The sequence below is a fragment of the Nylanderia fulva genome, unplaced genomic scaffold, assembly GCF_048542155.1.
Source record: "Nylanderia fulva isolate GAGA-0341 unplaced genomic scaffold, ASM4854215v1 Scaffold15, whole genome shotgun sequence".
NCBI lineage: Eukaryota > Metazoa > Arthropoda > Insecta > Hymenoptera > Formicidae > Nylanderia > Nylanderia fulva.
This window is the reverse complement of record NW_028189730.1, coordinates 2919730-3925092: the sequence shown is the minus strand read 5'-3', so window position 1 is coordinate 3925092 and position 1005363 is coordinate 2919730. Positions and strand designations below refer to the sequence as shown.

General features: G+C 31.6%; 56 protein-coding genes, 3 long non-coding RNA genes, 1 other non-coding gene and 1 pseudogene across 99 annotated transcripts; 21 read left to right on the top strand and 40 right to left on the bottom strand.

Moving 5' to 3' along the window:
* The first annotated feature begins 46145 nt into the window (after positions 1 to 46145).
* On the top strand, positions 46146 to 68082 carry dachs (unconventional myosin-IXb-like dachs). Its single transcript, XM_029310703.2, has 17 exons — positions 46146 to 46798; positions 55971 to 56321; positions 57389 to 57675; positions 60351 to 60522; positions 60606 to 60778; positions 61050 to 61209; positions 61366 to 61482; positions 61756 to 61991; positions 62659 to 62848; positions 63643 to 63920; positions 64509 to 64698; positions 64944 to 65115; positions 65410 to 65621; positions 66156 to 66418; positions 66622 to 66885; positions 67299 to 67398; positions 67769 to 68082. The coding sequence occupies exons 1-17, from the start codon at positions 46708 to 46710 to the stop codon at positions 67924 to 67926; spliced, it is 3414 nt and encodes a 1137-aa protein (XP_029166536.2). The 5' UTR covers positions 46146 to 46707; the 3' UTR covers positions 67927 to 68082.
* A 12590-nt stretch (positions 68083 to 80672) lies between these two features.
* Syn1 (Syntrophin-like 1) lies at positions 80673 to 424191 on the bottom strand. Of its 4 annotated transcripts, none has more exons than XM_029318791.2 (9): positions 423019 to 424191; positions 422032 to 422781; positions 411735 to 412335; positions 228034 to 228222; positions 135721 to 135929; positions 110821 to 111044; positions 90659 to 90873; positions 88633 to 88850; positions 80673 to 87817 (listed from the first exon to the last, which is right to left on the bottom strand). In XM_029318791.2, exons 2-9 carry the CDS (start codon positions 422053 to 422055, stop codon positions 87725 to 87727), a joined length of 1773 nt encoding a protein of 590 aa, XP_029174624.1. In that variant the 5' UTR covers positions 422056 to 422781; positions 423019 to 424191; the 3' UTR covers positions 80673 to 87724. The 4 variants fall into 4 exon arrangements, with proteins under 4 accessions (XP_029174624.1, XP_029174625.1, XP_085336673.1 ...); XM_029318792.2 differs by having other exon boundaries at positions 423237 to 424191; XM_085480547.1 differs by having other exon boundaries at positions 423559 to 424191.
* Positions 424192 to 424258: 67 nt separating this feature from the next.
* LOC114943231 (purine nucleoside phosphorylase) lies at positions 424259 to 437848 on the bottom strand. 2 transcript variants are annotated; one of them, XM_029318826.2, is made up of 6 exons: positions 437626 to 437848; positions 431076 to 431170; positions 429989 to 430197; positions 429714 to 429889; positions 428355 to 428545; positions 424259 to 427354 (listed from the first exon to the last, which is right to left on the bottom strand). In XM_029318826.2, the coding sequence occupies exons 1-6, from the start codon at positions 437727 to 437729 to the stop codon at positions 427122 to 427124; spliced, it is 1008 nt and encodes a 335-aa protein (XP_029174659.1). In that variant the 5' UTR covers positions 437730 to 437848; the 3' UTR covers positions 424259 to 427121. The 2 variants fall into 2 exon arrangements, with proteins under 2 accessions (XP_029174659.1, XP_029174660.1); XM_029318827.2 differs by having other exon boundaries at positions 429989 to 430167.
* A 5668-nt stretch (positions 437849 to 443516) lies between these two features.
* On the top strand, positions 443517 to 446155 carry LOC114943237 (phosducin-like protein 1). 2 transcript variants are annotated; one of them, XM_029318834.2, is made up of 4 exons: positions 443517 to 443581; positions 443924 to 444162; positions 444401 to 444815; positions 445054 to 446155. In XM_029318834.2, exons 2-4 carry the CDS (start codon positions 443959 to 443961, stop codon positions 445281 to 445283), a joined length of 849 nt encoding a protein of 282 aa, XP_029174667.1. In that variant the 5' UTR covers positions 443517 to 443581; positions 443924 to 443958; the 3' UTR covers positions 445284 to 446155. The 2 variants fall into 2 exon arrangements, with proteins under 2 accessions (XP_029174667.1, XP_029174666.1); XM_029318833.2 differs by lacking the exon at positions 443517 to 443581 and adding an exon at positions 443588 to 443760.
* On the bottom strand, positions 445428 to 447190 carry LOC114943235 (uncharacterized). Its single transcript, XM_029318831.2, has 3 exons — positions 446803 to 447190; positions 446146 to 446614; positions 445428 to 446025 (listed from the first exon to the last, which is right to left on the bottom strand). The coding sequence occupies exons 1-3, from the start codon at positions 446831 to 446833 to the stop codon at positions 445506 to 445508; spliced, it is 1020 nt and encodes a 339-aa protein (XP_029174664.1). The 5' UTR covers positions 446834 to 447190; the 3' UTR covers positions 445428 to 445505.
* Positions 446225 to 452522, top strand: LOC114943234 (BRCA1-associated protein). Its single transcript, XM_029318829.2, has 6 exons — positions 446225 to 447250; positions 447653 to 447950; positions 448059 to 448248; positions 448433 to 448751; positions 448895 to 449319; positions 449887 to 452522. The coding sequence occupies exons 1-6, from the start codon at positions 447166 to 447168 to the stop codon at positions 450268 to 450270; spliced, it is 1701 nt and encodes a 566-aa protein (XP_029174662.1). The 5' UTR covers positions 446225 to 447165; the 3' UTR covers positions 450271 to 452522.
* On the bottom strand, positions 450141 to 461026 carry LOC114943233 (chitin synthase chs-2). Its single transcript, XM_029318828.2, has 18 exons — positions 460612 to 461026; positions 459743 to 460033; positions 459070 to 459288; positions 458446 to 458745; positions 457881 to 458320; positions 457546 to 457807; positions 456857 to 457131; positions 456170 to 456380; positions 455744 to 455985; positions 455153 to 455345; positions 454655 to 454809; positions 453902 to 454201; positions 453366 to 453601; positions 452668 to 453064; positions 452289 to 452465; positions 451876 to 452037; positions 451149 to 451410; positions 450141 to 450769 (listed from the first exon to the last, which is right to left on the bottom strand). The coding sequence occupies exons 1-18, from the start codon at positions 460820 to 460822 to the stop codon at positions 450525 to 450527; spliced, it is 4578 nt and encodes a 1525-aa protein (XP_029174661.2). The 5' UTR covers positions 460823 to 461026; the 3' UTR covers positions 450141 to 450524.
* Positions 455030 to 457110, top strand: LOC146724093 (uncharacterized). Its single transcript, XR_014924221.1, has 2 exons — positions 455030 to 455363; positions 455725 to 457110. It is a non-coding gene; the product is annotated as an uncharacterized LOC146724093 (long non-coding RNA).
* Positions 461027 to 461445: 419 nt separating the features above from the next.
* Sod1 (superoxide dismutase 1) lies at positions 461446 to 464757 on the bottom strand. Its single transcript, XM_029318832.2, has 4 exons — positions 464491 to 464757; positions 464041 to 464137; positions 462748 to 462935; positions 461446 to 461841 (listed from the first exon to the last, which is right to left on the bottom strand). Exons 1-4 carry the CDS (start codon positions 464557 to 464559, stop codon positions 461734 to 461736), a joined length of 462 nt encoding a protein of 153 aa, XP_029174665.1. The 5' UTR covers positions 464560 to 464757; the 3' UTR covers positions 461446 to 461733.
* Positions 464758 to 466103: 1346 nt separating this feature from the next.
* LOC114943212 (uncharacterized) lies at positions 466104 to 482417 on the bottom strand. The gene is made up of 3 exons (XM_029318800.2): positions 482068 to 482417; positions 480807 to 481260; positions 466104 to 480160 (listed from the first exon to the last, which is right to left on the bottom strand). Exons 1-3 carry the CDS (start codon positions 482100 to 482102, stop codon positions 478481 to 478483), a joined length of 2169 nt encoding a protein of 722 aa, XP_029174633.1. The 5' UTR covers positions 482103 to 482417; the 3' UTR covers positions 466104 to 478480.
* A 1199-nt stretch (positions 482418 to 483616) lies between these two features.
* Positions 483617 to 498007, top strand: Mgtor (nuclear basket protein megator). 2 transcript variants are annotated; one of them, XM_029318788.2, is made up of 13 exons: positions 483617 to 484033; positions 484248 to 484410; positions 484591 to 484812; positions 484902 to 485461; positions 485607 to 485998; positions 486109 to 487869; positions 487948 to 490389; positions 490494 to 490880; positions 491001 to 491366; positions 491589 to 491766; positions 491887 to 492201; positions 492794 to 492934; positions 495992 to 498007. In XM_029318788.2, the coding sequence occupies exons 1-12, from the start codon at positions 483856 to 483858 to the stop codon at positions 492907 to 492909; spliced, it is 7080 nt and encodes a 2359-aa protein (XP_029174621.1). In that variant the 5' UTR covers positions 483617 to 483855; the 3' UTR covers positions 492910 to 492934; positions 495992 to 498007. The 2 variants fall into 2 exon arrangements, with proteins under 2 accessions (XP_029174621.1, XP_029174620.1); XM_029318787.2 differs by lacking the exon at positions 495992 to 498007 and having other exon boundaries at positions 492794 to 495838.
* On the bottom strand, positions 493825 to 496484 carry LOC114943207 (uncharacterized). Its single transcript, XM_029318789.2, has one exon. The coding sequence runs from the start codon at positions 495872 to 495874 to the stop codon at positions 495374 to 495376; it is 501 nt and encodes a 166-aa protein (XP_029174622.1). The 5' UTR covers positions 495875 to 496484; the 3' UTR covers positions 493825 to 495373.
* A 1367-nt stretch (positions 498008 to 499374) lies between the features above and the next one.
* Positions 499375 to 501199, top strand: LOC114943238 (uncharacterized). The gene is made up of 2 exons (XM_029318835.2): positions 499375 to 500166; positions 500692 to 501199. Exons 1-2 carry the CDS (start codon positions 500096 to 500098, stop codon positions 501035 to 501037), a joined length of 417 nt encoding a protein of 138 aa, XP_029174668.1. The 5' UTR covers positions 499375 to 500095; the 3' UTR covers positions 501038 to 501199.
* Positions 501200 to 501255: 56 nt separating this feature from the next.
* On the bottom strand, positions 501256 to 504623 carry LOC114943230 (uncharacterized). The gene is made up of 7 exons (XM_029318825.2): positions 504367 to 504623; positions 503894 to 504128; positions 503287 to 503485; positions 502282 to 503008; positions 501967 to 502067; positions 501733 to 501886; positions 501256 to 501486 (listed from the first exon to the last, which is right to left on the bottom strand). The coding sequence occupies exons 1-7, from the start codon at positions 504487 to 504489 to the stop codon at positions 501280 to 501282; spliced, it is 1746 nt and encodes a 581-aa protein (XP_029174658.2). The 5' UTR covers positions 504490 to 504623; the 3' UTR covers positions 501256 to 501279.
* A 269-nt stretch (positions 504624 to 504892) lies between these two features.
* Spn (protein phosphatase 1 regulatory subunit spinophilin) lies at positions 504893 to 527905 on the bottom strand. Of its 8 annotated transcripts, none has more exons than XM_029318801.2 (19): positions 527841 to 527905; positions 524954 to 525044; positions 524362 to 524636; positions 521837 to 523665; positions 518904 to 519996; positions 518534 to 518554; positions 517830 to 518057; positions 517213 to 517396; positions 516474 to 516737; positions 515769 to 516127; positions 515117 to 515372; positions 514612 to 514665; positions 513582 to 513887; positions 512223 to 512612; positions 511472 to 511736; positions 510726 to 510929; positions 510493 to 510654; positions 509927 to 510033; positions 504893 to 509740 (listed from the first exon to the last, which is right to left on the bottom strand). In XM_029318801.2, exons 3-19 carry the CDS (start codon positions 524622 to 524624, stop codon positions 509489 to 509491), a joined length of 6237 nt encoding a protein of 2078 aa, XP_029174634.2. In that variant the 5' UTR covers positions 524625 to 524636; positions 524954 to 525044; positions 527841 to 527905; the 3' UTR covers positions 504893 to 509488. The 8 variants fall into 8 exon arrangements, with proteins under 8 accessions (XP_029174634.2, XP_029174635.2, XP_085336670.1 ...); XM_029318802.2 differs by having other exon boundaries at positions 527284 to 527899; XM_085480544.1 differs by having other exon boundaries at positions 509927 to 509985; positions 527284 to 527899.
* Positions 527906 to 528614: 709 nt separating this feature from the next.
* Uba2 (Ubiquitin-like activating enzyme 2) lies at positions 528615 to 532444 on the top strand. Its single transcript, XM_029318823.2, has 8 exons — positions 528615 to 528800; positions 529242 to 529396; positions 529478 to 529765; positions 529873 to 529940; positions 530075 to 530293; positions 530720 to 530977; positions 531116 to 531717; positions 531794 to 532444. Exons 1-8 carry the CDS (start codon positions 528657 to 528659, stop codon positions 532040 to 532042), a joined length of 1983 nt encoding a protein of 660 aa, XP_029174656.2. The 5' UTR covers positions 528615 to 528656; the 3' UTR covers positions 532043 to 532444.
* LOC114943229 (carbohydrate sulfotransferase 11) lies at positions 531879 to 534972 on the bottom strand. The gene is made up of 5 exons (XM_029318824.2): positions 534257 to 534972; positions 533909 to 534105; positions 533470 to 533589; positions 533183 to 533326; positions 531879 to 533085 (listed from the first exon to the last, which is right to left on the bottom strand). Exons 1-5 carry the CDS (start codon positions 534506 to 534508, stop codon positions 532701 to 532703), a joined length of 1098 nt encoding a protein of 365 aa, XP_029174657.1. The 5' UTR covers positions 534509 to 534972; the 3' UTR covers positions 531879 to 532700.
* Positions 534973 to 535086: 114 nt separating this feature from the next.
* On the bottom strand, positions 535087 to 540176 carry Ythdc1 (YTH domain containing 1). 3 transcript variants are annotated; one of them, XM_029318797.2, is made up of 7 exons: positions 539179 to 540176; positions 538691 to 539079; positions 538192 to 538408; positions 537827 to 538031; positions 537369 to 537624; positions 536576 to 536722; positions 535087 to 536160 (listed from the first exon to the last, which is right to left on the bottom strand). In XM_029318797.2, the coding sequence occupies exons 2-7, from the start codon at positions 539035 to 539037 to the stop codon at positions 535986 to 535988; spliced, it is 1347 nt and encodes a 448-aa protein (XP_029174630.2). In that variant the 5' UTR covers positions 539038 to 539079; positions 539179 to 540176; the 3' UTR covers positions 535087 to 535985. The 3 variants fall into 3 exon arrangements, with proteins under 3 accessions (XP_029174630.2, XP_029174627.2, XP_029174631.2); XM_029318794.2 differs by having other exon boundaries at positions 538691 to 539584; positions 539917 to 540176; XM_029318798.2 differs by having other exon boundaries at positions 539917 to 540176.
* Positions 540177 to 540698: 522 nt separating this feature from the next.
* Positions 540699 to 545486, top strand: PIG-Z (phosphatidylinositol glycan anchor biosynthesis class Z). The gene is made up of 5 exons (XM_029318808.2): positions 540699 to 540803; positions 541010 to 541181; positions 541257 to 541657; positions 541741 to 542279; positions 542899 to 545486. Exons 1-5 carry the CDS (start codon positions 540792 to 540794, stop codon positions 543806 to 543808), a joined length of 2034 nt encoding a protein of 677 aa, XP_029174641.1. The 5' UTR covers positions 540699 to 540791; the 3' UTR covers positions 543809 to 545486.
* On the bottom strand, positions 544647 to 554234 carry HDAC6 (histone deacetylase 6). Of its 2 annotated transcripts, XM_085480540.1 has the most exons (20): positions 553967 to 554234; positions 553775 to 553904; positions 552658 to 552822; positions 552021 to 552443; positions 551728 to 551825; positions 551366 to 551539; positions 551045 to 551237; positions 550910 to 550969; positions 550513 to 550602; positions 550313 to 550419; positions 550016 to 550159; positions 549741 to 549847; positions 549367 to 549536; positions 548882 to 549222; positions 547976 to 548171; positions 547714 to 547843; positions 546980 to 547561; positions 546606 to 546766; positions 546177 to 546464; positions 544647 to 546056 (listed from the first exon to the last, which is right to left on the bottom strand). In XM_085480540.1, the coding sequence occupies exons 3-20, from the start codon at positions 552703 to 552705 to the stop codon at positions 545973 to 545975; spliced, it is 3396 nt and encodes a 1131-aa protein (XP_085336666.1). In that variant the 5' UTR covers positions 552706 to 552822; positions 553775 to 553904; positions 553967 to 554234; the 3' UTR covers positions 544647 to 545972. The 2 variants fall into 2 exon arrangements, with proteins under 2 accessions (XP_085336666.1, XP_029174654.1); XM_029318821.2 differs by lacking the exon at positions 553775 to 553904.
* Positions 554235 to 554375: 141 nt separating this feature from the next.
* On the top strand, positions 554376 to 557598 carry LOC114943218 (pentatricopeptide repeat-containing protein 1, mitochondrial). 2 transcript variants are annotated; one of them, XR_003821980.2, is made up of 5 exons: positions 554376 to 554608; positions 555049 to 556280; positions 556601 to 556906; positions 557009 to 557218; positions 557323 to 557598. XR_003821980.2 is itself a non-coding variant. In XM_029318811.2 (4 exons), the coding sequence occupies exons 1-4, from the start codon at positions 554515 to 554517 to the stop codon at positions 557114 to 557116; spliced, it is 1740 nt and encodes a 579-aa protein (XP_029174644.1). In that variant the 5' UTR covers positions 554376 to 554514; the 3' UTR covers positions 557117 to 557598. The 2 variants fall into 2 exon arrangements, 1 of the variants encoding a protein (XP_029174644.1); XM_029318811.2 differs by having other exon boundaries at positions 557009 to 557598.
* vir (VIR_N domain-containing protein) lies at positions 556715 to 563338 on the bottom strand. Its single transcript, XM_029318810.2, has 5 exons — positions 563113 to 563338; positions 562527 to 562639; positions 562087 to 562456; positions 557948 to 561575; positions 556715 to 557502 (listed from the first exon to the last, which is right to left on the bottom strand). Exons 1-5 carry the CDS (start codon positions 563164 to 563166, stop codon positions 557210 to 557212), a joined length of 4458 nt encoding a protein of 1485 aa, XP_029174643.1. The 5' UTR covers positions 563167 to 563338; the 3' UTR covers positions 556715 to 557209.
* Positions 563339 to 563562: 224 nt separating this feature from the next.
* Positions 563563 to 572048, top strand: LOC114943223 (nucleolar pre-ribosomal-associated protein 1). Its single transcript, XM_029318818.2, is given in 13 exon segments — positions 563563 to 563982; positions 564297 to 564756; positions 564758 to 564784; positions 564786 to 564890; positions 565003 to 565293; positions 565910 to 566659; positions 566661 to 566906; positions 566908 to 569332; positions 569668 to 569795; positions 569862 to 570071; positions 570375 to 570595; positions 570975 to 571371; positions 571600 to 572048. Coding segments are annotated over 13 exon segments (5961 nt in total). The 5' UTR covers positions 563563 to 563566; the 3' UTR covers positions 571885 to 572048.
* A 1798-nt stretch (positions 572049 to 573846) lies between these two features.
* Positions 573847 to 575405, bottom strand: LOC114943227 (uncharacterized). The gene is made up of 2 exons (XM_085480592.1): positions 575108 to 575405; positions 573847 to 574535 (listed from the first exon to the last, which is right to left on the bottom strand). Exons 1-2 carry the CDS (start codon positions 575403 to 575405, stop codon positions 573847 to 573849), a joined length of 987 nt encoding a protein of 328 aa, XP_085336718.1.
* Positions 575406 to 577858: 2453 nt separating this feature from the next.
* Positions 577859 to 606326, top strand: dgo (ankyrin repeat domain containing protein 6 diego). Of its 3 annotated transcripts, XM_085480539.1 has the most exons (11): positions 577859 to 578572; positions 579668 to 579875; positions 589036 to 589141; positions 590635 to 590733; positions 600645 to 600899; positions 601583 to 601681; positions 602300 to 602522; positions 602716 to 603620; positions 604041 to 604281; positions 604658 to 604900; positions 606042 to 606326. In XM_085480539.1, the coding sequence occupies exons 3-11, from the start codon at positions 589049 to 589051 to the stop codon at positions 606203 to 606205; spliced, it is 2322 nt and encodes a 773-aa protein (XP_085336665.1). In that variant the 5' UTR covers positions 577859 to 578572; positions 579668 to 579875; positions 589036 to 589048; the 3' UTR covers positions 606206 to 606326. The 3 variants fall into 3 exon arrangements, with proteins under 3 accessions (XP_085336665.1, XP_029174652.2, XP_085336664.1); XM_029318819.2 differs by lacking the exons at positions 577859 to 578572; positions 579668 to 579875 and adding an exon at positions 587753 to 587812 and having other exon boundaries at positions 600690 to 600899; XM_085480538.1 differs by lacking the exons at positions 577859 to 578572; positions 579668 to 579875 and adding an exon at positions 587753 to 587812.
* TRNAR-UCG (transfer RNA arginine (anticodon UCG)) lies at positions 591967 to 592039 on the bottom strand. Its single transcript has one exon. It is a non-coding gene; the product is annotated as a tRNA-Arg (tRNA).
* An 808-nt stretch (positions 606327 to 607134) lies between the features above and the next one.
* On the bottom strand, positions 607135 to 614760 carry LOC114943220 (lipase 3-like). 3 transcript variants are annotated; one of them, XM_029318814.2, is made up of 10 exons: positions 614666 to 614760; positions 613592 to 613752; positions 612677 to 613001; positions 611590 to 611785; positions 610627 to 610741; positions 610120 to 610363; positions 608919 to 609080; positions 608659 to 608743; positions 608288 to 608427; positions 607135 to 607806 (listed from the first exon to the last, which is right to left on the bottom strand). In XM_029318814.2, exons 3-10 carry the CDS (start codon positions 612860 to 612862, stop codon positions 607630 to 607632), a joined length of 1305 nt encoding a protein of 434 aa, XP_029174647.2. In that variant the 5' UTR covers positions 612863 to 613001; positions 613592 to 613752; positions 614666 to 614760; the 3' UTR covers positions 607135 to 607629. The 3 variants fall into 3 exon arrangements, with proteins under 3 accessions (XP_029174647.2, XP_029174648.2, XP_085336698.1); XM_029318815.2 differs by having other exon boundaries at positions 610144 to 610363; XM_085480572.1 differs by having other exon boundaries at positions 612677 to 612982.
* Positions 614761 to 618195: 3435 nt separating this feature from the next.
* Positions 618196 to 625492, top strand: LOC114943211 (ankyrin repeat domain-containing protein 13C). Of its 3 annotated transcripts, none has more exons than XM_085480537.1 (9): positions 618196 to 618885; positions 619137 to 619178; positions 619383 to 619487; positions 619841 to 619972; positions 621346 to 621557; positions 621797 to 621928; positions 622094 to 622255; positions 622393 to 622793; positions 623790 to 625492. In XM_085480537.1, the coding sequence occupies exons 1-9, from the start codon at positions 618759 to 618761 to the stop codon at positions 623803 to 623805; spliced, it is 1329 nt and encodes a 442-aa protein (XP_085336663.1). In that variant the 5' UTR covers positions 618196 to 618758; the 3' UTR covers positions 623806 to 625492. The 3 variants fall into 3 exon arrangements, with proteins under 3 accessions (XP_085336663.1, XP_085336662.1, XP_085336661.1); XM_085480536.1 differs by lacking the exon at positions 623790 to 625492 and adding an exon at positions 623146 to 623310 and having other exon boundaries at positions 621346 to 621545; XM_085480535.1 differs by lacking the exon at positions 623790 to 625492 and adding an exon at positions 623146 to 623310.
* A 3139-nt stretch (positions 625493 to 628631) lies between these two features.
* On the top strand, positions 628632 to 634504 carry LOC146724092 (uncharacterized). Its single transcript, XM_085480533.1, has 4 exons — positions 628632 to 628923; positions 629906 to 630053; positions 632924 to 633119; positions 633463 to 634504. Exons 1-4 carry the CDS (start codon positions 628906 to 628908, stop codon positions 633848 to 633850), a joined length of 750 nt encoding a protein of 249 aa, XP_085336659.1. The 5' UTR covers positions 628632 to 628905; the 3' UTR covers positions 633851 to 634504.
* Positions 634505 to 635909: 1405 nt separating this feature from the next.
* LOC146724091 (uncharacterized) lies at positions 635910 to 639912 on the bottom strand (the record flags this gene model as incomplete). Its single annotated transcript, XM_085480591.1, has 3 exons — positions 635910 to 638173; positions 638413 to 638517; positions 638592 to 639912. Coding segments are annotated over 3 exons (2799 nt in total), but the record flags the coding sequence as incomplete, so codon positions are not given.
* Positions 639913 to 639914: 2 nt separating this feature from the next.
* Positions 639915 to 656135, bottom strand: LOC114943246 (uncharacterized; the record flags this gene model as incomplete). Its single annotated transcript, XM_029318841.2, has 5 exons — positions 655998 to 656135; positions 643680 to 643803; positions 642934 to 643272; positions 642716 to 642775; positions 639915 to 641923 (listed from the first exon to the last, which is right to left on the bottom strand). Coding segments are annotated over exons 1-5 (2568 nt in total), but the record flags the coding sequence as incomplete, so codon positions are not given.
* A 14810-nt stretch (positions 656136 to 670945) lies between these two features.
* On the top strand, positions 670946 to 673956 carry Cog3 (conserved oligomeric Golgi complex subunit 3). 2 transcript variants are annotated; one of them, XM_085480571.1, is made up of 2 exons: positions 671129 to 671338; positions 671469 to 673956. In XM_085480571.1, the coding sequence occupies exons 1-2, from the start codon at positions 671192 to 671194 to the stop codon at positions 673563 to 673565; spliced, it is 2244 nt and encodes a 747-aa protein (XP_085336697.1). In that variant the 5' UTR covers positions 671129 to 671191; the 3' UTR covers positions 673566 to 673956. The 2 variants fall into 2 exon arrangements, with proteins under 2 accessions (XP_029174676.2, XP_085336697.1); XM_029318843.2 differs by having other exon boundaries at positions 670946 to 673956.
* A 3421-nt stretch (positions 673957 to 677377) lies between these two features.
* On the bottom strand, positions 677378 to 684980 carry LOC114943248 (maltase A3). Its single transcript, XM_029318844.2, has 12 exons — positions 684804 to 684980; positions 683531 to 683737; positions 682638 to 682817; positions 682089 to 682246; positions 681711 to 681845; positions 680956 to 681161; positions 680604 to 680802; positions 679532 to 679986; positions 678705 to 678848; positions 678176 to 678276; positions 677872 to 677919; positions 677378 to 677615 (listed from the first exon to the last, which is right to left on the bottom strand). The coding sequence occupies exons 2-12, from the start codon at positions 683703 to 683705 to the stop codon at positions 677443 to 677445; spliced, it is 1974 nt and encodes a 657-aa protein (XP_029174677.2). The 5' UTR covers positions 683706 to 683737; positions 684804 to 684980; the 3' UTR covers positions 677378 to 677442.
* An 18628-nt stretch (positions 684981 to 703608) lies between these two features.
* Calx (sodium/calcium exchanger 3) lies at positions 703609 to 789470 on the bottom strand. 2 transcript variants are annotated; one of them, XM_085480529.1, is made up of 9 exons: positions 787314 to 789470; positions 783575 to 783847; positions 756932 to 757023; positions 733186 to 733377; positions 729423 to 729584; positions 719433 to 719591; positions 711167 to 711338; positions 707467 to 707779; positions 703609 to 705104 (listed from the first exon to the last, which is right to left on the bottom strand). In XM_085480529.1, the coding sequence occupies exons 1-8, from the start codon at positions 788663 to 788665 to the stop codon at positions 707575 to 707577; spliced, it is 2607 nt and encodes an 868-aa protein (XP_085336655.1). In that variant the 5' UTR covers positions 788666 to 789470; the 3' UTR covers positions 703609 to 705104; positions 707467 to 707574. The 2 variants fall into 2 exon arrangements, with proteins under 2 accessions (XP_085336655.1, XP_085336656.1); XM_085480530.1 differs by having other exon boundaries at positions 733186 to 733368.
* Positions 789471 to 793479: 4009 nt separating this feature from the next.
* LOC114939076 (uncharacterized) lies at positions 793480 to 797284 on the bottom strand. Its single transcript, XM_029313311.2, is given in 4 exon segments — positions 793480 to 794563; positions 794565 to 795087; positions 795765 to 796555; positions 797198 to 797284. Coding segments are annotated over 3 exon segments (1575 nt in total). The 5' UTR covers positions 797198 to 797284; the 3' UTR covers positions 793480 to 794302.
* A 1630-nt stretch (positions 797285 to 798914) lies between these two features.
* On the bottom strand, positions 798915 to 801848 carry LOC114939077 (podocan). The gene is made up of 2 exons (XM_029313312.2): positions 801718 to 801848; positions 798915 to 800956 (listed from the first exon to the last, which is right to left on the bottom strand). The coding sequence occupies exon 2, from the start codon at positions 800954 to 800956 to the stop codon at positions 799577 to 799579; it is 1380 nt and encodes a 459-aa protein (XP_029169145.2). The 5' UTR covers positions 801718 to 801848; the 3' UTR covers positions 798915 to 799576.
* A 3295-nt stretch (positions 801849 to 805143) lies between these two features.
* On the bottom strand, positions 805144 to 813963 carry PNPase (polyribonucleotide nucleotidyltransferase 1). The gene is made up of 10 exons (XM_029313308.2): positions 813607 to 813963; positions 812970 to 813296; positions 810356 to 810516; positions 809623 to 810127; positions 807877 to 808800; positions 807595 to 807768; positions 807052 to 807245; positions 806793 to 806953; positions 805875 to 806186; positions 805144 to 805739 (listed from the first exon to the last, which is right to left on the bottom strand). The coding sequence occupies exons 4-10, from the start codon at positions 809787 to 809789 to the stop codon at positions 805359 to 805361; spliced, it is 2313 nt and encodes a 770-aa protein (XP_029169141.2). The 5' UTR covers positions 809790 to 810127; positions 810356 to 810516; positions 812970 to 813296; positions 813607 to 813963; the 3' UTR covers positions 805144 to 805358.
* On the top strand, positions 811716 to 814402 carry LOC114939079 (chymotrypsinogen A). Of its 2 annotated transcripts, none has more exons than XM_029313313.2 (5): positions 811716 to 812044; positions 812282 to 812570; positions 812792 to 812937; positions 813012 to 813283; positions 813638 to 814401. In XM_029313313.2, exons 1-5 carry the CDS (start codon positions 811927 to 811929, stop codon positions 813815 to 813817), a joined length of 1005 nt encoding a protein of 334 aa, XP_029169146.2. In that variant the 5' UTR covers positions 811716 to 811926; the 3' UTR covers positions 813818 to 814401. The 2 variants fall into 2 exon arrangements, with proteins under 2 accessions (XP_029169146.2, XP_085336658.1); XM_085480532.1 differs by having other exon boundaries at positions 811844 to 812044; positions 812300 to 812570; positions 813638 to 814402.
* Positions 814403 to 818358: 3956 nt separating this feature from the next.
* LOC146724090 (uncharacterized) lies at positions 818359 to 821767 on the top strand. Its single transcript, XM_085480531.1, has 4 exons — positions 818359 to 818956; positions 819523 to 819785; positions 820084 to 820378; positions 820734 to 821767. Exons 2-4 carry the CDS (start codon positions 819571 to 819573, stop codon positions 821253 to 821255), a joined length of 1032 nt encoding a protein of 343 aa, XP_085336657.1. The 5' UTR covers positions 818359 to 818956; positions 819523 to 819570; the 3' UTR covers positions 821256 to 821767.
* A 71-nt stretch (positions 821768 to 821838) lies between these two features.
* Positions 821839 to 826268, top strand: LOC114939015 (uncharacterized). The gene is made up of 7 exons (XM_029313236.2): positions 821839 to 822646; positions 823311 to 823526; positions 824060 to 824254; positions 824359 to 824464; positions 824911 to 825102; positions 825418 to 825638; positions 825945 to 826268. Exons 1-7 carry the CDS (start codon positions 822489 to 822491, stop codon positions 826141 to 826143), a joined length of 1287 nt encoding a protein of 428 aa, XP_029169069.1. The 5' UTR covers positions 821839 to 822488; the 3' UTR covers positions 826144 to 826268.
* On the bottom strand, positions 823095 to 824079 carry LOC146724089 (uncharacterized). The gene is made up of 2 exons (XR_014924219.1): positions 824033 to 824079; positions 823095 to 823580 (listed from the first exon to the last, which is right to left on the bottom strand). It is a non-coding gene; the product is annotated as an uncharacterized LOC146724089 (long non-coding RNA).
* Positions 826269 to 826745: 477 nt separating the features above from the next.
* Positions 826746 to 828585, bottom strand: mRpL39 (mitochondrial ribosomal protein L39). Its single transcript, XM_029313066.2, has 3 exons — positions 828143 to 828585; positions 827230 to 827875; positions 826746 to 827159 (listed from the first exon to the last, which is right to left on the bottom strand). The coding sequence occupies exons 1-3, from the start codon at positions 828151 to 828153 to the stop codon at positions 826812 to 826814; spliced, it is 1005 nt and encodes a 334-aa protein (XP_029168899.1). The 5' UTR covers positions 828154 to 828585; the 3' UTR covers positions 826746 to 826811.
* A 416-nt stretch (positions 828586 to 829001) lies between these two features.
* Positions 829002 to 830690, bottom strand: LOC114938925 (uncharacterized). The gene is made up of 5 exons (XR_014924218.1): positions 830423 to 830690; positions 830161 to 830320; positions 829817 to 830082; positions 829613 to 829743; positions 829002 to 829165 (listed from the first exon to the last, which is right to left on the bottom strand). It is a non-coding gene; the product is annotated as an uncharacterized LOC114938925 (long non-coding RNA).
* A 605-nt stretch (positions 830691 to 831295) lies between these two features.
* LOC114939021 (RCC1 and BTB domain-containing protein 1-like) lies at positions 831296 to 836049 on the bottom strand. Its single transcript, XM_029313244.2, has 11 exons — positions 835946 to 836049; positions 835677 to 835837; positions 835397 to 835590; positions 834437 to 834601; positions 833205 to 833493; positions 832990 to 833120; positions 832616 to 832894; positions 832125 to 832243; positions 831934 to 832046; positions 831730 to 831860; positions 831296 to 831648 (listed from the first exon to the last, which is right to left on the bottom strand). Exons 2-11 carry the CDS (start codon positions 835810 to 835812, stop codon positions 831523 to 831525), a joined length of 1683 nt encoding a protein of 560 aa, XP_029169077.2. The 5' UTR covers positions 835813 to 835837; positions 835946 to 836049; the 3' UTR covers positions 831296 to 831522.
* Positions 836050 to 840056: 4007 nt separating this feature from the next.
* On the bottom strand, positions 840057 to 843998 carry LOC114938923 (RCC1 and BTB domain-containing protein 1-like). The gene is made up of 11 exons (XM_029313071.2): positions 843861 to 843998; positions 843588 to 843727; positions 843293 to 843492; positions 842280 to 842435; positions 841894 to 842206; positions 841706 to 841833; positions 841328 to 841612; positions 840825 to 840949; positions 840636 to 840748; positions 840430 to 840560; positions 840057 to 840329 (listed from the first exon to the last, which is right to left on the bottom strand). Exons 1-11 carry the CDS (start codon positions 843896 to 843898, stop codon positions 840189 to 840191), a joined length of 1770 nt encoding a protein of 589 aa, XP_029168904.2. The 5' UTR covers positions 843899 to 843998; the 3' UTR covers positions 840057 to 840188.
* Positions 843999 to 845214: 1216 nt separating this feature from the next.
* On the bottom strand, positions 845215 to 854715 carry LOC114938922 (uncharacterized). The gene is made up of 23 exons (XM_085480590.1): positions 854684 to 854715; positions 854383 to 854481; positions 854108 to 854247; positions 853816 to 854015; positions 852581 to 852733; positions 852198 to 852507; positions 852011 to 852138; positions 851633 to 851914; positions 851090 to 851214; positions 850891 to 851006; positions 850680 to 850810; positions 850441 to 850577; positions 849120 to 849278; positions 848846 to 848982; positions 848555 to 848754; positions 847691 to 847843; positions 847269 to 847617; positions 847081 to 847208; positions 846703 to 846987; positions 846201 to 846325; positions 846014 to 846129; positions 845805 to 845935; positions 845215 to 845704 (listed from the first exon to the last, which is right to left on the bottom strand). Exons 1-23 carry the CDS (start codon positions 854713 to 854715, stop codon positions 845642 to 845644), a joined length of 3699 nt encoding a protein of 1232 aa, XP_085336716.1. The 3' UTR covers positions 845215 to 845641.
* Positions 854716 to 855490: 775 nt separating this feature from the next.
* Positions 855491 to 860087, bottom strand: LOC114939022 (RCC1 and BTB domain-containing protein 1-like). Its single transcript, XM_085480570.1, has 13 exons — positions 860021 to 860087; positions 859654 to 859930; positions 859289 to 859356; positions 858987 to 859180; positions 858080 to 858229; positions 857963 to 857999; positions 857694 to 857930; positions 857476 to 857606; positions 856713 to 856982; positions 856188 to 856312; positions 855988 to 856106; positions 855789 to 855919; positions 855491 to 855686 (listed from the first exon to the last, which is right to left on the bottom strand). Exons 2-13 carry the CDS (start codon positions 859878 to 859880, stop codon positions 855546 to 855548), a joined length of 1830 nt encoding a protein of 609 aa, XP_085336696.1. The 5' UTR covers positions 859881 to 859930; positions 860021 to 860087; the 3' UTR covers positions 855491 to 855545.
* Positions 860088 to 861424: 1337 nt separating this feature from the next.
* Positions 861425 to 880770, bottom strand: LOC114938921 (uncharacterized). Its single transcript, XM_085480589.1, has 39 exons — positions 880635 to 880770; positions 880326 to 880567; positions 879699 to 879857; positions 879262 to 879577; positions 879045 to 879172; positions 878677 to 878949; positions 878181 to 878305; positions 877985 to 878103; positions 877784 to 877914; positions 877552 to 877683; positions 876236 to 876306; positions 875896 to 876056; positions 875621 to 875808; positions 874609 to 874761; positions 874279 to 874543; positions 874079 to 874209; positions 873702 to 873980; positions 872976 to 873025; positions 872652 to 872791; positions 872362 to 872546; positions 870577 to 870735; positions 870243 to 870507; positions 870083 to 870173; positions 869654 to 869885; positions 868920 to 869047; positions 868722 to 868837; positions 868588 to 868643; positions 868382 to 868457; positions 865718 to 865856; positions 865391 to 865527; positions 865066 to 865265; positions 863982 to 864140; positions 863579 to 863903; positions 863361 to 863488; positions 862965 to 863261; positions 862461 to 862588; positions 862258 to 862373; positions 862057 to 862187; positions 861425 to 861951 (listed from the first exon to the last, which is right to left on the bottom strand). The coding sequence occupies exons 1-39, from the start codon at positions 880768 to 880770 to the stop codon at positions 861769 to 861771; spliced, it is 6450 nt and encodes a 2149-aa protein (XP_085336715.1). The 3' UTR covers positions 861425 to 861768.
* Positions 880771 to 880822: 52 nt separating this feature from the next.
* On the bottom strand, positions 880823 to 881709 carry LOC146724088 (uncharacterized). Of its 2 annotated transcripts, none has more exons than XM_085480527.1 (2): positions 881514 to 881709; positions 880823 to 881356 (listed from the first exon to the last, which is right to left on the bottom strand). In XM_085480527.1, the coding sequence occupies exon 2, from the start codon at positions 881307 to 881309 to the stop codon at positions 880908 to 880910; it is 402 nt and encodes a 133-aa protein (XP_085336653.1). In that variant the 5' UTR covers positions 881310 to 881356; positions 881514 to 881709; the 3' UTR covers positions 880823 to 880907. The 2 variants fall into 2 exon arrangements, with proteins under 2 accessions (XP_085336653.1, XP_085336654.1); XM_085480528.1 differs by having other exon boundaries at positions 881492 to 881530.
* Positions 881710 to 883064: 1355 nt separating this feature from the next.
* On the bottom strand, positions 883065 to 888645 carry LOC114939023 (RCC1 and BTB domain-containing protein 1-like; annotated as a pseudogene). Its single transcript, XR_014924217.1, has 10 exons — positions 887920 to 888645; positions 887628 to 887835; positions 886596 to 886751; positions 886186 to 886519; positions 885979 to 886103; positions 885614 to 885889; positions 884377 to 884501; positions 884180 to 884295; positions 883978 to 884108; positions 883065 to 883217 (listed from the first exon to the last, which is right to left on the bottom strand). The product of XR_014924217.1 is annotated as an RCC1 and BTB domain-containing protein 1-like (transcript).
* Positions 888646 to 888704: 59 nt separating this feature from the next.
* LOC114939024 (uncharacterized) lies at positions 888705 to 898997 on the bottom strand. The gene is made up of 23 exons (XM_085480588.1): positions 898536 to 898997; positions 898234 to 898373; positions 897891 to 898099; positions 896942 to 897109; positions 896242 to 896860; positions 896032 to 896156; positions 895658 to 895936; positions 895142 to 895266; positions 894960 to 895069; positions 894753 to 894883; positions 894490 to 894629; positions 893354 to 893491; positions 893100 to 893239; positions 892131 to 892327; positions 891122 to 891274; positions 890773 to 891046; positions 890566 to 890693; positions 890192 to 890464; positions 889745 to 889866; positions 889558 to 889664; positions 889348 to 889478; positions 889053 to 889226; positions 888705 to 888965 (listed from the first exon to the last, which is right to left on the bottom strand). The coding sequence occupies exons 1-22, from the start codon at positions 898619 to 898621 to the stop codon at positions 889086 to 889088; spliced, it is 3936 nt and encodes a 1311-aa protein (XP_085336714.1). The 5' UTR covers positions 898622 to 898997; the 3' UTR covers positions 888705 to 888965; positions 889053 to 889085.
* Positions 898998 to 899595: 598 nt separating this feature from the next.
* On the bottom strand, positions 899596 to 904997 carry LOC114939000 (integrator complex assembly factor Brat1). 3 transcript variants are annotated; one of them, XM_029313213.2, is made up of 11 exons: positions 904779 to 904997; positions 904448 to 904695; positions 904053 to 904358; positions 903119 to 903762; positions 902811 to 903023; positions 902133 to 902450; positions 901775 to 901973; positions 901483 to 901655; positions 901303 to 901400; positions 900952 to 901213; positions 899596 to 900408 (listed from the first exon to the last, which is right to left on the bottom strand). In XM_029313213.2, the coding sequence occupies exons 2-11, from the start codon at positions 904572 to 904574 to the stop codon at positions 899899 to 899901; spliced, it is 2850 nt and encodes a 949-aa protein (XP_029169046.2). In that variant the 5' UTR covers positions 904575 to 904695; positions 904779 to 904997; the 3' UTR covers positions 899596 to 899898. The 3 variants fall into 3 exon arrangements, with proteins under 3 accessions (XP_029169046.2, XP_085336651.1, XP_085336652.1); XM_085480525.1 differs by having other exon boundaries at positions 904813 to 904997; XM_085480526.1 differs by having other exon boundaries at positions 904817 to 904997.
* Positions 904998 to 905450: 453 nt separating this feature from the next.
* Positions 905451 to 911378, bottom strand: LOC114938975 (coiled-coil domain-containing protein 6). 2 transcript variants are annotated; one of them, XM_029313169.2, is made up of 6 exons: positions 910758 to 911378; positions 910141 to 910681; positions 909919 to 910054; positions 909046 to 909173; positions 908723 to 908832; positions 905451 to 908344 (listed from the first exon to the last, which is right to left on the bottom strand). In XM_029313169.2, exons 1-6 carry the CDS (start codon positions 910977 to 910979, stop codon positions 908177 to 908179), a joined length of 1305 nt encoding a protein of 434 aa, XP_029169002.1. In that variant the 5' UTR covers positions 910980 to 911378; the 3' UTR covers positions 905451 to 908176. The 2 variants fall into 2 exon arrangements, with proteins under 2 accessions (XP_029169002.1, XP_029169003.1); XM_029313170.2 differs by having other exon boundaries at positions 908723 to 908817.
* A 79-nt stretch (positions 911379 to 911457) lies between these two features.
* LOC114938974 (U3 small nucleolar RNA-associated protein 14 homolog A) lies at positions 911458 to 915036 on the top strand. Its single transcript, XM_029313168.2, has 6 exons — positions 911458 to 911705; positions 912026 to 912242; positions 912513 to 912833; positions 912933 to 913184; positions 913268 to 914263; positions 914482 to 915036. Exons 1-6 carry the CDS (start codon positions 911596 to 911598, stop codon positions 914968 to 914970), a joined length of 2385 nt encoding a protein of 794 aa, XP_029169001.2. The 5' UTR covers positions 911458 to 911595; the 3' UTR covers positions 914971 to 915036.
* A 1078-nt stretch (positions 915037 to 916114) lies between these two features.
* SamDC (S-adenosylmethionine decarboxylase) lies at positions 916115 to 931840 on the top strand. 2 transcript variants are annotated; one of them, XM_029313128.2, is made up of 6 exons: positions 916115 to 916682; positions 920184 to 920270; positions 928122 to 928248; positions 929845 to 929947; positions 930349 to 930629; positions 931462 to 931840. In XM_029313128.2, exons 1-6 carry the CDS (start codon positions 916564 to 916566, stop codon positions 931765 to 931767), a joined length of 1023 nt encoding a protein of 340 aa, XP_029168961.2. In that variant the 5' UTR covers positions 916115 to 916563; the 3' UTR covers positions 931768 to 931840. The 2 variants fall into 2 exon arrangements, with proteins under 2 accessions (XP_029168961.2, XP_029168960.2); XM_029313127.2 differs by having other exon boundaries at positions 928122 to 928314.
* LOC114938950 (uncharacterized) lies at positions 931768 to 935196 on the top strand (the record flags this gene model as incomplete). The annotated part of the gene is made up of 1 exon (XM_029313129.2): positions 931768 to 935196. A coding segment is annotated over one exon (726 nt), but the record flags the coding sequence as incomplete, so codon positions are not given.
* On the bottom strand, positions 933764 to 936781 carry LOC114938993 (uncharacterized). Its single transcript, XM_029313206.2, has 2 exons — positions 935833 to 936781; positions 933764 to 935615 (listed from the first exon to the last, which is right to left on the bottom strand). Exons 1-2 carry the CDS (start codon positions 936164 to 936166, stop codon positions 935455 to 935457), a joined length of 495 nt encoding a protein of 164 aa, XP_029169039.1. The 5' UTR covers positions 936167 to 936781; the 3' UTR covers positions 933764 to 935454.
* Positions 936782 to 936845: 64 nt separating this feature from the next.
* Arpc2 (Actin-related protein 2/3 complex, subunit 2) lies at positions 936846 to 939848 on the bottom strand. Its single transcript, XM_029313205.2, has 7 exons — positions 939516 to 939848; positions 939036 to 939129; positions 938850 to 938949; positions 938563 to 938764; positions 938260 to 938480; positions 937770 to 937971; positions 936846 to 937415 (listed from the first exon to the last, which is right to left on the bottom strand). The coding sequence occupies exons 1-7, from the start codon at positions 939587 to 939589 to the stop codon at positions 937388 to 937390; spliced, it is 921 nt and encodes a 306-aa protein (XP_029169038.1). The 5' UTR covers positions 939590 to 939848; the 3' UTR covers positions 936846 to 937387.
* A 631-nt stretch (positions 939849 to 940479) lies between these two features.
* On the top strand, positions 940480 to 1001121 carry LOC114938877 (acetylcholinesterase). Of its 6 annotated transcripts, XM_029312994.2 has the most exons (12): positions 940480 to 940548; positions 941340 to 941391; positions 962494 to 963339; positions 974209 to 974370; positions 977417 to 977558; positions 985282 to 985724; positions 986148 to 986378; positions 987246 to 987537; positions 987986 to 988621; positions 988931 to 989092; positions 989518 to 989696; positions 999579 to 1001121. In XM_029312994.2, the coding sequence occupies exons 6-12, from the start codon at positions 985295 to 985297 to the stop codon at positions 999725 to 999727; spliced, it is 2079 nt and encodes a 692-aa protein (XP_029168827.1). In that variant the 5' UTR covers positions 940480 to 940548; positions 941340 to 941391; positions 962494 to 963339; positions 974209 to 974370; positions 977417 to 977558; positions 985282 to 985294; the 3' UTR covers positions 999728 to 1001121. The 6 variants fall into 6 exon arrangements, with proteins under 6 accessions (XP_029168827.1, XP_085336650.1, XP_029168825.1 ...); XM_085480524.1 differs by lacking the exon at positions 974209 to 974370 and having other exon boundaries at positions 962494 to 962992; XM_029312992.2 differs by lacking the exon at positions 974209 to 974370.
* On the bottom strand, positions 942675 to 945378 carry LOC114938878 (uncharacterized). The gene is made up of 5 exons (XM_029312997.2): positions 945136 to 945378; positions 944496 to 944643; positions 943711 to 943899; positions 943155 to 943263; positions 942675 to 942995 (listed from the first exon to the last, which is right to left on the bottom strand). Exons 1-5 carry the CDS (start codon positions 945203 to 945205, stop codon positions 942798 to 942800), a joined length of 714 nt encoding a protein of 237 aa, XP_029168830.2. The 5' UTR covers positions 945206 to 945378; the 3' UTR covers positions 942675 to 942797.
* Positions 946538 to 952961, bottom strand: LOC114938879 (uncharacterized). Of its 3 annotated transcripts, XM_085480523.1 has the most exons (7): positions 952742 to 952961; positions 952500 to 952573; positions 950760 to 950831; positions 950498 to 950654; positions 949601 to 949789; positions 948435 to 948543; positions 946538 to 947322 (listed from the first exon to the last, which is right to left on the bottom strand). In XM_085480523.1, the coding sequence occupies exons 2-7, from the start codon at positions 952567 to 952569 to the stop codon at positions 947125 to 947127; spliced, it is 795 nt and encodes a 264-aa protein (XP_085336649.1). In that variant the 5' UTR covers positions 952570 to 952573; positions 952742 to 952961; the 3' UTR covers positions 946538 to 947124. The 3 variants fall into 3 exon arrangements, with proteins under 3 accessions (XP_085336649.1, XP_029168831.1, XP_029168832.1); XM_029312998.2 differs by lacking the exon at positions 950760 to 950831 and having other exon boundaries at positions 952742 to 952960; XM_029312999.2 differs by lacking the exon at positions 950760 to 950831 and having other exon boundaries at positions 952500 to 952570; positions 952742 to 952960.
* Positions 1001122 to 1005363: the final 4242 nt, after the last annotated feature.

Genomic DNA, 1005363 nt, shown 5'->3' with positions numbered 1-1005363 from the left:
AAAATTAATATTAGGAATTATAATACTAATATTAGGAAAATAAAACTAATATTAGGAAAAATAAAGCTAATATTAGGTATAATAAAACTAATATTAAGAAAAATAAAACTAATATTAAGAAAAATAAAACTAATATTAGAAAAAATAAAATTAATATATAAGTTAATAAACTAATATAATAAAACAAACAAACATACGATCAAACGAACAAACAAACATAAATAAAAAAATTTATACATAATACATATATATATATGTATATTTATATATACTAATAGAAATAATTATATATTTTCTCTATTATACAATATTTATTATAGGAGCACAAAATTACTATCCGTTTGACATTTATTGCCCTGAGAAAATATTTTACCGCATGCGTTTTCCGCACACCGACTGTTGGTACGTTCTAACTGCATGGATAATACAAGAGTATTTCATCTCGAAATATACCTTTTAAGCAAAGAACGCAATGTCTGCTTCATCTTTAGCAGATATTCATTTAAGCTGAATCAGAAGATGAAAAGTTGAAATTCTGAATTATTCATATGTGGTATTAGAAATAATAGTATAAAATATAATTATTTATATAAGGAATTGTGTTTATTGTATTTATATTTAATACACGATAGAAAGAAAAATTTAATTTCTTATTTAATATAACATCATAATTTAATAAATACCCTATATCTTATCCTAATCTAATGTATATTTAAATTTAAAACGACAATATTTTTATTATGTTTTTTTTAATATATTCCATATAATCTATTTGAAATAATATTCCAAATAATTTACTAAAAATATTGTGATTAATTAAGTAATCGAAAATTTTTATGTATGTTGTTTTTAAAGACTGCTGTGCATATACTCCAGTAGTTTTATTATCTATTGCTATTATATTATTTCTATTTAATTTTTATATACTTATATATAAACCATTTAAAAAAATTAGTTTTATAATTTTCTATAAGTATTATTTTTATATTATTTCCATATTTTTATTTCATTAAATGTAAAAACTTCTAAAAAAATCATTGTTCAACAAAATTTTTTCCATCAAGTATTTGTTTACAAGTCTTTAATATATTTTTTATTTTATTTTTTATTGTTTATTATTAATCAAGAACTGTGTTTATTGAAGTAATATAATTTTTGAAAGATTTCTAATACTTTCGTTTAAATAATCTTTATGTTAAATATTGCATCAACGACGAAAGCAACACGTTGCGAATAGAATTTGTGGCTATCATCCACGCGTGACATTAAAACAGCTGTCAAAATAAATAATCTCCATGATAACAATCTTTTGACATATTATTGCAAATTTTAAAGAAGGATATTATTTTTTTTCAATAGCAGTGATATAGTAAAAATTCGCATCAAATGCGAATAAATTATTCACATGCTATTAACTGCTTTTAATGTTTGAACTTTCAAATCTTTGCTCAGATCCTTATTGATAAACCCACCCACACACACACCAAATAACATTTATGAAAATAATTAATCAACATCACGGAAAAAAAGCAATAACATTTAATACTTTCAGGTAATCATATTTACCTATATATCCTTTGAAAATGAGTAATTATATATATACATATGTATATGTATATGTATGTGTATAATTTAATCATAAAGAATCATGTATATATATGTATACATGGGTTTTGATTAAATATTATTACTATCAAAATTCGACCCCGACGCGATTATTGGTGTGAGAATAATTTCATATTCTGATGTTGCAAAATAGCATCTCTCTCTTTCTCCCCCTCCCCCTCTCTCTCTCTGCTAAAGTATATATGTATATATTATAAAATAAATAACAAGCGCACGCTCCGAGTATGTAAGCGAAAATCTTTGTTATTTATTTTAGTACGTAGAATACAACCTTGTGTGAACATCGCGAGGATTTATCTCTAGAATTCTATGAATTCTTCGAGTAAAATGTTTCTAAAAGAAATGATATATGTTGGAAACGAAAATTTGAAACAAAATATTTCTATAGAATGCTGCAAATTTAACAAGCCTTAATTAATTAACTATATAAACAATTATTAAAATCATTACAATAAAACATTATTTTGTCGCGTAGCGGAAGCAATTCTCTCAACTTCCGAAAAATTTAAAAGTATTAATGATTCAGATGTATTTTTATGCGGCACACGTCTGCGATACAAAATGCAAATTAATTTGTAACGATATTATGAGACAAAATAGGTAACTTGATATGATATCTGCTCGTTAATATGCAGAAACGTTTGTGTTTTAATGAATGCAATCCGCCCGTACAACACTCAGAAAATAATATTTTATATAATATTGGTTATTACCTTTTTTTTAATTAAATGTAGTGCAAAAGATGTGATACGTGCATTCATATTCCCGGGATAATAACTTCCTTATTTTAGAAATTATATTTATAAACCAAATTGTTACAATTAATTTCTTATGTAGCACGGACTTGCTAAGGTTCTTATTAAATCTTCTCGTCTTTCCTACAGAGATATATATACATATACCAATTCATCAAAATTTTATTTTATATTTTAATTAATAAATTCGATCTGCATCTTTTATATCTTGCATTAAGTTAATGACAGGAAGCTCATTTGACACATTTTGGATTTAGAAATTCAATTATTTAATGTACGAAATTCTAATCGTACTAAATTTTACATCGCTCTTATAATAGAAGATTTCCAAGTCGATCGAACCTTGTCGAATCGATCAATCGGAAAAACGTATGATTGACGGAAAATTTTTCGAGGCGGGATTTCAGTGGAACAGTCGATGATGTGCGCGGACACATATGCGCCTCGGCTTATCTACGAGCAACATCATCGAGCTGCACCAATCTGGTTAGCCGGCTAGATCCCCTTAAACGACGAAGAACTTTTACCTCGCATTCGTTATCCATTAGAGTAAATATAGCATGTGTCGTCGTTCCTCGCATGTGAAACCAATATTCATGCACCCGAGCTATTCAACGTGTGTACCCGACCGTAATTGAATTATCATCATGTGTCCCTATAAGAGATAGTCAGCTCGCTATAACGAGCTATACGCGTCACGAGTTGTCATGCTGCGCGGAATTAACGTGTTGAGCGGATTAACAGCGTTAACCGCTCCGGACGCCTTATGCAAATTATGCCCCTTACGTTGATCTCATACGTTCCCTTTATGACAAGACCGCTCAACGGACAATGACTTTTTCTCGAACACCGGAACGAGACTAGTAGTTTCTCGTAGTTTCTTAAAATATAAAAAATTGGAACAAATTGATTAACCTGACTAAACCTTTCAGCAAAATTTATTTTGTTAATTGAACATATAAGAATATTTACGATAAAACATATTTGGTCAGCATTTCCTTAAATATTAATACACGTTCCATTAACAAAATAGTAATTTAGTTGAAAGGATTAGTCAAGTTATTATGCCCCTTACGTTGATCTCATACGTTCCTTTTATGACAAGACCGCTCAACGGACAATGACTTTTTTTCGAACACCGGAACGAGACTAGTAGTTTCTCGTAGTTTCTCAAAATATAAAAAATTGGAACAAATTGATTAACCTGACTAAACCTTTTAGCAAGATTTATTTTGTTAATTGAACATATAAGAATATTTACGATAAAACATATTTGATCAGCATTTCCTTAAATATTAATACACGTTCCATTAACAAAATAGTAATTTAGTTGAAAGGATTAGTCAAGTTATTATGCCCCTTACGTTGATCTCATACGTTCCTTTTATGACAAGACCGCTCAACGGACAATGACTTTTTCTCGAACACCGGAACGAGACTAGTAGTTTCTCGTAGTTTCTCAGAATATAAAAAAGTGGAAAAAATTGATTAACCTGACTAAACCTTTCAGCAAGATTTATTTTGTTAATTGAACATATAAGAATATTTACGATAAAACATATTTGGTCAGCATTTCCTTAAATATTAATACACGTTCCATTAACAAAATAGTAATTTAGTTGAAAGGAATAGTCAAGTTATTAACACATTTTTTTTTTCAAATTGCTTCATCACGTCACAATTTCGAGAAATTTTTAATTAAAGTTGCAAAAAATATTTTTTCTTTTTAAATTTTTATTCTATCGACCATAACCGATATTAAAAATTCCTCTTTTCAGGGTTGAATGTCCTAACAGTATACTTTATTTTGACTGTAATAACTTCTCGAACACGCGTCATATATTTTACAGTAAAAAAAATTATTAACTTAACTAAATCTTTCAAATTATTATTATCTTTTTAATTGAATATATAAAAATATTTAAATTAAATCTAACAGAAACGTATGTTTGTGACATATACATGTGTTCAATTAACAATAATAATTTAGTTAAAAGGTTTAGTCAAGTTAACAACTTTTTTTCAGTGTAGCTATAGTATAACAAAGTTCGTGAAAAATGTCGTTTAATTAAAAATTTCTCAAAATTGTGACGTGATGGAATAAATTGGAAACTATAAAACGTGGTGAAATAAATTGGAAATTATAAAACTATAAGAAATGATTAGTATCGTTCCGATTAATTTTGATGTTTATTTCTCCTGAAATTTTCTTACGTGGAATAATTTTTCAAATTTATATAAATTAGAAATAAATTGATTTTCTCTATTTCTCAAAATTATTTACTTCTCGATAATCATCAAAATTTGATTAATCGTACGAAAAACATTTTGCTTGTGAAAATATTCTAGGATAATTAAAAATTAAACTGTCGGAGAAATGGTAAAACATTTTTCAAAATTTCTAAAAGAAACATTAAAACTAATTATGTCTATATAATGGATTGCTCGAAAATTGATTAATTGCTTAAGAAACGTTTTGCTCGTAAAATTATTTTAGAATGAGGAGAAATTAGATTGTCGAGAAAGATTGGAAAATAATTGTAAATAATTACAGTTACGCGCGAGAAACCGCGAGGAAAAATTAAAGCTAAAGTATTTTTTCATCCTCGTCCTTATTAGGAGAGACGCGCTGCGTCCCTCGGGTGTCACGTGGGTGTTAATCTAGCGGTTAGGAGAAGGGCTTTCATTAGGGGTTCCGCGACGGTAGGAAATGGACGCGACGAAGCTGCTGCGAACAGCGATTACGAAGAGGAGTGCAAGGAAGGAAGGCACAGGAGAGAAAGAGAAAGAGAATACGTATAGAGTAGGGGCATTCCTGACTGGCAGCCTACCACCGATGTCTCGTTTACCATAATACAAGGCCCTTCGCTGAGGGAAGTTCATTGTCAGATCTGCAAACAGTAGCAATGCATCGGAGATCTATAGTTCAGTAAAATTAGACTTAAAAAGAGCAAAACATTAAAAAAATTATAGTCAACCTAAATTTTTGTGGAGACCTTTATTTCGATGTTTTAATGAAATCCTGAAAAGCACTCTTAATTTTAGCCAGGGTGTTTTTTTATGGGAAGTAAAGGGAAGTAAATTTTATTTTTTGTCATTATCTCGAAAACTATCAATTTTTCGAGAAAAATAGTTATTATCAAACTTGTAGCTTATAAAATTCTCCACAAAAGAGATCATTATACTTTTTTTGTACAATTAATCGTTTTTTTAGTAAAACGTGCGGTAAAGTTGCAATAATTCCAATATAATTTTTCTGCATCTCTTAATCACATATAATACTATAGTAATATGCACAATTTCTTTCAGACATAATTTGCTCTATATGTTCGAAACAATTAATTCCATGAAAAAAATTATAATGACCTTTTTTGTAAGGAATTTTATGAGCTACAATTTTGATAATTACTATTTTTCTTAAAAAATTGATAGTTTGCGAAATAATGGCAAAAAATTAAAATTTACCCCCTTTTACTCATAAAAAAAACGCTCTAGCTAAATTACTGGATTACTATAAAAAATCATGGAATCAAGCGATTCCGCTCTGAGACATTCTCATAAATCATTCCGTCCTATTGAAACTCTGTACTAAAATAGTCGGAGAAGATTTTGCATATCGCTTCTGTTTCATCTCAATTATTATCTATGATTATCACGAATCTGTAGCGGCTAAAAGAGGAATTCTCCTTTTCTGAAGCAATCAGAAAATCTTTAATCTCTTGCAAGCGTTTCTTTCTTAAAATAATATTCTAAAATATGTAGTAACAGATGTGCGTCCGAGTATTAACTGAGAACTTAATTTTATCATTTAATGAATTTCTGGTGTGCTTAGTTTATGATATATATTTGAAATTAATAAATTTTAGAAATAATATCTTAATTATATAAAAAAATTTTATATACAATAGAAAAAATTTTTTAAATATTTTGCAAGTATTTTTAAAATTTGACAAAAAAACGAAAAGTTTATAATCTCAAGTAGTATCTAAAGACACTTCAAAGACAAAATTACATTTTTTTAAATATATTAAAGTATTCAGTAAACTGCACAATCATACATAATATATACCTATATATATGTTAATAATTTAAAATATAATGCAAGAAATATAATATTTCTGTATATCTATATTTTTCTGTATATCTATATATACATACATATATTTTATAGAGTACATAAAATATTTCAACAATGAATCAAATGTTCAACCTTGACAACGAATAAACGCTATTGTTTACATGACGTGGCCTTGTTATCATTCACTCGGCGACACTCGAGCTTTAAAGTTGTGATACGAGATATTCTGTACATTGCTGAATTTCTATTTAAAATGCAATTGCTACACAAATATTGAGAAATAATTCACTATAATTATTACAATAGTCGGTTAATCAACTTTCGGTGAAAACAACGCGTAATTGCATCGCGATAATAAACCTTCAAAATGCGTATTTACCGCGATTCATTTATTATTTCAAGTACAAATCAAGAGAGAAGCGAGAAGAATAAAAATTATATATTGTTGTTTTGTTGGGATCTTTATATATGCAGTAATTATTCAAATAAACGTCAATATTTTTTTTCTCGCCGATTTAAATTATCCTTCGGATTAAAATTGCATAATAAGAAGTAAATGGTCGATTAATGTAAAAAATGAATTATCAATCGCATAATTATTAATTAATTTAAAATCCAAGAAACAGAATGTATATTTCCTATTTTATATTCTGTATCGCATTATAATATTTCACTGCGATAATGAATTAATTTACTTTTGTTTAGCACTCATTTTCTTATGGTGTATAACATACTGTTATTTATCAGGAGATTTATTCGATCAAAATATCGTGTAAACAATCGGTGCATCTAATTATATTCTCGAATATTATAATCCGCGAATATTTATCTTTTATTTTAACTTGTACATCTAATTACTTATGTTAAAACATGATACAGGTGTAATTTCTCAATAATAAAATATATATTATACAAATTATGTATTATACTACATAATTATATAATATAATATTTTCAAGGAATTATATCTTGATATGGTTGTATAATCATTCTTTAAAAAATTAAAAATTAAATTTAAATTATTTTTAGAAAAAAATAATATTTAAAAATAAAATAAAATTTATCTTTAGAAAAATTTTAAAAGTTATATATAAAATATGAAAAATTGAAATTATTTTCAAAAAAAATAAACTTAAATTTTTCCTTATCAAAATTTTCATTTTTTGAATAAAATCGTATACTTAATGACAGTTGCTTACGAAAGGATTATAGAAAAGAAATAACATAAATTTTGAGACTTTTGAGAGAACTTTGATTTAACTTTTTTTTAAGAGTAGATATGTTTTCTCCCTCTTCCTTCTATTTCTTGAGATAACTTTACATTTAATTTTTCGTACCGATTAGTAAAAAATAAATTGTATTCATTCAACAATGACAGGCAGCATTACTTCCAGTCTTTATATTTGCGTTCACACGTTGCTTTATCAACGTCGTTATACCGGTTGATGTTCGTATTGCAATAAAAGGCTATTGCATTATGCCTCAAGAACGCGATGCGAGGGTGATGATGATGCAAGAAAATCTTCAATTCGCAGTTTCGTCCGCGATCTTAGCCATAAGACGTAAGCAATTGTCAAGTGATCGTGACCTGCGCAACCTCAGGATCAACGTGTCACCCAAAAAGATTAAGTCTCCGAGTAACGGCGTGAGATTAATTTTCTTGTCGCGTCATAGCTCAATAGCTGTTCAACCACTCCGTCCGTGAAAGATCGTTCTTTTATTTTAAAATCTCATGTGAAATACAGCAATTATTTACAAGAATCACAAAATTTCCAAATTAAAAGTTTTGAAAAACGTTATATAAATTTAATTTATTAGTTATAATAAATATATATTGATTTTATTTGTATATTATATGTATATTAATTAAGGGTATCCCTAAGCTAACCAAAGTTTCTTTTCTGTTTTATCGACAAAATGTAAGGTTAGATAAACTATAAATTTATTAATTATACAGATTGTATTTATTAGTGTTGAACGAATAATTTTCTACTGATAAATGAAAAAGTGAGCAAAAACACTTTTATATAAAATTTTTTTTGTAAAAATAAACTAAAGATTATTAAACATTTTTTACTTAAGAGGATCCTAAACGTCCTTAAGAAGTCTGTTGTTTCTTTCTGTTTTATCGACATAATGTGAGGTTAGATAAACTATAAATTTATTTATTAACTATACGGATTGTTTTTTACCTGAAATTAGAACGCTTCGCCCTTTATTAGTATTAATCCTTCAATTTATACAGGAAAAAGATTTATTAATCTGTATAGTTTAATATATCTTGATTACAGAATTATAAATGCTTAGAATTCATAATTCTATAACCAAGATATATGAGACTGTACAGATTGATAAATCTTCTTTCTGTACAAATTAAAGTAATAATATTAACAAAGGAGGAAGCGTTTTAATTTCAGGTAAAAGATAATTCGTAAAGCCAATAAATAGCTAGATTTATATTTTATCTAATCTCATATTTTGTCGATAAAAAAGGAAGAAATACAACAGACTTCTAAAAGACGTTATGATCACTTTAAATCATACATATAATAAAATTTTAGATATTTTTAAAATTTAATATCTTAATTTTCTATAAACTTTTATTCTTATTTAAAATTTATGACTAGAGAAAAATACTTCAATTGAGGAATTAAAATTCTTCCACAACATTTTAACATTTCTACTTCTTGATTTTTTCTTTTTATGTTTCCCTGAATATATATATACAAATATTACTTATATTTTCTCCGAAAAATACGCATTGTGAGATTTTCACTGATAAGAGGCCCCAATCCTCACTTTTTACAACAGGGATGAGCGAATAGATGCAAAGGTTGATAAACACAGTGTAGTTTTGGCTAGAACGAAGAACTGAAGAGGAAGGAACGAGAGAAGAAACGGAGAGGTCCCAGATGACCACGTTTTTTTCGGGGCCGCGGGTCCTCTGACGGACCTCTCCGTCTCCCTCCCATCGCGAAGAACGCGGAATATCCTCTCCCTCTCTCCCTTCGTCCTCCTTCTACTTCTCTTTCGGCCTCTCCGCGCTGTCCCTTACCATTTCAACCTCTCCTGTCTTCGTTTTACCCGGCCGTGTGCGATCCGCACACGGCACTTCTTCTTCAGAGTGGCCGGTGGTACCACTCTCTCTCGGCTAGATCTCGCGCCAAGTGTGCATCCTCCTCCGTTTCTTTCACCACCGTCGGCAAGGACATTCAAAAGTAACGTCCTCGACACGCGGACAGCCGGGACCATCTTCGTCGCTCCATCGGAGAACCGACCCCGTCGTGTTCGGTGCCGGTTTTGGAGACACGTGTGGTGATCAAGGGAAGAGATACGGTGTGTGCTTGTGTTCAAATTGGGAAAATTTATTCAAGTGTAGATCTCGCTCTATGGATGCTTTTGCTAAGATACCTCTGTGAATTGAAAATAAAAGGCTTGTGTGTGAGATGAAGTCATGTATTATAATTGAAGGGTGGATATATGGGCAATGGTTCAAGTGGTGATCAACTTTTCCGAATTACTTCGGGCAAGTTCTTAAACTTGGAAATGAGGAAAAATCGTAGTGTCAGAAAATAGGAGTTCTCTTCTCAAGGATGTTTCAAGGATGACAAGGTAAACCTGACACAGTTATAATGACCTAAAGAATTGATTAGAACGTTCGAAGGATAATTTTAAACAACAAGAAGAAAGAAAATCTCAAATAATATAATAAATTGAAATTAATACAAATTAAATAGCGAAGCTAATTGCGTCTTGTTGCATAAAAAAACTAGATTGTGTTATAAAATTAATTGCGTACAGAGATTGCTTAATAATATCTGCAAGGATATATAAGCCGCTTCCTTTATAAATACGAGACACTCATGTATCGGCAAACACCCCGAAAGAGGAAACGGAGAACTAATTCGTTAACTTTTAATTAAGGTTAATTTCGATAAGGGAATTTGTTGGGTTAATAAATCTCTGTTAATTGGACGCGTTCGCTCATTCACTCGATCGCTCGTTCACGCGAAACCAGTCACGCGAATCTTCCAGGGCGCGAAATCGTCCTCCCTCTTAAGGATCATCCACACAGCAAGGTCGTCCTCGGCCTCGTCCGAGCCTCTCTCGACGCAAGGCTTCATGACTGCGTTCCCGTTTTGACACCCGTTTTGTATTTTCGTGATAAACGCCCTATTCATCAACGTCGACCTGGAAAGACATCCGAGAATTTATACGCCCCCGAAGCGATCTTTAAGAAGGATTGATCGAAGGATCAGGTGTCAGCGATGCGTCAGCATTATCCTGTCACTATACACTGTACTTTATTTTGTCTTTTAAACAGCAAATTTTACGTCTCAATTTTCAATATAACCGCATTTTTGTGCAGCAGAGTATAAACAAATATTCTTATCTTAAATTAGCAATTATTCCAAAATCTGGGATATTCTTCATTGATCGCAACATTTTTAATCGACATCTATTTTAGTAGCTTCAATAAAATTCTTCACAAGGATTGAGTATTAATTTAATATAACACTTTAGAAATATTAATAATAATGTTTGTTAGAAAATTAAATTATTGTATATAAATAGTTTCTAAAAATCTCCACAAAGTACTTCTCTTAGTTTCATCCAATCAATACAAAAATCACTAATTTTTTTCTACTATTTGATAATTTTTTCCATACTTAAAAATTATTCAAGAATCTAGAATATTCTTAATAGACCGAAATATTCTGAATTAACATCAATTTTAGTATTTTTATTAAATTCTTTGCAAAGATTGAATAATTTAATAGAAACTTGTTATTAACTTAAATTACTTTAGAAACAGTGTTAATAAGATTTATTAGAAAATTTAATTATTATATATAAATAATTAAAAAATCTGCACAAAGTGCTTCTCTTAATTCGATCGATATAAAATCACATTAATAATTTTTTTCTACCATCTAATAATTTTTTTCATAATTAACGTATCACCTATTCTTCATACGTACAATATTTCAAACATATTTATAGTTACTTTCAGAAATTACTGTAATTAAAATGAACGACTGAACATATAAATAAAATTATCTTCAACGATACATAAATAAAAAATTTTTTCAACATAAAGAAATGACATCCTTCAAAAAAATATGTAGATATATATTATATATAAACGACTACGAAACGCGTAATATTAAAATTTATTACACGTGATAAATTCGTGCGAAAAAAAAAACACTTATAAACTGAAAGCGCGCGCGTGCGCGGTATACATACGCGATGCGCTCTGTTTTTCTTCCATTTAGCTGGCGCGCATTTGTCAACGTATGATCTTTGGCGTTGAATTAATGCGCGTTCTTTGAGGCAACGCGCCATCTTCGATTCGCCACGCGCGGTTTTCTTCGCGCCGGTTCGCGCGAAGCGTGATGGATTAACGGCTGGCAAATCAGGAACGAAAAAATCTTCTGACAGTTGGCGAACACGTCCGCGATAATCGATTCTGCAGGAAGCCTCCGAGTGAACCTCTCCTACCCGAAGAAGCCAGGGAGAGTCGAGAGTTGTATTCTAGGCGAGGAAAACACGGTTACTCCGCGATGAAGAAATCCATGGAAGCACATCACCCTGGGAAGAAGAAACGTTGCTGGCTCTTTTAGGGAAGAAATTGACAATATATCGCACAAAGTCAAGTGACTGATGAACAGTTTGTGAGTGATTGATTTCCGTCCGAGGGGGATTATTTGTATCGTTGATAAATCCCTCACTGATGAATTAAGATTCTCTCTTCTCTCACTTTACGAAAATATCCGAGGATTCGAGGGACTATAATTAGTGTTAAACGAAGAATTGAGTAAAATCACTTTTATATGAAAATTTTATTTTATTTTTTTTTTTTTTTGTAGAGAACTAAAGATTATTAAATATTTTTTACTTAAGGCGATGCTGACCAAATATGTTTTACCGATCGAAAAAGTGAGGTTAGATTCGACTATAAATCTATTTATTGGCTATACGGATTGTTATTTATTCTTGACATTATGATGCCTCCTCCTCCTATTTGTTAATATTAATACTTTAATTGTGCAAAAGGATTTATCAATTTGTATAGTCAATTAAAATATAAACATTTAAACTTATAAAATCTCATAAAATTATAAGTTCAAGCGCTTATGTATTTTGATTGACTATACAGATTGATAAATCCTTTTGCACAATTAAAGTATTAATATTAACAAAAATGGTGGGGTATCATAATTTCAAGACTAAACAATCCGTATAGCCAATAAATAAATTTATAGTCGAATCTAACCTCACTTTTTCGATCGGTAAAACATATTTAGCCAGCATCCCTTTAAGAGTTATTGATCTCTATAAATATAGAACTTTCTTATATGAAATTGATCGAAACAAACAAAAAATTAGATTGACACATTTTTCAAGAAAAATTCAGATCAATATAAATACGGTAATTTAAAACGGTATTTGAAGCGGGACTAAGCCTCGGCTGAAGGGAAGAAACGCGGAAAATAGGGCGAGATGAGACGCGTCGTCTAGTATTTACACGGGGCAACTGTTTAACGATACGATCGAGGCTTTAATTCGAAAATTATACGTTTAATCGACGTCCGGCCGAGTGTGTGTATCGATATATAGCTATATACTTTACTCCGTCGCCGAGCGGGACGGATAAATATTCATTAGGGTGCCTCCACACACGCTCCCTCCCTCTGCCTTTCCCCACTGATCTTCCATTTGCATATCACAATCAACCTCATATCATTGTTGACTTTGAGCCCCGAGATTGCGCTCGTCTGCAAACGCCGTGTGTCATTTCAGGATCGTAAACCATCGCACACCAATCAGTTTTCGTGTTCAACTCTATACGCTGCTCGATTCTTCGCTCTCGCTCCTCTAACTAAACACACAAACTTAAAATTTTTGCCATCTCTTTTTTTCCCCTTGGATATATTTGGAGAGTGTTCTCCAATAATTGCGGGACAGCGAAGTATTTCGAAAAATTTAAGTTTCAAGAAATAGTTCAGACAAAAGTTGTAAGTTTAAAAAAAAAATGATTTACCGCCACGTCATCTTAAATTTTTAAAATAAATATATAATTATATATTATATATTAAATATATAATGATATATTATATGTTAAATATATAATTATATTTTATTCATTAAATATATAATTATATATTATATATTAAATATATAATTATATATTATATGTTAAATATATAATTATATTTTATTCATTAAATATATAATTATATATTTATTTTAAAGTAAATTATATAAAAAAATATAAATATATAATTACATGTTTATGGATATGCATAGATTTCTTAAAACAGATATGCAATTTTTACGTATCATTTCTCCATTATCATGGCCCTTTTATTACATAATAATGAGCGAAATTCGAATTGAGCACACTTCGAAGTGCGAATACGAAACTAGATCTACCTGCGGGCGTTAAATACCCGCAGGACAGGCGAAGCATCAAGACTTTATAAAGCAGATAAGGACTTGAAACAGCTGCAAGAGACATATTATATCTTGCGTCTTTTCATTTCGGAGGAATCGCATAATTCATCGATTCCTCTGGCGATTATTATTATTACTATAAATTATTGAACGATACACGAGGGAAAAACAGATTGAAAATATTGATTCGGAATAACACCGCTAGTTATGCTGGAACATGCTGCAGAAAATGACACATATGTATGTACAATGTACATACGGTAAAATAAAATAGCCTCCAGAACTCAACTGCTGTTGTAATGGGAGTAAGAAGTGTTGCGCTTCGAAATTTTGCAATTCATGCCATTTCATATAACAGGTCGTAGAACGAAGGATAAACACATTTAAATGTAGCAAACGCGTTCTTGCATCTGGAAGAACCAATTTGCAAACGCTGCTTTGCGCGATAACTTGAAGAAAAAGAAAGGAGCAATGTAAAAAAATCAAATTAAAAAAAAAAGAAAATATTTTACGAATATTTTTCTTTTAGATCTTAATAAATCACGCAAAAAATTTTTTGATATTTAAAAAAAAAAACGCCATTTTTACATAAATCATCTTGAATTTTATCCGGTTACGTAATATCGTCTATAAAATAAAAAAATCGTAAATCGATGCGACAATGGTTTTCCTCAGTTTTTAACGTCTTCACGATTTGTAACAACATCAAAAAACCATGGAGAACATGTTCAATGTTTTTTATTTAGATTATGTATTTTATTTTTTTAATTTTTAGCCTTGAACTAATTTTACATTTTAATTTGTAATTTTTTAATTACGTTGTTAATGGTTTTACAAGATGTTGAAAAAATTATTCTAAAATCGCGCACATTCGGCCAACGTGAGAATCAAAAATGTAACATTGCCTTCTATAACAATGTAATGTATATTCGTTTGCACAGTTACTCGAGCAGTGTAAAATGAAATTTTGAATAATGACGGAGATGTTAAGAAATTAACAATAGAGCGTGTTTGAACTTTTTACAGGCGTTAATGGCTTTTTGCGGAGGCCGCTACGGAAAATATATATCTTGTATACGCGACTCCTTTATTACCGTCAGGATGGTAAGACGCTATTGTATATGCGCGCCAACTTTTTCCCGCTGTCCTTCCATTGAAACGACCAGGGGAAAAAAAATGGCCAGACCGAAGTAATCACGCGACGGAGGAGAGTGGAAGGCTTCGTCGCCGGAATTCATAATGAATCCCGAGATTATCTTCATAATTTCACTTTAAGCTTTTAGCCTTTAAAGGCGAAAATACCCTGAAAGCGAGTGTCCACACCTTCATTCAGTCGCCACATTTGTTGTTCATTATTTAGGATATTATATCATACGTATCATCTTGTAAATTGAATTCAATCTACGGATTTGTGTAATAGTCAGGATGTAGAAAAAAAAACAATTATTATATGTAACAGCTTCATTTATATTTTGACATAGTTTTAATTTATAAATAAAAATATTAATTATGTAATTTTATCATTAGAAAAATATATTTAATAATATAAAAGTATATCATATATATTTGATATATTATATCTTTGTAGAAAAAAAAAATTATTTTATGTAACACTTTTATTTATATTTTTACATAGTTTTAATTTAAAAATAATAACATTAATTATATAATTTTTGATATATATTTGATATATTATATCTTTGTATTATAATTGTAAATTGTCACAATTAATATATTTGTTAATATATGCATTAATTTGTTTTAATGTAAAAATAATAATATTAATTATATAATTTTATCATTAAAAAATATATTTAATAATATAAAAACATATCATATATATTTGATATATAAATTATATTATACATTAATTATATATATATATATTAATTATTAAATTATTTATTAAATTCTTCAAATATTCTTCATACTTGGCATCCCAATTTTTCAAACACTTTGTTCAAGTACTTGTAATATACCGCACTGCGGCAAGATTCATGATATCCACAATTTAAACAAGGAGCGATCGCAAATCGTCTAGCGTGATTACCGCGATCGATAAGAATAGCAATCGAGATGCAAATGCCAGGCTGCCGAAAACGGACAAATCAACGAACGATTCACCCTTCGGCCTCGCGAAGAGTGTAGCGATAATTACTACAATTGCATGGAGATAATTCCGGAGCCTCGTAATCGCCGACGTTACATTGCTGTGTCGTAAATGCAAATGCTGTTAAGAATCTAAGATGGGAGATTAGTCCGGTAAAAAACTATGCGTACACTTCGTCGTAGAAAGTTGTCGCTATTACGTTGTTTACATTTCCTTTATAATCTTCCATTTTTTACAGAGAAATATTACATGAAAATTATTATATTATCTTATAATATTATAATTAAAATATTATATTAAAGTAATATTTTATATATTTAATTCAGGTAATATGTATTTAAATTAGAATAATATTTCATTTACATCAAATTTTTTTATTACATGCAAATCAATAATCTTTCTTAAACGTGCAAGAATGGAATTATTCATTTGTCTCATATACATGTAGAATATCTCATTTCGTGAATTTAATTTCTCAATGTTGGAATGTTTAGTTAATTTAGAATCTTTTCCTTACGAAGAATATCGACATCATAATTTATTAGAATTCTTTATCAGCCATATATATCTGAGTTACAAATTATAATCTTTGTAAAGTCCATTTTAAATTGACTGAAGTTCCGCTATTTGTTCTCAGACTAAAGTTTAGTTCGCTAAAAGCCCTTCTTTTTCAATCATTTATAACTTGAAAATTATTGAGGTCTCAAGATTTCCCTAAAGAAACCGTCCGTTAAAAAATTATACTCGAGAAACATGAAATGTATATATGCCTCGCCACTTCTTATTAGCGCTAATTAAGCATTAATACTATTAAGAACAAATTCAATAATAACAAAATACCTTGTAGGTTTTTTTAATTATATATTATATATAATTCTTTTTATATAGAATTTTATTATATATGTGTAAATAATATAAAATGTTTCTCTAAAAAAAAAATAATATAGTAAAAGGGTCGAAGTCTCGCAATAGGATATGGTCATCGGAAGATGGATGAGTTAGAAAATTGAACCTAACCTAAAAGAGTAATGGACAAAAGTATTTCGACTACACTCGTGTAACGTGTAAGAAGTACCACTCTTATTTTTGTCAATTACACAAACGGTTCTCTAGCACGCGTCTTCATTTTTACGACTTTGCTGTGGGGTCTCCCTTCACAAGTCTTCCTTCTGCACTCGCAAGGATCGTAAAATGTGGCTACTGTTTTCAGCGATGATGAGTAGATTAGTTTCTAAAGAAAATAAGCCTCGAAGCACATACTAAATGATCTGTGAATATATGAGAACGTAAAAATGTCTACTAATAGTAAATTAATAATTTTGACAGAATAGTCAGGTTTTATAGATTTGATTTTCATCGATTTTTGATAAGACTTTGACGTCGAATTTCTTGCAATCGATTAAGTCTTTGAAATTATAATTTTCACCCGTGAGACATTTTTACGTTCTCATATATTCACAGATCATTTACTAGTAGTAAATTAATGATTTTAATAGAATAGTCAGGTTTTATAGATTTAATTCTAACCTAAGTGTAATCCTTCTTACCTGGGTACCTATTATACTTATACCAATTAATACCAATTGACTACTAGCAAAAATTCCTCAACTATATTAAGAAATTTTCTATCAAAATTAATGATTTTGATAGAATAATCAGGTTTTATAGATTTAATCCAAACCTAACTAATTCTAACCTAACCTAACTAATCCTAACCTAATCTAACTTTCTTACTCGGGTACATTATACCAATTAATACCAATTGACTACTAGTGCAAAAATTTCTTAATATAGTTAAGGAATTTTTGCACTAGTAGTAAATTAATGATTTTGATAGAATAATCAGGTTTTATAGATTTAATCTTAACCTAACTAAGTGCAATCCTTCTTACCCGGGTACCTTATACTTATACCAATTGATGAATGACAGAAGGGTTAACTTAGTTCGATTTGATTCAAAGGCAATTCAACACACTTAACCCGTTTAACTTTTCCTCCGTCTTATCTAAAAAAAATCCACACGAGGGAATGTATAGTAAAGTGGAGTCAATGGGAGTTCAAACGAAACTTCGCCTATAATTGCTGAGTCGGCTAGGTTCGTACGCGGGAGGAATGCGATCTAAGATGGTAGATTAGCCGGTAAAGAAAGGCCCAGAAGATGTACGGAGCTCGCACGCGTGTAAATATGGAGCTGGTAAATAGGCACCGGGGTCTCCTTCTCTCTTCGGGGCTAGCCGGCTCTCCTTGTACCAGGATCCCGCATATATGAACCTCTCTCGGAGTCGGTCGCTGCCCATTGCATGCGTTAAACTATACGTATCGTTATCGTGCCGCGTCGTCGCTTAGAACCTGCTGCGGCTGAGCTTCGTTTCGCCGGTTCTTCTGGGTCCGATAAAAGCCAGGCCAGGAGAGAATCTCCGAGATATCTCGAGCTGCAAATTTTAACCCTTATTTTTTCCTTATCTATTTTAAGCTCTTTTCACTATTTATATACTCTCAGTCTTAATTATATATTAATTTTATTTAATTTAAAAATTTTTCTCTAAGAGAAGAAACAATTTTTGAATTAAATTAAATTAATATATGAATTTGTATTCGGCCTTGAAAGAGAGAAAAAGAGAAAAATATTATTAAAATTCTTGATATTATAAGATATTGTCCTTGCAAATAATTATTTTAATGACTATTAAATTAAACTTAAAATTATTATTTATTCGTTCAGGTTAAAAAATAAAAATTACTGTGATTTTTCTGATTGCACTTTCCAGGCTTCATCCAAATTACTTTGTTATTACATCTTTCTATTGCCAGTAAAAAAATTTAACAAGCTAATAATTGGCTTGAGTAGATATATCGAAAGAAAGTGAGCTGATCGATAGCCGAAGAATAATTATTATCGGCTGCTCGGGGTAAATATTTCGTTGGCTACCCATCGCGTCTTGGTGATGCGAGCCACGGCTGAAGTTTTTCGATATATCTCGAATGGCGTGTTTTGTGCAACCTCTCGCAACCGTGACCTTCCGACCTCGTTCGGTTGGTACACGATGTACCATATAATTAGAGAGTCAAACCGGTGGTAAAGTCCATCCCTCTCTGACCCTTCTGCCGTCCCTCCCTTCCTGCCTTCTTCAAAGCCTTCAAGCTCACTCATCGACGTTGAAAACATCAGGTTCTCCCTGGCCTTCGATAAGATTTAAGAGATCCTCAATAATATATCAATTAGAACTCCTTCTAATAGTATCTTCAGGAGATATTTATTGACAATTCGTCAATGTATATAGGGTGTCCCGTTATACTTGCGACTTTAATTCTAATAACAGATTGCTTGGCTAATTTGAAATCAATTTTTCTTTAGCAAAATCATTGAAAAAAAGACAAAGAGAGATAGAAAAAAATTATATATTGAGATTTTCCAAGATTTATATAATTAAAAAAAAAAGAAATATTTTTTCACACCCCTAATAAAAAATTCAAAAAGTTAAGCTTTCAATAATTTATTAATTAATAATAAATTTGAAATTATTTAAAGTTTAATTTTCTAACTTTTTTATTAGGGATGTGAAAAAATATTTCTTTTTTTTAATTATATAAATCTTGGAAAATCTCAATATATAATTTTTTCTACCTTTTTTGTCTTTTTTCAATAATTTTGTTTTTTCAATCATTTATTATTAATTTATTAATTAATAATAAATTTGAAATTATTTAAAGCTTAATTATATTTAATATAATATTTTCTTTTCATTATTATATATTTATTTTTGTTAAATATAATACGTGTTTATAAATTATATTTGATACATATATCTTTTAATATCCTTTTAAAATGACTTGTGCGTTTAAACGTGCTAATGCGATTGGTAAGGAAACAGCATTTAAGCGGGTTCTACGATTACGTACCAAGTTTCGGCGAACCTGAGCAAGGACTTAGGATTTTAAAGGTACTGGCGGTAGCACCTGTTGCGGCTGAGACAATTGTTGGTCTAGAAGAAAGCGAAATCCTCTCCATCTTACATGCCATCTTACATCTGTAAAGTCAGCCCTCCTTCCTTTAAATTCGAAAAAAAATAATTAGAGTTTTCTGAGTGCCCCGAAGAACAATTCTAGAGTTCTCCATCGAGTTTAGAAACTATTCTGTCGCGTAAAGCAACGGAAGCAACTTTATCTAAATTATTTTTTAAAATTCAAAGAAAAGGGGAACGACCTTCACGAAAGTTGTCATTTTGCAAATCGATATTTTTCTGGCGAAAAATTAAATGCCTGATACACAAATAAATTACATTCTGATTTTTCTTGGATAAAATCTGGAAAAATTTAATCTCTCTACTTCATTTGAATTGCATTAGAGTTTCTCGTTGGGCTTAATATTTAAATAAGATGAAGATACATTTTCTTCTCTTGCCGCTCAAGACCAGTGTTTTTAACTCGTCCAAGTTTCCAAGTATAACTGGCAAGTTCATCTTCGAGATAAAAGAGACTTTACGCACGATCAAGTCGCTTCTTAGTTGATGTAGAGTGGAGGGACGCAAAAAATAGAGAGAGAGAAAGAACTGATAATAAAAACTGATGACACGATGTGTCGGAAGCAGGGCAGGTTTTAAAAATTCCGGGTATGATCCGGACTTATTTATTCCCGCGCGATTTCTCGAGATGTCACGTGGACGAGGAAGAGGATCCAACCGGGCTGGGGCAGATACATCTCTTATATTTTCCACGGGTAGACTCCAGCGTAGCTGGAATTTTAATTAAGCTTTTCTGCCGTTGCTGAATCTCAGTTCCGGCAGAATGCTGGATACCGCGAAAGGATCTACCGGGTGTCCTTAATGCCCGACTTGATAAATAGTTTTGCAAAAAAATTAATATTTCAACTTGAAAAAAAATTTTTTTAATTGATAAAACAAATTATTGATTATTAATTATTAATTTTAAAAAACGTGGGAAATAAATAACATTGATCAAAATGTTAATGGGGCAAACTCTACCTCTTTTTTCAATCTTGTAGTTTTAAATATTTTAAACGCAGATTTTTTATAGGAATTATTTTTTTTAACGTCAAGAGACGTTTATCTGTTAAAAAGTATTTAATAAAAAAATAAGAACCGATTAAAAGAGAAATGCCCGAGACCACCTCGTATAAAACGATGATTCGGAGAGCAAAAAATCGTGAAATCTGAATCGACCCGTGAGTTTGCCGGGAGCGTTTCAGGTGTCGCGACGACCCATCATCGAAATCTTTCGTGATAACCGGCCCCCTTGGTGTCTGTGCATTATGAACACCCACAACGTAAGAGCCGAGAGAGCTAACGGGGTGCAATACGAGCACCACGCGTATTATATGATGGAGCAAAAAGAGAGAGAACGCGCGTGAGGCGTGCACGAAAGTATCGGGTACACGTTGTGCCCGCGCACACAGATTTCATACACAGACACACATACACAATGATAATGACGCGCCAATGTTACATTGCTATTACTTAGCCTCCACCACACCGGTCCGCCAAAATACTGACGGTTCCGTTGTGGGATCGTAGGTCACGAGAAAGTTCCGAATGGTACCTCCGAGATCCGCGAAAACAGCCGCGTACGTTGCCAAGCGTGGGAACACTTTTTTTTTTCTTGAAAGGTAGTTCCTGAATTTTTCTCTTATATTTTCATTTTTTTGCAATTATATTTTTTATGCATAATTGAGATTTAAATATATGTAACATATACAATTGAATATGTATATAAACTGTGTTTAACGTAAAATCTATATAATGCTATTAAAAAATAGAATTGCGAAAAATATCTTGTCGTTTAAACAATTTTAAATCATATATGTAAATTAAAAATTTTTAATTTTATTCTTTATTATTATTTGAGTACATTTTTTATATTTAGAAAAAATATGTACATATTATTTCCCGTATATTTAGATTATATATATGTATAAAAATGTATTGTATATATAAAATTTTATTAAAAAAGAGCTTGTTTATTTTTTTTTTATTATTTTGCAATTTTTTATTGCAATTGTAATTTTTAGATTAAAAAACCAATATATATAAATATATATGTAATGCATATAATAAGTATACAATATATATATAAATTGCGTTTAGCGTAAAATATATATACTACTAAAAAATAAAATTGTAAAAAATTCTTCTCTTTAAAAAACTTTCAAAATTTATATATATAGTTTAAATGTAAATGATTATTATTTACATACAACTTCTTATCAAAAATGTATACATATATTTATATAAATAATTTTTTTCTAAAAAAGAGAGATATGCAGCTGTATAAATAATGATAATTGGTAATAATGGTAACTAATGCTAACAACTTATCCTTATTAATCCTTACTAAAAAGAATAATTTGACAAAAAAGGAGCACTACACACGGGACTTTGCAATACACGCAAGGGGTATGTTTTTACCCTCTTCTCTCGTTCCCCTTCATCGCGAGCGATATGATGTTTGGGAGAAAGAACGAGATGATAGACGAGTCGATACGTTCCCACGCACTCTCGCAGATGCGGGTGAGGGAGTCTGAGGTCCGGGCCCCCATTCCCCTCACGCGTAGTGGGCGGTTGTGAGAGGCCTCAGGGGCCCAACTGGGCCCCCTAATCACTGGGCTCGCGCTCTCGCACTCTTTCTCTCTCTCTCTCTCGTACGCAGAATGTACGCGTCCGCTTTAAACGCGGACTAAAAGCCGAGTTATGTGAACGCTCTTAAATGCACGTTGTTGAACTCGTTCGCTCTCTCTTTCCCTCCCGCTTTATCTTCCCAGATCTACCTACATAGGGTGTAGCAAAAGTCTTGCACTTAATCGCGCAGTCACGAGTCCGACGAAATTTCCAGTCGCCTGTTCTAATTATCCTCACACACTCGACATTCTATTAAAAAAAATTTCTGCTTTAATTTAAAATTTTTATTTCACATTCAAAAGGTAAACAGCTGATCTAGAAAATGTTAACGCGATAAAAATATTTTATATGAAAGGAAAGATATACACTCACTCTAAAAAAGCGATACACTTAAAATTTGGAAAAATCACCAACTTTCAAATGACGATAATTTCGTAAATAATAAAGACAAAAAGGTTTCTAAAAAATGAAACTAAAGCTTGGAATATCTACTTTAAGAATGTATTTATTTTGATGTTGCAAAATAAATTTATTAAAAATGGCAGATAAAAAAATGAAAACATGCAAAATTGAAAATAATGATCCGAGTTTGTCAAAGTACATGGCGTGAGTCAAATATTGCAACTCAATGGGATAAAAGTATATGATAGGACAGAGTTTCCTCTTTAAAATGCTTTTTTATTTATCGCGATACGATGATTTTTCGCAAAGTTATTCGCATTTGAATAAAAAAACTGCTTTTTACTTTAAATGCGAATAACTTTGCGAAAAATTATCATATCGAGATAAATAAAAAAGCATTTTAAAGGGGAGACTCTGTTCTATCATATACTTTTATCCCATTGAGTTGCGATATTCGACTCACGCTATGTGCTTTGACAAACTCGGATCATTATTTTCAATTTTGCATGCTGTTATCTTTTCATCCGCCATTTTTAATAAATTTATTTCGCAACATCGAAATAAATACGTTCTTAAAATAGAGATTCCAAGCTTTATTTTCATTTTTTAAAAACCTTTCTATAATTATTATTTGCAAAGTTGTCATTATTTGAAATTTGATTTTTTCCAACTTTTAAGTGTACACACCGCTTTTTTGGAGTGAGTGTATTTTGGAGCGATCGCTCATATGTGAAAGTCGCTTTACAGGCGGGTCCAGATTCGTCGACAATAAGGTTTATCGGTGATTAAGCGCGATTAATTACAGCCTGGCGAGCTTGCGTGTCGAGCGATCGTCCCCGGCCGCTACCGGTGCTGGCTTGTCGCGATTCTTTCGTCGCCAAATCGACCACATGTTATTGTTAATTAATGTCTCGGCACCGCTTCGCCTTTCCGCGATTCTTGAGGATTACGAGGCAAGTCTCGGGGATTGCCTTTGTCGCACAGGTTCAATGCACTGAACTAGTGCATATACGTATAAATTCGATCTAGCACACTTTCTCAAGAACTAAAAAAAGTTATTTTTATAAAAAAATTATTTTTTAATAATTAAATTATATTAAATAATTAAAGAATAAATTAATAAATATTTTAAAATAACAATTTTTATAAAATAAGAATGAAAAGTAATTTAATTGTGTAATTATTTTAATTTGAAAACAGAAATTACTTGATTTGAAGAAAAATCTTTTGAATATTTTATGTATACATATATAAAGTATAATATTCAAAGTTAAGAAAACAAAATATATTTATTTTACAGATTTATTTAAAAAGAATTATTTTAAAGATTTCAGAAAAAAATGTTAAACGATATTTTGAAATATTTTCTAAAAATTAAATAATTCGATCATACCTTTCATGCTATTACATTATCAATGAATTGCATTATGTATTACATTATCAATAAATTACATTACTTACATATATCATTATTAATGAAAATTTTTTTGAATATTTTATGTATAAAAAGTACAATATGCAAAGTTCAGAAAACAAAATATATTTATTTTTTGAAGTAAAACTTTATTTTACAGATTTATTATATAGATTTATTTCTTGAAAAGAAAATTATTTTAAAGGTTTCATAAAAAAATGTAAAACAATATTTTGTTTAAAATATTTACTTTAATGTATATCACTTTAAAAATTAAATAACTCATACTTTTCATCTAATGCTATTATACATTATCAATAAATAAAACATATTAAAATGCTTTCTCGCTGTTCCAACATTATAATATTATGTGCTGTGAATAAAAAATGAAAAATAATAAAAATAATAAAAACATATCTGATGTTAGAGTTAAATTAGAATTGACTAACGGTTAAATTACAATAATCGATGATGCGATGAATAGCTACAATGTGAAAATAGAACTGAATGAGTCTCGTGTCGGAATTTTGGGCAAATTTTTTTACACGGGTACAGGATTATTAAAATGCGTTTCATTTAACCGCAGAAATTGATAATCCGATTCGCACGCACGTGCGTATCGTTGATGACGCCACGAAAATGCACGCGATAATCGTGATGACCAGTGGTAGTGATTTGCGGCATCGTTATTGTGTCATTGTTGGCCGGTGCTCTAAAATGGAAATGGTCGTACTGTTAAATGGTACCATCGTCTCCTATAATCTCCTAGCAATTCATCATAAACTCCATGGACGAGGCATCATTTTAGGTTTCAATTCGTAAATGCGTGGTTTCTCGCGAAACATTTCAAATTTCTCCATCTCATCTGTGTCGTAATCAATTTTCACCAAATTTAACTCCAAAAGAAACAGCAGTAAAATATTAAAATAGTATTTCTTTTGATATTCTCTCATTTTTCGATAAAATCCAGAAAATCTGAAAAAAATTTACTGAAGTTTTCTCTATGCTTTAACTCCGATAATACAGAGCTATTTAAAATAATTCATCCAATTTCAAATGTCTATAATTTAAAAAATTTACAAATATATAACTAAGGAAAGTTGCATCAAGCATTTATAAGAGGAACAAAACTTGGACAGTTTTTGATTGATGTAATCAAAAAAAAATTCCAAAATATGGTCATTTGAAATCGGATTAATAATTTCAAATAAACCGCGTATTATATTATTAGTCCAGTAAAAAATTAGACTTCAAAAAAATTATAATCAAGCTGAATTTTTGTGGAGACCTTATTTCGATGTTGTAATGAAATCCTAAAAAGTACCTTTAATTTCAGCCAGGTTTTTTTATGGGGGAGGGAGGGGGGTAAAAGGGGGTAAATTTTAATTTTTTTCCATTATCTCGAACTCTATTAATTTTTCGAGACAAATAGTTATTATTATAATTGTAGCTCATAAAATTCCCTACAAAAAAAGTCATTATATTTTTTTGTGGAATTAATCGTTTCAAAAATATAGAACAAATTAAATCTGAAAGAAAATGTGCACATCACTATAATATTATATGTGACTAATTGTAAGAGATGCAGAAAAATTATATTAGAAATATTGCAACTTTGCCGCACGTTTTACTCAAAAACGATTAATTGTACGAAAAAAAGTATAATGATCTCTTTTATGGAGAATTTTATAAGCTACAATTTTGATAATAACTATTTTTCTCGTAAAATTGATAGTTTTCGAGATAATGACAAAAAACTAAAATTTACCCCTTTTTACCCCTTATAAAAAACGCCTTGGCAAAATTAAGGGTACTTTTCAGGATCTCATTAGAACATCGAAATAAAGGTCTCCACAAAAATTCAGCTTGATCATAATTTTTTTGAAATTCTGCCCTTTTCGAGTCTAATTTTACTGGATTATATTTAGATCGTGACTGTGCAACTTCCTGTATTGTCGCGCTGGCGGAATAGATGATATGACGTCGCGACGATAGAATCTACGACTGGATAACAGAACTCTAGGGACTTCCCTGTTCGATATCTCGTTCGAGTGAACGTATATCTAACACGCTCTACGAGGCACTTGATCCTCGGGAAAACAACAACTTGCTTCGAGTATTGGTACCTCTTCGTCGAGAACATGGAAGCTATCGCTATTCAAGATCGATGGATTGTAGGAGCGGTATAAGATCGTTTGCTGAGGATGTCTCGCGTGACCAAGTGCGAACGTGTCGAAGTAAGTCGCGAGGCTGCATTAAGAGGCAATCAGCTGATCGATCTTTAGTACGTGTTCGGTGACTGCGATATGATCGATTTATGGGATCAAATTTATGGATATCATTTTTTTTCTAAATAATAATCACATAAATTATATCAATTTTATCTCTCTCTCTTTCTAAAAAAAAATAAGATGGGGAAGATAAGGGAGAAAATAAGGTAAATAGGAAAGGATGTACACAAGAAACTGTTGCTTTTAACGAAGAAGAGTTTAAAGGAATGATTGATCTGTTGAATCCTGCGTGGTTCATTGGTTGGGAAACGATCGATCACGTCGCCTCAGCTAAACGAGAATTAAATAAAAGTAGGAAGATCTTTATGTATGAAGAGAAGAAGAGAGAATAATGAAGAAAGGAAATAAAAAAAGATAAAATCGTTATGTAATAAATGAGAAAATATTAATAATCTTTCGCTTCATTCTTTTGTATATGTAAGCGATGTTTGGTGTTTAAACTATCGCTAATTTCTTTAAGGAGAATCTTTGAATTTTTGAAACATGAAAAAGTTTATATGTAAGTGAGAAAAGAGGTCAAACAAAAATCTATCAAATGATATAGAATTATTTCGCGTTGTCTGAATAAATATTTAATTAACTAATGGATAAATATATTTGAACGTGATATTAACGATATGCATAATTGATAGAAAGATAAAGTGTGTTTAAGGAAATTGGAAAGTTATTGGCTAGACAATCCCAGTACTTTATAAAAAATGTTAAAATAAATCTTGTCTATTGAATATAAATTAATTAATCTGTTCTTATCATTTAACTTATCATGTACATTTACTGAATTATTAAATTAACATATTAAACATACGTGGATGCAATTTATATAAAAATGGCAGAAACCATTTATATGAGCTATCTAGATATAATCATTGCTTTAAAAGAGAACATTGCAATTAATATATCATTAATAAATAAATAATTTTAATTAATAGTATAATATATATAGAAATAAATTATTCGTCGAAAACAATTTTTCAGATTGATTTTTCAGTACTGAAAAAATTATTTAAGACTTAACTAGAGAACAAAATTATTTATATTATTTCAAATCAATTTTTATATAGAAAATTGTATTACTATTCTCAAAGAAATAGATAAATTTATTTATATATTGTGACTAAATATATAATTCTATAAACAAAAATATTAAAAACAATTTTTTTCAAAATTAAATAGGACAGCAATAGGACGAAAGATGCGCAGTATCCTGTCATCGGGGATCCAGATGTATCTCCGAAAAGCCTTCATGCAAAAACCTCCAGAGTCAGAGCTAAGTCGGCCTTAACTGAGGCATAACGAAACGTGAATTCGCTTCGTCGTGATAATCACGAGAGAAGAAAGATCCCGTGGGAATCTTGGGGTTTCTTAGGGGGTTAATATGTGCCTGGGACGAGTGGGAGGTCAGGGCAGAGGGCATTACGGTGGCAAGGAAGACGCCATCGGGATCCGAGATCATTCCGACCTACCTGGAAGAGGCTCTCCCGCTAAGAAAATGGGAATGCTGCTGCCCGACGAAACGTACGAGGCGAGATCCTCCAACGCCCTGATCGCGGACGTGGACGAAATTGAGGCTGCCAAGGCGCTGGCGGCGCTTCGCAGGTGCGACGAGTTCCTGAAGAGGCACGGCATCCGGCCCGAGTTCTTCTGCAGGCATCGAGAACATCTCGCGCTACAGGCCTGGCTGCTGAAAAGATCCCAGTTCTATTCAGGTGAGTATTCGAGAGTAGATTTTTATTTATATGTAAATATGCGTGAAGAAAAAAGGGGATGCTGTACATGACTGTTTTACCGACTTTGAGTTCAAGAACTTTTCTTTTTATTGGCTATACAGATTGAAAAATCCTTGTCCACGATTGAAGTACTGATAATAATGAATGGGGAGCGCTGTAATTTCGTATAAAAAAAATATAAAAGTTAAAAAATTATAGTTTTTTATCAGCTCGTAACAATACTTATTTAATACAAAAGTTCTGTAGTTTATTTGTGCACAAAATATGGCGTTCCCAATAGAGATGACATGAAAGAATAATACGGAAGTAATAAAAATGAGATTAAAAGCCTGTATCAAAAGATTCGTATTTGAATTAATTATGTATGTATATTTGATGATACAGTGAAAATTTGAATAATATTATGTTTCTTTCGTAAGATAAAAAATGTTTTGTTATTAATATATTAAAAAATTCAATTCTTTAAATAAGAATTAAAAATAATAATTGTGGAAAATAAATTCGTTAAATAAGAATTTATTTTCTATATTTATAAAAATATAATCAAATTTTTTTTAAAAATGTTTTATATATAAAAAATTTCGATTATATTTTTTTTTATAATTACAGAAAGCAAATTCTTACTTAGAGAACTTGTTTCCTACTTATAAGAATTTGTTTCCTAAATTATAAAAAATATAATCACAAAATTAACTCAAACAAATGAGAAAAGTAAACTTTAAAAAAGTTTTACAATAAAAATACCTTCATTTAATACAAACAAAATTTTGAAAGAAATAATTTATGAAAAAAAATTGTTTAATCTTAAAAAAATTATGTTTTCAAAATTTTATTAATGTAGTTAAATAGAGATATTCTTATTATAAAATTATTGTATAAAACAATTTTTAATATCTATAATAATGTAATTTTCGATATATAAAAAAACTACTCTATTGAAAAAGTGGTTTCATTCCTTAAAATCGTTTTTATTAAAGAGCAACTGTAAATTTCTAAATTCATATCCTTCTCATATGTGTAAAGTTTTATCAAAATAAAATTCTTTTTTATATTATTTCTTCTCTTTCATCATCTCCTTCTTATTATTATTTTTTTGTCCTATTTAGCAAACTAAATTATATATCCCCGAAATTTTTATTAGTACACATTAAGAATTTTTTTCACATAAATAAATTTATGATTACTTGATTTATTACACTTTTGAAAATATTTTACGTGAGATTATTAAGATAACCGAGATCAACAACAATGATTACATTACCTTGGCAAACTGCGAACGGAGCTGGCAACTCGCGCCACTGTTTTCGCAGATTGTTGCGTCTATTTCGTCTCTGTTTACACACGAACCCCGGATAACTCTCGCCGTCGCCTCTCTTTCTCTCGGGGCGCAACTTTCCTCATGCAACTTGCTCCATTTCTCCCTTACAAATCGCATTGCGGAGCGGACGCGTCTCGGGCATTACATATACATACATACATACATACAAGAATACGAGGCCACACGCTCGCCGCTATTCCTTGCACTCGCGTTCCAATAAAGGATGCAACCCGCGAGCATCCGCCGCGGCCAATCTACCGAAGGATGAAGGATGACGTACAGAGTCCTTCAAAAGTACTCGCTCCCCTTATATTTCGATTATGATAATGGAAATTCTATATAATATCGCTTCGGATACATATTGGCGCAAGGAATGGGTTTTTTTGAAAAATTATATTCTACGAACATACTATAATTTTTTGACATAAATAATCTCTGATCAAAATCGAAATATATGAATTGAATTGTGAAAAAAAATATTCGACGTTTAAAGAATTAATTCATATAAAATTCGTTAGTTTTCTTCAAATTAGATTTTTTTATGTCAAACATTATATATTCTAGAAATATAAATATTAATTTTTTTTGGCATAATTTCTATTCTGATAAAAATCAAAACTCACAATTAAATTGGGAAAAAAAATTACTCAATATCTAAAGAATCAATTTGTACGAAATTCGTTGCTTTCGATTTTTGAAATGTCCAAAAATAAAATCGCTAATGACGCTGATCATGTAAAAATAATAAAAGACACAGAGTTCATATATGCTGATCAATATTAATAAATACTTGAAAAATTTTTTGAAAAAATCTTTTGATTCTTTATAACATCTTTTAACGGCATATCCATTATAAAGAGTTCATTCATTCATCCATGAAGCATCCATTAAGATTGAATAATATTAATTACATAGTTTACACTTAAGACACTAATAATTTCTCCAGCAAATAGCTTCTCTTTCTCTTCTCTCTCAGGTAAAAATATAAAAAAATATGTCTAAAAGGACAGGAAAAAATTTTTTCTCTGAAAATATAAAATTATATTTCTAAAAAATATAAATATAAAAAATAAAAATACTAAAACACAAAAATATAAAATATATATTTGAAAGAAGAGAGAGAGAGAGAGAATCACATCCAATATATTTTACATCGGCACTGTACACGTGAAGAGAGAGAGAGAAGAAGAACTATCCCGGACGTTAGTATCTCCTTCAGCTATCATCGCTGAAGGAGAGCTCGAGACTCTCGCAGACTCCGCGAGAATCCAGGGAGATCAAGCCGGAGTGATCTAAGAGCGATCGCTGAATAAGTTCTTCTTCTTCTTCGGACGAGATCGAAATGCATTCCGAATGCATGGCATATGCGCGCGCGCGCGCAAGTCAGCCGGCTGCATCCGCGGCTGATCCAGATGCAACGAGGCATCGATATATGCGCGAAGGTCCAGACCTGGTCGGGACCTGGATACGCGATTCGCGATCGCAATAAATCAACGCGCAACCTAATTAACCGGACGCGGACCCTATAATAAGCTTCATTATCGCCAAGTCGCTGCTAATTATGCGAATACACCAAGAGAGAGAAAAGTATCTGTCTTCGTGCTAATTCGGATAATTTATTCATTTCTATGCAACAATTTCGAAACTGCGTTGCGATAACAAAGCGCGGATTACTTTCTGTGTTTTTTGTTTTCGAAACAACAAACTTTCGCGCAGCGAAAACTTGGAAATATGAGAGAGAAAGGTAAATTCATTAGCGAGTTTCGGAAATAGAAACGCTATCTTAAGGGAATGCTGACCATGTCTGTTTTACCGACTTGGAATTCACGTGCTTTTCTTTTTATTGACTATACAGATTGAAAAATCCTTATATATACATATAATAGGCAATAAGAGCTAATTAAGTTCTGTTATTAATATTTATTTGTGGAAAAAAATTTTAAACATAAAATATTACACAAAAAAGTTCGAACGTTTCGGTTGCCTTTTTCAACCTTCTTCAGCGCATCATTAAAAATTAAAGATTAAAAGAAAAATCCTTCTCTACAATTAAAGTATTGATAATAATGAACGGAGAGCGCTGTAATTTCGTATAAAGAAAAATAACAATAAAAGTTAAAAAATTACAGTTTTTTTTATCGGCCTCTTGCATCAGCTCATAATAATACTTATTTAATATAAAAGTTCTGCAGTTTATTTGTGCACAAAATATGACGCTCCCAATCCCAATACGGATGACGTGAAAGAATAATACAGAAGTAATAAAAATGAGACTAAAAGCTTGTATATTCAATAAACAGTGAACCTAACCTAAGTTAAGGTCGGTAAAACAGAACTACGGCAGCATCCCCTTAAGGGGCACTTCAAAAATTCATAAATAAATTTCGATTCTGTCGGAACACTGGAGCTTGATTGTATTATCCGTATCGTTTTATATATCTGTATATATAAGGGAGCATGCATGGCGGGAATTAGTGGTTAATTACTAAATACACGACCGACGTATGTAAATCGGAAATATCGGTTTTCAATATGCTCGTTAACAGTTATTTATTGTAACTGGTGGGTGTTACATAATCATATGCAACCTAATCTAAAATCCAATTTAAAGCCAACGTGTGTCAATCCGGCATGTCTTACATCTCTTCATCGTGCTGCTGCGGGAATTAAACCAATCGTCAAATCAAGGGACGCTCACATATACATACATACAAATCCTATGCTTTCGTACAACACATAATTCTCCAAATTTATATATAATTTATATAAGGGTTCTACATAATTGTATGTATATAATTATAATAATTGTTTTATACACAAATTATATTTAATTTATAAAAAGAAAAATTTTAAATGGCGTTTGTATGTGTATATTTTAATAGATAATTACGATTAAATTAACTATTCGCTAAATTTTGAAAGTATATTTTATTTTTTCATGTTTTTTATCTCTGCTTTTTAGCTCGTTTAGTACCGCGAGCTGATGATCGTAAAGTTCGCTCGTTATATTTTACGAAGAGGAGAATAAAAGAGTTTTTACGCACATTGCTTTTATTATTTAAGAGGAATTCTTTGTTTCCGGTGACAACTCAATATCATTTACCATCGTGAAAAGACACAAAAGAAGCTAGCATGATAATAACATCGCAATTAATTCACTACTGTGTTTTTTCTAGTTTTTATTAAATTGCTGAAATAAGTAATTAATTTATCTGAGTTATTCATATAGATTGAATTATATACATGTTACCATATAATCGAATAATGTATAATATGTCACAAAATCCAATTAGCGATTCATGGTTGATGAATAACAGAGAATTAAAAGATAAATTTATATAAGATTATAGAAGAATATCAATTTATTAATACTAATATATTGTGTATAAAAACCATAAAAGAACAGAGAATTTATTTAAAACGTACAACATAAAATATTCTTAAATTTTGACAAATAATAAATTGAACAGTTCATAGATTCGTCAAGACTAAATCTACTTAAAATAAATATTATAAAAAAAACATTAGTTTTTTAAATTCTATACTTCTCAAAGTAGTACTTTTAAAATAAATTAAATTTCCATATTATAATAATTATTTTTAATAGATCTTTCTCTGAAGGATGAATTGTTGAATCTGTCACTTGTCAAAATTCAGGAACATTTTTGTTCCATGTATTTCAAAAAACGGACACGCTAAGTAACACTAGGAGACAATTTTGACCTAATTACTCCGATTTTCCATTTAATCTACGGGTAGATAAGGGAGAAAAGGGGGGGGAGGAAGGGGGATGGAAATTTTATCGGGATTTATTAGCCGCGGGGAATCGACTGGGGGGTTCGTAATGACCGAGGCATTACTAATGGGGCGAGGTGGTGGAAGGAGGCAAAAAAGGGCGGAACTGCCTGCCAACGTAACAACGCCGCTGATGCAAAAGCGAACAAAATGCCGTCAGGTGTTGCCCCCATAAATCACTGCGTACGTACGTACCACCTTCCTTTCGGTCTTCGTCGCGCCGCTCCGATGCATTCGATAAATAAAACATGCGGCGCGAAAAGGTCCGCAAAAGTGTATCGATTGGTTCTACCAGATAAACGTTGTATAATGCCGCATATTATTTCTATTTTGGAACGAAGAGAGAGAGAAAGATACACGTTTCTCTCTCGAAAGCTTTTACTTTCTTCAAGAATCGCTGCTACATTCTCAGAAAGAGAGAGAAGGGAGACTGAAATGCGGCATTTCTCTTTTTTTCTCTCTTTATAATATTCATAGCATATTTTATATATTAAATTATTTAATGATAAAAAGTATTAACTACATTTATTATATATTATATTATTATAATATGTAATGAATATGATCTTTGTTTTAAAATTATTATAATATTCATTATTATAATACAATATATTTATAATATAATAATTAATAATTATATTAAAATCATAATATAAACTAATAAATATTATAGTTCAAAATTTTTGTTTTGAGAATAATTTAAAAATTTTTTCAACACATATTAACAAAAATTGTATTATTTTATATATTATATTGTGTCATGGAGAAAATGTTAAAAAAATTTTTTTTGATGCTAGAATTTGGGTAGATTTTTTTGATTATTTTTTATTTCTACGAATCTCTCTTCTTCAGAATCTCCATCACGTTCTCAGCCATCGCTTAGGGCGCAAGGACGTCCTAATCAATCGCGGCGATCGCGTGAGACACGAGAATAGCGCGGAACTTTGGCACCGCATTAATTACTGGTCGCTAACAATGGCACAATAATTAACAATTATGCGGTTTGATAATTATATATTGTCGGAATTACATACTGAGTTATCACGTTATTCACATACTCGTTATTCGTTCGTGTGAATAAATAACGCGACCTTGCGATGACACCTGTCATCATGGATACAAGAGACAAGATCAAACGAATTAGAGTCCAACTATTAAAATCCGTTAATTTTTTTATAATAATGTGTGGAGCTGGAAAAATTATAAACGAGAGAAAAATAAAAAGATTAATTCTAATTGTTTGAAAAATTAAATTTTAATTTTAATTTTGATTTTAATTTTAATTTTTAAAATTAAATTAAAAAATTTTTAATAAAAAAAAATTTTAATTAAAAATAGATTATTAGACTCTAATAAATGTTTGGTGCGACCATATCTTTTTCTCTCATTTGTAGAGACTCGTATATTTTACAATAACACATTTTTGCATTATATATCACCGCGGGATGGCCGAAATACAGTAAAATACATGAATCTATCGATCACCGATGGCAAGGCATTCAGGTGTTCCGGGTCTAGTGTCTTAAATCCACCAATTTAACTTCGTCTATGAAACCGGCGTGCTTTCTTCTTGCTAGAGACACAGCACGGGCTCCGCAAAAAGCGCGCCGAGCCCTGATGCAAATTTATGTTAACAGCGTCGGCGAGTGTCTCCCTCTTTCTCTTTCTCTCTCCCATATATTTACAACACTGTCGCGAGTAGAAAACGCAATATTCTAGACTAGATTCAATGCGCACTTTTATACGCAATGCGCATATATATAAATAATGCTGTTGTTGTTCTGTTTTACCGATTTTCCGTTAGGTTAGGTGCAAATATACGAATATACATAATTAATTCAAGAATCTTTTGATACAGACTTTTATTATTTCTGTATTATTCTTTCATGTCATCTCTATTGGGAGCGCCATATTTTGTGCACAAATAAACTGCAGAACTTGTGTACTAAATAAGTATAATTATGAGCTGATGCAAGAGGCCGATAAAAAACTGTAATTTTTTAACTTTTATTGTTTTCTTACACGAAATTACAGAGCTTCCTGTTCATTATTATCAGTACTTTCATTGTGGAGAAGGATTTTTCAATCTGTATAGCCAATAAAAAGGAAAGCCCTTGAACTCAAAGTCGGTAAAACAGACATGGTCAGCATCCTCTTAAACGAAGTTACGTCTCCTGTAATTTTATATATAAGCGATTTCACAAATTTTTTTCTATTTTTCTGTTCATCCAATTTTAATATTATTTCACAATCAAATTCACACACACAATATATGTTTATACATTCTACGTACGCGGAGGCGAGATAATAATCATTATCGAAGTGAGTCGGAAGAAGAACGAGCTCGGATGCGTGAAGCTTCTTGCAGGTGCGCGACGTCCTGTGTATCGCCTTACCCTCTCGATCGTTTTCCCCCACCCCCCACTTCCCCCCCCCTTTCGGTTTAATTAAATTCTCGGAGAAACAGTGGCGCGTCCCCCTCCTTTTATCCTCACCTCCTCTTCGCGGATGAATTTTTTTTTCGACGCGAAGACGCGCGCACACGCATGTGCGCTTTACTAATTGACGGATGAATTAATTAGCGCGAATGATCGATCGCGCCCGCCCATCGCTAGATTTATTTCCTGTCGAGACATACATACGATATATACGATGTCGGCGCGAGATCGTCGGATCCTCTGCAGGATCCTGTTTCTATGATTCGCGCCACAGTAGAATAATCGTGGTATGCGATATTTTTTAGCATAAAGAATAAATAAACAGTGACAGAAAAATTCATATTGATAGTTTAAAAATTAAAAAATAGTAACACTTCTTTTTCATTATTTTCAATTTTTCTGCGATTAATAAATATTCTTGTATCATTTTTTTTTTTTTTTTTTTTTTTTTTTTTTTTTAGAAATAAACAATAATGGAAAAAATAATATTGGTTGTATAAAGGTAAAAAAAAATAGTAATATTTTTTCTTTCAATTATTTTCAATTTTTCTGCAATTAATAAGTATTCTTATATCAGCTGTCAAAAATGTCTATTCTTTTTTTGACACTAGTACAATTTTTCGCAAATTCGTAAAAATTACACTATAAAGCGAAATATTTTAAATAAAAATTGAAAGAATGAAATTTGTAGATTTTTTTACAAAAAATTCTACGATTCAGAGATCGAAGCGTTCATTGATTACGACGCGGCTGTCAAGTCGATTAAAAGACGCATCTCGTTAGCGCTGTAACGAGGTGTCGGCAATCCGATGGTAACGAAAGAAAGGCCAGGGGGATGGTGAACAATGCGCGGATATAATACGAGTCGAGATCAATCTTTTAAACGCGAACAAAAAGTCTCTTCTTGCATGGAGAGACTAAAACTGGAAGTCCAAATTGTTAGGTAAATTTAGGAAAAATGGGATAGTTTGTTTAATTAAATTTTAATTTCATCCATTTAAAATTCGATCGATTCAATTTGAAATAAGCTAAATAAAATTTAACCATATATGTAGCAGCTGTATTCGAATATATACGAAAGGGATTTTTGGGCTCAATAAATATATAAAGTCGTATTAGCTGTTAAATAACACCGGTTAATCTGCTTTGGGATGATTTCTCTGCTAAATTCTTTAATTCATCCGATATATGGAAAATTTTTCTACATTTAATACACACGAGTTTTAGATAAATCAACGTATAAAATAAAGGATAGTTATAAATATCAAATTTTTGATACAGAGCGGATCTCTGGAAAGGCTGTGCGAAAACGACGGCGGCGCGTGTAACATTACGATAGATGTGTGATTTATATTCGCGCAGCAGCGGTCGAGACTCAGCACCATTTGCGGTGTCAGCAGTCTACTTATTGTTAGAAGCAATAAGACGTGCCGTGAGAACGTGACGCGTTTCTCTATCGCGCGCAGATCGCTTTTGTACGCCACGCGTATTAATCAATATTAATACTCAGTCCGAAACGGAATAATAATCAACCGTGATCATAAATCAGACCCTCTCCCTTGAAATCTCGAGATTGATTCCGTTCGGGGATGAAATTAATAATTCAGACACACTTTTTTCGAAATTAACAAAGATTAATTTTTTATACATTATATATCAATTATATGAAATATATTCGAGAGATTATATGTATTAGAAATTAATTTATATCATATTAATTATATGTATACAGATTCATTTGCAGAAATTTTTAAAGACCAAACAGAGAAAGGGAAATTTTTTGAAAAATGCACACTTCTTTCGAAATTAACAAAGATTAATTTTTTATACATTATATATTAATTATATGAAATATATTCGAGAGATTATATGTATTAGAAATTAATTTATATCATATTAATTATATGTATACAGATTCATTTGCAGAAATTTTTAAAGACCAAACAGAGAAAGGGAAATTTTTTGAAAAATGCACACTTTTTTCGAAATTAACAAAGATTAATTTTTTATACATTATATATCAATTATATGAAATATATTCGAGAGATTATATGTATTAGAAATTAATTTATATCATATTAATTATATGTATACAGATTCATTTGCAGAAATTTTTAAAGACCAAACAGAGAAAGGGAAATTTTTTGAAAAATGCACACTTTTTTCGAAATTAACAAAGATTAATTTTTTATACATTATATATCAATTATATGAAATATATTCGAGAGATTATATGTATTAGAAATTAATTTATATCATATTAATTATATGTATACAGATTTATTTGCAGAAATTTTTAAAGACCCCAAACAGAGAAAGGGAAATTTTTTGAATTAACAAAGATTAATTTTTTATACATTATATATCAATTATATGAAATATATTCGAGAGATTATATGTATTAGAAATTAATTTATATCATATTAATTATATGTATACAGATTTATTTGCAGAAATTTTTAAAGACCCCAAACAGAGAAAGGGAAATTTTTTGATTATGCAATATTAATTAAATCTGTAAAAGAAATAGTTGTGACAAACATTGTCAAAAGTAAGGTCCTTTGTCGCCGCTTTTCGTTGAGTTATAACTCTCTCCCTTTACTTTATCTACCTTCCTCGGACAGATAAATGCTCTTGTGAGCCGCCATAAGTTTTCAGCAGTAGTCTCTTTCGCAGTTACGAAAAGCACGGCGTCGCATCGCCCTGGTAAGAGCATCTCTAAAACCGGTGGCCATCGTCGCGTAGCGACGTCCTGCTAAAAGCAAAACCGCATACACACAAGTCCGCTTGCGAATGCTTTCGCTCTGAACAATCGCGGGAAGAATCGGCCGATCGTACTCTCTTGCTTTAAAGAGAAGCTTTACTCCGTCGAACACGACGCCATTATCGTTATTTCCTTTATTATCCAACTATTACAGAGCTATATTCGTATTTCGCTATTGTTTTCTTTTCCAATCGGAAATGGAATTTTTTTTTACCGCAGAAAAGAATGGATGTTTCATCACAATGAGATGTAAACAACTGTGAGAGATCGTAAAGTTATCAATAGAATAACGATGAAGACTGGAAAGGGCCGATAGACTTGATTATTATTCAATCGAGTGTTAAAAAGTCTTTTAAAGAAACAGAGGGGAATGAAAAAAAATATTGTATATACAGGGTGTTCTTCATTTTAATATAAAAACATCGCGTTGTAGAAAATAATGTTTCGAACAAAAATTGTTTTGAAGAGAAAAAAGTTGATAATTCTGAATTTTAATTAAGGACACTTTTAAGATAATTTAAAAATCAACTTAATTTTTTATATATAAATTAATTCGTACCCTTTTATTTGGCATAAAAAATGATAAAATAAATTATAAATTAGAATTATAATTGTAATTAAGCATTTTTCAAGATAATTTCAAGATCAACTTAATTTTTTTAACAAAACTACCTTAATATTTTATATATATATATAAAAATTAATTCCTCGCCTTTTATTTGGCATAAAAAATTATAAATTATAGTAATAATATACAAGATAATTTATATTTAAATATTATTCTCAAAATAATTTTGTACATAATTTATCGGGGTGGCTCTTTTACTATTCGTACACAATTTTGAAATTTTTACTCCGACGCGAAAGAGGGAATATCGCTGCGCCGTTCTATATACATAAAATCGCGTTTGCCACACAGATGATCTCGAGGCGCACGTCGCCAGGAATCATTCAGATGACTGCGCCTGATCCCGCAGCCATTTATCCTATCCGTAGAAGCGCCTTCGATCCGCGGTTATGCGAATCTCATTTTCTGCTATGGTCGCCGTAGCTTCTCCACCAGACGAGATAAGCCGTGTACCTCCTCGTATGCTGGAGAACTTAAAGGACTGCCTCATCGTGTCCCTCTCCTTTCGAGAAGGTGGAGGAGGAGAAGGCGCGGGAGAGATAAGGCACCACCAGGATGTATCCTCGAGTTCCTTCGCGTTCGTCGTAATATTAATAACGCGTCGCCTGGTTGCGCTTCTCTGGATATAAACTCCAATCGTTCCCATAATCGCGTATCGTGCTCGCCCAGGACGACCTTATTGCCTTCCGATTAGTTGCCCCTTATCCTGACTCGTCCCTCTTCTTGATTCTCCTTCAACCCGGCGTTTAAGCAGCTCTCTTGTTTATTATTGCAAATAAGTGTTTGCTCGCATGCAAAGTTGCCGATGGTGGCGAGGAGATAAACTCGCGAAGAGAAATTTATATACCCTTCTTTGAGCTGTAAATTGTGCACGAATTTGCATATGCATATTTTCACTCTGTCTACTTTCGATGGCTAAAGAGAGTTCGCGATTCACCAAGATCGAGATTTTCTACAAATTCTCCATAAGACAACAGAGGCCCAAAAGTTCTAAGATTTTAAGGGGATTCTAAATCCTATTTTATCGATAAAACATTTTTTGCGCACTCTTTTCTCTTTACTGATTCAATAGAACAATAATTTTAATTTAAAAAATAATTCTAATATAAAATGTTATCTGTTTTGTAAAGGAATGCTGCCGTAGTTCTGTTTTACCGACTTTAAGTTAGGTTAGGTTCACTTTTTATTGAATATACAGATTGAAAAATCCTCCACAATAAAAGTAGTGGTGCCTCTACATCGATTTTTAATTATCATCTGGTGACTTTATAGTTTTATATCGATAATTAATTCAAATACGAATTTTTTGATATAAGCTTTTAATCTCACTTTTATTACTTCTGTATTATTCTTTCATGTCATCTCTATTAAGAACACCATATTTTGTGCACAAATAAACTGCAGAACTTTTGTATTGAATAACTATTGTTATGAGCTGATGCAAGAGGTCGATAGAAGAACGAAAGTGATTTTTTAACTTTTATTGCTTTATCGATAAAACAGGACAGCAGTTAGGATCCCCTTAATATTCCTGATCCCGCGTCACGCGACTCTCTTCGAGGTCAGACAGCAAATAATCTTGCGAACGGATGCCCGCGTATCGCGATCAATGATCGAGACAAGTCTCTTCGTCGCCGACGTAATACCTTGAGATCCGCTGGCTAGACTAACCGATCGGGTTTCACGGCTTTTCAATATGTAATGGGGCGAACAAATTATATCGCGCCGTGTCTGGTGACGTCGGGTGACGTCGAATGATGGATCGTTTAGATTTCACGATTTTATTCGTGGAAAGAAAACTCCCAAGGTCATTATGTCGCGGGCAACTTTTTCCTTTTAGCCACGCTTGAAAAATTACGGCTAAATTACAAAAAACATCGTTCGATCTTCAAGTATAGATTGACGTGTCTCGGAATAAAGTAGGCTTGTTAAGCTCAAATGAGGCTCGTAAAATTAACACTCTGTGAAGTCACTAGTGTGGAGGAGAAAAAGTTTTTCTGCAAAAAAATCGTTTGTTAGACGAGTAAGCGTGTTTGATGGTTTGATGTCGCTTCTATTCAGCCAATTAAACATCGGGGCACACAAGGCACTTCAAGACCACCACGAAAGATGCACAAAGGAGCCGGAGGGAGAGCGGAGCGGGATCAGAAAGCATAACGTCTGTATCATGAAAAGATAAAAAAGAAAGCCAAAGGGAGAGAAGATGGAAGAGGTCGAAAAGAGAAGGTAGGAAAGAGGGTGAAAGCGTTTGAAACCAGAATCTACAACGGAAGACGAGAACAGACGATGTAAGTTCCGGGAAAGAGAGGAAAGGAAGAAGAATGGCGAAAGAAGAAAATCGTAGGATTCTCAAAAGGATGAAACATGAAGAGATCATCCGGAAATTCACATCAACACAGATTGTCTCCTGAAATTTATTTATAAAGCTGTAATCTCCAAGTTCTTGATCTTCAGAAACATCATAATTCGTAACTTTTAGAAATCAAGTTCCAAATTGATTGTATTATTATATCTGGGGGATCTCTAATAATTTTTTTAATTTCATTTTTCTTGCGATTCTAATTGTATAAGATTCTCTCCCTCGAGAATTTTTCATCTTGATCCCCTCGCGCGTAGGATGCTGACCGGCGAATCAGAAACAAAGAGAGACGAAGAAAGGAAGACAAAAACGTATCTGGTCCGGTGTCAGCCGCTGACGGATGGGCCCATGAGTTTCCTCAAGGTCTCACGAATCCACGATACCGTAGCCCCTTCGTTCGTTTCATTCGTTTCAACTCAGTCAGCCAAGTGAATGCGGATCCATTATTCCTGCGCCATCGGATTCCTTCAAATTTCTATTGTTAATTGCCTCTGTAACCTCTATCATTTTTGCTAAAGAGAAAATAGAAGAAGATTACATTACTCTTAATCGTTGCTGTTTCATTTTATATTAATGGACGAATGTATCGTTATCGATTTGATAAAAAAGTGACAATTATTTTTAAGCAAACCGTTTTTCAAAAATTAATCTAAAGAGCTTTGACAGATTAACTGATAAGTCTGAAGAATTATTTGATTACTATTGCAATTTCTCACAAAAATAATTTAAATTTAGAAAATCACATATAGATCATAAAAAATATAAAAAATTAATACAATGTAAAAAATTTATTAATGTATAAATATTTTCTACAATGTCTCAACAACTTAAGAACTTATATAAAAATACAATATAAGGGTTACTACAAAATTTTGGACCTTGTCATTATTTCCCTCGATAAGGCCTCGCTTTATATCGATAAAATCCTTGTACAGGAAAGATAAGTCCTCGGATCGGTAACACATCGTTCGAGCAGATCCTTGAAGATCTTCAAGTATCAACCGAAGCAGAGCTCGGCTCTTCTTCAGGATCGTCTCACCAGATCGTGCTAGCAGTTCTACGGACCCACTTGAGCAGTATAACATCGTCTACCTTATCGACCCAAAGAGTTAGCGCGAATCGAACCTACATAAGGCCCCGTATAAGCTTGTTTTGTTGTACACTCTCGGGTCCATGTCTCGTTCATGTTGAAACCGGTTTTCTACAGAGATTTGAATTTCTGCTGCAAAGAACAAATCCTCTTCCTCCCGGTTGCCTTTCTCCTTCGGCCGAGAAGCCTGGCCCTTACATTGAATCATCAGAAACGCTTAACACTTGCTCGATTCATTACGATTTAAATTTGATTATCATATTCTTTGAATATCGAAGAATATTTCTATTTCAATAATTATAAATTTTTAGATTTGTGCTGAAATTTTTTTAAACTTTGATATTTGTGAAAATCTATATTTTGAATTTTTAAATTAAATATTCCGAAATTTCTAATGCTTAAAATTTCAAAACCTTTAAATTTGTGTACTTTCATGCCTTAGTATTCTTTCTAAGCTCTTTACATTTTATTTTAATAAGAAAGTAAAATGTAATGTACAAGATTAAATTTTGTAAAGACCTAAAAATTAATAATTAATATTTTTAACTAAAACCTTAGACGCGCTGTTGCATTCAGCTTTATACATGAATACATCATTTATCCGAGAATTTTACCTCGGGAAAACATTATTAATCATCTCGTTCCATTAAAGAGCTTCGTTATTTATATTAAATCGCCAGCGTTCGCCGAATCTGCTTTCGCAACAAGGTAACCTCTTGCAATATACTTGTCGATAGCGAGCGCATTCGCATGGTGGGATCTCATAGTGGTCGTCGGCCCCTGCCAGGGTCTTCCTCCCTCCGCGTTGCCACTTACGAACGCTCCTCGGCCCCCTTTTCCTCTTCCCGCCGGCAGATCGCGCACTCGGAGTAGCGTGGGGAGAGAAGCAGGCCTCAGCGGGCCCATTGCGTCGGGAGAGGTTAGGAATGAGGGAGAAGGGAGAAAAGCTAGACTCGGGAGATGATGAGGAACGAGCGAGGGAATAAGGGAAGAGAAGATGAAGAGAGAAAGCGTTATGTCTCTCTCTCACGACGATGTAGCATTGTTTACGACATATACACGAGGTAAGGCCAGCCATGCTGGATTCCATTCGCGGCTGTAGATCAAAATTATAAGGCAGAACGCGCCCGCCCGGGATCCCTCCCGAATGTGCCATCTCTTCCGAATTCTCTTCCTTTAGCTTCTCCTTTCGTCGTCGGTTCCGATGAAAAAGGGGAGCAAGTGCGCTTCGAGAATGCCGCAAAGATCGATAGCTCCGTTTGTCCTCTCTCTCTCTCTCTCTCTCTCTTTTTATTTCCTTCGACCGACAGGCGAAACCGGAGAGCGCGAACCTAACCTAACCTCCTTCAGATTCGTGTCTCTTCTTCACTTTGTGAGTGTCCCTTCGACCCTGGTTATCCTGCGAGCAGCCATTCATCGAGTAGATAGGTCAGGTGACATGTATCGCGTGTCGCTCATCGAGCAGCTGAATGGCTGCTTGTCAGTAGATGAATACTCGCCAGCAACAAGTGACTTAAAGCAGTCGATAGATGCTTGTACTTTAGAAATGTCTCGCGCATTCGCAAGAATTGACGATGTACAGACATTTGGCAATTAAAGGCGACTGATTTGAGCGTGCATTATAATTCTGTAGTCGTAAAATTGTTTATCCGATAACACTGTTGAACAAAAATATTTAATGGAACGAGATTAGTCGTATCTTATAGTTTTTTGGATGCTGATAAAATTATATGGCGATTTATCTAGATAATAATTTTTAAGACTGCTTATATAAAAAAAATTAAAATTATAAAAGGGATATAAAAATATATGTATTTATATTTTTATTTATAAATTTTTATAGCTTACTACTTAAATTCTACTATTTAAGTATTTTTATGTGCTATGATTCTGAACCAAAATTATCTGAAAATTATTCTAGATAATTTAGTAAAGATAATACTTTTTTTCATCTAATGACGCCAAAATTGTATCTAGATGATCATCTATACAATAATTTTATTTAAATAACAGCAAACACTGGATATTGAATACGAATCTGGTTTTTAAATTATTCCATCACGTCACAATTTTGAGAGATTTTTAATTAAAGTTACAAAAAAGGAGGCTTTTTTCGCGAAGTTTTGTTGTAATCAAAATAAAATATATTATTGGGACTTTTAACTCTCAAAAAGGGTTGATTATGGTTAATAAGATATTCATGGTTAAATGAAATGTATTGCGGAAGTTAGCTGTTATTGATGATTTATCAAATAGATTTCAATTATGTTTATTTAATTTTAAACATTTCTTTTGATCATTAAATATGAATCCAATTGTCAAATTTAAAATGGTGAGCTTTACATGGCGAATTTATATAAAAAAAGCATTTTTTAAATTTGACATCCCCCGTATATTGAGTACCATTTTGAATTTGACAATTCGTATTCAATCACTTAAAAAATCTTTAAAAGCTATTTCAAGGGTCAATGACCTAATTACGTTACAGCTAATTTTAGCAACACAGCTCATATCTAACCATGAATATTTTATTAATCATAACGACACCAAAAATTCCTTTTAAAGGTTAAAAATTCTAATTACTTAATTTTAATTACAATAAAACTTGTCCAGCACGTTATTGTAGCTATAATATGACAAAGTTCGTGAAAATAGTTCATTTTTGCAACTTTAATTAAAAATTGTAACGTGATAAAGCAATTTGGAAACCAGATTTGTATTCAGAATCCAAAAACCTGTAAGAAACGATTTCACTTCAATATTCGAAAATTAATAATTTTTTGTTAAACAATGTAATAAAACGTAAACTGTCATCTATAGGTACAACAATAATACATTTCCCTGTTCTGCTTGAATTTTCGAATAACCTATCGAAGTCTCATTGCTGAAGCTGTTGAAATCGGTGAAGCGTCGAAGCTTGAAATTCCTCTTGATGCTTCACGAGGGTCCGGTTCCCGTTTTAAGGTCCACCGAGTGGATTAGCAAGACGATAAACCGCAGCGAGTGAGGATCGTGGAGGTCTGCCTAAGGTAAGTCTAGGGCCGCAGCCATTTTTCCGCAGCCTCACACGGAGCGGTCCAGTCCCAGAGAGAGAGAGAGAGAGAAACAGAGGGAAAGAGAAAGAGACCAGCTCTTCCCCACCTTTCTCTCTCCGACAGATATCCTGAATCTCGGCGTGGTGCCTTCCACCTAACTACCTGCCGACCAGGTAAGCCTCGCAGCTCTTACCTGCCGGAGTTACGGCAAAGGCGCTTTAGTAGAAATAAGGCCCAGAAGGTGGGTCCCAGGCAACAATGACGCCCAGTTGAACGCAACGACTCGGCGCTTCTCGCGTGCCCGAAAGTGAACTAGCCTGATGTTCCACAAGGTCTGCGGCTCGTAAAGCAATATAATATCGCGCGAGTGTCAGTGCCATCGATGATCCGTCATCGGTCGTGGACTCCATCTGATATGTTGTGAATGCGCGTCTGTGTTTTCATCGCGCATTTTTGCGATACCTTTTGAGGCAGAAGGTCTTCTTGAGAAAAGAGGGAAGAGAAATATCTGATATAAATTCGGGGATCGAATATAATCGGTATCCTATATGTAGTGAAATGTGATGTTGAAGTCGAGTGTTGTCGATTCTCGCTGGATAATTCACTGGTGGAAGATGTGTGAGTGCGGTGACGAGTGCGTCGAGGACACGAAGACGCGAAAATCCCGAGATGTTCTGTGATATGTCTCGTTAGGGCCCGCAGAAAACCTTTCGATTGAATCTAAGCGGGAAGTCTCAGCGGGAGAGGAAAATTCTTGGACGAGATTAAGTTCCGAACGCCTGAAATGGCTACCCTCGGTCTCTCCAAAGTCTTCATATTGGACAAATATTTCACGGAGCTGCAGAAGTTCTGGGAGACCGAGAAGAAGCTGCAAGGTACAAAGCTTCAAAGCGACAGTATTCTCCTGTTGATTCGAAATCGATCAGGAATGTTGTCTTTTTCATTCTCAAATTGACTTGGATTTTTATCTGTCTGCAAAATCACTTTTTATACTAGAGATTCTTAGATTCGAACTTTTCACAGAAATATATATTTTAATGTTTTTTAGTTATATGAAAAAGTTGTTCTCCATTTTAAATTTGATCTACGTCAAGTTATATATTTCAATATTTTGATCTAGAAGCAAAATATTTGAAGACCGTATCTATAATCTCGTATCATAACGCAGGTTAACTTCTAATAGGACTAAACTTCTAATAGGGTGTTCAAAAACTCGGTACGTCCCTGTTATACTAAAAATAATAAAAAAAGAAAAATATGAAGAGTTGTGGTGGTCATTATAAAAGTTGCCTAGGCTTTACAGTTAAAGTAATACAATTTCTTTATATCTTCACGGCTGTTCCTTCTTGATTACCTTCCAGCATTCTTAACTATACCCAAGAGGTTAAAGTCTCTCGTAAAAAATTTACGCGATCCCCGGAATCAGAAATTTACACCGTGTACATTAAGCGACCATAAACATTTATATTCATGTAACTTTACTGTTGTACGTATGCTATATACATGTACTTTAAACAAATTTACTGCTAATTATTTCCGATTAGTGATGTTTAGACTCTTATCGCTTCTGAATTCTGATTTGAAATCTAAAAGCCTAAAATAAAAATTTCAAATTAAGATAAATTTAAGATAGAAATAAAGACTTTTTTCTTTAAATAATTTTATTATTGAAACATTTTTAATTTGAGATTTAAATTAATATATTGTTTTCATTTACACTAAAATTCTTCAAGAATTAATGTCATCCATAACGTACAAGTTTAATATTTTATTTTTGAAAAGCTTCTCGTATAATTTTATTTAATAATTATAATTTATTAATAATAATTATTTATTAATAAATAATTATTTATTATTTATTATTTATTATTTATTAATTATAATTTATTTTTTTATAATTTATTATAATTATTATAATTAATATTCTTTATTAATTATTATTTATTACTATTGTATATTATATTTTCTTTATATATAATAGTTTGAATAAATATATCTTCTCATTTTCTTGAAATGCGCAGCTTCTTTTAGAAACTCTCTTTATGAGTGGTGAATGTCAATGATGTTATTCGTGTGCAAATACAAAGGCCAGATTTTGAGACACTTTAGGGACAGCGCGCTAAATGCGTCGAGAGGAGTTTAGAAGAAATGTGGAACGCGCCCCGAGATCGAGATAACTTTTTCACTCGCTTGTTTCCCAACTCGGAGAAGCGTCATTATTCTGCCGTCTAGGACACCCTTACAGCTATTGTTTCATTATAGCGCGTCCTTCACAATTACGGGCTTCCCGAGTAATTAGGCGAAGGGAACTAAGGGGGAGAAGATATAATTAAAATACCTCCCACTTCTTTGCCGTCATTAACCGCGTCGCGCACAAAAAATTGTAAGAAATTGACTATGTCGTAAGAGGTTGTTATAATTAGAAAAAGCATGTGCACAAAATATTCAGGAAGAATGCATTTAGAATTTTCAAAAATTATTTCTATAATATTTTTAATCAATTTATTTTTTTATTATTGTAATATTATTATTTATAAATATGAGGTTTTTTAAATTGACCAACAGAGCCAAAACACGAAGAATTAATTATTCGGAACTGTATCTCTTGGTTTGAGATCACTAAGTTTCATATATAAATTAATTCTTCGTGCTTTGGCTCTGTTGGCCGATTTAAAAAACATATTTATATTCTTAATATTGAGAGCCGATAAAAATATTTCTTTCTGATTATTATTTTTATTAATCTTGTGCATTAATTAATTTTATTATCAAAATTCAACATTTTTTCTGTATTTCTTTCTTTTTCTTTTATTTAAACATTTGAGATTGATATATACATATATCTAAGAAACTATTTTTAATAAATAATTTTAAAAAACTAGAAAATATTTAAAATTTGTTAATATGACAACTTGATTCAGAAAATTAAATAAAATTATTTAAAATTTTTTAATATGATAACTTGATTCAGAAAATTAAATAAAATTTTTGGTGTTTTTTTTCGGAAATTTGTTTTATTTTATAAGCTTAAGAACTTATATTCCCTTATAAGAATTTTAATTCCCTTAAACCTTAGGTCACATAAATGTGACCGGTTGCCAGAAGTAATCGTTGATTATCTCAAGGTTGTGTAGCGTACCTGAAACTCTGAAAAAAAAAAACAAGAAAAGAAGAAAACGAAAAATCATTACACAAGAAGTAACAATTAAATAAAAATGTTTAATTTGCATGTTTATATAACACATGTGCATTTTTCAAAAATTCATAATATTAGCATAATTAAAAGAATATTTATAAATATTCGAACAATTCTTTATTTATTATATTTTTCAAGAAGAGAAAAAGGAATAATTTTTTTGTTTTTCAAAATGGCTCTGAAGCAGCGGGAGTCGTTTTTACATTTAGATAATTATGTAAATCTTATAATCTTGAAAAGCAAGCACCTTTTGTTACATAATAAGCAGGGAAAGGTCTTTTCTTACCGGGATTTATGCGGGGCAATGGCCTAAACTAGTGCATCCAGCTGCAACCGCTTCTGCCCACGCGCAGCGGGCGCACGTGCATGTAAAAAAATACGAGACCAGACAATATGCATAGGTCACGCTGCAACGCATACGTGAATGCGCATTTATGCCCGACTCGGTCAGAGAAATCAAAAGACAATTCCAAAGTGTGCTATATAAAATCTAATATCTCTAATATATTTCCAATTTTTAATAAATAATTTAAAAAGTTAGAAAATATTTAAAATTTTTTAACATGACAACTTGGTTCAGAAAATTAAATAAAATTATTTAAAATTTAAGAGAATATTTAAAATTTTTTTTATGTACAATTTAAGAAACTATAAGATTTTTTAAAATTGAAAATAAAAAATTGAAGAAATTTTAAGATTTTTTATATAAAATTTAAGAAAATATTTAAAATTTTTTAATATGACAACTTGATTCAGAAAATTAAATAAAATTATTCGTGTTTTTTCGGAAATTTGTTGTTTTTTATAAGCTTAAAAACTTATATTCCCTTATAAGAATTTTTACAAAAAATAAATTATAAGAAATATACCGCATATATTAGAAATAAATAATTAAATATACATTAATATGAAATAAAATAAATTTATGTATAATGTAGGTATGTATGTATTAATATTTCTCGAGAATTTACAAAATTAGAAATAAAAAATTTTAAAAATTAGAGATAAAAAATTTAAAAAAAATTGAAATACAATTAAGTGAATTAATTAATTGTAAACAAGCTCGATAGAACTCGTCCGTGAATAGAGATTCGATATTATCCTATACGGGTCTTCTTGGTTTGATAATGTTCAAGGTCGTTACGCGCTTATTGCCACTTCGTGGCATTACTCGTTTTGCAAAGTTCCGCGACAAATTGGTACCGTGGGAAATTATCATTTTATTAAGAGCCAACATAGACCTGACAGCTGTTTATTTATCTCATATATTCTATCGCTTCTGTCCATCCCAGCGGAGATATACGCGAGATTTGCAAACTCTTTGCATCATCTAGCGACCTTCGTTTTTCAGCAGATGTATCATAAAGCAATGCATAAGAATTGCAATTTTTGTTTGCAATTATTTGCAACTCTTCTTCCGCTCTATTTTATTTATGCATCTCATTCATGCATCTCTATTGAATAAAAACATTTTTAATATAAAGATATAACAAAAGACATAAAGTAGAGAATATCGAAGTCAGTCGATTTAACTCGAAAATTAATATAAAAAAATAACATTTGTATATTGTTTTATATTTAGATCACAGAAGAGTGTACTAATTTTTCTTTAACTATTTTATTCAATATATAATAATTTCAATTAATATCAGAGATAGTTTAAAAAGTATTTAATTTCGTGAGAATTGTTGGACAAAAATTTTTAAACCATTTTTAACATGTTACAAGAGAACTATCTCTTCATGTTCAAAATTCCATTGCGGAAATATTGCGCAAATTTTTCACAGAAAAATATTTTTCTGACCGCAAATTTATAAATGGATCACGTTAAGAATGAGCCGCTCATTCTTTAATTACAAATTAAGTTTTGACATACATATTGATGGTCTCACTATTTTCATCGCGATTTGATAATCTACATAGGACAAATGTAAAGTATTTATGATTACGCATGTTTTCATTATCTGACTCTGTCAAAGCATAAGAATGCACTTAAGGTGGTTTAGACAGTTCTTTCTTTATCTTACCTCTTATTTTCTTAAATTTTTTTAAAGAACAGAGATAACAAGAAAAAGATTTCCTTCCCTTCTCACTGATTACTTTCAAGTTAATTGTTTTCATGCAATGTCATACAATCTTTTTTACTATAATTCATACTATAAATTATATAAAATTTTCTTTATTTTATTTACCTAATTTTATTAAACTGCTTTAAATAACTCATTTAAATTTATTAAATTATACTGTTATTCATTAAATTATATTATTATATTGTCATAATATAAAATTATATTTATTTTTCTGAAAATGTAATTTTATATACGAATTTTATATGATATTATGACAATAATTTATAAATTATAAAAGATAATTTATGTGATTAGAAGCAATTAAAATATTCATCTTATTTATATAACGCAACACAATTTAAATACAAAATAACACAATTTTTTAATTTAAAAAAATTCTGTTTTAAAATCTAAATACGTAAGAAACTTCGAAGTTTACCGATTTACAAAAGAATTCAAAGAATACAAGAAACCCCATTTATAAATTCAAGAAGAACCAAGTTAGAAAAAAAAGAAATTAATTCTTAAAGAAAAAAATCAAATAGAAGAAAGGAGAAAGGAGAAACCTAAATACGTGAGAAGCTCTGAGATTTAAGGATTCATAGAAAGTTTCGAAGAACATTAGAAACCCCATTTATAGATTCAAGGAGAACTGCGAATCCGCAGAGTTAAAAAAAAATACAGAAAAATTAATACCTAAGAAAAGGGACAGAGAAAAAAAGAGTGAGGAGAAGAGAGAAAAGAGAGGTCAACGTCGATATAAGTTGAAGAAACATTAGTCGAAAGAGTTACGATGAATAGAGTGTAGGCGTGCAGTGCCGTGAGAAGAATAAGACGAAAAAGAACCTGTTTTCTTCGAAGGAGAGCGTTCAGCTCCCAAAGGTACCTGCGCAGTTTAATTCCCGCGTAGTAGGACCTGTCCGCTATATTACAGGGTGCTTGAAAAGTAAGATTTTTGCTGTTCCTGCGCTGCCGTTTATTATCGTTTATTATGATTTACAAGGCATTTTTCTTTACCCGTTTATATCTCGGTTAAATTTATTAGAGGCATTTTCAAAGAATAATTATAGAGTAAAAACATGGATCCTTAGTTTCTATTTCTATGCCATTCATTATCACGTTTAAAAAAAAAATAATTTATCTTATCTCATGCCATTAAAGATCTTTTCTCGTCCCTATCGATATACAGGATATCCCAAGATTATTGGACACCCTGTTGATAGGGAAATTCCTCTGATTATTTGGAGACGATTTTTCCTCAGCAAAAATGTCGAAACACCAATAATTTTCGAATTATAAGCGGTTGAAAATAAAGAGTTTTTCGCAAACTAAGCCTTGTGGAAATAAAATATTAACAAAATCACATTCTTCAATTAATTTCAGGTAGAGTTTACTTTAGTAAAATTTTAATTTAAGGGAATGCTGTCGTAGTTCTGTTTTACCCGCTTTAAGTTAGGTTAGGTCTACTTTTTATTGAATTAGGTTAGGTTAGGTTCACTTTTTATTGAATAAGGTTAGGCTAGATTCGCTTTTTATTAAACATACAGATTGAAAAATCCTCCACAATAAAAGGACTGATAATAATGAATGGGGAGCGCTGTCCTGCAACTAATTTTGCTATTTTATGCCTCGACATCAATTTCGTATGCAAATATACATACATAATTAATTCAAGTACGAATCTTTTGATACAGGCTTTTAATCTCATTTTTCTTACTTCTGTATTATTCTTTCATGTCATCTCTATTGGAAGTGCCATACTTTGTGCACAAATAAAGTGCAGAACTTTTGTATTAAATAAGTATTGTTATGAACTGATGCAAGAGGCCGATAAAAAAACTGTCATTTTTTAACTTTTATTGTTTTCTTATACGAAATTACAGCGCTCCCTGTTCATCATTATCAGTACTTTTATTGTGGAGATTTTTCAATCTGTATAGTCAATAAAAAAAAAGCTCTTGAACTTAAAGTCGGTAAAACAAACATGGTCAGCATCCCCTTAAGGTTTAATTACAAAGATACATGATGTCAAAAATTGATGACCTCCCTCGTCATTTTTGCTGAGGAAAAATCGTCTCCAAAATAATCATAGGAATCTTCCTATTAACAGTGTCCAATAATTTTGGAACGCTCTGTATAAATAATATATCAATTTTTTAAATTTGTCTTATTGTAATCAATTATAATCCTTGCACTCGCATAATAAAAAGCTTTCCTGAATCAATGAGTTTACCTAGGTTTAACATTATCATAATTCAAAAAGACACGGAATAATAATAATAGTCGAAATCATCCCACATCGAATCGGTTCTCCGGCGAGAGAACTGGGCGTAAATAAAAGCACCGCACGCGTTAAACAACTTTAGTTCGCAATTCGAAAACCGGTTATGTAACTAATCCCGTATCCGGAAGTTAGTTGTATCGAGCAACGAGAGAGAGAGAGAAAGACCAGTTTTCCCGATGCGAATCAAGCACCGGGTATCGTGTGTCGTCCGGGCAAAGAGGAAGTTTAGCGTTCCTCTCTGAAAGAGGAAAAAAAGGAGAAAAACACGTCCTGAAAGAACGCGACATTCCGGAGAAACACTTTCGATCGCACTTAAAATCGACCAAATGGAGGATTGCTGATGAGATGCAAACTGGATTTCAGATCACTGATAAGCTCCAGCTAGTCGACTGACTCGATCTGTATTAAATGTTTTTACGTAGCTAGTTTATCTGCAAATGTGAGAATAAAAATATATTTGAGACGTGACGGGACGTTCGAAAAATTTTTAAGCACTATTAATTGTCAGGCGCAATCTCAAAACGTCGATATATTATGATTAATTGAGAATTTAAATGTTAGACCAGGTATAAAAAGCCCTAATAAAAGTTAGTACAATCTTTTGTATATCACGGAGAATCAGAAAATGCAAGACATCCGAATTTTTCTGAATCAATCTGCTAAAGATGATCCAAAGAAAAGATCAATTTTCATTAATTTAAACTGGTTACAATTTTTTCAAAGAAAAAAAGATAATTGAACAAAACATCATATTTATAGATGAAAAAATAAATTATACAAACTGTCAGATTAAATTATTTTAAATAAAAATGTATCAATAATATATTAATAGAGAATGAAATTGATAATTAAAATTATTATATCCATTATGTATAAAAGCGTTCAATATAATTAATATTATAATCTATGTTGTTTATGCATATAGTGTGTGTTATTATATTTACATTATATAGATCCATAAATCGAGATAAGCGCATTTCTAGATTTATAGATTACATTGTTATCAAAGGTTGTTAGAGAAAGAATTATAATTTATGGCTCTTTTATAATTAGTTCTAGTCCTGTATTAATTAAAGCGATTTAAATTATAATAATGATACTTTCTCTGTCCTCCTAAAAAAGAAAGAAGAAATCTATTTGAGTTGTATAAAACTTACAGTACATAAATTATAATTCACAGTATAATATATTATCCACTCAAACTTTTCTGAAATTCTTCAAAAAATATATATTTAGCGACAAAGCTTTGTTTAATATTTTTTTCTTTTAATTATTTTTAAAAATTGCGCACATGTACGTTTGAGATACACTTGTCCAAATTTCCTGCGCCTTTCGAAAGAGTTAACATCAAATGAGAACCTGACGGGATCTTATTAGTGACAGAGCAACGCACTGGTCGGTCACGTGATAGAATCCAGTTCTCAGCTTCCCCCAGGTGACGGAGAGAAATTCAACTCTTCATCGAGAGAGCGCAGCTTCCTTCATTTCGACTTATCCGCTATTGTATCTTAGATTAACGGTACCCGAAGAGCTGAGCAAGAACGGCCACTCGAGAGAGACTCGCGCACACGCGACGGATATGAAAAAGATAATGAGAAGTGAACTCGAAAACACAGTCGAAGCAGACTCAGAAAGAATCACAAGTGCAGATCGATACACATATATGCATCTCGTGTACATCCTTAACTCACAAAATTGTTTTCTTAATTACTGCAACCTTAATATAATTATTTTAAATCTACTTCTAGAAAAAATATCAAACATTCTTAAGGGGATGCCGTAGTTCTGTTTTACCGACTTTAAGTTAGGTTAGGTTCACTTTTTATTGAATAAACAGATTGAAAAATCCTTCATAATAAAAGTACTGATAATAATGAATGGGAAGCGCTGTCCGGCAACTAATTTCTGCTGTTTTATGTCTCGACATCGATTTCGCACGCAAATATACATACATAATTAATTTAAGTACGAATATTTTGATACAAGCTTTTAATCTCATTTTTATTACTTCTGTATTATTCTTTTATATCATCTCTATTGGGAGCGCTATATTTTGTGCACAAATAAAGTGCAGAACTTTTGTATTAAATAAATATTGTTATGAGCTGATGCAAGAGGCCGATAAGAAACTGTCATTTTTTAACTTTTATTATTTCTTTATATAAAATTATAGCGCTCCCCGTTCATTATTATCAGTACTTTAATTGTGGAAAAGGATTATTCAATCTATCTATAGCCAATAAAAAAAGCCCTTAAACTCAAAGTCGGTAAAACAGACGTGGTCAGCATTCCCTTAATTAAAACAGAACGAATCAGGGTAGTAAAAATACTTATGACCTAAAGTTCCGATGTTGACTAGAAGAACGATTTATTTATTATTTTTTACTGTATAAAATATTAAATTTTCTATCCTGAAATTATGAGGCGATATGATATATTCCATTTCTATTGGGAGACCATCGTATTTCAAAGAACGTTTCCAGGTTTGGTTCCCGGAGACGCTTCCTCGTCGAACGAAGCGGTGCACCTAGAGCAGCGCCTGCGGAGTCTCAGCACGGAACTGATGACCCTGAGGAACCGGCTGCACGTAAGTCAACCGGCAAGCGCGTCAGGGCCGGCGAACGGCTCGGCCGGGCCACTGTCGTCCAAGAGCCCGGAAAAGGGTGGCGTGCCCGCCTCACCGGCACCGGCGGTACCTCCGAGGACCACCCTGCCGCCCGTTTCCCACGGGATCGGTCATCCCGCGGGTCACACCCTGACGGCGTCCGCGATTGTCCATCCGCATGTCAATCACGCCAGCGCGAACGCGCTCAACCATAACTCGACCGCAACCAATAATTTAATATCTGGTTAGTGCACAGATATCTCTATGTTCCACACAGACATACACACACGCTTGACTTCGTAACTGGATTTTATAGACTATAATCGCGGAATACCGTTACATCTCCGGTTATCTAACGTTACACAAGGGAAGTTTAGATATGATAACAGAGAGCCTCCGTTCATCAATTTATTGGTCCGATACAGAGTGTCCCAGAACTAGTAGTGAACCTGTTAATGACAAATTCCTGGGATAATTTGGAAACGATTTGTCCTCAACGAAAATGTTGAAGCATTAATAATTTTTGAGTTATAAGCAATTGAAAATAAAGGATTTTTGCAAACTAAGTCTTGTGAAAATAAAATATTAATAAAATCATATTCTTTTATTAATTTTATGTAGAGTTTACTTTAATAGAATTTTAATTTAAGACTTAATTACGAAGATACATGATGGTAAAAACTGGGAACGTGCAAAAAATGATAGTCTCGTTCGACATTTTTGCTGAGGAAAAATCGTCTTTATGTAACTTCTATTAATAAGGACGTTAAAGAATATCGTATTATTTATTTAAATACACATGTAAACCATTAAAATTGCAGAAATAAGTTTGTGCACGTGGGTGACTAATGTCATCCACTCTGGGGAAGAACAAACAAATTTTTAATTTTTTAATTTAAAATTTCTTTTTGTTTTTAATATAATATCGGTAAGTTCGCTCTTTGTTTCCATATACTTTGATCGTGGAAAAGCATTTATTATTCTGTTCAACCAATAAAAAAAAAGGATGCGCAAAAATGATGTTTCAACGTTTTGGATCCCCTTTATTTAAACACACACATTAATCATTAAACTTAAATTTATATTGATTAAAATTGCAGAAATAAGTTTGTGCACATAGATGACTAATGTCATCCACTCTAGAGTTAATAAAAAAATTATTTTCGCATTATTGCGTTTCGTAAAAACAATTTCTCATCTTTTTCACTTTCTTTAGACAAAATACAAACTTTTGGACGCAGACAAACAATGTAATAACATGACACGAGCAAGTTAATAAAGCTTATCGTTTAAATGTCTTGACGTGTTCAGATCTGGATCCTCTAAAGCGGCACAACGGGGTGCCCGACGACGGAATAGTGTCCTGCGTGACGGCTCTAGGATGTCTCCGATCGCCTCCGATCTCCAGCATCATCGCCGAGGTGAAGAACGCGAGAAGCAACCAGAGCCAGCATCGATGCCTTCCGAAGGCCACTGCTCCCTCGTCCGGCCCTGCGACCACCACGGCCTTCGACGACCTCATTCATCTACCCGGACCTCTCACGGAGGATGCAGTGCTCAAGTGCCTTCAAGCTCGCTTCTGCGCCAAACAGTATCACGTAAGAGAGATCAATGCTAAAGTAGACAAGTAGCCAGAGTACAAAAATTCCAACGTTTCAAACGCGTAGCGGACTCGTAAAATATTTCAGAAAAAATATTAAGTAAGAATTTTTTAAGCAAAATACGTACATAAAATGAATTGTGTAAACCGTATTTGGTCAGCTACTTTTTTTGCTAGAGTATAACTGTACGAAAGGTCAAAGGGATTCTAAACGGATATGCTGCTGCTGTTTTATCGATCGAGCGATTATTTCTTTTTAGATAGGTCATTCTTTTTATTGGCAGTTTGTACATACAAAATAAGACCAGAGCGGATTTGGCATTGGATAAAGGAATATAAGTAAATGTTTAGATACCAATTTAGAAGTCTAGTAAACGAGCACACACACATATGCACAAAAATGTAAGATGAGCTATTCTCGTTTATTAGGCTTCCAAATTGATATCTAAACATTGACTTATATTTCTTTATCCAATGCCAAATCCGTCCTGATCTTATTTTATATATATACAAACTGTCAATAACCTATCTAAAAAGAATAACCTATCTAAAAAGAAATAATCACTCGATCGATAAAACAGATCCGTTTAGGATCCCCTTAAAAACTTTGATTATGTATGCAAGACCGTGCGTCTACATAATTCTAGATTACATTTTTGCAACATCGCGTTCAGTGAATTAAACACACGGTCGTTTAATCCTAAATATAACGTACCATGAATCCCAATTGCCAACAGCTTCCTAGATCTCGCGATCTTAGGACTCCAAAGGTCCAAGAATTCCAGGGACCCAGAGAGCGCCTTCACATACTCACACACAAATACAAACACACATACACGCGCGCGTTAAGTATCCACATGCACGCGAATGTAACGCGGCTGTGCCGAAGCGGAATGCAAAGAGGCGGTCTCGAATCATATTCATAAGTATACGGAGCGATATGCGGCTCGGTGTTGGTGTTGGTGGCCGCAATAACACAAACACAACGCGATGCCGATATGCCGTCATTAAGAATTCACCCTGTCTCCTCCTGGCTGGCTCCTTCGTGCATGCCACCCTGCCGCAGGAAAACCCACGCACAGGTGGCACGCACGCACGCACGCACGCATTCCGATGATGCGATCGGCTGATGGTGAGCCGGCTTTACCTCTCATACATTTCCTGTCGTGTATCATAATTGGACTAAGATTATTCCGGTTAATCAAGCTTTTCCTCGGCGACGGAGAGTTTCGAGTCATTCGCTTTCTAAGAACCTTCGATTTCGATCTCCACAGTTCCTCAATTAATTCTCCTGTCAATACATAATTTTTCATTTTCGTTGCACTTGTGACAATTAAATTTAAGTTTCATTAAATAATATAATTAATATAAAATAATTAATGTACATATTATACTTGTCAGTTTCTCTTTGGTAGATAAATTTCCGCGTTTACCACGAGAAGCCGTTCATCATGATAGGGCAACTCCTCGCAGCAAGCTGTCGACTTTTTATATGGGAGTTCGGTTTCCTCGAGACTGTTCCTCATTTGGGCGATCTATTGAGAAACTCTTGATTTCTTCTGATCTAGGGCTCCTCGGGCGAGCGAGAACCTTTTTCTTCATCGATTACGGTCAATTGGTTTACCTCGTTTCGACCACAAGAAACAAGTCGATCATACTTATGCAAACTCATTATGCAATCCCTCTATCAGACTTGAACTTTCAATAGAGAATCTTGAAAAAAATTATTTCAAGCGATCTTTCGTTCAATTGATAATTTTGCCGAATTTCTCTAATTTCTTGTTAACACAAATTGTAGAATAATCGTGCACGGTTATACGATTATTCATGAAATAGCGATCAACCTGCAAATGTAAATCTTGAAAGGGGAATATTTCGACAATGTATTATTCAAATTGTAATTCGAGCATATATTATCTGAAAATTTTGCTAAGCTGCGCCGGTTGATTTATGCCCCATTTCCGTGTATTAAGCGACCGTTTGCACTTGGAAAGTTAATGATCGGGATCACGATAGTTTGCTTCGCCGTTGATGACGCTCTCACTCATTATCGGCGTGCACGCACAGGTGCGTGATCTGTTTACAACTCGCATACGCAGATTCCGATCGCCTTCTTTCCGCCACCCATCCTGCGAAATTCGACAGAAGACTGGTTCCATCCTCCCTTCTCCGTTTCCACAGATTTTCACACACTTGAGACCGCTTTTATTCGTTCGTTTTGTTTTCTTTAATTCCACGAACCCTAAATTTAAATTAAGCTACAGAAATTTAAAAAAAAATTAATTAATCAACAGTAATGATTTAAGAAAGAAACATTCAGAACTTTGTAAATTTATTGTACACTGTTATATAATTTTAGTCTTTAGACTAAAAATTATAAAAATATTTTCTGTATTTTTTAAATAAATTAGTAATTATTATTATTAATTTTTTTTTTAAATAATGAATTTTTTAATAAATTAATAATAATAATTATTAATTTATTATTAATAAAAATTATGAATACATTATAAATTATAAATAAAAATTCATTTTAATAAATAAAAAATAATTTGACACTGAGCAAAAACTTTTCGAAAGACAAACTCTTGCTGATTTAAAATTAAATAAAACACATATATATTAAAAGTAAAGAATGATATTATTATTCAAGAAAAAAAAATATCGTTCTAGACAAATGTGGGTCCAATATTGGTTTGCGTGAATCCGTATACGGACGTGGGGAATCCGTTAACTTTAACGAGCACCAGGACAGTACCATTAGCACCTCAGCTGAACAAGGTTGTCCAGGAAGCCGTGAGGCAACAATCGGAGACCGGATATCCGCAGGCGATTATCCTTTCCGGTAAGTCTCCTAACGGATTCATTCTCTTTTCCTCTCTTCTTTTTTCGCCCGAGGAATAAGATCTCTGGAATTTCCTCTTACAGGAACAAGCGGTTCCGGAAAAACGTACGCTTCAATGCTGTTACTTAGGCAACTCTTCGACGTCGCCGGCGGCGGACCGGAAACGGACGCTTTCAAACATCTAGCGGCAGCCTTCACGGTCCTCAGATCCTTGGGCTCAGCGAAAACCGCCACAAACTCGGAGAGCTCGAGGATAGTAAGTGCTTCGCTTCAAAATGCATAAGATAGAAGAAGATAGCGGGAAATGGAAGGAAGAAGGAAAAGCGTAGCTTGTGAAAAGAGAGATTATGTAAAATCGGTAACAATATATATACAATTAGAAATAAAAACAATATGTCAAAGACAATTAATGTATCAAAAATTTTTAATAACGAGCAATAGCACATACTCTATGACAAACAGTGATAATGTATCATAATAATTGTATAATAAAATAATAACAACGCAATTTTTTACTGTACATTCAGGGTCATTTCATCGAGGTTCAGGTAACGGATGGTGCTTTGTACAGGACAAAAATTCATTGTTACTTCTTAGATCAGACGAGAGTGATCAGACCATTGCCAGACGAGAAGAACTATCATATATTTTATCAAATGTTGGCCGGATTGTCTCATGATGAGCGAGGTAATAGCATAATTAATTATGTGTAATAATAAAATATAATCACATAGGAGTATATATTTCTTACTCAATGTAATATAATATACATATATATAAAACACAAAATAATAATTAATAATTTATTATAACATAGAATAATTATTTTGACAACTTTTATAGTTAAGTTAAATCTAGAGGGATATAATCTCAAAAATTTGAGATACCTCCAACACGGCGACACGCGACAGGACGAAGCTGAGGATGCCGTCCGATTTCAAGCGTGGAAAGCCTGCTTAGGTAAATGTCAGTTGTACAAAAGAAATTGCGCAAAATTCAATGTCAATAAAATTCAATAAAATAGCAATTTTTTCGCAATAATGTGTTTATTTTTAGTATTAAATTAAATTGTTCCAAAAAAAGTCGAATTAATTTTTATTAAAACTAATTTAAAAATTGTTCAAGCGTTTTAAGAACTTTATTTGATATTTATTTATTGTTTCGCATCGAATTAACTTTCATTTTACTGAAATTTAATTTTACCGACTTCATGATTGTTCATCCTTTGTCCAGGCGTGTTGGGCATTCCGTTTTTGGACGTCGTACGAGTATTAGCAGCGGTGCTCATACTCGGGAACGTCGGGTTCACGGACGGTCCTGGGGTGGAGGTAGGCGTGATTGGCGAGAACGAGTTGTCCTCCGTAGCAGCACTCCTGGGAGTTCCTCCGCCAGCTTTGTTGCGCGGACTCACTTCGAGGACTCACAACGCGCGCGGTCAGCTCGTTAAATCCGTCTGTGACGCTAACATGGTACCGTTATGGAACCTTGCAGATGAGATGTGACAGTGACGGGCAACTTCCCATCTTATTACGAGTTAGAATCAAATGATCCTCTCTTGATCCTTTAGAAATATCGCAAGCCTTAACTTTCGAAATGCATGAACTTTTTTAATTGAATTTTAATTTTTTCTGTTTTAGATTCCCGAGTGAATATTTATGATTTATATTGTTAATATTAATTTTTTCACGTATAAACAATCAATTTTTCTTATATTTAACTTTTTAACGACCTCTCTTAAAAACCGAAATTTTATATGCTAACTTTCTTATAAAATTTTGATTTTATAATCTTTGCAGACTTAAAATAAAATAGAGACTCTGCCCCATTTTTAGATCTTTCATGACAATACAATTTTATTTTAGGATATTTAATTTTCTCAATTTAATATTTTATTTGTGAAAAGTTTGGAGAATCGTTTAGAGTTAAATTTCCAATTTCTATTTTCAGTATTATTTACGGTCACACACAATACGTATATATAAAGTTACAAATTTTCTCCGAGCAAATTGACTTTGAATTGCAAATTACAAAAGGACTAAGCGGGTCATTAAAAAGTTGCCTGGCACTGCTGCGATCGAGTGTATTATCATGTAATACGGAAAACATGCTAAACACACACGATGTTTGTTTACACAGTCTAACATGACCAGGGATTCGCTAGCAAAAGCGCTTTATTGCCGCACCGTATCCACAATAGTACGACGAGCCAACAGCTTGAAGAGACTCGGCTCGACCCTGGGCACTCTCTCATCCGATTCCAACGAATCCGTTCATAATCAAGCTGAGGTCACCAGCCAACATGCCTCTACAGTCGGCAGTTCAGCAGGTCTTTATTAACAATTATTAAAATATATTATCTCGATTGTAATTCGATAATTTGCAATTAATATCAGTTAACTGGATAATCATCGAAAATATTGTTAGCAAATAAAATTAAAACAATAATAATAATACATAAATTTTAAATCGGCCAATAGAGCCCAAGCGCGAAAAATTAATTCTTTGAAACTGTATCTCTTGGTTTGAGATTACTAAATTTCATATATAAATTGATCTCGAACTTACAATATGGAGAAAATTCCGAAGAATTAATTTTTCGCGCTTGGGCTCTATTGGCCGATTTAAAATTCATGTATTATTATTATTATTAATAATATTGAGAGCCGACAAAATTAAAACAGTTATTATTGTAGCTGATAATTAAATAATTAATTTAAAAAAAAAATAAGTATCGGTTTTTCTATAACAAGACTTCTTAAGAAGATGTTGACCAAATGTTTTATCGATCGAAAAAATGAGGTTAGATTCGACTATAAATCTATTAATTGACTATACGGATTGTTTATTCTTGAAATTATGATGCCCTCCCTTCCATTTTTAATATTAATACTTTAATTGTGCAAAAGGATTTATCAATCTGTATAGTCAATCAAAATATAAGCACTTATTGAAATCATAATTTTACTAGATCTTATAAGTTCAAGTGCCTACTTTTTCGATCGATAAAACATATTTGATCAGCATCCCCTTAAGGAAGGTGCAAATTTTCTTCGAAAAATTGTGGCATAAATTTTCTACTTTTTAATGCGACGAATGAGATAAAGGGTGAGAATTCTTCAGGGGGTACAGGATCCAGAAGCATGGCTGCCCTAAATAATGCCGTGCGACACGCCACGGACGGTTTCATCGGCATCCTGGACATGTTCGGCTTCGAGGATCCTAATCCGAGCCAGCTGGAGCATCTCTGCATCAATCTCTGCGCAGAGACGATGCAGCATTTCTACAACACTCACATATTTAAAAGCTCCATCGAGAGCTGTCGCGACGAAGGCATCCGGTGCGACGTCGAAGTTGACTACGTCGACAATGTGCCATGTATTGATCTCATTTCTTCCTTGGTAAGCCCTTCTCTTTGTATCAAATACGAAAATCGTACAATATTTTCTCCATTCTTAGTAAAATACTCAGTCTTGAAAGCAATTGTTTTTTATGTCAATAAATTTTCATTTTTTATCAATGTGTGGGTTCTAATTGCGAATTTTTGACACATTGCACTATAATAATTTTTTTATAACAATTGCTGAAAATCGAACATTTTTCCCGTCATATTTTAAATTTTTGAATCAAAAGCCTTTTATATTTTGTACATTTTTAAAATTTAAAGTTGCTTCGGTACTCATTATTTATTTTGAAAAGAAGATTAATTATTAATAAATTTATATATAAGTTTTGTATAATTTATAATTAAATTTATAAATAAAAATATATATTAATAAATAATAATTAATAATTTTTTCAATATTTTACTTGCATAAAAAGAGTTTAATTAAGAAAATAAAAAGAATTAAAATTTTTCAAACTCTGGGATTTTACATATAGTATCTTGAAATAAATTTTTGATTAATTTTGACTTTAAATTCTTCTAGGATTCATTAAAGATGCAACTGTTTTAGATGTTAATGCGCCCGTTTAATTTTGATTTACAGCGTACCGGGTTGCTAAGCATGTTGGATGTAGAAGGCTCTATGCACGGAACCGCAGAAAGTTACGTCGCTAAAGTAAAGGTGCAGCACAAGCAGAATCCACGGCTATTCGAATCGAGGACCGTCGATTGCAGGTCCTTCGGTATTCAGCACTTTGCAGGAAGAGTCACTTACGACGCTTCGGACTTTCTCGGTACGTAAGATTTCTCTCATTACATCTCTCATCTCGATGTTAATTCAAGGGAATATCGCAAACTCTATGATATTAATTAATAACTGAAATATAAAATTGATGACAATATTAATAATAATTTTTTTATATATAAAATATAAATTTTTTTATATATAAAATATAAATTTTTATATTATAAAATAGATCGAATAAAATGTGAAAAATTTTTTGGAAAATTAATAAATTCAAAAATTTATTCACAAAAGACACAAATAAGGATGTCGTTCCCGACGACCTGGTGGCGGTCTTCTACAAGAGCACTTGCAGCTTCGGCTTTGCCACACATCTATTTGGCAGCGAGCTGAAAGCATTATACGCGAACGACCCTGTACCAAGAGGCGTCAGTTTCCGTATATCGCCAACTTCTCACACCGATCTGTAAGTAATCATCGAATAACATTAAACTCTTTACTAGCAATGTATAATTTTTCAATATCCTTTCCTTCAATATATGGCTATCCTTTAATATAAAGAAATTATTTATTTATTATTAATTTTAATTAATTTTTCCTTTGCCAAAATTGTCGATATATTTAATTATTTATATAATTATTTAAATATAAACGTTTTTATTTAACTCGCTTCGGCGACGAATTTAGCTTTTAAGTGAAGTGATTTAATTAAAAAACGAAGCACGCGAGAAAAAAAGCGAGTAAAAACTGTTCTTCGCAGTTTAAATGGGGACGAGCCAATATCGACGTTGACGCAGGACTTTCATACGAGATTAGATAATCTCCTGAGAACCTTGGTTCATGCTAGACCGCACTTCGTCAGATGCATTCGAAGCAATAGCACCGAGACGCCGATGCACCTCGACAGGGGAGTCACGATGCGTCAGATACGCTCGTTACAGGTCCTGGAAACGGTGAATCTCATGGCAGGAGGTAAAAACGTCAAAAAGTAATATTTACTTAATTATTCGAAAATCCAAATTTTTACAAAAAAAACATGTGTGTTTCTTAATTTATTTCAACTTATTAAAAAAATAATCCTGCATATGACAATTATAAAGATACTGGAGACAAAATTATAAAATTATAAATATAATATTAATATATTAAATATAATATTTATTCGGGTGTCGAATGGTCGTGCACGTTGCGTCGCCGAAACTCGCCTGAGGCAGAGTAGGAACAACGCAGGTTCGAGTCCACCCAGGCCCCAATAGGAATGAGGAAATTTAGTCGTACGGGTGACTGTGCACGCTGCGTCGCCGAAGCTCACTTGGAGCAAATAGTAAGGCGAAACGCAGACTCGAACCCACCCAGACTAATTAGGTATAAGGTTGTGTAGATTAAGATATAAATGTATTATAAGGTTATATGTAATTAAAGGAGGAAAAATAAAGGTATAGGAATTCTAAACAAAGGTATTTTTATAAAATATTTATTGTATATGTTACTATCTCTTGCGTGCAGGATATCCTCACAGAATGCGATTTAAAGCCTTTAACGCGAGATATAGGCTGATCGCACCCTTCAAGCAACTGCGTCGCGCCGAGGAGCAAGCTGTCGAGGACACGAAATTGATTTTGCAAAACGCGCAGCAGCTGAAGAGTAAATTCGGCGCCAGCACTAGCTGGGCCCTCGGCAAGAGACACATTTTTCTCAGCGAAGGTATCAGGCAACAGCTCGAGAACCTGCGGGCGGAGACGCGAAAGAAAGCTGCAACAGTAATACAGGTAGACATATTTCTCTTTTTTTCTCGATTTTTTAGTGCGATATAAATCAATCTTATCTTACAATTAGATAAAAAATTCTTTTATTTTATTTAGGAATATCTGAAATCTCATTGTCAGTAAGACAATTTCCATGTTTGAAAAAAAAAAATATATATATATATATATATAAGAGGCGAACAATTTTGTTTTGATTTTATTTTCAGTCTACGTGGAAGGGATGGCGAGTACGAAAGAGATGGCCTTTAAGAAGGACAACTCTAGGCGTAACATCCGGCATCGGTCAGAAAAAGCCGCAACAACCACCGACCGGAACCGTTCAGAGGAACGTCACTGCTGGCACAGGAACCGGAACTGGCACTCGTCCAAGACCGCAACCAATCGCCGGCACACCTCCGCCCGATCCTTCGGAGAAGTGCGCCGATCAGAAGATGATCCAGCAGACTTGTACACTTTTCGGACTAGATCTGGTGAGCTTCTGGATATACTATTCTTACTCACATAATTCACGAAGTCCAGGATAAAAAATATATATAAGAAAAGTAATCGATATAAATTGAATTTATATGAAAAGAAACACATAGAGCTTCACATTTATTCTTTTTTTGTTGTGCTTTTATTTTTTGAATTTGAATTTTTATATTTTTCCAAAATATATAAAAAAAATAATTGATATAAAATTGAGTTATTATAAAAGAAAATATTTGTTTTTTCTTTTCCTTTCTTTAAATTTTTATATTTTTTAATGTAAAAATTTTATAAAAAGTCTCAGAATGTTGTAAGGTTTCGTACATCGTATTTTAGGTAGAATAACGAATTTTATCGCAAAATGCTGCAAAGAAAATCTTGTTAATTTAATATAATCCCTTTTGTCTTTATACAGGAGCGGCCGCCACCTGTCCCGCCTAGCAGATCCTACACTGTGACCGGAAACACAAAACTTGGTTATCCGCAAACCAGGATTATGAAAATGCCCTTTCCAGGTAAGAAATTTCATTTATAATAATGTATTTCAAATTTATACTAATGTTAAATGTGAAACAAGAACAACAACCCACAAATTTATATATTCGACTTGAAAGAGAAGAAAAGAGGATATAAAAATTCAATTTGTCACTTTTCTGCATTAAAATATGTACTCAAACGTTTATCAATTTATTATTGATATCAAAAAAATTTTTTCCGACTTAAAATATTTAAATTTAAATTTTTTATTTTAGTTTCAATTTTTTATATAATAAATAATATAATTATTTAAAATTAACTTTTAATACATTTTTCTATTATTAAATATAATTGTTATTAATTATTAATTAGATATAATAATTTAATTATTTAATACATATATTTTAGAAAAAGGTGAAGGTGAGGTAGCCCTGCTGAAAGGAGAGACAGTTTTAGTCGTAGGTGCGTCACCTAGACGAGGCCATCTTCTTGTAGAACACAATAACGCTACATTACACGTGCCGTATCAGTTTATGGAACTGAAACCTTGCAATATTAATGTTTAACGACGTTTATAAGACTATTTATTCAGTTTCACTTTAATAAGAAGAGACCGCAGAATTTTGTTTTCTTCAATACAATTTTAAGAAACTTACATTCCGCTACATCCCATAAAAAAACCTTGTACAAAGTTATATTATCACAAACGTGAAACAAGAAATAGAAATTTAAATATATTTTTAGTATATTTTATATCTCTAATATATATAAGGTAAAGAGATATTTTTATATATATATATATATATTATATTTTTATAAATTATATATTATATATTATGTAATATATATTATATAATATATTAGATAATATACATATTATATAATTTATTATATAATATATTATACAATATATTATAATATATTATATAATATATTATACAATATATAATATACATTATATATTATATAATTATATTATTATATAATTATATATTATATTTTTATTTTATATTATTTTTCGATGAATTTATTAACCCTCCGTGGATTCAGCTCATTGAATTAAAATCAACATATATACATTTACATTACAGAATGGTTAAACGTATCCATTTTACGTGTACATAAATCACTATAAATAAATACAACACTATAAATAAATAAAAATTAGCAACAGGAAACTATATACAATATAAATATAATTTCTCTTGTTTATTTACGTTCCTGCGTTAAGCGAGGAGGAGAACAAGTCTCCTTTTCCAGAGGAGAAACAAGTTTGACCATCGAGGGTTGATAAAATAACAAAGTTGTCGAGCTCTTTGTCGAGTATCTTATAGGAACAACGTTGTACTCTTTTCGTCTCCCGATCATCTCTGTCGTCTCCCGTCTGCCAATTAATTGCCATAAGATCGTCTCAGAGAGCACGCCGGCGAAAGTTAGGTCGGGGTGATTAGTATTAAGAGAGTAACGCCGGCGGCGTCACTCGCGGTGGAGTCAACTCTAAAGGACAGTGAACTTCGTCCTCTAATTAATTACACCTTCCGTTAAACGAGCTTAACGGAAGTCACCGCGGCCGTGCTTATCACTCATTTCAGACACGGCATACTGACTTACCTTAAGCTACGTTCGTCTTCCATGTAGATAAGAGATTCTCGTGAAAAAGTCTGCCGGGGTTCGCCTGATAAGAGAAACGCGGGCGATCGAAAAACTCGGAACGATAATAAAGGGTTAAAGTTTCTCGAGCCAGGCGGTAAAAATGGAACAAATGTCGCGACAAAATCGATAAATTGACACTTTCGTAATATTTGTTTTATGTGTGTATTAAAATTAGACGTGCTTAATTTTTTCTGCTTTTCTGTTGAAATTAATTTGATATTCAAAATATTATAATATTATGTAAAGAAATGTGTGACTCAAATGCTTGCATTACTCTTATCAGGTCGCTTGACAGACTTATATGTATATTTTAGACTTATATTTTTTTGAGAGTAACACTTGAAAAGTAGGTTATAGATTACATATGTAATTTACATATAATAGAGAATATGCACGCGACGGTACATATATATATATATATATAGAACAGATTAGATTCTATACTATATAATACTACTTACCAACAGTATTCGCTTGTCTATTCTGAATTCTCAGTGCCAATTAGAGAACACTGCCACAATAATATACCTGTACTATAAGACTTATGCTAGTTTATGGATTAATTTTACACTGGTACTGTCGTCTTTTGTATAACGAAGATCCGTCTTTTGTAGATACATGATAAATTCGTTTGCTCCGAAAATTCGATTCCAAATAAAAGAAATTCACAGGAATCGCAGAAATAAATTAGATGCTCACTTTAAATATCTTAATCCTATGTCTTTCCAGAGAGAAATGCGCGAAAACTGTATATATAAGTAGTCTTAAATCTCGTATCACGAATATTTCGAATATTAGAGAGAGCGGTATATATATATATATATAGATGAATAATTGTACGTAAAGATTATATATATAAAGATCAAGAATATGGTACCTTTGAAAAAAAAGGACAATTATAGTAGTCGTTATTTTTTTCCAATTTTGCCGTAACATTATCTTCCCGATCCAATTGAAACGGAAACATTTCCATTTCAATATTTTTTATTTTTCCCATCTCTGTTTTTGACATGCATACAATATGATTGCATTCAATCTATGGTAGGATAAAATTGTTTTAACTAGCCGATTTCTCGGCACAAAACATACAGTAAGAATATCTCTGGCGTTCAATAAAATTCTAATATTTATTTTAGATTTTCAGAAAAGTAGAACTTCTGTCGACGGAGATTTCTCCATTTGTTAAAAATCGTTTTTAAAAATTGTTTTCCAAATAATAATAAAAAAAAAAAAAATATGTACAAATACATATATAAATTTCTCGAGAAGATGTATATACATATTTCCAAGTTTGTGCAAACAACTATTAAGGAAAATTGTGTTTCTCGTAACGTAAAACAGTCGAATACCTAGAAAAGTACGAATCCAAGAAACCGGAAATACCGGGATCTTGCGTGTGTTTCGAGCTTACCTGCATGGTTGGAATGCACTGGCTTTGATGCGCAACGCTAAACACATACCACGGAATTCATCTCACGAACCGAGAGAGCTTTATAGCGGAGAGACGAAGCGAGATAGAGAGAAGAAGAGAGCGTTGCGTTTCCCTTCCGCAAGCAGCGTTCTTACGTAAACAGATCTTTAAGCTGCTCTCGGCGGCGACGCCGGCCTCGACGTTGACATGCACTACGCATTTACAGAAACTGGTAAAATCTCAGCTCGCGCGAAAATCCCCGGGCGCTCATATTCGCAATAACATTCAGGCTTCTGGAAAAAAGAGACGAAAAAAAGGAATAACTGGTATAACAAAAATGTATACAATTATTTAAATAATGTATGAAATGTATCTTTTTTTATAATATAATATTTTATATGCAATATATAATATACATGAATATATACATGTTATGAATATATATATGTTTTTATATTTATATACAATTAATTATATTTTGATGCATATTTTATATGTCAGTTTATAATGCAAATTATATTCATATATTAAAAATTAAATTATTTATTATATAGATTATATACTTATATAACTTAATATATATTTATAATAATATATATAAATTATATAAGTATATATTATATATATATATATATATATATAAATATTATCTATACCTATATAATAATTTAAATTATACATATATAATACATATATTTATATAATATATACATATAATGTAAATTACATATTAAATATCTATATATATATAGAAATAATTATAATAAATATAAATAAATATAATAAAAGTAAATCATCATAAATATAATTAATAATATATATATATATATATATCTTAAATCACGATTTCTGAAAAAGAGAAATAATTTACCATATATATGATACTCTAAAAATTACGTTCATAAAAATTCGATATATATTTTTAATATTATTAGCAATATCCATTGTCTGTATAATTACGATCTATCCTAAATTGAGTTTGTGAAGAGCTTCTTTGAAACAATACAACAAATGAACGGAATGCGTCGTGTTTTCTTCTGGATAGAAGACGAGGAGGAACTCTCGTAAAGAGAGCGGGAGGAGAACAAAGTCATCCAGGGGGATGAGAAACAGGATCGTGTATTTTATATATATATGTCCGGGGTTTCTATACTCCGTAGAACGTGGAACACGTACGCGACGCGCAGATACGTGTTTCCCCCCATTGCTCTGCGAAAGCTACGGAGATAACGATATTGAATCGCAATGCTTCGAACGTCGTCGTCGTTCGTTCGACCGTCGCGATCCACTCGAATGCGTCCGACTGACCCGCTTCCAGCATCGCCGAGGGAATCCCGGCGAAATCCTGGCACAGACGGAGGACCACCGCGATCGACTGTGACACCTTAGGTAGGCGTACCGTCGACCGTGGAACGAGAAATCAATCGAAAAGACAGACGGATCTTCGAACTGAGAAAACATTTATCACGCATTTTCGTTCTTTGTCTCTCCTCTATCGATTTGTTTCGCTAAAATCGTCAATCTACCAGAAACAAATCGATCTGAAAATTAAATTCAATTTTTGATTTCTACTTTTTTTATTTAATTTATCTAATATATTATATAATAAATTAAATAGAAAAAATAATAAAAGTAGAAATAAAGATTGAATTTAATTTTCAGATTGATTTGCTTTTCGTAGATTGATATAATATTATATACTAATATAATATAATATATATTATATTAATATTAATATAATATATTATATTATATTAATATATAATTATATTTATTATATTATATTAATATATTATATTATATTAATATAATATATTATATTAATATTAATATATTATATATTATTAATTTTACAATTATGTTATATAATTATGTGTGTATATATACGTACATACAATACCTATATCTTCCGTGATATTATGTTTTTTCAATATTTTTAATTATTTTTCAGAGGATTATTTATTAATGCTTTTTTTATATTTTTGAATGCGCTCTTTCATTTTTAATGAATTTTAAGTAATAGCGGCAGTAATTAATTTTTTTATTAATTTTAGAATCACTATCTAGAATAAACAGAGAGAATTTTCTCTTAGAATTTACCCTTAAAATCATGGTGTAATATTCTAATCGTGGAATATTATAATATTGAAAGAATTTTATAGAGTTTCTCTCTGTAATTAATATTTTTACCACAATAAAAAATATTAACATCCACCACAATAAGATATAAAATATGCTTGATTAATTTTACTATATATACACGTATGTGTAGAATAAATTTGTTACATAACGTAATTTATCTTAATACATACTCGTCTTTAAAATTAATTATTACCGCTGATGATTAAAAAATGAATAAACGTGTTTAAAAATGTACAAAAACATTAATTAAATAGTTTTCTACAAAATAACATACAATTAAGGAAAAACACATGATATTAATTAGGAAAAAATCTATAAGAATTATTTAATTGCTTAATTATATAATTATAAATTAATAANTAATAAATATGCGCAATATTAATAATAAATACTATACATTGTACAATATATAAATTTTATATTAGATTGTACACATAATATATTATAAAAATTAAGGAAAATAAAAATTAATTCATTACTTTCATTAATTAATAATTAAAACACTTTTAAAAAATGAAAGAACGCGTTTAAAATAATAAGATAGGATATGCTATAAAATAATACAATTTTTTATGGAATATCATATGTGTTCTTGTATTTTCCTTCACGCACATTTTTTTTCACGCATGACACGAATAAGAATTATATTTTTGTTTCTCCTTTTGATATAATTCACGTGTCTTACATGCGTTTCGATAGTTGCGCTTTATTCCGCCGGCTGCAACTATTACGCAACTGCAACGGACAGCTTAAGTTGTGCTACGAGCAACGGCAGGTGCATCGTCTTTCGCCTTTAATAACCAATCCGCGGAGCCGTCAGAGCTTTCGAACTTGCCACAAAAGCTCCGGTTGTTCCGCAGAATGTTCAGAGAGACGTAAGAACGAATACGCAGATCGATAAACGTTCGCGAATCTCCCGCGAGATTCTCCGCCAATCAAAAACGACGATGCATAATATCGCGAATATTAAATTTTTCCACCCCCAGCTCGTCTTCCTCCCTCACCGCAGCTGCTTTTCGCGCTTGGAATACCTTTTTTTAGCATATTTCCGGAAAATATCGGCAAAACTTACTCGAGCTTTTGCTTTCGCGAATGCCAATTGATTCAGAAATGTTAATTTGTCAAACGTCACGAAAAATTTGCGAACAAAATATTTTGCATGTTTCTAAACTTCTTTAAAGTATATCATATATATTGTATAATTACTAATCAAATATAATTAGTAATTAATATAATTATGTAATAATATATAATAATCTAATTATTTAATTGGACAATTATATAATTATAAATTTATAATTATAGGTAATAAATATGCACAATATTATTTATTGTATATTAGATTGTGCATATATATTATATTATAAAAATTAAGGAAAACGAAAATTAATTCATTACTTTCATTAATAAAAAAATAGTGATTATCAAAAAGTTATCCGGAAAAAAATTTTTTATATATAACAACATAAAATTATATATAGAAATATATAAAATTATACATATAATCGCAAAATTATATATAAAATATATCCATACATAATTAGATAGAAGTGCTTTTTTATATTTAATTATATAAATTTAGATTTATGTAATAAATAAGTATTTCTTCATATATATAAATATATATGTTTCATATATAATTTGACATGATTATATATGACTCCTTATAATTTATATATAAATTTATAAAATTATGTATAAAAATGGGCATATTTCACATACAATTTTACGGTTATACTTACAATTATACAATTATTTATATATAATTATATATAAAAAAAATGTTTCTCGAGTATTAATAATTAGATTTCCGATCTTATCATTAAAATCAAAGAATCCAATTTCTGTTTTATGTACCCGAGGTTTAAGTAACGCGCACGTTGATGGTAGCAGTCGAACGCAAAAGTATTAATTTTTCGCGCAGCAAACAGCTGTGCGCGGCGAGCTCGACGGAACGATGCATCGGAACGAAAGCCGGGCGTCCTGCAAGGTGATTGCATATCGGAACGATAGACGGCCGATTGAAATGCAAATAGCGGCGGTCGACGTTATTTCGAACCCCCGGATTCTCTCCCGCGCGTTATATCCCCCGAGCGCGCGAGAGATGTGCGCGCTTGTGTGTCAAATTCCAACCCGCGATCCTTTTCCCCTGTGGAAATGCTGGGGCTGGATGTCGCGCGACATCGCGCAAACACCGACGCGACGTCGTTACAAAAATCCCGACTATCAAGCCGCAACCAACACACAGACCTAACGTCAGAGTGAGAGAGAGTGCAAGCGTCGCGCCTGGATAAGCCGTAATTTCAATTAACGTCAAAGCGTGCGCACGCGCCGTTATTTTGCGCCTGCGACCGCTCGATCTGCAGAACGAGGATTAATATGACGAGGAAGATTAAAAATCTCACCTCGAAAAGAGTGCTCGTTAAAAAAAAAAAAGAGGAAGGATGTTAAGGAAGAAAAATTCTACGGGAAAGGGCGCTTTTCTCTCAGACTGTTCTCTCTCCGGGATGTAATATTATTTACGAATTGAAATATCGAAAGCCTTTCGCGACTTTTGGCAAATTTCATATATTTATATACCCAAAAAATAAATTAAAAGTTTTAAAATTTTTAATATTTTTATTACGTAATTTTTGAAACATTTTTTAGTACTGTTATACTATCTTGATTTGAGAATTTTTGAGCACCCTATATACAGGGTGTAACTAAACAAAAGTATACAAAGCACGTCATCGGATGCAGGACGACAAACTAAATCGAAAAGTCCTGAGTCATTTTTTAATCTGAGCTTTACTTTTTACGCTATAAATTGTTAAAATTGGCCAATTAGCGCGTGGCTACAACGGAAAACAGCGTAAGCCCCGCCTTATTAGGCGTACTAAGGCCTATTAAGGCGGAGCCTACGCTGTTTTCCGTTGTAGCCACGCGCTAATTGGCACACTTTAACAATTTATAGCGTCAAAAATAAAGTTCAGATTAAAAAATGGCTCAGGACTTTTCGATTTAATTTGTCGTTCTGCATCCGATAATCTGCTTTGTATACATTTGTTTAGTTATACCTTGTATATTTAAATAACGCTGTAAATTAAATTATTAATACTATTACAAATTTTAATTTTTAATTACTGATATCTTTGTGTGATTAGATATAAATTTGTATAAAATATGATGGAAATAGAAATTCAACTATTATATAAATATATCTCTTATTAGAACTATTGTTCAAATATTTTAGAATATTTTAGATGCATCACACGAGAACTACATGATATCCATTTGTAGTAAAATTACATCATAATTTTTGAACTCTTAAAACTGGTTACACGCTATGTTATTTCACTTTATATGTATATTCCGCATAACAGTTGCTAAAATAAACGTGTCAACGCGGGTCGTAAACTTTTCAATTTTAGAGCGTTAAATACCTAGGCAATCAAGTTTCAAATAAAATCTCCGTAGCGAAATAAATTATACGTCAAGTTAAACTCAAAAGCAATATTTTGCTATCTCTTGAAACTTAATTGTTGAAAAATTTCTTTGATGTTTAATATAAATGATAAAATTTTTTATTAGACAGGTATCGATACACAAGAGTAAATTAATGTCTCCCTTCCATAAAATTAATAAACGTCAATAAGTATAGTTAAAAAATTTATATTTTTCTATTTTTAAATTTTGTGTCGGGTACGATATCTGTAAAAAAAAACTCAGTTTGAAGCTGAGCGTGCAACAAAGCATCGATGCCGATATCGTAACCCTCATAACACGAACATGATAAAGCTATTGCGCAACAAATTCGAACGAATATTGACGAATATGCGATCAATTTTATCGGTTTCGATTTTTTTCTTTTTTTCTCGTGAACGTGGCGTACAATCGGCCAGACACAATGATAATTCACACTATTCGTTGATGCGTGTGACGGTGACAGACCGACAAATAACGTGAAGCACAACCCGACAATGTCCGTTGTTGGTTCAACAATTGTAGGAAAACGCTTTTTGCAAAATCCTTTTCGAATGCCCGCTCAATATTGCACTAATGATCAATATTTGTATTTGTTTTGTACGAATTTGTATCCTAAATTAAATAACTAGACGTCTAGAAAAAAACCCGCGAAACGATAGGTAATAAATTTGATATTTTTGTATCTCGACGGAAAAATATAATTTATTTTAATAGCAAAATTGAGAAAAGAAGCAATTAATTTTTTTTAATTAATTTCAATTAGCACACTTTATTCCTACAGCACAGTTGAAAGAACGTTGAAATATTTTTTTATTATTTTTTTAAATTTGCTTTGCAAACAGTAAATTTACAATACAAACAGTTAGATACAATAATAAAAGGGCAATAAATTAGCATTAAATTTTATTTACATTATATAAGATTTTGCTTTTCGTGATGGAATGTCAAATTGATGAAGATCTTGAAGTGCATGATTACTAATCTTAGCGTATGCGTGATTCACGGACAGGCAATCTTCCAAACATAGTTTGAGATTATATAGTAAACTTCAAATATTTAAATCTTAAAATCTCTACATGAAACATTTTAAATATTTTTATTACTTAATTCTTCAAGTATATTTTAATACTGCTATATCTTGCTTATTTTTTAAAACTTATTTACATTTTTTAAATATAATACTAAATGCATTATATTATATTGAAATATGTATTAATATATACTTATATATATATTAATATTGTATATACTTAATATTATTTTAATTGCATAATTTTACATATAGTGAATTTCAAATATTTTAGAATATTTCGAATATTTTAGATACATTACACTTTACACAATGCTGTAAATTGATTGTCAGTCATCACTATCGCGAAGATAAGGGAGCAATTAATTTTACAAATAATAAATTATTAATTAATAAAAGAATTAATTATTCGCACCCTATAATTAATTAGAATCGCATGCGTGCTAATTACGAGAATAGAACGAAATCGCGCAACATTTTACTTTAAACGTTAATTGTATTATGTATATATATTTTATATCGCAATGTGAAAATACGAAAAATCTCGCGTACGAATTCGCGCAATATTATAAAAAATGATTGCATTTTATTCTTCTACTAATACGTGCACCGAGAGATAATATACAAAAATAATACTCGGAGGGACTTGGCACTCCAGTCTCCTCGGTGAATAATAATAAGAAATGTAAACACAACAGCGTATCATACAAATTTTAAGGCATCTAGCTGGCTGATGTGTTTTCGTGCGATAATCTTGGTAGAACCTACTTTGTATATCACATCTTCCTCTCAGATAAGTATCAAAATATCTAACCCGCGATTATCCCTTATAAACATATATTAATATATATATATATATATATATATATTTATATATGTATATATATATATTATATATATTTTAATATATGTATATCTATAAAGCTGTAGCATTAAAAAATTTTTAAATAAGTTTTAAAGAATAAACAAGATAGATAAATGTATCAGTATTAAAATATATACTTAAAAAATGAAATAATAAAAATATTAAAAATGTTTCATGCAGAGTATTTAAGCTTTAAATATTTAAAGTTTACTATATTATAAAATATATATATACGATCCTGTGATTCAGTCTCTGAAGCACTTCCTTGTAAAATTGAGCGTTGACAGTCTGGCCGGGGGGTACGAATTCATGGTGCACTATCCCCTTTGCATCAAAAAAAACAATGAGCATTGACTTCACCCGGGACTTGCTCATGCGAGCCTTCTTCTGGCGCGGCGACGACGTCGTGTGCCATTCCGCACTCTGCCTCTTTGACTCCGGATCGTACTGAAAGACCCATGACTCATCCCCAGTGATAACGTTGTTCAGGAAATTGGGATTATCTGCACAGATTATCTTGTCCAGCTTCACGCAAAACTTTATCGCATAGCGTTGCTCTATCGTTCTCTCCATCACAAGTTCGACGCGACCACTAAGCAGAGGTTCACAGAATAAGCCGTCCTAACCCTCCAAGCGCATGGAAACAATTGAGCGACCTACCGTTGGAAAGCTAAGGGTACCCCCCTTCCTCCCCAACCGGTCCCATCGCTCTGCGATGTATAGTCGCGTCACATATTTATATTTATATATGTATATATATATATATATTATATATATTTTAATATATGTATATCTATAATGCTGTAGCATTTAAGAATTTTTAAATAAGTTTTAAAGAATAAACAAGATAAATGTATTAGTATTAAAATATACAATATATTTGAAAAATTAAATAATGAAAATATTAAAAATGTTTCATGCAGAGTATTTAAGCTTTAAATATTTAAAGTTTACTATATAATCTGAAACTATATGTATTCTTCACAAAGTTGTCCGTGCGAATTTTCAGTGCCGATTATTTCGCGTTTAAGTGTGACATTCGCGTTGCTTCGTCGTAATATAAAACAAAGTGCAGGTCTCATGAGATTAACGTAGTATGTAAAGTGCCGCGCACAAAGTGTCGCATAGTCATATTCTAGTCTTTAGTCGCGCGCGACGGTAATTAGCCATGTTTTCGCGAGTATGTATCCCAAAGGAGCAGCAAAGAACAGACAAGAAAGAAAGAGAGAAAGAGACAGAGAGAAGAGGAAGAGGAGACGTCAAGCAACAGCAAAGGGATTAAAAAATGATTTATAATTTTATTATATATTATTTTTATTATCAAATATTATTTCTTGGATCTCTTGTGTTGCCTAGTGTTAACAAAAAAAAATATTTTGCATAAAAATTGTTTGTTTTTAAAAAATCCTCTAATTATCACTTGTTTTAAAAATTGTAAGTCTTGTCAAGACAAATCTAATCATATGTAATAATTAAGGATTTTTCTTAATTTTTGAGGTGCGCATTTTTAATTTTGAAGTATTAATGTTCCGCAAACGTTTCAAAATAAAAAGATTTTGTAAAAGAGAAAAGATATTTAGAGTAAAAATTAAAATAGCTCACCCTATAGATATAGATTATAAAAATTTTATATATATACATATATATGTAAGAAATATTTTTTATTGTTCAATTTTTGAACGATTATCAATGATTACAATTTGAAAGAAATTTTCTCTTTTCTTTTCTTTACGTTTCGATATATAATTTATATGACTACGCGATTGGAGTTCCGAAAGAAATTCAAAAGAATCGCGCACGGAGCTTCGTGACTGGAAGCGACAAAAGTAGGTTTTCACAGAGCGAGGAGAAACGGCGAGAGAGGGACAAAAAAGTTTTGAGACTTTGTCATTTTTATCGGCAGTCCCAATATCCACGTCTCGTGATTGCCTCGCAAAACTTTTCTGATCTGTCTTCCGGCCGAGGATCTCCTCCATTTCGCTCGCGGGGCTTACCGCACGTAAATCACACACTGCGTTTTAAGCACTCCTTAGGATGTGTTCAAATTAAGATTTTCTTATTTTCTTTTTTATCGCAAATATATTGATAATAAGAAACTCATTTCTTTACATTGTTGTTAAAATTTAATTTAAAAGACCAATATATATATATATATATATTATATATTATATATATATATATATTATATATATATATATATATATATATATATTAATTTTTTAAATTAAATTTTAACAACAATCTAAAAAAATGTTTATATATATATATATAAATTTATATATATATAAATTTTGCATTAGGTAATTATATTTTATATATATATATGTGTGTATAAATATCCCACATTGTCTTTAAATAAAATGAATATTTTTATTCTTAGATTGATTTCTTTTATATATAGTATACTTAGATACACACTTACCTCCAAAATCTTCTTATTTCTTGATTGTCTCCCTCATCGTAAATATATTATATTCTCGAATATTATTATAAAAAATTAAAAGCTACTCATGAAGAGTTAGACTGAAGAGAAAGAATATATATTTAAAAATTAAAATTAAACTTCGAACATATATATATTTAACTTGATCAACTGTACGTTTCATTGACAATTGACAATTGCTAGTCTTCTAATTTTTTTTATTTAAAATGTATTTTTTGATATTTTATTAATAATAATAATAATAAATACTGACAATAATAATAAAGCGATTTTACAAAAAGAACAAAGAATAACAATCCATTCGTTGTTCTAACCGTTCTTGTTTATTTGGTAACTCATGGAAATACAAATTCGCTGTAAAACTTAGAGAAAATAATAGCGGAAGGATTCCGTCACGTTCTGGCAACGACTCGCTCGAAATCATTAGAAAAATAACGCATTTCACGCGCGAACGAATCCGTTAATGAAATCCTCGATGTTCAACTTAGTTCGTTAATAATGATTATGTTAATAACTCGTTAATAGTCGCTTTATGCGCCTTTATGCGAGTCGCGCTCCATCGATCCGAAACGGATGCATTAATTTACCACCAAAATTCTCGCTCTCCCCCGCCATTTTCCTCGATACCAAAAGATTAGAGATTGCATCGCTCCAGTAAGTTTATTATAAAATATTTTTAAATATTATATATAATTGTTTCCTTTGCACATTCTTCCAATAAAAATTCGTAAAATATTAATTGTTAATTAATATTAAATATTAATATTGAATTAATATTAAATAACAATATTATATACCTTTTCTATAATAAATTATTATTTAAATATTATATACAGAGCTTCCCGAATAAAATTAAATAGAAAACCAATGAAAATTTCGAATTAATTGAATTATAATTTTTTATAATCTCGAATCATTCTAGCATATAATTATGTAATTTCTGATAGAAATAAACGAGCAATCCCATCTCCTCGAACGGCAATTTCGTTAAATAATCTATGTACATAGACGAGAACTACCGCCCGCATATAGGGGTTGCGCGAACCGCAAGGGCGAGATAAAAGACGTACTTCCGGTTTCGGCTCGGAGAAGCGCTCGGAAAGTGACAAATGGGCACAATCAATATTACATGACTTCGTTGATATGTCCTACTTAATCTCGAAATCTTATTATTGTACGTCCACCCTATACAACACTCAACAATCTCGATGGGAGACACTCGTATGTGTTTTTTTTCTTTTTTCGTGCATTTTTTTTTTTCATCATTTATACAGATCAAAAAGGAGAAGATCACACAGGCTTTTATAACACACGCACCCTGGACCATGTTTTCTCTCTTTTTTTTTTTTTTTTTTTCGTTTATTCGTGATAAGCGAAATTTGTCTGCGCGATATATGTATTAGAAAAATTTGTATCGGTATAGTTAAAATATTATTATTATTATCGTCGTCATTATTGTTTGAAAGGGTTGCCCGTCAGCTCCGTCCTGCAGCCTCTCTTCCTGAAACTGATACAAGGCGGCTATGCGGGCATTACCCTGTGACAAGACCCCGCATCGCGGTGGTTACCCGTTTCATGTCGCTGTCCCAAGTAGACACCCATATTATTATCATTATTATTATTATCGTCATCTCGTTTATTATTATTATTACGATTATCATTATCGATAGAATAGTCGAAAATGAATACGTGGCAGGAAAGTACCGAGGAGAAGATTAAGAATTGATAGAGAGAGAGAGAAACTTGCGGTTATAGTATTCTCCGAGAGAATGTAGAGAAAATAGTGCGAATATAAGTGCTCCGCGAGAATGAGAGAGAGAGAGCACTTTTTTTTTCGATAATACAGATGGATAAATGAATAATAGCGCGATGGTCGTTTGGTCATTTGTATCGATATACAGTCTGGTGAAAGTACGATATATCGAATACAACTCGATATGCTATAAAAGTCTGTGGAGAAGCCTTCGTTTTTTCTTACACACCCTCTCTTTCGTAACCTCGTTCGTCAAAGATAACCGCTTGAACGCCTGATTTCCTCGTTTCGAGATAATTTAAAAAAGTTGAGAAATATATTGTGTGTATGATATATTGTCGATTGCCAGTAAATCGCACTTTCGCATTTCGGTTGATGTACTGGAATTGGGTGATGTTTTAAATCTTTCAAAGCACCGACTTTTTCTTAAAATTATGGGAGGAATTCGCAAATTATATCGAGAGTCGTGAAATCAAACGGAGAGATTTCTATAGGTATCCTTCGTATTTGTAAAAATTAAATACATAGTTTGTAAATTGGATTCCAAGGATTTTGCATTCTGTACAAATTCTCATATATCTTCGAGAGGAATCGGAATTTATAAATTCTTATGTCATCTTAATTTATAAAATTTGATTTATATTTTATTTCTTTTTATTTAGATGCGTATAAATTGCTGAATTTTTTCTTAAATTTCTAACTTCCGTATATTTTAAGTATTAAATTGCAAATTATCTTAAAATTTATTTAAAAAATTACAAATAAAATTTATTTAAGCAGAGAGAAAAGAGAGAGAGTTAGAGAGATAAATATCGCTGTGAAATGAGTTTCAAGATTATATATATATATATATATATATATATATATATATATAGGAAATCATGGGGTTTTAAACTCTTTGATTATATTCTCCAATACTCTTCATTTTCCTTTTATATTTCGAATAAAAGTCTCGGATCCTTGGAAATCCTCACAATCTTATATTCTCTTTTCATCTCGTTTTATAATTTTTCTTTTTATTCTTATATTTCTCTGAGCAAAATATGACACGAACAATCATTCAGGTAGACTATTGCTTTTGAGAAACAAAAAAATCAGGCTGCACACATCGACGTTTTTTGCTACTTTAAGTTTACCTGCGATTTAAAGAATATGAATATTGTACAAAACAACTAAAATGGCCGCCCATTGATTCATCAAGGAACCTTCTACTTCGAGCGTTTTTTTTTTATTCTTTTGATAGAATTTTGTCTACGTCGTAAACAAAAGTGGTTCAGAACGCCATTTTTCACGATCCAAACTACCCAAGGATTCTTGCAAGGATATGTTTTTTATCGCTTAAGGAGATGCTGACCAAATATATATTTTATCGATTGAAAAAGTGAGGTTAGATTCGACTATAAATCTATTTATTGGCTATACAGATTACTTATTCTTGAAATTATGATCCTCCTCCTTATTTTTTAATATTAATACTTTCATTGTACAAAAAGATTTATCGATCTATATAGTCAATTAAAATATAGGCACTTGAACTTATAAAATCTCATAAAATTATAAGTTCAAGTGCTTAAATTTTGATTGATAAACCCTTTTGCACAATTAAAGTATTAATATTAACAAAGGGGATCATAATTTCGAGAATAAACAGTCCGTATAGTCAATATAAATAAATTTATAGTCGAATCTAATCTCATTTTTTCGATCGATAAATTATATTTGGTCAGCATTCCCTTAAATTTGAATAATAATTTTTGTATTACACGTGCAGGCAAAGTGGCACTTTGTGTGCGTGTTTTCTGTGCGGAAAGCGGCCGATTTCCCACGCCGCCATCTAGCGGCGACACGGCTATTCTTGCACCATGCCGCCGTAAGATGGCGGCGTGCGATCGGCCACCTCGCGCACAGAAAACGCGCACAAAGCCACTTTGCCTGCACTTGTAATACAAAATATCATGTGTATCAAGTACGGATTGACAATTGTTCACTCGTGACCAATTGCCAACTTTCCGCACTTGATACACAATACACTATTTATCACTCATAAAACGCCTTGAATCTTAATTCAAGAATCATTTGCTACAAAATCAAAATGCTTGACAAGTTTCGTAATTTTTCGAATTATGCTCGGTTCCCTCGATCTTACATGATAAACATCCTTGTTCGACTTTGGAAAAAGGCAATCGTCTAGTTTTCGTTTTTATTAAATTACAAATTTTACAAACGTCGCTTCTTTCCATATAAAATTTTCTAGAAAAGGTGCGAAATGGTTCGCCGAATTGCAGAATTTAAGGATGGGGGATCCTCTTCTCTCCGACACGAAGGAGCTGGAAGATTCCGAACGTGTATAAGTCAACTTCGATTTTCACCTCGCGAAACGGCCGCCAGGAGGATATTTCCATTTTGTCTGGCCGAGAGATCGATGGCGATCGCCTCTCGAGTACAATTCCGAGGGTGGTATTTTGGCCGAGAAACGCGTTTGGGGAAGGATATTCCAACTTCCGCGAACTCACTCGAGGCGCCTTGACTGCAGGCAGGTGGGTGGGGGTGGATAGGAGTGGGTTGGGGTGGGAGTGACATAAATATCGCCTTACCGAAACGAAACACGTTATCTCGCGGAAAGTTCCCCGCTGGAAGATCAAGAGAGTAAACTCCTTAAGTCCTTTCCAGGTGTTTCCAACTTCTGCTGGACTTTAGTACCGCGTGTGACGCGCGTAACATTTTTTCCTGGTTCCTTTTTTTTTTCGAAAAACTCAACCCCCCAATCCATCCCGGTGTGTTGAAAAATTAAAGTAAAGGGAAAATGTGATAATTTTCCTCTCCCGGTGTAATACATGAAATGGTTGGTCGATTGAGAGAGGAACCCGCTAATTATAATTAGCCGCAATGAAGTATCCACCCCAAATTTGTCTCTCTTTATTTCCGCATTGTAATATATATAATACAATGTGTATAATATAGTCTGACGAAGCTCTTGGTCGGAATAATAAACAGATTTATTTTATCATTATTATTATTATTATTATTATTATTATTATTCTTTCCTGCTTCTCTTTCTCTCTTTTTTTTTTTTTTTTTAATTCCTTAGATGAGTTTAAAGGAATGTGTACCTTGCAAACTTTCGAGGGAACTGAAGGATCGAATACCAATGAGCGGCTCATTGTTGGATAATAATAATGACTGATGTTTTCATCGTCGCATTTAACGTTAAAGTTTTTTTATCTTCGCGTGCGTCGCATCGACAGAAAAATGTCGCACTATTTTATTTTTCGATATTAAATTTTCCTCGTAAATGTGGTGGCTCTGTATATAATAATATCACGCGATCTCTCGAAAATGATTATACGATTGGTAGTTGCGTTTACGTCAAATGCGCATACAACGCGATATCTCGTGACGATGAGAGAACTGGATATTGGAACTGGATGAGCAACGTTAACGTTATATATACAGTGAAAACACAGGCCTTTATTATAATGGCTTCTACTCTCGTAACGAGTACGTTACACGCTTCGTCTAAACGTTTCTCGATCGTACGCGAGAGATCAGAATTATCGCGATGTTTAAACGACAAAGAGAAATTTCAAGATTTTTATTTTTTATTTTTACGCGAAATATTTTGGTGTATAAGAATAATTGAAATCCGTTGAAAATTTATTTAGCCGAATATAACACGATGAGTACACGAATATTGACTAAATAAAATGTCAATATGTTTGGGTACGTGTGTGTTCGTGTCTGTGTGTGCGAAGCTTATCAAGCTATAAAATATATCTCATCTGTACATCGTTACATCAATTTACGAATAATATATTACTAAAAGTACTAAAATAAATTGATAAAATAAATTGGTGAAATTAAAAAATAGCATTTACCTAAAATATCGCAATTTAATTGAATTGGTTTAATTAAATTAATTAAGTTGAAATTAAATCAAAATACTTACGCAAATAAAATGAAATTATTAGCTCTCGAACGTATCATTTGTCATAAAATATTTATTTTACAAATTTTTCTCTTAAACGGGACATATATTTCAAAATGAAATCCAACAGATGAAATAAAATTTCATTTATAGTGAAACAATTTTTTTCCTCTTTCGGAAGTATCTTTAACATATGTATATTTAGCAATCATCGGAATGTGATTGTACAATTGCGCGCATGATTATTTTCCAAAATTCAGATTATCATCGAATTGCGTTTGAGGGCCGAAATATATTACATCAAAGCATCATGATCGTCGTTTAAACAATCGCGCCTAGATCCGGTTTCCATGCTCGTTACAATATAACCACAATTCGACATCCGAGACAGGATCAGTGTGAATATTTATTTCGATAATTCCGCCAAAGTCAGTTCTTTTGCGATTAGTCCTTATATATATATATATGTATATATATATATATATATATACTCTTAAGATTAGGTAAATAGTTAATTATATATATAATTAGTTACTTAGGCGCGTTGATTAGCGGCTTGGGCGTTTCCTTCTTCACCCATCCGCCTCTCTATCCTTGTTACATGTGTCGTACTTTCTTCAATATATCGTCTCCTGGATGGCTTCGTATCGATTATCGTTGGAGAGAAAAAAAATCTGGAGAAAGGGGACTGTCGCCCGATTCTTTTTTAAGGATCGTCCCGAGTCGATTTATCGTATAATCGAGCTTCTCTTGAAGATTCTATATGGACTATCAAACTTATACACATATAATCTTTTTCTTTTCGTTCTTCTTGTATTTCCTTACATCAAGTCCGAGAATTCTAGGATGTGCGCAATTCGGATATTTGCATTTGATAAAAAGAATTAGGCCGTTTAAGATATTTTTGGAATTTTTTAAGTATTAGGTAAGAAGAGAATAGGTACTTTTAATTTTAGAAAAAGAGAGGGAAGGAGAAAGATTATTGCAATTGTGAATATTTGATTTATTTTTGACAATTCTTGATATGTTTAACGCTAAAACGTGCAATAAAATTTAGGAGATAGTAAGTATTAAATTTTTGAGAAAATTTTGAAAATTATTATTTTTAGATTGGTTTTTGAAAATAATTTTTAAAAATCTCTTAGATTTCAAGGTCTTAGACTCGTGAATATTTATCTAAAACCTCAAGTGTGTTAATTCATAGAATCTTAAACTTTCAGATTCTGGCATATATTAAATAATTGGAGACAATAAATATTTTTGAGAAACAGTTATATATTGAAACTTTGTTAGATCGAATTTTAAGAGAGCAATTTTAGAATCCTCGGACTATTATTCTCTATATGAACTTTCTCTGTCCTATAATATCAGTCATTCCCAAAATTGTTTCTTCGCCGTTATACTCTTCAAATCTATCTCTTTTTCACATTTTAATGTCGCGAAGAACAGAAACACTGTACGCGACGCGACAAGGGCAAGAATAGCCCTTGCATTTTTTATATTTGTGTCTCGTGCCTCATCAAACCTCGTTTAATATCGAATCCTCGAAGAGAGAAAAGCCCTTTTCTCTTTCGCGCCGTGATTCATTCTGGTTCAATGAAGAAAGACGCTGGTAACAGACCTGGTGGTGTGAGGGGGTAGATCGGGGGCCTCTGTCAGGGCCCCCTCGTGCCCCTATGCGCTCAGACCGAGCCGATGTATCTTCGCCGAAAGGAAGTTGTGCAGGACAAACACGATCGGTTTCGGACAGCTCTCCAGGTCAAGCTCCTGTAACAAAATCAATCAATACTTCTTTATTCAGTGATGATGTATGTACATAAATATATACAAAAAATAATATATATTTGTATACAGGGTGTAACTAAACAAAGGTATACGAAGTACATCATCGGATGCAGGACGACAAACTAAATTGAAAAGTCTTGAGCCATTTTTTAATCTGAGCTTTATTTTTCACGCTATGAATTGTTAAAGTTGGCCAATTAGCGCGGGGCTACAACGGAAAACAGCGTAGGCGCCGCCTTAGTAGGCGGCGCCTACGCTGTTTTCCGCGCGCTGATTGGCCAACTTAAACAATTTATAGCGTCAAAAATAATGCTCAGATTAAAAAATGGTTTAGAACTTTTCGATTTAGTTTGTCGTGCTGCATCTGATGGTATGCTTCGTATATCTTTGTTTAGTTACACTCTGTATAATATACATTTTATATATTTATTATGTATTATATATTTATTATATATTATTATATGTGTATATAATATATATAATTAATATTAGAAATGTTCTCTCAATGTAAAAAATTATACGTATGTATATAATATAAGCTTTTCAAATATTTATAAATCCAGAAAGTAGAAAAAGCATTATGATAAGTAAGAGCAAGTCTAATAATTTTTTATTGATAAAAAAATCGATAGGACGATTCTACTCTCAAAATAAGTTTGTTAAATATTGTAGAGGATATAATGAAAAAATTTGCGATTACAGCAAAAAGTTTTTACAGTTTCACAAACTCGGTTTTACGAATTCTCTCGAATTTTATAAAGTTCTGAAATTTTCGTACGTCTATCTTGAGTACTCACAATTTCGCCATCATCGCCCCCAAATTCGAGCCACAGGAGACGGGCGCCGTCGTCCGCGGACATTTTCAATTTGTCGAAGGATCTCTTCCACAGCGGGGTGGGCGGTGATCCAGGACTTACGCCGTTGCCGGCAGTGTTCCGCGTTCCAGCGGCATAAAGCGCGAATCCTTCCTCGTGATTGACAATTAACTGACAGGCCTTACCTTGCCATGTGCAACCTATAACACACGCAATGTTACAAAATTAAAATAATCTTTGAAAAAAAAGGAAAAATCCATTCAGATTCACGCATCCGAATAGAGTCTATTACAGAGAATCTAATATAAGTCGAAAATGTTTTCTATTATTTTTATGTCTTATTATATTTTAATATAAAATTTAATAAATACAAAAATTAATATTAAATTCATATAAAAAAAATTAATAGTTTATTTATGAAACTTTCTTAACAAAATGTTTATTATAAAAAATAAAAATAAAAACGTATATTAATTTTTTTAGGCATTGCATTAGATTATTAACACATTTTTTAAAGATATTTTATTTTTGGAAGGAAGGACTATTCTATTATAATTTTCCCACGTTTCATACTCTATCCTCTTCATTCTCTAAAGAATTTCAATTATTAGAAATTAATAAAAATGTTTTTTGCCAATCTACAGCGGAATGCTTAATCAATCTTTATTTTAAATGATCGTAGTTTGTATGCCATCGCGTTATATATTTGCCAACTAAACATTGAATTTTCAATTGAATTTCTGGTTACAACGTACCAGCATTTCTCTTTATGAGGCAGCCTGTATATATACATATTTTTCTTTTCCCATTGCGCGTTCTCTATCGCGTCGTTTCTTTATTATCGATGAGTTCGCGAGACACGAACAAAAAAGACGCATATGAAACGGGCGAGGCATTCATCTCGATTTATTATTGCCGTTCGTCGTTGATGAAAAGAAATTAAAATTCATCGAACCGAGCGCGGAGAACGACAGAGAATATAGATGTCGACTATCATCCTGCTTTCGTTAAAGAAAAAAAAAAGAAATGGCCTCGCTATTTCTTGAAATATTTCTCGCTCTAGGAATCTCTCCCTCCCTCCTCTTTCTCTCTCAGTTGCACAATTTCAACTCTCCATTTGCCAATTTTATTCTTTCAATTTTTTAGCTATTCGATTTTCGCTTTATTAATTTTATTTTCGTTAATTCGAACATTTATTCGAAAAAGAACCATCCCTAAATTACGTAAAGCTTTTTTTATGAATTTTGATCTTTTTCCTCTCCCATTTAAGATTTTCTAATCTCTTGCATCTTACATAATATTTTACAATTTTATTAAAAAGAGTTTTCTAATATTATGATCAAATTTGACATTTACATTTATGAAAATAAGTCTTTTTCCAAAATAGCAAGTTATATATTCATTATTTCTATAATATGATTAAAATTAGTTGATAAAGGTAACTAATAAATAAACGAAAATGGCAAAAAAATTTTATCTTTTCTTAAGAAAAACACTTTCAAAAATCTTACGAAAAGAATTATTTAAAAATCTCCTCCTTCCAAAATTCTTACTTATGTTAAATTATTTAAATTATTTTAGTTATGGCTCTTACAACCCGAGGTTGTTTCTCTGACTGATTAAAGTCAGTCTTTATTTACAGAAATATTTACAGAAAATCGCCGAAAATATGCACCTCAGCAAAAATGTCGAGGAAGGCCATTTTTTGTAAGTTCCCAATTTTTGCCATCATAGGTTTCTAACTAAACCTTAAATTAAAATTTTATTAAAGTATACTCTATTTGAAATTAATTAGAGAACGTGGTTTTATTAATATTTTATTTTCACAAGGCTTACAATTTAGTTTGCGAAAAACCCTTTATTTTCAATCGCTTATAACTCAAAAATTATTGACGCGTCAATATTTTTGCTGAGGAAAGATTGTCTCCAAATAATAAGATCTTGTATATTTTCGGCGCGACACCTTATGTGAAACACCCTGTATAATCAACATGCGGGAAATACTTACGAACGGTGTACTCCCGCAAGGAGTGAGCTGCCGCGTGACATCCCTGAACGATCGCCCGCGCCCAGGCCGCCAGATCTCTTCGTGTCTCAGCTCGTAAATGATGCGTGATCACCCCGTCCATCGTGCCGACCCGAACCGCGAACGTCGCCCCGTGTTGAGTCGAACCGCTACTGCTACTCGCCGCTTCGTTCTGCCGCGTCGGGGAAGAAACCAGTCTGAAACCGATTCGAATCGTCGTCGTTTGAGAACCACCAGCTCCTTAAAAACGTGCATTATTCATCTCTCTATCTAGGTTGGGTTACACCAATTCGCGTTATAGATATTTAATCCTATTACTTTTATCGATGAATCCAAAGCGATTTGAAATGTCAAAAATGTGTCGGAACTTTTCTCCGTCCGAAAAAAAAAATATAAAAGAGCCCTTGTATTCGAAAACCTAAAATATAACAGAAAATAGAATGAACTGCTGTAAAAAAATTGCCGCAGTGCAATGTGTCAAAAACACGTGGTTTGTATCCGAGTGCCCATATATTGATGAAAGAGTGAACAATTATTGCCGTATCGGGAAGAAAACTAGTCTGAAAGCGATTTGAATCGTCGTCGTTTGAGAACCACCAGCTCTTCAAAAGCGTACATTATTCATCTCTCTATCTAGGTTACACCAATTCGCATTATAGATATTTAATCCTTCTATCGATAAACCCGGATATCCAAGACGACTTAAAATGTCAAAAATGTGTCAGTACTTATTCTGTCCAAAAAAAAATATAAAAAAGCCTCTGTATTCGAACATCCTAAAATGTAACAAAAAAGAGAACGAGCTGCTGTAAAAAAATTGTGCAATATGTGTCGAGAACACTCGAGTGCTCATACATTGATGAAAGTGTGAACAATTATTCATCCAATTATATATCCAAAGCGGCTTGAAATGTCAAAAATGTGTCGGAACTTTTCTCCGCCTGAAAAGAAAATATAAAAGAGCCTTTGTACTTGAAAACCTCCTAAAATATAACAAAAAAGAGAACGAGCTGCTGTCAAAAAATTGTGCAATATGTGTCGAGAACACTCGAGTGCTCATACATTGATAAAATTGTGAACAATTATCCATCCAATTATATATCCAAAGCGACTTGAAATGTCAAAAATGTGTCAGTACTTTTCTCCACCCAAAAAAAAATATAAAAGAGCTGTATTCGAAAACCTCCTAAAATATGACCTAACCTACAATATAACGAAAACGAGAACGAACTGCTGTAAAAAAAGAGTTGTGCCGAAATGTGTCGAAAACACTCGAGTGCTCATACATTGATAAAATTGTGAACAATTATCCATCCAATTATATATCCAAAGCGACTTGAAATGTCAAAAATGTGTCGGAACTTTTCTCCGCCTGAAAAGAAAATATAAAAGAGTCTTTGTACTTGAAAACCTCCTAAAATATAACGAAAAAGAGAACGAGCTGCTGTCAAAAAATTGTGCAATATGTGTCGAGAACACTCGAGTGCTCATACATTGATAAAAGTGTGAACAATTATCCATCCAATTATACATCCAAAGCGACTTGAAATGTCAAAAATGTGTCAGTACTTTTCTCCACCCGAAAAAAAATATAAAAGAGCCTCTGTATTCGAAAACCTCCTAAAATATGACCTAACCTACAATATAACGAAAACGAGAACGAACTGCTGTAAAAAAAGAGTTGTGCCGAAATGTGTCGAAAACACTCGAGTGCTCATACATTGATAAAATTGTGAACAATTATCCATCCAATTATATATCCAAAGCGACTTGAAATGTCAAAAATGTGTCGGAACTTTTCTCCGCCTGAAAAGAAAATATAAAAGAGTCTTTGTACTTGAAAACCTCCTAAAATATAACGAAAAAGAGAACGAGATGCTGTCAAAAAATTGTGCAATATGTATCGAGAACACTCGAGTGCTCATACATTGATAAAATTGTGAACAATTATCCATCCAATTATACATCTAAAGCGACTTGAAATGTCAAAAATGTGTCAGTACTTTTCTCCACCCGAAAAAAAATATAAAAGAGCTGTATTCGAAAACCTCCTAAAATATGACCTAACCTACAATATAACAAAAACGAGAACGAACTGCTGTAAAAAAAAGAGTTGTGTCGAAATGTGTCGAAAACACTCGAGTGCAACCGTACATTGATGAAAAGGCGAACAGTTACATCTTGACAGAGGAGTTAAATAACAATTCCGGGCTAAAAATCACGGGCTGTGTCGGGGAGTTAAAAAAGTGGCCGGACCTTTATCGAAGCGATCGAAGCGCCTTGTAGCGAGTCACGGCATGGATTTCATTCCCGCGCGTCGTCGTCTCCTCGTCCCGACCATCCCATCCGGGCGGGTGGGTAGGTAGGTAAATTACCTCGTCATCCGGCTCGCCTCGCTCGTAAAATCGTCGCGGCTTTATTGCATGTGGGACGAAGCTGCAGCGTTCGCCTGACACGGGTTCGGGAACGCGCGTATCTCCAACCCCCCTCGATCTCCTCGAATCCCATTCCCTCCCACCCCAATCTGCCCGCTGACGAATGGTCCTGACGTTCGCGAGCTCGCGCGCTAGATTTATAGATTTTTCCGAGGGACACTGGCGAGTCCTCCTCCCCCACTCCTGTGCTTGCTCTCGTCGAAAAAAAAAAAAAAAAGAAAAACAAAGAGCGATGGAAAGAACATCCCCCGATCCCCGATGGAGGACGGAAAGAGGACAGACGCGGAAAATGGCACACTTGGACTGGAAAAAATACATACTCCCGGCATCATTCGACGTGCCTAATAGTCGCGAGAGATGTAGTTGGCTTTTTGTAAACAGAGCGAGGTATTTTCTACTTATTTCTGAATATGGCTACTCTTGTAGAAATTTCTATCTACACCTTCTTTTAAAATTACGTTGCTTGAAACAATTGAAGTGGAAAGAAAGGGTTTGGTTAGGTTAGGTTAGATGTATTTATTGAATATGTCAGGTTAGGTTAGGTGTATTTGTTGAGGTTAGATGTATTAATTCGAGAAGAGACTACGGATAAAAGATATTTTATAAGGAGACACATTTATGTCGATTTTTTATCTTAAGATTTTACGAGATATTCTCCTCTCCACTTTTCCTCCTTTCTTCTACTTATTACACGTTATACCGTTAATGTCCAAGATAATTCGATTTCACTCGACATAATGGATATTCATAGGTCATTATCGCTAACGCGTATCACAGGAACGAAGACGCTGAAGGAAGGAAAGAAAAAGAAATAAAATAAAGCAGCGGAAGAGCGCGACGAAAGAAAATTCCGATAAGCGGGAGGAAGCCTGGAGAGACAGCCGCAAACGGTAAATAAAAGCGTTAAACGAGAATGGATGCTCGTCGGCGGCCGTAATCCGACGAAAAAGCCCGCAGGAAGGAAAGAAAGTTTCCCTCGGGATAGCCGAATCACTTCCGGTTTGTCTCGCAGTAAAACTTCTTTAAGTCGGCCATTTCGCGCCCTCGCGTCGGGCCCGATACGGGCCCCCTCGACCGGAAATAGAGCTTCCTGACGTGCTTCCGCCGTCCTTTACGCGTCTCCTTCATCGTCTTTTGGAGAACTTTGAGGAAAACGATGTCTGAATGTTTGGCGAGGAGGAAAATGATTAATAGCGACGATATAAAATTCGAGGAAAATTTCCTTTCGGTAAAATACTGACGGATCTTTCTCTCTCTTTCTTTCTCTGCGGTTTATGAAAGCACCTTAATCATCATTGGATATTAAAAAGTCCAATGAATTATAGGACCTATACTAGTGTGTGTAAAAAAAATTACATAAAATTACGTTAAATTTTCTTGAGAAATTTCGCGACCGGATTAAAGAAAAGTTGTAAAATAAGAAAGTATATAAGTTGCGGGATATCATAATCGAATCTATGAGGATATCGATTAGTTTGAACTATGTATTGTATTGACCTACATGATAATATAACGGCAAGTTTGTCTCTATTGTAATTAACTTAGTACTATCTGCATTGACTGCCACACAAGTTTATATAATTAGTAACTCGAGCAGCATTGTCTTACATTCTATTGACTAAATATATACAGAAATAACAAACTTAAATCGAGTAAATAGACAACGATACGATTCGACAATATTGGAACAAAAAAACATTCTTTATTGTATCTTATTTTTCTTGATATTATTACGTGTAAAATATTACGTAAATATTATTATCTTATAGTGTTGTGCTTAGATTTTAAAATTAGCTACATAAAGATGAGATAAAAATGTGTAAATTCATCTTACAATTATATGAGATGAAGATAATTTTGTTTTAAATATATCTAGACAAAAAAATAAAATTATATGACGTTTCATCTAGATAATTTTCAGATAATATTATTTGTAAAATTGCTTATGTAAACACAATTATAAAAAAATGTTATAAAAATACTATTTAAATACTTTTATGTGCTACGGTTCTAAACCAAAATTATCGGAAAATTATTATAAATAATTTATTAAAGATAACATTTTCTTAATACACATTTTTATTATCTATATAAAAATAAGATGACACCAAAATTTTATCTAGATAATCATCTATATAATTTTATTTAGATAACAGCAAACACTACTACGTATAAAATATAAATTAACCACTTCAAAGAATTCGCGTCGGCGAGTTTATTTAAAAAAATATATTCTAAAAATATCTTTTAACAGATATTACACATACAAAGAATGCCGAGATGTGACACGCGAGTGAAACAATGAACCAGCATTTTTGCTCTCTTCCTCGGGATTTTTGCTCGCGAGAAAATGATACTCGGAATGTCCATCCTATATAAATACATATATACATCTATACATATATATATATATATATATATATATATATTCTAGCCTGTATATAACATAGACATACGATAGAGAAACAACGGGCTTGTAAGCTGCCACGGAACGATCGATGCCTGTGTTCCGGGTTTCCGGGCCTTTTTCACTTAAAATTTAAACGAGGCTTAGCTCTGGATCACCGATCATTCAAACAGCGTGACTGCCTGACACCGCATTTAAGCCGCTGGAAAACGCCAGGCGCTCGTCGTTAAGAGGAAAAAAAAACATCAACCCGACATTAATTCGCAACAATGAAAAGTTTAACGCGATATATGAAATAATGCAACGAGACATGCATTTCCGGCGTGCCCGCAATAACACGCATAACGCATTTGCTCCTCGTAACATTTCGCGTTTTATTTTTCCACATATGTATATGTATGTTTACAAAGGGACACTTTTGCATCAGATATTAAACGGTAATAGTTTTTACGTATTTACGGATATATATGCATGTATAACGTCGCGATATAAATTTTATATTTATGATAATTTTAAACGCGCAATAAAAGAGGAAACGTAACATTTTGCGTTATTGTTGTGAATTTTGTGATAAATTTTTCCGACCCTGTTTCCTGCAATTTCAAAATTTTCAATATCGCGCTTTGTATGAATAAATTATAGTGTGAATAACCTGGATTCTGTTTGTGGATACTTGAAAGATACATTTTTTATCTACTTGTCGATTTATAATTACGTTAGAATTATGTTGTTAAAATTTTCGTAAAAAAATCAAGTCTGGTCTTATCAAAGAGAATATTCTCCCCAAAATTTATGCAAACTTTATGAAACACCGTATATAAAGGACTTATTAAAAGAGGATAAAAGAGGGAAGGAAATCTAAAGAAACAAAAAATATATTCAAAGCAAGAAGTAAATATTATGATTTAAAATCTCTTCTCTCTCACCCTCAAACGTTAAAGTTAAAATATAATATTTTTTTACGAAGCATTGTTCTTGTTTTATTTTTTAAATTATTCTTTTATATGCAAATTTAATTGACTTTTTCTAATGCAACTCAATAATTTTGATTACATCTACGCTTTATTCAATTTGTTTATTAATTGTAATTCTAATTTATAAATTTTGAATCCGTAAAGTCGGACTATATTATATGTAATATTTGCAAGTTGAATTTATTAAACACGCATATATAAACATAAACACCTACATACTTCAACATTTATTATTCAAATCAAAATTAGCTCACTATATCCTGAAAACGCCACATATGTATATGTATAAGCGTGCAATTAAAATGTCATTCAACCTCGAAAATAATAACGATTGGTAACAGAAATAGAACAAGATATTAAATCACAAAGAATCCGATTAAGACCCGAGATCCCGTCATGATGAATGTCGATTTTCAGCACAAATCTATTGATACTCGCACTTGTCAGTCACAATTATATTTACCGATTACCGTCGATGAGAATTTACTGCCAATTGCCAAGGCAATCAATGCAATCTCTGCAATGATAGCCATTCAACATGTTTATGTAAATTTGACAAAAGTGAACTATAATTTGTTCCATTTTTTTTCAAAACATAAACATTAAGAAAAAAGAGCCTAAGGGTTAAACATTGCGCGTACGCACAGCTGATTCATTCAAGTGACTCTAAGAACGCGAGTCACGCGAGCAGTTGACAGCTCGGCCACGTGACTCGCGTGACATGTCGCGCGCTCGTCGGCGAAAGAAACACGTCGCGAGCGGATTTTTTTTTAATTGAAACGAAATTGATACAATCAGACTGGAGACTGTATGTGGTAAGAGTTTTAATTTCATTTATCAATAAATCTAGTGATAAATAAAATCAACTGTCAACTTTTTATTTTTTTTTATTACAGAATTATTATCTATATACGATACTTGACGTATATTTTTTATGAGAGACACTTTTTATTGATTAACAAACACGTCGCAAGCGGACGTTTTTTATAAATTGAATCGGGTTTGACACGATCAAACTGGAGACTACATATGTGGTAAGAGTCTCTTAATTTTATTCATCAACGAGTCTAGTGATAAATAAAATCAATTGCCAATTTTTTTAACTTTTTGTGAATGCTTTTTCATATACAAAATTGTTGCATTATATTAATTAACATTGATTTAACCACATGTAAACGACTGAAAACCAATATCCTCATGGACATTTTGCTGACGTCTCATATTTGTATGAAATGATTTGGCAATTTATTCGCGGTGGAAATAGAAATCGATATATAACAAGTAGTCTCTTACATGGCTCGAACGAGACCAATTGGAAAATAAGGTGGAACGAGTGGGAGGCAAAGGGAGACAGGGTTAGGACGGGGTTAGGACGGGATGCGCTGCGGGCAAAATCCTGAACTCGTTCCGAATATCGTACTTCGATTGCACGCGCGATCGGAAACTGTCGACGACACCTCCGATAATTAATGTCTACCCCGGAGGATTTAATTGATCCAGTTCACCGTTCGATTATCGAGATCTCATCTTTCATATCCCATCCTATCCCTCTTCTCTACCTCCGCCGCGTTTCCGCCTGTTCCCTTTTTCACCCGCTCTTATCTAGCCCTTATCCACTTAGTTTAACTCCTATCTCTATGACCTTTAATTTACTATGGCGGACAATTATGAATCTTATTAAGCTAACGCGAGAACGGCGAAGACATGTTACATTTAGGGACAATAAAGGAAAATTTAAAGGATATATGAGATAAGGAGGATTTGTATGTGTAATAATTTGGGAAATAATATGTAATATTAAATAAACGCAAGAAAAATTATTTTTAAAAAAGGATATCAAAGATCGATTTAACTATCCGACGTTTGAATTAAAATAACTCTTGAAAAAATATGTACATTATATTTTTTGATATTGTGAAAATTTTTTTCAATCATTAAGTTCAAATAATAAAATATTTAAATTTAAATATTTAAAGATTTTTAATAAAAAATCATACACTATTAATTAATTAACTATTTGTTTAATATACTCATATTCTAGATGAAATAAAAATTAAACGCAATTTCAAAAAAATTATCGAACACAAATAAATTTACTCATCAATATCAATAATGTTTCAACCTCAAAGTGAAATAGAAAAATCGTCAAATTAAAACAACACCGAAAATATTTAGACAGTACTTGTGAAATATTTTAATAGTCTCTTTATACACGTATTTTATCTAAATATAGTACGCTCTCAAAATTACTCAAACTCCCTTGGCGGGAGACAAAAAAAAACCGAAATAAAATGTTTCAGCGATAAATACTTAAATAAATTAAAAGTCAATTCGCCGCTAGTGAATTTTTCTTTGCAGCCGGAGTCCTCTGATGCGGAAGATTCGATGAGTTACGTACGCTAGAAAATATTTCTCCCTGCGGAATGTCCACCGCTTTTTTTCCAACGTTCGTTTTCCCTGCTCTTTGAACCGGCTTTTCTTCCGGCTGCCGCGGAAAGGCGACCGTTTGTCACTGGACATCGTGAAGAGGAGAAACTGAGAGAGGGGGAGAAACATTGGAGAAAAACAGAATTTGTGTGCCACCGAGAGTTGAAAGAGGAAAACAGAAAGAAGAACAGAGGAATGAAAGCTGAGAAGAAAAATGTAGACAGTGAAATTAAGTTTGATTATAATAGGGCAAATTTATTTCGTCTTTCGGAGATGAAAATTTTCAAAATAATAAATAAAATCTGCAGGAGAAAATTTTATATAGTAGTAGAAATAAATCACCTTTAATTTTATATATATTAAATTATTAGAAACAAATAATTGTTATTCGATAAAAAAAGAGTCACAGGATTTGAAATTCAAAAAATACAAGAATTTATGAATATAAAATTTAAAAACTATGAATTCACAATAGTCTGAGTCTGAAAAAAAAATAAAGAGTGAATCCGGAACGTAAATCTGTAAATGGAACGAAGCGCTTTTTGCTTTTCCTTTGCGGTAGTTGTTACTTTTATTGAAAGAGAAAAACGAGGAAAATCAAAGCTTGCTAACGGCCCATATCGACATCCGACTTTTTATGAGATATTCATCTCCTTCAATAAGACATATTTATAAATAAGGTTTCCAAGCATCATTTTTTTCTCAGAAATTATTATGATGAAAAAACTTTATTCGCTGTCTACTGTAAATTTATCACAATTTAAACTCATTAAAATAAATAATATATATAATATAGAATACATTTTCAAAATTACTTTCTAAATATTAAAAAAGTTTCTGTGAAAAGACAATGTTTAATGCAATTTTGAAAAAAGAAATAAACAAACATCGAATGCTCCATTTATTCTCTCTCTTTTCACTTTAATGACCAGCTTTGCGTCATTATTTTAATTTTCAATTGTTTCTTTGAAACTTTCCTACAATTCTTCAATATAAATAATATTTGCGACATTACTTTCAATTTTTCAACAAAGGCTTAACTATTAAATTCCTAGATAAGTACGTGTCCGCAATTTAAAAAGCAATGCAATATCCCGTCTCAATCGGGAATTCTATTTACTTGCAATCTCCATAATTGCGCCAAAAGGGCCGGGACGAAAAACATCGTTTCTGCGGCAGCTAATTGAAGAATTAAAAATGAGAAGTGGGTGTCATTCTTTGTAGCAGCTAATTAGATCTGAATTACTCAGCGACGAGGAGAGAGAGAGAGAGAGAGGCCGCGCGAGGATGGAAGGAAATTAAAAATTATCTAGGGTAGTTTAAGAGATGAATGCACTCAGCTCACTCCTTGCATCGTATCAGGTATTCCTTTAGTCGTCGTCGCTCATCAGGCTCTCGCTTCCGACGAGAAACTTTCAGAGCTAATTGATTTCCCGCCGAAGTCCCGGCTTGCATGTTGAATCATCTCGCAACAATCGAGCACTTAACGGCAAATGGCGGCGCCGATCCACCTCGCAAAATCTCTCCTTAACTGACAGTATACTCGCAATCGGAAATTGTTCAGCTTAGAAAAATTATGTATTTCTTGTATGAACCTTGAGCTGAATATTGGCGCACCGTGCAAGAAATTGCTGCATATTCGTCCCCTAAATTCTAACCTAGATAATGTTTAGCGTCTAATTTCATGGGTCCTATATATTGCCTTTTCTCGCGTCGTAATACGTGATATCCAGTTCCGACGATGCATTATATAAGCACCATAGGTGTTATAAATCTGCAGTGCAGAAAAAAAATGTGACAGTGGTTTGAAAATTCCTGTTGCGTTGCGAGCTCTAATCTGAATTGATGGTCGCGGGGCGAACCGTCGCCGATAATAAATAAACGCGTGAGAAGAAAAAAGATAATCTTCCCATAATACGTGCGCGCCTAATCTTGGCGAATATTGGAAACGAGCAATCTCTGGATATTTACGTGCAAGTGTATCAGACCTCTCTGTGTGTTAGGGAATATGCATCATATTTCCACATGAAATCCATCTAGAAAGATTGAAAATTGGATTCGAATAAAATAAATGTAAGCCTTAATTAATGTTCTTTTTATTTCATTTAATTATATTAGAGTTTATTAATTTATTTAGCTTAATTATTTGTATTTGAAAAAGTTATTTAATTTATTTATATTATTTTAATTTATATTAAAAAAATTAATTATAATCTTTAAATTGTTTGTTTAAAATGGTTTAATTTTTTATATTTTTAAATTAATTTTTGGTTCTTTTTCTTCAATGATTGAAGGTTGCATACAACACATAAATGTTGGATAATACGAAAAACAATTGCATTTGAAGAAGTTTGTCGATAAGAAAGGTCCGTCAAAAATATTCTCATCCTAAAATGATGAACGAAGGCTCAGACGAAGCTCATCGTTCTTTATATGATATATACATCGATTATGGAATTACTCTCGATAAAAATTTCGAATCGAAGCTTGCTGTCCCATATCGATCGCTCACATGTATTACCCTGTAGACATTTATTTCGTGAGGCTTTTCGGATTTGACGGATTAGAGTTGAGCTTCTTCTAGAAGATATTAATGCAGGTCCAAGGAAAAGAGGAAAGGCCAAGGAAGAGAAAAAAAAGCAGCAGGGATGAGATGAAGGGAGGGAGGGGGTGGAGGACTAAGCGTAAAAATTGCAGATAGATAAGGGTGCTAAGGGCGCCATTCGTCTACCTCGCGGCTGACAGGCACGATAAAGTTTCTTTTACACTGAACTAACACTGGCTTAACGCACTTCTTCCAGGACGAGCAGTCCGGATAAGAATATCGCGGAAAAGCACCCTCAGCAAATCCTAAACGCGACTTATTCTCACCGCCTATAATCAATAGAATATTGAAACAAGTTGAAAAAAATACGCAGAAGAATAGAAATAAATAGAAGGGCAACACAAATATCTTAATAAATTATATATTAATTACACCTGCATAATTAATGTATATTAAATTTTCCCTGTAAGAATTTCATAAAACAGATTTGATAGAAAGACAGGAAAGAAGATCTGGGCCTCTAATTTTCGATTTTTAATTAATTAGTGTTAAGGAAAAATATTGCAACTTTCAGAAAAAATTGTTGTAAAAATTAAGATTAATAATTAAAAATTTAATAAATTATAAATAAATAAACAAATTTTTGATAGACTATATGAAGCCTACTACGTCGTGAAAAAGTTGTAATTAATAATATATAGAATAATATTTGATTTAATAAACCGTGTAGCCTAGAGCGTAATCATCTTAAGCATCCGCTAATCGCGCAGGAAGTACCAGTGTGAGTGTTATAGTTGGGATGGTTAAAAGGAGACGACGGTAGAAGGAAGAACGATCCGATTCCCGGTTAATTAATAGCAAGTGATTAATTATCAGAGCCTGGCAACCCTTGTCAAACAAAACCGTCAAGACGGAACACGATTCGCGTGTGATCCGCGAATACGAATGCAGAGAAAGATATAGGATGCGCGTAGAAATGAAGAGGGTGATCATACGAAATGAGACACGTGCGTTAAAAAAGAAAGACGAGATATCCGAAGAGCTTTGCGTAGCTTTATTATCTTCTTAGCTAGAACAAAAGAGAACGAGCGCAAGAAAAATATAATACAGAACATTACATTCTTCTTTATTCCTCTTGTCGTTTCATTGTAGATAATTATGAGAACTTGAAGTGACTATTTTTTAAATTATAGTGTCTCAAGGGAACCTTGCAAATTAGAAAATTTTAATTTGGGTGAAACTTTACACGCATGTATACAAAAGACATTTAGGCCAATTTAGTTTTTAATTGCAGCCTAGAAATAATTTTAAAAGCTAAAACTATTCTTTATATTTAAAATGACATTTTGCTTATTCAAGAATATATAAAAAAAATTTTATAAGAACACAAAATAATATTTTTTAAATAAACTTTTTTTTTAATCTTGAAATTTTTTTTAAAATTGTATTAATGTGATTAAGAGGATGCTGCCGTAGTTCTGTTTTACCGACTTTAAGTTAGGTTAGGTTAACTTTTTATTAAATATACAGATTGAAAAATTCTCCACAATAAAAATACTGATAATAATAAATGGGGAGCGCTGTCCTGCAACTAATTTTGCTATTTTATGCCTCGACATCCATTTCCTACGCAAATATACATACATAATTAATAATTCAAGCACTTGAATCTTTTGATTGACAGGCTTTTAATCTCATTTTTCTTACTTCTGTATTATTCTTTCATGTCATCTCTATTGGGAGTGCCATATTTTGTGCACAAATAAACTGCAAAACTTTTGTATTAAATAAGTATTGTTATGAGCTGATGCAAGAGACCAATAAAAAAAACTATAATTTTTTAACTTTTACTGTTTTTTATACAAAATTACAGCGCTCCCCGTTCCGATTATTATCCGTATTTTAATTATGGAGAAGGATATTTCAATCTGTATAGCCAATAAAAAAAAAGCCCTTGAAGCCTCAAAGTCGATAAAACAGACATGGTCAGCATCCTCTCAAATGTACATATTTTTATCATGGAAATTTTTATGAGGGATAAAATCGTTTTCGAGTTCTTTTACATATAAGAGCCAATTAATTTAATTTAACGATTTAAAGTCTCTTAGTGCATACCGAGTATCCTTTAATTAAAATCTGGCGTACACACACTCAACAAGCTTTAAAAAAATGAAGAAAGAAGAAGTACCAACTTCAATCAACCTAATGGAAGACTGAAATGTCCCGAAACGTGAATCCCTCGGTATACGATCCCGAAATAAGCCCCGGCGGCGGCTTGCGGTGTGCTTCGTGATCCGAGAAGATTGCACGGTCACGGTCCTTAAGTTTCGTAGGCGCCGTGCCGGGCCGTTAATTACGATCACCCGCTCGGTTAATCACCGCGTCCGGACGCGGCGACAGTTTAAATGGCGGGCGACGGCGCGCGCCGTGTAAGCAAGACCGCGAAGCGAAGTTCTGCGGATGTAAATAATGAAGCGCCACGTTTTCTCGCGGATTAATGGACGTGGCTTTTGAGCAGCCACGTCCTTGAGAAGACGTAGCTATATGAAAATCTTCACGTTGCCTCGCCCCATTATTCGCATGTGAGAGAGAGACGCCGACCTATTCTCGCTCTCTCTCTCTCTCTAATGCTAAAGATTAAACACGGTCCATTAATGCTTTACAAAAGGCGGAGTTTAATCCTCAATGTATTTACAACAATGCAAATTGCAAAAAAAAAAGTATTTAATTAAACATCGAAGATTAGATGCAGTAGATATTTTATATATTGTACGTATAATTTTACATATATATATATATATATATATATATGTAATTTTTTTCAACAAATTATATATATACAATACATATATAATTCGCTGAAAAAAATATAATATATTACGATTGTATAATTAGCAGAATTAATATTAATAACACAGAAATTGAATTTAAAAAATTTACAAGAATATGTATATAATAAATTTTTTGAATTCCATTTCTGCGTTATTAATATTAATTCTGCTAATTATATAATGGTAATATATTGTAATACAATTATAATTTCTTTTTCTACTTTTTTTCTCTATAAAAAAATGGTATAAATGTATAATTTCAAATTTGCTCATATGTTACATTGTAAATGATAAAGTAAAATGTATCTTACAACATTATAAGGGTTGCTTACCAAAATTAATTTGATTATTTTGAAGCGTTATTTTGGAGCGTGCATAATTCCGTGGAATGGAAAGCCATTAGCCGATCCATTAATTATTCCATACGATTAATTATTCTATCGCAACACGGCGACGGTTTAAAGAAGCAAGAGATAATTCCTGGACGACGGCGACGCGCGCGGGAAACGGTTTTGCTCGAGGAATTTCAAGTTAGTCGAGATTTAAAGTGGACTTTAACGTGTAGTTCGCGACACAAATTATCTCGAAGTCAGCTTTAAAACTAAAGCTCCTTTAAATTTTTTGTAAGCCGCTTTCCGCGATGCTGAGTCCCGTAAATGAGATTCACGATTGGAGCAGTAAATTGAAGCGGCGTTTTCTGCAGAAAAGCAGTAACATTTCCAGAGAAATATCCGCCTAGCGCGCGAAACATTCCGAAAAGAGTGGCAAATGCTTGACACACTGTCTTTGAAAAAATAAATCAATCTTTAATCATTCATGACGCTTACAGGTCATGGATGTAATAATTATATTTCGGAATAATATATACGCAAAAATACATATTCACATGAAAACATGAATTCTTAATCCTTTAAGTCATCCGAGACTCAGATTTCGGATTAAGAAATGCTGCCGCCATATTGGATTTCTGGCGATTTCTAGCGACACAGAGCGGGATTTTTTAATATTTACAACTTATTTGGGATTGATTAATTGAACGGGCGCGATAAAAAATTTCAATTATAAATTGATGCGTTTTAAGAATAATCTAAAGTAAACGTGTCAAATATGACACGTCAGGCACTAAAGGGTTTTAATATTTCCCAATGATAAATAAATGTTCTTTAAAGATTTTACTTGTAATATATATTATATATATATATATTTATATATATATATATTATATTATATTATATATATATATATATATATGTATATCATATATTATATATATATATATATATATATATATGTATATATATATATTTTTTTTAATTAATATTAATTAATATTTTATTAACATTTTAATTAACATAATTAATATTAATTAAAATTAATATAATTAATATAATTAATATGAATTTTTTCTTAACTTTGCCAAAGGATACGTGAATTTTTCTCTAAAAAAATATTCAAAATTTGGTGACAACCGGCCGGATCGTCGAGTTTTATGTGTTTTCGAGCATCCCTCTCGATCCATAAACAATATCTGAGAACGTCTCGAAGCGATTGCAACTGGAATCAATCTTGGTACAACAACACGCGCGTTCTCTCGCGACCAGCCCGCGTTTATCTCGACGCGACGTTGAGGCTGAATAAACATCCGCGTGCGCTTGCGAGTAAATAAACAACGTCTAAATAAATCGATTGCATTCGAACGTATATTAATACGACGATCGCAATCCGTTCGAGTGGACAAATAAATAAATAAAGCGGGCAGATAGATACATAAACGTCCGGAGAGAATGAGACGTTGAAATCGATTGTACGCTGATATCGAGAGATAGAGAGGTGGAAGAGACCGAAAACGGGTCGTCGTCGCGATAAATACTGGGAAAAAATAACTGCGGGAACGGCGGTATTTCTGTAATGGCAATGCGATATATTATGTATCAAGCGCCATTACAGATCGAATCGAGACTCATTTGTTTAGATAAATAAACAAACGTTTAATTAAATTCATGCTCATCGCCTTCGGGCGACACAAAACGCCTCTGTCGCTGTAATTTCATATTATAAGAGCGAAAGGGAGAAAGAAATATCCCCTTATTTCAAAAATTACATTTCGCAATTCAATTCAGCTTCTGTTTATCTCATCATTCTATAGAGAAAATATTATATTTTTCCAAATTTTCTTCTCCCCAAGTTTCTACACAATTAAAAATAATATTTTGCTTAAATCGTAAAATTGTTCGAAATGTAACACATATGTATTCGATGTTACAAATTAATATTGTATTACATTAATATCTCTCTAACCAGATCTGTAATCTATATTATCATCCTATTAATTTCAACCTATTATTGTCAATTGAGGTTTTGTTTGTCGCATTATGTTATAGTGAAAATATTAGGTACATTTTTCGAATTTTTATCTTCCCTTTGAAAAATTGTTGAAAAAATATTTCGCTTAAAATTCATTGAACTATGAATCTATCAGAGGCAATTTTTTCCAAAAAAAATCCACAATTGTCTTGTAGAGATGTATATTTGATGCTACAAATATTGATATTATATTACATTAATATCTCTCTAACAAGATCTCTAATCTGTATTATCGTCCTATTAATTTCAGCCTGTTATTGACAAATGCTCTGTCGAGATATTTGTTCACTCGGTTATTTACCAAGCCAGCAATCCGCCATGAAAACCGAAACCAATCGTGATTAGTGCGTGCAGCATGGCCGCAATGATTGCGAAAGGACGTTACGTGGAATTAATAAACGTTCGATCGATGCATTTGTTTAAACACCGGCTTATTCATCCGTGTAAAATCTCGTTATCGACATCCCGATGGAATTCTTGCGCGCACATTACATATTAACGTTTCCGATGATGTCGTTGTGTAACTTTCGAAAATAGACTTTATGATTGTTTGCAGATTGTTCCGATGAGTTTATAATTTTCATAGAATATTTCCTAGACTCGAGCAACACTTTTAAATTCCAAAAAAAAAAAAAAAAAAATAGAGATAAATTTCGAGAATAAAGAAAATCAATTTATTATATTTCGTAAATTAAAGTTCGGGGGTGCAGAAACTTTTTTCTCCGCTCGTTGTTTCTCGACAAATTTGACGTTAGACGTTCGCAGACGCGATCCATTTCTCGACGAATTTGACGTTTGAGAAACATTTTCCATCACGCGAGAATACGACATATAAGTACATGGATATAGAAAGACATCTCTCTCGGAGAAATATCGCCCGAGGTATCGTCATTCGGGTGGAATCCTTCTAACTTTGAATACAGAGCGATACACCCAGAGCTAGCATCGAAGAAATACCTATAGTTTTTGCGTGTAACTTCGGAAGAATGAGATATCGATACTCCCTGGTACGCGTTTTTCGCGAATATATTATTTCGAGTCATAAAGCCGACGATGAGTTTCGATGGATCCGGGAGAGGATGACACCTCCCATAATCTCCTCCTCGCCTGGATTCACCTCGAATAATTCGAAACAGCGCGGCGAATAATTAGATGTTGAAAGCTCAAATTTACGCTCATCCGTACACGGTCGAGCGACGCGTTCGTGATTAGCATCGGATGTGACGTCGGATGATTGCAAAACGAATCGCGCGCATCAGAACGGAGGGGTGGGGGGTGAAGGGGTGGGGGTTAGGGGGATGAAACGATTTCGCGAGCCACGCACGTAACGAGTGTCGCAATGATGACATCACGCGACCGGACGTGTAATAGTCTTAATTAAAACAGCGGTCTAACGAACTAATCGCTAACCGTTGTAATCCGACGCCATTATCATTTGATAATGGAGGGGTTGTTTACCTTTATATGTGTCGCTTTTCGCGCGGATGAATTTTTCTACACGCGCGAGAGACAGGATATTGTGAAGCCCCACGATCAACCTCCAACTCCGTGTATTCTCTCTCGTACAGTCGTTGTATAGTCGCTCCATCGGGAGTAGCTCGTCCTGCGACGTCGCTTCCTCGCGCACGCGACATCGGTGAATTTTTCACGCTTAATTTCCCGCGTGCACGCGATACAGAGATAGTCTCGTCTGACTTGGAAAATTTTCTAAACCGATATCTATTTTTTTTTTTTTTTTTTTTTTAATTAATTATTTTAACGCACAGTGACTTTTGGAGATTTCTTTTTAAACTGACTTTTTTAAAATTAATTATTTTATTGTAAATTATTATAATAACTTTATTAAGCTTGCGTGATTATCAAGGAACAGATGTTAGTTGCAAATTAAGGTGAATTATAAAATCGAGATAATTATCTTAAAAGTAGGTTTCAATTTGTTTGCATGGCTTCATAAACTCTCTGCGATTATTTAGAAAAAAATATAGAACCTCAAACCTAGATAAGATTCAAACTCTCTATACGTACTCTGTAAAAAAACAATATTTTCTATATATCAATCTTTTATGATTAAATAATTTATATATATATATATAGATTTTTTCTATTTTAAAGTTCGAAAATTACTTCTGAAAATATTTGTCGATTTTTTAAGGTAGAAAATGCTTGAAACTTGCACTCAATCTAAAATTCGAACGTAACTGATGTTATTGGATTCGACTCGAATTTTTAAGTACATATCGAACCGGATGCCCCATCCCTTTGCACACCAACCAGTGTGAAATCGTATACGTGCTACAACGTGACGCGGTTTGTAGGTGGCGCGATACGTGGCCCGTTTCACTCGAAAGCACGTTTCCGCTCTCTCACGTACCGCAGTCGATACGTCGAATCGTCGTGCGGATACGTGAATCGTCGCGTTAATGACCGCGATAGCGGTTTGTTACGCCATTTTGGTCCATAAGTGGACGAACCCCGACGAGAATTAAGGCTGTTTCAATGCAGCGAGGCAAGAGTTAAGGCTGTTTCGATGCAGCGACGAGAATTAAGGCTGTTTCGATGCAGCGACGAGGATTAAGGCTGTTTCGATGCAGCGACGAGAATTAAGGCTGTTTCGATGCAGCGACGAGAATTAAGGCTGTTTCGATGCAGCGAAGAAAATTAAGGCTGTTTCGATGCAGCGACATTTACACGACGAGAAACGAATGTCGAGATATTCCGAAGAGAATCGATATATTAAGGTGCTTTTTCATGTGTCGCTCGTTTTCGGCGATATAATGACGTCACGTAATCGCTAGCGACATGATTTTGTAGTTGGATTTTTCTAACTATAAGCGATATTAACAAGTGTGAAAGACACTGCAGTGTAAATGTCGCTACATCGAAACTAATTTTCTTCGCTGCATCGAAACAGCCTTAATTCTCGTCGCTGCATCAAAATTTATAAATCAAATGGATAATCAAAGTGTAAGTAACAGCATGAAAGCATTGAATTAAATTAAATATTTTTTTGTAGATTGAGAATGTTTATACATGCGGAATATGTGAGACTATATGTGATAAAGATGACTTTTTTATCGCCGAAAAGCGATGAGCGATACATAAAAAGCCCTTTAAACCGTACCTTTAAACAGTAAACAGTGTGTTGTGCTTAGATAAAGATGAGATGAAAATATGTAAATTTATCTTAGATAAGAGAAAGATAATTTTGTTTTAAATCTATCTAGAAAAAGGATAAAATTATATATGGCGACTCATCTAGATAACTTTCAGATAATATTATTTTAAGACCGCTTATGTAAGCACAAGTATAAAAAATGAAAGATAATTTAGTAAACATAACACTTTTTTTTATTTAAGATGCAGATATAGATAATACATATTTCTATTATTTATATAAAGATATGATGACGCCCAAATTTTATCTAAATGATCATCTATATAATTTATTTAAATAACAGCAAACACTGACAGTAAACGTCGCGAGAAAGTTAACGAGTTCTTTCAGATTGTCCAGAACCATCTTCTTTTAATAACAGATTCTTTGTCCAATTTCTAGATTCTCCTTTTTTTGTGTGGAAAAACATTCATAATTTCCGGATTATAAGCAATTAAAAAAGAGCCCTTGGCAAATTAAACTATATATGGAGTTTAAATATAATTAATGAAATTCCATTCTTCAGTTAATTTCACGTAGAGTTTACTTTGATAAAATTTTAATTTAAGACTTACTTATTACGAAGAAACACAACAGAAAAAAAAATGGATGACCTCCTTTGATATTTTCGCTGAGAAAAAAAATCGATTCTAATAAGTTGGCCGAAGAATCTGATATCAAAATTATCGTTACAATCCACCTCATCAGTCTTAAAAAAATATATATTACACGAGAATAATAATACAAATCGTAAAATAAGTTAAAGGCTAATTCTTCAAAATAATGTCCGTGTAATCAAGAAGTTTTATTTCAAGTTTTTCATCTTGAGAGTACAAAAGTTTTAAGTACGAAGGAAAAATATCTGAAAAAGAGCGCCCGGCGTCGCGCCTTCTTGGATGTTATAAAAGCAGAATTTGAGGAACGAGCAGAGGAGGAGGATCGTATATCTTTGTTTAAAATTGTAAATATTGTAAAGGGCTCTTTCTCTTTCCCTTGCTCTTCCTTACCGTGTCGCGATGAGGGGACAGGTAATGCTCGGTGAAGCCCAGGCCTCCGGACTCCAAGGCGCGCACTCGTACAGTCTGAGTTCTCGACCTGAAACTGCGCCGAAGACGCTGCGCCATCCGCCTGTGCAGCCGCCGGCGAGACCGAATCCACTTCCGACTCCTCGCGAAGTGCTCGCGCTACTTCCGGCTCCGTCCTCGCTGCTCTCGCTACTGGCCCGTCCGTTCTGCAAGCACACAGGCGGCAATAATAAATATTCAATTTCCAATCTTTGTGACGGGAAGAAAAACTAGAGGACGCAAATATGCCGTAAACTTTTCAAAGAAAATATTTAAAGAGTCGAGATTTTGAAAATGCAATAATTATACTTTTTTTGAGATTTTGGAATTTGGAAGATTTTGAATTGTAGACGCGATTGTAAAAAGAAAAATATGTAATATTATTTTAAAATATTTTTAATTGTTATATAAAATTTCGAAAAGTCGAAAGAAAATTTATTAATTACAGGTTTTTTAGAGATTTCGAAATTTGAAAAATTTTAAATTGAACTCGATTGCAAGAGGGAAAAAATAAGGAGAAAATTATATCATATTATATATTGATCATGTTTTTTTAAAAATTTAAAATAAACTAAACTCGATTGCAAGAGGGAAAAAATAAGGAGAAAATTATATCATATTATATATTGATCATGTTTTTTTAAAAATTTAAAATAAATTAAACTCGATTGCAAGAGGAAAAAAATAAGGAGAAAATTATATCATATTATATATTGATCATGTTTTTTTAAAAAGTTAAAAAAACATGATCAATATATAATATGATATAATTTTTTCCTTATTTTTTTCCTCTTGCAATCGAGTTTTAATTTAAAATTTTTCAAATTTCGAAATCTTTAAAAAAACTGTAATTAATAAATTTTCTTTCGAAATTTTATATGACAATAAAAAATATTTTGAAATGATATTACATATTTTTCTTTTTACAATCGCGTCTACAATTAAAAATCTTCCAAATTCCAAAATCTCAAAAAAAGTGTAATTATTGCATTTTTAAAATCTTGACTCTTTAAATATTATTAATTATCATACAAAATTTCGCAAAAATAAAAATAAAATGAAGAAGTAAACTAAAAGAGTCAGGAAGTTGCAGAGAAAGATGGTAGTCGCACGATCGATCATTTCTCTATTTTATAATATTACAAAGTCCATCTTATTGTTAGTAGCACGATGTCAAGCGGAACGTGATGCTCCGCTCATAATTGCATTATTGTGCAACGCCTTGACGTTTACCTTGTTTGTGTTTCGACATACATCAGAGAAATTCTTCCGCCTTTAGACAAGCGAGCTTTCGTGAATTAACAAGAAGGAAAAATTTCATTTTGGAAGGTTCATGAAACTCATACGTCGCGTCAGATTAAAAATTGTTGGCAACAGCTATCAAGAGGGGACAAGATTTTTAAATATTTTATAATAACGCGGCGCACATTTTGATACCGAATTTTTTTTCTCTCTCTAACAAGCTACTCTACATATTTTCCAAGTTTCATTGAAATCAAAACTTCCCAGTTTGTTCCCTTGTTAGTAGGATGGCAATCCCCGTTCAAGTCGCAGAGGAGCAACCTAAGAAGAACACATTAATCTTAAACGACTTCCTGCCCCCTTTCTCTCAGCAAAAGAAGGATCAAACTTCGGCCTCCTTAAAGCTCCGCGGAAAAGTTCGCGTAAGTAGTGGCGTAAGGAGATACATCCCGTGTACAAGGGAAAGACCGGAAGTTCTGACGAAGTCGGGCTCTCTCTCAGTCGACGAACGACATCAGATCGGAAAGTTTATCCGGCAGATTAAAAAACTCTCCACGCGGCGACCGTCGAGCGGTAGTTGAACGTATATTTTACATGAAAACGAAAATGTCGTTCGCCAGCAGCGTCCAACAGTTGTTTTTATCGAATCAGCATCTTAATAGACGAGCTAGCTGGAACGAAAAAATGAAAAAAAAATAAAAAAATTACACATTCGACGTCAAGCCGCAGCATTCAACTGACAACGGTCGGAAGTGACCCTCGCCGATTTTAATGAACTTGGAATATGTTTTAGAGCATTGAAAAATATTAGACTCGCGTTTTTTTAGCCGTGTATCTCGACATTATATTTTAGTGATTTTTCGGAGAAAAGCTCCGAAACTCATCTCAAATACACTGAAAAAAGTTGTTTGAATTCGAATAAATATTTATTTCAATATACTGCCTGTTAAATCATTTATTTAAAACTAATAACATTTATTTGATGTGAAAAAATATTTATTTGTTTCATATTTTTTTCAGTGTATTTAATAAAAAATATTATATATAGAAACCTTTAAAACTAGCCCTTTGAAAAAATCGGTTTTTTTTATTTTTGAGTTAATACCATCGAAACGGTAAAAGATATAAAAGTGTTTCAAATAAAAGTTTTATGGTTTTTAATATTCTTTAAAACAGTGTAATCAAATTTTTTAAAAATGTCAAATTTTCCCCCTCTCCCGTCTCCATAATTTAATTGCACTGTTTCAAAAAACATTAAAAATCATATAACTTTTATTTGAAACATTTTTTTTTATATCTTATACCGTTTTGACGATATTTAGAAATAAAAAGACCGATTTGTTTCAAATGGGTGTTTCATCCCCTAAATGTCGAGATACGCGGTTAAAAAAATACGGGTCTAATATTTTTCAATTCTATAAGTTTATTAAAATCGGTGAGGATCACTTCCGATCGTTCCCTTGTGACCTCTCATTTTAGGACTCGAAAACATAAGAAAATTGTGAAATCCGACAATGTCTCGATAATTAAAAGGACGGGCGAAATTTCAGGAATTTAACGCGCCGGAATCGAAGAGAATCATCGGCCCTGTTCCTTTTTCCTTCGGTCCGATTCAGTGCTTCGCAGACATCACAATCGGCGTCTTATCGTTGCCGATTTTCTTCCATGTCGCGGCAACCGTGAAATCGAGCGAAAAGAGCGAACAAGAGAAAGAGAGGGAAAGATAGGGAGAAAGGGGAGAATCGTCGCGCAATCTACGAAGAAGGGTACCAATGTGGAATCAGGCGAAAAGAGAGAAATATTAAACGGCCGGGAGAAAAGGGAAGGGCCGATCGACTTGCGAGGTCGGAAAAGTTCGAAGGGCGCGAACGAGTCGAGAGAAGGAGGAGGCAAAGATGTCTTCTCGTCCCTTTTTATCCCCCTTGGACGAGATTTCGCATCGTCGACGATTCCGGGTCGGATATAGATAATAAAGAAACGTCCGCGACAAAATTATCGGACCGGCCTTTTTGCCCCGGAAGACGAACAAATAAATTAACCCTTCTGTCGATGAACCCTGCTGCTAACCCGAGGCAATTTTAAATATTTAACAATAAGAATTTAAAGGTTCCTATATATGATATTTTTATTAAATACACTAAAAAAATATTAAATTAATAAATATTTTTTCATATCAAATCAATCTTATTAAGGGAATGCTGACCATGTCTGTTTTACCGACTTTGAGTTTAAGGACTTTTCTTTTTATTGGCTATACAGATGGAAAAATCCTTCTCCACAATTAAAGTACTGATAATAATAAACGGGCAGTGTTGTAATTTCGTATAAAAAAAAAAATAATTAAAAAAATTAAGAAATTACAATTTTTTATCAGCCTCTTGCATCAGCTCATAACAATAATTATTTAATACAAAAGTTCTGCAATTTATTTGTGCACAAAATATGACGCTCCTAATAGAAATGACATGAACGAATAATACAGAAATCATAAAAATGAGATTAAAAGCCTGTATCAAAAGATTCGTACTTGAATTAATTATGTATGTATTTTTGCGTGCGGAATCGAAGGCATAAAACAGCAAAAATTAGTTGCTGGACAGCGCTTCCCATTCATTATTATCAGTACTTTCATTGCAGAGGATTTTTCAATCAGAGAATATTCAATAAAAAGTGAACCTAACCTAACTTAAAGTCGGTAAAACAGAACTACGGCAATATAAAAATTCAATAAAATTTTTTCAGTGTATTTAAAATGTGTCGAAGCTCTTCTCCGAAAAATAACTTTGATAACCAGCAACTAAGATAAACTTGTCACTTGATAAAAAGATGAGAGTTGTGCATTGACAGGAAGAATTGCAGACATACTTGGACTTAAGATATTTCAACCTTTCGGTGCCCGAATGCTCCGCATGCTTGCAATATTCGCGGATCCGATTATTGTACGCAAACATCTGTTAAGGAGGATGTAACTCAAAGTAGGAAACTGTTTTAAAGCAGCGCGAAAGAGCAGCGTATTTTAAAAAATTATTTATACTAGCATTTTTATGCCTTTTAGCTTCGGTGAAAACACAAGGGTGTGTAGAATTGAACGAATGTATATTGAAATTTTTTCAGAGGAAACTTTTTGAACAACAAAGGAAGGGAAAAGCAAAAGGTGTAGCTAAACAAAGAATGCGCACCATTCAACGATATATATTGTACGATATAACGAATCGAACCCCTAACGGGCTCCGATTTGGCGTCTGGTTGTTCGGCGTCCTAAAACAAGCGATAACCCGTGATGTACGAGTTTTTGCATCCTCCCCTGTGTGCGATAGCTCGCTTCTCCCACATATCTTGCCGCGTTTCTTCCAACATTTCAGCGAAGCCGAATGGAGGCATCCTAGCTAAGCTTCTATCATACATGTCAATCTTCTGGAGTTCGTTCCCTCTTATTTTATGTTCTTATTTAATTTTTTTAAATCCATAATTTATATATATATATATAGAAAATGGATGTTTTCCATTTTAATTAATATAATGGAACATGCGACTATGAGAAAATATTTTATATAAAAATTAAAAGGTTTCGAAAGGAAAAAAGTTGATAATTTTAAATTTTAATTAAGATAATTTTTTTCAAGCTCATTTAAAGGCTAAACTAGTTTTATTTTATGGAACTATCCTAATATTTTTATATAAATAATATAAATTTAAAAATAAAAAATATAAATTATTTTATATAAATCGATTTCTCGCAAATATTCGGCATATAAAGGTAGAATGACCAAAAAATGTACAAGCAATTTCCTATTTTAATTTGACACAATTTTATATAAAAAATATCATAAAACATTCATTTTTCGATGATTTCGCTTTAAAATACATTTGTGAAAAAAATAATGAAAGAATCGGTATAAAAAGGAAACACAGTTGTTTTTCAGAAAAAGTGTGTAATTTGCAACTAGCAGCTGCACTCAATATTAATTAAAATGGGACACTTTGTGTGTGTATGTATATATACACATGTACGTATATAGCATATACTCTCAATAAGAGAACCGTTCCTCGGTTTATCGCGACTCGAGGGGTTTGCATCTTCTTTTTTCTCTCGAACGCGATTTCCGGTGCCCCTTCGCGCTCGAGACCGTATTTCCGGAACTGCGTGGGTGGTATCGAACGCCGTATCCTTCCGAGCCGCCATAATACAAGTGTAATCGCGGCGATATTTTCGCGATCCATTAATCCCAACTGTACATTCATCGGGAAGCCAAGGATTAAAACAAGATTAAACGCAGAATATCTCTATCCGCTCTCTCCCGCGGCTGTATAAGAGAGCTCAGCGCGAGAGATGGAAGAGATCTCGCGATCGCGATCCTAAATCATCTCGACTAATTTCGCGTAATCTTTATACCGGCAATAAAATAATAATTCCACTCGCTTCCTCATCTAACCGTATCGGTATAAGGGCGCAGACGGGCGCACAAGAGGCGGCGAATTAATAACGAGAACCTAGGTATATTTCGTGGCGTAGAAAATACTCTGCAAACATGGCTCTTGTTTCGGTTAAGATTACAATATGAAATACAAGGAAAACCTTAATCAACCTCGCGCGCTCGCTCGCAGCAGCTCTTCGTCAATATTGTCTTTTGGAGCCAAAATTCCGGACGGCGAAATTATTTATAATAATCCTAGGGAAAAAGGAAGGATCCGCAGAAAAAATCCCTAGTAATAATACCGAAGGAACAGTCGGAAGCGCCATTATTGCGAGCACGTCGAGCATATATCAGCTATACGCCGCGTATTAAACACGCGAATTAGCGTACAAGCTCCGCAATGATGCGCTCTTGCATTATAAACCGGATCTGAGTAAGTGAGAGTGAGAGAGAGAGCTTCTAACGGTGATATATCACCGTTAGAGAATTTCAGAGGCGTAACACACGTCGCGGTTTCAACTAATCGGTCGACAACCGGCGATCGTGTATAACGAAAATCCTAATTGATCCCAATGATTTCTGCAGAAACAAGTTAATCTCTTATCAGGCATATCTAATCTCTCTTCTCGATCCTATTACGATTTATATAAGCCGACGTATATTTCGATTTTTCCGCACTTTGCCAAATTAGCTTTCGGAACTGAAATTAACTTAGAAACTTGGAAGGAAACTTGGCCAAAAATTTCAATTTTTTTTTATGTGGTACCCAGTAATATTTAATCAACAGAAATATTTAATCAACATTTTATAATGTTGATTTTATATAAATTTTTCAAACGTTATGATATAATGTTGTATAAATATGTTTAAAATATTATTAATAAATATTCTAAAAAATGTTTTAACTGATGTTTTATAAATGTTTTAAAAATATTATTTAATAACATAATGCTCTCAAAATATTAATAAAATATTTTAAAAACGTTAATTTCAACATTACTGAAACCTCTAGATCAATGTCAAAGTTTGTTCATAATGATGTTGCATACATTGTTAAAAACTACATACTTGACAGCAACAATAACGTTGTAGTAATGATTTTTTGCTTACTGAGTACTTTATAGAAAAAAAGTTTTTTCTTCAATATTATTATAAGGAGATGCTGACCAAATATGTTTTATCGATCGAAAAAGTGAGGTTAGATTCGACTATAAATCTATTTATTAACTATACGGATTGTTTATTCTTAAAATTATGACGCTACCCATTTGTTAATATTAATACTTTAATTGTGCAAAATTATTTATCAATCTGTATATCGATCACAATATAAGCACTTCAACTCATAATTTTTATGGATCGAAAAGATGAGGTTAGATTCCACTATAAGTCTATTTATTGGCTATACGGATTATTTATTCTTGAAATTATTAATTGATAAATCCTTTTGCACAATTAAAGTATTAATATTAACAAATGCGGGGAGAGAACATCATAATTTCAAGAATAAAAATCCGTATAACCAATAAATATCTAATTTCACTTTTTCGATCGATAAAACATATTTATTATGGTCAGCATCTCCTTAATGTGGTTAAATAAGGATATTATTATCATCAAACTTTTGTGTAAAATATTTTTTAATATCTCGAGTATTTTTTACCCGTTATAATTATTTATGAATTTGTCTATTTATCCCTCCTATGTGTGTGTAAAGTTTCAACAAACAAATTCGGGATTTTGGGGTTTTTGCGAGGTTCCCTTGTTAGATATCAAAATATAATATTTCAACTACATGTATATTAAGTTGCGAAAATTCTATTTGCGAAAATTTTAGCATTTTTTTTTTTTATTCCACAACAAAGTTATTCGTAGAACACAGTTGTTTCTACCTAAAACGCAACTGCGATAACTGCGAAAGAGATACCTCCGGAGCGCTGAAAATAATGGAGTTGCGCGAACACGAGACGGACGACAAAACTCAAGCGCGTGTTCAAACTCAAATTGCGCGCAAACTGAGAGCGAGAGAAGCGAGGGAATGCGCGATTGTCGGAGGGTAGCATAGCGTATCCGTAAATGTCGCGATTCTCCAAAATCGGCTTAAAATAGGATGGCTTGCTGCTGGAACGTCGTAAGTATCGTACAAACCGCATTTGTGTTTACGCAGTGAGAAATCTTAAATTTTAGAATCCTGCTATCTCGAAACTTCGTGCTTCTCTAGACGTTTAGCCAATAATAGAAAATTTTATATATGTATAAACAAATTTTATTTAAAATATTTTTTTTTTTTTTTATTAAAAACAAATATTTTTTCAAAATATTAAAATAATAGTTAAATAGAGTTCCATCAAACTGTTGTATAAAACATTTTTAATAAATTTCGAGATGTATCGGAAGAAAAAACATAAAGCTGATCTACATATAAAAAATTTTATTTAAAATATTTTTTCAAGAATTAAAAAATTTTTTTAAATATTATTAAAATAGTCAAATAAAATTTCTTACCATCAAACTTTTTTATAAACCATTTTTGATAATTTTCGAGATATATGAAAAAACAAATATATGAACGTATAGTTTTATTCCTTAGAATTTTGAGTTACAATTGAAATAAATTTATCTATCCCCACATGTGTGTAAAGTTTCATCAAAATAAAAATGTTCGAGTTCGCGAGGTTCTCTTATTAATAAAGAAAAAAAATCGTTTCATATATATAATTCACAGGAAGTTTAGAAATAAAATTTATTTATCCCCACCGTTACCAAATTAATTCATTATCATCAACTCCTCTGCTACTCCTCTTTCTCTCACGAGAGATACTAACATTTTTTAACTATATATTCGCTCCCTCCTCTCATTTTGTAAAAACCGCTAGAAAGCATACGCGTGTTTTCGTAAAACAGCGTAACGAATGAAATCAAAACATAACGAGAGATAAAGCGCTCGCAGTTTTATCCCGTGGCGAGGCTGCGAAGAACGTCGGCTTTTCTTTTTTTTTAACCATGCGCGTACACTCTCGCTCCCGTAGTTATAACCATTATCTCGCGATGATGCGATCATCCTGTATATCCGTCGTTACATCCCCTCGCGACGGCGACCCTAATGGAAAGCACATTAGGAGGTATATCTCTCACTTGGTACACGAGAGAAGGGTGAACGCGAGGAGGAGCCGGTGTTAGCCGGCTCGACGAGACGCTTCCGCGCAAGCGAGTGGAAACGTTACGATATCGTTCTTAAAGTCGCCTGTCCGTGTATTTACACGGAGAATAGATATACCTTTAAAGGGGAACCTACGACTGGCGGATATGGAAAATAAAATCTCGCCCGCCAGGTCCAGGCGCAATATTCTCCTATCGTTGAACCCTTCTGTTTCTCTCGAATTCTCGATTGAACACGAAGGAACCCTAACCTAACGTAACCTTGTTCCAATAATGTTTTCAATTTTTCTGCCAACATCCTCACCAACACATTTAACGTTATGTAAACGTTTAACAAACGTTTTTCGTTTGTTAACCTGCCAAATGGATTATTCCTTTAACGATGAGAACGTCCGTGTAGAACAGTAAAAATCCAAAGACTTGTATCACTCGAAGAATTGTGAGTCTTTATATTTTTTAGTGCACAGAGAATATTGATGTGCCCAATTAAATTCGCAATCTTTTAAAACTTTATTAAATAAGCCTCAATGAATGGTATATTATAACGTTTTATTAGATGGGGCATTCACATGTTTCATGAACATTAAGGTTTGAACGTTTCTGAAACGCTTACATAACGTTAATGTGTTGGTGGGGCCTAACTTAACTCTTGTTTCAGGAATGTTTTCAATGTTTCTGTCCCTACTAACACATTTAACGTTATGTAAACGTTTAACAAACGTTTTTCGTTTGTTAACCTGCCAAATGGATTATTCCTTTAACGATGAGAACAGTAAAAATCCAAAGACTTGTATCACTCGAAGAATTGGGAGTCTTTATATTTTTTAGTGCACAGAGAATATTGATGTGCCCAATTAAATTCGCAATCTTTTAAAACTTTATTAAATAAGCCTCAATGAATGGTATATTATAACGTTTGATTAGATGGACATTCACATGTTTCATGAACATTAAGGTTTGAACGTTTCTGAAACGCTTACATAACGTTAATGTGTTGGTGGGGCCTAACTTAACTCTTGTTTCAGAAATGTTTTCAATTTTTCTGTCCTCACTAACACATTTAACGTTATGTAAACGTTTAACAAACGTTTTTCGTTTGTTAACCTGCCAAATGGATTATTCCTTTAACGATGAGAACGTCCGTGTAGAACAGTAAAAATCCAAAGACTTGTATCAACTCGAAGAATTGTGAGTCTTTATATTTTTTAGTGCACAGAGAATATTGATGTGCCCAATTAAATTCGCAATCTTTTAAAACTTTGTTAAATAAGCCTCAATGAATGGTATATTATAACGTTTGATTAGATGGGCATTCACATGTTTCATGAACATTAAGGTTTGAACGTTTCTGAAACGCTTACATAACGTTAATGTGTTGGTGGGGCTTAACTTAACTCTTGTTTCAGGAATGTTTTCAATGTTTCTGTCCCTACTAACACATTTAACGTTATGTAAACGTTTAACAAACGTTTTTCGTTTGTTAACCTGCCAAATGGATTGTTCCTTTAACGATGAGAACAGTAAAAATCCAAAGACTTGTATCACTCGAAGAATTGTGAGTCTTTATATTTTTTAGTGCACAGAGAATATTGATGTGCCCAATTAAATTCGCAATCTTTTAAAACTTTATTAAATAAGCCTCAATGAATGGTATATTATAACGTTTGATTAAATTATAACGTTAAGGTTCAAACGCTTACATAACGTTAATGTGTTGGTTGCAATGCTTATGGGTCTAAGGATCGAAAATATATTTAACCCTTATGTCGATCCATAATTTTTCACTTTTTTGCCAACTGTTTATTATTTGTTATTTTTTTTATAACTGCTGCTGGACATCGAACATTTTTTTTATTTTAGAAGGTTTTCAAATATAAAGGTCTCTTGTATTTTGTATCCGATGGAGAAAAGTTTCTACACATTTTTAATATTTAAAGTTGCTTTGAATACTCGTTTATTAGCAGAAGGATTAAGTTAAATTAAATTAGAAAAACTTGTCATATAATTCTCAGTTAATACTTCTCTATAATTGATGGTTTCAGTCTCTCTCTTTGGATCATCTTTAACAGATTTACTCCTTTAAATAGGTACTGTTTTGTATATTACTTATAAAGTCAGGACACATAAGCCGAAATAATAATTAATAGAATAATTAAATAGAAAAATATTTCACAACAAGCTTGTTGCACCTAATTTCTGCGCTTGACTCTTTTTAGTCTGCATCCATCTTGTATTTGTAATTGTGTACTTTTTTACGACTTAATATAAATTAAAAAAGATTAGAAATAGTTGTATTAAATAACTTTGAGATGCAGAGAAAGATCGGAGATTGAAATAATAGAGATTAGATTTTAAAAAGAAAAAGGATATAATGAAATTATAATAATAAATTTTCAGAAATGATTTAATCAGAAATATGGAAACTTGCACGATGTCATTTCGCCGTAAGAATACACTTGGAAATAAATTATAGAAAAGTATGAAAGATAGGAGATGAGTGAAACCGATTTCGTTGCCCGAGAAATTTCAGAGCGTCGCGTCGCCGAGAAGGAAAATTATTTCTTAATTGACAATCGCTTAATAACGCGGCGACCGCGGTTGTTTACTCGAATTTACGCATAATTGCTGAAAACATTAGGACCGGTGGACCTGCGCGCGTGCGACCGTCAGGACATAACCGACAAATTAATTTTCCTTGGCAATTCAATTACGCCTTAATTGGGTACGACGGAAATGAGACCTTGCATTAAAATTGCAAGCAGACGGAGATTTTCTCCGGAGATTTTACTTCGTTCGCTTCTCCGACTCGAATTTGATTGCCGAATGCGAATCGTCGACGTTGTTTCCCGTCGAATTTGAATAAATCGGGATAAATAATTTTTTTTCCATCTATTTTCACCCTCGAATAGACAGATGGAAACAGTTTTGCGCGCAATTGTTTGTTTCCTCAAGAAATACATTCTATACATTTAATGTATATCGAGAATATGATAAAGGGAAACACAATGGAGAATATCGACGATTATTTAGACAACACAGTGTACTCTGACTCTGTTATGTCACTTAAAACTCTCGGTGGAGGATCAGACCTCGCCGTAGCACATCTCGTATCCACCGTACACACAAACGCAAAAGTGCCAATCCCACATCCCCTATCTATCTATCTATCTATCCACCATCGCGTAGATACACTTGCACGGATATTGACACACGTACGCACACGCACAGCTGAAGCTGGCAAACGAACACGTACACGATCGTCTCTTGATCCGTCGTTCCAGCCGCAGTTTGCTTAGCATTGCTGATGCACTATCCACTTCCGCGCAAGTGAGATGGACATTGCAGAAGAGTGAACTGCAGAGGGAGAGAGAGAGAGGGAGAGAAAGGTGGAGAAAGGGTGAGAGGAAGGTCCGAGGGAAGATTATGGGCAGAGAACATCGGCGTCTGTGTTTGAGGACCGATAGTGGCTCGCGTTCTAATTAATAACGAACCCCTCGATGCAGTCCGCGGGTTTTGCAGGGTGCGCCATGTATGAAGGAGCTTTCAGGAATCGAATAATCGAAGGGCAAAGAGTTCGACACTCGGTGCCGGAAGTGGCACTTATTTTGAAAGAATCGCGAATTTCTGATTCATATGTGTACATATTTGGAAGATACTCGATGTGAAAATTGCAATAATTTTTTGGTACTTGATGGATTGACGCGGATAGCTTGAAAATTTATTTTATGTATACCAACTCGGGGATCCTAATGCTGTTTTATTGATAAAATATCATATTTGCGCACCCTTTTTTTTTATTAGTTTAATACACTTCTCTTAAATAATTAAGAGATCAAAAAAGATTGTTCAAAAAAATAGGCACGGTGTGATTTTTTGTCAAGTTGGAGATACTAGCAAGCACAAAAATTTTTTAGTCACTTTACGTAACTTTTTTTTAAAGTTTAAACAAAAAGGAGAAAATTCGCGAATTTCTTCGCTCATTTTCACTTATTTGTAAAAAGTTAAGAAGTTAAAAAAAATTCGATCTTTATATCATACTATAGAACAAAGATTCAGCTTTAAGAAAGCGTTTTTAAAATTCCTGTACGATGATTTTTAACAAAGTTATGAACGATTAAAGTGAAAATGACATTTTCTCTTCAATTTGCAATAACTTGATAAGGAAAGACCGGAATTTGAATTTAAAAAAACGATTTTGCAGGGAAAACCTCAGACTTTAACGTGAAAATGTCAAAAATTTTTTTCAAATTTTCTTGTCTATGCGACATGTCTACAAAATGAGAAACAAATTTCCATTTTGTTATGTTCATCGTTTTCGGTATGTAAAAAATATCAGAATTGAAGAAAATGAAAAAAGCTATGATCTTTCGAAAGTAGAGATTTCAAACTTTAAAATTCTATTTTAAAATTTAAATTATCATTTTTCGAAACAAAGTTACAACTATTCAAAGTTTGCTTATTTTTGGACAATTTTTTTGACCCCTTAATTATTTTAAGGGGTGTAGAATAATAAATGCTTTTCCACGATTGAAGTACATATAGAAACAAAATTGGCACCTATCGCTTAATATTTTTAATATTTTTAACATGTTTAACATTTAGTGTCTATATTTTAGTAATATATTTTTTCTTATCATTACAAAGATATCAATATCTCAGCAAATATAAATAAATATATTAAATCTCGATGTTTCATAATTGTGGCGATAAATATAAAATAAAGCACATCCCTGTCACCTCTCGCGTTCGAAAGTAAAATTAATCCAACTGATGTCAGATTTCGACCCTCACGTCGAATCACCTCTGGTGGCGATGTCGTGCGTGTGGATGCACACATAAGGTGTATTTGAACAGTCGGACGCCTCCCCACGGCACTTTCGGTCGAGAGAAACACACGGAGGAGCGATCGAGGGAAAGAGGGATCGGATGTGGCACGGGCGGTCCAGAGGGTTAAAATAGCGGTTAGCTCTCCCCCTCCCTTTCTCCCCCGAGGGAAAGGCACGCCGAATAAATACCGGCGGCCGGACGAAGCCGTCCGATTGGCGGGCTTGAGCGATCGGAAAAGCCTGGCCCGGCTTAAAGTACCCTTACTCTGGCTCTCTTCCCTCGACTGTGATGCTGATTCTGCATTCCTCTCACTAAGTCCTATTCTTCTTGACCTCTGAAACTATTTCCGGTTGGCCGGGAGGACGGAGGACTTTTCTCGATAAGGAAGAAAGAGGGAGAGAGATGGCAGAGGGAATGAAAAAGGAAGAGCGGCGAAAGAGAGGGACACCGACAGGGGTAAGTTTATAGTCGCCCTTTACAATACTATTATCTGGCTTGCGAAGAAGAAGGGAATCGAATCCCATCGTATATAAATGTGTATTTTCATCCGAAATGTTACCCTTCTGTCAATAACATAATTTTTCATCCTTTCATCATTATCGATACCTCCGGGACTGCGTGTTTCTGACACTTGTAATAACTTTCTTATATAGAGCAATTGCTGGGGAAAAAACAGCTGCTGGCGGAGAAAAAACATTTTTAATATTTAAGGAGGTCTTAAACATTCTTGAGAAGTCTGTTGTTTTTTTTCTGTTTTATCGACAAAATGTGAGGTTAGATAAACTATAAATCTATTTATTAGCTATACGGATTGTTTTTACCTGAAATTAGACCAGGGCGGATTTGGCATTGGATAAAGGAATATAAGTGAATGTTTAGATTTCAATTTGGAAGCCTAGTAAACGAGAATAGCTCATAAATAGATGTATAGTTTATCTAACCTCACATTTTGTCGATAAAACAAGAAAAAAATGACAGACTTTTCCAGGATGTTTAGAATTATGAATTCTAAGCATTCATAATTCTGTAATCAAGATGTATGATCTCTAATTTCGGATAAAAAACAATCTGTATAGCCAATAAATAGATGTATAGTTTATCTAACCTCACATTTTATCGATAAAACAGGAAAAAAATGACAGACTTTTCCAGGATGTTTAGAATTATGAATTCTAAGCATTCATAATTCTGTAATCAAGATGTATGATCTCTAATTTCAGGTAAAAAACAATCTATATAGCCAATAAATAGATTTATAACTTATCTAACCTCACATTTTGTCGATAAAACAGGGAATAAATGACAAACTTTTCAAGGATGTTTAGAATTATGAATTCTAAGCATTCATAATTCTGTAATCAAGATGTATGATCTCTAATTTCGGGTAAAAAACAATCTGTATAGCCAATAAATAAATTTAAAGCTTATCTAACCTCACATTTTGTCGATAAAACAGAAAAAACAACAGACTTCTTAAAGGGGACGTTTAGGATCCCCTTAATATTTAAAGTTTAGGTCATCGAGAAAGGGATTAAAGGGACTCTCCCTTTGCGAATAAATATTCAAAATTAGAAAAAGTCGTCTTATCAGTATGTCACATATATATATATATATATATATATATATATATAACTGTTTCGTCGTCATCATCATTTATCATTGCCGTGAAAAAAATGGCGGACATTCGTCGTCAAGAATGGAGGGTAAAATTGTAAATGACGACAAGACGCGCCTTCGTCTAAGGAAACTTATCACTAAGGAATTTTCTCGTGAATTTCCAGCAGGTTCGCCGGTGATTTCCGGGATAACGAATGGCGGCCTCGATATCTTCTCTCTCTCTCTCTCTCTCTCTCTCGCGTCGCTCTGACGCGCCAGTATCAGAAGAGAAAGCTTCTTTTTCCTTTTTTATTTATCCCCCGAGGGCGCTTAATTTTACATTTGACTACGAATGGAAAGGCATTAACAAAGAGCGCAACGCTTTATTGTCCGGGGGAGGAAGAAGGGGGTTAATTGAGAGGGGCGTGCTTTAAGTTTTGCCCAATTACATTAACTCCGAGTTAGTGAAAAAATATGCAAGGCGCCGGCGCCGCCTCGTACTATGCTCGGATTAATTAAAATATACTTAAATGCCGTACCGTTAATTTTCAACGGCTAATTTAATGCCCGCTCGGCCTCAGATTTAATCCAACGGGCAACACACTCGCCGGGAAATACGCGAATAAATTGCTTCCAAGCTTCACGTCGCCATATTCCGTGTGTTTGAAAGAGATCCGGCGACAATAAAACTATACATGTGAGCGGCGCGAAATAATAACAATAAATTGTATATACATATAATATTCGTTTCAACAGTATATTTCTCCCCTTTGCGATAAATATCTATATATAACGTAATAACCGCGCAAAGAGAGATTATATAATATACATTTTTTAGCATGCGCTCTTATCCGTAATATAATTTTACAAATAATTACTGTCTTCTCGACATAATGAAATTATCGTGCAAAATATGCGTTCTCTCGTCGTTATCAATATTTATATATTAAATTAATATATATCGTGTGTAACTCTTCACAGGCCCTCCCTCGGTCACTCTTTCGATAAAAACGCGACAATTAAATACGCTTCTGTCAATGTGCCGAAAACAGGGCCGCGCGCGTAAGAACTGAGTAAACAGAAATTGCAGTATGATTGGGGGACGAATTTATATCCGGGCGGGATTGCGCGCCCGAAAATAAAGCGATCGTCGATCTCTCCCTCCGGCGGGCGTCCGGTCGATTTTCATGGAAATTATAATGGCTCGTCGCGCTATTCCTCGGAAAGTGCCGAAATTCCATGAAAATACGTTTATCGCGAGCGGGCAGACACGGCACGACAAAATTAATCGACGCCATCGATGCACTTTGATGTGGAATTTTAACGCTTTTTGCGCGTTCGATGTATTCCCGCTATTTGTTCCCCTCTAGTCGATCTCTCTCTTTCTCTCTTTTTTTTTTTTTTTTTTTTTTTTGCGCGCGCGGACGGTTGTTGAAAAGAAAAGTCGTTACGAATGACAGGCTAATTGCAGGCTATTCAACGACGACTTTTGACTCGATCTTTAATCATAGTTTCGGGGATTTTTTCATCGCGCGTGTATATACTGACTTTCAAATGTCATTTTAAAAAAAAGGAACATCTTCCTGTTGAACTAATAAAGATTGAGAAAAAAAAGCATTAATTGTTATTTTATAGACAGAAAGCTAACATCAGATTAACATTTTTTTTTCATCACATACATACAGTGTTGTGCTTAGATGATTATAAAATTAGCTAGATAGAGATGAGACAAAAATGTGTAAATTTAGCTTAAATAAAAGAAAGATAAATTGTTTTAAATCTATGAATAAAGGATCTAGATAACTTTCAGATAATATTATTTTAAAACCGCTTATGTAAGAACAAGTATAAAAAAAAATGTAAATTGTGAAAAGGATATGAAAACATATTTATATTTTTATTTCTAAGTTTTTATAATATCGCTTACTATTTAAGTTCTACTTAATAAACTACTATTTAATAAAAATATTTATAAGTATTTTTATGCTCTAACTCTAAACTAAAATATCTAAACATTATTCTAGATAATTTAATAAAATAATACATATTTTTATTATCTATATAAAAATAAAATGACGCCAAAATTGTATCTAGATGGTCATCTATATTTATTTAGATAACAGCAAACTCTGTATATACCATATACGTATATAATCTGGAAATATTATTTTGAAAAAAATATCTCTTTTTCGTGTCTAGCTGGTGAAAATTTGAAAATGATAATTTTTATTTTGTAGATGAGAAACTGATTAGCTAACGTCAGATTTAGATTCGAGTTAGAATTAGTAATTTTCTTCGTGTATATACTGTGAAAAAAAATATCATTTTAAAAGAAAATGAGACATTTTCAAATCCTCGTCTCCAACTACTCAAGATTGGAAAACGATAATCTCCATTCTGTAGACAGGAAACTGGTTAGCTAAGGGTCAGGATTAAGGTTTAGGTTCGGGTTAGATCTTAGGATTAGAAGGTGGGTGGCCGTGGATTATAGGTAGGCTTAATCCATTCTAAAGAAACCAGCCACAAGTCTCGTATCTTCTCGGTGTTCTCGTGATTTCAATTTCGCTTAATCTTCGTCTCTCGATTCCATATAGGTCTCTCACGCCGTCAGTGTTGTGCTTAGATGATTTTAAAATTAGCTGGATAAAGATGAGATAAAAATATGTAAATTCATTTTAGATAAGATGAAGATAATTTTGTTTTAAATAAGTATATCTAGATAAAATAAAATTATATGGCGATTCATTTAGAGAATTTTTAGATAATATTATTTTTAAGATTGCTTATCTAAACATAGTTATAAAAAAATGTAAATTATGAAAATATGTATTTATATTTTTATTTATAAATTTTTATCGTTTACTGCTTAAGTTCCACTATTTAAGTATTTTTAAAATCATTCTAGATAATTTAGTAAAGATAATACTTTTTTTTCATCTAACAGATGCAGATATAGATAATACATATTTTTATTATCTATACATAGATTCATTTTCCAAATAATAATTTTTAAGATTGCTTATGTAAACACAGTTATAAAAAATTATTCATAAATGTTTATCGCTTACTGCTTAAGTTCTATTATTTAAGTATCTTAGTGTGCTACGATTCTAAACCAAAATTATCTGAAAATTATTCTAGATAATTTAGTAAAGATAATACTTTTTTTCATCGATCAATAAGATATATGCAGATATAAAAAATACACATTTTTATTATCTATATAAAGATAAGATGACGGCAAAGTTTTATCTAGATGAGCATCTATATATTTTGTATTACACGTGCAGGCAATGTGGCACTTTGTGTGCGTGTTTTCTGTGCGGAAAGCGGCCGATTTTCCACGCCGCCATCTAGCGGCGACACGGCTATTCTCGCACCGTGCCGCCGTAAGATGGCGGCGTGCGATCGGCCACCTCGCGCACAGAAAACGCGCACAAAGCCACTTTGCCTGCACTTGTAATACAAAATAGTATGTGTATCACGTGCGGATTGACAATTGTTCACTCGTGTGGGGTCCATCCTCCGCACTCGTGACCAATTGTCAACTTTCCGCATTTGATACACAATATACTATTTATTTAGATAGCAGCGAGCACTTGCACGCCGTGAATCACAATTTGAGAGAAAGCGCAGATCTACGTCACTACTGGCTGCGCCGGTATCCCGTACGTACGTACGCATCCCTCTGTCTCTTTCTCTCTCTATCTCTCTCTCTCTTTCTTTCTCTCCCGAGATTGACACTTTATTGCGGTCGTATATACGAGATTAAGGGAAAAGCGGCATTCCGCCATTCGCCTACTCCCCGGGCGTTACTTCCGGTGGCGTCGACCGTTTCAATATGTGAACTTGTTGGATTTATCGGCTTGCCCTTACCCTCTGGCCTCAGCCGTCGTGACTCGTATTTGCGTCACGCCTCTTGTACAAATCGCCGACCCGGGGCAGGATGTCGCATTTCGTTTCCTTCCGACAAAGAACCGACCCCCCTGTGCTTACACGCGAGCCAATCGCCAAACAATCGATTTCCGAACAATGTTTTCCAAATCGTAAAACGGAGTGGAACGGAGTAAAGTGGGAGCCTTCGTCCTCGGGGTATCACGTCCTCTCTAGAGAGAGAGAGAGAGAGAGAGAGAGAGAGGATGTGTCCGTAAAGTTGCTAAACTATGCAAAAAAATAATGGAAAAAATGTCATTTTACAGGCGAATATATTTTCGGCTCGGAATAATGTATCGCGTAACATTATATTGTGTTACAAATGTTTTGTGGTAAATTAAATACATATATATTATATAATATTATAAGCTGTACTATATTATTAATTAACTTGTGTCTGCGAATGCTTTGTAAAAAAAATTTCTCACAATTATTAAAAAAAATGTATTTTCTACACAAATCATTGTATTTCTCGCTAAAAAAAATGTAATAATATTACAAAGAAAAATTGTGCATGTGCGATATTGAATTGCTACAACTGCAACAATCAAGGTATCAACCCTGAATAAAAAAAAAAAAAAAAAAAAAAAGAGAGACTGAAACGACTAGACGATCAGAGTACGTTACGTACATTTCAGCAACTATGTATACTCCAACAGGTAGGGATAACTACTATAATCGGCTAACATGACCGACAGGCACGAAAATCGTCGACAGAGAGTGGAAACTAGCCGGAAATCGATTACACTCAACGACAAATAAAATAAATCGACGATTTGAGCGCGACGTAGCAGCGCGACGACATTAAACAGGATGACAGAAGCCGGGATAAACGGAAAGGGGGTGCAAACTATGCGCGACGCTGTTTTTCGCTGCGAGGCGGTTTTTTTCAGGGAGGGTGTATTTTTCACAACAGTTTTGTTCCAGTTATGAAAACGCGGCGCGCGATGATCGGGCGCTTTCACGCTTTTGCGCACATTTTCAGAGGCCGCTGTTCATAAAACGCAATATCCAGCTTTACGAGGTGCTCGCTAAATAATGATACAACTCGTTCAACGGCCAGTTGATTAACGGGGCGTCACGCGAAATCCATAAACGTTGCGTTCCCGCTCTATCTCCATCTCTCTCTTCGGTTGGATCAACGATCAGCGTCACTTAAATACCCCTCCATCGCGGATCGTTAATTAAATGACATGGCCGCGCGCGATCCATCCACGAGCTCGTAGATTAGCGATCGATATATTCTATACTAGGATACGCTAATGAATAATGCGCCAGAGCTACTAGCGCGAGCATTTCGGATCCGATTCAGGCGAAAATGTAAATATCGGAGATCTATACAGAGTGTTCCAGATTCTACCTCATCACGCGTTAATGGGAGGTTCCTCAGGCGATTTGGAGACGATTTTTCCTTAGCAAAAATGTCCAAGCACCAATAATTTGAGAGTTATGAACGAGTGAAAGCTTTTTTGTAAACTAATAGTCTAGTAAAATTAGACTTTGGCTTCATAAAAATTAGAATCAAGCAAGACCTTTATTTCGATGTTCTAATGAAATCCTGAAAAGTACCCTTAATTATGAGAAGTAAATTTTATCTTTTTGCCATTATCTCGAAAACTATCAATTTCTCGAGAAAAATAGTTATTATCAAAATTATAGCTCATAAAATTCTCTATAAAAAAAGTCATTATACTTTTTTTTGTACAACTAATCGTTTTTGAGTGAAACGTGCGGTAATGTTGCAATGTCTACAGTTCGTTATATGTCTATAGTAGTGTGCACATTTTCTCTTTCAGACTTAATTCGCTCTACATGTTCGAAACGATTAATTCCACGAAAAAAGTATAACGACCTTTTTTTGTAGGAAATTTTATGACTACAATTTTGATAATAACTATTTTTCTCGAAAAATTTATAGTTTTCGAGATAATGGCAAAAAACTAAAATTTACCCCCCATAAAAAACGCCCTGGATGAAATTAATTCAGCTTGATCTTAAATTTATGAAGTTTTGCCCTTTTCAAGTCTAATTTTACTGGAATATAAACCTTGTAAAAATAAATTATTAATAAAGCTACATGTTTTAGTTAATTTCAGATAAAGTTTACTTTTACAAAGATACATGATTTCAAAAATTGAGAACATTAAAAAAATGATAACTTTTCTCGATATTTCCGCTGAGGAAAAATCGTCTCTAAATCGCCTCAGGAATCTCCCATTAACGTGTAATACGTAATTCTGGGGTACTCTGTATAATGGGGACAATATTTATACGGTTTGCCCTGTGTATGTATATAATGCGATTGATGTGTGTGAAATAATATAAATTTATCTTCTTGTTAGATAAGATAAAAATGATTTTATTTTAAATATGTCTAGACAGAAAATAAAATTATATGACAATTCATCTAGATAATTTTCAGATAATATTATTCTTAAGATTGCTTATGTAAATACAGTTATAAAAAAATGTAATAAAAATACTATTTAACTATTTTTATGTGCTATGATTCTAAACCAAAATGATCTGGACAAATTATTCTAGACAATTTATTAAAGATAATACTTTTTAATATATATTTTATTATCTATATAAAGATAAGATGACCCCATCTCCATAATTTTATTTAAACACCAGCAAACACTACATACAGATGATAAAAGGGCCAAAAATTATATTGTCGCACAAAATTAAACCCTCTGAACGCAAATGTCTAATCAGACCTGATGACTGATCGCGATAAAATTGTGATTTCCAGCCGTCGTCGACCATCCATATATACATATATTTATTCCCGAAACCGTGCGAACCGGAGGAAGAGAGACAGAGAGAGAGCCGTTATATCCCGCAGTTTCCAATTAAATATCGCCACTAGGGATATCCGAGGTGCGACAGTTGATCTTTCTCATCTCTCCGCCTTCCATCTCGCCCTTCCATCCAGCGTCCGTGTCACTCGCAGAGATCGCAGCAGGTAAACGCGCGAGGCGGCGAGGCCTGCTATCGATCCGCCGATCGTGTAACCGACGGGAATCGATAACTAATACTCATGCAGCGGCCAGCCGGATGTTGCCTTGTTGATAAAGGACCCTGGCGAGCATCAAGGACGCCGCAGGAGGGCCGTAGGGCACGCCGCTACCGGGCACATAATTGATTGGCATTAGCGCGCCTGATTGCCAGTCGCCCTCCTCCAAAATCGTCCCACGGCTGCTTAAATACCGGTCGACGTCTCTCTCTCTCTCTTGCTCCGATTTGAACGTTCGCGACAGTAATCAGGCAATATGACGCGCGCAACCAAGGAAGGTCGATTGACGTGGGTCCGTAACATTGCCTTCTCCTTCATAACGTTGACGTTGAATAAATCCCATATCCTGGGGCTACATACTGGGTGCCTCTGATACGAAATGTATATCTCGACGTCGCACTTTTCTCCCTCGCTCTTGTAAATACGAGGTTCGAGTTTGTGAAATTTTGTACGGGCTGTTGGAGATATGGGTTACATATTTAAATATTTAAATTGGAAGAAATGAACCTAGGACCTATAATTAATATAGCTTCGAAGACTCTTCCAGTGTTTGCTGTTATCTAAATAAAATTATGTAGATGATTATCTAGATGAAACTTTGGTGTTATCTTATCTTTATATAGATCATAAAAATATGTATTAGCTACAGTGTTTGCTGTTATCTAAATAAAATTATATAGATGATTATCTAGATGAAACTTTGGTATTATCTTATCTTTATATAGATCATAGAAATATGTATTATCTACAGTGTTTGCTGTTATCTAAATAAAATTATATAGGTGATTATCTAGATGAAACTTTGGTGTTATCTTATCTTTATATAGATCATAAAAATATGTATTAGCTACAGTGTTTGCTGTTATCTAAATAAAATTATATAGATGATTATCTAGATGAAACTTTGGTGTTATCTTATCTTTATATAGATCATAGAAATATGTATTATCTACAGTGTTTGCTGTTATCTAAATAAAATTATATAGGTGATTATCTAGATGAAACTTTGGTGTTATCTTATCTTTATATAGATCATAAAAATATGTATTAGCTACAGTGTTTGCTGTTATCTAAATACAATTATATAGATGATTATCTAGATGAAACTTTGGTGTTATCTTATCTTTATATAGATCATAAAAATATGTATTATCTACAGTGTTTGCTGTTATCTAAATAAAATTATATAGATGCTCATCTAGGTAAAACTTTGGCGTTATCTTGTCTTTATATTGATAATAAAAATATGTATTATCTATATTTGTATTTTAGATGGAGGAAAAAGCATTATCTTCACTAAATTATCTAGAATAATTTTCAGATAATTTTGGTTTAGAATCATAACACATAAAAATACTTAAATAGTAGAACTTAAGCAGTAAGCGATAAAAATTTATGAATAATTTTTTATAACTGTGTTTACATAAGCAGTCTTAAAAATTATCTAGAAAATTATCTAGATGAATCACCATATAATTTTATCTTTTATCTAGATATATTTAATACAAAACCATCCTCTTATCTAAGATGAATTTACATATTATTCTCTCATCTTTATCTAGCTAATTTTAAAATCATCTAATTGTAATCACAACATTATCGAAGATACAGGCTATTTATTTATTTTGTAAAATTAATTATTGACCCTTCTGTATCGATGCATAATGTTCACTTTTATTAAAATTAATTGCACTGCGACAATTGTTTTGTAGCTGCTAGTCATCGAACATTTATATTTTAGAATGTACCCTTTGTATTCTGTTTCGGACGGAGAAAAGTCACTTTTAATATTTAAATTTGAATAGCCATAAGTACCTTTTTGTTCAATGATAGAATTAAATGTTAAATTTTCCATTATTAAAAGAGTGGGGGAATCAGAATTTATATGCAAACTGTGGCATGTCGGCGAAAAATATTTTCGGTAAATTGCAGTTTCTCCCATGCGGGTACTTCTTATCTCAGACACCGTGTGTCAACCCTTTGTTCGAACTGCCGAAAAGAAGATTACTCTCAATCTGTACGATGCCGGTGGGAATGAAAGAACTGAAAGGGGATCCCTGGTTCAAAGTGTGAAAAGATCTATGCTTTGATATATGGGTAGGTACACGTTTTCTTTTTTTTTTTTTTTTTATCAAGCATATAAGTTCGATCGGAAAATTAAATAAAACAGAGCAGCTAAAAATAAGGCGAGTCGAAAATCATACAAACGTCACGATACATTAAATTAATAATAATCAAATGCAAAGTTCCAGTTAAAAGTTTAACTTCATTCAGTTTCATTTGTGTCTGTTTAGAGAAGACTCGTAAAGTTGGAAATCTATTATTCCACGAAATAATGACAAATTTAATTTTAGCGTCACCGGCATAAAACTTAGAATTTAAACACTTTAACTCAAAGACAGAGCGGTATATATATATATGTATGCTTTATTTGTCGCATCTGAAGAGACAGTTAAATGAATATCTTTAGCGTGAGTCTATTATTGCGAATTGGGGTCGCCTCGTTGAATTACAGTACTTTGTTAACGTCAGAGCAGTACTACAAAGTACTGCTTCGTATTCTTGACTGAATTATCGCGAAACATTATGTTGGAAGCTTGTCAGGAGGCGTCATACTTTCTCTGGTAAATGTTCGGGAGCTTTTCTCACCTGAAGACAATGTCTCCTCGCGAGCCAGCCGATGTGCTGAAGCTGCTGCGGATCCGGAAGTGCTGAGGCCAGTCGTAATGCTTTCAAGGTGAGGGCTGCCAACGCCGAGTGCAAAGCATTGAACCAGACATTCGCCTCGGTGCTGTCAGCGGCTCTCAACCAGCATTCGTGGACCCCGTCAGGTGAGTGCAGCTCGAGAATGCGGCCTTCTGTAACAAAAGAATAAAATAAATAAATGTAACATTCGATAAAATAAAAAAATAACAAAGATTGTCACAACTTAATTTATCCATCTTTCCATCGATTTAATTTAACAAATTTTTTTGTTTTTAACATAAAATCGATAGGTTTAAGCTTTGTCTCTATATATGTATTTTAATCGTGGAAAAGCATTTATTATTCTATTCAATTAATAAAAAGAAAAAGATACGCAAAAATGATGTGCGTTTAGGATTCTCTTAAGAAAATGCTGCCGTTGTTCTGTTTTACCGACTTTAAGTTAGGTTAGGTTCACTTTTTATTGAATATACAGATTTAAAAATCCTCCGCAATAAAAGTACTGCTAATAATAAATGAGAAACGCTGTCTGGCAACTAATTTTATGCCTCGACATCGATTCCGCACGCAAATATACATACATAATTAATTCAGGCTTTTAATCCTTAATTCTTTTGATACAGGCTTTTAATCTCATTTTTTTTACTTCTGTATTATTCTTTCATGTCACCTTTATTGGGAGTGTCGTATTTTGTGCGCAAATAAACTGCAAAACTTTTGTATTAAATAAGTATTGTTATGAGCTGATGCAAGAGGCCGATAAAAAAACTGTAATTTTTTTGACTCTTATTGTTTTTTTATACAAAATTACAGCGCTCCCCGTTCACTATTATCAGTACTTTACTGTGGAGAAGGATTTTTCAATCTGTATAGCCAATAAAAAGAAAAGCCCTTGAACTCAAAGTCGGTAAAACAGTCATGGTCAGCATTTTTTTAAGCATATCATTAGTTGTGGAAAAATTCTTATATACAATCTTGGATATTAAAATAATATAAATTTCTTTTTTCATCTTTCTTTGATCCTATGTTATCATCATATTTCAACAAAATTATGGAAACAAAAGTTGGAAAGAAATCTGGTGTCCAATTATCAAAAATAATTATCAAAATTACACTTCGGAGGAAATACCGATGTAACTCAAACCGCAATTCCATTCTCGAAAATGTGCAGGATTTAACAGTCCCCTTGCACCGAAAGCTATTGAAAACGCCCATTCGTTTTTTTTTTTTTTTTTTTCGTAATCAGGGGTTAGCTTCCGCCAAACCCTCGCATGGCAAAAGCGAGGCAAACGACGGCGCCGAGAATTGAACTTGTGCCCGGCGTCGTTCCTGGTAGCTCTTATAAACCTTCCCTCTTTTCGTTAACACGAAAACTTTAATACGTCTGACATAAATCTCGCGGGATCGGTCACGAAGGCCCGGGAATAAGTTTATAACCCGTAGGTGGTAGTATCCCGAGCTCTGGAGATTGTCTCGCTTCTCGACAGTCCGCATAATTCGTCTACGTACACCGCGAGTGAGTGCCTGGAGAGCCTCGCAATTTCCTGTTTGGCTTCTAGTTTCTAGATTTATTATGCTAATGCTAGACTCGTTTTTCAATGCCAATGATTGCGCAAGAGCTGTTATCGATCTGTCCAATTATCTCTCGCGTGCTTCAATTTTTTTTAGTATTCTGAACGTGTCAGATTTCAAAGCAGTTTGTACATTTTTTTTTCAGAAATGTTCTTTTTTCAGCGATATTTTATTTTACCACAAAAAATAATTATATCAAATAATGTTGCCAAGTTATACAATAAACGACCGGTCCTGCGATTATATTCACGGCAACTTGTCATAATTGACGATTGACAGATTTAATTAACTAGAAATAAAATTGAAGATTTAAATTAAATAACTAAAATTAATTTAAAATATTTAGATAAATTAATAAAGTAAATAATATTTAGGAGAAATAAAAATTACCTAAAATATATAGTCGCGTTATTATTTAAACATATATTCATATTTGTCTAATATAAATGTAATAATTTTAGTTTCTTTCAAATTACATTTGAATACATGTTAAATTATACTTACATACATTTATTTAAAAACAATTCACTAATCAATATCTAAAACAAATTTACGGACAGACGATAGCGTTTTAAAAAAATAATATCAAATTGTTACAAGAGAAATTGAATTTCGAAATTTAATTAATATCATAATCAAGAGTTTTGAGTAATTAGAATTTTTCAATTCCGCCAAAAGTTCGTGTAACGCGATACACTCGCGATTATGCGACCGGATAGTTCCCTTTTCTTATTCGAGAGTTCAACCTTCCAGGCATTGCGTACTAAAATTATCACGCGTCGCCTCTCTCTTATCATTCGATTCCCCACTAATGAGTTGCTACTATCATCTCTCTTATAATGAAACTAAAGTTATGAAGGGGAAGTGTGCTGACGAAACCGGACAGCGTAAGAAAGTCATTTTACCGATCAAAGGAATACGTGGGTTAAAACTTTATGTCACTCCCGGTTTTACTCCCTAAAGGCAATCGGGGACTAGATACGTCGCGATTTCTCCCAAGGAACAAACACTCGCTGAAAGATAGTGATTGTTCGAAATATTAGGATTATCGTGTTCTATATGCCTCGTTAATGTTATGCTTAAATAATAATGGGTGATTTTAATCGATCGAGATACACTTCCCATTAAATTATCGTCCGGCAAAATTTCGAAATATCGTGATTCTTCGTTGAGACAATATGAATTTATGTGTCTTACACCGACCTATTACAATTGCCTCTTGTTATTACATAATGTTTGAAACCATATCTATAACCCTAAATTGAATTGACAATTGAGGTTTTTCTAGTCTTGCGCAGATTTATCCCGTATTCGGTAGACATTGATACGTCAGCATAACGCACTTTCTATTTCCGTGGAAAACAGAAATATTTTGACATCAGAGACTAAAGAGAATTGTAAAATGGCGACCGGTCATTTCCTAACGTTTTGTACCTGCAAGTTACGCGCTTAAGGCGAAGACAATATGATCCCAGACGAGATAAAATTTCAATGCATTCCGGTGAGTATATTCGGTTTTAAAGGAAACAGAAATATGGAAACTGCTAAAAACTCTATTTGAATTAATACAGTATCGCAGGAATTTTGCAAAAAACCTCGAACATTCAAGAGGATAAGCTCATTTAAACATCCAGTTGATATTTATTCATAATCAAGTTTTTTTCTTAATAAATGTATAAAATTTTCATTATTATACAAATCACATTAAATTTAGATCATTTGAATAATTTATTTTTAACAATTTACGTAACAATAATCGAAACAAATTTAAATTTGATGAGAGGAGTATTAAAAAAAAATTCAATCATTGTGTTAGGAGAAAGAAAATTCTGATTTTATTTATTTTATAAATATTATATTTATTTATTGGTTGTTTTTTCACATGAATTGCATTTTTATTTCTAAATTTACATTCTCGTATAAATTACGAACTCGAATAATACTGCATAAGACCATATTTCCATTTCGTCTGCCCTTCTCGAATCGATAAAAATAGCATGTATTTCGAAAAATATTAGATCCACGTGCCTTCTATCATTTCAAAATAAAAAATCAAATCTCACAAATTCAGAAGAAGATCGAGAAACGGAAAGTTCCGGAAGCGGCAAACGTGTGCTGCGAAAGGCGCGGCGGCCGCGTAAGAAAATATTGAATTTCCGATCAAAAGGAAATTACGCTCGAGTTAAAAGCCCCTTTATGTCACTCCCGGGTCTTTCCTCCACCTAAAAAGAGGCAAACGGGAGGACGAGAAACGCCGCGGCGCTCTTCTCCAGGGGACAGAAACATCGGGAAACGTAGCGTGATGTCGAAATGATAGGATCACGTGATTAATGCTCTCTCGTTTATTTTATTGCAAAAAAAAAAAGGGGGAATTTAATCGATCGAGAGTACACTCCCCGTTTAATTCTGCGCCCGGCGAAAAATTGATATATCGTGATTCCATCTCTCAGGAAATATCGAATTACGTGTAGTACACGACCGACCATAATTACAATACATGCAATATGTTACATATATAGTTTTGAAACCATATATGTATCCCTAAAATAAATATACACAATTAGAGGCTTCTCGAAGCATTTGCGCAGCATTTCTCCCGTAAATTCGCGTAAATTTGATTACGTCAGCTGAAACGCGCGACCTTTCTATTCCGTGGATATTAAAAGAAAATACTTTTTGACATCAGAGAGCTAAAGAGAGCCATTTGTAACAAGCGCGACGCTTGTCCGTCCAAACGTGTTAGTCACGCGCAAGTAAACGCGCTTAAGGCGAAGAAAAGAGGATCCGCAGAGCCGAGAAATAAAATTTCAAATGCATTCCTGGGTCGAGTGATAATCGGCCATTCTTAAAGGAAACCGCTGGAAACTGCTAACGCCCTGAAATCCAGTTATCCGCGACCGGAATTCTTTTGCCAAAAACCACCCCGATCATCAAAGATGGGGATCAAGCTCGATGTTTAAAAATCCAACTCGAATCCAATAATCAAGTTTCGTTTTCTGACATGTGACATTAACTAACTACGAAAATCAAATTAAAATAGAAATCATATTTAAGTTTAAATTTATTTTTTAGGAAAATTTAATAAAGCAAATTAAAATTGTTCTGAGGAGATATAAAATAAAATTTAATTTCAAGTGTTAAGAGAAATATTGTAAACGTGTTATTATTTTATTTTATAAATTATTTCATATTTATTTTTGTTTTTTTTTTTTTTTTTTAATAAATGTGTAATCATTTTTATTTTTCTAAATTTACATTCTCGTAAAATTTACAGAACTCGAATAATACTCATAAGAAGTAATATTTCATATATCGAATCTGCCCCTCTCGGAATCGATAAAAAAATTAAGCATTTACTTTTGAATAAATATTAGAATTCATTTCCATATTTAATATTAAAAAAAAAAAATGAAAATAACAAAATAACAAAAAATTCAGAAAGAAAAAATAAAAAACAAAACATTTATTAATTATGTCCCTTCCTGGAAAAAATCCTGCAAACGCCCATGTTTGAAAGTAACTGGCTTTTTTTAAGGTACTTATAGGAAAAAATACTGTTTATTTTTAAAAATAATGCAAACAAATGAAAATTTGTAAGACCCGAATCTACTCAGCCATGATGTTGCCTCTTCGTTTCATTATACATGAGAAGAGTACCACGAATATATATGTACGACGTAAGGTGCGGGTCGTATCATGAAAGATAGAGAAAAAAGCGGTTGTTCGAGCGTCTCCGATGCGGCGTCGAATTTTCATCTTATCCGAAAGTTATGCGTTACGTGATTTAAAAGAAGCAGTTTCGCGAATAATTTAACTCTCTGGTAAAATTAACACGTACCTTACACGATATGTACTCGGCGAAACGTGCTTCCGCGTATTTTTCGCGTTTGTATTACGAGAGAAGGGATTTTCTTCGCGGTTTTCCGCATACGCGTGCTTTCTCGCCAGAACGCGCGAAATCTCGTAAGATCTTTCGGAAAATCGCTTGATTCGCATCAACCTCGCCGCAGGAAGGACCCTCATGGTCGTTAGAGCAGGAAAGAGAGAAAGAACGTGGGCGAGGAAAAATAGAACCGCACGGTGGAAAGTAGTGATTGTAGTAAAAATGCGAGAATTCTCTCACTCGCGAGCGAAATATCGTCCGTTTAAAATTTCCCGATTTAAAAAAAAAAATTCCAACCATATATTATTTTATTCAAAATTGTCTAAAAAAAATTAAAAAAATAATTACGAAGAAAAAATAAAAAAAAGTCGATATCTGAAAAGATCCTTTGTATATTATCCTATTTTATTCAAAATTTATATTTATTTTATTCGAAATTTGAATTTAAAATAAGAGTAATAATTATAAGCATTACAAAAAAAATTAAAGAAGAGAAAGAAAGTCTCGATGTTCACCAATGCATTCTTTTATTTGTGAATTAAATTTTTGTGAATTGAAAATTCTGAGCCCTCTACTTTCATAAAAAAATCTGATATTATACAAACGCATTTCCGCCCGCACGCTTATACGATTTCGCACCGGAAAAGAAGTACTTTCGTCAAGACGAACTGCTGCTTCCCGAACAAGATTGCCAGGATCCGCGAAAAATCTGCGAGGATCTCTAAAAAGGAGTGAGAAGGGGCGAGGGCAATAAAACGTCGAAGCGACAAAGGCAGCGAAAGAACGGAGGAAAAGAGAGAAGAGGGCGACTGTGAAGGACGAGAGTTCGCGCACAGTTCCGCGGAAAGTTCAAAGGAAATCGAAATACGCGTCATTTCGTTACCTCTCTCGTTCTCTCCCTCTCGCGTTTTTCCCTCTTAAGAGCGCGATTTCCCTCGAACGTAATTTTCCGGACATCCGATCGACCGGATTTCGCTTTCGTTTCTTGTTTTGCGCTTCGTCTGCTTCCGCGAGACTGCTTGTCAAGTCCTGCTGAACGCAGGAGCGAACGCATGACAAGCAGAACCGGAGGTGGAGGAGCAGGGATTTTATCCCCGTTTTATCATCCGCGATGCAATTTTTTTCGATCTCTAAAAATCTTCCTTTAAAAATTCTTTGTTAATCTTTAATTTCGCTATTAATTGGTTCTAAACGCCCTTGAGAAGTCTGTGATTTCCGTCCTGTTTTATCGACAAAATGTGAGGTTAGATAAACTATAAATCTATTTATTGGCTATACAATTTGTTTTTTGTCCGAAATTAGAAAAAGACTTATCAATCTAGCCTCATATATCTTGATTACAGAATTATAAATTTTAAGAATTCTAAGAATTCATAATTTTGTAACCAAGATAGATGAGACTATACAGATTGATAAGTCTTTTTCGCGTGTACAAATTAAAGTATTAATATTAACAACGAGCAAAGCGTTCTAATTTCGGGTAAAAAACAATCTGTATAAATAGATTTATAGTTTATCTAACCTCACATTTTGTCGATAAAACAGGACGGAAATCACAGACTTCTCAAGGACGTTTAGGATCACTTAATAGAATATTAATGATATATGAGACTATACAGATTGATAAGTTTTTTTTGCGTGTACAAATTAAAGTATTAATATTAACAAATGACGAAGCATTCTAATTTCGGGTAAAAAACAGTCCATACAGTCAATAAATAGATTTATAGCTGAATCTAACCTCACATTATGAATTCTTAAAATTCTAAGAATTCATAATTCTGTAACCAAGATATATGAGACTATACAGATTGATAAGTGTTTTTTGCGTGTACAAATTAAAGTATTAATATTAACAAATGACGAAGCATTCTAATTTCGGGTAAAAAACAGTCAATAAATAGATTTATAGCTGAATCTAATCTCACATTTTGTCGATAAAACAGAAATGAAACTTAGGTTAGCTTAGAATCCCCTTACACAATATATACAATAATATAAAATATTATATAATATAAAATATTAATAAAATAATAGATAAAAATATACCTACTATTAAAAAAAAAAATATTTATCACATCAACATGTTTCAAAAATTAATTTTTTTTTTTTCACGAGCGAAGAGGCAACGGGTTGATTTTTTTTTTTTTTAATCCCTGAGGGATACGCGAGGTCGCAATGGGGGAGACAATGGAAGAGCGATAATGCACGCTGACGCATACTTTATTACTGTTCATTTGATTTCACGCGGCGCGTTAATAACCGTGTCGCTTATAACATCGTATAACGTCACGTGATGCGAAGTAATATGCAACCGTGTGTGCTTGGTTACATTCTATAACGTTCAATCAACGGAATCCTACGTACTTATTAACGGCATTATCGCGGAATGGCATCGTACCTATTAATTATATTACCGGGGCAAATAATTGTGAATGTAATAATCGCGGAAAGCGCGTCATAACACCCATGTAATGTTACAAATTCCTCTCGCATATACATCGCCGATCGTTCTATTTATTCCATCATGTCTGCGTGTATCGATCTTGCGAGAATTCTCGCTATTCTACGTCCCGAAAATTTTGCGCAAGCCAAAGGAAATTCATATTCCATTTTTTGGAACACAACATGAGAGAGAGAGAGAGAGAGGGATGAAATCGTCCCTCTTTAAATTATTATCCTTAAATAATAACAGCTCAGATTTCAATAAATGAATCAAGATTCGATTCTTTAATATTATATATTAATTCAAATATATTATATAATTTTATTATTCTTCAAGATCAATTCAAAATTTACATATATTTTTGTATAAAATCAATGTTTAATTCACCCTTCTCCTGCAATACGTCGCGTTTTTTTTTTTTATTTCCGTACTCGTCAATAATTCACTTGTCCGAGTCTAAAGGAACAACAAAGCCCTTACTGGCTTTAAGCAGAGGGAGCTTCGATTCTCCTGGAAAGAAAAGCAGATCCATCCGCTTTAAAGTTTGATGAGCCATCCGGAAACGGTAGAGAAACGAAGACGAGAACGAAAGATGGCGTATATTCGAGCAGGCTGTTCCGGGTCTCTTTATGCGCGCTTAATGCATTTTTGAAGGTTGGAATATCATAAAGACGAGCCCGTAATAAACTGTACGACGGTAGCGCAAACTCGCCCCCTTTTCCACCCTTTCCGCCCGATAACCACCCCAAGCCTCGTCCGACATTCGCTTTCTCAGTCTCGCGTCTCGCATACTATGGTGTCTACGTGCTGGGGAGGCCTCCGAAGACAAGGGGGCGGTCGCGAAGGGGGTGGCGCTCCGTTATAAAGGAGAGTACCCCGGAAGGGGGTTTTCAAGAGGGTGAGCGAGATGTTAACAGCCAGACAGCATTGTCGTCAAGCCACACCCGCGTTTTCTAATCAGAGATACTCCTCGTTCTCTTTCTCTCTCGAGTCGCTCATTCCGTTGATCTCCTTGCCACCCCTTCGGGAATAAATAATCAAAAATATTAATGCGCTCCACGCAATATGCCCTCTTCTCCCGAATAAAAGTAAGAAAATTAGCTTAGATTAAGTAAGAAGATTAGCTTCACGATTAAGAACTGAAATTTTATTTAGTATTTATTAGCAGTGTTTGCTGTTATCTAAATCAAATTTTATAGGTGATTATCTAAATGAAACTTTGGTGTAATCTTATTTTTACATGTGTAGATAATAGAAATATGTATTATCTATATCTGCATCTTAGATGAAAAAAAGTATTATCTTTATCAAATTATCTAGAATAATTTTAAAAATACTTAAATAGTAGAACTTAAGCAGTAAAGGATAAAAATTTATAAATAAAAATATGAATACATATATTTTAATAATTCACATTTTTTTATAACTGTGTTTACATAAGCAGTCTTAAAAATATTATCTGAAAATTCTCTAGATGAATCACGAATTTTATTTTTTCGCTCATTCCGTTGATCTCCTTGACACCCCTTCGGGAATAAATAATCAAAAATATTAATGCGCTCCACGCAATATGCCCTCTTCTTCCGAATAAAAATAAGAAAATTAGATTAGCTTCACGATTAAGAACTGAAACTTTATTTAGTATTTATTAGCAGTGTTTGCTGTTATCTAAATCAAATTTTATAGCTGAATCTAACCTCACATTTTGTCGATAAAACAGAAATGAAACTTAGGTTAGCTTAGAATCCCCTTACACACACACACACACAATATATATAATAATATAAAATACAAATATAAAATATTATATAATATAAAATATTAATAAAATAATAGATAAAAATCTAGATGAAACTTTGGCGAATCTTATCTTTACATGTGTAGATAATAGAAATATGTATTATCTATATCTGCATCTTAAATGAAAAAAAGTATTATCTTTATCAAATTATCTAGAATAATTTTAAAAATACTTAAATAGTAGAACTTAAGCAGTAAAGGATAAAAATTTATAAATAAAAATATGAATACATATATTTTAATAATTCACATTTTTTTATAACTGTGTTTACATAAGCAGTCTTAAAAATATTATCTGAAAATTCTCTAGATGAATCACGAATTTTATTTTTTCGTTCATTCCGTTGATCTCCTTGACACCCCCTTCGGGAATAAATAATCAAAAATATTAATGCGCTCCACGCAATATGCCCTCTTCTCTCGAATAAAAGTAAGAAAATTAGATTAGCTTCACGATTAAGAACTGAAACTTTATTTAGTATTTATTAGCAGTGTTTGCTGTTATCTAAATCAAATTTTATAGCTGAATCTAACCTCACATTTTGTCGATAAAACAGAAATGAAACTTAGGTTAGCTTAGAATCTCCTTACACACACACACACAATATATATAATAATATAAAATACAAATATAAAATATTATATAATATAAAATATTAATAAAATAATAGATAAAAATCTAGATGAAACTTTGGCGTAATCTTATCTTTACATGTGTAGATAATAGAAATATGTATTATCTATATCTGCATCTTAGATGAAAAAAAGTATTATCTTTATCAAATTATCTAGAATAATTTTAAAAATACTTAAATAGAGTAGAACTTAAGCAGTAAAGGATAAAAATTTATAAATAAAAATATGAATACATATATTTTAATAATTCACATTTTTTTTATAACTGTGTTTACATAAGCAGTCTTAAAAATATTATCTGAATGAATCACGAATTTTATTTTTTATCTAGATATACTTATTTAAATGAAAATCATCTTTATCTTATCTAAGATGAATTTACATATTTTGATCTTATCATTATCTAGCTAATTTTAAAATCATCTAAGCACACAACTGTTTATTAGTCTATATTCCACCAAAAAAAAAAGCAGAAATAATATATAAAAAGAAATCTATCTAATAAATACGATAAAGAGGAAAATATATAAAAATTAAACATTGATTTATAATAAAAAAAATATATATATAATATTGGAGGATAGGAAGAATTAAATTATTTGTTCACATCCAAGTGTAAATAATTTTTGTGCAATAACGCAAAGGCAGTTTAAACGTTTGGAGATTGCGGAGGGTCCATTCGGCGAGAATTAATTCACCGTTCCGTTTCCGCAACGAAACACACACACCTTGGAAATATTTTAGCGGAATGCTCGTCGCTATCTATGTAGTGTGCGAACGGGAATAGGATCTTATAACGTGAATCAAGCCTAAGATCCTTACATCTTAACGCTCTCGCGTCGCAAACTATTTCCCCGGGTGCGATTATTCATTAAGAGAGACAACGGCAGCGTATTACACCGCCGTGTAATGCCGGGACGACACGACGGGGAGCGAGTTACAGCGCGAATCCAGCCACGACGTCGGCACCGGCTGGCGTTTCCTTTCCTTTCCCTCGCACGGTTCAAGAGCCGTGCGCGCAAACCGGCGCGGCATCTTCAGGGCGAAACTGCGTCAGACAAGCTGCACGCGATTCTTCATGCCGTTTGCATTTAGGACGACACAAACGAGCCCGGAAAAGCAGAATGACGACAACGACGAGGACGACGACGACGACGTCGACGACGACGAGGAGGAGAACGACGAGAATGACGACCACGATGATCCGCTTCCCGAAGTTCCTTCGGCGGCGGCGTAGGGAACAATCGGTCTGAACGGCGGAACTTAGATTGCTATAGTAAGCTGATGTTACGGAAATTGAACTCCTGAAGAAGGATGCGTATCCCGAGGGCGCCGCGACCGTGTAATTGGCGCGTTGCGCGGATTCCTCGTTAATTAGAAAGGAACCGATAGTGTTTCGCAACAAACACGGGAATTAATTATGAAAGAGAGTTTGTCCTCGCGTTCGCCAAATTCAATTGCCAAACTTTTCGGAACTATGGGAGGCAATTAGATCAGTGTGTCTTATTCCGGAAACACGTACTCGGAAATAAAATGTAATACTTCTGTCAACGAATACTCCTTTTCATTCTTTCATCAATGTATCGGTGCAACTGTATTGTTTTTGCACTGCGACAATTTTTTTATAGTAGCTGCTGAACGTCAAACTTTCTCGTCAAATATATTCTAGAAGGTTTCCAAGATACTTTGTATCTTGTTTCGAACCTCCGATATCTTTTTAACACTTAAAGTTGCTTTGAATATCCAATAGTACCCATTCAACGATAGGTGTAACTAAACAAACGAAGGGTTTGTTTTACTAATTTAATTTTTTCCATATTGTATCATTGATATATCAAAATATAAAAATCAAATATATTTTAGAAGACACTTTGTGTATCTTGTTTCGAACCTCCGATACCTTTTTAACACTTAAAATTGCTTTGGGTATCCAATAGTATTTATCAACAGAAGGGTTTGTTTTATTAAATTAATTTTTTCCATATTGTATCATCGATATATAAAAATATAAAAATCAAATATGTTTTAGAAGGTTTTCAAGACACTTTGTATCTTGTTTCGAGACTCCGATACCTTTTTAACGCTTAAAGTTACTTTGGGTATTCAAGTACTCATTTATCAACAGAAGATTTGTATTATTAAATTAATATTTTTCATATTGTATCATCAATAAATAAAAATATAAAAATCAAATATGTTTTAGAAGGTTTCCAAGACACTTTGTATCTTGTTTCGAAGCTCCGATACCTTTTTAACGCTTAAAGTTACTTTGAGTATTCAAGTACTCATTTATCAACAAAAGATTTGTTTTATAAAATTAATTTTTTCCATTATGTATCATCGATAAATAAAAATATGAAAATCAAATATATTCTAAAAAGTTTCCAAGACACTTTGTATCTTGTTTCGAAGCTCCGATACCTTTTTAACACTTAAAGTTACTTTGGGTATTCAAGTACCTATTCATCGAGAGAAGGGTTTGTTTTACAAAATTAATTTTTTCCATATTGTATCATCGATATATAAAAATATGAAAATCAAATATATTCTAAAAAGTTTCCAAGACACTTTGTATCTTGTTTCAAAGCTCCGTTATCTTTTTAACGCTTAAAGTTACTTTGGGTATTCAAGTACTCATTTATCAACAGAAGATTTGTATTATTAAATTAATTTTTTCCATATTGTATCATCGATAAATAAAAATATGAAAATCAAATATATTCTAAAAAGTTTCCAAGACACTTTCTATCTTGTTTCAAAACTCCGACACCTTTTTAACACTTAAAGTTACTTTGAGTATTCAAGTACCTATTCATCTGAACAAGGGTTTGTTTTACAAAATTAATTTTTTCCACGGTGCATCATCGATATATAAAAATATGAAAATTTATGAATACCAGATATTATGAAATTTTAATTTAATTCTCTAATACGGAAATGCCGCTAAGCTCCTTTATCAATCCACCTCATATTGAAGTATCAGTGATAGGACCGAATAGGAATAATCTGAAAGGAATAAGGCAACTCTCCCTTCCCCGAATAAGCCTAAGCGGAAGTTTGCTCAATCCTCCGGGCAGCGGTCGTTTCTGGTAAACCTTCTCGCCTTCCTGGCGATGATGACGTCGTTTAATTAGAATAGTCCCGAGTAATTAAGGGGATTACCAGCACATCCCCGACAGAAAAGATTCCAAGTACCTACGTCGCAAACAGCGGAATCTTTACTTCCGCTTTTGAATCGCGCAACTTTTCCGCCAGAGCGTTCTAAAACTCTTCGCACAAGTGTTCCAATCCCTCACCCTTTTAAAAGATTTAAGAAAGTTTTTAGCCCCTCTCTTTCTCTTTCTTCCTTCCTTCCTTTCTTTTCCTGCGCTCCGATTTATTATTTTTAGAAATATTTTACATAATCTTCTGTCGGAGATTTCTGCAAATTATAATCATTCGAGAGATCAAATGGACCTCGTCTTTTTTTTTTTTTTTAAATCATAGAAATTTAATTTCCTCATATTATTTTCGTAAGAAACAGATGAACGAAATAACGCAATCTCGGCTTTAACTCGCGACTGGAAAGTTGGCAAGACTTGTCTCGGTGAATTAATCTCGGGCAAACGTTGACAATTTCATGACTCGCCGGATGAAAATGCGCATTAACATAACTTCGCGGATGTGAGTAAACCTACCTTCGCCTTTCATCTCTCTCCCAACTTAATTCACCTCTCTCTCTCTCTCTTTGCGGGCCACTCGAAAACTTTCTAATTAATCCAAGTTGATAAAATAATAAAGCTGCATTGATGCACGGTGTTGATCGTCGAAGGATACCTGAGGATGCCTTTGATGAGGCTGGAAAAGCAGGGAGGGGGTCGACCGAGATAATTAATTTTACGCCATTTCCCCCTCAACATCTTTCAACAGAGACTGCTTTTATGGAAGATGCAACCACCGGGATTAACCGCAAGATGCCCGAAGAGATAACATTCTGCGAACGCAGAAATGAAGAATCAGATTGAATGTCCGATGGAAATTGCCTGTTTTATGTAAGGGGAGATCTATTATAAGGGATTGAAAAGTTTATATATATATATATATTTGAGATTAGACTGACTGTGACGATCAAGATAAACCGGAACTCGAATTTTTAAAACATAGTGCACACAGATGCCACTATTTGATATTTCAACTATGATAAATTTTTAATTATAATAACATTCTTGGCAAGTGAACTTACGTACGTATGCAACATATAATTTTGATTAAAAACAAGGTAGTAAAAAATATTTTTGTTAGAGAGAAAAAAAGTTAAAAGAGAAAAAACAACGTGTGAAAATTATGATGTAGCATTTCTTTTAAACACTTTTATATTTGGCAGAAAGTTTCGAAATGATTAAAATAAATTCTATATTGATAAAAAAATCTTGTAAAAATATTATTACAAAGATATATCTCAAATAAATATTGATTTAGAATTTAAAATATGCTATTCTGATATTTTCTATGAAAATTTTCAGGCGAGGTTCTCCGTCACGAATTATTATACACCCTTGTTTATCAGACACTTTCGCATCATGTTAATTATAATTTATTCATCGTGTACCCTCTCGAATACGCTCTAATTTATTTACCTCCTCTAAATCCTTACTTCAGTGACGTCACAAAGAACCAAGGGTACAACGAGACACGAACATATATAAAATAAAATACGGTTCTACGTCGCGGAACGCGAGGAGTAAGAACGAGCGACCGCGAAAGAAAAAGAGACAAAACGTGAGAAAGCAGGAAAAAGGCGAATAGGGTAGGAGGGTTGACCGGCGGGACGGGAAACAGTAAAAATTTGCATCACAATCGCGGATAGAAATAATTACGCGAGAAGCGCGCCGGGCAAATGGAAGGGAGGGTGTCGCAGATGCGAATGCAGGTGTAAGAAGGAGCGGGAAAAGCTCGAGTGTATGAGGAGGGAAAAGGGGGAGGAGAAATGGGAAAACGAGACTAGCCGGAAACGAGACTAGAAATTCAGATACGAGGCACAACGAGGAGGAGGGAGCGAGAATTCAAAAGAGGAGAAACCGAATCTCTCGTTTTACATAGGGTAGGTGGGAAAAAAAATTTCGCGGGGAGGACACGGAAGGGAAGATTCGGAATATCGCACGGCGGAAGTGGACTTTCCGACGGCAGAATAAATAACTGTCGCCCCCGCGGACGCGGATAAATCAAACAAAAGAATAGAAGATACGTCGGATGCAAGTTAAAATACAGGCTGGTCCATAGAAGGATTTGTAAACTGGACGACGGCGGGATTACGAGATCTATATTAATTAATCCGCGAGCGTGTATATTCAATATTAAAGCGTATATAAAATGTAACTCCTCTCCTCTTAGAGAAACCAGCCACTCCAAAGCGAAATCCTGTACGATATGTATACAAGGTGTAACTAAACGAACGAATACGAAGCACACTATCAGGTGCAGGACAAGAAACTAAATCGAAAAGTCCTGAACCATTTTTTAATCTGAGCTTTATTTTTGACGCTATAAATTGTTAAAGTTGGCCAATTAGCGCGGGGCTACAACGGAAAACAGAGTAGGCGCCACCTACTAAGGCGGCGCCTACGCTGTTTTCCACGCGCTGATTGGCCAACTTAAACAATTTATAGCGTAAAAAATAAAGCTCAGATTAAAAAACGGTTCAGGACTTTTCGATTTAGTTTGTTGTCCTGCACTTGATGGTGTGCTTCGTATTCGTTCGTTCAGTTACACCCTGTATACATACATATACGTGGGATTTACGACATGTTTTCTCAGAGTGGCCGGAGGAGAGAAGCAGAAAAGCGCGTCTTCCTTAGCTGTTTGACCTGCGGGACTTAGGACGAGTTTTCGGATTGAGAAGACATTGACTAGATCAAACTGGAGAGAGAGAGAGAGAGAGAGAGAGTGGTTTGGTTGTTGTTGACGTTCGACCCTGTACTTTTATGAGAGCTTTCGAATTCTGACGTGATCCTTTTGAAAAACATCACTAGACACCTTCCTCGAACCATCTCGAATTATTCGCAGACGAGCTTGTCCGCATTCAAATACACACATAGATTATTAATAAAATACTAGACATTACTCAAAATCAGTATAAATTATCATTTTATGTATTATAAATTCTCCAATATTATCGATATTCTATATGATAAAATATTAAACGATATCGAGTTCGTATATTTATATGCAATGTATAAAGAGAGGGTACGACTATTAAACATAATATATAAATAATATATATTATCACTGAGAAATGCCTATTATTTCATCAATAATTTTCATAATTTCCAAACGCGCTTGTAAGCTTTTATACATTTTTAAATTCCAATCATTTATTATGTAGTAATTTAAATTTTCTCTTTCTCATTATTATTAATAATTAATCGTTGCTAACTTATTAATAAAATTTGCCTTACCACATATTAATTACATGCTTATGGTATGTGATATGTCGTTTAATATATACATATATATTTTATTTAATATTTCAAAGCATAAGATACGTTTATATATAATTAAATCTGAATTTTAAATGTCTTTATTTAGAGAGCTTTATCCGCGAGATGTACAACGTGTGTCACGAGATAATGACGATAGAACTGGGACAATTTAAGCCAGCCAAATTTATTTCGCCGCAGAATTGTACTCTTAATATAATTATAGAATGACAAGAAATTAATTCTGAATTCTCGTTTCTTCTAATCGGCAAAAAAATAAAAGATTCTCGCATAAATAAAACGAGACAGATATTGTAAATACACTTTATAAAATAAATCTTACATATAAAATAAACTTTATATAGAAGTATTGTTAGATAAAATATTGTGTGTATATAAAAATATTCGAAAATTTTATTTTCTTTTGCCTTTCTTATATCTCCTTAATGCAGTCTATTAATTTAATATTTTCACACTTTATTCGTGATTTTGCATTTTTTTATTTATAATTTAATTTCTTCTAGAATGACAAAAAATTAATTCTTGTTTTCCAAATCAATACACAAGTTGTAAATGACTTTCGCATAAATAAAATATGACAGATATCGTGAATATATTTAAGTAGATAATAAATCTTGCATAAAGAAATGTAATATAGAAAAGTATTTATATATATTTATTAAAATTAATTTTTCATTAATCCAAATTATTTATTCATAAAATACAGAAGTGACGTTTCTTCTAACGTCAATTTAATCTGTTCACAATTTCATCGTAATTATATATTTGGCATTTTTACGTCGTATATATTTTCGCGAAGAAAACTTGTTAATTTAGCATGTCTAAACGCGAGGCGGAAGTCGGTAGCTTCTTCCGGACTACACACAATTCTACACGCGCCTCTCATTCCAATATCCGGCCGTGCGAAACTTCAAACCATCCGCCAACAGTATGGCAACGATAACGCGCGAAAGCCGATATCGCACTGCGGCGGGGACCCGTTCGCTGACCCGGCCGATATTATCATCGGTGCATCGCGGTGCACGTGAAGTTTGTTTGATTTGTTTCGCGTGGGCGAAATTATCGGGATGCGTATGACTGCAAACTGCGATGGGAACGTATCGATAAAACGACGACATACACACGACGTAGTGATCACAGTTTTGCTTTCGTAGCTTTCGGAGTACGGGAAAATCGATAAAGAGAGCATCACGAGGTTCCTGTATATTCCACGATTTTTTTACAAGTTTTTTTAGAACAGATTTTTGTGCGAAAACCCAGCGCGGACTCTAATTTCTAAAATAATAAAATCGTTGTGCAAGAGTCTCTTGAACCAAATATTTTCTAAATCCCAGCAATAATACATTCTTGAAAAATTGGATTATTGGATCTCTCTCGAATTCTTCGGGAGCAGCTTAAATTCAAGGATATTGAAAGGTTCAAAGGAATTCAAAGATCCTGGGATTCAAAAAGCTCCGGATCTCCCAGGAATTATAATAGGCAAATTTTACTTCAAAATTATCTCTTTTTAAAATAAAATTACAAGCACATTTTATACAAAAAAATCATCAATTTTTAAAGATAATTAAATGGGTAATTTTTTGACAATGTTTTTTGTCCTTATACTAAGTAAATTCACGAATTACGAATTGTCAAAAAAAAATTTTTTTTCTTATCCCCAAATAACTTTGAATTTTAGACGATCCAAGAAGTTTGGGACAAGCAATATAGGACAAAAATACGCATCAAACCGGGCGATCACGTCTGAGGAATTAATGCGGGACGTAATTCACTTTTATTTGACATCGGGACAGTTTGAAACACTTTTTCCAATACTGTTTTTACAGAGAGCCTCCTCTACCAGGATCCAATTTGCCCGGTTGACAGAATAGCAATTTGGCGTGATATATCTATTTCATAATATTCACGACACGGTTTTTCCGCGGCTGCGATAATTTAGTTTTGCACCGTTGGACTACAAAAAAGCCATCTCCGGCCGGCAAATAAAGCGCTCGAGCGCGGAATACAACAATAGCGGCGTCGCACAATGAAAACTGCCACCTCTTCTCCCTTTTAAGCCCCCTTTCCACCTCTTTTCTCTACCCCAAAACGCTTCGACTTGTAAGAAACTCTGGAAACCGTACACTCTTCTTCCTCATAATGAAATATTCGTCTGTCTTTATTAAATAAACGATATTGTATACAGGGTGTCTGCCATAAAGTATTACACCAAAAATATACAAATCTTATTATTTGAAGACAATTTTTCCTCAGCAAAAATATTGAGGCATCAATAACCTTCGAGTTATAAGCGATTGAGAATAAAGGGTTTTTCGCAAACTGAGTCTTGTGGAAATAAAATATTAACAAAACCACACTCTCCAATTAATTTCAAGTAGAATTTACTTTAATAAAATTTTAATTTAAAGTTTAGTTATATACAAAGTTATAAGTAGTTTAGTTATATATAAAGATACATGATGGCAAAAATTGGGAACATGCAAAAAATGGCCTCCCTCGACATTTTTGCTGAGGAAAAATCGTCTCCAAATAATCTTAGGAATCTCCCTATTAAGTCAGTGAATTGCATCCGCAATGCGGCATGAAAAAGGGTTCCGGATTTATTAATTAATCATTAAGGGGATGCAGACCAGGTCTGTTTTATCGGCAAATATTATTTTTATTTAAGGAGATGCTGCCGTAGTTCTGTTTTACCGACTTTAAGTTAGGTTAGGTTCACTTTTTATTAAATATATAGATTGAAAAATCCTCCGCAATAAAAGTACTGATAACAATGAATGGGGAGCGCTGTCCTGCAATTAATTTTTGCTGTTTTATGCCTCGACATGGATTCCGCACGCAAATATACATACATAATTAATTCAAGCACGAATCTTTTGATACAGGCTTTTAATCTCATTTTTCTTACTTCTGTATTATTCTTTCATGTCATCTCTATTGGGAGCGCCATATTTTGTGCACAAATAAACTGCAGAACTTTTGTATTAAATAGGTATTGTTATGAGCTGATGCAAGAGGTCGATAAAAAAATTATAATTTTTTAACTTTTATTGTATTTTTCATACAAAATTACAGCGTTCCACGTTCATTATTATCAGTACTTTAATTGTGAAAAAGGATTTTTCAATCTGTATAGCCAATAAAAAGAAAATCTTGAACTCAAAATCGGTAAAACAGACATGTTCAGCATTCCCTTAACAGTGTCCGATAATTTTTAAACTACTGATAAAAATCTGTAGTAATACGAAATATGAAGGTACGAGATACAATTTCTTTGCTAATCCTAAATTAGCACGGAGTTTGCTTTTATTAGGCGCAGGGATATAGGCTCTGGGGATGCACTTTGTAGGCATTTACGGGCGGCGCTTTATTCGAGGAACATCGCGTGGAATTAACTGCACAGAGAAATCTTATTAAAATCTATATAGGAAGCGCACACGTGAACTCTCCGGCCGGCACTTCCGGCACTTCACCAGAAAATGGCGGGTGTGGATGACCATAGGTGTTTTAATCAAATTACAGTAAGTGGGACGGTACGGCATTACGCAGTCATGTGCGACTCGTCGCGCTAATGGAGACCAAGAGCTTAGGGTGACCCTAGGGAATAATGATGGGTAAGCGCCGCCGGCGATTATTGATAAAATGTAAGCCATTTCCTGTTCCGGGGAGGAAGCAAGCGCATTATATTCGGAAATATTATATTTATCGAACGCTATCGAAAACGAGAAATCTTAATCCTTCTGTCAACGCACAATTTTTCACTCTTTCATTGATGTTTTCCACACATTGCGCTACAATAATTTTTTTTTTATCAATCGAATATTCTTTTTTATTATATTTTAGAAAGTTACCATGCAAAGACATTTCTTTTGGACGGAGAACATTTCCGAGACATTTTTAACATTCAAAGTTGCTTTAAATATCCGATACCAGTTCATTGACAGAAGGCTTCGAGTGAAAAATTTCAGAGTAAGAAGATCATTTTCAGGGAATTTTTTTCTACCTGGAATACTTATGGAATTTGTTTTCAACTCAGGGAATTTTTTTTAAATTGCTCCTTTAATTTTATTTTTAATTATACTTTTAAGGAATATGAAATTTATTAAGTTTAATATATAGTATAATATAATATTATATTAATATATTAAAAAATATGTTATTTATGTTAAAAAATGATGTATAACAAAAATAAACTTATTTGAAAATAGTATTTAAAATTTTTTTAAATACTTAAATTTCATCTGGAATTTTAAACAAAAGTACCTGGAAAATCATGGAATTCTCGGGGAATTTATTTATAAAAATTTGAGTATACATCCTGTATTTATTATCCATCATAAAAATAAATACAAATCCATAGTTTCAACAAATATTTAAAATAAATTGAAAAATGGTTTCCTAAAATTAAAACATATTTCTCGATGCACAGCAAGTTTACAGAAATTGAGGGGAAAAATAAATTTTCCGCATTTCTTCCTCTTCGCGGCCCGCAAGTTAACATCGAATATCTTCAGTATTAAGGACACACCTTCTCTCTCTCTCTCTCTCTCTCTCTTTTTTAGACTACACGCGAACAAGTTGTCAAAGAGAACAGCTTTCGAGTTTTCCTCCTTACGGACAGACGCGATTCGATAGGGGCGGACAGAAGCGAGTAACGAGCGCATTGACAAAATATTTACCCTTGCCCTGACGACGAGGAGGACGACGACGGCACGAAAACGGAAGTGCGCGAAAAAAAAGAAGCATCGCGATGCTCCGCTCGTATTTCAACGTAAACCGCCGGCGCGTTTGATACGCAAATTCGCGTACTTTCAAATGCTCGACGGTATCGATCGGCGTTTCTATCGAACTCCTTTGAGGGCAAAAGGAGGGTGGAAGGAAAGAGAGAGGGGGGAAGGGGAAGGGGGTAAACGTCGGAAACTTTACGGGGAATACGTTACTCCCCTTTTCCGCGCGCGAGCTTCCGCCGATAAAACCGGCTTACGTTAAACATTTCCGCCGAGGAATCATTTCGTTTTTCCGACCGTCTTTTTTTTTTTTACGCGCCGGAAAGGGATGAGTTTGAAATCACGATCGATCAGGCGTTACGAAATTTCGAACGGATAACCTGTGAACTGCCATCATTCCGCTATTTTTGGGAAAACTGTTGATATATACTGTAAAACGATTTTATTCGAATAGAAACTTTACTTTCGACACGAATACTTTGAATAAAAAATCATCGCTTTTTATATCTCGTGCAACAATATTATGTAAAAATGTTAGCGTTCTTATTAATTTTTTCTGTCAATTAAAAAGTACCTAAAGCAACTTTAAATGTTAAAAATGTGTATTGAAAATACAAAGAACCTTTATATTCGGAAATCTTTCTAAAATATAACGGGAAAGAATGTTCAACGTCCAGCAGCTGCTGTGAAGAAATTATTATAGTGCAATGTGTCAGAAACAGTTGGTACCTATCCGTTGATAAAGAGATGAAAAATTTCGAATTGACGGAAGAGTTAAATAAAATTCCATTATGCAACATATTTGATAATATTAATTTCTAAACTTCTCTCCTTTCTCTTTCTCTCTCCCATGGCATATAAATTTTCAAACTGTTCCAATTACATTACCAATGGCTGAATTATTAATTAGCAGTTTGTGCTAACTCATTGAAACTCCCGTTAGAAACTACCGTCGCAAATGCATATACGTACGTCGAAACATTGTGCTGAAACATTGAGTTACTCTTTGAGTGGTATAATCTCTGTTAGTTGGGTTTAATTTAATTAAACCGATGGCTTCATTTTTCAAGAACACATCCCCATTTCAAACATTTCAACAATCGGTCTTTTTATCTCTGTCTTTGCGCTTTTTCCTCTCTTTCTTAATCTTAAGGGAATACCGATTAGGTCTGTTTTATCAAAAACAAATATTATTTTCATTTAACTATTTATTGGCCCTACAGAATAAAAAATCCTTTACTAGAATTAAAGTATTTTATAATAACAAATCTGAGCTATCATATGTGTATATATTTATAAAACCAAGAAAATTACAGTTTTCTTATCATTTAGGTTAGGTTGAGAAAAACTGTACTTATTTAGCTTTCTTGTTTTTTTTTTTATATATAGTAACCCAAATTTGTTATTATCAAAACTTTAATTCTAGTAAAGAATTTTTCATTCTGTAAAGCCAATAAGGAATTAAATTAAAATAATATTTGTTTCCTGTTTTATCGACAAAATGTGAGGTTAGATGAACTATAAATATATTTATTGTCTATACGGATTGCTCTTTACCTGAAATTAGACCAGGCAGGATTTGGAATTGGCTAAAGGATACAAGTGAATGTTTAGATTTTGGAAGCCTAGTAAACGAGAATAACTCATCCTACATTTTTATGTGTGCACGAAAATGTAGAATGAGTTATTCTTATAGGCTTTCAAATTGATATCTAAACATTCACTTGTATCTTTTATCCATTGTATGCCAAATTCGGCCTGGACTAATTTCAGGTAAAAAGTAATCCGTATAGCCAATAAATATATTTATAGTTCATCTAATCTCACATTTTGTCGATAAAACAGGAAAAAACAATAGACATCTCAAAGACATTTAGGATCCTCTGTCAAAAAGCCCCATAGCACGAGGGCAGGGGGTCGCACAAGCCACATGGTCGTCGGGACATCGATTACATTTCCTCGCAAACAGTTCTCGCCGCAATAACGTCGTCTTTCGAAAACTCGCGTTAGCATTTCCGATCGAGTTTCCGCGCCAGATGTCAAAGGAAGAGGTTAGATCCGCGCGGACGATCCTCTCTCTCTCTCTCTCTATCTATCTATCTATGCCGCGTTTCAACCCTCCCTCCCTCCCAATCCCGGAGGAAGTCAATTGGAATCGGCCCCCGGGGGTGCACGTGGCATCGGGTTGGCATTTCGAAGATAATTAGGCGCGCCAGCTAATAACGGGGCGCGAGCGAGCGCGGAAAACAATACCAGATGTCGTCGTGTTTATGGAAATTCATGTTAGGTCGGATGGCGCGTTAGGGTCGAGATAACGCTTGCAAATCGCATTACATCGAGCCCTACGCCAGTCACTCTATATACGTACATACGTATCTGCGTTCGTATATATGGATGTGTATATATATTTTATATATATACAATATACATATATATATGTGTGTGTGCGCGCGCGCGCGTATGAGTTAGTGTGTGTTAGTGTGTGTTAGTGTGTGTTAATGTGTGTTAGTGTGTGTTAATGTGTGTGTGTGTGTGTGCGTGCGTGCGTGTGTGTGTGTGTGTTATGCTCGTGTATATGTATATGTATATGTGTGCACAGCATCTGTATTGAGTGTGACCTCTCGCCGGGGCGTCGTAACTAAGCTATTACATGTCATCGGCAATGCGCGTTTATGTAGGTACAGATTTCTCGACACGCTGAAGGGACGGATGAACGAACCCGATAGACGGATGAATGCGAATTTGTTCACTCACCCTCGAACAATTTGTTTCAGAGTTGCAGATGGTATGATTAAAAAAAATATTTAAATAAAATTGTAAAATTAATATAAGAACAGACGGATTTTTTCCAATGATGATTTTAAAGGTGGAAAAACTCTTGTGGCATTCCATCGTTTGAAAGCGTGGAATTGTCTTAGTTTCCCTTAATTATTGTACGTTTCTATATGAAATGACACACTTTTTAATAACTAATGTTAGGAAATTTTTTATGAATAATACAATGAAAATTGCTTACTAATGAAACCATGTTTTACCAATTTATTTAAAAAATATTTATTTGCAAAAGAGAGGGAGACGAAATTATTTCTCTCTGTTGAATGAAGCTCCGGGACGGGATGATGTTTCCTTATTTTTCATGTCTTTTTTCCCACAATTTTTTTTCTCTTAGCCCATTCATTTTTAAGTTAGGAAAACATCATTTTTGCGCACCCTTTTCTTTTTATTGGTCGAATAAAATAATACATGCTTTTCCAAGATTAAAGTACATATAGAAACCAAGCGCGAATCTTATGTTAAGGACATAAAAAATTTCAACTTTTTAATTTAAAAAATATATTTTTGTTTTTAACGTAAAATCGGTAGATTTGCGCTTTGTTATACCGTAATCGTGAAAAAGCATTTATTATTTCAAAAATAATGTTTTATGATTTTCATTTAACTCTTTTGCGTTTGCTTTTCACAATGAAAAATCCTTTACCAGAATTAAAATATTTGTAATAACAAATCTGGATTACTATATATGCATATAAAAAAACAAAAAAAGTTAAATAATTAATTAAAGTTTTCTTATCGTTTAAAAAAGATCGGATAAGAAAACTATAGGTAATTATTTAGTTTTCTTTTTATTTTATATATATATATATATATATATATATATAAAATAAAATAAAAAATTATTTTATATATATAATATATATATATAGTAGGCCAGATTTATCATTATGAATATTTAAATTCAAGTAAAGGATTTTTCATTCTATACAGCCAATAAATAATTAAATGAAAATAATATTTATCGATAAAACAGACACAGTCAGCATCCCCTTATCATATTCGCGACGCTGACATTAAATAAGTAACGAGGACCCATGGATAAAGCGGGGATACGTGAACGATCCCGAAGAACGGGTTTGCTCGCCCTCTAAACATAACCGTGGTGCTTCGAGTTCAAAGCCGATGAGCACAAAATGCACTCACGCGAAGTCTCTTCACCCCTTTCTACCCCTATCTAACTGTCTCTCCCTCTCTCTCTCTCTCTCTCTCTCTCTCTCTGGGTCTCTCCACGGGGGGGTGTGTCTCCTTGAATAATAATCGTAGGTGACGACCAATGTGACGGCTCTATATACAGTACAGTCCCCACGGGAGTTCTATGGACCTGACGACGACTAACCACGATCGCGCAGAGCCGGGGAAGGTTTACTATGTAAACAGAACGTCGTCGCCGACACGGTGCGTCATTAGTGGTCGCGTACAAACGTTCTCCCTGGACTCCTTCCAGCCATACACAGAGCTCTCTCTGCACCCTATTCTTGGGAAAGATCTTACAATTAAATCTCCTTGAGACGTACGGATCAAGTCGAGGAGATACGGAAACGAATCCGCGAATCCGCGTCTGTCTTTGAACAGGCAGTGTTATGCTTAGATGATTTTAAAAAGATAAAAATGACATGGCGATTCATCTAGGAAAATTTGTAGATAATAATTTTTAAGACTGCTTATGTAAACACAGTTATTAAAAAAATGAAAATTATAAAAGAAATATATATATATATATATATGTGTGTGTGTGTGTGTGTGTGTGTGTGTGTGTGTGTGTGCTATGATTGTAAATCAAAATTACCTGAAAATTATTCTAGATAATTTAGTAAATTACTTTTTCCATCTAAGATGTATAGATATAGATAATACATAATTTTATTATTTATATAGAGATAAGATGACGCCAAAGTTTTATCTACATGATCATCTATATAATTTTATTTAGATAACAGCAAACATTAGAGTCTACCTAGAGATGCAAGTGAAACGTTTCATCCCCATGTAAAGGGTATTTCGTAAATAGATATTGCTACATTTTTGTCGACAAATGAGCATCCTTTTTCCTTGATGACATTTTTGGCATAAAATGTATTGTTTTCGAGATATAGATTTTATTTCTCGATTTATTCCGATTTCCGAATGTAGTTGCATCTCTAATGATATACATATATATAATATAACATGGTTGTGTGTAATTTAATAATATAACAATAGTATTATGTAGTGATAATATTACTATCGTTAGTAAGTGTATACAGATTCCAGATCATAATGGTTATCCTGATACGCTTGTAACAATATTCGTAATCGGTCGTTGATATTGATCGTCGATATACGAAGTGTCTCAGCTGCGTATTGTATGGCTTTTCAGTAAACATGTAATAGATTTCGAATTGAGAGGCACGCGGAATATTACAATTTCTCTCTCCGAACACATACATATTCATGTTATATGTGCAGTATATATGCATATATAATGAGCAATTAAAAATGACACAATTTAGAACGAAACTTTAGGAACGTACAAAGTAGAAACGCGCGCACAATTTCTATTAAAATGTAATATAATTTTGTATTACACGTGCAGGCAAAGTGGCACTTTGTGTACGTGTTTTCTGTGCGGAAAGCGGCCGATTTCCCACGCCGCCATCTAGCGGCGACGCGGTGAGTGAATAAGCCGCGTTCAAAGCTATTGCCTACGGCTAAACCGCGTTCAAAGTCATTGCCCACGGCTTCAGCCGTGGACAATGACTTTGAACACGGCTATTCCCGCACCGTGCCGCCGCAAGATGGCGGCATGCGATCGGCCACCTCGCGCACAGAAAATGCGCACAAAGCCACTTTGCCTGCACTTTTAATACAAAATAGTATGTGTATCACGTGCGGATTGACAATTGTTTACTCGTGTGGAGTGGTCGCACTCGCCTTCGGCTCGTGCGTCCATCCCCCGCACTCGTGACCAATTGTCAACTTTCCGCACTTGATACACAATATACTATTAATGAAGCTTTATATGACAATGAAGCTAACGCGCGATATGAAGCTAACAATATCACGGAATGCCGATTTATTTTCAGAGGAATTTGAAAAACTTAACATTTAATTAACATTAATCGCATTTGTGCTTCAAAGCTCGAGGGACATCTCTTCCCCCAATAATCCCCGTTCAAAATGTCGCGAAATTTTTTCCGACATATGTAACGTTCAGCTCCGCTCGACAGATCGATCAGAGAGAGAAAGAGGGTGGGAAGGTAGAAAAGGGGAAGGTCATAGAGGGAGATATTTATATTGGAATAATTTATCGTTCGAGAGCCTTTATCAGCGAACGGCCGAATTGACGTGAAAAGCAGCAGCGATTTGGCGGCAGCGGTTCGCCAAAGCGACCGCTCTTTCTCTCTCCGCGCTCGCGAAATTCGGCGCGAGGGTCGGTTGTCCGCCCCATCCCCTTCGATGTGTGTACCGACGAATTTTCGACGAATTTTCGAATTTTCCAACGAAAATTCGGGCAAATTCGGCCGAACGAGCACAACGTCGGTCGGCCAAAATTTATGCGCGGTATAAATAGTTTACGGTGCAACCCCCGCGCGCATTTACGTACCGGCGGGAAAGGGTGGAAGAGAAGAGGTTCCAAGGGTAGGAAGCGGGCGGGGGTGGCAGGGGGCGAGGGGGTGATTGGACGCCGCTGGTGGCGCGTGCGTTTGTGCGCCGGACCCGGGTGGTGAGAGTTAGGTGGATCCAATCGTCAGTTAATTGCTTAGCCGCGCGGCCCGCAATATTGTCGGGATTGGATTATAAAGTTTTCCATTCGGAATTAATTGCACCGCGACACCTGCGCTGGGGGTGGGTGGGGGTTGGAGGGGAGGGGCTGAACGTCTGCGTTGCTGCTGCTGCTGCTGCTGGTGCTGCCCGCGGCAATCTTCTCGGGATAAGCTTCCTCGGGAGCTTCATCCCCCTTCTTACGTCATTTCGCATTGAAACGAGAAAGAAGCGCGACGACGCGACTTAAATTAAACCGCCATCAGTTTTCAGGCGGGAGAGAGGGAGAGAGGACGTATTTTCATAGCAGTTAGCATTGGATTTGCCTCTGTTTTGCTTTTCTCTCTTCTACCCCAAGTTTACAATATGTCGCCGGAACTTACTTGCGTCTCTTGCGCTTAATGCGGTTAGATCGTTTAACGAAGGAAGCGAGAGAGAGGGAGTCTTCCTCGGCGCTTTTTATCGCAGACACGGGTACAAAATTATTACCAAGTTTCATCCTATTTGAAGTGTCGAATAATTTCCGCCGTCCTCTCTCGAGAGAGACGCGAATTACCTCGGCGTATACCTACATATACATATATATATATATATATATATATATATATATATATATGTACAAGGTGATCAACAGCGAGTGTTGAAAAAACTTGGACAGCTGGCCGGAAGCTCATTTTACGTAAAAAATGTTATATAAACGTAGAATGTTCTTCTATAATATTATCTAATTAGGTGCAGTGTTGTGCTTAGATAATTTTAAAATTAGCTAGATAAAAATATGTAAATTTCTTAGATAAGATGAAGATGATTTTGTTTTAAATATATCTAGATGAAAGATAAAATTGTATCTGGATGATAGATCAAAATATGTAAATTTATCTTAGATAAGATGAAGATGATTTTGTTTTAAATATATCTAGATGAAAGATAAAATTGTATCTAGATGATAGATAAAAATATGTAAATTTATCTTAGATAAGATGAAGATGATTTTGTTTGAAGTATATCTAGATAAAAGATGAAATTATATGGCGATTCGTCTAGATAATAATTTTTAAGACTGTTTATGTAAACACGGTTATAAAAAATGTAAATTATAAAAATATATGTATTCATATTTTTATTTATTAGTGTTTCGCTTACTGCTTAAGTTCTACTATTTAAGTATTTGTATGTGACTCTAAAGCAAAATTATCTGAAAATTATTCTAGATAATTTAGTAAAGATAATACTTTCTTTCATCTAAGATGCAGATATAGATAATACATATTTTTGTCTATATAAAGATAAGATGACGCCAAAATTTCATCTGGATGGTCATCTAAATAATTTTATTTAGATAACAGCAAACACTTGATCCAGTGTTGTGCTTAGATAATTTTAAAATTAGCGAGATAAAGAGATGAAAATATATAAATTCATCTTACAATTAGATAAGATAAAGACGGTTTTGTTTTAAATATGCATATCTAGATAAAAGATAAAATTATATGACGATTTATCTAGATAACTTACAGATAATATTATTTTTAAGATCGCTCGTGTATAAATACAATTATAAAAAAAAGTATAAAAGTGATATGAAAATATATTCATATTTTTAATTATAAGTTTTTATCGTTTACTGCTTAAGTTCTACCGCTTACATATTTTTATGTAGTCCTAAATCAAATTATCTGAATATTATTCTAGATAATTGAATAAAAATAACACCTTTTTTTCATCTAAGGTGCAGATATAAAATTTTATGTAGATTTATCTAAAATTAGAATTATAAAAAATTTCATCTAATTTAATATTTTGTGAATTTTGTAACTAAATATTAAATCTACCATTTATTATCGCATTTTTCAATAAAACTTTGATATCTACCTCCGTAACTATTATAATTGAAATAGGACTCATGTTTGTACAACATTTTTTACTTAAAATCACCTTCCGAACAGGATTTGTTTTTTCAAATTGTAACGAGATATTAAATCTACTATTTATAACCGCATTTTTTACAATAAAACTTTGATCTAGTAGTTCCATAACTAATTGAAATGGGATCCATAGCGATCGTATAACATTTTTTTACTTAAAATGACCTCTCGAACGAGCCGTCGAAGCTTTTTACGCCCGTTGTAGATCACTCTGTACATACCGTATCGTAAAATTGAAATCCATCTTCCGCTAGAAACTGGCGTGAAAATTGAAAAGCCGCGATAAGAGAGCATCGAAAATTAAATCCCCGCGGACAAAATATCAATTCTTGTATGAACAAACCGAGAGAAAGATGTTAAAAAATAAGAAAGATGTTGATTTTTACTCTCTTTATCGCGATAACTTCTTCCCTAACGCAAAAAAAAAAAAAAAAAAAAAAAGAAAAAGAGAATAAACGGGTTGCGATAAAATCGCGAGGAGGAAATTCACCGCGCGCTTACCGTTTCCGTTGATTTTACCGTAGGAAAGAAGAAAATCTCCAGATTCCAGAGGAAACGTCACGCGATGCGCGCGTGTATTTTTTTTTTTTTTTTTTTTTCAACCCTGTTTACTTACGTTGACGTCTCCCCGAGCGTTCGAAGGGCGCGAAAATTCCTCGCCTAAAGGGCGCCCTTTAGCTGTCTCTCTTTCTCGCTGCTCGCGCGCAGCCTATCGTGAAATAGATTGAAGTCACCGGGGCGTGATGAGTCGTGTACGTAGGTACGCAAGCGTGTACGCGCTTCCCTACGCGTACGCGCACGCACAAAGCGAGGAAATATGCGAGTCGTATCACGACGCCGGGGTCGACCCGAGAAAATTGCGCTTGTTCGTTTCGCCCTCCCCCTTCCACCCCCCACCCCGTCTCCTCTCACCTTCGCTCGCTAATCTTTTTTCCTACCTATCTACGTACCCAACTTCCCGACTCACCCTCACCCCCTGGGGGGTAGGGGGATGATTTTATGTCCCACCCCCGCGATTTGCTTCGCGCGCGTGCGAAATCGACGAGAGATATGAATCAGGAATTTTCACGAGCCGGAAGAAGCGACGGGGATCGGGATTTTAAACGATCGAGGACTCTAAAGTATAGGAAGAGTTGTATGTTGAATATGTATACATACAGGGTGATTCTAAGTTAGCGCGAAATATTTTAGGAGATTATTCTTTGATGGAATATATGAAAGGGGATCTTTTATATAAACATATAGGCCGGTATCTTTCCCTGAAAAATTGCACTTTTCGAAGAGTGAGAGAGATGAAAATTCGATTTTTATTTTTATTCCATTTTTTATATTTATAAGTTTGTTCTACTTTTTTTATTCTGAAATCCAACTTCTCGTAACTCGAAACCTATATATGTCATTTAATATTGTATTATGTATAATAATATATTTTTTCTTGCAAATTATTGATTTTACAACAAAAGTAAAAGAACAAAATAATTTAAATCAAGCTTTTTTTAATACATATTTTTAGATGATCACATTTTAATTTTTGTTGAAAAGTTCTAATAAAAAATTGAGTGGTTACTAGTTTCATATTCATATAACGATACGAGAGAATTAAAAAATATTAATAAATATCTTTTTTACTAGCAGAAAATGTCCATCAAAATTCATTTTTTAACGTGTCCAAAAATAAAAACTTCATTTTTATTTCCCCTGTTAAAGATTATAAAAGCCGCTTAATTTTTAAGAAAAAATCATCTAAAAATGATTTTCATTCATTCAGAATCACCCTGTATACATATATGGGCGCGCAAAAATCTGGAGAACCAAATTATAAAACGTCAAAATTTCCAAACAGCGATTTATCCTGAAATTCGAAGCTTCGCGCGAATGGCAAAAGCCACGGTTTTGAAAAAGACCGCAGCGTCGCGCGTTTGCCCCCATCTCCCAATTTCCTCCCCCGTTAAACGAATCACGCGGCTGTACGACGACGAATCGTTAATCATTATACGCGTGAATTTCGCGTTTCCATTTGTCACCGGCAAACATCCGTTTTTCCTTTTTCGATCGTCGCAGACCGCACGCCTCTCTCTCCCTCGGCCCCCCTCGACCCCTCTCGGCCCCCCACTGCCCCCTTCGGCCCCACTCGGCCCCCCTCGGCCTCGCTCGGCCCCCTTCGGCTCCGCTCGGCTCCGCTCGGCCCCCCACGCCACCTGTCACCCGTCAGCTGGCGATTATTAACTCGTTATTCGTTACTGCAGTGTCGCCCGGTACATTCATACCATCGTTTCGCGCATCGTGTACAAAGAATTCGGCGAAAATGTTGCATTCGTAGCAATCCGATAAATCCTATCCTCGCTCCGCGCGGACGGTCCCCTATTGTTGCCGGCGAAAACGCGAAAATGAATCAGAGAAGCGATACATTGCCGTATCTCGCTTTGTTTCGGCCAGATATGGTTTCGCCAGAATTGCGTTGACCCTATATATATATATATATATATATATATATATATATATATATATATATCCAATTCGATAGATTGTGATCCGGAAGTACCGAGAACTTTAGGAGCGAGCTGAGGGGGTTCGTTCCTAGATAAAAAATGAAAAATAAAAAAATCATTGACTTTAGTTTGCGTCATAGAATGTATTCCCTCCTAAATCAATCTTTTGAGAACTGTCGAATAAATAAACGCCATAGACTGGATTCTAAACGTTAACACGGAAGTGTTAATACCGCTTGACACAAGTAAAAAGGACTGAATTGTATTTCTTTCTTTTTTTGCACGGGATATATAGAAAAAATTTTAAATCTATTCTTTTCATTTTTTTTTTATTCAACCTTTTCAGTTCAGAGAAAGAGAGAGACTCGTTTATATCCGACGTCATCGTTTTTATTATTCCCAAGAAAATAATAATAACAGTTATATTGTTGCGGCGCGATGTTTTTAAGAGAATTAACGATTTTAATTATAACATATTTAAGAGAAAATTTCTCCCTCGCGTTCTTTCTTTCGTGCAGTGCAAAAGTAAGAATCCAGAACAGTCAACGATGATTACAAAGTTGATATAATATACCGTCTCTTTTTAAACGTCGACTAAAGTATATTATTGCGAGATTACGCGAAAATTACCTTAATAAAAAAGATCTTTGACAGTAGGTTTCATTAAAGCGCGATTATTTTCAATGATATCGCAGTCGCGAGTATAAAATATACATGAAGATTCTACTTTTGAAATTTACCTAGAGATGAGCCGCAGAAAAATTCTACAGTTTAAATAACATTTATTAAGAAAAAAATAACACGATTAAGAGAAAAAGAGAGAATGTATCATTTCTTAAAAAAAAAAAAAATAATAGTTCTTACAAGTAACTGCAATTAAGACCAATCAATTTGGGCTGTAACCCAAAAAGTTCATTGTTCTCGCAAGCGAATAAAAAAAAGTAACGACGTCTTGTTTCGAAATTGTTGCGAAAGAAATAATTGAGAAGGGGCAAACACATACACACATACAGTTCAGTCCCTAGTTGAAAAACTATCCTCGTCATTTTTCTGACAACCCCAAACGAATTAACGCGTCAGATCCTTATATCGCGTTCTGTGTACTTTCTCGGCTCCGTAGAGGCGATCCATCATTCTTCAGAACGCAGGTGCGCAGGTACATAGCCGGAGGAGCAGGCCACACGTGTCCAGGAAACGGAAGAGTCTCTTAAGGATCCTCGGGAATCCGTCTCGGGAGTCTTGAAGAACTCGTTACGTTTCTGAGCCGTGACCGGTGTATCTACTTACCATGGGATTACGTCCGATTTGATGGAAACGCGCGGATATCAACTTCGCGCGCGCGATATTAAATACTTGAACTCGGATCGGTGATAAAAATTTCTAAGAGCAGCGAGTTTCGATAAATGTTCATTTTGAATAACCCTGTATACAGGATAATTCTGAATAAGGGCGAAAAATTTAGATGTTTCTTTGTCGAAAATTAAAGGGGTTTTTTTTATAGAAATAATAAATATATATTTCGCGCGCGCGATATTAAATACTCGAACTCGGATCGATGAAAAAAATTGCTACAGAGCAGCGAGTTTCGATAAATGTTGAAAAATGTTCATTTTAAATAACCCTGTGTACAGGATATCCTCCCTGAAGAATTAATTAGGTTTTATTTTTTTCTCAAAATTTATTCTTGTTCTATTTTTCCTCTTGCTTTTTTTATTCTAAAATTCAATTTCTTGCAACTTGCAATCTGATAATGTATTTTCAGTCTTTTTTTGCAAATTATTGATTGTACGAAAAAAATGAAAGAAATAAAGAGAAGAATCAAGCTTTCTAACTCAGATTTTTAGATTCAAATGATTGCATTTCTGATAAAAAATTTAATAGAGATTGTTACTTTTATCCTCGTACAATATGGTACCAATAATACTAGAGGATTAAAAAAATATATTAATAATCTTTGTACTAGTAAAAAAAGTCCATCAAATTTTATTTTTTAACTTGTTCCAAATTTCGGATAAAAAATAAAAACTCAATTTTTATCTCCCCTTTAGAGAAATGCAATTTCTCAGAATTCTTATATTAATTTCTATGTTATATATATCTTTTATTTATATCTAATTTTATTTATATAAATTATATTTTTTATTGATTATATATTAATTATATATTAGTTTAATTTTATTTTTTAATTCTAAAATATTTATTAGATATACAGTAGATTGTAAGCTGGATCTCATTTTGCCGAAAATGCACCATTTTTTTTGTCCTAGTGTAACACATGTTTATTTCCGCCTGTCGAAGATGAAAGGTCTTCCTTACAACCGGATGCGCTTCGCTCGAATCACGCGACAAACGCTTCAATTTTTATTCTTCGGCGATTCGTTGTTAGCAAGAAGTCGAACGTAGTTTCCTGTCGCTCTTCGAGTCGCGCTCGCGCACATCATTAATCTTCTTCCCTCCCTTTCATGCCTCACGTGCGCTAAAGGGACATGTGAATCGATCCACATGTTCAACACACCGACTGGCACACGGTTGATTGACACAGTTAATTCGCAATATATGGGGAGAACTAGTAGCAACAACATTAACAAATGCGATAATGTGTGTGTGTGTGTGTGCGCGCGCGCACGTGTAATTGTGTAAAATATAATGAAAATGACAAAATAATATTAAAACCAATATTATTTAATATTTTTTGGTCAAATTTATGTTTCTAAAAATATAAATTTTACCTCATCTATTATTATTATCTTTTTCGACTATATTAAAATATTTAAATGTGTTTTTAATAAATTAAAATCGAAATATAAAGTATTTTAAATATGAAATGTTTTTTCAAGCGAATCGATATGTAAAATACAAAACCACACCGAATATCCTTTCAATAGCAAATTCTTTCGCCAATCGATTTTTCTTTAACAAAAATAAATAATTATTTTTTTTGTGTGAATTTTTTCAAATTCTTATTCTACTTTTTATAAGTCTCAAAAATTAAAATTCTATTAAACTCCGCTTAAACTTAATTGAAAAAAATATAGTTTTGCGAACCTTTCAACTTCACAAAATATAATTTAGAAAAATTATTCTCTTTTCAATCAGTTATGATTCAGAAATTATATCTTGACATTTTCGTTAAACAAAAATTGTCTCTCAAAATTGGCTTGAGAATTTGTTATTAAAAGGACATCTGGTTTTGAAATATTTTATATGAATTAATAGATACAGATTACTTGATAAACTTCAAATATGAAATATTCTGCGAAACGCGCCTTTTGTCATATTATCGACTTTGTAATATAAATCAAGTTATAATCAAGCTCTAATCGTGACACGCACGCGAGAAAAAAAAGAAAGAGGGTGCATCTTTGCACGACCGCATTATTATTCCATCCATTAGGTTGTACTAATTGGATTATTATGTAAATTACACAATTGGACGAGTTAAAAGACGGCGGGTCAATGGAGAAGGAATTGCGGGACTTTTTCTAAAAATAGGTTACCTGAGGAAATAGCGAAACGACTTTTTTATTGCCATGCAAACGACGGCAATTTTTATCGTAACACAACCGCAACGCAAACTCAATATTATACTTCGAGTCCGTAGTTTTATCCTTTTATTTTATTATAATTTCTAGATATATATATATATATATATATATATATATATATATAATATTTTCTTATTACGATTTGCAAATATTCGAAGAATGTTAATTAGGTATATAATAACGTAAAAAATTTAATAGTTTCTTTGACGAATTTTTCCACAATCAGTAGCATGTCTGTATTAAGATGAGGTGTAATATATTGAAATTTCACAAACGTCGACGTAGTATGTGTACGAGCGAGAAAGGTATTGGACGCGGATGACTGAGTCGGGAATTGAATCTCGAATTTCTCGCTTTATACAGAGAGATGCAACTGCTCTTTCTACTAACAAAATCTCGCGAAAAATCCTGATTTTGATGAAATTTTGAAACACGTGTAGAGGCGATAAATAGATGAATTTAGAAATTTTTAGTTGCTTCTCATAAATTCTAAGAGATGAAACTATCCCTCATATAGAGCTTTTTGCTTTTCCCGATATATCTCGAAAAGCATTCGAGATATCAAAAAATGTTTCATACAAAATTTTTATGGTAAGAATATTTCTATTTAATCACATAAAAAAAAATTATTTTAATATGCACAACATTTATTAAATCTAAAAAAAAACAAAAAGCCACACTACATGAAGAATGGTTTCACTTTCACCTCTCAGAATTATTTTTGAATAAGAATATAATTCAACATTTCTAAATTGATCTACTTAGCTCCCCCAATACATAAAGTTTCATCAAAATCAGAATTTTCGGGTACGCGAGGATCCCTCGTAAGCTACTCGTAAAATTTCGGAACGTAAGAGTGTCTCGCAAGAGAGAGAGAGAGAAATTCGCGCTGCTGCCGGCAGGATCATGTCGAATTTATTTCTCTTCGATTTCCGTAAGAGGCGCTTGCGGTTGCCGTCAAACGCAGAGCGTCATGCTAGAAATTGCAAAGGTGTACGAACTTTTTTACGATTATAGACGAAGAATCTCTTCGCATAAAGGAACGCGTGCACATGCATACATACACAGATATATACGTGCGCTTTCATCTCCTCAATCTTACTGCGCGTTCCGGAGCAAAGTAAGCTAAGCCGGGATGTAGATGTACACCGTGTACGTATGTATGAACACTGGAACTTTTCCGCGATGTGCTACGTCCGTCGAATTCGCACGAACTTTGTTGTGTCATCTATTTCTGCGAAATTGCACACCCTATCATCCGCTCCCTATTTTTCCACGCCGCATACTTTATTCTACATACTTGTAACTTTTATCCACTCTTACTCCCACTACATATAGCGAACCTAACCAAACTTTTCTGCGCATTCATACAGTCAAGCAAATTAAAACTCGCGCGATTAATTATTGTCCTTCGTTTATATTCACGATTTGTAATTTGAAACTGTGAAAAAATCTACAAAGTGAAGGCAAAATTGTAATATCGCGGGAAAGACTTTAGATAATACTCGAGAGAGAAAAAATTTGTCAACAGAATGAAAAACTGCAGAACATCCGCAAAGGGAGAATAAACAAGCACGTATAGTAAATATATATTCGTAGAAAAATTATATTTTTCTGTAATATATAATTCAGCAATAATAATTTATAATTTTTAACGAATAATTTTACGGGAATTTCTCACTCAAACATTGCGGATATCAGTGTTGTGCTTAGATGATTTTAAAATTAGCTAGATAAAGATAAGATAAAAATATGTAAATTCATCTTCAATATGATATAGATGATTTTATTTTAAATATACCTAGATAAAAGATAAAATTATATATTTAGAAAAAAATTTTTTAAACTGCTTATAAAAATATATGTATTCATATTTTTATCTGTAAATGTTTATCGCTTACTGCTTAAGTTCTACTATTTAAGTATTTTTATGTGCTATGATTCTAAACCAAAATTATCTGAAAATTATTCTAGATAATTTAGATAATACTTTTTAATACATATTTTTATTATCTATATAAAGATAAGATGACGCCAAAGTTGTATCTAGATGATCATCTATATAACTTTATTGATTTAGATAACAACAAACACTGACAAGCGCTAATAAATACATATTCGCAGGAAAATTATAATTTTTTGTGTAATATATAATTTATCAATATTAATTTATAATTTTTAACGGGCGATTTTACGAGGAATTTCTCGCTCGAACATTGCGGATATGCAGAATCCACGGGATGAAATAACACAGATGACTTAGAGTAATAAAAACATGCATTTGCACGCGGCAGCCAAATATTTACGGGCTAATCGATCGATAAATGGATCCCGCTCATCGGGCAGGTTTATTCGAATATATACTTGCGTAAGTACGGGAATTGCGAAACCGAGAGGATATCGATCCCTCTCTCTATCGGCCTTTCCTCCCTCCCTCCCTTCCTCTCGCGACCTCGCGAGAGAAGCGCGGCGGCCGAATAAAACACGATTGGGCTTTTCGCGAGCGAGCGAACGGCCGACATTAATGGGGCGGACGTTTCTCTGGAATGGGGAAAACTCTCCGGTGCAGTGAAATTTTCGCGCGGACCGCTGCTTGTGTGCCACTGACTCTCCTCCCCCTCCCTCTTCAACCCCCGACCCCTGGTGCCTCTTTCGTTCATCCCGCGTCATCCCTTGTCTCTGTCTCTCTCTCTCTCTCTCCCGCGGATTATTTTTTCTTCTCGTTCTCGCTGTTTTCGTTTCACTCTCTGGCGGTCGCGTAACTTCTGCTATTCCTCGAAATCAATTTGCGACACGCATATGCACACTTTCGGGGAGGACACACGTTTTATTTTTATCTTCCCTCTTGTATAAAGGGGAGAAAATACATGTATGGTCTGTCAGGAAAGTAATAAGACTAATAACACTCTGTTAACAACGAAAATTAACCAGAACAAGACTAATCGTTTCTTACAATTTTTTGATGCTGAATACGAATCTGGTTTGCTCTTTTATAATTTACATTTCTTAGATTTATTTTTTTTTTATTTAAGGGGTCTTTCCCTTTTATAATTTACATTTTTTTATAACTGCGTTTACATAAACAGTTTTAAAAATATTATCTGGATTTTATCTAGACAAGTCGCCAAAATATAATTTTATCTTTCATCTAGATATATTTAAAACAAAATCATCTTTATCTTATCTAAGATAAATTTACATATTTTTATCTATTATCTAGATACAATTTTATCTTTCATCTAGATATATTTAAAACAAAATCATCTTCATCTTATTTAAGATAAATTTACATATTTGTATCTATCATCTAGATACAATTTTATCTTTCATCTAGATATATTTAAAACAAAATCATCTTCATCTTATCTAAGATAAATTTACATATTTATATCTATCATCTAGATACAATTTTATCTTTCATTTAGATATATTTAAAACAAAATTATCTTCATCTTATCTAAGATAAATTTACATATTTATATCTATCATCTAGATACAATTTTATCTTTCATTTAGATATATTTAAAACAAAATTATCTTCATCTTATCTAAGATAAATTTACATATTTGTATCTATCATCTAGATACAATTTTATCTTTCATCTAGATATATTTAAAACAAAATCATCTTCATCTTATCTAAGATAAATTTACATATTTTTATCTATTATCTAGATACAATTTTATCTTTCATCTAGATATATTTAAAACAAAATCATCTTTATCTTATCTAAGATAAATTTACATATTTTTATCTAGTTAATTTAAAAATCATCTAAGCACAACACTGATTGTGAGCATGATAATAGGCAATTGGGATTGTTCAATGCTGTTACATGATGCATTACACATGTACATACTTAGTCTCTCGTTACTTTTGCAACAAACCATGTACGTACATCTCAAAAAATTAGAATTCAAGCCGATAACAATCGCGTGCGATTGAAATCTACGTGGATCTCTCTTTGGAGATATGCTCGTGTTTTCCCTTCGCGTGTCCCAAGACAAGTTTCTTTCTATTTCTACCCCCTTTCCTCTGACATCGTTCCTCCGTAACGGTGATTAAGAGCCCCGAGCGCGAAGTGGCGTGTAAGGTACGTACGAAGGTAGGTGAGCCGGATACGAAATGTTGTAATAACGTCGTGGCATTAACACCCCTAGCGCGTGTATACGCAAACGAGATTGCCCGCGCGATTCTAAGATAAGAGAGGGAGTGTGGGAGGGAGAGGGCGCGATTATAGTACACACGGAAAGTGTGATAAATAAGGCGAGACGGGAAAAAACGACGGGGAGGGTAGGTAAAGAGACATTAAACGAGAAGACCACCCCTCGTACTTTTCAAGATAAATGGTCGTTTTAATTTTCCACGGACAAATTTGTTATTCTTTCTCCTCTTTTTTTCGCTTTTTTTTTAATATCGGTTTGCGGCGTAAATTGTTTCGGTCACTGCCACCGTTACGAGTTTTACCCTTGTGATTGAGCTATAGGTTGAAATTTTTTTTAAAACGCTTCATCTATGTATAACACAGAAAAAACAAAAGCTTTGCGCGCAGTTCGTTTATTACAGAATCATAGTGGAGGAAACAAAGAGGCCAATTATACATATATATATATATATATATATATATATATATATACATATATATATAATAAAAAAAAAATATATATATAAGGGTGAATCTTGTGTAATTTCCAACTAGTAGCTTTATATATCTTCTTAAAAATAATGACAGGTCTTCTACACTAATTAATTCTCGTTATTTTATGCATAAAATTATTAAGATCATCGAAGCACGAATATTTTTTGAGTTATTTCATAGCTTGTAGAATTATTTCAAATTAAAGTATAAAATATCTCTATAATAAACTATTCACTTTTTTTTGGCCAGCCGGTCCTTTTAACTTTTGATGCTGAATATTGCGAGTAATTGCGATTTATATAAAAAAAGTAGAGTATAATTCCATTTTAAAAATTCAAGGTAATCTTCTTCCGTTTCGATAAAAAAAACAAGATAGCAAAAAATAACTATTGCAATATATATCCTTTTGATATCATGCAAATTTTGTGGAATAATTTTTTCATACAACAAATTTTTTATGATACATTCCAGATCGTCAAGTTAGATGATTTACCCTGTATATGTATATATAAAATTTTAAGTTACTATACTGTATTATCATTAAATTGTTAAGTGTACATAATGGTTGTTTAATTTTCGCTTTAATTAATTTTGATTCTTTTACTTATATATATATATATATACTGTATTTCATACAATAGATTCCCTTCTCCGGCAATATTAGCCTTCATTTTCCATTTATTTCAAATTTATTGCGATTATTCATTTCCTGTGAAGGAAATAGCTTGCATAACGTAACGTTTAAATTTTTGAGATTTTTAAATATTAGTTTTGCTTATTTTATTTATCTGTAAAAATGAGAATGAAAAAAAACCATATCGAATTTGTATATTAGAGGCAGAGAAATTTGTCTGTATTGCGCGCTAATTTTCTTTGACAAGCCGAGGCGATTCTCTTCGTGGCTGCAGTCACTCTACAAACTTAGTTAGTAGTTGGACAAACAATTCCGAATTAGACGCATCTTCCGTGCTGGATTCAGGAGGAAAGCAGGTAAAATAGGGGGCCACGAGGAAATGAGAAAAGGGAGAGATTAAATCAGTTTCCGAAGACTGGGAGAGAGAGAGTGCGAGGACTCTTAAGGATCTAACAATATAAGACTTTAACCTCTAAGAATTTAAACGGTTGAATACTAAATATATATTTTTTTCACTCGTAAATCTTGCAGCTTCTCCGAGACATTAAAACTTCGAGGATATAAAATAAAAGCCGAGAAAGATCAATTTTAGATGACCAGACTGGAATATTCATAAAGTAAATGAGGCTAAAATATTCAAGCATCAAACGCGTCTTTGTTAAAAAAATAGAGAAAGAAGGAGATGCCAGTAATATTCAGTGTTAGGCTTAGATAATTTTAAAATTAGCTAGATAAAGATGAAAATGTGTAAATTCATCCTAGATAAGATGATGATTTTGAATTTAAATATATTTAGATAAAAGATAAAATACAATACATATACTTAATTTCAAATGCGAGTGTTTATTATTTTCAGTGTTGTGATTAGATGATTTTAAAATTAACTAGGTAAAGATGACATAAAAATATGTAAATTTATCTAAGATAAAATAAAGATGATTTTATTTCAAATATATCTAGATAAAAGATAAAATTATATGGCTATTCATCTAGATAATTTTCTAGATAATAATTTTTATTATCTATATATTAAATATATTTTGTATTACACGTGCAGGCAAAGTGGCACTTTGTATGCGTGTTTTCTGTGCGGAAAACGGCCGATTTCCCACGCCGCCATCTAGCGGCGACGCGGTGAGTGAATAAGCCGCGTTCAAAGCCATCTAGATGATCATCTATATAATTTTCCTGAGCTATCAGCAAACATTGGTCAATATTTATAAATCCAGTCATGCTATTCCGATATATTAATGTTTTAATACAAGTTAAATTCTCACACACATATTTTGGAAAGAACGGAGACGGATTACGCAGATGATGCGTATATAGAAAAAGGAGAGACAGAGCGGGAGTTATGGTAACGATGGCGGATGAATATTGCGGCAGGAGAACGAGACGAGCCGTAATACCTCGTTTATAAGCGACGTTTAGCTCTTATATACGCGTACTGAGTGAATTCAGTAACGAGCATTTTCAACAACGCTCGTCGGGGCTTAAAACATTATCTCTCCTACGGACCCACCCTCGTTCGCGCCAACTCTCCCCCCCCCCCTCCCCCTTCTTGTTCCCCCTATCTCTCAAAAGTCGAAAATCCTGCAACGAATTAGCCAGTAGTGGCTTTTAACGTGAAAGGCTGGAGCGGACTAATAAAAATATGTATCACGTTTGTGTATGAAATTTGTTGAAAATAAGATATATACAAGCTCTCTTGTGTTACTTATTACTTATTACAAACTACACGTATAAAATTCACAAATTGAAAGCGCAAAAATAAAATATCGTTCGCATAAGTTGAATATTTTTTTAACAATAACACAGACATCCAAATCATCTCTCCTTTAATCAGAGGAAATTAAAAACATTTTTTATACGTACTTCTCGCATCTCGACAAAATTTATTTTAAAAAAATTAAATGTACGATGCTAGATTGCAAACTTTTTTCTCGCAAACAAGAATTTCGATAATTTATACTGAACGTGAAATATTCAATTAGACGGCAATTATACGGTATGTAAAATAGTTAAAACTGCTTAGATAACTGAGGTTTTTGCGGAGAGATGGTAATAGAATATCGGAAAGAAAAGAAGAGTAAAAGGAATATAAGTACGTGGTTTCTTTTATTCCGAAACAGAGAGAGCCGGAGAGAAAAAAATTCGTAAGGAGGATGAACAGAAAAAGGAGAGGAAACTTTACGCCGAGAGACCGTCGGAGTTCGTAATAAGCTTAAAATATACATCGCGTGCTGAAAGGCTTACGGGGCAGAGATCGCGAGCCACGCGACTACAAACGTACATACATATATATATACATATATATATATATATATATGACTGTAGATTGAAATCTAGTCACACCCCGGCGTCCATCCTATTCTATCCCGCCCCTTTCACCCCCTGGATTCTCATCCCCAGCGGGCAAATGTACAGGATGTACATCGTGTATACACTTCATACGATATTACGATTCGATCGGATCGCCGATTGGCTTGCTGCTGGTATTCAATTGTGTCCGCCAGAAGCCGATATGAAGCGAGCGCGAGTCTCTCCATAGCGTCATTACACGTGATTCACGCGTGAATATACGTCATCGTTTCGCGCGTGATACGGGACTTGGACGAGATTCCTTCCAGACGAGAGATAAATCGGTCCCTCTGGAATCAGCCGCGCGGAAAACTTGAAGAGAACCGATCAGGTATATTCAGACAACTTTTCTCAAATACAATATACTTAATTTTAAATACGGGTGTTTATTATTTTCAGTGTTGCGCTTAGATGACTTTAAAATTATCTAGATAAAGATGAGATGAAAATATGTAAATTCATCTTAGATAAGATGATGATTTTGAATTTATAAATATATTTAGAAAAAAGATAAAATACAATATACTTAATTTCAAATGCGGGTGTTTATTATTTTCAATGTTGTGCTTCGATGATTTTTAAAGTATCTACAATAGATAAAGATAATATGAAAATATGCAAATTCATTTTAGATAAGATGAAGATGATTTTGAATTTGAATATATCTAGATACAAGATAAAATTATATAGCAATTTTTCCAGATAATATTATTTTTAAAATCGCTTATGTAAACACAGTTGTTTCAAAAAATGTAAATTATAAGAGGAATATAAAAATATATTCATATTTTTATTTGCAAATTTTTATCTCCTATTGCTTAAATTCTACTTAAGTATTTTTATGTGCTATGACCCTAAAGCAAATTATCTGAACATTATTCTAAAGATAACCCTTTTTTTCATCTAACATGCAGATGACGATCAAAGTTTTATCTAGATGATCATCTATATAATTTTATTTAGATAACAGGAAACACTATAATTATAATTTACATTTTACATTTTTTTATAACTATGTTTACATAAGCAGTCTTAAAAATTATCATCTAGAAAATTATCTACAATAGAAGAATCGCCATATAATTTTATCTTTTATCTTTTATCTAGATCTAATTTTATCTTTTATCTTTTATCTAGATCTAATTTTATCTTTTATCTAGATCTTTTATATTTTTAAAACAAAATCATTTTCATCTTACGAATTTACATATTTCCATCTCATCTTTATCTAACTAATTTTAAAATCATCTAAGCACAACACTGCATACAATACTTTTTCGCGAATCAGAATTTTGGAGAAAAAAAAACTCGTCGAGCTGACGTCGGCGACTCGATCCTTCATCCGGTCCAACTCGAGGAGTGCCAGACGGTATATTCGTGATGTTGCGGCGCGCGATTTATTCAGCTGGGCGGATCTTCGTTTGTATGTACGAGCCGGCACCGAGCCATTTGTACGAAGTAACGTTGGCCCCGTGGCATCCGTGATTCGGGTCGGATTGGTCGGAAGGCGAACGGTAGAGTAGACTACCGGGCTGTCGAACGTGCCGCTGTTAACAGTTTCCGGAGAGTTAACAAGGTTTCGGATCCGCGATGCCGCGCGGGACAATGGAACGACATTACGACCGGCCTTCTCTGGACACCTAAACCTATCCGTATTCGACATTCGAGTGCTACTGCATCTCTCCATCCCTGCCTTGCCTTGCCTTACCTTTTCTTTCCTTTCTGTTCTCCCGCGAATGCGATCTTGACGGATATCGACAGACGACAGCCTCATACAAATTGGAAGTTGTCGCAACATTTTTGTATTCTCATTTTAAGAATTTTTGACTTATTCTTTAGGGTACTTTGTCCTAAATTTGGTACCAATAGGTTCTCCTCTTATCTTGAGAAAGATGAGAATTTTTGAAAGATTGGTGTATTAATTATTCCTAATTCTTTATGTAAAAATATAGACCAATAGGAATATTTATTTTTAAACAATGCATTGAGCTGGAAATTATAACAATAATCATACACAAAGTTTGGTGTCATCTTATCTTTATATAAATAATAAAAATATTATTTATATCTGCATCTTAGATGAAAAAGTGTTATCTTTGCTAAATTATAGAATAGAATAATATTCAGATAAACTTAAATAAACATATTTTTCTATCACTTTTATCATTTACATTTTTTTATAATTGTGTTTACATAAGCGGTCTTAAAAATAATATTATTTGGAAGTTATCTAGATGAATCGCTATATAACTTCATCTTTTATCTAGATATATTTCAAACAAAATCATCTTTTTTTTATCTATTTGTAAGATAAATTTATATATTTTTATATCTCGCTAATTTTAAAATCATCTAAGCACAATACACGTAGTTGCAACAATATGACCAAATAATCGATCCATATAAAAAACATATTATTTTTTTAAAATGTTCTACAGTGAAAAGAAATTATTAAATTAATATTTATTTCAATATACAGCCTTATAAATCATATATTCAAAACAAATAATCTGCTTTGGAAAGAATTTTCTTATGTCAAATAGATATTTTTCTAAAACAAATCAATATTATTAGTTTCAAATAAATGATTTAGACATTAAAATAAATATTTATTCGAATTCAATAAATGTTTTTCAGTGTAAAACCACTTAGGAGTATTTTTGCAGTCAACACAATCCTCTTAATTCGAAAATACAATTTTTTAATAATCAATCCAACTATTCTAAAGCGTCACCCTATAAACCACATCATCTCTTTCTTCGTTTCCTAATCGTCGATTAACTCATGTAAACTCGACTGTCACTCGCTAAAATTTTGTCTGTTAAATACGCCTGAAAAAAACCGTCGAACATTTTGCAGAGAAATTCGATGGAAACGTACTTGGCGCGAACGTGTAATATTTCACAAAGGATTGCGTCAGAGAAGAGAAGGCATTCTCCAGCGGAGAATATATAAAAATACTTGGATGCACGAAGAGATGATACATGTTACGATACATCGGTTCCCGATTCGATTTTACGTGGATGTACCTATATCGCGGCCCTTTGATAAGCGGAAATTTGTTTGCGTGAGAGTGGGGGAAGAAAAACATTGCGGAAAATAGTTTCATCCAAAACAATCTATTGGCCCGTCGAATGAGAGATATCTCGAATGAGAGATAAAATCGGACGCGTTATTAACAAAAGCATCTTTCAACCCTTCTGTCAATGCATGGTTTTTCACCTTTCTATCAATAATTTTTCGAATATAAGGGCTCTCAAACTTTTTTCTTTTTTTTTTTTTTTTTTAGTCAGAGAAAAATTCTGACACATTTTGAATATTTAAAGTTGCTTCGGGTAGCTGAATACTCGTTCATTGACAAAGGAGTTAAATAACGATCTCTCGACTCGTCCATCAAATTTTTCCCATCCGGCGATTGTCACCGGAACCTCGTTCGTGCGAAAGCGACTCATTGTAGGTCTTTGAAAAGGCCGAGAAGATAAGAACAACGAATATGATCGCGTGATAACCGCATTTTACGCTCGCATAACACTTAGGTTCGCGTCGTTTGAATTGCTTTTTACAGCCCCGGCCGTCATTATTCCCTAGATTTAACGTAAGCAACTTAACGTATGCAAATGCCGCGTGTCTGGATTACGTTGCTCGTGTATAAGGGCGAAACTCTCACGTAATAATGCAATATAATATGTCTTACACGGCGCATCGCAAATTTTGACGATTATTGCCTGCAACTTTTGATGCGTCAAAATTTGTAACATCGAGAGACAAAATTGTGAAAAAAATTGAAAAGTGTATAATTAATAATTTTCGAGACATTTTCCACATGTTTCAAAAAATTTTAATTTTTTTTAATATACACTCCTTAAAATAATTAAGGGATAAAAAATTGTCGAAAAATAAGCAAATTTTAAATAGCTGTAACTTTGTTTGCAAAAATGATAATTTAAATTTTAAAAAAGGATTTTAAAGTTTGAAATCTCTACTCTCGAAAGATCATAGCTTTCTTCATTTTCTTCAATTCTAATATTTTTTACATAAGAAAACGACGAACATAACGAAATGGAAATTTTTCTTCTCACTTTGTAGATATGTCGCATACACAAGAAGAATTGAAAAAAATTTTAAATATTTTCACGTTAAAGCCTGAAGTTTTCCCTGCAAAATCGTTTTTATAAATTTAAATTCCGATCTTTCCTTATCAAGTTATCGCAAATTGAAGAGAAAATGTCATTTTCGCTTTGATCGTTCATAACTACGTTAAAAATCATCGTACAGCAATTTTAAAAATGGATTTTTAAAGCTGAATCTTTGCTCTACAGTATGGTACAGAGACTGAATCTTTTTAACTCGCGAACTTTTTACAAATAAGAAGAAAATAACGAAGAAATTCGCTAGTTTTCTCCTTTTTGTTGAAAAGAAATTTCGTGACTGAACACATTTTATCGACTGAAATTTTTATGCCTCCTAATATCTCAAACTTGACAAAAAATCACAGACTAGGGTAAGGCCTTAATTATTTTGAGAAGTGTATAATGTGATTTTTAATTTTTAACAAGAGATAATTTTTTATAGAGATTTTTCATATAAATTTTTTAAAACAACCAATCTGATTTTAAATATTATATTTTGTCAAGATTTGCTTGCAGATACTTTTTTCTCCCTTTCTCGCTTTTTCATTTCTCTTCTTTTTTAAATAAAGACGCACACAAAATAATTCCCGAAGAAGAGAGTATCGCATTGACCGTATAAAGGTACCGTTTTGTTACCTTTTATAGAAACTGGATACATCGCTTTATATGTCATATTAGAGGACGGCACTGATGAGAACTTATTTCCCATAAAGCTGCAATTCTCTTTGACAGATATTAAAGTTCATGTCCAATAGCTCCATTTATACCCAGCTCCCACCTCGTAACCAGCTGGGAATAGTTCAACGTAGTCGTGTGTCATCGTGAAAGTCATCTCTCGCAACACCTCGATTAGAGAAGCCAGATTTCAATATCAACCGATGACGTATTATTATCATTCGCACTTAAGCAACATCGAATATACAAATTTCCAAGTTCAAACAAAAAAGAAAAAGAAAAACAAGCCACTCTAAAAAATACCACTGAATTTTTCAGCGTGGCCGACGTAATCAACGTCGAAATTATCGACAAGACGAACCGGAGAGAGATCCTCCGTTTTATCTCGCTCCGGCGAATCTCACGCGGATAATTCACGAAGCGAAAAACCCGAAAGAATTACATCTTGCTTTCGTGCCGCATCATGAAAGAGGGATAAGTTTCCGGGCGGGGTCCATTTGTTCTCGCGCCCTCTCACCCTCTCGACTCGCGGAAGCGGATACGCCGAGAAGAGACGAAAGGAAGGCCGGCCGGAGATCAGCGCCTTAAAGACTCACCCCTCATCGACAGCTTTTACGCGGATACGAGCGGGTGGATGAATGGAAGAGAGAGAGAGAGCTGGGTATGAAGAGGGTAGGGGTTAACTCGGTAATTGTGTTTTCCACACTGAAACACGAAGGCACGGACGAGGCCACCCTGCCTCTCTCGCATTGGCGTGCCGTGGCGTTCCATCGAGCGAGATAAAACGTTTATAGTCTCGTGCCTTGTCTCCCTTTATTTTCGCAGAGTATCGCGTTCTCCTTCTTGCTCCTCTTCTTCCTTTTCCTCCGCCAAATTACTTGCCTTCCTCGCTCGCTCGCTCGCGCATCTATCTCCTAAATATCCTCGCACTCCGCATTTCCGAATTCGGCTCGATTTTTGTGGAATATATATATATATATATATATATATATGTATTCGAGCGTTCGTAAAAAGATTGCGAAAAATAAAATCCGTATATCCGTATACCGGAAATGTCATTTTTGGTTCACGAATTTTTATTATGAACGATGTTGTGACGTCTGCTTCTTTCTCTGTATCTGTGTATCTATAGCGATATGTTAACTGTTATCGTGCGGAGAAAAATTAAAAATTAAGTTTTTATCGGAAATGAGAATATTCACAGAAAATTTACGAAATAAAATTCTATTTTAAATATTCTCATTTCGTCCTCATATCGCATCTTCCGGTTGGTAGAATTTGAAAAAGATATTTATAATTGAAAATATCAAATATATATATATATATATATATTCGAATTAAGGAGATCCTAAACGTGAGAAGTCTGTTGTTTCTTTCCTGTTTTATCGACAAAATGTGAGGTTAGATAAACTAATTCTAAGAATTCATAATTCTGTAATCAAGATATATGAGACTATACAGATTAAATATTTTTCCTGTACAAATTATAGTATTAACAAGGGACGAAGAACTCTAATTTCAGGTCAAAATATATATATATTTGAATTAAGGGGATCCTAAACGTGAGAAGTCTGTTGTTTCTTTCCTGTTTTATCGACAAAATGTGAGGTTAGATAAACTAATTCTAAGAATTCATAATTCTGTAATCAAGATATATGAGACTATACAGATTAAATATTTTTCCTGTACAAATTAAAGTATTAACAAAGGACGAAGAACTCTAATTTCAGATAAAAATATATATATATTTGAATTAAGGGGATCCTAAACGTGAGAAGTCTGTTGTTTCTTTCCTGTTTTATCGACAAAATGTGAGGTTAGATAAACTAATTCTAAGAATTCATAATTCTGTAATCAAGATATATGAGACTATACAGATTAAATATTTTTCCTGTACAAATTAAAGTATTAACAAAGGACGAAGCGTTCTAATTTCAGGTAAAAAACAATCCGTATAGCCAATAAATAGATTTATAGTTTATCTAACCTCACATTTTGTCGATAAAACAGGAAAGAGACAACAGGCTTCTCAAAAACGTTTAGGATCCCCTTAATACAAAGTGTACCTATCACATTTCGCCTTTCTTTTCTTTGGAAAAAGAGAAAATTACAAAAGAGAATTGAATTAAAATTAGAAAAGATCGAGATGGGGCGGAGGGGAAAATGGAAAAAGGGCCGCCCCGTTTACTGGCTCCGTTATCTGGACCAAATCGTGGATACCCGGCCATTTGTATGTTAATCCACATCCGCCCCCGATGTGTACATCCGTATCGATTGGAAATCCGTGAAATACAGGGGGGCAGGGAGGGGGAAAAAGAGGGGGAATCGTAAAGAGTCAAGTATCGATCTTATGTAATTTTGTTAATTCGTCCCACGTATACTTTTTCGAATTCGAATGAGAGATTCGCATGCAGGACATGATAGAAGAGAGGGGGATGGTGGGGGGAGGTGGGAGAAAGAGGGGGAACAGATGATAGGCGAAGTTCGAATCGCCGACGACATTTGACACATACGTCAACGCGGAAGAGAGATCGAATTCGCCGCTACATTCGGTATTCATGGAAAAATATTTTTGCCGGCACGCGAATCCCGCAAGCACGGAAAAGTATGCGCGATACGAAGGATCGATTTACCCTGAAACTTGTGTGTGAGAGAGAGAAGGAGAAACGTGTAAGTCCCGCGGTATTCAACTCCGACAACATCTTTGCGAATTTTTTTGCATAAACTTTTAATTATCTCAATAACTAACGCTAAATATAAGCAAGTAAAGCCGGGGAAAAACCGAAACACATCTGAAAAAGATAGGGTAAGAAAACTGTATTGCAAAAGTTCGTGTCGTGCGACTATTTGTTAGAAGTTCAGGATAATCTAAATACCTAATAATAGAACGAGAATATATAATAATGTTGAGAAATATCCGTATCATGTGTCAATTTGCCTGCAATTGTAACCGAAATACAATAAGAATTTTTATCCAAATTTGTATTTTATATTGATTTATAAAGAAAAAATAGAGAGAATGTTATTTCCAGAAACTCAAATTTGATGTGTGATGGGTATATTTTTATCAAGAAAAAAATGTTACAAAAAACTATATGCGCTACGATCAATTGTTTTCAATATCTCATTTTTTTATATGTTGAAATTTAATATATTTTGTATTACACGTGCAGGCAAAGTGGCACTTTGTGTGCGTGTTTTCTGTGCGGAAAACGGCCGATTTCCCACGCCGCCGCGGTTTTATAGCGGCGACGCGGTGAGTGAATAAGCCGCGTTCAAAGCCATTGCCTACGGCTGAGCCGCGTTCAAAGTCATTGCCCACGGCTTCAGCCGTGGACAATGACTTTGAACACGGCTATTCCCGCACCGTGCCGCCGCAAGATGGCGGCGTGCGATCGGCTACCTCGCGCACAGAAAACGCGCACAAAGCCACTTTGCCTGCACTTGTAATACAAAATAGTATGTGTATCACGTGCGGATTGACAATTGTTCACTCGTGTGGGGCTCGTGCGTCCATCTCCCGCACTCGTGACCAATTGTCAACTTTCCGCACTTGATACACAATATACTATAATATGAAATATATAAAAATGTTATCTAATTTTTTAATACAACAAATCTAATTATAATGTAATCAGAAATAGATTTGATCTAATGATCAGAATCAGTTTAAATTTTATGAAAATGACCTGTCAAATTCAAATTCAATATTTTTAATATTAAATATATAAAAATCTGTTCTAATTGTTTAACAATCTAATTATAATTTAATCAAAAATAGATTTTAATTAGACGAAAATCATTTTAAATAAAAAATCTTATGAAAATGACCTGTCAAAGTGACAAGTCCCGGAAATATGCGGGAAAAAACTGCGATTATTCTCGCATCCGGCTGGGTTGTATCTCGCCGGTGTAAATCGGCTTTAACGTATGCGAAAAAAAAAAAATAAGCATGAGTCCGCGACCTTTATGTCGATATTCGGAAGTTCGGACAACACTCGACTTGAACGACGACGACGACGAGGACGACGAAGCACTCAACGGCGAGGCCAAGTTTTCTATGGATGGATAAACTCTCTCATCCGATCTCCCAAGAACGAGCATTTCGAAATGGGCTTCCCTCCCCTTCCCTCCACTCCCCGCTCGAAGATTCTCTCCCCGACATTATCCGCGCTCCTACAGAATTCACGAGGAATAATGCGTCGCGTTCAACCGCAGGCCTCGAACGATGTCGAATTTCATTGTTGGCACGATTTGTGGGAGGATAAGGGCGAATTCTTGAAAAACGCGAAAGCGCAGAAGAGAAGGGGCGGAGAAGAACGAAGAATTTGATCGAAGGATTTTTATGATCGACGAGAGGAGAAATTTTTATCGTAAAATACGTAGGGTGATACGCGAATGAAACCGGATGCCGCGAATATAAATGCGGAAATGAGAATGAAAATAGATGCGCCATGATTTTCGAATATTTAATCAATTGGGCTATGATTTGGGAGGTTTGCAGACCGAAGGATTAAATCCATACTTACGGACCTTCCTGTCTATAAGCGCTTTATTTCGCAAAACTAGACTAACAACTGAATTCGCTGCAAGAGGATGATAAACCCAAGGGATAGAGAGAGAGAGAGAGAGAGAGAGCAGCCAATATTGTAAAATCCTACGGTAAATACAAAATACGAAGCACAATTGGGTATACATATACGTCGCTTTACATTAATGCAGCTCGCGCCGATCGTTATCGAAGTTAAATGCAAATCCTTCCATAACGGGCACTCATATATACCAGCCGGAATATTTCCGGTCGACTTTAATGGCACGTGCTCTTCGCTCTTTTCTAAAACGGGGGATAGGCAAAAAGAGGAAGAAAAAAAGAATGATAGTCTCACTCCCACTCGTTATATGTCGCGACGATCCGATATATATTTCCTTGCTTTTATCCTTGTTAGTGATGTCACGTTGGCCGCGAAGTTTTCCGGAAAAGAAACTTGAAAACTCACCGTGAATACGAGAAACGCGCTCAACGAAAACACATTTTATTCTCGATCGCGAGAAGGCAAAAAGAAGAAGAAAATTTGAGGATATGCAAAAAAGAAAAAAAGAAGTGCTTACGTGTTTTTTTTTTTTTTTTTTTGGACGTGCATCTATCCACCCCCCCAATATTCATAACTGGAAAGAGAATTATAATGAAAAAATTTTTTACACGAGCCAAGTTGCCGCAGTCTCTGTTCTTTATATTTCTTCATTTTCGAAGAGAAAGAGTGGAAGTTGAAATATACAGCATCGAAACGACTTTAAAAAATTCATTCCTCTCTCGTACATTTATATAATTTTCCAGGAGCTCATCCTCTTTCCTCTCGGTAATAAACAATGTGACGTGTAAAAATTCTTTTGTTTTTCTTTTTACGTGCTACAAAATGCATCCGCAAATGTCAAATTTGACAGACTTGGTAACGCGAATTCTTCTCGCTAACTTGTACTTGAATTTAGATGAATTTAAGTGAAAAGAGAAACCTGCCGAAATACAACACTGCATATCTGGTCCCCGCGGGATGGCGGATGGAACCAAGGGTAACAAACGCTCGCTGTCTCTTATATAAAGTATCCACTTCCACGCTCGTTCTTCTTCCGCACTTTTAAGCGATAACGAACGTTACCAGCCCTGAGGGATCGGATCGAGAGTGGGCAGTGATAGGAGAATAAGTCCGCAAAGTATACCGTCGACAAGATAGCTTCTCGCGTTAAGCGTGAAAAATGCTTCCCGTTAACAAGAAAGCGCCGGTATAATGTTGAATTATTTTCGGCTAAGCCAAAACGACGCGTTTCTGTAATATCTGTCGAGAAAAAAAATTGTATGCCTTAGAAAAAAAAATTATCAATCAACACCTCTGTCAAAGAAACCCAGATGTCCAAAGCAACTTAAAAGATGCTAACTGTGTTTGTTTTATCGACAAATATTATTTTCATTTAACTATTTATTGGCTGTACAGAATGAAAAACTCTTTACAAGAATTGAAGTATTTATAATAATAACAAATCTGGGCTCAAAGAACATTTCGCAACAAAGCGCGAACCTACCGATTTTACGTTAAAAACAAAAACAAAATCTTTTAAATTAAAAATTTAATATTTATATTATATATGTACTTTAATCGTGGAAAAGCATTTATTATATTCTATTCAACCAATAAAAAGAAAAGAGTGTTTTATCAATAAAACAGGACGGCATTTAGAATCCCCTTAAGGGAATGCTGATTCATCATGTGACATATATAGTAGCTCAGAAATATATAGTAACCCAGACTTGTTATTATTAATATTTTAATTCTAGTAAAAAATTTTTTATTTTGTATAGTCAATAAATAGTTAAATAAAAATAATATTTATCAATAAAACAGACACAGTCAGCCCAAAAAAAACGAAGAAAGAAATTTATCGATAAAACAGACACAATATATCTATAGTAGCTACTATAAAGAATATAGTATATAGTATACAGTATATAGTATATATACTGTATACTATATAGTATATATAATATATGCTATATAGTATATAGTATATATACTATATGCTATATACTAGTAGTATAGTATATAGTATATATGCTATATACTAGTAGTGTAGTATATAGTATATATACTATATACTATATGGTACATAGTATATATACTATATACTAGTATATGGTATATATACTATATACTAGTACATGGTATATAGTATATCCATAGTAGCTACTATAAAGAAATTATCGCGACGCGATGTGAATAAAAAACACGTGGCTGGTATCTAGATACCCATATATTGACGAAAGATTATATGGATCGACAGAGGGGTTGAAAGAAGGAAGCCCTCGCATATCACGTCACATCAGTCTAGAAATATGGAAAGAGGAGAGGCAATCTAGGTTGCCGGCGACGATCTCGCGGCTTCGGCGGAAGACTTTAATTTCCCCCGCCCTGACAAGACTGCTACCCACTTCGGACCTAATAGTTTCCGCGTTACAGTCACCGGGAACATTATAAAGGCACAGGCTGCAACTTCGCCAGTGGATGACAACTCAATTTCAAGTTGCCGCGCACCCCGAGGTTGCTCGCGTGCACTTCAAACTCCGACTGCGTGCCATCTCAACGCCGCCGGACAGGCTCCACAAGTGCATTCGAGCGAGGTGGTATATGCGGATGCATACGGCAAGTGATATAGGTCGACGAATGACGAGCCGATAGAAAACTTTTGCGTTTCGCCGCGGCCCGATAAGAGGGCGGGAACGGGAGAGAGATGCTGGGAATGTAATAAACGCGCGGGTTCCAAGGATGAGAAATATTTTTTAAACTTGTATGTTGTATATACAGGGTGTCCTGTTTCAAAGTAATTTTTTTATCGAATATTTATTGCTACGGCTGTGAAAATATTTCAGTTGTTAAAAATTAGAGTTTCGAGGGAAAAACCTAAAAACAATTTAGAAAACTAATCACTAATCAACAAAAAATGAGAATGGGAATTAAAAATTTCTCAAAATTGTGAAATCAGATCATTCATATTCAACGTCTAAAAAACTAAAAAAAAACGACTATTCTCGTTCTGGTTAATTTTTTTTTGTTAACAGAGTAATTTTTAAGATTACTTGAATCTAATTTTTATATATACATATATCGATTTCTCGCACTATTTGACATAACAAATTATAATAGAATGGCAAAAAGTGAATAATAATTTTACATAAACCATAAAATATATTTTGCATAATAAAATATTCATTTTTCGATACTCCTACCCGAATAATTTCATGCATGAAATAATGAGAGGAATCAATAGATGTAAAGGAATTTAGATACAATTTTTATACGAACATGAAACGTCGCGCCTTGCTAAAACTCGCCTGCGGACTCGCGCAACAACAACCGAATACGAAGGCATTAAATCGGAAACAATATTTTAATTACAACGCGTCTGTAAAAGGGCCGATATATATTCGTTTCATAAAGCTCCATTTTCCAGTCCATCGGATTTCATTCAATTACCTCGACCGGAATTGGCTCGATGATGTTTGAATTCGAATCCTATCCCAAGTTAATAAGCCGTGTTTAACGATGCCATCGGGTTTCCGCGTCGCAGATTCATCCTTTGACGCTGCTTTTGACTTGCCGGCGCCACTTCGTTTATTTAAAATATTCGAAATATGAGGGGACACACACACACATACATATACAGAGTTAACGCGTTCGACCGCGAACGATCCGGAGGTACTTATTAATTTTGTCGAGGAATCCGGGGATCAGCGTAATTCTATCTCCGAATACAAAATTTTGCCCCAATATGCCCGCGTGCATACATTCGAAACAGTCTTTAAAATAATCGGATCATAATATGCTCAAGCCATTTATATAAAGTTGTACAATTTCGATTTAAAAAGTAATTATAAAACTCCCTTTCGGAGCTAAATTTAAATTTATCCGCGATATATTCGTGCAACAGATTATGAATATTGCGCGTGAAGGAATCGATTTGCCTTTTATTAATTAACAAATGGAAAATTCTGAATTTCCATTTATCCAAATTTAACTAAAACTAATCTATCTAATTAAGGGAATACTGACTAAATATGTTTTATCGATCGAAAAAATGAGGTTAGATTTGACTATAAATCTATTTATTGACTATACGGATTGTTTATTCTTGAAATTATGATGTCCCCTTATTTGTTAATATTAATACTTTAATTGTGCAAAATGATTTATCAATCTGTATAGTCAATCAAAATATAGACACTTGAACTTATAAAATCTCATAAAATTATGGCGCACTTTTGTTTCAAGATGTACAGTCAAGAGTTCAAGTACTTAAATTTTGATTGACTATACAGATTGATAAATCCTTTTGCACAATTAAAGTATTAATATTAACAAATAAGGGGACATAATTTCAAGAATAAACAGCCAATATAGCCAATAAATAGATTTATAGTCGAACGTAACCTCACTTTTTCGATCGATAAAACATATCTGGTCAGCATCGCCTTAAATAAAAATAATATTTGTTGGTAAAACAGACCTAATCGGCATCCTCTTAACCAGATAAATTCGCAATCTTATTTATTCGCTACTACAACTTGAAATAAACAAACGTAAAAGTTAATCGATAAAAATACTAGCTAAAACTCGGAATTTCCGATACTACAATCGGAATCTGAGATAGCTGATGAGAGGAGGCGCCGTAATAAAGTTAACATTTGGTTCGCGCGCGAGGACGTTTAATTCCCATTGGGCGAATTTAAATTCAGCGGAGGCTCGCCGATTTACCGTCGCCTTCGCAGTTTAAAGTCAGGCGAAACGACGCCCAATAAAATCAGAAGAGGGACAGGGAGGAGAGTCGGTCTAGTATCGACCCTGCCGTCCGCGGCCTCGGAAGACGATGCAACCGGCTATTATCCGGCTACCGTCATCGCCGGTTGGTCCGGCGGGAAATTTGAAAACGCCGGAACTGTCGGAGCGAACGTGCTTACGCGTTACTCGTGCGCGGAATTCGATATCGATCCCTCGATAAGCACCGCCGTTGGTATTTTCCATCATCTTGAATGTCTCGAGTCAAGCAGAGTTGGAGGAAGAGAGAGAGAGAGAGGGAGGAAAACCGGCTTAAGATAGAGACGAGAAAAGGGGAAAAAAGGAGACCGAGCGTTGAAGTATCAGGACAGTGTATATATATATATACTTTTTGTACGATTTCTCTCCTTTGCTTTCCGATGTGCATAATCAGGCATTATAGAAGCATCTCTCCGGATGACGGATACACGTTGCATAGATTTTGCATAATATATGGAGCAGAAATGGCCGACGTACGAGTGGAATGGCAAAGCAAAGGAGGATTTTCCTTTGGACGAGACACATAATAAATAAGTGCGCGATCGAACATGCGTATCCTGAGAAGATCCGAAAAATTTACAACATCTTATACGTTTTAATATTATATATGTGAATTATTGAATTTTTATATCGGATCTCTCGGACATGTCGGATTCCTGAAATTTTATTTTAGCCGAAGACGAGTTTCTTCGGCGCGTTTTCTCACTTTATATTTTTCCGCATTCGAGAATTCTCCACCGAGGGGAAGAAATGTTTGCGAACCGTATAGCAGTGTGTCCCTTCTGTGAAGTCGTTTCAGCTTCACAATGAGCCAACCCGACAGGGCAAACACGACCCCTCTTTATTTTCTCCGCTTCAATTTTCGTCACAAGCTTGTAAATACACCTGCCGCGACGTATAGCGTTATAAGTGTGCATCTTGAAACAAAAGTGCGCCATAAGTGAAACATATGTGGAGGATTGACGCGTAAAATTCCGTCAAAGTCTTGCAACACGTATGTTAATAATTAACGCGTGTGTATAATTAACAAGCGAGCAGAAAATTATACCGTATATAGATCGTTGAACCCGAGAGAGGAAGGATTTTCAAATGGAGGGATCAAGATGCGGCCAACTTTCCTCACAAATACGTAGAAGTGATTTTGAGGAAATCCTAAACATCCTGTTTATCGATAAAACATCATCTTTGCGCATGCTTTTCTCTTTATTGGTTGAATATAATAAATGCTTTTCCACGATTAAAATAAATATGGAAACAAAACACGAATCTACCGATTTTATGTTAAAAACAAAAAAAATTAAATTAAAATATTAAAATATAAAATAAGTAAATAAAGGTCGATAATATAATATTAAAATATAATATAATATAATGTAATATAATAATATAATATAATATAATAATATAATAATATAATATAATAAAAAAGATAATATAGTATTAAAAATTTATTATTTTATTCAAGCAATAAAAAGAAAAGGGTGCGCAAAAAATGATGTTTTATCAATAAAATAGGACGGTGTTTAGAATCCCCTTAAATCCCCCCAATTGTGAAGGGAGGGCAAAGCTGGATTTCGAAATGATTTCCCCGATCTACCGCACGCAGCGTTTATCGCCTCCCTTTTTCTCCGGAAACGGCATGGATGCACCTTATTCTTGTACATCCTCGTGTACATCCGATGGCGCAATTCGATGGTTCGAGGTTCAATTTATCGCTATACGCGTTCTAATGCAGCCGACAAGTTCGCTCGTAAATCGCCAACTTTTCAATAAGTACTTCCATTCCCATCACTACTATCCGGAGGGGGGAGGAAGGGGAGGAGGGGGGGAGGGAAAACCCAAAGATCGGGACTGGCACGTCGGGGCTAGAGGGACGAAGGCGGAAGCAACGGATACGATTACACGAATATCCACGTCCATGCGGATCCATATTTCAACTTTATATACCCAAGATTCCTACGTTGTTCCGGTCTCTTGTTTTTTTTCTTTTTATTTTTCTTCAATATTCGGCGACCTGTATTATTGCCCTCGTTTTGAGAAACTTTTGCAATCACGTGTGTACACAAGCCTAAATAAAAATCGAGAGCTAATCGATGGCTCGACAAAAGAACATACATCACGGTTTGGAACACAAAAATCCCTAGAATTTGCAGGTAGATATATTTTTTTTTAATTATGCATTGATAGAACAAAACCCGTTTGGAAGAAAAATCACTAAAGCAAAAAAAACCCTAGAGTCTACAAGGCTTTTCTTTTTATTTTTCTTCAACATTCGAGATATTCGGCGACCTGTATTATTGCCCTCGTTTTGAGAAACTTTTGCAATCACGTGTGTACACAAGCCTAAATAAGAATCGAGAGCTAATCGATGGATCAATAAAAGAAAACACATCACGGTTTGGAACACAAAAATCACTAGAATTTGCAGGTAGATATGTTTTTTTTTAATCATGCATTGATAGAACAAAACCCGTTTGGAAGAAAAATCACTAAAGCAAAAAAAACCCTAGAGTCTACAAGTCTTTTCTTTTTATTTTTCTTCAACATTCGAAATATTCGGCGACCTGTATTATTGCCCTCGTTTTGAGAAACTTTTGCAATCACGTGTGTACACAAGCCCTAAATAAGAATCGAGAGCTAATTGATGGCTCGACAAAAGAACATACAACACGGTTTGGAACACAAAAATCACTAGAATTTGCAAGTAGATATGTTTTTTTTTAATTATGCATTGATAGAACAAAACCCGTTTGGAAGAAAAATCACTAAAGCAAAAAAAACCCTAGAGTCTACAAGGCTTTTCTTTTTATTTTTCTTCAACATTCGAAATATTCGGCGACCTGTATTATTGCCCTCGTTTTAAGAAACTTTTGCAATCACGTGTGTACACAACCCTAAATAAGAATCGAGAGCTAATTGATGGCTCGACAAAAGAACATACAACACGGTTTGGAACACAAAAATCACTAGAATTTGCAAGTAGATATGTTTTTTTTTAATTATGCATTGATAGAACAAAACCCGTTTGGAAGAAAAATCACTAAAGCAAAAAAAACCCTAGAGTCTACAAGGCTTTTCTTTTTATTTTTCTTCAACATTCGAAATATTCGGCGACCTGTATTATTGCCCTCGTTTTAAGAAACTTTTGCAATCACGTGTGTACACAACCCTAAATAAGAATCGAGAGCTAATCGATGGCTCGACAAAAGAACATACAACACGGTTTGGAACACAAAAATCACTAGAATTTGCAAGGTAGATATGTTTTTTTTTAATTATGCATTGATAGAACAAAACCCGTTTGGAAGAAAAATCACTAAAGCAAAAAAAACCCTAGAGTCTACAAGTCTTTTCTTTTTATTTTTCTTCAACATTCGAAATATTCGGCGACCTGTATTATTGCCCTCGTTTTAAGAAACTTTTACAATCACGTGTGTACACAACCCTAAATAAGAATCGAGAGCTAATCGATGGCTCGACAAAAGAACATACAACACGGTTTGGAACACAAAAATCACTAGAATTTGCAAGTAGATATGTTTTTTTTTAATTATGCATTGATAGAACAAAACCCGTTTGGAAGAAAAATCACTAAAGCAAAAAAAACCCTAGAGTCTACAAGGCTTTTCTTTTTATTTTTCTTCAACATTCGAAATATTCGGCGACCTGTATTATTGCCCTCGTTTTGAGAAACTTTTGCAATCACGTGTGTACACAAGCCTAAATAAGAATCGAGAGCTAATCGATGGCTCGACAAAAGAAAACACATCACGGTTTGGAACACAAAAATCCCTAGAATTTGCAAGTAGATACAGATGTATTTTTTTTAAATTATGAATCGATAGAACAAAACCCGTTTGGAAGAAAAATCACTACAGTCTCTAAAGAGCAAAAAATCCGTAGAATCTACAAGTAGGTCTACATTGTTTTGAATTATGTAAAACAAAAGAAGGAACACACATGTCGTAGAGAAGCAGAATCGAAAAGAAGAAAGTATGTTTAAAATAAAAATACGTGTTCTCCTTCGACGAAGAAAAGGAATGAGAGAGAGAGAGAGATAGAAAACTTTATAAAATATTCACAAACACGTGGACCGCGAGCCTTTGAAGACGTATTCCGGTATCAAAATAGAGAGAGAAGCAATGGACGAAACAGCCGCATCCCTTCCTACGCAAGCTCCCTTAAGCTACTTACTCCCGACTCCCTCTTAAGCTGCCTATACCCTCTCCGGGGCCGGTCGAGAGACCCAAGGGGTAAACTTGCCATCTCCAATTCAAATAAGATTTGCAGCCAGTAGCCTGATGTCTTCGTTGAAGGGCCCAGGTGACCAATGATGTGCGAGAACGTCGCATAATCTCGCGCCCGCCGAACGGTGTAATCGATCGCTTTGCGGACTTGTATTCTTTGATAACATCTCGTCTCTCGCGCCCCCGTCTTTGTAATCGACCAACTACCGAGAGTTCACGCTTATATAAGAGGATTATATCGGCAACCGTCCTGCCGATCCTGTCCTGCGATATCTACCGCGCGTTACAAATACCAACCAGCCAGTATAATACCGGGATGTAGTCAATGATATTACGTTTCGGTAGATACAGATGGAATGAGATTCCGTTAAGGATATTGTAGGAATCATTTCAAAAGAGGGAGAGAGAGAGAGAGAGAGAGAGAGAGCGAGCGAGCTTTAAGGCAGGATCTACTTGTAAGCATTATAGGGACATAGATCTTTGGCTTTAGGAATTATTGCAGGGAAAATATTTTGAGATTCATGGATTTCTCTCCCTCGAATGGAATCTTTGCTTTCACAGTTCGGTAAATTTGAATATAATTTCATCATTTATACGCGATCCTTTATAAATCTATTTTATTCCGGATTTATTTAGAAACAAAAAAATCGTGTCCACAGAGAGATTTTTGCAGAACGATTTCCCATTAACTTAAAATCGTGCGAATCCTTCCGTGTAAGTTTTTCATCGTGACGTTCCATTTGATATTTAACGATTGCATCCTCCAAATCATTTGTTGAATCATTGATCACGGAAATCGAGCTACGGAGAGAAAGGGTAGGTGTCTATGCTGTTATAGGTATAGTGCATTTTTGCGAGAGAACGCGCGCACGGAACTTGATTGATTAAAGTTCAAACAAAACACATCGCGTAAGTGGTATCCTCGGCGAACGCGATATAGACTCTCTCTCTCCCTCTTGCTCGATAAATATTAACTTTATGTATATTAGTAGTACGCGTGTGGCGCCAATTAGTGCGTGCCACTTGATACGCGAACACGGTGCGGGCGCCAACATCAAGTGCTACCAGCCAAATATTTACTTTCCTTGAGTTTCACGGCTCGTATAACTTTAATAACTAAAATTAATAGCGTTATTGTAAGCACGTCGAGTTATGTTGGTTTATCTATGCAGCACTAAATTGTCTTTAAGCGGCGGCTCGACGCTTGCCATTTGTCATCTCTTACTCCCTCATTCGACCAGAATTCATCATCACTCTTTTAATATACCAGAGATATTTGCAACAATTTGCCTTTATCTAAAATTTATTTTTTACAAATTTTCAAGAAAAGTCTAATTTTTTTACAAAATTTTTTGGCAATGATATATTAATATATATTAATATATTTAATATATGAATATATTTAATATATTTAATATATTGATATTGATATATATATGAATATATTTAATATATTTAATACATTGATATTGATATATATTAATATATTTAATATATTATATAAATATTTAATACATTCGTGTGTATATATATATATATATGTATATATATATACGTATTATATATTTATATATAATTTAATATACGATTATATATTTCTTAAATATATTTTGTTTTACATTATTATAAAAATATATTAATATATATATATATATATATATATATATAAATATACATTAAAATCCATATATTAATGGATTAATATTTACGTAAATATTAATATATTAAATCGTATATATTAATATAATATAAATTATATATATATATATATTTGATATATATACAAAGCATAAAATATATTCAAGAAACGTAGGATAGAAATATAGGATCGCAATAAAATTATGTAAAATGTATATCGAAACTCTTTGCATATGTATCTCTTTCCCCGTTATGTGTATCCGCATATAATTCACAGATGCGTTTCCGAGTCTCTCTCTCCCGGCTTTCGGAGTGTCTCGGATGAACGTGCGACGGTATTTGTCGAAATCTCTGTCGCAGGTATCGCGCTCCTCTTGCCGGCAAACATCTCGGGAGAAGAAAGCCTTCAGCCAATATAATTTTCTCCGGAGCCACCTTACGGTTAGAACAATGGCGACGTGTCTACGGAGAGTATTACACGATTCTCTAACGCGGCTCCACGGTGTCGTTTAATATCGCGACGACCCGCCGCCATTCGCAAGGAAATTTCGCTGATGACAACGGGGATTCCGGACGTGGATCACTCTGACACTATAATATATACATATATATATATATATATATATATATATATATATATGTATATCCGGAGAGCAAATGCAAAAATTAGATCCGTGCAAAAAAGAATAAGAAAGAAATTCAATTTATCAATATTCTCAAGTTCTCATCTTTTTCGACGATAAAAAAATTGCTGCGTTAAATCTCGACGCATTATTAATTATCAATCAGGACTCTAATTCAATTTGCCTCTTATTTTTAATTTACATCTTTCCGAGAGATACAAGATATATTAAATTTCGCAAGAAATTTTTGCATTAAAAGAAATTAAATTAAAATTGTAAATTCTCTTCCTCAATTGCTGAACAGAAAATCCGTAAATGAAAAAGAGTGTTACCTCTGCAAGAGCCTTCCTAAAGCAAGTATTAATGTAAAACATATAATGTTTGCGCGCTACATTTTTCGCAGACGCATAAAAAATGAGATATATATTTTGTTTAAAAAATCCAGCTTCAATCTCTCTTTAAAATCCATCTTATTTCGAATGTAAAAAAACGCGGGTATAGGATAATAATTCCTATAGCACAAAATATTGCTAAAATATTGCATAAATATTTCAATATTGCGCCATATTACAAATATTGCAGCAATATTGTGCAAATATTATAAGTTATTATTATTAGATTGGGTTATCTCGCATTTAAGTTTTAGTCAGGAAAATTATATAAACATGCAAAAGCTATCAAAGTTAATATTTTTTATCAATTTAATTTTTTCTAATACGATCCCAACACAGAAAACTCAAATATTAAATCGATTGCTCAGAAATCGGACAAATATAAATGTCTGAATAAATGAAAAAACTAAAAAGTAAGAAATATTCTGCAATATTTTATAAATATAATATTCACGTTTGCAGAAATAAATCAGCATCATTACAGAAATGTCGTACAATATTGCTTAGGAGCGGACACATTTATATTGTGGCAAGCTTTCAGAAATATTGATGTAATATTTCAATCTTGCAAAACAATATTCCGTCAATATTTCGTGCTGTAGGAGAAGCACGCGAAGTTGTTCACCAGAGGCGAAAGAGAGAGAGAGAGAGAGAGAGGACTCTTCGACGGACGTCTTATAATCGTGCGCCGGGGGTTGAAAAGTATTCGAGGAACGAATTGCTCAATTATTGAACGAGTGGTTCTCACGGTAAACGCAACAATACGACTTGCTGTACACTTAAAGCCCGCGTCAAACGCAGGTCTAACGATGGGGGCATCCCCGATTGGCTCCGGCCCGTTCATTCCCGCCGGTCCTCGTTCGTTTTCCCATCTCGCTCACTCCACCGTCCGACATTCCCTTTCATCGTCGGACATTTCATTTTATGGCATTTGATGGCGCATCGACGCTTCGTCGATCGACGGCGACGGCGACGCGAGAAAGGATAGGAAGGTAAATGAAAAAAAAAAACAAAAAAAAACACCGAAAAAAAAAGATAGCAGGAAATTGGGAACTCAAACCCCCGACGTTAACCGCTCTTGTAGTCGCTGACTGGCCCGATCAGACCATTAATTTTTGGAGCAGAGGGACGCATCGCTCCCACTCCCTTTACATTGAAAATTGCGCGGTTTTTATCCCTCGCAAGGTGTGCGCTCGTTCTCTCGATGTCCCACGATAGGCTTTATCAAGCCAATCTCGCGCTGTCACTGTCCCCGACAGACAAAAGGTCTCGTTCTTGGAGTATCATGATAATCGGCTCATCGATGTGCCCGTCGGCAATCGATTAATTTTACGCATTGATTGTCGCTCTCCCCATTGTCCGGAAAAGAAAACCCGATGATGGATTCCGCGAAAGAGAGTCGGAATTTGCGAATTGTGACGGAGGATTTTTAAAATCCGATAGGTGCAGCGGAAGGCAAGAATGTTATTTCCAGGACTCCTCAATTTGATAGATTTAGCAGAGGGATGTAATCTCTCCTCCTACACCCATATCCCGAAAAAGTTCTATACCAAATCTATTTGAAATTTAATTAATTTGAAATATTAAAGCGATCCTAAACGTCCTTGAGAAGTCTGTTGTTTTTTTCTGTTTTATCGACAAAATGTGAGGTTAGATAGACTATAAATCCATTTATTAGCTATACATGTGGGCACAAAAATGTAGGATTAGTTCTTCTCGTTTACTAGGCTTCCAAATTGATATCTAAACAGTCATTTATATTCCTTTATCCAATGCCAAATCCGACCTGGTCTAATTTCGGGTAAAAAACAATCCGTATAACCAATAAATAGATTTATAGTTTATCTAACCTCACATTTTGTCGATAAGACAGGAAAAAAACAATAGACTTCTAAGGATGTTTAGGATCCCGTTAAATTATATTTGATTTTTTTTTAATTTGTTAAAAAATTTTATGATAAATCTCTGTGAAAATAATCTCTTATCAAAATTTTGAAATCTTATCATATATTTTTTCAAAAAATAATTATTTTCAAACATCGATATCTCGAAAAATATAATTGAGCATGGTTTGCAAATTAAATAATTTCTCTCAATAAAAAATTCATCATCTATTAAATTGAGGAGTATTGGAAATAATATTCTGAAATATATAATCACTTATTAAAAGATTGCAAACTAAAAATCCACTTAATTTTCCTTTCAGTTGTTATCCTGCCAATAATTTATTGACGATTTTAAAGCAAATGAATTTTTCTCAACACTCATTTCTTAATTAATGGCTAATATTGAAGTATTTGCTCCTGTAATTTGCTGTTTTAATTTAATTTCATTGTTTTTGATTTTTTCGTACAAAGGAAAATTATTTTCACGAGAAGACGTTGATCAAAGCGCATCTTTACGATACCGGAAGTGCAACATCTAAAAGCCAAAGATATAATTGTAGTATTCGTAATTTGTCATTGTAACGAATTAATTAAACACTCTTGTGTCGCTCATACAATTAAATACAAGCAAGAAATAACAGAAAGATCCGTCTTTCTCTGTGACCTTAATGTCTTCTTCTGTCTCCTTTCTCATTTTTGATATCTTCAGAATCGCTTAACTATACCTGTTCTTTAATTGCTTTGAAAATATTTCATCTTTTAATTGAATCGACCGGCGAGAAGAGAAGACGCGTGAGAAGGGTTTTGTTTCTGAAACGCATGTTTAATAATGGGTAGCGATGTAAAATTGGAGAGGGAAAAAAAAAAGAAGGATGGCGCCGCAAAAGTTCTTGTACGCGTGGTCAGAGACTTGAAAAATGGATTGTCGCCGTCGCGGAAAAACACATAATTTCCCGGCACGTATCCTTTTTACGGTGCGCACGTACAACGGAAAGCTTTTATATAGCGTCCCTGATTTCGACTGCGCGCGACACCGGCCAAACGGACGTTGAATCGGTTAAAACTCGGGGAATCCCTGATTAATTCCGTACCGAATCAGCCGCTGCCGCCGTGCAAACAACATTTCGAGTGCATTAAGCAAGATTCGTCCACCGCGAGGAGAGTACGCTTCCACGTCTTTTTTTCGTTTTTCTTTCTCAATACCGTGCACTACTCATGCATGCCTTAACATTCATTGAGTACGGGGACACTTTTCAATTGTCGATCACGTTTCGAATAAAATGCATCACTCCACGACGTCGAAAATCATACATAATTAGAATATTAATATATTATATATATATATATATATATATATATATATATATAATATATTAATATAAAATAAATTATCTACATATATATATATATATATATATATATATATATACAAATATATAATTAGAATATTAATTTCTTTGAATTTTTTTTCGTCACTAAATGACGCGTAAAAAATTAATTTTGAATAAAAATCCGAATTTTTGCATGATTTCTCTATAATTAGTACGAAAAAATAATACTTTCACATAATATAGAAAATATTATTTCTCCTAGAAAATAAAATTTGATTAATGGATTTTTATTATTGAACTTAATATCCTATTGACAACTCAAAAATTGATAACGCAAATAAATCAATTCTTAATGTACATTTTGAAAAAAAATTGATTAATCTCTCCAATAAATTGTCGAGGTTTTATGTCGCAGCTTAAACATTAGTTAAAATTCCGAGATGATGAAACAATAAAAAATAATAAATCGTAAAATGATAAATTATAGAAGCGCTCATTTCCGCGCTGACAACAATCGAGACATCAGCCGGTTTGGACAATATAAGAAGATAACGAAGCGGTTTATTGCGCCATTTCGCGACGTTGGCCGCGCGAAATGCCATTATTCTCCGTTTGAAATAATAAAAGCAATGGATTTCTCCCCCGCAAAGCTTCTTGCCTTCTCTCACAAAGAAGAAGAAGCCTTCACCATCAGTAAATCTCCTCTTCTCGCCCTACTAATCTTTTAAAAGGACGAAAGGAAGAAGCGGCGGAAGTCGATTCGCCACGTCTCGATAAAAGTCCAAGAACGTATATCAGCTTTTCAACTCGATCAAAATTCGAACTTTTCACACTTCTCGCATCGACAAATAAAACTCCACCGGAGCTGAACAAGGAATATAAATTGCTATAATATTCATAATAATTTTCGACAAAAGAATATACATATACATGTATTCATGTATATTTGTTTTTGTACATATTATATATTATTTTATATATTATATATATTTTATATATTATACAATATATACTTTATATATTATATACTACTTTATATATTATATATATTTTATATACTGTATATATTTTATATATTATATATAATTTATATATTATATATTTTGTATAAACTTTTACACATATTATTTATACATATATGTAAATTTTATAATATATAAATATATTATAAAAATATATTATAAATTTTATAATATATAAATATATTATAAAATATATAAATATATGTTATACAATTTTGATTTTATGTTAACTAAATTCTATGAACTGCTTACGTAATTTCCTAACCGTAATTATTATTTGAGTGTATAATGGCTCTATAAAGGGTGTGCTACATTTATTTTCGTTCGTGTTTTCGTTCTCACGTTTTGTATTTGCGGGAGAAACCGACTACTTTGCTCCAACGACTATAATAGTCTGCGTTAGCATAATAACAATTCCGGAATAATACTAATCCGTTGTTTAGAATTACCTAGATTTCGCATTAAAATAACGAAGCCGAGCGTCACGTTAATTCTGAACGGATTGGAAGGCATACCATATTTAATACAAAGCTTTCCATCTGAAAGCAGGAAAATGCGATGTAGCAACAGAACAATGTGACGCTAAACTTGCGACGCATAATGAAAAAAAATTAATTAAAACGTTTTTAAAAGTTTCATTCGTATGTAACATTTGTATACGAGTATCCCAATTTGCGTGGGTTTGTTTTCTTTCTTTTTGACAAATGATTGCAACGCCTAATCTGAAACAAACGAAGGGATTAAACAATTTTCCCTCCCACTTTGACCGACAAGTATTTAATACGTTTTTTTTTACATTCAAAAGCCTTCGATTAAGCCTCGCTAAAAAATTTCCTTTGATCTTTTGCAAATATAATAATCATTTAAATAATAGTCTGAAGTAAAATCATAAATTGTTCACGTTTTATTTTTTTTTAATCTAGATGTTATTTGGAAACTTTAGAAATGTTTCTATAAGGAAATTGTGATATGCGCGCATTTTATCGAAAAATATTCACGTATTCAGTCGGTCAAGAGTTTAAAAAAAATTCACAAGCCTAATAATAGAGAGGATATCCTGTCATACATATTCAGGGTTTCATATCGCAGATCCTCCTTATGAGTGCGAATAAAATCGAAATACACCGTCATTTCGTGCCTCTATACCCTTGAAAAAAATTGTAGAGGGATCACGGAAATAAATGCAATGTTGTCCACTTCCGGTCGAATCCCAACACATTTTGTCTTTCTCGTTATATCTACATATAATATGAAACAATCAGTATCAAATTTTTCAAAAAGAATTTCCATATGATAAATTTTCGTGATTAAACTTAGCCAATAAATAAAAATAACAATGAAAAAAAAATTAATATCGAAAGAGACAGAACCCCTATGAAAGGACGTAGTTAATCGAATTTGAACGACTGCTAAAATACTCGACCAATGAATCTAATAACGGGAAACCGTTCGCAATCGCGACTATTTGTAAAGGATAATAAACTTATCCTTTCATCTGACGCGGGCAGAGGACAATCAGTCAAAAAAAGAAAAAAAATTGTAGCTGACATATTCGCGTATTATTACTTTTCCTACGTAAAATGAAACCCTCGGAGGAATACAAAGGCCGTTAATAAAGCTGGATGTCGGCGGTATCAAGCAAGGTCCGTCGATAAGCCGATTATCACGCGTCATAGCTTGTGTCTTCAAATATGTACTCGAATATCAAGATATCTCTGTAGAATCAGAGATCTCCGATTCATATCTCTATCCCATATCTCTTCGTACTTATTCCGAATATAACCAGCGATGGGATTAAATAGCTTCGAATTTGTTTGCATGATTTCGAACTCTCTTTAAGTACTTGAAGAAGCAAGAGCACTACTTTCAAGTATACTCAAAGCTGGATCAACTGTTGAAATTTTTTTATAAATACTACACTGAAAAAAATTTTATTTGAAACTAATAATATTGATTTGATGTAAAAAATATTTATTTGTTTTAAATAAATTATTTATTAGACAGTATTGAAATAAATATTTATTAAGGGGATGCTGTCGTAGTTCTGTTTTACCGACTTTAAATTAGGTTAGGTTGCCTTTTTTATTGAATATACAAATTAAAAAATCCTCCACAATGAAAGTACTGATAATAATGAATGAGAAGCGCTGTCCGGCAACTAATTTTTTCTGTTTTAAGCCTCGACATCCATTCCGCACGCAAATATACATACATAATTAATTCACGTATGAATTTTTTCATACAGGCTTTTAATCTCATTTTTATTACTTCTGTATTATACTTTCATTTTATCTCTATTGGAAGCGCCATATTTTGTGCACAAACAAACTGCAGAACTTTTGTATTAAATAAATATTTTTATGAACTGATGCAAGAGGCCGATTAAAAAACTGTAATTTTGTAACTTTTTTGTTTTTAAACGAAATTACAGCACTTCCCGTTTATTATTGTCAGTATTTTAATTGTAGAGAAAGATTTTTGAATCTGTATAACCAATAAAAAGAAAAGCACTTGAACTCAAAGTCGGTAAAACAGATATGGTCAGCATTCTCTTAATTTAATAATTTCTTTTTGATGTATAAATAATATGAATTAAATCCCATCTCTAAATATATAACGCGGTTACATCTTATTTAAATGGTAATTTTTTTCTCTATTCAAATTATATATCCAACGCATACAATAATTACCTATGAAAATTATATTGAAATGAGAATGAATCAATTTAAGCAACGCGTATTAACGTCATAGCCATTTTTTCCGAGTCTTGTCAAAGTGATCGCGTAGAGAAAACTGTGTGAGCGACACACAGTCACTAATGCACATCCGAATAGCCATCTACTCTTGCTACTCTTTCATTTTCTCTTTATGTATCCCTCTGTCCTCTGTACTCCACGTTACTTTGTCGTCCTACGCAAAACTCACTTTGTCCAACCGCATTATATATCTTCCCTTTCCATTTCTCTTTTATTTTCCTTCTCTCTCTTTTCGTCTCTCATTTTTTATCTTAAGCTCTCCATCCTTGCCTTTCCTTTTTTCGCTCTCCTTCCTCTGCACGTTCAATCTCGTAAAGAGCGTACACAGATATAGGAATCTAAGAAATGTATGTGAACCCAGCAAAGACATTTCGTTAGAAATATATTTGTTAGAAATATATTTCTCGTTATTATAAATTTTATTATACATATAATAGACAAAATCGCTGGTGAGAGAGATTATTGCAGGAGCCACATTTATTGCAATTATATATTTTCAGTGTTTGCTGTTATCGAAATAAAATTAAATAGATGATACTGCTTAAGTTAATAGGTACATATTTTTATTATCTATATAAAAATAAGGTAACACGAAAAGTTTCATCTAGAATAATTTTCAGATAATTTTGATTTAGAATTATAGCACATAAAATATTTAAATTAAATATTTAAATAAATTCGAACTTAAGCAATATAAGCTATAAAAATATGAATACATATATTTTTATATCCCCTTTATAATTTACATTTTTTATAACTGTATTTACATAAGCAGTCTTACAAATTATTATCTAGAAAATTATCTAGATAAATCGTCATATAATTTTATCCTTTATCTAGATATATTTAAAACAAAATCATCTTCATCTTATTTAAGATGATGCATATTTTCATCTCATCTCCATCCAGCTAATTTTAAAATCATCTGAGCATATTTTTCGATTAATCGATCAGAGAGAAAGAGTCAGGGTATTCTTCGACACACTCGTCGCCAAGATTGCGCGCGTTTTTCTTCATTAATAAGTAAAGCATCGGGACAAACTCACCGAATTTGGGGAACACAGACTACACGCAGAGGGCGCATTCCGTAAATGCGAGAGTCAATTCAATCAATTGGCCAATAGCGCGCCTATTTGCATTTACCGCCGGCCTCCGAACAGGAACGCCGCAACAGACGAGCCGGAAATTAATGTGTTGGCTCGCTAATTGCTAATTAAAAACACTACTACTGCCGTGGCGACAATCGCGCAGACACTGTACTCTCGTAACGATACGTCACTGTATCACGGCCAACCGTATCCTGTGATAGATTAAGTTCGACTAAGAGAGGGCAAAGTTAGACGGTATGCGCGACATTTCGATACGTTCGACGGTAGGAATCCTCGGGAATTAACCCTTCTGTCAATGAACGAGTGCCCAAGGCAACTTTAAAATTTTTTTAACCAAAATTAAAGGCTGTTTGGTTCTCTTGTATTTTTGGGAATCCCCTAAAAATGTTCAATTCCCAACAGCTGATTATAAAAAATTTGACAATGCGATGCGCAGATTGATACCAAAACACATGTATTGATGAAGAGGTAAAAAAGATGCATATTGACAAAATGATTAAAGTGAGAGTGCTGTAAAATTTAAGACGATATTTTTATAGAGATTTTCGACGTCTTTATCGATCACATTAAATTTTGAATTCGAAAACGAGGATTATATGAACGGATATATGTAAATAATAAATGTGTTAAAAACTAGATTTTAAATAACACGTCAAGTAGGTTAAATTAGAATCAATCAGATTTGAATCCAGTTGAAAATAGATTGTAACTATATACAGTTTACGAGTGGGTCAAATTATTTATTCATAAATAAAAATTGACATTTTTCTTTTCCACCAACCTGACGAGAGATTCAAGTATCTAAATCATTGTCCAATGTCTAAATATTACGTCGTTGAACACCGATCTCGAGCATCGAAAAGTTCGCGCTTGGACATATTTCTTGTAATCAAACTATTGCAGATCCATTTTTTGAATGAGTGAACACGCCCTGGACGTTTAAATTCAGAACGTATATGTTCCCATTATTTGTGCAAGAAAGGTCTCCCAATTTACCACAAATAAGGATCATGCGCTTGCCGAGTCCGAACACGTTTCAGGACTCGTGCTACTCGCTACCCTCATACGATTGGATTGTCAAATATTAAAGTGGCGAATTCCGAATTAGTCGGTTTATCGTGAAACTTTTATGAATCATCAGAATATTCCGCATCCGAACCTAACTCTTTCTAGTCGCGAGAAAATTGTTTGAAAGAATTTATTGGAGATAATAGATGTATTACATGATCTATAAATATATTAAAATATGTAATTATTAATCTTATTAATAATTGTGTGTATTTTAATTTTTATTATAGGAAAATTATTCTTTCTCGGAAAAAAATTAAAGGAAATAAGATACAATTTTTTCTAAAATTTTTTTATACATACAATTGTGTCAGTAATTTCTAGAAACTTGAATCGGTGTAAAATTTGTCACAAAAATTTTAGGGAATATTATTTTAATATAAAATATATTTAAATGAAATGAAAATTATTTAAAAGAATATGTATATCGGAGGCAATAAATGTACATAGTTTTAAAAATGCATTTGCGAAATATCCAATTAAAATAATTGTCACTTATCATGTGTATGTATCTTAATTTTTATTTAAAAAAAATTATTTTTTCCTCGAGAAAAAATAAAAAAAAAAAAATAAAATATTTTGTTCTACATAATTCTATATACTTCAGTCATTTCTGGGAGAATTTCCGGAAACCTGATTCGATTAAAATTCGTCACAGAAATTTGATATGAAATTATTTTAATGTAAAATATATTTAAATGGACTGCGGCAATTTTGAATGATCACATCACACCAGCACGAACCAGATTCACCGTTATTGCGTATTCGTAAGAAAATTTATGCGGCGTAATTTGTTATGCTAAATAAAATGCGCGATTTGTAGATTCGCTGGACGCAGGCCAATGGGATTTCAATGCGTGGCAACTATAGAATCTCAACTAATGTATTCAGATAGAGAATCACGGCGTGTCTGACGGTGCAACAATTTAAATTCGCTCTGTGTAGCAAAGCAAATTTTATTAGCGATCGCGTGTTAAGATTAGTCGACAATCCATTGAAATAATGCGAGAGAAGAGATTATCGTCGATCCCTCTTGCAATATGCATAAACCGATTACGACTGATACGTCCCGAAATATCCGGTTTTAAAAAACCGGTAATCCCATTAATAACACATCTCATGCATACATAGATAGAGAATTGACAGGTAATTTTTGTAACGTTTGTGTAACCAGCATATCCAAGCACGTGTCATTCATTTCGCAGCTGTTTTATCATTTCAAAGAGTTTTCAGTTATATTTTACGTAATTTTTGCATTATTTATAATTATCATATATATCGCATATTAGTGTGAAATTACAAATTTCAAAAAAATTAATATAGCATTTTTTTTTATAAATAGCATTTTTTCAAATAATTTTTAATCAAACGTATCGAAAATCTTTTAAGATTAACTTTCAGCAAAAAAGGTTTTGTCTACAAGTGTTTCTAATAAATTTGGCTTTGGCATTTGATCGATCAGAGTTGTCAATCAGTAATATCAATTTATTCAACTAACTTTTAAATTTTTAACACTATATTTTTACGTTACTTTTGACACTCTTGTTGGAATAGTCTTTCTATTTCCATCCATGACAAAAGTAACATATCACAAAAGTCGAGCACGCTTGACGTTAAAAAAACTGTCAAAACATGCGGTCTCTGTGATGACAGTCTTTCAGCATATGATTGCAAAACTTGGAGAAAAGTATATTAGAACTTTCTCCATTTTTCACAAGCAGTTACATTAAACTGCAGTCGCATCAAAATGAATAAAATTATCGACACGCTGCTTCAATATTCGAACTGTCAAATTACATAATTTTATTAATACAGAGACTAATCGACTTGGAAAAAAAGCAACAATAAACTTTGATACGAATTCGAGTAAATCGATTCTACTATTTACTTTTTTCACAAGAATAAATATAATATTTAATTATTTTATCGTCGAACAAATATTTGACGTGTCATCGGAAAAAAATATTGCATATTTTATCGATGTCCAAATGATATAAATATGTCAATTATGTGACATTACCATATGAATTTAGAATTTATTTTCATTATACAAAACGCGATGATTGACGAAAATTTGACGCGCCAATGTTTCAATTTTGAAATAATTATCTCGATGAGAGACGCTATTTCTGGAAGCTGATGAGGAGATGAGAGGTTGAAAAAGAGAGAATCTAGTAATCGCGGCAAAGTTCTCATTGACTTCTTATTTTCTGTACCGTCGCAAGCTCATCCCGTCGTTTCTTTCCACTTTCGTTCTTTATTTTCAAATATCAGGCCAATCGTTCTCGACGATAGGAATTTTACGGTATATATCGAGAGATTTGTACTATTGACGAAACACGGGACATCTTCGGGAAAAAAGAAAGGGACAAAGCGTATCTCCAAGTTTTATCGTGCTTTTTGCACTCTCCCCTATCTGAACTTCTTTCAGGCGGTGATTGTCTATTTGCCGACGAAAGCAACGAGCTAGGAAAAAAAAATATTTGCGAGAAATAAATAAAAATAGGAAACGCCGTCTTTTTTCTTTTCTTCGATTTTGTGTCACAGTGTTGTGCTTAGATGATTTTAAAATTAGTTAGATACAGATAAGATAAAAATATTAAATATTAAATAGTAAATTCATCTTAAATAAGATGAAGATGATTTAAATATATCTAGATAAAAAATAAAATTATATAGCGATTCATCTAGATAATTTTGATTATCTATATATTTTATTATTATATTATATTTTACATAATAAAATATAAAATAGTAATATAATAATAATATAAAAATAGTAAATAATATAATAATTATAATAATAATATAATAATATATACACACAGATAAAATAAAATAATATATATAGTGTTGTGCATAATATTATTTTTCATCTAAAGTGCAGATATAGATAATTTTTTATTATCTATACATATAAAGTAAGATGACGCCAAAGTTTCATCTAGATCATCATCTATGTATATAATATTATTTAGATAACAGCAAACACTGCACATACATGATGCGCAAATATTGTAATTTAACGTCATTAACAAACTTAATCGAAAATACACGCGTCATATATTTTATATATATATATATGTCAATCGAATCCAATAATTAAATTTTATTGTACGATTTTATTTCTTTTTTTTTTTAAGAATTAATTAAAAAAATCTAATATATATTTAGAAATCTCAGTTAAATAAAAAAAAAAAATATATATATATATATATATAAATCAAGTTATAATAACTGTAAAACAAAACTGAGAAAGAATAACAAAAGTTGTTTCGCTATACGAGTAAAATCGGAAATGAGTGCAACGAAACGGCGAAAAGATAGGAAAGAGACGAAGAAAAAAAAAACAACGTTCCGATTCTTTATTTCTGAAAAAACGCACGACTGTTTTCCATACTCCACTCTCTATGAATGTGTTATGGAATATCCGGAGAATACGCGCGTATTCTCAATGAAATACAAACGAATATATATCTCACTCGTAACATGTACGCGCACTCGCTTTGTTCCTCTTTGCATCTTTACGTAAATAATGAAATAATAAAAATATAGCGCTTGATACAGAAGTGATGAATAGTGGTAATAAACATCAAAAAGAGATTATGGGAAGGAAAAACTATTTTTCAAAATACAATAATTCTCTCTCCCTCTTGCGGCGTGCTTTGATCCTCAATATCCAGACAAATTACACTGTCTCGATCTGCATTATGAAGTACCGGGAAGAAACTGAGAGAGCATAATCAAGAACGACGAGATTAAGTATCTCACGAGTAGGTTTAAATTTACTTGCATGGTTTTGACTTTTTTATTACTTCGCAAAAAAAATATTGTATTTTCAGTAGACTCGAACCTGCTCGAGACAGGTTTGAACTCTTTACAAGTACCTCGAAAAATATATAAGAACAGAACTTCCAACTTACATTCAAATCTGATTGTGAGTCAAATATGTTTGGATCTCTTATATGAATATTTATAAAAAAAAAGAGAGTGAATTTATAAAATGCAAATATTATAAATAGATTTTTTTTATCTTAGAGTTCGTGTACTACTTATAAAAGAAACATCTTGTAAAATTCGAATATAACTTCTGGTTTCGATTATTTCACAAATATATAAAATATTATTTCTTACTAGAAAATGAAACTCTTGATTCGATTTAACTGAGATTTCTAAATATATATTAGATTTTTTTAATTAATTCTTAGAAAAAAAGAAATAAAATCTTACAATAAAACTTAATTATTGGATTCGACTGACATTTTTAAGTACATATCGAGCTTATTAATTCTTAGCGATCTGTATAGTTAATCAAAATGTAGGCACTTAAACTTATAAAATCTCAAAATTATGAGTTCAAGTGCTTGCTTATATTTTGATTGACTATACAGATTGATAAATCCTTTTGCACAATTAAAGTATTAATATTAACAAATAGGTGGAAGCATCATAATTTCAAGAATAAACAATCCGTATAGCCAATAAATAGATTTATAGTCGAATCTAACCTCACTTTTTCAATCGATAAAACATATTTAGTCAGCATTCCCTTAAAATGCACCCTTTTTCTATTCTTAATGCGTAATTATGCAGTAGCCTCAATCCGAAACTCCGCATATCGCTCGTAGGGAGATAAGCGTTAACGTTGCCGCGGCGGCGGCGAAATCTCCGCCGCAAAACGAGAATTGCGCGGAGAGAAGCCGCATCGTTGGCGCGCAAAATTAATAATTCGCGACGCGAATGGCGCCAACGTCGTAACCGCTCTCGCGTCTGTCGCGCTTTGAGAGTCGCTCATGTGAGCGCGCGCGCACGTTACGTACGTGTAAGTGTGTATATATATATATATATATATATATATACATATATATACGTATGTCCTGCGTCGTCATGGTCGACATCCCTATGTCGTCGTTTTACGGCTTTTACTCCTGTCACCAAGTGAATTTGCCGAGCGAATTGTTGGCGACGTCGCTTTACGTCTGTAAAGTCGCTCTCTCGCACCTCTCTTTCGAATATTTTGCACGTTTCTTATTAATTAAAATATAATAAATTAAAGAATTTTATTATAATGCTACATCGCACGCATTTCCGACAGAGACGAGAGATTTGCGTCAAAAATTTATTCAATCCGACAACTTGAACTATATGTATATAAAATTATATGCATATGTATATATGAAATATATATACATATATTATTATGTTACAAATTTATTAATATAAATTATTATAAATTATTATATATAATATTTAAATATATGTATAATAATTCATAATATATGTAAAATAAATTTATTGCTTCTTCGTCACTTTATTTATCTTTTACAGGCCACTTGGATATAAAATATTTTTCGAAATACATAACTCTTTTAGCAAATTGATGCAGCGTAATTTTCGTAACAGTTTTTAATTGAAACAAATAAAAGAATGGTTGAATTATATTTTTCTAGCGCCAAGTGTAAAAGCGGCGCGCGCTTCTGCATCTCGAAAGCGCAGTCTCGCAGAATCGGAAAATTATTAAATTAAGCCGCAAGCACAGAAAGCGCGCCGTAGTTAAAGTACATTATTACGCAGACACGACTGCGTCTTTATCTCGAGTTTATTACACCGTGTTGATTTATGTAGCTGGTGTAACGAACCTGCAGCACGACGGCAAAGTGTTTGGCCAGCTATGCGAGAGTCGAAGTAGCAAGTAAACGCGAACTCCGGAAGACACGAAGAAGAAGCCAGGACTCAACACAGGTCTCGTCCCGAGGAATTCTCTGATAACAAGCGCCTTCGTGGTATAATCGGATTTGAAACTGCTGCAAACGCTCGAGAAAACGATGACGGGCTTCACTTATCCGATCGCGAAAATTTCATCTGACAATGAATGGAGAAGGATGAAAGATTGAACATGCGAGAGGAAGACGAGAAATTTCAATCTAGTCGAATCTCAATTCGATAAATCTGACCACCCATTAAAAAATCGGATAGTGAAATTTAAATTTCGCCTTTTAAAGTCGTCCTAAAAGCTCTGTTTTATCCTGTTTTATTAACTTATTTTATGTGAATTCAAGCATCAATATTTGACTCACTGAATCCTTTTTCCACAATTAAAGTATTAATATTAACAAACGGGGAGCGCTACAATTTCAGGTAAAAAAAGTTTAAAAATTACATTTTTGTCGTTCTTTTTTAACTTTATTTGTTTTTTACATAAAATTATAGCTCTTGATAAATATTATTTTTATTTAACTATTCATTTTTATTTAACTATTTACTATACAAAATAAAAAATTATTTACTAGAATTAAAGTATTTAATAACAAGTCTGGGCTACTATACAGGGTGATTCAAAACAGCCTGATGTCCTGGAAATATCATATTCCTAAACAAATTCTGAGACGATTTTTCCTTAACGAAAAAGTCGAGACATCAATAATTTTCGAGCGTTATAAGCGTTTCAAAATAAGGGGTTTCTCGCAAACTAAGCCTTGTGGAAATAAAATATTAACAAAATCATCCACATCAATCACATTCTTTTATTAATTTCATGTAAAGTTTACTTTAATAGAATTTTAAGTTAAGGTTTAATTACGAAGATACATGATGGCAAAAATTAAGAACATGAAAAAAATGATGGCTTTTCTCGACGTTTTTGTTGAGGAAAAATCGTCCAAAATCTCCAAATCTCCAAATGATCCCAGGAATCTGCCATTAACAGATCATTCTCGAGTTTTGGGTTGAGACTTGTTATTAAGAATACTTAAACTCCAGTAAAGAAATTTTCATTCCGTGTAGCCAATAAAGAGTTAAATAAAAATAATCTTTGTATTACACGTGCAGGCAAAGTGGCATTTTCGGTGCATGTTTTCTGTGCGGGAAGTAATCGATTTCCCCCGCCGCCATCTAGCGGCGACGCGGTGAGTGAATAAGCCGCGTTCAAAGCCATTGTATACGGCTGAAGCCGTAGGAAATGTATTGAACACGGCTATTCCCCCACCGTGCCGCGGCAAGATGACGGTGTGCGATCGGCCGCCTTGCGCACAGAAAACGCGCAGAAACAGCCACTTTGCCTGCACTTGTAATACAAAATAGTATGTGTATCACGTGCGGATTGACAATTGTTCACTCGTGTGGGATAATCGCACTCGTGACCAATTGTCAACTTTCCACACTTGATACACAATATACTATTATTGATAAGACAGACCTAATCAGCATGCCCTTAATTCTCTACAAATTAGTTCCATACATATAAAATTCTGGGAGAATCCATGATCTCCGCAGAGTCTTCACTTAAAGTACGGTATCATCAGCACTTCGCCGGAGAGAGTGTCCCTCGCGGAATCCCAAAATCATCCCTCAGCACAATAATCTGTCGCGCTGCAACTGAGAAACCCATACCCTCCCGAGTCCTTTGTACTCTCTTACGCCCTGGGGTCTTTAATAATTAACCCGTTCATTGTATACTCGATCCACGGGGAACACGGATCGCCATAACAAAATCCTCCACCGTTAATGTTACGGCATTATCATAGGAGCCATCACTTATACAAACCGTCCCGGCACGGTTCGCGTAACGATATCAGGGTATATATAATAGAGGCCCTAGCCAGAGCGACGACGTATGTACATACATACATACATACATGCATGTATGCATGCATGCATACACAACGCGATAATACTTGTACTTACATGACGTGCGTTCACGCGTATGTGTTGACTACGAACTCCAGGCACGTGGCCCATCCAGGCACACGCGTGTGTGTGTGAGGGCACGCGCATGTATATATACATATACACTCGTTTGTATCGCTTGGGATTCGCATGACGATGGTAATGAGACCTTTGCCGCAGGGCTTTTCGGCGCACAATGCAATTCCGCTTGTTACTGATAACGGTCCCCGCAATTGCTCGTTACCTGTGTGTGAGACCCGCTCGCTCTTTCTCTTTTCGCATTTCTAACAGCCCCCTTTTTTGCGCCCGGGTGTGTGTCTGTCCCTGTGATTTTCACAGGATATCGTACCGTATTGAAGGCCTCTCTCTGATGGACAGCAGTCGCAAACGCCTGTGCATTCACCCGCAAAAATGGCGGATCGGATGAATTAAATGCTCGCTCTTGAAAAAGCGATATCACAGAAGAATTCATTTATATAATGCGGGAAGATCGAGGGAAAAGGAAAATCATTAATTTTGCACGAATGTTTTATTTTAAATTGAAAATAATTTCTGAAGGAAAAATCTTGTTAATATTTAGAACGAAGAGTTTTAGATTAAAACTAGTCGTAGTTTTAGATTAAAACAATTAAGTATAGGTTAGGTCAGGTTAGGTATAAATATGCACTGAACTCTCTACACAGTATTCTTTTATTGAAATCATTCATTAATCTTAAAAGAGAAACCCGAAAGATTTGATTTTGATGAAATTATATTACATATATGTAGAGTAGATATATGGATTTAAACATTTTTAGTTGCTGCCAAAAACGGTTCTAAATTATGAAACATTATTCAAAAAATGTTTTATGCATAAGTTTTATGATGAAAATACTTCTATTTAATTACACTGATAAAATATTGAAAAAATTATTTTTGAGAAAAATTGTTTTGAAGCTTAAAAAAATTGTTTTCAAAATTTTATTTTAAGATATAGTTTTACTCGTGAAAATCATTTTTGGACAGTAAATAAAATTTTTTTAATTCATTTTTTTTTTCTTACATGTAAAAATTTCATTAAAAATTTGAATTTTTGAATTTACGAGGTTTCCCTTTAATAAAACAATTTTTCTCGCATTACCAATGAGTTTCATTAATTTATGGCAATTATAATAATTAAACAACAACGAGCTATCTCGTTTTAAGAATGCTAAACGCGATATGTGCTTTTCATTAGCGAATCTTCGCTAATTTCGACATAGTATTAACAATTTCAATAATGATTGCTCTCTTTTGCGAGATAATTTCCTCTTACACGAAATGACCAGTTCGATTTGTATTGATCGCGCATACAATCTGCCGGTTTTCTTTCTCTTTTTTTGTTTTGTTTTTACGCACTCATGGTATATTCGAGAAATATCGCTCGCAGAAAGGAAAAGAAACGGAGTTTGGAAAATGTTTGCCATAGGTTCTCTCTCTCTCTCTCTCTCTCTCCCTTAATTTCCTCGTTCCCGATAAACTTATACCTAGTTCGATCTCTTGCGGGAAATTTGTTTTATCTTCGCGCTCATTCAATTATCGGTATAACAAGCCAACATCGCGGAACATTTCGTAGAACATTGCATAACATTGTACCGGATAAGTTTTTCAAAACACTTAAGTCGATATAGGAGAATGCATTAATAATGGATTCGGGATTTAAAATGACATTTATTCTGTCTTCCCCTCAATTTCACGCACAGCTTGCGATGACTAAATATTCGGTTTAATATTTCCAAATGTACGATCTATCCAGCTTGAAAGTTCCACCCTAACCATCTTATATACATCCGAGTGTATCGATTCATCCCCGGCGGAAATTGATCGACCCCACCAAGCGTGTATCGCATTCAGACATCCGGACGATCGTCAGCAAGTCGAAATCAGAAGCCGAGAGGGAAAGAGCAGCGGGGTTGGGGAGGAGGGGGGAAATCGGGGAAGATGAGAGGGGGAGGTGGAAGGGCGGAGGATGCGAGAGTTAAATTAGTTTCCGGGGCAAAAGCTGGCTGCCGGCCGGTTTTCAGGACTAACCCCCGTGTATAATTCCAGAACAGCTCCATCAGGCCGGAACCCACGAAGAACCTTCCATCCAGACTATCCCGACCCACCCCCTCCCCCCTTCAACCCCCTTTTCCACCGCCCTTAACGCCGTACGAAGCATCCCCCTAACACGTGTGCACCCGCCACCACCTTCCCGGGACTTCGCGGGCGCTGCAGTTTGCGAAGTTAATTACCGTCGGATAATTGCGCCCTATATGCCGTCCGTCTGATTAATGAGGCGTGGCTGGGCGAGGATCATCAGGGATCCTGGAACCCTTCGCCTCTCTACCCCCGTCCCCTCTTTTCTCTTGTCATCAAAGGACGATTCGCGGTTACCTCCGGGGGAATAACGAATCTGTTCGCAAGCTACCGCCGCTATTTCACGGCTGCTTTTAGCGGAAAATCAAATTCAAAGCTCCCGAAGTGTCCTACAGAGCCAGGGATTATGCGAAATTGATAATCGCAACGCGTGATTCAAACTGCGTCTCAATCTGGAGAGAGATTACACTGTTAAAAGAATGCTGATCAAATATGTTTTATCGATCAAAAAAGTGAGGTTAGATTCGACTATAAATCTATCAATTTATTGACTAAACGGATTGTTTATTCTTGAAATTATAATGCCCCCATTCGTTAATATTAATGCTTTAATTGTGCAAAAGAATTTATCAATCTGTATAGTCATATGTATAGTCAAATACATATCTGTATAGTCATATGTATTTGACTATACAGATATGTATTTGACTATACATATGACTATACAAATATGTATAGTCAAATACATATGACTATACAGATATGTATAGTCAAATACATGACTATACAGATATGTATAGTCAAATACACATGACTATACAGATATGTATTTGACTATACATATGACTATACAGATATGTATAGTCAAATACATATGACTATACAGGTATGTATAGTCAAATACATATGACTATACAGGTATGTATAGTCAAATACATATGACTATACAGGTATGTATAGTCAAATACATATGACTATACAGATATGTATAGTCAAATACATATGACAAATACAGGCACTTGAACTTATAAAATAATGAGTTCAAGTGCCTATATTTTGATTGACTATATATATATATATACGACTATACAGATTGATAAATCCTTTTGCATAATGAAAGTATTAATTAATAATTAGCCGTATAGCCAATAAATAGATTTATAGTCGAATCTAACCTTACTTTTTCGATCGATAAAACATAATTGGTCAACATACCCTTAAACGAGAAATTATTTTTTTGTTGAACATTGTTTCTTATTAACCATAACTGAGATCAAAAATTTCTTTTGAGGATTAAAAGTACTAACAACATGCTTAATTTTGATTGCAATACAATTTTTCAGCACGTCACATATTGTAGTTATAATATGACAAAGTTCGTGAAAGTAACCCTTTTTTACAACTTTAATACAAAATTTCTCAACATCGCGAGGTGATGAAGCAATTGGAAACCGGATTTATATCCAGCATTCAAAACCCTATAAAAAGCAACTAGTCTCTTTCTGATAAATTTTTGTTGTTGTTATTGAAATGTGTTAGTAAAATTAAATGCGCGGATAAAATGCAAGACCCAGTTTTCTTTCAAAAAAAAAAGATCAAACGTTATAGAAATTATTTCGCCCGAAATTATTTAAGAGAAAAAAAATCGATGATCTCTGATTTCCATCTAACCTCTCGCATTTCACTAAAAAAATCCCAATTTCTCGACACACGCAGACGTATTTGAGATCGCTGCTCCTAAAATGCATTTACTTGTGGAAAGCTGACGAGAGAATCCGGGATTAATTAATATTTGCGCAATCATGGTATTGCTCTCGGTTATCTCTGGAGGTTGTTCTAGAAACGATTCCTTCGGAGGAATCCTCGGGAGGACACGCGGCGCTCCTACAGAAAGTGCTTTCACACGGTTTGCGGTTACCTCGCGCGAGCAAAGCAGCCGTCTTCCTCAGCTAGATGGTCTCTCCTCCGAAGTGGGAGAAACTCAGCAAGATCTCAGAAAGGTCGCCCTATAGGAACAGTTGCCTAGAAAGCTTGATTACTGACTTGGCGTCGCGATGTCAACCCTGTCCAATATATATACACGCTTAGGAGCACCTGATATACGGGTAGACGATCAAAGAGCGCTGATTGTTAATTAATTAACACTGGAGAACATATCAGATATCGTACCGCGCGCGAGAGAGAGAGAGAGAGAGAGGGAAATCTTAACGAACTGGTATATACTGGCTTCGATTTCCATATTATATAAATCGTGCATTTGTATAATTAATATATTACATAACGCAAAAAAGGGATACGCAAAATGTATAAAGTTTAAAAAGTTCAGAGTTAATTAAATTCAAACAGTTTGGATCGAAATTGCTTTAGCAATTTCTCTACGGAATTTGAAAAAAGAAAAGCACAACGAACTCGACAACGTCGCGCTAAATGTTGCTTGAACTTATATTATATAACGTAAACAAATGATCGCATCCCTTCCAAATTGTGGCAGTTTAACCGGGTCTTATAAATCACCACGTTGTACGATGCACTTTTATCTCAGCGATTTACGAAGCCGTGCTGACAGCCGCTAGTAGCGCCTGGCTTTTGCAATTCATGATCCAGAAAAGCTCCGGCGAAAGCTTTCGAAACGGCGGCGAATTGAGGCCCCGACTGTGTTTGTTTTCAACGCGCTACGAGTGTAACTGAACGTTTTCAACCACAAAATGATGCTCGTGGCCGGGCATCGTGTAAACACGCGTATTCAACGTTCGTTGGCGAGACACAATTCTTTCTCTATTTTTTTTTACGCCCGCCTCCGACGCATATACATATACGCGTTGTGCTTTTGTTCTCCTTTCGCCGCAGGCCGCGTGCCCGCGCTACATAAAAGCTCATTTTCGCGTCGTGGCGTTTTCCTCGCCGTTATCCCGCAAACGTCATAATCAGCAACGTGAAATACTTACGCGCGCGCGAAACGAATGCATAAATGATGCGCGAAGCCGGGTCTAACTAGGGAATTTCGCGGACTCGAGAATTCTAATTTTTGCACATAAGTAGGAGAAGTGAATAGATGCATTTTGAAATTTTTGCGACCGAAAAAAAATTTTAAAACTATCCCCTCTAGAGCGACTTTTTGCTCTTCTCGATATATCTCGAAAAATATTCGAGATATCGAAAAATATTTTATACAAAAGATTCGTGCTAAGAGCACCTACATTTTACCCGCCATATTAATAATATTTTTAAAATCTTTGAAAAAATGTTTTATTCCTCAGAATTGTTTTTAGACCGCAATTAAAAATTTCGTCGATTAGATAAAATTAGAAAAAAATATTTAAGAACTTATACAATTTGTATAATTCGTTAAGAATATTAATAACATACTTCTTCCTCCAAGTTGCAACAGAATCTTTAGTTTATCCCCTATAATTGTCTCCTCCCTCGAATCTCAGTCATTAAAGCACCTGGATTTTATCCAGAAAAAAAGACTATAGTGCTTTATGACGCGCGGCGTGGTATTTCCATTTATCGTTCTGTTATCATTCACGTCCATCTCGGCCGAAGCAATATGATGCAATCATAGTCGCGCGGCAATGACGTAAAATTTACTGCGCCGGCGGTAAAATTTATCGTTGACGAGAAACGTTCGCCGTTTGTCCGCGAGATCGTTACAGAGGTGACCGATGCTCGAAAACCGACACCGGATCTAATCATCTGGCAAGAATGTCATCTATCTACCAATCTGAAAAAAATAACACGTAAGATATGCAACCCTCTACGAATAAATTGTTTCTCCCTTTACTCTCGAAATTTGCTTGGTAAATTGCGTCGCAATTTTGCATGCATAATTTAATAAACAAAATATGGAAACTTAAAGAGATGCTGATTATTTTATCGACAAATATTCATCAAATAACATATCTGGACTATATGTGTATATAAAAAGAAATCAAGAAAGTTCAATAATTACAGTTTTCTTATCGCTTAGGTTTAGATTAGGTTGACCCAATGCAAAAAAAATAGAAAGACTAATTATTTAGCTTTCTTGTTCTTTATACTTATGTAGTAGCTCAGATTTGCTATTATGAATACTTTAATTCTAGTGAAGGATTTTTCATTCTGTACGGCCAATAAAGAGTTAAATAAAAATAATATTTGTCGATAATACAGTCATTAAAGCACCTGGTGCTTAACAGTCAATAAATCCCCTTAAGGGGATGCTGACCATGACTGTTTTACCGACTTTGAGTTCAAGGGCTTTTCTTTTTATTGGCTACACAGATTGAAAAATTCTTCTCCACAATTAAAGTACTGATTATAATGAACGGGAAGCGCTGTAATTTTGTAAAATAAAAAAACAATAAAAGTAAAAAATAACAGTTTTTATCGGCCTCTTGCATCAGCTCATAACAATACTTATTTAATACAAGTTCTGCAGTTTATTTGTACACAAAATATGACGCTCCCAATAAAGATGACATGAAAGAATAATACAGAAGTAATAAAAATGAGATTAAAAGCCTGTATCAAAAGATTCGTACTTGAATTAATTATGTAAATTTGCGTGCGGAATCGATGTCGAGGCAAAAAATAGCAAAAATTAGTTGCTGGACAGCGCTTCCCATTCATTATTATCAGTACTTTCATTGTGGAAGATTTTTCAATCTGTATATTCAATAAAAAGTGAACCTAACCTAACTTAAAGTCGGTAAAACAGAACAACGGCAGCATCTCCTTAAATAAAAATAATATTTGCCGATAAAACAGACCTGGTCTGCATCCCCTTAATGATTAATTAATAAATCCGGAACCCTTTTTCATGCCGCATTGCGGATGCAATTCACTGACGCGGATTGGTTTAAGAAATATCAGCGTGCGAAAGTATCAGTATAAAGCGTTACTCTATGACACGGCTCGGCTGAGATGCCGGCAAGAGATACGGCACGTCTCTGATTGCGTTTCTTAGTTCGCAGCTACCCCTTATTGTCCATCCCCGTCTCCTCCCTCCCTCCCTCCGCGTCCTTCTCTTAACAGCGCAGCTATTCTCCCTCGCGGTTTTTCTTTTGTCGTCCCAGAGAAGAGTCCCAGGGTCGGATTCAACCCTTCCAGCTACAAGAGTTCTCTTACAACTCTTGCTTCTCGCTTCCAACGGTGTATATATGTTATTAATTTATAGAGAAAAATTTTTATTATAACAATGAAACTTTTATTAATTCCAGGAAAATTGATCGTTTATATACGTATATTATTTAATTAAATTGGAAGATGCCGATTCTGGCAAGAGGCTGGATTTTCCTGAGCTTTTTAGAACATTTTCCCTTTGTCGTCGCGAAATGAAAAAATAAAATAAGCGAAAAGAATGTAAGGCAGAAATCACAGCCAAGTAAGTGACAATACGAGCGAAGATAATGAAGGTGCTTAACTAAAGCGCTCGAATGTAACGCGACCGCCGCATATGGGACACCGCTAACAACCCTCGAGAGAGGCGAAAATTCGCGAAGGGCGGCCCTGAACGGAGACGGCGAGCTTAGAGTAAACGTAGAGGAGAGAGAGAGAGAGAGAAGAGGAACGGGAGAAGCTTTACAGAATTAAGGAGCCATTCGCCTTTCATTAACTCACTGCGAGAGCCCATCCGAGGGTGGAGGAGGAGACTGAAGAAGGAGAGATAGACCCTTCGTGCTAACTCATCCCCCCGGTTAATCACTATCGCGGACGGAGGCGACTGTCTCTCCGATAAAAGGACCGGACTTTTATCCTGCCAGGGTGGAGGCCATTTACCGCCGTCGTTTCTTGGCAAATAGGTAAACGAGAGATCTTTTCTCCGATTCCTTACTGAACTCTTCGGCCGCGATCTAGATTGCGCTACTTCGTTAATCAAGAACGCACGACTTGCCCCGCTTGTATTTTCCATTCTTATACTCCCGCGTTTGTTTCCTCTCTCTCTCTCTCTCTCTCTCTCTCTCTCTCTCTCTCTTCTCTTTTCCTCCGAATCCTTTTCACCGAAACAGAAAAAAGGAGATACGACTTCCAGTTTTAGATTAAATTTCAAGTAATCGCGGAGACTCTTTTCCCCATTAATCGTTTTAAGAAGCACTCCCTCCAGAGAAGAGAAATCCAATAAAACAATTATAGTTACTTAGTTAACAAATTCCAACTACTTTCTCGTTCACGAGGAGATTAGAACGTTATCGTGGGTGGCACAATTAAATTTCAAGTTGTCAACAGAGATACGTAATTTTGTATATATATATATATATACAAAATTGCGTATCTCTGTTGACAACTTGATACTGGTATATATATATATATATATATATATATATATATGTATATATATATACATATATATACATATATACATATATACATATATACCATGCATATATATATATATATATATACATATATATACATATATACATATATATATATATATATATAATATATATTAAATATACATATATATTAAAAATTGTTTTACGTATATATATATATATATATATATATATATATAATTATATTTCAAATTATGTATATAAGTTTTCTTAAAATCACTCTTTTGACAGCCTCTCGAAGACTGAAATAGTAAAACGGAAATGAGGAGAGTTTAATACTTCCGAAATAAGAAGCAGTCATATAAAGTTCGCGAAACTTCAGTTAATAAGATATACACTGTAATAAAAGCGCAGGAAATCAGTTTTCTAGACCCGATGTGAAAATAATCATATAAACGAGCAAACATATATATATATATATATATATATATATACACGAATGCAATGAGATTCTCATTATGAGAATATTCTCGATTTATCGTACGACAGTCTTAACACGCCTCCTTCAAGAATCATGAATTTCAGTCCCGACGAATTTCCCAGAGCGAATCTCTCAGAGATATACACGATGATGTACGAAACATCTCGTGCGATAATACCTTTTCGTGTTGACATTATAACAGATGCGGGGACATATCCTGTAATAGTCCCGAGACCGCAAGAGCTTTAGCGAGGGTTAACCCTTCTGCCAATGTAATGGAAAAAAATTTTCTTGCATCACACGCAGTTGAAAACTATCTGTTAAATTTCACAAATATCACATGTCCCAAACGGTCCACAGAAATTTTTGTGTTTATTTAACATAATGTAGATATATATGTTACATGGAGACACACTTTCAAGTAATTTAAAATATATTTTAGATTTTATCATTTCTACACACTTATAAAATAATATATATTATTATACTTATATTAGTTATTAATATACTTAATAGATTATTTTAATGTTTATTATAAAATAAAAAATCAAGATTTTTGTCTAAATTTTAACAGATAAATTTTATCACTAATAAAACAGAACATATTTATTGTGTAAAATTAAAAATAGATGTACAGTGTGTTATTTTTACATCTTTTTCAGTTGCTTTAATAATTTAACATTTAACTTTAATTAACATAACAGTAATGTGTTAAATTAACGTATAAATATGTTAAATATTTAACTCAAAAATTTTCACGGGAATTGTTTTTAACAAGAAGATACAAGTTTTCCTATTGTGATAACAAAAATTATGTTTAAAAATGAACAGAAATACTGGTTGAATTTACCAGATTTTCTTTTAATGCAACAAGCATCTTATTTGCACAAACAACTGATTCATTGTGCAAACAAGATGCTCGTTGCATTAAAAAGAATTCTGATAGATTCAACCAGTAATTCTGTTTCGTTCATTCTCGAACAGAATTTTTGTTAATGCAACAAGATTTTTTTTCCAGTATGAAATTAAAAATGTGACTAGTATCGACTATAAAAAAAATTGTCGCAGCGTCGAAAACACGCAGTATAATTTTGCATCGACAGAAGAGTTATAGTCCAGTAAAATTAGACTTTGATTTTATAAAAATTATGATCAAGCTGAATTTTTGTGAAAATTTTTATTTCGATGTTCCAATGAAATTCTGAAAAACCCTTAATTTCATCCAGGGCGTTTTTTTATAGGGGGTAAATTTTAATTTTTTGCCATTATCTCGAAAACTATGAATTTTTCAAAAAAAAAAATAATTATTATCAAAATTGTAGCTCATAAAATCTTCTACAAAAAGGTTATTATACTTTTTTTCGTGAAATTAACCGTTTCGAAGATATAGAGCGAATTAAGTCAAGGATTATATAACTATAGACATTCCAACCTTACCGCACGCTTTACTCAAAAACAATTAGTTTTACGAAAAAAAAAAGTATAATGACCTTTTTTGTAGAGAATTTTATGAGCTACAATTTTGATAATAACTATTTTTCTCGAAAAATTGATAGTTTTCGAGATAATGGCAAAAAACTAAAATTTACCTCTCATAAAAAACTCCGTAGATGAAATTAAGGATACTTTTCAGGATTTCATTAAAATATTAAAATAAAAGTTTCCACAAAAATTCAGCTTGATCCTAATTTTTATAAAGTTTTGCTCTTTTCAAGTCTAATTTTACGGGAGTATTAATCTTCGCTATCAAAGTGGACGGAGTCGCTCGAACGCACTTCGACTTCCGCTTTAACAATAAGATAAGACTCACCGGGATCGGAAGTGGGATGCGACCTGGTGAGTCGGCAGAGTTGTAATGGCAGATAACGAGTGTCCGCTCGCGGTGGTGACTTTGGTGGCGGCGGCGTCGCGCTGAGGAAACCGCGCTGAAGTTCCCAGCCCACTTCCTGGATGATCGAAGCCTTTCTGAAGTACGGCGTCACTTCCCGCAGGTATTTCACTGCAACAACAAAACGTCTCGTCAGCGTCTCGTTTGACTAAAGAGATCGCTAGGAAACATAAACGTTTACAGTTCAACCCTCGAACCACTATCCCTATACGTAAAGTATCTGTTTATTGTTACACTTTTTAATTTTTTTTTCTTTATTTCTTCCTCCTAAAGTTCTAAACACATATCTATATATTATTTAAAATACAGAGGGGTAGCGAGAAAAATACAATTGCAATCAAAATCGTAAAATAATACAAATTTGCTTGAAATACTCTCCTTGAACACTACTTTTATCGAGAAAGGAAGAATAAATGGAATTTCGAAGCTTATTATCGAAGGAGTACGCGAATTGGAAAGTGGAAGAATATATGTCAGACCACGCAAAACAAAGAGAAGTTACTTTACATTACTACGTGTAGGTTCGCGCTTGTCGAGTACGAAGGGAAACCAGCAAGAAAATCCTAAAGTTTCTTCTCGCGAGTCTTTGAAACGAAAGTCGTGTCGCGGAAATCGAGTATCGACCTTCGGAATTGCGGGTGGCTCCTCCGCTTAGCCGACATCTTGTCGGCCCTATTACGCGAAATTTAATGGAGAACGTCGCCGTCACGTGGCGACAGCAACGTGATGGGGCTGGAATTCTGATGTATCGTATCCGCGATGATCCAATATGTCTGCCACGCAGCTTCGCTGCGGATACTATATATGCGCGCACCCTCTCGTAACCGGCTTGTATTTACTCCCTTTCGATCACGAACGACATTTCCGCAGATCTTGTCAATCCCCTTAATTGAATATATCAGCATTCATCAGCGTCGGAGCGCACAATGTCGTCGCCTTTGCCTCGACGTGACCTTATTGCTGGTTTTACGGAATTGACACGATGACGAGAAATTCGGATTTAATAGTTTTAATCTTTTTCACGCAGTTCTTCGCGAACTTGTCAGAATATTATTTCTGGGATCCCCTGAATTTTTGATAGATGTGTTTTATTATTTTTTTTATCAAAAAAAAAGATCGTGTTTTCTTGTGGTAAAAATTCTATGAAAAAGATCCATTAAATTGAACAATTGTTGTGCTTAGATGATTTTAAAATTAGGTAGATAAAGATGAGATATAAATATGTAAATTCATCTTACAATTAGATAAGATGAAGATGATTTTATTTTAAATATAATTAGATAAAAGATAAAATTATATGGCGAATTATCTAAATAATTTCCAGATAATATTATTTTTAAGACCACTTATGTAAACATACTTATAAAAAATATAAATTATAAAGAGGATAAAAGAAATAAATATATTAAACTTTTATTGCTTCAATAATTAAGTATTTTTATGTGTTATATTTTTATCATCTGTATAAAGATATGTATTATCTATATCTGCATCTTAGATGAAAAAAGTGTTAGCTCTATTAAATTATGTAGAATAATGTTCAGATAATTTGGTTCAGAGTCATAGCACATAAAAATACTTCAATACTAGCTAGATAAAGATGAGATGAAAATATGTAAATTCATCTTAGATAAGATGAAGGTGATTTTGAATTTGAATATATCTAGATAAAAGATAAAATTATATAGCGATTTATCCAGATACTATTATTTTTAAAATCGCCTATATAAACACAGTTATAAAAAAATGTAAATTATAAGAGGAATATAATAATATATTCATATTTTTCAAAGCCAAAGTTTCATCTAGATTCTAGATGATCATCAAGTATAATTTTATTTATACAACATCAAACACTGTAGATTTAAATTCCAAAAAAATAATCCTCTTGTCAAGAATAGACACGCACTCCTCTAATTGAAAAATCAAAAACACCCAGGCAAGATGTCTCATGTGTCTATGATTCACGAGCTGAATAATCTCCCCGCATACGATAACAGCAAAGCTCGACGGCATTCGGAGAGTTAGAGAGCTCGACGCGACATATACATATTTCTCAGCCAATCTCTGCCGAGGGAGACGCGACGGTGGAATTAATTAATTTTACGCTTAGCAAAGGGGTTAACTCCTGGGGATAGAATTGTGTCCGACCGAAGATCAAGCTGGCCGTCCAACTTTTCATGACATCTCTCTCTCTCTTCCTATATACGTATATATATATATATATATATATCTCTCGCCGAGCGCGCCGTATGCCGACGCGCAACGTGTGTTTCTATTGAATTTATTTCGGTGGAATCCACCCTGGATGCGGCGCGCACGTTGCTGATTGCAGCTACATCGAGCCGGCCAGGCCAGGACCAGGCCAGGCATATTGGGAGGACGCGCCGGACCCAGGACGACGCTTCGCTTGCCAGTCACGTACGCCTGCATCATTTGCTATGGGTTTCATACCAGCCATAACTCTACGGATATATCCACCCTTCTCCCTCTCGATCCACGCGCACTCCTGGTTTCCTCCTCTTCGGCCTTCGACCCCTTCAAATCTCGCATCGTAATTGCCGCGTCGAGGTTCCGTCCTCCGGGTTTAGATTTAGGTTCTGCAGAGGGCGCTAGCGTCGCATTCATTCGCGCGAGCAAGTGGCAGTCGGGATTAATCAAGTCTATCTCTGTGTATGTATATGTGTTGTCGTCGTCATTAATTCGAGCAAAGGCTCCCTAATTTTCATTCGGCGAACTGTTAATCGCGACGCGGCGCCGCTTGCCTTTGACTGGGAGAGAATTCGCGAGATTTGGGATTGAATGATATTGTGCCGCGTCGCGTCGCGTCGCGTCGCGTCGGCTTGTTGCGTCGGGACCGAGTATTCCGCGCCTGTGGAATCGCGCGACGAGGAGAGAATCTGGTGAGCTTTGATTGAGCTTTCATCACGTCCCCGGGTTTGTTTAACGGCGATAGCGATACCAATTAGACTCGTCCCGAAATTGCGCTTGAATGCGGCATAATGGATTTGGAAGTCACAACGTGAATGCTTCTGAGGTAAAGCGTGTCAAATGTACAAATAAACGTGGATTCTGGTATTTTTTTTATCGAAAAAAATGTCTTTCTGATACAAAAAATCCTATATCGAATTGAGCACAATAGAAACATTTGTGTTTTCTTGTTAAAAACGGTTCCCGTTAAAATTTTCGTGTTAAATATTTGACACATTTATGTGTTTATTTAACATATTACTGTTCTGTTAATTGAACTTAAATGTTAAATTATTAAAACAACTGAAAGAAAATGTAATAATAATACAATGTGCATCTATTTTTAATTTTACACAATAAATATGTTCTGCTTTTTAGTGACAAAATTTTTCTGTTAAATTTACAGAAAAATATGTTGATTTCCTATTTTATAATACAAGTGGAGATAATAAAATCTAAAATTAACATATTTTTTGTTAATTTTTACATTAAAATTATGTTAATTTTACACAAAATTTATTTCAAATTATTTGAAGTTTTGCATTTATTTTGTGTTAAAATATTAACACAATATTTGTGTCTCCATTTAACATATCCATATTATGTTAACTTAACACAAAAATTTCTGTGGACCGTTTGGGACATGTGATATCTGTGAAATTTAACAGAAATTTTTCAACTGTGAAGGAACTGTGTTCCAAAAAATAATATTCTTGCCAAGAGTGGGCACTTTTAATTAAAAAACCAAAAATTGAAAAATGTTGTCATGTGTCGGATTTTTTGAATATTTCTAATGTCTTTGCTATTAAATTTCGAATTAATTCGGCAAACTTTTTAATTATTTGATTTTTTATAAAAGTATCGTATTTATACTATTATATTTGTAATGATAAAAATATTTCATGTGGACTGTTAATTTTATATAATTCAATCCCTGATTCTCCTAAAGTTACCCAAAATATCAGTTTCAGCATGAAACTAATTAAATATTGCACGTCAAATATGTGATACGATATTCAAAAATATTATATTTTTCAATTTATATATTTATATCTTTTATAAAATGCATAAAAGAACGAAATGAGAAACTTTATTATTTTTATCTCATTTTCTTTGCGGAAAAATAAATTTTTGAGTCCACAAAATATATAATAAAAAATAACACCGAGCTGCGAATAAAAAACACGAAACTTTTAATATATTTACAATCTGTATATTTATTTCTTTCTTCATTTTTTTTCAATTATATCAGTTGCAAAATATTTTGCATAATTTAAGGTGTATATTTTTATGGACAGCAAAAAAATACGAATAATAATACATATTTAAATTTAAAGCTACGAGTTGAATCCTTCTATCAATGCATAATCTTTCATCAATGTATGGGTACTAAAAAATTCTTTATAGCTTCCACAATACAAATATTCAAATATTCCTTCCTATTAAATTTTATATTTCCAAATACAAAGAAAGCCCTTTGTATTTTGCGTCAAGAGAAAACTGCACACACATTTTTACCATTAACATTTTCGGTAGTCGTTCATTGACAGAAGAAAAAATAAAAAAAAAATAAACTTCAGGCGATCAAGATTTTCTCGCGCCTCAAGAAGCCGAGATTCGAGCATGAAAAAAAAAAAAAGAAAAAAAAATAAAAATCATCAGCCCGAAAAGAGGACCGTGCGGCTCCAGCGGCGCAGCTTCCGCTTGCATTCGCCGGCGAATGGCCGGGCGCAGCGTTGCAGAATCAATCGACCATAATCGCGCCCGTTGAATCGGGCTCTCCCGTTTCCTGCGTCTGGAAAAAGCGTTTCGATGGCGGCCGCGCGCACCGAATATCAATTGCCCATCTCGTGGCCCCGAAAGCTGGCCCCTGCATTCAGGAAGGATGCCGATGCACCCTCCTCCCCCACCCCCTCCTGTCGCGTCGTCCTTGTTGCGGCCAGATAGGAAGCTAATAAACCGGAAGGCGGCTATCGCGCGCCCGTACGATAAATCGATCATGGCTCGATCCCAAGATCCGTAATTCGATCTTTATACGTCACGGCCTATTGAAGGACCTATAATTCAAAGTTGCCCCCTACTACCACTATTCGATGTACGAACGTATTCCGAGATTCTTATGATACTCTAATCAAGTTTCAATTTAATTCCGAATTTTTCTTCCTCAGGAAAATATCTTCGATATATGATCTTCAATTTTTTTATTTTATTTCGGAAAAAAAGAAGCGTTGTTGTATTATCAGTGTTTGCTGTTATCCGAATAAAATTATATAGATGAAATTTTGGCGTCATCTTATCTTTGTATAGATAATAAAAATGTGTATCATCTATATCTGCATCTTAGATGAAAAAATGTATTATCTTTAAATTATCTAAAATTTTCAGATAAGATTTTGATTTAGAATCATAGCACATAAAAATACTTAAATAGTAGAACTTAAACAGTAAAAGATAAAAATTTATAAATAAAAATATGAAGATATGTATTTTTATATCCCTTTTATAATTTACATTTTTTTATAACTGTGTTTACATAAACAGACTTAAAAATTATTATCTAGATGAATTGCCATATAATTTTATCTTTTATCTAATTATATTTAAAATAAAATTATCTTTATCTTATCTAAGATAAATTTACATATTTTTATCTCATCTTTATCTAGCTAATTTTAAAATCATCTAACAATAAGCACAACACTGTATATTATTTTATTTTATGTGTGTGTATATATTATTATATTATATTATATTATATTTTACTATGTAAAAAAATAATAATATAATAATATAAAATATAAAATAATAATAATAATATAATAATATAATAATAATATAATATATAATAATAATATAATAATATAACAATAAAACATGTAAAAAGCTAGAGCATAAAATAAATAATACAATTTAATTTTATATTTTACACGGTAAAATATAAAATTTATAAATAAAAAAGTTCTTATGTATCATGAATTTTAGCATCGACTCGATACTTTGCACTTTTTATTTTCTTCTCGCCTCGCGTCTTGTTTGCGAAATACCTCTAAAGCGAATGCCGTAACTCGCATTGATAGAACGGAGAAAGATACCGCGAAGATATCGCGTGTCTAGCTACTCGTCCTGGGACCGATATTCCGTTTCGAACTCTCCCGTCGCGATTGGCAACAGAATTCGAATCCTGCCTGCTCTTACGTGGCGGGAGAGAACCCATCTCTTTCTCCGCGCCCACGGTAAAGCCTCCAGGAATTGCTCTCAAAGGATCCCCATAAAGCGGAGCGTTTTCTCGACGCGGGGCAGATTTCTCGACAGATTTCAGAGTCCCGGCAAATTTTTCTGATAAGACCATCCCGAGAAAAAGAGAAGGCAACCAAGACCCTTCCCGAAAGTCCTTGGCGACTTGCTTCCCCGCCTTTTTGTCCCGCGATAAGCAAAGTTGAGGGCAAAACGAGTCTTTTACTTCCTCCTCAACACGAGGATCTTAGCTTATCTGTGTGTTAATTGTTCGGAGATAAAATGAAAAAAAGTCCAAACTTTTACTATTATATATATATATATTTAATATTCTCGGTTGTGCCACATTTTCCGGACATTAATTGCAATCATATTGCATAAAATTTAGAATTAATTTTATTCTAAGTAAAATAAAGACTCATAATACTTTAAGTGAAAATTATTATTATTATATCTTTTGTATTATTATATTATTATTATATTACTATTTTATATTTTACCAAAAAAAATTATATAATATAATAATAATATAATAATAATAATATAATAATATATACACACACACATAAAATAATATACAATAAATAATTATTATATTATTATTATATTACTATTTTATATTTTACTATGTAAAATTATAAAATAATATAATAATAATAATAATAATATAATAATAATAATAATAATAATATAATAATATATACACACACATAAAATAAAATAATATATATAACATAACAATGCTGTTCTTTTTTTTGAAATAAAATTTAAAAAACTGAAGATTACATATCGAAGATATTTTACTGAAGAAGAAAAATATATACAATAGATTAGGGGTCGTGATTATCGATTAATTCGATTAAAATCGAATGTACTGATTAAAATCGATTAAATATATATATATATATATTTTTTTTTTTCTAATTTATTCTCCGAAAATGTATCTTCTCTGCCAATTTCGTCGATCACCAGTCGTTCAACAGCTTCGATTGATCGTCCCTCCGCGATCCCCCGGTAACTTTAAATTCAACACCGTCACTTTTCCGTAAATCGCGTATCTCGGGAACACGATATCCTGCCGATAACGAGGTTGCAGGAAATGCGCGCGACATGAGAGTCGAGGGAGGGAAAAAATGTCGCGCGAGTTATCGGCCGAATGATTGATAGACCGGCATATATTTTGCATAAAGCCGAAATTATACGGTACGCTTTTCGATGAATCATGCAAGAGCTGCGGACTTATCGGGTAAATTAGTTCCTGCGAAGTAAATTATCCGGCTTACATTCCGACGATAATTTTATTTGAGCACTCATGAATTTTTAATCCTTCCGATCGTGTGAATTGTATTATCAAAATTTTGATTCAAATCTCTTTGGTAATAACTCGAAGCGAAAAGTCGCAAACGAACGTGCGAGACGTGTCAATTTGGGGATGAAAATATATTTCGTGACGTATTTCTCACACGACTTTTAGAGGATCCTAAACGCCATCCTATATCGATAAAACATCACATTTTCTTTTTTGTAAATTTATCTTGGATAAGATGAAGATTAAATATATTTAGATAAAAGATAAAATTATGTAGCGATTTATTTAGATAATTTCTAGATAATATTATTAAAACCGCTTATGTAAACGCAGTTATAAAAAATGTAAATTATAAAAGGGATATAAAAACATATTTATGTTTTTATTAAGTTGCTATTGCTTACTGCTTAAGTTCTGCTACTTAATAATAATATTTAAGTGTTTTATTCTAGGATTATTTTATTATCTATTTATTATCTATATAAAAGATAAGATGACGCCAAAACTTCACCTAGATGATTATCTATATAATTTTATGTAGATAAAAACAAACACTGATTGAATAGAATAAAAAATGCTTTTTCACGATTAAAATACATATAAAAATAAAGCGCGAACCTATCGAATTTATGCCAAAAACAAAAAAATTTTGATTATTATTATACTTATAATAATTATATAATATAATATAATTTATTATTATTTTCTTGTTACTCAGGATCCCAAAATTCCTTTTCTCGAAAACTCTTCATCACATATATTGATATCTATTGACGAGTAATACGTGAAAATCACGATAACTCATGGATCCAAAAACTTGAAAATTATTAATCGAAATTAAACACCGAGAAAATTACGCCCTCGAGGAATGGGTTAAGCGACCGTTGAAAATTACTATCATGAGCGCCGAGCACGGTGTAAATTTGCCTTAACCTAACATACACATTCGTGTGTTGATATTGCCGCACAAATATCGGCAATTTGTCACCCCCACTCGTCATTTCCCTCTCCATTTCCTCTCGCGCACAGCGTATTACGTAACCACCTCTTCTCCTACTCACATATATATATATATACATATATATATATATATATATAGATGTATAGATATTCACCCCCGTGTTACATACGCTCTACAACCTACTGATGTATCCAATATATCACATGTGTGGCACGCGCATATGTATTCGTAGTCGACGAAGCGTGTACAATTTTTGCGCTTTTTATAGTCGCAACCGCTTTCATAGACTTCAACTTGACTGCGCTTCTTTTTAACTCTGTGCATACATGTGGGAGTTGGTGGGGAGGAAAGAAGGGATGAAGCGCGTTGCTAGCTGTTTTATTTGCAAACGTTCTCAAAAAGGAACTCGCGCACTTCCCTCTCACTCTTTTCTCTTCTAATCTTTTCTCATCTCTTCTCTTTCGCATAAATGTAAATCTTATGCACTCATGATTTATTCGCGATATCTAGCTGACTCTCACGTTACTAGAATAAGCGGGAGACATGAACAGATTTTCGAATAGGCAGTCTTGTGCTTGGATGATTTTTAAATTATCTAGATAAGATGAAAATATGTAAATTTTTGTCTTGGATGAGATGAGGATTAATATATAAATATTGTAAAAAATATATATAATATATTTAGATGAAAGATAAAATTATATAATTATTTATCTAGATAATTTCTAGATAATATTATTTTTAAGACCGCTTATATAAACACAGTTATTAAAAAATGTTAATTATAAAAGGGATATATGAAAATGATGATTTTAAAATTATCTAGATAAAATGAGATGAAAATATGTAAACTTATCTTGGATAAAATGAAGATTAATATATAAATATATATATATATATATATATATTTAAATAAAGATAAAATTATATAATGATTCATCTAGATAACTTCCAGATAATATTATTTTTAAGATCGCTTATATAAACACAGTTATAAAAAAAATGTTAATTATAAAAGGGATATGAAAATGATGATTTTAAAATTATCTAGATAAGATGAGATGAAAATACGTAAACTTATCTTGGATAAAATAAAGATAAATATATAAATATTATAAATATATATATATAAATATATAATAAATATATATTTAAATAAAGATAAAATTATATAATGATTCATCTAGATAACTTCCAGATAATATTTTTAATACCGCTTATATAAACGCAGTTATAAAAAGAATGTAAATTATACAAGGGATATAAAAATATATTACTGCTTCAATTCTACTACTTAAATATTTTTGTACTATAATTTTAAACCAAATTATCTGGAAATTTTAATAAAGATAACACATTTTTCCTTCAAACAATAAGATATAGATATAAATAATACATATATTCATTATCTGTATTAAGATAAGATGACTCTAAAATTTCATCTATATAATTTTATTTAAATGATAAAGCAAGCAAACTGAGTCAAAGTTAGAAAAATAAATCCAAATAAAAAAGCGTCATATCGCAAACTATCTTTTCCGAAAGAAAGAATAAAACGTTATCAAACTTAATTCAAGTTAGCGAGGAGACTCTCGAAATCAGCTTATTCAGTCGAGTTGATATTACATTTGCATTCAAATCGCATTAGCTTTGCTTCTCGTTGCAGTTTCGAGTAATGAAACGAATAGAGCATTATAAAGCGAAATCGATAAGCATAGTTATTATCACGATAAGCTGATAATCGATCCAAGGAGAGAAATTTTTCTCCCACGAGGGAAGGATGGCAGATGGATGTTCTAGAAAAATGCAAGGCCCCGGGAAGCCTCGACACATATTTCTCATATTTAAACGCTCTCTCGCGGAACTTTCTCTTCCCGAGAATCACGCGATTTAACAGAGGAAAAGAGCAGATTTCTTGGGCGGCTTTTAAAATGTAACCGCCCGTCCGAGAAGCAAAAATCTGATGGGATCAGCCGTTCTCCTCCGAGAAAACGCGTTGCCTGGGAGAATGTTTAATCTACGGATATCCGACGAATAATTCACCCAGCGGACGATATACGAAGGAAACGGCTGGGAAAATGCGCGAATAAAACCGCGGGCGAGAATCATACGAATAAAATATAGAAATAAAAAAAAAAGAGAAAAAAGAGAAAAACGCTCGCGCGTTCTGACAAAATTGACAACGCGACATATTAAATTCAGTTTACTTTCACCGTAAATAAATCAAATGCAAGAATATACGTCTGAAACGTGAAATCTTATTTCAAAATAAATGCAGAGAACGATGAAAATATTGTCTGTACATGTAGATACGTCAGAGAATTTCTCAAAGTATAGAAACGGCTTCCTAAGATCTTCCCTAAACTGCGAAGAAGAAATATAAGCGGCTTTATTTCGGTGAACCACTACCTCGGTGATGTGTACTTTCGATAAAACATTTGGATACCTCGATATCATTAAACTTCCTGTGCACATCCTTCTCTTTCCGCAGGATACAGCAAGTTCGCTCATTCTCTTTAATTGCTGAGCTTTTTGTCTCGATCGCTGCCGCAAATTGATCACTCGCTCATCAATTGTTCGCTAAAACGATTGATTCACCTTCACGATGGTCGAACAATTTTTTTTTATTTCTTTGCACGCGAGCTAAATTCTTCATATACATTCTACCGCTCTTTTCTTCTTAGCGAAAGCAATTTTTATATTTAACCTAGAACAGTCGTAAAAGTGTCTCCGAGAGACAATTGAAAAATTACAGCAGTCAAACTCTATCTCTCGAGAGGGATCAAATTTATTCAAAAATTCGATTCAAAGAAGCTACGGTCGACTGTGACTTTAAAAAAAAAAGGGAAAAAATTTCGCGCGATCTTTCAACCCGGCGCGTTTTATTCCCATTATTTCGATGCTTGTTCCCGATCGGAAAAGCGCTTTCGAAAACGATATGATTTACGTCAAAGGGGCCTGTCACGACGTACGCGAAATGGCACCTTCGCGTGAAAAGGGTATTTTCTCGACACACAGACATACATACATACATACACATGGCGAGTGCCGGGATAGGTAGGAAAGACCGCTACCACCTGTCGATCCCACTGAAACGCCCGAGGGATACAGCTCTCGTGCGAGCGAACGCGATCGACTTTATTCCCTTATTCCCGCAGAGAGAGAGAGAGAGCTCTGGTCCCTTCGTGCCGGAGCCCGGACGGACGTACGAATCCCAGGTATACGTCGATATCCCGAATTTGATTGTCGATCCTGTTCTCTGTCAACAACCGGGCATTGGCTCTCGAGCGCTCGCGCATTATTAGATGACGCATATAAAGGCCGCGGAATGGAATGTTCTCGCACGAGCTCGCAAAGTGGCGAGAAAGGGTGCCGCGCTTTGACGCCAGAAAGAGAGAGAGAGAGAGCCAATTCTACGTGCCTCGCGCGCGATTTACGTCCATTTCGTGTCATAGGTCACGACATAAAGCGTACGTATACCTGGCAAAAATGTTCCCGCGGACTGGGCAGAATTTTAAATGTATATATAGATAGCTGAGGAACGTGTATTCTCTTATCTTCCTCCCTCTCGAGCATATTGATGTGTAAAGTGTTTCAAAAGTGGAGGTCAATTGTTCGGAAGATGATTGAGAACTCGAAAAACGAGGATATTTTTTATGTCGTCAAATTGCTTTACTTTCGAATTTTTTTCTGTCGTAAAATTTAAAGAAGAGAGGCTTTTATAAGTTTGATAACGCAATTAAGGGGATGTTGACCAAATATGTTTTATTGATCGAAAAAGTGAGGTTAGATTCGACTATAAGTATCTATTTATTGACTATACAGATTGTTTATTCTTGAAATTATGATGCCCTTCCTTCTATTTGTTAATATTAATACTTTAATTGTGCAAAAGGATTTATCAATCTGTATAGTCAATCAAAATATAAGCACTTGAACTCATAATTTGTATCGATCAAAAAAGTGAGGTTAGATTCGACTATAAATCTATTTATTGGCTATATGGATTGTTTATTCTTGAAATTATGATACCCCCCATTTATTAATATTAATAAACTTTAATTGTGCAAAAGGATTTATCAATCTGTATAGTCATCTGTATAGTCAATCAAAATATAAGCACTTGAACTCATAATTTGTATCGATCAAAAAAGTGAGGTTAGATTCAACTATAAATCTATTTATTGGCTATATGGATTGTTTATTCTTGAAATTATGATACCCCCCATTTATTAATATTAATAAACTTTAATTGTACGAAAGGATTTATCAATCTGTATAGTCATCTGTATAGTCAATCAAAATATAGGCACTTAAACTCATAATTTTTATAAGATTTTATAAGTCTAAGTGGTTATATTTTATGATTGACAATTAAAGTATTAATATTAACAAATATGAGGAACATCATAACTTCAAGAATAAACAATTCGCATAGTCAATAAATAAATTTATAGTCAAATCTAACCTCACTTTTTCGATCGATATTTAGTCCCTTTAACATAATAAAATCAATAATTAAACCAATAGAAGGATGCAGTCGACTTTCCAATTTTGGAGCATCTTATATTATATTATTCTTTCTCGTCTATAATTGCGAAATTTATTTCAATTTCAATCTCCTTGTGTCAGACGAATTGCGAGCCGTCCTTATCACTTATCACTCAGCGGTGTGCGCGCAATCGGTTATGTAACCAATCGACTTTTCAGGACGCTCTGAAGGCAAAATAAAACGAGCGAACCGGAAGTCAATCTCCGTCCGTTGCCCTGGAAGAAGATATTTTTAATATCCGGCAAATCTATATCCTTTCACTCCGCTTTCACCCTTTCGATATCAGAGAGCGACTGGTAAGAGAATACATATTTTTTCTCTTCTTCTTCTTTTTCTTCGTCATCCGCATCAGCAATGCGCGTGCAGATGCCAAATATTTTCAGCTTATGAAGAAGAATTTGATTTTTGTTTGCGAAAAAATTGCGAGACTTTCCGCCAGTGGTCCACGCTAGAATACGACGCGACGAAGAGAATCCTGAAGAGCTTCTTCCTCGCCGTCTTTGAGCCATCATCGTCCCTGACGCACCGATGCTTTCAGAAAGACTGCATTTCTCTCTTTTCTTCTTTTTTTTTTTACCTCTATATTTTTCTCCATCTTTTCTAGAGGCTTTTTTCTCCCGCGAAACTTCCCTCGCTCGGCGAATTGTTCCGGTTGTAAAATAAAATGAGGGGACAACGCCGAAAACACTTGCACAAATGCAAGAGATAGAGCAGTGCTGAAATATTCAATATGGCGAAACGACCATAGGAATTTTTGTGATCGTCATTCTTTCACCACCTTGGAGTGATTCTTTCCTGCGTATCGTTTTTTATTTCCTCTTTCTCCTTTTTACATTGCTCTTATAAAACCATCTCTATTCTTATTAAAGCCAAAGGAGAGAAATTTTCTCCACAAACTCGTAATTCTTTAAATTTGCGCAAAATAATCTATCGCTCGTAAATATTAATATTAGTAATGTGGCTAACAATATTTTATTAATTTGAGAGAACAAAATATATAGAAATGCATATTTTAAGTATTTTTATTTTTTTAATGCGCCCTTTCTATTTATAAATATTAAATAATACCTAGAGAATGTGTAAATTTGTTTAATAAAATAGCTGCCACGTTTATTTATTCCTTTGTAACATATCCTTTACATCCTTACGTCATTCTTTCACCACCTTGGAATTATTTTTTCCTGCGTATTGTTTTTTATTTCCTCTTCCTTCTTTTTCCATTGCTTTTATAAAACCATCTTTATTCTAGTTAAAACAAAAGGAAAAACATTTTCTCCTCAAACTCGTAATTTTTTAAATTTGTGCAAAATAATCTATCTCTCATAATTATTAATATTAGTAATGTGGCTAACAATATTTAATTAATTTGAAAGAACAAAATATATAGAAATGCATATTTTTAAAATGTTTTAATATACTCTTTCTATTTATAAATATTAAAGAACACGCATAAAAATGTTTAGATTTTTCTTAATAAAATATTTTTTAGAGAAAGTTCGCACTTAACAATATTGTATTCGCTGCCACCCGCACGTTTATCTATTCCTTTGTACCATGTCCTTTACGCGGTAAATGTCTTTTACGCCCGACGTGATTTATTTAAGAAAGGATGTCGGCGCGAGAGCGCCACTCGAAATGCTTGTATTCTCTTTCATATTCAATAAGCTCGGCTTTCTACTTTTCTTACGCGAGTAAACCATCCCCGAGTTCTCTCTCTCGCGCTTAACAATATGAAATACGTACATTTACAAGCGTGGTATATACGCACACAATAATAAACTGCGGACTCTTCCATTCCTACGTATATATATAAATATATATATATATATAATTCCCGGATAATAAAAACTTGCCATCCATAACAAATCTCGCCGCAGTCGCAGTCGGAGAACAATATTCGCATGCATGCCTTTTGTCGGTCGCGATATTTAATTACCGCGGGCTGCAAGAGTCTCCTTTTACATAAATCGCGCCGGAGAGATTTTATACGCGGTTGAGATTGTTGATAAAATCAAATCGCAAAACTTGTATCACTTTTATCGAACACTGAAAAAAAATTCATGGTACTTTTACATGGAAATTACTTGTCAAAACTGAAAAAAATTAATTATCTGTAATTTTTTTTTTTTCATATATTTTTAAGTGAAAAATACATATTAATAAAATATAGATGAAATTACTATTCTTATGCAAAAGTCACTTGTAATTTTTAATTTAACATTTAGTATGTTTGTGTTCAGTGAAATTTTTTTTAAATTATCTTGAAAATTACATATAATTGATACATAATCTATCATATGAATAGCAATATTAAATATATAAAAAACCCCAGCATATAAATCATGCGATTTCACACAAATATATTTCTTTAATGAATAAATCAAAGCAGACAAGAAACTAAAAATTCGAATATGAAAGAAATACCAGAAGAGAAACTTGAGAATTCTTTCTAAGGAGGAAAAATTCAAAAAGTCACCCGTGTCGAAGATTTCAGTCCAAGTTAGGGATAATATTCCCAGCATGTGTATCTAATTCACCTCTCTCTCTCTCTCTCTCTCGTTGAGTTCAAAAGGCAAAGTTGACGGTAATAAAATTAACAAGCAGGGGGCCCAGTCTCCCTTTGCGTCGACTCTCCTTCATTTCCATCCCTTCGCGTTTGCACGAGTTCTTTCACAGTTTACGTCGCTCACAAGCATCCCTCTACTCGGGGAAAGCGAACAGGCGCCACCCCAGCTCTTCGACTTCATGGCGATACTTAATGATCATCGTGTACGAAACTGGCGAGATGAAAAGAGAGGGGCGATTAAAGTCTGGAATATATCGCGAGGTAAACGTTAACCAGAAGTAATACGTAAGGAAAAAAGGAGTAAGAACAGAGATAAAAAAACGCGAGAAAGGGGAGAAATGACGGCCGAAGAGGAAAATTGGGAGTGATAAAATATGGGCCAGGTCAGGTTGGTTGCTAATAATAATAATAAAAGTGAAATAAGAGAAAATGGGACTCGGGAGAAATTCACGGGCTTGTAATAAATTCAAGACGAAACAGGCGTTCCATTTGCGGCTAAGGACTCTAAAACGAGGGATGAAGAAAAATGAAGAAAGTCAGCTGCGAAAGAACAAGGTTGGGTTTAATGTACAGCCGCGTTTAAGAATATTATATTATTATATTAAATACGCGCACGCGCGCGCGAGTCTCGACAACAATATATATTATTATATAATCCGGGAAGTGAGATCGGGACGTAATAAACGACGAGAGATAAAGAAAAAAATTAAATTATAATTGCGTTTTACATTTTTTTTTATTTTCACCTACAGCGTAATCGCTTCTGGACGTTATTTCATTAATGTACTATATGTCAAAATATATAATTACATATATATATATATATATATATATAATATATATATAATGTATATATATTTATTATATATTTTGTATTACACGTGCAGGCAAAGTGGCACTTTGTGTGCGTGTTTTCTGTGCAGAAAGCAGCCAATTTCCCACACCGCCATCTAGCGACGACGCGGTGAATGAATAAGCCGCGTTCAAAGCCATTGCCCACGGCTTCGCACTCGTGACCAATTGTCAACTTTCCGCACTTGATACACAATATACTATATAATATATATAATAGATATATATATATATAAAATTTCAATTTAATATAAAGTTGAAAAAAAATGTGTGGCTTATAAAGTGCAGATAGAGTGTAAATAATTATTGCATCATACGTACACGCAATCGCACGGTGTTAAGCAAAGAACGTGGCCTAGATCGGTAAACGAAACACGAGGGTGAAGAGGAAAAGGGATGGGGAAAAAGGGGGGCGCTCGATGCTCTGGAAGTTCCACGGGGCGCATCGCGGCGGAATTTATCGGAGCGCGACGCTCACGGAAAATCGCTCAAGTGTTTCTCTCCGCGCGCGCGATGGATTTCCCTTCCGCGTCACTAAGTCGTTATAGGGACTACGCCACTAGTGGAGGCACTTTTGTTCTAGCGCGGCGCAAACACCTGCCGCGCGCGAGACGAGAGAGAGAAAGACGCGTCTTATCCGGCGGGATTCGCGTGGGATAGGGATAAAGCTTTACGGCCGGGATGTGTGTGTGTGTGTTTTTACATTCTTGAATATAGCTGCATAAATAATGGGATATGGACTAGTTTATTTTCCAGAGCGTGTTGGACATACTGCAACTTTTCTTCGCGCCAGATAAGTTTCGTTGTAACTTAACGACGTACACGTGCGAGGGATGCTATATGTATGCGGGGGTAGATTAAAGAAAAATTTATCGATAACGGAAAAACTATTTCGTATTCATATAATATTTTTCCTCCTTCCCTTTTATCTTCCTCCCACTTTAATTTAATCTCTTCTTCTTATATATTATATCATTTTATAAAATATATAAAATATTTATATATTATATTTAATATATTTTTATAATATATTAATATATTATATTTATATAATATATTATACTTAATAATATATTAATATATCTATATGTAATATAAATATAATATATATAATATATTAATATATATATATATTAGATATATAATAATATATTAATATATATATATTAGATATAATATATTAATATATTAATATATTATATCTAATATATTTTTATATAATTTATGAAATATATAAAATTTTCGTATACTTAATACACACATTTTCATAAATTATATAACATATAAAATTTTTCTGATGTAGATGAAAAAATGCTGACAATGTGTAAATAGGGTTTTCCGAAAGAACGATTCATCGAAATTTCGATGAAACGCAAAAAACGCATTCCTCTAGTTGAATCAACTTAATTAGTTAAATAGAAGCGATTTTATCAGTCTACCGTTTGCGGTCAGCAAAAATTTGGCAAAGGATGGTCGGGCGTTCATCCTGATCATTAGCAGCCGGGAAAGGAGCGCGACCACGAAAAGCTCCGGGTTACGCTTTAACTCATCAATCGGCCCTAAAACGCGCTGTGCAAATTTCTTCTCCCTAATTAAACGAAATTGCTTTTATCGCGACCGCAACGTCACAGCGATACGCCGCCGCCGTCCTGGCGTTGCAAAATAAATCAGGACAGGTTGACCCTTTGATGGTGTCGTTTCCGCGCGTAGTTCAAGCCCGGGTGCGATGCGGTATATCGACGGACTCTGTTACAGGGAAATTTACGCCCTAATTTAATCTAAAAGTGTTCACGAAACACGCGCTACGCCGCTTGATCAAGAGTTTTCTCCGCTTTCGAGGGGATCAGTCAAATTGTTAAAACTGCGAGGTAATACGTGCGCTATAATAATAAATTTTTAATTTTTTATATAAATGCAAAATTAGGTAAAAGCTAATAAAAGCCAGACTCAGATATTAGGCGCCGGAAACTTATTTTTAAATTTTTCTGCAATTATCTTGAACGCTTCGGTTTTTTTCTTGGATCTTCAGCAGGTCAACTTGTGTAACTGCGTTGAAATAAATTATTAAATTAATAAATATTTATTTCAATACTGTCTTATAAATCATTTATTTGAAAATAAATATTTATCTGTTTTGAAAAGGATTTTCTTATATCAAATAAATATTTTTCATCAAGCAGTATTGAAACAAATATTTTATTTCAATTCAATAAAGTTCTCTTTAATGTGGTATAAAACAGTACTCAGACAGTATTCAACTATTCAGTTACGTTTTGTATATCATTTAGGTCAGGACGTAAGTCGACCTACTGAAGATGGTCCAAAGAAAGTTGGGTACTGTTCAAGATAATTAAAAAAAAGTTTAAAGGCTAATAAAGGCTAGACACAGATATTAAGCGCAGAAAACTTATTTTTAAATTCTTCTGCAATTATTTTGAACGCTTCGGTCTTTTTCTTGGAACATCTTCAGCAGATCGACTTATGTGACTGCATTGAAATAAATTGTTAAATTAATAAATATTTATTTTTTAATACTGCCTTATAAATCATTTATTTGAAACAAATATTTATCTGTTTTGAAAAGGATTTTCTTACATTAACTAAATATTTTTCACGTCAAATAAATATTATTAGTCTCAAATAAATGATTTATAAGGCAGTATTGAAATAAATATTATATTTATTTAACTGTTAAGTAACGTTTTATATATTATTTAGGACGTAACTGAAGCTGATCCAAAGAAAGTTAGATTTTTATTCAAGGTAATTAAAAAACAGTTGAAAAATAAATTCATGGCGTCTAGAATCTGGCTCTTTTTGGCCTTTTTTCTACTCGATTTTGTAGCGATATATACACGTTGCGTTTCGCAGAAACACGAACGGGTCGATACTGCGTATCCCCATGTATCTCTTCGTATCCCGAAGATGTCGTAATAGAGGAGAAACAATATCGTCACGCGCGCTGCGGCGCAAAATGCACGTCGATAACCGTAAAATTTCGCCGGCTACAAACGACGAGAACAAGAGGGGTAGCGAGAGGGGGTGATAAAGAGGCAGAAACAATGGCAGCGATTTGTAATCTCGTTCCCAGCGCGGCGTAAAATTATGAATTATGAATTATAAATTAGCGAACGACGAGCACATCGTGGAACAGCAAGATATAAATTGCCCGATAATTATTCGATAACCGCGAGCCGACGTTCGTTTGTTTGGTTTTCCATAGTTGGGCAAATACGTTTCCATAGCGCGCGTACAGAGGACGCTGCCGATGAAAAGCAATCGTTTATACATATAGAACGTTATATTCTTTCCTCTTTTTTCCCAGCCGGGTCATTTCATTATGCAAAGTGTGTTAAATTTGAATACATATTTCAAAGAAATCGAAATGTTTTTGACGGACATCTCGTATATTTTATTAAAATCAAACCTCGTGTCACATATGGAGCGAGCGAGAACCTAGTTTCATAATAATTAAGCACTCTCTCTCTCTCTCTCTCTCTCTTTCTCTCTCGACATATATTTATCTTTAATTATATAAAAAATGTTCGATTAATTTAAAACTTTTATTTCAACTATTTTTTTCCTATATGGAATCTGGAAACTTTAATTACTTAGAATTAATTATCGAGAAATACTCTTTTTATTAAGGTGGTTTTAACGCTTTGTTTTATCGATAGAAACGCAAAGTTGGATTCGATCATGAATCTTTTTATTGCCTATACAGATTGAAAATTTTTTGCCACAATTAAAGTACTAATTTAATAACGAACTGTGAACGCTATAATTTTATGTGCTTAAAAAAATAAAGAATTTAAAAAAAGGATGATAAAAAATAATTTTTTGACATTTTTAATTTTTTTAGCTAAAATTAAAGCGCTTCCCCGTTTGTTAATATTAATACTATAATTGTAGAAAAGGATATTAGTAGTTGAACTCATAAAATGAGATAAAAATAAAATAGATAAAAAGATTCATGGCCGAATCCTTCGCGTTTCAATCATTAAAACAGGACATTAGGATTATTATAAAATGTGAAATTTACCAACACATACACTACCGCTCAAAAGTATTTGCCTACCCTTAATTTAAGAGAAAACTCGAAAACTAAATTGTGTCTTTTGCCTTTCATCGATATTTATTATTTATACACTAACGGAAAGTCGTTCTCAATTGCTATATTATATAAATATCACATCATGTTCGTTATCAAATAGCTACAAAGTCAAATAAGATATTTGTGACTCTTTTTTTAGAATGAATATTTTGAAAAGTGTTTACTACAGAGAGACGCGTGTTTCATGGAATTCTTTTATTTATTTAATATTTTAGAATATTGCGAATATAGATTTGCGTCAGTTATCTGCTGCCATTTGAACAGACAACATCTTTTAACGCATATTTTGCAAAATTAGTTTATTGTGTTTTTTTCTTCTACGTGATATCAAAATGGTCAAAAAAAGGAATTATCTGAAGAGAAGAGAGGCATAATTGTCGGACTTCATAAGGCCGGACAAAGTAATAGACAAATTTTATAGTCATTTATAGTCATTAATTTATAGTCATTTATAGCCTTTTTCTTTATAGTCATTTATAGTCATTAATTTATAATCATTTTATTTATAGTTATTTATAGCCATTTATGTATAGTCATTTTATTTATAGTCATTTATAGCCATTTATTTATAGTCATTTATAGTCATTAATTTATAGTTATTTTATTTATAGTCATTTATAGTCATTTAAATGTAATTTACCTAGATGGACAAATACTTTTGAGCGGTAGTGTACATATAGAGGGACAATGGTAAGTTTTTAACGATCACGAGGGAAAACGGATATAAATGGCAGTTTATGGAAAGCTCTCTCGCGCTAGAAAACGTCGCAAATATTTTCCTTTAATTATCCAAAAACATCTCGTACGGCCAGTTGTATAACTGATACGACATAATTAAAGGAGTGGCCATACCGCACCGGCAGCGCTGCACGTGTCGAATTACACGAGCTCTCAATCCGGTTATACATGCTTCCTGTACAAAAGAGATATCACCAACGAGAGAAGCGGAAACTGCTCCGCTGCTCTGTTGCAGCTGCTTGAAATTAGAAGCTCTGTTTCGTTGCGGCTGTTACGTTGCCTCTGGGTATACCGCGTACTCCGGTAACGATAGTCTATAGTCGAATAAAGTACTTGGATGAATCATCCCCGGGGTGTTCGCGGATTAACTGGACGCGCCGGTTTTAACGAATTGTTGATCGGCTCCTCGCGTTCTTTGAATTTCCTAATTGGAGAGGTCATACGCGAATCGAAGTTTCCTTGTTCAAAATGGTCCCCATTTTTTTCAATATTTAACATATTCGTGTGTTAATGTAACATATTACTGCTGTGGTAATTGAAATAACTGAAAAAGGATGTAGAAATAACACAATGTGCGTCTATTTTTAATTTTACATAATAAATGTTTTGTTTATTAGTGACAAAATTTATCTGTAAAAATTTACAGGAAAAAATGTTGATTTTTTATTTTATAATATAAGTGGGGATAAAATGAAAAATCGACATATTTTTTTAGTTAATTTTTACATTAAAACTATGTTAATTTTATACAAAATTTATTTTTAATTACTTAAGTTTTGCATTTATTTTGTGTTAAAATATTAACACAGTATTTGTGTCTCCATTTTATGTTAAATTAACACAAAAATTTCTATAGACAGTTTAGGACATGTAATATCTGTTAAATTTAACAGAATTTTTTCAACTATGTGATTTTTCTACATAAAAATGAGAGAAAATATGTAAATTAATCTTGAATAAGATAAAGATTAAATGTATTTATATAAATATATTTACATAAAAGATAAAATTATATAACAATTCATCTAGATAACTTCCAGATAATATTTTCAAAATCACTTACGTAAACGCAGTTATAAAAAAAATGTAAATTATAAAAGAGATATAAAAATGTATTCATACTTTTATTTGTAAGTTTTTATAAGTATTTTTAAGTACTCTAAAGCAAATTATTTGAATATTATTCTACATAATTTAGTAAAGATAAGACTTTTTTTAATCTAAAAGATGCAAATGTAGATAATATAAATTTTTAATATTTATATAAAGCTAAAATGACGTCAAAATTTCATCTATATAATTTATATAGTACGTAATACAAATAACGTGCAAAATTAATTTTATTAAACGTGACAGTTTAGAATGAATTCTCTATTTAGAAGAATAAACGAAAAGAATTTGGTCGTAAAAACTCGATCCCCCTTTAAATTGAGACATTTTTTCAAAAAAATTATGCATTTTTTTTCTTCATTCCCGTTAAATCCTTTATCGAAGGTGTCAGATGGCGAGTGACAGATGAACCCTCGTCCATCTTTCGCGCTAGAAGATAGAAAGAGACTCAAGACATCGAGTAAATTTCGAAATGTACTATATACATGTATCTCTGCACGTGTGTATGACATAAAGTTCCGAAATTTTTCAATCCCGGACGCATCACACTCTACGTGAATTCCGCGCGACACCCAGTGTGCGAAGCAGACATCCAGATACGCCACGATTCGCATTTCGTCGTTGCACTTCCACCCCTTGAGCCCCTTCCGCAACCCGTTTTCTCATCCCTCTGCTCTTTTCCCTTTTTTTCCTCACTTCCGGAGAAATTCACGACACCCGCGGGAACGGCGGTGGCGGCTACATTCAGAGAAATGGCCGCCTTTAAAGGGTGGCCGGGAGATTTAAGGGTTTGAGGTTTCGCCGCCAGGGTTGGGAGTCGGGAGAAAAAGAGGGGAGAGAGTCTGCGGCCAGCTCGCAGACCCTAAATCTCAACAGAAATCGAGTCACACTGGCGTAGAGCGTGAGCGAGAAGATGAAGATAACCGGAAACGCCTGCGGTAAATGGATAAAGAAGAAAAAAGCGTCCGCGCGCCCGACGAAAGCCGCCAGAATTGATAAGAGAATTTGGCGAATTGAATATAAGATTGTACATTATGACGGAGAATGTCAAACGGGAGAGAAAAATGAACCTAAGATCCTCAGTGGCAGTGTTTGCTGTTATTTAAATTAAATTATCTAGATGATCATCTAGAAAGAATTTTGGCGTTATCTTATCTTTATATGGATAATAAAAATATGTATTGTCTATGTCTGAATCTTAGATGAAAAAAAATATCATCTTTACTAAATTATCTAGAATAATTTTCAGATAATTTTGGTTTAGAATTTCATCTTTTATCTAGATATATTTCCAACAAAATCATCTTTATCTCTCATCTAAGATGAATTTACATATTTTTATCTCATCTTTACCTAGCTAATTTTAAAATCTTCTAAGCACAACACTGGTCATCGGACATAGTATAAAAATACAATATATATTTTATTTCTATAGTTTCAACGAGAAAAAGCTGATCTCTCTTTGCATAAAAAATTTTTTAATTTAATCATTACAAAAATATATAAATAAAAGAAAATATAAATATAAATTTAAAGTGTAAGATAGGCAATAAGAGCCAAATCGCGGATGACAATGCGTTAGCCTAACGAAACTAAAATTTTTTCCGTTAGAATTATATACCTGTGCACAAGGCACCAAATTTTACTTGGTCACGACCAAGATTTAAAATTGGAATAATATATATATATATATATATATATATATATATATACATATATAGATACTCTAATATATTTTAAGAGATATTTCACTGCTACGTGTGATTGCATAATTTCTGCGAAGTAAATTAATAAAACGTTATTCTGCATTAGCGTTTTAAGTGCAAATCCCGAGATATTATTAAACAGTGGCGGGATGGTGGTTTAATAACGCATGCACGTATTTCATTTGAGCATACGCGATGGCACCTTAATAAGACGGTATTAATTCTCCTCCGATTTCGTGGTCACACATGCATGACTTCCCGTAATATAAATTACTCAAAAATTAATTAGTTTATACAAGCCAACCGATATTTTCCATTACTCGGCTTGTATAATCGACATATGCGATATGTTCCGCACAAATTTTCAATGTGTATGCAAATATCTCGCATTGTGTATGTTTATGTACTTTATGTTTCAGCTAATACATGTTCTTCTCCGAGTATCGGAGAGAATTTAAAGTTTTCAATTACGTTACGAAAGATATATAGAGAAACGCTAAAATTTTATTACCGTACTTGTTAAAGAGAAAAAAACATACAATTTTTTAAATTAACAACATTACAGACATTTTTCAACGCATATTTTGCAAAAATAGTTTTTTCTTCCACGTGTTTTAAGAATGGTCAAAAAAAGGAATTATTTAAAGAGAAGAGAGACATAATTATCGGACTTTATAAGACCGAAAAGATTAATAGACAAATTTTATAGTCTATTTATAGTTATTTATATATAATTATAGTCATTAATTTATAATCATTTATAGTCATTAATTTTATAGTCACAAATTTTATAGTCTATTTATAGTTATTTATATATAATTATAATTATTAATTTATAATCATTTATAGTCATTAATTTATAGTCATAATTTATAGTCATTTATAAATTAATGAATTTATAGTCATTTATAAATTAATGAATTTATAGTCATTTATAGTCATTTATAAATTAATGAATATATAGTCATTTTGTAGTCATATTGATTTATAGTTATATTTATATTTATTTAAACACAATTTACCTAAGTAGGCAAATACTCTTGTGCGGTCGTGTATATACTGTCATAAATTAAATCAATGTATAAATTCTTTATTATTTGCTTGTTGAATATCGCGCACGGTGGAAATAAATTACGTTTCCAGCAGTCAGACTGTGTTACAATGTTGTTTGAGAATTTTCGCGGCGAAATTAGCAACGCTTTGCCGTAACTCTTAGAAGGGAACACGATTGTCGCCTAGAGAACACAAAGTAGTACATCTCGGCGTTTATGTTTCCCAGTGTAAACGCTAAATTTTCACCGAGAAATCTCAATCCATGTCCTTCCGTCGCGTTGTATAATCTCGGTGTTAATTAAAATGGAAAATGTCAAATTATGTAATTTAATTTAATAAAATTGCGTCGAAAAGTCGTGACAAAAATATCAATAATATCGATATCATTGCTAATAATCCGTCGAAAAATAAATCAACAATTTATATTCGTGGCCGGTAATAGCTATAAATTGCGACAAAGCTATAAACTATTTTGATGACAATTAAAAAGGGATTAAATGAAAAAAAATTTTTAATGATATATCAAATATTGAGCGTCTATCGACGACGAGGCCGGCTCCGAATTAATTGAAGAATTAAGCATCCCTGTTTACGGATTGACGTAAATTGCCAATGTGTGGCCGGTTGGAAATGACCACACATTGGTACTGCGTTTTCAATCAGCACTATCCAGCAATCATGCTTCGGTATGTCGGAAATTCCTGCTTCATTACCGTCCCATAGACCTGTCCCATTGCATATCACCCGATGTCAATTTCGTGAAATTCCTCGCGGCTTTATGATCGCGACCGACGACAGCCAATTTGACGACATCGCGTGAATTTCTCGATCAAACGAATCATAACTGTGTCACTATAATTATTAGAACAAATACGATTAATCCGTTTCCAAACAAGGCAAAAATCAAATTATTCGAAATTAAAAGATTTTACGAATTAAATCGCAAAAAATACAGCGGAAAAAAATAAGAAAAGCTTCTTGTAAAGCTTCTTGTAAAATAGTGTAATAATTATATTACAATAAATGTAATATAATTATATAGAATACTTGTTACAATTACAGTACCTGTAGTAAAAATTATTAATATATTTGTAATATAAAAATTATTATAATAGTTATAATATATAAATTATACTATAGTTGTAAAAAAATATAAATTACAATATTACAACACTTGTAATATAATTATATTACGATGTTGTAATAAAAAACATTATTACAATACTTGTAATATATAATTATATATTATAGTTGTAAAAAAATATATAAATTATTGCAACATTCGTAATATGATTATATTACAATGTTGTAATAAAAAAATTCAAAAGTTCTTATAAAATTTTTTTGAAAAATCTCAAAAGAAAACAGAGAGAGAGAAAAGTCTTTTAATATTTTAAATATAAAGCTGCTTGTAAAATAAATAGTGCAATATTTATATTACAGTAATATAATTATATACAATGTAATATAATTATTATATATGCAATACTTGTTACAATTATAACACTTGTAATATAAATTATCACAATACTTGTAATATATAAATTATACTATATGGTTGTAACATAAATTACAACACTTGTAATATAATTATGTTACAATGTTGTAATAAAAAAAAATTCAAAAATTCTTATAAAATTGTTGAAAAAAATCGGGAAAGAAGAAAGAGAAAAAGAGAAAAGTCTTTTAATATTTTAAATGACACTTAAAAATTAAACCAACTTGCTCATTGCTTCACAAGACTCGCTTAAGCCTACGATTTACAAATTGCATTAAACGGAATACGACGTTAGAGAGATTTCACCGGGGAAAGGTAAATCCTCTAAACGGCGATTATTCGCTTTTATGATACGTCACAGCGCGCAATATGGCGCCATCAATTTTTCTTTCGTTCCCATGTGATTTCGAAGCGCGAGGACCCTCTCGCGAAAAAAGGCCCGGATAAACTGGCTTGGGTTTTTTTTTTCGATCGATCGATATCGAAGGGGTGGATCGTTTTACCGATATGTTTTTAATTACCTTCTCACCGGCGCCGGTTCCCTCATTAAAACGGGAGCAAGTCGCCGTAATTACAATTAGCGAGCAAACATTCGGCGAGGTTCGTTCGGACCGAAATCGGAGCGAACTGGACAGAGTCTCCTTAATAGTGTCACGTAAGTGACCATTGTTCACTGCGGGTTGTGGCACGTGACCCCTTGACCAGAAACTCGAAGAGGATCGAACGATGCGGAGAAAGATAGATAGGCCAGGGAATTAGAAAGACGGATTCATCAGGGAGTTCTGTGGGATTCTCTAATCTTAAGAGAACCCAGGAGGTAATAAAGCTTAATGTTTCAATAAAAGGCTGTAAAATAACGCGGTACAAAAAATAATATTTGATCAAATAACAGTGGAAATGTAACTCTTTTTTACTATACTTTTTTCATATTTAAATAGAAGTCTACTACATTAAATATATTTAAATTAGAGATGAAATTTATAGGACTGTATTCATAAAAGTTTGTAAATAAATCAGAGAGAGAGAGATGTATTTTTTTATTTTTTAATCATTGTTTAAACTGCAGCGCGATAAAGTAAAAAATGTTGAATTAGAAAATGGAAAATTATATTATACTGAAGCTGAGAGGAATTCAATTGCGGGATTCATAGAAGCTGAATATAAACATGACATGATGGTACTCGAAAGAACACGGACGAAAGATGTGTGTGATTATTTGAAATCCTTAATACAAATAGATATCCCGGTTGCCTACGCGAATCAACAGGAGTATTTCTCTCCTTTCCATTTTTCGCCACAATCGTTCGTTTCTACAGCATTACGTAGCGGCGGCGGAGCTTTTGATTAAAGGGATGGCGGAAAAAAATTTTAATTAGAGACTCGAACGCGTACCTCTTCGTCGCACGAAAAAGGCAGAGCGAGGAGATGAGGGAGCGAAGAGATGGGGGATGACACGTAGGGCATAAAAAAGCTACGGTAAAAACGAGAAAGGAGAGAGAGAGAGAGAGAGCCAGAGAGAGATAGAGTGAAAGGCTTCGAGTAACGCCCATCGTGGATCAGTTAAAAGCATGTAATCTACACGCTCGATACCTTCAACCCTTATCGGCTAAATACCATGCAAACATGCCCCAATCTGACCAGGAAAGTCAGCTCTTATCGCCCATCTACGCCTATCTAACTATGTATATTGTTAGAACATGTTTGAATTAATTTCTTTCCAAAGTATTCACAAATGTTAATTACAAAAGACGACATATAGCTCGACAACAATTACAGAATTTACAATTTCCTCGAGTGGAAAATCTTAGTTTTGGAGAATTTTAGGAATTATTAATAATGCCTATTTTCATATAAAATAAGTTATTTATATATATAAAATATTTATAGATTTTTTTGCTTAAAAAATCAAAATTTTATTGTAAGAGTATTTCTCCTTAAAAAAATATTATCGAGAATCTTGATAATTTCATCTTTTATCTAGATATATTACAAACAAAATTATCTTTATCTTATCTAAGATAAATTTACATATTTTTATCTTATCTTTATCTAGCTAATTTTTAAATCATCTAAGCACAACACTGCACCCAGTATTTACTGTTATCTAAATAAAATTATCTAGATAATCGTCTAGGTGAAACTTTGGCGTTCTCTTATCTTTATATAGATAATAAAAATATGTACTATCTATATCTGTATCTTAGATGAAAGAAAGTTTATAATTTACATTGTTTAATAACTGTATTTACATAAGCAGTCTTAAAAATTATTATCTAGATAAATCGCCACATATAATGTCATCTTTCATCTAGATAAATTTCAAACAAAATCATCTTTATCTTATCTAAGATAAAGATGAATTTCCACATTTTTATCTTATCTTTATCTAGCTAATTTTAAAATCATCTAAGCGCAACACTGCACCCAGTATTTACTCTTATCTAAATAAAATTATCTAGATGAAACTTTGGCGTCCTCTTATCTTTATATAGATAATAAAAATATGTACTATCTATATCTGTGTATCTTAGATGAAAGTTTATAATTTACATTGTTTAATAACTGTATTTACATAAGCAGTCTTTATAATGTCATCTTTCATCTAGATAAATTTCAAACAAAATCATCTTTATCTTATCTAAGATAAAGATGAATTTCCACATTTTTATCTTATCTTTATCTAGCTAATTTTAAAATCATCCAAGCACAACACTGCTTAAATTTCACGTCATCGCTCTTCTCGCAATCCCAATGATTTGACAATATATATCCGTCCGCTTAAACCGAAGGGTTAAAATCTTTTCCCGATAACCGCGCAGCAACGTTTCAGCGATCGGGGTCAGTGAACCAGCTTATATTCGGAGCAACAAGAGAGAGAGCGCACGGCGAGGAGTTAGCTGGAAGCTGTTGTACATTCAAATGCATGATATCGCGTGTGAAACAGCAGTTAGGGGGGGTCAGATCTGCATAACTCCGCTACGAACACTCCCTGAGGGTACCTTAGCTTCAGAGCGCCGTGCGCTCTCTCCTATCGAAATTCACCCTCTTCTCCACCCTCCCTTTCTCTTCGCGCTTGTGTATGCGCCACCGAAACCCTCCCTTCCCTTCCCACCCCACCCCCTTGTTCTTATCCCCGTACGACGCAACCGCCACTTTACATACGTGTACAACGTGTACCGCTACAAGCAACCGCCGCCCATTTTCCGTCTCCGACTGTGCAATCACACGATGATAAAAGTGATTCCACGCCGACTTCCGATCCGCGATTTGTCTGCCGCCGTCTGCAAACGCTCTCTTGTAAATCAATGAGCGCCCACGCTCGTTATCTTTTGCGCGAGAGGGCGAAAGGCGGCAGTTACGACACGTGTTCTCCTACAAATCGCAAGTCCAGATCGTGCGATACGATTGCGTGAGTTTTACGCGCGATCGCACGCGAAAAAATGTTTCTTAAGTAATAATTGAATAATATATAATAATTTATATAAAATTGAAATTAGAAAAAAAATTTTAATATAATAATATATATATATATATATATATATATATATTATTATATTAAAATTTTATATATATATATATAATTTTATATATATATATACCAATAAAATAAAGTGTAAAAAAAGATGAAATGTATGTTACATTAACATTATTAATTTTATTCGAGTAATATAATAATATATTATATAATAATATATACATATATAAAATAGAAATATTAGAAAAAAATATAAAATAATGACATATGTAAAAAAAATGTATGTTACAATAATATCATTAATTTTATTTTATTAATAACTATTTTATTAATAACTATTAATAAAATTATTATAAATAAAAAAAACATAACAAAATATGTTAAAATAAATAGAAAATATTATATCAATAAAAATTTGAAAGAATAATTACACGTCACGTAACAGATAATTTTATTATGTATATCGAATAGAATTAATGAAATTTGTTAAGCGTTACTAATAAAAGCATCGAAATTCCTGTTCGATAGCTTTCAAGCGGACCGTCCTTTCAAAACGGAAATTTTAATTCGCGCAATTAAAGTTATAAAAACATATACATATAAACGTTGGATGAAGCTACAAAAAAATCGTCAGAACTTCGGTGAAATTATCACTGAATAAAGATCGCTATATAAATTCGAGTTATATATATACAGTTATAGCGAGTAGAATTTTGCATTTCGTATAAGTGTATGTATATTCTCGGGGGATATAAAACATGTTTAATCGGACCTTACCCATTCGTAAGTCTGAGAAAAGATGTTTCTTTAAGCAAAAAAGAACGTAATGTACTCAAGATATATGTATATATATATATATATATATATATATATATATACAGTATTCCTATCTCCGTAGCTAAACAGGTTAAAGAGGATGGACACAAATGTATGTCAGAAACACGCTGAACTATATCCATGTTACGCATAATCTGCGTTTTTCTCGATACAGAACTAGTTAATGACGCGTAGATGTAATTTACACTGCATAAATAAATTTGCTCTTCTAAAAGCAAAATGTGTAAGAAAAAGAGGAGTGAGAGAGAAATCGTAGTTGGAAAATATCTCCCTCTAAAGATACATATAAATGTCATCAAGACTTGAAAGTCAAATTGACAGAAAGTGGAAACATTAGAGTTAATATTTGAAACATTTCTCTTATGTGCAATTAATTATACACGTGCAAATCTTCGTAAATATATATATTTTTTTATATTTTTTATATTTTTTATATTTTTATATATTATATATCATATATCTTATATCATATCATATATCATATATCATATGTCATATATCATATGTCATATATCATATATTATATATTATATATTAATCTAATAATATATGCATATATTATTATATGTATATTATATAAATATTATATTATATTATTATATGTATATATTATATTATTATTATATAATATAATATATAATATATTAATATATAATATATTAATAATATATTAATAATATAATATAATAATATATTAATAATATATTAATATATTAAATGAAAAAATATATTATTATATATATATCATGTATATTAAATAATTTAATATCAGAATTAATTTGAAAACAAAATCAAATTTTAATCTTTAACTTATCTTTTTTTTAGTGCATTGTAAGCTAAGAAAGAAAAAAAGAGTGCAAATACACCGTGCTTTCGATAGCTGAGCAGTAGTTAAAGGGAATGTAAAGGTATCAGCATGACCGATGGAACATTTTCGCGTCACGTGAGCGGAATTAGTTAGCGGCGTGTAGACAAACGGAGGAAATCGTCATCTCGCACCTGAAACGCCCCCGAAAATTCCCGATCTGTAACGCAATTATCGTCGCAGCGTTCAAAACCGCATGTAACTACGGCGCTCCTCTGACAAAGTTGTCTTAATTAGTTCGCTCGGCGTTCGCAGCTGAACGTCGACATTTGCCCAGCCATGTAAAAACTTTCCGACGCGCCGTCGATTCCGTATCAAAAATGACGCCCTCGTGTCGTCCCTCGTCTTTCTCATCTTCGCGAAAAATTGTCAAGCAACCATCTTTAGAAAGAGTCTCCTAAAGGAGGAGAAACGCCTGACTTTTACTCGATAAAAGTTCAATCTTTTCTCCAACTTTTTTTCTCCTTCTAAATATATTGCAAAATAATAAATGTGAAAAATAATGTAAAAAAATTGTGTGACTTATAAAAATTCTTAATTTAAAATTCCCTTTTAATGTTGCCGTGGAATTCCTACAATTTGCGCTTCGGTTTTGATTATATCCTTTATAATCCTGCCACATCATTCCAGTTAGTAAAATCCTGCAGTCTGTGCTACGGTTTTGATTATAAAAAAGATTTAATTGAATCAACGGAATAATTTCTTTGATGAAGCCGAAGCAGATTTCAAAGAAACACCTCGTCAAACTTAATAAAGTAACTTCATCAGGAAACTAAATGGCGATTCAGCAACTGGCTACTCATTTATGATTTTAATAAAACTTGCCGGGATGCAATAAAAATATAGAAATCTCTTTCCAACTTCTTTCAAGGAAAAAGGGGAGAAAAAAAGAATTAATTATTTTTTATACATATAAACTAAATAAAATAAATGGTAAACTAAATAAAATCAATTGTAATTGGAAAATTTAAACGACATATGAAGGTTTTTTATAATAAAGATAAAAATTGAATAAGAGTAACATTTATAAGTATTATGTATACTATTTTTCGATGTGTAAATATTACCGAACTGAATCTATTAAATAATTTTCAATCTCAAATAATTCGATTAACCATGTTTAATTAAAAATTTCGCAATGGTCCATTTATTTTTTAAAAATAAGAGAAATGGACCAACGTGCCGATAGAAATAAATAATTAAATTGTTTTTAGAAGAGATAGATCTGTTTTCTAAATTATAATATTATTTTATAATTTATTTTTAAATCAATCAGTTATGCAACGACTCATAATTATAAATATAATACTTAATTCTGATTTTCTCAGATACGATTTTTAACCTGACAAAACACTCTTTCTGACAAAGTAATTTTAACATTTTAATGTTAGACATTTCAATATTTTAATTTTGACATTTTAATTAACTTTATATAAAAGGTCCGCGCGTGTTTGCAGAAAAAAACATATTTTCTAGTTGAATCAATCCGGTATTCAAATTTCACGTATACTCCCACATATCTGTTGTGCGTCACTCGTACCACGTGTAAGCATGTTTAACAATGCGCGTTTAACGCTGCAGAGCTTGTCCTTGTACTTGTTACATGTCCCACTCGTCCCATTTATAATAAACAATCGCGTAAAACTTTTATCATGACAGCCGGTTGAAATGTTCGAGGATGTAAGGGAAATAAGCTTTTTTCGAGAGAGAAAGAGAGAGAGAGAGAGAGAGAAAGAGAAAATCCTCCAGGACGTTTCTTCATTAAAGCTCAATCAATTTTTTTCTTTAAAAAAATCGAACAAGACTGTCATTTTTCGCGATTTGCTCATTCGAGAATTTTAATTTTTAATCATACAAAGCTTGCGAAAAGTGATAGATTTTTTTAAAACTTGGACGAATTTCTCAATTTCTTTTATTTTATTCTTTCACATACAGTATTGTGCTTATTGTTAGACAATTTTAAAATTTAACTAGGTAAAGATGAGATGAAAATATGTAAAATAAAGAGATGATTTTGTTTTAAATATATCTTGGTAAAAGATAAAATTATAATACCGATTCATCCAAATAATATTTTTAAAATCGGTTATGTGAACAAAGTTAAAAAAAAATATAAATTATATATGGGATATAAAAATATATTTATATTTTTATTTATAACTATTTATCGCTTACTGCTAAAGTTCTGCAACTTAATAAAAATATTTAAGTATTTTTATTAATTAAAAATGTGAATAATTAATTAAAAATATTATACAATTTTTATTAATTAAAAATATTTAACTATGACTCTAAATAAAATTATCTCAACAGTATTATACATAATTTAATAAAAATGACACTTTTTTCATGTAAGGTGCAGATAATATATATTTTTATATTATCTATATAAAGATCAGATGACGCCAGTGTTGTGTTTAGATGATTTAAAAATTAGCTAAATAAAGATGAGTTAACAATATGTAAATTCATCTAAAATAAGATAAAGATGATTTTGTTTGAAATATATCCAGATAAAAGATGAAATTATATGGCGATTTATCTAGATAATTTTCCAGATAATAATTTTTAATACTGCTTATGTAAACACAGTTATTTAAAAAAATGTAAATTATGAAAGAAAATATAAAAATATGTATTCATATTTTTATTTATAAATTTGTATCGCTTACTGCTTAAATTCTACTATTTAAGTATCTTTATGTGCTACGATTCTAAACCAAAATTATCTGAAAATTATTCTAGATAATTTAGTAAAGATATAATACTTTTTTTCATGTAACAAAATACAGATATAAATAATCTATATTTTTATTATCTATATAAGATGACGCCAAAGTTTCATCTAGATCATCTAGATAATTTCATATCTAGATAATACTTTTTTATCTAAGATGCAAAAATGTAGATAATACATATTTTTATTATCTATATAAAGATAAGATGACACCACACAAAACTTCATCTAGATGATCATCTATATAATTTTATTCAGATAACAGCGAACACTGCTCGCATATAATGTCGCAGTATGAAAACTGCATATCCTCATAAGAGGGTCTTTGTACGAGTAGGAAATTTTGACGGAGGCTCGTATGTTTCAAAGACATAGCGTGCGTTTGATATGAAAGCGGAAGTCTTGCCATTTTATAGCTGTCTCTCTTAGCGCGCATGCGCATTTGCGCGCGAGTGTACGTGTGTGTCCTGCCGCTGATAGCGCATACGTAATATAAGTCGCTCGATATTTTACCGGTTCGAAGGAATTCCGGATGCATAAAATGGACGTTAGCATCGCATGCTGCGGAGCGTCGAGTATATTTTGCATATCCTTTCCTCCCGTTTCTCTACCACCCTCTCTTCCACCCCCGCATTCTTATTGTACGCGCGATGTGAGACTTCGCAATAAAAGGATACGTTCTTTTGCAACTAAAGGATACGGAATTATCGATTTTCAAAAGGGGATGGATATGTAATGTCATCTTGATTGATGATCCATTGAATTCCACATTGGAATTCTTAGTATAATTAATACTCTCTTACATTTCTCTAGATAAGGATTTTTTTTATTTTCAAGAAACTTATTTCTTAAAATAATATTAGAAAAAAATAATTTTCTATCAAATAAATATATTAAAATAGAATAAAGTACATCTCTCTAAATAGGATTTTAAAAATTTTTCAAGAAACTTATATTTATTTTTTAAAATAATATTAAAACAAAAATAATTTTCTCTCAAATAAATATGTTATAATAGAATGAAGCATGCATATACATATAATCATATTTACAATTTTAAACTTTATATCAAAGTATTGAGTGTATACGTCTCTCACCATTAAAATTCTTGGAATTTTCAAAAGTAAAAAGGATTGCAACGAGATAAGTGTAAAAGAAAGATTATATATTAATCATGATTCAATGTTAATTAAGCTAATGGCAGGTAATTCATCAGACTTCATATTTTCATTGAATAGCATTTTCACAAGAACGTCTAATAATCCCTGCAAATTATCCTGCAAGATGAGGAGAACCGCACACAAAAGAGTTTCATACACAAAAAAGATCATGACATTCACATTTCAATATTGATTTTCCACCAGAATTTCCAGGACACGTCTGCGCTACTAAAACTGTAAGTTTACGATTTTTGATATTTTACGAAAAACATAAAATATATAAAAACTATATGTATCTGCACACAAGATGTTAAAAAATTCAATGCCCCAATATTTCTTGTACATCAAAATTTTACAAAGTTTTTTATCCGAATATACATATATATATATATATATATTTTTTTTTATCACATGTAAATTATATATATTTTTTATCACATATAATAGAGTAATTGAAAATAAAAAGAATTATGTCAAGAAATGTTTGTACAATAATTATATACACAAAAATTGCATATTAAAGTATTCAAATTAAAAATACAAAAAAATTTTAGTTAAAAAATTTGGCATACTGCTAAATTTCAAAATATCTTACAATGTATCTTAAGATAATAATTATTAATTTAACTACAATGCGATGTATTTGAACTGTAATAAGTTTCAAAGTAACAAATAATTTGATTTAAACGAAGAATATTAATATCATTAGTATATTATTTAGCAGCGCTCCAAGTTTTTTCAACTAACATTTTTTTTATATTTTTAATTTTCGTATAAATTTTAGCGCTATTTTTTTTAGACTTGGCGCCTTTTTTTACCTTTTTTAAAAAGGTAATCTTTTGTATGAATAATAAATACTTCAATGTACAATTTTTGTATAATAATATCTGAAGATTCAAATTAAAAAATGTAAAATTAAATATACGTTTATATAGATACTAAGAACACAGACTGATTTATATATATACATACATTATATATTTATACATTATATTTATAACTAAGATTTATCGTATATTTGTCCATCGTCCTTTGTTCCTCGGCCATCGAAGATAATGAAACGCGGCGGTGCAAAATGGATGTAATAATAGAAGAGAAATTGATTTCCCCCGCGTGTACCTACGTACAAAGCATTCCGTAACACAGAATCGAGTGAATTAATAGTGAAAGAAAAAAGGGAAAAATTATCATCGATGCGCAGGCGCCGAAAACATCTTTTTATCCAATTTTTGGCTAACGTATGTTTCTCTAAAAAATACGGGGCCTCGTTGTCTCTCTCTCTCTCTCTCTCTCTCTCTCTCTCTCTCTCTCTCTCGGAATATGCTGATAAAAATATATGACTGAAAAAAGAATTTAGTATTACATGACATTCGACAAATTTTTATCTCCTCGACCTCTGTCGTTCCTTTTTCGAATAAATTCGAAAATGGTTTATAAAGTAAAATTTCTAGGGAAAGAGAGAAGCGTACGTTGTGTAAAGAGTTGGGGAAAAAATAGAAATTTAAATAACACATATACCAGCCGAAACGCACGTGACGTAGGAAAAAAAATCAATGACAGTTGACATTTATTTTTTTCCCGGAAGAGAAAAGGAGAAAAAAATAATTTTAACCGTGAGCGTAAATTTCATTCCCGAAGACGGGAAACATTTTTATCGGGGCTGTATCGGAAAAAGGGGAATTTTTCGCGCGAGAAAACTGACGAATTTTTAGCCGGGTTTATATATTCGTTGCAGCCGCAGCCTCAACAGACGCGGAGATATTTTACGCGATATTATGTTAAGTTTAAAGGCGCCCGGAAAGTGTAGGAGTTTCCCAAAGTGCACCCCCCGGGGGAAGGAACCGAAAAGGGGAGGTGGGGGGGGGGAGGGAGAGGAGAGAAGGGGAGCGAGAGAGGAAATAGCTGACCCGAAAGAGGCGAGCATCGATAAAACTCTTTTACATTACATTACGCCCGACGCGCGCACATCGCCTTGATCTCATAACATTAATGCGTGTTGCATATCGCGTTTGCCCTCCTCCCACCCTTCCACCTTCCCCCTCCCATCCTTCCACCTTCCCCCCTCCCATCCTTCCACCTTCCCTCCCCTCCCCCCCACTTCCTCCCGTCATTCTGCGCGTCTTCGTATTTTTCCGATACGCGGCAAAAATCTCCCAAATAATATCGGGAAAAACATTTCTCGCTCGCAAAATGTGTATTCGCGGCAGTATCTACATGTACGATTCTGTATAGTTTTTTGTCCACCTCCCTCTCCGTTCTTTTGTTATTTTTTTTTTTTTTGTTCTTCCCCCTGCGGGAATAAATCGTTCGGATACGCGAGTTAAAGAGAAAAGGGACTCCATGTCACTTTGTAAAACATATATAAGACAAAAGAGTGAAAAAAAAAAAAAAAAAAAAACCTAATCTCTCTATAAGAGATATTGCCGTCTTTTAAGTACGCGAGTAATAAAGTTTCATTACAGACGGAAAATTTTATTAAAATTATATTAAACTGATATTGAAGCATGTAAAAAATTTCATTAAAATTTCTCTAATGTGTGTATATATGTAAAGTATATTATATTTTATTATAGAAAACTGTCCGACGTTCTAGCATATACAGTGTTGTGCTTAGATGATTTTAAAATTAGTTAGATAAAGATGAGATAAAAATGTGTAAATTCATCTAAGATAAGATAAGAGATGAAATTATATATGGTTCATCTAGATAATTTTTAAGACTGCTTATGCAAACATAGTTATTTAAAAAAATTTATAAATTATAAAAGAGATATAAAAATATAATTATTCATATTTTTATTTATAAATTTTTATCGCTTACTGCTTAAATTCTATTATTTAAGTATTTTTATGTGCTATGATTCTAAACCAAAATTATCTGAAAATTATTCTAGATAATTTAATAAAGATAATACTTTTTTATCTAAGATGCAAATGTAGATAATACATATTTTTATTATCTATATAAAGATAAGAGGACGCCAAAGTTTCATCTAGACGATTATCTAGATAATTTTATTTAGATAACAGTAAATACTGGGTTAAAATTAGCTAGATAAAGATAAGATAAAAATATGTAAATTCATCTTAGATAAGATAACGATGATTTTGATCATCTATATAATTTTATTTAGATAACACCAAACACTGGATGTGACACCAATATTTTATCTAGATGATCAACTATATAATTTTATTCAGATAACAGCGAACATTGCGCGAATACATATTTTTCTTATCTATATAAAGCTAAAATGACGCCAAAGTTTTATCTAGATAATCATCCATCTAATTTTATTTGGATAATAACAAACACTGATTCTAGCACATAAAAGAAACTTGGAAATTTTTTCTCGATTGATAAATATTTATAAACGTCAAAAAAATAGTCGTTTGAAATTTGGATCATTTCGAATAACCCTGTAGTGCAGTCTCTACGAGCTACGTTTCTTAAGTAAAAACACTCTTGTGTGCGCTTTTCCTAAAATAAACCGATTGATCTCCTCTCTCGCGGAATTAGTTCGCGCTAGTCAATATTTTTTTTTTCTGCACACTCTATCGACGCTGCTCGTACAAGTCGATGCAACGTGGAATCCATCTTTCTCGATCGTCGTTCCCTCGATATGGCTTATCCCAATGCGAGCTACGCCGAAGAGACGATTCCAAGGTTGCGTCCCGAGGGAGCGTGTGGCAGGAAATGGGATAGGCGGTGTGCGGATAGCTTTAGGAAAATTACATTTTGGCTATACTCAATCTGACACGAGAAATAATTTCGCCTTCCCATTTCGATCATGGGAAATAAGCTGCCGAAAGGGATTGATTAGAATCAATCAAGTTATATGTAGCCCTTCATCGCCGCGAGAAAGCAATCAATTTCATTTCCCAGGAAAAAAATTTTTATATATAATTATATATAAATATATTATATAATATAATATATAATATATAAATTATATATAAATATATATAATTATATATATATATATAAATAATTATATATAAAATTTTTATATATAATTATATATCAATAGCTCTATAATTATACATATAATCGTATATGTAAAATATGTCCACGTCAAATTATATATAAAATATATATATATATATATTTATATAATTATATATAAAATATAAAAAACATTTTTATCTAATTATGTATAGACATTTTATATATAATTTTGCGATTATATGTGTATAATTTTATATATTTCTATGTAATTTTATATTGTAAATTTTTTACCGGGATGTCCGCAGAAATTTTTGTGCTTTAATTTAACATAATATGGATATGTTAAATGGAGACACAAATACTGTGTTAATATTTTAACACAAAATAAATGCAAAACTTCAAATAATTTAAAATAAATTTTGTGTAAAATTAGCATAGTTTTAATGTAAAAATTAACTAAAAATGTTAATTTTAGATTTTATCATCTCCACTTATAAAATAAAAAATCAACATTTTTTTCTGTAAATTTCAACAATGTAAACAGAACATATTTATTGTGTAAAATTAAATATAAATGCATATTGTGTGTGTTATTTTTACACTTTTTTTAGTTAATTTAATAATTTAACATTAAAATTTAATTTAATTTTATTAGTTTAATTTTTAATTTTTAATTAACACAACAGCAATATATTAAATTAACACATGACTGTGTATGTAAATATATATACCAATCTCCAATTTTAGATATATTCTTAGAATACCTTTTTCAGGACCAAATATTAAAAAAAATTCAAATACGTATTCTTAAAAAATAAAACATTTCCTAGGATTACATCTTACTTTGATTTCTGTCGCAAACGCGAACAAACAATTAATACTCCGTGAAGAATAAAATATAACAGATTTTGCTAGTCTCGCACTTTCTGCCTTCGGCAGAGAAAAATGTCAAATTTCCTTCGAAACAAATCAATAATATAACGATGATGTTGCATAATGTTTAAATTATGACAAGCGCGAAAGAGTACAAGAGGAAAAGAAGAAGAGAATTCCACGGAAAGCTCGGAATTAAATCAAAGCGGATAGCGAAAAGTTAGAAAGACATCCAGCAGAAAAGAGGTAAAAAAAAAAAAAAAAAAAAAAAAAGAGGAACCAATACCGGTCGGCGCCGATTCACATCGGCGGACATAATTTCCGACCGAAGGTTCGTAGAGATCCGAGCGACAACTTTTATTCTCAGCTCGTTAGCGTCGCTTCGAGTTCGAGCCGTTCGAAAAATAGAGGAGCCGGGTTTGATCGACGTTTAATCGGTCGGAATTGCCGGTCGAGTATCCCTGGACCATACTACGCATCGGTCCCGTTAGAGAGGAGAGGAACCGAACAGGGGGGGGGGCAGGGGGGCGGAGTGGGGGACCAGGGGGACGGAGTGGGGGACCAGGGGGCCGGAGTGGGGGACCAGCGCGACGAAGTGGGGGACCAGCGGGACGAAGTGGAGGACCAGGGGGACGGAGTGGGGGACGGAGTGGGGGACCGGGGGGCGGAGTGGGGGGCCAGGGGGCGGAGTGGGGGGCCAGGGGGCGGAGTGGGGGGCCGGGGGGTCGGAGATGGGGAAAAGCGTGGAGCATCGTTACGGCACGTACGAGAGCTCGTCGTAATGAAACAACGACGAGTTTTTCGCGCGACAGGATTGGCGGGAATCCAACGGCCTCCGTTTCTCCTCCTCGAACTTCCTGATGCCGCGGCTCTTAAATCCGATTAAAAAATGTCCGGATGCTCTTTCTCTCTCTCTCTCTCTCTCTCGAATCTCCGGATCTGTGTGACAAAAATTCCTTGGTTGCGCAGATCCCGGGATTATATATTTCCGCGTCCCAGTTTGGTCTCTAACCTTTTTAACCCCCTCCCCGTTTCGAACCTCCTCCTCCCCCTCAATCTCTTTTAATCAATCTCTGGTACTTTTACGTTTTAATTAATTAAAATTTTACCCGCTTTAGCTGTCTACTACTACTCGGCTTGCTACCATTGTATTATGTGTACATTATAAATCAAATATTTGTACACGGTTTTAATTATTAATTAGGTATTAATTAGAATAATATAGGTGTGTGTGCAGGATATAGAATCTGGTAGACGAATCCAAGCGAGTACTTGCTTATTTCGTTGTCGGAAATATTTTATATTCATTCGAATAATCGCACATTTTTTTATTCGGGAAAAAATAGCAGGCTCCCATTGCATTAGTTTTTGATGAAAGAAAATTTTATTTTTTTTCATCGGTATAGAGAATTTTTATTTTAAATCACGAAATTTTGTCACATAAATATATTTGAATTTAAATCAATTTTAAATCATTTTTTTATAAATTTCTAAATAAATATTTTAAACAAATTTTGCATTAGTTTTAGATAAAAGAAAATTATTGCAATAACCCAAAGTGTTCTTACTAATATTTCGAAATTTATAAAGCGTTCTCTTATCTCAAGAGAGAGAGAAATGGAGAACACCCCCTAATATTTCAAAATTTATTCATTCGCGAAAATTCTGAAATTCCTCTACAAAAATGCACATTAAAAAACACCTCGTAAGAGTGTCGAGCACCTTATGACTATCCTGCAACGTCATTAAATACCGAGCACGGGCTCGCATAAAACATAAGAGATGTATTAGCTCATCCGGTGCCGAATGTATCCTACGTCAGATAAAACGAGGCACTCAGGATATTACGACGATACGAGTGCTTCGTTTCCGGGAACCGGCGCCACACACCTCCAGAGTTCGATGACTCGATCTCCCCCGCCCCCTCCCCCCTCGAAATAAGGGGGGGGGTGAGTTTAACGCGACGACGTTAGGGTGACGCGAACGAGCACGGGGATGCTTGTATTAGAGCGGATTGCCCATCACAAAATCGACGGGAAGGGGGAGGTAATTTATCCGTGACGTATTGAACGATGAAACGCAAAGGCAATAATTCAAAGTGGTGGCAAATCAACCGGATGGTGGACGAGAGGGTGAGTCGCGATGTAATTCAATTCCATTAGAAAGTAGAGAAAATCGCTTGCGCACTCGCTTTCGCGAAATCTTATGGAAAGCGCAAGAAGGACACAATAAGATAAGATTGGTTCTTGTTGTAACAAATGTGGGACAAATATATGATGAATAATTCTAACTTGTAATTACACATTAATATTCTGAACGTAAAATAATAAATTGTGACTTTTTCTTGTATGCAATCCTCGATTTATATTTCTCGAAAGGAAATTTGTGATATTAAATTAATTCTTTGTAAAAATAAATATTTATAAATAAATTTTTATTAGTTTAGATAAAAGGAATTTTTTACAACAATTCATTTTTGTTAATCAGTATACAGAATTTTTTTAATTTCAAAATTTTGTCACACATTAATTAAAACTTAAATAAATTTTTAATAATTTTTTTGATGAATTTTTAAATAAATACCTTAAATAAATTTTGCATTAGTTTTAGATGAAAGGAAATTTTTGCAACAGTTTATTTTTTTTTTCTAATCAGTATAGAGAATTTTTTATTTAAAATTTCGAAATTTTGTCACACAATAATATATTTAAACCTAAATAAATTTTGAATAATTTTTTTGATAAATTTTCAAATAAATATTTCAAATAAGTTTTACATTAGTTTTAGATAAAAAAAAATTTTTGTAACATTTTATTTTTTTCTAATCAGTATAAAAATTTTTTTATTTTAAATTTCGAAATTTTGTCACACAATAATATATTTAAACTTAAATAAATTTGAAAAATTTTCAAATAAATATTTCAAATAAGTTTTGCATTAGTTTTAGATAAAAAAAAATTTTTGCAACATTTTATTTTTTTCTAATCAGTATAAAAATTTTTTTATTTAAAATTTCAAAATTTTGTCACACATTAATATATTTAAACTGAAATAAATTAAAAATAATTTTGTTATGAATTTCTAAATAAATATTTTTAAACAAATTTCACATTAATCTGAGACGAGAGAGAAAACCTCACGCAGAGAGAAATATTTTTTTTCTTTTACACTTGAAAAAAGAAGAAAGATTTATCTTCAATTAGTAATGCTTGATGTATGTTCGCGAAATTCCCTTTCATACAAAGCAATAATTACGATCGCATTCGCAGGCAACGTTCCTCACAATTTATGACGTAGAAACTTGGCGGTCGCGAAGAATCCGGAATTCGGGGTAGGGGCTGCCATTTCGGCCTGGCGGAATGGCCGTAAAAGGAATGACTATGTGCAGCGCGAGGCAGTCGAGCGTAGAATCATGCTAAGTGGCCGAAGTTTTCGCTCATTCGGCCGTTAATTCGGGAAACCTGGATCTCGAATGTGCTAATGTACTCCCTTCGATGTGCAATCCAGTTTACATGGCACTGACGAGCGCCAGGGAATTCTTCGTCTTGAATTAAGTCCGCTGAAATCGTTTTGCTAATTAAAAGTTCACGAGCCATTTAAACGGGACGTAAAAAGCGCCGCGAATCCCATCGAATCGCGACGTATATCTTTAAATGAGATATACTTAATCGCTAATCCCCAATTATGACGATGCGGAAAGATGCATTTCATGAGAAATATTCGAGTCCGAAAATGTTGATATTTCGAACATGTCAGATATTAATATTTTAGATACCAATTTAATGAAAATAATTCATTAAATTTCATAAAAATAATTTTTTAAAAATAAATCCTACACATCTGCGACTTTAATTTTATTTTTATTTTTCTCTGGAATCTATTAAGATCTTCAAATCTTGACTGTTAGAAAATGTCGAATTATTTTCGGATTTTTACATGATTATACGTGTATATAAATTTTGATATTTCCAATTTTTGCAATCAATGATTTTATCGATATTATTTGTTCTTCTTTATTTTGTATTTTTCTATAAATTAGAAATAAAATAATAATTTTTTTTTTAATTTTTATAAATTACAAAATATAAATAGAAAAGAATCTTTGAGTTTGAATATAAAGTGACAAAATCTCGAAATTTAAAATAAATAAAAAATTCCTTAAAGCAATGAGGAAAGAAAAAATTAGTTGAGATTTTACACAAACTTTTTTCGCCTAAAACTAATGCAAAAATTATTTAAAAATATTTAATTTTATAAAGTTATTTAAAAAAAAATTAAGATTCAATATCACACCGAAAATATTCATCGAGGATTGCATAAAAGAAAAATGCAATAATATACAATTTATTACATTGTACACATTCAGAACATATTAATGTGTAACTTGTACTTACGGCGAGATTAATTGAGCTATTTAAGAAAGGAGATGGATCTCGCGCATAGAGAGAAGAAAAGGCATTTTCCTTGATAAAATATCAAATTTTTGCGTGGTATTATTATTATCCAGAAAACCCGAGCGTAACTTTCGCATGTGTGGAGAGCGGAGTGAAATTTCGCGAGTTTCAACAGCGGGCGAATTCTTGGGTTTACACAAAATGAGAAATCCCCGGCCGCAACTTTCCGTCATTTTTCATCGCTCGAAACATTCGCGGAGTCGTCGTTACGTGCGTATCGCGCACATGCGTCTGCATATTCATTTTTACGCGCCTCGCGCATGCGCTCTCCGCCACGAATAAATGTCGCGATGAAAAAGCCGAGCGCATATAAAGAAATGTGTTTCGAAATTTGTTTGCACCCGCGCGAGGACGTATTTCGCTATTCATTTATTATAACGTTCTTTATGAAATTCGTTCTAACTCAATTTAATAAATCTCGTTTAAGAAAATCGCGGATTTTATATATAGGGGCTAGAAAAGAGAGAGGGAATATTTTCAAGCTGAATTTCAATAGAATGTAATTATAAAAAAATTAAACCAAGCTGTATCTGCAGGTATTGTTTAATTTCTTAGCAAAGATTTTATCGCAGGAAAAATTAATATTCTATAATTAACAGATAAAATTATATTACTCAGTTTTTATTCAAAAACTCATCTATACGATTTTTAAAATCGACATTAATAAAATTAATCAATTTTTCAAAACAGATGTCCGCGAGAATTAATTATATTATTAGCTTAATAATATTTAAGTTTGAAAATATTAAAATTTCTGCCACATATGATATTTAAAACAAAATAACAGACTAACATCTTTTGATAGAAATATAAAATATATAAAAATTTAATAGAAATGATATTTCTACCTCTACAATTTTTTATCATATTTATTAATTAAGAATCTTTTGAGCTTGAATATAATGTGATATTATCAAAATTATATCGTAATATTTTTATTATATCGAAATTTAGAATTTAAAAAATTTCTTACACCAATTAAAATGAAAAATTAATCGAAACTTTATTACGTGAAAATTCTTCATTCAAGACTAATGCGAAATTGATTTAAAAATAAAACACGCGCCATCATTATAAATCTTAAACGCTTTACTACTTCAATCTCGTTTATTTTCACACTGAAAAAAAAACTTGACTAAACCTAAATATTATTCTGTAAATTAAAAACATACAAAAATATTTAAATTAAATATAACATATTAAATCTAACAAAACTATTATACCCCAATAAAATTAGATTTGAAAACTTCATAAAAAGCAGGATTAACCTGTTTTTTTTGTGGAGACCTTTATTTCAATGTTCTAATAAAATCCTGAAAAGTACCCTTAATTTCATCCAGAGCATTTTTATAGAAAGGGGATGGAAGAGGGTAAAAAAATTTTAGTTTTTTTCGTGCAATTAACCGTTTCAAAGATATAGAGCGAATTAAGTCATGAGATTATATAACGAACTATAGACATTGCAACTTTACCGCACGTTTTACTCAAAAACGATTAATTGTACGTACAATTTTGATAATAACTATTTTTCTCGAAAAATTGATAGTTTTCGAGATAATGGCAAAAAATTAAAATATACCCTCCATAAAAAACGCCCTGGCTGAAATTAAGGGTACTTTTCAGGATTTCATTAAAACATCGAAATAAAGGTCTCCACAAAAATTCAGCTTGATCCTAATTTTCATGAAGTCAAAATCTAATTTTACTGGATTATTATAGTTACAAATATATATTTGACTGAAACACTAATATATGTTCAATCAACAAAATAGTAATTTAGTTGAAAGGTTTAGTTATGTCAACAATTTTGTTTCCAGTGCACCCATTTGTTTAACCGCAGGAAATCTTTATGGCAAAATTTTTCCTACACGATACGCGATACGCTCGATCGATATATGTATGTATATATATACACACACATATATATCCCCGAGACGAGTTCTTCCGTCAATAGACTTCCCAGCAGGAAGTCTACGGAAGTTAACCTTCAAACTAGCAGCGGATTTAAGCTGACGTAAAGAGCGAGGTGAATGGAAATATTCCCGACAGAATCTTGCAAATCTCATTAAAAGTTAAGTCAAGCCGCAGTTAGCGGAGGGAGAGAGATCCTTCTCGTCGCGAAGGACGTCGTTATTTTGGATCGCGCTCGTCCATGAAACAGCGGGGTCACGTGACCCGGAACGCAATGACAGGACAGACGAGGTTTGTTCGACCGATTGTTCCCGATTGCGTTCACGAATGCGGATAATCCTTTCTGCACGAAGTAGCTTTTCCAATTTTTTTTGTGGAGTTTACCGTGAAACCAATTCGCAACCAGATCGCCTATGTCGAAGGGGTGGAAAAGGGTGGGCGCGCACAGGAGAATCTCCACTCTAATAAATTAATCGCGCACTAATAATCAGCAGCGAAGCCCCGTTTCTGCGGGCAACGTTGTTAATTTCCATACGATTATAACATAGCCCGGGCCTTTGTGCAGGCACATAATTAGTTCATGTGCCGTTATCTCTTTGAGAACTCTCTGATCTCGCTCCTCGCCGAAATTGAAATCGCGCATTGATTATGGAAGTAATATTAATTCGGTCGATGTGCGAATTCTCTGAAAGAGAGAGAAAGAGCCAAAGAAAAAAATGTCTAATTTTTAATTACTCGTATAATAATTAAGGGGATGCTGACCAAATATGTATTATCGGTCGAAAAAGTGAGGGTAGATTCGACTATAAATCTATTTATTGGCTATACGGCTAAGTATTAATTAATACTTTAATTGTGCAAAAGGAGTTATCAATCTGTATAGTCAATCTGTATAGTCAATCTGTATAGTCAATCTGTATAGTCAATCTGTATAGTCAATCTGTATTGTCAATCTGTATAGTCAATCTGTATAGTCAATCTGCATAGTCAATCTGTATAGTCGATCTGTATAATCAATCTGTATAGTCAATCTGTATAGTCAATCTGTATAGTCAATCTGTATAGTCAATCCAAATATAGGCACTTGAACTTATAAAATCTTATAAAATAATGAGTTCAAATGACTATATTTTGATTGACTATACATATGACTATATACAGATTGATAAATCCTTTTGCACAATTAAAATATTAATATTAACAAATGGGGAAAGGGCATCATAATTTCAAGAATAAACAATCCGTATAGCCAATAAATAGATTTATAGTCGAATCTAACCTCACTAACTTATAAAATCTCAAAATTATGAATTCAAGTGTTTATATTTTGATTGACTATACAGATTGATAAATCCTTTTACACAATTAAAGTATTAATATTAGGACATCATAATTTCAAGAATAAACAATCCGTATAGCCAATAAATAGATTTATAGTTGAATCTAACCTCACTAACTTATAAAATCTCAAAATTATGAGTTCAAGTGTTTATATTTTGATTGACTATACAGATTGATTAATCCTTTTACACAATTAAAGTATTAATATTAAAAAATAGAGGAGGGGCATCATAATTTCAAGAATAAACAATCCGTATAGCCAATAAATAGATTTATAGTCGAAACTAATCTCACTTTTTCTATCGATAAAACATTTGGTCAGCATCCCTTTAAGAAAAAGTAACGTATCTCTCTTTGAAAAATTCCATACCACTCGAGACTCGATTTCTTCTTTTTTCTCTTTCCTTTCTTTCTTCTTCGCTTTAAATCTCGACCTAATCTACTGTCACTTCTGATGAAAGAATAGCGACTTCAAAATTGCACCGGGAATTTTTAATTGAATCGGGCTTAGAAAAGAATATATTCACGCGCGATATCTCGAATGATCCTGAATCCCGTCCGTTTCGATAGACGCGCGCCAATTAAATTCGCTTTATTCTGTCGACGACGAGTTTTATTAAAGCCGCCGATAATTACCGCGAACTAGGTCGCGACTCCATTGAACGAATAAAGTGGATAAAAAGAGTATCGACTGATCGGAGAAACATGGAGCTACCGGGTGTTCGTTATCAAGCGCGGTAACGATTAACTTCTTAATTGGTGAAGTTTTTTAATTTCTTTCACATTTTCTCTGTGTATTTTTCTCTCTTTGTCCCCTTCTCTCTCTCTCTCTCTCTCTACGCGCCGATTAATACACCGAACAAATCTTTCGATCGCGATTACGTAAGGCGAAAGAGAGATACTAACTTTCTTCGTTAAAGTTCCGAGTGACGTTTGGAAATTATATCGACGTCGATAATATACAAAATAATTTTCAGATTATATTTTTCTATATATATTTTTGTTCAATCATATTATACCGAGAAAATGTAGTGTGTGATGGTATGCAAATTAAATTTCTATTAAAAAATTCTACATTCTCTATTTCCTTGATAAATAAAAAAATCTCTTTGCATTCGGATTCTAAAATTTGCTCAAAGAAAAAAATTAAATAAATTGGTTTCGATTATTATTATTTATTTATTATAGTAAGAAAACACAGTGTACGGTGATATATAAATCAAATCTCTATAAAAAAAATTCTCCACTCTATTTCCTTGATCGATAAGATATCTATTTCCTTGTAAGAGCCGAAGGAACATTCGAAGGATTCTAAAACTTTCTCGAAGAAAAAAAGTAAATAAATAAATAAATCGGTTCCGATTCCGCGAATCTTTCAATTCCGGGATTCGCGGATCCTCGTTCTCCGGCGAACACCTGCTTGCCGAGGCATCCCGAGGATCCTCCCATCCCCCTAGTTCCCGGATTCAAAGCACTCCGCGAATAAAGTACAAGAATGCGTCGGGCTTGCGTCGCGCAAGAACGAGAAAGGGGGATTTTTTTGCTCGCCCGTTCAACGGCGACGATCGCCTTACGCGCTTTCAAGCACGCCGCGTATTCTCGGGCGACGCTACAATGGCACCCCAATATGCAGAACGGCATCGAAATAAGCAAGAGAGGAGGAGGGAGTAGAAAGGAGGATGAAGCGAGGTAAGAAAGGGTAATACCGCGGTGCGCGAAGCTTCCTTCGGATTCGAAAAATAGTCCAGTAATATTAGACTTGAAAAGGGCAAAACTTTATAAAAATTAGGATCAAGCTGAATTTTTGTGGAGACCTTCATTTCGATGTTCTAATGATCTTGAAATCTTGAAAAGTACCCTTAATATTATCCGTGGCGTTTTTTATGGGGAGTAAAAGAGGGTAAATTTTAGTTTTTTGTTATTATCTCGAAAACTATCGGTTTTTCGAGAAAAATAGTTATTATCAAAATTGTAACTCATAAAATTTCCTACAAAAAAGGTCCTTATACTTTTTTTCGTGGAATTAACCGTTTCGAAAATATAGAGCGAATTAAGTCATGAGATTATATAACGAACTACATTGCAACTTTACCGAACGTTTTACTCAAAAACGATTAGTTGTACGAAAAAAAATATAATAACCTTTTTTGTAGGGAATTTTATGAGTTACAATTTTGATACTAACTATTTTTTTCGAAAAATTGATAGTTTTCGAGATAATGGCAAAAAACTAAAATTTACCCCTCATAAAAACTCTCTAGATGAAATTAAGGATACTTTTCAGGATTTCATTATAACATCGAAACAAAAGTCTTCACAAAAATTCAGCTTGACCCTAATTTTTATGAAGTCAAAGTCTAATTTTACTGGACTAAAAGTGTCACCGCGCTCTCGCGCGTTTTCCACCATCCTCCTTATTTCCTCCTCCGCGAACAACCGAAGTGGCTGTTTACGCACGCGTCTGACAATTTGTTGTTGTCACCCCCTGTCTCTTCTACCCCTGCGTTTGCGACTTTTGTCGTTTGAGCGCGAAAAGTTCGTAAAATCGCGCCGAGACGCGAATATATCTCCACAGTTCAACATAAATGTATAAAATTCCCCATTCTGATTTAAGAATCTCCTACTCTGCGAGTGTTTAATATAAGGCGATTCAATTCTGTCGCAAACGTAGCCCGATAATTCATCTATATATAAAGCTGAAGCTTCGAAAAAAGTATTGGCAGCTGTAAAATTTATGCAAAAGGTATTAAAAGAATAACCATGAGCCTCTCAGCTTCGAGACGCGATGGAGTCTGTAATATTTATACGTCGCAGTTATGTATATCGATATAACTTAATCAGAGTTGGGTAATAACTCACTTAGTTAAAAATTTTAAAAAAGTTAAAAAGTTAATAACTTTTAACTTAGCTTAGTTAATTTAAAATATATTAATTTTTTACTTCAACTAATTATTTTTAACCTTAAACTTATTAACTTTTTTCCTAAGTTAAATTTTTTTATCTCTGAATACCATTATTGTTTTTTATCAGTTATAAACGTATTCTTTTTTAATTAAAGTATTATTAATTTTTATGTTAATTTGTCATCAATTGTAATTGTCAAAAAATATATTTCTATACGAAAATCAAAATTTCTTTGTTATTTATTATTATATATTTTAAAAAAATTAACAAACAAAATTCTAATTTAATATAAATAATATTGTCAAAAATTAACTTTTGATTTAACTTCAGTTAATTTAATCTTAACTTAATTTTAACTGACAATCTTTTATTCATAAAACTTTTAACTTAACTAAATTAATTTTATAAACTAACTTTAACTTAACTTATCAACTTACCCAACCCTCAATTTAATATTATATTTGAAAATTATAGATTTTATTTCTGATTTAAAATTACATCAGTTCTGTTTAGCAGACAATAAAAGTCGTTCTACGAAAGAAAAGAATTTTTAGAAGAATGTAAAAACTTTTCTTGATATAAATAATGTTTGCGATTTTTATTCTTATTTTAATGTAAAAAGTTCGAAAATTGCTGACTGAATATTTCTCTTCACAGTTTAACATAAATATATAAACTCTCAATTCTGTTTTTAGACTTTTATCGAATGTGTTCAATATAAGATAATTCAAATAATCTAATCCATCTATATAAAATTACAGATTACGTCTGTAACTATCCCCAAAAATATGCAAATAGTAATGGCTGTCAAAAATGTATGCAAATTTGACGTTATTAGAAACTCAATAAAATTACAGAAATTTGGCACAATTTAGAGCTACATTTATTAAAAATTTAACTCTTGACTCTTAATCGCATCAGCCCCGTCTAGTCGACGAAAAAAAGAATCGTTCCGTCAGAGACAGAGGAAGAATACTAAAACTTTTCGCGATATTAGTACAACCCGCAGGTACTTTGGGAGTCTTTCCCCGAGACGTTGTCATCTCTGAAGACAGTTTGCATCGTTGAAAAAATAAGGAGAAACAGAGAGAGAGAGAGAGAGAGAGAGAGAGAAGCGGAAGAAAAATGTAAAACGAGACGAGACGCGAGTAGTAACGATTCGTTGCATAAAGACTGCACTCGAAGGATGGCGCAGAAGCGGTACGTGATCGTAATATTCGAGCCAGCCGATGGCTGGGTGCCGCTTTTTACGCACCTTTCCCGGTACGGCTCGGGAGAGCTTAAGAATGACAAGCCGCGGGAAAAACGAATGCAATAAAAGCAGCAGGGAGGCCATCTCCCGCGGTTGTCTCTCTTACGTGAAGTAATTTTCCCCTATCAGTCGCACGCGAAGACGTGATGCGACATGAACGCAACAGAGCCGATTAGATCAGCTGATCGATATGCATGTCTTCGTGCGCGTGTATCGGCAAATGTATGCAAAATCGGCGAACTTACGTTTTATATTATGCTAAAAAATGTATTTAATTCGCGAATAAGTATTTATTTAACATACTGCCTAATAAATCATTTTTTCGAAACTAGTAATATTGATTTGATATAAGAAAACAGATCAATATTTATTTATGCATCAATGACAGTATTGAAATAAATATTTATTAATTTAAATATTTTTAGTGCATGTACATGATTGTGGAATTTTATAAAATAATAAAAATGAGATATATTTGTGCGTTAAGGGGATCCTAAACGTCCTTGAGAAATATGTTGTTTCTTTTCTGTTTTATCGACAAAATGTGAGGTTAGATAAACTATAAATCTATTTATTGGCTATATATGAGACTATACAGATTGGTAAATCTTTTTCCTGTGCAAATTAAAGTATTAATATTAACAAAGAGCGAAGCATTCTAATTTCAGGTAAAAAACAATCCGTATAGAAACCTCATATTTTATCGATAAAACAGAACGGAAATCATTGACTTCTCAAAGATGTTTAAAATCACCTTAATATTCATTATGTATTAATGTCAACATTTATTTACCCTGCTTGAATCTGAAGAAAATCGGCAAAATCGGCAAAGAGATCGGTGAACTTATGTTTTATTACACTAAAAAAATGTATTTAATTCTCGAATAAGTATTTATCTCAATACTGCCTAATAAATCATTTATTTGAAACTAATAATATTGATTTGATATGAAAAATATTTATTTGTTTCAAATCAATGATTTATTAGGCAGTATTAAAATTAATATTTATTAATTTAATAATTTTTTTAGTGCATGTATATGGTTGTGGAATTTTATAAAATAATAAAAATGAGATCAGGAGAGAGAGAACCTTTTTCTCTTATTAGATATATTTGTGCGTTAATATAATATTCATTATGTATTAATGTTAACATTTATTTGCTCTGCTTGAATCTGAATCAAATCGGCAAATCAATACAAAATCGACAAAGAGAAAAATATTTATTTGTTTCAAATCAATGATTTATTAAGCAGTATTGAGAAATGAATATTGTGTAATTTTAACATTTATTTACCCTACTTTTGAATCTGAAGAAAGCTTGAAATGCCCTGGAAAAATCAAACTTCAAACTCTCCGCTAGTGTTTGGCACCAGCTTTTACGAGAGGAATGTTTTGCTTGGCATTCGTAAACTCGGATCTGTTCCACTTGGCGTTCGGTGAGCAATTTCTGGCAATCGAGCATGCATTCCACCTGATGTTCCAACCGAATGCTTCGAACATTTCTACTTTTTTTTTTACATTTTAAAAGAGCGTCGACTCAAGTAAGATACCAATTGGAATCGCGTTAAAATGTTTCGAGGTTGCCAACTAATATTGTCTAAAAATGAATGTCGTATTTAGATATTCGTGCGTGATGACTCGATTATATGTTTGAAAGTTTAACAATTTTAATATTCATGAAAAATATTATATAAACATACAATTAAGGAATAATATTTCTTAACAGATTATTAAATTAATTAATAAAATATAATTTTATATTTTTTTATAAAATCTTTAACAACTTTAAGTATTTAATACACATAAAAAATTATAAAAACTAATATCTTTTTAAGAGATTATTAAATTAATTAATAAAATATATAAATATAAATTATATAATAAATAAAATATAATTTTGCATTTTTATGTAAGATCGATAGTCATGAATATGTAAATACAATACGTCTTGTTTGTTTAAATCCTAATGACGTTATGTCTATAGTATTTATTGCGCAAGGTAAATTGCGTCTCATATAAGAATGGCGGAAGAAGAGCGTTAATTTCTAGGCATTATCTTCCATCATTTTCAGTATCTGGATATGCTGACTCGTAAAAGGAATCCGAAGGAGGCGAATGTCTCTAATGCCCCGTTAGTGCCGAATTTAACGGCGCCATCGTAAACGTGAAAGGCCGAGGAGACGAATCTCACGAGACTATCGGAACAATGCTGGAAATTTCGAGCTTTCTCCCTCTCTCTCTCTCTATCTATCTATCTCTCTCGGTGACATTCGTTTCTCATCCCAGCGATATACTGTCAACCCAATTCCGCCAAGGAAGCAAGATAAGGCTACGGCACATATTCAGAAATTTCGAGATGAATAGTCGCGTATTTTGCTAAGAATATACGAGACGTTATTTTTTTCACGCGTATCTACAAGATAAGAGTTAAAAAATAGGGGTTAATTTAAATTGATTGATGAAAGTAAAATATCTTTCTCTCTTTTCTGCAGTGTTTGTTTTCCATCATTTTTTTTTCTTGGGGTAATGCTGACTAAATATGTTTTATCGATTAAAAAAGTGAAATTAGATTCGACTATAAATCTATTTATTGACTATGCGGATTGTTTATTCTTGAAATTATAATATTAATACTTTGCAAAAGGAATTTTTTCCTCTGTGCAAAAGGATTTATCAATCTGTATATAGTCTCATATATCTTAATTACAGAATTATGAATTCTTAGAAATCATAATTCTGTAATCAAGATATATATATGAGACCATTCATATTGATAAATTCTTTTGCACAATTAAAGTATTAATATTAACAAATAGGGGGAATTATAATTTCAAGAATAAACAATCCGTATAAGGGATGCTGACCAAATATGTTTTATCGATCGAAAAAGTAAAGTTAGATTCAACTATAAATCTATTTATTGGCTATACAGATTGTTTATTCTTGAAATTATAATGCCCTCCCCCCATTTGCTAATATTAATGCTTTAATTGTGCAAAAGGCTCTATCAATCTGTATAGTCAATCAAAATATAAGCACATGAACTTATAAAATCTTATAAAATTATGAGTTTAAATGCCTATATTTTGATTGACTATACAGATGACTATACAGATGACTATACATGTCTATATTTTGATTGACTATACAGATGACTATACATGCCTATATATTTGATTGACTATACAGATGACTATACAGATGACTATACAGATTGATAAATTCTTTTGCACAATTAAAGTATTAATATTAACAAATGGGGGAGCATCATAATTTCAAGAATAAACAATCCGTATAGCCAATAAATAGATTTATAGTCGAATCTAACCTCACTTTTTCGATCGATAATATTTGGTCAGCATTCTCTTAATTTTTCACACAATTAAAATATACTGCATACGTGTATTTTTTTTCTGTCGTAAATAGATGCTCAAAAAAAAAAAATAAATTATTCATGTCTAACATATGTATCAAAAAAAATCCATCGAAAAAAAAATCAAAACCTAATCAATTCGCTCGTATATTCGTTTGCGAAACAGAGCGCAACGAGAGGGCGAACTCGGCAACGCTGATTATAACTCATCGCGGCTCCTCTCGCATATTCATAGAAAGCTTGCCGTATGATTTACGTGCGTGTAATACATTTGTAGGACTTCCCGTGCTTTCGTCCTTCCGCGATCCGGAGACTCGAACATAAAAACCGAATACGTCGTTTGCAGATGCGATTAAATCATCCCGATAGGACCTGACATTGTAAAATAATGTGTATTTACAGAACACATCAGAAGAAAGTATACAATTCTCTCCTTCTCGCTAAAACCTACAACTCTGATGCAGTCGTTTAGTTATATCGCATATTTACATCGCCATGTTTCTCGAGTGACCAATGTAAAACATTTACAAAATCCTTACATGCGCATCAAGTAATAACTATTTAATCATCATTTATTAATTACTACTTAATTTATAATTTATAATAATATTTATATAAATAAATAATAATTTAATTCAATATTTTAATAAAATAATAATAATAATATAACTGATCTTATCTTTAAATAAAAAAACATTCCATAAAATTGTCCGTATAATTTTTTTTTTCTTTTCGATCTTCTATCTTTGAAAATATTGAACAATAATTCTCAATTTTAAACTCGCAAAAACGTGTAACGTTTAGTCTACGATTAAAAATAATCACCGCCATCGAGTTTTCGATAATTATAAGTTCAAATGCATTTTATGAAATTTTTCCGGATGAATTATTGAGACACATATTACTCCCCACGAGATGTGCAACGATAAAGCAAGAGATGCGATATAAATTCCACCTATCAACGTAAGTTAATTGCCAGTTTTGTTGAAACAGTTAAAAATAACGGGTGTTTCTTCCGCGAGCGGAAACCCTTCGCCAGCCAACCCTTATATTCGCCCTACACAGTAAGAGAGAAAGAGAGAGCCCTCGCAAAGGCTTCCACGCCTGTCTGCATCTATAATCTTCGGTTTAGATCTGACATTCTCCTCCTTCTCCTTCTTCCGCAAAGTCTCTCCGCAAAGGGGTGAATTGCCTGACCGAGGAAGGAAGTGGGAGAGGGTTGTATGACCGTCGACTGGTGCGGCTTTGGAAGGGCTGTTTAAGTGGCCGGCGATAAGATAACGTCCGGAAGGCGGGTAACGGGCAATTAATTCGGGAGTAGCTTGGGTAAACAGTGCCGAGAAATTAAAAGCTATTTGTCACGGCGCGCAAGAAGGGTGACGCCGAAAGAGGGTGGACATGAGGGGCCGCAAACTGGGGGGAATTAAGATGGCCGCGATACGCGCACCCCGCGTGTGCATAAAGCGTGTGAATTTCGACTCGAAAAAAAGGAGATCCTAACTGAGTGAAGATACGTATCGCTGAAAGCAATCCTCCCACGCAGAGGGAGGAGTGTTGATATTGCTCCTGAAATCGGGCTTTGAGAAGGGAAAAACGTGATAATCAACGCCACGGATACTTTATCAAGTATGTCATATTATAGGGTTGTTCAAAATTAATATGCAATTAATTTTGAAGGATTATATTTTTTTAAGGTTGTAAAGTGCGATTAGTGATACGTCGATCGGAAGAAAAATTGTCCAAATTTAGGATTTTCCGGAAAAAAAATTTTTATCAAGCATGTCATATTATAGGGTTGTTCAAAATTAATATGCAATTAATTTTGAAGGATTATATTTTTTTAAGGTTGTAAAGTGCGAAAAAAATATTTATATATAAATAATTGTATAATTATACATGTAATCGTAAAATATATCTATTTTTATACATAATTATATAAATTATAAGGGTTCATATATAATCATATTAAATTATATATGAAACATATATATTTATATATGAAGAAATATACTTCTTTATTATATATGTATATAAATTTATATAATTATATATAAAAAGCACTTTTACCTAATTATGTATGGACATATTTCATATATAATTTTGCGATTATATATGTATAATTTTATATATTTTTATATAATTTTATATTGTTATATATGAAAAATTTTTCCCGGGTTTTATAAGAAATTTGATTATCTCGTTGCATCAATAAAATATTTTTCTTGATTATTTAATGTCATTATAATAGACTGAAGAAAAATTTATTGAATTCGAATAAATACTTCAATGCCTAATAAATCATTTATTTGAAACTAATAGTATTGATTTGATGTGAAAAATATTTATTTGATATAAGAAAATCCTTTTCAAGACATAAATATTTAAATGACTGATTGGGCAGTATTGAAATAAATATTTATTAATTTAATAATTTTTTTCAGTGTATGCATTTGTATACTTCAAAAATATAGTTATTTGAAATCGGTTCAATTATTTTGAATAACTCTGTAAAATTAATTAGCGAAAAGAAATATACATATATAATACCAATATGAATTATAAATCTGTACAAAAGTGATTAGTCAAACGTCAAAAAGTTGACTAATCGTCGACGAGCTAAGAAACTTACCGTGTACTTTGATACAATTATTTATCATTAAAGTACGAACATGTTTTATAAGAATTGTTATTAATTTTTTATTCAATCTCAATCTTTTTCATGTTGGATTATACCAGAAACTTTCAACTTGCTTTCAAGATGAAAGAAAATATCGAAACTACTTAACCGGTGTTGAGCTTAGATGATTTTAAAATTAGTTAGATAAAGATGAGATAAAAATATGTAAATTTATCTTAGATAAGATGGATGATTTTGTTTGAAATATATCTAGATAAAAGATAATATTATATGGCGTTTCATTTAGATAATTTTCTAGATAATAATTTTTAAGACTGTTTGTGCAAACACAGTTATTAAAAATGTAAATTATAAATAGGAATATAAAAATATATTCATATTTTTATTTATAAATTTTCAGTATTTTTTAATGCGCTATGACTTTAAATCAAATTATCTGAAAATGATTCTAGATAATTTAGTAAAGATAATACTTTTTTTCATTTAAGATGCAGATATAAATAATACATATTTTTAAAGATAAGATGACGCCAAAGTTTTATCTAGATAATCATCTATATAATTTTATTTAGATAATATCGAAACTACTTAACACATCATTGATAAAGAAGAAATAAAAAGATGCGAAAAAGTATGCAAATGTTTTTTTCACTAATTTTAAATTGAATAAATTAAAAGACGAATTGAGAGAAGCTCCGAGATTTACATTTGATTCGCAACACGCTGAAGAAATTGAATAAAATGCATCACGGCGAAGACCGCACGTTGAGAGATTGTATCTTTCGACACATACGCGCTATTAACGTTACTTTGTAGAGGGTTTACGCGAGAATTTACAGGAACGTTTACGTGCTAATTACGCGACACAGATGGCTCGAACTAGAAGGCGCCGAGCGCGTTTCGCGTCGGCAGCCGTCGCTCTAATGATCATTAAGTAATTCAGATTAGTAAACACGGCACGCGCCAAGCTTCTTACCGTGACAGGATCATTGACGATGACTATGTGTGTGCTGGCTCGGTGCCTTTCCTTACCTGTGAACAAGACAACGAGAAAAATTTATTTCACGATATTGTACTCCCATACAGTACAAAATATTATGAATGTTTTCCAAAAATATTTCTAAATATTTAAAAATGATTTAAATATTATTTATGATTTAATAATTTTTGTGATAAAATTTTTTGGAATATCTTAAAAAATTTTTTTTTAATTTTTAAAAATATTCTTCATCACTCAGATAATATTTTCTGAAATATTTGATATATATTTAATTAAATATATCTAGATAATATTTTGAAATATTAGTTTAAATCTATATTCAAAAGTATTTTTAAACATAAAAAAGCGGACATAGAAACATTTTAAAAATATTTTCCAGAATTGTTTTATCTTTTAAGAAATATTTTTAACAGATTTTAAAAATATTTTGTGCTGTATGGGCTTGTCAAAAATTAAACTAAACTAAATAATCTCTTAATTAAAATACTTATTTAGCAATAATATTTCTTAAAGTATGATTAAAATTTTACATATAATAAATTATACATATTCTATTGTTCAGTTTTTGATTGGTAAATAATTATATATTTTTCATAAATATTAATTATATTTAATATACTCTTAATTTATTTTAATAAGAGATAGAAACATATGTAAATTACAAAAATGTATTAAGAAAGTCAACAGGGGAGAAATTTTTATTCCGATTCATATATTTTTATTAATTATTCTCTTTTCAAAAGTTTAATATGGAAATGTATTTCAAATTCCAGGACAATATTTGCATTTGTTTTATTTACGTAAAAAGCAAGCCGCAGAATGCAAGCCATCGTAATATTTGTAAACTTATAATATTCTCACTCGACAAATAATACATTGATTTACATTGCATATATGTAGAACAAATTTACTGTTATTCTCTATAATTTAATAGGTCAATTTAAAAGTCCGTAGTTTTCTGTTATTTTAAATGCGCTTCCTCTTGTTCTATGTAATTCATCACGAGTAATTAAAAATTGTATGAAAAACATCAGTAAAATAACAAAAAAAAATATGATATTATTTCTACAATGGCAGAGAAAGATAAATAATATTTGATTATTCAAAATTATTCAGAAACAATTCAAAATAACGTAAAAAATATAAATAAATTATTAAAGCGAGTTTATATATTTTGTTTTATCCCAAAAATATCATGGAAAAGATAAAATGAATTATTTTTCTTTATAAATTATTTCTCTTATTTGCGCAATCAACCTTCTCTTTTTTTATTTTTAAACCAAACTGGACCATTTTTGTCACAAAATCAACCATTTATACTATTACTAGATTAATTAATAGATTAACAATTTATATAATATATTATATTATACATATTATATTATATATTATATATTATATATATTATATATCATATATCATATATTATATATCGTATATCATATCATATATCATATATCATATAATAATATAATATATTATATAATATATTATATTATACATATATATATTATATTATATATTATATATCATATATATTATATATCATATATCATATTATATATCGTATATCATATCATATATCATATATCATATAATAATATAATATATTATATAATATTATATTATATATTATATTATATATTATATATTATATATATTATATATATTATATATCATATATCATATATTATATATCGTATATCATATTATATATCATATATCATATAATAATATATATATAATATATATATCATATATTATATGTATATTATATATTATAAATTAAATGTTATTATACTATATATTATATATTATATATTTAATATATTACATATTAAATATGTTATAATATGTAAGTTTTATTATAAAATTTCTAGAGAGAAATCGAGAAATTTATCGTATTTATAATTTGAAAAACATAAATCCTCACAATCCTTTATATCAAGTTGAATTCAACACAGTGATTTATCTTTCATTATTCCAACATTGATTAAAGGTCGCTCGTATATTGATTTATTATCAAATTTGAATCATAAAGAGTTAAAAGCCTTAAATAAATAGTCCGGGACCATAGAAGGAAATCGTAGGGAGAAATCGAAACGCTGTTGTACACCGATCGACTGTCGCAGGAATTCTTTAGAAAATAAATTGGAACTGTCTTTGGCGACGCGTCACGCCGTTTATTGTCATTTGTTCGATACCGAACTATCCTCCCCCTCTGTTTCTCTCCCTCTCTTTCTCTCTTCAACAAAATCGACACGACATTCGACGATTTATTCGGTGGGATTTATACGAGTCGTTCATTTCGAGAGTGACATCAGTCATTCACAGCATTTTCAAAATCTCGTAAAAAATATATACGCCCGTCAGTTTGTATCTTACCGCGATATCAATGTATTATAGTGTCCATTCGAAAGTATAAATTCCAATTGTAAATCTATGAAATGGAGATATTTCACAATTAAATTGAACCTTCCATTCCGATCAAACCGTAATAAAGGAAAATCCGCCGATTTGTTTTCCGCGAATAAAACTTATTCCGCACTCTCGAAAGAAGAAAACAATATCGATATCATTATTTTTTTTTTTTTTTTTTTTTTTAAGTCTAAGAAAACAAGTCAAATTAAAAAAAAATTATGTAACATCTCCTTGAAAAAAAATTCTCAAGAAAAATAATTAAAGATGCAGGAACGAAACAATAAAGTGGAGCAAAGTTCTAAGATCCGAACGCTGAATAATTGAAAAGACTTGCAAAAAACTTTATCTCTTTCGATATTCAAGGAAAGTGTAAAGATAATGAAAATGTGATAATGAAACATTATCGGACACGAGAGAGGAAAAAAAATCCCGCGGAGCATCGTCGGACTGTATAGAATGTTGAATTATGTGTACGTGGAGTTGCCGAGGGGGTGAAGGACGAAGAGGGGGTGAGGAATGAAGCTAGAGACTGGAGGGGTAATAACTCATAGAGTACCGTACACAATACCATTGTATTCGTTGTACAGATTCTGCTGAGAACAGGACTGCGCATATATACAGGGTGTTCCTGAAATAGGTCGCCATATTCAACTCATGTATAATATGTATTATCAGTGCTGTGCTTATAGATGATTTTAAAATTAGCTAGATAAAGATAAGATAAAAAGATGGAAAGTCATCTTAGATAAGATAAAGATGATTTTGTTTGAAATATATTTAGATGAAATCATATATAGATAAATTTCTAATAATAATTTTCAAGACTGCTTATGCTAAATACAGTTATAAAAAAATGTAAATTATAAATAATATAATTAATTATTTAAAGTAATTAATTATTTAATTCAAATGTATCTTGTTATTTAAATGTATTTATGTAATCATATTAAATATAGTATTTAAATACTGTATTTAATATAATTACATAAATACATTTAAAAATACAGTATTTAAATACTGTAACATCTCTACTTACTTAGCTATTTAATATTATTTTCACTTTCTCCCGAATTTTTATTTTTTTAAATTATTTTAAAATTAATTTAAAATTATTTACTAATAGATAGGTATAATAGGTGTTGCGCTTAGATGATTTAAAAATTAGCTAGATAAAGATGAGATAAAATATATAAATTTATCTTATTCTTAGATAAGATGAAGATGATTTTGTTCAAATATATCTAGATAACAGATAAAATTATATGGCGATTCATCTAGATAATTTTCTAGATAATAATTTTTAATAAATATAAAAATATATGTATTCAAATTTTTATTTATAAATTGTTATCGCTTACTGCTTAAGTTTTACTATTTAAGTATTTTTATATGCTTTGATTCTAAACAAAAATTATCTAAAAATTATTCTAGATAATTTAGTAAAGATATAATACTTTTTTTCATCTAACAAAATACAGATATAGATAATCTATATTTTTATTATCTATATAAAGATAAGATGACGCCAAAGTTTTATCTAGATCATCTAGATAATTTCATTTAGATAACAGTAAACACTATGTATTATGAATATCTCGAGCTCTTATTAAATGTCACCATTAAACAATTTTTAAAAATTCTCGCAAATTGTATTTTTCCTATTTGAAAATTTTACCGAATTTTATGCACTGAAAAAAATTATTAAATTAATATTTATTTCAATACTGCCTAATAAATCATTTATGTAAAACAAATAAAAATTTTTATATCAAATTGATATTTTTAGTTTCAAAATGGCATTTTACGACAAAATAATTATTAATTATAGATAATTTCTTCTCCATCAATGGGGTAAAATTCTCTGAATTTAACAGGATATATTTGAAAATTCCATGATTCTAAAATAAGAATCTCGTTAGTAAACATTTTAAAAGCTATTACATTTGAGAAAAGAAGCAAAGGAAATGAAAACAACCGACAGTAACATTGAAAGAGATGTATATAGATATAATATTGAACAAAGAAGGATCGTGATAGGCAAAGCTACGCGACATATCAAAGAAGGAAAAAGAGACAAACCAGGCGCAACGTCAGAGATAGTAATTTTCATCCTTTGCTCCAGTTAGTTTCAACGCGCGTGCATCTCCTTACGTTAGTTTCCGCGTTTCGAATCGCGCGTTACGAGAGAGAGACTCAAGTTAGAAAGATCATTATGCATTTCTTACATCGTCCCGTCTTTGACATTTCTAAGTGAAACTATATTTCTCGAGAAAAGATGAAAGCCGCCCTTTTCTCGAAAACAGAGATCGGAAGATTTTAGTTTGCAGTTTATGATACAAAATTGTCGTCTAACTTCGAGATAAACATACATGTACGTCGCTTCGAAGGAAAATTGCACTTGTTATTTCTTATCTCGAATAAAAACGTTTGAAAATCAATACATTTTTTTAAATGTAATTTTAATGAGCGCGAAAATATTTAATTAGCTCGCTTCAACTAATTTATCCAGTTTTCGTATATTTATTTCGGTCCCCGCTGAAAAGTTACGCGTGAAATATATTGTATACGAGATTTTTCCAAGCGTAACTTTATGATCCGACATCGTTATCCGCGATGATTTTTGTTTTTCGAAAACTAATCGTATTATCGCGGTGCTAAAAAAAAATACTCCGGATGATAAAATTCACAGCGACGTGAATCACGATAAATTTCAAGAGTGCTTCTTCTCTCTCCCTTCGCGAAATTTATATCTCATCACACGATCGCCGCCTCTTCCTATTTTCCCGCGGACCCTCTTTCATCGCGATTACCGATCAAAACCGTGAATTAAAGCAAATCGGCCCCGTTACCAGAAGCGGTATCTCGATGTTTTATAGGGAGCCGCAGCTTGGCGCACTTAAGTGGATGATACCTTTCATAATCTCGTTCGCAAATCTCTACCCATTCATAAGTGTCGGCAACACGCTCTCATTAGTGCCACGATCCCTACCATTACCAAGCAGCAGCGAAGCCCTGTAAGTGCTTATTGTTACGATAGTTTTATGGAGCGAGGGCCGCGCGAAGTACCACGCGTGTAATATGAGATTTAGGGGATGTGCGTGTAACACATTAAATAAATGATTCTTTAAATTATTTATGCATCGCTCGCTCCTCTCGGAAAGGGTGTACGATTACCCTCTTTACTCCACTAAAATTAGACTTGAGAACGGCAAAACTTCAAATAAAAATAAAAATTAAGACCAAGCTAAATTTTTGGGGAGACCTTTATTTCGATGTTCTAATGAAATCCTGAAAAGTGCCCTTAATTTCAGCCAGGGCGTTTTTTATGAGGGATAAAAGGGGGTAAACTTTAGTTTTTTGCCATTATCTCGAAAACTATCAATTTTTCGAGAAAAATAGTTATTATCGAAATTGTAGTTCATAAAATTTCCTACAAAAAAGGTTATTGTATTTTTTTTTGTACAACTAATCGTTTTTGAGTAAAACGTGCGGTAAAGTTGCAATGTAGTTTGTTATATAATCATTGACTTAATTCGCTCTATATCTTCGAAACGGTTAATTCCACGAAAAAAAGTATAAGGACCTTTTTTGTAGGGAATTTTATGATTTACAATTTTGATAATAACTATTTTTCTCCAAAAATTTATAGTTTTTGAGATAATAACAAAAAACTAAAATTTACCCTCTTTTACTTCCCATAAAAAACGCCATGGATGAAATTAAGAGTACTTTTCAGGATTTTATTAGAACATCGAAATAAAGGTCTCCACAAAAAAATAGTTTGATCCTATTTTTTATGAAGTCAAAGTCTAATTTTACTGGACTATCTTGGCATACGAAAGACTTTTTATGTACAAAAATATTAAGGTTTACTCTAAGCAGAGAAAAAAATGAATATAATGATTCTGTAGCACAAATGATTATTTCTATGAATGATCCGAGGTTTCCTATCACTGAAAAAAAAATATGTTTAACTTGATTAAACCTTTTTTGTTAATTAAACATATATTAGTATTTAAGTCAAATATACGTTTCATTAGATTTAATATATTATATTTAATTAAATTTTTTTTGTTTTTTTAATTAGCAAAATAATATTTTGTCAAAAGGTTTAGTTCAAGTTAACAAATTTCTTTTAGTGTAGACACTTTCCTAGAATTTTTGCCATATTTTAGAAAACTGAGCGTTTAAAAAAATAAAAAGAAATACAGCTAAAGAACTTGGTCGCTTAAATTCATGATAATAAAAAAAAATAAAAGTATAAAAGAAGGTAAAAGAAAGATAATAATTTAGAATTTCGCCGCAAATGCGGCAAGCGATTTGAAGATTTTCCTCTCTAATCCCCAAACTGGATTAACAAAAACTGGTTTAATGAAAGGAGTGGCAACCGAGAAAGACGAAGATTCCCTATGGAAATCCACACCTTAATTATCCGTCTCCAACGTCACTTTCAGTCTCCTGACAGAGATTGCGTAACTACCACACCTACTCTTGCTATTAGTTTCTTCATTACCTTTGCTACCGTGCTGGTTTTATCGTTTTACCTATCCTTTCATATATATATATATATATATATATATAAATTTTTATCCCCGCTAATTACGCGGGATAGTCTTTTGCAGCTTTTAAGCACCTCAATAGTTTCATAAAACGGGTTTGGTTTTCATCTCTGAATTTCATTTTACATTATATATGTCACTTAAAAATGTATTTTATTTATAATAATATAAATCATACATCTCGATTAACTCAGCAATGTTATTAAAAATTACACATAACTTAATATAAAATGCGCCAAAATGCGATTTACAAAAATTTTTTTAAAATAATGCATTGACAGAAGAGTTCAAATACATGCAATACAAAGACAAAAAATTGTGTAGTCTTTTGAAAGACGAAAATGGCCGCGATAGGAATGGAACCTAATTAAAAGAACAAAGAGCGTCGAGCAATATTGATGCGAACGATTCTGTAAGCTAGGAAAAGCCTCGATATATACCGGGATGTAATTTGTCATCCGTTGGAAATTAAACGGAGGCGAGTCCGAATCGCCGCAATCTGACGCATCGCTTCTGGGAAATTGGAGTTTAGCCCGTGCTTTCGTCCACACATTTCGCAAGGAATCAAAGATCGCTTTGACCGCGGTTCCAGCGATAGCTAGCCCGGATGGAGCGAGGGAGCGGCTGCGGAGCCCCGGAAGTCACGCAGCAGCCGGAAACGGAAATTAGCTACGGCTCAGAAACAATGCCCTGGGAAGACCGTCGAGAGAAACGCGATTATCGCCATTCTCTCTTGTCTCACAGAGAATAACTCAGCATCCTTCCGCGACGAGATGTCACCGATAACGAGACTCCCGAACAAAAGATGTATGAAAAGAGGAGAGATGCTAGAATAAAATATAAGCGCCCCTTGACATCGATACATTATAATTAATTAGAAAATAAATTTTTGTATCATTTTTATAAAATTTTTATAAAACAAATCTTTATAAAATTTGTATAAAATAAATTTTTATAAAATTTTTATAAAGTTTTTGTAAAATAAATTTTTATAAAATTTTTGTAAAATAAGTTTTGTAAATTTTTTATAAAATAAATTAATTTTTTCCAAATTTTAATTTTTCCGAGACCGTCATTTAAAGATGCACGAATCATTTTAATTCCATAATTAGAAAATTAATTTCGACCAATTACACAGTATAGATTGCACTAATAATAAAGGTTATCGAATTCAGAAATTCAAAAAATTTTGAAATTTGGTTTAAACTTTAGAACTATCTACTCTTAATATAAAATTATTTTTTGTGCGGACGCTGAAAAATATTTTTAGGATGTGAAATTTTTCCTTTGAAAAATGTCAAGGTTTTTTTTTCACAAAATAAAAAAATTTAAGATCTAAGAAAAATAAACGTAAAAGAACTAAACAAAAGTTACACAATTCTTTAAGTCTATAAATCGCGGAAAAAAAATTATTTTAATATTTTGTTTAAATAATTAATATTTAAATAAATAAAAGACAAATTTTGTTCAGGTCAGGCTACAAAATGTTTCGAATTTCTGAGTTCCATAACTTTCCTTGCAAGCGAATCCGACCACAGAGTACAGACTATATACCGTGCGACAAAAACAAGCAATTTCTAATTGTCGCGAGGAAAGAAAGGGAGGCGAGAAAGGACGATGATAACGAAACGATTTCTCGACCGCTTCGTTTCCCGCGAAAACAAGCCCGGACCGAATTATCAAGTATGATGCTTCGCGGAGCGTTACTGAAATATGTATGAAAGCATAAGCGCGCCGTGTTAGATGGGACAACGAGCGACGTTCACGCTTCTCCCTCGTATATGTGTGTGTATATATATATATATATATACACATACTCGCGCCCTGGTCCTTTGAGTTATTATTCAAAGCGAATCATAGCTGGGGTCGTGCGGGATTAAGCTTCCTTTTACATGCACGAAAGCCCGGTACAAGGAGACGATACCGGATCCTACTCTCCTCCATCGCACATCATCCACCTCTCGCATCCCACCTCTTTCGTGTTTCGCGAACACCCGGTGTTGTGTCGCCCCGGTCACTATCAGAGATAAACCCGATCTGGAACGCGTCGGCATAGTTAACGATTTCGCACACGTTGGCATAGTTGGCCGATATTATACTACAGTTTTCGCTCAAATTCGCGAGTACCGTGAAAGGAATGTTCAAATGTTCTAAAATAAATACATGTCAAAAGAAACTAATGTCGACATGTCTAGTAAAGTAATAATAATGTTTTTCTTTTAAAAAAAATTATTATTCTGCTCTCTTAAAACAGTGAAAACGTCACTGAGTGAAGCGGTGACGAGATCTCGTCAAAAATCAGTGATATATTCGCAGTTTGCTCCGCCATCTCACGTTTCACTAATTATTGACCAAATTTTATATTGTGAAATAATAATATTTTTCCTGCAAACAATTATTATTTTGCTCTCTTAAATAAATGAAAATGTCACTGAGTGAAGCAGAGACGAGATCTCGCCTAAAATAAGTGATATACTCCCAATTTGCTTCGTCATCTGACATTTCACTAATTATCGGTCAAATTTTACATTTTAAAAAATAATAATATTTTTCTTTCAAGAAAAGTATTATTCTATTCTCTTAAATCAATGGAAATGTTACTGATTGAAGCGGTGACGAGATCTCGCCCAAAATAAGTGATATATTCGCAGTTTGCTCCGCCATCTGACGTTTCACTAATTATTGGCAAATTTTCATATTGTAAAATAATATGCAATAATGTTTTTCCTGCAAAAGAATCTATTATTTTGCTCTCTTAAATGAATGGAAATGTCACTGAGTGAAGCCGAGACGAGATCTCGCTCAAAATCAGTGATATACTGGCAAATTGCTCCATCATTTGACATTTCACTAATTATCGGCCAAATTTCATATTGTAAAGTAATAAAAATAATTTTCCTTCAAAAATAGTATTATTCTGCTCTCTTAAATCAGTGAAAATGTCACTGAGTGAAGCGGTGACGAGATCTTGTCAAAAATCAGTGATATATTCGCAGTTTGCTCCGCCATCTGACGTTTCACTAATTATTGGCCAATTTTCATATTGTAAAATAATATGTAATAATGTTTTTCCTGCAAAATAATCTATTATTTTGCTCTCTTAAATGAATGGAAATGTCACTGAATGAAGCCGAGACGAGATCTCGCTCAAAATCAGTGATATACTGGCAAATTGCTCCGTCATTTAACATTTCACTAATTATCGGCCAAATTTCATATTGTAAAATGATAATAATAGTTTTCTTTCAAAAATAGTATTATTCTGCTCTCTTAAATCAGTGAAAATGTCACTGATTAAAGCGGTGACAAGATCTCGCCCAAAATAAGTGATATACTCCCAATGTGCTTCGTCATCTGACGTTTCACTAATTATTAGTCAAATTTTACATTTTAAGAAATAATAATATTTTTCTTTCAAAAAAAGGATTATTCTGCTCTCTTAAATCAATGGAAATGTTACTGATTGAAGCGGTGACGAGATCTCGCCCAATATCAGTGATGTACTCGCAGTTTGCTCCGTCATCAGACGTTTTACTAATTATTGATAAAATTTTATTGTAAAGTAATAATAATGTTTTTCCTTAAAAAAAATTATTATTTTGTTCTCTTCAATCTATAGAAATGTCATTGAGTGAAGCGGAGACGAGATCTTGCCTAAAATCAGTGATATATTCGCAGTTTGCTCCGTCATCACACGTTTTACTAATTATTGATCCATTGTGAAGTAATAATAATGTTTTTTCTTCAAAAAAATTATTATTCTGCTCTCTTAAATCAGTGAAAATGTCATTGAGTAAAGCGGTGACGAAATATTGTTTAAAATCAGTGATATACTCGCAGTTTGCTCCGCCATCTGACGTTTTACTAATTATTGGTCAAATTTAATATTGTAAAATAATGATAATATTTTTCCTGCAAAAATAATTATTATTCTGCTCTCTTAAATCAATAGAAATGTCACTGAGTGAAAAATAGACGAGATCTTACCTAAAATCAGTGATGTACTCGCAGTATGCTCCGTCATCAGACGTTTTACTAATTATTGATCCATTGTGAAGTAATAATAATGTTTTTTCTTCAAAAAAATGATTATTCTACTCTCTTAAATCAGTGAAAATGTCACTGAGTGGAGCGGTAACGAGATCTCGCCCAAAATTAGTGATGTACTCGCAGTTTGCTCCGCCATCTAACGTTTCACTAATTATTAGTTAGATTTCATATTATAAAATAATAATATTATTTTTCCTTCGAAAAAAATTATTATTCTGTTCTTTTAAATCAATGGAAATGCCATTGAGTAAAGCGATGACGAGATCTTGCCTAAAATCAGTGATATACTTGCAGTTTGCTCCGTCATCTAACGTTTTACTAATTATTGGTAAAATTTTATATTGTAAAGTAATAATAATGTTTTTCCCTCAAAAAATTATTATTCTACTCTCTTAAATCAATGGAAATATCACTGACAATGAGTGAAACAGTGAAAAACGAGATCTCGCCCAAAATCAGTGATATACTCGCAATTTTCTCCGTCATCTGACGTTTCACTGATTATTGGTAAGATTTAATTGAAAAATCAGTCACTATCTATTATATATAATATATTATAATAATATACTATTACATGTAACTAAAACTACCTTCAATGATAATATGTACAATACATTGATTTCATAAAAAGAAGAAGAAAATCGTTTTTTATCTATGATTTATTCCAAAAAAATTATTTATTGTCTCCGATATAAATTAATTTATTATTATTCGCAAAAGACGTTAACTCGTGTACAACGTTAGATTGCTAACACAATAAGAGACTATTTTCGTAAAAGGGAAAACAAGGAAACGAAGAAGGATCGAATAAAACAGAGGAAAAACTTTGCGCTATCGTCGTCAAAAGTTAAGCCAATTGCTAAACCCCGAGAACAGATCTTTAGACTAGCCCTTAACGGAGTACGTTACGCTGACGGGACTACGTAAGAAGAGGGAAGGTGGAAACGGGAAAGCTCAAGTTCCTAACGAGACACGCCGTACTCAGCCATGAAACGAAGTCAGCCACCGTCGAAGCAAACACGAGGAGATCTTCAACGATGTGCAAGTGCTATGAAATACGAGTATGAACAAACTGGCACAACACGCCGACGCTGACTAATTATCAGTAGTTATCCGGAGGAATTTCGTTTTCAATGTAAACGTCGACTGGCTTTTGTTTAAAGCCGTCGCGCTGTTGTCAAAGAGTCCTTTTCGCGCGGGTCAGTCACTATCACCACACAAAGATATCTCGTTAGAGGACAAAGAGTCCGCCGGAAATGTTTCATGTAATGAGAAGAGGGAAATGTCAACACGGTGTATCAGCGAAATATAAATCGGATATAATTCGTTTTGTTTAATAATTTCTAACACTGCATTAATTATCCTCATGAAATTTTCGAATTTCTTTACAAATTTTTTATTCTTTGAATTTTTTTATTGTTTTTTTTTTCTATTATATTTCTTTCGCAAGGCATAAATATATTACTTAAATTATAAATTTGTGAAAATTTTAATATATATGTATGCATATAATATATTAAAATTTTCAGAGAATTTAATTATATATAATATATATTCTTTAAAAATGTTAAATAATGTGCATTATTTAAAGATTAAATAATATTTAAAAACATATAACTTTAAATATATTAATCTCTGAAAATTGTGATTTTATATATAATATTTAATGTAAAATGAAATTGTTAAATGGGAGTAGATTCTTCCCTTGAACTGCGGATTGAAATTTAACAGTCTAATCTAATTTCCATCTCTGAATGTGTGTTTCTCATAATCGCGGGAATTCCGACTGAAGTGTGACGTATCCTAAAGGCACGTCCGTTCTTGGTGTCGGACGGATCTTGTATGGGGGGATTTGACAGACGGCGAAATACTTCCTGTAATTGATGATCCTTCGCAGCAACTGTTGCAGCCGGGAGATCATGAGAGAGCAGCTAAAGCTTAACCGCAAACGGACTGGCCGAGTTTAACGGGTCAACACCGAACTGCTCTTGAACTCATGATCGATATCCCGAGATCCTTCCGGGACTCCCGCTTATCTCATCGATTCGTTTATTAAATTAGATACAATCAGATAGGTGTCATCGTTTATCGCTTCGAATAATCGAGAGAAAGAGTGACAATACAATTCAACGCATGATTTAGTTTCATCGATATCTCGAATTAATAAATATGTGTTTCATTACTGCCTAATAAATTATTTATTTGAAATAAATTAATATTTTTCACATCAAATTAATATTATTAAGTTTAAATCGATAATTTGTTATTCGGCAGTATTGAAATAAATACGTATTTGAAATCAATAATTTTTTTCTCTGTGTATTTTTTTAATAAAAATTATTCTCGTCTTTCTAATATTTAATATTTTTGCAATAATAATTATATAAAACTCGTTGACACTTCTGCCAATAATTTCTCACCTTTTATTATAATTAATGCATGAGTACCAATACAATAGGGTAAAACTTCAAAAAAATTATAATTAAGCTGAATTTTTATGAAGACCTTTATTTCGATGTTTTAATGAAATCCTGAAAAGTATCCTTAATTTCAGCCAGGGCGTTTTTTATGGGGGTAAAAGAGGGTAAATTTTAGTTTTTTGCCATTATCTCGAAAATCAATTTTTCGAAAAAAATAATTATCAAAATTGTAGCTCATAAAATTCTCTACAAAAAAGGTTATTGTATTTTTTTCGTACAACTAATCGTTTTTGAGTGAAACGTGCGGTAAAGTTGCAATGTAGTTCGTTATATAATCATTGACTTAATTCGCTCTATATCTTCGAAACGGTTAATTCCACGAAAAAAAGTATAATTGCCTTTTTTGTAGGAAATTTTATGAGCTACAATTTTGATAATAACTATTTTTCTCGAAAAATTAATAGTTTTCGAAATAGTGGCAAAAAACTTAAATATATCCCCATAAAAAACGCCCTGGATGAAATTAAGGGTATTTTTCAAAATTTCATTAAAACATCGAGATAAAGGTCTCCGCAAAAATTCAGCTTGATTATAATTTTTTTTAAGTCAAATTCAAATTTTACCGGACTATTTAGAGAACGTCCAAATATAAAATATCAAATACCCTTTTTATTTCTCTCAGCATGGAGAAAAGTTCCGACATACACTCTGTAATATTTAAATTTGCTCCGAATACCTGAGTATTATTGACGGAAGGGCTTGAAAGGAGGTCAGGGTGGCTTGAAGAAAAAAAAGAAACCATATACAAATATGTACACGCAAATCTAATAAGCAACATAAATTCCGCCCTTTGACCATATTTCTCGTCGTCGTCATCGACGTTCTATATCCTATTGGAATTTCGCTGCGATGTCAGCAGGCATCTCTCTGACAAAACAGACGTCGCGTCGCGCTGCAGAGGTCGCTGCAGAGTTATGCAAACTTGTCGAGATTCGTTTGCCGAACGAGAGAGAGACGGCACACAGATGTCCTCGTTATCAATGGAGCGTAACTCTTGTTAAGCCCGACAAAACACTCGACTCGACTTGACTCGGATTCCCCTACCGCCCTTCCACACCCCCATTTCCTCCCCCTCGGAAACCCTTCGGACTTCTCTGCAGTTCTGAATTCTGCAGACCGTGGCAAATGCTATCTCGCTGTTTCGTCAAAAGCGCACAACAGTGTACAAAGCTTGCGATTGCAATTAGGTACGCTTAAACCTTAAACGGTGAAATGCATATATGTATATGCAAAAGTTCGAAAATTTGGGGATGAAATTTACGAGTGCGTACACTGAAAAAAAAACAACCAAATTAATAAATATTTATTTGAATACTCCCAAATGAATCATTTATTTGAAATAAATAAATATTTTATTTGTTTTGAAAAAGATTTTCTTATAAAGATTTTTTATATCAAATCAATGTTATTAGTTTCAAATAAATAATTCATTTGGCAGTATTAAAATAAATATACCTTTATTCGAATTTAATAAATTTTTTTGTAAGTGTAAGTGTAATCAAAAAGTGTAAGTGTAATAAAGAAGAGCGATAAAGTAAACGGCCCACTTTCTCAACCTGACGCACTTACTGACTCTATCAATATATTTTAATTTTATTAATATACCTTGACGTTATAATTATTGTATCAATTATATCAATTAGATTAATAATGCATTACTTTCAATTGCAAAAAAAAAACTGACGTATTAAAATGAACAATTAGACCTAAATCAGGAAGACAGTAGATTGATATTTTTTTAAATAAATAACTTTATTATAATTTCTAGTTTTATTTACTTGTAAAATAAATGTATATTATACAGAAAACTCTGATTCACGCGAAGGAATTTGTCATCAATTTTATTTTATATTGCTTTCATAAATAAAAAATAACTGTTCTTTCTGCACTTTAGGGGGTCCTAAGCTAACCTAAGTTTTATTTCTGTTTTATCGACAAAACGTGAGATTAGATTCAGCTATAAATCTATTTATTGGCTATACGGATTGTTTTTCGCCCGAAATTAGAATACTTCACTCTTAGTTAATATTAATTATATATTTTAATTTGTACAGGAAAAAGATTTATCAATCTGTATAGTCTCATATCTTGATTCCAATAAATAGATTTAGTTTATATATACAGATTAATAAGTCTTTTTCCTGTACAAATTAAAGTATTAATATGAACAAAGAGCAAAACGTTCTAATTTCGGGTAAAAAACAATCCGTATAGCCAATAAATAGATTTATAATTTATCTAACCTCACATTTTGTCGATAAAACAGAACGGAAATCACAGACTTCTCAAGAACGTCACCTTAAAAGGTTAATAAGTGGACCGTTTACCTCAAAATTCTGAAAAATGTGAGCAAAAAATTGCAAATCGCGCGACTTCCGGAGATATGCATACTTCCGGTGGCGAGAGTATTTTCTAGATGCGGTCCAGCGTATCTTTTACGGCAAGCTTCTCCAGTTTAGCACGTTCCTCCTTGTCTCGTGATCTCTCTCTCTCTCTCGCGAATATAATTTTCTCTCTATCTTCTCTGGAAGACTTTTGAAGGAGCGAGAGAGAGAGAGAGAGAGAGTCGGAGTACGTTGCGTAACTTCTCCAGGTTGCAGTTCCAGCCACATTCAGTATCGTGCTCGGTCGTAGGATAATTATTATATCGCGAAAAGGGAAGCGAGAGAAAGAGAGAGAGAGACGGAGAGAGAAGAGACAGAAAGAGATATTACTGCTTGTAGTCGCGGTTGGTATTCGCGACGAAGTACAGGAAGGGGCGTAGCACAAGTAGATAAAGCAAGTTACTCGCAGCCCGACGTCGTAATGTAGCCACAACGCTCGCTAAAGGCGAATTTACACGCTTCGCTCTGTATCATTATTCCAGATGAATCATCCAAAACGGAGCGGAAGCGAATCGTGTAAACAATCTCCCTCGCAAAAATGAAATATTGCAGAACACGAAATTGTACATATATACAAAGCGTAGGAGATACGATTATTTGTCACTGAGATAATTATTTTTGTTACTAATGCGCGTGTGTATACATATTTCGAAAAATAAGTTTGCGTCGAAAAAAAGGACGATCTACATCTACATATCATTTTCATGCACCGGATACTTGTTGCAAACTCCAGAGGAGAGTACATGTATATTACATTTTTTTTCTGTTATTTCTTTCATAAAAGAAGTGTCATTAAACTCGCGTCAAACGAATAAAATTATTCGTACGTTCCTCTGTCAATTCGAGCTGTCAAATTACACAATCTTCGTTTAATGATGAATTTTTCATTAGTAAGTATATCGAGATAATTAATTGTCATTGAACGGAAAAAAATAGATTTTATGATTTCTCGAAAATTATAATTATTCGTAATATTAAATAATTAAATATATTATTAAATGATTAAATCAAAACTATGTTTCAAAATTCTGCATTCTACAGAAATACATAATATAACCTTTAGCAAAATATAATTCTATAAAAGGATCGAAATATAATCAATTAGCATCATAGAAAAAAATAAAAAATTTCCATACTTCCGAATAATTTATTTTATATATTTTTTTCAAGACTAGATTTCTTCAAAAAATTGTCCTAACATTTTATTCTTTTTTTTTTCTTCTTAAAAAGGAAAATAATATTTGATATTTTTTCAAAAACACAGAAACCATGTTTCAAAATTCTGTATTCTACAAAAACATAAAATATAATCCATAGAAAAACATGATATTACGTCGTAAAAATAAAAGTAAAAATAATGACATTTTCGAAGACCCTTATTTTGTTCTCATTCCTCGATCAAAGATAAATAATCGGGAAAAAGTTTCTCGGTCGTCGCGTATGTTCGCTTGACAAGCTCAATGAGCACGATAAAGAAAAAACAAATAGGACAAGTATGTAAGTTCCATACTTTTCGTCGATCTCACCGCTACGGGCTCGGTAAATATCTACTATATATTTTCCTGCAGCTCGTCGCAATAAATCTTTTGAACTTTTTAATAATACCGGAGGAGGTTGAGATTAAACTTGAGAATATCTCTAATTTTGTAAAACATACTAATTTATACACCTCTTGTTTGCATAAAAAAATTATAATTAAAACACCGTAATTGCAGAATTGTAAAGCGTTTTATTCTACGATTTTATCAGAATATCAAGAAGAACAAAATTAAGCTGAACTTTCCTTGCATATTTGTTTTTATGGACAACAAAGAAATACTCGACAAATATGTATCTCTATTTGTCAATTCCACAATTTTACTTCCGTAAAGTACGAAAACTTATCTTTGATTCGATGACAATCTCGGCAGTAACCACTCTACTTCTTAACTCTGGCGACTTTTGATTAATAAAGTTGACCCAGATGGGCGGTCGCTTATTAAAATTCATCAAGCGTATAACAAGCAATTGCAAAGTTCAGATGCCGGCACGTAGCAGACGTTATCAACGAGGAATCACGTGATCTGACGTCTAACGAAATACAAATATCAAAAAAATCTCTCCACTAAGATATCGCCCGACAAAATCATTTATGCATGACGCAAAATTAGTATTCAAAACTTTAACGCTAATTGCTTGCCACATTTCCTTTGTTATCGAAATATATTATTTACAGTGGCACAATCAAATATTGCATTTTGGTATTAACTTTTAATTTTAAAGAGTATTATCTAATTAAGAATTAAATTAACAATATTATTCTTCGAAAATTTAAAACTAATAATATTATTCGTTTTTAAGAAAAAGAAATTCTTTTCTCACTAAATAAATAAGCAATCGAAATAAATGTGTAGCAGAGATACCGTGATATCTATCAATTAAAAATGATTTCCAATGTTAGAAATATTGCATGAATATTAGCTTTTAATTTTAAAAAAATTATTAATATAATTAAAAATTATTTCCAGTGTTTAAATCAAATACTGCACTCATATTAGCTTCTAATTTTAAAAATATTATTAATCAAATTAAAAATTACCTTAACAAAATTATTCTTCGAAAGTTTAAAACTAAAAATATTATTTGTTTCAAAGAAAAAAATCTTTCTCACTACATAAAAAATAAATAAGTGTGTAGCACAGAGATATCATGATATCTATCAATTAAACTAACCACAAATGCCTTCTTGACATTTTTTTTTTTTTTTTGAAAGACAGTCCATCGAAACTTTTCGTTCTTACATGAGATACACACACACATACATGTACTATATATATATATATATGAAACAGAAAGTGGGTCCTGCTTCCTGAAAGCCACGAAGATAAAAGTTCGCGCCAACTTGATCGACTCGCACGGGTGGCGATAGTGAACGGAGATGGCCACGTCCCGGGGAGAAACTGACCGTACGTTAAAACTCCCCTGGGTCGACCTCTTTCCCTATTGCCACCTCCACCCTCTCCCGAGACCTTCCTTCTTTCTCGCCCTCCCTCCTCGGACCGTCCCCGTAATAAAAGTTACACCATTACGTGATAGGGCGGTAAAGTCGCTGGAACTCTGGGAATGGGGTGGAAATGGGCTGACTCTTCGCGCCTCGCTTCCAACCTGACTTTTTCCCATGTTTTTTTTTAATACAAGAGTTTGTCACACACGGCGAGAAAAATGACAATGTTTCGGGAAAAAAATGCAAAGATTACAACACACAAGTTTGCAACAATATTGCACATTGCATAGCAATATTGCAGAAATATTATATAGGCATGAATTTGTAATGTAGTTTAAACAACGTTGCAGCAACATTTCAGAAATATTATGAAAATAAAATTCACGCAAAGAATATTAGAACATTCAGTCCGATCATGTATTTAACACATTTACAATAATCCAATGGTAATATTACATATTTATTTTATTGCATTATTGCTGCAATGTTATAGAACAATATTACTGAAAGCGGACCTTTTATCCGTTGCTGCAACATTTCACAATGTCTATGCAATGTTATAATATTGCAATGAAATGTTGCCACAATGCTGCTGCAACAACATTGCAATATTGCACATTGCATAGCAATATTGCAGAAATATTATATTTGCAATGTAGTTTAAGCAACATTGCAGCAACATTTCAGAAATATAAAAATAAAATTCACGCAAAAAATATTAGAACATTAATTCAGTCCGATCATGTATTTAACACATTTCCAATAATCCAATAGTAATATTACATATTTATTTTATTGCATTATTGCTGCAATATTATAGAACAATATTACGGAAAGCGGACCTTTTATCGTTGCTGCAACATTTCACAATGTCTATGCAATGTTGTAATATTGCAATGAAATGTTGCCACAATGCTGCTGCAATCTTATTGCGCTGTATGGGCCCATATAGCACACAAGTTTGCAGCAATATTGCAACAACATTGCAATATTGCACATTGCATAGCAATATTGCAGAAATATTATATTTGCAATATTTGTAGTTTAAGCAACATTGCAACAACATTTCAGAAATATTATGAAAATAAAATTTACGCAAAAAATATTAGAACATTCAGTCCGATCGTGTATTTAACACATTTCCAATAATCCAATGGTAATATTACATATTTATTTTATTACATTATTGCTGCAATATTATAGAACAATATTACTGAAAGCATTTTACCGAAGCTGCAACCTTACAGCAAGATTGCTGCAACGTTTGGCAATGTTTATGCAATGTTGTAATATTGCAACAAAATGTTGGCACAATCTTGTTGCGCCGTATGGGCAAAAATGACCCTCTGGGCCAACCTTTCGGTTTGTCCTTCGCAAAAAGAAAAGCTGAAGGACGTTCCATACGCATCGTCCTACGGAGTCTTTCAAGGCAAACCGGGAGAAGCCGATCCTGACGATATCAAGCGGAAGAGCAATTCGTCGCGGAGTCCTTTGTCGTCTCGCAGACGAATTTTCGACAAAAGAGTCCTCGGAAGGCTTCGTGACCAAGTCTCACACCCCTCTCTCTCTCTCTCTCTCTCGAATGCTTTCAAAGATACTTCGGCTTCCAGTCTGCTAGGAATTCGACGACTTCTCGCCATTAATGTGCCACCATTCCACGCTTCATTGTGCGACCGCTTTTATCGTCACTCTCACGTCCTCATACATGCTGCGCCACTGTTTCCAAGTTGGAAGAACTTCTATTAGATATCCATAAGTTAGGGCTAAGGAATCGGTCTCATCGCCGGAGAATTCGGGAATAGTTCCGCGTTTTCGATAACGAGCAACGACCGAAAACGCGAGCTCCAATTACAATATCAGTCGTGATTTTCTCGTATAACGCACGAGTTTTGACAAAATAGATTATCTAGTAGATAAAATGTCAAAAGGACGTGATAAAATAAATCAATGACGAATAAAAGTAATATGTATAAAAAGATGAGTGGAAAAAATATGTTTTGAATGTATTATTAACAGTGTTGTGCAGAGATAATTAAAAAATTAGCTAGGTAAAGATATGTAAGATAAAAATATGTAAATTTATCTTAGATGAAAATGATTTTGTTTTAAATATATCTAGATAAAATATAAAATTAAATTTATTCTAGATAATTTAGTAAAGATAATACTTTTTTTTCATCTAAGATGCAGATATAGATAATACATATTTTTATTATCTATATATAATGATGACGACAAAGTTTCATCTAAATGATCATCTAGATAATTTTATTTAGATAACAGCAAACATTGATTATTAAATTAATCAATTAAAATATGATTAAATTATTAATCATATTTATGATTAAAAATTAAGTATTTAAAATATGAAAAGTTACTTATATACATATATATATATATATATATTGAATTTTTCGGCTTTTTTTTTTTAAGTTTTCTTCACAATATAACTTTGCGAAAATGTGATGAAATAGATAATGAGTGATGAATAAAAACAAATAAAACATATGAAAAGATGAATAGAAAACTTTTATGTCTCTTGTATGTTTTATGTTAAATGCATTATTAAATAAATTAATTAATATATAATTAAATAATTGGTATTTAAAATATAAAAAATTATTTATATATAATTAAATTCTGTGCCTTCCAATAAGTTTCTCAATATATAATTTTGCAATTTCGCAATTAATTTGTTCGAGATGGTATGTATCACAGTTATGCAATAAATTTATGCATTTAACATAAATTCAATATTAACATATTTCATGTTAAACAAATGTCATTCGTGGAGCACGAGAATGTGCTATTGCTAGATGCACTAGCCACGTAAATAAACAAATTTGTTTGTGTGCAATGTCGATGGAGTTTCCTTATTCGCGGCTGTTCACTCGTAAAAGCGGTTTACCACCAAGCACGTAGACGAATCGTTAATTTTCGTATCGCTCGTAAAAGCTGAAATGCGCATCGCTCGGAGCACGAAATTTCGCTATTCACCTTATAATATCGATGATCCGTAACAGTGATGGCTGTACCCCATATTAGTATCTTACAAATATGGCTTACGTAATATTGTCATGAGAAGAACATATTATGTAATACTGGAATTTTCCCTTCGCAAAGTTCATAATATATTTTTTTCTATTTTTTATTAAGTCGTACTTTAGATTCATGTCGATGTAATAATTTTCCTTAATCAATTTATTATAAAAAATAATTTAAGAGATGCTAGAAAAATTATAAACTTATATATTATATATATACATATATATAGTATATTAATTATATATATAAAATAATCTCTCTAGAATCTCTTAAATTCTTTTTTATAATATGTTAATTATATTATATTATAAATCTAAAGTACGACTTTAAAAAATTAAAAATTCATTATATTATATACATTTATATTTAATAGCTATAATGTTTATAATAAATTATTATTCTATTAGTAATTTTTTATAAAAAAGAATTAATCGCGTCAAATTTTTCCACCTCGGTGATGATAATCAAAGATTGAATCTTGATGAGTTTGTAGCTTATATAAAAAAGCGAAAGAATAGAATCTCGAAGTAAGGTCGGTACAGATATGTCAATAAAATGGGGAGAATCGAAGATGCTTTTTGCAACGCGCTGTATCAATCCCTCCATTTATAAGAAGTTACGGAATTTTTCCGATGTACTCCTGCGCTAATTTACTATCCCGTTCATCTAGTTAGATTGAAAGAAATCGTCCCGTTTCCCGGGGTCGTTCATCCTTGCAAATTGTTCTGAGAGGAAAAGACTTTCGCCGCTCCCACGATTCAGCGCACCATAAAGTATTTTCTTCTCTCCCTGCCGTTTTCCCGCTCCCTCTGTTTTTGCTCCCAACCTCTGTCTAATAAACTTGTGTCGATTGTCCCGTTTAATTGCTTCGTAACAAGAAGCTTCGCCGAAATCGCAATTACGATTTACCCCTTTCTTTCCCATCTCTATATAATTGTACGTATAAAATGCCAAATATTCTACAAAATTCCAACAAAATTTAATATATATACATATATATATTTATACTCAGATATAAGTGTAGTAAAAGGGAATAGATATATATGTTTAGGAATAGATAGAGGGGGTGGGTGGGAGGAGAGAGAGATAAGAGAGAGAGAGAGAAGAGATAGAAGAACGATACATGAAAGAGAGAGGACATGAGAGACGAGAATAGATATACTAGAATACTAATAAATGTTATATATTGTGTGATATATATATATAATAAACTATAAAATATATTATATTACATATAAATATAGTATACTATACTATATACAAATATAATAGTATAATATATATATATATTATATATATTATATATATATATATATATATATATATATAAGTTTTGCCGCATTTATCTGATTTCAACATAATGTCGGAAGAATGCAAAACAAGAAGGATATCCAATGCTTTCCCGAAGATCGGTAGATGGAAATAAGTCGATGGAGCTACTTTGCGAAATTGCCGACTGGGAAAGTTTTCTACAACTAAACCCCGGGTATCCTTCCCGTGTGTGCATATACTTATATACATATACGCCTATAGCCTCGCATCCTGCTACAGCACTGTCACATATCCTGAAACCAGTAATTTCTCACAAATCGGAAAACTCCGTGTATGGATTTTCGCTCCAGCGATCTTTCGGGAACTTTGAACGCGGAATCTTTAACTATCAAGTTCTATGGATCTTTCAGTGCGCTTTTACGTAAAAGAAGATTAAACATCCTTATGCAAAGAGAGAGAGAGAGAGAGAGAGAGAGAGAGAAATAGAGAGAGGCATTATTAAAGCTTCTTTTAGAAGAAAATAATAAAATACAAAAAATAACTCTATATTTATATCCCTTCAATCAACATTGATTTGTCATTAAAATCAATAAAATTTATTGTTAAAAAAATTATTAATATATTAATTAATAAATATATTAATATAATATAATATATAAATATATATTATATTAATATACATTATATATATATATATATATATATATATATTATATTAATATAATAGTATAATAATATGATAATATAATAATATATGATATATTATTATATTATAAATATATAAATATATTTTTTAATTAATAAACTTATCCAAACACTATACGACTTATATTACCTTAAAGTGTCAAAAAAAAATGGTGTCTTGTTCTACCGGCGTTGTAAAGTATCGTCTCGGTTAATTAGAATTAATCTCGCGGTCGTTGATGATACATTGGCAAAGTCATTCGTACGCGAGAAGTCAGAGTAATATCGTTTATCATACCGGCAATTCTCTCTCTCTCTCTATTCCTCTCCTCTTATTACTTTTAACTTATAGTTCTACGATGAGTATACGTGCGCACAAGCGAGCGCGAATTGCGAATGCACCGCTAACTTTAAAGGTAAGTTCTCGTGTTGGCGTGTACATAAATAACGCCGAGGCCTTCCTGAACACCCGAACGCAACATTTTCAGGTTATTGCGTGTGTAAGACCGAACAAAATTTATCCCAACAACGCATCATGTGATCTATTATGCACCCTATCTCTCTTGGATTGCGCTTTTAAATACTTCCATAGGCAGTGTTTGCTGTTATCTAAATAAAATTATATATATGTATAGATGAAACTTTGGCCTTATCTTATCTTTATATAGATAATAAAAATATGTATTAAAAAAGTATTATCTTCACTAAATTATCTGGAATAATTTTCACATAATTTTGGTTTAGAATCACAGCATATAAAAATACTTAAATAGTAGAACTTAAGTAGCAAGCGATAAAAATTTATAAATAAAAATATGAATACATATATTTTTATATATTCCTTTTATAATTTGCATTTTGTTATAACTGTGTTTATATAAGCAGTCTTAAAAATTATTATCTAGATAAGTCGCCATATAATTTTACCTTTTATCTAAGATATATTTAAAACAAAATCATCTGCACATCCTATCTAAGATAAATTTACATATTTTTACCTCATCTTTATCTAAATTAAATTATTAAATGTTAAAATCATCTAAGCACAATACTGTCCATAGGCGCTATATTTATTTTAAATTCCGAAAGACTATTTTTAATAACTTCATGTTTAATAAAGAGCTAGAAAGGATATAAAACTAGAGGTAAATATAATAATATCAAATAAGGATAAAGCGACATGTGGTATTATCAGATACCGCAGTCGCTGTTCTCTTCCATTATTAAAAATTTAATTAGCATTAACGGCATATATTATGAATTTTATTCCGCTGATATATTTTTTCTGAAAAATAAAAGAGAAATTAAGCCGAACGGGAACGCATCTAAATATGAACAATCCGCTATTTCTACGATGAGACACGTTCGAGAGTTTGCTTCCGTATTCTCATAATCTCACGTTGCATCTTTATGATTATCGGCCATATTGTGATATCCGGTGCGAGGCAAGACTCGTTTCTATCGAATATCTAATATCGTTAAATCCGACGGGGCGAATATTGTTCATTTCGTACGTACGTATATATGTACGCGTAGAGACACCAGAAAATTAGAAATGAGAACTAATATTCTCCCCGCCATATTGAATTGGAAACTTCCTGAAATAATAATTAACCTCGAAATTACATACTCTCGATGAGCGCCCATAAATGCATTCCATTCTGTTCAGCTTCTAGTTTTCATTAAAAAAAAAAAAAGAAGAAAATAAATAAAACTTTACACGAGAATATTCTACTCTAAAAAAGTTAGTTCTTGCTTTATCTTTTCAAGAGATATAGCAAGAATAATAGACAACAACAACAAATATGACGAGGAATAATATTGCGTTATCTCTCCTCCGTGTATATTTTTCCCCTCATTATAATCGCAATCAACTCAGAAGTAGTTCGTTATTGCACCTCGTCTGAATTTCGAAAGCTCAAAATGAGAGCGATGGCACAGCCAGATTACAAGAAGCGGCACGAATGGCTCAATGAGGTTAGGTTGCGACTCTTCTGCGAGCATCTCGTCAGCGAGAATTGCACCGGGCGTTTCATTTTCGCCGGAGGTATGCTTTGGTAAAATGGAGTCGAACAGGCCGGAAAGTAGAAACGGATAACTCAGAACGTGACGTCACTCCGTCAGCTCGTCTTAATACAAGAGTTTCTCGGCGGCGCGCAACACGCTTTTCTCAGCTAATCAGATTTAACTATTCCTTCCCACCCTCGCGCAAAAGGATCTCTAGCTCCGAGGACTTGTCAATTATATGTTGCAAAGATAAGGGGATTCATATATCCCGTCTTCGAATTCTGATATAAGTACGAAATTATATTGTTGAGTATAATACGAAATAAGTGGGATTTGCAGATGCACTTAGACTGAAACAAAAATTTGTTAACTTGATTAAATCTTTTAACTAAATTACTATTTGGTTAATTGAACATATATTAGTGTTTAAGAGGATCCTAAAGGGGGAAAAGTCTGTTGTTTTTTCGACTGTTTTATCGACAAAAAGTGAGGTTAGATAAACTATAAATATATTTGTGAATAAATTATTTTATAATCAAGATATACGAAATTATACAGATTGATAAATCTTTTTTTTTGTACAAATTAAAGTATTGATATTAACAAAGAGCGAAGCGCTCTAATTTCAGGTAAAAAAACAATCCGTATAGTCAATAAATAGATTTATAGTTTATCTGACGTCACATTTTGTCGATAAAACAGGAAAAACCAACAGACTTCTCAAGGACGTTTAGGATCCCCTTAAATACTAATATATGCGTTATTAGATTTAATATATGTTATATTAATTTAATTCAAATATTTTTATATATCCAATTAACAAAATATTATTTAGTTGAAAGATTTAATCACGTTAACAAATCTTTTTCAGTGTACATGGAACAAAGTTGACCAGAAAAGCGAAAAATTCAAATTATGAAAAACAGTAATAATTTTATTTGGAACAATTATGATTCAACCGTAAAAACGTAAATTGAAAATTTGTTTCGAAGAATAGCGATTCAATTATAAAGTCTGACAGAAATGTCTCTCAAAATGTCCCTTTCTTTAATCTCTAATATCCCACAAAATACAAAAACTTATTTCATCTTGTCTTTTACTTTCTTCAAAAAAAAAATCTTTTTCTTCTTAAATTAATTTTCTAAATAATTACGCTGTCTTCCGCACAAATAACGCAATTTTCGCAGCGCGCTGCATTATTTTAAGAAAGTCAACAAATATTTTTCTCAAACGATCGTTGAATATGTTTAATAAATACGTGCCGTATTAGTACACGTATGAATCGATAACGCGGCTTTAAGATAGAACTGTTCGCCTTGCACAAGGGGTTCGCTATTGATTCCAGCAGCAGCAGGATGCTGTAATTTTCTCATTAATAGATCGTCGAGATGTTCCTGCAAAGGCTGATCGATCGCTTAATTCTCGGTGACAAGTCCTCACAATTATATATCTCCAGTTTCGAGAAAGCATACGTGACGGAATTGATGAAAGGGGATGTTAACGGCGCAAAATAAGCACCTACAACAATCCGACGAGGAAAATGTAGGGATGTACGTACGCGAGAACAATAATATTCTTCGTGCGTGCGGCCATTAAACTACCCCTGTTTGAAGGACTCGACGAAAGCATGAAAAAATAGCGATAACACACCATTAAAATCTGTAAAATCGCACCGTAAAATTCGTAAAAAAAAAGGAACGTCGTTTATCGATAAAAAAGTACTAATTTGTTTTATGTAAAATTCTGTAATCCTTGTTTCTTTATTTTAAAAAATTCAAATTATTTTCTCTCCATAATTCATATATATATATATAATTAATAATTATATATAATAATTTCTTCCGATTAATGTGTAAAGTGTAAATGAAATCTAACTTATTTATACGAAATTTTTGGTCTAGTTTTTCTCTATAAAAATCTCTGACTTTATTCGATATAAAATTCAGAGAATTTTATTTTTCTCGTTGCATTATCGGGATATTTAAGTTAGTTAATAAGCGGTTTTATGATAGTTTCAGCTCAAAAGAAAATTTGGTAATCATTCTTGGATCATGTCACGTTTGCTGAGATCACTGTTGCGAGAGTCGACTGAACTTTGCGTTAGTACACGGTGAGATGATAAAATAATAGAGATGTGCAAAGTTTTGAGTTGAGTTCGGAAAAGGGTAGTTCTCCCGAGGAAAGTACCACTTCCATTTTAGATAGATCAAATATTAATGCTCGAAAATGGAGACTGACATTACAAGAAATTATCAAATTCTATTTTTAAAAAAAAAGAAAATACAAAGCTAATTTCTATCGATGTTAAATGATAGAAAATAAACATAGAAAAAAAAGACAAAGAATTTTTTAAAATATATATATTTAATATATTTCATTTTTTCACTATTATTTATATTTATTTCTTCTTATATATTCATAAATATATTTATTTTTTCAATTTCAACTTGTCGATATTATTTATTATTTCGCTGACTTTGTTACAGAAATATAAAAATCCACTATATCTTGTAGAAACATCCCCTAAAGGATCGTAAAGCGTAAAATAGAGAGATTCCTCTTCTCCCAAACATATGAAATCTTAAACAAGACTTGTTTATTAACGAAGAATATAAAGAGATCTTCTCCTTTCTCGGAGAAAAAATATGCTACCTGAGGACCACGCCCGTCCGGATAATTCAGATTTAAACGTGGCAACGTCGCGGCGGCGTAGTCACCCCCATATAAGGGGTGGCAATTTATTAAACGCGTGCTCATAGGATCCTTGGAAATTTCTATAATGCTACTTTAACTCATTTCCACCTCACTTTATTTCAGATTCTAATTCGTTGGATTTCATTCAACTCTCTTCGAACATTATGTGTAACGTCAGATGTAAGTGTCAAATTTTCAAAAATGCATTTTCTTTCTTTAGAAAATCGTTCGAAAAAGATTCCAAGAGATTAATGAATCTTATATTATTATAGTGATTAGATTTTAATGAAAATAAAAAAAATATTTAGAAAGAAGAATTTTATTTGCTCTTCTATATAAAAATTACACTATCAGTTTTAGATCATTTTTATGCATGCATAATAAAATATTTATTTCCACGGAGTAAGTCGGGGCAAATTATATAAGTTAATTTTTTAATTCTGCAAAGAGCTTATTTCTCGAGAGAAGAAAGAAATAAAAACTACTGTTCTATCAAAAAATAAAAAGTTGTGCAAACTGGTTTGAAATTAAGCTAATCATCAAATTTTTTTTTTTTTTTTTGCATAATGAAAAAAATATTTTGATTACGGACATTGTGTATGATTTGAAAAAAACGACTTTTAGAAGAAAAGCTTTGCTGGGAAAAACTGAAAATTATTACATTCGATAAATAAAACACGAAATTGGACTATGTAGATTACACTTAGTGCTAGAAATGCGAGAAGAAAATTCGAGGCTTTACTTGTAGCCGAAAATCCTAAGACATTTTCCGCGAGTAGCATCCAAGAAGTTGCACACGCGTGGAAATATGGGCACTTTCAGAACTTTTCCTTAATGTGTGTATATATACACCTCGCAACGACACGTTCTACCGGAAACGGGGGATACTCGAGCGAATATAGTCGCGAGGAGTTGCTTGTTGAAACGCGAGTTAATTTCGTTGTGTACATATTTGTAGAAAGGATGAGAATTCACGGATGGCTAAGGCTCGAAGTTGCATACGATCGTATTTGAAATATTTCGCTACAAAAGAGGCATCGAGAAAAAAACAAGAAGTTTTGAAAATCCGAAAATCATATAATTTTTTATACATAAAAACATGTAAGATGTTTACGCAAAAATAGCTAAATATTTTCGAAAAATTTAAATTTCGGGATCTTTGATTTAGAATTTAAAGTCATCGATTAAGACAAAATTAAATTAGATTATAAATTTTGTTAGTGTGGATACCAATGTGTCTAGGATTAAATTAAACTGTATAGATAATATTATAATAAAACTCTCTTAAATTGAATCGGTGAAAATATCTCTGATTAAAGCAGCGACAAGAATTTTCAGTGAAAATACTCACTCTTTGCTCCTCCGTCCGACTAATTCTTTTCATTATCACTCTTTTTACGATGCTACATACTAAAATTACTACTTATGAATGATAATACACCGATTCCATTTAAAGAAATGCTGACCAAATATGTTTCATCGATCGAAAAAGTGAGGTTAGACTCGACTATAAATCTATTTATTGACTATACGGATTGTTTATTTTTGAAACTATAATGCCTCTTCCCATTTGTTAATATTAAAACTTTAATTGTGCAAAAGGATTTATCAATCTATATAGTCAATCCATGTTAATACACCGATTCCATTTAAAAAAATACTGACCAAATATGTTTCATCGATCGAAAAAGTGAGGTTAGATTCGACTATAAATCTATTTATTGACTATACGGATTGTTTATTCTTGAAACTATAATGCCTCCCCCTATTTGTTAATAATAAAACTTTAATTGTGCAAAAGGATTTATCAATCTATATAGTCAATCCATGTTAATACACCAATTTCATTTAAGGAAATGCTGACCAAATATGTTTCATCGATCGAAAAAGTGAGGTTAGGGTCGACTATAAATCTATTTGGCTATATAGATTGTTTATTCTTGAAATTATAATGCCTTCCTCCCATTTGTTAATATTAAAACTTTAATTGTGCAAAAGGATTTATCAATCTATATAGTCAATCCATGTTAATACACCGATTCCATTTAAGGAAATGCTGACCAAATATGTTTCATCGATCGAAAAAGTGAGGTTAGGGTCGACTATAAATCTATTTATTGATTATACGGATTGTTTATTCTTAAAACTATAATGCCTCCATCCCCTCATTTGTTAATATAATACTTTCATTGTGCAAAAGGATTTATCAATCCGTATAGTCAATCAAAATATAGGCACTTAAACTTATAAAATCTTATAAAATTATGAGTTCAAGTGCCTATATTTTGATTGACTATACAGATGACTATACAGATTAACTATACAGATTGATAAATCCTTTTGCACAATTAAAGTATTAATATTAACAAATGGAAGGCATCATAATTTCAAGAATAAACAATTCGTATAGTCAATAAATAGATTTATAGTCAAATCTAACCTCACTTTTTTCGATCGATAAAATATATTTGATCAGCAATCCCTCTAAGACGGCAGATTAAAGAAAATTAAAGGGTTAAAATTTTTCCACCATTTCTCTTTGCGAAACTGCTAAATCGAGATCTTTGTTATCGTTTTATCCGACCGACCAAAAGGATACTCGCGTATCAACGACACCTATATACATTCGTTGGCACGTCAAGTATCCTGGCAGCGCGAATATTCCGCAAAATGCCAGGAACGTACTCCGCGTATACCGGAACCATCTCTTTCCCCTCCGATTCTCCCCTTTCGCACCCCCCCCCTCCCTCCCCCTCCCTCTTTTCTCCTCGTCACTCGCAGTGCCTGCCGTTTTCCCCCAGTGAACAATTTCGCACGTACCGTCGAGTGTACCAGCCCCTGAACGTTTTACGGCACTTGCTTTATATGTGTGTCCGTGCGTTTTTATCGCCGGCCATTTTTATGCTTTCATATCCGCGCGCGCGCGCGCCCCCGAGTTTTAGATCAAAGTTTCCCTCTGATAACGGATGTAAAAAGGAAAATCGCAATATACCCAACGAGGGTAAGGGGCAACCTCAAACTCGTAACTTTTGCCTTCTCTGTATGTATCTTTCCATCTCTTCCCGCACCCTCTTCTCTTATTTAAGCAGCGGATTAATAGTCTGATGACTTAAAACAGACGATACAGATTAGCTATTTATAGCTATTTTCAACAATCCAATTTTAAGTCAAAATAAATTTAATTGACGAAAATACTTTCAATACTGCCAAATCAATCATTTATATTGAAACAAATAATAAATCAATATTATTAGTTAAAAATTACCTATATAAATATAAATTATACAATAAATTTTATTACATAATAAAATAATTTAAAAAATATAAAATAATTATTACTAGCCAAAGAAATGAAAATTTTTAATTGGCGCCGCTACGGAAATCATTTTCTTAGTTTTGCTTCATATTTATCCAACCTGGAGAGACCTTTCGTTCATTACGCGAGAGAAGCGAAGAATAGCGGCGGCCTTAAGAAGAAAACATTCGACGGCAAGTAATCGGGTCTCTGCCATATTGCTGGTACAACTGGCGGCGAAACTGGGCGAGCCGAAAGTAACCATAAATTTCAAACGGTTAATATACCGAAGCCACCCCGTCCTCTCTCGCGATACGGGACTCCTTTCGTTCTGTCCTCCTTTCTTCATTACCTGCGGGGCGCAATAACGGTGGAAAAAGGTCAAAGGAATCACGAGTAAGGCGAATGATTATGATTGCGTTATACGGGACCTCTCTCGACGCGGCATTATTTAAAAGCTTCGCTTCGCTTCGACCTTCCCAGCAATGCGAAAAATTGCATTAATGATTCAACAACTCGAAGAATTTTAGGGATGCATTTCGCGGTTTCCTATATAAAGATCTCTTGCTGTTCCTGAATTTTTTACTTGGATACTTGGGTATTTTTTCCTAGCCATAACTTTAAAATTCATTTCTTCATTTTAATACTGAGAAAACATTACTAAATTAATAAATATTTATTTCAATAATGTCAAATGAATCATTTGTTTATTTATTTATTTTTTTGAAAAGGATTTTCTTGTATCAAATAAATATTTTTCATATCAAATCAATATTGTTAGTTTCAAAGAAATTATTTATTTGGTAGTATTCGAAATAAATACTTATTCGAATTCGATAACTTCTTTTCCCATATGAAATTTTTAATGATTTAACAAATCGAAGAATTTTAGGGATACATTTCGCGGTTTCCTATATAAAGATCTCTTAGGGTTCCTGAATTTTTCACTTGGATACTTGGATTTTTTTCTTAACTTTAACATTCTCAATTTGAATACACTGGAAAAAATGATTAAATTAACAAATATTTTTTGCAATACTGCCAAATGAATTATTTATTTAAAATAAGTAAATATTTTTATATCAAATCAATATTATTAGTTTCAAAGAAAGTCTTTATTTGGTTGTATTGAAATAAAAACTTATTCGAATTCAATAAATTTTTTTTCAGTGTAGTAAGCATATTATATTTTTTTCAATCAAGTAATCATGTCAACAATTAGTAGAGAGATTAGTATTAATATATTAATATTAATATTAAAGATGCAAAGTCGGAATATTCAGTGTTATAAATTTTCAATTATAAAATTTCTGCGACGGTGATGAAAGCGAAATAACATTTCTTTGTGTCTAGACGATATAAAAAAAATTAATGTTCGATATGTCACAACATCAAAAAATATAATTTCCCTCGTTCTGTGTTTCGCGAAGATATACAATGTATTAATATAATTTTAGAAAAATTCTTGCAACCCCTGTGCAATATACCACAGGAAGAAAATAACACCCTGCGTCCAATATCGTATTATTTTTGTCATTCCATTTTGTTTTTTCCCAATACTGCCACTTCATCTCGCGTTGATTTTTAACCAGCGGAATTCTAAATTTTACGAGAAGCGCAGCTCCCACAGTATATATCCTTATGTCACGAGGGCGTTGAAATTCGCGCTCACACTTCTCTTATTTTGCGGCGCTTGAAAATCGCGCTTTACGTTTATTCGCCGGACGAAGCTTGGCCGTTCGGTCAACGCGGTTTTCCGCCTCGGTGAGGAAATTTCATTCGGGCTTCGAAATAACACAGTGTCCCCGGATACGGGTCCACTGGGGGGTGTCGGCCTGCGGTTTTTGCAACGCAATCGTAACCCCCGGCTCGTCTTCTCCTCGTCTACGTATAATCCGCTTCACTCTCTCTCTCTTTCTCTCCCGTCACTATTTTCCGGACATCGTAGACACTGAGAAACCCGCCTGAGACTTGTTACAAGAAATGTTGCGAAGCTCCTAATGTATAGTAATCTAGTTAATAGTTGACGGCTGGCTGTCCAATAGCTGTCCCTGAATCCTTTGAGGAATTTAGACTTGACTTGCCGTCAACAAAAAGTTAAAGGCACTTCGCAGTTTATACGGAGAACTTAAGAACTAAAGTATAAGAAAAAATTGGTTTCATTCAATTAGAATATCCTTTAAGAGAAAGAGATGAAAAATTGAGGAGTTTAACCCTAAAGCGGTCGCGAATCTGCAATTTTTCTTCATTATCTTCTCATGTGTCAACTACCTTCTAGTATTTGCGTATTTGTTACTTATCATGTTTTCTGTCTTAGTAGTTTTTAAGGGGATGCTGACTAAATATGTTTCATCGATCGAAAAAGTGAGGTTAGATTCGACTATAAATCTATTTGGCTATATAGATTGTTTATTCTTGAAATTATAATGCCTTCCTCCCATTTGTTACTGTTAATACTTTAATTGTGCAAAAGGATTTATCAATCTGTATAGTCAATCAATGATAATACACCGATTCCATTTAAGAGGATGCTGACCAAATATGTTTTATCGATCGAAAAAGTGAGGTTAGATTCGACTATAAATCTATTTATTGACTATACGGATTGTTTATTCTTGAAATTATAATGCCTTCCTTCCATTTGTTACTGTTAATACTTTAATTGTGCAAAAGGATTTATCAATCTGTATAGTCAATCAATGATAATACACCGATTCCATTTAAGAGAATGCTGACCAAATATGTTTTATCGATCGAAAAAGTGAGGTTAGGGTCGACTATAAATCTATTTGGCTATATAGATTGTTTAGTCTTGAAATTATAATGCCTTCCTCCCATTTGATACTATTAATACTTTAATTGTGCAAAAGGATTTATCAATCTGTATAGTCAATCAATGATAATACACCGATTCCATTTAAGAGGATGCTGACCAAATATGTTTTATCGATCGAAAAAGTGAGGTTAGGGTCGACTATAAATCTATTTGGCTATATAGATTGTTTATTCTTGAAATTATAATGCCTTCCTCCCATTTGTTACTGTTAATACTTTAATTATGCAAAAAGATTGATCAATCTATACATATATGTTATAGTTAATCAAAATATAGGCACTTGAACTTATAAATTCTGATAAAATTATGAGTTCAAGTGCTTATATTTTGATTGACTCTACAAATTGATGAATCCTTCTGTATACAATTAAAATATTAATATTAACAAATGGAGGAGGCATCATAATTTCAAGAATAAACAATCCGTTTAGCCAATAAACAGATTTATTATTATAGTCGAATCTAACTTTAATTTTTCTATCGATAAAACATATTTGATCAGCATCCCTTTAAGCATTTCAAAGTAAATGACAGATGTCATTTAAGCAATCTCTAACAAAACAGCGCGACCACTTTAGAATTAATATTCTCCACTTATTGGTTTAAAAGTGGTTTTGCATAACTGTTATATGCAGTAAATGTAGTGTCATTTAATTAATTTGTTCAAAATTCAAAGAATAAATTCTGAAATGGTCGTGTAAAATTGGCATCAATCTTCATTATTCTTGTGTCCACAATCTTCGCGTGTTGACACATTTATTACTTATGATGTCAGTATTTAATTTCTATAAAATGGATGACAAATGTCTCGTGCAATCTTTAGTCAGTATTTGCTATTATCTAAATAAAATTATGTAGTTCATCATCTAGATGAAATTCTGGTGTCATCTTATATTTATATAGATAATAAAAATATGTTTTATCTATAACTACATCTTAGATAAAAAAAAACAGTGTTATCTTTATTAAATTATCTAGAATAACGTTCAGATAATTTGATTTAGAGCTTATAGCACACAAAAAGAAATTAAAGTATGAATATATTTCTTTTATCTAGATGTATTTAAAATAAAATCATATTCATTTCACCTAAGATAAATTTACATTTATTATTTTCATCTTATCTTTAGCTAGCTAATTTTAAAATCATCTGCACAGACCACTTTGGGATTAATATTACCCACTTATTGACTGAAAAGTATCTCGTTTCCGAAAAAAAAATTCACGCAACTGTTGTGTACGGTTTAAAAATCTTAACACGACGCAGTTCAAGATAAATGTTGCATATCGCCCTGTCCCTATACATCCCAGGATATAATCAAGGCATAGGGATCGCTAATCCCTCGTTTTCGCAACCTGCGCCTTGCAGCTTCTCCGGAGGAGGTTGCGGTGATTACAGGAGCTGTAATTAATTTAGCGAAGCATAATGAAGCGCGAGACGTAGTAGTAACGCGAGCCGAAAACAGGCGCGTTAAGCCAGCGGGATTTAATCATGTGATTATGTAACGTGACGAAAGCATCCTCGCGTTGTGTGTATATGTATATATATATATATATATATATATATATATATATATATATATATATATACATATATACATATGTATATCGCGTTGCGTGGAGTTTCGCGAATTGCCGTTTGCGGGACTCTCGCGATTCTGCCCGCAAACTGGAAATCCTATTTGGATTCCTGTCGATGCCGACAGACTTATTCTCTAGGCCGCCCGGGACGTCGTTACACGAAAACACACCCCTCGACGTGACATTCTTAATGACTTCTGAGAGAACTCTTCAACAATCTGTAGCCGCGCGTCTCGACTGCGTAACAACTCCGGAATTTCGCATTTGCGACATTCTTTACAAATATATATATATATATATAAGTTATCTAAGCAAACTATTTTAACTGGCTTGTAAAACAAGAAATAAAATATATTTTGTAAAATATAATATAAGAATATTAATATATTCATATAAATTTAATAAACAAATAATTTTTAAAAAATAAAATTTAAATTTAAATTTATAAATTGAATGTACAGAAGTTTAAAGCAATACAAAGAATCATTATTATAAATGGTTAAAGACAGAAATAAATAAAATGCAAAAAATTTCCTAAAATTGTAAAAATGAGATCGGAACTTCACAATTTCTGCACTAAAAAAAATTATAAATTAATAAACATTTATTTCAGTACTCTCCCTAATAAATTATCTATTTAAAATAAATATTTATTTACATTTTTTGAAAAGGATTTTCTTATATCAAATCAATATGATTAGTTTCAAATAAATTATTTATTAGGCAGTATTGAAATAAATATTTATTCGAATTTAATAATTTTTGTTCAGTGTGCAAGTTTTTCCTTTTTTTTTTATTGCCACATTTATTCGCGCTGATCAGTTTCCAAATGCGATAAACTAATTTGATAAGACAGACGGAGAGACTTCGAATGAGATACCATTCGCAATACTTCATTACTACGTTATTGGAATTATGGAAGTTGGCTTTGCGATAGTTGCAAAGTTGGAAATTTAGCTAAGAAGTTGCGGTACGCGCTTAATAATATAATTTGATAATGTGATAAGGTTACGACAATTCAAAGAGTATAACCGTGAAGATGTAAAATGCATGATGTAAGTATATTTGTAATGTCAAAATGCAAATTCATTATACTTGATATTCGTATAATGTACGTAAGAAATAAAATGTAATAAGATAATAATAGAGATAAAGAGAAAAAAATATAGATTTATGTAAAAATGATTATATAGAATATAGTTCAATTTCAAAAAAATACATCTTATGACTGTCGAAATAAAACGAAATTAAGCCGATTAAAAAGTATTCCTGAATCATCATACAATTATGCTAAAATTGTTTTTCTTTACATATATATAAAAGTTATCTAAGCAACCTATTTGAACTGCTTCGTAAAACAAGAAATAAGATTATTAATATATTCATATAATAAGTTTAATAAACAAATAATTTTTAAAAAATTAAATTTAAATTTATAAATTCATAAATTTAATGTAAAGGAATTTAAAGCAATACAAAGAATCATCATTATAAATGATTAAAGATAGAAATAAATAAAATGCAAAAATAATATAATAAATATTTGAAATATTACCAAATTGATCATTTATGAACCATCGTGCATTTTAAAAAAAAATTTATATATTTCAATGTATCTCGATATTTGTTCAGGATTAAATCGCTGAATTCTAACGACAAGAGGAGTTAATTTTCCAAATTAATTCTCGTATTTTTATATTACTAGGAAATCTTTCCTCGGAAAATTTCCGTCGATGTTCAAGTGTGAAAATCGCGAAAGTCCGGATACTCGGAGTTGTCAAGTTCCTCCGAATCCTTTAAAGACGCCTCTGAATTTTCGAAATCCTCTAATGTCTGAATTACTCTCGCGTTCGTCTAACTGTAGATTATCACCTCCGGTCGTATTCCCGAGATCCTTTCCGAGGAATTCCGCGGAAAGACACTCGATTCTCGAAGAGACACTCGTCGATCTCCATTGAAAGCGACTGACTTACTTTTCCGTATGTCCCTCGGGGGATATTAGCCGATAAATTTTCAAGGAATTCTCCAGATATGCCACTCGGTAATTTAAAAGCAATCGGACGGCTTCATCTGTCGGGAAGGGTGCGCGAAAACCATCCTCCCCCTGACTGCAGTACGCGACGACGGCGAAGGGGTGGATAAAGAAAAGAAAAAAAATCGGCCGCAGAAACGACGCACTTCCATCGCGCTAATGGAGTCGCGGCTGTCTTCGCGCACTGAAAGGAACTCTCAATTTTCGCGCGTACAAAATTTTTATGACGTAGTCGGGCTCTTTAAAAAGCGAGGATAATTCAATATAAGCGTGCGCTCCCAATTTGCACCCTAATGATTATCATTTTTTTTAAATGTGTACAGAATTAATTTGTTTGACGAAGAAAAAAATTAGATTCAGCTGATAAAAATGTATTTTGGGACTTTTCTCTATCTAACATAATTATAAATGTTTCTTTGTATTCGAAAAAAATTCTTAAGACCCAACAGTTGCTACAAAAAATTGTTATAAAAAAATTAATATCACTTATAATGAAATAAAAATTACTTAACATCAAAAAAATTTTTTTATTCGAAAAAATTTGCTGTTCAAGACCCAGCAGCTGTTACAAAAATTTGGTATAAAAAAAATAATAAAATAAAAATTATTTAACATAAAAAAAAATTTTTTTTTTGTTAATAATTTTTTAATAATTTTAGAGAATCTTTATGACGTGGACGGCTCTTTAAAAAGCGAGGATAATTCAATATAAGCGTGCGCTCCCAATTTGCACCCTAATGATTATCATTTTTTTAAATGTGTACAGAATTAATTTGTTTGACGAAGAAAAAAATAGATTATTCAGCTGATAAAAATGTATTTTGGGACTTTTCTCTATCTAACATAATTATAAATGTTTCTTTGTATTCGAAAAAAATTCTTAAGACCCAACAGTTGCTACAAAAAATTGTTATAAAAAAATTAATATTACTTATAATGAAATAAAAATTACTTAACATCAAAAAAATTTTTTTGTTCGAATAAATTTCCTGTTCAAAACCCAGCAGCTGCTACAAAAATTTGGTATAAAAAAAATAATAAAATAAAAATTATTTAACATCAAAAAAAATTTTTTTTTGTTAATAATTTTTTAATAATTTTAAAGAATCTTTATGACGTGGACGGCTCTTTAAAAAGCGAGAATGATTCATTATAAGCGTATTACCTATATCTGCATCTTAAATGAAAAAAAGTATTATCTTTAGTAAATTATCTAGAATAAATTTAATTTTATCTTTCATCTAGATATATTTAAAACAAAATCATCTTCATCTTATCTAAGATGAATTTACATATTTTTATCTCACATATCTTTATCTAGCTAATTTTTCAATCATCTCAGCACAACACTGCTCATAATATATTGACAAATAGCGCAATTATTGAGGAGGAGAGGCCAAAAAGAAGAGAGATCGAAATTGAACAATGCCGTGAGGGATCTCTGCGAAGTAACGCAAAATAGCGATACTTAAACGCGGCCATCAAATTTATTATTTGAGAAAGTGCATAAAAGCGTTTCTTGTTCCAGCTCCGGCGGTCGTGGGAGAACAATGGCGTTCCGCCGATGTTGTAAGTAGGATGCCCCCGGTAAGTTTCTTCCCAGGAATAGCGCGGCACGTGCACTTTTCGCTTCTCTTCCCACCGTCATTACTAATGTTCCTCGCTTCGAAAAGTGCACCTCGATTATCTATTATGGGAGCATGCTACCGCTTTTTCGCGGACTAAAAACACCCGACTCGAATCCTTCCTTCCGTGTCAGCTGATCCGAGTCCGAAAGAGAGAGAGAGAGAGAGAGAGAGAGAAACGCTGAATTAAAAAAAAAAATATATATATATATACAGGGTGTCCGGTAACTAACGGACCAACGATTACAAGTGGATTCTTTGGTCAATTTGGGAACGATTTTTCCTCAGCAAAAATGTCATCATTTTTTACAACTTTCCAATATTTGTCATTATGTATCTTTATAACTGAGCCTCAAATTAAAATTTTATTATAGTAAACTCTACCTGAAATTAACTGAAGAATGTCATTATGTTAGAGTTTTAACTCCAAAACGTTTAGTTTTCAAAAAACCCATTTTTTTCAATCGCTTATAACTCGAAAATTATTGACTTCTCAACATTTTTGCTAAGGAAAAATCGTCTCCAAATTGGCCAGAGAATCCGCTCTTAATCATTGGCCCGTTAGTTATAGGACACCCTGTATATGTGAACAGGGGAGAAAAACTCCCCGAAAACACACACGAGGAGTTCCTCTATTTTTTTTCCGCTTCGAAAAGCGGACTGTTTTGACGTGGAATAATTCGTATCGACCAAAAAAGAGGAGAGATCACGGCTGGATAAGATTATATAGAAGAGAGAGAAGAATTTCCGCTGATTCTCTCTTAATATACGTGTGCTCCGACATATGTGTGCGTGTATATATGTGCGTGCGTGCGTGTTCTGTGTCCACAGGCACGCACGTTTGTACTCGACCAACGATGAAGAAAAGAATGAGGACGCGAAGCTTCCCGTGTGGCTCGTGATCCTCATCTTTCTCTCCATTCCTAGAAAGAAAACGTTTAAATCCTCCCGGGATTCGGTTTTATCTCCCGCACGAGTTAAATTTAATTGAGTACTCTCGCGGGAAAGCGAAAATAGAGAGCCCCTTTATATGCGTTTTATGAGCACGTTAATGATATCGCGCGACAAATTCAAAATTATTCCACTAAAAATTTGCGAAAGTTATCCCTCTTGAAAATAAAAATGCAACGGATCAAAAATAATCGATGCAAATTAAATTACTATTTCTTCTTCCGGTTAATTTTCTCTTCAAGCACATATATACATATAGGTGATAAAGTACAACCCTTTTTATTATACACAGAGGTTCTGGTGACTTTGTTCATTCATTTTTCATGTGGTTATCCTTTCAAGAATATTTTTGTCAGATTTGTAATCTGAAAGTTTAATAAAAAAGAAACTTCATATTCTCGATATTATTTTTCGAATAATAACAATTACTCCAAGTTTACTTTACTATTACTCTAATGTTCTATCGATCAAAAAGTGAGGTTAGATTCGACTATAAATCTATTTATTGGCTATACAGATTGTTTATTCTTGAAATTTTAATGTTCCCCTCTTTGTTAATATTAATATTAATACTTTAATTTTATGAGATTTTATAATTTATCATAATTTCAAGAATAAACAATCCATTTAGCCAAAAAATAGATTTATAGTCAAATCTAACCTCACTTTTATTTCGATCTATAAAACATATTTGATCAGCATCCCCTTAATTCGGAAAATATTAATTTTTAAAAAATTCAACAAAAAATTTATTTATTTTTTGTAAATTCTTTATAAATTACAAATTAATTTTGTATTACACGTGCAGGCAAAGTGACACTTTGTGTGCATGTTTTCTGTGCGGAAAGCGGTTGATTTCCCACGCCGCCATCTAGCAACAACGCGGTGAGTGAATAAGCCGCATTCAAAGCCATTGCCTACGGCTGAGCCGCGTTAAAAGTCATTGTCCACGGCTAAAGCCGTGGGCAATACATTGCCCACGGCTTCAGCTGTGAACAATGACTTTGAACGCGGCTATTCCCGCACCGTGCCGAAAACGCGCACAAAGCCACTTTGCCTGCACTTGATACACAATATACTATTCTATAAATTAGATATAAATATATCATTAATGTGTTATTTATTCGATGAAATATCGATTTATCCTTAATTTCTTCGTAATTAAAATAGCATTAATTTTATTAATTGATCGAAAGAAAAATTTCTCGCTCAATTTTCGTTTATTTTCTCCAAACGTTCGCCCGTTTTCATCGTCAGTCGTGTAATTCGTCCATACAACATTTTGCGTTTCAATGAAAAGTTACGGAAATGCTTCAAACTGCTTGCACGTATATTTGTGCGCAGTGCACACACAGCCTACGTATTTTTTGCAGGCTCGTCGCAGAAACGCGGAATAATTAATAAAACACAGGGGGTGGCAGGGAGGGCGATAGCGCGAACAAAGCAACGTTATAACAGCCTCGAGAATTCGTATGCTGCGAATGACATCGTACGCGTAGAAAGCCGACACGTATAACAAAAAGAGAGAGAGAGATGTATGAGTGAGATAAAACTGGACTACACATTGAAAAGTTTCGGACAGACCGGTAAAATTTCGGTCGGGGAAACGGCAATAAATCCGTTCAACGACCATCCGCGTATATCAATTTAGGCGAGCGAGTGAGTTACAACGAATACATCGTCATACATCCATTACGTCTCATTACGTCGTTACACAGATTAATTGCATCATCGACTCTCGTCCCTGGAGGCTAAAGACCCCGGGATTATTTTAAATTCAATGATACTCTTCCTCAGCTGATCCTCTTAACATTGTAACGTGGCACTATTAATCTTCTTTCGAGACCCTAAGGAAAAACTCTTTTCCCTAGGGTTTAATATAAAATAATGTTAAAAAATATATATCAAATTTATATATATATAACCCCATCAACACATTAACGTTATGTGAACGTTTAACAAATGTTTTTCGTTTGTTAACCTGCCAAATGGTTTGTTCCTTTAACGATGAGAACCATCCGTGTAGAACAGTAAAAATCCAAAGACTTGTATCACCCGAAGAATTGTGAGTCTTTATATTTTTTAGTGTACAGAGAATATTGATGTGCCCAATTATAAATTTCCAATCTTTTAAAACTATATTGAATAAGCCTCAATAATGAATGCTAAGTATTATAACGTTTGACTAGATGGACATTCACATATTTTATAAACGTTTGAACGTAAACTATATAACATTAATATGTGTTGGTGAGGAATTAAAAAAAAAATATATATATATATATACAGAATGTCCCAGAACTGGCGGAAAAGTTTTTAATGACAGATTCCTGGTATCATTTGGAAACGATTTTTCCTTAGTGAAAATGTTGAGGGAAACATTTTTAGCGTGTTCCTAATTTTTATTATTATGTATCTTTATATAACTAAGCCTTATATTAAAATTCAATTACAGCAAACTCTATCTAAAATTAACTGAGAAATGTAGCTCTGTTAATATTTTATTTCCACAAGGCTTAATTTCCAAAAAAAGTCTTTATTTTCAACTGCTTATAATTCGAAAATTATTGGTGTCTCGACATTTTCGCTGAGGAAAAATCGACTCCAAATGATACCAGGAATCTGCCATTAAAAACTTTTCCGCCAGTTCTGGGACACCCTGTATAATAATAAATAAAAAATATATAATATATACAATTTAATATAAAATATATATATAATTTAAAACATTGTATTGCATCTTGAATTAAATTTCTACTGTATTATTGCAAATGCAAATATATATGCATGAGTTTGTATGCGCGAAATTTTCATAAGGGATTTGGTAACTTCCGTGAGGATTTGCGTCGTCCTGACAAATTGCTAAATGAATCTTTCTCTAGAGTATATATATTTACTACAAATTCTTTGTTTCTTTCGCGCGCCGTATCTTTTTCCCTCAGCTTCACCTCCTTCCATCTTCCTCTTTTTCTCTTTCCTCGCTACTTACATGATACATTTGTACGGTTTACACTCTCGAAAACTTTAAATTCATAACTTTAGCCTCCTGCCGGGGTAAGTAAGTGGCTGGGCTCGGGCGGAGGAGAGATTTATCTGAGTTTCCTGTCGGATTATAATCAAGGAAACGTTGGCTGGGTTTTCATTTTTAACAATGCATTATTCATAATTGAAACCTCGTCGTCTTTTCTCGCGATCCCTGCGCGCCTTCGTTATCTGGCGCGCCATTTATCAACGGTTGCTGTTTAATATAACACCCTCGCTAGGATCCTTAATTATGTCACGACGGTGCAGCCTCGTTGCACTCGAACAGAATGTTGACTTTCATAACCGTGTTTCCCCCTACTTCGCGCTTTTGTCGCAAGTGTCTTCTTTAGAGAGCCTCAAGGAGAGAGAGAGAGAGGCGACAACTGGTCACGTGACCGCCTACTCCTGATTGGCTGGCATCATATGTGCTTTTCGAACATTTAACCTAACACCGACAGATGTCAAATGTGTGATGTGTCGACGCCAATGCAGAATCTAGCCTAAAACCGGCAGATATCAAATGTGCGAACACACATCACACATTTGACATCTATCAAATTTGTGATGTGTGTTCACACATTTTCACATCTGTCAATTTTAGATTAGATTCTGCATTGACATTTATCAAATGTGTGATGTGTGTTCACACATTTTGACATCTGTCGATTTTAGGTTAGATTCTGCATTGGCGTCGCAATGTCTAAAAAGCACATACGATGCCAGCCAATCAGGAGTAGGCGGTCACGTGACCAGTTGTCGCCTCTCTCTCTCTTCTAGAGGCTCTCTAGTTTTCTTCGTCCGCCACGTTTCGCGGACTTTTTTTAATTCTACTCATTGAAATCATCAGCTCTATACGTCGAAACGCTTCTCCAATATATTATACACGCAGTGTTTAGATGACTTTAAAATTAGCTAGATAAAGATGAGATGAAAATATGTAAATTTATTTTAGATTTGTTTTAAATTTAGCTAGATAAAAGATAAAAATATAAAAAATATAAATTATAAAAGGGATATAAAAAAATACATTCATATTTTTATTTATAAGCTTTTATCGCTTAAATTCTACTACCTAAGTATTTTTATGTATTATATTTTTATCATCTATATAAAAATATGTATTATCTATATCTGCAGCTTAGATAAAAAAAGTGCAAAGATAAGACGACAGCAAAATTTCATCTATATAATTTTATTGAAATAACAACAAACACTGCATACACGTTTCTATTACAAGGTTCATCGACAGAAATCCTCCCAGTTTGAGAAACGATCAAAGTTTGATCACAATAAATAAATCACCGTCATATATGAAACTCGGCTTAACCTCGGGCATATTTCAATTAGAGCTCGATTAAGATTGCTATCTCTGCTGTAAAATGCAGTTGTAATCATACACGCGTCTGAGATGCGGTTAGGTTCGCGGCGCAAATTGCAAGGATAGATGCAAAGATAGATTAATGCGTCGTGTAATCCCCCCGAATCAATCGTTCGAGTGCACGTAGCAGGGTAACACACTCGCACACACACGTGAACACACGGAGGGTGAAATTCGCGTGCCACCGAATGATTAGGTCAAATCGGACCGGATAGGTCGAATCCGCCTGGCGCGATGCGATGATGTCGGGAAATTGGAGAAAGGTCCGAATTTTCGTCGAGCCTCAACCACCCGACAGCTTATCCACTTTATCCGGCTAGAATTACGAGGCCGACATGCGACTTGCTGCGCCGCGAACAAACCCCCTTCAAATCCACCCTTCTCCCAATTCATCCCCTTCCGTCCGTCGCGTCGCTCGCTTCTCATCAGGAAATTCCGGAGGTGCGTTTGTTATTTATCCAAGCCTCCGGAGTGCAAGGCATCTTTGCCTTATGAGCCGGATCCTTTCCTTAATTAAGGTGCATTATTTTACGTTCGAGTTATAAAAATTTTTTTTTTTTTTTTTTTTAATATAAAGAAATGATGATGCGAGAGTCTGAGAGACATATTGTACACACTTAAGTACACTGGGGAAAAATTATTAAATTAATAAATATTTATTTCAACACCGCCTGATAAATCATTCAAATATTTTTCTGTTTCGAAAAGGGTTTTCTTATATCAAATTAATATATTTTTACACATATTATTAGTTACAAATAAATAATTTATTAAACAGTATTGAAATCAATATTTATTCGAATTCACTAAATTTTTTTCAGGGTAGATTTAAATGGTTTCAAAGTCTCTACATAATTACCTAAAAAAAATAAAATACTTTCATTAAATTTTATTTTAATCTTAATTTCTAAAAATACGCTCGTCTCGTGAATCACTCGTTATCGGCACAAGAATTATTAAATTAATAAATATTTATTCCCACACTGCCTAATAAATCATACATTTGAAACGAATAAATATTTCTCTGTTTTGAAAAGAATTATGTTATATTAAATAATTTCTTCACATATTATTAGTCACAAATAAATAACTTATTACACGGTATTAAAATAAATATTTATTCGAATCCACTAAATTTTTTTCAGGGTAGATTTAAATGGTTTCAAAGTCTCTACATAATTACTTAAAAAAAAATAAAATACTTTCATTAAATTTTATTTTAATCTTAATTTCTAAAAATACGCTCGTCTCGTGAATCTCTCGTTATCGGCACAAGATGAATTGAAAGTAATTGTTGTTAATTGCGGGAGGAGGCAAAAGAAAAGATCCAGGGGACGCTGACGTTGCGATACGCACAACCGAGGCGTCGTGGGCGGCCAAGAAGAAACTACTAAGTTTGCAAGATCAACTAAAGTACCCCCGGTGGTTGCGCGAAAGCCGGCGGGCCGAGAATACGAAAGTAAAGCGGTAGTAAAAGCAAAATAAAACGGGCTTATCCGTGCTCGCGTAGCTTTAAATTATATGAGAGCGGCGAGAAACCGAGTAAACGTGGACGCTCTCTCTCTCTCTATAGCTGCTCGTTTTCATATTCTCTCGAGTGCTTACAACGGTTTTCTGGGATTGCCGGTTTGGATTCATGCGTCTTTCATGCACATTCTCTTCAAGCACAAGCATCTTGAAATTCAAAGATATCAAGATAAAATGAGACTTTGAAATAAAATGTATAAACAAAACCGATTATTAGCATCAGATGAGGTTTCAACAAAACCGCGGGATTGAATATTTGTATATATTTAAACACAGGGTGATGAATAATAAATATTATTAAAAAATTATAAATCAGTTTTGTGACTGGGTGTCTCATAGAAAATTGCTGAAACTAATCGGCTGCAGTTATTGTGAAAAGAAAAATTGTGTTGGAAAGAGGAAAGGCTGCAGTTTTTTATAGATATAAATAAAATGTTTGTATATCAATTTATTTTATTGTTAAAAGTAATGAAAAAAGTGTAATAATAATTACATGCATGCATTAAAAAATGACAGCTGATTAGTTTCAGCAATAATATAATTATTATTATAATATATATTATAATAATAATTATATTATTGCTGAAACTAATCAGCTGTCATTTTTTTAGATACTTGTTATGCTAATAATTAGTTGCACTTTGATGAAGAATATTTTTTTTTTTACAAAATTTAAATAATTTAGATATTACATGTGTTTGGATATTTAGATATTTTATTATTTTTTAATAAAATATCTAAATATCCAAAAATATCTAAACAATTTAAATTTTGTAAAAAAAAATATTTTTTATCAAAGTGCAACTAATTATTAGCATAACAAATATCTGAAAAATATAGTGTGTACATAGAAAAAACCAAATCCCAATTAATATGCATTTACTTTAAATCCTCTCAATACATAATAGCGACAAGGATGTGCAACGCTATACAGTTCGGGGTGGTTTTTGCACATTTCGCGATAAAATACGATAAGAAGGGAGGAAACTGAGGAAATCTGTTAAATCAAATTCGCATTATCGCATTTTACGGAATCGGCCGTTAACGCACCGCCGCGCCGGCGAGAGAAAATAAGCAATCGCTCGGGCAAATGGAATTGCTTGATTGTCACAGCTGCGACTTTGTCAGTCTCGAGAGAGACGAGAAAGAGAGAGAGAGAGAGAGGCGAGTAGTTTTCCCTGAAAGGAAAGGAGCTTTTCTCGCGGAACAAAGTGCAAAAGCGCTAAATACATTTGGGTCCGTGAAAAGAAACATTCTGCAGCTTTCTCGCGCCGGAGCGAGCGGCGTCGTGGGACGTGGGACAGGCGTTGGAGAAAAATTGAGGATTAAAATGTTTACTTGAGAAACAACGCAGGGGAAGGAGACGTATAAAACATTGGGACAAATTTATTACGGCCACTTCCGACCCTTGCGAGTAACGAAGCGCAATCCCATCACACCAGGAATCTCCTTTTGCTTTATATAACAGCGAAATTATATTAAATAATGTGCCAAGAATAGTTCGTTTCAGTCTTACGGTAGACGCATTCGAGGGATTTTCCCAGGATGACATAATTAAGATTTCATCACGGAAAGACAGATTTCTTTTTTGTCACAGTCTTTTTCAAATAAGTTTATTCCTCGGCACGAGAGAGTGACTTATAAATGTGGAAACTCTATAATAATTTGATTAATATTAAAATATAGAAATTTAGGAGTCTAATAATCAAATTAATTATTATTGAAATAATATACCTACACTGAAAAAAATTTAGTTAATTCTTATAAGTATTTATTTCAATACTGTCAAATAAATCATTTATTTGAAAATAATAATATTATTTGATATAAAGAATATTATTTGATATAACAAAAATCCTTTTCAATACAAATAGATATTTATTTGTTTCAAATAAATAATTCTTGACAGATTGAACTAAATTGTATTAATTTACAATTTTTCCGGGATGACATAATTAAGATTTCATCACGAAAGACAGATTCTTTGTCACAGTCTTTTTCAAATAAGTTATTCCTCGGCACGAGAGAGTGACTTATAAATGTGGAAACTCTATAATAATTGATTAATATAGAAATTTATGAGTCTAATAATCAAATTAATTATTATTGAAATAATATACCTACACTGAAAAAAATTTAGTTAATTCTTATAAGTATTTTTTCAATACTGTCAAATAAATCATTTATTTGAAACTTCATATGTGTGAAATAATATTTATTTGATATAAAGAATATTTATTTTATATAAAAAAATCCTTTTCAATGCAAATAAATATTTATTTATTTCAAATAAATGATTCTTTGACAGTATTGAACTAAATATGTATTAATTTAACAAATTTTTTCCGGGATGACATAATTAAGATTTCATCACGGAAAGACAGACTTCTTTTTTGTCACAGTCTTTTTCAAATAAGTTTATTCCTCGGCACGAGAGAGTGACTTATAAATGTGGAAACTCTATAATAATTTGATTAATATAGAAATTTATGAGTCTAATAATCAAATTAATTATTATTGAAATAATATACCTACACTGAAAAAAATTTAGTTAATTCTTATAAGTATTTATTTCAATACTGTCAAATAAATCATTTATTTGAAACTTCATATGTGTGAAATAATATTTATTTGATATAAAGAATATTTATTTTATATAAAAAAATCCTTTTCAATGCAAATAAATATTTATTTATTTCAAATAAATGATTCTTTGACAGTATTGAACTAAATATGTATTAATTTAACAAATTTTTTCCGGGATGACACAATTAAGATTTCATCACGGAAAGACAGATTTCTTTTTTGTCACAGTCTTTTTCAAATAAGTTTATTCCTCGGCACGAGAGAGTGACTTATAAATGTGAAAACTCTATAATAATTTGATTAATATTAAATTTATGAGTCTAATAATCAAATTAATTATTATTGAAATAATATACCTACACTGAAAAAAATTTAGTTAATTCTTATAAGTATTTATTTCAATACTTTCAAATAAATCATTTATTTGAAACTAATAATATTTATTTGATACGAAGAATATTTATTTGATATAAGAAAATCCTTTTCAATGCAAATAAATATTTATTTATTTCAAATAAATGATTCATTTGACAGTATTGAACTAAATATGTATTAATTTAACAAAATTTGTTCAGTGTACTATTCTGTATATTTTTTATTATATAAAATATTGTTCCCTCTGTACATGATTATTTATTTCAAAAAATATATATAATTATTTCAAAAAAATTTTTAGGAATATATAATATTTAAGACAAGAAGTAGAAAATATAGAAAAAAGTATCTAAACTTGTATATGCAACAAATAAAAATTTTTAAATATAAATACTGTAACGTTTTAATGAAATGCAAAGACTTAAATAGTTGATTCGATTCTATTGATTTATCAACTATAAGTAATTCAAGATTTTTATTATTCATAAAGCACATTTTATACAAAAAGAGTTTGGAAGAAAATTTCATGTAAATTTTAACTAATATAAAATAAGTGTTTAAGACTTTTTATTTGAAAAATCTAAATAATTTAAAATTTTAAGCACTGTATTTCGAGAAATCTTAAAATCGAGTCTACTAATTTTTATTCCAAAAATAATATTCATTAAATATTCATCAAACACATTTTGTAGTCCGAAAGAAAATTTCATGTAAATTTTAAATAGCACAAAATGAGTTTAAAATTTTTATTTTGAGAAATCGAAATATTTTGAAATATTAAATAATACTTAATATTTCGAGAGACCTCAGAATCGAGTTCCTACTAATTTTAATTTCAAAAAGAATCACACTCAAAGGACCGTCCCGACATTATAAAAGTGTCGTTGGCATTTTTTATTATGGCATTAGTTTCTCGAAGATACTTTCGAAAATATGATTCTCACATAAAATTTCCGGATAAAAAGAAGCTTGACGATAGACAATGACATGGACATCGACCACAGCGGACCTGTCGATACTTTTATATACTTGGCGACACTACGGCATCTCTTGATTATTAACTATTCGCAGGGTTGAGGCAGAACTTCGAAACAAAATATTTAAATACAGGATACAAGATACTGTTTGACATATATTTAAATACTATTAAAGTACTTTAATTTTGAAATATATTTAAAAAGTATTTATAAATGTTACTAATTTAAATACAATTAATATTAATACTAATTGTATTTAAATACATTTTATAAATACTTTTAAATACTTTCAATTATTTTTTAATTTTTTGATTATATACTATATACTTAATATTAAAGTAATTACAAAAGGATTATCTATTACTATTTAACAAATGAAATTTTTTAAATAATAGTAATAGTACTTAAATGATTTTATTGTAATTATTTTAATATTAAGTATAATATAGTCTGACAGTAGAATATTATATAAAAATAATATCAAAAGTAAGTTAATTTCAACATTTTGAAAGATAAGTTTATTTATTTGAACTTTAAACTTTATAAAATAATAATAATTAAAATAAACATATATAATAGCATATAATATATTATATATATATCTTATTTAAATACTGCATTTAAATGTATTTAAGTAATTATATTAAATACAGTATTTAAATACTGTATTTAAATGTATTTATGTAATTATATTAAATACAGTATTTAAATACTATATTTTTAAATGTATTTATATAATTACAATATATTAAATACAGTATTTAAATACTATATTTTTAAATGTATTTATATAATTATATGAAATACAGTATTTAAATACAAATAATTACATAAATCCATTTAAATAACAAGATAAATATTTAAATATGTATCTCAGATACTTTAAGATACATATCTGCCCAACCCTGACTATTCGTCTGCTCTTCCTCTTCTTCTTCCCAAGAAAGAAAAAGAACACACAAGAATAAAAATAGATAAGAGTTTATACGCGTAATTTTTTCGCATAATAGCTACAAAACTCTTTGCATAATTTTGCTGTATATATAACAGTTTGAGTAAACATTTCTACTTTCCTCCAAGACTGTAACTCACTTAAGATCATTATTGCAGCGTACAGTCTATTTATAATCCTTCAGACCACTTGTCCAATTATGCCATTCTCATTGCTCCCTCAATTATCTTCAACGATCCCGGCTCTAACGGCAATTTCTTGAAGATGACAGGAAATTTCACTTCGTTCTTATTATCGTTAATATATATATATAGATATATGAAGCTGCGCAGAGACGAACCCTCACTAATTCGATCGTGAGGCCACTCTCAGCTCTAATTGTGCAACGCGCTTAAAACCGGATTCACATCGAATGGTTACCTACGCCAGTAATCCCACCTCAATGGTCAAATCCCGACACTACGACAGGCTTCAGTAATCTGTTCCCAAGCTGTGAAACGCTTGTCACATTGAACGACAATCATGCAGCTAATAATACAAAAAAAAAGAAAAAGAGAGATGCGCATCTTCTATACTATTTATATTCTCTATTTAATGTTACAGTATTTAAATACAAGTATTTTTCAAATTTTGTAATTAATTATTTAATTCGAATGTATATTGTTATTTAAATGTATTTATGTAATCATATTAAATATAGTATTTAATATAATTACATAAATACATTTAAAATACAGTATTTAAATACTGTAACATCTCTATTTACTTAGCTATTTAATATTACACTTTCACCCGAATTTTTATTTCTAAAAATTATTTTAAAATTTATTTAAAATTATTTACTAATAGATATTGTATAATAGGTGTTGCGCTTAGATGATTTAAAAATTAGCTAGATAAAGATGAGATAAAATATATAAATTTATCTTATTCTTAGATAAGATGAAGATGATTATGTTTTAAATATATCTAGATAAAATTATATGGCGATTCATCTAGATAATAATTTTTAAGACTGCTTATGTAAACGCAGTTATAAAAAAAATGTAAATTATAAAAGGGATATAAAAATATATGTATTCATATTTTTATTTATAAATCTTTATCGCTTATTACTTAAGTTCTACTATTGAAGTATTTTTATGTGCTATAATTCTAAACTAAAATGATCTGAAAATCAATTGTAGAGATAAAAAAAATTATCGAATTTTTTCAATTTTTTTTCCATATGTTCTATAACGTTGTGCTTAAATAATTTTAAAATTAGCTAAAGATGAGATAAAAATATATAAATTCATCTTATATACAACATAATAAAAATATATATATAATATATATAAATATATATATATATATATATATATATATGTACCTACATATAACATAAAAAATAATATAAATAATGTATATATTATATATAAAATATAAATATAAAAATTAAATTTAGAGGATAAGAAAATTCGTTTTTCATGCGCAGTCTTCCGCGCTAGATTCTCGTGTCAGTGTCAGATAATTTTCGGCAAAACTAAACATGACTCGCGCGTATGAATGGAACATAACGGTCCTATTCTCATCGTCTCAAACCATGATTCGTATTACGGAAAACAACGGGCGAACTTGAGCTTGTACCTGAAGATCGGACCTGAGAAGATCCGCAAGAAGTTAATCCGGAGCGTCGTCGCTCAATAATAATAAGCGCACTTTCCCGGAGCACTGAATTCGTAAGGCGGAACGCGGACCAAGACGGTTCTGGATTTTCATTTCTGGGAGGCGAAAAAGGAGACGAGGAAAAACAGAGGGACAGGACTCGGATAAATTGTAGCGTTACCACGCTCCCATCCCCTGCAGCCACTATCGAATATGCAATTAGAAAGTTCCGCAACTAATTTCAATTTAATCGTACGACTCTTGCGCCGGCTATTGCATCCCCCTGTCGCTCTTTCTCACTTTTCCACCCAAGTCCGCCTCCTATTTTTCCAAATGTCTCGTTTCATCAGGAAAAATAAGAACCCGCTCCGATTTCGAGATCCCTTCATTTCTCGCAACAATTTTCAATGCATAAAAGACACCGGCGAGCTAAATAGTCGTCGCTATAAGAATATAATTAAGACAGATATTTCCTTTTGTCAAAGTTTTTATATAAATTCATATCTTTAGAGAGTATAAATTATAAATGTATAAATTCGAATAATTTTATCAATATTAAATATAAGTAATAGATAGATACATCTATACATAATTATTTATTTTCAAAAATTTTTAATTAATTTAGTTATAAATGAAAATATTTATTGTTACGTCCGTTTATATTTTTTACTACATGCTTTTATATTATTAAAAAAATTTTATATAAATAAAAATAAAATATATATTAAATATTATATAAATATATTTAATATATATTTTATATTATATATTTATTATATATATATATATATTAAATATTTAATATGTTTAATATATATTGCATTTGTAATAATATAAAATTTTTTAATAATCTGAAAATATAGCAAAAAATTATAAACGAATATAACAATAAACGTTTCGATTTACAATTAAAATAATTAAAAATTTTTTAATATGTAAAATTTTGTATTATTAAAATCGTTTGGAGAATAAAGGAGACAAAATCCTTTCACTTCACGTGGAAGGATAAATTATTGTTTCCTTCATCGGCGGAGCAGTTTATTTGGCGGATTCTTCGTCAATCTAGGTTTAACAGCGAATTAGGGTTAGCCTAAGCCACCCGAACGAGGTTTTCGTAACAGTTAAGATTAGGCTTGCTCGTGCGGAAAGTTTCCGCGAACAGTAAGTACCGCGAATAAGCCGTATTAATAACGACAATAACGTTAATCGTCGCCGTAAACCGTAATCGCACACTATAACGCGAACTTTCCCTTTCTCTTCCCTTAAACGAGAACGTACAAGAATGGGTACCTGATACAAAATATATAGAAATTTAATTTAAAAAAGTAGTTGATAATTTCCCAAGAATTTCTTCAATTGAAAATATTTTTTATTTAAAATTGTCCATTCAGATTAAATTTATTCATTAGAAAGAAACGCATAATATTATTTTTCTCAAATTTCACATAGATCTTTTATTTCACAGATTAAGTTTATTCATTTAAAAACAGACACATAATATTATTTTTCTCTCCTTACCTTAAATGAGAACGAAGAAGAATGGATATCTGGCATAGAAAATATAGAAATTTGACAAAAAGAGGCAGTGGATAATTTCTCAAAAATTTCTTCAATTTAAAATATTTTTTATTTCAGATTGTCTAGTTAGATTAAATTTATTCATTAGAAAGAAACACATAATATTATTTTTCTCCAATTTCACATAGATCTTTTATTTCACAGATTAAGTTTATTCATTTAAAAACAGACACATAATATTATTTTTCTCTCCTTACCTTAAATGAGAACGAAGAAGAATGGATATCTGGCATAGAAAATATAGAAATTTGACAAAAAGAGACAGTTGATAATTTCTCAAAAATTTCTTCAATTTAAAATATTTTTTAATTTAGATAGTTTATTTAGATTAAATTTATTCAATTAAAAAAAAAACACATATTATTTTTCTCTTATTTCAATAAACTTTAAATATGTTGTATAATGATTTAAAATAAAAGACATGTACTGTTTGATATACCTAAAATATATAAAAATTAAATTTAATAGTAAATTCAACAATTTAATCGATATATTTTATTTTGTTTCCAAATGGACTAATAAAAGAGATTCAATACAGCCAACAAAATCTCTTGATTTCATTCTTGATTCTTATGGAATTTTGTTAAAAATATAATCCATCTCAATTCCAGACAGACAATTCCAGAAAACATGACAAATCATATTGTTTGTAAAAATATTTTTAAAATAACATTTTCGAAGAATAATTGTAAGTTTCGAAACATTATATAGAATTATTTAGAGATTAATAAAAACAATTGTAAGATAATATTTTATAGTCGTATATTGTTTGTTACCATTCACAATAGAATTTTCGCAAATCCATTTCCATCAGAATAAAAAAAAAATTGAGCACTCACCGGTACGATGTGCAATGATGAAATCGTAGTACACGCGATGATCTGTAAAATACAAATATATCCAAATTATATATATAAAGCAGTGTCAAAACAATTAATATTTCACGTAAATAATTATTCGAGGCAGTATATTCAACTTTTATTCGTCCATCAATATTTAAAAAATTTTTTTTGATATTACCTTTTTTAAAATATAAAAAAATTTTTATATAAATATGTAAATAATTATAAATTTTAAATAATGTTAAAATATACTTCAAAAATATACATCTATATCAAAATATTATAATTAATGTAAAAATCTTTTTATTAAATATTCTGTGTATATGTTTCAAAATAAGGTGTAAAATATTTTATATGCATTATATAATGATGTAACATGGATCAAACAAATTGATCACAAAAATAAACGTACAATTAATTTTCACAAGCAACGAACAATAGATTAAATAAATAAATTATAAAATATTCACCTTGTAGTTGTTCTGCCGTTGCTCTCTCTCCTCTCTTGTTCATCTTTTGGCACATTCACTCGCGAAAACACTATTATTATCGCATACGTTCTAATAAACAAAATACTATAATCGCGCGACACTTTAAGACACTCCCGACATTAATTATATTGCGAAAAACGCGATGGAAAAACAATGCGAAAACTATACATCGTCAAAAACTGCGATTTTTCTCTTGAAAACGACACGACAGACTCTATTCTTATAATAGGACACAATGTTGATCTGTAAAATATAAATATATCCACCATGTGTACATAAAGCAGTGTCACAAATCATTTATATAAAAAAAATTATTATTGAAGACAATTCAATTTTTCATTCCTTTAAACAGGATTTTTATAAACAGTTACAAAATTTCCGAAATAAAATTTTCTTTTGTATTAATTGTTATAAAATATGATAAATACAAATTTAATTTCCTTTAAATAGGATTTTAATAAAAAGTTGGAAAATTCCCGAAATAAAATTTTCTTTTGTATCAATTTTTATAAAATATGAGGAATAAACATTTAATTTCCATATAAAATTATTTAAATAAATATAAATTTTAAATAATATCAAAATACTTTATACGTTTATATATTTAAAAATATTACTTATTGTAAATATTTTACTAAATATTTTGAATATTTTGAAATAGAATATGAAAAATTTTATATATACATTACATAATGATATAAAATAAATTATATTACGGTGAAGATAAACGAGCAATTAATTTTTACATATAACAAATAAAAAATTAAATAAACAAAATAAATTATTAACCTCACAATTGCTCCATTGTCGCTCGATGCCCTCCACCTTCTCTCTTGTTCATCTTTTCGTGGCATATTAACTCGCGAAAGCACAATTACGTTCTAATAAGCAAAATACTATAATCGTGCGACACTTTACGAGACATTCCCGACATTAATCATACCGCGAGATCCGCACTTTATCATATCGCAACGAGAAAACAACACGAAAACTGTACGTCGCAAGAAACTGCGATTCTTTCACTTGAAATTCGCACGGCAGATTCGCGCGCCACATTTGCCACAATACTATCTTTAATCTTCAAATTAGTATACGTTCGCACATTCAAGCTAGTTTTAATATCTCGAATTATATCATATTCATATAAAATAATGCATCAGCTAGTGTTAAATAAGTATCCGCAGGATGTAATATTCGAAAATATGTCATCGTTTTTTAACGATTCGCAACACAGATTTAGATGGTACGAAATTTCGACGAGTTACTGCGATGCACGATAAAAATGATAATACAAAGTTAATAATTGATTCGACTTACTTAATAATCAATCGCGTCGCGATGCTATTCGACCGGAAGTGCTTCGTCTCGTATCTGCGACACTTTGTTAATAATTTAAGAACGTTAGAATACTTTCACGCTGGCGCGACGACTTCGCTCGACTACGACGTGAAGTTTTTTGCGCGAGTCGAACTATTTGGTCAACTGACGTATCGATATATCGATGTCTCGATGTATTCGGAAATGGACTGTGATCGATGTATCATATTCCAAAAATATACAAACTGAAATAATGTATGCGCGATATATTTTCAAATATAAGTATGTAAATTATTATTAATTATTATTAATTCGATTCATCGATATTTAAACACCACTAACTGATTCTCGCAAAATATCTCATCTAGATTGATATGCGAAATATAATCGTGTATCCAAGCAGCAATAATTAATTATCTCTAAGCATTGAAATTCGATAACTTATGGTTACTTTCACGCACGCTAATGACTGCCTCGTATAATCAAATATCAAGTAATCGCGCGGGTTAATAGTCGCTAATTATAATAATCGAAAGGAGAACGATCGTCACGCTACTCTTGCGCTCGTGTTTCGAAGGATAATGCGATGTCACATGATGGAATGTCTCGCGTCGCCCTCCCCCCCCCCTCCCGCGCCACGTGACACCCAGCTGTCAGATTCCCCTCCCCCCCTAGCGAGCTGTCAAACGCCTCCACCACTCGGCGCGCCAAGGGATTCGCGCGTAACTTCAGGGCGATACCTATCTATACATATAATCTTTATTGTTTATGTATCGCGTGAAGTGTGTGGCGAGACGTTGTGCCAGGTAAGTACGTATTCACGTCCTCTCCCACTACAAAATCTTCACTAATTTGTAAAAATATATTTTCTATCGATCGAAAGATTCGAAGAATGAGGCGAAAATTGCACGAATAATCTAACCAGGTACGTATTTATATTCACACAAAGCGCGATATTCATTATTAAATTATTGTGATTTATATATGTAAATACATTGCGGACGATGCTACGCGACTCTTGAACATATATATATTATTCGTTGGAATGTTTCGCCAATTTAATAATAAGTATGTAATTCGTTAATCTTTTCGCAATCGATATATAATGATACACTTGAATCGCGAAATTACGTGATTAAAATGCCACGATACATCAACGTGTTTTAATTATTATATATAATGATCGATTTCAAATATATAGGATCTTTCATTTTTTAATTAGTTGCAGTCGTTTAAAGCGATGATTTAATTTATCCATGAGTTTTAAGGATTATATAATTGTCTAAAAAATTTTCATCATATTTTGATGGACAGAACTCTTTAGATAATTAATGTACGTGCCCCGGATTGTACGAGAATTATTTTACAATAAACAAAATGCTCGAAATACGGCCAGCATATCATATATTCAAAAGTACTAGTTTTTTTATTAAATATATATTTAGTGGCAACCTACGGTCGGATCTATGTTACAGAACTATAGAACTCGTCGAAAGCTATAAAATTTTATTGTTCAAATTTGGAAAATGTTAAATGATATGCTAACTGTCAAAAACAGTACATAATGCCCATCGTAGCCTAACCTGGTTGACATTCACTCAGTTGTCCTTTGAATAAAGTATCAGGACGATCGTTCCCTTCGATTATATTGTAATTAGCGATTATTAATACCTGCGATTATACGAGGATCATAAGCGGGTCTGTAAGTAATTATCATAAATTATTGCATTTCAATGTTTAAAGAATAATAATTTATGAATAATAATAATTTATTTTCAATGTTTAAAAATAATAATAATTTTGCTTGGATAACACATCGATACATATCTCGCATCGCGCTTTTCATCGATATAAAAAAAGATAATAAAGATAATCGATATATAAAGATAATTTGCGACGATTAAAGTAGAAGGTCAAAATATATATTAATCACGTTTATTACTTAATAATAATTAACATACTTATATTTGAAAATATATCGCGCATACATTATTTCAATTTGTATATTTTTGGAATATGATACATCGATCACAGTCCATTTCCGAATACATCGAGACATCGATATATCGATACGTCAGTTGACCAAATAGTTCGACTCGCGCAAAAAACTTCACGTCGTAGTCGAGCGAAGTCGTCGCGCCAGCGTGAAAGTATTCTAACGTTCTTAAATTATTAACAAAGTGTCGCAGATACGAGACGAAGCACTTCCGGTCGAACAGCATCGCGACGCGATTGATTAATAAGTAAGTCGAAGCAATTATTAACTTTATATTATCATTTTATCATGCATCGCAGTAACTCGTCGAAATTTCGTACCATCTAAATCTGTGTTGCGGATCGTTAAAAAACGATGACATATTTTCGAATATTACATCCTGCGGATACTTATTTAACACTAGCTGATGCATTATTTCATGAATATGATATAATTCGAGATATTAAAACTAGCTTGAATGTGCGAACGTATACTAATCATAAAGGTTAGAGTATAGTATTGTGGCAAATGTGGCGCGCGAATTTCGAATTTGCTGTGTGGTTTTCGAGTGAAAGAATCGCAGTTTCTTGCGACGTATAGTTTTCGTGTTGCTTTCTCGACGCGATGTGATAAAGTGCGTGTCTCGCGGTATGATTAATGTCGGGAATGTCTCGTAAAGTGTCGCGCGTTTATAGTATTTTGCTTATTAAAACGTAATTTGTGTTTCAGCGAGTGAATGCGCCACGAAAAGATGAATAAGGGAGAAAGAGGAAATCCGAAAAGGCGTCGAACGACAACGGAGCAACTGTAAGGTTATAATTTATTTAATTTATTTAATTTTTTATCTATTGTGTGTAAAAATTAATCACTCGTTTATCTCCACCGTGAATAATTAATTTCACATCATTATGTAATGTTATATATAACATTTTTTTTATATTCTATTTCAAAATATTCAAAATATTTAATAAAATATTTGTAATAAATAATATTTTTATGTAAAGTAATTTGATATTATTTAAAATTTAGAATTATTCAAATAACTTGTACATAGGAATTAAACTTTTACTTCTTATATTTTATAAAAATTAAAAGAAAATTTTATTTCGGAAATTTTGTAACTTTTTATATAAAATCTTGTCTAAAAAACAAATGAAAAATTGAATTGCATATACAATGATTATTTTTTTGAAATGTAAATTATTATTGACACTTTTATGTACATGGATATATTTATATTTTGCAGATCAACATTGTGTCCTGTTACAAGAGATAATATTGTTGCGGCAAGTGTGACGCCTGAATCTGCCATTCGGTTTTCGAATAAAAAATCATAATTTTTTGCGAGGTATAGTTTTCGCGTTGTTTTTTTCATTGCGTTAAAGTGCGTGTTTCACGATATAATTAATGTCGCGCGATTATAGTATTTTGTTTATTAGAACGTATGCGATCGTAGTGTTTTCGCGAGTGAATGTGCCAAAAGATGAACAAGAGAGGAGGATGAGGCCCGGAAAGGCATCGGGCAACATTAGAGCAACTACGAGGTTAATAATTTATTTATGTTTTGTTTGTTATATGTGAAAATTAATTGCTCGTTTATCTACGCTGTAATTCATTTTTATCATTATGTAATGTATGTACAAAACATTTTATTTTCTATTTAAAAATATTTCATAAAATAATATAAGTAATAATTTTATATAAACGTATAAAGTCTTTTGACATTATATAAAATTTTTAATTATTTAAATAATTTGTACATAGAAATTAAATTTTTATTTCTCATACATTTAAAAATCATCATACAAAAGAAAATTTAATTTGTGGAATTTTGTAACTTTTTATTATAATCCTGTTTAAAGGACGAATGAAAAGTTGAATTGCTTGCAATAATTATTTTTTTGAAATGTAAATTATTTTTGACACTGCTTTATATACATGGTGGACATATTTATATTTTACAGATCAACATTGTGTTCTACAACTCCGCCGATGCACATCGTATCGGTGAGTGTTTAATGATTTTTTATTTTATATAAAATGATGTAGGTATAAAAAATATCTAGGTAGGTTCCAAGACAGCTTCATTTTTCAAGATTTAATTAACTTTTCTGTGAGGTTATAATTGGACATGCGTTTTTACATAAAGAATTTAATAGTAACAACATCTCAATTATCCAACAAAATAAATTAAGTTCTAATATTTGCTTCTTAATCTATTTTTTGAATATATATTATTTTTAAATTATCTTCTCGTATTTCATACGAATTCAGAACTATTCAGAAAAATCTTCATAAAATTTTTAAATCGATACTTCACATTTTTTAAAAATATGTATACTTATTATCTAATATTTGATTCATAAATATATCTATAATTATATACATAATAGATAAAAATTATATATTAAATAAGGATCGATGAATCCTGACAATCTTGCGTATATTATTTCCTCGTATTTCATATATCAATTCAGAAAAATATTCATAAAATTTTTTAATCGATATTTCACATTTTTTTAAAATATGTATACTTATAATCTATCAGATTCATAAATAAGGTAAGGAAATATATATATCTACAATTATACACATAGTACATAAGAATTATATATTAAATAAGGATCGATGAATCCTGACAATCTTGCGCATATTATTTCCTCGTATTTCATATATCAATACTATTCAGAAGAATATTCATAAATTTTTTAAATCGATATTTCACATTTTTCAAAAATATGTATACTTATAATATCTAATATTTGATTCATAAATATATCTATAATTATATACACATAATAGATAAAAATTATATATTAAATAAGGATCGATGAATCCTGACAACCTTACGCATATTATTTTCTCGTATTTCATATATCAATACTATTCAGAAAAATATTCATAAAATTTTTAAATCGATATTTCACATTTTTCAAAAATATGTATACTTATAATCTATCTGATTCATAAATAAGGTAAGAAAATATATATATATCTACAATTAATACATAAGGATTATATATTAAATAAGGATCGATGAATCCTGACAACCTTACGCATATTATTTCCTCATATTTCATATATCAATACTATTCAGAAAAATATTCATAAAATTTGTAAATCGATATTTCACATTTTTAAAAATATGTATATTTATAATCTATCTGATTCATAAATAAGGTAAGAAAATATATATATCTACAATTAATACATAAGGATAATATATTAAATAAGGATCGATGAATCCTGACAATCTTACGCATATTATTTCCTCGTATTTCATATATCAATACTATTCAGAAAAATATTCATAAAATTTTTAAATCGATATTTCACATTTTTCAAAAATATGTATACTTATATTATCTAATATTTGATTCATAAATATATCTATAATTATATACATAATAAATAAAAATTATATATTAAATAAGGATCGATGAATCCTGACAATCTTGCGCATATTATTTCCTCATATTTCATATATCAATACTACTGTTCAGAAAAATCTTATAAATTTTTTAAATCGATATTTCACATTTTTCAAAAATATGTATACTTATAATCTATCTGATTCATAAATAAGAAAATATATATATCTACAATTAATACATAAGGATTATATATTAAATAAGGATCGATGAATCCTGACAACCTTACGCATATTATTTCCTCATATTTCATATATCAATACTATTCAGAAAAATATTCATAAAATTTTTAAATTAATATTCACATTTCTCAAAAATATGTATACTTATAATCTATCTGATTCATAAATAAGAAAATATATATATCTACAATTAATACATAAGGATTATATATTAAATAAGGATCGATGAATCCTGACAGGCTTGCGCATATTTTTTTTTACGCTTTGAAACGCTATTTTCGCCAGTATCGTCTTTCTAAATACAAAGTGCCAGGTGCTGGGACTTTTATAGGGAGTATCCTTTCGCTTCGTGAGAGGCTTGTAAGACGCAACGATAAGAACAGAGGGGCGAGAGGACGAAGAAAAAGGATACCGCGTCCCGCGTTGACACTCTTTAAAAACTTTCAGCCCCAACTTTGTTGAAAAGCAGCCTCCGCCTCTCTTCCGACCTCTGTCTGCTCTTCGTCCTTTCTTCCTCGCTAGACGACAATCAACCTCCTCGCCCTATCCTCTCCGCCATTCTCGACGGGCGTCCCTTATTCCGGCGTAGCGAGTGCATACAGTGAGAATGGGCTCGCGACAATGCGGAGCTTTAAATTAGACCGTAGCGTCAGGAAGTAGAAAGAAAAGGGATGGTAGATCGGCGCAAGGAAGAGAACCGAAGGGACGGACTAAAAAGGGTCAGGGAGCGAGAGGGTTGAGCGACGAGCAAAATTGCGGGTTCTCTCGCAAACCGCAAGGCCGATCGAGAACGATTCCGAAGGGGATGAAAACGATTAAACTCACGGGCAAGCACGATGCGGATCTCGGAGAGATCCCTCGGTTCGGTTGTCCCGTTTCGCTTTCTATATCGTGTAAGGCGAAAATAAACCGGAGAAAAATCTTGGATCTTATTCTTCAATTTGAATTCATTATTCGATTTTATTTATACACTGAACAAAAATTGTTCACTTGATCAAACTGAATTCTTTTTAGTGAACATATAAAAATATTTAAATTTAATTTAAATATTATTTACATTATTAAATTAAATGTAACGAAACGTATATTTGATTCTTAAATACTAATATAGGTTCAATTAACAAAATAATGGTTGAAAGGTTTAGTCAAGTTAATACTATTTTTTTTTTAGTATACGGAAAAATATTAGCTAAATTTTGAGGGTTCCTATATTATACATGAATATTAGTTACTATGTCTAAATTTTATTTTTTCCGTATATTATTTTAATAAAATACCAGAAATCATTTATTCAGAATTATGCATATTAGAAAAATACAAAAAAAATTCTACTTTTTCTTCTACTTAAATAAAAAATAATTTATTAAAATAAAATATATCTGAAATAAATTCTATCGTAGGGCAAAAATAAACCGCTCGTAGAACGGAAGAAAAATCTTGGATCTTATTCTTCAGTTCAAATTGATTATTCGATTTTATTTATACACTGAACAAAAATTGTTCACTTGATCAAACTGAATTTTTTTTAGTGAACATATAAAAAGATTTAAATTTAATTTAAATATTATTTACATTATTAAATTAAATGTAACGAAACGTATATTTTAATATTCTTAAATACTAATATAGGTTCAATTAACAAAATAATATATTTATATATAATTTTATATAATTTTCTCTATAATTTTTATAAAATAATATTTAGTTGAGAGATTAGTCAAGTTAACAAATTTTTTTTATTTCAGCTATTTTATTTTACACACATTGTCCCTGAAAAATAATTATAAGGAATTTTTTCTCAATTCTCTCAACTCTGTCAACTTTTCAATTACCACGTCAATAGATATTCACGAGGACAATAAGTTGGACAATATTTTTCTTCATGCCGATGCGAATTATATTTGTTGTATATGTAGCGGGAATGTACATACATCTCATCTTTTCTAAACGCTCTTGCATATACGCGCGTGTCCATGCAAAAAAGGGAAAAAAAATAAACAAGCGTCCTTTAGAATCCCTCCAATAGCCTATTCAGGAAGTGGCAGCACGAACGCAAAGAACCGCCCTTTCCAGACCATTTTGTCACCGGATGTTATAGGGCCTCGCAAGTGAAGTAACTTTCCATGCATATGTTAGCAGCCGCGTGTAAAAAGAAGCCCGGAGGGATGAATAAAAAGAAAAAGAATGGAGAGAGAGAGAGAGTGAGTTGTTTCATCGAAAATAAATAATGATCGCATATGTATGTATACTAGCGATGAATCGGAAAATAATGGTCGCATGAAAGATAAAAAGATTTCCTCTGTTATTATGTATTTCATACCGACACTTTTTCAGAAATCTTTGCAACATTTTCATCGCGATCTTTACTTTTCCTATATTTCACATTTTATATATCGAGGGAAAAAGTACACTGAAATAAATTTATTATTTTCGAATAAGTATTTATTTCAATACTGTTTAATAAATAATTTATTTGAAACTAATAATATTGATTTGATGGAAAAATATTTATTTGACATAAGAACATTTTTTTCAGATAAATATTTATTTGTTTCAAATAAATGATTTATTAGGAAGTATTGAGGTAAATATTTATTAATTTAATAATTTTTTTCAGTGTAGTTAACTTAACTAAATCATTCAACTATTTTGTTAATTGGACATGTAGAATTTAGCCAAGTTAACTTTTTTCTCAATGTAAAAATACATACATATATTACTTATAATTTGTGATTTATATCTTATATTTCTAAATAACAATATAATTATATTAGATTTGCATAAATAAATTAAATCGCATATAAAAATTTAAATAAAAAAAAAAGATTCCCCCTTCGCGTTTAAAAAAATAAATCTAAAGCAAAGATGTACGAAACATTAAGCACAAATGTTTGTGTTATCAAGATATTCCAAGTACATCGCTCACATACAGTATATTCTCAAAAACTCGCTCTCGGAACTAGATAGTTTCAAGCTCCAATTCTGAGTTGCAACTTTCGGATGAGGGAGACCTTGAGTAAACGTCAGAACTAGTTCCGCGTTATTGAGAACGATCTGTGTCAATTGTACGTATTCAATTTCAAACTCCTTGAAAAGTCTGATTAGTTCATCGTCCAGTGACACGTAAGAATTGTTTACGTTTTTTTTTCCACGACGCGAAGCTGCGACACAAGAAACTTCTTTTGCGCACCCCATTCCGTATGCATTCTGTTGTCGGGAAAGGGAAGGTAGAAGGGGTTGCGTTCTCCACCTCCTGTCAACCCTCTCTTTTCTTTCTCCTAACTTTTCCAATATTCTCGAGTCTTTCTACTCTTCGCAAAATTACCTCCACCTACACTTATATACGAGAAGTGTGCGCACCCTCTAGTAATGATTTCACCCTTGCTCCTGTCCTCATCGACAATTCCGCGTCTATATAATATGCTACTAGCGACTTGCGCGACATGAGATCGTAAAGAAGGGAGATAAATATGAAAATGTGTCTCTCCTTTCTCTATGACTACGCTGAAAATAGTATATTTTCATACTACTCACATACTATTTTGTATTACAAGTGCAGGCAAAGTGGCTTTGTGTGCGTTTTTTGTGCGCGAGGTGGCCGATCGCACGCCGCCATATTGCGGCGGCACGGTGCAGGAATAGCCGTGTTCAAAGTTATTGTCCACGGCTGAAGCCGTGGGCAATAACTTTAAACGCGGCTCAGCCGTAGGCAATGGCTTTGAACGCGGCTTATTCACTCACCGCGTCGCCGCTAGATGGCGGCGTGGAAAATCAGCCGCTTTCCGCACAGAAAACACGCACACAAAGTGCCACTTTGCCTGCACGTGTAATACAAAAAAATTGGTTAACTTGACTAAACCTTTCAACTAATAAATATTATTTTATTAAAATTATATAAAATTATATAAAATTTATATAGAAATGATATATAAATATATTATTTTGTTAATTGAACGTATAAAAATATTTAAATTAAAACTATTTTGTTAAATAACATATTTTAGTATTTAAGTCAAATATACGTTTTATTAAATTTAATATGTTACATTTAATTTAAATATTTTTATAGGATCAATTAACAAAATAATACTTGGTTGAAAGGTTTAGTCGAGTTAACAATTTTTTTTCAGTGGATGAAACGTTGCTCTTATATTACATTACTCGCGAAAAATTCTGATGATCGATGATACTTTACATATGTACAGGGAAAATAAATAAATAAATTTAAAAATGGAATACAATTTTAATTGTTTAAAATTATTTAAATAATAGTAACAATATCATTCAATGTCACATAACTCAATATTACACTGAAAAAAAATGTATTGAATTCGAATAAGTTTATTTCAATATTCCCTAATAAATCATTTATTTCAAACTAATAATATTGATTTTTCATGTGAAAAATATGTATTTGCTTAAATAAATGATTCATTAATATCAAAATAAATATTTATTGATTTAATAATTTTTTTTTCAGTGTACCACTTTCTAACATATCAATTCAATAATTAATTCTACAAAAAGGAGAATATTAACGAAGCTATTGCATAAAATATTTATCCTTTGCCTTCCCCATCCGATATTTTTTATCATCTTTTCTAACTACTAAATAATAAAGGGGCGGTTTAAAGTATCCATTCATCATAATCCCGATTCAACCCGAGAACTGTCGTTACTCTTCACCAAGGGATGTCAGAGAAAAAAAAACTAAAAACAGAACGCTATCTCAAAAAAGAAGAAGAAGCATTGGATAGAAAAAAGAAGAGAGAAATGACGAAAGAGCCATTCCTCTTTTCAGGAGAGACTCTGCTCGCGTAGAAGATCGTAAGAAGAATTTATCATCCGGATGTGATGTTCGCGAAAAACCGACCCGCCTATCAATCCACTTTTCTAACTGCACTTGCGTAAACACTTTTGCACGCTATTAACTCATTCCGGTTCAAAATCGTGACATTATAAATACGTGCTTATGCATATGAAAATATAAAATCAGAAAAAAGCTGATAAGAACCATGCGCAAATACTAACGCAATAAATTTGTTCCTAATTCTTTTTTCATGATTTTATATCATTATTTAGAATCAAAATAATTAAAGAAGAATTTGAAAAGAATTTTATTGCGTCTAATATATCTGCAGCTGACTCTCTCTCTCTTATTAGCTCTTTTATTGATTTTATATTTATATATATTAAAGTCTGTCCACTTTATTATTTCAGCTATATATAACTACAAGTATATAGATGTTGTTTATTATATAATTTAGTCAATAATGCCACTATACACTTATCATATAAATATGAAAAATATTTCGCTAGAAATCTGATAGATTTTCTCCAAATAGATAAATAGATCTCTCTCTCTACTCCGAAATGTATATAAATTCTACGAGTCTTTGAAAAGCATTATACTAATTGTCAAATAAAAAATAAATAATTTTCTATCAACTTTGATCTTAAAGAGACCGAAATAAATATCGACTGTAACGAGCGTCATGAGAAAAAGCCTCCATAAATAGCATTTTCCTCCGTTTCGCAATTATCCGGCAATCTCTTTTTCGTTTCTGCTATTTTCCGGTCACAAACTCACCCTCTGCTGCTGATTGATGAATTAGGTCGAGTATCGCCCGCGGGGATTCGCCATTACATTTTCGATGAGCCACTTTTGTATTGACTTAACTATAACATACTGCGTTCCCGACCGAAAATACCAGAATTAGGAAGTATGTGACGTTCAAATTCTGCTAGTTTAACGACCTCGAATTTTTACGTGTACTGCAAACTCCCAAAAATGTAATGTAGGATAAATTAACTTTTTTAAAAATTATAATTCTTTCTAATTTAGTTCTCATTACTCTTGTTTTGCAAAAATTTGGAAATTTGTTCGATATTCTAATTTATTGCGCTATAAAAAAAATGTCAAAATCTTTTTATCTAAACTGTCCTTAAAATAAATTGGAAATTATTTTACGATAGGTCGTTTTTCACTCTTTGAATGTAAATGTTTTTCGTTTTTCACGGTGTAACTTGCGAATAAATTAATAAATTAAGATCCTAAACGTCCTTGAGAAGTCTTGTTTTTTTCCTGTTTTATCGACAAAATGTGAGGTTAGATAAACTATGAATCTATTTATTGGCTATACAAATTGTTTTTACCTGAAATTAGAACGCTTCGCCGTCTTTTTCCTGTACAAATTAAAGTATTAATATTAATAAAAAACGAAGCGTTCTAATTTCAGGTAAAAAACAATCCGTATAGCTAATAAATAGATTTACAGTTTATCTAACCTCACATTTTGTCGATAAAACAGGAAGGAAACTTAGATTAGCTTAGAATCCTCTTAAAAGAAACGCGAATTATTAAAAAAAAATTATTTTTTAATATGTTGACTGCAAAATGTGCATTAATATTGACAATAGAGAAATGATAGAGAATCAAAAATTGTCGACAAACTCGGAAAATTACGGAGCTTCCGATAAACTCTGGTTACAAAAAGTTAACCCTCTCTTTCCTCCAGTTGCTTTGCAGGAAGCAAACGACAAAAGCGTCGAAACTTTCCAGTTTTTTTCCCCGGAAGACAATTAATAGTCCGAGGATATCTTCTCCGAGTGATATTAGCTCCTCCCCTGCTCTTCTCTTATCGCAGCTTTTTCTCTTTTTACTTCCTCCCATGAGATTTTCAACTCGTTGACGTCACGTCGAACGATTTATACTTTTTGATGTACGTGACTCTCCTCCTAATTTCTCTCGATTTCGATATATGAAAATATAATTTTCCTTTTTCGTTACTCTGGTGTGAGAAAAGAGCGAACTAAAATTTTCCGTCCATTTTCTACAATCCTTGCAAGAGTTGCGCGTTTTTATTTTATTTTATTTTATTTTTTTTACGGGGTCCCCTATATTACTGGAGCTTCGCTTTAATCCTGCGTTGGAGTTAAAAACCATTGTTTTTCGTTCTTGAGCACTTTTTACCTCTCGATAGCTGGAATACGAAGAATGTCGGGAAAGGAAGTCGGAAAAGTCCATCAAGCGGTTTCTATTTAGAGGTTCATCACTCAAGTGGGTTGTTTCTATACCCTGTGTTGTAGTCCCATAACAGAACCTGCCTGGACTAACTGATCTTCCTCGACCAACTATTTTTGCGTAGGAAAAGCAATTATTCACAGTCGCTTGTATTACTTCTATAACGAGTAATCGTGAGATAGGGGAATATAAGAGAAATCCCTTACAATTTTTTATTACGAAGACCAGCACTAATACGAGAGTGGCTTAGAATCTAATCCAACTAACGACGAGCTTTGAACACTGTTGTTCTGATAAAATTCGTGCTTCCAAGAACAAGTATCCTACATATAATGAAGATCAGATTTATCAGTTACATAACTTCTTGCATAACATTCGTGAAAATAAATTTATTATTATTTATTAATATTAATATTAATATACATTTTAATATAAAATTTATTAATATTAATTTGGAAAAAAAAATGTTAAGTAGATTTTCCCTATTAATTCGATATCGAATAAAATTTATCTACTTTTATGACTAATATTTTCAAAGATAATTGTGTGGAACAATTAAAATAGGTCATGCTGTACACTGAAAAAATTCATATTTTTACATAAAAATGACTTGTTCAAAATTAATTATCACTGTAATTTTTTTCACATTTTTTTAAAATGAAAATACATATTAATGTAAAAATATAGATAAAATTACAACGATTTATAGTCGAATCTAACTTCACTTTTTCGATCGATAAAACATATTTGGTCAGCATCTCCTTAACGGAATATCTTTATAATCTTGAAAATATATAAGAATACATTTCATATGAAATTACACATAATTTATAATATTCCATATGAGTAACAATATTGCATGATTATGCTGTGTCGAAAAAAAACCCAGGATAATCATGTAATTTCACAGAAATATTTTTTCAGTGTATATATAGGAGAAATGTCTCTTCCACGTGATTTTCGATTTTTCGTCTCCTTTTTTTTGCAAACTTGCGCAAACTACTCGCACATGAGAGAAAAATCGTCTCTTCACCTCTCCTGAGCGCCAGTCTCGAGAAATGATGGGTGGCAGGTGATGGATGAAAGATGAAGATTAAGAGCGGAAGCCAACATACGGAAAGATGTCTCCGATTTGCATCGAAAGATCCCGGAGAAACGTTATTTCACGGGAAAGCCCAATCGAATTTCCATCCCTCTTTTTTTTCCGGCAATGATCCGATTAGGTAAATATGGAATTCCTGCTATCCTTGCTGAGAATTTGAAATTCTTGATAATCTCGTGGAAATTTTAGTAAGCTGAGATGTTTCAAATCGTAGATTTCCCAGTTATGGGATCTTCGATTTCGGTAAAGAGAATTCCCTGAATTCGATCTGCTACTTAAATTGCAACTTGACACTTCACACATGGCGGGCTTTCGAATCAATTTTCACTTGTAGCAAAATTTCTTTCATACACATATCTCTAAAAAGAAAATGTTATATATTAAAATTTAATCACTTGATAAGGACTCAAAGAAGGGTCGAAACGTTGTGATTTAATAAATAATATTTGCCAGTACGGTCGAGAGAAGAGTCTTACTTTTTTTTAAATTCTGTCTGGCGATTCTCAAATATCTACGTTTTTATTAAAATTTAAATTGAGATTTTAATTAGAATTAAAATTAAAATGTTTTATTTTTATTATAACTTGTTTTCTCTTTAAAATATACTTGTATATAGTAATTAAAGGAGAAGGAGAAAATTATTTTCGAAGTAAAAATTAACGAAATTTATTTTAATTCTATTCAACGCACACATGAAACATTTGCTTCGATTATCTCTCACGAACTTTATAAAATTGTAAGACATAAATTATGAGTGACCCAGTTTCCGCGGACGAGAAGAATTACAATGAACGATTAAAATATAAAAGCACGGTTATGTATGATCTGATGATTAAAATATGATAATGATTAAAATATAAAAAGCCTGGTTACATATGATCTTTCGGGACACCTCTGAACGACGAATAAAATCTTCACATTCACATTAGGATTTTTCTCTTCTTTTATCTCCGTCTAGAAATTGAAATAGAATGGCTACAATCAAGATTTTCTATCTCTTTTGAATTTTTATGGCATAATTTTTTATCTCTTATCAAACCTTAAGAATGGTAAAAATGTAAATATAATCATAATATATGTCTCCATTTTTTATTTTGTTAAACTTCCATCTATTGCATAATTATAAATATATTAGGAAAAAAATAGTTTTTTTAATGAATTTATTTCAAAATTTTAATATAAGTAAATTTTAATTTTAAAAAATATATAAGTTGAAATACTTTTCCATGTACTTGATTTCTCTTTTTTTTTAAAAAAGTTTCTTTTATTAATTAAAACTTGATCATATCTCAAAGAGCTGGAGAATCGATTCAATAATGAAACAGTAACCTGTGCGAAAAATCTTAAGATTAATCTTTCCTTATCAGAATGAACGAATATATTTTCCAATGAAAATCTAGCAAGTTTTGGAGAATTTTCGCGATGGTAGAAGTGAAATTCGACAGCGCGAGATGCGACTCGATCGAGCGTAACGTGTTCGAAGAATCGAATAATAATTGTTTAATCGCGCGTGTCCTTGCAAACTTCACTAATAGTTGAAAGTACGAAATTCTGTAGATTTTGCCTCTCAGACGATTGGCGAGATATTTTCAAACAAGGCAAAAATCGAATTATGCTTTGACGTTGGAGTAACTTCCACGCTCCAAATTTCTAGAAGTAAATAAAATTTCTATCTTCAAATTCTGACTCTTGAACAAATCGATATTGAACTACTTTTTCTTTCTAGAGAAAATTACGTTGTGATACAACAGGATTAAATAACGTGTCTGTATTTCACGGAATTATCTTCAAATACTTTAATTGATGTTTATTATAATTATTATATATTAGTATATCTATCAATTTGCAGCGATGCTGATGTAGCAATAAAGCGTAATCTGCTTTCATTGAATCCCAATATCTATTTATCTTTACTTTTTTAATACACTTTAGTTACATTCATACAAAATTTACTGAATGTATAGAGATATCTTCAGTATCTTTTTTTTTTAAACTTATCCATATATATTTCTCTAATCTCTTATGCCTAATTATTTTTCAAAAAAATTATTTAAGTCAATTAGAGTTCCTCTAGTAAGAGGACACTGGGCTATCAATTGCTGATTGGTTATTCCAATCCGCCATGTGTAATAACCAAAGTTTTTTTACAAAATAAATAAAATTTGTCAATTTTTCATTAAAAATATATATATATATAAAGATTTTAATAAACGGTAAGTTAATTTAATTATTTTTATTGAATTTCATCGATTTGGAGTAAAAACATAACCTCAAAATTAAGTATATATTTTAATTATTTCATCTTTGAGATATATACATATATATATAAGCTTCAAAGCCTACAGCTAACATTATTTTTTAATTTATATCTCTTGTATTGTATAAATAAATGTTTAAGTGAAATGTATCAATTCAAAATTGGCGCCTCAATTAATCTCAAAATAACCTCAAAATTAAGTATACAATTTAATTATTTCATCCTCGATATATATATATATATATATATATATATATATATATATATATAAGCTTCAAAGCCTACAGCTAATATTCTTTTTTAATTTATATCTCTTGTATTATATCTAAATAAATGTTTAAGTGAAATATATCAATTCAAAATTGGCGCGCAAACAACTTTCGGAATGTGGCCAAATATGACGGACTGTCTTAACTCTTACTAGAGGAACTCTAAAGTCAATTAATTATTTTTATTTAATATTAATTATTAATTCTTAATTGAAAAATAATTTAAGTCAACTGATTTGCGTGAAACTTGCATTAAAATGAGAAAACAAACAGTCGATATGGGAAAACTAGAGACGGGCGTTGTTTGTTCCAATTTCTAACTCGAACTTCGTCTTCATAGAAGGTTGCTTATCATTACGCAACCTTGAATCCAACTCGAAATTATCGTCGCGTGAACGAAAACTCTCTTTGCCCCGACTTTCCCGTCGACTTCCTGCGAGCGCAATCGGCCGTGCAGAAGGCGAGAGAAGACGTTAGCGAAATAAGGAGTGAGAGAGAGAGGCGAAACTTCGCCGATAGTAATTCGTGACTCGACTTGGCGCAAAGTTTGCGAGGGTCCCAATTAACTGTGCATAGTCGCCCCGGGGCCCTGCCAAGTACCTTCGTTCAGCGACGACCCGGGTGTGCTTCCACTCGGCAGAATAACGAAAATTTTCCCAAATGCCATCGGACGCGTGAGAGCGTTTAGTGTACCTTAAAGAAAGAGAAATAGTGCTCGGAGAAAGAAGAAAAGCGCGAAAAAGAGCCCGGCCGTTGTGTACCGATCTCAGTTCGACTCTTAAAGAGGTCACTTCCTAAAGCAGAAAAGCAGAGAGAGAGAGAGAGAGAGAGAGAAAAAGACGCCGTATGTTCTTTTGGCGCTATTTTATTTAGACGTGAAGAAAACAACTGTAGAAAAGAGGCCGGTAAAAAAGGCAAGAGTGAGAGCTGCACGATAAATATCGTCGATTCCTTAAATCAGTTTTATTAGCAGAAAAACAAGTTTATCGATATACGCGTTTTGGAGAAAATTTTAGAATCCCACAGTTGAATAATCTTACAATTATATTAAATAAATTTATTTTTTGAAAAAATAAACTATCAAATTTTATTTACAATATTATGATATAATATACACATAAATGTTACTTTAACAAATCATTTTTTAATAATACATTTATTTAATAAATTAATAAAATTATTTTAATAATTGTAAGATTGTTAATTGTAGGATTCTACAGAATTTTCTCTGAAACGCGCATACCGATAAACTTTATATAAAAATTATTTATTAACTAATATACGCTACTTTAATTCATTCGGAACTTTTACCACTGAAAATAAATTATTAAATTAATAAATATTTAACTGACTAATCAGTCATTTAAATATTTATATTTTGTAAAAGATTTTCTTATATCAAATAAATATTTTTCACGTCAAATCAATATTATTAGTTTCAAATAAATATGTATTAAAATAAATATTTATTCAAATTCAATAAATTTTTTTTTTCAATGCAATAAAAATTAATTAATTAAAAATTAGCGTTGTTCTATATCTAATAAATCATTTATTTGAAACAAATAAAAATTTCTGTTTTGTAAGGGAAATTTTCTTGCATCAAATAAATATTTTTCACGTCAAATCAATATTAAGAGTTTTTTTTTTTAACAAGGCTCTGTAATATAAATATAAATGTAACGTATAAGACGGGCAATAAGAGCCAAATCGCTAAATTTTTTTAACTAAATTTTTTCGTTAGAATTAAATACCTGTGTAAGAAGTATAAACACCAATATTATTAGTTTCAAATAAGTGCTTCATCAACGCAATATTTATTCGAATTACCAATAAATTTTTGATCTCGGTGGAAAAACGCGTCACACAATTCCGGAGTATAATAGGATTCTATATTCTTTGAAAAATCGCAAGTGCGACACTTTACTAATAGTTAAATTAGGAATATTCCAGCGTTACGGGGAGGCCATTTTGTCGGGGCGGCTAGCCTATGTCACCCCATAAATAATTGCGAAGGGACATTATCGCGGGGCAGCGCGAAGGTAGTGTCGGACAGGGGCGCGGATTTATCATGCGGCCCTTCTTGTAAGCTTCCGCGTGGCCCGAGGTCGCCGCTATATTTTACCAGGAAGCCGGAATCTTTTGTCTTCATAATATTTATCCCGCCGCGAGAATGCCGAGAGTAATGGACCGCGGGTCCCCGGAGAAACGAACCAGATCGAAACTAAAACCACCCCTCTATCGGGGGTTGCGCTTGGCTTAAGGCGTATATGGGCGACATCGAGGGTTGGGTATCGCGATAAATTCCAGCGAAACGGGAAGATTGTGTCCGGTCCCGAAATGCACTCCATCTGCCGGGACGCGTGAGGGAAAAAAAAATAGGGGATGAAAAGCATTATATAGGAGGTATAGGGAAATGCGAAAATGGTATTTGCCGACCGATATTCACGTTATTTCACCTGAGAAAAGCGCAACACGAATAAGGGATGTTGTATTTTATTTTTTTAATTACATTCTGTATCACAGTTTTTCAGATCTCACTTTTTCTAAGATTTTCTACGCGAACTGAGTTTCAAGTAATTTTATTTAATTATTACAATTTTATTAAATTATTAAATAATTGATTATTTATTATGATAGTTTATTGGATCAAATATTTATTAGATCATGTAATTAATTAGTAATTAATAAATAAATAATTAGATCTAATTCAGAAACGACACTATCAAAGATTATGAAAGATATAAATCTATCAACGAAGTTTCAAATAATTTTATTTATTTATTATAATTTTATTAAATTATCAAATAATTTTATTTACTTATTATAATAGTTTGTTCGATAAAATATTTATTAGATCGTATAATAAATAAATAAATAATTAGATAAAACTCAGAAACGACACTATTAAGGATTATGAAAGATATCTATAAATAATATTTTTATTTATTAATAAATATTTAAATAATTTTATTTATTTATTAAAATAGTTTATTTGATCATATAATAAATAAATAAATAAATAATTAGATAAAACTCAGAAACGACACTATCAAGGATTATGAAAGATATACGCTGACGTTTGTCCGATTGCGGTAATAATTGCCGGAAGAATGACACTGCAAATCGTCTTTTGGGTATTATTGAGATGTTATCTATTAACGCATGAGCAAACGCATACGAAGGATGTTGGAAGAACCGCTTTGTCAGGAGATATAGTCGGTAAACCGATCAATAGCGCCGTTCTCGCACCCTCATCCTTTTCATATCCTTCGTCAGGAACAGATAACGTCACGAAGATTCAGGCCATTTCCCGATTAGAGCCACACATAGCGAACGTTGCCACATTTTTCGTGGATTAAACGTTAAAAAGCTTTCGGTTATTAAATCGACCGAACGAAACTTTCGTCCAGATCTCGATCCGAAATTCGAAACACTTTAAATTACGTAAACTCTGAGCTTTTATAGCTTAAAATATCCAGATTTTTTTTCCATATAGGAATTTCATTATCGTCATTCTTATCACGAAAAATCAATTAAATACAAGACATATCGAAGTGCTTTATCACTCTCGTTTCCAATTTACTTCTTCCATTAAGAGAATTAGTATTAAAAATAATTATAAATATTTTTAATTATACATTTTTTAAAATTATAAATATATATTCATAAATATATTTTTATAATTTTTGTAATGAATATTAAAAAAAAAGTAAAAATATTTTTAATTATACATTTTTAAAAATTATAAATATATATATTCATAAATATATTTTTATATAATAATTTTTTAAATCAATATTAAAAGTAATTATAGATATTTTAATGTTAAAATTTATCACTAGTACTTTAAAATATACTGCAAATCTATTTCGAAAATACTGAATTAATAAACTAATCAATGTTATACATATAATCGCGTGATGGAATGTCAAGAGATAATTTTATGTCAAAGTTATTCATGTTCTTACGTGAAGAGAACGAGAGAGCATGTTCTATAAAACTTTCACGGTTAGATATAATTTTACGACTAATACCGTGTCATGTATTGCGGTCTCACGATGTCCTATAAAATTGGATAGTAAATCCGCAAATATCTATCGAACTCTCGATATGTTGAATGGAAATAGTATATCAGAAATCTCTGCGGAAAAGTCCTTGGAAAAGAGTCGCCACTTAATAGAAACGAAGAAGATAGCTGCAGAGATCTCCGGGAAATCACAGTATCTTTAATCGCGGATTCCTTCCTTCTCTATTCCCCTCACCTTCTGGTTCCAATCGACACCTTGATGTCCCTTTCCACCTACCTACCGATGCTGCGAATCCCGCTATTTCAATTCCCTTCATTTTGCTTTTATTCGGAGCCCTCGCTAAATCACGAATGGTTTGATATCTACCGCCAACCGATAACCCTCTCTCCCTCTTCAAGATACCAGATGGTTGCTTCTATGCTTTCTACCAATTTTCTCCAATTTTCTTCCTCTCTCTATTCGTCGTTCCTCTTCTGGTTTAACAACGAGCGATGCTGCTTCCAATATCTAAAATTTCACCCCTTTCTCAACTTTTATTTTTATCCTTTACTGTAACCAATCTCCTTCGAAATAACACAGAATCTTTAATCTTCAATAATGAACGGAGAAAAGAAAGATTCGCCAAGCCTGAAGATAAATTTGATTTTAGGTCAAATGTTAAAAATCTAGATAAAAATACTTTACATATATATTTTATTTTTATACATATATTATTTATAAATTATATATAATATATATAAAAATTATATATTTGTTTTATATTTATGTTTTATACATTATATATAAATATATATAAAGATGAAAAACAGATATTAAGGGAATTCTAAACGTTCTTGAGAAATGTGTTGCTTTTTTTCCTGTTTTATCGATAAAATGTGAGGTTAGATAAACTATAAATCTATGAATGCTTATAATTCATAATTCTGTAATCAAGATATGTATGAGACTATACAAATTGATAAATCTGTTTCCTGTGTACAAATTAAAGAGCGAAGTGTCCTAATTTCAGGTAAAAAATAATCCGTATATGCAATAAATAGATCTATAGTTTATCTAACCTCACATTTTGTCGATAAAACAGAAAAGAAACAACAGACTTCTCAGAAGCGTTTAGGATCCCCTTAATTGGATTAGAAATAATTGAAAAGCTTCGAGCTTATAACTATATTTGTTATCATTGCACTCTTGTAAAAGAAGAAGATTGTCGCAACAGATAGTCATTTTCTAAATTTTAAATTAAAATCTATTTACCTCCATCTGTTTAGTGTCTACCATTTCGTTCCTCTGTCTTCTATCCCTTTTTTCCCTCGCCGTATCGCCATTTTTCCGTCCTTTCGTTCCGCCTTTCTCTTTTAAGGGATGATTCCCAGAATCATCACGCTAAGTGTGATTTTATCTCGCGTCTCTTTCCATTACACACATATATATCACGGATCTTATCTACCTGGCGTTTTACTATTTACAATGCAACTACTCACTTCCTCGATACCGTTATCTACACGGGACAAAAGGGGATGAGGAAAAAAGGGAAGAACGCCGGCAAAACTCGTGATCGATGGTTTCCGCCTTCTGTTTTTCTCCGCGCATCATATACTCTGCAGCAACCGACTCTGGTCTCCTCTTTTCTCTCCGTCGACGACGACGACGTCACCTTTTCCTCCAGCCACGCGCGCCTCCACCTTCCTCCTCCCCCTTTCATTCCCCTAGCACCCCGTCAGGGCTGACAGCATCGCGCACGCTGGAAGTAGCAGCCACGTTGTCGTTTGTCACGCAACGTCACGACGCGCCAACGCAGCGTATCACGCCGCGCGATGCCGCGCTCGGTTGATACGACGTTACAGCGACGATAAATTCGCGGATTTCAGCACCCGCGAGATTTCATGCGTGTCCGAGTTGTCGGAAATCTTCACGAGTGACGAGTGTGGGTGGGCCCTTCACGCGCGTTTCGGGGGCTCCCTGCCTACGGGTGGCTCCCTCTCGAAAATTCCGTTCGTGTTTGTTGATCGCGAAGGGGAAGTCCCAATTATACACATATCTTAAAGTCACTAGATGAACAGAGTACCGCAATCCATAAGACTTGGCGTCAAAAGTGTACATAATGCACATTTTTGTAACGTATGTACACATTAAGTGCAGTTTTCTAACCTGAAAATACATTCATTGAAATATTTAATTTGTACGACCCGCGTGTTGGCGTCAAAATGGCGGATGATTGCGGTACTTTGTTTATGAGACCCTCTAATCAAAGTCTGGACATAAGTAAGTTAGATTAAATTGTCCGACATTTTTCTACAAAATCCTGAGAGAGAGAGAGAAAGAATATGTGCTGATGTGTTAATGTCTCATAACCTCTTATTTATACTGCGCGTATGAGTGTAAAGTAATAAATAATGGTTGGATATGAGGCAAAATTTTGTAATAATTCTCGTCGAAAGGATATAAATTTCTATATATTTTTTTAAATATTTGATAATATATTATATTTGATAACAATAGAAATTTCATAAAACTGGAGCAAATTGAAGAAAAATGGCGGAGTAATCAGAGGTTGCTATCTTATGTCCAGACTTTGATTAGAGGGTCTCTATTATATAAGACTCGGGAGACTTAAAAAAACATGTATTGGAGACTGCTGGATTAAAAATATTAGGCTTTCTTCGATGGTCATGGTAATACAGGATTTTATTCAAAGTGACTCGTTCGATTTTAAATTATTAGATATTTATTTACATTATCAATATTTATTATGCACAGAGAGAGAATTTTATCTTTGAATTTTTACCTTGAAAATTATGGTAATTGTGAGACAATATATGGTATTGGAAAAATTTTATAAGAGTTTCTCTGATTAATATTTATCACAATAAAAGATATTAATATGTATATAATAAATTTTACTATTGAAGGCTGACGGATTGAAATTATTAGGGTTTATTCGATAGTTAGTAACACAAAATTATTTAAAGTGCTCTTCATTCAATTTCAAATTATTATTATATTTATTTACATTATATACATTACTATTATATCATTATATGCACGGAGAGAATTTTCTCTTAGAATTTACCCTGAAAATTATGGTGAGATAAAATGGTATTGGAAGAATTTTATAAGAATTTCTCTGATTAATATTTATACCACAATAAAAAATATTACAATGTACATACATACACACACTGAAAAAAATATTTATTGAATTTGAATCAATATTTATTTTAATACTGCCTAACAAGTTATTTATTTGAAACTAATAGAATTGATTTGATGTGAAAAATATTTATTTAATATATAAGACAATCTTTTTCAAAACAGATAAATATTTGTTTCAAATAAATGATTGATTAGGCAGTATTGCAATAAATATTTATTAATTTAATAATTTGTCAGTGTTGTGCTTAGATGATTTTAAAATTAGCTTGATAAAGATGAGATAAAAATATGTAAATTCATCTTACATAAGATGAAGATAATTTTGTTTTAAATATATCTAGATGAAAAATAAAACTATATGGCGATTTATCTAGATATAATTTTCTAGATAATAATTTTTAAGACTGCTTATGTAAACACAGTTATAAAAAATTATAAAAGAAATATTAAATTATACTTATAAATTTTTATCGCTTATTACTTAAATTCTATTATTCAAGTATTTTTATATAATATAATTAAATCAAAATTATCTGAAAATTATTCCAGATAAATTTAGTAAAGCTAATACTCTTTTAATCCATATTTTTGTTCTCTATATAAAGATAAGATGACGCCAAAATTTCATCTAGATAATCATCTACATAATTTTATTTAAATAACAGCAAACACTGTATAATATATAAGCTTCAAAAATATAATCGTTCGAAATCGGCCGAGTCCTTTTAAATGGACTCTGTACATCGTAATAGTTACACGTGCTTACGATTCATCGCGTAATTATACATATACGATAACCATGATAATTTGAAACTTCGCCCCGGTGGCCTTATGATATTAATGATTCATTCGCAACAAGAGTCCCGAGAATTCCGCTCATTTTCAATTCCGAAGCTGCATTATTCGCGCGCGACCTAAAACAAAACTCTCTGCCGACTCGCAGGAAAAGTACATTGGCGCCGTTTCATTAGATATCATTATAATTGCACGAGGGAGTAATTATTGTTGTCTGCCGCGCGCCGGAGAACGGGTTGGGGCGAATGAAAAAAGACTGTAATAAAAATTAATGTCCCAACGGTGTGCAGTCGCAGGCGTGAGAAGGCGCAGGCCGTAAAGAGAGCGAGACAGAGTAAAAAAGAGAAAGAGAGAGAGTGGCTGGAATGCCATTTTCGCGGAACACTCTCGATTCGGACTGCATAATGGGAAAAATTTCGGCATGCATTTGCATGAATGCGTGTGCCGAGTTGAACTAAACGGTATGCATACAGTCACTTAAAAGTTTGCGTATAAACATATATATATATGTATACGAATTGAAAAAACCGGCTCGATCGATCTACATTTACTTGCACATAAGTTTGATAAAACGTAAATTTTCGTTAAAAATTTCCCTGGAAATTCATGTGACTGTTATATAAAAAAAAGTTTCCAACAAGTAAGTCGTAACGAGGAGGGAGGATTATATATATTTAGCATTAAATGTAATTTTTCGAGAAATAACTTCTGATAAAGATTTTTTTTAATTAGTTAATTAATTTAAAGAAGCGTGCGTTGTTGCAATGTTTTTTCTCTTTTTATATGAATTATAGTATGTGACACCTCATATGTTATCTTGCATGAAAGTGCTCTCTCGCCTCACGAAAAACAAATTAAATCAGAAAAAATTAATGTATAATATAATATGCAATAAATAATATAAAATAACATTTAATAAAAAATAAATAAGTGAATATTTAGAAAAATTCATCGATTAATATAAGAATGCAAGAAAATAATAACACTTGCACAGTTCTTGAATTATGAGTAGCTGCCTGCTAATCAAAAGTTGTTCTTCCATTATTTCATTAAAACGAAATCAATCAAAGGTATCAAGTATTTAAAAGATTCGTATACCCTTTGTATAAAATATATTCAAAACATATATCATAATGTAACAGATATTGAATTTAATAGACAATGAATTATAACTAGCACCAAATTCAAACACGCATTTCATGCAAATACACCTGATCGGCGTTATTAATTATAAATCAAATCAACAAATAGAATTTTACAACAAAATTATTAATTCCGGTTATATATATTGATATGCTATAAACTAGGATAATGCATAAACGTCACTAATTGTATACGAATGAGATACACACATGTACACAAGCGCGTTATAATATATTCAATACAGTTATATATTAAATTAAGAATGGAAATATAATATATATATATAATCATCGATTCAAAGCTATCGAATTTTGATTCGCATTAGATTGCGCAATTTAATGTGAAGCGCGAGAGATGAAAAGACAGACACACGCGGTTTTAAGTATGAATTTTGCGGGGGTAGCAATAAAAATGCGAGGGAAAAACCGCGCGAAAAAAAAGGAGCGACTCTTCATGTTTTTTCTCGGAATTGCCGGCGAAATGGTAGCGAATGCGAATAACGAGTCTCGGTGGCTCTCTTCGACTTCGTTCGAGCACGTTGCTCATTAAGCGGAAACGATTAAGCGGTTTCACGATTGTTGATTCCACGCGAGAACGCGAGTGGCTCTCGACTAAAGTCCGGCCTGGGAGCCGGCCACTTACAATAATTGCTCGTGCAACTGATTGGCGCGAGCCATCCGTCAATTAGCGCCGTGTAATTTTGACCGCACGTTGAGCTTAATCAACTTTGTGCATTAGCCAGTCGACGGGCTTTTGAAATGCGCCCCACACGTTACGAATTCCCATTCTCGAATCCCACCTCTATCTGTCAATTTATCCTTCATTGCGACACTGATTGCGCAAAGATCTCATTTTTCATGTACATCTCATTGTCAATGATGAGATACACACTGAACAAAAGTTTGTTAACGGGATGCTGACCAAATATGTTTTATCGATCGAAAAGTGAGATCAGATTCGACTTAAAATACTATTTATTGGCTATACGGATTGTTTATTCTGGAACTTATGATGCCCCGTCACCCATTTGTTAATATTAATACTTTAATTTTGGAAAAGAATTTATCAGTCTGTAGATTCTGTACAGTCAATCGATCTCATTTCAGTACATCTCATTGTCAATGATGAGATACACACTGAACAAAAGTTTGTTAACGGGATGCTGACCAAATATGTTGTACCGTTCGAAAAGTGAGATTAGATTCGACTTGAAATACTATTTATTGGCTATACGGATTGTTTATTCTGGAACTTATGATGCCCCGTCACCCATGCATTTGTTAATATTAATACTTTAATTTTGGAAAAGAATTTATCAGTCTGTAGATTCTGTACAGTCAATCAAAATATAGGCACTTGAACCTATAAAATCTCCTAAAATTATTAGTTTAAGTGCCTATATTTTGATTGACTATACAAATTAATCAATCAACTTTGTGCACAATTGCACAATTCTCGAATCCCACCTCTATCTGTCAATCTAGCCTTTATTACGACACTGATTGCGCAAAGATCTCATTTTTCATGTACATCTCATTGTCAATGATGAGATACACACTGAACAAAAGTTTGTTAACGGGATGCTGACCAAATATGTTTTACCGATCGAAAAGTGAGATTAGATTCGACTTGAAATACTATTTATTGGCTATACGGATTGTTTATTCTGGAACTTATGATGCCCCGTCACCTATTTGTTAATATTAATACTTTAATTTTGGAAAAGAATTTATCAGTCTGTAGATTCTGTACAGTCAATCAAAATATAGGCACTTGAACCTATAAAATCTCCTAAAATTATTAGTTTAAGTGCCTATATTTTGATTGACTATACAAATTGATCAATCCTTTTGCACAATTCTCGAATCCCACCTCTATCTGTCAATCTAGCCTTTATTACGACACTGATTGCGCAAAGATCTCATTTTTCATGTACATTTCATTGTCAATGATGAGATACACACTGAACAAAAATTTGTTAACGGGATGCTGACCAAATATGTTTTACCGATCGAAAAGTGAGATCAGATTTGACTTAAAATACTATTTATTGGCTATACGGATTGTTTATTCTTGAAATTATGATGCCTCCCCCATTTGTTAATATTAATACTTTAACTGTGCAAAAGGATTTATCAATCTGTACAGTCAATCAAAATATAGGCACTTAAACTTATAAAAAATCTCATAAAATTATGAGTTTAAGTGACTATATTTTGATTGACTATATAGATTGATAAATCATTTTGCACATAATTAAAGTATTAATATTAACAAATGGGGGAAGCATCATAATTTCAAGAATAAACCGTATAATCAATAAATAGATTTATAGTCGAATTATAGTCAATTTATAGTCTAACTTCACTTTTTCGATCGATAAAACATATTTGGTTCATGAATTAACATTTAATTGATTTATCATATAGATATATGCAAATTATATATTTGGAAAAAATAATACTAGAAAAAATCAGGGAAAAAATTAATTTCTGGTTTTGGAAAATCTAAAAAAGTCAGGGAATTTTTTTTATTGAGTCTGCTGGAAACCCTGTTTCAACTAAATATTGTTTTGTTAATTGAACATGAAAAAATATTTAAATTAAATATTTGATCTAAATACTAATATACGTTTAATTTATTAAATAGTAATTTAATTAGAGAATGCAGAATATAACTTACGTTATGTCACGTGTTTTTTCTATAATTTTCATTATCTTTCGGAGGATCATTTTATGTTTTCCAATATTTTTAAACGCTTTTTTATTTTTTTCCGATAAGTTTTAATCATTAGCTACTATAATTAACTTTTTCAAAATTTTAGAGTCCCCATTTAAATATTAAAAGTTAGATTACGACACGTCTTTTTTCAAAATGTTTTTATTATCAGACGAAAAACTATTTCATTAATGCATTTGTACTTTTTTACACACGCTCTTTCATTTTTTATGTTTGAATCAATAGCGGTAATTAGCTCTTTTAAATTTAATTTATTTCTTTATTTGAGTTAAATAATTAATTGAAAGAAAACAAATCTTATTTTTCTCTCTTCATTTTTTAAAACAAATGCTTATACATATACATATCTATAATATCTCAATAACAAATCCAAGTAATACACTGTAAAAAAAATATGTAAAATTACATTTCAAATATGTAAAATGACATAAATAATAAATGTAAAATTACATGATAAATATAATAGAAATAATGAAAAGATAATTTCTGTTATTTATCGTGTAATTTTACACTTATTATTTATGTAATTTTACATATTTTTGTATAATACATTACATATTTTTTTACAGTGTACATCAGATCTCACGATATTGGACAAAATTAAAGGAAATACGAAAAAATGCTGGAATCTGAAATATATTGAAAATTAAACCCCGCATCGTTCACGTCGATCTTGATCTCTCTCAATCTCCCCTCGATGTAAATGCGATAAAATTGATCCACATATTCCCGCGTATATATCGCATTCTGTTCCATCGTCGTCGAGACGAGACCGAGTTTGATTGATCGCAGTTAATGGAATTTTTTTATGAAATATTAATAATATGTTATATGGGCGGTACAAGACTGCGCCGCGCTCGCGAGACGACCATTAAAAATTTTACAACTTTGGCGAGGGAGGCGGAATTTTCCGCCGGAGACTTTAAACACGCGGGCGCGCTTCCTCGCCCGACATTGTGTATGCGAAGAGTGGATTCGAAAGTTTTTCATTAATAAAAAATTCGTGCTTCCGGAACTTCAAAAGCTTTTTAATTCTCTCGAGTGTCCTGCCGCGAACCCCCACTTCCGTCGCCGACCTCCGGGGTAGCTAGAGTGCCCCCGGTATTTCGTAAGCGAAAAAGAAAAATGCGCGGAATGTACAATGTAAAGGCGACACGACGAAAATTGCGGCAAAAACTGTGGCGATGTCAATGCTGCGCGATAGCGCTCTGATTCGCATTATTATTCTGGGTAGTCTTTTTTTTTAAGGCTATTTTTAATATAAATTTTCTATATCTTTTTTTTTTTCTTAAAATATATTAAATAATTTTTTAAAAATTAATCGAACAAATTTTATATCTTATTGTGATAGATATTTAATATTGTTTTATTGTAATAAATATTAATCAGAGAAATTCTTATAAAATTCTTCGCTCCAATTCGCATTATCATTCTGGGTATCTTTTTTTTTTTAAGGCTATTTTTAATATAAATTTTCTATATCTTTTTTTTTTTTCCTAAAATATATTAAATAATTTTTTAAAAATTAATCGAACAAATTTTATATCTTATTGTGGTAGATATTTAATATTGTTTTGTTTTATTGTAATAAATATTAATCAGAGAAATTCTTATAAAATTCTTCCGATATATTGTCCCACGATTACCATGATTTTCAGGGTAAATTCTAAGAGAAAATTCTCTCCGTGTATATTATAATATATAATTTTCACTTAAAATTTACCTTGAAAATTATGATAATTATGGGACAATATAGTATTGGAAGAATTTTATTAGAGTTTCTCTGCTTAATATATCCTACAATAAAAATATTAATATTTACATAAAATTATTTGAATAAATCTTACATCTTATTATGATAGATATTAATATTTTTATTGTGATAAACATTAATCGGAAACTTTTATAAAATATTTCCAATATTGTCCCACAATTACCATGATTTTCAGAGTAAATTTTAAGAGAAAATTCTCGTTGTGTATGTATATATATGCTATTAATATTATTACATATATGTATAGTGAAATAATTATTTTTGTAGAGTTTTCATGAACTCAAATTTTTGTGAAGTAAATAAATTTGCGACACACATAGTGCTAATGATGTCTATTAAGCCAATATACAGCTATTTCAGCACTCGAATAAAACATTTATTTTGCCGTAAAAGAAGACATTATAAATAAAACATTTATAAGCTTCTCTATTGCTAATTTATGCATTCTCGATTGATCTAAAGTCAGATTAATTAAAATACCTAATTATTTAGATTAAATTAGTCTTTAATAGATGTCAACTTGATTGTTCTGTCAATGAACAGATATCTGGGTATCCAACATTAAATGTTAAAAATATGTTGGAACTTTCCTCCATCAAAATTAAAATGCAAAGGACCTTTCGAAAATCTCCTAAATAGGAAGGAAAGTTCAATGCCCAACAGCTGTTTTAAATAAATTGTCATAGTGCAATGTGTCAAAAACAAAATGAAAAATTATGCATTGACGGAAGATTAAAATAAACACACTCGTACACTGAAAAAAATTATTAAATTAATAAATATTTATTTCAATACTGCCTAATAAATCATTTATTTGAAACAAATAAATATTTCTCTGTTCTGAGAAGGATTTTCTTCTATAAAATATTTTTCACATCAAATCAATATTATTAGTTTCAAATAAATATGATTTATTAAACAGTATTAAAATTAATATTTATTCAAATTCAATAATTTTTTTTTCAGTGCAATAAAAAAATAAAAGAACAAAGACATATTTCTTAAGTATTCTCTTCTTAATCTTCTAAATATCTTTGCAAGTTATCCTCTGCATAAGACATACCACGAATATTTTCCAACTTATTCTTTTTTTAGCTGTCTATATCTAATCCTAAGTATGTCTCTGGAATTTGAAAGTTAACGCGAACGCAGAAGCAATCAGTCTCAGGATAACTAGGTAGGCGATAACTTTAAACAAGATATATCGGTCGCTTCGCTGTCGGCAGCGAAGAAACAGACTGGCACGAGACGAAAGGGAGCAGAAAGGGAGATGAAAGTGGGATGGGAAGAGAAAGGGGATGGTGAAAAAGTGCAGAAGAAGTTCGCGCCGTTCCACTCCCATTTCCTTTCCATTTGTATTTATGGCCTCGTTATTCGCAACTCAGACCTTTAGAGCTAAACTATGCCGAAAATTGTTACCTAACGGACACGTACGTGCGATTATTCGCCATTTTTGTCGACACCTCGCACGTCGATTTCTCAAATTTACGAGTCTCGTAAGATATTAGTAGAAAAAAATATGAGATATATCTTGAATGCTTTAAATGCCATAGAATTTATTATTTCAGACATGTAATATCTGTTTATGATATATAATTGAGATTTAATTCTTTTAAGAATTTTTTCATGAAGGAGAAACCTTGGATATTTCTTTTCAGCAAATAAAATTTTTTTTTTCGTAGATTGAAGTAAAAAATCTCTAAAAAGTTTACATAAAGCTTGTAACTTACACACGTAAGGGGATGCTGCCGTTGTTCTGTTTTACCGACTTTAAGTTAGGTTAGATTCACTTTTTATTGAATATACAGATTGAAAAATCCTCCACAATGAAAGTATTGATAATATTTTTATTATTCTTTCATGTCATTTCTATTGGGAGCGCCATATTTTGTACACAAATAAACTGCAGAACTTTTGTATTAAATAAGTATTGTCATGAGCTGATGCAAGAGGTCGATGAAAAACTGTAATTTTTTCATTATTATCAATACTTTAATTGTGGAAAAGGATTTTTCAATCTGTTTAACCAATAAAAAGAAAAGCCCTTGAACTCAAAGTCGGTAAAATAATCATAATCAGCATCTCTTTAATTAATAATAAATAATAAAAAATATAATAAATGTAATAAATAAAAAATATAAATATAATGAGAAATATATAATAAATAATAAAAAGAAGAAATAAAAGATGTATCTCGTGTTTTTCTCTGCTAATTTAATTACTTTGCATCCACTATTAAATGCTAATGTTAATTCCGGGCCAATCGCGCGGCGGAATTTAATCGTATAACTTTGATCGATATAGCCACGTGCTGTTTTGCGGAACAATCTCCCAACTAAGCGATTGCTAAGAGAAGTTGGGAGCCCCGGCTATTCAATTATACAGATTACTTATATGTAGAAATAGCTTCGCTACTCGTCGCGGTGCAGCCTTCAAAGTGACGCCGATCAGGCTTCAAAGTGACGTTGATCAAAGGCGAGAATTAATTTGTGAACATGAACACGACGCGACTTCGCGAACTCTGACCTTATCCTTTAGCAGACACCTTAGATTACCTATATATGCATATACTTTGATGTTTCACGTTATAAAAGTACAGATTAAGACGTCAGGGTGCTCTCGAGACGAACTTGATTCATGTCTGTGTTTGCGTGATCTAAGCGCACACTTTATATATTACAGATTATTCATGAATCAAAACTAGAGAACTATATAGTTGACTCTGTATCCTTCGATTTCCTAAAATTAAAAAAAATTTAATCTGTAAATGTCAGATATTGAATTCAAAGATATTAGATATTGCAATCTGTTCAACCATAAAAATATATAAATATATAAAATCATCGTTACCATAAATAAAATACATAATTATTCAAGATTTTAAAAATCCAAAATTACTAGATTTCAAAATATATAAATGATTTGACATATTTGCTTAAAATTTTGTTGCCAATATAAAATATTGGAAGACCGAATTAAATTAACATACTTAATAGAAAATTTACTGCTCTTAACAGTCTTTTATCAAATTTATTATAATTTAATAAGAGCCTTGATTTACTACGATTTAATAGAAAATATTCAGTCTTTAAAAATATATTATAAGGAACAAAATTTTAAATAAAAATGTAATGCAATACTTGTAGTGTTGTGCTTAAATAATTTTAAAATTAGCTAGATAAAGATGAGATAAAAATATGTAAATTCATCTTAGATAAGATGAAGATGATTTTGTTTTAAATATATCTAGATAAAAGATAAAATTATATGGCGATTCATCTAGATAATCATTTTTTAGACTGTTTATATGAACACAATTATAAAAAATGTAAATTATAAAAAGGATATAAAAATATATGTATTTATATTTTTATTTATAAATTTGTATCGTTTACAGTTAAAGTTCTACTATTTAAGTATTTTTATATGCTATATGATTCTAAATCAAAATTATCTGAAAATTATTCTAGATAATTTAGTAAAGATAATACTTTTTTCATCTAAAATGCGGATAATAGATATTTTTATCTACATTGAAAAAAAAATTTAGAAATATTTATTTGACAGTATTGGACTAAATATTTATTAATTTAACAATTTTTTTTTTGGTGTATATAAGAATTAAGATGACGCCAAAGTTTCATCTAGATAATCATCTATATAATTTTATTTAGATAAGAACAGACACTGAATACTTGACAAGTTTATCTAAAATTAATGCAAAGCAAAATCATGTATCTCATTTGCTAAAATATTAAAAGAAAAGGAGACCATCGCGTTTCTCAGTTTCTCGAAATTGCAGTTTGAAAATCGGAAATGATAAATCTCCCTGGTTTCTGGTGAAACCAATTTGGTTTCAAGCCAGGCTTATACGATTATTATGCGCTGCTGGCGCCTTCTTTTTCTCGGTTAGTAAGACAGCGACGATTGAGGAAGAGGAAATGCCTCACGCGTGACGATCAGCATTACCTTAAATTGAATCCTTCGCTTGCTCCCTTTCGGGATTTACAGAAGCGATCCACGAACTGCATACTTACATTTTGGACGTGGCGGAAAAATTTAGTGCATCTCATTGACTCGAGCATTTCTGCAAATCTATGTATACTTTGGAAATCCAAAAATCCAACATCTTTTGTATAAGAAAAAAATGGCGAGATTTTTAGTAATTTTTTTATATAATTAAAAATATTTTTATTAAAAAAATTCTTAGCAGATAATTAAAAGAAAAAACTTTTTCTCGTTATATCTAATTATAACTATCGATAAAATTGAATGTGACATATATATATATATATATATATATATATATATATAAAGAAATAAAAATAACAAGATTTTTGTAGACAATAAAAAAATATATTATTAATAAAAAAATATTAATAAATAATTTAAAGAAAGAAATAACGCAAAAATTGATATCTTTTGTATAAGAAATAAAAATAGCAAGATCTTTATAGTTTTTTTTATATATAATTAAAAATATTTTTAATAAAAAAATTCTTAGTAGATAATTAGAAGGAAGAAATCTTTTTCTCGTTATATCTAATTATAATTATCGATAAAATTGAATGTGACATATATATATAAAGAAATAAAAATAACGAGATTTTTTTATATAATAAAAAAATATTAGTAAATAATTTAACGAAAGAAATAACGCAAAAATTTATTCAATGATTTTTTAAACAAAATAAAAAATTCTTCAATAATAACTCGCGCATCAAACTTGCTGAACGTTGACAGATTGAGATTTTTTAATTACGCAAATTCGAAAATTGCATTGTTGCATCACGAAACGCAGCATCTTGTTGAATACTTGCTCACGTTCAATTTATCGAAGTTATCGGGCGCTAATGGGTTAAGAAGACAAGTTCGGCTCGACGAAGAAGGCATCACGTTGACGACGTGGATATGGCCTGTCGGGTCAATTGGATTGCAGCAACTTTGGCCTTAGAGAGATAGTCTTCGAGACGAGATAGAGAGAAGGAGGTGAAGGGATGGGATGAAAGTCGGCTCGCGAAAACGTCGAATTAACGACATTATACTCCCTAACCCCCAGTAATGGCTGTAAAAAGGTTAGCTCGTCTTTTTCTCCCTCGTACAAGGTCTCCGTTTTCTTCCCCTCTTCTTCTCCTTTCAGAAAATCGCAGGAGCTTCATCCCCTCTTTCTCTCTCTCTCTATCTCTCCTTCTCGGTCCTCCTTTAACGAGAGAACTTTAAGAGCTTCAAGAGCCGACTCTTACCACACATTCTCTGCCTTCGACACTTCCATTTCCTACGACGGAGGACCTCGTCATCCGCTGATCCTGAGATCCTTATCAGCCGCCACGAGTAATTAACTTTCTAGGATATAAAGATTGCGGGATGGAACGGGATTTGCGGTGCGTCGCTGTCTCATCAATTGTTAGGGATGAACAAAAAAATTTATCGAGTTCTTCCCATTTTTCTTCCAGAATAATATGTATGTTCTAAAGAGAAGATATGCGCAGTGTTGTGCTTAGATGATTTTAAAATTAGATAGATAAAGATGAGATAGAAATATATAAATTCATCTTAGATAAGATAAAGATGATTCTGTTTTAAATATATCTAGATAAAAGATAAAATTATATGGCGATTCATCTAGATAATTTTCTAGATAATAATTTTTAAGATAAAGATGAGATGGAAGTATGTAAATTTATCTTAGATAAGATGAAGATGATTCTGTTTTAAATATATCTAGATAAAAGATAAAATTATATGGCAATTCATCTAGATAATTTTCTAGATAATAATTTTTAAGATAAAGATGAGATGGAAGTATGTAAATTTATCTTAGATAAGATAAAGATGATTCTGTTTTAAATATATCTAGATAAAAGATAAAATTATATGGCGATTCATCTAGATAATTTTCTAGATAAAAATTTTTAAGATAAAGATGAGATAAAAATATGTAAATTTATCTTAGATAAGATGAAGATGATTCTGTTTTAAATATATCTAGATAAAAGATAAAATTATATGGCGATTTATCTAGATAATTTTCTAGATAATAATTTTTAAGACTGCTTATAAAATGTAAATCATAAAAGGGATATAAAAATATATGTATTCATATTTTTATTTATAAATTTTTATCGCTTACTACTTAAATTCTACTATTTAAGTATTTTTATGTGCCATGATTCTAAACCAAAATTATCTGAAAGTTATTCTAGATAATTTAGTAAAGATAATACTTTTTTTCATCTAAGACACAGATCTAAATAATACATATTTTTATTATATAGTATAAAGATAAGACGACGCCAAAATTTCATCTAGATGATCATCTATATAATTTGGATATACGTATACTGAATAATTATCATTTTATATTATTTTTGAAAGGAGAGAATGTGTCGCGGAAGGGTGGGAAACCAACTGCAAAATGCGTCGACGGGACTGTTTAATATTTTACGACGGTCGTAATTTCCGCAGATCAATATTGCTCAACGCCACTTTACGGCTGATACATTTCCATCTCTAAATTTTCGCGCTCATTCTGGAAAGTTGACGCAAATCGTGCATAAAGTGTCCGTATAAAATACGTTTACGATCGCGGATGTACGAGTAGGTAGCTTTGAAACATGGGCCGATATAGGAAATTTGCCGTTGCCGCAAACATTAATACGTCATTTTATTTCTTTCTTGTGTGTCAAATTATTTCAAATACAGTACCGATTTTCTCGCATTTGCAATGATACGTTATATTTGATCGACATGATATAATAAAAATGTATACAAATATATTTTTAGGATTGTGTATAGTAGGAGAGATATTTATATTAATTTTAATATATTTATATTAATTTTATTTAATTATACATCCCTTCTCTTCAACAAATTTTTGAACGATAATACTACACTGGAAAAAAAATTTTATTGAATTCGAATAAATATTTATTTTAATGTTGCCTAATAAATCATTTATTTGAAACTAATAATATTGATTTGATGTGTGTGAAAAACAGATAAATATTTATTTGTTTCAAATAAATGATTTAGTATGCAGTATTGAAATAACTATTCATTAATTTAATTTTTGTCAGTATACTAATGTATTTCGACGATGGTAATAAAAATGTCATTTTATTTAATAAAATGAATGTTTCGAGACATTTTCTACATTTATATAGCTTTTTTCTTATATAAAATATCTGAGAAACAAACTTTGCGAAGAATCCTGTAATATAAGAATATAAAAATTCATCTATCTTATCGAACGCAAAGCTTTTAATTTACAAACTTTGAAAGTTTAAGAGTAACTTTTAATTAGAAGTTATTAGTTTTTTATTTCATCATTGTAAAAGGAGAATCACGGTTAAACAAAGAGATGCATAATTTAAAAGTAGGTAAACACGGTCGTAGAATCTACGAAGAAGGAAAACTGTATATACATATATATAGCAAAAAAGATCGATTCGTTCAAGGTAGACAATAAGATACGCAAAGTCAAGCCTACATCTTTTCAGAATAAAAAAGAAAAACAGGAAACAAAAAAAAGTCCGCCACATCGTGTTCTTTTCTTATCTCCTCTCGAGAGAAGTCTTGTGAGAATCCGCAAACATGGATCGCTCTTGAAATAGTTGGAACTTTCCGGGGGTTTGTTCATCCAAACTATCGAAAAACTCGTCTATTCTAGCGCGTATTCTAAAGAGAGAGAAGGGGGGCTCTTTTAGTCAATTAATCAGAACTCTCCAGCTGATTTGTCATCGCTAATTAGCACGTTCAACAAGCGGCTTCGATGGATGAAATTTGCCTTCGGAGAATTTCCCGGAACGTAGACACATGTCGTTCTCTGAAGGCACCGAAATATGCATACATAATGTATCCTCCTACGTAACGTGCACTGTTTCTCAATTATATCCGCTACTCTGTGAGGTGTATAAATTCTCCCTGCAAAACCCGTACAACTATATACACTCCGGTAAAATTAGACTTTGATTTCATAAAAGTTAGGATCAAGCTGATATCCAGGGCGTTTTTTTTGAGGAATAAAAGAGGGTAAATTTTAGTTTTTTGCCATTATCTCGAAAACTATCAATTTTTCGAGAAAAATAGTTATTATCAAAATTGTAGCTCATAAAATTCTCTACAAAAAAGGTTGTATACTTTTTTCGTAAAACTAATCGTTTCTGAGTAAAACGTGCGGTAAAGTTGCAATGTCTATAGTTCGTTATATAATCGTTGACTTAATTCGCTTTATATCTTCAAAAGAGTTAATTTCACGAAAAAAGGTATAATGACCTTTTTTGTAGGGAATTTTATAAGCTACAATTTTGATAATAACTATTTTTCTCGAAAAATTGATAGTTTTCGAGATAATGGCAAAAAACTAAAATTTACCCCCTTTTACTCTTCAAAAAAACGCCCTGAATAAAATTAAGGGTACTTTTCAGGATTTCATTAGAATATCGAAATAAAGGTCTCCACAAAAATTCAGCTTGATCTTTTTATGAAGTTTTGCCTTTCTCAAGTCTAATTTTACTGGAGTAATATGAAATATTTCTACGAATTCTCTTCGGACCATTTATCTTTAATGCGGCCATTTTTCAAGAATATTTCACGAATGTTCTTTTCGAAGCGAACAAATTCGAAATTGTAGCAAAGCGCCATTACTTCTTGTCTCTCGCTCTCTTAAACATTAATGCCATCTTATCTATATATAATCTTATCCGTATTTTCATGTTTCGCGTGTCTCGTTTCTCCTCCGATATAAATACGTCTGTCAAGGAAATCGAGAGATAAATACACTGTCACGGGGATAAGGCAATCAAAAGAAGGATGTCTGCGATCGAAGAAGAATGGTGAACGCGAGATAGAGGCAGATAGCTTCCCGGCTATGTTTATGAAATATCGCGTAGAAGCTTCCTTCAAATAAACCGAATATATACAGCGGGACACTTTGCAACACTTTACACAAACAAAATGTCCCCCCGGTTAAAATAACATCTGTAGAAAGCGATAATCTAATCTAACTCCGTCCTTATTCGTATCCAAAAACACCGTGTTATTCCAAAACACTTTGTTATTTCAATTGTAACGTTGTGTGTTATTTTTAACTTGATATAATTTAATCTAACTTGCGTATATATAACTTAATCTAATTATAAATTGACTTATTATAACTATATAATATGATAAATGGTTGAAAATCATTATAGCTGCAAAGGTGTAGATAATAATTAAGAATTAAGAATTAAGAATAATTATAGATAAGGAGAAGATAAGTGGAAATAAAATTTATTATTTAATTATATATATATATATATATATATATAATTAAATAATAAATTTTATTTTCACTTATCTTCTTCTTATCTATAATTATTCTTAATTCTTAATTCTTAATTATTATCTACACCTTTGCAGAGATTTATGAATAATTAAGATTTTAAATATAAATTAAATATATATATATATATATATTATTAAATAATAAATTTTATTATATATATAATTCTTTATAATTTAATTATATATAATAAACATTTAATTATTAATTAATATTAATATATAATTAAATTAAATTAAACTTTTTCTCTTTCGAGAATTCAAACTATAAATTTCTTATGAAATAAAAAATATTTTTCATACTATATATATATACATATATATATATATATTATTAATAAGAATTCTCTGGGACAGTTTAAGCGTGCGACATGCATCCTTATAATTCCGATCGTTAAACAAGCCGCCTAACCGGCGCATCCTGTCCCTCCTGATCGAACGCGCGTGCGAATCCAACGTGTTTTACTAAATGGGGATACAATGCTTCATAGGGGAACACGGCGACACGAAAGATTGTAAATCCACCGCCGCGCGCAATCTGTCGTCCCTCGATAGTTCGCTCGCGCGTGTTCTCCCTCGTTCACCCCGTCCGACGAACAACCGGGCGTTCACTTAACCGTGCCCGGAACCCAAAACACGGGCACAAATTTTTCCGTTACCGATTTAACTCCGACCGTACACGACCGACCGTGAATTTTTTCATCCCCTCTCTCGCTCTCTTTTATTTCCTCCCTCTCGTTCCATTTCCTTCTCATCTTTCCCCCGCTCCATTTTTTCGATCAGCATTCGGGGAAAAAGCTTTTACCAGTCGATTCGCTCGCGAGAGCGACCGCAACCGCAGTTCGCGATCGTTTTTTACCGAAGGATATCGGAGGTGTATCGATATTCTTGTTTCGCTCGTATGCCGTAACATAGATACTCCACTCGATACACTCCGCGAGATACCCTAGGGATATCGATGACATTAAATATCGGTAATATTAATATCCACAGCTTTAGAATAATAGATGGGTTCCGTCCCCCGCGTGTGCGATTCCGCCTAATTCTTTTTCGCCGTTTGTAAAATGAAACAAGTATTGTATATATTCATCGCTCTATTTATTACTATTTTATTGCGTATATCACTATGCATATTTAATAACAAGCAAATGTTTTGAAATACAATATAAGACCATCTCTTCGGGGACCAGCATTATTACGAGAGAATCTGTCCTTATTCGATGACACAGCAGATAGGCAACCATATTGATCATGTTTTTTTTTTGCTTTTATCATTTTTTTTATTTTTTTTATTTTTTTTTACATAGAAGGAAATAATGGAGATCGAGTCCGAAGATTACAATCCTCAATCGGAAAAAGAGAGAGAATAATAGAATCGGGGGCACCAACATTTTTGATTTCTGAATGAATTTGCTTGTACGGAAGAGCAAAAGGATGAAGAGGCAAGAATCGATAAATAGATAAATATAGGGAGATTCGATACGAGAAATTGCTGCTTTGGCGCTCGTCCAATCGGCGTACATTAACGTCCGCAAGATCGAGGAGCTCGTTTCTCTCTTCGTCTACCTCGTTCCTTCATCCCTTACCTTCAATCTTCTTCCCTTATCCGATGTTCAGCTCTCAACTACGTTTAGCGTAGGCGAAAATGTATGTATGTGCATTTAACAGACCCTTAATAGACGTATGTCTAATTATGTGGTGCGCAAATATTCTCATATACCCTTTATAATAATGAAAATTTCCTGAAGAAGAGAAATAATTCTGTACTAGACATCCTTATTTTATTTTATTTTTTTAGAGAAATATTAAAGAAATATTAATATTAATATTATATTATATTAATATATATATATATATATATATACAAGATGTACCAAAAAAGTACACAAGGCACCCCATTAGGTGCAGGACAGCAAACTAAATCGAAAAGTCCTGAGCTATTTTTTAATATGAGCTTTATTTTTAGCGCTATAAATTGTTAAAATTGACCAATTAGCGCGTGGAAAACAGCATAGGTGGCGCCTTAGTACGCCTACTAAGGCGCCACCTACGCAGTTTTCCACGTTAATTGGCCAATTTTAACAATTTATAGCGTCAAAAATAAAGCTCAGATTAAAAAATGGCTCAAGACTTTTCGATTTAGTTTGTTGTCCCGCACCTGAAGGCGTGCTTCGTGTACTTTTTTTCACTTACACCCTGTATAATATATATATACATATATAATTATGATTATTATATTAATATTAATATTATAATAATATTATAAAAATGAATATTATCAGAGAAATATAAATTTGATGAATTTTATATTTTTCTATTTCTTTCGAACCATCGCGCGAGTATATCCTTTTTCCTTTTAATCCGTGCTAATTTCCGGAATCAGCAATTAAGTTCTTTAATTAATTCCGTAAGTCGGCGTAATTAATTTCTGCCGTCCACTTTTATTATTTCGTCACGGTGACGGTGGCGAAGGTAAACTTCCGGCTGTTTCGTAATTTTATTACGTAAGCTTATAGTCCTAATGCGTGTTGTAGGAGGCAGCAGTGAATGAAAAGCCAGTGCTGCATTATAAATGGGGATGAATTATGTCGCCCCTAAAGGCACAGGGGGGAGGATGGGGGGGAGGGGGACTAGTGGAGGACTGAATTATTACCGAGCATGGCGGAACCGCCCCCACCGGATTTAAATTGCTGCTTCATTCGTTTTGCTAATTTTTCACTTTACATTGTTACCTCTTCGGGGACTTTTTTCCTTTCTCCCTTTCTCTTTTTAATTCCTCGACAGGTACTACGAAACAGATTGATTGATCGACTGTGTGCTTTTCAAACATTTATAGAAGTGTAACTTTGTAAGAGAGACAGGACGTTTTTAAATTTTATTATCGACAGACAAACCCTGAGAGTTCTAGTATTGAGAAAAAAAAATGAAAACTTTTATATAAAGTGTATAGATATTTAGAAAAAAAATATGGAGCACATTGTGTGTATATATGAGTGTCAAGCAGGAATTGAAGTATCGATATCCTATTAAATTTTATAACATCGCGAGCTCTTTTATAAATAGAAAAATTAATTTTCCGAATTATTAACTCTTAATAAAAAATTTAATATCATGTTGGATTATCTCTTCCACATATCTCGAGACTATTTAATAACAATATACTAGACGATCGAAAGCTGTTATGTATTGTAGACACTCCAGGAAAGAGAAAAGTATGACGAAACTGTTAAAACGGTTGAGATCATCCGCAAGTGCTTCTGATCGCGAAATAGAAGAGGATAAAAGAAGAAGGAGAGAGAGGAGACAAAGAAAAAGAAGGGAATTCAATTAAAGCTTTCTAATAGATATACTATTATGTTCTTATCGGTCTAATTGCTTCTCTCCCAGAAGATCACTATCCTGTATTAATTAAAATCGTGCGAAACTAAAATCCAGCAAGTTATATTCACGATTCGATAAGCGCAATTCTCCCATTATGAATATATCCAATATATATTATTGGATTCATTTTAAATATCATCTTTGACTAATTGTCAAATATTTTTGAATTTATATCAAGTGTAGATATTTAGAAAAGAATATGGAACATACATAATGTGTGTATATATGAGTATCAAACAGGAATTGAAGTATCGATATCCTATTAAATTTTATATAACATCGCAAGCTCTTCTATAAATACAAGCATTAATTTTTCGAATTATTAACTTCTTAATAAAAAATTATTATAAGCGAAATATAAAAAATTATGATTATAAGCGAAATAAAAAATACACCGTAATAAGAAATTTGTGAAACACGAATTTCGTGAATTTTATAAAATAAAATACCGTGCTAATAAAATATAAAAAACATTAGAAATAGAATTTTAATTTTTAAACATCTTTTTTTTATATGCGTATAATATTAAATTTGGAAAAGAATAATTTATTTTCCGCTTATATATTTATTGTTTTCACCTACAATGTATTTAAAATTCGCTTTATTTCGCGAAAAGATAAAAATCCTCATCCCTCAAGATCACTGTCGTTGAACAAAGAAAGCAAATAATCCGACACCGGGGGATAGTTCAAAAATCAATTGGATTCGTTGATGTTACTCTCATTGAGTCCATTTCTATCTCATGGTTATGTTTACTTATCTGCTGAACAAATTTTGCCCTCAGTAAACGCAGGATTTAGAGAGAAGGTCAGAAAGAGAAAGAAGAACTCCTCTCCCTCTTTTTCCCTCTTGAGTCATTTAGTCCAGTAAAAGTAGATTTAAAAAGAGCAAAACTTCAAAAAAATTATAATCAAGCTGAATTTTTGTGGAGATATTTATTTCGATGTTCTAATTAAATCCTGAAAAGTACCTTTAATTTCATCTAGGTCGGTTTTTTATAGGGGGGTAAATTTTAGCCATTATCTCGAAAACTATCAATTTTTCGAGAAAAATAGTTATTATCAAAATTGTAGCTCATAAAATTCTCTACAAAAAAAGGTCAGTATACTTTTTTCATAAAACTAATCGTTTCTGAGTAAAACGTGCGATAAAGTTACGATGTCTATAGTTTCGTTATATAATCGTTGACTTAATTCGCTCTATATCTTCGAAACGATTAATTCCACGAAAAAAAGTATAATGACCTTTTTTATAAGAAATTTTATGAGTTACAATTTTGATAATAACTATTTTCTTCAAAAAATTAGTTTTCGAGATAATGGTAAAAAATTAAAATTTACCCTCTTTTATCCCCCATAAAAAACGCCTTGGCTGAAATTAAGGATACTTTTCAGGATTTTATTAGAACATCGAAATAAAGGTCTCCACAAAAATTCAGCTTGATTATAACTTTTTTTGAAGTCAGAGTTTAATTTTACTGGACTAATTATCGAGAATCCTATAATAAAGTTTACTTCGAGCAGAATCGAACGCGCGATTTATTTCTTACCTACCGTCTGTTCTTTAACGAATGCATCCTCCGATGCAGGAGGGTAGATGGCACCGGAAATCATTGGAACAATGCGATTAATTCGTTCAACACCTGCAAAAAGACGACGCGATCTCGAATAGGATACAATGGAAACCGATAAAAAACCGCGAAGAATAGCGCCGATGATTTTAATCTCGCTTTCAAATTGAAATTTTCTAACTTAAAAAATGAGCGAACTTTTGATTGTCCTTTAATTCCATAATAAGAATTAGAGAACAATTTTATAAATTAATTAACATTTATTCTGGCAAATAGGGATTTTATTATATTTATGCATCATTTAAACCAGCAATATCTTAAAATTCGATCTCGATAACCCTCTCCCCTTCTAATTAAAAGGAGTGATAAGAATCATTTAATTACATAATACATAATTATTATAATCATATATGTATATAATTATATCATATAATTATTATATATTATTTACACTTATTAATATTATATATAATATATTATTGGTATTATAATTATGTCATAATTATATATATATATATATATATATATATATATATAATATTTATTTGTGTGCTCTAAAAAGCTAAATTGATGTTTTTTTGTTTATTCGGAAGAATATATATATTTTTTTTTTTTTTTTTTTTTTTTTTGACAACAAACTTGTCGCTTCAGAGATTATTATTAAAAATCATATGCGAGAGAATGTATTATTATCGCTAAATTATAAACGCTATTATGAATATACGCTCGATTGAATGACATGAAATTTATATTGACATCGCGGCGGTTTCCCTTATTTTATCATATTCGTAACGACGTTATATGCACGCATTGACTTGTTCACACTCATTGATTCGCCGGCCATTCGATTTTAATTCAATTCTCGTGCGCTATTTGTCTTGCTTTTTGGCAATCGGCCGCGTGCACAAATCTGATCGGCTTTTGCGCAAAAAAAAAAGAAGTGAAATCGTATGGGAAGGAAAAAGAGTCTCGGGAAAAACTCAGAGCACAAATATTCAATTTTGATGCTGTTCGTTCGTGGCTTAGCAACTTTTTCGCAGTACCAGACTCCAAATAATATTTCCCTTTTTTGTGCGTATATTATATAAATAACGTTACACCCTAAATCTTTTTTAAAAAAAATTTTTTTATAATAACTCTCGAATTTATAATTTTAACATATTTAAATTTTCAATATATACATCAGAATTTTTATTCGAAATCTGTAAACTATAAAAAAAAATTGTTCCACAAGTGAAAAGAAATAATATATAATTTATCCTCCAATTCTGATATTCCAGTTAAAATATATTTTACTCTAAAACTTTAAACATTGAAGAAATTTCGTAAATAATATTTAATTGAATTCTGACTGAAAATTGAATATGATGAAAAAAGTTGGAGTATTAAAAAAAAAAGAAAAGTGTAGAAAATGAAAATTTAGATAAATCTGAACAAAAAGACTCTAATATTTAAAAAAAAACTCCCTGTATTACTCCAAACTATTCGAGATGCCCCGATTAATTTTCCGACCGAGATTAATAGCGAAAACGGCGAGGACTTCGGTAGAATTTACCTCAGAAACTCTCAGTGGAAGCGAAGAAAGACTTATTGGCTCGAGAGAGGCGTAAAGGAAGAACAAAAACACGGCCCACAAAGGTTACACGCTCGAACTAGAGGGTGGAAAGGGAGGAAAGTGTGAGGGGAAACGGACTGGAAAAAGTGGTGCAAAGGGAGTTTAAGAGAGTGGATTGGAAAACGGGTAAAGTCACCGTTAAAATGCCGGTAATGCTTAAGATGCGGGTATTAATTAGCGTGCGCAGTTTACAGACGTTAAGAGAAGATTCAAAGAAAGAAAGAAAGAGAGGCAAAAGAGAGAGAGAGAGAGGGGGAACTGTTTGCAAAGGATAATAAACCATTAATGAAAGGATAATGCTGGTATGGGTGTCAGAGGAACGCGACGAGGGATTTTAACTTTGGCGGGAAACCGAGGGAAGCTAACCTAAAAGAAAAGGAGAGGATAAAGAGGAAAAAAGATAAAAAAGAGTGAGTGTAAGCTTTGATGCTGGTATTTTCAATGTATAATTTAGTTCTTTTACCTTCTTATTTTTATTTATACACATATATATTATTGGATAAAAAAGAAGAATCGTTCTTTTTCCTCTTTAACTTGAAATATGATTTGAAAAATTATCTCGGAGTGCAATTTTAGAAATAGGTTAGGAAGAATGAAAACTCCATCTTTATTCTGTTTTAAAAAATAGAGAGGAACAATATTAATAATAATATATAGCAAGAAATATAATAATTAATAGCTTTTGTTTAATTTTAAGTTTTATTAATATATATTACTGAATAAGAAATAAGAATCGTTCTTTATTTCCTCGACGAAAATTGGAAACATTATAACTTGAAATATGATTTAAAAAATGATCTCGGAATACAATTTTAGAAACAGGATTCCAAAGAATCAAAACTACTTTTATGCTATTGTTAAAAATAAAGAAAAATAATAATAATAATAATATATAACTATAATAATAAAAATTAATAACTTTTCTTTAATTTTAAATCAATTTTTAATCATTTACATAATTATTAATGACTAGTATTAAAAATAATAAATTAAAGAGAAAATTTTTTTTAATAAAGAGAACTCCATATTCAACATACAAGATTTTATACACGATACAATTTATATATCTGTATCTAAATTTAAGAAAAGAAATTATCTTTGAGAGAAAATCTACTTTATGAAGAAACAACGTTTTTAAGAGGGAAGATACCGTTCTGTATAAAAAAAGAAATCGATTTCGAATTATACATAGAGTTATATATTTACGTTCGTGGATATATATCTATCAATTGTAGTACGCTTAGCATCTACATTATAAGTTGTGGATATACCATAAGCGCCATGTGCTTTTATCAGTCTAGTCCACATTGTACTGTTCTACATAATCCGTGATATTATTACTTTAACAATTCGCTTATGTACTCTGCGTCGTTATGAAACAACGGCATTCAGTGCTGTTACTACCAAGAGAGAGAGAGAAAGAAAGAGTCGCTTCGTTCTAATAATTTAATACCCGACTCTTGCGCAAAATGGACCACGTGTCTTTATTATTTATCCAGGAAACGTCAATAATCGCAAGTTTGCTATTTTTTTTTTTGAAAATCAATCTTTCGACACTTGAGAGAAAGCTACATTTTATGATTAATTAGTAGTAACTTTCCATATATAGAAAAAAATACCAACGAATCCCCTTTTTGCCTTTATAGCCTTTTTCGCTCGATCCGGATTTTTCTCGATAAAATATGCAGACGCTCGCTATATGTAAAATTATAATAAAATCAATCTAAACCAAAAAAACGTTACTATATATCCGATAATAAATGCAGTATCGATACTTTTTTGCAGACTCACGTATGCTCGCAGCACTTTGTGCATATAGAAAAAAAAAAAACCTTTTGCAATTTCCGTTCGCACATCGCTGCTGCTACTACTTTGAATTCGTTGAACGAACATTTTCTATCTGGAACGAAAGTGAAATGCAATATGCACGGTTGCGGAAAACAAAAAAAAACGCATTTCGCGAACGATTTGGAGGTACAACGGTGATAAAGGAAAAACGGAAGCGAAGAGGTGTAGATAGGGAGCGTCCTTCGTAAGGGTGCAGACCGCATTTAAAGTCTTTTATTTCGAGCGCGACAACCACGGTGGAAAAACAAAAGGCCGGGGATGGCAGATCAAAGAGTTCGGAGGAAACTCCACTAAGCCTCTCTCTCTTTCGACAGAAGGCAGCTATCTCAGTCACCTCTTCATTTCTGTCCCTTGCTCAAATCCCGCTGGAGTATTACTTTTCATTCGGAATCTTTCTCTCTCTCTCTCTAAGCTATTCCCAACTGTCGGCGTTTTATATGAAAATATCCATCCAGGGAGAAAGAAAAAAAATATATACCGCTGTTTATTGAATATTTATGTGAAATAATATTTGACGCGTCTTATACAGTTTATTTCCTCTTTTATTTTCATTGCACGATTTTACAAATAAATATTCAAGGAGGGAGAGAATCTTAAAGTTTCAATATGTACTTGAAAATCGAATAATCCGATAATCAAGTTTCATTTTTCAGAATTCGAATAATAAGTTATAAAAAATATTTCGTATATTAAGGGGATCTTAAACGTCCTTGAGAAGTCTGTGATTTCCGTCCTGTTTTATCGACAAAATGTGAGGTTAGATACGAAAATGTAGGATGAGTTATTCTCGTTTACTAAGCTTCCAAATTGATATCTAAACATTCACTTGTATCTTTTATCCAATGCCAAATCCGGCCTGGTCTAGTTTCAGGTAAAAAACAATCCGTATAGCCAATAAATAGATTTATTGTTCATCTAACCTCACATTTTGTCGATAAAACAGGAAAAAACAATAGACTTCTCAAGGATATTTAGGATCCTCTTAAGAGATATAAATATAAAAGCTTCAAAGCCTACAGCTAACATTCTTTTTTAATTTATATCTCTTGTATTGTATAAATAAATGTTTAAGTAAAATATGTATACCAATTCAAAATTAGCGCGTAAACAACTTCCGGAATTTGGCGGATTGTCTTAACTCTTACTAGAAGAACTGTAGTTTGAACTGTTTTTTTCCCCCTAAGTAATCATAGAAATTTCGAAAGTAACCCAAATTGGAAGATTACTCGCGAGCCACTTAATCCCATCGCTGTTCGAAAACAGCAGTATTTGAAAACGGTACAAGTTATAGATTATTGTCAAGTTGTGGGACAGTAGATTCGAACCATCAGAGCGCCATCATTTAACTTATGCACAGGGTTCTGAAAGCGGAGCGAATATGAATACTTCATGGGCGACCCACCTGTCGTTCTTCCTTAGCTTCAAGTTCTACGCGAGTAGTCTCGAAACATAGTAGCGCCACTTATGTCTCGCTGAATGATGCATCGGTCAATCAATCGGCCAAGTTGCTTATATAATACATGTGTCTGACTGTATGTAAGAAACTAAATCTAGCGTGATTGCATATACGAGGGAAGAAAATCCTGTATCCCAATAGAGCCGTCATAAGACTCGCGGTAAACCGGGTTATCGATTCCGAGGGGCAGCGCGATGACACGCGATCCTTATTTTAATGAGGGTGAAGACTTAAGTAAAGATCGACCGCGAAATTCGATAATTAGAGCCTTTAAAACTCCTGGGTATAATGAAATTCGCTGTCGTCGTATATGCGAGGTTTGCGCGCTCTCGCATCGATCTGTCATAAAATGCATTCAGTTATTGGATTTTCCCGTTGCGTCATGGCAACTCGCATTTTGCTCGACAGCGCCCGTCATCGGTTTCGTGTTAATTAAATCAACCATGATTAATTAATTCATTACGTAAAGGTCAACGCCGCTAACAGTGGACGTGATAATAAATATTATTATCCGTTCAGTGTACTCGGGATGGTAACCTCTGCATCGAGGTTTTACACATATGACAAATATATGTTATATATTCTTTTCCGGTCTCGTTTCTCGAAAAAGAAGCGCAAGGAGCCAAAAATATCAAATCGAGTATTATTTAAAAACATTATATAAAAATCACGCAGAGATTTTAGATTCAAAAAATTTCAGGAATTAATATTTTTTATTGAAGGATATTTTTAAAAAAGATGAAGTATCTACAGATAAAGAATCCAATGAATTAGAATCGTCAGTTTTATCAATTTTATTACTTAAGGAAATAAAAACCCAATCATATAGAATAAAAAATTTTTAAACATTAATTTAAATATAAATATATATACATATATATAATTATTGAAATATAATTAGTACGAAGTCACATGTAGAAAACATAATAAACTATTTTCATCTTAGAGTTTAAAAGGCTCTCGTATAACTATAAAAAAATTTTACAACTCAAAGTTGTAAGTACAACTCACACTTATTCGATCCAAATCCATAACTTATTGTTAGATTTGTTAGCGAAGTCAGCGCGGAGCTTTCGCTTAAAGTTACGTCTGTTCACGCTTGATTGCGACACAATTTCGTCGCGCTATTCAAAACTACTCCAGGAAATTCCGAACTTTGGTTTGAAGCGCGTGAATTTCTCGATATTCACACTCTCTAAATTCTTAAGTCCTACGAGAAAAGGACCTAGGAAACCTTTAGCTCTCGACGGTTTTAACCGATTTGACTAAAACGCAATATCATAAATATTTCTCGAGCGGATCACTATTTGAATATTTACGTCTACGACGACGAATTAAAATGGATAAAAATAATATAAATAACGTTTTATTTTGATAATTACATCGCTGCCTCTCTTTTGCATCACGAAAATACATCTCCCGAGAATTTCATCTCCTGAAAATCTTTTTTCAGCCGCAACGAGCAAACGTGTTTAGATTGAGAGAGATACGCAAATATAAATATTTTCAGTATCGAGTTCTCCCTTTCACGAAGTTATTTATATACGTCACTGTAGAAATAACTTGTATGGAAAAGTTTGACAACTCTCGTGACTTCGATACTCTAAAAATATTGATATTAACGTTTAGAACTGTCTCTTAAAAAAGGAAAAAATAGAGGAAACACACGCATACGAAAACTGAAGGGGATGCTAATCATGACTGTTTTACCGACTTCGAGTTCAAGGGCTTTTCTTTTTTTATTAACTATACAGATTGAAAAATCCCCCACAATTAAAGTACTGATAATAATGAACGGGGAGCGCTGTAATTTCGTATAAAAAACAATAAAAATTAAAAAATCACAGTTTTTTATCGGCCTCTCGCATCAGCTCATAACAATACTTATTTAATACAAAAGTTGTACAGTTTATTTGTGCACAAAATATGGCGCTCCCAATAGAGAGGACATGAAAGAATAATACAGAAGTAATAAAAATATTATCAATACTTTCATTGTGGAGGATTTTTCTATCTGTATGTTCAATAAAAAGTGAACCTAACCTAACTTAAAGTCGGTAAAACAGAACCATGGCGGCATCCCCTTAAAGACGCTCCGCCATTTTATCTCGCGACTCATCTCACCCGGGCGTTTTCATGCTAATTCCGGGTCATTGGGAATTTTCCCTTTCGCGCCAAGCGTTAACAAGCCAAGCTGCAAAATTGTTGGTTGTAAAGCATTCTCGAAAGCGGCGACGGGGCGAGATGAAAACGACGAAGGCGAGGGATGAAACTGCAACGCCCGCCGCGCTGAAGTTTGTTTTTCATCCCTCCGACCGGGCGGGAGAGTTCTCTAATTAAAGCAGGAGCGTTTGGCGTTTGGCAATTAAAAAGTGCGAACTTCAAAGGCCAATTGAAACGGCAGCTCTCGATTTTATATCACCTGACGTATGTAATTATCGAGACGGATGATGAGCGCAACGCTCATCGCTATCTCTCGCGATGCGTCGTCAAATACTCGGGAATTTTCTTCCGAGCTACGTTTTCTTTCCGCTTTGCTCCTCCGCTTTCACTCTTTTTGTCGGAAATCACATACAAAGTTTATTTAAAAAGAAATAGTATATTTTACGTTGAACGATTAAATCAACAAATCTATTAGAATAATCTAAATTCTAAATTAAAGAATAAAAATTAAATAAATGTTTACATTATAATTTCTTATAAAAAAAAAATACATAGTATATATTCTGCAAAATTCTAATTTATAAAGGTACCTATGTTATTATCGTATAAAATTCGTAGAAATTAGTGAAAAATTGAGACAGATATTTTTTTTATATGTTAAATTTAAAAAAATTTTTTAATCCTTTTATTTAATGCAGATAAAAAAATCAAAAACGACTTAAATCCGTCATTTAAGAATGAATGATTATACTACTTGTATTTCTAATTTATATAGTTAATTAAAATTTAAAAAATACTAAAATTTTGATACTTTTTTCTTGATAAATAAAATATAAGAGTAAATAAAATATATAAGAGTTAAATCGAAGCGTGTTGAAAACATCAGGACGAATTTGCAGGCAGAGGAAAAAGAAAAATGTATGTAAACGTGAAAATCGAGGAGCCTTGTTTGTTTAACCATTTACTTGGAATAATTTGTTCGTTAGCAAATGAAAGAGCCAAGGGGCTTCCAATCAGTTATGCAATTAATATTGCAATCAATATTTCGCCGATTAGTGTGCATATAACCTGAAAAATCCAATAATTATGTAAATTCACATTAATCTCGACTTGTATAATATTTTGTGTCAGGTACTCGGATAAAAATAATAAATGCCTCTGCATTAATTCCATATTATTTAATAAAGTTGGCTTTTGCATTTTTTTTTAAATAAAAATTTTAAATATATACTGTGTATGTAAATATACTATATATAAATTTATAAAGATACTACATCATTTTAATAAGAAAACACTATCGATTTCCGATGGCTTTTGATTTCCTTTTAATATATATTTGCTCTATGGTATATAAAATAAAAAAAAAATTCGCTTTATCTTCCGTTCATCCCTCGTTCCTTTGAACGACCGCAAACATCCATCTAATCGTTCTACCGACCGCGAAACGCTTTACTTTTCGTCGAGACGCGATCAGGGGATATGAATATTAAAAGCGGCTTTTCGCGCTCTGATGAATATTGATATCGAAGAGCAACGCAAAAACACAACAACAAAAATGATCGTCCTGCCGGAAGCTTTTAGAGGCTTTCTTTTATTATCCCCGGATATTCGTCGTGCAAACCTAAACTTACGCAACTCCCTGCTATATATGTATATTAAATTAGAACGCAATCGTATTATCGCCGTATAATTCTAACATATTCCAGTGCATTAGGAGAAAAGTTCGCAGCTTATCAGAGAATTTAGAACAATGCGTAACGTAACGAAGATTAAGTTTGTATTAGAGCTCCGGAATAGTTGGAGTACATACAATTGCATTCTATTTCACTTGATAAAGAAACTACAATATGCATATAGGGTGTTCGAAAAATTGCACGACAGCGAGATATCTCTGAAAGTATGCTTTTATAAAACTTATATTTTTTTATAACAAATGTTACATTATTTTGTGCATAAAAGTGTCGAAGTGAGATCATCGGAAAATGATTGTTTTACGAGATATTTCATAGTTTATTTATGTAAAATTACCTACGTCAAACTAAAATATGAAATATTTAATTCATTAACTGTTTACTTTTTGACCATTCTATTTTTATAAATCTTTTTTTTATTTATTAATATTTGTCCGAAACATCTTTTTATAAAACTTATATTCTTAGAGATATTTCGTTGTCCCGCGATTTCATTACTCTTTTATCAATTTTATTATTTAAAAAAATAAAAAGAAACCAATTATATAGAATAAAGAATTTTTAAACATTAATTTAAATACACATATATATATATATATATATATATATATATATATTTATTTATTATACAGGGTGTATCTAAATAAGTGCGAAAAATTTTAAGAGATGATTCTTTGTCGAAAAGTGGGAGATAAAAATTAAATTTTAATTTTTTTTTCTCAAATTTCAGATAAATAAAAAAAATGGTGTGAATATTTTCCACTAATAAAAAGGATATTTATCAATTTTTTTTATTTTTCTGTATTGTTATAAGGGGATGATACTAACAACCCCTATTTAATTTTTAGTATATGTTTATATAAGAAACTTAATTTTCGACAAAGAATCATCTCCTAAAATTTTTTTAAATAAAAATCGATGTTTTCCTAACAAAAATTATAAGTCTCGAAATAAATTAAGTTTTTATTTTTTTCTCAAATTTGAGACAAATTTAAAAAATAAGACTTGGTGGATATTTTCTACTAATAAAAACCCCTATTTAATTTTTAGTATATGTTTATATAAGAAACTTAATTTTCGACAAAGAATCATCCCCTAAAATTAAAAAAAAACCGATGTTTTTCTAACAAAAATTGTAAGTCTCGGGATAAATTTAAGTTTTTTTTCCTCAAATTTGAGACAAATTAAAGAACTGAAACTTAGATATTTTCCACTAATAAAAAGGGGATACTTATTATAATTTTTTCAATAAAAATATAAAAAACCCACTTAATTTCCGACAAAGAATCATCCCCTATTCGTCCTTATTTAGCTACACCCCGTATAAAGGAAAAGATTAAAGTGGTGAATAGGACAGCTCATTAGGGGGAAGAGAATATCGTTTCTTTCGGACTTCGGACGTCGTCTGGCTGGATCCGTCGCCGAAGCCGAATGCTCTTTGTTCCAGCGGAGTTCCACCATTGTGTGTCATGTGGTTATCAGGCGCGCGAGGGATAATTCGGTGCCCAGGCACAATGAAGTCGCGAATCGCTGTTGGAAAATCGTCTGTGATTCCGCACAGCGCGCTTTCGAGACGCCCTGATGCTGATTAATTAGTTCTCCCTCTCATCCCCTTCGCGCTTACAGTCCGCATTAATCACGCGATTATTAGCCCGAAACATCGACGGCGGATGTCTCGTTATTTCGCGCGTAATTATTGTATCTCCCTCCATCCCTGATTAACACTTCCAGAGCTTGTAGATTTAACCCCTGCACGTTTTTATTTTTATTTTTTTTTTTTTTGTGAATTGGAATTGTAATGAGATGAGTTTGATGCGATTAAATTTTAGATTCTTCATTTTTTTTTTTTAGCAATATTCACTATCAGTAAAAAACCTGATTTATTTATTTTAATACGAATTTTTATTTTTCTGAAAGAAAAATGCTTTAATATCTTTGTACTAACTTTTTTCTGAGAGAAAAAAGGAAAAAAACATTTTCTCGATAAATGAAAATATAATAAATTCTCGGATGCGGCCGCACAAGAGAGACACGATTTAATTAGCACTATTATTGTGCTATTTTATTTTTATTTTTTTTTTCTTTTTTCTCTTTTTTTTTGTGAATTGGAATTGTAATGAAATGAGCTTGATGCGATTAAATTTTAGATTCTTTATTTTTTTTAGCAATATTTATTATCAGTAAAAAACCTGATTTACTACGAATTTTTATTTTTCTGAAAGAAAAATGCTTTAATATCTTTGTACTAACTTTTTTCTGAGAGAAAAAAGGAAAAAAACATTTTCTCGATAAATAAAAATATAATAAATTCTCGGATGTGGGTGCACAAGAGAGACACGATTTAATTAGCACTATTATCGTGCTATTATACGCGGCAAATTCGAAAGTTTTATGAATTATGGTGGCCCTTCGCGGAAGAGAGAAAGAGAGAGAGAGAGAGAGAACGCAGGCTGGAAGTGACGCAGCTCACACTGCATTATATATCGTAGAGATAAAGGATCGGCGAGATATATCACGTATCTTTTTCGTGACACGGAGAGACTTCATTGATGTACTTTTTTTCAACGATAGCGCGGAACAAAATAATTGCGCGTCGTGAAACGCGAAATTATTATAACGTCCGAAACGATTGACAGCGATATAAAATTGAACACACAAAACGTTGACAAGAAAAAAAGACCAACAAAATGTGATAGACTCAAAATATTCCCTATATTGAGGGTCTTGATTTATCGAATAAATTTCGCAATATTTGTCGAGCTGTACGATACGTCAGAACAAAAATATTCCAAGAAAATCCTCGGAGAAGCTTCCGAGCTTTCGCAGAAGCTCGAATGTTAATCAACCGATAGCTATTTGACGTTTCATTGGAAACCGATGTTCATTCTTTCTCTCTCTGTTGCCTTACATGTCTTATGCCCTGAGGATAATAATTCATATTAAAGCTAAGTTAAAACGTGCACTGTAAAAAAATATGTAATATATTACACAAAAATATGTAAAATTACATAAATAATAAATGTAAAATTACACAATAATAGAAATATTTATCTTTTTATTATTTATCATGTAATTTTACATTTATTATGTATGTAATTTTACATATTTTAATGTAATTTTACATATTTTTTGTACAGTGTGTTGTAATGTAATTTTACATATTTTTTAATGTAAAATTACATAAATAATAAATGTAAAATTACACAATAATAGAAATATTTATCTTTTTATTATTTATCATGTAATTTTACATTTATTATTTATGTAATTTTACATATTTTAATGTAATTTTACATATTTTTTTTACAGTGTGCTGTAATGTAATTTTACATATTTTTTTAAGAAAATTTATACATGCATCGTAAATATTTCTCTCGCGTTTCTCGAACAGAAGAGGAACAAGAGATATATCTATTTTTTACACGAGCGACTATTATCGCGAAAAGAAAAAGTACTCTATTTCAATATTCCGGTTATACGTCAAGCCTTAATTCAATGCAGCAATTACCTTATGCGAGTTTCGCCATCGTTACACCAGCTGAGCCACTTTACATGTAATAGTTGAACGTGCGGCCGCAACAATGGCGATTACAAAAACGCGATATCTTCCGGGGGTCGAACATCGGCCCGTTATATATTACAATTATAGCCGTCTCTAACGGTAAATTATCGTTGCGATACGAACAATTCACGCTTTACTCGCAGATCGATAGCCGTCGTCACGTTGACCTGATTGCCGAGCACAATGTGATTTTCATGTAATGCAACTTTTTTCTATCTATCGGATTAGACTTACAAGCTAGTTTCTTCACAATCCGATATAACTACTTTCGATTGTTTTAAAACTTTCACCCTCCTGTCGATGCATAATTCTTCATCCTTCAGCAATGTATGGATACACTGTAAAAAAATGTGTAATATCCCAGGTAGCAAACTGACGTCATTTTGACATTTAATGACGTCAGCTTGATACTTGGGATATTACATAAAACCATGTAAAATTACATAGATAATAAGTAAAATTATACGATAAATATAACGAAGGTGTATACCGTTTCATTATTTATCATGTAATTTTACATCTGTTATTTATGTAATTTTACATATTTTTTATGTAATATTACATATTTTTTGTACTTTTGATTTTAAAACATTTTAAAACTTTAACCTTCTTGTCGATGCATAATTCTTCACCCTTCAGTAATGTATGGATACACTGTAAAAAAATGTGTAATATATTACATAAAAATATGTAAAATTACATAAATAATAAGTAAAATTATACGATAAATATAACGAAGATGTATACCGTTTCATTATTTATCATGTAATTTTACATCCATTATTTATGTAATTTTACATATTTTTTAATGTAATATTACATATTTTTGTACGATGTACCTACACTAAAAAAATTTATTGAATTTGAATAAATATTTTATTTCATACCTTGCCTTATAAATCATTTATGTGAAGCTATATTAATATATTGATTTGATGTGAAAAAATATTTATTTGACATAAGAAAATCCTTTTCAAAATATAAATATTTATTTGTTTCAAATAAATGATTTATAAGGCAGTGTTGAAATAAAAATATTCATTAATTTAATAATTTTTTTTAGTAGTTGCTGGGCATCAAATTTTTCTTCTGATATATTTTAGGAGGTTAAATTAGGTTTTAAGTTTGTATTCGGTATTAAAATACTTTCCAAAAACAAAATTTTTTTCTAAAATTATTTACATATTATATTTATATTATATTATATATTTATTACGTTATATATTTTTATATTATATATTTTATAAAAATATTATATTATATGTAATGATTATTTATAAAAAAAATATATATAATATAATTAAATGTTTTATAAATAAATGTTTATAAATAATATTTATAGAAACATAATATGTAATATTATAAGCAATGTTAAATTTGAGCTAACAAGTATACAACATTTCGAGCGACTCAAATTTAATCATAGATATATAATCAGGCGCACTAATGACTCTTTCTTCCGCATTCTGAGACGAGTCGCAACGGTGAGAAAATAGTAGATGGGTTCTCGTAAGAATTATATATAAGTGTGAAAATGGTGTGAGAGACAGAGGGAATTTCCGTGTGACACGGCTTGTGTGTTCATCTTTAGAGCAGCTCGAGTACAACACTTACTATACTGACACGATATACTGACTCGGATATAAGGCATGAGCTCTCTCTCTCTCTCTCTGTTTCTCTCTCAGGTCTTATATATCGCTCCGCAGTGTCTCGCATGCCTTTCATTTCGTCCTTTACGGTACTTCGTCATGATTTACGATGTATCCGCATGAGAAACGACGGCGCGTGCACGCTCCTCTTTTCTCCTTCTCTCACTTGCTTTCTTCCTTCCTTCCTTCCTCTACTTATGGTTTCCGCCTGTAATTTTCTCGTCGGCAGTCGCGAGACCCCGGAAAAGGATGCTCCGCCAAAGGACTCCTTTGATCCGGCTTCGACGGAAGTCGCAGCTGTTTCGCAAGGACTCTCTTTCTTTCTCCCGATGCGGTAGGTCGCGGTAAGGTCGCGATAAGATACGCCGGATCGTATAAACGCGAGCCAGACATCCTTGGAATGCTTCATCCTTGAGGAGATCCCCGACTCTCCGCCGCGTTAGAGTCACTAAGTGCCTACTTCAAAATATCTTAGCCGACGTTCAACATTTTACTGTAAATTACGACGATTGTTGAGATTGAGATAGAATTTTTTTCAATCAAGAATCGCCAGAAATAATTAAAATAAAATTAAAATTATTTACATATTATATTTATATTATATATTTATTATATATTATATATATATATATATATATTTATATTATATATTTTATAAAAATATTATAATATGTAAAATTATATTATATTTTATATTATATTATATTATAATTTTATATTATATATTTTATAAAAATATAATATCCCATACAGCACCGTTAGATTGAAAAAACATTACAACAATCTTTCACCGCAATATTGCAATATTGCAAATTCACTGCAAAATGTTGCTACATCATTGCTGTTGAATTGCAGCAATGTTAAAATGTCCGCTTTTTGGAAGATAATAAAATTATTGATTATCGTTAACATCTTTTATTGTACAATATTCCAAAAAATTATTTTATTACAGTATTATACCCAGCAAATACCAAGTTACAGTTATATAATTGTTAGATGTAATTTTCCACTCAACAATATAATTGTTATAATACACGTATTATATTTTTGAGTAGGAAATTACAACCAACAATTATATAGCTGTAACTTGGTGTTTGCTGGGTATATGTATATATATTACAATATATATATTATAGAATTTGGATTACATGCAATATTTCCGAAATATTAATGTCATGTTGCTACAAGTGTGCTGGAATTTTGTGCACCTATATCTCTGCAATGTCTTTATAATGTTGCATTGCAACTTGCAACATTGCAACGTTGCTGCAATATAATTGCAATAATCTGTGCTGTATGGGATGTAATATTTATTTATAAAATAATTTATTAAAATAAAATTAGAAATTAAAATAATGAAACACTCATCTCTCGAGCGTACTGGCAAAAAATTTTTTTAAAAACTGGATATTAGTTTTAAAATTAATAACATTCGACGGAAAATAAGTTTTCCGAAAATAATGTTTTTCATTTTCATTTTTTGGGTTACATGGCATTTTTATTATTTATATTACTCATAATTTATCGCCAATCAACGTAAAAAAATATACAAAGTGTATCTAACAATAAGTAAGTGCGAAAAATTTTAGGAGAGTTATTCTTTGTCAAAAGTTAAAGAGGGTTTCTTATATAAACATAGACTTTTATATCCCTCCCTGAGGAGTATTCAGTTTTTATTTTTTTCCCTAAATTTCAGACTAAATTTCAAATTAAAATTTTTCACTAATAAAAAGGATATTTATTAATATATTTTTTAAATAAAAATATAAGAAACTCCCTTTAATTTTCGACAAAGAATGATCTCCTAAAATTTGTCGCACTTATTTAAATACCCTGTATATATGACTAAAAAATTAAGTTGAAAATTAATGTTGAAAATTAATGTTAAAAAATTAAGATAAAAACATAAAGCAATTAATGGAAATATTCGAGAATTTAATAATTTGAATAAAAGAATTTTACACGTACACAATATTTAAGTTCACATTAGCCTTATCTGCAGTATCATTAATTTTAAATTAAGAACCCATTTTGTAAAATAAATGAAATAATTAAATTTATAAATTACTGATAACTCAAATTAAGACACAATATTATTTTGTATTACGCCAATTTTTAATCATTTATATTATTCCCATTTTCGTACTCACAATTTATCGTCAATTAGTATAAAAAAAATTAAAATACCTGAAAAAATGAGCAATTAAAACGTTTCAGAAATTTAATTATTTAGTAAAAGAATTTTATACGCACATAACGATATTTAAGCTCGCATTAGCTTTATCTACAGTAATTTAAAATTAATGAGCCTATTTTGTCAAATATGTAAATAAGAGAATAATTTCTCTAAATTTCTAAAGCACTCGCGTAGAAATAAACAAAGTGAATATATCACGAATAATATATGTACACATCAAATCACTTAAAATTCAAACTTAAATGAAGCTCGGCAAACAATTGGAAAATTCGACTGCGTCGGAAAATTTGAGCCCGGGAAATTTTTTCACACACGATTTCGCTGCGATGCTCAATAACGAATGTAGGGTGCAATTTTCAGGCTAATGGCCGAATTATCATAACTACGTAACGAGCATCGTTTGTGCCATCAACATACATATATATGTATATATAACCGTATTAACTTCGCATGGCGGGCGCGCTATCAAAGTTTCAAACATTTGCGAGCATACTGTCATTACATAATCGTTCTATAATCACTTTTTCGACAGCTACAATGGAATACTCTCCGGTTTGTTGTTGCGCGAATCGTCGCCGTTTGTTTATTGTGCAATTAATGACGAAGCGGGGGAGCTAATTATTAGCCCTGTATAAAACGGACACTCTCTAATTTATATCCGTTGCTAATTAGTTCCCAGCAATGAATAATTATTTACTAATCAACGTGTTGTGCAGTTAGAATCTTTGTCCATTTTTAGGATTTTATTGTATAATTTGTGTGTGGGACACACACACACACACACACGCGCGCGTAAAGATATAGAGTCCAAAAAAAATATCGATATTTATTCAATATAAATATTTTATTCTATATGTAATTTTTTTAAAATATTTAAATGTTTTCCAATATTGTACAGAAAGGAAAAAGAGAGAAAGAAAGAGAGCGGTAATAAAAGACAGGATGCTATATAAATTGAACAGAATAAATATGCTCACTATTTTTATTTATTCAAGAGACTCGTCCTCTTTTCTGGGTACTTTTTACGCAATCTTTTCATCGAGTATCGATACTTTTTGTATATCTTGAATTTTTATATATCACAGATTTCATTTTTTATATTTCTATATCCCTTGATTGAATATTTTATATAATTGGTGAAAAAAATGTTCACCGCGGTAAGAGAGGCGCTACTGAAGCAAAACAAATATGGCCGTTGCGAATGTACAACAGTTTTAAGTGTAAAAATTAATTTTTTTAATGATGAAGATGTCATTGCGGTTAGACAGACTCTCTGTGATTTCATTTTTTATACTTCTATATTCCTTGATAAAATATTTTATATAATTAGTGAAAGAAACGTCCATCGCGGTAAGAGAGGCGCTACTGAAGCAAAACAAACATGGCCGTTGCAAATATACAACAACAGTTTTAAGTGTAAAAATTAATTTTTTTAATGCTAAAGATGTTGTTGTTGCAGTTAGACACACTCTGTGATTATACAAAAGCTATGCTTTCATCAAGGAATATGATCGAAGAATGTTATAAATTCCGGCATGATTATTATGTGCGGTGTAACTATGAAAAGTCAAGAAAGAATAGATTTATATTCCTTATGTCTACAAATAAGTGCCTTGACATCAAAATCTCATGTGATCACTGAAACATTATTAATTAATTTTTTTAATAATAATAAAGTAATGTGTTAAATGTAAATTCGCGACGGCCATTTATGATAGTTCACGCCACTAATGGTGGTCGCAAATTTACATCTAATACATTATCTTAATATTATTAAAAAAATTAATTAATAATGTTCTACTCGCGTTGAATTTTTAAGCCCCGAATATTTTATTTTTAAATAAAAAGTGCACGTAACGCTGCGGGGCGCTTTGCTATAATTTGGATTAGGATTGAATTTAACCTCAAAAAGTCGTCGGGTAACTTCCTCGATTTGACGCGTTTTAGTAATTGGAATGCGTAATTTTCGGCTAGCATTGTTCCCTGAAGAATACTGCGTAACGAATGACGTGCGACGTCGTCAAGGAAATTGCATCTTAAATCTTACAAACTGGAATTCCTTTCGTTCAACACGCCAAGCAATCTGCTCATCCTTTCTCTCCCTCCTCTTTCTCTCGCCCTCTCAACCTTTAACTCTCTTTCTCTCTTTTCGTGTCTCTCACATGTCAAGATTACAATTCTAATGACATTTTAACTCTCTCGAAAATTATAATATTGAATTTTTGCACAAATATACGCGCAAGATGATACATCGATTTTATTCATTATTTATTAAACGAAAAAAATATTTTCAAAATTCTGAAGATTTGACTGTCAGTTAAAATGGGATTTTTTCTATCTTGTATCTTTATTTTCTATCCTTTTTACAATTTTTCCAAAGTTTACCCCAAAGTTGTATAAAAAATTATACCATTAAATTTTTGTATAATACACACAGGATAATATATTAATTTTATTAGCACCTAAATTATTTATTAAACAAAAAAGTAGTAATAAAAAAATCTAAAAATTTAACTGTCATTTAAAATGGAATTTTTTCTATGTCTTGTATTTATTTTCTATTTATTGTGTATATATTTTCTACCTTTTTACAATTTTCCCAAAGTTTACCCCGAAGTTGTATCAAAAGCAATTATTGAAAAAAAAGAGAAAAAAAAATAAAACGAAGATCTGTCTCTCCCATGTGTCCATATCGAAATCTTGCGTGCGTAGATTTAATCGGGAATGCGAAAACGTCAGTACTTCCGGCTCTGACACGTACGCGCCATTATTTAATGTTTTAAAACAAGGACGTCACGAACGAGAGAAAAAAGTGGCTATTATAGCAATCTATACGTAAAATATAGATGCATAGATATATATTTTTCGTCTCGTACGCAGTTCTGCCGCACGTAATATCCTTTCATATATGTATGCAGAACGATTACACCCGGCCACACGACACACCCTCGCTTAAACGACTCGTTCGCGGTGATCCATAATCAAGGACACGCGATATCTCACAGACAGAATTTCCTCAGATCCGACACAAAGATTATCGAGCGGCAAATAGATAACCGTTGCGGAAAAGTCACGCAAAGTCGGGCACTCGCTATATTTGAGGATCCTATCGGCGAGAGCATCATCGTGACTTTCGCGCCTACCTACGAATTTCGCGTAATCGCGCGACCTAATCTCCTACTTAACTGCTACTTGAATTAGACAAATTGGTTGTTCGACCGAATTGAAATTATTAACAGAAAATTTGCATTACTAAATGTACAGTTTTTTTTTCATTCTTGAATAATCGAAATTTTCGGTGGTATTTGCGTGAAAACGAGTCATCCTGTATACTACAAGTTTTTAGAATTTTTTAATATTATTTTTTCGTTTAATAAATAATTCAGATGCTAGTAAAATTAATATATCATCCTGCGTGTGTATTATGCAAAAATTCAATGTTATAATTTTCAAGGTTTTAATTTTTTTGCAATAATTGCTTTCGATACAACTTCGGAGTAAACTTTGGAAAAATTGTAAAAGGGTAAAAAATAAAAATACAAGTCAGAAAAATCCCATTTTAATTGACAATCAAATCTTCAGAATTGTTAAAATATTTTTTTTGTTTAATAAACAATTAATAATCATATTTTATCGATTAAAATTATATATTAACATATTTGCATTGTCTGTCATTTTTATACACTGAAAAAAAATTTGTTAACTCAACTGAACCTTTCAACTAAATTACTATTTTGTTAATTGACATATCAAATATATACGTTTCAGATTTATGTTATATATTTAATTTAAATATTTTAACAAGATAATATTTCGTTAAAAGGTTTAGTCAAGTTAAATTTTTTTCAGTGTGAATATACAGGAAGATGCATATTTTTTTAATCCTTGTATTATCGAAATTTTTAGTGATAATTTGCGTAGAAATTAATCATCCTGTAATAGTATATTCAACAGATTGAAATTATTAACCTATTTGCATTGCCATCGTTATTAAAAATATACAGAACGCACATTTTTTCAATCCTTAAATAACCGATATTTTTTATGACAATTCACATGAAAATGAATCATACTTGTATATTAAATAATCGTATTTAATCGATTAAAATTATTAACATGTTTGCTTTGTGCATCGTTATTACAAATATATACAATAAACGCACACTTTTTTTTAATCTTTGAATAGCCGATATTTTTAGTGATAATTCGCGTGGAAATAGAATGTCTACTAAATAATCTAATAGACAAATTTCGTTTGTGGATCCTTTTGAAATTCAATTTAAAGTCGATTCTATTTTAATAATAATTCGGTCAAAGTTTTCCAGTGCTGTATCCATTTTTATGAAAACTTTCCTTCTTTATTATTTAATTCAGTCAACAGAATTGCGAAGTTAAAACAATTTTTCAGCACACGCTCAATAATTTATATATATACATGTTGAAAAAAAAATGATCACTCTGTAACATTTCTCGCTTAAAATCTTTCCTGATTTTCCAGAATTTCTCAGGATATTTTTCTGATAAGTATTAAAACTAAAATGTTGCTTATTAATTAGCTCGCTATAACAATATCGAGCCTTTTCGCCAATCTTTAATAAGCTTTTGCAGCACAAATAAGTTCCACAGAACATCCCAAGTATTTCTCATTAAACACTCCGCGCATAAAATCGGGGGAGCGAAAAGTGCCTCTTCATAGAAGCGATTCAAGATTCAGCGCGAGATTGAAAGCACTTCGTTATTTGCTGCACCAAGGTAAATGGTTCTTTCGATCGGGGTGCGTACATCTACATACATACATATATATACGCCACCATCAGCACACCCTATTGCGTCCCGAGGTGGAATTCCTTTTGTCGCGTCCTTTTCGCGCAAGGTCGAGAAGAAAGAGAGGGATTGAATTGAAAATAGCCCGGTAACAATCGTCGCGGCGTTTTCTAACTTTTCAGACGCGAGAAAATAACGATGCGCGTGCAATTGCAAGGGCAAAGTACGACGATGATCGCCTTTCCGAAGAGCCCCGGGACACGCGATGACGCAACTCGCCGATTGTTCATCCTAATATACGTTAAATGCAGAAAAGCGCGTGATCTCGCACCAGAATTGAAAAAAAAAACACCACTAACGATACCCTCTCGCAGACGAGGACGATAAAGCGATAATATATACAGCGAAAAAGCGTAGAGGAAAAAAGCGCGTAAAGTGACAAACGGTATATCTGTTTATAAACTTCATGACGCTTTTTGTCCATCTTTTTTCAGTGATTAAGAACACAGATCGCAAATCGACGTAATAAACAATAAAGTACAAAGTGTGAAAAGGATGGTGTATTTTTTTGTGATACTTCCATTAGCGAGGAAATACACTGCACTCTCAATCCCATCTGATATCATAGTCCTTTTGCAGTATATATAGTCTTAAAACTACAATTTTCTCGATGCATCTTGCAGACTTCTTGATTTCCGGCGCAAAGGACATGGAACAGTGACCCTTGTACCGAATATAAAAAAAAGAAGTATAGTCGACTTTTTCTAGCCGGCTGCACACATTCGATGCACCAATCCAGCTAAAAGCCTTGAATAGCGTTCACAAGAGAGTGTATAACACCCTTCCTTCTCTCGATATATAGTTCTCTTTCTCTCGAACCTTTTTCCGGTACGCGAGGGATGACAAACGGCGCAAAATAGAGTGCAAATAAAGACGCGGAATTTAATATTGCATACGTCAGAGTACGTTTTGCGTGTCATTTAGTACATTTATCTTCTGAGAAACAGGGATCCTTAAAACTTCCCTGCGAAGAGTTATCCTACAAGCGAAATTAGTGTCTTTCGTACACATTTTCCAATATACAGGGTGTAACTAAACAAAGATATACGAAGCACGCCATCAGATGCAGGGCAAGAAACTAAATCGAAAAGTCCTGAGCCATTTTTTAATCCGAGCTCTATTTTCGACGCTATAAATGATTAAAGTTTACCAATCAACGCGCGGCTACAACGAAAAACAGCGTAAGCGCCGCCTTAGTAGGCGTACTTTTCCATTGTAGCCACGCGCTAATTGGTCAACTTTAACAAGTTATAGCGTCAAAAATAGAGCTCAGATTAAAAAATGGCTCAGGACTTTTCGATTTAGTTTCTTGTCTTGCATCTGATAGCGTGCTTCGTATATCTTTGTTTAGTACACCTTGTATATCGATATATGTATACGAGATCCGGATTACATTTTGTTGGCCGTGTATCGAAACGAGGATAACAATGGGGCGGAAGCACTTACCTTCCAGTTCGACGACCTTGCCGGCTCTCTTGAGCGCCTTCACCGCCTCGTCGTGCGTGGCTTCGCGCAAATCCTCGCCGTTCACCGCCAAAATGGCGTCGCCGACGTAAAGCTGCTCGGTGGCGTCCGCGGCCATGCCTTTGAAGATCTTCGAGATGAGGATAGGCATTTTGTTCTCCTTCCCGCCCTTAATCGAGATCCCGAGGCCATTGTTGTCGCTCTTCACCACGCGGACTATTCGCTTCTGATTGGCGACCGAGTCCGGCACGTCCGGGTCGTTCAGACTGTCCACGTTGTTGTTATTGATATTGCCGTTGTTCAGGGTGTTGTTGCCGGTCTCGCAGCTCTCGTCGAGCGAGATACTGAGATAATCGTCCTCGAGAGAGACGAATACGCGATACCACTGACCGCGCACTTGGGTCTCGAGGACCCCGGCGCGTCCCGACGCCGAGGACGAGGCCCCCGTGGTCGTGGTGGTCGACGAAGAGGATGACGAGGTCGCCGCGGACACCATCGAGCCGATCCCCATCACCCCCATGGCCGATGAAGCCTGGCCGCTGCCGCACAACTCCACCATTTCGATTTCTTCGCAAGCCGTACGCTGTAACAAACCCACAATTTCGTGCTTATTAATTTCTCCTTTCCTTTTCCCTTCTTAATAATGCAATTTTTATTTATATACATGGGGAGAGAATATTATATAGTCTTGGAAGAAATTTATCGAACGTATTTTATATCTTACTGTGATAGATATTAATATCTTCTATTGTGGTAAAAATATTATTCAGAGAAACTCTTATACATTTTTCTCTGTTAAGGTAATGAAAATTATATTTGTAGATTAGGTCAATGATAATCAATGGTCCATGGATATAACGCAATGAAAATTTATAATAATACACAGAGAGAATTTTCTTTTAGAATTTATCCTGAAAATCACGATAATCGTGAAACAATATTGGAAAAATTTTATAAGAGCTCTTTCAATTAATATTTATGACAATAAATATTAATCTGTACGTAGTAAAATTAATCCAACATATTCTGTATCTTATTGTGATAAATATTAATATTTTTTATTGTCCCATAATTATTACCATGATTTTCAGGGTAAATTCTAAAAGAGAAAATTCTCTCTGTGAAAAAATTCTTTCTATCAATATTAATTAATATTTTACAAACTTTTTACAATCATAAAGGGAATATAAAAATGAAAAAATAAATGTGTTTACGTAAACTTTTCTCGAGTTAAAAGCAATCGAAAATAAATAAGCTTTATATGTGTAAAAATCCTCCTGGATATGCTTTCACGGGAGAAGAGAGTGAGTAAATGGTAAATGTTGTGATTTTGATTTCTCTTATATCCGTCATTCAATTTCCGGAGCGAGATTTGGGAAAAATGACAAAAAATGAATGTATAGTGCATCGCGAAATAAATGGCGCCGGTACTCGACGACGAGAATAAATCAATTGTATCACTATATATCCCGGCGAAATTCGTAATTTGAAAATAATTGATAGCGGTCGGCAGTGACGTGGCCGAGTTCTCTTTGTTTTCCTCCTGCACCATTATTACCATCAATCCAGTATCGCACCGCAACAATGGCGTTACTATTGCACGCGCGAAATAGCGTATGGGCGCAGCGGAAGGCAAATAATTAGAAGAAAATTGCATGCGCTTTTGCGATAAAGCCGTCCAACTATAATCTACATCTCGTATATACTTTTAATTAATTCCAAAAGTTTTTTTCATAAATCACAGTTTGCGAGGGGAATTAATTAATTGGATCATTAGCTTGCGAATAAAGATCGGAAATTGGCGAAACAGGTAGAGATTCCAAAATCTTTCGAATTTCTAACTTGTAAGACACACACAAGAACCATCTTTATTTCCACTTACAAGAAAGTAGTTTGGATTTTACGGTCGCGCTAAATCTTCGATTAATTTCGAAATCCGACAGAAAAATGATAGTTTAAGGGGACATTGTTCTGTTTTACCGACTTTAAGTTAGGTTAGGTTCACTTTTTATTAAATATACAGATTGAAAAATCCTCCACAATAAAAGTATTGATAATATTTTTATTATTTCTGTATTATTCTTTCATGTCATCTCTATTGGGAGCGCCATATTTTGTGCACAAATAAACTGCAGAACTTTTGTATTAAATAAGTATTATCACGAGCTGATGCAAGAGGCCGATAAAAAACTGTAATTTTTTAACTTTTATTGCTTTTTTATACGAAATTACAACGCTCCTCGATCATTATTATCAATACTTGAATTGTGGAGAAGAATTTTTCAATCTGTATAGCCAATAAAAAGAAAAGCCTTTGAACTAAAAGTCGGTAAAACAGTCTTGATCAGCATCCCCTTAATAGGATTTATATTGGACGACACTATACGTATACAAAATGACACTTTTGGCAAATGAGATTTCTGCAAAAAGTCCGCCCAGCTTCCTGAATAGAGTTCCACTGCACAAAAGTAATGGAACAGCACGGTACGACGAACGACAGCAGCCATGTTTAATGAATGTGACGATATGACGGCACGTAGGTACGTGGCAAGGTTATAATTAAAGTGTTTGTCTCTGGGAATTAGTCCTGCGCTAGTTCTGCCTTCACGTTTCGCCTACGTGAAAATACACGAGAGATGTCTTTATGGATGATATAACTGTGTGTAGGTGCAAGCTCACGGTAGTGTTACATACATACCATGTCCCAATTAACATCTGGCACCTTCCAGGATCATAAATTTACAATATGGAGTTGGGACAATTTGATAATTATTTCTATGGACCAATTTATATTATATTCAAAGCCTCTTACAAATGAAAATCCGCGATTCCCTATCTCTTCTCAGTCATTCTCACGAGATCATCTTTCCCGAGATCTGATCAACGTGTTCCTGATTTTATTTAGAGCCTTGTAATCTTTATTTTTTATAATATATATTTTTGTATATTCTATATAATTTATATTTTCTATATAAAAATATAAAATATATATTATATATATATAGAAATAATTCTACGTATTATATATATATATATATATATATATATATATATATTAATATATTAATTCTATATATTATATAGAAAAATATATATAACATGAAAGAAAAATATATGGAAAAAATATATATATTATATAGAAAAAAAATATATACGTATAATGCTGTATCGATATTACGTTCAAGTATTTGATGAAACAAATTAAGGATTAAATCTAATCGGATCGCGTTTAATTATTTAATTCCCAGATAAAAATGCGAAAACACACATCTAGGCGCGAGAGACGGTCGTTATCGCGAATCAACAAGTATATTAACGTTTCGAACAAGCGAACGGACGAGCTGCGGCAGTTCGCACGCGGATATAAATTTAAGTCGTTATAGTCTCGCGATGCCCTCGGCGCGATAAACTCGCTTCGGCCCGCAAGTGATCCTTTTACGCAAGGACACAGAAATGAATTGATTCCGGCTCCGACCTCGCAGCGCGAGGATTTCATATCGAGGCTATCGGGCAAAATGATACCGGAATAGATTCTCCGTAGAAATTGCCGGATTCTGTGTTAAATGGGTCCAACGAAATAGCAGCGGACAAGCATTGATAGATCGTAGCCAGGAAAGAGAAGCGAGTATAGAATAGTCAGTTTCAACCAAAATGTGCATCTGATAATCATATTCGATAATAACGTTTCTTTATAGAAATAACGTTGATTTAAAGAAAATTATAAAATTCAAGAAAATTCAAAAACTGTTAAGCTAATTTTTACAATTGTAAATACACAAGCTGTATCTAAATAAGTGCAAAAATTTTAGATGATTCTTTGTCGAAAATGAAGGAGGGTTTCCTATATAAACATATACTCTTATAAATTTTTTTTCTCAAATTTCAGAAAATGAAATATGGTGGATATTTTCCATTTAATTTTTTTAATTAGTCTGAAATTTGAGTAAAAAATAAAAACTTAATTTTTACCTCCCTCTTCACTGAAAAAGATATTTGTGTGAAATTATGCTGGGTTTTTTTTCGATCCAGCATAATCATGCTATTTATATGGAAGATTACAGATTATATGTAATTTTATATGAAATTTATTCTCTTATATTTTCAAGATTAAAAATATTCCACTAAACATGGAATTACACATAGAAAATGTATAAATGCTGTAAAATAATGTTAGAAATAAAATAGATAAATGGTATAAAAAAAAGTGCTAATAAAGTGAAAATACTAAATTTAAAATACAAGTAATTGTTGCATAAAATAGTAATTTTATCTACATTTTTACATTAATACATATTTTTATTTTAAAAAATATGGAAAAAAATTGCAGTGATAATTATGTAATTTTTTCAGTTTTTATCAAATTTTAATTTTCATATAAAAATACATGGATGCTTATATAAGAAACCCCTCTTAATTTTCGACAAAGAATTATCTAAAATTGTTCGCTTATTTAGATACACCCTGTATATCCAAAGAGTTTAATATTATGAAAAAATCCAAAAATATTAAAACCGCGACATATGGAACAATTTGGAATTAATCGACTCATTTTACAAAGTAAAATTCAATTGTATAAATTTAATCCATTCAAAAAAACCATTAATAAAATATTAGGCGGAATATCACGTATAAATAGGCTTTCGGCAGCGTGAATAAAAATATAAAAAGTGTCGCGCGGCACCATCATTTTAACTAAATTGATCCGCGCCAAGTATTAAAATACGGAAACAGACGTCCGCATTCGCGCGGTTGTTTTAGCGGGTACACGTGTACGAAGTGAATGCACCGAACTGCATGTCCAACTGCATGCGGCAAAGGATAGCACAGAGAGAGAAAAGAGATAGAGCTAGATGGAAGAGTTGGAAAATTTCGATTGGATGTCGGAATAATCGGGAAATACATTACGCACGTGCGGAAATAAGCCGCAAACCGAAAAATGAAGTGCAAAAATGCGTAAGTCTGTCAGTTGTCCAAATTATTTGCTTAAAAATAGAAGCCGAATTCGAAATCACATATATAAAAAATAACAATTCAAAAATTATAATTTTAATAAAATTTTTTACACACATGAAAGAGGGAATAAATGGATGAGTTTAGAAATTTTCTGTTGTTTTTCAGCATATGAAAAAAATAATTTTCTTCTGAAATATTTAAAATTTGTTTTCAAAATTTTATTAATATGAATAAATAGAGATACTTTTATCATAAAAACTTTTGTGTATGAAACAGTTTTTGATACCTCAAACGTTTTTCAATATATCAAAAAAGTAAAAAGCTGCTCTGCATATGGGAGATGATTTTACCCTTCAGAATCGTTTTTTGCGATTGAAAATTTCATCTATGCATCTATAATCCCCCCTGTACGTATGTAAAGTTTCAACAAAATCAGAATTTTCAAATTTGCAAAATTTTTTTAACACTTTAGTTAAATCCCTGCCCTTAACAAAAATTTTTCAAAAATGTGTATGTTACAAATTGACTTATCCGACAGAATTTGCTGATCAAAGGAATCTTAACAATTTTTGCGATGCAAAAGAAAATTGATTAAAATGCAGAGGAACTTAAGGAAATCCTAAACGTCCTTAAGAAGTCTGTTGTTTTTGTCCTGTTTTATCGACAAAATATGAGATTAGATAAACTATAAATCTATTTATTCTTTTTATTGGCAGTTTGTACCTACAAAATAAGACCAGAGCGGATTTAGCATTGGATAAAGGAATATTCACTTATATTCCTTTATCCAATGCTAAATCCGTCCTGGTCTAATTTCAGATAAAAAACAATTTGTATAGCCAATAAGCCTTCTCAAGGACGTTTAAGATCCTCTTAAAGGATATGAGATATAAATATAAAAGCTTCAAAGCCTACAGCTAACATTCTTTTTTAATTTACCCTTTAGTGCCTGACATGCCATATTTGATACGTTCACTTTAGATTATTTTTAAAACACATCAATCTATAATTTAAATTTTTTATCGCGCCCGTCCAATTAATCAATCCCAAATAAAGTTGTGAATATTTAAAAATCCCGCTCTGTACCTTTCAAAATCGCCAGAAATATGGCGGCAGCATTTCTAAATCCGAAATCTGAGTCTCGGACTTAAAGGGATGCTGACCATGTCTGTTTTACCGATTTTGAGTTCAAGTGCTTTTCTTTTTATTGACTATACAGATTGAAAACTCCTTCTCCACAATTTAAGTACTGATAATAATGAACGGAGAGTGCTGTAATTTCGTATAAAAAACAATAAAAGTTAAAAAATTACAGTTTTTTATCGGCCTCTTGCATCAGCTCATAACAATAGTTATTTAATACAAAAGTTCTGCAGTTTATTTGTGCACAAAATATGGTGCTCTCAATAAAGATGACATGAAAGAATAATATAAAAGTAACAAAACTATTATCAACACTTACATTGTCGAGGATTTTTCAATCTGCATATTCAATAAAAAGTGAACCTAACCTAACTTAAAATCGGTAAAACAGATCAACGGCAGCATCCCCTTAAAGGATTTCAAACTCATTTTTGTAAATTGTTATCGGTCTCTCCTAACGTGATTTCGATCACGTGGCGGCCGCAAAATCGGTCCACACAGGAAACAAGTTCGAGGGTTAAGTGTTGTCCCCGCCAAGGTTTTCCAAACAACGACACATTCCCTTGTGTCCCCTCATTTCTCTCACTCGTACTTTCAGTTACCTATACCAATCCACGTCCTATTTTTTCCTCTCCCTTGTTCTCTTGCACGCGCACTCGGTGGTCATAAACTACTAGTGCCCGACGTACGCTGAGGTTATTGGTTTTTGCAAGGGGGCTTGACAGTGCCGTATACATGCTGCCACGTATGTACCTTCATTTTGTACGGAGCTGAATTTTATTTCTCAAAAATAATCCCTGAATCTTCTTAGAATATTCGCGGGCGGTTTTATTAAAACTTTATAACGCGCCGCTAAAATATACAACGTAACTTTGGAAAAGAGGGTAATGTATGAAGAAAAAAAGAGGAAAGTTCGTGTAAACATTTCGGAGTTCTTTCCAGTTTTTTCATCCTACAATGCAAAGACAATATCGGTCAAAATCGACCGATATAAATCTAAGAAAATATAATAATTTTTAAATTGTATTCATTTTTTTATTACATTCTGCTTCCCCCAAAAAATCGCAAAGTATATAAAATCATTAACAGATATCTGATGCATCTGACTAAGATAATTCAATTTTTTTTTACATCACTGGGTGGGAAGAAAACACATACGTTTATTGTAAAAATAAAACATACATCTACCAAAAATACACTCTTCTCTTGAGCGATGTATTTATAATCGTAGAACTATTCATTTCTTTAGTATTCTCTTAAAATAAAAAGCTTGAAAAAGCCTACAGAAACGCTTAAACAAATATTTCAGTATTGTTATCGTTGCTGCCTATTCGATTCTCATAGCAGCTAATATAGTCCCAACAATGCGAGTCGAAAAGGAAGTATTTCCAGACCTCATGTTTATGTAAATTTTATTCACTTGTCAGATACCACTTTTGACGTACATTTCACACACACATATGTTTAATGAAAAAATAATTAATGTAGTAAAAAAATAACACGTGAAAAGATTAATCGCGAAGATTGTAAATCAACAACATATTTATAGCGAAGTGCGATATTGTTGAAAAAAAATATTTACAAAGAACGAATTTCGGGTTTTATTTTTTGAGTATTATACGATATGAGAACGGCAAGTATATATACATTAAAAAAAAAAACGTGGCAAACATATAAATGTGTGTTGCGTGCGCGTTGTTTCCGGAAAGATTAAATACTTGCTATTTTTTTTTTTTTTTTTTTTAATTCGTGGCCAAAACGTGATTTTTAAAAATCACAAGCATAACTTTTTTTTTCAAATTTTATTACGTGAGTTCCCTCTAAATTTTTGCAGCTTTTTCGCCGCGCATTGTTCCTCTCTTGGTATTCGATCCGATATACCGAAAGAATGAAGAGAGCCGGCTGCTCTCGTCTAGCTTCTAATTCAATTACGCCATCCGGTACAATCTGCGTCTATCCAGTGGCATATTTATAGCCGCGCGAATGATTCGCCCCATGCTTTTCCGCGCTCCAGCATATCATTTCCTCTCTTCTCTCTCTCTGATCCTCTTTATCCTGCATATGTCAGCTATACGTAACTCGCACTGGATCCGTCATGTTTCACGAATGATTGACCATTTTCAATCCGTTTTTGCTCAAATTCACATATCTAGATATGTCGCGCATCATTACCTATTTATATCGAAATTTTGTGTATAATAATTAGAGATGCAACGAATATATATGGTACACTGAAAAAAAGAATTGTGTAAAATTGCATAATTATGCTGGGTCGAAAAGAAAAAAAAACCAATATTGCTACCCATGGAAGATTACAGATTATACGTAATTTGTATATTTTCAAGATTTAAAATATTCCACTAAACAACATGGTATTGCTCATACAAAATGTATAAATGCTATAAAATAATTTTATAAATTACATGGATAAAATAAAGGATGCTTATGAAATAAAGTTCTATAATAAAGTAAAATTGTAAATAATTTGTGCATAAAAATAGTAATTTTACCTTATATTTTACATATATGTTTACATTAATATGTATTTTCGCTTTAAAAAATAGGGGAAAAAATTACCAGTGATAATTAAGTAATTTTTCCAGCTTAATCAAGTTATTCCATATAAAAGTATATGGATTTTTTTCAGTTTTTCGAAAAGTGTAACTCCTCAGAGAGGGATATAAAAGTATGTGTTTTTATAAGAAATCCCTCTTAATTTTCGACAAAGAATCGTTTCCTAAAATTGTTTGCACTTATTTATAGATACATCCTGTATATCCCAGAAATTTAATATTATCAAAAAATTCGAAAATATCGAAACCGCGACATGTAGAACAATTTGGAATTTATTGACTCATTTTACAAAGTAAAATTCAATTGAATAAATTGGATCCATTCGAAAAATATATGTTATTCTCTTCCAGTTTTACATTTAAAACTATTTGGTATTTTGCCGAATAGTAGACCAATATTCGTTGCAACTCTAATAATAATACATAAAAAATTACTCGGAACAGAGAAATGGTTAATGAAAGAAAAATAATCTTTCCTATCACAAATATATCTCAGCACTCACTCATTTATCAGTCCGATGTTATTTGGAACGTATTATTGAAAAATTTCCATTTTATGTTTAATTTATAATCTCAAATCAAGTCATGACGAACAATTTCAAGAATAATTTAGTATCAATCCCAAAATAGATATGCAATATTCAAAGTGTCTCATATCCATAAAACAGCAATTTTTTAGTTTATTTAACGCCCAAAATATGTATAGGCACCAAAAATAACTATCCCATAAAAAAATAAATTATGCTCCGAGCATAAGAGCCAATGCGGCATTGATTTTTTCTAAGCATCTTGCATTCTGATCTACTTAAAGATTCAAATCAGCTCGTTGAAAGAAGTTAACAATTCAACACGAGTTTCACGAGGGAATGAAAGATCTACTGTTAGGAGCCTGGGAGATAGGCAATTAAGCATAACTGCGACAAATTTATAATTAAACGAAATCAAATGTAAAATCTTTAATTTATTTTTTTCTACAAAATATATATTACAGTAAACAATATATTTTTTTAAATTATAGTTTGTATGATATATCCCGGAAACGAAACCAATTGAGTTTCTGCACACTTTTTGAGGACATTAATAAAATGCTTGCAAACCTAAACAATTTGACATTAAAAAAATATTTTATCATTAGATTTTCTTCTAGAATACAAATTTGCAGATCAAATTTTTTAATAAAAATATATAGATATATATATTTGATATATTGTTATAAACTCGAAAGAAAGAATTATTGTGCACGACATGACCCATAATTTTATTTCACAGCAAGTCTTTATAAATCATATTGTGTTCTTTTTCAAAAATTAATTTTGATAAAAATATTTTCCCCTAAAATACACACATTTAAGTTGAAATTATCGAGAAACATATATCATAAAAATCTGCGTGCACATTCGTGCAAAAAAAATAAATAGAAATCTGAAAAAAAAAAAAAAAAAAATTTTTAACGCTTCAAGGTAGGCTGCCCCATTAAATATTTCAAATGTTAAAGTATATCTGCAAAACTAATTTAAAAATCCATATCAAAACGAAGTTCCGAATTGCAGCATAAAACACAAAATACCGTGCACCTACGCACATATACACATACATATATATAGATTTACCGTTTTACGCGCGTGTATGGGCATATGACTTCCGGTAGGTAATGGAAGGCTCGTCGCCTGGCCTGTTTTGCTCTGGTATTAGTTCTATCGCGGCTGTCTATTCACTCTCACTCTCACACTCTCTCTCTCTCTCTCTTTCTCTGTTCGTAAATCCTGCGTGGTGTCCACCGCGTCGTTTCTCCGTCGATCTCACGTGGCTTACGACATGCGTCACTGCCAGTCGGGCTAATACGATCCTCGATCCGCGCACGAGCCAATCACATAACCGCCTGTCGGCTCTCCTTTCAGCAGCCTCGACATGTTTTATCGCTCCTTCAGCGATCAGTCCGACCGTGATCGCCCTATCCGTCTTTCAGCGAGAGAGACCGACGTGATTGCCTGATCTAGAAGTGTCCCCGGGTCGAGCTACGCATCAGGGATCAAGACATCCAGGTCCGAAAAAGCACTCCGAGTATCCCGAATGTGTAAACCCGGTTCGTTGTCACCGAACCAACACCTACAATTCGCGAAGACCCGGTTTTGCTCCGATCCGATAGTTCACTTTCGCTCACGAGATTATTGGGTTTCTCTTACGGGAATGATGGGGAACCAGTGAAACGGTGGTTCCACTTTTGATTAACTGCTCCGCGATAAATAAATCTTCGGTGTTGCGAATTCGAAGATAAAAGTTGAAGTGTTCAACTTTCCAGGTCATTAAATCCGTGATTTGGCCTAATTATCTCGCCGCACAACTTTAAAATGCCTCGAACCCTAGAATTTTAGACAATTGGGAAATTTACTCTTTGGATATATTGAAATACTAAGATTGCCAATTTGTCGAAATTTTAAATGTCTTCTCTCTCTCTCTTCAAGATTTTAAATAATTTAATTCTAAATCTATGTATTTGAATTTTCTACTCTTTCGTTTCTATTATTTAATTCTTTGAATCTTTAAACCTTTTAAATTTTTCTAACATTCCCGAAGTCTTGATAATTTTGTTTCGAAACCTCAGATATTTAAATCTTCAAGTTGGCATATCTCAATTTACATATGCGATGGAATCAGAATCGTTTAAATCCTCAATTCTAAGTTTAATTAACTCTATCTACTCTCCGCAACAACCGTAATATGTGTATATTGCACATTGAGATACACGTAGATAAAATTGCGCAATTTTTCCTCAAAAAAAAAATGGTACTCGATATTACTCCAACAAAATAATCACCAATCTTTGGAAGTCACAATAACTTCTCGGACGATTTTATTTATTTTTTTTTTAACACGATTAATTAGTCGAGTCGACTGGAACGTCTTGCGAGAAGCGACGTACATACACGATGAATCGGAATTTCAGACACGCACCACGAAACGCACGAAAAAAACCGCTAACTTCACGCCGCCGCGAGGAACCTATAGAAATGCGCGTTCGAAATTCGAATGCCGTCGAGATTCGTCGAACGATCGGCGCAAAATAAGACGCGCGACGCTTCGCGAGGGGCGAGCATATCGCTAATCCGCGGGTAGAACGACGATATATATCGCCTAACCTCACTCCGCGACAGCACCAAACGTACTGCTGAAATTCAACGCAGCTCCGTCCGCCGCAGCCGACCTGCCGTAGGTGGCGATGGCGAACGACGGGAGAAACGCGCCATCCGATGACGTCATATAATCGAGAGGAACGGGCTCTCCGAGCCGTTCGGTTCGATAGTCGGCGCGCGAAACGACGGTTTCTGCTTTATCGACGCACGCGACCCTATAACGGCATATATCGGAGGAGCTTTCCTCTCGCGCCGGAAGTATTTTTCGGGGAATGTCAGATAGGACCCGTTTCAGCCGGACGCGGGTGACGTCAGTTTCTTTTGCATTTTTATATTTTGATTTATAATGCATAAATGCATCCGCGACTTCGGCCGGATCTACTTTCCAACTAAAATTCAACGTTTAATGCTTGCGTTAAACTTCAGTTTTACAGGTAATTTTTTTAAGAGAATTTCTATTAAATAGATATCTAATATATCGAAGATTAACGTGAAATATCGATAATGTTATTGGTAAAGATAAAAAATTTTATTTAGGTGCATTAAAAAATAATCGCTCGGTATATATTTAATTACGATAGATATATAGCTTTGTTGCTTTCGTCATCTTCCATATTAAAACATTTTGTTTAAGTATCTCAAAATATATGTATATAAGTTTTTTTAATATACATTTTAATTATATTGAATTTTTACAAGAATGAAATTATATTTCACTACATTTATTTATAACACAATAAAAATATTTTATTTACACGAGGAAGTAAATGAGATAATCGATAATTGAATTATATACACATACAATTCTACAGTTTACAATTATACGAAATGCACAATTTTGCATTTCTGCATTTACTGCAGACACGTGGATTTCAATCTAGATAACAATTAGTTACACAATACATACTCGTTGTCGATACAATGTTAAAATCTATGTAGTTAAAATACAACCCTATTTTCTATGCTATATATGTATCTACATTTTATACCGCAATATAAATTCTCTCTCATTGATTACTTTATTCAATTAACAAAAAATAACAAATTTCATTTCTTGATAGCGTCTATAAAAGACGAAAATATAGTTAGTTTTATAAAATATAAGATAGAAAATTTATAAGTACATATAATAGTATCTTATAATAACTTGCTAAATAAAAAATAAACTACAAATTCAAAACATCACATATTATTAAACTAGGAATAACTTGTATTAGCAATAAATGTAAAAATAATAAATTAGTAATCTAAACAAATGATTACATTAAATATGATTTGACTGCAAAATGCAATAAATGTACGAAATTATTCCTAGTTTAATTGATTTCGACTCAATAATTTTGTATAATTATTTTAAACAATATAATATTCATAAACTTGTTTTAACATCGTTAAAATTAAAGTATAATTATTTAATACGTAGTTGTATGTAATTTTAAAAATATTCTTTATATCTAATCTCTAAAATTTTAATTTATACTTGATAAAACATTAAGTAAATCTAAATTTATTTAAGTATATAATCTCCTTCTCTCTTAATCTTTTTCTATTAACATCTTTAATTTTTATTCTCATTATATTGCACCTTTCTTCTAGCGATAAACATTCATTCATTACTCGTATAATAAACAAAAGTTTTATTTCTATTTTTTTACCGGAAAACACACGATATTCCAAATAAGAAATATCGTATTTTGATGACAGTCATCCAAGTAAGAGTCATATTTATGTATAATTTTTACACAATAAATAATTCCCAAAATTTAAATAACGAACGCAATAATAGATGTGCATTACTTAAATCCCTTTTTTATTTACATTTGAATTTTTTAATTACTTTTATGTCTCATTTTTTTCGTTAATCTGTTTTCTCATATTTTTTACATGTAAATTTATGCCGCGCAGATTTTCAAAATTATATATACATAATGTGTTTTTGGTAGTTCTCGAAAAATAACTTTGACAAATAATGTCTTTTCTAAAGTGACTGCGTTTAACAGAACAAGAATCTTTCTACCCAAAACACCCTAGTAGATCCTAGAAGCAAGGAGATGCTCCTGGCGATTGCTCTACTACTGCACAATTTTTCCGCTTGTCGAATCATAATTTAATTCGCTATTCCTGCGCCATATGGTCCTCGAGCTTTAAGATTTATTAAAGCCGAACGACGATGCATTAACGATAGAAGAGGGCGAGAATGAGATGAAGATAACGAAATGAGGGTGAAAAATCGAGGGAAAGTCCCAACTAACCATCTGTAAGGCTTTCCTCTATTCTCTTTCTCCTTCGTTTCTCATCCTTCTCTTCTTCTTCGATCCGAGGACCTCTCAAAGCGTGTAACGAATCAATTGAGATCTGAATCAAGCTAGAATTCAGATAAGTAGAATTCAAGCGCCAACTAAATAAGTAAAACACGACAAGATAATGAAGATGAGATAAGGAAGGTTCGACGATTTGTCAATTATTTTATTTTTTTTTTTTATTAGATCTACATTATAGAGTTTTGGATATTTTTTACTTCTACCGAAAAACAAGATCTTATATAACTGAAAAATTTCTCTGCGTCGTCACACAGTTGAAAAATTTGTGTTAAAAATTTAACAGATATCACATATCCACAGAAATTTTTGTGTTAATTTAACATAATATAGATATGTTAAATAGAGACACAAATACTGTGTTAATATTTTAACACAAAATAAACGCAAAACTTCAAGTAATTTTTAAAATAAATTTTGTGTAATTTTAACATAATTTTAATGTTAAAATTAACTAAAAATCTATTAATTTTAGATTTTATCATCCCCACTTATAAAATATAAAATAAATATTTTTTCTGTAAATTTTACTGATAAATCTTGTCACTAATGAAACAGAACATATTTATACTATAATTAAAAATAGTTCTAGTAAAATAGTACTATAAAATAAAAAAAAAAGTTTAATTAACACAACAGCAACATGTTAAATTAACATGAATGTGTTAAATATAACACAAAAATGTTTACGTGGACCGTTTTTGATAAAGAAAAAACACTAATTTTCCTATTGTGCAATATTTTTTTATTCCTCTTAAGGGGATGCTGCCGTTGTTCTGTTTTACCGACTTTAAGTTAAGTTAGGTTCACTTTTTATTGAATATACAGATTGAAAAATCCTCCGCAATAAAAATATTGATAATATTTTTATTATTTCTGTATTATTCTTTCATGTCATCTCTATTGGAAGCGCCATATTTTGTGCACAAAGAAACTGCAGTACTTTTGTAGTAAATAAGTATTGTCATGAGCTGATGCAAGAGGCCGATAAAAAACTGTTATTGTTTTTTATACGAAATTACAGCGCTTCCCGTTTATTATTATCAGTACTTGAATTGTGGAGAAGGATTTTTCAATCTGTACAGCCAATAAAAAGAAAAGCCTTTGAACTCAAAGTCGGTAAAACAGTCATAGTCAGCATCCTCTTAAAGACTTCTTATTTAAATACGAAAATGAATGAATCAATCATTCGAAAGAATTCCTCATCGAGTGAAGGGAATTGCTCTAATCGTATCTGGAGGAATAAAGTTCTCAATCCAATGATTTCGTAGGCTGTTTTGAGAGATCCCTGAGACGTATTACCATCTTGGATACGAATTCTTGAAGAAGCGGTTGTCGTGCTTTACCGACGTCCATTACCTCTTCATGGTTCGCCTCGCAATGATCTTCGTAATCGATAACGCACTGATTCGTAATTAAACTAAACGCGAATACGGTGAGATCGCAATGACGTGCGGTGATAACCTCGTGAACCGTGGACATGCCTAAATGATGTAATAAATATCATATATATAAGTACAACATTGCGCACGTACGTGACAAATATTTGCGTATAGAGAAGTGAGGAAATCATCAAATGTTATTAAATATAGCTCAACACTCGAGAAAACAAGTTGCTAAATGATGATAAAGCTACATACGCTGAAAAATAAATTTGTTAACTAAACCTTTCAATTCAATTACTAATTTTGTTAATTCAACATATAGTAGTATTTACTTTAAATATTGTTATACATCCAATATTAACAAAATATTTTGTTTAGTCAAGTTAACAAATTTATTTTTTCAGTGTACGTATATACGATAATAATAAATTATTATGTAAGAAAGATATACACTTGTAATGAAAATTATTTTAAATGAAAATAACACACTAATTTTTTAATTACAAAATTAATAATTAATTTTATATTTTGTATCTTGTGACCATAATTACATAAATCATTTTCCTATTTTATATATACATAGTGATAATTATTAGAGCAATCAATTTAAAAAATGATCTTATAAGAAGTATTAATTTCATCATTCTGTTATCTCATTTACTCTACAGATTTAATTGCCTCCCATGCTGTGTTATGCAGATAAGCGAGATATGACATTACGAAACATATTGAATCAATCATTAGTTGGCTTGCAAAGGAAATTAATGACTTACTTATGATTAACATATATTTTACACATACAGGTTAATATTGTAATAATTATCAGTCTGATTATCTCTCATAATATTTATTCATCGGTTTTTTTAATGATTAAGGAGTGTCACTTGAAAGGATAAAAATTTACGATAATTTTATACTTTCTGATTTGAATATCAAAGTATATAAATATATGTAGATATTTTTTCTTCACATTTTTTCTGAATAATTAAAAATTTATATATTTTTATTAGATTTATATATTTTTATTGGTCAGAAGACACGTTATATTTGCAAAAAAAACCTTCTAGAGGCTCGATTAATTGAGAAATAAATTACATACCAACTGCATCAACACCGACCATCCTCAGCATCTTCAATTCCGCCACTGTCTCGAAATTAGGACCGCCTAAACACGTGTAAACCCCTCTGTGCACAATATCACCGATGCCCATCTCTTGAGCTACTTGTCTACCGGTCTCCATCAGTTCGGTGTTATAGGCTTTATTCATGGGCGGAAATCGAGGTCCGAATCTGAGAAAAAAGATATGTTAAAAAATACTGAAGAACGGAATCGACAATAAATCACGAATAGCGATATATTGCGGTTTTCGCTTTATTTAACTTTCAATCTCCGTTGAAAAAAGCCGGGAGATATAAAATATCTCTTTCCTCGCTTGTTAAAAATATGAACAAATCCGAGAAAAAAAATAATAGAAATTTACATTGTTAACGAATTCGAATCCGCTTCCGTTGAATTCTTCGGACCATTATCAAAACTTGTCGAGGAACTTGAGCAAGAAAGAAAGAGAGAGAGAGACGGAGAAATAGATAGAAAGAATGGCATTAATTTATTTCATTGGAATAACCTCTTGAAAATCGGATTGATGAACTATTTACACGGCGACATAAAGAAGCTGATTGACGTATTTGCTCAGCAAAGTCTTTCTACGTTTCCTCTACCTTGCTTTTTTCTCTTTTCTCTCTCCCTTTCCTGGCCCGAGTCCTTCTCACCATCTCTTTCACTTTCTTTCATCGCGCGACACCTTTTTCTCCGAATCCTCTTACAACTTCTTAACCAGCTCGTTCCCGCCAATAGTTGTATTTGTTCTCGCTTTTCCCGGATGAGTGAATTTAATTTTTTTTTTCTCGCGATCGTGACTACGAAGATTAATCCTTTCGAAATTTGCCTCTGCACGCATATAGTATACGATTCTCTCGAACTTTGCATAACCCTTCTGTCGATGAACGGATACCCAAAGCTTTAAATGTCCTTTGTATTCGGAAAATGTAATATTATTATTATTTATAATTTTTTTATATTGCAGAATACAAAAATATAAAGGTGAAAAATTCCTCATCGATATGATAAAATTAAGGATAATTATTTAAGATAATTTTTTTTATATCTTTAATATATTGACGCACATAATTATTAATCGATAAACATGACCTAATAAAATAATAAAATCTTTTAAACTAATTAAATTTAAATTTCTATAAATAATAACCCATACTCTGAATATAAGAATATATAAATATAATGAATATGCCCTTCTAGAAAAAAAAACAAATAATTATAATATAAATGATCATACAAATATCTCAACTAATAATAATCCTAATTGTAAAAATTTAATAAAGATGGAAATCAAAAATGTATAAACTGGATGGGGAAGAAGTTTAATTCTACGTGTCCCACCTGTCGTCATTTGGTCCTTGAAGCGGGTTGTTGCCTGCAAAACCCATCATATTCACATGATCCTTCACTATCATGATATCGCCAACTTTGTAAGTGGGATTTAAACCGCCGGCCGCGTTAGTGGCGATTAAATGCGTCACACCCACCAGCTTCATCACCCTCACCGGCATGGCGCACTGCGGATAGCCATTGTTACATTTCGATTAACATAATAAACCATTTCCCACGCATCTTCATATCCCTATCATGCGACGATTCTACGCGGTCAGCCGTACCTTCCAGAGCGGATAGCCCTCGTAGTAATGAAACCTCCCTTGCATGCACATGACCGGAACACCCTGAAGATACCCGAAGACCATCTGGCCGGTGTGGCCCTTTACCGTGGACATCGGGAAATGCGGGATTTCTTCGTAGGGGAAGCATTGCTTGTCCACGAGATACTCCGCGAGCGAACCTGGACACAACTCGTTTTGCTCATATGATCCTGTTTAGGAATAAACAAAGCACTGGTAGGATAAACCGAAAGTCCCGCAACCGTTCGAAGTAAAGCTTTCTAACGCGAGGAAAATACGTAAGAATCAGGACAAGATTAGATGACTTTAAATTTGTAAATAATAGAAATATAAGCGTGAATATGTATAGATAAAAAAGAACACATATAAGTGGAAAACGTGAATGGACAAACATTATTAAGGGGATGCTGAAAACCATGACTATTTTACCGACTTTGAGTTCAAGGGCTTTTCTTTTTATTGGCTATACAGGTTGAAAAATACTTCTCCACAATTAATTGGGTTAATTATGTATGTATATTTGCATAGAACATAAAACAGCAAATATTAGTTGGCGGACAGCGCAACTTATTTTCAGTACCTTTATTGTAGAGAATTTTTCAATCTGTATATTCAATAAAAAGTGAACCTCACCTAACTTAAAATCGGTAAAACAGAACAACGGCAGCATCCCCTTAATGCTATAACAATAATGCTCAAAAATAATACCGAGTAGAATCTTTCATAATATTTTGATTAAACCACTATTTTTGGTAAACACTTATTTTTTTCAATTTTTTGTAATTTGAAAAAGCACATTTGATAAGTAAATCATGTAGATATTAAAAATGAAGAAAATATATATATATGAATAAGAATTATTAAATTTTTTTAGAATAAGAATTATTAAATTCTTAAATTCATAAATATTATTTTATCTTTTACATAGTTGTGCACAATTATTTATCATTGAATTGATAATGAATTAGTAATGGAATTTAATGCCAATTTATAATCGAACAAAATTATCTCATTAATTATTCAATTATGAATGAATCGTTTAAGAGTACAAATATGCAATATTACTAACCCATTCCTGAGCCGCATATAATTCCTATTTTCGGTCTGATCTTGATGCGATCCAGCAGATACTGCGCTGATTCTTGCAAAATTTCAAAGGTATACCTATAAATATTAAAATAAAAATTCTTTATTTTTCTTAATAAATCGATCAACAAAATTATTCAAAATTAAAGACGTAAATTCAGATTTGTATAATTTTTTCAGGGTGTATACTTTCTGGGAAATTCTGGAAATCCTGGAATTTTCAAGGAATTTTGTTCTACCTTGAAAAATCCTGGAATTATCATGGAATTTGATTTAAACTCTGGAAATTTTTTAAAAAATTGCCCCTTTGATTTTAAAATATAGTTTCAAAGAATATAAAATTTATTAGTTTTTATAAAGTATATATTAAAATATATTTTATTATAATATAATACTATATTACAGTATTATATTAAACAAATTTTTCATTTATGTTAAAAAATTAAGTACCTTATTTAAATAAACTTATTTTAAAATTGTATTCTAAATATTATTTATAATACTTTTATGTTACCTGGGAATTTTGAACAAAAGTACCTGGAAAATCGTGAAATTCTCAGAGAATTTATTTCTAAGATTTGAGTATACACCCTGTTTATTCAACTTTCCCATTTGCCCCGATGCACAATATTATGAACCAACCCGTATTGAGGGAAGCTATTGATGACGCGAGAGGGTTGCGAAGTAATTCTCAGAACATGGCGGAGCTTTCCTTCTCTCTATGCCGATATCGCAGAGACATATTAAAGCGTATTCAACAGATTGGTACTGATTAAGCGGACGTCATGCTCGCCGTTGGAGCTTGCAACTATCGCGCGGCTATATTAAACGTCCTGTCATAATTACATGTAATTGCGTACCTAAGCTTTGCGGTAATGACAACCATAGAGATCGTTTTAGTTGCTCCGATACAGCGTTGGCTGCAAAAGTTAGACGTCGCAAGGACAGTCATTCGATAATGACTGCTGGGAAACGCAATATTTAATAATTTAATAATTTAGTAATAATTTAATAATAATAATACACATTCTGTGTATTATTTAACTCTGCTTTGTAATAAATTTGTTCCACGCATTTTCTTTCTCAAAAAGAAAACGTGTAAAGTTGAATCAACTGTCAATGATTTATTTGTCTATTTTGTATTGCTATAGCTATTAAATCATGTATTTTGACAGTTCGACAAACGTTGAAAATATATAACTTTATTGTAATTCCATTTGTTGGAATTTTGATATTGATTGACGTGACGTCACAATGACAAACAATGTGTGCACTACATGTTATTTTTTTCTTACGTCAACATTGAAAAAAAATCAAATTTTATAAAATCTTGAACTTTTTATATAGATAATAATCAAGAGCAGCTATTAAATCACGTATGTATTTTGACAGTTTGACAAATGTCAAAGATATTTAACTTTATTAATTCAATTTGTGTAAAATAATTTTTATATTGATTGATATGACGTTACACAATTTTTCTTGCATCAACATTGAGAAAAAAATTAAATTATATAAAATCTTAAATTTTTTATTTAAATAATAATCAAGAGCAGCTATATATTAGATCATATTTTGACAGTTCGACAAACGTTGAAAATATATAACTTTATTATAATTCAATTTATGTAAAATGATCTTGATTGATATGACGTCACACACGAACAATACAGCACGTGTAGTTTTTTTCTTGCAGCGACATTGAGAAACAATCGGAGATTATATAAAATCTCAAACGTTTTATTACGTTTTTTAGACGATAATACGTCGCGTAGCAATTAAAAATTTAAATCTTATTTTAATTTCTGCGATAAGATTGTCATGCTGCGTTGTATCGACACTGTAACAAGCTAAAGAACAAGATCAATTATGCAACAAGAATCGATATCAGTCGAGCTAAGAGTATTGATAGAGTAAGCGGTGTGCATAATTACAAGTCTCAAACATGCAAACTCTCTATACTAATATAGAACTATATATTCGCTTATAACTCCGCAACTATTATAAACCTTGATATCTCTGTGTATTAGGAATTTCGATCCTAATTAACTTTTAGAGCTCGGCCATTAAACAAATTAATTCAACATTTTGCTTCGGCAAACACCGGGGCATATAAAATCGAATTGCCACATACGCGAAACGTTAAATCAATTACTTCGATTTTATTTATTCGGAAAATTAATTAGAGTCGAATAGCCATGCGTGCGGAAATATCAAGATTTACAAATAAGCTTTCAAAATTATAAGCGACTGTGATTAAACATCGGTATATATATATATTGAAAGTTTGCTTCGCAGCTGCATATAGAATTACGTGTATATGTATACACGCTCTATTAATTTTCATAGAATAACTGATATTGATTCTCTCATGTTACGCAACTAATCTTGTTTTTAATTCTCGCGTAAATCATAAATATGAGTACTACAGAGCACACAATCATTTATCATAAATTTAAAAAAATTTGAATTTTTAATTTCTGCTCCTCTCATGCTTGTTAATTATTACTTAGAAAAATGTTAAATTCTTAAATAAACTTCTGATTCTACATTCATTTTAAATATACAACCACGGAATATTGTGCGACAAGAAAATGAATAATACGATGCAGGTTATTGCGTCAAATCAATTGATGCTAAATTTATTTTTAACAAACAAATTAGCGACATAATTATCAACCCTTATTATTGTCGAAATATACGATCTGCGTGATAAATTGCTTTTCTGGTGAATAAAGAAGAGGAATCGACGTGAAATTTTTTATTCAACTCTCTACTGTACCCTTATTTTGAAAAAGTACGTGAAAAAATTTTATGTCATAATAACACTGATATCAATATATATTTTTAAGTTAGATTTCCGATGCTGCCAATTTTTCCACAGACTCTTGAATCTTTAAAGAGATCCTCCAGCCTTGGTTCCTCGGTTTCTTGAGTTTCTCACGCCACTTACACGTCGACTTGTATCTCGCGTGTCTCGCGATGACCTCCTCTTCTTTCTTTCTTTCTTTCTTTCCTTTTTTTATAACGTCTGCCTTTTCTGAATCAGACAATTGTCTTATGTGATGTGGCAAGCACACACGTGGATGGTTCCGGCCTTTAAATCTATCAACCGAGACATTTATTTGGAAATTTTGATGTTTCTACAAACAAACATCTTAACACAATTTGTTTAACCATAGTAATATCATGGATTTTTTCGAAAACTTACACGAGCTTTCAAAATGAACGGCTCATTTATTATCGTTAGGTCTAGAAATTATTTTAAGATTTTTTGTGATTTAAAGATTTTAAGAAATCTCTTAAATGGCTCCGGCCTTTAAATTTATGAATTGAGCTATTTATTTGGAAATTTTAATTTCTTTTACAAACAAAAATTTTAACACAATTTGTTTAACTATAACAATATTATGGATTTTTTTCAAAATAAACAACTCAATTATTAAATGGTTAGGTCTAGAAATTACCTTAAGATTTTTTGGAATTTGAAGCTTTCAAGAAATCTTCCTCAAATGTCTCAGATGATTCCAGCCTTTAAATCCATGAACTAAGCTATTTATTTGGTTTAATTTATTTTACAAACAAAAATTTTAACACAATTTGTTTAACCATATCAATATTATGAATTTTTTCGAAAGCTTCCACGAGCTTTCAAAATAAACGGCTCAATTATTAAATCGTTAGGTCTAGAAATTATTTGAAGATTTTTTGGAATTTGAAAATTTATTTTAATTTCTTTTACAAACAAAAATTTAACACAATTTGTAACCATAGTAATATTACTGATTTTTTTCGAAAACAAATATTAAATCGTTAAGTCTAGAAATTATTTAAAAATTTTTAGGAATTTGAAGCTTTCAAGAAATCTTCCTCAAATCTCCTCTAATATGCTCGGGACATTTTTGATCACAATATTCCCTGCATTTTGCGAAACTATGAACAGCCATGTACGGCCGTGTAACCGCGAGTAAATTCAAATACTGCGTAAATTCGATAACTATGTTCGCGTGTGTGACGTGCGCGGAAATTTTGCGCGTACATTTATTCGCACGTGTGTGTTTATGGACGCATGCACGATAGATGAGGTTTGCGTGAATCTCCGACATATAGTGTGACCGAAATATCTAAAGAGTAAAAAAATACCTATATGGATAAAAATGCATTTATCAGTTTTTGTTCGCACTGCCACTGTAAAAAAATATGTAATATGTTACACAAAAATATGTAAAATTACATAAATCATAAGTGTAAAATTACACGATAAATAATAGAAATGTTTACCTTTTCATTATATTTATCATGTAATTTTACATTTATTATTTGTGTAATTTTACATATTTTTGTAAAATTACATTTATTATTTATGTAATTTTACTTATTTTTATAAAATTACATAAATAATAGAAATGTCTACCTTTTCATTATTTATCATGTAATTTTACATTTATTATTTATGTAACTTTACATATTTTTTACAGTGTGTAAACGCATCGGAAAAAATAGATTAAAATAAAATTGATAATTGGAAAGTGTTGCATTCGTGCTTGCCCTTGAATATCATTTTAAAGCGACATAATAAAGCTATATATATTTATTTTTTTTTTTTTTACTTCTTAACCTTCGTTTATTGATGTATCACCATAGCAGACAAAACATGTGTAGCGATGTGTCACTTGTAATTGATCCATTAGTCATTCAATGTGAATGTGAAACAATCGATCTATCCGTAACTGATGAAATTTTCCTCTTGAATAAATGTACGTACGTCAGGGAAAAAATTCGATGACAAATTGGAAGTCAATTTTTTACTCCACTAATGCGCATTTGTAATTTCTTAATTGACATTGGGATCTCTAAAAGACTTTTATCGCAGACAAAAATGATATTCGTATATGCTTGCAAATTTATATATTGTTATTTATATAATTTTCGATCAATTAATCTATCATTCTTTCCCTGTTTCATGATTTAAACGCGTCTTTAATATAATTGAAAGTTTCTCTGTAATTTTTATTCAATCTATAATTATAAAATATGTGTCAATATAAACTGTGATTATAAATAACTGATCTGCAAAGATAATAAAACTAGAAAGCAAAGACATAAATAAAACAATTCATTATATTTATATTTATTTAACTCTCAAATATGTATTTTTATTTTATTTTTTTTAACATAAATATATGACGAAAAAATCTTTATTAAAAATAATTAAAAAAATAGAATGTGAAAGATAAAAAAATAGTCGTAATTTTTCTTTCACCTAGTTACAAGGGCCCAAAAATAGGACACTTCCGCTTGAACACCACGTATATCCCCGGAAGTGCATTTTGCATACGCGCCGACGTATTTCGATGCATGATTTGTAATACCCCTGAAGCCTATGTTATGCATTTAGCTTAAATCCTCCACTATTTGAGCGTGCCCCGGTAGTTTAGCAGGTAACCGCACCGTTTTGTACCAGTTTCGGAGCGAAATTACATCGAATTACAGTGGGCGCGCTCGGAATACTTCATTCGTTCGATTTGCGTCAGATATTTGTGAGAAGTAAACAATTAACATAACTAATTTCGCAATATCGGTAATCATTAACATCCGGCAAATATTGTTTATAACGCACGCATATTTTGGCATTCTGTTACATTCCGTATGTATTCTTTTCGCAATTTGCTCAGTGATATTGAAATACATTATTAAACCTGAGATAATGTTTCGAAAATTGTTTGAACGAATTTTCACCTGTAATTGATTTCAAGCGTAAACTCTAAGAAATTTTAATTCGATAGTCAATTACATATTAAACGTTACATTAAAAAGTTGCAAAAATACCTGATTTTCAGCAAAGATTTACATAAAAAATTTATATAATAATAAAAAGTAATAAAAAGTAAATAATTAAAAAAAATAAAAATAAGAAAAAAATTTACACAAAAAATATCAAGTCTGTTAATTTTTTTATTTCTCTTCATTTTTAAATCTTTCTTTTGCACATATAGGGTTACTCAAAATAATTCGACTATATTTTTGAAATTTACAAATATATAATGATTAGCGCTATATATAAAAAAAAACTCTAAATTTTGTTTCTTATCTTATATGTGCTCGATAAAGAAATGGATCTTCTCGAGAATTAAGGTAAAATATCTTCTCAGAATTTAAGAAAAGTAATCGAACACTTATATAAGATAAGAGAAGACTTGAACAGTTTTCTTAATGATTGATGCATCAGGGTTACAAAATTTAAATATATTTGTAAATTTCAAAAATATAGTCAAAATATAATTCGACTATATTTTGGAAAATTACAAATACATCTAAATTGTATTTCTTATCTTATAAGAAAAGTTATCGAGCACTTATACCAGATAAGAGAAGACTCGGACAGTTTTCCTCTAAATTAATACATCACTATGCACGAAAATAAAAAAAAGAAACTTGAAATCGGCCGAATAATTTTGAACGATCTTGTATTTCACGTCCGGAGTGATGTCGAAATTTTCCGAAAGAGAAACTAATTCGAATTTGACACTTACGTGTTTCGCGCATGCTTCGCGTTCGTTTGGAACTCGTCGTTATTGATGGATCGTTTGACAGCCGGAAGACTGTCGTAACCATTGGCGGTATCCGGAAATGGCATTTTCACTTGGAATAACAAGTGTCACTCGTTGAAAAAAATTGAAAAGAACGAGAAAGAAAGAGCGACTGACCAGTCGACCGTATATTGCAACACTTACAACACTGATAGTGCTGGCGTGACTTTCGTGCGCTCGTTTTATAGAGAAGTTCACGCGTGAATTAAAAAAATGCGGGCTCTCGAATGAGCCGACCAATAATCTCGGGCACTCGTGAGCACGTCGGCCAATCCGCGCGCAGGATAATCAGAGAAAGCAGACGGGGCAGAAGGAGAAGGCGCATAAGATGATAACCCTTTGCGGACCAAGTGGTCCAATTATTGTTATTTATTCCGACAATGACGTTTCGACGTCGATGGGGCGCCAGATCTAGCGCGGCGGAGTAATATTTTAGTCAACATCGACTGTGATTACAAATCAATGATTTGCAAAGATGAAGAAGGACAGAGACAAAGATGGAGTATCGATTTATTATTGTATTTTTGCTTCGAATGCAACAATATCGCATATATTGCGTGTAATTATAGATATTTATATATGGATTTTAAAAGTTATGATTTATTCATTTTTGAATAATATATGCAGAATTAATAGATAAATGAAGTTGGAGAATTAGCTTCAATTAGTTATTGTAATACCTTCAATTGTATTTCGTGAAGATAATTATATATAGGGTAAGTTAATGATTTTTTTAAATTAAATTAAGTTAAAATTATAATTTCTTATGAAATAAATTTAGTTAAGTTAAAAGTTGCATGAACAAAAAATTAATTCAGCTCAAGTTAAGATTAAATTAACTGAAGTTAAATCAAGTTAATTTTTAAAAACTGTATATCAAATTAGAATTTTGTTTGTTAATTCTTTTAAAATTTATAGTAACACTCGAATCGATCTGATTTTCTCTGGATTCAATTGTGAAGCATTTAACTTATTATTTCTCGCCTCAGCATCAATAAACGAACACAAGTGAAATGCACGCAAGCATTTTCATGAGATAACATTATATATAGTTAAGACATGAAAGAAGACATACACATGCATGACGACACGTGCCTTGAAAAATATACTCGTCCATTCTCTCGTATTTTCTGCAAATTCAGATTAGACTAGTTTTTTACAATATTATTAATTAAATGTTTCATTTCTGTTTATCGAAGAAAAAAGTTTGCAATTTTTTTTCTTTTTAGTTTTTTCTGTATAATTTTAATCTAATCTAAATTTTTCAGAACTTTTTAGATGGAACAGTTGAGTTTCTATCAAATTTTCAAATTTTTTAAATTTTTCTTTTAAATATATATATATATATATATACATTTATGGCTTTTTAAAATACAAATAAAAATTCTTATTCTGCAGAACAAATTAAACCATAAGTTAGTCAAAACGAGTATTTATTATATATTTTTTAATTATTACATTTCAATATTTTCGAATTATTATTTATCATCTAATTCTCGTTTAGGATCATAATCTATTGACACACGCTGTAGACATAAAGAGTTACAACATATATAGAACTAAATGTTCAGGTATGCATTGTTTAGATAAGATAAAAAAGTGTTACAATAAAATAAATATTAGAAAATAGATAATATACTTACACAATATTATTTCTTATTCATTCTTTCTTAAATTGTGTATAAAAAAGTACTCTACTTCTTTCGTGCTCAAAAGTTAGATAGAAAAATCATATTCATAAATTAGATATATATTAATAACATTAAAAATATTATTGATCAAAAATTTCGAAAATTTTTCAAGAGATTTGTACTTTGAGAATAATATAAAAAAGAGCAGGAATTTTTTTATTTATTAGTTCTTTCACTTAATAGAACTATTTTAAGAAGTTTAATTCGAAATTGTATTTAATAAAAATATATTAATAAATAATATAAATAAATGAAAAAAATTATTTAATGATTTCTGTTTTCTTTTTAACAAATTTATTTTACGAAAAACTGGATTTACAATCTTAAAAACTACAATTATACTTTTTATACAATTATACTTCTTATTAATACAAGTAATATCGTTAAAAGAAGAGAAAGCCTGTCGTTTAATTAACTTGTGTACATACATTTACTTACGCACACATGTATATATACTATCAACTAATATATACGCGAGGACATTTGCAAAATTAACGATCTCACATCGCTAAAAACGAATTGGCTTGAATCAGATGATGATCAGCTTGCATTTTCCAATTGCGAAGCTCTGATTGGCATCAGATTCAACGTGCCGTAATATTTACACACAGCGTATTGTGCTTATATATTTATGACTGTATAATGATAAGCTATCGGAGGTCACACGTAAATACACACACACACACACACACACACACACAGATGATAATATGGAACCCCAGCAGATCTTCGTGGATGACACTTAGGTCGAGATTGACGCATTCTTCGCTTTTCCTCACACCATTTCGTAATCGACGTCTGTCTTATCTGCTCGACTGAAACTCTTCTGTTGAATTTATTTTTATTTTTAAATTCCAAAACAAGAGAGAAATTTTAAAAATTTTTCTATTAGTATATAAGATAAGATTTATTATTATATATTATTCAGGATCGGGTAAAATAACTAATTAATTAATTAAAAGTTAAAAAATTAACAACTTTTAACTTCAACTAGAGTTATTTTTTATGTTCATTTGTCATCAATTGTAATTACCAAAAAATATATTTCTATATAAAAATCACAATTTCTTTGCTATTTGTTATTATCAATTTTAAAAGAATTAATGAGAATACAAGACTCTAATTTAATATAAATAATATTTTTAAAAATTAATTTTTGATTTAACTTCAATTAATTTAATCTTAACTTAACTTTAACTGAGTTAATTTTTTGTTCATGCAACTTTTAACTTAACTAAATTAATTTTATAAGCAACTCATTAATTTACCCAACTCTGTTTTTATTAGATGTATATTTATAATGTTGTAAATATTTATGCACACGTGATTTTCTAAATAATCAATGTTGCATTACTCGAGAGGCCAGAGAATATGAATATTTTACTCAATTATCATTAGAAGACATGATGCAGTTGCGTAACAGAATGTTAAAACCATCGATTTAAAAAATTCTTTTTTTTATTTTTAGATAACGCGTTATCGCAGGCACGTTAAATACTGAATAATGCGCAACATGATTATCTATGGAACGACAAAACCGATCAGCATAGTTGGTCGAAAGTTGATCAGTAGTAACTTCATTGGAGAAGAGAATTATTGAATGTTCCGGACTAGAGGTAGAATGTTCTCACAATATTCTATACAGTTTATTCAAAATTCCCGTGATTTGCTCTTTATTTTATTTTGAAATTAAAATTATAAAAATTAAAATTAATAATATTATAATTAATTAACAAAAAAAATATAATTAATTACTAAAATAATATATAATTGATTATGACTATTTTACATAGAGAAAAGCTTTGTATACAATTAATTAATTCTTATTAATTTCAGTTAATTATTACATATATATTGTAGAGCTAATTCATATTTTTAATAAATTAATATTATAAACAGTCTTAACGAGATAAAATTATATCAATAAATTTTTTCATAAAAATTGCACACACTGTCCCTTTTACAATATTAATTAATTTAGTTTATAAAACAAACTTATTTTCATAAATTTTATTTTATTATCTTATATTTTAATTTCGGAAAATAAAAAAAATTTATTCTGTAAAAAAAATTTTCAACAATTCTCTTGTTTTAAAAAAAAACCATTTAAATGAAAAAAATGCAGTACACTGAAAAAATGACTAAATTAATACATATTTAGTTCAGTACTACCAAATAAATCATTTATTTAAAACAAATAAATATTTATTTGTTTTAAATCGGATTTTCTTATATCAAATAAATATTTTTCATATCAAATAACTCAGGTAGCAAGCTGACGTCAAAACGATGTCATTTTGACGTTTAATGACGTCAGCTTGCTACCTGGAAAATATTATTTATTTTAAATAAATGACTTTTTCAGTGCACAAGTTTAAACAACGATAAAATTACGCATTCATGGATTAAACAATATGTACGTGATGCGATGTATGTAGTTGAACTCAACAACTCGCGCTGAATAAAGACGGAGCGAACCTAATGCAGAGAAGTACTACATATGCGCTGCATATTAAGCAACAAGTAGGAACATTCGCGGCTGCCTATTTACCTCCGGGTTAACCAGACGCTGATAGCAACTATATGCCTACAATTGTCTCCACGGGTTAACCTTTCCACTTCCTGCATTGTTCAAAGCAATGTCGTCGAGCAGATAGCACGCACATGCACATATTCATCGCTTAACTCATTCATTCAAACGACCCAATACACATATTTATTTAACCTTTGACATATTAAATATTTTTTTATGCGAGAAGTGTCGCTTGGATTGACAAGAGAATTTTTTTATGTTACGTATAAATGTATATATATAGCTTCAATTTTACAAATGAAGAATTGACATTTTAATTTAAAAAATTATTGTGTTTATTATTATATGTTCGAGATTAGCTTAAAGATAAAATAAGAAAATAAAATGAAACTTTGGTATATATTATGCTTTTATTATTATCGTCAGAATAAGAATAGGTGCACAGACTAATAAACATATTAATTCTGCTTATTTTTTTATTCATATCAAAATTACAATCTTTTTATTCGCACGAGGTATGAGAATTCATTATATTCAAGTAGGAAACTGACGTCGTTAAACGTCATATTGACCCATTTTAACGTTTAATGACGTAAAGTTTGCTACCTGGAATATTTCATTATATACTCTATACATATCCTGAGAAAGATCCTAAGTAAATATCTCATTAAGTCTGCGAGAATTAAACGAAATTATATATTTAGCTGCACTTTTTTATATTTCATATTTCATTTTCTATATTCAAAAAGAGATAATTACACGTTTTGATAGAAAGAAAGAAAAAAATGTAAAATACGTATAATAATAATTATTATAAAAATTATATTTATATAAATATAAAATTATAAAAAATTAAACTATAAACATAAAACAAAATTATAAAATATTAAACATATACATATATAATAGAAATTCGGTGAATTAGAATAATTACATGTACATAATATAATAATATAAAAATTTAGTGAATTAAAATTATGTAGATATAATAAAATTTCAGGAATAAAAATTGTCTCTTTGTAAAAAAGACATTCTCGCGAATATAATTGCTGATTATATTTGTCTCGATTCACATTAATTATGTGTTATATCCAAATAAATATCAATAGACAACTTTCATTGATGTAAAATAAAATTGAAAATAATATAAATAGCGCGCGCTTGTATTGTCTAATAAAAAAAAATCATTTTTAATTATAAATATATACAACAATCAAATGTGCGTTATCTTCTTCAGATGAGATATCGTTAGAAAATAAACTCGCAATAATATGTTTATCTAGGTCGTGAGAGAAATAATATAATGATGTTTCTTATTCCTTTAGCTTGTGACAAAAATTTAAATGCCATTATTGATACGATGCAATTGCGACACTTCTCTGACAGCTGGAATAAGAAATCATATTTTTATTCGCTTCACTGCGGCAGAATAATTTTCCACAAGACGCGGTCATAGAATACACGAATGTAGAAAGTAAACTGAGCAAATCTAGTAGTTTTAACTATGGTTTAATTGACCAATCGGGGACCAGAGGAGACAAAAAATTCCTCTGCTCTGATTGGTCAATAGAACGTCTAATCGACCTATTGGAACGAGAGGAACTAAATGTCAAACGGAGTAAAATCTAGTGCTAGAAACATTGAAAATTACTAGACAAGTTTAATCAAAAACCAAGTATGTGTACCTGTGTGTACATAAACAATACGTCAATAATAATATAAACCAGCGATTTTCTTAATTTTTTCCTTCTAAATTCTGCAAAATATAAATATATATCGCACAGTAAAATATTAACTTACTGCTGATGTAAAAACAATATTAAAAATCTAACCACTCGCATAATATTCAACAAGGTTCTTCAAGTCGATAATTAATTATTTTAAGTTTTAGTGTTTTAAAAATGTGTTTCTTCGATTAAATTACAAATATTATGTATTTAAATCTTTCCTGTATATTTAATTTGTTATATGAATAATAATTTAAAAAATAATAAATTCTTATTATTTTCTTCTCCAGGTATATAATCCATTGTTACATAAAACTCTGAGATTATGTCAACATTGGAGGATAAAATTTTGGGAGAGAAGCTGCACTACTATTGCAGCAGCTCTAGTGAAGATGAGGAAAATGATTCTGAAGATTCCGATAAGAAAGAATATAATGATGCAAAATGCACTGAGGACAACGCGCAATATGCTGCGCCTGCAGAATGGGATGGGGTTTCTAATAATACAGGACCGAAAGGTGTCATAAGGGTACGAAGTTATTACTTGTATAACTTATATAATTATAATATAATTTGTACTTGTACTTTTGATATTACAATTGCACCTTAATTGTGAAAAAGAGATACTACGATACTATCTAGACAATTATATTTAAGTTTTATTGTTGAATTTTTACATACTTTATATATAATTTATATATATAATATTTATATACTAAATTCAGGAAATATAACTCTTATGCTAATTTGAAGTGTATTCTTCACAGGATTGGCAAAGGTATAAGCAACTAGAAGCAGAAAAGCGAGAATCACAAGAGAAAGAAAAGTTGCAGTTATTTAAGAAGCTGAGTTTAACATGCCGCAGTGCTCTGGACGAAGAGAAGGAAAAGCTAAATGAAACAGATCCAGATCTGGCAAATTTATTGTCTGATGAATTCCTATTGGAATATCAAAAACAGAGAATGCAAGAGATGCTTGCAAAAACAGAAAAGCTTTACTTTGGAAAAGTTTTTGATTTAGAGAGTGCAGACCAGTTCTTGCAAGCCATTGATGAAGAAGACAAGTCAGTGACTATTATTGTTCATATTTATGAAGACAATGTACCTGGCTGTGAAGCTATGAATGGATGCTTGATATCTCTTGCTAAAGAATATCCTCATGTAAAATTTTGTAAAATTCTTGGTATGTAATTTTAAGATTGATATTTTCATTGCCTTCATTAATTTCATTATTTAGACAAACTCTTATTATCAAGTTTCAAAATTATAAATCAACAATAAAATTTTTGTTTTTATTTAAATTTAAATTTATTAAATTTCGTCAAAGAATTTTAGAAAAAACAATGTATCTTAACATTTTTTTTAAATTAAGTATTGTAACGAATCCTATATATTTATTACTTAAAATTATGCTCTTTCAGGATCAATTGCAGGTCTCAGCAAAAAATTCAAAAAATTCGGTTTACCAGCATTGTTAGTATATAAAAAAGGACAAGTTTTAGGAACTTTTGTACATATGACAGATCACCTGGGAATGGACTTTTACTCATCAGATGTAGAGATGTTTCTCATTGAACATGGAATGCTTCCCGATAAAAATTGTGTACCTCTCATCATTTCGAAAAACGAAACAACTTCTGATAAGAAATGAAAAGAGAGAAAACTTAATATTATCATTTTTTTAACATAATTTATCGCGATCTCTTAACAAACCGCACGCAATAACTTATTAATTAAAAACTACACAATATAGAATATTTATCAAAGGTGAATAAAATATAGAGATGACAAAATATAAAAATGCAGGAAAATATTTACTTTTACAATATTTCTTAATTATAAAAAAATATTCCACAATTTTATATTTAAAAAATTATGTTAACTTATCTAAAATATGTTTCTTTTTCTTTATTGCATTACAAAGCTGTAAGTAATTCTCCAATATCTCATCGTATTCGGTGTTTTTCAAATTATCATATAGTTTCTTTAATTCTTCTTTTTTACGAATTTCATCTTTAACTGCTTTTAATTTCTCTTCAACCAATTGATTTAACATTTTGAAAGCGTCGATAGTCGTCGGAGTCTCCTTGAACATTTTAATTGTGCACGAAAGCTTTGTTAATTTTGCTTGCAACTCGGCAATTTGCGTTTGCAGCAGCAAATGCCCTGCCTTTTCTAAATTTGCTTGGCTCATATCCTCGTACTTCAGCTTGTTCCATCTGTCGCTCAATTTCGTATATTTCAGACAATCGCTTTTGCACTGCAAAATTAATTCTTCAACTTTATTCTTCCATTCTACTGCTGATACATCATGACATTCCAGGAATTGGCTGTTTGCAATACACTCGTCGCTCTTCAATGCCTCTTTGACATTTCCTCCTAATTCTTTGTATCTGTAACGTAGAAATAAACAGAGAGTCTTATTATTAAATTATTTACATGTATTATTAGATTTTATAATATTGATGTATGTAAGTTGATATAAGATTATTGTTTAATTATAACACATTTACTTTAATATCATATCGTGTATTTTTTCTCGAAGCATTGTCTCGACACAGCATTTGATTTCCAATTTTTCATCAGGATTCAAGTCAGCCGATGGTAAATCAATAATTCCCAAAAGCTTCAGCTTATCTTGTATATGATTCGTAGATGAAGGAAGATGCATGTATTTGTCAAGTTCATGATTTGTGAGCAATATTTGCAATTTTTTTGCTATATTTTCAGATAGAATATTGTTGTGGTTCAACGATGCTTCCTTCACGCACTGATAAACAATATTGACTTTTCTGTGCTCATTTACATTTTTCTCGCACAATGTAAAAGACTTCATCGCTTTCTCAATTGCATCTGTTTCTTGGAGCTTATCGTTATTACTTTTTATAATGCTAGAATAATTGTCCAACAAGCATTGCGACGAATCCATTCTGCCAATAAATCTACTACTATTATGAGAGATCGTTGAAATATTGGAAATATCTGTAAGAACAAAAACTATGTCTGTGAGGATCTACAAGATAATATTTATGATATTGTTAAAAAGTATTATTTATACCTAACATTTATTGTTGCAATTAAAAAGCCATATATAAACACTTTTTTAAATATCAATTTTATTAACGAAATATTTTATCTAATAATTTTGCAAATTAAAATACGTTACTCACCCAATATTTGACGATCACTAAAATTACTCATGGTTTATTTTCACTATTTAAATCGAGAGATAATTAATCTTTTGTCTATGTTTTTTTAGGATATATATATATTATTTTTTATTAATTAATTTAACGCAATTTTATTACACCGTTATGAATATTCAAAATCAGACTTCTGCGCAATCTCCATCGATGACGCGTTGAGAATCAGCTGTTCCGAGTGTGGTATGTGTCATCTGTCATTGTGTGTGTGTCATATATGTGTGTGTGCTGCGAAATATTTGGATGAGATAGTATGGCGATGACACTTGAAGGAAGGAGGCAAAGAATGGGAAATGTTTTGTATAACATGTCATAATTCAATTATGTGGCATGAATTCGTCCGCTGTCCTGGTATCCTTGTGCGTTATTCGCATCGAGATTTGTGATCCGGAATCGGAAGAGGCCACTAGTGAAGGTAAACGTCCGTTGCACAATTTACAAAAATTTATAGCAATACCTTCTAATATTATTTTATTATATATACATGTCATGTGTATACGTATTTTCAAATTGCAAGATCTCTTATGCAAAAATTATATTATTATATAATATAATTATATTTTATATTTATTTTATATATAATATATTTTATTATATTATATTATATTTATTTTATATATATTATATTATTATTATTGCTCTAATCTAATTTTATTGATATTCCGTTAATTAATATATCGTCTGATAATTATAAATTACAGATAAATGTTTTTATTAAACGAAGAAAATCACGAGGTTTCACAAAATTGTATCTTGAGAATCTTCAATTCAGTATCCTTTTCAATTGATCGGATAACATCCTGTAAATTATTATTAGGTACCATGGCTGCGAGGAAAATGAAAGGTTGCAGAGAAACGAGAGATATCTCTGTGGAGACTTACACAAATGTGACAGAGAACCCATCCCGCTTGTTATCAAGTCAAAGCACAAGCAAGTCGCATTCATCCTCAAGGTCCAATTCTGAAGAGACATCATTTGGAAATTCTAATCATAATGCGGGTTCAGGAGAACTCAGCGGTGCTACTTCCAACACCTCCCCGGATCAAATAAGTTTTATCTCTGGAAATCCTTTTGTCGAAGTTACAAAAGGCATACTTCATCTTTATAAAGAAGAGTGAGTAGTTCTTTTTTTTTACTGTACTAAATTATATAGTATTAACAATTATATCAAAAACTTGAGATGTTGATTCTTTTGTTTAATTTCTCTATTTTTTTAACATAGTGAATTGACTGAGATGCGCTGTGCAGCGGATCGCAGTCATACCATCTGTATTCTGTCGGTTCCAGCAACAATGACTTGCCACGATCTTTTAACATTCACAGCAGCTTGCCATCAGAACATACAACACTTTAGAATTCTCAGAGATGGCAGTCCTAATCTGTACATGGCTCTGATTACCTTCAGATCATCAGTAAGTAAATAAAAATTTGATACTTTGATGTTTCAGAGAAAACTCATCGACTTGATGTACGAAATTAAACTAGCATTAAATTAAAATTAAATTAAAATGTTTGCTAGAAATTGTACAAATATATAATAAGTAGTGGAGAATTAATTAGAGACTATAGTTTGACAAATATCTATTTGCATTTTAGAGCGCAGCGAGCGAGTTCTACGAAACTTTCAATGGGGCGCCATATAATTCTCTGGAGCCAGATGTGGTTTGTCACATGGTGTTCGTATCTAGAGTCGAAGTAGGAGATAACGGAATGCCTCTGAGTGGACACACGGAATTACCATCGTGTCCAGTTTGTCTGGAAAGGATGGACGAGAGCGTGGACGGAATTCTGACAATACTGTGCAACCATACCTTCCACTCCAGCTGCCTCGTAAAGTGGGGCGATACGTCCTGTCCGATTTGTCGATACGCACAAACACCCGAGCCATTAGCCGATAGTCGTTGCATGGAATGTGGTAAGCATTTGGTTGCTGAGTTTTAAGCTTGATGCAAATATATAATTCTTTAAAAATTTATTCCATTTTATTTGCATTTTCTTCGAATATTTGAATCTATCGAAATCGAAACTTGTTACAGCGCTTTACATGAACGTCTTTAGTTGCAGACACCAGCAATGATGCACTGTGGATTTGTTTGATTTGTGGCCATGTGGGCTGCTCGCGTTATCACCAGGGTCACGCGTTCGAACATTACCAGGAGACACACCACTGCTACGCGATGCAGCTGGGTAACAATCGTGTCTGGGATTACGTGGGTGATAATTTTGTCCACCGACTGCTGCAGGACAAGGACGGTAAGATGGTGGAGGGTGGTCAACCCGCAACCAAGAGCGAGGGCGCCGCCGTGGAAGAGAAGGTCGACTCTGTGCAGCTGGAATTTACATATTTACTAACGTCGCAGTTGGAAACACAACGGGAGTACTTTGAAGAGAGACTGAGTCGCTTGGAGCAACGTTCCATGGCGGATATCAGCGAGCTGAGGGATAAGTTGGGAGAAGTGCTCGAGGAAAACTCGCAGTTCAAGGTAGACAATCAGTTTCAAGTTAATGGTGAACAATTTTTTCTTTTCCCTCATCTGCTCTCAGTGTTTGCTGTTATCTAAATAAAATTATATAGACGATTATCTAGATGAAACTTTGGCGTTATCTTATTTTTATATAGATCATAAAAATATGTATTATCTAAATGTATCTCCATCTTAGATGAAAAAAGTATTGTCTTTACTAAATTATCTAGAATAATTTTCAGGTAATTTTGATTTAGAATCATAGCATGAAAATACTTAAATAGGAGAATTAAGTAGTAAAAGATAAAAATTTATAAATAAAAATATGAATACATATATTTTTATCTCTTTTGCAATTTATATTTTTCTATAACTGTGTTTACATAATTAATTTTGTCTAGATGAATCGCCATATAATTTTTATCTTTTATCTAGATATATTTAAAACAAAATAATCTTCATCTTATCTAATATAAATTTACATATTTTTATCTCAGCTTTATCTAGCTAATTTTAAAATCATCTAAGCACAACATTATCTGTTCTTTGTCAGCTTAATTACACCAATGTCTCTTATTTTAACAGAAACAATTTGCGACGTTTAATCGCGACAAGCAGACCCTGGAGAAGCGCTTACTGCATTCCACTAACAAGCTGGCGCAAGTGCAGACGGAATTGACCGAAGAGAAGGATCTGAGAAAGGCTCTGCAACTGAATCAGACTTCGTGGCAAACGAAATATAAGAAGCTGCAGGATGAATTGTCCGAACTGAAGAAGACGAAAGAAGCCGAGACCACCGATTTGAAAGAACAAATCCGAGATCTCATGTTTTTCCTCGACGCTCAAAAGCAGATCGAGGAGTCCGCCGATCGAGAAGAAATTGCCGCCGGTCGCATTGTCATTCCTCCGAGTTCCAAGAGTGACAAATCGTCAGGATCTCGAGGACACAAAGGTCACAAGAGGTATTAACGTCGGCGAGGATAGTTGAAGGTTTTTTTTATATTTCTTGATCCATTTAAACTTTAATCTATTGCATATTTCGATGAATTCTTTATTGATCTTCGAGAGAAAATGCGAGGAAAAATATTTTTGTGAATGTCAATTATTACAAAATTTTTTAATATCACAAAATTTTATAAAAGTAATCATAAATTACCGAACTAGGAAAAATTATAAACTGTCTGCGCTATATATCACTAAGCAAAATCAATTCTTATCACGTCTCATGTATTCTCGTCGTGTTTAAATCCCGGATTATCATATTGAAATTGATTGGAATTCGATAGTCTTGGTCGCAGTTGAAAAGTCTCATTGTTCGAAGATCTTCTTAAATTATCAGCATCATCATAAATATCATATGGTCTACGAGTTTGCGTCTTTCTCTTCGCTTCTAGAATGGATGATCGTCTTCGTTCTAAGGCGCTAAATGCACTTTGTGATATTCGTGTGGACATGTGTCGCGATAAACCTGCGAAATAAACAAAGTTCTCAGCAAAAAACAACATAAAAGTAATAAATGTGACGAAAATTGACGACATTGCATTAGCATAGCAATGTATGTGTGTGTATATATATATATATATATATATATATATATATATATATGTATGTATATATATATATATATATATATATATATATATGTATGTATATATATATATATATACTGTATTATATATAAGGCAGTGAAATAATATCAAACTTTTCAATCTTTTGTGTTCTTCGAAATTTTTTTGTCTTCTCTTTTATATCAACTTTGTATTTGTCCTTGATAATTAATTTGTGAAAGCGCTTACATTCTTGAATTAAAAAAAAATGTACAGAAATAAGAGTAAAAGAAACTATACCTGATGCATCCGGATCATGAAGCTTTCGTCGAAACAGCCTTTCAAAGTTTCCCATCAGCTTCGACGACCCTTGCGAAATATCTGTCAATTCCTGTATAGTTCTTCGTCTACCAGGAGATGTCATGGTACTTCGCCTGTGTTCATAAATCAGATCCTCTTGTGCCATGCGTTGAAGCCCTTCTGCTATTTTATCAGCATCTTTTTCGAAATCCGAAGAAGTTTGCTGAGAATATGGGCCATGGAAACGTAGCCAGGATTTTATCTAGGAAAAGGCAAAAATTATCAAATTAAACTTAACAAAATTTTTTACCTATTTTTATATAAGAATTTATATTTATTATTTTTATTAACGCCAGTTAATCTTCAGAAAATCTTTGAAGTACCCCTCCTTCTTCCAGTTTCTTCTTTATTATATAATGATTAAATATTTAATGATTCGATTTTCGTAAAATATTGTAAATCTTTTATAATTAGTTTTTAATAAAGCAAAGAGAAATTACATAAAAGCGAAAGAGAAAAATGAAATGACTATTTTTGTAAGAAGAGAAAGAAAATATTTTCTATTTAAAATTAAATTTTGTATATTTTTCATCTCTCTTGTAAAAATAAATCTATTTTGTATTTCTGAAAATAGACTTAAAAAAAACATAAAAATCTGTTCAATTTTTTTCAAAATATATAAAAAAAAATATTTTTACAGATAAACTTTATTTTAAAAATATATTACCTTGGCCCAGAAAGGAAGTTTCGTATTAGCGAGCACATGAGTGAATGTACCGAATCGGTGTACTAACATAGCGAAAAACTGAATGCCCAAGATGCTGATGAATGCGGCAATAAATAGGCATCCGATCGGCTCGAGTCTTAAATATTCTTTTGTCAAGTGCACCTATAAAAAATTAAAATACATGTCATAAGACGCGTAGTAATTAGGAATTAATTAATTTGAAGCTTAGAAATTATTGTACTTTTGTATTGAGCTCTATAATCTTAATTGTTGTATACAATTACGATTAATATCGTATACAAAATTGAGATTATTAAATTAAGATTTGTGTGATATATTAGATGTAAGAAATATACGTGATATTGTTGATGAGAACCAATAATAATATGTATGATTATTATCAAAATATTTACCTCAAATCTCGTCGCAACGCATGTAATATTGTACTTCATCCCCAGTGGCCATTGAAAATGCAATATATCTTTATTCAACTGCATAAGAAATACTATCAGCACGAACAGAGCGTTTATCATGAAGAATTTTAATAAATAGGCATCGCGGCAGTTCATTAGCTCCTCAGTTATTTTATTCTATAAACAAAATTTATTTAAAAAATAGGACACAATAAAATAGCAAATAATTAGTAATATTTCAGCATTGTTCTTTTTACTGTTCAATATCATGAAACAGAAAATTTCGCATATTTTTCGCATTATATAATTTTATATTATATAATTATTTTCACTTATTCTTCTTTTTTACAGAGATAAAAATAACAGATCAAACTTCTACCTGAGTTTCTTCGTCGGTTTCAATCGGTCGCAGATATCTTCCAATCAATGTTTTCCAGAATTCTTCCTCGGAATGCGATAGAAAATCCACCTCGCCCTTTCGCATTCTTTCATCCTGGAGCCAATAAGGACTAATGAGGAAGCTGGAAGAACGATCGTAGCTAGACATTCCTGACACCTGCGTTAGAACATCGCTTTCGTCGTCAACATCGTCGACGTCTTTGTAGATCTCGTTCTCATGATCGCTCTTTTCGCTCATGTGTTGTAGCTCTCTCTCTTCGTGTCCGACTTCCTCCTCTACTATCTCTTCCATTGGAAAATATTGTTTGGTATATATATTAGCGTTGGAAGATGACTGAACAACGCTATTTGTTTCCATGTTTGTTGTTGCATGCAGTCTGTAATTTATCAATATAATTAAGTCTTACAAGATCAGTAAGTCAATTTGGACAATTCAAATCTCTTAGTGATATTTTATTTAATTAAAATTTATATTTTCATAATTTATTATTAAAATTTATTATAATATATATATATATATATATATATATATATATATTAATAATTATATAATATTTATAAAAGATATCTTTGTGATTCTATTTACATCTTGTAATTATAGATTATAGATGATATAATTAGATATAAATAATTATAGATGACTGATGAGTTTCTTAATGATTGTAAAAGAGTCCACACCTGTCTAATATCATATTCTGCTGTTTATTGATTTGTTCTAAGGTCTCGTTGATCTCGTTCAACCGCTTCTCTTCATAACTTATTCCCGAATGTATGCAGCAGACGCATTTAAAAAGATCCCCCAAGGAAAATTCAAATGAACCTTTTTGATTCCCATCTTGCTTGTTCCCCGTTCTTCTCATGAATTCGGATATATTGCCAATTGCTGTAGATTTCTTCTGCTCATCTTGAGGCTTCTTCATTTTTTTCGTTATTGTAACATATGATTATTTTTAATTGATTTGATAACATTTTTAATGATTTTTATAACGTATGATTATTTTTCAGAATATTTTATCAAAAAGTCTATAAAGAAAGTAAAGCATGGAAAGAAAAATTCGCAAAAAAAATATCAATTAATTTAGGCGAGAAAAGAAGAGAAAAACCGATAAATCTTGAAGAAGTAGTCCTCTGTAACCCTCCTTTTTCGAGGTATATTTAAATAATTTTCATCTCTGAATAACTCGAAGAACGTTTAACAAACATCGGACACTTACGACACTCGCATTCTTCGAATCTCGCGTACCCCACGTGACGTTATGTACGTTGAAGACAGAGAAGATGGTCAGCAGCATGTACATGGCCGGCACCGTGACGTAATAGATGATGCCGCACAGCAGACAGAGCGCTTCCTGGGGATGTAGCAGGCCAGCTATTGTCATTTGGCACGCGACAATGAAGAAGAGAAGGCTGCTAGGTGCCAACCATCCATCCTCGGCGATTTGTAGCATAATTCCCACCAGGACGATTACCATCACCAGCCCATACATAGCACTGATGACCTGGGCTACAAATAACTGCGCAAAACCATGCTTTATCAACAGGTACTTTAACAATTATACGTTACAATAAAGTCTAATAAAGTCATATCTTGAAAGAATTTCTTAGATATGTCTCTAGGGATAAAATATCCCAACAAACAGGTATACAAATGTTATGTATGTACATGTAAGTAATCAAGCATGTTACATGTAATGTATATGTTAGTTGTAATTTTTCACTCATAGATGTAACATTTTTAATGTAACATATATTACATTGTATGTATAGCACATTGATGTATCGATAAGTCAGTGCTGTCTTAGGATATAATGACAATATAACTACGATGTAATATATGTTATATTAAAAATGTTACATCTATGAGTGGGAAATTACAACTAATACATATGTTACATGTAACATGCTGAATACTTACATGCATATAATATTTATATACTGTGTTTGCTGGGATTATTCGAATCACATACCTGAATGCGTTCCTTGCAGATGAAGCAGACTCCAATGAAGATGCTGATTGGGATCAGATTGTACCAGAAACTGGTCCAGTTATCGATATGAAAGGCAGCAACAAATGCACCGACCAGCATCAGAAATATTGTACCCGGTCCCAAGATTGTGCTCCCTTAAGACGATCAATTTCAATATATAACTTTAAAAATATATAATTAATATCAGAGTATTTACGTGTCGCCAGTGAAGAATAAATTAAGAAATTATTATAACAACCCAACTGGCTTCAATGTTCTTTATTAATTAATAATTCATAAAAATTATAAGATAATCGTCTGGTTATAATTTTTATGTCTGGTTATAACTTTTATATAACAATTCATAAAAATTATAAGACAATTGTCTGCGGTTAACATTTTTATGAATTGTTAATTAATAAAAAGTATTGAAGCCAGTTGAGTTGTTATAATAATTTCTTAATATATAATTAATGTTATACGCTGATGAAGACACACCCATCAAGGCCCATTGATAAGCGATGTACAGCCAGGAGATATCATTGTTCACTTCTCTCGTCACTTTGGCGGTTATCAATAAGTCAAATATATTCGCGACAGTGGAGGGAATCCATCTACGACGTTGTATGAACAAGTCCTTAAAGAGTTCCGGTGCGTGAGTGTACGCGTCGCTCGCCGCCGAGTATTCGACCTAGGGAGAAGACGAGAAGTAAATTGATTTCTTTAAATAGTATATCATGTCACAGGATCAGTTTCTAAATTACTTATATAGTTAGTTATATAAATGAATTTGATAATTCAAATATGTTGAGTTGATTGCAAAGTTAAGATTGTTTCCATCAAGAATGTATGTACTCAGATTGTTCACAATCTTTTCTTTTATGTGTACTACTGTTTCTTTTTTAAATTGTTTTTAAAAAATTATGTATCATTTTTTCAGTTTACACTTGAAAAAGACCACAACCATATGGTCGAAACGTTGTAATTTCTAATTAATAAACAAAAATTTTGGCTAGTTTGGACGATTCATTTAGAAACTGATGCTGTGATTAATTGCCTCTTTTTTCCAGTTTATTTAAAACAACTTACTCGGAAACCCATTTGAAGAAGCAACGTGCAGAGCCATCGGTCCTCGCCTTGATCGTACTGAATGTAATGTCTAGCTTCAGTAGACTTGGTGGCATATTTCGCCATCACGTACATCAAGGCCTTCGCTCGGAAAAGCGAGAAGCAGCCTGGACTGCACAAGACGCAACCGATCGTGTGCTCGGTGGACTTCTGCAGCCAGTGACCGATGGCGTATTCGAACTTTTGGAACCAAACTATTGGACCTGCGTGGAAAATAAATTCAGATGATGCTCAGCATAGATTAGAGATTTTATATATAAAAAAAACACTTGTTTGAAAAGAGCTTCTATTACCCCAATAAGTTAAATATTTGTTTCGCCTTCTTGTATTTTTGTCTCGTTCTATATTGGATATTAATTGAAGGGTTCCAGCATCTTTTACACATACCTGATCCAACAGGATGAATTCGACCGCATGCTGCACCAAGATCCCTATCCTTTTTCATCAGATCCACCAGGATTTTGACAGCGAAAGGTCGGAAGTCAATGTCTCCATCCAGGGTGAGAATGTACGTGTTCTCGGCAATGTTCTCTTTACGATCCATCTCGATCGATAGACCCACCAGACGGTAGCCCAAAAGATAATACATGTACATCACCTTGAAAAGTTACACAGGACATCTCTTGAATCGTACATCAATTTTTTGAAATATTACATGAATTTTTCTTTAATCTCTAAGAAAAAGAAACTCTACTTTTGCTTCTTCTGATGCGTTTATAGGAGACACCTAAGGTTATTTGAAGACGATTTTTCTTCAGCGAAAATGTCGAGGAAGATCACCATTTTTTCAATGTTCCCAATTTTTGAAATCATGTATCTTTGTAACTAAACCATAAATTAAAATTCTATATTAAAGTACTTTACCTGAAATTAACTAAAAAATGTAGTTTTGTTAATAATTTATTTTCACAAGGCTTAGTTTACAAAAAAAGCTTTATTTTCAATCGTTTATAATTCGAAAATTATTGGTGCCTGGACATTTTCGCTGAGGAAAAATCGTCTCAAGAATCTTCTATTAACGTGATACAACAAGTCTGGGACTCCCTGTATATATTGATTTCTACACTCAAATACCTGGCTCCATCGTTTCCTGTGCCTGATCTTATTTTTATCCTTCAAATGAACAATCAGCTTAGTCTTTGCAGGTAACGTCCATACAAGACGACCCCCGTAAGGCGTCGGATATTTAATAGGCGGTGTATAAGGCATTCGCAAATTCTCCACATTACTTTGGACTGTTTCGACCAACGTTATCACATACTGATTGACCTGCGTCTCGTTTTCGTCGTGGTTGCACAAACCAATGCAACCGTGCATGCAGCAAAAGGCGTCGTCGAAGAAAATGTGTGCTGCGGAAGAAAAATGCATGAGTTTGTCAGTAAAAAAAACAATATTTGCAAAATAGAAGAAGATTAAATTGTAATTTTAATTTCTTTTATAAAAAAACATGTGAATAAGTTCGATTTATGAATAGGTACAGGATTTTGATTTTTGGTGGAATTGGCTGTTTTTTCTTTGTGATTTCCTTTGTGATTATATTAAGAGCAATTTCCCGTGTATTAGTAATTGTAATTTTAATTTCTTTTATAAAAAAATGTGAATAGATTCGATCAGAATTTTCCCTCGTGAGTGTCAGTCGTTTCAAATAAAGGACCAAATACATATGATTTTAGTTTTCGATGGAATTGGCTGTTTTTTTCTTTGTGATTTCCTTTGTGATTATTAAAAGCAATTTCCCAATTTATGTAATGAACGCGACTTACTTTCCAATTCGTAATAATCCGCGATTTGAACCTTGTAACATTTCTGCGTGACGCGCATCGCGCACTGATCCTTGTCCAGTCGCAGGATGCTGCTCATCAAATGATTCATCTCGTTTTTCTCTTCGTGCCACATCGTAGCGCAAGCATATATCTTGGTGACACGATCCTTGCGTTTGTCGACCGTCATGTTTGGATCTGTGCCAAAATCCTGATCCCTTCCAATGTCTAAACCGATATCCATTTCTATCTTGAAGTCGTCATTCTGAAATTCCAGCATCGATTATAATAAATATGCGATTGCGATAGATAGATAAAGATATCGTGCAATCCTTTACTAGAATTTCGCCATCTTTGCTTTCCTCCTCATTGCCCTCATCAGCATTATCATTCTGCATTTTTCTGTTCAAGGCTAAACACTGCTCAATCATAAGCGAGTCGTAAGTGATGATGGAGAAGATCCTTTCCGCTAGTGCCAGCCTTTCATTCTGGGTGGTCCACAAATGTCTCGTGATCCATATCTGCGACATCAGCCACAGCAGCCAACACCAAACGTACCAATCGGAGAAGAATGCGCTCCAATTCGTACGAATTGATTCAGAGTCGTACCAAGACTCTCTGAAGAAGAGGTAATCCGTACTCGGCATCGAGTCGTGAAGGACGCAGTTGTTCCTGGCGACGCAAAGTCCCATGATCAGGAGCACTGTTCCCAGACCAGCCAGACTCGTCGGAAACGCGAAACCAAACTGGTGCATATGGGTCCTGTAGGCGAATTTGCCTGAAATCATTTATTCCTCTAAAAGTTCAAACGTTATAAAGATATCCAACTTCAAAATGAATCTGTTACTCTTTGGATTTTTGCATTTTACGGATCTGTATGATTTTTGTTGTCTGTGAACTTACAAGATTGATACATTATCATGGCGCAGACGGCTTGTACCGCAAAGGTGCAGAGGGGCAGCAAACTAACTACGGACCAGAAGTCCTTATGCTTCGACACGTTTGGAAGAGAAATCCGAGTAATGTTGTACTCTTCGGTGAATGTCGGTGAGAAGAAGCTCGCGGCGTCTATCCCTTTGCAGACGTTGACGACGAAGGCACCGATGATAAAAACAAATATCCTGCAAAGGGACGCGTATCCTTGCACTATCTGCTGACCCGGCTGGAGATCCCGCTTCATGGAGTATAAGAATCGTAGCAGACCTATTAGAAGAGTTTCTTAAGAAACCGTATGTTCAATCAGTTCTAAATTCATAATTATAATTGTATAAATTTACTGTATAAATTTTACAGTATAAATTTGATCCTAACTTTTTTTTATGCAAATCATATATTATTTTGCTGAAGCTCTGTTCTGCATATTCAATCAGTTCTAAATTGATAATTATAATTGTATAAATTTACTGTATAAATTTGATCCTAACTTTTTTAAATGCAAATCATATATTCTTTTGCTGAAGTTCTGTTCTGAAGTTTCTCGCCTATAAAATCTAATAATTATCATTTATATAAAACATTTGTACGTACCGATATTGCTATGAACCGATACAAAGTTGCTCCACCAACGAATCGAGCACAATATAAGAGCGACGGGAAAGATCCAAGTCGATGATTTGTTAATGTTATGTTGAAGCGGCAAGAACATTCCGCTAATTTGTGATAACAAGGCCAGAGCGTCAAAAACTTTGAATAATCTTGATTGGCAGGTCGATAAATTTCGAGTCTCATCATTTCGCGAGAATAAATCTAAAGAATATTATTAATAATCCAAATCCAATTGGCGGAAGTAAAAATGTACATCTATTATTAACTGTTCCAAATCGGGCAACCATTATAAAATATATATATATATATATATATATATATATATAATTATCAGTTTTTTCCATTTAATTAATCAATTTAATGTATTATTTGTCGTTTTCAAATTTAATTAATTATCTATTTTAAAAAACTTGATTTCTTATAATATATATATATATATATATATATATATATATATATATATATATATATATTATCATTATAAGAAATCAAGTTTTTTAAAATAGATAAATTTAATTAATTAAATTTGAAAACGACAAATAATACATTAAATTGATTAATTAATGGAAAAAACTGATAATTGCCATGTTTAAATTTGTGTTAATAATAGATTGATCGAGCCATTTGTTATCTCACCCAGTAATTACAAACTTACTTAACAATCCCGGTACAAAACACAGACAACAAAAAATGGCGGCGCCTTGCACCGCCTCGATTTCCGGTAGGATGACAAAAATTAACAGGATCAAACCGATCGTGTGTAGAGTATCTGTCAAGATCATGAACAGGATGTTTCGTTTTTTCGCCATCCTCGGTTTCTTTTTGAATAAGTAATGCCCTAAGGCGTTTAACACGCCGATGCATTCCGGTACGAGAAACATAAAAATCAGACACCAAGTCCATTTTATGTAGCCATCCTGCGTATGTTCGAAAAATTCCTTCCCCTCTAAGAAAATCAGAAATTTTACACTATATATATATTTATATTGCGTAATGAGTATGCGATAAAAATAAATTTGCTTCAAAATGTGTGTATTATTAATAGAAAATATGATGATGTAATGATACACTGTATAGCATAGCAATATAATAAATTAACGATAAGACCAAATTCCGATAGTATTATCGGGCTAAGTATTAATATTACAATAAAATTATTTTTCTCCAAATTTTTATGCAAATAGTATTTAATTTAAACTTCTTTGCATAATTATATGTTTCAATAAATAATTAATTTTATGTTTACACTCTAAAGAATTTTTTTCATTTATATATGTAATCTTAATTCAGCTTCCTTTAATTAAATTTTTGAGTCTTTTAAATGTCTAATTTTAAAATTTCGTATAACAAAAAATTAAATTTCAAAACTGATAACTTCAATACAAAATTGTGTATATATTAAAAACTTTTTTTAGAGACTGCTGAATAGCTTTTAAATATTTTGAACTCTTCGAAACGTCAGAATTTTCTTGGTCACAATTGTGTACAAAAATTTTTTTTAATTGCATATTAAATTAAAACTACCTGAATTATCGCAATGCGGCAACAGATGACTACCCTTCTGCAACTGTGAGATTGCAAATAAGACGGCAGTTTTAGCCACAATACCGCTGCATAAAACGATGATAAATAGCAATCCATAAATTAACACTTTTAAGACATAAATGGTAATCGCGAAAAACCGATTACTCTCTCCAGATCCGCTTTCTATCTGAGAGGGGAAGCTTCTAAACATGTCCCATGGTGGAACATCCTCCTGCGAACTAAAAAGCTTTTGATCTACAGCCTGTATCTTCGACACTTATTACTTATTCATTTTTATTTACAATTTTAAATAATTATGTGTACTAATAAATTAGTAAATTGTTAATAATATATTTTTTAAGCTGTTCCAGTCATACACTTTTCGACTAATTTCTAGATTATTACAAGAGCGCGTTTATAGTCCAAGCAAAAAATGGAAGATCCAACTAACATACCCCTCTTCCTCATTTTCCTCTGAACTGCTGTCATCATAATAATCATTCTCGTAAAAACTGATTCTCGGTCCGTTTTCTGGATTGATCGATGACATATTTGTAAATCTCACAACTTTAATCAGAGACCGCACTAAAATTGATATGTATTCGCGATGCGGCCTCTGGTCTTGTCACCGATCGATAAAATATTATCATCGATGTTGATGATAAGATCAGATAAGATTCGTAATTTAGGGTCAATCCGGAAAAAAAATTTCTAAATATTCATTTAACATAGCACACTTTGATATACTTTGATGCAAGTGAGTGACTAAAGCGATATCGATAGATACGTAATCATATCGTCATATGATTTTCTAGAGTTAATAAAAAAAGGATATATATTTATAAACATTTATATATTGCGAAGGAATGTGTTCTACATTTGTATTATCTTATTTAATGTATAACAAATAACATGCATAGGTTGAAGCTCAACGCTTTGTTAGTTTATATTTTTAGGAAGAACTGATAACTTCTATTGTGTTTGATATAACGAAGAAAAAAGAAAAAAATAATGCATAATAATGGCTAAATACACCATAGCAAAATAAAAAAAAATAACATATCTTTAATAGAGACCTCTATTCATCTTCTTTTTTTCGCACAAATCACGTTCGACCCACTTTTACTTCGTGATGCCGATAACGCCGCAAGCGAGACGAGCTCCAGCATTGCCGGTCGTTTTCGAGAGCTCGTGGCCGCCCTGTCCCAAATCATCAGGATCAGCATGAACCTGAAAATTGGAGAAAAAACCACATTTAGCGAGAAAACGGATATCTTAGCCACAATAAAATATTGTACAATTTTCTTTAATTCTTATAGCCGAGATATAACTGCGCAAATATCTCTGATGAAATCATCAAAACACTTACTTCAATGATGAGCACTTACTGTAATGACTCTACATTTCTTATATGCATATGTTAAGGCTCCTGCTCCTCGAAAAAATTTTTAGATGCCATTTATGCCAAAATAAAAAGATATTTCGATAAAATAACACTTCAGGTAGCTTTAGCACACTCTTAAAATATCTTAAAAACTACCCTTTTTCCTTTATAATTAATTAACAGCTATAAGGTGACTGTAACATGAGGCTCAAGTCTGATCTAGATGGCATCTAAGAATTTTCAGTGTGCTTTCTTGCCTTTGACGTCACAATCGGTGAGGATTCAGGAGCCTGAATTCTTATAGCTGCGCAAATGTCTCTGATGAAATCATCAAAACTTACTTCAATGCTTAATGACTCTACGTTTCTTATATGTATACATTAAATACAAATAATCTATTAATGAAATTTAGCATTGATAGTACTTGAGAATAAAGTATAATTGAAATAGTGAATTCACTTTATTCTCAAGTGCTACTAAATTAAATTTCATTAAGTTTGCAATTATAGTGTGAGATAATAAAGCCTTGATTAATCTATTGTTAGCGCAAGTTTAAATATGGCAATTATCTATTTCTCTCTTCTTTTTTAATTTAATTTATGTAAGTGATTATAGTGTGAAAACGATAAAACTTGATTGATTGTATCTTCACACAAATGGGAACTAGAACAATGTAAGAAGACGAGGATGACATGTGGAATGACGCAAACTGGAGGACGAGGAGACTAAAGAGATTAAAGTCCGACGCGTACCACGACAGTTCGTCCGACGACACTGTGCGGACCGCTAAGCTGAATCTTGGAGTCGGTGATGTTGACCTTCGCGACACCATCAGCACCAGCCTCCACGTTTCCTAAATCTCCAACGTGGCGCTCAGCGTGGGTCGGACCACCGTGTTCTTTTCCCAATGGATTGAAATGAGCCCCTGCACTTGTACAACCTGTATAAACACACGTATGTACTATAATTTGGATTTCAAAGATTGTAAAAAGCTTACGCAATCATTTTTAGAAAAAGACAATAAACAAAAATTTGTTTTATACACTGTAGAAATAAGCTAATAACTATTTGAATAAAATAAAATAAAAAATATAAAATAATAAAATACAATCTCACATAAAGTTCATTTAATATTGAATAAATAATATATCTCATAAAGATATTTAAAATTTGTTTTATAAACTATAGAAATAAGCTAATAATTATTTGAATAAAATAAAATAAAATACAATCTGACATAAAGTTAATTTAATATTGATTAAATATATCTCAAAATAAAGTTATAATCTAACATAAATAAAGGATAGAAAAAAGTTAACTTGACATGTGTTAAAAAATTAAAAAAAGCAACAGTATAATACATATGTCAGATATCACATATACTCTCTACCCTCTGTCTCCATTATCAAAAAGAAAGAGATATTAATATCATATATATTTTTTCTCAAATAATATGTGACTTCATAAAAAATAACTTGATTAATTGTAAGATGATAAGACCCATAATTCTATAAATAAACTGTTATAAGAAAATTACAAGTGCAAACAAGATAACCTATGTACCTTATAATTTTTACGTAATGTTACATAACAGTTTACCTCCTATCAATTTATACCGCTGCAAAAAAATTCATTATATTGGATACATTCTATACTTATATTTTAATTAAAAAGAGAAATAGTATATTACAATTTATTGAAAATAGAAATAAGAATCAAGTATCCTCATTTTTCTCTTATTGAAATATATAAAGTTTGCATTTTGCAAAATATTATACTGTATCTGCAAAAACAAAATATCAATTCTTAAAAAAAATAGAATTTTATTGCCAAATAAATTAATATTTGAGAAGTAGAATACTAAAATTCTCTAAAATTAACAAGATTGAAATTTGAAGCGCAGAGTTAAAAATTTCACAATAACTTTAAATTTTAAATTGATTCTTTTTAAGAAATTACAAAATACTCTACTCTGATTTTGCAAGAAAAGCATATACAAAATTATTCAAATAATATATCTGAATATTCTTGTATGTGAAATATACCATTAGTGTTATCGCCAAATTCATGAACATGAAATCCGTGTAAACCCTTCTGCAAGCCGGAAACTTCTCCAGTCACCTTCACTGTATTTGAACCCTCCTGTAATGCAAATCAAGTTTATCACACATCGGAAAAGAAAAAAATAATTGGAAAATAATTATTTTTTAATCTATATAAAAATTCAAAGCGACAATAATTTAAAATCACCTAAGATTACATTTTCAAAAATGATCAATCAGAAAATATAAACTATTTAACATAATTAATGTATGAAAAAATGTTTAATACCTCAAGTTATATATATTATATATAAAATGCGCACATTATTTTTCATGTTTTCATTTGAGATAAATAAACGCGCAATAAGTGTGAATAAATAATTTGCGGGGAAAATCGTGGCAGAAATGATTCAGAAACTTCTCTAAGATATATATATTTGCTAAAGTTTATACCGCTTGTTCGAAGAACACCGTTCCCTTAACAGGTTCGCCTTGAAGGACACAGACCGCCTTGATCGTCATTTTGCGAATTTTCTCTCGATCGTCGAAGCCTCGATGGACGAATAGTTGGCGACAGACTGTGCGACAGCTCGGATTATGCAAGAATTAAAAAACCGAACTGTGCTGAATCACGACACGACTAATCAAAAGCAGAAAAATCGCTGACGTGCGGCTACACGAACGGGTTGGTATATATAGACGATATGTATTTATGTCGGTGAAATTTTAAACGATAAGATAGCCAATAACGAGCTGATACGATGGAAACAAGATTCATAGATGCAGTAATAAATAAGAGGGGCTTCTCTTCGTTCATTGGTCGACTCGAAAGGCGCTATATTTAACAAAATAATGTAGATAGAGATCTCGAATATTTTTTTACTAAGCAGCAAAATTTTAAGAGGCACAGATTTTATAATTTTAAATTGAAATTTATTTAAATTTTATATTATACTTTTAATTTACCAAAGAAAATATATTTTTATTATATAATTCTCAAGTAACAAACTGACGTCATTCTGTCGTCTAATAACGTCAAAATGACGTTTAATGACGTCAGTTTGCTGCCTGGGTTATTATATTATATATTATATAATTATATAATATATAATTTTTATATTATATATTATATTTTTAATTTATCAAAAAAAATATGCAATTAATCAATATTTCGAAGAAAAATAATTCTTCCGTGTGAAACTGATGACGTATCTTTCTAGTCTATTAAAATTTAAATGTCAAATAATTTTGTATCGCAAACGCGTATAAATTGTTCTTCATTGAAATTTATCGAGATATTTCGTCATGCTAAGATGCATTGTGCATTTACTCGATAAGGTAGAAACAACATGGCGGAGCCAATTAGATTCGCGATTTTATTATTCTCATTAAACATTATAGTTTTTTTTATAAATATTGCATTCGTGTTAATAATATTCTTATTAATTTATCTTTATTTTTTTAATTAAATTTTTAATTTAATTTTGTGGGTCAATTTATCTCTGCTTTTTTTTTTGTTTTCAAACTCTCATGGCTTTTATTTCTGAGACGCCTTATTTTTAATTATCTGTAATTGTTGCATTCAAAATTATAATTTTATGCAATTATATGCTGTATTGTATAATTAGATTTTATTAGTTTTCTTTTCCTTTTTGCAATATTTTACATTCCAAAGATGTATATATATTATAAATTATCTAAGAATTTACAAATTGAATAATTTTCTAAAAATAAAAAACCATACAATATTTTTATAAAAAATACTCACTTTTAATGAAATGACGAGATCCAAGTTGGGAAAAATCTTCAAAATAAAGTACATCACATCACAAATCAATGTTTTTAATTATAATAATTAAAATAACATCAATCTCGATCAGCACATTCTTGACAAAGAGATTCAAAAGCTCTTCAAAAAAAAGAAAAGAAAAAAGAAAAAAAGAAAAATCAGAAATATTTTCTGAAAAATTCTCTTCTCTTTTTCTCTTATTATTTTATATAACAGTAGAGTATATATAGGCATATATATATATATATATTTGCAATAGGCAAAGAAGACAAATGCATTTTACATACTATTGCATTCGTTTATTTTTCTTATGTTCTACTGTAATACTGTAATAACATACAAGAAATGCACTTTAATGAAACCTACAGAAGAGAATCTGAATATAGAGCCTGATACTTAACATCGCTTCGCGCTAATTCTTCTTCCTTTGCGTCCGTAATACAATGTAACAAATGTATATTTTTTTCTCTCTCTCTCGCTTACAGCAACAAACACAAACATGTTTATTTTCTTCTTTCTTTTTTCCTTTTCGATCGATTTATAAGCGATTCGTACGACGAACTCATCATTCAATGCTCGGTTTTTCCTCAAACATCTCTCATATATAACTCACGCATATCTAAAACGCAGCCACTCTGTTGTATCGCATACATACACAATTTATAATATTATACTATCGTACTTGTCGCTCTGAAATACATATGTCATGGTGGAAAAAATAAACCAGACACTTCTTATTCTCACCATTTCGTGGATTCCACCTCTCTTTGGCCGTGAAAACAAATCGAATAAACCACTGGATTTCAAATCACTTACAATCAGGAAATTTTGTTATCTATCTTCGCTTTTTTTTTAGTATTTTTTTTTACGTTTTTTACATCAAGTACAAGTGTTATCGAAACATAAAAAAATGTATTTTATAATTATTTTAACTCCCTTTTTTCTGTTTGTATTATATATAGCAATATCACCCTTGTAGCAAATTTGATTGTATCAAGCAAAGTAGTGAATCTATAATTAGCAAAATTGCTGCAATAATTCATAATGTTTTTGCAAGAATTGACACAGTTAGAATTTTATTCGAGTTCGCAATTTTCCGCAAAATATATATATATATATAAATATATATATATATATATTATATATATAAATATAAATGTAAAAAATAAAACTCTATAAAAATAATTCTAAGTTTAAAGGCTAGTTTTTTTTCTTTTTTCATTTTTAATTTTAACAGGTACTTTGTTTCCAATGTCAAGTTTATCGTTTTTTTATTTGGAGTTTTAATTGTTCAATTTTTCATGACTATTTCTCACAAAAACATTACAAATCATATCTCGTGCCCAACTGTATCACTGACTTTCGAAATTCGTTCGCCATAAAAAAAAACGGCAGGTCTTGTTGAGATGCGATGTTGAAAATGTTTTTATGCGTTATAAAGCATACAAAATCTGACTAGTTAGAATTTTCTTCTGTGAATTGTTTAATCACAACAAATTATAACATGTCTCCCTCTCTCTCTCCTCATAGTTGCAGAATAAATAATCTTTTCGAAGAAGTCAGCGATTTGAGAATGTAGAAAAAGTATTATGTCCAAAATTTGGGCATTAGAAGTTCTTTAGAAAAATCTTTAAGACATTTTTAAAAAGTTTTTTCATGTGATATTTGAAAGACATCTTGAAGAGATCTTAAAGACGTCTTATGTTCCAATTTTGGACATGTTTAGAGTTTAATATTGTATGGAAATTTGTTTTTTTATACACTTGTGCAGAAAATTGAAAATAAAAATGGGTGAAATTGTGTGATAACTCTACATCTCTCGTACGCATCGAAAAATTGAGGAAGAAAAAGAATTGTATAGACATAGACTAAAATCAAAGTACAGCATTGTATATATGTATATATGTATATATCGCGAAGTCTTAAATTTCTAGATTCTTTCAAATCACACTTGGTAAGTGATCACTCTTTTGAAACTAAATTCGATCGATGAAATTCGGTAAATATATATTTGTCCAGAAATGACCAAGTGGCTTTTGAAAAAATTATATATAAATATCTATAATCATAAAATATTATATGTATATTATTTATGCGCATTTGTGAAGTTCTCTGCCTTTTATATTGCCACATCTTACCAACATAAATACACACACACACAAACACACGCAAACACTCTCTTAGATCAATGTAACGAGTCAATTACAAAAAATCTTGATCGCACATATTTTTTCGGAATAACATTCTGTTCGACTGCACAATATTTCATGAACAGTTCAGAAATAGAAGATTCAGTTACATCGCATTGATTCTAGTTTCGTTTCGAACAGTGCATGATTTTGGTAGCTACGCTATTCTAAAAGGTTTCTTTGTAATTTCTCACATTCGCATTTTACATCGCATTTCACATTTACTTCACTTTCTTACATTCAGCTGTGATTGTTTACACATACAATTTATTTTATTTAAATTTGTTTCTAATTTTAAGGAGCATCGTTTTCTGATATTCCACGTGATTTCTTTATATCTTTAAGCAGCCATTTTTTCTCAAATTTTATTTAGATATCTAATCTATTGTCTTAGATGAGAAGTATTGGAACACAAAATATTTGCCAAATATTAAAGAGAATTGAATTCATAAAATGCAAAATGTGTAAGTTCGATTTTTTAGTCTTACAAAAATGGACTAATTTTAATTTGACTGCTTAATTTCTCACGTCTTATGTCCTAATACTATATGTTTGTTCGCATCAATCCAAAGGACGATGTTGGAACTCGCAAAGTTCCTTCTTTTTCGCATACATGTTTCTTTTTCTGCTTCGCAAGTTGGATTTCATTATATAAATGTACATAATTTAGCGATGTACAATAATTTCTCTCTCTCTCACACACACACTTTCTCTCTTGATTCTCACCATAAAGAAGACAAAATCCACTCTCACAGACAAGCGCACATACATACACGCGTACGAGTCTCAATAAAAAAATTTGGAAATGAAAAAAAAGAGGAAAGGAAAGAGAAAAAAATCGCTACGGATCACGTTTTCCGTGTCGAATTGTTCACATTGTTCATCGTACATTCGAATTAAGACAAAAAACGCACCGCATTCTCGGCGCACGTTCTTAGCGTCATTATTACTATTACATTTTTGAATTCGCGCCTTCGCTGACGAGAGTCACGTGCACGCGATTCGATTGGAGGGCTCGATTTCGCGGGCCATTTAAAAAGCCCTCCTTGATCCTCATCGACCATGTCGAAATCGAGACGTCAGAAGCGAGAAAATGACTGAAATATGAGGCAATTTTACGGCTGTTGATTAATTGTCAAGGAAAAAGGATAGTTTTTGGACAATTTGATGAGTGTGCCAAAGGATTTTGTAGTGTTGATTCATTGTAATATCTTTTTATCTACAAAGGGCACGCAAAAATTTTCAGCGCGCATTTTCTCGCCTCTAACGTCACAATCCAACATGGCGAGGATCAAGGAGCCTTAAATTTGAACGCTAAAAGAAAGAAACGCGGCGCCAAAACGCGGCCCAATTTTTTGACGATACACGCGCTATACCATACTGTTGTTGAAGGATTCACCCGTCGAAGGACCATCATCACAAAAAATGAAGCGCAGGACAGGCCTTGCAACAACCTGTTCTGAACGAGTTGTTAGTAAAGAGGATATTAATAATTAATCGCGATACTTTCTTTTGAGAGCAACAGGTTACATCTTCGGCACATACTTTTCGCCTACATCTTGCTTTATCTTCGCGGCGGTTCGATTATAAATCTTTTTATAGTGGCTCGTTTTCTATTTTTTTTTTCTTTTTTTTATTTATTTATTTATTTAGTCGGTGGTTTTATTTTCCTTTGCGTTTTATTAAATCGCGTGCTAGTTATGCTAGAATTTTATTAGCGAGTTAAAACGAGAAACTAATCGAGTATATAATAAACATAAAAAAATTCAGCCGCGAATCTAGCTCGTTTATTAGGTTCTTCTCTTTTTTTTTAAGTTACGATGACGAATCGATCGATCGAAACGCGATCGATCGCCGAGTATTATAAATGTTCTAATAACTTAAACTATGTCCTATGTGTTTTAATTAAAAAAATATTACCCTTGCGTTAAATTAAGGATACATTTAATAAGTTTTAAGGGGCGTGTTGATAAAAAAAAATATGTGTGCGTTTATTTGTATTATTCTCTGTAGCCTCTTTACTCTGTAGCCTTTAGCGGACTTAACACAAGACACTACCGTGTCTCTTGATTTGAAAAATTTTTTCTTATAAAATTTTATATGTATTTTTAATTATAATAAATTGAATTTGATGTATGTATATATAATCCATCACTGTACGCGTTAAATTGGACTAATAATTCTATCAACGCACATTAAGGGGAAAAAATATATATAATAAAATATTTAGATCTAAAATTAACGTATCATTAATTTATCGTGTTGATTTCTCTAGAACGCAAGTCGGAGTTCTACAAAAAAAATCTGAAGGGAACACGACGATAGTTTCGAGAGGGGAAGAACCTGAAATCGCGTACACGTACATTCGTTTTTTTTTTTTTACGGAAACTATAAAATAAAAAGAAAAAATCGCGAACATCTCGTCTTAAACAAAGTGGATATAATACGAAATATTACGAAAAGAAGTAGTAACAATATTTACGGTCATGGCCACATTTTCGGGACAAGATGAAATCACACACCGAACATTAATGGACGATTTGGGCTCATGAAATCATAAACAAATCATTCTCTTTTCTTTTTTTTTTTTTTCATGTTTTCTCCCCTTTCATTTTTCTTCTTTTTAATATCCATTTAGATTCTTTTACGATCTAAATATGATTTATTTGATAATTCGTCCCTCAACACACGTCTTCTCTAGTTATCCTTAAACCCTTAAATCCTTTCTCGGGTACTTCCATGTGCCTAATAATGCTCTAACTTCAATCCATTCAATTGTATTTATTTATTCGTTAAGTTTCTATCGTTAAGTTTCGTCTTACATGTACGATCGACGATACAAAAATTGCAATAGTCTTCCACATCGCAATTTTTTGTGCAATTCTCAAAGAGTAGATACATCGCAAGCGACTCTTCATCATATCGACCAACACCGTGTTTAGATGTGGATATATAGGGGGAGGGGGTTACTAAACTCATATATAAATTGGCGAGATTCAGTCTTCGTGTAAAAAAGAATAGCTCCTATAATATTACGATATTTATGTTTGCGATTAATTAAAATGTTTACTTATATATCACAGCACTCATCGTCAGCGTTCATCGTCTGAAGAAGAAGAAGAGGAGAAAAAGAAGAAGAAGATAAGAAGAAGAATATACTCTCCCCCGAAATCTTCGATTATCGATTCCGTTTTATCGTCGCGGGATTCGATCGATTATCGATACTTGACTCTATCACAGGGGCGCGTCGTATTATTACATTTTGCTTTTATAAATAATAATGATCTTCTCTAATCGGCGAAAAGTCAAACGGAATGGCGAGAGAATCAGGCTTGTTTTTGCTATCCTATACAATATCATCATCTTCAGTTAATCTCGGAGGAATCGAGCGATCCTATTTAAATTGCGCGCGAAGAATCGAGGTGTCGCAAAAGAGATTTTTTTTATCGGTTTTTAAATTAAAAAAACTGAAATGGAACAATTAATTCAATAAATAGGAGACACACGAAGCTGTGTTCACAAGATAGAAAAGATTTTGTTTCGATCCTGAGATTACACGTCATTCTAAAATCTATACTTGATGAAGTATAATTTCAATTTCGAAACCTGTGCATTTTATTAATACTTGGAAAATTAAGTTAAAATTCTACGCTTCTCGAATAGAATCGCAATTTAAATTATATCTGCTATGATTTAGGGTAAACACTATAATCGCAGGTATCAAACGTCTATACAGAATTATATAATATATATATACATATATATTATATATTTCTTTCAAGATTTCCGTTTGAAAACTATAACTGCTGCTAATATAAAAATAAATAATATAGATCAACAAGAGCGAATTAATAATTAATTAATTCCTAGATTGCGAAAAAAATATTTTTGAATTTCAAGATGTGCATAAAACGATCCGGAAAAAATTTGAAATAATTATATATTATTTGTAATAATTATATTTTTATATTATATTTATAGCGTTGTATATTGCGGCTGAAGAAGTAAAAGTACAAAACATTCCGCTTTTAATAAATGTTACATCTGATATTTATGTTTCTTTAATTTATTTTAATTTCATGCTCGAAAAAGGCCTAATAAAAATTAAATTTTATATTATTTGTTAATAGAAATTAAGATAAAGTTTGCGAGAAAAAATCGTGCGTGGTTAAATAAAGTGATGCTATGTTATCAGATTGTCATCCTCTGACGAAGAAAACAATTTTACACAATCTAATTAAAATGTATTAATTATAGTCCGTCTCGTTATACCGTGTTTACCCCAGAAAAGCGAGAGAAAAGTGCCTGTCGGTGTCATTTCCTTTTCGTTTCTCGTTAGCTTAAAAAAAATGTATATCGCATATCGATGACCCTGCATTAAGCATATCGTTACGATCAGATGATTGATACACTGCTTATAAAACTGAGAAAATACGTTCCTTACTTTAATTATGATGCACAATAGGTAGGTCTAGAAATATGCTACATTTTACATATCACAGAACTACACGTACACCCGCTATCCACATTTTTCTTACTTTATTTCAAATAAAAAAAGACAAACGAAGAGGAAACAAATTTTGTTTAATCCCAAAATAATTGTACAACGTTGTAAATTAATCGATACTTTTTTATAAAAGCGAATGGCATCGGTAAATTAATTGATTTAATTAATTTATTGAATTATTCAATTAATTAATTTGAAACAGCGATGTTTTTATATTCAGTGTAATTTTTCTTTCTTTTGAATTTAGATCGTCGCGATTTGATAGCAGGTGCACGCAGATGTGCGAGAGTATTCAGTATTTTTTTTCATATGCTCGCAACACATATATTTCCTATTATTATATCACTATTCATCCACGTATGCAGTCAGACTGACAAAGTAGGCGCATGTGTCGAGCTGAATATTCGCCGATCAAGAATCCTAGAATCCAGATCCTTTAACACGAAGATTTAACTGTAAGTGTTATTCGGTTAGCAGAGTAAAAGAAAAATTCAATCTTCCTATCCAAGGGATAAAACCATGTAAGAAGATCTTTCGAATTTTCTTCTTTCGAAAAAGCATCGAAGAAAGATTGAAAAAAAAAAAAAAAAAAAAAAATCGAAGAATATAAATATTTAGCCCTGCGTATTTTGCAACACTTGCAAGAGATTCTACACAAAATTCTCTAAAAGATTAAAATTTTAAACTAATCTTAAAACTATGTATACATAAGTTCGAAAGTACCGAAATCCCGATATTCTGTAAATCAAAAATGCCAGAGTTCTGAATTTTCAAGAAATACTGTAGCTTCTGAAAACTATTTCTTTTTTTTTTTTTTTTAATTCAAAATTGCTCAAATTCCAAAATTTAAAAAAATCTAATCGCGATTCTGAATTTTCCAAAGATGAAGTAGTTTCTGAGAAACATTTCTTTTTTATTTTTAATACGAGAGTGCCAAAGTTCCGAACTTAAAATAATTCTAATCGCTATTTTCAATTTTCAAAATATGCTATGTAATTTCTGTGAAAACCATTTCTTTTTCACAATTTAAAAAAAAACCCTAATCGCTAAAGTCTTGAATTTACCCGTGTTTACGTTATATCATACTCCACTGCTTTAAGTGTTTTTATCATACTTTGCAAAAGTTTGAAGAGATCCTAAAATACCCAAAACTCTTTCAGGGAACTTTTCCGAAACTCTCCTTCTCTCTCCTTTTCCAAAGAATCCGTGGAATTCCGTGGACTTTCGGGGGATTCCGCCATTTCTGAAAAAGCCACCCGACACTTTTTGTCAATGCTCGACAAAACTGTCAACTATCTAGCGACCCTGAACGCGAAATCTTCAAAAAGGATGCGCGAGGATCCGAAGAAACCTAACGTCCCCAGGAACTGCGAATGGCCCACTTCGTTGAACATTATTGACTATCGTTTTTTTTTTTTTACAATTAACATAGAATCGAAAATCAATAATTAATCCGATGATTCAATCCCTATTATATAAAGTATGCGCGAATCTAAGATTGGGACCTTTCTGCGAAAGGAGTTTCTGCATCTCTGCGTTATATTTTCGTGCACATTAATATGCGCGATGAGATAACGGCTAATTATTTAATTACAAAAAAAAAAAAAAAAAAAAGTTGCGAGAGTGAATATAATCGCCACGCGGCAACAACCAACATCATCAATCATGGTTTAGTTATTATTAATTAATGGCGTCCCTGCGCGAGTTCCCTACATTCCTGCATTATTTTTATCTGTATTAATTCTCTGGCCTTTAGAATAGAAGTTAAAAAAACAGTAACTTTCAGTTTATACCGCGATTTATGATTGCTCAAAAGAAAAAAAAAAGTATTTGTATGTATAAAATTGAAAGATTCGATAAATAGAGCAAAATCTATGAGAAAGATAACGTTTTTCGACTTATAACTGCTCTTTTTCTCCCACCGATTGAGAGATCAGAGAAAAAAAATATAATTATCTCTTTTTGTTTCTTTCTCTTTTATATATCGCACCGTTTTCTTCCTATCATTTTTTCTCGATAATTACATGATATACGGTGGTATGTGCAGAGTAATCTGGAGGCTCGCAAAATTGCTACACACACGCTGCTAATAAAATGTATCACATGCCCTATATAATAGTATATCAGCGTGCGCCAATTAATATTAGTTCGGCAATTAATCGGGCATGTTGATGAAAAAAATGTCCTCCGGTACCGCAAAGGGCTGCTTCAGAATACAACAATATGTTATATCCTTAGTTCATTAAATACGCAAGACGAATCCGTCATCCTTCGACCAATGTCTTCAAGTCCAAGTAACTTCAAATCCAAACAAAAGACGGATTCCAATTTGTCCAAGATCCGGAGAAAAAATCTACCAAATCTCGTTAAGAATTTCTTCTCACATCACAAAATTGTCCCAACTAGAGTTGAAGAGAGAATAAGCAGTTCAAGGAGGTTCGAGGACTCCTTGAAATTTTTGAAGGAATGTCAAAGAGCCTAGAAGAGAAACGCGAGCTGTGCTGGTCGAAGGACGACGGGATACAGATATACATATATTAGCGAAAAAGTAAGAGTACAATCGTTCGCTGTTTTCACCGGAGTGAGAAAAATGACGGCGCAGATAATATAAATTTCGACAATATAAATTTCCACCGTTTGACGCAATCAACTAAAATAACAGGTACAACTGAACATTGTAGTTTCGATGGCGGGCCAGTCCGCACGTTATGAAACGGCGCGCAGGTTAGGACCACTCAGTGGCCAATTGCATAAACATCAAACAACAATGTATCGTATAATCATTCGTTGGTTCAACAACAAATTCCACTTTCGATATATATATAAAAATAAGGTATCAAACTTTTTTTTGCATCGAGGTACACAGCCATCGTGACTACGTGCTTAATTTACGTTTGTGTTGTCCCCTTAGAAACCCAGCAAGTCTCAGCAAGTCTCTCCAAGGATCGAGCCTTAAGATCCTTAAATCCCAGACTTCAAGGATCATCGAGGAGCAAGTTGCGATACTTTGATACGCGTTTTGAACAAGATGTAGATCCGAAGATCAGAGTCCAAGAGAGAACAAGCTTAAAGGAATAATATATATGTATATTCAAGGGTCTATAAAAAAATATTGAGTCATATAGGAATAAGGGATATTTCTAAATATATACGAATCGAAACACAGCAGCAGCCAAAATTTATATCCCTGATTATTTTTCAGGCTTCCGGCTCCTCGTCGGCCATATTGGAACTGTATGGCGTCAGATTCTTAGATCTGTCATTTCGAAATAAAAAGATATTTTAATAAAACAGCAGTTCAGGTGGTTTTAGTACACTCTTCAAAATATCTCCAAAATTATCCTTTTCCTTTAAAAGTGTTTGATTGTCAAGGGAAAAGAAGAGGTTTTAAGGTATTTAAGAGTGCTAAAGTCACATCTGAAATAGTGTTTCGTCGAAATATTTTTTAATTGAAAAATAATATCCAAGAATTTTCAACGTTCTCGCCTCTGACGTCACAATCTGACATAGCAGCAAGAATCCAGGAGCCTTAAAAGATCTCGGATATAAATGTAAGTTATATTTCTGAGACTCATAGTGTGTCAAAGATTCAAGGGCTCGAAAGTTCTATATAAGTACGAGTTGCAGATATTTCGAAATCCGCAAAATTTCGAGGATCCAAAGACCTCGGGGCTCGGTTGAATTTTTTGTATAAGATCATCGGAGCACGGGACACTTATTTAATAACGCTACGATTAGTTTCGAAGTGCCCAGAAATCAGTTTAGTTCCATTAGCGCGGCTCTGTTCCAGATATTCATTAGACATCTTCTAAACAGCTGTTCTCTATTCTATATAGCTATCTCTCTCTTACTCTCTCTTGTTCATGTTTAGTTTATCTTCAATCTTTCGCTCGCGGAACAAAGACAACTTGTTCGTTATATGTGTGCTGGAACACCTGAAAAACGGCTTAATTTTTATGCAAAAGGCCTTACAAATTTTCTTCCCATATAGAGCGCGCTTTTTTTAATTATTATTCGCTTTTATTATTCTCCTTTATTTTTTTTCTCGGTGTGTATGTGTGTAATCTCACGCGAACTATATAAATAAATTATAAATTATTACACCTGATATATAGTCTTAACCCACCCCCTTCTATATGTTTCGTGCATTTCGGAAAAAGCATTTATAATATAGTTACAATGTACTCGCACAAGAGGATTACTATTTATTCTCAATTATATGTACCTGTAGAGAGGGATTCGTGGACCATCATCAACGTGACGGTCAACATCTAGAATCGATATTATAGTGTGTGTACTTATATGCTAAATACTACATCAAAAATTCGAAAACCGGAATGTGCCACGATGAATTATAGCGTCGCCAACATCAAGTTCTCATCATTCTTTTTTGCAACTTAACAATTCAAGTCCACATACATATACATATAGTTTCAATTTTCAACTAAATTTAATGCGAAAAAAAACGAAAATAAATAAATCATGAAGAAAAACGCTCTCGGGCCGAATCGGTTCTCCTGACGGAAATAAAATATCATATATTATAATTATATAATTATATTACAAAGTTAGGATAGTTTAGATATTTTATATATGCCTCATTTCTTTACATTCTGCGTGCAGAAACCATTAAACCCTTAAATTTAATATTTGAATACTGACTATAGAAAAAAAAGTAATTGTATTTTCGAATTGTATTTTTCTGAATAAATTTCTCGGAATAAATGAATCTATATACATATATTGTACATATAATTTACATAATTTTATATAAATAATAAAATCTTATAATATATTATAGCTCTGCTGGTCTCTTTTATACTATACTATTATATACTATATTGATCGGTTCGATAATTTTAAATAATATATGTAATTTAATTTTTTTTTCCATTTTATAGATTTTTATAATTAATTAATGATAGAATTAATGATATTGCCTGTCTTACGCTTTAAATTTATAATTAATGATAGATTTTTATTTATTTTACTTAAACATAAAATTTTAAATAAATATAATATACTTTTCGTCTTTAATTGTCTAAATTTTTATAATTCTCTTAATTACATAAAAACTCCCAATTAAATAACGTATATATGTGATATGTATCCTTTGGACTCAAATTGTTAAACATCTATTCTTTTTTTAATTTGAAACAACTGTGTTCGAGTTTTCAATTTCGATTAAATATCTCGAAATTAATACTGTTGAACCGTTGAACGGGCACAATTCCAGAAAAAATTAATGAAAAGAGCAAATAAAAATAAGTATTACATTAAAAATACAAAGCAGACTGCCGATTTTCAAAAATTTTAGCATCAAAAACATGAAATAAAATCAAAATTCGAAAATCGCGTGACTTTAAACAAAAAAAAAAAAAAAAAAAAAAAAAAAAAAAAAAAAAAAACCACAAACAAACAAACAAACAAACAAATCTTCATAATATTATCTCTTTAGAGAGAACTTGAGAAAGTAATATTAATAATTAATTTATTCCTCGCAAACAAACAATTCTTCTTTACAAGATATTAAAAAGATATTCACGAATCAATTAAGTCCCACGAGAAACTCCAATTTAAAATTTCAGTTGAATTTCTCCCAAGAAAATATAATACATACACTGTAAAAAAATATATAATATATTGCATAAACATATGTAAAATTCCATAAATAGATGTAAAATTACACGATAAATAATGAAATTTTACACTCATTATTGATGTAACTTTACATTTTTTACGTTTACGCAATATATTATATATTTGTTTACAGTGTACTCGAAAATTTAGTCAGCCTTTTTTTTCCTCGGACGATAAATCGGCAGTCTACTGCAGCTAAATTGAAATCCGCTATCATATGCAGAGAGGCGCCCGATAAGCGGGCCGCCGCCTGCTTGCTTGCTTACCTACTTCACTTCATTTAGCCCGTACTCCGACGGTCTTGCACCGCGGGAAGCGTCACTGCTGCACCGGGGTAGGCGGATAGGGGTAACCGTAGGTCGGCACCGCCTGGAACTGGCTGTAATGGCCCATCGATTGATAGGCGCAAGCGCCGGCGTTGGGCGGCGGCCGGTTGGTCTGGAAGAACTTGTTGTTGACGAGGTTCTGTATCCCGGAATCCGCGGGGCCGCCGGACGGCATCATGAACGGCGGCGGCATCGAGTAGACGTTCGGCCCGTTCTGACCACCGTTGAAGCCATTCTGCCGGTTCTGGAAACGATTACCTCCCTGATAACCGCTGGTCCGTCCACCCTGGTACCTGGGCGCGCTCGGGGCAGTCTGATGCGTCGGTTGACACGCGTTGTTGGCCGTCTGGTAGCTGTTCTGATAGCCACCGGTGGATTGTCGCTGCTGCTGATGCGGTTGCTGGTGCTGCTGCTGATAGGAGTGCTGCGGCTGATAGCTGTTCTGCCGATTGGGTTGATAGCCGCCCGGGTTACGCTGGTGACGCGCCACCATCTTCTCCTGCGCCACCTGGTTGTGATTGTTGTGTCCGTGCTGACTCGTCTGATGGGGCATGTGCTGGCTCTGCCAGTTGTTTATCGTCGGACTAATATTGTTTCTGGGACTGCCGTGAGACAGCACGCTGTCCTGCTTGCCACGTCCGTGGCTCCATCGCTGTCGTCCTTTCCCGTATTGGTTTCTCATTGAGTTTGCCATGTCCGCCAGTTGCGGATTTATAGCTTGGCCGGCCTCTTCCAGCACCGCGATCAACTCCTTCGCCTGTCTCGCGTTATTCGGCGTGAAATAAGCGTAGGAAGTGCCGGCCATGTGGCAGCGACCAGTTCTGCCGATCCTGTGGATGTAGTCCTCGGAGCTATTGGGATAATCGAAGTTGATGACGTACTTAACGTCCTCGACGTCCAAGCCGCGCGCCGCCACGTCGGTCGCGACGAGAATCATGGTCTTTCCGTTACGAAACTCCGACAACACGTAATCCCGTTCCGGTTGCGACTTGTCGCCGTGGATCGAGATCGCTGACCAGCCGTCGCGCTTTATCGTCTTCGTGATATCGTCCACCTTCTTCTTCGTCTCCACAAAAATGATCATCTTGCTGCCACGCTCGGTCGCGATTTCGCGCAACAGTTGCGCCAATTTCATTTCCTTTTCGTGTTCCTGGCAGATCTCGATGATCTGCCGGATATTGTGATTCGCTGCCAAAGTCAGAGAGCCGATGTTGATCTGGATGTAATCGGTGAGAAAGTCTTCGGCGAGTGCCTGAACCTCCTTGGGCCAAGTGGCGGACCACATGAGCACCTGTCGATCAGGCCGGATTTGCTCGATGATTTTTCGGATCTGCGGCTCGAAACCCATGTCCAACATTCGGTCGGCCTCGTCCAACACTAGATAAGTGCATCTACGTAGGTTCGTGGTGCCCTTCTCCAGGAAATCGATTAATCTCCCGGGTGTCGCGATGCAAATCTCCACCCCGCGTTCAAGATCGCGAGCCTGAGGTCCCTTTGGCGAACCGCCGAAGATGCAGGTATTGCGAATGCATGATGACGAGCCAAAGTCGCGTGCAACTGTTTGAATTTGTTGGGCCAACTCGCGCGTGGGGGCGAGAATCAAAACAATCGGACCGTCCCCGCGACTAAGACGAGGCTGATGATTAATGTGCACCGTGGCTGGAAGGATATACTAAAAGAAATAGAAAGAACATGTAGCTTCTTATATATAATTGCTTATGTTATATTAAAAACAAAACACGTACACGAGATTTGCAAGAGGTTTGTCTATCACACAAAATGTTTTCGAAATTTTGAGCATTACATTTCTTACAAATCTCGTATCTCAAATCCTCAATCTCATACTTACTTAATTTATATAAAATATTTTTCATTATATAAAATAACAGCAAAGAATATATAATCCCTCGTCTTTTTATAATTTTCATTTTCTAATTTTCACGTTTTAATAATAAAAAAATTTTTATTATAAAAATATAATTAAAAATTTCTTTCTTTAATTAATACTATGGCGTGTTAATGTAATTCAACATACTCAAAGGAGAAAGAATCTTTCATCCAAAGCAATTGCATAAAGACTTAAATAAAAATTCAACAAAAATTCATTTAATAAATGTAAACTAAAAAATAACTTGTGTTAATATTAGTATGATGATTATAATTAGGCTGCGGTCCGAAATGCGCTCACAGTGCTAAAAGCATCATTCTATCTTCGTTTGACATTCGTTACGAAGCAAAGACAGATGCTCCTTACAGCGCAGTAAGAGCATTTCACTCCGCAGCCTTAACAGATGAAGGATCATAATTGTGGTGCTCACAGCCAAAGTTTTTCCAGACCCAGTTTGCGCAATTCCAACAAGATCTCGTCCACTAAGTGCAATTGGCCACCCCTGTGCTTGAATTGCAGTGGGTTCAGCAAATCCTTGCTTTTTGATTTCCTCCATTACATAATCTGGAAAATTGCTTTCCTCAAAGGCCTGGATTGGAGAGGGTGTATTGTTGCCTTTGACAGTAATCTCCTTGCTTGCATGATATTTGCTGATTTCGTCATGTGTTCTGTTTAGAACATTTATGTGGGGAACATATAAACTCTTTGTTATCGCAGGCATTTTTGTCAGATCCCAATTAGGTTTTTTTAATAAATCGCCTGGGGTCTTCCTGTTCTGTTTCTTTGTTCCGTATTCCTTTTGGGTTTGTTGCTGACTGTTCCAATAAGTTCCACCACTTCCTCCAGTACGATTAACATGGTCTCTAGTTCCTCTGGGCCTATAACTAATTGAAAACCTTATTTTTGTGCATGTCTGAACTAGAAACTCTCGAATTAGAGTCTAGAGCTGTATTTTGTAACTTGTAATGACGAGTTCTTTTTATTTAACAGTAAAATGTCAGAAGTCAGAAGATTAGATAAAAGCACTAGCGGATCCTAATATCTGTTATGGGGGATTTTTGCAAAATTATTTCATTAGTATTTTTTGTTTCATGCTTAACTTTTACTCAAGGATCAACGATAAATTTTTTCAATTTACAGGGGGAGTTTGACCCCAAACCCCACCTTCCCCCTCCCCAGGATTCGCTAGTGAATAAAAGAGAGGGAGAATATCGAATTCTTTCCCCGTCTCTTTTGCAAAATTTTAACAAAATTCGCAGATCCCGAATTTGAACAAAGAAAGAGCCACAAAGGACATTTCTGACTAATTCGTGATTCAAAATGTCAAACGCTTTTTTGTCAAATTAGTATAAGCAAAATTACATTCCTTTTTTCTTTTTTTTTAATTTTAGTTAAAAAAAGATACAAAAAAAAAATAAATAAATATGTACTTACAAAATTTTGCAACAATGTACATTTTTTCACCGCGCGACCGAAACCTATCGACATTTTATTAGAACACAGGGAAATCCGTCGGGCTCTAAGAAATACTTTAAAATCCGTCGGATTTTGCAATTTCACAAATGGCTTGTCGCGTGAGATGGCGGCCATTATTGGAACCTCACTCCTCACAACAGCCATCAGCCATTGCGAGAAAACAAATTTCAATCTTCCATGATAAACCTAATCCCGGACTGGCGAAGGACACGTACCTGCCATGCGTTTGCGGATATCCGTTGTATTGCATGCTTTATTTGACTCTACAATGTTTCGGTGAACGGTTTGACTCGTTCTATCTTTCTCTCTCTCTCTCTCTATCCGGAAGTCCTCGAGAAGAGTTGCTGGTCAGCGACACGACTTAGCACTTGGTGAAATTGGCTCTTAGCGTGCGGCGAACGAGATTATGGACGTGGAATGGTGATCTGTTCCACGCTTCGTGACGTGCTGTCGCTCTCGGCTACAGCAAATTAAATCCACGGACTCAACCCACAGGAGCCGGCGAACGGAGCTGCTTCACAATCTTGACAGGCTCCGGACGGGACGGATGGAGGCAGGAGGAGTAGGTACATCGAGTGGCGACCGTGGCGTCATCTCTCGTCTCGTCAGCTAATTTTTCGCGCGAAGTGCACATTTCGAATATACATATCGAATTAATTGTTCGTGACATTTATAAATGTACCGTTTTGTCGAAAATAAATTTATATTATTTAATATTAATCATCCTCGAAACGATTCTTTTTCTATCTTAAGACTCTTATCGCTGGTAGAACGTGACACTTGCGTTCGCGGAAAATCGCCGGGCGCGATGCGCATGCGCGGAACCACACTGTCACTTTTATCGCTTCCGCTGTCATTGCTGCCCGCGTGCGGCTAGTCTGGTGCGGCATCGACCCGAGACTCGGCGCGTGCGCGCCTCGAGTCAGCCGCGCGCGCGCGCGTGTCGATCTACTATTGACGGAACCTGGAACCAACGATGGAACACGCTTTTTAGATCGTGGAATTTTTTCACAAATATATATATTGATATATCAATGTATATCGATATATATTAATTATACATTGATTTATATCAATATATATTAATTATATATCGATATATATATATATATCGATTATATATTAATTTATATCGATATATATCGATCTATACCAATTATATATCGATTTATATTGATATATATCGCTTTAAATCGATATATATATCAATTTATATCAATATATATCAATTTACATCAATATATCTCAATTTATATTAATATATATATAAATATATAGATATATATCGATATATATCAATTATAAATCGATTTATAGCAATTATATATCGATCTATACCAATTATATATCGATTTATATCAATATATATCGCTTTAAATCAATATATATATCAATTTATATCAATATATATCAATTTACATCAATATATCTCAATTTATATTGATATATATATATAGATATATAGATATATATCGATATATATATTGATATATTACTAAGTAAGAATGTTTTTAGAACTTTTCTCTCTATTTATTAATTATTTTGAGAAAGACAAATATCCAATGTCGCTGCAAATTGTATTCGAAAATGTCTTTATTTCGATTGGTCCATCGAATACTGAACGTCGAATAGAAAACGGTAACACTCGATGCTGATTCGCCGGCTGCGAGAGCATCGACCAATCACGTTCGACTTGTCCTAGGAATTTTCTCCGCCGATTTATCTCGTCGGTTTTTTTCCACCTACCTAGAATTCTTTTGGCCATCCTGACGATCCACGGATTCTCGCGTTGCTCGCTCACGTTGTTGCTTTGCGTTTTTGCGGCAAAAACGTTTCTACGGAGAAGTCGGGTGAAAAACGCGGCAAGTTGACTACGAAAGACGCAAATGTCGAGAAGAATTCGGACGACCTAACGCCCGGAATCTGAGATAAGGTCTCGCGATAAAGATAAGCCATCGATTCGACCTCGAGGGAATTAATTGCGACCGACATCCGGAGCGACCATGGAGACGGTGGTCGAGGACGGCGAGCAGCCGAACGTTCTGCAGGAGATCGCGAGCGACGAGGAGCTGGCCCAGATCCCGCGGGAACTCGCCAGGAGGATCCACGCGCACGTCAACGCCAAGGTCGACGAGTTCATCACCGCCAAGGCGGTCTTCGAGACCAACCGACAGAGCTTAGGTACGAGATGACGCCGGCCGTGGAATTTATACTCGCGAATTCATTAATATTTACATGACCTGTTTTATTTACCTTATCTTTCAGAGCTATTTGTTGTTCGTTCAATATTTTATTTTTATTGTCAATTTTTTAATATGTATTTTAATATTAATATTAAATGTGCGAGGCGCAATAAAATGTAACTGGATACAATTTTTTTTAATTTGTTGTACAGAAGAAAATTTGGAGAAGGCAGAGAAGGAGCTCTCGGAGCACAAGTTGAATCTTGATGAGTGTAGAGGAAAGTTAGAGTTAACTGAACAGACCAATGCAGAGTTATCGAACAATCTTGAGGAAGTGAAGACTGACGTACATAGATTACAAGAGTCTGTGAAACGGTAATAATATATGTATATATAATTATATTATAAATTAGAATATTATATTATATTAGTATATTAAAACAAATATTGAAATTATATTTACATACTTGCTCTCTCTCTCTCTCTCTTAATATAATCTCATTAATATTCAATAATCTTTTGTAATATTTTTCCTATTTATAATTTGAATTACAGATTGGAGAAGGAAAATGGTGAACTGCGGAGACAGAGAGATGCAATTACGGATGAGACAAATGCTTTACAGCTGCAAGTTGAGAGGCGGGACGGTGAGGCTGAGAGGATGCGTCTTGACTTGGCTTCTTTGACCTCTCAGCTTCAAACTGCTATTACATCCAAGTGCCAAACTTTGACTGAGACTGAAGAAATTCGTAGTCGCGAAATGACTTTAGAGTTTAAGTAAGTTAATTATCTTTTATATATATATATATATATATATATAGAAATTCTGTAAAATGTATTATTAATTTGATTTGCTATGTAAACAGGGAGAAACGACTGGAGCAAGAACGGGTGCTTCTCGCTCATCAAATGGCAAGTCTTGAAGAAGAACTGTCTAAAAGAACTTCTGAATTACAAACAGCAAGATCTGAAGCTTCTACTAGAGCTCTTTTAATCGATACCAAACTGTCACAGCGTGAAGAGGAACTACGAATAGCTAATGAAGCCAATTCTCATTTGCGAGATGCAGTTTCTTCTCTTCAAAAGCAAAGTGATGAACTAGCCCAGAAATTGGAGCAGCAGCGAGCTCACGAAATTGCCATAAATGATTCTTACCAGAAAGAAATCAATGCACAGAAAAATCTAGCTAATTTATACGAATGTATGAAGGATGATGCCAATGCTAAAGCTGAAGCAATCTCCAATGCAGCGAGCGAACTACAGAAACTTGTGGATAGCACTGCAGAAGAATATGGAACCTTGGAAACAAAGTATAATCAATTAATGCTCCAGCACAAGCAAGATATTGATGAGAAAGAACAGAGCATTCAGGAACTGACAAAGGAGTTGGAACATGCTAACGAATTGCTAAAAAATATGCAACAAGGTCAGTTACACATTTTCTCATTCGTTATAACAATTGCTGATTGTCAGTTTATCAGAAAACTTTTATCATCAACTTTTACACGTCTTGTAATAAGATTAGATATATCTTATTACTATATAATATTTAAACAAATTTTTTTCTGCAGAGAAATTGGACCAAGCTGTAGAACAATTGGCACCTACAGCAGCAATAACAAGTCGAGTATTACGAAAAGGCCTAAGTCTCACTCAAATTTATACTCAATTGGTTGAAGTCACCAATGAATTGACCATGGAACGAGAGGAAAATGAACGATTGAAGTCACAAATGGATCTGATCCTTCGCGAATTGGAACAAAAAGCACCATTATTGCAGCAACAGCGTCAAGATTACGAAACAGCCATGTCAAATGTGGCAACATTAACTTCTAGACTGGATGAACTTCTTGCAGAGAATCAACGTCTTCACCAAAGTTCCGACGAAGCTAACCGTCTCTCCAAACATCACACTGCAGAAAATCAAAAATTGAAAACTCAACTTGCTGATCTGGCTAGACAAGTGAGTTACACGGTTTTATATTTTCTATGCACTTATTAAATAAAGAAATTTGAAGAATTATAGATATTTTATCTTGATACACATGTTTATATCAATTTGCATTTCTGCAGGTATGTTATCTTCTCAAAGAAGTCCAAGAAAGCCGCACCGGTGTCCGAGTAGAAACTAGAGACTTGTCTTCTTCCATGGATACAGATGACATCTTATCATCACAGGTCATCAGCAAGAAGCTGGTGACTTTCAAGGACATTGAGCAACTGCAAGAAAATAATCAAAAACTTATAGCGGTTGTTCGCGCATTGTCATCCAGGCAAGAAGAGATCGAACAGGCTACCAACGAGATAAATTCGGGCGAAATGAAGGAAAAACTAGATCGTTATATGGAACAGCTGGCAGACATGCAGGTAGCACAAGAGAGGCATGCAAAGATGATGGATGGTCTCCTGAAGCAGAGGGACACATACAAAAACATGTATCAACAGATACTGAAAAGCTCCACTGAGAAGACGCAAATGGAAGTGGAGAAAGATGTCGAAGAGCAGAAATCGAATGCAGAGCCCAAGATAACAAAGGATAATGAAGAAAAGGAGGAATGGTCCAGGAAGTTGAAAGATGCCGAGGACAGGATTAAACATATTTCGGATGAGTACGAGATGTATCGTAAGGAGAGAACCGCGCACGAGAAGATGCTGAGCGAGGAAGTGGAAAGGCTCAGGAAAGAAGCAGAGTCAAATTCGACGAGGTGTTGCAGACTGAGGGCACAATTAGACTCGGCGAACGAAAGGTTTACAATTTTGCAAGGCAACGTTGCTTCTTACAAATCTCAGATCAAGGCTCTCGAAGAGAAATGCACTAATTATAACGTCACCATCGGCAAGCACGAGCAAAGTATTATGATTCTAAAGGACGAGACGCTTGCCACTCAAAGTCGCTTAGCACGAGCTGAAATTCAACTGGAGAACCTTCGTCAAGAACGTCAACTCTTGAAGGATACCGAAGGACGTCTCTTAAAGGAGCGAGAAGTATATCAAAGAGAAAGACAGACCCAAATTTTGCTCAAAGCGGACATGGAATCCATCAAGGCCAGTCTGGAGCGAGTTCAGGCTGAAGGACAGCTTAGAGCCGAGCATAGACTTGATGACGCCAACAGAGAATGCGCTGCTCTTCGGCGTCGTCTTCAGGAGGAACAGGATCGCTTCAGAGAGCTGGCAAGTCATTTGGAAAGACAATTGGTGGTTGTGCAGGATAGATTAAAAGAAGAGCGCGAATTGAATGAGAGATTGAAAACTGAATTAGATCAAGCGAGAGAGACTGAGACCCAAAACAGTCAGAAGATTGATGAACTAAGCAATAAATTGAGACAAGCAGCCACCCATTCCATCGCTAAACCCTTGACAGGAGATGATAATCTTGTGAAAAGAGTTAAAGAACTGGAAATGCAACTGAGCACCTATCAAACTGAAGCAAAGTCACTTTCCGATCAACTGAAGGCAGCTAGACAGCAGAATCAACAATACTGTGACATAGCCGAGAGTGCTGAAACGCAGCTGAGAGAATCGACAGACGAGTACAACAAGTATAAAGAAGAATTAGAGAACAGCTTGAAAGAATCGCGCACGGAAATTCTGTCATTGCAGAAGAGAGTACAGAATCTGAATGATGATCTAGCGAAAATGTCGAATGGCAGACAAGAAACCGATTCGGTGTTGAGAGATAGATTGGCCGAGGCCGAAAGAAAAGTCGAAGAGTTGGATGAAGTGAAAGGCGAATTGGAGTTGCTGAAGAATGATCTGAAGTCTGTCTCCATCACGGCTAAGGAGGCAGAAGAGAAATATGCTAGAGAGATGATGCAGCACTCGGCCGATTTACAGGTAAGTCTAACAATAAGAAAGATAAATTGATTCCTGAAGAAAGAAATTTATGAACTATTAATTTACTTTTTTTTTTAGATATTAGCCAAATTGAAAGAACAAGCTCAACAAGTTCAACAGAAACTTAGCATTTTAACTCAGGAGCGAAATGTAGCGGTGGAAGCTTTGGAAATCGAGAAGGTAGCTTCCAAGGAAAGAGAGCAGTTGCTCGTAAATGAGATTAAGGAGTCACAAAAGAGACTTGTGGATCTGGACGCGCAAAATGCACTCTTGCATAATCAAATTCAGGAATTGGGCGACCGAGTGGCCATCATACAGAGTCAACAGACGAAGATAAGTGGAAGGGACAGCCCCGATACTAGTTTGGAAGCTCTGAATAAGAGTTTCAGTTCCGTAGAAGAGGATTCCAATTCAGCCGAACAACTGTTAAGAGTCATGAAGTATCTGAGAAGAGAGAAAGACCTGGCTCTAGCCAAATCCGACGTTCTCAGAGCGGAGAATCTCAGAATGAAATCCCAGATCGAGATAGCGGAGAAGCGGTTGAAGGAAACCGAGATCTTGTTGAATTCTGAACGAGAGAAATCCGAAATTGATGTGATGACTACATCCAAGCACGCAGAATTGCTCCGCAAGGTGGAGACTTTGAATGCCATTACGGATTCCAACCGAATCCTCCGAGAGGAAAGAGATCACTTGAGCACGAAAATCAACGAGCTCACAGCCAAAGTGAATGCTCTATCCGAAGAGGTGGTGCCTCTTCGAGATACAGCTAGAAACTTGACAGGGAAAACCGAAGCTCTGATGGAAGAGAACAACAGTTTGAAGGGCGAGGCGACCAGGTGGAGGCAAAGAGCGAACACGTTATTGGAAAAGGCGAATAAGGCCAGTCCCGAAGACTGGCGGCGGCTTCAGACCGAGAGGGAGAACCTAAGCAAGCTGTTGACGTCGGAGAGGGAGATCCACGCGAAGAGTAGCGAGGAATTTAATCAAATGAAAGTGGAGCAGGCAAAGCTCGAAGAGGAAATGGCGCAGCTGCAAAGACAAATACAAACGCAAAATGAACAGATATCACGAGTGGAAGAAGACGCTCGCAAAGTGCGCCAGGAGCTCAACGACGCACTGGCCGACTCCTCGTCAAAGGCGAAAGACTTGGCTCTGCTGCGAAAGGATCTGGCCGACAAGGAAGCAACGCTCAATGACATCAAGAACAAAGAGATTCAGATCCGCAAGATAGCCAAGAAGTACAAGACTCAGTACGAGGAGCTCGCGAGAAACGTGGAGGAAGAGAAGACCCGCAACGAGGAGGGCAGGAACGAGGACGCTTCCGGCGCGAGTGCGCAGGATCGCGAGGATCAACTGAGAGAGGAGGGTCGGCAGGAGCTCCGCCAGGCGAATACCGAACTCGCGACGAAGTTGGACGACCTGACTCGTCAGATGACGACAGCTCAGAGCGAGGCCGACAATCTGAGGAAGGAGATCGAAGCCATGAATCGCAATAATTTGGAAAAGGAGGACCGGGCAAAGCAGGTTCTAAAGAACGCCAGGACGAAGATCATGCAGCTGACCGAGTCGAAGAAGATCTGCGAGAAGGAAGTCTTGGACCTGAGATCGAGATTAGAATCCGCGGGTGGTAGCGCCGGAGTTTCGGCTGATCATTCGGACACTGAGCACGACGCGCGTCTGGTTGCGCTCAAGTCGCAGTTGGAGGGCCGGCTCTCTCGGCTGGAGCACGAGAAGCTGGAGGTGCAGGCGGAGAAGGACGCGCTCCTGCAGCGAGTCGCTCAGCTGCAGCGCCAACTATCGGGGATAAGCGGCGTGAGCGCCACTACGGAGCCGCCCACGGCGAACATTAAGCCGATGCATTCGGCTAGGGCGGAGACGCCTCTGGCGAGTATCAGACCGATGAGCGTCGTGCAGTCGAGAACAGCGGCCGTGTTGCCCACGACGGCGAGCGCACCGGTGATGGTTGCGCCTCAGCAGCAGCAGCAGCAGCAGGTGGTGCACACGACGGAGACGAGTTCGCCGACCAGCAGTCTGACCGACTTCCAGCCGGCGAGCACCAGCAGCTCCTCGCAGAGCGCGCAGACCAGCGGCCTCCGTCAATTGGTGGTGCAGCCCCAATTGAGCGAGTCCGCGGAGTCTACGCAGAGGGAGGACCCGGAGAGCGCGGAGACTCTGAATCTGCAGCCGCAGCAGCAACAGTGCCAGCAGCAGCAGCAGCAGCAACAAACGGTGGCGCTGGTGAGCCCCAGAGTGGAGCAGCAGCAGCAGCAGCAGCAGGTCGCCATCAGCGATCAGCAGCAGACTGTGGCCAGCAGCTCCACGCAGTCGGTCAGCACGTCCCAAGGCTCTTCAGGATTGAAGAGACCCCGAGCCTCGGACTCGACTGCCTCTGGCTCCGGGATCACCGAGGAGATGGATCACGGACGTCAGGAGCAGATGCAGAGCCCGAAGACTAAGAGGAGTAGATCGGACATGGGGGCTGCTGCTAGTGCCAGCGTTTCCGAAGTGGAATATCAGGTAAGAATGGTACAATAAAATGTATCATTCTTGATTATTAAATTGTATTATTCTTGATTTATAATTCAATTTTTCTCGATATTTTAACTAAAATATGGTTACAGGTGCCTACGTCAAGTCAGAGAGATCAAGATGAAGAGGTGGAAGAAGGCTGCGTAGTGGTAGTAGACTGCGACGAGGGTGAAGGTGGAAGCAATCACCAGGCCCAAGAGGAGGAGGGCTTCGACGATCCGTACGAGGAGATAGAAGAGGAAGAAGAAATGCCCTATGAGGTCGAAGGTGAGGTAGAGCGGGATAACAACGAGGTGGAGATCATCATGGAGGAGACCAACGAAGTTCCTAGGCAAGGTCAAGCATCCATCCCTACAAATCAGCAACAGTCCGAAGCCATCAGCAGCGCCGGACCGACCGGAGAACCACCGACATCCTTCACGGCGAGGTCTAGAATCGCGCCTATGCCGCGGCAGCAGCAACAGCAACATCTTCTTCTGGTAATATTCAAAGCATTTATATTTTTATTTCGAAATTTTAATTTTTTTCATTTTTAAGAAAAATTACTTTTTTTTGCACACACATCTCACATCTTATATTCTTTCTTCTTGTTCCAAAAGCCACAACCAGGTTATCCCGAAGACGGTGATGACAGTATCGTTCCTAGCACACCTACACTCTTCGTTCCTCGTCGCGATGGCTTCGGAGAAGCTGTGAGCTCTCCACAAGTTCCCCAAGGACGTTTTACGTTTGGGGATCATTCAACGCCTACGACGGCCTCCTCGACTCCGTCCCTGACGACACCCGTAGGTTCTATCAGCAGGACCATATTTGGTTCTTCCAGCAGCAGTTCTACGGTATCTCAGGTTGTCCAAGAGAGCATGGATGACAGGATAGATTTGACACAGCTGGAAGACGGCGGAACTGGCCGCAGTGTTCCTACTACGCCTCTTCAAGTCTCTCCAGCTGCGGATTTACCACCTTCGGTAAGAATTATTTTTAATAAATATATAATAAATTATTAATATATATTATATATTATTATATAATATATATATTTTATATATAAATTAATAATTTTATTACAATAATAAATAATTATATATAAACTATATATAATATTATATAATAAATTATTTGATTATAATTTTCTACAAAAATAGAAAATATATGTTAATGATTACTTTTAATTTTCCTATCGCGACTAGACTAGTGGCCAATCGGAGGAACAGGAAACCACTGCATCTGTAACACCTGTTTCGTTAACTGCCACTTCCGGCGACAGTGTCGAAGAGCCTGGCATTCCTAACATTCGCATCGTCGGCGCCGATGATCAGCAACGTGGATCGACTGAAGCCACAGAATCTGGCGCGACTCCGAGTGAAGGTACTTCATCAGATCTAGTCTATTAAATTCATTAAATAATTTATTACGAGAAACAAATTACCATTCTTCTATCACTCATCGAATTTTAACTTACATCAATCTTATCATTTTCCTTCGCAGGCATGAGTTCGGAAGACGAAAAGCGGCCGGAAGAGCCGCTAGCCTTGGCGTCCGGCGAGGACGACACCGTAGACACGGTGGAGGTGACAGAAGAAGCAGCAAGCGAACTCGTGGAGGAAGAAGTTGAAGAAGAGAGTCGCGAAGCAGAGGCTTCGCCATCCAGTAATACTCGCCAGAGGACAATGGCAGCCAGCATGGCGAATGATCCTACTGGTGCTAGGGGAATGACGGTGAGAAGATCCCCGAGGACGACTTTCAGGGTCGCCAGGGGTGCGAGGCCTACCCCGATTGTGTGGGACAGCCAATCGGGTAGAGGTGAGTGAAGAGAAGAACGATTAAATTCTTGTCTGTAATATTTTGTGATAGACATATATTTAATTAAAATATAATATATAATTATATTTTATATAATTTTCATCATTATAATTTATAAAATATCATATATTTTTATATAATAAATATTTTATAATATATTATATAATATATATATATATATATTTAATTATATAATATAATATATAATTATATTTTATATAATTTTCATAATTATAATTTATAAAATATCATATATTATTATATAATATATATTTTATATATTATAATATAATATAAAGAATTTAAATTTCTTTCTTTTTAATTCTTTAAAAAAATCTAATTTACTACTTGTGCATTTTTATGATTGATGGTTTAATAATAATTATACATGTTTCATTTTCTTTGATAAAATTAGTTTTTTTGCAGTAAAACATCCAGTTTCCAAGGATATTGGAATATTTTGCGACAAATGTTAAAATTTAATATCTTTATTATATTTTAATGATGAAATAATTTTATTTTATAATAATATTTCTAATTTTTATATTTAAATATTATTTTTTTTATTTAATTAATATCTTTATTTCTGAAGGACAACCTGTAATGCGAGGACCTGCTAGAGGAGCCGGCAACGAGGGGCCATCACGAGGACGAGGCACACGAGGCCGACGAATGCGCGCTAAATATCCTTACACTCGATATTCGTAATATTGCACAGCGACTTCAGTGTCTTGTAAGTCTTTTCATTCGTCAGACATTCTACGTAGTAGTTTATACTATCACACTATATGTTAAGCGAGTAAAGGTAAAATCGAGTAAAATGGACTAATTCATTCTCGTACAATATTTTGATTTTGTTTTCTGATTGAATTTTTGAAAAAAGAAGAAATATGATGACGAATTTGTGATGTTTGTATTATATACTTCATTCATAATATAATATACTTTTTTTCATAATATATTTACTAGAGAATATAAACAAAAATATTCTTTCTTTATAATCAGATCAAGGATTTTATCGTCATAATTTTGTTATTTTAAACTGATATAAGAAGCTGTAATAAATTTTTATAGATTTAAGAAAATGGAATTAAATTTTCACTTCTCTTATTTTCGATTTCGTTTGAAGAACAAAAACACTGAAAAATCCTATCCAGTTCCATTTCGCTTGAACGAATACATGTAAAATGTAGATCACAATTTTTCTAGTTAATAATGTAAGATTGAAATATTTTTGTGTATAAGGACTAGCGAAACTTTTTCTTACTTTTTTTCTTTTCTGACAACCAACTTTGCAGAACAGGTGTCTGTAAGAGTTGACGCCTCTTTATTGGGCATCAATCCAGTTTCGTTTGCACTCGTCTGTGTGCTAAATCGAGAATTCGCATTGTTCTACTATTTCCGTTCTGTAAACGGTTGGGGGAGATAAACGATATGTATAGCTAATAATAAAATTATAATCATAAATATTAACATTAGCTTTTCGAAATATTTTGCTTTCAGTTAAACTCTGTTTTTTTTTTATTTTTTCGGGAAAACTTTTTATTCGAATTTTTTCATCAAATTATAGGAATAAGTCAAAGGAGAAATAAGCTGCATGAATTGATATAAAAATAGCCAAAACTGGGATTTATTTTTATAAACATTTTCATCGGTTCTCATAAATTAATCGATCTATGTATATACATATATAAATTAATTAGTATAAAAATTAAATAATTGAGTGATACATATATATATTAGCTACTTAATTAGATACTACAGGAATACTGTTCCTTTCGACATGTTGATTTACATCACATCTCGACTCGCTTATCTTACTTTTATTTATTCTACATTGAAAAATAATTTGTTTAATAAATTAATTATTATGCAAAAAAAAGTGACCGCTTGTCAAAATTGCGTAACATTTAAAAAAGTAACATTAAAAATACTGTTTTTACTGGATTAAATTGTTAAAACGACGCTGAGTTGATTGCTTTATAAAAAAATCGCTTATAGTTAAATGAAAAAAGAAAAGTCTTTCTGTGCATCCGAAAGACACAGAACTATTTACATGTAAACGAAGGACGTTATTTTCGCTGCTTCGTCTGGACTTTGTTTAACTAAGCAACACAGTGTCTAACACAGCGCGCGAACAGCATCGCAATTTAACGAATCGTAAAGTTATATTTAGCGTTAAACGTAACTGTCAGTTTCGCAGTGTTATTAGTTTCATATAAATATCACGTTTGAGTGCGAGAGAAGTAGACTGGCGTCCCATTTTCCATATATCTTCATACTACGATCATAAATTGGTACGATCTCTTTATCACAATCTCGATAAAAAGTATTTTTCAACTGTTAACGATTTTATATATATATATATATATATATATATATATATATATATAATTGTTATTTTTAAAATCTTTATTTTGCATCTAACATTACTCGAAGTATATGAGGCAGAATGAGTAATGTGTGTTTACGATAGAGAAGAGTACATTGGAATAACTTGTTATATTATTTTTCTGTATATCCTATGAATTGTTCGTACATCTTTATATATTTTTTTCAATACTTTATATTGTATAAAGGAAGATATGGCACGATTCGAAATTTTTAATATTTTTTATAGGCCTTAAATTTATCATTGAAAGACTCTTACCTCTTCTCAATCATCCACATGAATCCTTTCAAAGTATTCTTAAATGTCTATGATATACTTGTTCGAAATCACAATAACTCATGATTCATTCTATTAAATAGATCCTAGAAGACTTCACATCTTCGCAAGTTGTAATTTAAACTTGTATAATCTTTGATATTCTGTTACATAATACTAGTGAGTATTAGAAGAATATTTATTTCAATCTAATCTATTCTATCTCAGTCTCTCAATTATGATCAATCGACATTTGTTTAGCACACTTATATCCATTTTTTTACACAGCATCGCTTGGATTCAAACACTTTTGATGAGCAAATCACTACTGGTATCCATCGCAAGTCTATTCCTCCTAACCAAGGCTTCAATCCTGAACTCAATCTTAAAGAAACCTCAAGTCCAGTCGCACTTTGGTTTCCATTCACACCGAATGCCATTCTTTTTGTACCATAACATTGTCTAACAGAAAAATGCAGGATGATCAGACGACAGAACAGCCTTCAGCTTCATCCTCAAGAATCTTCAAAGGATCTGTATACCAGGTAGCTGAACGTCCGTCCTGAATCTCTCGCTGGCGTTACTGATCTCGCAGCTGCACCTGCCGTGTTGCTCGACTCTGATCCACGCCCTCTTCGTGCTATTCGTCAGCAGGCTCCAGACTTCGACCTCCATCTCCTCGTGATAGATGGACGACTGCACCGGCGCGCAGCTGAGATCAGGACTGACGCAGCAACCGGAATGACTGTCGCATCTCTTCAGCACGATGTACACCGGCTGATTCGCCCTCTCGCTCGGATGCATGCTCTGCACCAGGTCGCGAAGATTGTAAGACCTCGACTGGGGCTCTCTGCAGAGGAACTTCTTGGTAGTCTCCATCGCGCGGGACAGATGGATCCTCCTGGACACCCGCTGCTGATGGTGACCGCCGTGATGAGCCGCCCAAACGAGCATCATCTGATCCAGCGTCGTCAGGATCAGGATCCAAAGTATCAGGAGGGACCTCCTCGTCGATCTGCTCTTCATGCTTGCTCCACTTTGAATTCCCTTGATTGAAAAATCAAATGTTGAATAATGCTTGACCCGAAGACTTTCTCTTCTTCCCTTTAATAATGGAAAATATCTTCTCTCTTCTTCTTCCAGGAAGAAAATGTGTATACCGACACACAATGAACTTGATGTATATTTCTTCTAAGACGAAGTATAGACTTTTCTTCACGTCGGAAGTGGCTGATGCGGACTCACGTGGCGATCCTGCAATAAAGTCCTGATTTTTGGACTTTAGCTCGAGATGTGTGAATGGGCTACGAGAAGCTACAGACACCAAGTATCGCTCGACTGAGATTTTCCCACTGGCATACGTGTATTTATATATGGAAGAGCTTGCACACGCATGCCTCATAGCGAGAGCACGCGTAAAGTCCGGATCGTGTCTGCCTTCCGCTTGATGATTCCGCTTTATTGTGCAACCGTCGTTCGCGCTTAATGCGCGACCGCACGGCCGCTGTTTAACCCCTTTGCACCTGGAATAATAATTCATAGCCGATAATCAGATTCTATCGAGTCAGTCACATTGATATGTGATACAAGATGTCCAGAGGAAATTGCTGAAACTAATCAGCTGTCATTTTTTAACGCATGCAGCTATTGAGGAAAGAAAAATTGTATTGGAAAGAGGAAAGTCTGCAGTTTTTAATGGATATAAATAAAATGTTTGCATATCAGTTTATTTTATTGATAAAAAGTAATAAAATTATTTATTGATAAAAAGTAATGATTTTGTACAAATTCAAATAGTGCGTGCTTTTCGAAAATATTTATCATTAGTTTACATATGTGATTACTAGTTCTGTTTTCATTACTTTTTTTCAATCAAATAAACTGGTATACAAACATTTTATTTATATCCATTAAAAACTGTAGACTCCTCTTTTCAATACAATTTTTCTTTTCTCAATAACTGCATGCATTAAAAAATGACAGCTGATTAGTTTCAGCAATTTCCTATGGGACACCCTGTATCATAAAATTATTATTATAAGAGCTTTGCATAATAATTCTTAACTTGAAGTGACATAAATCTATAAAAACGTGCAAATTTTTAATTGTCATAGGCAAAAATTTAGATATGAATTTTTTGTCTTTTTTTCACTTTTCTGGCATTTATTGATCTTGAAATGTTCATGCATCGGATTCATCAGGATGAATTTTGAGCTGACTTGTTCTAGGAGGAAAACGTAATGTTCTTGGAAAATCAAAGGACCCGATAATATGATTCTATGTCCCAATGGGTGAATAACCAAAGCAGATTCGCTCAATCACGTTATCTTCCTAGTATCAATTACTGATGCATAGTGGAACATGACGCATTTGTATTTCAAAGGTTTTATTTTGCGCAAATCGACTATTATACGATGACGAAGATGTCTCTTGAAAGCGTCAAAAGACTACTTTATGACGTCTTCAAAGTGTTTCACATCCTGATTTACGACACGCATTAGGCATCTTATTTAAATTTAGACTATAATTGGTTGGACTCATACATTATTTTATTATATTATTATTATATGACTATTGGAAATAATCGACCAAACTAGCAAGTAATAATCGTTCATTAAATTTTACCTTATTTCCAAAATTCATATTTAAATACTAGTGACTGTCATTAATAATTGGGAATTTATTTATAATTATTATATATATGCATTCTGATATATATTTATACTTTTGCAAAGTAATTAAAATTTAATATTCTTGTATTTATAACGAGGGGTCTCTCATCTTCGCGCGCGAATTTATTTCAGAATAAAATAAGGAATCTTCTTTTTCTACTTTTATTCTTTTTTTTTAGCAATTGGCATCTGGCTAGATGACTCAGATGAAATAGACGCTTTTATTTTTAGCGAATCCAATATACTTGGTAGTTTTTCATTGTGATCAAGTTTCCTGCTAGAATTTGCTTAGCTGTTATAATTACACATGCGATAAAGCTCAAGATCGAAGTTCTTAATTAACACAGGCGCCTCTTTATCAAAGATATGTAACACGTGTTCATAGTGTATACATAAGTTATTTTAAATTCAAAAATTACGAATACATGTATATATGTATGTATATAAGTAGCTGTAATAATCATTAAAAAAGATGTGTTAACTTTTATTATTATGTATATTATAAAAATAATTCGATTTGAATTTGTGAATTAAATTTTTAAAAATATATAATTATACATACGTGGAACAAATGATATTTCTCATCAAATTATAAACCTTTAATCAAGAATAGATTAAAATTCCAAACTACTGATAGACTCAACTTCACAGAAAATGATGCAATGAACACTAATATAAATTCCATAATAGCTATATTTTCTACTGTTTAATAAATTCATTAATTCGTAAAATAATTTATAACGCAAATTTTTAATCAAACAAAAAATTAAATATTAATTTCACATGATGATGATCTACACAATATCTTCAATTGGAGAACTGCTGGTTCAAATCCATAAGAAGATAATATTTTAATTGTTAAATAAAAAATTGATGTGTATATATATTATTTTTAAAAATTGCATAAAATTTAATTTAATAACCTTTTTTTTTTTTACGCAAGTCATTATTAGTCATGGAATTAAATGCGGATGAAGAATGCGAAATGATTTCACCGGCGCCTACAATATGATTTCACCGTAATTCTGCGTAAAGGACCCAAATACCATGAAATTCCCGTGACGATGACGTGGATAAGAACACCTATGGAATCGAGGAGATATGCCCTTTTTTCACTGGGGGTTTCCTTGTTGCTGACGCATCCGTCTGTCATTTGCATATGTCACGCTGCACCGGATGTTGCAATAATGTATGCATGTAAGGATAGCAGGCATTTCTAGATCATTTGCATATCATATATTAATTACTGAATAGTAATACATATCATTAGATTAAATCATTACATAATTAATACCTTTTTTTAATTTTATCGCACAAAATCTCTCATAAAAATATCTAAAAAATATATACATATAGTAAAAGACATAAAAGTAGTAAGATGATGTATTATCTCATCTTGAATATATTTATCCCAATCTTCCTCTCGTAGATGGAATTTCCTTCCTTCTGTCTCGACTTATGCAACTCATTGACCAGACTTCTGTTCCAGAAATAAAACATGATACTAGCCGGTTTATAATTATGACACACGATACAATCAATTTCAATGAATTCCCTTATTTTAGTCTTTTTCGTGATAATAAAGATGATTCTTTTTTTACTCGCAATTCTATTTGTTTTTCTAATTTTTTAATTGTCAAATTTCTTTTGTGATTTTTAATTATAAAAATTATTAGTCGCTACAAGATTTTCAATTAACAAAAAATACTATTATAGCTATTTAATGAGATTCTGAAGAATATATAATTAGATTTCAATTTAGTTTGCAATACGAAGTAAAATTACATAAAATACAATATAAAACCTGTAAATTGAAAAATGTGGATCAATACCGAAATATTTTAAAAATTCTTAGAACTTAAAAAAAATTTTTACTAATTTTAACTATTTAAATATTAATCACACTTAATATAATTAGACGACTCTTGTTAAGTTTGTTTCATTGTACATATTTTTCAAATTTCTGTATAAACCCTAAAACAAGTAATTGTTAAACGATCAATTGATGAAGAGAGAAAAGAAAAATATGAAAGGATAAAAACGAGAGCAAAACGAAATGAGAAAGAGAGGAGTCACGAGAAGCAACATCTAGTAATTATAGTTAACTCAAGGAGTTTCTCGGAACAATTAGACGGATCCCTCTTCGAATCTCCTCCTCTTCCTGGGAATTCACAGGGAGATGCTCCGAGCAAAGAGACATCGAAGAACAAGTGTGAGAACGAGAGACAAGAAATCGGAGAACGGAGGATGCGCAAAAACAGCCTGGATAAAAATTACACAGTGTATACACAGCACGAAAGGATTCAGATCTCCTCTGGCAGCAGTTGCAGCGAGCCTTCTCGAAAGACAAATCAAAACAAGAATTCACTTCTCCCTGGAAAAAATAAAAATTAGTTATTTTTTTAATTTATAATTATTGATGAAATCGATGTGAATTAATAATAAATATTGTAATAAATTTGTTTTATCAAGGGAGTTCTTTCCTTTTATAGATATATATTTATACTGTTATTGAGAAAAACCTTGTGCAGTGATTGAAAGACGTGTGAAAACTTTGTTGTGTCACACTGTGAATATGAAGAAATTTTTCTTGCTGCTAATCTGCGTTCAGTTCACACTAACTGTTATTGGCAAACATTTATACAGGTGAGAAGATGCTGTGTCGATTTATTCTATTAATTCCTATTTTGAACAAATTATTTGCAGGGTTGGGAAGTAACGAGTTACTTAAGTAACTTTCCCAACCCTGATTATTTGTTAAACTCTGTTCCTCTGGATTTATTATTATTCATTGTCCTTCAATGGACATTTGCCCCCTCCTAGGAATCAGTAAAAAAATTAAGCATTTACTCTCCTTGTGAATAAACACTGTAATTTATCTGCAATTTTATTTAATATCCCTAATAGCACAATTAATCCGAAAGATATTCAGAGGATATTTAAAGGATATCCAGAGGACATTCGAACATCCTCAGGATGTTCTCTGAACGTCTTCGGGATACGTGTGCTATTAGGGATAAAAATATTAAAATAAAATAATAAAATATTAAAATAAAAAATAATTAAAAAATTGAATTTAAAAAATGAAGGAAAAATAATATAATAGGAAATAAAAAAATTTAATTCCTGCGGACGCCCATGATCACAATGCATTCTTTCTGTTCGATGCAGGGATAGCAGTTTTCTGAATCACGCGCAATTGGTGTTTCAATTTCAATGCTCCTTGCCCCAATTGAGGGCCGTTCGGGTGAAGGACCTCCTAACCGCGGGTCTAGGACCTGATGAAGTCTTCTATCCAGCATCCACAGTTCTAGCTCGATGCTCAGGAGCAGGATGTTGTCCCGACCCCAAGCAAGTCTGCGCTCCGATCGAGATCAAAAACGTCAGCCTCGTCTTCATGATCAGGCACCTGATTGATCAACAACGAGATCGTCATCACGAGGTCATCCATGCTGTGGAGCACATCAAGTGCGCCTGCATGGATGAGATTCTGGCCACGAAGAATGACAAGCTTTGAACAAGGACAACAGCTTCGAAGAGAAAAATATTCTTCTTAAATACACGATTAATTAAAAATAAAGATAATTTTAGTAAATTAATTATAATAAAGAAAATAATTGGAATTAATTATAGACACTGTGTAGAAATCTATTTCTTGAAATAAAGAAAATTAATTGAATGATTCTCGTAGTTATAGAAGAAAAAAATTCTAAAAGGTCAATAATACACTATATCTTGTTATCCTCTTTCTCCCTATTTTTATTCCTTTATATTAAAATATTGTTTAACGCTAAGAAGATCGTGCTTAATGCTCTCGTTATTAGGATCTAATTTCAGAGCAGCCTCTAGTTCAGGGATTCCGTGTTGCGGTGAAGACAATTTGCAAAGTGCAGCACCTCGACGAGCATGACATCTCGCTCGCGATACTCTGTTACTCTCACATTTCGGTTCCATCAGTTCCAATACCTGGAAAGAAAAGAAAATTTTCGTTTTAATTTTTTACATTATATCTCAATTAATATATGCATAATATTTTTCTCTTCTATACTTCTTCAATTTTTAAATATTTTATACTGTAAATTTTTTCTTCTTTTCTTCTTATATCACAATTCCTCTTTATATGTATATCTTTTATCTTAATTTTTCTGAAACCTTCGAAAAATATTTCCGAATAAAATATTTTAGAATAGTATCGATTGAGGGTTCCATTACCTTAGAACAATCGTCAATGCATCTGTAATAATTTCCGAGAGCATAATGTGCTGCCGATCTGTTCACGTAGAGTGCCGTCATCTCGTTACTAATTTTAATCCCGTGTGTATACGCACTTATGGCAGCCAGATAATTTCCTGTCTTGAAGAAATCACTGCAAAAAAGATATAGAAGCAATAATGAAGTGAACAATCAAAAAGATATACGATCAAACACAGATTTTCATTAACGTACTCGCCCTTATCCTTCAACCATTGAGGATCCTGCTCTTCAGGACGAAGATCCTCGACAACAAATCCCGTTTTTCTTCTAGCTTCTACTTGTTTTGCAAGCCACTGATAAAAATATACTTGGATAAGAAGATATTACTTGTCACATAATTTATAATATTTATAATATTATTATTTTATATTTATATATTAATATATTATTATTTTATATTTATATATTATTATAATATATTATTATTTTATATCTATATTAATATTTATAATATAATTTATAATATAATTTATAAAATTTATAATAAATTAATAATTATAAACGTACTTCTTCCTCTTCAACAAGAGCACTTTCCCGGGCTGGAGTAGGAAAGGCTCGTTCAGAGAAAGTTATGTTAATGGTTCCACTTTTTCTGGGAAGTGGAACTGCCTTTGCAGGTTCATCAAATATCCGATTCATCTTGGAATATCGATTCTTCAGTACTTCGATCAAATTCTGGTCCGATCTTTCTTTCTTCACTTTTGCAGAGAATTTTCGCGAAGATTTTGGGTTCATTTTTTGGATTAAAGGATTTATTGCAGATTTTGAGGAGATGATTTCGTAATCCGATTCCGAATCTTCGGAACAACTAGATTGTTCTTGAAGATCGATCTTATTCTGAGTTGTCTTCTTTATCCCTAAACTATTATTCGTTTCTTTCTGAATATTTTCAATAAAAATTTCTTCAAGATTTGCTTTGTCAATTAATTCTGTCTTCGAGCTTTCTTTAACAATTAGTCCTTCCTCCAGTTTCTCTTCAATATTTAATTCCTCTTTCAGTTCTTTTCCGATAATTGAGCTTTCTTCTATATTTTCTTCGATAATTAATTCTTTCTTCAAATTTCCTTCGACCGATGATTCCCTCTTCGGATTTTCTTCAATTAGTTCTTCTATAATTACTGGATCTCGTTGCTTTTCCTTTATTTCTTTTAGATCTTTATTTAATTTTTCTTTTTCATTAATTTCCCAAGATTGCAGGATACCGAGTTCATCCTTGAACCATTTAAGCGGAGGCCTATCAAAAAATTCTTCGATTAAAATAAAAATTAAATAAAAAGAATCAAAATAAGTTTGTAAAAAGTAGTTTCAAAAATATATATCAATCTTTAATCGTTAATACATCAAAGTTTATGCTAAATTGTCCTATTTTTTATTACCTCGATAATTATTCCTTTAATCTTAATTATATATATAGTTGCAACTATATATATTTCCTCCGATATTTTATCACGTTCATTTTTTCGATGAAAAAAATAATATTAATTGTAAAAATTGTTTTTTTTTTAACAATACCTATATGCGTTCCTGTTTTCTTGCACCTCCCCGGAAATATCCTGAAAAATCGGCAATTCCGCCTTCGATCGCCATTCTTCAAAATCCTGCATTGCAGCTCTACGATGAGAATCTTTTAAAGCCTCTATTTTATTTAACGTGTCGGTATCCAAATTTACTTGCACCTTCACTCCTTCTTTTCGCAAACGTTGACGTTCGTCTGTAAAGCAGTGGTAAATATTTCAACAAATATTCTCATCTTTTATTAAAAATTTTTATTCTCAAAAATGAATACTTCTTTATTTTTATTTTTATAATTCAACAAATAGAATTTATTTGCATTTAATATTATTTTTAGTTTTTTCATCTTTAATATAAAAAAATTAAAATTTATTACGTTTTAATATATATTTAAAATGCTGTTGTAAAAATCTCATTTGTTTGCTTCCAAAAAAGAGCAGAAAGTGATTAATTAAAATTATATATTGTGATAAATAATAAATATCTGTAACATATATAAGTATAAAAAATTTGTTATGCCAATCTTTATTCCATATGATTATTTCTTTTTTGTTCATAGTTAAAAAATGAGGATTTATATCATTTTTTTAATTAATAAAATTCTTACCGCTTTTATACTTCACACGACTATCCGAAATACTTTGTGCCTTTTCTATAGCTCGTTTTCTAAATTCGCGTTTCTGCTCTTCATTAATGTCCTTCACGAGATTTGGCCAGACAGAAGTCACGTTTGCTTTTTGCAAAGAGAATATAGCTTCAGCATCTGTCAAAGTACATTCACTCTCTTCCTCAAGCACGTTTGCCCATAGAAATAATTCCAAAAAAAAGGGTGGAAAGCTAATCTTAAAAAAATTCAATGTCAGTCATTTAATAAAAATGTTCACAATTTTTTGATACATTTTTTAATTATAACATTTTATGCATCCCTTTTAAAAGTCACTAAAATTTTAAAACAGAAAAATCATTAAAATTCTCTCTATAATTTTAATAACAAAAAATTCTTTGGGCCTTTAAATATTTTTAATTATTTAAATTTTATATTATTGAAAAAAATAAAAATTAAAGAAGACATAAATATACCTTTACATAATCATCCATTACGAATAAGTGTACATTTTTAGGATGACCTCTCAGAGGCACGTAAATTATTATCCTCTTCTCTGTCTGTCGCCAATAATAATCCTTGATAATTATTGCCATCATTCAAATTCGAATTTTGACAAATAATTCACTCAATGTGATGCAACTTCTCTTTTTCCTTCCTTGCTTGCTGTAAAATTTTACATACAGTGCTATATAAAATATCGATCAAACGAATGTATCTAAGCAACGACATATTGTATACATTATGTAATAAGACATAATTATATTTATGATTATATTATAATATAATATAATATTATAATATTAAAATTATAATATTATTATAATATATAATATTTATATTTATATTTTATTATTATATTACATCATGATTGTATATAACCCAAGGATTATTTTTCTTTAAAAAAACATATTTATATGCAAAGCAAAGAATATGTTTTAATTTTGTTACTATTGTATATATATATATATATAAGAGTAACAAATATAATAAAAAGTCAAGTTTTATGTATCGTACGAATTACTTTTAATTAAAACGTTCAAGAGTATTTGTTTGACAATATTTTTCGTAGACATATTAAAAAGCTGCCGTTTCGCATGTACTTCCATTATCATTATCATCCTCGTCATCCTTTCTTTTTTATCACCTATTATCATCTATTATCTTCTCTCGTAAGTAACAATCTCAAATTAATTAATGGAAACGTGTACATGACCCGAATCACACACGATCCGACAAAAGCAACAGCAAAAGTGTGCGATAACGTTTCTTTTTTTAAATAAAAAATTATTAATATATCTATATATAATATATAAATAAATCAAAATATCTATAATATAAAATCAAACATATGTTACACGTTTGCCACTTACAATTAATTAATCACGTACAATATATCGTATCCGATGCTACAGCAATATGCAAGTTTACAAAGATCATCTTCTTTTTATAATTGTTGTAGATCGTTAAACAATCGTGCAATCGCATGATTGGGAAGAAACAGTTTTTTTCTGAAGAACCTTGTTGATTTTCGCGATTAATCGGATCGTGTATGAGGCGCTCCTCAAAGTTATGCGATTAAGTGATTTTGTTTGAAAATTGGCTACAAAACTTATGGTAAATCAGTCGGCTTTGTAAGGACCCCGTCTTTCAGACTCCTGCTTCCTCGCTGCAGCTACATTGAATTATGCGTACAAATTATTTTACATTATTCCGAGATCGTTTTATTAATACAAAGAATTATTTTTAAAAAATTCTCACGATTTTCTCCCATAATTCAATGTAACAAATGAAAGCGAGGCGCTCCAGGAGTTTATTTGGAGAACGGAAATACATAAATGGAATCCAAGCTTGAGAATTGGCTCAAAAAACAAAAAATGTAACGATGTTCGATTTAATTAACAATTCAAGAGAAACAAGCGATCAAATAAAACGATTAAATCATGATCAATTAAAAACATTTAAATATTTGAAAAAAAAACAATCTAAAAATCCAAGAACTTAGGAATAGAAATTCCAAGAGGATAAGGAAGTCTTTAAAATTACAAGAATCTAAAATTTCAAAGATTTCTCGAAGTTTCAGGCGATCAAAGATTTTGAGAATCCAAAGTTCGAAGAATTCTAAAGTCCAGGAAAAGAGTTTCTAAGGATCAACGATCTCAAGATTCTAAAATATTTTATCATAAACGGAGAAAATACAAGACATCATTCGACGAGAAACAAGAGAATTTGAAGAACTCGCGTTTCAAGAATCTAAAGTTCTAATGGTAACCTGATTTTTAAAAATGTATACAAATTGTAAGAAGACTGTAGATTTCCTACGGATCTAAAGATAAAGAAAAAAAAATAGGAAGGCTCAAATTTAAAAACATCCCTGAACATCTATCTAATCCCTATAATACCAAAAAAATCCTCAAAGCTCAAGATCCACAGATTCTTAAGGCTCCTGGGATCCTCGCCGCGGCTATGTCAGATTGTGACGTCAGAAGCGAGAAAGCACAACGCTAATTGATGATAAAGGGAAAAGGATAGTTTTCGAGATATTTTAAGAGTGCGCTGAAATGTTGTTTCACCGATAGATCTTTTCATCTCGAAATGGCATCTAAGAATTTTTAGCGTGCGTTTCTCGCCTCTGACGTCACAATTCCAACGCAATCGGCGAGGAGCCAGGAGCCTTAATAAATGTACAATTAAACGAGTATCAAAGGAAGTAAAAGCAAAATTTCACTATGGATAGCCGAAGTGCAGGAGGATCATACTCCGTTGACGCGTTTTATCGCCAACGATGATATATATATATATCATTACAATCCTTGTAAAAGACATAATTAATTCCCGCAGTTCGTTGTGAGTATAACAACAAAAACAAGTGCACGTCGCAATCGCTGAGCGATGCAACTCTGGAGGACTTCTATAAGAATTCACAACGAGATGAAACTTCAGGATTATGCCTCGTAGATTTAGCATTATGACACTGTAATCGGTTCTTGTCGCTCCGCGCTCGTGTAACTCATACAAATCGCATACACACGCATACACACACATTAATTAATTCGTCTCTCTCGCCAGAGTTACAGTCGTCGTTATTAATTATATAATCGTATTCAGTACATGTGTGATATTTACATATTACGTTCCACGATCGATCGAACACCTTTGAATACGTTGGCGCATTTTTGGCAAGGCGTTTCAAGAGGTGTTTCAAAAGGTGGGGATCGCGTTCAAAAGGTCTCAACGCTACTATATAAATAAGTACGCTCGTCTCCTCTCGTCTGCGCAGCCTCTCGCTTGCTCAGGATCTCTCCTCGATCTTGAGCGTCCTTGAGCAGTCCGAGCCACAGCAGTCTTGGGCTTTTAATTCTATCCGGTTTCATGTGGAATGTTCGACACCGAGTGTCCCAGAATTTACAGCGATACAGTTTGACAACGAAGGACTTATCCCCGAGTCTTTCGCGAGTGTTTGACAATTCCGCGGGGAAATTATTCTGAGAGAAGGATGCAAATCTGTTAACATCTGACATGTAAAAGTCTCGCTTTGAGCAAAATTCGGAGCGAATAAATATAAATTACGAGAAAAACGATGTCCCTTAAAATTACAAAGTAATTATAACAAGTCTGTAATGCATACAAGCTGTCTCTGATCAATTTCTTGTTCCTTTTTACAAAAAGATTTTCATCCAGATTTTGCGACACAAAATATATCTATTAAAAAAGAAGTTATTAGGAAAAATTTGTACCTGATATGAGATATTAATTGTATATTATTTTAATCTTTTATACTATTCAATATTAAAATATTATTAATAATTCAAAATCATATTCAATATAAATGTTAACATTTAATTGAAAGACATTAATTAAATAATATGCTAATATTTAATAACTATTATTGAAAAATATTAATATTTTTATTTTAACTTTTAATATTTATATATACTTTTATATTTATATTACTAACAGATTGTGTATATATATTTATTATTATTATTGATATATATTTGTGGGGTACAGGGTCCACTCGTGGTATTTAAAGTACTCAGGATATTTAAGTGCTTTCACTCCTTAAGTTCGAATAAAATAATTAAATCTTATTAATGGTCCATTATGTTTTCCAAGCACTCACTACAAGAAACTACAAAATGATGTAATTATTCAAGAAAGAAAAGTTTTCCTAATTAAAATCGGCAATTATAAAGACTCAGAAATGTTAAAAATCCAACATAATTGATCAGAGACGAACTTTAATTAATAATTCGTTGACGCGACGCATTTATATAAAATCGAGGAAAATGACGATTACGTTTCATTCGAAAGATCGATCCTTAGTTGCGAAAAAGTTATATATATATATATATATGTATGTATGTATATATATAAGTATATATATATATATATACATACACACACATACGTTCGTAGAAATAAATACGGGAACAATGCTTAATATATACGTGGCAATATATAACATATATGTATAAGTATGTATATACTATATAGGTACAATTACAAAAAAGTGTACTTAATACGGTTTTTTTATTACACATTTTCCGCGCTCTAAACCCGCTCTAGCAATATAAAAGCGGCTCGCAATTTTATATCCATCGTAAAAGAACCGGCATTTATTAAAGCAAAAATCATGCGGCCGCTAATGTAGAGCAAAACGAGTCTGGAACGCGGCTGTTTAATTCAATCGCTAGTTTTTTTACACACATTCACATACATACACACTCGTTTTTTAAATAGTATTAATAATTGAGAAAAAAATACTTAATAGCAAAAGTATAAGTATGGCGATAACAAGTAAATGCAGAGGCTCAATACGTGGCCCTCATTTAAGGAAACAGATTACACAATTAAACGAAAGCGGAGTAATCTTGAAGAAAACGTTAGTGTGTACCGGGTATCCCAGCGAGAGGCAACTTAAATTATTATTAAAATTATAACAATAATTTTAATTATTAGGAATTATTTCCACTAATTATGCACTTTCGCAATTATTTCAATAGAAAATATTAAAATTTTAATATCTTCTTTCAAAATTAAAAAAAGGCTCAAAAACTGACAATTACAAATTATTTCAAATAATTCATTAATATAATTAAATATAAATTATTTCTTTAAATTAATTTATTACAAGATTAATACTACTCTCTTAGTATTATTATGAATTATTTGAAATAATTATGATTCTTAGTCATTATCTCAGAAATTACTCAAAAAATGTGTAATTTTAATTTCAATCATAGACAGCCTGAGTTATATTTTAAAAGAACCAAAGAGTTTATGTTCGAAAAAGCACAATATTTAAAAAAACTCGCTTACTCGCACAATTCTTTCATAGATATGATAAGAACACGCATCTCTCTAGATGACATCCTATGTGAAATGGACGGCGTCATTTCTTCATTCGAATTTCAAATTCGATTCCCAATATCTCTCAATAAATATAATATATCGGTCATTTAATTCCTTTGCATTTAAAACCCCTTTCTCGAGATACTCTGTACACACCTAGCGTCGAGAAAACCCGCATTATGTATTCTCCTACCGAGCGTCTCTAATTGATATTAACGAACGCGTCTATAATTCACTCTCTAGCTATTTTTTCCGCGCTGCCTTTTCTGCTTTTCGTCGCATTCGCTCCATTTCCTTGCGTTCCTTGCGCTCGCGATCGGCCTGGGCCCTTAGCTCCTTCAGCTTGCGCTTCAGATGCGCCTTGGCTTCGTTGTAGACCCCCAGGGCCTTCAATTCCCTAGACTCCAAACGCAGCAAGTTGCTCCCGTTAATGCCGTTATCCAAAAACTGCGGCGAATAGTGTTCTAAACCGATTCCCGTAAGCCACTGGCAAACCTATAAAAGAATATTTTGTTAATCATTTATTATGACGAGAGGAAAAAAAAGAAATTAAATTATTAAAAAAACTTTTCAGCATAAAATTTCTATTTTTTTTTTGTTTTAGATATTTATTTTTAGAACGATTTGTATGCACGTGTGTGAAAATAAATTTTCTTCTGAATCATAAATTATTTTACTCACTTGTTCTTTGGACCAATCTGCAACTGGTGCGTTCTGCCAGAAGTGAGATTTTTTGTCACCTAAACCAAAGTCGCTTAGGTGAGCGGGCAACCAAACTGTGCTCGAATCTATATTGATAACGCATGCATGATGGAAAAATAAATAAAATATAGCAAGATCTTATTATGCTATTAGTAATCTCTATCGGCAATTAATCCTTCCGATGTTTGCATTTTTTCTTTTACTAATAACTGTTTTATTATTATTATTAATATTCATTTTTTCTTTAAATATCTTAAACGAAAAAAAGAAAAGGTCTTGAAATGAAAAAATCGTGCATTGTTAAAATTGTCAAGCAAGTAAAGCGAGATTATATTTCTCAATAAAGCATTATATTGATAGTGCTTTGACAGGAAGCGAATTGAAAGAAATTTATTCTTAACTTTAACTTAAACTCTCTGACTTTAATGTGCAGGGGCAAATTAAAAGAGATTGGCGCAAATTTGTTTCTTTAGAGATATTCTTGGATTTCAATTCCGAAGGAAGAAAATGCAGGAACTACGTTATACGTAAAATAGCCAAAGTACCTGCGAGACTACCGGCTTTCGAAGGACTAGGATCAACACCGGGAGGACTCACGGAACCGCCGGAAGACAAACTTGAAGGAGAGCTTCCCGGGTGATGCCAGGGCGCACCTCCGGCGCCGAAGTTCGACGGGGAGATCGATACCTTTTTCACTGCAAAAACAGCTTATTTAATTGCAATAAAATCATACTCTTGTTACAATTGTCATTTGTATCTCAAACTTGTTTTCTCTCACCTCTCTGATTAGCCTCGTTAACAGCTTGTCGTATCTCCTCCACTAGATGATGCGTGACCATCGTCGGGTCGTTATGAGGATTGTTGAGATCACTGAAGTCTCCAGAGCTCTCTCGCGAGGAGTCATTTCCGCCAAGTCGCTTCTCCCTCTCGGCTAAAACCTGCTTTAGCTGTTCCGCGAGCGACGCAGGAGGTCCAGTTAAAGCTGTCGAGAAAAATGTAATTTTTCAACGTATTGACGGATATAAAATTTAGAATTTTGTCTCAATAATAAAAAATATATTTTATTATATTTGTTTTTTTTATAAGATTTATATTTGTATTTAAATTTATATTTAAAGATAATTTATGAGTTAATTTAAGGCTTATAATTGACTATGTTTTTTATTAATGTTAAGAATATGAATTAATTATTGGTATTTTTATTAATATTTATTATTTTGATAGTATTTTTTCCTTCAATAAATTTAATTATATTTTATTTAATATTTAAATTAAGGTTAATTCCTACTTTTATTATAACTGAACGGAAAATGAAACTCTATTTATATATAAATTAAATATCATTAGTTGAATTCAATTTTTAATTAATAAATTTGTATGCAGGATACGCCCTTGAAATTATAATGCAGCAAGATAATTCTTCCTGAAGTAAATCTGATAACTTGTTTGATGTCACAATTTGAAACGCATAAAACTTACATGATCAATAATAAATCAATTAAAGCAAATATATGTTCGATATACTTTTTTGCGATTGTGGCCAGCTCTGCTCGGTCATTGCCCTGACTTGTGAGCTAATGGTACTATGCTGCCGGATCATAGTGGCATGTATAGGATCCATGTGCGATTTGCCCTTGAGCGAACTAATGGACGAAGTGCTGGAGTAAGAACTCAAATTGGATTGCTTGGACGTGAAGTCATTGGGCGACCTGCTGCTGTTGTCCTGTGAGGTGAGTTTCGAAGAGGAATCGTCATCCGTGTTATCGCCCGACTCGTCCAGACCGTAATCCTAAAATCAAACTTTACTTATTAATCATCTTCATCATTTAATTACTACAATTGTTTATTTTTAAAATTTTTTAAAATTGCATTATATTTTTAAGAGCACATTAAGCAGAAGGTCTGTTCTTTTCAGCTAAACTAACTGCACTACTTCAGAGTTTTTCTTCTTTCCAATGTAGAGTATAAAATATAAACTCTGAATTAGTGCAGTTAGTTTAGGTGAAAAGAACAGACCTAAAGTATATTATACAGGGTGTCCCATAGGAAATTGTTGAAACTATCAGTTGTCACTTTTTATCAATCAAATAAACTAATATACAAACATTTTATTTACATAAATATTAAAACCTGCAGACTTTCCTCTTTTCTACACAATTTTTCTTTTCTCAATAACTGCATGCATTCAAAAATGACAGCTGATTAGTTTCAGCAATTTCCTATGGGACACCCTGTATTATATGATCTTGAATGAATGAAAAGATCGATAACGCACGGAGCTGCTATTGCTGAGGCCTCCGGATCGTTGCTTGGGTAACTGACGATTCGCCAGACCGCCCCGGCTAGCCAGCTCCGCCTTGCTCTTCCCGGCAGAATTGTCCAGGAGACGATGGGCTGGCACGGCGCGATCCAGTTCCTCCTTCACCGGTATCGGCAGAGGCAGCTTTCTCTCCACAGTCGCGGTCTTGTCACCGTCATCCGGACTACTGAGATCAGAGGTCTCCGTATCTGAGAGCTGACAACTGGTCGACGAAGGTGGTGGTAGTATTTGTCGGCGAGAGAGCTGCGGCGTCACTATCTTGGCAGTCGTGTTGTCGTAAGGCAACCTTACAGGCAGACCAAATCGTCTCTGCGTCTCCGTCAGCTCCACCTCCAGCGTGATCACCTGAAAATATACACATTTTCGCTTTCAGAAACATCTATTTTCCGACTCGAAGTTGTGAATAATACCAGGAATCAGTCAGGGTGTATACTCAAATCTTGGAAATAATTCCCTGAGGATTCCATGATTTTCCAAGTACTTTTGTTCCAAATTCCAGGTAAACTTTAAGTATTTTAAATAATATTTAGAATACAATTTTGAATTAAGTTAATTATATAGATTATATATAATTTTTCAACATAAATAAAGTATTTCTCAAATATAATGTGTGTAATATAGTATTATATTATAATAAAATATATTTTAATATATACTTTATATACAGGATGTCTCATTTTAATGTCTCACCCGAAATAAGTTTTTTATTTTTGATTGTAGAAAAAAATGTTTCAGACAAAAGTTGTATGGTTTCGAGGACATAAGATGGTGCCATTAGTTTAACCTTGAATAGTTGCTTGAAGGACACGTAAAAGTCACCTTGAGGTGAGAAGATCTTGTCTTCAAAACTCAAAAAGTACTTGAGATAAAAATGTTTCATTATAATGCTTTGGAAAGCTCTCGATGTCAGCTACAATAAGAATATGTAATGAAAAGTAGGTGGTTCCATTTAAGAAATTAAAAGTGACCTTCACATGACCCTCAAGCAACTATTCAAGGTCAAACTAATGGCACCACCTTATGTCCTCCTCGAAACCATACAACTTTTGTCTGAAACATTTTTTTCTACAATCAAAAATAAAAAACTTATTTGGGGTGGGACATTAAAATGGGATACCCTGTATAAAACTAATAAATTTTATATTCTTTAAAACTATAACAATTTTTTAAAAAATTTCCCGAGTTTAAATCAAATTCCATGATAATTCCAGGATTTTTCACGGTAGAACAAAATTCTCTGAGAATTCCAGGTCTTTCCAGGGAGTGTACACCCTGAGTCTCTACGAGAGTCGATTTCTTCAGCATCCTACGTACTCTGTCCTTGAGACTCTTCACCAACGCGTTGTACTCTGTGTCTTTCTCTTGCAGCAGTTGCTGATAGAACTCGTCCCTGGCCGCAATGTCCGTTCGCAGCTCTCTGGTGGCTCGTCTCGCCCTGGCATACTTTTGCTGCAACGCCGCGTTCTGCGCCGTCGCCTGCGACAGCATCTCCCTGGCCGTGGACAGGTCTAGGCGGGCAGTACCCAAAGCCCTTTCCGACTCGTGAAGACGCAGTCCGGACTCCCGTAGTTTGGCCGCGTACTCCTCACTGCCCGCTCCGCTGTTTTCCAACTCCACCAACTGTGCAGGAAATAATACGAATTATAACAATTAAGCTTGTACAAGAGATATATGATAAATAATAATAAATATATAATAAAATACAACAAGAAAATGAAATATTTAATTATGTAAAATGTAGTGATGAAATTTACAAATATATTTTATATATTATATCATTATATTGTGTTATATTGAAGAGAAAAGGAAAATTATCGTTATTTAAATCCATCTGATGAGAGAGGTAGGAGACAAAAAAATCTATACTCTTTCAAAGACTGGAACCACATGACAAATGTGCCATCGGAAAGACCCCTAATGACCTTGTCAATGTTATTATTTCAGCCACAAGTTCAAAGAAACAATCAGTAACACAATCTATAAGTTATGAATATTATACATTCAATATTTCATGTATTCTGACGTAGTGCAAGCAGTGAGAAGAGCAAGACAAAAATTTGTAGAAATAAAAAAATTAAAAAAGACAAATATAAAGAAAAGCATGCTAAAGCATAAGTACAAATGCAACGTGCACACAGATATATCAAATATATCTTGTATTTTTCTGAGAAAGATTAGATTTTTTAATAGATTTTACATTAATTTTTTTACATTATTAATATCAATCTTCTTGTTAATTCGCAAGCAGTTACGTGTGTAGCATGAAGAGGATATAATACTAGTTCGATTATGTATAATTTTCTTTGTTTTAATTATTTAAATAACTATTACAATAGTACGTTACCTTTGCTTTGAGCTTTTCAACTTCTTCATCCGCTATTGCAAGTTTATACTGACTCTGCAAGCAACCAACGAGACACATAGCAAAACAAAAACAAAGAAAATCAGTGATACACACCGTGCGATTGCAGTAAATTTACATATGTGACACCCACGCACGCGGACTTTTCATTTACATAGACACAGAAGAATGTACAAAAAAAATGCGCCATATATCATAAAAATACAATTGCTGAAAACATAACTATATATATAACTTATATATAACTACAAAATACATATTATAGCTATATATATAATTTATACGTAACTATATATAACTATATTAATAACTATTTACAAAAAATATTAACAAACACTACTACACACATATACATATCTAAATAAACAGATGAAATATTTTGCTAAATAAATTTGTGAGATAATTTTGGAATAAAAGAAAAAAAAGATACATTTTCTGTGATTGAATATGAAACGTAAAAAACGTAAGCGATGATCAAACGAGATACCTCTTGCAAGAGCAATCTTAGACTGTCTACGTCGCTTTGCGTAGTGGCAGTGTGTTGTGGCATAGATGAGCTGAGTATCGGAGATCGGCTGCGACTAGAGGGTGACAGGTAGTTCTCGATGGGACTGTGAGTTGGTTCCCCTTCGGAGCAGGAGGACATCGCCGGGGAACCGGGGATCCCGCTTATCCCGCTGCCGATCGAGATATCTTCGCTGCCTCGTTGACCGTCCGGGGAAGCATCGGAGAAGTTGAGTTTCCTGGTTCACAATAAATGCCAATGAACGATCTCTTCCTTTTAATTGGCACATTATAGAATAATTTGCATTTATATATATATAAAATTTCTTTCTATTACTTTCATCCTTCTTCTCTTCTCTCTGATGTGTTTATATGCTAATGAATTATGTTTGTATGATTTAGATTTACAGGGAATTGCTGAAACTAATCAGCTATCATTTTTTAATGCATGCAGTTACTGAGAAAACAATAGTGTGTTGAAAAGAGGAAAGTCTACAGTTTTTAATGGATATAAATCAAATGTTTGTACACCAGTTTATTTGATTGAAAAAAAGTAACGAAAAAAGTGCTATTATAAAATAAAAAATGACAGCTGATTAGTTTCAGCAATTTCCTATATGAAATATATCCTGTACCTGTTGGCAGCGTTTGCCAGCTCTCTTTCCTTGTCCGCCTGGAGGCTCTGTCTGATCAACATCGCCACTTCCGAATTCTTGGGGTCCCTCTCCCTGCCAATTACGAATCGCACGAGACCGGAAGTGTTCCTCAGCACACTGGCGGCGTAAGCCTGCGTCACGCCGACCAGACTCTTCCCGTCGACCTCGACGATCTGGTCGTTCACTTGGATCCGTCCCTCGCGTGCAGCCGCACCCTTGTCCGTGATAGTTTTCACAAAAATGCCCAGCTTCTCCAGACCCGCGTCCGCGCCCACGCCCATCCCGATTATGCTGAGACCCAGGCCCTCCGGGCCCTTCATCAGCTCGACTGGGAATACCTAAGTTGTTTTTTTCTAATTAGTAGCAGCGCAAGCATGTTTTCAATTGAAGAATGCTTAATCGAAAAGAAATAAAGCTTATCGCTGGTTCCCTCAGCACTCCAAGATGCCTCGAGCTCTCATTGGAGTGGCCAACAAGTGTCGTCATGGAATTTTAGCGAGCAAGGATAGATCATCATCATCATCGGGAACGCAAGAACTTTCAGAGATTTTATACCGAATCGTAATAAACAATTCAGACCAACAATTTACTGAGAATTGTCTCTCTGAGTTCTAACCCGCTATTTTTCTTGTTTTCTAATAAAAAAAAATTCTAAACAATCAGGAAAATCGTTCGCAATATTACCTCCATCTTCTCAACGCGTTTCTCCAATTCGTACTCTGCGCTAGCTGCGACAGGATCAACGTCCTCGTTGCGACGATCATATTCGTTGACCGAATGCGTGGAGTAAACGCGCATGGGTCCAGTGTCGAAGGACACCTTGGTGGTCTTCTTCACGGGTATGGTGGTCGGGTAATCCTCGTCGTCCTCGTCGGATTCCGGAATTCCCGCGACCTCCATCCAAAAGTGGCCATCCTCGAAGTAATGCACGCCATTTTCCACGAGTACCTGAACAATCCAGAGATTTAAGTTCATAGAATTCTCCTCAAGTTCGATCATCACCAAGAAAATCATCGAAAAATATATACTTTCTACTTCATATTTTTTGTAAGAAATAATATAATGAACTTTCTAATAACAATACTAATAATGTTTAAAAAAATATATCTATATAGGTTTTTTATTCATTTGTTCACTAATTTTTTTATTACTTTTTGTGATTTAATCTAGTTAAAATATATATATATATATATATATATGGATATTGATAGTGTTCTATATTATAATATATATTACTATTTTTTGTTCTTAATATTTTTGTAAAAATAACATAAATAAAATGTCTAATAAAAAAACTAATAATGTTTTAAATATATATATATATATTTTTTTATCAATTTGTTCGCTAATTTTTTTATTACTTTTTGTGATTTAGTCTAGTTAAAAAAAATATATATATTGATAGTGTTATAATATATATTACTATTTTTCCTGGAGTCGGAATGTATTCATCCTGATGCTCGGTTTCGGTGTCGTCATTAGCCTCCTGTGTGTCGTTCAAGCTGCTGACGGAGCCTAGGAGTCCGCTCTCGCTTCCAGTCACTGATCCTATTTGGCTCTCCGTCAACGAGTCGATTGTCAGGTCACTGCGGGATCTTTGGGACAGGCTGAAACAGAGATAACGACAACGAATTAGCAACAAAACCGCAATTAGGATCTTAAGTCGAAGAGAATCTTATCAACAATTCTAAAAGAGATGGGATCCAACATTATCCAAGAGTGAAGAAAAAGTATCTAATATTCAGGACTATAAAAATTCTAGGAGTACAAATATCGAGTATTCGGGAGAAGTCGAGGATCAAAAAAAAATCTTAAAGTTCCTGGAACCTCGCCGCGGCCAGATTGTGACGTCACATGCTGCTTTCTCACCTCTGACGTCACAATTCCAACACAGTCAGTGAGGAGCCAGGAGCCCTAAAGGTTCCAAAATCCGTCGCGAAAAAACTCTCTGAAAAATATCGATAAATAGAAATGAAAAATGCAAAAGGGGAAGAATAAAGTGCAAAATAAGAGGGCGTGAAAAAAAATAAGCTCGTTCACCTATAATCATGAGTGGCGCTATTGATAAGACTGGAATCAGGAGCAGACAGGACATCGGACAGCCAATCGGGCGTGTTGTCCTGTTGGTCGTCTCTGCTATCCTGTCCTTCCTTATTCTTGTCATTAGAAATCCCGTCATCACCTGCCATCGCGCCATCGACACCGGTGGGAGACAGCAGCCTCGCTATCTCCTGCGCCTCCTCGTCCGATAGCAATGCCGAACCTTGTCTAATTTGTACGTTCACTTTGTCATTCAACTTTGCTTTTACCAGCCAACAATTAGCGTCGTCGCTGACAACTCAATCAATCTCGCGAATTAAACCCGACAGAAGCAGTCGTATCATGATTTCGAAGACATTCTATCATTTTATTTTCACGCTTTCATTTTTATTTAACATAACTTTCATTTGATTAGCTTCTTTTTCTTTTACAAATAATTTTTTTGTATTTTTATATTAAAAATATTTTATATTAAAATATTTTTATATTTTTATATTAAAAAGACTTTAATATAAAATATTATTTTAATATAAAATATTTTTATATGAAAATATTTTTATATTAAATTTTTATATTAAAAATATTTTAATATTTTTTTTATGGGAAGATAACTGAAGAATATTTTAATCTTGTAAATATTATAAAATGACATACCACCTGCTTCTGTGGTCTAATTACAAAATAACAAATTGCAATGTACTCACCTGATCTTTTTCTCTAAGATTCTGCATAGGCCAGGGGGCGATCGGGAGATTTGCATTTAAATAAATACGAACGTATTAGAATCGAAATAAAAAGAAACAAGGTCGTTAATATTAAGCTTTTTAAATCAAAAGTTACAGTATTAAATTACCAAGCTGCAGCGCAAAACAAATATTGAATATAACATCATTCCAGAAAAACACCTTTTCTTTTCATAAATAACTGATATTGATGCATTAATATATAAAATAAAATTGTCTAAAAACGCGTCTCTAAATTGTTATCGTCGGACTTCTCGTTTATAAAATTGCAAATGCATTCTAACACATCACAGATGAAAAATTCCTCTTCCCACTCGCATAAATCACTCACCGGGAGCTCAGCAGGTTCTCAGCCTCGTCCGGAGTCATGGTGTCCGGCGTCACCGGGGTGATGTGATTGACGGCGGTCTTCGGAGAAACCTCCGTGATCTTGGGAGAATTATTTTGCATCTCCAGGCACTCGAGATTGGTGACGGTCTTAGTGTCGCTGGAATCGCTGTCCTCGATCTGGCTGCTCTCCGAGGCGGAATGCTCGAGGGATTTCCTGCTCGCGGAATGTTTCTGCGAGAGCTGCGCATTAGCCGCCACCGGCGAGCCCTGGTTGTTCAAGTTCTCCGACAGTCTGAGCTTCGCCAGCTCGGCCTTCTGCTTCTCCTGCTCCCACGTGGTCTGGATCTGCTCCGTCGTCGCCTCCGTCTTCCGGTTCAGCACGTTGTTCACCGCGGCGATGCACTCCTTTCGGTTGCCGATGTCGGAGTTGGCCAGCTCCGTCGTGTACTTCTTCTCCTCATCGTTGCTCTCCTTCGCGATAGACCCGAAATTGTTCATTTCCTGGCCGCGATTGTTCACCCGATCCACGCTGTCGATCTTGCTCTCCGCCTCGACGAAGCTGGAACGCTTGCCGGACACCTCCTCCCTGTTCTTCGCGATCTTCTCCCTCACGCTGATCTTGATCTGATCATTCTTTGCATTCGAGACGGTCTTCTGGCATATTCCATCGCTGCTGGGCTTCGTCTTGACGTCCTGCAACGCCTCCCCCGATGTGGAATTCATCTTTATTGCTTCCGTAGTACCTATACTGTCATTCTTCATTTCTACACTTGGTTTAGTTTTGCATTCGACATTACTCTGCGAAACTATGTCTTCGCTCTGCAGCTTTTTAGCATACGGAGAAGGAATAGGGATATCCTTGTGCTCCAGCGGAGGATACTCCTGGTCAGAACTGATGACAGAGGGCGGACGTGGACCTAGACCAGCTGCCTGGAGATCAAGACGCACGTGAGAACGTCGAATCACCGTAGTTGTGTCCGTTTCGTTAAACTGGAACTGATCCTTCTCAGAGAAGCTCTCCATGTCCGAGATGCAACTTTGATACGTAGCTGGTTTCTCCTGATCCTCTGTCTCCAAGTCATAGCTATTGCGACCTGGTTTTGAGAAATCAATTGGGAATATTAGAAATACTGAAGAATTAACTCTTATTACGTTATAACAAATATTTATCAAAAGTAAAAGTACCTCCACAATCGATGCAAAGCAATCGCAGGCACATAATTTTTTGTTTTTGGAGTATGTAGAGCTTCGACAAATTTCATGTATAAATATTGTATTATAGTCTTGTATATTTTTGCAATTATAGGGTATTATCACCAGAACAGAATATAATCTCCATCTTAATTAATTAAATTGTGACAAAAACTTGATAGTCTTATATTAAAAGAGATGTAGATTATTTAATAGAATCCTATTCAACTTTATTTCAAGTTATTTAAATAAATGATTAATTAATATGTATTTATATCGAAGTAGCAAATAGTATCCAAATTATTGTACAACTTTTATTCTATATTTATATATTGTTTCTACAGAAAAATATATATTTACATGTTAATATTTAATTCTCTATTTAAGTTAATTTACTAATACAGAAAAAATACTCAGCATAAAAACTTTTTAATGTTTTCTCTTGTAATATATTGTTCACTTCTCATTTTATTTCTTCAATTTATACATAATTTTAAAAATTTATTAGTTTACTAATTTATATAAGAAATATATTATATATAAAATTTTAAATAAAGAAATGTTTTATGTGTACACATAAACCTACTCCTTGCTCTCCCAAAAAATATTAACATATTCCAAATTTTGTTATATATATATATATATTTGTCAACAATACTAATATTTTCTATTTTCAGAAATTTATATATCGTGTGTTCATATATCAAGGTATTTTACAAACTTGCCGTTTATAAAATGCATTACAACTCATTCTACTGTCAGAGAAGTCATTACAGTAATGAGAAATTTGCTTGGAGCACAACATTGATGATTTTGAAATTCCAAAATTCGGCGAAAAGTCCCAGAGACACTTTTGCAAAGTAAGTAAACGCGACGAGAGGCACGAACGTTTGGCCGCTGGACAAGCTACAGAGTGATTTCTATAAATAATACCGTGGCACACCGGTAGGAGAAGGCGACAGAACGGAAGAGAGGGAGAAAAGGAAGGGAGGAAGGAGGCTTGTGTCTGATACTTTTACTTTTTGGCATTTTGGCCCACTGCCATCTCAGCCCACGACAACGAAAATCGTTTGGCTTCACCAATATTTCGCGAAAATGCAGCAAAACAAATTACCTATCATATTTTAATTTATCTCATGTAATGTTTTTAATATTCTCATTATTATTATGGTTCTTAATAATTTTAATTAATATATACACATATAAAATATTATTAATTTTGAGTAATTGATTAATTAATTTAGGATAATAATAGTTAAAATTATATATATATATATATATATATATATATATATATATATATATATATATTAAGAACCATTTCATATAGCACAAGTTTGCAGCAATATTGCAGAAATATTATATAGGCATAATTTTTGTAATATAGTTTAAACAACGTTGCAGCAACATTTCAGAAATATTATGAAAATAAAATTCACGCAAAAAATATTAGATACAGGCCATTCAGTCCGATCAAGTATTTGGCACATTCCCAATAATCCAATAGTAATATTACATATTTATATTGCATTATTGCTGCAATGTTATAGAACAATATTACTGAAAGCGGACATTTTACCGTTGCTGCAACCTTGCAGCAAGATTGCTGCATCATTTCACAATGATGTAATATTGCAATGAAATGTTGCCACAATGCTGCTGCAATCTTGTTGTGCTGTATGAGATAATAATGCACGAGAATATTAAAAAAAAAAATTTCTTCTAATATCTCATATAAATCACCTGTCTGATGCTTTTCCGACATTTCCTTCTCCGCCTTCTCCTCCTTGCTGTCCTTGGAGGGCGAGCTAGGCGAGCTCATGCTGGACGAGGCGCTGTCGGTACCCGCGGAAGGCAGACCCAGTTCGGACTCTGGAGAACGTATCAGTTCGGCGCCCTTCTTTTCATCCGCCACGGTGTCTTTCCTCTTCGCATTCGCGTTGGGTCTGGCCCAATCGGGTCTAGGATCCGGCCTGACGACGTCGCCACGCGCCTCCGTCTCCTCCTTCGACGGAGTTTTTACGTCTTTGAAATCCACGGTTCTCTTCAGGATCTCGTCGTTCTTCGCCAGCCACTCGTTCCTCCACTCGGAAGTCTTTGCCGGCGAGTGAATCGGGCTGGGAGGACAATTGAAATACTCCGGCGCCTCCAGCAGATCGCTCTCCCTCCTTACTAAGACGTTATCCGTCGAGACACTTCGAGTTGGACTAGAAACCTCGTAATGCAATACTGACGACGACTTGGTTTGCTCGGAAGAGTCCTTATTGAATTCATTTGTAACGGCAGTTTTCGATTCCGCAGCTTTCTCTGCGATCGTCGAGCTTTTTGTACCTTCTTTCGATCCTTCAGTCTTTTCTCTTGAGTCCTCTATTGGCTTAGAAATCGTACTTCTGAATACTGGTGCTCCATCCGCAGATGCGGAGTGCTTCGAAGCTTCTCTCGAGCTTTCCGTCGACTTGGAAATCGCATTCTTACCTCCTTCCACAACCGGCGAGCCTTTTGAACTTGGCACAACGGGTTTGGAAATCTCCTTGGCATCCTCCGCTGGCCTAACGACTATAGTTTTGCTTCCCGGAACTGCATCTACAGATGCCGAGCTCTTCAAGTTCTGCAAAATGATCTTGGGGATGTCCTTGGAGTTCTCCGTAGATTTGGAAGTTACAATTTTGCTCCCTGAAGTGGCCTCCGGAGTCGCCGCGCTCTTCTGACCCGCACCGACCTTGGAAGCTTCCTTCTCCGCTGATTTCAAACCCGTCTTGGGGGTCTTCTGCACAACCGCATATTCCGGCAACGCGGAATCTTGAGCCTTAGCAGCGTCTTGACTCTCCTTCGCGGTGTCCTGGTGCTTCTTCGTTTTCTGAACGACGGCGTACTCGGGAATACTCGGCGAGATGTCGTCGAACCTCTCCACCGTCGCGTATTCCGGGCTCTCCAGTAGGTCGGACGGGTTGATGGCGATACTAGCCGGTCGTTCTCTCCTACCGACCGCGGACGAGTTCCGGACAGGCGGTGGCGGCGGTGGAGGCGAACGTGCCGAGCAGAAGCTCGCCGACCTGGTGGCCGGATTGGTGGAGTCGTTGACGCCGGTCGCGCTCACCGTCGAGCTCTGACAGGCGTCTACGGACGCCGACTGCGGAACCTGAGCGTTCTGCGAGTTCAGGGACGTCTGGACCAGCGAGCGATTCGGATCGGAGTTGTAGCGACTCGGTCTGGTCTTGGAGAAGTGGCTGGTCCAGTTTCTCTGCTTCTCGATCAGCTCCTTCGAGTTCGGCCGACGTTCCGGTTTCTCCGGCCGTTCCGGACGGTCGTTCTCTTTGTCCAACGTCCGCTCGACCTTGCTCGCAACGCCGGGACGCCGCTCCGGGGCGCAGTGGCCGTTCTCGAAGTGCCGCTCCGCGTTCAAAGCCGGCACGCTGGCGCTCCACGTGCTCAGATGTTCGCGACTGCCCGGCGGGGAAGGTGAACGAGGTCGCGGTGACCTCGTGGGAGAGGTGCACCCGGAACCCGAGTTCGCGGAGCTGGACCGGGACCGGAGACCGTGCAAGTTGTTGGGCTTGGTGACCCGGTCGACCCTATTCAGCAAAAACCAGAAAATTAATTATGAGAAAAATTAATAACAGAACATTATGTAACATTATATAATATATTATTTATACATATATCATGTAATAATATACATACAAGGTGTCCCATAGAAATTGCTAAAAACTAATCAGCTGTGATTTTTTAATTCATGCAGTTATTGAAAAAACAAAAATTGTCTGCAGTTTTAAATAAATATAAATAAAATTTATACCAGTTTATTTTATTGATAAAAAGTAATGAAAAAGTGATAATAATCACATAAACTAATACTAAAGATTTAATAAGACAGCTGATTAGTTTCAGTAATTTCCTATGGGACACCCTGTATAATGTAATGTAATGTAATAATATATAAATATAATGTAATAATAAATTAATAATATATAATATATAATATTGTACATAATATATAATATATAATAAATAAATAATATCTAATATATAATAATGTAATAATAAATGTAATAATATATAAATATAATGTAATAATAAATTAATGAGAGAAAGAGATTAATTTGACAAATGGATTTATGTGATTATAAATTGATAAAATCAAAAACCTCTGATCAAAAATGAAATAAAATATAAAACCGATACTATTAATAAACCTTGATGACATAATAAATATAGGATAAAGATATCATTTAAAAAAAAAGATAGAATTTCATTATTCAAACACTTACGGTCTGTTCGATTTGTTTTCCTCGCCGAGCTTCTCGAAGAGAGCTCGAGCATTGTTAAAACGTGCCACATGACTCTCCGTTCTGACTACTGTTACTTGCGTCGGGGATTCTTTCAACGGAACAGCTGGCTCCTTAAATCCCTCCGACATAATATTGTTCGTCCTATGGCTTAGATTGTCCAATTGCGGCTTGGACTGGAAGATGTTTGCGATGGCTGACACCTTGGAGCCACCGACACGTTTCTTTTCTTCTATAGCTGCCATGTCTGGCGGTAACTTGGGACAAGAAAAAATTATATTATTTATATTTTTAATATTGTTTTTTATTATTTTACATTTTATACTTTAATTTATTAATTTTTTTAATTATAATATAAAATTTCGCCTCTTCTTTCATAGAATCTCAAGATGTTGCTATCAAATTTTGGGGAAAAAATGTGTGAATTTATGTATTAAACATATTTAAAAAAAGTTAATTATTAACATCTGTTAGTATTTAAAAAAAGATTTGTTTTGACAAAGCATTTGACCAAATGTCAAATTGAAAGTGACCAATTATCAGTATGTAATAAAATGCTGTATTGATATCTTACCTTGCTAACAATAGATATGCAATTATGTATAGATGCTAATTATTCAAGCGTTTCAGCCCATTGTCATTCATGCGTTTCATTGCAGCAACTTCTACAAAAAGAGAAATAAAAAATATTAAATCTATATTTTAATTAATAATTATTAAAGATCATTGATTAGAGTATCTAAACAAGTATATGTTTTTTTTGTTTGTACAGGCGTGTATGTGTTTTTATACAAACTCATATTTATACATTTAACTATTACTTAATAAAAAATAAGTTTTGTTTTTCTTATTTTAATTTATTTTGTTATTTTTCAATAAACTTTCAATTATATTTTTTAGCTACAATTTAAGTTTGACTCGATTTTAATCAATTAAATGAATCATATTAAATTATCAAATGCTATAAATAATGTGTATACATTCGAAAATAAATTTTGATTGATATTCACAGTTGAAATCTGTATTTAGATATCATGTCTTTGTGCTGTATCATAAAAACACATACTTTCCACTACTCGTCTATAGCTATCACACATTAGCACAGTCAATTGGATTTCCTGACCTTTACAGAATTCGAATATCTACCTTTCCTAGAAAATTAATACCACACATTTCTTCTTCCGAAATTTAACTTTTGTTTAACATTCTAAAAATAAAATAAAAATAACTTAAAATAACAAAAATATAAATAATATACTATAAAAATAAAAACAAAAGAGAAATTCAAAATTAAAATCTTGTACCATAACTATAAACATTATTTTGTATAACAAATTATTGTGTGCGAATAAGAAATAATAATTTAATAATTAAATTCAATTGATATAATAATTCATGTAATAATTGGACTTTGATAAAATGTAATCAACACACACAAATTTTTTAAATAAATCTCGAATTATTATAAATTCACAGAGTATCAGAAAAAAAATATCAATAAAAGCAGAAAAATTGAATGATACAGACATAAGATATATTATAATAAGTAGGTCTGTCTCTCTTGTCTGGGCTTCAAACTCTCCTCCCATAACACACCATACTATAGCAATCAATACTTGAGTGTTGTTCCTATGGTAGACAGGTGTGAAAAAAGTTTTAATTTTGCATCACACATATAATTATCGATGTAATGGTAGATTGATTTATATTGTATGGTTGAATGATGCTTATTATGGAATTCATTGACAAGTGCTGTATCTAGAAAGATATATGCTAAGTATTATATATATATATATATATATATATATATATATATATATATATATATATATATAAATACTTAGCATATATCTTTCTAGATACAGCACTTGTCAATGGATTCCATAATACAACAACAAATCTATATATATATATAGATTTTTAATATTTGTTGACAATAAGTATATCTATACACAAACACACACATAAACACAGCTATCTATACTCCTGTGACTCATTAATGCGACAAATTTAATTTTTCCTTGTTTTTTCTTTAATATATATTGGAGTAATAATAAACAAGCAGGTTTCAGTTATCTAACCCAAATATCTAATCATAGATATCGTATAAGATAATATGATATCAATTAAACTCTAATAACTATGAAATGCATAATGATACTTGATGACTTTAGTACACAAAAATATTATCTTAATTTCCATTACAGAAAACACATTTAATACTTAAATATTCTTCAACTACAAATTGTCTTCAACTTTCACTGTTCTATTAATAAACTTACAAATTGATAAAATAGCTCAAATTTCAATGTCAAATTTCACAAATTTTGACTATTCACAAAATACTTTTGCAATTATCAGCGAGTATCTTTCTCAATTTTGCGAATTCTAATAATAATTTTTTAATCATTCATTAAACAGCTATATCTCATCAGTAAACGTGATTCTATGAAAGTAACAATTTTAAATGCAGCAAAATCAAAATATCACGAAGAATTAATAATACAATTTTCATATATCCATTGATTCTACAACCTTCTTCAAATAAAACTGCTGCGCTCAACGTCAAACATCAAACTTCCAGATTGCATTATACAATTCCACTGTCGCTGTGATATAATTTCCAATAATCTCACAATAAAAGAACAAGATTGAAAATGAAACAATACCTATCTGCAAATTCATCAAATATACAAAAGGAAACAAGATTTTTCAATCCACTCTTCCCTCATCATCAATTACTTGTAAATTACTACCCAACTTCACACAGCTTCAACTTATGGTGTCCATAAAAAAAGAGAAAAAAAATCTCAATACACACAAACGCTATGAAATGCCAATTAAAAAGTCGGCGCGTCATCTTCGTATTCGTGAAAATCGCCAGAATTTCATGAAACAAAACACCTTCCCAATCGCCATTACACCCCATAGGATGGAAGCCTCCCCCCTATAGGATGGAAGCGTCGCCTCGCCGGAAGTACCGCGGGAACGTCGTCGTCGTCTTCGTCGGCGGCGGCCTCGGCGTCATCCGGAGCCGCGGAAGCTTCGGTAAACACAAAGCGCGCAAAAGTCACGGATCTACTTTTCCAACTGACCCGGAAGACGATGTCACCATGTGCGCCCGAGCATCTCTCCTCTCTCTCCTTCTCTCTCTTTCTCTCCCTCCTCTCTCTCTCTCTCTCTCTCCCTTTAATCGGCACAAGCCGCACGAGTCCGCACGACTCCGCACGAGCACGCACGAACTCTTCCTCGGGAGCGCTCCTCTTATCTCGCCCTTCCTCGAAGGGCCGCGCCGACGAGAGGAGTTCGCCGAACCGTTCGCAATTCAACGTTTAACGTCGTTAACGAGACGTGATCGCCGTGACCGGCGAGCTAGAGCGACGTCGATGCCCCACACACATAACACACAACATCGCATGTACACACATACATACATAACACACACACACACACACACACACCTGTACGATCTATCAAATCCTCGGTTTTCGCGACGTGCCGTTCCGCATCGCGGACACTGCCCGACTGCCTCGACGACTGCGCGAGATCTACCAAGATGGCCGACTGCCATGCTTGTTTCTTCGAAAAAAAAACCCTAGGGATTTTTCGAATTATTTATTCTTAATTTCTTAGAGATTTCTCGAAAATCCCTAAAAAATTTTAAAAACATTTTTCTCAACAATGAAGAACAGACCCCCCAGTGATTTTTTTAAAAATCCCTGGTAATTTTTTTTTAAATCTCCAGTGATTTTTTTTTAAATCCCCGATGATTGTTCAAAAAATCCTTCGATGACTTTTTTTTTTTAAATTCTTTGGTGATTGTTCAAAAAATCCCCCGATAATTTTTCAAAAAATCCCCCGATGATTTTTCAAAAAATCCCCCAGCGATTTTTCAAAAAATTCCCCAGCAATTTTTCAAAAAATCTCTCAGCGATTTTTCAAAAAATCCTCGCTAATTTAAAAAAAAATCCCCGCTAATTTTTAAAAAAATCCTCGCTAACTTTTAAAAAATCCCCCGGTGATTTTTCAAAAAAACCCCCAGTATTTTTTAAAAAACCCTAGTGTTTAAAAAAACCCTAGCGTTTTAAAGAAATCCCCTAGCGTTTTTAAGAAACCCCTGGCGAGTTTCAAGAAAATTTCCCCATAATCATCCCTAGTGATTTTAAAAAATTCCCTAGTGTTTAAAAAATCCCTAGTCTTTTTCAATATTTTTCTGAAGAGATGCGAGAAGGCCGGGATGCCGGGAAAGCACGCCGAAAAACGACACAAGGCACAAGATGGCGACCGCCGTAACCGGAGTGTTTCGTGAGGAATTGCGCGATGCGATTTCAGGGAGCAAGGTGCTCGTCGTGGGCGCCGGCGGAATCGGCTGCGAAATCCTGAAGAATCTCGTGATGTCCGGATTCTCGGATATCGAGATCGTGAGTGGATGATGAGTTTCGATAGCCGATATAACCTCACTTTTTACGCGCGTACAACAGTTGACGTTTCTCTTCTTTTCTTATCTCGTGGTATATCAAGAGTAATGTTGACAATTTGCGGAAATTTGTATGCTAGCACGAATTATTCTTATACTTACTTGATTGTAGAATTTGTTTATTGTTGGAAATTAATTTTTTTGTATTTCAAAACATTGGTTTTCTAAAATTGCTATTTTTTGTGTGATTTATTTTTGTTTCATTGTTTTTAATTTTATTTGTTTTTAGATGCGTTAATCACTCACTTTTCAATTTTATTGTATATTTTATTAACCGTGATTTATTTTTTGTACTTTAATTTTTACATGTTTTCATATTTATAACCATTTTTATAATTAATATTTGTAATGGATTATTTTAAATTAAATCCATTTGTTTTTTCAGATTGATCTGGATACAATAGATGTAAGCAATTTAAACAGGCAGTTTTTGTTTCAAAAGAAACATGTTGGAAAGTCGAAAGCCAGTGTTGCATGTGAAACAGCATTAACATTTAATTCAGACGCCAAAGTGATACATTACCATGACAGTATTACATCGTAAGTATATATTTTTGTTTTACATTTTTGTTTTATAAACCAATATTGATATCACATTTATTCGACATTCTGTGCTTGCAGACCAGAGTTTGGCTTATCATTTTTTAAGAGGTTCAAGGTGGTTTTAAATGCCCTTGATAACAGAGCAGCTAGAAATCATGTAAATCGTATGTGCTTAGCGGCAGATGTACCACTGATTGAATCTGGCACTGCGGGTTACGAGGGTCAGGTAGAGCTCATTAAAAAAGGTCTGAGTCAATGCTACGAGTGTACACCCAAAGCTGCGCAAAAGACTTATCCCGGTTGTACTATTCGTAACACACCTAGTGAACCTATTCACTGCATTGTATGGGCTAAACATCTCTTCAAGTAAGTGTTGTTACAATGTTTAATATACGCTGAAATTGTTTGATATTTTTTACTAATTGTATATTTTAAACTCACGCCATTCAATTTTACAATAATAAACATTGCAGTCAATTGTTTGGAGAAGAAGATCCCGATCAAGATGTTTCCCCAGACACAGCAGATCCTGAAGCTGCTGGTAACATTTATTATTCTATTATTTTATTTTATTATTTTATTCTATTCTATTCTATTCTATTATTTTGCTTCATTATTATTAATATCTTGAAATATATCAGTGAGAGGAAGTAATATAAACTTTTGGTATTGTAGATGTAGCAGGGGAAGGAGCTTTGCAGACAGAGCACAATGACAAAGGCAACATTGATAGAGTCTCCACGCGAGTTTGGGCTCAATCTTCCGACTACGATCCAGAAAAATTATTCACAAAACTTTTTCACGATGATATCAAGTACTTGCTAAGTATGGACAATTTGTGGAAGAAGCGCAGACCACCGATGCCATTGAATTGGAGAGAATTACCAGATGGAGGTATGTCATTGTCCTAAATACAGAAACATTTAAGTTGGGTGTATACACTTCCTGGAAAAACCTGGAAAACCTGAAATTCTCAGGGAATTTTTTTCTACTTTGAAAAATCCAGGAATACTCATGGAATTTATTTTGAACTCAGGAAATTTTTTTAAAAATTGCCCCTTCGATTTTATTTTCAAATATACCTTTAAAACATAAAATTTATTAGGTTTATATAAAGTATATTAAAATATGTTTTATTATATTAAAAAATTATGTATAACAAAAATATAATTGATTTAAAATTGTATTTAAAATTTGTTTAAATACTTTAATTTTACTTGGAATTTTGAACAAAAGTACCTGGAAAATCATGGAATTTATGTATAAGATTTGAGTATACACATCTTGATCGAGATTAATGTCTTAATTTTCTTTCCAAAGTGGCTGGATGCAGTAAGGAGCTTAATCAGCCTGGACTGAAGGATCAACAACGCTGGAGCATCTCCAAATGCGGTTCCATTTTTGCCGACTCGTTGAAACACTTGAGCCAGGCGTTGAAGGCTTCCCAAGAAAAATCTCTGGACAATCATCTGGTTTGGGACAAGGATGATCAACATGCCATGGATTTCGTCGCCGCGTGTGCAAACATTCGCGCGCACATTTTTGGAATTCCCCAGAAGAGCAGATTCGATATCAAATGTTAGTGCAATAATCACTCCATTTACATTTATTTTTTTTTGCATATGGTTTCCTTTTTCTAAGATGTTAAAATATCTAGTCTGAAGCTACTATTCCTGAGAATTTAATTAATTTAATTCACTAATCTCGCACCTCTAGCTATGGCCGGCAACATAATCCCGGCGATCGCAACCACGAACGCTATAATCGCCGGCATGGTGGTCTTGCACGCTTTCCGTGTTCTCGAGAACAATCTGCGGGCCTGCAGGTCCGTCTACCTGCGCCTGAAGATGAACCACCGTAATCAACTACTGGTGCCGGAGAAGGCGGTGAACCCGCCCAACCCGCAGTGCTACGTCTGTGCGCCCACTCCGCAAGCCGTGTTGGCGGTCGACACCTCCCATATGACTATCAAGGAACTGGAGGAGCTGGTGCTTAAGAACAGGCTCAACATGATCGCCCCTGACGTCATGATCGACGGCACCGGCGCCGTCGTCATCAGCAGCGAGGAAGGCGAGACTGAGGGAAATAACGATAAGAAATTGGAAGAGTTGGGCATCAGGGACGGAGCGATTCTCAAGGTCGACGACTTCCAGCAAAATTACTCGCTGACTGTCTTTGTAGTTTATCGCGAGAAACCGGGGCCGAAAGACGACAGTCCACCGTTTTTGATACTAGCTGATAAGAATGCACTTAAACCGAAGGAGGACGAGGAGGAAGAAGAGGTAGAAGAAGAGAAAGCCTCGACGTCGAACGGACAGGTGAATGATTATTTCGAGATATTTGTTGTTGCTTTATTTTGATTATTTGTTTACTGATTTCTTTTTTTCTACGCAGAACATCACCGAGATATCAGATTCGATTAAAAAGCGCAAGAATGAATCTGCCGAATCTGAAATTGCGACCAAGAAACGCAGAGTGGAACATGATAATAACACGGATAACAACGACGACATTTGCATCATCGACAATGATGATGATGAACCTCGCGATAACTTACCCGAATTGAAAAAATCGTTGCCGAGGAAGCGGAAACTCTCCGAGGACACTGATTGTCTGATAGTGTGCGACGAGCATAGCGATTAGCTTCAGAAGCAAGAAAGTTTCATAATTTAACACGAGAGACGAAAGAACATTTGAAACAGAATGCGAAGATAAAGGACAAAAGGTTAACAACTTTTTCAAGATAATTAAATTGGAAATTATACTCAAAAATGAAATTTAAATGCAGAATATGGATATTTTTTTCTATTCGCTCTTTTTTCATTAAAAAGAGAATTGATATGACAATTTAGTTTTGTATATTCGAGTACAAATCGTAATGTATTAAAAGTATCATTAAAGAGTTCTTTTTAATATTATTATATAAAAAAACTAAGATTGTATTAATTATTATTATCGTTTGCTATTATAATGACTTCGATTTATAATTTTCATTTACCATTATAAAAGGTCGTAAATTATTCAATAATTAATAATTCTTCATAATTACACGATTAAATAATTTACCTTTACATAGTCTTCCTATAAAAAAAAATGTATATTTTTAAAAATTTATATACTTTTATTAAAAAGTATAAATCTTGTCCAAACCTCACAACTAAAATTTATTCTATATATATATATATATACAATTATAAAAAAGATTACATATTTTTCTCCTCCAGAATTTAATTGTATAAAGCAAAACTATTTTGAATCGAGTATTATCATTGCTCTATAATGAACTTATCTCGACTAAGAATTAAGTTTTTCTCTTAGCACAAGACAAATATTTATCTATCTTATAATCATACATCTCAAAATCCACTTGGTATCTTTCATACAGTCGCAGGACCATGTCAGGTGTCAGATCATGAAAATACTTGCATGTTACGTCAAAGTCAGTGATTCCAGTACGAGTGCGTTGCAACTTAGGCAGGTAGATCTTACTCTTGTCCAGTTTCAGCTTGGATAGAACGTAATTGATCTCCCCGAAAGTGTACTGGTCCAGTTTCAGGATGAAATTGTAACTCGTGTCGCAGACTCCGCAATGAGTATAATATTGGCCCCAGTGATCATCATCGTGATCTGTTGGTTGTCTCAGCAGCCATTCCAGGAACTCTCGGAAGCTGGGCACCACTTTTAATCTGTGAAGAGAGAAGCAGGAACTGATATTTTCTTATATATGAACCAATAGGAGATAATCTACGTATGGATTAGATACGTTTGCTATATGTGTTAAACCTTCTGTTTGTCAAAAATATACTTTGGAGGACGCTGCCACCCGTCGCGTTGGGTCGAAAGAGTTCCGGTCTCGAGAGATAAAGAATCTGACGAGCGTAGAGCCAAGATTGCGCTGTGTATCTGCTGTTGTCCTCGATACGGTCCCTGCAAGATAATTCGGTATCAATGTTTCATGATAATCTACGACATTAGGAATAATTAACAATGTATACTATAAATTTTATAACGATCGAAATCGATAATTTTGTTAACAAAGTTCTAATTTAAAATAAGATTAAATGATGTACCTATAGGATGAGACTAGTCGTTGAAACGGATGTCTGACGATGAGCAACTTAAAGACAGTATTATTGCTAACAAGATATTGGAGATCTGTCAAACTTTTTGGCGACAAAAAGTCCACTTCTCTGCAAATTGCGTGCTATCATTATTATAATATATATAATTAATATATATATATAATATATATTTATATTAATAATATATATATAATATATATTATTAATATAAATATATATTAAAAAACATAAATATATAATTAATATGAATATATATTATTAATATAATATATATTTTATTTGTGAGAATTAAATATTTACGATATTTAATTAATTTATGAAAAATTAAAGTAAAATTAAAGTAAAATTTAAAAAATATATAATATATTAATAATTAAAATAAAAATCTTTATAAAACAAATTATTTATAAAAGATTGATATAGCTACTTGTAAAAGTTGTGACTGACGCGACGGTTGCTCATGTCGGAAAATAATTTGGTGAAGCTGGTAGATGCAACTTTGCGAATCCAACAATACAGTGATTTATGTTTAGTGTTATATAAAAAATGTCTTTTAACAAGAGGAGTTCTCAGTTTGTACTTTGCGCAGACGTTCGACACCTGTTTAAGTAGGGTCGCACTCTCCTATTAACCACAGGAAAACATTAATTTAAAATATAAATATAACATTTATAATATAAATTTTATATAAATATTATTACAAAGAAATACATGTCGAAATCCAAGATTGAAAAAAAGAGCGACATCGATTATTCTTTTGAATTTTATATTATACCTGAAAATCGATAGCTTCACCCTTCAACTCGTCTATCCGCAACATTTCCACTTCCGACTCGACATTCTTCTTAATTATTCTGTCTAGAGTCGAGAGTCCAAGTGTTTGCACCTCATATTTGATCGCTGTCAAGTTACCTATCGGTTCTTCTTCCAAATTAAAATTTCTCTTCACGTTAATTAAAATCAAACAAACGACGAGATAAAACGTAGCGCATAAACCGCACTTTAAAAATTGCACTTTAACAGACATTGTTAATACAATATAATTATAAATAAATTTGATGTACAGTCACGTGACACGCCAAATAATTTTGACTCGAAAAACTCATCGAAAATATTTAAAATTTATATAAATATTTTTATTATATATAAATTTTGAAAAATTAATACACATACATAATTTAATTAAAATTTGAAACATTATCTAATAATACTCTTTAACTGAAAGATGGCAAAATCACGACTGGTTTAACAACGCATCAAAATAATACTGCGAACGATAGAATCCTTCCGCACTTTTGTCTTCTGCCAGGACACACATCTGTTGGAGAGATTCCCTCTTTGTGTGGGTAGAGATAGATAATTCTTATCATCTGTTGACATTTCTCCTTTTTCCATTTTATTAAATACTTTGTTTTCCTATGAAATTATATCCAAATATCGAAAAAAACCATTTGCAATAAGGCAAAGTAATATATTGATAATTTTCTTATTTCGTTATATACCTTGTAAATAAATCTTCCATTTACATATACATAATGCAATACATATACACATATGTGTGTACATAAACACACACACATAAGAATTATTAAATTGAAAAAAATCTTACTTTGCTTAAATTTATTGAAAAATTAATTTCGTATTAAATCAAATAAAATTGTTGCTTTCATATTCGTTAAAGATTATCTAAGTATAAATATATAATTAGGATAAGAATACATACATACATACGCCCATACGCACTGATACATATACACACACACACACTCACACAAACTGTGTCCAAAAAAAGAAATCGTAGAAAGAGAAAAAGTATCTCTTTTTACCGTACATAATTTTTATCGTATATTGTTTCTTTTTTGTAATCAGAGAGGAAGAAGGCGAAATATTCTTCGATATTATTGCATTTTGTTTGTGAAAAATTCATAGAAAGAATCGCGAATTTCAGTACTCAGTAGTTGGTACAAAATTTACTTAGTTAATCTAGGTTATTTTACAACAAAGAAAATGCCACTATCTATACTCCAGGCAGCTCGATGATTAATGATATAATTGAAGGCTATTGAAACATGATTCTTAATGGATATATGATTCAATCCGTCAATTCCCAGAATTCTTTATAGGCCTGAGAATCTATCCACCTTTGAAAAAGATATAAATCTTAGTATTTTAATTAAACTTAGTTATTTTATTTATATACAATTCAGAATTATATGTATAATTGTATATAATATACAAATATATACATATTTATTTTATATAATCAAATATATATAATTTATATAATTTATATAATTATATATATAATTATTTATATCTATATGTATATAATTTATATCATATTAATTTATATAAATTATATATAAATACAAAAAATCTAATTTTCTTATTTTTTAAACAAACATAGTAAACGATATGTCATTGTCCAATTTATCGATTAATTATTAGTAATAGTACAAGATTTGGGAATCGACGGACCGACAGGAAAATATTAGAGTGAATTCTTATCTGCGATCTCTATATCTGTGATGATCACGAGAAGAACGATGATCGCTGTGCCGACTATGACGACTGGCCGTTCTCCATAAAAACTCGTCGACGCTCCTTTCATAACTGCGTTTCTCCAGTGCTGACGCTGTCGCGCTGTAGTCCGGAGGCAGTGGCAGGCCATCGTAATATCTTTAAAAAATATATATTTTTTTTAATCTCACATGTTACAAAGATTTTTATTCAATCAAATTTCTCATTTATTATTATATTTATGTTTAATATATATGTTATATTTTGTCATATTTAATAATATAAATTAATATACTTTGCTAATTAATATATTTTGCCATAATGTTAATTTAATAATAAAAATCCTATTGAATGATTTTTTTACTTATAGTTTGTATTCTGCAAGAAAGAATGGTTAAAAAATATGTAGTTCGAGAAATAATAAAAAATATATCATAAACATATATCAAAATAATAAAAAATATATTAATAAACGATTTTATCTGCTAGTTTGGTCGATTATTTCCATAATTTATAATAAATACTAGTGACTATAATTAATAATTTGGAATTTATTTAAAAAATATATCTTTACCTTGGCGGTGGAGGAGGTGGTGGTAGGGTATCGTATGGATGCGGGCCATAAGGTGGCAATGGTGGAAGTTGATGTTGCATAGTACGCATGTAATCTGCCACATAAGCCTCCGCAACTGCAGCAACACCTAGACCAGCTCCATAACCCCTGGAATGATTATTAGAATAAGTTAACTCGCGCATAAATTTGCGACGTGCAATAATCATTTGGAAAGTTATGGAAGTTATACAGGGTATCTCATAAGAAATTGCTGAAACTAATTAGTTGTCATTTTTTAATGCATGCAGTTATTGAAAAAAAACAAAAATTGTGTTGGAAAGAGAGTAGTCTGCAGTTTTTAATGGATATAAATAAAATGTTTGTATACCTACCAGTTTATTTTATTGAAAAAAAAGTAATAGGTGCTAATAATCACAGATTTAATAACAGCTATATAAAAGATCATCAATAATATTAAAAATGACATGGTAGAAAAATTTTTACGAGTTTTCATAAAAGAACAGAATTTTGTACAAATCAAATAATGCGCACTTCAAAAATATTTATCATTAATTTACATATGTGATTTTATTAGTACTTTTTTCCTTACTTTTTTCAATAAAATAAACTGATATACAAACATTTTATTTATATCCAATAAAAACTGTAGACTTTCCTCTTTTCAACACAATTTTGTTTTCTCAATAACTGCATGCACTAAAAAACAACTGATTAGTTTCAGCAATTTCCTTGGGACACCCTGTATATTAATTGAAGCTTTCAGCGCATGTCTAATCTCGTACTCTAATCGTACTTTGTGTAAGGTGAATCTCCTCGATTGAACCATGGTGTGTATCGGTAAGAGTGATCTCTGGAACCTCTGTGATCCCCCGCGGATCCTCTGGCGAGAGAAGCTAAACGCGATCTTGAAGTCAAGAACAGTCTACGTCCCCGTCCTCTTCGTAAAAATCTGGAGCTGCTTATGGGTCTCTTATCGCGATAACGCGATGACTTTACGATGTGTTTCCCCGCTTCCTTGGACTTTCGTAGAATAGGTGTCATCTCGATTCCTGCAAACAAGTATATTCTTAATCATATATCATATTAATATATATTAATATATATATATATATATATATATATATATATATATATATATTAATATATTAATATATAACAGTATTAATTTAATACACAAAATTGTGTATAAATATATTAAAATTGGATATAATATCTTACTAATATATTTTATATACTTTTCTCAAGAGTTACCTTCGTCTTCCGGAAACAGTCTGCATAATTCCTCGGCAACTCTAGGCTCGATTTCCTGACCATCTCGGCCGATTTTGACTTGCTTGCCATCGTTCCAAGGATTGTACAAATGTAATGTAGCTGTAAACGGTAATTCCTTTCTGCAGATCCAGTCAACTTTAAATACACCACCTAAAGCCTTTGCCGATAAGCCAGGAGGTAAAACCTGAAATGCATTAAAAACGTCGCGCTTCTTTTTTTTTTTTTTTTTTTGCAATCTAAAGAACCAGATAATATATATTAAAATCAACCATATAAAAACAAATTACAATTATATATATATATATATATATATATATATATATAATTTGTTCAGATTTGCATACCCAAGAAACTGGTCCAGCGTCTCTTCGTGATTCTGTATTAAGTCTCGCAAAACCAGCGAACTTTCCCGATTCCTTCACGGAAAATACCAGCAACACGTTTCGCGATTCTCTGTAGGCTTGATTCAGATTCGCTTCATTCTGTGGCAGCGTACTCCACACTCCCTTGGCCTTGGACAGGGTCACATTCTCCGCATTATTGGACTTGATGATGAAAAATCTGGCAAAAGAGACTTGAAAATATTTAGACACTCCAAATTAAGATATTTTTTTTGTTTTTTAAACATAATCTTTTAAAGAAATATTTACATTTGATACAAATACTATGTTGTTACGTATTTCTAACTATTTGGAAAGTTTTCTAGATATTTTCCTATCAAATATATAGTACAAGGAAATAAAAAGCTTTTCCAATAACTCTAAACCTTGTGATACCAGAATATATTTTCATGAAACTTGGTCGTATCAATGTAATAGCTATTTATTGTTGTCCCCATCGAACCTTGCATCTCTAAACAAGTAATTCAACTTGGTGGCATAGTCGTAGCTCTTGGTGGTTCCCTTGCTCTCCTTGGACCTGGCTCGCTTGGGCTCAGGACTGGACGACTTAGAATCTCTGCTGGATCTGCCGCGTTTGTTGTTTCTCCTGCTACGTTTGTTGTCACCGCGCGAGGACTTGCTGGAGACTGTGCTGATGGTGGGGTGGCTTGAATTGCTGGAGTTGGAACTGCTGGAGGAGACTTCGCTCCGTGTGTCGTAGGTCTCGTCAGCTGCGATCCTCAGCTCGTCGCCGTTGTCGTTCTCGCCGCAGCTGAGATTCAGGTTGTCGCCATCAGTGTTGCTGTCCATAGTCAACCCGGAGGCTCTGCTGATGGATCAGGCAAGGTTCGCCTGCAATGTAAACACGAGACAGGGCTTATTACTAAGTCACGAGCCAAGCTGGACCACTCCGGTAGAAGGTACGATGAAGTATCATAGCTTTTCTCGTACATCTTACGACAATAGCGCAGTAGCAAGGGACTATATAGTATACAGCAAGGATAGTTCGGGGATTCTGAATCGAACAGATGGTCCACACTGTCCCGAGAACTTTCGAGCTCTCTCTCCAGCTCTTTTACACCTAACACAAATCGACCAAGGGGACACATGACAACGGCTTGACCGAGCTAAGCTCAGACTGGGCTGCTCTACGAAGTGAACTAGGCTTTACGAACAGTTCTGGAGATTATGTAGTAACGTTAACACAGGCGAGCTGAACCCTCCGCAAGTGGAGAGCTGCTCTACGGAGAGTCTCTGTGAGGAGTCTCACGAAGGAATACTTTTTTCTTTTCAATTTCTTTTCGACTTTGCGAATCGCCTCATCCCTAGTGATTTATCTCTCGTAATCACTCCATTTCTGAAAGCAGAGATGAGTTAGGTCGGAGACGATTTTTTTTTTACTTTTTTTTTACAGCGTGAACGTTTTAACTTTTGCTCGGAAACTATAGAAAGAGTCTGTTAAGAGAATTTGCGGTTTTTTTTTTTTTTTATTTTACTTCGGAATTTTTATTTTGCGCTCGTGTTTAGTTATCTAGAAAAAAGTTCGTGACAGACAATATACGAAAATTTGTGGCTCCCTCCCTCATGACTTTTCTCTCGATTTGTAAGAATGATTTTTTTCTCTCGAAGAAAAGTTTTTGTATAACTTTTTTACGAGTCCTTCCGAGGGCTCGCGACGCGCACACTTACGTGACACCCTTTGTCCCTTCACTGACACACTTCACACGATCCGTGTCCGACGCGATCCCTCATTCACGCGCACAAACACGATATGACACGATACGACGCGTGAATTTCCATGGAAGTCTCACGGACGCCCGGCGAGAATTCGCGAGAAATCCGAGGAAAACGGCACAGTCGTAAACAATCGCGCACAACAAATTACGGAATCTCAGAATCGATAGATTCACTCCCCGCGCAGCTGCGCCACGGAATAAATCAGAGCACTAGGTACACTTCGTGTCCGTGTTTTTCATCTTCATGCCAATTATCCGCCATATTGTTGATCGTGCAAGCGCGCTTTAATTTGAATAATAGAATAATAAAAATCACTATTTTTATTTATTATATATTAAATGAAAAGTTTCAATAAGAATTTTTGCTGTTAAAATATCACGCTATTCAGTATCGCGCTCCTTGGTTACGGCGTCCGGCGACGCGTTGCTAAGGAGCGAGCATATGTCAAAAAATTTGACAGAAAGTTGCAAAAAATCATATACCAAATATTGTGGCATATTTAAATAAATTTGCTATTTACAGTTTTATTATACATATATACATATATAATAATAATAATTTTAATTATAAATTAAATAAATATTATAATAAATTTATAATAAATTTATAATAAATATATATAATAAATTTAATTATAATTGGTGCATTGTGCTCTAGTTACTTATTCGATCTGGTGATATCAGTGTATGCGTTCTAGTGATTTTTTTATTAGCTCGCGCATGCGCGATCGAGCTCGAAAAAATGTAGATATGACTGCGATGTGTTGTTCAAGCGAGTGTCAAAAAATTGACATCGGGTTTAGATAGGATAAACTAATTTTTAGAAATATGTCATTGAAAGTAATTTGTACGGCTTATTATATAATTTTATGTTATTTAAATATTTCATAATTTAGACATACTTTTATATATTTTTATATCTTAAATTATTATTTAAATATATAATTGTTTATATAATTACTTGTATTTACATATATTTATTATATCTTATTTTTATTTATTTAATATTCTATCATATTTCTGTCTTATTCATATATAAATTTCAGCACAAGAATGAGTATCGCAGGTCCATTGATGACTATCAGCCTGCAGCTCCTGTCAGACGCAAGATTGGTCTATATTGGATCCTAGCTGCGCTAAGGATTGCTCTGACTTTTGCTCCACAGACAGGTTACATTCATCCAGATGAATTCTTTCAGTCCATCGAAGTTGTCTCTGGTATGTCACTGCTCTTTGTGTTGCATTCCAACACTCACTTTCTCTAAAACTCTGCTTTTTGTTTTCCTCAAACAGGAGACCACTTTGATATCGAGGTCTATAAGCCATGGGAGTTTAATGCCACCTTTCCTATACGTACTGTGTTCATTCCTCAGCTGGTAGTCGGTGTGCCCTATGGGTTTCTCAAGATATTATCTTTGTACACATTCCATTTCTTTGGATTGTCATTGAGGGGACCATACTTTTTCGTGCTTTTTCCACGACTCTTCATGTGTGCACTATCATTCCTGTCAGATTATTTTCTGTACAAGATCTGCTGCATGTACGGACAGAACTACAGAGTCAGACTCGTCACATATGCCAGTTCTTATATCATGCTGACTTATGCCACTCGTACACTATCCAACTCCGTTGAATTGGTGTTGACTGCTGCGTTGTTGTATTATGCTTCGGAATGTATGGCATATTCGGAAAAGGTACACCAATTTTTTTCCCCTATAATCAGATAATTGACTCTTCATATTTTGTTCTCTGCCATAACAAGTTTATTATATCACAGGTGGTGCTCCAAAGCGATTACCTTTCGAAGAAGTACAACGAAGCTACGACCGGAGTGGAACGTGTCAAGTACTACAAGCTCAGGGCAATGTTGCCCTCGCATTCACTGAACCACTGCTTTATGCTGGCTACAATAACGGTGATTGGGATATTCAACAGGCCGACCTTCGTCGCGTTTGCCTTTGCTCCAATTTTCTTCTGGCTGCAAAGAGGTCTGGGCTCCAGAAGCGTCGGCTTCAAAGATTTCCACATCAGAATATTTGTGTTCATTCTCTGCGGACTACCGACCGCCCTGTTACTCATCCTAATTGATAGCTTCTACTTCGGATATCTGACGACGGGTGAGATAGGCCAGTTGAAGATCGGGATGAACAATTTTGTGGTGACGCCGGTGAATTTCTTCAAGTATAACGTGAACACAAAGAATCTGGAGGCGCATGGACTACATCCTCGTTTTCTGCACCTTCTCGTAAACGTTCCACTGCTGTTCGGCGTCCTGGGCATCGTCGGGCTGCTGACGTTTACGAAAATGGTGTACAGGTCAGTCATGCATATATATCAGGCTTGGGTAATAACTATATATATATATATATATATATAGTTAATTAGTTAAAAGTTAACAAGTTAATAACTTTTGACTTGGTTTTCTAAATTAATTTTTAACTTCAACTCATCAACATTTTTCTTTTTTTATTTATTTGTTATTATAAATTTGTAAAGAATTATAACAAACAAAATTCTAATTTAATATAAATAATGTTTTTAAACACTTTTGATTTAACTTTAGTTATTTTAATCTTAACTTTAACTGAATTAATTTTTGTTTATTCAACTTTTAACTTAACTAAATTAATTTTATGAGCAACTAACTTATCAGGGTTGGATAAGTTAATGATTTTTTAAAATTAAGTTGAGTTCAAGTTAATTGCTTATTAAATTAATTTAGTTAAGTTAAAAATTGAACGAACAAAAATTAACTCAGTTAAAGTTAAAAACATTATTTATATTAAATTAGAATTTTGTTTGTTAATTCTTACAGTATATATTGTACAATATATATATATATATATATATATATATATATATATATATATATATACACGAAAACTACATTCTATGCAAAATAAAACGATTAATTAACATCAATATTCGTTTGCAGCGCATTGAAGGCGCGATGGCTCCATCTACCACGTCTGCAGAGCATCGTAGGTCTGATGACCTGCACGTTCATCGTTCCGATCGCCTTGCTGTCTCTGTTTCCCCATCAGGAGCCTCGTTTCATAATCCCGGTGCTCTTCCCGCTGGTGTTCCTTCACGCACCCGAACTAAGTCAAGTCCCCAGTTTGGACATCGTCCGAAGATTCAACGATAACAGCGATGAATCCTCCAAGGAGCCTCCTCCACATGGCAGGAAACCCAGGAAGTTGATGCTCTGGTACGTCAGCAACCTATTGCTGGCTCTCTTCTACGCTTTTGCGCATCAGGGCGGAGTTTTCCCGCTGACGTCTCACATCACGACGGAACTGAGGGCTAAACCCCATCTCACACACGTGCACTTATATACTTCGTACAGTTATTCGCTGCCTACAGCATTACTACAGCTGCGAAACACTCATAGAGTCTACCGCAGCAGCAGCAATCACAAATACAAGTTGACGCAGGATTTCCATCTGTACGAGCAGGGCGCCAAGCCTCTTCCACAGGTGTTCGACAGCATCGCCAGGAAGATCAGGGACTGCGAAGAGAAATTCGCTGTCAAGAGGATACCTTATAGACTGTATTATGCGTTACCGGCCTCCGCGATAAGCGAGTTCGTGGAACTGTCGAACAACAGATCGAACATGTTTAGATTTCACGTAGTCAAGACTTTCTATCCTCATATCTCCATAGAGAGGTTGCCGTCTTTGCGGTGGTTCGACAGACTGGAAAATCTGTTAAGTTTGCAGAGCAAAGATATCTTTAACAACTTCGTCGAAGTTACAAAGGATGTTTACGAATACATTGAGCAGTTTAAGTTGCTATTGCTAAAAATCGAATATTTTTTGCCTGAAGTAAAGCAAGTACAATGAAAGAGCATAGTAAATAATAATGATTGAATAAATTTTAAAAAGAGAAATAATTTTTCCAGACGTTTATTCTATAAGGAAATATTATTATAAATAATTACAAAATAATGAATAAAAACTAGTCAAAGAAAAAGAGAACTTAAAGTGATCAATTGTTAAGAGCTTTATAAAGAATGTTGAAACTTAGCTTAAGCAATATACCAAAGAAATATATCTCAATTCATAAAAGCCATTACACAAACATACACACTCACGTACACAAAGGTATACTTTTTATAATTTTTTACATGCAATTGTAAGAATGTATCAAATCATTATGTGATACAATATTTAACTTAAAGTTAATTAATATAAAATCTAGAAATAAAACAGTATTAAAAAAATATTTAAAAATAGATTTTGTTTCTAATTTAAAACTTAAAGCTCAAAAAATTAGTTCTTTAAATAAAAATTAATATATCGAAATAATGTATTGTTAAATTATTAAATTGAATTAAAAGCTTTCTATAATAATGAATCTGCTGAAATATTTTACAATTATTGTATTTGCATATAATTTGAGTTATATAATATTTATAAAATATATTCCACATATGTATAATGTGTGAAATATATGACATGTTCCATAAACATATAGGAAGATCATTAGACATTCAGAAATTTACGAAAAATTAATTAATAAATAATAAGAATACAAGTTTTGCATTTTTCTTGTTATTTTTATTTCCGGTTATTCTTTAACAAATTCTTTTAACAAAAGAGATATAATCTTTATAAGTATAACTTATTTTATTAAAATAAACTTATTTACTTCCCGGCATTCAATTTTTGATTAATACAAGAACAAATCTCTTTTCATTAGATTTGAGAAAAATGAATTTCTGTGTTAACTTAAAAAGATGAATCTTTTTAGAGTTAAGTCAAGAAGAACGAAATCAATTCCTTTTCGAGGAAATATTGTGCAGTGTAACATATTACAAATACAAAATGTATTTTATTCTTTTTTAATTGCACTCTTCATGTGTATGATAATATCCACATTTTTTAAGTTTAGAGTATTCAATGGAAATTCTTATGAACAAAAATTTAATTTATATATGATGGGAGGGTAAAAGAGAAATACGGGAATTTAGAGATCTCAATCATAAGATACAAATTCCCTAAGTTCCTAATTAATTTTTCGCAAAAACATCGCGTTTGGCTCTATTGGCCGAGATATATATATATATATATATATATATATATATATATATATAAAATGTAAAAATTTAATTTTTCTGATATAATTTTTTATCTGACGCATTCTTATTCTCTTACAAATTATATATTCTATCTTGTAAGAGAGAGAATGACTGTTTTATTATCAGATGCATAGATTGAGAGAATGCATATATATATATATATTTATACACATATAGAAAAATATATACACACAGTGTATCAGAAAAATTTCAGTAAAGAAAATTTTATATATTTAGCGAATTAAATGATTTATCTATTTACATGGAAGAAACAGATCACTTTAAGAAATTCTTTTCAATTCGCTGAATCCCTGAAATTTTTTCAGAACACCATGTGTAAATACACATTACAATTGAATCAGTACGAGGTATTTTTATTTTAGTATAGCTAAAATATATATTTTTTAATAAAGTTAATAATAAATTAATTCGGTATGTTATTAACATTCTTACAGTTTATTTGTAGCAGTCCTAATGTATACTAAATCGCATTTTTTTCTTATAGCAAAATATTTTTGTAATTTATAAAAATCTCGTTATTTAATCCTTTCAGAACGAGATTTATCGTCAATCAAAGATTAGCAGTACAGTAGGACATATTGTTTTTTTTTTAATTTGAGTGTTTCTAATGTAATTAAAAATTGTCAAAACTGATTTTTATACTTACATAAAATTTCAGATTTAACTACAAAAGATATTAATAATTAAAAACAATTATTTGTAGATTTTAATGATATTACATATTTTAATTACCATAATTTTTTTCATTTAATTTATGTTATGTAATTTTTTATGTAGTTGATTAACATTTTAGATTATAGAACATTGATCATTTTTTTCCAAATTTTTATCCAATCGCAAATTTATATATAAATATTTTTTTATTGTTTTATTAATTTTATTTTTTTAAATTAACTAAGATGCATTTAGATGTCATTTTCATTATAAGTCCAAGGAAGTTCTTCATTAAACTTGCTTTGATAAGCCGCGTTTCTTGCCGCATATAATATCTGAAATCGTATATAATGCATTATTAATCAGCAATATAACAAAATATTTTTAAAAAATCATCAATTTTAATTAAAAAAAATGTTTACTTTATCTTTGAATTATTCTATTCGAGAACTTACAGGATTATCAATATAAGCTTCGCAACCGTAGCACCAAACGGAGATGTCGCTGAAACTGAGCGTGATGGGATGCTCGTACTCCTGTGCGTGTTGCATCGCGTGCTGGTTTACGCTGCGAGCACAATGCACGGTGTAACATTGCAGGCAGATCCAATTCTCCGCGGTGCTACCGCATTCGACGCAAGGTAGAGTTACATCGATTCCATCTGGAGGAACCTCGTTCACCGCGGACAAGTGCGGGCAATCTCGTAGAGGCACCACCGCGAACATTTCCCCCGCTGTCAGAGCCTGTGTGACAAAGAGTGCTTTAGTTATTTTATTCATTCATATTCATTTTATATATATATTATTTTATATATTATTTTTATATATTATTTTATATATAAATTCGATGATATATTTATGTGATAATACGTGTCGGATCATCACCTGAAGATTATCGGAGAGGTAGTCTAGAAGGGTCGGTTGTGTTTCACGTTGTAGGGACGCTGCGCCTTCGTCGTCGTAATCCTCGCCTGTGCGAGAACTTCCTTGCTGACTGTCCCTAGACTGCTTCATCTCATTTACACACTTCTGTATACTCTGCGACACTGAAAGTCAAATGCATGCCTTACTTATTTTCCGATGAAATGCAATAATTATTCTAAAAGTAATTAAGTGTGATTTTAATAATATATATAATATAATATGTAATATAATATTTATTTTTAATATATAGTATATTAAAGTTAATGTATAATATTATATAATATATAGTGTAATATGTAATATAATATATATTTTTAATAATATATTATATATACCGTCCGACTTTTTAGCCTCGTCCTGTTTCGATCCAGAATTTCTCCTCGTCTCGTCCGTCATGCCTTTCGTAGGTCGCACTTCAGAATTCTTAATCTTAATATTCTCCACCTCGTTCGTCAACTTCAGAATTTCCTCGTCAGTCACCAGGTTCAGGTGATTCTTATCGATTGCTAAATTCAGTTCCAACTTCTCACTTTCGATCACTTCTAAGGCGATTTTCGATTCCGTTTGTTTCGGCTTATCTGCTATTCTTTCTTCTTCGTTCTGCTTAGTCAGGGGTTTCTTGAGTTTGGGCAGGAGCTTTTCTTTCGGCAGGGACATTCCATATTGCAGATTAGGCCAGAATTTCTTATGAGTCTTCAGCACGTTGTTGATGGAGTTGATCGCGCTGGCACAGGGGATCAAATTGGGATCCAGCATAGGCAGAGGATCGCCCAGGAGGGCTTTGGTGCACATCGTCATCGCGTGAGAAATGGAATTGATGTTGTAGCCTCCTTCAAGACTGAAAATTATGCGACCGTTCGCCAGAGACGAGAGCCAATGGATCAAATGACCGTAGAGCTCCGGACTTACCAGGCAACCTTACGAGATAAAAACAACTATTAATTCGGATCAGTAATTCATTAGAAATTGCATTTTTTCCGTAAGTCTTTATAGATTGAATATAAAATTGTATTATAAGTGAATACTTAATATTCAATAATTATCGTTTATATTATAAGATGCAATTTACCTCCAAGTGGATCACCTACGCAAGCATCAAATCCAGCAGAAACCAGAATCAGCTCCGGATTGAACTGATAAGCGATGGGCAGCACGACTTGTTGGAAAGCTGCTATGTATTCAGCATCTCCCATTCCTTTCTGCAAATATAATAAATAATTAAAATAAATATAATAAATAAAATTAATAAAATAAATGAAATAAAAATATAATTATATAAATAACTTTGAAATGTACTACTTGAAACACCCGACTTATTACTGTTTATTTACTTTATTCCACGGTATGTTCACATTGAATCCTTCGCCTGCGTTTAGACCAACGCTCGTATAATTAGCTGCCTTGGAATTTGGAAAGAAGCTTCCGTTGTCGTAACGATGAACGGAAATGTAAAGAACTTTGGGATCTTCCTCGAAGATGGATTGCGTTCCATTACCGTGATGCACGTCCCAATCCACTATCAGTACTCTAGAATACGTATTAAATATTATATTATACATATTGAAAACATTAGAATCACGATTCGATAGTAACTAGTTAATTAGTTATAAGTTAAATAAAAAAAGTAATTTTTAACTTGGTTTAGTTAATTAAAAATTAGTTAATTTTTAATTTAAAATAGTTATTTTTTTCTATAAAATTTTGAACATTGAACAACTAAATTTTTAAATAACGATTAAATTTTAATAACAGCATCATTCATATGTCATTCTAACAATATTATGAAATAAATAAAGATACTATTAGTTTATATTTTTTTCATAATTCTAATTACAACGAAAAATTCATTCCTATAAAAAAACAACATTTTTGGTTTTTTATATAAATTTTTAAAAAATTTAAATTTAAAAACAAATAACATTAAATTACAATTAATTTATTAACGCAACTATAATGGTTTATAAAATTAATTTAGTTGAGTTAATAATTTAACTTAAGTTAAATCAAAAATTAATTCTTAAAATATTTACATTGAATTAAAATGTTAAAATTTTATAATTTAATATTTTATTTGTTTTAAATTAAAATTGTTTTAAAATTATTTTAATTTAGTTGAAAAAATAATTAAGACATCTAATCAGGGGATTAGAATACATATTAAATTTTTGTAAAACATATGTTGTGGTATTGTTAGATAATTCACGACTATTCACAGAATTGAGCTGGAGATATCGTACCTCTTTAGATGATGAAACTGCACGGCGTATCGCGCAGCAAGGGCCACATTATTAAAGATACAAAAACCGCACGCAACATCTTCCTCGGCGTGGTGTCCCGGCGGCCTCACAATCGCTATTCCAGATTGGCTTTCCCCGTTTAAAACCGCGTCTACCATCTGTAAAAGGCAGCCGGCAGACACACAGGCACTCGACCACGTTTCGCTATGAAGGTAAACGGAGTTGTAATCCGACGCTTGTTTCTGCAATTCCTTTGGTTTTAACGTTGACGTCCTTTTGATGCTATCGATGTAGTCCTCTGAATGAGCCAGAGATAGCTCTTCTATTGTTGCGCTCCTCCCCTGTAGGAAAAAGAAATAATCATTTCTTTTTCCTTTTTAACTTTTCTCGAGATAGATAAAAATTTTTTAAATTAAGTTCAATATTCTTTATAATAAATAAAATATACTTTTTTTTAGGTATATAACACAGTTGAATTATCGTACTTGTAGCAAATGGCACCGTTCTAGCAGGCCATGCTTTTCATGATTCTTGTAAATGCTGGAGATACGAGCTGGCTTCTCCGGATGAGTATTGTCAGAAATATTGCAATGCTTTTGCATCTTTTCATCGTAAACGATAGACACTTTATGAGGCGCCTTATGCAACTTTGTAACTGAAAAATTTAATAGCTTTTAATAATAGCAATAATGAAATAAGAATATATTCTTGTCAATATACAAATATATATTTTTGACTTTAATGTATCATATTTTAAAATTTAAGTCTTTAATAAATAGTAAATTTAATCAACAGATCAATTATCTAAAAGTTTCTATCCAATTTTCTTCAAATATATTGCAGTTTTTTAAATACTTACATTGTATCAATTCATTCAATTTCTTTTCTATGGTCTCTAAAACTTCTTTGTTTTGTGTAGGATAGCAGTTTCTAGTTTCGTACTTGTCTGGTGTATAAATGCTGCCTCTGAAATAATGACAAGATGTTAATATAATTAAATATAATTTATAATAAAATACAATACAAAAATATTTATGCAATATTTTTAACTCTTTAAATGATTCTAATTAATCTTCTAATTAATAATACATCAAAATAATATTATATACATTACTAATGTTTATAATTTCTTACTTATATGTAACCGTAACTACATGTCGATTAGCAATTTCTTCTTTATTATGTGTTACACTATTGATACTGTGTGTTTCTTGATATTGATAACATTTCCAATATGGTCTGTGCGCATAGATTACATTCAGTATAGTGTCATGTATACTGGAATAATAAAGAGCATGTTATTATTATTAATATTGCAACAATTAATAGATAATAAAGTTAAGTTTAAAATTAAAAGTTATAGTGTAGATATACACTGTTAATAATAATAATATATTAAAAATCATGTTTAATAAGTTTTCTATTGCTTACCTTATTGATGGTAATTCGAGTGTTTGTAAAATAGGGCAGGGATCGCCCAATAAAGTTCGCAAAGTCAATGCTGCACCTTCTGCTAAAGATTTCAAGCAATAACCACCCTATATAATAAAACATTATATTTAGTACACATGTATATTTAAATGGCATAAATAAAATATAAAGATATATTAAAGAAAAAAAAAATCTTTTACCTCTAAAACTACAGCGACTTTTCCAGCTGCCAGACTTAATAACGACGATAGCAGATGTGAATAACACGCTGGAGTAATTAACATCTGGCCCTAAATATAAATGCAATGTATTTATTAACTTGTTATCTTAGCTATAATAACAAAGGTAAAATAATATGTATTATGTGTGCCACAGATACATTAACTTTGTATATGATAATTATAAGATAATTAAATAAAAATTTTTGTGATAAATAATACACACACATGATTAATTAATATAAAATAATAGAAAATTTTGTAACCTTCTCGTCACCGATTGCGGCATCGAATCCAGCGGAAATAAGGATGAGGTCTGGAGAGAACTGGGAAGAAAATAAGAAAAGAGGATAATAATAAAAAGTATGAATAAATTTACCTCTGGACAACCCAGAGCCGCATCATAACCAGCTGACACTATTATAAGATCCGGTTGAAACTACAATAATATTAGTACATTCATTAATTTGTATATTATTACTATATATTAATAAAATAAATACATAATACATACCTCATAAGCCATTGGCAATAAAACTTGCTGGAAAATCGCAATGTAATCAGCATTAGTCATGCCAGTCTTATTTAAGGGTATATTAAAGTTATAACCCTCTCCAAGATCTTCTCCAATGTAATGGAAGTCTGATTCCTTCAGATTAGGCCAGAATTCGCCGTGTTCATAACGATGTATTGAAAAATAGACTACACTGTAAATTTGAAAGCAATTAAAATTACATAATTATTAAATTCAAAATCAAATATTTAAATATTTAATATTATATATGTTAAAAATAATTCAAAACAACAATTTGAAAGAGAAAGATGAGATGAGTACCGTGGATCATTGTAAAACATTTGCTGCGTTGCTTGTCCATGATGAACATCCCAATCCACAATTAAAATCCTATTTGCCAAATTACTGCTCAAAGCTTTCTCTGCTGCAAGAGCCACATTGTTGAAGAAGCAGTAACCACAGTATTCTGATTTCATGGCATGATGACCCGGTGGCCTATAAAGATTTATTAATACTTATTAATAATATTATATGCATTATTTATCCCGAATAAAACATAATAAGATTAATAAATTATATCTAAAATTACATTATGCATGAATCTCTTATATAAAATCATTAAATAAGATTAATCAAATCGAAGATCAATATCTCATCAAGATCTTGAAATATTTCGAACTCACCTAATGATAGCCATACCATTTTGAATCTCGCCTTTACAGATTCTTTCTACCAAATTGATTGTCGAGCCCACAGCTAATAAAGATAATCTATATGTAGACTGTAAATAAAGTTAATTTATAGAATTAGATATTCAATATAATAATTTTATATATTTGTATGTGTGTAAAATATTATTTAAAATATAAGCTTATTTAATTGTATCATTATTTTTTATATACTATTTAAAAATTACACTGGACTTAATTTTTGGAATTAAAATTGGAATTTAAATAATTCTTGGAATTATACATACTGGATGAACGTAGATAGCATCGTACTTGGAGGAAAGCAATTCCAAATTCTCAGAATCTGCACAGCCATCTGTTGCTTTCAAAATATCAATCTGTTTCTGGCTATGCTTTGTCAGAATCTCATTCTCCGTAGCTTGTCTCGGTTCAATGAGTTTGCATCTTTGCACCAGGCCTAATTCTTCGCATCTCTGCAAAACTCGTGTAAATCTGGCCGGGCATTCGGGATAATTCGGATCCCAGAGACATTCGTGCTCCGCCATGCTTCGGTCAAACACAAGACCAGTTTCCTTTCGCACTACTTTGTATGCATCAATTGCATTTTGATATACATCTCGTATAAAACTGTTGTTGGACTTTTTGTCCGATACCAGCTGTCTTTGCGCTGCCTCTCGCTTGGCAGCCAACAGCGCAGCTGATGGACGAGCCTGTAATGCCAGAATATAAATGTATTATATGGATTTTAAATGTTTTGAGATTTTAAGAGTTGCATGCGTTATATATTATAATCTATGCAAATATATTTATTATATTTTTTGTAAAATATAATTATTTATTACATTTTTAAATGTAATATTTATTATATATTTTTTAAATAAATTTTTCTACATAGATTTTTAGCAATAAATCATTAATGTTTACATTTTTTGATTTCCCAGGTTTCCTCGTTTTCTTAACACTCTCAAACATATTTGTAACAGTTCTTTGGCACTTGCTGGAACTCTCGATCACTTTTATTAGCTCAATTTCACTGTCTGCTAATTGTTTAGCAGCAGTGAATAAATCTGATCTCTCTATAGGCTCAGTCTGTAAAAATATAATATTTTTTTAAACTCTAAGCATAAATATAAAAATAATATTAATATGACAGAAGGTTTTAAAATATATTATTTGCAATAAGCATTTTTAAATATTATAGTTAATGCAAGTATATTGTGAGTATAAAAATAGCACAACAATTTCCAAACCAATACAAAGGCAAAAATAGATTACAACAAGCAAACAGAAAGATGAGAGAAAACAAAAAAAATTAATTCTGAAATTTTTAATCAACATAACTCAATGAAACTTCAGCAAATGCAAAACAAAGTAGAAGTAGAAAAGAATAGCATTTGTTGCAATTTTTAAATATTATAATTAATATAAATATATATTGTGAGTACAAAAATAGCACAAACATTTCCAAACCAGTGCAAAGGCAAGATTAGATTACAACAAGCAAATAAAAAGAATTAATTCTGAGATTTTTCACCGACGCAACTCAATGAAATTTCAACAAATGCAAACCAAGTAGAAGTAAAAAAGAATAGCATTTATTGCAATTTCTAAATATTATAATTAATATAAATATATATTGTGAGTACAAAAATAGCACAAACATTTCCAAACCAGTGCGAAGGCAAGATTAGATTACAACTAGCAAACAAAAAGAATTAATTTTGAGATTTTTCAAGAACGCAACTCAATAAAACTTCAGCAAATGCAAAACAATGTAGAAGTAGGAAAGAATAGCATTTGTTGCAATTTTTAAATATTATAATATAAATATATATTGTGAGTACAAAAATAGCACAAACATTTCCAAACCAGTACGAAGGCAAGATTAGATTACAACAAGCAAACAAAAAGAATTAATTTTGAGATTTTTCACCGACGCAACTCAATAAAACTTCAGCAAATGCAAAACAATGTTGAAATAGGAAAGAATAAGCATTTATTGCAATTTCTTTGAAGAAAAACAAGCATTTGCCAGGCTCACCTTTAATCTGTCAAGATCTGTAATGCAACGTAAAGTTTAATATAGCAAAGCTGTGTGTAGGCGGTACAATCAAGCCTTTTATAGTTATGCCCCTTCTCTCTCAGACATGTTATCGCTTTATCTTCCGAGGCTAACGACAAGATAATAGTACACAAACATATATGGAGATCATTAACGATAATTAACTCTTACCATTTGCTCCAATTAAGATGATCTAATAAATGTCAAAATCGTACGCTAGGTAAACATTGACTCATCACAAGCGATGCAAATTATTATCCTCACTTAATTAATTTTTTTTTTTCTAAATTAAGCCAGAAAAGATTCGAAGACTAAAGTGCTTTTTCTTCATTCATTCACATCGTTTTATCCGTGTTTTTCTTTTCCTCCTCTTTCAATTTCGTCATTGCTCCTGCGTGTTTATGTTCCGAAAAAACACACTGACTGCAGTGTAGCATGAAATGACAGATGGACGATGAAGGGGAACAAAATGTGATTTTTATTCCCCTTTTATTTAGACTCGTACGATTGGCTGACGCCTAGGGAATTCTAGGGTCCTAAAATGTCATCCTAAAAAATTCCACACTAGGTCCACCGTCTATGGATAATTACGTGTTTATAGCCCGAATCCAGCTCAATTTAATGCCATGCGATTTTTACGATTTTTTAATATATTGCAAAAAATAAATTAAATAGGGGCAACTTGTTTTTTTAATTACGACTGTTTTTCTGCGTGCAAAATGTTTTGTCGAAGACTTCACGTGTCGATTAAATTGAAAAATGTCATGGGTTATGTCAATGAATCCAATCTTCTTGTCACATGTGCTAAACAACGTACGTAAATAGAATAATTAACTAATAATTAATTGTGATTCTGTCATCAGATTTATCGAGTAACTCGATATTTTCTATTTTACATTTTATATATATTTTCATAAATAATTAGATATATATATATATATATTTCTCTATAATTTAATTATTTCTGTATTTAAATTCTGTATTTTATTAATTATTTCATATACATATAATAAAATATAAAATAATTATACAGAATTATTAAGAAATAATTAATAAAATTTTAAATACAGAAATAATTAAATTTATATTTTTACACAGAATATTCCAAATTTCATATATATTTTCATAAATAATATATATACATATACAGTGAGAAATAAAATAATTATATAGAATTATTAAGAAATAATTAATAAAATTTAAAATACATAGAAATAATGGCATAGAAATAACTAAACTTACTCATTACACAGCCCAAAATGAGCATCCGCAACTCAGGTGGCAGCCTGCAATCAGTAACTTCTGCACACAAAAGTTGCCAAAGACAGCCAATGTCTTCGGAGACATCTCCGGTAGGAAATTCGACCACTTCAAGATGGACGAGAGGGAGAAGGAGGAGGAAAACTTCCAGGACACCGAAGGGCGCATTCCACGTCGACTGAAACCCAGTGCAGGGCAGTACGCCAAGATGATGAAGTCGCACATAGCTAAGAAGAATCTGAAATCTGCTCTGCAGGTGCTGGATCTGATGAAGGAGAACCGGGACAAGCCCACAATATACCTTTACAATCTTCTGTTGCACTCTTTCGCTGATCAGGGTGACCTGAAGCAGTGCTTTCGTCTGTACAACAAGGCGAAGAAGCACGGATTGCAGCCAAACGCAGCCACCTATACCTGCTTGTTCAATGTATGCGCTGTGTGCGACAGGACCGAGGAAGCTTTGGAGCATTTGAACAAACTGAGACAGTCCCTTTATGAGAAGCAGTTTCCCTTGAACAACACTCATTACAATGCCATGATGAAGGCGTACAGCTGGCACAACAGGCTCACCGAGGCCTTTCAACTGGCGGACGAGATGAGGGACAATAATATTCCCATCAAAGAGATCACTTACAACTCGCTATTTCACGCGGCGATTGCTGATAAGGAGGCTGGCTTGCGACACGCTCTAATCATATGGCATCTAATGCGCCTGAAGAAGGTCAACCCGAGCTTGACCACGTACAATCTGCTGCTGAGGACGATCAGAGACTCTGGTCTGGGGAATTTGAAGCTCGACGACGTCCTTATTTCGGGATGGGAGAAAAGCAGAATCGTGTTGGCGGAGGGCGAGAGGCCGAATTTGTTGGCCTCTCCACCTGTTTTGAGTTCGATGTTATTATTAACGGACAAGGGTCAGGTTGCGCAGCGTGGTGATGCTGATCCGAGAGAGCAGGTGGAATCTATAAATTTAAACGACGTCTTCGTGAATAATCGCTTGATCCTGTTTGGCGGTCTGGAAGGATTCTTGAATAAGATGGATCGCAGCAAAGTCAACCCCGACATCAAAACTATTACGTTGCTGCTCTATGTGATTCCGAACACGACCCAAGCTGAGAATCTGCTCATCGAAATAGCGGAGAAGAGGAACATCGAGCTGGACATCGACTTCTTCAACATGGTCATCAAAAGACGCAGTCTGCGATTCGATTACAAAAGCGCGAAGGTGAGATGCAGGGTGTCCCACAGGAAATTGCTGAAGCTAATCAGCTGTCATTTTTTAATATATACAGCTATGCGAAAACAAAAATTGTATCGGAAAGAGGAAAGTCTGCAGTTTTAATGGATATAAATAAAATATTTGTATAAAAATGTATTACTTTCCTCTTTTCAAGGCAATTTTTGTTTTCTCAATAACTGCATGCGTTAAAAAATGATAGCTGATTAGTTTCAGCAATTTCCTACGGAACACCCTGTATATCCAAAATTTGATTTATCATGATGCAACTCAAATTTGATTTAACATGATGCAATTTGATAATTTAGGAAGTGATAAACTTGACGGAGAAGAGGAACCTTACCCCAACTGTGATGACCTTCGGGGTCCTGGCACTCGGTTGTCAAGAGTGCAGAGACGCCCAAGAATTTTTGAGAGGAATGGAAGCTTTTGGTTACGTACCCAACAGAATAATCATGAGTACTCTCATCAATGTAGCTTGCCACAAGAAGAACTTTGAATACCTGTTATTTGTCATGAATTATATGCTGGAGAATAATATGAAACCCAACACGCAAGCCTTCAGAGACGTGGACAAATTTGCGAAAGAGATACCGAACATCAAGAAGCCGACAGTACGATGAAAAGGATCTATTATCCTAGCTACTATCATAATATATAGAATCAATATTTCTCCTATGTATTTAATAAATTTAAAAAATATTTTTTTATTACAGGGACTATACAGATTACGAAAACTAAAGCGACTGGAGAAGAACATCGAGCAATTCGAGCAGCAGTATCCGAAGTGGCAGAAGATACAAGACAATTCGTCGGAGAATTGATTGTATTGTCAGGAAAATTTTCGAAAGGATTGATAAATTGTTGTCAACACGCTCGCAAATATATACATATGTGAAATGAAGAGGCTCGAGGAGTCAGCGAAGGTAAGGAGGACGCGTCTCCTGCGTCCAAGGTCGACTTCTACCGCCGCCGCTGATCGCGCGCGACGGACAGCTTCCGCGAATGCTGAGCTTGTTGTATCCGGTAGGACCTGTCGGCTGGGCCCCGCAAGTTTCTAGCGCCACGAACTCGTCCACGTGAAGGGACGGCGGTCTGGAAGTGTTGGGCGGTCTCGACCGGAAGGGATCGGCTCCTCTTCCGACCCCGCCACCCACAGGACCACCTCGCAGTGGATTGGCGAACTGTGTGCGACCTCGTACCGGTGTCACTAAAAAGAAATAGAAAATATATAGTGGACCATGATTGTAATTAATTATTCATACAATAGATTAATGACAAACTTAAAAATACAAAGTAAGTCACTTTTCCGGGTTTTTTTGTAGTGCCGATCAGAAATCCAAAATTCAAAATGGCGGATAATAACTGAAAAAATGTTTTATCTGATACATTGAACCAGTATTTGAAAAATAAAATAACTTTTGAACTATACTAATTTTGAAAAATTATCCGCCATATTGGATCCGCAATCTTCAATTTCTAAAATCCGACATTAAACTTATAATCAGCGACCTCAAAAACATAAAAGTATGCATTATCAGTTCAATTGCTACACTGCAAAAGTGATGCGGATTTTTCCGTCATGAAGCACTTTTGACCAGTTTTATTTTGCCGAATTTTTTCGTCATTGACACTTAAAGGATTAACAATCTTACCGAATGGCTGTTTCGATTTAACCATAGGCGAAGTCTGTTTCTCCGTTCTGCTTTCCTGGTTCTCGTCCTGCGGCTTCGACTGGACAGGCTGCGTGGCGTCGTCAGGCGGCGTCTTGGAGCACAGGTTTTGCGCTTCCGCTAGTAAATTAAAGTCCGCAGGTAGCAGTTCGGTAGCCAGCGCCAGCAGGTCCACCGTATTTTCCGCCTGCATCTGATTAGCCGTCGCGAATACAAACTTCTTGGCTCGAGATGGGCTGGTGATCGCGCCTCTCTGCGAGAATTGGTTCAGGAGGGCTTCCGGCGTCGGCAGTAGAGGCTCCAACATCTCCGGGATGGGTTCCTTCTCCTCTTTCTCTTCGGCGGTCTTCAGGGTCTCCGCCAACTCCTCCGCGCGCTTCAGCTTCTCCAGGGGATGGTCGCTTTTCTCCCAGGAGATCAACGACGCCAGTTGTTGCGTCCGCAGATGCAAGGATCTCCGTTCCGAGTCGGAGGCGATCAGGTTCTCCAGAAAGGTCACGGTTAAGCCCGCGATGGGATTCGTTTCTGGGTTCTCCAGGGTGGACACGTGGTCCAGAAGCGCGCGCAAGGCGCCGGGATTGTTCTCCAGGCAGCTCTTCACGTGGTACAGGCCGTAGTTGTGGCCGACGAGAGACAGGAGAATGTGCAGCGTGTCCTCCACCACGTCCAGCTGGAACTTGGTGCTGGTCGCCAGGATCTCGATCAGCGCCGCGAGGATGGACAGAAGAGGTTCCTTGCTGGGCACCGAGTGCGTCAGTCTCTTCTCGAAGGACTCGCCGTCCTCCTGCACCAGGCTGAGGCCGCAGTCGCACAGGGTCTCGAAGATGCCGAGGATCTCGCGTTGCGCGTGCACGTCGCCGCTGCTCTTCAGGATCGAGCACATCATCTCGATGACCGGCGGGTACTTCTGATCGGACTTCACCTGCGCCCTGGACGCGGGGCTGGTCAGGGTCAGCAAGGTCGCCTTCATAGGCGCGTGTCTGGCCAGATCGCTGATCAGAGCCAGGATAGGAATGTTATTTTCTACAGGAGCGGCCGCTAGGATCCCATCCAACAGACATCTCCCGACTAGAAGAGCCGTCGGCGCCGCCAGGTCGCTCAGTTGCTTACAAACCGTCGATAGAAGCAACAGAACGTCTCTGTTCCAACTGGCGCAGAGCAGCCGGAGGGTCTCGGTGAGGTTCGCGGCTTGAGCTTGAAGGTGCGCCGACCAGAGCTTCCGCAGACCCAGGATCCTCGTCGCGTCTTCTGTAGCGGTCTCCATCGGCGTCAGAACAGGCGGCAGCAGACGGCTCAGCAGCTTCAGACCCGGTACAAAATTACAGGGCCGCAGGGAGACCATCTTCAGGACCTCACCGAGCATCTGGGTCCACAATGACTTAGCCACGTTGCCCGAGCCGTCGGAATCGACGGCTTGGGTGAACACCAGCAGCGTGCCCACAATCTCCTCGGACAGGCTCCGCATCGTCGGGTTAGCCGGGATGGCCTCGATCAAGGAGTAGACCCCGAGCAGCGGGACCACGGCCGTGAGGTCCTTGAAGTCCGTCGCCATGCACTTGATGAGTCTCTCGAGCAGCGCTCTGGTCAGCTTCACGCAGGGCAGCAACAGGGCGATCAAGGCCATTTTTCTGCGACCCGTCAGGGCGGCGCGATGGAGGAACGGTTGCTCGTAGAACTCGGACACGTTCGCCATGACGGCGACCAGGGCGGTGAGGCCGTCGGCAGCGAAGAGCTGGGTCAGGGCATTCCTGTACTTGAGCTCGACGTACGGTTCCAGGGGATCGACGTCGTGGTTGTACGAAAAGACGAGGTAATACAGGATCCTGCAGGCGGTGACCAGCTGGCCGGGCAGCGACGCGGCCTTCTCCGCGCTCTTTTTGATGCCGGCCACCAGGAGAGAAACATCGTTGTAATCCCAGTGAGAAGCCTGGGCCGCGGTGGTCAGGTACGGCACCACGTCTCTGAGAACCGCGTGCTCCCGAGCTTTCTCCAGGATCAGCTCCGCTCGATTCTGGAAGATCTCCACTCGGTCGGAGTAGCGCACGATGGCGGAGATGAGCTCGGCGGCGAACTCGCAGAGATTCGAGTCCGAGAGGAAGAGGACGAGGGTGTCTATGAAGTCGCCCAGAGGTAGAACCGCGACAATGGCGCGCAAACCCTCGGGGAAGGCGAGGAAGGAGTGCAGTCTCTTCAGGATCGTCCAGTCCGAGCTCTGCTTCAGGCGGATCAGACACTGGGCGACCTGAAGACGCCACGCTAGGACGCAACCGACCCCGGGTAGCTCGGGTTTCAAGGCCTTCAGGATCAAGCGAACCGCCTCGGTCTCCTTCAGCAGGTAGTACAGGCCCTCCTTGGTGTCGGAGAGCTGCAGGAGGAAACGCCGGATCAGCCTGATCGTCTTCAGGTCGGAGTCGGGAGAGGACAGTACTAGCAAGAGCCGGTAGATTAGCTTGTGGTGCTCGAAGTAGGCTATCAGGTGCGCGCGAGGGTTGCGGGCACGTTCCCGCTCGAACTCCATCTGCGCGCCGGCCGGGAGTTGGCGTCTAGGCTGCGCCATCAACGTCGGGGCGCAGACGTAAGCGTTCATCAGTTCCGTCAGGCCTACCTCGTCGGGTTCCCTCACCTCCTCCAGGTACATGTACACGTGGACCTTGCGGAGGAGCGAGCCGAGAGCATACTTGAGCCGGGCGAGCTTCATCGCGTCCAGCATCGTCAAGGCCTCGCTGTAGAGGTAGCTCCTCGAGTTCAGGAACTCCTGGACGATCACCGGGCTGATCAGCGCCGCGTCGAGGGCTCGCAGAGCGGAGAGCTTCACCGGCAGAGCGACATTCTCGCGCATGCAAAGCGACAGTAACTTGGACGGGGCCTCGACCTTGAGGAGGATCTCCGGACCCTTCGACAAACGACAGAGCGCCTCCGCTAAGCGAACGCCGACCTTCACATGGCGCACCTTGTACGCAGGCTGCGGTTGAGCTTTAGCGAGTTCCATATCCAGGCCGGCGTTAACCACGCTGGTCAAGTTCTCGAGATCGTCCAGGTTGGGGTCAAAAGGACCCAGGATGGCGCATAAAGTCTCGCAGTTGTGGACGAAGGTCTCTTTCTCCTGACCAGACGCGTTATGGAAATGCGAGACCGACTTCGACAGGGACTGCAGGAGCTCCTTGATCCTCGACAGGATCTCGCGGTTCGCGCATAGCTCTTCTAGGTTCTCCAGCTTCTCCAGATTCAGCAGATCCGGCGGCGCCAGGGTATAGATCTCGTCGATTTGCGACGAGGCCTCGCACTCGAACTCGATCGCAGGCGGAACGTCGTCGGTCATTATATCCTCGTCCGATAATATAGGCTCGAAGGGCTCGCCGGTTTCCTGCTCGCCCGCTTCCTGTTGCTCCGCTTCTTCCTCCTCGGCGGAGATGGATTCGGGGCTCAGGGAAATTAGGGATTCCGTGGGAGGAGACGAAGGTCGCTTCGAGGTCTTCTCGCCCGCGCTCGACGTCTCGTCCTCCCATTGCACCGATTCCGCCTTTCCAGTGTCCGATATTGATGTCCTGGATGGTTCCACCACCTGAATTGGTTGAACCGGAGGCGGTGGAGTCGCAGTCACGCATGTTTCCTGTTGATGATACAAAAACTTAAGTAAAAATATTTATATATTAAATATATATAAATATATAATATAATATTATAAAAATATAATATTAAAAATATAAAATAAAATATAACATACAAATATATATATATATATATATATATTATATATATATATATATATATATATATAAATGTATATTAAATATTTATTGACTTAAAAAAATATATATTTAATATATTATAAAAATATTATAAATATATATTTTGACTTAAATATATATTAAATATATTATAAAAAAAATATTATAAATATATATTAAAAATATATTATAAAAATATATATATTGACTTAAATATATATTAAACATATTATAAAAATAAATATATATTGACTTATAAAATAAGACATCCAAAAGAAATTTAAAATACATCCTCATGACTTAAGACGCGTTTTGACATCTTTTAGATGACGTTTGTCATCTAGAAAATTCCTTTAGAATTACTTTCATCGCTAAAAGCAAAGGTGTGTTTACCAGTGAATTCGTTGGATGTGGATTCTCATAATACGTCCAGTCAGATTGCTGTTCGGAGGAAACTTGAGCAGTGTTCTCAGTATTCTCTTCGTGCACACTAACACAAGTGGTAGATCCAGCCGCTGAACTTATGACTTCCTGAGGATTGTTTAGGGATTTGGTCAACGTGCCATACACAGCCAGCGTTATAGTGGTGTACCATCCTCTTAGAACCAAGCCATCGGTTGGTATCTGCTTCCGCTCGCATTCCAGTTGAATGTGGATGTTTTGTTTGTATTCCAAGCTACCCAAAAACTCAAACGTGGAAGCTCCAGGTTTACTGAGATCGTTCACGAAAAACTCAATTTCGAATTGAGAGGGATTGGTTGCTCTGGAAAGATAGAAAGTTTCTTTTAGTACTTCTTTAAAGATTTTAACATTAATATCTATATAAAACTTACCCAAGTCGCACTCCTCCTGGAAAGTCTGCTTGCACACGTGCACCTAATGGAATTATTCTCACTTCGCTGATATAAACAGGTTTGGGAAATTGTACTAAATCCAGATTTAATTCCTGTAATGTCCAATTAAAAAAAAACTATAAGCCATTTATGTTGTAATAGAAAATTATATATAAATTATAAATAATTTTATTTATATGTAATAAATTATATATAAATTATAAATAAAGTACAATCTGAAAATTTCTGAATATTGTAAATTTAATACATTTTTCTAAGAAAAAAAGAACAAAAATATGCTATATAGTATATAATGCTACTTTCAACAAGTATTGATTTTTTAAAATTTTGACAATTTGGACTGAAAAAGTAATTTTTAATAATCAACGATTGTGTGGTGCAAAGTATAGTTTCTCTTTCGCACATCTTTATTCTTCAATTAATGCATCATAAGCACAAGTGTCAATAGAATAAGCAGAGCTTTTTATTTATTTTTATCTTAAGAAAATCACTCAAACAGGCAGCTTTTCTGATTTTTAAAAGCTCCAATTTCCATTCTAATCCTATGAAATCTATGTAAACAAACCTCCGAGATGTCGTGGGAAAAAGTATCGAAGAACAATAATTCGGTGTTATCCATGTTTCACACCTTTCAAGTAGCATATAATCCTTCGGCAATTAATTCTTAATAATAAACTGAGTATCTTTTGAATCTCTTTTCCATTTTATTCTCCTATTTAATTCATTCTCCCTATTTTGCTTGGTTATGTTTGTACGCGCACATTTTTTCACCACCCTATATACAGTACCTAGACAAGAGCTGTCATCGGCACTTTCTGTCACTCGCAGTTTTCTCCCTCTCTGACGCGCTGATTGGCTGAAAAGAAATTATTCCCTAGAAATTCCCCATTCGACGTCAGTTTACGACGCGCTGATTGGCTGAAAAAAATTATTCCCCCAGAAATTCCCTCTTCGACAGCCAATCGCGTCCGCCTGGTCACGTGACGTCGCCCGAAGAAGTTGACAATATGGCGGCCTCCATGCGACGCACGTGCGCGAGTGAACACGTGGCGATGGATGACGACGCGGTTCAGAGCTCGAGGAGAGCTCGCAAGCGAACCTCGCGGAGCGAAAATGACGCGTCCGCGTCGAAGAGAGCGAGGGTCAACGGGTTTGTCGCGGAGGAACCGGAACCCGAAGTGTCAACTGACATCAGGACGAGTGACGAATTTGACGGACGATTCCTGAGATCCCTTCTCTCCTCCTCCAGCGGCTTGGGCTCCCTGAGGAAGTTCCTGACGATATGCAGCGAGAACGAGGAGAGGGACCTCGCAGGGGAGTACTTGCTCGCCGGTGGTGGTGTCCTGGAAGTTCTGAGACTTTTAGACTTCTCTGACAAGAAGAGCACCAGCAACGCAGTCACTGTCTTCTCCGCTGTCAATATTTTACTAATGAAGTATGCTTGTATACAGGATGTCCCATTTTAATGTCCCACCCCAAATAAGTTTTTTATTTTTGATTGTAGAAAAAAATGTTTCAGACAAAAGTTGTATGGTTTCGAGGAGGACGTAATAAAAACCATCTTATGTCCTCCTTGAAATCATACAATTTTTGTCTGAAACATTTTTTTCTACAATCAAAAATAAAAAACTTATTTGGGGTGGGACATTAAAATGGGACACCCTGTATATATGAGACACCTTGTATATTTGCTGATATTTATGTAGGTTTTCGCTTTTAATTAAGCAGATATGTTTTTCTGCTCAGCAGGATCTTGACAAAGTATCCTCAATGTCAGAATAGTGCGGTGGAAGCCTGTCGCCACCTGTTGAACTCATACATGTCTATTGTACACTCGATGCTTTCAACTCAGAGCAATGTCAAGCAGCGCAAGATAGTATTGAAGCTGCTCACAGCGGTAGTGTCCTTAAATAATAGTTTGGCTAGAGAGTTACTTGCACATCTGTCATTGCAACGAAATGTACTGGAGAGTCTAGTGCAACACACCAAGCCTGCGGATCCTCAAAATATCAGGACGTGTTTCATCCATTTTATTCTTGCTTTTCTCGTGGAAGGAGACTCATCGGTGATTAAAACATTGTTAGATAAGCATAGCTTATTTACTTGCATCTTCTCAGATTTGTTGTACGATTCCAAGGATATTGTTACTCTGATTCTGACAACTGTGAAGACATACGTATTGGAGAACAGTAGCATCACCAAAACGATGAAAGCTACATGTATTCTCTACATCTGTTCGTATTGAATCTAATATCGCTGTACAACTGGAAAGGCCCAACTAACTGGCCTAAAAATAAAACTCACTATTCTGGTGAGAACAACAGCTTTTTAGCTGACAAAGAGGTAATTAAATTAATCTTTATGGGATATTTTAATATTACAAATTACATTTCATCATTATTGATTCTCTCTTTCTATTGGTTTTTTTTCTTTATTTTTCTCTGTTATAATTTAGGCTGTCAACGATACAATTCATGCATTCTTAATCACTCTACTGACATCACATCGCTATGGAATTATTTTCCACGATCGAACATTAGGTTCGCGGAATAAACACAATCAGCTGGTGTATACGGTTCTCCAGAGTTTGGAGAAACCTTGGGAACACGAAAAGCCATCGGATCTAGTTATCAAGATAATGAGGGCTTGTCCGGATCTAATACGTTCGCAATATGTTGCCGTCGAGCCGTTTCTCGAACCTCGCGTGTCGTCCAAGTGGATCTGTCTTCTCAGATTCGTAAAGAAGGTGCAGTGAGATTTTATCTACAGGGTGTCTCATAGGAAACTAATCAGCTGTTATTTTTTAATGCATGCAGTTATTGAGAAAACAAAAGTTGTGTTGGAAAGAGGAAAGTTTGCAGTTTTTAATGGATTTAAAATGTTTGTATACCAATTTATTTTATTTAAAAAAAGTAATGAAAAAAACATTAATAACATATGTAAACTAATGGTAAATATTTTCGAAGTGCGCACCGATTGAATTTGTACAAAATTCTGTTCTTTTACAAAAACTCGTAAAAACTTTGTCTAACATGTCATTTTTAATGTTATTGACTATACTTTTCATAGCTTTTATTAAATCTGACACTATTGAAAATATTTATCATTAGTTTATGAAATTTTGTGATTATTAGCACTTTTCATTAATTTTTATTAATAAAATAAACGAATATACAAACATTTTATTTATTATTCATTAAAAACTGCAGACTTTCCTCTTTCCAACACAATTTTTGTTTTCTTAATAACTGCATGCATTAGAAAATGACAGTTGATTAGTTTTAGCAATTTCCTATGAAGCACTCTATATATATACAAGCTGTAAATTTGTATATTTTTCATTTTTGGGGTTTTTTTCGCAGGTAATCGAATCACTCGATCCAGTCAATTGCATCAAGACCTGTACTGCAGAATTAAATGCAAACAGATTGACAAATACGCTATTATCCTTGACAATTCCGGACATAATTATAAAAAACGCTATCTTGCCAGGATTAAGCCACGACAGTTTGTTTGTCAGACATGAGACTCTGTCTCTTCTTCTAGCAATGACTTCTCAGTTGAAAATCGTTTGCTCCACCTTAAAAGACTTCCACAGGACGTTCGTAGTTCAAAACCAGATAACGGATTTCATACTGAAGATTATTCCCAACTTGGAAACGATCTTAAAAGTGTGGCATCAAGCCTTCGAAGCTGATGTTAATACGATAAATTCGGAGAGCACTGAAAATATTCACAATCCGGATTTGTTAGATCATCTCGAGCTCATCCTTAATGTTCTTCACTCGTATAAGGATATATGCCCAGAATTGCTAGATAATTCGATGAATTTGCAGCCAAATGTGCTTCTATCAAGCTTAAATGATCTCCAGGATGGCGAAGAAGAGGATGGAGGAGCCAAATTAAAGAAGATAAACTGCATGAAGGTGAAAGCAATACAATTCTTGCTCGTCTTGGACTCTTCCATTTTTGCACCTAGAGAAAAAGTTTTTAAAGAAGCTCTTCCTTTTTTGATATCGTTGATTCATCAAACAGATTCTTCATTGGAAAGCTACGAGGATGCTACCAAAAATGCTATTAGAATGTTGCTAAACGCGACAAGTCTGTTTGAAAAGCTGCGACGATCAGTTGGATATTTGGATTGATGGTTTCTCAATGATAACCGATCCTAAAGAGATAGAGGAATTAACACACTGGTTTATGTCCATTTTGAAAAGTTGCATTAAACACACCGATAAATATATAAACAGTATAACGCAAGCAGAAGAAATATTATTAAATGACCAGGTGGTTAGCCTCGATGTAAAAGCAAAAGATGTAATTAATGAGTTATTTGATAAGGCCAATAAGAATCCGAGTTCCTTGCGAAAAAGAATTTGTCACAGCAGACTCGTCTTCAATTAATGGAGAATTAAATGTTGATGCAAAGAGAGATGATACGGTTAATAGTCTTGATAAGCTCAACAAAGAAGATTCCAAAGTCACCATTACGCATACTAATAATTACAGAGTGCAGAGGAATGAGCAAATTATTAATCTTGAAGAAGTGAAGAAGATGGAAAATGAGATCGATCGGCTACTTGAAAAGATAAATCCCAATAGTTTTTCTAATATTAATGACCATTCTCTTTCTTTGAAGAAAATTGTCTCTGCATCAGGGACGGCTTCAATTGATGAATTTGCTAATTTTGATAGAAAGAAAACCGACGACGTGACTGATCATCTCTCCGACCAGTTTAGCAATGAAAATCTGAATCCTTACAAAATGCAAACCTGTACGTTGGTGTCGCCGCTTTTATGTTGCGCTCTTGAAAAGACAAGAGTGAAGAATCATTCCGCCATCATCTTAAATTATTTATCCTACGTAACAATTCACACTTTCCATCATCAGATTGTTCCGGATGTATTGGTCCACATGACGACAGATTTGATTGACTTGCCGATTTATAATTATTTACAGAGTTGGTCGAGGAACGGACAACCAGTTCCTTTGAAGAATAAGCTTCCATCCTTGAAGTTATTGCGCAAACTAGGAAGCGCATTGTTGAAGGATTCCGAGGTGGACATAATCAAATTTTTCAAGCTGTTTGGAGGCGAACTTTCGTGTTGCTTCAAATATGCCGACGAAGAAGTCACTGTTAACCACTCTTTGTCTTCACACGACGTCAAGGTTTTACTGAAGACAACTGTGTTTTATTTAGCGCAGCTAGCCCAACGGGGACTCTTGCAACGGATCCAGAACGAAAATTGCAAAGTCTTGCTCATTTCTTTGCTGAACATCGCACAATCTATAAATGGAAATAGGATGTTTGTAGAAAACGTAAAATGTATCTTTACGCATCCCATTCTGTTGCATTATTTCTCGCCATTTTGCGGAGAAGCGTCGAAAGATTCGACCGAGGATATGATAACTCGGACGATCCTAGAAGTCTGCCAAGTTGTTGCATCTTTCTTCGAAAAACATGATGATGCTACAGAAACCTATAATATCTTCTTCGCATTTAGAAACAAGTTCCTCGCCCGACTGAGAAATATCGAGAAAGATCCTCTGGAGGTTTCTGATAACAATTATGCTCTCGCATTCTTGAAAGTATTACAATTGAGCGCACAAGAGATCTCGAGTTTGCTGCTTGCTTTGACAAAGCTGGAGAAAATCGTTTTTATTTCAAACGATAAACAAAGCTTGTCTGTAGTCGGACATGTCGTTCCAACATTGTTAGACATGTATTGCAGCAAAGTATCAAAATTGCAACGCAATCAATATAACGAATTGAATGAACAGTTTCTAGAAAGGTTCAGCCTACACCTGGTGTACATAAAGTCTAATAAAATACAGTGTACGGACAGGTGGGAGCAAGCTTTGGCAAAATACCTGTCCATGTTTCCATGTAATATTGCTGATGTTAGCAATATTACATGGAAACATGGACAGTTCATCAGCACTGAGACTTTTGCATTATTGTTAACGAAGGGCATCGCCGCGTCCACGATTCACCTGATAGCAATTTTAATTGTTAAAAATATCAGACTGATTCCGTCGCTGATGAAATACCTGCTGAAGTCGGAAAATATGAAACGAGGGGATATTGTGTTTCCAATATTGGGCGGCAACTTAAAGTACAAGTGGACCGAGAAGTTTCTTCAAAGTCTTTACAAGTCTTTCGGCGACGATATCGCCGCGTATCTAACCGAGCCGCAAAATCCCGTTCCCTGGATCGAAGAAAACGCATCAGCGATCGCCTACCTCATCGAGAACACTTTCGATCGTCCCTTGTGCAAGAAAACTTGCATCAGTATTTCCCAGAACGGCGATAAACTGGACATGGTACCCGTCCACTTCGTACAACTGTTGGCAAGTTTATACAAAAGGTATGAAAGTCTGATGACTGTGAAAGAAAAGCCCTTAACCGATCTGTTATTGGTATTATTACACGTAATGACCTCAACGCTGAAGAGGGAGTCGAAGAACAAGGAAAAGATCAGAGTGTTATGCGAGAAGCTGGACGGTACAGTGCTCTGTTTGAGGAAGATCAAACGCGACTTCAACTTTAGTTCGCTAAGCAAAAGCTACTCGTGGCCACAATTCACCAGGTTTTCCTTGAAGTTAGGTCTGAAGGATGCTAAGGATGACGAGATCCAGTCGAGTGTATTGAAGAGTCTGAGTAATCTGTGCGACATCGCGTATGAGGATAACGAGAACGACGAATATGCGAAGACGTTATTTGAAATGACGACCTCCCATTCAGAGTTTGTTAACGTCATGCTCAGCTCGTCCATTGTTAAAGGTATAAATTCACTTGTGCAATAATTTTATTAAGAATTCTTATCAAAGAATATAAGGAAAAATGAAGGTAACGCTCCGACAGAAAATTTTTATTTTATGATAATATATGAATTTAATTCAACATTATATAATTAATAATAAAACAGGAAAAAACAGACTTCTCAAAATCGTTTAGGATCCCCTTAAGACTCCTGACGTCACAATTCTAACATGCTCGACGAGGACCCAGAAGCCTTAAAATCTTTTTTTTATCTGCTATGAAGCGTTGAAGAAGCATATCCATACATATCATTAGGTGAACAATTTCATTTCCTTTGAATATTTTTATAATTGCAGACAATCTGGTGGAATTACTCAGAATACTCATCCGAAAGAATGAATCGGTGATAAATGTCTCGCACGTGCCCCTTTATCTCGCGGCTTACAGCGCCACTCTCAGTCACGCCGATCAGCGCATTTTGAAGGTAATACATCAAGATCATCGGTGTCGTCAAATATTGGAGTCACGATATCACGTTTAACCGTTTCAGATTCTTCGATATTACGAGGCCCATGGCGTTAAACTTCAACAGTACTGGCCGTATTTATGGGGAAACGCTGCGGCAACACGTTATAGTGTGAAGGGAGAGACGGACACTGTCCTCTGGAGACAACCCTCTACTTCAGAGATTTTTAACTTGTTTGATAAGGACATCGTCAACGAGACTATAAGAAATTATCCCATACACAGAACGTTGGAAGTAAGCGAATATGTATAATGTTCTTCTTTTGCGATATTTCTATATATTTATTTATTATATTTTATTATATTTTTTATTCATATATTTTATTTATTATATTTACATTTTATTTATTAATATCTATTAAGACATCACTTTTTTATTAGGTTTATCTTTTATATATTATATGTACTATATTTATTTTTATATTTATTTATTTTAATGTATTTTAATATTTTTGCTTTTAATATATTTATATTTTGTCATTAGTCCCGCGTGAAATAACAAATTAATAATTCTATTGTATTCCCTTGTCTCTGGCAGGCTGATGAGTTACAGGACAACACTAAGGTGTACGATCCAGCGTTTTATCTGCCGTTGCTGTGTTCTTTATTGGCAGAAAACAATGTTATCGCGTGCCATAAAATAAATCAGAGCGGCGCATTAGCCTTGGTATTCGCTGCTTGCTGCAGCGATTCGAGCGGTATTCGGATGGCAGCATATACCGTCATCTCCAGATACTATTTTCACTTGGAAGCGTCCAAGTACGATAACAAGTAGCAGATAATATATGTGCAAATTATATAATATTGCAAAATATCTCAAAATGGCCCATAACATAGAAACATTATCGCTTATCATAATTTAATTTAATAGTATATGTTTCAATTTCTTAAGTTTCAAAATTCAATTTTTATCTAATTTTTCAATACTATGTAATTAATTTCTGGTTCCTTTTATGAAGAATATATGAAGTTTAAAGTTACAGTAGGAAAGTTTACTTTTGAAAAGCACTATTCGTTATATATATATATATATATATATATATATATATATATATATATATATTAAAAGTACTTTTCAAATCTCCATTAAATCTACTTAGATGATCGAAAGTTGTAATTAATTTTTTCTATTTATCAGGTCGAAAGAGAAATTATTGTGGATGCGTCTGATCGACGCTTTACGAAATGGCATCGTACTCCTGAAATGTCCATTGAAGGACGTTAGTCTGAGCTGCCTGGTGACCACCTTTCTCGCTCGGGCCTCCTTGATCGCCAGTCAACCTCTGCATCCGCTTTACTCGTCATTGCATAGCTTCTTAATGGCCAAACCTGCGCTGGACGTAAATACCATACCAGAGCTGTTACAGTTGTTGCATAGTTCACATGTGGAGCACAAAGCGCATCGACACTGGATCCTACAGACCATTCGGGACGGTATGAGAAAGAAAGGCGACGTAGACCTCGCTTTGAAATGCGTGCTATTCAGGATGCTTCTGGATTTTTACACTTGCATATTGTCGGACTCCAAGACTAAGGTGAGTTAAAAACAATTCTGTCTCTACATGATGTGTACACTCTATATAAATGATTCAACCATGATGGAATCAAGAAACATTCGAGGTCTAATTGACCTTACCGTTTTGTGCGGTAAAGAGACAATTAGAGGCAGATTTGATTCTAAAAAATATTCCCTATATTGCTAACGAAACTTCTATTCAAATATTAATATAAGTCATGTGTTACTATTTGATTTTTTTTTTCAGAAACTGATATTGGAAGTTATTGTCTCTACTACCAAAATTCCTAAAGCATCTTTACTTCTTATACGAGGATACGGCATACTTCCTTGGTTGTACGAGATTATTCATCGTGACGGGGAAGTTTACGAAACGAAAAGTGGAGCTATTAATAGTATAATTGAAAATTTACTGAATAGCTTAGACAATTCAACAGAGGACGTTATTCATTACAAATTTCTATTATTTAGTATTCTTTTACGATTAAAAACATATTTAAAAGACAAGTATAAAGTTTGCCGTGTCATTTAGTTGCATTTTTTGCAGTTTTCATGAGTGAAACAAAATAGATGTATATATATTTTAAATAAACAAATATAGGAAAAAATATAGTACAGGAGATGCAACTAAAGCAAATAAACCTGTTACGAATCCGATTTCTCAACGAAATAAATAATTGCACTTAATATATATAATTCTGCTTAATTTATATTTATTTATTATTATTAATTTTTTGTCTTGCGAGAAATTCAAGAAGAAAGCCTCCCTTTTACGAGATTCCTCATGAGGAACCACCACCTATTGAAGAGGCTATTTCACTTACTTTTACAAATTTGTCAGTAATTTTGTGCAAAATAATTCATCCATTCTTGGCATCATTAATTTGTTTTGCTCCAGATTAATTCAAAAATTGATACTCCAAACTCCAAAGTAACAAGCTCACATGATTTGAAAAGTTCAGAATTGTCACATCTTTCAAATTAGCTTTATTTTGTTTTCTATTACATTGTTTTTGTAACTTTGCACTAACTTTTATAAGTATTATCTGTTGAAATTAATATGATTATATATAACATTTTTATTATAGAAAAAATTTATTGTATTTTATTAACTGAATTTTTTATAAATTAATTATATATTAATAAGCCAAGCTGCCCCCCTCATTTAAATATCAAAATGTAAGATGGTACAGAGATTTGTACATCAACATACTTCTTTTTTGCTATTTGTGTAGAATCCATTATGTTAGGTAATTTTAAAATGATTTTAGAATGGTGCATATTTTTTGATATTACAAGATTGTATGTTTTACTTAAAAATTTTTAGATTTTTTAATTTTTTTTATTTTGACGACGACAAACCATTCAAAGCAACTTTCGTTGCTTTGTAATTGTTTTTTGTGACATGCAGCATTTCATTTTCTTTTTTTGAATCAACGATTTCTCGCTGATTACTTTCTTGATCGACTTCATACAAATTGACACATTTTCGCATGATTTATATATATCGAATTTCTCGAGTTAATTACTTGAGACACGATTCTCTTTCGTAAAATGTCGAGTTGTGCCTTCTCCATTAATAAATAAATATCAGTTCAGGAGTAATTATTAGTACGTTATTGGCTGATGTAGAACATTTTAAATATTATATATTAGACAAATGTATATAATCTTCCTTGTAGATAATGATCCATGAATTTTATCTGATGAAGAAGGTATATCCTTCTAACGATGATGTTAGTTTATTTTATATCTATTACATATAAAATTATATAAATATAAAAGAATATATATATTTTTAAAGAATTTAAAATATTATATAAAATTAAAATATAGATTTATATCAACATCCCATTCGTTAAACGAGTAGAATTATATAGAGACCGAGAAAAAGAAAGCAGGAAGAATGAATATTTAATTAATAGATATTAAAAACGTAAAAATATTTCTTTATATTTTAACATTTTTAAAATATTTTATATTTAAATTTTATATTTTTTATATTTTATTTTTTAATTATTTATATTTTAGTAAAAGTGTAGGTTTTGTAACGGATTTTTTAAACAGCATTACGCTGCTCGATTCTTCATTAACAGTGACAGGGAAGTGTACGAAATGACAAGAGGGACTATGAATAGTAATTGAAAATCTACCAAATAGCTTAGACAGTTCGACACAGGACGTTATTCATTACAAATTCGTATTATTTAGTATCTTTGTGCGATTAAAAACATATTCAAAAGACAAGCATAAATTTGCTGTGTCATTTAGTTGCATGTTTCGTGATTGAAATAAAATAGGTGCATATATATGTATAATATTTGAAATAAACAAATAGGAAAAAAATATAGTGCAGAAGTTAAAGCAAATAAACCTGTTGTGAATTCGATTTCTCTACAACAGAAGCAATTTCTTTGAATATAACTCTATTTAATTCATATTTATTTATTTTTCCTTTTTTTTCCAAGGTATATACGTATATTCCGTTAAGAATTTAATTCAGTCTAGGGTAACAGGTTTGCACGAAAACATCCGCATCTGGATTATTATACTGACTTGAGTGGTGTCTCAACAGCAAAAACACACTTCTAATTCTTTTTTCATTACTCGTCGCTATTCCACCTTCAAATTCTCTTCCCCTGGGGAAACTTTCCGAATGATTCATCTCTGAAGGCAACACATCTATCGCTTCTGATGTCGCACCTCTGTTGAGCCTATCCATCGCAGCCTTAGCTTGTTGTGTGGTCAAGGCCAAATGGACAACATAATTTTGGTCATCTCGCGATAAAAAAGCTGTCTTCCATCCTCTTTGAGAATAGGTCTGGACATTAGGGGGCGACGGATGCACAGCGTGTCCTCTGGGATGGCCAGGATTCCCATGTCCGTGTGCGAGTCTACCCTCCGATTGGTCAAGAATTACCCCGGCATGATCGGGCGAGGTGCCGCAATAGCGAGCTCCACCGATCAACAGGATTATCTTGCCATTTTTCTCTAATTTCAGGATCTTGTCTATTCGATCGGCCAATCTTCCTTTTCGAAAGTGGCTCTTTAGCTTCAACACCGTCCATTTACGAAGTTTCGATGGACTTTCCCCGATCTGAGAGCCGATCACCGAAAAGAGACAGCTATTTAAATCTATGGAGACATTATCGGGATCTTTCCCGCATTTCAGGGTCCAATGGCCTAGAGAGGAATTAAGGAAGTGGATAGGATGGGAGTTAAGGGGATCCTAAACGTTTTTATTGAGCAGTCTGTTGGTTTTTCCTGTTTTATCGACAAAATGTGAGATTAGATAAACTATAAATCTATTTATTGGCTATACGGATTGTTTTTCACTTACAATTAGAGCGCTTCACCCTTTGTTTATATTAATATTTTAATTTGTACAGGAAAAAGATTGATCAAACTGCATATCTTCATTACAGAATTATGAATTCTAAACATTCATAATTCTGTAATCAAGATATATATGAGACTATACAGATTGATAAATCTTTTTCCTGTACAAATTAAACTATTAATATTAACAAAGGGCGAAGCGCTCTAATTTCAAGTAAAAAACAATCCGTATGGCCAATAAATAGATTTATAGTTTATCTAACTTCATATCTTGTCGATAAAACAGAAAAAAAACAACAGACTTCTCAAGGACGTTTAAGATCCCCTGAATTGGTATCAAGTGGATACTGTGAGATTAATCTTGAAATAAGTTGCCTTTGTCTATTTTTATAATAAACTCTTTGCTAACAACTGACCTATCTGTTCGGAATCTGTTTTGTGATACTCGACATCTATGGGCTCTCCTGTTTTTCGCTTCCCGATGATGCTGTTTAAACTACCATCAGCGTTCCATACCCTAATGGGTTTTCCAATTATATCACTTAAGACACAAATATGTATTAAACCAGCTGGTCCATGGCATTCCAGATCTTGTATGATGTCTTCCATGCATTTAATTCTGTCAATTCTATCTTGATTTATCTGATTGGAGTAACCATTCGATGTTCGAATTTTGCGCATCTTTTTATCACGGAATTTTTGAGCCTCGGCCATTTCTGATTTTTCCAAAGTTGGATTGCAATGCATGAAGAGCTATTGATTCTTTGGAGTAGCAATTTTAATTTGGATATTTGTGGAATTTTATGTTCTCTGTTAAAGGGGTGAGATGGAATATAAAATATCATACAAATAAAAAATATACTCGCATTTAAATAAAATAATATAGGGAAGAAAGAATACGATGTAAATAATAAGAAAAAATAAAAATTTTTATTGTGCGATAAACTAAATTTTACAAGAAAATTAATAAATTATTTTTGAGAGACTATTGAAATTTTTACAAAGCTTTAATTAAAATGGTTGAAAAATGCATATGTTTTCTTAATTATAATAAGATTTCTTGATGATAAAACAATAATTATTTCTCTTTAATATATAGTATAGGACAAAATTTTGGGAATCTCTCTAAAGATGTATTTTTTTTTGTATTATCTATTTCACTTACATTTACAAATTTGTCATTAATTTTGTGTAAAAAAATTCATCTCCTCTTGGCATCATTAATTTGTTTTGCTCCAGATTAATTCAAAAATTGACACTCCAAAGTAACAAGCTCACATGATTAGTAAAATTTTCAAAATTTTCACATTTTTCAATTTAGCTATATTTTGTTCTCTATTGCATTTTGTGAACTTGCTTGATTTTTTCCATTATCTATTGAAATTAATACATTTTTATTACAGAAGAAATTTGTTGCATTTTATTAACTGAATTATTTATCAATATTTCTAATACTATTCATTATATATGCAGTATACATTAATTCATTATATATAATATATAATATTTATAATTCATATAAATTAATTATATAATAATATAAATAAATCAAACTCTTTTTAAATATCAAAATGGAAGATGGTAAAGAAATTTATACAACAGCATACCTCTTTTCTGCTTTTTGTGGAGTTTCCATTATATTACGCCGTAATTTTGAAAATGATTTGATTTTAGAATAGTGCATATTTTTTTATATAAAGATTTGATTGCATGTTTTATTTCAAATTTTTTTAGATTTTTAATTTTTTTTTATTTTGACGACATGACGAACCATTCAAAGCAAATTTTGTTGCTTTGTAATTGTTTTGTGTGACATTTGCAGCATTTCATATATTTCTTTTGAATCGACGATTTTTCGCTGATTATTTCTTTGTGATTGACTTCATGCAAATTCATCAAATACATTTTCTTTACATATCGAATTTCTCGAGTTAATTATTTAACGCGATTCTCTTTCGCATAATTTCGAGATATTTTTATTAATATATTTTTTTATTAATATATAAATATCGGTTCACAGGAATCATTTGTACGTCATTGACTGGTACAAAACAGATTCATAGTAGTCCGGTTGTCGTAGTGGAATGATGAGGTGGGAAAGGTATGAGGGAAGGAGTGACTTTTGCTCCGATAGTAGGGGACAGTAGCGGATAACAAGTTGCTCGTATTGATTTTAAAGATTTTTTAAATATATATGATATTTATATATCAAATTTATTTATAAATTTATATATAAAATATTTATATATAAATATTTTATTTAATATATAAAATTTGTTTATATATAAAATTTATATACATATAATTATATTATTATATTTAAAATAATATTTATATTTATAATTAAATATTTTAAACATATTATATTTTTAAAATCAATCAAAATAAATATTGGACGCTAGTGGTGAAAATAAACTTGGCAAAATTGATTTCGACGTAACTAGCAATTTTATTCAATACTTTCACGACGACTTCAACGACATTGACGAAACATCATAGCGATGGGACGTGTTCCTCTTTTAACTATTAATTTTAAATAAGATCGGTTTTATGTTGCGTTAATCTCATTTTAATTGATGGAATTCTCACTTGATAAGGACCACAACCAAAGGGTCGAAACGTCGTGAAAGTATTGAATAAAATTGCTAGTTACGTCGAAATCAATTTTGCCAAGTTTATTATATTTAAATATTATATATATATAATATAAAAATCTTGTTTAATGGTTAATGATGTATATCCTTGTTAACCATGGTGTCAGTGCGTTTTATGTCTATCACATATAATTTATACAAATATAAAAGAATATATTACTTTTAAAGATTTAATTAAAATATAGAGTTTATCAACATTTTTTTGTAATATTTCAGTAAAGTCTTTTATATATTTTAATTATATCTCAATGTTATATATTATTATATATTATATTTATTTTAATTTTATATATTATTATATAGTATATTTATTTTATATATTATATTTTATATTTAATTTAAAAATTTTTCCATATTTTAGTAAAAGTGTGTCTTTTTATCGGATTTTTTGAACAGCATTACTCTGCTCCATTCTTGGTTGATCCCGGGTTTTATCGACGACTTGGGCCGGTACTGTTGTGGGCTTCTGGAGAACCGCTTACAATTCGCAGCTTTCTCCCGATGCGACCAGTCTCGACGCGGCCGCCTTTCCGGGTCTTCCGGTCGAAGGAATACGTCCTCAGGAATATGTGCAAGTTGGTCGTGTCGAGATATACTGCAAATTCGAAGTACGCTATTGATAGTGAATGAGAGTGAATTGAATCGCGCGCTCGCGTAAAAATGTGCTCGTGAACAATTTCGGAGTAATTCATCTCTCGTGATTTTGCATGCGAAGATGTCGGGAATTTGAGGTAGAAGATGCGGGATGATTAAGAATCGTTGAAAAAATCCTGTGGTTACAATTATTGGAAGAACGTCCTGAAATTTCATACACGAGTTTAAATGGAAATCAGACTTCCGAGAATTAATTTGTGAAAAAATAATGTGATGTGATAATCAAAGCGCGCGTGTATCATCCACGGAACATTGGTTGTGTCGCCAACCATTTTGAAATTTTTCGAGAAAGTAAAAGGGCTTTGTAGAGATTTCAAAGTATTCGGCTCCGATAATATTAGACTTGATAGATTGTTTGACTGTAACTAATTAATTGTAGATCTCAACTTATTGCAGAGTTCCTATTGCAAAAATTTAGTAATTTTTCTTAGTTATTTGATAAAAGAATTCTGCGGATTTTACATAAAAGATTGCAAATTTTAGTCGCTTTTGTTAAGTATTGTATATCGTTCACGCTTTACTCAAGTATATACAATATATTCAACGGGATATTAAAGTTCAAGAACTACCCAGGTAATTGTCTAACAGATATTTAATCTTTATGGTCTCTTTATCCATAAGCTTTGCTGGAGAAGCATCTAATATAATGACCGTAAAATTGAAACATCAAAGAGTTTCAACAAGATATATTCCGAGAATTGCATATTATATTATTCAAAACCTATATAACCATCATCATCAATAACTGATGTTCTTATTTTACCGCGCATTATATATAATATAATTTAATAATAATATATATATATATATATATATATATATATATAATAAATAATATTACAATACCTAATAATATAATAATAATAAAGTATATTCATTATTTTTTTATTTTATTTCCCGAAGAAACCTAAACATATATATTTAAAATGAAATGTATTTGTTTGAATAAATGGATGAAATTAAGAATTGAAAGAAATTACATTTTTGCTAAGAAATTCAATTCTACAAACATACATATATATGATCTGCAACTAGTGCGGTCAACTTGCATATGCGAGCATCGAAATCTTCTACGATACGTGCGGGCATCGAAATCTCTCTGCGTACAAGACTTTTTTGTTTCTTTAATCACAATATTAAATATATCTAATCTGTGCAAAAATAAATAGAGATAATTTACAAATAAAAATATATTTTATGTAAAATATACACACTGAAAAAAATGACTAAATTAATATATATTTAGTTTAATACTGCCAAATAAATCATTTATTTGAAACAAATAAATATTTATTTGATTTGAAAAGGATTTATATCAAATAAATATTATTAGTTTCAAATAAATGATTTATTTGACAGTATTGAAATAAATACTTATATAAGAATTAACTAAATATTTTTTTCAGTACATTTTTTTAAAAAGAAAGATATAGATATTTTTTTATCGTGAAAAAATACTTGGATTTGTTAAATTAATATAACTATTTATTTAAAACTGATCAGGGATACTTATTTCATATAAAATGTTGCAGTGGCGAAGATTTCGAAAAATATCTTAATTTTAGATATAAAATTCCATATCATTCGTTTCAGCGTGATAAATCAAATCTCATTATTACTTTAGTACAACCCTCTGAATATCATTAAACTGATGATGATTCGTTATAGCTGGTACCCAACGATCTTCGAGCTACGTGATATCGAGCAAGAAGATCGAGTCTTTGTGCGATAGCTCGTACGTAGTGCTACAAGAAGTGATGTGTGGCTTGTGCTTAACTTGGCAGTGGATTTTATAAAAGACAAACTGTCCGACATTTCGACACGGATTAAGGATTACTTTCGCAAACGACGCCTTCTGGACAAGCGTATATGGCCGGTGAGTATATCTTTGTGACTTGGGATCTCTTTAAGTGGTAAAAGAGCATAATAATCGTAGAAATTGAACCTCCATGTTGATTAAAACAGGCTGTTCACAGAATAATAATAAGAACATTTGGATATAGAGAGAATAAAATATATTCTTCCTTGAATATCAATTTTTTTCATTAATTGAACGTCATTTTCTTAATTTTTAACATCGCAATTATTCACGTTAAGGGGATGCTGCCGCAGTTCTGTTTTACCGATTTTAAGTTAGATTAGCTTCACTTTTTATTGAATATACAGATTGATAGGCTTTTGATCTCACTTTTATTACTTCTGTATTATTCTTTCATGTCATCTCTATTGGGAGCGCCATATTTTGTGCACAAATAAACTGCAGAACTTTTGTATTAAATAAGTATTGTTACGAGCTGATGCAAGAGATCGATAAAAACTGTAATTTTTTAACTTTTATTGTTTTTATACAAAATTACAGCGCTCCCCGTTCATTATTGTCAGTACTTTAATTGTGGAGAAGGATTTCTCAACCTGTATAGCCAATAAAAAGAAAAGCCCTTGAACTCAAAGTCGGTAAAACAGACGTGGTCAGCATCCCCTTAAACTCTTATTTAAAAATTTATTTAAAAAATTCGTAATTTATTTCCGAGTCGTCAGACAATCCTAGAAAATTCCGAGTTCTTTTAGTGTCTGTGTATTCAGAAAGCTTCGTGAATTGACGCAGATTATAAAGCTTGTTGGAGCACCCTGTGTGAGTATTCTCCGTATATAAAGGTTTACTCTGGAAGGCGCAAATACCGGTTTCGCGCGAGTTAGACGCAAGTGGATGTTCGCTTGTGTGCGCTCTCGTGCTTGTATGTACATACATGTGTACATTCACACGTGGCTGCTCACTCGAGAACACTGTGTTCCATCGGCAAATTATGCAATCGTATACGTTTGACTTATTCGAAAAGTGTGATGTAGGTAAATATCGATCAACAGAAAAAATTAGTACCTTTATGCAAAGTGTCAATTTTCCCTTCAAACGAAATTACGTAATTAAAAACCTCAAAAATATAAATATTACGCGATAATATATATATAGTATAGTTATCAAAGTTAGTTAGTAATGAGTAGTTAATTAGTTAAAAGTTAAAAAGGTAATAACTTAGTTTAGTTAATTTTTAACTTAAACTATAGTTACTTTTAAACTTAAACTTATTAACTTTTTTACTAAGTCAAAAATGTTTTCATCTCTGAATTATTTGTGTTATTTCTATAAAATGAATTATTTCTATAAAATCTTAAATATTAGATAGTTAAATTTTGAATAACGATTAAATTTTAGTAAGAGATAATCTTTTCATAATGTACGTATCATTCTTCAAGAATTAATTATTTTTATAATTTTTATTTTATATAAATTAAAAAAAATTTCCAAGTAAAATATTAAATTTAAAAATTGTAAAGTTACGATACTTTAATATAAATAATTTTTAAAAATTAACCTTCTATTTAATCTTAACTCAACTTTTAACTGAATTATTTTTTGTTCATGCAACTTTTAACGTAACTAAAATAATTTTAGAAGTAATTAACTCTAACTTCACTTCTAACTTAAAAAAAATAATTAACTTATCCAACCCTGATAATTCTAGATAATATATAAAGACAGAATATTTTTGCTCAGAGTGCAACCAAATTTTTAATTCTAAACGAAATTCTTCATTCTAAACCATTCTAAAGCTACGAACACATGGTACAGTATATAATACACGTTTTAAAACTGAACGCTTAGCAGTTACTGGCCCCAATCTAGATGAGGCTCTTGATTTTTTTCACTATAACGGTCGCTTCGCTTCGCGACGAAGTCAGGATCCGGCCAGGTGCGGTCAGGTATAATTTGTGCATTTAATTCTCGAATAAAATGGCTCCCTCGCGTTATTATAACGTGGGTAACGTAACGAGTCGAGTAAATGGAGAGAATGCTCGGGACTTTGCGGGATGGAGCGGTTTGCTCCGAGATATAGCGAGACGAGTAGATAATTGTCAGGTATTTTCCCCGAGTTAAGACTCGAGCACACGGGGCCCCAACTGTGCCTTTGTGTCGCGCATTTCTTGGGAACCAGAGGATAAAATTGTACCGCAATCAAGTGCGAAAATCAACACTCCTCTCATTAACCAAACGATTAAGCGATTAAAACTTGGAGCGGTTGCCTTAAAAACAACATTGGAATTCTTATTTTGTTATCATTTTCGTTTACTTCATATAAAAAATCTAATACAAAAGAGAAGGAGAGAGAATAATATTATAATATAATACACTCTTCAAAATAATTAAGAGATAAAAATAATAATATAATAATCGTTGCAATTTTGTTCAATACTAAATTTAATAATAAAAAATAATTTAATTAACAATTTAATGATGTAAATAAAAAATGAATAATCCTATCACTGCTTATACAACCCTGAAGAAGTCACGGTAGATTGATGCGGTTCTATTTGCAGTTTATGACTTCTGCCATTTTGCATCATGAATAATTGATATATGTTACGCGCAAATATTCCAATAAGAAGAAGGGTAGGTTTGCGCAGCTCGCCACAGTTAGGCATGCCGCTCGTAATGCTCTTTTTTCTTAAGCTTCAAGAATTTAAAGCTACAAGGATGCATCAAGATGTGTTGGAGTGCCTAAGGCGATTCTCTGTCTAGTCATACGAGTCTAGTCCACATTAGGGCAGCGCCCGAAGTGGACCGGAACGTACCGCAATGTTTCGGTTGAGATCAGAATCATCAGAAAATACGTTCTGGCTAATAAAATTCAAGTTCACAGAGACGTTTGGCTTCATCGAATCTTGATTCGAATAAATGTTGACAAGAACAAAACTAAAGAATTATAAATAAAGTATTGGCGAAAAAAACGTCCACCGCAGTAAGAGAGGCGCTATTAAAGCAAAACAAATATGGCCGTTGCGAATATATCAAGAACAACAGTTTGAAGTGTAAAAATTAATTTTTTTAATGCTAAAGATGTTGTCATTGCGGTTAGACACACTCTGTGATTGTACAAAAACTACGTCTTTATCAAGGAATATGATCGAAGGCCACAATGTTAGAAATTCCAGCATGATTATTATGTGCGGTGTAACTATGAAAAGTTTAGAAAAAATAGATTTATATTCCTTATGTCCACAAATAAGTGCCTTGACATCAGAATCTCATGTGACCACCGGAACATTATTAATTAATTTTTCAAATAATAATAAGATAATGTGTTAGAAGTTAAATGTAAATTCGCGACGGCCATTTATGATAGTTCACGCGACCATCACTATAGTGTTGCATTAAATTCTTAAGCCCCGAATAATCTAAAATAATAAAATTAAATAAAATATATAAGAAAAAATTTAAAATAAAATTATATGTATAGCAAAATTCCCTTGTAATAAAAAAAAATAGTTTAATAAAATATGCTATACGTGAGTTGTTGTACAGATAAATCGCGACAGACAAATTGCATATGAACGACGAACTGATTGTGATCGATAATTCGTTCTGACTTTGAGTTGTGTTAAAACAGCGGGATGCGGGCTTCATAACTTCTGAGAAAAATGAGTACTCTGTAATAAATACGGCATGATGGAAACGTTGGACTTGCAAAAAAATTATAACAGGTTACATTTATTAATAATATGCCTATTATCAATGGCGGAAGTTTGTGAAATGTTCGTAAAAACACGTTTCATGTCAATTTAAAAATACCGTTTAAGAGGAAAAATGCATCACTTGATGAGAACAAAAATACAGAATTATAAATAAAATTAAATAAAATATTTAAGAAATAATATAAAATAAAAGTAGGAAACATAATTAATTGATTAATTAGTACAATTATTATTAATAATTTTATAGTTTTGAAATTTAGATATCTCTTGTTCCCTTTATTTATCTCGCCAAAATGGTGGATTACATGTGATTAATGACAGACCATTTTCCCTTATAAATTTCTTTCTGGCTAGTTGATGATACATTTTCTCCGTATGAGAGATAATAATTAAGTACGGCCTTGATACCATTCGCGTGATATTAAGTCGTTAGATCGATTACCGGTGAAACCACGATTGGAAACACTTAAGATGGCAATTTCGTTAAGTTACTGCCTATAATATCTTACAGATAGGGCTGTCCTCAAGCAAGTCTCTTGTTCTTCGAGAAACTCGTCGAATCTGTACCCTTCAACTATCAGAAATTTGTGCGATATTTTGGCTCTAATAGACTTTAAAATATTTTACTTCTTCTTATTTGCAAAAATATAATCTATGAAATATTGAGGATTAAAAATTGAGAGAAAAAGTCTCTGGATAAATTTCGCTTTCTGCAGAGTAGATAAATATTAATCCTCACAGAATTTTCATTTTCATTTAATTTCAAGTAAATTTATTTGTTCAAACGAAATTTTAACGCGATGCTTAATCTCAAAATATTTGATTAAATTTGATATAAATATTTTATTATTAAAAACAAAGGGGAAAAAATTAAAATTAAAAAATAAAATTAAAAAAATTAAAATAATTAAAATAAAATTATAATATATAATAATAATAATAATAATATAATTATAATATATATATAATTATATTATTTAATTAAAATAAAATAAAAATAAAATAAAAATTTTATTGAAAAAAATGATTTTTAAAAATCGATAAGAAAAATTTATAAAATCGTGTAGTTTTTTAAAATAATTTTTTCGCCATCCTGCTACGTATTTGATACTGCTCGGGGTGTGGTAAGCTCTATTAACTTCTTTAATGATAAGAAGTGCGCGAAACACGACGGTCGGGCCTGCGTGTAATAATGTCGCAGCAGGAAACACTATGATTCACGAGATGCACCATCATCGGCGTCGCGGATAAAATAAACACGAGGAAATTGCTGGTTTTATCCGCCGCAATAGCGCTTACTTTATCGGCAAGGTCGGCTCTCGCGTTGCACGCAAAATAGAAGAGAGGAGCGAGCAAGATGATTGGAAAGAAAATCACATTTTTCCTTTTTATTCGATATAAGAGCCGAGAGGCTGCGGTCATTTATATACTAGACTCCCCTAGCCCGAGAGAATATAAGGAATAGTCGTCGGCTTTAAAATCCTCTTTGTGTTTCCTAATGCATATATGTATGAGGAAATGCACGCGGCCGGTTTATAATTCCGGAGAAAGTGTTTGGTTCATAATGAATTGAATGGACGGTAATATATAATCATATTCTATTCTATTATACACATTATATCATATCATGTCGAGGGAGATGATATACAGAAACAATCTACACGAGCACTAAAAACGCGGAGCACTCTAATATGAAACTTAATAATTTACGAAATAAATAAGACGATTCAAGAAATCATCTGGTAATATATTATTATGCTTTTTCATGCAAGACAGGAATAATAAAAATCCGTTTTGATTTTATATCTTTAAAGCTTGTTAGAATAACTGAACTATTAATATTTTTTAATGTAAATTTGAAAATACCGAACTAATAATATTTTTTATGTGAAAAAATATGTTTGATGTAAGAAAATTCTCTTCAAAATATGTAGATAAATATTTATTTGTTTCAAATAAATGGCAGAAAAAAATAGTTTTCGGAGTATTTTAAAAGTGTGTTAAAATCGCCTAAAGTTGTATGTTTTATCAAAATATCTTTTTATTTAAAAATAACACGCAAAAATGTTCAACGTGTATTTTCTCGCCTCTGATGTCACAATTTAATAAAATGTAAAAAAAACTATAATATATATAAAACAAATCTAAAATGTACTAATTGTAAGTAAAAAATTTTAACGAGAAAGAATAATTTGCGCCCTACTTATCGCGTTAAACTCTTAATTATATAGCCTATTTCATGTGGTAATTAATATCCAGTGCCTTCTATAATATTTCTATAATAAAAATATTCGATAAAAATATTTATTCAGAATAGTCAGCTACAGAAGACGTAGAGCTCGATTGGCCAAATGAGGGGGAAAAATTCCTAGGGAAAAAAACACCGCACCCTCATTTCGTGCATCCGCGACATGCAGTTCGCGCCCATCTGTTATCTGGCGAAGCGTGATTCCGTCATCGCGTGCTCGAATTCGAGGCTGTAGCGCGTGACGGAATTACATCACGTAATAAGTCAGAGGGTGCGTCCCGTATATATACCTTATGACGGTTAGACATACGTACGCATCACTGATCACGTAATAAATACAGACTTGCTTTACAGCGCGCGTTGCGCGCGCTTTTTCTGTAGTATTTATACTTTTATTAATTGAGAGACTTTTAATAAGTAGAACTAGATTAAATTCAATTTTATTCGCACTTTGCTAGATCTAAGTGGATTAATTATATTATTATCTCTTTATATCTTTCTTAAGGAGATGCTGACCACGTCTGTTTTACCGGCTTTGAGTTCAAGGATTTTTTTTTATTGGCTATACAAATTGAAAAATCCTTCTCCACAATTAAAGTACTGATAATAATAAACGTGGAGCGCTGTAATTTCGTATTAAAAAAAACAATAAAAGTTTAAAAATTATAGTTTTTCTGTCGGCCTCTTGCATCACCTCTTACTAATACTTATTTAATACAAAAGTTCTGCAGTTCATTTGTGCACAAAATATGGGGATCCCAATAGAGATGACATAAAAGAATAATACAGAAGTAATAAAAATGAGATTAAAAGCCTGTATCAATCTGTATATTCAATAAAAAGTGAACCTAATCTAACTTAAAATCGGTAAAACAGAACTACAGCAGCATCCCCTTAATGTATTTTTTTCATATACTTTTTTGTTATAATAACTAATATTATTTTTTATATGTTTTAACGGAGAATTCTGTAGCTAAAAAATATGATTTACTTATTTTGAAATTTTAATTAGAAAATTGGTAGCTTATTTCGTTCAAATTATGGTTTAATTCGCACCTGGTGAAATAAGTGGATTAATTATTATCCCAATATTTCTCTTTCTTAATGTATTGTTTCATATCCCTAAATTTTTGTTATAATAACTAATATTATTTTTTATATTTTTTAACGGAGAATTCTATAGCTAAAAAATATGAATGACTTATTTCGAAATTTTAATTAGAAAATTGATAGCTTATTTCGTCCAAATTATGTATTAATTCGCACCTGGTGAAATACTTTCACATATGAATTCGCTCGGTCGCGAACTTTTCATTCGTTATTTCTGGGGTCGTTATAGCTACACAAAAAGAAATAATAATCGCGACCGAGATTAATGTTCGAAACGAGGACGACGCGTAGGGAAGTGTAATAGTCTACCTCATTAGCAGACGCACACTTCGGATATCCTAGATCATATACATGTATACTAGCTTCGCTAGACATCGGGATAATTTACTGTACACGTTACACGGATTACACGACAAGAATTCGAGAAGCAAAGCAGACGTATAGCAGAGAGTGTGATTTAAATCTATAAATCTCATCTATGAAGCCTTCTTCGAAAAGAAAGTTGTAAATATTTCATCAGACTCCCACGACTGACTTCTGAAATTTCCTCAGCATATAGGTGTCTCATAAATAAATTACATTAGAATTCTATTTGTGTTTCGGCACGTGAATGTTTCATGATATTATTTGCCAAATACGGGTCAAATCTTATCCGCGAAAACATGCAAAAACCCACATTCCACGACTTCTCTCTATTCAAAATCACGTCAGATTGGTCGAAATGTCGCGCGACCTGCGAATATCCAATCATCGCGGACCTAAATCGATGGTTCATCGATACCAGCCCAATTCTAGCGCCAGTACGAAAGCGGATCTCGAGAGAGAACGGTGACAATAAAGACACAGTTTAAAACTAACAATAAGAATAATTGGCTCTATACCTTACTCCGCTATTCCTTTCCGATACGTTCAATAAGAAACGATTTGTAAGTAAAATATTCATTTCTAAATAAAAAATGCAATGGTGTAATTGTGATTTTTTTAATAAAAATTCTTGTAAATCTGTCTAGAATATCTGTAAATTTTTTTTTATACGTTTGTCTAATTATTTTATTTTGCATATACAGAATATTCCAGAATTAGTAGATCACCTGGTAATGGCAGATTTATGTAGAATTATTTGGAGACGATTTTTCCTCAGCAAAAATGTCGAGGCACCAATAATTTTTAAATGATAAGTGATTGAAAATTTTTCGCAAACTAAGCCTTGTGGGAAAAAATATTAACAAAACCACGTACATTCTTCAATTAATTTCAAGTAGAGTTTACTTTAATATAATTTTAATTTAAGGTTTAGTTACAAAAATACATGATAGCAAAAATTGAGAATATGTAAAAATCGTCTCCAAATAATTCCATTCCAAAAAAATTAGTCATTATAGTTAAATTTTAGCTGTTTCTACATTACAATTTGAAATTAAGTTATCATACCTAAATTTTAGTTATGATAAATTAATATTATTTTTTATATTTTAACGGAGAATTCTATAGTTAAAAATATTACTTATCACATAATTAAAATTCAGGCATAATAACTCAGATGTAATATTGGACAGCTAAAATTTAATTATGGTGACTAATTTTATTCACCTGTTATCCTGCAGGAATTTGCTATTAACAGGTGATCTGCTAATTCTGGGATACCCTGTATAAAATAAAATTAAAGACTGTACAGAGCAACTTTGCAAAGATAATTATATAATTTTATGCGGATTTAGATGAATTATAATTTCATAATATGGTCACATATGTATTACAGCGTATATTATATTATGTAATATAATGCAATTATATTTATATAATAATTTATATTTATATTATATAAGTGTATTGTATTATGTATTATGTAATATTTATATAATATTTTATATTGATATTTATTATTAATTATGTCATATAATATTATATAATATAATATAGACAATCACTTGTTATTTATCACATCTAGAAATAGAAATTAAAATATTTTTTAAATAAATAAAAAAAAATAAATTAAAATTCAATTAAACAAATAAATATATTTATATATAAATGTATTTAAAAAGATATATTCATAAATATATTTTTATATATAAATATATTTTTATCATTTTCTTAATTTTAATTTTAATTTTAATTTTCATCTAAAAATTTATTGCTTTTGTTACAGATGCGCGACTGGAATGGCAGAAAAGTTGCGCGAGGCGGCTGCTCGCGGCGACGTTGTTCGAGTTACACGTTTGCTCGACGAAAATGTTAAACCCTTGCCCGACGAGGTATGATTTTTCAAGTATCTTGGAAAATATGTGCGAAATAATTCGTCTAATGTTGGATGTTTTTCATGCAATTTCGTTTCATACAATTAAAAGCAGCAAGAAGAGGGAAAAAAATTATATGAAATATTTGTCCAACAAACTTGACCTCAAGGAAAGTAATTATAAATTTTTAAAATTTAAATTGGTGCGACAAATATAGTAATCAAAAAAAAAAAAAAATTAAATTTGCATTAAAACTGGTTTAACTCTATATAAACTCTTGATTACTCAAAAATTATGATTAAGTGCGCTTCTCCATATTTATTTCCTGTTTGCAATACTTATTTTCGATCAGACTTATCAATGTGTCTCTTAACGAAAAATGTCATCGAGATATATTTCGATAAATTAATTTATATGTATAATGAAGAACGTGTAGAGTATCGCAAAATGTTAAATTAAATTCCTCCTATAATTACTTGCGATATTAGTTGAAGGGAAAACTTTATTAACAACTCCGAGCGCGACTGACAGCAATAAATTAATTTCATCTATTAGTTAATTCACGCATCGCGATTCTCTATTATATATGTGTATGCGGTTGCATAGATTAGATTAAATTTAAAATACAGATGGACACGCAATTTGTTCAAAGCGTACGCGGAATACGAACGAATGGACCGTCTAATTGATTATCCACGCGTTTATTGAGGCTGCTCCTGCCTTAATTACGTCGATGAAATTAATCGACAGATTTTTTTCGCCGCTGTTGGGCTTGATTTATTAATCGTCATTTCTCTGGAAGACATTCAACATGCAATTTCGAAATCGCACTCTCAGACACTTATAATAAATATTTACACAACAATATAATTATCAATAGCGAAAGATATATATAACCGCAAATATTTTAAAAATTTATCAAATAAAATTTTAAAAATTTTATTATAAAATTTAATTTTTTCTGGTTATTATATGCTTCAAAAATATTTCTCTTATTTCCTAATTATTTATAAGAGTAACCAAATATTAATTTTTCTCAACTTTATCTGAGTTTATAAACACAATTAAAGATATAAAGTTTCGCAAATATTTTAATAATTTTATTATAAAATTAAATTTATTTCAGGTCATTATGCTTCAAAAATATTTTGCACTTCTCTTATTTCCTAATTATCCAAATATTAATTTTTGTCAACTCTATGTGAGTTTATATAAACACAAAGATATAAAGTTCGAACATTGAAGCAATTAATGTGTTAATATATTAATACAAGTTTAATTCTCTTATGGATAAGATGAAAAAAAGGAGCAGGAAATTCACGTTAATTTGTACCGAAACGATTATGACTCTCCGGGTCTGATTGAGAAATTTGATCAAGCGTCACCAAACGAGAAGATATATCCACTTTCGAATGTTTTCGGTGGACGGTTCTTAATTAGTGAGCTTTTTATCGAGCACACTTACCTGCAACGGTCGCACGAGGATGTTCAGAATTCTTCTCGTGTTTCAGAATGGCCGGGGGCCCCTGTTGCTGGCCGCAGCAGGTGGTCACGTGGAAGTGTGCGAGACCCTGTTACCAGAGGGCGTCGACGTTAGTGCCGCAGACGACGTGAGTAGTATTGCATCAATCTTCTTTTATATCCTAAACAAAATAGAGAAACTATTATTATTTTCGGCAAGGACAGTAAAAAGTTAGCAATCTTGTTACGAAAATTTGCTATCGACAAAAATCCCTGAAGAGGATGGAAAATATATTTCAGCAGAAGTATCACATTTTTAATCATGACGTCATTTTGACGTTTAATGACGTCAGCTTGCTCTACTTGGGATATTATAATATATATTATTATATAAAATATATTTATTATTATATAATTATAAAATAAAATATAAAAAATTTTATAAAATAATTTATAATCTTATAATATATAATGAATATCTTAATTGAACGCTATAAGAAGAATGCAGCTTATTTAGCTGTACAGAGGGGTAAATTAGACACGTCATTCTTTTTAAAATAATCTGTCGTGAAATGTTATTCAGCATGGACGCGCAATTAACATAAACATAACGTCTTTATGGAAGAGTGAATTTCTCTTCCCGGACTTAAGAAACTCTCTAGAACATAAGTTACCACCCCTGTGCGTTCGCTCGGTCGCGGTTGATATCTTCGCAAACAGATATTTCTTATACAATCCTTGAGCTTGCGGTGTCAGGGGTCAACTAGAAACTCTCCTTCTTCCGACTCGGCGCATCTTTTTTCTTCGACTCTCTTTATATCTCTCCTCTTTCTCAATTCTTCGCTGCATTTCTCGGCTGCCTTTCTTTCCCTTCTCTCCCATGTACACCGTCTGCTTAAGGCAAATCATTTCACTTCTCGACGAGGGGTAATCTTTCCGAGAAGGAGAGAGGAGAAACGCAGAGGGAGAATTAATCGATGCTGAAGGTGTAGGTCGACGCCGTCCATTCGAACATACGTGTGTTTCTCCTGTAAATAAAAATCAAATGATATTAGATTCACTCTGTATTTTTTTTATCAACAATTTCGTTCAAATTGTGCAGCTCTCGCAGAGAAATATCCTTTTTTTCAATCCTAAATTATATAATAAATTCTTTTATTTTTCGTATGTAATTTTAATTCATATTTAAATTTTTTTTATATTTATATTGAAATTTATATATATTTATATATATATATAGACAAAATATAAATAAATTAACATACTTCTGGAGGTAGATTAATTTGAGATCATAAAATACAAAAATATATTATTACTTCTTCCACTTAAATTTCCTTCCATCTGTTCTTCATTTTCTGTCATTCTTTTTGCAAAAAATATGTCGACCGTGACAGGATTCGAACCTGCAATCTTCGGATCCGAAGTCCGACGCCTTATCCGTTAGGCCACACGGTCTATTAAGGGTAGTTACCCCATCTATATGGACTCATTATTAAGTCTCGTGAAGGAATATTTTACATTTAAATATTTCGCGTTTTTTGGCTTGATTAAAATTTCTCACGTATTATTTTAATTAACGAAGAATTAAGAAAAAATTGTATGTAATGCAAACATTGAAATTCCAACCGAATCGTTGTAAATCATATAGGGTATATTACTTATTAGTATATATATAAATAGATGGATCAATAATTGCTCTATACACACACGCACTAAAAATATAAAGTGGAAAATAACCGTGATTAAAATAAAATTTTAAAATAATTAATTATTGACGATCAATATGTAATATTTATAAAACAACTTTTCTTGTTTGCTTTTTATATTCCGACGTGCTATGATTAGCAAAATAATTAACGAATGCATATGAGAATATCTGCATACATTAAGAGGGTTGGGTAAGTTTTTTTAAACTAAGTTAAGTTAAAATTAGTTGCTTATAAAATTAATTTAGTTAAGTTAAAAGTTGCATGAACAGAAAATTAATTTAATTAAAGTTAAGTTAAGATTAAATTAACTGAAGTTAAGTCAAAAATATTAAATTAGAATTTTGTTTGTTAATTCTTTTAAAATTTATAATAACGAAGAAATTTCGATTTTTATATAGAAATATATTTTGATAATTACAATTGATGACAAATAAATGTAAAAATTAATAATACTTTAATTTATAAATAATACGTTTATAACTTATAAAAAAAACAATATCTAATGGTATTTAGAGATAAAAAAATTAACTTAGGAAAAAAGTTAAGAAAAGTTTAAGGTAAAAAATAACTAATTAAAAATTTGTACATAAAATTAATACATTAAAAATATTAAATTAGAATTTTGTTTGTTAATTCTTTTAAAATTTATAACAAAGAAATTTTAATTTTTATATAAAAATATATTTTTTGGTAATTACAATAGGTGACAAATGAACATAAAAAATAATAATACTTTAATTATAACTTATAAAACACAATAATGGTATTCAGAGATAAAAAAATTTAACTTAGGAAAGAAGTTAATAAGTTAAATCAATAGTTAATTTTTAAAAACATTATTTATATTAAATTAGAATTTTGTTTGTTAATTCTTTTAAAATTTATAGCAACAAATAACAAAGAAATTTTGATTTTTATATAGAAATATATTTTTTTGGTAATTACAATTGATGGCAAATGAACATAAAAATTAATATAATACTTAAATTTAAAAATAATACATTTATAACTAATGAAAAAACAATAATGGTATTCAGAGATAAAAAAAATTTAACTTAACCAGTTGAAGTTAAAAACTAATACATTTTAAATAAACTAAGCTGTAAGTTAAAAAGTTATTCACTTATTAATCTTTTTTTTTTATTTTTAATCCTGACAATTTCTATCGCCACATATAATAACGCAATAAATACATCGCAAACATCGCTGTTTATTCAAGGTCACAATTCTACAATGACGGATCATGTAGTCAGATACTTACCCACATCCCATACACACGCACACTTGGAAATGTACACACTTTTCCACGTGTCGAGTATCCGGTGGGATGTTGCCGCGAGGAGAATACACACTCTAATGTATTCACCCCTCCTATATAAAGAGGAGAGTCGGACCGGGCATGCTAATTGCCCCCTGGACAATAGTGGGATTCGACGACGACCTGTGCGATTCCCCAGCCAAGTCGTATCGTACATCGGGAATAATTTCACTTGATTTCAACCCACGCCTACACGCGGACCATTTCCTGCTTTCGTGTTTTTCTAAACGTATTATTTTTAAATTAAAGTATTATTAATTTTTTCATATTCATTTGTCATCAATTGTAATGATCAAAAAATATATTTCTATATAAAAATCGAATTTCTTTGTTATTATAAATTTTAAAAGAATTAACAAACAAAATTCTAATTTAATATTTTTTGTTTTTTTTCCAAGTTATAGACGCGTATTATTTTTAAATTGAAGTGTTATTGATTTTTTATTAATTTTTACATATTTATTTGTCATCAATTGTAATGATCAAAAAATATATTTCTATATAAAAATTGAATTTCTTTGTTATTATAAATTTTAATAGAATTAACAAACAAAATTTTAATTTAATATAAATAATATTTTTGAAAATTAACTTTTGATTTAACTTTAGCCAATTTAACTTTACTTTAACTGACAATAAGTTAATTTTTTGTTTATAAAATTTTTGACTTAACTAAATTAATTTTATAAACAACTAACTTTAACTTAACTTAGTTTAAAAAAATCATTAACTTACTCAACCCTGAAAGTTTTTAATGTAATTAGAAATGTAATTTCAGCTACCCTGAAAAAAATATAAGGAATAATATAAGTACATTTATTTCAATACTGCCAAATAAATCATTTATTTGAAACTAATAATATTAATTTAATGTGAAAAATATTTATTTGATACAAGAAAATTTATATTCTTTATTTGAAATTGCAAAGCTTTTTAGTGCAAATATTTCAATTTTATATTGTATTTTCTTCGCGTGTTTGTAATAAGAATAATTTTTTTTAGATTGTAATCTGAAATTTAGTTATCATGCCTAACTTTTAGTTACGATAATGTTTGTTTAGCTATAGTTTAACGGAGAATTCTATAGCTAAAAATATTATCTATTACAGCTAAAATTTAAATATGATAACTCAATTTTATATGGAATATAGAAACAACTAAATTTTAATTTAGCTAAAGTGGCTAATTTTTTTCTGTGAACGCAAATATAAGAATTAGCAATTTTATGTCTTAATCTAATAAGATAAGTTAATAAATATACAAATAATAATTAAAAATAAATATTTCTGAATTGCAATATTAAATTATAAGACCTCAAAATAAATTTTAAATTCGCTCATTTGCAAAAAACATGATTAATTATGTTAATCGAATTAATTGGAATGTGAAATATTTTGCACGCTTTAAATCGCACGCGATTTTATTATGTGTATATTGCAATGAGTAAGCAAAACAGAATGTATAATTTATTTGACACTCACTAAAATATTTTATGCACCACTCGCCGCAGCAATGCTATCTCTATACTTACACATTTATAATAAAACACGAGTCGTAAAATCGAGATATTAGATTATAAAGTAATAAAATGCGCTGTGATATTATATAGCAATCACTTAATTAATTTATACTCCGATTTTAAAACACGCTTTGCATTTTTTTACTTTATTAATATTTTCTTAAATTTTTATTATTAACAAAATCATTTAAATTCTAACATTAATATTATTGTAATATATATAATTTGATAATTTTATTTTTAATGTCAAAAATATTTTTATATTTCAAAATTGCAAATATGTTGACTGTTTTTTGAAATGGTTGGCTGTTATTTTTAGGAAAATAATAAAAAATTATATTGCGTTTACATATTGGTAATTTAGAAATATAAAAAAATTGTTTGACATATTAAAAATAAAATTATACAATTATATATATATATATATATATATATATATATATATATACAATATATATATATATATATTAATGTAATATTAATGCTAGAATTTAAATTATTTTGTTAATAATGAATATAAGAAAATATTAATAAAGTGAAAAAAATAATTTTAAGTAAATGTTGAAAATAAAATTAATATCAATTTGAAATAAGGAAATTTAGGATTATAAATAAAATAATGAAAAATTTGATTCCAATTTAATCGCGCATTAAAAAATAATTTTTGACCGTGATTATTTCGATAAAAATTGCAACCAAAAACGTTTATTAATGATCTTTATATTTGTTTTATTTCATATTATTTTGTTGAAATGTAATATTAATTTTTTACTGTATTTTTTCAGAATTTAAATAAGAATTTTTAACGTTAAAAATATTTTTTCTTACATATGATAAAAATTTTTTGATTTTTTCGATCGAAAATTAAGAAATAATTTAGTTGAGCGAAAAGAAATAAATCTTCTAATCCGTATATGTAAATTCGATTCTAAAATAGTCACATGGATCAGAACTTCTTCTCTCCGAACATTTTATGTGATTACACGAGTTCTATATGTATGGGTTCGTATCGATGAAAGGCACTCACGATTTTTTTCTTCTGTGGCAGCGAGGAAAGTGCTGGCTGACACACCGTATCTTTTCCCATCGTTCTTCTTAGACTCCGGCTACATGATCACAATAAAACTGAGTCGAGCAAGCCGCAAGAAGCGCCACTAATATTATGCAGTGGCTTGAGTCGCATAGCTTTTACGATCAGAGATATATCGCCTTGACAATAAAAGACAAAACATATCATTCCACGGAGACAAGTCGATGAGTGAGAATTCAATTTAAAAAAAAAGGAATATTCTGTCAATCTTCTGATAATTATACTCGACAAGCAAACTAGAAATTTAATTCCTTGCAAAATAACATGCAATTTAAAAAACAAAATTATTTTCTGATTTGTTATAAGCAAATTGTGTGATTATATATAATATATATATATTTTATAAATTTTTATTGCTTTATTAATATGTCATGCATATATTGTTAAATATTAATCGAATAATTTCTTTTGCTTGTTTTCTGATTATAATGACAGATGGAATATTAATTATTTTTAGAGAGAGTTTAAAAATAAAAAAACAAATTTAAAATAAAATAATAAAATAAAATTTTGTTACTTGCTCAAAGGAGTGAAAAAGATAAAACTCTTACAACTAAGTATGTTATAATTTAGGGCCATAAAAAGATTAAATCCGCCATGGATTGATCTCTAACGATGAATCGTAAATATGGGTACCTCCTTTAGCATTCTATGGTGTCGTTTTTTATGATGACCAGAGAGAGGGAAACAAGATATACGGAGACAAGGTACCCTCTTGTTGGAGAATGAAAGATAAGACTTAGAACGAAAGAGCATCTTTGTACCTTTGCTCTTTCAGCTTTCCTCCATTATACAAAAAATCGTATATTCTTCTTTTCTATTGTGTGTATATGTGTTAGTATGTTAACTTTATTTGAAGTTAATCCCTATTATATTACAAAAAATATGCATCACATTTTACTCATCTTTAATATTTTTTTTCAAATTATTTAATTTATTTGCTCTTTATACTATGGTTTGATCAATTATGTTATTTTATTAATTATTGATAGTTACTAATTTTTATTTTGCTTAATGAACTTTAGCAGAATAATTATATATGTATCTGCTATTAGTGTTTTATATTTAAAAGATTTTAATTTAAGAGAAGCTTTAGAAAAACACTGAAAATATTCCAAAATTTTTTATCTTATTTTTAATCTTATTTTATTTGTATTAGTGTCTTGTATTTAAAAAATTTTTAATTTTAGAGAAATTTCAGAAGAAAATGCTCCAAAATTTTTAATCTTATTCTCAGAATTTTTTTATAATAATTATATATGCATCTTCTAGTGTCTTCTATTTAAAAGATTTTTTATTTAAGAGAAGCTTCAGAAGAAAATGCTCCAAAATTTTTAATCTTATTTTCAGAATTTTTTTTAGAATAATTATATATGCATCTTCTAGTGTCTTCTATTTAAAAGATTTTTTATTTAAGAGAAGCTTCAGAAGAAAATGCTCCAAAATTTTTAATCTTATTCTCAGAATTTTTTTTAGAATAATTATATATGCATCTTCTAGTGTCTTCTATTTAAAAGATTTTTTATTTAAGAGAAGCTTCAGAAGAAAATGCTCCAAAATTTTTAATCTTATTCTCAGAATTTTTTTATAATAATTATATATACATCATCTAGTGTTATGTATTTGAAAGATTTTTTATTTAAGAGAAGCTTCAGAAGAAAATGCTCCAAAATTTTTAATCTTATTCTCAGAATTTTTTTATAATAATTATATATGCACTTCTAGTGTCTTGTATTTGAAAGGTTTTTAATTTAAGAGAAGCTTCAGAAAAACACTGAAAATACTCCAAAATTTTAAATCTTATTTTCAGAATTTTTTAAAGAATAATTACATATGCATCTTCTAGTGTCTTATATTTAAAAGACTAAAAATGTAAGATAATTTTTGAAAATCCTTAAAAATGTTTAAACTGAATTTGAGAATAATTTTGCTTTAAGAGATAGAAATCTCATAGAGAGTGCGGCGCTCAACTCGCGTTATACTCCGAAGTCTCCGACACCCTGTATACCTCGCAGCTTGAGTGCGTGAGCACGCATGGTTTCGGTGTATGTGCGGCGATGCTGTCGCGAGTGGCATAGCACGGTTCATCGACCAGCGGTTGTCCGCCGAGTGGGTACGGGCGAGAGCAGTTGTAAGTCTCTCGGTCATCCTCTTTTGCCCGGCCGCCTTTTTCCTTTGTTGAGCTACACCGTGTACCGTACATCAGTTTCTGCGGAGCGCACCAGCTGCGCGTTATGCCGATTTTTGCGCCAACAAGGAAGAGCGAATAGCTAATTTTCACCTTGGAACTATTTCATAAATTTAGCGCCAAGTTACAATATTACAAATTCAAGATCTACCTTCATTCAGATTTTTTAAAAGCACTCCAAGTTGATCCGAAACAAGAGGAAAGGAGCAGGAAAATTCTTGAAGGAAAAGGGATTTTTTTGCTCTCTTAATATAATAAAAAATAATATGATCTTATTCGAAGACGTTAAAATTTCTTAAGTAGAAATTTTATTATTCTAAAAACAAGATAACAAAAATTTCTCTTTAAAAGAAAGAATTTTTGGTGATTTTTTGGCTTTGTTAATAAAAAATAATTTTTATATTCAAAGTCTAGAAAGCATGATTCAACAAAAAGCAGGAAAAGTTACTACGAGGCGCTAAAATTCCTCGAGTAGAAATTCCACTTTCTTTCTAATTCGCTCTTGTTCTGACAAGAAAAAAGACCCAAGAGAAGAAAGAGAAAAATTCTTTTAAAAAAGCTGTCAGTAATTTTTTTCCTCTTTCTATAATAAAAAAATAATAATCTTTATGCAAAGTCTGTCTAAAAAATATGATGAAAAGAAGATAAAAATGCTGTAGGGAGTTAAAATTCTTTAAGTAGAAATTCCATTCTCTTGGTCTAAAATAAGAGAAAAATAATTTTAATTATTTAATAATTTAAAAAATAATTTTTTTGAGAAATTTACTTAAAATAATTTAATTGAAAAAAAGAGGAAGATACTGCGAGGCGCTAAAATTCCTCGAGTAAAAATTCCACTTTGTTTCTAATTCACTTTTGTTCTGACAAGAGGAAAGACACAAGAAGAAAGAAAAAAATTCTTTTAAAAAAGCTATCAGTAATTTTTTTGTTTGCTCTACAATAAAAAAAAATAATCATTTTTATGCGAAATCTATCTAAAAAATCTAAAAAATTTGATAAAGATAAAAATAAGATAAAGATGCTATGAGGGGTTAAAATTCCTTAAGTAAAAATTCCACTTTCTTGTTCTAAAATGAGAGAAAAATTCTTTAAGGAGAAATATTTCTTTTGTTCTTTCTACAATGAAAAATAATGATTTTTTTGAGAAATCTACTTAAAAAAATATAATTTAAAAAAGAGAAGGATGCTGCGAGGCGCTAAAACTTCTTGAGTAGAAATTTTACTCTCTTCAGAGGAAAATAGAAAAATTCTTTAAATAATTTTTTTGCCTTTTCTATAATAAAAAAAAATATTTTTTTTTAAATCTACCTAAAATTTTTAAATTATTTTTAATCATGTTTTTAAGAAACATGATTAAAAAAAAGAAAAGGAGAAGGATGCTGCGAAGCGTTAAAATTGAGTAAAAATTCGACGATCACTGGATTATTCTGTATCTTAAGATTATTCTGTATCTTGCCTTTACTACAATAAAAAAAAAATCATTTTTTTAAAATCTACCTGAAATTTTTAAATCATTTTGTAATCATGTTTTTAAAAAACATTTAAAATAAAGAATTTTTACTCAATTTTCCCGCCTCGCAGCATCCTTCTCTTTCCTTTTTTTTAATCATCCTACGTAGCAAGCTGACGTCAAAATGACAGGAATCCAGTGATCGAAAAATTTTTACTCAATTTTGACGTCATTTTGACGTTTAATGATGTAGCAAGTTGACGTTAAAATGACGTCAAATGACAGGAATCCAGTGATCGAAGAATTTTTACTCTATTTTACCGCAAAAACATTCCAGGTAGCAAGCTGGCGTCATTAAACGTCAAAATGACGTCAAATGATGTCATTTTGACGTTTAATGACGTAGCAAGTTGACGTCACAATGACGTCAAATGACAGGAATCCAGTGATCGAACAATTTTTACTCTATTTCACCGCAAAAACATCCCAGGTAGCAAGCTGACGTCATTAAACGTCAAAATGACATCATTTGACGTCATTTTGACGTTTAATGACGTAGCAAGTTGACGTCACAATGACGTCAAATGACAGGAATCCAGTGATCGAAGAATTTTTACTCTATTTTACCGCAAAAACATCCCAAATGACGTCATTTTGACGTTTAATGACGTCAGCTTGCTACCTGGGATGTTTTTGCGGTAAAATTGAATAAAAATTCGTCGACCACTGGCTTATTCTCTCCATTATGTGGAACTGAATTTGTAACTCTTCCGAGACACCCTGTAGCTGGAAGCCGGGCAACCTTCGATGAATACGTCTGCGTGTTTTCAGCACGGAAACTCGGCGCTACACGAGGCATCATGGCGGGGCTACAGTCGGACCGTGGCGGTTCTGGCGCAGGCCCTCGGGACCCAGCGGGCCCCGCTGCATGCCAGGAATCTTGCCGGATTTGCACCGCTTCACCTCGCCTGTCAAAACGGCCATAATCAAAGCTGTCGAGAGCTCCTCCTAGCCGGCAGCAATCCCGATCTCCAGAATAACGTGAGCGCTTTTTTTGCCTCGACCGTTTTATCGCATTCATCACGGCGTGGATATGAGGATAAAGAGAGGGATTTTAGCACTAATATCGTGCGAAGCCAAACCCCTCTCTTCTGACGGATTTCTCTCTTTCTGTCAAAGTAACTGTATGCAATGATATAGTGTGTTATACCGTTGCCCGCAACAATTTCATTATACAGATGATAAGTCGAGATAACTATGTGTGGAAATGAAGGCTAAACGTCAAATTATAATTGTAGAAGATAGTGTTAATACGATACGCCTTTAATTGCAACGAACATATATAATATAGTATTATTATTATTATTATTATTATCGGTTTTTGTCCTCTGAGATCTCTCTTAATCCTTCTGTCGATGATGAGTATCCAAAGCAATTTTATAAATGTATCGCCGTAAAATAACGGGAAACCTCTTAAAATGTAATGGGAAAAAATGTTCAATGGCCAGCAGATGCTATAAATTAATTATTGCAGTGCAATCTATAAAAAATACCTCGATATTTAAAGGAAGAAAAAATTATACATTGACAGAAGGGTTAAAATAAATATCTGTTAATAAATGGTGCTGTCATGAATGCTTTTTTCGCAAAATAATCTAAATTTTTGAAATATGTGTTTCTCAAAAAGGAGACAAAAGAAATGATAAATTTTTAATTTATTTCAGTATGGTGATACACCCCTTCATACTTCGGCTCGCTACGGTCATGCCGGGGTAACACGTATCCTAATTTCAGCCCTGTGTAGGGTATCTGATCAAAACAAGGTAATCATTTCTTTTTTTTAGTCTTTAAGAGATTAAAATTAATTAAACGCGATCGTCACACGAGCACAAGATAAATTAATCAAAAAATTATTATATATTTTTTAAATTAATTTATTAATAATTTATTCAGTTATTTGGTTAATTATAATACCAGAGTTGGGTAATAAGTTAATGATTTTTTAAAGCGAAGTTAAGTTAAAGTTATAGTTGCTTATAAAATTAATTTTTAATTAAGTTGAAAGTTGCATGAACAAAAAATTAACTCAGTTAAAGCTAAGTTAAGATTAAATTAACCGAAGTTAAATCAAAAATATTAAATTAGAATTTAGTTTAATTCTTTTAAAATTTATAATAACAAATAACAAAGAAATTTTGATCTTTATATAGAAATATATTTTATGGTAATTACAATTGATGACAAATAAACATAAAAATTAATAATACTTTAATTTAAAAAAAATTTAACTTAGGAAAAAAGTTAATAAAAGTGAAATGACTAGTTGAAGTTAAAAGTTAATACATTTTAAATTATTGTAACTAAGCTAAGTTAAAAGTTATTAATTTTTTAACTTTTTTTTAAAATTAATTAACTAATTATTAATGAATTTGTTTTCTTAGAACGGCGACACCGCCTTGCATATAGCCGCGGCGATGGGTCGCCGGAAGTTGACGCGAATCCTCCTGGAGGCCGGTTGCGATCGAAGTCTGCGAAACAAGCAGGGTGAAACGGCGAAGGACATCGCCCGCCGAAAGAATCACTCGGAAATTCTGGAGATCATCTCCAAGGCTCGCAGCAAAAGTCGAATGCGTAGCAAGAGCCGCGAAGAGGACTTAGTAGACGGTAAGATAAATGACGGTGAAACTAGAGTCATTAATTGATTAATAATATCATCGTTATATGTGTTTTTCTTATCTATATAAAGATAAGATAACGTCAAAGTTTCATCTAGATGATCATCTATATAATTTCAATTAGATACCAGCAAACACTGGCTGTAGCTGACGCTTCATCTCATAATTTTATCTGACATTAGGTAAGGCAATGAACAAGAAGAGGGAAAAGACCGAAAGCGGCACAAGCGGTGGCGGCGGAAGCAACTCGAAGAAGGACCGGAAGAAGCACAAGACCGGCGGCAAGCAGCACAAGGTTCGCTTCGAGAAGGCCATCATGGGTCGACAATGGTCCCCTTATGGTTGCCACTATTATCCTGACCCGGAAGCGTTTCCGCAACCGCGTCTGGACTCTCTGCCGGCCGATCCTTTAGGCCGAGGAGAACAGTATTACCTGGACCTGGCTGGTAACATTCGGAAGGGTCCCGTTGGAGTCGGATACACCTGTTACTGCGCGCCGTTCTTCCGTCATATGGAGGCGAAGCTGGAACGGGACAAGGCCGAGCTGAAGGCCCACATCGATCAGGCGCACGAGAAGCTGGATCTAAAGGTGGCCTGTCTCGAGATGAGAACCAGGGGACAGATCTCGGAATTGACTCGCTGCGTTCAGGAGGAACGGTCCAGGTGTGACGAAAGATATTCCCACTTCCAGCGATGCCTCCAGCGTGGCGGCAGAGGCAGATACAGCGAGAGGCCCATCAAGACGTGCCACAATCAATTGGAGATGGTGGTTCCCGCTCGAGCGAGGTCCCTGGAGGATCTGCTGGACGATCGGCCGCACGATCGCAGTTTCGAGATCCCTGGGGAGACGCCGGTCCATCGCGGAAGTTTGGATGACCTTGATATACCGGCTATACCCAGGCTCAGCACGTCCATGAGGGATCTGCCCTCCTCGAAATCCGGAACGGCTAGATCCGCTCTTCGGGTGCTGGACGTTTCTCCGAGGCTGAACGAGACATTCGACGGGGTCATTCGTCAGGGTGGAATCTCGCCCTTAGACACGGTACCTATGGAAGTACCTGCTGTGGAAGGAAGACGTCAGCAAAGGGTGAGATTGAACTGTATTATCGTCCGTTGTAATCTCATTATTTTTCTATGAAGAATAAATTTAAAAATTTAAATTAATGCGATTACTTATTGAAGAAATGAAAATTATTTTTTATTGTTGTTTATAAAAAATTGTCTATAAAATTTTATATATAATTTTAGTCACTATTTTAATTTTATATTATATTAAACTGTGCTATAAAAAATTAATTATTAAATTAATATTATTTCAAAATATTAAAAATTGATAAATATTGACTAATAAATTTTGACACATAAAAGATCTTGTGGATCACTCAGTTATTATTTCGACATTATACTTGAATATAATTTATTAGTTATCTCGAAAGAGAGAGAGAAAGCATTTGTGCAAATCAAAACCTGATAAAACATTATTATTTATATCTCGTATATTTTTAAGGATTGCACCTCGTACGACATGCACGCCATAGCCGTGGATAATAATAATACTCGAAATATCAGCGATGGAAATACGATGGAATGGAATGGCAATCGTCGCAGCGTCCACGAGATAATTAAGCGATTTCAGCAAGTACCTGATATGCATAACGGTTGGCAAAGGATTCTCTCCAGAAGTAACGAACAGGCTAATCTGGATGAATATACCAAGTGCTCGCAAAATCAGAGAGTGCATTCTCAAGGTGATGCAACTTCAAAAAAGATTTAAAAAATTTAAAAAACACTATCATATGTTAGAATTAACAAGTTATATTAGCAAAAAATTACAAGTACAGCAAGAATGCAAAAAGAAATTATATATAAGCATTTTTAGAAGATTCAGTTAATTTAGAGGAAAAGAATTTTATTTAGATCGGATTAATAAGCTAGTTCAGTTGAGAAAGAAAAATGAAAGAGATATACTTGTCCTTCAAAAATTAAATTACGTTGCGTTAAAATATAAAGTTTTTTGCCATCTCTTGAAAACAATTTTAATATTTTTAAGAAAATTAAATCTTTCGAAAAGATACTTTCAAATCGAACTGATCCATCTTAAATGACACCGAAATGATATTACAGATAATGACAGCGAGAGCAGCGAGGGAGAAGGCGACGATGCCGAACAACCCGAGGCATACAAGGACGCGAATTGTAGAAAAAATATTCCCGAAGATGTGCACTACGACAGTATCGCGAGGATGCCTTACAGATCACGCAATCCTGTATACAGTCCGACACCGCCTTTGCACGATACCCATAACGACTCTGGATACAGCACTCGCATGTACGGCTCCAGCAAAGGCGCTTCGCCTTCGTTGTCAGGTATAAATGACGAAGAATGACACCAGTAATTTTTATGTAAAAAATATTACAAAATTTGTCATTTATTAATTAAATGGGTTAACCCTTCTGTCAATGAAAAAAGAATCGCATATGTCAAAGACATCCGTTTAAGTAGCAAACTGCACTGTAAAAAAATATGTAATATTACATAGAAATATGTAAAATTACATAAATTTATTATTTACACACATACACTGTAAACAATATGTAATATTGCATAAAATATGTAAATTACATATGTAATATTACAAAAATATGTAATATTACATAAAAATAAGTATGTAAAATTACATAAATAATAAGTGTAAAAGTACACGATAAATAATGAAAAGCTATACATTTTCATCATTTATCGTGTAATTTTACACTTATTATTTATGTAATTTTACATATCTTTATGTGTAATATTATTATATATATTTTTTACAGTATGACGTCAAAATGACGTGTGTTTGCTACCTGGGATACATTGAAAAATCGATAGTAAGTTTAATTATAATTGCAACCAGGGATGGGCAAGTTAATGATATTTTAAAAATTAAGTTTAAATTAAAATTAGTTGCTTATAAAATTAATTTAGTTAAGTTAAAAGTTTGCATGAACAAAAAATTAACTTAAAGTTAAGTTAAGATTAAATTAACTGAAGTTAAATCAAAAGTTAATTTTCGAAAACATTATTTATATTAAATTAGAATTTTATTTAATTCTTTTAAAATTTATAATAATAAATAACAAAGAAATTTTGATCTTTATATAGAAATATATTTTATAATGATTACAATTGATGACAAATAAACATAAAAATTAATAATAGGTACTTTAATTTAAAAATAATACGTTTATAACTTATAAAAATACAATGATAGTATTTAGAGATGAAAAAATTTAACTTAAGAAAAAAGTTAATAAATTTATAAGATCAAAAATAACTAGTTGAAATTAAAAATTAATACATTTTAAATTAACTAAGCTAAGTTAAAAGTTATTAATTATTTAACTTTTTTTAACTTTTAACTAGTTATTACCCAACTCTGATTGCAACTCAAGATTAGGTTCTGCCATAAAAAATGTTTCAGAAGGAAGATATTCTAAAAAAAGTATTATTTTATTTTCTGCGCAGGTCAGCTAGAATGCGACGTGATTCTACCACCTTCGACAGGAACATTCACGAATGGGGAACATCTCGCAGCTTTGCTGGAGCAGCCAAGGGGACACGATTTAACAGTTTACGAGCGAAATGCCGATAATGTTGTCATCAACATTGGAACTGCCAGTCTAGTTTAGCGCAGCCAAACATAGCTTCGACCGAAAATGACAAAATTTTAAAATATACATGTATAATTCATAATTATGTGTTACAGTGTACATATATAAAATATATATACATAGGTTGCTCTAGACTATAGAGATGTTTAAGCTATTTTATTGTCCAATATCGTCGTTACATAAGTGTCATATCCGTCCGTATTGCCATGATTTTATTTTACACAGAAATAGAAATAAATACTATAAAATAAGAGAAACTATTAAATATTTATTATTATTTGTGTAATATATGTGAATTTTGTAATGTAAAAAAAAGTAGACATAACAAGATTATCAAAACAATTATAATACAGAATCACAGCTAATCTAACCGACACTCCCGACTAATTTTCTGCCTAAAAATTTCAACTTACCTCTATTATTTAATTCCAAATATATATAATTCTCTTATATTTTTTTTATTCATATATAAAGCTTGCTTAATTTTTTAACTTCATGTGATTATCATTCGTTGATTCTATTATAATAATATCTTATAAAATGTTTGTGCATTTTTTGGATGCCATCATATTTTCTCTACAATCTTAAATTTTTATAATTATTAGAATATATTCGAGATTAAATTTTTTTACATGCAGACTATTATTTTTTCTAATATTATTACTTTTCCTAATATTAGTTTTCTTAAAACAGAATATTATTTACATTATTGACGCTTTTCCGCAATGCTAATTGGCTGTTTCAAAGATTTTCAATATATGTATGAATGAATTTTATTTTTAAAATAATTTTATATTTTTTGCATATTTATCTACAAAAATAGGGAATAATTTCTAAAATAGAAAAAAAAATTTAAACAGTGTTAATTTCTTATTTTTTATTAAGAAAATTAATCTCAACTTAAAATAAAAATTTATGAATTTAAATGATATTTACATACACAATCATACAAATAAATCTTTTTATTATTACACTTTAAATAATTCTAGTAACATTTTTTTATGAGTAGAAAAAGAGATGTTTAGACTAATTATTTTAATATGAATTAAATCTCTTCGTTCACATACACACATTATAATTTAATACTTATAATTAATAATAGGATTATAATTAATAATCTTCATTTTCAAATCACACATAAATATGCGTCTCAAGTAACATCTATTAAGGAACATGAAGACATCTAAAGATATTTTAAAATATCTAAAAGATGATAAAGAGATCTTTTCGATACAGGTTTTAAAACATGCTTGTTGTCTGCATGAATTATTACCTTGACTGGAACGAAATACTTACGAAAAAACTATTAATCAATCGATGTGAAATCGAGAGTTTCGAGGTCCTTGAATTTAATTGCTGATTTGCGAATTCGGCGTAACTTACGTCTGCGATTTACAAAACCGATTGCTTGTTGTGACCTTCGAACACAGTATATCTTCTATCTAAAACCGGTATGGGTTTGATTCAATATCAAATTTTTGCATCACTTCTATTACACGATCGTATAGGAGAGTTTTTGCATCGATGGCCCATATAAAATCAAGATGAGTAAACAGTGTGTACGAATTTTTCTCTATAAGGATAGCATTTGGCAACTGTTTATATAACTGGAGAGGATTCTAAAAAATAAATAAATAAATAAAAATGATAAAGCTAGAAATAATAATTTTTTAAATGTAAACTAAATATAACAATTCTCATACACACACATACACTGTAAACAATATGTAATATTGCATAAAATATGTAAATTACATATGTAATATTACATTAAATATGTAAATTACATATGTAATATTACAAAAATATGTAATATTACATAAAAATAAGTATGTAAAATTATATAAATAATAAATGTAAAAGTACACGATAAATAATGAAAAGCTATACATTTTCATCATTTATCGTGTAATTGTACACTTATTATTTATGTAATTTTACATATTTTTATGTAATATTACATATTTTTTTACAGTGTAACGCTAAAAATATGAGCAATATATAAAATATATAAAATCACATAAATATTTTGTTAAACATATTTTTGAACAAAATTATTTTTTTAAATTAAATTTGAAAGTATTGAAAAGTAAAACTTACATTCATAGTGATTAAATCGTTGGCACCATAAAACAAAGCTAAGGGAGCAGTGACTTTTTTTAAATTATATTTCATAGGTGTTGCCTGTTTATATCGCTTGTTATTACCCAGATATCCGTAATCGAAATCTTGAAAATCACCTACAAGAATCAATCATGTTAATAATCGATCATACACATGTAAAACATGTATGTGATTAGAGAAATAATAATAAAATAAAATATATGATAGTATATAATTGATAGAAATTGTAAGTTTTAATATACATTATTAATAAAGATTTGTAAGAATAAAATATTAATAATATTTAAGAGATACACATACCGTGAATTCTTTTCTTTATAATTAAAATTGTTTAAAAAAATACGTACCTGTAATAACATTTTGAAGGTAATGCAATAAATTTTTCTTCGAAGTACCGGCCGGAAAATGTGAAAATATTTCTGTTATTATTGTCTGCAATATTTTTATTAAAAAAGCTTAAAATACATTTTTTATGACATATCTAAAAATCTTATATTTTATGATCTTTTTTTATTATCAAAAAAATTAAAACAGTCACAAATTAAATTTCAGTTAAATTAAAATTAGCAAATTTATTCTAAAATTAGAAATACACGGTATAACTTACGGTATTAAGTTGTGCCGGATCGGATCCTGCGATTGAGAATAATAATGTAACACAGAAAGCTTGAGTAATTACATTATTATCTGGACACAATAATCTTCCTGCCGTGATGGATGTCGATGATAACGAAAATAATTCATTTATATCATGAATATCGAGAAATTCCTAGATACAACAAATAGAAAAAATATAAACATTAGATTTATAGAAACTATGTAATAGGCATCTGATATATTACAAATAAAATAATATTATAAATAATATAATAATATAATATAATATTATAATATATATAATAATAATATTATTTTATATATATATATATATATAATATACATATACAAATAAAATAGAATAATATTATAATATATATAATAATAAAAATTATTATACATGTAAATGATATTTATAAAATCAAATATTTTGTAGAAATAATATTTAAAGGAGAAAAAAATATTTTAAAAAGCAAAATTGCTTTGAAAACAGAAATATTTAAGATTTATAGATGAACCGATAATGTATGTCGAGCAAATACGAGAATCCGGAAATTATGTCATAACTTTTCAAACGTAAAAAATGGCGATCTTGAGATATGCTCAGATAATGAAGAAGACAATAAGCTATTAAGATCTTACAATTAGATAATGAGGAAAAAATGACATTGTTTGGATTTGAGTAGATTAAAAGCAGGATTTCTGGACAGCTCTAAAGAGAATTAAAGGTTTTTCGACAAGGCCGAAATGTCTTACTGCATACAAATAAGAAAAAGATCAGAAGAAAGAATACAACACAAAATATTATGAATGTTTTTAAAAAAGATTTCTATAAAATATTGCATAAAAACATTTTTAAAATTTTTTAGGAATATTTTAAAATTATTTAAAAATTTTTTGTGATAACATTTTTTAAAATATTTTAAAAAACTTTTAAAAATATTTTTAAAAATGTTTTTATCACTCAGATAATATTTTCTTAAATATTTGATACATATTTTTGAAATAGTTTAAATCTATATTCAAAAATATATTTCTAAAAATATTTTTTAAACATGAAAAGCGGACATAAAAACATTTTAAAAATATTTTCGAGAATTATTTTATCTCTTAAGAAATATTTTTAAAAGATTTTAAAAATATTTTGTGCTATAGGAGAGTCAGCATTTTAAATGAAAGAAAAAACTATAGAGAACAAGCTTTTTTTTTACCTTAACCTGTGGCGCTATACTAACAAGAAATTTGACTGAAGGACCCACTTCTTTCCAAAAGGCAATCGGTGCAAGACAAATTCCTAATTTTATTTTTGCATTGTATTCGGGTTTCGTGGAAAGTAAGACGAAAACTGAAGTAGTTCCCATCGAATGACCAATATAATGCAGATCTTTGCTTTTTGTATAATTAAGCACGTAGTCGATCATAACTGGCAAATCTTTTACTCCTACATCGTGAAAGCTTGATAATGCAAATAAATTTTAAAATATTAAAGATTTTACAAAATTTTAATAAAATAAAGATTTACGAATTTTTTTAAATATAATTAATATTTAAAAAGATTACAAAAATTAAAATAAATTTAAAAAGAAGAATTAAAAAAGGGAAGAAGAAAAAATATGTATGATAATTATACAAATAATTTAAGAGAATATAAAGATTTAATGACAAATTTTTAAAGGACGTATTTTTAAAATTATAATAATTAAATGAAATTTTTTTACCTAAATTGCCAGAAATTGGCATCACGTGGAGACATTTTGACATTTGATCTGCAATAAGTATTTCCTCTGTAATTTCCAACCCACACATCATATCCTTCATCAGCCAATAAAAATGCTGCAATACAAGATATAATGATATATAATTTTTTTGTATTTATGATAAAAATGCTGCAATACAAGATATAATGATATATAATTTTTTGTATTTATGGGAAGAGGTTTATCCAATTGTTTTTTTTTTATACAAATTGCAAAATTTGTTTTGCGCGCAAGAAAATTATGTAACATTGTGCATTTATGTAATTATGAGTAAAATCTCAGAATTCACATTTTTTAATGGATTATTTCATCTATTTTGAATAAGCAGAGAGATTAAATAAATATTTTAACTAAGAATATTGATAATAACTCGTAATAAAATAATATAATATTATGCATTTTTTTATATACTCACAATTAAAGTAACATTAAAATAACAACTCCTAGAAAAAATTTTTTATATATAATTATATATAAATAATTGTATAATTATACATATAATCATAAAAGTATATGTAAAATATGTCCATTTTTATACATAATTATAGAGTTCATATATATAATCATGTCAAATTATATATGAAACATATATATTTATATATATGAAAAAATATTTATATTTATTATATATATATACATATATATATATATATATATATATAAATTTATATAATTATATATAAGAAGCACTTTTATTTAATTATGTATGGACATATTTCATATATAATTTGCGATTACATGTAAAATTTTATATATTTCTATATAATTTTATATTGTTATCAGAGTTAATGTTTTTTCATTTAATGGATTTTTTCATCTATTTTAAATAAGATTAAATACATTTTTTAATGACGAATATTGGTAATTTTTAAATTGTGCAAGACGCGATTCTAGTATGTATATTGTTTATTGATATGAACTTACAGAGATCTTTGTTAGGACCCAACAATACCCAGCAATCGGACGAGCACAAAATACCGTGCATCATGAACACAACTGTTTTATTTTGATTTTTAGACAAAGGACTGCTAGGTATTCTGTGTATCTTCAAGTTATATCCATCTTCCGTGGTAACGGAATGTTCCTCGGCAGGATAGCCATGTCTTTCTACCAAACCAATCTGCATAAATGTATTTAAAATGAAGTTGAGACATAATAATTTTACAAGAATTTAATAATTAATATACAATAATAATTTTAATTCCTTTATATGTTAAAAAATATTAAAAATTATACTATACCCTCTTATCACTATATATTGATTAAAATATTTCTAAAGACCCATATAGTACAAAATATTTTTAAAATCTTTTAAAAATATTTCTTAAGTGATAAAATAATTCTCGAAAATATTTTGAAAATGTTTCTATGTCCGCTTTTTCATGTTTCAAAAATATTTTTGTATATAGATTTAAACTAATATTTCAAAAATATGTATCAAATATTTAAGAAAATATTATCTGAGCGATAAAAAAGAATATTTTTAAAAGTTTTTTAAAATATTCTAGAAAATGTCATCACAAAAAATTTTTAAATTATTTAAAAATATTTTTAGAATTATTTTAAAATGTTTTTATGCAATATTTTATAGAAATATTTAGAAATATTTTTTGAAAACATTTATATAATATTTTGTGCTGTATGAGATATTTCGTATATAATTTTACGATTATATGTATAATTTTATATATTTCTATATAATTTTTTATTGTTATATATAAAAAATTTTTTACCGGGTGCCATTAATTCGATGCTCTAAAAATTACAAAATAATATATTATAATAAGAACATTTTTGAAAATACTTTTTAAAAGTTTTTTAAAATATTCTGAAAAATGTTATCACAAAAAATTTTTCTATCATTTAAAAATATTCCTAAAATCATTTTAAAATATATTTATGCAATATATTTTATAGAAATATTTAGAATAAATATTTTTTGAAAACATTCACATAATATTTATTCATAATATTTTGTGCTTAAAGATGAAAAAAATCATATTACACTTACAAAATCCAATGTGGTCACCTGTTTTACTCCTCTGGCTTCTTCCGCGTTTCTTATCCTTTTTATACCGGGATTCTTAGGGAAGAGATAGTTGAACAGAGTCTGTATTTTATCAGAGAACGACAGCTGCTCTGCTTCCGACAATATTACAATAAATATTATCGACAGGAAAAACAATTTCACGCCCATTTTTATTTTTACTCCAGCGATATACTTGCGATTCTTTAAGTGGCACAGTGGAATGTAGCATGTAGATGCAAATTATTTTTGCAATATATACTTCTTATGCTTATCTCTGTTCATACATCTCTGTTGCCAGAACGAAAATCTATATATATATATATATGATATGAGATGATAATTAAAACCTCATATATAATTTTAATTACTCATTTGGTCTTATCAAAGTTCAATCTACTAGCTATTGTCTTGTTTTTTTGTCTCACAATAAACAAAGGATTTTAAATCTTTGAATACTCATGAATAGTTAATATTTAATATTTAATATTTTAATGTAATATTTATAATATTTAATATTTTATATTTTGTATTAATTTAATATTTTGTACTAATAATATATTATATTTTTAAATTCTATTTATTTTTAGAAAATATTTATTATATCATATTCTAATTCCAGTTGATCAAAATCTTGAACAAAATAAAATTAATGAAATAAAATCAAATAATTTAAGTCTAAAAGTATTAATTTTAAAATTGCAATAAAATTCCTAATTAATTTGTAAGTTTTTGAAAAAATAGCTTAAGAATAATCAGTTTCATTTTAAAATTAATATCATTTTATAATTAATTAACAATAACAGATAATTTAGAATAAAATAATTGCAGTTTAAATTATAACAAAGTAATAAAAAGAATTCTTTGAATTAATTATGATTTAAAGAAAGAAAGACTTACTCGTTTTAATCCAGTTGATCGCTCGAATCCAATAAGACCAATTTTTCAAATTAAATTTTTTCCAAATTAAAGAGCTTCTTCTATATAAATTTATTTGTTACATATTTGTTGTTAATATTTTGACGATTATTGTCACATATGCGACTAAACCTGCGTGACTTCTGCAATTATCAGCAAAAAGTTACATATTCGTGACTTTGTATGCAGTTTCTTATCTTAATATTCAGCATATTTATCACTTATTAGTTATGCACATTTAAATTTGCCCAGAAAACATATATATTATTTTTGGATTGGTTCAACATATTTATATATATTTTTAGCTCCATTGTTTTTCCAGTAATTTTTTTAGGATTTATTTTTTGTCAAAAAGTATAGTTTTTATTTCTTCTGAATCAAATTGCATAATTTTAATTATTCACATTTTGAGTAAAATGTAGCACATTTTTATTTAAATATTTACTATAATATTTTTATATAGTTATTCTCTCTTATTTTTTTCTGATTTTATTACAATCTAACGATAAGTTTATAAGATATGCAATAAAAGGTTTTGTTTGAAACAAAGAGATTTTGAAATTTAAGTTAAAAAGCTCTTCTTTATTTTTTATATTTTTATTTCAAACGTTTCAATAAAATTACTCTTATTTTTTTAGCTTGTAAATTATTTTAATATTTACATTAAATTTTCACATTTATTATTAATATAACTCATCTTTTCTATAAGAAGAGAGAAGCAAAATTTATATAGATTCCATAATTTTATTTTATTCTTTTATTTTTCTAAGAAATAAACTAATCATAATATTCTGTTATTAAATAAATAAAATAATTAAAAGATTTTGGACAATTCATAAAAAAATCGACGTTAAAATATCTAAAAAAAACCTTTTGTTCTATCACACATCTTAAAACAAAGAATAGAAATTTTGTTTCTGTTAATTGTTTACTATTTTGCATTTATATTTTTTTATATTACTATATATAATATACTATATAATTTATATTTTTATTAATCACACATACACACACTTTTTAACACACAAGAAATAAGACAACAGAAAAAATACCTACTGTTACTTTTAAGTATATAAAATTTGTGTAAATACACGCGAGTTCACATTTTTAAAAAATTCTCACTATTATACCTATATCATGTATAAAGTAAAACTGCGAATAAAGAAGTGCTTCATTCTAAATATATGTAGCAACCTTTTATACATAGCTTCATGGCCATATGAAAATCACCTTGATACTTCCAATGACATTCAGCCAATCAACTCTTATCGAGGAAGAAAAAAAATGCAAACTATTTGAATATAAACAAATCTTTGTTCGAATTCATTCCGAGTACTAATTCATCGCCGATTAACGAGTCAGATTAGAATCAAGATGATTGAGAACCCGGTTCTATTGTTCTATTTACATAAGGTGTACCTATAATTTTATCTTTTTTATTTTCCCAAATTATTATTGGTTATTGAAAAAAATGTTTGAAAACTGAAACTCATTCTATTGCAACATCTCTGAAAGGAGGAGGCGATCAATACAATTTGTGATATGCGTTTCCGCAATTTCAAAATTATATATTTATTTTTTGTCAAATGAGATTAAATATATGTTTTTTCTTATATAAATCACAAATGCTCGCGTTTTTATTTCTTATGTAATTCTTATCTAATATAGTTTTTTCTTATGTATAGTTCCTTCCCACCTGTTCATTACTATTCATGTAAAAAACATAAATATCCAATCCTTATGAAATATGCATAATCGCTAATTTTCATTGCATTTTTTTAGATAAGACAAAAGTAAACATGTATATATATGCATCAATAGTAAACGACGATTTTTGTCAATTAATTCAAATTATAATTTTACTTATAAAGAAAAGTTATAAATAATAATAATTTTAATATTTATTACCTTTATAAATATTTAGATAGTGTAAAAAATAACAAAACAATTTATAAAGTTGTATAAATATTATAGAAATATTTTATAAGATTGAAATAATATTTATAACATTAATTGAAGAAATAACATTTATAAGATTTAATATTTATAAGATTGAAATGCAAATACAGTAATGATGCAGGATAATTAAAGATAATTACAAAGGAGTTTGTATTCTGAAAAAAGTATAACAATGTAATATGTATAACATCATAGATATATACATATATGTATATTGACTACATTATACTATATATTTATGGCAATGCAATTATATATAACTAATGATTTGACATGCGCAAATTTGGAAACACAAGAAAATGTGCATAAAAGAAAATTTATACCATTTATATTACATATATTTTATATTTTTTTATAATTATATTAACTATATACATACATGCGTATATATAAAACTATATATATATACTATATAAAATATGTCTTTTATTATTATATATTAAAATTATATAATTTTATGAAGAATAAGTGATTTAATTCTTACAAAAATAAATTTGAAATGTAAAATAAAAAATTTTTATAATTCTTTTGAAGAATTATTTTGAAAATTGAAAACTTTTTAAAATTGGAAAAAAATATATGCTTATAAATATATTTAAATTTCCCTGATAAAAAAATCAATAGAAAACATTATAAGAACCGATAAGATTTGTAAAAAAATTTTATCATTTTCTATCGTATAATAAAATATCTATATATATTATTCTTTCGAAATATATAAAGAAATGAAACATAATATATACAGGGTGTCCGGTAACTAACGGACCAATGATTAAGGGCGGATTCTCTGGCCAATTTAGAGACAATTTTTCCTTAGCAAAAATGTTGAGAAGTCAATGATTTTCGAGTTATAAGCAATTGAAAAAAATAGGTTTTTTGAAAACTAAACGTTTTGGAGTTAGTCTAACATAATTACATTCTTCAGTTTAATTTCAGGTAGAGTTTACTATAATAAAATTTTAATTTGAGGCTTAGTTATAAAGATACATAATGACAAATATTGGAAAGTTGTAAAAAATGCTGATCTTTTTCGACATTTTTGCTGAGGAAAAATCGTTCCCAAATTGACCAAAAAATCCATTTGTAATCGTTGGTCCGTTAGTTACCGGACACCCTGTATATATATATATATATATATATATATATATATATATATATATTATGTTTCATTTCTTTATATATTTCGAAAGAAAATGTTATCGTTTTCTTTTATTTTCTGTTATCAATCGCGGAATCAGTCGTAGAATACGATAAAATTCTTATAATTTCCGCTTATTTTTATCGTTTTGTTGGAATTTATCGAGAAAAAATGATCGATTGAAAATTGTATATTTATCGTTTTTTATTTGTTGTTTTTTATCGATTTTTTATCAAGGTTTTTAATTTAAGCTTAAGGGGATGCCGGAGAGACGGCCGAACTCCGATAGGTTAGCACCACACATATCTAAACATATGCACGTATACACATATACACATGATAGGTTAGCACCACACATGTCTAAACATATGCACGTATACAACACATATGCGTGAAAATTTTCTGCACCGTTTTCTTATTTATTAGGCTTTTAAACTTATATCTAAAAATATACTAATACTTCTTCATTCAATTTCTAGTCGGAACCTATCTTATTTTGTATGTACAAACAGCAAAACTTTTATATTAAACAATTATTTTTTCGACCTGACGACAGAAGTCGATAAAGAAATTTTAGTTTTAAAATTTTTTCTTGTTTTTAACATAAAATCAGTAGGTTCCCACTTTGTTTCTGTACGTGTTTTAATTGTGGAAAAGCATTTATTATTTTATTAAACCAATAAAAAGATTTCGGTACAGAAAAATCTATAATCATCTGATCGATAAAACAGACATCCGGCATCCCCTTAAATAATTTTTAATAGATTATTTCTTAATATATAGGGAATAAAACACATTTATTTACGTCTAAAAAAGAAAATAAAGATTTTTTTATAATAATTATATATTGAAGAATTAACTTTGGAAAATAAAAAATTATAAAATTGGAAAAAAAATATATATATATATTTAAACTTTTTTAAATTTAAATAATTTTCTAATAGATTTTTTGATAATATATATAACAATTAAATATATAAATTAAATTTACATCTAAAAAGTTTTTATATTATTATTATTATATTATTTATATTCTGATTTCTGAACTTATATTGTATATATATATGTACTAATATTTATTATAATATTTATTAATGTCAATGTTATTAATATATGATATTCTAATAATTGAACAAATAATGTGGCTAGATCGCTATATGATATATATGATATATCTAATAATTATTTTAATACTGGAACAACAAAAAATATACTATATAGAATATATACATGCATACTGGAACAAGGACTTCCAGATATAATATATGATAACAAAATTATAAGTCTTTGAAAGGTTAATCAATTCATCATTTTCCAATTAGCAATAATTATATTATTTATATTAATTTCCTTAAAAGAGATGAAAGATAATTATTAGAATCTCGCTATCTCTCTCGGATGGCGCATTTCATTTTTCTACATATATATATATATATATATATATATATATATATATATATATATGCACGCGCTGCAGCGTCTAATTTACGAACACACTTTCGGAACCAATTAACAGCGATTAGGCAGTGTGCTGATGATGCTGCGTGACAAACAAATACAAGATTTCATGGTAAATCGCGACAAATTCCGACTATCCAAAAGTAGGAGCCTCGAAAACACACGTTTACAACATATATATATATAGATATTTATATGTATATATATTCGTCCAAACATACAGACACGCGTATAGATTTTGGACAAGTGTGGTGGATGCGAGAGAGAAAGGGGCGAATGAGACTTGCAGAAATTCACTTTTGAGTCAACGAGATTATTTGACAGAAGAGGCTCGAGAGAGAGATAGGGAGAGCCGAAATAAAGTCAACGAGACAGAGAGAGAGAGTTATGTAAGTGTCGTGTGCAAACACACAACAACTGTGTCGAGGCTCGCGAGTTTGACATATGAGAGCAAAACATGTGTCTACTTTGACGTTTGCGCGACGTGTTAAATGTCAAAAGTACGATGACAGGTCCTAATGTCACACGTGGAACGTCGAGCGACGATGAGCCTTCGGTTCGCCCGCTGCTGTAACGTTTGACAGATGCTGTCAAATGCCGATGATCATGGCGCAGAAGGAAGGCGAGAAGTATCCCCTTCACAGATGTATATTTCAAGGCAGTGTGAAGACGCTCAGCTCTTTAATTAAGAAACATGATATTGCCGAAAAGGATAAACAAGGTACCATCTTGTCATATTTTCATCAATATACACCATATTGCAGCAATTATATACACATATATATATATATATATATATATATGTGTGTGTGTCAATGTAATATATATTAATATCAATATGATATATTATATATTCCATCGATAGTTTTTATTGACCACCTGGTATGCAGGAGAAAATTATTAGACACTGCAAAGACTGAGCGATGTAGGGTAGCTTCCTATTTATTTAGCTCGTTGCATTCTTTGTTCCAGGGAACACACCTTTGCATTTAGCTGTGATGTTAGGAAGAAAAGGTAAGGAAATCCTTCTGTAACAGTTTGCATTTCGACATTAGTATTTATACTCTGTATATCAGATACGTAACGCAAGTTAATTGTGTAAAATTTATCAAGATTCCTTGAGATGTTTAATCAGATATTTAATTTGAGAGAACTAATGCCATTATTTGAAATGGATAAGTAAATTGGTTTAACATGTATTTTTGTTTTATGTTATAGAATGTGTTCAATTATTGCTTGCACATGGTGCACCTGTAAAAGTGAAGAATTTAGCTGGCTGGAGTCCATTGGCCGAAGCAATCAGTTACGGAGATAGGCAAACCAGTGCGTATAATATTAAAGCTTGACTTAATATGCCTCTTATTTTAATAAATATTATAGAATGTTGAAGAGAGACCTTTAAAGCTTAGATTTAAATCTTTTTCATTCTGTATACTTTATTATATGCAACAATTTGTGTCAATCAATATTTTTCTATTGATAGCGAACATTGAAAGCATTAATTGCTTAAATAAATTAGACAAACATTTTAATACAGAGAAATATAAAACTAGTTTTTTAGCTTCTGAAATAATTGAGAAATGATCTAATCATAGTGATTTACTCTATGTTTCATTATATGTATAATTACAATGCGTAAGATCTCAGAGTTGTAATATGTATAATTTTCTTCGCAGTATCATCTTTAGTGCGAAAATTGAAGCAACAAACGAGGGAACAGATGGAAGAAAGGAGGCCAAATCTAGTTGCTGCATTGCATCAAATGGGCGATTTTTATATGGAATTAAAATGGGATTTTCAAAGCTGGGGTAAGTTTTCCATGCACTGCTTTATGTCTTTAATTGCGTGATTATTTTCGTTGCAGAATTACATTGTTTATCATGGTGCACGCACCTGGAAAGGTGGAAAGCAACAATCGAGATGTTTGCTTCCGCGAATATGGCACCTCAATTTTTCCTTAGCACTCTTTTTCATCACAGTATTACTTTTGCTTTGATGTAAATTATTTTCTCTGGATTAACACCGAACTGAATAATTTATATCTCTCTTTGCACTTTTTTTTACAAAAATTTATATTTATATATAAATATTTAATGTTTTTTTTTTTAATTTTTAAATAACACTGTGTGTGTATGTGGAAATGTCTTGGAAGTTGTTAATTTTATTCAAAATTATTCAGATTTAAAACTATAAATAATTATTTATTTTTATCAGCTTTTTTTTATTAAAAATTAAAAACATGTTTTACTTTTTTCTTTAAAAAAAAAAAAATTATATTGAATAATTGGAAAGAAAGCAAAGGAATAAAAGAAGAAATTTAGACATTTGAATGTTTTGGCAGAAAAGGCTTTCTTACTATTACAATTACTATTAACAACTAATTCGGTAGAAATGGACATTCTGTAATATTTTTTAAAAATTGCATGAATTTATTATTTCATATTTATATATAAATAGTAGCTCTATATTTAATTATCGTTCGAAGAAATCTACACATCATATAAGCAATAATAATAAAACTGTCGTAACTTAAAGCATGCAAAGCAATAAAAAAAATACGATTTGAAACATCTTAAATTTTGAAAAATATATTTTGTAATCTGACATACGAATTTCTTAAATAATTAATTCAACAGTTACGACAGTATTATGATAATGCTGTGATATACCTCGTCCATCTCTCTGGATTAAAATTATGAGGTAAGTACATATAATTTATGAAGCACACTTCAATCTTTAAATCAGGTATCATAGAGTTTTCTTACAAATTTTAAAAGATTGCTATAATTAATCGAGGAATATATAAAAGTTAAAATTTTATATAAGATTATATATGTAATTAAAAATATTTTTTCTTATAAAATCTTCAATATCTTAAAAAAATATATATTTTTGATGTCATACATATCAGTTGCATACATATGCATTAAAAATACAATTAAAATATAATAAAATTTATATTTGCTAAGGATTAAATACAGAAATGTCTAAAATGGAGCATAAGAAACGAAGGATATCTTTCATTCTTACATCGAGTTTGTCTCGATTTGAAAAGAAAAAAATTCCAATTACTTTATTCTCCACTTTTTCAGGTGCATCATACATGTCATCTTTTCTTAGCTATGTAAGTGTAATTTTATATGAATGTTTCTCTCGTCAGCCAACGATAAATTCCTTTCAGTACCATTAGTTTCGAGAGTATTGCCATCGGATATATGTAAGATCCATAAAAGCGGGGCTTCGATTAGGATGGACACCACACTTGTAGACTTTAACGACATGAGATGGGAGAGAGGTGACATATCTTTCATCTTCAATGGTGACCAAAAACCCGGCCATTCGTTGACTGTCCTCGACAATAAAGCAAAACTTTTCCAAAGAGTGAGACATAAGGTTAACGCATTTACATATATGTGGGCTAAAGAAAATTGCATTGTAAATAATGAACTTTATTCTGTATCATGGTAATATTTTCCAAATTTTAATCGATGTTCTTAGCATATTTAGCGATAAATTCTGATTGTCATTTTATCTTAAGATAAAAAAAAAATCCCACAAAAAATGAAATCTATATTATCATTTTTTATCTTGCTCATTATTAAAGCAATGCTTTCTTTGTATAAACTTTTTAGGAAACTGAACTCGAGATAGAGGATGAAGTTGATATTCTTATGTCTAGCGATATTATGGCAGCACAAATGTCTACCAAAGGTATCACGTTTTCTAGAGCACAGACAGGATGGATTTTTAGAGAAGACAAAAGAGTAAGTGTACATTTATAATCATATTAATATTAAAATCGATTCATTTTTTTTTAATTATGAATTTTAATTTTGAGTCAATTATGATATTTTATACTCGAAATTGGTTCAAGCTTATATAGTAAAATATCAAAAGGGAACAATAATGAAATAAATATTTAAAATTAGGAAATGGTCGGCACCTTTCATGCTGATTTCTACCAAATCAATGGTATGGTACTAGAAAGTAGAAAACGTCGGGAACATTTAAGCGAGGAGGATCTCCAAAAGAATAAAGCTATTATGGAATCCCTTACCAAAGGTAGTTCTCAAGGCTTTAAAAACGGCGAGGTGAGATTTCAACTGAAATAAAATAATATATTATTGAGCTTTAGCTTACATAATAAAATATATAATATAATATAATATATAATATATATAATAAAATAATTGATGTGGTAATTAATCTTCTAATTTGATTTATTCAGCCTCCTTTAAGAAGAGCATCGTTGAATCCGCCACCAGAATCGAACATCACGTGGGATGAATATGTCGTCGCGCCAGCCGGCCAGTGTCCGCTTCTGGGAAGAAACCTCGTTTACAAGGAGAGCAGTAAATCTTTCAAAGCCACCGTAGCGATGAGTCCGGATTTTCCCCTCACCGTCGACATGTTACTTAACGTTCTGGAAGTGATCACGCCGTTCAAGCATCTAAGCAAGTTGCGACAATTTGTACTTATGAAGTTACCCCCTGGATTTCCAGTTAAGATCGACATACCGATTTTGCCTACCGTCACCGCTAAAATAACTTTTCAAGAGTTCGCCTTTCGAAATGACATAGATCCAGAGTTGTTTCAAGTGCCATCCGACTATTTCGAAGATCCAATGAGGTAAATTTCTACTTTCGATAAAACGGATTTTGCATATTGTATTGTTTTACATGATTACGGTCGTGCTCCCATATTAGTCATTTCCGGAATGTTAGATTTTCGAGTGATGTTGTTTTTGTGTCTCACTTTCTCGCTGTAAAAGCAGCACAAGAGATAATAAAATCAAATAAGAATTTATTTGGAAATCCGAAAGTAGCAAGAGAAGACACCGGCAATATAGGAGTTCGACTGTACATAAAATATTTGACAATAAAAAGTTATTTTGAGTTTGGACATCTCGATAGTGAATTATATATGTCGAACTTTTCGCGCATACATTACTTTTGAAATCTGACACAATAATACATTTCAGAGATTACGATGCATACATGATTATGATGATGGTTCTTCATAACGCATCATGTGTTTGAGGATAAACTTCAAGATAAAAGAGCGTTTTATTTCAACTTTCTATTATTTTAATACATTTTTTTTTATCTCGTTAATAAATTATTTTAATATTTATTTATTAAATTAATTTTTGTCCGTTAAATTATTAAATTATAAAATTTCATAGCAATATTCGCGCACAAAATAGATATTGCAGATATTTTGTAAATATAAATTGTAATACTAATATATTTTTCTTCATAATGGATTTTTCTAACAATTGCATGTTCTGTACAAGTAATTCCATCGGTAATCTCTTTCTTTCTAAACATTGGCAATATATTGTATGAAATAACTTTTTTACTGAATTCTCGAAACACGCATTTAAAAAGACATCAAGCAAGATCGACGATAATTGCATCTGTCTTGATATTATTTAATACAAGATATTTGCAAACATATCGCCGAGTCTTTCAAATCAATCTCTACATTCGATGTACATTGAAAATGTTCACTGTAATCGATGCGCGATTTAACATTTTATGTATTTGCAAGTGTTTTTCATATCATTTACAGCATTCACATCATAAATGACATTCTTACTAATCATCAGCAATCGCTTTGCAGATTTCCAGACTTATGACGCTTCGACATCCTAATATTAATCGAGGTCCACCTTAGTTTGGAGTCTGTTTTCTTCTGTGCTAGGGGACAATCTGGTTTTCGAGATTTGGGCCAGTCTGGAAAGCACCTACTCACGCCATTGTGTGTTGTTCATTGAGTAACTTATATCATTGTAATTTAATCACACATCTAACAGCGAATAGTGTCGAATATTTGTGGAACATTCGATGTAAGGAAGTAAGAAAGCTATGGGAGAAGACAAATCTGTGCACTAAAATCAGATGAATTTGCATATATAAAGCGCGCGCATGATCCTTTAATATCTCTAAACTCTCTTAATCAATATTTGTCTAACTTTATTGATAAACTAACTAATTTACAAAGATATTGCAATCGGTAGGTATATTAATATATTGCGTGCTATAAGTGAGGATAATTTAATTTTTCGAAACACCGTCTTATAGAAAAATTCTCTTATTCTCTTTTAATATATTTAAAAATTAGTGATTTCTCTTGCACGAGAAAAGTCTTTTGTTTTTAAATTCAGTGTTCCTATTGTTGCACTCATACTGGTTGATGACGTCAGAAACGAAATATTTACATATTTAGTATTATATATTTATTTCTATGTGCAAAATGTATAAATTAATTTTTATTAATAATAGTGAGAAACGAATTAATGTTATTGTACAGCGAAAGAAATATATTTATATGATTTTTCGTGGACGTTACAAGTCAATATGATTGCGATGATAGGCAAGAGAAAAATAATAATATAAAGCAAATTATAGATAATGAATGATATTGCTGTATTAGTATTCTGTACTTTTCGCAAATTATCTATCTACTCTCTAAACAGAGCGAAGATAACTGTTCACATTTATTTCTTCGCTAATTCTTACGAGCAATATGTATTTTTACTATTGAAATTTCATAATTGTAGCATTCGATCGGCCATGTAAAAGAATGTTAGCCTAGAATACATACTTCAGTATTACAAGTTCACACTTATGTAGTTTACATTGTAGCGATTGTAATACTTCTCTTTTAGTACAAAAACACTGTTTTTAAACAGAACTTGCACCAGCTTTTTATCCTTGCACAAATCAGTGCATCTTTAAAATATAATGGTTTGTACTCGTATTGTCTTCAATACTAATCGTTATTATTTATTATATAACTGTACATGTTGTAGCTATTCAAAGTATTGAAAAACTATATCTACAAACTTTGTCTCCTTTGAATGGATTTTTCTTTTCCAGCAAATTTATAATTTTTCTTATTTTTTAAATGTTTTGGTATTTAGGTATTACATTAAAATACTATAGAAATAAACAATTTAAGTTCACTTAGAAATACAAAGTACTCGATTTTATTTTTCTATAATTAAAAACAAGCCTTTCTAGACTTATACATTCGTAAAGCTCTTTCATGTTTTTGAGTTTTCAATTTAGTCTCGAAGTTTGTATATACAGGTTTTTAATACTTTGTATATATGTCGCGTTATGTGTAAATAAGAGCTTATTGGATGCTATTGTTTGAAGAATGTGAAAGTATAAGTCCGAATCAAACTTCCTCGCTATCGAATATTATTGAATAATTCTTAATCACAATAAGACCTAGCTTGATGAAGCTTTTTGTGAAGTGTGAATTTTTCAGTGAATGATAGATAAAACTTTCCAAATAAACAAAATCTTCTTTGCCTATTACTAAATTCCTTTTATTCAATTTAGATTTAAAATTTAATTTTATATATCTTTTTTTTTAATTTAATTAAATAAAGAATTTCGACATACACTTGCATGTGTGTGTGTGAGTTACAATTAGAGGTTTATAATGTAACAGTGACAAAAATTAACATTTTTTTACATGCATGATTATTGAAGAAAATTTCGACCGAAGCACCGATTCGACAAAATTCAAAAAGCAACATTGCAATACGATGACAAGTTAGAAAGTTGCCAATTGAATAATGTATAATTATTTTTATATACTTTTCCCGAATCACAGCGTGATTTACAAATCCTGTCTGTTACGTACATTACACTTGCGCGTTACAAATATCAATATATAATCAGAGGAAAGTCTGAGAGTTAGCCACACAAACATCAGGATAATTCTCAGGCTTCTTTTTTGTGTGACATGGATATTTAAATTTAAAACTCATCGATGTCCTTCGCATCGCGAATATATATATTATAATTTATATATTATATATTATTAATTTATATTATATATATTATATATATATATATATATATATATATATATATATATTATTATATATTATTAATATATTATTAAGATATTTATTTATTTATTATATATTATATATTATTAATATATTTATTTATATTTATACTTAATATTTTTGAAAATTTATCGAAAAAATGGGGCAACCTCTGCTTTCTGTCTACACGATGATGTGTAAATTTAAATACAGAGCATGTCGAAAAAATGCGACGCTCGTGGGAAAATGCGGATTATTACGCATATTATTTCGCGACACGCAATTCTTGTTAATCGTCATGTAATCCGAGCACGGTCATCCCTTGAAGTAAATCGCGACGTCACGCGAAGACGTGATCTTGGACTACTTGCAGTCATAATTTGCATGGCCTTGTCGGTTGACGCAGCCGAAACTGAAAAACGAAGTGCATATGGTGTTTTATTTATATTTTGAGAAAAAAAAGAAAAGGTCATAGTGCACCATGGGCGATAACTCTTGCACAAATATATGTCTCACTAATATTTACCCTCTTTTTGCATCGTATATATAGATATACATAGATTTGCTTCAATCGATAAATTAAATTTTTTTAAACTAATTCTTTAATTAAATTAATTTTATTTTAATTTATTACACTTTTAATTAAATATATAAAAATAAAATTTTCTATAAAAAATATTATATAAAAATTAATTTTATTTAATAAATATTATAGAAAATATATAATTCTATAAATAAAGATTATGTATGTATTAAAGTGAAAAATCGTGTTAAATAGTTAAAAATTGAAAATGGAAGAATGTTATGAGGCCGTTTTCCAATCAGATGGTATCTGATTGTGCAACGTTTGTTCTATCAAGAGTATATATTTACAATATGGAATTAGGGTGGACACGTAGGTGCTGATAAAGATTGCAAGAAGAGAGAGTTTTGTCGTCTTTTTCAGATTATTACGAAAGTTCCGGCTGTTTTCTGCATTTACGACATGTATGCGCTCTTTGCGTAAGACTGATATTTCTTTTAAGTACAATGTATCAAAAATTTGTAGACATTAAACAATAAGTTCCACTCTTGAAATTAGTATAAAGTTCTGTACTTATAGGAAATTGAAGAGCGTGAAGAGGGGATTAAAACAGAGCGAAATAAAAGCAGGAATAAATTATTTTGGCATATAGGAACTTTTTTATCTATCCTTATTTCTCGTTCTTTCTTTATGTTTTGTCGGAACTTTAGTACTGAAGGCTATTAATGAAGAGAAACTAACTCTTTGCGAACATACAAGAAACGTAACGATATGACGACGAACCTAATGTCATGACTATGTATAGAAACAGTTACATAAGATTGCATTTACAGAAAAGAAAAAAACGAAAAAAGAGAGAATTCCTTATATCATATTTATAATTAATATGTAGAATCCAATTTAGGGATAGTTTTCCCACGCTTTTTAATTGTTGATACCAAAAATCAATAATTAAACATTTCATTTAAAATTCCGTTCAAGTAAGTCCATTTTTTCCAGAGATTTACTGACTTGTCTTTTTTAATATCATCTTCTATTTTTTAATACAAAATAATACACTGAAAAAAATTAAATTAATAAATATTATTGAAATAAATATTTATTAATTTAATGATTGTTTTTTCAGTGCACAGGAAAAGATTTTTATCTGAAAACTAATTTGGAATGAGTTTAGAATTGAATAATAATTAATAAAATTTTTACAAAATAAAATAAGTATTGAAATAACTGCCTTATTAAATCGTTTATTTGAAACAAATATTTATCTGTTTTGAAAGAGATTTTCTTATATCAAATAAATATTTCTTTACACATCAAATCAATATTATTAGTTTAATAAATATTTATTCGAATTCAATAAATTGTTTTCAGTGTAGAATCCAACTTAGGGACAGATTTTCCTCACACTTTTAATTTTCGGAATAATTAAGCATTACATATAATTAACATCTAATAATATTAATGGAGAGTTTTACTGATTTCCTGGGAAAAAATTGTTTATATATAACAATATAAAATTATATAAAAATATATAAAATTATACATATAATCGCAAAATTATATATGAAATATGTCCATACATAAAGTATTTCTTTATATATAAAATATATATATGTGTGTGTGTGTGTGTGTTTCATATATAATTTGACATGATTATATATGAACCCTTATAATTTATGTATAAATGTAGGTATATAATTATGTATAAAAAATGGACATATTTCACACATAATTTTACGATTATATGTAAAATTATATACAATTATTTATATATAATTATATATAAAAATTTTGTCTTATATTTAATATCATATCAGATATTTTACAATAATGATACAGTTTCTTATAATAAAAACATAGCAATCTAGTTTTCTGGAAAAAAATGGACTTATTTATTAATTTCCGAAGAATCTTTATGTAACATATGTATATAAAAACATATATCAAAGTATGTTATTGATGACGATGGGAGACACACATTATGGCAGAACAAGTTCCTCAGAAACGAGACCGCTTTTATGTTGCAAAATTCTCTTACATTTAAACCTGTGTCACACTTGCAGGGTACTTACATAATATTCCATCTATTTGAACGGAAGGAAATGTAAAGCGGAGAGATAGTTTCCACATCTTCGGGCGTGTCGCGCCGATTCTTGTCAACGTCCTTGTCATCGCGGTCTCCTAAGAGCGACCTAAGCTCAAACAACCGAGACCACCTTGAACACCACGAGGAGGGGTATCTTGACGTGTTGTCAGAAGACAGGATATATAGAGGTTTTACACGCTGTTACAAGAGTAGATCATCTGTTCGTCTCTCGAACACTGTGTGTTTCTCCGAAAAATATGCGATTGGTGACGTTAGCAATATGAAGTACTTCCTTGCTGTAAGTCAATTAATAACAAAGTAATTTATAATAACATTATTGCGAATATCTTTCGCTTTCCCGTGAAAAAATTCTTTATATATAACAATATAAAATTATATACCCATATACACAGCACAAAATATTTTTAGAATCTTTTAAAAATATTTCTTAAAAGATAAAAAAATTCTCGAAAATATTTTTAAAATTCTATGTCCGCTTTTTCATGTTTAAAAATATTTTTAGAAATATTTTTGAATATAGATTTAAACTAATATTTCAAAAATATGTATCGAATATTTAAAAAAATATCAATAAAGAAGAATATTTTTGAAAATATTTTTAAAAGTTTTTTAAAATATTCTAAAAAATGTTATCACAAAAAATTTTTAAATTATTTTAAAATATTCCTAAAACTATTTTAAAATGTTTTTATGTATTTTATAAAAATATTTAGAAATTTTTGAAAACATTCATAATATTTTGTGCTATATGGGTACAGAGAGAAATATATAAAATTATACATATATAATCGCAAAATTAGTTTTCAGATACAAACTTTTCCTGTACACTGAAAAAACAATCATTAAATTAATACATATTTATTTCAATACTGCTTTATAAATCATTGAAACAAATAAAAAAGAATTTTCTTACACCAAATAAATAATTTTTCACATGAAATCAATATTATTTTCAAATAAATTTATAAAGAAGTATTGAAATAAATATTTATTTGAATTGAATAATTTTTTTTCACCGATTTTTTTCTGTATTAAACAATAAATAATTTAAATAGAAATTAATAACAAGTAAAATAATATTAATATTAATATGGAGAACATGCTTAAACATTAAAGAATAATTTTTTCACATTTGTAAATATAAGTGTATTGTTATAGTTTTTAAATAAAAATTTGTTGTTTCACAAAGCGAGACCAGTATACTACTTATATGCACATAAAATGTATATAAATGTATATTCTATACTTGTTTTACACAGATTTTGACCATAAGTGGTCTTGCATTATGCCAAAGTGTGACCGAATCTTCGGTATCAAAATTATTCCCAAAATTAAACGATGCACAGGGTGTATATGCAAATAATGCAGTAAACCAAGGAGATCTGACACCATCTGCGAGCGATCGAAGTAAGAATGGCAATATTTTATTTTGATTTATATTTATTATTATCGATATTCTTATTTTAATATTATTATATTGCTTAAACACACAAACAAGAAAATTATTAAATTTATAAAATTATAATATTGATGAAAAATTAGGAAATTATTAAATTATAATATATTGACTCTAAACGAATAAAGGAAACTAATTATATAAATAATACCTTGAATAAATTAATCAAACGCGGAATCCAACTCAAGGAGATCACTGGCGCATGATTCCGAATTACCATTTTTTGATATGACAATTTAATAGCCACTTCATTGCATAACGCATATAATAATAGGGCTATGCACAGTATCGTTCCATTTGCGACATTAATTATTCTGTAATTTATAGAGCATCGAATTAATGACATATTTTTCAAAATTCCGTAAAGGATCATTTATAAAAACATATAATTTATAAAAACGTGATAAACACCTACACATATAATTATTCTGTAATTTTTAGAGCATCTAATTAATGACAACATTTTTCAAAATTCCGCAAAGGATCATTTATAGAAACATATGATTTTTAAAAGTGTGATAAACACATATAATATTATTCTGTAATTTCTAAAGATTTCTAAATATTTCTATAAAATATTGCATAAAAACATTTTAAAATAAATCTAAAAATATTTTAAAATAATTTAAAAATTTTTTGTGATAACATTTTTTAGAATATTTTAAAAAACTTTTAAAAATATTTTTATAAGTGTTCTTCTTTATCGCTCGAATAATATTTTTTTAAATATTTGATACGTATTTTTGAAATATTAGTTTAAATCTATATTCAAAAATATTTTTTAAACATGAAAAAACGGACATAGAAACATTTTAAAAATATTTTTCGAGAATTATTTTGTTTTGTAAGAAATATTTTTAAAAGATTTTAAAAACTATTAAATTGTCATATCAAAAAATATTTTAAAAAGATTTTAAAAATTTTGTGCTGTATGAGATGTCCATACATAATTAGATAAAAATGCTTTTTATATATAAGTATATATATATATATATATATATATAAAATAAATAAGTATTTCTTTATATATATAAATATATATATGTTTCATATATAATTTGACATTATATATAAACCCTTATAATTTATATATAAATTTATATAATTATGTATAAAAATAGACATATTTCATATATAATTTTACGGTTATATGTATAATTGTACAATTATTATATGTATAATTATATATAATAATTATTTATATTTATAATTATATATAAAAAATTGTTTACCGGGCATATTTGTCAAAATTCCATAAAGGATCATTTATGGAAACATATAATTGACAAAAACGCGATAAACACCTACACATATACGCATATTCTGAATGATTTTCTTTGAAATCCCGTGAATCATGTGTGTTATGTCTTCGCGAGAGGGAAGGCCTTCGGACGGTCCGTCGTATTAGCATCTTATTATCACCACTGTCGTTTTTTCTCTTCTTTTTGTAACATGGGAAGCGCCCGACTCTCTCAAAGTCAGAGCGTGAGAACGGTAGTGACACACTTATGACGATATGCCGTGCAATTACTCATAGCACGACTACTATGTTATATCACGTTGGAATAGATAGATGAATCGATTATTATCACACCTTGCAATATTGTAATCTTATTCCGCAATTTACGCGGAATAGGAAATTCGCGCTGGATGACTTGTCTGTTATATATCGTGAGATCGGTATCTATCTATTAATAACAGTTTAATATTTAAACGTTGGTAATTCCATGTTCCATGCAAAGTATAAATTATACTGTATACATAATTAGTGCATGATATAATAATAATAATAACAACTTTGATATAGAAATATCAAAGTGGATTTATAAGATTACATATTTTTTGCAATAATTATTTTATTGTATGTCACATATAATTGACACGTTTAATTATATGTTAAGTAAATCTCTACAGTTTCGACGATATATTTTCATAAAACAAATATAAATTATAGAAAGCTTTCTAAAATTATTAATATGTAATAAAATTAAATTAATATAATATTAAAATTAAAAAATAAAAGCAATAATAATAAAATAAAAATCCCTTTCTAAAAAGAGCATGCAAAGTAAATTATCGCAAATATTGTTGCTGCTTTTCCGCGAAGATTCAAATATAAAATATATAATAAAATATAAAATTAAAATATAACAGTTTAATATAATATTGTAGCATCATTTATACCTGCATTATTTTTTAATGAAAATTATTGAATTGTATTTCTCAAATTTATATTAGTATATTCTACTATCAGTTTACTATATATACTAACAATAATTTGCTATCATAATTAAACTTGATAATAAAATTGAGTTTGATTTATGAATCAAAACAATTATACTTTTACGTATAATTCCTTACTGTATTAATAAATTTACTTATAATTAAATTTACTAAATTTATGTAGTATACCCCACCCGTCCGTCACGTTGCGCGTTTCGCGCGAGACTGAAGACTGACTCTCGTGCGAGCTATCGCGAGTGCGAGGCTCGACGATCACGTGACCAGTTTCGCGCGCGCAGCGGATGCGTGCAGACGCGCGAAGCGCAGATATTTTGATCGAAAGATTCTTGTGGAAAATTCGATTTTTTTTTTGTTTTCTGTTAACAAATTATATATTGATTTTTTTATATTAACCACTTAATTAATATATTTTTATGCATGTATATATATAACTTGAGATATTAATATTTTATTCATAAATTTATTTTTTCTGAATAGCCTATTTTTGATAGTTCTGTCTAAAAACTAATTTTTATAAAATTGTAGATTTATATTAGCATGACATATAATTTATTAATATAAAAAATAATTGTATTAGCATTTCATCTGACCAAAGATTATGGAGGATACCCCGGATCAATTGGAGGATATCCTGGAGGATATTCTGGATACGGAATTAATCCGGGAATAGCTGGAAACTCTATTCATCCTGGTTTATATCGCGGTAGCCTGATTCCAGGATATAATAGGGGTTATCAATATCCAGGTGGTATCATCGGCAGCGGTAATCTTGGGTAAGATTCATAATTATGATTTTCTCAATATATTTTTTTTAATATTCTTATTTTATATATTTGTTTTATTATATATTTTTGCTCTTAGACTTGTTTGCAAATGCATAAAATATTTTTATATATTAAATATTTTATCCATTTAAATATAGTTAGACATACATATAAGATTTATTAAATATTAAAGCATTAATAATAAATTTAATTATAAAAAAGTATATAAAAAAGAAATAAATATAGACAAATATAAATGAACAAGAGAAAAAATATAATTGAAAAATATAAATATAAAAAAATAAATATAAATCATACAAAAAGAAAAATAAATTTTTCCTTTTTATCGCAGGTATGGATATTATGGAAATAATCCTGGATACAGCGGCTACGGCGGATATGGAGGATATGGAACAGGATATGGAGCAGGATATGGAGGAGGATATGGCGGAGGATATGGTGGATATAATCCATATGGTTACAGCGGATATGGTGGTTATGGGGATTACGGAAGAGGAGGCCTTGGGGGTTACGGAAGTTACGGTGTCGGAGGTTTCGAGGACAGTTTAGGATATGGACGTGGTCGTTACGACGGATACGATACTTATGGCTACGGAAGCGGATACGGTACGAATTATGGCTCGACGTACGCGGCGAGGAGTCCGTATCCCTACAGTTATCGCGGTGGTAATTATGCTAATACCCTCGGCAGCCCAACTGGTTATCGCGGTTATTCTTAATAATCACCCGCGACGAATAATAAATACATGGTTTTTTGCATAATTTTCACACAAACATTACCCATACAGCATAAAATATTTTTAAATATTTCTTAAAAGATAAAATAATTCTCGAAAATATTTTTAAAATGTTTCCATGTCCGATTTTTCATGTTTAAAAAATATTTTCAGAAATATTTTGAAATATAGCCGAATTTAAACTAATATTTCAAAAATATGTATCAAATATTTAAGAAAATATTATCCGAGCGCTAAAGAACATTTTTTTAAATATTTTTAAAATATTCTAAAAAATGTCATCACACAAAATTTCTAAATTATTTTAAAATATTCCTAAAAGTATTTTAAAATGTTTTTATGCAATATTTTATAGAAATATTTAGAAATATTTTTGAAAACATTCATCATATTTTGTGCTGTATGGGTAAAATGAAAAAATGTCTTTACAAATTAATATATCTAATGCCACTTTTGTTATCAGCGTATCAATACGTAAATGCGTTAATATATATATAAGATATTTTACATGTAATACACAAAAGAGAAACGATGTGTAATTTTTTAATCTAAAACAGATATGTGTTTTATGTTGAAATAAAAAAATCTTATATTTGTACATAACACAAAACAATATAATATTATTTCTATTTATAATATTTCTTTTATTATTATTATTCCTTATTCATTTCATATTATTACATAATTTTTTATTTTAATATATTTCTCTTTCATTTGCTTTCAAAATAGCCTTTAATTAATTACGACTTCTGTTTATTTTCTGTTATTCTCTTTAACTTAAATTTAAAACTTTAATTTAAAAATGATTTTCATTAGTAATAATAATTTTTTTAATTTGAATTTGTTAATCTTTTTAGCTGCATAAATTATTGAAATCATAATTCCGTTTAAAAAATTTATAACATTATTTGGGAAAGTAAGTAGAGCTATAGTATTTTTATTCATACATAATTTTCTAAATTTATTTATAGCGATAACTTTACGCTATTCAATTAACAGACATACATTATATTGAATTGTAAATTCGGCAGTTTTTGAAAAGTAAAAAATGTATTAACAAAAATTTTTTATATATGGATTAATCGTGGATTAATCAAACATTCCTTTCATTGCTTATGTATGCAGCATAAAAATTATTAGCTATATCCTGTCATGTAATAATTGATATACTCTGTAATAAAATCATAGAAGTACAATAATTTTAAATAAGAGAGATATAAATTGCACAATTTGCAAAAATTTTAAGATAATATAATTAAATTTTACAAACCAATATATTTATATTTAGAAATATATTTTTTATACTTTTATTGATACTATAAAATGTTTAATTATTAGCTAAGTTATGCCATTCATCTAATTATTATTAAAATTATAAACTATAAAAGATTAAAAAATAACAAAATACAAAAATTTCTATATAATTTTTAAAAATATACATTTATATAGTTCTTAGAGCACCATTATATGCTATTTAATATTTCACTTATATCTTATATATGTATATCTCTCTTAGAAAATCTAATGTAAAACACTACGCGTTGTAAAAATTTTTAACTTCTATCATATATAAGATGTAATAATAAATATCAGGATATTGGTAAAAGTCGGAATTCAAGATTTATCATTATAAAATTAGATTCAAATCGAATATTATTAACAATAAATTGAAAAAAATCGACAACTAATTCACCTCTGTAAATTTTTCACATAATCTACCAGCTTCGCATACAGCACAAAATATTTTTTAAATCTTTTAAAAATATTTCTTAAAAGACAAAATAATTCTCGAAAATATTTTTAAAATGTTTCCATGTCCGCTTTTTCATGTTTAAAAAATATTTTTGAACATAGATTTAAACTAATATTTCAAAAATATGTATCAAATATTTAAAAAAATATCATCTGAGCAATAAAGAACATTTTTAAAAATATTTTTAAAAGCTTTTTAAAATATTCTAAAAAATGTCATCACAAAAAATTTTTAAATCATTTTCAAATATTCTTAGAATATCATTTTAAAATGTTTTTATGCAATATTTTATAGAAATATTTAGAAATCTTTTTTGAAAACATTTATAATATTTTGTGCTGTATGGGCGATTAGAACACTTCGTGTTCCAAGTATCTCTAATTGGCCATCCATCAGCTGTAAACCATCAGCTGGCGGACAGGCAATGCCAATATCCTATTATTTATTGATCCTCGGAAGAGTAGAAACTCTCCCTAGGAACAATCGCGATTTAAAAGTATAGTACCCAGATAGCAAAATGTATGCATTCTGTACTCATAATGTACTCATATTTCTTAAAACATGATGATAAAAACAGACACAATTTTAAATGCAGGCTCATATGCTACACAAAACACGGATATATGATATCTTTCAAATGTTTGCAAAAAAATGTCATTATGAGTACATAAATACGCTCAAATTAATATCTGAGTTCACATTTTTCGTCATATGTATGTAACGTGCTCATGATACCTCCCAGTAAGCACAAAGTAACAATTACATAATATCAATGTTATAATTTCCCACTCAATAATATAACTGTTACGTACAAGCCACACTGTAAAAAATATGTAATATATTACACAAAAATTACATAAATAATAAGTGTAAAATTGCACGATAAATAATAGAAATTTTTACCTTTTCATTATTTATCATGTAATTTTACATTTATTATTTATGTAATTTTACACATTTTTTACAGTGCATGTTATATTGCGGTTATATTATCGAGTATTATATAGAGATTATATTATTGAGAAATTATAACATTGATGTGATGTAATTGTTACTTTGTGTTTGCTGGGCTATCATCATAATATGATTACAAGACATAGGACACATTTCAATCATCTCAGAAGATCACATGATGAAGTCTGATCATCAGGCCTTTCTATCTGGGTAAGTCAGCGCGTTTTACGTTTCCGATTCCGTCTTCCTGCCTTTGCTCTTCCTCCGTTCGGCGCTTCTGCTCTTCACTGGAACATTCAAAAAGCCAAGATTGGCCCGACTTAACGCCTGCCTGAGATAGTCGATGTCGCCGAGTTGGTTCACATCGATGGTTTCGATGCGGAGGTTACCGTAGTCTTGCGCGCCACACGCGTCGCACGTGTACGGAACCGGGGTGACAGATGGGAACATGAGTTTCATTTTGCCGCTGCTGTCCGCCTTGTCGCCGGGACAGTAGGGCACAAAGATGACGGGAATGAATCCGACCTGGCCAATGACAGGGATGGGAGGTGTCGTGCCGGCCGACGCGTTGCTCGCACGCTCGTTCGGCTCAATTAAGTAGCAAGGACACGCTTGCGGGTCTGGCCCAACAGGTAACGAGAAGGGCTGGATGGAGCTGGGTGGCTGAACCCCGATGGCGTCGAGCCCGGGATTCGCCTGGAGTGACTGTTCAAGACGTGAATTTACCTGTTTCCGCGGAAGATTCAGGAAGGGTCCGTCTGATTGCAAAGACAGACTAGGTATCGATTTTCTATCCACGGAGGAATTATCGTTGTACTGTTCCTTCAGGTTCAGGTTAAACACGCTGTCCTGGCGTCCTGTTTTGCCCACTCGGCCTCTGGATGATGGCTGTTGCGAGTAGAATATCGACTTCCGATAGTCGTCTTGATGATCGCGCACGCCAAATTGTTCGTAGTCATTCCTGGATGGTTTGTTCAGTTTTAATCCAAACTCGTTCAGGTGATCGTAAGGTCGTGAAGTCTTCTGTACTGAATCTATACTTTGATAATCTTCGTTGTAGGGTAATAATGATGGTGACGTCGGGCGAGGTTGCAAAAGTGAATTGATCTCATCTGCATTGTAGGTTTCTGATTTTTCGTGGAATAATGGGACGGTGCCATATTCAGATTTATACTGATGAGGTTTATGGCTCGTGTACAATGGTGGGTTTACTTCTGCCGCATGTGATAACTTTGTCAATTCGATGTCTGTTACAATATCGTCCGTGTACGAAGAATCAGTCTTGTTTCTAGAATAATATTTCGTAACAGAATTATAATTGTTATTATGAACTGGAGAAGTTATAGGATATTGATATTTTATTGGTCTCCTTGATTTGGGTATATACCCTGGATCACCAGGCCAGGGTCCATCAGGACCTGGTGAACCAGTTGGCCATGGCCCGTCAGGTCCATCAGGTCCAACTCCTCCTTCACCACCTACACCTCCGATACCTCCGATACCTCCTATGCCGCCAATTGGACCGACAGGTCCTTCTGGACCTTCTGGACCTTCCGGATATCCTGGATAACCGGGATAAGGAGGATAACCTGGATGACCTGTTAAAAAGCAATACAGACAACACAAATAAATATGTCTTTATTCATCATGTAATTATTAATATTATGTGCAATTGCAAAATATTGTTGTAATATTGTTGTATAAATAGATATATGTATATATAAATAAATATATATACTCTCACGAATATACATAAAATGTCAAATATATAATAAGAATAGATAATAAGTTTATACAATATGTGTAAAATAATAATTTAAAACAACAATAAACATACCAGATGTATCAGGTTTTGAAGGAACAGTTGGTTTATTTGAAGTTCCGGGATATGGAGCACTCGGCTTTTCTGATATTCCTGGTTTGTTGGAAGATCCTGGATAACCTATATAAAATAATGTATTTAATGCATTAATAACACATAGCAGTAAAATAAATTCTCCACAGCTCTAATATTACCTGGTTTTCCTGGAGATCCAGGCGTACCAGGAGTTCCAGGATATCCTGGATAAGCTGGTGTTCCTGGTCGTCCTGGAATGCCTGGTGTACCGGGCGTTCCTGGTGTTCCTGGCGTGCCGGGATATCCTGGATGTGGCGGTAATCCTGGTGTACCTGGTGTTCCAGGAATACCAGGAGTTCCTGGATGTCCTGGATAAGGTGGTGTTCCCGGTCTTCCTGGTGTGCCGGGCGTTCCTGGTGTTCCAGGAGTGCCAGGGTATCCTGGATGTGGCGGTAATCCTGGTGTGCCTGGGGTTCCAGGAATGCCAGGAGTTCCTGGATGTCCTGGATAAGGTGGTGTTCCCGGTCTTCCTGGTGTGCCGGGCGTTCCTGGTGTTCCAGGAGTGCCAGGGTATCCTGGATGTGGCGGTAATCCTGATGTACCTGGGGTTCCAGGAATGCCAGGAGTTCCTGGATGTCCTGGATAAGCTGGTGTTCCCGGTCTTCCTGGTGTCCCGGGGGTTCCTGGTGTTCCAGGAATACCAGGGTATCCTGGATGTGGCGGTAATCCTGGTTTACCTGGGGTTCCAGGTATACCAGGAGTTCCTGGATGTCCTGGATAAGCTGGTGTTCCCGGTCTTCCTGGTGTCCCGGGGGTTCCTGGTGTTCCAGGAATACCAGGGTATCCTGGATGTGGCGGTAATCCTGGTGTACCTGGGGTTCCAGGTATACCAGGAGTTCCTGGATGTCCTGGATAAGGTGGTGTTCCCGGTTTTCCTGGTGTCCCGGGGGTTCCTGGTGTTCCAGGAATACCAGGGTATCCTGGATGTGGCGGTAATCCTGGTGTACCTGGGATTCCAGGTATACCAGGAGTTCCTGGATGTCCTGGATAAGGTGGTGTTCCCGGTTTTCCTGGTGTGCCGGGCGTTCCTGGTGTTCCAGGAGTGCCAGGGTATCCTGGATATGGCGGTAATCCTGGTGTACCTGGGGTTCCAGGAATGCCAGGAGTTCCTGGATGTCCTGGATAAGCTGGCGTTCCAGGTTTTCCTGGTGTCCCGGGCGTTCCTGGTGTTCCTGGCGTGCCAGGATATCCTGGATACGGCGGTAATCCTGGTGTACCTGGGGTTCCAGGAATACTAGGAGTTCCTGGATGTCCTGGATAAGGTGGTGTTCCCGGTTTTCCTGGTGTGCCGGGCGTTCCTGGTGTACCAGGAGTGCCAGGGTATCCTGGATGTGACGGTAATCCCGGTATGCCTGGGGTTCCAGGAATACCAGGAGTTCCTGGATGTCCTGGATAAGCTGGCGTTCCAGGTTTTCCTGGTGTGCCGGGCGTTCCTGGTGTTCCATGGCGTGCCAGGGATATCCTGGATGTGGCGGTAATCCCGGTGTACCTGGGGTTCCAGGAATGCCAGGAGTTCCTGGATGTCCTGGATAAGCTGGCGTTTCAGGTTTTCCTGGTGTGCCGGGCGTTCCTGGTGTTCCAGGAGTGCCAGGGTATCCTGGACGTGGCGGTAATCCCGGTGTACCTGGGGTTCCAGGAATGCCAGGAGTTCCTGGATGTCCTGGATAAGCTGGCGTTCCAGGTTTTCCTGGTGTGCCGGGCGTTCCTGGTGTTCCTGACGTGCCGGGCAATCCTGGATGTGGCGGTAATCCCGGTGTACCTGGGGTTCCAGGAATTCCAGGAGTTCCTGGATGTCCGGGATGAGCTGGTGTTCCCGGTCTTCCTGGTGTGCCGGGCGTTCCTGGTGTTCCTGGCGTGCCGGGAAATCCTGGATGTGGCGGCAAGCCCGGTGTACCTGGGGTTCCAGGTATGCTAGGAGTCCCTGGATGCCCTGGATAAGCTGGTGTCCCTGGTCTTCCTGGTGTACCAGGCGTCCCTGGTGTTCCTGGGGTGCCGGGAAATCCTGGATGTGGCGCTAATCCCGGTGTACCTGGGGTTCCAGGAATTCCAGGACTCCCTGGATGTCCTGGATAAGCTGGTGTTCCTGGTCTTCCAGGTGTGCCGGGCGTTCCTGGTGTTCCTGGCGTGCCAGGATATCCTGGATACGGCGGTATTCCCGGTGTTCCTGGGATTCCAGGTGTTCCCGGATGCCCGGGATAAGCTGGTGTACCTGGTTTTCCTGGTATGCCTGGGCTGCCAGGTGTCCCTGGTGTTCCTGGGGTGCCGGGAAATCCTGGATGTGGTGGTAATCCCGGTGTACCTGGGGTTCCAGGAGTCCCTGGATGCCCTGGGTAAGCTGGTGTTCCTGGTCTTCCAGGTGTGCCGGGCGTTCCTGGTGTTCCTGGCGTGCCAGGATATCCTGGATACGGCGGTATTCCCGGTGTTCCTGGGATTCCAGGTGTTCCCGGATGCCCGGGATAAGCTGGTGTACCTGGTTTTCCTGGTATGCCTGGGCTGCCAGGTGTCCCTGGTGTTCCTGGGGTGCCGGGAAATCCTGGATACGGCGGTATTCCTGGTGTTCCTGGGGTTCCAGGAGTTCCTGGATGCCCTGGATAAGCTGGTGTTCCTGGTTTTCCTGGTGTGCCTGGGCTGCCAGGTGTCCCTGGTGTTCCTGGGGTGCCGGGAAATCCTGGATGTGGTGGTAATCCCGGTGTACCTGGGGTTCCAGGAGTTCCTGGATGCCCTGGGGAAGCTGGTGTTCCTGGTTTTCCTGGTGTGCCTGGGCTGCCAGGCGTTCCTGGTGTTCCTGGGGTGCCGGGAAATCCTGGATGTGGTGGTAATCCCGGTGTACCTGGGGTTCCAGGAATACCAGGAGTTCCTGGATGTCCTGGATAAGCTGGTGTTCCTGGTCTTCCTGGTGTGCCGGGCGTTCCTGGTGTTCCTGGCGTTCCGGGAAATCCTGGATGTGGCGGTAATCCCGGTGTACCAGGGGTTCCAGGAATGCCAGGAGTTCCTGGATGTCCCGGATAAGCTGGTGTTCCTGGTTTTCCTGGTGTGCCGGGCGTTCCTGGTATTCCTGGCGTGCCGGGAAATCCTGGATGTGGTGGTAATCCCGGTGTACCTGGGGTTCCAGGAATACCAGGAGTTCCTGGATGTCCAGGATAAGCTGGTGTTCCTGGTCTTCCTGGTGTGCCGGACGTTCCTGGTGTTCCTGGCGTTCCGGGAAATCCTGGATGTGGCGGTAATCCCGGTGTACCGGGGGTTCCAGGAATCCCAGGAGTTCCTGGATGTCCAGGATAAGCTGGTGTTCCTGGTCTTCCTGGTATGCCGGGCGTTCCTGGTGTTCCTGGCGTGCCGGGAAATCCTGGATGTGGCGGTAATCCTGGTGTACCTGGGGTTCCAGGAATTCCTGGATATCCTGGATAAGCTGGTGTTCCTGGTTTTTCAGGAATTCCTGGTTTACCAGGTTGATCTGTAATCCCAAGATATGCTGGTATTGTTCTACTATGTGTATAGTCTATCATGTAGTATATTATTATTATTATACGAAATATATTGTTAAGTTCTTGTAATATACATTTTTTAAAATTATTGAAATTTACTAGAAATTATTGACATCATATATTAAAATCTAAATGCTTAATTAATATATACGTATGATTATATAGACAATATTATTTAGATATTATTACACAAATGTTTGCAACAATTTTATCTCCGCATTCATAATTTTCCAATAATTTTTGCTATATAATACAATATTTACCTTTACTGTGATAATCTTGCTAATCAATTAATGAAATACGAAATATTAAAATAGAAATCATTTTTTATTTTAAAAAATTATATTTAATTGTATTATAAAAATGAGTTTGCAAAAATAAGAAAAATGTAAGAAAAAAAAGAAGATAATTTAATAAAAAAAATTATGTATCATAACTTTAATCTATTATACCCCTCATTCTAATATCTTGTTATTGTGATGTATATACTGTAATACTTATTTTTAATTATAATAATATGTAATTTTCTCTTTTTTTAGATTGTCCAATAATATTTTATTATAATATATGCATTTAACAGTAAAAATAAATATTGTTTTTTAAATGTTTTTCTCGATTAAAATATTTTACATATATTGTATATATATATATAATAAAAAAAATAGATTTTATATATCCTTATACAAGAGCTTTTATTCTCTTGCAATATAATTTTAAATATTTTAAATTATTGAACATAATGTTATTTATAAATTACATACCTGTTGCACCAGGCCTATAAGGAGGTTTTACATCTATTGTGGATCCACTTCCGATAGGTGCTACTTTATTAAAATATTCATTATAAAATAAACATCATTCATATGTATATATAAAATTAAATATCATTATAATTAAATATCATTATATATAAAATTAAATATGAATATAATTACAATGCAATAATGATTTTCTATATATGCTCCCAATTTTTACGTACTTCCTGCACCTGGTGTAAAGGGTGGAACGTTCGTGTTTTCGTATTGCGCGCATACCGCGGGAAAATACAATTCTCGCCATGGTGTAACCACTCCGTGATGCTCGTGATGATCATGACCGTCTCCGGCTTCGTGATGCTCGTGCTTGTGAAGGAACAGTTCGACTTCCTTTCCCGGCCGAACTACACGATAGCCCCATCCGTCACTCACGTAAAACGTCGATTTCAGTTGACCGAACGGGTCAACGTAGCCGTAACATCCATAAGTGATACCATCTGGGCCACGCACTTCGTGATGGAATTGGCCATTTGGACCAACATCGTAACCGTATTTGTATGCAGCTATGTGTGTCAAATGTTGCACAATATTAATTATATAATTGCAATTTATTCGATTTTTTTTAATAATTTGCATGGTGCATTTTCGATAGCACTTTTTGTGTATAATTTATGTATAAATTATGGATCTTTTTATTCTCCCTCTCTTAATTCTGCCACTTCTGAATTTAATGTAATAAATTTAAATTACATATTTTTATTTTTAATGTACCTATATACAGCACAAAATATTATTAATGTTTACAAAAAATATTTCTAAATATTTATTTCTATAAAATATTAATATTTTAATATTTTATATTTTAATTAATAATTAATAATTAAATAATTAATTATAAAAGTTAAAAATTAATTAATACTTAAAAAAAGAATTAATTAATAATTTAATGTAAATTTTATTTTTGACTCACCTGATTCAAAATTTTGACTCAAATACTGAACTTTTTGTTTGTCGCTAATATTCAGAATCACATTGTTGTCCTGGTTGCTGCTTCTCGGTTCCTGAGTGAGTTGCGACACGGATGTAGCAATCACCTTGAAAACAATTATTTTTATTCATAAATGTCGAGATCATTGAACTCTGCAAATAAGTCACGAATATTTAATGTTCGTTTCAATTTTAATCTTTACTTTTTTACAAATCTTATTTAAATCTCTACAAAAAAATGGAAATATTAAAATGAGTAGGATTAATAAATTTTTAGACATAAACATACAGAATAATGTATTCAGTGAGATAAAAAATTAAAAATTAATAATCAAGCGATTTAATCGAAAAGATAATGTGTTTCAATGAATCTCTATCATCACATTAAATCATTAATAATGACTTTAATCGTCAATCAGAAGACATTTAATATTCAAATTTTTTTTATGAATCTATTATACAAATGATATACAAAAAAAAATTCCAAGACATTTATTATATCTTAAACAGACATAATATTTTTCAAATGTTTAATAATGAAATTATAATCGTTTATTCGCGTAAACACGCATAAATATGTAAGATATTATATCGTATATGCTATTTATATATATAGAAATATCTTCTGTTAATAAGAAATGGTTGCCAGTCGCAATAATTTTGCATCGTGACATTTCGAACGCAAAGCGTAATTATCAGGCGGTGTTTAAAAACAGTTGCCCTTTAATCAATCGTCAGGATTAAGTATTTGATGCGATCTATAAGTACAATCGTGAAATATCATGGTGATGATGTTTTCTATTTTTGCAGTCGCGATGCAATTTGTAACTATTAGACAGTTTAAACACAAGATGTATCGCACAATTATATATAGGAATCTCTCCTTGAACGCAATTATATTTCCGTCAATTAACTGTTTTTAATCACGTCCCATACAGCACAAAATATTTTTAAAATCTTTTAAAAATATTTCTTAATAGATAAAATAATTCTCGAAAACATTTTTATAATCTTTTAAAAATATTTCTTGAAAGATAAAATAATTCTCAAAAATGTTTTTATGATTTTTTAAAAATATTTCTTAAAAGATAAAATAATTTTCGAGAATATTTTTATAATCTTTTAAAAATATTTCTTGAAAGATAAAATAATTCTCAAAAATGTTTTTATGATTTTTTAAAAATATTTCTTAAAAGATAAAATAATTTTCGAGAATATTTTTAAAATTCTATGTCCGCTTTTCATGTTTCAAAAATATTTTCAGAAATATTTTTGAATATAGATTTAAACTAATATTTCAAAATCATGTATCGAATATTTAACAAAATATTATCTGAGCGATAAAGAAGAACATTTTTAAAAATATTTTTAAAAGCTTTTTAAAATATTCTAAAAAATGTTATCACAAAAAATTTTTAAATCATTTTAAGATATTCCTAAAACCATTTTAATAATATTTAACTATTTTAACAATATTTTATAGAAATATTTAGAAATATTTTTTGAAAATATTCATAATATTTTGTGCTGTATGGGGTTATATGTAACACATATAAAAAATACACTAACAAAAAATCATTAAATTCGATTAAATATTTGATTTCAATACTACCTTATAAATTTATTTAAAATTAATAATATTGATTTATATAATGTAAAAAAATATTTTTTTTATTATAAGTAAATTCTTTTCAAAACAAATGTGATAAATATTTATATGTTTCAAATAAATGATTTAACAAGGCAGTACTGAAATAAAAATGTTTATTAATTTAATAATTTTTTTCAATGTAGAAAAAAATTTGATGCCAAAGTTTATTGGGGAATTTTCGATGGAGAACAAAACGTTATAACAAAATTTTTTTAAATACTTCTCTAGAAAAAATTAAATCTATTTTTTTTAATTTTTTATTTAAATTAATTTAAAAAAATATATGTGACTCAATTTAAAAAAAATTAAAAAATTAATTATAGGTATTAATTAAAAATTTATTCTTATTTAATAGGATCATATTTTTTTTAATCGCTCGAACAAATTGAATTAATATCTTCAGATCGGCTGTCGAGATACACGTAACGCCAAGCATATAAATTATAAGAGTTGAAATGAGATCAGGCTACACCTTTAAATAAAAAGATTGCTCAATGCGGAACTCATCTTTTTTATCTTCGAATATACATATATTGCCATCTCTTCGATGAGGTAATATATTTCCACTTTCTCGAATGGTGGACGAACTATGTGTACCTTTCGCTGCCGTGTTTCCGATCTCAATTAATTATCCATTCTGCATAAGCGAAAGTCGAAGATGATCAATAACTAACAGTAGAAATGCTTCTTTTCATTTTCAATTTGCATGAGATGTCGACTCTCTTATACCATTTGCTTTTAGCGGATTAATTACTTCCGCAAGATAATTCAAAGGCGTTGTAAGGATAATTAAAACAAAGTATCCAAAAAAAGAGTATTTAAAAATCACACTCAAGTCGTTTTGTTTTATACGTGCACTAAAAACAAAATTTTTAACTAAATATTTTGTTAATTGAACATATAAAAATATTTTTAATTAAAATTATTATAATAATAAATTAAAATTATTAAAATCATAAATTAAAATTATTAAAATAATAAATTAAAATTTGTTAACTAAACCTTTCAATTAAATATTTTGTTAATTGAACGTATAAAAATATTTTAAATAAAAATTATAAAAATAATTAAAATAATAAATAAAAATAAAATAAATTTGACTTAAATACTAATATATATTTAATCAATCGAGTGAAGAAATTTTTCTTTCAGTGCACCAGAGGCACATTTAATAAATTTTCTTCGATCGTAAAATCTTATGCAAATCGAGTGACGCGAGCGTGTAAGAACAGAGGTGATTTGTACTTGATATATATAATATTTCCTCGGCGAGAGCCAATTTCGGAGATGAAATTTCCGCGGGCATCCGAACCCTTCCCTCGTGGCGATAATAATGTGCAATAAACGGAGGTTCCTCTCGTGAGGATCTCGGATATGCTGTTACGAAAGTTCTAGCGATGCTCTCTCGGAAGATTACGCTGGCTGGTGTCTTCACCATTTCCCTAAATGGACACGGAGGACGAAATTGGTCTCTTTCGCACTTCCAGATCGGGAGAATGTCAAGGTAGGAAATACGCCGTCGAAATTCCTTCGCGTCTTCTCAATTGGATGTTTAATGGCGCACTTAATCTGCGAGAAAGCAAGCCTACTGAAGCCTGATTAATTTTAATCCGATGAAGATATAAGTTATGGCTGCATTTTATAAGCCCTCGTATCATAAATTCATATTTAATAATCAGAAATGTGCAATTATTCGAAATAAATGCATTTAAAATGGAAATGTCTATTTTGTATTTTCAATTCAAAATACACGTGTTGCAAGAAACTATTTTATATTTGCATTCAAATGGTTTTTATTACCCATTTTTTATTTCAAATGCATGTTTCTTGCAAGTTAAAAAATTAATCGAAAAAAATATCAATAATATGTATATCTATAACAATCAAAATGTTATTAAAGAAGTCATTAAGTAAATGTCTGAATAAATAATAATCAAAATTTTCTGTAATTCTACATGTAAATACAGTTATATACAATAATTTTATTTTTTGTTTATATTAATAAAAATATATAAAATTTATAAAAGTTTAAAAAGTTATAAAAAAAGTTGATAAAATATGTTTATAAAGAAAATTTATAAAGTTTATAAAAATTGAATATAGAAATAAAAATTTAAATATATATATATATGTATATATTTGGAAAAACCATTTTTATTTTAAAAATTCATTAAAAAAATACCTATTTTCCATTTTCTATTTTAAATGGATGTCTGAGAAGCATTTTACATTTTCTATTTTAAATGGATTTGAACACTCGTTTTGCGTATCTCTGTTAATAAAAGAAAATATTACTTCCTCCATGTTTATTTTACTTGTCGAGTATCTAAATTAATTATAAAATAATCAACAGCTATGTTTTATTGCAATCATAAGTTTATCTTGTAATAAAAGAGCATTTGTGTGTATGTCACGACAATTAAGATTAATGATGAAGAGATAAAGATTAATCGAGGTATTAATTTTCCGCTTTTCATTATACATACAATTTTTCAAATTCTCCAGCAGACTTTATATTGTACGAGCTATACGGAATTACGGAATAATCTCTTGATTGTTCTCACGTCCGAAAAATAGTCTTCCAATAATATTACTTTCTCCATATTTATTTTACTTGCCTAGTATTTAATTAATTATGAAATTTTATCGAAATATTTATATATACAAGGATTAAATTTAATTGTATAATTTTCAGAATTTATTTGTTTATTATAAAATATTTAATTAATTATAAAATATAATTAATAACTATCCATACAGCACACAAGTTTGCAGCAATATTGCAACAACATTGCAATATTGCACATCTCATAGCAATATTGCAGAAATATTATATATGCATGAATTTGCAATATAGTTTAAACAACGTTGCAGCAACATTTCAGAAATATTATGAAAATAAAATTCACGCAAAAAATATTAGGTACAGAACATTCCGATCATGTATTTAACACATTTCCAATAATCCAATAGTAATACATATTACATATTTAATTTATTGCATTATTGTTGCAACGTTATAGAACAATATTTCTGAAAGCGAACATTTTACCGTTGCTGCAACCTTGCAGCAAGATTGCTGCAACATTTCACAATGTTCTCGCAATATTGTAATATTGCAATGAAATGTTGCCACAATGCTGCTGCAATCTTGTTGCGCCGTATGGGTAAGATTTATTTCTAAATTGTCAATAAATAAAGATTAATTGAGAGATATATAATTTTTGAAATTCTCCAATTGATTTCTTGTGTTATTCATAGCAACACGGGGTAATCTCTTAATGATTCTCACGTCCGAAAAACTTTCGAACAATCCGCTAGCACAATCCTATCCGATTTCGTAATCGATTCATGCTCGACTCGAAAATTTCTCGTATAAATAACGAGAGAGCGTTCGTGCGTGCTGTCAAAAGTAGCACGTGTCCTGGAGTCGCGTCATCATCATCATCATCATCATCATCATCATCATTGAAATCCCATATCCACGGCTCTCGATGTCGCGGGATTGATGATCTCAACGTTGTTCCACCCACGAGAAGGGAAAGTCTCGCGATATTCCGAGAAGGCTGAGCGGGATTCCTCTCTTCGTCGTCGTCTTTTTTTTTTTATCTCTTCTCGAGCCAGAGTTGACAGACTGTATAACGAAAAGGTTAATATATGCTACTCCCAGCCGAACCCTTCCCCGACTTGCGCACTTGCCGCGTCAAATGTTGCCGCGAGGATTAATCCCTACGGTATTTATATTGCGATATTTTAGTGGACAATAGCGGGAGAGAGACGGCGAGATTGTCAAGGCAATCAGAACGTTTAAGAATATTACATATATATATACGAGCCATTTGCTCTTTGATGCAATCTTATTTTCTTATTTCAGATCCTTCCACTCGTGACAAAATGTTATTCTAAACCTTCTTTACCTTCGGCACTCGAATTTATTGAATTAATTACAATTTTATGCTTATAAATAAGTATTAAATTTATTAAATTAATTAATTAAAAATTTAATACTTATAAATAAGTATTAAATTTATTAAATTGATTTATTAAATTGTTAATACTTGATTATAAGTATTTCTATTCGTAACAAAATAAATTATTAATAGAAATTTGGAGAAAAAAATATATATATTTATATATAAATATCGCGTTTATTAACAATTTGAAACTATACTGAAAAAACTAAAGAGAAAAAATATATGATTATTTGTCAATAATTTATAATTTATAAATTACTAATAGAAATTTTGAGAAAAAAATATATATACATATTTATATGTAAATATCGCGTTTATTAACAATTTAAAATAAAAAAAATGTTTTAATGATTTTAGAAATAGATTAAAATATATCGACTTGGGTTGTTTTCGTTACTTTTAATTTTTTCGAAAAATATAAATGTGAATTTATTTTACCTAGGTAAAGATAATCCTGTTTAAAGCAAAGATTAAAACTAACAATAAGGTTTATTTCCTAAATTGAAATAATATGTTGTATGATCTTAATAGACACACATTTATGACACCACAAATATTATTGGAATTTTATTTATACAGCATCGAAAATCAAACTACGAAAATTACGATATTACAATTTATTAATGATAGTTTCTACCTTTGGCTATTAAGCAAACACTATAAAGTTATTGACTGCGCGGTAAAATATGTTAATTTATGCAACGTCGTAAATCAAATTGCCGATATAAGCTGATAATGTGCGTAATTCCAGAAGAAATGCCTCAGAGAGTCTAGTAAACCATCTTTCAGTCAACTTTAAATTAATTAAAGAGACTACAAATGAGAAGTGACTCGAGATCTAAATAAATTATATTTTACATTTAATTACTTTCTTCGGCTCCATTGTTTTCATTATCTTATTTTTATTTTATTTTATTATTTTATTTCTATTTTATTTTAATTATTGTATTTCTATTTTATTTCTATTTTATTTTATTCTTATTTTATTTTATTTCTATTTTATTGTATTATTTAAAATTACTAACGTTAGCATATTAATATTTGCTAATTAGACAGTGTTTACTTTTTATTTGAATGCAAAATGATTTCAGTACTTATTCATGTCCATAAAACACGATGCAACTGCGTTAAATTTTTGCAGAATTATTTGGCCAGGTATACTGATTAAAAAAAGGGCAAACCAAAGAAGGGAGAGAGAATTTCGTTCAGGAACATCCGCCAGAAGAATTGAAAAAATGTGACCGCGTGCTCTTATTTCAATCGAAGATTCACCTCACTCGATCTCGACTTTCATCTTCGAAAGAACGCAAAGAATGCAATGCGATCTTTAACATCATGTTAATCAACCTTCGATCTTTAGAGTGTTGATCGTTTAAATTGCTTTCACCATAATCGGATTTAATCGACACATCTGCGTTAGTTTATTTTATACGAATATTATAATGTTCGTATATTATACAAATAAATTGTGTTTCAGAAAATTTTTCTTTTATTTTCATTTTTGTTTTTTTTTTTTTGAGATTAAAACTACTGCGTTTTTTATAAATCATTTATTTGAAACAAATATGTTTCATTTATATTTTATCAAATCAATATATTATTAGTTTGAAATAAATGATTTATATTTATTATTATAAATTATTATTATTATTATTATATTTATAATTATTTATTTATATTTATTTATTTTTATTTTATTATTTTTTTACTGCCTTAAGGCAGTATTAAAAAAGTATATATATATATATTCGAATTTTTTTTAGCATACTCAACTTTAATTATCATAATATATGTGTATAAAAATAGGAAAATTGTGCTCTCCGCGAATCTCGGCTGACGACGCGTTATCAAGACTCGATCGACGTAAACAAGGTGCACGTTCGAGACTTTGATATTAGTTAAAGGTAAACGGGACGACATTTGACGCAGCCGGATCTCTTTTAATTGCTCGTGGCGAATCTGCCAGTCAAATGGCCAAAGCTGTATCACCTTATGAATCGCGTATAGATATGAGCCGGGGATCGATGCATCATCTTCCAGTGAAAGTCACCTGTATAAGCGATTGCGTAAGGTTTTCAGCGATTTCAGCCTGGGGCGAAGCCTCCGGTACACAATTGTTTGCCTTCTGCACGGTCGACGGCATTGATCTCTCGGCCATATTATTGCATCGATATTATTGTTCGAGTTCAATCCCATACAGCACAAAATATTTTTACAATCTTTTAAAAATATTTCTTAAAAGATAAGATCATTCTTGAAAATATTTTTCAAATCTTTTAAAAATGTTTCTTAAAATATCAAATTCTCGAAAATATTTTTCAAATCTTTTAAAAATAATTCTTAAAAGATCAAATAATTCTCAAATATATTTTTAAAATCTTTTAAAAATGTTTCTTAAAAGATCAAATAATTCTCGAAAATATTTTTCAAATCTTTTAAAAATAATTCTTAAAAGATCAAATAATTCTCAAATATATTTTTAAAATCTTTTAAAAATGTTTCTCAAAAGATCAAATAATTCTCGAAAATATTTTTAAAATCTTTTAAAAATGTTTCTTAAAAGATCAATTAATTCTCGAAAATATTTTTAAAATCTTTTAAAAATGTTTCTTAAAAGATTAAATAATTCTCGAAAATATTTTTCAAATCTTTTAAAAATGTTTCTTCTTAAAAGATCAAATAATTTTAAAAAATATTTTTCAAATCTTTCAAAAATATTTCTTAAAAGATAAAATAATTCTCGAAAGTATTTTTAAAAATATTTCTTAAAAGATAAAATCATTCTTGAAAATATTTTTAAAATGTTTCTATGTCCGCTTTTTCATGTTTAAACAATAGCTTCAGAAATATTTTTGAATATAGATTTAAATAATATGTATCAAATATTTAAGAAAATATTATCTGAGCGATAAAGAAGAACTTTTTTTAAAATATTTTTAAAAGTTTTTTAAAATATTCTAAAAAATAAATAATCGAATTCTTGATGTTGCCAGTTAATTATTAAAAGGATAATAATAATTTTTTCTAAAAAATGTTATCACAAAAAATTTTTAAATTGTTTTAAAATATTCCTAAAATTATTTTAAAATATTTTTATGCAATATTTTATAGAAATATTTAGAAATATTTTTTGAAAACATTTATAATATTTCGTGCTGTATGAGGTGTATTTGAATAATATCCCGATAAATTAATCGCGAGAGTGTGTGTGTGTGTGTGTGTGTGGAGGAAGAGCGAAAATATAGAACCGGTATCTATACAATATTTCGAGTCAATTGCGATAAAATTTATTGAATTTGGCGAGCAAACATGTTAAAGCGGTACTAAAAATATACTAAGAAATGCGATAAAAGTAATAAAAAAATATTGATAAATGCGTGAGATGTATTGAAACTCTTATCTGTTATTTTTAACTGCGTGTTTGTGATACCTACCAAAATATTGACATATTCGCTTTTCTATACTTTATAAATAGTGAGAACTATTATTGAACTATAGAGAATTATTATAGTGAATTATTCGAGATATTTTGCCTGCGATTTATTTAAAATTAAATTCAATCTGTTAATAATTTTTCACAAATATTCAATTATAATTTCTTAATATTCCTTAATATATAATAAAATTTTATCTAAGTAATTTTTTAAATATGCTTCATTATTTAATATGCAAGAGTAGGAGAAACAAAAATATATCTATATACAGAATCGCACGCCTTTTATTTGAAATGCTTCCAAAAAACGTGCCGGAACGCCAAGGACGAAATGTCACTTAAGATGTGAATGACGCATCTTGAAAACGACAAGCGTCTGCACGTGACTCATTTTGATATCATCTCATCCGAGATCTCGCACTAGAAGAACATTGATACCTATTTTGGCAATAAACTCTAAACGAACCCCGACAATTAAAAGAATCGATAAAACAATTGCTGGGGAGAAAATTGCATATACAAACTTCATTTACCGAGCAATTTTTCAGGTTAATCTCGACTCCTTTTTTCTTTACATTTTTTTCTTTTTCTCCCCTATCTTTGCATATTAAATTTCTTGATATAATTAAACGTTGTATTAAAAAAGTCTACTTTAGTGGAAAGTAAAATCCACTTTAATTAAACGAAGGATCCTTGCGGTAATTAATTTATTTAAAAATTCAATGTTTAATCGCTCGTATCCTCCTGAACGCATCTTACAATAAAAAAAAAGATAATAAAATAAACAGATTTCATTAGATGCGTCCTGAATGTGAAGATACCCTCGCGAGTTTAATTTGGAACATAAAATACTCGATTCGAATTACAGAGTAATTATAGATTCTTGCGAAATATCTGTGCCATTCCATGGAAAGTGGATCTGGCAATGATTGACGACTACCGGCCATACTATAGTTATCTCGCATCTATAGAAATCTATCTTTGAATACGGTCCGTTTTATGCCTGTTACAAATCTGAAGATTTATTGATACGGTGAAAAAACATTTGTTAACTTGACTAAATCGTTCAACTAAATATTATTTTGTCAACTAAACATATAAAATAAATATTTTTAATAAAAATTTAATTTTAATAAACATTTTAATAACAATTAATAAAAATTATTAAAATAATAAATTAAATTAAATTTGATTTAAATACCAATATATGTTTAATTAATAAAATAGTAATTTAGTTAAAGGTTTAGTCAAGTTAATATTTTTTTTCAGTGTACGATTTTCTATTTGTATCAAAATAGTGTTTAAGAAATGATAATTTTAAGAAAATTAATTAAGAGGATGCTACCATTGTTCTGTTTTACCGACTTTAAGTTAGGTTAGGTTCACTTTTTATTAAATATACAGATTGAAAAATCTTCCACAATGAAAGTACTGATAATAATGAATTATTTCATGTCATCTCTATTGGGAGCGCCATATTTTGTGCACAAATAAACTGCAGAACTTTTGTATTAAATAAGTATTGTTACGAGCTGATGCAAGAGGCCGACAAAACTTAATTTTTAACTTTTATTGTTTTTTTTATACGAAATTACAACGCTCCCCGTTCATTATTATCAGTACTTTAATTGTGGAGAAGGATTTTTCAATCTGTATAGTCAATAAAAAGAAAAGCCCTTAAACTCAAAGTTGGTAAAACAGTCATGGTCAGTGTCCCCTTAAAAGCGAAGGATTTTATATCGGATCAAGCCGTATATTTAACAATTTACGGCCCGAATCTGAATTTTGTGCAAAATGTAAATTACAACAATGTTTATACTGGTGTAATAATGGCGCAATGTCGACACACATATAATAGTATTATTAATAACGCATACTGGGGTAATTGTGCGAGTTTGACATTAATTTAATAAAGAGATCTGGCAGGTCGAAGAGTCCGGGCTCACTGCATTATGCATCGCGTACGATGTTGCATGGTATCAACACCGCGGCATTGAGAGAGTTATGAATGAAATATAGTGCAATAGCATTCTCTCTCTCTCTTCCTTGAGCGAGTGCCAAGATCAATGAAAGTCTCGTGGATTAATGAGTCACGACGAAGCGCGGGTTTAATCGACTTGTAATCAGCGTCACTTTCTATTACGTACCATTACACCGCGTAAATATTACGTAATAATCGTACGTAGTTATTATAGTAATAGTAATGACCGTCAGAAACTAAATAGCAAAACTAAACGTCAACTTGACATTTTATCTGCCAGTGATATTAAATTATTTGCGCTCACTACTTATTAAGAGAAATAAACAACTATTTTTTATAAATTTATAAATATTCATAATTTTTATCTTATTCTTTAATATGGTAACATGAGCATAAGTATACTTTTTCTGAGAAATAAGTGAATTATATGAAATTTAATTAATAAAAAAACAATTTAATTAAATTTCAAAATTAGATTTAATTTCTTTATTTCCAGAAAATTTGTTATGATAAAAAATAATGATTTAAATAATTCTATTTTTATTTGATAATATAAATAACTTTTCCCTTTTTCTTTAGCAATATAGTAACATGTGCGTAAGTATATTTTTTTCTGAGAAATAAGTAAATTAATTATATTAAATAATTTAACAAGAAAATAATTAACCTTTAAAACTGAGTTTTATTTAATTATTTTTAGAATAAATTTATTAAAATAAAAAAATAATGATTTATGATAGATAATTCAATTTTTCTTTTTTTTTTTTTACAGTTTTAATAATTATAATTAGTTACATCGTGAACTTAATAACATGCGTTATTTTAATTAGCTATTCATTTTTATTAAACAAAATGATATATTTAGTAATAAGTTTTCGAAGAAGAAAAATTAATTCGAGAGCGATTGCCAAAATTAATTTGTTTTTAACTAAACTAAATTTTATAATAATTAATTTATTTATTTCTCAGAAAAAAATACTTACGCACTCGTTACTATTAAAGAACAAGATAAAAATTATATGTAATAAATATTTCTCGATCAATATTGACCACGTGACATTTATTTAATAAATTGTGAGATTTATGAAATAAATGTCAAGTGACCGAGGAATATTTAGCTCTTAAATTTTTTAAATGGCGAAAATAGAGAATCCTAATGAGCAATTTATTAAAAATAATGTATGTTTCTCTTAATAAGTAATAAATGTTCATTTAATTTTCTAAACCCTGAAGAAGACGCGCGAATATGAAGAAAGACGTACCAGGGTGAAGAGAGCAGCGATGACACCCCGCATCATCTTTAATGAGGATCTTCCCTTCTAGCAGGACATAGTATAGGACCGATCGATTTCGCAGGTCGACGACAACGAGACTGATTCCTGAAGATAATCGCACGCAGCGCGCCGTTCGAACTGAAAGACTGAACAGGTCGCCGGCAGAAAAAGGCTTTTATACAGGGTGGGGGTCGCCGACCCCCGACGGGGTCCTATACACACATATATTCACACATGCTCTCGCATCTTCTCTTTTCCCTATTCTTCTCGTTTCGACTGCTGTTCTCTTCCTCTCTTTTACATTAATTTTTTTATATAATTTTTCCATGAATTATCACTAGCGATAAAACTAATTTGACACATTATCGTTAATTCCTTATTTTGATCTTTCAAATAAATTTGTATTTTTTTTTAATTGAACATATGTTAGTATTTAAGTCAAATATATTTTCTGTTCAATTTAATATGTTATATTTAATTTAAATATTTTTATATATGTTCAATTAACAACACTTTTTATATAATTTTTCCATGAATTATCACTAGCGATGAAACTAATTTGACACATTATCGTTAATTCCTTATTTTGATCTTTCAAATAAATTTGTATTTTTTTTTTAATTGAACATATATTATTATTTAAGTCAAATATATTTTCTGTTCAATTTAATATGTTATATTTAATTTAAATATTTTTATATATGTTCAATTAACAACACTTTTTATATAATTTTTCCATGAATTATCACTAACGATAAAACTAATTTGACACATTACCGTTAATTTTTTATTTTGATCTTTTAACTAAATTAGTATTTTTTAAATTGAACATATATGTTAGTATTTAAGTCAAATATATTTTCTGTTAAATTTAATACGTTATATTTAATTTCTTTATATAATTTTTTCATCCTCAATTATCAATAGGGATAAAACTATAATTATTAATTTATTTTTACTGCTGTATCTTAATTCATCTTAAATCAAAAATATTTACACATTAAAAAAAAGAATTGTTCGCTTATTCAACTAAATTACTATTTCTTTAATTTAACATATATATAATTAGTATATTTAAATCAAATATAGTTTCTGTTAGATTTAATATATTTCATTTAAATATTTTTATATATGTTCAATTAACAAAATAATATTTATTTGTATCTTAATTCATCTTAGATCGAAAATATTTACACAATAAAAAAAGGAATTGTTAATTTATAATTTTGACCTTTCAATTAAATTACTATTTTTTAAATTGAATATCTATATATATTAATATTTAAGTCAAATATATTTTCTGTCAGATTTAGCATGTTATATTTAATTTAAATATTTAATATATGTGTTCAATTAACAAAATAATATTTAGTTGAAAGCTTTAATCAAGTTGGCAATTTTTGTTTCGTCCGATTTTGTTTCTGGATATTCTCTCTCCATTTCTGAAGATAACGGGATTAAATTGATGCGACAGAATATCTTGGTATTCGATACCACTTGCAAAAGGATTATTCCTATCATTATGCGTATCTTGATCTCGATTAGCTAAACCGATGATGGACTTCGAACGAAGATGAGTCGGTCGAATGTAGTTCAGATAGGCTCATCTCTAACTTTAAGTTAGGTTTATCTCCCACGCTCGACAGATAGCAGACGAATTAATCGATCTGAATTAATTTCTCCGTATTTAGTCAACGGTGTCACGTATTAAAGTATTCGTCAAGGCGATTAATAATGATCGGCTTTCAGAGGAATCAATTAATTACGGATCAATATGTCGTTCAATTGGATTCGAAGAATCCCATGCATTTGCACTTTCAATGTCCTTTGTGCGGTTGCTCGAGCGCGATTGACTTCTGCTAGGCTTTGTACGATTCTAGAATGCAAGTCCATTGTTCAGTCTGCAACTGTGCATTAACATTTAATTCTCTTTATGTGACTTCAGAATGTAACATCAACGTTTTATATGACGGTTTACTGAATCAATCCAACGGAAGGTTTTTGATTAATTAGTCGACTGACATAATGAATATAAATTTAAAAGAAATTTAACTTGATTAAATAACTTTCAGATAAATTATTATTTTACTCATTGAACATATATTAGTATTTAAGTTAAATATTAATGTTTCGATAGGTTTAATATATTTAATTTAATATTTTAATATTAATTTAATATTAATAATATTAATTTAATATTATTTTCATATATTTTTTAATATTAATTTAATATTTTAATATTAAATTATATTTAATTTAAATATTTTAATATTAAATTATATTTAATTTATATATTTTAATATTAAATTATATTCAGTTGAAAGATTTAGTCAAGTTCACGAAATTTTTTTCAGTGTAAGAAAATATTAGTTAATTATTCTTTAAAAAATTGTATTTTAAGAGATGAATTTATTTGCTTTTGCAGCGATCGGTAAACATTAATTGTTCATTAGCGAATGTTAATTATCATTATCTAATAGATTTTTATTATCTTTAGATGTTTTGTAAACAATAAATTAAAAAATTGCTTCAGAAAGATTCTTAATAATTGCTATTAATTGTTTCTTAATAGACGTGTTTGTGTTTCGGATAATATATAGAGTTTGATGATACCTTAAATACGCTTTTTATATAACATCAATTTATTAGGAAATCCTATTTCTAATAGACTTATCGCAAGATACATGTTTTATCTGTTTAAAAATAAACTTTCTTCTCCGAAGACTAATGTGCTTTGTCATTCTTAATGAAGCAATAGATTTTATAATATGTAAGGACCACTTTCTTCTTTTCCGATCTCAGCCTTATCTCAGCCCCAGCCCGAATAAATTAGAATTTAAATGACAATACGCAGATTCACGATAAGAAATGCAGATATTGAAAACTATTTTTAATTTCCGAATCTATTTTTGATTAATTAAAAAAAAATAAAAGTATTAATTTTCTAATAATTCTCTATATTAATTTATAAATAATTATATAAAAATATAAATAATTAATTATTATAAATAATTATATTATAAATAATTTAATATCACGGAATTTATCAAAATTTTTAAATAAATAACAAAAAATGTATAACTTTATAGAAATATGTACAAATTATTAATTTCTTAACAATGTATCTATTTCTTTCATATTATATAAAATGCAAAATTGTATATATATATATATATATATAATCCTAAATAAATAAAAATATATTTTAAAATTTTTACAAATTGTTAAGCTATTTTTTTCAAACATTATATCCGTCGCTCTAAGCGCATTTCTCCAGCAACACTATTTATTATTTCTTTATGACAAAATCGTGCATTCATTGATTGTGAAAATAATGCACAGTTTGTGGAGGTATCGTCCTACACGCAAAAATGTTTTCCAAGAAGTATAAAGAGCCCTTTATCGGATTAACCGTTCTACCTCGACGGTGGAGTCACATCTTCCTTATTTTACCTGTAAATAATCCCGACTTTGATCCGGTTTGCAATGAGAGAGAGAGAGAGAGAGAAAGAGAAGAGAGCCACCACGAAACGAAAATTCAGTAACCGATTAAAAAAAAACATTCGCAAAAAATTGTACAAAATATTCAATATTTTTAATATTTAATATTCTTCATGAATGAAAACTTTAGTACCTCAATAATTTGTAACTTTGTATTAAAAAGTTGTAAAAAAGTTATATCTAATAAAATTCAAGAGTACATAAAAAAATTCAACAATTAAATTCGGAGCAAAAAATGTATATAAAAATATTAAAAAAAAGAGAACTTTGAGCAAAAAATGTAGTACAAATGTACATCTATTTATTCTTATTCTAAATTGTCTACTGCAAGCGCGTTTTTTAACATGTAATAATATATTTATATTTTTAATATATATAGTGTCAAATTTGTGTAGCAGAAAAATATATCTGTATTATTTTTTCAAATTATTCTGCAATAAATAATAGTGGGGTTAATGAACAGATAAGATAACATATATAGACAGTAAAAAGCAGCCACATGCCTCTTACGAAATATATATTCCAAGGTAAATATAACGCTGCCTAAAAAGTTAAGGGTGACAGGAATTCAAGATATGTAAATTTGAGATGTGCCTGAAGTATGTGTAAGAATCCAGACACATTTTTAAAACCGGAAGCATATTTGCCGATTTCGACAGCCGATGATGATATTATGAAGGCTCAAAATAAAGAATTTTTATTTTTTTTATTTTTTATTTTTAAAAATTAAAAAATCTTTTTTTAAATCAATGACCTTTTTTTATTTTCTTCAAGTAAATATTTGGTTAAGAGTATTCAAAACAATTATTTTTTTTTAGTGTAATAACCCCTCTAAATACCATATTTATACTTCTTAGTTCCTAAAAAAAACATTTCAGAAATATTATGAAAATAAAATTCACGCAAAAAATATTCGAACATTCAGTCCGATCATGTATTTAACACATTTCCAATAATCCAATAGTAATATTACATATTTATTTTATCGTACAATGTTTATGCAATGTTGTAATATTGCAATGAAATGTTGCCAGAATGCTGCTGCAATCTTGTTGCGCTGTATGAGAAGCTTGAGTTTAATTTTGGAATGAGCAAGTTTTATGTGTTAAAAATATTTTAAATATTTTATCATGGCATGGCACGTTCTTCTAACGTAAGACAATATTTTTAGCCAGCTAATTTCGTCTGCAGATGCACCGTAAATGTATGTAAATTTTTAGACTGCAGGAAAGGACGATTCGTGTTAGCATATCTCGTTTACAGATCATATCAACTATAGCTGGCGAATATATACAAGGTGTTCGAAATTTAACGGATCGCTTCTCTTCTCGAATTTGAATCGATTATTTATTAATAAAAATGATTGCACAAATTGTGGTTGACAAAGTTCGTTAAAATAAAATCTTGAAATTAAAGAATTAAATAAAAATATTTCTAGAAAAATATATACTTTATATATTTATAAAACATACGATATGAAAGAAGAGCACGTATAATAACAATTAATAAAATTTAATTACAAAGACATTAAAAGAAAAGAATTAATTAAATTCTTTCATTATATTAAATGTCTTTTTAATTAAATTTTAATTTATAGATTTAGTTTAAATAAATTAGATGAAGAAAAGGTTCTATATTAATATAAAAAATTGATAGAAATTAATATTAATAATTGGCGAAAATAAAAACGCAAAGATTTGTATACACTGAAAAAAATATCTTAATTTGACTAAATCGTTCAACTAAATATTATTTTGTTAATTAAACATATAAAAATATTTAACATAAAATATAACATATTAAATTTAACAAAAAGTGATTTGATTTAAATGCTAATATATGTTCAATTAATAAAATAATAATTTAGTTGAACGGTTTAGTCAAGTTAGCAATTTTTTTTCAGTGTATTCATTAGAACGTTCTAACGTCCTAAAAAAATTAAATAAATAAGTATATAAATGTTTGCGTTTTATTTTTGACGCATCGACTCCTCTTAGCCTTCTTCAAAGTTAAAAAATTAAGAATTATTCTGAAAAAAAAAAATCTTAATTTTAATCGAGTTTTCATGATTGTTATACAAAATAGAATTTATTTTCACATACAAAAATGTTCTATATTTTACAAAAAAATTCAAAAATAATTAAATTTAAATTTAATTAAAAAATAATAAAAATAAATTAAATTTTTAATTTATAATTAAATTAAATTTGAAAATAATTAAATTTAATTCGTTTCATGATTGTTATACAAAAATGAAAAAAATTCTAGATAAATGTGGAACACCTTATATATTTATTGCAGGCACCTAAATTAATGATTATATTTATTGTATGGCACTTATGTTATATTATATAATTATTATACAGATACGAAAGAAGAGCACGGCATTGAAACGTTACAAAAGTTCATGCTGCCATTCTCCGACAGCCAATGCGTTTTTCGCATGCCGCTGGCGTAAGGCAGTTCCTCACCATGTCAACGGATTGATATGCATATTTATATGTCGTTTGAAGTCCGTTCGTTCCTTGCCCTCCTTGCTGACCACAGATGTATATGTGGGACTTACGTAAAGCTGCATTCACACGCGGTGAATGGGAGAACAAGAACTCGCTACGAATAAGTCATTTCATTTTTCATTTCATTAAATTCTAATTAAATTTTTTTCAAATTTAATTTAATTAAAAATTAAAAATTTAATTTATATTAATTATTTTTAAATTTTTTTTGTAAAATATAGCACCTTTTTGTATGTGAAAATAAAATAAAATAAAATAAAATAAAATAAAATAAAATAAAAAAATAAAATTAAAATAAAATAAAATTAAATTAAAAAAATAAAATAAAATGCAATAAAATAAAAAAAGAAAATAAAAAACAAAATGAAATTTTATCGTGAGGAATTTTCTTGTGAAGTCTACCGTCTCATAAGGGAGCTCACGTTTTATGCGAATGGAGGAAATTTTCGTGACGTGCTCCGATTCCGACCCGGAAATTCGCGCGAGTGATGTCATTCGAGATTCTGTCACGAATTTTTGTCAGCTATATCGGTCCATTAGGACTTCATGTATAGAGAGAAGATGAAATATCGCGTATAATTATCCGATAACGTGGTAACATATATGCAAGTCTTCTCTCTCCGGTTAAATTAACATTTCAAATGAATTGTGTTTTCTTTTTGGGGTTAAAATGCCAAAAATATATATGAAATACCGCGCAATTTCGCATGATACATAATTAATCAACAGTTTGTTGAACCTAAGAATGTTTTCCAATATCAATACTTTACCGCCAACGACATCGTGTACTTTCTGATATTCTGATATTAAGAAACTATCGAGCAAAATTTCGTGATGTAACGCGATAGCTTCGAAATACTATTTCTCTTTTTCTCCGCTAATTAATTCTAGAATATTTTATCAAGTTTCAAAGGTATATTCTTGGATAAAGAAATCTATTTTTTTATAACGAAAATTTAAACAAATGTCAATTTTTTACAACTTCTTAATTTTTAGAATATTAAATAAAAATTTTTTTAATTGAGCTAACTAATTTTTTATTAGAATGTTTTCATGTTAAAAACATTTAACACATTTATGTGTTAATTTAACATATTGCTGTTGTGTTAATTGAACTTAAATGTTAAATTAATTTTAAAAATAACTGAAAAAAGATGTAAAAATAACACATCATGTGCATCTATTTTTAATTTTGTGTTCTATTTTATTAGTAACAAGATTTATTTGTAATTTACAGGAAAAAAATGTTGATTTTTTATTTTATAACATAAGTAGGGATAATTAAAAAAAAACCTAAAATTAACATATTTTTAGTTAATTTTTATATTAAAACTATGTTAACTTTAGACAAAATTTATTTGAAAAATCACTTAAAGTTTTGTATTTATTTTGTGATAAATTATTCGTATTTCAATTTAAAATATCCATATTATGTTAAACTAACACACTGAAAAAAATGTATTAAATTAACAAATATTTAGTTCAATATTGTCAAATAAATCATTTATTTGCAACAAATAAATATTTATTTGTTTTGAAAAGGATTTTCTTATATCAAAAAAATATTTTTCATATCAAATCAATATTATTAGTTTCAAATAAATGATTTATTTGACAGTATTGAAATAAATGCTTATAAGAATTAACAAAAATTTTGTTTCAATGCACAAAAATTTGTGTGGACTGTTTCGAACATCTGTTAAATTTTTAACACAAATTTTTCAACTGCGACTCTATATTTGGTCGATTTTTTTAAATTAAAAAAGACACTTCTGATGCTTGTATTAATTCATCTAAAGTTATCAGATGCCGGAAATGTATCGGAATTTATCGACACCCATAGGAAAGAATTTGGAAGTTGACACGATATAAATTGTGCTAATATATGGCAAGAATTTGCCTCGGAAACCTAATCAAAGATGAATATATTATTGGAGAAAGTGTTCGCTTGTTTTAACTACGTTTAAAACAAAATCGCCTAAACACGTTCAACAAAAAATATCATTTAAAATATATGTATCTATATCGTTGAAAATAAGAATATATATGTAGGAAAAAAGAGGAAGGGAGTACTAAAATATACATGTCATTCTCATTATCTTGATCGTTGTTATAATTAATTAACCAAGACTTTTGATGCGGAATTTTGCTGCCTCTCGAGTAAGAGAGAATTAAAAGATCTTAATCTGCACTGAATTTAACTTCGCTACTTTTAAGGATATCTAATGTGGAAAAAAATTGGAAGATTGTTCAGAAGATTTGACGAAGATTTAAAAAAAGAATTTTAAAATTTAAAATTTAATTTATTTTAAATTTAATTTAATTTAAAAATTTTTTAATTTAAAAAAATTGGAAGCAGATTTGACGCATAAAAATATAGTTGTATGTTTTCAAAAAATATTTCTAAATATTTCTATAAAATATTACATAAAAACATTTTAAAATAGTTTTAAGAATATTTTAAAAATATTTTCGACAATTATTTTATCTTTTAAGAAATATTTGTAAAAGATTTTAAAAATATTTTCGACAATTATTTTACCTTTCAAGAAATATTTTTAAAAGATTATAAAAATATTTTCGATAATTATTTTACCTTTCAAGAAATATTTTTAAAAAATTATAAAAATATTTTCGAGAATTATTTGATCTTTTAAGAAATATTTGTAAAAGACTTTAAAAATATTTCGTGCTGTATGGGTAATAATGATGATATGTATGAGACGAGCTGTTGGACCTTAACCATTTCATATCACCTTATAAGTCACAGTGTTATCCAAGTCATCTTGTTACGTGGATTCCGGGTTGCAAGAAAATTTCAAGGTTTTCAAGAGAATAAAGCAAATGAATCACTATGAAGATTACGATCGGACGGCTACAGCAAATATTCGGTATAATTCCAGTTTTGATCGTAAATGTCAGCCTGAGAAGAATAGCGATATTTCACGTATCTAATTCTTCTCGAAAATTAGCCTACGCAATTATCGCGGAATGTTCCTTCTTTTTTTTGGGGAATTTACACCCGTGACGTCACGCTCTATGTTGGAGAAGACGTGGGCTTATCTCGTAAGCTCGGCATTGCAGTTTAAATCATTGTCTTTGCGAGAAGGTTAAGGACCCGGGCCATTATAGGGTGGGCAAACCGGTTTCATATTCTTCGTAACGTGAAATCACTTCAGGAAGCCCGCATACGTGTTTTTTCAAGGCGACGACCTACCGTCGTTAACTTCATTTTCGTTAATTAATGTGTGTCTCACTGTCCGCTATCGTATATCTCTTTCACAGCTGACAATCTTAATATTTCTTACAAATTTTATCTCTATTTTTTTTAAATGCATTATATTATTTATTTTATTTTATTTATTTTATTTATTTGATTTTCTTTATTTTATTTTATTTTATTTATTTTATTTATTTAATTTTCTTTATTTTATTTTATTTATTTTATTTTATTTTATTTTATTTTATTTATTTTATTTTATTTATTTATTTTATTTATTATTAAAATGGAAATAAATCCCTTTTTAGTATTATACAAATATATATATATATATATATATATATATATATATATATTTACAAATCTAAAATCGAATTATAAATATTCTAAAATATTTTAAATAATTTAAAAAAAAATAAGATTATTTCTATATTACATTTATATATAATATATATAATATATATAACATATATAATATAATATATAAATTATTATAAATAAATAAATAAATATATATATATGTATGTATAATTACAATTCTAAATCAAATTATAAAATATTTAAATGAATTTTGAAAAAATAAGATTATTTCTACATTTATATACAAATTAAAATAATAAGTTCATAAATTCTTACAAGAGAAAAAGATAAATTTCACAAAAGTCTTATTCAATCTCGCGTGCAAATCTATTTTAATTATGTCTTTTTCCTTTGAAGAAGAAATTTTTTTAATAATGATATTACATAAAATATACTGCCACTTAAAATATTTATTTTGTATAAATAAGAATATTTATTTCAAATTAATTTTCTTTGTCCAAAAAAATGTCACATGCATTTTTAACTATAGATATATCATAAATATGCACATATATTTGTGTCACATAAATTTATGAAATAAAAATTAAATCAAACTCAATTCATAAAGTATTCCTTCGCGATTAAAAATAATTTATAGGATTCTCATTACATATTCGAAATAAATTAATGTATATCTTCTGCATAAAAATGATCATACGAGCTGAATTCGAGCCAAACTGCACGGAATGTGTATTATAATAAATTAAACAGAGGGAAAACATAAATAATATAGGAAAAAATATGACAAAATTCATAAATAACATGACAAGAAAAAAATTATATAAGCAACCGATCGACAAAAAAAATTGAAGATATATGATTGCTGTTTAAAAAACTTTGTTATAAATTAAATTTCTTATAAAATATCAAAAAATCTTATTCTTTAAATTCAGAAAATATCAAGTGTAATTTATGCGTAGAATACTTGTGCAATTTCAAATGAAGAATTGCTCAAAAAACCCAGTTTAGCTATTTCCAAGAAATCGATAAAAAAAAATGAAAAGGAGGCACAGAAAAGAATGTACAGAAAAAGGGAGAATCCTCGACTCGTAGAATGCGAACCGTTGTAATAGCAACCTACATTAATTCATGACCAATTGTGGCGTAGTTCAAATGCGGAGCGAGTGTGCTCGATCCATGTAATAGATCGATCAAATGGCCGTTATCTTATATGTTCTTACAAGTCACGATCTCTTGGTAAGAACGCCGGCGACGTATTTCACCGACAATGAATGTATCTCTATCTATTGCAATACAGATGCATATTTAGGGGACTTATTATATTTAGCATACAATATCCGTATTAGCATAACGCAGGATGTCTCAGAATTTCTTCTCCATTCGCAATTAAAAATTTATTTAATTATGTGATATATATCTTTTTGATAGAAATTTTATGTATTTAATGTCGAGATGCTTGTAAAATATAATTGCAATCAATTGATATATGTTTCATATAAATATATTACATATTAATTATATTATACATATTATTATATTATATTTAATTATTATATATTTATATATAATATAAATATAATTAATATATATATATAACTTATATATAATATAAATATTAATATATTATATTTAATTATTACATATTTATATATGTATAAAATAATTAAATTGGAATTATATTAAAATTATAATATTATAATCTCTCCCTCTCATTACAATCATAAACATTTATCTTATCATTTAACACTGAAAAAAATTGCTAACTTGACTAAACTTTTCAACTAAATTACAATTTTGTTAATTGAACATATATTAATATTTAAGTTAAATATAAAAATAACCGAATAATCAAAGCAATAAAATAATCAAATATATATTTTGTTAGATTTAATATGTTATATTTAATTTAAATATTTTTATATTCTATTAACAAAATAATATTTAAGTGGAAAGATTTAGTCATAAGTTAACAAATTCTTTTTTTCAGTGAATAAATAATCAATGATTTTAAATAATTAAAAAATAAATTGTTTGCAAGTAACAGTGTAATATCGGAAATACTCGAAAGAAAGGATCGAATAACCATTGTGCATGCATGCAACATATGGCATCGTAATGCAAATGTGCGATAATTCCGTTAAAAGAAGCTTATGCAGCCATAGAAGCATTATGTGTTAAGCATGTTAATAAAGTAAATTACAATTATATCGTAAATCGTAATACGAACGCGCAGCAGTTTCGTCAAGTTAATTCCGCGCCACTGTACCTCCAAATTATTCCATATATTAATAAAAATATACGATAGTTATATTTATCTATTAATTTATTTAATTTATTAATTGTAATTATCTATTTTTAATTATAATCGCTACGTTCATATGTTTTTCCAAAGCTATATCGTGAGATTAATTTGCTAATTATTCTATTATTATATACAAAAAATCACATTAGGAGATAAATCAAATATGTTTACAGTTTAATAATTGATGTGCATCATCGACATTTTAAAAATTAAATATTTTCAAAGAAAATTTGAGCGAGTTTTTCATCAACAAAGAAATTGATAGAATATCAATGGCGTTGCAATGATCGATAAGTGAATTTATTTATTGTTTTCACAATTTTATTTGTGTAATTAATAAAATTATTTTTTCGAAAAAAAATAAAAAAACTAAAAGAAATTCACGTATTTCGATTAACACACATGTAAGAAACATTTTTATTGCATTAGACTTAAGTTTTTATTTATTATTTTAATAATAATAGAAATAAATAATAATAAAAATAGAATAATAATAGAAATAAATAATATAGAAATAATAAAGATTCAGATATCTCAAACAATTATATAATAAAAATTAAAATTTGTAATGATAACAGATGTAATAATAAAAAAATATATTTAATATATATCATTTATTTTTAGAAATTATCTGAATCTTTATTATTTATTTCTACCTTATTATTAAAATAATAAATAGAAATAAATAATATAAAAATTTAAATTTTTATTTATTATTTTAATAATAAGGTAGATATAAAAAATAATAAAGATTTAGTTTATAAAAATAAATGATATACATATATAAAATATTTTTGTTATTACATCTGTTATCATTACAAATTTAAATTTTTATTAATAATTGCTAAGGAAAAATTGTATATATAGTTTGATGAGATTCTCTCATTTCTTTAATAAGTAATATACATATTTTTCTTATATTATATATATCTCTTATGATGAGAGAGAGCTGTGTATTTCTCTGATATGTAATATTTACAAATCTACAGTCTATCTCAAGACTAAAATAAAAATAATTCGACACTCACCGGTATGATGCATCCATGAAATTGTTGTATATAAATATTCGATGCTCGAATGTTGATCTGTAAAATACAAATAATAAATATAAATTACTTAGGTAAAACAAAATATTTAGTATATTAAACTTCACAATATAATTATCACATAAAATATTAAATTTCCTATTCGTTTCTCTTGGTTATAAATGGATATTTAATAAATAAAAGATTACAATATAATATTTACAAAAAAATTTTTTTTAGATATTTAATAAACATAAAAATAACACGAAAGAGATAAATATAAAAATCTAATTCTTCCGTAACGAGTTATTTAAATAATTATAAATTATAATAAGAATGAAAGAGTTTCTTGTTTAAATTTAATAAAAAAGATTACAATAATATTTACAAAAAAAATTTTTTAGATGTTTACTAAACAAAAATAACGAAAGATAAATATAAAAATCTAATTCTTTCGTAACAAGTTATTTAAATAATTATAAATTTTAATAAGAATGAGAGAGAGAGAGAGAACAAAAAGAGAGAGAGAGAGAGAGAGAGAGAAAGAGAGAGAGAGAAGAGAGAAAGAGAACAAGAAAAAGAGAGGTTGGAAATTATAATAAATAATCTATCGCAATAATCTTATGATTAATATAATAATTCGACACTCACCTACTCGTTTTTAACCTGCTTGGATACAAATATATACACCCATCTCGTATTCTCTGCATATTTCTCTGAAGTTAACCGCACAATTTGCCAAGTATTACTTCCGGAGCTAACAATAATGCTACGCGAAAAAAACACGCGATGACAAGCACACGTCAACCTTCAATTATGACAATTAATCGAAAATTCAACAAAATATACCGCGTGCGTAATTATTTGACATTCATCGAATATATATTCTTGACGCAAGGACGACGAACCTAGTCACACGTGTCCGCGACTTGTTGTCAGACGTGACGTCACACGTGACCTGTGACGTACGCCGCGTGTTGTTGTTTGGGCCCGTTACCATGACTCCCCCACCTACGCACTACTACGCAGCCGTCTCGCGCATTTCGCGCCAAAACGTCTCGCGTGCCGGCAGGCCGGCGAATCGCGCCGTGCTTTTTTTCCTTTTTCCCTCGCATGTTCGTCTCGTGGCGATCGACAAACGTCAGAAACGCGATCCCTCCTACACCGTGATTGTATAATTCACGATTATTCGTCCGCGCGAGTAATTGTCCGCCGCATTTCCGCGTCTGAACCCAATCGCTGCCCATCGAGGTTATTTTGTCGATCCTTTTTCGCGCGTGCGAAAATAATTGCTCGGTCTCGTCTCGGATATATCGCGATATATATACATATATTATATATATATATATGTACATGATTAATAATCGGGTGTGTCGCGATAAAGTGGTGTGTGTTTGTGTGCGAGTGCCATGAAGAAGCAGGATCGACAAGGACGAGAAATCAGAGAGCAACCGAGATGAATATAAGTGAGTGTATAATAATTTTATTTATTTATTTCGGAAGGTATCAGAGAACTATTTTTTATGAAATTTATTCGTAGGTTTTTTAACATAATATTTTAATATATTTTTACCTGTATTTTTTATATTTTTATTTTTTTATATTAATATTTTTATATTTTTATATTTTATATTTTTATCTATATTTTTACAAAATATTTAATGCGTAAATTTTATTCTTGAAATGATAATAAAATATATATCACTATCTGTGTGGAATAAAATTATTTTTTTGTGATTTATTTTTGCTTTAATTTCGATATATATTTATTTACAGATCTGACAACTATTGCAGAATTGGTGAGTGTTGAATTATTTTTCTATTGCGAAGGCAATGAATTGGATTGATAAAACTATCAATCGATATTTCACATTCTCAGAGGTAAAATTTATATATGTTATAAGTATAGGTACGTTATTTTTTCAAATAAACAGAAACATGCATCGTTACGTCATAGGTAGAAATTTTGCGGGAAGATTCTCTCTCTCTTCCCCTTCCTTTTCGCTCCTTTTCTGTAAAATCGGTAAAATAGGCTGTAGGTGGATAAGTCGGTAATGTCGGTAAAATGTCATACGTGGACAGTTTCTTGAAGTCTTCACTCGATTTGCGAAATTCTTAGCAATTAAATACGCGCATTAAAATTTCGGACTGCGATTTCGATCAGGATCAATATTACGTGATTATGTTGATATTGGAATATCTTTATCGCGAGTAAAAAGCATGTCTAAGGCGAGAACGATCCCGCATAACCTTATTCAATGGGACCAGAGTGACAATCCCTTGGCCCCGTTGACAGAATGTCAGAAGGATTGTCTGACGAGTCTGGAAACTGCGATATCTTCGTCGTTTCCGTCGTCGAATCGGCAGACCGATGTAATAATCCACAGCGATGGGGAGAATTCGCAGAAGCAGGATTCTCAGGAAGGCATCCTTCCGATAGAAAGGTATCAGGAGTTACTTCAGCATTACTTGTCTTTAGAGAGGAGATACATGTCCATGTATGATATGAAGTACAATTTATACCTCGACCAGTTGAAATCGAGGAGATCTGAGTGCCACGAGGTTTGTTCCCAGATAGAGAAGGCGTTGGATGATTTTTCTGCGCTTTATAAACAGTATAATGAAGTCTCTGCTAAGACCACTTCTCTGTATGAGGCCAGCGAGCAGCTTATTTCTGATCAGAAGCAGCTGAACGCGACAATCGACAGCATCACAGAATACGTTAGATATTTCAAGGAGATCAATGTGATCGCAGAGAAACTGGATGCCCCCACACTGTCGATCAACAGCGAAACGTTCTTTGACATATTAGACAAGATTGATATTAATATAGATTTCATGCAGAGTAATTCATCGTACAATGAGAGCGGAGTTTATTTGGTACGGTACAGGCATTGTCAGTCGAAGGCAATAACATTGATACAGAATTATATTTTCAATCTCTTCTCCAAAACTACAGAGAGCATCTTAAATTTGAAGGACAATGAAGGTTCGCAGGAAAATGCAGATGCAGCGCTCGCTTTGTTCTATGGAAGATTTCAGACAATTTTGTGCAAGACAAAACCAGTCATCGAGCAGGTTGAAAGTAAATCATACAAGAGACAGGAGTACGACAGTCTGCTGTTGGAATGCCATCAATATTATTGGAGTCAGCGAGGCTTGGTGTTAGGTGCCAGCATACAAAAGTCCTTGAATTCTGTCAGGGAGAAGTACAATGGTGATCATTGTAGCTTGGTACGGCACTCTTGTGCTCTACTCTTGCATGCATCGATAGATGAACACAAGCTCTTCTATGAATTCTTCACGAAGCAATCGAGTGGGCTGACAGCGTATTTGGAGAGTTTGTGCACTTCCCTGTACGATGCACTACGACCTTTCATAATACACATCAATCATCTAGAAACATTGGCAGAAATCTGTTGCATTCTGCGAATAGAAATGTTGGACGAGTATGTGCAGAATAATTTTGAACCACTGGAAGGCTTCGGCAACATTTGCTTGCAACTGTTGCACGATGTACAAGAGAGATTAGTATTTCGCGCGCATTTGTATCTGCAGTCCGACGTGTTGAACTACAATCCTTCATCTGGAGATTTGGCGTATCCAGAAAAATTGAAGATGATGGAGGACATAGCGGAGTCGATCAGAGAAGAGACACGTCAGACTCGCATGAAGAAGATCTCGGTGTCATCTGCTGACAGTTCTGTTCTAGAGCCAGTCTCACGAAATCATATAGTCATCGATTCTATTTATCAGAAGACACACATGGGAAGTTCTCCAGCAGATTTGCATGCAATGTGGTATCCCACGGTACGCAGGACCCTGGTATGTCTGTCAAGACTTTATCGCTGTGTGGATAGATCTGTGTTCCAGTCGTTGAGCCAGGAGGCCATTTCTCTATGTGTGCAAAGCATCGAGAATGCCAGGCAGGAAATTGAGAAGAGAGCAAGCACCCTGGATGCAGAATTATTTCAGATAAAGCATTTGCTGATCCTTAGAGAGCAGATTGCACCATTTCAAGTTGACTTTACTATCAAGGAATATAGTTTGGATTTCTCCAAAGTGAAGACTGCGGCATTTGGATTACTTGAGAAGAGTTCCAGGCTCTTCACTTTATCAAACAACGCATTATTACAGTTTCTCTTGGAAGGTGCACCGCAGATGAGGGAACAACTCATCGATTCAAGAAAACATGTGGACGCAAAATTGAAGTTTTCATGTCAGCAATTGATACAACACGCAACTTATTTATTGATTAATCCTATTATCAAATTATTGGAGAAGGACAAGTTGTATGATGCTGGATCCAGTCAGGAGCAAAAGACACTAGGAAGTGCAAAGGAAGTGGCAGTCATAGTAGTCGATGTGTTGAGGATAATCAAGTTTAAATGTCCCGAGGTGCAACAATCGATGCAGTTGTATTTAGCTAATAAGGAAACTGAATTTATTCTATTTAAACCGGTAAAAAATAACATTTGCGCCGCGTTTACGCAGTTGCATCAAACGTTGAATAAGTATTACAATCCGGAGGAACTTTTGTTAATCGCGTGTCCTTTACCAGAACAGATTTCCGTTATGTTGAGTTCGACGACATTAGTTCAAGGGAAATTAAATCGAGAACCGCAATCAAATTTAAAACGGTCGCAGTCGATTACTAAACAAGAAGTCTAGTGGTTTACAAAAAGATTCAGATTTATTTATTTTATTGCTCGAAATTATATATAATAGATTATTGGACAGAATAGTGAGTTAGTTATAAATAACTTAATTATTAATAGTCTAATAAAAACGGAGCAAAAATAAAAATTTCATATGCAAGATGTACGTAACTGTTTCTGTAAACGTAAAAAAATTTTATAAGTAAAAAATAAAAATGAAGTTGAAACCAAATTAATAAATTGATTAAATTTTAGAATAAATCGAATAAAGAGATAGAGGTAGATAGGGAGAGAGAAGGAGTAGGGGTTGAAGAGAGATGTAATTTTCATATATAGTTATATTTTACAAATATAATATTTTTTATAATCTCTTAAATAAATTTAAAATAAAGTGATTAAGAGAGTTTGATTATTATTGAATTAAATATTTTGTATTTATGAAAGAAAATGCAATAAAATCAAAAATTATATTTAATACTTTATTTCTTTTTTCAAAAATAATGATTTATTTATTTTATTAATGATTGCTATATAATATAATTTATTTTTTGTTATTGCATTTCGTTTCTTAGTCTATTTTTTATACATAAAAATTTTTAATTTTTAAATTACATATCTAGCTTTTGAAATTGTATATAAAATAATGATAAATATATTGTAAATAACAGAATAAACTTTTCTAGAAGTATAATTATACATAGTTATGAAAAATGTTATTATATATGATATATAAAATTAATATTAGAAACTAAAGTTATATTATATGTATATGTACAATATATTGTATTGTATAATGTGGCAAAAATTGCCGATTTTAAGATATTAAAAGGCGCTCAAAGGTATGTGACAATTTAATTCTTATATTTATATAGTACAAATATATTTAATAATATTCAAATTATTATATGTATATTACATTTATGATGATGTCACTGCATTCTTGGACTGGTGCATATTTACTGAAACACACATTTGAAACATTAGTAAATTAAAAATAGAGAATATCATTGTTTTATTTAAAAATGTTTTATTCGAATTGGAGTGAAGATACATATTAAAATCAATTTTTTATTAAATATGCATATTATTGAATATTCACTAAATTCATTAAACACAAAAATTGTTAAATTTGTCCCTTGATAAAAATTGATATTGCATATCAGAATCTGAAAGGATTCTATAAAATCGTATATTTTTTGTTACTAAGGAAAAGGAAAATATTTTTAAAAATGTTTATAAATTTATGGCACGAATTTTACAGGCGTATATTATTCGTCAAAATAAACGAAAAGGTCTAATATACAAAGTTTATATCATACATTTTTGAACATTTGCATATTTTATGAGTTTTAATTTTGGATACTTACTCATTCGTTTACGTTTGTGTGTATATTTGAATTATGACTATAACACATTCGAGGTGTGAAACAAAAATATGTGAGAATACAGAGCATCATCGCCATAATCAATATAAACCACAATGTCCAAAATAATAATAAACGAAACTTCATCCAAAATGGACTAGAAACGTGATAATATTTTAGAGTTTCTCTCTTATCTGAAACAAGAAATGACAATATTTCATTTATTTTGATGCACTTCATATTATTTTGAAATCCACTCTATTTTTTATCATACATATATTTATATTTATATTTATATGTGTCTCTCATCAAATATTTATAAAGTATTTAATACGTGCTATTACTTATATAAAACAATTTACGAATATAAAAGCTATACGATGCTTTCTCTTCGGGAAAAAATTTTTATATATATTTATATGTGAAATATGTCTATTTTTATATATAATAATTTTTTTATACATAATAAATTGTTTATATATATAAATTATAAATTATACATAATTATATATATTTATATATATAAAGAAATATTTATTATATATAAAAAGCACTTTAATCTAATTATGTATGGACGTATTTCACATATAATTTTGCGATTATATATGTATAATTGTATAGATTTCTATATAATTTTATATTGTTATATATAAAAATTTTTCCACGGGTTAATATCTTTCAATTATTTATTTTCTCAAATTAAGGAGCTATAAAGGCTAAAAATTGCTTTTATTATTTCTACAAGAGAAAAAGTGAAATTTAATTGGGCAGCGTAATGAAGCTTTACGAACCTTTAAAATGTTTCCCCACTGACTTATCAATAATAATGAGAGGAATAGTATCGTAAACCAGGTTTTTATGAGCAAAGGCGTAATTTTCCTGTAATTCCATCTTGTACTGCTCCCCTTGAGATACACAATAATAATATTCACCAATTGTGTATTATTATAGTCGTCCAATGTTTATATTGTAAAATTGGAGCGATATCAGCTCTCGGGGTCAAGCTCAATTTTTTGCGATAATTTCTTATTTATATTCACCGTTAAAAGTCGTCAGTAAAATATGCAAAAAAAAACACATAAAGTGAAAAATAAAATATTTCACATTCTTTCGCGATTGTTAGTTATCACTGACATATTTCGCACTCTTGAGCTCGATTTTTTCGCAGATTAAATTTATAAACAAATAATACAGATATCGATTCGTCGACGTCTTGGCAAAGAATAGATTTCCAAGCATAATTACCGATATAAATATCGTTATTACGTATTATAAACTCAAGTTTGTTGCTGCACCTGATGATCCCAAATGACCTCCGCGAACATCTGGTTATGCTTTCTTTAGCTCCATATGAGTCATCATTTAAAGTAGTTTCTGCTTTATTGTGCTATTATTGACATTAGATAATCTTCTTAATTGTCTTCAATTACTTGCCATTCTTATAAGCTACTAAAGATTAAGCTACTAATTATAACAAAAAGTAGCCTTATTAAATTATACGCGTGCTCTCATACAGCATAAAATATTTTTAAAATATCTTTTAAAAATATTTCTTAAAAATATTTCTTAAAAGATAAAATAATTCTCGAAAATATTTTTAAAATATTTCCATGTCCGCTTTTTTATGTTTACAAAATATTTTCAGAAATATTTTTGAATATAGATTTAACTTAATATTTCAAAAATATGTATCAAATATTTAAGAAAATATTATCTGAATGATAAAGAACATTTTTAAAAATATTTTTACAAGTTTTTTAAAATATTCTAAAAAATGTTATCACAAAAAATTTTTAAATCACTTTAAAATATTCCTAAGACCATTTTAAAATGTTTTTATGCAATATTTTACAGAAATATTTAGAAATGTTTTTTGAAAACATTTATAATATTTTGTGCTGTATGGGGTTTTAATTTTGCGATATATAATTTTTTTAAAGCTATCGAAATAATAAAATCTGCTAATATAAATTATAATATAAACCATTCAAACTGATTATAATGATTTTTGAAATTAATTTTATAAATGCAATAAGATGATGAAATTTTATAATATTTGTGAAATTTTAAGTAAATAAACAGATATATAGAGAATTAAAAAATGTTTAAGAATTGGTAAAAAATGGATTTCTCGAATTTTATAAATCTGAAGAAATCTTTTTTGTGACAAATTCTGAAAAAATTTTTTTAATTATCTATACACTTGTTTATTTACTAAAAATTTAATAAGTATTGTAAAAGTTCATCATTTTATTGCGTCTATAAAATTATTTTCAAAAATCGTTATGAATCGGTTTGAATTGTTCATAATTCATATATTAGCAGATGTTTATTTTTTCGATACTTAGAAAAAAGTTATTTTAAAAAATGTATGCCAATGAATTAATCAAAGAATTTATTAGAAGATGTACTCTTTGGAATGTTGTATATCTGATTATATCAAGAATCTCTGACAAGTGCCTTATATAGATAACTATAAAAGATAATTTTATTTTTTATCGTACAAATTCTTATTTCTTTTCTATACTATTTATGAAGTTTATACGATACTATTACAATTATAGCGCTTATCATGATTTGAAACATAGATGCAGAACTCGATACTGCATTATTAGGATCTGGTGTACTTGAAACAGGTGGTTCAGAGGAATTTCCTTTTCCTTTTTCCGTCGTGCTGATCGTAGAATTGTTTCTTATTGCTAAAATAATATTGAAAATTAAATTATAAAAAATTAAATTTTATTAAATTTTATTTTATTTTAAATTTATTTTATTTTAAATTTTTATTAAATTTTAAATTATTAAATTTTAAGGTAATATTTTGCTAAAAATAATATTTTGAGTGACATATACTACCTAAAATCTGATAAAATCTATTAACAACAATTACTGCTATTTTAATAAAACTAATAAATATTGACAAATTTGTAATTGTAGTTAATTAAAAAAACTCACTTGTGCTGGTAGTTGGCTCAGTTGAGGTCGTAGAATTGTTTCTTATTGCTAAAATAATATTGAAAATTAAATTATAAAAAATTAAATTTTATTAAATTTTATTTTATTTTAAATTTATTTTATTTTAAATTTTTATTAAATTTTAAATTATTAAATTTTAAGGTAATATTTTGCTAAAAATAATATTTTGAGTGACATATACTACCTAAAATCTGATAAAATCTATTAACAACAATTACTGCTATTTTAATAAAACTAATAAATATTGACAAATTTGTAATTGTAGTTAATTAAAAAAACTCACTTGTGCTGGTAGTTGGCTCAGTTGAGGTCTGTACTTGTTGTCCTCTTAATACAAGTGCGGCATTTGCTGTTAATTTAAAATTATCCCGTCGAACATAATCTCTAAAAACAGTATGTCAATTTAGAGTGATTTGTAAAAATCAATAAAAAAAATTTATATAGTACAGGATGAATCGGGAATAATGAATATGATAATTTCTTGTAAAAGTAAAAAATATTTAAATTGCAATTTAATGTTTTTAGAATTTTTTCCATTTACTCATTACAATTTTCAAAATTATATTTTTTCGTGCGAGACTTTATTCTCGCGAAAATTTAATTTATATAATTAATGATTCAGAAACTATTACCTAAATGTAATATTATTTTGTAAAGGAAAAAGTTAGTTTAGAATTTGCTGAACAATTATTAATTTATTTTCAATGAAGACTCAACAAAATATTTTTTCTTTTTTTAATACAAAAGATTGATTGAAAATAATTTATGTAAACTATTCGGTCACATTTTGTATACATTATGAAGAAACTTACGTGTCGCGAATTGCATTGCTAGAAGCCACAATAATGAATAAAGTTTCCTCTAAATTAGGATGTACAGAAGTCAGATTAATCTTTTCTGATCGCAGACCCAGATTAACTACAATAATATTCAATTCTTCTGTATTTCTCAAGAACCTAGTTGTTAAACAAAAAAAGGATTAAAATTGCAATCTTTTTGTATGAATTTTATAAATTTCTATATAATTATCTCATAAATAATATAAATTTCTAAAAAAATATTAAATAGTTTTAGGAAATAATATCTTATATAGGATATACATATATATATTTATGTTTTTAAATAACAAAAAATGATTTATGTTTATGTTAATAATTGCATTTTATACATTACATTCTAATTTTATTTCTATAAATAATTAAAAAATTATCTTCAATATTTTATTTTCATAAAGTTCTATTATTAGTAAAACATTATACACATATATGTATCTCATACAGCACAAAATATCTAAAAAATCTTGTAATATTTTTTAAAATCTTTTAAAAATATTTCTTAAGAGATAAAATAATTCTTGAAAATATTTTTAAAATGTTTCCATGTCCGCTTTTTCATGTTTAAAAATATTTTTAAATATAGATTTAAACTAATATTTCAAAAATATTTAAGAAAATATCTGAGCGATAAAGAACATTTTTAAAAATATATAAAAAAATTTTTTTTAATGTTTTAAAATATGTTATCATTTTAAAATGTTTTTATGAAATATTTTATAAAAATACCTAGAAATATTTGTTGAAAACATTCACAATATTTTGTGCTGTATGGAATATTATATATTTTTATCTAACGTGCCTACCTTTTTAACACCAACACGCGAGCATCATTCAAGCTTATAAATTCATAATCTCCACTCCTATAAACTGGTCTTTTCCTCAAAAGCACTAGATCTTTATACGTCTTCAAATTACTCGCGCTTTGATTTAGTTGTCTCTCCACATTTTGCAACTTATAATTTTGATGAACGGGGAGATACGTAGTTTTATTCGTTGAGAAACCAGCTGAAGTTTTGGAATTCCATTGCATGGGAGTTCTCGCTGGATCTCTCGAGAAATATTCATACTCGTTTTCCCCCCTAACGCATCCCATGGGATCGATAGTTTTGCTCCAATTTATCTTCGTATCTAACATGGCTATTTCGTCGCCATAATATGTATATGCTTGTCCGGGCAAAAGCAAACTAAGCATGTGAAGCCCATCAATTCGATTGAGTCCGATTCGAGAGGCTGCTCTCGAATTATCGTGATTTGAAAGCTGTATTTGTAAAAAGCAATCACACATGAATGGTATAAAAAAAAAAAATATATATATATATATATATATATATATATATATATATAATTAGAATATTTATATATTTTCAAAATTCTGCCCGAGAAACAATTTTTTATATATAATTATATGTATATAAATAATTTGATATATGTATAATCGTAAAATTATATGTGAAATATGTCAATTTTTATACATAATTATATAAATTTATATATAAATTATAAGGGTTCATATATATAATTATGTCAAATTATATATAAAACATGTATATTTATATATATATGGTATATATATATATATATATATATATATAAATATATTATAAATATATTTATATAATTGTATAAAAAGCACTTTTTTCTAATTAAGTATGGACATATTTCATATAAATTTTGCGATTATATGTATAATTTTATATATTTCTATATAATTTTATATTGTTATATATAAAAAATTTTTTCCGGGTAATTATTAGTTAAAGTAAAGAATCTCTTTTAAATGTTAAATAATATAATACAAAAATAAATAGAATGATTTGAAATTTTGTTCTCGATTCTCTGATAAAATTACTTTTAATTCAGTGTTTATATTCTTACCACCCAATTAGTATTAGAATTTTCTGGAAGAAGTTTAATCCATTTATTCAAGATACGTTTAATGTAATTAGCATTACTGTTATTCTTAATGTCTGTAATGAATTTAAAATTGAAAGGTGGAATTCCTTTGTGCGTTTTATTTCCATAATATTCCAGTAAATTATCGTCAGAAGTATCGTATGATTCCGCTATTAACAACCTAATAATATTAAATCATATTAGTTGTAATATTATAATGAAATTTTTTTTATATATAAATATTATGCACATATAATATTTTATAATAATATATATTTTTATTATAATATTGCAAAGATATATAAATGGCTTAGAAATATTTAATATATCATACTTTGATGTATGTTTATTGGCCGATACCCAATCATCGATAAATTTACGAAATACGTAAAGAAGAGAAGTACTTTCGGGAAGACCAAAGGTATAAATGCCTTTTTTATTAACAGGTTCGTCTTTTAAATCTTTGTCTTCGAAGAAATACGGTACTGCACTAAATCGAAAACCGTCGACCTTTCTTTTCAACCAAAAATCAAGTATGTCCTATTCAGAAAAATTAATCATTTATCAATTATTTATGACAAAAAATTAAAATTATATTCTGGAATCTCTCATCTATTTCTTAACTAAAAATTGAAAATGTGTATATATATATATAGTTCACAGATATTGAATACATTTTTTCGAATTTTAAAAAGAATGTAATTTATAATACATATTTTCTATTCTTTTTTAATTTATTCACTGAAAAAAATTTCTTGAATTCGATAAAATATTTATTTCAATACTAATAAATCATTTATTTGAAACTAATAATACTGATTTGAGGTGAAAAATATTTATCTGATATAAGAAAATTCTTTTTGAAACAGATAAATATTTATTTGTTTTAAATAAATAATTTATTAGGGAGTATTGAAATAAATATTTATTAATTTAATAATTTTTTTCAGTGTTTGAATTAATATTACGTTGCTTTTCAATATAAAAGTTTTAATCCTTATTAAATTATGAAAAAAATTACAATCTGCTCTAAGAAAGTTAGAACATTCTATTCTTTTTAGTACTTTTAAATATTTAAATATATTATACCTTTAATTCTTTGATTACTTTCTTGTTTCTCAAATTAAGGTCTGGTTGAGAATAATGAAATTTGTGATAGTACCATTGTTTTCTTTCATCATGCCACGTCCATGCAGATTCTTCGTTATCATTGTATGTGCTATTCTATAGAAAAATTTAAAAAAATATATATTTTTTTATTCCTAAATATCTTTATTACCGTTTAAATTAAACGTCAATAATTAAAACTAAAAAATTTATTTAATTTTTTCAGTTAGAAATATATCAGATATTCATGTATAATTTAATTTCAAAAACTTTGCTTTGTCGTATAAAAAAGAATTTGCTTAAAATAGATTGTTGGACTAACGTTATATTAAATAAAACAATAAAAATGGCAAAATATACCCAGTTATTTGGTGGAATTTTTTTGCCATTTTTGTCGATGCTGCCATTGGTCCAAATATAATAGTCAGTGTATGGCTTGATTTTTTTGACCGACTTTTTGAACCATTCATGTTGATCGCTGGAATGATTCGGAATAATGTCTAGAATGACTTTTAATCCTAAAAGGAACAGTAACGTCAGTTATTAAAAATAAACAACATATATGCGGTTAAGAAAAAAATAATATTAAAATATATTAAAATAAAAACGTAGATATTTGAGAATTGCCAGACAGAATTTAAAAAAGTAAAGTTCTTCTCTCGACCGTACTGGCAAATATTATTTATTAAATCACAAGTGCAATATAGCGAAATTGTATATTATACTTAATTTATAGAAGAACACTTAAAAAAAATTAAAATAAAAAATTATATTTTACTAATATAATAGTTGTTAATTTTTACGTGAAATTAATTCTAAAGGTAGACATTTTTCAAAATTAAAAATTTTTTACAGATTTACTTTCATTACTAAAATTATCTATATTATAAAGTTTGTATATTATTATACCTCGTTTGTGTGCTTGTTGTATCAAATCATCAAAAATATCTAAATCCCCGAAAAGAGGATGTATATCCTTATAATTAGAGACATCAAATCCTGAATCGATCAATGGCGAAGGATAAATAGGATTTAACCAAATTGTCTCGATTCCAAGATCCTGGAGATAATCGAGTCGACTAATAATACCTGTAAATTGTGTCAAAAAAATTTAGCAATATATATACACACATTTATATTTTAAAATATTTTTCAAATATTGTTTTATATAGTGCATTTGAACAAATATTCACGAATATTAAAAAGAAACCTTAGATAAATTCTTATAAAATAGAGTTCTATTAAAGTAAAAATACTAAATTTAAAATTACAAGTAATTTTTGCATAAAAATAGTAATTTTACAAATATATTTTTACATTAATATTTTCACAAAAAAATATGGAAACATAAATTACAGTGATAATTAGAAAGTAATTTTTCCAGATTTGAACAAGAGTATAATTTCCATGTAAAAACCCGGGAAAAAATTTTATATAACAATATAACATTATATAGAAATATATAAAATTATATAATCGCAAAATTATATACATGAAATATGTCCATACATAATTAGCTAAAAGTGCTTTTTTATATATAATTATATAAATTTATATATATGATACATATATGTCTTCATATATAAATATATATGTTTCGTATATAACTTGACATGATTATATATGAACCCTTATAATTTATATATAAATTTATATAATTATGTATAAAAATATAATTAATTTTACGATTATATATATAATTATTTATATATAATTATATATAAAAAATGTTTCCCGGGAGTACATGGATTTTTTTCAGTTTAATTTTCTATACACATTCTAAAACAATTTGTGTGACTTACCCTTCAGGTCACCTTCGCCATCGCCATCGCTGTCCTGAAATCCTCTAGGCCAAATCTGATAAACCAATGTAGTTTCCCACCATTTTCTCCCATCCACAAGCTCCTCGCTATCCGCGCAGCTTATCAAAAATCCTATAGCGCTTATCAATACGACGTAGCGTGTAAGCGCTGACATGGCGCATTAAATTTGATAAAGCCTCAATCTGCCTGCAATTTTCGACGAGAAGCAAATTGAAGGCTTTATTCAACATTATCGCGACATGATCTCGTAGTCTTTATCGAGCGAGCTAAGGCAGCGCGATCTCTAAATTAGCAATTAGCAATTAGCGATTTACTCATTACAAGTTCGTCGAATAAAATTTCGTATCCTTACATCTACACGATGTAGTTCTCTCTTATATATTACATTATCTTATAGAGAACTCTAATCAGATTCCGTCTAATCTATAGTTTCCCAGATAAAGCTTTTCTCACAATATATTTCAATTACTATTATATGTTTTAATGCTGTTAATAAAAATATATTACTAACATTTCATTTGCGATCGAAGTTTCTTTCGGAGAATGTACTCTTTATTTAGAGTACATTTATGTAAGTGTAAAAATGCAAAAATTGATTCAATAATGTCATAAATAAACTTGAAAAAAATTTATATTAATTATAAAAAATATCTCATTGAAGCCAATAATTTTTTTCTTTAGATATACTTTCGTATTATTAAAAACAACGGAAATATTCAAATAAGTCGATTAAACTGCTCTTTCTCTCTGTTTATTAAAATTATTATTAGAATTTTTAAGAATACTTGCTATTGCAAAATTAATATTAATTTATATTGATATTAATAATCATATTAATTCATATTAATATATATTAATAAAATATATATTATATAATTATATAATATTATATTATATTATTATATTATTATATAAATAATATTATATTATTATATAATAATATAAATATATAATAATATATATTATATAAAATTTATATTAATATTAATAATCATATTAATTTATATTATTATATAAATGTTGACAGCAAATTATAGAGCTCTAAAATGATATAAAATTCAAGAAAAAGAAATGAAAAACAAATACACTTATCTCTTTCCAGAATATATTTCTTTTCCATTAGAATTATTTTTCTACTTATATTTTGCTAAAAATATGACAGTTTAATTTATTCTCGAGTGAAGGATCAAGAAAGTTAATCTGTTACACAAATTTGCTCAATCATGGTCTTTTCTTGAGAAAGAATACTCACGATTAGACGATGATTTTCATTGACCTTGAGTCTTCTTCGGAGTTTGTTAATTAATTAATTACACTTCCTACTCGATCACAATCCCCCGATATTTGATTAATATATTTATATGAATGTTTACACTTTTTTCAATACGGCTGTTCACGACATCGTGGATGATGAAAAAATGATGAGAATAATTCCACCGTCTGCATAACAGATAACTATCGTCGTGCCCCCTCCTGTCCCTATAGACGCAATTGAGATTTAGAAAGGGTAGGGATACTCAAACATTCCCCCTATTTGATCAATCGCTCAGGCAAAACCCGATAGTTTACATCGTCTCGAAGAAAAAAGTTCTCATGCATCTGGTATAAAACAGCAACGATAGATTAGATAGAGCGGTATATTCATTATTTCTATAAAATATTACATGAAAAACATTTTAAAATAGTTTTAGGAATATTTTAAAATGATTTAAAAATTTTTGTGATAACATTTTTTTAGAATATTTTTTAAAAAACTTTTAAAAATATTTTTAAAAATGTTCTTTATCGCTCAGATAATATTTTTTTAAATATTTTTGAAATATTAGTTTAAATCTATATTCGAAAATATTTTTAAACATGAAAAAGCGGACATAGAAACATTTTAAAAATAATTCTCGAAAATATTTTTAAAATGTTTTTATGTCCGTTTTTTCATGTTTAAAAAATATTTTAGCATATAGATTTAACATAATATTTTAAAAATATGTATCAAATATTTAAGAAAATATTACTTGAGCGATAAAGAACATTTTTAAAAATATTTTTTAAAAATATTTTTCACAAAATAATTACAATTGATGACAAATGAACATAAAAATTAATAATACTTTAATTTAAAAATAATCCGTTTATAATTTTTAAACCAATAATGATATTCAGAGATAAAAAAATTTAACTTGGGAAAAAAGTTAATAAGTTTAAGGTAAAAAATAACTAGTTGACGTTAAAAATTAATACATTTTAAATTAACTAAGCTTTTTTTTAACTTTTAACTAGTTAACTAGTTATTACCCAACTCTAAGTAGTATATTATTATCAGATATATATTGCACACGCATACAAATAAATTCCGTACATAGACTCTCTTTTTTATCTCTTTTTATTTTTCCGAAAATACCGCGACGATTAAATCACCGCGAAACGTCAAGGGTTAATTTGCTTTTATCTCTTTCGGCTGCATAAACATACATCGTATCTATATTTTTTTTGTCCGCCTGTCGACATCCGGGGGTATAATAAACGATATCGCATTTTCCGTTGCAACTGTTGCAGCGTGATGCAAATGTTGCGGATGATAGTTGAATTAACTGTACGTTAATTATTCTATGATGCCGAAAAATATTAAAGATTTATTATTATTATTATTATTATTAAATATTTATTATTTATTATAGCGTAGCTATAATATATTCAAAATGTTGAAAATATTTGATAAATAATAATATACATAACGCGTAAATGATACAAAAATTGATATTTAAATTGATTGGAAGATGGAAAATTATAATTGAGTTTATTTTATCTTTTGATATATTCGAAATCAGTTTGTAACTTATTCTCATAATATTTTTATTAAAAATATATGAAAGTACTTAATAAATTTATTTCTCGTGCTAAAATCTATTGCGAATATAACTTTACTTTATTTTAATTAATATTAATATGCTATATATACAGAGACTGTTGTTAATTGCATTAATTTATTATATACGATTAAAAAAATAATAATTTAGATAAGCGATATTTTCTATTCGAAACATAAATTATGAATTTACTTCCATTATGATGTTAATTAATTTATGTTTTAATTATCATTATTAATTTGAGTATAGTTTTATATATATTTCACATCTCTTGCACTTTTTTGGGGATTAAAGAAAACCAATAAACAACTCATTAATTATAAAATATTGTAGCTATTTTATAATATTACAATATAAGATTAAATTCCTTTTGTGTCGGCGATTAGATTAAAAAGTTGGTATTTTATCGTCAAATCGTGTGCATGAAATAAAATATAACACGAAAAACTCTTTAATGGCGATATGATATTCTTTGTTGTGATAAGCGTCTAATCGATATCAGGTACTATCTTATTTATAAGAAAATCAGAAGTGTGGTCTCATTGTGACACATAATAATAAATATATTATAACGTAATTTATATAGCATGTGTGTTTACACACATACATATAAAAATATGCAATATATACTGCATAATACAGATCGTGTTTCGATATAAATTAGTGCCAATAATTACTAACAATGTTGAAAAATTAGTGTAACACTGTTTATTTATTATTTACATATTATTTATTCTTACTATTATTATAATATATTTATTATTATTATTATATTATAGTAATTTCCGTAATAGAAGCACTATAATTAATCATCTGATAATGATCAAATATTTCTGGAAAGTAGTAAAAATGTAGACAATTTTTTATATTGTATATATTGACAGATATAAAATATTATTTACATATATTTATATATAATTATATATATATATGTTTATAATTATAATATATATATATATATATATATATGTTTATAATTATAATATATAGGTATATATAATTGTATATTTGTCTGCAATATTTTAATTTGCTTGTTATATTTGCAAAATTTAAATTAAATCTGAAATTGAAGAGGGGATAATATTCTTTATTTAAACTCTAATCTTTATTTCATATATAATCTTCGTCAAATATATAGTGACACAAACATCGATTGATCAGTACACACCAAAAATAATCATCGTATATCAAATATATTGTTTGAACGAAATAAGAAAGATTGGATTTTAGGTAATTATAAAATGTTCTTTTTATAATTTTATCGTATCAATACGTGGGTGTTTGTATTTCCTGTAGATTATTTTAATCTTTAGCTTGATTAATTATCCCGTAATTAATTATACTATATACAACACAGTGTTTGAAGAACAAATTAGATTGATATAAGGGAAAGAAAGGAATGATATATATATGGATTATGTATAATTCTCATAACGTTCTATTTCGTAATTATTAGGCAATAACATAACAATACATATATACATATGTATGTACGTCTACTGGCGAGCAGTATGTATGTATGTTTCGCTTATACGGTATAAAACTCACATACAACGTTCTCTGCGTCTGCTACTCGACGCAGCCTTTAATTAACTGATCGTCCTGCATCGCATGATCCGCTAATAAATACAGTTAGATGCTTTTGATCGATTGCGCGCCCTCCGGGTTTAAGAGATTCTCGTTAAGGATATTTCTGCATAATTTAAGTAAAATTAATTTCTTTAAAATTTCTTTTTTTCTTCAAAAATAAAAAAATATATCTATCCCAAGTAGCGAACTGACGTCACTAAACGTCATTCGATGTCAAAGTGACGTATGCTTGCTACCTGGGATATTACCAGCTATAATTTTACTTAAATTACTCATCTTTTCTATCGAATAATAGTGTCTCGAAATATATATAGCTATCTTAAATTAAGGCAGAACAGGTGGATTTTACAAAGATAAAACTGTCTGATGATTAGATTAAGTTATAGGTTATGTTGATCCGATATTAGATAAATTGACTTCTTCACGAGTATCTTTATTTTATTATTATTATTTTTATTATTATTATTATTATATTATTATTATTATTATATAGGAGCTTTCTTCTGTCTGTCTCGAAAGTTCTCGTTGTTCTTGAATTTGGATATTTTCCTGGGGACACAATAAATATTGACGGTGCTCGCGCGATCTAGGACGATAGCTCTCTTCCTGTACTTTTCTCGTCGTAATATATATATATTTATATAACAGTTCACTATCTTAATTGTTAATAACTTCGGAAGCGGTTTTGCAATATGGAGGCGACGTATTGCGGATTACCACAGTTTTCTCGCTGTTTTCTTTTTTTCTATAGAGTTTCTTATAGAGAACCGCCTCTTCGTAATCTTAAATCGCAAAACTGTTTTCTAAGGAACACGCACACGCACACCGACTATCCTGTACGTAATTTTTACTTTTACCCTTTCACACACAGTTGAAGATCGTCGATGAGGCGGACTTCGTAGTTCGTACATATACGAAAAATTCAGAATCCAAATTCAGACCAAAGTTCATGATTTTCAAAAATTATCAGACTATATCGATAAAACAATATTGTAATACACTGTAAAAAATATATAAAATTACATAAAAATATGTAAAATTACACTTAGTATTTATGTAATTTTACATATTTTTATGTAATATATTACATATTTTTTACAGTGTATTCAGAATCCAAATTCAGACCAAAACCGTTTTTCATAAATTATCAGACTATATCAGTAAAATAATATTATAATACACTGTAAAAAAATATATAAAATTACATAAAAATATGTAAAATTACACTTAGTATTTACATAATTTTATATATTTTTATGTAATATATTATATATTTTTTTACAATGTAACAATAACACGCAATTTATATGCGATGCATACATGATCAAGCATTCCATCCGGGCGGATGTGAAATCTTTTTTTCCTATTTTGCAAAATGAAAAAAAATTCGGATTTTTCTAGTGGATAGAAAATTTGGCTCATGTATATGCTAATAAAAAAAAAGAAGAATATTAATATCGATAAATTGCTAATATATTTTAACAAATATTATATATTGAAAGTAAAAACCGATAAGTTGGTCTATTTCTTTTACTCTGAATTCTTCATATATTTATTCTTGCAACTTTTGTTCTTCTTTCGAAGAGAGCAACAGTTATAAATATCTTTTTATTCGCTAACTAATATCGTCTACGTCGTTAAAGACATGTAAAGACAGTAAAGATAGATTGAATGATAGCACAGAGTGTGTGATATATCTTTCACACGATAGTAGTACGGTACAATAGTATAGTCATAGGTATACATACATGTGTTATACGTATATATGTATCGTGTGTCTATATATTTATGTATATTATATATATATATATTTATATATATATACATATATTATATAATATTATATAATATATATTATATATTACATATTATATAAATATATATATATATATATATATATGTGTGAATGTGTGTGTTGTGTCTATGTGTGTTGTCCATATAATATATATTTAAGAAAAAAAGAGAAATTGGAGAAAGAGTAAGAGAGGGAAGGAAAGATCCAGGAGATCTAGAGATATTTTTTTTTTATAAAATGCAGAAACGACTTATCTGGATTATTTGATATTTACAAGATGGTGCGACCAGCCCCGTGAATATGACGATAAGATTCGAAAGCAGAAATTGTATTAAAACACTAGAACTAGTACAAAATCTGCTTCTTATAAATTAGACTTATAAAGAAGTTTTTTTCTATATATCTCTTCTCCTAGTATATCCTTACGTAGGCGTCTACTTTCGAACAAATTTGTTTCTACTTTCGTTTTGTGTACATGAGTAGTTGAATTGAAGAAATCAATTTTACACATCGTCTTTTTTCAACAGTTAAAACAGTTTTTATATGATTCTCTCGTGAATTATATAAAAAAATTACAAAATAATGTAATAAATGTAAAATTAAATAAATGCTTTAAAAAAATCTTTATGATATAATCCTAATTTACAATGTCGTTCAGATCTTATCAAGATGTCAAAGTAATAGAGAGAGAGAGAGAGAGAGAAATTAATACTATAAAGTTTTTTTTTCATGGCCAATAACAATTGTTTTGTTAAAATTATCGTTTTTAGTACATGTATTTTTTATAAATATATCTAAAAAGAGAGAGAGAGAGAAATTAATACTATAAAGTTTTTTTTTCATGGCCAATAACAATTGTTTTGTTAAAATTATCGTTTTTAGTACATGTATTTTTTATAAATATATCTAAAAAAAATATTGTATTTAATTGACATCGTAAATTAAGATTATAAAATTTTTGTTGATACAATTTGTGTTAATTTAGAAGAAAAATTTTGTTTATTTGACAAGAATTGAACATAGAACACATTTAATAGAGATTATGTGTTTTCTTGAAAGGTTTTTCTTGCAAAATAAAGATTTAATTAAATGCATAAGTATTGAGAAATTGAAAGATTTTATTCTCGATTTAATCACGAAATTTCCGAGCAAAACTTTCCACTTTCTTTTAATTCTTAAATAAATGTTCGATAATTTACTAATTTGTCACAATCATGCCTCAATTAACTCTTAATTCGAACAAATATTTTTTTATCGTTGAATATTGGTCGTTTTTATAGTTCATTAATCGAACGAAGAATAAAACTAATTTAAAATCGAATAAATCTAATTATAACAGTATATATAATATAATAGAAATAGAGAAATCGATGGCTTGATTGAATCACGTTGATTTTAATCAGTCGTGTGAAATGTTTCAGCTAAAACTATTGATGCTTTTGTCTTTTGCACTTTTTACTTTCAAATATAATATCAAGAACAGAGAGAAATTATTACTCAATTACATCAATAATTCAAGAATACATTATGGAAATATACAATTTCTTTTTTTCATTTTTTATTACTTATATATACGTATTCCTTTATTTATTTATACTTTTAGCAAAGTATATTGTATATAATTAATTTTTTCAATACTAACATATACATTTATAATTAATAAATTAATTATAAAAATTAAGAAATTATTGAGAATATTATTTTTAGAGATTATTTAAAGATTTATTAAAATTGACATTCTTTCATTGCTCTATAAAATGTAAAAGTAAGAAGTGCAAAAAATTAATTCGCTTGAACTTCTACTTCAGACTTTTGATTTGTTTAGTTTTTCGTTACTTTTACTGGTCCTTGTTGTGCGTTTCGCTCAATTTTGTTTCTATACGAACGCTGATTTTATTTATTATTCGATACAGACAATTTATCTTGACGAGTTTTATATAACGAAACATATTACGAGAAAGTTATAATAATATCTATTACTTGTAAAAAAAATAATTATAGTTGTAAAAAAAAAAATAATTATACGGTTACATCACTCTCGTTAATACGCAACGACTTATTTTATAAAGATAACAAACTCGAATCGTTCCGCTTTAATTGCGCTAAAAAGATATATATCGAATGATCTAATCTATCGAAATTTCATAAGTGTCAATATAAACAGCTTATATATGTATATAATTATTCGCTCTATTATATTACGCAAAATTGGCCCGTTTAACAGTTCTTTGCAAAGATTTAATATTATTCATTTTTTATTTCTAAATAAGTTATACCAAAACAAGAAAATATATGTATATATATATATATACATATACATATATAATTTCAATGTATATTTCAATTATAGATAATAAATTTATAGCAACCTTAATATATATATAAATTTGAAGGGAATGCTGACCATGTCTGTTTTACCGACTTTGAGTTTAAGAGCTTTTCTTTTTATTGGCTATACAGATTGAAAAATCCTCCTCCACAATTAAAGTACTGATAATAATAAACGGGGAGCGCTGTAATTTCGTATAAAAAACAATAAAAGTTAAAAGTTACAGTTTTTTTATCGGCCTCTTGCATCAGCTCGTAACAATACTTATTTAATACAAAAGTTCTGCAGTTTATTTGTACACAAACTATGGCGCTCCCAATAGAGATGACATGAAAGAATAATATAGAAATAATAAAAATATTATCAACATTTTCATTGTGGAGGATTTTTCAATCTGTATATTCCATAAAAAGTGAATCTAATCTAACTTAAAGTCGGTAAAACAGAACTACGGCAGCATTCCCTTAAGTGAACAATATGAATCTAACTTCAACTAATTTCTCTGAAGTATTTAAACTAAGAAAGGGTAAAAAAGCTAATAAAGGTGAAGCTATCAATCGATCTCTTATAATCAAAGTTTTTCTCGATAACTACTGGCCCATTGATACGGCCGTTTTATTCGTTGTTTCCAATTTGTCTTAAATTTGTTTGGAATTTTTAACATATTTCCTGATACATTTAAAATTGATATTCACTGATATAACACGATAGGTATTAGGGGCTGGCCGCATATAACGACAGTCTGTGTTTTAAATATAGCGTTGATATAAATCTTGTAAAGTTTAATCTCCAATGTCTTAGATACGAGAAAGTGATCTTCAAGTATTCGCACACTTTGAAGTTCATTCGCGTGTTCGCAACATCGGAAATCGATAAGCTTTACGAAATTGTATGCACCTATATGGTTTCGACTTTTCTATTTTGAGAAAAATTAATAAATAAATAAACGACATATTTTTTGCGATTTTATTATAATAGGGAGACTGCCTTAATAAAGGCGAATCGCGATTGCGCTTTATATTAGATATTTATCAAATTAATACGAATTAATTCAATGTTTTTTGCACGCGAAACTCGAACCCGAACCGCGCGTTCGCTGTAAATTTATAATAATATTATTGTTTGTAGAAAATATAATTTGTATCAATATATAGAATCAATGTAACAAGTAACAATTTTTTTTTACGAGAAAAATTTGTCAAAAAGGCATAAATCCAAAACGATGAAAATTGTTTTTCTTCTTTTTCGCGCGAATAATTCACGCGCATCGCTCTCTTTCGCAAATATTGCATACTTAAAAAATTTGAAAATGATAACTATCGCAGTATAAATATGTATAAAAATAATAAGCAAATTTTTCAAGTAGGGTATCTCGAATTGATTCTTAATATTTTTTTTCATCTTTCAAGCGAGATCTCTTTTGATTTGAAATTATGATTGATTTCCCTCGTCACTCTTTAATCTTTCTATCCTGCAGAATTTATGAGACTGATATTGAAATTAAATATGCATTATAAATATTATCGAATATTTGTCGGAAATTTCAGGTAAAATTATTTTAATATGTCAAAGGCAAAAAAAAACAAATATAAGCGATTTTTGCAACTTATTTTTTATCGTGATATTAAATAAATCGATTTAAATGTCGACTTATAAAAATACTCCTGCTGTGTTCATTTATAATAATAGAACTATAAGGCTTTTATTTCCAGTTGTGCATTAAAAGTTACATCCATGTAATCTTTTGTTATCGATAATAATCGATTTCGCATCAATACTTTTTTCATCCATATCGCTGACCATTAATATGATTACACAAATAAACAATAACTGTATTGAATGCAAGATTTCCTTGTTGACAATAGGAGATAACTTCAGCGATTCGTTAGAGAGAGACGAGGATATTGTATTTTTAAACAATAGTAAAAACTAAAAAGTCGCTTACACAACTAATTGTTCTAAAATTGTTAACAAAAAAATTGAAAAAAAAATATTGTCTTACAATACGTGAATTGATACGCTAACAATAGGGAGTTTTTATAAATAGTATCCCCGTTATTTTTACTGTTTACAGTGTCATCTGCAACAATGTTTGTCCAGGTTTTTCGAAACATTCTCACGTCATGCAATTTAATTTTGGGTTTAATTTAAACGGTAGAAATATTTCAGATACTCGATAGTACACATACACATTTAATTTGAAAACTAAATATTAGATACATTATATTTGCATTTGGATTTATGTGTATACTTTGCGTTTGTGTGTAAAATTATTAGAATCATGTGTAAAGCAAAAAAACAATATATTATAATAATATTCGAATAATATAATCTCCAAAATAACGTCCAAAAATACACGGAGAGAATTTTTCCACAATTTTATATTTTACCACCAAATTCACTACAAATTTCATCATGTTTTGTAATAAGTCAAAAATTACAGTGATGCATGTTAAAATTGTTTTTTAATATATCTTTAAATTATTGAAACTTTACCTTATATTTTAATAAAATTAATCAAACATTTTTATATCTTAATGTGATAGATATTAAGATTTTTTATTGCGGTAAAAATATTAACCAGAGAAACTCTTAAAAAATTTTTCCAATATTATATTATAAACGTACGATTATCATATGAATTTCAAGATAAATTCCAAGAGAAAATTCTGCATTGTAAAATTTATATAAAATATTTTATATGTTTATCACTTTTTTTGGCATCTATTCTATTCAAAATACTTGAAGAATTATAAGATTTTAATATATTTTAAAAATTAAAATTTTAATATACAATATTTTAGTAAAATTAATCGAACATATTTTATATCTTAATGCAGTAAATATTAATATTTTTTATTGCAATAAATATTAATCAGAGAAACTTTTATAAAATTCTATATTGTCCCACGATTCCATGACTAAATTTCAGGATAAATTCTAAGAGAAAAATTCTCTCTGTGTAATAATAAAAAAAAATCTTTTTAAGGATTAGCTTTAGAAAAAAATACAGCACACTCTTTGCAATTTTTTTCTCCTTCTGTATGACGAAGGGATCTACTCGATCTCAATCAGCATTGTTCGAGAGCGACGAGCGATGGAATTGTTCCCGCGGGATTCCCCGGAAATTCTCGCGCGCGCGAGATATATCGAAACGCGTGACGTTCGCGAATTCTCTTCACGGAACGGCGATTTTTTTTTTTAAGCGTGTCACGTTCCGATACGCGAAATTCGGTTCGCCTAACCAAACCTATGTATGTCCGCTTTATTGTTACGGGGGCCGCAATAAACGGGTCGCCTGTTATCAGTCGGCCCGAATCGGAAATTTACAAAGGGAAAAAGATAGAGAGAGAGAGACCCTCTCGATGCGCTCTTGACGGATTTCAAGTTAACAATGTTTATCAAACTGCTAACGAATTTTTATAACACGATTATATATAATATATTATATTTTTTTAAAGAATTTTAGTTTTTTTAAAATCGAAATTGATTTGTCAAAGAAAGATCAACGACGAGTATTGATTATTTTTTTTTTTAATGGAAATGGAATTTTTAAACACGATCGAGAGCTGCATATTACGAGAGATATTATTGTAAAAATAAATAAAATAAATATATAAATTACGAAAACACCATATAAAAAAATCTGACATTCGCGATAATTTTCTGACTGATAAAAACAAATATTATGAATTTAATACTTCATTTTTCTTTATAATTTGTTGCAAAATTAATTGATTTTAAAAAAGATTTGCGCGCGGTTCATCGACGTAATGTTAAAAATGCTTGATTGAGAAGCTATAAATTCAATTATATAGCAATAACTTAAATTGTTTGGATTTCTTTCAGGCCTGAGAATGTATTTGAACACAGTTTGTGTGTGTGTATGTGTATTTTAATTTAGATAAAAAATTTAATAAAGTAAAGTTAGGCGCGCGGAAGAAAGGAACATACAACAGTTGATTATTTATTATTATTATATTATTATTATTATTATTATTGTGGATTATTATTTTTTTCGATGAATACTATTTTTTTCACGTTCGAATCTTCTTTTGTGCCTAAATTGTTTGAATAATCGAACTTTCGAGTATTATGATCCGATCAAACAATGCGACATGTCAATTCCATTTGAACTCTACGAATATATTCTTTGGGCTTGAATCTCTCTAATTTCTATTTCCAAAACTATTTCGAACAGTTCGATCACACAATTCGTCTGAATCTGTCTTCGTCTGAGTTTTAAACCTCGAAAAAAAAAATTAATCTTTGCAACGATTTTCCGATCATTCTGATTCTGAAGATTTTATCATTAATCGTGCTTTATTTTACTCTATAATTGGTTAACGTTAGGTTAACAAGGGAATCGAAAGATTTGTGCAAGTATAGGAAAAAGTCCATATTTCGTAAGGTCTACTTTAAAAATTCATTTCATATTTAAGAGTTTTACAATTTATTAATTTTTTTTATTTAAACTTTAAGCATATATCGAATGCATACTTTACGAAATGATGGACTGCATTCTTCTAAACTCTTTAATCGGGTATTTGAAAATAAAAAAAGATAGGGAGAGAGAAAGAGAGAGTAGATATGAGAGAGAAAAGCGAAAATCAGACAAGTAGATAAATAGGTAGGTAAATATAAAAGTAGGCGAAGTATAGAGAAAGAGAGATAGAGGGATAGAGAGACAGAAATAGAGAGATCGTACGTCATTTGTTGAATCCTCGTCGACGACGCTGTAAAACGTGCAAAAACGTGCGCTGAGGTACGCGTGTAGCACTTTTTGATTACGCTCGATTAATTATTTCCACTCGCTGTCGTCTCCGAAAAAAAAACTCCCATCAAGCTGGGGACCAGGTGCGCCAATCAAGTTCGTGAAGAACGTGGAAAATTGTTTTCCAAAAATAAATGTGGTATTTTCGGTAAATATTTAGAAAAGAGAACACCCTCGTACATCAATTTCAACAAAATCGCTGAGGTGTCCCTTTTTCTGAATTTTCACTTGATTTTTTTTTGGCTCTCATATTTACGTCTACGGGCATTAAAATCGCCCAGCTTGCGATTTTATTGAGGCTTCTGGAGCCTCGCCGCGACCATGTTGGATTGTGACGTCAGAAGCGCGCGCTAAAAATTTTTAGATGCCATTTTTCAATGAAAAGATATTTTAGATATGGTTTTAGGACATTTTCAAAATACCTCGAAAATGATTCTTTTTCTTTGACAGTCGATCAACAACCGTGAAATAATATCAGTAGCAAACTGACGTCTTTAAACGTCACAATGACGCCATTTTGACGTTTCGTGACATCATTTTGATGTTTAATGACGTCATTTTGATATAATTTCACGGTTGTTGATCGACTGTCAAAGGAAAAGAATAATTTTCGAGGTATTTTGAAAGTGTGCTTTGACGTTTCATGACGTCAGCTGGGCCAGCTGTCATTTTCCAGCTGTCACTTTCCAGCTGATTGATTTATAAAGGGAAAATGATAGTTTCCGAAGTATTTAAGACCTGTGTAAAATATCTTTTGATTTCGAAATGGTTAATCTGAGAATTTTTAGCCTTAAAATCACGAGGCGCGAGGACACAGGTTATGTTTGTTCCTCTCTGACGAGAGAGTCACGTTATGGACGATGGTTGATTATTGCGGAATTCTCCGGAGAACAAAGGGATTTATATTGGAACGGCGGACTCTCCGTGACATGTGTTGTTCGGAAACACTCTCTTTAGCTTCCACCTGGAGCACGCATTTCATATCGTGTGTATATATCGGCGAATTTATTACTTCGTATCATAACTGTGTAGTCTAGAATCTCTATCTCGCGTAAACAGCCAAGTCCGATCGGTCGACGAAGGTTCGGGGAGAGACGCTCTCGGATCCCGTTTACTTGTATTATCACTTGAACGCTTTGCTATTGAGTTGTCTTTTTCTCCGTGTATACGCCCTTATTCTTGTGCACACACATACTTACATAATACACAACTATCGCGCGCGCGCGCGAAACTCGGATTAATAAAATATTTTATTCCGCCTGTTGTCCTCATTTTTTTTTCTTTTTACAAGCGTTTGTTTTTTTTATCTTTTTTTTTCTTTGTTCTTTCTTTCCTTCCGCGGTCGGAAATCCTGCGAACATTTGTTTTGAGCTGCTTGATACTTGTAGCAAAGGTATCTCTCGTTGAAGTTCCGTTTTCTTTCAGTAAACAATCAATTAAACGTACTGGAACAATCTTATGATTGAAATCATTGCGTTTAACTTAATTTGTAGACTTAATGGCAGAAACTTACGTTGCCGTGTTGCAAGTTCCCCCATTATTACGTTTCTTCGCTATCGAATTAAACGTATTATCTCTTTTTCTTTCTCGTGCATTTAATTTACTTTCTTTCTCTCTCTCTTTCTCTCGGAATCTTTTCTGTTTAACTAAATATTAATATATTTATATATATATAATAATAATAATTATAATTATTTTTTAAAAATAATTATAATAATAATTATAATAGATTTAATATATATTTTATATATAAAATAATATATACATATATATATTTTTAACATTTAAAATAAGTATATTTGGATTATAAATAGATAAGAATAAAAAATTACTTTATATTCTTTCTTAATTTTGTGAGAAAGAAAAGTTGGAATTGAAAAATCAATTACAAGAAAAATGAAATAATTTTTTATATAGCTGAAGAGCGATAGCGATTTAAATTTAAGTATATATTTCAAATAAAATCTCACATTTAAAATTCATATTTCAAATGAAATCATCTCTTATTTAAAGTAAAATGAAAAATCAATAAATTCAATTTAATCTCCGAAAATAGAACATTTTCTCTGTATGAAATAGCGCACGTGTAAGTTGATTGATTAACATGAATTCAATTACGATATCAGTAGGAACAAAGGAAAAATTGCAAAAGGAATATAAAAGAGAAAAAATCGATAATTTCAAAAGATTTATTAAAATGAAAGAAATCGAACATAATATTGAATCCAACAAACAAAATTCTTGAAAAATGTTCAATCAAAAGTATTATATATATAAATTAATTTGTCTAACTACAATGGGCGACGTCAGACGCTTTAAATCAAACTACTAAAAACTATTAAATGTCTTTTATATTAATGGTAGAAATGATTGGAAAGCGCAATTCTGAATTCATTAAATATGAATGACGGAATAAAGTTAAAAAAGCTGCAAGAGATATATTAAATTAACCTTAACACTGCCATAGTTGAGGATTCTAATTAATGAAAATAGTTTTCGCAACATTTAATTATGATAATGTATTGCGGTCAGTAATTTACTTCAATTTCGAATTTAAATCCTTATTTTTTTTTTGTTTTTGTAATAAGGGACCAATAGAAAAAAGTATTAATTGCGTACAAACACAAACAACAAATCTTACAACATACAGAGTATTGCTTACACAAAAATAATTAATTATAAATAATCTAAATTTGTATTTCGACAAAATTATATATTTATATCCAAATATGCAATTTTTGCTTATAATAAACATGTATATATTTTTGGTTTATTTAATAACTTGAAAATTTGATTGTACAATCATAATTTGTTACACTTTCTCTTGTTACAAGAAACTTTTTATTTTGCGTAGTAAGTACGTATATAAATTATCGTATACTATAATAAAATAAAAAATAAATTAATGCAACATATTAATTACACAAATCAATTTTAACATATTATTACAGAAATATATTGAGCGAAAATATATAATTAACGTAATATAATTAATTGAAATATTGTTGTACTACTGAAAAAAGTTTTACATCTACATTTTTCTTGAATTTAATGTACCGCATTCTAATTATTTAATAAATATTAATATAATGTTGATATGTGTACGTTATGCAGCCACATTAGTTAACATATATCGGATTGCGTGAATGGAAGGAATTTTTTTTTTCTTAGGACGGAAAAAAAAATTTGTATTTTGAAACGAAAAATTGAATATATACGAATACACCAATTCAAACCAATATAAAATTTTTTTCTAAAAGCACGATATATCGATTTTTTGAACAAATTAATTAGATCGATCCGACGATTTGACTAGACATTATGTTGGATTATGATATCAAAATCAAAAGATTATGTAAATTATGTTTTTATTATGTTGGGAAACAAGCAAGTATTTTCCACAAAATGAACTTGCAAAATGTAAAATCAACAATTAAAGTTTAAATTACTTATTGGCGTTTATTAATTAACAGAATAAATATTTATTATCGTATTTTGCAAGCTGATTGAATTAAGTCGCGGCAAGCTTTTAAAATCAATTGATTAAATGATATGAACATATACAAAATTAAACAAAATAAAGCGTTTCGATCAACGAAATGCACTTTAAATTTTATTTATAATTCGATTATCCAAAATCGATTTAAAACTCGAGATAATTGTACGCTCTCGTATATTCATTTACGAGAAATAAAATCTTGAAAGCTGCAAGAAAAACTGCTGCATAATCCTTTATATTCGATATCATAATCCAATACGACAGAAAAGAAAGAGAGAGAGAGCGAGAGATAGAGAAAGAGAAGGGGAAATATAGAAGGTAAAAGATAACGAGAGAACTCCATCGCGAGAAGTGGAATTACACCAATGTAATCGCGAAGTAATTACCAAAGTAACAACGGTTCGCTGTTCTTTCCTCCAAATCATGCTTTTATCTTTAACGCAGATAAATAGAGCGATAGCTTGAGAATCAGGATTAACGCTAATTAACGCGCGTTAAATTCGTGCAGCAGCCACTAAATATGTCGTATATTTGTCAACTCCGATTTATACAGGTTGATATACTCACAGAAACAAACACGTAACGAGCTTGCTCGCGTGCAGCTCGTTTAGATGCAACGACTTTAAAGCGACATCCTGCAAGAAAGAGGGAGAGAGAGAGAGAGAGAACACCTCGTCTTAAGGGGATGCTAATTGTCTGTTTTTTTCGACAAATATTATTTTTATTTAATTATTTATTAGTATTTTATTATTTATTTCTTTATATAAATAATTAAATATTAATTATATGTAAATAATTATTTAATTATTTATACAGAAGGAAAAATCCTTTACTAGAATTAAAGTATTAATACTATATATATGTACATAAAAAATCCAAGAAAGTTAAATAATTAGAGTTTTCTTAATGTTTTAGGTTAGGTCGACCTAACCTAAACATTAAGAAAACTCTAATTATTTAACTTTCTTGGATTTTTTATGTACATATATATAGTATTAATACTTTAATTCTAGTAAAGGATTTTTTATTGTGTATAGACAATAAATAGTTAAATGAAAATAAAATTTGTCGATAAAAAGCACACACAGTTGACATCTTTTTAATTGGGATAGAGAGAGAAAGAGAGGAGGGGGATGTGTGTGTGAGAGAACAATTTCTTCCTTCGCAAGTGTGTGTGTGTGTTACAAAAAGCCGGTTAATCGTTACAAAAATTGCTAGCGATAATTATTATTCATGTTCATATGAGGTATTTCTCTTTCCTTGTCTGTTCATAGAACATGTCGCGATGTCTCTCTTTAAAAAATGGCCGCCTAATCCCAAGACGTACTCTAAAAATCCTCCCTAAAAATCGTACGAGATTCTTGTAACAATTGTAAACTTAAGATTCAATACTGGTCGCGCAAATGGGGAGGGGGAGGGAGGGGGAGGGAGAGATTATTCGCTCCTTCCACTCGCGAATTTATTTTACGCGACCCCCGATCAAAGGCAGTGAGGGAATCAACGAGAGAATTTTTTTTTATTTTTTTTTATTTTTATTTTTATTACGCCCCTTCTTTAAAATTGACGCAAAATTAAAGAATCGTATTTCTTTTCTCCCCGATTAATTTATATTATCATTTTTGGACTAAAATTTTCGCGGAGAAGAAATGCGATTCTCTATATACGCTTTTCTTGTGATTTTAAAAGACAGGTGCGATTTATACATTCGAACGAAGGCCGCGATGCAACTCGCGAGGGGGAGGAAAGGGGGAGGAGGGATTCTAATCAACGTTTGTCGCGATATCTAGCTATCCTTAACAATTGTAAATATGTTTCTGCTGGTATTTAATAACGTGATCTCTCTTCTTGCTGCCAAGAATTAAGGATTCACGTTGTTGTCCCGATCGACGACAATCTCGAAATCCTTCTCCGATGACGTTTATGAGAAACAGTTGATGCGCATCTGAAGATATTTGAAAAATTATTTAAACGCATGCTTTGTGTCGTAATTATTTATAAAATTATTCGATAATATTATTACTATTTTATTTCATTTTTTATTTATTTTTATTTATTTTTTATTAATAAAATAATAGTATATTGTGTATCAAGTGCGGAAAGTTGACAATTGGTCACGACCACCCCACACGAGTGAACAATTGTCAATCCGCACGTGATACACATACTATTTTGTATTACAAGTGCAGGCAAAGTGGCTTTGTGCGTGTTTTCTGTGCGCGAGGTGGCCGATCGCACGCCGCCATCTTGCGGCGGCACGGTGCGTTCACGGCTGAAGCCGTGGGCAATGACTTTGAACGCGGCTTATTCACTCACCGCGTCGCCGCTAGATGGCGGCGTGGGAAATCGGCCGCTTTCCGCACAGAAAACACGCACACAAAGTGCCACTTTGCCTGCACGTGTAATACAAAATATAATTTTTAATTAAAATTGGACTTTTCTTAATACGTCTTTTAAAGTTTGTCTAAGGTTCGAGAAAATTATATTTTATTTTATTAATAAAAAATAAATAAATAATAAGAAGTATTAATAATATTCGAATGATTTTATAAAATAATTACGAAATCTTGAATGCACGTGTCGGATTGGAAATAATGAGCAACTATATACAGTAGTTGTTCAGTTGCTATACTTTGAAGTTCAATGAAGTATATTATAATTATGCGTAATTTTAATTAATGTCGTCATTTTCCAAAACCGTTGACAGGCGACACAAAGAGAATTGCTTGATCAATGTTTCATTACGATTGAAATGATGTAAATAATTCATCTAAATCCAAGTAATTATTTCTCGCTTATCAATGCTCTCTGTATAAATTACTCATCTATATAAAATTCGAACGATACGATTTGTAACAGACTTGTATCAACAAAACATAAATTCTACGACGTTCCTATATATAAAAATTGAATTCTGAACAGTTAAAAAGATTTAAAGTATAAAATAGTAAGAAATGGAAAATAAATGTTTCATCAACCGGAGAGGGATTTTGTAAATCGTCGAAACGGGGTTGCCTGAGATCTAAATTCTACTATTCGCCATGTCTCTCACCACGAAGTCTAAACCGTATAATATGGCATTTACGTTGAAAAAGAAACGTTTTCTAGAAAAGATTTTCGATAACAATTTCGGAAGCTCCCCACTTCGGAAGCTTCCCTAGCTTCTTTTTCGCACGTCAAAGTGAATCGCGCAATTTACATGCTTGCGGTCGTTTGTCAAAAAAGTGATTTATTTATTCATCAATTCATATTCATATTTCACACAATGACAGATGGCAATGACATCGGCTGTTTCTCCGATCCGAGATGAAGGGGATCCGGGGCAAGCCTGATACCAAAATTGGCAAAACTCGCACCAAAAAAACTGGCAAATCCGTATATACGCGTATGTGTTGCACAGACACGCACACACACACATACACACACATACACGCACATTTTGTGGCTATGCAATTATTGCAACGATAAAAATGCACTATATGTTTTTCCAATTTCTACACCACAATCCGACGCGGTCGTGCAATATTTTCTCGGGACCAATCGCCATTTTTTTTTTTTTTTTCGAAATCTCAGACTGCAAAGTTTCACTTTCCAATTTTTCGTCGCGAACCTAAATTTACCAAATTTTACAAAATTTATATAGTGTAAATTTTCATCGTATATCATCGAAAGATGTTTTCAACGGATAATATTGTACAATAATTTAACAATTATTGATAATAGATTGAAAATTAAAAAATTTAAAATAAATGAAATGTAAAGAGAGATTAAAAATTTGATTTTTTTTCAAAGCTGGTCCTGTATTGCACAACTACGTTCAATATATAATTGTTCAATTTCTGCACTTCCTTTGAAATCTTGTCGCGAAAATTAATCCATCAGAGATTCCCTCGACACACAAAAAAAAGGAATATATCGTAACAACAATATATATATACGCGTGTATATAAAATTAGCGACATTGTTTGCTTCTCTCTGGCGCGAAAAAGGAATTGCACAATACAAGTCCGCTACTAAAATACCATAGAAACCTGTGTATTCCTTAGAGGATTAATAAATAAATACACGTACATACTCGCGAGATTTTTTTTTCACCGCGTACACATATATATATATATACTTTCCTTATTATATCGTCTTCACTTTTCTTCCCTCTTTATTTCCGTATATATATATATTTTTTTTTTTGTTTTTTTTGTTTTTTTTTTTTGATTGCAGCCGAATTTTCCTCGCGGGAGAAATACGGCGATGTGTGACTAGAACTTGCGCACTTTTGTCCTTTTTCCGGTTTTCTTTTTTATTTTTTTTTTTATTTTTGAGTTATATTTTAAGGCAAACTCACTCTTTTTCTCGCCCGCACTTTTTTCTCCTCCGCTTCTTCGTTAATTCTTTTCTTTCTTCGTTACTCTTTTTCTCTCCTTCGATATCGATTTCTCTTTCTTCTCTTCATTATAGACGCATTCACGCAAGCACGCACACTTGCGCTCTCAGGTATATCTACACACACACGCACACGCATACACGCGCACACATACACGCACGCGCACACAGTCATACACATAGTATCCACGCATTTAATACGTCACGCGATCATGTTCGTTGTTAAAATTGTCTCAGGTCGGGGGTGAACTTATGTGAGAGTTCCCGGCACAGTTCAGAATTCGTTCTTCGCGGAATCGTGCCATTCCGATTCCGCTTCTGTATCCTGCAATCAAAACGGGGGATCGTTTAAAGAAAGACTTGCTTGAGGAAAAATTGTAAGGGGTTGGATCACGTTGCTGAGAAAAATTTTAATTGCCTTAAATTACAAGTCAAGATCAAAATTATCACAATTGAACATTAATATATTAATATATATTTTAATATATTACATGTAATATATATAATATAATAAATATATATAATATATTAAAATATATATTAATATATTTGTATTTAATTAATTATTATACATAATAATTTATATAATATAATATATAATATATAATATATAATATATATTATATACATATATATATAATATAGAATATATAACATATAATATATATTATATACATATATATATAATATAGAATATCTAATATATAACAAAAAGAAATTAATAATTAATATAATAAATGTCAGGTGAGAAGGATAATTAGGTGGAAAGAGAGACATGTGTATAAAAATATTTGTGGAGAATAAATTATTCCTCCGAGTGAAAAACTTTTGACGAGTGTTTTGCAAAACAATGTGCGTGAAGTAAAACTCTATGTTAATTTTTGCGCGACATATTATGCGAGTTAATTTGAATATAGGTCACGTGAAACCAAACACAAAAGGCTGTCTGCAAATGACGGCGATCGTTCGCTATATTTAATCTCTTGGCTTGAGACATCTCCCCGTCGATATTAGCTTCCAAATATTTGGTCATATTAATTCATAGCGCGATTGTGAATTTTAATAGCTCACGCAGCAGCTCGAATAAACAACTACCTTTGACGTTCTTTAATGACGCCTTTAAATGATGCGGTTGTTTTTCGATTTTCCGAAAATAGACGCTGCATAAAAATATGCGTACATAAAATATATATTTTTTTTTTCTCGAAATTATATTTTTCGACAGTAGGAATTTTAGCTCTTATTGTAAAATACAAATTTAATAAGGGGCTATAAATATATTGGAAATTCCAGAAAATTTGATAAATATTATATTAATAAAATAATAAAAAATAAATTAATAAAAATATATTAAGGCTCCTCACCGCAGTCGTGTTAGATTGTGACGTCGAAGGCGAGAAAACACGCTAAAAATTCTTAGATGCCATTTTTAAATAAAAAGATATTTCAGATGGCTTTTAAAATACCTCAAAAACTATTCTTTTCCCTTGACAATTAATCAACAGTCATAAAATAATCGTGATATCAGACTGTCATGCAGAATGACTATGCATATGCAAAAATCAAAATGGACTGAGTCTCATATTACAGTCATTTTACAGCTGTTGATTGATTTACAAAAGAAAAAGGATAGTTTTCGAGGTATTTTAAGACCTGTTGTTTCATTGAAATAGCATCTAAGAATCTAAGAATTTTTGGCGTGTGTTTTCTCGTCTCTGACGTCACAATTCTAACATGGTCGGTGAGCCTTAAGAGGCTCCTAACATTGTTTTGTTTTATCGATAAAACATTATTTTTCTGCGCCCTTTTCGTTTTATTGATTGAATAAAATAATAAGTGCTTTTCCAAAAAAGTTAAAAAATACCAAAATTTTTGTGTTTTATTTATTTGTTTTATAAAATAATGTTATAAATAAAATGGATAGATGTTTATAAAATAAAGTTCAAATAAAGTAAAAATAGTAAATTTGAAATTACATATGACTTTTGCATAAAAATAATAATTTTACCTATATTTTTACATCAATATGCACATATGAAAAAAATTGCAATGATAATCAAGTAATTTTTCCAGTTTTAAACAAGTATAATTTCCATGTAAAAATACATGGATTTTTTTCAATGTATGTACTTTAAGGGGATGCTGACCATATCTGTTTTACCAACTTTGAGTTTAAGGGCTTTTCTTTTTATTGGCTATACAGATTGAAAAATCTTTCTGCACAATTAAAGCAATTTCATATAAAAAAAACAATAAAAATTAAAAAATTACAGTTTTTTTATCGGCCTCTTGCATCAGCTCGTAACAATACTTATTTAATACAAAAGTTCTGCAGTTTATTTGTGCACAAAATATGGCGCTTCCAATAGAGACGACATGAAAGAATAATACATAAGTAATAAAAATATTATCAATCCTTTCATTGTGGAGGATTTTTCAATCTGTATATTCAATAAAAAGTGAACCTAACCTAACTTAAAGTCGGTAAAACAGAACTACGGCAGCATCCTCTTAATCGTGGAGAAGCATTTGTTCTATTAAATCAATAAAAAAATAAAAAAGGGTGCAAAAATGATGATTTTATCGCTGGGAATAGGCCGGTGTTTAGGGATCCCCTTAATAAAATCCTGAGCCGCGTCGCGATTGAAGGGTGCTCGAGCAATAAGGCAGTTGACAAAGAGACTTACCGGATAGAAGTTTCGTTGAGCACACGCCTTGGCGGACGCCAGAGCTAAGATATATATACGCAGTGGATAGGCCGACGTAGTGGCGTCGCACGGGGCCTTTCTTTTAGTTTAGAAGCCCTGGATTACGCCGTAGGCCTCGAGGGTGGACAGGATGAGGTAGAGCAGCCAGAGGGAGAAGAGGAACGCGGATGTGACGACCTTCGGTATAAAAGGCCCGCCCAATTCGCCGCCGATCGACTTCGTTCGCCTCACCAACAGCACCAGGATCACCAGGCAAGCCTCGCTGCAGAATATGGTGACGGAGAAGGCCAAGCTGCGTCATAAAATATGTCACGTGGATATGGTAGTTGTCGGGAAAGCCCCCGATATGTATTTCGAATTTTAGAGCGTAGACACGCGAAACAGATCCAACTGCAAAGTATCAACTTTACGATTCACTTGGAATATAATATATATACTTCTGTATAGGTATATCTTGAGAAAATAAAATTTATTTATTTATTATTTTTATTAATTATTTTATTGTTAGTATCTTAAATTTTATACCTACATAAATATTTAAGATATATTAATAAAATTATTAATAAGAAATAATAAATTAATAAAATAATAAATTTCATAATATGAGTGCTTCATTAAAATTCCTATACTGACAAATAAGATTGTTTAAAAAGAAGATATATATAAAATAAATATCTTCTGAAGAATTTTAGTGAAGCTCTTATTGTGAAATACAAATTTGTATTACAACAAGCTAGAAATATTATTTGAAATTCCTGAAAGTCTTATGAATATCATTGGAATATATATAGAGAAATATTCGAAATTCCTGAAAGTCCTTAAGAATTAACGTGACTTGATCGAGACCTTCGATCGAAATTTTATTTACGTGCTGGTTTATTCCGTCGAACAAATTTGTATATATTTATTAGACAAGCGTAAAAATCCATAGGGGGACTTCTTCTTTCTATTTTCCCGGGGACTCTTCGAACTCTCAGATCTCACCGAGATTTCTCGCGCCGAAGATAAATGGGAAAACTTTTTCACCGCGATGGCAGATTCATTCCCAATTCCGGATCGGCAACGTCGAAACTTGGCTCTCGTTTAAGGTCGATCGACGGATGGGGCATTTGCGATCTCGATAACGTGTCGCGAACCGCGAACTCTGACAACTTGACGATGTCGTTTATTTTTTTTTTATTTATTTATTTTTTTTTTCGGAAAATTTCCGAGCCAAAATTTACTTTTGGCGAAATTGTTTGGCCTAGCGCAGCGAACACTCGATAACTTTTTTAATTGATTACAAATACGAAATACATATATTTTTTTTATAGATATATATGTGTCTAGTGTGCAGTCGATTTCCGCAAAAATGTCATCCCATATACAAAGTTGACTCTCTCGCGAGCGACAACTCTCGAAATTCTCGTAAAATGGAATATCAACGTATAAAGCCGTGGAAAAATTGCGACACTGCCTGTATGCGAAGCAGGGATTCGCAACTGACGACTTTTACATGGCAGTTTATTCTCTCCTTTCTTCTCCTGTCAAAATAATGCGCGTCGAAATGTCAAAAGTTCGAGGCGCAGTCATTTTAACGGAGAATTTATACGAGTTCCTAAGCGATTCCGATCAATTCGCGACGTCAGAAGTCTCGTCTCTATCGAGACGGATGAACAGCTGCGATCTCGGATTCTCCCGATTCGATACGTCATTTCTTAACGCGGTCAATGACAGGTCAGCTGGTTGCAAGACGTCGTCCAAATTGGCCTCATAACGCCTCGATCAGATTTCTTGGGGGAATTGTTTCACGAACGGGACCTCGTAAATGGGAAACGACGGCTGGGTTATCGGGAACACGTCGCCATTTTACCTTAACCTAGCCTAACCCGACCTAATATTGTCTCTTTCGACACATCATCGTAGGATCATCTTATTATCCGATACTATCCGATCTGATTGATTGCTGATATATTGAAAACGTCACTTTGATCTCATCTAGATTAATTAAACATATGTATTACAAAGTAGAAAAATTTGTGTTTCCTTGTTAAAAACCCGGGAAAAAATTTTTGTATATAACAATATAAAATTATATAGAAATATATAAAATTATACATGTAGTCGCAAAATTATATATAAATTTATATACCAAATTTAATATATTTTTATTATTTCATTAATTATTTTATTAATATCTTAAATTATATAGTTAATTTTTACATTAAAACTATGTTAACTTTACACAAAATTTATTTAAAATTACTTGAAGTTTTGCATTTATTTTGTTAAAATATTAACACAGTATTTGTGTCTTCATCTAACATATCCATATATTATGTTAAATTAACACATAAATTTCTGTGGACTGTTTGGGACATGTGATGTGTTAAAAACAGAAATTTTTCAACTATGTGTATTAATTAACACTGAAATATATCTCCTGAAATGCTTTAATTGTATCGCTTCAAGCGATTGCTTTATCATCTGTCGCATCAAAAAGTCAATGAACCTATATATATATATATATAGATGCCTAAGGCAACTTTAAACGTCAAAAATGTTTCGGAACTTTTTCCACTTGAAACACAAAATTCAAAAGGCCTTTGTATTCGGAAACCTCGTACAGAATGTAACAGCAGCTGCTATAAAAAAAATTGGCACGTGCAACGTGTCCAAAAAAAAGTTGATATCCGGGTACCCAGTACTTTGAACTGTGTTTGCTCAAATGTATAACGAATCGCATTCTTTAAGGCTCACTACGGCTATGTTAAATTATGACGTCATAGAGACAAGAAAGTGCACGTTGAAAATTTTTGCATGCCATTTTTAGATAAAAAGATATTTTGATGAAACACAACTTTAGATGGTTTTATCTATTTACTTTGAAATGGCATCTAAGAATTTTTGACGTTTATTTTCTCTGACGTCACAATTTAAGATGGCCGCGGAGAAGGATTAAGGAGCCTTAAGGGAATCCAAACGTCGTCCTGTTTTATCGAAACTTTATTGAATTCGAATAAGTATATTTATTTTACTACTGCCAAATAAATCATTTATTGAAACTAATAATATTGATTTGATGTGAAAAATATTTATTTGATATACGAAAAATCCTTTTCAAAACAAATAAATATTTTTTTCACATAAAGAATTTATCAGGCAGTATTGAAATAAAAATTTATTAATTTAGTCATTTTGTTCAGTGTATTTATACAGGATGTTTCATACTAAAACTAATCAGCTGTCGTTTTTTTAATGCATTTTTATTAATTTAATTTTTTTATTAATTTCTTATGAAACTCCCTGTACTTTAATCGTGGAAAAGTATTTATTATTCTATTCAACCAATAAAAATACATATGTGATTATTAGCACTTTTTTCATTACTTGTTATCAATGACATAAACTGGTATACAAACATTTTATTAATTTAATTATGTCAATAATAATTTTAATAATAATAATTTAATGTTTTAAAATAATTTTTTTATTAATTTCTTATGGAACTCCCTGTACTTTAATCGTGGAAAAGTATTTATTATTCTATTGAACCAATGAAAAAAGAAAAAAGGATGCGCGTTTAGGATCCCCTTAATTTGATACAAATAAAAATAATGAATAAATAAATGAATGAATAATAAATTACTAAATTAATGAATAATTGTTCGATATATAAATGATCGGTTTATATACTCACTTGCCGGGTTTGACGAGGAACGGTTCGCTGTGGTAGGCACGATAAATGGCGGCGATACTCCACGCGACGCCGATCCCCAGAAAGACGTTCACCGCGTTGCTCCCGGTGACGTTGCCCACGCTCGCATCGGCGTACTTGTCCTGGCAAGCTGCCACTTTGCTCGCGAACGTATCTGGAATAAATCCGAGCCTTTGTCATTTTAACGAGACGAGGGATGCGCGTATACGTACGCGTATATCGAGTGCGCCGATATATACGAGAACTACCGATAAATAACATCAAACGCGCGACTCTTGTTGGAATTTTCTTGCATTTTCTCCAGCGTTATGTTCAGTTATATTATGCTACAGAATATTATACGTGTGTACACGCAGAGAGAGGGAGATTTTTCTTCAGAATTTATCCTGAAACTCACGGTAATCACGTGGGATAAATCTGCTTAATATTTTTACCACGATGAAAAATATTATCTACCATGATAAAATGTTGAATTAATTTTACATAGTGTCACAATAAAAAATATCAATATTTTTTATTGATTTTATTGTTACAATAAAAAATATCAATATTTTTTATTGTGGTAAATACATATATTAATCGGAGAAATTTATAAAATTCTCCCATTAAATATATATATAATTAATATTTTTTATTGTGATAAATACATATTAATCGGAGAAAACTTATAAAATTATTCCCATGATTACTATGCTTTTTAGAATAAATTCTAAGAGAAAATTCTCTAGAACTCTTTACCTCATATCATTTTTTTTACTTTAGATGGAACATTGTAGTTTTTCACGGGTACCTATACATTTTTGAGAATAATTTTTTAAGATTAAGTAGGAATGAAACTCTATAGATATGAAAGAGAATGGAGAATAAAATAAGAAACTTTAAATATCTTGAGTTATATATTTCGATTTGAAGAAGCAGGGGAGAGAATTATAGATTTCGCATGCCATTATATATATATAATATAAATAATATATAAATATAATTATATTATATATAATTTTTCTTCGGCTTTTTGAATTGCATTAATATTGCGGATTATAAAATTCTAATTATTTAACACAATCATTAATTATTAAATATTAAATAATATTATAATTATTAATCAATAATATCAAAATATATGATGCAACTTTAGCAGGTCGTGTAAAACCGGCGCACAGTTCGATATATCGTTATTGTGTTTCAAACTCGCGTAATAATAAGGCTGACGACAGAAATATCTGTGCCCGATGGCCGAAAAATGTATTTGCGTTGTACCTATCGGTCGCTATTTGTTCCTTGACATATTTTTTGCCCCGTTATCACTTTTCCATCACTCATTCTTTCGCTTCTATTTTTAACAGAACATCTGCTGGATATTTCCATCAGAATTTTATAGAACCTAGGTCGGAGCATAGAAATGCTTAAACTACTGACAAACACGTCACATACATGTGTATTATTTTTTAATTATTAAATCAGTTAATTATATAAATTAATTATAAATTCATTACACAAATTGTTAATCTCAAATTTTACATCCTTTATGCAAATGTATATATTCTTTAAACTCGATATACCGGATAATTTTATAAAATGTAACGTGTTACATAAAATTGATTCATTTATTTATTATTATAATAATAATAAAATTTAATTTAATTATATTAAATTAAATATATTATATATATATTTTTTTTAAATATATTAAATATATAATATAATTATAATATATAATATATGTAATATAATACATATAATATATAATATGTATAATATAATATATACATATAATATATATTATAATATATATAATGTATATAATATATATATTTATTATTAAATATATTATTATATATATTATATATATTAATTATATTATATTATTTAATTATATTTAATTTAATTATAATATTTGCGACACGAAATTTTTTGACGTTCTGAATTGAAGGGAAACAGATTTGTTTAATAAACCGGAGAGAGGAGGCCGTCGTTAACCTTAACCCAGTGTCGCTTTTTATCGCGTACGTATTTTTACGTGCGCTTCATTCGCAGACGCGTTCGCGAGATAAAACTGCGTTTCATTGCGAGCGCGAGGGTGGATTTATGGGGCACGTCCCGTCGGGAATCAGAGATCTCGCAGTACGTAGCTGCACACCGGAACGATTTTGCGGCGAGCACACTTTGACGTTTCGAGCACCCGCGCGAGCGCGATATTCCCGACGTTTCTCGGTTTGCAGTTTCACGAGCGGCGCAACTTCAATCCAAAGTGAGTCCCGTCGTTATACGCGAAGCGACAAGTAAGAAAATCTCGCGTCACGAGATAGATTCGCGAAACGTGGCGTAATATTACGCGAGTCTCTGGGCGAAAAGGGGATGAAACGTGTGCGCGATTTGAATTCGAATAAACGCAATCGGAATTCCAGTGTACCGACGTGTTCGAATTATCGGATCCGAATATTTTCTCTGCTTTAATCATTTATTCGGGAAAATAATCTTTATTTTAATACGCGGAATTGCACTCCAAATTGTATATTTTAATGTTAAACGATTTTATTAATTCCATTAAAATAGGATAAATTATATTGTCCATATAGTGCATATAATTATTTGTACAAGAATTATACAATAAAAATCAGCAATAATATGAGCAAAAATGATTAAAAATTATTTAAAAGATTGAAGATTTTTAAAATAATTTTTGTCCTTATTATTCGCACTTTTTTAATGATGAAAATCCATATTGCTTCAGCAAGTCATATTATTGTTGATTTTTATTGTATAATTTTTAATACATAATATAAAATATAAAATATAATATATTTAATATACACAATATAATATGAAAAAACTCAAGTAAATTAATTTAAAAAATTACATTATTTAAAAAAAACAACTATAAATTCGATCTAAAAATGTCTTTGAATTTAAATAATCTGAACACACGTTTGTAGATACCTGCGTCGTATTTAGTTTGCAGAAGAAATCAAACACTCGTTCAATTAACGAGTAAAAAAAAAAAAATCTTGTATCAATTCGTATAATTTTCCCCGGCACGAGCATTTGTATTTTCGCAAAATTTATTGTCATCGTTTCTGGCGTGCAATCGATACAAAACCGAGATCTCTTGCTCCGAGCAATTTTTTCGTTTTCCTCCTACTTCGTGTTATATTCCCCTCGTGCTAATTAATCAATCGCACGCGATTGTTTACGCTCAGCTTACGTTCTCGTTGATATTTACTACTTGGCTGTCGCAGTAGTAATGCTCAATAATTCATCAGCCGTTAAATGACAGTCGGCCTTGCGTTAATACGGAGCAATAATTAATTATACTGTTTTAACGACTTGCTAATTGATTGATAAAATTATCTTCGAATTAGGTGATTTATTCATTGTCAATCGTATAAACGAAATTTGCAATGTATTGCAACGATAATTAATAGATAATTAAAAAAAAAATGGAGAGGCCTTTATTCGCGAAAACGGTGATTATGAAATGTAACGTATGGATTTGGATAATTAATTATGACGTTACGTAATTCTGTGACTTGGAAAGCTACAGATCAGTCACGTGACTGTCAAAAATCTCACTGATTCGACGTATTTCGATACAATAATATAATGACATAATATGCAGTGATAATCTTAATACACTGAAAAAATTATTAAATTAATAAATATTTATTTCAATATTGCCTAATAAACCATTTAGTTGAAACAAATAAATATTTATCTGTTTTGAAAAGGATTTTTCTGTATCAAATAAATATTTTTTACATTAAATCAACATTATTAGTTTCAAATAAATGATTTATTAGGCAGTATCAATATGCCAAATAAAATTAATTAATTAAAATATATTTATATTTATTTATTTCAATTGAAATAAATATTTATTCGAATTCAATAAATTTTTTTGCAGTGTAATAATAATTTGTGGATTTATAGTAGCAATATTGCGATTCTCGGGCACCCCATACAGGTAGATTTTTAAAAAATTCTGCTTTGTTTTGCCGTCGATGTGTGGAAAAAGAGATCTCGCAGGAACCGATCTCGAGCGGTACTTTGGGAGATCGTAGGTATCTTCCGGCATAAATATTGATGAGTTTCTGGAGAGGAAAGTTACTTGCGAAGTTTCTACGAGGAGAAGAAACACCTAGAGAGAGAGATAGAAGAGAGACAGAGAAAGAGAGAGAGAGAAGAACACAGCGACTTAAGTAATCTAGCCAGGAACCCAATACGTCATGCAAATTTCGTCAATATTTAGACGTGATGGCTCAGCTTCCAGGACAGATACAATTTTGGAAAGGCGTTTATTCCGTTATGCGATCTACGAAAAAGCAAGAGATCTTATCTCAACACTACAAAAAAGTAGACGAAGATATTGATATCGTGTATATATATACAAATATATATGAAACAGCGAAATATTTCGAAAATATTTCAGGCATCGAGAACAAGAGAGAAAGATCAATTTTCTTTAAGAAACTCTAGAATGGTTGCAAATATGAAAAAAAAAAAAAACAGAAAAATATTTCGAAGAATAAGATAAAAAGATAGAGAGACAGAGAGAGAATAAAAGTTGAAGAAAATTTACGATATAAAATATTCTCTACACGAATTTCATTGAATTTTTTAATCATATATATATATATAATATATTTAACCATTTCTGACAGAAAGCATGCTGTATTTTATACTCCCCACGGACAGTGAGAGAAAAGACAGTAAAAAAGTTATCTCGCCAAAAGAATATATTTATTTTTATAAACCTTTTTTATTTATGTAGTAAATGCAAAAGTTTCCAAGAAAAAAAGCACACGTGATGCGTCTTAAAATATTGATAGTTGAAAAGTGATATACGTGTGTAGTTTTCCGGGAAAAAAATTTTTATATATAATTATATGTGAAATATGTCTATTTTTATACATAATTATATAAATTTATATAAATAAATAAGGGTTTATATATATAAATATATAAAATATATAAAATTAAGAAATATTTATTATTAATATAATTATATATAAAAAGCACTTGTATCTAATTATGTATGGTCATATTATATATATAATTTTGCGATTATATGTATAATTTTATATATTTCTATATAATTTTATATTGTTAAATATGAAAAATTTTTTCGCGGGTCTTTATTTATTAAATTTTCTGGTGTGAAATATTGAAATAATATATATTTAGGTGCATTCACTGCGCATTAATAATATTTCATATAGACATATTTGGGATAATCAATTTCACGCAAGGCAGCCGCTGCTTTAGATGCAAATTTTCGACGTAACCTGTTGACCTAGAAACTTGAAATGTTACTGGCTGTCGTGTTATGCTTTTAATAGCTTTTAATAACGCCCACTCAAAAGAGTGACTTATTGAATGCTTTTGTTTTTGTACGAATCGAATTTTGTACGAAAATAGCAGAGGACAGAAGTTAGGGGTTGCAATATATTATTGTTGCAAATTTCAATTGATATTGATTTCTCCCCAAAGATATTTATTCAGGTGTTTCAATTTCTCTATCGAGCAGTGAAGCTTATATATAGTTTGATCTTGATACAATTAGATAGAAATATCAAAATATGTTCTCCAATATAGTATTTTTATTTTCTAATATATTATCTTTTATTATTTATTTTATCTTTTGAATAATTGTCACGTAAAATTCTTCGAAATATTCGAGATATTTGAAAAAATCACACAGGATATCTTAGTTGCAGTGCAATGTTGCAGAAAGACATTGTAAAGAGATGTAAGTGAAAAATTCCAACAATATATCGGAAGCTCAAAGGGTGTTAAAAAGATGCTTTGTCTTTTATGTATTGAATTCAATCTCTTCGGAAAAAAAATTAAGAAGATGCTATAGAGTGTATAGAAGCCACAGGACAAATCTTTAAAAAATGCCAATCAATAACAAATTTTTTGTCTAGACGAGATTGAAAAGATTATATCTGGAAAATATTGAAAGAAGATATATATGAACATTCAATTAAGCAAATAACCTTATTATTAACCTTCGATCGGTCATTCGTTATTTTTTTGCGGCCCAGGCACACATCTTGGGTCTCTAGAAAAATACAGAAACGTCTGTTTCAATGTCTGTGCGACAGATACTTGATCTTATTCTATCTACATATCACACATAATGTTACATTACAATTAATTGCAATTGACACATATTATTCGTCTATTTATTTTTCTTTCATCAAAAAATACGAAAAAAGGACTAGTATTTTTTTTTTATCTTTTAAATATCCCTATGTTTGTTCGTCAAGATTACTTCCGCAACATCATGTATAACATAGTGTGTGTACATGTTTGCAGAAACGTTGCATTAACATACAAATACATATTGCATTACATTGTCAAAAATTTTCCGAGAACGAGACATTTTAAAGGGATCCTAAGCTAATCTAAGTTTCATTTATGTTTTATCGACAAAATGTGAAGTTAGGTTCAGCTATAAATCTATTTATTGGCTATACAGATTGTTTTTTACCCGAAATTAAAACGCTTCGCCCTTTGTTAATATTAATACTTTAATTTGTACAGGCAAAAGACGGCGAAGCGTTCTAGTTTCGGGTAAAAAGCAACTTATTTAGCCGATAAATAGATTCATAGTTTATCTAATCTCACATCGCGTCGATGAAACAGGACGGAAATCACAGACTTCTCAAAGACGTTTAGGATCGTCTTAAAATCGCTGCAACTTTACATATTCTGTTTTAAATTTGACAGCAATATTGCAACCTTGCTACGCAACATTTCCGCAACGTTTCTGTAACTTTCCCGGGCTGCATAATTCAAAATGCTTACGGTTGCACGCATCAAACGTTCTATACCTATAGTAATACGAAAGGGCACGGATTGTAAGCGACCATTGTTCCTGGACTACAAAGACCGGGCTGCAATAAATTATTGCTGCTCTCTCGTAATCCCAAAATCCTGTCGCAATATGGCGGACGCCATAAGTGGAATGCGACCAATGCAAGATGTGTAGGTAAACTAACAGGAGAGAGGCATATTAATCGTCCCTTTATAATACGTGTTGTGACTTGGAATATTACTCTCTCTTTCTCTCCACTCCTTGATATCTTCCCCCGGATTATTCCAAAAATGTAGCCAATAAATTATATATATGTATACTCAATTTTATTATTTTTACTACAATATTCCAAAAATTCTTATTAACACATTTTTCACGAAATTAATCCTATCTTACATTGTTTCCGACAAATATTATTTTAATAAAAACAAATATATATATATATATATATATATATATATATATATATGTATATATTAATATAAAATCTAAAAAAATATATTTTTTTAAATATAAAATATAAAAAATAATTTTTAAATATAAAATATAAAAAAAAATATCTATTTTATTAAAACAATATTTGTCGGGAACATTGTAAGATATAGTAATAATTTCTGAATGATCTGTTAATAAGTGTATTTTTGGAATATTATTTGCAGTAAAATAACTCACGAAAACAACACGTCAACCAGATTACAGTTAACACGTACATAATATATATACGCGTTTACGATGAATATATCATACGCAACGAAAATAAATGCCAAGACAAACATACGATGTAATGCGGATGCTTGCACTTTAATAATTTTAGAACAAGGATTAAGATTCGTTGCGCAAATCGCGTATATAGCGAGGAATTTCCGAAAGTCATTCAACTTTCTTACGACATAAATAATGTTTCAGAGTGACAGCAATTACGTTCATTAAGGTTTTACAAGTTCTCCAGCATGGCGGCTGTTCAGCGCCGTTCGTTCTTGTTCGTTGAAAAAAAAGGACGACGACAGGCTATTCATTAGATAGAAAAATCTTAATAAAGCTCTCTCTCTATTATTTTTCATCTATATAATAAAGCAATTTTTCTCAAGATAAAATAAAAAGTAACAAAAATCGTAGCATCTATTTAAGTAGGATAATTATCCTAAAAATAGTAGTAGAGATTGTACAAGTTTTTTAATCATTATTTTTCGAAGTCGAGGTTATTTAAAATAATTAATAATAAATAAGATAGATATATCAAAGAGAATAAAGTGAAAAGAAACAGTACTTTATTTATTCCATAATTTGCTTCGATAATAAATTAATTATTAAATTTTTTTGCTTGAATAAACTTTGTTGAGACAAAAAATGGGGAAAGAAATTTTGCCGATAATTTCCGAGGTAACAGCTTGTAACAGCTTCACGTGGTCCATTTTGTTTGACACTTACCGGGGATGCTGGTACCAAGGGCGACAAATACCACCGCGGTGACGGAGTCCTTAATGCCCAAAGTGCAACCAAAATACGAGGCGACGTCGCCGATTACTGCCGTCACAACACCGATCCCTAGGATGCTGACGATGAAGCACAAGTAGCCGCTGGCTATATCTGAAATTCAATGAAAAATTCCTCTTTATATTTACCCACATTTCAATATCACATTTTGACAAGTAATTTTACACACACATACATATATACACATATTTATTATTATTATTTATTTATTTTTTATTTATTATTTATTTATTAATTATTTATTTAAAATTATTTTTTTAATTATTATTATTGTTATTTTATTATTATTATTTATTATTATTATTTATTATTTACTTATTTTTATTTTTACAAATTTTTTTATTTTACACACACACACACACACATATGTATGAAAAATATTAGGAGATGATTCTCTGTCGAAAATTAAGGGGAGTTCTTTATATTTTTATTTAAAAAAATATTAATAAATATTCTTTCTATTAGTAAAAAATGTTCACCAAATTTTATTTTTGTAATTTTTCTGAAATTTGAAAAGAATAAAAATTTTTAAATTGAATCTGCAAACTGTGCAAATAATGAAAATATTCCAAAGACTGGGGATAATCAGTTAATATATGCAATTATCGCGTATCGATAAAATGCCGAGAAAATAAGATTTAAAAAAATAACAAAAATTGATTAAAATAATACAATCGTGATTGTTAAAATTTATTTCAGTAATAATTGTAACGAGTATAAAATCAATAGTGTTTTTGAAGTTTAAATACATTTAAAATAACATTGTTAAATAGTGTCGAAGGAACGAATGCTTTAATTATTTTGCGCGATATGCAATTAAACTGTGTGCGAATTACAAAAGGCGACGATGCTCTCGAAAACCACCCTACATAACCGTACGTTCGAGAACTCTCAATTAAGAGTCCGCATAATTTTTTCCTCGTCTGTATTTACTCTCGGGAATAATCGCCGCACACTTTAGCTTAATCTCATATATAGGTTGTACATCAATCACGAAGTTTTAAACGTGCTATAATTCCGTCTTTATTTTCGACAAATGTAAACTCAATTTTGGCAAGTAATTTACACACATATACATACATATATGTATACAGGATATATCTAAATAAATGCGAAAAATTTAAGGAGATGATTTTTTGTCGAAAATTCATTTCTTATATTTTTATTTTTAAAAAATATTAATAAATACCCTTTTTATTAGTAAAAAATATTCACCAAGTTTCATTTTTTTAATTTGTCTGTTTGAAAAAAAAATAAAAGTTTTTTATTTTTACGTCCCTCTTTAGAAAAGTATAATTCCTCAGGAAGGGATGTAAGAGTATATGTTTATATAAGAAACTCCCCTCAATTTTCGACAAAGAATTATCTAAAATTTTTTGCATTTATTTAGATACTCTCTGTATATGCATCAAAAAATATATAAAAAATATATAAAATATATATAAAAGTATAATATAAAAATATATATAAAATATATATATATATAAGTGTAATATAAAAATAATGTATAAAAATAATATATAAAAAAGATGTGTTAAATTGAAGCTTGTATTTGTGTGTATATCTCTAAAAACGGTAGATTGAAATAATATAATATCGATTCAACTAGAACAAAAAAGGGATAACGGGTTCTGCTTCCGGTTCGGTTCACCGGCTTATCCGAAATGTTATCCATCAGTGTCATATATAAAAAAAATGTGAGAGGAACATTCCACGAACAAACCCTACTGACATTTTCATCCAGTAGCTCTCTCGAGAGAGAGACAGGACATAACGGGGCTGTCATGAAAAGAATTATACAACTCCGCAACACAATATTCGTTCTAGAGGATACTAATGTAATTTCTCAATAAAATAATCACGACTAGACGATTATATCAATTTTTAACCGCTATTAACGAAACGAAGCTCTTTCACGTCAGAATCGACATCGCACAACAAAGGTATCGATAATAACAATTCTAACAATTTTCCGCCTGCAATATAACAACAATAAAACAACTTCGAAAATAATAAATACACGCAACGAGATATTGTTTTCTCAAATCCCAATCGAAAATCCGAGTATTAAGTTCGCCAGAGAGAATGCAGAGCCAAACATAACGAGCACTTTAAAATATTGCTAGATAGCCAATTAACGAATGTAACGTTTTAATATCGAATAGATACAGCGCACTAAATGATAATGATAAAACGTTTCCGTTTCTGTGGAAACGTTTTAATCGAAAGATAAAATTGCGAAATACGAAAATTATTAAATTCATATTAATACACACATATGCATTAATATAAGAACTTTAATACTTTATAACTTCAATAGCATCTAACTTTAATGCATAAAATCATATACAAAAGTAGTAATTGCAAATATAGACAATAACTGTATTTAAAAAAAAATACTACGATATTATATTTAAAAAATTAATATATTATATTATATTAAAAAATTATATTAAAAATGTAATATATTAATATATAAGTTTTTACTTAAGAAATATTCTTTTTAAACTTATAAAATTATTTTATTATATGTTTATATACAGTTTCTTATTGTTATGCATCAAATATAAAGTTCGATGCATCCAATAATAATTTTTTGATATAATAATTAATTTAAACGCTGCTATAATTTAGATTTTTTATTTGTATGTTACAGACAGCTAGTAGCTTGAACATCCGCTGCTGTGCATCGGTGAGTGAGATAAACTTTTATTTAATTTCGAGATAACGAATTTATAGATCGGAGATAGTAGTAAATTAGTAGATAATAATAGATAGTAGTAGATAGTAGATTGTAGACAGATTCGTTGCCTCAAAATGGATAGACTAGCATAAATTAGATCAAACTTACTTAAATTGAACTTTTGATAGATTAATACTCATAATTAAGCATAATAAAGCATATCACATATACAAGTGTAAATTAAAGTATAAATTAAGGAAAAATATAAAAAGAATTTCAATTCAGATTTCATTTATTTATTTTACTTAAAGAATACGCATTTGTGATATTATTAATTGTATATACATAATGATAACTGCGTTATATAAAAATAATTTACTCTTTTAACAAACATTGATTAGCCTAATCTTTTGTTTAGCCTAGTCTATCCATCTATGTAGTGACTTGAAAATATTTTACTTTGATTGATGTAAATTCAAATTATCGATTAGTTAAATAATGTATATAATATGAACGTTTTTAATAAATTTTATTATAAATTTATTATAAATAATAAAATTATAAATTCAACGACGTATGTTAAACAATCGTGATATCTCACGATCGTATCGGAGCGTAAAATTACATTCATGCACTGGCAATGATAATTAGCCAGAAACGAAAGGAATTTCTCTCCTTCATTGAGATCAAAGCTACATCCCCAGAATGATTGTGGCCAATAAAGGTAGGTCCACTAGCCTAAAAAGCACCTAATTGATTTAATTGTGTAAACAACGCTGTTGTAAAATACAGGACAACGTAAAAACCGCGATATATTCGAGTTCATACTTATATATATCTATATCTACAATATTATATAAAAATAATATATAGTATTTTATTATATATTATATAATTTTTTATATTATATAATTATATAATATAAAATATTATATAATACATATATAATAAAAAAATATATATATATATATACAGGGTGTAACTAAACAAAAGTATACGAAGCACACCATCAGATGCAGGACGACAAACCAAATCGAAAAGTCCTGAGCCATTTTTTAATCTGAGCTTTATTTTTGACGCTATAAATTGTTAAAATTGGCCAATCAGCGCGTGGAAAACAGCGTAGATGGCGTCTTAGTAGGCGCCTGATAGTGTGTTTCATATACTTATTTTGTTTAGTTACACCCTCTATAAGTATATATGTATATGATATAAATAAAAGTTATAATTACTACTATAAATATATAATAATAAAAATAATAATATAATAATAATTATTATTTTTATCTTTAGGACGTGATGTATTGAAATTTGCGTTTATACGTTGATAGACTTCCGTTTTCATGCAAATTGCGGGAAGATAGGTAGTGCACTTCGCTTTGCACGTTGAAAATTGTCGAGCTCTCCGTGTTTTTACGGGCCTCGCTCGCGCGGAAAGCAATGGCTGATGGATCTCTCGCTTCACCTAGAAAGTTGTCAACCCATCCAGAACTATGGTATAACTAAATCAGTTTACACGGTGCGAACGTCGCCCTATTATTTCGACGCACACGTTATTGACGATCAAATTTCACTTGCCCCAATTATCTTCCCGAAAACGTGTATTCCTCCTCTCTCAAATGAATATTTATGCATATCTGAAATTTGACGAAAAATCGAAGGCTAAATTTCTTTCATACAACGTCGCCTGCAAATACAAATTTCGATACATCGTCCGTCTCTCTTCGAAACTAATAAAGCCGGACAAGAGCTGAATTTTTGCTGCTTTTCCGCAGCATCAAATTGAGATTTATGGCATTGTTTCTGCTTCTTTATGTACTCGTACCTATGTATATGTATGGCTTTGACAACAAGAGAAAATTATTATTAGAGATCTTTATGGGAAGGCACGTTTACGGTAAACGTGGGCGTAAATATAGCTTAAAGAGTCTGCAAACACGCGGTTAGTTTTACTGTTAACACGTGGCCGATGTATATTATCGCAGCACGCTTGCTGTAATCTCTTGCTAAACTCAGCTGATTTATTAACGTGTTTCGCTATCCCCTTTTCAAGCGAAACTCGCCCCTTATTACTCCCCCTGATTACATTATATGTAATAATTAATTATCGAAAAATTAGCAGGCTCGAAAACTCCCGAGAGATCGAGTATAATAAGAGCTTGTATACTATAACTTTATTAAACTAAATATCAGGAAATATTAAAGTCAATTCTAATATCAGTTTAACTAGGGTAATACTAATTTATATAATACGTTACATTTTAAAGAAAAAATATTTATATTTTATATGTATATTTTAATAATTGTCCACTTTATGCAGATGCCATTTTTTAATTTTAATTAAAAAAAAATTTAAGTTTCTGATTTTTTATTTTTGGCTACTTTTTATATTTTTTATCGTTTATATTTTATTTATTCTTAATTATTTTATTATGCCACAATAATTTTATAAAAAGTAATATATTTATGTTATAAAAAATAAATGATATAATATTATATATTGTTATGAATTATATATATTGTATATTTAATTTAATTTTTTATTTCTGACTACTTTTTATATTTCTTGTCGTTTATTTTATTTATTTTTAATTATTATTTTATTATGACAATAATTTTATAAAAAATAATATATTTATATTATAGAAAATAAATGATATAATATTACATATTATTATTATGAATTATTATATTTTATATTTAATTTATTTTCTGTATTGAAACAAAATTGCTGTATTTTTTTTCGCACAAGTTTTCGCAAATCTAATTATTTCATAATAGTTATATACTTTTAAAATATGACATTATCTGAAGCGAGAAGAGAAGCTTTCTCGAGAAAGAGAGTTTTTCGTAATTTATTAGTCTTACTCAGGCAAACCTACCGTTTCTTTTCTTCGACAAATCTATCAGTTTCTAACTCTTATTGAGAAAAACTTGTTTAGTATCTCGAACACAGCCGTACACAGAGCCGGAACAGCTATTGTCGTAAATTCTGCGAACGAAAATTACTTTGGAAAAGAGTATGCGGGTGCAGGTCGCCGTAAATCACGCGAAAATTTCGTGGAAAAGCAGAGAACGGTGCTCGCGTGTGCATCTTCTATGTATGTATGTATGTCGTGCATTTATCTCTATACAAGTATACGGGTATATTCATGGGATTTCTTAACATTTTCAAAAAGCCGCGAAACTGAAATATTACGCACACGCTATGTATTATATATATATAATCCGTAAATTAAATATTTCAATTCTCGTCCTCGTATTTTATCACCTATTTTCTTTTATAATTTCTCTCAAAATTTATCTCTCCTTTTCTGGAGGCAAAAATAAAAAATTACAAATTTTGCTAAAAATACAAAAAGATCAAATCTTCAAGAAATAAAGATATATTTTTCACGCGGTTAGACATATTATTTAAATCCAAAATGCCATTTATTTGAACCATAAATTAATTCTTAGATGTTATACAAAGCAAATGCAAGAAGAAATATTGATTTATATACAATACATAAAAAAACTAGCTTTTTTCATCAAATGTCTTATTGCGAAAAAATTGCGTTTAGGAAAATTATGAATTTTGCAACAATATCTTGCCTCATAATAGTTGCATAATTCTAGAATTTGGGTGATTTAAAAATTTTTAAATTCTACGAACATAAAATTTGAGAAGTATGCCAATTGTGAAAAATATAAGATTATTATTTCCATGACAGCCAAGAATCTTCTTTATTCACTTTTTATTTTATTTTTTTTTTTTATATATATTTTATTGTCGAGTAAAATTGTTTATCGCAAGCTTTCGATTTTGTTTGTAAAATCGGAACGTCTACATATATTATTCTACAGGGTTGGATAAGTTAATAATTTTTTTAAACTAAGTTAAATTTTGATTTTTATATAGAAATATATTTCTTAGTAATTACAATTGACTAAATAAATACAAAAATTAATAATACTTTAATTTAAAAATAAGCTAAGGTAAAAGTTATTAACTTTGTAACTTTTTTTATCTTTTAACTAATTAACTAGTTATTAGCCAACTCTGTTTATTCTACCTTAAATCTCTACATTTTTTTAACAAAAAAATTAAGGAAGTTTAAGGTCAAAAATAACTAGTTGAAGTTAAAAATTAATACATTTTAAATAAACTAAGCTAAGTTAAAAGTTATTAACTTTTTAACTTTTTTTATTTTTTAACTAATTAACTAGTTATTACCCAACCCTGTTTATTCTACCTTAAGTTTCTACATTTTTTAAACAAAAAAAGATTCAGGAAGTTTCTCATTTTGACAACTTTTAGCTATCTAAGGTTTTCTCTCTCTCGAAAAATGGGGCGAGAAGGAGCGGAATAAATGCAGGTTTGCATCTTGTAACGAAGCGTTGATTTATAAGAATGGCGAGAGAAAAAGAGAGAGAAGGAGAGAGCAAGAGGAAGAGAAGAATAAACAGGATGAAACTACGTTGCTCGATACAGTAGTTTCCCGAGCTCTTGCCAGTTCAGCAGGCTTTCGCGATTGTGCTCGCTGAAATAAAACACGTCTTTCCCTTGTCCCTTTCCTCATCCCTGCTTCGTCGTCTTTCCTCGTTTTCTTCCACCCGATGGAAGCGGAGCGTCGTGACTAAAGGCGCCGACAAACCCTTTCGTATATAGTTTGAAAAAAAAAGGGAAAGAGAGAAGAGAAAACAAAGGAAAAGTCGGAAATTAAAGAAAAGTCGAATTAAACGAAACTGAGAAGAGCGAAAAGCGCTTGGGAAAAATCCAAGAAAAATCTATGAAATAAAATAGCAGAAGCAATAAGAATTCTTTCTCATGCTCCTTACAAAGTTACAAGAGAAGAATCTATATAAGAGCCTTTTCACGTAAAGTTGATACATTTTTCTCCTGAAGTACCGTGTCTTTTTTTTATGTATTTCTAAAAAAAGTCTATATTAATCTGTTAAAATAAATGATTTAAAATCAATTTATATTTATAACTATCCCCGTTTTTTTGCATATATTTTTATATTAATTTAAGGGGATGCTTACCATGTTTGTTTTACCGATTTTGAATTCAATGGCTTTTTTTTTATTGGCTATACAGATTAAAAAATCCTTTTCCACAATTAAAGTATGATAATAATGAACGAGGAGTGCTGCAATTTCGTATAAAAAAACAATAAAAGTTAAAAGATTAGTTTTTTTATCGGCCTCTTGCATCAGCTCGTAACAATACTTATTTAATACAAAAGTTCTGTAGTTTATTTGTGCACAAAATATGGCGCTCTCAATAGAAATGACATGAAAGAATAATGCAAAAGTAATAAAAATATTATCAATACTTTCATTGTGGAGGATTTTTCAATCTGTATATTCAATAAAAAGTGAACCTAACCTAACTTAAAGTCGGTAAAACAGAACTAAGGCAGCATCTCCTTAACGTAAAAATATTAATTGAACTGTTGAATAATTTTTAATTAATAAGTTTATACGAGTATGCACCCGCAAATATTAAGAAAATCGGGTGAAAATCCGGACATGAAAGGCTTGATTCGGTGCCCCTCCCGTTTCGCCTTCCAGATTGCGCCATCATAAGCGCCCGATGATGCGTTTCGATCGAAATTCACTTTACCTTCCATCGCGTCAAAGCCGATTGCAATTTCGTGTCTGTCGACGTCGTTTTCACGTAAGATTGCAACCACCATTCGCATTTGCGAGTTGAATTATTACCCCGAGGGCATACTAAAAGCATCTTTTCGCATCGCATAACGTATATCGATTTTATCAAACTCTTTAGCGATAACGAACACCTGCTTTTCTGACCCCATAATCTTGCCGTGAGGCATCACAATAAGAACTTTCTTATATATAAGAAAATTCTTATTGTGATAGATGTCTTCAAGATATATATATATACCTTGAAGAGTAACAAATTCTCAGAAAATTTATTTTATATATAGAAAATTATATTCATTAAAAAAAATTGTTAACTTGACTAAACCTCTCAACTAAACTATTATTTTGTTAATTGAACATATATTAATAATTAAGTCAAATACATCTTTTGTTCGATTTAATATGTTATATTTAATTTAAATATCTTTATGTTTAGTTCACAAAATATTATTTAGTTGAACGGTTTAGTCAAGTTAACAATTTTTTTTAGTGTATATATATGCAAATAAAATTATTATATACATATATATATATATATATGTATATAAGTTAAAATATAATAAATTCTCTGAGAATGTATGTGTGATTTATAATAACTAATAAACAAGACAACAAATAAATGCAAACATTTCTAAAATACACTGAAAAAATTATTTAATTACTCAAATAAATATTTATTTCAATACTATTTTATACATTATTTTTTTTAAACTAATAATATTTCATTTGCTGCGAAAAAATATTTATTTGATATAATACATTCTTTTTCAAAACAGAGAAATATTTATTTGTTTCAAACAAATGTGTAAATAGAACTATTCAAGTAAATATTTATTTGAGTTCAATAGTTTTGTTTTCAATCTAGATAATCATCCTTCTTTTATATTTTACTCATTGAGATATGAAAGAAGATATATAAAACACAGAGATCTATTTTCTTTTTTTCGTACTTGCTTACGACTTTTTTCATAACTCCGTGAAAATATATTCTAACTAAATGACCTATTTACGAGAGACAATATATTCTCACTAAAAACCTATTTAACTCTTATTTCAGACGCACACAAACACACATTTCTCATTAACAGTTTGATATACTATAAAATTAAAAATTTATTACTCCTCTTAACTATATATATATATATATATATATATATATATACATATATATTTCAGGGGATGTCGACCATGTCTGTTTTACCACCTTTGAGTTCAAGGGCTTTTCTTTTTATTGGCTATACAGATTGAAAAATCTTTCTGCATAATTAAAGCAATTTCATATAAAAAAAACAATAAAAATTAAAAAATTACAGTCTTTTTATCGACCTCTTGCATCAGCTCGTAACATTACTTATTTAATACAAAAGTTCTGCGGTTTATTTGTGCACAAAATATGGCGCTTCCAATAGAGACGACATGAAAGAATAATATAAAAGTAATAAAAATATTATCAATACTTTCATTGTGGAGAATTTTTCAATCTGTATATTCAATAAAAAGCGAACCTAACCTAACTTAAAGTCGATAAAACAACAACGGCAGCATCCTCTTAAGTGATACGAATTCAGTAGAGATTACTAGTACTTACCGGTAGGCGGGACAAAGGCGAAGAGAACTTTCCAGAAGATAGTGAGCGAATGCATGAGATAATCCATCGCCGATGGCGGAGAGGGTTGACCACCCTCCTCGTCTTCGTCGCCTCCGCTGACGGTCAGCGCTTCCGTGAATTGTTCCTTCCAAGAGCTCGTGCCTGAAAATGGATTTTAGAATTCCTACATCAGAAAAAGGAGAAAAGAGAGAGATATTTAAATAAATTTTTAATTTTTTAAAATATCTTCGGTTTTTATAAAAATTATTTGAAAAAATCAATGATTATTCTTAAAATAATGAGACAATATTTGGAAAATTAATTAAATTAAATAACATTATTTAGTGATATAATTTTTGTTTATTATTATGCATTAAATAAGCGAAAAAGAAATCAACTTTTTTTCTCAGAAAGAAAACACGATACCGAATGTGTACTGATGTAGTAAACTAATTTGAGGTATACGTATGTATATTTAAAAACCCATGAGTATATCGAACAAGTGAATGAAGCGTTTTATCGAGGGCGACGGTCGAAAATGCTTTGAGCGATTCCACTTCACAAGGTGAACGAAGGCAGAAAATGCAGAAAGGAAAATCGAACAAAGAAAAGCTCACTATAATAGAGCAATGCGATATTTTCCGCTAGTCAACTTCATTATCTCACACACATACACATACAAAAAAAAACACATAAGTAGTATATTAACACTTCATTTAATTTATTATGTATAACATGCGAGATTTTATTTAAATATTTTATCTGATATATATGTATGAATTATTTATTTACACCTTTATTTGTATACTTGAATAATTATTTATTTATATCTTTATTCAAATATGGAGAGACGTGACAATTATTGACATTTATCATAAATATTAATAATTCTGTCGTATAAAATAACCGATAAAATATAAGCCTTTTGAATTTATTTAGCTGACGGCAAATCAATAATTTCTGCAATAATACGGGAAAAAGCTATTCTTTTAAATAGCCATTATTGTGTAAAACATGACGATTGCATTTTTGAGAGAAACGATTCAAAGAGAGGTGAAGAGAATGGAAGAATTTTGTTCTCTCGTGTAAAGGAGAAAAATATTTTAAAAAAACCTGCTATAAAAAAAATAAGGTGTCACCGCGACTTCTCGATCCGGAGCTTTCCGGAGGCGAGATGCCTTTGAGGAACGAAAAGCACGCACGGAACAGAGTTTCCTAACATGAGGCAAAGGAGGGCCTCCGGAATAGCGCGAGAGGAGGAAACGAACAGAACAGAGACTTCTTGCTGAAACTGATAGCTGCAGAGAGATTCGCGCTTTCCATTGTCTTCTCTGTGTCTTCGGGAGTCGATAACGAAAGCGAATCCGACACAGAGAGCGTCATTTTCGAGGAAATTTCATTGGAAATTTACGGTATTCATATAGTACGAGAGAGAGAGGTGACAATGCTGCTTCGTTAGGAATTTTATTCCGCGTTGCTAGTCGTGAAAAATTAGTCAAATTATATCATTGTTTCAATGATATAACAGTGCTATTTATAAAATTATTAATAAAATAGGTTTGTGTAATTTTACATTTTTTCTGCGGTTTGGAAAAAGTCTATCGCGTCAAATTTTTGAGGAAAAATGGCATTGAAATCTAAAAAAAATGTTTTTATTATTTTTAAACCTAAAATTATACAGATCTGTAATTTATCTCTTTTTCTCTCTAAAATCCTAAAGCATGAAAGCGTGAGAAGAATTATTTAATATATCTAACTGAATGCACGCATCTACAATTAATATCAAAGCCTTAAATTTTATTCTGGATCGCGAAAAATAAATTGCGAAAATTATTAAAATTATCATTATACTTCCATTATATAACAATATCGTTTATAAATTAATTAATAACACAGGTATAACTTTATATTTTTTCTGTGATCTGGAAAAAATCTATTGCGTCAAGTTTCGAGGAAAATGGTATTAAAATTTCCTTAAAAAATGTGTTTTTATCATTTTTGAAAATTCGTAGCAGAACTTTGGAACTTCTTTTTCAGACGCAAAATTATACAGACCTATAATTTATCTCTTTTTCTCTCTAAAATCCTAAAGTATGAGAGGAACGATTTGATATATGCATCTGAATGCTTATCTACAATTAATATCAAAGTCTTAAATTTTGTTCCGTCTTGCGGATCGCAAAAAATTATTAAAATTATTATAATAATGGTGTCAATTATAATAACGGTGTCATTTATAAATTAATTAATAATAATACAGATTTGCATATAATTTTACATTTTTTTCTGCGGTGTAAAAAAAATGGCATTGAAAGCTCCCCAAAAACGCATGTTTAAAAGTTCGTAATAAAAAATGTACAAGAGACTTCGGAACTTCTTCTTTCGCAGACCCGTGTAATTTATCTCTTTCCCTCTTTATAAAGCCCGAGAAGAACAATTGTACTTGAACACACATCTCCAATTAATATCAAAGTCTTAAGAGGATGCTGCCGTAGTTCTGTTTTACCGACTTAAAAATTCAGGTTAGGTTCACTTTTTATTAAATATACAGATTGAAAAATTCTCCACAATGAAAGTATTGATAATATTTTGATTACTTTTGTATTATTCTTTCATGTCATCTCTATTGGGAGCGCCATATTTTGTGCACAAATAAACCGCAGAACTTTTGTATTAAATAAGTAATGTTACGAGCTGATGCAAGAGGCCGATAAAGGACTGTAATTTTTTAACTTTCATTGTTTTTTTAAACGAAATTTCAGCGCTCTCCGTTCATTATTATCAGTACTTTAATTGTGGAGCAGGTTTTTTTAATCTATATAGCCAATAAAAAGAAAAGCCGCGAAACTCAAAGTCGGTAAAACAGACATGGTCAGCATCCTCGTAAATTGCCGGTTCAATTTTCCAGAGAGAGAAACGCGACGCGGCGCGGAATGGAAAGAAATTTCACGGAGAATATGAAGTAATGCGAAAAGTGAAGTATGACGGAACATGAAAACGGCCGCATAGCGCGAGTGCGGCAAAAAGGGAGGGAAATGGGAGGAGGTTGCGGGAAACGCAGAAACGTGAGAATCATGCATATGGCGTCCGGGGGGAGTCTTGAATTTCACGAGTCCCACCCCACCCCCTCTTTTTCCTCCCCCTCCCCCTCTGCATAACACGCCGCATTCCTCGGGGTTGCATTTCTGAAGAGCTCCAATCTAGATGTTCGCGAGTCCCGCGATGCGCATTTTATCCTCCATTGGGAAAGGTTAGGTTAAGCTCGGGAGTTGGGGATGTTTCTGTACCGTTCAATAATAAATTCACGACAGAGTTGGTGAAAAAAAAAGAGGGAGAGAATCCTCGGGGATCAACGTGAAAGATTTCATGCGTTTTATATAACTACATATATCAAAGTTGCAATACACCTTTCTTTGTAAGCGAGAACGCAATACAAGTCGAAAGAATTCCTTTTGCGGGGACCAGAAAACGTTAATAAGGAAAGAGAGGACGTCTATAAAAATTAAAATTACAGACTCTTATATTTATTGCTTCGAACAGAAAATGTATATCTCGTTCCTTCGAAATAACGTTATGTAAAATTAAGAAAAATTCCTTTTGCCGTACCTAACGATTTAAATTTTTAAACCTGATTCTTTCCTTTCTCCAAATAAATGGATAATGCTCCTGGTGGACCCGGAAGCTTCGTATCTTTATATATATATATACATATACACCGAGTTGTCCCCCGGAGAGAGAAAAAAGGTTTAAGGTGGAAACTCACCGAGTATTATGGAGGCGTTTGCTCGCTGGACGAGCTTATCCACTGTATTCTTGAACTCCTTGGACTCTTTGATCCTGATCTGAGCCCGGGATACCTCACCCAGCCGCGGTCTGCCCAGCAACGCCATTTTCTCCTCCTCCGTTCTCTCTTCCGGTTGCTTCATCTCGGCGGCCGCCGCCAGTCCTGCCTCCGCTGAAACCAGAAAATCGCATCTTGCTGCTTCAATGACGTTAGCATATGTTCCGCGGAGACGTGAGTCGCGAGCCGACTCGTGTGGACAGACAGAAAAACAGCGCGCACGTATCGGGCCTTCCCGTTTATTATTTTTCAAAAATTTTTTTATCGCTGAAACTATGGAATTTAGGAAAACATTTTTTTAATTTAATTTTAAATTGTTTAGTAATTTATTATTTAATTATTAATTTTTTAGTTGATTTTTAATTTATTTTTTTGGATCGTTGAGAAGTTTTTTTTAGTAAATTTATATACAAGAATTTCTATATCTAAGTGTGCAGAAATATTGACACTTTTAAATTAGACTGTTCGAGAGGAAATAAATTTTTGTTGTAAATTTCTTATTTTTCAAGAATTTTATCGCATGAAATTAAAGAATTCAGAGAAAAAAAATTTTTTTAATTTAATTTTTTTGTTTATTTTTTTAGGATCGTTGAGAATTTTTATTTAATAAATTTAATATAAGAATTTTTGTATCTAAATGTGTAGAAATATTAACACTTTTAAATTAGACTATTCGAGAGGAAATAAATTTTTCTTCTTTTTCAAGAATTTTATCGCATGAAATTATGGAATTCAGGAGAAAACTTTTTATTTTTTAAATTTGAAATTAAAAAAAATAAATTTTTTGTTTATAATATAATATTTTAATTAATTTTTTAGGATCGTTCAGAATTTTTCTGTACATTTAATACAAGAATTTGTGTATCTGTGTAAAAATATTGACAGTTTTAAATTCAAGAGGAAATAAATTTTGTTGTAAATTCTGAAGAAACGAATATTTTATATCTTCCAAAAATCATTTATTATTCGTGTTTATATACTTTTTTGCAAAAAAATATAAGAATATAAAATTACTTGTGTCTAATCTGTCTGAGAGATGGGAAAATTTATGATAAGCTATTCGATGTTTAAAGACAAGTTTGTCTGAAGATTGATCGCACGATAACAGTGCGGATAGTGATTGAGTGATTGATATCTCCGTGGAAATCTGCGCAAATAGGCTTTAAACGCGACAAACAGTTCGCGTGAACGCGGCTTTACTATCGATTTATCTCATGAATTATAGTCACGCGTTAGCCGCCTCTCTCAGGCTCTAATTCCGTGCTCCGCTACTCGCGTCTGACCACACGCCGACTCGCGTCACTTGAACCGATATTCCACTAGCGCGCACCGCGAAAGAGTCGATACACAACGACAGAACAAGAGAGTATATCCCATATGGGCCGTATACAAATACTTGGTACACTACAAAAATCGTTAACTTGCGACTAAACCTTTCAACTAAATTTCTTTTATTTTCTTCATTGAAATTATATAAGTCATGTACACGTTTGATTTAATATTATATTTAATTTAAATATAGATTTGATGTTATATTTAATTTAAATATTTTTGTATGTTTGATTAATAAAGTATTTATATGCAAGATTTAGTCAAGTTATCAATTTTTTCAGTGTATTAATTTTATCATTGCTTTACGTAATTTCGACGACAAGATTAATTTTTTCAAGCAATATTGTCTGATATATGTATATGTATTTAAAACATATATTTAAAAAATAATTACTATAAATAATTATTTTAATATATATTTTATATATATGTATATATATAATATATACTTAAAATATATATATTTAAAATTATTTAAAAAATTTAGCATGTAAAGCAATGTACTGAATTCTAGACTTCTTACACAATTTCGACGAAAAGGTTAATTTTTATAAGCAATATTATTTGATATATATATATATATTTTTTTTTTTTTTTTAAATATGTACTTAAAAAATAAATATTATATAAATAATTATTTTAATAGAATTTTTATATACTAAAAAAAATTTTTTAGGTTGCAAGGCCCTATACTAAATCTAAATCCTTGAATATAATTTGTTTAATAATAAAAATCTTGACGGTGTATTAAATTACACGAAATGTATGCGAAAAAAAATAAATCTATATGCTTCCAATGCATAAATAATCCAATTTGATAGATATTTACATTTTACATATATATTTAAAATATGTACTTAAAAATTAATTATTACATAAATAATTATTTTAATAGAATTTTTATATACTTAAGCAATTTTTTTAGACTGCAAAGCCCTATACTAAATCTAAATCCTTGAAAATAATTTGTTTAATAATAAAAATCTTGACGGTACATTAAATTGCATGAAATGTATGCGAAAAAAAAAATAAATCCGCTATGCTTCCAATGCATAAATAATTCCCCTGCAACCGCATTTATCTCCGCCATCGAGGGATGATCGATATTTTGCGTCGACGGGTATTTCGACCAATGACGAATGACGCACTCGTTGCTGTTGTCTCCTGTCCATGCCCGTAGTAGTACTTCATCATAAGAAATAGAAAAAAAAAAAATAAATCCGCAGCTGCAGATCCGAACGTATCGAAATAAAAAAAATAGCCAGGAGATAAGAGAGAAAAAGAACAAAGGATTTTATTATTATATACGATCGTGAAATTTTCATTAAAATCGACAAATTCCATCATATATTTTTAATATATGTATATATTCATTATAAAAATTATTCGCAAAAAAAAAAATAGTTTTTATTTTTGCGCTTTTTATCGTAAGAATCGAAGCGTTTAAGCGAGCAAATTTTTCTGAATTGATTGGTTACGTTTCAAACATTTCTATCGGAGAGAAAATGTGGTTAAATGTCATCCTTTTGTCGGAGATATTTCGCGCGAAGGAATCGACGAGAAAATTTCCCGTTTTCCTTCTTCGAGATAATTTCCGCTATTTTTCTACTGAATCGAAGACGATACCTTGGGATGGAATTTTGTGATTTGTGACTTACTTCATGCCTGAAATGTCGCTTTGCAGTTTCTATTGCAGTATAAATCTCGTATAAATAATATATAGGATTGCGGAATTTTGCGTCTTTTTTTTTCAGTAAATCCCTAATAAACTAACGGTTCATTTCTTCGTTTTAGCTTTTCCACTGACCTCCCATTATGGCATTACAAGAAAGAGCTTTTATGATACAACGATTTGCGACAGTGCGGATATAAATCATTCACGTAAAAAAATATATGTCTAAATACTTTTAAATATGTGGAAAATAAATAATTTATACATAGGTATTTTTTTCTATATATTTAGAAATATTTTGACATATTTTTTATGAGTTTTATATATTTATTTCATTCGTGTGTATCCAAAAATATATTTTTTAAGACGGAATATATGAAGTTTCTAAAAGTATATTAAAATTAATTTTTAATATAAATATACATTTAATATATTTAGAAAAATAAAGTAACATAAAATTTAAATAAATAATACCTAAATAAAATAAAAAAATCAAAATTATTAATTAAGATATTAGAAAAAAGTTTAACTTGTTTGAAATTAAAATATAAAAGATGTCGAAGCGAACTGTTAATTAACATAAATTTCTAGGTCGAAGATAATTAATTATCCGTCAAACTCGGGCACAATAAAATAAAAAAACAACGGCGGGTTTGTGAAAATTCATTCTTGCCGAGATCTCCGGGGATTACGTTGTCATTTTTCAGTCGCTTCCGCGTTCGAATCCTCATCCCTGAAAACATCCCTTCGTGGGCAGATATAAATTTGTTTACTTTGGCTTTCGCCGTGTTCTCGTATTACCTTCTAAAAGCTTCTTATCCCTTCGAAAGCTCATACCTCGACTAAAGCTCAGTCGAGTTGGCTTTCCACGCTGGCGAATTCAATTTCGCTCGATTTTTCCCGGACTTCAAATCGATGTATCCTGCATTATTTTCGTAACACCCCAAAGTTCGTATCCTATCGAATATATTTTGTTCGATCCCTCTATCCTCTTCGTTCTCTCTTATCGGCAATTGGGATATTAAACAATAAGAGAAGATACTGAGCGTTTCATCAATAATCGTAAATGATTGATATTTATGATTGTTCTCAAAATTATATGTAAATATATATATAATAATATATATATAAAAATATATATAATATATAAAAAATATATTTAAATATATAATATATATATATAAATTCGATATAATTGTATAAATAATTAAATATAAATATATTTGTATAATGGAAAGTTATATATATATATATATATTTTAAAAAATATAATTTTTTTAAATTGTATAATAATATATTATATTACATAAATATAAAAATATTAAGAAAAGATTTGTCTATCGTAAAAAATTTTTTTATTCCGAAAATTTAAGTATAATAAAAAGTATCAAATTTATTATATGTAATATTTTGCCTAAAAGAATTATCTTTCACAACAAAAACGATATTATTACTTACGAAATATAAAATAAAATAATTTGTTTAATAATCATGATATGTAATATAATAATGACGATAGAATAATAATAATAATGTATTATATTCGAAGTGTCGATTTGACACGCTGATGCAACAAAATATATAATAATAATCATGAAAATTCGAGATTTTCTGCGATATCACATTTCTTCGGTCTCTGTGAAATTTATCGGACTTTTACATAGAAAAGATCAGTTAAGTTAATATATATGTGTATAAAAAAAATCCCTTTTCATAGCCATGTTGGCGAAAGGAATTCGAGCTCATTAAGAAGGCGCGTTCTTTCGTACGAAAGAAATGAGGGAATACGATTTATCAGCGAGTTTGAGGAGAGTTGGGGAGAGAAAGGAAGAGGGTGAGGGAGAGATTAGTAATAGTGAGTCTCATTTTTAACCCAAATGGGGATAAAATCGATAAACGATCCTGGCCGATGAACGCCAGATGCAAGCAGGACGCAGATTTATCGCCTTTGAAATCCATCTTTCATCGGAAAAGCCAGTGGGTATAAACTCGGAAAATTCGCCTCAGAAGTTATCCCGCGTTTTGCGAACTTCTGCCGACGTCGCTGCGCTTTTCCCGAATTGAATATAACGGTGCGTTACTTGCCGACTAAATCGCGCATATCGGAATTTATCCATATGTAGGTATCTTATCACTTCATAAAATTTTTTCATTCATTTTTATTTATAACTTTTTTTTATTTATAACTTTTTTTTATTTATAACACTTTTTTATTTAATATTGCTTTGTGCTTTTTTTACGCCTATGAAAGCTTGCGAAGATGATAGAAAAATCTTTTCTTAATATTTTTATACATTTATTTATGTAATATAATGTAATATTATATTGTACAATTTTTTTTAATTTAATTTTTTTTAATATATCTAGAAATTATATGTAAATTTAAAATTGTATAATATTATATTATACAATTTTTTTAATTTAATTTTTTTAAATATATATAACTCTTTTATGATACAAATACATTTATATTAAATTATTTATACAATTATATCCAAATTATATACCTATATTTACATACAATTTTTAGAATAATCATAAATATTAATCATTTAACGAATCATCTGTTTTTTACTTACAATATTTTCATATTAAAATATTAAAAATAAGATAAAATAAAAATTATCTTTATTTATTAATTAAATAATTTTTTATTTAATTAATAAATAAAGCCAAAAGGACGTTTTTTATTAAATTCGAAACATAGTAAAATTACATTTGAAAGAATTTACTTTTAATTATTTTTTTTATTTTGCGCTCTCTTTGAATTACTTTTATTCAAGTCGTTTAGGCTGATTAATCTTTGAGCAAGAGAAAATCTATATATTGTATATATACACACCGGTAGATTTATTCTATCTTCTCTACATTGGACTTTACCGCAATCGGGAAATTTCCAGCGGAAACTGGGACACGGTGATTGAATACGAGCAGCGATAACTAATATGACTATGGCGCGTTTCCATCAAAATACTTTTTAGACTCGATTGGTCCTGGTAAGTCGGAAATACATTGATGGCGTAAAATCGCTTCCTTTTCGTAACCTTACGAACGGCGGTGGAATTTTTACGAGCAACCCTCGATCAAGACATGATCGAGAGATTATCGGAAAAATATAAAAAATTGGCTGTAGGAAAAGATCGGAGATTTTTTCGGTATAAACGATCAATAGTAACTGTATCATCCTCCAGAAAAATATTTAATTTTAATGAATTAATTTCTTTTTTAGAAAAAAAATGTAAGAAAACAATTTACGAACTATTACATGGAGGCTTCCTAATTTAAGAAATTAATAAATAATTATTTCAAGAATTAAAATTGCTAAATTTACAATTTTCCTTATATATAATTTTTATTTATATTTATTTTTATTATACATTAGTTTTATTTATATTATTTATATATAATTTTTATTTAGATATTAATATATATATTATATATATTATTATATTATATATTACTTCTCTCTTCTCTCTTCCCTCTTTCCTCTCTCTCTCTCATCTCTCTCTCTTCTCTCTCTTTTCTTCTATTCTCTATTCTTCTCTCTTCCTCTATGCCGCTTCGCCTTGTCTCGCTCTCTCTCTCTCTCGTCTCGGTATCTCTCTTCTCTCTCTTTCTTCTCTTATCTCTTACTTCTCTCTTCTCTCTTCCCTCTTCTCTCTCTCTCTCTGTCTCTCCTCTCTCTCTCTCTCTCCTCTTCTCTGCTCTTTTCTTTATCTATATATTTATTATAAATAATTTTAAGAGCGGAAGGAACAAGGAAATTATATATCGCTGTATTTAAGTGGGCGGAAGAGGGTAGGATTTGGGAAACTTGTAGAGTGTAATCTTTAACCGGGTAACGTTCGGCACGTATGTAGGTTGATGTAGCGGTTGAAATTACTCCTGGTACTGCCGGGGAGCAAGAGTAAAGTGGATCGGCCGTGGAAATGGATGGGGTTAGGAATGGGAGTGGTTAATGCGAGAGCGGACTTATCATGGATCACCCGGACGGCTGCTGCAACCGTAGAATGAGAATTCGGAGAAATTTTCAGGTGAAAAAAGCGCACGCGCCGACACAAAAGGTGGCGCAAAATTATCTCTGTGTATATCTAAAATATTTATATAAAATATTATATATATTCACACGGTCGATAATAATCACATATAAAATAAATTAAATAAAAATTAAAAAAATATGAAGAAAAATTCCATTTGAAAAATATTCAGCTGATTAGCATCTCGATATAAATCATATAAAAAAAAATCGCTCTCTTAGAAAAGCCATTTCTCTGTGACCGCACGCTTCCGACGAAACTTTTACCTAAACGTAGTTTGTACTTTGAAGACTCACGAGAGATTACGTGCTTGAAAATTTTCAAGTAAAATGGTTGGAACTTCGTTAATTATTAGGGGCCATAGTTATATATTCAAGATCTCCTAGATTCGTTTTCTAGAGTGCACTTTTCCTGCCAAGTTTGCAACTTGTTACAATTTTTAAACTACTCCCCGCGAGTATACTTTTCATTATTATTGCTTACATTTGGGGGTATAATTTTACTACTAATTGATTACATCTCATTAATTACTCTGAATTATTTGTCTAAATTAAATTTATTGTTCAGTATTCTTTACGTATATTTTTAATGTGTAAAAACTGAAATATTCAAATAATTGAATATGAAAAAAATAAAATTTCCAACTATCTCGAGAGAGATAAATAATTTTAGTATATTTATATATATATATATTTATATATAATTTTTGTTATATATATATACGTATATAATTTATATTATATATATAATATATATTATATTATATATTATATTATATTATAATATATAATATTATATATATTATATTATATATTATATTATATTATATTATAATATATAATATTATATATTATATTATATTATATTATATTATTTATATTATATATATTATATAAATTTATATATATTAAATATTTAAGTATTTAATGGTACATCTATCGAGCTTTATTTTGACAAATGTTTTACTGACTTAATTATATTTCTCTTTACATCGATTCTTCGAGATTTGCGTACGCGTCGCTTATTTGTGAACACTTTGTCGACATATTTGCCTGACGAAGTTCGGCCCGACTTTAGCCCGGGAATCCATTTTTAGAAGCAACCTATGGCGCCTCGAAGCCAACGTAACTTACCGTCGCGGCGGTAAAGTTACTTCTAAGTGGTAAATTAGCCGTGTTGTCTAAAATTCTCGAGGCCGATCAACGGTGGAGAAGTTCCTGCGCGAATAACTAATTAAAACGCGTATATGCGCTTAGAGTAAACTTGGCTGGGATCTGTCTCCGTCTCTCTCTATCCCTCTCTCTTTGTTACTTTTGCCGTCTCGCTGTCATTGCCAAGACTTACACCGTTCAATAATTTAACGAACATCGAGAATGTAAGAGTCGCCAAGTGTTGCGATATTAAAAAAAAAAAAAACGTAACTGATATACTTCGACCGCATCTGTCCTTAGTCGAATCTTATATTGATCACTAAACTATGCTACAACTATAGGAAATTTATTGCTTCCCCAGTTCGAGAGGATCGATATTTTTCTTATCCCCCGAAAACTCGATAATTATAGGGATATATATTCAAAAATCTGAAAGTAAAATATATATGAAACCTCCTTTCGCGAACGAGTTGTCAAAGTTAACGAGTTCGGCAAGAGGAGTTTCGAGTATAAACATAACGCAAGATCCCAAAACTTCCGTGAGATTGATTAATTCCTTAATTAAAAACAAATATCCGTGGCTTAATTAGCTTCCTCTTTGAAAAGTAACCGACCAAGACTCTTCTGTTTCTTTGAAGGGAAAAATGCATAAATTTTTCGAAACTTATATATGTAATTAATATAATTATATAAATTATATATATAATATATATAAAATATTAATATATATAAAATACATATATAATATACATATATAAAAATATAAATAAAATATAAAATAAATATAATAAAGTGTGTGAGAGAACTCTGTGCAAAATCAAAAATTATACAAGCAGAAATAGAGGGAAAATGTCCTCTGCGTTTTTTTCAACGCGATTCCTGCGATTCTCAAGAGGGTTGACTGAATGAAACATGGCCTGTTGCCATTTCTATCGCGTATATAACCAAAATACTAACCGATTTTTCGTTACTTCAATCTAAATTGTATTTGTCAGGGGGATGACAATGTTTTATAGGGTGCGAGAAAGTTTTCCCAACATGCCCCGAGAGCTGTTTTTCCCTAAGCGAGGAAATTTTCATCCACCTCGAGCGCTATTTTATGACATTTCGTATTCAAATCACGCGATTCGATATTAATTTTCGTCTTCCACGTCGTATTTACTTGTCGCCATTCTCCTCGCGAACTGACAAATTTGTCAGACACTTTAATTTGCTACAATAACGGCATTAATTATGTTATTTGGAATATAAATTTCTAGATATAATATTTTATAGAATATATACGTATATAATTTATATTTATAGACCACACTTATAAATATAGATTCTATAGGAAATTTTATTAAAAGTTTTTTTTTTATTATTTTTATATTATTTTATAATTTTTATATTACTTTTTAATTTTACTTGGAATTTGTTAAAATTTTAGTTCAGGGTTTTATTTACAATTCTCGCTTAAAGTTTTATATTAAGAGAATATTTTTGTCATAGAGCTCTCTATTTAGAGAAGATTTTAATTGAAAGTTATATATATAATTAATAATAACATAAAGTAAATATATAAATATATAATATAAATATTTAATAATGTAAATTTAAATATATATATATATATATTGTATATATATATATATATATATATATATATATATATATATATATATATAATTTCTACCGCCAGTATAATCATTGGTAAAGAGAAAAAGCGTCTCTTTTCTCATTGCCTTTTTTTCCTCCCGCTTCTTTGGCCCTGAAATAAAGGGGCCGCATTTAGTACCGACATAAAATCCACCCGAGCGAAATCGCTTCTGTCCCGGTGTTTCCTACGGAAAGCTTGATATATACCATTGGCCTGATCGTGCCCCCCGATTGTTCCCCTCCGTTCCCTCTCTATTTCTCGGTCGCCCTTTAGTCACTTCGTATCTACTTTGGCCGGTCTCGCTTTGCTCAGACCAAATACTATAAACACTGGCGGTTCCTATTTGGACGGCTGAATAATGAAACCCCGAATTCCTACGCGAGAATTGCGGAGCCGTGGAATTAGCCGAGAATACTGAGATTAATCTTTAACTTAATAATGTGGGATGGAAAAAGGTACGAATGAATAATTGGAGAGATCAAATATAAGAGCAAAGGAAAGCCGATTGATTATATCTAATAATAATATTTACTAATTATATATATTGTATCTATATATTTTATATATATTATAATATATATAATATATTTTATATTATTATACTATATATTATATATTATTTTAATGTATATATATTAATATGTATATAAAATATATTATATAATATATATTATATATATATTGTATATTATATATTATATATTATACAATATAATATACATGTAATATAATATATATTATAATATATAAAATATATATTTATATTATATTGTATATTATACAATATAATATACATATAATATAATATATATTATAATATATAAAATATATATTTATATTATATATTATTATAATATATATCATATATTATATTTTATATACATATTATATATTATATAATATACATATACAATATTATATATTATATTATCTATTTTTTAAATTATATTCTATATATTAAAAGCAATCGCAATTTTTGTAACGAGATGTAAAAATAATGGAACATAAAAATAAGCTTCTTTGCGTAGTTTCTATTTTTCTGTTGTAATTTTTCTTCAAGCTTTGTTTATATTATAACAATACTGTCATGGACAGATGGATCTTGTCGCAATATTTTATCGCGCGAAATATCACGATCGGTTAGAATTCTTTGTAAATTGTAATTTCACCGTAGACATTTGCTAATGGCATCATAGTTGTGAGCGCATTATCTAGAGCATAATAAACACAGTTATTAATAACCCTCGACATTATTTCATTACCAGCGGAATCTTATGTTACGCTCGATCTGGCACGAGCAATTTACACCTACGTCGTAAAAAAAGCCTGAATGAAGAGACGAATATAGAACCGGTGGGCAGTGACAAATGTGTCGTGTCGTCTTCGTTGCATCGAGAGGTGCCACTTTAAAAATTTATATATAATATTCAATAATACAAATTATAAAAATCACGAAGCCCCTATATATCCTGAAAATTCTGAATAAAAGTTATGAAATTTTATCGCGAAAATTCGAGAGTGCAATGAAAACCTATCGCTAAAATCAAATTAAAAAATTGAAAAAATTTTATCATATATTGTACAATTTTTATCAATTGCGAAAGTCAATTTATCTAGCGACTCCATTCATTTTTCATTCGGAGATAAAAAATGGGATGATAAAAAAATTTGCATCGAAGCGAATAAAAATGATGATTTTTTTTCTTCCAGAAATGAGAAAGTTGAAATTGTACTTTGACAAATTTCGTTTCGGCTCGTAAAAAGGTCAATTTTTCCGGTGCTTATCCGAGTTCGTTAACGCGAATGACGTCAGTCACAGATGAAAAGAGAGTTTCATCATGGTCGAGGTTATTCTCGTCACTTATCAGTGTCTGACTACGAGTCGGAAAAGAGACTGATTTCTGTCTGGTACATCGACCTTGCCACATTCAGCTTTTATATTTATATAATTTTATCATTTTTTTCAAATATTATATATACATATGTGTACATTTTTTTGAATAAATAAAAGGGTTATTAATGATTATCATATTTGTTATAAGAATCATGAATAAAAATAATATAAAAATATATATTTTGTTGCGAAGTAGATAAAAATATAAATGTGTTTAATAAAATATGTAACAAAAATAAATAAATAATAAATATCAATAATAAATACAAATATAAATAATAAATAAAAATATATACATGTATGTATATATATTTGACAATTGTGAATAAAATTTACGAAGATTTATTACGAAGAAAAATAATAGAAACTTAATCAAATTATAAATAAAAATCAGGAAACCTATTAAACCTAACTTGTTATCTCACTAAACACACTTAGTGCACTGAAAAAAAAAAAATATACTGAATTCGAATAAATTTTTATTTCAATACTACCTATATTGATTTGATGTAAAAAATATTTATTTGCTATAAAAAATCCTTTTCAAAACAGATAAATATTTATTTGTTTCAAATAAATGATTTATTAGGCAGTATTGAAAAATAAATATTTATTAATTTAATATTATAATATATATAATATTAATATGTATATAAAATATATTATAAAATATAAAATATATATTATAATATATATTATATTAAAAAAATAAATATTTATTAATTTAATAATTCTTTTCTCAGTGCATAAACGTATAGAATTGAGAAATAAAAAACGTACATGATTTGTATAATAGTATAATGAGTGTCATAAAGAAATAAACGTCATACTTGTATCTGTCATCACTTATCGATCATGTAATGCATGCATTTCTAAGGACTTTACGCTCGACATACTTTTTCTTTTTGTTCGCGAGACAAAGCAAAAATATATATATATATACCCAAAGCCACATAGATTTACATATATATACCCTTTAAATATTGCAGAGGGAGAAATTGCTCCGATTTAAACGTGAAGTACATTTGCGAAATAATCATAATACACATATTCGCACTCACACGCGAAATCTCGGACTGTTATCATTCGCGTGCGTTGCATTACAGCTTATCTTTTATTCGCTACGTTCATTCATAACTGTTATCATGGAAGTTGATAAACGATTAATCACGTTGAATGAACGAGTCGATCGATGAATCACCGCTTTGTTGAATGCTTTAAGCCGTCTTATGTATGGAGATTCCTTTATGTTACATCGATATTATTATTTCTTCAATCAGATTCGCGATATGCTGAAGAATGTCATTTATTAATGTATTCCTTTCATGTTTATATACATATTTATTTATCTACTTTGCTTATTTTAGCCTCTGAATAATATATATATATATATATTCTTTCTGCGAAGAGATACCTTTTTAAAACTTTTATTACTTGTAAGGGGGACCTCGCGAACTCGAAAATTCTGATTTCGATTAAACTTTAATGCAAGGGGGAATTAAAATGTTTGTCGTATTTTTTGTTCTTTCTTAATTTTTTAAAATTACATTCTTTTTATTTTATTTTTATGTTTTAATTTTAAATATTGAAATAAATTCCAGTGTTTATTTAAAGGGAGAGCAAGTGCTTGACTGTTTTTCTAATTTCAAGGGGAATAGATATAATTAAAATTTTTGTTTTATTTTTTGTTCTTTCTTAATTATTTTTAAAATTAAATTCTTTTTATTTTATTTTTATGTTTTAATTTTAAATATTGAAATAAATTCCAGTGTTTATTTAAAATGCTGAATTTTTTTCTGAATCCAAGGAGGCTGTAATTAAAATTTCCTATTTTTTTTGTTTCTTTTTAATTTTTGTAAATTAAGTTCTTAATTCTTTTATTTTATTTTCATTTTGAATATTAAATATTGAAATAAATTCCAGTGTTTATTTAAAATGAGAGCAAATGCTGAATTGTTTTTCCGATTCCAAGGAGGATCCGAATCTACACATGAGAAATGGTTTTCATTCGTAGAGCTTTTTATACGACGATCTCGGATGGTGATAGTTAATTTGTATACAGTAGAGAGGCAAGGAAGGCGAATAGGTAATCCGACAGCTATATTAGACAGACATTAACGAGCGTTTGGCGGATATAAAGACGCGTTTTATAGGCGATTCCGTTATGTTCACGAGCGCATTTTAATGACAAACTTGCGAATATATCGAATAACGCGGCCAATAACGGCCGGTTATTGTTCCGTATAGAAAGCAAACTCGCGTACAATGTGCGGCCCAGAGTGTTACATATATGCATAGAAAAAGGAGAGACACAATCCCTGATACGCCACGCTCGGCTAAGCTTCCCCATTCAAAATTTAATAGCGTTTAGCGTTTTGAATAATATAATATTAGTTAACGGGAGAGACGCAAATTTTGACAGCTCCGCAAAATCATATAAGTAATCGCCGATAAAAAGCCGGCAGGTCTTAATCTCTCATCCCCCTATTGTGTTTCCGGTATATATGTAATAGAATTTCGCGGATTACACCGCGAACAATTAAAAGCGGACAGATACACACAGCTGTCGTAAACAAGTTTCGACTATGTAAATTTCGAGCTGCGGGAAGAAAAGAGAGAGAGTCCCGGGAAGCACCCGGGCTTGCGACCCAGAATACGCCGACCATAAAACGCGGGCTTGTTACACAATGCACACGCGGAGAGAGGCTTAGAAAATAAATGAGAATCGCAACGCACCGACCGAACGAGGCGCGAGCTTTGGGCAGCTTATTGGAAACGTAAATGGGTCGTCCGTAAGTACCCGCGTGTGTGTGCGTGCACGCTCCTCTATTTCTATTAATAAATGTACGAAGTAGATAATTACGCGCGCGTACACATTTGGAGGGAGGACAAGATAAGTGGTGGGGTCACGCATATATACAGAAAGTTAAGGGTCTCTCATCAATTATGTCGAGAGAGATAAATTAATGGAAATTATTCGTATTGTTTTATTATATTATTATTTATATATTAGAATTATATATATTATTTAATTATATATTATATCGTATATATTATATATTATGAATTATATTCATATATTAATATATTATATATTAATATATAATATACTATATAATATACATATAATATATAATATATTAATATATTATATATTATATGTATATTATATAGTATGTTATATATTATATGTATATCATATAGTATATTATATATTAATATATTATATATTATATGTATATTATATAGTATATTATATATTAATATATTATATATTTATATTTAATATATCTAATTATATAATTATATATTTAATTATATATATAATTATAATCATACATTATTATGATTATTTATTCTTATTTTTATTTAATAATTTTTATAAATAAAATAATATTATATATTATAATAATTATTATTTTGTGATTTAATTATTATTATGACCATTTTTATTATAAATAATCGATATGAATATATTATTATTATTATTTACTGTATTAGTTGCATTTTTCCTTAATTAATTTATGCATAAATTTATATATACAATATATTGATTAATAAATTAATAATTACTTAGTGAAATAATATAACTAAACAATGTTAATTATATTATGTCTATCATAATTGAGGTTGATTCTCTTTTTATTTTCTCTCTCTCTCTCTCTTTTCGTTTTTCATTTCCGAGATCAAGATAAAATCACAGATAAAATCCCAATTATGATAGAAATAATATAGTAATTTTATTTATATATACTTTAGTACTGAAACAAAATTAATTTATTTTTATATATTAAGATTTATATATTATTATATTATATATTAATATTATGTATCATATATTATATTATATATTGCATATTAATATATTATATATTAATATTAATTTGTGCATAAGTGAATGTAATGAAAAATGTAACGAAAATAAAAATAATAATTCTAAAACTAATGATACCAATATATTTACATCGATTATTTATAATAATGATCATAATCATAAAATCCTAAAATATAACAGTTCATATAAATTAAAATAAGAATTACAATAATACGTGATTACGATGATAACGATAAATTTACATTAATAAATAATTTATAACAAATAAACGAAGTAGTGTTGTCAAGACACGCAACAACTCCGGTGAATAAATTTCGATAATATCATTCATATAATAATAGAAAAGAGATGAGTTAAATTCCCGCACCCGCGGCGTTTTTGACGTTACATTCCCTCGCGCGCATCTTATATATACACGCTACAACTTAGTTATACAACCCCGGACGTAGTTTGTCTAGTTTGTGATTGACGTCAGACTGTATTTAAAGTTCTATAGAGAGAGAGCCGGAGCTTAGACCAGTCACGCGATACTCGTCGTGGATTTTCCTGACTCACGCAGCCTGCGAGGGATCATGGATCCCATTACAGCGTCCAAGCCTCGTCACGTCCTCTCCCGTGCATCCAACTTTGTTTATTCCCCGCCATTATCCAGGTCTTTTCATTACGGGTTAATGTGTGTGTCGTCAACAATCTAATCGCTAACTCTCATTAGAATTTTAATATCTCAGCCGAACCTTCCTGCGCGGATCCAGGACGCACATTTTAATTATATTAGCGAATTCATTTTTTACCATTTATATATCTTTTATTCTTATTTTTGTATATTTTTTATTTTTATTTTTTCTATATTTTTTAATATATTTTTCAAATTTATTTTCCTGGTTTTTTTATATAATTTATTTTATTTATTATAATTTAATATTTATTATTAATTATTATTATGTAATTATTATGGTAATTTAATTTATTTAATTTATGTAACTTTTTCTGGAATTTATTATATTTTTTACATTCGAGAAAAAATGCAAAAAAAAACTTTTTTTAATATTTGCAATATTTTTGCTTTCTGCTAGAATTATTTCTATAATAAATCAGTTTTAAAAAATCATATATTTTGTAAATAGAATAAATTGAATATTCAGTATCTTACATTTATCTGTCAAATTCATTTTTTCATCATTTTTCTATTTTTCAAATTTATTTTTCTGTCATTTTTTGTGTAATTCATATGATAATAAAAAAATGTTTGAAAAATATGTTTGCAATATTTTTGCTTTGAAAAGAGAAAGGGTGGTTTTCTATATATTTTATTTAAACGGGAGATTGATAAATTCGAGATGCAGCGTGCTCTAGATGCAACTGCACCGCGGGGAAACGTAGACGGAGTCGGTGGTTGGTGAACTTCGTCAGTCTGGTTTATAATTGGCGTCAGACCGTATTTATCGTCTTATATCTCTCTCTCTCGTATTACTCGCGCGAGGCCACGTGATAATTTTGAATTTTCGGATGCGCCGCGAAGCCCGATGCATACACAAGTGCAAGTGCACACTCGTATGAAATTCGCTTTGCAATTCAGAAACGTTTATTGCCGAAGGTATCATATTTGCGTTAAGTGCACATACAATCGATACCGTATCAATATTAATGTTTGCATAAATACCGATAACGTTACCCGATACACATATTTTATCCAAATCATAGGAAACATGATACATTTTGTATTAACGACGATATTTTATACTGTATACTAATTTTATGTTAATGTTATGTATTATACATAATATATAACAATTAATGTTTAAATAAATATCGAGCATCGAAATAAATTAAAATACTTAAATTGAATTGTAATATATTCAATAAAAGTTATATATATATCTGATTTTAAGAAAATTACATTCTGTCAAATAAAATTCTATACATTACGCAATTTTTTTTCTCTTTCACCCTAAGAGAATTTAAGCTAATTCGCGAGCTTTATTCGTTTGTCAAATATAAAAATTGTAGTGAATTTAAAATATTCCATTTGACGTATATTACAATTTTAATAAATATTTTTTAATTTCAGTTTTGATAATTATACGTAGAAAAGGTTCGGAATGAAAAACCAAGCTTTTCTAATGAGAATGCAGAGCCGCGGCACAAAACACGTGTATTACAAACCGTCTGATCACGATCCTTGAACCGCTGGCAGAAATAAGTACAAACGCGTGTAGGCACGTGCCTAATAATAGGTACAAGCTAATACGCGATGCTAATACAGATTATCCGGTATTACACATTTTTGCGGCTTTCCTCTCTCATTTGTTGTTCATTTCATTACGCGATATTTACTCGCTTGTCAAATCAGTTTTTTTTTTTTTCACTTTTTTTCTTATTTTTGGCAACAGATATAATGCAATTCTGCACGGAAACGTCGACGCAAAATTGTTCGCAAATAAACATGACAGCTCGCAACATTACGGAAATTTATTAGCTTGTGACACGAATTCTTTCTTATTAATATTATATTATATCATTTATTTTTCCTTATTATTATATTATATATATATATTTTTTATTCTTATTATGTTACATATATTTTTTCTTTTTATTATATTATATTTATATTATTATCTTTTCTTATTATTTCTTATATAATAGTATTATTAAATATTATATTAATATTTATAATTATTAATAATAACAATAATAATTTTATATTAATTTATATAATAATAATATAATATTATAAAATATAATAATATTAATATAATTAATATAATATAATAAATTATTATTAAATAAAATTATTCTAATGAAAAAAGGACGTTTATGTTAAAAATGACATTATTGAGTTGAATCTAGGTTGAATTTCGAAAGGGGGTTTGAATTTCGCGAGGGCGTTTTCCACTGAAATTTTACGACATCGCCGAAACTTGCGGGAATAATTCTCCGTGGAAAGTTGCAAATGTGCTATGAAAGGTCGCTAATTATTCGACTATTCAACACGAACTCCGCGATTTCATTAAGCGGTATACACGTCGCTCCTCCTTGAACTCCTTGAGAAAATTCACAGGCTATTAACGGGCCGCAAGAGAGAGAGAGAGAGAGAGAAGAGATTCACCTGGGATTCTCCGCTATTTTCCGGCCCACCCATATTCGCCAGAGAATCCATAATCGCCTTCCCTTTCATCGAACTTTTCGATTACCGGTTGAATAATTAGTTCGACCCAAGTGGCGATAAAAACTGAAGGAGAGAAGAGACATCTCAAGAGAGAATCTCAAAAGAATGGAAGCGTCTTCTTGGTCGTAAAAAAACTCGAGTTATTTTAAACGCGAATTATTCTCAAAGCAAATGTTATGGAAAGATGAAAGTAAAACAAATACTACGTGACGTGAACCATTTTAGACCAGATGTTTTAAAAGAAATGTAAATTTACTTCAAAAAAAAAATTAAAAATAATATATACACACACACACATATATATATATATATATGTGTGTAAATTATATATTTAATTATATATTATGTAATTAATATTTCAAAAATATATAATATATATAATTATATTATATTTTATATATTATAAATAATTTTAATTATTAAAATTATTATTATTATAATATATTATTAATATATTATAATGTATTATAGTATATTATATATAATATATTATATATTATATACTTAATATAATATATATAATATATAATATATTAAATATAATATAATATATAATTAATTATGTATATATAAAATGTATTATTATTTTTTCCACTATTTCGCAAATAAGTACTTGGAAGAAGTACTCGGAGTGCCATCGATACTTTCGATAATAATCATCTCACCACTATCGGAGATAATCGATATCGATGTGTCAAGAATGCTCGAGAATCAAAGCGTTAGTCTCTCGTGCACCACTACTTAAGTATCGCAAACATCTCTAGATATGCATCGATCCGGGAGACACCGACACGATTTTGGCAACCTCCGCTGATATTTATAGATAGATACGCGAAAATATTTAGTATCTTCAAGAACGCGAGACGCATAGACCCGTAATTTTAACGCGCGTTTAAAGGGAGTTTGTTTTTACTTCAATTTTTACAAGTGCCTTTAATACAGAAATTTTTCACAGAGAGAAAAATTATATAAAACTAAAACGGTATTTAATGTACTGCATCTACGATCCAAATTTTTTCAGATTATATAATAATTATATCATATATTACTTGTATGTGCAATATTATTAAAAAATATTATATGTTATTATTATAATTATTTCTATTATTTTTTATATAAATTTATATTATAATATAGATTTGTGTACAATATATTTTTTATAATATAGATAAATAAAAGAAAAAATTAAATTTTTGATAAAAAGTTTATAATATTATACAGAATATCCAGTAGATGTAATCAATAAAAATTTTTTCCTTCTCGAGAAAAGATATTCTCATGTCGGAATAGTTTATACTATGAATAAATGTAAGTCATTTTTCTTCTGCAGTTATAAGATGATATATTATTATAAATTTACAATATTTTTCAGACTTATTTCTTTTAATTTCTCCGACCCAGATTTAGAGAAAGCTTAATAAATATATTTAAAATATATATTATTTTATTAAATATGTGATTTTATGAAAAAACATACATCTTTATTTTAAAATCAATCAAAATTTTTTCAGCAACAGAAATTTATTCACAATAAATAAGGAGATAAAAGAAGAGCACTAAAAATTTTGTAACAAAATTGTAATTTGCTTAGTTGCAAATATAATAAAAATTTGAAACGCGATAAATGTGACAATCTCTTCCGCAAAAATATTGTCCCCAAGATAAATCGAGGAAGCTGCAATTAAAAGAATCATCCAGCAATTCCTAGACACCCCGTGTACACCGTAATGCATATGCATAAGCATCGCTGCACTGTTCGTTGCACATGTTAGCGCAACCTCTTAGCATGCAAATCGCAATTGCATGTGCACGCGGACAAAACGAAATCGCGTACGGGTTTTATTCATCGCCCTCCCCTAAAAAAACTCACCCAGATCAAAAACTTCACTCGCGAGATTTATCGAATTAAAGAATTTATTGTGGGACATGAAATTTTTAAGTATTCAAAATATATATAATTTATATTTTAAATATTTAATATTTTTTATGTTCCAATATATATAATTATTATTGAAACATAATATATTAAATATATTATATATATTATAAATGTATATTCCAATAAATATATTGGAACATATAATATATTAAATATATAAAAAATGGAAATAAAGAATATCCTGCAGGATGTAGAATTTAGCTATTTATAAAAATAAATATATAGTAAAAGATTATTATATAATATGCATATATAATATTTTCCTTTACTCCATATATATTTTATATAAAAAATAATTAATATACATATATTATGTATATTAGTATATTAATTATAGTTACTTTTAATGTCTATTTTGTGTATATTTATAATTGATATAAAATCTATAGAATTTTATATTATAGAATTTGTTATAAATAACCTTTACGAATTAATGTAAAGGTTAAGATCGCAAAAAATTGCGAGAAGTATAAATATGCGCACACCTGTAAAAAAACACAAAAAATCGCGCACTTTAAAATTTCAAGAAATATAATAATAAAACCATGAGGGGAGGAATTAACATTATCTTTCACATCTTATTTTAGTTTGCACGCGAGATCTATCTATTCAAAAAACGCTCTATTTCTACTTTTTTAATGTAAACGAAGCTTTGTGGATCATGGCAAAGCTATTAATAATGATCAATTATGGGAAAAAAACGCTACAGCGGATCGCTATCTATCGATCTTAGGTTTCATATTTTGCAGAAAAATCACGGCAAAATAATTATAAATCAATCTAACTGAATTTTTATATATTTGGGATATACTAAAAATTATTTTAATCGTCAAGGGAAAAGAAGAAATAAATAAATATGTGTGTGCGTGTATATGTGTGTATATGTGTGTGAGAATCTGGCGTATTATTTCGTGGAAATTTAAATAATTATCTTTATTTTTAATAATTTTGTATAATTTTTGTTAATTTAAATAATAAATAGTTCGGACGGTGAAACAAAAAAAATAATTCGGGACGAAATGAAACGCCACGTCTCACTTTTTCTAGGAAAAGTGCTACACCTTTCAAAAGCAAGATTATAAAAAATCGAAGCGATGAGACGCTGGTCAATTTTCGAGAATTTTATTCTAAAAATAGTATTTATTCTGTGTATTTTTTGTCTAAAAATAGTATCGAGAATTTCTCCGTCGAAATCTCGTGATAAATGATCGCTCGTAAATTTTGTATGTATATAAAAAATGTGTACATGCTACTGCGGTTAATCAATCAACCAATCGGCGCAGGACTAATTAATGCGCAATAAAAAATGAGGGAGAGTTCGGACAAGCGCAGAAAAAAGTGTCCGTTTGTTTGTTGAAAACTTACGTTCAATTACGGCGAATCCAGGTAGAGAACCACCGCGTGACACATGCATGAAGAGACACGTGGAAATCAGTTTTTCGTCAACAAGAGCAATTTGTCGTCAACATATTCTCATCGTGAAATAGAATTTAATCATATACAACGTAATTAATCGTAATAGCGTCGCCAATCGTCACGTTCGTGCTTTACAATCTTTATTTTCTTCGAACAGAGATCGAGAGAATATTTTTTTCACAGCTTTTTTTGCCAATTTCAAAATAATGTCTTTTTTTATTGCGAAAATGTCGACACATTTTTTTTTTTTTTTTTAATTTATCGCGAATATCGGGTATTTATGCATAAATATCCAACGACATAATTATCGGTCGATGCTATATATATTTGTTTGTGGATTCGTCACACATTGATGGAATTTTAAATCCGATACGCATTTAATTTCCACATATGTCATTGTTGTCGGACGAAGCGAAATAAATAAATCAGTTTTCGCGCGCGCGGCATTTTCCCATTTGGAACCGAAGTTTTCTCGTCAGAGGGGACAAGATTGGCAAGATTTCCAAGTTCGTATCGCCAAAAATTGAATCGAGAACACGAAATGGCAGGAGGAACGCGAGCAAGTGACGGCGCTATCGAGAAACCGAATGCCGAAATTTCGAGAGGGGTTTCCTTGTTCTTGTTTTTCGCGTGCGTGTGTACAAGGTGAGGCATTTAAATCCGATCATCTGAATTTCCTTTGCGAATATGCGAAAAAGCTCCTCGAAGAAAAGCGCTGGGTCAACGATTTTTTCTTTTTTTTTTTTAGGATAGAAATATAATAATTTATATTATATTGAATCTAAACTGTTTTACCGACTTTTTTCAAAGGCTTTTCTTTTTATTGACTATACAGATTGAAAAATCCTCCATAATTAAAGTACTGATAATAATGAACGGGGAGCGCTGTAATTTTGTACGAAAAAAACAATAAAAGTTAAAAAATTTCAGTCTTTTATCGGCCTCTTGCATCAGCTCGTAACAATACTTATTTAATACAAAAGTTCTACGGTTTATTTGGGCACAAAATATGGCACTCCCAATAGAGATGACATGAAAGAATAATACAGAAGTAATAAAAATGAAATTAAAAGCCTGTATCAATCCTGTATATTCCATAAAAAAGTGAACCTAACCTAACTTAAAGTCGATAAAACAGAACAACGGCAGCATCCCCTTAAAGATATATTTTTTTAGATATATAATTATAAATTACTTATAAATTATTTAAATTTAATTTATAAAAATTATAATAATTCTGATATAATTATAATTATAATATAAAATAATATAATATATTATTTTATATATTATATATATTTATTATTTTATATACATATAATTATAATATATACAATTAAATAATTAAACAAATTATAAATTATAATTAAAACTTAAAAAAAAAATATATAATATATGTATATAATTAATTATTCATAAATTTTAAATGCTTTTCATCAGTATGTTGACCAGCATTTCTTTCGAGGTTTTTCGTTTCGCGTATCGATTTAAATGTCTGATCCTGCGTGAAAAGAAGAAAGGTAAAGGGAAATTGTTGTCGGTTTGAATATTTGTATGTCGAGAAAATTGGAAAATTCAAGTACTCACCTCCTTGCAACATCGGCTCGCCCAATTCGACATAAAGGAGAGCATCCTTCTCGTAAGAATCCTCCTCGATGATTTCTAGATTGAGGAATTTCCTGAAACAATCGGAGAGCACTCTTTTTAAAACAACTGCGGCGAACGAGACTCGACATTTTGTTTTCATGTTTTTTCTCCTGTTTCCTATTTAAACACTGAACTTGTCAAATCACTATCTCTTCGGCGGCGGAAAATTAAACTCGTCGAAATTATTGCCGCTTTCAGTCTTCCCTTTTGTGCGGTAATCGATTCATTAGAGACGAGAGTGCCAGGACGTTTAAACGCGAACTGCCCCTCGTCTGTTTCGAACTACATGAACAGCATCGTCGGGAAACAAAGAGTGAGAGAAAGAGAGAGAGAGAGATCGATTTATTACTTTGGATAATTAAGTGTCGAATAACTGCAACTTGCGGACGCGTATTAACGTCAGGAGGCATAATTGAGGGCTGCTTCCGGAAAGTGTGCTATTTTCTGGAATATTGCTAATATACTCCCGATAGGGTGGTCATCAATTTCCGTGAAACGCGGAAAACCGGAAGACCTTTTGATATTCAAGATTAAATATTCTCCTTCGTCTAGATTCGATAAGATTTTGTTTTGAAATTAAGGATAAATAACGAGTTGCTTATTATTTTTAATATATATTTAATATATATATTATATTTATTACGCTAAAAAATTATTGAATTTGAATAAATATTTATTTGAAACTGATAATATTGATTTGATGTGACAAATATTTGTTTGATATAAAAAAATCTTTAATATTTTATTTAATATTATATTTAATATATATTTATTACACTAATTGTGTAAGAAAAATTATTGAATTTGAATAAATATTTATTTCAATACTGCCTAATAAATTATTTATTTGAAACTAATAATATTGATTATTTATTTGATATAAAAAAATGTTTTTTCGAAACAGATAAATAATTATTTATTTCAAATAAATGATTGATTAGGCAGTATTGAAATAAATATTTATTAATTTAATAATTTTTTTTTATATAATGCAATAAAAATTGATACATTACTTTTATACAATTGAATCCATTTTATTCGTTTAATTATAATTTAATAAATTATGCATTATGTAAAAAATTACAGCCGAAAGTCTAGAAAGTGTATGATATAAAATATAAAGTATCTCGCGCGTGAATTGTTGATTTTTTAATGCGTTTATTTTTCGATATTTTTATATACAAAATATCACTAGGAGAATTGATGTATATTTTTAGAAAATCGTACAGTTTTATTAAAAAAAAGAAATAAAAATAATTGCTTTTGTGTATGAAACAAATCTGGCTGCAAAATATCTTCATTCAAAGCTTACAACATTTATTGCAAATGATTTTTCCCAAAAATGAATGGTTTCAGAGATATATTGAGCTTTGAACTTTGAACGCGATATCCTGTATATTTAAATGATATCCCTCTTTTTCATATTTAATATTTAATTAAGCAATTAACCAGAAAAAATTAATTTCGATTGAAATAAATATATTGATATTTTTCTTTATTTCTTTACAAGTATCGGGATCGTATTTCCTTTATGCGTGAAGGATTTTGCTGCATTGTTTTAAAAGACTTTCAAGTTGCCACTCGATAAAGATATATATGCAACGGAACTATTTTTTTATATTTATATACACGCGACTCTATTATTTACAGATCCAGCGATGTTTCCACTCAAAAAAAAAAAGGATAAAATCGAACGACTGCTGACATTTTCTTTTTTCTTTTCACTTTTATATGCGAAACGTTTTCTATCATCGCTTACAACACAAAAAAGCTCCCTCTTTTGTGTTCTCTCGCCCGCAAACAGTATGCGATTCTTTATGAAAGAGATCTGTTAGTGGCAATAGATTAATAGAGCTTTCGAAAAGCCTTTAAAACGTTTGTCGTGCGCTTCAACTTTTCACAACTTGCGGATCTCGCAAAAGTTTCCAAGCTCAAAAGCTTTCCATGGTTGCCTCCGGCTACTTATGACGTATCATGTATGTACCTACATTTTTCTAGATGCACACGTATTATAGGCGGTAAAAATTTATGAGATTGTTTTTAAGGATTATTACGCAGTTCTGTTTTCTTGTTAAAAATGGTCCCCATTAAAATTTTTGTGTTAAATTTTTAACACATTTATGTGTTAATTTATTAAATTATTAAAACAACTGAAAAAAGATGCAAAATTAGCACAATGTGTATTTATTTTTAATTTTACACAATCAATGTGTTTTGTTTTATTAGTGGCAAGATTTATCTGTTGAAATTTACAGGAAAAAAATTTTGATTTTTTATTTTATATAATATAAGCGGAGATGATAAAACCTAAAATTAACATATTTTCAGTTAATTTTTATATTAAAACTGTGTTAATTTTACACAAGTTTTGCACTTATTTTAAGTTAAAATATTAACACAATATTTGTGTCTCCACTTAAAATATTTACATTATGTTAAATTAACACAAAAATTTCACATCTATTAAATTTTTCCACTGTGTATCCATACAGCACAAAATATTTTTTAATTTTTTAAAAAATATTTCTTAAAAGATAAATAAATAATTTTCAAAAATGTTTTAAAAATGTTTCTATGTCCGCTTTTTCGTGTTTTAAAAATATTTTCAGAAATATTTTTGAATATAAATCTAAACTATAATATTTCAAAATATGTATCAAATATTGTCTGAGCGATAAAGAAGAACATTTTAAAAATATTTTTACAAGTTTTTTAAAATATTCTAAAAAATGTTTAAATAATTTTGAAATATTCCTAAAATCATTAAAAAATGTTTTTATGCAATATATTTTCTAGAAATATTTTTTGAAAACATTCATAATATTTTGTGCTGTATGGGTAAGTTTGTTGGAGAAGAAAGTCTTGGATAATTTTGAAGTTGATGTTTACGGTGTAAAATAGAATTTAAACGTTTATTTAAAGTTCGACGTCCGATAAAAGAGGAAGTTTAATATTATCGCCGCGTGTAATCGTTATACATGCAGAAACCGCAAGAAACGTAATGGCGAATTTATAATGACGGTAATTTCGCCTTTTATGATAAAAACTATACGGTTTTTTGCGACGCGAGGAAAAAAAATGTCGTAATGGTCTGTTGTTGTTTTATGCATTTTTCCAACGCGATATCGATCTTATCGATCCCAGCAGTAGCTATTAACCCCTTACTATATATTTTGTATAATAAGGATTCTCGATAGAGAGGAGAAAGAAAATATTTTTCGCCTCTAAACCAAATCTATACGGGCACTTTTTTTTTATCGCGAACGATCCAGTTTAAGTCTCCGGGTCGTAACGTATATAAAGCATAGTTTGTAGTATCGGGAGGATAAAAATCTCTCGTTTTAATTATCCCAGTAATGCCGGAGAACTGCCGCGTCAGAAGACTGAAACGTATTATTGGACTTGTGTGTATGTGTATGTATATATATATATATATATATATATATATATATATATATATACACAATATTATCGGAGTCCGTTTGCTCTTTCCCGGAAGACTCGAGACGACCATTTGTTACTTTCTACCCTGAAATATCTACCTAGGAGCTATAAGAAGTTGCGAGCTTGCAGCGACAACCGGGGGGTAACACGTGTGAAGCAACTTGAAAATGTCAAACATATGTCGTAGGCCACACACATCGATAGAGGTTAGGTCGTGACGCTTTATATACGGGGTGGCCGGAGATAAAGCGCGAAAAGGAAACGCGAGCTTGCGTGGATGGCTCGCTGTCACGTTGACGTTTAAACTTTGCGCGTCGAGGTTCCTCCGGTTCTATTTATTCCGCTCGCACGTATTTCGCGTATCTGCCATTTTCTCAGACTATTTTACGAAGAATTTGGTCGAATTGCGAGAAACGAAATTATCCCGAGAAAATAGATTTTTCTATAAAGTTTATTAAGCTCTAACCTAATCTAACACCGGGGAGCTTGCGCTGTCAAATCAGCTGCGATCTGTCATCCATTTTTGAAGAACGAGTTCAAGACAATATTATAAGAGCATATTTATTTAAATATATATTATAGTATTTATTATTATTATTTTTATTTATTAATATATTATATATTAATATATTAAATTAATTATATTTATATTTAGAATATATTAATATATATTAATGTATTTAATATATTAATACATATATATATATATTTAATATATTAATATATTATATATTTAATATATATATATATATATATATATATATATTTAATATATTAATATATTAATATATTAATATATATTAATATATCAAATAAATAAATAATATATATTATAATATATATTAAAAATTGATTTAATTATATGTATATATTAAATATAAAATAAAATATAAAATATGAATAAAAATCGCAGATCTGAACACGTGGGTGACTAATGTCATCCGGGCGTCCACTCCTAGAATGAAGAGACCGCCATTTTAGAGAGTAACAAAAAACAGAGGATTAATTAGTCGTCGAAAAGAACCTTGAAGAGGATTTTCCGAGTACCTCGGATTCCCCGAAAGTTTTCTCTGGGGGAAAAACTTCAAGGTAAAATTCTATACGCGACAGAGAATTCTGGGAGGGAAAGAAATAAGAGAGAAAGAGGGAGATCGGTTGCATAACACGTGTGTGTGTCGAGAGCTTTTCATAATATGCAGTCGTGCAGTAATACGAAACCGTGCAAGTGCAGCGGAACGAAAGCTCGTTAAGGCGAAGAACTTCATTTAGAGGCGTTATAATTAAACCGGTTAATGCTTTGGTATATCTTGCGATGAAGCACCGAGTTACACGCGAGACTTAATCCGCGTTCATTCATATCCCTTTGCGATCGATTTGTCTCTCGTTGCTTGTCTCTACACACTTCGTCGACGTAAAACTCGGAAAATTTTCTGACAAAGATATACATATATATGGTATGTAAAAGCGGTGTGTTTTTTTTTTTTTTTTTTTCGCGGAACCGACCTCGAGAATTCCGCGAAAATACGACGCGTTCTCGTATCGCTTATTTTTGCATTTTAATTCGCGCCGAGAGGAATTTCATCGGTCTTTGAAAATGTTCAATATTTAACCGCGAACATTCCCCCTTCTTTCTAGGAATGTAAAGTCGCCTCGTTACACCCGACGAAAATGAAGCACGTCGATTACTCTTATCCCGCGGGAAAAATGGCGGCCGCAAATTTATTAATCCGCGAATCCCGGAGCGACGCGCGGCCGAGTTTGCACTTAATTGCGAGTTATCCGGCTACAAATGATGGCGGAAAGCCGCGTAATGCGTTTTAATGGGCCGAGATATCGTCTAACGCGATTAACCGACCCTTTGTGCTGACGAAGGTCTTAGGGTCTTAAGGTAAATTGTATTACATCACGCGCGCGGCTCCTCCGAAATGAGTTCATTCGCTTTAACGAACCTTTGCCTGAAGGGAAAAAAACGAAAGAACTTTAAATTACATCCGCAAACTTTTCGATTTCCTAAGTTCCTACGAGTATCTTCCAAAGTTGCCGAAGAATTTGTTTTAAAAAATTCTAAGTAGGTCTGTAAACACTGCGTTTAGTAATCGAGCGCATTAGCTAATTGTATGTATAAGTAATGATCAAAATTATTACTTATAAATTATTAAAAAATAATAATTTTATATTTAATATATTATTTTTTGTATGATTTAAATTATATATAAAAATATATTAAATGTATATATTAAATATATATATATATATATATATATATATATAAATACATAAAATAAAAATTATTATATATTATTATTATAATATATTATAATATATAAAATAATATATAAAATAAAATAACATATTTTATAATATATAGAAATTATATATTATTATTATTATTATATTATTTCTGTTTAATTCTTATTACTGTACGGCTTTATTATTCCAGTTTGTTTACAGTGTAAATAATAATATAAAATTTATATCCGCATCTCTGTTTCTCTTTCTGAAAAAAAAAGGAAGAAAAAAAAATCACTCTAGTTACTCCGTTTTAATATTCTCGTAAGAGTTTATTTTCCGGGAACATATATAATTAATTCCTCCTCCACACTCTCTATTCTACTTCGCTGCTTCCTTATTCGTCTTCATATGTGCATTAGCAAGCCCCGACGTAACGCTTCCGGGGATGAATCTGATTAAGCGCCGAATGAATTTCAGAAATTACATGCTCGACACGTAATAAGCAAAACCCAAAATAGCAAATGCGAAATTTCGAGCGAATTCCGAAGGGGCGAGAATCATTCGTAAAATCCGGTACACAATATTGTTTTGACAACGTTAAATGAGCTCCGGCGTTCTTCGCTCAGGCATTTCGCATCTTTCAAACGATTTTCCTCCTCGCTTCACAAAATATGAATGTAATATTATTCATATATAGATAAATAAATAATCGAATTAAAATTGAATCAAGTAGCGAAATGTTCGGCAATTACTAATTAAAAATAACTCAATTAATAAATAATAACAATATGTATATGCGGTATTATGTATTATTAATATTGTGAATCCTCTGGTAATGAATATTATATTACTACTATAAATAAAAATATTCGATATTTTGAGACAGAGAAAAAGAGGGAGAAATAATTAATAATAAAACAATAAATATATATAATAAAATAATTGTGAAGTATAATAAAATCTAATAAGTCATCATTATTTGTCGTAATGTCTTTTTTATATAGGTATAAAGATATTTGAAAATGTCAAAATATTATCGGATAATATTATTAATAATTACATTATACAAATGTATAATTAAAATAATAAAATACTAAACAAGTCGATTAGTACATTTTTAATCAACATTTATTTATCGAATAATATAAAATCATAATCTTAATAAATAGAGAGAGAGAGAAAATGAGCTTAATTAATTACATCATTAACATATGGTATATGCGTTAGATATATTAAATAAGTAATAAATTAAACGATAAAATTAAAAGGCTAATTTTATATACTTTTTTATATTTATATATTTTATATATTTTTATATATTTAATATAGTTTTATATATAATTTAAATTATACAAAAAATAATATATTAAATATATTAATTTTCTATATCGAGATAAATATAAAAAGATACGTAACGATAGGCGACGTAAGAAATACAATTGCAAGATCCAGCCCTTTTCTTCTTCGTCGGATAGAATTCGATTCCTTTACTTCTATCCCAGATAACTCATTTGTCATCCGAAAAACATCTCCCGCACGAGTGCGCCCTAGTAGAAAGAACATACATTTCGGAAAGCCGCCGTTCCGTCCACCATGCGAAATAAAGCCTTGGTCCACTTGGACCGTTCTTGCGTGAGACGCGAATTGAAACGCTCACGCGAGCGGAAGGGTGACAGAAAGGGTCCTCACTCTCGGTGAAGAGAGATTAAAATAAAACGACGGATTTAGCACACAAATCGCGACGTCCAAAACACAAACATCTGCACATGCATAGAATTTTGTCTTAAAATTATTTACCCCGACAATTGTGGGATAATATACGAACAATTTTTATTGGAAGACATTTTTCAGTTTCTCTAATTAATATTTTTACCGCAATAAAAATATTAATAGATATATTAAATATGTTCAATTAATTTTACTAAAATATTGCATATTGAAATTTCAAGATTTTAAAGTATATTAAAAATTTATAATTCTTTAAGTATTTTGAATAGAATAGATGCCAAAAAGATATATATTTTATATAAATTTTTTAATGCAGAATTTTCTCTTATTGTTAGAATTTATTCTGAAATTTACTTGATAATCGTGGGTTTATAATATAATATTGGAAGAATATTTTAAAAGTTTCTCTCTGATTAATATTTTTACCACAATAAAAATATTAATATCTATACCGCAATAAGATATTAAATATATGTTCAATTAATTTTACTAAAATATTGCATATTAAAATTTCAAGATTTTAAAATATATTAAAAATTTATAATTCTTTACGTATTTTGAATAGAATAGATTACCAAAAAAGTGATACACATATAAAATATTTTATATAAAATTTACAATGCAGAATTTTCTCTTAGAATTTATATATTTTGAAATTTATATGATAATCATACGTTTATACTAAGATATTCGAAGAATTTTTTAAGAGTTTCTCCGATTAATATTTTTACCACGATAAAAAGTATTAATATCTACAACAATAAGATATAAAATATGTTCGATTAATTTTACATTTATATGTACATAGTAAAATATGTATTATGTATATATTATTTATTTTTAATATATATATATATATATATATATATATAAAAGTTTGTTTTTTATTTATATTATATTAATATAAATTTATAATGTTTATTAATTATTATTTTTTACATTAATTTATTTATATTAATATTTTATTTAATATTTTATTTTAAAATTAAATTATAAAATATCTAAGATTTACAGATACATATAGTTTTTTATATATTAATTATATATAAGATAGATACATTTTGGAGGGATTTTATCGACATTAAAGCCCCGGATGTTCGTAATGTTTCAGGCGATGCGGAAGGCGACGCCTTTCTCCGACGGGGTCGATCGTCCTAAAGTAGTATCACAGCAACCGAGCACGATTTCTGGGGGTTGCTGGAGCTGCTGGAGCTGCAGGGTTGGCCAAAAGAAACTTGCAGGTATTTAATATTATTTTTAAAAAATTATTTATTCTACATTTCATTAACATCCCTCGCATAAACACATTTTTTTTTATTTGCGAGTGACGATGTATTATTTTTTTTTAAGCGTAATTTGTTACCGATTTAGAAATACGTCTATGCGTATTTTCGAGAATTCGTCAAATTTGTCTAGACGCTCTTATCACAGAACGAACGAGAGCTCATTAAGGACTGATTTGCATGGATTTAAATAACGTCGCCGGATTAAATAACCGAACGGTCACTTGGCACCGTTAATTAAATTAATTAGCGTCAGGACGGATCGGATTAAGGGTTCACTCCCTTTGGCACATTACTTTTCTTATCGGTTCTCCCCCTTTCTTAGGGGCGCTCTCGTACTTTATACAAACATATTAAACGATATATATATACATTTATTTATTTTTATTTATTACATTTATTTTTATATATATACATTTATTTATTTTTTATTTAATATATACATATATACATATATATGTGTGTATATATATATATATATATATACACATATATATGTATATATGTATATATTAAGTAAAAAATAAATAAATGTATATATATAAAAATAAATGTATAAATATATAATAAAAAATAAATATATATGTATATATAAAATATAATTAATAATATAAATAAATAAAAAATAAATACCAAAATATATTTTTATTATAAAAAATATATTTATTTTTTCTATATATATATATATTTATTTATTTTTTATTTTCTCGCGCGAAATTATTGCTTCCCCTCGATCTCAAGTTACTTCGATCAAAGTTTGGGAATCTTAAGGGGCGGCCAGGTGGCGATAGGCGCCTCTTGGTTTATCGGGGACAGATAAGCACCTTCCACGTAGTCGAGAGACACGGATGAACGCCGGCGGGAAGGTCTGACTATAAATAGCATTAGAATATCCATTTAAGTCCGTACGCACGTTAAATCGATCGACCTCCACCAGCTACAATGAAGTCTTACGTTATACCGCCTGATAAACACACCATCTCTTCTTCTTTCTCTTTCTCCCGCGCCCACCCTCTCGGAAAAGGGAGGAAAGCGAGTTTTTATTTATATATCCATATAGCGTCTTTAATCGCGCCTGGGGACGGCGAACACGTGGCGCATAATTTAACCCTTCTGTCGTAACGCATAATTTTTCACCTCTCCGTCGATATGAATATATATGCTTATATACCCCCTGGTGTCGTGTTTTCGACACATCGCCGCAATTTTTTTATAGCACTCGCCGGGCATCGAATATTTTTTTCTTTTATATTTTAGCTAGATTTCTAAATTCAAAGGTTTTCTGAATTTTTATTATATATTTTACTTGTATTATTAATTTTTATATATTTCATGTATTTTTTTTTACAAATATTTATTTATTTTATGCTTTGATTATATCCCCTACAGCACGAAATATTGATGGAATATTGCAAGAATGCTGATTTATTTCTGCAAATGTGAATATTATATTTATAAAATATTGCAGAATATTTCTTATTTTTTTATTTTCTTTATTTATTCAGACATTTTTATTTGTCCGATTTCTGAGCAGTTAATTTAATATTTGAGTTCTCTGTGTTAGGACCGTATCAGAAAAAATTAAACTGATAAAAAATATTTTGCAATGTCTCCAATAAAATAATTACTTGTAATATTTGCACAATATTGCTGCAATATTTGTAATATGGCGCGATATTACAATATTTTAGCAATATTTCGTGCCGTAGGGAATTTTATTTCGGGCGGAGGAAAATTTCAGTACATTTTTACACCCGTTCATGACGAAAAAAATTATATATAGCAGTAATATTTTGCAATGTCTCTAATAAAATAATTACTTATACACTGTAAAAAATATGTAATATATTACACAAAAATATGTAAAATTACATAAATAATAAGTGTAAAATTACACGATAAATAATAGAAATTTTTACCTTTTCATTATTTATCATTTAAATTATTAATGTATTATAATTTTACACATTTTTTTTACAGTGTAATATTTGCACAATATTGCTGCAATATTTGTAATATGGCGCGATATTACAATATTTTAGCAATATTTCGTGCTGTAGGAAATTTTATTTCGGGCGGAGGAAAGTTTCAGCACATTTTTACACCTGTTCAATGACGGAAGATTTAAATATACGCGTCAAAAATTAAAAATTCTATATTTTTAAAATCCACAGAGAGGTAGTACTCGCAATAAAAAATATTTTTTGCTCGGAACAAATTCGGAACGCTATTTCGATCGTAATCCTTCCAGTTTCAGTTGGAAAAAGAAAACGTCGTCCATCCATCTCATTCGGAAATTTCGGATATATATGCGATCATAAAAAAAAAAAGAAAAGAAAAGAAAATAGAGAACACAACCTGTGTGTCTGATCTCGTATTCGTCTCATTTCTCACCGAATCTCACGCTGGTATATCGAACCGTCCGGTGTCGATATCCGGTTATATTTCCTTCTCCAAAATTCTCAGCAAGCAGGAAGATTTGCCGGAAATTGCGTGTCGCTGACTTGGAGTATTCGTGACAATTTCACGCCGTAGAAAATTTCCTTCTTTTTCGCGAAAAGGAGAAAAGCGCAGCGGAAACACAGTACATATTTAATGTGTATATATATGTGCCGGATGTTTCATGCGATATATATGCAGGATCAGCTTTAAAAATGGATTATCAAAGTACAAAATTTAAGATCAATTTTTCCTTCGCGTCCGATGCACTAATATCAATTTATTACGTAATAAAGTATAGAATTATCAAATAAAATTAAAATAAAATCTATTTCTTAGATTATTTATTAAAATGTATAGTATAATTATTATATTAATTTATATTAATACATTTAATATATTAATACTTTAATTAAAATTTATTATATAATAAAATATAGATTTATTACACAATGAAATATAGAATTATCAAATAAAATTAAAAAATGTATTTCTTAAACTATACTTATTAACATTTATTATATAATAAGTTATATTAATTTATATTAATAAATTATTAATAAATTTAATATATTAATATTTTATTAAAATTTATTATATAATAAAATATAGAAATCTATATATTAGATATATAAATAAAATGAGAATTGTTGAAATTTTATTTCATCTAACAATAAGTAGCGGATAATACGTTGCACTTGTTTCTTGAGAGTAATGTTATTAAAACTTTGTTCTATAGAACATGAATATTATATATATAAAGCTTCATACGAACTGTTCGCGATTAATTTTGTTCGAAGTAACGGCGAAGTTTTCAAACGATCGCGTGAATAATTGCACGATTTTGTAGTAAATTTATCGCGCAAGTCAAGTGCCTTTCTCGCTGCAAATTGCAGCGAAAGCTGCATTTAACTGCATTAAAGCCATCCCTCGCACGCCGCATAATGTCCCCACGTTACACTATACCCATCGATATGCGCGTAAAGTATAGGCCATGTGTAAAATCCCGATGTAAATCGTCCACGTTGCGCGTTATATACGTTAAAATATGTATGCGTTTGCGTAAAACCTACAGCGTAAACCGCAGAGATAAATAAACATATCCCGTGATTTACGAAGAAATCACGGAGATACTACATATTCTAGAGAACTAGTTTAGATTTGGATCAGATCACCCTAAATCGATGATCGGGAAGACGGATTTATCGAATTCACCACAAATCTTATTTTCGTTTTATTACGCGCGTTCCTGGTATGATTTTTAATAAGTAAAGTCTTCTGAATTTTATTTTTTGTATTATTAATTTTTATATATTTTATGTATTTTTCTACAAATATTTATTTTATGTCTTTTATAGAAATATTATTTTTACTGCGATTTTTTTCCATTATGGATTTTTTTTATATCAATCAAAACGAATTTTAAGTTTTATTAAATATTATATTTTTATATGAATTTCTGAATTTTTTAATCCCAAAATTTAAAATCTTATTTTCATGTCTCTCTAAAATAGGTATATTTTATATACGATGTCTTTTGCGTAGTCTTGTAAATTTTCATTATAAATTTCAATTTTATATTTTGTTTTCTGTGTCGCTAATACGTTCACATACATTTTATACATTTTTTATGAGTATTAATTTTATTGCCTTTTATGGAAATATTATTTTAATTACAATTTTCTATTCCGAAATTTTTTATATAGGCAGTCGAGCGAGATTTTAATTTTAACTAAACATTAAATATTTTTAATCCCAAAATTTATTTCCATGCAAATTAAATTTATATTTTATACATGATGTCGAGTATATAATAAGTAAATTTTGTCCTTCCTCCAAATCAGCCCGGACGATAAAATTTGTAGGCGCGCGTTTCTCGGGGAAAATGTAGGTCGAATCCACGGGGGACGAATAGAAAAACTCATCGGTCGTATATACTTTGAACATCACGGATTATTCCAGGACGTTTGATATGGCGGCGCTTATGTTTGCTCGAATGTTGCGTATATTGCCTTGGCAATCAAAGCGATCCTTCGAAACGGGCGCATACGCGTTTGTATTTATCCATGCTCTGCACATAATGGCTTGGCAAATATTCGCTGCCACCCTACCGCCCCATTCATTCTCGTCTCTCGTCTTGTTTCACTCTCTATATACAGTCTGTAATTCGGCCTGTAACCCTTTTGATGTGACGCGCGGTGTGAAATATGACCAGAGATGCGGGAGAATCCAATTATTTTGCACGATTGCACAGGAAAAAGTGTATAATATTGTGTCTCTCTTTTTTTCAGAGTTAAATTATAAAAAAAAATTGTACATACGTATATCCAGATTTATTTATCGTTGCCTTTATTGATTTCTTTATGCTTCGCTATGAAAGCTTTAAATGCGGGTGTGGTCGAAGTCTTGTTAAACATTTAAAAACTAATTTTTTATATTTTATATATTGCAATATATAATATATTAATATTGATATATTAATATATTATATATTATACATATTTTAATACATATATTTTATTAATATATTTTATGTAATATATTATATATTAATATATTAATATATTAATATATTAATATATTAATATTAATATATAATATATTGTAAATAAACAAATATATATATAATCAAATAAATGTATATAATAACAATATATATAAATATACACTCCTCAAAATAATTAAGGAATAAAAAAATTTCTGTTAAATAAGCAAATTTTAAATAGCTGTAACTTTGTTTTGAAAAATGAGAATTTAAATTTTAAAAAAGGATTTTAAAGCTTGAAATCTCTACTTTTGAAGGATCATAGCTTTTTTATTTTTTTCAATGCTGATATTTTTTACATAGAAAAAACGGCGAAATTAAGAAAATGGAAAATCTTCTTCTCACTTTGTAGACGTGTCGCATTCACAACAAGATTGGAAAAAATTTATGACTTTTTCGCATTAAAGCTTGAAATTTTCCCTGCAAAATCGTTTTTTAAAATTTAAATTCCGATCTTTCCTTATCAATTTATCGCAAATTAAAGTGAAAATCGCATTTTCTCTTTAATTTGCGATAACTTGATAAGGAAAGATCGAAATTTAAATTTAAAAAAACGATTTTACAGGGAAAACTTCAGGCTTTAACGTTAAAATATCAGAAAAAAATTTTAAATCTTCTTGTATATGTAACATGTCTATAAAGTGAAAAAAAAAAGTTCCATTTCGTTATGTTCGTCGTTTTCTGTATGTAAAAAATATCAGAATTGAAGAAAACGAAAAAAGCTATGATTTTTTGAAAGTAGAAATTTCAAGCTTTAAAACCCTTTTTTAAAATTTAAATTATCATTTTTTGAAACAAAGTTACAGCTATTTAAAATTACCTATTTTTAAACCATTTTTTTAAAACCCTTAATATAAATAATAATTTATATATACATACATATATATATATATATATATATAAATTAATAATTTATATATACATACACACACATATATATATATATAAATTAATAATTTATATATACATATATATATATATATATATAAATTATAATATTTAATATATTGTAAATATATAAATATATGTATGCTCTTCAAACAAGAGGGATATTTTTTGGTCCTTGAACGAGGGTAAATTTTACGTTATGTAGGAAAGAGAGATGTGCGTCGGACGTGTATATTTTCACGACAGGATAATTTGTCTCGTTTCATTGATGGAACATGCAGTATAACGTGATATGTCGCAACGCGAAGCGTTGCATAAATGGGCCAACGAGGGGAGTGGGAAGCTCCTAGAATGCACTACATTGCATCCTTGCACCCTCTGACTCCGACGTCAGATTGCACCACCGGGAAGCTAGCTTAAACAATTGAAATTGTAAAGAAAAGTCGCCGCGTCTTTTTTTACAGAAGTGTAGTATATTTTACGAATTTTTTTTTTTTTTTTTTTGCTTTTGAGAGAGAAAATGAGATGACACTTTACGCCTTATTTTTATTTTACATTTTTTTATTTAGAAGGGAAATTAAATATATTTTTAAATTATTTTTTAATATATATATATATATATATATATATTTGTTTTTCGTGTACTTCGCTAATATCTAATACTGGTTTGATGTACGCAATTCCCACATGGGTATATGTATTTATTATATATTGTAAAAAATATTTCTAAACAGATATATATACATATAATGATAAAAATATATAAAGTAATAATTTATATATAATACAATAATAAAATATTTTATAATATAATACCTATATATTTTTAGAGACGCTTTTCTTCGAATGCATTTTTAAATGCAGAATGCAAGATTGAAACGCAAAACATTTATTATGCAAGGTGATAATTTTAGAATAATCCGCGGATTCGCGGCAAGAATGAAATAATAAACGAAGATATAGGTACGTCTTTGTATTGTTTCCTAACGAGTTTACAGTCGCATTCTTCGAGGGAGATTCTAGCGCAAAATCCGGATTAATTCCAATTTAACTATTCAGATAAAATTCGAGATATAATGCGTATATATTATTATATAGCCTCTTTCGTTATGTAAGAAAATGGAGGGTTTCTCTTCCTCTATCTGCGGAAGTTCTTCGCGATTCTATTATATATTAAAATCAGCGAATCTACTCAGACTCTGCTGCTGCACGAACAACAAGCTTATTTGCAGTCCTTCCACGGCGAAATCGCCCTCTTTTCTAGGAACTTTAAGTTTACTTCAAAAGCACCGAGAGGTATAATAAGCATAATCTCTCCTTGTCTCTTTTTTTCCACAATAATTGCGTCACAGTGGTACCTTAAGGTCTTTATAAGCATGTCCGGAATGAAAAAAATATATAAAAAATATATGTATATAATTCTGAAATTTTCAAGTAATAAACATTAAACGATACATATAATAAAAATAATAAAAATTGCAAATCGTCCAAGAGAAATTGAAAATGTATATATAGGTACGATTTTGTTACATTTTTAAAATTTACATGTCGAAAAGCGACCAAGAATTTTACCATTGTTAAGACTTGGATGTATATACGCGGGTAATATGTGGGTTAACTGTTGGGATCTTTTTTTTATCAGGGACGAGCTGAAGTGACGGCGAACTTAACAAAACATTAGCTAATGGAACGGGGAAGCTAAAATCACATTCGAGAGCTTTTCGGAGACGTTAAAATCCACCACGTGGTCCCCGATAATGGATGCCTTCTATTCCACGTGCGCGTATTAAGTAAACGCATTATTGTCTTAATATATAACGTAAAAACAATTAAAGTACACACATATTTTTTAATTTATTTAATTTTCAATTTAAAATATTAATATTAAAAATTAAATATAATAAAAATATAATAAAAAATATAATATATGTATATTATATAATATATATGTATATTATAAAATATATATAATATACATTTTTTTATATTATATTTAATATATATATGTATATTATATATTAAATATAATATTTAAATTATTAATATAAAAAATTAAATATACATATATATGTATATATCTTAATTAGTTTATCATCCAAAAATCCCGTTTGTTTTTCTACTCACTTCATCTTCAAACATTTCCCGCATTGTTCGGATCTTTTTCCGGACAATGAGATTTCTCGAACAAGGAGATTTTTTTACTACGAGACCAGGAGACGTGTAACTCGAAGTCTTAATAGTAGCCTCCCTTTTTAACCGCCCTCTTTTTCCTCGGAGATGAAAGGCTCGGTTTATATTGCGCCGGGCGAAACTTTCAACGAGATCGGCAAATTTTAGCACACGTGCTACCGACGATAATTTTATAGCGATAATTTCTTCGCGAACGTTTAACAAGATGGAGGTAAGGGGTAAAGACGTGTAGGAGAAACGTGTCTAACGGGGTCGTAAAGGTAAGATCGCGCGCGACCGTCCATTATCGCGTTTTCCCCAGTAACCCCGATACAAGAGCAACTTTTCATTTCGCGCACGTACCGAGTTAAGCGCACACGGGGTATAAAACGCTACCGGTCAGGTACGGCTGTTTTTCCTATTAACCCTCAAAACACCCTAAGCCACTTTATGTCTCGTGTGAGGAACATCTCGCGCGCTTCCGAGTCGCGTTAAATAAATTTAATTTGTTATATATATATATATATATATATATATATATATAGGAAAATAATATAAATATTATATATAGAAATTTTATATAGATTATAAAATTATATATATATATATATATATATATATATATATATATATATAATATATAATATATATCTAAAAAATATTAATGTGTACATAGTAAAATTAATCGAACATATTTTATATCTTATTGTGATATAGATATTAATATTTTTTTATTATGATAAATATTAATCAGAGAAACTCATCGAATTCTTCCAATACCATATTACTTCGTAATTAAAATTCTCTCTATATGCAAAAATATCTCAAAATCATCTCATTTGCAAACCCATGTTTATTGAATAATTTTGAGGCATGCTAAACTACCTTAAAATATTTTACATTTTTTCTCAACACCTTGTATATTATATGCAATTTAATTTTTTTATTCTAATAATATTGATTTGATGTAAAAAATATTTATTTGATATAAGAAAATCCTTTTTAAGATAAATATTTATTTGTTTCAAATCAATGATTTATTAGATATTTATTTATTCGAATTCAATAATTTTTTTTTCAGTGTGAGGAAGATATGTACATCGACTCGATATCGTTGTGAACAATGATAATCGAATATTGAATTGTTTTTTTTTCCCTGATTAACTCTTTCATTGCGCTTTTATACTTCGTGAGCGATCTGACATCTCGGATGACAGATCAGCTGTCACCTGATATTTGACAGATAAGAGTACAATCGGTGTGAGAGCTTGTTCATTTCGGGTAAAGTTTAATATACTGCTCCCAAAGGACAAAGATAATAATTCTCCCATACGCTCTTCTCGAGTTTACAATAATATGTTGTTACTGCAGAGATTGTGTATTTTAGCAACTAAAACTGGGTTTGGAGGGCAGTGAATATACATAGTAATTTTGTCTCGCACCATATAGTTATACTTTTGTGCATCAGGAAAGATACATTTCTTTTTTTAAATTTTACAGTTTATTAGATAATATGATGCGGCGTTAAAGGAACAAATGGCGCGTGTGCACTTTTATAGTAATATTCTCTATCTAGTAAATTAAAAAAATATAATAATATAACGCGCACAAAAAACGCAGCATTTGTTTACAGAAGAAAAAACTTATGCAGTGGAATTGTGGATCACTCTGTATAATGTAACCGACTAACTAACGTTGCTTCATTAGAAACCCTCGAGACTTTATCCCTTTAGAAAAAGTTCCACCCTCGACGAGCACTTTTATATTTAGCAATTTAATTTTACCTGAACCTTCTAAATCGATAAATTTAATTTCTCCCGTGTAAACTCTCTTCTTCGTCAAATTCAACTCGATATATCGGTGATTTATGTTAATTCTATTCTTAGATCGATATTCATCGAGAATCTACGAATCTTTCATGTGGTTTCAAAATTTTGCTACAAATATGTTATTAAGAATTATAATATATAATTTATAATAATTATTTGTCTTATTGAATGAATATTCTACTTTCAGATTTTATAAATGACTTTCCTCTCTCAACCGTTTTAATTCAAGTTATCAGTACTTTTACCAAGCATGAATTAAGGTTAATTCGAGTAATCTACGAGCAAAACTATATAATAATAAGTTATAATATGGTAGAGGAGCATGATTTGCATATAAATAAAACTTTGATTATATATATTTGCATTATTAGCATAAATCTTATTCTAGCGCTATCAATCAAAACTTTTTAATTCTTAATATCTCGACTATAATCTCGCTGACATTGACAAGATATTTCGCTAGGCATTAATTGGCTCGGAATTTTTAAATTTAAATTTGCACAAACTGTTTTAAAATCATCTCGCATAAAAGACCGAACGAAGAATGAACAAGTACGACGACAATATTTACCGATGACGAAGTATTTCTATCTCGTTTGTGGGTCACTTCAAAAGGTAACTTAAGTCGCAAACTCTGAACATTCTTTAACTATAGATCGCGCCGGAGAGTGGAAAGTTTAAGAAAGATTTATTCTGAAATCACACAGTAGGGAAAAGAAGTAGTTCAGTAAAAAATTCTAAAAATGAATTCAGTACACAATGTGAAGTGCCACTTCTGTAAGAAAAATTATTTGTCTCCGATCGTAAACAAAGTATGAAAACATAATAACGATCGATTTGCTTAATAAACAATAATTGGTAATATTTTTTAAAATAGAATTTTTTTCTTACAACTATTTTTTCTCTTTGATTAAATTATTGTTATATTTAAACAATAATAAATTTTTAATTAATTTTATTTAAATATTTTTATGATTGTCTTATGATATTTTTAGATTAAATAATTGGTAATATTTTTAATTAAATTATTGTTATATTTAAATAGTAATGAATTTTTAATGATTAATTGTATTTAAATATTTTTATGAGATTACATCTTATGATATATTTTTATATTAAATAATAAATAAAAATATTTCCTCAATATAATAAATAATAAAAATATATATTAATTACTTATTATACTCGTATGTTTTCATCTTATTTGAAGAATATATTTTTCTCTAAAATTGATACTTTTTGAAAGAAATTGGTGGCGTCACGCTTTTTAGCTCTCTACTTCAGCTCTTAAAACTTCGCGAACACGATTTTCTCGCAACTCTATTTCCCGACCCGAATCGTAAAAAGAGTGCTCGATTTAACATTAAATACTTTTTAGAAAACCTCATAAAACCGTTCTGACGCGACGTTGTTCAATCAAGCAACAGGGGTCGCGAACAATAGCGCGAAATTAAAGGGTTACAATGTCGCTATGCAATTTGAAGGCAAGATTAAGAGCAAGGATGATCTACAGAAGTGAGAAGATCTTATCCCCTCTTGACACGCATATTTCCATGAAAATTTTAATAAAATTAATGAAGAAAATATATGCTAAATTATTTTTTTTTTATATTAATTCATATTAATTTTATATTAATGTAAATTTTAATAGAAAAAAAATATGTGTATATTAATTTTATATTAATGTATGTATATTAATAAAATAATTTATATATTTAATATTAATATTAATATTAATATTAATATAATTTACAACATATAATATATAATATATAAATTATATTAATATATAATATATGTATGTTAATATATAATATTAATATATAAAAAATATATGTTAATATAATTTATATTAATATAAATAATGTATCAATTATATATAATTCGCCAAGGGCGACGATTATAGCGAGTTAAGTTTCGAAAATAAAAATTAGCATATATCATAAATGGAGGCATGTTTTAATAATAATTTTAAGATTGAACCGCGCACACGAGAAGGCACCACTTTGCGTGACAATCTGAATAAAACTTTTCCTGAGAAATTATTCGATGACGGTTGCTTCATTTCCAAGGAGACGAAACACCCCTTTAGTTTCTTATCTATACTGCAGAAAACCCCCCCTATTTTTATCCGAGGGACGGCGACAATCTGACGATGCTTATCGGGGTGACTGGGTAACGTTACGTCTCTCGTTCGGCACGCCACATTTTCTTTTATCAAGATCCTCGACGGAGGCCCTCGAAAGGGATATGCGATAAATTGCGATTACTCGAGAGAACGAAAACTGCTCCGTTGTGTTCCGCCGTACTTACATTTATAAGATCAAGTAGCAATATATTCAAGTGTTGCATTATATATTTCAAAGAAGAAAAATATCAAACATAAGCGTGAAAATTATATATAGAAATATTGCACGCGCAATTATTATATAGAAATTAAATAATATAAAAATTATTAATAAAAAATATAATTAATATAATATATAAAATATAATATAATAAAGCATTTTTCAATTATTTATTATTAACAAAATTAATGAAGCTATTCAAATGTCGTATGAAATTATTATTAGAAATGAAAGATACGTTGTTAGAGCAGTGTCTTCAAAGTAATATTATAAGTAACGAAGCGGCTGTCATATGAGATTGCACAGTTAAAATTAGAAGAAGATCCGGTGACTTATGCGATATTCATGAAACTCTCATTCCAAACTTTATACATTACGTGATACAATCTCGACATATATATTTCCGGATACATAAAATTTAACAAAATATGATATACACTTAGAGAGAAAATTTTGTGTTTCTTTTTTTGTTATTTTTGTTGCATGAGCAAAATAAGTTATAAGATACTAGAATAAATAACAGATATTTCTCGAATAAAAAAATATCTTAAATATATATTAATATATATTATAGTATATATTATATATATACATATCTATATATATATATATATATATATATATATATATAATATATAATATATTATAATATAATATATATATATATATATATAATATATTGTAGTATATATTACTTATTTATTTAATATATTAATATACATTAATATGTTAAATATAAATGTAATTTTTTTCTTTAATATATTAATATATATGAAATAAATAAATAATAGAGATATATATAATAATGATCTTGATATAAATCTATATAATAATGATCTTAAATAACACATTCCTTTATCAAGATCTAATAAGTGTGAAAGTATCGTATAAACAAATTTTAAAATTAATGAATCTAAATTTACCTACAAAAATGATCTTCTACTTCCATGATAATTCCATGATAATTCCATGATAATACGATTCGATTGTCAACACTGAGCTCCCCGTCAGCTGAATTCCGACAATAAATCAGTCATGCTCAACTAATCATTAAATACTGACTGACCTATATTGCTAAATATCACGATTCGAAAGCTCTCGCACGTTTTATTTACATATGCGTAGGTTGAGCTCATTTTCGAATTAATAATTGTAGAAATATCGCATTTATAAAAGTTATAATTTAATTATATAAATTATTTATGTTACATAAATCATAAAGTGAATTATTTATAATTTATTTATATGATTTGTAATTTATTTATAATATCGACGATACATTTTCCACACCCTCGCACAAAATTACGGTATTATTCCAGATATTATTATCAAGTCACGTCATTTTGCGAAACAAGTTCTTTGAATGTAAACGGATGAAAGGTCGGCCCTCTAATTGTCTCCTGCCAGTCGCTAATTACTGATAAGGCTGTGATAGGAATGCATTGTGTATGCTGCAGCATCGCGCAGTATCCCCTGTCGCATAGTTAATTGCAGTAGACGAGCGGTCTGTATTCGATCGTGCGTTATTACGGGAAATTTCGATAGCCTATATATTTGCGGTATATATAATACAAAGTAGAATTAACCGGAAATTTCATTTAAACTATCAATCACGTGCGAATTAAATAATACCTCGAATAATATATATGTAAATTTATAATATCTCAATTAATATTCGTACATATGTAACTTTTAATTTATATAATATGTGTAACTTTTAATATATGTAATATATGTAACTTTAAGCATTTAGTTTCATATAATGAAAATATATGAATAAATAATAAATGATAAAATATATGATGAAAAAAATTCCATAGTTTTTAGAAAATAGAAATCAAATTTTTGGCATAATACAAAATATTAATAATAATAATGCAAAAAGTAGAATTACCCAGAAATTTTATTTAAATTATCAATCACATATGAATTAAAAATTAAATAATTTAAAAAAATTTTTTAAGTAGTCAAATAATATGTATTTAAATTTCATAACTTTTAATATACCTTTAATGCTGGAGCATTTAGTTTAATATGATAAAAAATTCCATAAAGTTTTTATAAAATAGAAATCAAATTTTTGGCATAATATAAAATAAAAGTAATAATGCAAAAAGTACGATTACCCAAAAATTTTATTAAAATTATCAATCACGTATAAATTAAATAATACGTCAAATAATATATATATATATATATATATATATATATATATATATATTATATGTCTATATCTCAATAAATATACATTCATAATTTTTAATATATCTTTAATGTGAGAGAATTTAGTTTAATATGATAAAAAAATTTAATAAAATTTTTATAAAATAAAAATCAAATTTTTAGCGTAATGCAAAAAATATGAAATATTTAAATTATCAGTCATACGTATATAAAAAATGTTTATTATATATAATATTTAACATACCTAATATATGAGAGAATTTAGTTTAATATGATAAAGTTTAATGAAATAGAAATCACAGATAGGACATAAAATGATGAACAATAAATAATAAGCTTTAATTTCCACTCGATTATTTATAAATGTCATCAGTCGCGATCTTTTCGAGGGTGGTTAAATTGTTATTTTAGAGGAGGGAGGGATAACATCTGCCGATCTAATTATCCGACGTGAGTTTCTAATTACCGATCGTGTCGCGATAACGATCGATCCTTACATATAGTACTTAGCCATTGCGGTTGTAACATGCTAGTTACAAGCTCCTTCGGTAACCGATACGATCCTGCAACACTATCCACGATAACGCTACTTCGGAATAACAATAATAAAAGGGGGATTGTATTTCTCTTTAAAAAGAAAGGTCGCTTCTGTAGAAAATTGGCTGGATATAATCCGGAAACACTTTGTTTTCTGATCATTCTAAACAGAGATTCAATTAACTTTTATTGAAGATAAACACCAAGAAAATACTTGCTTTTTTATTTTATTTTTTAATTTATATTTTATTTTTTAAGTTTAAATTTTTTATTTTATTTATATTTTTATTTATTTATTTTATTTATGTATTTATTTATATTATATTTCGTTTATATTTTTATTTATTTATACTTTATATTTATTTATACTTTATGTAAGTTTGTTTTTTTATTAATCTATGCACTTTTCATTATATCTTTGCTATTTTGCATTTCCCTGTCTCTTTTGTATACTAAAATAGCAATTTAATCATCTTTACGCTCGTGAAAATTTTTGTTTTAATAATTAAAGTAGAAAGTTTCTTCTCTTTTATTGACTGACTATATATTAAGTATACCTTTTAATGTAGGCTCTTAGACTTTGCAATCTTCTATAATGCACATTAATTTAAAATCGATGTAAAGAACAACTTCTTCTTTAATCGACAAATATGTATAATTTTAAAAATACACTCTTGTAAATATATATATTTTTATTTGTAAGAATAAATATTTATAATAACATTATGTATAATAAAATAAATATTTTATTATCAAATAATTAGAATCAGTAAAAAAGAGAAAAAATTCAAACAAGAGACTATCAATAAATACAAGAAAGGTACACCATATTATATTTATCACAATTAAAACTACTTGAATCAAAAATTTTTTCTCGAATAAATTAAATGAGTGAATTATATGATAAAAAAGTTCCGCTAAATTATATAAGCGTAAATAAATATAATATGGAGTTTCCGATTAATTATATCAATAATTACGTTTATATATTCACGATTTGAGGCAGATGGTTGAGATTAAAGTAAGAAGCACAAAATTGACGTTGATGGGGAAGTAGGCATAGTCAATTAAAATTAATTAATATGTACCTTTACCTTGTCTTACGTATTTTCTCTCCGCCATTTCTGATCGATGCTACAATATACGCTTGTATTAATGCATCTATATATCTCCCTTCTAGCAATGAATTTCTTATCGATCTCTCTTTACGACCTTACCACGCTCATTTGACGCGATCTTACGAGCTACTGGGTAGCTTCTGTATCGAGAAGCTGTAAATTATGAAAATCACATCAACCGCCTTCCCTTTTTATTCGTATAACGCGATTAACTGCGTTGAAACAACATTTCTCCGAGCTTTCCAATAATTTTCTTAAACGAGAATATATATTATTTTCTCTTGTTTCCATTTCAATTCAAGTATCGATTCAGTGTTATATTCGATTCGTCAATATCGAAATGTCAATTAAAGAATTGGCACAAATATTACGTATATATATTTTAATAATATATAATATATATTATATAATAATATATAATAATATATAATATATTATATAATAATATATAATATATTATGTAATAATATATAATATATAATATATTATATAATAATATATAATATATAATAATATATAATATATTATATAATAATATATAATATAAAATATATATTATATTTAATAACATATTTTATAATATATAATATATATTATATTTAATAATATATTTAATAATATATAATATATAAATATATACCTTTTATTTCTTTCTCTCCCGCGAAAAGATTATATCGATTAATTATGTACGATGTGGAGAGAAGGAGAAAACGATTATCCATAAATACGTAGAATTTTCTCTCTTTCCCCTTTTTTCGCAAAAATTAGAATTTTATCGATCCCCGGACTCTATGGGGGACATTTTCCAAACATCTCTCTCTCTCTCTCTCTTTTCTTTCGAACGTGTAGGAGTTTATTTTTTCTTCGCGACATTGACCATTAAAACAAAGACCTCGCCACTAAAGCCTGCTATTACATAGGTCGATGACTCCAAGGCCGAAATAGAAAATAGAAACAGTAAGACGGAGAAAGAAGGAGAGAGAGTACCAATTTTCCCTCCTTTTCTTCGTAATAGCGATCGATAATTGCACTTGATTACCCTCCTGTCGACTTTTCACCTTTTCCTCAATTGGTTCAGGTTTCCCAATCACATATTTTTTTGACACATTGCACAGAAACAATTTATTTACGTCAGCTGTCAGCAGTGTTTGCTGTTATCTAAATAAAATTATATAGATAAAACTTTGGCGTCATTTTATTTTTATATAGATAAGAAAAATGTGTATTAAAAAAATTTTAGAAAATCATAGCACATAAAAATATTTAAATAGTAGAACTTAAGCAGTAAGCGATAAAAATGTATAAATATATTTTTATATTTTTTTTATATTTTTTTTATAATTTTTTTATAACTGTGTTTACATAAGCAGTCTTAAAAATTATTATCTAGAAAATTATCTAGATGAATCGCCATATAATTTACCTCGATATATATCTAGATAAAATTATATATGACGATTCATCTAGATAATTTCCTAGACAATAATTTTTAAGACTGCTTATGTAAACACAGTTTTTAATAATGTAAATATACCTAGATAAAATTATATATGACGATTTATCTAGATAATTTCCTAGATAATAATTTTTAACTTTTTCCAGATCATTATTTTTCAATATTTAAAATAAAATCATCTTCATTTAATCTAAGCTAAATTTACATATTTTTATCTCATCTTTATCTAGCTAGTTTAAAAATTATCTAATTTCCGGATACGAAGGAAGCCCCTGCTTTGTTTTGAAGCAAAAATTCTTGTCACACACATTCAAAGTCGCGTTCGTTCGTCGACAGAAGGGTTAATCTCATAATTCATCAGGGATTATCGTTACGTCACTCACTCTGTCTGATTATCCTCGAAGGTCAGGTTGCCCTCGATGTGCATGTACTGTTTGCCCGGCTTCGCGGTGCCCTCCACGGTGCGATAGGGGATGACGACGCGACCACGGGCCCCGCTGTAGCGCACCACCCGCAGAGGATACTGCCCCACGCTCTCCACCAGCTCCACGTCTCTCTCCGGGAAGCCGAAGATACCGCTGTGGTCGTCGTCCAGGATCATCACCGTCGCCAGACTCGGCGAGACGAGCATCGCCGGCTGCGATACGTTGCTGAGCCTGCAGGCAAAAGGTAAGGATGCTCATTCTTTTACGTCAAATTGTTTATGTGAAAAATTATATGTAAATATTTTTTAAAAAGGAAATTTAATTACTTTTAATTATTTAATTAATTCATTAAATATAAATATAATATAAATATAAATATAAAAATAAATATAAAAAATAATGATATATTATTTAAATATTATATTTTATTATATAAATATGTGTGTGAAATATTTAACATTTTTTATTTAAAAAAATTTTTTTGATTTTTTTCAACATTTCCAGACAAAATCGAGATGTATGCACTATTTATGATCGATCATGAAAATAAGAAACTTAAAAAAATTAAGAAAGAAGAAAATAAAAAACGAGGGAAAATTTAATTATGCCCCCTCCTGTAAAAATATCCTGCGTGATCATTAGTGACATTTGATATTAGAATTAATTGACACATCTTCTGCATCAATCAATACAAATGACATTCGGGAAGATTTCCTCTCTCGAGATTTTCAAATTGACAAGCTTCTGTAATTTGTGTCGAATGTCACATCGGATCTCTTTTATTTTCTATCTAAAAATGTCATGCTGCGCAGAATACCTTAATCAAGTTTGCAGGTAAGCTAGTCTATAATTTCGCCGTGTGAATATTCGTCATTTACAAGAGATTTCTTCGAAGATGTTATTTTTATCGCTTGACCTCCTTTGATATCTTTTTACAAGGATCCCTCTCTTACATTGCTTTTTTTTATTTTTATTTAAATTCTTCGATCTTACCGTCAAAAAATTTAAACAAAATTTTCTCAACACATCTCGGTCGTAGAATATTATTTTATCACAAAAATTTATATTATTTCGAATTTTAATTACTTTTATATAATAATATCGTGAGATATTAAAATTATTTAATTTCAAATTATTATATTAAAAACTCATCAGCTTGTATATAAAACAATAATTAAACATTTTAATCTGTCGCAAAGATAACATTAATGTAATTACTTCGTTCAATAATTATCTCTCCGCGCAATTACATTTTTTCTCAATATATTTTATATTTCTCGATATTATATTTTTCTTCTATTAAATTTGTAGAAATAAAACATTTCTACAAATTTCTTACACGACAGAGAATTGAATAATATACATTTTGACGTTAAAATAATTTGCGCACACGCGAGATGAAATTATAAATGACATAATATAATCTACAGATTCTATGTGTGTGTGTGTGTGTGCGTGTGTGCATAAAGATTATTAAATAACAATAGTTTTCTTTTCGACCCACATAAAATATAATCAAAGCGATACTTTGTTAGGATAATCGACATCCTTCGTGCGCAATTTTCGTTGATCTCTCTTACAAGTCGAATTATACACGTAAGTGCATGTATACGTGTGTGTGCGCGCATTTTACTTATAGATTTAATTGCGCATGCATGCGGTTTTCACGATGCAATCTAACATGCGAGGTTACGTTGGAGAAATAACAGAAAATATCAGGTCAGCCGAGACTAGACCAATAATAACACGAGCCCACAATTTACGATCGTGGCGTGAAATAAAAGAGTCTGGCTCGTTCTTTAATTGCACTTTTTGTTTCCGAAGGCGAAACGTATATATATATACATATATATATTATACTTTCCCACGATTAAAATACATATAGAAACAAAGCGCGAAGCTACCGATTTTATGTTAAAAACAAAAAATTTTTATTTTGTTAAACAAAATTTTTTGTAAAACAAAACCGAAAGTTTTTTGTAAAACAAAACCGGAAAGCTTTTTGTAAAACAAAATTTTTTTACATAAAAACGCTTTTGGTTTTGTTTCACAAAAACTTGTTTAACAAAATAAAAATTTTTTGTTTTTAACATAAAATTGATAGCTTCGCGCTTTGTTTCTATATGTATTTTAATTGTGGAAAAATATAATTATCATTTATCTTTCTCTCTCCGAGAAGGCGCGACGAGTCCCGAAAAAGGGAATGAAAAAAATAAATGACATGTAATGAATGACTAAAGTCGGTACATGCAACACCTAATTGTTCTTTATTATATCTGTCTGGGAATGTGTTTTTGTGACGCAATAATCGGGCTCACGGATTTCTTCCCACGTAAAGCAGGCTTACTACTGGTTATAATTGTTCACTTATGACATCATCATAATAAGTCAATGTTAACGAGCAATTTACTTGAAAAAAATTTTTAACGCATTAAAAGCGACAAATTTATACGAATTATTAATATAAATATTATATACAATTATATATAAATATTTAAAAATTTTAATTAAATATATAAGTACATAAATATATTATTATATATTATTTAATATAATATTATTATATATAATTATGTATATATTATATATAAAAATAATATTATATTATAATAATATATTACATAACATTATATTATATAATATTAAAATATAAAAATTTTATATATAAAATAAAACATAGACGGTATTAAATATGTTAATTGCATTAATTATCAAATTAATCTAATATGATAATTAGACGCATATGCATATATATTATGCGGTTAAATAAGAATTAAGAATTCTCGAATTTATCAATTTTCTCATAAATTTATTTCGAACACCTTATTTGGAACGTGTGTGTCGAATAGAAAGCTGGTAGTAGCAGCTTAAATTGCACAAAGAAGAATGGCCAGGTTAACCACTTCTAACGTCCTTGATTAAATCGAACTGTTAGCAACTTATCCAGATGAAATTGCGGATGCCGTTCGTTCGAAATGAATTGAATGATTGCCTCTTTGGTGCTAATCAATGATTCGCGATCACGAAGCGCGCTTTAAGAACCACGCCTCTTTCGCGAAGGAACTTGAAGTATCTTTCAATGGCAGAATCTATCTAGACGTATCTAGATGATATCATATTAGAGGGCTCAATTATGCAAATGCTCCACAAACGATCGTCCGGGCAATATTAATTCGGGGGGTTAATATCAATAATTCTGTAATAATTATGAGTGCTTTCGAAAATGAAATTCTCCGATTAAAGCAAGCGATATATAATGACGATTTATTCTCCATTTAATCTTAGATGAAATTTATTAAAGGAAAATGCATATAGAACAAAAAAATTAATTTTTTCATTTAACAAAAATTGTTTTTGATCGAAAGCTTTTTGTTTTACAAAATTTTTTGTAAAACAAAACCGAAAGCTTTTTGTAAAACAAATTTTTTTTACAAAAAGAAGCTTTCGGTTTTGTTTCACAAAAAAAATTTGTTTTACAAAAAGCTTTCAGTTTTGTTTCACAAAAAATTTTGTTTAACAAAATTAATTTTTTTTTTGTTTTTTTTTTGTTTTTAACATAAAATCGGTAGTTTCGCGCTTTGTTTCTATATGTATTTTAATCGTGAAAAAAATATAATTATCATTCTATTCAGCCAATAAAAAGAAAAGGGTGCGCAAAAATGATATTTAATCGATAAAACAGGACGATGAAATTCACCTGACGTAGAAATGCTCGTCCTCTTCGAACAGCTCGTCGTCGATGACCGAAAGCTTGATCGTCTTCTTGGTCTCGCCGGGCTCGAAGGTCAGGGTGCCCTTGGCGCTAACGTAGTCGGAACCCGCCTCGGCGGAGCCGTCCTCCGTGCAATAATCCACGCTGCAGACCTTATTAAGGTCGCCCCCGGCCCTGGTGACTCCCACCTCGAAGGTCCCGACGTTCTCCATCACCGTGTAGTGGCCAGGCTCGAAGAACACTCTCGTGGCATTGACGTTCTCGATGTCGACGCTCTCGGCCTCCGCCTTCTGCAGCTCGGCCTTGACCTCGCTGAGGTCGCTCTGCGCCCTTTCGCTGATCTTCCTGCTGAGGTTGCCCGCGCCCACCATCTTCCTCGTAGCCTGCACCCGGTAGAAGGCCCGGCTCTTCGGGCCCTTGCCCAGCACCTCCTCATGAGCCATAACCTCGAGTTGCTCCAGGGGTAGAATCGGATACTTCTTCCGCAGCTCCTTCAGAGTATTGATGTAGTCTCTTCGCGTTTGCTCGAACTCCTTCGCTTCGGGGGAGTCGATGTCGGCCAGGCGGTCCATCATGCCGTGGAGACCATCTTGCTGCGGCTTGATCTCCAGCTCCACTCCTATCTCGGAATCTCCGGCCTCCGCCTGCACGATCACACCCCGCTTGTTCATCCGGTAGCCCTTGTGCAGGTACTTGTAGATGAGCAATCGACGATCAGCGACCCAGGCAGTCAGCACGGTGGCCGGGAAGAAGAGGAAGGTCAGGATACCCTCCCAGATCTCGAGCACACCCGGACTGGAGACCGCGAGGATGATGTACAGCCAGACGTAGGCGAAGATGCTCCAGGTCGCGGTGACGAAGAAGACGCGGAGGTGCTTGATCTTCCGGGTCTCGCCGTTCGGGATCACGAACACGCACAGGGAAATGATGACAAAGAGGTTGTAGGCGGCGGAGCCGACGATCGTTCCCGGGCCGAGTTCGCCGGCCTGGAAGTTCTTCGCCCAGATCTCGATGATGGACAGCAAAATCTCGGGCGCGCTGCTACCGAGCGCCATCAGGGTTAAATTCGCCACCGTCTCGTTCCAAACTCGGACTATCACGATCTGGGGCTCTCTACCGTGACGGCGCACCACCAGCTCCTTCTCCTTGGACGTGATCACCTCGATAGCGGCCATGAAGCGGTCGCTGATGATCGAGACGCCGATGAACAGGTATAACAGCAGGAAGAAGTACACCAGGCCCCGGAAGACGATCTCGATCAGGTATAGGTTCTCCTCCGGGCGCCAGAGGGGTATCATCAGACCCGGCTCGCACTTCACCGAGTAATTCCCGGGCATGTTGGAAAATCGCGATTGGATCCTCTAGTAACTCGATTGTCGTCTCCACGGGAATACAAATCCGCCGGGAGTCTCGTTCTTCATTCAGAGCGGCGAGCAACTTTTCTTATCCCGGCGTGTTTCTCTCTCGATATATACGTGACTCGCTCTTTAGGGATGAGAGAGAGAGAGTTCACTCCCCTTTCCAGGGAGCAAGAAACAAGAGGCGGGTTTCTGCTTGAGACGGAAAAGTTGCTGCTTTTTTTTTCTATCGCACACTGATTTGATCTCGGAAAAAAGAAACCCTCCAACGAAATTCGACGCGCGACGCAGCCTCGCTTCGGGGAGAAATGGGGATGCTATGTTTTGCAACAACAACCGATATAGCACCAAGTCGATGACGATCCCGGACCGGCAATTTCAACTCTCTCTGATCGAAATCCTCAACATCGTTCGGTGGAGGATCCCTTTCTGTCTCTCACTGTCCTGATCCTTTTCCCTCTTCACGCACACTCGCTCTCTCTCTCTCTCTCTCTCTCCCGCCCCGTAAAACTCGCACACACCTATATACCCTCGCACACCGATCCTCTCGCCGAGGTAGACGGAGAGCTAGAACCGCCACTGCGGGCCACCCTGAGGTAGGTACATTCGGGAACCGGCTACCGAGGGAACCCGCCAATACCACCGCGACAGTGAGCTCCCATCATCATCGAGGCGGGTGACCCTTCGACACCACCGGGGGCAGCAGAACCGTACCGGGCCGCGTTCGAACGAACACTGAAAGAGGAGAGAGAGAGAGGAAGAGAGGAAGCTAGAGGAGAGAGTCGGCCAGACCGAGTGGGGAGTGGTGTCTCGAGCTAGCCAGACGCGGCCACCCTCCCACTGTCCTCCCTCTTCGACTCCCCTCTTCGGCCGACCTCTCTTCCGTCTCGCTCCGACTTCGTCCTCGACGCTCCGATGATATTTTTGTCCTCGTCTTCTTCGTCGGGTCGACGCTACCTCCGTTCTACTCTAACCCACGACTAGAGGAGCCTAGGTGGTCTCCCCGTCCTTGTCTGTCGCTCTTCAGGGTATCCCTGTCTTCTTCCACCTTGCTTCGCCGCTGCTATTTCCGTCCTTGTTGACTTCCCTGATGATGATGCTCCCTTTCCTACGTCGAGCTCGAAGAAACGTTCTCCCTCTCTCTCTCTTTCTTTTTCTCCTCGTATCTTCCTCTCTCCACGGTTTTCATTCCTCGTCACGCTTCACGCGGCGCAGCGGCATCTTGTATACGTTTGCGCGTGTAGAATATCTACCCTCTCTAGTAGCGTCCCCCACTTTCTCTATCTCTCTTTCTCTGTCGCTCTATCCGCTCTTTTTCCGTATCCCCGTATTTATATCCTCGTCCTCGTCGAACCCTATAGCGCACACCACCTGCACCCCTTCCGCTCTTCTCTTTTTTCTCGCTCCGCGACGTAGCCCCTTTCTTCGTTCTACCCTCTTTCTCTCTCGGATTCCATATCAGGGGTGGCCATAACGCGAATCTCCGTTCCACCCTTCGTGCGACGTCGTCGAATCATTTGATTTCTCACTTGTGATCAGGAGTGCGCAAATATCCCTAATAGCACAACATATCCGAAAAATATTCAGAGGACATCTTCGGAATGTTCTCTGAACGTCTTCAGGATATGCGTGCTGTTAGAGATTTCTTTTGCTGTGAAGGACTCTGTCCACCTCGATGATTTTTATAAAAATCATTCTTTTTCCAAGTTAATTAACTAAACATCTTCAAAGAATTTTAATCCCAATTTATACTCTTCTTTAACTTATCCGAAAGTAGGTTCAGTTCTGCAATCTTCTTTTTAAAGAAGGAAAAAATAAAACAATTTCTTAAGTTTACATTCCTACCCTAATAACACACAATATCCAAAAGACATTCTGAGAATATTCGTAGGATTTTCAGAGGATATTCCTAGGATTTTCAGAGGATATCCATAGGATATTCGAGGATATCTTTAGGATATTCAGAGGATATTCCTAGGATTTTCAGAGGATATCCATAGGATATTCGAGGATAACTTTAGAATATTCAGAGGATATTCCTAGGATTTTCAGAGGATATCCATAGGATATTCGAGGATATCTTTAGGATATTCAGAGGATATCCATAGGATATTCGAGGATATTTTTAGGATATTCAGAGGATATTCCTAGGATTTTCAGAGGATATCCATAGGATATTTAGAGGATATCCATATAATATTCGAGGATATCTTTAGGATATCCAGAGGATATCCAGAGGACATTCGAACGTCCTCAGGATGTTTTCTCAGAGTGTCTTCGGGATATGTGTGCTGTTAGGGTATAAATACGAAGACGGGGGATGGATATTTAAATGTTCTTACCCCTCCGATGTTATAGTATCGCAAATATAATTCAGTTGATTGCCACTGTTCAACGCTGAATCTACTTCCAGCGCCTCCCCGATCGCTATCTTCGTCGCTCTCAGAAGCTTTCCAACCCCTCTCCGAGGCTATCCACGCCTTTGCCCATCCTCCCCATGTTCTCCATCCCTTACACAACTCGCGCTCTCTCTCTCTCTTTCCCTCTCATCCCTATCCGCGCCTGTGAACTAGAGTAAGCTTGTATAAAGGATGATTCAACGTACCGCGTATTTGGGGTGGTCAAACTTGTCAAAAATTATAGTACCGACATTTTGTATTCGATAAAAAATTAATCGAGCACAAAATACGTCACATATATTATATGAGATATTAGGAGAAATGGTATATATGTATATAAGGGTGAAAAATGGGGGTTGAAATTTTCTCGCACCCTCTCGCTGAGCGAATATCCCCGTTCGCGAAGTCTCTATGTACGGTCTTGCCTCGGACTCGATCTTCGTCGAGCTAAAACGTCCACCCTCTTCCCGTCCTCGTCGCGTCGCGCATCCCCTCGTCGGCGCATGCGCACCAGCCCTATGCGTAACCGACACCCTGAAGAGGCTCTCGCCCGCTTCGACACCTCAGCCGGCTCGATCAGTTCTACAGTTCTGCACCGAGGATGCAGCTCGTGTTTACACGGAGAGAATTTTCTCTTAGAATTCACCCTGAAAATTATGGGACAATATATGGTATTGGGAGAATTTTACAAGAGCTTCTCTGATTATTTAAAGTTTATTTAATTCGAATAAATATTTATTATATTTTAGTACTGCCTCTAATCAATTATTTAATTGAAACTAATAATATTGATTTTTGATGTGAAAAATATTTATTTGTTCCAAATAAATAATTTTTGTTATAGGCAGTATAGAAAATAAATATTTATTAATTTAATAATTTGTTTTCAGTGTGTATAATAAAAAATATTAATTTTTTTAAGGTAAATATTTTTAATCAGAGAAATTCTTATAAAATTCTTTCAATACCATATATTGTCCCATAATTACAATAATTTTTAAGGTAAATTCCGAGAGAAAATTTCCTCTGTTTAATTATGATGATTCTTACGACTATTGTACTCTGATAAGCGATGATTGACCACGTGATCATTAATCAAGTATTTCGGGAATAGTCATCGATCATTATCGTATCGTTTGTAAGCTATTTTTTTTTCTTTTTTTATCAAGATGAAAGTATATTGTCTTTACCACTTTATTCTTGATTTGATATCTTTTGTAATAATTTTTTTTTTAGTTTAGAGACTATTTTTATTTTCTGAGAAATTTATTAAATTAATATGAAATAATCTTACATGATAGAAAATTGGGGGTGCGATTATGAAACCGCAATTAATGATTAATATAACTGTATCATAATAATTTACATATATATATATATATCGTCTTTTTAATTCGAATTTTTTAATTTTTAAATATTCTTTATCGCAAGAAGTTTATCGCGTAATATAAACATGAGGTATACAGGCGAGAAAGAGAAGGATCTCTCTGCGGTTCGGCTACTTTTGCGGGGACGCGACATGCGTTTAATCCTGCAGTGCAATTTTCTCTGGGAAAGGGGAAGATATAGAACGTTTGGAGCGAAAAATTTTACCGCTGTCATGGAAAAGAACGGAGCTCGCGAGAATACATACAAGATGCGAGCTTTAAACGGCTGCAACATCGCTCTTGTGCTCCACTTGTTTCCTCGGTTTTTACTATTATTCGCTATATATATATATATATATATATATATATGGTAATTAAAATCGGAAAATTTCAAGCGCTTTGTAAGCATGAAATTTTAATAATTTTTTAAAAACGTCAAAAAACATGATATTAAATTGTTGTTGTCGGTTTTATAATAACAATTATTTTTTAGACGACTTTTGATAATAATGTAAAGAGAGAACAAAGTATGAAGATTTTTACATAAATATAAATTTATATATAGAATTATTAATATAAACGCAATTATGAAATTAAATAAAAGAACATTGCAAAAAAAAACAAATAAAATAAACTAATCTATATTATATTAATATAATGACGCGCGTATAAAAGAACATTTTATGATGTAAAAAAGTTTATTAAAGAGCATTAATCTAAAAATAATGCGTACATGAAATGATTATACGTGTAATAAAGCATTAGCAAAGTACTTATATTTGTTTATAATAAACTGGAATATTCACTGTACTTTGTCATAATTTCTTAAGCATTTAAGCGCTACGAAGCTTAATCTAAATTAAACAATTATCATGATATTGAAAACTTTAACTAATTATTTATATTCTAAAATTATTTACGAACACAAATATATAAATTCTATATATAATGATGCTTAATTAAAATTAAGTATAATGAAAGGCGATTTTCAAAGTACATCTTAATAAGATTAAAACGATAGAATTATAACATTGGTTCTTATTTAGCATATTTTCAATTAAATACTGTTAGGTTCTTTTAATAAAACATATATCTTTAAAAAAATATGTTATGTAGATATCCAATTGCGGTTTCAACCAATAAAAATATTTTCTTGGCTTGTCACCAATATTTTTAAATTTAATTTAAATTAAAATAATAAATTTGAATTTTATTTTTTAATTTTATATAGAATGTTCTCAAAAACAGTATTTAAATTGAACAGTCAAAAATCGAAGAATCGATATTTTGCAAGAAAATGCTTTCATTATTACATTAATAAAAAAGAATCATCATTATTCTTTAGCCTTTCTCTTTTAAAACAATTAAAAACTAATGATGTATATGAAGGCAGCATATTCTGTTTTAAATTATCGAAAAAAAATTCTCGAAACAACTCATATTTTTTTGTATGTTACTTATGATTAATTCTCCATCAGGAATTTGAATCTTTTAAGGTACAAGCAATTTTTTATTTTTTCCAAATTGTTTAAATTTCGCTTTGGATAAACTATTAATTAAGTTTAATATTTGTCTTTAAAATCTATTGTGGATATATATAGAGATATTAACATCCCAGGTAGCAGACTGACATCAAATGTCAAAATGACGTCATTTTGACGTTTAATGACGTTAGTCTGCTACATGGGATAATAAATAATTTTTTTAATTTTTCAAAAGTCTAGAACAAAAATAATGATAATAATAATAATAATAATAATAATAATAATAAAATAATAAAGAATGAACTTAAAAGATCCAGTTTGCTGATTAGTAAAAAGAAATGACTGCTGACGGAGGGTTAATTAATTTTAATAGTCATCATCTTCATTATCTTCATCATCATTGTCCTGTTCATCATCATCCTTGCATTGGCACTGTGCGCACTCGACTCGCACGTTCTTCAAGTGTAATGTCAACTGTCCCGGAAGCAGCTCGAACGCTTCCGCCCTCAACTTCAGCATGGGATTTTTGTCAACGTAAACGTTCCTCAAAGAGTTGATGTTCCTCAACGACATGTCGTCCAGGTCGGTGAAGTTATTTCGCTCGAGATTCAATTCCAGGATGGATATACTGCGTCTGCCACGCGTATATCCATTGTGCCGGAAGTTGCTTGAGTCGGTTTCCGGAAAGGTCCAGATGCGTCAGTCTTTCAAGGTGGAAGGCCCGAGGTTCGATCGTCGTTAAGGTGTTGTCCGACAGATATAGAAATTCGAGTCTCTTCAGGCGGCAAAAGGTGTCGAGAAAGATGGCGCTGATGCGATTTCCGGTCAGATTCAGGCTCTTCAGGTGCTGCATCGGACAGACATCCGGTACCGCGGCGAGGAAGTTGTGAGCCAGGGAGAGTTCGTTTATGAAGAGGGTCTTGTTGAAAGTGCCCTTGGCTAGATCGGCGATCCTGTTGCCGGACAGGTCCAGCTTCAGCAGGTACCTCATATCGTAGAAGGCGTCGAGGGTCACCTCCGCGATCTGGTTCCTCGATAGAGACAGATTTTGCATTCTGTCGGCGCCTTTCAGAGATATGGACTCTTCTCCACAATCCTCGAAGCACACTTGGATGATTTTGTTGTCGTCCATAGAAAGATCCTGCAGATACCTGCAATTATTTGTTCGAATTACGAAGAAGAAATAATAAGCAATAATAATAATTAATAGAAGCAGGAAAAATAATAATAGATAATAATCACAGTTGTGCCAACAAAAGTAAGAAAACAGTAGAAATAGCAATAATAATGATTAATTTATTAATATTATTATTAGTTATATCATCATCATTATCATCGTCATCAACATCATCATCATCATCAACATTATTATTCCTGATGGAGGTTAATCATGAGTAATATACAAAAAATACGAATAAATTCAAACCTTTTTCTTTTATTTTAATAATTTAATTTTATATTATTACTTTTTAATTGTTTTATAAGAGAAAGGCTAAAGAAGAATGATTTTTTTTGCTACTGTAATAATAAAAGCATTTTCTTGCATAATATCGATTTTTCGATTTTTTACTGTTCACTTTATATACTGTTTTTGAGAATATATTCTACACAAAATTAGAAAATTAAAATTTGTGATTTTGATTCAAATTAAATTGAAAAATATTGGCAAGAAATCAAGAAAATTAAATATTTTTGTTAAAAACACAACTCGATATCTAATATCACAATATCTTTGTTTAGAGATATATGTTTTATTAAAAGAAACTTTAATTTTTCGAACAGATGCTCTTTTAGAAATGGGAAAAAAAATATAATAAAATGTTAATACCTGAGTTTCTCCCGCTCGACCCGATCGATTAGATTTTTATTCAGATTAAGATGGGTCAACGTCGCCGGAATATTGTCGAAGACAGCACTGGTGGAACTGATGCTGTTGTTGCACAGATGCAAATGATTGAGGGTGGGCGTTGCTATATAAAAAGGCATCTTAAAATTCTGCAGTCGATTGTTACACAAATGCAGATGCTTCAGATTTGTGAAGGTCTCATGTTCTATCACAAATTCTGGATTGGAACTATCATCGTAACTGCCGTCGTTATCGTTGATGATTAGCGTCTGCAACTTGTCGTTTCCGTGCAACACCAGCAACTTCTGTATCGGAATCCTGTTTTTGGATAAGTTCAAGTGCCGTAGATTCCGCATGCTGCGAAAGGCGAATGGCGAAATGTCGCTTATGTTATTGCTGTCAAGACTCAGGCTGATGATGCTGTCACTGGTGATAAAATCCCGACCGATTCTTTGAAGGCCGACGTTAGTAAATCTGAATGACAGGTCGGTCGAATAGAAAGTTGCTGGTGGCGGTTGTGAATGTATATATATGAAGTCTTGTTCCTCTGAAGATTGTTGATTATTTGGTTGATGATTTTTGATAGGATAATGCGTCGGTGGTGACGTTGTATTTTGGTGAGATGGCGGATACACGGTAAATCCTGACCTATTCGGTGTATATGAGTTTTCTTCATTCTTGTGACGATCTTTGAAAAAATCAAGGTCCGTTTTTGCTAACGATAAGTATACATCAAAGACGAAGAAAAGGATGATTTTTGGGCCTAACGCCATCTGAAAAAATTAAGAACGAACGTATCAGATTATATAATGTGTAAATTAAGATATTTGAAATATAAAATATATTAAATATAAAATTAAATATATATATAATTTAAAATAATAAACAAAATTAAGATTTATAAAATAAAGGAAAATTAAAGTAAATTAAAGACATATACTTTAATCACTTGCATACGATAATAATAAATACAAATATAAATTTTGTAATGACATAATGTAAGACACAGAAAGCAAAAAATATCTTTTTTTGAATTTTAATATAGTTACAAATAAAATAAGTAAATTGTGATATTTAATTGCGAAATATAATTTTTTTATTCTCAAAGATTATTAAATATTTATAAATTATTTTACTGTAGCCACATTCGAGCATAAAGGAATATTTAAATATTACAAGATTATTTTTTTACAAATATAAAAATATATGACTAATTAATTTCATCGTATTAAATGAGAATGAATCTCTTCCTCTATTAAATAATTAAGAATTGTGAAAGCAAACTTATGTTGTACGAAAAAAAATTATAAAAAGCTTGCTTAAAAAATACAAAGTTTAATTTAAAATATAATGTAATATTCTTGTCTAATAATAGAGAATAAAATAAAGCAAGTATAAAAATTTATAACACTTACGATTTACTATTTATTTTTTTCTTAAAGTCGAAGGTTTCTTCTGATCAATTCACTCGAGCAGTCCAACACCTTTTGTCGCGAGCAAGCGAATTTATCTTCTTATATACTGACGCTGATCTTTATGGGGTCTCATCTTCGCGCGCATATAACAGTATATGTTTATGTAACGTATCTCACACCAGTTGAAGTATGCATTTGCATCGCATTGTGAGAGAATTTAATTAATTTAAAAAAATTTTTAATTTATTTTTAAAAAAATGTAATGCATTTGGATCAAATGTTAATACATTTGATTATATAATGTAACCCAGATATATTTGCACACTCTTTAGAGTTTAATTTAAAATTAAGTATATTCTAAAAGTAAAAATAATAATTTTTTTTCTGAGGCTGCAAATATTTAATGTGCAATATATTCTAATTGTATTAAATTAATTTTAAAAAAGTATATGCATATCACTTGTAGAGGTATAAAATTAAGTATTTAAATTTTATTATATATAAATTGAAATAAGATATTATTTTACATTACATTACTTATTAATTTTATTTATTAATTTATATTAAAAACATGATTTACTTGATACATTAATTACTAGCGAGATTACATAAATATAATTTTACCTTACTTTTAATACAGTACATTAAATAAAATAACATATTTTGTAATTCTTCTTTATGTTTCTTTTTTATATAATGTATAATAAAAATATATAAATTTATTTCAAGAGATATTTATGCAACAAAGAAAATTACATTTATAATTAATTATTATATAATTATATATAATTAAAAATATTATATGTATATATACATATATAAAATATATATAGAAAAAAAATATATATATACACATATGTAAAAAAACGTAAGAAATGATGAAAATTACATATGATGCTTAATTTATTTAATACTTTTATATCAGATCAGAGCAATCATCGTACTCTTCTGAACATATATATATATACAGTTAAAGCCTATCTCATGCCAGGGGACTTCACCGGACTTCTCATGAACGTAATACATTCTTACGGCTAGTCTTACGCAGTTATCGCAGTATAAACCGTCGACAACTAATGATATAAATAATCTGCAGCATCTAGTGAGAAGCTTGGCGAGATGCGTTCTGAGAAGACTCGATAAGTAGCCTTCAGCATCGCGAATCTCGCGCGATATATAACGAGACCCGAAGCTTGGAATATTCGTAAAAATATTTGAAAATGTTACAGCAATCATTTATTTACATATATCTCGAATTCATAAAGCAATTTTAAAAATTATCTCAAAAAAAAATTATTATTTAGGTGATCAATATTTTTTTAGTTAGATTCACTTGATTAAATAATTATATAAAAAATGAAAAAAAATTTTTTTTTTTTTTTAAATATTTTTATATCGATTAAAGTGAAAAATGATTTATATGTGATGAATAAAATTATTACGCAAATATCCGTTTTCTTGATAGTTAAAATAACGTCTGAAAATAAAAATTCTTTTTTTTTTAACATTCATCAGCAGCATATTCAGCAGATAGCAGAAATATGACGCGATATATCAACTAGCGACAGAGGTTTCGAATATCTTTTTCCTGGTGCACTAAGATATATAAAAAATTAAATTACATAATTATATAACATATAAAAAAGTAAAATTATTATTTATATTATTATATATATTGATATAAAATTACTGTTCGAATAAAAATAAATCGATCACATACATACAAAAAATACAATTTTTATTTTTAATTACAAGAATGACATACAAATATTATAAGTTTGCGATGTACTTACAAAGATAATCAGAGTCGCAATTAAGAATACTTATACGGCGTACCCCATATAGCACAAAATATTATGAATGTTTTCAAAAAATATTTCTATAAAATATTGCATAAAAACATTTTAAAACTGTTTTAGGAATATTTTAAAATGATTTAAAAATTTTTTTGTGATAACATTTTTTAGAATATTTTAAAAAACTTTTAAAAATATTTTTAAAAATGTTTTTTATCGCTGAGATAATATTTTCTTAAGTATTTGATACATATTTTTGAAATATTAGTTTAAATCTATATTCAAAAATATTTTTTAAACATGAAAAAGCGGACATAGAAACATTTTAAAAATATTTTCGAGAATTATTTTATCTTTTAAGAAATACTTTTCAAAGATTTTTAAAATATTTTGTGCTGCGTGGGACAATATATATGCAAATTATTTTCACTAATCTAGAACGCATTAATATATTCTTAAATATTCTTAAGTTCTCCTGCGCAGAAATATACATATATATAAATGAGAGAGATTATACATATATATGCAATATTAGATATTAATACTGAAAATATATTTATATTATTTATCGTTTTTATTAATTTCATGCCATGTAAACGGTAATTGATTCCGGCAAATGTAATAATTCAAGGGAACTTATTTTTGTAAATGTGTTATTTACCACAGATAAATGTTTCAACGAGGCTATCGAATTTATAGCCACATCTACAACATTTACAAATAGATTCGAATTTACATTCAAATATTGTAAATTAATTAATCGCGTTGCCCAATTGTGAGGCAAAGTTTTCAATTGATTATTCGAAAGGTCTAAATATTCTAAATTGTTCAAATCTGAAAAGCCTTGTCCAATATCTTGTATCTTGTTGCCTCTCAACGACAATTTTTTTAATGACGTGAAATACATGAAAATATCGGAACGAATGTATCTAATCAAGTTAAAACTCAATGATAACTCACTGAGTTGCTGCAAGTCGTTTAATAAAGGAATATCCGTTAGTTTATTATAATCCAAAAGAAGAATTTTCAGCACTGGAAATACTTTGAAACTAATAGTAGATACAGTTGTAAAATCATTATTAGACAAATCCAATTGTTCTAAATAGGGTATGTTAAATATTCCGTGGCCTTGAACTAAATTCGTGCAGTTTGACAGCGATAGAATTTTCAATTTTTCCGAAGCGACATTGATTACTCTTAAATATCTGTTTCCGTCCAAATACAAGGCGGACACTTCCGCCATGTTTAACATCGTCAAATTGTGCAGGTGATTGTTTTCCATGTGGATGACCCGCAAAGATTTTGGTATTTTTTCGAAAAACGTTGGTTCTATTTCTTGAGCCTTTATGTTATTTAAATCAAGCTGCACCAATTTTGGGAAAGATGTCTTAAAATCGTTCAGTAAAGCGGATATTTCGTTCCCGCTTAAATCCAAATACTGCAGATTTGGTAAACTCATGCCGGTGCTGTCAAAAATTATGTATTTATAAATTTCATTGGTTTCTGCTTCGAGATCTTTTGCTTCCGATGAGGTGTAATAATATAGATTTTGCGACGTTTTTTGGTAACTTAAATCCAATGTTTTTAGATTCGGGTGTCGAATGTAATTTCTATTATAGATGTCAAACTTATTTCTGGATAAGTTTAAACACGATAAATTCGGAACTTGATCCAAAATGGTGTGAATATTTTTTAGATCATTGTTTCGAAGTGATATATGTTGAATATTATTGCTTGTAATAATGTCATTTTTTAAAAGCTGTAAATTCATATTGTCCAAATTTAGACGTTCAATATTTCCGCATTTTTTCTTTTCGTTTTTTAGAAAATTAAAATTATAGTTTCTGTCATGTTGACTGAAATCAATTGACACTGTTCTGATAGTATTCTTATAATATATTTCTTGTTGATAACTTTGTACAACAAATGTCATCAATAATAGAAGTAATATTACAAACTTCATCTGCAAAAAAAATAAATAGATAATTTGATATTATATAACATATAATTATTAAATATATATCATAATGTGGAAAAAAATTAATAAGAATTAAAGAACAAATAAAATTAACATAAAAAAATATATAATATATAAAATGTACAATATATAATAATATATAATAATAATATTATATATATATATATATATATATATATATATATATAATTTGCTAGTCAAATCAATTTTTTTCACACGTTTAACATTTGAACCAGCATTTGCTAAAATCCCTTTTCACTGTTTGAAAGTTAAACTGCATTTAAAATTACCACAAAAATATGATGTAGCCTTAGATAAATAATTACAACAATCAAAAAATTTCTATAGTAACTGATCAAGAATTTTCACATTTTAAATTTGTTCACTCCTTATGAATAAAAAAAATTTTATTATAAACATTTTCTATAAAAAAAGAAAATGTTAAAATAATGCTACAATTAGCATCAATAATTCTGAGTAATTATAATTATGATAAAAATTATTGTAATAATAAAAAGTATAGCGAAAATTGTTACGTTACAGAAAAATCTTAAATATATTGATTTAATATTTTCTCGATTTAATTATAGTATAATAATAAAAACCATAAAATAATCAGCATAATGGAGAAAGTAAATAGAAATATTATATTCTTATATATTCTCTTATAATGTTGAAACATGTAAAATACATATAAAATATATTGCATAAATTTTTACAAGAAAAATAATGGAAATGTAACTTACCTTGGATTTAAATTTTTCCAAAAACTCGCTCAATTTTCAATTTTCAATTTGGATTTGTTTAGAAAATACTATTGTTTCAAATCTACTTGAGTTGTCTTTTCACTAAAGACTGTTCTACGGAATTGCAGCTTGTATTTATACTGTTCCATGGTATTAGAAATCAGCATTGCTTATCTCATATTTCTAGAACATCCGGTTGTGTGGCAATATCAATGTTAAAGCCGATATATAAATAACAAATTTATATAAATAACAAGTGAACTAATAATCAAAGATGAGCAAAAAGAAATAGATATATGTACATATATTTAAAACAAAGAGAAATGAAAATATTTACACGAGATATTTATCCTACTGGATCATGAATAATTAACACAAATTAATAATTGAATTATTATATTAAAGTATATTAATTTTTAAAAAATTATAATTAATTAAAATTTTATTTAAACTATTTAATATTTCAAATATTGCTTTTTCCTTTCTGAAAATTATTTTTTTTTATATTGTATGAAAACCACGAAATTTTTGTGCTGTTTTCATGAATTTGTATTAATTCTATTTTCATTTTACATCTTTTATTCCATCTTTCATCCATCTTTCATTAAATTAAGTTATTAATTGTTTTCATGCATTAATGAACAACAATTATTATGTAATAATTAATACAAATATTCGCGCGTTAGTTTCCCATACAGCATAAAATATTATGAATATTTTCAAAAAATATTTTTAAGCATTTTTATAAAAATATTGCATAAAAACATTTTAAAATAGTTGTAGGAATATTTTAAAATTTGAAAATTTTTTGTGATAACATTTTTTATAATATTTTTAAAAACTTTTAAAAATATTTTTAAAAATGTTCTTCTTTTTATCGCTCAGATAATATTTTCTTAAATCTTTAATACATATTTTTGAAATATCAACTTAAATCTATACATTTATTATTTCTGAGAATATTTTTTAAACATGAAAAATCGGACATAGAAACATTTTAAAATTATTTTCGAGAATTATTTTATCTTTGAAGAAATATTTTTAAAAGATTTTAAAAATATTTTGTGCTGTATGGGTTATCAGCTAATTTCCTTATTACGAAATTTAAATTGAGCATTTAAATTAAGATAATAAAAAAATAAGTAATATTTGAAATAATGAAAAAGATACTTTAACGTTTCGTGAAATTCAAGTAATCAATTGAATTAACCAAGTTCTCGTCGGGAGGAAAAAGCTAATTAGGAAGTTTGAAAACGCGGTTTACGATGTTCTCGTCACGTTCGTCGAGATTGAGACGAGTAATCAGAGGATTGTTGAGACGAGTCCCTGAAGCCGATGATCGCTTCGTGCCGGAGAAAAGAGATGAAGCTGCGTCGTCTCTCGTGAACCAAATATCCGACTTATCGATCTGTAACGTAATCCTATATTATTAAATTCGAATTTCATTTTAAATATATATGTGAAATTTATTATCGAACATCTTTGAAATATATATATTAAATATATTTAAAATATATATATTGATAAATTTATATTAAAATTCTCGGGGAAGAGAGAAGTGGTAACATCCAAGCTTTGTGAGTTTACATGCGTTCTTAACGATTTTCGTTATTGTTGCTGGAAGCTTGTGGTTTCCGTCATTGAATTTTATTCGTATCGATGCTTTATGTGCTTCCAAAGTCTCTGTAACAAATAAACAAAAATTGATTTCGCATCGATTCTTTAACGCTAATAATTTATAAATATATAAGAAAATAATTTTACAAATTAATAAATAAATTTAATTAATGAATTAAATAAATTTAATAATTAATTTATTTAATTAATTAATTAAATATAAATTTAAAAAATAAATAAATAAAATAAATTTATTAATTTTAATAAATATTTCTGTACTTTCTCTAACACAACATATGTCTACGTACTCCTCTGTTCACGGTTTCGAATATGTATTCACAAGCTTCATCGTAGGCTCTTTCGAAGAACACCGCACTAATTACAATACCAAGCGTGAATGTAGAGCTCCGCTTACATATGTAACGATAAAATAAACAAGCCGCCCTATCGAGCATTCCGGCGATCAGAAAAATGATCGAGGATAATTGCAGAGAGTAAAGAGACGTAAAATGAAATATATAAGTTGTCAAATCACATTCATTTGTTTCTTCAGTGAGATGACATATATGTAATTGTAATTACATGGTGATCAGAAAAATAATTAATCGGGAATTATCATAGAGAAATATATTTCAGTTGTCGAATATTATTAAATAAATACTTATTTGATATAATAAATATTATAATGAAATTATCAAATATAAACTATATAATTATACATTATTTAATAATTATATTTAATATTTAATTATTTATATTTAATAATTTTATTATATAATTTTATTATATAATCACATTATATTTATTAAATCTCTTCAAAGAAATGGCATATTACGTCATTACGTATCGAATATAATCTGCAATCTCAACATTTTTTAACGTGATATCTTTCAAGATTGGTAATAAATCCTTCTTTTTAGAATTTTTTTAATTTAAAGTCTATATAGAGAAGTCTACGATGTGCGAGAAATTTCAATGTGATAATTTACGAAATTCTATACACTTTAAATAAATTTAAAAAACTTGCCACTTTTCAAAAAATGATAAATATATTAAAAAATACTATAATTATTTTATTATTATTTCATATTTATATTATAATTTGTTATTCAGTTTTACTTAATTTCAATTTAAAGTTTCTTCTCTTTCCCTCTCTTTTTCTATTTATAAAATAGATTTTTTCAATTTTTCTGATTCCATTTTTATGAAATTATTGTTATCAATGGCTTAATTATAACTTATCATCCTAAAACTTATCTATTCTCGTTATACACTTCATTTCCGCTTTGCTATTTAGGAGGAAAAGATAGCAAATAATGAAACAAGTTATCCCCCATTTTTAATGCACTACGCGATTTCCGAATATGATATGTCTTTTATCTAATAATGTATATACAAAACATTTATTATTCTTTTTCATTCTAATTTTAAAAAATTTTGTTCATTTATCAATATTAGTATAATGCTATAATTATATATCTTGTAAATTGCGATACAAACGCAATAATTTTATTTGAAAAAAAATAAAATCTTCTCATACAAAATGTTTCCCGAAAAAATGTTCAAAAATAACTTTTCAATTGAGAAATACTTCTCTTTTCTTTTTATCTTTCTTTTTTCCCGCTTCAATTTACAGAGTACATTTCGCGCGTATATTATTAATAAAAAATATAATATATATATTATTAATAAAAAAACTTCTCATATTCATATTTGACCAAATCTACACTTCTAAATCCTACGAAAGTATGTTAAATAAATTGCATCGATAACGATAAAGAATTAGGGTAAATAGAAAACCAATCTCGATTGTATTTAATAATCGCAAATGTCTCTATTCTTAACAACGACGCCATACAAAAATGTATTCAACAAATATATACATCTATATGTATATATACAGTTGGAATCTGCAAAAAACATGCACCTTTTAACCGGGAAAATATGCAGAGCATCTCGCAATGTCTCAATTTGAAACTTGATCATTTATACAACACACGTCTCACATATTCTATCATATTTTATTATCGATGAAGAGTTTTCGAGATAGTGATCGGTTCCTGGAGCACTTTGCGCGATATCCTAATTTGTCCGGACACCGGGTCTCGTCCAAAGTACTTGACTTGTATCTCTTGGCCAACTTCGAGTGCCAGAACACTGGGATGATGGATCTTGCGTTGGTCCAATTGGGAATTGGGCAACAATACTGGCACCATGTTGTTGTACAGCGTCACCATGACTCCAATTTCCCGTATCTCTACTATTTTCGCAGTATAAATGGAACCGAATTCCAAGGTCGGCTCGCGATCCTTCTGCAGAATATTTTCTATCATTTCCTTAGCTTCATTCATGGCGTCTTCGTTTGGCGCAAATATAGAGTACGTGTTTTCGTCGTGCGGAAATATCTGAAAAGCAGTATTGAAAGTATCAGTATATTTCAAAGCTAAATAAAAACGGCGACAAACAATTTAGTTTAGATTTCATAATATTAGGAAAGTTTTGGTGCTTCTTTTCAAGAATTTCATAAAAAATGATCTTACTTGCACTCCGGTTTCCAAGAATATCTTCTTTAAATTCATCCCGCCGATTCCGAGAAACTTTCCTCTTTGATGAATAGGAACCTCCAAGCTGTCGACCACAGGCATTTTGTCCTTTTTATGTTGTTGCGGTGCTCGTATCACCTCGTTCATGATTTTAATGATATCCCATTTAGCGACTGTCGCTTGTTGGATACACTCCATTATGATTTTTAAAGGAACTCCTGGTATCTTTACATCGGCCTGCAACGCGGTGAACCCTCGCTTGGTGCCTGCTATTTTAAAATCCATATCTCCGAAATAATCTTCGATTCCCTAGCAAATAGAAAATTGATTATCAACCGTGTTTGCTGTTATCTAAAATTATATAGATGATCATCTAGATGAAATTTTGACGTCATCTTATCTTTATATAGATAATAAAAATATATATTATCTATATCTGCATATCTTAGATGAAAAAAAGCATTATCTTTACTCAATTATCTAGAATAATTTTCAAATAATTTTGGTTTAGAATCATAGCACATAAAAATATTTAAATAGTAGAACTTAAACGATCCAAATTTATAAATAAAAATATGAATACATATATGTTTTATATCCTTTTTGCAATTTACATTTTTTTATAACTGTGTTTACATAAGCAGTCTTAAAAATTATTATCTAGATGAATCGCCATATAATTTATCTTTTATCTAGATATATTTAAAACAAAATCATCTTCATCTTATCTAAGATGAATTTACATATTTTTATTTCACCTTTATCTAGCTAATTTTTTAAAATCATCTAAGCACAACACTGATTATCAATCAAAATTCATCAAATTACTAATCTGATTTGAAACGTAAATATAAAATGTACATCAATAACTTCCAATCTATTTAACTAAAATGATCCGATGTTCCAAACACTTACCAATATATCCGTCAGTATCTTATATTGGTCGATATCCATGTTGGTTTCATTGGGCTTAGTCACAAGGCCAATGGCCACACCTGCTGCTGACGAAGAGATAGGAACGCCTGCATCGAGCAGTGCTAAACTTCCGCCGCAAACGGTAGCCATTGAAGAAGAACCTGTTTTTACAAGACAATACGGATTAATTTCGGGGAAATTTTCGTTCCTTATTGCGTTATATAAAAGCAAACTTGAATTAGCTTTAATGTCTCCTCACCGTTTGATTCCAAAACCTCGCTAGTCAGTCTTATGGTGAAGGGATAATCCTTTGGAAGAATCGGCCGCAGAGCTTTCTCCGCCAAAGCGCCATGACCCAATTCCCGGCGATTTACCCGACCTACGTATCCCGTTTCATTAGTCGCATAGGGCGGAAATTCGTAATGGAGAAAGAAATTCTTTTCCTTCACGCCACTGCCGAGAAATAAATTCAATTTCAAACATTTGCTTTTCTTCCTCAAGTTAAGGCCTTTTTTATACATTGTAAAAAAAAATTTGTTAACTTGGCTAAACCTTTCAACTAAATTACTATTTTGTTAATTGAACATATATCAGTATTTAAGTTAAATATACGTTTTGTTAGATTTAATGTGTTACATTTAATTTAAATATATTTATATGATGAATTAACAAAATAATATTTAGTTGAAAGGTTTACTCAAGTTAATCAATTTTTTTTAAAGTGTATCTTTAGATTGACTCGATCAATTTTCGTCGGTATTTTTGTCATCGAAAGAACTGGTAGAAAAAAACCACTATATACCTAATTAACATTGACATGGCGTCCATCTTGAGCGCACTTTCCAAAGAATCCAGAGTCACAGTACACATGACCTGGGTCTGTCCCCGTTGTAACACAGCCGAGCCATGAAGAGGGTTAAAAAGGTCTACCTGACAGGATATGTCGCGTATACCTTCCATTAGGCGACCGTCACATCTGCAAATTGTTGAATATTTTAAACATTTGAATGATTTAAGGCTCAAGATAGAGGCAATATTTCATATTTAATCAATATTTTGCACGATATTTTATAATGAAGATTACCTGACATCCGTCTCTAAGATCAGTGTCCTGAAAATGTCTTTGGTAATCTTGGCAAAAATTCTTTCCGCTACTTGAACCTCATAATCTGCATTACCAGATTCCTTCACCGCTTCAAGAACATTATTTCTTAAATCGTTAATCGCATTGTCCCTAGAAATCTTATCATGCGTGTGATCTGAAAATATATCTCGCAATTTAGTCTCTGCAAATTGCTTCACAAAACTACTCAGATCCTCATCGGTTTGCGATTGCTCGTTAGTTTCGAGCTTCCTTTTCGTTTTGCCGTATAACTTCTGCAAGTTCGCTATCGCGTTTACAATATTCTGGCATTCTTTCACGCCGAACTTTATCGCCTTCTTCAGATCCTGCTCCAGTATCTCATTGGCCGAACCCTCTAACATGACAATCGAATTATGCTTGGTTGCGGTGATAATCAGATTTAATATACTATCTTGAATTTGACGTCTCGTGGGGTTGATTATAAAATCATTGTCGATCAATCCGATTCTGATCGCACCCACAGGACCGTTCCAAGGAATATCGGAGACGCTGAGAGCCGCAGAGGCTCCATTAATGGCAATCACGTCAGGATCGTTTATGCCGTCGACGGCCAGCATGTTGCACATAATCTGGGTGTCGAAGTGGAATCCCTCTGGAAACAACGGCCTTATTGAGCGATCGATGACTCTGCTCGTGAGAATCTCGCTCTCGGTGGGCCCAAGTTCTCTCCGTAAAAAATTCGTAGGTATGCGACCGGCTGCCGCTGCCTTCTGTCTGTAGTCCACGACGAGTGGGAGGAACGAGGAGTTGGATGAATGATGCTTGCAAACCGCTGTGACCATAACGGAGGTGTCACCCAATGACACGATTGCGCTGCCGTCTGCGAAACGTGCATATTTGCCTGTAGACAGGCTGAGCTGTTTGCTGGAAATAGAAAAAATTATTAATTCCTTCGAAGATACATATAATATGTGTTTTTCTATTGTATTGTTCTTGGGATAACTTGTAATTAATTTCTTTTCTAATAAGTTATATTACAAGTTATTATTAGAAGCATAATTAATTCTAATATATAACTTTCTTGAATTAGAAGAATTTTAAGAATGCTCTTCAAAATTTTTAAGAAAAAATCAAGTTGATCAAACATTTTATTTTAATGTTAAAATTTTATTTTATTATTAAAAATATAGTAAGAATGGAACGCCTTATATAAGATACGTGTACAAGTAATATAAAGCTTTCTTCAATTAGATCGAAATGTTGACAACTCAAGAATTTTAAGAAATACTCTCCAAAATTTTCAAGAAAAAAATAAGATTGATCAAACATTTTATTTTAATATTAAGATTTTATTTTATTATTAGGAATATAGTAAGAATGGAACGCCTTATATAAAACACTTGTACAAGTAATATAAAGCTTCCTTAAATTAGATCGCAACTCAGGAGAATTTTAAGAAACATTCTTTGACATTTTCAAGAAAAAAAATAAGATTGATCAAACATAGTACTTTATCTTTAAAAATATATATAATACAGTAAGAACACTATAAGATACTTGTACAAGTAAAAATGATGAAAATATATTGGATTTTTCATAATCACATTTCCATGCAAATTTACATTTTGTTTTAAACAGATATGAATTTTATAAATTAAAAATATGAAAAATATATATAATTCTTAAAAAGAAACCACAATAAGATTCAGGTTAGGATAGAAGATGCACATGTGATTATATTCTCACCCATCAGACAACGTGATGACTTCGGTGCCGGCATTCGTGTGACTCGCCCTCCTGGCGTTAATAAACTTAACGTAGGACGTGTTTCCATTTTTGCAGAAATTTTTGCCAGCCAAAAGCACTGGCTTGTGATATCTGAGTAACCTAAAAATTCTCGTTGACACCATCATTTTTGGCGGTACACTGAGGGAATAGCGGACGATCGCTTATTCAAGAACACTCGCAGGATAAGAGACTGTAATTTTGGTTCTAGTCTACACTAAAAAAAAGTGTCGGTAAACTTAGCAGAGACTCGAACTCAAGTGCGCCTAAATCGGGGACGATTCTCCTCTGCTTTCACTAAGTGATGCACATAGTTTGTTCATCATCATGACTTTGCTTCTACGTGTTATTTATAAGAAATTCAAATCTCTTCTTCTCTTTTTAGAAATCTCGCATCTTCTCTTCTTTCGTTCTTTTCTCTTTCTTTCACATTTCTTCCCTCATCTCGATCGCTTCCCGAAAATTTCTGAAGAAGATGATGATGTTGATAATGATGATGATGATGAAGATGATGGTGATGATGATGATGATGATGATGATGATGATGATGATGAAGAAGATGAAGATGTTGATGTTGATGATGATGATGATGTTGACGAAGATGATAATGAGATTCAAACGAGATTACGAAGGGGAAGGGATGAGTCTTCTCTCGGCTCCGAAGAAGGAAAGAATCTCGTGATTTTTCACTCACGCAGGCAAATAGCAGGCAACGGAAACGACTCTTCCTCTCCTTCTACGACGGTAAATGCAGTTTCACTTTCTCATTCCGCACAAGGTGAGATGCACGACGTGAATCTCTTCTCGTTTGTAACAGCGTGTGATACTTGAAGATCCACGTAATAAAACAAGATTCTGCAAACATATTTCATATATATATTAATAATTGCGAATACATAATTTATAATTTTCTGTTCATTAAATAAATTCAAAACTGATCATTCTTATATTCCTAGACAAATCATCAAGATGTATCTTCTATTAATTATTATAATTTCTTTCATTATAACATAATATTATAATTATTTTCTATGTTTCAGATAATCGAAAAATCTAACGATAAATACCGTCTGTCCATCCATGAAGATATATACAGGATGTTTCTAAAACTATATCAGACATTTTAAGGGAGACTTTTTCTTCCAACTTTAAGGGGCTATCACTCGGAAAGAAAGTATGTTTATAGGACCTTTTCTTTTTATTCTGACCCCTAGAATACGCCCTTAAAATATCCGACACAGTTTTCGAAACACCCTGTATAATTACGAATCGGATGTCCTTGAAATCTCATTAGAACACGTTTAGAAATTTTCAATTAACACGTTTATGAGTCCTTCATAGGCGCGAAATACCTTGGCGATCCGACAAACGTGAATCGGAACAGAGGATTATCGTCGGTGGCGATTATATCATTATATCGACCGCGTTTCTCTCGCGCGAGTAGAGGTGATTCGCTCTCGAAAGTCGTCACCTCGTTCGAGTATATAGTAAACGAGCGAAGGAGAAAGAGAGATACGGAGACTCGCATTGCCCTCGGTTTCTTTCCACGATCAATCTCTGATCGTTAATTACAATCGCGCCCGACTTCTCGCTGACTGACGGACATTCCTCGACCAAGGAAGAAAGTCCCCCCGAATTCGGAGTAATCCCGCGAAAACTTTGTCCGAAGCGAGAGAAAGCTCCTCTTCGTCTTCTCCCTTTTTATTCGATTCGCTCCGTCAATTTTTTGCCGCCGAGAGACACACGTTGCAGGGACTCGCTTCGATCGATTTCCACTTCAGCATCCACGAGAGGGAAATCTCGCCTCATCTCGCCTGATCGATCCGATAGGAGATTCAAAGGAAGCTTCAAAGAGCCCTTGGAGAACCCAATTTCAGAGAATACAAAAAAAAAAAAAATAATTAAATTGCATCTCGAAGAATAGAAAGTCCCATATCTTCTTTTCATCAGCATTATATCTTCTCTTCAGCATCGTCTTCTTCTTCTCTTCCAGGGGACGCGTCTCTTTCTTTAGACCGGATTGGATCTTCCTTTCTGTAAACGATGACGATCGATTTTGGGATCACCTCGTCACGTTCCTCAGCATCTGCTGGACTACATGATCGCTCGCTTTCCCCCCTCTCGCGTCGCTCGACGATCACTTTCTTCGAGATCGCTTCGCGCCGAAGGATCTCCGCTCGCGCTAATCCTACTCGAGGATCGATCGGCGTCGCCGAAGCCAGTCGGGCTATGCGGATCCATAAATCGTAAGCTATCCGGCTCTGGATGTTCTCGATTTCCCTGGCGATGTGCCATCTTCGCGGCGATCTGCTTGTCCTGCTGGTGCTCGTCCTGGCGGAGGCCCAGTGCGTCATGATGAGGATCGTCGGAGAGAATCACTCGAGTGAGTACCTCTCGTTACAAACTTTTTATCGCGTTTTTTTTATCTTCATTTTTTCAGTCCAGATCTCGCTTAATCCTCGATTTTTCGAGTTTACGAGTCGGTATTAGACTTTTAAACACGCACAAGTAGCAACTGACGTCATTGAACGTCAAAATAACGTATCTACGGACATCAGCTGTATAGATTATAAAGATTCGTGAAGATGATAAAAAATACAAGGATGACTTTGGATAATAGAATGCGGATGCCCGGCAGCGTCGCAGAGGCAGCCTCGCTCGATCATCTCGTCGAAGATCCAAGGATTGTTATTGAAGGACGACGTCTCGCCCTCGTCGACGATCACCGCCACCGCCACTACGACGACCACCGGTCGCATCTTCAACGGCAAACCCAGCAGGAAGGGCGCGTGGCCCTGGCAGGTGTCCCTTCAGCTGTTGCATCCGAAACTAGGCTTCATCGGCCACTGGTGCGGGGGTGTCCTGATCGATCCCAAATGGGTGATCACCGCCGCCCACTGCGTTCACAAGTGAGTCCTGCTTCCTCGCGGAAAAGCTTTAGAATCGTGTGGTTGCTTCAATTCGTGTGATTTTTTCCCTAAAATTTAGATAATTCTCTTACTCGAGAGAAGTATTTTTTTTTTTAATCTTCATCAAACTCCTCGATGTTATCCTTAAGTAACTCTCAAGTGGACGCTTATTCCAGTTATTAACCTCATGCTTCGTATACTCAAATGGGTGTTTACTTCAGCGAGCTGTTTAATTTGCCCATCGGCGCGCTATGGACGGCTGTGGTCGGCGAATGGGAACTAGACTCCGGGGGACGCGGATCCGCCCGTTTGCCCGTCGAGAAGGTGATCCTTCACGAGCGGTTCAATAATTACGTGCACGACATAGGTGAGTGCTCGGCATTTCTTCAAATTCAATACCTTCAATAAGCTTCCCTAAAATCCCGAATCTCGTCGTTGTAGCTCTAATGAAGCTCGCCAGGCCGGCACCTCTGTCCAAGTTCGTTCGCACCATCTGTCTTCCTGGTCCCGGTCAGTTCATCGGCAAAGGTCACTGCGTGACCTCCGGCTGGGGCCGATACGGACCCTCGCCCTCGCTCTCCACCGCCCTTCTGGAAGCCAGCGTACCTCTTCTGAATCTCAAAGAGTGTCTCCAAGCCTACGCCACCACGGTGCCCATCAGGAAGGGTCATCTATGCGCCGGTCACACCGATGGTTCCTCCGGAAGCTGCGTGGTGAGCACCTTTTCTGAAAGTTAATTCGCAAATAAGAAGATTCCCCTTATTTCTAAATACTACAATATATAAATATTTAATATTATATTAATATTTAATATTATTAATATTGAATATTATATATATAATATTATATTAATATTAATATTTAATATTAAATATCAATATTATCTAGTGTGTAAATTTATTTAGTTAATCATTATTAATTATATATAAATTGTATTATATATAAAATTTAACTAATAATGAATTTAAAAAATTTATATAATACATATAAATATATATTATTATGTATAATATTGTAATTATGTACAATATATTACTTGTAATTTCTCTGTCTATTCTAATCTTCAGGGTGATTCCGGAGGACCTTTGCAGTGTCGTCGCTCCGATGGCGCCTGGCAACTGGTTGGTGTCACGTCCTTCGGCTCCGGATGTGCCAGACCGGGTTATCCGGATGTATATACCGAGATACAGCATTACTTGAACTGGATTAACAAGACTATCAGTGCGAACAATGACGACGATATATAATACGCGGTGGCAAATACATTTGTAAATATCAAAACACATTGTAAATATGTTAGTGTACAGTTATACATACAATTCTTATTTGTATATAATGCATATAATCCGCGTGTGTTCATGCGTTGTTGTATATTGTACAGTAAGCTGATTTGAAATTTTAACGCTCTGGAGAATATATCAGTTATATATATATATATATATATATATATATATATATATTTATTCTAATTTTACGTTTAACATCTGTTCTATTGTACCGTAGCTTAATTCTTTGCGTTCCAAATATGCCAATCTAATTGACCTTCGAATTTGATGTCCCACTTCACGTCATAAAGGTGAAGTACAAGTATAATTCTACTTTATTTTCGAAGTGGAACATCCAAACTGAGTTTGTACACACATGGAATAGAATTTTGTTTCAAACAAAAAGTACCGATATTTTTCTATTCGGCTCTCATAGTTAAAATATTTTTTCTTTTTATGTAAATACAATACTTTGTTAAGATATATTATAGTGATTTAATTTTTATTTTGGTGCGTCATATTTTATGTTGTACAGTTTTTTTGTTTATTATAATTTTATTATATATATATATATATATATGTATGTATGTTTAATAAAATAATAAATTTTAATTAACGATGTGAGAGAAAAGGGGAAAAAATAAATAAATATTAACTAAAAAATGCATGACGGAGGACAGATGGAAGAAAGAGAGAAATAAGAATAAGGATGAAAACTATTATAATTAAATTCATGTAGGTCATATTCCCCTCCCTCGTCCACATGAATCTGACATTGTAGATAATAAACACAGATAGAAAGCCGAAGATATTGGTACTGATACCGACGTATACACGCTCCTCATACATATAGTTACTCGCAATAATCGTTTTGTTCATATAATATTTTCTGCAAATATGACCAGACAATAATTACGGCCGTTTTGTAAATGATCCGGTTGAGTAAACGTCGGAATCAAAATAAACAGGATGATAGGTCCCGGGGCTTGTAAAGATGTTCCTTTTCCGGGACGTTGGTCGCGGTCAGTTAAAACTTTCACGGTTGTTTATTCAGCCGGAAAAGACGCGAGACGCTTTAAATCCTTGATAAATTACATCGAAGGAGAAGACATTCCTATATATATATATATATTCAAAACACATCACGTTCAAAAATGCAATAAAATTCCTGCGAATTATAAAGATACGTATCTACTTGCTGTGATATCCACTTAATTCTTATAAAAATTCTATTCCGTTATGGATCGGGTCGGTTTTATCGGAAGAAAAGAAATGATGAGTCACAATACGATCATGTTCCATTAGATGGAACGCAATGTTGTTTAATAATAATGCGAAGCGTTTCTGCCATAAATGATGACGCTAGAGATATCGATTCGTACACGAAGGGCGCACGCGACATACTGTGTCATCGGGCGAAGCCTTAATTAGCCTTAATTATTAATTACAGGTACATATATAATTCGTGCAAGCGGCATTTCGCGAATACAATTGCGTACGTAGGTGTTCCGATGCTCACAAAGCAAATATACATCTTCCACAGCGCGCTAAAGTTGGATTCCGAAGACCTCCGCGAGAGAGCGTCATCTCCAATGATTCCCGAAATTAATCCTTTTATATCATGCACCTGTCGTAAAAACGTAACAATATTTTGTAATTATTCATCCACATCTTTAATTTAATAGTACATTAAAATTAATGATAGATTTTTAAAGATATTTCTTCAGAAAATATATATTCACTTTAGTTTTACGTGATTATTATTGTAATGAAATATCTTTGATGGATCCTCGAAATATCCTTTATTTATTCCGTGTTATTTTTAAAAATGTATCTTTAGCTATGCAAATCGCTCGAAATTAAAATACAAGGTGTAAAATGTATATTATATTGACCAGGTAGCAAGCTGACATCATTCGACGTCAAAATGACGTCATTTAATGACGTTTAATGACGTCAACTTGTAAAGTAAAATAGGTGGCAAGTAAAATAGGTAATCTTACACTTCGAAATTGTTATTTCGAACGAATGCTTCCAATTTGAAAAACAATATGACAGTTCGATGGATATATTTTGTATACACACACGTGTTGCACTTCGTTCGATGCAGTTATGTAACGATAGAAGTAGCTTCTCAGCATCGAAATCCTTATATAAATGCAGATGTTCCCTCGTGCAGATATATTCTCTTCTTGTGGAGAAATGGCTTTTCTTTCTAACTTTCAACACATCTCTATATTTCTATTCGTTTCGATAACGTAATGACGCGAAGAAAACTGTCAGATAAGAAATATAAATAAGAAATGTCACTTGATGCTCACATTCATGCACGTTTTTAGAACACAATTATATGTATAATTAAAATTATCAAAGATAATATATTAAAAAATTGATAAAATGCATTGTCTTTAATTTAATAGTATATTAAATTGATGATGAACTTTTTTAAGGAATGTTTCTTCAGAAAAATTTTTCTTATTTTTTAATATATTAACATATATATTAATATAATTTAATATATTTTAATATATTTATCTGAAAAAATGTAATCTTACGTTAGTAAATATTATCATATTATAAGATTCTGCAAAAAGTTTTAAGATTAGAAATGAAACATGGACGCAATACTTAAATTTAAATAAAAGAATTTTCTTCTTAAAAGAACTTAACAAGTAGAAATAAAAATATTAACTAAATCTAAAATGTCTCCTTAAAATTTACGCTAAAACAATATTGCTAAAGTTTGATACCAAACCTTAAGAAACACCGTGTATATACATACATTCATGACAATATCCTATTTTGTGCCTCTAATGTAATTACCTACTAATTAGTAATACATAAAGCACACATATACACACGCATGGCAATTTGCTAAGTATGTTATTTGATTCACTTTCATATCTCTATGCATCATAAATATCAAATATGACTATATTTGAAAAAAGTCTTAATATTCAAAAACCAGTTTCATTCTTTTCAGCATATTTTTTAAATTATTTGTTAACGTGTAATTAAAAATAAACAAATCTTGAAGCAATATATACTTCTTTAGTATATCATTAATATAAAAGAATACTACATCTACAGACAGGAAATTCCATAAATATATATGATAAATAAAATATAAATATAATGAATATATGTATATAAATAAATAAATCATAATATATATTTTTTAATCGAGACTTTTCGTCGCGAATATTTAAAATTTAAATCCTTGTAATTGAATAATCATCGCCTGCGCGCGCGCATTTCTTTATACTCCCGCCCATCTGGTCCCTTCGTGTCACCCACCTGAGTGACTTTTCCATCATTGTATTCGAATCGTTCGATCAGTAGCATACTTTCATCGCGTCGAGGAAAGTGAGCGAGAAATCCGGCCGGGCGAGAGAAGAAGATTAAAAAAAAAAGAGGAAAGAGAAAGAAAATAGCGGCGCCTGGAAAGATGGCGCCATTTAGAGCTGAAGGCTTTCATGATACGCGATTCTCTGATTCTTTTCGCTGAAACCGCGAAATTCCGAAGTGGAGAGTCTCGCGTGCTATCGATGTCAAATACCGTGAACAGGCAAAAGTATTAATACCTTTTTAATTCTATTTTTATACGAAGAGAGAAAAAGATAGAATTTTTTTTTAGAAATTATGTATTTATTGTTAATGATAAATTATTTAGTTAGTTATTTATTTTATTTATATAAGGATATAAATTGATTATTTTATTTAAATTTAAATATTGGTGGCAGTCGGTGTTTTCTTTTCAATCTGTTTTTCATAATAAAAAACTTTTTGCAAATAATAATATGATAGTTTTTAATATGTTAACATTTATTTAAATTAAATTTTTGCAGATAAAAATATAACAGAAAATAAATAGGAGAAATTTTCATCTTTAAAAAAATCTATTAATTTTTCAATTTTCGAACATTTTTCTTCATAAAAGGATATTTGTATTTTTATTTACGCGAAAATTTTAATTAATTTGTAAACTTTTCCTTTTAATTATATTCTTGCATATTTTTCTCATTTATATATATATATATATTATGAATGAATAAATATTGAGAGAGAAATTATTGAATTATCGAATTGTCATCTAAACTTTAACATGACAGAGATTCCTCAATCTATAGAATCGATGTTTCCTCAGCAAAAATGTATTTTTCCAATAAAATTCTTCGCACCTTTTTATATCTATATAAATAAAAACCTCAAATATAAGAATTCTATTAAAGCAAACTTTACATGAAAAATTCACAAAAGAATTAAATAATAAAATATACTGTCGATTACCAGGTTCCTCTTAATTTCCAATTATTTATACTTAAAAAACGAACCAGTTTCGCCAAGGAAAGATCGACTGATTGAAAGACCTCGTCATCGAGAAGCCTCGTCGCGGAAAGAGAGGGGAGAAAGAATTCGAGGAGAGAAAAAATCTACTTAGCAGCGAAAAAAAAACAGAAAAAGAGAACAGCTGATCCGCTGTCAGAGGATGATCATTTTTCAAACGAGGCACTCGTGACATGCGCACGAGCGTTTCCAGGCTTGAGGCGCATCGCCAGGGTGGGGAAGAGGAAACGAGAGGCTCGCTTTAAGATGGCCGCACCCCACACCTGGTGTCGCGCGTGCACCCCGTAGAAGCGTCGCGTCGTCGCGCGAAGCGCTCCGATCTCGCGAGAGCGAGCTGTCACGCGAGTGAGGTCCCGGTGAAGGTGTGAGGTACCCTCGTGAAGCATCTCCGAGGAGAAAGGACGTTCAAGAGTATCCTCGGCGTCGGTGACGCTTCGCTGAGCTCCGAAATATCCCTGAATGTAGGATCCTCCCTCTCGATATCTATCGCTCCCTCTGTCTCTCCCTATCTAGATCTTGTAAACGCGCTTCTTTCTTAGAGTTGTGATCCGTAGAAGGGAAGCTTCGATTCACGACGTTCAATGTCACCTTAATACCTCGGTGCGTCCGCTACGTCGTCGGGTTGTGTCTCCCGGATGTGAAGATGAAGACAGCTCGGTGTTGATAAACTTATCGACGACTGTTTCTCTCTCTCTTTCCATCGTCTCTTCGCGATAACGTGCTGATAACGCCGTCTCCGTTAACAGATCCAAGTCTCTGAAAATACCAGCATCGGTGAGTTCAAAGTTCCCGATCAAGATAGACGCGTCTTAGGTCACTTTATTAGAGAATACATAAAATCCAGAGAAGATTTCCGCGAGTTTCTCCGGAATTTTATTGACTTGCAAGATTCTCGATTATTTTCCTCTTTTCGTTTTATTTCATTTCATTTTATTTTATTTTAATTTCTCGAAAGTGATGTGCATTGGTACGCGTGAATAGACGACCTTCCATCGATCGCGGTTTGCGTTAGCCCTTCCGAAAGTCGCGGAATATATAGGGTGTCTCGCAAACACACATCCATCAATTTTCGTGGAATCGTTACAAAATCACAATTATAATTCATTTATGTAATTAATGATTACTAATTAGTCTTAAGAGAATCTTGAAGTCATATATCCAAAAATTAAATGAGCTGTAAACTAATGTTATTATTCATACTTGTGTGTTCAAATTAATAATATATAAAATAATTCACAGTAATAAGTATTAAATAAAATAAAAAACTGTAATTATTAATATTAAAATAGAATAGCTTTCTATAATCAATAACAAGTAATAGATGTCATATTATCTCACAGGTTGTACGATAAGAAAATACTACCTAAGGAATCCCTGGCAAGATCAACATGAGCAGGAACAGCGAAAGTGGAATTTCCCTGGCGACGCCGCCAGCCATCCACGTCGGACCCATCGTCACTCCTGGGTCCAACGAGACCATCTCCATCGTGATACCGTTATCGACTCAACTCACCACAATGGCATGTCAGAAGGTCTACAAGGACTGCAAGGATTGCAGTAAGGATGCGAAACAGTCAACCGCTCCGCCTAATCCCACTCGAAGGTACCAGAAGAGCTGGAATGTCCTTAAATTCCTGAGACAATCATAGTTTCCTAAAATCTAATTGTACATATATATATAATTATTATTGGAATATAATATATTAAATTTATTATATATATATATATATATTAAATATAATAATATATTAAATATATATTATAGAACTTAAATATCCTAGTGGTTTTACAATTCTTTTTTTATTTTATTTAATTCTAATAATTTTTTCTTATAAGACTAATTATTAATTTTTACCTTCAATTCTAAATTAAAGTTACAAATCCTCTCTTTTTTCCTCCAGTCCGAGAAACGACAGGACAAAGGGCTGTCCCTTTCCCACGTGCTCGCGATACGGTCGAGCGTTCTCGAGGGCGCACGATCTGAAGCGACACATAGCTCGGCACGCAATGCGAAAGGAGAAGCTGCAGCTGACCGATCAACACAAAATCGTTGTGGAGAACGTAGGGAACGACGCGACTCTACGAAGCGTCGTGCTACGCTGCGCCGAGGACAAAGCCGGCTATCCCTGCCCGCGTTGCAAGAAGAGATTCAGCGACGGGGATAAGCTCAAGGTCCACCTGGCCTCGCACGACAAGGTACTGTCTCATCATTTTTATGTAGATTGATTGAAGTCTCCAGTTTATTAGTTACCTGTGAATATACAACAAATGTTTCTGTAAATCAGGCAGTCTTTTTCATTTCTTTTCCTGTATCTTGGCAGACTTATTTTTTTATATATATGTATATAAATTTATATACATATTTTAATATTTTTGTTTTTTATATTTTATATATTTTTAATATATATATTTTATGATATATATATATATCAAATATATATATACATATATTTTGTATAAAATAAAATAAAAAAAAAAAAATATATATATATATATATATATATACATATATGAAATATATATATTTATATTATATTATATTTTTTTTCAGACAACACCAAAGAACCATTCAAAGCCAGAGGAACATACCAAAAGCCTACTGCACGGTCAAGCAACAGTGAATAAGTCGTCGAAGGATGGGGAAGACGAGTTCTTCCTGGAGGAGATGTTACTGCTGAAGAAGGTCCCGCGAAGGGCGGACAAGGACTCGAAGATCCGCTGCGACTACTGCTCCAAGACGTTCAAGACCAAGTGGACCCTGAGCTCGCACGTGGCCGCTCACGAGGGCCGCTTCCAGTTCGATTGCGGCCAGTGCGGCAAGAAGTTCGTGCGGAAGAGCCACTACGAGGGTCACGTGCGCTCCCACGAGGCCGCCAGGCCCTACAGCTGCGAGCAGTGCGGCAAGACGTTCAAGGAGCTCAAGCATCGTCGCGAGCACACCAAGCGGAAACACCCGAGCAACCAGAGCGCGATACAGAGCTTGCTGGACAGCATCGGACCCTGCGCGAGCGAGGAGGCGAGCATCGACCAGGCCAAGTTCACCCTGCTGATGCCGGTGAACTTTGGCGGGTAAGAAGGAGATTCTCTCGCCACCTTTGAAAGCTTCCTGTGGATCCCTCGAGCTTGAATTAGAAATGAGGAGGCATCTTCGGATCCGCGAGACCTGAGATTTCTTGGAACACTGTTCCCTGGAACCATGGGGCCTTCGGTACTTTAACTTCTTGGAACTCTCTCCTGCTCGGAAGAATGAATTCTTGGATCTTCTAGCTACTCTTGGGGGATGAAAATCTTCCTACTTATTGCTTAGAGTACTGAATCCTCGCAGAAAGTTACATTTCTTGAAACTTCATTGTTTGAGCTTCGACCCTCAACTAGATCTTGTATACTTGAGAATTTTAACGATCTTCGAAATATACCTTTTTGAAAGCGCGGAACTCTGAAAAAATCATATATTTCAATGACAATTTTAAATACAGGGACATTTATTGATTGACAAATTAAAATCATGCGAACTCTTTACTGATTATATTCTATCTGTTATTGCATACTTCACGAGAAAAATAAATCTTGAACAAGTGAAGCCATTATCTTGTATTCTGTTATTCGCGCGTTTTCTTAGAATTCCTATATAAAAAAGCTATATGTTTATATAATAAAATTGTTCACGATTTGAAGATAATTTTAACGAAATATCAAGAGGAAATTTAAAGCTAATTTGCGGTTCCTGTTTCCTCATCGCAATCATATCAGAGAGGAAAAGTTATTTTTGCGAAAGAAATCGATATAAATATTTTTTTCGTATGTCTTCGCGTCTTATATTTATATATGATAGTATAAATTGATACAAAATATACAGAAAACTTCCTTTTTTCATTATTTTGCAATAAATAAAAATGCATTCAATATATCTATAATTAACTTAATCTATATCTGTTCTTATAATAATTGCCATTAAAATTATTTAAAATAAAAACAATAAAATAAATTATTACAAATATTTAAGATAATTCACGCACTGAAAAAAAGAAGTTTTCATATCCTGAAGCTGTCGTTGCAGTGGAAAGATCGTGATTGCGAGATCAGGCGGCTCCTTTGTTTCGCGCACAAATTTCGGGAGTTCTCACTCTGTCCAAGGAACTCTCGCAAAATTTCGGAAATTCCTATCCTTTCCGCAAACGGAAATCCGTAGCGATTCACGAACCAAAGCTATGCAAGAACGCACGTGATCTTCGTGATTGATCGCGATCGGTTGCGTGATTGGTCGCGATCGCCAATTCCTACGAAAAAGGAAGAGGAGAGTTTTTACATGGATCCGAAACGACAGAAAGTGTCTTCGCGAAACGCGCGAGGATGCAAACCAAATGTGCGATACACGTTGGATACGATGCCGCCGGAAGTTCTCGGCATCATCCTGAGGATGCTGTCATTGCACGACGTCGCTTGCACGGTTCGTCTGATCTCCAGGTAGACGATCTCCGTCGATTCGGCGTAAATAAATGTTCAAAGTTTGGAAAATTGCGGAGAAACTTCGCTGGAAACTAACTCTCGAAATACATATAGTTTTGCAGTAAAAAATATCAATTTAATTATATATATAATATTTAGTTATTTATATTATTATTAATTATGTGTATAGAATATTTAATTATATAATTATTAATTAATATTTATTATATATTAATTTTTTAGAATCTCTATAGACTATATAGTTGTCTCTATTCATCTCTTCATAGATATTATATTATTAATTCGTAGATTTAATATTGAAAAAGCTAATTTATATTATATATATATATATATATATATATATATATATTTATATTTATTATATATTATATATAGAGGAAATCCCAAAACACAATCGTCATAACTATTCTTATTTAATATTCCTTATTTTAATTCTACTTTAAAAAGTCTCGAAAGGGAGAAATTGATCTTGCTTATTAGAAAGCGAATTTGTCACAACTTCAAAGTTCGATAATTTAAAATTTTCAGATTTAAACATGACGTTGTTCGAATCTTTTTATTTTCTCAAAATCCAGCTTCTCCTAAGGCCTCTACATTAAGGAAATATATTGAGACAAAGTCTCCATTAATCTAATCTCACCTTTGATCCTTCCTCGAACAGACGTTACTTCGATGTCGCCGCAACTATATTAAACAGCGAGTTTTTGATAGCCGGCACGAGGCTGGAGATCGCGATGAAACGTACAGAGAGCCTCATGAACGGCGTGAAGACCGATGTTGAGTTGCTCGAGTACAGCAGCATCTTCAACGCGCTGGAACTCATTCGCTCCCAGTATCAGATGCTGAGAGCGGTCACTTGGCGATATACGCATCCAAGGTTTCCTCTATGTTCTCGTGTCTTCTCCGAGATTTAGAAATTTTGTAAAATTCCCTAGAATTAAGAAATTAAAGATATAAAAATATATATCCGGGTATTTAAAAAGAAAAAAATCGATATTATAATACACACATGTACAAATATTTATATTTTTAAGAAACATTTATCTTCTTGTAACAAAAAAGTTTTAATATATATTCCTCAATTTTATTTAATTATTTATAAGAGATAGAATCTCTTCAGAAAATTTATATTTCTTTAAATATTTATCTTCTATAAAAAATATTCTTCCACAATTTTCTCTATAATTTAAGAAATAATATATCTCTTCAGAAAATTTTTATTTTTAAAGAATATTTATTTTCTACAAAAAAAATATATTTCTTAATTTTCTTTAAGAAATTAGCGTCTCCTCAGAAAATAATTATATTAATTATAGTTGTATAATTATATAGTAACTAATGTATTTGTTATTAAGAATAAAGAGAAAGAACCTAAATACATACTTTCTTGTTCATTTAATTTCGTTGAAGATTGCGCGATTCACCTACCACGTGCTTCTACGGCGGAAAGGTCCTCGACAATCTCAACTGCTTGCTGCAAACAATTCTTGATCCCGGTCAAGTGCCCACGAACGCCTTCAACTACGTCGATCTGCAGATCTTTACGCGCAGCTGCGAAAACTTCATGGATCATTTCGAGAAGATCACCGAGCGTAGGATAAACAGGTAATACTTGCCTTCATCACTTTACAATTTTGTGTGGCTACTTCAAACTGTTTAACAAATTAATTGCAATCATCAAGAATCAGTAAAAAAACATTCATTGATAGATCCGCTCTAATCTCGGGTTGCAAGATCGTCGACGTCCTAGACTGTCTTGGAGAAGGTCGACAACTGTTGAGCTTGAGGACTTCGTCAAGGACAGGAAACCCCATGGTGAGGGAGGTTTCGATACAATTCTTGAGTCCGGAAATAACATTGACAAATTTCTTGAGCTTACAAAATATCCTCGAAGTATGTACGTTTTTCATTAAGACTCCTCATGTCAGATTGTGACGTCAGAGGCGAGAAAATACACGCTGAAGATTCTTGCGTGCCATTTTTATAACTTCAGATGGCTTCAGCACACTTTTAAAACAGTCCGGAAGCTATATCTAACATAATCGAATTCATCGAGATATCTTTTTATTTAAAAATGGCACGCAAGAATTTTTAGCACGAGCCTTCTCGCTTCTGACGTCATAATCCAACATGACCGGCGAGGATTCAGGAGCCTTAATACTCGAAGAACATTTCGTAGACGATTCTCGAGGGAAAATCTGGTAGCAAGGATCATTCGAATCGCAGACTCGACGTGAGTCCGCGTAATTCCTAATTTTCAGGTCAGCATGCAGCTCAAGTACGTCCTGAGACACGCGTGGTTCACGTGTCTTCGGGTGCCCAACACGAATAATGAATACTGCTGGCGAGACAGGCAGCGTTACATGTACTTTAGACTACGTCGGCTGGTCAGCAGCTTCAACAAGCATCTGTTCCACAAGCTGCATTACGAGCGCAAGCTCGTTCTCCGAACGGTAACAATTGATTAAATAATGAGACTAATTTTATCTAAAAAAAAAAGAAACAATGATTATGTAATACATTATTGAAACAATTTATGCAATAATTATGTCATATATTATTATGTAATATATTACACAATTTTTAATTTTAATAATATATTATAATATATATATTATTAAAATAATTATAATAATAATTAGAATAAAATAGATTTTGTAATACATATTAATATACTGTGTATTAATATATAATAATGATTTTTAGAGCAATAAATTTTTCCAGAAGAAAAGAATAATTTTTGAAATTAATAAGACGCATTTTTCCAGGCATCATCGGTGACGTCCCGGAAACCGCCACCGGCTTCTACGTACTCGGGATATGGCGAATACGGCGGCCAGTTCTTCTATTACGGTAACATGAGCAAGTATGCCTACGAGAATAAATTCAAGTACGCGAGATCCGGTAACGCGCAGAACACCGGCGGAGAGCTCCAGGAAGGGACTAACAAGCCGCATCGCTTCGACCTGGTCATCGGAGTTCAATTGAGGTCTGACCCGATGAGAGAAATAGAAATAAAAAATTGCAAACTCAATTTTGTAAACCATTTTTCCTCCAAACCCTTTACTCCCCTTACTACCATAATAATTAAAAAAAAACACCTTGCACAAAATAAATATCTCTGTATAAACAGAATTTGCATGCATATCCAGCTAAAATAATTCAAATATAATTTCAATAATTATAATTTTTCTAACAAATAACTACTGAGTGACTAAGTAATATTTGCGTCAGTGTTTTTTTTCTCTCTTATTAAGAAACAAGATAAAAAAACAATTTGTGTTTAATCGTTTAGATGTTCGCCAGAATTGGCTCCGCTGTCAATAAGGACGAGTCTAAAGATCGACGATCTGGAGGACCGCCGTCAGAACTCGCGTCAGGAATTCTATCTGAAGCTAAGCACGAGGTGCATAGCTTCCAAAGCTAACAGATTGCCGAGCGTCTTTACCTGGGAGGTGCGCGGTCCTCGAATAAAGAACTCGCAGTGTTGTTGAATCGCGCGTATATATGCACTCTTATATACAGGATATCTCACAAGAAATTGCTGAAACTAATCAGCTGTCATTTTTATAATGCATGCAGTTATTGAGAAAACAAAAATTGTGTTGAAAAGAGGAAAGTATCAGTCTACAGTTTTTAATGGATATAAATCGAATGTTTGTATACCAATTTATTTTATTGAAAAAACTACAAGCTTTCCTTTTTCCAACACAATTTTGGTTTTCTCAACAACTGCATGCATTAAAAAATGACAGCTGAGTAATTTCAGCAATTTTTTACGGGGCACCCTGTACATGTCCTGTAAAATGATTATATCTAGCATCCGATTTTTTATACCTCCAAAGATGAAAAATGAATTAATTTTATCCTGCGACTTATCGATGAAAAAAGTAGTTTAAAAAAAAAAAGCCTTAAAAGATTCTTCCTTGACAAAAAGAGATACTTAATGTATACAGATACTTAATGTAAACTATACCGACGAAATTGACGTGAAAAGAAATCGTATGCATACGTCGAAATAAATATAATTCTTAATATTATCTAGAATTTCAACTTACGATCTATCTTTGCAAATATCGAATAAACAACGACGCAGTTAAAATAAATGAGATGCATTTATTTACACGAGGATCTTCTTCAATCACGAAGCGGAGTTCATCACTTAGTTCACTGACGCAGTCATGTTGATCATCTCGTCCTCAGATGCGTGATGAGGCTGCCACGTAGCGGTGTTCAGTTTCTTGGCGCGTTTCTCCAGGATAGAATAGGCGAAATGATTGAGCATAATGCCCTTGGGCAGGGCGATGCCCTGAAAGCGGTACAGGCCGTTCACAGGTCCATCCTCGAGTTTGTGCACGGCTGTCACGGTGACGCGTCCTATCAGGCCGCTGTTACAAACCATAGGACCCTTGCTGATGTCCACGTGATCCCCCAGACGGTACACCGTCACTTTATCATTATCACTGTCCTTGGCGATGCTAGGTATTTGCTCAGACTTGAAGGGATTATCCTGCAAAGATGCAAAAATGATATCAGACAGTTTTATGAAACATACAGAAGTAAATCTCTCTGTTTCATACCTGAAACATGTCCAACGCAACACCACGTGGCACTTCCAACCTCTCCAGCAGTAATTCCCGGTTTGTCAGCTTGACAAAAAGCGCAGACATAGCTCGCAGCTCGGAATCTGTCGGTCTCCAGTCTTGCAGGTCGACAAATACATCATAAATAAAGCTTCCGGAGCGGATCGATGGCGCAGGGAAGCTGTGCAGGTGCACACCCACGTGATCCTTGAACGCGCTGTCCGCAACAGCGCCCAGGATCAGCGAACACGTTCGCCAGAAGATGTGGTTGACCGCGCCGGTCCGCGGACTCTGCATAGTCACCAGCTGCAACTCGCATCTGTCCTGCGTGAAAGGTCTGTGCATGTCCCAGATGCGACCGTCCACCAGAGCGATCGCGGACGCCTTGGAGACGTTCTCGGAGATGTGCCTCGCGCAGTCGTACGGCGTCGAGATGTTGCGGTTCATCGCCATCACCACTTCATCCTCCACCGACCTGTACGTCACCTCTATCTTCTCGATCCTACCCAGCTCAGATCGCTGCCTACGCTTCTCCTCCTCGAACAGCTGATTCCTCCGCTTCCTCGCGTCCACCTTGGACAATGTACCGGCGCATCTCGTCGACAGGAGATGCTGCGCTGGCAGCACACAGAGCCTCCTGCACCTGCAAAACAATCTTCAATCAGTGCTGAAGCTCGAAGCTAATATAATCTTAATACAGAGATATATCTTCAAAATTTCTACCACTTATTAAATAAATATATATCCCAGGTAGCAGACTGACGTCATTAAACGTCATTTTTACTGGGATATAAATATAAAATAAATATGAAAATAAATTTTTTTTAATAAAAAAATATAAAAAACGTGACAAAAGATTGAAGATTAAATTGCGTAGTCTTCATATTTTCGAATAAAAAGAAGTACATACCCTTGAATCATGTTTTCTCTCTTTTAACCAAAGAGCGTGTTCAACAAGGAAGTTATCTAGCACATGTATCTCCGCATGTTCGATTTGACAATGTTTACCTATATTACTCTTCTGATCTTAGCAATAAAATTGTATATAATTCGGTGTGTTCTTGATGTCTTTTTCCTCGATTAACTTAAAAAACGGTCAAGATTCACTCCGGATTATATTCGGTTAATCGTCAAGGCACATTTAACCTTAACCTCGTCAGAATGGAGCTGCGCATTGCGCATGTTTTAAAATACATTTAGCGCGAGAAAAAGGCGGGAAATTCAAAATTAAACATCTAATTGATTACACTTCAATGACAATTGCAATTTAAAATGTACAACAGTTAAATAAAATTAACTAAAATTGAAATGGATTAGTACATATATAACAAAACTTGTAATATTAAAGTTTCTCATTTCTTCTCATTATTTCAATAAATGTATGTTGTATTTAATAATGTATTTTCAATAATTGTTTCCCTTATTAACTTTCTCATAAAAGACAGAAGTAAAAGAAAAATAAATTTATTTTAATAGATTCTTAAAATTCTTTTATTATTTTGATGTGTATATATGTTGAATTAAATAATATATTTGAATACAATTGTTTCTTCTTTTTATTGTTTTCACATAAAGAAACTTTTCACATAAGGACACTTTTGACATAAGAAAAGAAAAAAATGTTCTATAAATTGCATCAAATTTTTACTATTAAAAAAATTTAATGAATTTGCGAATATCTCGAATAAGAACAAAATTAGCTATAAGATCAATTACGTGTACACTAATCATAAAACATATTAAAATTATGATATAATAAAAAGCGATAATTGAAACAGGATTTGCTTCATTTCTTATTCATTATTACATTTTCTTTGGTTGCCTTTCGAATAATTTTATTTTTTATATATATCTCCAATTTATGAAATTCATCTGACTGTAATACTTCTATCGCGTTATGCAGAATAAATTCCAAACAAAGATCCTGAAGTTCCTAAAATTTATATTAAATTCCCAGTAAGCAAGAAATATTTAATCAACATTATATAATGTTGATTTTATATAAATTGTCCAAACGTTATAATGTTGTATAAATATGTTGAAAATATTATTGATATTCTAAAAAATGTTTTAATTGATGTTTTATAAATGTTTTAAAAATATTATTTAATAACAATGCTCTCAAAATATTAATAAAATATTTTAAAAACATTAATTTCAACATTACTGAAACCTCTAGATCAATGTCAAAGTTTGTTCACAATGATGTTGCATATAATGTTAAAAACTACATACTTGACAGCAATAATAACGTTGTAGTAAGATTTTTTGCTTACTGGGTTTATACTAATTTATATTTGATGATATATTGTATACCAATCCTTAATTAATAAATTTCAACTGTAAAAATCATTAACCACAAATCTCTGATACTACTTACCCTAACGTTGTACTTGATCACCTTATTGTAGTATAAAGCTACATTGGATATAACCATTGTTTCCTCTATTATCTTACGACACTTATCCTTAAGATCAGTGTCAGCATACACATCAGCCAATTTCATAAGTTCTATAACAGTGTCGTTTTAGTTTGCGAGTTTTAAATATGTAATAATTTAAGCATACAATCAATTAAAAATCACCTATTGTATACTCCGAACTTAAATCGATTTTCCTAGTATATAAATATTCGAAGAAGGCTTTGTATTCATTCTTTCATTATTTCAGTGTGTATATATATATTGTATTTTATAATATATTTTCAACTGTTGCATCCTTTTATTATGTTTTCGCTTCTGACAAAAGGAACAAAAAATTTTCTATTCAGTTCTCAAATTATCATCATTGTTGTATTCTAAAGTGTACACTTTCTTGTCCTTCATCACAATTAGAGCTCTATTTCCAGAGTCTGTTTTAAAACAATATAGCATAAGTAACAAAATTTTACGTATAAACAATAATAAAATAATATAAAGATGAATCTTACTATATACCATGACCATGTCAATTTTATTGATAAAATCCCATTTTAGAAAGTTCAAAATCGGCCAGTATCTAAAAAAAAACGATGTTTTCCTTAAGAATCTGTATAGGATATTTCTCTCTTCCCGTCTCGCTCCATCTTTTTATTAACAGATGATAATTTTCTGTAACATCGTTGGAAGAAACGCTTTATTTCCAAATACGCAAATGAAAAAAAGTCAGAGACAAGGAATAAACGAGAAAGAGTAAATTTGATGTCTTCTTACTGTTTTCTGCAAGAGCGTAATATAATCTTCTTCATTCTTAGATTGATTGGTACCGGCTGTATATAATTTCCACTCAGATGGCCACACACATATAAATGCCTAATTAAATACTTCACTTCTTCTTTAGATAAATAACTTGAAAACTTGAGATATGATGCGTTGATCAAAGCTAGAATCCAAATAACAGTCTCGAGAATATGCTTAAAACCTTCCTCTTCCATGGATAAAGAGCACCTGATTTTGACCTTCGATGTAACAAATATTTGGCTGACAAGTTTCAATTATTTTTAAAACCTATAACGCAAAATAAAAATACAGGTAATAGGAATAAGGAATAAAAATATATCTACTACACATACATACATTGACATATACATGGACACACACACAGTCGGACGGAAACAAATAGCAAACAATTTTTAATTATATCAAATATACGATATACGATACGTATTAATCACCATTTTATAAAAAAAAAGACGTTGAATAAGCTGTGCAATCGAAATTCTTTCACACTGCTCGTTAGTTTTCTTGATTATTATCCAATTAAGTTAATCACCTCAAATCAGAAATACACGAATCAAGTGATACTGATAAAAATTAAAAATAGACCGTTATATCTATATATTAATACATTAATGTACAATGTAGATTTTATAAAAATTAAATATATATTATTTATTTTTCTCACTCTTATATTATCTTGATATATACTTGTTGTATTTGATAATATATTTTTATATAATGTTTGTGCCTTATTATGTTTTCACTTTTGAAGATTATATATTTGACAAAAAAAAGAAAAGACAAAGAAATTTTTGTGAATGACATCAAATTTTTAATATTTAAGAGCAATTTAATGATTTTTTCAAATATTTCGAATAACAATAAAATTAGCTAAGATCAATTATATGTACATTAAGCATATCGTATTACAGTAATATATATAATTGGAACAAGATTTACTTCACTATATTATAAATCCGCATATATCGCTAGTGATGTACATGAATATAAAAATATATCGTCAATTTCGTCCGAAACTTTTGTCAGAATTTTTTTGTAAGAGTTACATTTAAAAAATATCTAAAGTAAAATATCTAAGCATGAAATACTCTTCGAAGAAATTTTTTCATTATAATTCTGTCTAATTTAAAATATTCTTCCGACATTAATATGCTTATGATGTGACGCCGAGCAAATTTGAAACTAAGCTCCTCGAGTTCCTAAAATTTATATGATAAACAAATAAATACATCGTAATTAAGGAATTTCAAGTCATTAAGTGCAAACGGTGATACTTATACGTTAAAATTGTACTCGATAGATTCTTTGTAAAAAAAAAGTACATTTGACTCGGTCATTGTTTCATATATCATCTCATAACACTTTGTTTTAAGACTAATCTCATCGTACTCAATAGCCAATTTTATAAGTTCTGTAACAGTGTCGTTTTAGCTTGCGAGTTTAAAGTGTGTAATAATTTAAATTTATTATTAATTCAAATTCACCTATTATATTCTCCGAAGATAAATCGATTTTTCTAGTATATAAGTATTTCAAGAAGGCATTGTACGTGATGTAGGAAAAATCCGATATAAAATATATTGGCACACCATCTGAACTGTAAAACAAATATGTTGGTATTACAAAATAATCACGATTGAAAAATTTTCAATAAGAATAGTTTATATCTACTTACTTTGTATCATTTTTAGTCCAGTCAAAATAAAATATGAAATAATTACAACGATTTTGAAGAATAGCTTTGCGAACGAAAATAGAATGTTCCTCAACTTTAAAAATTGCATCGTATGTCACCTATATTGGAAAAAGACAAAAATAATTAAAAACAATTAAATAATATTAAAGATAATAATAAATGCAAAACGATATTCACATTCCAACAAGATTACATGATTTTTCGTTAATTCATATAAGTATATCCGAAGGTGATACTAGGAATATTAATTTTAATTAAAATTATCATTATGATTATAATTTATTTCCTCTATATAGAAAAAATTTTTCAATACTTTTTTTGAAAAAAAATCTATAAATTTATATTGTACTTAAAAAAATGTAAAATAAAAAAAAATCTTTTTAAGTATTTATAATCTTTTACATTAATCTATCTGGTTTTATTGGTGCTACATAATAGAAAAAAATGCAGACAAATGACAGAAAACTTACTGAATCATTAAAAGATGTTCCCAAATTGTCGAATAATACAGGTTCATATATATTTTGTGTATCATAAAAATCATTTGTAATGACTTTAAAAGGTGTCACCATAGTTCTCAATGAACTAAATGCAAATGCGTCGTGAATTGTTGCTAATTGCGTGGGTAACGGTCGGCTAATGTCTTTACCAAAACATTCTCCCCATACATAGATAATCCCAACATTGGTGAGAGCAACGCTTAAGTTACCGTGGGCACTGATATCCTCAGCCGGCTCGGGAATGTCCACCTGTCGATCGAATCATTCTTTATTATGTTACTCTTTTCATTTACATTATTATTAAAACATTTTTTAACTTTCGTGTCAAACAAAGCATATATTACCATGCCTGCAGGAGAGAATTCTTGATTGTTATTAATTATGCCCAGTTGTTTGACATTGTTAAAGCCCCAAGCATAAATGTATCCTTCATTTGTAAGCGCTAATGTGTGTTCAGATCCACAGGCCACCTTAACTATACATCAATATCGATCATAAAGATATTCGATACTGCAACATACCTAGAGATGAATCTCAAATATAAATTAATAAAATTTACTTATTCTTTTGTCCGACATTTCAGTTATTTCGTATGGGGATTTGTACATCTCAGGATAAGAAACATAAAAATCATGATTGATATTTTTAAATGAAATCTGATCGCAATCGTTGTTGCCCCAACCGTATACTTTGCCCGTGTCAGTAACAACCATGCTAAAGTTTGCGCCACAGGAAATATGGGCAATCTTCTGTTCTTCGAAATCAACCAGTGATGGCATAGTGACATCAACTTTTGATGCGATTCCATTGCCAATTTGTCCAAAAGTATTTTTTCCCCAAGCATACACCTAAATTGCAAACAATAAATATTTCTGACAAATAAAAAAAGCAAAGATTATGGAACACATCACTTTTAATTCTTTATACATTTCTCTTCATCTCTTTATGCAACTCTATTTTAAAAAGAAAATTTTATACTTGAAACTTTAACATAAAAGATAGAGGAGGAAAAGTGGCATAGATATAAAAAATTGAAAGTGGCGTACATGTATGTTACATAGCAAACCTACATGATCAATTGATTTAAACGACAAATATATCATGGAGAATACATGCAGTGATGATCACTCTGACCAGTGATGGACAGGTAAGCAAAATTTAAACTACAGTAATTAATCATCATTCAATTAATTGTTCAGCTTAAAAGAATGATTATTATTATCACTGTAGTTCAACCTTTGCTTAACTAGCCATCACTAATTAGAGCAAAGTAATGATCATTGATGTATGCGTTAATCAAGATATATTTGTTGTTTAAATCATTCAATCATGTAGATTTACTTTGGAACATAAATATACCCCAATCATCATCTATTAAATCTTTTATATCCTTCATGTTGAAGTTTTAAATCTTTTAAAATAGAGTTGTAATATTATTTAAAATATCTAGCTTTATATGCAGAATGTTATATTTAAGTATAAAAACACTAGTAGAGAAGACTTTACAAAATACTAATTATGTTTAATAATATTCAGTCCTACATATGTTTCTCAATTTAATTACCTTATAAATTTACTGGCTATGTTAATACACATATAAAAAAATTAAATGTTTTCTCACACTCATACGATATTGTGAAGGTATGTATATATACATATATATTGTCTTAATTTTTACAAAAACAGATTAAATGTAAAAGTTAAAAATGTGCTGTATAATCTTTAAATAATTAATTGTTTTTTTTTTGTAAAAATGAGTATTATTATCACTGTAGTTCAGTTTTTACTTACCTCTCCATCACTAGTTAAAGCGAGATAATGGGAATCGCTACATGCGATTTCGATAATACATTTGTCATTTAAATTATCCAAGCGTGTAGGTTTACTTGGAAACATAGATATACGCCAATCGTTATCATCATCTATGTCTTCTGTTGAAAAGTTCCAACAATAAACCTTTTAAATAAAGTTGTAATAACAATTAGGATATCTCATTTCATACATTTGAGTGTACAAGCATATTGATAAAGACTTGATCAAAAATTAGTAATGAAAAATTATTGTCATAATATTCAGTATTATATATATACATAAAAGTGCTTTCTGTTTATATATTGTTTTCTCACACTTATACAATATTATGGAAGTATGTATATGTGTGTGTATATATATATATATATATATATATATATATATATAGCCATTTATTTTCATCAAACCAAATTATAAATGTATAAAAGTTAAAAATAATGTGCCATATAACTATCTTTGTGTTTTCCCCATTTATCCAAGTTATTTTCAAAAATTTTTTTGCATTCTTCTTGAGAAAATTTACTTCTCAGCAAAGCAATTTATTATATATAATCTTATTTCTTTTTATTTTAATTTTAATAATTTTTTACTTGTATTTTATAATGATTTTACACATGCGCAGAATGAAAATATTGCCCACGTAATCAGTTTAACATAAGAATAGAAAGATAGAACATTTTTTTAAATTCTTCATGTCTATATTTACTACAATATCCCTGAAATAATACCAGGATAATGCTATTCATAAATTCCTTTTTTCTTAAAATATCAAAACATAAATTTTCATTTTTACCTGCTAAGAAGAATTTAGTAGTAAAACGAATTTAGTATTAAAAAGGCTATAAAACCTCATATCAATCTTATCTTTTATAGTTGAAATTTCTTTCCAAAAACTAAAATGTACCATTCAAGGGATATTAATTATTTAATGTGCTTTACCTTTCCATTTTCGGTAAGTGCCATGGCAAAATGCGTATTGCAAGCAAAGCTCTTTATGTTTCTCTCACACAGTTCTTCTATCTCTTTTGGATGAATACCAATATATCTGTCAGATTGCAAATGATCATCACTGTTGTATTCTAAAGTGTACACTTTCTTGTCCTTCATTACAATTAGAGCTCTATTTCCAGAGTCTGTTTTAAAACAATATAAGTAACAAAATTTTATATATAAACAAAAACAATAAAATAATAAAACAATATATAAAGATGAATCTTACCATATACCATGTACATGTCAATTTTCTTGATAAAATCTAAATTTAAAAAGCTCAAAATCGCCCAGTGTCTAAAAAGCAACAGATATACCTGTTTCATGACTTCGTATTGCAATTTTTTCGTTTTGTCTAACTCCATCTCTTTATTAACAGGTGACAAATTTCTGTAACATTGTTAAAAGAGATGCTTTATTTCCAAAGATGAAAAAAAAAATGAAAAAAAAATTAAAGCCAAGAGCGAACGAAAAAGGGTAAATTTGATGTCTCCTTACTGTTTTCTGTGAGAGCAGAAGATGATCTTCTCCCTTCTTAAGTTGATTGGTACTGGCTGTATATAATTTCCACTCGGGTAGTCACACACATAAAAGAGTTGATTAAATACTTCACTTTTTCTTTAAATAAATTACTTGAAAACTTGAGATCTGATGCATTGATCAAAACTAGAATCCCAATAACAGTCTCGAGCGATAATATGCTTAAATCCTTCCTCCTCCACCAATAAACAGCACCTGATTTTGACCTTTGAAGTAACATAAACCTTTAGGACTGACGCGTTCACTTATTTGTACAACCCATAACACAAAACAAACATACAGGCAATAGAAATAGGGAATCAAAATATATCTATTATACATATACATATACATATGCATACACATACATATACATGACACACACACACACACATTTGGACGAAAACAAATAGCAATTTTTAAATTAAATCAAATATACAATAATCAATCATCATTATTTTATGAAAAAGAAAACTCTGAATAAGCTCTGCAATCAAAATTCTTTTATACTGCTAGCTAAGTTTTCTGTTATCATCCAATTAAATCAATCACCTCAAATCAAAAGTACACAAATCAGAAGTATCTTCAACAAGGAAGTCATCTAGAATATATGTTTCTCTGCATGTTCGATTTAACAATATTTATCAATATTACTTTTCTGATCTTGGCAATAAAATTGTATATAATCCGGTGCATTCTTGATTTTCTTCTTCTCAATCTTCAACAACAATCAGGATTCACTCAAGACTGATATCATAACCCAGCTAGCAAAAGGATACAAACTTTGCACAAAGATTGCGGCAAACTCGCGCAGGCCTTTGTAGCAAAATTGCAACAAGGTGTGTCCGCATTAAGCTGAGCTTTTGCTGGCAAGGTTTGTCACAACAGCGTGACGCAAAATTCACGTAAATAACAGAGCAAGCTTTGCCATGCGCGTCATGATAGCAAATTTGTGGCAAGAATAGGGCAAGGTTTGATCTGGCACTATAAGACGCAAAATTCACGCAAATAACAAAGCAAACCTTGCCGTGCACGATGTGATAGCAAATTTGTGGCAAGAACAGGGCAAAGTTTGCTCTGACACGATGAGACGCAAAATTTACGCAAATAACAAAGCAAACCTTGCTGTGCATGACTTTAATAGCAAATTATAGCAAGAACAAAGCAAAGGTTGTCGTAACAGTGCGGATTGTAATTAATATAATAATTTAATGAATTAATGAGCTCATTAAAAAGATTTTAATTAATAGTATATTAAATTTTATATAAATAGATAAAAATAATTAAATTTTCTTTATATTTTATTATTATTATTAATATTAATAAAAAATATATAGAATTTTAATTATTTTTATATTTATTTATTTATATAAAATTTAATTAATGCTATTAAAGTCCTTCTAATGAGCTCATTATTTTATTATTAATTACAATCCGCACTGTTAAAACCTTTGCTCTGTTCTTGCTACAAATTTGCTTATATATTTGATTATATCAAATTTAATTAATACTATATATTAATCTCTCTAAATAGAGGGATAATACTTAAGCAATTTTTTTAAAGTTTCTATTATCAAAAATGTTTTATATTTATTTCCATATATTTATCTTCAAATTTTTATTTTTAAAAAATCGGATATCTATAATTTATAATCATATATATAAAGACATAAGCGTTTTATATGTATATATAGACCGCTATTTAATTAGTATATATATCACTGCTCAATCCTGAAAAACTCGATCAATCGGCGTCACGAAAGGAACTGACCGAAGCTACCTTTTCTTTCGCTATTATAATGATATTACATATATCGTACGACGAGTTTGTCGAACGTAGCAATTGGTTAACGAATAGAGAATTTCTAAAGTTTCTATCTAATATTCAATCGTTACGTCCGACCACCATCATTTTGTAGTATGAATGTAATATCGGCCTTAGACAATTGTGCTTTGCTTCACGCGTATTTAGACGGCGGGAAGATTGACACCATCTATTGCAGAATTATATAATGACCTTAAAGGTGCGTACAGACTTACAACAGAACATCGTAACGTAACACCGTCGCGTAACACCGACGAAATGCATGGACAATACCCCGTAACGCTTAAATGTTTGGTGCGAGGTACTGTCCATACATTGCGTCGATGTCACGCAACGGCGTTACGTTACGATGTTCTGTTGCAAGTCTGTACGCACCTTAATATAATCAACATAGTTAATTTAAAATCTTGAGCCTTAGAATTATTCGTAACATGTTTAGATTTTTAATCTCTTTTCAAATATAATAATTATAGACAAATATAAATATATTATCTATATAAATATAAATATACTGTCTGTAGATATATATTTGTCTATAATTATTATATTTGAAAAGAGATTAAAAATTTAAACATGACAAATGATTGTAGTATCAAGATTTTAAATTAACTATATATGTTAATTATATTAAAGCCATTATAATTCTGCAATAAATAGTATCAATTTTCCCGCCGCCTAAATACGCGTGAAGTAACGCATTATTGTCTAATAGCGAAAAAAAAGATGTTCTGTCAGTTCATCTGCGACATCTGATTGATTGAGTTTTTCAGGCCTTAACGGTGATATATCTAATTATTGAATAACGGAAACGATTTTTATTTCTTGACGATGTTATTGGACGCTGAGCCAAGTTGAACACCATTAATTTCGTCTTGGGAGTTCTCAACTAATAATAACAGCAACACCTGAAATATACAATATATACAATAGTACGAATATATCTAATACTATATTGTCCGTAAAAGAAACTTTATTGTCTGTCCGAAAAGAATCAGCAACGTTAAAGGAAGCAGCATTATCCAACTGTTTGTGCGTAACAGGATCTTGTGAAACATTTGAATGTAAAGTATTTTTAATTTCCAAAGTAATTCGCCTTCGTTGTCTCGCAGACAACCGGTGGAAAGATTTACGCGAAACAGAATATTTAACTGATTTCATACTTGCCTAAAAAATCTTCTAATCCTCTGCGATACCTTGCGGCACTTAGAACTTGGAAGCTCGTCTCAAAAATGTGGGAAGCTTCTAGAATTATAACCTCTGTGATAACCTTGCAGCACGTATGGTAGCACTCACGGTGGTTGAATTTAGAAGAACGCGGGAACAGTGCTGGAGGTTACAGGACAAAAATTCGCGCAAACGTAGTAGCGCGCATTAAAAGCGCGCAAACGTATGTGACACATGACTACGCCATGCACGGCAAGGTTTGCTCTGTTATTTGCGTAAATTTTGCGTCTCATCATGCCAGAACAAATCTTTGCTCTATTTTTGCCACAAATTTGCTATCACGCCATGCACAGCAAGGTTTGCTCTGTTATTTGCATGAATATTGCGTCTTATCGTATCAGAGTTAACTTTGCTCTATTTTTTTCGTAAATTGTTTGTTATACCGTGCATGGCAAGATTTGCTCTGTTTTTGTCACAAATTTGCTTTATATCGTGTATCACAAGATTTGCTATTATTGACGTAAAGTTTGTATTTCACCATGATACCATCATTTGCTCTCTTCTATAAGTAAAATTTACGAACAAACTTTTCTCTGTTAATTGCAGCATCATATAACGAAAAGTTTTGCCGTTAATTTGTTCGAAATATTTAGACAAGACGAAGCAAGGCAAATGTTTGCCAGAAAATTGTTGTTAAAATTAAAGCAAACTTTGCCGAAAAGCTTTAACGAAACGTGATTTTATCACTCTTGGCTAGCTGGGAAGCTGCGTTCGAAAATTACACTCTGACACGTCAGAGTGTCGTTCTATCTTTGTTCAACTTTCTGCAAGTCACAAAGATAGAATGACACTCCAAAGTGTCAGGTGTAATTTCCGAACGCAGTCAATGAAGCTACGCACATGTTTGAAACATTCATTTAGCCGGAACAAATGGCGGGAAATCTAAAATTAAACATCTCACAATTTATCTCACCTTATATTTTATATACTACTTAAAAAATTGAAATAAACATATATGTGAATACATGAATATATTATATATATATATGTGTTTTCAAATTATAACAAAAAAGATCTACTAATAAGTATAATCTACTAATAAATATGCGATGACTGAAACACTAAGTTCATTTAATTACTGAGCGTGTATGACAAATATTACATGCAAAAATATAAAAATCAATCAGCGATTTCTCTCGAAATTTTATGTCAAAAGGAACTCTCTGTAAAAAGTTATGTTCGAAAAATATTTTCTTTAGCTACTCTTTGAATAAAATTATTCCTTATATTTATATCTAACTTAAGATAATCTTCCGACAGCAATACATCTTTCATGTGACGTAAAGCAAACTGAAAGCAGAACTCCTCAAACTCCTAAAATTCACACAATAAATAACGATTAATTGTTTAGAAATACAAACATTATAATTAATGAATTCCATAATAGTGATTAACCGAGAACTGTGAAATTTACCTTAACCTTGTACTCAATCGCCTTGCTGTAGAAGAAAGCTACATTGGATGGGGTGATAGCTTGTTCTACTATCTGATTGCACTTCTTCTTAAGACTAGTCTCATCGTATTTGTCCGCCAATATCATTAGCTCTGTAATAAGTGTGGTTTCAATTTGCGAGTTGTAAATTCATGATAATATAAATTTCCACAAACTCAAAAATTTACCTAATGCATTTTCCGAAGGTAAATCGATTGTACCGGTATAAAAATATTTCAAGAAGGCTTTATACACGATGTAGGAATATTCCTTCAATACAACGTATACTGAATCTAGTTCACTATTAAAATCAACATGTTAATATAAAATAGGTTTAAAGATTTTCAATACAGAATAATTTATTCTTAAATGTTTACCTGTCATTATTTTCAGTCCAATCATGCTGAACCAGGCATTCGAAATACTGCCAACGAATCTGAAGAATAGCTTTATGAACGTGAATACGTTGTCCTTCGACTTCTATAATACAATCACTCGTTGACTGTGTTAAAAACGAACAAAAATCATTAGAACGCTTCAATAATATTAAACATAATAATTAATATATATTTTGCAAAAAATTTACATAATTTATCATTTACACATTAAAATTCCATATCATTAAACTAACACTAGAAATTTTATCAGTCATTATAACTGTAATTTATTTCCTCTATATAGGAAAACTTTTTCCAATCCTTTTTTTGTAAGAAAATCTGTAAATTTCTATTGTAACTTCAAAAATTACAATAGAAATTAGTCTTTCTCTTTAATACTCCCTATGTTCTTTCTATATTAATCAATTTCAATATATATACACAATTTTATATATATTTATAATGCAAAAAAATATATATACAAAAAATAACAGAAAAAGTACCGGATCATCGAACGCCATTCCCAGAACATTGAAAGGAAGTCCCAAAGATATATATATATTCAATATTTCTTCGATGTCACTGTACAATACAGGCAACGGCTTGTGCATGACTCTCATCTTACTGTACGCGCATGCATCGTGAATAGTGGACAACCCTGTGAGAAATGGAGTGCTAATATTCTGACCGAAACAGTCGCCCCATACATAGATATTCTTCTTATTATCAATGGCAACGCTGAAGTTCCCATAGGCAACAATGTCCGAAACCAACTCGGGTATGTCCACCTATCGATAAAATCATTCTCATTATTGTTTTCGTTTCACTTATCGTGACGATTTAAATGTTTTTTCAATTTTTATCAATAAATCATGGATTACCATGGTCACACTGGAAAATGACAGATTATTATTAACACCTATTTGTCCTTTATCGTTGTTGCCCCAGGCATAGACTTTTCCTTCATCAGTAAGCACTAACGTGTGCTCAAATCCACAAGCCACCTTAACTGAAACAGCAATGTTAATTAAAAAGATATAAATTTTAAATATAAACTAATTAAATTTACCTATCACTTTGTCGTTTACGTTAATTTCGAATAATTTCGAAAAAAATATGCATGAATACGGCAAATTCATTAAATATCTGTAGTCAATTTGACCGTTTTTATTGTCGCCCCAACCATACAATTTGCCCTCGTCAGTAACAACCATGTTGAACTTTGAGCCACAAGCGATATGGACAGCATACTTCTTTTTTAGTCCAGAAATCAGGTTCGGCACAGCAACTTTATTGGGAATTTGGTCGTATTCACTTCTACATGAATGATCTGGCATGTGGATACCAACCTGTCCATAACTATTATCTCCCCAGGCATACACCTAAATTACAAACAATTGTTTAGCTTGTAATAATTATTGTTATTGTTATTATTGTAGCTCAACCTTTACTTACTTGACTGTCGCTGGTCAGAGCGAGAGAATGATAACTGCCGCATGCGATGTCTACGATACATACTTTTTTGAACACTACTCGAGTAGGCGTGGGCTGCATAATGGGAATTTGCGATCCGTTGTTCAATTCGAACTCACTGAATTTCCAGGAATAAACCTTTTTCAAAAATACGTATAACAATGTATATTTTTTTCAATTCTAATATAAATATACGCACACTTGTGACACATAAAAGTGTATATATATTGATTAAATTTTTACAAAATCAAATTACATGCACAGAGTCAGAAATGACGTGCTTTTTCTATCTCCATTCATTTGTTACAAATATTTTCCATATCTTTCATTTTCGTTCAGAAAATAAAGTTATAGTGTTTTATCTTCTATGTTTTCAAATCTAAATATAATTTTCATTGAAATAAATTACCAATTATAGCCACATATCTGTAATTTTATCCATCAAACTATTTTACTTATTAAATACTCCTTATCTAGTTGTTCTACTTACACAATGCGTAAAATGAAAATGTTGAACATACATTCAATTGAAAATGAGATAAAAAAACATTGGTTCTTTCAAAATACAAATTTCTATAATTAATTCTAATAATATTTGCAATTACATATTCATCAAATAACACAATCTAGTCTTTCTTAAATTTTATTTTTCGACAAGAATAGAAACTTTCACTATCTTTTGCTCTTTAAGAAGCACTAGCAGATCCAGCGGGCAGGAAGGGGGAGAATAAAATCCCTCATTCAAATTAAAAAAAAAATCATCGTTGATCTTTGAGTAAAAGCTAAGCATAAAACAAAAAATATTAATTAAATAATTTTGTAGAAAGTTTCCCCCCCTGCACAAAATCAAAATCAAAATCCACTAGTACTAAGAACACTTTAAAACTTAGAAAAAATATAAATTCTTCTATTAATTTTATCTTTTAATTTCAGGTTGAAATTAATTTTGAAAAACTTAAACGTGCCAAATGAGAAATATTAATTATTTAATGTACCTCTCCTTCTTCTGTAACTGCCAGGACAAAAGCTGAGTTGCAAGTAAAAGTCTTTATGTTTTTCCCACATAGTTCTTTGACCTTTTTTGGATAAAGACCAATATGTGTATCATTAATCTTCAAATGATCATCTTTATTATAATCTAAGTTGTAGACGTTCTTGTCCCTCGTCACAATTAGAGCTCTGTTTCCTTCGTTACCTGTTTTAAAATGCCAATTCATAAATAACAATTTCATATAAGCAAAAACAATAAAATAAAATATAATAAAAGAGAAAAAAAGATGAAAATCTTACCATATACCATGACCATACGAATTTGTATGATAAATTCTGGCTTTAACAGGTTCAAGATCGGCCAGTTTCTAAACGATGATGTATAGATTTTCTTCACCAGATCGCATAACAATTTTCTTCTCGCATCAGTCTGCATTTCTCTACGACAGTTGATAAAGTTGCTGTTAATTATTTACTCACTTTGACTTCATTGCATTAAACTGTGTGCAATTATTTCAACACTGCTATCCAGCAAAGATATATAATGTATATAGAGAGTCACTAAAAACTTACTCTTTCTTGTTCGTTGTCTCTGATCTTTCCGCCTGCATCTCTTCGTCTTCTATACAAATACAGTGCAAACTGCGAATATTTCGTCGATGATAGCAACTTGGAAAGTTTTAATATGATTCTTCTTTCTTGAATTATATGCCTGAGAGTAAAAACACATACAATATTGAAATATACACTATAAAAAATGATTGTAAATTCTTTCTTGATGAGTATCATTTACCGTTCGACTTCTGAAGACACCTTAAACCAACTGCACGCACAGTATAATCACGTTGCCGGTTGCATGTTTGCAAGTTTTTGTTTCTACGAACGGAAATTGATATATATACTGACTAGCGAGTTCAGTTATATTTCCGCGTAACAATTTGAATTTGATTCAAATAGAAATTTAAATACTGATAACGGAGCTAAATTGATGAATAATACTACACACATGAAAATATTTATGCATATAGAAAAATGAACAAATTGTATTATTGTAATTTGCGAAAATTCGTTATATTAAATTTTGTATATATTATTTTTTATGCCGAACAGTACTTGTGTATGTGTGTATGTATATATATATATATATATATCGACACATTTATATATTAATTAATGCGAAATAATGAAGTGAATTTTTAGTCAATCACAGATTTTCGCGAAGAACAATTAAATTGTGGATATGAAAAAGAATCTAATTTCGTATTCTGCAGAATATATAATTACCGTTTTCGATGTGTATATATATATATATATATATATATATATATATATATATATATATATATATATATACATACACACATACACAAGTATATATATATACATCGAAAACGGTAAATATATATTCTGCAGAATACGAAATTAGATTCTTTTTCATATCCACAATTTAATTGTTCTTCGCGAAAATCTGTGATTGACTAAAAATTCACTTCATTATTTCGCGTTAATTAATATATAAATGTGTCGATAATTCAAATTCAGCTTATATTGCAAATAAAAATAAAAACCGAAAAATTGAACAAAAAAAAGTGTGTGTATACACATATACGATACGGTAGAAACAAAATGCGACCAATCTATTATATAATTAAACCTAACTGATATTGTAAAAAAAGGGGGGGAAAGAAAAAAGAAAGAAAGAGAACTAATAACTTCGATCGATATCTCTTTGAAATTTTTTACGTGCAGATATTTCTATATTTATCTCAATTAAATAAATTCTCAAATCAAATAAAACATATGAATTAAGAGATTTGAGAACTAAGAACTAAAAAATTGAAATATTATATAATAGAATATCTACAATGTAATTTTATCGGAACTTGTAATATTGAATATTTATTTCTTTAATTTTGTGTACATGCTTCTGTGTGATAATTTAAATAAATATTTCTCTCTTAATATTCACATTAAAACAAAAAAATCCTACAGATAACATCAAATTTGTTTAAGATGGATATTGAACAAATTTTGCAAATAAAAAACAAAAAAAATGAAATAAGATCAATTACATGTACATTGAATATATATCGTATGTAATATTAATCTATGGAATAATATAAGTACACACACACACACACACACACACACACACATATATATATATATATATATATATATAATAACTGAGACATAAAGTTCACTTCATTATTGGGGGTGTATAACAGATATTACATATAATAAAAAAAAATCAGATATTCTCGAACTTTTGTCAAAAGGGGCTCTCTGTAAGAATTGTGAATAGAAAAACATCTTCTCTCTTGCTGCTCTTTAAATAAAAATATTTCTTATATTTATAACTTAAGAAAGTCTTTCATGTGACGAAAAGCAAAGTAAAAGCAGAACTCTTCGAACTCCTAAAAATCACACAATAATTGATGTATATTGTTTACAAATACAAACATCATAATTAATAAATACCATTAATAGTGATTAACCGAGAACTGTGAAATTTACCTTAACCTTGTACTCAATCGCCTTGCTGTAGAAGAAAGCTACATTGGATGGGGTGATAGCTTGTTCTACTATCTGATTGCACTTCTTCTTAAGACTAGTCTCACCGTATTTGTCCGCCAATATCATTAGCTCTGTAATAAGTATGGTTTTAATTTGCAAATTGTAAATTCATAATAATATAAACTTTCACAATCAACTCAAAAACTTACCTAATGTTTTCTTCAAGGATAAATCGATTGTACCGGTATATAAATAATTCAAGAAGGCTTTATAGACGATATAGGAAATTTCCTCCAATACAATATATACAGACAAATCTAGTTTACTGTTAAAACCAATAATACGAAATAATCAAGGTTTAAAGATTTTCAATAAGAATAATTTCTATATGTTTACCTGTCATTATTTTCAGTCCAATCATATTGAAACTTGTTTTTGAAATGCTGACAACGAAACTGAAGAATAGCTTTATGAACGTGAATATGTTGTCCTTCCACTTCTATAATACAATCACTCGTTGACTGTGTTAAAAACGAACAAAAATCATTAAAATCCTTCAATAATATTGAACATAATAATTAATAAATAGGGATTTATTCTAAAAAGTTTACATAATTTTTCATTTACTTTAAAATTCGACATCATTAAAGTGACACTAGAAATTTTTATCAGAGTCATTACGACTGCAATTTAGTTCCTCTATGTAAAAACTATTTTCCAATTCTTTTTTAGTAAAATCTGTAAATTCGTATTGCACATAAAAAATTCACGGCAGAAATTAGTCTTTCTCTTTAAAATTCTCTATATCCCTTCTACATTCAATATTAATCAATTTAATACTTATATTTATAATAAAAAGATAATATACATATACAGAAAAAAATAACAGAAAACGTACCGGATCATCAAACGTCAATCCCAGGACATTAAGAGGGAGTTCCAAGGATTTTAATATATTCAATACTTCTTCGAGATCACTGTCTAATATAGCCATCGGTTTGTGCATGAATTTCATTCTACTGTACGCGAATGCATCGTGAATAGTAGATAACCCTGTGAGAAATGGGGAAGTAATTTTCTGATCGAAACAGTCGCCCCATACATAGATAGTCTCATTAGTGCCAACGGCAACGCTGAAGTTAGCGGAGGCACCGATGTCCAAAACCAACTCGGATATGTCCACCTATCGATAAAATCATTCTCATTATTGTTTTCGTTTCACTTATCGTGACGATTTAAATGTTTTTTCAATTTTTATCAATAAATCATGAATTACCATGGTCACACTGGAAAATGACAGATTATTATTAACACCTATTTGTCCTTTATCGTTGTTGCCCCAGGCATAGACTTTTCCTTCATCAGTAAGCACTAACGTGTGCTCAAATCCACAAGCCACCTTAACTAAAACAACAATGTTAATTAAAAAGATATAAATTTTAAATATAAACTAATTAAATTTACCTATCACTTTGTCGTTTACGTTAATTTCGATTGGGTGCGCATAATGCTTGTATAAATTCGACCCATTCATTACGAATGTGTAGTTAATCTGGCCGCTTTTATTGTCGCCCCAGCCATACAATTTGCCCTCCCCAGTAACAACCATGTTGAACTTTGAGCCACAAGCTATAGAGACCACATTCTTCTCTTTTAGTCTAGAAATCAGGTTCGGCACATCGACTTTATTGGGAATTTGGTTGTAATCACTTTCACGTGGTATGTGGATTTCCAACTGTTTATAACTATCATCATCTTTATATAGCTTTTGGATACCAACCTGTCCATAACTATTATCTCCCCAGGCATACACCTAAATTATAAACAATTGTTTAGCTTGTAATAATTATTGTTATTGTTATTATTGTAGCTCAACCTTTACTTACTTGACCGTCGCTGGTCAGAGCGAGAGAATGATAACTGCCGCATGCGATGTCTACGATACATTCTTTGAACATTACTCGAGTTGGTGTAGGCTGCATATTAGGAATTAAAGATCTTTTGTCCGATTCAAACTCACTGAATTTCCAGGAATAAACCTTTTTCAAAAATATGTATAACAATGTAATAATAGCTATACCTTTCTTGATATCTTATTTCATATGCAGATATATATGAATAAAAACGTAGAGAAAACTTAACAAAAAACTAATGATAAAGTATATTTTTACAAAACCAAATTGCATGCACAGAGTCATAAATAATATGCTATTTCTATCTTTATTTTCTTCATTTGTTAGAAATATTTTCCATGTCTTTCGTTTCTCTTCACGGAGTTACAATCTTTTACATTCTATTTTTTAATTTTAAATATAATTTTCATATTAAAGTAAATGGTCACATATCTGTCATTCAAACCAATTTACTTATTACATATTCTAATCTACTTACTTCATTTACATTACACAGTGCGTAAAATGAAAAAATTGCACATTTATTCAATTGAAATTAAGAATTAAAAAACATTGCTTTTTTCAAAATATTCATTTCTATAACTAATTCTAATGTTTACTATTATATTCTCCAAATAACACAATCTATTCATTCTTGTAATTTCTTTCTTTTTATGTTATCATAAGAGACAAATATAAACTTTTATTCTTTTTTGATCTCGGAAAACACTTCAGAATTTAGAAAGATTATAATTTCAAGAATAAGATTTATATCAATTTTATCTTTTAATATCAGATTAAAACTTATTTTGAAAAATGTAAATATGCCAAATGAGAAATATTAATTATTTAGTGTACCTCTCCTTCTTCTGTAAGTGCCAGGACAAAAGCTGAGTTGCAAGTAAAGGTCCTTATTTTTTTCCCACACAGTTCTGTTATCTCTTTTGGATAGAGACCAATATGTGTGTCATTAATCTTCAAATGATCATCTTTGTTATAATCTAAGGTGTAGACATTCTTGTCCCTCGTCACAATTAAAGCCCTGTTTCCTCCGTTACCTGTTTAAAATGCCACTCCATAAATAACAATTTCATATATGCAAAATCAATAAAATAAAATATAATAAAATAAAAAAGATGGAAATCTTACCATATACCATAACCATACGAATTTGTATGACAAATTCTGGCTTTAACAGGTTCAAGATCGGCCAGTTTCTAAAAGACGACGGATACATCTTCTTCACTAGATCGAATGACAATTTTCTCTTATATTTCTGCATCTCTCTACGAACAGTTGATAACGTTGCACTTTAATTATTAACTCATTTTGACTTTATTAAATTAAACCACGTGCAATTATTTCAACATTGCTATCCAGCAGAGATAATGTACATAGAAAGAGAAAGACATCAAAAACTTACTCTTTCCTGTTCGTTGTATCTGACCTTTCCTCCTGCATGTCTTCTTCTTCTTCTATACGTGGTGCAAAACGAATTTTCCGATGATGGCACTCTGTGACTTGGAAAAGTTTAATAACCTTCTTTCTTGAATTATATGCTTCCAAGAATAAAACTGCATACAATTATAAAATATATCTTATACAAGATGTCTGAAAATATTTTATATGTACCAATCGTTTTTATAGTTCTTCCTTGATTCATCAAAGATATCTATCGACATTAAATTCGTCAGCCCAGTCAGGGCGCAAAAATGCAACTGCGCGGTATAATTTATATTCGCAGATGTTTCCAATAACGGAAAATGCTATACAGGGTGTCCGGTAACTAACGGACCAACGATTACAAGTGGATTCTTTGGTCAATTTGGGAACGATTTTTCCTCAGCAAAAATGTCGAAAAAGGTCATCATTTTTTACAACTTTCCAATATTTGTCATTATGTATCTTTATAACTAAGCCTCAAATTAAAATTTTATTATAGTAAACTCTACCTAAAATTAACTGAAGAATGTAATTATGTTAGACTTTTAACTCCAAAACGTTTAGTTCTCAAAAAATCCATTTTTTTCAATTGTTTATAACTCGAAAATTATTGACTTCTCAATATTTTTGCTAAGGAAAAATCGTCTCCAAATTGGCCAGAGAATCCGCCCTTAATCATTGGTCCGTTAGTTACCGGACACCCTGTATATATATATAAATAAATAACTAGAAAGTACAATTACTTCCCTAAAATGATTTCAATTTGATTCAAAAGATATAGTATATTGTTAACGAAAATAAATTGATGAAGAATGTAACATACATATAAAAATATATGGAAAGGAAAAAAAATACTGTAATACGGAAATTTGAAAAAATTATTGAATTTTGTACTTATTATTTTTGTTGCCTAACCTTATGTTAAAAGATATTGTTATAGATATCAAATAAAATTGCACTGAATTACGACATCGAAAAATAAATTATTTTCTGCAGAATACGAAAAATTAAACATCTACAATGTGATTTTATGGGAACTTGTAATATTGGATATTTACTTCTTTTATTTTGTGTACATGCTTCTATATTTGATAATATATTTCAAATAAAGTTTTCTCCCTTAATGTTTTCAAATTATAACAAAAAATTATACTAATAATAAGTATACATATGCGATGACTAAAACACTAAGTTCATTTCATTACTGAGCGTGTATGGCAAATATTACTTACAAAAATACAAAAAAATCAGCGATTTTCCTCGAAATTTTTGTCAAAAAGAGCTCTCTGTAAAAAAGTTACGTTCGAAAAATATTTTCTTTAGCTGCTTTTTGAATAAAATTATTTCTTATATTTATATCTAACTTAAGATAATTTTTTGACAGTACTACGTCTTTCATGTGACATAGAGCAAACTCAAAGCAAAACTTCTCGAACTCCTAAAATTCACACAATAAATAACGATGTACTGTTTAGAAATACAAATATATTATAATTAATGAATTCCATAATAGTGATTAATCGAGAATTATGAAATTTACCTTAGCCTTGTACTCGATCGCCTTGCTGTAGAAGAAAGCTACATTGGATGGGGTGATAATTTGTTCTACTATCTGATTGCACTTCTTCTTAAGACTGGTCTCACCGTACTCGTCAGCCAATATCATTAGTTCTGTAATACGTGTGGTTTGAATATCTTTGAGTTGTAAATTCATAATAATATAAATTTCTACAATCAAGTCAAAAATTTACCTAATGCATTCTCCGAAGGTAAATCGATCATGCCAGTATATAAAAATTTCAAGAAGGCTTTATAGACGATGTAGGAAAATTTCTCCGATACAACATATACCGACGAATTTAGTTTACTGTTAACACCAACATGTTGACAATACGAAATAATCAAGGTTTAAAGATTTTCAATAAGAATAATTTATTCCTATATGTTTACCTGTCATTATTTTCAGTCCAATCATGCTGAAACTTGTTTTTGAAATGTTGACAACGAATCTGAAGAATAACTTTATGAACGTAAATACGTTGTTCTTCAACTTGTATAATACAATCGCTCGTTGACTGTGTTAAAAAAGAACAAACATCATTAAAATACTATAATAATATTAAACATAATAATTAATAAATACAGATTTATTGTATAAAAATTTATATAATTTTCCGTTTACAACATTAGAATTCGATATCATTAAAGTGACACAAGAAATCTTTAGCCATTTATCAAAAAGCCATTGTAACTATAATTTATTTCCTCTATGTAGGAAAACTTTTTTCCAATTCTTTTTTTAGTAAAATCTGTAAATTCGTATTGTATTTACAAAATTACAATAAAAGTTAATTTTTCTCTTTAACATTCCCTATTTATTCTTTCTATACCCTATAATAATCAATTCAGTACATATGTATATACGCGTTTTTATATTTCTAAAACAAAGATAATTTACATATACAATATAGAGAAAAATAACAGAAAACGTACCGAATCATTGAACGCCATTCCCAGAACATTGAGAGAAAGTCCCAGGGATTCTAATAAATTCAGTACTTCTTCGACGTCACAGTCCGATACAGCCAGCGGCTTGTGCATAACTCTCGTACCGTGCGCGAATGCATCATGAATAATGGATAACCCTGTGAGAAATGGGGTGGTAATTTTCTGATCGAAACAGTTGCCCCATACATAGACAGTCTTATTAGTGCCAACAGCAACGCTGAAGTTAGCGGAGGCACCGATGTCCAAAACTAACTCGGGTATGTCTACCTGTTAATTAAGTCATTTTTATTATTTTGTTTTTCGTTTTATTTATCGTAATGATTTAATTGGTTTTTCAATTTTTATCAATGAATCATGGATTACCATGGTCAAAACGGAGATTGATAGAGCATTATGAACACCTATTTGTCCTTTATTGTTGTTGCCCCAGGCATAGACTTTTCCTTCATCTGTAAGCGCCAAAGTGTGCTCAAATCCGCAAGCCACCTTAGCTAAACAGCAACGTTAATCATAAAACTATAAATTTTCAATATAAACTAATTAAATTTACCTATCACTTTGTCATTTACGGCAATTTCGAATGGGTGCGCATAATACTTGTATAAATTCGACCCATTCATTACGAATTTGTAGTTAATCTGGCCGCTTTTATTGTCGCCCCAGCCATACAATTCGCCCTCGCCAGTAACAACCATGTTGAACTTTGAGCCACAAGCGATAGAGACCACATTCTTCTCTTTTAGTCCAGAAATCAGGTTCGGCACATCGACTTTATGGGACATTTGGTTGTATCCACTTGAATATGCGTTTGACTTGTGGATACCAACCTGTCCATAACTATTATCTCCCCAGGCATACACCTAAATTACAAACAATTGTTTAGCTTGTAATAATTATTGTTATTGTTATTATTGTAGCTCAACCTTTACTTACTTGACCGTCGCTGGTCAGAGCGAGAGAATGATAACTGCCGCATGCGATGTCTACGATACATTTTTTGAACACTACTCGAGTAGGCGTGGGCTGCATAATGGGAATTTGCGATCTGGCGTCCGATTCAAACTCATTGAATTTCCAGGAATAAACCTTTTTCAAAAATACGTATAACAATAATGTATAATAATAACTATATACCTTTCATGTTATCTTATTTCATATGCAGATATATTTAAATAAAAACATAAATAGAGAAAACTTGATAAAAAAACTAATGATAAAGTTTGATATTTTTTTCAATTCTATATACATATAAATGTTTCTCAACAAAATACTTATTGTGAACAGATATAATTAATATTTTCTCACACTCGTAACATATTATAGAAGTGTATATATATTACTTAAATTTTTACAAAACCAAATTGCATGCACATAAAGAATCAAAAATGATGTGCTATTACTATATCTTCATTTTTTCATTTGTTAGAAATACTATCTATATTTTTCGATTCTCTTCAGAAAATAAAGTTAGTCTTTTACAATCTGTTCTTAATTTTAAACATAATTTTTATATTGAAATAAATGGCCAATTATAGTTACATTTATATCTGTACTTTCATCAATTTACTTATTATACATACTTTTAACTTTTAACTACTTGTGCTACTTACATTACACAATGTGTAGAACAAAAATGTTACACATACATTTAATCACAAATGAGAATTAAAAAACATTGCTTCTTTTAAAATATTCAATTCTATAATTAATTCTAATTTTTACTATTACACATTCTAAAATAACACAATCTAGTCGTTCTTGTATTTTCTTTCTTTATATAATATCTCGTACAACATAAAGAGAAATTTTCGCTCTCTATTGCTCTCTAAGAACCACTAGCAGATTCTAAAAATGGAGGGGGGAAAATCAAAACCCCTCATTCAAATAAAAAAAACTCTTGGTTGATCCTTGAGTAAGCTAAGCATGAAACAAAACATTAATTAAATAATTTCGCAAAAACCCCCACCTCCCCCTATAATTGATATCAGGATCCGCTAATGTTAAGAACATGCTTTAGAACTTACAAAAGTTGTAAGATCTTATATCAATTTTATCTTTTAATCTCAGATAAAAATTTATTTTGAAAAACTTAAATGTGCTAAATGAGAAATATTAAATATTAATTATTTATTAGAAATATTAAAAATATTAATTATTTATTAGTATACCTCTCCTTCTTCTGTAAGTGCCAGGACAAAAGCTGAGTTGCAAGTAAAGGTCCTTATTTTTTTCCCACACAGTTCTGTTACCTCTTTTGGATAGAGACCAATATGTGTGTCATTAATCTTCAAATAATCATTTTTGTTATAATCTAAGGTGTAGACATTCTTGTCATTCGTCACAATTAAAGTTCTGTTTCCTCCATTACCTGTTTTAAAATGTGACTTCATAAATAACAATTTCATGTAAACAAAAACATTAAAATAAAATACAATAAAATAAAAAAGATGGAAATCTTACCATATACCATAATCATACGAATTTGGATGATAAATTCCGGCTTTAAGTGGCTCAAGATTGGCCAGTTTCTAAAAGACGATGGATATATCTTGTTCATTAGATCGCATGACAATTTTCTCCTCTTATATTTCTGCATCTCTCTACAAATAGTTGATAAAGTTGCAGTTTAATTATTCATTTACTTTGACTTTAATTAATTAAACCGTGCTATTATTTCAACATTGCTATCCAGCAGAGATAATGTATATAGAAAGAGAAAGGCATCAAAAACTTACTCCTTTTCGTTCTTTGTCTCTGACCTTTCTTCCTGCATGTCTTCGTCTTCTAAACGTGATGCAAAACGAATTTTCAGATGATAGCAATGACTTGGACACCTTTAATGATGCTTCTTTCTTCAATTATATTAACCCGATAATAAAAGCGCATAAAATAATGAAATATACACTATAAAAATGACTAAATATAATTTCTTTTGCAATACGTACTACTCGTTTTCCTCAGTTCTTCCTGCAGGATATCGTTAGATTACTAAGGACACAAAACAACTGTAGGGTATTACGCGTTGATGTTTACTACTCTTCGTTTTCAAGAGCGAAGATGATATACATGTAAACACACACTTAATAAAGGAACTGTTTTCAGTTACTTGCGTATAAGAATTAAAATTTGACACACATGTGTATATATATATATATATATGCATAGAAATATGAACAAATTGTATTATTGTAATTTGAAAAATTCATTATTAAATTTCGTATATATTATTTGTTGCCGAACCGTACTTGAAGATATAGATATCTAGACTTAAAATGCGGGCAATCTATAATTAAACATAATTAATTGATATTCTAAGAAAAAAAGGAGGGGGAAGAAGAAAAAAGAGAACTAAACTTTGATCGAAATCTCTTTGAAATTTTTTACGTGCAGATATTTCTATATTTATCTCAATTAAATAAATTATCTCAAATCAAAAACTATATATGAATTAAGAGATTTCAGAACTATAAGAACTGAAAAAATGAAATATTATATAATAGAATATCCACAATGTAATTTTATAGGAACTTGTAATATATCGGAACTATTTCTTTCTTTCACTTTGTGTACATGTTTAAATTTGATAATATATTTTAAACAAATTGTTCCCCCTCAATTAATTCACATTATAGCAGAAAAAATTGTAAATTTAAGATGGATTAAATAAATTTTCAAATATTCCGAAAAAAATTAAATAAGATTAATTAGATGTATACTGAATATGTATGTCATGTAATGCTAATCTATGGAAATATATATATGATAATTGAAACACAAAGTTCACTTTCTTATTGAACGCGTATAGTAGACAATACTAGTCCACATAAAAAAATAGACAAATAATAATCAGCGAAATTTTGCTCGTAATTTATTTCAAAACTGGCTCTTTGTACAAAAGTTATGTTTTAAAAATATTTTCTGCAGTTGCTCGTTGAATAAAAATATCCTTTATACTCGCGTCTAACTTCTTATATTCGTCCGATAATACTACCATTTTTATGTCACACAAAGCAAATTGGAAACAAAATTCCTCGACTTCCTAAAATTTACATAATATTTGACGATATATTGTATACACATAAATCGTGTAATTAATAAATTCTAACATTAATAGCGATAAATAGCGAAGTGTAACACTTACCTTAAAATTGCACTCAATCGCCTTGCTGTAAAATAAAGCCACATTGGATGCTGTGATTGCACGCTTTATTAATTCATGGCATTTTATCTTAAGCTGAGGCACACAGTATTTATCGGCCAATTTCATAAGATCTGTAAGAATGTGTTTTATCAGTTTACAAGTTCATAATAACTTAAACTTACAATCAACTCAAATTTACCTAATGCATTCTCAGACGGTACATCAACTGTTCCAGTATATAAGTATGTGAAGAAGGCTTTATAGACGATGTAGGAAAAATCATACACACAGTATATATCTATTGGCATATCTTCAAGACTGTTAAAACCAATGAATTGATATTACAAAACAATTAAGACTGAGATTCTCAGAAGGAATAAATTACTTTTAAGTTCTTACCTTATATTTTTATCAATCCATTCCTGTTTAAACATATGTCTAAAATACTGACAACTATCTTTCAAAATATATCTGTGAAGGTGAATACGTTGTCCTTCAACTTTAACAATAAAATCGTAGGTCGCCTGTGTCAGAAAAAAAAAACAAAAATTGTTATAAATAATTTAATATATAGAATCAAATGTTTTATATTAAAAATATCAAATGTGAATATAAAAAGATTCATCTTAAAAAATTTCACAATTTTTCGCTCATAACATTATAATTAAAGATAGCTGCATAAATGTTGCAGTAGTTATTTTATGATAGCAATTTATTTTTTCTATGTAAGAAAAAGTTTTCCAATTTTTTTTTATAAAATATGTAAATTCGTAATGTACTTGAAAAAAAATTACAATAAAAATTAACCTTTATAAAACTCCACAAACTTTTATACTAATCCAACATAATATACATATATGGTTTTATATTATATAACATGACTCTATATATAAAATATATAGGCAAAAATAACAGAAGACGTACCGAATCATCGAATGTCGTTGCCTGATTGACTCCCGAGGATTCCACTGTATTTAATAATTCTTCACTGTCCGATACTACCAACGGCTTGTGCATAACTTTCATTGTAATGGACGATAATGCCTCATCAATAGTGGAGAATTCTGTGTGAAATGGGGAGAAATAATTGTCACCGCGATAATCGCCCCATATAAAGACCGACTTTGTAATGTCAACAGCAACATTAAAATTATCATAGACAGCGATGTCCTCAACCAATGTGGACATCCTCACCTGTCAATTGAATCATCATATATTATTCTCATTTCATTTATCGTAGCAATTATTAAAAGGTTTTTTCAATTTTTTTTAATAAACAGGATGTATACTCAAATTTTATAAATAAATTCAATAATTTTCTAAGTACCTTTGTTCAAAATTTCAAGTAAAATTGAAGTATTTAAAAAAATTTTAAATACAATTTTAAATTAAATTCATTTTTAATGTATATAATTTTTTAACATAAATAAAAAATTTTTAATATAATATAATATTATGTTTTATAATAAAATATATTTTAATATACTTCTTAATATAAACCTAATAAATTTTATATTTTTTAAAGGTATATTTGAAAATATAAAGTCAAACAAGCAATTTTTTAAAAAATTCCCTGAGTTCGAAATAAATTCCATGAGTATTCTAGGATTTTTCAAGGCAGAAAAAAATTCCCTGAGAATTCCAGGTTTTTCCCGAGAGTATACATTCTGAATGAATCATGATTTACCAAAATCGGAGCGTAGTGGAACGCCAAATCATAATCAGCGCCTAGTTGTCCTTTATCATTCTTGCCCCAAGCATAGACGTGTCCTTCATTCGTAAGCGCCAACACATGCTCGGATCCGCAAGCGATTTTAACTAAAACATCAAGATTAATCATAAGGATATGGATCATTATTAAAATTCTTCGAAACGAATCTCGGATAAGAAACTAATAAAATTTACCTATAGTTTTATTTATCATAATTTTGAGTGGGTTTATGTCAAATCTCCATACTGCACCGCTGTTTATAATTATGGAGCGGTTATTTTCATCGCACCAATCACACAGTTTACCCCAACCATACAGTTCGCCCTCATCAGTGAGAACCACGCTAAACTTCGAGCCGCAAGCAATAGAGGAAACCTTCTTCTCTTTTAAAATATGTTTCACGTTGCATGGAAAAATGAAAGGATTAGAATATTCATGTATATAATATTTAGATGACTTTTGATGCCAATCTGTCCATAAGTATTTCCCCAAGCGTACAACTAAATTACAAAGAAAAGTGATTAATTTGGAGGAATGTGACTATTGCTATCCTTACTATTGTAGTTCAATCTTTGCTTACTTGGCCATCGTTGGTCAAAGCGAGAAAATGTTCACTGCTGCATGCAATGTCCACGATACATTTGTTTCTCACATTGTTGTACTCCTTTGGAATACGTTTTATTTTAAGAACAGTCCATGAACAGTGCCTCTTGAAGCTCCAGAAGAAAAGCTTTTTCAAAAAACATAATAATGTATAATGATAACTATATCTTTGTTGATATCTTATTTAATATATACAATGATATATTTCAGTATGCAAATAGAATGCACAACTAGAAAAAATTTAGCAAGACTAATATGATGAAGTTTCAAATTATATAAAGTACTGTACACAAGTGTTTCTACATAAACTTATAAATTCATTGATTATATATAACATTAATAGAGAATAAAATTAAAACTTTTGTTAAATAAAATTAAATACTTTTGTTAAATTTAAAATTTATATTACAATAAATTTACACATATACATATAGAATGAAATTACAACATATACTCACAACTATATATGTATATTCACAACTATACAATAAAATGAGAATACACATATAGAATGAAAATGTTGTACCCATTCAATTTAAAATGAGAATCAAAAAACATTGTATCCAACAAAATTATTATTTCTTTACTTAAATCTACTAATGTTTATATATTTTTCTAAATAGTACAACCTAATAGTTCTTGCCTATATTTTCTCTTTTCTTAAAATATCTTAAAATTAAAACATTAATATATTCATTTTTACTTGCTCTCTAAGAAAAATTTAGAATGTAAAAAAGCTATAAAACCTTATATTTAATCTTATTTTTTACCCAGTAAAATTTATCTTCTTAATTAACCAGTTTAAAATCTATATTAATATCTATATTAATATATAAAATTAAGTGTATCATTGAAGAGATGTGAAGAGATATCATTTATTGTACCTTTCCATCTTCTGTTAGTGCTGAGGCAACATATGGGCTGCAAACAAACGTCTTTATGTCCTTTCCACACATTTGTTCCATCTTCTTTGAGTAGAGATCATGTGTGTCCTTACTATTCCAAAGATCATATTTACTACATTCAAAAGTATATACATTCTTGTCCTTCGTCACAATTAGAGCCCTATTACCATTATCTGTTTCAAAACGCCACAACATAAGTAACAATTACATGTATAAACAAAACAATAATAAATAATGACAATAAAAATAATAAAATAGTAAAAATAAGTTAAATATCTTACCATATACCATTACCATGCGAATTTGCATGGTAAATTTCGGTTTTAGCAGATTTAAAATCGGCCAGTTCCTGAAATTCGACGAAATTAATTTTACAAGATTGCATGGTAACTACAAATAATTGGTAATTTTCAATTTATTAATTCACTCATCCTCACTATAACTTGGATTATTTGTACTTTATCTTACGCGCTTATCGTTTTCATCTCTTGCATTATACAGGGTGTCCCATAATTCGCGAATCACCTTTCATGGGCAGATAGAATTATGGACACCCTGTATATCTTGCAAACATCTTTAATTATTTCAATATCGATATCTAGGAATATGAATAGAAAATTAAACAAAAAGAAGACATCAAACTCACTTCATTATTTTATTCGTCCTCGAAGACTCTGATATCTCTTCCTGCATATCTTCGTCTTTCTCTTTTTCTTGAATGGAGGGATTATCTACTAAGCTATACACTGGGTTATCCGACGATGAGCTATTCATCCGTAATTTATTCGACGATAAGAAGCCATACGACGAAGAGCAATCCGAAAAGTTCTCCGAAGAGTTCTTCGACGATGAGGTTTCCAACATATTCCACATGATCGCAACGTGATTTAAAAAATATGATTCTTCTTGCTTAAATTATATGCCTGAAAGTCGCAGAAACACATAAAATAAAATATATATTACAAAAATTATTAAAAATAATTTTTACGTATTACTATGTATTACTCCTTTACTTCTAGAATATTGTTTAGAGATGCAGCAGAACAACCACGTGTTCACTGATGCAAATGCGGCCTCATACTGGTACTGGGTATCGATTCTGTAATTTCTTCTAAAGTAAAAATGTGAAAAGTAAAAAATTTCCGCCAATCACAAATTGAATTTAAAATGAAATCGATATGCGATTGGTGGAAATTTTTCACTTTTCACGTTTTCACTTTAGAAAAAGTTACAGAATGGATACCCTAGTCACGGCTCACAGCTGGTGGTCCTTTGTTCTTTCGAAAAGTGGAAACGGAAAATAAAATGCATATATATATATTCATTTGACTAGAGAGTATCACTTCCTTAATGGCTAAAGTATGATTCGTCGAAATAGAAATTTTAGAAATTACATTGTAATTAAAAAAATTTGTTACTAAATTTAATATACATTTGTCGCTGAACTCTCCTGCAAGATATATTTTTATAGATATCTAACAAATAAAAAATCACGAACTTAATTAAAATACCGAAAACGAAAATTATTTTCTACACAATATAAAATTAATTTTTTTTCATACGTCACGTTTACTTTTTGCGCGATATAGTAAATTGATTGAAAATTTCTTCATTATTTTGCATTAATTAACGTGTTTAATTCATATATTCAGCTTACATTTTGAATAAAAATCAAAACCTAATAATAAGTGAACAAAAAGAATAAGTATCTATACGTGCATTGTACATAAATACAACAAAAAACGGGCAATCTGTAATTAGACATAATAACTAATTGATGTCACTAATTCTTTTAAAAAACCTGATTAAACCTTGCTATGATCGAAATTTCTTAAAATTGTTCACGTGTAGATTTTCTCTATATTTATTTCAATTAAATAAATTATCTCAAATAAAAAACTATGAATCAAAAACTATCAATCTGTATCAACAGATTTAAAAAGAACTAAAAAAATGAAAAATTATATATAATAATAAAACATCCATGTATAATTTTATGGGACTTGTAATATTGGAGCTATTTATTTCTTTCATTTTATGTACATGTTCTTGTATTAGATAATATATTTCAAATATATTTTTCTTCCTTAATGTTTTCACATTATAACAAAAAAAAAATAATAAAAATCCTACAGATAGCATCAAATTAATTAAGATGTATTGAATGAATCATGCAAATATATCCCGAAAAAATTATAATCAATTACATGTTATATATCTATAACATAGCATGTAATTGATTATATTTTTTTCGAGATATGTTTGCATGATTCATTCAATATATCCTAAATTAATTTAATGCTGTCTGTAGGATTTTTATTTTTTTTTAACGTTATATTTATATATATTAACGTTACATTTATATATATTATATTATATTATATATATATATATATATATATATATATATAGTAGTAACCCTTTGCTTAGAATCCCCAGCTTTTGCCACTGAGACTACTCGAACCTGCGTTCCGCCTATTATTCGCCTCAGGCGAGTTTCGACGCAACGTGCACGATCACTTGATAACGCAATATATAATGTAACGTTAATCTATGGAATGATAAGTATAATACATGATGGCTGAAATACAAAACTTCATTATTGGGCGCATATGACAAATATTACTAGTCCACATAAAGAAAAATCAAATTTCACTAAAACTTAATGTCGAAACTGGCTCTTAAAAAAGAATTCTTAAAGATCATAAAAAGAGCTAATAGAGCTTTTAAAAAAGGGTTTTGTTTTAAAAAGGGTTTTGTTTTAAAAAGAGTTTTGTTTTAAAAAGAGTTTTGTTTTAAACAGTTTTGTTTTAAAAAGATTTGCTTCGGCAGCTCTTTGAATAAAAGTATCCTTTATACTCGCGTCTAACTGTTTATAATTATTCGATTGTACTACAACTTTCATGTGAAACGAAGCAAATTGGAAACAGAATTCCTCCACTTCCTAAAATTTATATAATATTTAATGACATATTGTATATACATACATCATAATTAATAAATTCTAACATTAATAGGCGATTAATTACGAACTGTGAAAAGTACTTACCCTAATATTGTACTCGATCGCCCTACCGTAAAAGAAAGCTACATTGGATGTTGTGATTGATGACTTTATTATTAATACGCAATCTTCCTTAAGATTAGTCTCACTGTATTTATCGGCCAATTTCATAAGATCTGTAAGAATGTATCAGTTTGAGAGTTTTAAGTTCCTAATCATTTTAACTTACAATCAACTCAAATTTACCTAATACAGTTTCTGAAGGTAAATCGACTTTCCCAGTATATAAGTATTTGAAGAAGGCTTTGTAGATGACGTAGGAAAAATCCGATACAATGTATCGCTCTGGCTTACTTCGCACACTGTTAAAACAGTATAATGATATTATTAAACAACAATTAAAATTGAGAGGTTCTTATAAAGAATAGTTTATTTTAAAAAATTCTTACCTTCTATTATTTTTAGTTTGATCATGTTGAAACATATTTTTAAAATACTGACAACGATTACTCAAAATATAGCTGTTAACGTAAATACAACCTTGATCTCCAACGCAAACAATAAAATCGCTCACTAACTGTCAGAAAAAAAAACAAAAATTGATAAAAATAATTTAATACAAAAAAGTCAGATATTTTAAATTACAGAAATATCAAATGTGAATACAAAGATTCATACTAAAAATTTTACATAATTTTTCAATTATAATATTAAAATTCAATATGACAGCAGCAGATGTTAAAGAAATGATTACAATAGCAATTTATTTTTTCTATGAAGGATAACGTTTCTTTTAAATCTTTTGTAAAAATCTTACTTGAAAAAAATTATAATCAAAATTAGTCTTTATAAGACTCCATAATCATTTATATTAATCTAACATAATAAATACATATATATAATTTTATATCACATAACATAAAAAATATACAAAAAAATAACAGAAGACGTACTGGATCATTGAATCCGAATTCAGGATAATTGAAGAGAGAGCTCAGATAATCGATTCCAAAGGATTCCGAAGGACTCGGTAATTCATCTTTATTATCTGATACTATCAAAGGCTTGTGCATAACTCTCGTTGGAGTGTACGCAAATGCATCGTGAAGAGTGGAGAATCCTGTGGGAACTGGGACAGTAATCTGCTGACCGAAACACTCGCCCCATATATAGATAGTCTTATTAGTGCTAACAGCAACACTCAAGTTACCGTAGGCAGCGATGTCCGAAACCAACTCGGGCATCTTCACCTGTCAATCGAATCATCCTCTATTATTCTGTTTCCCATTTAATTTATCGTAGCAATTATTAAAAGGTTTTTCAATTTTTATTAATCAATCATGGTTTACCGTGACAGGAGAGTAGTAGAACAAGCACCGAGGATCGCCTATTTGTCCTTTATTGTTCTTGCCCCAGCCAAAGATCTTCCCTTCGTTCGAAAGCACTAACGTGTGCTCGAATCCGCAGGCGACTTTAACTGAAACATCAACAATATTCATTAAAATATAGCTTAATATTAAAATTCGTTGAGACGAATCTTGGATATAAATAAACTAATCAAATTTACCTATAGTTTTATTTATTATAATTTTGAATGGATGTGGATCATATGTTTCTCCTTTATAGCTGCGCATAATTTTCCATTGGTCGTTTTTGCAATTCTCATTATATCGTCTGCCCCAACTAAATAATTTGCCTTCGTCGGAAATAGCCATGCTGAACTTCGAACCGCAGGCGAGAGAGGCAATTTTAGTCTCTCTTAAACGTTTCACTTTGCGTGGATAATTGAAATTATATTTATTAATTTTGTATCCTCTATGTGTATATTTTAAGACAGATGGCTGCTTCTCGGTGCCAATCTGGCCATAGTGATTATTCCCCCAAGCATACACCTAAATTGTAAAAAATGTTTTGGAGAAATGTGTAATGACTATTGTTATCGTTATTATTGTAATTCAAACTTTGCTTACATCGCCATCGCTGGTCAAAGCGAGAAAATGATTATTGCTACATGTGATGTCCACGATACGTTTCTTTCCCATATATTTGTAATATGTTTCAAGTTTTACCACTTTCATCTCCTCTTCCATTTTGAATGAATTTTGCTCTTTAAATCTCCAGAAAAAAACCTTTTTCAAAAATAACATATAATAATAACTGTACTTTTCTTGATATCTTTTATCATGTAAAATGATACGTTTGGATACAAAAGCACAAAAAAAAAGATTTGGCAAAAAACTAATAATGAAGTTAGAAATTATTTAGAGTACTGTATATATATACAGTAACTATATATAAACGTGATAAAACTTAACCTTATATAAAATAAATTCACTTATATTTGATAGACATAATAAAAAAAATTAAATATTTTCTTACACTTGAAATATTATAAACGTGTATATGTATATTGTCTTAATTTTTACACGACCAAATTGAATATATAAAATAATGTGCTATAATCTTTACTTTTCTCGTTAATTAAAAATATTTTCAAAATATTTCGACATCTCCCACTATCCTTCAAAATTACAATCTTTTACATCCTATGCTTTTAATTTAAAACTATTTTCATATTGAGATAAATGTCCAATTATAGCCAAATATATTTCAATCTAAAGCTATTTATTTATTATATATTCTTAATTATTAAATATTCTTAACTTTTTTTACTTTTATATTAAAACAATTTTACACATATACATAAAATGAAAATGTTGAACCCATTCTATTTAAAATGAAAAACGAAAAACATTGTATCTTTCAAAATTCTCATCCCTGTAGGTGTGTCTAATGTTTATATATTTTTCAAGTTGACACAATCTAATATCGTTTGCCTTTATCTTTTTTTCTATATATTAAAATTAATATAAACTTTCATTTTTACTTGCTCTTTAGAAGGATAATTTAGAACTTAGAAAGCTCTAAATCTTATATCAATAAGTTTATTTTTTAAACACGTAAAATATCTCTCCATTTATTTAACCAGATTAAAATATATTTTTGTAAACTTAAATGTATTCAAAAGATATGAAGAGATATGATTTGTTATACCTTTCCCTCTTCTGTAAGTGCCATAACAATATGTGAGTTGCAAGCAAATGTCTTTATGGCTTCTCCACACAGTTCTTCTATCTTCTTTGGGTAGAAACCAATATGCGACTCCCCACTCTTCTTCAAAAGATCATCTTTGTCGAAATAAAAACTGTATACATTCTGGTCCTTCGTCACAATTAAAGCCATATTACCATCATCTGTTTCAAAATGCCACAACATAAGAAATAATTTCATGAACAAAAAAACCATAATAATAAATAAAAGAAATAAAACTATAATAATAAAAATAAAACATTAATAATAGTAAAAAGATAAATCTTACCATATACCATAACCATGCGAATTTGCGTGATAAATTCCACGTTTAGCAGACATAAGATTGGCCAATTTCTAAAAGACTGTGGATATTTGGCCTCGAGATACCGTGGCAAATTTCTCTCCTCGCCTTTCAGGATTTTTCTACGAATAATTGATATAATTTTCAGTTTATTAATTCATTCAACCTCATCATCACTTTGATTATTTGTACTTTATATCTCGCACACTTATTATTTACATCCCTTGCGCTATTATATCTTGCATATTTCGACATATTCGATAACATGAGATATGCACACCAAAAAAAAAAAAAAAAAAGCATAAAATTTACCCTGTTTCATTCGTCCTTGACTCTGATCTCTCCTCCTGCGATTCTTCGTCTTCATCTTCTTCTTGAATGGAGACATCCTCTTCTTCAAGAGCGAGATCTTTTTCTTTTTCATGAGAAAGATCCTTTCTTTCTTCTTCTTCTTCTTTTTTTCTTCTTCTTCTTCTTCTTCTTCTTCTTCTTTCTTCTTCAAGGGATAAAATTTCTTCTTCTTCTTCAAGAGAGAGATCCTTTCCTTTTTCTTGAAGGGAGGGATCTTCGTCCTCTATAATGCTAAACGAATCTTCTGTCGATGTCGATGTATCCGACATGATAGTAACGCGATTTGGAAATTAATAGTTATTTTTGCTTAAATAATAAAATGTACACCATAAAATGAGATAACAATAATTTTCAGGAATCGTTATGCTCCTTCTTTGGTATATATATCATCGAACGTTTTACGGACGCAACACCACGTGTACGATCACGCTGACGGACTGACGCTATATGCTAACGCTGGTCCTTTGTCGTTTGGTCCTTTGAAAAAGCGGAAGATGAGATATATATACCTACACTTAACTAGAGAGTATCACTTCCTTGTAACGGCTGAAAATTCAACTCGAAAATGATTTTAGTATTGATAATAATAAATTGACTTATAACATAGCATATATATATGTAATTAAATAGATTTTGACACAGAATATAAAATTAGATTTTTTTTTCATACATCATTATTTGTGTATGTGTGTATACATACTAATTTGGCAGGAAAAAAGGCAATTTGTATATAATTAAACACATAATAAGCAATTAATATATCACTTATGTTTATACTTAATATTAAAAAAACTAAATTCTGTGATTGAAATACTTTGAAATTGTTCACGCGAATTAAATTATTACTTTTAATTATAAATATATATATGAATCAAGCGATATACGATTGTAGCTGGAATATAAAAAAATGGAATATTATATATATATATATATATATGTATATATATATATATATATATATATATATACGTAAAAGTTAAATATTAAAATACAAAGTTAGATGTTAAAAATACAAAGTTAGTTAAATATTAAAATATAAAGTTGAAACGATTCTTCGCTGTTGACCAATAGATATGCAAGGCGATTGGTCTGAGATGCCAAGTTATGCGGCATTTGAACATGATTATCGTTTTAACAAGTCCTTTTTCCCGATATTTCAAGTGTGTGTTGCGAAGTCTGAATACCAAATGTCCTACATTGGTATTGACATTTGGTATTCAGACTTCGCAACACACACTTGAAATATCGGGAAAAAGGACTTGTTAAAACGATAATCATGTTCAAATGCCGCATAACTTGGCATCTCAGACCAATCGCCTTGCATATCTATTGGTCAACAGCGAAGAATCGTTTCAACTTTATATTTTAATATTTAACTAACTTTGTATTTTTAACATCTAACTTTGTATTTTAATATTTAACTTTTACGTATTGATAAAGACTGTAGTGCAGTCGAAACGTTTACAATTTATATCGATTCTGTAACGGAATGTTAATATATATATATATACATATGAGAAAATAAAATCATCTGAATTGTAAACTTTATTATCGAAATTTACATCATTGACTATTTATTCCAATTCTTTTATCATTTAACTATATACATGTATGTTGATGTATTTAAAAATACAATTATACAATAATTGTTTCTCTCTGTTTTCACATTTTTGTGAAAAGTAAAAAAATATAAAAAAATTCACTATGGATTTATATCAAATTTATTATTTAAGATATTGAATTAATTTTGCAAATATCCCGAATTCAGGTAGAAACCAATATGTTTGTCCTCAGTTCTTGAAATGATCATCTTTGTTGTAATCTAGAGTGAATACATTCTCGTCCTTGTATAACAATTGAGCCCTATTACCATCTTCAGTTATATAATACCACACCATAAAAAAACTATTTCATGTATGAACAAAAACCATAATAATAAAATTAAATTATCACATATATTAATATGTAGTCATTAATATATCACCTATCTTTATACTTTATATTAAAAAAAAAACTGACTAAAATCTGTGAGCGGAATTCTTTGAAATTGCTCACGCATAATTTTCTACATCGCCATCCTATTAAATTACTCCTAATCAAAAATATACGAATCAAGGGATACTGATTAGAAACATGGAATATTATATATGATAATAATCGTCTGAATTGTAAACTCTTTATATCATTGATTATTTATTCCAATTTTTTTATCATTTGACTATATACATATATGTTGATGTATTTAATAATACAATTACACAATAATTGTTTCTCTCTATATTTTCACATTTTTGTCAAAAGTAAAAAAAATGAAAAGAAAAATTCACTATGAATTGGTATCAAATTTATTATTTAAGAGATATTGAATTAATTTTAATCATCATTAATTTCATATCATGTCATGTTAATCTGATATTAAATATTATAAGTTAAAATGATAAATAAATAGATTTACATTATTATAAAACTAAAATATGAAACAAATCGCTTGCACACATATAAAAATAGAAAAAATCAATCGGAACATTTCACCTGAAACTTGTTTGTTGCAAAAGAAATCACGTTCTAAAAGCATTTTCCTTTGCTGCTCTACGCATAAAAATATACTTTGTACTCCTGTCTAACTTAAGACAATATTTTCGAATAATACTATGATTTTCATGTGACACAGACCAAATTGGAAGCAAAACTCTTCGAATACCTAAAATTTAAACGATATTTGACGATATATTGTATTCAAATAAATTACATCAATAAATTTGAATACACAACTAATAATACCAAATAACCACGAATCTATAGTAATTACCTTATCATTTATCAAGACACACCATTAACTTTTCCTTAAGTCTAAGTTCATTGTACTTATCAGCCAATGTTATAAGCTCTGTAATAAATAAGTGTTATTTGTATTTGTGAGATGCAATCCATGATAATATAAGCAACTCTATCAACACAAACTCACCTGATATATTAGTCAAAAGTAAATCAACTTTGCCAGTATATAAATATTGTATGTAGGTTTTATAGACAATGTAGGAAAATTTATCTGGTACATTGTATACTGGCAGGCCTACTAAACTATAAAACATATATGTTGGCATTATAAAATAATCAAGTTTGAAAGATTTTCAATAAGAATAATTTATTCCGAAATGCTTACCGTTTATTATTTTCAATCCAATCACGTTGATCAAACTTATTTTTAAAATACTGACTACGAATTTTAAGGATAGATTCGTGAGCGAATATTTGATCTTCGCCGATTTTTATAATTATATCGTTTGTTGTCTGTAAAAAACAAAAATAAATTTAAAAAACTTAATAACATTAAAGATTACATGAAATCGAATAGAGATTCATCATCAAAATTCAAATAATTTTTCGCTTATAAAGTTAGAAATAAATGTGACTAGAATGGCACCAGAAATTTTAATCAGTCATTACAATTAATTGATTTATTTCTTTATGTAGCAAAAAGTATCCCAATTCTTCTTTAATAACATCTGTAAAATAGTACTGTATTTTTTAAAAAATGCAATAAAAAGTAGTTTCTCTCTCTTTAGTCTCTATAAATTTATGTATATACTAATAAATTCGACAAAAATATATGCAGACTAGTCCCGAATTTCACGAATCCAAATATCATAACAAGAAATTTCACGGAAAGTTAAATTAAAAAATTTGACATATTTTATTCTAAACAATCATTTTTGGAGTAGAAAAGTTTAAAATTAGCATATTATAACGAATAAATACATATAGTATGTATAGTACGCGCGCGCGCGTGTGTGTGTGTGTGTGTGTGTGTGTGTGTGTGCGTGCGTGTGTGCGTGTGTTCGCTCTTATATCCCATAACGCAAAAAGTGTTACAAAGAAAAATAACAAAAGACATACCGGATCATTGAACTTCATTCCCGGTAGATAGGCTTTATCTATGAGTTCAAATATATGTAATATTCCTTTTACATCACTGTCTGACACAATAAGCGGCTTGAATGTAACTTTAAATTTACTGAAAGCGAACGCATCTTGAATTCCGGAAAATTTCGTGGGAAGCGGAATTTTAATATGCTGACCAAAACAGTCGCCCCATACATAAACTATGTTATTATTACTGAGGGCAACGCTTAAGTGTCCGTAAGCAGCGATGTCCTTAACCGATTCGGGCATGTCCACCTGTCGATCGAATCATTCTCTATTATAATGGTACTCGTTTCGTTTATATGGCGGTTAATAAATGTTTCTCAATTTTTTAATTTTTATCAATAAATCATTAATTACCATCATCGGAATCGGAGCAGATTGGCAAATCAGAATTAGTACCAACTTGTCCGTTGTGGTTCTTGCCCCAAGGAGTAGATATCTCCCCTATCCGTAAGCGCCAAAATGTGTTCAAATCCGCAGGACACCTTTTCTGAAACGTTAATGTCAATCATGCAGATATTCAAAGCCACATTATCAGATATAAACTAATCAAATTTACTTATTCTTTTGCCCGTAATTATTTCTTCTGGGAATGCGTGATAGTACTGGCGATATAGACCAAAAATTGAAATCTCGCTATTCTTATTGCTACCCCAACCGTATAATTTGCCAGTATCAGTAATAACCATGTTGAAATTTTTACCGCAGGCAATATGAACAATCTTTCGTCCTTCCAATTCAACCTGTGTTGGCAGACTGATGATTTCGTCGGAGCAGTCTCCGTTCCCAATTTGTCCACATTTGTTTCTTCCCCAAGTATACACCTAAATTGCAAACAATTGTTTAGCTTGTAAGAATGATTATTATCTCATTATAGTTCAACCTGTACTTACTTGTCCATCTTCAGTCAAAGCAAGACAATGATATATGCCGCATGCAATGTCCACAATATATTTATCGTCTAAACCAACTAATCGAGCAGGTGTAAAATCCGTCTTAGAAAAATATATTCTTTTTTCCAATATATCCTCAACGTGTTCCCAGAAATAAACCTTTTTAAAAAAAATTACGCAGTTCTTGGTTAATAAATAAACTTTCCTTGATATTTTAGTTTACATGCTGAAATATACATTTAAATATGGAAGTACAAAAAAAGAACTGACAAACAACTCGTAATAAAGTTGAGTATTCTTTAATACCGTGTGTGTATGCATATACATAATATATATACAGGGTGTCCCTAAAGTTACCACTCCTAATATTTCGGAAATGAATCAAAATTTCAAAAAATCGATTTTCAAGGGGGGTCGCCCCTCTTGGACCCCTTTGAGGGGCGATCCCCTCCGACTCCCTTAAAATGATCGAACACGTGTTTTGCGATTTTTCGAAATTTTGATTCATTTCCGAAATATTAGGGGTGGTAACGGACTTTAGGGACACCCTGTATGTATATATACATACATACATACATACATACATACATACATACATACATACATACATACACACACACATATATATATATATACACACACACACATACATACAGGGTGTCTCTCTCTCTCTCTCTCTCTCTCTCTCTATATATATATATATATATATATATATATATATATATATATATATGTACGTATACATACAGGGTGTTCCATCAAAAGTGGCCACCCCCTTTTATCTTTGAAACTAAGAGATAAACCATAAAAATTATATATGAAATTAAATGGCTCAAACATAGATAGTTTTTGTAAGCAACCACTGTGCCCACAAAAAAGTTCAGTTTGAGCCATTTAATTTCATATATAATTTTTGTGGTCTATCTCTTTTAGTTTCAAAGATAAAAGGGGGTGGCCACTTTTGACACCCTGTGTGTGTGTCTGTGTCTATATATATACTCATTAGTAATATTGACAGACAATTAATATTAAATATTATATAATATTAAATATCACACATTAAATAATATAAAGTGTGTACCAGTGTTTCTGTCATTTTTAAAATCCAAAATTGAATGTGATAATGAGTCAGAAATGGTATGCTATATAAGTATGCAATCTCTAATTTCTTCTTTCTCTCTCTCTCTCTCTCTCTCTCTCTCTCTCTCTCTCTCTCTCTCTCTCTCTCTCTCTAGAAATATTTTCAAAATATTTCCACATTTCCCCACTCTCTTTCGGAAAATAAAAATTACAATCTTTTACATTCTATGCTTTTGAATTTAAACATATTTCCATATACTGAAATAACTGCCAACTCTAATTAAACCTCTCTGTATACATCCAATCAGAGTGCAATTGTTTTATTTAATATAAAATATAAAATATTGACTAACTTTTTCCACTTATATATTGCAATACTTTTGCTCACATGCCAAAAAAAAAATGTTGTACATACATTCAATTTAAAGTGAGCATCAAAACACAACATGTTTTATAAAATTTTTAATTCTATAACTAATTTTAATATACTTGTTATAATATTCCTCAAATAACACAAACTAATTGTTCATGTATTTCCTTTCTTCTTACAGTTAGCTTAAAATATAAATATAAACTTTTACTTCCATTTGCTCCCTAAGAAGATTTAAAACTACGAACATGATAAAAATAAATTTTATCTATAATAATAGTTCACTCTGAAAAACATAAATGTATCTTATGTGGAATATGAATCATTTGGTATACCTCTCCATTCTCGAAAAGTACATAAACAAAATATGCGGTGAAAGCAACAGTCTTTATGTTTTTGTGAAAAAGCTCTTCTAACTGTCTTGGGTAGGGTGTTTTAATATTCAAATGATCATCTTTGTTATAATCTAAAGTATACACTTTCTTGTTCTTTGTCACAATTAGAGCTTTGTTTCCGTCACCTGTTAGAAAATGCCACAGCATAAAACACAATTTCAAGTATAATCTATGAATAAAATTGTAAATAAAAATAATAAAGAAATGAAAAAGAAAAAAAGAGACCATACCAACATATACCACAACCATGCGAATTTGCATGATAAATTCCAAATCTAGCAGATTCAAGATCGGCCAATTTCTAAAAGCTGGCGGATATATACACTTCTCGAGATCAACCAGCAATACTCGCCTTTTGTCTGTCAGCACACTATAAAAAATTGATTTTCAGTTTAATTACACACTCATCAATTTCGATTTTAATTAATTGTATTTTATTTCGAACGCTTCTCTCGTTTTCATCACTAGCATTATTATCTTACCGGTGTCTTCCATTATTTCTATATCGCTATTTAAAAACGTGGATAGAGAGAAAAAAAACACATCAAACTTACATTATTTTGTTCGTACTCAATTTTGATCTCTTCTTCTGCACTTCTTCTTCCTATAGAAAAAAAGTCTTCGTTGATTTTCGTAATTATATTATTATATAATTATATAATATATAATTATATTTAATTATATAATTATATTATTTGTTGCCTGGGTAAAAAACAAAAATCGTTAAAAATAACTTAATAATAATAAATCTGAATAGAAAGATTCATCTTATTGACTTGATTCCCTGCTTATAATATTAGAAATCAATATCACTATAGTGACACTAAAATTTTAATCAAGGAGTCATTATAAATACTTCATTTTCTTTATGTCGAAAAGTTTTCCACATTTTCTCAAATAACATTTGTAAATTCGTATTGTACTTAAAAAAAAATACAATAAAAAGTCTCTCCATTGCCCTTCAGTCTCTATAAACTTATACACTACTCAGTTCAACAAATGTATATGCAGGTTTGCGCAGAAATTCATGGATCAGAACATGATAGAAAGGAAATTTTCAAAAAAATAAATTAACAAAGCATTTGCCACTTTTCATTCCAAACAGTAATTTTTGAGATAAAAAAATAAAAAACAATTCAATGATGCCAAATAGATGTGTGTTTGTGTGTGTATATATATAAATGTATGTTTGTATGTATATATGTATTCACATATATATATGGTTTTTTATCAAATAATACAAAAAAGTGTAAACAAAAAAAAAATAACGAAAGACTTACCGGATCATCGAACTCCACTCTCGGAACATCGACTTTCAGAGAGTTAAATATGTTTAACATTCCTTCTAGATCACTGTCAGACACAATAAGCGGCTTGCACATGACTTTTAATTTAGTGAAAGCGAACGCATCTTGAATTCCAGAAAATTTCGTGGGAAGCGGAACTTTAATATACTGACCAAAACAGTCGCCCCATACATAAACTATGTTATTATTACTGAGGGCAACGCTCAAGTAACCGTAAGCAGCGATGTCCTTAACCAACTCGGGCATGTTCACCTGTCGACCGAATTATTCTCTATTATAATAGTACTCCTTTCGTTTACATGGTGGCAAATAAAATATTTTTCAATTTTTATCAATAAATCATTAATTACCATCATCGGAACGGAGCAGATTGGCAAATCAGAATTATTACCAATTTGTCCGCTGATGTTCTTGCCCCAGGCGTAGATATCTCCCCTATCCGTAAGCGCCAAAATGTGTTCAAATCCGCAGGACACCTTTTCTGAAACGTTAATGTCAATCATGCAGATATTCAAAGCCACATTATCAGATATAAACTAATCAAATTTACTTATTCTTTTGCCCGTAATTATTTCTTCTGGGAATGCGTGATAGTACTGGCGATATAGAACAAAAATTGAAATCTCGCTATTCTTATTGTTACCCCAACCGTATAATTTGCCAGTATCAGTAATAACCATGTTGAAATTTTTACCGCAGGCAATATGAACAATCTTTCGTCCTTCCAATTCAACCTGTGTTGGCAGACTGATGATTTCGTCGGAGCAGTCTCCGTTCCCAATTTGTCCACATTTGTTTCTTCCCCAAGTATACACCTAAATTGCAAACAGTTGTTTAGCTTTTAAGAAATTATTATCATTGTAGTTCAACCTTTGCTTACCTGTCCATCTTCAGTCAGAGCGAGACAATGAGATGAGCCGCATGCGATGTCTACAATATATTTATTGTTTAAACTATTTACTCGCGCAGGTCTACCCTGCGTATTAAATAAAAACGATCTGACTGCAGTACGCATGTGCCTCCAAAAATAAACCTTTTTAAATAATAGCAGTTCTTAATTAATGAATAAACTTTTCTTGATATCTCACTTCGTATGTTGAAAGATACATTTGAATATGGCAGTACAAGAAGAAAAAAATTGACTAACATTTGTAGTAACGTTAAACATTATTTAATTGCGTGTGAGACTGTGTGTGTGTGTGTGTTGTGTATGTGTGCGCCTGTGCGTGTATAAATGTGTGTCTGTGTGCGTGCGTGTAACAATAAAATTAATGACAATGTTGACAGACAATTAATATTTTCTCACACATAAAATATTATAAAACTGCATACAAGTGCTGTCATTTATAAAACGCCAAAACTGAATGCGATAATGAATCAAAAATGTATGCTATTAAATCTCTATACTTTCTTCGTTTGTAGGAACATTTTCAAATATATTTCAAAATATTTTCAGATATAATCAAAATATAATCAAAGCAATTATTTTATTTAATATGAAACCTTGACTAACTTTTTCTACTTAATATATTTTAATACCTTTGCACATTTAAATATTTTAATACCATTGCAAATTTAAATTTGCCATGGGTGTAAAAATTTGCATATAAAGTAAATAATGCACACACATATATTTGATTTAAAATTTTCAATTACATAACTAATTCCAATATGGTTTTTACAATATACCTCTAATAACACAAATTAATTATTCTTGTATTTCCTTTCTTTTTACAATAGCATGAGATATAAATATAAACTTTTACTCTCATTTGCTCCCTAAGAAATTTTTAGGCTACAATAGTAAGGTAAAAATAAATTTTACCTATAACAAAAGTTCATTTTGGAAAATTTAAATGTGCCATATAAGGAATATGAATTATTTGGTATACCTTTCCATTTTCGAAAAGCACATAGACAAAATATGCGGAGCAAGCAATAGTCTTTATGTTTGCTTGAAGCGGCAATTCCAACTCTTCTGGATAGAGCGTCTTATCATTGACGAAATGATCTTTTTCGTTATAATCTAAAGCATAAACTCTCTTGTTCTTCGTCACAATTAGAGCCTTGTTTCCATAACCTGTTAAACGCCACAGCATAAGTAAAAATTTCATGTGTGCACAAAATCAATAAAATAATGAAAAGAAAAAGAAAGATGAAATCTTACCATATACCATAACCATGCGAATTTGCATGATAAATCCCAGGTCTAGCAGATTTAAGATCGGCCAATTTCTAAAAGCTGGCGGATATAAGTACTTCTCGGGTTTGACAAAAATTCGCCTCCCCTCTGCCAGCATCACATCACTCTCATCTGCCTGCATCTCTCTATGAAAAGTTGATGTTTCTGTTTAATTATTTATTCATTAATTTATTCTTAATTAATTGTATTTTATTTCGCATGTTTCTCCTTTTCATATTTTGCACTATTATATTGCCGGCGTCTTCATTGTTTCAATATCACTATGTAGAGACGAGAATTGAAAAAAAAGAAACACCAAACTTACTCTATTTCGTTCGTCCTCGATTCTGAACTATTGATACGATGCAACTTGTACAGTTTTAATGATTTTTCTTCCTTGGATTATATGCTTGAGAATGAAACCGCATACAATAATAAAATATATGCGCTATAAATAATAAGTCACAATCAATAATTTCGCCGTAACATGCACCACTCGTCCTTTTCAATTCTTCTTGCTAGATATCATTAAGACACAAGAGAAAGAATATAACTGTGCGGTATAACCGCTCTAATGTTTATCCCCTGTTTTCAAGGGCGAAAGATATATGTTGACGCTCGACTAAAAGTTTCATTTCTGTACCGATTAAATTTGATCCAAAATAAAGATTTTAATACTGATTAATGGAAAGAAATTGGCGAATAGTACAACATACATAGAAAGATATTCATACATATGAAGATATATGCACAAAAAACTTAATTAACTATGCATTATTGTAATTTGAAAAAATTCTTAATTAAATTTCGTATATATATTTGTTGCCGAAGCGAACTGAAAGATTATTTTTATAGATATCTATCAAACACAACCACATCCAATTATGACATCAAAAACTAAAATAACTTTTTGCAAAAAAGAAATTCATTTATTAATGTATGTATGTATTCCAATTTGCTCTTTCGCACAATACTGCGTAAGTTGATTGAAAACTTTCTTCGTTATTTCGCATTAATTAATGTACCAAACTAAATATTCAGCTTACATTTCGGATCAAAATCAACTTTATAATTTTATTGTTTACATACAGCTTTCTCTATATTTATTTCAAAATAAATTGCCAAATCAAACATATTCGACTCAAGTAACACAGATTTTAAAAGAAATGAAAAATGAAACATTTATATATAATAATAAAACATCTACAATGTAATTTTATTATGTAAACTTGTAATATTGCAGCTATTTATTTCTCATTCCTTCATCTCGTATATATATTGTATTTGGCAATATATTTCAATAATTTTTTCTCCCTTTACGTTTTTACTTCATAACAGATAAAAAAAAAAGGAAACAAATTCACTACAGATGACATAAACTGTATTAGTTAAGAAAATTTGAATAAATTTTACAAATATTCCCAATTACAAATAAAATTGATAAAATCGATTACATATACTGAAAATATATCATAATTGTTTTTATCTATGGAATGATAGATATGATAATTAAAACAGTTTACTGTATGATTCAGCATCTATGGTAAATATTACTAGTCCACACAAAGAAATAAGAAATTCAAAATCAGCGAAATTTCGCATTTATGTCAAAACTGGCTCTTTGTACAAGAGTTATGTATTAAAAGCATTTGCTTTGGCCGCTTTTTGAATAAAAGTATCCTTTATATCCGCATCTAACTTCCTATAATGATTCGATAGTATTACAACTTTCATGTGATGCAGAGCAAATTTAAAACAGAATTCCTCGAGTTCCTAAAATTTACATAATATTTGACGACATATTGTATACACATTAATCGTAATTAGTGAATTCTAAGATTAATAGCGATTAATCGCCAACTATGATACTTACCTTAACATTATACTCGATCGCTTTCCCATAGAAAAAAGCTACATTGGATGCTGTGATTGCTTGTTCTATTAACCGACCGCATTCTTTCTTGAGATTAGTCTCACGATATTCATGGGCCAATTTCATAAGGTCTGTAAGAATGTGTCGTATCAGTTTGCGAGTTTTAAATTCGTAATAATTTAAGCTTACAATCGAATTTACCTAATGCTTTATCCAAAGGTAAATTGATTCTCCCAGTATATAAGTATTTCAGGAAGGCTTTGTAGATGATGTAGGAACAACCTGATACAGGATATATCTCTGGTGTACCTTGCAACACACTGTTAACACCCATATATTGATATTACAAAACAATTAAAATTGAGATTCTTAGGAATAGTTTGTTTTTAAATTTTACCTTTTATTATTTTTAGTCTGATCATGTTGAAACTTATTTCTGAAATACTGACTACGAATACTCAAAATAACTTTGTGAACGTGAATACATTTATTTTCAACTTGAACAATAAAATCGCTCATCACCTGCATAAATAAAAAGAAACAAACATCGTAAAAATAACTTAATATATTAAAAATATCAAATGTGAATGAAGAGATTCCTTAAAAATTTATATAATTTTACGCTTGTAACATTAGAATTCATGATGATTTTAAGTAATACCAATAATCTTAATGTAATTATTATGATTCCAATTTATTTTTCTCTGTATAGAAAAGTTTTTCAATTCTTTTTTATAAAATCTGGAAATCCGTATCATACTTCAAAAAAATTACAATAAAAATTAGTCTTTACATGGCTCTACAAACTTCTATACTAATACAACATAATATACACATGGTTTGTATTATATAATACGAAAAAAATATACAGAGAAAAGTAACAAAAGACGTACCGGATCATTGAATGCCATTTCCAGACCACCGCAACCCAAGGATTCCATTATATTGAATACCTCTTCTTCAATGTCCGACACAACCAACGGCTTGTGCATGATTTTTACAGTGTGTGAAAATACATCATGAATAGTAGACAATTTCGTGAGAAATGGGTAGTTAAAACACCGACTGAAACAGGCGCCCCATACGTAGACAGACTTGTTACTATCAACGGCAACGCTGAAGTTACTGCAGGCAGCGATATCCGAAACCAACTCGGGCATGTCCACCTGTCGACCGAATCATCCTCTATTATTCTATTTCTCGTTTCATTTATCGTGACGATTATTAAATGAGTTTTCAATTTTTATGAATTAGGGATTACCAAGGTCGGAGTGGAAGTATCCCTATACTCATGAATGCCCAATTGTCCTCTCTGGTTCTCGCCCCAGGCATAAACTTTTCCTTTATCCGTAAGCGCCAACACATGCTCGACGCCGCAGGCCACCTTAACTGAAACATCAACACCAATCATTATATAAGGTGCTACTCGATATTAGAATTTTTCGAAACTCTTGAATGTAAGAGAATTAAAAATTTACCTATAGTTTCATTTATGATAATTTCGAATGGATATGGGTTATACGTCTCTGGCCAGGTTGATGACCCATTATTTCTGGCTATGAACTGGCTGTTTTTGTTGCCCCAATAACCTAGTTTTCCCCAACCATATAGTTGGCCCTTGTTGGTAACAACCATGTTGAACTTTGCGCTGCAAGCAATAGACACAACCTTTTTCCCTTTTAAATCATATCTTATCTTGTGTGGCACCTTGACATCATCAGCATAACTGTCGTGTGTACATTTACATGATTTTTTGCCAACTTGTCCATAACGATTATTTCCCCAAGCATACACCTATATTATAAACAAATGTTTAGTTTCAAAGATATATTGAAAATAGACTGGCTGTAAAATGTTTAGTTTGTAAGAATGTGACTATTGTTATCGTTATTATCGTAGTTCAATCTTTGTTTACCTCGCCATCGCTGGTCAAAACGAGAGAATGAAAATGACCGCAAGCGATGTCCACAATACGTTTGCCGTTAAAGTCGATTCGAGAAGTCGTAAACCTCCCCATTTCATATGGATGCAATTTGCTGTCCGATTTGTCATTGACGCATGTCCACGTATAAACCTTTTTCATAAACAATGTATAATTTAATATCTTTCTTCATATCTTACTTCACATGCAGAATACATTTAAATATAAAATCACAAATAAGAAATGCTTGACAAAAGACCAACAATGAAGTTTAGAATTATTCAGAGTACTAGATGTAAATGTTTCTCAATAAACTTATAAACTCATATTGATCATATCGACAAACATAAGAAAACTGAATATTCTCTTACACTTAAAATATTATGAAAGTATGTATATACATTGTTTTAATTTTTACAAAACCAAATTGAGAATATATAATGCGCTATAAGTTTTACTTTCCTCATTTGTTAGAAATATTTTCAAAATATTTTCACATATAAAATCTTATGTCAATCTCTTCAATCTTAAAATTTATCTTTATTTATTTAACCAGGTTTTCAAAATTTATTTTCATAAACTTAAATGCGCCGTTCAAAAGATATAAACTCTTTATTATACCTCTCCTTCTTCTGTAAGTGCAAATTTGCCATAGATTCTGCAAGCAAAGGTCTTTATATTTTTTCCACACAGTCCTTCTATCTTTATTGGGCAGAGATTAAGATGTTTGTCAGTTTCAGAACAAGCAGCTTCTTTACAATCTAAAATGTACACATTCTTGTCCTTTGTCACAATTAAAGCTGTGTTTGCTGCATATATTTTATCATCCGGCGTTTTACATAACCATATGTTGGTGGACCACCCTGTAAATAACAATTTCATGTATAAAGACAAACAATAAAATAATAAAAAGGAAAAAATTAATCTTACCATACACCATAACCATGCGAATTTGCATGGCAAATTTAGGCTTTAGCAGACTCAAGATCGGCCAATTTCTAAAAGCTGATGGATACACATGCTTTGCGAGACCACATGGCAATTTTCTCTCCTCAACTTCCTGCATCTCTCTGTGAAAAGTTGATCAATTTAAGTATAATTAATCGCTCATTCACTTTGATTTTAATTAATTGCACTTTATTTCACACGCTTTTCATCTTTTGCACTATTATCTAGAGATGTGGACAAAATGAGAAAAAAATATCAAACTTGCTCTATTTCTTTCGTTCTTGACTCTGATTTCTCCTCCTGGATGTCTTCTTTTTCGTCGTCTTTTTTATCATCTTTGTCTGCTTCATCATCGTCTTCTTCATTTTCTTTGTCTTCTTCATCTTCTTGATCTTCTTCGTCTTCGTTATCGTCATTTCTTAATCCTAGCAGAGGTTTTAGGTTGAGGCCTTCTTCTTCTTCTTCTTCTTCTTCTTCTTCTTCTTCTTCTTCTTCTTCTTCTTCTTCTTCTTCTTCTTCTTCTTCTTCTTCTTCATCATCGAGTAAATATTTCTTATTTATTTCTCTAAGTATCTTTTCTAAGTCTTGTTTACTTTCGTCTTTTACGGGGTCTGTTATGATGCAAAAGGAGTCTTCCGACGATGTGCTCGACGTCATAGTAATGCGACTTGGAAAGTTAATAAGTTCTTGCTTAAATTATAAGTCTGAAATAATAAAATATACACTATAAAAAGTGAGTAAAAATTAATCTTCCGCACTATCACTCGTTATGCTTTTTTTTGTTCGATATTGTTAGATCGTTTAGAGATACAACTCATACAACCACGTAGGACACTCACATTGATTCTAATGTTGCCTTACCTCATGCTGATCGTCCTTTGTTATCTTTGGTCCTTTGGACAAACGGGGGAGCGGAAGTTGAGATATAAGGTCTGCTCTTTTTGACTGCATTGATTCGGATGTATTTCTCTTTCCTTCCAATATGGACTAAAAAAAATTAAGATAAACTCTGAATTAGTGCAGCCAGATCAGCTGAGTTCAGCCGAAAAGAATAGACTTATATATATACACTTGACTAGAGAATATCACTTCCTTGTAACTAAAAATAAAAGTAAAAATTTGGTTTGTCAAAATTTTAATACTGATATTTTAATATATAATAAATTGACACAAAATATAGAACATGTGTATGAGAATATACATACACAGAAAATTATAAACAAATAATGTATTATCAAAATTTGAGAAATTTAGCAACATATGTAAAATATATCTTTCGTACAATATATAAAATTAAATTTCAGCGTCAAAAGACGTCACGTGATCAAAAATAAGGGTACCAATTTGTCAATTTCGGTCACGTGACGTCTTTTGGCGCTGAAATCTAACGTCAAAGCGTCACATGAAAATTCAGCCTTACATAAAAGCAAAAATATCGAAATAACAGAAATTATTTTTCGCAAAATATAAAATTAGATTATTGTTTTATACATCACAAATTGCGATATTGTAAATTGATTGAAAATTCTCAATATTATTTCATATTAATTAGCTGTTAGCATGTCTAATTCGATTTAATTTACGATTTCGAATAAAAATCAACCTGATAATTAAACAAAAGGAAGTTGTGTGTGTGTATACATACATACATATATTAAGTTGGCGAGAACAAAAAAATCTATAATTAAAAATGATAGATAATTAATATATCACGTATCTTTAAAAAAAAACTGTCTAAACTCTATGTCATCGAAAGTCCTTGAAATTGCTCGCATAGTTTTCTCTATTATTGCTATTCAATTAAATTACCTCGAATCAAGTGATATTAATTAGGAAAATGAAATATATATATAGATACCTACATACATAACATACACACACACACATATATATATACATACATATATATATATATATATATATATATATATATATATATATATACATATATATATAAATAATTATATATGTATAATAAAATTATTTATAAAATAGATTTCATCAGAACTTATAAGGACTTATAGGAATTAATCCTTTATTATTTCAATTGCATATACATGTTGTATTTTATAATATATTTACAACAATTGTTTTTCTCTTATATTTTCACTTTTTTCAGAAGTGAAAAGAAAAAATATTTACCATAAATATCAAATTTATTATTTAAAGAAGATTGAATTTTGCATGCAAATTATCCCGAATTTTGTAAAATTAGATATGATCAATTACATGTATGTACACTGACAATGAATATATACATATCATGTAATGTTAAACTATCTATAGTATAAGTAGAAACTATAAATAATTAGAACAAGATTCACTTTATTATTAAACAAGTATGGCACAATTCACTAAGCACATATAGGAACATAAAAAATCAGTCAGCGGATTTTGTCCGAAACTTGCTCTTCATAAAAGAGATCACGTTCTAAAAACATTTGCTTCAGCTGCTCGACGCATAAAAGTATCCTTTGTAGTCATGTCTAACTTCAGATATTCTTCCGATAGTATTACAACTTTCATGTGACGCAAAGCAAACTGAAAGCAAAACTCCTCGAACTCCTAAAATTCAAATGGTATTTGATGATATTCACATAAAATATAATTAATGAATTTTAACATTAGCAGGGTGTCTACTCAAATTTTGTTTAAAAAATATTCCCTGAGAATTCCCTGATTTTAAAATTCCAAGTAAATTAAGAAAATTTATAAATGCAGATTTTTAATAAAGTTTTTTTTATTGTATACACTTTCTAATGTTTTTATAGATGCAATTGCAAAATTATCATCAAGAATGCAGTTTTCCTAGCATTTAATAGTGATTTATTAATTATGGAATTAATTTGGACAAATAAAATACGATATATCATATCTAAATAAATAATCATTAAAAATATGTGCAAAAATATAAAATAAAATTTATTATTATTTATTATTATATATTATTATTATTTATTTATTTATTAAATGAGTATTTTTATTTAAATATTATATATTAAAAAATTGAACAATTTTTAAAAAATCGTTTTAACATTTTTGATACTAAAAATAGATTGTTAATAAAAAAATTACATAAAATTTTAAATAAAACTTAAATATAGTAAAGATATATTAGACATATATTTCTTAAGCTATATGCTAAATAAGAATGAGATTATCAAAGAAGCAATTTAAAAAAATTGAATGCCAATTAAATTTATGAGAATTCCTTTATTTTTCAAGGAATAAAATTATCTGAGAATATCAGATTTTCAATGTTTTTCTTTTCGGGAGTATACATCCTGATTAAAATAACAATTAACTGCAAACGTATGATATTTACCTTAACATTGTACTCAATCGCTTTATTATAGAAGAAAGCTACATTGGAGGGAGTGATTGCTTGCTCTAGAATCTGGCTACACACTTTCTTAAGTTTAGTTTCACAGTACTCGTCGGCCAATATCATAAGATCTGTAATAAAGTGTCATTTTAGTTTGCGGATTGTAAGTTTGTAATAATCAACTAAATCAGCTCAAACTTACCTAACACTTTCGTCGGAGGTAAATCAACTTTACCAGTATATAAATATTTCAAAAAAGTTTTGTAGACGATATAGGAAAAATTCGATACAGAGTATATCTCTGGCGTATCTCGCGTACTATTAAAATCAATGTATTGACATTACGAAATAATTAAGATTAAGAGTTCTAAAGAAGAGTAATTTATTTTTAATACTTACCTTTTATTATTTTCCGCCCTATCATGTTGAAATTTATTTTTGAAATAGGAACTACGAATCTTAAGAATAATCTTATGAACGTAAATAGATTGTCCTTCGATTTGTATAGTTATATCACTCGTAGTCTTCGTCAGCATAAAACATAAATTGTTAAAAATAATTTAATATTAAAAATACTATTTTAAATTAACATGGATTTATTGTAAAAAATTTACACGATTTTTCGTTTTTTAATTAACATTATAATTTAAAGTGACTGAAATAATATCAAAAATTTCAATCAAAAAGTAATCATTACAATTACAGTTTATTTTCTCTACAAAAAAATTGTCGATTCTTTTTTTAAAACAATCTGTAAATTGGTATTGGACTTTTTAAAAATTTTCAATAAAACAAAAACTTTAAGTTTTTCTAATTTTGATTCACAAGTTTAAAAAATATATAGATATAAAACACAAATATATTATATATATATATATATACACAGGGTGTTCCATAATTCGCGAACCACCGCAAATGGGCAGATAGAGCGTGTTAAACTGAATAGAAAAGTCCTGTATCATTTTGCGATATTCGCAATAATTATTGAGTTATTTATTAAAATATCTAAACGAATAAGCAGGTAGAAAGCATTATTTGATCGAGAGACGGCGTCATGCAGCGAGCGGCGATCAATGTAGTGGCGCCGAAAAGTAAGATGATACTTTTGATACTAAGCGGCATATAACAAATAAGTCATCTGACATGCACACCGAGTCCGGCCTACCGCTTTCTACCCGCTCATTCGTTTAGATATTTTAGTTAATAACTCAATAATTATTGCGAATATCGCAAAATGATACAGGACTTTTCTATTCAGTTTAACACGCTCTATCTGCCCATTCGCGGTGGTTCGCGAATTATGGGACACCCTGTATACATATAATATGTTAATTTAAAATACTATTTTTAATATTAAATTATTTTTAACAATTTATATTTTATGCTTATATATAAAATATATAAAAATGTATATATATAAAATTAATTTACAATATATATATATATAAAATATATAAAAAATGTATATATATATAAAATTAATTTACAATATATATATATATATATATATATATATATATATATATATATATAATGTATATATATATATAAATAATCATATACATATATTGTATCCAGTTTTTATGCTACATTACACATAAAAATATGTATAGAAAAATGACATAAGAAAATATACCGGGTCGTCAAATGCCGCTTGCAGAACGAATGCGAAAGATTCCAATATATTCAGAACATCCTCGATGTCACTATTCGTAGACACAGTCAGCGGCTTGTGCATGTCTTTTATTGAAAGCGCAAATGCATCATGAAACCTCGAGAAGCCTGTAGCAAACGGGACAACAATTTCCTGGCCGAAACAGTAGCCCCATATGTAGACAGTGCCATTACTGTCAATGGCAGCACTCACGTCATCGTGGACAGCGATGTCCAAAATCAACTCTGGCATGTCTACCTATCGATCGAATCATCTTTATTAATCTCGTTCCATTTCATTTATCGTGGTAATTATTGAAGTTTTGTCATCAATAAATCATGACTTACCAAATTCGGAGCAGGTTTTAGTTCATTAGTAGTGCCTAGTTCTCCATTATCATTATTGCCCCAGGTATAGATCTTTCCATTATTCGTAAGCACCAATGTATGAGCGAATCCACAGGCCACTTTAACTAATCAATGTTGATGAAGATATTCAATACAGTAACATTCTTTAGATACAAGTCTTAAGAAAAACTAATTAAATTTATATACCTATTGTTTTACCTGAGACAGCAGTAATTTCGTGTGGGTACACGTAAAACTTGTCCGAAATAACAGAACTATGTTTTTTAGGAGGATTAAATTTTGATTTGTTGTTGGCAGTTAAGTAATAGGTAATATGCACTGAAATCTGGCCACTTTTATTGTCATCCCAACCATATAGCTTGCCCTTGTCAGTAATAACCATGTTGAATTGTGAGCCGCAGGCAATTTGAACAACCTTCTGCCCTTCCAATTCATGTTTCACCTGTCTTGATAGATTATCCAAGATATCTAAGTGAGTGCTGCCAATCTGCCCCCATTTATTTTCTCCCCAAGCGTACACCTAAATTACAAACAATTGTATAGTTTATAAGAATGACTAATATTATCGTTACGACTGTAGTTCAATCTTTACTTACCTTTCCATCACTGGTCAGAGCGAGAGAATGATGTCTGCCACATGCAATGTCCACGACATATTTATCGCTTAATAAACCAGTTACTCTAGTAGGTGTGGAAGCAATCACAGATTTGCTGTCCAAATTGTAATATTTATCGAACCTCCACAAATAAATCTTTTAAATAATAATATCTATTTTTATGTCTATAGCTTCATATGTGCAGGGAGTTATTATCTAGAGATAACAGCACTGTTAAAGAAGACTGGACAAAAGACTAGTGATGAAGTTTGGTATTATTCTGTATTATATGCAAGTGCTTTTCGATCTTATAAACTTATAAATTTACTAGCCATATTGATAAATATTAGAAAAAATTGTTTTTTTACACCTATAAAATATTATAAAAGCATATAAATTGATTAAATTTTTACAAAACCAGATTGAATGCGCAGAGTTAAAATGCATGCTGGAATCTCTGTTTCCCTAGTTTTAGTTTATCAAAGAGAACAAATTTTTTCAAATCCTCTTGTTAAGGAAATAAAAATTATTCTTTCATAATTATTCTGTTGATCTTAAATTTTAAAAATATTTATATATTGAAATTAATATTATGGCCAAATATACAATCTCTACATCCCAGTACTCTATTTATGTATTCTTAACAACTTTTGTTACTTATATTTCATAATAAGTACACACACATGTGTAGAATAAAAATGTTGCACACATAATCAATTTAAAATAAGAAAGAAATAAGAATAGAGAGAAATCACATTTTTCAAAATTATAATTTCTAATAACTAACTTTAATAATTGTTATTACAATATTCCTCAAATAACACAACTAGGTCATTTTCTTGTCAGTATTTTCTTGTTTGTACAGTATTTTAAGACATGAATATAAACTTTGATTTCTACTTGCTCCCTAAAAGCAGTTTAGAACTTGGAAAAATCATAAAATCTGATATAAATCTTATCTTTCAATTAGACTGAAATTGATTCCTATAAATTCAAATGTGCTGTTCGAAGGATATAGACTCTTTGACATACCTCACCACCCTCTGTAAGTGCCAGCACAAAATATAAGCTGCAAGCAAAAGTCTTGATATTTTTCCCACACAGTTCCTTTATTTTTTTGGTTGGAGACCGAAACGTGTATTAATAGGCTTCAAATGATCATTTTTGTTATAATCTAAGCTGTATACATTCTCATCCATTGTCACAATTAAAGCCCTGCTACCGCAGTCACCTTTGTTACCTACATATTTCAAAGTGTCACAGTAATAATATCACATATAATAAGAAGTAATATAATAAAAAGGGAAAGAAAATTGAAACTTACCATATACCATAACCATTCGAATTTGCATGGTAAACTCTGAATTGAGGAGGCTTAAAATCGGCCAGTGTCTGAATTCCGATGGATATATCTTCTTTGCGATTTTGTTCTTCAACGAAGACGGAAGATACTTATAAGGCTGAAAGTGTCAAAGCGAACGCAGCCAATGCATATAAACACTTGACTGACGCATTTCACAGACTTCTAACGATAAGAAATTCAAAACTGAGAATTTCGAATGAAGATATAAATCTACGCATAATGTGCAACGAAATAAAAATGTACACGGGAAAACTGAATAAATATTATAAATATAAAATTAATAAATTATATTATTCTAACTCGAGGAACTTTTAATTACGTACGACGATCTTCTGTTTATGATTTCTGATGGAATAACCGAAATCAATATCGATATTTCCGACATCTCTCTGAAGTGAATCGCACTTTGTGACGTCGCAGTAAAAATTTCCCGCAAAATTTGAATTTTTCTTGTCACAATTTGCATTTTGCACGATATATCGAATATATTAAAAATTTTATTTTATTATGCATTAATAACATGTCAAATTCGACATTTAATTTCCACTTTTTATCCAAAATAAATTTGACAATAGAGCAAAAATTTTGGCGAGAAAAAATTTTTGAAGAAAAAAGACATCGAATTAATTATTTAAATGGGATTAATTTTGCAATTACACCAATATAAACCAAATAAGATTACTTGCACATACACGAGTATACAATTAATGTAACGTTAACCAAGAATAATAAATAGAAATGATAAAAAAAGATCAAGAGTTACTTTTTATTAAATAAATATGACATATATCGTTACTGCACACAAAAGAAATAAAAAATCAATCTGCGATTTCACTCGAAACTCATATCAAAGCTCTTCGGAAGAGTTATGTTTGAAAATCATATTCTTTGACTGCTCTAAGTAATAACTGATATTGTGTGTCCCTATCTAATTTCTCATAGTTATTCGTAACTACTACATCTTTCATGTGACGTACAGCAAATTGGACACACAATTCCTCGAGCTCCTAAAATTTACACGATATTTAACGATACATTATATTCACAAAATAAATCGTAATTAATGAATTTATTGTTAGTGACAACGAACAAACCTAGTGACGAAATTTGCTCTTTGTAAAACAAATTTACGTTCTAAAAAGTTTTGCTTCGGCTGCCTTACGTATAAAAATATCTTTTATAATCACATCTAACTTAATATATTCCTCAGACAGTACTACATCTGTCATGTGACATAAAGCAAACTGTATACAAAACTCTTCGAGCTCCTAAAAATTAAACGATATTTTACAATATATTGTATTCATATAAATCGTTATCAATTAAATTAATAAATTTTAATAAACAATAATAAAAATAACGATTAATAGCAAGCTTCTGATTACTTACTTTAGCATTGTACTCGATTGCCTTACTGCAGTATAAACCTACATTTGACGCGACGATTGCTTGCTTTATTATTCGACTACACTCTTTCTTCAGAAAAATCTCATCATAGTCGTCGGCCAATTTCATAAGGTCTGTAAGAAAGTGTCATTTCAGTATGCTAGTTTGCAAATTCGTAATAAATATAATTTAAACTTAAAAGCTCTATTTCACCTAATGCATCCTCTGAAGGTAAATCGACTGTCCCTGTATATAAGTATTTTAAGAAGGCTTTGTATACCGTGTAGGAAAATTCATCGGATACAGTGTATATCGACTCACTGTTAAAAACAACGTAATTATGATATTACAAAATTGATTGAAAAGTAGAGGTAATAGTTTTGCTTTTTTTAATACTTACTCTAGATTGTCAAACCAATCATGTTTTAACTTATCTTTGAAATGTCGACAACGAAGTTGAAGAATGGCTTTATGAACGTGAATACGTTTTCCTTCAACTTGTATAATAAAATCGCTTGTTACCTGTGACAAAAAAAAAGTTTAAACTAATTTAATAATATTAAAGAATTAAATACTTATAATATTAATATTATATACAAAATTAATGCCCGAATTTATTGTAAAAAATTTCCATGTATTTTCATTTTTGCATTTAATTAAAATAATCATTATAACTACAATTAATTTCCCTGTAGAAATGTTTTCCAATCTTAAAAAAATTCAATAAAAAAAATATTTTTAATCTTTGTAATCTTTTATACTGACCAACCGAATATGAAAAGATATGCATATATCTATTATTTTATTCTACATAATCCAAAGTATAAAACAATACCAAGAAACGTACCGGATCATCGAATCCTGCTTCCAGGAAATTCAATATATTCGATACTTCTTCGAAATAATAGTAATTATTTGTAGATACAATCAACGGCTTATACATGACTCTTGAGTCACTGTAGGCGAACGCATCGTCAATCTTGGAGAAATCGGTGGGAAATGGAACGTTAATATACCGATCGAAACAGACGCCCCATACATACACAATCTTATTATTACAGAGAGCAACGCTCAAGTTTCCACCGGCAGCGATGTCCTTAACCAACTCGGGCATATCCACCTGTCGATCGAATCGGTTTCTCTGATTATGTTACTCGGTTTATTTATCCATGGCGATTATAAAAAAAAATTATCAATCTTTATCAATAAATCATGAATTACCATGGTCAGAGGGGAGGATAACTCATCATAATTAACACCTGTTTGTCTTTTATCGTTCCAGCTCCAGGTATAGATTCTTCCATTATCCGTAAGTGCTAACACGTGATCAAATCCACAAGACACCTTAACTAAAACAATGATGATCAGAAGGATATTCAATACTATACACTCTTAGAGATAAATATCAGATATATAAATCAAATTTACCTATCACTTTTTCTGCAAGTAATGACATACTTTCACATGTATGTTCATAAAAATAAGAATCAGAATACATTAAAATTTGATACCAATCGTTGTTGCCCCAACAGTGTAGTGTGCCCATGTCAGTAATAACTACGTTGAAGGATGAGCCGCAGGCTATATGGACAATCTTCTGTGCTTCCAATTTATGTTTTACTTGCCTTGGCAAACTACCATCAAAAGTACTTGAGTTTTCAATGCCAAGCTGTCCATAATCATTTTCTCCCCAAGCATACACCTAAACACAAACAATTATGTAGTTTGTAAGAATAATTATCATTATTGTTATATATATAGTTCAATTTTTGCCTACCTTTCCATCATTAGTCAGAGCAAGTGAATGATCACTTCCACATGCGATATCTACAATATATTTGTCACTTAAGCCAGCTACTTCAGATACAACCATAGATGAATGTGATTTGTCATCCGAATCTTGCCTCTTGTCGAAGACCCAAGAATAAATCTTTTTTAAAAATAAAATATTTAGTACTTTATTTTTCAATTTTTTTTGTTTTGTATGCAAAATGTTACATTTGAGTAGAAAATACAACCAGAGAAGATTTAATGAAAGATGAATGATGCAGTTTGGCATTTTACTGTATACAAAGAATTACTTTTAATAAACTTATCAACTCATTGGCCATACAAAATTAAATGTTTTCTCACACTCAAAAAATGTAAAAACATTTTAACTTTTAAAAAATTAGATTCACTGTACAAAGTTTTAAAAACGATACATATTGTAATCTCTACTTTTCTTATTTATTATGAATTATTGCAAAATTTTTCCACATGTCTTACTCTAATTGAAAAAATAAAAATAACTATCTTTCACATGTCATTTTATCTTAAAATTTAAAAAATATTTGAAGAATATTGTTACTCATAAATGTACTTTTAATCAAAGCATTTCATTATATATTTTTAACTACTTTTTCTAATTATATTTCATAATAAGTTTACCCATATGTATAATATGAAAATGTTATACATGAAATATAAAATAAAAAAGTAAATGGAAATTGAAAGATGTCACATCTCTGAAAATTATTATTTCTATAACCAATAATTTTTACTACAATATTCCTCAAATAACACAATCAAGTCATTTTGTCATTTTATATATTTTCTTTCTTCTTACAGTATCTTAATAACAAACATAAATATAAACTTTCAACTCTACTTGCTCCCTAAGAAGTTTAGAGTGTAGAAAAGATATATGTGAAATCTAATATAAATCTTATCTCTCAATTAAAGTAAAATTTATTTTTAAAAATTCAAATATGTCATGTGAGAAATATATGAACTATTTGATATACCTTTCCTTCTTCTGTGAGTGCCAGAATAAAAGAGCAGCTCCAATCTAAGGTCTTTATGTTTTTCCCACACAGTTCTTCTATCTTTTTTAGGTGTTGGCCAATATGTTTGTCACTAGTCTCCAAATAATCATTTTGGTTGTAACCTAAGTTATATACATTTTTGTCCTTTGTAACAATTAGAGCGCTGTTACCTTCACCTGTTTTAAATCGCCACAGCAAAAGTAATATTACACACTGTAGTAAAAAAATATGTAATAATAAAAAGATAGAAAGAAGATAAGACATTTTTTATCATAATTCATATCATACACTGAAAAAAGTCCATGCATTTTTACATGGAAATTATTTGATCAAAATTGGAGAATTACTTGCTTATCACTATAATTTTTTTTCCATTTCTTTCAAAGTAAAAATACATATTAATGTAAAAATACATGTAAAAAAAATATAGGTAAAATTACTATTTTTATGCAAAAATCACATGTAATTTTAAATTTACTATTTTACTTTATTAGAACTTTATTTTATTTATCTATTTTATCGATAACATTTAATAGTATTTATATATTATTATCATTTCCCATGTGTAATCCCATGTTCAGTGAAATATTGTTAATCTTGAAACTATTTTAGAATATATTTCATATGAAATTACATATAATCTCTGTAATTTTCTATACTAGTAGCAATAGTGCATGACTATGCTGGGTTGAAAAAACCTAGCTTAATCATGTAATTTTACATAAATATTTTTGTCAATGTACACATTCTTAAATTTTTATATTTTATGAATACCGCTCGTTTTAGGCCTTTTATAATATCAATTTCATTACATTCTTAATCCTTTGTCATAATTAGACCTTTGTTAGCATAGTAACATGTTTTAAAACGTCATAACAAGTAGCAATGTAATATATTGGAAAAACAAATTAAAAAATCAAAATAATAAAAATAAAAGAATAATCGTACCATATACCAGAACCATGCGAATTTGCATGATAAATTCGCACGTTAGCAGGTTACAAATCGGCCAGCTCCTCAAATCCGAAGGATATATCTCCTTCACGACATCACATGACAAATTTTTCCTCTCTTCTTTCGGCATCTCTCTGGAAACAAATAACCTTCATTTTCATCTTCAATTTTAATTAATTGTTTTTCTCCTCATTTTTCTGCCATAATTTCGATAGGAAATAAAGAAAAGGAAGACATCAAAAACTCACCCTTTTTCAGGCGAACTAAAATGGTCGAAGGGAGTCTCTAAACTTTTCTCCTGCTTCTCGTCTTTGTTTTCCGAGGTACGATGCTTCTTTTTCGACGAATAAAAATATATACACGGGAAAACTGAATAAATGTTATAAATATATAATTAATAAATTATATTATTCTAACTTGAGGAACTTTTAATTACGTGCGTGCGACGATCTTTCGTTTATGATCTCTGATCGAACCGAAATCAAATACGATATCTCCGACATCTCTCTGAAGTGAATCACACTAAGTGACGTCGCGGCAAAATAATTTCCCGCAAAATTTTAATTTTTTTTCTTATGACACAATTTGAATTTTGCACAATACGATCTATATATTGACTATATTGAAAATTTTCTTCATTATTATGCATTAATAATAACATGTCAAATTCGATATTTAGCTTCCATTTTTTAGTCAAAATAAATTTGAGCAAAAATTTTGGAAAGAAAAAGAGATAGGCCATCTCTAATTAAATAAAACATATGATTACACAAATAACTGATCACATGCTTTGTAAAGATTATATATATATATATACATGTGTGTATCAAATAATATTAAAAGATGAAACAATACATAATAATAAATAAATTATCTACATTGTAAACTTTATTATTATCGAAACTCATCTATGCTACTCATTTCTTACTTTTTCATTATCTGTATAGATACATATATTATATATTATATTTGATCTTATATTTGATAATAAATTTATCATAATTGTTTCTCCCTTATGTATTCATTTTTTGACAAAAGACAAAAGTAAAAAAAATTTCCTACGTATGGCACATCTCAAATTTATTAGTTAAGATCAAAGAATTGAATAAATTTTGTAAAAATTAAATATCTTATAAGAATAAAATAAAATAATCTCAAAATTAAATACATTAAATAAGATTACATGTTTATCCTACACATACATACAAGTCATGTAATATTAAATTTTAAAATGATAGAAATGATATCTGAAACACAGTTTACTTTATCATTGAATGCGTAGGGCATTATCGTTAGTGCATAAATAATAAAAATAGGAACCAAAAAATTAGTCAGTAATTTCGCTCAAAGCTTCTGACGAAACTTGTTCTTTGTAAAACAAATTCACGTTCTAAAAACATTTGTTTCGGCTGCTTTACGCATAAAAATATCCTTTATAATTACATCTAACTTAATATATTCCTCAGATAGTATTACATCTTTCATGTGACAAAAAGCAAACTGTAAACAAAACTCTTCGAGTTCCTAAAATTTAAACGATATTTTACAATATATTGTATTCGCATAAAAATTGTTATAAATTAAATTAATTGAATTTTAATAAACAATAATAAAAATAACGATTAATCGCAAATTTGCAATACTTACTTTAGCTTTGAACTCGATCGCCTTACTGTAGTATAAAGCTACATTGGACACGGCGATTTCTTGCTGTATTATCCGACTACACTCTCTCTTAAGATTAGTCTCATCGTATTCGTCAGCCAGTTGCAAAAGATCTGTAAAAAATGTGTCGTTTCAGTTTGCGAGTTGTAAGTTCGTAATAATGTAAGCTTACAATCAATTTTAATTCACCTAAAGCATCCTTCGAAGATAAATCGACTTTCCCAGTATACAAGTATTTCAAGAAGGCATTGTAAACGGTGTAGGAAAATTTTTCTGATGCAATGTATATTATTGGTTCACTGTTCAAAACATGATTATTGATATTACAAAATTAGTTGAAAGATAAAGTAGTTTTTTTTCTTAATACTTACTCTTTCTTTTTCTCATTCCAATTATATTGAAACTCGTTTTTGAAATACTGACTACGAATCTGAAGAATAACTCTATGAACGTGAATACGTTTTTCTTCGACTTGTACAATACAATCGCTCGTCGTCTGTCAGGAAAAACAAAGATTGTTAAAAATTATTTAATAATATTAACGATAATATTAAATGAAGAGATATTTAGCTTAAAAATTTACATCATTTTTCGCTTAATTAACAGTAAAATTCAATATGACTGAAATAACACCAGGAATTTTAATCAAATTCATTACTATAATTACACTTTTTTTTCTGTGGAGGAGAAAGTTTTCCAATTCTATTTTAATAAAATTGTTGTATAAGAATAAAATTGTTACGATAGAAAAAATAGACTTAAAAAAATTACGATAGAAAATAATTTTCACTAATCTTTCAATTACTCAATCTAACTTGAAGAAAAGATCTCATGCTACATAATGCGAAAAAATGCAGGTCAGTAATATCAATGATGAAAAGACGTACCTGATTATCGAATGCAGCTTCCAGAGATTCCATTACATTCAATACTTCTTCGACGTATTCGTAATCATCCGTAGATACAATCAGCGGCTTGTACATGATTTTTGACTTACTATACGCGAACGCGTCGTCAATCCTGGAAAATCCCGTGGGGTAAGGAATGTAAATATCCTGGCCGAAGAAGTTGCCCCAAACATACACAGTCTTATTATTGCTGACAGCAACGCTTAAGTTACCATAGGCAGCGATGTCCAACACCTTCTCCATCTCAGGCAAACTCACCTATCGTTCATATCATGTTCTATTATTCTCTATTATTTCTCGTTTAATTCATTATTAAAAAATTCAGTTTTTACCAATAAATAATCATACGTTACCAAAGTTTGAGAGGATATCTGTCTGTTCATACCGCCCACTTGTCCATTAATGTTCTTGCCCCAGGCATAGATCTTTCCTTCATTTGTAAGTGCCAATGTGTGCTCAGATCCACAGGCCACTTTAACTGAAACATAAATGATGAGAAAAAGAATATTCGATATTGCAACATTCTTAGAGACAAATCTAAACTAATCAAATTAATCATTTACCTATTTCTTTTCCAAAGACTACAATCTCATGTGGATGTACATAATAGGTTTGCTGTTCAACATTATTTAATATTGTCTTATTAACAGAACCAAATGTGAAATGTGATGGAGATTTATTTGTGCTAGAAATAGATTTGACAGAAGAAAAACCGATAGGAGAGGGGACAGTTATGGGATTCGGAAAAGCAAACGAAAAACTAGTATTGTTTAAAGTAGGATTAACAATTGTTTTAGAATTGAATATGGAACTAACTGGTATAGGTATATTTATGACAGTGGGTTTAGGTTTACTGGGAGTTGAAGTAGAAGCAGTAGAAGTAGAAGCAGTAGAAGCAGTATAAGTAGAAACAGTAGAAGTAGAAGCAGTAGAAGTAGAAGCAGTAGAAGTAGAAGCAGTAGAAGTGACATTATTCATTAAAATCTGGCAATTCTCGTTGTTGCCCCAACCATACAGTTTGCCCATGTCAGTAACAACCATGTTGAAATTTGAGCCACAGGCAATATGGACAATCTTATTCTCTCTCAATTTATGTATCACCTGTTTTGGCAGACTGATATCAATGAAATCAAAGTTTTTATTGCCAAACTGCCCATTTTTATCTTCTCCCCAACTATACACCTAAATTACAAACAATTATGTAACTCGTAAAAAGAACTATTATTATTATTATTATTATATTGTAGTTCAATCTTTGCTTACCTCTCCATTACTAGTCAAAGCAAGAAAGTGATTACTGCCACATGCAATGTCTACAATACGTTTCTCGCATAAACCAACTATTCGAGTAGGTTTGGATTGAATATTGATTATAGATGCATACGATCTATCCTTCATTTTCAACTTCTTGCTCAATCTCCAGTAATAAAGCTTTTTAAAAAATAGCATTATAATATCTTTTTTGAAATCTTACTTCATATGCAGAATGATACATTTGAATATATATAAAAACACAGCAAACATGACAAAAGATTAGCAATAAAGTTTGATATTACTCTACATTATATATAAGTACTTCTCAATAAACTTATAAAATATTATAGAAGTAGATATGTATATATCCCTATACATATATTATTTTTATAACCAGTACGACCATGTAAAGAATTAAAATTGTATAATTAAATATATAAAGTTAAAAATGTGCTCTAATCTCTGATTTCCTTGCTTGAGATGTTTTCAAAAGTTTCTCCACATTTCCTATTTTCATTGAAAAAATTAAACTAAATCTTTTACAATCTTTTCTTTGATCTTAATTTTAAAAATATTCACATATGATCAAATATTTGTATTTCTTAATCAAAGTAATTTATTATATATATATCCTTAAATATTTTTTTTACTTATATAATGATTTAATCTGCATGTATCTAATAAAAATGTTACATATTGATTTAACATGAGAAAGCAAATTAGAATCGATATATATTTTTTTAAATTATCTCTATAACTAACTCTTTTAATTTTTACTATCTCTCAAATAATGTAAGGTTATTCTTGTCAATATTTTATAGTCTTAAAACATATAATATCATAAAATGAATAAAAATTTTCATTTCTATTTGCTCCCTAATTAAATCTTCTAACAGATTGAAATTTATTTGAGAAATTCAAATGTGCCATTCAAGATATAAATTCTTTGATTTATTACTTCTCCCTCTTCTGTAAGTGCCAGCATAAAATAGGTGCTGTGAGCAAAGGTCTTTATGTTTTTCCCACACAGTTCTTTTATAATTGTTGAGTAGATCCCAATATGTGTGTCAGCATTCTTATCATTCAAATAGACATTATTTCTATCATAATCCAAATTATACACATTCTTATTTTTTGTCACAACTAGAGCTTTGTTAGCGTAGTCACCTGTTTTAAAACATCACAAGTAGCAATGTAATAAATTAAAAAAAAATAAATTTTTAAAAATAAATAAAAAAATAAAAATAAAAATGAATAAAAATTAAAAAATCAAAATAATAAAAAGAAAAGAATAATCGTACCATATACCATAACCATGCGAATTTGCTTGATAAATTCGGGTTTTAGCAGGTTAAAAATCGACCAGCTCCTGAAATCCGAAGGATATATCTTCTTCATGAGATCGCATGACGAATTTCTCCTCTCGTCATTCGACATCTGCCTATATGATATAAATAATAATTGTCAACTCTTAATTTAGTAATTACTTCTTTATACACTTTAATTAGATTTCATGTCGCTTTTTGCTTTCACCTTTTCAGCTATTATTTTGCCAGCGTTTGCGATATAATGATTAGAAGAAAAAAAATAATATCAAACTTACTCGATTATTTCGTTGGTATATAAAAAATTATTCTCCTGCGATTCGTCGTTTTTCATGGTAGAAAGCGAATTATTTAACGTTGACATGATAGTCGCGAATTTTTACTACCGTAATATTTGATGAAAAGCGCAAACAAAGCTTTTTTCTTCTTGTTCGGATTCTTGACTTTGAAACAAACATTAACCAAATAAGAAACCTAGACACAATATAAAAAGAAAGAAAACAATTCCTCTTTAATCACTTTAATGTATCACTTGTCCTTCTTCGATTGGATGTATTGTTGAATTACAAAGGGACGGAAGATATAACTTCATGCATCAAAAATGCCGAAGCTCTCTGTTCTGAAGTTATCTACAAAAGCAAAATTTGAAACATAAACAAACACTTGGCAGACGAATTAAAAAATAGACTTTTATACAGATGACAGACATAAAGACATGTAAGTAACACGTGTGGACAAAAATATATACAAGGAATTCCAGCTTCAGGAATGTATAGCAACATGCGACATCTCTCATATATGTACGCAATTTGTTGTCGAACCGAATTATTACGTCATTAATTATGACGTCAGAAGCAAAATTTAATTTTCTGCAAAATATAAAGTTAGTTTTTTTTCACATGCCCACGATTTGCATTTTGATATTATGGTTTGATTAAATATAAAAAGTATCTTAATTAATGTCTAACTCGATGCTGAATTTAAATTTCTTAGGCAAAAGAAATGATTGAGAAAAAAGAATATTAGTTATGTATTATACAAAAATATATAGATTAATTTTATAATAGAATTATTATATATATATATATATATAAAATTTTGTAAATATATTTATACATATATATTTTTTGACATATACATTAATTCTTTTTGCTAAACTATCAAATTTTGACTAGAAATATAAACTGAATATAGAATTAAATATACAAATAATTGTAAAATTTTCGGTATATTTCATTAATATATATATATATATATATATGCTTCTAAAAGATAGATTTTTATCGGAAAAAGATGAAGGACGTCGGAATAGATTAGGTGAAATAGTATAGCCGAATAATCGGTCTGTAACTATTCCCACATCAAGGGACGTCTTTATTACCGATGATACGTTTGTTTCAATCATTCAAGTATAATTTCAATTATACATATTCGAAAATATACATATATCTACTTACTTATGTTTAAATGTGTAATATACATATATATATATATATATAATTATATATATATATATATATATATATATAATTATACAATCGACATTCGACACTCATCGATTCCTTCAGACATAGAGATAGAGGAGGAATGCAAATCAAAAATGTCGAATGTCGGCGTCACTTTAAGGCACCCGTTATAACATTAATAACAGTCCATGGAATTGATATCCTTCTGGTTGTACATTGTCAGTATGTCGTCCAGAATCGATTCGAAGCTACTGGTGTACGTCTTCAGCCAACGGTTCTTCTCTTCGATGTAAGCGTTGATGTCGCAGTTGAAGATCGCGCGGAGAAAATCTTGACGTGTCACAGACGAGATGTAATGCAGCATCTTCTTTTCATTCTCCTTCGTCACCTCGCCGTCCATGTTCATGGAGGTTTTGTAGATGGCTACCAGCAGATTGGTGTCGTTCGCATCTACGATCTCTTCGATGACGTGCGAGGCGTTTCGCGTTTCCTTGTCGGAAGGAGACGAGGGTTCCAGCGGTGTCTCCTTCATATAAACGGTGTCTATCGTCGCGTTGTTTTTCACCGGTGACGAGGGTTCGTCCAGTTTATACTTCAGCAGGCAAGATTTCAGCTTCTCGATTATTATAGCGGACGCTTTGCACACCTCAAAGTCGCTATCGTCCTTCAGGGTCACCAGGAGCACCTGACAGAATTGATTTATGAATTAATGTACTCATCTATTTTCTTAATCGCATATATTAGATCTAGAGAGAGATTTAAGAATATCAAGGTGTATACTTAAATCTTGGAAATAAATTCCCTGAGGATTCCATGATTTTCTAGATACTTTTGTTCAAAATTCCAGGTAAAGTTAAAGTAATTTAAATAATATTTAGAATACAATTTTGAAATAAGTTTATATGTTATACATAATTTTTTAATATAAATGAAATATTTTTTTAATATAATAATGTAATATAGTATTATATTATAATAAAATATATTTTAATACATACTTTATATAAAACTAATATAATATAATATAAACTATAAATTTTATAGTCTTTAAAACTATATTTTAAAATCAAAGAGGTAATTTTTTTTTTAATTTCCTGAGTTTAAATCAAATTCGATAATAATTCCAGGATTTTTCAAGGTAGAACAAAATTTCCTGAGAAGTCCAGGTTTTTCCAGGGAGTATACACCCTGAATATGAAACTTGTAATTTTCAAGTTCCGTTACTTACACCTAGGCAACTTTGCCTTGCCAACTCGTCCAATGCTTTATTCAGCCTCCTCTTAATTTCCGTCTCATTCAACGCCATAATCTTCCTGTGCTCCTTGGAGAAGGTCACGTTCGGGAAGGAATCGTCGAGCATTCCCTGATCCGTCAAATGCGACTTGACGAAGTGATCCCAGAACGTCAACGCATTCGTCTTCACCTCCCAGTGCAAATCAAAGACAGCCGCCACGGACATCGCTTGCAACATCGAATCGATGACTTCTTTCCTACGAATCAATATATATATATGTGTATATAATACAATTAGTTAAATTATCCAACTCCATTAATTGATATATTTAAATGTTCTACATACGACCACTTCTGATGAACGTATAACTCTTTGATCAGATTCACAGCCTCCCTTCTGACTATCGCTTCGCTCTCGTTCTCGAGTAAATAAATCGCCATTTCCTGTAAAAACCAGTCCATTCAATCTGTTGTCTTTCTGAACGACCCACTCACAAGACATGTACAAGTAAGAAATAATACACACGGTTAAATCTATTTGCGACAACTGTTGCTCCCATAGTTTGTTGATGCGCACGATAGTCGAGATGAATGTCAACGCCGATGCTCGTACGTAACTTTCGCCATCCGTTTTGACGATTTCAATCGCCACCTTTGGAAACTGATTAATCAACAAGAAATCTTGAAACGCTGGATATTCTGTGAAAGAAAAAAAATCACACTGCATTTCTATGTATGTGTTATATTAACTGAAATACAGATAATTACATAATTCATATGTAGTTACACATGCACCAATCTTATTTTGATTCACTTACTATATTCGGAGATCGTCGCGATGGTGTTGAGAACCTCGAGAACACTGTCTCTTACTTCCCAATTGGGATCGTGCAGCCTCTTGAAGAGCATAGGTCCTATCCCATTCATATGGCTGTCCGAATCCACGAGTAGCGCCAAATTAGGCGGCATAAAGTTGTGGATGGCGAGCTTGCACAATTTCAAAGCCTTCATGCAAATCTGTAAGAATTGAGAATTCTTGTGAAAAAAATTATCCTTTTTTTAAACAATTACTTATAAAACTACAAGGTTCTTTTGTATTTAACAAAAAAAAAAAAAAAAAAAAAAAAAAAAAACACTTTTAATCTATTAATGCAATTTCGGCAATCGATTTCTTACCATTGGTTGTATTCCAGAATGATTGAGGATTCCTTGTGCTAGAGATAATACACATATCGTTTCTACACATTCCTGCCACTTTAGTTTAAATTTCTCTGTCATAATGGCTAATCCATCGAGCAGTGACGCTAGTAAAATAGGATTGTCGACTATAGGATCACCTCCTAATATCGATTTGTAGTGAAACTTTCGCTGATGTTCTGAAGGAGAGGTGTTGTTCATATTCGACGATACATGATTTTTCGTTTCTCCACATAAGTCTGGCATGTAACTCTTCAACACGTGGCATATAGCTTGAAAGGCGATTACTGCTACATCCTAAAAAATATGACAATAATCAAAAAGGAGTTAAAATCTAACTTAAAATCTATAATTGCAAATGTATAATTATTTGTAATAACTATAAGTAAACTTAGAAATGGTGCAATTCAAATATATTGAAAATGCTTATTGAATTATAAGTTCAACCAATATCACATATTTAAAATTTTAAAATAATATAAATTCTGTATACATAAAAGAGTAAATAAAATAATTGTAGATTTTAATTTCAAATACAAATTGTAAAATAAAATTATAAAGTAATTATATAAATAATTAAATGTTAGAATTATATACATTTATTGTAAGAGAGAGATTATGCACATTTATAAAAAAACAAAGAAAAAAGATACTCACTCTATCCATTATATCTGATATTTCAAGCAGCAGATCGATAGACACTTTACAAATTTGCTCCACTGGAAGATCTCCCTTCCGTATGATGTCCCTCATGTTGTATGCTAATCTTTGCACAGTGGTACATGTTACATCAAAAAGTTTATTAACAAACATATCGAAAAAATCATGATTTAAATGATTCTTCTTTATACACACACACAATGGTAGTATCTGTAAACAAATAAAAAAATATATTTTTTAATACTATCATTTAAATATGTATGCTTGCATATAAACAGATATGCACAATATAAACAGTAGCTTACCATAAGAGCGATACCTTGATGTTCAAACTTGTGCTCCTCTGGTGGAACAATCTCTTGTAATGCGAGCAGTTTCTTCCAGTATACCATGGAGAACTTGTTACTCCTTACCACCTCTATTATATACTTCTTTGAGAGTAGCATCATAGATATATAGCACATATCAAAACAGAACTTTTGCCATGCATCGACATCGATCACATTGGTGTGTTTTTTGATTCCTTGCTTTAGTTTCAAAAACAGCAAGAGCAGCAGCAATTTGTGCACATGCTGAAGAAAGCGGGTGCTTATGCACGCCTCAAATAGCGCTTTCACCCGCATCTCGAGGTTCACGAGTCTCTCGAGCAGCTCGGGAATATTGTTGTCCAGACTTGCAAATACCGTGTTCTCTAAAATACTGGTCAATAGGTCCAATGTAGCACACAACAGCCTATTCTGTTCCAGGTACGTCTCCTCGAGCGCCTGATGCAGCTGAGCATCCGAAGTATTGTTCATTAAAGGAGCAGCAACTGCCAGGATGATCTCTGTACAAACCTCAATGTTCTTTTGCTCGTACATCAGCAACGTCGACAAGAATTTCTGACTCTCCCTTGTAACATACATTGTGTGATTCCAATGTGCGCACTTTACGACGTCCCTCCACACACCTGTCGCATTTAAATAAGAAGAAAATAATAATTTACAACTAACCATTTTATAAAAGAATTAATAGAGAGATAAGCTTAAAATACACTGATACCATTTTATAATCTTTTACATATATTTTTATTTTAGGAAAATGTCATTACTTATTTCTTAATCCATGACTTTAGATGGTATTTATGAAAATATATACACATGTATAGCAAAATAGTTGAATTTTTATCCCTTTGCTCTTTGCAATACAATTTTAAATAAATATTAAAATTAATAATTTACAATCTTGTGAGATGCACACCAGATTTTATCACCCATTGCCTGCCGCTTCGATGAGCAATCAAGTCTGACAGCATTGTAGTGTATGCCATTTTAATAGATGCAGGTAAGTCATCTCGCTGCAGTTGCAGAATCTTGTAGAGTCTGTTATACACATCCTGGCACTGCCAGTAATGATAACGCAGCTCATGCCGGGAGATAATCCCCACAAGTTTCAGCGTAAATGTAATCACGGGCTGGGAAACATTCTGTCCAGATTCCCAGACCTCCAGAGCCTTCGGTATCCACTTTTGAAAAACCTCGCAGTATTCATAATCGACTGTGGCACCTGCAAAATTCATGTCGCAAGTTATTCATCGCAAGATATGTATCAAATAAAGCAACGAAGGTATATAATTTACATCTTTCTTAACTTACATTCCTTTGTGTTCTCCGCAATGTGACTGAGCAGGTGATCCAAGTAGGTTGTCGAAACGACGTTGTAATCTGGCAGAAGGAACAGGTTCAGGACTTGCGCCAGAACATCCTCGTTCCTTTTCTGCATGGTGTTTTCCAGGGATATTAAGATTCCTGCGACCGTCTCAAGGAGCACCTCCTGGACTGGATGCGATCGGCAGCGAGGAATCAAGAACCTCGAAGCAATAGAACGTAGCCTTGTTTATACTCTGCAAATAAGGCGCACGATTGACGATTAAAATTTATCAGCAGGACGAGAAAATGTTTATACAAGAGGCTGATAAGCACTTACATTTTGGAGATTCCTTGAGAAATGTATTACGTACTTACGACATGTTCAAGCGACGAGATAAGCATTTTTTTTTTAATACATCGCGATGAAACCATCTATTCCCTTTGCACGTGCACCAGCGAGACTGAAGACTGAACGAGATTTTGAAGAGTATATCAGTGTATTCGTTTGTCCCTCCAACCCTCACTCTCACTCTCCCCGTTATCGTAAAATATCACCGATAATACAGTAGATGATATCATGTTCGATAATGCAGAGCACTGTAATTTTACATTTTCAATCAATAAGGAAGATAACGCGCTTATCAACGAATTGTTAATTCGCGCCTTTTTTAAAATTATAAATGTTAATAAATAGTATATATAATAATATTCTATTATATTTATATTATATCTTTATATATTATATATACTAATAGTGTGTATATATATATATATATATATATATATATATATACACACTATTAGTATATATATTTATATATAATAAACTAATAGTATATATTAAATGTAGAATTATATTAAATATGTAACACGTTATATAACGCAAAAAGGTAGATAACGTGTAAACTAGCAAAAATGTGATCATTATAAATGTTCAAAATATATTAAATTAATAGAATTAATTAAATATATAAAACGCACATTTTATAACGCAGAGGTAGATAACGTGTAATAGCAAAAACGTGACTGTATTTCATAAAAGCTTGAATAAAATACATACTATGTAGCTGTGAAGCATATCTGCGTAATTACACAATTTTATCCGATAAGAACCTTTTACGTTATAATAAACTTCTATATCATATTATACGATTTTTCATATACATATATATATATATATATGTATAAATATATGTACCATTCAATATAACATAAACAACGCTATTACCTGTAATTTTTGTGTGTGCCATTTATATATAATACACCTGTTTTAATAAACAAGGATTCTCAATATATATATATATATAACGTTAGTTATCTTGTTATTACAAGATCGGAAGGAAAGGAACGCGAGAAAAACGCTCGCATGGATGTAAGCTTAAATGCTTTTTGTAATGCAGTGCATCTTTTCTCAAATTCCTCTGTTTCTCACAGTCATAATTCACAGTAACTGACGTATATTGAAAGATATTGAGAAGTTTTAAACAAAATAAAAGAACCGCGTACGAGATCCTTTAGTGTGTGTTGAAATCTTTATAATAGTCTTTAAAATCTCAAGACTTCTAGATTTCCAGCAATCTTGAGACAACAAGTCTTAAAGATTAAAAAATGGGCATGTCGAGGTATAAAAATAAAAAAAAAAAATTTTAAACTTGCACAAATGTTAGAACTATCGAAGGTGTAGAAGTGTCAGGAAGTATCAGGAATAAGGATTCCAAACTTCCAAACTGAATTTGCGAAACAATGATCTTAAACAAAAATTACAAAGTCTTTCGATTCGATGTAACATGACAGACAACGCATCTCGAGCTAAAGCATATTGTATTATTGTTGTAAAAAACAATTTATTAGCGAACAAAAAATATTTTTGAATTATTAAGATTGCAAGATTTGCTTCTCTCATGCACTACATTTATATCCTTAATTCCTCGATATCGAGATTCCAGGCTTCGCAGCTCCAATGTCATCAGAGCTTTTCAAGATTCTAAATTCCAACGTTCTGACATTCTATAGCTAGGAAATTTGAGATCAAAGACTTCCAAGTTTCAAACGCACCATGTTTTCTAAGTTGACGATTCAAGACTTCTAAAAATTCTGACATAAAAAACATCTAGAAATTCTGAGCGCAGGATATTTCGAAAAAGCGCCAAGCTTGCAAGGCTAATAATTAAAAAATTCTGATTTAAGAAAAATATTTTTAGGCTCTTTTTTTTTACATGAATACATTTTTCTTGAATAAAATTTTAAAATTATCGCGATTGCAAGTACTTGGATTTGTTGACTTATAATATTCTGTGATTTATTAAATATTTATAGACACCTAAATGCTTAAACACTTTCAGAATACATATATTTTAGTAAGTTTCAGAATACATATATTTTAATAAAGTATTATACATATAAAAGGCTAATAAGAGCAGAAGTAATATTACGGTTATAAAAACTAATTTATTACATTTAATCAATATATACTGATAGAAACAATAAAGTTTAAATTAATATAAAATTATAAAAATAAACTCGAAAGTTAAAACAAATAAAAAAGCGAACGTTTCGATCCAATTTTTCGGATCTTCTTCAGCGCAGTACACAAAGCAAATTTGCTTACTGCGCTGAAGAAGATCCGAAAAATTGGATCGAAACGTTCGCTTTTTTATTTGTTTTAACTTTCGAGTTTATTTTTATAATTTTATATTAATTTAAACTTTATTGTTTCTATCAGTATATATTGATTAAATGTAATAAATTAGTTTTTATAACCGTAATATTACTTCTGCTCTTATTAGCCTTTTATATGTGTAATACTTTATTTCAATTAAAGAGCATTTAATTACATATATTTTAGTAATAGATTGCTTTAGATTTTCAGATCGTTGAAATGTCTGGAATCTTTGGAATTTTAAGGCCTTAAAATATGTCAGATCCTCGCGCGATCGTTGAATAAAAAATTTCTGAAAGTCTCCGAGACTAAAATCTCGCTGAAATTTGACTTTGCTTACTTATAAGATCTGACACAATCTCTGCGAGAGAACTAATTACATCTTTCCTCAAGTAGAATTATGCTTCCACCTCGGTAATGTGCGCTAAATAATTATTCAGGCTCAAAAGCTAAACAAAATGCATACCTGTTAAATCGTGTTAACATCGCAACGCTACACCCTAGTTACTTTCGTTTACGTTCTTAAACGCACATAGTAAGATACAATAATAATATCGCAAATATATACCGTGTAGATGTTCAACCGGCGTTCGCGCTCAACATTTATATTACGATTACTTGGAACATGGAAGCAACATGTCAATGTTTCATTTTTTTTCTTACGTAGAACACTCAAACGATATTAATTGCGTAGTACGAGAAAGAGCTCGGTCTGAATGGTACTTCAGGCATCAAAAGGAATCGTTGCAGGAAGCGGGATGTCGTGGAGAGAAGCACCCCGTGACCGAGAGGCTTCGCAATCATTCGCGTCATTTAAACTCTACAACTGCCATTCAGATCGGAATTATTTCAAGTCCTGTGTCTTAGAACAATAGCCCGTGTGTTTACATTAGAGCTGAAGTAGTAATGGTAGTTAACGAACAAAGTAGACGTTCGAAGAGAAAAAGCGCCGACCTGGTGGTGTGTCTAACTCCGAATCGCGTATCATCTTTAACTGGGACGCACCATTTAGAGAAGTATCCTGCGCGCGTAAAAGGAGTTTCCGTAGAGAGTCCTCTTCTCTTCGAATAGACGACTTATGTCTTCGCGATGTCCATCGGTGATCCTGGATGGGGAGCAGCGACGTTCGCCGTAGGATTCGGAGCGATGGTTGGAGGTCCACCAGGACTCACGATGGTGGGTGGTATTGCCGGCTTCACAAAACGATCCGACGTGCGTCTGCTGGACGGCGCCACGATATGTCCCTGTTTCGCATATAAACATGTTTCGAATAAATAAAGAATTCTTTCAGAGTACCTTAGGAACAAAATGATTTTTCAATTCCTTTTTATATTATATTCTTATTACAATTCCTTATTTTGTTGCACAAAATTAATTAAATATTAAATAAATATATAGAATATAGATATATAATAAATTTATAATAATGAATTTATATTAATGAGAGATATAATATATGGAATTTAAAAATAATTTCATTACCTGGCTCTTACTAGCCCTTCTTATATCTAAATTTGTATTTATACATATGTATAAATACAATCTTTTCGATTGATTATTAAAAAAGAATTATCTCACTCCAAGAAAAAATTATTGTGTCATTTCCTTATGTGATCATTTACCCCTGAAGGAGGCGACGAGCTCGCGAAAGGAGAGGCAGTCGGTTGGCCGCAGGCATAGCACCGGTTTGCGTTGAAACCCTCTCTGGACGTTGAACCTAGCACGTTAATACCTAGTGATAAAATGCGTATTCACATAAATTTACTAAACACAGAACGTGCATCCAGAGAGAAGAGCGAGAGCACTGATTTTACTTACACATATGCATTGCATCATTCCCTTTATATTCACATATAAATTGTATTTTCTGTCTTATATCATGCTCCTTCTAATTTTATTTATACAAGAATGAAGTAAAAATAAACTTTTTAGATGAAAAACTTACCTGGGCTTAGTGGCCTTGAGGAACTAGGCGAAGGATTGTAGGGCACAGGACTGGACAGAGTGCGTGTCCTTATATTTCCCCCAGACATCACAATTTCATTATAGTGCCGTTCTTCTTCCATCTCCAAACTGTAAGGTCACATGTTTATGAAATTAAATATTAATATTGATATCTTTTTAACCATGTCTGAGATTTAATTATGTTGTAAGAAGAGATAAATCCAACTTATGTCAATTATGTTGTTATGGTTATTTAAATTAAAGTTTACCATAATTAAAAAATATATATATATATATTCCTTCTAAAATAATCTAAAAACATATATATAAACTAATATGTGTCTTCAAGCACTGATATTCAAAATACAATACAAAAAATATTTAATTGTAATTGTAAAATTTATCGTAAGCAACAGAATTAATTTTGTTGAATATTTATTTTTTATTCATTATAATTCTTGAAACATCTGAACTATCCTTCTAACATTTTGTTTAAAAAAACTACATATAATACCTTGCACAAGTCACTGAAAAATAAACTGTACTTTGCAAGTTATTTGAAAGCATTAAAAACAAATAAATCATTCAATATGAATAAAATTAGTATATTTTAATAGTTTTAATTTGAAATTCGTTTAATATAAAATGTCAAATATATAAACAATTGTTAAAAAAGAGTTGATATTCCTCTGTGTCAAGAAAAAACTGACTAAATTTAACACATTAAAATTGCATAAATAAGAAATATGGTAATTTCAGATATATTTTTAACAACTTTTTGCTCATTTAAATTGGGGATTTAAGTTGTTACAGAGGATTCGTACTATTATCGCTGCAGGCATTAATATATACAGTCAAGAAGCTTGACACTGACCTGGATTCAGACTCTGAAAGATGTCTGCACAAGGCCTCGCGACGCTCCACCTCGAGCTGCAGTTTCCTCTGCAATCTCAGATTCTCCTCGCGTATTTGCTTCTCCTCGTTAACGTATCGCTTCATTTTCTCCGTATCTAGTAAAATCAATTGGTACTAAATTTCGGTGAAAAAAAACGCCTCGGTACAAAAATTAAAAACAAATCAAATTGATAATCCTTACGTTCCTGCTGCGAGATAAGCAGAGTGTGTTTTAATCGGGCGACCTCGCTTCTCAGGGTTTGAATGTGAGTGCTCAGATTCGTAGCTGTATCGCCGTTGTTGATCTCCCTGGGGGAAGTAGGATCCGACACTGGCTGGTCCAGCTTAATCTGCAGCATCCGCTTCTCTGCCTCAAGTTTATCCATTCGCTTCCACAGTTTGTTGACTAAAGCCTCTTGCTCTTGCTCCAGAGTATTCTCCAGCTCGACCTTCTCACGTCGCAGCTGCTCCAGATTACTCTGTTTAGCCAGAGTCTCCGCTTCTAGCTTCTCGATCTTCCTCATCAGCTTGTTTACCAGGCACTCCTGCTCCTGCTCCAACGTCTGTTCCAGTCTGCATTTCTCCTGCCGCAACTGGTTCAGCTTCCTCGACAGATCATTGGTGAGGCACTCCTCCTCCTGCTCGTAATGATGGGCCAGAGTTTCCTTCTCCTTCTTCAAGGCCTGGATCTTCTTCAGCAACGTGTTGCTTATGAACTCCTCCTCCTGCTCGGCCTTCGCTTGCTGCAAAAGAATACAAGAACACATCTGACATCTCTGCGCAGGAGAGAAATCAAGAAAAACCGATCCGCAGACTCACTATAATGACAGACGCCTGGCGCAGACCGCGATTCTCCTCCTGCAGAGCCTTCACTCGCAGCTTGTACGTCTCCAGCTCGACCTTGAGCACGCGGTTGTGCTGCTGCAGGGACTCGATCCGCTTCTGCAGCTGCTCGCGCGTCACCGGCGAGGGCGGCATCATAATGGGTCCGCCGTCGATCGAGCTCGAGTCGCTCTCGGACGCGCTATCGCGATCGGCCATAGTTTCTTACCTCGGGGGCAAACGCAACGGGGAGGACAACGGAGGAGGGTACTAATTGCGAGCCGGTTGTCGCCGGCCGTAACTCATCGCACGTGAATATACACCGGGGAAGGAAAGGTTGGCCGCTGTCACCACCGGCGCGTTGCCACGCGAGCAAATCTCGTCCTCCGTAAAAACGTCACCCGACTCGCTTAACGCGTCCGGAGTGAACGAGAGGGAGAGAGAGGAAGGAAAAAAACGGTGTCGTGGAAATGATTATCGCGCGACCGACATGTGCTCACTTGTACGATCCTACGATGGCGTATCCGGAAAAACCGGGGGATCAGCTGTTTCTCTCTCCGCCTCGCTTCGCTCGCCGCCTGTCCTGTTCCGTTCCGCGAAGCTCTGCCGCCGCGACTCGTCGTCGCGTTACGCCATTCGCTGATGAATCGCGAGCCCTCTGGGGGAACTGCTGCGGAAACTTCGAGCGGCCTAAAGTCACTAGACTTATTAATTACGGATTCGCAACACGTGCTGGATTGAACGTCTCCGGCAATGCTTGAACGCGATTTCAGATAGAATTGATTGATAAAATTGATTTAAAACTTTTTCTTGTAATTACTAATCTCTTACGAAGATGAGCGACTCCGAAATCGAGAAGAATTTAGAGTACGCCAGTGATCAAGATGTTTCCAAGCATCACACAAAACTTGTCGATGCTGTAGAACAGCTGGATAAAGGGCGAAAGTAAGAAAACAATGTGACGATACACTAAAATAAAGTCAGATACTTGGAATTCTTATTCCAGTTCTTATTCAATTTGATTAATTTTAGTATATTAATTTTCCTGCCTTCGCAGAATGAAAAAAGCTGTGAGGACCAAATCCATTATACTTGAATTTCTTATTCTAGTTCTTATTCAATTTGATTAATTTTAATATATTAATTTTCTTCTTTGCGCAGAGTGAAAAAAGTTGAGAGAAGCAAACCCAGTATACTTGAAATTCTTATTCCAGTTCTTATTCAATTTGATTAATTTTAATATATTAATTTTCTTTCCTGCGCAGAGTGAAAAAAGCTGTGAGGAGCGAACCCAGTATACAAGTATCGGAGTATCACTTAGTAAAATCTGGAGTGACAGATAAGGATACTGTGCGTATAGAAGACTTGGTGAAGTCACTGGGACGGAAGGGAGATCAAAACAGTATAAGTAAGAAACTCCGATATATTCAACAGAAGAACAAAGTTCTTCCTAAACCATTGGAGAAACCCACTGCTGAAAGAGTAAGATGTCTTACTGAATTGTCCAATAAATTGTCTTGTTTAAAAATAATTTGATTTCTTGTTAAGCTTGATTTCGTTTTTTGCTTTTTTTCTTTGACAATCTTAAATACTTAAATCACTAAAATTAAAATTCTAGATTATAATATGTGATATTATATTTTACTATCTTTCAAATAATATAAAGAGTCAAAGTATATGTAATATTTTTGAACAATAATTTAGACAAGAAGAAAAACAAAGAACAGTTATCTAAGTCTAAATTACTTGCAGATAAAAAGGACAATTGGCTATGACAGTGTCAAAAAGGAGCTGAGCAAATGGAATGGTATAATTGCTAGGAACAGAACATCTGATCGGCTGTCTTTTCCATTAGAACGTACGGCAAAAGTGAAAAATTTCAATTCTTCAAATATTCCGGAGTTTCTAAAGGGATTTAGAACAAAATCTGATCTGATGAAAAAATTTGAAGAGGTAGATCCATCGTTACTATATCCTTCGGTCGAAGAAGAGAAAAAGGATGATGAACACAAATCAACAATGAAAGAAATTATTTCAAAGAGGAGGATAGCTGCCAAACTCAGAGCACAGCAGGTATATAAATAATATGTAACTTTTTAAAGATTGTTAAGAAAGTAGGAGATAAAAAGTAAGCCTGATGAGATACCAACTTTGATTTCTTTATGTTTTTAGTCATACCAAGAGGCAAAGGCGCGTCGCCAACGCAAGATAAAGAGTAAGAAGTTTCATCGCATTCAAAGGAAAGACAAGATTAAGCAGCAGCTGAAGGAATTTGAACAATTGCAATGTACTAATCCAGAAGAGGCTTTGGCAAAGTTGGAACAGTTAGATAAAACTCGCGCGGAAGAGAGAATGTCATTAAGACATAAGAATACAGGTCAATGGGCTAAGAATAAACAGATCAAAGCTAAATATAATAAAGACGTAAGTACTATTTTAATTAGGGAATTACTTTGATATTAATAATATTTGAAGTGATACTGTAATAATATGTTCTTTTTTTATAGATTCGACAAGAACTTGCCAATTCATTGGTCATTAGCAGAGAATTGACACAGAAATTACAGAGAATAGATAGTGATGATGATAGTGAAGAAGAAAAGGAAGAAGAAGAAGAAGCTGAGATATTGAAGAAGGAGAATAATGAAGTGAAGACTGAATCTGAAATTGATGATTTTATCAAGAATTATCGAAAATATTGGGATGAGAAGAATCAGAAAGAAGACAAAAAAATCGAAATTTCGAATAAAATTATATCGGAAAAAGAAAAGGTGACACAGAAAATGAATCGCAAAGTCAAAAATGTACAACAAAAAAATAATACTTCACAGGAAAATGCAAGTAATACAAAGGGCAATGATGCAAGTAATGCAAAGAGCAAAAATGCAAGTGATGCGAAGATTGAAAATTCATGTGACACTGTAATAGCTACAACCGTATGGCAGATTGAAGATTATAATAATGAAACAGTTGAAGAAAGTAATAATGAAAATAAACTGTGTGATAAGAAAAACAAATCGAAAAATATAGACGAATTGTTTTACTCCATGGAGGAAAAGTTAAAGCATAAAGTCGATCTAAAGCTGCAAAAAGTGAAAAAGAAATTTAAGCTAAAGAGTGATGAGAAAAAGCAGGAGGAAGAGAAGAAGGAGGACGAAGATGATTTGTTGAATCTCGAATTTGAGAACTCTAAACAAAAACCTATCTTAGATTGTCCATTGGAGGAAACGACCTCTAAAGAAAATGTCCAGGCGAATAAGAATCTGATGAGTTTGAAAACAATAGTGAATACAGAACAGGAATCGACTAGCAACAACCATGAGGTGGAAATAGATCCAAAGAAATATTCAGCTGCGAAACCAGAATACTTAAAGACACAAATGCCAGATGTAGCGATAGATGAGGAAGAGAACAGCGAAGATGAAGAGAAAATGGATAAAATAATGGACGAGGCATTTGCGGACGATGGTGTTGAAGAATTTAAAAAGGAACAGAAGGAGGAGGTATGTAATATAAGAATTTTAAAAAACTATACTTTGTTAACGCAAACAGATACATAAATACATGTGTAAAGATATTTATGTATACATTTCCTATTTTATCTTGGAAAAATCAATATTGTTTGCAATAGATCATAAATAAAATTTTGTTTTTATGAAGAATTAACAGAAATGGTTTTTTTATAATCTAATATAATTGTAAAATAATTCTCTCTCTTCAGATGGAAAAATCGCAGCCGAAAACCATCGATCTGAGTTTGCATGGATGGGGCAATTGGATGGGGCCGAACATTAAGAAAAGTAAAATACGTCGTAAAAAGAAGAAATTCATATTGAACATGCCTAAGGAAACGCCGCGTAGACCCGAAAACCAGGGAAAAGTAATTATATTCCACGATGATGACAAGAAGTTGAGGAAGCATCAAGTCAGAGAGCTACCGTATCCATTCACCAGGGTCAAGGATTACGAGGCGAACATCAGGGCACCTATCAGCAGGACCTTCGTCCCGATGAACGCTCACTTAAAGATGATTCAGCCTACGGTTAACACCAAGCTTGGACAGGTGATCGAGCCGATGGACGAAGATGTGTTGGTGAAGAAACCTATGTTGAAAAAAGCGTTGAAACGACGTATTGATAAAAAGAAAGACAATAGAAAAAATACTGCAAAGAATATTAAAAAGAGACGCAAATCAAATGTAACTGCATAATAAAATTAATTCTATCGAATTTCATTATTGTACATAAAACTTTTAATAAACTATATTAGTTACTAATGCGATATTTGATTAGAGATTATAAATTGAGCATAAAATTATTTCAAAAGTATGTAAGGAAAGAAACAGAGATATATCAGTAATTCACACAATGTTTCTTAAAATAATTTTTGACATGACTTGACTTTTATATTCTTAAAAGAAAATGACAAGATAAGATCTTTTTTAAATCAACCAAAAGAAATTAAATTCGTATTTGCTTTTAACTGTATGATTAAAATGATAATAAATATCTTTGCAAGCAACCTTTATTCTTAAAATATTGTGCATTATTGATATTTATTGTTCATTTTTGTTTTACATTTTATCATTAAAAAAATCTGATTATTTCTATATCTCGACTATTATTTGCATTTTATTTATCAATTTTATCTCTGATAATTGAATGGAAAAGTTCCAGTTTTTTAAAAAGTCTATTTTTTAAATATAGTGCTTATGTTTAAATTATAAACATGTAATATATATTAATGTTCAAATAATCAAAATATATATCGCTGGTTATTAATGTACTAATAAATGTTTGATCTCATCAGTTAATCAATAAATTAAATATAAACGTGTCCATCACGCTATACATATGTTATATTTATCTCTTATCTGTAAAATAACGCGCAATATCTTATCTTACAGAAATATATTTATATAAACATTAATTTATTATCTCAAGATCAACGTACTAATAATAATTCGCATTGAATGTAAATCAATATGAAATTACATATAGAATTATATTTATTAAATTATACAATCAATATTTCTATAGCAATAAAAATAATAAAAATTCGTAATATTTTGTCATACATCATTGCTATTTAAATTCCAAGAGAATTTTTTATTTCAATCGAGGTGAAAAAAAAAAAAATCCTCGACATTGATTACAAAACACTTAGAAAGGCTTCCCCTCGTTCCGCGCGTCGTCCAATGGCAGGCGCGGATCTCGGAGGCCGCCATGTTGGTCCCTAGGAACGGCGGCCGCCCATTGGCCGGCGGCGGCGGCCGCGGCGCGGCGCTCGCGCATGCGCGGGCCGCGCGTAGTTCGGCGCGACGTCGCTCGCGCGCGGCAGAAGCGCGCGAACCGTGCAGCGCGGCGGTTGGCTGTCGACGGCGGCGGCGCAGCAGAGTACGGCGCGTGTGTGGATCCTGGCAGCACCGGCGACCTGGTGGCATATCGCATCCCGTTTCCCCGTCAGTCAGTCAATCGGTGTGCCTCCGTTCCGCGGTGTGGTCAGTGTGTCAAGTCAGTCCACGGGCGCGCGTGACCGGGAGCAGGGTGTTCCTTCCGCGAACGTATATTCATTTTCCTCGAACTTCGAGCGGGTCGATCCGGGCGCGCCGAGATATAGAAAATAATAACCCCCCAGAGAGAGAGAGAGAGAGAGAGAGAGAGAGGGAGAGAGAGTGTGAGAGAGAGAGAGATAGAGAGAGTAGGTAGGGGAGATAAAAGCACACGAATTGCGTGCCGCTCCGCAATTTCGGGCGACCTCGCGACGAGGAAGACGACGAGGAAGAAGAAGACTACGACAGAGGATGGCGGACACCAAGGACGACGTGCAGTTCTTCGAGGGCGTCGAGAAGCTCCTCGAGATCTGGTTCACCAGCTCCAAGGGCCTCAAGCAGCACCAGGGTGATCTAAGGCAGATACCAAGGTAAGTGGTGACTTGAAGTTAAGTACGCCGCCCGCCGGCGTCTCTCGTTCGCTCTGCTCCGTTTTTCCTCGTTCTCCTTCATCTCCTCTTCTTCCTCCTCGGCCTCCCCCCGCCTCCCCCCCCCCGGGAGTAATGACAATCGGCGCCGGTCAACCAGGATGAGCGATGACGAGCCGGCGTCCGAGAATTCGTAAGCTAGGTTGGTTTCTGGTCCCAGCACTTTTGACAGTTCCAGCCTCGCTCTGCAGCATCTTCTTCGAGGCCGCGATCTCCAGGTGGGCGACACGGTGGGAAAAAAGATTTTGACAGCTCGGGGTTGGTGGAGAATTTTCGGGAAATTCTCTGGTGCTTGTTTAAAGGTGGCAAGATTTTTTTGACAATTCGGATATGTCAAAGATTGGGTTAGCGAGTTGCGTGAAAATTTGAAAATGGCTGCACGCGCGTCGCATTTTATGTATTTTATGTTTTTCTCGTAGTTTTCGCGGAAATATTCTTCGCGTCGGTTCTTGTGTTAATAATCAGCTGTCTCGTTTGAAGTATCGATCTAGAATAGTTTGGATTTCTGTCTTGGATAATATGTGGAAAAGGAAATATACGTGTGACCTTGAAGGACTCTCGCAGGTCTTCAAATTGAATAAAATATATCGAACGATACTCTCGATCTTATCTCGATCTTTAAATCTTGCCAATGTTTTCATTTCGCAGTCTGGCATCCACTATCTAAAGATTACTTCGATGAGAAAATGAAAAAGAGACGTTTCATAAAGATATATAATTTTTGCCGTTTATTTATTTTCATTTATTCATGCGTTTATGGTATACATTTTTTTTTCAAAATAAATTTATTAACTTATTCATTGATTTTATAATATTTATAAACTTATAAATTAATACATTTTATAAATTTTATTTTATTATTTATACATTTATTAATTCACAAGCACATTTTTCGGCCTCGCCTTATGTCCATATTTAGCATCGAATTGCTTTAATTTATTAATGAATTTATACATTTATTTTAATTTAAAAAATTAATTATGAATTAATAAATTTATAAATTAATAAAAATTTTTTCAAAATAAATTTATTAATTAATTTTATAAATTTATATAAACTTATAAATTTTATAAATTTTTTATAAATTTTATTCTATTATTTATAAATTGATTAATTTATAAATTTATTAATTTATAATTGATTTTTAAAATAAATTAATAAAAATAAATGTATTTTTTCAAAATTTTTATTAATTTATTTATTAATTTTATAATATTTATATATAAATTTATAAATTTTATAAACTTTTTATAAATTTCATTCTATTATTTATAAATTTATAAGCACACGAATAAATAAAAATAAATTTATTTTGAAAAAATAAATTGATAAGCACACGAATAAATGAAAATAAATCTCTTTTGGAGTGGCGGTCCACATGTGGCGGTCACATGTTGGCTATTACATAATCGCGGATTGATAGCGGCATAAAAAAAGCAACACTGATCTGAGGAGGCGATTGTTGCGGTTTGTGTTTACGACGCGACGTGTCGGGGGTGTCGTTGAACCTCGCAAGGTGCATCTTCGAGCGATGCCGACCACCGACGTTTATTTTTGCATATATATCGCGGTGACCAATAAATTTAGAAGCCTACCTAGTCGTCGCAGTCGAGAAGATCCGGGGCTGAGAGCGCGAAATCGCGATGAAGATTTCGATCGGTTTTTTTTATGAAGACGTGCGACCTCGACGTGAGGCTCACAATAATCCGTAATAATCTCTGGCTTGAATGACTGAAAAAAAGTTGAATCGCTTCGAGTTTAGAGATCAAGGTCTCGCAAGTCAGGTAAACAAACGTGAAATACCTCTGGCTTCGTGTCTCCAAGATATTCAAACAAGTATTAAAGCATAGACAATTTAATTTAATTAATCAGCTGTTTTCTGTCATAATAATGATTTTTCCAAATATAATTATTTAATATATTTATAAATATATATTATTAGATATAATTTTTCAAACAATTGTCTCTTCAAAAAATATCATAAGGGAATTATAATTATTATATAATTGAATATATATATATATATATATATATATATATAACATATATATTTATAAATATATTAAATTATAAAATTATTAATTATTATACACACACACACATATATATATATATATATATATATATATATATATAGATAATTGAAATTATATATTAACGAAAGTTATAATAAAAGATTCGTACATTTTTTATACATATAAAGATCGATTTTATCATTTAATTTCGACGCAGTAATAAAGGGTTATTATTATTATTATTAGGGGTTATTATTACGAGAGATTAGTCAAACGTGCTTTTTATGAAATTTTTCGATGCAATATGAGTGGAGTGTTATATTTTTATATAGAAATAATAAATCGAAAAAGCTTTGATATATATAAATGCAAATTTAATTATATGGAAAGGTCTAATAAGAAATTCCCATTTTGTAATAAAATAAGTATAGAAAAATTGAAAAATAATTTAAATTAAAATAAATTAAATGTTAAATAAATAAATTAAATATTTATTATGTAAAATAATATATTAATAATAATATAACATATATAGAATTTAAAAAAAATTTTGACATAACATCTAGATATTTCCATAACTGAATTTGCATGTATAAAAATAGATCCACAGTTTTTATCGGCGACAAATAAGAGTGATAGCGTATTATCTCTAATCTAAAACGTTTTTGTGGAATTTTTATAACGTCCTTGTACGATGCTTGCCGAAATCCGGACTCGAATTTTTGGCGATCTTACTTAACTTTACTACATAATCAATTTGGTCGGTTGACTGAGTAATAAGTAGAAAATCTCTAATTTTATTTAACAATTAATCAGCTGTTTTTCTCCTATACATTTTTCGATTCTATAATAATGAATTTTTCAAATATAATTATTTAATATATTTATAAATATATATTATTGGATATATTTTTCAAATAATTATCTCTCGAAAAAAATTATTATAAGAGAATTATAATTATTATATAATTGTATAATATTTATATATATACACTGAAAAAAAATTGTTAAATAAATATTATACATATTTAGTTCAATATTGTCAAATATTATCATATTTATTTGTTTTAAAAAGAATTTTCTTATATCGAATAAATATTTTTCATATCAAGTAAATATTAGTTTCAAATAAATGATTTATTTGACAGTATTGAAATAACTAAATTTTTTTCAGTGTATAATTGAAATTATATATATATATATATATATATATATATATATATAATTATTTTAATCATTAATTGCTAGAAAATATTATAGTAATAATTTTTTATACCATATATGAATATAATTTTTTATATATTTTTTCTATATATATATTTTTTTATATCTATAATATTTATATATATAATTTCTATATATATACATATATATATAATTATTATTTTAATCATTAATTGCTAGAAAATATAATAATAATTTTTTTCAGGCAAAAATGGGAATCGCTGTTGAAGATGGTCCGTTGCGAAATTATAAGTTTCTGTCGCAACGACCAAGTGGATGCCTACGTTCTCAGGTAAGTCGTTTTATATTTATGATCCGAAAAATTGACCCAACACGAACTTAGGTAACAAATCTATTGTCGGATTTATAAAGGAATTCTTGAAGCCTAAACCTTCTCATCAATAGTTTCTGCATACTTTTGCCTTTCGTAAATTTCTTCAAGAAATTCTGAAGCTTTTAACTTCCATAACTACAAATAAATTGTTTTCATTTTTAATTTAAACAACGTTCATTTGTTCGTCTATTAAAAAAACCTAACATTATTATTTTGATTTTATTTTCAATTTGTACGAGTTATATCTAATTAATTATTATTCTTATTAACTTTTTCAATATTTATAGTTTTTACGACGATTTTCCAGTCGTAAAAAGTTGCTTCAAATATCATAAATTCGTGAAAAAAATATAAAGTCTCTAAAAAATTCTCTTAAAAAGTATTAAGTTTCTATAAAAATTATCAAATCTGAAATCCATTAATTTTCTCAACATCAATAATTTTTGCGATAATTTTTCAATCACAAATTGCTTCAAATAGCATAAAAAAATTGCGAGAAAATATAAAATTTCTTAAAAATTCTTTAAAAAATATATTAAATCTCTACAACAATTATAAAATGTCTTAATTATTCTAAATAAATAAATAAATAATAAATATTTTTCCTCGAAATTCCGATCAGGCTTCTTTTCCTTATATTTAATCTCGAATGATGAAAATAAGTCTTTATCAGATTTTCGTCTTTACATTCCATAGCCCTAATATATACTTTGATAAGGATTGTAAACTCTTATTCCTGTTAGCTTTGGATAACATTCTCTATCATATTTATATACAAATATAATATAAGAAAGATATGCATTGTCTGACAAATTTAGTTCGAACCTAAATTGTTTTCCTCTTTAAAGTAGAATATTCTTGCATTTACATACTTATTTCAGTGACATTTTTAATTATAAAAGTTGATACTTGTTGTCGAAAACTTTGAAAAGTTGAATGAAACTCGGCTTGTATCACTTAAAAAAGTTATTCGTTCACTATTATTAAATTTCTTAATATTTTTATCATTTCTTCGCTATTTTCTCCGAATATTTCAGCGAGAGAGAAATATCAAGACACATTTTTATAATATTTTCTAGCAATTAATGATTAAAATAAGAAATTTCGGCGAGAATCTTAAGCAAAAGCGAAAGTAAATAACTTTGGTAAATATTTGTTTCTAGTCAGAAGTTTATTTTCAGAGCCTTTAATTTCTCGCGTTTATTTTACATACATAAATATTAGAGAATTTATATAAAAATGGAGCATTTATATATATATATTGTATTTCAAAAATAGCTAATAAATAATTTTCCACTCTAAGCATTAATTTAAAAGAGGAGTTTTCGACAAAATTATATCGATAATATTATATATTGAATATTATTTTTAAAAAATAATCCGACTTTTTTCACTCAAAATATTATAATAAATAATACAAATTAAAAATTAAGTTCGACAATATAGGAGATAAATTTCGAGGTTCTTTATTTATATTCTAATTTAAACTCGAATTCTCATATTAAGATAGAGTTTGACAAAATATTTATATCACTATTTTAAATAAGAAAAAAAAATATTTAAATCAATTTTTAAAAAATATTTATATTACTTAAAATAAAAAAATAAAAAAATAAAAAGCTTAAAAAAATGCGTTGTTAGATTCTAGTGATTATAAAATAAAATTTGAATAGTTTCAAAAGAAGGTGACCCCTTAAAGTATCACAGCTGATTAAAAATGAAAATTAAGATTAAACAAGAAGGAGATAAATTCTCTTAATTTGTAAAATCGAACAAAATATTTATATCGCATTTTTTTAAATAAAAAATATTTATATCGCATTTTTTAAATAAAAAAGGAAATGATCCCTTAAAGTATCACAGATGATAAGAAATGAAAATTAAGATCATACAAGTAGGAGACAAATTCCCTTAATATGTAAAATGGAGCAAAATATTTGTATCGCATTTTTTTTTAATAAAAAGGGAAATGATCCCTTAAAGTATCCCTTAAAGTATCACAGATGATAAAAAATGAAAATTAAAATCAAACAAGTAGGAGACGAATTCCCTTAATTTGTAAAATGGAGCAAAATATTTATATCGTATTTTTTTTTTTTTTTTTTTTTTTTTTTTTTTATGAGAAAGCAAATGCGCCGTAAAATAAAATTTATCGGGGGTGAGCGAGAGAGCCACAACGGCGCAATTTTTCGTGACGCGCGAGGCAAGTCGAGAGCGGGTTGGCGCTCCGAGGGGCGTTCCGAGGAGAGAGAGAGAGAGAGAGAGAGAGAGACGACGGGATGAAAAGTGAGAGAGAGAGGCCCTCACTCACCCTCCGTATGTGCTGTATAATCGATATATCGAATTGTTTTGATGGAGAAGAGAGATATGCCGTCCGGCCCGGCCGGCCGCGACGCCACGGGACGGGATGAAACGCGACGTGCCCCGGTTCCAGAATATTCGAGGGTGCGCGGGTCGACCCAGTGCCGCTTTCTCTCTCTCTCTCTCTCTCTCTCTCCCTCTGTCGCGATCCACCCCTAGAAATAAATATAGTCAAGGTGACACTTTCGCGCCGCTCGGTCCTCGTGGCGCGGTTCCTCCTCCTTCAATTTTGTTTTCTCCTTATACTAGAATTCTAAGAGGAATGTATCAGAATTTTTTATATATTTATATGTAATATATATTTGTATAATATAATTATATAATATATTTTAATATATTTAGTATATTTTTATATATTTAATATTTTAATATATTTAATATATATATAGTAATACTTCTTAATATATTTAATATATTTAATATCTTTAATTTTAATATATTTACTATATTTTAATATAATTAATATAATTAATTATATAATTTAATTATATTAGTAGATGTATATATATACCTAATAAGATAGATTATATATATTACTAGATATAATATATATTATATATATATAATATATAATATATCTATACACCAGCTATAAGGAAATTAATATTACTATATATATATATAATGAATACGTACAATATTATATATTAATAAATAATATGGATATAAGTATATAATATATATAATTATATATATTTATATATATGTATATATACATATATTGCAAGATTAATAAGAAAAGATTGATATGAAAAAGTACAATATAACGAAGCGACGTAAAATAGAAACAAGAAAGGAAAGATAAAAAATAAATAAGAATGAAGATAATTTGAATATTTTCGGAGAAAATCCAAATTATTCATTTGACGAAAATGTTGGAACTCATCTCAACTTGTGGTGCCAAATTCTTGAAACTCAGGCTTATTCAGACTAGTATTTCGACATTTATATTGTATCTACCTGGTACTTTACAAAATGCCATTCCTTTTAGACAGAAGAAAAAGATTGAATGTTTTCGCTTGATCCTGCTTTTCTATTTCTTTATGCTTGTTTATTTTAGAGTCCTTTTAAAGTTTTACAGAATTTTCAGTCTTTCCTCGAATACCTTAAATAATCTCCAGTTTCATCTGTCCCTATTTGTACAAGAAAAAGAGGAATTTTTTATAAAAACTTGTCATTTTATTTGACATATTTCACGTGTTCTACTTCGTTTAAATTCGTTCTTTAATCCTTCTTAACATTTTATTTTTTAAATTCTTAAAAAAAGACTAGTATTGTCCCATAAAACTTGAAAAAAAAAAAAAAATTTGGATTCACATAATTTTTCAAATGAATTTTTTATCGGCGTCGCTTTTTTTATCTTTATATTCCGATTTTTATTGCTTGCATGCTATTTGACAACGAATGCATCAAATGATGCAACGTTTCGACCATTTGAATTTGAAGCTACGATTTTTTTATCCTCGCAAATATTTATCGTCAGAAATTCCAGATTTTTTGTCCTCCAACCGGAAAACCCGAAATTTTTTCATATCAGCAACATGATGCATACTATGCAACGTGATGCATACTATGCAACTACGCGTTTACCACGAGGCTTTTATCGTGCATTTTATTTATCGGCATCCTTATTTAGACATTCTTGAGACAAGTGTCGCCGTTACTTCTCTCGTTGTCTTCACGGAGGATCTTAGGGTCAACGTCTATCGCTGATAACCCTTGATGATCTATTTTTAAAACAATTTTACATCGTATTTTCCGGCTTTTACTTTCATCGCTTTTGTCGCGTAGAATTTTTTTTAAATATTGCAAATATTGCAAATCAACCTTTCCACGTATTCGGGAATTTACATTTTAATCCGAAATAATCTTACCGTAAATCATATTTAAAAAAAAAAAATATATATATATATATATATATATCGAAAAAAATTTGTACTTAATTGATGTCGATTTAGAAAGAGAATAAATGAAATTAATATTCGCATGATCAGGATTAACATTAAATTAGAAGTAATCTTATCGTGAAATTTTTTTTTTATATCAAAAAAAGAAAATTAAATCGAGAAAATTTGTACTTCAAATGATGTCGATTTAGAAAGAGAATAAATGAAATTAATATTTGCATGATCGGGAGTTTACATTAAATTCGAAATAATTTTATCGTGAAAATTAAAAAAAAAAATCGAAAAAATTTGTACTTTTATGATGTTCATTTAGAAAGAGAATAAATAAAATTAATGTTTGCATGATCAAGATTTACATTAAATTCGAAATATTATCGTGAAAACTTTTTTTTTTCAAATAAAAAAAAAGAAAATTAAATCGAGAAAATTTGTACTTTAAATGGTGTTTATTTAAAATGAGAATAAATGAGAAAAATATGATCGAGAATTTACATTAAATTCGAAATAATCTTATCGTGAAAAATATTTTTTAAATAAAAAAAATAAAGAAAATTATTGAGAAAATTTATACTCCAAATGATGTTGATTTGGAAAGAAAATAAATGAAATTAATATTCGTATAATCGAGAACATTTACATTAGTTTTGACATAATCTTATCGTGAAAGATATTTTTTTAATTAAAAAAAAACAAATAAAAGTATCGAGAAAATTTGTACTCTACAAATGATGCTGATTATAGAAACAAATGCAATAATACAGAAATTGTACATAACAACGTATAAATAAAATTAAATTTTTAAAGAGATGTCTCTGAAACACACGACATTTGAAATTTATCTCAATATAATTCTCGTTTGATCCACTTATACTGAAGATAAAAAATTGTAAAAATAAATCACGAGAGTATCTTTTTTCTATTTATCGGATCCCGGGAAAAAATTGTTTATATATAAAACAATAAAAAATTATATAGAAATATATATATAATTAGATAAAAGTGCTTTTTATATATAACTATATAAATTTATATATATAATAAATAAGTATTTCTTCATATATATATATAGTATAATATATATGAGAATGTTTCATATCTAATTTGACACATGATTAGATATGAACCCTTATAATTTATATATAAATTTATATAATTATGTATAAAAATAGACATATTTCACATATAATTATTAAAATTAAAATATATTATATATGTACCTATTAAATAAATAATATAATCAAAAAATAATAATACATTATATATTAAAAAAAATAAAATATATTATATATTAAAATATAATATAAAAAATATAAAAAATTAAAATATAATATATTAAAATATAAAAAATTTTTTCCGGGATCGTATAATTAACTCCTTGAGCGAACTATGATAGAGATGAGGCAAGTTTTCGTCGATTTTTCTTCATTAATCGTAATCGAGAAAAGAATATACAACTATATATTCTCTGAATGAATGAATTATCTTGCCGCCGAGATAAAAAAAAAAAATAATTCATGTGTCGACATAAGAGCCGCGATACGCGAAGCTGTGACGTAACCGCGAGGATATGTTCACGTGCACCCTCGTCGGGGAAACGCGCGGTTGAGTATTTTCGCGAGTTATCTTCAACCGGTTGCATTCTAATAGAGAAGCAGAATCCGAAAATAGCGACTGCCACGACAGCCAAGCAAATATCTTTTAATAACCTTCATTCTCTCAGCTGACCTTCGCTGAGTGGCCCATACAATGGATAAGTTAGTCATTGCAATTAGCGAAGGCTAAGTAATTCAAGAGATTGAAATAGAAGAAAAAGAGAGAAATATCCGATGGATTCGCGAACGAAGATTTTCTATTATTTTGAATATATATATATGGTAGTCCAGTAAAATTAGACTTTGACTTCATCAAAATTAGGACCAAGCTGAATTTTTGTGGAGACCTTTATTTCGGTGTTCTAATAAAATCCTGAAAAGTAATTCATTTAATTTCAGCCTTAATTTCAGTCTTTAATTTTAGCCAGGACATTTTTTATATAGGGGATAAAAGGGGGTAAATTTTAGTTTTTTGCCATTATCTCGAAAACTATCCATTTTTCGAGAAAAATAGTTATTATCAAAATTGTAGTTCGTAAAATTTTCTACAAAAAAGATTATTATCCTTTTTTTCGTACAACTAATCGTTTTTGAGTAAAACGTGCGGTAAAGTTGCAATATTTCTAATATAATTTTTCTGCACCTCTTATTGTTAGTCACATATAATATTATAATAATGTGCACATTTTCTTTCAGACTTAATTCGCTCCCCTTTATTTCGATGTTCTAATAAAATCCTGAAAAATATCCTTAATTTCAGCCAGGATGTTTTTCGTGGGGGATAAAAGAGGGTAAATTTTAATTTTTTGCTATTATCTCGAAAACTATCAATTTTTCAAGAGAAATAGTTATTATTAAAATTATAGCTCGTAAAATTTTCTACAAAAAAGATTGTTATACTTTTTTTCGTACAACTAATCGTTTTTGAACAAAACGTGCGGTAAGGTTGCAATATTTCTAAACGGTTAATTCCACGAAAAAAAAGTTTTGTTCTTTTTAAGTCGAATTTTACTGGACTATTATGTATGTAATGTCTTAAACACTTAAAGTATCGTGAACTTTGCTCTCAACCATCGCAACCACAAGCCATTAGTGAAGAACATTGATTTATGATCTTTTAGCTCATAATAATAATGCCACGTGCACTTCTGATTTACATAAGTACATATCAAGTTGAATAAAAATTAAGCAATTATTTGAAATAATCAAATCAAGCGATAAGAAAAATTTGAAAATCAAGTCAAACGAGATTTTTTCATTTAAAAAACTTAAATAAAATTGTAGATTAATTTTTTTCCCAGAATTTTCGTGTTCTTTTTCTTCTAGTTTTTTTTAGTAAAATAAATTTTTTAAATTTACGCTTCGAATAAATATGAAATTTATTATGATCAGAAAAATTAAATTTTGAAATAATCAAGTCAAACAAGAATGTTTTTCATAAAAATTAAACAAAGTTATCGGTTGAATTTTTTAAATCCTACACTAAAAAAAATTTATCTTGCATAATCTTAAACCTTTCAACTAAAAATATTTAAATTAAATATAACATATTATCTAACAAAACGTATATTTGATTTAAATACTAATATTTATCAATCAACAAAATAGTAAACAAGTTAACAATTTTTTTTCAGTGTAGAATTTTTATTTTCTTTTTCTTTGCGGAAAATAAAATTTTTGACAGTTCAAATAAATATGGAATTTTTTTCTTTTTTTTTTTTGCGGAAAATAAAATTTTAAATAAATATGGACTTTATACTATCGTCGAAGTGGGTTATCAGAGAAAATGTTGGAAATTAATGAGATTTTTTGCCTTGAATAAATGTGGAATTTATCATCATATCAGAGTAAAGTTAGAAAAATGTTAAAGATTAAATTCCACTTAAACATCGTTGTTAATTTGAGAGCGAAACTGGCTAATCAGTGCGATCATTTTATCTTATCCGCAGCGAGAGCAGCATGTTCGTATCCAAGCGCAGGCTCATCCTGAAGACTTGCGGTACCACTACGCCGTTGCAGTGTCTGGAGCCACTTCTGGAGCTCGTCGAGGAGTACACAGGCTTTGACGACGTCGAGGTAAAGGACGCCTCTGACACGAGTGAAGAATCGACGAGGAATCGAGAGAACACGCTTCGGATTTATGTATATTATTTATTTATGCAAGGTGTCCTAGAACTGTGTAAACCTATGCGAACGGCAGATTCCTAGGATCATTTGGAGACGATTTTTCCTCGGCGAAAACGTCCAGGCACCAATAGTTTTCGGGTTTTTCCCAAACTAGTTTTGTGGAAATAAAATCATGCACTGAAAAAAAAATTTAGTTAATTCTTATAAGTATTTATTTCAATACTGTCAAATGAATCATTTATTTGAAACTAATAATATTTGTTTAATATGAAAAGTATTTATTTGATATAAGAAAATCCTTTTCAAAATAAATAAATATTTATTTGGTTCAAGTAAATGTTTCATTTCACAGTATTGAACTAAATATCTATTAATTTAACAAATTTTTTTTCAGTGTATTCTTTAATTAATTTCAAGTAGAGTTTACTTTAATAAAATTTTTATTTAAGACTTAATTACAAAGATATATCGGGAACATTAAAAAAAATAATGGTCTGCCTTGACAACAGGTTTACGGATAGTTCTGGGACACTTTGTATATTCCATTCTCCAACTGTAAACATAAACGTAAAACATCGCCGAAATTACGAAGAAAATTCAAGTAAAAGAAACAGACATTATAGGAAAAATTAGACAAAAATACCAACTTTATTAATATTTAATATTAAAAAAAAATTGAAATAGAGAGAAAGAGACGAGCAAAGAGAAATTCGAAATTATAAGAGGAAAGTTCAAGGAGAGGAGGCGGACAGAAAAAGATTTCATTTACTAATATTTTCCATTGTAAAAACAAATGTAATAGAATAGAGAGAGAGCTTCTTCTCTCAGATCACGTTGGCTCTTACTTAGGCATGCGGTGTCTTTAAGTTTTAAATTCGACTGAGCGCGTGATCGTGATAAAGGGGGATTAACTCCTTCCTCCCTTTGTTTGAAGAATGCTTGTTAGCTATATAACTTGACCTAGTGCGCGCGGATAAGAAACGCGACACTATATACGTGGTCCCTCCGCCACGCGAAACGCGTCTCTCTGCCGCCTCCTGGTTTATTGATCTCGTCTCTATCTCTCTCTCTGCGATATACACCTTTCCCCTCGCGCTATCTGTCGCTCGTGTCGCGAATAAGGAGTCGGACGAGTAGAGATCTTTTCTCCTTCTGCGCCTTCGTCGAGAATTTTGACATTTCGCGGTTCCCTCCCCCCACCCCCTCCCCTCGAACAGTTTGACAGTTGGAGGCCTCTCCTCGCGATACCGATCTTCGGAGATTCTAGGAGAATGACGAGAAATATTTTAAATTCGTCGAAGGAACATTTTTTTTAAGTCAAACACTTCTTTCGAAGAGTCATATTTTTTCTCGTCAAATCAAGCTGTTTCTTTCTTTTTAAACTCATTTTTTACAAATATTTAATAATATATTATATAATATATATATATATATATATATATATATATATATATTAATATAATATATTAATAATATATTTAATAATATAAATTTTTTATAAAATATTATCACATTATTAACCGCGTTCTTCTGCGTTTGTTGCAGAATGTTTTTTATTCCCGAAAGAATTACAAGAAGCCGGAACTCCAGATATCTCCGCATCAGACGTTCGAGGAAGAAGTTGCTCTCCTGGATTCCCTCTTTCCTGGTAATTATCGTGCATGTCTCGATTAATTCGAGTATTTAATTTTATTCACGAATTAAAATTGAAAACTTTGAGAAGTTTTAATTCACCTGAACCTCACATACACTATTTATGGATCTGTTGAATATTACTAAAAAATATTCTCATTATTAATGAAGCTTTTTCTCCTCAGTTACTTCCCCAAGTAGCAAACTGACGTCATTAAACGTCAAAATGACGTCCAAATGCTTGCTACTTGAGTTGCTTTTCCCGGTTGCTTATTGGAAAATCAGGGACATAAAGATAAAAATGAAAGTGGAGATAACATTTCCAAGTTCTTAGAATGCTTAAAGAATGGAAGATACAAAGTTCTTAAAGCGATAAAATTTTTTCCGAGATAAAATTAACACCCTATCTTATTTCAGATGACAGCGCCTATTGTATGGGTTCTCCAGAGACGGATTGCTGGTACCTCTACACTCTCATCCGTGATAAGTCGCTGCAGGATCCAGAACCGGATCAGACCCTAGAGATACTCATGACGCAACTGGATCCGGATGTCATGTCAATCTTCACCAGAGACGTTTGCTCGTCCGCTGACGAGGCGACAGTAAAGTCGGGGATCGACAAGCTCATCCCCAACATGATTATAGACGACTTCCTGTTCGAGCCATGCGGATACTCTATGAATGGCGTGTCTAAGAATGTAAGTCGAGCTTTGAAAATAAATATCCCTGCGAGAGATCCGGGAAAAAAATACCTTTCAGAAAATAACAATGCTTTTATACAATGCTTTTATAGTATCTTATTCTTCTAATTAAAGCTTCTGATTCTCCATTGCATATATTATGACGTCAAAAGTGGAAAGTTTTTTTATATTGCATATATATATATATTTCTCTTCAATTCAATAAAGATAATCATTCTAAGTTATCAAGATGAAGATCAAAGAAGTGATGAAGAAAACTTATATATATATATATATATTTCTCTTCAATTCAATAAAGATAATCATTCTAAATCATCAAGATGAAGATTAAAGAAGTGATGAAGAAAATTAATATATATATATATATATATATATATATATATATATTAGAATATTTATTAATTTTCTTCATCACTTCTTTGATCTTCATCTTGATGATTTAGAATGATTATCTTTATTGCATATATATATATATATATTAGGATATTTATTAAATTTCTTTATCACTTCTTTGATCTTCATATTGATGATTTAGAATGATTATCTTTATTGAATTGAAGAGAAATATATATATATATATATATATTAGAATATTTATTAATTTTCTTCATCACTTCTTTGATCTTCATCTTGATGATTTAGAATGATTATCTTTATTGAATTGAAGAGAAATATATACATATATATCCTAGCATATAGTATATAACTGTTATCATCAAAGAAGTGATGAAGAAAATTAATAAATATTCTTTTATATATATATATATATATATATATATATATATATATATATATATAAAACTCACATCTCTTTTCGGCGTCTCCTCAGGGCAGCTACATGACGATTCACATCACCCCGGAGCCCGAGTTCTCGTACGTGTCGTTCGAGTGCAACGTCCCCGAGAAGTCCTACGACGAGATAATCCGTCGCGTGCTGAACACCTTCAAGCCGGACAAATTCGTCGTGACGATCTTCGCCAACACGCAGTCCGCGGCGGCCAATTATCCGCGCGACCTCAAGGAGCGCTCCGACTATCTGAATCGTACCGGGGACTGGCTGCGCACCAACGTGCAGTATTGCCACTTCTCGAGCTACGATTTGACCTGCGCCTTCTTCTCGCGCTTCCCGAGCTGAGGGTTCAAGGACGCTTCATTCGTCCCGGGCCCTCCCGGGACCAATGAAGCGTGCACCATTCCTCTTCTGCCTCTCCGCCTCGCTCTTCGTGACCGTTGTGTCCGCGACGACGCGGACACGACGATCCCGAAGAGCGCAGGCGAAGAGTGCTGTCCCTCTCCCACGCGGGCGTCCGTTTCCTCGGAGGCGATCCGATCGGCGTCGTTGCCGCATCTGATGACCGCGTCGAGCACGATGACGACGACGACGACGACGTCGATGACGACGATGAAGACGCCGCGGTCCAAGGTCTACCGCAAGACGTCCCTCAGGAATCCGTCTCTCAACTGCGAGATCGTCGTCGGCAACGGCAACGTTCTTGAGAAGAACGGGGTCGTCAGATACGTCAGCGCCCAGGAGAAGAAGCAGAAGAGGAGGAGTCTCGCGGGAAGCGAGATCGAGCCGAAGAACGAGAACAAATGGAATCTCGACGACATCCACATCACGTGCAATCCACTCTCGACGCCGTATCCGTATTCCACGCCGGCCGCGACGACCACGACGACCACCACCACCACCACCACGACCGTCACCAGCAAGACGACGACGGAGAGCGACGAGGAGCCGAAGAGCCGCAGCTGCGGCAGCTTCCTACCGATCCTCGCTCTGATCCCGCACTCGGTCATCAGTTTCCAGTATCTTAGCCCGAAGATGAAGTTCTCGTGGTGGCGGAACAAGATCTCGTGAAGACACGCGTAGACGTCCACCGTCGTCGCCGCCGACGTTGTGCGTCCCCGACCTGTTTTATGAAGAGAGACACGCCTCTCTTTTTACCTCGTAGCGAGCTCTCTCTCTCTCTCTCTCTCTCTCTCTCTCTATCTGTCTCCGTTTCTTTGCTTGTATCTCTCTGTATCTCTCTATTTCTATGTCACGTCGGGCCAGTCTTCATCAATTAAATGTGCGAATCCCGAGGAAGGTATCGTCTCGCAAATCCATCTGTATTCACATTAGTTGTAACTTTCCGAGGGTCCTATTGTCGAAAACAAAAAAAAAAACACAAAAAAGAAAAAAAAAGAAAATGCATGCCACGGTAATCTTAACGCATTTTTGAAACGCGTGGCGTTTTTAGAGATAGTCCTCCGATGAGTTTTCGTTGCCGGATTGTCACGAGGTTCGGTTCCGCGATGTTGAAGCATTTGAAATGTCAAAGTGTATTAAGATTCGAAAGATCTTCGGATTTAAGATCCAAGGTTTTAATTTTCTGCAAGAACGCTGTACAAGTTTTGTAACAACCATCTGTCAAATCTTTCAACCTCGCGGAAGGTAGAAAGTACGCTGACCTCGTATTTATTACATCTTTTGTATACGATATTTGTTTTGATTTTGTCAACGCGTTGTGACGGATTTCCTAGTCGATCAAAGTTCCTCCTTCATACGACGCGTTTTTAGATTCTCGAGAATCTGCGCCGGAAGAATATCGTATTTCATTTCCGGATATTAATCCTGCAAGGCAAAAAAAAAGATCCACTCAGATGTTTTAGAATCGAAATGACTTCACGTTAATTTAATTAAATTGAGTATACAGATTAAAATTGTTCATTCTACGATTTAAATTCTCGACGCTCGCGTTTCTTTTCTTCTCTATCTCGGAGAGATATAAACATATTCCAAGATCCTAGAATATCTATGTAAGTGGCGCAAAAAAATCAAGAATTTAAAAGACCGTAGAACCTAAGAATCCACAGTTCCTAGAATCTAACACCTAACGATCCAAAGACCCTAGAATGTAAGGATTCAGAGATCTTAAAATTTAAGAAGACACTTCAACACATCGTAGAGTGTAAGGATCCAAACTATTTTGCAGAATGCGAATATAATATTCAATTGAGTAAAATCGAGCATTCGAAGATTCTAGAATGTAAGGATTCGAGAAAAAGAAAGATATCAAATGTGTAAGCATTTCCTGCGGCGAAAGTGTCAAGCGAACATCATTGTTATCAATCTTTTAATTGTCGAGAGCGTAAAATATGATGAGAAGAAATTTTTAATTGAGATTTTAATGTAAAATTGAAGTATACATTGGAGAGCTGGAAGAAACTTTTTAACATCTCGACGATCAACCTTGAAATGAAATTCTCGGTCGAGGTAAAAATGTCTGTCTAGAAATTTCTGTCATCGACTTTGTTACGTGCGATCATTAATATCGCGGTATAGAAAATTATACGCGTTTCGTTGATCTTCCTTACAACTCGTATATAGAAGCAGCAATTGTATGTACATCGCAGAAAGTAAACTCGATCTAACAATTGTCGGTTGTTGATGGAAGGTGTCGCGATAAGGGAAAATAGTACCAGTTTTTTTTCTTTTTTACACTTTTTTGTTCCTATTTTATGTTCCGTTAATTAATATAGTCCTTATATTTATAAATATGAGAGAAGATATTATGAGTCACACATGTGCATGTATACTTGTTTCGCTCGCTCGAGAGTAATTTTAACGACAGCTCTCGCGATTGAGTTATTCTGACTGTTATAATTCACATCTAGATTAGATGTACATCGGATTATACGATATGGTGGATTTCGTTTCTTTTTTTTTTTTCATACAAATTTCGTACGCAGAATGAAATATATTGCTGATGCTACGATGGAATCGGTCACAAGTTGTCGTTTCATCAAGCAACAATTCGGTTTCTTGTGTATCTTTTTTTCCGATTTTAATAAATCATTTGCGCAAGCATATGCCGTTGTCTTTTCCGTTGTCTTTGATTTTTTCAAATTTTCTCCTCTGTCTTAACTTATTCAAGAAACTCGAGAAAAGAAAAATATATGTACATCTTTTGTTTTTATCTTAATAAGTAAATTTATATATATAAAACATTTTGTAATTATCGTTTGAATAATCAGATTTCTCGATTTACCTCACACGATCGACTCGAGTTGTGACGTCAAAATCAAGAAAAACAATTCACCTTTCTCGCTTCTGACATCATAATTCAATGTGACGTCAATGAGGGACCAAGAAATCTCACGATCGATTTCACACTAATGTCACAATTTTCATTATACATTTTTATATTTTTATAATATTTTATATTTTTAATAATATATTTTGTTTCATTATTTTTTTAATAGTTTTTATTATTTCATATTGTCATTAATCATTAAATCTCTATATTTCAACGAGTTCTATTAAATATATGATTATTAAATAAGATCAATCGGTGTACGATTAAGATAAGCGCGGTTAAAGAGAGAGTACAAATAATTAATCGAGTATAAAAGATTTAATTGATAGCAAATGTCAACATGATAGAAAAATTACTATTATACCGTGGAGTGCTTTCCGAAGCATATTACTATTCGTTGCTAAATATAGATCACTGTTGCATGCTAAAGTAAATGAATTTGTGTAAAATATATCTATGAAATAAAGATTATATTTAGTCAATGAAGGTGTCACATATAAATTTATTAGTCGTCGTTTTAAATTAATATTGTATTTTTTTTCCTTCAAAGTTTAACTTCAGGTATTTATTTAAAAAATATTAATTAAAAAAAAAGAATGTTTTATGTATATTTCTTATTCTTTTTCTCTCGCGATATACTTCAAATTGTACAATTGTGCACATATATGATAAGCAAACGATAGAAATATACTTGTGTTGGGAGGAAGGAGAAGTAATTCTGATCCCCGAAAAGGTCATTGTTAGATCGTGGCATTCAATTTGGGGTGTTGACTAAAACGCACACGTGCTCCACCGAATACAGCATTGAATCTGGACCGAAACCCGATGTTCCGCTGCGTCATTTCCTCCTGCGCGATCGCAGATTTATCCCCCTCAAACTCGTTTCGGATCCTATCCAGAGCTGGATGTGAAAAAACGACCTTACAATTAACGTTCCATCTTCTCGAAATATCCAAATTTATCAAGATGAAAGAAGGTGGAGTACGAGTTATTTTTTTTTTCTTGCAACTATATCCTTCCTCCCTCAAATTCAAATATCCATTTACGTCTTCCTCTTCCTTTCCTCTTGATTAATGAACCTCGCAATTTACGAATCACGTCATCATACGTTGTGTTACCTTTTTGCAGATCCATCTCGTCCATCTCGGTGTTGCTGATCTTCGAGAGCTCGTTCCGGAAACTCCTGGTGATCCTCTTGCGAATGTAATCCGCCTGGATCTCCTGCTTCGTCCTGGGCACCCGGAAGCGGATGCAGCAGCACAGTCCGACGACGAGGCTCAGCAGAACGGAGAGAACGATGCCGGCGAGCTGCCAGACGCGGAATCCCGGAAACACCTCCTTCTCCAGCCACTGTTGCACCGCGTCATCCACGCAGTCCTCCATCCTCGTGGAAACCTCGCTCGACAGGCAGGGAGACGCCGAGGACGCGCTGGATGACGTCGTCTGTTCCATTGTGTGCTAAACGAGGGTGTAAATCCGAGTTCCGAGGAGTCTTTCTAAAATTCGAATTTGTCCTCTCGAATTATATTCGGGAAAAAATACGTGATATTTTTGATTTAAAACATTGTTATTCTGTCGATTAGACTTTCGTCGATGCGTATTCACCCTCGATAAGACATCTCTGAACTGAGGAACAAAATTCACGGCAGTGTCAGAAGGCTCTGGAGGGTGTGGCTGACTTAATTGAACGACATGTTCCGACACTCCCTATTTTACGCCGCTCACTGATTATCAATACTTACAGATCGATACTTACAGATGTAGAAGTAAGTTTGTAGATTGTTAATTGTCGTTTTTATTATCTTTCACAATAATAATCGAATGTATAGTCGTTAAGTAGACGATAAAAGTAGTATCGAAAAAAAAAAAAAGAATTATTATTTAATACTATTTAACAATATTTTTTTGTTCGTTCGACGAGCTGAAACGCGCGTGAAATGTAAAATGATTTGTTACTCTTTCCTTATTTAGTTTTCGTTATTTCTGACGATTTAAAATGTTGCCCCAAAAAATTCATCAAATTCAAATCACAGATTTAACAGACTGTAAAAATGCAAAATAGTGACCTGTCTCTTTGAAGGATATCTAAATCACGATTTCATTTTGAAGGAGTTCACCGTAATCCTATGTATTCGGTTGACAAAGCGCCAAATGTGTAATTGAGAATGTAACATATAATAAATTGTTTCATTGTAACAACCAGCTTAATATATAATGGAATCCAAACTTGTTGAAGTTTCAGCGGTGTGTGTATTGTATTCCAATCTAATCACACTGTAAAAATCGACAAAGTGTTTTGCGTAACGAGCAATATTTGTAATAGTATTAACTGTCAACCCGCCAGTACACAGATTGTAACAATAGTGTCTTCGAATATTCTTTCCGGATAATTGCTTAACTAAACCGACGCGAAACTGTGTGATTCTGCGTTGCTTCCTTACTTCACTTAAACGCGACGCTACGCTCTTTCCTAAATATAGGGCACTGTTTGTGAAACGGATTGAAACTCAAAGGTCCCCGAAGCACTTAAATTCGCCGATATCTCGAACGAATAAAGGAATGCCTTCGCGGAAAATCTTGTTTGCAGGAGACCTTTCCGACACCGCACTTTCTCTAACCGCGCACTCTAATCTCCCCTTAAGAAGTGTTAACGCTTTCGCTCCTCCGGTACACTCATTCTTTCCTGATGAATGTTCGTCCTCTGCAAAGAATTGTAAATTTAAATAATATAAATAATAAATTGTAAATAAATAATATATAAATAATAAATTGTAAATTTAAAAAAAAGAAATCCGACGAATCTCCTTGATAATATAAGGATCGTTATAAAGTGAGTTGGAACAAGCATAAAGGTAAGGTAATACATATATTTCTAATTAGAAATGTTACAAAGTTGTCGAATATTTTCCAATATTTTTTATGTAATATATATATATAAAAGATTTTTTTAATAATTTATATATGTAATACTACAATTAAATGATTATGTTATAATCACATAACTGTCACTTTTATGTCAGTCTTTTTTTGTAATGTTAAATATTTGGTTACTCACGTGATAGTCTTCTTCTCAGTGTTCTTGGTCTGAGATCTCGCTCTGTTCAGCACTTTAAGGAAGTCCGTCGTCTTAGTACGCATTCTCGAGTGAATGTAAACCTTACTGCATTTAATATGATAGTGCAGATAATTCCTAAACATGTGTATCAGGTCGATGGTGTTATCACGCGATTCTCGATTGGTGTGACGTGGAAACAGAACTGCAAAGTACAATTTTATGAAAATTATTTTATCTTAAAATATCAGTGTAAAAAATCAATATAAAAAATAATTTTAAAAAACTTGAGAATTTCATAGTAATTTATAATTAATTAATTTTTTATCATTAAATCTTTAAAAAATTCTTAATATTTAAATTTATTTAAATATTAAGTATCAAATTTCAACAGTAAATTTTATATATTTTATTTTTTATATGAATATCGAAAAATTGTTTCAACTTGATGCAACTTAATAAATGCTTGAAAAACAAATCAATCTTTTTTTACCGAATGTAATGTAGCCAATGCAATCTCCAACTGCCGCTTCAGAATCTTGTAGCTCCAACGGTGGCTCGCGATGGTTGAATAAAACTTGTGGTGCAGTGTGACTTGCTCGCCTGCCCTCTTTCAATTCTTGAAGAAAGAGTTTGCCAATGACCATGTCATCCTCATCCTTGAATATTGTGCTAAATACTACTGTGACTCTGTCGCTTTTGGCCTCTACATACCTTGATGAGAATTAATAAGAGTTAATAATATAATAATAAGAAGAATATAAATTTCTCCAAAATATTATTCCAAACTTTTTACATTGTTTCCTCATCTCGATACTGGATGACAGCCCTCTTCTGTACTGGCCTACCCGGAGAATCGCAATACTCTTCCTGAAAATCAAAGTACTTCTCAAAGACACTGGCAAAGCAATGTCTCTTCAGCAGAGCAACTTTCTTTACTAATCCCTCCCAGTCTTCTGGTAACTTTTCTAAATCTATGAGCACTGATACATTGTAACCTGTGGAAATGACAGATAAATTTAAATAATTAATCTCTCTTGTTCCCAAGTATAAAGGAAGTTTTAGATAAAACAGATATCTAACCGCTTTCTGGCGCGATGAGATGAGTCCCATACTCTCGTTTGAGCAATTCATCCGCACCATGCTCTTGCAACTGTTTATAAAATTTGAGCAGAATACTTATCTGCAAAAGAAGCATATTTGTAATAAAACAGAATTGGCGAGCTGATACAAATGCACTATAAAAGATTCATTAGAATATTTGCTTACTCTAAGCTTCGATTTGTCTCCGCTGAAGTTTGAAATGTGAAATAATACCCCATCAAAATCAGCTATAATAACATCTGTCGATTCCTGCTTGTGTCTACAAACAAAAAACAGCGTGTCAAAGGGAAGTGATCGCAGAGCTATCAATTTGATAAAAACTTCCACATGGCACAGCAAATTTCTAAGAAAACTTGAAGGTAAATCCTGGGACGAGATTTTGAAAGAAAAAAAGAGTGAAGTAAAACGCGAAACATGATGTCAGGACGAAAGTAAATATCGACCTGAAGGAGCAGCGGTCTCGGATTTGAAAAAAAAAAAAAAAAAAATGGTTTGACAGGGACTTTTCGCGGAGAAGAAAAGTGAAAATTTCGCCTTCGGACACCGCCCCGGCGCCACATTTCCCGGAAAAGAAGGTTATGCGAGGAGATAAGGCGGGCCCTCGAGGATCCTCGACGAGGAGGAGAAGTGACGCGAGGTCCTTACCCCGACAAGGCGTTCTTGATTTTGTTCGTCAGCGTTTCCTCGAGTATCCTGTTGTGTATCTCCAGCAGGATCATGATTGCTGCCAGAAGAGACGTCCGCGATAAGGATAATCCGGGACACACCGTGGACAGACCGCGATGACGGATTTGTCATCCGCAACCGACTCGATGCTCCGCACTTGGTCGATAAAATAGACCGGCTGTCACTCGGTCAATAATGCGGAGTATTCGCGCGCTCGAAATGAATTTCGTCTCTATATCGCGCCTTATTAAAAATAAATACTGTCATTCGCGATATAGAAATATATATTTCGCCCCTTATTCTCTCGGTATTTATTCGCTCCGGAAATTACGAAAATACGAGCGGTCGAAACGAGCGCGAAGAATTATTATTAACTCGTCATTTCCGCTCTTCTGGATCCGATGACATGAACGGTTCGATTCCGCGACATTCCTTCCGTCACGCGCGATTTAAATTTGATCGACTCTCAAAATAACATTTTCAATTATATTTAGATTGTAATATTACATTTATACAACATTATTTATTTAAGTACGTTTATATATATAAAAATAATTTTATATAATAACAATAATACTAACAAACTTTGTAATGTTTGTTATTTAATTAATTTATTACTCTCGATAATTTATAATAAATATATAATTATAATAAAAATTATAATATAACAAAAATGATATATTAATATAATTATTAATATATATTACATACATAATATTAATATGTACTGTGAATATATTTTATAATATATATAAATATATTTAAAATTCCTATCATCAAGAATAGCAAAATTGTATATATAAATAATTAATTATATTTGCCACTAAAGCGATTCGCGATTCAAATTTACGCGCCAGTGAGTAGCGGCGGCCATATTTAATTCGCGCGGCGCAAGGAATCTCGGAACCGAACTGCAGCGTCTCTGGACTAACATAATCGCGCGCAATTGTTTTTTGTGTGGTGTCGGGAGCTGTGCTGAAGCTATTGCAGATAAATCGAGCATCGAAATCGGGTAAGTATCAGAAAAAATGGAGTCAATTAACATTGTAATTAACCTTGTAATCATTATGGTAATTATTATATTGTGGCACGATACTACGGTCATAAAAATCACTCGTCTTCTCGCTCGTCTTCTTCCGCGAATTCAGGTTAAGAGAATGAATCGGTAAATATTTCCCGTAAATAGTATTCTGAGTCGATTCTTCATTATTATTATGTAAATTTTATTATTCAAATACTGTACGTATCTATCAAATACTAAATATTATAGTATATAATATTATATATGTATGTATACCGCGAACGTGCGATAAATTCATCAGGTGATTTCCGTGCGACCGTAGTTGAAAACGTTGTATTAACAAAATAATCGCGACATTTACTTTTCGGGAATGAACATTGCTAGCAAGTAAACGTATCAATATTGGGAGTATCGAGAAAAATATTGGGTGGCACTGTATTATGCGTAAATATACTATTTTAATGTCGATAGCTCCACAGTTCCGTCACGTGAACTCCGCACAACCGTAGTGCAAAAATATATGAAACGGTATAATATCGGGAATGCTGAGGAAATTACAGGGCGATATTTATTGTGATCTAGCATATAATTTATTAAAAATATTTATATTAAATATATATATATATATATATTAATGTAAAAAAAGTTAATTTTATTTTTTCACTCAATATAAATATGTATATGTATAAATCTATTATAAATTTGATTTTTCAAATTATTGTAAGGAATATTTATCTCCACTTTGATATGATATATTAATAATGTTTTAATTTAATTTTTAGGAACAAATGGATAAACATCAGGACAGGAGCATCAGGAATTCAATGCAGCCAGGTAAATGTAACTACAGTGCTGGCAAGTAAATTTGTTGATAAATATATTATTGTTTTAATTTGTCATATTAATTGCTTCTTTATTAATCATTACCACAAGTAATTTGATGAACGCATTATACTTGCACAAATCATTCTAAGATTAAAAAAATAATATAAATGTTATTCTCTTACAAAAAAAATTGTACGAAAATTTATTTTATTTTATATTTGTTTCGTAAATCTTGCTTAATTTGGCAAATTATTATTCCTTTATTATCATCACAAGTTTGATAAACGCATTATTTTACGTGTGGAAAATCATTTTAAAATTAGAAAACATTAAAATATTATTTTTAAGTAATAATGAAAAAAAAATAGTAAAAATATGTATTTGTGATGAAAATTTGTTTCGTACTATTTTTATATTTCTATATGTAAAATAAATGTATAGCATTGTTGTTCGGGCAATTGAACATTCGGTTACACGGATATAATCGCAGACTGAATATTGAATATTCATATAATATCACAGCTGTGTTGCTGAACTTTTATGCAGCGCTCTGTTCTTTTTCCTTTTTTCGATAAAATGTGAAAGAAATTATATAGATATTTTCCCTTCTCTATTCAAACTTATTGCAGACGTGATAATAATTAATTATAGAAGACTTATTTTTAAATAGGTCATTATTGAAAGACTATTAGTTGATGTATCGGATAATCGTAATTGGTGATCTCTGAAAATTAACATTAAGAAAACGCATTGGCAGTGAATTTTATTATTTAATTCTTTACAATAAGACGAACGTATCGTTTTCTCCAATATTAAATTTGATATAAACTCTCAAAATATTACAAAAATTAATTAAATTTTATACTTATAATAAAAATTAATCACTTGTATTCTACTGTATGTCTAACAATAAAAAAATCGTACAGAAAGAGTTAATACTAATATACATACATATAATTGAAGTAATGAATATGTTCAAAATGTATCTAGTTTAATATGAATCCAGAAAAATATATTGACAAAAATATATAAACATATATTTGTATATATAATAATATATGAATGTATATAGTTTTATTAATTCTGAAATATCCGATAAGAAAAGGACATTTAAATTTAATAATTTAATTTACTCTAAATTATATTTGCATACAGTACTTTTTCGAGTTTTGACCGGAATTTTAAAATCATGGGAGGCACTTAAAATTGAATGAAGAGAGTATCTAAAGATAGTATATAACTAGTAGATATTCAATAAAAGAACTTTATAAATTATGTATATTGATGATTTAATTATGCTGGCTATGATTCATTTTGAAGAATTGAAGCGATCGAACTTAATTTCTTAAAACTAATTGTTATTTAATTTATGTAATTCAATTTTTAATTTAAATTAAATGCGAAACATGACGCTATCAATCCAACACACCCAAAAATTCCAATAATTCTCCGATCATCTTAGTGGAGAGAAAAGCGTCGATTTTTTCTGTCGTTAGATGTCTAAGTCTTTCCATAATCGTGGCATCTTTGAAGAATTCAGGTGCTGTATCGGATATCACAGCACTCAATACATTAGACAATTCTTCATCGTCGAACAAACCTGTGACGCGAAACTGCGAATAACGAGAGGAATTAATTAAAAATAAAAAAAGTAGGGCAAAGTGAAAGGTAAAGGTATTATAGTTTAAAATTGAATAAATTATTGAGTAACAGTTTCTATATTTTTTATGGAAATTTTTTATGGAAAAATAATCGTTTGGTTATATACTTACATCTAGGGCTCTCAGAGAAAGCTTCAATTTCATATTTCTCACTTTGAAATGTTCTCCATTCACTGTGAAACCAATTTCCGTCTCCAAAACGAAATCTCGCGCGGACAGGCTGAAAATAGAATATACATATAAAACACGCACATTCTTAGTTTCACTTTTTACGATCTACTTGTTTATTTTTAGATCGGAAAAATTGCAAAGAAGTCCTATTATGATACTACAAATACTTTTAAGAACTCTGAAAAAAAATTAAATTAATAAATATTTATATATGAAAAAATAATTATTAGATACAAGAAAACTTTTTTAAAACAGAGAAATATTTATTTGTTTCAAATAAATGATTTTATAAGGCAATATTGAAATAAATGTTTATTAATGTAATAATTTTTTCAATGTAGAAAGTATATGTCATTTTGATATTTAATGACGTCAGTTTGCTACTTGGGTATCCAAATGATTTATTATACATATATAAACGAAAATGAATAATGAGATAATTATATATTCGTCAAAGTTCTGTTCGGTTTTTGCAGAAGAAAATAAATATACTCACTCTATCTCACCGTTTCCGTAAAATTCATAAGAATCAGCGTTTCCTTTCATTGTATAATCGGTACTCGCGGTTATTAAAGGCCAGGAGAGATTTATGTTGAGTTTCATACCAATTACTTGGAAATCACCCTCGATGACTTTGTACTCGGATAAACCATCCACGTTGACGTTTGTCAAAAGCGCATTTAGGCTGAGAATATATGCAGAAATATAAAATATTACTATAAATAGTACCCGTGAAAAAATTTTTTGTATATAACAATATAAAATTATACATATAATCGCAAAATTATATATGAAATATGTTCATACATAATTAGATAAAAGAGCTTTTTATTTATAATTATATAAATTTATAATAAATAATATATATAATATATATATATATGTTTCATATATGTATAATTTGGTATGATTATATATGAATCCTTATAATTTATATATCTCTATAAATTTATATTATTATAAATAAAAATGGACATATTTCACATATACATATAATTAAATTTAAAAAAATTTTTTCCCGGGTATGATCAAGATATTTTGCCCTATTGCTGCAATTGACATTACCTTAGATTGCTTTGCACTAATTAGCAAAAATATATACATATAAAAAAATATTTACAGGAAGATAAATCGTAAATTCTAGGCTTTGACAAAAATAGGCAGGAAAGTACGGAATAAAAATAACGATCTGTGAAACTGTTGTGATATACAAGAGCTATACTTTTTTTTACAGCGAATGTAAATATAACTTAATTGAAGAAAAATTAAAATAGCACGCACTTTATTATTTGCTCGTATAATTTGATCGGCATTTGCTTCGCAGTGAATGGATCAAGAACCGGAATTCCGAGCGATTCATTTCCGGTCTTTAATATGATCTTAAATTTTTCGAGAAACTCCTCAAACATGGTACGTTTTGCGAACACGTCTGTAAATGGAAATAAAAATTTGTTTAATTAGCAAAGAAGATTATTTCCAAGAATATTTTACGTAAAAACATTACGCGAGAAACTGAAAATATCTGTAGAATCATGAAAGTTTGATATTATATCAAAAATGAGCTGCATAAAAGTAAATTTTATTTATTAATATATATTATTAATATGTGTATTTTAATATATATTAATATATTATTAATATTTATTTATTGATATATTATTAATATATATTTTATTTACTGATATATTTAATATTAATTATAACTATTATATTGCAAGATGTATTAGAAAATATAAAAATAATAAAATAAAATAAAAATAAAATGAAAGGTCATATAAATTAAAAACAGATATAGCACGAAGAAAAATAAATGTAAGAACGTGACGTATCTTTAGAAAAATACTACTCGATATATATTTACGGAGAAATTCTAGAACAAAAAGAGAATAAAGCGAGAAAAGAAATATTGATATTTACTTACGATAACCGTTCGTTTCAATTGCCCGAGTAAGGCAACAGATCAGGATAAGCCCAAATGCCATGTGATTCATTTTTCTGCACAAAATAAAAAAGCTGGAAATGGAGAACACACACAGTTCTCTTTCCCTCGAGATATATCATTCTCATTGTTAGATTTAATGAATTTGCCGAGGGCATCGAGATTACACAAATTATTTCCCAGACGTCAAAAGTCAACTTCTGCGACTGATTTTGACGTAAATGTTTGAAAGAAAAGTTTGCACATTTTTACGCGCATCGCGAGAGCGTATATAATTTATATATTTAAAGCAATTTATTATTTATGTATTCGAAATATTCAATATTATTTATAAATATTTGTATGCTGAAAAAAATTGTTAACTTGACTGAACCTTTCAACTATAAATTATCGTTTTATTAATTGAACATATATTAGTATTTAAGTCAAATATACGTTTTGTTAGATTTAATATGTTATATTTAATTTTTAAATATTTCTATATGTTTAATTAACAAAATAATATTTAGTTGAAAAATTTAGAGTCAATTTAACAAATATTATTTTTTAGTGTATTTATATATTGAAATGACGCATATATATTTACTAATTAATACATACAAATTCTTGTTTTTTTTTTTTTTTTCGATGACACGAGTCACGCTGTTTGTAATTTGAATTAAGAAAACAAAGAAACTGCGACTCGCGAAAAAAATATGGGCGTATTTATAGAAATTGGCTTGATTTTTATGTTATCGATATATATCGGGATCCGCCTAGACATTAAGATCTCTTATCGATCACGATGTCGTACAACGATTCGATTTTTGCGTAATCCGACGAAAAGATCTGATCTCGAAAAACTGGACGAAGACACGCGCGAAAGATTTTTTTTTTTATTTTCTTATGAAAAAGCGTATATCTCGAGTTATCTGCAATCGTGAAACTGACGTTGACAAAAGTTTTCTCAACCGCGCGTTTATACGAAGCTCAATCGAGTATAATTATTTAATTGCAATTAATTTTGTTCTGAAATTGATCTCATTTTGTTTCTTCAATCTCGTCTTATCGCAACGATCAGATTAGATTATAGAAGAAACTCGTAACGCAATTAATTGGCATAATGCAGAAATGTTGTCTATAGTAATTTAATAAAGTCGTAAATCGCGTATAATGTGTGATCCAATAAAAGATTCGTATTATTTTTGTCGTCTCGAAATTGAATAAATTTCTTTTTTTATGTAGTATTTTTTAAATAATTTGTCTACTTATTTAATAGTAAATCTAACAATAAATAATTATAAGAGATCTTTGCTAAAATCGGATTCCCGAATCTTCACAAAAGTCGGAGCTTAATAAAAAATTGTTCTAATCAAGGGTAAAAAAGAAATAATTAGTTTAGATATCAAGATTGGTAAATCAAATTTATTTGACAAATTCAAATCGATTATTTTTTTATACACTCGCTCTCTCTCTCTTTCTCTCTTAATCATAGATTTTATTGCATTGTTATTACGTCATAATTATCTAAAATTCTTTAATGTACACAGTGAACAAAACAATATTTCTATCTCACTTCTTTTCCCAGAATAATTTTATATAAAAATTATACATTATATATTACAAAATTCTTTTTTTTATTTATTTGGCATGTATTATGCTTTATAAAATTTTTAATAATATGTCTCGTAGTCAAAAATAATACAAACAGTGGAAAAAATATTCTCTCACACCCATAATTTTTATCAATAATTACGCTAATAATTGTATTGACTTTATTTATTAGCAGTTTTAATTTTCATTTACGAAATATAAATTCCCAATAAAATTGGTATATACATTTCTATTTCTCGTTGACATTATCAATATGTATTATTATACATTTCATCGCTTAATCGATCGCTTAAGTTCAAGTAACGCGAGTACATAAACGATTGATCGAATGACAGTGGGATTTGACTACTGATCTCTATATAAAAAAAAGAACTAATTCTAAAGACCTATTAGTTTCAATAGCTCCACTAACGTCATAGTGGACAGAAACTCGTTGAGCTTGTCTATAACAAGAAGACCAGCTATCTCCGTAATTGTGTCATGATAATCCTGGATCAGCTGAGGCACCATGTCAGAAATGATAGCACTTAGTAATTCGGACAGTTCGTCATCGTCGTAAATACCTGTCGCGTGAAACTGAAAAAAAGAAATTAATTTTTCATTAAAAAACATTAAAATAGCAAAAATAAAGAATAACGAAAAAATTGATTGAAATTTTAGTCGATAAAATTGAGGGGATCTTAAGCTAATATAAGTTTCATTTTTGTTTTATCGACAAAATGTGAAGTTAGATTCAGCTATAAATCTATTTATTGGCTATACGGATTGTTTTTTACCCGAAATTAGAACGCTTCGCCCTTTGTTAATATATTAATACTTTAATTTGTACAAGAAAAAGATTTATCAGTCTGTATAGTCTCATATATCTTGATTACAGAATTATGAATTCTAAGAATTCTAAGCATTCATAATTCTGTAATCAAAATATATGAGAGATGTACAGATTGATAAGTCGTTTTATTGTACAAATTAAAGTATTAATATTAACAAAGGGCGAAGCTTTCTAATTTTGGGTAAAAACAATCCGTATAACCAATAAATAGATTTATAGTTTATCTATAATCTCACATTTTGTTGATAAAACAGGACGGAAATCACAGACTTCTCAAGGATCACCTTAAGAACGATTGAGAAATAGAAGAAATTATATATTTTAAATTATTTTAAGACAGAGAAATTATTTTAAAAAATAATGAAGGATTTTTTGTTTTTAGCACAAGAATATAAATAATTAGTTTTCAAATTAAAAATTCATGTAACATATTTTTTTATGGTATTAAAATTGTAGAAAAATCATAATATAAACTTGGAAGAATTGGTATCAATGAAAAAAAAGAATAGAAAAGAAAACGAATATGTGCAGCATAGAAAAATGTAATATCCGGATTATGAAGCTGAAAACATGTTTTTGTGATTTTTAATTTCTTTTCCCCTTAACTTAAACTTCCTACATTTAATCGAAACGAGAGCTTACGGCGGCAACTTTTTGTCCTTTGTATAAAACAAAGGGAAAAGTACTTTTCTAAAAGTTTTTAATTACATATATTTTTCTGTTTCTTTTTTGCTTAGTAATTACTTGAAAATCATTAACGCAAAGTCGATATTTCATGTGCAACGATTGAATATTTGCTCCATTTGCGAGTTCTGAGGATTATGATTAAGAAAAAAAGAGAAATTCAGTTACTTACCTCAAACTCTCTCAAGGAAATCTTCATACCTACGCTCTTCACTTTAAGATATTCGCCGTTTATTCCGAAAACAACTTCCCCTTCGAAAGAAAAGTCTCGTGCGGCTGCCCTGGAAATTGAATACATATATCCTTTAATCTCTCATGACCTGAATTTTTAAATCAATATTGATAAGACATCTTCTCTTATAATTAATAAAAATAGAAATTTAATTATCGAAAAAGTAGAGTATTTAACAATATCGATGTGTTTTTCGAAGATCAGAAATTTTCTGCCAAAAAGTTCGTGTCCAATATTTTTAGTTTATGCGTGCAAAAAAAAAACATTTATTTAAATATAAAGTTAATGCTTCCATTTTTAAACCAAAAATGTATGGACATAATTAATGTATTAAATGATATTGATTGTATAGATTAAATAGAAATAAAATAAAAATAGAAATTATTTGAAATAGAAATAAAAATTTGAATCCCATAATAGGGTCTCGCGGTTTCTAAAGCTGGGCTTGAGCACTGTAAAAAAAAAAAAAAAAAAAAAAAAACAACATTGACGCGATCGCGTGTTTCACGTAAAGCATATATGAATTCAGTTACGATTTAATAATGCCCTTTGTTGCACTTGACGTTATTTGATAACATCAGGAAAGCGCTCAATGAAAAACAGCTGATTCATTGTCAATCGTACTCCCGTCTTTTTTTTGTTTCACACGGTTATATTTCATGCATTGTGTTTATATTAAGTGAAACGAAATGGAAAATGTAAGGGTTTTCTGCGAACGAGAAAAAGCCGGCGAATAATAGTAAAAATTCTCATAATAAATATATTGAAACATGTATTATTTAATGAAATAATATTTTAAGATGCTTTAATAAATATTATTTTGTTAAATAATAAATAATAATAATTATTGCAACTGTAAAATAATATTGTTACGAAATAGAAATGTGTGTTATATATTATATTGTATAATATTGTATAATATATATGTATATAATAATATATATATAAATATATATGTTTGATATATAATTTGGCATGATTATACATATATGAACTTATAATTTATATATATATATATATATATATATTTATATAAAATTATATTATGTATGAAAATGGACATATTTCACATATTAAGAATTAATATAATTAAGAAACATACTCACTTCATTTCACCATGGCCGTAAATTTGAAAGTTAGAGGCGTTGCCATTTATGGAGTAATTTGTACTCGCGACTATGGACGGCCAAGAAAGATCCATGGTGAGTTTCAGACCAGCTATCTTGAAGTCACCTGAGTTGACATCGTATCCGGACAGACCCTCCAGTCTGACGTTTGTTAAAAGACCGTCCAACCTGTAGATATGCCGGAAATCGCATAAGGAAATTGTCAGACATTGTTAAATAAATTTCGCAGTTTTGTTTATTATGACTCTTATTGTTAATAATAATTAAAGATCGTTTAATACGTTGATTGCCACGTGCACATTCAGTTAATTCACATCGCAGGAAAAATTTTTTTATATATAATATATAAATAATTGTATAATTATACATATAATCGTAAAATTATATGTGACATATGTTTATTTTTATACATAATTATATAAAATATATAAATCATAAGGATTCATATATAATTATGTCAAATTATAGATGAAACATATATATATATATATATATATATATATATATAAAGAAATATTTATTATTTATATATATAAATTTCTAATTATGTATGGACATATTTCATATATAATTCGAAATTGATAATATTGATTTGATGTGAGAAAATATTTATTTATAAGAAAATTCTTTTCAGAACAGATAAATATTTACTCGTTTCAAATAAATGATTATTGCGAAATAAATATTTATTAACTTAATAATTTTTTTCAGTGTATATAATTTATGCACTGATAATAATTCACTAGTCTTTATTTTAATAGCGATAATATAAGCCAAAAATATTAATTAAAAATTTGTACAATTACAAAGTTAATTTAAGGCGTTGGCAATCAACGTGTCACTTAAAACAATTAAAAATATAGAATCACAATGCACTTTAGAAAATCCTCATCAATTGCGATCGGTAATTCGTCCGCGGTGAACGGATCGAGGACCGGAATTCCGAACGTGTCATTTCCGGTCCTTAATACTTCCTTGAATTTTTCGAGAAAATCTTCGAACATATTATACGTGCCACGTTCCAAATATACATCTACAAAAAAGTGAGTTCAAGAAATTTTACGCAATAATATACATATAAAATTACCGTCAAAAGCAAAACGATATGTACAAGATAAATAATTAACAAAACGATTACGTAAGCCAATAAACGTACGGCGAAGGAAAGGTGATATAAGAAGCAACGCGACGTGTAACCAAAATATCATCACTGTGAAATCATAAACAAGTATATAAATATAATAATATAATAATAATATAAATATTGTATATAATAATGATATAATAATAAAATATATTTTTAAACTTATATGTATATATCTATATATAATATATACATATATATGTATATTATATACTACATCTTAATTATACAAGACTGTAAAAAAATATGTAAAATTACATAAATAATAAGTGTATAAATAAAAATGTATACATTTTTATTATTTATCATGTAATTTTACACTTATTATTTATATAAACATATGTAATATTTTTATATAAATAATATATATTATATATATAAATTGCATAATACATATATAAATTAGTAATATTACATATTTTTTACAGTGAAGGTGAGAAAAATAATGTAAAGAATAATAGAAAGAAAACAGTATATAATTCTGTGAAGCAATTTAAAACAAGTAGGAGAACAGAAAGCAGACGAGCATCGAAACAATATTCAAAGTTACAACATAAACGTAAACTATGAATAATATTTTTCCATAAAGACATTATATAGACAACACAACACAGATTTTACATATTATTTATTTATAAGACATATATTGATAAGATGTCAAAACTAAATCAATCTTTTTGCCAATATGTTTATGAGTAGAAATAAAAAACAAATATATAAATATTGATGTAAGAGTATGAAACATGAAGATAATAAAAAAATATATATTATATATATAAGTCGTTCACAGTATGTCGACGCTATTTGTTTAATTTGTTGATTATAATAGAGTTATTTTCATTTTAGATTAATTGTTATCTATGAAAAAAAAGTAGAAGTATATGAAGGTAAACTTGTGATAAGATTGAGCAAATTATATAGGTTGGCATTTACTCCATTGAAGCAAGATAATAGTGCATTTTTAACTAAAAATTTAAGCAAAGACGTATTTTTTTTTTAACATAACTCGATAATAAAACATATTTTTCTACATTTTTATATAATAACTTGTTTCTCGTTTCCACCCATAAAACACACCGACAAAGTTTGATGGTTCAATTTTGACACACTCTGTAGATCTCTCATCTAGATCTCTATCAAAAACATATGCTCGAAATAGATAACTAAAAAAAAAATAAAAATAAACTGATTAAAAATTAAAGTAGACTGAAAAGAGAGAAAGTAGATCGTTGAAAGAAAAAATAGCATGAGGATAGAAAATACCCGGGAAAAAATTTTTTATATATGTATAACAATATAAAATCATATATATATAGAAATATATAAAATTATACATATAATCGCAAAATTATATATGAAACATGTCCATACATAATTAGATAAAAGTGTTTCTTATATATAATTATATAAATTTATATATATATAATAAATAAGCATATCTATATATACATATATAAATATATATGTTTCACATATAATTTTACATGATTATATCTATATGAACCCTTATAATTTATATATAAATTTATATAATTATGTATAAAAATAGATATATTTCATATATCATTTTACGATTATATGTGTAATTATACAATTATTTATATATAATTATATATAAAAATTTTTTTCCAGGTAGTATAAACGAAATATATTTCCAAAAGGAAAGAGAGAGAGAGAGAGTGAGAGAGATTCCAGAGAGAGAACTAAAAGTCAAATACATAGATATCAACTTACTTCTGGCGGTAGCCGTAATTATCACGGAAAGGAAACAGATCAGGCCACCGAACGTTATTGCGATCTTCATTCTTCTGTGGAAAAATAGAAAATATCGTCGGTTTAAAGCTACCTAAAGGAAGGAGGTCAGGATAAGACCTGGCAGTATACTTTTCGTCACTATGTTGTTATCACTAGCCGCGAGTTATCAGCGAATTATTATATATTATGATACATCACACGATTCCGCAAGGATTAATCACCTGAATTGTTGGCACAAAAATCGTTAACTATAAAAATCGGCACTTTTCTGCCTCCGAATGCACTCGATCGGCCACGTTCACAGCCGATTTACGTTCGACTTTTGTATATAATTGAACTTATTACGTATACAAGTCGTTCGTTTAAGTCGACTTCGTCGTTTCTGCAATTATATATGACCTGCGCGATAAGAAAACCACGCGAGTCGTAATTAAGACAATTCCCCGACCTTATATATATACATATCGTATTTTATATATATATATATATATATATATGTGTGTGTGTATGTGTGTGTATATAATACGGTAGTCGGTATCGGATCTCTATAAACGTCGAGATCTCTTATCTTGACTGACAACTTATCGGGACTTGATGAGATAATATTGACCAATCGAGGAAAAAATCGAAATACTACACTCTACCTTTCTTCATTGTCCACAGAAAATTGTTCAGAATCTTCCAAGAATATTGGATCTTTCGTTCACAATCTCGACGCTGACAGTTAAATACGGAAAAAAAATTAATTATTAAACTTGAATTTTTCACTCTGTCTTTATATTATATTATATATCTGGAATTTAGTTACCATGCTTATATTTTAGCTATGTATAACTAATATTTTCAAGCTATTTAGTACAGAATTTTCTGTTAAATTATGATTAAAAATATTAATAATTGTATAGCTACAATTTGAATATGATAATTAAATTTTAGGTGTAATATATAGGGACTTTTAAAATTTAACTAATATAAAATGTGGTAGCTAATATTTTTGACAATTCTTTAGACGAGACAATTATTTTCATAGAGATGTGTTAGATAAAATGTATATATTAAAATAAATATATATTTGCGTGTATGTATATATGTATATATATATACATATATATATATATAAAAGATAGATTTTGCATATACTGTTATTCAAATTATAATTTGAGTGGTATGTGTGTATAAATTATAACGAAATAATTATTTTCGAATTTCTTTCTAAAAAAGGCATGCAAAGCCGAAAATATTGTTGCTGCTTTTTCGCGATGCTGATTAGCAGAATTGGGAAAATTAATGATTTTTTAAAACTAAGCTAACAATAAGTTGAAGTTAGTTGCTTATAAAATTAATTTAGTTAAGTTAAAAGTTTTATGAATGAAAAATTAACTTGGTTAAAATTAAGTTAGGATTAAATTAACTGAAGTTAAATCAAAAGTTAATTTTTAAAAATATTATTTATATTAAATTAGAATTTTGTTTGTTAATTCTTTTGAAATATATATAATAACAAAGAAATTTTGATTTTTATATAGAAATATATTTTTTGGTAGTTACAATTGATGACAAATAAACATGAAAATTGATAATACTTTATTTTAAAAATAATACGTTTATATAACTTATAAAAGAACAATAATGGTATTCGCAGAGACAAAAGAAATTTAATTTAGGAAAAAAGTTAATAAGTTTAAGGTAAAAAAATAACTAGTTGAAGTTAAAAATTAATACGTTTTAAATTAACTAAGCTAAGTTAAAAGTTATTAACTTTTCAACTTTTTAACTAATTATTATCCAATCCTGTTAATCAGTCCCGCTAATTATCGTATATATAAATGCAATCGGGTCGCTTGCCCCGACATCGTGATCGCGACATTTTTTATTTAAGTGGCCAATTCTGGAATACAAAATATAGTGAAGTGCCCCAATTCTGGAATACAAAATATAGTGAAGTGGCCAATTCGTGAATATCCTTGCGGGGCCTTAAAAAAAGCGGCGACCCAAAAATGAACATGGTCTCTAGCAGGGGAAATCTGAAAAACCGGGAAAAGCCAGATTTACTATTTATCTGGATTTTTTCACATTATTCTACATTTCTCTCAATTATTTGAAATTTTTTATTCAATAAATATCTCAAGGATTTCATGATTTAATATTTAACTGCATGATTTATCATATAGATATATGCAAATTATATATTTGGAACAAATAATACTAAAAAGTCAAGGAAAAAATTAATTCCTGGTCTTGGAAAATCTGCAAAAGTCAGGGAATTTTTTCATTGAGTCTGCTGGATACCCTGATGGAGCATCGGTTTTATTCGCGCGTGAATAAGCTCTCGCGTTTCACCGAAATGCGTCGAAAATATGATACCTAAAAAATGTTGACGCGCGAAAAAAAAACGAAAAAAAGTAACGCGAGTGCAAAGTGTTTCAAAGTTTTTACGAGTTTCCGGACGCAGAAGTTGGTCTCCTGCAGGAAACATGGATGGCACCGGCGAGGAATCTCCGGAGAAGAGGAATCGTCGAAATGTGAGTCGAATTTATTTAAAACAAAGTGATAAATATAAGGCCAACTTATCGAGCTGAATATTCGAGATGTTCAGTCAACTACCATTTATTACATGTATAAATTATAAAACTACAGTCATTATATTATATTAAAACTAACGCAAATTAACGCAAATTACAATCATTCTATAAACGTTTCGACCGCACGCGGTCTTCTTCAGTATAATTATTGAAAAATAAATTCTTACAATTCACATGATATCGAAATTTAATTATAGTTATTCAGAATCGAGAGTTTTTGAGCAATTAACGCGTGTTTCAATCCGTCCTGTCCAACAATGTTCGCCTCGATATGATCTCTGATTTTGTTCAGATCTCGGATGATTTCATCGTTAATATGCGAGAAATTAACCCGTACCGTAGGCGCTGCGATTAATACGAAATTACCGATCAACGTATGTCCAAATTATAATATATATCCCCTACAATTGGTAGTATGCTTACCTATCATCGTTCTTCTTGACAATTTTGCTACTTATTAACAGTTATTAAGGATGACACTTAACAAACAACAATACAGAAAGACAGCTCATTTTAAACTCTACTTGATCGGAGAGCGTGCGTGTTTATATATGATCTAATATCTATGTTTTACTCGTTAATGTCCTATTTGTCCTATTATTATTTATTGTTCGCTAATATATCCAAAATATCAAAATACGACTCGCTAAGTAACTCAGTATCTTTGTTTAAATTTAGTCCATTTTTTTGTTCCTTGATATGTAGCATCTCAGAAATGAGTCTTTTATAATAATTATTTTCGTTGTCCATGATCTTAACATTGTCCCAATTAAAAGTATGATGTTCATTTATTATGTGTTCAGAAATTACTGAATGTTTCGTTGAGTCCAACCTAATATTATTTTTATGTTCTTTTATTCGCGTCTGCAATTGCCTCTTTGTTTGGCCTACATAAGATGCATTACAATTATTGCAACTGATCTTATAAACCACATTCGAATTGCATGGATGTTTAGTTTTATCTTTCTGTGCTTTAATAATATTATCCAGTTTGTTGAGACATCTATACCCTACCATACAATTTTTATTTTTCACCGAGGAAACAATCATTTCTGAGACCCTATCTATATACGGAATGACAAAGAATTTTTTATTAACCGAGTCATTTCTTATACTTTTTGTTCTTTCTATGTTGGCCTGTCTCTCTAAAATGCTCCCCTTAGATATGATGTGTTCTATCCGATGATTAATTTTGTTAAAAATCAGATCAAGAGGGTAACCATTGCTTCTGAGTATATTAATAATTAACTCCAAATTTTTATTAAAAAATAGTGGATGTGATAGCAATAGACATCTGTCTACAAGGTTATATATTATTCCAATTTTGTGGCATAATGGGTGGTTTGAATAAAATGATAACGTCCTTCCTGAGAAGGTTTCTTTTTGATACCAGTCTATATATATTTTGTTATTAATAATTTTAAGTGATAAATCTAAGAAATTCAAGCTATGATTAACCTCTTGTTCGACCGTGAATTTAAGTCTTTCATGATAGTTGTTAAAATTATTCACAATCTGAGTCATATTAGTCATAGAGGTGGCCACTATTATGTCATCCACATAACGAAAATAAAACAAACATTCCAAATTCAACGCTTTGAGAACTGTATCCTCAAGATCTTGCATAACCAGGTCTGCAATAATTGGTGATAACGGTGACCCCATAGGGGTCCCAAACGTCTGTTTATAAATTATGTCATCAAATGTAAAATATGTAGAAGTCAATATGAATTTTATACCCCCCAAAAATTCGTTTTTCGGTATTTTAGTATTTATTCCAATGTGATCCCATCTATCGTTAATACCGTCAATCGCAAGATCCAGAGGAACGTTCGTAAACAAAGACACCACATCCAAGGAAAACATCCTATCATTCTCATCAATCTTTTTACCAGACAATATGCTGTACAAATCAAAACTATTATTAATATGACTTTTCGCTTTGGGTAGGCTAGTTCGTAAGGTGTTTTGTAAAAACGAAGCCAGCGAGTATAGAGCCGTATCAACTGATGAAACTATGATTCTAACCGGATAGTTTTCCTTATGGATTTTAGGTAATCCATACGCTTTTGGAAGGAGAGAATCACTACAACGTAATTTATAATATTCGTTTTTTGAAATATAATCTTCCTTAAGCCATCTCTTCAACAAACCATTCAAATCGTTCTCTATTTTTTTGCACGGATTTTTTTTTGACAATAGTGTAAGTGTTGACATCTTTTAAAACGTTTTTCATTTTGTTAATATAATAAGATCTATCCATCGCGACCGTAGCATTACCTTTGTCCGCGCGTGTGAATAGAACATTCGGATTGTCTTTACAAAATTTTTTTAAATCTCTGTGTGCACCAAGTAATTTTTGTTGACTTACGTCATTTTTATCCTTCGTGTTAAGAAGTTGTGCAAATTTTGGAACCGCGATATTTCTGATCGTTGTGAGATTATTAATATTATTTCGTTTGCTATTACTCTCTATGTCCTTGATAAATTCATGTATCGCTGTTTTTTTACTAATATTCGGAAGACAAAATTTATCACCCATTTGCAACAGATTAGATACGTTAGGCGGAATGTCTGTGTTGGATAGATTAACAAACCATTTTTTATTAGTATTTTCCAAAGGGTTAATTGTATCATTGAGAAATTTATTGGCTTCAATGTGTATATTGATCTCCTTGGCATCATTAGTGATTGCCCTGAGAGAATTTTGTGATATTTTCGTCGGTTGTGAAGTTTCAAAATGTAAAGAACAATGTATATCTATAGGTTTGATGCTGTTGATATACTTGTAGTATTGTTTTCTCTTAAGCCAATTGAATTTCTTTTCATGTGCAGTAACCAATCTGTTGTGGCAATTTTTAAAAGCAATGTTATGATGTTCGAAAATTCTATTCCACGCGAGTACAGGCAAACGATTAAATAACCCGCTAGTGAGATGAAAAATCCTATTTTTTAATGACTCTACCTGTCTATGCAAATCAAAAATTTCAATGCTCATCGCATTTGTTTTGAACTTGTACAACATACTATCTAGTCTTCTGATTGATCTGTGATGAAAAACGTTAAATTTAATGCGGCAAAAACCTTCCAAATGTAAGGGGAGCATTTTAGAGAGACAGGCCAACATAGAAAGAACAAAAAGTATAAGAAATGACTCGGTTAATAAAAAATTCTTTGTCATTCCGTATATAGATAGGGTCTCAGAAATGATTGTTTCCTCGGTGAAAAATAAAAATTGTATGGTAGGGTATAGATGTCTCAACAAACTGGATAATATTATTAAAGCACAGAAAGATAAAACTAAACATCCATGCAATTCGAATGTGGTTTATAAGATCAGTTGCAATAATTGTAATGCATCTTATGTAGGCCAAACAAAGAGGCAATTGCAGACGCGAATAAAAGAACATAAAAATAATATTAGGTTGGACTCAACGAAACATTCAGTAATTTCTGAACACATAATAAATGAACATCATACTTTTAATTGGGACAATGTTAAGATCATGGACAACGAAAATAATTATTATAAAAGACTCATTTCTGAGATGCTACATATCAAGGAACAAAAAAATGGACTAAATTTAAACAAAGATACTGAGTTACTTAGCGAGTCGTATTTTGATATTTTGGATATATTAGCGAACAATAAATAATAATAGGACAAATAGGACATTAACGAGTAAAACATAGATATTAGATCATATATAAACACGCACGCTCTCCGATCAAGTAGAGTTTAAAATGAGCTGTCTTTCTGTATTGTTGTTTGTTAAGTGTCATCCTTAATAACTGTTAATAAGTAGCAAAATTGTCAAGAAGAACGATGATAGGTAAGCATACTACCAATTGTAGGGGATATATATTATAATTTGGACATACGTTGATCGGTAATTTCGTATTAATCGCAGCGCCTACGGTACGGGTTAATTTCTCGCATATTAACGATGAAATCATCCGAGATCTGAACAAAATCAGAGATCATATCGAGGCGAACATTGTTGGACAGGACGGATTGAAACACGCGTTAATTGCTCAAAAACTCTCGATTCTGAATAACTATAATTAAATTTCGATATCATGTGAATTGTAAGAATTTATTTTTCAATAATTATACTGAAGAAGACCGCGTGCGGTCGAAACGTTTATAGAATGATTGTAATTTGCGTTAATTTGCGTTAGTTTTAATATAATATAATGACTGTAGTTTTATAATTTATACATGTAATAAATGGTAGTTGACTGAACATCTCGAATATTCAGCTCGATAAGTTGGCCTTATATTTATCACTTTGTTTTCAATACACGAGCGACAATTTATATTAATTTATTTCGAATTTATTTAATTCATTATTTATTTTGATAGAGCGATAGAAATATAAAAGTATTTCTGAACCGGATTTCGTGTCAGAAGAAATTCGATATAGCACGTTGCAGTCACTTTTCAGACACTGAAAGATTTTTCTTAAATATCTATGAAGAAGTCTTTTCGCTTCTCGTAAAATCACTTGACATATATTATTTAGATAAAATTATTTCTTCAAAGTTATTTAAGCTTAATATATTTATTAATCATATCTATTTATTTCTTCATACTTTTCTTGTAAAGTTACTTCAATTTTTAATCGAATAAAAATAAAAATAAAAAGATATTTATTTCTTCTTCCAAAAAAAGTCAAAACGAGTTTACTTATAGCCATTTTTCTACATTTAAAAAATTATACTATATTAATATTGGTGGAAGAAAAACGTTTAAAAAAAATTTTAATTAAAAAATTCACTTTTGACAATCTGTTTAAACAATTGCAATTTCTAAACTTTACTTGATAGAAATTCGGTGAATTAAAAATATGTATGCATTATAAAAACTCTTTTAATTAAAATTATGTACAAATTCGGCCAATTAAAATTATGTACATGATAGAAATTTGAGAATTGAAATTATGTCCCTTTCTAAAAAGAGGCATGTAAAAGTCAATTTTTGCAAGTATTGTTTTTCGTGATGCTAATTTTTTTTTTTTTTATAGCATCAAGCAACTGTCATCGCGAAGATTAATACAGTTTGACATTTGTAAAATGAAAAATAAAAATAATATCATTGGCGCGCGCTTGTGTGTTCTCTAGTTAATTAAAAATAAGAGTTTCTCCGATTAATATTTTTACTGCGATAAAAAATATTATAAATATTATATAAAAAAAATCTATCCGTGTAATATAAAAAAAATGATCATGGTAAAATCAAAATTGAAGTTGAAAATACATCGATGAAAGATTGTGCATCGACAGAATTGAATTAACTATAATTAATCTTATTTTGAGGCACGTTTGTTTTCATTGTTTTCGCATAATAAATTTTTCATTCGATTAGATAAACGAACGATTTGATTGCGAAGTATCTTGTTGTTGTAATTTATAACGCGCGCAAATCTGAAATCAGAATATCTCTGAGTTATCGAGATTAAACTTCCGATTGCGACATCGCGAATATGGATTTTTATTTGTTATTTTCTTAATAAAAAGTTATACACGCGCGCATCTTCCTTGAAAAAGGGAAGAAAAAAGAGAACGTTGGAGGAAATCAAATGATCAACGAGGGGAATTGAGAGGGAAATCTCGCTTTTAGCGAGATATTTGAGAGAGAAATACCTATACTCTCGACAGTCGTTCAGATTCAGTCATATTCGCAGATACGCGAAGTATCAGCGAAAAAGCACCGTGGAAAATTATGCTCTCTCATTTAACTAATCAGCGTGCATTACGTTATTAAATTACGAATCCTGCATCTCTTTCCTTTTCATACATATTATATATTTATTTGAATATATAAATTATGTGTATCTATAACTCATCTCTTATGAATTGTTGAAACATTATTATGTTATAAAAATTATATCTTTCTTAATTTTTGTGTATAATTGATTAGACAAAATCTTTTATACACGCACTTTTTTTTATTTTAATATATGTATAAATTATCTGCACTGAAAAAAATATTTATTTCAATACTGCCTAATAAATCATTTATTTTAAAATTATAATAGTGATTTGATGTGAAAAATATTTATTTGTTTCAAATAAATGATTTTTAAGACAATATTGAAATAAATATTTATTAATTTAATAATTTTTTTAGTGTATTTTATTATATATTTATTTATAAATATATATAATTGATATGGTTCAATAATAGATTAATAATAATAATCTATTATTAAAAGCCTGAATATATGAATTCTATATATAATTAATTAAATATGTATTAAATAGAGATTTTATTTTATATTATTTTATAATATATATATAATATATATTAATATTATTAATATATATTTAATATATATTATTGAAATATATTAATCAGAGTTGGGTAATAATTAGTTAAAAGTTAAAAAAAGTAAGTAACTTTTAACTTAGCTTAGTTAATTTAAAATGTATTAATTTTTAACTTTAACTAGTTATTTTTGACCTTAAACTTATTAACTTTTTTCCTAAGTTAAATTTTGTTATCTCTGAATACCATTATTATTTTTAAATTAAAGTATTATTAAGTATTAATTTTTATGTTCATTTGTCATCAATTGTAAAATATATTTCTATATAAAAATCAAAATTTCTCTGTTATTTGTTATTATATATTTCAAAAGAATTAACAAACAAAATGCTAATGTAATATAAATAATATTTTTAAAAATTCACTTTTGATTTACCTTGAGTTAATTTAATCTTAACTTAACTAAATTACAATATATATATGTATCGGCTGTAGAGCTTAAATGCGATGTCTTTTACGTTTGAAAATTAATTTTTTCCACTAATTAGGAATAGTATCGTCGGTTTGGATCTAATTCCTGCGTTCCCCTTAACTAAATTAATTTTATAAGCAATCAACTTAAACTCAACTTAATTTAAAAAAATCATCAACTTACCCAACCCTGATATTAATTCTCTACATATCTCTTATACACACAAATTATATAGTCCGGATAATATATCAATTTTACTACTAAATATTTGTCCAAATATTTATTTACAATATAAATTTTTCATCGACATTAAAATATAAACACATTGAAATATAAAAATTCAATATTTATTAAATTAAATCTCATTATATTTATTTCACTATATTAAATTTTTTTTTTATAATATTATCTTCATATTTAATTCTATTACATTCATTTCATTATATCAAATTAAATATTCATCTTAATATTATAAATCATACAATAGACATCTCTCTCGTTGCACGATCAATTAAAAAATGACACCCTTCTTAATTTCCAATAACGAAAGATCTTACTTGACCCCAACGTTCCGCACCGTGCCCAACTTCTCTCGCGCTATATTACAGCAGTCGTACACGCTATAAACCATCCTGCTTTAAATTCCAGGCTCTCTCTCCGTCGCGACCAGGGGGTTGGAGTAGAGCGACGTAACGCGCAGAGGGAAGCGGCAGAAGCGACGAGAGAAGGGCTGGCGACGAGGAGCTTGGAGGGCGAGACGGGATTGGCGGCAGCGAGCGCGGCGACGAGAGGGTTGAGGGTGTTCGCCGGGGGTGGAGAGGGTGCGTGTCGGGGTAGCGAGAGGAGGGATGCCAGGCCGCCCGCCGGTTCACCCTCACTAACCCGCGGCTCGCTCGACTCTTCAGTGCGGCCTGAACGGTTAACCGGCCTACTTCTCTCTCTCTCTTCCTTGCGCTCTCCGCCGTTTTGGTCCCGCGAATCGCCGCTGGAGTTCTCGCCGTCGCGACAGCATCAGCATCATCATCATCAGCATCAGCGTCATCGTCATCGTCATCGCCGGCACACCACCACCACCGTCACCGTCAACACCACCTGGAGGCTGGTGCCGTATTCACCGATCCGGATGTGACATCGCGCGAGAAGAGATGTGAGATAAGGAATCCTCGCCAGGAAGGACTCCGCTTCTCTCTCTCTCTTTCCTTTTCCACCCTCTTTTTCTCTTTCTCACCCCTATCCGTCTCTCTCTCTCTTTCCGTCTTCGCGAGATCAAGCTCTCTCGCAGCCTCCGCGGCGGCTCGCCGCTGCGGATAACCGGCCTAAGGGATAGAAGAGGAGAGAGGGTGCTTTTTGTTCTTCTCCCGCTCGCGAGTGCATTTTTCGAGATCCCGAAGGGAGAGTGTCTCTCTCTCTCTTTTTCCCCATCTATCTTTCTCTGTCTATCTCCTTCTCGTCGACGCTGACGACGACGAACGGACGCTACCTCGCTCCAGAGGGGTAAGTGTCTATCTCTTTTTATCTCTTTCTCTCTTCTATTATAACGAAGATCGATTCTTCTCTCTCTCTTTCTCTCGGTTTATTACGCGGCCTCCCGTAAAAAGAAAAAAAAAAAAATATACGTCTCGTCTCCGATCGCGTCCTCGCTTTCTTCCCTCTCTCTCTTGGTGTTCCCGCTATTCTCATTATGTTCTCGTTATCCTCTCCGCGCGAAACACGACGCAGAAGGCCGCGAGAGGGAGAGAGAAAGCTGCGTGGATCTGCGTGGGGCTGCGTAGACGACAGGCGGAAAGGGGTGGCCTGCGATGACGGTTGACGGCTGACTCGGAGCAGCCGAACAGGCCGGATCGTTCGCTCGCGATCAGAAGGGTTGGAGTTTTAACGGGGTGTCTAGCGCTTAGAAATCTGGAACACCGGCCAGTCAGGGAATTTGAGAAATCCGGAAAGTCGGGACATTTTTTTTTTTTTTTTTTTTTTTTTTTTTACTATTTCTCTGGATTTTTCTGTACATCTGTCTCAATAATTTTGACATTTGTTGGGTTCAATAAATATCTCAGGATTTCGTGATTTAATGTTTAATTGATTTATCGTATAGATATATGTAGATTATAGATTTGGAAGAATTAATGGTAAAAAGTGAATTTCTGGGCTTGGAAAATCTGAAAAAGTCGGAATTTTATAAATCTGGAATTGTTAGGGAAGAGTCAGGAAATTTTACTATTTAGCTTTTGGATTTTTGCACATTATTCTACATCTGTATCAATAATTTGACATTTTTTATTAAGTAAATAAATATCTCGAGGATTTCATGATTTAACATTTAATTGATTTATCATATAGATATATGTAAATTATAGATTTGGAGAAAATAATACTAAAATGTCAGGGAAAAAGTGAATTTCTGGGCTTGGAAAATCTGAAAAAGTCGGAATTTTATAAATCTGGAATTGTTAGGAAAGAGTCAGGAAATTTTACTATTTATCTTTTGGATTTTTGCACATTATTCTACATCTGTATCAATAATTTTCTGGGTTAAAAATCGATTCGTTAATTTATATTTTCATCGTCGTATTATTTTATTTCAATGTGTTTGATAGAGATAAAATAAAAAAAATTTGATATATTATAAATAAAAAACGTGATTATTTAAACAGTTTATAGTGACATGTTTGTTTCGATTATCGTACATAATGCAGATTGTATAATTGATTTAAATTTTTGTTTTTTAACTTCCGAATCTTTTTATTGTTGACAAAACTATCTCAAGGATTTCATGATTTAACATTTAATTGATTTATCATGTAGATATATGCAAATTATAAATTTGAAAAAAAAAAGTCAGAGAAAAAATTAATTTGTGGTCTTGAAAAATCTGCTGGACACCCTGGTTAAATTTTCCTGAAAATTAGTAAATTAAATATAAATTATTGTATATGATGAAATGAAATTTCTTTCACATTTGAAATCTACAAAGGCGCACACATGTCTGTCTAAACATAAGCTGCGTGGAATTACATGTTTCGCAATGTACCGTCGCGAATTACAGATCCGAATCTAAAAGGAGTTTTACGAGAGAAAGAGGGAGAAACGAATGAGTTTTAGGATGTAGGGGAGACTGTAAAATCGCAAAAATATGCTAAACCTATCTGCAATTGTTCTTTGAAATTTTTTGTGCTTCTCTCAGTGTGCTATTTATTTATTTGGCCGCCAAGAGTTATAATTGCAAACTCTGTGCGCATAATTCTCCTCATTGAAATATTTATTCAGATCTATTTCATCTGCATAATGTGATAAATAATGCATCGACTCCGAGACTGCACTTTTAAATTATAGACTTTAAGTACGCTGGCTTTTTTGCTCAGTATATATATATATAGAATATTTTTTATTTATTTGTATATTTTATATAATAAGACTAAAAGCATATCTACACATTTATATATTATATAAATTATTTCTTTAATATTAACATAGTATGATATATAATATATATATATATATATATATATATATATATATTCATAAAAGTACATATGAAAATATATAATTGTTATAAAATTATATTTATTAATTATATTACATCTAATATAATATATGAAAGTGTAGACGTTTTTTCTTATCGAAAAAACTTGGCAAAAGGGACGTGTCGATTCCGCGCAACTTCTCCCTGAAATTACAGGCTTTTGATCCGCTGCTCGGCCGCTTTTGTTCTTCTTTCCACCGAATGTAACAAGTATATACACATCCTGCGTTTGAAAAGGATCGTGCTCGGCGAAACTTTTTGCATGCGCGAGGCATACGTACTTATATATATATATGCTGGATAATGTGTCGATTAAAGGCCGCACCATATTATCCACCCCCTCCGGCCATCTCCCCCTATTTTCACCCCGGGTTACTCGTTGTGGAATAATTAACCGCTATGCAGCAACGTACCGCGAAACGACGCGATCGATTTTAGGTCACGATCGTTCGCCCGTAATCCGATTAGTTTCTGCAACAGAATGATAAGTAACGACGACGGCGATAAACAATGACGCCACCAAGCGGAGGAAGGGGGAAAAGGAACGAAGAAACGATATAAAGGACGACCCTCCACGATGGCTTGTCGTCCCGGCCCTATTATCGAGCGAAAAAGTTGGCTACTTTTTTTTTTTTTTTTTTTTTTTTTTTTTTTTTTTTTTATTCCCTTTTTTCGTCAGTCGTCCGATAAGTGGAGCGAAAGTGATGTGCGTTTGGAGTGTTTCTATTTTTATATTTAAAACATTTTTCTTCTCTTTTCGGTTACTGTAATCATTAATCGCGCGCTTAAATTCAGTGTTTTTGCGCCGCGAATAATAATCTAACGATAAGATAGGGAGGAGGCTGATGTTTGCCTCTCTTTCTTTTTACGTACTGTGAAAAGAAATTTGGTAACTCGACTAAATCTTTCAATTAAATTGTAATTTTGTTAATTGAACATATATTAGTATTCGAGTCAAATATACGTTTTCTTAGATTTAATATGTCATATTTAATTTAAATATTTTTATATGTTCAATTAAAAAAATAATATTTAGTTGAAAGGTTTAATCAAGTTAACAATTTTTTTTAAGTGATAATGAAAAGAAATTAACTTGACTAAATCTTTCAACTAAGTTGCTATTTTGTTAATTGAACATATATTAGTATTTGAGTCAAATATACGTTTTCTTAGATTTAATATGTCATATTTAATTTAAATATTTTTATATTATATGTTTAATTAATATTTAGTTGAAAGGTTTAATCAAGCTAACAAATTTTTTTCAGTGATACGTCCTGAAAAGAAATTTGTTAACTCGACTAAACCTTTGCTATTTTGTTAATTGAATAGATATTATTACTGAAGTTAAATATACGTTTTGTGTTAAATTTAATATGTCAGATTTAATTTAAATCCCCCAAATGACGTCATTCGACGTCAAAATGACGTACGCTTGCTATCTGGGTATTTTTATATGTTCAAAATAATATTTAATTGAAAGTTTTGCTCAAGTTGCCAAATTTTTTTATAATAAATAAAACTTTCGGCGCTTCGGGAGTGTTTCCCGCAAATTGACATTAGCCATTGTAGGATAAAAGCGAGTCTTTCTGTCAAATGAGGGTTCGCCATTAGGCCTCGTTATTGGTCCTTCGCTTTTACTTAGTCGTAACGTCGTTTCGTGACGACGTATCGTCAAAGGAAAAACATTTTACACGAAAGACCCTTCCTCTCTCTCTCTTTCGCTCTGATTGGCAGAGTCGGGTCTAATTTCCCGTCCAATTTGCACTTCGTACGATCCGGTGACGTCACCATCTGTCATCTGTATTTTTTTTACCTGTCAAACTCCTTCGCTTTTTTTTTCACACGTCGCCTTGGACGAAACAAGGTATCTCTTTTACCGCAGAAGGCTCCTCCGTAAATACTTTAACACTTTACGTTCGATCGTGTCCTGCCATTATTTACTATACACACATCGGCGAGAAGAGGAGCGATTCTCTATTTTTATCTAAAGTTATAACCGCGTTCGTGGGGGATAATCGGGATAATTTATCGTTCGCTCGAGATTTTCACGGATCTTCGCAATTTCTTCCCCAGATTTCTCATTATACATTTTCCCGGGGCGAAAAAAAAAGAAACAAACCTCTCCGAGCAGTTTCGCTCGAGATTTTAATTTCCGATCGATTCGCGTCCCGCCGAAAATTCTCCAGCAAAAATGGAAATTCCAAAGCTGGAAAGGGACGAGTTTTTTTTACTTTATTTGTAGTGCACAGAAAAAGAATTTGTTAACTCGACTAAACTTTTCAACTAAATTACTATTTTGTTAAATCGACATATATTAGTATTTAAGTCAAATATACGTTTTGTTAAATTTAATATGTTATATTTAATTTAAATATTTTTATAGGTTCAATTAACAAAATAATATATTTATTTCGAAATCAACATATCATTTCTATAAATATGTCGGCTAATTAGGCTCCTACAGCTGACATATTTATAAAAATAATATTTAATAATATATTTAATAATATATATATTATATAATATATAATAATAAAATAATATATTTTTTTTTATTAATATATATTTAATAATATATATTTATAATAATATTTAATAAAAATAATATTTAATTGAAAAGTTTAGTCAAGTTAACAATTTTTTTTCAGTGTACAAATTCGTACTATTTTGGACATAATTCCGGATGGAATCTAAAAAAATATTTACAATATTAAGAATATTATTCGGCTCTCGAAATCGACACATAATTTTTATAAATGCGTCTGCTAATTTGGCTCAAGTTAACAAACTTTTGTTTTTCAGTGTACAAATTCGCACTATTTTGGACATATAATTCGAGAGCATAATTCCGGATGGAATCGATAGGATCCGATCGTGTGAGGGAACGAAAAGCTCGGCAAAGCGGCGAAAATCGATTTAACTGCGAGGAGCGAAAAGTTGGAAAGCGACCGGAAGCCGGAGAGGGAGAGGAAGGAAGAAACGGAGCGTGAACGCGGAGAGCAAACGTTGAACGCACAAACACGCGCGGGAGTTTGGCCTTTGCTTTCCGTTTGCACACCCAATCAGGATCGGATACTAAAAATAGGAGTACCATGACCGAACTCGGCTCTCTAACGCTCGATTCCACAATTATGCATTTCCTCGATTCGTCGCCGCCTTTTTCCCCTTTTTTTCCCGCCTTTTTTTTCGCCGTCAATCGCTCGCTTTCATTAATAGAGAGTCTGGCTCCAAATTCGCGACGCAAAAGATTCCAAAATCGATGCCAACAACTCCAAAGTGGTTCCAACTATTTTTGAAACAATTTTCGCAGAATTTTTTTATTATTGATTGAATTATGAGGAAACATTTGAGGGAAAATAATGTTCGAGAAGAAGACAAGCATTTTTTTTCTCTATTTAATTTTTAAAAAGTCTGTTTAAATATACCTTTCAGGTTTGAGGAATTTAAATTTCGATCTATCAAATTTTCGAGGATTCCGAGAAATAAAATTCTGTCTCTCTTCTTCTTTTTTTTTACGTCTAGATTCTATAATAATATTTTTTATTAATAATTTAACGTTATAATATAATTTCTATTAATATGGTATAATTTTTATTAATAATATAATACTAGGATCTAAAAGAGAAGAGAGTGAGTTTGATTTCTTCTCTTTGATGATTTATACGAAACCGAATATTAATAATATTGACACACTTTTTTTATCGATGAATCATACGCGTTACATCATCAATAGCGTTAGCGCGAAATATTCATTGTTTTGTAGATTGGAATTTATAATTACTTTCATTCCGGTCGCAATCGAATTATTCACATTTGTAGATAGGTAATGTCGCTGTAAATTGTTTTCGGAAAACGCGCGTTTCCAGGGATTTATAAATATATATTAAATAGGTCAAAGTCGTCCCACGCGCGCGTAATTATCGTCCGTCGACGATATTTTTCTTTTTTTTTTTCATAGATTTAAGAATATTAATAATATTTTTAAAAATACGAGAGACAACAACGCATACGCGTAATGTTTCTTCTTTTTAAATTTCCGCTCTCCACTAAAAACTATTACATTTCGCTTTAAACGCGAGTAAATGGCTCGGAAATCTTTCGTAGATAAAGACCCGAAGCACATCCTCGCGGGTGCAAAGTCACGTTTCAGCGTTGATGAAATCAGCGCTCGAGAGAGCCCGACCGCGTTTCAAGAACCTTCGTACCTAACGTAAGTCCCTATATACCTTCGCGAACGCGATTTCGCAAAGCAGATAAATCAGCGAAGCACGGGATTTTTCGAATAACAGCAATCCGCCGAATCTCCCAATCTATCTTATCGCCAGCGATTAAATTGTTTTTGTATATAAAAAAAAATTGCGATATCGGTCACAACTATTCACGCTTTAGAAATATTAATTTTACCGTGGATATAGAGAAAAAAAATCTCTTCCAATTATTATTATTATTAGATTTATATATTATTTTATTTTATAATAATATAAATATTATTATGATTATTTTTATTATTAAAAAATCTCCTTGTATAAAATCTATTAATAATAATAATAACAACGTTGTTACTATTATTAGATTTTATGAAGAAACTTTTTAATAATAATGTTATCATTGAGAGTAATAATAATAATTAAAAGTAAAATTTTTATTATGCACATAATAAAATTAATCGAACATTTTATATCTTGTGGTAGATTAATGTTTTTTTTTTGTGGGAAAAATATTAATCAGAGAAACTCTTAAAAAATTCTTCCAATATCATATTGTCCAACAATTACCATGATTTTTATGGTAAATTTTAAGAGAAAATTCTATCTATGTAATACTATTAGTACACTGAAAAAAAATGATTGAATTAATACATATTTATTTCAATATTACCTTAGAAATCATTTATTTGAAACAAATAAATATTTGTTTTGAAAAGAATTTTCTTACATCAAATCAATATTATTAGTTTCAAATAAATAATTTATTTTGGCAATATATTGAAATCAAATACTTATTCGCATTCAATAAATATTTTTCAGTGTATCTAATTAATACATAAAAAAATATATAACTATGTTCTCTTATATGCATTTTATCGCAAAAAAAAATTAGTTCTTTATTCTGAATGAAAAAACTGTTCGTCAGGTTCGAGTTTAAGGGAAGATGGTCGCGCGAGAGGCCGATCTTCGCCGTCGACGATCGCGGAAGCAACCGGTGCGAGGAGGCGAGCGCGCAGAATGAGGAGAGACGGCGAGCGAAAGGGCAAACGGAAGGAAGGAAGGCAGGAAGGAGGGTACATTTCTCAGGGGTTTCTCGCCGGCCGGCCGAACGATTTTTCTTTGCGGCGGGTTGCATCGCGCTGCATTGCGGCTGCGACGCGGCGCGACGCGACGCGACGCGACGCGACGCAATGGCCGTGTGCCGTGTTGTGCGCTCGAAAATGCGGTGGTGTACCGTCATCATCGTCAACGGCATCACCCGATCGCGAAAAGGCAAGAGGGTGAGAAATGATGCACCCCTTCCTTCTGCGGATCTGCGCGATCCCGGCGAACGCTAGCGATGGGGTTGATTAAGTGTCTTATACGAGCCTCGAATCTGTTTGGATTCGAATTTTATAGGATCACTTGAAAAAGAACGGGTTTTTTTTAGTAGACTCGAACTTGCATATTATTTTATATTATTTTATATATTATTATTTATATATATTTTTTATATTATTTTATATATTATTTCTATATATTATTTTATATAAAAATTATACATATATATACATATATATATATATATATATATATATATATATCACAAAAATGATGAAAAATAAAGTTAAATTCGATAAGATAGATTATAAATACTCAGATAGATAATAAGATAGAGATTATAAATACTTATAAAAAATTATATATATATATATATATATAATTTTTTATAAGTATTTATAATCTCTATCTTATTATCTATCTGAGTATTTATAATCTATCTTATCGAATTTAATTTTATTTTCCATCATTTTTCTGTTATGAACATTTATATTAGGAATTTATCTGAATGTTCATAATAGAAAAATAACGGAAAACAAAATTATTCGAAACGTTTCTGAATAGATACATAATAGATGCCCTAGATAAGATATAGAGGTTCGAATCTTTTATAAATATATTTATAAGAAATTTTATGTATATATTTTGTATATATAACTATATATATTCTCATATAAAATAATATATACAAATATAGAAAATAAAAATATTAAAATGATGATATATACTATAAATAAATATATTTATATATTATAAATATATAAATAATATATATATATATATATTTATAATAAGAATTGAATTACTTTGCAAGAGTATACAACATATTGAAACACGATTTCTTATGAGTATTATTCGAATCCTAGAAAATGAAATTTGATTATTGGATTCGGATTTTTATATATGAAGTTGATCCTATCTCTAGCTAAAATATAGCGGAATAGAGGATTCGGTAGATCGAATCCGTGGATATAGTTCGGCTAAAAATTCGCTTCTATTATTAAAAATTGTGTGTTATTGTTATGTGAAACCCTCTTCATAAATATGTCGGTATCTTTATCGATTATATCGTGGTTTCTCTCCCCTCCTTCTCTCTCTCTCTCTTCCGTCCGATGCATACTCTCGTAATTTTATTCTTGTCTTTGCTCTGAAGAATTGATCCTGGAGAATAAATACGCGCGAAACAGGGACATTTTCGTGTGATATTTGCAATCAAATCGAGATTGCACGCTTATGAATTTTTCACTGTCAATATCTTGTTATTTCTCGAGGCGTCCTCCTTAAGTTTTTTCTCGGAGAGTTCAAAGTAAAAATATTAAAAAGCGCCTCCTCTTTTCTCCTGATTTTCATATTCCATTTAATTTTTATTTCCTACGTCACATTTTTTTCACGATTTATATAAATATATTTATATAATATTTATATATAAATCTCGAAATATAATATTTAATATATATATTTTTTTGCGATTTATTCTCTAATGGACTTGTATTTTTTATTTTACTTCCCAGTTTCCTCCCGAATAAATATATGGTTTAGGTGGAAGGATCTTGCAAAAATTCCCCCGAGGGGGTTGATCCTTCCCCCGCAAGATCGACCGAAGAAAGAAAGCCGGAGAGGGAGAGAGGATGGAAACGTCGAGTCGAGAAACGAGAGGAGCGAGAGAAAATAGGACTCGGTGTCTGGTTCGGTGCCTGGCACCGGGTTCCGGTGCCCGCTGTTTTATCGCACATGCCGCACGAACGGGCGAATTTCCGATTGCCCGCCAAAATATCAACCTCGCTTCCCGTGACAAGCCGAGAGAACCCGGGGAGCGTAAAGTTTTGATAAAATTCATCAAATACACACATATTGTATACACATACACCGAGGGCGGCTTATCGATGGATCTCGTTTACTTTTTACGGAGTTGGCGCGTCGCCCGCTTCGCTTATTATCGTTAATGTGTTTGGAATTCTCGACTCGCGCGAGAAAGAGAGAGAGGGCGAGAGTTAACGAGACCTTTAGTTTTAACGATGTGCACCTAGCCAGCCACCCTCTCTTTTCCCACCCCTAACTGCAAAAACGCAGCTTCGGACGCGAAGCGAGTCGCCTGTTAGATTAGGTCAATATTTGGCTCGCTTACGCGGGTAACCGGGTCAAGGATTGCCGTCGCCGAATGCGTCTCTATAACGTTTCGATAACGTGTATTATCGATGTATACTCTCCCAACGCGCTGCTCGCTTCTCGTTTCTCCATCTCGTTCATTCGGAATTTTGTCGCGCGAGTTCAACCCTCCGGCCAACTCTGCTTTTAGTTTACTCTTTCAGGGTTCACCCAATTCAGGGATATCGACGATTGTTCGAGAAATCATAGGGTCGAATATCGAGTACAGAACTCGAAATTAAATGTTAAATATTAAATTTCGCATTCAAATTTAATATCTTCATTATTGGAACAATTGGTCACATACACTTGTCCCCTTCAGAATACTTATTATGAATCTAACCTGTTCGGAAAGGTTTCCAATGATTTGTTTTTCCCTAGAGAATATAACAAGAAAGCTCTATAAGAAGAAATGTTTCCGAATAGATAAACCCGAATTGTAAACCCTTTGCCGGGTCCTGAAAGAGTGTCCTGGGACCTGTTCGCAAAGGTTATCGATCGGAATGATTTTGTTTCTTCCTAGATAATATAATAAGAAATCGCTATAAGAAGAAATATAGGAAGAAATGTTTCCGAATAGATACATAATAACTGTTTGGGATATCGCGAATTGTATAAACCTTTTGCGGAGTCCTGAAAGAGAGTTCTGGGACCTGTTTCTCGGGAAGGTTTCCAATCGGAATAATTTTCTTTTTCCCTAGATAATATAATAAGAAAGCTCTATAAGAAGAAATGTTTCCGAATAGATAAACCCGAATTGTAAACCCTTTAAGAAGAAATGTTTCCGAATAGATAAACCCGAATCGTAAACCCTTTGCGGGGTCCTGAAAGTGGGTCCTGGGACCTGTTCGGAAAGGTTTCCAATCGGAATAATATAATAAGAAGTCCCTATAAGAACAAATAGATACATAACAGCTGAATATCGCGAATTGTAAGCCTTTCGCGGAGTCCTGAAAGAGGGTTCTGGGACCGAGACACTTTTTCGGCCTCAATCGAAGCCTCGGTCTGATGATAGGACGGGGTGGTTGGCGGTGGTGGATGGCGAACGGGCTGACCTAGAGATGTCACTGGGTTAGCGTGTCCATGGGCCATCCATAACTCCTCCCGTCCATCCCTCTCCACCTCTCTGATGATACCCGGCTATACACGCTCGCTTTTACCCTGTCATAGAGAGACGAGACTGCGGGTCCGACTGACCCGCTCGCGTGTTTCCTGTACCTGCAACGGCGAAATATGCAAGCCGACAGCACTTGGCGTGTCTTCGGAAGACGAAGACCGACGATGACGTATGACGTTGGGGGCCGAGAACAATTAGAGGAAAAGGAGAAAGAGGTTCCTCGATCGATTAATTACTTCCTAAAAATTGCGAAAGGGAAAAAAGAACACGTCTTTTGTAGAGAACACGCGTTCCCCGGTGCAAATTCCCCGAAGGGACGAGTATTACTTGGAGTACAAATCGTTCATCCGGATGAACGAGGCTGCGAACAATGCCGCGGTCCCGATTCATCCTCGAGCGGACGCGATAGAAAATTCCGCGTCGCGGGAGAAGAATGCTCGCGCACGCTATTTTCGCAGAATATCCCGGAGAAACGCCGGTACCGAGGCTTCACTTCACTCTCTCTACAAGGTGTCCCCGGAACCGATAGGACGTCTTCTTTTATTACCGCTCGTTCGGAAAAGCGTCATTTATTTCTGTTTAAGTAGAATAGCCCGAAATTTGTTCTGTTGAAAAGGGAAAGAAATAATAATATTTTATTCGACTAATATTTAAGGGAATGCTAACAGAGTGAAAATTTTTTTTACTAGAATTAAAGTATTTATAATAATAAATGTGAACTGCCATATATGTATAGGAAAAAAACAAGAACGTTAAATAATTCGTTTTCTTATTGATTAGGTCAACAATGCATAAAATCGATAAGAAAATTAATTAGCTTTCTTGTTTTTTTTTTATATATACATTTAGGGTAGCTCAGATTTATTATTATGAATACTTTAAATCTAGTAAAAGATTTTTTATTCTGTATATCCAATAAATATAGTTAAATGAAAGCTTCTTGGTACTCGCAACGACATGTTAGATTATGACGTCAGAGAAAATACACGCTGAAAATTTTTGCGTGTCATTTTTAAATAAAAAGATTAAATATACAAAGTGTATTAAAACCATCTATAGTTGTGTTTCATCAAAATATCATGTTATCTAAAAATGGCAAAAACACAAAAATTGTGTATTTTCTCTGACGTCACAATCTAACACGGCGAGACCCAGGAAACTTTAATCTTTATCATAATTAACAGAAATGTTTTAAAACAAAAATCGAAAACAAAATTCGTTGCGGTGAAAAATCTTGAAAAATCTGATGAATTCTTGTTTTTCTTTTTTCGGAACACCCGATGGAGAACTGTCGATGCATATTTCGCTCGAGCAGCCGGTCTCGTTTTTCACCCCTCTCCGGGGGGCAGCGCGGGGTGGAGGAGGGGGATGATTTCCTAAATGTCCGCGTCGCAAAATTCAACGAGCCGCAGTGCAGCCAGCCAAGCCGAGGCAGTGACGCCCTGACCTTTCGTTTCTCGGTCAACGATCGTCCGTGTGTCTGCATCCTGCACGTGTGTGCATGAATGTCTGTGTGCAACGAAAATTCGCAGACGTTCCGTCCGATATCGTCAAACCGAGGGGGTAGAAAAGGAAGACTGTCGCTCTCTTTCTCTCTCTTATCTTTAAACAAGGTGTATACTCCCTGGAAAAACCTGGAATTCTCAGGGAATTTTGTTCTACCTTGAAAAATCCTGGAATTTGATTGAAACTCAGGGAATTAAAAAAAAATTGCCCCTTTGATTTCGAAATATAGTTTTAAAGAATATACAATTTATTAGTTTTATATAAAGTATGTATTAAAATATATTTTATTATAATATAATACTATATTACATTATTATATTAAAAAAAATACTTCATTTATGTTAAAAAATTATATATAACAAATAATTACTTTAAAATTGTATTCTAAATATTATTTAAAATATTTTAATTTTACCTGGAAAATTATGGAATCCTCAGGGAATTTATTTCCAAGATTTGAGTATACACCCTGTTAAAGAGACAGTTCAATTAATTTAGGGGGGTCACCAATCTTGAATAGAGAACGGGAATAGACCGGGGCGCTTCTATTTCGAGATCGGACGATGGAATAATTTTCGCGAATTTTCCCATTTCCCCCGTGAATGATCGAGTTACGCGCGAGTCAGCTTTAATTAAGTCTTTGTATAAAATTCGCCCCGAATATATATATATATATATATATATATATATATATATATATATATATGTATATATATACTTCAATTCCTCGCTCGGGATCTCGTATCTCTTCATCCTTGAGGAAAGACTCCCACGTTTCTCCTTCTCATTTCCCGTTTATATGCGAATTCCACGTCGCTTGTCGGAGGGAAGGCGAATACACGGACGACTGGAATTTCTAATAAGCACACACACACACACACACATACATATGTGTATATATAAACGTCACGGACGACGCATACGAAATACGTCAAATAACGAAATCGTAGATCGCCAGCCGGTCGAAATGAGGGTGTCGTCGCCGGATATGTCAAATTTGATACGACACATGAGATAGCACGACGAAAGGGAGAGACAAAGAATTTTGTTCTGCGAGAATTTTGTTTGCTACCCGACTTGGTAATCAAGTATTTTCGAGTAAACCGGTTTTTTATATCTCAACTGAAGCGGAATTTCATTCTTTTTTATACCCTTATTATGTATTTTCTAGTATTCATGTTCCAAGTAGCAAACTGACGTCATTAAACGTCAACTGACGTCATTAAACGTCAAAATGACATCAATTGACGTTTAATGACATCAATTGACGTTTAATGACGTCAGTTTGCTACTTGGGACATGAATACTAGAAAACACATGATAAAATAGTCAGTTTGCTACCTGGAATATCTTCATCTACACAGATAGAATTTCCTCTTAAAATTTACCGTGAAAATCATATCGTGATAAATATTAATCAGAGAAACTCATAAAATTCTTTCAATATCAGGATTTTCAGGATAAATTCACGGAGAGAATTCTCTCTGTATACCTACTATCATTATTGAGCACTTGGTTTACATCTGTACTGCTGTTCTCTAAAACCCTTAGGGCTAACTGAAGCTACGATATGAAGCTAAGCGTATCCCTCTCCTTCCAGAGAAGTAATCCCCAAATAATGAACCTACGAGGGTAGACATCCCCCTGGACGGTTGTCAGTGTTTCACCCCCTTCGCACTTTCGACCTACCCTCGTTCAATCACTTCTATCTATCTCTCTCTCTCCGATTACTCACAATCAGTTTCTACGTTGCAGGGACGAACGATGCTTCACGAACGAAGAATGTAGACGGAAAGGAGGGCAGGGCAAGAGAGCGAATCTGCCTGTCGCGGATTCGGAGGAGGACATCGCCGCTGTCTGAAGTCTAATCGAGCACCTTCCTCGCGTCTTCCTCGCTGTAAGTGCTGCAAAGAAAGCGCGGAAAAAGAGTTGGAAATGCAAACTGATGCGAAAGAGGGAAAAAGGATTCCAATTTCCGGATGGTTACGAAGGCAAATTGTCACTTTAGCAGAGAGCGTGTGATTTAAAAGAGTGGAGATACCCCTTTTATGCCTTTGTCTTATCACACTTTAATCGAAAAACGATTCTTTAATATAATTAGGTAAAGTGCGAGGACGGTTTCAGCCAAAGTAATTACACGAATCGATCACGCCGGTTGAATGCGTGCGTCAGCAATTATCGCGATGGATATAATTTGAAATATATTTATTATGTCGGATTGATATATATATATATATATATATATGATGTATATAGGTCGATTTATAAATAAGTTCTCTACTTACTATGCTGAATTTTTATATTAAAACTTATTATAATCTATATATATCATACATATATACATATGTCAATTAGATATAATGAATATTTATTTCAAAAATTTATTTACCATCAATTTTTTAATCTGTTATAGAAGCTTTTTTTCTTACAAATTCATCAATCTCAGCATCATTATGAAAAATTTAATGAATTTTTGAGTGACCTAAACAGATGGAAATCTGATAAGTCCGAATAATAAGGAAGATGAGGTAGAATCACTGATAAAGAAAGTTTTAGAATTTCTTCTTCAGTTATTTTTAGCTGTAAGTACACGAAGAGAATTTTCTCTTAGAATTCACCCCGAAAATTATGGTAATCGTGGGACAATTTGGAAGAAATTTATAAGAATTTTTCTGATTAATATCTACCACAATAAAAAATATTAATATGTATACATAGCAATTTTTATTATGTATATAATCGAACATATTTTATATCTTATTATGATAGATATTAACATTTTTATTATATATTGTTTCACGATTTCTAATTGAACAAAATTGAGCTGATTGTTTCAATTTAAAAAAAAAAACTTACAGTTTTTCAGAAGAAAAATGGTTCAATAATTATCTATTGCGAAACTTAGTTATGAATCGATTCAGTAATTCTTAACAAAAAAAATGGAAAAAATGTATTATTTTATAGTAGAAAATAATTTTCACATCTCAAAATAATTCAGCAAAATGGACGAATTGAATTTCCAAAAATCGTTCATGAATCAGCTGTTCTGACAGGACGAAAGGAAATTTAAAAAAATCATTTTTACGAACATTCAAAATTTATAGGGACTTTTTTGTTCATTTAAAAGTAATACAATCTATTCTTTTCATATATTTTTATCTAATTGTGATGGAGATGTTAATATTTTTATTATATATTGTCCCACGATTACCAAGATTTTCAGGGTGAATTCTAAGAGAAAATTCCCTCTGTAGTTGAACAAAATCATCTGTAGTTGCTGCTTGTTTCAATTAAAAAACAAAACTCATAGTTTTTCAGACGAAAAATGATTCAATAACTCTTAACAAAAGAAATTGGAAAAAATGTATTATTTTATGTAGTAGAAAATAATTCAGCAAAACGAGCGAATCGAATATCCAAAAATCGTCCCTATAAATCAGTTGTTCTGACAAGACGAAAGGAAATGAATAGAAAAAAATCCTCTCTATATGAGCATTCCAAAATAGGGTCATTTTCGCTCGTTTGAAAGTAGCGGAGTCTATTTTGATCACATCCTGTCTCGCAAAAAATTCGGCGCTCTCTCTCTCTCTACGCACCGAGTTTAATCGTGACATCGTGACACTCTGGATCACGACCCTATCCTATCTACATACGTAATCTGAATAGAAGGCACACGTATAATGCTGCCGCAGTGTGCCGAGGGAAGTAACTAGTCGGCTTCGGTGGCTCTAATGCGACGACGGCCTCGCGACTGTTTGCCAATCGTCGTCGTCAGTGCTTCGTCGACGGGGTCGCCGAAATAGTCACTGTCATTATTATCGCGCTACACCCTTCCTTGGCGATCCTTATCGCGGCGCGCGACTCCAATCGAGTAATCACGTCATATCAAGATATATCGATAACTCGCGGGGGAGAAGGAAAAGTGTCGAGGACGGGAAAGTGACGGAAATCTCGTTGACAGTAAACCTCGGGGTGAGTCCGCAGAAGAGATCTTCTCTTAATATTCGTCTGGATTTTTTCCCCTTTATTTCGACTCTTGGAACGAATCAGGAAAAATATATTGACAGTGTCCGCGAAAATTCAAAAAAATTAAGCTAGGTAATTTCCTTTTCATACGAAGACTTCGATCATTCGACGCTCTCTCTCTCTCTCTCTCCTTTTAACGTGCTAAACCAATAAATTCCAATTTCTGACGACGCGTTAAAGCCGCGGCCTCGTGCGTAAACTTCCGCGTGCGACGACGTTCCCGTGGACGAGTTGCGTGTGACCGAACGCGGGTTCGGAACACGTAGAAGGAAGTTGCTAATCAACCGTGGACCTTCGTGTGGTGTAACTAGAGACTACTATCATCCTACTAATCCCTCCTAACGTGTGTGAGACGGGGAAAGGGAGAGAGAGAAGGAGGGAGGCAGCAAATCGACGTGTTATCGGGCACGCTGCTATCATCATCGTCTCGATGTGATGTGCGAAAGTGCATTTGGAAACCTATTATATGCAATCTGTACGGAGAGTACTTTTCTCTTAGAATTTAGCCCGAAAATCACGGCAATTAAATAGGAAATATTTTTCATATTTTATAGTTATCACAATAAGATGTAAAATTTGTTTCATCAATTTTGCTATGTACATATTTAATTTTTTTTATTGTAAATATTTTTAATCAGAGCAACTCTTATAAAATTCTTCCAAGATCATATATATATATATATATATATATATATATATATAACAAAGAGAAAATTTTCTTCCTATACAGATGTATACAAATATGTCTATATAATATGAAAAAAAGGGAAATATATATATATGAAAAAATATATAAAAATATATATATATCAAAAAATATATATAAATTATATAAAATATATATACATATGTATGTATATATATAAAAGTATATATACATATAATACATATAAATGTGTATGTACATATAGAAATATATTTTTTTATTGATAACATACAATGAATAAAAATGTTATTACTTGTTGCGCGTTTTTTTTGCGACAATTTGTTTGGCTAATTTGAAATCGAATTTTTATTGGCAAAAATCTCGATAGTTTTTGAACTTATCGGAGAAGCTTTTCAAGAAGTTGAAATTAAAAAAAAGTTATATTTTATCTTATCAGGTGAAACTGGCTTTGATAGATATTAAAATTCAAGGTTTAGTTACAGAGAAATATATATTATTATTAATCAATATTGTTATATATTATTTAATATCAATCAATATTGTTATATATTATTCAATATCAATCAATATTGTTATACATATGTTATTCAATATCAATCAATGTTGTATATATAATTATGAATCAATATTGATAGAAAAAAACGGAGCATTTAAGATAGTTTTACGAAGGAAACATTGAACTCAAAAAATAATTTATCGTTAAGAAATAACGCAGTACTTGTGTGAAAAAAAATCGTATTAAATCAATTATATATTTTTAATATTGCAAATATATTTCGTAGCATAAAGAATGATCTACAACGAGTGTAGAAAACTTCAACAACTTGTTACAAACATTATTTTTCAATAAAAAAATGTTATATGAACATCTTATTTTAAGTTTGCACATTTCGAGCACTTTTGTTATGACTCATGCACCAAAATATAATTTTCCAATAATAATTGTGAATTTAATAGAATAATAAATAGAATATATTTGTTGTTTTTGGAATTGCAACTAGATAAAAATTAAATCTACTACTTATGCATTAATAAAATTTTTTGATCTTTTGTTGTTCTACAATTAATTAAAATTTTACACTTTTTTTGTAGATCATTCCGTATATAATTTTTTATCATCGATAGCGTATAATAAAAGTATTATACTTGTTGCACGTTACTTTTTTTCTTTTTAGCAACAGTTTGGATAATTTAAAGTCGAGTCTCTTGGCGAAAATCTCAAGGCACCGATAGTTTTCGAACTATCGGAAAAGAAGCTTTTCAAGAAGTTTGAAATTGCATGGAATTAAAAAAAAGTTGTATTTTATTATATCAGATGAAACTAACTTCTATAGAAATTAAAATTCAAGGCTTGGTTACAGAATTGGAAAAAATGGAGCACTTCCAAAACAATCTCGCTAAAAAACATTGCTTCCAAATGGAAAAAAAATCATTTATCGATAAGAAATAACGTGTTATTTACGTTAAGAAAAATCATAAAAATATTAAGATATGTATTTGCAATATATTAACATTTTTTCGCGTTATTTTTAAAATTTAAATACATGTATCCATTCAATTGAAATCGCTAATTAATTGCAATATTTTTATAAGACCATCTTTCCGGGTTTTTTTACCATTATATAATTTTTTTTTAATTTAGAAGATCGAGTTTGATGGGTAAGAGAGAATTTCATACGTGAATTTAATTTTATCTTTAATACCCTACAAGTCAAAAGTTTTTCTGCTTCGGTGTCTCTACAACATCGCCCTGGAATTTGCAAGATTGCAACGTTGTTAATATGTTTTTGTGCTGTATGAATACTCTGATAAATTCTTGACTCCGTCGTTGAAAATTTGCGTTCAAAGCCTTGTAGATTCTATTAAAACAGCACCCAGCTTTAGTTTGTAATTCCGAGACACTCTGTGCATATCACGACGATGTATTTCGATGTATCGAGAATATCAACGCGGCACATATAGAAAAAGTTTTCAGCATAAGGTTTTTATAGAAAGTTTGATTAAAAAAATTATCGACGAAAATTATCAGGTGAAAAACACTTTATTATTTATTAATGAATTTATTAAATCTGTCACTATAGAAATAAATAATCAATTAATAAATAATAAAAACACTTTATTATTTATTAATTGATTATTTATTTCTACGGTGACAAATTTAATATTGCAAAAAAATGAAGAATGGCGGAAATTAAATGTTCGTCTTTTACTGAAAATGTGCGAGAAAATAAGCAAGGTCACGTATCGGCTGTCCGTCAATTATATAACGACCTTACCACGACAATAAATTGTGAATGCTTGACGGAGGAGTCGGCGTAGTAATATGGAAAGAAACGTGTCCAATTATTATTCAACGAAATCAATTATAATACTTATAATAGCCTGTCTTCGTCCAAGGATATCGAAGAGTCTTTTCTAATCTCTTCAACGCTCTCTCGAATTTCTTTACGAGTTTTTCCGATAAACGAATAATTATTTATGCATTTATTCGCGAGAAAAAATGGCGAGAGTAACGCACATACTCTATATTATTGTTTAAATATTTTTGGAAGGGCAAAACGTGTATAAAAATTAATATTTTTTAGCTGATTTCTTTCTAATCCAAATCAATCTGTAAATCAATAATAATTCATATATAATTTATATAATATAAATATGTAAGTATAGGGACATGCAAATTATATATTATATATATTATTATATAATATTATATAATATATAATATTATATATACACATTATATAATATATATAATATATAGTATATATTATATAATATATAATATATATAATATTATATAATATATATTATATGTATATAATTTATATAATACTAACAATAAAATATAATTCAAATTATATATATTATAAATGTGTTAAAAAAGTAATATATAATTAATGTTAAATTAATTAGCCTAAATATAGTATTTTATTTATTAAATTAACTTAGGTGAAATTAAATGTTAGTCAACTTTATCGGCGTGGTTTCGGATGTTGTAAACCGCAGCGTCTCGTGTTTCACCACGAGGCAGCTTCAATTACAGCCTCAGATAGGGTTACTTTGTCTCTACGGAGATAACTTCGCGCTAAAGGGGGAGTTCGAAGCAAAGGGTGGATACCGTAGAAAGGTAGATAAGGGAAAGTAAATATTTAAGGAAGAAGATTGATATACTAATTCTTCGACGCGCCGTTGCTGGTCGATTATTCTGTTAAATGTGTCTTATTTTTTTTTCAATACCCCACGAAATCGAAAATCATCCCCTGGCACTTTTTCTCTTTCTCCCTTCTTTTTTTAAATTGTCCAATAACATTTGTTTTATTTTATTTTTTTTTGTGTTTCGAAATTAATACATTGTTCGCAAATTATGCATCACCGCATTTTCTCTTATTTTTTTATGTACCCCTCGAAATCGAAAATCATCCCTTGTGGTTTTTTCTTCTCTCCCTTCTTTCTTTAAATCGTCCGATAAAATTCGTTAAATTGTTTCATAAAATTTGTTTTATTTTATTTTTTTTGTGTTTCGAAATTAATGCATGTTCGCAAATTATGCATCGCTGCATTGTCTCTTATTTTTTTGAAGTACCCTTTGAAATCGAAAATTTACCTCCGGCTCTTTTTCTTTCTTTAAATTGTCTAATAAAATTAATTTAATTTTTTTCCATTTCGAAATAAATGCATTGTTCGCAAATGATGCATCGCCGCATTGGCGCATTTTTCTGCATCTTTCATGTCAACCCGTGCTTGCGTCAACCGGATGGAACATAAGACACATTTCGGTTGAAAATAAGTCCTGCTCGCGATACATTCGACACGTGTATACGTGAATGTGAGATCCATTTCTATCACGGGGATGTTAGACCGAATGCAAGGAAAAATTTTATATATTTATAAACACACGTATATTGACATACGAAAACCTTATTTATTCTTTGCGCGTCTCGTTTGACACTGTTTTAGCTCTTTTATGCAGGAATTATGCAGGGTGATCTGCAACGAGTGTAAAAAAACTGGGACAGCTTGTGTTCGGGAGATAATTTGAAGTAAAACATGTTATATATTAAGAGCATAGATCCTATTTCAAGCTTACATTCGAGTTCAGGGAGCATATTTTAAGCATTTTTATATGTATATAACTCGTACACTAAATTGTTATTTTTCAATAATAATTTTAAATATATAAATAAAATATAGAACTAGATATTAAAGCTTTTATTTATTAAATTAATACAATTTTGATCTCTTGTAGTTTATGATTAATTGAAATAGGATCTAAATGCATATAACATTTTTCACTGAAAATGATCTCAAAGTTTTTTTACTCTCGTTGTAGATCACCCTGTATAATGATTATTTATTGTAACATATTTACTCTTAAAAATCAAATCTGTATCATTCGTCAGATGAGAAATGAGCAGTTTCCGATAGATTAATCCACTCCCTCACTCTTTCATCGCAACATTTCCGATCGTAAAGCGGAAGACGTAATCGGAAGCAACGTGACACGCAGAATTGTTACTTCAAACATTTGTATACCAAGTAATTTGTTCATTTTCATTCGCGTTACACGTACACAAACACGTGCAACTAACTAAATACACCTTACGCGAGAATGAAAAATAAATTTACACAAAATTAATAATTTTGCAAAAGTAAGACTTCTTGTACAAGACGTGTATTATATGTATATTTATATTTATCATTATAAATTTTATAAAATATTATAATTTATAAAAATTTATATTTTTTTTTTTTATTTTATTAATTTATTGTTTTTCAGTTTTATTAATTTATATTTTTTAATTATTATTTTTTATAATTTAATACTTTTTTAAAATTAATTAATTATTATTTATTAATTTATATATTATTTATAATGAAAATTACTCGACCGATACTCTATAACGATTTCTTTTTCTCCCTTTTGCAGCCGAGCAGGCAGGATGTCGAGAAATCCTAAAAGTTCCTGGCGAACCGGCCCCGGCAGACTGGAGGCCCTGTTGACGCTGAGTCTGATCCTGCTCCTCGTCCTGCAGCCGGATCCTTGCCGAGGTTCGCCGTCTCATCGCAGTAGGCACCACGAGCACGAGCTGCACGTCGCGCAGGAGGGTTCGTCGTCGTCGTCGTCGTCGTCGTCATCGTCGTCGTCGTCGTCATCGTCATCGTCATCGTCGTCGTCGTCGTTACGCGATGATTTCGACGTCAGGAGTTCCAGGATCAGCGAGGAGCTACCGCGAGCGTCCGCCTTCACCGGCAACGATCCGCTGGTCGTACGTACCAGAAAGGGCATGATCCGCGGTAAGACCCTGACCGCCACCACCGGCAAGGAGGTCGACGCCTGGTTCGGCATCCCTTACGCCCAGAAACCTCTTGGTAAGCTCTCTTTACGGAGAAAGGAAAGAACAGTAAAAGAAACGTCACAAGTAGCAACTGACGTCATCAAAATTTGACGTCATTTTGACGTTTGATGTCATTTTGACGTTTGATGACGTCATTAGATGTCAAATGACATTATTTTGACGTTTGATGACGTCATTAGATGTCAAATGACATTATTTTGACGTTTGATGACGTCAGTTTGTTCCTAGGGTCGTTTAATGACGTCATCCGACGTCAAATGACGTATGCTCGCTACCTGGGGTAAAAGAAAAAAAAATAACGCTTATATAAATTATAAGTTCTCCTAATGTTTGTTGACTTGGTAAGAAATTGAGAAAAGTGAATGATAAAATTGTATATTTTCTTGGGGGGTTAACTTCAAGTGAATGATATATTTAATTAGAGATTCTTGCGCAGGTCCTTTGAGGTTTCGCCACCCGCGACCGGTCGAACGCTGGCCGGGCGTGCTGAACGCGACCTCGCTGCCGAACAGCTGCGTACAGATCCTCGACACGGTGTTCGGCGACTTCTCCGGCGCCACCATGTGGAATCCGAACACGCCGCTGAGCGAGGACTGCCTTTACGTGAACGTGGTGGTGCCGCGGCCCAGGCCTACGAACGCCGCTGTCATGGTATGGATATTCGGTGGTGAGTTCCCCAGTGACGACAATCCATCATCAGTCTCTACCTTCGTTCCAGGCCTGGTGTCATCGTTCTTTATTACGCATTTAGTAGATTCCAGTTATTTACCGTGATTGTGAGAAGCATTGTATAATCATTTAAAATGCATTTTCTTCAAAGTACTCGTCTGTACGTTTCTATCACAACGACTATAAAGCTGTCGGAAGTATTATTGAAAGTTATTTTGTGTCTAAGCTTCTCTACAGTCGTATTCTGAATAACGTCAGTAGCATCATACTGTGTTTATGTCAGTCATAAAGAATTTTTTTTCATTACCTTGTCACGCGGTATATTTACCCTGTTAACGTTTCAATTAATGGAATTTGCAATGTCGTTGTTATAGATATTTTCAATTGCGGCATTTGAAAAGATCGAATAATTGCTATTATGCTGTTAGAGGATACAAAAGTATTTGCATATTGACAGTATGAATAAGGCCACAAAATATTCGTGGGAATTTCTGTCAATCAATTCCGAAATTAAACCTTTTGAAGCTACTAGTATTAGAACCAGAGAAAATTAATAAAACGCGATTGATGTATGAAAGATAAAAAATATAATTAATATACAATTTTATTATTAATTACAATAACATAATTTCTTTTCTTTTCAATTTTCATTTGTTTAAGAAATTTGAATATTATATTATCAATATATAAATAATATATACAATATATAAACAATATTTTTAAAAATACACATATATTTTTTAATATAATAAATATATATATATATATATATATATATATAATATAAGAAAAAGAAATATATGTGCGCCAGCATTAAATTGTGCAGCTGCGAGAAACCCAAGGATCTCTGCGACCTCTCTTTCAGGTGGCTTCTACTCCGGCTCGGCCACCCTCGACGTGTACGATCACAAGACCCTGGTCTCGGAGGAGAACGTGATCGTGGTGTCCATGCAGTATCGCGTGGCCAGTCTCGGCTTTCTGTACTTCGGCACGTCCGACGTGCCCGGTAACGCCGGTCTCTTCGACCAAATGATGGCCCTGCAGTGGGTGCGCGACAACATCGCCGCTTTCGGTGGCAATCCCGACAACGTCACGCTCTTCGGCGAGAGCGCGGGCGCGGTGTCCGTCTCCATGCACCTCCTCTCGCCGCTTTCCAGGTCAGTTTTAATCAGACAGCAAACAGATATCGAAGATCCCGCGATATGAAATTTCAAGGAATGTAAAAATTATATTCTTTTTATTCCTTTTTGCAATATTATTGGATATTTTTATATATTATATGTGTATTTTATATATTATTATTATATTATATATTATATGTTATAAATTTTTGTTATATTTATAAATTTGAAATATTCTATTTTTTATATTTTTAGATAGTAATTTTATTTAAATGATAAATATAAGAGTATTACAAGTTTTTTAAAGATTATTTAATATAATAATTATTATATATATTATAAATATTATATATTATAGATTATTTAATATAATAATATATTTAATTATAATATAATTTTTAAATATATTTTTTTTTCGAGTCGGTATAAAAATGACGTTTTCAATTGTCGCTAAAAAAAACCCACCGGGGATTTCCGCTTGCAGGCACCTGTTCAACCAGGCCATCATGCAATCGGGCTCGCCGACCACGCCGTGGGCGATAATCTCGCGCGATGAATCGATCGTGCGCGGAATCCGGCTGGCGGAGGCGGTCGGCTGTCCGCACGATCGCGACAATCTGCGGGAGGTGATCGACTGCTTGCTGACGAAGGACGCGGAGGAGCTGGTGAAGAACGAGTGGGGCACTCTCGGGATCTGCGAGTTCCCGTTCGTCCCGGTGATCGACGGCGCGTTCCTCGACGAGACCCCGCAACGTTCCCTGGCGACCACGTCCTTCAAGAAGGCGAACATCCTGATGGGCTCCAACACCGAGGAGGGCTTCTACTTCATCATCTATTATCTCACGGAGCTGTTTCGCATCGACGGCACCGAGGACGTGAAGGTCAGCCGCGAACAGTTCGTCAGCGCCGTGTCCGAGCTGAATCCCTATGTTAATCAGATCGGCCGGCACGCCATCATCTACGAGTACACAAACTGGCTGCACCCGGACGATCCCGACGCGAATCGCGACGCCATCGACAAGATCGTCGGCGACTATCAGTTCACCTGCAACGTCAACGAGTTCGCCGGCCGTTACGCCGACACCGGCAACACCGTCTACATGTACTACTTCAAACACAGGTAAAAGGAGATCGATTCGCGCGATACCATTCCCGCGGCGACTACGGTAGCTTGGAAAAGCTGCAGAGATTATTTTATTATTGTTTTGTTATATTGAATTTTTATGTCTAATGCAAAACGCACATTGGACATACATTTTCTTAATAAGATGTCTCTTGGTGCAACCATATGTACTTTTGTCAACGTATTTTATATCGCAGCTACTACTGCGAATTAATAATGATATATTGTGTAAATGGAGAATTAAAAGAATTTTTTTCAAATTTTATTCATCTGTCATACGACTAAAGAAAGTGCAATTTTAATCAGATCTATGAACAATCCGTGGCCGAGGTGGACTGGAGTTATGCATGCCGACGAGATAAGCTATATTTTCGGGGAACCTTTGGACCCATCCAAACGTTATACGCAAGAGGAGAAGAATCTTTCAAAGAGGATGATGAGATACTGGGCGAACTTTGCAAAGTCGGGGTAAGATTTCCGTCCACAAATTAATAATCCGACTTTCATCTTGAATTTCTTATTTTTGTATTGAAACATTTTTATATATAATTTCTGAATTATAATACAATTGTGCAACGTTAAAAATAAATCTAATTTAGAAACGAGTAAACATCTTTGAAGCTGAATGTAGGACATATTAAATTGATTAGAGAACTGTTCCTTTTATATGATTTATACTGTTCCTTTGATATTAATTAAAATCACCCGGATAGAATGTCAACAAATATTTTCTCATTGATCTAGTAAAGCCGGATATGTCAATTTCATTATTGTGCACGTCTATTATCCCTATTACCGAAATATCTCGAAATTCCCATTATTCGGAGATATTTCGGTGCTGCGTCAGAGGACAGGCGATATATTTAGACGCGTGATTTGTGTGATCGAACCAGGGATCCGAATGTGGGCGACTCCTTACGTGATACACAGTTGGCTTACTGGCCGCAGCACACCGCCGCTAATAAAGAGTACCTGACCTTGGATATCAACAACACGGAGATCGGTAGCGGACCCAGGGTGAGGCAGTGCGCCTTCTGGAAGAAGTACCTGCCGCAGCTGCTCGGCGCTACGTGTAAGTACCTTTTTTGTTTTCTACGTCACAATTTAAGACTCTTCTGTCAAAATATAATTACACATTTCTCATTAAAATCAAATTCTTTCGGGTATCGAAATTATAATTTTATATATATATATATATTAATATTAATATTATATATATTATATATATTAATATTATATATATTATATGTATATTAATATTATATATATTATAATTATATTATACATATATATATATATATATATATATATATATATTATATATGTATAATATAATTATAATATATATAATATTATATATACATATATATATATATATATATATATATTCATTGATGGAAGGGTTGAAGAACGATAAATCTTCGTAAATCGTTGCTATCTTTTGAACGAGAGCCCCGGCGATCGCTTTCGAATCGAATAATCGATCGCGCTCGCGAGAGCCTCCACCTGTCACAGATGCAAACGGGAATGACAGGGGGTTGAGATTCATCGAAGCATCGAGGCCCTCGACTGCGTTACTTACTACGGCGCGGATTGTCTTGTGTATGACACCTGTTGAGCGCCAAGTACGTTTGATTGTTCTCGCACGCTCTCGAGAACTGCTTGGGAGACGTCGCATTCCTAGCTAGACGTGGACCTAGATATAATACACGTCGAACGCAAATACTCTCCCTTCTCGCATACCTAGAGGAAGAGAGAGAGAGACAGAGAGATCGAAGGACGCTCTTCAAATCGGACCCTGGAGACCAAGATTCCGAAGGTTCAGCTAAACAAGGGAGCTCCTCGGGGAAGATGATCGAAATTCCCGTGTCGGAGCAGAGGATGGAACGTTGCGGAAATACTGGGGAGTAGAGTCGCACTTATTGTGTGTGTACGAAGCGACTGCTGAGGCAACGCTCGAGTTTGCATCATTTATTCAGAACCGCTATCAAGTGCGCTTCGCCAAGTGTCCCACTTAAGGAAGGCGCTCGCGCGGCTTCGCTCGACGACGGGAGATCTCCCTCGGGGAAATCTTACGAGATACATGCTGTCCACCTCCTTTCACACAGTCGGACAGCTATATTTCCGTCGCTCTTAACAGCCGGAGGGGCAGGAGGATGAGTCTTATTCGCGACCGATCGTTATTTCACGGATAATAATAATCGCGATATCTCTCCCCTGTGTGATTATCGCGATTATTGTCCAAGATGTTGCGGAGAAATTTTTGACGTACGAACACAGGTGGTTTATGCACTGAAGAAAAATTTGTCAACTTGATTAAATCTTCTTTAAGATATATTAGTATTTAAGTCATTTAGTATACGGTTTGTTAGATTTAATATGTTATATTTAATAGATATATATTTACAAATAAAATATATTAATATATTTACAATATATATATATATTTTTTTTATATGCAATATTATATATATATATATATATATTAAATTAACAAAATAATATTTAGTTGAAAGATTTAGTCAAATTAGCAAATTTTTTTCCAGCGTGTAAATTAATTATTCAATTATTGTGTTATACCGTGAAATAAATAAACGAGAGTAGATATTCTATTAAGATGAAGAAGACGAAATTCTAACGTTGCGAGGACAAAGAATATTTAATTAAAAACAGCGAACAAGAGGGCGAGAAAAACTCTTGAAGATATAAGTTGGCGAATCTGAATGAAACCACGAGCGTTTCTCAATAATCAATAATATTAAATAAAAGAAAGAGGAATCAAAGAGAGAGCTTCTCCCCTTAAATTTCGACAATCCAATTCGAGATGCGGGACCCTCATCCCCAGGCGCGAATATATTAATTATTTGCGTACATATATCGCGTTTCTGGCGAAAGCCGGGTAATCGTCTTTGCGGGCGGAGATTCATTAATGGACTTTCATATATACACGTTATTCGCGATAACAGTCTGAAATTTGTACCTGCTCGAACAAAACACAGCGTCGCTTTATATGATAATTATTACGATTACGGTATAAAGCACCGATCTCGCGCACGCCACGGAATTAAACGGCGTAGCGTGTCATCGCAGTCACGAAAGTTGTAATGTCACCCACCGTTTTGCACCACAACTGTATTACATTATTACAGAAACGAGAAAGAAAGATGTATTTACGTATTTATATATACGCACATTTATATGTATATCATATCATATATTTAATTATATATTATTTATTTGTTTTTATAATTATATATATTATATATTTATTATATTTTATTTTTATTTTATATTATATATTATATATATATTTTTTAGTTATATATATTATATATTTATTATAATATTTTATATTATTTTATGTTATATTATATATATTTTTTTAATTATATATATTATATATTTATGTAATTATTTATAATTTGTATATTATAATGTACATATATATATATATATTTAATTTTTTATAATTTCAAACTTTTAAAGATATTTATGTATACAATAATATATAAAACAAATATAAATATATTAAAAAATATATACATAGTGTATAAAAATAATACATATATATATATACTTAATAAATATATTTTATATGTATAAACATAAAAAGTTTTTTAAAAATATGTATATACATACATAAAAAGTTTATAAAAAATATACATGTGTGTGTATATATATGATATACGCTAAAGTTCCTTTTTTCTCATTTCACGCGCGCGACCAAGCGAAAATATCGTCCTCGTTAGAGAGAGAATTCTATCGGTCCCTCGATACACCCTGACAGGAAAACATCGGCGGGAAAAGGATCGCGATAACGGACTCTCTCGTAAATTTCGTATAACTTGGAAATATATAAGCTTTGTAAGCGCGGTCGTTAAGACGACGGAAAGGAAAAAGACACTATCTCGCGCGAGAAATGTCAAGAAACGCGTCACCGCTGCTGCCGAATGTTGAATTTGGCATCTTTCTTTTTCTCGAGAAAGAAAAAGAGACGGAGGTATTTTAGTTCTGCTCTCGCAAACAGAACTTTTAATTTATACGGAATATTTAACCCAGTCCGGGCTATGAAATATATTTGTTCATATTCATCATTGCGATCTCTATCTTTGCTCAAATCTGCAACGAAGAGAAAGAGAGACGATCAAAATGTTTTTTTCCAAATATTTTCAAATATGCAAATTATAAACTGTTAGTATGTAGAATTTTAGAGCGATAAATCGACGGAATTGAATTCCTTTGAGAGATAACTTTTACGTTAATTCTGTCAATAATAAATAACTATATAAATACTCGCTGTATGTATTTGCAAGGTAAATTTATTTTCAACAACCCTTCGCACATTAACTACAGACCCCGAAAATCATGCGTTTCCCTGGTTATCAAAGAGGAGAAAAAAAAACTCCGAAGGGTGCGAGTAAAAATTAAATACATAAAAAAATATACACGTAAAAATATACTCCGTACCTTAACGCGAATTAATTATAAAAGACTATTTGTGTGTGTGTGTTTTCTGTGTACTTAAAAGAGAACGACAGATATGCGAGTGCAAATAAAAGAAAATGAGAGGAAAATCTCTCGGGCAAATTTTCCAACTCAGAGATATATGACGCGAAATTAAAACAACAGAACAAGAACTCTCGCGAACAGAAATACGGTTACATCATCGAATAATATAAAGTATGAAAATTAAAAAGAGAAACAAATTTATTGGCTGTATATTTTTTCGATATATATATTTTTTTCAGTAAAAAATTAAAATTTTGTCTAGAGAGACTGATGCTTTTAGTAACAATAAAATCTCGATCGAACTCTCTTTTTCTCTATTAGAAATTCACTTGTTCATTTAATATTAAATTATTTATTTGTAATTAATTAAATATTATTTAGTTAATTAAATTTTTCTTCGCTATTTGTAGAAAAATTTTAAAAAATTTTTATCTAGCCAGATCAATATATACTTGCATCTTTTATATTGAATAACAATAAAATCCCGATAATTAAATACAGTTCTTTAATATATTTCTATACTCTTTCTATTAAATATTTCTTTCTGATTTATATATAAAGTATGTATTTATCCAAAATTGAGAATTGAAAGGAGATTCTTGAAAACTATTTATAGGGTCGTAGAAGAATATTAAATTATTTATTTTTATTTAAATAAATATTTTTCCTTTCCGCTATTATTTCCATTTTTTAAATTTATTTTTATATTAAATATATATTTCTATAATTAAATATATATTTAAATATACATTTCTCTACATTTTTTCTTTCATTTATATATACATATAAAATATATAAATACATATAAAAATATATAGATATATATATTTATATAAAATTGAGAATCGAGGGTAGATTCTTGAAAACTGTGTACAGGGTCGTAGAAGAATATTAAATTATTTATTTTTATTTAACTAAATATTTTTCCTTTCGCTATTATTTCCATTTTTTAAATTTATTTCTATATTAAATATATATTTCCATAATTAAATATATATTTAAATATACATTTCTACATTTTTCTTTCATTTATATATATATAAAATATATAAATATATATAAAAATATAGATATATATATATTTATATAAAATTGAGAATTGAGGGTAGATTCTTGAAAACTGTGTACAGGGTCGTAGAAGAATATTAAATTATTTATTTTTATTTAACTAAATATTTTTCCTTTCCGCTATTATTTCCATTTTTTAATTTATTTTTATATTAAATATATATTTCTATAATTAAATATATATTTAAATATACATTTCTACATTTTTCTTTCATTTATATATATATATAAAATATATAAATATATATAAAAATATATAGATATATATATATTTATATAAAATTGAGAATTGAGGGTAGATTCTTGAAAACTGTTTACAGGGTCGTAGAAGAATATTAAATTATTTATTTTTATTTAACTAAATATTTTTCCTTTCCGCTATTATTTCCATTTTTTAAATTTATTTTTATATTAAATATATATTTCTATAATTAAATATATATTTAAATATACATTTCTACATTTTTCTTTCATTTATATATATATATATAAAATATATAAATATATATATAAAATATATAATATATATAAAAATATATAGATATATATATTTATATAAAATTGAGAATTGAGGGTAGATTCTTGGAAAGTGTTTACGGGGTCGTAGTAGATATCTTTCGTTAATCGGTTAGCGGTTTCGCGGTCTGGAGAGCCGGGGGTGGGAAAAGAAGGGTTGGATATGCGGAGGCTGAAAGGGGGTTAAACGCCCGGCAGTTCAGAAGTTAAGGGAGGAAGTTTCTTCGCGGCGACGTGTGTTTGTCCGCGAAACAACCCTCTCGCACGTGCAAAAGTCGGAGTCTCTCTCTCTCTCTCTCTCTCTCTCTCCCTGAGGATTCGCAACGACGCGGTTTAGACGCGCCGCGAGTTACTTACCCGCGGCATCGATCCGCGCCCTGCCTGCTGGCTACCACCACCATCAACCACCACCCCCTCTCTCCCCCCGCCACCCCCCGTGCTCCGATATACTACCCCCGTTTGTTCGTTTTGTTTCGCTGCGCCAAGGCGAACGCGCGCGCGATCGAGAAGTCCCCTACTCCTCTTCCACCCTCGCTTTCCAACCCCCTCGAGGGGTGGAAACCCCCCGGCGCGTCGATCTTGCGACGCACAATGCGAAAATTTGCCTATCTCTGAAGATCTCTCGGAGAGGGATTCCTTTCAAGGGCTACCCTTTTTTGCTCCGAAATTATATTCCGTTCGAAAAGATCAATATGGGAAATTTTATGTTGTTTGGCTTTAGGGGGTGATTTTTTTTTAGACATTTTCTTGAGATCGAGGAAAATTAAAATGACACATTTATTAAATAGATGCTTTGGAGAAACTCCTCGTGGTGCTTGATAATTAATTGAAATATTGAGAAAAATGTATTATTATATGGGAAATTTTATGTTGTTTGACTTTAGAGGGTGATTTTTTTTATACATTTTCTTGAGATCGAGGAAAATTAAAATAACACATTTATTAAATAGATGCTTTGGAGAAACTCCTCGTGGTACTTGATAATTAATTGAAATATTGAGAAAAATGTATTATTATATGGGAAATTTAATGTTGTTTGGCTTTAGGGGGTGATTTTTTTATAAACATTTTCTTGAGACTGAGGAAAATTAAAATGACACATTTATTAAATAGATGCTTTGGAGAAACTCCTCGTGGTGCTTGATAATTAATTGAAATATTGAGAAAAATGTATTATTATATAGGAAATTTAATGTTGTTTGGCTTTAGGGGGTGATTTTTTTTAGACATTTTCTTGAGATCGAGGAAAATTAAAATAACACATTTATTAAATAGATGCTTTGGAGAAACTCCTCGTGGTGCTTGATAATTAATTGAAATATTGAGAAAAATGTATTATTATATGGGAAATTTTATGTTGTTTGGCTTTAGAGGGTGATTTTTTTTTATACATTTTCTTGAGATCGAGGAAAATTAAAATAACACATTTATTAAATAGATGCTTTGGAGAAACTCCTCGTGGTGCTTGATAATTAATTGAAATATTGAGAAAAATGTATTATTATATGGGAAATTTTATGTTGTTTGGCTTTAGAGGGTGATTTTTTTTATACATTTTCTTGAGATCGAGGAAAATTAAAATAACACATTTATTAAATAGATGCTTTGGAGAAACTCTTCGTGGTGCTTGATAATTAATTGAAATATTGAGAAAAATGTATTATTATATGGGAAATTTAATGTTGTTTGGCTTTAGGGGGTGATTTTTTTTTAGACATTTTCTTGAGATCGAGGAAAATTAAAATAACACATTTATTAAATAGATGCTTTGGAGAAACTCCTCGTGGTGCTTGATAATTAATTGAAATATTGAGAAAAATGTATTATTATATGGGAAATTTTATGTTGTTTGGCTTTAGAGGGTGATTTTTTTTATACATTTTCTTGAGATCGAGGAAAATTAAAATAACACATTTATTAAATAGATGCTTTGGAGAAACTACTCGTGGTACTTGATAATTAATTGAAATATTGAGAAAAATGTATTATTATATGGGAAATTTTATGTTGTTTGGCTTTAGAGGGTGATTTTTTTTATACATTTTCTTGAGATCGAGGAAAATTAAAATAACACATTTATTAAATAGATGCTTTGCAGAAACTCCTCGTGGTACTTGATAATTAATTGAAATATTGAGAAAAATGTATTATTATATGGGAAATTTTATGTTGTTTGGCTTTAGAGGGTGATTTTTTTTATACATTTTCTTGAGATCGAGGAAAATTAAAATAACACATTTATTAAATAGATGCTTTGGAGAAACCCTTCGTGGTACTTGATAATTAATTGAAATATTGAGAAAAATGTATTATTATATGGGAAATTTAATGTTGTTTGGCTTTAGGGGGTGATTTTTTTTTATACATTTTCTTGAGATCGAGGAAAATTAAAATAACACATTTATTAAATAGATGCTTTGGAGAAACTCCTCGTGGTGCTTGATAATTAATTGAAATATTGAGAAAAATGTATTATTATATGGGAAATTTTATGTTGTTTGGCTTTAGGGGGTGATTTTTTTTTAGACATTTTCTTGAGATCGAGGAAAATTAAAATAACACATTTATTAAATAGATGCTTTGGAGAAACTCCTCGTGGTGCTTGATAATTAATTGAAATATTGAGAAAAATGTATTATTATATGGGAAATTTAATGTTGTTTGGCTTTAGGGGGTGATTTTTTTATAAACATTTTCTTGAGACTGAGGAAAATTAAAATGACACATTTATTAAATAGATGCTTTGGAGAAACTCTTCGTGGTGCTTGATAATTAATTGAAATATTGAGAAAAATGTATTATTATATGGGAAATTTAATGTTGTTTGGCTTTAGGGGGTGATTTTTTTATAAACATTTTCTTGAGACTGAGGAAAATTAAAATGACACATTTATTAAATAGATGCTTTGGAGAAACTCCTCGTGGTGCTTGATAATTAATTGAAATATTGAGAAAAATGTATTATTATATGGGAAATTTTATGTTGTTTGGCTTTAGAGGGTGATTTTTTTTTAGACATTTTCTTGAGATCGAGGAAAATTAAAATAACACATTTATTAAATAGATGCTTTGGAGAAACTCCTCGTGGTGTTTGATAATTAATTGAAATATTGAGAAAAATGTATTATTATATGGGAAATTTATGTTGTTTGGCTTTAGAGGGTGATTTTTTTTATACATTTTCTTGAGATCGAGGAAAATTAAAATAACACATTTATTAAATAGATGCTTTGGAGAAACTCCTCGTGGTGCTTGATAATTAATTGAAATATTGAGAAAAATGTATTATTATATGGGAAATTTATGTTGTTTGGCTTTAGAGGGTGATTTTTTTATAAACATTTTCTTGAGACTGAGGAAAATTAAAATGACACATTTATTAAATAGATGCTTTGGAGAAACTCCTCGTGGTGCTTGATAATTAATTGAAATATTGAGAAAAATGTATTATTATATGGGAAATTTAATGTTGTTTGGCTTTAGGGGGTGATTTTTTTATAAACATTTTCTTGAGACTGAGGAAAATTAAATTGACACATTTATTAAATAGATGCTTTGGAGAAACTCCTCGTGGTGCTTGATAATTAATTGAAATATTGAGAAAAATGTATTATTATATGGGAAATTTAATGTTGTTTGGCTGTAGGGGGTGATTTTTTTTTTAGACATTTTCTTGAGATCGAGGAAAATTAAAATAACACATTTATTAAATAGATGCTTTGGAGAAACTCCTCGTGGTGCTTGATAATTAACTGAAATATTGATAAAAATATATTATTTTTGAAGATTGCAAAAATATTTTAAACACAATGAAATGACACATTAATTAAAATTGATAGCACTTCTCTATATTTATAGCTTGTATTGATTGTTTAATAGAAACATTGTCTCAAAATAAAATTATGTCTAGACAGACTGAGTCTTCCGTCTCTATATTTGGCATATTTACTTAATAAAAATTCGATTGTTTCTCTTTTTCTCTATTAAAGATTTATCACTTGCTTATAATTAAATATCTTCCCTTCGATTATTTGTAGAAAAAAAAATTTAATAATAAAAAAATAAATTTTTGTCTAGATTTTCCTTCATCTCTTATATTTAGCAATACAAAAATTTTGATCGTTTCTTCTTCTTTATTAGAGATTCGTCATTTAAATATTTTTCACGATTATTTGAAAAAAGAAATTTTATATGTAAACGCAGATATTAAGTATGATAAATTATTTTAAAATTTTTTCCTAATTTCGAACGTTTCAAGACATCCAAATTTTCTGCTGAAGATGATCCAAAGAAGAGTCAGAAAAATATTCAAAACTACAGAAGAATTTAAAAACAAGTTTCGCACCTATTATTCTGTTTTATTAGTCCTGATTTTGTGCTAAAATATTTATTTCTAAATTAAAAATTTCTTGTTAGTTTTTTTCACCTGATTTTATATATATATATATATATATATATATATATATATATATATATCAAAGCTTTTTCAATTTATTATTATTATCATAATTAATTATTTATGCCGATTTCACGGAATTCGCAGAATTCTCTTATTACACATCTCCTTTTATATTTATTTATACACATACATATCAGAATCGCTTGAATTTATTTATTATATTAATTAGTTATATATTTATTATAATTATTTATATATATTATTTTATATTACGTTATATTATTACTTAATATTATTTAATATTATATTTGATTTCCTGGAATCCTCTTCTGACATATTAACCTTTTTAATACCTGACTTTGTATTTATATACGTGTCAGAGCCTTTTAAATGTATTAATACAATTATTCCAAGTAAGACGGACCTTTTTATAAATATTCTAAGAGACCTTTCTTCTTCCAGCGAAACTGGAGGTCGGGTCCAAGGAGACCTGCAGCGGCACCAGCCTCGCCGACTCCGGCGCGACCCGGCTACTCCTGATCTTGAGCCTGTTATTGACCGGCCTCACTACTCTGCCTCACATCCAGCACGACGTCAGAGGTATCGTCTAGCTCCCGGCCGCCGGAGCCGCCGTCCTAGCCCCGTCGAGCATCAGCAGCAGCAGCAGCAACAGCCCGTTTTCTCCCTGAAGAAGAAGAAGAAGGACGAACTCGCGCGAGCGAGCGGACGGAGGAAGAAAGGCGCGAAAGAACGAACGAGGAATGATCGGGAAGACGACGGCACCGCGCGAGAAACAGACATATCAAGTAGTAGACGAGTGCTCGATCGCCGGGGGATCGACGATGAATTCGATAAACAAACACGCCCGCGTCTGTGAGAGAGAAAGAGAGAAAACTATGGGGAGAGATCCTTCTGGGAACCCGGTGGAATCGATGAGCTCGAGGCTCTTCTTCAGGATCTCGAACGGGGATCGAAGGAGCCTCGGAAAAAATAGGGTAAGAGAGAGAGGAAATTAAAGGAAGAGGGTCACCGATTCCTTACATGGGCGTCCGCAGGATTTTTTTCCAGGATGGGGCATAATTAAATTTTTTTACTTTTTTAATTTAATTTCTCTGTTATTTTATTTTTTCATATTAAATATATTAAATATATTAATATATTATAATATATTAAATATATTACAATATATTAATATATATATTTATTATATTTATAATATATTTGATATATTAATATATTTAATGTATATATATTAATATAAAAATATATTAATATATTTAATATAAAAAAATGAAAATAAAATATCAGAAAAATTAAATTTAATATAATATATATATACAAATAAATTCCAGTGTTTAATTGCTTGATTTTTCACTGATTTCAAGGGGGGCAAATGTCTTCTCTCGCTCCCCTCTGCGGACTCCCAAGGTTCCTTATAAAGCGAAGCGGAGATGATATAACTGGAAACTATCGGCGAAACATTAATTGCGGAAACTTATGTAATTGCGCTGATTAAAGTTCCTACTCGGAGTCTCGTCACTCCCGAGGTTTGACGTTTTCGCAAACGAGGCGAGCGAGGTGTGAGGGATGTTCGGGGACACGCGCGAGAAGATTCCGAGACTCGAAACGTCTTCGCGAGAAGAGGAGGATTTTAAAATTTCAAGACTCTCTCTCTCGAGAGAGAGAGAATTCACGCGCGCGAAAGAGAAAGAGGAGAGATTCGCGTCACCGGAAGTTATATCACGGTGGGAATTCTCGTCGCGTCGTAAAACTATCGTTACGACCACGTTTCTCTCTCGTCTCATCCGGGACGCGGGAAGATTGGCGCTTTTTTTTCTTCTTCCACACGATCCCGTCGTATATCGTTATGTGGGTCACCCCCGGGGGTCAAAGGGGGATTTTTATGAACACGAATCGCGTCACGTTTATTACCGAGACGTTATCCCGCGGGACCAGGGCAGAGATGTACAAGGTGTTTCACGTAGATAAGGTGCGGACCGGTATATTCCTCTTAAAAAAAATACCCTTTTTCTTTTGGCAACATTTCCAGAGATGCATCGCTTCCCAGATATTTTTCATATTATGAAAAATATTTTTTTTTTTTTTTTCATTAAACTTTTGCGATTTATAGTGCTGAGTAATTTAATAAGATAGAGAGAGAACATATTTTTTCGTTAAAAATTATATGCTAGCCCTTCGTCGAAAAATATATATACTTTACTGATTAAGAGAATTTAAAATAAAATGTTGTCGAGTACTTTATAATTATTTAAAAATCACTATAATTTATATATATATTATATTTTAATTATTTATACAAGTGTATTTTATTACAATGTAAATGTCAGACTTTATTATAACAGAATTACCAAAAGCATTTAGCACAATGGAACAAGATGCTCATTTTTGACAAGAAATATGATAATATTTATCTATACATATTCTATCTACATGAAACACCTTTTTTATATCGGATACAGATATGTACTTGGACAGAGAGTGATCGAATTCAAGAATCTGAAATGTCAGACTTCTGTAATTTCGTCTCGAGTCTCACTGGACCCGCAGAGCTCCTCTTGCAATATAACGAGATTTGCGTTGAAATATCTTTGAAAAAAAATCTGTTCCCTTATCGATATGCGCCCGAAACCGTTCAGAGAGGGAATCAGTTTCCGCCCGATCGGAGAATATCAAGTTTTCAAATCGATAGGTATATAAAATAAATCGCGTTTCTGCTTCGTAAATATCGCATATCTAATCTGACACGTGACAGTGTTACGTTAACCCGATATATCCGCGATTGAAATCAATCTCAACACCGTTTGCATTGTTGCGTTATCGATCGATAATATCTAGCGACCAGGTGACAAGCATTTTCGCTCTTATCGCGCCTTCGCAGAGATTTCAGTCCCCGATTGAGTGATAGATATCGAAATTCGCGTGCAAGATTAAGGATCTGTCTAACGAAGTGGGAATTATTTCCCCTCGTTGGCCGCAATGTGCACCGATGCACATCCGATTTGTACTCAATACAGCCGACGGAGATGAGGGCGACGTCGCGTGAAATTGCTATTGGCCCCCTTTCCGAATAACAGACAGACTCGGCATTTTCGCGATCTATCTCCGCATCTGTCACGTGTATATGTGCGTGTATATCTATATATATTTTATATATATATATATATATATATATATATATATACGCAAAAATGCAATAGGATGCGAAAGTCAATCTACACTGAAAAAATTTGACAGATCGCAGGTTTTTAAGATTTCCTAATCTAAGATGATATATAGAATAAGTAGATAGGCATATAATATATATGATGATATGAATATAATCGAAGAATATATATTAGATATATATATAAATTATAGTATATATGAGATGAATATATGGTATAATATTAATATAGTATATTATAGTATACATTATAATAATTATAATAGGTAATAATATATAATTATATAATATATAAGATAATATATTATATAAATTAAAATATATTAATATATATTATTATATTATATTATTAATTTATTTCCTCCTCGTGCGCGCGAGAAAAAATAATGGGAAGAGAGAGAGACGCGATGTTGTATATTTATTTATTTTTTTCACTCCGACCGGGGAGCTAAAAGCTCGGATTTTTCGACGAAAATTAATTAAAACAATGATAATCGCCGCGCCTCTTCAATCGCCGAATTCACCAGCGTCAGCTGGAATATTTCCAGGAAGGTTCACTCGCTATTGATTTTTGTTTCCGCTTTTGTCGTCGGTAAAAACTCCCGGTGGACGTCGAAACTTTTGAAATCCTCGTTCCGATATATCTCGTTCGACTTTTTTCCCTCCCGCGAATCGCCATCAATCACGCGCGCAATTGTCCAAAAAATAAGAGACTCGAAATTGAAGGACACTTTCCGCTTTCGGAATTTTTATTTCTTCCTTTTTATTATAACAAAAATTATCTCTCGCTTGTCCTTGATTGAATCCTGATGAAGAGAGGCCGGATTCCACCGAGATTTCCGGGGTCCCCTTGGGCCCACAACCTAGCTAAGCTAACTTAGCTGTACAACATCGTTATACAACGTAAGTAGACATGTAAAAAAAAAAAAAGAGAGAGAGAGAGATAGAGAGGGAGAGAGAGAGGAGAGTACTCGCTAGTTCGCAGTAAGAGATAAGAAAAAAAATGTTATTACATAAGACAAATGGCAAATTAAAAAAGAAGTTATAGAACGATTTATCAAGAAGTCTGTACAAAGGACTCTAAACGATTAAAATAAAATCCGACGTCGTCCACGACATAAACTCGAGCTTCGACGGACCCGAGGATCGTCGAGATCGATCGAACATTATAGCGAAAGTGAGAGAATATTGTATGTGTGTGTATATGTATGTATGTATATGTGCGAGAGAAAGAAAGAGAGAGAGAAAGAAAGAAGAAGCTAAAATATATCAATTGAAAAAAATGATAAAAAAAATATTAAAAAAATAAAAGGGATAAGAAAGAGATCGCCTTGATTGTGGCTCTGTGTGCGTAATTTAAGATGTATAATAATACTAAGACGAAGGGATTCTATTTCGCCGGTTCTCCACACACGAAATATCGAAATAACTCATTAGGCGTCATTTTTACTCGTCTTTTGTCTTACAAAGAATTAAAAAAAAAACTATATATATATATATATTGTATATGTATATGCGCTGCGGAGACCACACACGTTATTATTGAGAGACGCGGAGAAATATCGATATATCACGCTAATAATAATAATATAATAATAATAAATAATAATGTTAAAAATAAAAAATTACACGATAGCGATAATAAGACGAGATGATATCAACAATGATAACAACGGTGGAAAGCGACGATAATGAGATGGTGATAAAATATAATAATTATTATAATAATAAATGTAAATCTAACGATGAGAGATAATGTTAACGATAATTTTAATGAATAAAAAGTAGCGCGATAAAAAAACGGTACTATATATAAGTATAATAGTGACGAGAAATTATAAATAAATCAAACAATCGATTTCGAGGTCGAAGGGACAAGTGTCTGAGAAAAAGAGGGACTCGAAATCGATCTTCGAAGAGTTTTTCGCGTCGATACCTCCGAAATTTTCCATCTCGGTATCGTCGTGTTAAAGTTGCACAAATATATATCGGCGAAAAAAAGGGAGATAAAATTTAATATATTATACATATTATAAAATATATATATATATCATTTTCATGCGATATTCTGAATTAAAATCCGGATATCCGGATTTGTAATCGCTGAGGAATCAAAAAAATCGAGCAATTTTCCATTCGAAATTTTAGAAAATTGAAAACGGAAGAATCTTTGCGAAACAATAGGTCAAACGCTCTTGTACGAAGCTATAAAATATTTATCCGAAAGGATCGGATATCCCTCGTCGCGAGGGGCCGCAAATATCCAGTTAATTTAATATCCGGAAACTATAATTACTATCCCGACATATCCGGATTATATCGGAATCTAATATCCGAAGACACAGATTTATCCGGAAAATCCGCGAATAAATTAACTCGGATAATTAATAAATCAACAATTCGGATCTTTATGTACTATTTATTTCGCTAATAACATTATGGGCAAATCGGACAGAAGAGTCGGATTGCAGAGCACGGTGTCGAGAATTTTGTCGAAATTAATAAATAACGATGCGAAAAGAAAAAGAAATAAATATATGAAAATAAAATAGAAAGGAGAAACGCTCTCTCTGTATTTATTTTCGCGTATATAAGTCGCGTCATATAGTGTGAGGTCAGAATATCAGCAAATTCGTATTTAGCGTTCTAGGCATCATATGAGGATTCGCGTCGATGTTGTATGTGTTATATATGTGTGTGAGTGTCTTGTCTGTGCGTTCTCTCTCTCTTGCGTTGTCTATGCGTGTGCGTATCAACGGCACCAATTATAAAACAAATAAGGCAACGATGTATTTTTCAGATTATAATCAGTTTTCAATCGTTTATTTTTTCTAATCGACGATAAGCCTTTGAAAAATCTCGTTGTGATAATTTAATCCGTGTAATTTTGTTTATTTAACATTATATATACAAATTATATATGTATTAATGCATATTATATATTTAATTTATATATTTATATATATATATTTAATATATATATATAATATCTTTTATGTATAATTTATATAAAATATATACAACAGATATTTACAATATAATATATATAATATTCTCTATTAT

Bases quoted from the DNA above. Each gene is read 5' to 3' on its own strand.
- Mgtor (XM_029318788.2), top strand. From the start codon at position 483,856: ATGGAGACGGTGGTCGAGGACGGCGAGCAGCCGAACGTTCTGCAGGAG. The intron at 484,813-484,901 runs GTAAGTTAATTA...CTATGTAAACAG, and splicing joins GAAATGACTTTAGAGTTTAA to GGAGAAACGACTGGAGCAAG. The intron at 485,999-486,108 runs GTGAGTTACACG...GCATTTCTGCAG, and splicing joins TTGCTGATCTGGCTAGACAA to GTATGTTATCTTCTCAAAGA.
- LOC114938975 (XM_029313169.2), bottom strand. From the start codon at position 910,979: ATGGCCGATCGCGATAGCGCGTCCGAGAGCGACTCGAGCTCGATCGAC. The intron at 909,174-909,918 runs GTCAGTGTCAAG...GTGACCTTACAG, and splicing joins CTTTCAGAGTCTGAATCCAG to TTTGGAGATGGAAGAAGAAC. The intron at 908,345-908,722 runs GTAAATGATCAC...TATGCGAAACAG, and splicing joins GCTCGTCGCCTCCTTCAGGG to GGACATATCGTGGCGCCGTC.
- LOC114943248 (XM_029318844.2), bottom strand. From the start codon at position 683,705: ATGTCAGCGCTTACACGCTACGTCGTATTGATAAGCGCTATAGGATTT. The intron at 682,247-682,637 runs GTATAATAATAT...TGTTCCTTTTAG, and splicing joins ACAACAAGCACACAAACGAG to GATTAAAAGTCATTCTAGAC. The intron at 681,162-681,710 runs GTATAATATATT...TTTTCTGAATAG, and splicing joins AAGTAATCAAAGAATTAAAG to GACATACTTGATTTTTGGTT.
- dachs (XM_029310703.2), top strand. From the start codon at position 46,708: ATGGCTACCCTCGGTCTCTCCAAAGTCTTCATATTGGACAAATATTTC. The intron at 46,799-55,970 runs GTACAAAGCTTC...TGGTTCCCGGAG, and splicing joins GACCGAGAAGAAGCTGCAAG to ACGCTTCCTCGTCGAACGAA. The intron at 57,676-60,350 runs GTAAGAGAGATC...ATATCGTTCTAG, and splicing joins TCTGCGCCAAACAGTATCAC to ACAAATGTGGGTCCAATATT.
- LOC114938974 (XM_029313168.2), top strand. From the start codon at position 911,596: ATGAGCGACTCCGAAATCGAGAAGAATTTAGAGTACGCCAGTGATCAA. The intron at 912,243-912,512 runs GTAAGATGTCTT...AATTACTTGCAG, and splicing joins AGAAACCCACTGCTGAAAGA to ATAAAAAGGACAATTGGCTA. The intron at 914,264-914,481 runs GTATGTAATATA...CTCTCTCTTCAG, and splicing joins AAAAGGAACAGAAGGAGGAG to ATGGAAAAATCGCAGCCGAA.
- LOC114939024 (XM_085480588.1), bottom strand. From the start codon at position 898,621: ATGTCAACGTTAAATAATTCGCTTTCTACCATGAAAAACGACGAATCG. The intron at 889,867-890,191 runs GTACGTTTCTTG...TTTTTGTCACAG, and splicing joins AAGCAGGATTCGATGATCCG to GTAACAAGCGATTTTATTAT. The intron at 889,665-889,744 runs GTAAGTATTAAA...TGTTTTTAACAG, and splicing joins GATTGGTTTGACAATCTAGA to TGAGTCGATATACACTGTAT.
- LOC114938877 (XM_029312995.2), top strand. From the start codon at position 985,295: ATGTCGAGAAATCCTAAAAGTTCCTGGCGAACCGGCCCCGGCAGACTG. The intron at 986,379-987,245 runs GTGAGTTCCCCA...CCTCTCTTTCAG, and splicing joins CATGGTATGGATATTCGGTG to GTGGCTTCTACTCCGGCTCG. The intron at 989,697-999,578 runs GTAAGTACCTTT...TTCTTCTTCCAG, and splicing joins GCAGCTGCTCGGCGCTACGT to CGAAACTGGAGGTCGGGTCC.
- Calx (XM_085480529.1), bottom strand. From the start codon at position 788,665: ATGCCCGGGAATTACTCGGTGAAGTGCGAGCCGGGTCTGATGATACCC. The intron at 783,848-787,313 runs GTGAATTTCATC...TTTTGCCTGCAG, and splicing joins GACGAGCATTTCTACGTCAG to GCTCAGCAACGTATCGCAGC. The intron at 733,378-756,931 runs GTGAGTACTTGA...TTCTGGTTTCAG, and splicing joins CGAGCCGATGTTGCAAGGAG to CGGAGGCAGGACTGGCGGCG.
- Cog3 (XM_029318843.2), top strand. From the start codon at position 671,115: ATGTCTAAGGCGAGAACGATCCCGCATAACCTTATTCAATGGGACCAG.
- SamDC (XM_029313127.2), top strand. From the start codon at position 916,564: ATGGCGGACACCAAGGACGACGTGCAGTTCTTCGAGGGCGTCGAGAAG. The intron at 920,271-928,121 runs GTAAGTCGTTTT...TCTTATCCGCAG, and splicing joins GTGGATGCCTACGTTCTCAG to CGAGAGCAGCATGTTCGTAT. The intron at 930,630-931,461 runs GTAAGTCGAGCT...GCGTCTCCTCAG, and splicing joins TGAATGGCGTGTCTAAGAAT to GGCAGCTACATGACGATTCA.
- LOC146724092 (XM_085480533.1), top strand. The intron at 630,054-632,923 runs GTAAGAATGGCA...TAATTGTATTAG, and splicing joins ACCATCTGCGAGCGATCGAA to CATTTCATCTGACCAAAGAT. The intron at 633,120-633,462 runs GTAAGATTCATA...TTTTTATCGCAG, and splicing joins ATCGGCAGCGGTAATCTTGG to GTATGGATATTATGGAAATA.
- LOC114943237 (XM_029318834.2), top strand. From the start codon at position 443,959: ATGTCAACATTGGAGGATAAAATTTTGGGAGAGAAGCTGCACTACTAT. The intron at 444,163-444,400 runs GTACGAAGTTAT...TATTCTTCACAG, and splicing joins GACCGAAAGGTGTCATAAGG to GATTGGCAAAGGTATAAGCA. The intron at 444,816-445,053 runs GTATGTAATTTT...ATGCTCTTTCAG, and splicing joins AAAATTTTGTAAAATTCTTG to GATCAATTGCAGGTCTCAGC.
- dgo (XM_085480539.1), top strand. From the start codon at position 589,049: ATGGCAGAAAAGTTGCGCGAGGCGGCTGCTCGCGGCGACGTTGTTCGA. The intron at 601,682-602,299 runs GTAATCATTTCT...TTGTTTTCTTAG, and splicing joins GGGTATCTGATCAAAACAAG to AACGGCGACACCGCCTTGCA. The intron at 604,282-604,657 runs GTGATGCAACTT...ATGATATTACAG, and splicing joins TCAGAGAGTGCATTCTCAAG to ATAATGACAGCGAGAGCAGC.
- PIG-Z (XM_029318808.2), top strand. The intron at 541,658-541,740 runs GTACACCAATTT...ATTATATCACAG, and splicing joins GTATGGCATATTCGGAAAAG to GTGGTGCTCCAAAGCGATTA. The intron at 542,280-542,898 runs GTCAGTCATGCA...ATTCGTTTGCAG, and splicing joins TTTACGAAAATGGTGTACAG to CGCATTGAAGGCGCGATGGC.
- LOC114939022 (XM_085480570.1), bottom strand. From the start codon at position 859,880: ATGTGGAATATGTTGGAAACCTCATCGTCGAAGAACTCTTCGGAGAAC. The intron at 856,313-856,712 runs GTACGTCTTCTG...TTTCTGACACAG, and splicing joins CAACGACATTCGATGATTCG to GCGACCTACGATTTTATTGT. The intron at 855,920-855,987 runs GTAAATTTGAGT...ACATTCTTACAG, and splicing joins ACCGTCTGAGAATGCATTAG to ATCTTATGAAATTGGCCGAT.
- LOC114943233 (XM_029318828.2), bottom strand. From the start codon at position 460,822: ATGTTTAGAAGCTTCCCCTCTCAGATAGAAAGCGGATCTGGAGAGAGT. The intron at 460,034-460,611 runs GTAGTTTTAATT...TGATTTTCTTAG, and splicing joins GCCGCATTGCGATAATTCAG to AGGGGAAGGAATTTTTCGAA. The intron at 458,746-459,069 runs GTACGTACAAAT...CTCTTCTAATAG, and splicing joins ATCGGTTCATAGCAATATCG to GTCTGCTACGATTCTTATAC.
- LOC146724090 (XM_085480531.1), top strand. From the start codon at position 819,571: ATGAGCAGGAACAGCGAAAGTGGAATTTCCCTGGCGACGCCGCCAGCC. The intron at 819,786-820,083 runs GTACCAGAAGAG...TTTTTCCTCCAG, and splicing joins CCGCCTAATCCCACTCGAAG to TCCGAGAAACGACAGGACAA. The intron at 820,379-820,733 runs GTACTGTCTCAT...ATTTTTTTTCAG, and splicing joins ACCTGGCCTCGCACGACAAG to ACAACACCAAAGAACCATTC.
- LOC114939077 (XM_029313312.2), bottom strand. From the start codon at position 800,956: ATGAAGTTTGTAATATTACTTCTATTATTGATGACATTTGTTGTACAA.
- HDAC6 (XM_029318821.2), bottom strand. The intron at 551,238-551,365 runs GTACTCATCTCA...TCAAATTTACAG, and splicing joins ATGTTTTACAATGATCCACG to TGTAGTCTATTTTTCAATAC. The intron at 546,465-546,605 runs GTGATGATCCGA...TTTGTCACACAG, and splicing joins ACCTCTCCGATAATCTTCAG to GCTCTGACAGCGGGGGAAAT.
- LOC114943231 (XM_029318826.2), bottom strand. From the start codon at position 437,729: ATGCCATTTCCGGATACCGCCAATGGTTACGACAGTCTTCCGGCTGTC. The intron at 429,890-429,988 runs GTACGGCTGACC...GGCTATCCGCAG, and splicing joins AGGGCTATCCGCTCTGGAAG to TGCGCCATGCCGGTGAGGGT. The intron at 427,355-428,354 runs GTATGTAATTTA...TACATCATTTAG, and splicing joins GGTCGGTGTTGATGCAGTTG to GCATGTCCACGGTTCACGAG.
- LOC114939021 (XM_029313244.2), bottom strand. From the start codon at position 835,812: ATGGAGTTAGACAAAACGAAAAAATTGCAATACGAAGTCATGAAACAG. The intron at 832,244-832,615 runs GTAAGTTTTCTG...TTTCCAATATAG, and splicing joins GAACATCTTTTAATGATTCA to GTGACATACGATGCAATTTT. The intron at 831,649-831,729 runs GTATAAGTATCA...TATAAATTTTAG, and splicing joins CTATCGAGTACAATTTTAAC to GAACTCGAGGAGCTTAGTTT.
- LOC146724088 (XM_085480527.1), bottom strand. From the start codon at position 881,309: ATGACGTCGAGCACATCGTCGGAAGACTCCTTTTGCATCATAACAGAC.
- PNPase (XM_029313308.2), bottom strand. From the start codon at position 809,789: ATGATGGTGTCAACGAGAATTTTTAGGTTACTCAGATATCACAAGCCA. The intron at 808,801-809,622 runs GTGAGAATATAA...TTCTATTTCCAG, and splicing joins GTCATCACGTTGTCTGATGG to CAAACAGCTCAGCCTGTCTA. The intron at 806,954-807,051 runs GTGAGGAGACAT...TTGTAAAAACAG, and splicing joins CGAGGTTTTGGAATCAAACG to GTTCTTCTTCAATGGCTACC.
- LOC114938993 (XM_029313206.2), bottom strand. From the start codon at position 936,166: ATGGAACAGACGACGTCATCCAGCGCGTCCTCGGCGTCTCCCTGCCTG. The intron at 935,616-935,832 runs GTAACACAACGT...TTTCACATCCAG, and splicing joins CGAGATGGATCTGCAAAAAG to CTCTGGATAGGATCCGAAAC.
- Arpc2 (XM_029313205.2), bottom strand. From the start codon at position 939,589: ATGATCCTGCTGGAGATACACAACAGGATACTCGAGGAAACGCTGACG. The intron at 938,950-939,035 runs GTAAGCAAATAT...CTTCTTTTGCAG, and splicing joins GAGACAAATCGAAGCTTAGA to ATAAGTATTCTGCTCAAATT. The intron at 937,416-937,769 runs GTGAGTAACCAA...AATTCTTTGCAG, and splicing joins ACTGAGAAGAAGACTATCAC to AGGACGAACATTCATCAGGA.
- LOC114938922 (XM_085480590.1), bottom strand. From the start codon at position 854,715: ATGTATATCATCTTCGCTCTTGAAAACGAAGA. The intron at 852,734-853,815 runs GTATACTAATAA...TTTTTGAAAAAG, and splicing joins CACTTACAGAAGAAGGAGAG to GTTTATTCCTGGAAATTCAA. The intron at 852,508-852,580 runs GTAAGTAAAGGT...TTTGTAATTTAG, and splicing joins CTCTGACCAGCGACGGTCAA to GTGTATGCCTGGGGAGATAA.
- LOC114938921 (XM_085480589.1), bottom strand. From the start codon at position 880,770: ATGCAGGAAGTTGAGGAGAGAAAATTGCCATGTGGTCTCGCAAAGCAT. The intron at 872,547-872,651 runs GTATGGTCTCTT...ATTTTCTAACAG, and splicing joins CATGGTTGTGGTATATGTTG to GTGACGGAAACAAAGCTCTA. The intron at 868,838-868,919 runs GTAAGCATTTCG...TATGTTTTATAG, and splicing joins TGGATTGAAAATAATAAACG to TTTAGTAGGCCTGCCAGTAT.
- LOC114943211 (XM_085480535.1), top strand. From the start codon at position 618,759: ATGCCGATGATCATGGCGCAGAAGGAAGGCGAGAAGTATCCCCTTCAC. The intron at 622,256-622,392 runs GTGAGATTTCAA...TGATTTATTCAG, and splicing joins AAGGCTTTAAAAACGGCGAG to CCTCCTTTAAGAAGAGCATC. The intron at 622,794-623,145 runs GTAAATTTCTAC...AATACATTTCAG, and splicing joins TATTTCGAAGATCCAATGAG to AGATTACGATGCATACATGA.
- Uba2 (XM_029318823.2), top strand. From the start codon at position 528,657: ATGGCGACCGCCGTAACCGGAGTGTTTCGTGAGGAATTGCGCGATGCG. The intron at 528,801-529,241 runs GTGAGTGGATGA...TTGTTTTTTCAG, and splicing joins GATTCTCGGATATCGAGATC to ATTGATCTGGATACAATAGA. The intron at 530,978-531,115 runs GTTAGTGCAATA...TCGCACCTCTAG, and splicing joins GAGCAGATTCGATATCAAAT to CTATGGCCGGCAACATAATC.
- Sod1 (XM_029318832.2), bottom strand. From the start codon at position 464,559: ATGACGATCAAGGCGGTCTGTGTCCTTCAAGGCGAACCTGTTAAGGGA. The intron at 464,138-464,490 runs GTATAAACTTTA...TTTGCATTACAG, and splicing joins CGGTGTTCTTCGAACAAGCG to GAGGGTTCAAATACAGTGAA. The intron at 461,842-462,747 runs GTACGCGTCGGA...TCCAATTTTCAG, and splicing joins TCGTCGGACGAACTGTCGTG to GTTCATGCTGATCCTGATGA.
- LOC114943238 (XM_029318835.2), top strand. From the start codon at position 500,096: ATGAAGAAATTTTTCTTGCTGCTAATCTGCGTTCAGTTCACACTAACT. The intron at 500,167-500,691 runs GTGAGAAGATGC...TGTTCGATGCAG, and splicing joins ATTGGCAAACATTTATACAG to GGATAGCAGTTTTCTGAATC.
- LOC114943227 (XM_085480592.1), bottom strand. From the start codon at position 575,405: ATGGCCGAGGCTCAAAAATTCCGTGATAAAAAGATGCGCAAAATTCGA. The intron at 574,536-575,107 runs GTCAGTTGTTAG...ATTCCTCTCTAG, and splicing joins AACAGATTCCGAACAGATAG to GCCATTGGACCCTGAAATGC.
- LOC114943235 (XM_029318831.2), bottom strand. From the start codon at position 446,833: ATGAGTAATTTTAGTGATCGTCAAATATTGG. The intron at 446,615-446,802 runs GTGAGTAACGTA...TTGTTCTTACAG, and splicing joins TAGTGATCGTCAAATATTGG to ATATTTCCAATATTTCAACG. The intron at 446,026-446,145 runs GTAAATGTGTTA...TCTACGTTACAG, and splicing joins ATACACGATATGATATTAAA to ATACAAAGAATTAGGAGGAA.
- LOC114943218 (XM_029318811.2), top strand. From the start codon at position 554,515: ATGTTTTGTCGAAGACTTCACGTGTCGATTAAATTGAAAAATGTCATG. The intron at 554,609-555,048 runs GTACGTAAATAG...CTCATTACACAG, and splicing joins TGTCACATGTGCTAAACAAC to CCCAAAATGAGCATCCGCAA. The intron at 556,281-556,600 runs GTGAGATGCAGG...TTGATAATTTAG, and splicing joins TCGATTACAAAAGCGCGAAG to GAAGTGATAAACTTGACGGA.
- mRpL39 (XM_029313066.2), bottom strand. The intron at 827,160-827,229 runs GTATGAAACAGA...GCATCTTTGCAG, and splicing joins TTGCGTTGGACATGTTTCAG to GATAATCCCTTCAAGTCTGA.
- LOC114943212 (XM_029318800.2), bottom strand. From the start codon at position 482,102: ATGCAATACAACGGATATCCGCAAACGCATGGCAG. The intron at 481,261-482,067 runs GTACGTGTCCTT...GTTTTCAATTAG, and splicing joins TATCCGCAAACGCATGGCAG to TTATAGGCCCAGAGGAACTA. The intron at 480,161-480,806 runs GTGAGCACCACA...TATTTCTTTTAG, and splicing joins GGTCTGGAAAAACTTTGGCT to TATATCCTTCCAGCCACGGT.
- LOC114939015 (XM_029313236.2), top strand. From the start codon at position 822,489: ATGGATCCGAAACGACAGAAAGTGTCTTCGCGAAACGCGCGAGGATGC. The intron at 823,527-824,059 runs GTTTCCTCTATG...ATTTCGTTGAAG, and splicing joins TGGCGATATACGCATCCAAG to ATTGCGCGATTCACCTACCA. The intron at 825,103-825,417 runs GTAACAATTGAT...GCATTTTTCCAG, and splicing joins GCAAGCTCGTTCTCCGAACG to GCATCATCGGTGACGTCCCG.
- LOC114938879 (XM_085480523.1), bottom strand. From the start codon at position 952,569: ATGAAGATCGCAATAACGTTCGGTGGCCTGATCTGTTTCCTTTCCGTG. The intron at 950,655-950,759 runs GTAATCGTTTTG...ACTTTTTTGTAG, and splicing joins CCGTACGTTTATTGGCTTAC to ATGTATATTTGGAACGTGGC. The intron at 949,790-950,497 runs GTGCATTGTGAT...GCATATCTACAG, and splicing joins ATTGATGAGGATTTTCTAAA to GTTGGACGGTCTTTTAACAA.
- LOC114939079 (XM_029313313.2), top strand. From the start codon at position 811,927: ATGTTCTCGATTTCCCTGGCGATGTGCCATCTTCGCGGCGATCTGCTT. The intron at 812,045-812,281 runs GTGAGTACCTCT...TTTGGATAATAG, and splicing joins CGTCGGAGAGAATCACTCGA to AATGCGGATGCCCGGCAGCG. The intron at 812,938-813,011 runs GTGAGTGCTCGG...TCGTCGTTGTAG, and splicing joins TAATTACGTGCACGACATAG to CTCTAATGAAGCTCGCCAGG.
- LOC114938923 (XM_029313071.2), bottom strand. From the start codon at position 843,898: ATGCAGGCGGAAAGATCAGAGACAACGAACAAGAAAGA. The intron at 843,728-843,860 runs GTAAGTTTTTAG...CAACTGTCGTAG, and splicing joins GAGACAACGAACAAGAAAGA to AGAAATGCAGACTGATGCGA. The intron at 840,950-841,327 runs GTACTTTTTCTG...TTTTTAACACAG, and splicing joins GAATGGCGTTCGATGATCCG to TCAACGAGTGATTGTATTAT.
- LOC114943230 (XM_029318825.2), bottom strand. From the start codon at position 504,489: ATGATGGCAATAATTATCAAGGATTATTATTGGCGACAGACAGAGAAG. The intron at 501,887-501,966 runs GTACGTTAATGA...TCTTTTTTGCAG, and splicing joins TGGTTGAAGGATAAGGGCGA to TGATTTCTTCAAGACAGGAA. The intron at 501,487-501,732 runs GTAATGGAACCC...TTTTCTTTCCAG, and splicing joins GCATTGACGATTGTTCTAAG to GTATTGGAACTGATGGAACC.
- Ythdc1 (XM_029318797.2), bottom strand. From the start codon at position 539,037: ATGGACAGCAACACTGATGGCGACAACCTGAATCTCAGCTGCGGCGAG. The intron at 538,409-538,690 runs GTTCGATGGGGA...CTCTTTTGCCAG, and splicing joins TACTTGTTTAGAGATGCAAG to ATTTTTCATCATCAAGTCCA. The intron at 536,161-536,575 runs GTAAAGATATAT...TATTTTTTAAAG, and splicing joins CCACCTCCTCCACCGCCAAG to ATATTACGATGGCCTGCCAC.
- LOC114939000 (XM_029313213.2), bottom strand. From the start codon at position 904,574: ATGCAGAAAAGGAACGAGGATGTTCTGGCGCAAGTCCTGAACCTGTTC. The intron at 901,974-902,132 runs GTAAGAAATCGA...CAATTCTTACAG, and splicing joins ATTCTGGAATACAACCAATG to ATTTGCATGAAGGCTTTGAA. The intron at 900,409-900,951 runs GTAAGTAACGGA...CAATTCTGTCAG, and splicing joins CAAGGCAAAGTTGCCTAGGT to GTGCTCCTGGTGACCCTGAA.
- Spn (XM_029318801.2), bottom strand. From the start codon at position 524,624: ATGGCAGCTATAGAAGAAAAGAAACGTGTCGGTGGCTCCAAGGTGTCA. The intron at 512,613-513,581 runs GTACGTAGGATG...GTATATTTTCAG, and splicing joins TGAAGAGTCTCAAGGACAGA to GTGATCACGCTGGAGGTGGA. The intron at 510,034-510,492 runs GTACTTTGGCTA...TTATCAATATAG, and splicing joins GAAAGCCGGTAGTCTCGCAG to ATTCGAGCACAGTTTGGTTG.
- LOC114943220 (XM_029318814.2), bottom strand. From the start codon at position 612,862: ATGGGCGTGAAATTGTTTTTCCTGTCGATAATATTTATTGTAATATTG. The intron at 610,742-611,589 runs GTAAGTTCATAT...CTTGTATTGCAG, and splicing joins GGGTCCTAACAAAGATCTCT to CATTTTTATTGGCTGATGAA. The intron at 608,744-608,918 runs GTAAGTTATACC...AAAATATTGCAG, and splicing joins ATCCGGCACAACTTAATACC to ACAATAATAACAGAAATATT.
- Syn1 (XM_029318791.2), bottom strand. From the start codon at position 422,055: ATGCCCATACACGCGCGTAAAACG. The intron at 412,336-422,031 runs GTAAATCTATAT...GGTTTGTTACAG, and splicing joins CCATACACGCGCGTAAAACG to CGTACGGCTTGCGAAGAAAT. The intron at 135,930-228,033 runs GTGAGTCTTATC...CTTTTGTTACAG, and splicing joins GCATCCCACTTCCGATCCCG to AAGGCCGCATTCTCGAGCTG.
- LOC114938878 (XM_029312997.2), bottom strand. From the start codon at position 945,205: ATGAATCACATGGCATTTGGGCTTATCCTGATCTGTTGCCTTACTCGG. The intron at 943,264-943,710 runs GTGAGTATATTT...TTCTATTTTCAG, and splicing joins TACGGAAACGGTGAGATAGA to CCTGTCCGCGCGAGATTTCG. The intron at 942,996-943,154 runs GTAAGTATATAA...CGTTATTCGCAG, and splicing joins TTTCTCTGAGAGCCCTAGAT to TTTCGCGTCACAGGTTTGTT.
- LOC114943234 (XM_029318829.2), top strand. From the start codon at position 447,166: ATGAATTCGTCCGCTGTCCTGGTATCCTTGTGCGTTATTCGCATCGAG. The intron at 447,251-447,652 runs GTAAACGTCCGT...AATTATTATTAG, and splicing joins GGAAGAGGCCACTAGTGAAG to GTACCATGGCTGCGAGGAAA. The intron at 447,951-448,058 runs GTGAGTAGTTCT...TTTTTAACATAG, and splicing joins CTTCATCTTTATAAAGAAGA to TGAATTGACTGAGATGCGCT.
- vir (XM_029318810.2), bottom strand. From the start codon at position 563,166: ATGGATAACACCGAATTATTGTTCTTCGATACTTTTTCCCACGACATC. The intron at 562,457-562,526 runs GTAAGTTTTATA...CTATCTTTCCAG, and splicing joins CCAGGAGGAGTGCGACTTGG to AGCAACCAATCCCTCTCAAT. The intron at 561,576-562,086 runs GTAAACACACCT...TATCATCAACAG, and splicing joins CACATCCAACGAATTCACTG to GAAACATGCGTGACTGCGAC.
- LOC114943207 (XM_029318789.2), bottom strand. From the start codon at position 495,874: ATGAAGAGCAGATCGACGAGGAGGTCCCTCCTGATACTTTGGATCCTG.
- LOC114943229 (XM_029318824.2), bottom strand. From the start codon at position 534,508: ATGTCTGTTAAAGTGCAATTTTTAAAGTGCGGTTTATGCGCTACGTTT. The intron at 533,590-533,908 runs GTAGCTATATCA...CGCAATTTGCAG, and splicing joins GTCAGTCACAACTTTTACAA to AGAAGTGGACTTTTTGTCGC. The intron at 533,086-533,182 runs GTTTAACACATA...CTCTCTTCACAG, and splicing joins ATATTTTTGACAAACAGAAG to ATTAAAAGTGGTGCCCAGCT.